Below are 1,084,540 nucleotides of genomic sequence, written 5' to 3' on the forward strand. Positions count from 1 at the left end.
TTAATCATCAATGGCTAACTCTTTGCCGGTTTCAGTCTCTCCTATTCTTTGATATTCCTCATTCTTGGATTTCAGGCGACGACCCATCTAGCTATTTCCTGCTGAAGTGGGGCATAGATCTGGGTTAGAGGAATGAAACTGTTTAGCACTCATCTGCAAATATTCTCTTGTTCCCAGCTTCATGTTGACGTTTTTGTATTATTAGAATTTTGTATCTTACTCAACAGTTTTGGAACATCTAAAAGCATAATTTATAATCGTGTCCAACCAGAAGGATAAGAAGTATACACAACCCAAATTTTTAACAGTCCCTGAAAAATAGACCTAATCTCAGTGGGGCCTCCATCTGATCTCCAGGTGGGGCAAACATCTTGTCTCAGTTCCTGATAGTCGTTTGTTTTACTGGATATGCAGAGACGCCCTATACCCCTATACCCTGATCCTCCAGTTGTCATTGATGATGGCAATCAGCACAGACTCTCTGCCTGGTGGTCATTACATTCCCAAAGAACTTAGAAGAATAAAGTTATCAATTTATAGCAGCTGGGAGGGTCCATAAAATCTACAGAGCTTGTGTGGGTTAGTTAATCAGAAGTCATTCAAAGTTACAATATGGTTTCTTTGCTACCATATGGTTTCCCTTATGTCAACCTTGTGTTGAGCTAGTATCAAGACTACTTCTATTTAGGTACTGCTTTGATTTGTTTGTTGTATTGTTTATTACTGTTTTAGTATTTTCGAGTAAGCCAGAACTTTACAAATCATCTACTTCCCTTATATTAAACATGAGGTAACTGAGGCCCAGAGAGATTTAGTACCTAGACCAAGGTCATTGATAGCAACACACCACACTGTTTTTAATGTGGTTTATTTTACATTAACTTGACCTAGCCTCTTTCTCAAGGCATTCTTAGAGAAAGGTACAATTTTCAATAACCGAGAAGTTAACAAATTAAGATACTAATTAAAAAGCCACGCAGTCGCATTCTTTCTGACTGCATCTAACTATAGAGTTTATTATGAGAAGCAGTACTAAAGATAATAGATTTTAATGATAGTATACTTGTTTTATTGTTACCATTATGTCCAATAATTCTCCGTTGAGTTGCTTTCTGGTAGACTAACATACATATACAAATATGTATATTAATAAGTAGTGATAAATTAATAAACCTTAATAAATTACTACAACCAGCAGTATTTTTTTAGGAAATTAATATAATTGTTAGTGATATGCTTTTCCTAAATCTTTCTCACCTTTTTTTATTCTTAGGAATTTTCAAACAACCTTTTTCTAAGAATACTGTGCTGATAAAAATCCAAAGAATCTTCCTCAGTGTTAAATTATATTGCACAAAATCCCTTTGCCATTGCTCAAGTGAGACTACACATCAGAAGAAGAAAATTTATTTTATGTTACCAATGACAGTGCTGACTGCCCTTAACCATTTAAAAACCATGGTAATGGTTTATCACACTTCAGTGAAGAATGAATGTAAACTTACTTAATGACTGTCCTGCGTCCTTGTCACTTTCTAAAGGCTCCAATTGTAAATAAGGTACTTTTTTTCATTTTTATGTGAATTCTAAAATGAAAAGCAATTTTAAAAATGCTTTTTAAAAATGTCCCACTGTCTTAAAAATTGCAAAGGAAGAAAAAGTAAAATCTCAAACTCAGTTCAAAACTAAGAAGTGTGTAAGTAAGAAATGTCACATTGGGACAGATGTGGCATCTGTGTCTGGTAATGAATCCAAAAAAACATTCCCCAGGCCCGCATAATCCAGCTCTCATGCTTTGACAGGCTTGACCTAGGTAAAGGATGGGCAGTAACTCATGGAAGCAATCTACAGGATAAAAGGGACTGGGTTCCACCAGCTGTCCTAAAAAACAATGGGATGGGTGCTTACATACAAACAAATGACCCATAAACTCAAGTCCTTTTTTCCTTTGCATAAATATGTCTCAGATTGCCAACTGCCCTTTTTCAATTTGCCAACCACTTTCAATGCTGTTCATTGTGTTCATTTTTATTCTGCTAAAACTTGTTTCTAATGTTGTATAGAAGGGACTAGGCCACACATTATGCTTTATCCTAGGCCCTGCACTTACCCAGAAATAATCCTGGAAGTTATCCACTCTTCCTAGAAGCAGTATGGTCAAGGATAAGCATATTATTTGTATTCCAAAATGCTGACTTCAAACAATCAAGCATCTATTATTTACACATTTTCTCAGTGGATTCATCTAAACTCCCATTTCTACTCATTTAAAATCTGAGGGTAACAAGTGCTATGATAATATCCATTCATTCAATACTTAAGTATAAAAGACAGTTAAAACTATAACTTTGGATTTTCCCTGCTGCTCCTTCCTCAAAAGTGGACCATTCACAACAAGTCTGAATGTTTACTTTGGTTACAAATGTCTGCAGAAACATATGGTCAGATCATATGGTTCCAATAATGTTCCCCTTAGTACTTTGCAGCTTTGACCAATTTCAATATTTTTTCTGGAATTGAAAATTCTTTCTTGTGGGAATGTACTCATTTATCAAAAAATGAATATGTGGTGGTTAAGAACTTTTTGGCTTAGTGCAATATGGAAGATGGTAAGTTTTTTTGAGAACTACAACTTTGCATAGATTCATAGTCTTATTATTACATAAGTTCTTCCCATTTCAACTGTATACCCTTGAGCTTGAAGTAAAAAACTATGTTGTTAGTATTTTTCTGAGCTACATCATCCAATGTCTCCTCATTCTGAGTTTTCACTCCTCTTTTTACAGTGACTTCCAGGCACAAATGTAATTCAATCCCAAAAGAGATTAGGAGAGTGAAGTGTGTTGAGAGAGGTTCTCTCTTGGTCTATTGTCTTCTCTCTGCCATGATGGAACACCTCTATTATATACTCTATTATATAGTACCATTAATTCCTACAGAAGGTAGCAAGTTCTCATTCAACACCTGGAGCTCTTACTTTCTCCATGGAAACTTGGAGTTTTACTCACTTTGTAGAAAAGGCAGTCCAGCACAGAGAAGATTATCCTTGCATATTTGAGAATTATTTGGTGGATTGTTCAACTAAAGAATATGGTCCTGAAAACAGAAGTATAACAATGATACCTATTATTTTTACGAGTGTGCTATAACAGGAACACTGCTCCCACAGATATATTCCAATGTAGAAGCTTGAGCAAAATTTCTTTGCTATTTCTAATTGTTGAGGAAATATTTGCATTTTTAAAAATTTCTTTTAAAATAGTCTTCTCTTAGAATATGAATCTTTCATGTAATTTCTATGATAACCTCTATTATGGGAAAGATTACCTTCTCATATGATATGTATGATATCATACATCATACAGATATGATAATCAAATTTCTGTTTTAAAACTAACTGGTGTTAAAATTTTAAAAGGGACCATTTCACATTTAATTAAGGTAGACAGATTTTCTTATTGTAGAATATGGAGATTTGTTAATAGTGTTCTCAATTATACATAGTTTTATTTGAAAACAAAGAATTACATTTTTCTCTTGAAAACTATTTTGACTCTTAGAAAGTCACTAAACCAAAGGGGCTTGAGCATGGATTTTGGATTTGGACATTTTAAATCCCAGCCTACTGCTCTCTAACTTTAATTTATACTCCCTGAAACTCAGTTTGCTCATCCATAAAATTAGGACAATAATACTTACCTCATAGTGTTGCTATGAGAATAAAGTTAAATAATGAATTTACATAATAGGCATTAGCAAATGTAAGCTATTATTCTTTTTGTAACTTATTTTCTGTACTCTTCTGTGTTAAAGATTGTTAAAGTTACACTTTTTCTTTTTTTCCTTTAAAAATGTTAAGCTAATAGTTTTCAAAAACATTATCTAGTCTTAACATCCACTCCACTTTCTAATAGACCTTTATAAGTGAAATTGAGATGCTGAATCTGGTAGTTCAGGGTTTATGAAAAGTCTTTTTTAATTTTTCATAGGCATGGAAACAGGTTTATCTGTAAATGCCATCTGGAATATGAAAGAATGTTCTTTAACCAGATAGTTACAATGTAGAAATTGTATCAACCAGTCTCCATTCCCATGTCTTTTAATTGGTGCTGAAATAAGTCACCCTAGAAACATTGCTGAATCAAGGGTAAGTTTATATATGTTTGTTCTTGAAATTTAATATGAAGCTGCTTATGCATAACTATACTTATGTTATGATGAAGATATATAAAGTATTGCTATACTGCAGACAAATATAATTAATAAGTCCCATTCTCTCTTTGAATGAAAAGAAACAAATTTAAAGTATGATATATTACTAAAGATGAGTATTCCTAGACAGAGTACTTTAGTAAATTTGGCGTTAAACCGTTAAATACCGAAGCCAATGCTAAAAAGCCATTTAATACGGCAGCATAGAAAAATTAGACACAGTGTGCTTCCACATTGCAGTGAAATTACACTTCAAAAACTTGCATTGTTAAAGCAATTCTGCCTTATCTCTGTGTGTGTTTTTTAATCTGCTCATTTAAGCCTAATCAGGATTAAATATACATTGGAGACAAAGACATGGCCCAAAGATTAGCCTTGTAAAATAAGGATCGGATTTCCAACTCAATGTCAATTGCTAGGGGACATCCCTAAACCAAGCAGATTCAAAGTTGTAATTGTAAATAATCTGGTTATAAACACAATTCCATCAGAAGATGGAAGTACTTTCAGCAAATATGTTCTATGAATAAGACTAGGTTTTTTCTTAAAGAACTATGAATAACAACACTTTAAAAAACATCAAATCCTAGGTAACTAGATGTAGTAAGATTTTTAAAAATGTTTTCTTAGTATAGTATGATGTGACAGGTAAGAATGTGAACTCTACAATGAGACCGGTTGAATATCAAATTCTACTTCTGCCTCTTTATTAGCTCCATGACCTAGAGCAAGTTACTTCTCTTCTCTGTGCTGTAGTTTATTTCCATGCAAAACTGGGGAAATAATAATACCTAACCAATAGAGTTGTTACAAGGATTAAATGAATTAATTCCTATAAAACACTTAGAATAGTGCCTGGCATGATGCAAGTGTTCATGCAACAAGAATCATAATGATAATATTATTACTATTGATATTGCTTTAAAAATCCTTAGTTATTAAAAAGTACAGGATCATTCATTATCCCAACATTAAGTATGTAATTAGAGGTTAGAACATTATTTTAGTGTTTAAATTGTCTGATAATGGCTAGGGATATGAACAGTTTAAACTATAGTATTCCCATTTTAGCATCATGAAATAGTATCATAGTCCCTTAGCAACAAGAAATGGTCTACTCCTGTGGATTTTATAAGGTGGTTTCAATACACATTCAGAGGAAATGCCATTTATAAGCATACAGTTAATTGAATGCTCACAGGAAGAGCATAGTTAAGTACTATTCCTTTGTGGGCTGGTGAATTATGCCTTACAATTAATACTTCTCTGTGGGAAAAAAATAGAGCTTGTCTTTCTTCCAAGGAAGGTAAAATTGGCATTTTGGGAACATTGAAAAGTTCTGGCAGGGTTATACATTTTATGTTTTAAAAGTTACTCTTCCCAATTGGAAATGTAATAAAGATTTTGTAACAACGTTTTGTTCCATTGTCTTGCCTGATAACAAATTTAGACAGGAGGATAAGCATAACCTTATTTTGGTCAGGACCACTGGGAATTAGCTTTCAAATATGGTTTTCTCTTTTATAGTTATGCCCATATCATATCCATCCATATCATACTCATATTAATGAGTTGGGAAATTACATCATTTATTATATATATTAACTGAACATAACTATCACCTGTGTTACTGAGAGAGAACTTGCTTTTTATTCTCTTGTTCAATCTTTCCTAATAGTAACACCAAAATTCAGATATTATTTTTATTCGTTTTACTATAATCATTCTTTTTAAATATTGAAGATATTTGAGATTTAAAATCTGAAATGACTGTACATGCAAATGTACTGTGTGAAAATGAAAGATTAGTTCTGTTTCTAGCTTTACTGAGGGTGGTTTTTTTTAGCTATTGTTAGCAATCTTATTGATGAACATGAGATGTGCTCTACAGATGTTAATATTTTTAACCTGGACGCATCATATGTAACTTAATAGCTTGTGGAAGATATATTTTTATTACCACGCGGAGTAAACAAACTACATTTTCTCTGATTTATAATTCTTAACATCTCCCTTTTTCCTTTTATCTTCAAAAACACCCACTGAATAATATTAGTTTTTTTATTTTCTATAAATTTATTTTTTCTTATTGTCTTATTTCTCTCATTTATATCTATTTATAACCCCTCTCTCTTTTTTTGGTAGTATTTTTGTTAAATTAGGGTTTGCATACTACTATTCCTTAAATGGCTGCATCAATAAAAATCACATTACTCCGTAAAAATATTTTGTCTGTTTTAGGTGGTATAACACTCTTACTTAAGCAGAAAAAGTAGTAGGAATGTATTCACATTTTACCTGTATGGCTTGATGATGGACCTACATGTGTATAGCTTGGAGCCTTTATTTCAGTGGAAGCAGTATTAGAAGACCAAGAGTAAATCAGTGACAAGGAAGAAAATCTGAAAGAAAAAAAAGAAAGAAAGAAGTGAAAAATATTATAGCAAGTACTTGCATCCTATTTGGCAACTATGAAAAGAGAACATTGTGTCGATCCAAAACATAGAAACCCTCCTTAGTAAGACAGCACTTCTGCCTAAGAATTAGACATACCCTGGGATCATTACGTCACTGCCATAGCAATATCTCTAAAGCAGGATGAAAGATAAGCTAAAATCTCAGGTTGCATCCAAAGATCAACAAGAGTAATGGTCCAATAGAAATTGGTAAAAACCTGCTTTCTTTCACATCTCCCAGTTTGGTTTATATGTGTCTGTAAATGAAAGTTAGTTCTAAATAAATGATTTTAAAATGCTCTGTTTAATAATTCATTCTCCCCTCATATTTCATTAAAGCTTCAGAAATTTTGTTGTTATCCTTAGAATTTATCTTTCTAAACTTCTAGATTCTTTAGAAGATTCCTTCATATAGTTGAGAAACCATTCACACTTTTAGTGATCATTAGTGAAAGGGTTAAGCAACTATATTATAACTGATCATCTAAATTTTTCGGTAATTATTTTAAATAATTGCCTGATTCAAATTTATTGGATATTTTCTCCAGTGAGTTAATTTGCTACATATTTATTATTATTCAAATCTTTTAGTAAATTTCTATTTTAATCTTAAACTCACACACTAACTCCATAACTTCAAACTAATCATTTCAAATCTCTCATTGTTTAATGAGTATGCAACTCGGTTTAGGAATGCAACTGCTGATTTTTTGTAAAACAGTGTGTACTTGTGATAGAACCATAATTAAAATAACTTCTATATGAGGAAGAAACAACTGGAATAACTAATATTCAAGATAATCTTCACTTTTACTTTTAAGTATTTAAGAGTGTTTTAGAGCGTTTAGAGGATAGTAGGAATATCACTTCCTCATACAAGATTGGAAAGTCCATTGAAATTTAAGAAATGTTTAGAATTTATATGATGAAAATTATAAAACTTTTCTGAAAGATATTAAGCAGTGATTTTCAAGTGGAGGGAAGAGTATGAACACTTACTGTGAGGAATTCCTACATAATGAGAGCTACTTCTGATGGAAGTGTGTACACCTGTAAATGACATGGAGGCTGAGAAGCAGTCTGAGAATAAAAGCCTTAAATAGGTAGATACTGCGTCATGGGATGAGAAAAATAAATAGTGTAAAGATGTCACTTCTTTGCAAATGAAGGTATAGGTTTAATTGATTTGAATGTAATAACTAATGAAGAGATCTTACCTTAGCAAATGTTAAAAACATACAGCAAAGTTAAAAATACAGTAGTCCCCCATTACCTGCTGGGGATATGTTCCAAGACCCCCAGTCAATGCTTGAAACCACAGATAGTACCCAACCCTATTTATGCTATGTTTTTTGCTATACATACATACCTATGATAAAGTTTAACTTATAAATTAGGCACAATCAAAGATTAACAACAACAATAATAAAATGGAATAATTATAACAATTTACTGTAATAAAAGTTATCATAAATCTTAGCAACCTCAGCATATGATTTTTTTTTCTTATTAAATCAGGAACTTTCACTTTTCTACTTAAAGGAAGCACTTTATTGCTTCTCTTTGGCATAGCCAAATTGCCAGCATCATTACCCTTGCACTTTGGGGCCATTATTAAGTAAAATAAGGGTTACTTGAAAGCAAGCACTGTGATACCGTGACAGTCAATCTGATAACCCAGATGGTTACTAAGTGACCAATGGGCAGGTAGCATATACAGTGTGGATATGCTGTACAAAGGGATGATTTACGTCCCAGACAGGATGGGGCAGGATGGTGAGAGGTTTCATTGTGCTACTCAGAATGGCACTCAATTTAAAACTTATGAGTTGTTTATTTCTTGAATTTTCCATTTAATATGGACCACGATTGACCTCAGGTAACTGAGACTGTGGAAGGCAAAACCATGAATAAGGGGTGACCACTGTGATTAAAATATTGTAGGAGATCAACTTCTGGAATGGTGGAATGATGATCTTGGTGAACTCACTCTCCCACAAAAATGGTGAATATACTGGCAAAACAACTAACAGCTATTTCAAACTCTGGAAATGAACCAAAGCCACAGAATGAACTGAAAAATCATCTGTCCAAGAGAAACTGCTGTACCTCAGTAGAACAACAGTGTCAGTGACATTTTAAGGTGGGGGTATTCCCATCCCCTCTCCTGCCCTAGCTCAGTAGTTCAGTAGCTGTTGAAATCTATCGATTTCACAGCCAGTGGAAAGAACTGGCCACTCTGGAACTCAGTTAAAAAGCAAAATCATTCCTCAAAAAATTAAAAATAGAATTACTATATTATACAGCAATTCCACTTCTGGGTATATCCAAAGAATTGAAAACAGGCTCTTGAAGAGATAGTGGTACTCTCATTAATCACAGGAGCATTATTCACAATAGCCAAGAGGTGGTATCAACCTAAATGTTCATCAGCAGATGAATAGATAAAATGTGGTATAAATTGGGAGAAAATATTTGCAAATCATATGTCTGACAAGGGGTTAATCTCCATAATATATAAGGAACTCACACAAATGAACAATAAGAAAGCAAACAACCCAATCAAAAAGTGGGCAGAGGAGACAAACACACGTTTTTCCAAAGAAGACATACAGATGACCAATAAACACATGAAAAGATGTTCAACATCACTAATCATCAGGGAAATGCAAATCAAAACTACACTGAGATACCACCTTATTCCTGTTAAAATGGCTATAATCACTAAGACTAAAAATTACAAATGTTGGAGAGGGTGTGGAGAGAAGGGAACACTCACACACTGCTGGTAGGAATGCAAACTGGTGCAGCCACTATGGAAAACAGTATGGAGATTCCTCAAAAAACTAAAAATAGAACTACCATATGACCCAGCTATCCCACTACTGGGTATCTACCCAAACAATTTGAAATCAACAATCCGAAGTAACATATGCACCCCTATGATCATTGCAGCACTATTCACAATAGCCAAGATATGGAAGCAACCCAAGTGTCCATCAACCGATTATTGGATAAAGAAGATGTGATATATATATGCAATGGAATACTTCTCAACCAGAAAAAAAGACAAATTCATCCCATTTGCAATAACATGGAAGGACCTACAGGGAATTATGCTAAGCAAAATAAGCCAGTCTGAGAAAGACAAACATCAGATGATTTCACTCACATGTGGAGTAGAAACAAGTACTGGGACAAAGAAAATAGTTCAGTGGTTACCAGGGGAAGGGGGATGGGAGGACACAGCAGGTGAAGGGGAGCACTTATGTGGTGACAGTCAAGAAATAATGTACAACTGAAATCTCACATTGGTGTAAACTATTATGAACCCAATAAAAAAAATTTTTTTAAAAGAAAATGTAGTATATGTGTACAATGGAATATTATTCAGCCTTAAAAAAGAAGGAAATTCTGACATATGACCTTGACCTTGAGGACATTATGCTAAGTGAACTAAGCCAGTCACAAAAAGAAAAATGCCTTATGATTCCACTTATATGAGGTATCTAGAATAGTCAAACTCATGGAAACAGAAAGTAGAATCGTGGTTGTCAGGGGATGGGGAATGTGGGGAATTTTTGTTTAATGAGTATAGAAGCAAGATGAAAAAGTTCTGGAGATTGGTTGCACAACATTGTGAATATATTTACCACTACTAAACTGTACACTTAAAAATGGTTAAGATAAATTTTGTTGTGTATATTTTACCACAATTTAAAAAAAATAAAGCAACATCCCTACAGCTCAGTGACAAATAGTCTGAACTTGCAGCTCCCTAAGAAATCTCTATTCCCACAATGTTGTAGCTATTTGATTTAAAACAGAGTGAAAATTTAATTTAAAAAAAAAGCCCACCTCCAGGACGTTACTGGAACAATAGCAACCTTCTGGCAACTTCAGAGTTACCCAAGGCTTTGTTTTCACTTGGTGCAAACAAGAGTTGGCCAGGAATTTAACAGGAAATCCTAGAGAAGTAGAAAGCTCTAGGGAACTTTGAAAATTTCTGATGTACTCCTGGGGATTTAAAAGTTCCCCTGCATGAACAAGGCTATGTGCATGTTCATGAAAGACATGGGAAAGGAGAAGGCCCCAGTCAGTCACCTCTAGCTGACTTTGAGACCCTGCACAAGAAGGAAGTGAAGATTAGATCTGTCTAATAAACTGCATGAAGTTTGAAGGTATGCTTTTCACAGAGATTCCCTTGGCAAAGGATAGACAAAAAAGTCCAGGTATTTCAGGAAATCTGACTGGTTATTAGCCAACCACTAAATTCATAGTGGCTGAGAAGTGAACCTAGGAACCCAGGCTATAAAATTTTTTTTTAAAGAACTTAAAAGAAAAAAAAAAGGTAGAACAATTCAGTGACAGGGAATACAGAACCTACACAATTAGTCCAAGAAATTTGCTAAACAAACAACAACAATCTCTAGGGATGAATGGACCAAATGCCAGAGGTGTTACAATGTATTATCTAAAATATTGAATTTTCAACAAGAAATTGAAAAATTTACCAGAGGGGCTCAATAACACATTGGAGCTGGCAGAAGAAAGAATCAGCAAACTTGGATATGGATCAATAGAGATTAACCAGTAAAAAAACAAATTTGAAAAATGAAGAAAATTAATAGAGCCTCAGAAACTTGTGAGACACCATAAAACATTATAACATATGCATAATGGAAATCTTAGAAGGAGAAGAGAAATAGAAAGTGACAGAAAAATTATTTAAAATAATAATGGGTGATGGGGCTGGCCCCGTGGCCGAGTGGTTAAGTTCGAGCGCTCTGCTGCAGGCAGCCCAGTGTTTCGTTGGTTCGAATCCTGGGCGCAGACATGGCACTGTTCATCAAACCATGCTGAGGCAGTGTCCCACATGCCACAACTAGAAGGACCCACAACGAAGAACATACAACTATGTACTGGGGGGCTTTGGGGAGAAAAAGGAAAAAAATAAAATCTTTAAAAAATAATAATAATAATAATGGGTGAAATTTTCAAAATTTGATAAAAATTTACAGATCTAAGATACTCAACCAACTCCAAATAGGATAAGTTTGGAGAAATTCACACTTACACATCATAATCAAATTGACAAAAGTGAAAGAGAAAATATTGAAAGCAGCAAGAAAAATGCATAGCATTGAATTCATATATAAGAAAATAAGAAAGATCTAAAATAAAAATCTAAGTTACCACTTTAGGAAACTAGAAAAAGAAGAGCAAATTAAATCCAAAGTAAGCAAAAAAATACAGTCATGTGCCACTTAATGACATTTAAGTCAATTAGGACTGCTGATACAATGGTGACCCCATAAGATTAGTGCCATATAGCTTAGGTTTGTAGTAGGCTATACCATCTAGGTTTGTGTAAGTACACTCTATGATGTTCACACAAAGACAAAATCACCTAATGACGTGTATCTCAGAACATAGCCCCATCATTAAGCAACACACGACTGTAGTAATAATTAGAGCAGAGATCAATGAAATTGAAAACAGGAAATGAATAGAGAAAATCAATGAAAACAAAAGATGCTTCTTTGAATATATCAATAAGCCTCTGGTCTGGCTAACTAAGAAAAAAGGAGGACAATAACTACTAATATCAGAAATGAAAGAAGGAATATTACTACAGATCCTATGGACTTTAAAGGATAATAAAGAAATACTATAAACAACTTCATTCCCAAAAATTCGATAACCTGGATGAAATAGACGAATTCCTTGAAGGACATAATCTACCAAAACTCACACAAAGAAATAGGCAATCTGAATAGGCCTACATCTATTAACAACATTGAATCAATAATTCATAACCTTCCAAAAGAGAAAGCACCAGCCCAAATGGGTTCACTGGTCAATTCTACCAAACATTTAAGCAAGAATTTATACTAATTCTCTATAATCTCTCTCAAAGGGTTGACACAGAGGGAATATTGCCTAACTCATTCTATGAGACCAGTGTTACCCTAATACCAAAACCAATAAGGATATTACAAGAAAAGAAAAATACAGACCAATAACTTCCATGAAGATGGATGCAAAAATTCTCAGCAAAAAGTTGCCAAATCAAATCCAACAATGAATAAAAGAAATATACAGCAGGACCAAGTGGGATTTATCCCAGCTATGCAAGTCAGGTTCAACATTCAAAAATCAATTGATGTAATCCATCACAATAGACTAATAAAGAAAAATCACATGATCATATCAATAGATGCAGAAAAAGCATTTGACAAAATGCAACACTTATTCATGATAAAAAACTCTCAGTAAACTTAGAGGGGAAGTTCCTCAACTTGATTAAGAATATCTACAAAAACCCTAGAGTTAATGTCATACTTAATGGTGAGAAACTTGAAGATTTCCCACTAAGATCAGGTACAAGGTAATGATGTTCCCTCTCACCACTCCTTTTCAACATTTTACTGTAAGTTCTTGCTAATGAAATAAGAAAAGAAAGGGAAATATGAAGTATAAAAATTGAGAAAGAAGTTATAAAACTCTTTTGTTTGCCATTGGCATGATCATCTATGTAGAGAATTAGAAAGAATCAATTTTAAAAAACCTCCTGGAACTAATAAGTGATTATAGCAAGGTAGCAGGAGATAAGGTTAATATACAAAAGTCAATTGCTTTCCTTAATATGAGTAATGAACAAGTGGAATTTGAGCTTTAAAAATCATACCATTTACATTATCACCCCTAAAAATGAAATACTTAGGTATAAATCTAACAAAATATATAAAAGATCCACATGAGGAAGAATACAAAGCTCTGATGAATGAAATCAGAGAACTAAATGAATGGAGAGATATTGCATGTTCATGGATAGGAAGACTCAATATTGTCAAGATGTCTATTCTTCCTAACTTCATCTATAAATTCAAGGCAATCCCAATCAAAATTCCAGCAAGTTATTTTGTGGATATTGACAAACTGATTCTAAAGTTTATTTGAAGAGGCAAAAGACTCAGAGTAGACAACACAATATTGAAGAAGAACAATATTGAAGGAGTGATACTGTCCAGCTTCAAGACTTACTGTAAAGCTACAGTAATCAAGACAGTGTGGTGTTGGTGAAATAATAGACAAATAGATTGATGGAACAGAATAAAGAGCCCAGAAACAGACCCCCATAAATATAGTCAACTGACATTTGACAAATGAGCAAAAACAGTACAATGGAGCAAAGAAAGAGTCTTCAACAAATGGTGCTGGAAGAACAGACATCCACATGCAAAAAAAGTGGATCTAGACACAGACCTTGCCCACTTCACAAAAAATTAACTCAAATTAACCACAAACCTGAATGTAAAATACAAAAGTATAAAACTCCTAGAAAATAACATAGGAGAAAACCCAGATGATCTTGGGTATGGTGATGACTTTAGGAACAATTCATGAAAGAAATCGTTGACAAGCTAGACTTCATTAAAATTAAAAACTTCTGCTCTGTGAAAGACAAGGAGAAGGCAAGCCATAGCCTGGGAGAAGATATTTGCAAAAAACACATCTGATAAAGGACTGTTATGCAAAGAACTCTTAAAATTCAACAAGAAGAAAACAATCAATCCAATTAAAAAATGAGCCAAAGACTTTAACAGACACCTCACCAAAGAAGATATATAGGTGGAAAATAAGCATATGAAAAGATGCTCCACATCCTATGTCATCAGGGAAATGCATATTAAATCAACAATTAAGTACTGTCACATGCCTATTAGAATGGTCAAAATCACGAACACTGACAACACCAAGTGCTGACGAGGATGTGAAACAACAGGAACTCATTCATTGCTAGTGGAATGCAAAACGGTACAGCCACTTTGGAAGACAGTTCGGCAATTTCTCACGAAACTAAACATACTCTTACCATACAATGCAGCAATTGCACTGCTTAGCATTTACTCAAAAGAGTTGAAAACTTATATCCACACAAAAACTTGCACATAAGTGTTTATAGCAGCTTTCTTCATAAATGCCAAAACTTGGGAGTGATGAAGATGTCCTTCAGTAGGTGAATTCATAAATAAACTATTGTACATCCAGTCAATGGAATGTAAAAAGCACTAAAATGAAATGAGCTATCAAGCCATGAAAAGACATTGAGGAACCTCCTAAATGCATATTACTAAGTGAGAGAAGCCAATCTGAAAAGGCTACATAAGTATGATTCCAACTATCTGGCATTCTGGAAAAGGCAAAACTATGGAGACAGTAAAAATATCAGTGGTTGCTAGGGTTGGGGTCAGGGAGGGAAGGATGAATAGGCAGAGCACAGAGGATTTTTAGGGCAATGAAAATACTCTGTATGATACTATAATGATCAATACATGTTGTTACGCATTTGTCCACACCCATAGAATGTGAAACACTAAGAATGAACCATAATGTAAAGTATGGACTTTGGGTGATTATGATGTGTCAATGTAGGTTCATCAATTGTAACAAATGTACCCCTCTGGTGGGAGATGTTGATGAAGGAGGCTATGCATGTGTGAGGTCAAGAGGTATATGGGAAATCTCTGTACCTTCCCCTCAATTTTTCTGTGGTACTAAAACTGCTCTAAAAAATTAAAGTCTTAATTTTAAAAAAAGCAAACAACTAAGGATGCAACCCCCATAGAACAGCAACTGCACTCCTGGATATTTATTCCAGAGAAATGAAGACTATGTTAACCCAGAAATTTATACACAAATGTTTATAGCAGCTTTATTCATAAAAACCAAAAAGATTAAAACATCTTTTGTTCTTCAACAGATCAGTAAAAAAACTATAGTATATACGTATACTATGAAATACTACACACCAGTAAAAGGAATGAGCTGTTGATACACACAACAATCTGGACGAATCTCCAGAAAATTATGATGCGTTTGAAAAGCCAATCTCAAAAGATTGCATACTATGTGATTTCATTTCTATAAAAGTTTTGAAATGACAAAATTGTTCAAATAGTGAACAGACTAGTGGTTTACAGGGATTAAGGAGGAAATGCACTTAGGAGAAAAGTGGGCGTGGCTAAACAGGGCAACATGAAAGATCCTTTTCAGCATGGAAATGTTGCATATTGACTGTTGCAATGTCAGCATCCTGATTGTGATATCATGCTCTAGTTTTACAAGATACTACACTTGGGCAAACTGAGTAAAGGGTCATGGGATTTCTATATTACACTTTACAACTACATATCAGTCTACAATTATCTCAAAATAAAAAGCTTAATTTTTAAAATGAAGGACAGGGGCCGGCCCAGTGGCGCAGCGGTTAAGTGCGCACGTTCTGCTTTGGTGGCCCGGGTTTGCTGGTTCGGATCCCAGGTGTGGACATGGCACTGCTTGGTAAAGCCATGCTGTGGTAGGCGCCCCACATATAAAAGTAGAGGAAGATGGGTACTGATGTTAGCTCAGGGCCAGTCTTCCTCAGCAAAAAGAGGAGAATTGGCAGCAGTTAGCTCAGGGCTAATCTTCCTCAAAAAAAAAGAAGGACAAATTCTGACATTTTCAGATAAATAAAGACAGAATTTTTGAGTAGCAAACTTGCCCTAAAATAAAGGCTAACTGGAATTCTTCAGGCTAAACAAAAAGACATTAGATGGTAACTTGAATTCTCATGAAGAAATAAAGAGCACCAGTAAAAGTAACTACAGAAATAAATATGTAAGACAGTACAAACATGTGTTTGTTCATAATCCCCTTCTTCTACCTCTTTTCAATGACAACTACATAAAGCAATAATTATAAAACTGTAAATGAGCTTACATTAAAGGTGGGAATTATGTGGCAATAATTGTACAAAGGAGAGAAGAATGGAGGTATTGAAGAAAAGTTGGTGTATACTATTGAATTTAAGATAATATTAATCTGAACTAGATTGTTTTAAGTTAAAATGCTAATTTAATTTCCAGAGCAACCACTAAGCAAATAACTGAAAAAAATATATGGGAAGAGAAACAAGGGAGTTAAAATAGTACACTAGAAAATATTGAGCATAAAAGAAGTCTTAATCGCCTCTTCTTATAATGATGCCAGACGTATTAGAGTAGGGTCCACGCTAACAACTGCATTTTAACTTATTTACTTCTTTAATGGCGCTGTCTCCAAATATAGTCATATCCTGAGATAGTGGGCATTTGGGTTTCAACATATGAATTTGGGGGGAACAGAATTCATCCTATAACACTGATCTATATAATTTTCCTTTTTTTGTGAAGAATTTCTTCTAACATTTCTTGCAAAGCATGAAAGTTGTCTATTGGCAACAGATTCCCTCAAGTTTTGTTTGTCTGGTCATCTATTTCTTTTTCACTTTTGAAGGATAATTTAGCTGGATACAGAATTCTAAGTTGGTTATTTTTTCTTTCAACACTTTAAATATTTCACTACAGTCTCTTCCTGCTTGCATCTTTCCTGAAGGGAAGTCCAATGGAATTATTGTCCTTGCTCCTTTATAGGTAATGTGTTTTCTTCCTCTGGATTCTTTCAGGATTTTCTCTTGGTCTTTGATTTTCTGAAGTTTGAATATGATATGCCTTGGTGTAGATTTTGTGATATTTACCATCCTTTGTGATTTCTGAACTTCCTAGATCTGTGGTTGGTGTTTATCATTAATTTTGGCAAATTGCCAGTCATTATTTCAAATGTTTCTTTCCTTCTTTTTTTCTCCTTCTGGTATTCTCATAACACATATGTTACACCCTCTGTAACTGTAACTTGTAATCATAATTGCACATCTCTTAGATACTCTGTTTTGTCTCATTCTTTTTTTTCTTTGCATTTCACTTTTGGAAATTTCTATTGACATTTCTTCAAGTTCACTGATTCTTTCCTGAGCTGTGTCTCCAACCTATTGGTGAGCCTATCAAGGCATTCTTTATTTCTGTTACAGTGTTCTTGATTTCTAGCATTTTCTCTTGATTTCTTAAAATTTCCATTTCTCTGCTTACAGTATCCATCCATTCTTGCATGCTGTCCACTTTTTCCATTAGAACACTTAACATATTTGTCATATATGTTCTAAGTTCCCAGTGTGATAATTTCAACATCTCTGCCATGTCTGAGTCTGCTTCTGATGCTCTGTCTCTTCAAAGTTTTTTTTGTCTTTTAGTATGCCTACTAATTTTTTTGAAATCTCCATCATAGGTGGTATTGTATTCATCCATCACAAAGTATATGTCTATGCATCTCTCTTTTGATGATGTTAACAGCCATTGATGTTCAACACTTAGGACCATTAATCATTAGATGTTGCAAAATAGTGATATTCCAATTCTATCATCTGTTATTCAGTTATTATACAGAGTACTTTTAGGAAGAGGAACATCTCTCTATCTTCTGTTTGGTTATTCAGAGGTACAGTTTAAATAGGAAAGTCAGGATAAATACTTGCTATCTTCCTTTACCGTAATTATTATAATGAGTTGATTCTCTAGACTCCTACAATAGTGATTTTTTTGGGTTGCTTGTTTGTTAGTTTTACTTTAAGCTCAGAAACTTAAACATATTGATATATTTCTATTCCTTTCATATTTTAAAAATAGAATAAAAACTCAAATTTTATTTACATGCTGGTTAATATAGCCACTTTCAGGAGATATTACAGTTTGGCTTGAAAGACAAATGTAGACCAAACACTTCACAAAAAGAGGGTATTCAAGTGGCCAATAAATATATGAACAGATGCTCAACCTCATTAGTTGTCTGGGAAATGCAAATTAAAACCATAATGCAATACCACTATACAGCTACCAGAACAGCTAAAATGAAGATAGAAAAGGCTAAAGATTAGTGAGAGTGTAGAACAGACAGAATTCTCGTTCTACTGTTAATGGGAATGCGGATTGGTATAACCATTTTAGAAAACTGTTTCACAGTATCTAATAAAACTGAGTATATGTATATCCTCAGTCCCAGCAATATTCCTGGATACATGCCCAGCAGAAATGCATACACATGTTCACCAAAAGACATGTACAAGATTGTTTATAGCAGGACCTAATCACTATAGCTATAGAGTAGCAACCATAGTAGAAAGGATCAATAACCCCAAATCTATCATCAGCAGTAGAATGGTTATATATAGTGGTATATTTGCACAAAGAGAATGAATGAACTATAACTATGCTCAAAAACATTGAAGAATCTTGCAAACATAATGTTGAAAGAAAAAGCCAGGCACAAGTTCAAAAACAGGCCAAACTAATGTATGATGTTTAAAGTCAAGTTAGTGGACTGGCAGGGAGGAATCTAGTGACTGGAAGGGGCTTCTAGGAAGCTGTTCCTTTTTCTTTCTTTCTTTCTTTTTTTTTTTTTTTGAGGAAGAGTAGCCCTGAGCTAACCACTGCCAATCCTCCTCTTTTTGCTGAGGATGACTGGCCCTGAGCTAACATCCGTGCCCATCTTCCTCTACTTTATACGTGGGATGCCTACCACAGCATGGCTTTTGCCAAGCGGTGCCATGTCCTCACCCGGGATCCGGGCCGGCGAACCACAGGCCGCTGAGAAGTGGAACATGCGAACTTAACTGCTGCACCACTGGCCAGCCCCTAGGAAGCTGTTTCTTGAGGTTTAATCTTTCCAATCTGGTTGTTGGTTAATGGGTGTGTTCATTTTGTGAAAATCCAGTGAGTTCTTGGCTTATTATTTGTGTACTTTTCTATATGTATGCTATTCTTCAATAAAACATTTTAAAAATACAATTTGTGGTATCCTCATCTAACCTGTTCTACACTTTATTAATTAGTGCTTATTTAGATAAGAAAGGATTATCAAACCCCATTAGATCCAAGACATTTTAGGAATATGAGTAAAACAGAATCCTTGCAAGTTGCTCAAAAAAGGTCATTGGTAGAATAACTTAAGCAATGGAACTGCTAAATATCCTATGGTGTGATTTTATCATGCTTTCAGTGTTTGGAGACCAAACCAAATTGATTTAAAACTTCTCTAAAAAATTAAATACATACAACTCATAAAGAAGTTTGGTCTATTGTTATCCTAACTGATCAGACAAGTCAGCTGTTAAAAAGGTGACCTTTGTATAATAGGGATTTTGTGTTTTTTTTAGGGGAAACCATGTTATCCATTTGATAAACTTTTGTCTTAATGCGCCTTTCTGGAATACCAGTCTGACCTCAATCTGAACAAAGCCTTAGTTGATATTTGCAGAGGTAGCTTGATCATTTTCTCAGCTTGTATGTTTATTGTTGAATGTTAATCAGATTCTTCATTAAAGATTTCATCTGCCACACAAACGCATAATTGGCTATGTCTGAGTGGCCACCTTTTGTCTTGAGCAGATTGCTAAAACTGCATTAAGCATCATTAGACCAAAATGACGACCTTATTAATTTGTCCTTCACTTTTTTTCTAACAGATTGGGTCTTAATATTGTGCAAACACACCATAAAGAACAGTCTTAGAAAAAGCTTATAAGAATTGCTCTTAGTTCATAACAGGCTTTTATATTGAAGGATAAATGAAATAATTGCTAATTATGTTTATTAAACTGTTTCTCTTGTGCATATTATAGACCACCATTCAGAATTCGTGAGTTAAAAGTAGTACAAAAGTGAGAAATTTGTAAGCATTGCTCTTCTATCTTCATGTATTGTATCATCCACTTTTATTGGTGAAATGATAGAAAGGAAAATATTTAAATATATTATTTAAACTTTCATGTTAGTTTTCTCTTGAAGTGAATCAATGAGATAGAAATAAGCAGAAAATAACCATGAAAGTATAATTTTTAAACAATATATGTATAAATCCACGTTTTCCCTTCAACATATTTTTCTTAAAATCATATTTGCTGACCCACAGAATTTTATTTGTAAAATATCCATCTAAGGTTTTGGTTTCTCAAAAGAATTGTATATAACGAAAACTTTCTTGTTCAATTTCTATTATTGTTGTGGTTAAGTAAATTCAGTGGCTATGAAATGCGTGAAATTGGCTGTCATCTGCAATCTGACAATTTCATCATAATTGGTTTAAGCAGAATGTGCTTCACACAGATCTCAGGATGTCTTTGGTAATCTGTCTGCTGCTGGAGCTGAGACCTGACCACAAATGAAATTATTGCAGCCTTAGAAATGAAATCCTCACCCGTTAAGGGTTCAGGTGGACTTAACTTTATAATCTGGTTTAAAAGTTTTGAGTAGATGGAATTAGATTGTTGTCGTTCATATTTCCTAACCAGTGAATTTTTGGGCAGAATATTTATTATTTTATCAAGTAACTGAATCCTCTCAAATGCGTACATTGCAAATGATGTTAGGAATGTGTTATAGTCAATCATTTTATAAATAAAGCAATTACTATAGGCTGTAGAAATTATTTCTATAGTATAATTTGAGTGAAAATATTCACTTAAAAATTCTCTAGTACTTTTACCGTTTTACTACTTTCATTTAGGTTTACAATACATCTAGGATTTTTTCCAGCTTTATTGAGGTATAATTGACAAATAAAAATTGTATATATTTAAGACATACAACATGATGTTTTTATATTTGATACATTGTCAAATAATTACCACAATCAACCCAATTAATGTATCTACCACTTCACATAGTTATCTTTTTGTGTGTGTGGTGAGACGATTAAGATCTACTCTCTTAGCAAATTTCAAGTATAAAATACATTGTTAGGGGCCAGCCCCGTGGCTGAGTGGTTAAGTTCAGGAGCTCCGCTCAGTGGCCCATGGTTTCCGTTCAAATCCTGGGCGCGGACATGGCACCGCTCATCAGGCCATGCTGAGCCGGCGTCCCACATGCCACAACTAGAAGGACCCACATACAACTATGTACCGGGGGATTTGGGGAGAAAAAGGAAAAATTAAATCTTTTTAAAAACCACACACGTTGTTATTAACTATATCATTATGTTGTACATTAGGTCTCTAGAACTTATTCCTTTTATAACTGAAAGTTTGTACCTTTTGACAAATATCTCTCCATTTCCCCTATCTGTCCCCCATCCTACCCCCGGTAACCACCATTCTACTCTCTGGTTCAATGAGTTAGACTTTTTTAGGTTCTACTTATAAGTGAGATCATGCAGTATCCGTCTTTTGTGTTTGGCTTATTTCATTTAGTTTAATGTCCTCTAGGTTCATCCATGTTGTTACAAGTGAAAAGATTTCCCTTTTTTTTAAGGCTGAATAATATTCCATTGTGTATATATTCCATTACATACACACACACACACACATATACACATATTTATATAATTAAATATATGCCAATGAGTATATGAAAAGGTGCTCAGCATCACTAATCATCAGGGAAATGCAAAAGAACAATGAGGTATCACCTCATATCTGTTACAGTGGCTACTATAGTAAAGCAAGAGATAAGTGTTGGCAAGGGTAATTATATGTATATGTTACATCTTCTTTATCCATCCATTGACAACGCTTAGGTTGTTTCATACCTTGGCTATTGTGAATAATGCTGCAATGAACTTGGGAGTGCACGCACTTCTTCAAGATAGTGATTTCATTCCCTTTATGTATATACCCAGAATTGGAATTGCTGGATCATATGGTAGAACTGTTTTTAATTTTTTGAAGAACCTCCATACTGTTTTCCATAATGGCTGTACCAATTTACATTCCCACTATAGTGTACAAGAGTTCCCTTTTCTCCACACCCTTGCCAACACTTATCTCTTGTCTTTTTGATAATAGCTGTTCTGACAGATAGAAGGTTGTTTCTCATTGTTTTGCATTTCCCCGATGATTATTGATGTTGAGTACCTTTTCATGTACCCATTGGCCATTTGTATGTCTTCTTTGGAAAAATGTCTATTCAGGTCTTCTGCTTATTTTTTAATCAGTTTATTTGGGGGTTTTTGTTATTAGTTGTATGAGTTCCTTATATATTTTGGATATTAGCCACTTATCAGATATATGGCTTGCAAATATTTTCTCCCCTTCCATTAGTTGTCTCTTCACTTTGATGATTGTTTCCTCTGCTGTGCGGAAGCTTTTTAGTTTGATGTAGTCTCACTTTTTTGTTTTTGCTTTTGTTGCCTGTGCGTTTGATGTCACATCCAAAGAATCATTGCCAAGACTAATGTCAAGGAGCTTTTCTCCTATGTTTTCTTCTAGGAGTTTTACAGTTTCAGGTCATACATTTAGTCTTTAATCTATTTTGAGTTGATATTTGTGTGTGCTGTAAAATAAGGATCCAATTTCATTCCTTTGCATGTGGATATCCAGTTTTCCCACCACCATTTTCTGAAGAGACTGTCCTTTCCCCATTGTGCATTCTTGGCTCTTTTGTTGAAGAATTGGTTCACTGTGTATGCATGGGTTTATTTCTGGGATATCTATTCTGTTTCATTGACTTGTGTTTCTGATTTTATGCCAGTACCATATTGTTTTCATTACTGTTGATTTGTGATATAGTTTAAAACCAGGAAGTGTGATGCCTCCAGCTTAGTGCTTTTTTTTTTCAAGATTGCTTTGGCTATTCTGGGTCTTTCGTGGTTCTATACAAATTTTAGGATTGCATTTTGTATTTCTGTAAAAAATGCCTTTGCGATTTTTAGTGATTGCATGACCTTGTAGATCACTTTGGGTGGTATGGACATTTTAACAATAATAATTCTTCCAATCCACATACACACATACCTTTCCATTTATTTGTGTCTTCTTCAATTTCTTTCATGAATGTTTTATAGTTTTCAGTGTAAAGATCTTTCACCTCCTTGGTTAAATTTATTCTTAAGTATTTTATCTTTTTGATGCTATTATAAATGAGATTGTTTTCCTAATTTGTTTTTTTGAGTACTTTGTTTTTATTGTATAGAAACACAGTTGATTTTTGTGTGTTGACTTTGTATCCTGCAACTTTACTAAATTCATCTGTTAGTTTTAACAGTTTTTTGGTAGAGTTTTTAGGGTTTTTCTACATAGAAGATCATGTCATCTGCAAACAGAGACAATTTTACTTCTTCCTTTCCAATTTGAATGCCTTTTATTTATTTTTCTTGCCTAATTGTTCTGGCCAGGACTTCCAATACTCTGAATAGTAGAGGTGAGAGTGGACATCTTTGTCTTCTTCCTGATCTTAGAGGAAAAGCTTTCATCTTTTCACCATTGAGTGTGATATTAGCTGTGGGCTTGTCAAATACAGTCTTTATTATGTTGAGGTATATTCCTTCCATATCTAATTTGTTGAGAGTTTTTATCATAAAAGCATACTGAATTTTGTCAAAACTTTTTCTGCATCTGTTGAGATGATCATGATTCTTATCCTCCATTCTGTTAATGTGGTGTATCATATTTATTGATTTGTGTTTGTTGAACCATTCTTGCATCCCAGAGATAAATCCCACTTGATTGTGGTGTGTGATCCTTTTAATGTGCTATTGAATTCAGTTTGCTAATATTTTTTGAGGATTTTTGCAGCTATGTTCATCAGGGATATTGGCCTGTAATTTTCTTTTCTTGTAGTGTCCTTATCTGGCTTTGTTATCAGGGTAATGCTGGCCTCAAGATGAGTTTGGAAGTGTTCCCTCCTCTTCAATGTTTTGTAAGAATTTGAGAAGAATTGGTGTTAATTCTCCTTTAAATTTTTTGTAGATTTTACTCATAAAGCCATCTGGTCCTAGGCTTTTCTTGGTTGGGAAGTTTTTGATTGCTCTTTCAACCTCCTTGCTTGTTATTAGTCTGTTCACTTTTTCTGTTTCTTCATGATTCAGTCTGGGTAGATTGTATGTTTCTAGGAATTTATCCATTTCTTCTAGGTTACCTAATTTGTTTGTGTATCATTGTTCTTAGTAGTCTTTTATTATCCTTTCTATTTCCATGGTATCAGTAGTAATGTCTCTATTTTCACTTCTGATTTTATTTATTTAGATATTTTCCCTTTTTTCTTAGTCTAGCTAAAGATTTGTAAATTTCATTTATCTTTTTGAAAAATCAACTCTTAGTTTCATTGATCTTTTCTATTGTTTTTCTAGTCTCTATTTCATTTATTTTTGCTCTGATCTTTGTTATTTCCTTCTGCTAATTTTGAATTTAGTTTGTTCTTCTTTTTCTAGTTCTTTGAGGTGTAAAATTCAGTTGTTCAGCTGAGACCATTTTTTTAAAATATAGGTGTTTATCACTATAAATTTTCCTCCAAGAAATGCTTTTGCTGCATCTCTTGTTTTGTTATGTTGTGTTTCCATTTTTGTTTGTCTCAAGATAGTTCTTTATTTCCCTTTTGATTTCTTCTTTGACCAATTGGTTGTTCAGGAATATGTTGTTTAATTTTCACATTTTTGCGAATTTTCCTGTTTTTCTCCTGTTATTGATTACTGGTTTCATACCATTTTGGTCAGAAAAGATACTTGATATGAATTCCTTCTTCTTAAATTTCTCAAGACTTGTTTTTGCCTTACATATGATTTATCCTGCGGAATATTCTGTGTGGACTTGCACTTGAGAAGAATGTGTATTCTGTTGTTGGATGGATTGTTCTGTTAAGTCTATTTGGTCTGAAGTGTAGGTCAAGTGCAATGTTTCCTTATCGATTTTCTGTCTAGATGGCCTATACCCTGTTGAAAGTGAGGTATAGAAGTCTCCTACCGTCATTGTATTGTCTGTTTCTTTCTGCAGATCTGTTAATATTTGAGGTATATATTTAAGTGCTCTGATGTTGGTTGCATATATATTTACAACTGTTATATCATCTTGATGAATTTACCCCTTTATATGACGACCTTCTTTGTCTCTTGTGGCAATTTTTGACTTAAAGTCTATTCTGTCTGATGTAAGTATAGCTATCTCAATGCCTTTTTGTTTCTATTTGCATGAATATCTTTTTCCATTCCTTCACATTCAGCTTATGTGTGCCTTTAAAGCTGAAGTGAATCTTCTGTAGGCAGCATATAGTTGGATCTTGTTTTTTCATCCATTCAGTCACTCTATGTCATATGTTTGGAGAATTTAAGCCATTTACATTTAAAGTAATTCTTGACAGGTAAAAACTATTGCTATTTTGTTGATTGTCTTCTGGCTGTTTTTTTAGTTCCTTTCTTCTTCTATTGCTGTTTTCCTTTTTTGTGATTTGATGATTTTTCTTAGTGGAATGCTTTGATTACTTTCTTCTTATCTTTTGTTTATTTACTATAGATTTGTGCCTTGTGGTTACCAAGATGCTTACCTAAAACATCTTATAGTTATAACTGTCTATTTTAAAGTGATAACAACTTAACTTCAATTACAAAGAAAAACTATACACTTTTCCTACCTTCCAATATTTTATGTTTTTAATGTCACAGTTTACATCTTTTTATATTGTGTATCCATTGACAAATTATTTTAACTATAGTTATTTTTAATACTTTTGTCTTTTAACTTTTCTACTAGAGTTAAAAGTGACTAACACACCACCATCATGGTATTCGAGTATTCTGAATTTGACTATATACCTCCCTTTACCAGTGAGTTTTGGATTTTCGTATGTTTTCATATCACTAATTAGCATCCTTTTGTTGCAACTTGGAGAGCTCCCTTTAGCATTCCTTGTGAGGCAGGTCTAACGGTGATAAACTTCCTTAACTTCCATTTGCCTGGGAAAGTTTTTATCTGTCCTTCACTTCTGAGGAATAGATTTGCCATACAAATGATTCTTGGTTGGCAGGGTTTTTTCCTTTTAGCACTTTGAATGTATTATCCCACCCTCTCCTGGCCTGCAAGGTTTCTGCTGAGAAATCTGCTTATAGTCTTCTGGGGTCCTTTGTATGTGATAAGTTACTTTTCTCTCACAGCTTTAAAAGTTCTCTTTTTGTTTTTGATTTTTCACAGTTTGATTGTAATGTGATATGTGAAGTCCTCTTTGGGTTAAACCTGTTTGGGGATCTTCAAGTCTCATGTACCTGGATATTCATATACTGCCCAAGATTTGGGAAGTTTTCAGCTGTTATTTCTTTAAATAACCTTTCTACCCCCTTTCTTTCTCTTTTCCTTCTGGAACTCTCATAAAGCATATATTAGGTTTTTTTGATGGTGTCCCATAAATCCTGTAGGTTTTCTTCATTCTTTTTCCTTTTTTTCCCCTCTGACTGGGTTATTTCAAATGATTTATCTTTGAGTTCACAGATTCTTCTGCCTTATCAAGTCTGCTATTGATACTCTCTATTGCAGTTGCCTCTGTAGATGAGGCATCCCAAATGGCTTATGCACAGGCTTCCTGATGGAGGCCACAAGGTGGTTAGTAGGATCCACAACCATTTGTTGAATTCCAAGTCCTGGTTGCTGTGGGTCCTGCCTCTTCCCTGCTCCTACCCTCTCCAATCACTCAGCCATGCCTATCACCTCAGTATTCTGAATGTGGTAAGAAAGAAGTGGGCCTCTCAGGCAGCATTATGCATGACTGGGGAAGCCAGGCACTCACTCACCCTGTTCCCACTTTCGCCTGTGGAATAAATTGCAGGCTGAGGGTGTCTTTCTTGATACCGAGCTACGCCGCCTTGGGGGAGGTGAGATGTGGGTAAAGTGAAGCTGTTCTTCTTACCCTCTTCAAGGCATCTATTCTCAGACTTTTTTGCTCCAGTGGTGTATCCAAACTTCCCCACTGGACTTTTGGCCTCCCACAAGGGTACTCATCCATGGATGGTTGTCAGAATTGATGCTTCTGTGGGGAGATGATGGCAAGAAAACTCCTAGTCCATCTTGCTGATGTCATTCCTTCAACATTCACTCTTTAATGAAGTATTTGGATAGTACCTGAACCAAACTTTTCTACAGCTCTGTGGAACAGAGCTGGCTTATGGAATAGATGAGTGTTAGTCCAAATGGGTTTAGTTACTGAAGTGCCAAAATAATTCATTATGAGATGACAAAGGGTGCAATATTAAATTTGATGACATACTATTTTTAAAATATAGCAACTATTGTCAATATAGCCTAAGTAAAACATTGCTCCAATAAAGCTGATCAATTGGGTGAATTCTTTGAAAAACAATATATATATACCTACACACACACACAATGGAATACTGCTCAGCTGTAAAAAAAGACAAAATTGTCTCATTTGCAACAACATGGATGGACCTTGAGGGTATGATGTTAAGCAAAATAAGCCAGACAGAGAAAGACAAATACTACATGATTTCACTCATATGTGGAAGATAAACAAATACATGGATAAAGAGAACAGATTAGTGGTTACCAGAAGGGAAGGGGGTTTGGGGGCTGGTGAAAGGGGTAAAGGGGCACATATGTATGGTGATGGATTAAAATAGACTACCTGCAGTGAGCACAATGCAATCTATACAGAAATTGATAAATAATGTATACTCAGAATTACACAATGTCATAAACCTTTATGATTCCAATAAAATAGTTGCAAAAAGGTACAAACTTCCATTTATAAAATAAGTAATGGCGATGTAATATAGAACATAGTGACTATCATTAATAATACTGTATTGTGTATTTGAAAGCTGCTAAAAGGAGATTGTAAAAGTTCTCCTCACGAGAAAAAAAATTGTAACTGTGTGTGGTGACGGATGTTAACTAGACTTATTGTGATCATTGCACAATATATACAAATATGGAATCATTATGTTGTACACCTGAAACTAATATAATGTTATATGTCAATTATATCTCAATAAAAAAAGAAAAGTTTCAAATCAATAATCAAGAAACTAGATTTTCAAATCAATAATCAAGAAACCTCAAGAAACTAAAAAATGAGGAACAAAATAAACCCAAAGCAAGCAGAAGGAAATAAATAGTGAATGTAAGAGGAGAAATCAATCAAATTGAAAACAGAAAACAATAGAAAAAATAGTAAAACAAAAGCTTCTTTGAAAAGATCAATAAAGTTGACAAACCTCTAGAAAGACTGACATAGAAAAAGAGAAGACCCAAATTACCCATGTCAATAAGGAAAAAAGAATATCACTACAGAACCTTCAGAGGAAAATAAGAGAATACTACAAACAACTCTACATGTAAATTTGATGTTAAATGGGTGAATTCTTTGAAAAACAAAAATTACTGAACACATTCAATAAGGAATAAATAATATGAATAACACTGTAACTATTAAGGAAATTGTATTTATAATTTAAAAACTCCAGAAAGAGAAATCTACAGATACAGATGGTTTTGCTGAAGAATTTTGCCAAACATTTAAAGAATTAACACCAAATCTACACAGTCTCTCCCAGAAAATAGAAGAAGAGGGAACATTTCCCAATTCATTTTATGGAGTTAATATTACCCTGATGCCAAAATCAGACAAAGTCAGCCCCAAAAAAGAAAACTACACACCAATATGTCTCATGCACATAGAGGCAAAAATCTTTAAAATGTTAGCAAGTCAAATCCAACAACATATAAAAGTACACTGTGCCCAGGTATGCAAGGCTGGGTCAACATCTGAAAATCAATGTAATCCACCATATCAACAGTTTAAAGAAGAAAAACTGTATGATCATATCATTTGATGCATAAAAAGCATTTGACAAAACCCAATACCCATTCATGATTAAAAGCTCTCAGCAGACTTCAACTTGACATAGAACATCTTCAAAAAACCTATAGCTAATATCATACGTAGTGGTGAGAACCTGGATGCTTTCCCCCCTAAGATCAGGAGAAAGATAAGGATGTCTTCTCTTGCCGTCCTATTCAACTTCATACTGGACATTCTAGCTAGTACAGTAAGACAAGGAAAGGAAATAACAGGTACGCAGATTGGAAAGGAAGAAATAAAACTGTCTTTATTAGCTAATTGCATGGTTGTCTATGTAGAAAATCCCAAGAATTGAAAAAAAAAAACCAAAACCCTGGAACCAATTAAGTGAGTATAACAAACTTGAAAGATTCAAAGTTAGTATAACAGTAGTCAACTGCTTTCCTATGCCAGCAATATACAATTGGAATTTGAAATTTAAAAAAATGCTATTTTTAGTAGTATCAAAAATATGAATTACTTAGGTATGAATCTAACAAAATATGTACAGAATCTATATGCAGAAACCCACAAAACTCTGATGAAAAAAATCGAAGAAGATCTAAATAAATGGAAAGACTCAATATTGTTAAGATGTCAATTCTTCCCAAACCTTCCCATTGTAATCCCAATCAGTGTCCCAGAAAGCTATTTTACAGATATCAACAAACTGGTTCTAAAGTTTATATGGAAATACAATACCATTTAAAATTGCTTTAAAAATGAAATACCTAGATGCAAATCTAGCAAAACATGTATAGGACTTGTATGTTGAAAATTACACAATAGTAATGAAAGAAATGAAAAAAAGATCTCAATAAATGGTGAGACATATCATGTTCATGGATTGGAAGACTCACCGAGTAAAGATGTCAATTCTCCCCAAATTGATATACAGATTTAATGTTATTCCTATCAAAATCCCAACAAGAGTTTTTGTAGATATAGACAAGATTATTCTAAAATTTATATGGAAGACAAAGGAACTAGAATAACTGTAACAATCTTGACAAAGAAGAATAAAGTGGGAGGAGTTGCTCTAGCCTATGGTAAGGCTTACTAGATAACTACAATAATCAAGACAGAGTGATATTGCTAGAGGAAAAGGCACATAGATAAGGCAACAGAATAGAGAATTCAGACACACATCCACATAAATATGCTCAACTGATTTTTCACAAAGATGCAAAAGCAATTCAACAGAGGAAAGATACCCTGTTCAACAAATGGTGCTGGAGCTATTGGACATCCATAGGCAAAAAAACAAACCTTGACCTAAACCTCATACGTTATACAAAAATTAACTCACAATGGGTCATGTTCTTAAACGTAAAACATAAAGCTATAAAAGTTTTAGGAAAAAACATAGGAGAGAATTTTGGATCCAGTGCTAAACAAATAGTTCTTAACGCTAAAAGCGCAATCTGTAGAGAGAATATTGATACATGTTTCTCTAAATTTGACTTCAACCAAAATTTAAAACTTTTGCCTTTTGAAAGCACATATGAAGAGGATGAAAAGATAAGCTACAGTTTGGGAGAAAATATTTGAAAACCAATAATACTGATATCAAGAATAAATAAAGAAATCTCAAAACTCAACAGTAAAAAAAAAAAAGTCAAACAATCCAATAATAATAATAATAATTACTACAGCAAGCAATATATTCAATTGTGGTGAAAGATTAAATACTTTTCCCTAAGATAGGAACAAAATAAGGATATCTGCTCTCACCACTTTATTGTACCAGAGGCCCTAGCCAGCACAATGAGAAAACAAAAGGTATTAGCGTACAGATTATAGAGAAATAAGTAAAACTGTTTTCATTCACAGGTAACATGATCACCTAGGTAGAAAACCATAAAGAATCTACAGAGAAGCTACTAGACCTAACCAATGTATTTAACAAGGTCTCACAATATAAGATCAAGTTACAAAAATAATATTTTATATTTTTATATAGTAGTATTTCTTTTAGCATTTGTCTACTGGTGGTGAATTCTTTCAATATTTAGTTGCCTGAAAATGCTCTTTTTTTAGAAGGTTGCATATCAATTTTTTTATTGAAGTATAATTGATATATAATATCCTATTAGTTTCAGGTGTACATCATAGTGATTCAATATTTATATTCATTATGAAATGATCATCACAGTAAGTATGGTTATCATCTGTCACCATACAAAATTATTACAATATTATTGACTGTATTTCCTATGTTGGACATTACATCCCCATGACTTATTTATTTTATAACCAGAAGTTTGTGCCTCTTAATCCCCTTCACCTATTTTGGCTGCCTCCCATTCTTTTCCTCCTCTGGTAATCACGAGTTTGTTTCCTATATCTGTAAGTGTGTTTCTGTTTTGTTTTGTTTGTTCATTTGTTTTGTTTTGCAGATTTCACATATAAGTGAATTCATACAGTATCTGTCTTTCTCTGTCTGACATTTCACTTAGATAATACCTTATAGGTCCATCCATGTTGTCACAAATGGCAAGATTTCATTCTTTTTTATGGCTGAGTAATATTCCATTGTGTATATATATACCACATCTTCTTTATCCATTCATCTATCGATGGACACTTAGGTTTCTTGCGTATCTTGGCCATTGTAAATAATGCTGCATTGAATATAGAAGTGCATATGTCTCTTCGAATTAGTATTTTAATTTTCTTCAAATAAATACCCAGAAGTATAATTGCTGGATCATATGGTAGCTCTATTTTTCATTTTTTGAAGAACGTCCATACTATTTTCCATGGTACACCAATTCACATTCCCACTAACAATGCACAAGGGTTTCCTTTTGGCTACATCCTTGCCCACACTTCTTGTTTTTTGCCTTTTTGACAACAGCCATTCTGACAGGTATGACGTGGTGTCTCATTGTGATTTTGATTTGCATTTGCCTCATGATTAGTGATGCTGAGCATCTTCTCATGTGCTTTTTGGGCACCTGTATATCTTCTTTGGAAAAATGTCTATTCAGTTCCTCTGCCCATTTTTTACTTGGGTTGTTTGTTTTTTTGATATTATGTTGTGTAAGTTCTTTATATATTTTGGATACTAACCCCTTATTGGATGTATGATTTGCAAATATCTTCTCCCATTCAGTGGATTGCCTTTTCATTTTGTTGATGGTTTCTTTCACTGTGCCAGGCTTTTTAGTTTGATGTGATCCCATTTGTTTATTTTTGCTTTTGAGGCTCTTGCCTGAGTAGACTGGTCCAAAAAAGATGTTGCTGAGATTGATGTCAAAAGCCTGACTGTCTATGTTTTCTTCTACAAGTTTTATGGAAGATACTCTTCTTTCACATTAATTCTTTTGTGTGTGTTTGTGCTGAGAAAGATTCACCTGAGTTAACATTTGTACCATTCTTCCTCTATTTTGTATGTTGGTCACTGCCACAGCATAGCCACTGATGAGTGATGTAGGTCTGCGCCTGGGAACTGAACCCAGGCCAATGAAGCAGAGCATGCCGACCTTAACCACTAGGCCACAGGCTGGCCCTCACATTCATTTTTAAAGTGTGCTTTCACTGGATATAGAATTCTAGAATGGAGTTATTTTCTTTAGCCACTTTGAAAATAACAATCTATTGTCTTCTGACTTCCATTGTTTTCATTGAAATGTCATATGTCCTTTCCTCTGGCTACTTCTAAGATTTTCTCTTTGTCTTTGGTTTTCAGCACTTTTACCATGATGCTTCTAATATACTTTTCTTTGTATTTATTGTTCCTGAAGAGTTAGCACTTCTTGAGTGTGTGGCTTGATATCTTTGTGAGTTTTTGGAAAATTCTTAGGCGTTATCTCTTCAGATATTTCTTCTGTCACACTCTCCCTCTCCTCTCCTTCTGGGACTCCAAAAAGAATCTCAGAACTTTTGTACCTGACTTATTCCGTGTTCACTGGAAGAAATTGACTCAAAGTACCCTCATCTCTCTGTGTTAATATTTTTTAGACTATCTTGCTATAGTTTTGTTGCTTAGCATAATGAAAATAATTTCTTACTTAAGATGGGCACCAAAGCTTCTAAATAGCTTTCAAAAGAATAAGTATAATCTTTCTTTCTTTGATTTATACCTTTTTGTGAAGTAAATGGATGTTTTGACCTTAAAACAAAAAGCATCAATCTCAAATACTGTTTTGGTACTTACACTGTATTTTATAAGCATTAACTTCTATTCACCCACTCTTATGGAAAAAATCTGTATCCTTCGTTTATTACTACCAGCCAGGGATATATGATTGTGGATGCATATTTCTGTTTCAGCTTTTGTTTGAGCAGCTTCCAAAACATCATCCTATAGGTTTTTAGAATCTTTGCCAAGTTCAGCTCAGATTAAGTTTCTTTGTTAGAATTGCTTTTTAAAGCATCTGGATCAGAAATCATATACTTCTGCTGGATAGCAAAGAAACATTTGGAAATCATCAGAGACATCATAATAGAGGATGATAGTATTGTGTATTTTTTCTCAGGGTAGGTAAAGACTACAACAAGAAATAATTTTATTGCAATTTATAAAATGCTGGGTTGATATTGTTTAAACATCTTAAATAGCTGATGGCTTGCTTTGAAAATAATATTATTCTACATATTATTCTTCCTAAAGCTATCATGGAATATTCCTGAGTAAAAGTAGAGACTTCTGCTTTTTTACCTATTTTCAGTGCTACACACACACACACACATTAAGAAGGCGTGCAAGATTACCAATTTTTAGTTTATCATAATTTTATTTTTTTCTTCCCAAATTTGAAACAGAGACCTAAATTATTCATGTCATTTCAACAAACAGCATCTATTTGAGGAAAGAGGTTTTCTTAGGTTTGGTTTAGATTTCATTAGATGACAATAATCCATGTGCTCTCCTAAAGAGAAAGATCTATCTTTTTTATTAAAAAATCTTCAAGGGAAACCTTCAGTTTCTGATGTAGTACATTGTGTCACTTTCATAAATGTGCAAGAATTTTAAAAATAGTCTCAGAACTTTTGTACCTATGAAGTAAACCTAAATCTATGGGTTTTAGGCTCTCCAATAGTTTCCAAAATGATTGATGGATTTTGGAGAGATCACTTGATTATGCCATGTATAGCCTTGAGAAGGTACATTTAGGTTGCGGTCTGGAAGTCCAAATGATTTAGTGGATAAGCTCGAGACTGTGGAACCAGAAGAAAAGAGTTCCTTTTCTGGTTGGAGTGTGACCTTTGTCATGCTTCTTTCTGTGCTATTCTTAAGTTTAGAAATAGCTTTCTCCTCTATGTTCACTTCCAAAGGATTGTGTGAGCCCATGAAATCATCAAGGTGCATCACAACCTAAATGTACCTCCTCATGGCTGTATGTGGGATAATCAAATGATCTCTCCAAATCTCATCAATCATGAAATCATACTAATTATGATTAGTATGATCATTTTGGTGCCAATGAAAATGTGTGTAGTTCTTATTTTTGTAAATCAGATCATTCATATTGGTAAAGCTATTTTTCCTAAATCCCTAATACATATTTCTTTTTCCTCATCTCATTAGCCAAGGAAGATAGTAAAGGAAAGGTGGACAGATCCTTCAGAGAGTAAGGAAATACACTTTTGCTTCTTTATAGCCTACCTTATCTTTACCTTAAAGACATAGCTAAAATGTGATGTCTGAAATATATGTAGCAATGAAGTTTTTATTGATTGATATAAACGTGGATGGCTTTGCTCAGCTGAGCACTGCTGGTAGGAGTTACTGGCGTATGTAATACATTATCTTATTACACTCATTTTATGGAAGCTGATCCTGATGGGACAGTGGAAGGAGAGCTTACTCCAGCTTTCTGGAAAAGCAATTAATCCTACTGCTTATGTAGCAACCATGTCTTGGATCGCATTGGTGTGCTGGCACCCTTTCTCCTTTTATTAAAACAAAAATGCAGCTGCTGACCAGAAGTGCAGCCCTACAAGTGGGGCTTTCATCGTGTTGCTAAGAGATTCATATCCAGGGTTGACATCATTTCAGTTATGGCCTTTTCATTATTAAAGTTTGGAATTTCAAGTTTGTTTATTAAAGATTTAAAGCTATACGTTAAATCACCAAAGTGAAATCCACTTATTTTCTTATACCATGATAAGTGGATAAAGTATGCTGGAAAGTGTATTTTTTATATTTTACCAGTAGATGAATTATTTTAATTGTGAGATGCATTGTATCATAAAGAAACAGACATTTTTTTCCTGAATCTTTAGCATTTCTTCTTTATAAGTAACTCTCCACATCCTTTAGTTTCTACTAAGTAAATTTAGCTTATGTTTTAGAGCTATTGATTATTAAATGTTGGTAAAAATAGTGGCCAGGACTTTTGCTTAGTCCTTGTGGCAACTTTGCTGTGTACTTCATCTGTTTCTCATCAGTCTCTAAAATTGATAATTCTTTAAATCTCCTGGCATTCACCAATGTTTACAACGATTTTTAACTCTGAGCATAATCTTGTATAGAAGAGCTCTCTTAATTTGTAATCCAATTTTATGGCGGTGCATCTTTTACTGCAAAAACAAAAATTAGCAGAATGCTTTTAATCTAGAGTTTAATGTAAATTCTATTTTAAATAGCAGAATTAACATTGTATAGTTAACAAAGACACTTTTACGGAGACAGCAATGAAACAGAAAGTTCCAACTGCAATATATTCTATATTTTAAAATTTCTAGGGTTTTGAGCTTTTGGCATTTTAGCTGTTGCTTTTCCACTAAATCAAAGTCTTATTGGGCTTCAGTTTTGACCTCTATAGAAATCATTGTAATAAAGACCATTAAATACATATACAATGGCTTTTATTCTCATGCCCTGTGTATTCTGCATGTGTATTAGTAGGTAATAGTCATTTTTTTAAATTCTTGTTGCTATTTGTTTGGTTTGTTATTTAAGATGAAAATAATATTTAGAAAAAGCAACTGGAGTAATGGCTGTGACATCACTCTGACATATTTTCTTTAAAGACTATTTAAATTATTTGGTTACATATCACAGTGGGCAGGGCGGAAAAGTTTACAATTCTTGAGATAAAAGTGTTTGTTGTTATGTTCCAACACCAATTATCTGGCACCAATTGGGAGTCCTACAATTCAGTTCAATCCTGACACCAATTACCCAGAGCTAGAGTCAGACTTCACAGGTTTAGTCCAAAGTCCTCACAAGCCTGCGCCCACTTCAGATGCCAGGTGCAAGTTTTGGGTATCACCAAAACACCCACACTTCTGCCTGGGCTGCTATGAATTCAGGCTTCCCACAGCCTTCTCAGTTTCGATATTCACTAGAATGACTCACGGAACTCAGGAAAGTGCTATGCTTAGGATTGCCATTTTATTATAAAGGATACAAATGAACAGTCAGATGAAGAGATACATAGAGCAAGGTCTGGAAAGGTCCAGATCACAGGAGCTTCTGTCCCTGTGGCGTCAGGGTGTGCCAATGGTATATTGATGTGTTCACCAACCAGGAAGCTCCCTTGGGCATTGGTGTCCAGATGGTTTCATTACACAGGCATGATTGCTTAAATGAAAGACACTGTCATTGGATTCTCCAGCCTACCTCCTTTCCCTGAAGGTTGGTCTGGCCCAGAGTTCCAGTGGTTGGTCTTCCTGGTAATTAGCCCTTGCCATCTAGGGGCCTGTCTTGAGTCGCTCATTAGCATAACAAAGACATTCCTATCTCTCAGGAAATTCCAAAGGTTTTTGAAGCCATGAACCAGAACAAAGGTCAGATACAGTTTTTAATCATACTACAGTTGCCTATTATAATCGTTATAATTACAAATATTTGTCATTGGGATAAAACAGAGATATTTAGAAAGACAATTCTGATGAAATTTCACATACAGAGGTAATCAGTAAGTTAATGGCAGTCACACTGGGTGTGTCTCTTGTGAGAGTTGCAATTTTTTGTATTTCTACATCTACATTTAAAGTAGGTTTAAAGATCCATAATAACTGGCTACTTATTTGATACAGAATCATGAAAACAATGCTCTGATTCCAGTTTTATGTATTTTAAAAAACCTTAAACTTCACAAAGTAGGTGCCAAACACCATTCAGGGTACTTGATATAGGCAGTTTCTACCCACTGAAAACTGTTTCTATTTATCATTAGCCAACTTGTATTTATGATAGTCATGTCCTTGCAATTTGCTAACACAAAGATCAATTTATGTCTTCAGCCACACATTGTTAAATGCCAGAAACTGAAATCTGAATACTGACTTTCCATAAGCCTATGCCCAACATGGCTATCCATAATATAATTCAAATTACTAAACTACAGTTTTCTGTAAAATACTTTGATGTTCAAATAATAGCACAATATAATAATTACTTGATGTATATATCACATTACTAGATCTTATTTGTCCTTTTGTTAATATCACTCATTTCCAATTGACATAACAGATTTCCCTATGAATGATGAATGAATGACAGTGTTCAAATCTTACAGTCATAGAAACTGAGCAACTGTGCTGTTTTTATTTTCAGAAGGGTAGGAATTGAATTTAGGTTTCCTACTAAATTCCAGGTCTATATATCAATTACTGTATTAAATGTATCTCTTTCTCCTAAAATAATCATAAGTCACAAAAAGATATGAGGATTTATATCTAGGAATGGCTGAGCATTGAAGTTGAGATAACATTGCTAACACTACCATGAGAACAAATCAAGAATGATTGTTTTTGTTTTCATTTTTTAAATTTTTTTTTTTTGAGGAAGATTAGCCCTGAGCTAACATCTGCCGCCAATCCTCCTCTTTTTGCTGAGGAGGACTGGCCCTGAGCTAACATCTGTGCCCATCTTCCCCTACTTTGTATGTGGGACGCCCACCACAGCATGGCTTGCCAAGCAGTGCCATGTCCGCACCCAGGATCTGAACCCACAAACCTCGGGCTGTGGAAGCGGAACATGTGAACTTAACTGCTGTGCCACGGGGCCGGCCCCCAAGAATGATTGTTTTTTAATTCATCTTTTATCAGTAACAACCATCACTTTCTTCCAATGGAAGTGGCAAATGCAGCAAAACACGGTTTTCAAGAAATTAATAAAATTAAATATTTTAAGTAGCAAATGTGACATTTGAGTGAAATTATTGCTGTGTTTTGGGATAATGTAGACCAACCATTAGAAGAGAGGAACAGTGATTTTAGTGGGAAAAATCAATTAAGATAACCTAAATAAATCATTTTTATTTAGTTTTCTAGGTTTCTTTTAAAACAGTAAGATAGGAATAAAGTATACTTATTATTTATATATAAAACTTTATTCATTATATAAAATTATAATATGTTTTATAGTATATAATTTTTGTAAGAATGTTATATACTTGGTATCGTGGGTGTGTATGTGTGCGTGTTCTTGGAGATAGATATATCTATATATATATGTATATCCTGGGAGTGGGAGGAAAAAGAAAAAGTAAAGTTTGAAAGTAATAGAATGTAGGAAAAATGAGACACAGAATAAGTCATAAATGGAAAAGGCAGACAGACATCTATTAAAATTGGACTTTGGGAGTAAAAAATACATCTAGTTTTTTTAACAGATAAATATTGCTAGAATTTCAGAGTCAAATGTTTATTGAGTACATATTATGTGCTTAACATTATGCTAATAAAGGGAATGAAGGTGGTTTAAGACAGGGTCCCTGTTTTCAAAGAGTGTAAAATCCAGTGGGAGGGACTGAATTAACATACATTAGATGACTAGAGAAATAAATCATATGGTATTGGTGTGGAAGGAGTTAGCTTCTCAGAGGAGGTAGAATCTGCAAGTTTTAAACAAAAAGCATATAAATTCCTTCCTAAAGTTTTATACAATCATTCCTGAAATTAGGTCTTCTTTGTTTTCATTAGGAAATTGTAACTTCTTTGCTAAAAAGTATAGTTACCCCAATTCCTTTTACGGAGAAGCAGTTCTATTTTAACGTTATAATATCACTATTTTATGTTTTTAAAAATGTAGCTGCTAAAGATTTAAAGCCATGTTTTTTGCGACTCTTCCTGTTCCTGCTCCAAGAGCTAGAGAGTTAAAGTGATGTTTTGATTCAAACTCTGATATTGCGCTGGACGTTCTCCATCCTCTTTTGCCCCTCCCCTTTGTACATTAGATTAAAAAAAATGAACAGAAAGTACTTATGGAAACACTTAACTTATCAATAGAGATTAATTTGCAGGGAATAACCTTCTCATGTTATTCCAATACTGTTAAAATTATTTCAGAAAACATCAATATTTGATATGAGGACTTTAAAATGAACATCCATTTGGTGAATGTCGTTGTTACTAGAATTGTATAGATCAAGATTTTTTTACAATAGAGAAGTCATTTGTGGGCAATGGAGCATAAAACGTGGCTTTAGATGCCAAAGTGTAATGAAATTAAATTTACGTCACTCCAGTTTTGCTTTCTTTTCTATGGACTAATCATGAATCTACTATGTCACTTGAGTTTGCTTAACAGCTGGCGTTGATGAAAAGATACTGGTCTTAATATATAGTAAGGGTGGTTATAATAAACCAAGTACAATATGCTGAAAATTTTTATGAGTCAATTCATAATGTACATGTGAACTTGTCAAAAAAAAATCAATACCTTAGTGAAGGATAAAGTTGGGGGGGAGTGGCTAAGATTAGAGTTTTAGATTATTCTACCATTTGTTTTTGAATTTTTTGAAAGTAGCTATTTTAAAATTATATATGGGTTATATTTGCATATTTTTTGCCAGCAGTTTTGCCTCATTAGATTAGTAAACAAATCAAAGATACCTTACTAGGAAACTTCCCAATCTGATGCCTTCTAGATGTTAAGAAAAATTGGGTACGATGATATTAATTTGCTGTTAACTAATGTCGTACAACATTGCTAAATGACAGTCCATCTGTCAAATTAATGTCATGACATCCTACTTGTTATTTTAATATGTTATAAGGATGAAATGTGTTTTTTAGATATGTTTTACATTTGCACTAAGTAATGGAAAGTACAATATATTATGTGCCTGTGCCCTTAGGAGAGTTTTTAACAGAAATAATTGAAGGTAATAAATCTTACCCCTTTCCCTCTGTGTTGCCCCTGCCCCAGTATACCTTCTGTATTATTATATCTCCCATACAGAGCAAGCTTTCTAGATAGTGACAAAGGCTGAGCACTATTGTGTGTATTACAGAATAAAAACCACAATACCTGCCAAAACTTTGCTTTGCCCTGAAATGGTGATTTAATAACCACTCTGTATGATCACTTTTATGATGATTTGATCCCCTTTCCTAAGACTGAAATATGCTCTTGAATGATGTTGCTATTGAACATAAGACAAGTTTTTCAAATAATTAGGAACATCTACAAGTTAATAAATCTCTCCTACAGTTTTAATTTAATTGTGTACCTGGTAGGTGTTTTCGCTTAAGAGAATGTGTGTGAGGGTGCATGATTTATAACGTGTTTGGGTTTTTTTTGTTTAAATTGGCGGAGGCAACATAATTTGATAAAATTTGGTGAGGAGAAGTGATGCAATTCATATTTGATATATAACTTATTATTGTCTTTAATCGTGCCTTGATCTTGCCAACATTCCCTGATGTGAATTTTTTAAATTTGAAGATGGTTCCTTTTGAGACACATTATTCTAATAACTGGTGTTCCTAATAGTGCTTTGTTTGCATATAGCACAGATTATTATATACTATCTTTTTAAAAATGTAGCTTTTGTGTAACATTATCCAGAGTATTTTCAGTGTATATTTAAATGTGACAATATATTGTGAAAACAAATTTTCAAACTATTTAAATGGAATACTTTTCAACAAGAAATAATGATGTGAATGAAAACTAATCCAATATATATGAATGTAGCCCAGGCTTGCAATATTGGTTTATCCATTAATTTTCTTAGCCCAGGTGTTTGTTTAGTGGGAAGTCATCTCACAAAGTGATGATAGATGTATTTTACTCAGAGCTGCTTATACTAGTCCAACATCTTGTACTTTTCATGCTCAAAACTGTTTGGTTAGGAACCATTGCTTATAAATGTTTAAAAAAATCACAATTCAAGAAAATCGTTCATGATCTTTCAGTGGAAGAAACACTTTCTAAAGGCTTTCAATGAACAAATTAGAACATTTAAAAAACCTAGTTAGGAGAGAATTTTAACAATAATTTTGTCATAGAATTCTTGTTGAATAACATAAAAACAGAATTTTTTCTAAAATGGAAACCTTTTACTGATTTTTCACACTTAAAAAATAATACTTATTTGTTGTAAAAATCAAGCAAGACAAAAATCTCAAAACTGGAAATTCTACCTATAATCGTATCACTCAGAGAAAAACCACTGTTAATACTTTGCTGCATGTCCTTCCAGGATTTTTTTTACAGGATACTTTTCTTTTTTTGGTGAGGTAGATTTGCCCTGAGCTAACATCTGTTGTCAATCTTCCTCTTTTTTTTTTTTTTTTTTTGGTGAGGAAGATTGACCCTGAGCTAACATCTGTTGCCAATTTTCCTCTTTTTGCTTGAGGAAGATTGTCACTGAGCTAACATCTGTGCCAATCTTCCTCCATTTTATGTGGGATGCCACCACAATGTGGCTTGGTGAGTGGAACTAGGTCCGCGCCTAGGATCCAAACTCTCGAATCCTGGCCTGCCAAAGCAGAATGCACAAACTTAACCACTACGCCACCAGGCCGGCCCCACCAGTCTTCCTCTTTTTGCTTGAGGAAGATTTGCCATGAGCTAATGTCTGTGCCAGTCTTCCTCTATTTTGTATGTGGGTTGCTGCCACAGCATGGCCACTGACAAGTGGTGTAGGTTGGTACCCGAGAATGGAACCTAGGCTGCTGAAGCAGAGCATGCCAAACCTAACCACTGGGCCAGGGGCCCAGTCGCTACAAAATACTTTTTAATTTTGTATTTATGCAAAGTACTTTGCAAACTACCTTTTTTCACTTAATATATCATGGATCTCTTTCCACGTCAATACATGTAGATCTTGGTGATAATTTCTAATGACATGGTATTTTGGTCATAGTTAACTCCCTATAGGTAAACCACAGTTTATTTAATGAATCTCTCTAGTGATGGACATTTAGGTTGTTTCCAATGTGGGGCTTTTATAAGCAACATTGCATTTGTTTAATGATTTCCTTGGAATAAATTTCTAAAAATTAAAATTATTGGATTAAGTGTTGAGATAGTTTAAAGTTTTATATAGCTTATCAAATTGCTCTCTGAGAGAGTCATGCCAATCAATATGCAAACTTACAATGCCACAAACAACATACGAGAGTACTTGACACCCTCACCTACCCTGTGTATAATCCATGTTTCTAATATTTGCCAATTAGATATGATGGAGTAGCACATCTTACACATTTATTGACAATTCTTGATTTCTTCATTCATGAAGTACCAGGAAATGCATGCCTTCTTCCTGTTTTTCTATCTAAGTATTCATCATTTTCTTATCAATAAGTAAGAGGCTTTTAATGAAGATATTAACCCTTTGTGTATCATATGTTAAAGTTTATCCTTTAACTTAATTTATGCTATACGTCAATTTATGGTCAATTATTTGGCCAGTTTTTTTTTTTTTTATAATTATTATTTTTTTTTTTTTTAAGATTTTATTTTTTCCTTTTTCTCCCCAAAGCCCCCTGGTACATAGTTGTATATTCTTTGTTGTGGGTCCTTCTAGTTGTGGCATGTGGGACGCTGCCTCAGCGTGGTTTGATGAGCAGTGTCATGTCCGCGCCCAGGATTCGAACTAACGAAACACTGGGCCGCCTGCAGCGGAGTGCGCGAACTTAACCGCTCGGCCACGGGGCCAGCCCCTATTTGGCCAGTTTTATTAGTCTTTTTATTGACAGTGTCTAGCTTCAGTGCATGCCAAGAAAGGTCTTCCTCACCCAGATTATGAAAATAATATCTTTTATTTTCTTCTAGTACTTTAATAATTTTATTCCATTTACTTTTTATTCATTTTGATTGATATATAATTAATATACAATAAATTGCACATAATATTTAAAGTGTACAATTTTACCAGTTTAACATATTTATAATCCATGAAACCATCAACACAATCAAGATAATAAACATATCCATCACCTCAAAACTTGTCTCCTGCCTCTTTGTAGTACTTTCCTCCCACCTCTTTTTCTCCCACACCTCCCTGCCATCCCCAAGCAACCACTGATTAGCTTTCTGTCCCTGTAGATTAGTTTGCATTTTCTAGAATCTTATATGAACAGAACCACAGAGAATGTATTCTTTTTTGTCTGGCTTCTTTAACTTAGCATAATTATTTTGAGATTTATCTATGTTGTTGCATGTAACAATAGTTCATTCCCTTTTATTGCTGAGTAGTGTTCATTACATGGATATGCCAAAATTTGTTCATTTGTTCACATGTTAATGGACATTTGCATTATTTCCGGTTTTTGGTTATTACAAATAAATCTGCTATGGACAACCATGTACAAGTCTTTGTATGGACATGTGCTTTCATATCTCTAGGAGTGGAATGGCTGCACAATATGGTAGATGCATGTTCAACTTTTTGAGAATCTGCCAAACTGTTTTCTAAAGTGCTTATACCATTTTACATTCCTACCAACAGGTAGAAAAGTTTCGGTTCCTCCATATTTTTGACAACACTTGGTATGGTCAGTCGTTTTAATTTTAGCCATTCTAGTAGATGTGTAGTAGTATTTTATTTTGATTTTAATTTACGTTTTCCTAATGATTAATGATGTTGAGCATCTTTTCATGTTTTCATGCCGTCCATTTATCTTATTTGGTCTGTTTAAATCATGTGCCCATTTTTTAAAAATTGGGTTGTTTGTTTCTTATTATTGGGTTTTGAGAGTTCTCTATATATTTTGGATTCAAGTTCTTTACCAGATATATGCTTGCAAATATTTTCTTTTGCTCTATAGCTTGTCTTTTCATTCTCTTAACAGTGTTTTTCAAAGAATAGAAGCTTTAAATTTTGATGAAGGCAAATTTGTCAATTTTTCTTCTTTGGATCATGCTTTTGTTATCATATCTACGACAGCTTTGCCTAGCCCCAGGTTGCAGAGATTTTTCTCCTACATTTTCTAGAAGTTTTAGGTCTGTGATGCACTTTGGGGTAACATTTGTATATGGTGCAAGATATGGATCCAAGTTTATTTTTTTTCCCACTTTTCCAGCAATGTTTGTTGAAATGAATATCTTCTCTCCACTCAATTACCTTTGCACCTTTGTCAAAAATAAATTGCCCATAATGTATGGATCTATTTCTGAACTCTCTATTCTGTTCCATCCATTTATTTGTCTATCTTTACAATATCACACTGTCTTAATTACTGTAGCTTTATAAATCTTGAAATCAGGTAATGTTAATCCTCCAACTTTGTTTTCTTTATCAAAATTGAATTGACCATTCTAGGTCCTTTGCACTTCCATATGAATTTTAGAATTAGCTTGTCAATTTATACAAAAAAACTCACATGAATTTTGATTGGAAGAATTGACATCTTAAAAATATTGTCATTCATGCATGAACAAGGTATATCTCTCCATTATTTGAGTCTTCTATAATTCCTGTTAGCAATATTTTGCGGTTTTCCATATACAGGTCTTGCACATCTTTTGTCACATTTATTCCTAAATAGTTCATTTTTTATGCTATTGTTGTTTTTTATTTCAATTTCTGAGTGTTTGTTGTTAGTACATAAAAATACAGTTTATTCTTGTATACTTATCTTGTGTCCTGCAACATTACTAAACTCACTTACTAGCTCTAGCAGAGTTTTGTATATTGCATCTGATATTCTACATAATTGATCATGTCATCTGTGAATAAAGACTTCCTTTCCAACTGGAAGCTTTTAAATTCTTCTTCTTGTGTATTGCACTGTATAAAACCTCCAGTACAATATTGAATAGGCATGGTGAGAGGAAACAAACTTGTCTTGTTACTGAGACAAACTTGTTAGGGAGAAAGCATTCAGTCATTCACCATTAAGTATAATGTTAGATGTAGATTTTTTTGTAAATGCCTTTTAACAAGTTGAAGAAGTTTTCTTCTATTCTCATTTGCTGAGAGTTTTTATCAGGAACGTATGTTAGATTTTGTCAAATGCTTTTTCTTTGTCTGTGAAATGACTGTATGGTTCTTCTTTTTGTTAATATAATGATTCACATTGATTTATTTTATTTATTTATATAAAAATGTAAAACTGTATTAAATTCAAGTTCACATAAATTATAAGGAGAACAAACTGGAGCAATTTCTGAATTTCAAGTAAATGTTTTCTCATTGCAAAATGTACCATTTCATAATACATTCCTTCAAAGTTAAGAAAAAGTTATTAAACAAGTAAGAGAATGGATTTATGTGTTTCCTTAACCTCATGTTTTAATTTTAGATAATTTTAATTGATTTCCTGCTTTGAAAGATGAAAATAGGGGCAAGCCCAGTGGCTGAGTGGTTAAGTTTGCGCGCTCTGCTTCGGTGGCCCAGAGTTTCACCAGTTCGAATCCTGGGCGCCAACATGGCACCACTCATCAAACTATGCTGAGGCGGCATCCCACATGCCACAACTGGAAGGACCCACAACTGAAAATACACAACTATGTACTTGGGGGCTTTGGGAGGAAAAAAAAAAAAGAAAGATGAAAATAACCAGATTTTCACTTTAGCTCCTATAATCCCTTCCCTATACATCTGGATTTTTACTAGTTATGATAATATTTTTACACTAAGGTGTTTTTTTCCAATTTTTTAAATTGAGGTAACATTGGTTTATAACATTATATAAATTTCAGGTGTACATTATTATATTTTGATCTCCGTGTAGACTACATCATGTTCACCACCCAAAGACTAAGTACCATCCATCACCATACACATGTGCCCAGTCACACCTTTGCCTTCCTCCTTCCCTCCTTTTGTTCTGGTAACCACTAATCTAGTCTCTGTATCTATGTGTTTGTTGTTGTTGTTGTTGCTTTTATCTTCTATTTATGAGTGAGATCACATGATATTTGACTTTCTCCCTCCAACTTATTTCACTTAGCATAATACTGTCAAGGTCCATCCATGTTGTTGCAAATGGAAAGATTTCACCTTTTTTTTTTTTAATAGCTGAGTAGTATTCCATTGTGTATATATACCACATCTTCTTTATCCATTTGTCCCTTGATGGGTACTTACGTTGTTTCCAAGTCTTGGCTGTTGTGGCTGCAATGAACATAAGAGTGCATATATGTTTATGATTCGTGTTTTCATCTTCTTTGGAATGGAATAGCTGGGTCATATGGTAATTCTATTCTCAATTTTTTGAGGAATCTCCATACTGTTTTCCATGGTGGCTGCACCAGTTTGCATTCCCACCAGAGTGGATGAGAGCTCCCCTTTCTCCACATCCTCTCCAACACTTATTTCTTGTCTTGTTAATTATAGCCATTTTGACGGGCATGAGGTGATATCTCATTGTAGTTTTGATTTGCATTTCCCTAATAAGTAGTGACATTGAACATCTTTTCATGTGCCTGTTGGCCGTCTGTATATCTTCTTTGGAAAAATGTCTGTTCAGATCTTTTGCCCATTTTTTAATTGGGTTGTTTTTGTTGTTGTTGTTGAGATGTATGAGTTCTTTATATATTTTGGATATCAACCCCTCATCAGATGTATGGTTTGCAAATGTGTTCTCCCAATTGTTATGTTGCCTTTTCGTTTTGCTGATGGTTTCCTTTGCTGTGCAGAAGCTTGTTGGTTTGATATAGTTAGTATAGTACCATTTATTTATTTTTTCTTTTGTTTCCCTTGCCTGGTCAGACATGGTATTTGAAAATATGCTGCTAAGACTGATGTTGAAGAGCATACCACTTATGTTTTCTTCTAGAAGTTTAATGGTTTCAGGTCTTACATTCAAGCCTTTAATTCATTTTGCATTAATGTTGTGTATGATGTAAGATAATGATCTACTTCCGTTCTTTTGCAAGTGTCTGTCCAGTTTTCCCAACACCATTTATTGAAGAGACTTTCCTTTCTCCATTATATGTTCTTTGCTCCCTTGTTGAAAATTAGCTGTCAATAGATGTGTGGGTTTATTTCTGGGTTCTTGATTCTGTTCCATTGATCTGTATCTGTTTTTGTGCCAGTGCCATGCTGTTTTGATTAGTATAGCTTTGTAGTGTATTTTGAAATCAGGGAATGTGATACCTCCAGCTTTGTTCTTTTCCTCTCAGGATTCCTTTGGCTATTTGAGATCTCTTGTTGTTCCATATAAATTTTAGGATTCTTCAGTCTGTTTCTGTGAAAAATGTCATTGGAACTTTGGTAGGGATTACATTGAATCTGTAGATTGCTTTAGGAAGTATGGACATTTTAACTATGTTAATTCTTCCAATTCAAGAGGACAGAATATCTTTCCATTTCTTTGTGTCTTCTTCAATTTCTTTCAATGTTTTATAGTTTTAAGTGCACACATCTTTCACCTCTGTGGTTGAATTTATTCCTAGGTATTTTATTCTTTTTATTGCAATTATAAAAGGCATTGTATTCTTAATTTCTCTTTCTGCTACTTCGTTGTTAGTGTATAAAAATGTGACTTATTTTTGTATGTTGATTTTGTATCCTACAACTTCATTGTATTCATTTAATATTTCTAAAAGTTTTTTGGTGGATTCTTTAGGGTTTTCTATATTTAAAATCATTTAATCAGCAAATAGTGACAGCTTCACTTTTTCCTTTCCAATTTGGATCCCTTTTATTTCTTTTTCTTGTCTGATGGCTCTGGCTAAGACTTCCAACACTATGTTAAATAAGAGTGGCAAAAGTGGGCATCCTTGTCTGGTTCCTGTTCTTAAAGAGATAGCTTTCAGTTTTTCTCCATTGACTATGATATTAGCTGTGGATTTTTCATATATAGCCTTTATTATGCTGAGGTTCTTTCTTTCTATACCCATTTTATTCAGAGTTTTTATCATAAATGAATGCTGTATCTTGTCAAATGCTTTCTCTGCATCTATTGAGATGATCATGTGATTTTTACTTTTCATTTTGTTAATGTGCTGTATCATATTGATTGATTTGCAGATGTTGAACCATCCCAGCATCCCTGGAATAAATCCCACTTGATCACAGTGTATGATCTGTTTAATGTGTTGTTGCATTCAATTTGCTAGTATTTTGTTGAGGATTGTTGCATCAATGTTCATCAGTGACATTGGCCTGTAATTTTCTTTTTTTGTGTTGTCTTTGTCTGGTTTTGGTATCAGTGTAATGTTGGTCTCGTAGAATGAGTTAGGAAGCTTCCCCTCCTTCAATTTTTCAGAAGAGTTTGAGAAGGATAGGTTTTAAGTCTTTGAATGTTTGGTAAGATTCACCAGGGAAGCCATCTGGTCCCGGGTTTTTATTTTTGGGGAGGTTTTCAATTACTGTTTCAATCTCCTTACTGGTGATTGGTCTATTCAAATTCTCTGTTTTTTATTGATTCAGTTTTGGAAGGGTCTATGATTCTAAGAACTTATCCATTTCTTCTAGATTATCAGATTTGTTGGCATATAGCTTTTCCTAGTATTCTCTTATTATCTTGTATTTCTGAGGTGTCTGTTCCAGTTTGTTCTCTTTTGTTTCTGATTTTATTTATTTGAGCCTTCTCTCTTTTCTTGTGGTGAGTCTAGCTAAAGGTTTTTCAATTTTGTTTATCTTTTCAAGGAACCAGCTCTTAGTTTTATTGATTTTCTTCTATCTTGTGTAGTCTCTATTTCACTTATTTCCAATCTGATTTTTATGATTTCCTCCCTACAACTGATTTTGGGCTTTGTTTGTTCTTCTTTTCTAGTTCCTTTAGGTGAACTGTTAGATTGTTTATTTGAGATTTTTCTTGTTTGTTGAAGTAGACCTGTATTGCTATAAACTTCTCTCTTAGAACCACTTTTGCTGTGTCCTATAAATTTTGGCATGTCATATTTTCATTTTAACTTGTCTCCAGATATTTTTTGATTTCTTCATTGACCCAATTGTTGTTCAGTAGCGTTTTGTTTAATCTCCACATATTTGTGGCTTTTCCACTTTTCTTCCTGTAGTTGATTTTTAGTTTCATACTATTGTGGTCAGAAGAGATGCTTGGGGAGCTGGCTCTGTGGCCAAGTTGTTAAGTTAACACACTCTGCTTCGGTGGCCCAGGATTTTGCCAGTTCAGATCCCGGGTGCACACATGGCACCATTCATCAGGCCATGCTGAGGTGGCATCCCACATAACACAACCAGAAGGATTTGCAGCTATAATATACAATTGTGTACTAGGGGGCTTTGGGGAGAAGAAGAATTTAAAAAAAGGAAGATTGGCAACAGATGTTAGCTCAGGTGCCAATCTTTAAAAACAAATGCTTGGTATTATTTTGATCTTCTTAACCTTATTGAGACTTGTTTTGTGGCCTAGTATGTGATCTATCTTGGAGAATGTTCCGTATGTATTAAAAAAGAATGTGTATTCTATAGTTTTTGGATGGAATGTTATGTGTATACCTCCTTCATCAATCTGGTCTAATGTATCATGTAAGGCCAGTGTTTCCTTACTGATCTTCTGTTTGGATGATCTATCCATTGGTGTAAGTGGAGTTTTAAAGTCCACTACTATTATTGTGTTACTGTCTATTTCTCCTTTTATGTCTGTTAATAATTGCTTTATATATTTAGGTGCTCCTACGTTTGGTATATGGATATTTACAAGTGTTACATCCTCTTGTTAGATTGTTCTCTTTATCATTATGTAGTTCCCTTCTTTGTCTCTTATTATAGTTTTTGTTTTAAAGTCTATTTTGGGGGCCAGCCCCATGGCCGAGTGGTTAAATTTGCATGCTCTGCTTTGGCGGGCCAGGTTTCACTGGTTCAGATCCTGGGTGTGGACATGGCATTGCTCATCAGGCCATGCTGAGGTGGCGTCCCACATGCCACAACTAGAAGGACCCACAACTAAAAAATATGCAACTATGTACTGGGGGGATTTGGGGAGAAAAAGCCAAAAAAAAGAAGAAGAAGAAGATCAGCAACAGTTAGCTCAGGTGCCAATCTTTTTTTTAAAAAAAAAATAGTCTATTTTGTCTGATATGAGTATTGCTACCCCAGCTTTCATTTCATTGCCATTTGCATTGAGTATCTTTTTCCATCCTGTCAATTTCAGTGTGTGAATGTCTTTAGGTCTGAAGTGCGTCTTTTGTATGCAGCATATATATGGGTCTTGTTTTTTTTTTTTTTTTTTATCCAATCAGCCATCCTATGTCTTTTGATTGGAGGATTTAGTCCATTGACATTTAAAGTAGCTATTCATAAGTATATAAGTATTGCCATTTTGTTACTTTTTTCTGTGTGTTTTGGTAATTCTTCTCTATTCCTTTCTTCGTCTCTTGCTCTCTTCCCTTGCGTCTTGATGGCCTTTTTACTATTATGTTTGGGTTCCTTTCTCTTAATTTTGTGTGTATTTATTATAGATTTCTGGTTTGTGATTACCATGAGGTTCATATATAATAACCTACAGAAATAGCAATCTATATTAAGTTGGTGGTCTCTTAAGTTTGACCTCTTGCTAAAACCTCTACTCCTTTACTCCCCTCCTCCCACAGTTTATATTTTTGATATCATATTTAACTTCTTTCTTGTGTGTGTGTACCCATTACCCTTTTATCCTGGAAATAGATACTTTTAGTACGTTTGTCTTTTGACTTTCCTATTAGCTTCATAGGTGATTGATCTGTACCTTTATTATATATTTGCCTTTACCAGTGATTTTATTAATTTTTTACAGTTTTATTATTCCTATTTGTGGACTTTTCTTTTCCAGTTAAATAAGTCCCTTTAGCATTTCTTGTAAGGCTGGTTCATTGGTGAAAACCCCTTTAGTTTTTGCTTGTCTGGAAAACTCTTTATCTCTTCTTCCATTCTGAATGATAACCTTGCCATGTAGAGTATTCTTGGCTGCAGGTTTTTTCCTTTTAGCACTTTGAATATATCATGCCACTCCCTTCTAGCTTGTAAAGTTTCTGCTGAGAAGTCAGCTGATAACCTTATGGAGTTTCCTTTGTATGTAACTTGTTGCCTTTCTCTTGCAGCTTTTAGGATTCTCTCTTTGTTTTCAGTTCTTGACATTGTAATTATAATGTGTCTTTTGCGTTCATCTTGTTTGGTGCTCTCTGTGTTTTGCTGTACCTGGATGTCTGTGTCCTTCCTTAGGTTAGGAAAATTTTCAGCTATTATTTCTTTGAATAGATTCTCTGCCCCTTTTTCTCTCTCTTTTCCTTCTGGGATGCCTATCATACAGATGTTAATGTTCTTGATGTTGTCCCAGAGGTCCTTTAGACTATTCACATTCTTTTTAATTATTTTTTCTTTTTTCTGTTCAGCTTGGGTGATTTCTTCTAGTCTTTCATCCAGTTGTTGATCCATTCTTCTGTATCATCTACTCCGCTATTGATTCCCTCTAGTGAATTTTTCATTTCCTTTATTTTATTCTTCATTTCTGGTTGGTTCTTTATTCTATTTCCAACTTTTTGTTCTCACTGTATTCATCTATTCTTCTCCCAAGGTCAGTGAGCATCATTATGACTATTAGTTTGTAATCTTTATCAGATAGATTGTTTACTCCGTTTCATTTAGTTCTTTTTCTGAGGATTTGTCCTCTTCCCTTGTTTGGAGCATATTCCTTTGTCTCTTCATTTTGCCTGTTTCTCTGTGCTTATATCTATGTTTTAGGTAGCTCCGCTATGTCTCCCAATCTTGGAAAAGTGGCCTTATGTAAGAGATGCCTTATGAGGCCCAGCAATGTGGTTCCCTCTTGTCACGAGTTTCAAATGTTCCAGGAGTGCCCCCTGTGTGAGCTATATGTATCCTTCTGTTGTGGTGGAGTAACTCGTACTGCAGGTACATGGGAAAGCTAGGCCGTTCCCCTGGCCAGCTGGTTGTAAGGCTTAGCTGCGTGCAGCTGCTATGGTTCCTTCAGTCACTTTATTGGGCAGGGGGGGGCCCCAGCATAGTTGACTACAAGGTCTAATAGTACATTCCTAGGGCAGTTTTTCTGTTAAGTGAGTAGGCCCTCAGCATGGCTGGTTGCTAGGCTCAGGGGCTTACAATTGCTGTAGGCCTCCAGCCTGCAAGGCTGCTGTCAGCTCTTTCAGTAGTGCAGCTAGGCGGGGCCAGATCCATGCATGGCAGCACACAATTGTTTCAGGCGTTGGAAGGTGGAACAGATCCCCTATATGGCTATTTGAGAAGCACAAGTCTGCTGCAGCTGACAAGCCCCACTGCCTGCAGGCCCACACACCACATCCACACAGTCCTGCCCTGTGTGCACACTCTGCGCACAGAAGCAGACCCACTCACTGTGATGCAATAGCCCCACACACTCCACCAAGGCAAGCCTGCCCCTCCCGCATGCCCTGCCCCACAAAGGCAGACCACTGCATAGGTCCCACACACCCTGCCTATACATAGGTCCCACACACCCACAAGTTGCCTGAGAGCCTGCTGGTGGGTGGGGCCCATCTCTAGGGTGGGCTGCCTACCCTGGCTGAGCTGGACTAAATTGGTACTGTAGTGGGCAGAGCAAACTGTTGTGCTAACAGGCCAAGGGAAGAATTCCAAAGGTGTCTGCCAGCCTGTGTCAACATGCCTGTACTCGGTCTTAATAATGGCTGCCACCAATGTCTCAGTCCCTGGGGAGGTGGTCCCAGCTGCCTTCTGCTTCCCTGAGATGTGTCCAGAGCCTATCAAGTGAGTCTTTTTTCACCAAAGGACTGTACACCTTTCTTTCTGGTGATCTTGTGTTGCTTTCTGAAATTCTTTCTGAATTTGTACATGGGCCCTTTAAGAGCAGACTTCTTTCTCTTATGTTCAATAGCTATTCTAGGGGTATCCTCATTGTTAATAGCCAGCAAAGCCAGATATTGTGACACTCACCTCAGTTGTGCTAAGTTTAAAAGCTGCTTATTGTGGCATATGGTCCCCCACTCCTTTGGGAAAAGCTTCATACCTGAAGATTGCTTCTGGCCGTGAAGCACTGTGGCTAGAATGTGGCTTTTTCCCTCTCTGGAAAGGTATTTCTGCCTCTTCCACCTCAGTCAGCACTGTTCTTTGTTTATCCAGTTTCCGGTTCTCTCTCAGGAGTAATTGTTCCAAGGGTAGTTGTAAATTTGTTGTGTCTGTGGAAGGAGGTGTTTTCAGAGTCCTCCTATGCCACCATCTTCCCAGTAATCCTCCCACACTGATTTATTTTTGAGTGTTAAATCTACCTTGCCTTCCTGGGATAAACCCAACTTTACTGTGATGTATTATCCTTTTCATATATTGATGGATTTGATTTGCTAAAATTTTACTTTTAATGTTTACATCTATGTTACAATATTTTTGATGGTTTTGGTATCAAGGTAATGCTACCCTTGTAAAATGAGTTGAGAAATATTTCCTACTCTTAACTTTTCTGGAAGTTTGCATAGAATTGATATTATTTCTTCCTTAAATGTAGGTGGAATTCACAGTGGAGTTTTCTTTGTGTGATTGTTTTTAGCAGTTTCAATTTCTTTAATAGATGTAGGGCTATTCAGGTTATCTATTTCTTCTTAAGTGAGCTTTAATAGATTGAGTCGAGAGATTTTTTTTCCACCTAATTTAAACTATCAAATTTATGAGCATAAAATTGTTCATAATATTCCTTTATTATCTTTTTATTATCTGTAGAATCTATAGCAATGTGCTCTCTTTTGCTCCTGATATTAGTAATTTATGTCTTTTCTCTTTTTTTCCCCTGATTAGTCTGCTTACAAGTTTATCAATTATATTGAATTTCATAAAGTACCAGCTTTTGGTATTATTTATTTTTTCTCTTCTTCTACTTTATTTATTTCTATTCTATTTTTTATTATTTCCTATCTTTTGCTTACTTTGAGTTTAATTTGCTCTTCTTTTTCTAGTTTTTTAGGGTATAAGTTGAGGTCAATTATTTGAGACCCTTCTTCTTTTCTTTCTCTTTTTTTTAAAAAGATTGGCACCAGAGATAATAACTGTTGCCAATCTTCTTTTTTTTTTCCTGCTTTTTTTCTCTCCCAAAATCCCCCCAGTACATAGCTGTATATTTTAGTTGTGGGTCCTTCTTGTTGTGGCATGTGGGACACCACCTCAACATGGCCTAATCACGGTGCTATGTCCACGCCCAGGATCTGAACCCTGGGCCTCGGAAGTGGAGCATGTGAACTTAACCACTCAGCCATGGGGCCAGCCCCTCTTCTTTTCTAATATAGGCTATTAGTACTAAAAACTGCTCTCTAGTCAAAGTACTTTCTAATTTCCCTTGCGATTTCTTCTTTGACCAATGGGTTATTTAGAATTATATTGTTTAGTTTCCACGTATCTGGGGATTTTAAAGATGTCTTTCTGTTATGGATTTCTAATTAAATTGTATTGTGGTCAGAAAACATACTTTGTATGACTTAAATCGTTTTAAATTTATTCAGACTTGCTTTATAACCTAGGATATGGTCTATCTTGGTAAATGTTCCATGAGCACTTGATAAGAGTGTGCATCCTGCTGTTGTTGGTTGGAGTGTCCAAATTTGTCGATAATGTATTCAGGTCTTGTGTACCTGTACTGATTTTCTGCCTACTTGTTCTACCAATGTTTGAGAGAGGGGTTTTGAAATCTCCTATATAATTGTAGGTTTGCCTATTTCTTGTTTTGGTTTTATCAGTTTTTGCTTCATATATTTTGCAGCTCTGTTAGTAGATGTGTAAACATTTAGGATTGTTATGTCTTCTTGATGAATTGAAATTATTTGAGCTTTGAAGAGTAAGAAGTCAGATAAGCAAGAGAAATCATGAGCTCATTACAATTAGGTTTATTCAAACACATTTGTTTTTCCTTCTACCTCATTCCAAAAAGGATTTGAGGCAGGTAAATTTATGTAGCACCTATTATGTTCTAGATACTAAAGTAGTGTTTTTCAAAAAATAAACTTTTACCACAGTCTTACAGCAAGAAATACATTGTACATAGAGACCCAATACACACATTCATTTATACATATTTTATGTGTTATATGTGTGTGCATATAAAAAAGTTTTATGCAAAAGAATTAACTCTTACATGTGATGCCATCCAATATTTTCTGTCTTCTTCTATGTCATTTTTTATTTTTTTGGTGAGGAAGATTCTCCCTCGGCTTACATCTGTTGCCAATCTTCCTCTTTTTTTGCTTGAGGAAGACCAGCCCAGAGCTAACATCCATGCCAGTCTTTCTCTGTTTTGTATGTGGGTTGCTACCTCAGCATGGCTGACAAGCAATGTAGGTCCACGCCCAAGATCTGAACCTAGGAACCCAGGCCGCCGAAGCAGAGTACGTGAACTGAACCACTATGCCATGGGGCCAACCACTCTATGTCATTTTTTAAATTAGCAATAGTCATAACCCACTGAATTGATTAATGACCAAGTAATGGATTACAGCCTACAGATTGAAAAAGACTGTACAAAGATAATAGGGACATGAATAACTCGAGGTTCACGTCCTAAAGGAGCTTTCATTGTAATGACAGAGGCAAACACACGAACAGATAAAGCTCAGTTCAACATGATAACCTTTGATAAGAAAGGGAGCACTGTGCGATATTAGAGTTGGTGAGGTAAAGAAGAGGGTTACAGTTTTCCTAGGCCAAGGAAATGGCAAGAGAAAAGAGAGCTTAAAGTTAGAAGTAGAGGGTAGTTGGGAAATGAAACTAGAGACAGTTAGTAGCCAAATCATTTAGGGCTTTGTGTGAGGAATTTGGTCTTTTTGCTGAAGGTGATGGGAAGCTATCAAAGGATTGTAAGTAGAGCGTCAACATGATAAGACTGGTGTTTCAGAGAAATCACTGTGGCTGCAGTATGGAAAATAGTTTAGAGAAGGACAAGACTAGGGACAAGAGGACTAGTAACTTCCTAGTTATTGCAAAGGCCCAGGTAAGAAAGGATGATGGCCTGAGCTAAATCAGTAGCAGTGATAATAGGAGCATATTTTAGAGATTAATTAGAGGAATTAATGATTTAGTAATTGATTTAGTGTAGGAAATCATGGTGAGGGTAGGAGAAGAGAATGTGATGTCTCTTATTCATTCATTTAACCCTTGGATTCAAAGATAGTTCATAAAGATCTTCTGTAAGTCAGGCACCATAGTGGGTGCTAGAGATCCAGTGGCGAGCAAAACAGATGTGATTCCTGCCCTCATGAAGCTTATAGGCATTGGGGGAACATATATTATGCAAATAATTACATAAATAGATTTGTAAAAATTGTGATAACTACCATGAAAGAAAGGAACAAAGTGCTCTGAAAGGAGAGCAAGAAGTAGTTTAGATTAGGAGATAAAGAAAGGCTAGCCAGGCACATAAGTGACAGGGAGAAGTAGTCTAGGTGAAGGGAACACCACGTTTGAAGTCCCTGAGATAATAAGGAGCTTAGTGTGTTCAAGAAGCAAAAAGGAAGCCAGAGTGGCGGGAGCTCAGTGAACAATTGGGGAGAATGCTGTAAGACAAGATTGGGGAAGTCATCAAGGACCAGACAATAAAATGTCCTGTTGGGGATTTTAAATTTTCTTCTAAGAGCAATGGGAAGCAATTGAAGAGTATTTGCCTGAGGAACATCGTGATCAGATTTGAGTTTTAAAACATTACTGTGGATTAGAATTGAGGGTGGCAACAGTGGAAGCATGAAAGCTCTTACAGTGATCTGGGTGAACAAAGAGGGTAACTTGGATTAGGGGTGATGTCATAGTAGCTGTATAAAAATGAATAGATTCAATATTTATTTTGGAAGTAGAATTAACAGGACTGAGTGATGAATAAAATGTGTGGGAAAAGGGATATTGAATTAGAGATCTTGGTTGCAAGATATAAAAAGCAAATTTGGCTAACTTAAATGAAAATAAAATTTTAAAAATAAGGATATTGGACAATTCACAAGGATAACCTTGATCGAAAAGTTAGAGAATTAGGGTTAGAAATGATGGAGCAAGGTCAGCAGGAACTAATTGACAGTCTCATTAGGCTACCACCACTGGAATGAAAGGAGTCCCACTGATTTTGCCATCTTTGTCTCACTTCATTTGGTACTCAGAGTCCCAAGCACTCCAACTAGCTGAGCTTACGCCGTATGCCTGGCTCTTGATATACCAAGACAATAAGAGTATAACATCTTATGGAAGAAACCTGTAACTGCATTTGGGGACTCCTTCAGTTTTCATAGAGGGAGAGCAAGTTACTTCGACTTAGAGTCCTGAAGACTACACAAAACTTAGTGAAGAAAATCCCCACCCCCTAAAAATTAGGGTAATGTTAGGAAGGGAGATTGAATAGGAATAGCCAAAGAAATATCAGATGTCCACTACAGAGAGGGAAGTGTCACGGGTGACTCCTTCTTTCAGAAAGTAGAGCTCTCAGACTTTAAAATCCCAAATGTGGTTAGCTTTCTTCAATGGCTAAGAGGGTCTAAATGATAGAAACATAAAAGGCCTCTTCACCTAAGGACATCTCTTTGCAGACTCTCTAGCTTTAAAAAAATTTTAATTGTCAGAGGACACCCTTCTACAAATGTTTAAAGAAGCAAATTTGAGAATAGATGAACTGTAGCCCCCAGGGCAGTTAACAGGTTGGAGGCTAGGTACTTCTAACCATGGATACTTATAGTCCACTTTAACCCTCTTAAAGCTTGAAAAGCATTTCCTTTAGTTCTCCTGTTATCAAAACTATTAACTTTAGTTTCCCAATGACCTTTAAGACTGGATAGTGTTTTCCTGTTCTCTTCTCTGCCCCACCAAACTCCGTATTAAACTTCTTTCCTTCCTCTACAATGTCCTCCCTCCCTCCCTTCCTCCCTTCCTTCACTGATTCAAGAAAGCACTGCTGTGGAATTTGACGTCTGAACCATCTAGTATTCCTCAGGGGTACTCTATTGAAGCATAACTTTAGACTTGAGGACCTGTTATCAGCAACCAAATAATACCTAGAGATTTATGCATCTGATATCCACTTAGTGAGCATGAGAGGGGAACAGTATTGGTACTCTAGTCAAAAGCCCAGCTATTAGGAGTTCTAGAGAACAACTTCCATATGGAAATTTCTGGAGTCTTTGGAAAATTAGAATTGATCTCTAAGTGATGATTATATCTTTGATCCTCTTTGAAGAAATAGCACTACCATCTGGACATGGCTATGGAAGGTCCAGTCATGAAGATAAACCTGGATAAATGGGAACCAATCTAATAAACTGAGATCCTAGAACAGACATCTTTTGGGCAGAACTAACATAGAAAGACTTATCCTTTGTAGTTAAGACACTATAGGTTTTTTTATCTTCTAGCCCACAATCACCTATTAATGCAATACTTGGAAACCATTTCAGATGCTTTCTTAAGATTGCAGCTTCCCTTTCCTACCAAAAATGGGTCTGAACCATGCTTCAGCTTGCCATGTCCACTTACCTAAATCTATCCTTGACCATAATCTTGTTTCAATCTGTCTGTTGCTTTACTGAGTTCCGGTCTAAATTAATCCCATTATTTGTGCCTTTTGTTGTTGTTGTTTTGCAATTACCTTTTCCTGGTCCCTGTTATTTGACCATGCCACTTGCTTAATCATATTGCAACTCCAACTTGTCTGTGTAATGAAACTAACTTGGTGTCTATCTATATTTGTAAGCAAGTCTAAGTGAGAAGCCTATACTGGTTGGTAACTTCCCACTGGTTTTGAAGGTCATCATTACAACTAAATCAATGAACACGTTTTTAAGGAGACAATGCCTAAAAAGTAACATACTAGCCACTGGGGAGGAGAATGATACAAGGAAAATTCATGGGTTTTGCCCTCAAATAGCTTACTGTCTAGTAAGGAAGAGGGAAATATAAACAATTACATTCGATATAAGTTTAAACAGGAAAACAAGCACAAGAAGTGCGTGGTTGTATAGGCTGTATGGGGGTAGGCCAGGTGAGAACTCCTTCACAGAGGAGTTGGAATAAAAATGTATGAATAAGAGCAAATGTTTATAATAGTACCATGTACTAGGTACTAAGTGCTTTACATAGATTAATTCATTTTTAAAGATATAAATAGGATTTCAGTATATAACTATAGAGAGAAGACCACTTAGTCAAAGCACAAAAGCCTAACTAAGAAGTTCTTTCTTATCTGTAAAAAAGGAAGTTTGGACTAATATTATCTCATTCTCAAATTGGCCAGGAAAGGATCTAGATTAGAGTTATTGGAGAAATAGGCTATGTGGCTGAATATAGGTACCCAAAACAAGATCTTTTACTAAGTTTATTCCCAGTGCTACAAAAAGCTAGATTATGGAGCTACTTTACCTACTGTAATGTCGACCTATACTTACTTTTCTTTTTATAAATCTCAATAAGTTCTAAAGGATTTTTTTTTCCTATACAAAGAAGATAAGCGTTTTGAGAGTATGTTACTGTAGACAGTTTAAAAGATGAAGTACAAAAAAAGGGACTACCTTCCCAAGCCACGAACACGGGAAGAAGCCTTAAGCCCTTGGGTGGCGGCACCAAAAGCAGGAGTTTCGTATTTCATCACAGAATGCAAGTGCATAATCTCTGTCTATCCACGTAGAGAAGACAAGACATTTGGGCAGTTTTTATAATGCTCCATAAGGCATTGGTATTGAACCATGGGTTAAATCTAACTCAGTGAATATATTTGATCAGATGCAGTTAGAATAATATTTCAGGTAGCTAAATAAGCAGGAAGTAGAGAACATAGCTATGTTAATTTCAGTTAATTTCAAACTACTGTATTCTGCTTTTAACTGAGCAAGCTGTCATTTTAAGAACAAGGCCAGCCCTTCCCTTTGTAGTGCTGTGAATCTCTGAGGTGTACAAATTAAAGCTGGCCACTTATGAAGATCTCTTTGGGACCACTTACATGAAATGAATAATAGGGTTAAATTTTAAAAAGTAAAATCCAGAGAGATTTCCCAGAAGTTATGTATAAACCTTCATTAGGTACATTTTCCATTTTGAATTGTGGTGGACGGGAGCCAATAGGCTGGTGAGGCCAGCACCGCATACTGCAATATACTCAATACTTAAACACTTAGTACTTGAATATTTCATATTTTTGGCTGAGTATGAAGCAGCATCTTTCACACTGAGTGAGAATAATGACAAAAAGCTTTTGTAGGAAAAACACCCATTTTAATAAAATACTAGACTCACATGATGCTTTGATACCTATCCCCAGTTTTTGTGTGCGTGAGAAGAAAATGTATTTATCTTTGATAACTTTGGAGAAGAATATACAATAGCTAAAAAGCCAATTCAGAAAACTGGTAATATAAGTTGGAATGGACAGAAGCCTGATGTGGCATCTTTCCCTGTGCTTTGCAATTGCTCACTCTGGGGAAGCGATGCATTCATAATGTTCTTGGAAGGGTGATGAATTGAGAAAAACTGTCTTCTGGCGAGATTCTGAATTTCAGTGTAATCCTTCTTGGGATCGGAGGAGCTTCGCATCAGCAGTCACTTTACAGACCCAGAAAGTTACCAGAATAAAAACTCTGGCATTTTCTTAGAGATCCAGAAACAAGCAAGGGATAAAGAGAAGGGGGCAACTTCTTTGGATGCCAGCAACCCCTGTTCAGCCCTTGTTTATATTCTTTCTCACTGGTTAGATTAAAAGGAAAAACTTGATACTATCAGAAAACAAACTCCTCAAGACCTTCATAATTTAGATTTTATAGATTGAGGAGGAGATTTCAGAGCAATGACAGGAGTTTTAATGAAGGAAAACAGAATACCAAACCAAACATTTGATAATGGAGGAAATTCTCAGTGTTGATGAAAGGGATGGATATGAAGATTTAGGGAACCGAGGGAACTGATTTCCCGTGGAGAGACTTGGAGCCTCCTGGAAGCATTCTTTCCCTGGCATTCATGTTGAATACAATTCCATTTTTTTCCTCTTCTTGAAATTCCTGCCACAGTGTTTCATTTGGCAATTGGAGCTAATTACGTACTCCTGTTCACTGCAATTAAAAAATGTTGTTCCATTTTGAAACACAAAATTTATGTGTATCCAGAATTACTATATTCCCACTATGAATCAATCAATTTGCTGTCGTTAGGTTTAAACCAAAATATATCTATGAGTCATATAATTTTAGTTCAAATAAAAATTCTGTGACTAAAGTTTGATTTCTCAAAAGATGATGATGCCAATCAGTTCTCAGCTCCTAGGATTCGAGAAATAGAAAATTCACTAGATCTGGCTACAGCTCACTGGAAAATGCTTGGGGATTTAGATTCATTTCAGTTTCCTTACTTTTGCGTTTGCCTAGGTCCTCTTAGGCAATATGGTGGAAGAAGAGGAGAAAACAAAAAGTCAGAGAAACCTTATTCTTGTCCAGAGATGGTGCTTGTTAGCCAACTGACGTTAGGCAAATTATTTAACCTTATCAAGTCTCAGTTTTAGAATTCATAAATGGGGATAATAACACCTCTTCTGCACTCCTCAAAGTTGTGAGGATCAAAAGAAATAATGTGATCGAAAGTTCTGTGTAAAGAATGAAGAAGTGTCCAAATGAAAAGCATCATTCCCATATACAGAGGTATATGTAACTATTAAGTAATTACTGCCAGAATTTTAAAACATAAATCTGATCGTGCTGTTCCTCCACTAATTAAATTCCAATGATTCTCTGTTGACCACAAGATAAGTTCAGAACACTTTATTGTGGCATAAAAAAAACCTTCAACAAATTTTGCAGCTTTATCTTTCACCTCTTTCACCGTCCCCCACACGGACAGTCATCAGCTACATTGAATTTCTCAATGTTCTGCAAGCAAAGCACACTCTTTCACATTGCCAATTCTTTTTTCTTTTTTAAGCTAACACGAGTTTATAACATTATATAAGTTTCAGGTCTCCAACATTATAATTCAACTTCTCTATACACTACAGAGCGCTCATCATCAAAATCTAATTTCCATTCGTCAGCATACAATTGACCCCATTTACCCATTTCGTCCTCCCTCCACCCTTTTTCCCCTGGTAACCACCAATCTGTTGTCTGTATCTACGTGTTTGTTTTTGTTTTGTTTTGTTTGCTAATTTTGCTTTTTAAAATATTCCACATGAGTGAAATCATACGGTATTTGTCTTTCTCCATCTGACTTATTTCACTTATCATAATGCCATCAGGGTCCATCCATGTTGTTGCAAATGGCAAAATTTCATCTTTTTATGGCTAAGTAGTATTCCACTGTGTATATATTCCATATATATATATGGATATGGATATGGATATGGATATATGGAGATATATATATACACAAACTACATCTTCTATATCTATTCATCCATTGATGGGCACTTAGGTAGTTTCCATATCTTGGCTATTGTACATAAAGCTGCAAAGAACATAAGAGTGCATATTTCTTTTTGAATTAGTGTTTTCATAGTCTTCAGATAAATACCCAGCAGTGGAATAGCTGGATCATGTGGTAGTTCTATTCTTAATTTTTAGAGGAAACTCCATGCTATTTTCTATAGTGGCTGCACTAATTACATTCCCACCAACAGTGTACCAGTATTCCCTTTTCTCCACATCCTCTCTAATGCTTATTGTTTCTTGTCTTTTTGATAATAGACATTCTAATGGGCATGAGGTGGTATCTCATTGTGGCTTTGATTTGCATTTCCCTAATAATTAGTGGTTTTGAATGTCTTTTCATGTGCCTGTGGGCCATCTGTATGTCTTCTTTGGAAAAACGTCTATTTAGATCTTCTGCCCACTTTTTTTTTAACTTTTTATTAAGATTATGATAGTTTACAACCTTGTGAAATTTCAGTTGTACATTATTGTTTGTCAGTCGTGTTGTAGGTGCACCACTTCACCCTTTGTGCCCTCCCCCCCACCCCTTTCCCCTGGTAACCACCAATCAGGTCTCTTTGTCTCTATGTTTAACTTCTACCTATGAGTGGAGTCATACCCTCTGCCCATTTTTTAATTGGGTTGTTTGCTTTTTTGTTGTTGAGTTGTATGAGTTCTTTATATATTTTGGGTATTAACCACTTATTAGATATATGGTTTTTAGCTAAAGCAATCTACAGATTTAGTGCAATTCTCATCAAAACCCCAGTGACATTTTTCACAGAAATAGAATTAAAAATCCTAAAATTTGTATGGAACCACAAAAAACCTGAATAGCCAAAGCAATCCTGAGAAAAAAGAATAAAGCTGGAGGAATCACACTCCCTGATTTCAAATTATACTACTAAGCTATAGCAATCAAAACAATATGATATTGTCAGAAAAACAGACACAGATCAATGGAACAGAATTGAGAGCCCAGATATAAACGAATGGTAGCTAATTATTTTTATTACTATTTTTAAATGTTTCCTTTTCTGTGACAAGCTTTCAGGCAGAGTTGTTCCTTTAGCTTCATAGCACTTTTTTTTAAACTTATTTTTCTATTGAGGTAACATTGGTTTAATAACATTATATAAATTTCAGGTGTACACCATTATATTCCACCTGTTGTATAGACTATATCATGTTCTCATGTTCATAGCACTTTTATACATACTCTAATAGCACTATGGGAACATATCATACATGGCATTTGAAATGACAATCTTGTTCTTTTATTCATTGATTGACTAATTGATGATCTTTTCATTGTGAATTATAATAACTTCAGAAAAATGCTTAACTATAAGTGTATATTTTAATGAATAATTATAAAGTGAAACTCATGAGACCACCTGTGCTGCATCATTTTATCTTCAAATTGGTTAATCTTGGAACTGTGTTTCTCAGAATCCCCTTTCCTGCATGACTCTGGTTTGGTGTTGGTCAAAAGAGCAGCTTGTGTGAGATTTGGGAGGCAGAGGTGAAGCAGCCTTTCTCTGAAGCTCACTGGTTCTAACTTGTCCTTGCTCTTCTCTGCTCCACATGCAGCTCTTCTTCCCAGCAGTGGTCCCAGGCCCATTACCATATGTTTGGTTGCAGACCCCCAGAGGCAATAGCTTCCCATGACTTCTCCACTAGTCATTCCTTTGCAGCCACATTTCAGCAGCTGGACGTGCTTGGCTTCTCAGATAGATTACTTGGTAACTCCTCTGATCCCCCAACTGCCTCTTGAAGAACTTCACTTCCCCAGCTCCCCCCACAGTTACATGAGGTCTAATTCCTATAATAAATCCCTCTCCATAACCCAAAGTGGTTCTGCTTCTCTGATTAAACTAAGACTAACTACACCATTATCTAGGTCAAGAAATAGAATATTACTGGCACCCCAGAAGTCCCCCGTATGTCCCTTCCTGATCACTCTTGTTTCCTTTCTGCCAGAAGTAACTATGACCTGACTTTTCTGGTAATTATTCCCTTGCTTTTCCTTATATTTTATCACATATATACTTATGCATTCCTAAAACATACAGTTTAGTTTTTAAACTTTATAGAAATGGTATTTTACTATGTGCATCTTTTGTGCCAGGTATCTTTCATGCCAGGTATCTTTCATTCAACATTAAGTTCTTAAGATTCATTTATGTTTCTATGTGTAACCCTATTCACTAATTTTCACACTATGCCATAATTTATATATTCTATTCTTTTAAAATTGTTTGTTTGTGTGTCTCTCTCCCCCCTGTGACTAACAGGAACTATGTCTTATTTATTTTAGCATCCTCCCTCTATTCCAACTCGGTTCAACCCAACATCCAACACAGTACTTCCCTGTCTCAACTAGGACCTCAGCACTGAGTTACAATCCTACTGTGTTTCTTTAGTGATCATTTTCTTCCTCCTGTGCAACAGCTATTTCTAATCTTTTCCGTTGGCCATAAACCTTTAACTCTCTTGCCTTCCCTTTGCTCTCAGCGGATGGCTCCTGTAACTTAGAAAAAAAATAGATGTTACAAAAAAAAATTGATGTTCTCAGATATGAACTCTTTTGACTTTGAGGCACCAAACCTAATACCTACCTGCATCCATATCCATCTTTTCCTTCTTCTCTCTTATTACGATGAAAAACATGCCTTTCCTATTATTCAAGATTAATTATTCTATGTGTGCAATGGATTCCATTCCTGCCTAATTCTCAGAACCTTTAGTGAGCATTTTCTCTCTTTTCTTTATATTTAGCTGCTCCTTCTGGTATTTAAACTTGCTCAACTCTCTTCTATCTCGAGAAAAATATGTATTTATCGATCAGCTATACTTATGTCTTCAGTTACTGAACTGTCTTCTCCCTCACCATCAAACTTCTTCAAAGAGTGGTCTAATTCAATCTTTCCGTTGCTTCAACTCCTGCTTTTCAGCCCTCTACAATCTAACTTCCTCCTGATCATCCCCTGGAACTAAAGTTGAAACTCTTGCAACTAACCTCTATCTAATCATCATAATACAAATTAACTGGTGCTCTCTATTGCCTCTGTGAAACATACTGACTGATGCCCACAGCAACTGAACGCACATAGTTAATATGCTACTGCCTAGTATACACGTGGAATTTGTTCCCACTAGACAGCGGTAGGCTTACCAAGAATGCCTTGTGTTTATTCAACCTGTTTATGCTAGGTATATTCGTTATTGTAATTACATAATTTAACTGATTATTATGTAAACCATTACATAATTGTTACATGAAATATAAATAGGAAAAAGAAAATGGTTCTGGGGCTGGTCCTGTGGCCCAGTGGTTAAGTTCGCACGCTCTGCTTCCGTGGCCCAGGGTTCCGCTGGTTTGGATCCTGGGCGTGGACCTAGCACCACTCATCAAGCCATGCTGAGGTGGCGTCCCACATAGCAGAGACAGAAGGACCTACAACTAGAATATACAACTATGTACTGGGGGGCTTAGGGGAGAAGAAGAAAACACAAACAAATAAACATAGAAGATTGGCAACAGATGATAGCTCAGGAGCCAGTCTTTAAAAACAAAAAAGAAAATGGTTGTTTCTATGAAAATTAAATTGAATGCTTTGGAAAATTCAAAAAAGGAAAATGGCTTTAAATTTTTCCGTTGGATTGGTGAGCAAGAAAAGATTGGGGCAAATCATAAGTATCTAGGATTCTGCACCCAGATTGCTTCATGAGCACTTTTCCTCCAAATTTTTTTTATTGCAATAAAATATATATAACATAAAATCTACCATCTTAATAATTTTTAAGTATACAGTTCAGTGGTATTAAATACATTCATAATGTTGTGCTACCATCACTACCATTCATCTCTAAAACTCTTCTCATCTTGTAAAACTGAAACTGTATACCCATAAAAATAATAACTCCACATTTCTCCTTCCCCCAGCCCCTGGCCCCACTATTCTATTTTCTTTCTTTATGATTTTGACTAATCTAAGTACTAGTCTAAGTGGAATCATATAGTATTTGTCTTTTGAGGACTGGCTTATTTCACTTAGCGTAATGTCCTCTAGGTTCATCTGTGTTGTAGCATATATCAGAATTTTATTCCTTTTTAAGTCTGAATAATATTCCATTGTATGTATATACCACATTTACTTATCCATTCATCTGTCAATGGACATTTGGGTTGCTTCCATGTTTTAGCTATTGTGAATAATGCTGCAGTGAGCACGATGTGCAAACATCTCTTTGAGACACTGCTTTCAACTATTTGGAGTATATACCCAGAGGTATAATTGCTGGATCATATGGTAATTCTATTTTTAATTTTTTGAGGAACTGTCAAACTGTTTCCCACAGTGGCTGTACCATTTTACATTCTTACCAACAGTGAACAAGGGTTCCAATTTCTCTACATCCTTATTAACACATTATTTTCTGTTGTTTTTTTTAAAGTAGCCATCCTAATGGATATTAGATGCTACCTCATTATGGTTTTGATTTGCATTTCCCTACTGATACTGAGCACCTTTTCATGTGCTTATTACCCATTTGTATATCTTCTTTGTAGAAGTGTCTATTTAAGCCCTTTGCCAATTTTTTAATTGGGTTGTTTGGGTTTTTTTGTTATTGAGTTTTAGGAGTTCTTATATATTCTTGATATTAATCTCTTATCAGATATGTTATTTGCAAATATTTCCTCCCATTCTGTGGGTTACCTTTTTACTCTATTGATGGTGTCCTTTTTTTTTCTTGTGAGGAAGATTGGCCCTGAGCTAACATCTGTTGCCAATTTTCCTGTTTTTGCTTGAAGAACATTGTTGCTGAGATAACATCTGTGCTAATCCTCCTCTATTTTATGTGGAATGCTGCCACAGCATGGCTGGAGGAGCGGTGCTATGTCCATGCCTGGGATCTGAACCTGCGAACCGTGGGCTGCCAAAGTGGAGTACACCAACTTAACCACTACGCCATCAGGCCGGCCCCTGTTGATGGTTGTCTTTTGATGCACAAAATTTAAAAATTTTCCTGAAGTCCAATTTGTCTATTTTTTCCTTTGTTCCTTGTGCCTTTGGTGTCATACCCAAGAAATCATTGCTAAATCCAATGTCATGAAGATTTTGCCCTCTCTTTTCTTCTAAGAGTTTTATAGTTTTAGCTCTTACCTTTAGGTTTTTGATTCATTTTGAGTTAATTTTTATATATGGTATTAGATCAGAGTCCAGTTTCATTCTTTTGCATGTGGATATTCTGTTTTCCCAGCACCGTTTGTTGAAAAGACTCTCCTTTCCTTCACTGAATGATCTTGGCACCCATGTCAAAATCATTTGACTGTATATACAGGGGTTTGTTTCTGGGCTGTCTCTTCTATTGTATTGGTCTATACGTCTGTCTTTATGCAAGTATCACACTGTTTTGACTATTGTAGCTTTGCAGAAAGTTTTGAAATTAGTAAGTGTGAGTCCCCCAGCTTTGTTCTTTTTCAAAATTGTTTTGGCTATTTGGGATCTCTTGAGATTCCATATGAGTTTTAGGGTGGCTTTTTCTATTTATGCAAAAATCATTATTGGGATTTAAGTAGGGATTGCATAGAATCTGTAGATTGTTTGGGGTAGTATTGGCATCTTAACAATATTAAGTCTTCCAATCCATGAACATGGAATGTTTTTCCATTTGTTGCTGTCTTCTTTAATTACTTTCAGCAGTTTTGTAGTTTTCATTGTACAAGTCTTTTACCTTCTTGGTTAACTCATAAGTGATTTATTCTTTTTGATACTATTGTAAATGAAATTGTTTTCCTAATTTTCTTTTCAATTATTCATTGTTAGTGTGTAGAAATGCAACTAGTTTTTGTGTTTTGACTTCGTGTCCTGCCTCTTTGCTGAATTCAATTATTAGTTCTAACAATTTTTTCGTGGAATCTTTAGGGGTTTCTACATATAAGATCATATTATTTGTGGACAGAGATCATTTCACTTCTTCCTTTCCAGGTTGAATGCTTTTTATTTTTTTTTTTTCTTGCCTAATTTCTCTGGCTAGAACTTCCAGTGCTATGTTGAATAGAAGTGGCAAAAGTGGACATCCTCGCCTTGTTCCTGATCTTAGAGGAAAAGATTTCAGTCTTTCACCATTTAGTAAGATGTTCACTCTGGATTTTTGATATATGGCTTTTATTATGTTGAGGTAGTTTCCTTCTATTTCTAGTTTGTTGAGTGTTTTTATCATGAAAGGTGTTGGATTTTGTCAAATGCTTTTTCTGCATCAATTGAGATGATCCTGTGGATTTTTTCCTTCGTTCTGTTAATGTGTTATATTATGTTGATTGATCTTCATATGTTGAAATATCCTTGCATTTCAGGAATGAATTCCACTTGGTCAGTGTATAATCCTTTTAATATGCTGCTGAATTTGGTTTGCTAGTATTTTGTAGGGGATTTTTGCATCAATGTTCATAAGGGATATTGATCTATAGTTTTATTTTCTTTTAGTGTTTTTGTCTGGCTTTGGTATCAGGGTAATGCTGGCCTCAAAGAATAAGTTAAAGAGTGTTCCTTCTCCTTCATATTTTTGGGAAAATTTTGAGAATTATTAGTGTTAGTTCTTACTTAAATATTTGGTAGAATTCACCAGTGAAGCCATCAGGTCCATTGCTTTTCTTTTTTGGGAGATCTTTTATTACTGTTTCAATCTCCTCACTAGTTATAGGTCTATTCAGATTTTCTATTTCTTCATGATTTAGTCTTGGTAGCTTTTCTGTTTCTAGGAATTTGTCCATTTCATCTACATTATCCAATTTGTTGGTATATAATTATTCATAGTCCTCCCTTATAATTCTTTTTATTTCTGTAGAATGAATAGTAATGTTCTCACCTCATTTCTGATTTTAATAATTTGTCTTTTCTCTGTTTTTCTTAGTCCATCTGGCCAAACATTTGTCAATTTTGTTGATCTTTTCAAAGAACCAACTTTTTTTTAATAAAGATTTTATTTTGCCTTTTTTCTCCAAAGCCCCCTGGTACATAGTTATATATTTTTAGTTGTAGGTCCTTCTAGTTGTGGCATGTGGGATGCCGCCTCAGCATGGCCCAATGAGCGGTGCCATGTCCACGCCCAGGATCCAAACCAGTGAAACCCTGGGCCGCCAAAGCAGAGTGTATGAACTTAACCATTCGGCCATGGGGCTGGCCCCTCCAACTTTTGATTTCATTCATTTCCTCTATTGTTTTTCTGTTCTTATTTTATTTATAACTGCTCTCATCATTATTATTTCCTTCCTTCTGCTGGATTCATCGTTTGGGTTTCATTTGTTCTTCTTTTTCCAGTTCCTTAAATTGTAAAGTTAGGTTGTTGGCTTGAGATGTTCCCTTTCGTTTTTCTTTTAGCTCTTTGAATATATTATCCCATTGACTTCTAGCTTCTAAAGTTTCTGATAAGAAACCTGCTGATCATCTCATTGAAGATCTTTTTTATGTGATGAGTCACTTTCCTCTTTCTGCTTTCAAGCTTTTTTCTTAGTCCTTGTCTTTCAAAAGTTTAATTATAATATGTCTTTGAGTGAGTTTCTTTGAGTTCATCTTTCTTGAAGTTCCTTGAGTTTCTTGTATGTTTATTTTCATGTCTTTCATCAAATTTGGGAAGTTTTCAGCCATTATTTCTTCAAATATTCTTTCTACCTCTTTCTCTCTCTCTTCTCTTTCTGGAACTCCTACAATGCCTATGGTGGTTCATTCTTTTGTGTCCCACAGGCTCTGTTCATGTTTCTTCAATCTTTTTTAGTTTCTGTTCCTCAGACTCAATAATTTCCTTAGTCCTATCTTCAGGTTCACTGATTCTTTCTTCTTCTGGCTCAAATCAGCTATTGAATTCCTCTAGTGAATTTTTCTTTTAATTTTAGTTATTGTAATTTCAACTCCAGAACTTCTTTTTGGTTTCTTTCTAGACTTTCTATCTCTTTATTGATACTTCCATTTTGTTCATACATTATCTTCTTGATTTTCTCCACGTCTTCCTTTAGTTCTTTGAACATCTTTAAGGCAGTTGTTTTAAAGTCCTTGTCTAGTAGGTTCACTATCAGGTCTTTTTTAGGGAGAGTTTCTGTTGATTTATTTTTTTCCTTTGAATGGACCAGATGTTCATGTTTCTTTGTATCCATGTGTGGTTTTTTTTGCTGTTTTTCTGTTGTTTTTGAGTGTGTTTGTGTTGTGAAAAACTGGACACTTGACTCTAATAATGTGGGAACTCTGGAAATCAAATTCTCCTCCTTCCCAGGATTTTCTGAGTTTTGTTTTTGTTTATTATTATCATTTTATTGTTGTAGGTGTCTCTGTGCTAAGGATCAGCCTGAGGTGTAAACTTAAAGTCTTCTCAGATCTTTTCTGAGCCTGCACCTTTCCCTGGGCATGTATAGTGACTTTCTGATTTTTCTTGTATATGCAGTTGCTTTTGAATGTCCTAGTATTTAATGTCTGGCTCCCAAAAGGGGAAAAAGAAAAATAAAGGGAGTGTAAAAGGGTGCCAGCCTTTCAGATACCCTGGAAGTCACTTCAGCTAGAGAGGTAGAGCTAGCAACAGTTGGGGGAGGTGCAACAACACTGGTCATCCACCTCTTGGTATGCACTTCTGAGATTAGAATCAGTAATCAACAATCAGAGCACAGATCCCTGATATTTAATGAATAGGGTCCTCTTTGCTACCCAGGCTCCTGCAAGCTACATTGAAAACTTCTCCTGGAATGTGTACACAGCTGCTTGCCACTGGGCTAAGACATGGGAAATTGGTAGCTTCTACTGTGCTAACAGCTGAGATTGATCAAAATTAACCATGATTTACCATCAAAGCCTTCCCCTGGAAGTTGCAAGCTTTTGGTAGGCTCCAGAGTTCCAAGATAGTTACATCAAACAGATTCTGCTGATGCAGTTGTCTAAATGGGGAGACAGATTCCTTTTGCTTCCTGCTCCATCTTCTCAGAATCCTGTCCATGAGCACCTTTTAAGTTCCTGATTTACTTTAAATAAACCAAAATGGATTTATGAATATGATTTGTGCAAGAAAACTGAGACTGATTCCAGTAAACAGATTCAAATAATAGATTATACTCCAAGAAATCCAATAAACAGATCACTTTGTTTGATCACCTTTGATATAAGGCCTAAACCTTTCTTTGAGTATAATTAGGCTCAAAGAAAGGTTTAGGCCTTATATCAAAAGATTGGCAAATAAATGTACAGTATGTTTTAAGTTAAAATAACATGTTAAAGAATGTAAATTTTGTTTATGATTACCCAATTTAATCACTTTTTCAATGAACTAACCATTGACCAATTCCCAGGTCCCACTTACCACAAATTAAATAAGAAGTTTTCTACTGTACTGATCATCTATAAATTATACTCTCTAAATCTGGTAGATACTTTTCAATTCTAACCTTAATTGATTTATTGATGACATTTGACCCTATTGACATTTGTCTTCTTAAATGCTCTCTTTCTTTGGTCTCCATGCTACCACACTCTTCTGATATTCTTTATTCTTTGGCTTACTTCTCAGTTTCCTTTGTGGGCATTTCCTCTGCCTCCCAGCTCTTAAATATTGGTGGATCTCTGGGGTTTTTTCTAGCCTTCTGCTCTTTTCACTCTATACACTCACCTTAAATGATCTGATTCATTCCTTTTGCTGATGACTCACAAATATATAATTCTGAGTCCAATCTTTGTCCTGAGACACTCACTTTTATATCCAAATGCCTACTTAACATCTTTATTTGACTAACCCTCTGGCACCTCAAACATAGCATATCTAAAAGTGAACTAATCACTTCTCCCCCACTGAATGATTAGAACTCCTTCTCCAGTGTCACCAGTTCAGTGAATGGCACCCATCACATCCTTAATTTCCAAACCAACAACCTGATAATCATTCTTAACTCTTCCTTGTCTTCATGACATCCAATAAATCTTCAAATCCTGTTGCTTTTACCTACTAAGCCTTTTTCAACTCCATGTAATTCTTTTCATCTCTAATGTCATCGTCCTCTCCTAATTTTTGTAATAACCTACTAAATGGTCTCCCTACCTCCAGTCTCTCTTCTCACCAGTCCTTTTTGCAGTCAAAGTTGCATATCCATTATTCAGTGTATGTACAACTGAAATAGTCTGAACTCCTTAATATGGTTTATTAGGCCTTGTATGGTCTGACCTCTGCCAGTCTTCTCTTGCTATTTCCTCAAACATTCTAGCCATACTGAATTTCTTTCACTTCCTGAAACATCATGCTTCCTTGCCCTCAAGCTTTTATGTGCTATTCCCTCTACCTAGAACACTCCTACTCATCCTTCAAATATCAACTTTAAATTCATTTCCTCAAGAGAGTTAACCCGGATTCCTAGACTAGCTTAGATATCCTGGAAACACGTTCTCATTACACCTCTCTTTACTGCAATTACTTGTTTAATATGTGTCTTCCTGACAAAATGAAGCTTCAATAAGAGTAGTGGCCATGTCGCTCCTACTCACTACTGGATCCACAGCCCAATGCCCATCACATAGTAGATAATAAATACTTCTTGAGTGAATGAATGAATAAACAAATTGGAAATAGTGAGCACTCAATAACTGTTTGTTGAATGAAATAGTCTTTTTTTAAAAAAAAGTACACTACAACTTTCTATTCAGAGGACAGTTGTCCTCAGTATGCTCATTGCCATGGAAAATGTTATTTAAGCATCTGGAATTCTTTTTGGAATTGCTTTCAGAACATGTAATATATTCTCCTAAATACCCTAGATAGTGGCAAATATTTACCCTTTGAGGCTGAATTTTATTTTGGAAGCAGCAAAATCACTGAGAGCCAAGATGGGCAATTAAGCTGGGTAATGTTATCAGAGGTGAAAAATTATGTGTGACTATAAATTAATAAGTCTGACTTTTTTGTATGGCTCATAAACTGGGTCATAAGGCAATTCCAGAAGAGAAGTTCCAAAAATGTTTTGAGCAATGGCAGGATTGTTAGAATGTTTGCATACCTTCCCAAGGGAACTCCTTTGCAGTGGGCACTGCTCATTTGGATGAATACAGACAGGAATGTTTTGTTTTATTTTGTTTTGTTTAATAATTCTTGTTTCCTTTAGACACAATTTCTACATACATATGAGCTTTACTCAAGGCTTTGGGGAGAGCATTATATAGTAGACAGAGCCCAGAAATGTTTAGTAATTGTGTATCGTCATCATTATTGTGAATATTTAGTAATGTGCAAAGCACTTACAAATTAATCATCACCATAATTTGGCCACATATCATGACAAAGTAAAGCTATTTTAGCCCACCTACTTTAAATACCTCCTCCAGCAAAAATGTTATGAAATATAGAATAATCCTTTGCCAACTAAGATAGCTCTCAAGGGTACCAACCACTGTGAGATTGGGTTGGCTCAGTTTATTGAAGTTAATGAGTGAGTCCAACTGCCACAGATGGTGCCTTCAGACTTTGGTCAGACATCTCAAAAATATGTATTATTGGTCAAGAGGGAAATCATGGGCAAGAACAGAACTACAGAAATAAATCTATCTTCCTTATTAACAGCAACAATAATAGATCTCTTTTAGATCCCCCACTATGTGCCAGAAATTATGCTAAGCCAAGCATTTAATGTGCAAGCATTATTTTTTTCATTTCAGAAACCAAAACTAAGAGAGGTTAATTAATTTTCCTATTATCATACATCTAGCAATTGGAAAAGCTAGACTAAGAACTCATGGTCTACATAATTCCAAAGCCCAAGTTCTTTCTACTTTACTTGAAGTATAATAATGAACTAAAACCAGGTCATCATCATTTGCAAAGATAGTACTTTTTTGTTTTAATGGTACATTTTTAAATCCCATCCCCGTCACTCTAATTCTTTTCATGGCTCATTTTCCCCCCAGTGTCTCAGTCTTCTGGCAGCTTTACTGTCTTCAAAATAAGCATCAAGAGTTTTCTGTTGAGTATCTTTTTCTCAGCTTTTTACCATAATGTTGAGTGTTTTCTGGCTGTGTTCTCAACTGTCCTTGAAGAATTATGCCTAATTTCTAACTTTATTGCCCAAAAAGTTGTTACTGAGGCTCAGATCCTGTCTTTGATGATCTGCCCTATGGAAACTAACTTTCTGTGATCTTTGACTCCTATAGAATGGCAGTGCATCAGTCCTTCTCTCTGAGGAATTTTTTGCTGCTTGATATTGTGTCTTATATGGGGAAAGTGGGGGGAATTCATGGAACATTTCCAGTTGCTAAATCTGATATCTATATCTTGTCCAAGCAGACTCCAGTTTGGGTGTGGACCTTGCTACTAGACTCTGTCAATCTCCCAGGGAATGCATTGCTGTCATAACATTATTGTCATATTTCCATCTTGATTGTGCCATTATTTAGAGGGAACCAAATTCAGTTACTGCTTTTAACTTGATGTCCTTGGTAAGGCTCTTTGAGGGAAGTGTAATTTGTCTTGAGTAGGTAGGTGGACACATTATCTTTGTTTTCTAGCTTAATGCTAGCAAAAAGACTATGATACAAGAGCCTTTAGTGCCTGATTACAGGGAAACATACAACAAAAGGAAATTAGAAAGGAGTTAGTAAGCCTTTGTGTCATAAAAATCAGCAATATATTCAAATATCTACCAAATTATAAATCAATCTTTTTCTACATATTTACAAGTTAGCATACTTTAACCCCACCTCTTTGTGTTTATCCTTTTATTTATATTTCTGATTGATTTCATGGTGTTTCTTTTAAGGTGAGTAGAGTCCGTTTCTAGCTCCTCATAAATTTTAACTCTTCATCTGTCCTTCATCCTGCATCATGATTTAATTATTTATTATAAGCATCTCTGAAGTCACATCTGTCCATAGAGCTCTTTTCTGGGCCTTAAAATTATATTGAACCCTCTAAGTCACCCTCTATATTCTCAAAAATTCTCTTAGATTGTAATGAGAAGATTAGATACATGAATAAAAAATCTTACCAAAGAGAAATATGTTTAAGGCTATAAGGAACAACCAGAAAGAGAATATGCAATGAAGAGAATTAACAGAGGTCTTAAAACTGCTGTTCCAGTAGGTCTCTCCATCTGTGTGTTATCCTACATCTTGCTCAGGGCAGCCTACAATGTTGTTAGTCTGCTAATACTAATTTTCCAAGGGTTCAAGTAATTTAACAGCAGGAATTATTCTCACCGAATATACTAGGGAACTAAGTCACAACAGTCACAACTTTATACAAGGTCTCGTGACAATTATAGAAATAAATATTTAAATGTCCTGACTTGTCGTTAATTATCTACTAAAAATAAGCTGATTTCTAGGACAGTTTAGCTAGATGTTCCTTTGTTATCTGTTAGTATACATTGTTAGTATATGTTAGAATACTAATATATATGTTAGTTATGCTTTCCATTGGTATACATATTTCTTCCCTCTGCAAAACTTTTAAGTGTGGGAAATAAATTCCAGGTTATGATAATTAGTGATAAAAGAGTCAAGTATTACCAAGAAGGAAACCAAAGAAGAGAAACATGCACAAAATGTTGAAGAAAACTAGCAATGATTTTCATAATTGCTTCACTCTAAATCAGTGTCTTTCAAACTTTTTAAACCATGATTCACAGTAAGAAATGCATTTTATCTTAAGATTCAAAGTAGTTATCCTCACTATGTGTAATGCACCTTTGATGCTATTTCTATTTCATTTTTAAAAACTCTGGCCAGGACCAAATAAATAGGTCAAATTCCATAGTTTGAAAATCACTGCTTTAAATTGTCCACAGCTACCAAAAAAAAAAAAGTTTAAGTTAATGGTGACATAGGCCAGTCTAAGTCAAGTTTAGTAAGAGATATTTACCATGATCCTTTTTTTCCCTTGCTGACAAAGTTGTACATTTTCTTCCAAATAAACCTAGTATACTTGAATTCATACTTTATCATAAGACCCATCTAGGGGCCGGCCCAGTGGCGCAGTGGTTAAGTTCACACGTTCCACTTCTCGGTGGCCTGGGGTTCGCCGGTTCGGATCCCGGATGCAGACATGGCACCACTTGGCACGCCATGCTGTGGTAGGCGTCCCACATATAAAGTAGAGGAAGATGGCACGGATGTTAGCTCAGGGCCAGGCTTCCTCAGCAGAAAGAGGAGGACTGGCAGTAGTTAGCTCAGGGCTAATCTTCCTCAAAAATAAAATAAAATAAAATAAAATAAAATAAAATAAAATAAAATAAAAAGACCCATCTGGGAATGTAAAGCATTTTGTTTATCAGGTATAAATCACACAAGAAACATCTTTTCTGAATTTTAGATCCATTTTTTAAAACAAGAGAAATGATACAAATGGTATTCTAATTCCATTTTTTTAAAAAACTTTTCAAAAGAAAGAAGTTATGTGTGCCCAAAATTGCATATTTTTAGGACGCTGAAGAGATTTTACTTAGGGTGTTTTTCTTATTTCAAAGTAATAGTCCAAAAGCAAAGATTTTTTTTTTTACATCAACTAGTGTGAATTTTGAATAGCAGATATCTGCTTTTGCAAATAAATCATTTCTATCAAATTCATCTGTTCCTCTTCATATGGTATATCACAAGTGTGTTGCAGCTGGCTGCTTTACAAACTGGAATTTGAATTCTTTTAACAGCTCCAGCGGAAGATTCCTCTTTAGTATCTGGGCTTTTCATTGCTACACGCACTGAACATGGCTTTAGCACAACTACTTAAAGCTCCTTCAATTAGAAATTGCAAGATAGCTGTCATCAAACTTATGTAAAGTGGATCAGCTAAGCATCTGGCAGAATTCATATGTGCAACAGATTAAATACCTACATTTTCTCATCTTGAAGCAAATACATTGCTTTTATAGCTAATGGAAAAATCAGAAGTGTTTCCACTATCCTGGTTTTAAAAATACAAGTACAACGAAGCAAATCTCAAAGTAAAATTCATGTTTTTAAAAAATTTCAATTAGGAAGTACATAAAATAGCTTTATTTTCATCAGAGTGAAACTTTAGCATTGCTTTTAAGACATGAAATATAAAAATCACAAGAGATTGATAGCTTTTGAATAAATAGCATAGTGCTAAGCATAATGAATTTTGCTGTCTGGAAAGCCCATTTAAAACTCACTCTCCTAAGCAATATTATATCATATAGTAGAAAATGCACCCGAGAGTATAAAAAGCCTGGGATTCGGTCCTAGGTCAGCCATTAACTGACAGTGTAACTTTGGGTGATTCATTTAACCTTTCTAGGCCTTGATTTCCTATGTTAAAAATTAAGATATTAAACTGCATGTTTTCTAAATTCCCTAATATCTTGGGAATAGTGAGGTTTTAGATAGCTGTTTACTATATAAATGTTAACAAACAGTAATTATCCACTATTTTCTTTCCACATTCATTAGTGTGTACCTCTCATCATGTAAGTAGGAAGTAAAGCCATATCTTTGCTTAAATGCAAGAGAGTTTAATAAACCTTTTTAAAAAAATCTCTGACCCCACTTAGAAACTAACAGAAAAGAGATTTCTAAAAGTCTGTTCTGGTTATCTAGACAAAGCTTGTGATCACTATACTAAGAGAATAAATCATATAGAAAAGACATTAGCAAAGACTGAAGAGAGTAATAAGATAAAACAGCGTGCTCATCTACCCATATCAGTGAGAAAAGGCAATGTGTTTTTATACAATTGAATTGAACAAAAATTATACTAACTTATGAATGATAGGGCTACCAGAGAGAGAGAATGGTGACCATCTGGAGCTAAGAAGTTTCTTCTTCATGTAATCACAGCAATGACATCATTCACAAGTGGCAGAACATAGTAAAGCATTTATCTTTCATTCCACAAGGTGGTATGTTTTATGTATAAACTATTTGGGGTGCTGTTTTTATTCTGAATCTAATGACGTGCTTTTTAAATGGTTTTCTTATTTTTGCCTTGTTAGTACATCATTTAGAATCCTGCCTCTGGGTCTAACAAATTGCCTGATGCCAATGCAGATACATGTACTTGTCCCCAAATTGATAACATATGCCAAGATTTTCTGTATTGCCTTCAATAAACACACTTCTGGGGGTATTCTTGACCCTGATCCCAATGAGAACTCCAAATGTGTTCCCTCTCAGCAAGAGGATCAGCTTCCCTGTGCTTCTTCCCCTGTGGTTATGGCTTTAAAAATTAAAGATACTTCAGAGAAATAATATGATTTTTTACCTATAAATATTATTTGTGTATAGTATAGGACTGAATGAGGTTTGTGAAATAATATTAGAAGTTATTTAAAACAAAAGTTGAAGAATTGTTGGCAATAAATTTCACCAACTTTAATATAAGAATCTACTCAGAGCCTTCCAAATACCTAGGGTTCTGCCTTCTCCTCTCTTCCATGACTTCTTCAACCAAGCCCTCTCTCAAATGCTTACTCCCAAATGAGTCCAACATCAGTTTCAAGGAGTCCAGGTTGAAGGTGTTTGATTTCCAGTTCTTTGTGTTTGCCTCCTAGATGTTTGTTTCAGATGCATCAGTAAACTGAACATCAGTGGTAAGGTACAGGCTTATGCACAAACTGCAGTGTATATTTAGAGTAATTTGGCCATTTATCCACTCATTCGTTCATTCTCTCACTTATCTGTCAAATATTTAAGTGCCTTCATTGTTCCAGGCATTGTGTGAAACGCTGAGGATACAAAATGGAACGAACTCTCTCTTAAGAGTAACATAATAATAATGGTAGCACTAAACCTAATATTCAGCAAAGTAAATGAAAATAAATTTTTATTAAAAAAATCTTTATTTCTAATGATTTTCTCCTATTATTGATTTGAAATTATTGTTTCATTTATTTCTGCTTTCGTGTCTTAATATAGTTTAAGCTAAGAGTTATTTATGGTTTAAACACTACATCTTGCCAGAAAAAAGTGATCAGTAAATGCATTTAAACATTTTATGAGTTTTTAGTGGCTCCTAATTGTTATTCCACTCTAATTTTTGCTTTAAAATAATTTTAGATTCTTGTTGTATGCTTGGGCTAGGAGAATGGAGGGAAATGGTCTCTGTCAGCAGGTCTTTGGGGATTGGAACTTGAATGTTATTTATTTAGAGAGGATTACAATCGGTATGAGCTCAGAGATCAGGAGACAGTACACACTACAAAAGCAAATATAATTATTAATAGGATACATAATAGAAGTTTTAACTGTGTCTACAACAGAAATGAGTCGTCGCTTTCCACTCTGGGAGGGGCTGGTTGTCTTCTTAAAGAGTGTCCTGGTTCAAATGTAAAGCAAAGCCAGTGATCAAATGCTTTCCTAACTAGAGATTAGCTCAGGTGTTTACCTCTAACAGTCTTTCTACTCAGGGCATAAAAAATGGTGTGTTAAAATGAAAAAACATTCTGTATACTGAGAGAAACGATACTGCTAAATGGTAAGGTAATTCTTATTCAAACTAAAAATGTCTCTTTTTCTTTCACTCCGATTGAGTCATCAGAACATTCAGTATTATGCTTAAGCCAATAAAAGGAAGAAAGAATAAGATATTCAGAAATAAGACATGTCCATACTTACACAGTTTCAAGTTAGAAATGGTTGGTTAATTATCTTATTGAGTTGATATCCACTACAATATTTAGTGCTTTCTATTTCTGAAGTACAGTGCAAATATTAATGAATTGAGCCCATGACACTCTTTAAAGTTTGTTAGTGTTGTCACCGAGATTTCTAAGGCAAAGAGAAAAGAGATCATTTCAATGAGTGTACTTTGGGCTGGAGGGACTGTAGCACGTTCAAATACCCTTAAATAAGTTAGTCCTGTTTTGGAAGCACGATATACACTTCTGGAACAATTAGGGAATGTCAAGATTGGACATGATTATGTGCCAAAATAGACAATAAGTGTTATAGATTAGAGTAGAGAGGTAGAAAACCAGATCTATAGTTGATCTTAGAGCAAAGGGCTATTTTGCTCCTTTATTATATTAATATACCATGATTTTTAATTTCACCCTAACTACTTCAGAAGTTCCTTTGAGACCAGGGAAGGTAATTGCCCTTCCTCAACTAACTATGCACACATATGGAACATTCTACCCTTGCCCTCAAAGGCAGTTACTTTAGCATCTAAGGTGTGTACAACTCTGCTTGTCAGATTTTCCCAAAACGAGAGACAATAAAAACCAGCCATTCCCAGGAGCAGATCTTCAACATTAGAAAAGCGACCAGAAATTTGGAGGATAAAACAGAGTTGAGGCAACCCTGTGTGGTTTTCTACATGAGCTCCTCGTCCCTACCATTTTTTTAAAAAATAAATTAACTCATCATGAGATTTCCAATGCGTTCTTTTAACATATGGTAAGAGTGTAAACATACTGGATTTATTTTAGGAGAAGAAATAACCTGATTGATTCAAACAGTACCTCAGAATTTATTCCATAATGTCAAAAGTCACAACTTCTTTTTATCACTTTGGATTCACAAAATTGCATCAGAGGAAGATATATGCCTGAGTGTGATTGCTCCCAGACATGCATTTTTCCTCCATCAAGGATCTGAAATAATACTAAAAAGCCAACTTGTATTTGTGTGGATTTTAGTGGCAGTCATCCAGAATGATTTCCCACCGAATATTATGCCAAACCTGTGAACAGTAAGGATATATCCTGACACCAGTAATTTTCTCTCTGGCATCTAAAATTAGGATCCTTCTGTTGGTATAACTGTTCTCCCAATTTAACTAGCTATCTTGTATTGCTTTTGCGAGATTAGGGTAGGAGTGCTGAGCAGGCAAGTATTGGAGTGAACATGTGAAAAATTCAAAGAAATTGCTTAACAATAGAAGAGTTCTAATATCAGATATAATGGTATTCTTACACTTTGAAATGAGAATGCAAAATTCAAAACAGTTGAATTGAATGTAGAGAAAGTATACACTGGAATGAAGTGAAGTACTGCCAAGGATTAAGTCTTCATTTTTATTAGAAATAGTCCCTCCCATGCACACGTGTCACCATGCTAATAAGCAGCAGGAGACAGTGTTGCGCTGTTTTCTTCCCAACATAAGAAGCCTGAGGATGAAATCAGAGATCATCTGCTTGCGAATATGGGGAAAAGAACCCATTTTTACTGCAAGGATTTAATGTGATGTTGATGGTAAGTGACATGATCACTGAAAACAGATGCCATATGGAGTCTCACTGATTGATGTGCAAATCTCTGACAGCAGAAACCCAGGTTGTCAGTTTGCCTTCATGGTTGTCTTATTGAGATCTAGTCAGGAAAGGATCCTCTTCATTTCAAATGTTGGGACATGAATCACGCTGACAGAGAAATAAAAGGTTCTTCTATCCGGCTTTATTATTCCAAAGTGTAAGCAACATGGGGAATTTTTCCAAAGGTGAGGCTCAGGAATTTGAAAATCCCCTTTAACAAATTCTGTTCTTTAAATGAAGAACATTTTCACTTAGTTCACTAGAACCCATTTTCTTGTTTAAAACAATGTCATCTTATCCTTTAGATGGTTACTATTACCTTTAAAGTGTGTGCTATCCTTCCAGGTCTATGTGTGACAACTTTGATTAACTCTGGTTTTTTCAAAATGAAGAATTGTAGCGTCTCATGTTTTTGCGTGAGTTTGGATGCTGCCATAGTACAAAGAGAAAACGTGACTTTACCATGTGCAGTAAAAGACGGACTGACTTGAATTAGGAAATCTCTCAAGAAGCAGCCAGAGGAGCCTCTCCACCTGAACTAAGTTTAGGAGACATGTGCAGTTTGGTTTTAATTGGTGCGGTCTGATCAAGCGAATCAAAAGAATGAAGTATTTATAAGCTTGAGAGTGAATGGTATTCTTTAGAATCTCAAAGAACTATATATTATCTTAGATACTAATCATACGTGATTCTGTATAAAAAAGCACTTGGCAACAACATGAGAAATGATGGCATTGGATAATGTGATGTAGTGGAAAGGCATCTGAACCCAAAGCCTATAAATACTTCATTCCAATGGGAGACTCTAGTTATATTTTCTTAATTGGTTTTTGATTGGCTGGCTCATTTTATGTTTGTTTTAATAATATCTATTAAAGATTTTTCTACTATAAAAGCAATATATTTTTCATTTAAAAATTGGATTATGTAAGAAAAACCACCCATTTTTTTTACTACCCAACGACATCCAATATATTTTTCTATGCACAGATTTTTATACTTAAAAAAAATACCATACATAAAATTTTGCATTCTGCTTTTTAAACGTAACACTATATCACATAATGTGTTTTGTGTTAGATCTTTCTAAATTTTCTTTTATTAGCTACAATGATAATCATCAAATGAGTATACTAAGGTGTTCTTAACCATTCCCTCATGGATATTTACCACTTTTTATTATGATAAGTAATGCTGCAATGGGCCTTCCTCTGCAGAGTTGTACCTGGGGATGTTGGTTTATATTTATACACTTGGTTCCCAGGTATAGAATTATCAGGTTAAACTATAAAAACTTTTTAGAGGCTTTGATAGAAATTGTTTTCCAGAATTGTTGTTTCAATTTACACTCTCTCTAGCGGAGTGCGGCAGTATTCATTCCATGGCTCATTCACATCGTTGATTTTTTAAACTCTCTTGGGATTCTGTGAGGCACAGTGGAATTTAGAAAGAGATGTGATTGCCGTTTGACCCTTTCCTTAGCTCCCCCTTAATGTATAATTTTCTCCATGTATAATTTTCTTCTTATAAGATGAATTACAAAATATCTTGTAAAACTATGTGAAAAAACGGCAAAAATAAGTGGAAATTTATCACTCCTAATTTTAAAAATGCTTTTTAAGCACCTGCTGTGCACGGGGTTATTCTACACACAAGTACATTTTTTAGCTGGGAACACCTAACAGATTTTTATTTTCCCCAGGGGATAGTAGTCTAGGGAATGAGAGGATGAAAACCTTTGGTTAGGGAATCGAGACCCATTCTCTATTTCACGAACTTGCTGTCTGACCTCGCACAAATTACTTAGCCTGTTTGGGTCTCTATTTCTTCATCAAGGAGGGCAGTGGATTTAACCAGATTATCTCTAAAGTGCCTCTGACTCTAAGATTTTTTGATCCTATCGAAATCATTTTTCCAGAAAAAAATGACCCTTCTAACTATTCCTCCTTCCAAAAGCCAAATGAAGAGAGCCTACAATATTTATTCCCAAAAACTTTCAGTGAGTTCAAGTCTATGTGACTGTACTGGGGTAACTTCCATGTTTCTATCCAGATTCACTTTAAAGAAATACCATTATGAGAGCATAACCTTTGCTTGATCCTTTTGTCAGTTAAACAAAAACAGCTGAAAATTATATCAAAGAATTCTTTAAAAATATAAATAGACTGTAGAATGTGCCAAATTATGCCCTAAGCTTTGTAGTGTAATGGTCACTGGTTTCAATGGGAATTTCATGCAAATCTTTGAGATTACAATTTGGGGCTCATAACCACAGCACAGATGTCCTACTCTAAACAGATAGCATCACCTTATCTGGGCTGCAATGAATACTTATTTTGTTTATTATGCTTTTGTGTATACTCTTAAATAAAGTGCTAACAAGGAAAAAATCATATATTATTTCCTAGCAGGTTTTCTTACGGAACATTTAGTTAAACGTGTTTTTTAAAAACAGCTTTATTGAGATATAATTCACATATCATAAAATTCACCCTTTTAAAGTGTATGATTCAGCGGTTTTTAGTATATTCACAGAATTGTACAATCATCACCACAGATATGTTTTAAAAACAGGATGAAAGTGTGTAGACAATACACCAATTGCTTGCTTCTGTTTACTGGATTTGGTATCATGTATAGTTTTTTTTCATTCAAAACCTTGTTCCATTGTAAGAATTTAAAGTATTCAGAGTTAATAAAGTAATTGGCTGTGCTATGGGCACATTTTCAGTTTAATTTGAAATTCACCATCTACCAAATGCTACTTGGAAGTCTTTTGTTTACATAATATCAAAAAATTAAAAGTGTGTGCTTGATGGTTTTGCAATATGATGAAAGATGAGTAAGAAGCTGAGAAGAGTTCCTATGTTTCTGAATTTATTTTAAATATTTAGAGTCATTTAAAAAATTTGCCTTCCTCTGTTGACTTAGAATTCTAATGATGATTAAGTATCACGCCCCGAGAAAAAACATCCAAAGGTCATAGAGGGACAATAGTTGTGTTTTCTCTTCAAGCCATGAAAAAAACCAAAACTGCTTGTATTTTGAAAAAGCATGGGTATGATTAAAAGTGATAAACAATAATAATTGAAACATTTATATTTTATTCTAAGCATTTCATAGATTGATCATGAAAGAGTTAACTAGATTTTTCTACTTGGGACTTTGCAATAAGCTTGCTAGTAATCTTTTCTTAACTATTTTATAAACAAGCTGAATAACTTACTACTGCACCAAATGATTGTTTAGTAACTTGTACTACTGAAGCTATAAAAACATAATACTACCCCTGTAAATTTAGATAAAACCTTGTCTCTTTAACACTCCTATATAAACTTTCCAGTGCAGCATCTCACTTTTCTTCCCCAGTCCATCTCTCAGGAATTGAATGGCTTGTCATCAATTATTCTCTCACTGTTCAATTTGAGAAATTGATACCCATTTTATAGATGGAAAATTTGAAGGAAATTCTCACTAGAGAGATAAAAGGAGGTGGCCTGACATCCTCCTGGGACTTCAGTAGAGACCTTAATGATAAGAACCACTTTTCTAAGCATTCAGACAAATTACTTGAAGTGACCTTGAATAAGTCATTTAATGCTTACATGCCTTATTTTTCTCATCTGCCAAATGAGAATAAATAGTGGTCTAGTTATGTGGTTGCTTATGATGAACAAAGTAGTTGTATAACATCAAGTAATTGTATATATTCTGTTCCTCGGAAAGGCATCAACAAATGAACATTTTTAATATGACCTATAAATTTTCTGATACTTTCATTCACATTTGGGAAACTATTTGAACTCGTAATCTAAAATACACTGAAATGCTATAAAAGTATAAATAAGATAACATATTACGATATTTTAGATTATGAACACTGATTTTTGTTATTTTGTTTTTAAATGAGCATTGAGATATACAAGAAGCGAACTTAGCTTGAGGAAAGTAAGATGATTCATAACGAGACATAAGAAAAATTCAGAAAAAAATGCAGGACAGTTAGTAGGGATCAAATACATAGCTGAGAAAAAAAAAAACTTGGAAACAAGTAAGAGACTGGAACTAGTGGGCATGATTTTCATTTTTGTAAAATTAGTTGGTTATTTCTGGGAATGTTCTGTGCTTTATAAATGTGATTTATATATTAGTAGGATGCTACTTACTGAGGCTGCATTGTTCTCTAGGAAAAAGACTGATGCCCTCTACTGTCATCTTATTTCCTTCTGCTTGCTGTCAAAGCAAGAGGGAGAGGGCAAAACCCAAGCAAGGTGGTCAGGGAGCAACACTGGGAAATTCTGGCATCAGTCCTCCCACGGGCGGAATCGCCTGCCTGTGTCTGACTGTTTTATAACTGAAGTGAATTCACCTCCTCATTAGAGTACACAAACATAATTCTTTTTGAAAGATTTCTGTAGTGATACCATCTGACAAAAATGTGTGCTGCGGAAATTCAGGAAAACTCATAAGAGGTGGAAGTGTCTTCTGTCTAAGATTACTCTTGAGTGAAACTAAAATGGGTTCCTTTGGTAATCAGAAGAAACCTCAGCCAGAGATTCTTTCAGAACTAATGAGTCCTTCCTTACTCAAGAAAGCAACCTAAAAGATTATTTAAAGTGAATGCTGACCGGACAGGCCTAGAATTGTTATTTTTCATTATTTTATCCAAGCATATGGAAAATTTTGGCTGTAGATGGCAGCATGATACTAATGCATTCTTTCTAAAACCTCACGTGGCAAATTCGTGAGAAAGACGCTAAAAGCTGGCTGGTGCCTGGAGGACTACAGTTCATTCACCAAAAATCAGTCACAATTTTTCTGTGTTGAGGGTGAAAACTTTCCTTGACTCTGCAAGCATCCACCTCTAAAGCCACTACATTCAGACTTATCCTCAAAGCTTTGAGCGTGTTCCTTTAGTTGCGGGGTTTGGGAGACACAATGAATGTGTATTTTATTAGAGCTTCTGAAAATACTAATTGTGGGGCCTTTGAAAGCACAGATTTGTCAGCATTTCACATTAATGGGTCTTTTATTTGTTTATTTTTCTTCCTGATTTATAGGCAGCACCCCATTATAGAGGCAATATATTTTCATTTAAATAACTTTCAAGTTATTTATGACTGGCAATGACTTTGAGGCTGGGATGTTTTACTTTGTTTTATTTTTGTTAACAGGTTCATTCTGGTGCTAGTGATAACAGTAGAGCCTAACGTAAAAGCTGTTTTACAGAGTTCTCTGGATGATTGGAATAATCAAGTTAATGTAGGAAAAGCCAAATTTTTCATGAAAATTCCTTTTTCATTTCCAGCTATATTCTAATTTAAATCTTTAACAAAAGAAAATAATGAGGAATCAATAAGTGATGAAAACTCACTATGTGACAGATACTATGTAAGGCTCTTTTATATCTTATTTCATTTAACCCTTGTTACAGATCCATGGTTATTATTTTGCACATGAAGGCAAAGAGATTCAATGACTTGCGCAAGAATTCACAGCTAATAGTGGTGAAGCCAAGCTGTAAAGCACGTTTTTTAATTCTAAAATCAGTTTCTTCAGAACCATTACAACTTCTTCTCTGAGTAGAAAGACAGACTGGTAAGTAAGACATGAAAGATTTAAGACAGGAAAATGGATATAATTTGCAAGCACTGGAATATGTGGTAGGTGATTTTTAAAATTTGCTTCTTCATTCAATAAATACTTGTTAAATGTCTGGTATGTCCCAGGCCCAGGACAGGAACTGAGGAAACACTGACAAAATCTATAATACACCGATCTCGCGCTTTTGTAGTCTACAGGAGGAAACCAACACACAAATAGACAATTATAACACAGTGTGCTCTATGACTGCATTTAGTACACAGTAATATATGGTGAAATGGGAACATAGAGAGAGCAAACCTCACCTAGGGTCGAGGGGAAGAGAGCCATCTGGAAGGAAACGATATTTCAGTTCAGTCTTACAGGCTAGACTAGCCAATTGGAAGGGATAGATCCCAACAGAGGGGCAGCATAAACCAAAGACAGCATGGTATGCACATTAAATAACATAATCTAGCTCTAATACTAAAGTGCAAAGTTTAGAAAATACTTTTGTTGAGTTCAAAGGGAAAAGTCAGAGTCACTATTTTCTCATCAACCCTTAACTCTAACCTAAAAAATATTATAAAAATGCTAAATCTTGAGGACTCTTATATGACAACCTCAATCAGCAAAACTAGAGTTAAGAATCTGGGAGGGGGAGGAAAATAAGAAAACTGACATTTATTGAATAGCATTCATGTTATCTCAATACTGCACGTTAACTCTGTGATATTAATATTAATGTGCCTGTTTTATGATAAAACTTAAAAACATTAAGGACCTCATGTGTAGCAAGCTAAAAAATGGTAGAGCAGAATTGGGGCTCTAGTGTCTGTAAAGCCTGTGCTCTTTTTATGCCTTTGTAGGGAGAGGAAAAAAATATCTTTTTTCCCCTACTCTTCGAAGATCTCAGCTGGGGTCCCTGTAACAAAAGACTGATTGACAAGAGATAACCATATAAATTTATTCAATATAAGTTTTACATGACACAAGAAGCTTCATAAGGAAATGAAGACCCAAATAAGTGATTAAACCTCGGCAATTTTATGCTAAGTGTGATGAAGAGTGGAAAGTCATGGGAAAATGTAATAGGACAAAAAGAATATAACCTGAGTATAGTAAATTCAGGGAAACTTAGTGAAGCCTGTTTGTTCAGATTCCTCTCACTGTCCCTCTGTCTTTGGAGACATGGATGCTCCTTTCCTCCTGGTCTAGGGAGGGCACCTCTCACCTGCGGGTCTTATGACCTGCTTCAGGGGAAGGTCAGAAGTTCTTCCTGCACATGCTGTTTCTCAAATTCCTTCAGCTTAAAATATTCAATATGCCAAGGTGCCACATTTTGGCGTAGCGTCTCCTGAACCTTGTCACTTTCTTTCCTCATAGGAGCTGAAAGTGAAGCATCAAAAAGTCTGTCCACTATGACTTCCTTATGCGCTTTACCGAGAAGAAAGTTCCTTAAACTCTGGCTCAGGTGGTTTACTTTTATAAATCACAAATCCTGGGGCTGGCCCCGTGGCCGAGTGGTTAAGTTTGCGCGCTCCGCTGCAGGCGGCCCAGTGTTTCGTTGGTTCGAATCCTGGGCGCGGACGTGACACTGCTCATCAAACCACGCTGAGGCGGCGTCCCACATACCACAACTAGAAGGACCCACAACAAAGAATATACAACTGTGTACCGGGGGGGGCTTTGGGGAGAAAAAGGAAAAAATAAAAAAATCTTTAAAAAAAAAAATAAAATAAATAAATAAATAAATCACAAATCCATTCCCAATGCCTACTCATCATCTCATACATACAATGAAAATTAACTGTCTAACTCTCCCTGCCTCAGTCTTACCACCAGCACCACACTGCATACCATTTATTTTCCTAAAACAGAACTAGTCACTTCACTTATCCAAGCAAAAACCTTTACTGCCTTTCAACTGACTTCATAATAAAGTTCAAATTCCTTAGTATAATGTTTGAGGCTATTCACTTAGCCCTGTGCTTGTCTGCCTGTCTGTCTGTTCCTCTCCCTCTCTCCCCTTCTCCCCTTCATCCTGTCCCTTTCCCTCTCTCTCCCTCTCTCTGTCCCTCTATCTCCCTCTCCATCTGTTTCTTCCTCTTCCTCTGTCTCTCCCTCCCTCTCTGTCTCTCCCTCCCTCACTGTCTCTCCCTCCCTCTCTGTCTCTCTCTCTCTCTCTCCTTCTCTCCGTCTATGTCTCTATCTCCCTCATACCCCTCCCCTTTACCATGATTCTAGTCACACTGGAATATTTATTTTTCCACGAACATAGTATATTTTCTTTCCCTAAAATGTACTTTCCATCCTTTTCTTAATAAGATCTGACAGAATTCAATTCATCTTTCAAGACATAATTTAAATGTCACCAACCCTGTGAAATCTTCCCTTGTCTCCCGGGGTTAAATTAATACTTCCTTCTTTATACTCCCACGACACTATTCTTACCTTTATTAGTGCACTTTTAGCATTTTATTCTACAGTTAGCTGGGTGTATGTACACCTGTTAAATTGTGAGCTGTTCATACTCACCTTAGAGTATGAAAGTCTTTAGCAGTTCCTCAAAAACTAAAATAGTGGACACTCAGAATGTTTATTGAATAAAGCTCAGTTATCTGAATTCACAGAGGCATTAAAAATAATGAATTAGGAAGGGAAAGATGAGATTACATGGTATGATAAGCATCCTGATTGTAGCAAAAAAAATGACAGCTCTCAGCAAAGAGAAGGTAGAAAACCATATAAAACATAAATAACTAAAAATACCAGTCTGGGATCATTTGCTGTGGAGTCAAACATCCAACTTATTTCAATGTACCCTGAGGTGCACTGTTACTACACAATACAATGTAATTGATACTAAGAGTAATGATTTTATATCATTATGAAAGCATTTACAATTTATTCTGTATAGTATGTTTAAGAAAGCATAGTGGCATAAGAATAGATGTGTAGATTACTGGAATAGAATTGAGAGTCCAGAAATAAACCCATGTGTCCTTGGTCAACTGATTTTTGACAAGAGTGCCAAGACTATTCAATGAGAAAAGAATAATCTCTTCAACAAATGGTGCCAGGACAACTGGATAGCCACATGCAAAAGAATGAAGTTGGCTCACACCATGCAAAGAAATTAGCTCAAAATGGATCAAAGATCTAAATGTAAGCACTGAAACTATAAAACTCTTAGAAGAAGACTTAGATGACAATCTTTATGACCATGAATTTGGCAATGCATTCTTACATATGACACCAAAAGCACAGGTAACAAAATAAAGAAGAGATAAATTGGACTTCATCAAAATTTAAAACTTCATAAATCAAAAAACACTATTAAGAAAATGAAAAGACAACCTAAAGAATGGGAGAAAATATTTGAAAATCGTATATCTGATAAGGGTCTAATATCCAGAATTTATAAAGAATCTTACAACTCAACAACACAAAGACAAACAATCCAATTAAAAAATGGGCAAAGGACTTAATAGACAATGGCCAATAAGCACATGAAAAGATGCTCCGTATCATCTGTCATTAGGGAAATGCAAAGCAAAACCACAAAGAAATACCACTTCACACCCACTAGGATGGCTATATTAAAAAGATAAAGAAAAAGAAAATAACAAGTGTTGGCAGGGATGTGGAGAAATTGGAACCCTTGTGCAATGCTAGTGGGAATATAAAATGCTGCTGCTGTGGAAAGCAATTTGGTGGCTCCTCAGCAAGTTATAGAATTACCATATGACCCATCAATTCCACTCTTATGTATATACCCAAGAATTGAAAACACGTATTCATACAAAATCTTGCGTACAAATGTTCATAGCAGCACTATTCACAATAGCCAAAAGGTGAAAATAATCCAAATATCTATCAACTTATGAGTGGATTCAACAAATGCTAACATTTTGCCATGTTGGCTTTAGTTTTGCTTCTCAAGAAATAAAATATTACAGGTACAGGTGAAGTCCCTTTTGTAGCCCTCCTTGATCCCATGTCCCTCCCTCCCACCCTCAGAGGAAACCACTATCCTAAACTTAGTGAATGTGAATCTGTCCTATTGATTTTTTATACTGTTTACATGTTGAACCTGTAAACCATATGTAGTATTGTTTCACGTGAATTTTAAACTTTATATATAAAAGGTATTATACCTATCCCGCTGCATTTTGTTTTCTTCACTCAATATTTTAAATGTACTGTAAAATTCGTTATATAATTTTAAGACATTAAAAGACTGTGACAAATGTCTCCTAACTTGGTCTCTCTCCCTTTAGTGTCCCACCATCTCCAGTGCAGTCCTGTTTAACTATATCATCAGTTGAAAATTGTAATGAATCAAGGTAATATACGGCACAAAAGACAATTCTATAGTCTGAAAATATAGTCTTACTATGTTCTACATATTTTTCTGTTACAACTGAGATTGCAGAATTTAAGCTATACAGCATAAAGCATTAAAAGGAAATCATAGTTAAAAAGTACAGTAAGTATCCAAGAATCTTTGTTTAATTATATTTCAATTTCCGGAGAACATTGGCCATAGACGCAATCCAAGCGTTTTATAAAAATCAACACTATTGAGAAATGCAAGTACATTCAAAATATTCAAATAATTTGGGAATAAAACTGTGTAGATAACCATATAAAGTCAGAAGTACAGGCTGGATTATAACCGTATTTAGTTATTTAGTATCTGTACATGGCCCTGTATGTTTGTATCTTTAAATCAGAACTTGGAACAGTTATATTCTCAGACCAATACTTAGCCTTTAAGCATATTTGCTTTGAGAAACTAATTTTATCAGGGAGTGAACTTCAGTATTTGATGGTTTTATACGTCCTTCAGGTACTCCTACATCCCACTCCAATCTGGCTGCTTTTCAAACTTGTGTACATGAGAAAGGCAACCTCTTCTTTGGCTCAGAAAAGACATTCTCCTGGCCTGGAGTGCGATGCAAGTTCCCGATCTTCTCCTCCTCTCTCTCACACTGCCGCTTTTTTTGCGATCACATTCTCAGCTATAAGAACTCAAAAAGGACCAGAAGTTTGGCTCCAATGAGTATCCTCTGGCACCTGAGCCCTTAGGTTGACGCTTCATTTCTGTATCTCTGACTAACTCGTGATGTTGCTCAATAACAGTATTTTCCTGGGTGGTATTTTTTGTTGTTGATCTTTATGCTTAAATACGGGTTCTTATTTTTCTCTGGGAATCATTATGTCAACCTAGGTGTGGTTGGTTAGGTAAACACAGAGGAGATAAATGAGCTAAATCTAAACGTGTAGAAACATTCTGATTTCAGTGCTATAGTAATGGCGTGCCCATTTGTAATATTTCTTTCTGGCTTGTTTTCACGGTGGGTATTGAGTTTGGAAGTAAAAAAAAAAATGGAGATAGGTGGAAGTAGGCAGGGAACGCTTCCCACCAAGAGCTCAAGACATCTAAAGTAAAAGTTGGCTTTTGAGTAACAAAAATGTACATGAAACACTTAAAAGAAAACAAAGATACCTAATAGTTCTCAGGTGGAATTAGTCACCTTAACTTTGTAATACCTTCCAAAGTGTGCTGCTTTGAACTTTCAGTTGAAATGAAACCAGTGTTAATTAACATGCAGCTTCTTGTCTTGGGGATCAACACACACAAAAACCGGTGAAGTTGATTTCAATGTTAATCTAGGGTGTTTGAAACTTCTTTTAGATTTAAAATGCTTTAGAATATTCAACCTTCCAGCTCTATAGAAAAGTAGGTGTTTGTTAAGGAACTTTTCAGCTGCTCTTTGCTTCATTTTCATAGAGATAATAGTTCCTAGTAATAATTGTTTCCAGTGAAAATAAGTTCAAGGCAAATTGAAAATATTTTTGAATGAGCTCAAACAATTTACAATTTATATAGAATGCAGTACTCTCTTACTCATAGGTAATATTGTTTGGTCATTGTTAACATGTTAGGTACAAGATCAATGATTTCTGCTTGATAATACCTTGCACTGTAAAGTGTATTTAGTGTTTACTTATCATCTGGTTTTAATGTGGTGGAGTCATAATACATAAAAGAGAATATTCACTAGGCCTATCTTTTGGGTTACACCCATTAACACAAAAGTTGTAATGTTTTCCAAAATGCTTTCATTGAACAACCAGTTATGCTGAACTTTTCACAAGTTGTATCAATGGTGAGTCACTTAAATTAAAATCCACCGATGTGTACAATAGAACAAAAGAGAGGGGCAAAAGAAGTTTCAGCCTCTAAACAGAAGTAGAAATTTCAAAAGGTACAAAGAAATAACCTTTTGTCAACTTTCCATCCTATAGAAGAGCTTTAAGAAAAATACTAAAGAATCTAGTACCATGTAAACAGTAATAGAAAACTAATATTTCAGCAGGTGTACGCGTCGTTTTTTAAATTGAACACAGTAATCCTTTGATCATGTCTATGAAAATCTTTTCTTTCCCAGATATGTTGCAGCAACTTTTCTTAAAGGTATAGCTTCTCTTTCTGGAAATTTCTTGATACCATTATTAATTTTTGTTTTTTTAAAAAAAACTTCCGTAAAAGTAATTATTGGCCATTCTGAGAATATTTGTTTTGCTTTTAGAATTTCTCCTATTTAGATAAATTTACTAACTTCTGTTATTAGCCATATCATTAACTGATATTAGCTTTATCATAGTCAGAATTACACTTTTCTTTATAAGATCACACTATATTAATATAATAATTTTGATTCACTAATCAAGTATTTCTAGTATGCCTACTACATATTTAAGACTGGGCTATCTACAGTGTTAAATAGATATAAGAAAAGGTTGCTACCTTCAAAGAGCTTACAGTCTAGTTGAGGGAATAACATTAATATATATTAATATAGTATTATAGGATTAAAGATATACATGACACCAAAATAATAGCCAAGTAAATTGTCAACAATTAGAAAAGTCATTGTTTTAAAAAAAACTATGAAATTGGTGATACATTAATGCGTTTTGAAGGCATCACACTGCAAAGTGTTTTTACCAGTTTCACTTTTTTCCGAGTTTTGTCAATGCCCATATAGATACAGCCTAAGGAGAAACCTCTCCATCTCTGCTGCTAATACGCTAATTCAAACTCGCATTGTCTTGCCTCCTGGCTAGGCTTCCTGCCTTTCTGCAATCTTACCTTCTCCTAAATCTGTCATCCATATTGCACCCAGAACAATCTTCCTACAACTTCCTCCTTAAACCTTCAGTAGTTCCTCATTGTCTGCTGAATGAAGCCCAAGTTCTTTAACATGCGTATATGACCTCTGGCCCCTCGTTGCCCAATCTTATCTACTGCATCTCTCCATCTAGAATTTTATGCTCTGGTAACACTGGATTTTTTATTGTTACATATACACACATGCTATTTCATCCCTGTGGTGTCTTTTTGCTCATTATGTTCTGTCTACCTGAATTGCCCATCCCATGAGTATTTGCTTCACTCGTTCTTATTCATCTTTTAAGACCCCAATTCAGACATCAATTTTTCCAGAGGTCCTGGGTTGAATTCAAAGTCTCTTGCTCTGTGAGCCCCTAATGATCCCTACAAATCTTTTATCAGCATGTTATACTGAAATCGTTTCTCTATATAGAGAGAATACATCTTATTTCTTTTTTATGTCATCAGTGCCTAACACTATACACATATATTTGTATGTGTTCTGGAGTAAACATTTAATACTTTAGTAGTTGTTGTTTTCTTGTTATAGCTTTACTACTTTTTAACTAATTGCACGTGCCTCTTTGAAAAAGTTTTTTCATCTTTAAAATGAAGATAATAATTGCTGTTATTTTATGAAATACCTGCTACGTTACAGGTATTCTTCTAAGTACTCTGCAGGTGTGCACAATAATACTATGAGGTAGACACTATTATCATCCCTACTTTACAGATAAGAAAACTGAAACATTAGAAAAGAAATTTAACTATTATACATAGTAAGTGGGGAAGCTGGACTTCCAGCCTAAACAGTCTGATTCCAGAATCCATACTTCTTGTTGTTACTACATTGTGCTGCATTACAGGAGCAAGGTGCTTAGGAGGACCAAGTGAGAGGCCAGTGAGGACATTTGGTAAAGCACATAGTTTATGCAAATAATAATAACTGCCATTTTTGGAGCACTCATATGTGTTGCACTTAGGGTAAAGTCATTTACACATATTAGTTAATTTAATCCTAGGTACTATTGTAATCTCCACTAAAGATAAGACAACCAAGACAAAGAAAGACTGTACAGCAGTGGGTGGTAGAGCCTGAATTCAAGCATAGCCGTCTGTCTGCAGTCAGCATGCGTAACTATGGTGCTATGCTGCCTCTCAAATATTAATTATTATAAATATAGTCGCTCTGTGCTCCCTACAGGTGAATTCTGTCACAAAAAATCTTCCCATTTACATTGTATGTATCTGAACTATATATGCTTTAATCAAAGTGAGTTTATTCCATTTGGAACCGGAAGGAAGTATTACAAAGTACAATATACCTGTCATGCAAGTGAAGACTGTCAGAACTGGCACTTATCAATAACCTGCTGGCCTCATTAATAGACATGTGTTTAAAGACAGAATCACACATATTCTAAATATACTTACACATATGTTGTAATCAGTAAAGGAAATTGATGAAAAATTCAATTGTGATTTAGGAATCAAAGTATCCAGTTCATTATATCTAATTCATTATTTCTTAAGCAAGAAATACCAGCATTATATCCTCTTCTGAAGAATTACAGCGTATGAAATAGCTAGAGACGTAATTTAAAAATCCTAATTGGGATCCACTGCTTAGTGGAAATAGCGAGATATTAGCTCTAAACACCCTGACTTTGGTGAGGTTAGGTGAGAAAATAGAGCGATTTCATTTTAGTGCTGGTTTTTAACATTTAATTTCCTTTTATAAAAGTAGTTTGACCTTTGTGGAACCTGGGAAATGTAAAAGTCCTGAAAAAGAGCCCCAGGGTTTCTTTCCCATCCCTCTAGAACCATCTTCTCCAAAGGATCCCCGGACCAGCTGTATTCAGATGGCTAGATTATATCTTCTAAAAGCAAAAATGTTAAATGTATCTCTTGCGTGAGAGATCTGAGGATAATGTCGTCTCTAGCAGCTATGTACTTGGTGTAATATGGCGTGTTTACCTAACAGCTTGCTACGTGCTTAACATGTGAAGTTCCTTTTCATGGCTGTTTGTTTCTGTTGGACTGTATGTGTTAAAAATAATATAAGGTCAAATTCCATAGGAAAGCATGGTTCTGATTGAATTTCCAGTCCCAAACTCTGGACCTAAGCCAGCAGGACCTGGGAATGTGGCAGGGATAGTGTGCCTTACATTGCAGCGCTCAAAAGGGACTGCTTTGGTTGGTTAACCAGTGGTGAGGATAGGTTTGGAAAGCTATTTCAATCAGAATAATTAGCAAGCAGTCATATGTGACAGAAAAGTGAGTAAAATATATGCCACCTCTCTAGAAGGGAGCTAAAAGAATGCACTGGGAAAAGATGGAGCCATAGTAAGAAAAGTTAGCTCCATTGCATGCCTCATGCTGTTTAAAAACAGAAGTGAGAGGTCTTAAACTCTGATTTGAGTTAGACTAATAGTCCAAGACTTAAATATACGTATTTAGCTATATAATTTTTGGTGCAATTTTTACAGACAATGCTGCCTTTTAAGACCATTTTAGAGTTCGAATTAAGGCATGAAATCTTAAAAAAAAAGAAAAGCCATATGATGTCCCCTAACTGCAATTGTCCAATGTAAGCTCTGAAAGGATCAGTTTCTCACATTTTTAATGTTCTTTATAAAATACCCAGCAAAACACATGTATTCGTGTTGACGCTTTTTGGAGTTAACAATACTATTATGTAAAAAAGTCTGCCTGAGAATGCCACCCTTAAATGATGGACTCTGATTGTGAGAATGATGACTTCTCTTATGCAGCTCAAACAATTAAAACCTTAACAATTGCTTGGTCACCCTCGTACTCAATTTCTGTCTCTTGGATTTTGATTTTCACTTTTATTTCCACTCTGGAACACATTCTTTCAGTCATCTGCCTGCAATGCCTTTCTCACCTGTTTAGCCTAATGAAATTCTATTCATATTTCAAAGAATATTAAATATTATCTCCTACAGACCCTCTTCTCCATTCCCTACCCTCCATTCATCCCAAACAGAATTATTTCCCCTACTCTCTGTTTCTATAGGATCTAGAACTGTTCTATAATGGTACGGTGATATGCCGCTAAACGACGGGGGTATGTTTTGAGCAATGTGTTGTTAGGCGATTTCATCTTTGTGTGAGCATCACAAAGTGTACTTACAGAAATCTAGATGGTATAGCCTACTACACACCTAAGCTACATGGTACTAATTTTATAAGACCACCATCATATGTGCAGTCCATTGTTGACTGAAATGTTGTTATGTGGTACATGACTGTACTTTTCACATTACATTATAGTTAGTATGTATTTGTCATTCTCCCAAATTAATTGTAAGCTGCTTGAGGGCAGGAACTGTCTTATTTACCCTAGAACACCTACTTTCCATGCTTGAGAAATTAACATAAAGTCTTGCACATGGTTGACACAATGTTTTTTGAAACCAAAGGATCTTCAAAGTAGAAATTCTACTTTGAGGGGCAAAAAATAGAAAATAAAAAAGCATCCTTCCAAACATTCTCCTGCTTTGTTATTGAACTGGGTTTCCTATTTGCTCACATTCTCCACAATATGGATATAAGCTTTTTCCCCTTAAAACTCCAAACCTGTTTATCAATTGTTCTCATTGTGAGATTGGACATGTTACTTTGAATCCATTTATTTATTCAGAAAGCGTATGTTGACTACCTACTATGGTATTGCTGAAATTTTCATCAACATTAACTCCTCATTTTTCTACAACGCTGATAAATAATGATATCCACTGCCACTAGCATCTGTGTAGCATTTTACAGCCAGTAAATCACCATTTCATAGTCATCATCATTATTATATATATATTATCATTATCTTGACTTTTAAGGCCTTTCTTAGATTCCCAGCTCACCTCATTGAAGAATGCTTTTGTTTAACCATGTCTAATTATAAAATTTAAAATCTCTAAAAGACCTTAAAAGTTGTCTTGCCCATTCCTCTTACCGATGAGTAAAACAATAGCTGGACAGGTGATGTGACTTCCCTGTCACGTATTCTTAGTAAATGGAAGATTCTAAACTGCGGTAGAATCTGTCTTCTGAATCCTAATTCAATATTCTAGCCACTACCCATATTGCCTCTAGGACAAAGTTTTGAGTACATCAGCCTCATTTTTGAGAAATTCTATTTATTCATTTTTGGGACGTGTCATTTCTGACACAGTTTTGTAAGTCTCATTGTTCTTGTCATGGTCTTCTTCCTGGATTTGTATTCTCTTTTTCTCCTTCTACTATCTGAAATGGAACTTATGCATACCTACACTGTGAGCAACAATTGTTTTCTATGCAATTTTCTCTCTCTAGTAGATATTTCTCTGTCTAGGTTATTCACCCTCGTTTTTTTCAAATCTCCTAGTTTCTTGGCCTTTATTTCTTGTTTTCAATATTCAGATAGTTAGTTGGGCAGTTTTCTAGCATTTATCCAAAGGTCTGCTGAGAGACCTGGATGATGCTATCTGGACACCATTGCCCAGTACTCCTCCTTCACCAAGAACTCAGAGTTTTAAACTGGAATGAATTCTTAGAGGTATTTGGTCTAATTCCATTGTTTTCTAGATGAGGAAAATGAAATCCAGTAAAAAGAAACTTACCTAGAGTTATATAGCCTAGATCCAAATCGAGATTCTAATGAAGGTCTTTCTACTACTTCTATTGCCTGTTGAATGGAAATAAGATCTCTAAACATAAGCAAGCGCATTGGCTGAGTGCAGAGAAAGGAAAGCAAAGAGTTTACACTGCTGAGGACCCCAAACCTGATCATCTTAAACTGCTTAAAAATTTAAAAAATTTGAGCATTCTATTTCTAAAAATTGACCTTAATTTGCAACTAAACCTGGAGAAGTCTTCTGAAGAGCCTGGCAAACCTTCTCTTCCTATTCCAACTTATCAAATTATTAGAAATGTAATCATTTTTTTCTTAAGGAAAATGGTCTTTCGTTTGACAATTTTCTAGCATTTTATGTCATTTTATCTTTAAATGCAAGCCCTATTATTCATGGCACAGTCTAGGGAAATACTGATAGTGTCTCAGCTGAAACTAGCTGAACTTAAACAGAGTATGTGAACCCTTTATAATTTATTAACAAGATTCGAGCATAGAGGCTGATTTTTGTAAAATTTGGTTCTGTGAGACAGAGTCTTTTGCATTGATTTAGGATACCTAAATTCAGACTGAAACTTTCCAGACTTGAGAGTGTTCACATTTTCATAGCTTAATTGTAAATCATCTTTCATTTAGAAGATTTAAAGACAGGCTAAAGACCTAAATCTTTTCAGTCACCTTTCTAACTAAGAAAAGCCTCTAGATGAGACTTATTATGGTTTTTTCTAATGGATTATAACAAACAGTTTGATAATGTTCAAATATAACAAATACCATCACAAGAAAAACAACTTTTTTCTCCAAGACTTAAATGTAAAATTAGGTGTCATTATAGGGCATTTGGAAGATGTTTGAAAGCAGTCTAGCCCAAGCAGGCCAAACCGCTCAACTGTAATGGGCAGCAAATCAAAACCAGAGTGGTAGGCTTGTTGTTCCCTATTTGTTTTGCTCCATTCTGCTTGATTATTTTGGCAAAGTTAAGCTGAAACGGCAATGCTCTGAAGTTCTGTAAATTTAAGCTTTTAATTAGGTAAAAGACTCTTTTGCAGCTCTTGTTGAGTGCTCATTTTGTGCTCGGAACGCTTTATTCCATACTTTGGTATGTTTTGAAAAGAGTCGTGGTACTCTGCCCTGACTCCCTCCAGTAGCCATGAAAACCCTCCATGGATCTCTACCGAGTTTTATCTGCTTGGATGTTGCTCTGTAGGTGCCTGGTGCATTTGAACATCTCTGGGATTTTCTGTACCTTTGCACTGTTAAAAGAAAATCGAATTCTGCTTAAAGTTAACTCTGTTTAAAGCATTTCTATTTAAAATTATTTTTAAATTGAAAAAATTTTTAATTAGCCCTGGCCGTAAATGGCAGATTTTTCTTAGAAAAGAATATTTTCCACTTTACTTTTTCACTAATAGGTTCTCAAATGTTTAACTGATTTGCTCATGTTTTTATATCTGTGGTTTTAACTAAAAACTGGATCATAGGAGAAAAATAGTTATCAGATGATGGTACAAGGCTGTGACTGTGTTGTTGTGTTTTAAGAAGAAATTTATCACTTTAAGTAGATATTTTTCATTTGGATAAAAAAAATCTTTAAATAATACTCTCATATACTAGGACTTTAAAAGGTTAGTCTGCCTTTTAAAGAATTCATTTAAACAACCTAAGGCTCATGAGAGAAATCTTGATCAGAATCAAATAGGTTAAGTGTGTGTGTAGAAATGTAAGTCATTTTAGTGTTTTTTTGGTGCAGTTAGAGGAAATCTTTAAATCGGCTTCCTTCTGGAATAAGAAATATATTCCTTATGAGTTAGTAACCACGGTTCGAGGATACTCTATTTTCAGTTAGAGTCTAGTCTGCTTTTTACCTGGAATATAACATTTGTCTATGTTATAGAAAAAGCAGCCAGCCTTATGAAAATGAATCCTGAAGTATGTGTGTCAATATTTAAATGTTAAGAAGGTCTAAAGAAAAAAAATTGCTACCCACAGACAATCTTATCACACTTACTCTTGCAAAGCAGGTGTCTGAACTGATTTGGGAGCTTTGGTTTTATTTTTGTCAGTGTTTAATTTCCTGCCATGCAGATGTACTTCGTGTTAAGGGATTTATGTGATTAAGTGACAAAATGACAAACAAGGTTGTCTGCTGCTCATCTTCCCTCTTTAGTCGACTAATCACCTTTGGATTCTGGGCTCTGTCAATGAGTGAGTCCCTTACGCAAGGAAGCCACATTTATCAGTCTAAACATTTGATCTGCACATGACCACATTACGTAGAGGCGAAGTCTAAGATAAAAGCTACAGTTCGGATTTAGGAAGACATTTTATAATCCTGGGTTGGAAATGCTTTTCTTGGTTAGTGTAAGCATCTTTCCCCCTGGTTATGTTGACAGCACAATCCTGCACATGTACCTCAGCTTAAGTGGGAATCACAACACTGTTGCCAAGACTTAAAGTCTCAAGAGGGGTAAGCTAGTCAAGACTGTATCTTTGCATAGCAATGAGGTTACTTAGAATTCAGAATCATTTTCTTAGAAGCAATGTGTTCACAGTGAAGGCTTGAGGCTTATAGAAAATCATCCTGACACCAGTACGATGGTGTGCGCATCTCTCGCTTGCCCTTGACTTGACACACAACTTGAGGGATTTGAGGTGATTAAGAGCTCCCTCTCTCCCTGCAAGGTGATGATTACCTCCCTGCAGGTACTATCATCCTAGCGTATTAGTGGTAGTAATGACTGGGATTTATGTAATACTGTCTTAAGGAAGATTGCAAAGTATTTTATGCTTATTATCTCCTCGCTTTGAGGTACAAGCCAGAATGTTATTTAGAGTATTCTGGTGGGGAAACTGAAACACTGTATTTAGAGGACTTGTCCTAGGTCCTACTGATAGGCAGTGGCATAAGCAACGTTTACATCCTGGATCTCTGATTGCTAACCCACTATTCTTTCAACCACATTGCTTCTCCGTCTTCATTTTTCAAAGTGAATAGGGGCCATTAGTTTTCATACTTTACCCCCAAGCGTGAAAAGAACAAAAATCTCCTGGCAACGTGAAAATACATTTATGTACTAGCTTGAATTTATATTATAGCATATGGTTTGACATATTTTTTTTTTAAGATTTTTTTTTTCCTTTTTCTCCCCAAAGCCCCCCGGTACATAGTTGTATATTCTTATTCTTTGTTGTGGGTCCTTCTAGTTGTGGCATGTGGGACGCTGCCTCAGCGTGGTCTGCCATGTCCGTGCCCAGGATTCGAACCAACGAAACACTGGGCCACCTGCAGCAGAGCGCGTGAACTTAACCACTCGGCCACGGGGCCAACCTCTGGTTTGACATATTTTTTAACAAAAAAGTTTGTGACAGGATGACCTAACTCTAGGTCATCAAAGGTGAGGGATGGGAGCTGTTGAGCTTTCTTTATACAGACTGCCCAAGAGCAAATGTTGCGCATTGGGAGTGTGATTGGATGGCACAGGAGGTGGTGTGAGCCTTCTTTATGTTTGGGGCTTCAGTTTCGCTTCTTCTGAATTTTCATAGGATTCTTTCCCTCATCAGCGCCTGTACCTAACCACATAGTCACATGTGACTGTAAGAGTTGACTAAACTCTTATAATTCCATCAAATTCCTTATACAAAATGGATTATGCCTTTGGTACTTCATGTGTACAACCAGATTCTCTAATACCAATTCCTTTGGTGAGCATCAACCCTAATTTGACTGCCTTTCTTGTGATAAAAACACAACCTGATGAAGAGAAGAATTTAGTTTGGTTCACATTTGGCTTAAATATATGTTCTTGAGAAAGGACCTCACCTGGGCATGTTTTTAGACACAGAAAACTCTTACTTTGAAGTGATTATTTAATGTGCTTTTTATAAAAGGAAGGGAAACTTAGATACACTGAGCATTAATTTTGTGCCAGCCTCTGTCATACATGTTTTCATAAGTGCTATCTTATTCAAACCTCACAAAATCTGTAAGATAAATATTATTTTCTCCCATTTTAACAGAGGAGAAAACTGAGTCAGAGAGATTAACTTGAATAAGTTATTTAGTACTAAACTAATAAATAGCAGAGTCCAAGGTCAACCCCTAGTGTGTCTGATAGTTATTAGCCAAATTATACCCAGAGAGGCCCTTGGGTTAGATTAAATGCTATCAATGAATATCATGGAAATAATGGAACTAAGGTTCTCTTAAAGGGAAAGCTCACTATGTAGAGAACCATACCCATACAGATATTAAGTATAAATGTAAATAAAATCTTTTGCAACCCTATAGCTTGTGATATTTGAGAAAATCTTCTCACAAAAACCCCACTTCAAAAAAGTAATTGTATTGTTTTAAAATCTTCTGAGATAACTGTGAGAAAATCTGAGGGAAAATATGTGTTGCAGGCTCAATGGCTTGACAGAATCAACCATCTTTTGGATTCAGACTTTGTAGGGGAGTAAATGGTAGGATAATCTGGTGCTTTTAGTCAACACTTTAGCATCTGGATAGAGTAAAGGAAAAATTATCTGGAAGGGGAATATTGACTATTTCGCATTTCTAAGCACTAACCATTTTAGGTGGAGCTCTTCTGCCTGGAAGGCAGAGGATGGATGTAAGAAACTCTCTCCCCTGCCTAAAGGGATTTAAGTCTAGACGGGCAGACATTAGATAGCAGATTACTTGCAACTCTTAGCCTCAAGGATTTAAGTTGTGGAAACATTAAATTTGCTTGTATTTTTGACTCAAAAAGCCTCAGAAAAACTGCAAGCCTCAAAAAAATAGTAGTAATCAGACCCAATGCAGACTCCTAGGTCAAAAAACAACAATAGGCTGCTGGGCACCTAGAGGTGAAGAGGTAGTTCCAAGAGGGGAGAGGAGACCTAGATTCTACCTTATAATCATTTCTGAATAAACTCTACTGACACAACTATCCATGTGCCTCTGAAAATAATTTCTGAACTCTGGACATGCCTTAGATTGCACATGCCTGGTTGATACTTTTCTGATCGTTGAATCCTAACATTGAAGCCATTCATATTCTCAACAGTAGAGGTCCTCAGTACCATAGTTCTTCAACTAAGATGCTGAAAAATTCTCCCACCCTTGAATTATTTGGCATTTATGGTTGCTTGTGAAACTTAAGTCATTTTATGAATACAATTGTCTATTTTTATGTCATTAATAAATGAAAACAATTTAATCCTTATTGTCTGATCTTAGCTTAAATTTTCACAATGTTTTGCAATAGGTGAAATAATGTGTCAAAAATGAGTTGACTCAGTGGGATATTTGAAATATATATAAACCATTTTCTTGAAATTTTGGGATAAAAAATACCATGAGAAACTGTTTAGAGAAGATTTTAAAATTTGTTGAGATGAAGGGCAAGGATGATTTGGGGTGGGGACCTGGGAGGTTGGTTCCTGTTTTCTAAAAACTGCCAAGATACTTATTGTCTCTTATGTTTAGAACTATGGCTCTACAAGATACTTGGTGGGGGAAATGGTTTTTCGTTTTTTGTTTTCATCCTGGGGGGTTTTATTTGAATTTTCTGCCTGTGAATGTAATTCACTAAGAACACTCTCTTATCCTCCCTTTTCACTCGAATCTGACATTATCCTTAACTCCTCCCAATTCCTTACTCTCCATAGCTGAATGATCCCTAAATCTGACCAATTCTCCCTCCTATATATTGCTTGGGCCATTTCCCATCTCTTTAACCCTCACAGCCCTACTTTAGGCCCTTCACTTAGCTATTGTAAGAGTTTCTAACTAATGTCTCTATTTCCAGTCTCACCTCCTCCTAAACCATTCCCTGCATATTTACAAAACCGCTTTTCTAAAATGCCATTTCCCTGCTTAATACTTTCAGTGGTTTGCCATCACTACTCAATAAAGCCCAAATTTTCTTAGCATGGCTTGCAAGCTCTTTTATAACCTTGTCCCTAATTACCTCTCATACTTTACTGCTTCCTTCTCCCTTTACCACAGTCCTCACATCTATGTTCCAACCATACACTAGACTACTTAGAGTTCTTCAAATGCATCAAACTGTTTCAACCTTTCTGTCTTTACATGCTATTGTTCTCTCTAATATTACTCACTATTCTTTCTTCTCTTACTTCTTGTTTGCCTGACACTTAACTCTTCCTTTAAGCTCCAGGCCAAGTATCGTCTGCTTTGTAAAACCTTTCCTGAACCCTAGGCAGGGTTAGCCGTTACCCTCTTTGTGCCGATACTCTACTGTGTATATTCTTCCACTAAAATACTTCCCATATTATATTAGTTATTTCTCCTGCTAGACCAGTGGTTCTCAGGGGCACAAGGGGGACATTTGGCAATGTTTGGAGACATTTTTTATTGTCACATAAGGGAGGAGGAGTGCTTCTGACATCAAGTGAGTAGAAGTCAGAGATGTTGCTAAACAGGCTATAATGCCCAGAACAGCCTCCCACAACAAAGAATTATCCACTCAAAAATGTCAATAATTGCTTCTCAGCATGTTCCTAAGATCAAGTGTAAAAGTGTCAATAATACCAATGTTGAGAAACTCTGCCAGACTGTAAGCTTGTGTCTTTTTTCAACTTGGATCCTCAGGATGTAGAACAATGCCAGGCAAAAACTAACCACTAGATAAATACTGGTTCAATGAGTAAAAAACTTCATAGGATTCTCTGAAGCAAATCTATCCAAAGATAGAGAAGTAAGCTTCTTTGAGAAAATAGCCAGAACACAAATTCAATCATATTCAAAGTTATAGTTTGAAATTTATTTTAAAATTCCCTAATTACGCATAGAGAGATGGAAGTAAAATTGTGATCTGATTAGGTGCCTACTTCCCCTCCCAAAAAGTCATAAAATGTACAAAGACATACATTAAAAAGCAGAAAAATTTAATCAAATTAGATTTTTTGAAGAATCTCTGAAACACAACACAGGATAAAAGGAAGGAAATAATCAAAGAAATAATAGGAGAAAGTTTCCTAGATCTAAAGGAAAATAGAAGCTTTTAGATTGAAAGGGCCGACATCAGAATAAAAAGGATACAGAGAAACCTCAGAACACCAAGGATAAAGAGAGGAAAAACAAATAACCTACAAAGGAATAGATATCAGTTTGGCCTTATTTGTTTCATTACTAAGGCTGGATACCAAAAGACAATGAAACAGTATTGCTATATAATGAGGGAAAATTATTTTAAAGCTAAAATTTTATTCTTAGCCAAGTTAACATTTAAATGGGGAGGAGGCAGTGAAAAATTAAGACGTTTTCAGACATGGTAAGACTTGGAAGCTTACAAACCTTTTGTTTAGAGAATTACTAAATGATGTAACGCAATGTCTCCTTCCTAAAAGGAATTCATAGGAATATAAGAGATATAGGAAACAAATGATCAGCAAAGAAATAAAACCTAAAGTAAGCCCAATGATGTTTATAAATAATAAAAAATAATTAACAACAACCTGAAACTAAAATACCAGATAATTTCAGCATGGACAACAGGAGGGGAAAGATGAAAGTAGAAGGAAGTGAATGAATGCTTGCTAAGACTCTGTGTTCTTAGAGGCAAGAGGTGTGTTGATATATAGACTAACTGATAGGAAAAAATGATAGAAAAGTAAAAATGTAAAAATCAATGTTAAAAATGTAACATGACCATTAGAAAAATAAAATATACCATTTCCAAGACAATAAAGGGATGAAGGAGAACTAAATAAATCCAACAAAAGGCAATAAAGAAGACAAAGAAACAATAAGAAATGATAGTAAATAGAAAACACAACATAGCAGGATTAAGTCTAAATATACCAGTAATCACAATTAATGTGAATAGGTTAAATTTTCCAATTAAAGGATAAAAATCCAACTGGGCTTTTCAAAATTTTGCCACATGCCATTTATAAAAAATATATATAGTACAAAATGATAAAGAAACATTTAAAATAAGGAAATGGCAAAATATACCCCATAGAATTGCTAACAGAAAGAAAGCAGATAGAGCAATATTAATTTCAGACAAAATATTAGTTTGAGTATAAAAAGTGAAAAGCAACAAAAGAGACAAAGAGGGATTTTTCATATTGAAAAAAAGTACAATCCACCAAGAATAAATAAGAATTTTGAAATTTTATTAATTAAGAACATAGCTTTGAAATATACAATATTAAGTAAAAATTGATTGAAATACAAGGAAAATTGACAAATCCACAATTAGTGTGGGAGATTCTAACAACCCTCTCTCAGAAATCAGATAACCAAGTACACACACAAAAAGCCTGTTCTAAATGATATACGTAGAATATTATACCCAGCAGAGACAGAATACACCTATTTTCAGACAGCCATGGAAGATTCTTAGAATTTGGCCGTGTATTAAACTACAAGGGAAATTTTAACAGGTCTCAGAACAGGCAAAATTCTTCTATTTTACAAATCTATGACAACAATGCAATAAAAATAGTGATTAGGAATTAGTAGTTAAAGGAGACTCCCCTCTCCCCAAAAAATCTCTCTGCATGGAAAAAAATTAAATGTCCTTAATGCTATTGTATCAAATCACAGACGATTTAGAAATGGAAACCAATAAAAGCAGAACACATCAAAATCTAGTGGATTCAGACAACGTGATATTTGGAGGAAATTTTAGAGCCTTATGGGTATATGCTAGAAAATAATAAAGGTTAAAAATGAATTAATTAAGCATTCAACTCAGAGAGCTAGGGGGAAAAAGCCAAGAAAATAAGTCCTCAGAGGAGGAAATAATTAATCAAGAGGAAAGCAGAAATTAATGGGAAGATCAAACTAGTAGATCCAATCAATAAAAGCAAAAATTGGAGGTTTTTTTTTTTAAGACCAATAAAAGTACAAAGCTTTGGCAAATCTGATCCAGAAAAAAAGAAAGCATAAATAAACACACTGGGAAAGATTTAAAGTTGTACTTACATACCAAAAATTTGCAAATCTAAATGAAATGGAAGGCTTTCTAGAAGAGTATAACTTAGCAAAATCTATTACACAAGATAAACTATTTAATATATCAAAAAATAAAAGAAATTTTAAAAGTAGGGAAAAGTCTTCCTCTAAGAAACCATCAAGCCCACTTTTTTGCAGATAAATTCTAGAAAACCTTAAGAAATAACTATTATTTCTTTTGATAGATAAAATGATAGAATGAGGTAAAGTTTTCTAACTCATCCTGAAACCATCTAGACAAGGGCAGTATACACTTAGATATAGGCCAATGCCATTTATGAAAGATTCTAAAATTTAAATATATATTTACAAATCAAATCCAGCGATGTATTAAAAGATGAATGCATTATGTCTAATTAGGATTTATCTCAGGAATGCAAAGATGATTTAATATTCTATAAATTGTCAGATTAACAGAGGGGAGAAAAGGTAATCTCTAATAGTCTCTATCTCAGAAAAGAACATTTAATATAACTCAGCACTATTTCTCACTAAACAAATGAAAAGCAACAATTTTTATTAAATTAGGAATAGAACTCAACTTCCTGAAGTTGATAAAGTTTATCTATCAGAAATCTGCAGCAAACGTAAAAGCATTTCCTTCAAAATCTGGAACAAGCCAAGCTGTCCACTCTAACTACTGTTTAATGTTATACTGAAAGCCAATGCAATATGAAAAGGAAAAGAAATGAGAGCAATAAACATTGGAAACAGAGACAAAAGTGTCATTGTTTGCAGACCACATGATCGTCCACTTAGAAAACTCAACTGCTCTAAAAAGTAATAAGAGAATTTAGCAAAGTAGCTAACTAAAGATCAGTATAGAAAAATCAATAGATTTCTTAAATCCCAGCAATTACATGAAATAGATAAAATCCTAGGAGTAAACCTAAGAAGAAATGTGTATGACCTATATAAAGTAAACTACTGAACTTCAATGAAAGTCATAAAAGAAGAATCAGTGGAAATAAATACCATGTTCTTGGATTGGCAGACGCAACATTTTAAAGATGTCAGCTCTCCCCAAATTGTCCATAGGTTTAATGCAATCCCAATCAAAATCCCAGTAAGTATTTTTTTATGGAACTTGACAAGCTGATTCTTAATTATTTATTGAAGAGAAACTGAATGAGACCATAAGAAAACTATTTGATACAGAACAATGAGGGGGAAATTGCCTTACCAGATAGAAAATATGCTATAAACCTATGATAAATAAAACATTGTGACACTGGAATAAGAATAAACAATTAGGTTAATGGAACAAATAGAAAGCTTAGAAACAGACATATGTGTTTAAGAAATGTAGTTTATGATAAAAATGGTATTTCAAATGAGTGAGAAAATAAGGCTGAGATAATTAAATGTCAATTTAGAAAAATAAAACAAAATCATATCACAATCTCACAATGAATATGAAACTAAATTCTAAACAGATTAGAACACTAAATATAAAAAATAAAAAACAAGAATCAGAAAAGATATTAAAAAGTATTCTAACTTTGGTCTGTAGAAGTCCTTCCTAAGCATAACGAAAAATCAAATGCACTAGTAATCAGGAAAAGGCCAAGATAAGCAACGCGATGCCACTTTTTGCTCATCTGATGGACCAAAAAAAAAAAGAGAGAGATAATACCCACTGTTGATGAGTGTGAGCAATAAGCACTCACGTGAATCACTGAGAACTGGTGGAGTTTGAAAGGTGATTTTAAATTCTCATCAACCATTCTCATCAACCTATCACTTTAGTTTCTTGATTTTTATCCTAGATAAATACTTGAAATATGTATAAGGATGTTTATTGAAGCATTGTTTATAACAGCAAAAAAACAGAGAGAATATCATAAATATTCACGGAGCTAAGTAGACTATGGTACCATGGATTCATGGAATACAATGCTACTTATTAAAAAAAAAAGATAGAAATATGTAGAAAAATGGTCAAGGGCATACCAAACTGTTCATAGTAGTTACATCTTGGAAAGAGAGTAGAACCGGGGATAGGGATGGGAAGAGAGAACTTTTCAATATTTGTGCTATCTATTTATGTATTTTTTAAATTTTGTGAGAATATATTTCTTGTATAGATAGTTTAAAATTTACATAAATGTTTAAAATGACACCCTTGTTACAAAAGCAATTCATGTTTACCACAGAAAATTTAGAAAATGCAGAGTAGGAAAATATAAAAAATTAGCCTGGAACCCAGAAATAACCATTAACATTTTGATGTATAACATGCCACACTTTTTAAATTCACTTATGTGCATTTTTTAAATAAAAATGGCATTGTATATTGTGACCAACTTCCCTAACATGAAAATATTTGTGTACAATATCCTTTTTAAAAAGATTTATAGTCCTTCATTCGTTCAATAAACACTAGGGATACAACAGTGAGTAAAAGTATAATGTATTTAACCAATCTTCTGTTGTATGTTTAGATTTTTCCCAGTATTTCTCAGTGTTGAAATAGCTCTATGACTAAATTCTTATTGTGATTATTTCCTCAGTCTAGATCTTAAATTGCTAAAAGTGTTATTGCTGGGTCAGACGTAGTGTGCATTTTCTAAGCCTTTGATACTATTTCCCCTAGCCTTTCAGTCAACTACTACTTAATACCCACCAGCAGTGCATGACTACCAGATTCCCAGTGCCTGAACCACACCGGATATTGTAATTTTTTAAAATATGAATTTGATAAGTAAATTCTGGCATTTTGTTTTTATTTATGCTTATCAATTCTTTGATTATGAATAAAGCTTAATATTAAGGATATTAACCCTTTATGGTATGTTGCAAATACGCATAAACTTTTTAGCCCTCAACCCATAAACTGAGATTATATTTGATTACTTTTAGCCGTCTCAGTAATATTAATTGCTTAAACATGCTATTAAGTACGTATCATATATTGTGTCTGTGTGTGTGTATGAAATACATCACTCTATGTACAAAAAATAACCGTACCATCTTGGCTTATGGTTGATTCACATATTCCCTTACAGAAAATTAATTTATTTTCAATCAGTTAACAATGATTTAAAAATTAAAATGTTTTAGGAAAACTGCATTCTTTGGAAAAGCTTTCTTCATAGAGATTAAAATCTGCCTTAGACTTTTACATGGATTAAGTTTTAAATTAGCATAGAAGAATAACAATATGAATCAATTTGATCAAAGAAAAAGTGTCACTAATTATTTAAACAAGACACTTACAACAGGGATTTAAAGGCAAAGAAGCGGATTTCCCTTGCATGTGGATCAAATCAGAAGTATCCCATAATTGACTCTTTACAAGACCCTGCTTCAGTATAATGGACTAGATATTAAAGCTCTAAGTATTTAAAGCTAGTTTCCGTCTTTCTCTAAATGGAGGCCCGCCACTAAGAGCTATTTTACAAGTCTGACACATTAGCTGCATCACGGAGAAATACACTGGCTCTGCTTCTAGGGTCCGGAATTTCAAGTGCTTTCAATAGTTAAATGGTGTGAAATGGGTAACATTGAACCTGTGAGACGCAATGAGCGCCTAAAAAATAAATTCCAGATGGGCAGTCTGATGGAAAGGGATATAGATACTGTAATGGTTCTTTCAATGAATTAATTCCAAAAAGAGCTCATGCATTTTTCTTTTTTCTTTTCTTTTCTTTTTTTTTTTTTTTGTATTTTTAGCAAACTTATTTGTGCATGACTCTGGAAAAAAAAAAAAACAAACCTGTAATTGGCCCCCTTCTATTATTTAACATTGTTTGGAAACAAAGGAGATTTTGTAAACTATTGCTGTCAGATCAAACACAGGAGTGGAATAAGAGGAGTCATATAAGGAGTATTTTATAACTTGATTAGAGCAGTAAAGTCAAAAGGTTCAAGTCAAGACCACAGCTCTTCCTTACAGTGTAAGCTTAGACTAAATAATTCACTCCTTCATACTTTAGTATTCCCACTACAGAATGGAGGTTTTGGTACTTACCACGACAGTTACATTACTCGGGGGAACATAATGTGCTTTAATGTATCCAAGCGTTTTGATCTCACAGCATCTTTAGTGGTCCACATACAAAATAACTCTGAAGAAGCATTAGAGTGTAGTGAAAAGGATTTTGATGTTTGACTAGATGTGGATTCAAATCCCAAATTTGCCACTTAGTAAATGCGTGATCTGGATCAGCTTACTTAATCTCTCACGGCCTCAGTTTTCTCATTTATAAAACAGGGATAATGGTCATATTATTAGGAATGTTAAGAGGATTACACAATTCAATGTCTGAGAAGCACTAAGCAGAGTGGCTGACTTATAAGCCCTCAAAAAATCGTAGCTATTATTATTCATAGTAAATGCTTATTGAATTAATTTTCTCGTAATTTTTCTCCACAAGAATCAAAATAAAGACTAATTGGTACCAAAAAGAGGTCCTATTTTGTCACTCAAATACTGGCCATTCTTTCTCTTGTACAGAATACAGAATATTGGAAAATATGTATCAGCTTCCACCATCGAATGTAACAAATGGGATAGAGTTAAAGCAACACCCTCAGGCTGGGTTTTGGAAGTTCTAGCTTCATGTCTTACCCACACAACTGCAAAACCCAACAGCTCCAAGGTACTGCAGTGCTCCGTGAGAGTGAGAGTCACACTGCCCAGTGACGGGGGCCTCTGCGACTCCCCGGCTCCATTTGGCAGTAACCACTCAGAAGTGGAAGGTGCTGGAGGAGTCAGGAGGGGAGCTGGCTCTGACTCTAGTTAAAGTTCTCCATGTTTTCATTACCAACTCCATTTTTATGATTTAGATTTTGGCTATAGTAAACTCCAGATTGAATAGATGCCTCAAACATACATCTGAGACCAGCATTTAGCCTTAAATAGCAGTCAAGTTGCCTGCAGATGCATTTTTTGAAATGGGGCATAAAGAGGGTTTTTTTAAAAAAAAATGTCAGGCATCAAGCAGCCTCACAAATCATTTTTACGTGGCTTCCTGGACCTTTGTTTTTAGCAAATCCTTTAACGGGGGATTGACTCATTTGTGTATTTCTTCAAAGGAAGGATTTTGCAGGTAGCTCTTCATGAGGTCTGCCACCTTCTAGGATTTGGGAGAAAGAGAGTTTTAAAAGAGTAGAGATGTTTACTTTTGAGGAGTCCTTGTTTGGTACCTGCAACCATTAGCTCAGTAACTAAACTGCTGGCAATCTCTGGAGTGAAAGTTTGTGTCTGTGTCGTCCTGTACCTCAGCACTACAGCTCTGAGACCCCGGGACTGAGCTGGGGACAAAGCTGTGATGTTTCAGAATCTCATTAAGATTATTCATAAATGGACATGGCTCCATCTTAAACTAAGAGCTGATTGTGGCTTATTTTATAAATATGAATTCTATTGTACAATGTCTCCTTTGAAAGCAAAACCATTTAAATATTATGAAATTATTTTTTGTCTCTTCAAGTTGGGTTTTTGAAATTAAAAAGAAATATATAATTTAGATGGCGTGTGCCTCTAACTAAGTTAAAACATAAGCAAATCTACTTAGCCAAAAAGCCAAATTTATTCTCTTTTTATTAGGCAGGTGGTGTACATATTAGATGATTTCCCTCTCGGGTTTTACATTTATTTCATGTGTTTTTCTCCAAAGAACAGGAGTTATTCTGTCAAAAGTGGGGAGGTGAAACCTCGGTTAAGGGGATACTGCAAATTCTACCCTTTCAGCAGAAGTAATTTATAGTTTCATAATATTCCAGAGTTTCTCTTTGTCTTTTACATGACAATTTATGACCAAGGTATTTTCATGTTTCCCTTACTCCTTGCTACAAGGCTGAACAAATCAACTGTGTGCACACAGGGTCTGTTTCCCCATGCTGTTTGCCAGGTATCATTATTTTTCCCTCCCCTGACCTCACGTGACACAAGCTGGACATTGCACTATTTTAATCCAGAAGGCACATAACGTGAGACTTAACTAGCAAGAATCAAGTTTGTGTTATTTTGTCCAAGACTTCTTTAAAGCAATCCAATTGTTAAAATCCAATATTCTGAATATAGAAAAAAGTTCTTGGCTGCTTAGAGACTATCTATGTATCTTTGATATACCTAAAGAATGGCTTTTTTCAGGCATCTGCCCTTGGTTTTTTAAAAAACTTGTTATGACATATACAAAACCATGTAAAAATTAATAACAGCTCTCTACTCACTGCCTAACTTAAGAAATGAAACACTAGCAATAAAATCGAAGCCCTCTGTGTGCCCCTCTCTCCAGTTGCATCCTCCTTCTGATCCCCTAGATGAGGGAATCTGCTGTTTATCATTTCCAGGCATCATTACTACATATGTATGTATCCCTGAACAATATATAGTATTAATAATCATTTTTAAAAACTTTATATAAATGTTATCATAGCGTGTATTTTTATGAAACTTTTTTCTCTCAACATTTTATGTCTACACAAAATTCATCTACATTGATACATGTAGCTCTGACTCGTTAATTTTCACTGCTGTGGTATTACATTGGTCTTACTCTGTGTGGTTATACTACAATCTGTTTATGAATTTCCTCTTGGTGGACATTTAGCCTGTCTGTCATTGTTTGCTATTATTAACATTGCTACTATGAAAATTCTTGTACATATCTTTCTATGCACACATGCAAGAATTTTTCTAGAGCTTATCACGAAAGTAAATGCATATTCACCTTTTCTATTTATTACCAATTATTTTCCAAAGTGGTTGAACCAAATTACACTCCCATAAACTGGTTCTGCTCACTATCTCATGAACACTTAGCGTTATAACATTTTGTAATTTTTGTTAATCTGATGGATGTGAAATATCTCATTTCCCTGATTACTTAGTGAGGTTTAATATCTTTTTGTTTATTGGCCATTCATATTTTATCTTCTGTGAAATATAAGCTTATATCTTTTGTTCTTTTTGGGGGCAGACACATTATTTGTCTTTTCATACAGATTTGTAGAAATTCTTTATATATCCTGAGCATTTATCCTTTGTTGATTCTATGTTTTGCAAATCTCTTTTTCTAGTCAGTGTCCTGTCTTTCCACCTTTTCAGTGGTGTGGCATTTGATAAACCAAAGTTTAAACATTTAAAATAGTCAAATGTATCAATCTTTTCTTTGCAGTTTATGCTTTTTGTGTCTTAATTACTATAACTTTATAATAGATTTTGATTTTTGGTGGGACTAATTTTTCTACCTTGCTTTTCTTCAAAATTATGCCCTTGGATTTTGAAAGAGCAGTTATTCCTGGCTTTTCTAATAGTATGACTTGACTTTGAGTATCAACTTTTAGCCATCTGATGATTTCCACAAATGGGCTAAATATGTTTTTCCTGCCTCTGCTCCATCCCTACCCCACCTCCATCCCAGCCTTTCTTCTGCCCTCTCTGGTTTTCAGAAAAGTGTAAAAAGTTATAGTTATCTCTATACAGTTTGCCAAATAAATGATCAGTTGCTCTAGAAAGAGCCAAGATTCATAAAATTTTAATGCTATTTTAAAATTTTAATGCTAAAAGGAATCAAAGAGATTATTGATTTAAACTCCATAAATGATATGAAGATGAGAACATTTTTAACTAAATCAAATTTAGCTAAGTAATAGAAAACTAAGCCATCATCAAGTACAAAGAACATATGCTTTGAATTCAGGCAGTTCTTCCTCTCACTAGGTACATTATTTAATCTCTTCAAATTTTGGATTCCTCATCTATAAAATTATCTCACAAGGTGTTTTGTAAGCATTAAATGTTAAGTATCCTGCATGATGCCTAAAATATGGTAGGCACTTAAAGTTATTCTCTCCCTACTCCCATCCTAACCCTTCCCCATGATGGTAAGCACAGTGTTATGGGAATATAGTCTTGGGGTATTTGAGAAAGCTTCCCAGAAGAGATAAATGCCTCAGCTGAAACTTGAAACTATGTAGTAGTTAGGGCTAGGGAAGGGCCAAGGAACATTCTAGGCCCAAGGAACATGTGTTTGAGAGCAGTTCACAGTCTAGCTTCCTCTTTATAGGCCACAGCTATCTTTTGATAATTAATTTTTTTAAAAAAGCCTTCTGGAGACTTCCCTGCAGGTTACATATGTGGTGATGAGTTGGAACAAAGAGACTGTCCTTCTTCATGAGTTTTGGACTTGAGTTTCTTGTTAAACATTTCAATTGGTTATGGGTGTGTTAGAGCAAAGGTGGTATAGAGCAGTGGATCTCAACTTGGTTGGACCTCTGGGAGTTCCCAAGATTTTTTCAGGGAATCCACAGGGCAAAACTATTTTCTTAACAATACTAAGACATTATTTGCTGTTTTCACTATGTTGACATGTGCACTGATGATTCAAAAGCAATGGTAGAGGAGAGTGATGTCAACATCATGGTGAAGTGAGCTCTTCCCTTAGACTCTCTCCACTAAGACACAACAAAATGGACATTCATAAACCAACAGAAGACATCCACACAACACAAAAGACATCTGAGAGACCCATGCAGCTGTACATCTGAAGGTGGAGGTGCTGAACTCCTGGTGGAAGTGGAAAGAGGTAAGGGAATCTCCTCTCCCTCCCCAGTGATGACCCAGGGTGCAGGACCACATGTGGCTCTGAGGAAAGAGTGAAGAGGGGTAGCTCACCGCTGGAATGCCTTCACTCTCCAAGTTCCCTCACAGCCTGTGGGAAAGCCCCATACAGAAGAGGCTAAACTATTGCAGGGGTGTCTTCATCAAGCCAGCACCCCAGGAGAGCAGATAGCAAGGTAAAAGCGAGAATGCTCCCAGGATCACGCATTGTAAAAGAAAGTGCCCCTCCTCCTGCCTGACACTCAAGCTCAGCTGGTTGGCCAGAGTGCCTGCACATATATTAGGAAAGCACCAGCTGTGAGTGAGTGAGCCAGTAATCACAGATGGGCCCTGTCAGAAAAGATTCCAAAAGACAGGCACAGATGCCAGGGATCATGGCAGGCTCAGAATACACAGCTCTTGACCCCCCTAGTCCCCCCAGTGGTAGCAGGTAAAATCTGTAACCAAATACTATCACTATGCAAAGGCACAAATCCATGCTATCAAACAGTATGAAGAAATATATTAATACTCCAGACCAGAAGGAAAATGACAAACAGCCAGATCAATCCTGAAGGCCCTGAAATTTACAATCTAAGTGACAGAGAATTCAAAATAGTTGTCATAAAAAAACACAATGAGTTACAAGAAAATTAAGATAGACAGTTCAATGAAATCAGAAACAAAATTAATGAACAGAGGAAATTCTTCACAAAAGAGAGAGAAACTGTAAAGAAAAACCAATTAGAAATGTTGGAGGTGAAAAACACAATGGATGAGATAAAGAAAAATCTGGACTCCCTGAATAACAGAATTGGTATTACAGAGGACAGAATTAGCAACCTTTAGGACAGAAATATAGAAATGCTTCAGATGAAGGAGGAGAGAGAACTAAGATTTTTAAAAATGAAGGAACTCTCTGAGAAATAGCTGACTGAATTAGGAAATGCAGTATAAGGATTATAGGTAGTCCAGAGGGAGAAGGGAGGGAGAATGGAGCAGAAAGCTTGTTCAAAGAAATAATAGCTGAGAACTTCCAAACCCCGGGGAAGGAGCTGGAAATACAGGTAAAAAAAAAAGCTAATATAACTGCTAATTATATCATGTAAAAAGACCTTATCCCAGGCATATAGTAGTAAAACTGGCAAAAGTCAATGACAAAGAAAAAATATTAAGGGCAGCAATGCAGAAGAAAATAATTTACAAAGGAACCCCTATAAGGCTTTCAGCAGATTTCTCAGGAGAAACCTTAAAGGCTAGGAGAGAGTGGGATGATATATTCAAAATTCTGAAAGACAGAAACTTTTAGCCAAGAATGCTCTACCCAGTGAAAATATCCTTCAGACACAATGGAGAAATAAAACCTTTCCCAGATAAACAAAAGCAAAGAGAGTTCATTGCCAAAAGACTGCCTGTACAAGAAAGGCTCAAGAAGGCACTCACACCTGGGAAAAAAGAGAAAGGGTATACAAAGCCTTGAATGAGAAGATAACTATGCAGAAAAAAATCAGAAAATTGCAGCTCTATCTGAACAGGTTAGCAAACACTTAATTATAACATTAAAGAGAAAGGGAAGAAAAACATCAAAAATGACTGTATTCTTGTCATTTTAACCACTAACTCACAACACAAGATAGAATAAGTTGTGACAACGATAACTTAGAAGGGGAAGAGGAAAAGAATGGAATTGGCTTAGATTAAGGAAATAAGAGGCTATCAGAAAAGAGGCTATCTCATCAATGAGATTTTTTATACAAGCCTCGTGGTAACCACTAAAAAGTGTCAGAACAGAGACACAAATGATAAATAATGAGAAAACTATCACAGAGAACTACCAAACTGAATTGGTAGTCCAAAATACATGGGATGAGAAACAAGGGAAATACAGAACAACCAGAAAATGAGTGATAAAATAGCAGCATTAAGCCCTCATATTTCAATAATCACCCTAAATGTAAATAGATTGAATTCTCCAATCAAAACACACAGAGTGGCTGGATGGATTAAAAAATGAGACCCAACAATATGCTGCAGCCAGGAGACACATTTCAGCTCTTAAGACAAACACAGGCTCAGAGTGAAGGGATGGAAGATGATACTCCGAGCTAACGGCAACAGAAGAAAGCAGATGTTGCCATACTTATTTCAGATAAAGTAGACTTCAAGATAAAACAGGCAATGAGAGACAAAGGGGAGAAGTATGTAATGATAAAAGGGACACTCCACCAAGGAGACCTAACACATAAATATATATGCACCCAGCACAAGAGCACCAAAGTACATAAAGCAACTATTAACAAACCTATAGGAGATATTAACAACAGCATAATAATAGTAGGGGACCTCAACAACCAACTTATATCAATGGATAGATCATCTAGACAGAAAGTCAACCAGGAAATAGAGGAATTAAATGAAAAACTAGAACAGATGGACTTAACAGATACATACAGAACACTCCATCCAAAAAGAGCAGAATACAAATTCTTCTCAAGTGCACATGGAACATTCTCAAGGATAGACCATACTTTGGGAAACAAGGCAAGCCTCAATAAATTTAAGAAAACTGAAATCATGTCAAGCATCTTTTCTGACCACAATGCTATGAAACTAGAAATCAATTACAAGAAAAAAACTGAGAAAGTGACAAATACGTGGAGACTAAACAACATGCTACTGAACAACCAATGGATCATTGAAGAAATTAAAGGAGAAATAAAAAAATATCTGGAGACAAATGAAAACCCATCATTCCAACTCTCACGGGATGAAGCAAAATCAGTCATAAGAGGGAAATTCAGAGCAATAAAGGCCCACCTTAACAAACAAGAAAAATTCCAAATAAGTCATCTTAAACTACACCTAACAGAATTAGAAAAAGAAGAACAAACAAAACTCAAAGTCATCAGAAGAAGGGAAATAATAAAAATTAGAGCAGAAATAAATGAAATTGAAACCAAAAAAACCCACAGTAGAACGGATCAATGAAACTAAGAGCTGGTTATTTGAGAAGATAAACAAAACTGACAAACCCTTAGCCAGACTCACTAAGACAAAAAGAGAGGAGGCTCAAATAAATAAAACTAGAAACGAAAGAGGGGGAGTTACAATGGGTATGCAGAAATACAAAGGATTATAAAAGAATACTATGAAAAACTGTATGCCAACAAATTGGACAATCCAGAAGAAATGGATAAATTCTTAGACTCATACAACCTCCCAAAACTGAATCAAGAAGAAATAGAGAATCTGAATAGACAAATCACAAGTAAAGAGATTGAAACAGTAATCAAAAACCTCCCAAAAAATAAAAGTCTAGGACCAGATGGCTTCTTTGGAGAATTCTACCAAACATTCAAAGCAGATTTAATACCTATCCTTCTCAAACTATTCCAAAAACCTGAAGAAGACAGAACACTTCCTAATACATTTTACAAGGCTAACATCACCCTGATCCCAAAGCCAGACAAGGACAATGCAAAGAAGAAAAATCACAAGCCAATATTGCAGATGAACATAGATGCAAAAATCCTCAAAATATTGGCAAGCCGAAAACAGCAACACATTAAAAGGATCATACACCATGATCAAGTGGGATTTATACAAGGGATGCAGGGATGGTTCAATATCCACAAATCAATGAACGTGACAAACAACATTAACAAAATGAGGAATGAAAAACCACATGATCATCTCAATAGACACAGAGAAAGCATCTGAGAAGATCCAACATGGATTTATGATAAAAACTCTCAATAAAATGGATATAGAAGGAAAATACCTCAACATAAAAAATGCCATATATGATAAACCCACAGCCAACATCATACTTAATGGGGAAAAACTGAAAGCCGTCCCTCTGAGAACAGGAACAAGACATGGGTGCCCACTCTCACCACTCTTATTCAACTGAGTACGGGATGTTTCAACCAGAGCAATTAGGCAAGAAAAAGAAATAAAAGGAATCCAAATAGGCAATGAAGAAGTCGCTGTTTGCAGATGACATGATTTTATATATAGAAAACTCTAAAGAATCCATCAGAAAACTATTGGAAATAATCAACAACTACAGCAAAGTTGCAGGGTACAAAATCAACTTACAAAAATCAGTTGCATTTCTATACTCTAATAACAAACTAACAGAAAGAGAACTCAAGAATACAATCCCATTTACAATCACAACAAAAAGAATGAAATATCTAGGAACAAATTTAAGCAAGGAGGTGAAAGACCTATACAATGAAAACTTAAGACATTATTGAAAGAAATCAATGATGACATAAAGAAATGGAAAGATATTCCATGCACATGGATAGGAAGAATAAATATAGTTTAAAATGTCCATACCAACTAAAGCAATCTACAGATTCAATGCAATCCCAATTAGAATCACAATGACATTCTTCACAGAAATTGAACAAAGAATCCTAAAATTTTTATGGGGCAACAAAAGACCCCAAATAGATAAAACAATCCTGAGAACAAAGAACAAATCTGGAGCCATCACAATCCCTGAATTCAAAGTATACTACAAAGCTATAGTAATCAAAATAGCATGGTACTGATACAAAAACAGACACACAGATCCATGGAACAGAATTGAAAGCCCAGAAATAAAACCACATATCTATGGACAGCTAATCTTCAATAAAGGAGCTAAGAACATAGAATGGAGAAAGGAAAGTCTCTTCAATAAATGGTATTGGGAAAACTGGACAGCCACATACAAAAGAATGAAAGTAGACCATTATATTTTGCCATACAAAAAATTAACTCAAAATGGATTGAAAACTTGAAGGTAAGAACTGAAATCATAAAACTCCTAGAAGAAAATATAGGCAGTACACTCTGACACTAGTCTTAGAAGGATTTTTTTGAATACCGTGTCTCCTTGGCCAAGGGAAACAAAAGAAAAACACAAGTGAGATTTCATCAGACTAAAGAGCTTCCGCAAGGCAAAGGAAACTAGGAATACAACAAAAAGACAACCCACCAACTGGGAGAAAATATTTGCAAATCATGTATCTGACAAGGGGTTAATCTCCAAAATATATGAAGAACCCACACAACTCAAATACAAAAAAACAAACAACCTGATCAAAAAATGGGCAGAGGATATGAACAGACATTTTTCCGAAGAAGAGATACAGATGGCCAATATGCACATGAAAAGATGTTCAACATCACTAATCATTAGGGAAATGCAAATCAAAACTACACTAAGATACCACCTTACACCCATTAGAATGGTTATAATTACCAAGACAAAAAAATAACAAATGTTGAAGAGGATCTGGAGAAAAGAGAACCCTCATACACTGCTGGTGGGAATGCAAACTGCTGCAGCTACTGTGGAAGACAGTATGGAGATTTCTGAAAAATTAAAATACCATACAATCCAGCTATCCTACTACTGGGTATTTATCCAAAGAACTTGAAATCAACAATTCAAAGAGGCTTATGCACCTCTATGTTCATTGCAGCATTATTCACAATAGCCAAGGCACGGAAGCAACCCAAGTGCCCATCTATTGATGATTGGATAAAGAAGATGTGGTATAGATATACAATGAAATGCTACTCGGCCATAAAAAAAGACAAAACTATCCCATTTGCAATAACGTAGATGGACTTTTAGGGTATTATGTTAAGCGAAATAAGCCAGACAGAGAAAAACTGTATGATTTCACTCATATGTGGAAGATAAACTAACACACGGACAAAGAGGATAGATTAGTGGTCACTAGAGGGCAAGGAGGTTGGGAGGTGGGCATAAGGGGTAAAGGGACACATTTATATGGTGACTGGAAAATAATAATAATAACAACTGAAATTTCATAATGTTATAAACTATTATGACCTCAATAAAATTTTTTTAAAAAGCAATGGTAGATAAAACTATCACCAAACTGTGGTAGTAGTCATTGCATTCTTCACCAACACATACACATACTCTCTGTAAAGAGAAAAACAAAAACACAACAACAAATAAAAACAACCAGTTTCACTTGAGAATATCTTTGATGAAGCAGTAAAAATTATTAATTTTATTAAATCTCAAGTCTTGAGTACAGGACTTTTTTAACACTCCGTGTAACAAATAGGACGTAACACACTTCTGCTGCATACTAAAGGACAATGGCTACTTCAGGGAAAATTATTATGCAGTTGTTTGAGTTGCCAGTTGAACTAGCTGCTTTTTTCACAGAACCTTATTTTTACCTGAAAAAATTGCTGACAGGCAAGTTATGGTTACTCAGATTTGGCAGACATTTTCTCAATGATGAACAAAGGGAGCCAGTCACCTTAACAACTAATATAGTATTTGTTGCCAATGATAAAAGTACAGCTTCCATGCAAAAATAGAGTTTTGAAAAACTTTGTCGTTTTTCATCACAAATGTGTCAACATTTGGAAGATCTACATAACTCAGTGAACAAATGCTTTCCAAATTACCAATGAATGAGGTTACAAAATCATTGATGGGTAAACGATCCATTCAAAGTGCATGAGAGATCAATGATTTTAACGTAACAGAGAATAAAAAGTTCATTGATAAGGTTTCCGATTCTACCTTGCAACTAACATTTTAGGAACTACCACTTGGCAACTTTTGGTGTAACACCAAACAAAAATAGTCACAATTATCTCCAAAGGCTACTTAAAACACTTCTCCCATTTTCTACCACATGTGTGCATGAAGCTGCTTTTCTTTATGTATTTCAACCAAAATATTTCACAACAAATCAAACACAGAAGCATATATCAGAATATTGTCTTCATTTAATCCAGACATTAAAGAGATTTGCAAAAATATAAAACACTGCCAAACTTTCTGCTTTTTCTGTTTGTTTGGGAAAATATAGTTTTTTAAAGTAAATGTGTTATTTATATTAACATGTAATGGGCTTATTAGTATTTGTAATGAATTAATAAAGATAATTTTTCTCAATTTTAGTTTCTAGTACAGTAAATACTGACAGACATAACTCATATACATAAGAACTCTTCAGAGGCCTCAATAATTGTTAAGAGTAAAGGGTCTTGAAACCAAAATGTTTGATAATTGCTGGAATAGAAGGAGAAGAAATTTTGGGATCTAAAGAGAAAAGTAACAGAATTCAGAATAATAGAATTGGAGGTGGAGTTGAAGATGGTAGCCATCTAAGCTATGAATTAGTATGGTTGACGAATTAGGTTGAATAAAGTTGTTGAAGTATAGCAAGACTATACTGTACTAAAAGATAGCACAGTGTACTAAAAACATCACTGGAGTCAGAACTGACTTCTCCTAATTCTACCATCAAGCAACAGTTACTTCAAGTCACGTGACTAGTAGTCACTTCCTTTTAGAGTTGCCAGATTTAGCAAATAAAAATGCAGTACACCCTGTTAAATTTGAATTTCAGATAAACACTGTATAATTAGTTACTAAAAGTATGCCCCAAATATTGCATGGGATTCAGATTTAACTGGATGTCCTCTATTTTATCTGGCAGCCCTACTTCCTTTTCCAGGTCTTAATTTCCTCATAAGTAAAATGAAGATGTGGGCTAAATTTCTATATGTCTACCCTTTACTGATGCTGGTCTTTGATGGTAAAATGAGAAAAATTAGGAATATATACTGGGTTTGTGTGCATGTGTTGCTATAAAGTTACATATGGTCCTTTATTGAAAAGGACTATCATTTATTTTGAGGTTGCTCTTCTACCACACTAATTCATACTTGGGTACCTAGCATCTTCAACTCCACTTCTAATCCTAATTCCATTATTCCAAGTTCCGTTACTTTCTTCTTTAGAGCCCAGAGTTTCTTCTCCCACTATACCAGGAGTTATCAAACATTTGGTCTCAGTGTGTTATAATATCCCTGTTTCATGAGATGATAAGTATTGTTTTTCTAATGTCCTTTTCTGGCAAAATTTATAGTTAATCCTTAAAATTGTTTTGAAATTTTACTTGTATATAGAATCTGAAGATTGGAAATCACTGCACTAAATGCTATCCAAGTCTTCTTCCCGCTTTCACGTTCTATGGACTTTGCCTTTGCAAGTCAGGAGACACGAGAGAAACAAAGACTCGTCCACCTGACATCCTATGCATCTCTAACAGAATTTCTTTTCTGAGCCACATTTTCCTCAATATAATATAGAGAGAATAGCTCTTGCTGTCTTCTCCTGCACTATTAGTTACTGGGAGAGTGAATGAAGTCATGTCTGGAAAGTGCTCCGAGCTCTTCAGAGAAGTACCTAAAAGGGGAGGGGGTGACATTACCCAGTATTGGGAGCAATAGCAGAGTTTTTAGGATGAACTGAAAAGCTGAGAGTATGTTTAAAGTATTGTTTTTGATTTGCACATCTTCAGTTTGATCCTTAACAACATGTTTTCTGTGATTCCAGGAATTTTGTGATCTTAGCTTAGTGTTGACATTTTACATCCTTCCCAGGACTCTAAGTACTCTTTAAGGAATGCGTGGTTAATGTAGTAGAGAGAAAAATTCAAAATCACACTGTATCTGAGAGCCAAAAAGTCCAGCCTTTTTATTGGCTTCCAATACTGGCCTTAAACAAACATGACTCGTTTTTCTGGAAACACCTGTCAACTTAAAACAAGCAAAAAGGACAAAGCCAGCGTCCTCAAGGTTCACTGAATAGCTAAGTCAGACATCATTTCTATCCTTCCAAAGGTTGTGATTGTTTGTTTATTTTTCCATACAATTTCTTAGACTAGCCTTTCACCAAAAGTAAAAGCTAAATATGATGCATCATGGACAGAGAATTCTTGATCCAAAGCCCCAGAGATTACCCGACTTGATTATTCCACATACTCTGTATTCTCAACCAAAATAGACTTCTTTTTAAAGAGAATCCAATTTCCAATGGGTTTAACCTAGAAAAACAGCAAAAAGCTAATAAAAGCTTGCAGGCTGGTCCAAGGAAAGCATTGTGGCTGCTACACATTTGGAGGCCTGGTTCAGTGGAGAGGTTTGGAATAACTGCCAATTTCAAGTGAATTTGCTGTTCTCCGGGATGTGGGATGGGGCACCTGGTAGACTCCTGATAAATTCTTGTCCAGTAATGAGTTATACTTGACTGCTTTCCTCTATTACCAAAACTTAGAATAATTGAGATACTGGAGTTGTCAACAGACTCAGTCTTTGGAAAGAGAGAGTGTGGAGATGATTTCTTCTCCAGCTCTTTTACTCACTCTTTACCACCCAAATTAGGATTGTGGCAAATTCATATTTTGTGGCACATCTGAGAACCAGGTTTCTTCAGAAAAACTATTTTAAATGCATGGAATAATACCTACCTCTCCCCTCTCCATTGTCTATGATAGTATCCCATGCTAGGGGTTTTCAGGTATCCTAACCAAGAGGTGTAACCTACAATCACTATTCAAATTTGAGTTGATTTTTCTGGTAACAGTAGCTGGGTAATCTCAGCAAGCATCAGACGGGTAATGACTTTTCCTTTTTTCACCTTATTTATAAGATCTCTTAATTCAGTGCTCTGTCTCAGTTCTATTGTTAGGTTTAGCTCCTTGTATCTGCATATATTACATGGTATTATATGGTAGATTTTATATCTACATATAGTGTAGGGTCTGATCAGGAATTTCTCCTTTCTTTCCTACTGAGTTTCAAAATCTACCTTGTTTGCCTCATTCTCAGCTGAATTGACTAAAGACAAGGAGCTCATACAAATTTGGCTATGAAAGCTATTAAAATGAGAGGATTTTTTTTTGGCTGGATTAGGGCCTAGTATGTCCCAATACTCTTCTGAGTTCCAGGTTTCTTTGGCTGCTTCTCCATATCTTAGAAAAACTGATTGCACACTGTCTAGGTGAGAAGTTCTACCTAAGTAAGTATAAAGCAAACAATTATGAAACATCGTGATTTCCAAGGAAGAAAGTAGACATCAAGTCCAAAATAGTAAATGTCACTATGTAAAAAAGTCTCACCAAGGGGCTGGCCTGGTGGCGTAGTGATTAAGTTCACACATTCTGCTTGAGCAGCCCAGGATTTGCAAGTTCAGATCCCAAGTGCAGACCTACACACTGCTCATCAAGCCATGCTGTGGCAGCATCCCACATAGAAAACAAAGGAAGATTGGCACAAATGTTAGCTCAGCAACAATCTTCCTCAAGGAAAAAGAGGAAGATTGGCAATGGATGTTAGCCCAGGGACCATCTTCCTCACACACACACACAAAAAAGTCTCATGGAGGCTCAGATGGATGCTACCACGAGATGTCTAATTTCCAGTATATTATACGCATGAGATCCTAATGTCAGTTAGTGGTGCAGGAGAGCAAAGGCCAAACAAAGAAGTTTTTGTGTGAGATGAACTCAGCCTTTTGGGTTCTGGTAGGCCTGAACCACTGAGGAAGACAAATGATTCCAAACCAAACTCCTAAAATAGCTTCAGAGAACTTGCCTCTCTGCGGCCAGGGTGAATCTACCAGATCTCTCCCTTGGACCATAGAAAAAATTGACAACTATCATCATTTAAAAAAAACCTCATTTACTGAGGGCTGACCATGTTCCAGTTATTATGCATATATTATTCTATTCTTAACACAACTTAGCAAATTAAGATATTATTGTGCCCATTTTAGAAATAAGGAAATTTGCTTCAGAGAGATTAAGGGATTTATTCAAGCTAGTGAGAGAACTGGAATTTAAAACCAATCCTGTAGCCTTAGACATCCTCTAGTCTAAACTAGTCCTCTTATACAAATAGGGAAACTGAATCCCAGAGAAAGAAAATGGACTTTCCAAGTCCATATTGTTGTTAAGTAGAAAAGCTGGAGTCAGAACCCAGTTGAATGGTGCTTTTTTCTATCATATTTGGATTCTCCATTATATGAGGACGCTTTAGCTATAGCTTAAGAAAAGAGGAATAGGGTAGACCATATGATAGGCCATAAAACAAACTTCAGTAAATTTGAAAGAAAAAGAATAATACAAAGCATGTTCTCCTACCATGATGAAATAAAATTAGAAATCAATAACACAAAGAAATTTGGGCAACTCACAAAAAATGGGGCAATTAACACAGTTTTAAATAACCAATGGGTCAAATAAGGGATCGAAAGAGAAAATACTTTGAGATGAATGAAAATGAAGATACAACATACCAAAACTAAAGCAAGTGGAAAGAAGTAAATAGCAAAGATTGGGGTAAAGTTAATGAAATAAAGGATAGAAAAACAACTGATAAAATCAGTGAAACAAAAAACTGGTTCTTTGAAAAGTTCAGCAAAATTAACAAACCTTTAGCTAGACTGAACAAGGAAAAAGAGAGGAGACTCAAATTACTAGAATCCAAAATCAAAGAGGAGACACTATACCAACCTTACAGAAATAAAAAGAATCATAAGCAAATGCTATGAACTATGAATTGTATGCCACTAAATTAAATAACCTAAATGAAATGGACAAATTCCTAGAAACAAATTGCCAAGACTGACTCAAGAAGATATAGACAATCTGAACAGGTGTATAACACATAAAGAGATTGAATTAGTAATCAAGAAACTACCCACAAGGAAATGCTCAGATCAGATATCTTCTCTGGTGAATTCTACCAAACATATAAAGAAGAATTATACCAATTCTTCACCAACACTTCCAAAAAATAGAATAGTAAGGAACATTTCCCAAATCATTGTATAAGCCCATATTAGCCTGTTACCACAACCAGATGAAGACATCACAAGAAAAGAAAACTATAGACCAATATCTCTTATGAATATGGACACAAAAGTTCTCAACAAAATACTAGCAAACTGAATCTAGCAACTTATAAGAAGGATTATACACCATGGCCAAATGGGATTTATTCCAAGAATGCAAGATTGGTTTAACATTTGAAAATCAATTAAGGTAATACACCATATTGCTAGAGTGAAAAAAGAGAAACTCATGACCATCTCAATAGACACAGAAAAAGCATTTGACAAAATCCAACACACTTTGATGATAAAACACTCAACAAACTAGGAATAAAAGGAAAGTACCTCAACCTGATAAAGAGCATCCACAAAAATTCACAGCTAACACCCATACTTAATGGTGAATGCTTGAAAGCTTTCCCCCTTAGTTCAAGAACAAGACAAGAATGTCAGCTCTTGTCACTTCTCTTCAGCATTGTGTTGGTGGTTCTAGCTAGGGCAATTGGCAAGAAAAAGATATTAAGACACCCAGATTAGAAAGGAAGAAGTAAATCTTTTTTTCTAATTAGATGATCTATGTAAAAAATTGTAAAGAACCCACTAAAAAACTATTAGAACTAATAAATGAGTTCAGCAAGCTTTCAAGATACATTACAAATATACAAAAATCAATTGTACATATAGTTTGTATATGATATACAAAAATCAATCAATTGTACTTCTATACATTTTCAGTGAACAATTCAAAAATAAAATTTAAAAAAATAATTACATTTACAATAAAACCAAAAATGATAAAATACTTAGGAATGAATTCAACAAAAGAAGTACAAAACTTACACTCTGGAAACTATAAAAAATTGTTGAAAGAAATTAAAGAAGACGTAAATAAATGGAAAAATATCTCATGTTCGTGGGCCAGAAGACCTGTAGTTAAGATGACAGTACTCCCCAAATTGATCTACAGATTCGATGAAATCTCTATCAGAATCTCAGCTGGCTTCTTGGTAGAAATCAATAAACTAATTCTAAAATTCATAGGGAAATTTAATGGACTCTGAAATAACTAAAACAATCTTGAAAAAGTAGAACAAAGTTGAAGCACTTACACTTCACTATTCCAAAATTTAATACAAAGCAACAGTAATCAAGACACTGTGATACTGGCATATGGATCAATGGAATAAAATTGAAAGTCCAAAAATAAACTCATGTGTCTATGGACAAGGGTATCAAGACCGTTTAATAGGAAAAGAATTGTCTTTTCAACAAATCGTGCTGGGACAACCAGATGATAGCCACATGCAAAAGAAAGGTTGGGCCCTTACCTCATACCGTATACTAAAATTAACTCAAAGTGGATTAAAGACCTAAATGTAAGAGCTAAAACTATAATCTCTTAGAAGAGAGCATAGGGGTAACAGATTTGGCAATGAATTCCTAGATATGGCACTAAAAGCACAAGGTCTCCCACAAAAAGTAGATAAATTGGACTTTGTCAAAATTAAAAATCTTTGTGCCTCAAAGGACACTATCAAGAAAATGAAAAGCTAACCCACAGAATGGGAGAATATACTTGTAATCATATTTCTGATAAGGGACTTGTATCTAGAACATACAAAGAACTCTTACAATCCAATAATAAAAAGATAAATGACCCAATGTAAAAATAGGCAAAGGATCTGAATAGACATTTCTACAAAGAAGATATACAAATGGCCAATAAGCACATGAAAAGACTCTCAACATCATTAATCATAGAGAAATGTAAATCAAAACCACAATGGGATACCACAATGGGATTCACATCAACCAGGATGGCTAGAATAAAAAAAGTCAGATAATAACACATGTTAGATTGGTGAGGCTTGTGGAGAAATTGGAACCCTCATACGCTGCTGATGGGAATGTAAAATGGTGCAGCAGCTTTGGCAAACTGTCTGGAAGTTTCTTAAACCATATGTTACCATTTGACCCAGCAATTCTACTCCTAAGTATATACCCAAGAGAAATGAAAACATATGTCCACACAAAAACATGTACTCGAATGTTTATAACAATATTCTTCATAATAGCCAAAAAGTGGAAACAACTCAAGTGTCCATTAACTGATGAATGGTTAAACAAAAATAGTACATGCATACAATGGAATATTATTTGGCCATAGAAAGGATGAAGTACTGAGACATGCTACAACATCGATGAAACTTGAAAACATTATGCTAAGTGAAAGAAGTCAATCACAAAAGACCATATATTGTCTGACTGCATTTATATGAAATGTCCAGAAGAGGCAAATCTATAGAGACAGGAAGCAATTAGTGGTTGCCTAAGGGCTAGGACATGTGGAGAATAAGGGGGCCATAGCTAATGGATACAGGGTTTATTTTTGAGGTGGTAAAAATGTTCTAAAATTGATTATGGTAATGGTTGCACAACTCTGTGAATATCTAAAAATCATTGAATTGTTCACTTTAAATAGATGAATTCTATGGTACGTGAATTACATCTTAACAAAGCTGTTAAAAAATTCATGCGTGGCAGAGTATTATAATTAGAGCACTTCCTCCTGTTATTACAAAGCCAAAGAAGCATCTAAGTTCTCCAAATGTTTTAAAAAGAATAAAGAAAAAAGAGGACGCTTAAATCTAAAAAAAAAAAAAAGTTGAGTGAGGTACAAATCTGAACGCTCACAAAATCAAGGCTGGCTAGAATCCAGTCACCTAATGTAGGTTCTCATCTCACATGATGGGATTTTTATGTATATCGCAAGGGCTTCTATTGTCAGTTTCAAGTCCTGTGTTTCTTCATGCTTCTTTTAAAAGTTTTGGCCAAGAAGTAAAGGGTTTAGTTAGTGATAATAACGAGAATAGAGAGAGAATGCCTTCTCAATGGGGAGGGGTGGGACATGGAGAGGGTGGTTAAAATCCACGAAGGTTTATTGAGAGCCTACTGTATGTTTTATACTAGGCTTTGTAGGGAAAACAAAGATGAATAAAATATGATTTCCTTGCTCATAAGAAGCTTCCAGACTCTAGGAGAAATTTGATAGAATACGTGACCAAGCTATTTGGGCTGGAGAGACAGAGGGAGGAGAGAACATCTCCCCTGAGGTTGCCTGGCAAGTTTGCATGTTTCACAAGGTTAAAAAACTAAAAAATACTAACCAGACCAGTTATGTTCACTACACTGAAATAGACGACTCTTTTTCACTTTTCTGGTCAGGTCAATCTAAACTTTTAGAGTTCACACTTTCCAACAAATGCCAAAACCTGTTTACATTATGTGTTTCTCCATTCCTACCCCCTTTTCTTTCTTCATCATCTTGTGTTGATCTCCCCACATCTAAATTGAGGTCTCAGAGCAGAGTTCTTCCTGACCTTAATGATATCCAGCCCTATCTCCTAGGACAATCATAGTTTACCCATTGGAGCCCCAAATTGGCCACTTGTTGCACACAAGCTTTCTGTTGCCTTTTTTTTTTTTTTAATAGAGCCAGTAATGTTCTGGATGACTCTGCGGTTAACTCTGGTCTGACCCTGCACCTCAGTGGTTTTATTAGCTGTGTGTTTGGCTCTGCGATCCTCTCTCCAGCTATTGTCGTTATTGAGACTATTTGTGTCTCCAGTGACTCTCTCCTAAATCCCCGGCTGTTATCTGGCCTGGGTATGTGTGTCTAAGAAGTGAGTGCATTCTTGTCTGAAGTATGTCCTGACTGTCTCTGATAGCAGCCATTTCTGACCTAACTTTACTGGGTACTCAGATTGATATGATTAAGATTAATGAGGCTTACTCTCAGTCATGAGCCTATTCAAGGATAACCTTGTAAAATCCAATAAGTTCTGAAGATGACTAGTTACTACTTACCTTTCAACCTTTAGAGGATTTGAGGGATGATTTATAACTACTCTTTTCCCTCCAACAATATCATTAGAAAGACATCAGGAAAGATACTGCATCTGTAAGCCCACAGATTATTATTCACAAAAAATGGTTTTATTATTAATTCATAAATTATATTTATGTGTTTGCACAAATTCTGCTAATGAATGGTGGTTTAATTAAGTCATTGCCACAAAGGCAGGACAACACACACCCCAACTGAAAAGTGTACAGTTCCTCATGATTACTATGACAAAATTCTTCTTGAGTGGGATTTTCTTCAAAATAGCCACTGAGATGACCATGTAAGATCGTCTACAAGAAAGACAGACCTGAAAATTACAAAATTGCACTAATGTAAAGATAAAATTGGAAAAGGTGTGAGTATCCTGATCATGGAGTAGCTCCTCTGTATTATGCGCCTGACCATTCTGGAGAGCTCAGTTTTCCAGGTGACTGGCTGCTTGCCACTTGGGTATACTTTTCCATTAGTTTAACCAATGCAATTTCTCTGACTTTTTAAACAGTTATAAATTAATCTTCTTTGAATGACTCAGAGCCATGCCGATGAATGTGGAGACAGCATGACAGTGGAAAAAACACATGCTCTGAAGTCAGCAGACCTACATTTGAATACTGCCTCCTACTCTTAGTAGCTATGTGACCTTGGGCAAATTTCTTAGTTTTTGAGCTATAATTTCTCATCTATAAAATGGGAATTATAGAATCAAACTTAACTGATGATTTGAAGATTAAGTGAAATAATGCAGTGTAAAAGTATTTTTCACCCCAAAATTCTTTTTACAAATAAAATCTTATGCAGAGTCCCATTGTGAACAAATAAAAGGGGAAACGCTCTGAGTTTTTAAAATCATTGCACCTCGCACAAAGCCTGACACTTAGCAGACACCATTTAAATGACAGTAGTTTAGTATTCGCTTAACATGAAGCTTTTATTCATATTTACACTTTTATTCTCTTATCTGCTTTTTAATGTGGTTTTTTTGTCTTACCATCAAGCTGTCATTTGTCTCTTCTCACTGTAATCGTTGTACTTGCTCACAGAAACCCTTCTCCCGTCTTTTAATTTGCTACTTCTTTCTAATCAGCTCTGGACTTAGAAACCAGACAACCATGACTTAGAATTATGTGTAAAATAAGAGCAACTAAGTTCTACGTGAGGGTTTTAGACTACTTATGTGAGTAGAAGATATCATCACATACTTGGGCTCATCCTTTGTAACTGAAGTCTTGGTTATTCAGAGATCTTTTCAGAAAACAGTGTGGTACAATGGAAAGAATATGAGTTTAGGAGTGAGACAGACCTAAGTCTGAATCTTATCTCCTTTACTTGTTAGTTGTGTGAGCTTGAGCAAGTTACTTGATCCCTCTGAACCTCAGATTATCATCTTTAAAATAGAAAAAATAAAATCTGTATCATAGAATTACAATGATTAAGTGAAGAAATATATATAAAGAATGTAATAGAGACCTAGACACGGAATAGGTGATATGCAAAGTTTCACTCTCTTTCTTTACTTCACCCTTCATTTTTCCTTTCTTCCTAATTTTTCAGTGTGTTTCTGGATGGATTAAGTTGCTGACTGGCTCAGGTGAGATATATAGTCTAATGGTATAAATTTTGGAATATGTTAGGAAAGGAGTAACAGTGAGACCATGAGAAGCTAAGAGATGGGGTATAGCTATAATTTTTCACCATAAAAGAAGAAAAGAAGAGGGGCTGGCCTGGTGGCACAGTGGTTAAGTTCCCACATTCCGCTTCGGTGGCCTGGGGTTTGCCCATTTGGATCCCATGTGCAGACATGGCACCACTCAGGAAGCCATGCTGTGGCAGGCGTCCCATATATAAAGTAAAGGAAGATGGGCACGGATGGTAGCTCAGGGCCAGTCTTCCTCAGCAAAAAGAGGATGATGGCAGCAGATGTTAGCTCAGGGCTAATCTTCCTCAAAAAAAAAAAAAAAAGAAAGAAAGAAAAAGAAAAAAAGCCAAGGTGAAAAGGCAATTTTGTGAGACCACAGCATAAAAAGTCAATAACACAAACATTAGTACAATATATGCAGTTGCAAGTGTGGTGCATCCTTCATCAGGCTCTATTCTAGCTGTCTATCCTGTCTGCCAACTTTTGACATATAGAGTTATGAGCTAGCACTGAGTTAGTTCAAGTATCATCAATAGTTAAAGGGGTTTTGTCTGTTTGAACTCAAGACTTCATAAGGACTTTTAAAAGGATCTTTTGAGAATGCATATATATATTACAGAATGAACTATATTTTATCAAATAGTCAATCTAAACGTAAATCTATAAACACAACTATAGTAATGAATAATAGGGCTCTGACATTCAGCCTTGGTGGGATGGCTCTCTCCTGGTCCTGTTCAGACCCTTGTCTTTCGTTGTCTGGTAGTGCACTGTTTGCCCATCTTGTGTGTCCCACGCCATACAGGCCTCGCTGTTCTAACTTTTCCAAATACTTTTAACTAATCGCAGAGAATTTTCAGCTTTTCTGCCCGCAATTGCTCAAAGGTTAGTCTTTAATTACAGGCCTTTTGAACTGTATTTCCATAGCGCTAGCAAAACTGTTCCCCATCTGCTCCTGAATAGAACCATTCAAAGCTGTAACATATGTAGGTTCACTTTCTTTAACTGTGCACCCTGCAAAATGCATGCCACAACCATCCCCTCTCCATCTTGCACAGCTTTATATCTCTTGCTGTCACTCACTTGTTTGTGTTCTCTCCCTTTCTCTGTCTCACTCTGTTTCTTCTTTTAAGGAAGAGAACAGTTTCTAGGTTGGAACAACCTGACAAGCCTTCTCCACTGTACAGGAGAAATGATAGTTCTTCTTCTGTCACACTACACCTTCCTTTCTGGCTGTAGCAAACTAGAGTTTTGTTGTTTATTTCAAGCCTGTATCTATGTGGGCATCAAACATCTAAGCATATTTTACTGAATCATGAAAAATTTCCTAGCTGTTTCCTTTGTTTTTATGTTGTTTTACTCTATTGTTTTCTATTTAAATTTTGATCATGGACTGAAAGGTTTTACAAGACAATCTCTGAGGAAAAGAAAATTACTAAAGCTAAAATTAGAGAAGGTATAAAAGAAAGAGAAACTAAGTTAGACAACTTGATTTGATTCCATTTAAAAACTTATGTGCTCATTTAAGCCTTGATTATAACAATTCCAAAGTACTTCTGGAGTTTGCAGTGATAAAGAAAGGAGATACACTTTCTTTAGATAGTGAGTCTTTTTAAAGGTATAAAATCAGGCTTTTAAATTAAGAACCCATAACATGATGAGGACTCCACCATTACCACCCGCCATTCCTTCTAGCTCCATCAAATAGTGATAAAAGCACCAAACTTAGTATCAGGACGTTGTTCAAGCCCTGGCTTTTCACTTACAGGCTATATGAGCTTTGCCAAGTCACTTATCCTCTCTGAGCTTCAGTTTGTAAAATGGAGATAACCTACCTTATAGGGATGCTCTGATAAATTATGGGACCAGAAACTGTAAAGCACCATGCAAATAAAATTTTCTTTTGAAGTCATCAATTTCCCTTCTTCTCTCCCTTGGGTTCACGTGCAATCCTTGCAGAGCCAGTCCTCTGAGTTCTTGACCCTGCCTATTGATTCAGGGCAAAAGAGCACTACCCTCCCCCAGTACTCACCTGGTGAGTGTCAAGCACTCATTTACTCTTCAGAACAATCCTGTGAGGTAGGTACTGCAAGGATTTGAATCCAGGCAGTGTCTGCATTCTTAAAGCCATGCTAATTTGAGGTAAATTTCAAGCAGCCATGGATACCTGTCACTCTTGCTGCCTCGAAGGAAAAAGCTTTGATAGAGATTTCTTTTCAGGAGGATGCAAACAGCATTAGCCAAAAACCATTGGTAAACCCCGGGGAGGGGGCGGGGGAGGAGGGGGAGCCCTGAATATCTCAGGAATGGTGCTCGTCTGCATCACGGGAAAGATTCACAGGAAGGTGGTGGCCAGCCCTAGGACAATAGCTCAGTGCAGTACTTCTCAGGGCCACTTGGGAGAGTGGAGGCTAGGAGGGCCTGGTAGACAGCAGTCTAGGGCAGCACCAGAGAGCTCTGAAACCAGTAACGCTTCCACAGGCCGGGCTGGGCAGCAAGTTCCGGTCTCACATTGAACATCTCCAGATGGGCCTGTATCTGAGCTACCTTTCCTAACTAGGCCAGAGGGAGTCTTGGGGAGATCTGAGAGGAGAACGAGAGGCCCCAAAGTAAAAAAAGCTGGACAGGAAGTTTCCTAGCACAGCAGAGGCCTGTAGAGGCAAGAGAATAGCACTACCCCCGCCAGCACTCAACGTTCTCCGAAGTGCAAAGATTGTGTCAGCATTTCCATTTTAAACCCCTAATTTCATAGGCTTAGAGCTCAAGTCATAAAAATTCACTCTAGGCTGAAGTTTGGCATCCAGTCTCTTAGCTGTTCTTAAGCTGTGTGCTCAAAAAAAGAGACGTTTCTAGTTTCAGACATGTGGGGGACTTCTATAAACACCCTCAAAACTTCATTTGGTAAAAATGAGTTTCTAAGCTGTTGGTCAACAAGACAGCAAAAGTCTGTCTCTGTAAATATGCAGAAAATGTGTTTTGAAAAAATAATATTGTTCCACTAGAAATGTGGATTCCCTATATACTGAACTATGGCAGTGGGAGTGAGTGAAATTTACTGTGATTGCATATTCAGCATAACATGTCATGTGACCTTCGCTGCCACTCACCCCCAGGGGCTAGAACTGTTCTTGCGCTAAAAGATATTTGGATTTCCAATGGAGGTAGCTTTCTAGAGGATTGGAGTCAGCAATTGGTTCAGGCTTTTACAGGTCATTGGACCTTTACCAATGTGCATTTAAACCTCAGTTGCATTTTCCTTGCAAGTTTGGTACAAACAGCAAAGATAATATCTGTCAACACAGCCTGCCATAATAGATCAAGCTTTACTGGTAGAAACTTACAGGTAACTCAGAGATGTGAAGATATCTGTAGTAGTCCTTAGTAAAAAGACCTCTAACCTCTTCGTTTTAAGATTTCCACCCATTCTACTCTTCACCTAATACTTCTCACTGGCCACTGAAGGTATAAAGACATTCAAAATATTAGGTAATTATTAAAAAATAAATTCCCAAGAGAAAGCTCCCAAGAGTGACGTTATAAAACCCAATGTTTGAGAAATCAGACAAGTGACAAGAAGTTAACTTTACGGGTACAGCAGTAGTCCCTGAGAGTTGTGAGAGCTTGAATCAGACGACTTAGCTCAGGTGAATAATACTCAGGCAACCAGGCTCCTTATAGCCGTCAGCCTGATCCAAGGGAAGCTTGAAGAGTTTGATCTCAAGTGCTGGAACTTTGGCACCTAAAGAAGAGGAGTAATGACAGTGACTTAGGCATATGCCTCAGCTGAAGGAAGGGCAGAGCAGGAGCAGGGCAGCCACCATGTGGGACCTCATCATCCCTGGGCAGGACGTTGCCTCTGGTTTCCCAAACAGTCTGGGGGACTTGGGGAGTCAACACTTGTCTCAGGGGAGAAAGGGAATGTCTGGCTGTTGTGCCTGGTTTGGGAGCGAGGAGTAGAATCTATGGCTCTGAGCCCCAGTCCCAAGCTGCCAGCGTGACTTCTATCTCTTGAAACAAGGTTTCTATCAACAAAGGGATTTTCAGAAACATCGTCTTCATTAATGGAGGCTCTACTGAAATGTCCATGGAACATTTGGGGGTCAGTCAAACCTAAAGTTTAACTTTTACTTTTTAAATGTCAAAAGCAAACTGCAGATCTATCAACAGTTCACAATTTCACCTACTGCTGTTTAATCCTTTTATCCACTGCAAATTCCATTCCAAAGGGAGTCATTAAGGCAAAGTAAAAGTTTTGATGAATACTGACTGATTAGGGATGGGAAGCTAGTGAGGTTTTTATTAACGCATTTCTAAGCCCTTAATACTATTTCCTTCTTCATATTTTTGAATTATACTTTCAAAGGAATGAATATAAAGTATATATTAGGCAGAGGAATAAGAAGATAAACACGTATGTACCCAAAACACAGGCTAAGAAAAAGAACACCATCCATACCAGCAAAGGCCCCTGTGTGCTCCTCCCCCATTTCAAATTCTCTCGTGTTTATTGCTCCTTGACTATTCTTCAGCATGTGGCTCAGCTACAGGAGTGTATATCCCTAAACTATACTGCTTAGTTTTCTGTTTTAAGCTTCATAAAAATGGTGTCATACTATATGTATTCTTCTGCAACTTGCTTCATTCAACGTGCTTACAATAGTCACCCATGTTGATATACATGCTAAATTCATTCTCACTGCTGTATAATATTCCACTGTTAGATTACACTAAAATTTATTCAAACATTGTCCTCTTGATAGACATTTGGATCGATTCCAATGTTTTGCTATTGCAAACAATTCTGCTTTGAACATTACTGCAGCTGCTCCCTGGGGAACGTGGCAAGAGTTTCTCCAGGGATTTACTTCTGTCGGGTCATAGAGTTTGCACATCTTCAACATCCCAAATAATGCCAAATTGTTTTGCAAATGGTTGTACACAACCACAAACAGTGTGTATTTGTTCCAGTAGCTCCATATCCTAATTTTTGGTTTTATTTGGCATCTTAAGTTTTGGCAATCTAATGAATATGAAATATTATCCCTTTGTGATTTTAATTTGCATTTCCCTGATTTCTAATGAGGTTAGGCATCTTTTCATAAGTTAATTAGTTGGTCATATTTGTTCTTTTGTGAAGTGCATAATCAAGTCTTTTGCCTGGTTTTCTATGGAATTGTTTGGTTTTTTATTAATTTGTAGAAATTCTTTATATATGCTATATCTTCGTCACTTGATGTGTTGCAGATATAACACTGACTTGTCTTTTCACCTATTTACGCTGACTTTTGATAAGCAGAAGTTTTAATATAGTTTGTTATTAGTATCTTTGTCCTTTTCTGACAACTCTTTCTCACAGGAGGAAGAATAAGCTGGAATTTAGTTCACCCTTAGTGAATGGCTCCCCTAGTCCCTCTTGAATAGTATTGGTTGGGATGAATCTGGAGTTGATTCACTTTATTTTACACATTTTTTTTTTCCAAAGCAGGAGTCTGTCTCTAGAGGCCCTCAAAAAGTACGAGCTTTTGTTCATAACTTTCACCTGTTCTGGGGGAATTCTGCTTAGTGTTAAACAACCATCAGAGTCTCAAAAAGACTTTTTTGTTCCTGAGATTCAGTAAGAAATTGTAAGGGCCGGCCCCGTGGCCGAGTGGTTAAGTTTGCACTCTCTGCTTCGGCGGCCCAGGGTTCACTGGTTTGGATCCTGGGTGCAGACCTAGCACCCCTCGCCAGGCCATGCTGAGGCGGCATCCCACACAGAAGAACAAGAAGGGGAGCCGGCCCCGTGGCCGAGTGGTTGGGTTCACGCGCTCCGCTTCGGCGGCCCAGGGTTTAACCGGTTCGGATCCTGGGCGCAGACATAGCGCTGCTCATCGGGCCATGCTGAGGTGGCATCCCACATGCCACAACTGGAAGGACCCCCAACTAAAAATACACAACTATGTAATGGGGGGCTTTGGGGAGAGAAAAGAAAAATAAAATCTTTAAAAAAAAAAAAAGAACAAGAAGAACCCACAATTAGAATATACAACTCTGCACCAGGGGGCATTGGAGAGGGAAAAAAAAAGAGGAAGATTGGCAACAGATGTTAGCTCAGGGCCAATCTTCCTCACCAAAAAAAGAAAAAATGCATGAAAAGGAATCCATACCCTTACTTACGGTTCATGGTGGTGTGGTAATGTGGAGCTAATGAACCTGGTATCTAAATCAAGTTCTAATTCTTACCCACTGTGTAAGTTCTCAGACCCTCAGTCTGTTAATGAAGATAATTGCACTTGCCTTACTCCCTTGTGAGAACCAATAAGATGATACAGATAAAGTGCCTCCATGACACACAGCTCTCGACAAATGTCTGTTCCCTTCACCTTAGGAAGAGTAGTCCTTTAACAGAAGTCAGCCCATTCAGCCCATCTGTGATCTTTGGCCCAAAACCTTTCCTTCACCACGCTCCCCAAACTTGCACCTGCACATTTGGCGTATATGAAGGCTACAGTAGACGATTCATTGTTGGTCAAGGCTTCTGGTGTTTTTCTTTTTTAAAAATACTCAGCAATATTAGAACCATGTGCTTAACCATTCCAACCCAAATCACTCACTGTGTTCCATGTATTTGTCAAATGAAAAGCCAATATTATTTTTACAAGCACAAAATCTTAGGGAGGATCACTTATGACAAAGTACAATTGGACATTCTGATTTTCATTTTCTCAATCACAAAATTTCACTCACAAATACCACACAGACCTTCATCCATATTCTCTCCCTCCCTCTCTCTCTCTCTCTCTCTCTTTCACACACGTACATATACCCTCCTGCACAGGTTTGTCTTAGTTGCCATAATCTACTGGGAGCAGCCAGCTATGATCAGAATGAATTAGGAGCACTTGCAATGTTGTGGTGAAAGTCTCCAGGTCCATCTTTATTGCTGTTTATCACAGAATGTAAGGAGCTTTCTAAGGCTTTTCTCTTTGATCAATCTTTTCATCAATTGACCTCGTCACCCTGGCTAGCACCAGGATTTGTGATCTTGGTAAAGTAATGAGATGCCGTAGCATCTATGCTGCTCCTTCCTTCTTTAGTAAAATTTATTTTTCAGTAAATGTACCAATTCAGGATCTCAAATACTCTTTGTAAGCTATTCATTCTTTTTTTTTTTCCTGCAATCTTTCCTCCTTGATCAGTTACACTGGTTTATTTAATCACTTTCCAATCCTCAATTATTTTAATAAATTCTTCATTTATTCATTCATTTAATCAACAGAAGTTGTGTTAAAAGTCTTACTTTTAAAAATACGCTCTTAAATTTACTATTGCAGAAATCATTGTTACAGTTTTTAGTAACTCATAGCACATTATCTGTGTGTTGTTGGTATGCGCATTGCTTTTATTATATATACATTCAGATACTTCTATCTCATTCTATTTTTTTATTGTTTTCTTTTTTTAACGAAACTGGGTCACTGCTTGCAAAAATCTGCATGAGCCCTCATGCCCATCCTCTTCCCAGTTTCCTTGGCTCAGCCTCTCTCCACCTCCCAGGAACTGAAACAAGATGGGCATGAAAAGGACACCACCAACAACTCAACGACTGACATGAGGGGAGAGGCGCTGGGGTCCAACCCTGAGCCTTCAGAGGGTGACAGTTCTGCCTCCCATGTCCGTTCTCGTTGGGCCTGGAGGTTGCATGGATGACAGTGGTCCATGGCTGTCAGTCCACCATCATTCTCCTTTCATTAATATCAAAGCCCTCCGTTGACATGGTGATTTTCAATGCTTCTATTTTTCTATTCTGAACCGCGATAGTTCTTTGTATATACTGCTCTTATGGCATGTATCTTACACTACTTTGTATCATGGTTATGATTTTACTTGTGTTATTTCCCCTTCTAGATTGTAAGTGCAGCCTAAGTGTCTGCCTGCCCCCTTTCAGACATCACTTTCTTCTGGTATCCTTGAGGAAAGGGGGTTTTGTTTCAAGGGTACAATCTTAAATTGTCCTTCCTCCATGCACTGCTCCTATCAGCCACACTGGCCTCAAGGAGGGGTTCTGTGCAGAAGGCATTTCTTTTTACTGCTTTCACCCTTAGTTTCCTTCAACACCATTTACTCAAGGCTGTTATGGATGGTATATTTTTATGGGAGCCATAGAAGGCCTAAGAACATAGCACAGTAAACAGTGTAGAAATGAACGTCACTGTCCTAAACCCCCCAAGCCATCCCCATTACAGAGAATTTTTCCCAGAAAGAAAGGAAATTTCCTTCAGTTCTAGCTTACTGCCGTCTTCTTAGACCCTCTTTTCTCCCTAGTCTCTCCTCAAATCTCCAGACAACTCTATCTTGTGGTCCCACCCCACCTCTTTCACAAGGATTCTCTACAGAAACTCAAGTCTTCTCCCTTTCTTCCATGACAAATTGAACTCTCTCTTTGTCTAGCACATCTTGGCTGTGCCTTTCTCAGCCAAAAAGTTTCATCAAAGTATTTTCCTAAACAATAAAGTCATCTACCCTGAAAGTCAATTTTGCAACTTCCCTATAGCAGAAGTTGCTGCAATCAGGTGTTGTTTTTTTTTAATAGCATTTTTTTCTGACCACTACAAATGTGAGCTCTATATTTCACTTCACATCATTCATAGTGCCTTGCACATGAGAGGCTCTAATTTTGCTATTCTATGCTTTTGGCCTTATTTAACAAACACACTTGCATTTCAATTGTATGCAAAAAGGAGCAGGGAGGAAAAGGAAGGGGACAACATTGGCTCCAAGTTTCCTAGTTTAGGTGACCAAGTGGTTGGTTAATCATCAACTTCTGCTGAGGACATTCAGGAGGAGGAGCTTTTTTTTGTAGGGAAAAGAGTTCAGTTTTGAACACGTCAAGCTTGAGGTATCCATAGGACATGAGATAACAATACCCAGGAGGCATTAGAAATATAGATGTTGGTATTCAAGATGTTGGTATTATGTCTCTTGACTTGGGAATCAATAGTGTGTAGGGCACCAGTTACATTATAAGAAAAGTCATTCAGAATGCCAAGTAAAAGAGAAAAACAATAACGAGAGAGAACATGATAGATACAGAAGTCAGTGGATAAATGATGCTCCTAGAAAGAATAGAACAAATGGGAATAGATGCAACAATCAAATATATAATAAAAGAAGAGATAAGGATAAAGCACTAGAAGGATTTCAACAGAAGTCAGGGGCAAGACAAGAAGGTCCACTATCACTACACTTATTTATCATCGTTGTTAAAGTAAATTCTACCCAACAAACAGACAGGAAGGGAGGGAGGGCGGGCGGGCGGGGAGAGGTAGCAATATTATGAATATTTGCAAAGGACAAGATTGTCTAAGTAGAAAATCCAAGAGAACCAAATAAAAACTACTAGAATTGAGAAAATAATCACCTATTTACAAAATAAAAACTGTTTTCCTACCATATCTCAGAAACAACCGCTTAGAAAATACAACAGAAAAGTATTAAAATAAATACCATGCACAATAAAAACAAAAATAAGGAAAGAGCTAAATTTGGGGATGCAGAGGAAGGAAGTTAAGGGAGCTCCTTTCTTTTGGCCCGTGTTGTGTGTGGTAATTATACCCCACATTTCTGCTGTTGCTCCACATGTGCTCGTTCTGAGTCCCCAGTTAAACAACCAGCTCCTAGACCACAGGGCCATGTGCTCCCTTCTGTTTCTCATTTGAAATCTACTACAGAGCTAAGCACAGAGAAGGAGCGCTAAAACTACCTGATTTATCTTACTTTCGTGCATTTTTCTCAATTTGACTTAAACTTTAAGTAGAGACTTAACAGAAGGAAATAACCACTTTGTGAACTAATGAAAAAAATATCACTATATCAAATTATTCATCTAATCCCCTATCCTCAACCTGAGAACTAATAAGACAAGATTTAGCATCCACCTTCCTGCTAAATTTCTTTGCTTTGACTATAAGAAGACCTTTTAAAAATGAATCTTCTGGAATAACCACAAGAACCAGCATTCTCAAATCGACTAGGGCCAAAGGAAAGAGAAGGCAAACTCTTTCAAACCAGAGTTTCCTCTCTCCTGTCACTTCTCTCTCCTCATCTTCTTGCTGGCAGATAGATTACCTGGCACAATAAGGAAGATAATTAGTACATCAGTGAATCCAGGGTGATGTATGAAGAATCATTTGTTAACTTAAGAGACTATTCTAAATCGTTAGCGTCTTTTGCCTCCTGATTGACTGAGTCTGGATCCCTGCTTCAGTTAGAACAGAGTCACTTGAGAAGTAAAAATGCTGAAGGAAACTCAACCAAATGGGAGTATAATAGTATTGTAATGTGGTTATAATTTGCATTTCCCTGATGACTAGTGAAGTTGAGCACCTTTTCAGAGAAGACTTCTGGTTTGGGCAATATTGTGACTTAGATAATACTCCTACTCAAAATCCTCTTGAAAGATGGATAAAATATAGCAACTTTCTGTTAAGAGAGCAGATCTTAAAAATTCTCATCACAAGAAAAAAATTGTAACTGTGTCTGGTGATGGATGTTAACTAAACTCATTGTGGTAATCATTTCACAATATATACATATTTCAAATCATTGTGCTGTACACCTAAAACTAATCCAATGGTATATGTCAATTATATCTCAACAAAAATGTATAGCAACTTTCACTTAAATATATAGCTGAGCTTTTAAGAAAGTAAGAAAAATCCCCAAAGATGAAAATTTAGAAAGAACTAAAACAGAGTTGTAAATTTAAGCTGACGCTGGGACTATCTGGGGGTAAAGAACCTATCTTATTTATCAGAGGCTTGAATTTTTTTTTTCTCTTTTTTAATTGGTTAAGAATTGTCTTTTCTTAATAAAGTTTTTTTAGTAAACTTTTTTGAAGTGTAACATACAGAAATTTACACAAATCATAACTGCACAGTTTGATGAATGTTAACAGTGTGAACACTTCCATGTAACTAGTACTCACACCAAGAAACAGACTTTGTCACCAGCACTTCGGACGCCTCCCTTGTGCCCCATCCAGGCACTACCCACCTCTCCAAGGGAAACCTTTATCCTAACTTCTAACAACATCAAAGTAGTTTTGCCTGTTTGGACTTTGTATAATGAAACCCATGGTATGTAATCACTTAAGTCTGGCTTTTTTGCTTAACATATTTATAAGACCCTATGCTTTTGCATTAAGTTGTAATTCATCCATTCTCATTGCTAATAATAGCCCAGTGTATGAATATACCACAATTTGTTTATCCTTTCTTCTGCAGATGGACATTTGGGTTGTTACCACTTTTAAGTTATAATGAATAGTGCTATTGTTAACATTCTGTACTTTTTCTCAGCATATGCATGCATTTCTTTTCTGTATGTACCTAAGAGGGGAATTACTTGGCCATAGGGTATGTTCCTATGTTCCTACTAAACATAATTGTAGGATACTGACAGTTTAGTAATACTGCCAAATAATTTTCCAGAGTGATTACGCCAATTTACATTCCCATCAGCTGTATACGAAAGTTCCAGCACACTCAGTATTGTTTGTCTTTTTCATTTTAGCCATTCTAATGGGGGTATAGTAGTATTGCCTTATGGTCATAATTACCACTTTCCTGATTACTAGTGAAATTGAGCACCTTTTCATGTATTGCTTGGCAATTTGGATATCCTCTTTTGCACAGAGCTTGTACAAGCGTTTTGCTCATTTATCTATTGAGTTGTCTGCCTTTTTCTTAATGATTTATAGGAGTTCTGTAAGTGTTCTGGATTTGAGTGCACATGTATACAAAAAATATCTTCAATATCTTCTATTCTGAACTTGGCTTTTCATTGTATTACTGATGTCTTTTGATAAACATAAGTTTTTAATTCAATATAGACCAATCTATCAGTTTCTTCCATTATGGTTAGCGCTTTTGGTGTCTTCTTTAAGAAATCTTTGCTTAGCCCAAGGTCATGGGGCTATTCTTCTATGTTTACTTTTAAACATTTTATTGTTTTATATTTCATATTTAGATCACAATCCATCTGGAATTAATTTTTTCTGTATGGTGTGAGTCAGGGTCAAACTTCATTTTGTTCCATATTAACATCCAGTTGACACAGTACCATCCTTTTCCACTACAGTGCCATCTTTTTCATAATTCAGGTATCATATCTTTGCACCAGTGCCATACTGCTTTAATTGCCATAGTTTTATGGCAGTTCTTATTTTATCGTGTGCATCCTCCAGTTTTATTCTCCTTCAATGCGAGGGGCTTGAGCTTTAACTCACAGGACAGGAAAATAGAGGAGTTGTTATTGAGACTCAGGAATAGCTAAAAGCCTCAAAAACTTTCAGCCAACATGAGACAAATTTGCTCTCCTTTGGGTCTGGAGTCTGAATTTACGCTTCCTACATAGTCCAAGAACTCCAAGATGAAAAATTAACATAAAAGGTAATCTTGAAAAGCAAACACAAAACTGTCCTGAAGGGATGTGACAAGAGATAAAGCCCGGCTTAGGATGAGTTCTTACAAAATTATAAAACAATAGAAGAAAAAAAAACCTGTTGGAAACATCAGTAGACCCATAAATGGCGGAATCAGACACTTCCCCCCAAGAACCTCAGATAACAGAATTATCATCTACAGATTATTTTAAAATATGTTTAAGACAATTAAGTACATAAAAAGAAGAGATCACAAACAGAAAAAGCAATATTTTTTTTAAAAAAACCAAACTGACTTGAAAAGGAATCAAATAGAATTGCAAGGAAGGAAACATATACTCCTTAAAATTGAGAGTATTCATTGATTCCATGAAAGTAGAAAGTCTTAGTTAAATAAATGACAAGTGTTAACCATGACCCCTGATTATTGTCCTTTCTAATTGCAGCGTCAAGCAACCTTCCATCTTTGGTTGTGACATACTTAATGCCAGCAGACATGGAACAACCAGGAAATGTTCTGAATGGGCTGGGCACCCCTACCAATTTGTCTCCAGGGTATTTGTCTGTCTTAAATGTTAAATGTGGCATTTTTAGTGAACCACCACCAAGAGGGTAATGCTCAAAAGTGGTCCAGCAAGATAGAAATTCAGAGGGAGCATTCCTGGTGGATAAACAGTTAGTATTGGAGGGGTTTTTAATGCTACCTAAGCAAAATAAGCCCCATTTGGCTGATTCAGGCTTAGGTTGTGTTGCAGGCAGATTGCAAATTCTCCATTTTTAAATTTCCCCAAGCTAAAGAGTGGAATCAGATTTTGGAGTCAGGTCTGGGTTTAAATTCCAGTTGCACCAGTTACTGCTGTATCTGGCCCAGGCTGGGCATCCAGTCCCCGAGGCCTCCCTTCGCTTCCTACTTCCAGAACCCCTAACACAGCCTGAGTACACACAATGATTGTGCTTTTACCTCTGAGTCCTAAGGATCCTCACGAAATAGTAATGGTAGCTGTTTACAAACGCTCATGTCAGTCACATGCTAGATCCTTTATATATAATACTTCATTTCAATCCTCATGATAACCCTGAGATAGATGTAGATATAGACAATTTCCCCCCATTTTATTTGCCCAAGATCACATACTAAATTGTGCCAGAAATGAGATTTGAACCCATGTCTGTTCTAGGTTCTTCCCAAAACACTAAGTTGCCTGACTTGTGGCCTATTTCAATACTTTCTACATCTACCTTCCTTCTGAAAAACGTATTTTCATAAAATTTTAAATACTGGCAAGTAAACAAAAGGGCTCAGCTGACTTTCTTCTAGGCGCTCTGTGGTCTTCACGACAGCCATGTTTCTGCGGCAGGTCTGGCCGCTCCCCTCAACTGTGCGTGGCTGCGCTCTTATGTAAACCCCTCATCCCGGAGAGGCTTTGTTGATGCCGCCTTCAAAGCCAAGGCAGCCATCTGAGAGGATGGCAGAAACCAGTAAAAGATGGGATTCTGGGGAGCCATCCCAGGTAGAGTTGTGTTTTTAAGCACCAGCACATTTGTGGAGCAAATTTGGTGTACTCATAACGGCAGTTAATGAGTACAAGCGAAGTTCAGTTCTTTGAGTAAACAAGAGAGAGAGCATATGCCTGAATGTAATTCCCGACTGCATCAAGGTCATTTTAGAGCTGGTGGAGCTCTATTTGTCTTAGGAAATCTCGAAAACTTTTATAGGGAATTCGGAAAATATTTTCAGCCAGCAGGAAAGATAAAAATCCCTGCACACAAAGTACAGGCATGGGCCCAGAGACTGAACAGACAGACTGCTGTAAAACCCCCATTTAATAAGGCATTAAAATGCCATCGACCTGGACACATTTAAAAAAAAAAAAAAGGAGAGAGCGAGCTATGAAAACAAATACCATTCCAATAATTAGGATCTTATGCCTGAGGCCAGCCTTGATGCCAAGCGGGGACTTCCCTGCAGGAATCGGAGCTGAGCCTGATCCTCCAAACGAGGAATCGGCGAAGACAAAGGCAGCTCGGCGCCCGGGACTTTTCCCCCTCTGCCGCCTGCCCCTTGACGCTGAAGGCAGTGCATTTGAAACAGTTTCCCTCGCCGACATCTTGGGTGACTTTACAGTCCAGTAGCTCAGAGGCGGGGGTTCCGTGCCCGGGAGGATTCCTGCCCTGTCTTCGCGACGGGCAGAGCGTGCGCTCCTCAAGTGGCCGCGAAGCGAGGAGCGCAGCGCTTGTGCCTTTTTGCTCCATAGAGGACAAGGAGGCATTTGAAGGCCTACTCTATTGGGTAAATATGCTCCGAATTGGGGTGAGGGTTGGAGAGTGAACATTTGTTTACGAGTAGCGGTGAGGGGAAAAAAAGATGTCTTTTCACTAGCTCCTGCAAATACGGAAGCTGCCGCAGAGCTATTTCCTGCCGCCCAAGCTTCTGAATAGTGCAAGGCCAGGTGCGCAGCGGCACGTTTCATTACCCGCTCTCTCCACCCCACTCACACAAGGTGGCTCCCAGGGGCTTAGCCCCAGAAATTTGAAAAATAAAGGAGTTGTCGTCTTATTATTTCTGGAGTGGGTATTTGGGGGCACCAGTATTGCACAGATTTGCCTGGTAGAAAATGATGCTTAGCGGGTCTAATTGAAGGAGCTGTCATAAAACTGAGTTTTAAATCAGGTTATGTCTCTGGTACAAGTTGAGAGGACCTTGTATTCTTTACCTTTACATTCTCTTTTTAAAAATTCTCATATGAATTCGTGTCACTGATCAGTAACCTTCCTTAAAGAATCCTGTAGAGAAGCGTGTGACTATCTGAATATGTTTCTCATTTTGTTTCTTCTTCCTTCAATACATTTCCTTTTCTTCCAAGAGATTGTAATCACCAGCAAAATTTGAAAATGAGACAGTGGAGAAAGGGAGAGAAAAAGAAAGAGAGAAAGGAAAAAGAGTGAAAGAAACATAATTAAAGTCTATACATTTTCTGAGGTTAATTTGAATTGGACCAGTTGGTTTCATTTTGCGATACAAAAGAAAAATTCAGGCCTTAGGGCCTAAGACTTTCATTAAATTCAGCTTTGGTGAGTTCTAATAATACAGCGGTTTATTAAAAGCGTGAAAAATGTCATTGCAGAGGCCTTCTCTAAGAAGCAGCCTCACCTCTTGGGTATGACTCATGCTTCCTCCATGCCTGCCTGAGCTGTAAAGTTGTGGGCAGGATATTTAATGTCCAGTGAACTGGCTCCTTGAATCTTTCTTGCCATTTGGCTGGGATCACGTCCCAATTAGCAATCTTGCCATCCAGAGCAGTAGCTGGACAGCAAAAGTGAGAGAGGGCCTGGATGCTTAGGGCTGTTGTAAATGATTAGCCCAGAAGAGTAGCGTAAAACTTAGAACTTAGTCCCCGGCAGGAGTCTGCTGGAGGAAATGAAAGGATCAACAACACGAGAGGAGCACTGTGGCCGATTGTTCCTGACCACAGCCACAGGCTTTTCTGCGTGTGCCGGAAATTGACCTCGTCAAAAGCTGAGGATACAGGCAGGGCAATGATAATGATAAGGCAGGTGATGATGCTAAATCATCTACCTCTCAGGGCTGATGAGATTGCTAAGTACCTTGCCAAACATTCTCCCTCCTTAGTCTGTAGAAAGCAGTGTTTTTTTCAGGAAGATGCAAAAATGAGCATGGACTGATACTACTTGGACCAACAGGAAGCTTAATAATTGCAATCCCTTTCGTTTCTTACTAAGTATTTTCATGCAAAGCGTCTCATTTGGCCCATCAACCAAGCATAGGAGGTTGGCAGCACAGATATTACTCATCTCTTTTTATAAATGAGGAAAGTGAAGCTAAGAAAGATTGAGGGACGTGTCCAAGGCCTCCGACAAGATAGCCACAGAGTTGGGACTTTCTTTCAGCAATGGGTTAATTCCCAGTGTCACTAAGTTTGGCAATGAGCTTTGAATGAAGGAGCAGAAAACTCAAGCAATCCCTTCCTGGAGGTACTGGTGAAGAAGGCTGGCTTCTCTGTTGAGGGACACCCTTTTCTAATGTCCTTGCATGTTGTCCTGAATCCTGGATGAGCCCCAAACCCCTGGAAGTATGAGGTGCTCAAAGGGCTGGAAAGATCAAGCAGGATTCTTCCCAGCATCGCCCTCCCGCCCCTCTTGGCATTGGACACCTAACTGTGCATAGATCTAGGCTTTGGCATCTGTTAAAGGAGGCTTAACTCTGAGACAGGAGAAGCAATAAAGCCCTGAAAAGCAATAAAAGGAATTTCCCAGAAAAAAAGAAGTCTCACATCTTTTAAACATCTAAAATGAAACCTGTGCAGACTGGCATCCCATGTTGGGGGAGGGGAGCAACTTGAATAAAGCACAGTTTTATCTGTATTATTTGATTTAATCTTTTCTATAGCCTTGGAAGACAGGTATTATTTTTATACCCCTAATTAATACTCTAATACATAATACCTCTAAATAATACTTCTAGGAGTATTATCTATTACCCCTCATTAACATGGGGGGGTTAGAGGCTCACAGAGATTAGGCATTCCTCTCATAAGTGCTGGAACTCCAGGCCCATTCTCTCTCCACTAACTTGCTGTGCCTCCCCACCCGAAGCCGTGTGACCCACATAGAGCCCACAGCCCCACAATGACTTCTCTATCACCCTGTAGTCTCTATACTTTTTTTTACCTTACCTCCCTTCAGCAAAAAGCTTTAAAGCACATACTCCCAATATATTATTTATTATCTATGAATTTATTTGTAAATTATACATATGTACTACTGTACTAATATAGACATTAGAATTTGAAAAGGATGAGATTTAAATAGATAGTAAAATAAATACTAGTATTTCCTTCCATTATCCTACTTTGGAGAGAGTCTTGCTGCAGATTCAGAGTCTTGAATGTAGCTAAGAAATTCATGATTGCAGACATTGTTCATGGAATCATAGACCTTTAGTGCTGCAAGAGATGTGAGGAGGTGCATTGACGAAAGATAAGGAGGTTCAGCAAAAGGGCAAGTCACACAGCCAGCATGTGACAGAAGTGGGACTAAGACCCACATCTCCTCATACCCAGTCCCAAGCCCTTTTCACTGCTCTACACTGATATAAAAAGAAGCCAAAAGCTAATTCTCTTGGGCTGGGAAATTATATTCGGGTCTCCATTGTGACAGGCCAGAGCTTATTTAATGCCTGAGCCTTCGGTGCTGTGTCTGGAGTAAATTCAGGTCCACCAACTGCCCTGAAGAGACTGCTCTTGGCTTTCCAGTCTGGGTCACAGAGCACGTGGGCGAGGCAATTGGCATATGGGGTCTAAGGAGAAGGAAGCCTGTGCTGTGCTGTATTTGAAGCTATTAAAAGCAGCTCACATAGTTTCCATCATTCCTAATGGAGCCACGTCATTTTATAGACCCAGCCCTTGCTTCAGGCACCCCAGCTAGGAATTCTTGGTGTTAAAGAAAAGTGACTCCAGAACAAGTCTCTTCCAGGTCATCCCAAGGAAGCACGTTGTGACCAGGAGTTGGAAAGGAAAGGACAAGACAGCCTGGCTGTACTACCCAGGCCAAGTGGGGCTTGGAGCCATCCCCAAAACATTTTAGACTGTTGTTTTAGAGGTACCTGGATTATTTATTGACTCTACTAGTTTGGAGCAAACTGACCCAGCCTCATGGAGAGGATGAGACCTAATACAATGACAGCCCCCCTCCTTTGATCAGCCTACGTCTCTGTGAGGTAGAGGACAACAGGTAACCCAAATTCATGGCCCGGTTGCGGTGGGTGGTTGTGGTGGGTGGAGGCGATTGTAAATCTAAGTGCTGCAAATTATTCACGAAATAATATTTCGAGGAGTCTCCCAATTCCTTAGACCCGGATCTAAAGAAAGTTCAGATTAGAGCACACCAAGGAAGTCATCTAGCTCGATAGCTTATGTGCAGGTAGGAAGGTGCGTGGCTCATCTGCTGTTGTCCCACAGCTCTTATAGGCAACTTGTAGGGAGAGAGGTCAAGCAGTGAAGGGACATAGGTCCAAGGAGCACCATCATTTCCTAAGCATGCACTGTGTCCTAGGTGCTTTATATAGGGAACCACGTTTGGGGGCTTCTTGTCTTTGGCTTGGTTTGGTTTTTCTCTTCTTAAAGAGAGAGACTATGCCAGTCCTATTTTGGCATAGATTGAGTGGTATCCCATGGAAGGGCTTGGGCGAGGGGACAATTTGGGATCCCTGAAGGAGAGAGAGATGTAGGCACATGGAAGGCAGATTCTGCAAGCAACCCTGATCTAGTGCTCCTGGGGCTCATTTGCCCCTAGGAAGCAACTGTATAAGACAACAGAGAGCTGTCAGTGTGAGCTTGTGGATGCAGGCCTACAGAGCAGGAGGGTGCTCAAATAGCTTGTGACCCTGGGGGATAGCCTGTGGCCCTGAAGATGAGCTGCAGGAGTGCCTTGCTTGCCTGCCACACCCACAGGGGCAGCCAGAGAGAGGACTCAGGCCACACCAAGCTGAAAGCAGAGTCAGCGGTGAGGGCAGCACTCCTATCCCTGAGCAGCCTGGTGACTTCTGCTTGGGCAGTTCCCAGGCTCCCCATCACCCCACAGGATGAACCGCCATCACCCCACGAGTGACACTTTAGCCCCTAGGAGTGCTGCTCACAACAGCCTAAAGCTCTGCAGCCTCACACAGCTAACACCAGAGAGTGGGCAGCTCAGACCCAAGGATTTGCTGCTATGGCAGACACTGCCAGGCCTAATGGAAGAGAGGAAAACTGTACATGTGTAAGCACTCTTTAGGCAGTAGAATCTGCATGATTTGGCAAGTGTTTGGGGGTGGGAATGGAAGGAGTCAGCACTGAAGCCCAGGTTTCTGACATGAGCAATGGGGCATTGGTTGGCGGTGCCATTTACCAAAACAGAGAACACAAGGGGAGGTTTGGAGGAGGGTGATGGGTTCAAGGTCTGAACAGGGTGAGTCAGAGAACATCTTTTAAGCAGAAACATCCAGGAGACAGTCTCAGGAGAGGGAAATGAGATTAGATTTGAGATTCATCAGTGTATGTTGGTGAAAGAAGTCATGGGAACAGATGGCATCACCTAGGGAGAGTACCCAGTGAGAAGAGAAGACTAAAGCCCCAGACCTTGAACCTCAGCAGCATTAAAAGCCTGGGCAGAAGAAGAGGTGTCTAAGAGGGAGAGCCCAAGAGTCAGGAGGAAAACACGGAGGGCGAGGGGGCCCAGAGGTCAGTTTCAGTCCACTTGACCAGCAGCAGCAACCACTTCCCAGAATTACCACCGTAGCAATTAGACAGCTTCTTTTACTCTTTCTTCTTTTATTTCAGGCACTTCTATAATCACAACTTGTTTTTCCTTCTTCTTTAATTAAATCTTTTAGTTACAGAAATAACACATGATCATTGTAACAAGTCAAACAGAACAGAGATATTTGAGGGAACTATCAGCAATTCCTCCTAAATCTTCTCTGTGCCCCTAGCACACACAGACACACTTGTACTCTTCTCTCACGTACACACGCACTCACACACACAAATACTCATCATGGGCTCACACATCACTCATACACATTCAGACTCACACGTCACACACATACACCACTCACGTGTATGTGCACACACACACACACATTTGTTCTTTGTTTTATATTTCACATAAATGGAAGATCATACATATTACTCAGAATTTTTTTCACATAATATATCATAGAGATATGTATTTATATATTTCATTCTCTTGTTGATTGCTGTGTAATGATCTATAGTTTGGCTACACCAATATTTTTTTTTCATTTTCAAATATTCTTGAGATCATACTCTATATTATGATCCTCTTTTTTCACTTAGTTTTAAATCAATTCCCCATGTCATTAAATGCACTTTGTAAACATAATTTCAATGACTACATCATATTCCAGAATATGAGTATATCATAATTTATTTAACCATAATTTATTTTCTGCCAATTTGGAGCTATTAAAAATAATACCACAATGAATATTATAGAGCATTAAGCTATGTCCACATTTCTGGTTATTTTCTTTAGGATATGAACACTTTTAGTCTTTGTCCACTCTACCAAATTGCTTTTTCCAGAAGGACTATAGCAATCTGTACTCCCACTAGCAATGACTGAGAGAGGCTCCATCTTTTCTGAAATGTTTATTAATTTGTTAGACAAAAGTGGTATTTTATCACTTTAATTTGCACTTTAGATTATTAGTGAGGTTAGTTTTGTTCAGGTTAATTATCCATTTGTAATTCTTCTCTTAAGAATGATCTGATTTGATTGCTCTCATTTTCTACATCAGCACTTCCTCCCTCATGACCAGCCCTGCCCCAGCCCTGCGCTCTCCTGCCCCTGCTATTTATTCCCCCCCCCCCTCCCCCGGGCTCCAAGACAGCCCTCTGCCTCCTGGATCTTCATCCCTTGCCATTTGCTCACAAGCCTCTCCTATTCCCTCCACAGTCCCATAGCAGATCTCTCTCACGGTTTCTGCGCCTGTGTGTGCCCCTTGCTCTGCCTCCGCCCAGCCCCTGAACCAGAGAACCAAACACGAACCCAGAATGTTCAAGCAGGCTGCCAGAGTCCGCCATCAGACTAGGGTCAGTGCTGACCATGAGCAGACACAACCGGGCCCTTCCTGCCCCATGCTGGGCCTAGGCAAATGGGGGGCCACAGTTGGGGCCTAACCTGCTGGGACTTTGCACAGCTCTCGTCTTTTCCTTTCCCATTTTCCTTGTCTCCCCATTATTCCAACTCAGGCTTTAATTTTCACAAATGATACAATTTGGCGGTTTGGGGTTTCTGCAGGAGAATTTCTGTGATCCTCAGAGCACCGGGGCCTGTTTGCCTTTGTTAGAGAAGAGGGACTCTGGATGCTTGGCAGACCCCGTCAGGCTGTGGTAATAAGCAGGGGCTGTTTGAGCTGCAAAGTGTAAACCTGGTCCTTCTTAGTGAGACTTCGCAGAAATCCCACTGGAGATTTTTCTGCCCCTGCCCTGTCTACTTTCCTTCATAATGATAAATGGCTGAAAAGAAAACTATCTAATCTCCAAACTGCTTGCTTTTTTTCTACTCTTTCTTCAAGGAGAGAAGGAAGAACACAGTCACATAAAACAGAGTCCTTCATCGCCTGCTTCTCAGGAGACAGTTCTTTCCCTTTTCATCCTGGGCCTGTTTCTGATCTGTGATGGGCTCGCACTGAAAGCTCCAGCCGGGCCGTCTCTAATCAGCTGCGACAGACGCTGCAGTTGCTTGGGTTGCCCATTGAAATTGAATTGATTACCCGGCCCCTTTGCCATTTTGTTCTGCACACAATTGCTTAATAGCTGTCACCTTGGCTTTCAGTCCCAGCCAGCTTCAGCCTGACTGGTTCCCATTACTCAGGATGGCCAGTGCAAGTTCATCACCTTTACAGGATGTCCCTGATTGATTCCGTATGCCTTGGAGACCTGTAATATATTTGCATAGAAGGGAGGAGGGTATTGTCGGGGGGACGGAATAGAAATCTCCTGCCAGGTTTTGCTGTGGGGCTCGCCATATTTGAATCATTACCAGGGCTTCTTGTCAGGAGTCTGGCCTCTGCTGACATCGCTGCTAATGAATTTGTAAATTTTTTAAAAATACAAAACAACCCAGCCTGTCCTAACCTTTGCTGTCGCCACCTGCCGCCTGGGTGGGAGCAGCAAACAGAACCAGTGCTCTTCTGGTCTGAGCTTGTGCTAGTCTTTGAAATGACAGTCTCTCCCTCCCTGCCCCCTTGCCCTGCCTGCTAAGCAGGAGCACTGTAGCTTGGAGGGCGACATCTTTCAAGTGAAATCCTTTGCACTGGGAACTACTTCAATTAGACAGCAGGGGGAATGTTAACATGCCCTCCGGCCTTTTAAGTGGGTTTTAATTTTATGTTGTAAGATAAGACACTGCAAGGCTGGGGCTGCTACTCCTCCAGCAGGCTCCATTAGTGGGGCGAGCTGAGGCCTCTTGACCCCGTGAAGCCCAGCTGAGGCTGGAAGTTGCTATGGTTTTTTAACAATTTGTCAGTCTGACCCAACTTCTCTTTTCATTCTCCCTTTTGTTATTCCAGGCTCTTCTGTTGTTGGTGGGCAGTTGGGTGGCTGAGCTGCAGCTGAGAGCCTAGCACAGCTTCCCCCAGTGGCCTCGCCTTGGGCTGGAGAGCAGAGCCCTGGGGGCTGCTTGCCTATGGCCTTGCAGCTGAATGTTCATCGTTTTTTTTTTTTTTCCCTTCCCAGGCAGGGCACAGCAGAAGCACACACTTTTCATGTGGCAGGTTTCTGGCCTGATGATGTATGACCTGTTGGCGCTACTGAATGGTGCCCTTTGTTCCAGGGTATCCCATGTGCCCCCTTTTTATTGACTTGTTGATTCAGAGGGGCAGGAAAGTTCCACAAATCCCACTGCAGGCCCTGCTCAAGCCATGCCCAGGTGGGGAAGCCCAAGGACCTCATGCTTTCCAGAAAGCGGGTAGGAAGCTGTGGACTGCCTAAAGGCAAAATATCCCTTAAGAAGCAGCATTCCTTACCTCTGACTCAGGTAACTGGGCCTGAGAGAGCCTGGGAACCCACCTCTAGCTCCCAGCCCTCTCCCTGGGGTTCTAAAAGGCGTGGAGTATCCCAGAATGCAGTCTTCACCCAGAAAGAAAAGAGCAGAGCAGGTGTGAGTTAGGAAGAGCCCCCTTCCCTGTCCCCTGAGCCAGCTTCAGTTAAGTTTTTCTCTGGGACCAACAAGCCCAAGGTGGAAAACCAACAGCCAAGGGAAGAAGGAACTTGGCCTCCTTCTGCAGGAAGAAGTCTGGCCAGAGAGCAACCCTAGAGCCCCAAGGGAAGGGCTCTGGGGAAACAAGAGACAAGGCTGAGCTTTTACTCAGCAGGAAATCTCATCTTAATCCTGAGGAGGACAAGGATTTAAAGGGCACCCCTCATGCTTGCCTTCTCTTCTCTTCGCTTCCTAGACCAGCCTGCAGCGGAGATGGTGGATGACAATGAGCAGCTTTGGAAAAGGAACCACCGGAGGGGGAACAAGAGGCAAAGGGTTGTAAGGAAGGAGACCCAACAGCATCTTCCAACACCAACTTCTCTTCTAATCTACTAGGGTGACCTGGACTGGATTTCATCTCTTTTTTACCTACTCCATCTTGTGGCCCAGCTCCAGGGAACTGGCAGAGGAATAGGCAAGTGGAGGGCTCTGCCAGCCTTTGATTCCTCCTCTCTAGGTGCAGACGGCTGATGCGCTCACACATCTGATTGTTCCAGGAAGCCCCAGGTTCTGACTGGAAGCTGCTCTTCAATTCCTGTCTGAAGCAGCTGCACGAATCCCACGAACAATTCCCTACTTGTGAGACCTCTTCCCCCAAATCACCAGGTTGTGTGATAACTAAAAGGTGACAGATTCTTGCGTACTGCCTGCCCTGCCCTTCTGGGGTCTTTGTGGGCCCTGGAACCCACACCATCATCTGGGGAGTAGCTTGAGATCAAAGGTACCATTGCTCCATGGGTCCTAAATTACTTCACTCTAAGCTGAGAGTCTCCGTGGTACAAACGCTCAGAGGCACTAAGGACTCCACCTGGCCCTTGAGAAAAAATACAAGCAAAAGGGAGGCAGAGACCATTGCTGAGCCGAGAAATGCAAGTCAGTAGTAAAGAGCATCCACACACTTCACAGTTGTAAAATGGCTTTATGTTCCGATATGTAAAATAAAATGTCCATGCTATATAACACAACACTTGAAGTTCCGTATCCCTTGTTAGCTAACGTGTCTTCTAATAAAGTTTAATCTGTAGTGTGTGTGTGTTTATATATATATTTATTATGTTTTATCTAAACCATTCTTAGTTTTTAATATCAAACGTGTAATAAAAACTTAAATAGATGTCTTTCCAAATACCCCTCCAACGTTCATTTTATTAAGTTTATTCATTTGTAAAAAAGCAAAGCTGAATTTAACATGTGGCCTGCATTTGTGAGATATATATATATATTTATTTATTTATTTATATATAATATATAAATAGCTATTCAGCATGCAAAGAGTTTAGTGATTTCCCAAATTCGATTACAGAGTTCACACCAGTCACGTGGCTGGTCTGGTGCTGTTCAACGCTAAAGAGCTGAGGACTAGCAGAGCACCTCACTGGAGAAGAATTATCCTCGCTCCTCTGAGCTCATTGGCTGAATTTACTGGAAGAAATGAATGTTTTCTCAATTCTCGTTTTTATTTCTGTTGGGCTTTCTTGCTGCAGAGGCGAGGGTTTTCTGGGAGCAGAACAGGCTGTGGATGCCTGGCAGCAGCTCCAATGCGGCCTCCTGGGGATGTTGCCAGGTAAAGTGTGTTTCATAATTGCCAGTCGTAGGATGCAGATGGTGCCTGAGAGTCCGAGTCTTGCACACCAGAGAGAGTGAGAGATTCTACGTCGGGAACTGAGGGAAAGAGCTTTGGACTCTATAAGGAAACCTGAATGATGACAGAGATGCAATTGGTTGCATTTTCCCTCCTCTTATGGAAAAAAATTTTAAATACCCATCAGGTGGCGCCTGACACATGACCCTCTCTAAAAGTCAGACTTCAGAGCTCCAGGGATCAATTGCCAGGTCACTAACTGAGCAGTCAGCTCTACTCTCAATTTCTAGGCCACTCACTGAACAGTCAGTTCTACTCTCAGAGCGTTCTTCATGGGTTAGCTGAGCCCACCTCGCAAGTAGTCTCACAGAATCTCCAGAAGCCAAAAGAGTAGGCTTCCTGCTCCCAAAACAAGATTCTCAGCTCCCCTGCAAATAGAAGGCCAGGAACTCTAAGATGTGCAGAGAGCCCACCCACCCCAGCGAGGAGAATCTTCCCCAACTTTCCCTGTGGGACAGACCTCGTCACCTGGCCCCTGAGTAAATCACGATAATAGTATAAAAACCTCTAAATAACTCACATGAACTCTCCACTCCATCCCACTCGTGGGCATGTCAAGAGACGTCAGATAACAATGGATCTGGGTCCTGCAGCCAAAATCACTTCTTAGATAACTGCGTTTTTTCCCTTGTCATGGCATCAACTGTATGTCAGAAGATAGATGCTCTCCAAATACACACACACACACACACACACACACGCCACCCTTTGAAATACCTTCCTGTGTTTCTCGGTAGTGCAGGCCACCCACAGAGGTTAATACTGGATTAACATGATCCTGGGGCTGTTGAGACATGGCAGTCATCCGTCAGTCCAGTTCTCTACAGTCCCCATTCCTGAATGATACTGTAAGGAAGCCTCCCGGGATAAGGAGAAGCTTTGAGAGTAGAGAAACTCATTGGCAGCATTCAAGTGTGGAGAGGGCGGCTTCCTCTCACACACTGCAGGGAGGCCGCGCTCCCTGGGGAACGAGGCGGTGGGCCCCCGCTCTCGGACCTGAGACTGGGAGAGCTGATTGTAGACACTGAAGTGGGTGTTTCCTGGTGGCTGGGAGCTCTGAGCGGAGATAGCAGGCAGCCGAGGCATCATAGTGGTGGCGGTGAAGTGCGTGGGAAAGGACTGGTAAGGCACAGTCTCCATTGTCTGAACGCTGTAGCTTGTGTATGGTGAGACTGACGTCCACATGTTACAGCTCAGTGGGGGTGGGGGCAAGTCGTCCACCCCAGACACCCCAGCAATCTCGGGCCCTGAACCTGAGTACATACAGGCTTCTCTTGGGGTCACCTCACTGCAGTAGGAGGGGCTCAGCATCTGTTGGTCGTAGGGAGGGGGAGAACGGAAATAATGATCCTCCCCCACTGCAGAGGGAGCTTCCAGATAGGATCGCTTGCAGGGTAAGTCCAGGTGGCGGCCACTGTCTGCTGGAAGACAAAGAAACCTTAAGGAAGAGCCATTTCCACCAGGCTAGGGACCAGAACACCCCCGGTGGATGCCAGGACAGCCTACCCTTGTCATTCAAGGCCCGCCCTTGCTCCATGTTGCCATGGCACTCCAAGAACCATTTTAATCAGCTACAGCTTTTATAAGGTGACAGCAGCCAAGAAGTGGTCAGATTATGGACCTTGCTCAAAGGCCACGGGGGACACTGCATCCCTGGATACTGAGTGATGTGTTTAGGCAGGCGGCATACGGCTTTGATCCTTTGCCACCCTGACTCTTGGGGATGGTAAGAGGCCTTAATGTGCACTGGCATTCTTAGGCTAGACCCACCCTGGCCAAGGAAAGTGGAGGCAATTGCCAGGCCAAACCAGGCCCAGAGGCCACATCTGTCTGAATTAGCCAGAAAATTAAAGCCACAATGTTTCTGCCTCAATCCACAACTCCCAGGAAGGCCTTAGCAAGCCAAAGCTACTCACAGGCACGTTCCTGTTGCTTTTAGAAACAGGAAGTAAACCCTACGTGTATTTAAAGTCCCATCAGATTGTTATTACAGATTCCAACATAACAGTGTTCACAAAATTAAGAAATGCAGTTGATAATAAGTATAAGGTGACTTGTACTTCTAAGGCTAAGCTCATGCTCTGTTTGGGGAAAGATTACATCAGCTGCCCCAAACCATGTATGTGTGTCTTGCAGCATCCTTAACCATGAGGGCTTGACTCTCTGGAGGGGCATGTCCTCCCTTGGGATCCAGGGATGCCCCAGGCCTGAGGCCTTGGGGAGCAACCCACTCAACAAATTTAAGAACAATTGTCCAGTGGCTTATCCTAGCCTCCCTCTTTCTGTTTTCTCTAGGGATTCATTCTGAGAGCCGTGTGTGTACACAGGGCAGGGTGGCCTGGGGGAGGAGTGGGCCAAGTCTGAAGGTTTGCACCTGCCTCTCCCCTTGGCTCCTCTGGAGGCATCTTCCCTGATGAGGAGGAACTTGCCCCCCTCACCCAGCTCTCTTGTGCATCCCTCATTCATCCCTTTACTCCATCGTCTCTCCAAATTCCTCCTTTCTCTCAAGAGCACTAAGCCCTCCGACTTGGAAAGTGGCCCAGTCACTCTAGGTCAGGAGTGAGCAAACCTTTTCTGCAAAGGGCCAGATGGTAAATATTTTAGGTTTTGTGAGCCGTATGGTATCTGTCACAACTACTCAACTCTACTGTTGTCACATGAAGGCAGCCATAGACAATAGGTAAATAAATGCATATGGCTATGTTCCAATAAAATTTTATTGATGGATACTAAAATTTGAATTTCATATCATGTTCACATATCATGAAATAGTCTTCTTTTGATTTTTTTCAACTATTTAAAAATGTAAAAACCATTCTCTATGGCTCATAGGCCGAACAAAAACAGGCAACAGGCCAGATCTGGTCCAAGGGCCACAGTTTGCCAACCCCCTGCTCTAAGTCATTAGTTCTAATGGAATTGGTGCAAGGTAACTCAGAGCTCTGCCTGGCTGGTCCCTAGGAACTGGGCTGAGAGAACATTCTGGATTGCAGGCAAAAGTCCCCACACTCAATCTCAAGAGAATTTTAGTGGCCCTCTGTGGTCTTCTGGTGTGATAACACTGATTATCCCTATTTTATAGATGGAGAAATGGAGACCCGGCACCAGAGCACAGATGGTCGAGTTCCCAGCTCAGGGCTCCTCTGCTTTACCAAGAAGCCAGCACAGATGGTTCTGATGCCTGCACTGGGGATGTGGACTCCCAATCTACATCCACAAAAGTTAATTTCCACTCTCAAGAAGCCTTTGCAGATCCTGGTACAATGACGTGGAGAGCCTGTACTCATGACTCTAGGTCATCCCTGTTTTAGAATTGAGGTTGCTTTGATAAATGACAGCCCCAATCCAAAAGTCTCTGGACTGTGATGCTTCAGCCTCCTCCTTGCTGAGAGGCAGAGCCCGCTGATTTTGTGTTGTCTGTCTACCCCATGGAGGCTCTCAAAGCAGTGGCTGCAAAGCAACACTTGGAACTGGGGAGAGGTATGGTGTCTGGGGACACCAAAGCCATAAGCTCTGAGGATTCTGAAGGCTGCATTAAAAGCAAGAACCAACATCCCTGCACTGGGCTTGGCATAGGCCCTGACCCTTCAGGCTCTCTCTGCTGGACCATACAAGTAAGCAGTAGTGTGTGTGTGTGTGCCCATGCATGCTCACATGTGTAGCGGGGAGTGTTTGTGGGGACAGCTTCACCCTTCCTCTGACCCTTGAGGGCCTCTAGACCAGGAGAGAGCTACCTCGTCTTTTCAGGCAGTGATAGAAGAGGCTTGAGTCCCTCTGGGCTGGGAAGGCGTTGAGGGGAAGGTCCTGTGGCTCAGCTGCAGCAAACTGCATATGAGCCCCATTCTCATACTGGTAGTGCTGGAGTGCCTGGTGGGTGCCATGCAGGGGGCTAACGTCGGGCTTGGCTGAGAGCTGGGTGGAGACGAGTCTCTGCCTCATGATGCTTTTGGAGATCACGGGATATTCTTTGCTGGAGGGTGAGGAGGACAGTCAGAGGGAGACAGGAAGAGAGTGAGCACACTTTGAGGGTTACCAAAACCACATGCCTGAACCCCATCTGCCCATCCCACCCCTAGGCCAGGGCAGCCCCACCTCTGCAGCCGGGCCACACGCAGGTCACTGTCGTCACTGCCCCGGAATCCCTTGGCAAAAGGGTTGTTCTCAATTTTCAGCTGTGTGATCTGTCAGGAGAGGACACACAGTAGAGTTGCTGGGCTAGAGGACTGGGCTGGCCTCTGGCCCTCCTGCCCCGCCCCCCAGGCACATTCAGAACTCATGGCTCAGTCTGGGGAAGTTGCACACCCCAGCCCTTGGCCAGCCAGGAGTCTTGCTGGGTCCTCCTTGGCCTTGCCATTCACATCTGGCTTGTCACTGGCTCTTATCCATCCTACTTGCTGCAGACCTTCCATTGTGCCTGCTGGGGACTTGAGCAGTCTCCTGCTCTCCCACCCCACTGTGCCACCTGGCTTCAGTCCATCATCATTCTCTCCTGGGTGCCTGTAACAGCTTTCCACCCGTGTTGCCTCTGTCCAGTGCAACTGTCACATCAGGTTCTAAGTGACCTTTCTAAATGCAAACCTGACTCAGTCACTCTTCTTCCTAAAATCTGCCATAGCCTATGGCCTTTCCCCAATGACCCCACTCACCTCACCTGTCCCAGTGCACACAGTGTGGAAAGCACCCTGAGAAAGGTAGTGCGGGCAAAGGCAGAGAGGCAGGGGAGAGTGGCCTAGGCAGGGAGTGGGAGGCAGTTTGGGATGGTGAGGCTGGGGAGAGCCAGTAGCAGAGTGGGAGGCCAGCCAGGACATCCCAGGCCTCTCCAACTGCAGCCTGGGAAGTCTCCCTGCTCCCATGCAGCTGACAGAGCTCCAGAGCTGCTCTCCCCACTCCCTCCCCCTCTCTCTGCCAGAATCTGACCTTTGAATCCCACCAGGGAGAAGAAAATTGTAGAATGAAAGGACCTAACACTCAAGACACAGGGCAAGCTCCACGCTCCCAGTTTTTAGTTACCAACTTTGTCCGTTCCCCAAAATAGAGACCTTAAGTGCTTTGTGCCTGAGAATTAGGATCTGGTATCCTTTCCTGCTCATTATCTGATTTCTCACTGCTCTGAGGGACGTCCGTCACAGGTTCCTCAGGTCCCAGCAGTGGGCCTGCCTCAGCCTTGCTGCATCTGGGGCTTCACCTCCTGCCTCTCTGTAATGGCACGGAAATGCCCGAGTGGTAATCGTGGTGCGGGGTATGGGGTTTGCGGCTATACCTTGTGATTCTGGTAGGAGGTCACAGAGATGAAAGAGGTCTCCGGGAACACGTGGGTGCAGAAGGCAGTGTTTTTGGAGCCAAAAGCGTTGTTCTCATCAGCCTTTACGATGTGTAGCCGCGGCTGGTACTTGTGCATGGAGTTGAGGATGATCTGGAAGAGAAGGATCTCATTCTAGCTCCAGGTCCACACCCTCTCATTCTTGACCTCATTCAACTGACCCTGGAATGGCTTTCGCTCTCCTAAAAGCCCAGGCTCCAGGGCCTGACTACCAGAACTGAGCCCAGAAAGGTCCTAAAGCTCTCACCTGAAGAACCAGGCCCCTGGACCCCAAACTCAGCCCAGATGGTCCCCACTTAGCCTCTCCTCTCCAGCACTAATGCCTGATCCCAGGACCTCCTTGATGTTACAGATGGCTTCCCTGTGGTAATAAAGAACTCAGGATAAGTCCTTAATAATTTAAAAGCCCCTGCGAACTCAGCACAGTGCAATTGTGGAATTCCGAGTTGTAGGCAAAAGCCCAGGGTGCCACTGACTCACTGCATGACCTCAACCAAGTCACTGACTTCTCTGAGCCTCAGTTTTCATATCTGGAAAATGAGAGCCTAATACAAACTTACCTCCCTCAGGCTTCCCCCTCCAGGCTGACTTCCTCTTGCTTCTCCCTCTCTTCTCCTGCCTCTTCTCCCCCTGCTCCCTCCCTCCCCACCACTTTTGTGTGACTGCCATTCCTAGAAACGCCTGCTGTGGGTGCTCAGCCCCCTCCTCTCACATTTGTCAGCGACAAAAGGAGCTTCCCAGCCCAGGGGTTTGCAGAATATGGGGGGTAGGTTGGGGGGAGAGCTGAGAAAGATGAAGCACTCTGTCGGACCCTTTTCATCTAGGCACTCATTCGTTCATTGTCCCTCTGCATTCACAGAGGCCTGGGAGCGGGTGCTCAGCAGGGCACCCAGAGGCATCCTGCCCGAGGCAGCTCACAGCCTGGAGGGAAACTCTATCACCGGCTAGAGTTCAAGGTACCAGGGAAGGAAACAAGTAAAGTTCCTAAAATAATGCCGGAGAAGGCCAGAAGCCCCAGGCACCCATGGGCCCTTGAGGCTTCCTGGAGCTGGGGAGATAGGTCATCCCAACAAACAAAGCTTAGATGATGAGCCAAGGAGGTGCAGCCCTGGGGTCCTGGGAGTGACACACAGTAGTGGCTGCTCCAAACCTGCTTCATGCGGTTGCGCCCCACGGTAGCGGCTGCATCGGGTGCCATTAAAGTGTATTTTTTATCGTTGACATTTGCCAGACGCCCTCCCCATTGGAGGCAGGACCAGGAATTTGGGGCATTTTATCAGCACTGCTGCTTTTGTTAACCCTTTGGCTCCTGTCCTAGCTGGGCGAAGCCGGCCCTCAGGGCCGTTCCCCTCTGAGCTCAGTTCTCTCCACCTGGGAGTGCCCCATCCTTGGGCTGGCCCTGCTGGCTCCCACCCTTTCAGGTTCCCAGGGACCAGGTCTGGTGCTAAAGCTTAGCAAAAGATTTAACCCCTGCGTGACCAGAGTGCTCACCGAAAGGCCAGGCTCTTCCATGGCGAGCCTGGGCAGAAACCTTGGTCTGGGAAGCCTCTGCTCTCATCACACTCTGGGGACAGGGCTGGCCCCGAGAGCAGGCTCAGCTGAGGAATGGGTGCATCAGGAGCCGGGCTGTGGGCTCTGGCCTTCCCTGAGCTCCTCAGTTTAGCTGGGCGACTCTGTCCAGCAGGAACCAGCTTTTCTGCTTTCTGCACTGGCCACTCCCCGCTCAGCCCTCGGCGATAAACCTCTGGACCCTCGTGGGGCAAGTACAGAGCTCCCCAAACCCTAAACCAGGTCCTGCTGCTGGGGACTCACTGCCCAACTGAGGGCTGGCCAGACAAAAACCTCAGAGTGGGACTGAAGGACACAAGTCCTGCCCAGGGAGGTGTCAGTGAAGGTCCCTTTCCAAGAGCCCGGGAAGGGTCTCCAGGGGAGAGGAGCTGGGTCTTGGGAAACACCTCCCAGGCCCTTTAGGTGACTCTGTCACCCTGCACTGTTCCCCAAGCTGCAGGAGCCAACAAAGGACCTAAGTTCCCAGAAGACCCAGCAACTGAGTACCTGGGAGGTGGCCCAGATGCCTCCAGGAACCCCCAGATTCCTGTCTGCATCTTTGCACATGCAGTTCCCTCTGCTGTCTTGATCGTCCTTTCCCATTCTCTCTTATCTTCTAGGCCTATCATCTCAAGGCCCAACTCTTCCAGAAAGCCTTCCTGGATTACTAGGGCCTACTCTGAACTCCCGATTCTGAAACTCCCTCCCCGTGCATTGTTTACTGGGCTGTTCTGCTGCTTCCTAGTGACTCCCCATTTCTTCTTGTCCTTTCAATTAAACTGTAAACTCCTCAAGAGAAAGGGCCATATCTTTTATTCCTTTTATACCTCCAAACTCCTTTACCCCAAAACAGAAACTATTAAGTACCAGGCAGGGTTACAGGAGTGGGAAGACCTGGGCCATGACCACAAACCCTCTGTCCCCTCCTCTCTTGTCTTTCTTTACTCACTAGAGACAAAATAACCTCTAAGGCATTTTTCAGGTCAAAAATAGTGATTTTTGAGCAGACAGTCTTTCTGTGAGCACTCACAGCTCCAGCTCCCCAGCATGAAGGACTAGCCCCTGGCTACTCCAGCTCTCCTGGGGTAGGGGCACAACGGGAGAACACAGACAATGGGCTCACAGAACCCAAAGCAAACTCGCAGACACCTGCACAGCGAGGCTCTGTTGCCCCTTAAGGACACCTTAGGACAAACAGCAGCACCCACACTGCTCTTCTGCCACTGGGGCAGTCACGGGCTGTAACAGTCCAGCCAGAGCCCTAGGCATCGTCAGCTCTGCTTCTCACTGTCACCCAGCTCTAAGTCCAGTCAGTGAGCAAGTCCTGTGACTCCATCTGTAAAACGAAAGCCTCTCCATTTCTGCTGCGCAGCCCTGTTTAGGCCCTAGCATCTCTCCTGGGTTTGGGGACAGCCTTCTCCCTGTCACTATCTACTTTCTCTCCATTCCCACCTGCTACACATGAGATCAGGTCTCTCCCCTGCTTAGAACTTTCTGGTTCACTCAGGAAGACTGCACATTGTTTGAAGGCAGGGCTCTTTGTATTTCCTTCTCTTGCTTCCCATGTCTCCTCACCACCCCTGCCAGTGTTTAGGGCTCAATAAATGTCTTATATTCATAATGCCGCCTTTGATGGTCCTCTTGCCCTTTGAGATAAAGGCCAAACTCCTTAGCCCATCAGACAAGGTTTTTGATGACTGGAGTGGAGAGATTGCCAAACACACTTTCTAAGGGAGGGAACCAGACAGGCTGGCAGGGAAACCTGGGAAGAGAGAAACTGCCAGAACTGTAGGGGCAGGTAGGAGTCACTAAGGGAGTGCAATCCCAGCCACAGAGAAGTCAAGAAGGGCCCAGAAGCTTCTATGGCTCTCTGCCCACCAGCTGTAAGTCTTGAGCAAGCTCTTCCCCTTCAGTCATTGGGGTACCCATCTGTAAAGTGAGGTCTTGACTAAGTAGTCCCAAACACCCCTCCCGGCTCTGACAGTCTGAAACCTGGACAGGTGTCTGGAAGAAAATCCCACCCACTGAACCAATGCAAATACAAACCGGAGCCTCAGTCCCACCAGCCCGGGAGAATAGGAAATCAGCTCAGTGACTCACACACCTGGCTTTACTCAGAAGTTCCTCAGGCACTGCATTAAACTACTTTGCCAGAGTCTCACATTTATATTTGTTGCAGAGGATGTTGGGCTGTAAGGGCCAGCCACGTCACCAAACCCCACTACGTGACCGGTCCCGTCATCATTGTTTTACAGAATGGGATTCATTATGTTCTGGCTACAATTCAGATGCCTGTTCTCCTTTAACAATTGCAATAGGGCCAAACATCCATCTCCTCAAGAGACACCGTAGTGTGCTTTGCCAATAAAGCCCAGATTTATCTACATTAGAATCACAGAACATTAGGGCATGGAGAGGCAGACCTTAGAGATCATTCTAGTCCAACCTTCTAATTTTACAGATGAGGAACAGGAGGCTTGCAGTGGGAACATGACTTGCCCAAGGACACACAGCTGCTTGGAGACAAAACCCTGAGAAGATTCCAGATGGCCTTTGAGAGAGCACACGCTGCTCTCAACAAGCTCAGTAATTAACGATAAGGTGTCAACCAAACACTGCAAGGGACAAGGATTCACCAGGCCCTATTTTCTATCCTAGAACACAGCGTATCTGGATGTTAGCCATACAAAAAATGTGCCTAATATCTATTTTGTCGTATATTAAAACCAGATTTTCCCCTGCATCATAATATCACTTTCTAAGACTACCTTCTCCATCACCCTTCTTACCCTCTCCAGCCCTGCAAAGAGATTAGGAGACAGGATCTGCAGCTTAAAAAAAGAAGGAAGAAACTGAGACCCAGAGACATAGGTTATTGTTCTAAGGAAAATCCAAACTAGAACTGAGTCAGACAGCCCATTAGCTGACTCAAGAGGCCTTGGCCAGATAGGTCTTAGGCCTCACTCTCAGAGCAGCAACCCAGGGGCCCAGAAATCTTCCTGCCTTCTCTCATAGTCACAACAAGAATAGTCGATGTTTACTGAGCATACCTTATGTGTTGAGTATTCTACACACATCATATAATTAATCTTAACAACATCCCTGTAAAGTAGGCATTATTATTAGCCTCATTTTAACAGACGAGGGACTGAACCTCAGGGAGGTGAAGACATTTGCCCAACCTCAGACAGCTGTTGGGAGGCAGAACCAGACTTGGTACTAATTTCCGAGCCTGAGCTCATACCTGTACCTAGCTGGGGAGGGCCGCGCCTGATCTGGAGTTGTGTGTGGCATCTGTATCTCCCAAAGCACCCAGCAAGGGCTTGGCACAATGTCAGGACTCAGCAAATGTGGGAGAAAAGGAGGAAAAGAGGGAGATCAATAGTTCTGGGTTCCCACTGGCAAGTCAACAGCATAAGCTTTGGGGAAACATCAGCCCCTGGCCGAGGAAGTGCCTTCTCTGTCTAAATACCACCCCTTCCGCAGGTTCACTCCTTCCCTTACTGCTTACAGCACCCACGGTTCTTCCAGACACAAGGCCAGGGACTAAAACACAGCGGTGATTAAAAACCTCACAGTTTCCTATCAAGTGGGGAAGTCACACAGTAATCCAAAATCAAGCAAAAACAGTGGTGAAAAAAACGTAGTGGCGGAAAGAGTACATTTATGATAGTAACAATTGAGATGAAATACTGAACAAGAAATGTGCAAGAGCTTACAAAGAAAACTTGAATATGCTTTTGAAGGACAAAAAGCAGACTTCAAAAAAGAGAAAAACATTCCTATCAATCCTCCTTAAGAAAATTCATAATTTAAAGGGATTCTAATAAAAATACAAATAAGTTTCTTTTTCAACATTACAAGCTGATTCTAAAGTTTACATGAAAAAATACACAAGACTAGCCAAGAAAACTTTGAAAAAGAAGAGCAGTGGGGGAGAACAGCCCTGCCAGACACTGACACCTATTATGAAGTCTCAACAGTTATGGTCCTGGCCCGTGGACAGACATAAATTCATGTGGGGATTTAGTGTACAGAAACAAGGCATCCTAAAACAGGGAGGAAAGGGGACTAGTCAATTATTGGTGTTGGGACAACTGGATGGCTCTCAAGAAAAAAAAAAGAGTTGGATTCACACTTCATATCAAATGCCAGAATAAATTCCAAAAGGATCAATGGTTTAAATGTAAAAACAAACCCATAAAATACTAGAAGAAAACACAAGAAAATTCCCTTATAAGTAAGGAGTGGAAAAGGGCTTTCAATTACTCAAAATGCAGAATCCATAAGGAAAAGACAAATACATTCAATCAAAAACTTCTATGTAGGAAGACTGCTATAGACAAAATCAACAGACAAATGACAAACTGGGAAAACATGTGTAATTCATATCACAGATAGGAGCTAAATCTTTCCAGTTTATAAAGCTCCTAGAGTTGGTAAGTGATCAAAAATCCAAGAGAAAACTGAGCAAAAGATCAGGACAGCAGTTCACAGAAGAGGAAATACATGTTAAAAAGATTCTTAATCTCACTCATAATAAAGGAAATACAGAGCCAGCCCTGATGGCCTGGTGGTTAAAGTTCAGCACGCTCTGCTTCAGTGGCCCGGGTTCAGTTCCTGGGCATGGAACCACACCACTCGTCTGTCAGTGGCCATGCTGTGGTGGCAGCTCACATAGAAGAACCAGAAGGGCTTACAACTATTCACAGCTGTGTACTGGGGCTTTGTGGGGGAAGAAAAAAGGAGGGAGATTGGCAACAGATGTTAGCAAAGGGCGAATCTTTCCCAAAATAAAAAATAAATAAAGGAAATACAAATTAAACTGAGATCTAGATTTCACCCACCAAACTGGCAAAAATCCAAAACTTTGCTTTCTGATCATGTTGGGGAGATTACAGCAATGGTGGGAATATACATCAGTGCAACCCCAATGGAGGGCACAGTTACAAATTACAAATCCAAATACCCTTCAAACAGGCAACTTATTGCACAGATAGACTTGGAACAGGTGTATAATGACATACATACAAGCTTGACTGAAAGAGCAAACTGTAGGAAAACATCTAACTCCTTCAATAAGGACTGGCTACGTAATTTATGGAGCAATCAGGCAACGAAACTCTACACAGCTGTAAAAAAGGAATAAGGAAGCTCTATGTGAATGGAATGATCTCCATGATACACTATGTTTACAGAGCAAAGTGCAAAAAGAGTCTATAGGATGCCATTTCTTGCATATGAAAGAAGGGATTTGAGATTCTGCACTCTGCTTGCATGTATATGCAAAAAGAAATTAGTAACAGTGGTTACCTGTGGCCTGGGTTGGAAGAAACTGGGTGACTGGGGAACCAGTGGAGGGAGACGTCTCATTGCAGACATTTTTATTTATTCATGGGTTTATTTTTAAACTATGTGAATGCATTTCCTATTCAAGAACAAATTTGACAAATAAGTATACAATTCTAACTGTGGTAAATACTAGGACAGAAAGGTGCATGGTACTCTGAGAGCATACAACGGGACCCTGAACTGTCTCCCTGAAGAATGGGCATTTGAGCTTGAATCCCAAGGCTCAGGAGTAACTAACGAGATGAAGAGGCATGTGGTCAGAGGAGGAAGTAGCACATTGAGGGGACTATGCATGTGCCACTTTGTGGCCAAGGAGCTGCAGACCACACCCCTAGCCAGGGGCAAACTCAGCCTCTGGAACAGTTAGAATCACTATGTCAGAAGTCATAACCTGACCTTCCTTCTCAGCAATCTGAGACACAATAGGTGGTGAGGGGCCGGCCCCATGGCTGAGTGGTTAAGTTCACGTGCTCCACTTCAGCGGCCCAGGGTTTCACCAGTTCGGATCTCAGGCACGGACATGGCACCACTCATCAGGCCATGCTGAGGCGGCATCCCACGTAGCACAACCAGAGGCACTCACAACTAGAATATACAACTATGTACTGGGAGGCTTTGGCGAGAAGAAAAGAAAACGGAATATGATTGGCAACAGTTGTTAGCTCAGGTGCCAATCTCTAAAAAAAAAGAAAAGAAATGGTGGTGAAGACAGCCATCCCCTTCACACACACACACATACACACATACACACGGCCTACTGACGCCAGCCCCTCCCTGACCCCAGATCAAGAAAAAAGTAAGACCCATGTGCCAGCCATCTCCATGTCCTGCCACAAGACACAGGCCCTACCCCCATGACACCCTCCTCAACTTCCTGAAGTCGCCTGGCCCAGTACTCTGCTGGGAGCAGGACAAGTAGAAGGGGAAGATGGGCAGGCAGCTTCTGTAGCCAGCAGAACCACAGAAGTGGAGTTGCATTGGAACTATAAGGAGGCAGCTTAGTCCTGCCCTAGCCCCCTGATCCTTTCTGCCCCTGCTGCCTGCCTGTCCTCTGGCCTTGGCATTGCTCCCAGACCCCAGTGGTCATACCCTGAACCTACCTCTCAAGAACAGAGGGCTTTGCTGGACTCACAGCAAAAACCCACAAAGAGTTTTCTAGTTAGAACCCAGTCCTGTCTTTTTGGAAAATGTGGCCTTGTGGTCTGAAGGTCCCTGTTCCAGGGCCCCACCTGCCATGTAGGACAGGCTGCCAGGCCCAAGCCCTCATCTGGACCCTGGATCCTTCTCCTTTGGGAAGGTTGCAAACGGGAGGCAGCTGCTAAAGTCCTTGAGATACTGTGAGACCCCAGGGGAAAGTGCAAAGTCCATTTGGCTGGAGGAAGTTCCTTGAGGTCCAGAAGCTTTTAGGGAAATTGAAACTATGGAGGTGCATTGTGCAGAAGGAAGGGTTTGCTTGGGAGAAGTTCACAGTACGAGATCACTCTTTCCCAGGCTCCTACACTGAGAAACCAAGAAGGGTGACTTGCAGAGCTCACCATTCCCATCGGACAGGCCAAGAAGCAGAAGGCCAAGGTCCAAACAGGCCACTTCACCCTGATAAATCTAGGAAGTTAGCTCATTCTCCACAGCCCTTGCCTGCATGCTCAAAGGCTGCTCCCTCTCCAGTGATACTCCAAATAGCTGAAGACAGACAGCTCAAGCCCTGGGTACAGAAAGACAGGTGGAGAAGCCAAAAGAGTGCTGGTCTAGGAATCAGAAGGTGTGAGTCCAAGCACTGCTCCTTCACTCTCAGCTTCTGAGACAATCACCTTATCTCCCTGAGCCCCGCCACCCCACAGGGGTGTTGTAACCAGTAAACTGAGCATGCTGGGTAAACGCAGGGGTAGGGGGAAGGAAGAGGCTCTGCATCCCAACCCTCCGGGGAGAAAGAGAGTTAGTATGGGGAATATCCCTACCACCAAGGAGGGACTATCCCTACTGGCAAGCATGGCAAGTGTAGCCAGGGGCACCCTCATCAGCATGAGCCATCAGGCAGCCCCACTGGCCCAGACTCAAGACTACACGCAGGGTTATTGCAAACCCCTCCTGGACCCCAGAAGAGCCACCAAGGAGGCAAGCCAGTCTGGGAAAACCTACTGCTGGGCTATGAAGCCCAGGTCTCTCTCTCACTTCCTAAAAAGTCCAGCTTTTCAACCACTTGACTCCCTCCCCTGCCACTTTCTGCAGGAGCTCGCCGAGGTGGAAGAGCCGTCTGAGGCACACCTGCAGCTGAGGACCAGGATGGCAAGCTGCACGTCCAAAATTCTTCCCAGAGGAAGCTGACCACTCACCTAAAGATCCAGCTCCTGCCAGGCTCTGTGCTCACCCCAGTGGTCTGTCCCCCGGGCTCTGCTGTGTGTGCAGTTGTGGGCAGAGACGTGCCTGCTAGCTAGCTTCCCCACCTCCCACCACAGAGGCCCTCACTAAGCTTTCGAGGTTGGTGCCACAGCCTGGCCAAGCAGAGGAGGCCAGGTGGGAGGCGATTGGGAGCAAAGTCTTGGCTAGGATGGTGCCAGTAAGACCTGGGAGGTCCCTTTGCCCCTTAGTTAAAAGGCCCTGCACTCTGGGAGGTCAGGGCTTGCCTGACCCTTCCTGCTGGATCGGTGGCTTGTCTCTGCCATGTGAGGGGTCGGGGTTGCACGAGTACATCCCACTGTGCACACCCACTAGTCTCTGCCACACACCCAACGGTATCTGCCTGTCCTGCGTGGGAAAATCCATGCTGCTTGCAAAACAGAGAAGTCAGGAGTTAATTATGTTAATTAAGCATTCTCCTAGTTGCTTGTTTATTGATCACCAACGACTCAGAAGAGAGGAGAACACACTCAGAAAATTAGAACTAAGAGCTGCTTGCCAGTCACATACCAATCAATCAGAGATGAAGCATTGCTGGCATTTTCCATGAGGAACTATGATTCACAGAATTCTGATTTGTACACAGCTCTCCAGAAACAGAACTGGGGCATAAAAGAGGCACATACCTGCATGCCCCCGACCCTGCTTCCCCCACCACCACCCACACCCTGAGTGTTATGTGTGCAGCCCGGGCAACCGCATCCAGGAGCCTCTACTGCACCCTCGCTCCACCCCACCCAGGGTAACTGTGGATAGCCTAGAGGCCCTGGCCGATAATACCAGGTCCCCAGACTTCTGTTTGCCACACACTTGAGCTAAACATTTCCACATAAAAAGCATTTAGTGGGCCTGCCAGGGCCAGATGGGGAAAGAATGAGCTTCAGCAGCCTGGATGGGGCATCAGCAGCAGCATCCCTGGGGCTCTCTCTTGTGAGAGCCAGGTCCCAGGCAAGGCCAGGAAGGAGCTGACACAGGAGCCAGAGCAAGGCCTTCCCTTCCAGAGGGCAGGCAGCTGCCAGGCCAGGCAGACATACACGCCAAAAAGAGGCTTCAGAACTCATCAGTAACTCTTTCTCAAGAAGGTTTACTTGTCTTATGCTCCAGCAAGGTCAAATTTTGGAAACCAAAGCTGAGAGAGTTGGTCCATCATCTTTGTCTTCGTCATAGTTGCCACTTGTTTAGAGCCTTCTATGTGCAAGGGGCGTTGTGCATATTCTCTCATTTAATTCTCACAACCATGAACGGTACATATGGTACTCTCCACTTTCTAGACAAGGAAACTAAGGCTCAAAAAAGACTAAGGAACTTGCCCAAAGTAACCCAGCCAGTATGTACCAGGTGAAGGACTATGACTGTGGGACTCAGACCCTGTGCGCCTTCCACAAACTGGCCCTGCAAGTCCCAAACCCTAGAGCTGACACGAGAGTGGATTCTCCAGATCCCCACTCCCGCCCATCCAACCCCCAACACTGGCCCAGGACTCCCCTCAAGGCCAGGCAGTCCCATTCTTACATGGCCGAAGGGGTCCAGGTGGTTGTTTGTCAGCTTCAGCTTCTGGAAAGAGACCAGCTGCCGCATCCAGTGGGCACCAGTGGCAGGAGAATCCGGGTGGACATAGAGCCTTCCTGGCATGGCGGGCTCAGCCTTCCCGGCCACCATCCTGCCAACAGAGCAGACAGAGCCACAGCAGCGGATTACCCTGGGTCTGTGGGAGCCCAGACCCCCTGTGCCCTCTGAGAGCAAATCCCCACAGACCTGAGGGAAAATCACTGCTGGGCCTGTCACACAGTCAGTTTAGGAATTTGGGGGTAGGAGCGGGGGACAGAGGAGAGAGTGCTGAGGAGGGGAGAGCAATTCTGAACCTCTTTTCCATTACTACAGTGGAAAGAGAAAGGGAGATTACAGAGAAATGTGATTATTTACTTGAAGGAATGGGGCCAATTACAAATATATTGTGGGGAGATTTAGGCTCTTCTGTGTATGTGTTATATTTACAATTTTAAAATGTTATAAATTATATTCTTTGGAGGGAGCTTCTCAGAGGACCTAGACAACTTTCAAATTGTTTGCTCCCAAAACAATGGTAAGAAACTAATCGGTAGCTCTCCTGTCAGTCACAGCCTGCTCTGAATGCTAATCTGGCCCAGAGAGAGGAGAAATAGAAAGATGGCCCTGGGCAGCACCCAGCCACTGACTCCTGCCTCCTCAGCCCACTCTCTACCGGCCCTCTGAGCCCCCGACCACAGAACCCATGTCCTGGCCGCTGCTGATTCATTCCCCCTCTCACCAGCTCTCCTGGAGCGCCGTCCTGGGCTCTGAGGGCAGACAGGGTACAGGTGGCCTCAGGAAAAGTAGCCCAGTGTTTATTTACCCTGTCCAAGTTCAGTTTTGCCCTTCAACCCACCTGTTTCCCCTAGACCCTTGCCAAAAGGCCCTATCACCCAACAACTTGGCAGCTGCCCACTCACTCTGGATGGTGGACACACAGCTAAAGAGGGAGGCCTCTTTAGCCAGCCCAAGAGGAAGTGAGTGGAGAAACAGGAGAGAGACGCCACAGACCGGGTAACGGGACCCTAACTATGGAGTATCGAAGGCCCCCAAGAAAAGGGCTCCCATCCTCCTCCCCAGTGCAGCACTGCCACAGCCTAAATCTGCCCAGTGTTGGTGGTCCTCTGTCACCCCACAGCACAGTCACCAATCCTGTTTGTCCACAGTTGTGGGGAGAGCACAGACCCTTGAAATCCACCAAACACCCAAACACTGCAGCTCATTTTCAGCCCCAACTGCAGCGGGTGTGCAGACATCTGCGACTCTGCCGCCTCTGGACTCTGCAGGCCCCGTTCCTGAGGCTGCAGATGCAGGCAATCACTTGGACTAACTGCTGAGTCCTAGACCAAACATCAGGTGGGAATGGGCGCGGTGAGTGGAAAGAGCTGTTGAGGGAAGGCTGGTGATGTGAGATCCCAGGTTCTTACCATTTGTTGTCACAGAACTTGTAGCGGTGGTCATCCGCAGGGACAATGTCGATCAGCAGGATGTACTTGGTCTTGGGGTTCATGCCTGTGACTTTTACCTTGTAGCTGGGGAACATCCTCCTGGGAGAAGCCAAGGGGTAAGGCGGAGGCATGGAGAGAGCACCAGGAGAGACGGCACAGAGTAGGCGAGGGGGCAGAAGGCTTTAAGAGGGACTGCCCCTTTAGCAAGAGGCCCCTGTGTGACCTTGCGTAAGTCACTTCCCTCAGGCCTCAGCCTCCCTCTGCACAAGGAGAGGGCTGCACTAGCCACTCTCTCAGAGCCCCTGCAGCTGTGAGTCTGTGTGTCTAGGAAAAGGGTTTACATGGTTTCCAAAATTCAATTCCTCCTCCCCCATAATGCCCTAAGATTGAGGCCTAATGGCTGTGAGCAGCTAAAGCGCAGAGACCCTGGTCAGGATCATGAGGGAGGATTTCCGTACCAACCTGGCTGCCTTAGTTTTACTCCTGTCCTTTGCCAGACCATATACAACTAAAGTTCTGGGGTGCTGGGACAGGAGGCCAGAGCAGATCACCTGGAAGTCCTCAGCTGCTTCTAGAATCAATGAGATGTCTTCCCTGGCTCATGTCTCTGTGGAAACCCTCAGGCCTCAAACCAACTCACAGGAAAACGGGAGTGTGCTGCCAGTTTTTGGATTCCTTCAGTGTGTTTAGCAGAGGTGTTTATCCCTGTGATCGCCTCACCTGAGCCTGCGCACGCAGCCTGGGGATCAGGGGAAGTCAGTCCACAAGCCTCGTGGAGAAGAGCACGGATTCTAGAACCACCCTGCCACGGGCCCCAGCCTGGCCCCAGCACTGACTGTGAGGTCTTGGGCAACCTGCTTGGATCTCTCTGTGCCTTGGCTGCCTTATCTCTAAAGTGGGCTGAGGAGCTCCCTTACCCCTGTCTCGTAGGTTGCTGTGTGCATTAAATGAGTCCATTTATGACTATTACCACTGACTTCCACTGCACTCCTCCCTCCACAAACCAGTGGTGTGACCTACCTCTATGGAAAGGGATTTGTCAAAAACCAGACAGTTTTCCTGCAGCTCATACTGAGACTGTCCAGGACTCTGAGGCTCAGGGAACATTCCAGAGAGGGGCTTCGCCAGACCCCTCAGCACGCACACACATACACACACACATACAACAGCATGTACGTACACTTGCAGGGGCACAGCTCCCTCCTCTGGTCACCAGGTCCCTGACACTGAACTTCCCCAGAGGGGACAGACAGAACTTCCTCACAGTCCTCCTTAGACAACCCTGTCCCCTCCTAGCTGATCTCCATGAAGGTGTTACAGACGAGAGAAGCAGGGTCCAAACTGAACAGAAGACACTAAGAGCTCAGGAACCAGCTCCTCTGAGCTGGGAGAGTGCCCAACCGGTCCACTCTGGGGAAGCCATCAGGATGTCCTCTGCCCCTCACTAAGCTGAGAGACAGTATGAGACCCTCAAGAGATACTGTTCTAGACACCTCAAACAGATGACTGGGTACCAGCTTACCTGGACAGGGCAGGGCTTCCAGAAGTGATCAAGGCCTCCCCAAGCCAGCAGACTATACAGCAAGCCCAGGCCAGGACCCTGAGGTGGAGGGTTCAATTCTACCCCCAGCCCAGCCCCCAGCCCAGCCCCAGTCTGCACGCCCTCTCCCTTGCTGGAGGAAAGGCCCGCTGCAGTGGGTCAGGGATGTGGGAGGTGTGTGACCATGTGTATGCACAAGCACATGTGCATGAGTTCACTGTGGAGTGCGCATGTGTGCATGTGTGCGTGCCTGGAGGGAGGAGGGAAGTTCTAGCTGCAAGTCTAGGGACTTATAAACCGTGTGGAAGAATTTGTCTCAGATGTCAATTGAAAGCATTTTCAAATGTCCACCCCACCCCCTCTCCAGGAATGGGGGAAGTGAGAGGGCTCAGGAACCCAATCCTGCCTCCTGCTCACCAGCCCCCTGCCCAGCCTGGGGGCACAGCTGGAGCCTGCACCACCCTCTTTCCTGGCTGAGCCTCTCCCCCGGTGGCCTAAAGCTGAAGAGGGGGAGGGCAGCAGCTGCCTCACCTCCCCACTTCCCTAGGGGAAGACCAAGAATCCTGTCCCCTCCAGGCCACCATTTTGTAACTGCTACAGAAACAGCCACAAAATGGGGCAGCCCTGGCCGTGCTTGGGCAGGCAGGGCACCAGTGCCCTGCCTTTAGCCTGTTTCCCTGCAATCACTGTAGGTGGCAACAGCAGAGGGTAGACCTGGCTTCCCCCAGGCCAATGTCCACATAGGGGGCCAGGAGAAAATGGTTTGCTGTCACTTTGACAGTCTTCATAACTGAGGCTGAGAGGGAGTTAAGGGGCCCTGTCCTTCCGCTTCTCCTACTCCCTACTACACTTCAACTCAGCAGCTCGGGAAAAGACCAGCCTGACATTGACTGAGTGCTTCTTAGAAGGCCTGTAAGGAGCCTGTGCTCAGCCTCCCAAGGCTGGAGCTAGAATCCTGTGATTTGGCCTCTCCTGGAAGCTGACCAGAGATCAGATTCCTGACTGATAACAGCCTCAGAGTGTGGGGCAGGGAAGTCCTCTGCTTGGGGCTGAGCTGGCCCAGGCTTGGTGAGCTCCACTGCCTTCATGGAGACAGATATCTCCATCTCTGTTTGGCTGTTAGGGTTGCTTGGCGACTGCTTCCAGGCTATGGAGAACACATGCCGCGGGGACCCAGGCCCTATCATTTCCCCATCTAGGGGGCTCCAGAAGGATGAAGGGCCTGGCTGGTGTAGGGGAAAGGCTGAGTGTGAAGGTGAAGGCCATGCTCCACCTACCCCTTAGGCCTCCTGCCCAGCTGAGGGCATCTGCCCTTGGTTCCAGAGGGGGCTAAAGTTGGAGCCCAGAGGCCTGGCGTGGGAGTGTTCACCAGGTTGCCATGACTCAGGCCACAGAGGCCGGGCTAGGTTTGACAGCTGTGACTTCCTCTGGGCTCACCCTGCACTGTAAAGGTCGTCTATTGAAAGGGATGACATGCTGGAGTGAGATGTAAATTGTTTAGGGTGTCAAATGTACCTGAAAACCAACGCCTATGGAGAAAATGAACACCTCAGTGAAATGGGGAGAGAGGGCCAAGAAGAAAGGGAATGGACTCTGCCCGGCCTGTATTCCACTCAGCCTGGCCACCAGCGCTGGCCAAGAAACCCCAGCTCACCTCTGACGACACCCCCGTGGTTCCCCAGCCCTGAGCGGGCCAGCCCTTCCTCCTCACCCTCTCCCTGCACCCTGTAAGCCTTCCCTTCCAACCCTCTCCTGAGTGCCCCTCCCCCACCCTGTCCCTGCACCCCAGAGCCCTCTCCCCCACCCCGTCTTTGCACCTCGAGTGCCCTCTCCCTTACCCTCTCCCTGCACCCCAGAGCCCTCTCCCTGCACTCCAAAGCCCTCTTCCTGCACCCCAGAGCCCTCTCCCTGCACCCCAGAGCCCTCTCCCCACCCTCTCCCTGCACCCCAGAGCCCTCTCCCTGCACCCCAGAGCCCTCTCCCCACCCTCTCCCTGCACCCCAAAGCCCTCTCCCCACCCTCTCCCTGCACCCCAGAGCCCTCTCCCTGCACCCCAGAGCCCTCTCCCCACCTTCTCCCTTCACCCCAGAGCCCTCTCCCTATCCTCTCCCCGCACCCCGCGTGCCCTCTCCCTATCCTCTCCCTGCACCCCAGAGCTCTCTCCTCAGCCTCCTCCTTGCACCCCGCGTGCCCTCTCCCCCACCCTCTCCCTGCACGCCAGAGTCCTCTCCCTACCCTCTCCCTGCGCCCCTCCGCACTCTTCCCATGGGTCCCTTGCGCCTTCTCTCTGCGCCCCTTGTTGTCTGTCCGTGCTCTCCTAGCTCCCTGGCCCACCTTGGGCACCCGGTCCCCCAGGCGGATGGAGCGCTCCCTGGCACCCGCGGAAACGGCTCCGCCGAGGGAATAAACAAGCCGCCTGCCCCGCCGGCCCGGAGGAGATGAAAGCCGGAGGTTTCTCCTCTGATCATGAAACAGGCTCTGAAAGGGTGCGGGGCTGGAGTCTTTATCTCCTTCATACTCGGAAATGGTTTTAGAATGACCTGCTAAGATAAGCTTCCTTGGACGTTTCTCAGAGTGCGAGGCTTGCGGGGCGCAGGCAAGGGTTTTGGGGCATTTTGATTTTGGCAACAAACCGGTAAACGCTAACTCGCTGCTGAAAGCGGACACGCAAGTTACAGCTGGGCTCAGAGAACCGAGGGGCCCCCCGGCTCCGGGCCAAATTCAAGGCACTAACCCACTCGGCCCCCACCAATCCCGCAAGGGAGTCAGGGAATAGAGGACCTAAGCGACCCACCAGATTCTCTCCAAGTAGCCAGGCCCCCAAACCCCAAACCCACTGCAGCCCCAATTTCCTCGGTGGCCCCAAGGACCCCAGGAGCAGCTGGATGTGCCCTCCCTTAAATGTAGGTGCAAAACCAAATGAAGGGGTGAGAACTCTGAAGAGGGGTTTCCAGGTGGGAGTGGAGTGACTGGGGGGGCATACAAGAGGGATTGTGGGGGCCGGTAATGTTCTGTTTCTTTATCTGGAGGGTGGTAACACAGGTGTGTTCATTTTTTGAAAGTCCATAGAGCTGTACAATTAAGATTTGTTCACTTTTCTGCAGGCATGTTCCATTTCAATAAAATTGACATTAAAAAATTATATATGTGTGTGCATACATATATATATGTGTACATATACGCACACACAAAGGCCATGGAGCCCAGAGTCTGAAAGGAATGGGCTGCAGGAAAAGGGTAGGGGTCCACAGAAAATCCCACCTGTCCTCCTATCTCCAGTGTCTGGGGGTCTTGAGGAAGAATTCTGCCTCTGTTGGGAAGAGGCCAGGGCCCAGCAAGCAAGGCTGAACTTGGGGCTTGGGGGGTGGTTACGGTTTCCATCTATGCTGAGACCAAACATTTTGTAACCAAATGATTTCTGAGAGCAGTGACAAAGCTACGCAATTTATTTCCACTTTTCACACACATACACACACAAACACCCACACACACATACACAGAGCTTTCTAATCCACTCAAAGCATTTTTAAGAAATGTTTTCCCTGAGCCGAGGGGGCAGGAACGAGGGGGCAGGAACGAGGGTGCATGGAATGGATGCCATTTTGGAAGCTCAGTTGCTTCTCTTAGATTTTTTTTTAAGACACTTCCTTCTGATAGACTTTTGCTTTCAGAAAATACTTTAGAAAGAGATCAAAGCACTCTCTCCCCAACCCACTTTCCCAGTGTCTTCAACCCTTACTTCTCTTATCACCCACGCCACTGGGCTCTGACGGTCTGTATACAGAATGAGGGCAATTGGCTTTGAAGCCCCGGATTAAGCCGGGCCAAATCCTTGCCTCAGAATAACAAACAATACAGGTTCAACAGGAGTTCTCATCGGTAGTTCATTTTTCAAACGCAAATTCACTGTCACTAACACAAGCAACATTGAACTCAACAGGCTATGAAGGCTGATAGTGGAGATTTATCTGGTGGCAAAACCATGACCTACGAGTAGAGCAGTCAGACAGTTAGGAAATTTTCATTTTTGGGAGGTTTATATTTAAATTTTTGTGGAGCTCACTTTTATCTGTGTTTGGGGGAAAATGCAGTTTCTCACATGTATCAAGCTTGGCAGGGACGTGAGGAGGCGGAGAGCGGGGTCTGCTCCCTGCAGTTAACAGCGTAAACTCTCTGGGTGCAGGGGCTTGAGAGGGAGAGAGACTGGCTGGGCAGGGGTCTGGTTCCATTTTACACCTGACATCACGGGTTTCTGAGTATTCAGAAATTGATGTCTTGCACTGTGGTTGGCATTTTATTCACCAGATCAAATTGTTTGAGAATTCAAAGTCATCATCCAGTGAAGGGCACTATTCTCTCCTTTCGCCTTCAGAACTTCAAGGGCTTGAGGCAAGAGCTTTGTGACTCAGGGACTCAAACTGGCTTGAGAACGTTCTGGCTCCTCTTCTCCACGGCCCTCCCCTCCCCAACCAGACAGCAATTATCATGCCCCTAACCAGCCAGGGTCTCTAGGGCAGAGCAACGACCCCACATTGAATGGGCCCCCCCCCCCCGTGAATAAACAATCAAGGGAATTTCTCAAAGTCGGGGTTTTGTTCTTGGGGTGGGGTATCATCTGCTTGGCTTGCGGAGATCTGGCAACTGCCTAACTCTGCTTCTATCTACAGGAGCCAAGTGCCTTCCCTTTTCTGGGGCTGGGTTTATGTTTTCTCGGTTCTCCTCCAGCTCTAGCAGTCTAGGAATCTATGATTCAAGGTTTGGGAGAAGAGTTCAGGCATCTGCTGAGAAACAGAAGTGTCCCAGGAAAAGTGCTGCTAGAGACACAAAGAAGAGAACAGGGAGAGGGGCTGGGCTGGATGTCGAAGAACCCAAGCAAAGCAGCTGCCTCCCAAGGCTGCCGGGGAGGGAGGCAAGGAGGAGGAGGGAGATGCAGAGATCTGAGTGGTGAAAGTGGTCTCAAGTCAGTGGGCAGCTGTGCAGGAGAAAGGCTCTGTGAGAACCCTTGGGGAGGCAGGATGAGGCTAGTGACTTTCTTAAGGACTAGACCCGGTGGTGCAAGGATAACTTTCTGCCAGAGAAATGAAAGACTGTGATGAACCCATAATTGGCCAACATCATCACAGCCATTTTTAAATTATTATCATCATTCCCTGAGGTCCATCTCTAAAGCCTCCACTAGGGATCAGGCACAAACATCTGTTTGAAATGGGTCACCTCTGGAAGCATGTGTGTGTGTGTGTATGTGTTAGAGCGAGGGAGGGAGGAGGACCCACACAGGTGCAGGCAACCCCACTGAGGAGAATCACAAATGCCTTTTGTTTAAAATGGCAGAGGCCAGGCATGCCCAAAGAACACGCTGGCCATTTATTTTCAAGAGACAAGGTTATTTCTGCTTCCTAAAAATGGAAGTTCTAGATCCTTCTTTTTTCTTTCCTTCCCTATACCCCAATAGTCACAAGAAATAAATGTCTCCTCTTTATACCTGTAATCCACTCAACAATTTATCAAGCACTGCTCACATGATCCCTGGTTTGAGTCTCAGTAACTGAAAAAGGAAGGATAGTAAGTAGGTCTATAGCCACCATCTCTGTTTTACCCAAGACCACTGAGCCATAGGAAGTTTAGGGACTTGCCCAAGCACACTCAGCTAGGAAGAGGCAGGGCCTGTGACACCTGACACTCATCCCCACCCCAGCCCACTGACCTCAATGACTGCTCCACGTGGTACCTTCTTCCAGGTCCTGGAGGGTCCAGGACCTAGATGCATTCCCCTTCCTCATTCCCGAAATGCAGTGAACCCAGGCCCTGACATCTCCCTGCTCCTTCCAAATGGCCATGCCACCTCTCTGACTTAGGCAGAGGGCAGCCAAGTGCCCAGACCCCCACTCCCAACAAAACAAAGGAAACCTTGCAAGGCTTGCCAGTGAGCAGACAGGAAGGACCACTGCACTCCGACACTGCGCAGAGCAAATCACCAGCTTCTTGTTTCCTTTGAATAGCCCACCGTTCCCTAAGCAGTTCAGCAGAGTTCTCTAAAAAGTAGAAGAAAAATGCTGAGTGGATGCCAGACCTTTCTCTAATTATGATTAATATTATGAGCTAGCATTCACTGTGTGCTTACATGTGCCAGGAGCCGTGCTAAGTACTCTATATACAGCTGTGTGAAGAAGGACCTATTCTTTTACAGATGGAGATGAGGAGAGGCAGAGACTCTACAGGACCTTGCCTGAGGGTTGCACAGGTGGAAGTAGCTGAGCTGGACCTGGAAGCCCCCGTGGTCTGACTCCCAGATCCCTGGTCCTTGATGCTTCACCATCTTACTCCTCAGAAAGCCCAATTGTGGGCCCACGGCCAGGCAAAGTGACATTTTCACACCTAACCTGTCCTCCAGGGACCAAAATCAAGTGTGAGTTTGTGGAGGAGGCGGAGTAGGGGTGAGGGGGCTCCTGAACCTGAACTTCCCAGCTTCTCTGTCTGCAGCAATCTCTCTTCACCTGATAACCGCTCTCCTTGCCGTTCCTGCCGCACCCGACATGCGCCGCGCCAGAGAATCTCTCCGTCCTGCCCGATCTGTGTCTTCCTCCCCTCAACCTCTCCTCCTGGTTCTCTCCCACAGACACCAGTGCATTTTAAAGATGTTTCCACTTTATAAATCATCCCTCTCTGGCAACCACCCGAGAGCTGCTCCCCAAACAACACACAGACAGGACCCAACGGTGCCTTCCCCTCAGCCACGCAGGGGGCTGGCAACAGAGAAGTAGCACCCGTGGGATGAGAGACTTGGGGTTCGCGCTGCCACCGAAAAGTTACGGAAATAGGAAAAACGGTCCTATCCCCTCCCTCCATCTGTTGAGGGGCATCCCCGAATCCCCAATCAATGCAATCCTGAGAAACCGGGCAGGTCCCCAGAAGGAGGAGGACAAAGCAGCCCCCCAGGGGGCCAAAGGTGCTGGAGCAGGGACCTCCGGCGTCGCGATCCTTATTTGCATTTAATTTGCATAGGGCTGCCCCTCCCCTCCTTCCCTCCCGCGGGGTTCTTGGCTGGGCAGCCCACGCAGGCTTCGCCGGCCGGTCGGAAGCCGCGGCAAGACGTGGGGCTAAGGCCAGAACGGCAGAGGGGACTCCCTTTGCCCCCCAGGCTGGAGACGAAGAGGACTGCTAAGGGAGCCCTTAGGGATCCTCATTGCTCCCACCCGTCATCCCTCAGAAGTAAAGCTCCCAGCGCTGACCTGCCCGCCTTGGTGATGATCATCTCGGTGCCCGCCTCGTGGAACTTCTTCCAGAGCTCTTTCTCATGCAGGCCCACCTTGATGTTCTCGATGGTCTACGGATGGGAGGGAGGGGGACTTATGTCGGTCTGTCTCACGGCTCCACGTGGAGCCCTCAGAACGGAGAGCACAGACTCAAGGAACTACGAAGAACTCTGCCAGCCCCGGGAGCCCACGCCTCGAGATTTCGTTTCACAAAATTATTCTGTAACACTGATGAATTTTTAAAAATTTAATCAGTGGCTGAAACACGCTTCTTCGGAGATGCGCCTATAGATGGGCCCACAGAGGACACATACACTGGCCGTGCCAGGGCAGATGACACACTCCTACACAAACATAAACACTCCTCACCCCCCGACGTAGCCACAAGCTAGCGGGCAGGCACACACACAGGAGAGACACACACCCTTTCTGCCAGAAGCGCGCACCCGCAGACACTGCCCGAAGATCCAGGCCAAGCGCGGGCACCGCCGAATTCCGTTCACTGTGACCATCAGGTTGTCACCGCGACCCCCTCGGTGACGTCCCCGCGGCCTCGGAGCTCTGCGGCGGCTCCCGCACGCACCCGGCTGGGGGCCGCTCTTCTCGCCCGGTCCTAGGCTTTCGCTCCCACCCTCTCAGGGTGGTCGGAGCTGGACCCTTGGCCGGGGCTCGCTCCGCTGCCGCAGGGGTCCCTTCTCCCGCCTGTCCCAGCGTAGCCCCGAGGGCTCCGAGTGGAGGAGGGACGAAAGGCATACAGAGAGCAAGCCCTGCCCGCAGAAGCACGCACAGGCAGACGGTCCAGGACACAGCCAGATCCCCCGGGAAGCGAGTCCTGCCCGCAGTGGGGCAGATTGACAGACACTGGCGGCCCTGCAGACAGACCGACGCCCGACCTCTACCCGACGGCCGGCTCGGCCCTACCTGCTCGGCGACGGCGGCAGCGGCGACGTCGGCGCCGGGGCCCGGGGGGCTGCCGAGCGCGGCTCCGCTGAGGCCCGGTGCAGCCAGCGCGGGCTCCGGGGCGCCGACGGCGGCGGTGGCGGCGGTGGCCTCGCCGAGCGCTGAGCCCGGGGCCCGGAAGGCCTCTTCGCTCTCCGACAGGCCCTTATCCTGCAGCATCTCCTGTGGGCACAGCACACACGGCGTCACATGCCCAGGTCCACACTCGCCAGGGGCCGGGCAGCCCTCTCACGCCGAGCGCCGGGAGGGCGCACGTGGACCCCGCCCCCTCCTGAGCTGGGGGAGGGAGAATATTTGGAGGGCAGGACCCTGGCCTCCTCCCTCTAGGTTTTGGACCTGGGAGGGTCTGCGAGCGGTTCAAGGTCTGCCTGCCCCTGGGTGTGGGGCTGTGTGATGAGCAGGTCTGGGGGAAGGACCGCCCTCTCGGCATTGCCCCAGCAGCACCCCCAGGCCCTCCCTCCTGCTGGGCTCCAGTGGAGCTCCAGTGGAGCCTGAGGCCTGGGTCTTTTTCGGCTGTTCCCTAATAACTGGAGTCCAGGCTTACTCTTGACCCAGGGCAGCCAAGACACTTCCCGGGCAGGCAGGAGAGGAGAGCGACGCCAGGAGGGCAGGGCCCAGGCTTCTGGGGCTCCACACCTGCAGAGAGGGCCTAGGGCCCTGTGGCCCCTCAGGCCCCTGCTCACCCATCTGCCCTCACCCACTTCCTCAGACAGTACTCAGGTAGACACCTCCTGAACGAAAGGCTTTCATTCCTGCACGTTCCCACTCCCACCCTGGGTGTCACCCACGCAGGGACACACATCCTCACAGCCAGACACAGCACCCTCACACAGCCTCCTAGTCACCCAAGCAACCACACTCTCCTAGGGCTGCTCTGATTCAGGCCCTCAACTCAGCCAGAGGCCTCCCCAGCCTTGCCCTCACATTCACACTGGTTGGCTTGCTCACTCACTCACACTTTAGCTCCAAAGGGCTCTGCTTTGGGGCAAAGGATCCAGACCCTTCCCAGCTAAGGACCAGGCCAGTTAGGTAGGTCCAGTTTACAGGCACAGCTATCCTTCCCCAAATGTCTAGGGCTATTCACCTGCCTGCCCATGTGCCCACTCCCTGCTGGAAGCTGATCCTGGGATGTCAGGATGACAGCCCAGCCTGCAAGGACCTGCCTGCCCTGCCTCCATCATAGGTGTAACCCTGCGTTACCTCTGCTGCTCCTTTCCACCTCCCTGCTCTTCTCCCTTCTTCTAGATTTGGACAAGTTCTGGTGGGGCTTTCTATATGTCTAGATGCCTCTCTTGTGGCAAAATATTCCCCCTTTCTCCTCCTACCTTCTTTCTGTTCTCCTCTGGATCTCCCTGGGCATCCCAAGGCCCAGGCCCCTTGCTCATCCTGTCCACTGGCCGCCTCATCCCTGGGCCTAGGGGCCTAGACGTCTGCTCCCAGGGCCTCACAAAGTAAACAAGCCAAGTGCAACCGAGGAGATAAAAAGGGGCCAGGGCCAGTTGGGGCTGGGAAAAGCCCATAAAGATAAAGCTGACAGCCAGGCCAGTCTTCCCGTCCTCCGGCCACAGGCAGCAGGGAGCAAGGCTCTCAGGCATGGTCAGTGCCAGCACCGCCTTGGCCCACATGTGGGTTCCAGGGCCCAGCCTCGGACACTCAGGAGACCCCAGGCAAGGGGACACTGCGCGACAAGGGTCGTTATGCGCTCTGGCCCAAGGCGCTGGTTCCCACTATATCTGGGATCAGCCGGGTTGGGCACCGGCGATCACGGTCCCAGGGCGCTGGTCCCAGGTGCAGCGGCCCTCGGGGCCCAGAGAGGCGGCCTGGCGCGATGCTGTCTTGGCCGCTAGGTCCTCTGCGGGTCACTTGTCACACCCGGAGCCGTGCAGCGACGCGGTCAGGCTCGCACCTCGCGCTCTCAGTCCTGCGGTTGCCGAGCACGTCCGCGGCCCGCACCCACTGACGCCAGTCCCGCCGCTTAAGTCGTGGTCTGCTCCGGGCGCTCCCTCCCCTCCTCGGGGTTCGCCTCTTCCTTTTCAAATCTTGGCCACGGAGCCACATCCCGACATCGCCACAGCTCGCCGTCGCTGGAGCTCCCCTCTAATTTCCTTTTCTTCCCGCCCGGCTGGCTCCGAGCAGCTATCCCCGCGGTCCCCTCGGACCCAAGCCCCGGCGCGCTGGGACACCGGCACAGCCGGGTCCCGCACCCAGCAGGTCCGTGGGCCGCGCTCGCCGCAGCCTCAGCGCTCGCCCTGCCCGTGGACCGTCTGCGGGCGCGGCCGGCCGGCTCCGCGCCCTTTGCGCTCGGGTCCGTCGCCTTCAGCCGCCTCGTTTTCCAAGAACAGTATTTTCTTCTCACTCTAAATTACTGCTGCTATTTTTCTTGCACTGGGGAATTGTTAATATTTTGTACTATTTTAATTATCTCTATTATCAGAGTAGTATTCTGGTCAGTTCAATAACATTAGAAATATTTATCCTGTCACATAAGACATTAGTACTTTTTATTTTTAATACTGTATGGTTAAAGTACTGGTTTGATTTGCTAATTCATCATTATTAAATATGTTGTTGTTGCTTTCCCGTCACTGCTTCATCGTTCCAGGGCCTCCTGGCACATTAATAATACTATTAATAATATTTAGATAATTATTAAATAGTGTTCCATTAGGTTATGTTAATCTACCGTTTTTTAAAACTTTTACTCTGTATCCCTAAAATGTTTCCATCGCTGGCTCCTCAGTCTCTGTACTTTGTCACAGTTTCAATAACTTATTTACCATAACTTGTAATATTATTGTTCTCAATATTCGTGTTAATTTTCTTCACAGCCTTATAGTACTTCTTGTTATTTTACCATTATTTGTTTTGTTTCTTCAGGTGTTCTTCATCACATCGTTACAATATCTTGTTACTTTGTCATTATTTGTAAAGTTAGCAATCTTAATTTGCTAGTTATTTTTCATCACGCCATTACTTCTTGTTAGTCTGTCATAATTTGTAATATTGCTGTAGCTCTTCTCTGGTTATTTTTCATCACATTGATACAATACTTCTTATTACTCTATCATTATTTATAATGTTGTTGGGACTAATAATACCTTGGTCATAAATTGTCATATTACTCCAGCAATTCTTGTTGCTGTCTTTATTTATATTACTATTGCTCATAAGATTTTGGTTAATATTTATTTTAATAATTCCCTATAGTATCAACAATAAATTACATGATAGCATTCTGTCAATACTGCTAACATTAGTATTTCCCTTAAAAGTATTTTCCATTGTTCACTTTTTTCCTACAGTTTTATCATCTTACACTATGACTATGTCTTATACTACTGCTATTGATTTTAATACAATGGTGCTTATCACATTGTTCCTATATTTGGAGTTACGTTGTCTACAATCCTTTTAAATTTCTGATTACAATTTTCACTTGGTTCTGAAAAGTCACTATTATTTTATTGTTTTAAAGTTCAAATACTTTATTAGTCCCGCCGCTTAGCCCTGTTTCCTTGGTAATTGTTCACATTTTGATAATTCTCAGTCATCAGCCATTATTTATCCATAATGCTCCTTGCTTTAATTTTGATGAGTCTGTTGCATCAAAGGCTCTGAAGTCCAGTGTTCCGTTCACACATATTTCTACAGCGATATTCGCTGCAAGTACCCGGGCCCTCTTCCTTGGCCTTTCTTATTCTGCAAACACCAATTTCAAGGCCACGCTCCGCCTGTCGCGGCTTAACCTCATTCCTCTGACGCTGGCGCTGTGGTTTCTATGCTCTTGGGTCCCTAGACCCAATTCGTCCAGTTACTCGGAGGAGAGGAGGGCTCGCGCCCCATCGCCCGGAGTGGGGCCGAGGCGGCAGACGGATCTGAGGCACTTGGCGCCGCCCTCCTGCCGCCTTGACCGTCCCGAGGTTCTTACCCCGTCCCGTTACTCGCCCTCTTTCCAGCTCATCCTTCTCGACCCTGCAGCCTAAGCCTGGGCTCCCGGTGGCCCCTGTCCCGCACGCCCGGCTCACCGCCGTCCCCGCCGGAACCACACTCACCCTAACTGCGCTGCCGCATGCGGAGGCGCCTGCGGCCCGAGGTCCACTGCAGGCTCGGGTCCGAGGAGCACGGGACAGCCGGGGCTCCGACTCGGGCCCGCTGGGTCAGGGTCCCGCTGCCCGCCGCGCCCTCGGGGCCGGACACATCCCGGCTCTGGAGCGGGCCCTTGATCTCCGAGGCTTCACTTTGGGGCCTCAGCTCCCTCCTCTTCCCTCCCTCCCTCCGGGGCCGCCCCCCCTCCCCACCCCCCGCGCTGACGTCGCCGCTGTCAATCAGTCCGCGCCCGCCGCCCCCCGGGGAGGGGGGCTTTAGGGTCCCCCGGCTCCTCAGGCCCAGGACCCCGAGCCCTGAGCTGGCCGCCCGCTCGCCCACCGCGCGGCCCGAGCCCTCCCCGCGGCCCTCGGGCCCCGCCGGCCGGGCCGGGCTGGGCGCCCCGCATGGTTTAGATTAGAGGGGCGGGAAGAGAAGGCGAGCGGCCTGGCCGCGCCGCGCGGCCCCCACCCGAGGCTCGACAACCAGGACGGCACGCCCAGAGCGCCGGAGCGGCGAGCACCCTGGGGCGCTCCAGGCCGGACCTGGCGGGGCCGGGGCCACCTCCTGACGGCGGCTCTCCAGCGGGCCCAGGCCGCGGGCTCCCGCCTGCACACACGAGCCCGCTCCCAGCCGAGCACGCACTGTATTCGTGAGCCCACTGGCGGGGACTCAGGCGCCCACGCGTCCGCAGCCCCGCGCTGGGTCTCGGCCATGCCCGCCACACATTCTCACACCTACACGCTCCGGCCCGCGCTCGCTCCTGCTATCGCCTGGGCCGGCCTCGTCTGGACCTCCGCTGCCCGGCCCCGCTCCTCCGGCCGGGCGGGCAGCGGCGCTGGACCAGGCCTGGCTCGCCTTGGAGCCGCCGGGCCGCGGAGGTCACGGGTGAGGGCAGGGAGGAGGCCCGGCGGCCGGGCCTGGAGCCGCGGCAGCGGGGAGGTGCTGGGCCGGCCTCTGCATCCGAGCAGAGGCCCAGGCTCCAAGGTGCCAGGGCCTGGCAGAGCCTCTTGGGGAAAGTGCGGCCAAGGACCAGGACTCCGCCAGCAGCTCCCCAAGATCCCAGAGAGCTGAAGAGGAGGCCCCCTGTCTGCTCCAGTCTAGGAAGCCGCTGGTGTAGGAAATGGCTCCGCTCTGGGCCAGCAGGCCTCTGTGCCTCAGAAAGTGAGGCCCTCTCAGCGGCCTAGACCTCCATGTGGCCTAGACCTCCCTGCCCAGCCTCTGACTCTCTTCTCCCTTTGTCTCCTCTTACCCCTATTTCTCCATGTCTGTCTATACCTGCCCACAGGACCCATGTGGACCTCAGCCCATGTCCAAGCCTCACAGCCTGTCACATGCCCAGAATACTGGGGCAAGGATAGGCCTGCCCACCCATCTGCAAAGGCTCCAGAGTCCTCTGTCAGTAGGGTTCCCAGATTAGCCCCTCAGTTCTCAGCATGGGTGTATCCCTTCCTCCACTAGTGTCCCCAACCTCTCCAATCAGTCTCTGGTCCTTTCCAGATTCTGACCTCAAAATCAGATTGAAGAGAAGAGGACAGGAAAATTCCTTCCCTGGATGGGTCTGTCCCTTCTCTAACGCTAGGAAATGGAAAGCCAGCATCACTGCCTCCCTCATCCCCCTGCACTCAAAAGAGGAAGCAAAACACCAGCTCAGAAAAGCCAACTGCTGCTGTCAGGAGCCCATAACCCAGCTCCGCAACGGGCCCACTGCTCAGGAATCCCTATCACCCCCAGCAGTACCAGATCCTACTACCCCATCCTCCCTTCACAGCTTGTCTCATGGAGGCCCGAACCAGGAAGAGGAAGTGTGGTCTAAGAGGGGTGGAGAAGCTTAATCCTCCCCCAATCCTGCCTCCTCCTGGAGTGGAGAAAGGGAAGGCCCTGGTGTTTCAGGAGATGCCTGGGGAATCATGTTTCCTGTGTTAGGGAGAACTGGATGACATGCCTCAGCTTCTGCTCCCAAGTTCCCTCCCATACCCTCTCCAACAGCCTGTAGGGAAATCCCTTGCAAATAAGTAGTGTACAGACTAACCAACCAACTACTGTGTGGAATGGAGAACAGGAAAGGCAGTGAATCACCAGGTACCATGGGAAGACTAGAGTTAGACCAGACTCTGGAAAGAATTTGTTGACAGTCATTGGAGAAAGTTCATAATGAGACCATCTAGTGTAGCTCTTTAAAGAAACTAGAGTAGAGCCTTTCTACAAGTGCGAGCGAGGCTTACTGGAGACTCCCGGGAGATAGTCCAAACCAGTATCGACTAGTTCACGATGATGTGGAAGGGACGGGCAAGGTTTTGGCGATGAAAAGGGGGCAAACCAGTAAGCGAGTAAGAGAAAAAGGGAGGTTATGTACATACATTCTCCGTTGCTAGAATGGAATACCTTATTTCATTCATTCTAAGACACATTTTTCCATTTGACATCTCTGAAATTGGGATGTATCTTAAAATCAATGGCATGTCGTAGTTAGATGTGTTTTTTCTTCTTAGTGGCACAGACAATAATAGTGTAGCTTACCATTGATGAAGTAGTGTATTTGCTGATAAGTGGCCTATGGAGAAAAGAAAAAGACCAATTCCCCCCCCCCCCCCAAATTGATTTGAGATGTTCAAAATACAAAAACTCTCCTCAACTAACTAAGCAAATAGTTGACCATAACCAAGTATCTATCACACCATCTTGGGTTGGACTAGGGGAAAGCCCTCAGGTTTGGTGTTAGACTAACCTTAGTTTTGAAACCCAGCTCTGAATCCCAGCTCACCACTTACCAGCTGTGTGACCTTGGGCAAGTCCCTTAACACCTACATAAATGAGGCTAGTCACACAAACCTACTGGCTTATTGTGAGGTTTGGCTAAGTTAATGCATGTAAATGCCTGGCATGTGGTAGGTAGTTAATAAAGGTTAGTTCCCAAGTATTTTTAAAATTTATTTTATCCCACCTCTTTCCTAAAAAGACTTGGGTTTATAACCAAAATAAGCTAATAAAAATACAATAGAAAGACAAAATAGGATCAAGGAAAAAGGAGAAAGAATACCATCACTAAGTGTTGACAAAATTGTTATAACTGAGAGCAAAATCTGGCTTAGCAGCAGCAGGGGAAAACAGTAGCTCTCCACGTCAGACATGTGGAAGGGTAGGGGAACGAACTTTGTCCTGGCCCTAAATTTTAAAGTAGTTTTTCATGTAAATTTTTATCCTTATAACTGTACAGTGTCTTACCATTTACAAAATACTTTAACAGCTAGCATCTCACTTGATGCTGTATTAACTTCATTGTATGGATTCATTCATCCAAAGAATATTTTATCAAGTGCTCACTATGTGCCAGACACATCAACAAGAAGAAAGACCTATTAACCATTTTATTAGTTACTCAACTGATTGGCTGACCAGTTACTAACTGCAAATTCAGTAATGAATAACCTGCAAACTTACTAATTCATCACCTAAATATTCAATCCCAAAGGGAGCAGGGGCTACAGGATAAGCTGGAGGATCCCAGCCAGTACAGTAAGATGGCTCACCCAGAGCCTAGGGTGGGTTTGGTTGAAGATGACTACTTGAGCTGGCGTCATCGTGTAGTGAAAAGCAATTACAATTTTTTTAAAAACCTAGGTTTTTGGAGCATTTAATAAATGCCAATGTCAAGTCCCACCGCAGTCTAACTGAGTCAGAAACTCTGAGAAGAGAACCAAGGTTGATCCCATTGCCTGCTCTCCTAGTCTCCCTTGTAGCCAGGAATGGCCATGTGATCCAGTGTTGGCCAGTGAGGCCTAAGCCGAAGACTGGAGGGGAGGAAGGTTGGGGGAATTTTTTTGTTTTCTTGATAAAGGGCAAGACATAGCCTTCTTTGCCCCTGTGAATGAGATCCTTGGAGTTTTCGCCCTCTAGAGACCTGAGGCAAGAAGGATGAGGGCCAATATGCTAAGGGTATCAGAGCAAAAAGAGCGAGCTTGGGTTCCTCACAGCATCACTGAGCAGGTAAACCAGTGCCAGCCTGCTGCTTGTAATGTGAGAAAAATAAACCCTATTCCTTTATATCACTGTTAGTCTGGGTCTCTGTTACTTACAGCCAAATACACTCCTGAGACACATGTGAAGATCCCAGCTCAGTGCTGAGTGAATCCTTAGGTACTCCATAATGAAGGATGCATGTCTGAGTGTCTGTGTATCTCCTTGTGCACAAGCACATACCTTCCCGTTCAAATTCTGGAAACAAAATCCCTCCACACTCCTTCTCAGCCACGTTATTCTGTGTGTGTTGTGACCTAAGGCCTGGGATCCTTATTAAGCCCCAGAAAGGAAAAGGATGGGTGAGGCAGCAGAGAATTTACCTGTCCCCTGTGGCTTTATTGTTACCCGGTAGCCCCAAATCTTGGTTCCACACTCCCCAGCCCACGTCCCACTGGGATTATCAAGCTCAGGACAACTGGGGTGGGGGCAGGAGTTGTAGCTCATTCTGGAAATTGGAGGATTGAGCAAGGGGGATGGGTAGTAGGGCGCAGCGGCTGCTGCAGGTGCTTCCCATCATACCGCAGGTGCAGGTCTGCTCACCTGACCTCTCACCGTGGCCTCCCATGCCTTCTCCCGCAAAGAGAATTAGGAAACTTCCAGTTAGAAGGAACTGAGGACTGGGCTGGCCTGATCCCTGACCTGGATGAGGCAGGCTGGTCTGATCCTCTCAGGACTGAGGGCAGAGGCAGTCAGTCACCAAGAGTGCAGTTGGAGCCCTCCTGTAACCCTCACTTGAGGCACTACAGAGAGAAGGAACCAATGATCAAACCTGAGTTTTGCAGTCAAGACCAGCAACCTAGACCTTCTGTCCCAGAGTCCTTATCTGTAGGTGGATTCTCTGCAGAAGGTCAGACTTTTTCCCCCATGACGCTCCATGCTCCTGGACTGCCACTTCTTTGCATTTCCTCCAGTAAGATTTCTCCAAAATACACACTTATTTTACTGCCTGTCTGAGGAACATGTATCTGCTAGGGTTGTGTTAGGTAAAAAAAATTCCTAAGTCCGAGAAATTGTTTAATTATCCAACCCCCCCCCCTTCTTTCCTCTGCTTTCTCCTCTCCATTTTTCCTAAGCATGGATCATCTAAAACGGGCTTTTAATTTGCGTCCTCAAGGGTTTTTTTTAAATGAGAGGCTAAAACAAATTAGAATTCAAGAATGAGAGAGTATGTGGGCTATCAGAAAGCCTTTGGAATTTGAACTAAAAAAACCTGAATTGGGGTCCTCAGCAGACTGTTCACAGAGAGACCTAGCACAGGATCAGCTTTAAGCCTGTTTCCTCATCTGTCAAATGAATTAGGAATAACAGCCTCCTCACAGGATAGCACAAAGGATGGAGTGACGTCACCCAGGCAAAAGTGCTTCAAGGGCTCACAGTAATAGCCAACATTTACTGAGCACCTACAAAGTGCCTGGCAGAATTCTAAGAGCTTTATGTGCATTCTCTCCTTTCAACCTTATCACCCTATCAGGCGGGTACTATCACAATCGCCATTCCACAGACAAAGAAATTGGGTAATTTGCCCAAGGTCATACAACCAGGAAATGAAGTCAGGATTTGAACCCAATTAGTCTCGATCTTCAGCCCATGCTTTTAAACATACTGCTGTACGATCACTTAACTTAAGCTGGTTTCACTTGTTAAACAAGGATAACAATACCTCCCCCACAGGGTTGCTGCAAGAGTGTAAAATACTACCCGACACAGAGTAACACCAGTATCGTTATTGTAAATAGGACTTGCCCAAGATCTCACAGTGAGAACAGAGGTCAGGACCCATAAGACTCCAGAGCCCAAGATCTTGACCATTCTTCTTTTTTTTTTTTTTTGAGGAAGATGAGCCTTGAGTTAACTACTGCCAGTCCTCCTCTTTTTTGCTGAGGAAGCCTGGCCCTGAGCTAACATCCGTGCCCATCTTCTTCTACTTTATATGTGGGACACCTACCACAGCATGGCTTGTCAAGCAGTGCCATGTCCGCACCCAGGATTCGAACTGGCGAACCCCAGGCCACTGAGAAGCAGAACATGCGAACTTAACCACTGCGCCACCCGGCCGGCCCTGATCTTGACTATTCCTATTGTTCATTTTCCAAAAAAATAAAGTACCCACCTAGAGACCAAAGACTTAATCATCTCTCTTTGCAGACTCCCCAAAGAGAGACATAGTACGTTCTTCATGGTCCTAAGAACATGATGCTCTGTCTCCCCCTGACCCCCATCAAACTGGCCACTGGAAGAGTCAGCAAGATCCATGCGAGTCATTCGCAGAAACATAATGGTGGTGGAATGAAGAACATTGTATACACAGACCGCACTGCAAGCTTTTCATGTGCAAAGACGATGCTCATGGTCCTTTCTAGCTGGTAACACCATCTTGACCAAAAGAAGGCAAATGCTTTACTAACCCAGACACAAATGGGGATAAGGATAAATGTGCTTTCACCTGGAATAGAATCCTCTATAGGCCTGTTCCAAGATCCATAAGCTCCCTCTATCTATCTAACATTTGGGAAGTGCCTCCTACCATCTAGCTTCAACCCCTCTTGCTGCAGTTGGTCCTTTCTCTGTCTCTAAGGAATCAGAGGCAGGCTGGGGCTCAGTTCACTGGTCAGACCTCCGCAGTAAGAGTTTCCATTCCCTCATTCAGCCCTCGAAGCTGGGATGGAGCTGTCCAAAGAGTGCTGAGCCCAGGAATTATGCCAACACTGGCACTGAAAAGGGCACAGACCCCAGTCTGTGCCTTCCTGGGAGGCAGGCCGAGCCTGTGGCTCCTCAGAATTCAACAGATCCTAGAAGGGGAGGGCAGGAAGGAGTCCTCCGGCCCGACCCCCACGTCCCTGTGTTTTCTGACGTTTTTCCTTTGAACACGTTCCTTTATTTATTGGGCCTCATTTAACCTCAGCCATGTCCTCCTGGGATCATTTATTTGGTAACTGTCAGTCAGCCTGCTCTGGCATTAACCTTATAATCCTATTGATTTCCTCCGAGCTAGTTGGAGGTTTTCTCGACTTCTTCCTGGGCTGGTAGGGACTGATTCCCAGTTCTGGTCATTACGGAGGAAGAGGCCCCAGACTAGAGAGGACCTATCCGGAGGACCATGTGGAGGTTCCTTGTTCCCACCTTGGCCCTTCCCAGGCTGCCAGAGACGGCTCCGTGGGGCCGCTTTGCTTGCTTAAGTGTGAGGTAAGGCGGCTGAGCACCCACCGCCACCGCCAGGAGCTCCCTGAATGGCTACTGACAACGTCCTTCAGCTCAAAGCCTCTGGGCTTCACCAATCACAGCTTAGCTTGGCCCGGAACCCCGCCCCCTTCCGCCATCTTGGATTCCGAAGGGGTAAAGCGCCCAATCACCGAGGGGGAAGAGGCTGAGGGCGGGGGCCGAGTCCCCAGTTCGCGCCCACGTGGCCGCCGGGCCTGCGCCTTCCCGCCACCTGTGGCTGGAGCCTGGCCCCCGTTGAGCTGCAGCTGCGGCTCCCAGACACCACCCCAGCCCGTCGCCAGGGGATTAGTGTCCGTCTGTCGGTTGGGACAGCCTCAGTGGGGGTTGTCCCGGCGCAGACGAGGGCCTCCCCTTCGCCCTTCCTCAGGACCATTCTCCCAGAGTCCAGGTTGGGCAGGGGGAATTGTGTTGGGGGGTCCAACAGCCTGGGGTGCTGATCTCTCCCAGAGCTGAGGTGTGGGGTGATGGAAGTCCCCCTCCCCACCAAGCCTGAGCCACATGTGCTGGGAAGTTCATTTCCCCTTGTTTTGCAGAACGGGCTCGGAGATTGACCCCAAGAGTGACCCCAGTGTCAGGAGGCATTAATGATCTCCATACGGGCAATAAACAGGCAGACTGGCTGGCTTGGTGTGGAGGTGCCCTGGAATGGGGCCGCCTTATTAGCCTCACATTCGCTCATGGGTAGAGGCTTAATTAGCGAGGGCTCCCTCTTGCGTCTCCCCTCCCCCAAACATCCTTGAGCTCCATGGGAACATGGCTGGAGACACTGGAGCCTTCTGGCTGGTTCCTCTCCTCCTCGTGGGCCTCCTCGAGAGGCAGCCTCTTCAGGTGTCAGCTCAGCCATTTGTCCAACTCTAACAGGACTTCTAACTTGGTCCTGAGTAAAAGTCTCTTTTTCTTTTACAAGCTGCCAGAGGCTCAGTCCACACACTGAGTCAGCTCACTTTTTTGCCTACAAGAGCCAAGGAACAAGGAACAAGAAGGCCTTCCTCTTCTTTAACTTAAATCTCTCCCAACTATTTGAGTTGGAGCCCTATTTTCCCAAAGAGCAAAGAGAATAAATGGGTGGTTACCAGCATTTTGGAGGTGAGAGTGGGGAACAGTCTTTAGCAACAGTTCAGACTATTAAAAGCACAACTCGATTTACCACATCTCTCTCCAAATCCACGTCCATCAGGTTGGTTACTTGTACTAGGTGTGTGACGTAACCTTTTGGGCTTCAGTTTCCTTATCTGTGTAGTTCATTTAAGATTGACCAAACACTACTGGCTAGGTGCAGTGCTCAGCACAAGGGGAATGAAGCTGAGGAAAATTCAGGGCCTACTCTAGAGGGGCTCCCAATCTAGTTGGGGAGACAAACGTGTAAACAAATGCAGTAAAAAAACATGCTCGGGGCTACAATCTAAGTCCATATTGAGTGCGGTGAGCATATAAAAGAGGGAATAACCAACTCATCCTGCCTTGTTGAGAAAAGTTCCATGAGGAGATGACATCTGAGTCCATCTGTGAAAGATGAGTATGTATGGGATCTTGAGAGATAGAGGATGTGAGAAGGGCATCCCAGGAGAAGAGAAGAAAAAGGCACAGAGGGCATGTTTGAGGAGCAGTGGGACTGCAGCGGTGGAAAACAAAGCTTTGTAGAAGGTTTAAGTTTGGGCAGGGCCTTATAAACAATGTTACTAACTTTGTCTAGACAGCCATTGCAGTCTACTGAGCTCCGTAGAGACAGCGCCAGGGCAAGTGAGAGGCAGACAGGGACTGGGCGACTCTGAGCCTCCCTGAGGAAAAATAATTAAACATGGGCAAAGGAGGTACAAAGAAGCCGAGAGGCAAAATGTCATCATATGCTCAGCTCCCAGAGCTATTCCAGCCTCCATCATTTCTGAGCCTAGATCTTCAGCCTTTCCTTCAAGTTAGTGAGTTGCTGTCTCTTCCAATAAATCTCTCTGCTTAAGCCAAATAGGTATGTTTCAACAGCTTTGACAACAGAACCCTATCTGGTCCTGATGATATTAAGTGAGAGAAGAGGCAGTGGGTGTTGACAGAGATAAATTTAGTTTTAGTGATGATGAGACTGCAGTTGAAAATACAGGCACTGATGATTTGGAACACACCAATGTGTGGTAGGGGTTCATACTGATATTTGACGAGGCCACTAAGGGAGAATTCATAGAAAGAGAAAAGAAGGAGACCAAGAAGAAAATCTGGAGGGTGTGGAAAAGAAGAAAGCAGCAAAGCAACCCAAGAAGAAGCCACTACAGGGTTGACCAAGAGGAAATGCAGTCCTGGTAGAAGAAGGAGAACTTTGCCAGAGCAAGGGAGAGGTCAATAATGTAAAATACTAGCAAGAATGTTGAGGAGGAGAATGTAAATGATTGGGGGAGGGGGACAATTAAAGGTCACTGGGGACATTAGGAAGAGCAGATTGAGTGCAGGGGCGAGAATAGTCTACCTACTTCTCAGACTGTTAGAAGATCAAATGAGCTGGCTATGGTAAATTGGGAGGGCCACCAAATGGGAGAGGCTCACACTCTGATTTTCCTGGGCTTCTGGAAAGAGCAATAGTTCTTGCCTCCTTTACCATCCCTTCCCTCTCAAGGATATTGACTAAAATTTGCCAGCAAATCCCTACACCCCACTGGAGCCCTCACCCACCCAGAGGTCTGTCCTGGGGCCTTCTGTCTCAGACTCATTTAGGAGCTCAGGACCCCAGCTGAAAGGCTGAAGACCACCCTGCCATCCTCCTGGATTCCTGTGGTGGACTCTCCTTCACAGCCTGCCCTTCCCATCCCACTGTCACTGGCGTCCAAACTCACCCAACTCATCACCTGACATTAAAGCTCTCCAAGGTTTAACACCAAACCCTCTTCTACCACAGTCCCACTTCTCAGAAACCAAAGTCCCCTGCACACAGCTTCCTCACAATGGCCTTCACAGCCCCGTTTCTGCACCTTTGTTCACACGGCCCCCCCTGCTCCGGTTTGATTTCCTGCCTACACTCACACTTTACAGTTTCTGAAGCGTCTCCACATACCTGAGCTCATAACAGCCCTGAGGAGTAGGAAAGGACACAGGTGGTTATCACACTCATTTTACAAATGAGGAAACTGAGGCTCAGGGAAGTAATGGGACTTTCCCAAGGTCACACAACTAGGAAGTGACCTCTGCAGACTTCTGGAGTCTTATGGCTTCCAGATGCCATGCCCATAATCATGAAGCTTAGTGCAGTTGTTGCCTCCTTGCCAGCATGGGGCAAGCTATTGGCTGCATGCAATTTGATCCAGAAGAGTTTGGAGGGCAGTACGGTGCAGTGGTTAAGAACTTGACCTCTGGATCCATATGGCTTGGGTATAACCTTGGGCAACTTAGTCCCGCTGAGCCTCAGTTTCCTCATCTGTAAAATGAGCAAAATATTCTCGTTTACTTCCTCAGATCATTAAATATTTGGGAAGCATTTAGAACACTACAAAGTAAATAGATTTACTTGAAAGCATATCAGTGAACCCAGTGATTTAGGCAAAATGACACCTGGTTGAAAAGGACTAGACGCAATTCCTTGTCGTCTGTGGAGTTGTGCTGCGTATAATATCCTCCTTGTAGAGAATCTGCCCATTGCAGCAGGGTGCAAAGGAAACAAAAGAGATCACTACTGCTAACATTTTGCCAGGTTCCCTTCTTTTCTTTTAAAAAAACATATTTTAAATTAGAAAATAAAATAGGTCTTGAAAAGAAAAGTCGGTCATCAATTTTTCAGCTGAGAGTCATTTTGATGAACAACTGAGCACCCTTTGTGCATATTTAATCATTGGTGTCCAGTTTTTATAACTTTTCAGTGTTTTCTTTATTCTTCCTAATGAATATTTAGTCCATCATTTGTGCTCTTGACCACTTGTAAGAGAAAAGATTTGGAACTATAGAAATGTTACTTAATTAAATTATGGCCACTTACCAAACTGTGTGTATCGTGTGATCCAAGTTTTATAAAAAATTAATTATATCTCTGTGGGGATCCATAGCAAGTAGTGACCAGTAATTGTCTCAGAGACAGTAGAATTGTGAGCATGCCTCTTTGTTCTTTCTTAGCTTATGTTTTTCTTTGTCTTGTCTATAAATTTTTCTGTAATGAGTATGTGTTGCTATTTTAATAAGAAAAATAGAAATAGGAACAATAATGATAAATAATAACTAACCTTAAACATTTACCATATGCCAGTGTGCTTAATGCTTGATATAAATTCCCTTCCTGAATGCGACAACATAACATAGACACTATTATTTACTTTTTTAAATAAACTTTTTATTTCAGAATAAATTTATAGAACAGTTGCAAAGATGGTACATAGATTTCCCATACAGTTTACATACAGTTTCTCCCATTATTATCTTACAATAATATGGAGTATTTGTCACAAATGATGGACAAATATTGGTACAATATTAGTAACTAAAGTCCATTCATACTTTATTCAGATTTCCTTAGTTTTTACTTAATGTCCTTTTTCTGCTGCAGGATCCCCTCCAGGATATCACGTTACATTTAGTTGTCATGTCTCCTTAGGCTCCTCTTGGCTGTGACAGTTTCTCCAGCTTTCCTTGTTTTTGATGACCTTGCGGAGGAGTTTTAAGAAGTCTTGTCAGGTATTTTGCAGAATGTCCCTTGATGGGGGTTTGTCTGATGTTTTTCTCGTGATTAGACTGGGGTTATGGGTTTTGGGGAGGAAGGCCTCGTAGGTGAAGTGCCCTTCTCATCACCTCCTTTCAAAGGTATGTATTATCATGAAGATGAATAATAGCCCGAAGGCCACACTGAGGTAAATAGGAGTCTCTTTCTAACTTCTGGGCAGCAAGTATGACCACTAGACTCCATTGTCTCCTCTAAGAAATGTATACACACACATACATACCTATACATGGGTATGTTTTTAGGAATTCAGGAGTTTGGATAGATTTTGCCCTACTTACAGAATTTTTCTAATTTCTCTTAATCCATAATCTTTGGCTATGGTTTCCTTTTCATGCCTCTGTGTGTGTGTGTGTGTGTGTGTGTGTGAACATCTAGTTTGTTCCCACAATCCTTGTTCTTAGATATTTAGTTTTGTTCCAATAAATGCCTTATTGTTGGACATTTCAGTTATTCCAAATTTTTGCTAATATACACAAAATAGAGAAGAAAGAATTCGCTACAAAAGAATTAGAAATTAAAAAGTAGATTTAAAAACACCTTGAAAAAAGATGGACAGAAATGCTTAAAGACATGTAAAGATTACAAAACCACTTCACAAAGAACTAACAATGTGAATACTTTCAAAACAGCTGCCGTGGAGGTAAGTGTTGATCACTTCCAAGGTCGCCCTGCTGAAAGGCCTGCTTTGGGCCAACTACAGGCACCCTCTGCCCCAGCGCATCTCTCCCAGCACTAAGCTCCTGCTGCCCTCACGCCTGGGTGCACTTCCGGGCTCCTGCACAGGCTGTACAGCTCCTGCTCCCTCTGCCTGAGAGCTACAAGAGAAAGCAGCATCCTCACAGGAAACTTCCACTTGCTGCCCAGCACCGTGCTGCTGGCGGTTCCCCTATCCTAATCATCCCCGCTGTTTGCAGTCCCACAGGCTACACACTCGGTTCTCTCTGCCCATTGTTACCCTCCCCACACCTGCCAATTGCCTGAGTAACTCCTATGTCCACACACACCTCGGGTGCACCATGTTTGGTAGTGCCCTGACATTTGTGCTTTCCAAAACCCTGTCACATCCTTCATCTCCCCTGACCCTCGCAACAGTCCTGTGAGCAAGGCAAGGACGAGAACTTGCGCCCAGAGGAGGAACTGAGGAACTGAGGTTGAGTTACCAGGTCAGAAGCAGAGTCAGGCAGAGCTAGAACCCCAGGGTCTCCCTCTGAATCCACTGCTCTTTCCTACCTTCCTGCTGCAGCTGGTCTCTGCTTTGGACACTCTTCCATGGGAGATACTGACGCAAGACCTTGCCTGCTTCTTGCTGTATTAGAGTTGGTGCCGGGGCACCGCTTCAAAGGCAATTGTCTCCTTGCATCTGCCAACGAAAGAGGAAGCAGCAGAGAGCTGAGGGGTCCTAAGCCTCTCCCCTCTGACAACAGCATCAAGGCCAGGACTAAAGTAGGTAGGACGAAAAACCAATGCCGTAGCCGACACCCCGGAGTCCGCAGGTACAGCACCAGAGAGCCTAGACTAGAGTTTCTCCACCTCAGCACTGTTCACACTTTGGGCTGGATAACTCTGTTGTGGGGCTGCCCTGTGCACTGTAGGATGTTCAGCAGCATCCCAGACCTCTACCCACCTGAGACCAGTAGCATCCCCACTCCAGCTTAACATTTGGAAAGCCAAAAATGTCTCCAAACATTGCCTAATGTCCCTTGGGAGTCAAAATTGCCCCCGTTTAGAACCACTGGCTGAGATCTTTCAGGACAGTGTCTGCCTTATTTGCATTCTTTCCCAGAAATATAATTTATTCAATATGTAGCCAACAGTGACTTGATTTGTATACCATTAAAGGACTTTTCCCGTCTATCAATCCACAAGTATTTTATCAAGCATGATGTCCTGATTTGGGACTTTAAAATATGATCCTCATGGCATGTTCTCAGAGAGAGGGCCGTTATCCTCTTCTAGGGGGAGGGAGAGCGGCTAAGACCTGAACTCCTGCCCTCTGCCCGAAGTCCTGGAATCCTGGAGAGGAACCCGGCCAGCTTTGGGACGGGGTCTGGCTGCTGACCCTGAGCTGCTGGTTGATCTCTGCCTGTGATACAGACCTTTTCTGAATGTCGTGTCTCCACTGCCACCACACGTCCTCCTAGTGTCCTGGGGCTTTGCCCATGAAAACCAAACGGCTGCTTGCAGAGTGGAGAGAGCTGATAGATATGGTGACTGCATCTGTCTCCCTGTGGCCTGAGTGAGCAAAGGACAGAATTTCCCTCCACCCACCCTCACACCCACCTTCATACAACATTCAGCATGGGGAATGTGTTCTCTAGGTTTACTAGGTTACCACTGAGTTCTCAGGCCAGAGGAGCAGAAACACTGTCAAATCAAAGCACTGATGTGTTTGGTCCAAGTTGCAGAACCGCTTAATAAAACCTTTACCTTCCTGAAAGATGGTGGGATTAGGAAAGCAGGAGCTGCTTTTCTGTTTTTCCCAGGATGCACCAAAAGGTCAGGAGCTTCTGAAGGGAAAGAGAGTTAACTAGACAGGAAACTTCTGGGAACATTCTGGCAAACAGGGTGTGAGGCTCTAGGAATGGAGGGAAAGAAAGAGCTGGTGGATTCTCATTGGTCAGGGGCAGGTGGTGGATGGGCGACTCTTCCCACTCCCTTCCAGTTCGAAGTCCTCTGACTGGCTTTGGACAGAGATTCCCACCCATGCCTGAAATGGAGATCCAGTCAAGCCCTTTCTCTAGTGTTACCTGATCTGCACATTTACCTGGGGCACTTGTTAAAAATAAGGATTCCTAGGCTCTTAGGTGATTCTGCTCAGTAGGTCAGGGACAGAGCTCAGATGTTTTTCATACTTGTAACAAGCACCTCAGGCAAGTGTGGAAACACTGAGGAAGCAAATTCATAATCTTTGCCCTAGGTGGCGTATGCTTTTCATCCAGCTCCTCTCTCTCTCTCTGAGAACTTGGTAACTCTGTTCCCACCCTGGGCCTCCTGAGGGCACAAACTGCTTATCAACCCCCCACTGCCAACAGACTCCTGCACTGAGTAGGTGCACAATACATATTTGTGGACTAAATCAGTTCTCAAATAGATGTCTCTGCATGCAAGGTGTATATCGTATTGTTAAGTAGAGGATGCAGGATTTAGGGTCCACAGCTTCACAGAATTCTCCTTTTAATCAACTTCATTGGGGTATGATTTATATACCATAAACTGCACCCATTTAAAGTATCAGTTGGATGCGTTCTGGCAAATGTGTACATCTGTGCAACCATGACCATAATCAAGATACAGAATATTTCCATCACCCCCAATAGTCCTCTCCTGTCCCTTTGCAGTCAATCCCCCGTCCACCCCAGCCCCAGGCAACTTCTGGTCTTCTTTCTGTCACTATAGATTAATTTGCATGCTCTAGAATTACCTGTAAATTATACGGTATCCTTTTGTGTCCGGCTTCTTTCATTTAGCATAATGATTTTGAGGTTTACCCATATTGGTGAGTAGAGCTGTCCTTTTTATTGCTGACTAGTATTCCCTTCTATCGATATTACCAACATTTGCTCACTCATTAACCTGTTGATGGGCATTTAGGTTGTTTCCAGATTTGGCTATTGTAAATAGAACCTCTGTCAACATTTGTGTACAAGTCTTTGTGTGGACATATGTTTTCGTTTCTCATGGAATTTTCTAGGACTGGGGTAGAGGTAGCCAGGAGTGGGGACATCAGAAAAACCCCTCCCTCATCTATGTCAATAAACATTTATTAGGATGATGAAGCGCCAAGCCTGCACTACAGGCTAAGAAAGCCAGGACAAAGAGGGCTCTCATGACCTTTCGGTGTGGTCAGCATCGTGGCAGAAGTGCCCTCTGTGAAGCGGGCCAGCCCTGCCAGGGAGGCCAAGAGGGCCTCAAAAATCTTCAGACCACATTCCACCAAGAAGCCTTCATTTGGTATGCAGATGTGTGCGGGAAAGTTTTTAATGGCTCAGAGGGAAAGACTTTTTAACTAAATTATCATATTTTTTTTTCCACTTAACACCAAGGTAAATTTCCCTGAGTGATGGGAGTTTCCACTGGGAGAAGAGAGAAATGCGGGCCTGTGGACAGACCCTTGCAGGGAGAGTGAGCCTGGACACGGCCTCCTTGCAATTGGAGAGAAAGGTGTGTTCGTTTCCCAGGGCTGCCCTGACAAATGATCATAAACTTGGTGCCTTAAACAACAGACATTTATGCCCTGACAGTTCTGCAGACCGGAGTCTGGAATCAAGGTGCCGTAGAGCACTCTGGTGGCTCCAGGAGTTCTTCGGCTTGTGGCAACACAACTTTACTCTCTGCTTCAGTCTTCACGTGGCCGTCTTGCTGTGTGTGTCTGTCTTTGTGTCCTTTTTCTTACGAGGACACCAGCCATAAGATTTAGGGCCCACCCTAAATTCAGGATGATGCCACCTTGAGATCCTTAACTGATTACGTCTGCAAAGACCCTACTCAAAGGCACATCCACAGGTACCAGGGGTTAGGACTTGGCTATATCTTTTGGGGGAGATACAATCCACCTCACTATAAAAGGTGAACTACCATAAGTTTAAAAAGCTCTCGCCCAGAAGTTGATAGTAGTGAAGTTATCCTGCTTCAAATTATCCCATTTAATCCTCTCAGCAATTCTGAGGTAGGTGAGATCATTAGCTCCAATTGACAAAAGGGGAAACCGTGGTACCAGGAGCTTCACTAACATGTCCCAGGTGGCACAGCCGACAAATAAGCACTCCAGCCCCAGAACCACTGAATCATTTTCCCCGCAGCAGGTGTTGAGAAGAAGTGCATTCCCATGCAGGCTCTGCCCCCTGAGGTTCCCAGAGGCCTGGGACATCTTTCTCCTTTAGGGCCTGGGGTGGGAGGGACCTCTCAGAGCCCAGGCCCGTGGGCTTGGGAAGGAGGCAGAGGTCGAGAGTGAATCTGCTGCCCAGCTGGCTCTATCCATGAGTCCTGTTCAACCTTTGCGTTTAGGGCCGCCATTGATGCAGAAGGACCAGGCAGGAGTGAAGACAGAATCTTGGGAATAGAAGCTGAGGCAACATCTCAGTTTTGAAAAATGCATCTCAAGAGTGGGGCAGGAGGCCCAGCATCCAAGGAGCAGCAGGAGAAAGGGTGCTCAGGGTGAGGCCGACCTGCAGCTGGGGGCGGTGGAGTCAAATTCTGATGGCAGCTCAAATGACCAGATAAGAGGAAAAGGGGAAGCAATGGATAGGGGGTCCTCTCCCAGTTCAGTTGGTCCTCCTTCCTCCAACCTGAAGGATTTGTTCTCCCCATTCTTTCTTAGTTAATCCATCTACTTTCTTCAGGTAATCAATTTTGATACCTACCCATTGCCCAGATCAACCCAAGGAAAGCTGAGGCCTGTTCCAGTGTATAGATGGCTAGTCAGCAGTGGTCTGCAAGCAGTTTAGAAACGCAGCCAGCACAGATTCATTACTAGGCATGTTAATATAAGAGTCAATATATATATTTTTTGGTGAGGAAGATTGTCACTGAGCTAACATCTGTGCCAATCTTCCTCTATTTTATGTGGGACACCACCACAGCATGGCTTGATGAGCGGTGCTAGGTCTGCACCCAAATCCGAACCTGCAAACCCTGGGCCACCAAAGTGGAGCACACGAACTGAACCACTGCACCACCAGGCCAGCCCCAGAGTCAATATTTTTATTTATTTATTTATTTATATTGCAGTCATAATAGCTGATAACATACTGAGATTTCAGTTGTACATTACTGTTTGTCATACACCATGTAAGTATGCCCCTTCACCCCTTGTGCCCACCCTCCACCCCCTTTCCCCCAGTAACCACTAATTTATTCTCTTTGTCCATAAGTTTGTTTATATTCCATTTATTAGTGAAGTCATATGGTGTTTGTCTTTCTCTGTCTGGCTTATTTCGCTTAACATGATGCCCTCAAGCTTTCATCCATGTGGTTGCAAATGGGATGATTTTGTCTTTTTTTATGGCTGAGCAGTATTCCATTGTACATAATCTATACTACATCTTCTTTATCCAATCATCAGTTGATGGGCACTTGTGTTGCTTATGTGTCTTGGCTGTTGTGAATACTGCTGCAATGAACATAGGGGTGCGTATGTTACTTTGGATTGTTGATTTCAAGTTGTTTGGGTAGATACCCAGTAGTGGGATAGCTGAGTCATATGGTAGTTTTAGTTTTAGTGTTTTGAGGAATCTCCATACTGTTTTCCATAGTGACTGCACCAGTTTGCATTCCCACCAGCAGTGTATGAGGGTTCCCTTCTCTCCATACCCTCTCCAACATTTGTTATTTTTAGTCTTAGTGATTATAGCCATTTTAACAGGCATAAGGTGATATCTTAGTGTAGTTTTGATTTGCATTTGGGATTATTATCTTTATCTGAAAAAAATTGAAGCTCAAACAAGTTAAGGCCTACCTGACTCTAGAGGGTTCACTCTTATCCATATACATTAGTTGTTCTTAAATAGTGGAAATCTCCATATTGTTTTCCATGTGGCTACACCAGTTTGCATTCCCAACAGCAATGTAGGTGGGTTCCCTTTTCTCCATATCCTCTCAAACATTTGTTATTTCTTGTCTTGTTCATCATAGCCATTCTGATGAGTGTGAGGTGATACCTCATTGTAGTTTAAAAAAATTTTTTTAATTGTGTTAAAACATACATAACATAAATTTTACCATTTCAATAATTTTTCATTGTGCAGTTCAGTGGCATTAAGTATTGTTGTTACATATTACATTGTTGTGCAACCATCAGCAATATCTATTTCCAAAGCATTTGCATCACCCTAAACAGAAACTCTGTACCTATTAGGCAGTAACTCCTCATTTCCCCTCCCCTCAGCCCCTGGTAATCTCTAGTCTGCTTTCTTTCTCTAAGAATTTGCCTATTCTAGATATTCTATATAAATGGAATCATATAATATTTGTCCTTTTGTGTCTAGCTTATTTCACTTAGTGTAATGTCTTCAAGTTTTACTCATCTTGTAGCAGATATAACTTCATTCCTTTTTATGGCTAAATAGTATTCTCTTATAAGTATATACCATAATTTATTTATCCATTCATCTGTTGATGGACACTTGGGTTGTATCCACCTTTTGACTACTGTGAATAATGCTGCAATAAACATTGGTGTAGAAGTCTCTGAGTCCCTGTTTTCAATTCTTAGGGGTATATACCTAGGAGTGGAATAGCTAGGTCATATGGTAATTCTATGTTTACCTTTTTGAGGAACTGCCAAACTGTTTACCACAGCTGCACCATTTTAGATTCCCAACAGGATGTGCAAGACTTCCAGTTTCTGCACATCCTTGCCAACACTTGGTTTTATTTGTTTTGTTTTTTGTTTTGTTTCGTTTTGTTTGGTTTGGTGAGGAAGATTAGCCCTGAGCTAACATCCATGGCAATCTCTCTCCACTTTATGCATGGGTCACTGCCACAGCATGGCTGACGAATGGTGTAGGTCTGCACCCAGCATCTGAACCCAGGCCGCTGAAGCGGAGCACGCTGAACCTAACCACTATGCCACGGGGCCACCCCTGTTTCATTTTGTTTTTTAATTCTAGCTATCCTAGTGGATGTGAAGTGGTATCCAATTACAGTTTTGATTTGCATTCCACTAATGACTAATAATATTAAGCATCTTTTCACATGCTTATTGGCTATCTGTATATCTTCTTTGGAGAAATGTGTATCCAAAGTTATTTGCCCAGTTTTTAATTGGGTTGTTTGTCTCTCTGCTGTTGAGTTGTAGAAGTTCTTTTTATATTCTGGATATTAAATCCTTATTATACAAGTGATTTGCAAATATGTTTTTCCATTCTGTTGGTTGTTTTTTCACTCTCTTCATAGTGTCTTTTGATGCACAAAAGTATTTAATTTTGTGAAGTCCAGTTTATCTATTTTTCTTCTTTTGTCACTTGTGTTTGGTGTCTTATTTAAGAAACCATTGCCAAGTCTAAGATAATGAAGATTTTCCCCTATGATTTCTTCTAAGAATTTTATAGTTTTAGCTCTCAAATTTAGGTTTTTGATCCATTTTGAGTAATCTATGTTGTAAGGTAAAAGTCTAACTTCATTTTTTTGTACCTGGATATCCAATTTTCCCAGCACCATTTGTTGAAAGACTATCTTTTCCCCATTAAATGGTCTTGGCACCTTTGTGGAAAATCAATTGATCATAGTTGTGGAAATTTATTTCTGGGCTCTCAGTTCTATTCCATTGATCTACATGTCTGGCCTAATGCCGATACCACACTGTTTTGATTATGGTAGTTTTGTAGTATGTATGAAATTGGGAAATATGAGTCTTGTTCTTCTTTTTTAAGGTTGTTTTGGCTATTTAGGTTCCTTGACCTTCTCTGTGAATTTTTAAATGGGTTTTTCTATTTCTGCAAAAAACGTCGGCTCATCACTTTTGATTAAAAAAAAATCAGTGTCACCTATCCACAATGGAGAGAGGATCTGGCTAACAGTAGACTCCATTGAGCCAACTCAAGCCAACAGTGCTTTGTGGCTGCCAAAAGGTAAGTGGTGTTGGGCTCTATTTAAACCAATGCAGGAGGAGAGGGGCCCCTGTCTCCTGTGCTCTCCCTAGCGAGGCCCACAATTTTCTAAGGGGCTCTTGAGACCATAGATGATATCCCCAGGGAAAGAATAATATATATAGTAAATAAAACTTGTTAGTTGAGGAAATTGGGGAGATGACTGGGTGGGGCTGGAGGAAAGGGGTACATGATAACTTTCAAATATTTGGATGGCCCCACCCTCTACCCAACCTTTCTCTTTCCTCTCCTATTTATAGAGCAAAAGCTTCCCTACAGAAGAATGAAAACAAATGTTCACAAGCCAGCTCAAACTGCCTTTTTTTTTTTAACTATTGGTGATGTTTCTAACCATTAGGCCAGTCCAAATCTGGAACAAGCTGCCTACCTTGGAAGTGGTGAGTTTCCTGTCATGGACAGTGTCCAAACAGAGGCCAGGAATAGATTACTGATTCACTATGGCAACAGGAGTCAGTGACCTCAGAGAGTCTTTCAATCACGGAGAAGGCCTTTCAAAGATCTTGTCTGAGAGCATGGCCACCCCCTCCTCCCAGGGCATCCTCTGTGCCGGTTGCTGCAAAGGGTACTGAGAATGACATGGCTGCCAATAGGAGTCTATTTCTTCAAATGGTGTTTTATTACCACTTTAAAGGGAGGCAAGGTGATGTTCTGGGAACAACTGACAGACGTAGGTTTGAATCCCAGCCATGTCTCCAGCTATATGGCCCTGGCAAGTTGCCTAACCTCTCCAAGCCTCAGTTTCCTAATCTGTACAAAGGGAAAGTTATACCAACTATAGCTGGCACATGCAATCTTTCTGCTCCTCCCCAGTTCTGGTGGCACCACCTACCACAGCTCCTCCCCATCCTCTTACTGCAGGGGTGGGTATGTGACCTGGCCTGACCAATTATGGTGTCCACGGAGTAGACATATGACTCTCATAGAAGCCAGTTAGAGCCTCCCCAGGTAGTTTGCTCTACGCACAGAGAGCAGGCCTCTCTTCCCCTGGGATCAAGGGCTCTAAAGGCCACCTGGGCCTTGGCTGCCTTCAGCATCTTTCCTGCTGCGTGGGGACAATGTGCCTGAGAGATGAGCCAGTACAAAGGGGAGGCAGGTTAAGAGCTGGAGTTAATGAGAGACAGCCTAGACTAATCTGACTCCCTGGATCCAGCTATTCCTAAAGTCCACTCCAGCTTTTATCAATTATGTGAGCAATCATTCCCTTTTTGGCTTCAGCTAATTTGAGTTGGCCTTCTGTCTGTTGGGACCCAAAGAGCCTGACCAGTATATCTTTCTGCAGGGCAGTTGTGTGGATTAGAAGAAATCATATTGTGAAGTACCTGGCACATAGCAGGCATTTTGTGAGAGACCAGCAAGCCCAGTTTTCTGGTGAAACTATAACAGACAACAGTGGCAGATGGGAGTGGGTTGTTTGTATGGGTGCATGAGAGGAGTGAGCACGTGATCCCAGCTAGGCCAATCAGAGTGTCACCCAGGTTGTTCTGAAGGGATAGGCAGACTAACTTCCTTTCCTCTTGGGCCACTAAGCTGGATTTCTGTAACCCACAGCTGCCCACAGCTGAGCTCCCTGTCCCGTGAAGACGCCCATCTGTGGTAGGAGAGGATGACACCAACATACAAGTAAAAGAAATGAGAGAGAAGGCAGAGAGTGAGGGAGCCTGGGGACATTTGTGCCTCTGGCCCTCAGCAGTCTGAAGACCAGCTGCCCCCTCCCCTGACCTTCTAGGTACCACATGACCGGGTGAACTGCTCTTTCTGTTCAGCTTGAGCTGGCTTTCTGTCCCTTGCCACTGAAAGATTCCTGACTAATGTGCCTAGAGGCCGGCTGAGGTGAAGCCATAAAAGACTCACTGGGTCGGCTCGGCAGCTGGGACCGTCTGTCCCTCATTCCTGGCATGGGAAAGGCCAATAGCCTTTCCTCTCAAGCAGCTTTCACATCCGGTGTCCGGCAGAACGAGTCCTGGAGGGGGACAGACAGGGCTGATGCAGGGCACGGATGTCGCAGTGGAACACCCTCTCTAACTGTCACCTTTCAAATCTCTTGACTAAAGTGTTGCCCTGTCTATAAACAGCGTCTTATCCAAAAGGTGGGCCCATTGTCCCATGCTCCACTCTGTGTGCCCAGCACAGCACCCTTCATGTCTTCATCATGTGTTACTCAACAAACATTTAGTGAATAGATGCTTGTGCCAGGCACATTCTAGAAGCAATGTGCAAAATGAACAAAACAAAGCTCACATTCTAGTGAGGGGAGACAATAAACAAAATAAGTAAAATATGCATAGCATGTCAGATGTTAATAACACCACTAACAAAAACCAGTGAGCAGGAGGAAGAGAGTGGGGAGTGTGAAGGTGGGTTACCATTGTACATAGGATGGCCAAGGATGGCCTCGCCAAGAAAGAAGTCGGGGAGCCAGGGGGAGCATGCCTGGCATTTTCGAGGAATGGCAAGGAATTGCTGGTGGGAATGTAAAATGGTACAGCCACTTTGGAAAACAGTTTGGAGGTTCCTCAAAAAGTGAAACAGGGGCCGGCCCAGTGACACAGTGGTTAAGTGCGCACGTTCTGCTTCGGCGGCCCTGGGTTCGCCGGTTCGGATCCCGGGTGTAGACGTGGCACCACTTGGCATAAGCCACGCTGTGGCAGGCATCCCACATATAAAGTAGAGGAACATGGGCATGGATGTTAGCTCAGGGCCAGTCTTCCTCAGCAAAAAGAGGAGGATTGGCAGCAGTTAGCTCAGAACTAATCTTCCTCAAAAAAAAAAAAAGTGAAACAGTTATCATTTGACCCAGCAATTCCACTCCAAGGCATAGACCCAAGAGAAATGAGAACATATGTCTGCACAAAAGCTTGTACATGAATGTCCATAGCAATATTATTCATAATAGCCAAGAAGTGGAAACAACTCAAATTTCCATCAACTGTTGAATGAATAAACAAAATGTGGTCTATCCATACAATGGAGTATTATTCAGGAATATAAAAGAATAACAGTACTGATACTTGCTACAACATGGATGAGCCTTAAAAATAGTATGGTAAGTAAAAGAAGCCGGCCAGAAAAAAACACGTGTTGTATGCTTCTATTTATAGCAAATGTCCAGAATAGGCAAATCCATAGAGACAGAAGGTAGACTAGTGGGTGCCAAGGGCTGGGGGCAGGAACAATGACTGCTAATGGGTCAGGGTTTCTTTTTGGGGTGATGAAAATGTTCTGGAATTATATAGCAGTGATGGTTGCACAACCTTGTGAATATACTAAAAACCACTGATGTGTACACTTTTGAAGGATGAATTTTATGGTATGTGAATTATATCTCAATATTTAAAAGGAAAAAGCAAACAAAGAGACCAGTGCCTCCGCGAGAGTGAGGCAGTGTGCCCGGCACACAGCAGTGTAGAAGTTGCTCGGTACACATTTGTTGAAGTGATGTGAAAGTGAAAATAGTTAACCCCTTCCTAGTCTCTGCCTTTTCACTGGTGGGAAGAGACCTCTGGCTCCCAAAGTGGGAGAGCAGCTCCCTCAAGTGTGGCTGGTTCTGGTGTCTGAACTGGTGAGGATTCTCATCCCAATCCCTCCTCCGTCAGGGGAAAGACGGATGAGCTCTGGGGAGGAGGGGGCACCTGCACCAAGGAAAAAACAAGTGGCTTTGAAGAAACAATTCAAAGCTCCATGTTCTGCTTCCCTGAGTCCATCCTTCATATTGTCCCACTTGTGGAACCTGCTTGGGGCTCTCTGAACCTCAGTTTTCCCGCCTGTCAATGGGAGAGAAAGGAAATTATCACTCATCCTTAGCCCAGGGTTGATGGAGGTAGAGGGGTCAGCGCCTTTTTGTGGTGGGACGGAGACTTCTGAGCTTCTGAAATGATGCCCTGGGACCCAGGCCAGAGTCTGATCCCCAGGTGCTGACGGCAGCTCCAAGCATGGCACCTGCGGGGGGGAACACAGTAAGTGAAATGGGCCTTCACCCAGCACGGCTCCAAAGGAGGGAGCCCTGGGAAGCGTTAAGTCTCCACCGGCAAGGTGGGAAAGTGGGGAAGGTTTGGAAAACAGGGCACTGTGCAGAAAGACAGGTGCCTGGGGAGCCCTGGGCATTTAGGAGGGCAGTGTGCAGGGCCATGGGAAGAGTCCTGAGGGCAAGCCACACCAACGCCACAAACCAGCCCGAGACTCGGGTTCACCAGCAGCCGCTCCCTGCGTCCATGTGAGAAGGGCAAGTTCAGCAAGCAGTTCAGCTTCTCTCCTGAAGATGGCACTGTGCTGGGGGGAGGGGCACCATGGGTGGGGGGGGGGGGGTGACTGGGGACCACTGTGGGAGGCATTGAGGGGGCCCGGTTGGGAGCAGAGAAGGATCAAATGTAGTCTACTCCTGGGCCCTCAAGGGAGGACAAAGGGCACAACAATTTGTGGTAAAACACATTGGCTCCTTAAACCTCCCGACAACCTGGGGGGCGGGGGAGTATTCTCATTCCCATTCCACAGGTGAGGAAACCAGCTCTGCTCAGAGAGGTGGAGTTACTTGCCCAAGGGGACCCAGCTGAGAGGTAGCAGAGCCAATCGAAAGTCAGGTCTGTCTGACCCCACAGTCCAAGCTCTTCCCACTCTGTTCCCCTGGAAAACGGAGCCAGGGAAAGAACTGAAAACTGCCCCCAGCAGGGCACACAGGGAGCCACCTGGGTTCCCAGCCCCATCACAGGGTTTGGCTCCACTAATTATCCCTGAGGTGGTGGTTAAGGAGGAGATGGGGCATGGCGGGGTGGGGAGGGCATAGGGATGGCACCAGGACCCCCAGGGGAGGCTGGACTAGTCCCAGGCCCTGGCCCCACAATGTGGCCAGACAAGCTGCAGGTTTGGGATTTGAGCTCCAAGGAGGGCCTCTAAGGAGCCAGTTCCTCTCCTCCCACAGTCTCCTAGCCACCTCTGCCCTCCTGGACCTGCCTTCAGGGCCTTCTGCTCAGAGCTGCTTGCCCAGAGCAGAGCTCACACCTTTTTCTGAGCTCCCCCTTCTCCACTGGTATCCTGCCCCTGGGCCTTTGGAATGCTCCGCCCATCTTTTCTGGGCACCTCTCTGTGAAGTCTTCCTCATCTTCTGGCAGCATTCTCGTATGTGCAGTAAGCACCTCCTCTGTGCCAGAAGCCTGAACCCAGCCCAAATCTCTGACCCAGCGAACCAGGTCCAGTAGAGAGGGACATACTAGGACTGCAGGAGGCTAGGATTGGAGGAAGGAGGAGCCAGATACAGAATGATGAAGTAAAGGACCTTTGACTGGAGCCTTGGAAAGTAATGAAGCATTTAGAGAGACAGGACAGGAGGGGCAAAAGGGCATTCCCGACAGAAGGAATGTGGGGTTTATCCTGTCTTGGAGGATGAACAGCTGAGAGCCCTTTATTCCCACTTCCCTCTGGACCTGCCATGTTCTATCTCATGTTTATCTGTGGGCAGCCTGAGAGAGGGGACTAGGCCAGGCTTCTCTGGGACACCGCAAAACCCCAAGACAAGGACACTTGATGCTCATGGGGCCAAGACCAGAAACAAGGGCGCAGCTGGGATTTGAACTTGGGTCTCCCCGTCTGCACAAAGTCCATGCTTGTGTTCGCTTCCCTCGTTGCCTTGTCTGGCAGCAAGACCTAGCCAGAAATTAGAGTGGAGGCACAGAGAGTGGGGCTGGATCCCCCAGGGATGGCAGCCAAGCAGCCTAGGAACCCCTGGCCTGAAACAGACCTGAGGCAGGAGGGGCGGGGGCTCCAGGCCCAACCAAGCCCAAGCCCAAGCCCCAGACTCCAGGGCTGGACAACTCCAGATCCCCACCTAGTGGTAAGAGGAAGACACTGCCCCCTGCCCGGGCGCCTCACAGGGACACTGATCCAGCCAGGTCACCAGCAGCACTCCCTCCAGCAAGAAAGGCCCCCTCCCTGGGCCTGAGTTCTTCAGAAGAGAGGGGAGGCCCCATCAGCGGGCATGCACACTAGGGTTCATTGCCTCAGGATTTCTCTGCAGCAGCCTAGTCTCCTAGTCTGTCCTCAGCTGCAGAATCCCAACCAACACACGGGCCTCTCAGGCCATCCCTTAGCCTAAGCCCCCAAATCTAGGCCAGGTTTCCCAGGCTCAGGGACTTGGCAGCCTGTCCCCCCAGACAGCAGAGTTTCATTGGCCTGCGCTGGCCTTAAGGGTAGGAGGGGTCACCCAGCTCTGGTGGGCTCAACCCTGGCTGCTGCCCAGGGCAGAGGAGAATTTCCCCTGCCCCAAATGGCCCCCAGGTCCCCGTTCTCAGGCTCCCCTAAGCTCCTCCAAAGGGGCAAGGCCTCCTCAGGAGGGGCAGGAACCAGTGTCCACTGTGCCACTCTCTGTGCCAGCTGCTGTTATAAATAGCATCCCTCTGAATCCTCAAACAACTCCACAAGCTAGGTACTGTTATCTCCATTTTGAAGATGTGATGTGGGAGGGATAAGATAATTTGCCCAAATCACACATTCATTGAATACTATGAAATGATCTGTGCGTGCACCTCACTCAGAAGGGAGAAAGCCGAAGGGAAGCTTTCGGAGAAGGGCCCAATGGGCCTGAGTTTTGAAGGGAGACAAGAAGAGATTCCAGGCAGAGGGAAGAGCATGTGAGTGAGAGAAGGCCCGAGGCAAGGTCAGCAAGATCAACCTAGACCTGGGCAGGTGGACAGTGGGAGTGGAGCCCTGGGGGTGGGAGGGAGCAGGCAGGACTCACACAGACCCCACTGCCAGGTTAAGGAGTCTGGACTTAACCCCAAGAGCATGGGAAGCCTTTGGAGGACTTTAAACAGGGCAGCGACCTCCTCCCTCTGCGCTTCAGGAAAGTCCTCGCTGCAGGAAAGACCCGCGGCTGACATGCTGGGAGGCACCCAAGGCTTCCCAGGAAGAGAGGCTTGCCCTGGAGTTGGGGGGGGGCGGGTTGGAGAGGTGGACCTTTCCAAGTAGGGGCTGTGTGGCAGCAAAGGCCCAGAGGCCGGAGGACACCAGAGCCCCTGGGGAACAGAGAATCACCCAGCATGCCAGAGAGCCGGGAGTGAGGACTGGGAGGGCCTGGTTGTCGATGGGCGGTGTCTTAGTCCAGTCAGGCTCCTATAACAAAATACCACAGACTGGGTACCTTAGAAACAACAGACATTTATTTCTCACAGTTCTGGAGGCTGCAAGTCCAAGATCAGGGCGTCAGCATGGCCAGGTGAGGGTCCTCTTCCAGGTCACAGATGTCTCCTTGTATCCTCACATGGTGGAAGGGGGAAGAGGTCTCTTTTATGATAGCACTAATCCCATTCATGAGGGCTCCATCCTAATGACCTCCTCACCCTCTAAAGGTCCCACTACCTGACACCGTCATCTTGGGAGTGAGGTTTCAACATATGAATGTGGGGGGCAGGGGGACACAGACATTCAGACCATAGCAGCCCGGCCCCTTCTCCTGCAGAGGCAAGTCCTCACACAGATATGCACCCTCCCTGGGGCTCACTCAGGAGGGAGAGGAGGCCCCGTCGGCTGGGACTGAGGTCAGGGGCTCTCTGCGGCTGACTCCAAGCGGACTTGGAGCTTCTGACCCAGGGCCTGGGCAAACACGTCCTGGAGGGACCAGGTGTGGGCCCTGCTTTTGGAGGAAGCACTTCTTTCATTCACTCATTCGTTCACTCTTTCAGCATATGCTTTTTAGACCCCTGCCATGTGTTAAGCAGTTTTAGTTCTGGGGACCCAGCAATGAGTAAAACAGACACCAGCCCCACCTTGAGGGAGCCAGTGATCTCGTAGGAGACAGAGATCTTAAACAAGTATATCCGCTCCCAGAGGAGATGTGGCAATGCAGAGGGGGTGGGGTGGGAAAGGGCTTGGCCCCAGCAAACTGGGGGCAGGGGGGAACCTCAGAGCCTTGGAGAGGCTGCGTAACTGGTTCCTCCTTGGAACACCACCCCCACCAAGCATCTTCGTGTGGGTAAGTCTCTGTGTGTTTGCATGTGTGTGTCTGTCTGAGTGTGTTTCTCTGTATGTGCACATGTCTCTGTGTGTCCCTGTGTGTGCATGTCTCTGTGTGTTTGTATGTGTGTCCATGTGTTTGTCTGTGGTTGTTAAGTGAGTGTGCCTCTGTGTGGGGGTCTATATATGTATATATTTGCATGTCTGTGTGTGTGGGCATTAGCATGCTATGTATGGATCTCGATGTGCATGCATGCATGTGTGTCTATGGGGGGAACCTGTGTGTGGGTATCTGTGTGAGTGGTAGGGTAACCTTTGGGTGACTTGCTGAGAATTAAGGGGTTTCTCAGAGCGTGAGATATCAATACTAAAACCAGAACTGCTATGGGCACACCAGGACATTGGTGGGAGGCCGAAGCTGGAAAGATGGATAGTCCCTTTGAGAAGGGAATAAGAGCCCAAATTGAGGCAAGGTGAAGGAACCGACCAGCCAGTCTAGCGCTAAATAAAATAAGAACTAGTCCCACAAGAGCCTGCCACAGGGAGCTGGGTCAAATGCCAGTGGGACTCGGAGGCCCCAGGCCTATAGAGCAGGAAGTCTCAGGGCTCCAGGAGAGAGCACAGGCTTGTTGTTGGCCACACCTTGGTGGGACCTAGGACCTGCTTCTTAGCAGCTGCATGACCTTGGGCAGGTCTAAGTCTTAGTTTTCTCCTCTGAAAAATGGGCATGGGGATAATCATACCCACAGCCCAGTACTGAGAATTAAATAAGAAAATGTATGCTAAGCACAATGTAGGTGTTCCACAGCTCCTCCCATCAGGCTGAGGAGAAGGCGCCATGCGGCCAAAGAACACGGTGTTCTCTTTGGGACGGAAATCAATAATAAGGAGAGCAAACATGAGCCATCCAGGGCTAAGCACTTGCCATGTGACATCTCAGGTAACCTGTCAACACCTTTGCGATTGTTTTATACCAGAGAAGCCCCTCCCCCCACCAGGGGTCCCTGGCAGAACTTGCTGGGCTAACATGAAAGGAGGAGGCCGTCTTTCTCCTGGTCTCCTGGACTTGGGCTCTGAGTCAGACTGCTTCCCCTTTGGACACGCCTCCTGGTGGGCCACAGAAGACACTCGCCCAGCCCCTTTGTCCTTTCCCAGCCCGGAGGCTGACTCTCACCCATCATCACTTCCTCAGCTAACATTTCCAAGGACCAGGCCCCTGGGATTGTGAAAGAGCTCTTCCTTTATTTATTGGATGGCCTGGGGGCACTTCTCTGAATCTCAGTGTCATCATGAAATGGGGATTCATAATCAACACCCTGCCAGTGAGGATTCAGCGAGACCTCATATGTGAAAGTGCTTTGAATGCCACAAAGCCTTCCACACAGGTAAGGAATTAGCCCATTGCGTACCCTAGGTCTGAAGAGCACCCTTAAACACAGGTGCCTGAATGCCCTCCATCAGTAACCTCTTCTCTCTTTGGAAAGAAGTCACAGTCAGTCAACAAATTGGTGCTATGTACCAACATCACTCTCCACCAGTCTTTGCCTCTCCTGGGGTTTGTTCCAGGGTGGAAAGCAGGGAGGGGGGCAATAACCACATCCCACAGGGAGGGGAGGTACTGGGGCTAGTTGGTTCCCTGAGGGGATTTCTCCTACCATAAATTCTTCCTGGCCACCAACCCTGCCCCCACCCCGAGAATTTCAGCAACAGCAGCCGGGGGCTGTGGGTGACCTCACCTGTCCTCCAGGCTTAGGTTCCTAAAACATTAAATGGAAGTATAGTCCCTGCCTCTCATCTGGAGAAGTTGAGCCTAGGGCGGGGGGTGGGGGTGGGGGGGGTGGGGGGGGTGGTCTCTGGGAACTGGCCCAAGGTTGACCGGGCACTCAGAGATCAATCTGATTTTAGTCCAGACCACGTATTTTCAGGAGGAGGATTCTGGGGCCCAGAGAAAAAAAGTCACATGTCTCAAGGTCATACAGCTAGAGCCAAAGCTTGACTTTGTACCTATCTCCCTTGCTTCAGCAGTAGATGGAGGTTTAGATAACTACTAAATTACCAAAAGTTTGATCCTATTCTGTTATACATTGAAAGGGAAAGAGCTGGAAGCCTAGTGCACGAAGATGCCCGGCTAGGGTCACACAAGCTGGTGACTGTGCCAAGTGGTGTTCACTGGGCTGCTTTCTAGCTGTGTGCCCTTGGTTAATAATGTGAGCGATCATTTCCAACAGTGCCAGAACCCTCTGGGAGCCTTAAGCGTCAGCTGGAATCAGGCTTCCAAATCTCGCCCCCAAATCAAACTGGCGGCCGGCCACCGGGCCCCACACGTCTCCACTCTCTCATTTAAACCTGGCCCAGAACCTTGGTGGCTTTTAACCCAAAGGAGAGATTCTCAGGCTGACCCGTGTGCCTTGCCCATTCCCCACCACCTTCCACTGGAACAACGCAGACCCAAGCCATCCCTGGAACTTCTGGCACCCGGGGCCTAGGGAGGCAGGACCCCAGGTGAGCAGCTCCGCAGGGCTCACCCCAGGGGGGCCACCCTGCCCAACCGAGCTCGATCTTGAAGACCAGAGTGGGGCAGGTGAGCTGGAGGAAGGAGCCTAAGCTGACCTCCCGTCGGTAGGAGGACTGGATCCTGCCCATTGGCCCTGGGGCCGCCTCAACCTCCTATCCTCATACCCCGGCACTATCGCCTCGGCCGCGCTGGCCAACGCCTTCTTCTGGAGCTCGGAGGATCCAAGCCCACAGTCCCGCTTCTGAGAGGCCCATAAGGCCGGAGTCAGGCAGCCTCCTGTCGCGAGAGGGATCGCGAGGGCCCTAGTCCAGCCGGGCACACAGAAGGCGGCCGGTCGGTGTTTGCAGCCGGGGCCTGGTAGGTGGGAGAGTTGGCACGGGCAGGGCGGCCCCAAGGAGAAGGAAAGGAGGCCCCACCCCGAGCCTCAGGCCCTCCCGCCCATGTCTCTTCAACCCCGTCCAGAGCCCTATTCGGGCCCCGCAGCACACCTCCGTCCCTCGGCTGCCTGTGCCCGTCTCTGGGCCTAGATCTACGTCTGTCTGTGACTCTAGTCTCCTTGTCCATCTTGCTGGGGGGGTTACGTCTACCTCGGGCTCTAGCCCCGGGCGAGCTGTCCGGCCGAGCCCGGCCCCTGGCCTGGAGCGCCATCTCGTGGACACTTGGGGAGTTGCCGCAGTCCGCGGACCGGGCAAGCTCCAAGTTCATTCCCGGCCCGGAGCTACGGGAGGTGCCTCAAGGAGGCGCCGGGAAAACAGAGGCGGCCATCGGCTCTGGGAACCCGGTGCTTCGGGAGTGGGTGCGGGGTGGGGCGAGCGGATCTGCGCCTCCAGAGAGGCCAAAAGGCGTTCCAATGGCAAATCAGAGTCCCAGGCATGTTCGAACAGAGGCATCAACGCATTCAGCGAGGAGTGACCAGGCTGCACTCCCAGGGCGCTCTCTGGGAAGTGCTTAGAGAAGACCTGGAGCTCAGGCTCCTTTCCCTTTCACTCCTTCCTCAGGTGCGCATGGGTCTCCCGTCTGCTGCCCAGTCCCTAGAGCACGGAGCGCTCGGCCCCTCGCCCGACCCTGCCTCCCGGGGCTGGTGCTCCGAAATCTGGGGTCGAGAATGGCGAAGGAGGGGACAGAGTGGGACTGGATTTTTGCTACTTCCCAAAGCGAGGGAGGAAGGCAGGCTCAGTTTAAATCTCAGTCTCGTCGAGACTCTGCCCCTTGAACCGTCCTATACGGGGATATGGGGGGTGGGGGTCGGGGCCTCGAGCTAGGGCGTTCACCTGTGAGCGTTCTGAGGCGCAGCAAGCTGAATGCGCCGCTGGGACTCGGCGGGGTGCCCTGCGTGGGCGCCCACAGTACGCCGGGGAGGCGGACCCCAGTTCTGTGCCCTGCTCGATGTTAGGGCCAGGCCACTAATGCTCAAGATTTCCTTCTCAGCAGCATTTGCAGGGGGGCGGGGGAGGAAGGACTGGAGGGCTCCGACGACTCGGATTAACCGAAGAGGAAATGAAGTCCTCTAGGTCTCGCAATCCATGCTGCCTAGCCGCCAGGGGTCTCACGGAGCCCCCCACACCCACACCCCGTCTCAGGGCTCCCCTGTGAATCACATTCACAATCCTGCACCGACATGCACAATTCCCTCTCAGACCCCATAGTCTCAACGCACAGCGTCCCGCGGCGACAAGCCAGGTCACCAACAAGCCACAGCGACCCCTCAATCCCCATTCCCCCCAAACATGCCCTCCACACACGTCCGCGCGCTGGCGATTCCGCCGTCTAGGGCCGCAGATGCCAGGCCCTGAAGGGTTAAGGAGGGCTTGGGGAACCGGAGCGGCGGGACGCGGGGCGCCTGGGCTAATTGGCGACCCCGGGAACAATGAGGGCCGGGAGGCGGGTGGCTTAATTGGGCCAGGGAGCGGCCTGGCCTTTGTCTGGGACAAGGCTCTGCTGCCGGCCACGCGGTTCCCGCAGCCGAACTCAGGCTCGCAGCTGGGACCCAGCGGAGCGCTGCGAGGGAGACTGCGGCAGGGAACGTGCGCGGCGGGAGGCGGGGCAAAGGGGCGACGACTCTCCAAGATGCACTCGGGGCCCGGGGCCTCTCGAGGCCCTGGAGTATCACTCCAGGGCACCCGGGGTGCTTCAGCAGGGACGGCCTACCCGTCCTTTGCAGCCGCCCTCCGCGGCTTCCCCGCTCTGCCCACGGCCCCTCCCGCGGCTCCAGGTCGGTGCTGCCCCCTGGTGTCAGCATCCCGCTCCGCAGGCTGCCGTAAACCCGCCGCCTCTTCCCAACTCTCCTTCCTAGACGTGCTGACAGTGAGAAGCGGGAAGAAATGCCCCTGTTCTTCGAATTTTAGAGGCATTTTTAGCCCAAAGCAACCTCGAATAAGCACACTGTCCACGAGAGATTCTATTCGAACTGAGAAAGGGGCCTCTCTGCCCACCCCGTTCCTGGACTGCCGCTTCACTGTCCTGCCCTCCCAACGATCAGAGGCAGGGAAGCCGGAGTCCACCCTCCCGGGGCTGGGACAGAGTCTTTTGCGCCCTCTCACTCGTACGCTGGCCGAGCCCCTCGCCGAATTCAGCGCGGCCTGGGGCCAGCTCCCTCCCTGGAAGAGGCGGACCTGGTTCTCTGTCCTTGCAAATGAGTCAGCCCACGAATGTTTCTGGGCCTTTGGAGGTCCGGATACCGTCAATTCCACCTCCACCTTTACCCTTCCTCCATCTCACCATCACTGGTATTCCTGGTGAATTGGAGGCCAGCACCTCCCGCCCCTCAAAGTACCCAAGGTGGGCAGCATACTCGGCCAGGGCATCATGGATCCTCAAGAAATAGAGGAGAGAACGGGGAAGGAGGTGGGGGGCTCACTGACGGACAGACCCAGGAGTAGGTTGAAGGAGAGCCCGCTCATCTCCCACCCTTTCCCACGGCTAGGATTTGGGGCTGGAGACACCTGTTGGCTGGATGCAGAGGAGAGAGATGCCGCCCTTGAGAGCTCACGGGATGGGGGCAGGAGGCAGCCGTCCTTACAGGAGTGGGTCTCGGGGAAAGACAGGCCTGATGGAGACTGACAGTGGGACTCCCAGAGAGACCCTCCAACCGAGCCCATTATTATACAGGGGGAAAGTGAGGCAGGAAAGGAAACAGCCTATTGACCCACACGCCCCAAAGCCCCAAGAGAGATTTAGATGAGTTACACGGGAGAATTTTCAGGGTAGACTTTGCCACTCTAGTCAACAGCCCTGACACAGAATGTTTGTTTTTGAGGTTCAGGAGGCAGAGTGGTGAAAAAGGATTCTAGGATTCGTAGTATTTGGGGGACCACGACCAAAGCCCTCCTCGGAAGGGAGAGAGGGAGCAGGGAGCATCTTACCAGCCCCACCTACCCAGAGGCACTAAACGTGGTTCGTTTCCACCATGGTGCCCCAGACAGGGAGGCTGGAGTCCAGGCGCGGAGTGGCTGGAGCGTCCGACTGAGGCGTGTGGCCAGCAGAGGGAGCCCGGCCGCCAGCCTGGGACGCGACCCGCGCTGGGAGCGCGGGGTACTCGAGGTGGCTCGGCGCCTCCTGGCCCAGCCCGCGGTCCGCGCCGGCGCCGCCCGGCCTCGCAGCTCCGCCCGTGGCCCCAGCGGTGCTGCGACCCCTGGGGTGCAGCTGCCGCCGCGCGGGGGACGCCCGATCTTTTGTCCCCGCCTCCAGTCCTCCTTCCGCGCTTGCTGCGCCCCAGCCCCGCGCAGCCCACAGAGCGCACAGCGCGGTTCACTTCGCATTGTAGCGTTTTATTGTTTTCTCGCGTTTTTGTCGTTTCGTCTCGCTCCGAAGCGAAAAGTGAAAACCTGAGGTGGAGCCCGCGAGCCGGGCGAGCAAAGCCCGGGCGGAGGGGCCGAGGGGCTGGCAGGGTGGTAGCTCCTCTGGGGGTCGGGGCCTTCTCCCGCAGTCAAGGACGCCCCCGCCTCCCAGCCCTGTACAATATAGATGCTCATGTAAAATGAAAAAAAAAAATTAAATGCTATGAGTTAATCTCTAAATATTATGTACACAGCAATGTACACCTTTGAATAAATTAATACCAATTTGCATATTCTGTGAACCTTAAAGCTTATTTACACAAATTACCATTTATTTCATAAATATCTTTTTTTCCCTGGGGACTCAAGACAAAAGTGCCACTCCCTCCGCTGACCCAGGGGTGGGAGAGGCGCCTGTCTCTTGTGGGAAGACTAAAAGAACAGGTCCCTCCCTGCTCAAGGCTGCACTGACCAGTCTTCACTGACCCCAGCATCCCTCACCCCAGATCCTCAAGCGGTCCATGCCCGAGGCTAGCGGCTCTGGGGCTCCCTCCGAAGCTCTCACCACTGACCCCTACACCTTTGGGTTCCCGAAGAGACCGCTGGGCCCGGGATGAGGCCTCCCCACAGCGGCGGAGCACCTGGAGAGGCCCCCGGCCCATGCCACCTTGACACTGGAGCAGATCTGGACCGAGTCCAGTGGCTCCAAGGCGACTGTGTTCCCCGCAGCCGGATTCCTTGTGAGGCCCAGGGAAGTGTCCCAGGCCCCGGCTGGCTGGTCGGGGCTCTATTCCGGCTGCTCCAGCCCGCTTTTGCTCCTTTATTTAAATAAATACCCATTCTGTGCTGTACACGTCCCAAGCAGCAGGGGCAGACAGCCCGGGAGGCCTGCGTGGCAGCAGAGGAGCTGGGCAGCTCCCTCATTTGGGCGACTCCCTGCCGGGGGAGAGGGCTCGCTGGCTCTCCAGCCCACTCACCAGTCTCTGGATGCTCTGCAGTTCACTGGCCGCCTCTTTGGCTGAGCCGCTGGGGGACAGGGCGCCGCGGGACGGTGCCCCCACTTTGCGGAGAGCCAGCTCGGGCAGCGGGCTAGGCTCCCGGCTGTTGCCTCCTACAGCCTTGGAGCCCTCCGCCGCCAGCCCAGTGGTGAGGAGGCTAGTGCTAGGCGGGATGGTGACCGGGATTTGGTAGGGGCTGAAGCGCAGGCGGGGCCGGGCACTGCCCAGAAAGGGGCTCCGGGATAGGGAGCCAGCGGCGGCAGCGGCGGCAGCCGCAGCACTGGTAGCTGGCAAAGCGGAGGCCGCTGCCGCAGCAGCTGCCATGTAGGTGTAGGGGTAGGGGAAGAGGCCTCCGAAAGTGGGCATTGGGATTCCCTGGAAGAAACAGAACGAAACAAGGATTAGGCATCCTGTCTAAGGTGTTCCTGAGGGGAGGCTGGGTGCTGGGGGTGGTGCTACAGCTGGGAATCCTTGCCCTACTGTTTTAGGAATATAAGACCAGAGCTGATGTAACCATAACCCGCAGCAGCAGAGGTAGGCATGAGCCAGTCTATGGCCAGACCCAGTTAGAAGGTTATGATACACAGGCCTGGTGCCATCCAGCTCTGTGCCAGGTCTTACGGTAGGAGGAAGGGAAGGACATTCCAGGTGGCTGGACTAGCACGGGCAAAGACCTAGAGGGAGGAAACCGGGCAGGCATGGGGCCAGGTGGCGAGCAGGCAGGGTTGGCTGTCTTGGGAGGTTCTGGTTACTTAAAAGAGTGTCTCTCCCCTGCCCTTCTATCTGCAGGTGCTCGGAGGGGCTGAGGAAGCACAGGCTGGGGGAGGAGCTTTAAAAACTCTCCCTCTACCTGTCCACCTGCTCAGAGGTCTCCTGCCTGGGCCAGGAGAAGGGCACAGATGCCAATCAGTTTATAAACTGGTCTGACTATTCTACAAAGAACTCCTGGCGGCACCTCAGTGGCAGCTGAGGAAGGAATGCAAAATCTCTGCCTGTGGAGAGCACAGTAGCCAGGAAACCCTGGATAAACACCGCCTGAGTCCATGAAGCCCGACTTTTGGATTATCTGACCTTTGAGATAATGGCTCACTCCCCAGAGTATGTGGGTATGGGGAGGAGGGCAGGGAACTGACAGTGCTGGGCTTCCAGGCCTCAGGCCTGGCTCAGGCAGGGAGAAGGAAAGAAGTAGCTTAGTCAGGAATGAGAAAATATCCTTCCTGAGAAGGTCAAGCCCTACTGGGCATTCAGACCTGGCATCTCACATCAGGAGGAAGGAGGGAGGCTTCAGATCTCCCAGAATTTGGCTCTACCTGATGGCCAGGGCAGGCTACGCCGGCTTGAGAACTTAACCACCAGTAGTATACCAAGTGATGCCTCCTGAGTACTGGGTACTCTCACCCTGGCCTTGCACCTGTTGACTAGGCTGTGTCTAGAAGCCCTGACTTCCCCATGGCCTCAGTTATGCCCCTGCTTATTATCAGAATTTGTTGGGGAGGAGGCATTCACATACACAGAGAACCAAGGGGGCAGATTAAGCTTCTAGGCCCTGAACTCTATTTTCTAGAGGCTTCCTTGCCAGCTCAGAGCCCCAGACATGTGATGTTAGTGCCTTGAACACTCACTCCACACAGCCCCCACACTGAGCTCTGTTTAAAACTCATTTCAGAACCTCCTCCCCCACTTTGAAAATATTTGCTTCTAAACGAAAGGAGCCTTCTCAGACCTGAACTCCGGTTTTCCTTCCCTTAAGATAAGATCTCAAGGGTTCAATTTGCCAGAAACCTCAGAGGGAAGAAAATGAATGACGAGAATCCAAATTTTTCCACAGGGAATATTCCACCCAAGCAACCAAAGAGGCCGCTCTGCCCATCGGATCTCCTTAGTTTGCTGCTGGCCGCAGTTTCATAAACTCTCCCCTGAGAGCTCAGAATTTCAGCCTGGGCCTGGGGGACTGAGCCCCTCTTCCCTGAGATGTTTGGCTGGGGAAGTTGGGAGACCTAAGGTGGGGGAAGGAACAGTCTGTCCTTTGGCAGGCCAGAGGACTTCCTGGGGGGCCTAAAAGGGGCCAGAGGCATCTGGGAGGTGGGTCATTTTGGTGGTCAATTGTCTAGAAAATATTGCAAATCTTCCTGCTCCCTTTGTCCAGCCACCTTAGCCTTTCAGGGACTGACAGTGAGCCAAGGGTCTTTGTTCCCAGGAAAAATGTCCTAAGGCCAGGAAAGCAGACTTCACAAAAGCCAGGAGCAGCCCCAGTGTGTCAGAGCGGAAGAGTCTGATGGGTGCCTCACTCTGTGCTGGGGTTACAGGGAAGGAAACAGGCCCCAAAAGGCTCAGGGACTTGCCCAAGGTCACACAGGAGTCAGAATCAGCACTCTGGCCAGACCTGGCCTTTACAGGCTTAGTCTCCCCGAACCTAGGTGTCATGGAGTGTCCATCTGGTCTCCCCAGGACGGAGTCCTCCAGGCTAGAAGCTCTGAGTACCTATGGCACCCTCAAGTGCATGCCCGCCTCAGCCGCCCACCTCACTCCTCCTCCCTCCATCGTGCTGCCCCCAGATCGCAGGCCTTACCTGAGATGCCAGCATGTGCTGGGAGAGGTGGAACGGGAAGGGCGCGGCGGTGCTTGCCGCGCTGGCCGCGGGGCCCAGCCCGCCTGCGTCCAGCCCGGTGGGGGTCCCGGGCCCACCGCCTCCGCCATTGCCGCCGCCGCCCGCCACCGAGGCCAGCAGGTGACCCATGCCCATGGCGGAGAAGGCTCCGGGGCCCATGGCGAACTGTCCCGGGTGCAGAAAGAGCGGCTGGCCGGCCCCCAGCGGCCCAAAGAACTGCTGCCCGTGCAGGTGGCCAGAGAAAGCCAGGCCTGGCAGGTGTCCGGCGCTCAGGGGGGACGCACTGTCTGTCTGCACCACCAGCGGCGCCAGGCTGGGCTCCTTGCCCTCGCTCGCCTCCTTGCGCCCCTCGTCCTTCCGCCGGCCTTCGCCGCGCTCCTTCTCTAGGCTCCGCAGGCTGAACGGGCCATCCCCGCCGCTGTCGGCCGGCTCCTTGCCCCTCTCCGGGCTGCGCCGCTCCCGCGCGCGCTCAACTTCGGGGAGGCGCGGGGAGCCGCCGCCGTCCAGGGCCGGGCTGCGGCCTAGCGCCGGCCCCGCGCGCTCCTCGCCCAGCCTCTCGGGCTCCGGGTCGCTGTCGGCGGCGCACGACTTCTCCTCGGCTGCGGGGAGAGAGGACGCGCGGAGTCGCAGGAGCCCGGGAAGGGCCAGACGCGAAGCCTCTCCCGGGGTCTGGGCTACGTGAGGGAGACTTGGGAAGGCCCGCTCGCAGGGAGGCCAAGCCGGAGGAGCTTCTAGGGCCTCGTCGGGCTAGGGGCAGCTGCGGGTCACCTAATCCAAGACCCCTTTTTTACTGTGGGAGAAACTGAGCCCTGTAAAGAAACTACTGCCACAGAGTCACACAGAGCCAGGGACCTCGTTCGGAGTCCAGCCAGATCTTCTGGGAACCAAGGACCGTCCCCACAGGGGGTCCTGGGTTGGAAGGCCCATCGCAGACACACTGCTGTCGCTTCCCCCAGGCCTTCCGATTAGTTGGACGCTGAGCAAAGGGCCAACCCGGCGCCCTGAGGCGACCCTCCCCTCCCCCTTCCCCTTGATCAGAACGCCCGAACCTCACCTCTGGTCCGGTGCACGCGCAGTGGACTAGGCGCTGCCCCTGGGGAGGGTGGCGGTTCCCGCGCTGGGGGAGGGTCGCAAGATGAGGCATCCGACTCGGCACCGTCGCGCTCGGGCTTGCAGTGCTCCTCGTACAAGCGCAGAGACGGCAGCGTCAGCTGCTTCCTGGGGACGATCCGAGGGAGCAGGTCAGAGGGGACCGTGCACATCCCCACGCCCTGTTCCCCGCGGCACCCGCCTCAGGGCGGTCCCGCGCACCCCTCACCTTTTCTCTCGCCGGCCGTTCCCGGTGTCCCGGAAGCCCTTGGCAAAAGGGTTGTTGTCAATCTTCAGTTGCGTGATCTGCGGGGACCGAGGGGGCGGCGCCAGGTCAGGATACAGCTCTTCCAGCCTGGCCTGGGGCACCCCGATGTTGGCGGCTACCGGCCCAGAGGAGAGTCCGGGCTGTGTCCACTTGGTACCCGCCGCCTGGGATGGGACGCTCGGAGCCGGAAGGATGAGGTGAGGCCGGCAGGCGGGCCTCTCGGAAAGCGACAGGGTCTCTCCTCCTCTAAAAACTTTATTCGAGGCATAATCCCTCAACTTGCACACACAGGCCCAAAGCTGTGCGCACAGAATCGAAATCTGCCCAAGCACGAACACAGGTCCATGCGGTCACTCAGGTTAAACAAACCCGGCACCTGAGCAGGCGCGCAGAGAGACAGCACAGCGCACGCACGTCCCCAGACACACGCAAAGACAAATCACACTCACGGGCCCGCGCACACGCGAGTACACACAGATAAAACAAGTGCTCACGGAAACCAAACGAATTCACACGCCTCCACACGTATGCCAGGCGCCCCAAATGGTTCACACGTACCCGCGCAGACACATCGGTTCACAAAGACAGAAAGAACCCCCACCAGCACACTCGGACACTCTCCTTCACCAGAGAGTGGTACACATAGGTACCGGCCTAGTGGGGTGGTGCTCTGTCCCTCCAGAGAGGGTGTAGAAAGGCAGCAAGCAGAAAAAGCCCTTCCGCTTGAAAGAGAAGTCTCTAAGCACCTCCAAGGGGTCCCGGGCCTGGACAGACCCAGAGGGGGGTGCTTTGGGGGGCTGTGTCACCTGTCCCGCCCCCTGGCTCCCCCGGAAGAGTGAAAACTGGGCCCCGGGTTCCTAGCGTCGGGAGAGCCTGCGCAGAATGCCTCGGGAGCCCTCTCTTCATTTAAATTCCCATCCCTGAGCCAAGAAATAAACGAATAAAATGTAAAAATGTCAGCGCGGACCCGCAGTCTCTGCTAATTGCTAAGTAAACATCCCTAGCCCAACGAGCGCCCAGCTGTCCGCGCGCCCGCCCGGGGGAGCCTGTGCGTACGTGTCGCGGGCTTGGGAGGGAGCCTGGGGGATTTCGGTGGGTGCTGTGGTTACAGATGCGAGACTCGGTGCTGGAGAGTGGACTGTGAGGGCGCGGGGCGGGGGAGGGGGCTGCGGGAAGGCGTGAGTGCGGGGTTGGAGCCTGCACTTGCGGGAGGGCATCGGTGCAGAGGCTGGGCCCACCGCCCGCCCCGCGCACCTTGTCGTTCTGGTAGGCAGTGACCGCGATGAAGTCGGTCTCGGGGAACACGTAGGTGCGGAAGGTGCTGTAGGGCAGCTTCAGGATGTCGTTGGCTCGCACGATGTGGAAACGCGGTTGGTACTTGTGCATGGAGTTCAGGATGGTCTGCGGGGAGGGCGGGGGTCAGCTGGCAGCCCCCAGGCTTTGGCCGGAGCATTTCTACTCTCTGGGGACCCGGCCTCTTTCCATCTCTCTCGTGGTTCTGCCTTCTCCACCCCCAACCCTCCGCTCTTTTCTCCTATCTTCTCTTCTCTTTTACTCGCATGTATTTCTCTTTCTCCTATATTTTCCTCTCAGTTTTCTTTACCACAGTTTCTCTCTCCATTAAAAAAAAATTACCCCAGTTGAAAACACAAATAAAACAAAATAAAAACCCCTGCGACTCCACTCAATCTCTCTTCCTGGGGTCACTGCTAAGCCCCTAGTAACCTCATGGGGAGATGATTGGAACCTAAGGAAGGCTCACTGACTGCTCTGCCTCCGAATAGGCAGTCCTTTTTGCCCCATCAACTCTCCCCTCCGATTCTCTGGGGCCCCGGCTCAGGCAGAAAGAGAGAGCGCTCCCAAACTCCCTCCTCCTGGCAGGGCGTCTGCCTGCTGGAGGAGGGAACGGAGCCTCAGAGAGGGTGTGGAGGGGGCTGGTTTAACTTTCAAGTCTCCTAGTTTGGGGAGAGGGATGGGGGCACCGGTCTTGGGGAAGGGTGAGGACAAGCTGAAGTCGTGGGCAGGTCTTCCAAGCTCAGCACCTAAAGCCCAGGGGCTGCAGATGGAGTCCCGGCAAGACCTGCCTCCGGCTGGACTCTAGGAAGGGGTTTCGAAGGCCTTCCAAGAAGAGGATGTGAACAGCCTGGAGCTCACCAGCCCACCCCGCATTCCCCCGGCTGGCAGAGCAGAGCCCTTTGGGCTCAAACCCAGCCGGCAGAGGCCACAGGGCAGTAACCCGGCCAGGGGCACTCTGGGGCTTCAGCCAGCTATCCTGTCGCCTTGGCTGCCCCCCCACACCCCCCTCCCCGCAGTCCCAGGTGCGCAGTCTCCCACCCCCATCCCCACACCTGCCCTGCACTCACGAAGCCGTGCTTGTCGGAAATGTTGTTGGTCAGCTTCAGCTTGTGGAAGGCCACAGGCTTGGCCATCCACTGCTCTCCCGTGGCCGGGCTGTCTGGGTGGATGTACATGCGTTTGGGCATCTCTGGATCGGCCTTGCCTGCCACCATCCAGCGCGAGTTGTGGAATTTATACCGGCAATCATCAGCGGCCACAATGTCCATCAGCAGAATGTATTTGGCCTTCTTGTCCAGGCCGCTGACTCGAACCTTGAAGGGAGGAAACATCCGCCTGCGAGGAAGGGAAAGGGGGAGACGCCATAGGACCCGGCTCTGTATCGGAGGGCAGTCTGCACGGACACCACCACTGCCTGGAGCTTCCCCGTCTGTGTTTCCCTGTTGTCGCTGTTCTGCCCCCTTACTACTGCCTGGGAGACCCCACCTGTGGTTGTTACTCCTGGGAGATACCGTTTCTGCCTGTCAGACCCTCTCTTATTATAAGGCTTCCTAGTGGTCCCATGCTCAGATCTGGTGACCCTCTTTCTCCCTCATCTGAGATGAAAGCCTATGTCCAGGAAAGAAATCCAGGCCCTCTAGAAATATACCCGCTTCTCTTGAATCTCCCCGAAAATAGTTTCTGGAGTATACCCACTTAAGACTGAAGCTCCCAGAAATAAATTCGGAGGATGTTTGTTTGGGGAACTGGGTTACAGCGCCGAACAGAACCCTGACCCTGAAGTTCGGGGGAAGAGGGTGAGCCTGAGGCCTGGATTCTCGGTGGCTGAGTGGAAGGATGGAGGGTTTGGGGACTGTGGTTTCCTTCTGGCTTTAAGGCCTGGGGCGGCGTGTGCGTCCGGAGCTCCTTGCTCCTCAGCCAGGACCAGGATCCCGGCCCGGTCAGGCTGCGCCTAGGCCGGCTCGGGGCTCGCTGCCGGGAACAGAGCGGCCAGCGGGAACCAGCAGGCCAGCCTGGGCCTAGCGGGGTGCGAGTCCCATTCTGGGCTGCAGGGTCGGAGGAGAGTCCGGGAGACGCTGCATGTCCCTGGGGCTCCGAGTCAGACCGAGAGGCAGCAGAGCGAGGCCGCGGGGCTTTGGAGTTGCAGCCGAGACCTCCGAGACCCGCCAGGGCCGAGCCGCGGGGCCTCTTCGCTTTGGGACGTAGAACGGTTGGGACTATTCTTTAAGAGCATGTTTTCTTTTTAGTTCATTCGGGCGATTTTGATATTTTAGTTTTTAAAAAATCGCTCGGTGCCAAATGAGCAAATCAACTTGGTTGTCTGTGGGAGCTAAACGTGGCGCGGGGGCTGGAGCCGGGAGCCGCGAGCGGCGGGCTCGGCGCTGGTCAGTGCTGTCGGGTCCCCGAGCCCGCCCGCCCGCGCGCCCGCCGGCCAGCCGACCGCCCTACCTCCCGGACTTGGTGATGACCATCTCGGTGCCCAGCTTGTGGAACTGGTCCCACAGCTCCTTGGCCTCCAGCGTCACCTTGGGGTCGTCCTCCACCTCGTCCTCGGGCTCCAGGCTCTTAAGTGAGCGCAGATGCGCGGCGGGCGGGTGCGGGCCGAGTGCCGAGACGTGCAGCCCCGCCTCGGCCGCCGCCGCCGCCGCGGCCGCCGCGGCCGCCGCCCCCGCCAGGCCCGGGTCGGGCAGCGGCTTGGCCAGCGCGCCCGGCGGCAGTGCGAGCGCCGGGAAGAAGGAGGGCTGCGCCGCCGCCAGGAAGGCAGACATGGGGAAGTCGGCCGGCCGTGGCGCGTGGAACGGGTGGTAAGCCATGGCGCTGGCCGCCAGCGCCGGCTCTCTCATTGGGACATCCGGCCCAGGCGCCCGGGGGCCGGGGCCGGGGGCGCGCGGCTCGGACCCCCGGCCCGGGCGGCGGCGCGAGCGGAGGAAGGGCGACCCGGGTGGCAAGCGCGGCGGCGGTTCCTCCCTGCTCCCCGTCCGGCGCACGGCTCTGGGCGCGCGGCTCTGGGCGCGGGGGCGGCGGGGGCTCTGCGCTGGGCTGGGCTGGGCTGGCCCGCTCCGGCGCCGGGGACCACGCGCGACTGGTTAGATCTTGTCGTGATCTCTGGAAAACTGTGACTATCTCACATGTCCTGCCCTGCTCGGATCCCCTGCGCTAACGAGCCAGGCCCCCCTTGATTGCTGATTTTACGCTTTTTGGACCAATTGTGGGTCTCCGGGGGCGGGGTTTTGACAGCTCAGGCCAAGCTCCGGCCGGGAGGGGGGGCCGGGGAGAAGGTGTCGGAAGCCTCAGCAGTAAGAAAACATGTCAACAGAATAAAATATTAACCAATGACGGGCCAGCGGGCCCCGAGACCCCTCCCCCTGCCCCGGCCCCCACCTCGCCGCCCGCGCCCGCGGCTGCCTGCGCCCGGACGCGAAAGCGCGGCGGGCCGACCCGACCCACCGAAAGGGCCTGAGGCGGGGGCGCCCGGGTTCCAGGGCCCTGGGGAAGGACCCCCAGCCGCACGCTGGCCCCAAGTGCAAAGCATTGACACGGCCCCGAGAGGAGAGGGGGCGCCCTCCTTCTCCCGCGCCTGGCCGCCCGGCCGCTCTGGCCCGCGCCCCAGCTTGGCCTCCGACCCCGCTCCCGGCCGCGGCGCCGCCCGGGGCCCCTGCTCTCCGGAGGGAGGCTTCGGGCGCTGGAAAGAGAGGCCGGTGGGCGGGCGAGTCGGGAGGCGCGGGCGGCCGAGGTCCCGGAGCGGAAACCAGGTGGCGGGAGCCGGTGAGTGGAGCCGTGACAGAGCCCTGTGGGGCCGGCGTGGGCGGGAGCGGGACGCGGCCTTGCACTCGGGAAACGCGGGGACCCCCTAGCCCGCGCCTCCCCTCACAGGAAGACTCAGGAGGAACCTGGAGTTCCGGGCAAGCTCTGGACTCAGCCCAGTGTCTGTCTGCGGCCCCGACCCAGTCCCGAGCCCTCCGACGGTCTGGAGAGCGGGTCCTTGGAATGGGGAGGTGAGCGCCCCTTCCGCCGGGCGCAGGGTGGCACGGCGCGGGCTGATGCCGGCCCTCGCATTCTTGACCCGCAACCCAACGAATTTTCGCCGCATCCGGTACCGGAGACACAAGTCTCCCTCATCCTAAACACCGGCATCCTCTCTCCACTCTCCGCCACTTTCTTAGAGTTTCTTTCCGGCTCTCGGCAGCGCACGTCCACCAGGGTCAGTAGTGGGGAGGGACGAGTGTGGGGGTCGGAGTGTCTGTGCGCACCTGTAGTTGAACCCCTCCCCGCTCTCCACAATCAATCTTCGTTCTCGGGCAGCCCCAATATTCATCCCCCGCCCCCGCGGTGTGTATGTGTGTGCGTATTTGTGTGCTTCGCGCCCAGTGTGGTGGTGCCCTCTGTGCGCAGCGGGAGCTGCGACTTAAGGCGTGCACCCAGAAAGAGAAGCAGCCACACACCTGCCTTGAATCCGGCTCGGGCGCTGACACTCGGACTGATTTCTGGCGGTCGCGTTCCGAAGGACAAGACGGACCACGCACTAGACATGGATGACTCTCCTGCCCGCACAACCAATACAAGTGCGGGTGAGTTCGGCCGGTGCGGGCCCTGTGCCCGCGTGGTGGGCGCTTGCAGTCCACATCCGACAGTGACCCAGGCAACCCTGCCCATCCGCTGCGCGCACCCAGGCCCAGGGCACCTTGTCGCTGCACACTTGGACCTGGCATGTGAAGCCTGATGGCCCCGGGTAGTGCGAGTTCGGGACCAGCCCGAGCGGTTTGGCCTCGGGGACATTTTTTCTACTTTTCCGAGGGGCCCAGGCGCTCTCGCATCTCCCCTTCCCAGCGCGCAAATGGGCGCCGCCCCCGCAGGGTTTTTCTTCCCGACCTCACTCTCGGCTGGGTGGCTCCTCTCTTAGTGCCTCCTCTCTGTCCAGAACGAATCTTCGACTCCGCGCTGCGCAGTGTACGCAGCCGGGGCAGGATCCGTTGCAGCTTTGCACAGGCAAAGTCCTGCCGGCTCCATCTTAGGCGGAATGTGGCCCCTTCAGGGAAGGACGTGTGTGGACAGGTTTGCTCAGTCTGTGAGGTGACCAGATAATAGCCAGAGCAGTGTTCCTTAGCCGGGAATCCGGGTATGGACCTGGGAATCCGTGAATACATTTGCAAAGTCGTGTGTACACATACTTTCGTACTAGCAAAAGTGTGTACACATAAATGTGTACCATTTGGACATTTTCCTGGGAAACGTCCGTAGCTGGTCAGGGGTCCAAGGCCCGGAGAGTTTGAAACACACTGGCCTGGGTTGTTTGCCCAAGAACCCCCGTGGCAACGGTGCAGCGGCTGCATCTGGGAATCTCTATGCCACCTGGCCACAGCCACTGGGCCACGGACCTGCCCTCCGGTGGCCACAGGCTCTTTCCGGGCCGGGCCCTCACCGTCTGCCCTGCCCCGCTATCCCGCAACCAACCCAAGGTCCTGCTACAGCCGCCCTCAGTATTTTGAATCTATCCCCCAGCCAAACTCTCCAGCGAGGAAAATCCTTGGTTCACGGAAAACCCGCGCATGAGAGGCCCAGGCTGCCCCGGAGCGGTGCCGTCCGGCGCCCAGCTCCTGCTCAGCCCCTCCCCCCACCTGGGTCTACCCCTCTTCCCCTTCCCGGGAACAGGCGCCCCTGGGGGGTCCCCGGGGCAGAGAGTGCGTGTCTCTTTAAGAGGCCCCGGGGGGGGCCTCGCGAGCCGCCCGGGGCTGGAGGGGGAGGGCACGGGCGGGGGCGGCTGGCGCCAGGCGGCCGAGGCTCCACAACAAAGCTCCGGCCCCTGTCACTTCGCATCGGCCGGGCCCCGCAGACGGGCGGGGGACGCGCGCTCAGCCGCCCCTCCCTCTCCCTGGCGGTCCTGGGCCCGGGCGTCTGGCGGGCGCGGGCCTCCCGGCCTCCGGCCCTTTGCGCGCGCTCAGTGCGCTCCGCGCTTCCCGCAACAAGGAAATCGGGCGGAGGTGCCTGGGCCGGGTGGGGCCGCGGTCCTGAGTCTGGGGGGCTGCTGGTCCGTCCCTGGCCCCGTAACCTTTCGCGGGGTCAAGAGCCACTGCTAGGGCCTTCCCCGGGTTGGTCCCCGCAGGTGTCTGTGGTCGGTGTGACTGGGTGTGGATCTGCGTGCGCCCGCGAGGATGGCTTGAGGATGTTTCGTCGTGAGGAAGAGGGGACGTCCGTCTGGGAAACCGGGCGCTGTCGTGAGACTGGTACTAAGTGCACGGTCGTATTTGAGCGTGCCGGGCTAAGCTCGGGTGACGTGTGTGGCCCAACACGTGTGACCAGCAGTGGAGGTGCCACTGGGTGCGTCCGTCCCCGTCTTGGCGTGTTGTGTGTGTATGCAGGAGCAGGAGGAGGGGGCAGACAGACAGAGTTGCTTCCCATCTCCGGCTTCCCTGCCGGACCCGCGCCTCCCGGAGCCTTGGCGCCAGCCAGCCCCGTTTAGCTGCCGGGCCGGCTCCCCCGCGGTCCCGGGTCTGGCTGGGGTGGGGGCCGCAGCCTCGATGACCCCGGCCCGCAGCGGCCCGGCCTGTCCCGTCCACTTAGACAAATTGCGGCTGACAGGCACGCAGTCTCTCTGGAGTCGCCGCCCGCCCGTCGCCTCCCTCCCGACCCAATTACCCCGCGCAGGGTCGGGCCAAGTGGCTAGGATGGGGGGGGGGGGGCGGCGCGCGCGGGGAGAGCGGGAGGCACGACCTCTTCCCGGCCGGCCGCGTTGTGGCCCCAGTCTTGCGCCAGGACGGGCGGTGGGGCCACTTCTTCCGCTTAGGTCCCGGGAAGTGTCTGGGCAGCCAAGGCTTTTGTGGGCCATTCCCCAGTCTTCTAGGCTGATGCGAAGGCGATGGCCAGCCTGGCTGCTCTGGCCCTCGAGGGGCGTCGCTCTGCACCTGAGGGCGAGGTCACTCGGCCGGCCGGCAACCAAGAACGCGTCCCTGCCGGACTTTGGACGACTTCCCCAGAGTTTTGGGGATCCCATAACCCTGGGAGCTCCAGAATATTCGTTGCTCTGGGGTCGAGGTCCGCGGGTCGCGGCTGGTACTTGAGACGCCGGGTTTCAGCGAAAGTGGGGTGCACATCTGTGAACCTGCATGTGCATGGACGTGCACGGGGGTGAGGTCATGCATGTAGGTGTCTAGGATCGCGGCAGCGTGAACAGGCCACGCTGCTGTGTGGCTTGAGAGTAGGGGCAAAGCACAGCAAGGACCCCTAGGGCCAGCCCACCTGCGCGAGAGGGGCGGGGCTGGCCTCACCAGACTCTTGATTCGCTTTCAGAAACGCTTTCACAGGGAGCCTGGCCGGGATTCCCCGGAGCAGCTTGGGGGCAGCGCGCCACAATCCTGGTTCCCGCTGCTCCGTACCGCCCTCCCTTTCCCCGCGGAAGTGCTACCTGGCCTGTCCAGTCAGTCTCCTGGCCTCGAACCAACCTTTTGCCTTTTGACCTGCAGCTTCCTCTTTGCCTGCTTCAGCCTTGTTGCTCCTCTCATCAGGGCGTGCTCCCCTCCCCCTACTCTGCAGATGAGGACCCTGAAGCCCAGAGGTGCAGTAATTCACCCGAGGCCACACAGCTACACAGCTACCCGTGGCAGAGCTGGGATGGGACCCTGGGACCTGCAAAGAGAGCAAGGCTGAATCCACTCCTTAGAGGCGGTGATGTCATTGATGTCCCACTAGCTACCCCTGCTCATACAGCAGGGCAATAATGAGACTCCAGGGCCCCAGCCCATGGCTGGGCTCTGCTTTGAATACAAGACATACGAGGTGCTCTCTCCCTTTGCCCCTAGAGTTTCCAATTCTAGGTCTGCAGGAGGGGGCTGCCTTCTCAGTTACACAGGAGCAAGGGAGCAGCTTCAGAGTCAGGGAGGGGCTGGAGCTGGAAACTCTTAGGGGTAGGGGATGGGAGTGAGTGGGATCAGAGTCCTTGATTGTGTGGGGGCACAGGCCAGGGAGGTCAGCACAGAATCGGGGCCTCAAATGGAACTGGCCAGGGCATGTGAGGCAGCAAGGTGCAGACAGGGGTCAGCAGATTAGCTGTGTGACTTTGTAACCTTGGGCAAAGCCCTGGCCTTCTCTGGAACTCAGGCTTCTCACCTGCAAAATGAGGTCCGAACAGTGCTCTCCTAGGTACCTTCTACTTTAGATTCTCTGATCTGTGAAAATCAGAAACATGAGCACTGAGAAACCATTTCCAGTCCCTGACTGGCAGCTGCCTGCGCTGGCCTCTGCTTGCCTCCAGAGGAGCTGACACCAGTGTTTGACAGAGTGCCTGTGCCTTGGGACCACTGGGCCTTTTCTCAAATCAATCCCTTCCTCCTTGAGCTGTGCCCTCCCTTCTTGAGCTGCCACCCCAGCTCCTATCAGCCTCTTCGCAGGCCATGAAGATATTTTTTCCTCTGTTAAACTGAGAGTCCATAGTACCTTGGTGCTATGAGAATGAGAGAGGTCAGATGGCTTCCTCAAGGTACCCTGTCAGGTCACAATTAGATACATGTTTTGATGGCCTCCTGGGTGATGCCATCATGGCGGGCTGCTCGGGCTGCTGGGGGTGAGGCAGAGATTGCCCGGGTGTTATCTCTAGAGGATAGGAGGCTGGCTGCTCCAGGGCCACTGGGCAGTAAGGTCTCCCACCCTGTGGCCCAGCTCTCACTTCCAGCTGATTACAGGCTGTGGCAGGGCCCGTAACCTTCCCAATTAGCTGGGGGCCAGGCCCAGGGCCTCTCTGATAACCCGCGCTCCAGTGGCAGCCGCCATGGGGCCAGCTTATCTGGCCTCTCTTATCCTCCCCCTTCCCCCACATACTCAAAGAGTTGTCCTGGCTGCGAGCAGATGAGTAACGAGATTGTCCTGCAAGCTCAGCCTGCGAGTCCAGCCCTCACCCATCACTTTCCCTGACTGGAGGAGGCCACAGCTGTTTTGCACCCCCTGGAGGGAAAGGGCTGAGCCAGGGAGGACTCCTGACTCTAAGCTGCCAGCCGGTTCCCTGCATGGTTGGAGAAAGGTCCTGGCTCTCCATCTTTGCCCCATCCATGTGCCCTAGTGTGGGTTCAGAGGGGCTCACCTTTCTTAGAGCTCTGAATCCATCCCCAGGAGCCAGGTCATGGGCACTGTGTATAGGCAGCCTGGTGGCACTCCCTTCCCTGTCCCTTTTTGACTGAAACTGCTCTGGCTGCAGGTAGGGGCTGTGCTGGGCACATCAATGTCTCCAATTCAGCCAAAATGGAGAAAAGTTGTTGCTCATCCCACAGCCCCCACTGTCTGTGCCCAGGACCCCTTATGTTCCCAGCATGCCTCACTCTGGCATGTGACTTTTTACCCTGCAGGTTTCCAGGCAGGAGGGACTGGCTTTAGCCACCCTATGCGGGGCCATCTACTCAGCCTACAGAGCCTAATGTGATTCAGGTCTCCCTTCTCCCAACATGCCCAATTGATTGGGTGGAGGGAACTGAAGATTAAATCTCTTCTCTCTCATGTGCCAGGTTCGATGGGTGCACGTGAAGGGGGCAGGTGCCCCAGGAGCTGCCCCAGCTCCAGCTGGACGGGTGGATGGGAAGTTCTGCTTGTTTGTGAATGCAAGTCTTCCGCAGCTGTTACATTAAACTTCACCCCAAACCACACCTGGCTCAGTGGTTTCCTTCAATCGTCCCAGGCCTCCCCTAGGGCTCAGGGAAGGGGGATATGGCTAGCATTAGTCTCCTTCCTACTCAACACTCATTTTTGCTCCCCCTGCTCCTGTCTCCTTCCTTCCATTCACTTTAGGTCCAGAATTGGGAGGAGGGTAGGGAACAAAATCAGGAACTTGTCATCCAAGGTTCCAGCCAGGATTCATGAGAGACCCACCTTCACCTGATCACGCTTCCACCTTCTGAGTTTGAAGAAAGAGGCAGTTACAAGGTGCCTGTCCCAAAGAGAAGGCCAGAGTCTTCAGCAGGCTTTTGTCCCACAGTAGCCCACCAGCACATGCCAAGGACTTGACTGGCCCTGACTGCCACAGCCAGGGAGAGTCCAGGCCTGTGGCGCCCCCAGAACTCACTGGCTCTGGTAACAGGCAAGAAGGTTGGAGAATGGATTTAAATCAGGCCCCACCCAAATTCCAGAGCAAACATTCTCCTTCTACCCCCTCACTGACTCCCCCCTCAGCTGCACGTGTCGGGGCACGCGGTGGTGGGAGCAGGGACACATGGTCAGGCCCACAGGACTCTGCTCAGTGCTTGGAAAGGACCCTGACCCCAGCAACTCAGGGATGGACACCAATCGCAGCGTGATTTATTGGACAAGACGTGCACTTTTTGACAGGGCCTCAGTAACCACAGTTTCCTTCACTGAACAGCACAGAACCAGGGTAAAGGGCTTACAGACAAGAAAGACAAATCCTTCCCAGGAGCCAAAGGGGAAAGAGAAGAGGAAGGGGGGCTTCTCCTTCCCTCCTCCTTCCCTCATGCTCTGGGCCTCAGTTCACTCCATGCTGGAGGGAGGCTGGCCAAGGGAAGCTGGGCCATGTGCCCCACAGCCAGGAGTGGGCTGGGGCTGTCCACTCAGGGTCAAAATGCCCAGCCAGGCCATCCACACTCTCCTCACCCAGGACCCCTGTGGGTGTGGTTAGAAAATACAAAAGCGGATCCAATGCAGGACATAATGTGCAAACGGAGGAGGGGACGGAGCTTCTGCAGAGTCTCTCTCAGCCACAGCCCTGCTGATGGGGGGCAGAGTTCAGAGTGCGCCGAGGTGCTTTGGAGAAGGGTCTCTTCTCAATCCAGGGAGGGTGGGTGGCTGTTGTCACTAAGCTTGGGGAAGACGGTGGTGAAAGAGGAGCAGAGACTGAAGTGGAGGACCAGAGGGGGGCTTCTCCCCCTCCCTCCAGCAGGTGAGTGGGCCAGCCAATCAGAAGCAGGTTGCTGGTACCTATGGGAAGCCGGTAGGGAAGAGGCTGAGGGGCTGACTCTCATTGGTGGGCAGCGGAGATCTGTAGCCATCAAAATTTCTTGGGATGCTGCCGCTGGTGGAACCTGAGCTGTTACTCAGAGTCTCGATGCTTCCCTCTCGCTGTAGTTCTGTAAGACAGAGGAGATGGCCAGGCCTGGTCAGAGTGCGTTCTGGGGAGCAGGGGCACACCCTGGGCCAAGCTGCCTTCCTTGAGGCACCAATCTGGGTCCATTTACATCCTTCTGCAGGGGGATCCCCACGTGCTCCCCAGATGGGCCAGGTGGCAGCTCGGGTCACAGGGAGGCTCAGCCAAAGGGAGATGCTCCCTTTGCTGGCAGGCTCCAGTTGTTCCCTCATTGTGGGAACACCTTAAGGCCCAAAGTATGGCCACCCTGATGATTTGTCTGGATCACACTATCATACGTGGGGCACATGCCCACATCTGCACACATTCTCGTGCTCAGTCAGCATGCTCCCCCAACTCCACAAGTGGCTGCTGTCCTGGATTTACAGGTCAGGCAGGAGGGGAGGAGCCAGGACACAGGGAGGGCCTCAGCTTCCCTGCCTGAACTGTCCCTACCTGTCCTCCCCTGCCTCACCTGCCCTGCAGCTTCGACCCTGGCTTAGCCACTCACTTGCTCACTCACTCTCACCCACACAATCCACCTGCTGGCCAGGCCCCGGTTCATCTTTGGCACCTCCTGGAAAGTGTCCTGTTTCTCTGCAGGAGGGAATGCCTGGTTTGAGTGGAGCCTATTCCAAAGGAGAGGAGGTCCCTGCTTGCCTAGAGTCCTCCTTTCTCCCTTCCTCTTAGCCTCCAAGTCTCCTAGAGGCCCCCCAGAACGTACATGCTCAGAGTCAACCTGGGAAGCAGGCAGGGAGGCTCCCACTCCCTCCTTCACCCCTTCCCTGGCCCCGGCACAGCCATGCTGCCATCTTGGATACAGCACCTGGCCCCATCTCATGCAGCTGTAGGCATCTTACTTAATTGCCCACCATCTCTTGACCCAAGACAGTCACTAGGGTAGGTGGGTTGGGAATAGACTTCCTTGCATGCTGAATGCAGGGACGAAGGAATTACTTCTTAGTTTTTGAAATGGCCAGTTACTATCCCCTTTCAGTCCCTCATAGTGGGCTCTGAGATGTGGGCACACAAATCCCAGGGCAGACTCTAGGAGTCTGCCCCAAGCCAAGATGTGGTGACCTGCAACCTCTCCTTCTCCAAGTCCTCCTGCCTGGAACTCAGGGGGTCTTGCCTGTCCGCCTCAGGAGCTCAGGACCTCACAGCAGTCATTTGAAACAACAAGGTGTGCTCGAATGTTACACTTCTCTGGTCTGGCTTGAGACCTTTATCTCCAGCCTGCACCGGCTCCCAGGCTCCCTGCCACCATACACATGCAGCACAGCTGGCTTTGGTTAGGGAATGGATCATGGCCTTTAATCCCGGGCTGGCCATCACCAGCCAGCCAGGGACTAACCACTGACCCTCACTCCCTGTAGGTCACCCCCAAAGCACTGAGGCTGCCCAGTAGCAGCAGTCACAGAATGGATTGGGGGAGTCTGTGCTGTGTGTGGATTGGGAGAAGGCACCTGGGCCCAGGCATGAGGGGCCCTCAGGCTGCACCAGCTATATCTGGGGACTGAGCCCAGGCTGAAAGGACACTGGAATCTCTCAGCAGCGAGGAGACAGTGGAAGGAGAGGGCTGTGAACACAAGCTGCCGGCCTGACGATGGCCCCTGATCTCCAAGACACATGGGCTGCCCTGTCGGGTCTGACCCTGGGATAAGTCAAGAGTTATCTAAATATGGACAGAAAACAAGGTTGTGGCATGGGCTCTCTTCTTCCTGCTCATTCTTCAGTCTCAGCCTAATTTGAGAGTACAGGCCGTTGCACCAAGAGTGGGAGAGGATGGGAAAGCAAAGAATAGACCCTGCGATTTCTATACAGAAGCTCCAGACTCCAAGAAAGCTCCTTCAATTCCCTTCTTTCCTCACAAGCCAGCCAAGGAGGTTGTGGGAAATCTCTGAGGTCCCACTGGCTTCCAGAGAGGCCCTTGCCCTCATGCATGGCCGTCCTGGCACTAGGGGGCGCTGACAGCAGGGCCAGGAGGGCAGGAAAGAGGAGCATTGGCAGGAGCAAGAAAAGCAGGGGCTTCCTTAAGATCTGGACACCAGGCCCAAGGAAGAAAGCCCTAGATGAAGGAGCAGGAAAGGCCACTAGTTTAGGGAAGGATGGCTCCTTTCCAGAGCTGGGGGACAGGCCCAACCTTCTTGATGCAAAGTGCAAACACATCCTTAGTGCCAAGGAAGCTGAGGAGACCAGAGCCCGGGACCAAGCGTGGCAGCCCCACTGCCCCTCGGCACAGGCCCACAGCAACCCCCTCATCAGCCCCAGCGACCCCACCGCATGAGTCTGAGTGGATGCACCTCATCCCATCATGCGACAATGCAGGGACAATTGCTAAAGGGAAGATGAGTTTGCTGCTCTTGGGGGCCAGGTATAGCCTGAGCTGCCCCACTCCTACTTTTTCTTCACCAGTTAGGCCCGAGGTAAGATGGGAATGGCAGGCTTCTCCCTTGCCCCCGTAGCCCAGGATGACTAGGCCCTGCTGAGTTTATCTCCCCTACACCTCCCCCAGCCTCTTCCTCTCCATTTCCACTGCCACTGCCTGGTTAGGCCTGCCCTTCCTGCCTGGATAATTTTAAGAGCTTCCTACAGGTCTCCTGACCTCCAGACCCCCCTCTCCGATCCATGCCCCTACCAAAGCCAGAGTGGTCTGTCTACAGCACAAACCTCATCTTGCTTTTCCTCTGCTTAAAAACCGTCACTGACTCCTAATGGTCCTCAGGATAAGGTCTAAATGCCTCAATACTATGAAGTGGCCTTCAGTGACCTGCCCCTCTGACCCCATCTCACTAATGTCACCTGATATTGAACCAAAGTAATGAACTTGTGCAGTCTTTGGATCTCTCCAGGCTGCTTCAGGCCTCTGGGCTGGGCTCATGCAATTCCCTCTGAATGAAAAGCCCTTCCCAGGCTCTCTCAGCCCCCGGAATGCCTGCTCATCTTCCAAAGCTTAGCACGAGTGTCCACTCCTCCGTGAGCCCATCCTGCCACCCTGGTCAGGCCCTGCTGTGCCCTGTACTGATTCCCGCCCCCGGCCCTCTAACACTGTGTACTGTCTGCTCACACGTGTGTCCCCATCCATCCATCCCCTCCATCCCGGTGAAGAGTCCCTCAGGGGCCAGCGTTGTGCCTTATCTCTGTATCCCTAGTGCCAAGCACAGAGTCTGGAAAACAGCGGGTGCTCAAAAGCTATTCCCTGAATGAATGAATGAGTGAAGGAATGAATGATGTGGTAAGGGGAGATGGGGCTTCTTCCTCAGCATGGACTACTAGTAAAAGAACCAGGGGCCTAGCTGGTCCTGGACACTTTTCTACATGCCTTCTGTCAAAGCCCTTCTCTCCTCTCCTCACTGAGACAGAACCATGAGCGTGTATAGAAATGGAAGTGGAGGAGGGGTGCACACACATTCCCCCCTTCGAGTCACCCCAGCCGCCCAGCCCTAGGAGCAAGCGGCAAATGGAAATGGGTGGCCTTACCTTCCTCCATCCCGAACACACGCTTTGTTACTGTTGGGTTGCTCACGGACGCTGGGCTGTTGGCATTGTTTTTTTTTTCCTTTTTTTTTCCCTTTTGAAAAGAAAAGCATTGAGGAATCTTTTTGGAAAAGATATGGACAATGATTGAGAAGTACACTGATCTCCGCAAGCAGGTGGAGAGGGCATAGGAGGTGTGGAGGCGTCACACTGGGGGGCGGGGCAAGCTTGCAGCAAAATTCTGCAGCCAAGGACAGTGACATGCGTGTGTAGGGGGGTGGGGACCAATCAGTCTTGGGGGTTCTAGAGATGGAACTGTTGTGACAGAGCCGAGACCCTCTTCAGCGTGGGGGTGGGGGGAGAGGGGCCGCACACAGAGCATGGCGAGCAGCTACGGGAAGGGGGGAGAAGGGGCCTCTGGCCCATGCAGTGCCGGATGGCGCCCCATGCAGGTGGGTTGCTGGGAGAGGGCGCGGAGACACAGACAGGCTGTAGAGTTTTCAGGGATGCCTCCAGATGTTTTGATTCAGTGGCCCAGCTTCTGGCTGCCCGCCTCCTCCCCCACACTCAAGACCCCCAGGTCTGGGCAGTCTCCTGTAGCTGAGGGGGACTTATGGGGAACGTCCACCAGCAACCTGCCAGGGCTGCAGGAGAGCGAGCCGGGGGCTCTGTGGTGGGGACTAAGAAAGCCTCCCTAGCAGCGCCCCGTAGGATAAGTATATAGATTCTGGCCGGTGGGGAAAAGCTAGCACTAGCAGAGGCTGTTCTCCAGGCCTCAAAACAAGGTGGGGAACGAGGAGGAGCTCCCACATCAGTGGCTGGACTCAGACAAGATAATCTCATTGTGACCTCACATTCTCCAGTGACTCTGGCAGCCTGGGAGGTGGATGCTGGTCTCCCCATCTTGCAAATCGCAAAATCAAGAAAGAGTAGGAAGCCACTGGCCCTGGGTATGTAGTCCCCCTGAGACAGAACTGGTGCTGGTGCAGGCCCCAGGATGGAGATGTCGACAACTCCAGCATCAAGACCAGCTCCCAAAACCCACCACTGGCTGTGTCCACCCATTCCTGCTGGCTCTTGTTGGAAAATGGGCCTGGTACACACAGATGCCCCTCTATGCCAGGTACCGGGATGGGCAAGCCACAGGGACTTGGAATGAGCAAGAACTGAAAGGGAGGAGCCCCAGTTCTTATGAAATAAGTGCAGGAAAGAGAAAGCTCAATCCTCCTGTTGCCCCCACTCTATATGGAGCCTTACAAAATTCAAAGGTGTCAGAGGGGGCAGCAAGGTGGCTGACCTTGTTAGGGAGAAGCAACTCTGGTTACCTGGGCATGTACACCAAGGGAGACCCAGCTCCCAGGGAGGAGGTAGGAGCATGGCTGCCCACAGATAACACCCCACTCCTGGGCTGGGCCTTGCAGAATGAGGGAGCTTCTCTGTGGTAGTTCACTCCTCCACCACCCCTGCCCCCTCATCCCACAGCGGGATACTATGGCTCCTTTGCAAAGGTGGACCAGCAGAGATTGGCTCCTGGGAGCTGTGGGTGGGTGCTGATGAGCAGTTCAGAGCTCCACCTGGGGGAGAGGCCGAGGATGGAGGCAGACCAGGACTCTCTCACACAGCGCCAGAGATGGCATCGGGGGCAGGGCATGAGGATGCCCCTCTCTGTGGCCTTTCCTTCTGGAGTGCTAGTTCCCAAGGCTGCTTCACTTTCAAGGTTCTCCCCGGGGCTGTCCTCTCCCCTGGGTACAGACCCTTCTTTCCCTTGAGGCCACCCTATGCCTGGTAAGGCAGAGACTTCTGAGGACAGACTGGGCAGAGACCTCTTTCCATATATCAGTCACTTTACTAAGTGCCATGGTCTCGGTTCCCCCATTCCTTGGGGAGCGGCTGAAATGCTGATGACACAGGGGCTAAGGAGCCTTGGAGAGAGCTGGGGAAGCCCAGGTGGGCAAGGGACCTCAGCAGAGGGTCAGGAGTGAAGTCCTACTTTGGGCTTGACCTTCTCCAGGCCTCTTCTAGGCTGGATGGCAGTGGGGGCAGATGGCCAATTAGAGACACTGAGGGACGCCCATAAGGCTTCTCGGGGGAGGGGGGGCACTGGGGAGATCCCAAGTCTCAGGATTCAGCGGAGGGCCATTTCTGGGACGTAGCAGGGTCGATGAGGGCAGTGATATGTGTGTGTGTGTTTGGAAAGAGGATGCCTGGGACCCCTGGTTCAGCCTCCAGGAAGCCCTGGCACTTCCCCCACCACAAAAGGAGCAGCATCTACGCCCAGCCCTGCTGGTGCTCAGATGCTCCAGCCAGCCCTGCTCCATACACTTAGAGCCTCATGATGCTGCTCATTAAAGGATTAACAGAGCACTTTTATTGGGCCCTGGCTGCAGCTGCACACCCCAGTCCCAAGCTAACCACTCAAGCAGCCTAGTGGGAGCAGGATTAGACCTCAGGGCCAGTCTTACCCTGCACCCACAGCCTGCTCACTTCTGGTAGTGAGAAGGGAGAATGCTCCCCCCAACCCCACCTGCAGCCTCCAGGACCTGAGACAGGGGAGGCAAGGGGTCTGCCCAGGTTGTGGGGGCAGTTCAGGGAAGCGGTTAAGAACCCAGGCCCCCTGCCACCTGGGAGACTTTGGGCAAGTTATTCAACAGCTCTGTGCCTCAGTTTCCTGCCATAAGGATAACAATGTCTGTTTCATAGTGTGGTTGTTAGAAATAAATTAAGTAATGCATGTAGAGTGCATCACAGAGTGCTTAAAGCTTCCAGTCATCAAATGTGAGTTACTATTATTGGTGCAATTGTATTAGTGATTCTGACTATCTGTGGGACCTCAGGGTCCTTCTCCATCTTCCCTCCCCAGCAGGTGTCTCTGCCATCCAGGCCCCCACCAGCTCGCCCTCCACTGGAGCTTGGGAAGGATTCTTTTTTTTAATCAAGAAATGGCCCACGGAGGAAGATGGCAGATATGTGTTTACAGCTTTTCATTTCCCTCTTTGCCTCTTTGTAAATACCCTCTTCCAAGCTGGAAAATAAATTTCCAACCCTGTTGACATGCATCGATTTTTCCCTCTTGCATCTACCTCCCAGTTCCCCCCCCCCCCCCCATAAGCAGGGCCTGTGGTTAAGCCCCTGGCCTGCGATGGGCTCAGTGGTACCCCAGGGAAGTAGGTGGCTCCAGAGCACAGAACACACAGCCAAACTGCCCTATTTTGCCCAGTGCGTGGCTCAGGGGAGATCTGCAAACAGAAACAGCTCTAATCCCTTTCTGCCGTGACAGTTCTTGGCTGGAGAATGAGGTCGGTGGAGCAGGAAGTCATCTGACTGGGAGGTTAGGGTTTCAGCATCTTACCTGGACGGGATATATGGAGAGGAGACCAGGGGACCACAGGACTGCTGCAAGTTTAGCAAATGGATCCAAATGGGGTCTGCCCTGAGCAATCAACTTTATGAGCAAGGGGCATGCCAACAGGGCCTGGGACCAACAGGGCAAACTGAGAGAGAAGGGCTAAGGAGACGGGGGCTTGACTGCATCCTGCGGGGCTCAGCAGGATTGGCAGTTTCCTGCTGGAAATCAGAGAGACGGCCCAGAAGCCAACTAGGAGGTGGACACAGCTATGGGCTGCTTGTCTTACACCAGTCCTGGGCATGGAAACTACTGCTCTCTCCTGCAGAGTATGGCTGAGGGAAGCAGAGGTCTGTTCAGGGAGACAGAGATGGAGTTGGCTGAGAATGCTTCTAGAAACCCAGAGCCCTGTCAAAGGCCACACTCCGGGTGGGAGCCAGCCTCTACCCCAGGGCACTTTCCAGGAGGTTAAAAGGGCAGCAGTTAAAGGAGGCAGCCTGTAGGGAGGCCCTGCTAGTCTCCACACTCAGACACGCCCACCTTCTAGGCTGGGCTGCTCCCCTACACCTTCCCTCTTCCCGCCCCTCTCCTAGCTCCACCCTTCAGTGGTGGCTCTTCTCACCCTCAGGCCCCTCCCTGAGGCTGCAGAGCTGGGTTGCAGAGATGCTGACAGACCAGGCATCCTCTTTGTCCAGCACAGAGGTCTATGGAGGATGGGGGCAGGGGGAGACTGAGAAGGGACCACCTTTTTCCTCTAGCAGGGATTTTTGTTCCCTTCCCAGGCATGCTTGTGGAAGGAAGGAGGGCAGCTTCTCGAAGCTGAGGGGCTGAGGATGAAAAGGCTCCTCTGCGGTCAGATAATAGGAATCCGGGTTGGGCCGATGGAATTCAGGAGTAGATGAGCAGCAGGGCTAACTCTGGCCTGGTTATCTCTGGGCTTAACGCCTATGTCTGAGCACAGAGCCCTGGCCCACTGACGCCACACAACTGCTAGTGATCTTACCCCACACATGCAGCCTGGCATTCCTGAGAGCTCCAGCCGTCGGCCTGAGGCCCGCAGCCCCTGGGTAGGCATGTGCCTTCTTTCCTGGCTGGAGTCTCTTTCAACTCACAGGGCTCCCACAAATGTGCTTTGATCCTCCTAGCCCAGCTCTTGTTCCTGACCCCCACAGGTACTGAGACCCAGAATGTCACAGAATGAGACCAAGATCACATGGCCTACCCTGCCCTCCATTCCCCAGTTCCAAACATTGAGGATAAAGATCTGGCGCTCCTGGCTCAGGATACCATGAACTGCTTCCCTTGGCACTGGGGCCGTGCATGTGCCTAATAACCTCAGGGTTTGCAGGGGAGACCTAAGACCCAGGGAAGACCTCAGATCTTCCTTCAGACAGGGGCGTGATAACAGGAGATGAGTAGGCCGGAATGTTAGGGAAGGGAGAATAAAAGTAGAAAAGAGGTGGGGAGGGAGGGAGGCCTGAGGAATGAGGAGGACTCAGGACGGAGGGTCAGCATTCAAAAGGCCTCTCTTACCACATCCTCCACCCCCTCTCCCTGGAGCCGGCTGTGTGTGTGTGTGTGTGTCTGTGTGTGTGTGTTGGGGGGAAGCAGTGCATTTGAGTTCCAGGTGGAGCAGCTCACAGCCCAGCCCCAGATTCCTTCATAGCCTTTGAACAGCTGATGAGCAATGATGGGAGGTGGGGTCTTAGCCAGAAGGTGTGCTGGCTGGGGGCTGGAGCCTTTCCCCAAGTCCCTCCTGTAACGGCCGTGACACGGCACTAATCCCAGGCAGAGAAAGACTGGAACCAGAAATGCTGCCACACCCTACTCCCAGGAAGCCCACATTACCCAAGCCCTCCCAAGTCTTGGCTTCAAAGGAGAAGATCACAGGATCCCCCTCCCAGACCACCTCGACCAGCCCCCCATGTGCAGTGACCCTCTCAGTGCCACTCTATTAGTATAACTTTAAATCCTGACCAAGGCAGAGCATGTCCTGCCACAACACATTACGCATGGGGACAGCAAAGGCTGAGCTGACCTGGCTCACATTTCCCTGGTTTTGAGGTATTTGATAAATCTGGCTGAAGCTATGCTTAAGATCAGCCCGACGTAGGAGCAGGCCTGAGCTGAAACTCCCTTGGCAAGAAGGAGGGCTCCTGGAGTAGGAGGCTGAGCTTCCTCCAGCCCCAGTTCTGCCCCAGACGTGCTGAATGACCTGGACAAGTCACTTCACTTCTCATCTGCTTCATCATCTGTCAGGCAGGAGGGGAGGGGCTGCTCAGGCAACCTCACTGCAGGTGCGAGGCTCGAAAGAAAAAACGACGTGATGGGGCTTTAAGCAGCAGAACACACACCGAAGACGTGTGAGAGACCACTATTATTGCAGTGGGGTCCTGGTTAGAAAATCAGCGTTGCCATCGCTGGTGTTTCAGCAGGCTGAGGCCCCTGGAGAAGTGCTCCTCACCCAGGGGGCCTGAAATGCCCTCCTAGCTCCAGGTCCTCGGCACGACACCAAGGGCAGAGCCCCGGCAGATGCCATGTGAGGTCGACTCAGGGTCAGGCAGCACAGCGACATGTCTTCGGTGGTAGAGAATGCCCAGCCAGGTGCTGCAACGTGACTTCTTTGTGGGTGCATCTGCATGTGGGGTGGCTGCGGGTGCTCACGAGGGCCCCACAAACATGCCCACTCAGCATGGCTATGAGGAGGGGGCAGGGCTTGGAAATTCTCCCGCGGAGCCAGGTGTCTGGCAGCTGGCCTGGACCTGCCTATCTCCTAAAGTCCAGCCTCAAAACTCAGAAGACCCCACCAAGCGCCCAGGCGGGGTCTTCCCGAGCTGCCCTCCAGGGCCCCAAGACAGCACCGGGGCCTGCAGACACAGGAGAGACGCTGCTCCTTGAACGCTGCTGGCCTGACGGGCTAGAACCACATCTGGTTCTTATTCAAATGTCCAAACGTAATTAAATTCTCTATGATGCAGCGGAAGAGTTTGGTAAGATGTGGCTTTCCCCCTTTTCCATCAAGGTTAAGAAATCACAGCCTCTCCTTCCACTGGCGGACCCACTCTCCCCAGTCACTGATCTGTGCTATTCTGCCAAGGCCAAAGCCCAGGCTCTGCTCTGTTTCCTAGAGCTGATGGGGCTGGGGCCAGAGTGGGAGCTGTGGAGTCCCCCTCCCCCACTGTCCCACTTACCCACCTGAGAGGATTAACAGCTGAGGCCAAAGCAGCAGGCTCGAGACTGAGCAAGTTGGTGCACTGAGGGCTGGGGGTGGGGAGGGGAGCAGCCCTGAGGACAGAGCTGCCGCTCCCAGGCTCACCTCAGTGACACACCACTGTCCTCCTTCCACTGCCTAGATGTGAGGCGTCTTGTAATAGTCTGCCAAGGGATCTTTCCTTGTAGTTCCTCACAATAGGAAGCACTTCATAGTTAGGATTCTAGAGTCTCTGGCCTGGCCCTACAGCCCCTCTGTGGGAAATGGAGCTTCCCAGAGTCAGGCCAGGGTGAGGCAATCCCTGCTGCACCTCTTACCTCTCACCTCGCACCCTCAGGACTGCTGCAAGGAGCACCCTGCCCCCCCGCCCTCCCCCATGCACGAAGGAGGGAGGCGTGAGAAACACTGGAGGAACGGAGAAGGCCAAGAGCAGCATATGAGCCCTCTCAAGGAATGCCCAGGACCCCCAAGTCTCACAGGCCTTTTTGGCCTGTCAAGGCTCTGAACAGGTTAACGGGCAGCAGGGTCCAAGGTGCGGTCCTCAGAGAGGGAGGGGGCCCTGCTCAACAGAAAGGAGGCCCACAGACTCAAGGCCTCTGTGCCTCTCCTGGGCCTCCCGTTCAGGGCTACCCCAAATTCAAGCAGAACATCCCCTAGACGAGCTGCTGCCCCTCCCAACTGAGTATCTTCCATTTACGACTTCCTTTTACTTAGGGATTTATGACTTTCATGGTAATAGGTTCCATTCTACTTCCTCTATGCGTATTTTTCTAATCTTTGTGCTACAGGCTTTACAAGTTTCTTAATAAGTCAGAGTATTTTTTCTTTTGAAACAAATTGTCCTGCAAGTTAATGACTTACAGTGGGTGCGGATACTACCCAGAGAAAAATGGGGGCTGGGGAGAATCTTCTAGATTAAATAGAGCTATGTGGAGGTTCCTTCCAGACTCTTGGCCAGCTACTGTGCTAGAATCCCCCATGCTGCTCACCAACATCCCTACTGGAGAACTAGGACCACTTTCAGGTGCATATGGTGCTTCCATGCCAAAGAACGCTCACCCTGGGGACAGGCGCACACACACACACAAGTTGGTATGAACCAACCAACCCCAACATTGCTGACCCAGCTCTAAATAGGAATAATTTTGCATGTTTGTTTCCAAATGGTAAACATTAGTTTTGTAATGGGTTTAATTTAATTTCTTGGTGGCATTAGTGCCAAGGCCATGTGTCTGATGCCTTTAGATCAGTGAAGAAGGTTTTAAGGAAACTAACACAGTTCTTGGTCCAGTTGTCCTAAGCCAAGCCTAGCAAAGAGAATGGCAGTGGGGCCAAGGTCTCTGTTGCCCCCGTTAGGGTCCCAGCCTGTGCTCTTGCACCCACACTCCGTGGCTGGGAAAGAAGCACAAGTCTCAATTAATCGCCGCGGTGCCGCCTGTCCAGATGAAAAAGCTGGGCGGATGCCGGGTTTGCCTTTGTGCTCTGTTCACAGACTGGCTGCTGGTGCCGGGGCTCTATTCATTATTCAATTCAGCCAGCTCAGACGAGCCTTTCCATTTGCTCCTCCAGGAGGAATAACAAATCTAGAAATGCAATTCCACTTTGCTGTATTAAGATATTGATTTGCCTGTCGAGTGGAAGTGCATTTGTTCTGTCAGCCCTCCTGAGGGTAGGAAGGGGTTAACCAAATGTTTATCACAAGGCTGGCTTCAGAGTTGAAAGTAATGTGATCAGTAATGAATTTTGTGTTACATTAGGTTGTATAAATGGACAGACAAGCGCAGACAACAAGTGGCCAGGAGTCGGGGCTAATCTAATGATGTAAAAATAGAGACAGCACCAATTATACTAGGGGCCAGCTCCAGGCTCCTGCAGGGACTGCAAATGAATAGGTACAAATCAAATTACTCACTAATAGACGCACTACAAGAGGGGCAGTCAATGGTAAATGCATTAGAGCCTAGTGACCTCTCTGCTCTGCACAGCAGAATCCGAAAATTTGACTTCCATCTTAAAAGTGGGGGGCAGGGAGGGAGGTTCTCAAAGAAACTCTTGTTGGGTGAAGAACAGCAACTACTCCCCGTCCCAAACCAGTCCGTTGCCAGAAGGTACCTCCTGCCTAAGATGACCTCTTGCCGTCACTCCAATGCCTACTTAAGCCTGAGCACCAGACAGAAGGGGGAAACCTCCTGAGGGACAAAAAGAGCAGTGGGACAAAGCCTTGCAGGAAGGCCAAGACAGGACGTTACATACCAACACACTTCACAGCCACGTGTCTCTCAGGGGTGATGGTGTTTACTGCTACGTCAAGGGCTGTGTCTGTATTGAAAATAAAATATTTCTTTAAAGAGGATCACAAGATGGACCTTTAAGAGAGCAGCAAGAACTGAGATCAAAGGTCGTAGATATCAAAATCTGGTTTGACCAGTGAGAGCTTTGCAGGGGGTGTTCATGGTCTGCTCCAAGGCACAGCACATCTAGGCTTTTACATATTTCTCACTAGCCTAAACTGGTATCATCCTTTCCTCTTTTCCTCCTCCCCAGTCCTGCCTACTAAAGTGCCTACATTCCTGCCTGCCATGCGGGCTTGGGAGCAGAGAAGGATGTGGAGGTAAAGGCAGCATGTTGGGTAGCCCCTCAGGTTTTCTTTCTCCTCTTGGGTTCTATGGATGTAGAAACAGGCCTGGAGTTCAAAGCTTCTTGGCAGTGTGGCTGGGCTGTTTAGAGAAGGATCATGGAGCCGTGCTCAAATGCATGAACTGGATGCTCATATTCAGCTCTCAGTGGCTTGGAGATGAATAAAGTATGAAACCAAAGAATCTCCAAGGCTTCCAAGGACCCAGCCCATGCTCAGATGGAGGTGGGACCCTGGTCGACTTAGCCCACAACCCCCCAACCCACCCCAAAGGCCAGCACCAGTCACGCACATCGAAGTGGAGATGGCACGCAGTTCCTGGCCAACTGGAGCCTGGAGATGATGGGAACATGCCAGTAAAATGAGCACGGGGGGCACAGAATGGAAAAAGTCATCCTAAACAAATGAAGCAACTGGATGTTGATTCTCCCCAAACTCAATTAAGCACGCAGAGGGGTGGAATTGCAAGCAATCGAGCTACACTAAATAAAACATATGTGGGGGGAAAATCGGGGGAGGTCTGTGAAGCCTGGTGCTGGGGGATTCTGCCAGCAAATTAAAAAATGTCTTATGCAGTGGGCCTGCAGGTCCCTGAGGGCAGGGGTGGGGTGCAAAGAGAAACGGGCAGGAAGAAATCACCAAATGTCAGTTTAGATAGCTGATTCTGGTATGAGTACTTGGAAATGCCCCCTTCTGTTAAATTCAATCAGATCGGCATGGTTAGGCCTTCTTGGTACAGTGAGGCTGGGGATTCCTAAAGGGTCAGAGGGTCATTTCCAACTTTCCTTTTCTGTGTGTATGTGTGTCTTTTCTCTGTTACCAGCCATCAAACCTAGGGAGTGGTCCACTTAGACCATCTTCTGAGGAGGCAGAGGGGCAGGGGCAGAAAGAAAAGATAGGTATTTAACCATCCATGACTGTGTTCAACTTTGTTCAGATCTCACACCTCACAGAAAGGTCAATGGTTAAAGGTGAATTTTCTGGCAGAAGAGGAAGAACAGAGAGAAATCCTCCCTTTTGTTAACCATTTACCTATGTTAGTATGTCCAGAGGAGGGCCTTTTCGGGGCAGGGGGGCGGCGAGCAGTTGCCCTTCCCCACCCTTGTGTCCAAGCCAGTACGTTTTCCATAGGAATTCCTGCTTCTATGTTGGGGCAACACCTGGAAAGGGGACTCTGAAGGTTCACCAGTGAGGTCACCCTGGCACCTCCTCCTTGTTGATAGGAATCAGTGTGCTTTGGTTCAAGAATTCAAAGCAGACTTTGGGCAATTGAGCAAAGTGCAGAGGAACTTCTCAGCCCTAAACTTCCATTACAACTCTGCCTCTGCCTTGGGCTTCCAGCAGCCTTAAGAGAGATGGGGTGGGGGAGAGAATGGGGGAGGGAAGGGGAGGAGGAGAGAAAGAGTGGGGAGGGGGAAGGGGAGGGAGAGGAAGAATAAGGGAGGGAAGGAGGGAGAGAGAGAAACTATCTCCCTAGAATCAGATTTGAGAACTGGCCAGAAACTAACAAGTGTGTCTTTTAAACACAATAATTTTTCCCATTGCTCTGGCTGGCTTTCATTTACCTCTCAGGAGCCACAAAAACCCATCCAGTCATTCAACAAACATTAACTGGGGCTCAGTTTGGCTCTCGTCCCAGTGCTAGATGCTGGGCAGGGAGAAGGGGTGGTTAGAGGTAACGAAGATGAATCAGACTCAGTCCAAGGAACTGGAATTGGGTTAAGACACGCAGTATGGGCAGTATGGCTGAGGGAGGAGCTGAAGGGACCACCAGAGCTGAGCCTTCCCCCAGTGGCATGTAGAAGGGAAGTGGCTATTGCTGGTTAATGGCAAAAGCAACATATGCTACTTGTCCAGGGCCCAGGGTCCAGTGAGTAGATGGGGCAGAAGTTCAGAGAGAGAGAAAGGATGTTTGGCTACAGGAAGAGATAACTTCACAGAGAAGGCAAGGTTTGAGCTTGGTCTAAAAAAGTGACTGGGCAGACACGGAGGGCAGCGGGCACTTTAACAGAGCCAGGTGAGTAGGGCAGGGCATGTGCTGGGGATGATGGGGTCACTTTGACAGGTGAGTATATTTGCATGAAGGTGTTGGCGGTGGTGAAAAATGACTATGGGGCTATTGTGGAAGGGGAAGCGGGAGATCACCTTGGAAGGGAAGGTGAGGAAGGCCTGTAAGAGACTTGAAATATCAAAGCAAGGAGCTCGGGCTGTAATGCGTGGGTCCTGGACACTTCGTGAGAGGAAAATATGACGACAGAGCGGGCCCTGAAAGGGGGAGCCCTCTCCGCCTCCCCCTCTTGTTGTGAATAAAGGGAGTAACTGAAATACTCTTCTGACCAGGTGAGACTGACAGGATCTTAGGAACTGGAAACTCTTCCTAGATATCTCATTTTAATCCCACATCTTTTAGTTATGATCTTCTTTAAAATCTTTCCTTTTTTCTCCTTTGTAAACTGGAGAGAGGAATATCCATCTGGAGGTGCTATGATGGTTAGAGGACTTTTCTGTGGCTTGCACAGAGTCTGAAGCAGAGATGCCGATGGTAGGCAGTGGCCATTATTATTGTTGAGAAGAGTCAATGAGATGACACAGTGCTCAGCACAGCAGTACAGTGGCCAAGACACAATAGGTGCAGTAGGCAAACGTTTACTGCATTTCTCGTCCCCTCTCCCATGATGTTAAAGAAGAAATTGAACCGAGAATGGGAAAGGAACCTGCCCAAGGCATAGGCTTCCCCCATTTCTTGATGAGGACTTCCAAATACCGCCAAAAAGAAAAAATAAACATTCTTCCCAGTGGCAGTAGCTAGGTGCTGGGAACTAAAGGGACTCTCAGATTTGACCTTTCCTACCAGTGGAAAGAAGCTAGGAACAGGCAATCTGACACTGAGCTGAGACTCAAATAGCAACATCAACAATGCTACCCCTGCTGCAGCCACCAACTGCCCCCCGGTCTCACCAGCAGCAGCTGCTCCCTTCCATCCTGAGCAGGGGTGCTTTTGGCCTGCCGATGGCACTGGACTCTGTCTCTGGGTGCTCCTGTGCCTTTGGGGGCTTACTGTCTTCTCCCCACCCTCAGCAATTATGGCATCTGTTACTGGAGAGTTAGAAGTTTAGTCTTTACATCCTGTAAAGGCCATGGCCTGTGGGAAGGGGACCAATCTGGACTTCTGCTTGGTGCTACTCAGTTAGGTGGGCCCCGCTGGGCAGCTGGGGTAGAAGCTAGAGAGGAACTGACCCACAGTTCAGCACTGTTGCCTCTTCTCAGGCTTGAATCTCTTTGAAAGTAGGAACTATGTCTTACTTCTTCTCCTCCACAGTGCCCAGCCTAGTGCAGAGACACCAGATGTCTCTATAGAGAGCCTGCCTGCCTGCTGCAACCATGGAGAGAATGCACAGGCCCACTGAGGAGGTCATCGAGAGAAGGCACTGGAAGCATTTTGTAAAGGCATGGTAGAAGGTGGAAAATTCTAGGGCCCGGCTAGGTAAAGCAGAGGAAAGGACCTAAGTGACTGGCTAAGTTGCTTGAATGACAGTGTTTGCCTGAGAGTAGGAATGGCTAAAAGATAAGAGAATTAATTTACTGCCCTGATGCCTGCAATTATTGTCACCTGATGATGTGGCACCTTGAGATGGGAGGGGGCTGATATGGCCCCTAATGGAAATGCAGCCTTAGTAAGAAAATGTTCCCAGCCCTCAGCAGTGGGGCAAGCAGGAGTCCCAAGCCACACTGGAAGAGTTAATCCTAGAGGTGGGTTAGAGGATCCAAGACAGTCGGTGATTTGTTTTAGGGTACACATCTGGTCAGTTCCAGTAACAATAGCTAACATTTATTGAGAGCTTAATTTCTACAGTCCTGAAATGAAAGATGTTATTAGCACACACATACAAAGATACTACTTTTAGTCCATCTTTTGCAAAACATCAGCAATCATTAGATATTTGTTAATTAACTTATTGAAACCCTCCTGTGACCACATAAAAACTGTGTATACTGTTCAAAATGTGCTTTTCATGTTAAGAAGGCAAAAAGGCACAGCATTTTCAATAAGTAAAAGTAGTTTCTGATAGGGGCCAGCCTTGTGGTCTAGTGGTTAAGTTTGGAGTGCTCTGCTTCATGGCCTGGGTTCAGTTCCCAGGCACAGACGTACACCACTTGTTGGCTGCCATGCGGTGGCAGTGACCCACATACAAAATAGAGGAAGACTGGCACGGATGTTAGCTCAGGGTGAAGCTTCCTCAGCAAAAAGAAAAAAGTAGTTTCTGACAGAAATCTTTGGAAGAGCTTTAGTTGAAAATAACCGCACAGGCTTTTCTGCTGAGTAATTAATATACATACAGGAAAACTCAGAGGATTTAGCAGAATAAACTAGAACACTGGCTTCTAAACTGTAGATCACAGTTCACTGATGTCTTGTGAGATCAATTTAGTGGCTCATGTTCGCATTTTAAAAAAAGAAATAAAATAGAAAGTACTAGAATGCACTGCCTATAATACTGTTGTGTGAAAGTTTTGTATATTTGGGTAAGGAAGCAAATGGATTTCTGACAAGAAGGTAAGAGGCGAAGATCGAGCCCACAGTGTGATCCCCAAGAGTAACTGCTTCTGGACTAGAACAGAGTCTGTTAAAGAGACGGTAGACAGAAAAAGATGAAGCCTCTTTCCTACCTTTAGTGCTATGACTGTAAAAGACAATGAAACAGTGTTCCCAGGACTGCAGGAAGCCACAGTCATGGGGAAGAGACAGTCCCTCTTGACCTTGAGAGCTGACCTAGTGAGCTCTCAGGAGTCAACAGCAGCAAAAGGAGGCTGCCCGCCACAGAGCCATGTCAAGAACATTTTAAACAGCCGATCAAGGCCTGTGAATCAGGCCTGGGGGCTTTCGCTATTAGATGTGGGAGCAGGCAAAAAAGAAAGACAAGATTTAGCTAAAGATGGAAAGAGTTAAAGTCTAAAGAGAAAATGCACTTAATATGTATCCAGGTGTTTATTAAAGTGTTGTGTTTTTTTTTTGTATTAGGTTATAGCTTTACCTAGACACAAAACAACCGGAATAAGTAAATGCTTTGCTTCTTTTAAAAATTCTATTTTTCTAGAAAAGGCAATATTGAAAGGAATGTCTGCTAAGCAGGAATTAGACGAGTTATTTTGAGGGGGGTGACAGAGAGAGGAGGGGGCTGTGGGAGATGGCATTCCAGGCAGAAGGAGAAGTATGTGCAGAGGCCTGGCAGGCAGAGAAAGCACGTGTGCTCGGGGACCCTCCGGGGAGCTCGGCTTGGCTAGAGCTTGCACAGAGCAGCCGGAGAGGAGTCTGGAGAGAGGGCAGCGGCTGGTCATGAAGGGCTTTGTACACAGTGAGGTGGGGTGAACCCAGGAGAAGGACAGGGTTGAGGAGAGAGAAGAGTTCAGTTTCTGGACACGTGGAAATGTCAGTAGGTGATGGGATAAGTGGTTCTGGAGATCAAGAGAGAAAGCGAATGTGGAAATTATTTGGAAATAGTTCATGGATAGTAATTGAGGCCACAGAAGCCAGAGGAGATTGCCCTGTACTGACTGAGGGAGAAGCCAAAGGGCCAAGATAGGGCCTTGAGAAATACACTTAAGGCTGATAGAGAAGGAAAACCCGGAAAAGGGATTGAGAAGTAGCTAGAGGCAGAAGAAAAACCAGGAGAGTGTGGTGAAACAGGCGCCACAGGGGGAGCACTTCAAGATGGCAGGGTGTGGGTCACGGGGCCAGCGTTGAGGTAAATGCCCAGTGGCGACTTTGGAAGAGCAGTTGTTGTGGTTGGGCAGGCTGCGGGCAGCGACTGCTCCTCCTCTGCGACAGGAGGAGAGCAGAGGGTTGCTGCAGGGACATTTAGGGTCTAGGTGCATGAAGGCAAGAGATTTCCGGAATGACAGCCACCATTTTCTCTCTGAGCCAGAGAGACAAGACGATGGGTAAGAGATTTAAGGAGAATGGGGCAGTTTGAAATAGTATCCATGAAGAAAGAAGGAGACTGATTTCAAGATGATGGACTGAGCACATGCACCATACTAAATACAGAGCATGCTAATTCATCCTAAATACACAGCAAAAATAGGGGGAAACACCTAAAATAAAATATAAACTCTTAGAGGACTGTAGATCCTGGAATCACTAAGAGAATGAAGACAGGCCAGAAAGCCACAGCAGCAAGCAGGGCCTGCTAACATTTAGGTGGAATGTAGAATTCATTCACTCAGTAGATAGTTACTGTGTGCCTACCATGTGCCAGACACCATTCTAGGCACTGGCTTCTACGAAAAGATGAGTGCAAACTGAGAAGAGGAGGAGGGAGCCCCAGGAAAATACACCGGGACTGCCAGGGCTCACTGGAGAGTGGAGTCCATAAAGCTATAGAGGCACAAATCTGAACAATTGGTGATTTTTCTTCAGCAACCTAAGTGCAAGAGCAGAATTGGACTGACGTCCACTTGGAGTTTTGCTGAATGGGGACAATGGAGGGGTAACGGGGCAGGGGCGTGATGATTATTAGCAAGAAAGCGATTCAGCCAGTTGTTTTAGAGCTGGACTTGCAAATCACACATGTGATCTAACTGGACTCATGGGTCAGCAGCTCTCATGGAGGACAGAACTAACACCTGCCTCATGGGTTAACTGGGTTTTCAAACAGCTTCTCAAATGTGCATAGAGATCCTGTTCAAATGCAGATGCTGCCTCGGCAGGGCTGGGCGCGGCCTGAGATCCTGCCTCTCTAATCAGCTCCCAGGTATGGATGGTGCTGCTGGTTCCCAGACCACTCTTTGAATAGCAATGTTTTAAAAGGTTTTGCTTTACTTGGGAGGAGAGCTGATTTGCCCCATGGTACAGTTTACCAGTGGGGTGCTGGAGCTCTCTGACTGTTGCATTTTCAGGAATTCTGCTAGCCCACTGACATCATGTTGATAGCTTGAAATTGTCCATAATGGGAGTTTTTATACTACAGAAATGTCCACATGCTACAAATGAGGGCTTCCCTTTGGAGAGCTGGTTGTTGAACCTTTTACCAGCACATCACTAGCTAAACCTGTATAATAGTGAGGCATGCCATATAATGGGCTCCAGGTTCAGGGGTCATGAGAGCGTGTTCCAGTCATATCTTGATAAAAAGGCCATCGGGCCCAGCTGCTATACTAAACCAAGGGCCTGCTGGAAGGCACTACAGGAACTGATCATCTCTGGTGCCTCAGAGTACCTCACAGAGGCAAACACTTGATGTCACCCTATCTGTATGTCCTATGAGCCACCTAGAGAAGCAGGGTTGTGGGAAGAAAGAGAGGGGACTGAGAGGCTGCTATGGGCAAAGGGTGACTTGCTGGAAACTCTCATCCACGTCACCCTGTGTTCCCCTGGCTATCTCTGGGCAGCAGGCTGACTCTGGCCTGGGTGTGCTCAGCTGCCCTTTCAAGGTCCTGGGCTGCATCATCAGGCTGATACTTTATCTGGAGTTGTAAAATGTGAAAAGTGATTCTCAACAATGGCAGAAGGACACCAGTTAACTTCCATAATGGCTGCTTTATTTATTGGCCTTTCAAATTGAGACAGTGTTTTTAAAAAACAAAATATACATTCAATATGGTCAAAGAAAACCAAATGAATCCCTTTTGGTGACAGTTTGGAGAGGAAAATGAAATCCCTTTGCTCAAAAAGGGTGTCTCCTATTTTGTGACCTGTAGGTCATGCGGTTTTAATTTCCTCTCTCATTTTTTTTTTTTAATTTTATGAATCTGCTTAAGGCCACAAAGACTCCTGAATCCCTCAGCTGTCTGGCAGATGAATCACTGCCAGTTCCGCTCAGGTGACTGTGCCAGGCTGGAGTTTCCCAACTCTGACTGAATCCACCTTCAGATCCGCTTGCTGGGTGACGCTGAGGTGCTCTGGAGGCTGCTGAGGAGAGCTGACCCAGAGCTGCTCCAGCCCCTGAAAGGCCGGCTCTTGGGGAGTGAGTCTGGTGACCCGAGGCCTGGGTCTATGCGAGCTGGGGCTGGCCAGGGGCCCCACAGATGCAGGACAAAAGCTGTGCCACGAGTGAGGTTCAGAAAGGGAAGCTTTCAGCCTGCTTCCAAGGAAAATGGGGCTAGAGCCCCAGTAAAAGCCAGAGCTGCTCCTCATCTCCAGACCCAGGTGGGAGAACAATGGCATGGCGACCTGCCAGCCATGAGTTGGAGGGCTTTATGATGGGGTGGAGTGGTGGTGTGCACATGTCTGTGCATGTGTGTGCACGGGGGAGTGGGACATGGCTTGTAGCTTCCAAAGTCTGCATCTCCTTTCTTTCCAGGGAGAAAGGGGTGTGGAAGGGGCTGGTCCTCAGGGATGACTGTCTTCTATGGCCTGATAAGACACTTATCTATTTCTAGCCAAACTCCTTTTCTCCCTCGCTTGCATCTATTCTGTCCATTTCCTAATTATTACACAAGCACTAAGGGCAGGCAGAAAGCTAGTGCTGTGGAGACAGACATGAGCACGATAAGTCTCTATCCTCTTAGTGTAGGAACAGAAGGACTGAATGGGCTGGGGAAGAAGAGAGGGAAAAACTTAACTGCCAAACCCAAATATCTAAAAGACCTGGAGGATCGGCAGGGAAGTGAGACTGTGTGATAACGTCAGGCATTTCAAGCCCTGCCAGTAATGCTTTGACGCTCCAAATCTTGCTGCCCCTGATTCCTGCCCCAGAGTTGTAAGTTTCCCCTCGCTAGGCCCCTCTTTCCAGGTAGGCATGTGGAGCAGGGATGGAGCAGTTCCCAGGAAAGAATGGTCTCAAGAGGACTCCGGCAAACGAGAGCGAGAAGGCCTGCAGCCAGGATCTGCTTGACCCCATACAAAGTTCCCGTTGACCTCAGCAAGCTGGGAAGAGGCTTGCTGGGGCAGTGTTTCTCAGGCATAAAAGCTGGGCGAGAGCAGTCACTAACAGCACAGATATCTAGAATGAAGAGGTGATTTGGGAAAAAGGAGAAGGAGGCTATTGCAACGGTGTGGAGATGGAAGGACTGTGGTCTTTCCCAAGTGCATGTGTGTGTGTGCATGTGTGTGTGTGCATGTATGTGTACACTGCTTGCCGGGGTAGGGCTCGCCCACCACCTAAGGATTTCTCTGACTGCTCCACGGAAGTAAGGAGCCGCTCCTGGCCCCAGTTGCTGGGCCCTCTCAGAGGCAATAGATCAAGGGCAAAAGGCAGCATAAGTAAAAGAGGTCTGGGGGGTTCAAACCAGTCCTGCCCGCTTCATGCATGCTCCTTCCCAGGCTGGCAGGTCCCCCGATACTTGGCAATCTATAAAGCCTCAAGTGTGACAGAAGGTGTGCGGCCTTAGCACTCAGTGCCTAAAGGCTGCTGAAAACCTTAGGGACTCCAAAGGTGTCCCTTCCTCTGGAGAAGGTGTCCTTCTACGAGCCACTTACACAATTGTGTTTACCATAGCATTTTTGTATGCATTATTCCATGTAGGAGAGGTCAGTTCCACTGGGAACTCCCCTTTACAAAGGATTTCTTAATTCCAGAGGCTCCAAAATGTACAGCTATCAGAGTGCTAATTAAAGAAACAAACAGTTAAAACAAACATACACTCCATCCCGCTTAGAAGCTCCACACCAACAGGTGCCAGTCACAACCAAGTCAGGCTAGAAGTGTGACGCCACCTTTACCTGTTCCAGATCCCACAACGTCCCGGCTCGGTGATTCAGCCATGGCATCGGCGAGCCGCTCCCGCAGGCCCTCCTCTGTGTGCTCCATGGAGGACATGTGTCGCAGCCCAAAGCCCTCCGGCCAGCTCCCACACACCTCCAGCAGGGTCACGCTCCGGTCAAAGGTACCTGCAGAACACATGGGGCATCTGACATTGAGACGACGCTTTCAGAGGGCAGGCCGCTCTTTCTGTCCACCCACCACCTAGCCCCTCCCCACCCAGGGTCCGTTTTAGCTCTTCTACAGGATGGATGAGGAAGAGAACACCATGAGACATGTACGTGCAGGGCAGAACGAAACAGCTCACGCCACTGCATCAGAGAGGGTAGAGCTCCAGGAAATGACTTCCACGTCTTTGGACTAGTGGTTTAAACTATGTTCTGAGGAGCTACAGGGTTCCTCTGAAGGCTTCAGAAATTGCTTCCAGAACTAGATTAAGGGCAGGGAACCTCCTTCTCAGGATCAAGCAAAATATCTCTACTTTTCTCTGTTGGATACAACAGGGCTTCACCTAAAAATTCATTTAAAAAGGGGGTTACATAGGGGCTGGCCCCGTGGCAGAGTGGTTAAGTTCGCGCGCTCCACTGCAGGAGGCCCAGTGTTTCGTTAGTTCGAATCCTGGGCGCGGACATGGCACTGCTCATCAGACCACACTGAGGCAGCGTCCCACATGCCACAACTAGAAGAACCCACAACGAAGAATACACAACTATGTACCAGGGGGCTTTGGGGAGAAAAAGGAAAAAATAAAATCTTTAAAAAAAAAAAAAAAAAAAAAAGGGGGTTACATAGCTTATATTCTAAAAAAAGCTTTCTAAACCACTATATCCTATAACCTATACCAAACCTCATCATTTCACATTTGAAGCTCAAAGAAGTTATGGTCCCAAGATCCAACAGCAAGTTTGTGGTAGACTTGGTTCAAGAACGCAGATCTCCGGCTGCCTCAGTCTAGAACTCATTCTGCTCCAACTGCATATAGTCTGCCAGCTGCTGAAGGACAAGTGCACAACTGGGGCACCATTTGGGGGATGCCAGCAATAGAGTCACGTGATAGCATCTTCAGCAAAGATCTTTCATTAATCTGAAGCTGCTCCCCAATTCCAAAAGTACATGGTGTTCTGCTGAATGCCAAGATTAGATTTTACATGCAAGATCACTTCAAAGTCTAAATTTAAATTATTCTACTTTGTTATACAGCAAGTCTTCTGTGAAAGCTTATTTCATCCACGCTCTCTTGGAAGGAGATTATGGTCATGCTCTGTTGCTTTAAGCACATACCATTTCCCCAGTGATTAGGTAACTGAATCCACTGCATTTATTGGGCTTGGTTCCTGCCAGGACCAGGAAGATGGGGAAAAAATGCAAATGCCAATGTTTCCCAAAGTTAAAAGTACGCGCACCACACACTCTTTATCAGGCCTTGCTGCTCCTCTTTGATCAGCCGTCAGAAACTATCTTCCCCAGGCAGTCAGGACTGGGCAGCATCAGCACACACTCTCTGCCAATGACAGGTGGTAATAGAGAGGGTGCGAGCCCCAGCCCCGGCAGGCGGCCCTGCCTCTGATAATGGCCAAAGCATTGAGGTGATAACCGTTAGTAAACACTCCGACAGCCGGTGACTCCATACATCAGCAAAGAGGGCCAGATAATCCTGAGCTCTCCGGACCAGACAAAGGCCCTTGGCCAGCCTGCTGGGATTTATATGTGTGGCCAGGGTCACTACTGGCTCCTGAATGTCATCAGCCAAGTTTGGCTTTGATTTATCTCTTGCCTAACTGTAGGGTAGATTCTTGGTGCTGGGACAATGGGCAGCATCTATAAATGCATGGCCCCAAGAAGAGGACCATCTTGGGAGCAGGTTGCTGGGGATCAGCTTATCAGGTAGGACTCAGGAGTGGGGAACTGCCCCATACCACCTTCTCTCTCCATCAAGTAGGGTTAGGGTGTGGGTCTGGGGAACGAGGCGCTTGGCAGTGGGGGTGGGGTGCTCTGAGTGTCGGCATTCCTCCAAGGGCCTGAACTGTGCTAAATTCATGCACTGGCGGTGCCCAGCCCAGAGCCAACACTTAAACAGCATGAGCAACAACCCAAAGGTTCCCAGTCCCAAGGACATGTGGTAAGCTAAGTTTTTGATTCTATGACCCACTCACTGGGTGAGGTTAGGCAAGTCCCTCTATCTCCTTTTTCCATCTCTGAAGTGGAACTAATAACTCTTTTCCCTGTGTCAAAGGAGTGAAGAGATCAAGTGAGGTTCCTGCCAGGAGGCTGTGCTCTGCTCTAGTGCTGTCCCACTCTTAGCCGACAAGATCAAGAGCTACAGCATCACTGTTTCTCTGAAGGGTCTGTCTGGGACATCTATGCTTAGTGATTTCCAGAAGAGGGATTAACAATAAAACATGGGCACTCCTCCTCCCTGTACACTCAGGGCTGGGGCGGCAGGTTTCTTATGGATGGAGATGTCCCAGAGCCTGGGGAGGAGAAGGGAATGACCTTTCCTCTTCTCACTTCACAAGAGAGGGTGCCTGCCTCTAGGAAGGCGCTCAGTCAGTGTTTGTACCAACTGCGCCTAGAGGTCAAGGCAGGTAAGCTGATAGCAGGGCCAGAGGAGTATCAGAAACCAAATCAGGAAGAAAACAAAACACTCTAGCAAGATGTGATAGCAGGAAGGGTGCAGCTAAGAGGGTGGGCCCATGGACAGATGGTAAATGCCAGAAGAGTGTGTAATATTTTAAGGGACGAAGCAACAGTATGCAGGAGACAAGAATCATGAGCCAGTGGAGAAGGAAATAGAGCTGGACTGAAACATCAGCTCTGACACATACTACTGCATGGCTGTGGGCAAGTTCTTTACCTTTCTGAGCCTCTGATCATAAAAATGGAAAAACAATACAATCCTACAGGGCTGTTCTGAGGATTGTATTAGATAAATGTAAAAGCACCTGGCACATACTGAGTGCTCGCACATGTATGTGTTAATAATAACAAATAAGTATAACTTTACACCACTTGAAGCATCCTCATAAATTTTGACAATCACAGTGATCCTGAGAGGTAGTATAGGCACCACTCCAATGTATGGGAGAGGAGCTGGGAGCTCAGAGAGATGAAGTGGCATGCTCAAAGTCTCGAAGTGACAGATCTGGAACACAGGCTCCTAGTTCTTAGCTTAGAGCTCATTCTCTCAGCTCACACACTGCTTCCCTTCGCTGCATCTGCAGTGGAGAACTGTTAAATGGAGAAATCACCTCTATCTTTCCTAATTTGTTCTGAGAACTCCCACCACCTTCAACCAATGTCTTTTAAAAATCTTTCCCACGCCCAACCAGCCCAAGTTCCTTGCAGTATCATGGTAATGCTGATGAGTCATCTGTCTACTGGATGGCACACAGGAGAAAAAAAAATGATAGGAGATCTAATCTGTTCTCTCTCAGCATGGGAACTGCTAGGAAGTTGTAGGCAGAAGGTTAAGGATACAAAAAGTGTTCAGCAAAGGAGCAGTCGATCGTTCCTACTGTCTGAGAAGTCACAGAGAGGATACAATTAGTGGTCCTGCTTATCATGCTAGAAGGGGTCCCAGCAGAGGCTCTGCAATGCCCCCTTCCTTGTCCTTCCCTTCCGCCTCTGCCAGCGCAGACGAGGACAGCAAAGGGGCTCATGGAGTCTCCCAGTCCTGGAGTCGGAGAAGGGCTGCAGGTGTGTGCATATCAGCAGGGGCTGGGGTTAGAAGGCCAAGCCCTTGGAGGGTGAGGTCACCTCTGGGCTCTTAGGAAACTGCATATCTTGTCAGCATTGTCGGCAAAGCTATCACTCATCTGGCCAGTCCAGAGACACTCCATCAGATGGGCTGCCCCTTTGAGTCCCATTACGAGAGAAAGGTCAGTTTCAAGGGAGAGAAGATACTTAGCACAGGCTGTTTGCAAAGCACAAAATATACGTACTTAGTGACAAAGATCTCTTGTTGAAGCAATGCTCTGCTGTTTACAAAGCCCTCTCACATTATTATTTCAGTTAACTCACACATTCATCAAACATTGATTAGTGTCCACTATGATACATGTCAAGCACTGTACTGAGGCATGGGGACATAGAATGAGCCAAAAAAAACTTTTAAAAAGGCACTCATGATCCTTCATGAAACCCTGGGAAGCAGCAATTATCACCATTTGTAGATTTATATTTTACTGAAGCTGAAGGATGTGCGGTAACTTAATGTCACTGGTTCTTAGTGTAATAGTCTTCCTGTGACCCCTCCTGAGAAGCCCTTCCTCTGGGCCGCCTCCCCTCCTGCTATTCTTTGGACACCATTTTCTAAGTTTCACTTCAAGTCTCACCTGCTCAACGACACCTTGAGTGACTACCCAAGGTACAATGAGCACTCGTCCATAAATTCTGATTGTACGGAAGGTTCTTCACCTTTTGGGGGGAAGCTGATGAAAGCTATGACCTTACCCCAAAATGTGTGTTTGCACACATAAAATTATGGAAGCAACTTCATAGCATTCATGGATGCCTCTGAAGCCCCATCCTTGGACCCTAGGTTAATTAGATCAGTCTCACAGCATTATTCCCATGCCGCCTTATAATATTCTCATGATCTGCTTTACAACCTAGTTTAGAAGCTCCTTAAGGGCATGAATTCTTCCATAGCAGAAATAGCACAGGACTTTGCACATCGTGCTTGCTCAAAATATGTTTGTGTATTGACTGATTATGACCATCTGAGAAATCTGACAGTCACTTCAGAGTCAATACCCTTTGGGTGGGGTCCCACAGCCTAAATGTAGGTCCAGGATTGGGAGGAATGAGATAGAAGTAGGCAGAAAAGGGAGCTAAAATTAAATAAGAGGAAGGAAGAAGATTGTAAGTGAGCAGAAAACAATGTCACAATATCACCCTACTGGCTTCTGTGCATTATTTAGATTTGAGATTCTGAGAACTGGAAGAACCAAAACACTCTGCCTTGGATGGCACAGAGCGCTGGTCTCATACAGGTGAGCCTCCCGCACCCTGCTTCCCAGCTTGGCATCCTGCATTACACTCTCTCCCCAGAGGAGAACTGGGTCAGGTTCTTGGGTTTCACAAACCCATTAAAGGCATGCTGTGACAGCTGGTAAGCTGGCAGCTCCTGGGGAGGAGAGGGGAACACGTGCTCTGCCTTTTGTATACCATTGTTGAGGGGCAAGGAAGCCCAGGGGGTGGAGGGGGCGTGGGGGAGGTGGGATGTTCCTCTGAGCTGATAATGTCTAATCACACCCCTGCTATTTAAGAGACTGTGGCACAGCCTCTACTTTGCATCAGTTAGGTTCAGTCCAGGGTTTGGACTTCGCTGAGAGCCTGTTGATCGGATTTCCAGTCACCAGAGAGGCCAGGTACCAAGAACAAAACTTGTCATTAAGTAACGCTCTTCAAGACATAGGCCCTTCTGAGTGAGAGTTTATGATAATAATGATGTCCATGATAACTATCAAATGATCCTGGGCATGACAAAAGCAACCATAGGAGAGCCTCCTTGCCTGCTCTCCAAACTGGCTCACCAAACTGAGCTTCAGACTGATGCTGTGGGCGAGCTCCTTGCTCTACACTACAGGTTGGCTCATATAAGCACAGGCTGACTTAGGTCTACTTGGTCACTGGATGTGTCCAGAGGCATACTTTCCTGTCACTTTGCACTATGTCATGACTACTAGAGATTGGTTCACTGTGGGAGGGGAGGTAGGGTGAGAAAATATGAGGACCCCATCTATCCCTCTCAACCCTTTAGGGTGATTCCCAAGATAACCATAATCCACATCGACAGACATAGTACAAAGCAAAATGGCCTAGACTCCACAATCTTTTATGACTTAGATTATCTAATGCTCACCAAACTTGTGACAGTGTACCATGTTTGTCCCATATTCACCCATTTGGCTGCGGGGTTTAGATTTGGGGATTAGGTCATTTTTGAAGGATATACTACTCCAGTTCAGAAGTGAACTGAGCAAGAGAAAGGAAAGGTAACCAGCAAAGCAAAGAAATGCCTCAGCTCATGTTGGCAAGCCAGGAGATGCTCACGGGCCAGATGTGGTGATGGCGTACACATCTGTTCTCACAGGCCCTCGGGGCCATCAGTGGGAAGAGATTATTCATTGTTCATCAGAGGCCCACGCACAGACTGCCATGTGTGGCCAACAGATCAAAGGGTCCTGAGCCAGGGCAGAGGAGTTCTACAGTAATTGAGACACCAAGAATTTCCTTGCAATTTAACATGAAGTAGTCATTTTGACAATGAGCCTACTTTCACAACTGCAATATATGATCACAACTCATACTTTAAAAGTTAGAGGGGCCGGCCCTGTGGCTGAGTGGTTAAGTTTGTGCGCTGTGCTTCAGTGGCCCAGGGTTTCGCCTGTTTGGATCTGGGCATGGATCTAGCACCACTCGTCAGGCCATGCCGAAGCGGCGTCCCACATAGCACAACTAGAAGGTCCTGCTGGAATACACAACTATGTGCTGGGGAGCTTTGGGGAGAAGAAGAAGAAGAAAAAAAAGGACTGGCAACAGATGTTAGCTCAGGTACCAATTTTTTAAAAAAAGAAAGTTAGAATATAGATTACAAATCAAGACATCTAGGTTATAAGTGGTATTCTCCTATTAATTTTTCTGATTACTCTAGGTCTTAATTTCCCCCCTTAGAGAACAAATGAGTGACTCCCATTTAAGGGGTATGTGACATTGGCACTAATAGTTTCAATGTAATTAACAATAATACACTAACAGAGTAATGGTGAAATGGTGTTTGACGTATCCTAGAGTAAAAGGTATCAAATTTCATTTTCTATGAACCAGGTAACATAATCAAGCAGTCGTATCATAAGAGTCTTTCTTTCTAACTTAATTAAAAGCAGACAGGAAGCATAAGACCTCGGTTCAAATACCATCTCCTGTTATTTTCTCACTCTGACCTTGGGAAAGTCATTTAGCCTCTTTGAACCTTGGTTTCCTCACCTACTGTAATGTGCTGAATCGTGTCCACCCAAAAGATATGTCCATCTCAGAATGTGACTTTATTTGGAAATAGGGTCTTTACAGATGTAATTAAGATGAGAGCATCCTAGATTTAGGATGAATCCTAAATCCAATGACTGGTATCCTTAAAAAGAGAAAGGAGAGGGAGATCATAGACATAGAGGGAAGAAGGCCACCTGAGCACAGAGGCAGACTAGACTTACGCTGTGACAAGCTGCGGAGCACCAGGAGCTACCAGAAGCTGGAAGAGGCAAGGAAGGATTCTTCCCTGGAGTCTTTGGAGGGAGCATGACCCTGCTGACGCCTTGATTTTGAACTTCTGGCCTCCAGAAATATGAGAGAATAAATTTCTGTTGTCTTAAGTCACCAAGTTTGTGGTTATTTGTTACAGCAGCCCTAAGAAAATAATACACCTATAAAACAAGGAAATGAATATTTGCCTTCTAGGGCGGTGGTGAGCATCAGATCAGATAGTACATGAAAAAGTGCTTTGTAAACTGCACAGGGCTACTCAAACATGGAGGACTACCCCGGGGCTCTGCGAACAGCTCTTCTGAGGGGCAGTGGGACTCTGTGAAAGGCTTAGAGAGTGATGGGGACACCTCTAGATAAGCAGCTAGAGGAGGAATACTGGAGCGGAACAGTCACATCAGCTCCTAGACTGGGCAACTCCCTCAGTAAAGCTGAGTGGCTGTGTGTGTGACATAGCAAGGGCCTTTGAAGAGCGGTCACAGCATCTAGGTGGGTGTGTGGCCCCCACTTCTCTGAGGATGCCTGCAGGGGGCACAGGAGAGCAGGGGAAGTGGGCTCTCAGCTCTGAGGTTAGGTCCCTTATATCGCCTGATCTCCCACATCTGAGGGTGGGGATAAGATGTCACAGCTCCCTAAATTCTTTAACGAATAAACAGAATCATACTCAACACGGGAAAGGATGAAATGAGACAGGAATATTACTAGTAGAAACTATCTGAAGGGCAATTTGGCAAGACGTATTCAGAGCCCTTTAACAACATGCCCAACTGACTGAGGGTGCCACTTGTAGAAATCTAGCCCAAGTCAATAATCTAAGATGCCAACAAACCTTCACATGTAAAGATGTTCGTTGTCACTTTAACATAGCCTTACAGTAGGGTATTTGTTAAGCAAATTATACTTCATTCTTGCAGTAGAATATTAGATAGTCATGAAAAATTCTAACAGGAGAAATTATTTAAGAGATACTGTTAAATTAAAAAAGCAAAACAGGGCCCGGTCTGGTGGCACAGTAGTTAAGTATGCACATTCCGATTCAGCGGCCCGGGGTTCGCTGGTTTGGATGCTGGGTGTGGACATGGCACCACTTGGCAAGCCATGCTGTGGTAGGTGTCCCACATAGAAAGTAGAGGAAGACGGGCACAGATGTTAGCTCAGGGCCAGTCTTCCTCAGCAAAAAGAGGAGGATTGGCAGCAGATGTTAGCTCAGGGCTAATCCTTCTCAAAAGAAAAAAGCAAAACAAAATTGTATAGTTAGCATTACTAAGCAATGTAAAGGAGGCATAGAAAAACAATTTTAAATGGTTCTGGACCAAATGTTAAGCATGGTTGCCTCTGAATAGTTGGGGGGTTATAGGGGACTCTTCTGTTACTTTATACCTTTCTATATGTGTCCTATAACTTTTGTAACCAGTATAAAATTAACAAACAAAAAAACACTAATGAAAAATTGAGAGAGGAAAAAATGCCCTGTGACAGTAGCACCCCTGCTGGGCCCTAGACAGCAGGCCCATGAGGAGCGTTTGAGGGGAGGGCCTGACTTCGAGGAGCCGCCTCCACCCTGCACTTGGTCATGACTCAGCTGGGGCAGGTGAGCCTACAGCTCCACGGCCCATGGTTGACTCTTCTCCCAGTGGCCATGGCTGCCCACACACAATATTGACTCGTCCCTGTGTACATCTGACATACTTCTTTTTAATTCGTATCAGGAATGTGTACCAACTTGTGTGTGAAAAGTGGCAGAAACAATTCTACCTCTGCACAAATTTTATGCACCAGATGAGAAAGGGCCAGAAGAACAACTCTGGGAGAAGTCGATTTTTAAAGCAAGTCCCTTTACCTGTCACCTTTGTCCCCACCCTGCACCCCTCCCCACACCCCCCACTATCCTTTGGCTAAAGAGGACACAGCTCCCTGGGAGATGCCCTTTTGTGCTTGTCAAGGAATGTCTGAGCCCCTCACACATCATTAGGAGGTCACTGAGCAGGACCCCGCCTTCTGCCTGGGAGCCCAAGAGATCAGTCATCGCTGCAGGGCCCAGGAAGGAGAATTTCCACGGGCTCCACACTCAGACCAGACCAGGAAGTGCCTCAGAGAACAAGAGAGCTTTCCAAGTCAGGCTGACACGAGCATTTCCCAGATAGGATCCCAAAGACCCTTTCTTCCTTTGCTTTAGATCAGGCACAGTCACAATTTCTACCCGTCCAAGTGGGAAGACAAGAAGCATTTTGCAGCCAGACTGCAGTGAAAATATCCCCTTCAGGATGCTCTGGCCTGCTTCCGAGGGCACAGAGACAATGTGCACACAGCACTCTGTTACAGGATTCCTACAGTCAGGCTCGGAATACGCTGCAAGACAAACTGTATCCTCGGAAACCTAACGACTCCTTGGATGGAAAAATTTCACGGAATTGTATCTCTCAAGACAAGTAAGCACACAAACTGGGTTTTCTAGGACAGTCTGATTCCAAATAATTAGTTCTGTGATCAGATCATATATCAGGAAAGGCAAGAGAACAACATCTGGGGAGTGTCTATTTTACGCCAGGCATAGCTCCTTACATACGTTACCTAATTGAAATCACCCCAGCAAGCCTATGAGGTTGGTGCTAATATTCCCATTTTTACAGGTCAAAAACTGAGGCAGAGAGAAGTAAAATTTTTGCTCAAGATGACAATAGCAAGAGTACAGTCAGGATTCTGATTCTAGATTCACCTGGCTCCAAAGCCTGTACTTTCCCCACTAGAATCCATGCTGAATTTTGATTTTGAAAATATGGCTGCAGTACAAGTAAGGGGGCTTTTCAGCTCAGTCTTCCTATTCCAGAATTTTAAAGTGGTTTGTGCAGTTGGGTAGTAGTGGGGCAGGAGGAACAAGCTCACAAAAATCCTATGTTTGTCTTAAAGGAGACCTTAGTGCTCCAAAAATAAGCCAATTTGAGGCTCTCAGCTAAGAACTTTGAAGTCTGAAACCTGGGGCTAAGAAGTCCTCTGTTTTTATTAGTTAAAATTAGAAGATGTTTCAAAACCATCCGATTTATCACAACCGGATTTTCGATGTGAAACCAAATATACACACAGACGTGCATGGCTTGTTCTTTGGGTTATTTTTGATCCTCCCTGAGGATCTACATTTCCTCAGATGAGACCTCACTGCTCCCTCGGCTGGCTGAGGTGTCGGGAGGCCCAACTTTGCAGGCCCGGGCCCCTGCTGGCCTCAGGAATTTCAAAGGCCAGGGAGAGATGGGTGGGCAAATTGGCTCCTTTGCTCCTCTAAGCCCCCAGGGCAGTAGCTGTGGTGAAGGGAAGGGAGGAACTCATGCTGCACTGAAAGGGGGTCCTGGATGTGCCTGCGGGTCCTGGAGTTGACTGGTTTGACATCCTGCCTATTTTTGGCTTTGTTATTTTGGAAGTCACCTAACTGTGTGGGCTTTAAAGTAATGCTCCCAGTTTGGGCAATGGGCATTTCCACTTGTAGTGTGTGGTCAGCCTTCTACCTCTCTCTGCCATCAAAACCCATCAGCTCTCACTCCAAGAGGCAAACCTGAACCAGATTTTCAGCCGCAGGGGTCTTGGGATGAAGATCTGGGTCTGGCTTGCCATTCTGACAAGGGGTATATTACATAATAGGATCTCTACTTTCCAGGCCCTTACAACGAAGCTGTTCAGCAAACTTGGCCTCAGGGCCTGAGAAGAACAAGATGGGAAACAGCATTGTTTGGACCATGGGGGACACTCACTGGAGCTGGGGTGGTTGGGGACAGATTCCATCAGCCATGGCGGTCTGAGGTTGGTGCAGGACATTCCACGGGCGGGGGTGGGGTGGGTCTGAGCACACACACAAAGGCAGGGATATTTCTCACACAGAGACAGTGAGTAGAGTCCACTGGAGCAGGAGGTCTCTCACAGAGAATAATACCTCACGCTGTTTCACAGAATCACTGCATATTTTCACATAATGATTTCATTTTTATTGTGGGACCACAGCAATTTGTACCATAGTCTGGACAGACACTGTCGACTCAATTTTATAGATGATGATACTGTGGCTCAGGGTGGATAAATGACTTGCCTCAGTCACCTTAGTTTCTTGCCTCACAGGGTAGTTGTGGAACCACGTGTGAAGGTCCTCAGTGAACAAACTAACACACTACAGAAATATTATCATGGCTGCCTGAGGTGGGCGCAGAAGCGGGATCACAGGGTGAAATGGTGATTTACCTTGCTGAAAACTTGCCTAGTGCTTGCTCAGGCCCCTTGTCCTACAGGGACTTCCTTGACTTTTGGCCTCATTTCCTGGTCTTGCAGCCTGTGGGGGTGGGGCTCAGCTTGGTCTATCTTGAATTTATCGTACAAGGTGTGCTCGGGACTTGTTCCACACCTAAACAGTGGGGCGCCTGGGAACTGTCATTTCCTGTCTTGACATGTCGAAGCATTTGTTCAGCCTTGGCCGGTCACACTGACTCAGCAGCCCAGGCATGGAAACCGGGGAGGATGGAGGGAAAAGTTGAGAAGCTGCAGGAACACACAGGGGGAGCAATGAGGCGTAGAAATCTTAACAATGACAATAATCCCTTCACTGAACGCTGCTTTACCCTTTACAAGGTGCTTTCACAGGCGTTTTCCCCCTTAATCCTCACAACACCCCTAGGGAGGAAGGCAAGGCAACTGTTGCCAGTCCCCCTTTCACTGCTGAGGAAGTCAGTGCAGAGAGTTAAGTGAGGGGCAGCGCTTGGCTTCCAGAACCTAATCCTGTGCTCTACACCTTTGCTACTCAAAGTGTGGGCCGCTGGCCAGCAGCAGCAGCACCTGGAAGCCTGTTAGAAATGTGCCTCTCAGGCCGGCCCCAGACTTAATAAATCAGAACCTGCACTTAAATCAGATCCCCAGGGCGTTGCGCGCACACTGAAGTCAGAGAATGCTGCTTACACCACACTCTCCCAAACCCAGTCCTGTCCTTCAGAGCATTTTTCAGCTGTTGGTCCCTTAGAGTTTACGTATCTGGTTTTATTGACTCATTTAAAGACAAGGAAATTGAGGCCCAGGGAGGGGACAGGGCTGTGACAGACGCGGGACAGACAGAACCTTGGTCTTGCAAGTCAGTCCTGAGTCTACCACATCCAGTGACTTTCTCCAGCAGACATGCAATGGCTGTCTGCCTTCCCTTTCCTCCCCGCCCCCCACTCCATAGTTCAACCCTCTAACCGCCCTTGGCTGCCGGTCCCTCGGCCTCTCCCCACAGTTCCAGCCTTGTGTTAAGTGTTAACACAAGTTCTAGGGCCTGGGGTTAACACTCTATTAAAGCAAACAGAGAAGTCTGTACCTCCTGCTAACAGTCGAGGAGCTGTGTGGGAGTGCGGGGCACTGAGGGGCCTTTGCACAGCTGTCCAAGGGCAGGCCAACGAGCCAGGGCTGTCTCTGCCCTTTCCCCTCTGGCCCTACTGCCTATAGGAGAGGGCTGGGGAATCTTCACTTGCTGAGAAGGAGACGCTGCACAGGCTTTGTAAAACGCCCACTTCATTAGGAAGTGTGAAAATGCCCGAATAACTGTGTTAATCTGGTAATGATTTCCCCTCTCTGCACTGGTCTCACTGTGGGCCAAATTTGGTGCCTGTGGGGAAAGCAATTCCTAGGCCGAGGTGGGAGCTTGGGGCCAGGATTCCCCCCACTTCTACTCCACTGAGGCCGGGCAGGATGGTGCTCATTCCCCTCGCTGAGAAACAAGTTCACAAAGGCCAGTGGAGCCTCCCCTCCCCTGTCCCTGTGTGAGAATGCCGATCCCTCCCGTGAGGAGGAAGCAACATGTGCTGTTTCTCCTACACTCACGCAAGGTTTATAGTCGGCCCGGAATGAGCGTGTCTGCGTGTGTGCAGAAACCTATCTTTTTATCTTTGGACCTAGGATACATAATGGATTAGAGGAAGATCAGGGCCATCCATAAGGAGAGAGAGGGAAAAAAAAGCGAAGGCGCCAAGGGGCCTGGAGGGGCCTGGAGACATTACGCCACTATGTCACACAGACACGGACCTGTCATCTAACCGTGAGTTAGGGGTAACAGCTGAATGAAAGAATTAATTTCTCATTGTGCTTCATGTGAGCTTTAGAAATGCCTTGAGGGTTGAAAAGCTACTAGAATAGCATTCTCATATTCCTCAGACTATTAAAAAAAAAGTAAATAAATAAAAACCAAGCCTTGTTTGTTGTAGAAACACCTACCAAATGGCTCAATGAACTTGCAAATTCACCAAATCTGTCCTGGGCAAGTCATTAACCATTTCTGGGCCTCCCTTTAAAACAAAGAGGCCTAGATGTGAGCTCCATAATCTTCTAATGTAGGAAGTGACTCTCCTGCTCTCAAGATCCAAACTGGGTGGCGGTACCCTTTACTGGGTGAGCCATCCCTCCTCCTTCCGCCCTGGCCTGCGGAGTCCACCTTTAAGGCCCAGCCGTAGCTGCTTGTACCCTTTGAATCGAGATGCAATCTCTTCTCTTCATTTAGCCCCTTCTTATATCTTATTTTTTAAACCATTGTGAGATGAGGTTGGGGGACAGATCCTTCAGACAGATGAGGTGGTTATAAGGTCACTGAGCTCTCTGTTGGTAGAAAGAGCACTGGTTAAGAGTGGGAAACGCTCTGGTAGTTCTAGTTGTGTGACCTTGTGCAAGCCACTTCCTGGAATCTCAGTTTTCTCCACTATAATAGAATAATAGGGGCCGTCCCGTGGCCAAGTGGTTAACTTCACATGTTCTACCTCGGGAGCCCAGGGTTTTGCTGGTTGGATCCTGGGTGTGGACATGGCACCACTCATCAGGCCATGCTGAGGCGGCATCCCACATGCCACAACTAGAAGGACCTACAACTAGAATATACAACTATGTACTGGGGAGGCTCTGGGGAGAAAAAAGCAGAAAGAAAAAAAAAGACTGGCAACAGTTGTTAGCTCAGGGGGCAATCTTTAAAAAATAAAAAAGAATAATAACTCTAGTTACTACTGCTAGTTATTCGTAATTCTCAAAATTATGCTAACATTCAAATGATGTGATCGAACCACCAAGACTATAACGCGTTGGGGCTGGGCTGGTGGCGCAGTGGTTAAGAGCACATGTTCCGCTTCTGCGGCCCGGGGTTTGCTGGTTCGGCTCTCAGGGGCGGACACGGCACCGCTTGGCAAGCCACGCTGTGATGGGCGTCCTACATATAAAGTGGAGGAAGATGGGCATGGATGTTAGCTCATGGCCAGTCTTCCTAAACAAAAAGAGGAGGATTGGCAGCAGATGTTAGCTCAGGGCTAATCTTCCTCGGAAAAAAAAAAAAACTAAAAAAAAAAGACTATAATGTGTAATCAGTGTGTAAAGTACTGATTTCACTCTTACAGGCCAGATGGCCTTAGATTGGTGCCTTCACCACTTCCCTCCAGATCCTTTGAGACGTAAGGATAATGTCCAAGCGGTTTGGCTTCTGGAAGAGTGGGAATATTCACATAGCTCAGCACACTACTCATTCCTAAATCAGGAATGTGAAGTCACCAATAATGTCTTAACTGTAGCTTTAATAGCACACAAGATACTCAACTGCTGCCCTCCAGGATCAAACAGAGCTTACCTGGTATTCTGATGTCCCAAAGATATCTAAGAACCAACAGGCTGTAGCACAGATTTTGTCACATAATAGGTGCCCAATAAATGTTTACTGAATGAATGAATGAAAGAACAAACCTTCACAGTATTTTGATCTGAAGTATGTATCAAGGGTCTGAAGGGAGCTCAGGAAGACATTTCTCAGACACCCTCCTACCTCCAGGTAGCACCACCCTTAAATTTCTCATTCTAAAATAATTCCAGAAAGGAGAGGTCCCTATGCTCCTTGGAGGCAGACTCCTGAGTATTCTACCCAGCAGGTACCTTCTTCCTGCAATATTAAAATAAGTACAATTAATATCTCTAACTATCCTGGAAAGATAATGTCTCAAAGCTAACTGTTTAGGAAAGGTTATTTACCTTGACCATTCATTACTGACAATGTTTGAATTTCACAGATTTGCAACCTCGCACAAGAGACACAGGCCCTCTGAACTACTTCTGTGCCTAATAAATACCTTTGGCAGAGACAAAGCCTTCATTTACATAATTGCTTCTGAGAATAGATGTATTAAGCATACTTTATGAATTTCACTGCTGGAACAGTAAGCAGTGTTAGGTCTTAAACATATAAACAAGTAGAGCTGACTCCTGCCATGGCAATAACCTAAAAATGTCTTCTTTGTCTACATATGGTGCCTCTTCCAAACTTCTTTAATAGTCAGGCTTTTTAACACATGGTGGGGTTTTTTATTTTTTATTTATTTATTTTTATTTTTTATTTTTTATTTATTTTTTAATTTTTAAATTTTTTTTTTTTTAATTTTATTTTTTCCTTTTTCTCCCCAAAGCCCCCTGGTACATAGTTGTATATTCTTTGTTGTGGGTTCTTCCAGTTGTGGCATGTGGGACGGTGCCTCAGCGTGGTTTGATGAGTAGTGCCATGTCTGGGCCCAGGATTCGAACTAACAAAACACTGGGCCACCTGCAGCAGAGCACGTGAACTTAACCACTCGGCCACGGGGCCAGCCCCATGGTGAGGTTTTTTAAATGCTGGATTACGTTCAGGTCTATTATTCCACAAAATGGAGCAGGTCATCAGACTGTCTACACCAGAGGACAGTGAGTGTGCTCCAGTCTAAATGCTTTCAGAGAGATAGTGCTGGACCAAGCATCTGTCTAAATGCAGGATTTCCATTGGATTCTCCAATACTCAGTTGCTCAGACACTCTCCTTTAGATCAGTGGGTTAATATTTCCATCTCTACACATCTGAGCAGTCCCACCAGCCACTTACCAGCGGCTTATAACTATGGGGATTCTCCAGAACCTTAGGTTGGAACCTGTCTGTGTGTAGGGTGGGAGGGTGGGGGTGTGATTTGTGAAAGAGCCCCAGTTATTATGGAACAAGCTCTGGTCTGGAGCATCATTCCCAGACTTCCCTAATGAGAAGAATCACATGGTGTGCTTATTGAACCAACGGATTCTCAGGCCCTTCGCCAAGACATTCCAATGCAGTGATTCCAGGACAGGGTCTGATTTTTACCTGGGAATTTTGGGAACCACTGCTCTAGAGCAGCTGTCCTCAAATCCAGCCTTAAGGATCTCTCAAGATTGAAAAAAGCACATGGCTGTCCTCCCATGATCATGGTAGCTTAGGTATAACCACGTGGTCCCCTGTGGCAACCGGGATGCTATAAAGGAAGGCTGACTGCATTGGGAAATTGCTGACTACTCCCATCCTTCCTTAGTTTCCTCTGGTTTCCCTCCTCCCTCTCTGACCACCCCCCGAGTCTCTCCCAATTAGATTGTTCTTAACCCTTAACCTTGTTCTCTTCTTTCTCCATACACTTTGCCTGGGTGAGTTCATCCACTCTCATAGTTACAACTACCACTGACATGCTATTGACTTCCAAAACTGTACTTCTAACTCAGTTCTCTCCTGGCCTCCAACTCCACTTGTGTCAGACCAAACGTGTTCCACAGGCACCTCCAACTCAACGTTTCCAAAACAAATTCATTACCTACTTCTCCACAACTTGTTCTTCCTTCTCTCTTCCCTACCTAAGTGAATGGCAACACTGGCTTCTCAGTGGCCCCAGCCACACTCCTCCCTTTCCTCACCCCACAGCCAGCTGATCCAGAAGTCCTGTGGATTTCACTTCCTAAGCCCTCTTGGATCTGTCTCCTACTCTCCATAGCTACTAGGTTAGGTCCTTATTAGTTCTCACTGGGATTATTGCAACAATCTTTAAACTAGTCTTTCCGCCCATTAATATAGCTTCCCTTCATTTAATTCTTCTTAGCGCCACCAGAGTGACCTTTTCTACAATGCAAATCTGAACACTGTACTCATCTGTCCACAGGATAAAGCCCAATCTGCTTAGCATGACTGTCTATCATCTGGCCCCAGCTCTCTGCACACCACACCCCCTTGCATCTTGCCCCCAGTGCCTCTGCATCTGATGCTCCCTCTGCCTGGAATGTTCTTTCCTGGTTAAGTCCTATTCATCCCTGAAGACAGGTCAGCTGGGTAAGACTACCATTCCCCTTCTGGGTCTGACTTAGGTCTTCCAACAGGCCCCCTCTACACCCTGGGCTTACCTTCAACATAGCACCACGGTGTAGTCAATGCAACAACAGCCACTTATTGGGTGTCTATTATGGTCCAGCCACTATGCTGGGTGCTGGGAGTTTCAGTAAAGGAGACAGACTACAAAAAAGAACAACAAAGTATTTTCTGGTCTACCTTTGTCATTAAACTGTAAGTTCCTGGAGGGGATCATCTGCTGCTTTTTCTTTTCTTTTTTTTTAAATCTCTGCATCCTAACTGCATAGCACAATGCCTCAGTTCCTTGCACCTAGCAGGAAGGAAAGAAGGGAGGGAAGAAACTGAGGTTGTTTAACCTGGAGAAGAGAATGAGGGAGCTGCAGTTCCAGTATTCAAACATTTGAAGAGTGATTTTATGAAAAGGAATAGATGGGGTTTTATTTGTGGCCCCCAAGGGGAAAAAGAGGACACTCTGAGAAAAGATAATGAGCTGCCACATTTCAGACCAAGAAGAGAAGAGGCGCCAACTGACATGACAAGCTGTCTCCTATAGCTGATCTCCTATGGAGATCCTCGATGCAGCCTTCCTGGATTCACCTGGGCAGGGACCGGTCCGTCTGCCGCATATCCCCACAGCACCCACACACCCTCTAACACAGTGCGTATGACACTGTGAGGAAGCAATCTGTTTTCATGTCATCTCCTCAATTTAGCACTGTGAGCATTTTGGCTTATTTTTGTATTCACAGAGCCTAACAGAGGCAGTACAGGAAATGGTTAAAAGCTCAGGCTTTAAGGACCTTGTTCCGTCATTTAATAGTTGCATAAGATTGGGCAAACTTAGTTACCTCTCCTAGTTCAATTTAGACATCCATAAAATGGGCATAATAAAAAATATTAAGGCTTAAACAAATGTGCTCAGCACAGTGTCTGATACACAGTAATGCTTAAATGTCCTACCATCCCAATGATCCTCAAGATGACCCGTGAAGTTCTTCTGTTTCAGGGAGAAGCTGAAGTAGAAAAAGACTTTGCATTAGGCCACAGAGCTGGACCCTGGGCCAGGATTTTAGACATCTCATATAGTATTCCTTTCAGGCATTAAAAAAAAAGTTTTCTCCCTGATTTTTCAATCATGCTAAAATGATCTGACAATAAAAGGAAGTACTTTCTTCTCCAAGGGAATACAAATGTTCTCTGTGAATTACATCACCTCTTCCAAAGGAATTATCTTATCAATCAGAAGAGAAGCTCAGAGCTCACAAAATCTGTCTACACCAGTGCTCCCCATCGTTGCCACTGGACTCTACAGACCTTCTAAGTCAATGGCTTGACTTCAGAGAGGATTGTGGCAGTATACTACTGTCACCTTCTCAACAACAACTGCCAAATGCTGGGAAAGTGTGATGCTCAGGTGCACGACCAAACCAACAACCTTGGCCTCACAATGCACTGACCTCCACACACCAATGACTTTCACCTTCATTCCAGCAACTCACTCACCTGCATCTTGCAATCGGTACTTCTGGTATTTTAAGAAAGAAATCCCACATTTTGATCATGAAACTTCCTATTTCTCTCTCTCTCTCTCACTTCCTTTTCTTACTAATGATGCTCTTCAGCTTTATTGAGCTTGCCAGCCCTTGAGGCCTCCCTAGCATTCCAATCCACTGGCAACACTTCTTCACTGTCCGTTCTAGTGTTCAGGGCTCATAGGTCCAATACACCCTCAACAATCCCCTGTCACTGCTCCTCCTGGTCCATCTGCCACTCCTGCTTTGCCAGACACATCCAGAACGATCCATCTAACCCTAATTCCTCTGCTCCTGCTCCTGGGCTGCTGAGCTGTGCTGGAGAAAATCACACATTTGTGTCAACCGGCACCATGACAAATTTATCAGCCAGGCTCTCCCTGCTCCTTAACCTTTTTTTTTTTTCCATTTGTTCCTGGTCAGTTCCCTCCTGTATTTCCCCCTCTTCTCAAGCTCCCCAAACCTGTCACAACTCTCTCCCTCATTCTCAGCAGATGACCTGCCAACTAACTGCCCTTGGGATTTCCTTTTTAGTTCTTTCTTTTAAAGATTCAGAAGTCCAGGCATCTTAAAAGCGACCAAGTATAGGAGTGACAAGCACAAAACACAGCCCCTGAAGAATCGCCCAGCCAGCCAGTCAGGCATAGTGGAAGTGGAGTCTCCTCTGAAAAGAGAAAGCACGAGTCGGGGTGTCGGCTGGGAACAAGACAACAGCCCTTCCTGCCTTTAGTTTTCCACTGAATACATTCTGGAGAGTTTTTGATTTTGCCCTTGTCACTTCTATTCTTCATCAGATAGCTGGTGCTGTGTGAGGCTGAGTGGCATCCGAAGGTGGAAGAAAAAGATGATCATAGCAGGCGAGCAAACCCCTTCCCCAGGCAGATGCTTTATAATCCAGATTACCCTGTGCTGCCTCCAAATGAGAAGGGACAGAGCCGTAATCGTTCCTGTGAGATTTGCGTGTGTGTGTGTCTATTTCACGGTCATCCCAGGAGTCAGAAAATACCGGTCCAAAGTGGCAAACAAGGGGGTAGAGTGACACCTCAACTCCATGCCACGGCTGCCCAGTTCCCTGATGACCTGGCCCCACTCACTTCTCCAGGCCCATCTCTCCTCATCCCTCCCTGTTCCTTGTATTAAGCATAATGAGCCTCTTTCAGTTCCTCCAATGTACTGTTGTGTCTTTCACCTCTGGGTCTTTACATCTTCGCTTTACTCATCCCTATGACAGCTTAAACAGAACTTCTTCTGGGAAGCCTTCCCTGACGCTCACCTAGACTAGGTCAGGGACCCCTGCTCCCTGACCTCCTGTGCTCCAATAGCAGAGCCCCCTGAACCTACCTTACCACTCATCACATCCACTTCATGGCTACTGCTAGTTTGTCTGCTTCCTCTTGTAGAATATAAGCCCCATAAGGGCAGAGATATCATCTGTCTTGTTCTCCATGGTATCCTCGAAACAGGACCCACCTTCTCTAATGTCTCTATACTGGTCCCAGAGAATCAAAGATTTTAGATGTGGACAGAACACTAATATCAGTGCACAGAGGGAAGAAAGTCTCAGTGAAGACGAAGCTTGACCTAGGAGGAAACCAGTCTCGACAAGAAGACCCAGAGTCGATGACAAATCCTGTAGGTTTCAGGATGCAATGGCTCCAACTCTCTACACAGGGTCTTGGATGAAGAGGCCTGTGTCTCTGACGAAGTAGAAGCAAATGGTAAGAGGTTGGTCCTTTAAGACCAAGGAGATTTAATGTCAAAGACAGTATAGGCAGGTGAACTCAGGTTCCTCTAAGTAATGAGGGTTCACATGTTCCAGCTTCTTATGGGTATCAATGAGGCTCTCAGAATCCATTGCAGTGCCCTCCTGGATCATAGTTTTGTGCTGATCTGGCCTGCATCCTAGGCCTGTTCTCCAGGCTCCCGGCCCTAGTCTCCCACTTTCTGATCTTATTACTGACGCTCGCCTGTCTAGCCCCCCAGATTTCATCTGGGCAACTATACCCACGCCTGCATCCAGCCAGACCCTCAGTCCTGCCGGAATGAGCTGACTTCACCAACCAGCACCAAACAAAGCACTGGACTTTGTGGCAGGAAGCGAGAGGGGAAGACAGTGCAAACAGAGAGGGTACCCATGGAGGCTGCAGAGCTGAAATGAGCAAAAAATACTTCCACAGACCTGCTTCTCTCATTCCAGCAAAATGCCCAACTGGCACTGTTTTCAGAGGAATTAAGCTGCTTTTGCCTTACACTGAGGACAATCACAAGTTCCTGGAGGATAATATTGAGAAGGGAATGGTCTCGGATCACACTCAGACCTAGTAGAGGAATGGCAGTGGGATGCTGGTTCTCTTGCCATCTAGGTCCTTAGCAGAAAGCTCTGCGTGTACTTCTTTAATCAGTGCTTCTCAGCTGGGGCTACCCATCGGAATCCACTAAGGAGCTTTTCAAATATATGGGAGTACAAGTCCCACCTCAGATCATAATCACAATTTCTGGGGCATAAGATTGGGGCCTGGGCATCTGCATCTTTAAAAAGCAGCCCAGGTAACTCTGAGGCACTCCCTAGTGCTATAAACCATGACCAGATCTCTGCTCCTGTCTAGATCAGTGTGTCTGCCTGAACACTAGTACTTAGTGACCAGGGCCCACACCTATGTAATTCTCTCTACTCAGAGGCCACCCTGGCACCTTATACAATAGGGTGCTCAATGGAAGGGACTGTGCTGCTGCTCCAGATGGTATTTTTAGAAAGATTACCATCCCCACTCTGTGTGGCAACAGCCTTGGCCAATGTGCTCATGAAGGACCATGGCAGAGAGGGCTGATGCAGGCATTTGGTGCCAACCCTCCACAAACTGACCCTCCTCAGAGGCCCAGCAAGCTGGGACACTAGGATGAGGTGGCTAAGAGGAGGTTACTTTCCAGAGTATGCAGGAATATTCTCATTTTCCTTAAAAAGAAAACCCCTTCATGCAGTGCATGGATAGAAACCTCTAGCCCTTCATTGAATCTATTTCTGTGGTGTCCATCTCTCTATGCCCAGCACTGTAATAGGTGATCAACACATGCTGGCTAAGTGAATGAACAATGGAGACCATCTTCATGCTTGGGCTCTCTGCCTATGTGAGTGGCTGGCCCAATGAGGAAGAAGGGATGGAGTAATTGGGCAGTTAGGAGATTCCTAGACTGCCATACTGCCTCACTCACTGTGCCTCAGAATCAACAAGGAAATATTTTTAAGAACCAAGCCCTGAACTACCACCCTAAGTTCATGATTTCCATCACGGCCAACTGCCTGTCTACATCTCATAATCACTTTTCTGTCAATTGTTGCTAGAAAGCTATGACCTAGGCATGTTCTAGGACACCTAAATTCCTTAAAACTAAAATACCATATTATTTCTATTTAAGAATTGTTATCCAGGGGCCGGCCCGGTGGTGCAGTGGTTAAGTTCTCACGTTCTGCTTCGGCGGCCTGGGGTTTGCTGGTTTGGATCCTAGGTACAGACCTACACACCGCTATCAAGCCATGCTGTGGCAGGCATCCCACATATAAAGTAGAGGAAGATGGGCACGCATGTTAGCTCAGGGCTAATCTTCCTCAAAAAAAAAGAATTGTTATCCAATTCATCCCTGAAAGGGAATGTCCACTGTGTCCCACTGCTGGCTGCTAAGTTTAAGATATTTTGGGTACTACAGAGGATGCTCATTAACATCTCAGTGGATCTGAGAGGGCAGAGAATAGGCCAAACGATCACCACTTCCCCGAACGTGTCTTTGGGTGCTGAACCTCACGCTATGGAGGCAGCATGACAACAGTTATGACTTTGGATCAAGTGCGTTTTCATGGGTCTTCTGGAAGGACTGCTGGCTTCCTCAAGGAAGGCAGTATCGTGCAGCGGAAAGAGCACTGGACTTGGAATCAGAAGGCCTGGATCCACTGCCAACTAGCTGAGAGTCACTCACAAATACCTCACCTCTGTAAGCCTCAGTGTCCTCAGGTATAAAATGAGGCTACTGCCCTCCCTACTTGGAGGGTTGTTGAAAGAATCAAATAAAATCGGAAGTGTGTATACACTCACTCTCTCTGTACATTTTAAAGTGATGTATTTGCAGAAATACCAGGCTCTCCTCTGGGGACACTGCCTGCCCAGCAGGCCTCTCCTGTGGTGGCTGATTCTCTCCCACATCCCTTAGACTCTGGGGTGGAGCTGATATCCTTCTTGCTCTGCACAGATGCAGACTTCTCTTCTTTGTTTCATAAGAGCTCCAGCTTTGACTCTAGTGTGATAGACTATACTGCCCCCTACCCCTCCTTGTCCACTCCCTCCTCCTATTACCCACCAGCCCACACTCAAAGATTTTAGCTCCTGATTCACTGTCACTCATTCCAACACGAATCCTGTCATAAGTCACATAGATGATCCTTCCAACAACCCAGCCTCTCACTCCCTGAACGTCCTCACTTCTAGATTACCTCCACCACTCACTGTCTTGGCCATTCCTTTGATACAACTAACAAGAACCACAAACACTGTCACAATCTCACTTTCAAATATCCTACTCTGACCACCACCTCTTTCTGGTTCTCTCCCTCTAGGACCCCAACTCCAGCAATCCTGCAATCCCCCAAGGCCTACAATCTGTTGATCCTGCCTGCTTTTCATTGCCTCTTACCCCCCACCCCTGTGTCTTCTCCTCCTACCATACTCGACTGTTAGGAATCAACCCCTCGCACACAGCCTCAGCTTCTGCACCCCTCTTTCCCTTTGCTGTACTCATCTGGTGAAACCACAGCCTTGTTAAATCCAGAGCTCTGCCTACTCCCTGTTCCCAGGCAATTACTGTAGCTGGAAAACAGCACACCGTGCTTACTGGTCTTACTTTAAATTTATGATCACTAACTTCCCATGGGCCTTTAATGCTGCGCTCTAATCATATTTCCTCAGTAAATTCGTTCTCCCACTCTCCTAGATGAAGACTTCATATTTGTTCCTCTATCCTCGAACTCCCAATTCCCTCCCCTCCACTCGCACATTCAGCTGAGGACTTCAAGTACTACTTCACCAAGAAAACTGAAGCAATCAGCAGGGAACTTAAAGTGCCACTGCGGCATCTACCCACCCACCCACATCTGACTACACACACTCTCCTTCCTCGATCAGGGCCAATCCCTCCACCATGCACTAGACCCCATACCCTCTTGTCATCATTACGCTAGGAGTTCTTTCTTTTTTTTTTTTTTAAAGATTGGTACCTGAGCTAACATCTGTTGCCAATCTTTTTTTTTTTCCTTCTTCTTCCCAAAATCCCCAGTACATAGTTGTATATTCTAGTTGTGAGTGCCTCTGGTTGTGCTATGTGGGGTACTGCCTCAGCATGGCCTGATGAGCAGTGCCATGTCCACGCCCAAGATCCAAACTGGCAAAACCCCGGGCCGTGGAAGTGGAGAACACGAATTTAGCCACTTGGCCACAGGGCCGGCCCCTATGCTAGTATTTCTTCCATTAAAAAAAAGAAAGAATGAACTTCTTGACCCCGCTTCCTCCTCTAGCTACCACCTCATTTCTCTCCTTCCCTTAAAACTGCTTGAAAGAGATGTCTGGACTTGCTGTCTACAACTTCCTTCCTCTCTTTCTCTCTTTGAATCCATTCCAATCAGGGTGTGCACCCACCTCTCCACTGAACTGTTCGTCCAAAGTTAGCGACCTGCACATTACTAACCCCATGGCCATTTCTCAGTATCCCTCTGACCTGGCCTACAGCAGGTCAAGTGTGCGTCTGACGCAGTTGACTCCTCTCTTCACTTGGTTTCCAGGATATCACACTCCCCTGTTTTCCTCCCATCATCCTACCTGCTACTTCTCCATCTCTTTGGCTGACTCTTTTGCTCATCTCCTCAAGCTCCATATGTTGAGACTCCCAAGTTTACGTGCAAAGCCATGGTCTGGTCAAGAAAGGATTAGAGTGCCAAGGGAAGTCATCGTTTGAGCTTTCAGGCCCCCCCTTCCCGTCCTCCCTGAAGTGCACCAGTGCCTGGGGGCTCTCACCACTGAACCAAACTCTTTTCTTCACTGGCTTTTCAGGAGTTTCCTGGGGATGAAGGAGAGGTGGACACCAGGGGTGAGGTAGTAAACAGACCAAAGCCGAGGGGCAGGTGCCACTGTCAGAATCAGAGTTCAGGCTGAGAGCTAAGGAACATGGTTTCCAACCATCAACTTCTGTAATCTCCACAGAACAACCTTCCCAGAAGGTCACACGCTGCCTCTTGAATAGGCCAATGGGGCAACAGAGTCCAAGAGAACTTGAGAAAATGGGAGAATCAGATGGGTTTTTGCAAATTTTTTTTTTCTAAGCCAAGATGTTCAACTTTGGCTCACTGAGAAATAGAGAACGAAGAGGGACGTGACTGCCATGAAGGGAGAAACAAGAGTTCATTTCATTTGTTATTTTTCCTTTTTTTTGGTAAGGGCACCAGACAGGCTTCCCATTTGAGGAGTGATAAGGATTTGCCTTGGGACACTGAAAAAAATAACTTTTCTCAGTGTCACAGGGGAAAAAGTATTCTTCCTGGGGAATGGAAAAGGCATTAGTCAGGGTGAGGGCAGAAGGATCTACTCCCACACAGGCCTGGTTTGCCAGATCCAATGGTGTGAGGTTGCCTCCTACCCCTGGGCTGGGCCTTCTCCTTTCAGGCTGGGTTTAGCCTGACTCACAGCTCCAAAGGCCCCTACCTCCTCTCAGCAAAGAACACCAGAAAAACATCTGCTACCCCTAACCCTCCACTTCCCAAAAGAAATGATTAAAAAGTTAAAGAAACACTTCCATATGGAAGAACCCTATCCCAACAGGTCACCACAAAGATACTTCAAACACAATATAACAGGAAGAGCTAAAAAAAGCAGAAAAGTTCACAGAACCCACACAATCTTTTATATAGGAAAAAAAAAAAAAAAGCCTGGGTAACTTTACACAGTTCAGAACACCATTTGGCAGTTAAGCACGTCCTTAATCTGCTCAATTTGCTTATTATAGTAAAGGTTTAGAAGACTTTGAGAGTGGTGGCCAAAAATACTGTAATAATCTCTACTCCTAAAGTAAACTCACAGAGCGAATTAACTTCTTCAACTGAAATATTTCAAAGTTGAAAGTCCCCCATACCACCCAACACAGAGACTGGCCACAGGGAAGACACGGTCGCTTAAAATCAGAACCGCTTGAGTGGATTTGTGGTTATTCACCCAACAAACATTTACTGGGCCCCCAAAACAGGCCAGGTCCAGTATTAGTCACCAGGATACAAAATTAAGCATGACATTCCACCTACCCTTGAGGTGCTTATAACAGAGAAGGCATACTGCAGTTACTAAGTTAGAATCAGACCTTCCACAGAAGGAGGCATTGGAGGTAAGCAGCGGGGAAAGGCAGCGCAGGCGAGCACGGGCTACGGGGTCACACAGATCTGGCTGCTTAAATCTTAGCCCTGCTGGAGCTGTGCGACACTGAATAAGGCCCTTCCTGAGCCTCAGCTCCCTCAACTATAAAATGGGATAGAACTATCTTTCTTGCAGGGTTTGGCATAAGAATTAACAGAAATATCCATAGGCACTCCACCCACTTTTGACAGCCGGGAGACTTTCTCCACCTCCAAAGCCCTGTGAAATTCTGAAAGGCTTCAGCTAAGAACCTTGTGGATATTTTAAGGCCAGAGGAGAGGGAATAGACAAAAAATGACCATTAAGAAGTGAGAACAAAAAAGAAAGAAGAAAAAACAACAACAACAAAAAGCCCACGGATATTCTGTTTAGGTGGACTAGAAACAGTCATTTTCTTTGGAGAGTAACAAAAACAGGCAGTTCACACTGAGTTTGGCAAATCAAAGGCCAAGGGAAGCCTGTCAGGAGCTTGGCAGAACGATGATGGGAGCGTTTTGTTGCTCCAAGGGGAAGACCCGGGGTAAGGGCACCAAGCGAAGCTGAGCCTCCCATCCAGGAGGCTGCAAGCTGGCTTCTTCGCTACCTCCCTGGGGCCTTAAATTGCTTCCTGAGGCGAGGACCCGGCTAATGGTTTATTTACAACAGGAAGAAGCAATTACCTTGGAGAACACGGAGTCACATACCTCGCCATTAACCAGAAACACCGGCACTCTCCACCAATAACCCCCAAAGATATATGAAGGAGCAACCGCCCCCACTCAAAGCCACTGCCAGGGCTCCCCTCCCCACCCCACTCCGGGGAGGTGATTTCAAACAAAGCGTGAGAAGGGGAGGCTGGGCAGCAACACCAGGCTTTGAGTTGGGAAAGTATGAAGTTATTTTTGGTTCTGCTGCTGCCTTTTTTGTGAGACCCTTGTCCTCTATGGACAAAACGACATGACACGTTCATTCATGCCCCAAAACTAGCTTCCCCGAAAGAATTCTGTCGGTAACACTAAAACAAACAAAAAATGGATAGAGAGAAATCCTTGTGGGTGAACGAGACAGGGCAGAAGACAGGGCGCTCAGGACGGCAGTGTGGGGAAGCCAGGCCCGGAACGAACACAGTGCACCTCCCCACTGGAAAGCCAGCTTACCTGTTAGGGAAAAGCTGGCAATGCTGCTGCCAGGGTAGCTGGGCTGGGGGTGGACACAGGTGGGTAAAGTTTCTAGAAAGACCCACAGAGCTTTCCTCTTTTTCCAGAGGAAAGCCGGAAGCTCTCTATGGGAGGAGGCTGACAAAGACAACGGGAAAGAAGCCTAAGGGAATGCAGGCTGTCTGTTCTGATATTTAATATCCACGAACTAAAAGCAGAAGAGGTGCAAAAAGCTTAATAGTATTTGTAGTTCGAATTAAAGTGTTCAAAGCCCCGTTATAGGGCAGGGTAATGTATGCAATGACATCTGGGACTGCAATCAGCAAAGCACTTTCAAGAGCTGCCAAAGCAAACAGCCAAATAACAAATCCACTTTACAGATCATCAATCTGGTCCTGGACTTGCCAAGGTAAATAGTACAAGGCTGAAGTTTGCTTTGCAAACCAGGGAGCTGGGAGTTTAGCAAGGCCTTGATCCAGAGCAGCACCGTTGGGCCAGGGCCTCCGGAGCTTCTCTCGAATCAGGAAACCCTACATGTGAGCAGGACACAGAGAGGAGGCGGGGAGTCTGGGCAGCCCGCTGGGGCGGGGTCTGAAGACAGTCGTCACTCTGGCAGACCGCCACAGCTGCCAGTGCCCTTTCAGGTGCCCACTCTCCAGCCCAGATTCTGGCCAGACTAGAGTTTGTGGATTTCTGAGAAGAAAAACCATCCAAAACTTGCTTTTTCTCCCTTTCTTCCAGTCACTATGAAGGGCCATGAATTCTCACTGTGGGAAAGGCATTTCTCAGAGAAGTCAGTCAGTGTCCGGAGAAGGTGCTGCCCTGGACTGGGAATCAACGTGGATGCTCGTCAGCACAGCAGGCTCACAGGGACCCCGACCCCCCGCTGCTTCTGAGTCTGGAGCAGCCCTGAAGGGACAACAGCAGAGGGGTACCCTGTGGTCATCACTCAGAGTCTTATAATTGGAGAAGAGCGGCCAGACCTTTGGCTCAGACCCAGCAGACCCCAGCCTCTCCTTTATTTCAGCACCAACCTAGCCTAGAAATACAGCCATTTCTCTCCTCTCTCCTCCACCCAAAACTGTCTTGATGCAATATGTCCTAAGCCCTGAAGACCACGAGAAGGGAAATTTGTAATTACATATTTATTTATGCGAGTGCTTGTTTAACGTCTGTTTCCCCTACTAGACTGGGCTAATAGCTTCCTGATTGCTTAGGTCTCTCCACTAAGGCATCCCCAGGGCCCACTGCAGTGTCTAGTCCACAGGAGGTCCCCAAGAAATATCTGGTAGCTGAGAGGGCAAATGAATAAGAGGTATCATGCACTGAGCACCTAGTATGTGCTGGGGTACTCATCCAAGCACACTGTTTAATCCTTAACAAAGCTTTATTATTACTACCCCCATTTTCCAGATGAGCACACTGAGGCCTAGAGGGCCAATAATCATTTAATTAAACTTCCTTCAATGTGTCAACATTAATTAACTGGAAAAGAGCTCCATTTGTGGGAACCTGGCTGCTCGGATGGTCCCTATACCTCGCATCTTTGCATTTCTCATAGTGTGGGGTTCAGAGAAGCCACTCAAGAAATATCTGTCAAATGACTGGCAAAGAATAGCAGAGTCCACTCCACTTATTTCTTACTATGTTAAGGATGTGGGCCAAAGACAGCTCCTTTGGATGAGGGGAAGAAGAAGGTATTCCCAAAAAATCAGGCGCCTTGGCTGAGGACACATCGTAGATCAGCCCTGGGAAGCAGGACTCAGCACACTGGGCCAGAGGCGCTGTGCCCCCTCTCCACATCTGGGAGGAATTCGCTGCTCTGAATTCACAGAGCACACACAAGGCTTTAGGATTTTCATGGAAGAAGGCTTGACTAAAACGGGGCCTCCTACAACTTGGTGAGAAAAAGAAATGGGCTGAAAATGATGCCAGGCTAAGGCGGGGGGAGTCGGGGGAGGCACTGATGTTTCTGAGGAAGAACTCAGTGGCCTGTTCTAGGTGCCCCTGAGGTTACAATATTGCCAGAGCTGTTAGAGCTTTATTCCTGAGTGGCTGAGGTCCTGCACCAGATGCAGGTTTAGGTTCTTTCCATCCAGAGACCTACCTGTGCTTGGAAGCCTAGCCTGCATAGAGGTCTCAGCCTCAGGTATTGGGCCAAGGCCCATAAATGGGTCAGGCATTTACTGGGCACTAACAAATACTAGTTGCTGTTATAATGAGCTGTCCCTGTGACACTTGTTTTCCAAAAATTAGAATTCAATATTGTTTGTGGCACCTTGGCTCTCTAGGACCTATTATGTGCAAGGCATTGGCTCAATGCTTGAAGACATTCTGTATTATCCTAACAATAAAACTCTGTAACATAGGCTTTATCATCCCATTTTAGAGATAGGGAAATTGAGGCTCAGAGAAGTTATATAACTTGCCCAAGGTCATCCAGCTCATCCTTGGCTCCTACATGCTTTTCTGTGACTTCTAAGGAATGATCTCCACATTCTCCTTCCCTCAACAGCTCTCAATGGAGATAGCTTTGACATGAGCTGGGACTTTGTTGATGTTCCTACTGTATCATGATCATCTGTTTACACATCTGTCTCCCTTGCTAGACTATGAACATCTGGAGAGCAAAGGATTGTGTCTGATTACCTTTCTGAATATCTAGGGCTTCGGGCCCTTGAATCTGAGTCTCGGGGGGCTCATCGAATTATATGCTGAATTAATATAAATGAATGAATGATGAATGCACGCGTGCATGCTGACCTCATCTCTTAATCAGAGAAACAAAGGACCAGAAAGGTTCAGGAACATGATAAAGCTGTAGAGCTAGTCTAGTAGGCAAAAAAGGGACTCTTGTGCTCAGGAGGAAGCAAGAGCTGGCACAACTGTGTGGCATGCATGGGACTGGCAGAATGTGGGCTGAGAGGAAGGGAGGCTATTGGGGATGATGAGGCAGAGGCCTGCCTGGCTCACAAAATGCCTCCATTTTGTCCTGGGCCTGGCTTATGGTCATGATGAGAACTGGTGCCCTCTGAAGATTATCGGTGAAGCTCAGTGGGCATGCACAAAGCCCTCTGAAGATGGAGCTTTTTCCAAGAGCAACAACCACCGCAGCATAGAGTCTGAGGGGCCAGCTGCTCCCTGTGCAGTCACCACACTTGTTCCTCTCACAGAGACTTCATTTTTATGCTCACACAGGCTCCTCCTGGCCCCCAACCCACATGCTAACCAAGGTCCAGAGATAGGTTTGAGGTGGCACCAGGGAGACAGGAAGAGCCACTGAAAGAGAACCTTGATGGCATCTACATGAAAGGGCTCGAGGAGCCACTAGGCTGCAGCAGTGTAAGCTTGGGGAGGGCAGTATTCTAGAAAGAGCACTAAACTTGGAATCAGGGAGCCAGGATATAGTCTTGGCTCTCTCTGCCTCTTACTTGCAACATGACTTCTCTGAGCCTTGGGAGAATTATTCCTACTTCACAGGGTGGTTGTGGGGATTAATAAAAGTAATGAACTTGAAAGAACCCGTAAAATTGTAACATACTCTTCACATGAGGTTTCTTTTGTTGCTGTCAAGTTGTTCCTCTCCTTTCAATCTGCAGCCATAAACCCTATCAATTTATTTGCTCCTCACAGACATGGTGAGGAGGGCTCTATCCTGCGGGGAGAGGAAGCTGATCTCTAGCATGGTGAAGGGAGAGGGGAAGAGGACACTGGTAGTCAGAGCAGGAAGTTCAAGGCCTAGAGGACTCCTTACCTGAGAGCCACACATTGCTTGCCTAACAGCTGGGCATGCGTCAGGCCCAGTGTCCTAGTGAGACTCTGCTCTAGGTGGGTCCCCAGGGAGTAGCTGTTCCAAGAACGCCTTCTTCTCATGCCCCACTAAACCCCAAAGAAGCCCAGGTGTGTGCCTCTCCACACAGCCTTTCCAGAGAGATGGGGCCTAAAGGGGGGCTGTCCTCTTCAGAGAAGCAGCCAATGGCCCAGCTCCAGAGCCTGAAGGGCTGGGCGGCAACTCTCCACACTTGTCTGAGGCAGCTTTGCCCTACTCATGGGAGGTCGGGATGCACATGCCAAACCAGACACACATATGGAGAAGATTAGCCCAACATGCAAAAGAGACAGACCAGCACAGGATGACACATGGAAAAGGCTGGCTTGGTACAAACCGAAGAAAGTACACCGCCCAAACCCATCGTGGGCTCAATTATGGGCAGATAAAGCTCTTGTCAGCCCCAGTGACAGGCTCAGGGTTCAGAAAGGTAGTCACTTCAGGCCAAGAAGCACAAGTTGTACACCTGCTATGGGCTGAGTACACACCGACAAGCCCACACCAGATGGAAGTGACAGAAATGGCACTGAACTGTGTTCTTTGTTCATGGGTTTTCTTGACAAGAATCCCCCTTTCACTTCTCTTTATCCGCAGGAGTGGGATGTAAGAAGGGTTATGCTATTTGGACCTTTTTCTTTCTGTCAAGGTGGGCAGCAAGGGTCCTCTAGAATAAAGAGAGGGGGCATCTGGTTGCATTCCAACCCTCCCCACTCCTAAGGAAATTACAGAAGCTCATCCCCTGTCAGAAGATGATTCAGAGAATAGGATGTCTGGAGTGGAACAAGCCAACAGGGCTTGCCACATGCCTTATAAAAGGGCAAATTCTCTGAAGATCAGCAGGAACCTTTGGAAATTGGCCAGCCAAAGAACCCACCTCTCACTTCCAGCCTCTGCCATCTCCATCCCTCCACCCTTTAGTCCGGAGGGTTCTAGGGGTTGCTATGGTTTCATAAATACTTCTCCGGCCTTTCAGAAAAGATTAGAAGCTCCTGGAAGGCAGGACAAAGTCTTATAGACTTCTCTCACCTCTATCACATCCAGTACCTATAGGAGGTTGTCAACAACAAATGTGTGTTGAACATCTACCATGGCCTGGTTGCGCGAGGGACTCCTGACAGGACAACAGTGCACACTCCTCACCAAGAGAGAGGCCCTCTGGGAAGCGGCTTCACCTGACCCATTGGGGAGATGGCAGAATTGCTTCACCATGATTATAGATGTCAAACCTTGCAGAGACCACTCACCATCATCTGCTGACTTTGAAAATGAGGAAACTGAGGCCCAGAGAGGGAAAGTAACTTGTCCCAGGTCATGAGCAGAGTGACAGTGCTGGGATTAGCATGCTCTCTCCCAGAGAGTCCTTGTGGACTTCAGGTATCCCCTGTGTGCTCAGTGGCATGTGATGCTGAGGGACCACCAGGTAGGCTGGGGGACTTTCAGGGGGCTGAGGTCTGAGAAGCTCTCAGGTCATCAGCTTAGCCAACTGGCCACAGATTCATGTGTCTGCCTCCTCCATAAACCTTCCACTGGGAAGGACAGCTTGCCGCCCAGTGAGTTAAGGACTGCATTTGGGGGCCCAGGCCAATCCAGGGATGAATATTTGGGAAAGTAAGGAACTGCTCACAGAGCCTTCCTCCCAGCCTGCGAAAAGAAGCCAGAAATTTCAGAGACCTTCTGCACTGAACTGAAGGCTTTTCAACTCAGAAGAGACCTCAGGACATCTAGACTAAATTCTGTACTGCAATCATTTGTTTACTTGGCAATTTCTCCCATTCAACGGTAAGCTTCTTGGGGCAGGGACCATATCTTACTCTTTTATATCTCCAGTACCTAACAATACCTGATAAAAAGAAAGCCTCAACAAATGCTCATTAAAGCAACACCCTGAATTTGATCATCAGGAACAGCATCGTGGAAGAGTGGGCATTTGATGGTGGTCTTGCAGGATCCATAAGTAAGTGTGGCTGAGTCACATAGGTAGCATCGAGGAGGAGAAGAGGAAAGTAAGGCACATGTAAGCCCTTTCCACTCCTCCTCACAATCATCCAGAACTATTCCACAGCCAATAGCAGCTACTCCTGCCCTGCTCTGCTCTTCTGTTCTCTCTCTCTCTCTCTCTCTTTTTTTTTTTTGCTGAGGAAGATTCACTCTGAGCTATCATCTATGCCAATCTTCCTCTATTTTTTAGTATGTGGGCCACCAGCACAGCATGGCTGCTAACAGAGCAGTGTAGATCCACGCCTGGGAACCAAACCTGGGCCACTGAAGTGGAGCGTGCTTAACTTAACCACTAGGACACTCACTGGGGCTGGCCCTCTGTGTTCTCTTTTTAAAAGGATTGTTAGTTCTGATTAGAAAAGTAATATATCTTAATTACAAAATATTTTAACTATACAAAACCACATAAGAGTGAGAATTCTCTGTTTTTGTCTTTTTTACTTCATCAGAGATAACCAGTATTAACCGAGTTTTGTGCTTCCGCAAGCACCTACTTCTTTCCTACAGAATCATATTATACACATTACTTTTCAACTACTTCTTTAAAAACTTAAAAATGTGCTTTTTCATAGCTATACGCTATTCCATGATATGTACTTCCCAAAATTTACTGTTAGCCACTTCTTTACTCATTAACATTGGGGCCATTTCTTGTTTTTCTTTGCTCTTATAACTGTGATTTTCCCTATGCCTTAGTACTTTTACCTATATTTTTGTAGGATAAATTACTAGGAGATAAAATTGCTGGGTCAAAAAAAAAAAAAACAAACCTCTGTTAATAAATAATGGTTACTACCAAACTGCCTTCCAAAAAAGGGTGTCCTAATTTACACTCCCACCGACAGCGTCTGTACAAGCACTACAAACTTTAAATAAAGTCAGTGACTACTGCTGACCTGCTGTGAAATGAACCTCACCTCTGTAAGAGTTCTTTGGTCAGTCCTGCCTAATTTTCTATCTGCTCCACTCCCTCATCTCTACATACACACACTTGGCTGTCATTTAACTCTCAAAACGGTCTCATCACACATCTATAAAATCATGAACATTTATATTTATTATATTCATTTGTAAATATCTCTGCGGTCCCATTGCCTCTCCCAATAGATTTTGGGATCCCTAAAGGCAGAGAAGGTGTCTAATCCATCTTTTATCATCTCTCATTCCTCTCTCCCCAGCCTTCTCCAAGGAAACACCTAGCCCCAACACCTTTTCTGTGCTGAGGACCACCCAGATCCAACTGTCGAGTCAAGATGTCGACTTCTCCACAGAAACTCACCAAGTCCAAGCCTCCTTCTTCACATGACTGTCAACTCTCAGTGAATGAAGTAAAATAAGTCAGAAAACGGGACCATCCTTAACATCTCCTCCTCTCTCTCACCTGTATTGATTCCATCACAATGTCCTGTTGAGTCTACCTCCTAACTATGACTTGTATCTGTCCCATTCTGTCTGCTACAGATGCCAGCCTAATCCATTCCATCACCTCCTACTGGAGTCCTATCTTCCAGAGTGATCTTTTCAAAGCTCAAATATGATCATATCAGTCTCTGCTGAAAAAACATTTTCCATTGCTTTTAGGATAAAACTAAAATCCTTCATGCGAGCAGCAAAGCCCCACAGCCTCACCCCATGCTCTTCTCCCCTTGGGCACTGAGCTCCAACCACACACGGCTCCTTTCAACTTGACCTTTCCCCTCACCTCCCTGACTCCTGCCCCCTTTGCTGACTTAACTCACCCGTTAGAACTTAGCTTAAATGTGATGTCCCAGGAAAACTCTCCCTGAATTCTCCTTTCAGATGCTCTATACCACGCAGAATTTTTCCTTCATAATACTTCACACAATTTGTCATTATGTTTATTTGTGAGATTATTTGATTAATGTCTTTTTCCCTCCCTAGACCATAGACTTCACAAGCTCCATTGTGTCCAAGCATAGTGCATTTAATAGCACACATAGTACCATTTAATAGATATTTGATGGATGTTGAACTAATGAATGGTGGGTACTCAGTAATGTATGACAATACGATTTTTCAATTTTTTTTCTGTCAAGACTTCCTTGCTGGATATTTTTGCCAGATTTAATCAGATACTGTGAGTTTTTTGGTGGGAGAAGCATTCAGCATGACTGGTTCCCAGATGACAGTCCCTAGGGACCACCCTATTCTGTTTATCCTGCTACAAGGACTAGGAGAAATGGAGACACTCATTTCAAAAACACCTCCCTAAAAGAGCCCCTGCTTTGTAGAGGTGGCCTATCTCTCTCTTGCTAGTCAGGCCTGTTACTCCTGGAATCCAGCCAGTCATTTTTTTGAAAAAGAACCCCTGTCACTTTAAGATTTTAGTCACTTGCTTGGGCCATATATCAATGCTCCTTGCTGCAGTGGCTATGCTGCCTGCTGTTCAAATTTGTCCAATTAGACACAGCCCCATGGGGTGGAATTCAGTGTGAAATGTGCCTGCCACAGACCCAGAATGAATTGGTGTGTAGCTCTGCTGCTTTGCAAAGCCCTCGGGGAGAGCCAACGCAGGTCTTCCCAGGAGCAGCTCCCTGCCCTCTGGGAAGCGCGCGGTGCCCTGGGCAGAGGGTCACTCTTGCCATCCCTGTGAGGCCTGAGAACTGTGCGGGGCAAGACGAGGCGGGGCGAGGCTGCCCCAGTACGTGTGGGAGAGGGTGGAGGCTGAGACACGAGAAGGCCAGGTCGCTGTTTGTCCGGCTGAGAGTTCCTTGCCTTGCTGTCTACGCGGAACAGAAACTCGCATTCCGCTGCTTCCTAAACGGGACTGCGCTACAGCCGGTGGTTTGTCTGTGGTCCCCGGAGACACACAGTCAGACACTCAAAAGCCCCAACCACTAACTCAGCTGGCGGTCGGGAAGGTGGGCAGGGGCGCTCCTCAAGCACAGGCCAAGTGCTCACGATGGGACCCTCGTGGAAATGGGTTCGAAGATAAGAATTTTTAGTGTCTTTAATAAAAAACCTCCTTTGCCGTAACTCTCTAACTTATTTTAAAAATGTCTTTTTATTTCTCCTCAAGAAGCTCAAAATTTTCTTCTAAAAACTCATGAAATTCTTAGAACGTAAGACTTCTGAACATGGAGAGACTTTAGAGATTGTCTAATCTACACTCTTATTTTATAAACGAGGCAAATGAGTGAAGGTGAGGAAATGACTTAGCCAAGGTCATACAACCAGTCACTGACAGGGCTGGAAGCCAGGCTGCTGACTCCAAGCCTGCTTCTGCCTCACTATCCAGTGCTGCCTTTCTTTGTGGGCTATTGCAGTTTGCTTTTTAACACACAGCCAACCCTGAGTCAGGATATGTATAGACATACTGAGTCAGGATATAGTAGACCTGGGATTATTTATATGTAATACAATATAATATAATATGAAAATATACAAAATATACTATCTATAAATAAATATATACAATACATATATTTAATCCCAGTTCTAGTTTTCTCTGCGTGATCAATTCACACGGTTGCTGTGGGCTTCAGTTTCGTCAATGTGTATAATGAAAGAGGTTTGGCTGTAAGTACTCCAAGGTCCCTTTCATCTCTCATTCATTCATTCATTCATTCCCTGATCAAAACATTTACTGAGTGCTTAGCACATGTCAGGCACTGGGGATCCAGAGACACTGGGGATCCAGTCCCTGCCTCCAGAGGAGTCCTCAGCCTGTAGGAAGAGAGAGCCAGAAGGGCCTGTGTGCTAAGTGCTGTAGCAGAGCCTTACACAGAGTGCCCCGGGAACACAGAGGAAGGAGGCCCCACCGAAGAAGTCCCAGATTCCAGCTGGAAGCTAGGGTGAACATGATGAAAAGACCCCAAACACCTCACAGGCACTAACAGTTCTGATCTTGTCTCCTGCACAACCTTTGACATGAGTTATCATTCTCCTCCAGGAAGAATGTACAAATGAGAAGGGAAAAGCTGGGCTGGGAAAGAGAAGAAACAAAGAACCAACTAACCCACACATGGCCCAAGGGGCCCAAGGATGAGTGAGGCTGCCCGCTTCTGCTGGATAGCTTACGAGCAGTGGAGCACAGCAGACAGGCGGCTGCTTCCTGGGGATTCTGCACCGCCGTGATGAATAGGCTCTGAATCCTCGGAGGGAAGTGGGGCCTACTAAGGAAACAGAGACCCACCTTTTGACTGAGATGCCATATGGAGGAAGGAACTGGGGAACCTGGTCACCAATTCCCTACCCAAGTTCATGCTCCCCCCACATCCTCAAGTTTAGAATTTTGAGAACATCTAGGGTATTTCTTAAAGCCCCTTTACATTATCAACTAATTTTTCTTCCATACCAATCCTCCAAGGTAGGAAGGATTAGTTTTATAGCTTCATTTTACAGACTAGAAAACTAAACCCCAAGGCAGTTCAGGGCCACTCCTGTGACTGTGCATCTTTGTAGGGAGCGTCAGAGCCGAGCCTGGGACCCAGGGCTAGAACTCCCTTAGGCCAAGTTCTCACTGCACAACTTATCTCCATGGTGTAGTGGAGTGCTCCACATATATTCATATTTAACCAGTGAGATTTAAGAGGAAAAAAAAATCAGAATGGGTTATAAATGAGTCCTTCCCTCTGGGGAAGTTTGGGCTCTAGACAAAAGTCTTCTCATCTTTAAAAGACTCCCTTTTGTGAAATGAACAATCTGGCCCGTGGTCATCAGCTGTCTAAAAGACCGCTGGGTTACAGCAAATTTCCCCATGTGATGCTAAATCCATGTGACCATTATCCTTTATCTTTTTTTTCAAACCAACTGCTTAACAGCTCAATCAAATTAATTGTGGTGCTTTCAAAAGGCATCAAAATAGCCACAACTCTCCCTGAAAAGAAGGAAGGCGCCTTGTTTTCAGGAAAAGATGTAAAGTCCTCACCCTAGGGTACTCAAACAGATATTCATTCCATGACAAATCCCCCCTTTCTGCCAGAGGTTTTTTTTTTTTTTTTTTTAAGAGAGACTTAAAAATATCAACAGCAATAATGAGACTATACTCTCAGCTTACTTCTGGCCAAATTTTATTTTCAGCTTCGAGTAACTGGAAGTTCTTTATGGTCAAGGACAAAAAAACAAGAGGCTGGAAAAAACTCATTAAAGAACTAACCAACACAACTCACTTCTTTGAAATGAAGTGGAGGCTGAAGAGAGGGAGGAGAAAGGAAAGAAGAGTGGGAGGCACGGCGAGGCCATGTTCTTGGCCAAGCCTCAGGCCTGAGAAATGTCCCAGCTGAATGATGGCCGAGTTACAACCTCACTCCTAGGAGGACGGCGGAAGGCTTGAAGGGATGGGTGTAACCCAGCAGGCAGGACGGGTCCTCACCAAGAGTGAGGAGAGAAAAGAATTCTTTCTGTTCTTAAAAACTGCTCAGTTTGGCAGCTCCTCTGAATACAATCTTCCAGAGACTACTGCCTTTCCTCAGAGGGAGTCCCTTGCGTTTGAGGGCACCTTAGAACAAGCAAAGTGCCTTTACATTGGAGCTCATTCTTGCCTCATAACAATAACCTGAGGAAATAATGGGGAATAGGTGGTTATCATCCACATTTTACTAATGAAGAAACTAAGCTGAAGTTCACAGGGATCAAATAACTTGCCCAAGGTCATCCAGACTGCAAGGCCTAAAATCAGCCCTCCAGGGCTTTTCCACTTTTCTCTCTCATCTTCCAGCCAAAACGTGGGCCAGAATGGAGAACACCAGGCCAGTTTGATTCTGAGAGTGCAGAACACAAGGAAAATTTGCTGTTTGTTCTTCCCAGGGCTTGCTCCAGTGTGAAGAGTTCCTGATGACAAGGCCCAAACACCAACCTCAGAGACACTCTGCAGAGCATGCCTGGTGGTCTGCAGGGCTACCCAGACGGCCCAAAAGGAGGAAAGGCTTCCTGGCCAGAACCTCCTACCCCGCTGGGCCAAATGACCTCTTCTTGGGGGTCAGCAGCCACTTCCTCTCCCTGCTTTTGCTCATGTGCTTCCTCCTGGCCCAGGACCACAACCCAGCTCTTGGAAACTGAGGTCATGAGCCCCCTAAGAAGCCAGAGGATGGACAGGTACAGGGAGATGAGGCTGGGAGAGGAAGGGTGTGAGGCTATCTCTTAGCCAAATATAACCAGCATCTTTCTTGCTCTGCTGCTCTTCTGTCCTTCCTTAGGTGAGTAAGGTGCAGCCATTTTATTTCATGCCCCATCTATCCAGAAGCCTGGATGCTCTGGAAACAGAGCCTACTGTAAACAAATGAGCAAAAAAGGGCAATTGGAGATACCGCATTTTTACTTATGCTTGTAAAGCTCATTAGAAAAAGGACGGGAGGCCCAGAGACAGCAGATTGAGGATTCAGAAGACACGAATTCCAGTCTCCACTTTACTACTTACTAATGGCATGATATGGAAAAATCTTAAATTCTCTGGATCTCTTTTTTAGAAATCTATAAAATGACCTAAGAGTAATAATCCCTGCCTAGATCACAGCATGCTTTAAGGATCATCTGAGATAAGGGATGTGACAGCCCTCTGTAAATACTAAAGCATTATATGCACGTGATATATTATTATTACTATGACTGAAGAGCTTATTACACATATTTCAGGCAGATTGAAGAAATCCTCTGCCTATTAAGAAAACATATGAAACATCCAAAGCAAATATTAGAAAAAGTCTAATTATACCCTCTGGGTCCTGTCACTAAAGCAGGTAAATGTTTTGTGACTTAGAAAAGCAAAGGAGAACTGGGCTGGAAAAAGAGCCTGCAGTCTGATATTTTCTTTTACCAGTGTTCCCTGGCTGGGATTTCCAGGGACAAGTGAGGAAACCAGTCTTTTTGAAGTGGAGCTGTCTAGGAAGGGACTGCCTGACGTAGAAGAAAAAACTGGGTTTTAGAGTCAAAGAGACCTGAGTTCAAATTCTGACCCTGCCAATTACTAGCTATGCACCTGGAGCAATTTACTCAACCTCCTTCAGCTTCAGCTTCTGTATCTGAAAAATGGGAATGAAAACATCTGTGCAGAGTTGCCATAAGGATTTGGAATTATGCATATAAAGTGACTGTGATATAGCAGATGTTCATCCGAAGTGACCTTACATCTTATATCATACATATTCTAAAGTGTCGTAAAATTCTAGTGGCTTGCTGAAATAGATATGAGAGAAACGATCTAAAGACAACAGTATGGTAGCTGGACAACCCAGGTTTTGAAGACCTGGGTTATGAGCTGTGAGACCATGGGCAGGTGACAGCCTAAGTTTCCTCAACTTATACACAGGTTATACTGTCCATCTAAAGACTAAAAGAAACAAACCATGAAAAACTCTAGAATTCCAGGCATAAACCAAAAGATCAATAAATATCAGGTAGAGGGTACACTTTGTCTTCTCAATCAATTTACCCCTTTCCTCAGTCCACTATGTCTGAAATTTCCATGTGTGGGTACCATAAGCATATTACATGGATTTTTTTTTTTTTTTCCAAATTTCGTAGGCAGCAAAGAAGATTTCTTTACTGGTTTTGATTTATTACTTCTTTTTTTTTTTTTGAGATTTTATTTTTCCTTTTTCTCTCCAGAGCCCCCCAGTACATAGTTGTATACTTTTAGCTGGGGTTCCCTCCAGTTGTGGCATGCAGGATGCTGCCCCAGCATGGCCTGATGAGCAGTGCCATGTCTGCACCCAGGATCCAAACCGGCGAAACCCTGGGCCGCCGAAGTGGAGCACGCGAACCCAACCACTCGGCCACGGGGCCAGCCCCCTTGCATGGATTTTTAAATTTCATTTGCTAATTGTTTCTCTAGGCCTCCAAGGCAAAGTACAGATGTAAAAAATGGCCACTTTTCCCCCCTGGCCTACTAAGTAGGAAATGCCTTGGTTTTTCCTTCTTTCGGCAAAATCTAGGGCCTTCGATTGAAAATAATAGGTAGCTTCAGGATAACAAGAGCATAACAAGCATTTCAGAATGATGCTAGATAAGTAGAGATAGAGGTGTGTCTTGTGCATCTCAGAGGCTTTCCCATCTGTCTCTCATTTCCCATTCCTACAGCTGTCATCCTTGGCTTCCTGCACTCTCGGACAGTTCTGTATACACCTTTGCTGCCATACCTGTTCTCGTAAGTTAATCCAGAAATGCCTCTCCTCTTAAAAAATCCCATCTTGCTTACTTATCTTATTAGAGCTCATCCCCTTAGGTGGACCAGGTCTCCTTTCTAACACTCTTAGAAAGACAGTAGTTGACTAATAAATGCATGCTTACTTGCTATGTCTATATTAAAAGAATGGAACTGAAGGCTAGAATAATTGTAAACATATACTTTCTCCTTTGGAATATTTCTCATAATAAATGCATAGAAAAAAGAAACTGTTCTCTGAAAACTATGAGTTTATAAAGAAAAAGGCACTTAAAATCCACCTTCAAAGATATACACTAGTGTTCATTTTAATAGAACTATAGCTAGTTAGTCAGACTCAAGGCTAAAAAAGATACAGTACTGCACTAGAGAGGAAAAAGAAATGACTTTAGACAATGTCGAATGACAAGCCATCAAAATTTTGTGGTCATTAAGGAAAAAAAGATCCTTTAAACAGACCTAGATGGCCTGGCAAACTTTTGAATTTAATCTTGTGATATACTGTAACAACAAAAGGCCTCTACAGCATATCAAGCAAATTTATAAGAAAATGATCAATACATTTGACATATTATTTAATTATAATCTTTAGTGACAGAGACGATATGAAAACCTAGCGTCAACATTCTGACAGTGGAATAAATAAATAGATATAATTATTCTTCATACTAATCCCAGCAGAATTGTAAATTATCAGGCCAGACTGTAGATCTGAGTTCTAAGGTTTCCTTAATATGACAGAGTTTGATTAGGGGGTGTCATATCACCAATATTATGCCTTTTTATTAGAATAAAAAGCTCTCTGAGGATTTCAGGTTCAAATGGTCAGAAGGACCCTAGGTTCTCTACGTATTGCTAGTATTCCCAGACCAGGGCAAACTACCGTACATGGAGAAGCACTGTGGTGAGGGAAGCCAGCACGAGGGAGAGGCAGCAGGGGTTGAGAATAACTGTATTCTCCAAATCTTGGAATTTCAGACTGAGGCGGAAGGACTTGAGAGACCCTGTAGCCCTTACCCATCACTTTACAGAGCAGGAAAACGAGGATCAGAGAAGAGAACAGACTTGCTCAAGGTCACATGGCTTCTTGGAAGAACCAGATCAAAACCCAAGTTTCACAATGCATGGTACAAAGCTCTATGTCACTGCAGGAAAGAAAGCAATTGCTGAGGTGGTCAGCTAGAACAGAGCCAATATAACCGTGGCTATTATCATACCAACAGAAGGAACGCACTCTCCAGCAAGGGCCAAGAGAAATTCTAGTTAACATTTAACATTATGGGACCAACTTCAAAGGCACTCCAGCTGGACTCTAATAATGGGAGATGAAACTGCTAACACCAGCAGAAAGTTGCAGGTGGACAACTCTGGTTGGAAATAGCATACGTCCTCAGAGCAGGAGTGGTCTTCAGAAACCCCACACAAGGCTGCTGCCTCACCGCAGGGTGGGGAGAAATATGGAAAATAACCTTTCGTCTGTTTGTGGTTCAACATGTTATTAAGCCATCCATCCCCTGCTAATGCTACAAGACACTTAGAAATGGCCACGTTTGCCATTTAGGGGAGGGGAGTAGGGTGTGGCTGCTGACGGACAATGGGAGAGGGAGATGCTGCTGCGCTGGTGGGCTTCAGGAAAGACTGCATTTTGCTCCAACAAGAAGAAAGGAAAAGAGGAGACGGCTGCTGCTTGGTTGCCACCAAGGAGCATAGATTGCACACTGCATATCCTGGAGCCTGCGAGGGGAGGTTCCAATTTAGAAAAGTCAGTTAATTTGGGGATCTCTAGTCTCTGTCTCAAAAAAGGGGCAAAATTCACCTGTAGAATTCACCTTACTACCTTGTGGCGACAGCCAACATCTTAAATGAAGGATTAATTCCATCTAGCAGGGAAATTGTCCGAGACATTTTTTAGCGGGTTCTTGTCCCTTCTAGCCAGGGGCATGATCCCTGGTGTGACTGTGGAAGGAGAGGAGTAGAGGGGTGGGAAGAGCTCTGGCAGCAGAGACGGTCTGCCCCTGCTTCCCGCACATCCTGGGACGCCTGCAGCACAAACACTGCCCTTGCTGTCCCTTCGCCACTTGGTTTGACACGTCAAGCCTGCAGAGCTGTCTCAGTCAGGGCATTCTGGCCTTAGGGCATTCTGGCATGTTCTGCCTGGCTCTTCTCCACCCTCAGACCTCTCCCAGGTTCTTTGTCCCAGTCAGCCCTTAGGTGGGTAGAGGGGAGGAGATTCAGTATCAGGTCCCCCATGGCATCTACCTGCTGACTCTGATACTGTGCCTCTGCTCTACTAGCTAGGCTTCTGTCCTATCCCTGAGGACAGGTCCCCCAAGTTGTGCATTAATTCCTGCGTTGATCAGCTTCAGTTGTCGAGGAACAAGACCGCCCCTCACCCTGTCAAACACTACTCTCCCTGCCCCACCCAAAAGAGTCTTGTTGGATTCTCAATGTGCAATTGAGGCCCCAGTGCAGCTGCCCCTAATGCGGCTACTATCCTGCCAGCCCGGATGTCTGTAGAGGGCCATTTCCTAGAGTCCTCATCATTCCATGATGCCAGGAACAGCACCTCCCTGGTCCATGGCCCAAACACCAGGAACTGTCTAGTTCATCGGGCCCAACTCTCAGCACAGGCCCACAAACAAGCAGGTGTTTGAGAAAGACTTTTTGCTGATAGTGTAAATAACACCATCAGTAGATGAATGAATAAAAGAATAAAAGCATGTGGCCTATTATTTAGGAGGTGTCACCTTTATATCGGTTTATTACATCCTACTATATATGGCATCCCTTGGTGGGCTCTGGAGAAGAGTCCCTTCTCTCACTGGTCTGTTGGCTTTGTCCTGAGCTGGTGAGGGTGGCAGGCAGATGTGGAGCAGATGCTTCTTAAAAGCCTGGCAAAAAAATGCACTGATTGATTAAATACCTGGGTGAGAACAGCTAAATATAATATAATGGATATAATATATAAATATATTAAATTTAGAGAGAAAACACTACCCTTTGGAAACCTGAAATTTTTAGGAAAATAAGGCAAAGAAAATAATTTTTATATGTGCTAAACCCATCTCAGAACTGTATATGCATTGCCCAAACTCTAATGGCGTCATCAGTGTCTGATGTGAAAAAGGCATTTTGGATCACATAGTAGCAGTTTCACAAAAGGACTGGCAGCGGCTAGAGTTAGCTTCTTGCACAAATCGATCGAATACATGAGGAATTCCTTCGGGGAAAACAGCTAAACATAATTTAAGTTGAAACTGTTAATTTAATAAACCTAAATGGCAGGAATTGTTGTATATTACCCTGAGGAATCTAGCACAGCACACACAGTCTTGCATGTAAGCCTGAGCAGGAGTTTGACTGAGAAGAGAAGGGGGCCACACCACTCAGAGAGCCTGGATTTCTTTTCTGAAGAATTCATCTCTTCTTTCTATTTTCTTCCCCTTTATTCTTCCCTCCCTCCTTTCCTTTCTTTCTTTTGTCAGACACTAATTACATACAGCCTATGATCATATCTCCTGCTACTCTAAGAATGACATCGTAGGCTTTCCCTCAAAATACATTCCCCAATCAGCACATATTTGCTAAGTACCTGCTATACATCAGACACTGTTCTAAGCACTGGAGAATCACAGATGAAAAGATGAAGTCCTGGACCCAGAGATGCTCAGTGAAATAGAGAAACAGACATGTGAACAATGGAGGTAGAATTAAGATATCAGCCATCATGGGAACCCCCGAGCCTACCATGGGGTGAAGGAGAAGGTTGTGCAGAGATGTGGCTACTTGAGATGACTCCTGAAGGAGAAGCAGGTTGCATCTGGCAGATGGAAGGGAAGAGGAGGGGCGGGGAGGGAGTAGGGGACATCGCAGGGACTTGTATGAGCAAAGGCAAAGGGAACTACAAGCCATTTTGGGCAGAGTTGAGGGGTGAGGCTGGAGATGCTCGGGGTTAGGGAGAATCATTGGTGTTCACTTGTCTGGAATTCTGACTCTATCATTTACCAGCGACACTGTGCCTCTTCCACGGGCTTCTCTGCTTTCTGAGGGGAGAGCCAAGGCCGAGCGTCAGATTTGAGGCTGTTCTGCAGGCTCTCCTGTGCCTCAGAACAAGGAGTGCAGGCTGAGATGTGCAGGAGTGCAGAAGGGCATGCCACTGGAATGTTTGGGAGAGGATTAAAGGCATTTTCTTAGCAAACTGTTCTTCAGATGGGTGAAGAGGAGTTCCAACATCGGACAAACGCAGTTATTGCTAACAGCATTCAAATCTGGAATTCCCTCTGGTGGCTGAAATCAACATTTCTCACAAAGGAAACCTGGACAAGCCTGATCTGTAAAGAGCATTATCCACTCCCTGTGTACAATTTATTGGCCCAGAATATCAGGTTAGCAAGCCGAAATAATCAAACACCAGGCCAGCTGTTTTAGGCAATTAGGTAACATTTTTCATTTAGGAGACCACACAACAGAGAGGAGAAAATGGAGAGATAAGACCTGTGTTTTGATTTACTGAGTCTCTGCTGCAGATAAAGCCCAGCTTTTTGGAATCCTTCAGGCAATTACTATTTCAGGCTTGGCAAGAACTGGAGTCTGAAAGTAACTATTGGGCTTGTCTTGGCAAGACTCAAAGTCACTGTAGTTGTAAGGTTGTCCCAGGCAGCGGTGGAGGGAAATGTCAGTGGCAAGAGGAAGCCAGGAACTGCAGAGCCATTAGGAGGGCTGTTGCAGGCTTGGAGCTCAGAGGAGGCCAAATTTGGTCCTCCCACAACATGTTCTTAGAGAGGGAATGTGGTCAGATGGTGAAGGCCCAGGCCTGCTAGTTGGGATTCTGTGGTTGCCTTTCTGGCATCTGTTCTTGTCAGTTCTCTGGGCATTGCTTACACTCCCTGCCTTAGTATCCTCTCCTGCAAAATAAAAGGAGAGCTGGGCACACTCCTATGTTTGGGGGGAAAAGGAAAGAAGTGTGACTGGCAGGTTGCCAAATGGTGCTGGCTGAGTACACATGGGAGGGAGGGTGTTGATACGGACATCAGAAGACTTCAACTTTAATCTCCTCTCTGCCACTAACCTAGTTGACAAAGTAACTTTGGTCAAGTCACTTCCCCTGTCTGGGCCTCAGTTTCCACGGCATTCAACCAGGGAGCTGGACTAGACTAGATCATCTCTAAGGACCCTTCCAGTTCTGACCCTCTCCTCTTCTAAGACGCCAAATAAGATAAATTGCTGGGCTGAAGGCAAGCAAGTTTTTCTTTGAATGGAAAAGAGAAAAAGCCTGTGTGCTGCCAGCTGACGTCCCCCACAAGATTCTGGAGCCAACACTAAGTATGGGGCGGGGAGAGTGGGGCCGTCTGAGGAGACAGCAGGCCCGCGTGTGGTCACTGGCGACACTCTATTGAAACATCTCTTGCTTGAGCTCTTCCACTTAATTGGGAGCTTGCCTTTCCAGTTGTATATTTTTATCCTGCGCCCTGGAACCCAAACCATTAGGTTTGTAGCCAAAGGCTGCTTCTTGTTTAATCGTTAACTGCCTCGGGACTATGGAGCTCTACCCCAGCCGGAAAGTCCTCATCCAGATGCTGCACCTCTTCAGCAAGCAGGACTCGAGGGAGGATGCGGAGCTGGACCAGAATTCAAGTTCTGTCCTCCAACTTTGGAAATAAATCCCCTACACTGTCTGGCCCACACGAATCCCAGTTAGGCCGGGCCTCTCCTGTGGGGTTATTCTGGTAACAAAATGCTTGAGATCAGCAATTCTTTTCTACTCTTACCCACTCTCAGTGAGGAGCCAACTGGGCTATTCCTTAGGCTCCACTTTCTGTGTCTGAAATGCGGTTGAAAACTAATATTCCAGATGTTTCCTCATATTTTAAGTGGAACCACAGATTAAGCTTCCTGTAGGAAGGCAGTATGGCACAGTGGAAGGAGGACAGTCTTTGCAGTCAGACAGGAGTCTGAATTGTGGCTCCACACTTTATGGCTCTACAGCCTTGAGAAAGTATTGATTCTTGAACCTCAGTTTCCTCTTCTATGGAAATAACAGCCTCCTCACTTTTGCTACTCCGTGGTAACCTCCATGAGTGCGAAGTCTGATTTGGTCATCATTATGCAGTCTATGCCTAACACAGAGTAGGTTTCTCAGTTAACACATAATGAGTTAGTGATTAAAAACCTCAGAGGATTTTGAGGACACCACTGAGATTAAAGATATCAAGTGCCTACCCTCGTACCTGGCACTTGGAAAGTGCTTCCTCACTAGTCTGTGGGGCTTGGAGACACATTTCTTCCAGCTGAGTGAAGCAGATGCTCAAAGAAGAATACAAGTCCTTGGTGATGCCCTTTAAAGCAATGAAGAGGCGACCTCACGGGAGAAAAGATAGTCACTTAGAAAGCTCTTTGATGTGGGGACATTTTTCCAATATGCCGAGTGCCAACCTTGAAGCTACTGCTGAAGCTCACTCTCTGGCAATGGAAAAAGAAGCCAACCAGATAAAAAGCCACTGATGTCACTGATGGTGGTAGGAGGGCTTCTGTAATACCAACAGCTTCCTGGCCTTCGGGTCTTCCAAGGAGATTCACAGAACTAGACCCGGGCATGAAAACCAGATTTTCAAGCGCCCCTGGTACACTAGACTATTGTTTCAGGACAGAAACGACTCAGAACAAAATGATGAGTGGGATTTTCCTTGCACTGGCCACAATACATATGTTTGTTCAAGAAAAAAAAGTTGGAGCAAGAAGACATGAACGTCTGCTGCTAAAGAAAAGCCTATTTGTGGCAGCCACAGTGGCGAGATTGTTCAGGGAGTTCATCTTGAAAGTCCAATTACCCCAACAGCATGGCCAAGGTCAGTGTCATTTTGGGGTGTGGCAACACTCCAGCCTCTTCAGTACCAGATGTGAATTACACAGGGTGTCTGCCTTGTGGGAGAACTGGCATCCACCAGACTTGCTTGCCCATCTGGGCTGACGCCACCGTTCTCCTTGCTCCCTTCCATTTCCTTGGACAGATCTGTCTAATGGATACTGCCACAGACACCAAATGACTATAAAATGTAGAACCCTGAACTGGGATTTGGATCTGCTCTTCCTAGGGATGAACACTTGCCAGGGCCAGCACCTCTTAATGACGACCCAGGGCCCACATTTAAGGAGCAAGAGAGCAAAAGATCCTCCTGCTTTTTTTCTAACAGAATCCCAGAAACCACAACAATCTGGAGAAGTACAAGTCTTATATGAGATGTGAAGTGACCTATTTACCCTAACACTCGACTTAAAAACGTATCTTTTAAACAGAGAATGCCAAGTTCCCTTCTGCTATATATTTCAGGGAGATTTAGGAACAACAATTTACCAACAAGTTCTTTAAGCAGCCTAGAAATGAGTATACACTGATTTCTCTAAATAGTGAATAATGTGTCCTCACATAAATTTAAGAAACAAATAGGGGCCAGCCCCATGGCCAAGTGGTTAAGTTTGTGCGCTCTGCTTCGGCGGCGCAGGCTTTCGCCAGTTCCAATCCTAGGCACGGACATGGCACCGCTCATCAAGCCATGCTGAGGCGGCGTCCCACATGCCACAACTAGAAGGACCCACAACTAAAAATACACAATGGTGTACCGGGGAGCTTTGGGAGAAAAAGGAAAAACAAAGTCTTAAAAAATAATAATAATAAAAAACAAATAACTAAAATATTCACAAACCAAACAGCCTGAATAGAGATCCCAAATTTGGACTTTGAAGGATGTAACTCCATCAACCAAAGCAAAATCCAATCTTAGAAAGGTGCTACCACATAGAATCTCCAATCTCTGATGGAGTTAGTTATAAAATTTCTCAAAAGAAAGTTTATTTGTTTTTATTATTACTTTTTTTCTAAAGATTGGCACCTGAGCTAACAATGGTTGCCAATCCTTTTTTTTTTCGTCTCCCCAAAGCCCCCCAGTACATAGTTGTATATTCTAGTTGTGAGTGCCTCTGGTTGTGCTGTGTGGGACGCCACCTCAGCATGGCCTGACGAGCAGTGTCATGTCCATGCCTGGGATCTGAACCAGCAAAACCCTGGGCCACTGAAGTGGAGCGTGAAAACTTAACCATTTGGCCACGGGGCTGGCCCCCAGTTTATTTTATTTAAAAATTTTTTTTTGGTGAGGAAGATTGTCCCTGAGCTAACATCAGTGCCAATATTCCTCTATTTTATACGTGGGATGCCGCCACAGCATGGTTTGATGAGCAGTGTGTAGGTCCACACCCAGGATCCAAACCCGTGAATCCCAGGCCACTGAAGCAGAGTGTGCAAACTTAACCACTATGGCACCAGGCCAGCTGGTGACTGATTGATTTTAAATCAATGTCATAAGATAAATCTATATGTGCTGATATGGAAAGGAAGTTAGTATGAACTCCAATAAGAAAAACAGGTAGACATATATATATCACATTTATGTACATTCATATGAAATATGTGAAAATAATAATGGCAAATACTTAAATAGCATTTACTGTCAGGCACTATTTTTTGTGTGGTGGGCAGGCAGTATTTTAAGTGTTCTGTACATATTAACTCACTGAATCCTCACACAAACCCTAGGATGTAGGTAAACTATTTCAAGGATGAAGAAATGAGGCACAGAGAGGTTAAGTAACTTGCCCAAGGTGACATAGCTAGTAAGAGGCAGAGCTGGGAACTGAAGTCAGTGTGGGCTGCTCCAGAGTCCATGCTCTAATCTACTGAGCTACACTGCTACTAATGTCCTAGAAGATCTCCCTAAGCCATTTGGAACATATCCTTCCCTCTTCTGCACTCTACCTTCCTCCCAGCTGCCTCCCCAAAACACAGACACACACACACACACACACACACACACAGGCCAACAGAATTGGGAGTCTTTTTGCTCTCACAGTATTTGCCACTGGAATGACCTTTTTATATAGAAGGAGACTGGGAGCTCTTGGAGGGCAGCGCATGGAGGCCTGTCCCCTGTCATCTCTCTCACATCTCACATCATAGCTTGGCTTAGTAACTGGGCTCAGAGGAAATACCAATTTCTGAGAGATGGTTCACATGCAGGCGAGAGAGATTTGAGAGTTCTTTAGATGGTCTCATTCCTGATTATTCAAATGAGCCTTCAGAATAGGAATTAGTGGGTCCAAGATATGGAAGCTTATATGCATAATGGGGAGGAAGGGCTGGAAATCTGGAAACTGGGAGAAGGAACAAATGTGATCTTTTTTGATCCATTCACCTAGCAAACCCATGGCAATTCCACCGATAACTGAGAACCAGGACCAGGTTCATTAACCTCTGAATTCTTATATTTATTATTATTAACCACATAGACAGCAATGACTAATTCTTGCTACATGGCTGGAATATGGCTTCCTTGTTAAGGAAACACAAGGAGGTGGCCTAAATGCTGTAGTTTTTATAAGGAAAATTGCTTTAAGCATAAGCTTTTCTCATAATTTTATACCTTCATCTTTAACCACCGACATTCTCATTTGCCAGTGTTCATGGTTTCCTTTTACAAATTACCACGTGACTTCAGGGGCTTCTGGGGAGATGTGTATGTTCATGGGAGGCTCCTGGTCTTCCCCTTGCCATCCTGTCCTTCCTCCTCAACCCATAAGCTAATAAAAAGGCCACCACTTTCCTACAGTGGCTGCTTCACATTCCAAAAGCACTGGGGTCACATCTCTAGCTCCAGACTTTGCTCAGAGTACCTTAAGGACATGTTTTCCTTCGGAGGGAGGACGCACTTCGGGAAGAGAAGGTAGCACCTATCTGAGATGGGAACTGTTCTTTCTCAGGGAAAACAATCATGTCAAAACATCCTTTCATGCTCTAACGAAGCTGGGAAGCAGACGGTAAGTGAGGCAGGGAAGGGTCAAAGCCACACTGGCCATGCCACAGCCCATCGGACACCTAGTTCAGGTCCAGTTATGCCCCTCTAAGTGGCTCTCTGCTACCTCTCCTGCAAGAGGGCAATTTGGGGAATGATGCTACGGAGTTTAGTACTCCAGCATTCTCCCCAAATCAGTTCCCTCAAAAAATTTCCACTCCTTCTCCATACTCCCTCATTATGCTGGAAGGAATGGGGAGGAGAAAAGGAGACACTGGATATCTTTTGCATCTTGACATTTTTGAGAGATGCTTGCAAGTCCGTAGAGAATTATCTAATTCCCCTATAAACATTCTCACACAGGCTAAGGTTCTTTTTTTCTCCTCTCACTAAACCCAGGGCTGAAAGGAACATTTCTCCTTGTGGGGGGAAAGAAATTACCCCTCGCTGGGGTCAAGAATCATGGACTCCAAAAGGAAAGAGAACTCCATGCTGAAGACACTGAGAGGATGGGACAGACAGGTCCTGGGTGTCTCCGCTGGAGGCGTCCACATGGCTGGATAGAGGGGACGCATAGAATAACTACTCCCCCAACCTACTTATACTCTGGTACATAAACTTTATAAGTACAATGTTGCCAGATTCCGGTGCATAAAAAAAGTAGCTGAAAAAACTCAAACCATAAATAATGCCAAGTAATAAAGGAGGTGAATGTTTCTGTTATTAGATTCTTTCATTGTATAAATCTGTTTAATAAGCTGGCTAGGAATCACTGATAGAAAACAGACTTAGTATGGTGTTACAGACCAACCCGTTCTCAAAGGCCAGTATGGGAACTTGTGCCAAGTTATATTTTTCTGTTCTTAACCAATGCAACTTAAAATGTAATTGTTGTTTCCTTGTTCAAAAATGGAAAATGTCTTATGAGGCCATGTTTGGAGGGAATAGAAGGCATGCTTGGTGTCACAGAGCACTCCCCCTCCTGCCCCCACCCCCACTCCAACCCCATCGTTTGAAGGCACTTTACCGTATTTATAGATCACGCTGCCTTTTGTCTTACTCACTGAGAGAGGCTGGGGGTCTGGGTATGACTCCTACTTTTTAGAGTCTTATTTCTCAACATTTACATGCATGTGTTTAGAAAATTCCTCCAAATATCCTCCTTTTGACCCAAGAACCATGGCAACCACTTTGGCTAAAGAAATTCACTGGTGAGGGGTGTGGGACGGGATAGGGGGTGGCTAGAATGGAGGTCTCTGGGGTCACATTCATCTTCCAACACTATGGTTTTTAATGGCTTGTTGATGTTTTTCTGGGGTTGGTTACTATCATCATGATGGGCTGTAAAATGAAATGCTATAAACTAGCTGAGGGCTTGAGGAGAAATATTTGCCAAATGGCATAAACAACAACACCGGGAGTCCCCACATACTCAGCAACACTCACAGGGCTTGACCAATTGTACCCACACTGCTGTTTACAGCACTGTAATGCATAAACTCCATCGCCTGGCCAGTCTACTTTCTGACCCCAGTTCCCAGGTCCCTTTTTAGGAGGCCCACACACAGCTAAATAGATAAAACAGAAGGTAATTGGATGAAATAGGTATTTGTCTGGCCAATTTAATTAGTGTTTGGAAAATTTAAGTCTCAACAGTATAAAGGTACGTCATTTGGAGTTGTTCATCTAACTGTTACATTTGTGACCCTGTATCAGAAGCTCTCTGCATTTTACACAGGTCATAGGGAAGTGCCCAAAGAAGGTGTTCTGAAAAATTAGTTAAAAGTTGGAATTAAACACTTTTTGTGTAGTTATTTCCCAACAAGTTAGACTTTAAGTCCTTAGTTATGAACATAATTCCTTCTAGAACACTGTTTACACGAGAAAAAGTAATTCAGTGTAGAGCACTTGGAACACGAAACTAGTTAGAGGTCTCTCTGTAGCTTCTGGGGTTTATAGAGATCTTTTTGTTTCTGAACACTAACTTTTTTGGACAAAATTCCATTGAGGAAGATTGAGATTATTCCTATTTTACACAGGTAGACGCCAAACATAGAAAATGAAGTTTAAACGTACAACACGATGACTATAGTTAACAATATTGTGTATCTGAAAGTTGATAAGAGAGTAGATCTTAAAACTTCTCATCACAGGGAAAAAAAATTGTCACTATGTGAGGTGATGGATGTCAGCTAATTGTGGTAATCACTTGGCAATATATACATATATCACATCATTATGCTGTACATCTTAAATTTATACAATGTTATATGTCAATTATATCACAGCAGAACTGGAAAAACAAACTAAAGTTGGCCAGAGGCTAAAGAAAGTTAACTCAACATTTATTGTGCTCACAGCTGTGGGGAATGCAATGGGAGAAAGAAAGGCTGGGTTAGATTCTTCCCTGAGACTACTCTCAAGGAACCTGAGTAAAACTCTAGTAAATGCTGGTAAAAGAGAGGAAAATACGGGGGAAATTACAGGTAGTCTTCTTTGTTCCCCAAAAAGCAAACTGAAAGCTGACAGAAAAATTTTTTTCTGGGAATTTCGCAGCTGAGGGAGACTGGGGCGCACTCTCCAGGACTGCAGGGAGGGGAACCAGCATGCAGCGAGTGCCGACCCAGGCCTGACACTGCGCTAGGCCCTTAGCTCCATCCCGCCTCTTCTAATTCTGTGGCTTATGAGGAAAGAAGAAAAAGCAACCCTGCAAGAACTCAGCGGGAAGGCCTCTCTGATGAACGCTGTCAGGCCTCCAAGAGGATCACAGAAGCTGAGGAAACGGGTCCAGAGGCTCTGACGCCAAATTGGCCAAGAGACCCAGCGCTGTTCCTAGAAAGATCTGACGCCAGCAAATAATGGAGCTAGAAATAACCATTCTACTTAAGCCTGGGGAAAAATCCAAAGTTGCATTAAGGAATGATTAATTATAGTGAAGACCTATGGGCTTATTTCCAAAGAAATATTTTAAAGAAAAGAGCTTCTTGAATTATCTTTGAAAACTAATAGCTGCTAATACTGACTATGTTCCAATTCTTAAGGTAAGTTTTGTTTTCATTTAAAAATAAAACAAAGCCTGCTGATCTCTAATAGCTATATTTAAGGCTGAAGTCTGACTGCTAAGCAATTATAAACAATAGTGCCCAAGTACTTTCATTGTAAGCAAAGTGTCCATAAGGAAATAAAAAAGCACATCCAACAATCAAAAGTTCCATACATATGTTAACCTCACGGGACCTAAAAACTAAGGTGCAGAGACGCTAAGGTATGTACCTAAGGTCACACAGCTGCCAAGAGAAACCAGGACCAGGACTCAGGTGTACCACCTTTTTTACACCACACTGCTGTTCCTCATACAGGCTTTGGGGAACTGTTTGAAAACTGGAAACATATAGGAGGCCTCCTAAGTCAGAAACCGCCCAGAGCTCTGGTTTAGGGCATTGAGGTGGACTTGACGGATAAGCCAAATTCAGTGAAACAAGAGGGACACACATAGATCTTAAGGGTTATCTCATCTTCATTGCACGATAATCTCCTTCTGGTGGAACTGAGACAGGGAAAATAACAACAAAGGTGGGCATCATTATCGGTCACTTACTACATGCCAGAGACTCTTCTAAGCCTATAACACAAATCACCTCATTTAATTCAGTATATAAGGTATTATGCACGTTTATCAGATGAGGAGGGAGTATAAGGAATTTGCTCAAGTTTACACAGTAAAAGTGGCAAATGATGGATTTGAACTCAAGTTTGCCAATCTTTCAAAGCCCATTGCTCTTTCTAGGTTGTTCTTCTGGCTGGGCTCAGCTATGCTTTCAGCTCACTGCCCGACTTGGCAGCATGTGACTGGTGCTCTGCTGCATTCTCCATTCCTCACACTACACTGAGTAGAAAGGAAACTGATCCCAACTGAGCAGCTGAGTCAGAGTTCAGCGGATTCTTCATTATCTACTGGGGTCTTCTAGCAACCACAGGAAATGCTTCCTCATTCATTGACTAAGACCAGTATTCCATCTTTAGAGGACTAGGGTCCTATAAAAATGGTAATCCTCCTAAGAAAGGTCATACACACCTGTTACTTTTATCCTAATATGAATAAACACTTTAGAAAATGTTTGGGAAGGAAAATGGAGAGAATTTGAGGGTATCAGGCAACTGGAAAGGACACATTGAAAGTTCAATACCTATGGAAGGGTCTACCTGTGTCGAGTACACTGGGGGATGTACAGAGTTCTATGAAAGCTCAGAGGAGATATAACCTACCTACCTACCTATCCCCCCTACCTCCCCACTGGGGAAGCTCCCTAGAAGGGGTGACATATGTGCTGAGTCTCATAGCATATCTGAGGATGAAAAAACCAGAACTGAGAGGGTCACTCTAGGCATCAAATAGTATGACTAATATGATGAACTACAAGAAGTCTGGTGATGTTGAAACATAACATTCAAGGTCGGAAGTGGTCAAAGCTGTAGATATAGAGGCAAGCAAGAGCCAGACCAAGGAAAGGCTTTGTTGACCATGCTAAGAAGCTTGGGCTTTTTGCTGTGGGCAAACAGGGAGCCTCTGAAAGACTGCAGGCAGGTAGTGACATGGTCAGAACAGGAGTGTCATAGGACAGATTAGTAGAAGCCAAAGTGAAGGTAAGAAGACCAGACAATTCCAATAATGAGGCAATGAACTAGGTAGTGGGGATAGAAATGAAAAGGAGAAAGGATAGATTTGAGAATTATTTAGAGAAGAAAACAGCAGGAATTGGTGATTTCTTTGTGTGGAGAAGTGAAAGAGATGGGGGCACTGGTGAGGATAACTCCCACATTTCTAGTTTTGTTGACAGGGTGGATGGTGGTGCTACAAGCTCAGATCAGAAAAAGATGACAATGGCCCTGCTGGAAGTGGAGCAAGTTAGAATGGGTTAGGTTAGGAAATTATGTCTACTCTTCATCCATCCATCCAACAAATATGAACACCTACCAAGTGCCAGGCCCACAACTTGGTGCTGGGGTCACAGAAATGACTTCAGCTTCTGCTGTTCAGGAGCTTATACTCCAGAAGGAAGTCAGATATGTTAGCAGAGAACTCCAGCATGTTGTGATAAGTGCTCAATATATAGGGAACAAAAGAAGACAAGAAAACACTGACTCTACTTCAAGCCACGCGGAGCCAGCGATGGGCAATGGAAGAGAGGGTGAGCATCAACACATACCTGGGCCCTCTTTCTGTGGGCTGGCCACTCCCCACTGTACCTACTCCCCTAAAAAGAAGTCAAGGACAGTAATGAGAAATGACAGCAGGAGGAGAAAACACCAAAGTCCAATTAACAACAGGTGGTAAGGCTGTCAGCTCAAATCTCCATCCTGGAAGCCAAGCAGAGATGGGGCTGAAGCTAGATCAGTATTCAAACTCTATTAAACCCACAGCACTAATTGCTCAGGGAAGCCCATGTGTTCCTTCTCACCCACTGGATGTTTCTCTGGCAGTTCAGAAGTTCCAGGCTGCTGCTGTGTCCCCACACATAGGCGCTTGTTTACATTCTTTCCTCAGTCTCATGGATGAGAGACTATTTTTTTCTTTTTTTTTAGGCAGCTCAGAAGATGCCCATAGACCGGGTCTCCTGAAGCAGTGCACAGTTCTGGTTCCCCATAAATCCTCTTCATTTTGTCTCCATAAGATGACATTTAAATATTATTTGAAAAATCAATAACATCCCTGGCTTTGCTGTATCAGCAGAGCTATTCAGCACACAGGATGCTGGCTGCGGTGCTGGATGCTCCGTCTCAGAGGTCCCACCGCTGGGCAGGCCTTCGCCTTTAATGGCCAGCATGAAAGGCAGGCTGGGAGCTCATCACAACTTGGGCTTCCTCAACCATCCCTTGTTTTGAATAGTCCAGAACCTCAGATGGTTAGATGGCACTGGAAGGGGTCTTACAAATGGTTCTCTCAAAGCCTTATTGCACAGATGAGAAACCTGGGAAGTGCTCTAGATCCCAGATCGCCTGGGTCTACAGTCAGAATTTTTCCATTTGACCATCTTTCTCTACAAAGTTTGAACTACTACAGGATTCTCTTAGATAAAAACACACCTAGAGGCCACAGCTGATCCTGTGAATGAAGGGTCATATAAAGTAAGGCTGTATTTTCTCTCAAAGTTGGAAAAAAATACATGAATTCTGGAATCCTGTCACTTATCAGTGTAACCTAAACTCACTATATCTTAGTTTTCTTAGCAGTACAATGGGAGTAACAATGATACGGACTTTATGAATCTGTTGTAAGGATTAAACACGACATCCTAGGGCTCTAAGCAAAGAGACTATTTAAAATTAGTGTAAGAAAACTCTGTGTATCTTTATTTCCAATTCTTAATTCATAATAAAAAGGATATTCCATTCCTCAAAAGTCTAAAAATGACCATACTAAAAAAAGCAGAAAAATTTGCATTTCATTATTGGAATGGTGTGGTTAGCATGTTGAAGATTCTATTAGACGGTACCAATTTTCACATTAAGTGGACATGAGTTATTGCTGAACACTTGAAGCTGTCCCTGGAGAATCAGACGTCATAGCCACATAAATGGTAGTCAGACCCCGTGGTATGCAGTGCTGTGACATTAAGAGACAAGATGAGAAAAGTCAAGTTACAGACAAGAGAGGACAGGAGAAGCCTGAGAGTGGGGGACGGGGAAATTCTGGCTCCTTCTCCTGGCAGGGCAAGAGTGGTATGAGGTAGTGGTAATAAGCTGACTATGTGTAGAGAATCTCCAGTTTTCCTTAGCATCAGCTGACAGGACCTACCCTTTCTCCACCAAGACACTGGGTCTTTGCAGGATGCTTGTAAGAGTCCAACGTGACTCTGATTCACCTAATTCTAGAGATGATCTGACTTCTTTTTCATTAACTACTTAAAAATCTCTTATATGAAAATGTGCAATTGCACTATATAAATTTGTGAGAGTGGGAGCGAGAGAGCAGATTTTTCACACTGTAAAAGAATTCTCTCTTTCTGCTGAAAGGTCCTTTAAACTGTAATTCCATTCAGAGGCTGCTAACCGGGGGTCCACAGGTCCCCAGGCTGGTCTGTGGATTTAGCTGGAAAAAAATTTCCACCTATATTTTTGCTAATCTCCAATTGAAATTTAACATTTATATCAATTAGGAATGTACACAACAAAGAGTAGTTAGCAGGACCTGTGACTGTCACCAGCAGAAACGAGCATTTTTATGGCACGTTACTATTGTTGCAACTCACACGAGGGACTAGGAAACTTTCTGTAAGGGTCCAGATGGCAAATATTTTAGATGTTGAGGGCCATATGCTCTCAGTCCAACTATTCAACTCTGCTTTAGTAGCAGAGACAATATGTAAAAGAATGAGCATGCCTGTGTTCCAAGAAAACTTTATTTACAAAAATGGTCTGAGGGCTGTAGTTGGCCGACCCCTGGTGTACACACATTATGACTTTGAAATTATAGTAGTGATTAGTTCTGGTTATTTAATACGTTAAAAATAAGTATGCATTACTGTATCATACATGTGCCGGCATATAAAATATTTTAATAATGATGCTCCTATAGATTTTATTTTACGCATTGAAAAATATTCCAAGAAGGGGTCCACAGGCTTTACCAATAGTCCATGGTAGAAAGATTACAATGCCTTGTCATAGATATAGGTGCTTGTTTACAAATGACTCTGGGCAGAGATCAGAAGTGATGGGGAAGAGGAAAGCTGGAGAAACAAAATCAGAGTGGTAGAAGACATTGTCACCTGACGCTAATCAGATATGAAACAGAAACCTCCCCGGACTTTCTATGGCAGTTGATGGAAAAAAGGGAATTTTTTTCCCCTATTTTCAGTTACTACATAGAGTTCCCCTTATTGTACACTTCTCTATTTGTTTATGACAGCACTCACTATTCCCATCTTGCCTTCCCATGCCATTACTTCTTGCTGCCACACATCTTCCCGAAGAGTTTACAATGAAAATCTGTTACTTAAACACGATGGGTTTATATTCCGCAAATTGAAACTTTCCTTCCTGAAGACTTCCTTCCCCAGATGTCACCTGAATAATGCCTTCTGAGATACTGAGAAGCAAGTTTTCTTTTCGATATGTTCGATTCAGAAACCTGAAGTTGAAGGGACGGATGAGTTGAAGGGGAGGAAGTGACATGGGGGCCAGGCTTCTCTGTGCCTGATCAAGGTCAAAGCTCTACCGAAGTATCCTTAGGGTCCTGGAACAGTGAACCCAGCTGGGAATATACGAGGCAAGTTACATCTTTCTCATAGAAGACAGGCTGTTTTGTCTTTTAAGTATAACCCGTATTTACTTCTAATAATGCAACAGCAAAATAAAATGTGAGGAGAAAGCAGCCTCTGCTTAGTACTACACTAAACAGCTCTGGGTTACATTTACAATTTTAATAAACTGATTTGTCAAAACTGTCAGAATCAAGGGAGATCATCTGGATACCAGATGAACAAAAATATCTGTAATTATAAGTTGTCCATTTTTCTCTTTCATCTTCTATATACGTACGTATCTGTGAGCAGCTACATATTTTCATGCACATACATACACATAAATTTTAAATCATTTTTAAAAACCTGTCAAAATAGAATTCAGGAGAGTAGAAAATACAGTTCTCCTGGGAGAGCAATGGGACTTGAAGGCTGAGCTGCACTCCCATCTTGGGACCAACATCCTTTTGCTGAACTATTCTGTCAGAGCCAAAACATTTCAGTTTCATTACCACCTGGATTGTTCCTAATCCCTGCTGATCCCTCACTTGCTGTGACCACAGGCAAGTCACTAAACCTCTCTGGCTCTCTGGTATCTGTGTGTGAAATAAACATGTTGATACATGTTAACCGCCTCACATAAGTGGTGTAAGTACTAATAAGATTCTTTTGGCGGGGCCGGCCCCATGGCCAAGTGGTTGGGTTTGCGCGCTCTGCTTCGGCAGCCCAGGGTTTCCCCGGTTCGGATCCTGGGCGCGGATATGGCACCACTCATCAAGCCATGCTGAAGCAGCATCACACATGCCACAACTAGAAGGACCCACAAGTAAAAATACACAAGTATGTACTGGGGGGCTTTGGGAGAAAAAGGAAAAATAAAATCTTAAAAAAAAGATTCTTTCGACAAAGAACCCCAAGCCCTCAGCAGAATGCTACGAAATTGCCATGAATTTGTCAAGAATTTATTAAATCAAATACTTATCTCAAGTTTAATTACAATCCCATCTTTTGCAATGTAAGTGTTAAATTATGATGCATGACTACTTTCAACTGGAAAGTAGCCCATGTTTGAGGGCACTGAAATCTCTGTTTCCACAGAACGGGTGAGAGGGATGAGTGGAAAGATGGGGGCAATGCAGCCTGAGACCCAGAAACAGGAGGAGCGAGAGTACTACCTCCTAGGTTGTGGGATATCCCCTTTGGGGGCCTGGATCTGACTCCATTTTGGAATTAATTTGGTAGGGCAGTGGGATAATCACTGATGATCTTTTTCATCATTATTCTCAGGGTAGAGAATTTGAGCTAGAGAATCAACTTACACGAAGAAGGAAGATGCTGAAGAGAGCCAGTGTTAGCGTGGACAGAGAAATCAGGACGTTTGGGAGAGTTTTCACACGCTGGAGCGCAACATCTTTTTCATTTTGTTTTTATTTGACGATCAATAAGGAACGCAGCCTCTCTGAGGCTAGCTAGGAAGCTGACTTTTTTTTGTGGTGGGGCAGGGGGCGGAGGTGTGGATAGTTGATTTTTAAACCCGTCATTCTAAACGACCCCTGATGGGTTAAGGGCTGCAGTGAGTGTCTCTGTGCCAATTTTCCAGCCCTGCTACACACCAGGCACAAAGTGTGCTGCGAAGTACACTTTACTGAAGTATTTTTGCTGATGTCCAGTCCTGTGTCTTTGGTGAGTGAGAAGAATCTGCCATTCTAAGCAAGACTTGTGGCCTTTTCAAATCAGAAATGGAGATAGATACAGAATGATAGTGCTAGAAGTGACCCTAGAAACCTGCTAGATACGTTCCTTAACTTTCTGGAGGAGAAAGCTAAGGTCCAGACAGGGTAAGTGAGCTGCTCAAGGCTCCACAGTGAGCCACTGATGAAGCTGGGAGTACCCAAGTCAGTGTGCAGACCGCTGGTCCAGTGTGCGTGCTATGGCAAAACGCTAACCAATGGTCCTTCTTTCATACTATTCTCTCTGGACTATTTAGAAACATTCTTTTTAAGGGATGAAACCCTTGACTATAGAGAAAAGTGGAATGTGTTACTAACAATGGATAGAATAAAACATTCTTGAAAGCCTAGCCATCAGGCAGAAGTTATTCTCAGAACGAACACAAACATCTGTACTTTTTCTAGACTCCCAATTTCACCCTCTCCATCAGACTCGGCTTGCCTTCTTTTATCTCTGTTCATCAACCACTGGGGACCCACATCACACTGACCTTTCCAGAAAGAACACCTGGGCTTGGCTTTCTCTGTAGGCTTGCTCCTTTGCCTATCCCTACAGGGGTCTAGGTCTTTCCTGACTGCCGCTTTAATCATTTGTTAATTTGCTTAAACATCTGGTCAAATTTTGGAAATAATCTCAACGGGAGGGTTTATGCTAACTTCTCGTGGATGTTGAGAGTTTCCACATGCCCCCCCATCCCCCATACTCACACACACACGAACAAATCACCAAGGATAGTGAGACAGTCTAAGACAAGAAAGAGAAAGTCAAGGAGTAGGGCGTTGGTCCCTATTTCTCCTGGTTGTTTCTTGGGCTCCTTAAACTTAGTATACATAAGTAAACATATCTTCTCTCCTCCATCCCTACCCTCCTTCTCTCTGAAGGGTACTGCTTTCTACTCAGTTGTCTACCCAGACCTTGAGTATCATCCTGGACTCCTCCCTCTTTATTACATTCTGGATGCAATATGCCATTAACGCTCCTGGAGCTCCCAAACTCTCTCACATTGCGCACTTCCTTTCCGTTCCTACTTCCACTAACTTACTTCAGGCATTCACCACTTATCATTTAGATTAATACACTTAGCACCTAATGGTCTTCCCTGACCTAGTCTCATCCCTTTTCAATCCATTTCCCACACTGTAGCCAAAGTGGTGCCTCTGAAACACATACCTGATCACATTGCCTTGCTGAAAATTCCACAGGAGCTCCCCAAAGCCTCCAGGCTATGTACCATGACACCTAAACCGCTCATGGTCAGCCTCCTATCTCTCCCACCTCAGCTCCTGTTTATGCCCTATAGCCTGGCCCTCCTGAACTAAATAAAGCTCTGCTTGTGTTCTGACCTTTTTTGTCGATAGACTTTGTCCATGCTGTTCCATCTTCACTGCTACCTGGCTAATGCCAACTTGTTCTTCAAGACTTGGTTCAAGCAATCATTTCTTCAGTAAGCTTCCCCTGGCACATGGTTGGTGCTTAATAAGTTTGTTGAATAAACGAATAAGCCAAAAAAAAAAAAGGTAGAAACATGTTCAAGCAAACACATCTCTTTCCCATAGAAGAATAGTAATAACTGTAAAGCAAAAGGAAACAGGTGGGATGGGGAACGAGCACTTTGGCTGAAGGTGATGTCAATATCATGACTGGGGCAGAAGCACCCTGTTTCAGGTACCTTTGTCAGAAGCACCTTTCCACAAGTGAGTTAGAATCCTCAAGAAGAGTCTCTCCATAGAAGACCTGAAGCTTGGAACAGTAACATAACTGCCTGCCTTGGAAACATCAGGAACCATTGAATCGTAGTGATCATGGAATTTGCCTTCTCTGATTTTACCAGCAATTGTCTCGTCAAATTGTCATTAAGTCTAACTCAAGGGAACCACGAGGAACATGGAGAACCTAAATGATCTCTGGGTGTAGGCTGTTCAACCTGATCGGAGGAATGAGGGAGTGGTGGAGGCAGCAAAATTCTGCCTCATATGGTGACGATACACATTTAGACTCTGTGTCCCCAGGAAAAAAATGCTGGGAATATTTTACTAAATATCATCAGCAAAACAAAACTCATTTTCAGAGCAGAAAGAAACTTTTCATGATCCTCTTGGACCAATGCAGGAACTGTCTGAGCAAAAATGCTATGTTTAAAATCGTGGGGATCTTTGGAAATTTCAACGGCAACAACAGACATCTCAGTAAGACTAGTCTTGAACCGAGTGGTATCAGAAACAGGCTTTACCATAAGCACGTAAAGCATTGGACAAAAGAACCTCCACCTAGAAGCCACTGCCTTGGCTGTTGGTGGCAGCAATCTCACAGAAAAGGCACTCCCTCCACTACCTTAGAGAAAGAGAGACAGCTGCTCTTCCGAAAAGACTCTCTCAGTCTGTCCTCCAACGTGGGGAGAATGCTGGGCATTGTTAGTCTCAGAGATAGAGGTTCTCTACCCCCTCCTCCCTCAGGAGCCAGACTGCTCTCACCGAAGTCTCCATCACCAACACCTCCTTGCCGCCATCACCTGCTCCTTATAAACCACTTCACTTGAGAATTCAGTTTTAGGAAGGAAGAAAGGGGTTGCTAGCCAGGCTGCCTAGTAATCCAGCACGATCATTCCAGATGTTGTGACTCACTTAAAGGGAGTTCCTTGTCTGGATTGCCCATCTCAGGCAGCTTATTAGGGAGCGTGCCCTCCAAAGGTTTAGAGATAAGTCTCAGGGGGAGCGCATTCCCCAATCAAGACTTCATCACCCACCAGGGGCTATTTAGAAGCTGGGCTTCTCAGCTTGTCTCCTCCATAAAGTGACACCAAGACCTTCCTGTCAGCCACAGTCTTGAGTAGTGATGTCATCAAAGGCTTTGGTCACGTGGGTGAAGGCAGTCTTTGTTTTCTGAACTACTGAGGTGACTAAATGCTTAAATGACCTGCCATACTGAAAACACCACAGGAGCAGAGAGAACTGTCCTAGGGGCAAAGACCTCAAGAGTAAGAAATGAACCAGAAGTCTTAAGAGAAACTGTCTCATGACATTTAGAAAAGGCTGATCTTACCCCCAAGCCCAGCTGCATTGATTGCGGGCTAAATTCCAGCCACTGGGATTGGACGGAGCCTGGCAGAAAGGAATGGAGTTGCCCAACTGTGCTTAAGTGACAACACTGTCTTGAGAATTCTGAAAAATATAGGGAAAAGAGAGATGGAGCAGAAGAGTACTCAATGGGATCAGGCATTTCTGCCACAGCCTAGGCCTGAAATTCAACAGTGTTAATGACTCAAGGCCTTTCAAAGCCAGTTTGCCCACCAACACCTGAAGCACTGCATTAAAACAGCACTAGACAAAAGCTCTCCATTTCTTATCCCTCCTCAGGCCTCCTGAATTCATACTACCAGTGTGGAATTTTTTAATAACAAAAGGAATTCTAAATACCATGCTGTGGGTAGCATAACTCTGCTTGCTCCTTATATGGCTTAATCAAACATTTAAAGGTACTTAGGATGGGTGATTCTTCCCAGGCTGGTGAGAAGTTGCATGTCCCTAATATAAAGAGATGAGACACCTGTGCATGAGGGGACATGACAGTGCTACTACCTACCTGTAGGCCCAGAATAAAAACATAAGATATCACATTTCAGGTCTCTTTTCAAACATAATGATTAACTCCATTATGAGTTTATAGTAGTTGGGCACCTCTTCTATACATTATTTTTTTTAATAACTTATTTTGGTGACTGGAAGATACAAGAATGAAATGTTCTAATCTATTTCTTAACTACTTTGACCTCCAACACAAAAACCGACTTTCTAGCAAAATGAGTTGCTACTTCCAGTAGATCTCTTGACTCTCGCTGTGCCTAATGGAATTTAAGGTGATGAGCAGACATAGTTCCTCATATCATCCCACCAACAACATGGTATTTTCTCTTTCGTACTTGATCATTGTTGATCGCTGGTCACCTGGCAACTACATGAGGGTTGTGACGATGTCTGAGAAATGCCTGGTTCGGGTCCTGACAGAAGAGGAAGACCTTGTTCTGTTTTCTCCTATAATAATTCCCTGAGCCTTGGTTTTCTCATCTTAAAAATTAGTCAGGAAGCTTAAATTAATGGCTCTTAACTTTTTTTTTCTCCATCTCAACATATCTGAGAGATATGTATCTCTCCCAGTAAGGGTGAGAACAATTTTTAAATTGGGGTTGTGAAGGGGAGAGAGAAAAGAAGTTACCCACATCTCTTGGATGGGAGGGCAGGGGGATTTTCTCAAACTATAAGTGAGATTTCCAGCCTAAAGGATTTCTAACATTCCTTTTTAAATATGAAACTCTGGATACCTCCACACTCTACCATCCCCTAATTTTCTTTCCCTTTGTTCCCCAGTGAGGTACGAGGTACATCGCTTTCAAGATTACATCAGTAATATTTTTCGCTAACATACTGGTGGTCTCTGAGCTTGCTCACAGAACATGAGTTCACAGAAACTCTTCTGGTTGCCAAATTTTAGCAGTAACTGGCATTTATACTTTGAGAAATCTTTTCTCAAAAATCTTATACATATCACAAATAATACACTTGTCAAAAATAACTCCTCATAAATGATTTTTTTCTGGTGTATATGATCACAGGTTATTGCTTAAGGTTATATGATTTAATTGTAGATTTTTAATCACCAAGGGTTCAACTCTGAAAATATTCTGTATGTACTGATGAAAAACAGACATCCTCAGGCAGATTTTAAAAAATGAAATCCACATACTTTGTTACTTACATGACATCATGTAAGCGATAGTTTGCAAGGATATGGTAACTCGTTCATCAAGTACAAATACCGAGTGTGCAATTAGGGGACCCTCTCTACTCTCCCAACCTGGCCTCATCCACCCAATTCCCAAGCACGCAGGACTCCCTCCTCCCCAGCTTCTTTTCAATTAAACTAGGGAACTGTCTTTTCCCCTTAATTCTCTGCAAACCTACCTGACAAAAATGAGAAACGCAGGAACTACTGTGAGAAGGTTCAGCAGCAAAGAAGGAAAGTTGTCGGGGGGGAGAGTGAGTGGGGTTGGAAGTGTTCTAAAGAAAACATTGGGGTGATCCTAGAATCCTATCCCCTGGAGAGGTGAGTGGGTGCCAAGTGCTGCATTTCTCCTAAATGATCCCAGCAGCTGCAGCACGTTATATGTGGCAACTCTTTTAGGATCTGAAAGGGTTTTCAAAGTCATGCTGGCAGCTGCCTCCTGTCGCCCCACTCTATAATGATTGAACCTCTTGTTCCTTTTATAGAGTTGTTCTCTCCTAATAAAACACTAAATGCTGGGCTGAGCAACTGTTCCAGGATCACTAGATGCAACCCTCCCTCCCTCTTCCTCCTCACCCTACGTGCCTTTTCTTTTCTGGTCACAATAGACCCCTGTGTAAATGGCTCGAGCCCAGACTTACAGGGGCACAGGCATGCACAGGCTTGAAAATGTGCACACACAAATACACCCCAGCACCACCAACCCCATTTCAACCAAATCTGAACTCCACATCCATTTCCAGCTATTTTAAGAGCTGCTACTTTAAAACTGGGCAACCGTCCTAAACACATGAAAGCGGACACGAAGCACGAGCGGCCATAAAGGAAGAACCGCGATTCATTGTGTCAGGAGCCTGCAGAGGCGACACCTTCAAGCTGTTTGTCAGAATCAAAAGCTGTGACTTGTCAGCTTTTGGATGAGAAGCCCTGCAAAACAAACCATTTTTTCCTGGCAAATCTGAACCATATTTTCAAGGTGTGAACTCCTTCCAAACTTCAAAATGAAGATGGAAACAACACGATAGCAATCCAGGAGTCAGCTCAAAGAGGGCTCCTTGCTCATCTCAAGTCTCACAGTTCTTCTCCAAGTCATGACCTGGGAGCTCCAGAAAGCAAGCACGATTCCCTTTCCCACATCAAGGACGGCAACATTTTTTGAAAAGTAGCCTTTGTCTTTAAAGTTTCACGCTGACTTTATATTTAACCTGTATTTTTATATTCCCATTTAAGATTGCTAACTTCTCAGGAAGGGGAGCCGTGGTGATTCAGCGTTTATCACTGGCAGCTCGCAACGTGCTAGGGGTGGAGTAGTTGTTCAGAAAATGTTTGCTGAATAAACAAAGCCCTTAAAACAAAGTGGACTTGGCTGGTGGGCGCTTGGCTGAAATAGGCAAACTGAAAAAGTCCCTTGACCACATTTGTTCCAAGTTTTTGAAGGCTTTTTTGCTGGGCTTTTAATGAGGGAATCCCACCTTCGCGAAATAATTCTATTTAAGTAATGGCCGTTCGACTAAAGGTGAAAAAAATAGAAGCTTCGAGTTCTAATGGGGAGTAAACAAATCAGAGGCGCCCAATTCTCTGTGCAGCTTTCCTTTATCTTAAGATCTCTCTGAAAGTATGAGTAAAAATGCTGTAATTGGTGATAGAACATTTTAGCTCACACGTCTTTGTGTGTGGGTTTTTTTTTTTTTACTGAGTGCTAAGCATTTTCTTGAGCCTGATTTATTCATTTTCTGTTATGAAAAAAAATTTAAATATATAAGCAGAGAAAATAGTATAATGAACCCCATATACCCATCACCAGCTTTAAAGATGATCAAGTCATGGCCACTTTTCTTTCATCTATATAAATTAACTTTTAATTTAAGTTTTGTGACAACCATTCTTTTGCCTAGAGCTCCCCAATTAGTTTATAATGACTACCAACTTTTTAGTTTTGAGAAACCTCCCACTCAGAAGGTGGAAGTTTTGAGCCAAAATATGACATTTGACATGGGTGCAGCTGCTTAAAATATGTCTTCATTAAAGTCAGATGAAGAGATAAGCTCAGTCTCGGCCTCCAATGGAACACAGTCAAAGTTTGCATTTTTTCTTTTAAGTATAAAAGTAGAACTCTTTCCACCACCACACTCTCTCCCATGCTCCCTTCACAAACACACACACACACACACACACACACACACACGCACACATGCACACACGTACACACCCCTCCCAAGTAAATACCCTCGTTTCGGAACAATTTCGTTAAGACTGTGTTCCCAGACTTTTGGTTATTAGCACTCGCACCTCCCGTTCCCAGTTTCTGCACTCACACTTTGAAGGAACCTGAAGGCAAGGACACGGGGCAAAATAAACGCTCAAACAAATTGATTTTAAGGAACAGACCTTTATACATCTTTTCATTTTTATGGCTTAAGATGGTGCAAAAATGTTACTTACTCCCCAAACAGTTATTAGTCTCTGTAATGTAACATAGCAGATACTTTCTAAATCCTTTTAGCCTTCTCCCCCTTACTGGAAAGATCATCATTTCTTTTTTTTTATTTCAAAGTGGATTTAATAAAGAAAAGGAGTGCTGTTAAAGTAATACGTGAGGCTTTGACATTAAGCAGTGCAACCCTGCGGAGTCGGCAAGAACAGGGTCTCTAATCTCCAGTGATTTATAGAGGCTCTTCCTTCATCTCTGTACTTGGGGAGGGCCAAAAAGTTTAGAGACAGCCTGGCGTCCCTCTTACTCCACACCACTAACTCCTGCTGGCCAGTCTGCCTGCTAAAACTTTTAACCCTTTAGCTGCTAGCTGACAGCACACCCATTAAAGCCAGTTTATTTGCTTTCAGAAGACAGAGTAGTTTCATATTGCAGTAATGCACATGGAGGTAAACACCTTTATCTGATGCTGGGAAATTATAAGCAAAGAGCAAAAAAGAAGCTAAAAAGCCAACTGGGCTCATTTGAAGATGTCTGCAAGTGGGAAAAGAGAAGCCCCTTTTCTTGAGTGAATGAGAATTTCATGGGTCAGCACCCCTACCCTACCCCCACCATTCTGAGGGAGCCAGCTGAGTCATGGTGGCTGCATTCTCTTCTAAGTAATGCTTAGTACTTGGAAATATAACTGAAGGTCAAAGTCAAAGTTGCAGAATATGATTAGAAGGATCAGACAACATTAAGAGTCTGAAGCAAGTTGTTCCAACAAATGGACTAAGGGGTAGGAAGGAGAGTGCATTTGTACTGGGCCCTGCCCAAGAGGAAATGTGCATAGACAGGGGAGTTGGGTCTGTGTGGTCCTTCTGGAATGGGAGGGACTGAAGGACTGATGCAATGAAGCTGACATTAGTAATTTTAAACATTTTATTGGTTGACAGATAAGTACTACGAGCATATTTTCTCACCCTGTACTGCCAGCCTCCAAAACCAAAATCTTCTGGTCCAAGGCTCGCTTTAACACAGGTACCCACAAAACACCAGGCACTATCTGGGCCAAAGAAGGATTTGGTGGTTCTCAGTATAGCACTTTCCCCCAGGGCTGGGTACAACGCCTCTTGAGAAGATTGGCAGGTGACGTGATAGCTCACTTCTAGGCATCTCTGCTTTAAAAACTATCATGGAAACTTCTCGGCCCTCTCTTAGGCCCTATTTTGTGGTTGCCTCAGACTTGGTTCCTTGTCTATCACTCAGACAAGGAAGCACTCCTCCTAACCCACCAGGAGTGAAGGAGAACTTACCTCAGTCAAAGTCTTGGGCTGAACTGCATCTTTTAAAAGATCAGAGCACCGCATTGGCCAACAAGGCCTGCCTGGGGATCTGAAGCAGAAAGCACAGGCCGATCTAGAGCTCAGACCATCTGCAGCAGAGGTGGCCCTGGGACAGAGCCCTTGAACTCGATAACCTCGGGTCCCTGCTGGCTGGGCCTCTCCTGACAAGGAAAGATACAGAGAGCCCTACTTCAAGAGGCTTTCTGGAATCAAGTACACAGGTCAAGAAGACCGACGAAGATCAATATCACTTACTTTAGGGCTGGCAGATGGCAAGTCAAGGTCACAAAATTCACAACTGATAGTAGCGACAGCAGGCAGCAAACGACCTTACTCTTCCCCCAGCCACACCCACGTGTTTTCTGTGATTCAAGAAGCTGGCTGAGTGCCTCATTTGATGGTGGGGCTGGGGAGGGAACTGAGGCAGAGACAGGAAGCAACTTGCGCAAGAGCTCACAGCCAGCTGCTGATAAAGTCCGCACCACAGCCCAGAACTTCTGACTTACAGTTCATTACACCTCGATGCAGAGTAATGGTGGGTAGGAGCTCACACCGTAGAGATGTCACATCGTGGTTTGAGTCCTGGTTCCTATCTTTGGCAAGTTACTTAATCTCCCAGCATTAGTTTACTGCTCTTAAAATAGCAATAATAATTGTACCTAGCTAATGCTGTGAAGACTCGATTGAGAAAATGAGCAAAAGCCCTTAGAACAGTACCTGGCACACAGTGCATCCTGAACAAATGTTCTGAATTACTGCACTGTTGTTGTTGTTACTGTTTTTTTCTTCAGAAATTCATGTGCCGGTCTCACTCAAGTGAAAAGGATAACAAGTGCACTTTCTGGGAACAGCACATAGACCTCAAGCTAACTCCAAGCTGATCTGAACCAACACAGGATGGCAGGCGATTTTCCCCATGACAGCCTGCCACCATATGCTTCCTTATTTCTGCCACAGCACATACCACATTTGATTGCAATTTAGCTCTATATGTATCTGTTCCCCAACTAGACAGAGCTTTTTTGGGGGAGAGTCCATGGCTTATTCTTAGTTACATCTCCAGTGTCTGGCTCAGTAGGTGGCCCACAAACATTTACTGAATGAATCAATGAGTGAACATAGTTTACAGGGCCTAGAAAGCCTTCTCTGTCTTTCTTCACTCTGGCCAGGATGTCTAGAGTGTAACTTGTCTAAATACGCTGCCTGCTCACTCGAGTAGGCCCAGGGCAGAGTTTCGATACCAAACATATTTACAGTCCAACCTTGTCTGAAGGTGACACGCTCGAGGAGTCCCTGTGATGCTCTGGGTGACTCTTTCACCAGGCTGTGAAGTGAGTATTTATCACATCACACCTCTTAACAGCATTCCCACAGATCCTGGCACACTGTTAGCGCTCTCTGTTAGTGTGAAAATCTCTATTTTGTCATGTTAGTTTTTGGTCCCACACCAAGCAGCAGGATGCTCATGTGAGAAAATATGGAGAAACCCCTTCTAGGTGGAACTGTCATGGCCTACAGGGTCATAAACACCATGTCACAGACTTCCTCTGGTGGCCCATTTACTAGGCTCACACTAACCAAGGCCTTTCCACAGAGGCCTCACCAGCTTCACCAGCCCAGGAGTAGGAGCTGCCGATATCAAGACAAACCTAAATTCTGCTGCTTTGTCTCATCATGGTGACTTTCAAATGCAGATTCAGAGAATGTACAAGCAAGAAGAAATGTGTTACACCCCATGCAGGCTCATCAAGGGCCATCTGCAAAGCCCTTCCCTTTGCCTACTGAAAAGCAATCTCGGAGGAAGACGTGTGTAGGGTTAAGCTGCCTTGTAGCAGTCTGTTGACTCACACCCACACACTGGGAACTCTTTGGAGAAAACTTCCCACCAGTCGTTTCCTTTTATGAAACATTTCTGGTCAAGGAGTAACAAAGGTGTCACAATATTCTGACAGCCAAAGCCTGGTGCTGGTTTTTGGTCTGAGGTTCCACAAGGCAAACTGCAATATTCACTTCGCTTTTTTTTTTTTTTTTTTTTTTTAAGACAAGCTGCCCAAGTCTTGAAAATCAAAAAGTAAGTGGCAGAGCTCTAGAATTTAGAAGACTAAGCTGATTCGCCCAAAGTAGGGACCAGAAATGGCAAGGAAGATGTCAGAACTGGGAGTCTCAGCTGCAGGCTCTCTACCTTTGGCAAACTGCAGATCCCCAGCTCCTAGCTCTCTCTCCGCACCCTGGATAAACAGCCTTATCGGCCACCCACACTACTTCAGTTAGTAAAAGGCTTAGGAATGTAAATCACACTGGAGTGAAGTGTGATCCTAATTTGCACTTAATCAAAGCCAATTAGAAGTACATTATTTACACAAAGCCCATGCATCTCAATTATACCCAGCACAGCCCAAGACAGTTTTGAGTCCAGATCTTAATTCTGCTTAATTAGAGAAGTAAACATTTTCACTGAGTCAATCCTCCAGTCTAGTCTAGGGCCTATGGGTAAACGGAACCAAACACGCAGAGCTCTTCACTTTAGGGCCAAGAAAGTGTAACTGACACCTGTTGGAAATCCGCAGAAAATGAAGATAAGTATTCAGACCCGGGGGCTACTCTGGGCCGGCCAAGTAGCACTGGGTTCTCTCTTTCACACATTTATTAGCACCTACTCTGCCAGGCACTAAATAACATATTTGTTTCTGTCCCTTTTCTGTCTTTTAGCAAGATAAACCACAATTTAGGAGGATGGGAAAGCAAAGGACCCAATTCAACTCTCAGGTGAGACTTCATTGCTCCGGTTCATGTGGTTCCTGGTCTACTGAGGTGGATGCAGTTTCAGGGTAGCTGGTTTGAGTCAGCAGCAGGCAGAAGAGGCTCCAAGGTGAGAGCCAGGCAGGAGGCCAGGAGAGAGCTGCTTAGTCTAAGGACTGAGAACAGGAATTTAGGGCAATCAGGCTTCCAGAGCCTACAGACCAGATAGCCAGGAATGGCCTTGGTGACAACTGCTTGAGAACACCACTCACCCATCCATTCAGTGAATAGGTAGTTGGCATAAGCTAGGTGATGGGGAAGCTTCTGCTGCCCTTTCTGAGGAAGCCTCAGGTTACTGTGCTATGCCCTGCCACGCCTGAGCAAATCCCCTCACTTAACTGGTGAGCAAGAGGACGTGGGGCCCTCTCAGCAGAGACTCTAACGGCTCATTTGAGGGTTCCTCCTCTCCAGTTTACAACAATTGGCACGACCTTACAGGAACAAAAATGCCCAGGCAGGTGGAACAGCCAGGAGAGTGAAGCCTAAACAGCATCCTCCAAAACTCAGCTGGAGAAAGGAAAAAAGAGCAGAGAACAGAAATGCAGCTGTGGACTGCACTGTTAATTCCAAGGAGCCAGGAAGCAGCAGAGGTCAACAAGTCTCAGATCATAATACCAGGAGCACGATTAGAGTTACCCTGGTGAGTGAGTTCAAGTTCTAACTCGAACTATAGTTCACAAGTTCTAACTGCTGAAAAATCTATTTACTTTTTAAGATTTTATTTTTTGTGTTTTTCCTTTTTCTCCCCAAATCCCCCCAGTACACAGTTGTATGTTTTTTACTTGTGGGTCCTTCTAGTTGTGGCATGTGGGATGCCACCTCAGCATGGCCTGACAGGCGGTGCTATGTCCACAACCAGGATCTGAACTGGCGAAACCCCGGGCCACTGAAGCAGAGCGTGGGAACTTAACCACTCGGCCATGGGGCCAGCCCCTCTATTTACTTTATAAACTTCATTCTGGTACAAATCTCCTCTAAATTCACTTGGCCATCCCTTTGTCACCTTCACCTCCTCCCAAGTAGGGACAGAGGCGGGGTATACAATATAAAGTGTCTGGCATGGAGTGGGTACTTAATAAATGTCTGGTGGATCAATCGCAGGAAACCAAGAGTAATTAGATTCATTGGTACTTTTCCAGCACAAATTATCTCATTTGTACGGAAAAATAAATGAAATGGTACAATCTCTGAAAGGACAGGGCAGCACCATTGAACGTCCTGGTGGCCAAATTGTTTTCAACACATAAAGGAGCAAAACAGAGTGAAGTAACCATCACAACTTGTAGTATTATGACGCCACAACACCGCAGTATTATTTAGATATAAGATGCCATGGGCTACTTTATTTTTAATTTTAAAGGGGGAAAATCACAAATATACAAATATTTCTAATTGTTAAAATTCATTTAATTACACACTTAAGATCAGCACATTTCACTGTATGAAAAATTTACCTCAAGAAAAAATGTTTAAAAATTCACATTTTATGTAAATAAAGGGATGATATAATTTGGCCAACTTTAAACCAGGATGGAAACAAAAATAATAGCATTTGATTCTCAAATTGAGGTATAGAGACTTATAGAAGGGTTTGGTCTATAGTAGACCATGTTGACAGGCTTCCTTCTTTTTCATTCAACCCAGCTCTTCTATTTATTAATGAGGACCAATCCAAACATAATCTTCTATAACTTGGGCATTTAATACATCCTTGGAGCCTTAACAAATCAAACTAGGGAATTTTCCCTTGCTGACACAGGAAGTCTCATCTGTCGAAGAGTAAACCAACTTTAGTTCCCAAAAGATTCTGCCTTTGAACGCTTTCAGCACAACCCACATGAACTGGGTTCTCTATCCTTGCATATTAACCAAATGCCCTGCCCACTTTTCCCAACCATTCAACTCTTAGAAGTTACTAGTCTGGACACTTGGGGAGAACCTCTTACTAAAGGCCCAATGCCCCCAACCTCCTTTTTCACCTCTCAACCAGGAGACTCAGTAAAGACTTCACATTGGTAAGATATTCTCAAAGAAGCAATAAAGGAAATTTCACATCTATGAGGTTTGCTCTTTCCTAGAGAGAAATTCTATTTCAAACTTGAGACTAATTAGGGAGAAAAAAATAACAAAAGCATGTATGCAGTTAAATGCTCTACCCCTGACGTATACCCCCAACGAAAGCATGTATGAATGTGTTCAGTGAGAAATTGTCTTGAATAATTCTTTCACAGTTTAAAAGCACTTTTCATATATTATTTCATTTCATCTTATTAAATATTCACAAAAATTCAGGAGGCAAGTACACAGTAGATAACTGGTATGTATATGTTACAGATAGTCAATGAGGTCTTCGGAATCCAAATTCAGTGTTTGTTCCACTACATGAAACAGTCTAAATTGAAATCATTGACTAGGAAAAATACACCTTGAGCATCTATTATGTGTGCAACCTTCTGGTTAAAACAGAGGGGCCGGCCCTGTGGCTGGGTGGTTGGGTTCACATGCTCTGCTTCAGCGGCCTGGGGTTCCCAGGTTCAGATCCCAGGTGTGGACCTATGCACCACTCATCAAGCCATGCTATGGTGGCATCCCACTTAGAAGAACTAGAATGACCTACAACTAGGATATACAACTATGTACTGGGGCTTTGGGGAGGAAAAAAAAAAAAAGAGGAAAATTGGCAACAGGTGTTAGCTCAGGGCCAATCTTCAAAAAAAAATCATTAAAAAGATAAACTTTATGTTAAAAAAAAAGGAAGTAACAGAGAAAAGAAAGTAAAGAGTTACCATGAGAACCTAGGAGAACTTTTTAATAAATAGAGAAGGAAAGAAAGTTATTCTAAGTATGATGCAAACTCCAGAAACCATTACAAATTACTGATAAATTTAAACACATAAAAGCTTAAAATATTGTATGCAAAAAGTATCACGAACATGGTAAAAGACATTGACAAACTGGAAAAAATAGTTATAACACATATGACAAAGTATTAATTTGCTTAGTATGGAGAAAGCTTCTCCAAATCAATATGAACAAGATAAATAACCAACCCAATAACCATAGAAAAATAAGCATAGAACATGAACAAAGAATAAAAAAAATATGGAATTTAAATACAAGAAAAGATGCTCAATGCCAATCTAAGAGAAATGCAAATTAAAATTACAATGAAATATCACACTGAAATTATCTGATAGGCAAAACTCAAAAAATCTGATAACACGCTGTACAGAGTAATAAGCACTCTCATATGTTGGTGGTGGGAGTATAAGTATAGCAACTGTGATGGAAAATTTGGCATTAGATAAAATTACAAATGTACATACCCTTTAACTTGAGGATTTTACCTCTAGGAACTAATTGTACAGCTACAATTACACAAATGCTCAAAGATGTAAAAGGATATTTACTTTAGCATTGTTTATAATGACAAAAGATTGAAAACCATCTACATGTCTAACAATAGGGCTTTAAATAAATTACGGTAAATCATTGCAATGAAAAACTATGTTGTCTTTGAAAAAATAAGGAAATTCCAAAAATACTAAAAAAGGAAAAATCTCCAACTTACAAGGACATATGATAAAATTAAAGTACAGGAGTATGCATAGTAGAGTGTCCTTTTGATGTAAAGAAAAAAGGATGTTTGTATGTGCACAAAATGTCTTTGGAACGACACACAAGAAACTGGGAACAGTGATTACCTCTGGGGAAAGACTGGGAGACAGGGGCGGGAGACTTTCACTATACACCATTTGTGCCTAATTTTCTATTTTAGTCATGTGGTATGTAATTTCTATTCAAAAACCTGAGACACCATGGGAATAAGCAGGCCAATGAGTTGAGACTTGCTAGAAAAAGCATTTGATCTGTTAAAGGTCCAGATATACCCATACGGCTCCATCTTTGCTGCCCAAATGAGCAGGCACGTGTGAGGCGAGCTGGCAGAACCTTGGCTCTAGTATTGCCCATATAAATACTAATCTGTCAAAAGAATGTAGTTGGAGGGGCCACTTCTTGCTGAGCATGCACACACACACACACACACACACACACACACACACACACAAGCAGTACCAATCTTTTCATGTGAATACACTTTTTGTTCCAAATTAGCTTCTATATCCATCATTTCATCAAATCTTTACATGTTGCAAGGAAGTTACTTTTATTCCTTCCTATTATGAGATCTGTACATTGAAGCTCAGAAAACTTAAGTTACTCATCCCAGACACAAAGTGGCAGAGCTGTGACTCAAACTTAGATCCCTTAATTCCAAATTAGATATTCTTTCTACCATACAAATTCTCTCACATTCCCTTCCAAAGACAAATCTGTGACTCCTCCTCCATCCCCAAGCCGTGCCAATTAAAAGCTATGAAGTATTTATTTTGCCTATATAACTCCCTGGATTCAGTGACATCCAATAGCCGCCTAGACTTTAGCAAACTACAACTGCCTTTCTCTGGGCATCCAGGGTGCTCAAGTGGAAAGTAGGAAGCTTGGACTTTAAGAATTCTGCGATCCCTTACAACTCTTCTCTTCAATGAAATAGAGGATTTCTTGAGTTCTGTTGACAGTGGGGAGAGAATTACCCCAGGGATGAACATTTAACTTAAAAAATAAAAGTACTCATAGCTCTGGAGCCAATCTAAATAAAGAGTTAATGTAAAAGAGAGACTGGGAGAGAGAGAAAAAGCGAGCCAAAGGAGGCTTAGCAAAACTCACACCGTCGTAGTCACCCAGCCAGCCTGGAGCAGCCAAGCCCAACGTGGCTTGTGGTCACCTGTCTGGCTTTTTTTCACTCAAGCAGAGGGATCAATGCCACCTCACCATGGAGGCCCACTGGCTTGGTACACTATTTTAAACATGGTTTGTGGTCTATACCAGGATGGACTGAACAACTTTGTGTCCTCCACGGGATTAAGATCGAATGTAAATATGCTTATCCCAACGGCAGTGATGGGGACAAGTGAACAGACATTGGGCTACATCAACATTAGACCGAAAAGTTTTCTAAAAATATCCTCTGCAAGGCCCCAGGGAAAAGTTTGCAAAATCTAATGTCTAGTGAATCTCTTAGCCACAACAGGCTAGGCAGAAACTGCCATTCAAGAAGAACCCAAATGATAAGGAATGGAATGGAACTCCCCGTCTGCTCACACATCTGCCCACAAAACGAATCACTGACTGCGGAAAAGAGAAGAAATAAGCAAGAGCTTCTATTCTGCAAAGTGTGTCAGTCATAGGTTGTCCCCCTTTTTAAAACAGTAACAGCTCTATTGAGATATAATTCACCTACCATACATTTCACTCATTTAAAGGGTACAATTCAATGGTTTTTAGTATATTCATAGAACGTTCAACCATCACCACAATCTATTTTAGAACATTTTAATTACTCCAAAAACAAACTCTGTACCTCTTAGTCATTACCTCCCAAACTTCCCATCCCCCCAGCCCTAGGCAACCGCTAATCTACTTTCTGTCTCTCTAGATTTTCCCATTCCGGACATTTCATATAAACGGAACCATACAATCTGTGGTCCTCTGTGACTGGCTTCTTTCAGTCACAAACCTTTTCAAGGTTCATCTATGTTGTAGCACGTATAAGAACTTCATTTCTTTTTATGGCTGAATAATACCCCATTGTATGGACATACTACATTTTGTTTATCCATTAATCTGTTGATGAACACTTAGTATGTTTCCACCTTTTAGCTATTGTGAATAATGCTGCAATGAACATTGGTGTACAAGCATCTATTTGAATCTTTGCTTTCAGTTACTTTGGGTATATCCATTCATCAGTTGAAAGACAGTTGTTTCCACTTCTTGGCTATTAGTGGCTATTAATTACTTGGGATTTATGCCGCATTGAACATCTGTGTAGAAGTTTTTGTGTGGACATGTTTTCGTTTGTCTTGGGTACATACCTAGGTATAGAATTGCTGACTCATAAGATAGGTCTATGTTAAACCATTTGAGGAACTGCCAGACAGCATTCCAAAGGAGCTGCACCATTTTACATTCCCAAAGCCAGTGTACAACGGTTCCAAATTCTCTACATCCTTATTAACACTTATTACTATCTATCTTTTTGTTTATATCCATCCTAATGGGTGCAGAGTGGTGTCTCATGATTTTCAGTTGTATTCCTCTGATGGTTAATAATGCTGAGCATCTTTTCACATGATTATTGGCCATTTGTATATATTCTTTGGAGAACTATTCAGATCCTTTGCCCATTTTTAAATTGGGTTATCTGTCATTTTATTGTAGAGTTGTAATAATTATTTCTATAGTCTAGATATAAGTCACTTACCAGCTATATGATTTGCAAAAATTTTCTCTCATTCTGTGGGTTGTCTTTTCACTTTTGTGATATTGTGCTCTGAAGCACAAAAGTTTGTAAATGTGATAGTGTCCAGCTTATCTACTTTTATTTTGTTTGTGCTTTTGGTGTCATATCTAAGAAACCATTGCCTAAACCAAGGTTACAAAGATATACACCTATGTTTTATTCTAAGAGTTTTATAGCTGTAGCTCTTATATTTAATTAAGTCTTTGGTCCATTGTGAGTTAAGTTTTGTATATGGTGTGAAGTAGGGGTCCAGTTTCATTCTTCTGCATGTAGATATATAACTGTCCCACCACCATTTGTTGAAAAGACTATTTTTTCCCCAAAGAATTATCTTGGCACCCTTGTTGAAAATCAACTGACCATAAATGTGAGGGTTTGTTTCTGGACTCTCAGTTCTCTTCCATTGACATAGATGTCTCTCCTTATGCCAGTACCACACTGTCTTGATTACTGTAACTTAGTAGTAAACTTTGAAATTGGGAAATTAGAGCCTATAACTTTGTCATTCTTTTTCAGGACTGTTTTGGCTATTCTGCATCCCTTGAATTTATATATGAATTTTAGGACCAGCTTGTCAATTTCTGCAAAGAAGTCAGTTGGGATTTTTATAGGGATTTCATTGAATATGTAGATCAACTTAGGGAGTACTGCCATCTTGACAGTATTGTCTTCCAATCCATAACATGTCTTTCCATTTATTTAGGTCTTCTGTAATTTCTTTCAATACTTTGTATTTTTCAGAGTAAAAAGTTTGCACTTCTTTTATTAAATTTATTCCAAAATATTTTAATGTTTTTGATGGTATTGTAAATAGAATCGTTTTCTTACTCTCATTTTTGGTTGGCTCATTACTACTGTATAGAAATACAAGTGATTTTTGTATATTGTTCTTATGTCCTGCATCCTTGCTGAAGGGGTTGCCTTTTTTTAAAGTTTTGTTCCTGAGGCTTTTAAAAAACAATTATTGTGGTGGCTTTTTCCTAAATCAACTTACCTAAGCTGAAACTACATTTCCTAGAATTTCTTTCCCTGTATGATTAACAGTTAGGGTTGGCTATAAGAAAAATTTATGTGAGATTTAAAAGGCGGAAGTGCAACAGCAATCATGGAACTGTGGTAGCTTGCGCATGCTATTGCTAATGTGCTGGTCAACCTACCGGGCCTGCATATCCCCCAGCTCTCACCAGATACCCTCCTTCAGATTCTCTGAATCCTGGGCCAAGTGCATGTGGAGCTCTGTAGTGAAGAGAGCCAGCTCCTGCTGCAGGTCACCTATTTTATCAAGGCTTAAGCATTGAGAAACAGAAATGGGTTCCAGTTTGCCTCATGGGTTAGAGTTTGTCCTTTCTCTCTGCCACTTCATATTGAGTTTTCCTCCCAACATGAGCCCTGATCTACATCCAGGCCCTCCATGAGACTCAAAGGCAACAGACTTCTTCAACAGCTACCACAATCACAGAAAGTCACAAATAGGTCTAGTCTCTATAATGAATCCCTTATTCTATACCAGTGGTTCTGCTTCTATGATCAAAACCTATGCCATTACGTTATTATAATGGTACCACTCTGGTGCGGGATGTTGATAGTGGGGGAGGTTGAATGGTTGTCGGAACAGCGGGTATATAAGAGCTCTCTGTACTGTCCATTCAATTTTTCTGTGAACCTAAAACTGCTCTAAAAAATTGTCTATTAAAAAATAAACAAAATTTTTTAAAAGGATAAATACTGCATGATTCCACTTACATGAAGTATCTAAAGTAGTCACACTCAGAAATAGAAAGTAGAATGTGGTTACCAGGGGCTGGTGGGGAGGGGAAAATGGGGAGCTGTTGTTCAATGGGTACACAGTTTCCATTTTGCAAGATGAAAAATTTCTAGAGATCCAATGCACAATAATATGCATAAAGACAATAGTAACGTACTGTTCACTTAAAAATGGTGAAGATGGTAAGTTTTACGTTGTGTTTTTTACCACACAAAAAAATTACTTGAATCTGGTAAAGGGAAAACAAATGAAAGCTAAAAAATGTGGTGGGGGTGGGGTTTGGTGGTGGCGATACAAAAGGAGAGGGATAGACAGAGATAGACACTCAGTTACTATATAATTCTGTCTTCCCAACTGCAATGAGGATATACCTTGAAGACAGAGTCTATGTCTTATTTATTTTCATGTCTGAGTAGTCAAGAGAATCTCTAATTAATAAAAGTACTGAATGATAGGTGGAGTCGAGCGCCGAGAACCGCACTGGGTGAGGGGCCGCTGGAGGCGGCTCAGTCTCGTTAGGAGATATGAGTTTGGCTGGGGGCCAGGCCCCCCGGAAGACCGCGGGGAACCGGCTTTCTGGGCTCCTGGAGGCAGAGGAGGAAGATGAGTTCTACCAGACGACTTATGGGGGTTTCACAGAGGAATCAGGAGATGATGAGTATCAAGGGGACCAGTCAGACACAGAGGATGAGGTGGACTCTGACTTTGACATCGATGAAGGAGATGAACCATCCAGTGATGGAGAAGCAGAAGAGCCAAGAAGGAAGCGCCGAGTAGTCACCAAAGCCTATAAGGAGCCTCTCAAGAGCTTAAGGCCTCGAAAGGTCAGCACCCCAGCTGGTAGCTCTCAAAAGGCCAGAGAAGAGAAGGCACTGCTACCACTAGAACTACAAGATGATGGCTCTGACAGTCGGAAGTCCATGCATCAGTCTACAGCTGAGCATACAAGACAAACATTCCTTCGGGTACAGGAGAGGCAGGGCCAGTCACGGCGGCGAAAGGGGCCCCAGTGTGAGCGACCACTGACCCAGGAGGAGCTGCTCAGGGAGGCCAAGATCACAGAGGAGCTCAACTTACGTTCACTGGAGACATATGAGCGGCTGGAGGCTGACAAAAAGAAGCAGGTTCACAAGAAGCGGAAGTGCCCTGGGCCCATAATCACGTATCATTCAGTGACAGTGCCGCTTGTTGGGGAGCCAGGCCCTAAAGAAGAGAATGTCGATGTAGAAGGGCTTGATCCTGCTCCCACGGCTTCTGCACTGACTCCCCGTGCTGGGACTGGACCCATCATCCCTCCTGCTCGCTGCTCACGTACCTTCATCACTTTTAGTGATGATGCGACATTTGAAGAATGGTTTCCCCAGGGGCGGCCCCCAAAGGTCCCTGTTAGAGAGGTCTGCCCGGTGACCCATCGGCCAGCCCTATACCGGGATCCTGTTACAGACATACCCTGCGCCACTGCTCGAGCCTTCAAGATCATCCGTGAGGCCTACAAGAAGTACATCACTGCCCATGGACTGCCTCCCACTGCCTCAGCCCTGGGCCCTGGCCCGCCACCTCCTGAGCCTCTCCCCGGCTCTGGGCCCTGAGCCTTGCGTCAGAAAATTGTCATCAAATGAAGAGATGTCTAGTCCTTAGAAACCTCTTTCCTGCCCTGACTTGTGGCTCTTAATGTTCCCCCTCCTCTCCCTGCTTCTCCCTTTATCATCTGATCTTTGCCCAGCCCTGTTCCATATTTTTTTCCCCCATCTTTTACCCTAGTTCCTACTGGTTTTATGTTTTTTAATCCAATAAAATAAAAAGATCCAAAAAAAAAAAAAGTACTGAATGATAAATAAATAAATGCAAAACAGGCCAGGATGGAGGAAGTAAAGGTGCAAACGGCCCCTAAGATCCAATATGACTAGGGATACTGAGGCTTCAGTGAATGACAGAAGATCTGTGGCCTGAGTGACATCTACAAGTGAGTAACGGTTTCTCTCCAGGCACAAAATGTATGACATGATATTAAATATTCAAGAGATACATGACCTAGTTTTTTTGGGGGGTGGGGGTGTTGGGTTTTCAGTGAGCTCTGAGCACACACAAACCTACACAGAACAGGTTCATGGACACGCAGGAGAACACAACAAAGGAGAGCAGAGTCTTTTACCCTCCGGTCATGTTTCAGGTCAGTCCTTTCTTACATAGCCCTTCCTGGCTAGGCTCTGGAAAATTCCATGTTTCAGCTCCTTGCTACCTCCCTCCTTGCATTCAGAACCACACCATAAGCCTGTGTCTACCCCATGCTTCTTGCCATGGATAACATTTTTTGTCAACATGGCATTCATTCATTTATTCACTCACCAACCACGGCTAAGTGCTGGGAATTCAAAGATAAATAAGACATGGTCTCTACCATTATAGCTGTTGGTAAGGGCCTTGAATATTTCTAAGGGACCAATCTCTTGTTTAAGTTTCCAAAGAATCAAAAGCCTTAACATCACTACTTATTATCTTTTAAGTTACCAACCACTGCGGCAAGTTAAAAATTAACTTTCCTATCCTAGTAGAGAGGGGTCAAGAAGAAAAGAACCTTGCTTTTAGAATTCTGGCTTTATAAAGAAAATATGGAGTATCCCGATTTGTATGTATCTCTGGCCAGAGATAGTTAATCTCTGGCGATGGATGATGTGCGTGTGTGAGGACACTGTTTATTCTAGCCTTTCTGCAATTTACAAATCGAAACAAATAATGGTGGAGACATTTGCAACTATGGAAAAAGGGTGTTTACAAAGTGGGAGAAAATAGACTAAATAGGCTTAGATTACAGAAAATTTCTAACACGGCATGGGATGGACTCCACAACAACAGAAGGTGCAAAGGGCTATGACTCACACTCATTGTAGCAATTAGATCTTTTAAAAGATTTCCTAAATATGTCAGTTTCAGAAAACAGTATCTACATGCAAGATCATCTTGGTAAACCCTGGGGACACTAGACAGGAAAATTTTCCTAGGCCTCTTGTTTCATCCCTCCACCCTTAGATATAGCTTCTCAGATACCAGGTCTTAGTTTAGTGTTAAATCATTCAAGCTCGAGGTGCTTCTCACACTTTCCTTTGGAAACTCATTCTCCTTTCCCAAACCTTTCCTTAAATGGCATTGATCACGGTGAGTTTCCTTGTGAGAAGGATGCAAGAAAGAAGATCTCCTTTAAAAATCCACACACCAGTCATTATCTTTGTCCACTAACGGGCTTAGGTCTCTCTCTGTTTTTAAAGCCATCTGTCTCCCTTACCTATTACATAGCTTCTCTTTTTAGCACTGAATGTCATATCTAACTCCCGAAATACCAGAGTGAAAATGAGATTAAATCCCAAATCACAATCCTTAATTTGTTATCTTGGTTGTTATAGAAGCATTCACATGAGAAACATCAAATTGCTTGTTAATGATCAAAAGGGGTCTGCCTAGAAATAGATATAATTTTAATGAAAGTGAGGACAAGTTTCCCCCATGTAGAAACTGACCCTGACAACATGGGCTTTCATATGGATTTCATATCTTTATAAAAACAATGATCAAACAGCAACTCATTAGAGACGAGGAAGGGAAACAGTTTAGTATCCATGAAAGGTGACTCTGGGCTTTCACAAGATAAAGACATTTATCTTTTATGGGGGGGAAAGAATAACTATTCCCCAGCTCAGTTAGCAAGAGAAGGTATAAGTTTACAAGTGCTTACTACAAAAATAGTATAGTCAAAGATTTTTTAGGATAAAAGTAAAGACCATGGTCATTTACTCTTTCTCACACAAAAGCCAAGACAGCACTACACACTCCAACACTGAGAAATATACTACTTGACGAAAAAAAAAGGATGATTTTTATGCAGTGAGATCCTGAAGTTCATTTCGTTATCAAAGGAGTTTGTTTCACTAAATTTGGGCATGAATTGGCAATCGTTACTTAAAGTCAACATGAATGGAAGCCAAGACAGGATTGTAGAAACCAGGCCCACAGAAGCAGAAATTTGGTCTAGAACATTTTCCAAGGAAAGTGTTGATTAGATTTTTTCTTCCTCGTACAAGAGGGAAAAGAATGGAACAATTGTTTAATATCGATTATGTATCAGGCATTATGCTTTGTCACATACAGTATCTCATTTAATCCTCAAATATCCCAGTGAGGTAACTAATGTTAACTACCTTATTTGAGGTGACACAGCTAATTTTAAAAAGAAAGTGGAATGGAACCCAGGACTCTCTGTCTCCAAAGACTGTACTCTTCCCTCTACAAGACAGTTCTATCATATGTTTAATATCCCTTTCACATTTTTAAAACCTGACCATAACTCACTGCTTAGCTCTCTCTCTTTTTGGTTAAGATTTTCTTTAATTTTTTTTTTTTTTTAAAGATTGGCACCTGAGCTAACAACTGTTGCCAATCTCTCTCTTTTTTTTGTCTGCTTTATCTCCCCAAATCCCCCCAGTACATAGCTGTACATCTTAGTTGCAGGTCCTTCTAGCTGTGGTATGTGTGACGCCGCCTCAATGTGGCCTGACGAGCAGTGCCACGTCCAGGCCCAGGATCCGAACCGGCGAAACCGTGGGCCGCTGGAGCAGGGGGCGCAAACTTAACCACTCCACCAGGGGGCTGGCCCCCTAAAAATATTTTTAAAGATATAAAATGTTACAGATACAGATGAAATATTTGTATACCTTACCTCACTTCCATTTCTCCTTTCATCCCAGTATCACACTATGCTTACTCCTCTGCAAAGTGTTCTTCTCAACACGTTTTCAATCTACCTTACTACATAGAGCTTTAGTTCATTCATTTTTACTCTACATAATGAACATATCATATCATGATTTTTAAGAAATCCATCCTTTTGTTCATCTGCAATGAACAGTATTGTATGAATCTTCTTTTTTATTTATTTATTTTTTCTTTTGAGGAAGATTAGCGCTGAGCTAACCTCTGCTGCCAATCCTCCTCTTTTTGCTGAGGAAGACCAGCCCTGAGCTAACATCCGTGCCCATCTTCCTCTACTTTATATGTGGGACGCCTGCCACAGCATGGCTTGCCAAGCGGTGCTATGTCTGCACCCGGGATTCGAACTGGCAAACCCCGGGCTGCTGAAGCCGAACATGTGAACTTAACTACTGCACCACCGGGCCAGCCCCTGAGTCTTCTTTTATACAAGTCAGAACTTTCTCTGGATTACATACCTAGGGGTGGAACTGCAGAATCCCAGAAATGATAATAATGGTAGTAACTAACACTTAAATTGTGTTTATTTTGTGCCAAACATTTTTCTAAGTGATTTATATATATTAACTAATTTAATTTTCACGATACCCTTATGAGGATTCTGTTACTATCTCTATTTCACAGATGGGAAGTAGTCTGGCTCTAGAATCTATGCAACTTTACTAGAGATTGCAAATTACCTTCCACAATGATTACATCAATTTATACTTCCACCATTAGTACACTACATTAGCTTCTACATCCTTGCCAACACTTGTGGTCAAAGTTTTTCATTTTTGCTATCCTAATATGAAGTACTACATTTTTCCTATATGGATAACCATTTGTCGCAGCACAATTTATTGACTAGTCCATCTTACAGCACTGATTTGTAATGCTATCTCTATCATATTTCAAACTTCACATACACATGGAATCCACTGTACTATTTGTCTATCTCTGTAACAATCCCATCTGTCTTAATTATTACAGTTTATAATCCATTTTAATATCTGGTAGGACAGAAATTGAACAAGATTCTAATGAAAATCATAATAGGTCTGTTGTTTTCCAAAATTCTTCTTGGCTATTTTCGACCCTTTGGCCTTACACATGAAATTCAAGACCACCTTGAAAAATTTTATGGAAAAAAACCTGTACTGAATATTCTCTGATTGCTCCTTCAGATCCACTTTTCTCTACCTTCCTCTATCCCTATGAGGCTGTCCTCCAGATGGACAGCATCAACTGGGTCCCTTCATCTTAGATTCAGCCAATGAGGGTCAATGGCAGGAAAATGAAGAGCAAGAGAAAAAAAATCAGCTTTCTTGCCACAGGGTCCAGGTTAGCAGTGGCTGTTCCTCTCCTGAAGGCCTGTCAGGTGAGCTTCTCCTAAAGCTACAGCCACAGCACTCTCTGGGTTCTGACAGCTGCTCCGCCCCTTGCTGTTTCAGACTCAGGGATGCTAAAGGCTTCTTGCTTTTGATAGCTTAGGGTGCTTTGCCTTCCTCTGTTGGTTTCTTGGTTTCCCTAAACTTTGTCCAAACCTTTGTAAATAGGCCTTTCATTAACCCTCTTCAGTAAACACTTCTGTGTGTGCCATTGGTTTCCTGCCAGGCCTTTGACTGATTCAAAATCTATTATGATTTTGATGAGAATTTCATTTAATTTGAAGATAATTGACAAATTTAATACATTGAGTTTTCTTAACAATGAACATGTTATATCCACTTATTTAGGCCTTCTTTCATCCTTTCAATTTACTTTTGTAAATTTTCTATAAATGTTTTGCACATCTTTTCTAAGGCTTATTCCTGGCTTCTTTGTGCTTTTGACTGTTATTGTAAATAGGATTTTTCTCTAATTGGTTATTGCTGGTATATAGGAACACCATCAATTTCTGTATCCAGCAACCTTGTTGAACTCTTATTAATTCTAATAGTTTGTTGGTTCTCCTGGATTTTCTATGTAGCAAACCATACCATTTGCAAATAAGGTCAGCTATGTCTCTTTCTTTCCAATTCCAATATCTCTTATCTCTTGTTCTTACTTCATTGCATTGACTAGCACTTCCATACAATGTTGAACAGAAGTGACGTTAATGGGCATCCTTGTCTCATTTCTCTTAGCCTTCTCTTCACTAAGTAAAACCACTATAAATCCTAAAGCTAGGCCTCCCAGCTTCAATTTGCCTTTAAATAATTATATTCAAATTAAAGTGCTCAGGAGTCACACCAGTCAAAAAAGTCATGTTATTACTATGTGCCCTGGAGAGTATGATGTAACATTCTAATACAGAAACAAGAAGTCGCGACAATCGCAGTCTACACTGAAACAGCATTATGTGAGTTGTGAGCCTTGGCTTGCTCTAGCTAATGTAAACAGTAAGGTTCAACCAATTCCTGTATAAGCAACCATCAATCCATATACTAGAAATTGTGGAGATGGTCACATCAAACATCACATGATTTACCATTTTAGCTTTTGAAACTGGGGAGAAAACATGCAGAAAAGAAATAAACAGCTCTTTTTTTTTTTTTTTTTTTTTTAAATGAATGTAATAACAGAAGAGTAATGAGGTTGGAAAACAGATGTGGACAAAGGGAAAACGCATGCTACAGTGTGGCCCACACAATCTGGAAAGGAATGATAAAAAAAACTTTACAAGCTGTTTTGAGTCTTGAATTAAAAGAAGTAATCAAGCAAAGCTGACTTATAAAGGGTCAGGGGGTAGCATCCTGCAGCAGAGAAAAAGCAGAACTCCTTTTCCTTAACTGTCCCCTGCCCAGCTAAGTCTGGGAAGGAGGATTTTCCTGGGCAGCAGCCTCTCTGAACGTATTCTTGATTCAGTGTTTAATAACTGTCATCTAACCTTCTTTTCCTGCCCACCCGCTCCCCAGAGAGGTACTTCCCTAATGGGTCAGCCCTTTTTAGTCTGGTTTTAGTCTCTAACTCTCTATTCTGATGGGGGCACCTCAGTCTCTTTCTGTGACTTCCAGGCAAAATGTGTCAAATTAGATGAATGTGTTCGATGCTGGTTTGGGAGAGCTCTCATTCTCTAAATGATTTCTTCCCACACCCTTTTCACCATGTTTGCCTTCTAGAGTCAATTAGAATGTTCATGATAAAAGAATTCCAACTTGAGAGTATCTAAATCCTCACATAGAGAGGTTTTAGTTTTTTTAACTTTAAGAGTACACATGTAGTAAAGCAACATCAAGAGGTAAATGCAGCCTATTGGTAAAAGGAAGATAAAGCCTTATCCTGTTTCCAAGGAGATTAACCACACAAAGATAATTTTCTTCTGCTCCTATGGGCATTGTTGTTAATGGTGCTTTATGGCAGAATTGTCAGACACTCATCAGTTTACCAAACTATGTTAGTCTGTACAAAGTGTCTCTCCAAGTGGTACTGTGAGAAAGCAGTCTGCTACAGTTGTCTGACTTGGCCTCCGAAAGCTTTCAACTCAACTACTGAAGTCCAGCCAGCATCTAATTTTACCCGTGAGTTCCAGGAGAGAATAAAGCTGGTGGGAAGATTACAGAGTTCCTTGAAGCTCTGACCTACAACAGGAAGAGAGTTGTCAGCCTTCATGTCTCTCACCCTAAATCCCAAGGAAAACAACAGTGGCAGGGCGTTTTATAACACGTTCCCATTGTAAAATTGCATATTTCAGAAACATGATGCCGGCTCCCTCATTTTCCATAGACCTTGTGTCAGTATAAACAGATGATCTTAAAGTGAATATTTTTACTTAAGCTTTTCAATTCCAATTTGTCTAATGTACTTGGGCTTCTCTGGGTTTTCTTGTAGAGCTGTGGAAATCTACTGTTTTCGAATTGGCTAATGCCTCAATACATTCAACTCTGGTCACTGCATTAATGTCCTGGGAATTTCTGGTAATGTTAGTGTGAAACACCACAGTGATTTCAGAGTTCCAGGGGCATTTTGAGCTTACTATAAACACAGTGGAAAAATAGGGCTTTGAAGTGAAGTCTTGGCTTTGGTATTTAGTAATTCGGACAAGTTACTTAACTTCTCCAATACATATCTGTAAAATGGGTATACTGATACCTACCTTTAAGGATTGTTGGGAGGATTAATGACAATTTATGTTAAGCAACCTGTGCAGTGCTTAACTCACACAGAAGTTCAATAAATAGTAGCTGTTGCCAGTCCAAAGTGATAGCAAGCAAATCCACATTTCTATTCAGTAAAGATGCCACCGCGTGACACCCACTAAGGAAAAAGATGACCTCAGGTGCCCCTAAAAGCACTAGAGGATCACCCAACAGGAGAGCAGAAGCGATAGCAAGTGTCTGGTGTCCAGGGAGATCTCCAGTATGATTGTCCTAGGCCAGGAATGGACAACTGCCCATTCTAAGGCTGGTGCTCTGGGAAAGAACATGAGCCTCTTCTTGAAGGTAGGCTGACAAAAGGGAAAAAACCAAGAGAACCAGCTCCGTGGGTGGAAAACTTAAATGGCTTCATTAAAATTCTTACGCAGACCAACTTGCTTTCTGGAGTCGCAGCTCACATAGTAGCCAGTAACCTAAGAATGGACCACGACTTAAGCAACCTCAGCTTCTCTGGTGTTAAACAGAGGTTGTGGATAGGAACTGACAATTGTTATGCTATTAATGTCAGAGCTAGATTCTAATAAGAACAAAGTACAAATCATACTGGAACACTGACCAAGACTCTGGGTCATTAACTGGCTGAATTTCAGTGTTCTCAGATTCTACGTGCCCTTGAGAAGAAGAGAGATCAATATTGATTAGTTCTGTGAGTTGTGCTTACTACCCCAGCCTCTTCCAAAATAAAAAAGTAAATAAAAAGTAAAGATCATAGTACCATTTACTAAGCAACTATGAAGTACTGGGTACTACTGCTAATCTATCCCCATAGCACTCTTCTGCCTACTAGAAGAAAACATTTTAGTAAGGGCTCAGATACTAGAAAGCTTCTTTAGTATCCAATAGAGAATAACAAGTTTACTTCTGACATTCAAATAAGCTGTTTAGGAGAGAAGGGCAGTGTATACTTAGACCCTTGGGTTTAAGAAGGAAACTCATCTTTTAATCAGAATGAAATAAGAATCCCCAAGAGCTCAAGGCTCACCACAACATCTGTCAGTTTAGAATGGATTAATAAAATTAAGAGGGACAGTAAAATCTTATCTAGGGGGAATTACAAATACAAATCCATATGCTGGGATGGGATGAAATAGTCAGTTGTCAATATTTAGCTAGTGTTCTGTGACTCTCCCACAGAGTAACTTGGCTTCCCAAATAAACTACAGAGAGTGTATGCCAGTCCCCATCATATTAGATGAGTCTACTAAAATTATTATCAATAAACCTCCTGTTCAGAAAATCATGGCATAAGGGGTGAGCATCATCCTACTTTCTTAATCCATTTTTTATTATGATCAAGGGAAACATTCTAACATTTATTAAGTACCTATTTGGGGCTGGGCATTCTAAATGTTATTGCATTTAATCCATACAGTGATACCATGAAGTAGGTATAATTATTTACATTTTACAGAGCTTCAGAGGGTGAAGTAACTTGTCTAAGGTCAACAGCTAGTAAGGAAGTGGCAGACCCAAGATTCAAACGCAGATAAGCCTGCCTTTAAAATTTGTGTTCTTTTGACCATAACATGCAACATCCCAGGAAGCACGCTACAAATTATGTTGGATATCTAGAGCCAAGAAGTTTCAACTCCTTTCTACAATGAATTTAAAGTCTGAGAAAAAGATAATCAAGATATATAAATAAAGATTACATAAGACAACACATGATAAGTGCCACATGAGGGCAGTGATTTTTAAAGACATAGGCAGTCAGAGAAAGAGAGACAATTTCTGATTGGAATGATCAGAAAAGGCTACAAGGAGGAGGAGTATCTGATCCAAACCTTGAAATGAGTAGAAATTCTATAGGTGGCTAAAAAGGAGTGTATAAGGGGACACTGATGATAGGAGGGCTTCTCAGGGAAAACAAAGGTGGGAAGGTAGAAGGCATGCTCTAGAGATGAAAAGATCGGTTTGAACCCAAGTGAAAATGGGAAGGGAGACTTGAGTTGGTTATTATTAATGCTTGGCACCAGGCTCTGTCATTTCAATTAGACTCCTCTGAGGCAGTTTGCTGTTTGCATTTGTATAGAAGAAGAAACAGGCTGAGGGAAGGGCCCACATTTTTACTGCAGAACAGAGTCATATTTTGAATTATTTGGTGGCTCCCAAATTCCACGTTCCTCCCACTACACTATGTTACCTTAAACAAGAAATTAATGAATTTGGATTTCTATTATTTGAAGGTAGCAGCACATCATTAACTTTTTGAGGAGAAAATATTTTGACACAATCAAAATATTTGCTATTTTCGGATACATAAAGATTCTCCTGGGGCCACTGAAGTATTCCACTCAAAGGAAGGTAATTTGGTAAAAAGCATTCTTGAAGGAATGACTGAGGACATGGGTTGAATACCAGAGTTCTGCCTTTTATTAGCAATGTGATTTTATCTGAGTTTCTTTCTCTATGCCGTATCAGTAAAATGGGGATGACAACATTTATCTCATAGGTTTAGATTTAAAAAGATATAAGTAGAAATGTTCTATAAGAATAAAACATAATATACATTTTTTAAAAATCAAAAATTCCCAATTTGGTAGAGAAAATACCTCAAACAGAACTTGAGTTCACCCCAGGAATTGCTCAGAGACACACACTCGTGTGCAGTAATAAGGTCCACCCCTTACCAGTAGGTTGCTCAAAGACCATCTGCTGGGGTTGGGCTTGAGGCTGTGGAAATGACTTTGGGTTCCTGTGTCACGAGATACAAACCATCCTAAAACCCTTAGATCCCTTCTGAAATGGTTTGTTTTTGTGTGGCTGTGTCTCTTGTTCACCTATGTATCCTACCCATCCCTCTCCGGCCCTAAGACTCAACAGTTTTAAAGGCAAGAAGTGGGCATCAACCTTGGATGCATAGCACTCCATGGACAAAGACACTAAATTTTTAAAAAATCAACAAAAAGAACTACCCCTTGGCTTGAAGATAGAAGGCTTGATGATCCCATGTAGTCTGGTCCAGCTCAAGATCACTTTGAAGGCACTTTGAAATACAGCGCTTTCATATCAAAAAGGAAGCCTCAACTATGTGATGAGCCATTGGTCCATTTATTCGATGACTATCAGTAGAGGTTGACAGTGGGTAAGAAACATTTACTAACTGTCAAAAGTAAAGATCAAAAGTCAGAAAATAAAAATGATATACTTGTGACTTGGAGTTTCAGAAAATAACCTCTCAGTTTGCTGACACTCACTTTTCAGGGGAAAAAGGAGAGGGTAGCACCTCCCATCCCCAAAGTCTAGGAGCAAAGTTGCAGAGAGTAGTGTGGTAAGAAAATTATTAAGGCCTCAAACTTCCTTAGAGTCAAACCTTATCCTCTTATTATTTTATTAGGTGTTATTGAACATCTAAACAAATTGCCAGAACTTTTCTACAAACAGTTCAGGGAAAACAAAGCTGTGGGTAAGGTTTTCCACATGAGCAGCTCTATCGGCAAAGCTTTAGCCCCAAAACCCTACACACGTTATGGTCAAGCAAAAAAAGTATTTATAAAAGTCTTCCAAGGAATGAGTATTCTAACAGAAAAGCTTCTCTCAATACATACAGTTGGCACTTAAGCCAACTACCAAGATGGAAGCACAAAGCCAAGTTTACTCTAATTCAAGGGCTCACACTAACAGGACAGGGTGCGAGCATGTGTCCAGTGTGGTTCCAGAGAAGGATGGGAAGACTTATGGGTAGTGATAATATTCACAAGTCTCTGCCTGGGGCTGGCCCGGTTGGCATAGTGGTTAAGTTTGCGTGCTCTGCTTCGGCAGCCCGAGGTTCACAGGGTTGGATCCTGGGCGCAGACCTAGCACCACTCGGCAAGCCATGCTGGGGCATCATCCCACGTAAAACAGAGGAAGATTGGCACAGATGTCAGCTCAGCAATAATCTTCCTCAAGCAAAAAGAGGAAGATTGGCAACAGATATTAGCTCAGGGCAAATCTTCCTCTCACACATACGCAAAAAAAAAGTCTCTGCCCATCGGTAGTCACCATTAGTTTCCTATGATGTTTTCCAGATATTGTCAAACTAAGAAGAAATGTAGTAAAGTGAAATGTGTAAACTAAAGAAAGTGTATTCTGGAGGTCTTCTGGCTGTACGGGAAAGAAACTTGGGTGCACTCATCCAAGCTCTCTTCTTACCTTGTCAGCTGACCTTGAGATGAGTAGATACCGCTTGAGCTTTGGTCTTGCTCTTTGGAAAGTGAGGAATATGATTGGTTCAGAAGGGTATTTTTGACAAGCACCAGAGAAAGGAAAACTTGGATATTTTCATCCAACTCTAGGGTAGAGATAAGAATGTAGAATCTGTTCCAATCTTCAGTAGTTCCAAACAGAGGAAAATCTGAAACTTCAATAAGTCATTGTGCTCTCTCTGTGACAAGCACAGCTCTTTGAAAATCTGCTTTGGTGCCTTCAGAACAAATTTAGATTATTGAAACCAAAGAGAATCCCAAAGAGGAAGGCACCAGGAAAGAGAAAGTGAGATGACATAACAGGGATATTTCAACGTAATCTGGCAATACTAGAACTTAAAAATCTTGAAAGGAAAAAGCTAAAATGTTCTAATTGAAGGTTGCGATGAATTTATGGTTGATTTTTCTAGGTAAATAATGGTTGATGTTGTTGGTAAGGATGTAAGACCTTTCCAGCAACAAAATACCATATTTATTTGCTACTTAAAGCAGAATAGTTAAATTTTCTAATCTTATCAACTACTTGATCAAGCGTTTTAGAAAAAACAAGAAAACTGATTTGACACTAGGGCAAAGGAGAAATAAAAGCCCAAGAAAAAGACAATTGGGGCATAAACTGAGAAATTAATTTTACTCTCTAAACCAGTAAGCCTTATATTAAGCAAAGAAACGTGCTTGTCATAGTTTTTAAAGCAACCTGAAGGTAAGTCTTCTTTCAAGTAATATTTTGTGAGGCCCCAAAGGACACTGCTGTGCTGAGGCAGTAGCAACCCGACAGGGTTAAATCTCTTCAAGGGTTTAAATAAAAAACAAACATCCACTTAACTTTTATAGGGGATTGTTCTCTAATAGTACCTAAGGAAGGGGCTGGCTCTTTTGAATTTTTCCTCATGGTTGCCGCTACGCTGACTAAGGAATAACGTCAAAACTGGGGTTTTAAATAGGGTCGCAGCGGGCCTAAAGTAGAAGAAAGGCTAAAAGATTTAGGTCTTGTGGATACTATCCTAGGTTCTTTCTCCTCCAGTTTTCCTTTTACATATAAATAAGAAAAGAGCTCCAGTCAAACGCGAAGTTAGGGTGGCAAGACATACGGCAAATCACTTTATCTTTCTGTGCCTCAGTCTTCCCAGTGTAAACGGAGGAGGCTGAACTATAACATATAATTACTCAATCATCTCTAAAGTCCCTTTTAACTAAAATTACATAACAAAGTTAGAAAAGCAAACCTGTCTCAAAACAAAAGGGAACAACAACAAGAAACACTTCTAAACCTCTGCTCCTCAGCTGAGACCTGACGATAGGACTTCAGGAAGCCCTGGCCCAGAGGTGTTCGTGACTCAGCATCCCCTTTACCGGCCCTTCAATCCTGGGCGTGACAGTCCACTAGTGACAGAGCTGACGTCACATCCCCCCAGCCCACTTTCCTGAGGGTGACTGATGATGTAGCAACTGCAGAAACAACAGTAGTGATAATAATGACAACACAAATGAAAGTAATAATGCCAATAGATGCTATTATCAATGATAATAATGGCTCACATTATTGAGCCCTTATTAAGGGCCAGGCACTGTAATTGTTACATGTATTTATTCAGTCAATCCTTATAGCAACTCTATGAGGACTTAACATTGATATTATCTCCATTTTGCAGAGGAAGAAACTGAGTTTGAGATATAGAGTGGTTGGGAACCGTAGGAGCAAACAGTAGAACAACAAATCATTGGACAGCCAAAATCCAAGGGGGAGGGGGTCCACAGAATTCCCAAACAGTACAACAGGATGCTAAGGACAGGAGAGATCTCCTAAGACAGAAGGCTTAGACCCCTGAGGTAGAAGCCAGTGGATTTAGCAGACTGACAACTGAGAAATACAGATTCCACTATTCGCTCTGTCACTAAGTTGTAGGCAGGTCAGTTTCCTTGTCTGTAAGACAAGGGCAGAGAATGAGATAACCTTTAAGGCCCTTTTCAGCTCTGACATTCTCCATGAGGGACCATGTTCCATAAGGACTCAGCAACTGTTTGATTCCCAGGCTTTTTTTTTTAAGTTCTTCATTTCTATTTTAAAAAATTGCATGTTCCCGTGGCCCTGGAATGCCTGCCTCCGGCCCCTCTGGAGCCCTGGGTTATGTGAAAGCAGCCGTGCCAAGCTGGCCCATGGGCGGGGCTGAGTCTTCCTGGCTGGCTTGTGACATGTTCCTGACGTACTGTGTGGTCAAGGAGCTGGAACTGGGGGGGCTGAACAAGGGCCAAGCCTTGCACTTCAGCTTCCTGACCTGGCAGCCATTCAGAGAGACCCTGCTAAGTGCTATTTCCTAAATACACTCTCTTTTCATAACAATCTTACCACATTGCTTTCCTTTACAAGCGCTCTTAAAAAAGGGAACTGGACTCCTTCTGGTTAATCTACACAGACTACATTTGGAAACCATCAGAAACTGAACTCTAAACAAAACGTTATTAATGTGTTGTAATCTGCCCTCTATGTTGCAGATGAAAAGAAAATGTTTTATAGTTTCAGAGCATACGTTTTAATTGCCTTTTAAGAGTGCATATACTTTTAGTACTCAGTGTTATAAAACTGTAGTATCTGTTCCTTGATAACTGTTGAGTGATCTCAGCTATTTTTATTAGTTTTTTTCCTTATCCTTTTCTCCCTTTTTCTCCTAAACTGCCACCCATAGAAATTTCCTTCAGATCAAGCTTGATATAGGGCTCACATATTTGAGATCCTCATTATAAATAGCTTCTTAACAACCTCCACGTCACTATAAAACACTTGTTCCTGAAAATGAGTTCTATAAACAAAGATGGAGTGGGTGGCTTTGTCTCATAACCCAGTATAGCTGGGAACCTAGCAGTCTAGCCTTTTCCCAGTTGCTATTGCTTTTTTATGGGGGCCAGATGACCTACAGAGATCTGATGCTCTTGCTACTTTTCTCAACTGTTCAGCCCTGTCCCAAGAGACTAACATATCAGTCATCAACCCAGAGTTTCAAGGGCAGAGTCTTGGACACACCACGATCGAGTCTTTTTTCAGCAAGGAATCCCAAATTCATTAGAATCAGGTCTGAAGTTAACAGAGGAACTGGACTCTCCACCAGCTTGTCACCAGGCTGAGAAATTCCTGGATGGCCAGGCCACTTGACAGAGTCTGCAGGGGCTGAGGCCTCCACTGTCTCACCTTTGGGTTTGGCAAACAGTGCCCAGCTCTTGGACCAGTGATGTAAGACTGACTCACAGGCTCACAGGAAATGAAATGACCTTTCTGAGCTACAGGTTTCTTGGGGCAGGGCTGGGGGATGAGGGTATTTGGTCATGTGGATTACTGTCTAGGAGGAAACAGTAGAAGCGAGCACTGGTCTCCTGAGTGGTCCAAGCACTAAGCACTCATAGCGATACGAAGCATCACAGTGGCAGCCACAAATGATGAAACCTTTCTGGGACTATCTGATGTAGGACAACGTTCAAAAACCAGATTCATAGACTCCTTGGACTCGAAGGGCCCACAGAGATGATCTGGCTCATCGCTCATTTTCAGGTGAGGAAACTGAAGCTGAGATGGGCAGTAACTTACCCAAGGTCCCATGGCTGCGGTGAGCTTAGAGCCTGGTTTCTGGTTCTTCACCCTGCGTCTTCACCACCTACAGGATGTTCATCAGTAAGGAAAGGAAACATTCCTAGAAGGAATTCCCTTTAGTTGTCCGAAAATGGGAGCCTGTGTCCTCTAATTTCAGTTTCTTTTCAAAGACAGTCATCTTCTTTATCTCACATGTTAACTCAAATGTTTCTTACGATGTCTCCAGTGTTTCCCTAACGCCTTCATGACTCACTGGGACATAATGGCCTAATACAGTACAGAGTGGTGCTCTCTTACTACCTTAGTTTCTAAAGCAATTTTTTATGAAAAACAAGCCTTTCTTCCAGTCCTCTTGCCATCAAAACTTGCACGATATATGGAGAATTCTTCCAATGGCTCAGCAAGCCCGACTCTCACAATACTTCAGAATTCACACTGTGTGAAGGAGCAGTCATTTATAAATCTACTTCTTACCTTTAAAATTATCAACACTTGAATTTTAAATTGGGTTTTCTTCCCTACTCTCCCTTTGACTTCATCTATGTGCTGAGGAGGAGGAGTGAACTAGGAACATGGAGGCCTGACTGCATACAGAGAATCACGAGGCAAAGCCCACTACTGGGCCCAGGGTATGAACTTTCCTCAGACTTCCATCAATCAAACCCAAGGACAAGACCTACCCTATAGAAAAGAGGGGCCACTTCACAGCCTTCTCTGGTTCCACCATGGCTGCTGTTATTTGGTACCTTGTGTTTGATCTCCTTCAAGTCTGCCTCATTCAATTTCTGATTCTTAAACCTTTGGGGCAAGTGACATTTTAATACCCCAAGAAATCAGCTCAAAAGAAAGCTTTAAAAAATTGAGACATCACATTTTTGTATTCCATGGGTCCACCAGCTAGATACAACAACTCTTTCTCCCTTTTGACAGATCACAGATTAAGGGGTGGTAATTATAAAAATATTGGGCAGAGAATAGCTACTTAAACATCCTTGGAAATAACTCCTTCCGCCACCATTTTACGACTACCTCTAAAGAATTTTCTTCTGAGGTACCTGAAACACATGAACAAAGAGTTCTAAGAGTTCTCCCTTAGACAGGTTAAGGGAAACTCTTCCATTCAGTAGCTTTTGTATTAACTGATGCTCCTAAACAAACTCTTTCTTTCTTTCTTTCTTCTTTTTCTTTTGTGAGGAAGATGAGCTCTGAGCTAACATTTGTGCCAATCTTCCTCTACTTTGTACGTGAGATGCCTCCACAGCACAGCTGACGAGTGGAGTAGGTCTGTACCTGGGAGCTGAACCTGGGAACCAGGGCCACTGAAGTGGAGCACACAGAACTTTAACCACTCAGCTACAGGGCCAGCCCCCCTAAACAAACTGTTTCTTCAGCCAAGGACACAATTCTATGTTGGGATGCTAGAGTCCATCTCTGCTGCTGAGATCTCTCTCCTTAAGATTTCAGCAATAGAGTTTTTGGGTGTGTTTCATGACCTTTTGTGCTAGCAAATAAGCCTTTGGAGGATTAAAATGAACTTTTCTCATCCTAGTTTGAGGCGTGCTCTGCTCTGGGAACATCAAAAAAAAAAAAAAAAAAAAAAAAAGCCCCGGTCCCGAGCCAAATGCCCAGTCTAGTAGTGCTGGTATTGCTTTCAAGGTTCTTATTTTAAAAATAAATTTTTGCAGGAGTAGTAGAGGAAGTAGGGAAAGAATCTGTACATTAACCTAAACAAGTTCCTCTCCTTAAGATCAAAAAAGAATGAAGTTTTAGTACACTAGTACTTTAAACTACTCCAAGTGGTTCAAAGTATTAAAAGTGAATATACTGCTTCAAACCTCTTGACCTATCTAAAGCAGTCAGTCACCTTGTCCTGTGTATCCTAATATAGACTAACTAGAATATTCAATGAAGTCCCGGTATCATATGTGTTGGGAGCTTTAAAATCAGGCTATCAGAACTGGTCATCTGCCACAAAGCTGGCTAGATAACTTCCCACAGTGACACACTCCTGGGATGACCATTGAGAGACTCAGGCTACTGCTACTTCCTGCCTGCTGAAGAAGCACAAGGCAGGCAAATTCTCACCAGATGGCCTTTGCCCTCTCATCCACCTGTCCCCCCTAGGCCCAAGGCTCAGTGGGAATTCATGCCAGGCTGGGGCTTAGACCCTCAATTGCCAGTATTTTTATGAGTTGTTTTCTTTGAAAGGTCCTGGGGAATAGGCTGTAATTGTTGAAGTGAGCAGTCCTTTAGATTTCCTTTTTTTAAACAAAAAAAGTATCAGCCATAACTAGAAAATTTATTCCTTTATGTCCGGACATGGAACACAGAGAAAAATTGTATTAAATCATCTAATCGAACTCAAAAGCAAAACAGGCCTTTGAAGTGCTTCAGTTTTCACACTCAAATAAGGTACCATCCATGACAGGTACAGAAGTTCCCTTGGCTGCCTTGATGGGGAAAGGATTCAAGAAGTGCTCAGGAACGCAGAAAGCTCTCCAAAAGAAGTTAATTCAAAAGACATTTCCAAGTCAACATCCAAACCAAAGAGATGTGGAAAAATTCAGAAAAGTATCCTAACAAAACATCCCAACAAAGTACCCTAACTCTTTTTTGCAAACCCACAACTGGTAGGAGCAAAGTTCCAATGCGACAGCCTTTTAAAGCAGCAAGTTGCAACCACAAGTGTGGTTGCTCTTCCAACCTTATTTTCTTTGGGAAAATTACATGGGTGGGTAGGGAAGCAAACCCAAGAGGACTGCAGTTTACAAGTCGTGAGGCCTGGGAGGAAAGATGCACGGAAGCTAGGAGTGAGGGCCTCATGGTAGAAAGGAGAAATTAACCTTATTACACAAGAAGGCTAAGATCTCTAGCCGCTCATCAGGCAGAGGATACTGCTCTATATTTGCAAAACTGCTCAATAAAATTTTACTGGCAAGGCAAAAGGAGAAACATCTGCTCTAGTCAAGAGCAGCTGTGGTCAGCAATAAGGCAGTTGGCACAGGGTCAATGCTGCTCTTGCTGGTAGGTGGTATTGTGGTCACCAGTAATTACTTTGGAGAATTTCATGGAGTCAAGGATAACTAAATGGACAAAGAACATTTTATTTTACTTTCTATCTTTAGCCTAGGAGCAAAAATCGTGACATGTTGTACAGAATTCAGAAGCCCAATGCAGTCCATATTTTTCATGGCAGAACTTAATACCTCAAAGACTGGAAACCCTTAAATGAAAGTATTTCAGACAATATGTTCTTGAGAAGTGACCTCTCTACTCATTATTTCTGATTGAACAGTTCCTGTAGGTTGCATTAGTCTTTAAGTGTTTCCTTCAGAAAGATATATTATAGAATACTATAAAGAAAATGTGAAAATTATATTTAGCAAATCAATAAATGGTTCAAGTTTTTAAAAACCTCATCTTTATCAAATTTGCATGATATCTTCAAAGTTAAATAACTCTACACTGAATGGGAATTTGGGGTGTAAATAAAAATCTGTTCAATGCCTGCAGTTGTAATTTTTCATGGGATGATGAATGTCAGAAAGTAGCAGTTAAATTAATATACAATGTACTTAAAAAATTAAACACTTGGGAAATAACCTTTTGAGCCACTGGAAAATGACAAAGTCTAAGATATTTCAATCAAGTTAATTTCAGTACTAAAGCAATGCATTTTTCCCACCAGAAACTATATGAAAAAACAAATTAACCAAAATGAGTCTCCGAATGATGGGATAACATCAGGCTCAAAGAGAACTTCATGATTGCTTGTCAATTAGGTTATTTTACATACACGCACACTCAAAGGCAAAAGTGGCCACATTCATTTTAAATCATGTCAAGGCTGAATGGTTGATATTATATTAAAATGAAAGCATGACTTGCATTTAAAAAAAAAGAAAAGGAAATTCTCTTACCAACCAAGAGAGCTAATCTGCAACAATTGGTATAATTCAGGTACACAGGCTCCAATGAGGCCATGTCAGGTGAGCCGTGTCCAAAATGTGATTACGTATGCTATCCCAATAGATAAGTCTAGCCCTTGACCACTGGGGCTCCAAGAACATCCTTAGATTGTTTTGGAAGTAGAGGGAGAGACTGAAGGACCAATTTCAATCTATTCCTGACTCAGTCATCTCCAGAATGCTACGTTAGACAGATCAGATCTGGGATCATGATAGGTATAGGGCTCTCCCAGGACAGAAAAGAATCCATGGTCAGTACGTGAGGCAGGCCAAATCTGGGTGTTAGAAGGGCGGTATTCTAAGTGTCAGTCCTCTCAATCACTATGGAAATTTGGGTAAATCACTTGAAATCTCAGAGCTTCACTTTTTTCACGTGTCAAAGGAGGAGGCCTTCCAGCTTTAACGGTAGGTTGAGTCCACAAAGAATAGGTCTCTAGACCCTAGAGAGCTGCCCCATGGCCCTCCATGACTGTGCACTCCATCAGCTCCACGGCCCTCAGGACTTTGTACTGGGCAGTAGGAAGCACCTAACAATCTCTTGTTTTTCTCTCAACGACACCTTCAGTACCATTAAAAAGAAGTATTAAATGTAGGTCTTCCCTTAGGAACCACTTTTTATGACTGCCCAACATCTCATAGTTGTTACATTAAAGCTTATCATCTGAAACCACTGAATAGGCAGAGAAATACTTCCACAACTTTGATTTGTATATCCTGAATTTTTCTACCGGAGAGAAAAACTGATTGGAACCAGCTTCTTTGGAACAACTTTTTCACTTTTTAAAATAAGCAATTTTATACAGATCAGTAATATTTGCTTAAATACTGCCTAAAATTACAGTCTATTATACTGCATTTGGAAAGATGAATAGTGAAATCCCAAACTACTATGCAATTATAGTTAAGTCTTAAAAAACTCTGCTGCTTCCCTGTAAATCCCGTTTTGCAAAATGTAGAATAAACGAAGTCTGTGAGCATTTTAACACTAAAGCAAAATAAACTTCTGAATTTTACCTATTGTTATTCTTTTATGACATGTATTTTTGCTAACTTCTAGTCTCCCTGTTTCCAAACTCATGTCTTTGCTCATGTTATTTCATAAACTGAATGGACTGTCCTTAGTGTTTTGGTTTTTTTTTTACCTATTTAAAACCTACTTCCTTCTCTTTTAAAGACACTACCTTCTATAGAATGGGTAAAATAAATCCTCATATATCCAATAATGGAATAGTATGAACCCATTATATGAGATTATAAATGAAGTTCTTAAGAATCTTTTTGGTGGTCGGCCTGGTGGTGCAGCAGTTAAATGTGCACATTCCACTTCCGTGGCCCAGGGTTTGCCGGTTCGGATCTCGGGTGTGGACATGGCACCGCCTGGCAAAAGCCATGCTGTGGCAGGCGTCCCACATATAAAGTAGAGGAAGATGGGCATGGATGTTAGCTCAGGGCCAGTCTTCCTCAGCGAAAAGAGAAAGATTGGCAGCAGTTAGCTCAGGGCTAATCTTCCACAAAAAAAAAAAAAAAAAAAAAAAAGAATCTCTTTGGAAGAAATTGTTGTCAGTTTGTAAAGGCAGTAAGGGGCACAATAATCTGCAGAGAATGTGGTCAACACTATTCCTTCTACTCAACATTGGCTCAGAAAAAGTGGGATAAACCTCTCCACAAAAAGCAGGCTGACAGGTAAAGAGAGGATATGAACGCGAATTTTCCCTTTAGCTCCCTGAATTCCAAGCTGTTCGCATCTCATGAGATTGTAACTGTAGGTTCTGCCACAGCTCTTTGCACTAATTTGCATTTAGTAACGTCCTTCTAATTGGAAGAAGGATCTACACATCGCAGGCCAGACAGTGAGGAAATTCCCGTAACGTCTAAAGCATCAAATACAAAGAGAGGAGGGCTGGAGTCTGGGCCAAGCAACATTAACCAAATATGGATTGAGTGCAAAATAGAGGTGAAAGTAACTAAAACACCACTATAAATGTCTTTATGTGCTTTAAGGTATAGTGATTTGTCAAAGGGCTAACCAGGACACATCTAAGGGTCCCTTTTGGGTCAGATTCTGGTATTTATACTGTCTTCCTCAGGTTCTTGGTTTCTTCCTCTTGGATAACAAGAGCCATTCTGGTCCTGGATATATTTATCACTAGAAACCATTCCCCTTTAATTAAAACACATACACACCCTGAATTTTATTCCATTATCATGAAGGCTTTTAGGTTTCTTAGAAAATTAAGCATTTATTCAACAAACTATTTTTTAACATCCGTGTGTTAAATACTGTTATTGGGGGGTGAGTACAATTTTTAAACTGGTTTTACCTCATAACTATTATTTTATTAGGCTTATTTACTTTCTCTTCTCTTCCATCAGTAGCATAAAGAGATGGCTAAGTTGTGTGTGTGTGTTTTAAATCATGGCATGGAGACAACAAGTAGAGAACAACAGGGCCAAAGGGAGATGCAGGAGCTGGGTGGTCAAACTGGTTGACCCACCAGTTTGGTCACTTACTCCCATATACCAGTCTACAAATCAGCAATAATAGCCAATTCCTCCTTGAATTTTGGAGTCACTTTCAAATAGTCAAACCTCCAATGTCAAATCTACGGACTCAGCGTGTCTACTGTATTGAGGGTTCCGAAAGAAAGCCTAAGTGGATAGTAATTTTGGGTTGGATTCTTTTGAAGGGTGAGAGATGGAGGGAGGGTGAGAGATGGAGGGTGAGAGTTGAGGGGGAGGGAGCAAAAGCGTTCTCATGGCAAGAATTCTTTCATGCCCAAACAAAGGAAAATTCCCAAGTATGAGTGGCAGATTGAAATCTAATCAAATGCATAACCTATTTTTGCCCCTGAATTCATCAAAATCACTTCAAGAATAACAACCTTTTTAAGTATCTTTTAAGAATGCTTCTTTTGGGGGAAAGTTTTAGTTAAGATATATTTCAGTGTGTTTGAGTTTAATTGAAAAGAAATGAGCCCTTTAGTCATAGGGCTCAGTGACATGGGTAAACGAATTTGGTCTACTGAATAAGATAAGATCTGTTTTGAACTTCTTAGTGTACGTGTGCTAAAATGGATAAGTTTTAAATGAGCATCAGCTACAACTCATTCCTTTTTAATATCACAGTGTAGTGGAAAGAATATGAACTTCGGAGTCAGAGAAACCTGAGTTCAAAGCTGGACGACTTCTCTTAGGCTTAGTTCTCTTATCTATGAAATAAAAATAATATTCTATCTGGCAGGATAGTTGTGAGGATAAGAAATTATGCATATAAAGTGCCTACAGGAATGCCTATCACAGAGCAGGCATTCAGTAAATGGTAGCTCCTGCTATTATCATCATTATTATTTGAGGGGACATTTTTACAGTTCCCAAATACCCAAAAGATGCTTTACCTACACCAAAATAGCCGTCATCAGGACAATGTAACTGCCCTCACAGAAAACTCCAATCAAAATATTTTTATCATATACATATTTAAAACTTAAGTATAAGACTTTTAGGGTTATGAACTTCCAACACAGCAGTTGCAGCTTCACATACCTGAGTGTTCTTTTAAAAAAACATATTCACATTTAAAAGGTCAAGTTGTAAAGCCATTTGATTAAAATAGTAATAAAAGAGTAAACATTAACTCAAAATTTTTCCTTTGGTCTTTACTATTCTAAGTAGTATCACCCCCAGAATAAGTTGCACCTTAAGACATTTTAAGATTATCTTGATTAAAATCTTCAAGTTCTTAATTTTAAGTGGGGAAAAGCTAATCTCCAAAAGCCAAGTTTAATGCTTTTAGCATGATCTGGATCTTAACAGTGGCATGTTGTCCTCTGCTACTCCTGAAACATTAACACGTTGAAACATGATCACCCAAAGTAAATGAAGGTGCCTTTTTATATTAATTTTAGAGACACTGATAAAATAAAAATAACATCAGAAGGGAAAAATTACTCACCATTGGGCCACCCTAATTTCCAAAAGCATCGTAACTTATAGAAAACTTATCTCTATAATTTCAATAGTTTTCCCAAAGGTTTCAGAGCTATATGCTAGAGGCCTTGCACATTGAATTTAAAAAAACAAAACAAACAAATAAAACCCTCTGAAAATAAGTACGGCTGCAGTGAGTATTTCAAACCCAGGCTTTCTTCTTGGGTATCTAACTATCCTTCACGGTGATGCCATTCAAGCTAGTATCTCCTCTCCAAATTCACTATGCAGAGAATTTATTCTAACCCAAGCTAAATGAGGATGTTGGTGCCAATGAACTCCCACTATCTATAATATGTAAGCTGCTATTTTGTTCACTCTTGCTTTTGAAAAATAAGCTCACTAAATCAGCACCCGATCTACCCCTAAGAACTTAACCTAACCTATATGCCATCCATAGGAAAAACTGACACAAAGGTATGCTATATTGCTTCTCTTGTTAAAAATATCTACTAATAAATTTAAAAATCTGAAGCATCCAAGCATTTGGATTTCTTATTTGCTTGTCTGGACTATCTGCAATATCCATTTCGATTTTTGCTATTTCTAGCCACGAAGCCATCACACGAGTTGGCCTCAGGGCCCTGAGAGGAAATCTGGCTTCCACCTCTGGGACACACGTTTCAGTGCTTATGTCTGACTGACCCTGCCAGTCACCCCTCCCAGAAGCCACAAGCCTGACTTACAATAACAGAGTATATCAAAGAGGACAGGAAAGAAAACAAGACGGTGGCAGGGTCAGCAGAGGATAAGAATACGGCGAAGATGCCCTGTGGAAACCGGGAAGTAGGGAGCCATATACTAATGGTACCAAATGCGTTTCTCAGAAAAGGCAACGTCATAAATGCATAAGACCTTAACTGCCAAAGACAGCTATCATAAAATCACTGTCAGAAGCAACCAGGAGAGCAGACTGTCTTGTCATGACGGAACTGGTCAAGAAGAAATACTCTCGCTCACAAGAACTTGTTACAATACACATGTTTAAACCAACTGAGTGGTGATCATCGTAACTGTCTATGGATCTCCAATATAAAGATCATCCATGTAAAGTAATTCTCTTCACTATAGCTACCCAATTCAAGAACAGTGAAAATCCGTTAGAGTCAGGCTTCTTGCCTCCATATAAAAATATGCCTAATCCATTCTGCATTATGATCACAAAGTCAGCAGATTTAAAAGACACACAGAGTAGAAGAGAAAAGTGGTTAAGAGCTGGAAGGTCTATAGTCAGTCTAGGTTTGAATCTTGACTGCCACAAAGGCCTGTGTGATCTTGGGAAAGTTACTTAGTTTCTCTGAATCTCAATTTTCTCAGAGAATTATTATGAGGACTCAATGTCCCGATAGATGGTAAACTTTCAATATACGTTAATTTATTATTATTAAAGACAGCTATGTAAAAATGAAAGATAACTTTTAATGGCTTCTTGATTTACTAAATAAAGGCCACTCTTTTTTTTTTTTTGAGGAAGATCAGCCCTGAGCTAACATCTGCTGCCAAGCCTCCTCTTTTTGCTGGGGAAGACTGGCCCTGAGCTCACATCCGTGCCCACCTTCCTCTACTTTACATGTGGGACGGTTGCCACAGCGTGGCTTGCCAAGTGGTGCCATGTCTGCACCCGGGATCCGAACCGGCGAACCCCGGGCCGCCGAAGCAGAACGTGTGCACATAACTGCTGTGCCACCGGGCCGGCCCCAAGGCCACTCTCTTAAACCTGGCATTTTCAATTTACTTTTAGTTTCCATCTATTTTTTCACACTTCACTTCTGCTACTTCCCTTCACATCTACTAACTAACTTTCCTGTCACTACTCCTTTATTTGTGCTGTTCTCTCTGCATAAAATCTCATTTAAGGGCCACCTTTAAAGATTGAAGTCCACTTTCCTTCAACCTTAGTTCAAAGGATACCTTCTCCAAAAAGCCTTTCTTTATCTTCCTCATCTCCTCTTCATTAAATGACACATAATATTTTGTAAACTTTTGACAATTGCCTATTTTATGCCATCTATCATCCCCATTTGTATATAAATGGAGAATCTAGCACAGGGCTTTGTCCATAGTAGCACTTAATAAATGTTAGTTAAAGGAATACATGAATAACAATTATTCTCTGTCCAATATAAATCTAAGAAAATGAGCAACTTGCATCACCCTCCCACTTCCCTACAGAGCCCGAGGAAAATGCTACTGCCTCCTTCACTCTGGCGGGAGACGAGACAAAAGTTGCCAGGGGGCCAAGCTGTGATGGTTGGTGCTTTTCTCTTTGCATCCAAGGAGTTAAACTGAGTCCTGGGAGATAAAAATCTCTGGTTTTATTGTTCAGTGAGGCTGCCTGACAAACGAAGATCCAGCTGCAATTGTAACATTCCAAGCTCATAAGGCGCCAAGTTTTACTAACTATAATTTAACTGGTCCGACTGCTACAGTCCAAATTCTTGTTTGGATAATCAGTCTTTGTTTGAATATGTTCAAAAACAGCACAGGCTAGCATTAGCCTCTGGGTATGTCATGTGAGCTGATTACCCTGTGGCTCCCAGTAGCAGAAACTCATACACAAGAGGAGGATTATTTTCCTAGCATTACTGTTACGCTAACATATAATCAGCCCTTTCCCCCCAGTCTCCACATCTCTTCCACAGCCTCCTCCAACCTTTTTACTCCTGTCTTTCTTTTTTCTTCATCTTTTTTTCTTTTATATATAATTCAAAAGTCTTCTTTCCAAGTTCAAACAAAGTTTAAAGGTGAAAAGGTCAAGAAAGTTTCACGGCTGTGGCTGTTTAGAAAGGGGTAGGACTAGCTGGGGTCTCTTAGCTCAGCCTCTCCTACAGGCTCAAGAATCTCCTGTTTCACTGTATTTCTGCAGTGCCCAGTCGCCTTGACACAATCTGTCTGGAATGAAATTAAGCCCTTGTTAATAATTTTTAACATAATAGAATAATAATGACTCCACCTGCCAAACAATCATTTCATACATAAGCAACTCAAGTGGCCCATTTGTTTGTCAAAAAATCCAAATTCACAAAATTGTACATTTCAATTGAAAGATGTTCATTTCGGAACTGCCCAGCCTGCCTGCCTGCAAGTCATTGGCTATAACTAGCCAAGAAGGATTCTGGAAACTCGGCACCTATTTTGTCACTTGGGCCTTGGTCTGGCCATTCTCAAAGAGCCCAAATGAGCTAACACATTTCAAGTGCTTAGGACACTTCCTGGCTGACAGAAAATGCTAAAGAGTGTTTGCTATTATTATTTTTTGGGAGAAATCTTGACTCAGAGGTACAGTTCTAACAATCAGTGGAAAAACTGCTGGCTAGGAAAGGCTCAGAAAAGGCCAAAATGATTAGCCATTGGTACATGGGGTAGTAAAAGGCTGCCAACTGGGAAACTGAAGTGGGCGCGCTAAACTGGTCTGAAATTGTAGGTGTAAATCTGGTCCCAGCAGCTCCTGCATTGCTAGAGTGAAGCCCACCAAAGGAGAAGGAAACTCTGCTCCCTGGGAGGGAGATTTGTTTATTTTGCAATTAACAACAGTAAAGGAACACTTTCTGAAATTTTTCCTGGAAGGCTCAGAATTTAATCCTATACGACAGTTCAGTAATGAATCTGCAAGGTCTTAGCTGAGATGACAGGTAGAAATCAGAGTACTTCAGACCTGGCTCTAGTTGGAGACAGAGGGACGTAGAAAACCAAGAAAAGCCCTTCTGGAACCAAAATTCCAAACCATGCAGTAATCTAAGATTTGAGAGGGGAGAGGAAGAAAAAAGTTGGAAGTGTACACTAGTATACTGGTAAATGTATAGGAAGTGAGGTCTAACGGTTGGAGGTTTATCATTTATCTGCTCCTTGGCAGTCTTGCTCCATGCATGCTGGGGTAAAGGAAGAGACTTTCTTTCATGAATTTCCACAACTTCTAATAGTTGTATGTTTAGACCTGTACTTATCTTCAATATCAATGAATTATACTTTTTACTAACTGAAATCATGCTGAAATTTAAGACTATTTTTTCTCCTTGATGTGGGTACTGAGTGAAAAAAGAAACCCCACTGATATTAATAATGATCAATTCATATTAATTAGAATTATAGAATGCCACAGCTGGAAGAGCTCTTAAAGAAAGATCTAATAGAGCAGAAGTGCCTCAAGGGCCAGCACTGAGGCCAGACAGGGATTTTCCCTGTACCCTCCATTAACAAAACATCTCCACTTGTATCTGTTTTATACATAAAACTGCATAAAATTTCACTGGAAAAAGAGGCTCTGTTTTTGGAGAGAAGGGTTGAAGAGGGCGGTTTGAAAACCAAAGAGCTGGCCCCACCCTTTCATTGTAAACTTAAAGAAACACACGACAGGGAGGCTGTGACTTGCCCAAGGGCCCTCAGCGAATGGAAGACGGTGTTAAGACCAGAATTCCTCTCTAGACTTCCAGTTTGTCCATACGCTTCACCTCCAAACCACGTCTGCCTTTTCCACCTTTTAGGGAAGCCCGCCATTTACCGTGTTTTGATCACAAGACTGCAACCTAAAATGAAACACTTCTTAGAAATATTTAACTGGCACAATAAGTCAAATTAACAATCATTTTTAGATCTGGACAATGAACAAAGACAAGCTTGGTTGAAGGCCATCTTTAGTTGTAAAATCACTTCTGCTAAAGCCATTAGCCACAGAGTGTTCTGGGCAGCTCAGATTTTACAACAAAACCTGTAAAAGCCTGGGGTCAAAACTCTTCCCTGGGGCTCAAAGGTGTGAAGCTTCCAAAAGAAGCCCGGGCATTCGGAACCTTCCCAATCAGGTCTAATCTTCACCACCTCCTTTCCATTATCCCTCAAAGAGTGTGGCTAGATAATATGGAGGAAAAAAAAAAATAAAAAAAAGGAGTATTTTTAGCCTCTTCTTAAGTGGTGACAAAGTTTATCACACTCCCACTCAAATTAGTCACACAGGTTAGTCCCAAGAGAGAACAGTCTGGCTACAGATCATTACAAAGGAATGACTTCTTGGAGGCCTAAAACAAACACTTAGGCACATGGTTCCATCTGGAAATACAGTCAAATAGAAGCAAATTCCATGAAATTCCCAACTGATGCAGGCAACATAATTTTGTATCTCACAATACTAGCTCAGGCTAGCTGCTGTGGTCTGCCAAATAGATATGACTTTAAAACAATAATAAAGAAAATAGTTATTTTAGTAATGCTAACAATAATTATTTCCAATATGCATAATCACAAGGACTGAAGATGCCAATAAAGCGACAACATAGCAGAGAGAGAATAACTGAGAATAAAACAGGACTTGCAAACCATTTCCTACCAGTTTGGTTCTTTTTCCTTTTAAAAAAGAGAAAATTGGTCCCAGATCCTCAGGATGAAATTCAGAGACTTAGGGTTTTTAAAGATTTTCTTCACAAGCAAGAGGGTTGGGGCCGGCCCCTGGCATAGTGGTTAAGTTCCGCGTGCTCTGCTTCAGGGGCCCAGGTTTGTGGGTTTGGATCCCAGGCATGGACCTACACACCTCGTCAGCCATGCTGTGGCAGCGACCCACGTACAAAAACAGAGGAATACTGGCAATGGATGTTAGCTCAGGGCAAAACACAAGCAAGAGGGTTTTTAGGGCAGGACTAGCAAATGGGTAATGAAATTGGTTATATTCACAGGTCTATCAAACTGCCATGAATGCCACAAAGATTCCCATTTGAGATTCTGTCTCTGACCACAGAAGAAAAACAACCCCTCCCAATGCTGCCAGATAATGACTGTGGGGGAAATTAGCCTCCACTCTTTTTTGCCAAAATGCGCCTAATTATGAAACATTACCACTAGTAGATACAGTTACCTAAAACGTGCAGGCTTATCCAAAATTAATTGTCCCCAAGCTATCTGGGAAACAAAGCATGCTGTACAAATACCACATAGTCACTACTCTGTGGAATATTTTTAAACCTACCTTCTTATTTCTTTTGAAGAAAGGACTCCTTAATACCCGGCATGGTGTTATATTATAGCTTTGGAACTCAAGAAAGACATGGGTTAGAAACAGCTTTGCCACTTCATGAGTTTATGAGCTTGAGCAAGTGCCTGAACTTTTACCAAACCTGTTTCTTATCTATAAAATGGAAACAAAGAAAGCAATAAAAAAATATAACCTCTACCAATGTTTATGTTATTGCAGTATTTCTGGGGGTATGGACTGGTGGGCCAGGGAGAGTACTTTGCTTGAAAATTTTAGGGAAAAAAGTTAAGTAATTTGACAGACAAATAATTTATATATTTAAATAAACATATACATTGTGGAAGAGAATATAACATCAACACTAATTTTAAGATAAAACTCCAGCTTCAAGAAAAATTTTAAGCTGGTAGCAGACAAGGTAGTGGCTGCAGAATTGGGGAGCGGGCAGGGTGACACGTGAGCACACCTCCTCTGCTATTTGAGGAGCTACAATGGAGAAGTTTCAGAAGCACAAGGACGTGGTTCACCAACTTAGACTGGGGCTGCCTAGAGGAAAAATTATTGTATTTAGACACAGAAAATTGCTCTGTGACTTAAAAGGTGACAGCTTTCATTCTTTAGGATAACATCCAATGATTTTGGAAAATACGGTACTTATTGGACCTATTACTTTAGTGCTTTTAAATCCTCTTAAAATACACTATAAATTATGGTTTCCTGTTAAGGCAGCTTCTCCGGTTAAAGATTTCAATGTGTCTACAGACTCCTTCATAATTTCTCAACACTACTGGAGCTTAAAAGAATCTCAAGCAAAATAATAAAGGATTTTCCTATCTCTGAAACTGTTCAAGGCTTCAATTAAGAGCCAGGTGACTGGTGCTACAAACAGGAGTCACACTTGCCAAAATGAGGAAGGTCCTACTGCCAGTTTCTACTGGGTGGGGGGTGGCGGGGATGAAGCAAGAACATGCAGAAATGAGTGTAAAGGAAGAGGCATTCTTCCTAAAACAAGATGCAAACCCTTCAGGGTTGAAAATCTGAGGGGCCGGCCGTGGCCAAGTGGTTAAGTTCGTGCGCTCCACTTCCGCGGCCCAGGGTTTCGCAGGTTCAGATCCTGGGTGCGGACAAAGCACCACTCATCAGGCCATGCTGAGGTGGTGTCCCACATGCCACAACTAGAAGGACCCACAACTAAAAAATATACAACAATGTACCGGGGGGCTTTTGGGAGGAAAAAGGAAAAACTAAATCTTAAAAAAAAAAAACCTTCAGGGTTGAAAATCTGCGTCTCGTCTCCAGCTGGGGCGGGAGTCCAGGGCTACACCTGTGGTGAGGCCTTGGCACTTTATTTCCCTGGAGCTTCAATTAAAAGTAAGAAGAAGAGTGCTGCTGATGCCACTGCAGGAACTGCTCTTCCGTTTCTAACGGCTCCAGGCTGTATTTGCAGAAATCCCTTTCTGTGTTTGACCTTACTGCAAATTTTACATAAAACCATGGAGTGAACAAAAGAAAATAACTATAGAAAATATAAACAGCATAAAAAGTTACGTTTCCTAAGTACAGGTTCCTAATTCTGAACGTCGCTCCTCAGAGCAGCAGGAACTTTCCTGAGTTTATGTGCGCTAACCTGATGCACTGGCATAACTCTAGAGGACCTTTGCCTGATTTCTTCTTTCTTGGCTTCCCGCCCCTCTCTCAGCCATGAGACCTCAGGGCACGCAAGGTCTCCCCCAGCATCCTGGACTGGCTCTACTGTCTACTTGTTTGTCTCACCTTATTCAAGGGCAAATACAAATTTCCCCCAAAGCTAAACCCTTTTCTGTTTCAAATCTCCCACAGTCCTTAGGGTTCCTCTGTCCTCAATTACAGTTTCTGGTCTGAGGGACATGTTTAGGTTATAACAGCATTAGTGACTAACACCCACCCCACCCGCAGAGGCCAAATGAATTATCTTAATCCGGGGTCCAGGGATGGATTTCAGAGGGGTCCTGAAATCCCTGAAACCATATGCAACCTTGTGTGTATGTGACTGTCTGCACATTTTTTTCTGGAGAGGAATCATAAATTTCACTAGCTTCTCAGAGCAGTCTGTGATGCCAGAATATTAGGAATCACTGATTTAGCCTTTCCAGACTTAAATTATGGAACATGCACCCCTCAGGAACAGTCTGTGAGGACTCATTCAGGTAATTCCACTATCCCTAGATGAAAAAATGGTCTAGCCAAAATCTATCCCCCTGGCGAAGAGTATAACATCAGCTTAACTATAGAGTAACCCTCACCTACATGAAAGGGGCATTAGTACACAGCTAAAACACCTCACGCACACCCAACCTGGAACCCCTTGCCTAGTTTTCATCATTCTTTTCCCAAAGGGTCACATCAGGAAGACCCGCCAGAGCGTATTTTATCTTATGCAAAATCTAGGTACCCAGATTTCTGGTCTTCAGGACTAGAAGCAACAAATTAAAAAGGAAAGGGATCATATAGGTAGGTGCACTGATAGCAATAAGAAAAAACTTCATCTCTCTTAAGCCTCAGTTCCCCCACATGTAAAGTGGATACAGTAACAGCTATCTCATAGGGTTGCTGTGAGCATTAAATGAAGTGTCCCGTGTAAAGCTATGTGCATCTGGTACACATTACATAGTCAATAAAAAATTTCTGTCTTGCTCTCTTTCTCTCTCTCTCTTTCTCTTTCTCTAAGAGATAGGGTTGTCAGTCTTGATGGCAGAAAAAGAAACATAAGTTACAGGAAATACTGAAGCTATTTTGCATCTGAGTAAAGAATAGGATATTAAAAAAACCTCAACCTTTAAGATGTAAGACCCAGTACAATACTGTACGCTTACACCAACGAGTCATTCAACACAATTCAACAAATAAGAACTGTGTGCCTATTATGGTGAAGCCCTGTACTCCATCAAAGTGTATTCGAGGAGTAGGCAGGCATGAAATCCACTTGAGAAAGATCTCCATACAAAGGGTTAAAACCTTTAAAATAATTATCTGAACACTTTCTTCTCCAACTATGCACAAAACGACAAAGTGTTAATATAATTTAAATGCTTAAATATTGCCAATCTTTTTTCTGAAAAGCTGGAGTTACCTGAAAAGTAAGTATCACAGGACAATTACTTCCAGAATTCTCTACAGAGGGGATTTTAGACATAACAGCATGAATGTTAAAATGTATACGATAGACACTATTGTGGCCAGCAGGCATTTTAGAACTCATGCTATATTTCTGAATATACAAGTATCAAATCAGAATTAACGTAGAGATAGAGATAGTGATAGAGAAAAAAAGCAAACCTTAATTTGTAAAAGTACAATCATATTCTGTAGCTGAAAATAGATGCGTAGTCTCTATAATACTATAAGTAAAGAAAATAGATTCTTTGAACAATCACTAATAATTAAGCTCCTTTCCTTGGCTGCACTTATTTAAAATAGGAATAAATATCCCCTCCATCACCATCCTAGATCATGCTAAGGTCCTAGGTGGAAAAAGAAGCTGGGAGAGTAAACCGATAACACATGCATCAAGTACAAGCACATATAAGTGTTTCTGGATTGTAGGGATAAGATGCTCTGGGCTTATTACTGCTCCTTGGTCCAAAGAGATTTAAGGATCTGGTTTCAATTAGATGCTTTAAGCCAGTAAAACTACATCCATAAAGACACACTTACAGAGGAACTTAAAACTAAGATAATCACAATGCTGAGGAAACTGATGAATTACATTCCTTTTCCTTCTCCTTCTTTATCACCCATTTGCTATCCATTTGAAAGAAGAAAAGAAGGCGCATATGATTTTATGAATTAACTAATGGCGGCAAAATTAAATAAACTAAACTAGAGGGATCCTAACAAACTGAGCACTGATACAGTGAATCTTCAGGGAGAAAGAGTACAAGTTCATGACCTTTGACACAGTGGCCACTGGCTAAAACCAACACAAGTGTAAAAGGTAAACTTCAGAAGCAATTGGAATTAGATCAGTGCTGGGAATTCAGACAGCCACTTATTAAGTGAAAAAAGGTAACTATTATATTTAGCACATAACCTGTGTTCTTCAAAGGTTGTTAGACCTGAATACAAAGGCAGGCTTAGTCAGGAAAAAATAAAAGGAGAGATGAGTCTTATTTCTCTAAAAAAAATACCAGAGCCAAACTTACACATCCACCAGGATGCTACCAGTGATTGCTTTCATTCTAGAGAATCACTGACAAATCTCTTGTGGCCAACTGAGAACAAAATTTATTTGGATTAACGTCTTCTGTCATGTCAAAAACATCTGTAAGTGGTAGCTGAGGATATCAGCATGGAATGACTTTTGAGTTCAATTCGAATGTTTCTCTCTTCGTGTTCATAAAACCAAAGGCAGCAGGGTAGAAGAATGGGTTCTGAACGTTGGAGATCTGTGCTGCCAGTGTGCCAACGTAGCTGCCGAGCATTTGAAATACGGCTAGTCCAAATTGAGATGTGCTGTAAGTGTAAAATATACAGCAGATTTCGAAGACTTAGCGTGGAAAAACAGAATGTAAAATATTCTATTAGTGATTTTTATACGGATTAAATCTTGAAATGGTATTTTAGATATACCAGGTTAAATAAAACATATATTAAGATTCATTTTCCCTGTTAGTTTTTACAGAGCAGGAAACTGAAGTGTAGAGATGATAAGGAATATGCCTAAGGTCACGGAGGTAAGAAACAGTGGAAGCAAGATTCAAATCCCGACTGACTACTAACTCCAGAGATACATGAAACACCACATATTCGACGCCCTACACTCCCTAGTCAGACTGACTTTTCAAATGTTCTCTCCTTCTCCTTTCCTTGGCACACCCTGTCACACAGGCAAATGAAACCACCCGCTTTCCCCATATGTACACCACGTTTTCTGAGCACTGTTCTCCCTGCCTGGAATGACCCCTTCCATGAAGCCTTTCCTGAACTTCAGGTGGAAAGCGACTTCCCTTTCCTGTGAATGTCCCCACTGCTTCACCTGTACTTTCGGTGTTACTTTATAGTCGTAGGTGTATTTAGTCTATCTTCCTACTAAGAAGAACTTTGCTTTGTGTAGTTTTAGATCACCTATGGCTCCTCGTACAGAGATGCACATGCCAGGTGCTCAAAAATTCCTTTTATAAATGAATGAGGAAATAATAAAGGTACAGGATAAAAACAAAAACTGCTTTCTCTCCTCAATAGGCTTATAATCAAGTACCAGAGGAAAGATGGACTATCAAATCAAGAGAAAGCACATGCATTTTTGCCTGCAATTAGAGGTGGTTGAAGGGAACTGAAGAATGACAACTTCACTCTCACCCACCTCCTTCTACTCAAATCCTAGCACGTGATGATACTTAGCAGACATCCTTCAGATGTGATCAGGCTATAACTGAGTTCTAGCTATATTGCCTGGTTGATACCTGCAGTAACAACTTTACACACCACAAGGAACCCCGGTTTAGGAAATCAGCTGTTCTGAAAATACTTGAGCTGAGCCTTTCATCATATGGCCACCTCACCAAAGGCCCTGAGAGAAGCAAATATAAATTGCTCAGGTGTTCTCGGAAATCAAGATATTCCTCCTTTTAAGTGTATCCTACTGCTAGTTTTAAATTTTTAAAAACTTTATATCGTGAAAAGATACTATACAGCCCTTTATAATGACTCATAGTTAAAGACATCTTTTAGCTAGATATTGCCAGGTGGTATATAAAACGAGGAAATGCCTGAGCATGAAAAGAGACAGTACCCAAGGGCAGACAAGAGAATGACTAGATCAGGCAGCTTGGGAGTCTTCCAGGACCTGATTAGAGGCGTCTCTAATAACTTTTTAATTGTTTTAAATATTTATAAAAACATCTCTGAGGCTGGCCGGGTGGTGCAGTGGTTAAGTTCGCATGTTCCGCTTCTCAGCGGCCCAAGGTTCACCGGTTCAGATCCCAGGTACGGACATGGCAGTGCTTGGCAAAAGCCATGCTGTGGTAGGCATCCCGCGCATAAAGTAGAGGAAGATGGGCATGGATGTTAGCTCAAGGCCAGTCTTCCTCAGCAAAAAGAGAGGAGGATTGGCAGTAGTTAGCTCAGGGCTAATCTTCCCCGCCCCCCTCCCCCCCAAAAACCTTCTGAATCATGTCACATATTGAAAGCAAAATTAATATTTGTAGAAAATACATTCCACAATTACCATCTGCAGTTACGATTAAGGAAAGGGAATTATTGCATTGGTGTTTCCCCAAATTTGAAGAATTAAAATACTGAATTTGGGAACAACCAAACTGGAAAATAAGAAAAGTCCAGCGTGGAGTAACACTATCACTGAGGGAAACCTAAAGGGCTAGCTCCCATGCAGCTAAGAAATTACACTCCTGTCATTCAGAGAGGGAGCGAACACCAGGAGGGGACATCCCAAGCCCAGGGGAGAAGCAAATGATTTTACTCAAAGCAGCTGACTAAAACAAAAGCGCTCTTCAAAGCAAAACCCAAAAGCCAACAGGCACAAGATCATCCTAGAGTTGTGGACCAGACATGGCCCCCCTTGACCAAGACTATGGTCACTGAACAAAGACAAAAGACCACAAAAATAAAAAATTCCCACGCACACAACATGTGACGCACCCAACCAGCCATAAACCAGAATAAATTAACCAAGTTACCTTACTGGTAAGCTGTAAGGACAGAAGGCAGGAGTCATTTTCACAGAAAGATCTATCAGGGTGGAGCCACAAAACATCTTTACCTCAGGGAAAATGCAGCTGAGCAACTGTGAAAAGAGGACTGCTACTCCCTCCTTCTCTGTTCCAAGAGACTCATCCAATTTCAGACCAGAAGATACCCTGGAGACTGTCTATTCCAACTCTCCCATATTATGGAGAAAACTGAGGCCTTAGAGCAAGGAAGGACCATCCAAGACCACAGCAGTTGGTCAAACAGGTAGTCAAGCCTAGGTTCCTTGATTTTAGACTGGAAAAGGGAGTACAGATTCTCAAAATTGAAATTCGTGGCTTGACAAGCCTAGTGATGCCCTTTCTTTCAAAGGTTTATACTCAGTTTTTATTTTTATCTTTTATTTGCAGCTCCCCAGAACTTTTTCCTATGTTGGTTAACTGATTTTATTCTGCCATGGTATGTCCTCTATACTTGTATCTATGTCAGTATGACTGCTAATAAATTCCCTAAATTAGGCACTTTGAACCCATGGAAGGATTATACATACATTTATTGAACTCAAGGCACGTGTATTCTTAACAGAAACACTAATATCAGCCCCTGTTAACCAAGCATTTAACTAAGTGCCATAATGCATTTTCTTATTTAATCCCCAACAATCTTATGAGTAGGTTATAATTTTCATTATATAAATGAGGATGCTGAGACAGAAGGAAGTAAATTCACTTGCTAGTTAGTGATGTGGTTAGCTTTCTCCCTAAATCTAGGATTTATACTCTTCACCATTTCACTCTCCCATAGGCCATATTTTTGTGGTTTTCCCTTTATATTATATAGCCTCCTGCAGTTTTCTTCATTCAGTGCCTTGCAGAAGCCTACAAACACAGGCATATCTAATAAAGCCTTTTTTATGATCTTATTGGGGTAACAGTCCCAACAGTAGGAGAGCAGCAGCAGCTTTAGGAGAGGTACCCAGCTGTAAGAATGCAAAGGGTAAACAGGCTTGGGCCTTCCTAGGAATCTGTTTCTCAATGTGTCCCAGAGGTGTACTGGCTTTTTTTCTTCCAACCTTGATAATCAGATTCATCCCTTAATAGCTAAAGTCATGCCTCTGCTGGTGACAAGAAGTTAAGCATCTTAAATCTCTGAAGGACAGATGATAACCAAGTACTATCAATTGGGTTTGGGAAGAAAAGGCTGTGAAATGGCCTTAAGTGTGTGATAGGAGATTTTTCTCAGACAGCCTGAAAAAACTGTGAAGAGTGATAATGATAAAAACCAATTCTAAGTAGGTAGAGCTTGAAGTGAAGGCAGTCTCTCTCTGACATTAGAAGGACGTATTCTTAGATCTTATTTAAAGGGAGGCGAGGAAAACTACTGTTTCTACATCCCTGAGAAGGGAAATTGACAGAAACAATTATAGCAGCTGCTGTCTGCAGTGACACCACCAAACACTGGCATTCTAGCATGAACTACACTTTCTAAGTGGAATACAGACCTAGTTTCCTCAGGGGAGCCCTCCTGGTTAGACCGAATCCTTGCATCACACTAAAAACTTTATTATTTTGGTGCCATTGTTTTTTCTTCCATTCTTATCACTAGTTGCCTTTGCGTACCCTGTTGACCCTGGGCACAGATATCAAGAATTGTCTTGGCACCACAGCTCGGAGGTCAATGTAATGTCATTTTTTCACCTCATTTCACTATATATCCCCTTTCATCCTAAGATTTTAGGTTTTAAGTTACTAGTTGGGAATTCAGTCACTTTGTTGCATCTGAAGATCAAGTAATGGAACCAAAGCAGATGAAAGAGCATTAATTCATTGTGCTTTAACCGAGATGTGTTTCAAAAAATCTTAGGGTATCATGAAATAGTCCAAAATCGTCTTCATGTGAGGAAAAGCGTTTTCCTCTTTTGTGTATGTGTCAGCCATTAAATAAAACTGTAAAATGTGGGAAAGCTGGAAAACAGGGACTTCGGGCATGGCATTCTCCAAATAGATTCTTATGACTCCATCAAATGAGAACACTTCAGTTTTAACTGCACACCAGGAAATTTCTCTGAAAGGCTCTGGGAATGGCAGACTTACTCCTCGTTAGACCCTCTCCCTTGCCCTAACCCCCACAACCCGCCTTGTTTTTCCTGCCCCCAACAGGATGGGAAGAAAACGTCCTTAGGAGACCTTTCCTTTTTTATATTACACAATCTCGTCTCTGGAATTCAAAGTCCTAGTACTGCTCAGCCCAAATAAGAAGTGCTTGTCACCAGGAAGGCGGCCATCTAAACAAGCAGCAGCTGGATGAGAAAAGAGGGCATGTCAGCCTAGTACAGCAGAGAGGGTTTCTCACGGCAGCTATTTGCAAACCTCCAAGGAGCTACAGAGGCTGCCCATTAAAACCCTGTTAAAACACTTCTGATGTTGTCAGCAGCAGAGAGCTGAAATAGCACAGTGATCGCTGAGATGCTATCTGCCTCAAGCAATTCCGTGGTACTGTCAATACTATGAGTAAGACAGTACCAGATAAGCAACAACCTAATTTCTACATCAAAATTTCATAAACTCCCTGAGCTGGCAGCACTAGTGTCGTGGGCACACAGAGACCAATCCAATGGACGACCCTGACGAGTGAAAGATCTTTATGTTCTGATCTGGCCCAAAAGTCCTGAACCTACACATTGCTCAACTCTCAATACTCCCTAGGAAATTTGCCCAGAAAGGAATTACTGGAATGTTCCTCTCCAGGGCACCACTGGGCACCACTTGAGACATGGGATTTCTGGATAAGATTCCTTTCTCAGAGGCTGTATATTCAGAAGACAGCTTGCTCCACCAGCATCTACCCATGCTTGTCCCCCCATGAGAAGAGTCAAATTTTATTGAAAAAGCTACAGAACCTGCCTGATTTTGTACTTCACTGCTCTGTTTCTGATTTCCTATGAAAATCTTAGTTACAGAGACCAGAATTCTACTTTGAGAGGGCTTTCCTTTGTCAGCAAACATAAAGAAGATTTCTCATAACTTTTTTGGATTTGAGCTGAAAGCAACAGGTTATGCAGGCTAATTCTAATGTTTTAGAAGCACAGATCCTGCTATCATTGCATTTAGTAGCTCTTTCTCTTGGTTCCCCTAAATCTAACATGGGGTGATAAGTAGGGTGACTGTCACCCAAACTGGTCCACTTTTGAGGGTGAAATGATGATTAAACTGGTACAAGTGAAAATGGGACCTGGCAAATTGGGATCTGTGGCTCCTAGCTAAGACCTCCCAGCAAACTGAGATCTAAAAAGTTATGTGATGAGATAGGATAGGCAGAAGTGGCTATTTCCTCACAGAACTAACAGCAGGATGGAATAGAGATGCTCAGCCCACCAGCTGGATGTCTTGCTTGCCTAACAACAAACATCAGGCTGTTTGATCCACAGTGTTCACTCAGACAACTGTGCTGAGCCGGCCCCGACTCCCTAGCGAGAGGAAGGAGGTGTTACCAAAGTGATTACAAGGCAGTTGCAATTACCCATTGCAGCTTGACACACACAGTCCAAGGACAGCTAGCAACATGTTTCCATGAAGCCAAGAGTATGCTGGTGTCAGGGTCCTTTCTCTGGCTCTAAGGACAGACAGAATGCAGTGGGCATTTTCCACTTCAATAGGAGAGAAAAATTTAAGGTAATCCCAACAACCTAAGGAGAATTCAGACTGTAGTCTTTCAGGCAAAGTCTTTTAGAGAAAGGAGTATTAACTGATCTTCTGGATGCTTCTAATCACTGTGATAATGGGCTCATAGCAGCCTAGGAATGGGGCAGAACGGAGGAGATTTCAGACCGAGAAAGTCAGTGCAGCCAGCTCCATGAGGAATAGGCAATGAGGCACTCAATTCAATTTCTCATAATCCAACATTTTGCACTTCTTCCTTTAACCATCTCAGTTCTCCGTGTTATGGCTGGAGCAAGATCATGACAGCATAACTAGATTGTAAGCAGAGTAATATTAAATGGAGAACTGCTTGGCAAAGATCAGATAATCCCAGGAATCCTGGCAGTCACTAGTCCACCTAAACGATCAGTGGCCAATTATAGCAATGTTCATTCAAAAGCAAGAAGGCCTCTCAGGGGAGCCACAACTCAGTAACCAAGACTATTGTAGAGGAAGTCTGACACTCTTCTTGTATTGTTTATTTTGTGCCTGGCACAAGCAATTTTTTTCTTCAATCACTTTGAGGAAGGGAGAAAGAATGGCTTAGAAGAGCAGAGGCAAAGCAATGTGGGAAGTTACATGATCAAGAAAAATATTCCTCAAGCAAACCGAAAAGCCAGAATCTGCCTAATGATAGCAGGTCTGTTAAACCTAACTTGGGATAAAATGGGGAATTTTGGAGTGTGCCTAGGTCCTGGGAATACGTCCCTCATTTATTTGTCCATTCCTTCAACAGCGCCAAATAACCATGACAGGGGAAAAAAAGCACTCTGTTTTGAGTTCCTGTTTATCTTTTTAAAAAAAGATTTCCTATAATTTACATTACTAAGGCAAGCCAAACTAAGCCACAATGATTTCTGGGTCGCAATATGCTTACCAAATGCTTCCAAACCATTGTAAGGACTGGAAATCATCCAGGTGGGAAAAGAATCTATTCTTTTGAGGAATCTTTCACTATCACAAAATTTTTTCACTATCACAGATTTTTTCACTATCACAAAATACAGAGGACACTTTAGCACTAACTTTAAACTAGACGTGGTAGGCAAACAACTTTGCAGATTGAGGACCTGGCATTTAGACAAAGGAAAACCTGCATGGGAGAGCACAGACTCGCTGTGAACAAATGCACATATAAATTCTGCATTCTGGTGAAATGGTGTGTTTCAAAACTATCTTCATATAAAATCAACAAATACTTATCAAATTGCCTAGTTCATAGGTACGATGACATATGCTATAATCCTACATGTGTTTTAATTTGGTATCTCCTTTCTGAACTGTTATTTTTTTGTACTTTAAACTTCTGTTAAGGGTGGAGCCAATCCTGGAGGAAAAATGCTTCCCCTTCAATACCTTGTGTACTTGAGTTAAGGCAAATCTGACAAAACAGTGACATAGAGTGTAAATAAACACATATCGTCACCACTCTAAATCCACTTTTGTGGCTCAGGCTATGCTCAATTTCTGGACATCCCATGATACACTAAGGAATCTCCCTCCTAGCTTAGAGTTTAATCAGTGGAAATGGGAATAGAAAATTCACGTTGTGCTGCCTAACTTGAAATGATGCTCTACCTCCAAAGGAAGGGAAATGGCCATCAGAGAGATTAGTTTGGAATAAAAATATACAGTCAGTAAAATATTCAGCAAAATGTTCTGAAATATAAGAGACTTACTACTGGGGGAACCAGCATAAATATATATTTTAATATATTAGAAGAGTGGACTTACATATTATACTCTGAAAAGCAAAGGGATCCAATTAAGACAGATGTTTTCAAATTTGGCTGTACGTTGGAATCATCCAGGGCGTTTACAAAATAGGGATACCTGCACTCCAACCTCAACTGCTCTGAGAAGGCCTAAACTGGGCCCGGGTGTAGGGATTTTTAAAAGGTTCCCAAGGAATTTTAACGTGCAGTCAGTTGAGAACCACTGCACCAAGAGGTGGTTGTGTTCACATCTAATGGAGCCTGGACATCATGAACTGAGAAGTTAGCAAATTAAGGAGGTGAATGTGAAAGAGATGGAAATTGGGAGAGGCTAATGTTAATCTTCTACACTTCTTCTAATTCTAACAATTTAATGTGAGCTTAAGTAGCTTTAAAAATATGTAAAAGTATGTTCCTCTGTATTCTAGAGTCAGCAGCATAATGGACATTGGTTCCCACTCTATGCAGGGAGAGCAATGCATGCAAGTGTTTGGAGCCTTACATTCAAATGATGTCTGCATGTCTCAAGTGATATATCAACAGAATTATTATCAATCTAGAGGAGAGTTCAGGAGTCATCTAGTTTAGATGCTTCATAAGATATGAAACTCAAGTGCAGAGAGGTTAAGTGTCAAAAGGACAGAGAGTTGGTTAGTAACAGAGACAAGTAAAAACCCAGATTTCCAGATGTCTCATGCAGATCAAGGAGAGTCAACTAAGCAAGTTCTTTTCTCTGGTACTATGATGCCAGTGACTCCTGAAATATTTTCTCTAACCAACGGGTTTCAAAACTTGTCTCCCTCTCCAAAAAGTTAAAGCATTAGACGTAGGTGTAACGTATCCTTGTCCTCCATTCTCAAGAAGCTAGCTCCCTGAACTGAAAAAACTTAGGCCAAGCCAAGGAGTAGATTAAGAAAAACTCTAATAATAGACAATATGTGAAATTAATCCTAGTTAGTTATAGTTCCTGATTATCTGCTCCAGCTATCAAAAGAGATCCTGATTCATTCCTTAAATTTTATCTAGTGGCATAAGAGACACGCAGGCTGTATTTCTTTTTCTTAGAGGGTAAGCCTATGCATTAAGTACAGGCGAGTGGTAAATTTTCTGAGATGAAACCAATAAGAAATTTGTCATTGCTAAATATTGCTTAGCATCTGTATAGTACATTCATAGCCAGAGCACACCTTTTTGAGCAGTTATCTTTCAGTATTTCCCAGGAAAGCTACCATTAATTCCAAGGGGCAGTTCTATCAAAATATTCCTATAGTTGGAATGAGCTTTGAAATCAGTCATGCAAGGAGTCCTGTGAGGTTAGGTAGGGTCTGTAGTCCACTGTTAAATCAAGTAATCACTTGCTGCAATTATTCCCTTGCTCTTCATTTTAGGAGGCATTTGGCTGCCAGAATTCCTCACTCATCCCTTTGCGCTACATTCCTATAGATCTTTCTCTGCTATCCTGGGATGACTATAAAAGGGCAGAAGGCAGAGTTTAATATCTCATCCAATCCTTCCCTGCCTTCCTCTCATGCAATCACACATTGGGAGGCTGTGGTTTGTATTCATGATGTACTAAACCACATTCAGAAGACAAAATTTGAGAGTTCTAATCCAGTCTCTGCCACAAATGTCTATCTGTCCATTTATCCACCATCTTTCTTTCACAACTTTTCAAAAACACCTGTGATTTTTTTAATAAAACATCCAAATATAAGACAGTTAAAGGTCAGAAAAAGAGATGAGCTGCAATGTAGAGGAATGGCAACAGGAGATAATCCTTCTAGGAACTTGAGGCAAAGGGGTTATTATACTACTTTTGCTTTATATTTCCCATCAACTAAACAATAATAAAATTCTCATATGGAAAATTTATGGATAACAATTAAACAAGGAAAGGAAACTAACACCTATTTGTTCACTGAACAGTTTGCTAGGCTCTGAGGAACACAGAAAAAGTGTGACATGGGTCCTGCCTCAAAGAAGTTAACTATCTGGTTGGGATTGAATTCCAAAACATAAGAGCATTTGAACACAATGTAGTAAAATAAGTATTAACAAAATAAGGCATGAACTCTCAGGAAAGGCTTTTGGAAGGAAAGACCGAAAGGGTATATAGATATAAGCAAAATTTCCCAAGGGAACCCATAAAAATAATACTAACGGAACGCTATTGCCTAAAAATGGGCCATCCACATTTTCTGGTGTGATTTCCAAGAAAGGCTGAGAAATGGAAATTGGAAATGAGCACCAGTGAGTCTAATAATTGCCTTTTACAGTTAAGGCTAGTGTAGTCTCACTGCCTAAAGCAAGGCAAAAATGAAGCCATCTTTGCTAACTTCATTGATCTGAATATAAACACATACTTATATTTTACAACTTATTTATATATTTACTTATACATATATTATTTTAATATTATTACATAATTTTATATATTCAAGTGTATATATAAAAATAAAGTGTGTGTATACATAAATACCTTTGTTTATGCTTTGTCTTTTGCTAATATAGCATACTTGAGATAGCTTTTTGAAGGCAGAGAAAAATTATTTGCTATAGACAAAGAATTCAGGGGTTTATTACATATATTATCTTATTTTAAAACTATTTCAGCTTCAAAAGAGGATATCCTTCCAATGGAGCAGATCTTTTCACAGGTATGCTTTTTGTAGACAGGATATGTATAGTCTTCAAGGAGCAACAAGTTGAGGATATAAATCTGTCAAGTCTAGAATATTCCTATTGAGTTTTACAAATGACAGCAAACAATAGTGTACCAGTTCTTTCTAACATTAGCTGCTTTGTTCCTCCTCACAGCCTTACAGAAAAGATTATTTGCAACTCTTCACATCCGTACAAAATATTCAGATTCTTCAATGAAATGAGGTTCCCACATTGTGGATACACCCACACAGCAAAGAGCCACAGTGAATGAAACGGATTATAGTCAGATCTTTGACGATATTAACTTGATGCTAAGGCCCTGCTCTGGTGGGCAGCTTTCCCTCCAAATCTATGTCTGAAAAACTTTCTTTACCCAGTAAGCACACTCTAGACCTTCAGAGGAGATGCTGAGTGGTGATTTGAGTCATTTCATGTGCGGGAACAGATTGGTATAAGTACAATGATGGTTCCTTGGCGGAAATGTCAGACGCATTTTTTGATGGAGAAACGATCTGGATGCAAAGAAAAGATCCTGAGTCTAACGATGCATAATTCCTATTAGACCCACGCACATCTGCAAAACCAGCCTCAGGAGAGCCTGCCTACCTTCTGTGGCCGCCCCTGACACTCCGGATAGTGCTCTTTTCAGCCAATAGCTCTTACGTGCAGCAACACTCACTTTAAATCAGCTTTCAAACAGCTATTCATCCAAGGGAGGACAATTGAAAAAGGCTCAAATTGGGCAGCTAAGAAGTCTGCAGCTAGAGACATGGTGAAAGAGGTCAGAAGGGACCCAGTGGGAGGGTGGCTCTAAAAGAGGCAGGAAAGTCTCTGGATGTTTAAATCCATGTTTGAAATGTCTACGAGGACACAAGTAGTCAGTAAGGAAGCACAACCACTTGGTGGCCAACTGGGCTATCACAGGAACTAACCAGACAATGATTACTGATTAGAGAGGGAAAAAGTAAAGGAGAGTTGGTTCCAGCAATTTGTGGGGGAGAGAAGGGGAGAACTTTAATGTCATTCCACTTCTTCTGACAAGTGAGAATATTCTCCACAATAGTCCCCCCATCCCTCACACCAAGGCCTTTTCTCCTTTCTTCAACCCAAGGCCAGGACCCTGGCTCAGAGAAGGCTGTGGGCAGCTAAGACTCTGGCTCACTTCCACCATCTCCGGGGGTGTGGGTCAAGCTTGGCCTGAGAGAGATCGGAGAGAAAATCCTTTCAATTCTGCAGAAGGAGGTTTGTGCATTCCTTTGTTTCCCCATGATAACCTACACCCACCTGCAAAGAAGGAAATGCCTGTGAAAAGTGGATTCCCCGTTTCTTTCGTGGCACTCCTGACTGTGACATGGGTTAGTGTGTTGGTAGCTAAAAAAAGTCCCCTCCTTTTCACTCCTCATTCATGTATGCTATAACTCAGAGTTATGGAAACTTTGTGATCTTCTTTAATAGCCACCCCTGAAATTGCCTCTGCCAAGCAGTTCTCTACTATTAGCACCACACGGGGAGAATTCTATGCTTAGCACCTCGTCACAGAACAATTTCAGTGACAGGTCCTAGATTAGAATTTAGTGACTCTGAGGCTTTCACTGATATTATGTTACTCCTGGCCAATAGGCAGGCATGAATCAGGGAAGAAATTCAGAACCCTTACTTCTTTTTTTTGAGGAAGATTAGCCCTGAGCTAACATCTGCTGCCAAGCCTCCTCTCTTTGCTGGGGAAGCTGGCCCTGAGCTCACATCCGTGCCCATCTTCCTCTACTTTACATGTGGGACGCCTGCCACAGCGTGGCTTGCCAAGCAGTGCCATGTCCGCACCCGGGATCTGAACTGACGAACCCCGGGCCGCCGAAGCAGAACGTGCACACTTAACCGCTGTGCCACTGGGCAGGGCCCCAGAACCCTTACTTCTTTTTTTTTTTTTTTTAAAGATTTTATTTTTTTCCTTTTTCTCCCCAAATCCCCCCAGTACATAGTTGTATGTTCTTTGTTGTGGGTCCTTCTAGTTGTGGCATGTGGGACGCTGCCTCAGCGTGGTTTGATGAGCAGTGCCATGTCCGCGCCCTGGATTCGAACCAAGGAAACACTGGGCCGCCTGCAGCGGAGCGCGCGAACTTAACCACTCGGCCACGGGGCCAGCCCAGAACCCTTACTTCTTAATCCTGGCCGTATCTTTCAAGACTTGCCTTCAATGTTCACTCCTTTAGGAGTTCTGGATATCATTTAATAAACTGTAAAGGTAAATTTCTAAATGGTCCCAAAGGGAGCCTTCAGAGTTAAAAAGCCACTCCATCACAAAAACTACAGACTTCCTTATTATACAACAGGATCAAATCCATTGGGTTACTTCACCTCTCAGGGGTAAATTACTCCTCTGCCTGATGGGATGATATTAATTTCCACAGCAGTGATGTTGTAATCATGTATCAGGTAAGTAGACGCCAATATTCCTGATGAGATGGAGATCAATTTTAACCTTCTTCATATTCTATACCTTTGTGAAACCTGTCACTTGCTCTCTGCAACGATGGAATCAACTCCCAAACCTGGTGAATTTCATGTCCATTTAAAGCACTCTCCAGACCTTTCCTGTATACGCTGAAGACTGCATGACATTAGACTGGGTTTCTATTCAGCCTCTTCAAGAAGCAGTGGCAGCAGCTCTCCTACAAACTGGTCCAGGGAAGCCACCTAAAAGGGTGGGTGATCTTCATAAATGGACAGGAAACAGAAAAGACGAATACTGGGCAGATGACAGATCCCTTAACTGGCCTTCAAGATACGAGCTGTTCTATTAAACATAGGGCCATTATGCTGGCTGGCCATCCACTTTAAACCCCAGAGTGATTAAAATGCTGGCAGGAAATGAAAGCTCTCTATTGAAGGTCCTTCCCTGAGGTCCTAATTTCAAACCAAATTTTACAGCACCGCACAGGAACAAAAGCAGCTCAGTCTTCCAAGTCTTCTTTTTGTCACTTTGGACAAAGACACCCCCTCATACTCTTCAAAGAACAATGGCCTCTGTAGAGCCACAGCCACGCCAAGAATGGGCACAAACCATACAGAAACACATTTTAAAAATACATTTTACACTGCCCTTGACATTTCGGATAAATAGAAACTACTGCACTAAAATTCCAAATATTTCATCCTTTCCCTCCTCCCTTTGCCTTTATAATGAGAATTTTCCTGTTCTCCCAATCTACGTGATCTTTGACATTTTGGCCTTTGTGAATGGAGGACACAGTAGAGTAGCCAAATAAATTAATTATTCAGATAATTGCATTTTATTAAAATAATGACTGTAACTGAGACAATCACACGATTTTTACCAACAGATGACAACAAGGATGCCTACCAATCTTTTTTAATTGAGACATCACCAGAGCCATTCCTGCTCCAGAGTCCACTATGAACAAGCCAGGGAAAATACGTTATCAGAATCGGATTTCTTTTTTCTTCACTAGCTGTTGTTTCGGGGTGGCCCTTTTTTTTCTTCTTCTTCAGCAAAAACAGCTTTTATGTTTTTACTGAACCACTTCAGATTCACTCTTCCACACAGTGGATGTTTACTTGGATTTGGCAGGCTGAGAACAGCTGCTTGTTTCCTAACGAATGGAACATGAGACCATATGTTTCAACATTTAAGCAATTCTGAACCAGAGGTATAATTCTGAATGTCCTTTGTTGAAACTGTACATTAAATACCCAAAGGATCTGAGCTATACAAGAGATACGGCCCCCTCCTCTTTTTTTTCTTTTTTAGCACTTTTCCCTTAGCAACAGAACCACTCCACACCACTTACATCACAGACTTGTACCACAAGCTTGCAGAGAGCACTGGTGAGCTGATGATGGCTCTGCGTCGGGCGCAGCTGTATTTTAAACAGGAAAAGACAGCTAAGCAGACTTTTTCCTTCTAATTCTGTTTGGGAACAAAATGTGTCTGAGGCCCTCTCTGGGGAGCATCAACAGCATGGATACCTGCTTTCCTCATAGAAACATGGACCTAATAGATTTATAAAAAAGGAGTCTCTGAAATTAGCATTTAGGATCACCAGAAGCTTTGTCTCTGCCTCTTCCTTTTTAGAACATCCTCAAGTTAAGTTGGGCTAATGAGAGTCAAGTTAAATTCAAGAGGAGGATAAGAAACATCCAACTTACTATCTCAGCTCTCTAATAGAAACAATCACATTTCTTTTATTTGGCGCTTCAATATTAATCATTAATAATGTCAGAAAACAAAAATATGGATTTGAAGTCAGGCTGAATCAGAGCACTAGCAAGATGTTAGCAGAATATCAAGAAGAAAATTCTCTTAATCCTGGAAGAAGAGAGCTCAGCTTTAGAAAAAACTGAAATACAATGAAAAGTCAAATATGTGTAAGTAGGCGATACGATAACTCAAATATCAAGCACAGGGAAGTGGACTAGGAAGCCACCAGCCTCTGGAAAGTATCAGAGTCCATGAAACCTCCCCATTTTGAATTTAGATTTGAAATAGTAAGTTGAAGTCAACAAACATTTTATAGGCCATTTTCAAAAATATTAAATGAGACTCATTCATTAGCATACAATAGGTAAAACTGGAGGTGAGAACAGGTTATTTCCACCCTAGATTCAGAGAGGCAATTCTTTGAACTTGTTTTTGAATTCCTAAATGTCCCAATCTTTATAAGTTTCTGCATATGTGGCTAGATATATTTCTCAAAGAGGATTTTAAAAATAGCCCTACTTGTCATCCTTACCATATACTTTGAAGATAACTTAAAGAAGTAATCAATATTACCTCCTAAGTTGTTTTATTCTCCATCCAGGTTCTTCTATGAAAGTAAGGTTAATAATACTAATAATACTTTTCTTTCTCTGATTCCATTTAAGTGCAAAGATCTAAAAGAATTTTTCAAAGGCAATGTTTTCAACCATGTTACTAATAAAATCTCAGCAAAACCAAAAACATTGTCTCTCTCACCACCACTCTACCAAAAAAGACACAAATGTGTATATACATTATTTCCACCTTAGTTTAAATTTCACAGCTCCAAAACAACGTTGAAAAATGAACTCTCTGCTGGCTGACTCTCCTTGGGCAATGAGAGAGGGCAGATTTTCTCCTCTTCTGGGCTCTAGAGCAACACAGAGATTGCTGGGGTAGGAGCGGGTGGAGAGGGCAGTTATATCCATGCTTTTAAGATGCTACTCAGTGCACAAGGAAATATGTACAAAGATATTCACTGTAGCTTTCTTTGTAAAAGCAAAAATTTTTAAACAACTGCCATAGGGAAGCAGTTAAATAAATTATAATACTGCCATACAACAGAATGCTATCAGAAAGACCTCAGTGATTAGGAGCATGGGCTAAGGCGCCAGAGCATTTTGGTTTAAATCCAGCCCTGGCTTTGACTGTCTCTGTAACCTCGGACACATTTGAAACCTTTCTTTAACTCAGTTTCCTCATCTATCAATCCCTGTATCCTAAAGTTATGGTGAAGATTAAATGAACGAATACACACCTGCCTTTAGAAATATTATCCAGGGGCTGGCCTCATGGCTGAGTGGTTAAGTTCATGCACTCTGCTGTGGTGGCCCAGGGTTTTGCCAGTTCAAATCCTGGGTGCGGACATGGCACCGCTCATCAAGCGATGCTGAGGCGGCCACCCACATGCCACAACTAGAAGGACCCACAACTAAGAATACACAACTATGTACTGGGGCGTTTTGGGGAGAAAAAGGAAAAAAATAAAATCTTTAAAAAAAAAAGAAATATTATCCATTATTATTAATATGCAGACAGTAAAAAGAATAAGGTAAATCTACATGTACAATATGTCCTGACAGGGAGATGATATTTATCACATAAATTGGTGAGAGAAAAACACAGGCTGGAGAGCAGTAGATATAGTAGTACGAGGACAGAGAAGGAAAATCTGAATTTCTGTTCTTTTATACATGTAGCAGATAAAAGTTTAAGGAAATTCTCTGCTATCTTTGGCACACTGCAAAAGTTAACGTGCAGAAAACATGGAAAAGGTGCTAAGAACAAATATTAACACTGTATTTTTCAAGTAATGAGATACTCAAAAAACACACGCCTTTTTGTAGCTCACATGTCGGTTGTTTCCCTAATACCTCTCCTCTTTCAAAATGAAATTATTTTGGATCTATAAAGAATTCTTAAAGTTAAAAAAAGAACTTAGATTCAAAGTAAAAAACTGATACATTCACAGTTTTCTAATATAAAATTTTCTAATATAAAAATGTAGCTTTAGTTAATATTATAGTTATTCCTAGTGCCACAAACAACTAGCATAATTTACAGATATATGTATATACACAAACCAAGGATAAAATACGGCCTTACTTATTGTAAAACATAAAAACATTATCCCCAGCACTCAGGAATCATCTAGACAGCTCTGATTCAGAATGTGGGGAACACTGTGGACATGAGGAACAAAGAATGCCCCAGGACGCCCTAAGCGTGTCGTCTGTTCCGACATGTACTCGCACTCCAGTGCATGTGTCAAGGTGAACAACATCACCAAAGTCAAAGCACCAATTTTAGGCTAAAAATCAAAGGTCTGGTTTAAGGTCTTGTTTCAAAGGCAACGATGTGATTGTGTTGAGTAAGGCTTTTGCCAAGATTATGACTTACCCCATACATCTTGAATTGTGCAGGCTTTACGCATTCATTCATTCACTCAACATTTATTAAGTGCCTATAACTAGAGTGCTCAACACAGAGGAGCCTGTACAAACTTCTACTGGCTAAGACCTACGTTGCCCAGTTAAATGAAAAACTTACAGAAATAAAAGAGTACGATTCAGGAATATGTTCATCTCAGTTGACTCTTTAGGTGTGAAAAAGCTATTGTTTTTCCTTTAAAAGCTCAGATTCTACTGGTCTGATGGGTACAAATAGCGTAGAGTTTTGGGGCAAAAATTATCTTCCAAACTGAGCATAAAGTCTGCCTTTTTGATCGTGTCCGCCTTAAACTCTGCTCCTGAAACAGTTCACACTCAAAGAATGTAAAGACTATTCATCTGTTAAGCAGTTGGGTAAAACCAGGTACACTCCACAGGTCCTACAAAGATTAGGTAACTTTAAATTAGCCATTTTAACACTAAACAGAGTGAGAAGAGTATGCTGGGCAAGGATCTAAAGAACATAAAAGAAGCATATCCTCTGATGAGTAGGCTTTTCTCGTGCCCCCTTCGCTCAAGACCAATGGCAGGGTTAGAAGGCACTACAGCATGTGGTAGCAATCACAAAGACCAATTTGTTCTGAGCATGTCAAGGTCAATGACATTACGGCTGAGGAGACTGTCTTGAGCACTGGAAGTCTGCAATAGTTCCTGAATGTCACACAGGATCACCTATGGCGTTTGTTTGCCATTTCCTTCATACTAGTGCTCTTAACAGCTATCTTTCCTGCAGACTTAGAAATATGCACAGACGGAAACACCTCATTCTGGTGGTCTTCTATTGGTCAACAAATAACTGCTACTGATGTTCACAATGTGGGAGGCCCACCAGGAAGTCCAGCTGGATTTGTTGAAATAAAACAATTTTTCCTTCCTAAAACACATTTTATCAGGAAAATGGTCTCTGGCTGTATTCAACTTAGGATACACTCTGTTCTGGCTCTAGAAGACACAAAAGGAGCAAAGAAATACCTGTTTGGTTTTTTTCTTTCAGTTTCAACTTTTTTTTGTTGGGTAGAAAAGAGAAAAAACAATACTTCTTACATTTCCCAGAAAGAAAAGTGCCAAAGAAAGTCATTTTTTTTATAAGAGAGTCTTATTATTCTGCCTCCATTTTAACAGCAGGCTGGGAAAATGAACAGAACAAGCGTAATCTATTGCATATTTGTCAGAACTCACTACTTACTTAATTTCTTCCCAGTGTGAATCAGAAGTTAGCTTTTGATTTCCGATGGAATTGGACTTCCTAATTTTTTATCCTATCACTCTTCAATTTTTTTCAAATTATTCTTGAAGTTTAATAAGTTCCAAGGCATTTTTTTTTCATGCTTAGCCAATGTTAAGACAAAATACAATGAGAATTAGGGTGTTTTTTTTAAAAAAGCCCTGGCACCGTGTTTTCAAAGGTAATTATTTTCTAGAAATATTTAATGTAAGAGCTGTAAACTCTGTTTTTAAGAAAGTTACAGTGATGAAGCTACAACAAATTTTGTTATTTTTAACGTGGGTATTTTAGTTTAAAAAGATTCCACTCAATGTTTCCCAAATTCAGTGTTTCACATAATGGTCAGTCTAATATGAATGTGGGAAAAAAAGACAAACCCAAACATGGAATATTATTTTCAAAAAATAGTGAACTAAATGTAAAGGTCCAGTAAAATGTGATATCTAGATTCTTCTGAACTCGTTCACATGACCTTCATTCTATTTATAGAAATGCAGCAATTCCCATTTGAATATAGAGCAATACCTTGTAGGAGAATTTGGTTTAGCACAAATAAACTTGGGGAAAGTGTTGACTTAAAAATAAAACACTGGAAGAGGAGGGAGGGTTTCCCCCCTCTGTGAAAATTTCCGGAAAAGTTGTAAACAAAGGCAGGTTTGGCTCAGACACTGAGTGACTCTGGTGAGCTGAGGAGGATGAAGAGTATATCAAACCTCCCAGAGTGAGGAAATGTTTGTAAAACAGTTAGTAAATCACAGGCAGCCAGGGTCACCATGCTGAACAACCCGAGGGACACGCAGCCAAAACCCCAGCTGTGAAAGAAGGGGGCCGGGCGCTGCTTCACAGCTTGAACCCCATTTGGAATGATCTCTTGGTTCCATTCTCTGCCCTTTCCCCTCTGTCACTTTAGAGCTCTGATGGCTATGCAATTAATTAGCTCTGGGCCACAGGGCAGTGCTGACTATCCCCTGTTGAGTGCCAAGGTGAGGACACCAGTCCACCGAAAACATTCTCTGCAGAGTGATACTGATTGAGCCTTTGGTCCTAGGGACAAAGCTGAAAGTTCCAGCTGGGAAGAAAGAATCACACTCAACCTGAAAAAAAAAAGTTTACAAAGATGAACAGAAGGCAAAATATGTGACTGGAAGTTTCCATGAATTTTGAAATATGTTTTTAAGCCCTTTTTGATCACTATTCTCCCTAACTCTTCTCATACATCTGTTAATTATTCTTTTCCTGATTTTACACAGATGGCAATGTGGAAACTGTTAAGTTCTTCATAAACTGTCTCTTTTGTGCCCTATTGTCCCCAGAAGTCAGGAAGACAAAAATAAAATAAAATAAAAATAGTAACCCACATATCTATGGACAGCTAATTTTCGATAAGGGAGCCAAGAACACACAACAGAGAAAGGAAAGCCTTTTCAATAAATGGTGTTGGGAAAACCGGACAGTCACATGCAAAAGAATGAAAGTAGACCATTATCTTACACTACACACAAAATTTAACTCAAAATGGATTAAAGACTTGAATGTAAGACCTGGAACCATGAAACTTCTAGAAGAAAACAGAGGCAGTACGCTCTTCATCATCATTCTTAGCAGCATATTTTCAAGTTCCATGTCTGACCAGGCAAGGGAAACAATAGAAAAAATAAATAAATGGGACTACATCAAACTAAAAAGCTTCTTCACAGCAAAGGAAGCTATCAACAAAACGAAAAGACAACCTAACAATTGGGAGAAGATATTTGAGAACCATATATCCGATAAGGGGTTAATATCCAAAATATACAAAGAACTCATACATCTCTACAATAAAAAAAAAAAACAATTAAAAATACGCAAAAGATCTGAACAGACCTTTCTCCAAAGAAGATATACAAATGGCCAACAGGCACATGAAAAGATGTTCAACATCCCTAATTATTAGGGAAATGCAAATCAAAACTACAATGAGCTATCACTTCACATGCATCAGAATGGCTATAATTAACAAGACAGGAAACAATAACTATCTGCGAGGATGTGGAGAGAAGGGAACCCTCATACACTGCTGGTGGGAATGCAAACTAGTGTAGCCACTATGGAAAACAGTATGGAGATTTCTCAAAATATTAAGACTAGAACTACCATACGATCCAGCTATTTCACTGCTGGATGTTTATCCAAAGAACACAAATACATAAAGATATATGCACCCCTACATTCACTGCAGCGTTATTCACAATAGCCAAGACTTGGAAGCAACCTAAGTGCCCATCAAGGGACAAATGGATAAAGAAGACGTAGTATATATACACAATGGAATACTACTTGGCCATAATGAACAACGAAATCCGACCATTTTTGACAACATGGATGGACCTTGAGGGTATTATGCTAAGCAAAATAAGTCAGAGGGAGAAAGTCAAATACCATATGATCGCACTCATAAGTAGAAGATAAAAACAACAGCAAACAATCACATTGAGACAGAGATTGGATTGGGGGTTACCAGAAGGGAAAGGAGGAAGGAGGAGGGCAAAAGGGGTGATTAGGCCATGTGTGTGGTGATGGATTGTAATTAGTCTTTGGGCGGTGAACATGATGAAATCTACACAGGAATTGAAATATAATGGTGTACAACTGAAATTTACATAATGTTATAAACCAATGTTACTACAATAAAAAATAAATTGAAAAAAGAAAACAGAAAAAACTAGTAAAGAAGCATTGCTAAGGTAGAGAGAGGGGAGGATGCACTCTGGAAGACTCTTCCCAACTACTCTAGGCAGAAGGGTTTTCCTGACTGGGTTTACACTTACTTCTCTTCATTAATCTTTACTCTCCAGAATGATTTTTTTTAAACTGCATATTCTTTCTCTACACCAAATTCAATCTGCCCACACAGAGAATGTTACTATGCACTTAAACTGCAGCTGAATGAAGGATAATTATTAATAGCTTAAAGAAGTCTTGAAATTGTAAGAAAAACTCTTCCCTTTCAGATGTAGGAGGTACAAAAAAACTTTTGTTGGTGAGGAAGATTGGCCCTGAGCTAACATCTGTGCCAATCTTCGCTTGACAAGTGGTGCTAGGTCCACACCTGGGATCCAAACATGCAAACCCTGGGCCGCTGAAGCAGAGCGTACAAACTTAACCACTATGCCACTGGGCCAGCCCCCCCAAAAATGTGGGGTTTTTTGAGGAAGATTGGCCCTGAGCTAACATCTGCTGCCAATCCTCCTCTTTTTGCTGAGGAAGATTGGCCCTGAGCTAACATCCATGCCCATCTTCCTCTACTTTACATGTGGGACACCTGCCACAGCATGGCTTGCCAAGCGGTACGTAGGTCCATACCTGGGATCTGAGCTGGCGAACCCCAGGCAGCCAAAGCGAAATGTGTGAGCTCAACCACTGCACTACCAGGCCGTCCCCTAAAAAATGTTTTTTGAAGAGAGAGGTAATAAGCACAGACATTGGCAAACTTTTCCAGCAATCAAACATAATTGACTATGTATGAGCCTTGATTCACAACAGAGGACTAGGACCACCTTGGTCACAATGCTGATACTGTAAGCCTGCTTAGAGAAAATGCAGCTCCTTGATAAGCCAAACTGAAACAGGACAGATACATACGAGTAAGCTTCTCTGAAGAAAAGCTACTGACTTAGTATGAGTTACTCAGCCTGTTTATTTCTACTGCTGACAAATTACTTTTATTCCCTTTGAACACTCAGATCATGTGAGAGCAACAGGACATGGGCTTTTGAGTTGTTTTTCTGGGTTGGCCTTGAGTCAGACACACGCTTAGCTCATCTCTCATATTTTTGTCACAATGGCAGGCCAATGGTGACGCCATATAATTCTTAGCTTTGCTTTGTAAAAAATTAACTTGGCCTATCCAGAGATCAAACAAGATTTTGGGCCCAATGCAGTCTTACTTTAACTAATGGAGTAATTAGCCCAGGCAGCCTAGAGCAGAAAAACAAAGAAAATCAGGAGGAAAGGAAATGCTTTGTTGCAAGCTCTAGTTAACGCTTTGAGTAATGCTTCAAGGCAACTGAGGAAAGCATGGGCTTTGGAGCCAGATCTGGGATCAAATCCTGACCCCAACTTTATTAGCTGTGTTAGACCGGACAAGTCATTTCAGATATCATCAGTCTTCATCAGCAAAATCGTGATAAAAACCACTACTTACTAGGAGTGTTAACAGAACTAAATGTGATACTTCTGAAAGTACCTGGAATGCCATCTGATACATAAAAAGCACTCAAAAATGTTAGCTTCCTTCCCCCACCTCTCCCCTCATTTCACTGCAGTGTACAAAAAAGCCTGCTTTTAAAAGTCCACGGCTTTTTCGGATTGAACATGGAATGTACTTCCTGCAGCCCACACCATTCTCTCTCACCATTCACCACAACCTGGGCAAACCCTCCAGGGCTTCAAGTCTCTCACCGACTCGAGCGCCACATTTGTTATAGTCTAAGGTCTAAGTCCAAAGGACCCTTCAAGCCTCAAAGAGTATACCCCCCGAAATAAATGGACCTGACTCAAACTTTGGATATTTAGCTATTTAAACATGTTGCTCACAGCTCATGTTCTCAGCTTGAGGAATTCCTCTTGGATCCTTTCTCCAGTGGCAATGGATGGTTTCCACATTACATTCTTTGCCCCCTTATTCAGCTGGCAAGCCAGATAAAATAAAAATAAATTCAGAACAAATACACACACACATACTTCAGTGCTATTGCCAGTCAGACAACTGGTGATTAATATGAAATGAAAGCATGACTATCGTTCACAGGCCTCCTCGTTCTGATTTTGCTACTAGTAGACCCTTGTGAATGTCGGGTAGTCTGTATCTGGGAAGAAATATTCCTGTCACTGTTTGATTTTAGCTTTGGGTTAAAATTTATCTTAATGTTTTTTAAAAGCAAGATGTCATAATTTTAATGGGACTAAAAGACAACTGAATAATGACCTATAATTTTTTTACCATTTATCATCTTTTCTTCTGTCTAGTGGATGGGTAACAGACCCTTACGTCCTGAATAAGGATCAAAGACAAAGATCTGTCCTGCTAAAAATGACTCAGAGCTTCTAAAGTGGCTTTAAAATTCTATATGAGGTGGGGTTTTTTCTTTCTAAAGGGGTTATCTTTGGGCTGAGGCAGGGGTGGGGAGAGAGATCCCATCAAAAAAGTACATTTTCCAATTCTATTTGAAATTTCAATACTTGATCATTAGGCTCAGAGAAGTTTCTTCATTTGGTAAATTATAACTGTACCTGGCCCTATGGGTGCGGCAAAGAAAGAAAACCCAAATATTGGCTGAAACATAAGCAAGATAATAGTAAAAAGATATTAATGTAATGAGCAAGTCAGTCAGTCAGTCAAACAACTGAAAGTGTCATACCACCACCCCAGTTGAGACTCGAAAGCAATGTGCTCTACTTCTAAAGCTTCTTCAATAGGGAGGGTTGGCTGCAAAGGATCAGGATGCAGGAGGTGAACATTCCATACGAGCTCTGCCATTTACTTTCTATCCAGACTTGGGCAAGTCAAGGACCTTTTCTGGAGATCAGGTTCCTCAACTGTGAAATGAAGATATGTCTCTCACTAAGTTGATCTGGCTGTAAAATGGTAAATATGATGATGCTTTGTCAACAGTAAGGGCCATATGGATGTTAGTCATTACTATTACCAAATAGCCTACCAACCAGTAGGGCAAGAACGGTAAGCTAACCAACTACTTTTATTATTCCACTTCTCATTCACTCAAACCACTGTGACTCCCTCTGATGTCTCAAGCAAGCTGTGTTGTGACCTAAATAAAAATTTTATCACTAAGTCAACAGTAAGTTCTAAGTTGGTTTTTTTTTTTAAAGAGAGGATAAGAAACGAAGGGGCTCTACTTCAAACTGGCTTAGACAGGATACTATAGTTAGTTTTGTTAAATTTTTCCCAAGCATGTTTCTATTTAAAATCATCTTTTTGCATTATTTTGGGAGAGAGGGTAACTCTTATCTCATCCAAAATTGGTGTTTCCAATTTCCTTATATAACAAGGATTGAATGTTGTGGAGGAAGTAGGCAAAAACTAAGGAACCAAGAAAGATCAAAAAAGCAAAAGACCTCTAACCTGTAAGGTTAAGAGGTTATGACCTCAGGGCCCTGAAGCAAGGTGGAAGTCTAGAAAGATGTTTTCAGGTACTTTTAAGCAACTAACTCTATGGGGCTTTTTGAAAAGGGATAGAGATAGGATCTACTGCTTAGGACAACATTACTGGCATGAATACACTTAGAAAGATCATAGGGATCTCATCAAAATTAACCTGTCACCGTTGTTTGAGACAAGAGCTCTAGTATTAGTAACTCATTACCCTTTGCGTTCACTGTTTAAAATCAACATTTGTCCACACTGAAAGTACTTTTTTTGACTTGTTCATCATAGTTATTATCCCAGACCTAAACTTTGGCAAAGCACAGTCAGGCCACAAATTCAAAGGAAAAATGTGTATAATTAGAGGACCACATAGAATCGCACGCACATCTAAACAATGGTATCAATCATGTCCTAAATTTGGTTGTGATAGGTACTATTTGCCTTTAAACTAAGAGAGGAAAGTTGCAGTCAGTATAATGTCAAGATGTCATTAATGTAACACCCCGTGCTGGTTTCTTCCCTCTGTTTTCCTAACGTTTGATAAGTAGTTGTAGCTGTGGCAGTGTGGAGAGGAAAGAGTAAGGCTGGCTGGTGTTATATACATTCTATTCAAAAGATCAGATAAAAACATATGTATTATGTGGTTATACATAGTATACAAATGGCTAAAAGAGGGAAAGGAAATAGAAGGAAGAAATATCTTCCCGGTATATCACAGCAAGACCATAATGTATTATGGCTTGGGAGAATTTTTCTTATATTTTAAGAAATATAAAAATAAGATACAGAGCTGTTTTAACTAAATTCAGGAAGGACAGCCTCTACCAAATACTTTTCTTCATGAAGAATTACAAGACAGAGAAAAGGTTTGTTTCAGTTATATATTACTAGTAATCAGAGTATGGTAAAATATATTAAAAGTCTTTGGAGCTTGTAAACATATATTAAAGACATTAGTCATCAGGGAGGAATCAGTGATTTCTAAGTATCATTATCTTAAAAGCTTTAGAAACATGCACCTTTCAAACTTCCAATTATGTTAAACTAATCTGCATCAATCTAAGGAAACAGACTCTCAGAGTCAGGAAATTAAACCACTGGTTCTTAAATTCTGAGCACACCTCTAAGCCTGTGTCTTGCTTTTATACTTAATGTTTGTAGATAAATGCTAAGAAAATGCTTGAGACAAATTGAACAGTGTATTCAAATCAAATAGATTAACCAAAAGTAAGTGCACAGAAACTAAAAAAGGGCTGAGTAACAGAATAGAAGACAGCAGGAATAGCAAGGACAACTTGTGAGAAACACCTCTGCCATGCTCTTTCTCTCCTATAAAACATAACTGATCTATTATGTAAATTAAAGTAATAAAAAGCACCTCCCTCCTCATAAAAATTTAGCATAAAATGGCTGTAGGTATTATAAAAGAAAACATTTAAGTCAGTGAATGATTTCGGAATCAGCATTTCCTGTACTTTATTTTAATTTCGCACCAGCAAACATCGACTAGATACTCATATATGCAAGACTCAGTGGGTATAAACATGAAGAAGACCTAGTTTTCTTGCCTTCAAAATGTTTAAAATCTAGTACTACATAGATAGAGGGAACAGATTCCTAACACATACCTAACACACTCATCTTATTACTTATCCCTGGAAATATCTGACTAAAACATAATCTAGAAACCATCACAGTATCTAGGAAAATGATGTTGAGCAACGCTTGCTTTGATGCCATAGGGCCCCAGATTAAAGTAAAGTGGGAAATAAGTACAATTACATAATACATCTGGGTATATCTGGGGTCAGCAGATAATGCTGATAATTTTGGTCTTCTGCAGGTCTTTCTCCAGCTAGGCTAGTGCTACTCTTCCCTGGCACAGGGCCCTCTGTATGTAGGCAGCTGGAAAACACTTACCTGATTAGGGGTCCACAGCATCCTCCAGCTGCACATTCTATGTTTGGGATCTCCACTACTCTGGCGGTAAGATGAGAGGAGGTATCTGAGATGATCACTAAGTTCCTTCTAGTTACGACCTTATATGAATAAAGCTAAAATGTTTGTTTCAGTCAGATCATCAGAAGAAGGAAAAAGCATTGTTTAACTTCTGGGTCAGACCAGCACATTCTCTAAGACAATGTTTCAATTTTGGCAAAAGATCCTAATTTATGTCTCTTTATGGATTCCACTATCATGAGCTCACCCTACACCTAAAAAAATGTATTCATTCTGTAAGCTTTCCCTTAAGCAAATACAAGGCTGGAGAGGAGGAAAGGGCTGCTTGCCATTCAATTTGGCTTCAGCAGAACTTTCCATTATTAGGAGGAGGCTGCCCATTTCTAGATAATGCGAACAAATTTTTCATCATCCTTGTGGTATCTTTTATTTCACTGTGTCACTCTGGAAGAAAGTCTGAAAGTCATATACTCTCCACTTCTGACTCCTGTAGCATCAACAGGTTATAAAAATAATACTTTCGTCTCATGGTATGCAACCTTAAGATGAACTCAGGAAAATGGTATTCGTTATTCTGTTGGATATATTAGATGTGCAATAACGATGTATTATAAAGTAAATCAAATTACAAAAATGAACCCTATCCCTTGGATAAAGTCCTGGGAGTGAGCCAACACCACAATTATTATCTTCTCCAGCATTGAATGTTCTACATAAGTGTTTGGAAGATGTAAACAGGACATAAATCTGAGATCGGTTCTTCAATCTGTCTACAAATAACCATGACATTATATATAAACTATATTTTAGAGCATATATGCTTTCTGTTTAAGCAGTTAAGAAGTGTATTAGACACTATGATAAACAGAAAAAACGGAGCGTGAATACCGATAAATGCAAGCCTTCCGTCTCGGAAAGTCTTCACTTATTTGATTAAGTTAGGTGAAAAACAGAGCAGTCATGCTTGTAGCCTTTCTTCCTTTTCCCTTTCCTCTCCTCTTTTCATTTCTAATGCGAATCGGAAGTCTATGTGGAGCAGTCTGGCTAGCCCCAGTCTAACCTCCCCATCTGGAAGGGGACTAACCAGCCTTGGGGCTACTTCCAACCCTTCCCAGCTGTTGGGTTGGGGTTTTTTGTTTTTGTGGGCTTGAGAAAGCATATTTATATAAATGATTGCCATATCCTTTGCCAGCTGTTGACCCTGCTCTTGTCCCGGTTGGGGCATGGTTTTCATTTTTAGCGGCCACAGACTGGAACTGACCCTGATAGAGTTAGCACGCTATGCAAACAGCTTTACGCGCTATTGCTGTGACAGTTCAGACAATGGATGCACAGTATAATCCAAGGGACCGGTGTTTCCCTTTGGGCAAATGTCACAGAATCCAGAGCTGGAAGTATCAGTTGAAAAAATAAATTCTGAGATTCACTGTGTTGTGGAATAGCTTCTCTTCAGTAATTCAGACTGCAGTCATTTCAGCTAGGGTCAGAGCAAGAATTTGTTAGCAGCAACAAATGAGTTTTCCCTTTTGCATGTATGAACCTGAAAAGTGCTCTAGACAGATCTGCAGAGGCAACTGTCTCTATACTTATAGGAGAGGAGAGGTAAAAAGAAGTTGTATTTTCAGTTTTAAAATATGTATGTATGCTTCTCATGTTAATGTCCATAAATTAAAAAATTTAGATCCTTGTAACTTAACAGGACAAAAAGATAAAAATCAGTTTGGGCTCTTGATCATTACTACAGCCTACCAACAATCACTCCTACAGATCCAATCAGATGATTTCTTATGCTCATTATCAATCAGAATAAATCTATGTTTAATCTGTGGGTAACTGCCATCGCAGTGAACTACAAAGTTTAAAAACATTCTTAGGGAGAATACAGTTGAGGGAGGGGGACCCACAGGGGTAGGAGGAAAGAATATTCCATTAAGGACAATTTATCCTGAACAACCAATATTTCACCTGCAGTTAAATGGAATAAGAAAATAAACAGAAAATTTTTGCAACTTTCATAAATTGTATTAAGTCTTTCTGGCCATAAGCACAAATGGGCATATGTGAAGAATGAACTTTAATTAAAAAGAAATTGATTGTTAATGCTTAAAGTGGTACACCTACCAAAACTGAAGATTTATAATAGTTGATGATTTACAGGTCCATTCAGTCAGTGCAACAGATTATTTAGAGAGTCTAATTGTAAAGGGAAAGTAGCAAGATAGCTTGTCAAAAAGAAGTCCTATATTAGGTTCCCTCCTCTCACTTCAAGCCTGCAAGCTGGCTGGCTATGGCAGATGGGGACTGCCATACATAACTGTAATTAAAATGTGAACCCCATCTTAGAGGTCAGAATAGAATAGTTGACAAATAGGGAAGCTGAGAGATGGAAAGAGAAAATATTTTCTGACATACACATTTTTAGTCTTAGAAAAACAATCCAAAAGGAAATTTAGCTTACGAATTTAAGCGTCACATACTTAGTATATCTTTTAAAAATCCGCAGAAGCTTGAGGTCTGGAATTGCTTTAAAGGCAGCTCAGAATTTCAATCAGCTTTAGCACAATGAAAATTTCAAGTGCTGGGGGAATTAACCGATGGGATCTTTGAAGCTTCTACGAACTCTGATTAACTAATGACGAAATCTGTGAAATTACTAGGCAATATTTTCTTTCTCTGATGTAAATGTATTTGTAACAATGAGGAAAAGAAAATGAAGCCATTTGTTGCTTACAGCAGATTCTGACTGAAAATTTCATACTATTGGTACAATCTAATGGTACAATCTCCAGATATGCTTTTTTTAATAAGCAGAACATAACTAGATTTTTAAAAATTCAATATTATATCCCGTCTTTTATATTTATTTTGATTATTGATATTTTGGGGCTTATTTCTATTATCTTATTTTACGTGACCTGTTCTTCCCTGCCTTCTATTCAAGGGATTATAGTTTTCTATAATCATTTTTCTCTATACGTTAGGAAGCTACAGATAATATTTCTGTTAATAGTTTATGCTTTATTTTATCATACTACACGTCACCATAAATTTCCCTTAGTTACTCAATATCACAATATTTGTCCTAAATATGCTTTAATAGCCACTGAAAGTCCCTTACATCTTCCTTGTCATTATCGCCTGGAGTTTTAGTTTCATACAAATAAATTATAATATGAAAGGTCTTATTATCATATTCTTATTTTAACATTCAAAGGTAATTACCAACATAATTCTGTATCTTGCATATCATTCTTTCCCTCTGAATTCACATTTTGGTGGTGAAAGGATTTTTTTTTTTTCAGCAAGAACAAGTGGTAAACTCTTACCACTGTATAAAAGTACCAAAGATAATTTTAGCTGGGTATAGAATTGTAATTCAAGAATTATTTTTGCTCAGCTCTTTGGTGTGTTACTCCATTGTCTTCTGGCATCTAATGTCACCAAACAGAAGTCTGCTATCTAATTTTCATACTTAGATAGGTAATAGGTCTTCTATTTCTGCTTTTTAAAAATCACGAGTCTTCAGTTTGACTATAAATTATGTAGATATGAATTTATTTATATATAAATATATATAAGCAGAATTGTTCAACACTCAACTTATTCTTTCAATCTGAGGACTAAATCTCTTCAATCCTGACAAATTTTTAATTCTTATTATGTGAACATCTCTTCTTGGTCATTCTTTCTTGTTATTTTGGAATTCTTGAGTATAAGAAATTATACTCAAGATATATATTGAAGTTTCTAAACTCCTTGTTTCTTAACTACTCTTTCACATTTTATACCTCTGTGCTGCTTTCTGAGAACTACTATCCAAAACTACAGTCTAAAATTGTTACTGAATTTTAAAATTTCAATGTCTTTATTATTTTACTGCTAATATTTTTAAGTGATTCTTTCTCGTATCCACTTGTTCTTATCCTATTTCATTTCTGCTGGCTTTTGTTTTATAACTTCTTATTTTATAAAAAGCCATTCTTTTATCCTTTTGAGGATCTGAAAGATAAATCAGATTGTTTTATTGTTTTCCTTTCATCTGAGTGAATTCATCTTCTATTTGCTGACTTTACTGTCTTTCTTGGTATTAACATACTACTTTATTTTACCGATTTTGACATTTGATCTCCAGGCTCATCTTAAATGGGAGTTACCATGAATTCTTTTCACTTTCTCCATGAATGCACCGCTCCCTGTCTTGCAGTTTAATGGCTGCCTCCATGGATGCCCTAGAACTCTAGTCCAGAATCTGGTCTTATATTGGGCAATTAGGGGATCTGATCTCTGGGTAATACTGGGGGAAATCCAAATCAGAAAATAAGTCAGTGGAAAGCTTAGCTTAGTTCCTGAGGCGTTTTTGTCTTCCCACCTCCCTAGGCATGCAGTTTCAGACTGGCCACAGCTCTTGGCAGCAGTCAGCAGCAGCTTTCATTAGTGTCCTGTTGAAGACACTACTTGGCCCCAAATGGAGCACTCTGCAGAAGCCTCACTCCCACCTTCTTGAGCCATCTTTCATCCACTAACACCATGGTCTCCACCTCTTGGCTCCTTGCATTTCTGTTCCGATTTGGTCTATGAAGATGTTGTCTTATTTTTGAGCTTTGCCACATATTCTAAATTATCTGGGTTTTTTTCCCTTTTATTTTTCCAATAGTTTATTATCAAGGTATACACTTATAATATCATCTTTACTGAAAGAGTTTCACCGACCAACTTTTTAGCATCTTTAAGTCACTCATCTTTTGATTTTCCTCTAAGCCAAAAGGGCTTTATTATTGTTATGTCACAGATACTTATACATGCAAGTCATGCTGAAAATTTCTTACACTCAAATGATTTATTATAACTTGTCATTGCAATTAATTTCTTATACTCAATTATTCAAGTAATCATTGAAAAACACTCAAATTAAAATATAGTCTCAAATGATCAAAACCAATGAAAAATATTCAACATCAAAGGAATGGAAATATAAAGCAAAAGACACCACTTTTGCATATTGGGTTAACAAACAGCTAGAGTTAAGAGAATAAAGAGAAATCATTCTCTTTCACTTATATGGCAGTGCAAACCTGACAATCCATTTGGAAAGTGATTTGGCCAATTTACATCAAAAGCACTAGAAGAACACATACTCAATGCATTAGCAATTCTACTTCTAGAAATTTATCCTGGGGAAATGATAACATAAATGTACCAAAATGTACAAGGAATTCATTGTTTATAAAAGCAAAAAACAAAAAACCAAACTAACAATAGCAAAACAAACAAAAGCAAAGGAACAAACAAAATATTCATTACCATGAGACTGGGTAAATAAATTACAGAATACTACATAGTCGCTTTAAAAATACACCCACATACACAGAAGAGAGGTAAAAGATTAGATCAAAATATTAACTCTGAAAGTACATTAATGGGTAACCTATATTTTCTTTTTTTATAGTTATGGTATTAAAATTCTTATTACTACAGGAACCATGTATGTATATCTCTGTAAAGATAAAAATTAAGCAGAGGTGAGGGGAATAATCACTCTTAAATGCACAGAAGGCAAGAGAGGGGAGATAATATCAGCTTGAGGCCAACCAACTTAATCCCTCAATTGACTGTCTATAAAGGCAAATATATCCCCATCCACCTAGAGCTATTTCTTCCTACCACATAAATCTGAGCTTTCCTTCCTTCTTTCCAACACCCCCAACCCAATCTACTTCTTTTTGCTTGGAATCTTGCTCTGTTAAGCATCCAATCTCTCTTCTGTTTCTAATTCATCCCTCATTTCTGCATTCTTCCCTTCAGACTATAAATATGCTCATGTTTTTTAAAAGAAAAAAACTCATGCCTTGAAAATGACATCAAAGAAGAGAATCTCATATCCTATTTTCCCACCTCCTACTCATTTCCATTCACTCCATAATTTGTGTTAGTGGTAGTGGGCTCCCATCTTTACTGTTATATTCAAATTGTTCTTGCTAATGCCTCTATTGATTTGCTAATTGCTAAATTCAATATATATTTCTATCTTTATCATCCAGGGCCATTGTGCTATCCTATATTTAACGACACTGCCAGCTGAAATCCACCACCCTCTCCGTGTGCCCATGACTTTTGGGTTCTAGTCTTGCTTCTTTGACAGCTCCTTTTGAACAAACCATTCTTTGCAGGCCTGTAATATTTTGCTGATTTTTAGGAACTGCCCTTGACCTGCTATTTTTCTCACTTCATATACTTTTTCTTTCATCTACACTGATAACTTCCAAATTTTTACTCAGGGCCAGGTGGTGTGCCTTGGCTGTTTCATAAGTACATCACTTTCAACATTCCTAAAATTAAAAGTATTAAGTTCCCCCATTAAACTGCTCCTCCCTTTATATCCTCTCTTTCATTCAATTAGCACTGACAGAAACCTGGGATGCATATTAAACTCCTCTCCTTTCCTCATGCCTGATATCCAATCACCACGCCTCACAATTTTTACTCCTAAACACTTCTTAACTTTCTACTCCTTTCCATTCATTTCCATTTCCATTTACCACTGCCCTAGGTCAGGTCAACACTATAAGAGGTCTCAATCTTTCTTCAAATCAGCCTTCTCTACAGCTACCAAGTTGGATTTAAAGTGTGAGCCTAGGGGCCAGCCTGGTGGCACAGCGGTTAAGTTTACAAGTCCTGCTTTGATGGCGCAGGGTTCACCAGTTCGGACCCCGGGTGCAGAGGTACGCACTGCTCATCAATCCATGCTGTGGCAGGCATCCCACATATAAAATAGAGGAAGATGGGCTCGGATGTTAGCTCAGGGCCAGTCTTCCTCAGCAAAAAGAGGAGGATTGGAGGCAGATGTTAGCTTAGGGCTAATCTTCCTAAACACACACACACACACACAAACGAGCCTGACTATATCACTCCTCTTTTGCTTAAAACCCATCTCCACTCCTTACAAGATAAAGTCTAAACTCCTTAACTAACACACACACTGTTCTGGATTCATCTTGTACAACTCCCTGCCTAGTAATTTATATTATGACATCAATCTCCTTATGAGCCCTTTGAACGTACCAGGGCTTTTCTTGCCTCTATACCTTCACTTGTGCTATATTCTCTAACTGGATTGCTACCAAATCAACTCCTCCTCATCCTAGGTGTCATATTTCTAGAAAGCTCTCCTTAGGTACTTGCTTCCTCAATTCCAAGCATGTAAAGGCACTTAGCAACAAAGACCACACCTTTTGAAGTTTGCTGTTCTTTACAGTATAATATTATTAGAAATCCAGTTGATTTTAATCTCTCTTTTATCATAGGTTTAATATATTTGAAATTTTTATGTACATTCTTTACTTTCCTCTCCTTTTTTTTTACCCATTAAGCTCAATGCTGGACTCTGAGAAGTCTCCGTTAAGGACCTTTCCCTTCTTGCTGTACCCTGCACCCACAGTGTATTTATTATATGCTTATTCATAGGCTAAGACCTACTGCTAAGATTAGAGAGAGACAGAAAGCAAATCACAAACAGCAACAAAGTTTTTTAAAGGCAAGTAAAATCTCCTTCTAGTAATCAAATGAGTCAAGATGTAAGAGAAACAACTTTGGTATAAAAGACCTAACATTGACTTAGTTCCTAGAGCAGGCTGGGTTTTATAGCAGAAGGTACACTAGGAATTGTGTGGAAATTCTCAAGGGGAAACTCCACAGAGAACACTTGTTACACAATGATGAAACTACCTTATAACAGGTGATTCTTCTTGCTGAAGAGTAGAGAGAAAAAGGTCTCAGAAATCAGGGTACCAACTAAATAGATTCCTAAAGTTAAACAATAAAATAACAACAAAACTTGCTAGTTTAGGAGCTGGACATTGCTTAATAGTAAGAACACCAAAGAGAAAGACTGTCTCAGGAGAGCGCATCCCCGAAATCCTAAAATTCTGCTGTGTGTTGGGTAGTTTGGTATGTAAAGATGTGGGGGGAAAAACCCTTAAAAGTTCAAAACTACAAAAAATACCTGCATTTGTACATTGGGAAATGGATGTTCAAGATATGAAATGTTTTAAATCTTAGAAAAAGTTCACATTGCTTCATGAACTAGGAAAAGAGGCTAGGAAGAGATCTGAATAGAAAAAAACACCTTTATGAAAACATAAACAAATAAAATTTAGATCCGAAAGGAGAAATTCTTCTAAAATCAGGCAAGATTAATTTGGCATGTTACACAAATAGGAATAAATCTGCTAAAATGAAAAAAAAAGAAAAAAAAACTTAGCTGCTAATCTTAGGTTAATAGCAAATGACCCCATCCACTCTTAACCTCAAAGACTGACCTCTTGACCCACAGCCAGTGGCCCTGTTCAGAAACATGTTGCCACCAGAGTAAATAAAAAGAGAACATAACGTGCTGAAATTGTTACTGCTAATGACAAGTGACACACACTTTATACTGCCAATGAGCAAAGCCATCAATAAATAACCCTAAACATGTTTGCCAATATTCTTCTGGATTTTAGTTTCCTGTTCTGTGTTTTTAAATTTCTGTTTACTTATTTATTATGGAAGAAGGAGGGTAAAATTATTATTCTCAGCACTAAGTATTTTAGAAGGAAATTTTTTAAAATACAGACTATAAAAATAAGGGAAAAGCCATATGGGCAGATGTGTTGGTGATCAGTGCTGCTCAATAATTCATATCCACGCTTTCTTTCACTGGCATAGTCCATACTAAAAGACAAATGATAAGAGAGGAGTTTCACAGACATACCGGAATTCTAGCCTAGAACACATGCCAGAGACAGAAAGTTCAGAGATAGGAAACTCTGAAAGCCTGCTATGCAGAGCATTTTGACTAAGTTCTTAAAATCTCTTAGTGAACAGTCTATCTTGATGTCCCTGATAACACTTAAAATCTTAGATTTGGTTGATGTTGGCAAGTTGAGTCTACAAAAATCATCATGTAGAAACTGATAGCACTTCAATATTTGTGAAATTTTGAACCCCTCAATTTACAAACAAGGTTTGCTTTAGCTTTTTTCCCCCATCCAAATAGGTATTGCATAAAACATCCCTGGAAGGATAAAGAAACTGATAATACTGCTGGCCTCCAAAGACAAGAATTGAGTGGCTGGGGGACTGTGGTGGAAGAAAGATTTTTCACTATGTACCCTTTTGTATGTTTTGAATTTTGAACCTACTAAAAATACCAAAAATAAAACAAAAATTCAAACAAACAAATAACACAAATCATGAGTATATCTATGACCAAATTGAGAAAGCAGGAAAAAACATCTTCAAGTATGAAAAGATATAAATTACAAACAGGAAGCAGGCTCTGAGTTAAGCAGTATAAATTTGCATGAGTTTACTAGTGAAACAGAGGTAGGATATAGGGACAGATAACTAATTTTAATAAAATAAACCAAAATACACAGGTTAAAAATTATTTCGTAGAATGTGTATGAATCCACACATAAGATATAGTACAATAAATAATAATTTAATGGAGTAGGAAGAGCAAGGACATTACGTTTTTCAAAGCAGCTTTAGGTAGAAACACAAATTCTATTTCACTCTCCATCCTACTCCACATCGCTCCCCAAGGAGTACTAGTTAGTTAGTAGTAAATGCATAGATGAAACCAAACTGTACATGCACAATTGTGAGTGGTACAGTTTCTTATATTTTGTATTTTCTTCTTATTAGGTATTTCCAACTTGAAGATAAAATGAAAAATAAAGGCTTTTTAGCACAAAGCTATAATTTGTAGCCAAACAAGAGCATATAAAATAATATAATCCACAATTCTGAGAGATAAAATTAAATTATGTTTCACTGTAAAAGGTAACCAGTTTCTCTTCACTTCTCAAATTTTTACTTTTATAAAATGTTTTCTGCTTTAAAGTTATTCAAGAGTAAAAGATGCTTTGACATGCTTTTAATTGATTCGTTTTACACTCAGAAGGAGGATAACAGTGATTTGTGAAAGGATTTTTTTTTTCTGTCTTGCACTCATCTCTCATTTGTCCATCTTAATTCAATTAAAGGAAATAAGGACAGTTTGACCGATGAATGAACCATATTTTAACCGAGGACACTTCTATTTAAACCGGAGTGTATCAACCACTGTAATTGTCAGTTAGTTACTTCCGATCTCTAACTTTTGTTTTGAGAGGTCACAGCATGGTCATGGAAGAGAAGAACATATTAGAATATAGATAACTATTTAAACTATTAGCCCATTAGCCATTCAAAGAAAGAAAAATTTTAATTATTACCAGCTTACATGGTAGAAGATAACTCAACCCCACTAGCAGCTTTTTTTGTGCTAAAGGTCTATAAATGCAAATATGATAAAAGTTTTATTTTTAAGGTGAAAAAGCATGCACAAATTTTATTTTGCTGGGCCTTATAAGTTTTGATAATGAGTTGTGTTCTTGTTGTTTTAATTAGCTTTATAGAAGCATTAATTAACCTTCAATTAAATGTATCCATTTTAAGTGTTGAGTTTGACTAGGTGTTGTTTTTTTTTTAATGTATATAGTATGTAATCATCAGCACAATCAAGATATAGAACGTTTCTATCACTCCAAAAAAGTCCACTCATGCCTCTTGGAAATCAATCCCTTTCCCCCAATTCCTGGCCCCTGGCATCACTGGTCTGTATTCTCTCTCTGTAGAGTTGCCTTTTCTAGAACAGAATTACATATAAATGGAATCATGCATTCTGTAGTGTTTCATGCCTGTCTTTTTCACTTAGCGTAATGCTTCTGTGACTCCTCCACGTTCCTGTGTGTATCAATCAGTAGTCTCTTTCCTTTTATGGCTAAGTAAGGATAGAACACAAAATTTTTATATCTTCAAGAAATGATGAACATTTGGTTTGTTTCAAGGTTCTGGCTCTTATAAATGAAGCTGCAATTAAGTGTCGAGTACATGTCCGTGTGCAAAAATATGTTTTCATTTCTCTTGGGTAAATACCTATGACTGCAGTAGTGGGATCATATGGTAGACGTATGTTTAACTTTATAAGAAACTACCAAACTATTTTACAAAGTGGCTATACCATCCTGCATTTCCAATAATAGTGTATAAGGATTCTGCAGTCTCTCTACATCTTCATCAACGCTTGGTATTATTAGTTTTTTAAATTTTAATTCTATTAGTGTATAGTATTATTCCTCTAATGACTAATGTCAGAGCATCTTTTCATATACTTGTCACTTTTTATCTTCCTTGGTGAAGTTTCTATTTGAATGCCCATGTTTTAATTGTTGAGTTATAAGAGTTCCTTACATATTTTGCAAGATTCTTTTAGCAAATAGAGTCAATTCTTGTTACTTGCGGTAGTTATGTGCTATAAAGTCATCATGAACACTGAATCAGTGAATACTGAAATTTCCTAGGGGACACTCAGAGTGAGGTTCCTGTAAACCTCTGGTCATAACATTTTTGCCAACTACAATGCCATTTACATTATATGGTTCATTTGCCAATGTCTCATCAGCGTTGGAAACTATTCTCAAAAGCATTGGAAACCTACTCATCCACATAACCCTTTTCCTAACACTTAGCAGATATTTTTAAAATTCTTCTGCAACCTCCTGGTCTGTAGAACCCGTCTTGATTGCAAATTTAGCATTTTTCATGTTTTATTGTCTTTTGAAATGTGCAAGCCACCAGCACTAGCCAAGAAGGGTATAACATTTTCCTGACCCTGGGGTAATGTGACTGTAAAGTTTTTGGCTTTCAGCCTCACAACAATACTATCCACTACAATTTTTATCAGTTGTCATCTCCTAAATCCACAAATTTGGCTGCTTTTCCATAACTTTATCACGCAATATAGATGTTACTCTAGCATTTTCCAGAGCAACCTCATGTACTGATCAGCGAATTTCCTCTTCCTTTTTCTGTATGTACCATATTGCTGATCCATTAACATTGCACTCACGGCCGACAGCACTAAACTCACACCTGAACTAAGCTTATGTAACACACCTATTTTTTTCCATAAGGCACATCACAGCCTTCTTGCACTTAGGAACACTAACTTCAGCACTATGCCTTGGGCCATTTTAAACAGCAAAATCATCAACAAAAAGCACAGAAGTACAAAAAATGACATTAAATAGATCACAAAAGGACACGTTTACAATATGAGAGCTGAAACAAGGCAGAGCAAGCGTCGCCTTGTTTGAAGTCAGTTGGGAAAATGTGTGATGGGCAACTGAAATGTTTTGCAGCTCTTCCCATGTCTGCTCACGAAGTACAGCAAGCAAGTATTGACTTGGAGTGAGTAGGTGAATTCGCAAATATGGAATCTGTGAATAAGAGGACCAACTGTATATGTTCTGCAAAGATGTTCTTCCAGTCTGTGGCCTTTTCACTTTCTTTACAGTGGTTTGCCAGAGCAAACATTTAAAATTTTGATTTAGTCCAATATATCAATAATTTTTACAGTTCAAGTTTTTGAATCCTATCTAGAAATCTCTGCTTAATTTAAGAACAAAAAGATATGCTCCTATTTTCTTTCCTTTTTAGAGCTTTACAGTTTTAGCTCTTATGGTTTAGATTTATGATGCCATTTAGAATTAATTTTTGTATAACTTTACCTTGTGATTTCCCAGGGGTAAATGACTTTTTAATTCTTAATCTTAGCAAAACTCATGTAGAAAAATAACAAATATATGTTTATGAGTCCGCTATACAATATTAGCTTGAAGCACGTGAATTAAAATAATATATTATAATTATATTAAAATATATTTATTTTGAACTAAGGAGATAAGGAGAAATTTCTTACTAATTTGAAACAACATGTTGAAAATATATTTGTCTAAAAACCACACTTGAAACCAGGTTTAGGCCTTTGTTCTTTTGAGCTCTTGACAATGGATTTCTTATAGTGGACACCTTCACAACTGACACGTGAAATAGCAAATTTTAAAGTAACGTTTTCTCTTCTAAAAGCAAGAAACTACAAATTTTAAAATGACAGGGAATTATAATGGCAAAAATTTTTAAATGATATTCAAATACTTGAGAAGAGGAGTAGGAGGACCTTGAAAGAAGGTTCTTCTATTAAGGAAACTTTTCCTTCAACAAGTGACAACCAGTATGAACACTCCGCAAAGGTCAGTTCACTAAAACTAAAACAAAACAAACCAACCTCCTGTCCCTTTAAAATGACACTGAAAGTAACAGTGGAAGTTGGTGTTCAGCACGAAGCCCACAAATTCAAGCCAAGACAAAGGACAAGAAAGCTGGAATGAAAGGGGTCCACAGCCACAAGAAAAATACCTTAAAAAGTTAAAGGAACAAAGCACTGATCCATTCTGCAACATGGATGGACCTCAAAAATGTTATGCCTACAAGCCAGACTCAAAAGACAACAAACTGCATGACTCTATTTATATGAAATATCCAGAAAAGACAGAGAGAGAAATCAGATCACTGACGGCCTAGGATGGGGAGTGGGAGCGAGGATTCATTCTTAAGAGTTATAAGGGGTGGGGGCCAGCCCCGTGGCCGAGTGGTTAAGTTCGTGCGCTCCACTTTGGCAGCCCAGGGTTTTTGCAGGTTCGAATCCTGGGCATGGACATGGCACCGCTCATCAAGCCATGCTGAGGCGGCATCCCACATGCCACAACTAAAAAATATACAACTATGTACCAGGGGGCTTTGTGAGAAAAAGGAAAAAATAAAATCTTTAAAAAAGAGTTATAAGGGAAATGAATTAACTGAGCATCAGTCCTTTCCCTCTCAACAATCTTCTACTTCATACCTCACTCTTCACATCTTTTTTCTTTCACCTTCTCAACTGTGCCCTGACACTTTTTTCAAATTTTATGTTTCAATCATCTCTCAAGGCATCTTCTCAAGTCTATGGATGTGTAGTTTGCTACCACAAAAGGTCCCCTCTCATGAGGCAAATAACATGACTTAAACAACTAGTATCTCAGACCAGCAATAAGAAGACTGTCTTCACGGAACTCATACTCTAACTCCTAGCTCTATTGTCATTTGCCAACTCAGAAAGAAACACCAATTTGGAAAGTTTTTTTGCCATCATAAGGAAATGACTGGAATATTTAAGCTTTTGGGCTGTGTTAGTACACAAAAGATTGCTTCTGGATGTATTGATCCATACATGGTTGAGCAAAGGGTCAAAGATAACATCACCTATAGAAAGGAGCAGCTTCTCAGTTCTCTGAGTTGCTATCAGAATTATCTCATGGCAACTCCATTCTTTGTTCTGATCTACTTAGAATCCTTCATTTGACCACAACCAGGGGCCTGCAGTGTTTCAGGGCTTACCATATAAGCATGGGCTCAGGCCAGGATCTAATCATCTCCCGTCCCTCACCAGTCATGTCAATTAATTAATTTAAATTTTATATCAAATTTCCATTTTCTCCCAGGGACTGTTCCAACTGCTGGGAATTCAATGACAGAAGATAAGTCCTGGCCTCATGGAGTTTGTGTTCTAACCTTGGGCTCTATGTGGTCATCTTACTTCCCTCTCATTTCAAATGCTGCATGGCTAGGATAATTTTCTTCTGTGCCTAACAACAAAACCTACTGCAGGCATAACCATCTGTGATGTTGGACTGCTGCTTTTTGCTCCACTGCACAGACACACAGGATGGAATCGATGCTCTTTGATAAAGGCAGCAAGCATCAGCCAACACTTGCTCTCAAGGCCCATCACTTGCTATGACAGTTCCCCTGAGTCGTTTCCTCATACTTGGAAGACACACCTGTTCTTCAGGTGACCTGACAATCAATTCTGGGATATGCTGGGTGCAAGTGACAGCTTTCACTGTTTCACAGCCTCTGACAATACAAGGTCAAAATTTAAGCCACATTATTTCTACCCAGTGGCTCTCAGTTTAACAGTATATTGGCTTAGTATTTATTTATTACAGCTTGTTGGCTGAATAGTTTAATCTCTTATCTATGGCCATAATCATCTTCTGTCTTGGTTTATCTCCCAAGATTTTTTAAATTTAATAATATATATCTTCTCAGACTACTCATTAGAAAGAGAAAAGAGTATATTGTAAAGCTCTTGAGATTAATATAAAAATGTACAAGGGCTTCTCTGAGCTTTTAATCGGTCCTGCAAAACAAGTCCCCTACACTAATGACTTAATGATGTTTGGCAAAACAGGGAGCACGGAATCTGGTCTCAGACACTAGAATATTTTCAATACTGAGAATTAATTACATAGCAACTCTGTGTGAGTATGGGTCTAAAAAATCCCAGATAGCTACAGCTTGCAAACATTTTTATGAAATGTCACAGCAAATACAAAGGGCTCTCCATGATATACAACTGAATATCCTGCTGAAAGTATCTAAAGTGGGTTCTGCTAGAGGATTAATGTCACTAGGCCTGGAACAAGTTGGGTTGCAAGAACAGGACAGTGACATTTCACCTGCAAATTTCTAGTAAGGACAGACATTCCCTCCTGCCCTCTGGAGCTCATACGGTTATTCTCGTGTTAATGACCTCACACAGCAGACAGATCCAGTCTTTCTGCTTTTCTTCTTGTAGAATGATTTCCCTAAAGCCAATGTTGGGCAAAATGCCACTAATACTACCATAAAGCCCCCGCAGTGCTTGAAGGGGGAGGCAAGAGATAGAGGGTTAGAGGTAATCAAGCTTACAGATTAAAGCTTCCTAAAGCTACAAGATGAGCACAGCTCTTGGTGTTTATTAACTCTTCTAGTACTGAGTACTCCTCCCCCATCCTCATGTCACAAAACACAAAGGTCTTTTCATCAGCGGACCTCAAAGGCAGGCCTGCTTTAACTTTAAACTTCCAAGAACAGCATCTGAACTGAAGTTTTCTTTGGTATCCACCACAATCAGGCAACAGTTCCTGCTTCTCCATGTAACATTAAAATTATCCACGTCTGCAGACAATGAAATTTTCTATCCATGCAGTGACATCTGTGAGGGCCAAGTATTGTAGGCACTATATTCTAGATAAAAAGAAAAAAAGCCTTTTTCTGTGAAAATAGAAGGCTGGAACAGGAAAAACCTAAAATAACAATAAAAACCCCACAAAACAACAATTTTAAAAGGAAAAGAAAAAAGACCAAATTTGATTATAATTCAATAGTATATAGTCTAAACTACCCCAGTGGAGGTGTTCTAAGGACTTTTTTTTTTATCATAAAACATGCTAATGTTATGCTGATTGGCCCAATTACCAGTAATGCATCTCAGTCACTTAGAGCATTTAAATCAAACCCAACAACTCCTCTTTTCCTCTTGAATTCCCCAACCCGAGCCCAGAAAAAAGTCACATAATTTTTAGAATTTAACAACTATCGGACTTCTGTAATAAGCTAATGCTCATTACTTTGCAAACCTCCAGCATATTCATGTAGGGTATGTAAGCTTCTTTCATTATTCCCACTTTTTGACATCTTGAAAGGCTACACTCAGGTGGTTAAATTTGGGAGTACTAATTCCTGAGGGGCTTTTATTTGATTTTAAGCCATGAGAAATTTCCCACCACTATTTGATAAATTTTATTACTTCACTCTCACAACTAACTTAAAAGTTATGTAAATTATCCACATGAACAAAAACAATTTACGAGTATAACATTGTTAAATGAATTAGATAACAATGACTACAGCTTCCCAATTATAGTTTGAGACAGATAAATTTATACTTTATTGATAGCAGGAGCAGAAAGCCCTAATCACTAAACGCCAGCACAGTCTGGTTTCTGTAGGGTAATGACCCATCTCTATATTCATAACAACAATCTCATTCATCATAATTCAGATTAAAAAAAAAAAAGAAAGGATTCTAGTCAAGCTAATGGAGGAAACGTGTGAAAAGTGATTGGCTGGGTAAAACTCTGTATGCAGCTGGAGGGGCCTAATTGATTACATTGTGCTGCAACTAAGGCTTTTGCCTAGTGCAACAGATCTTTATCTAACTGCATTTCAATTGATTTTCACTGATAGTCTTCTTTCTTATGTCTAAGGCTTAAAGTACTAAACTAATAAAAGGATAAAAGACTTTGTAATACAGATTTCGAAATAATGTCCAAGCAGGACTTCTATAGAATAAGATGGCAGACTGGGTGTGTGCAGCCCACCAAATGTGCCAGAGCCAGAACCTTCGAATCTGGGAGGGAATTTAAAAAAAAAGAGTTTTGGATTTGAGTCTGTTATTTGCATCCAAAAGCAAAACACCAACCTAAACATTCAAAGATACAAGCGTCTAATGTTCATTTTATTATAGGATATAGAAATGTAAGACAAAAAAGATTACCCATTTAGTAGCTATTACATGTGTTCTTATGTAATACGTTCATTCTATTGGTTTAGTACAGAATCAAAATGCGCTGGATTTGGTTTTCTCATTAAATAGTGATGGGTTTGAAAACAAGGCAGGTACAAGGCAAGATAATGTTTAACTTCCAGGTGAAAGACCTACTGGATTAACTGGAACACTAAACCAAAAATTTCAAAATAGCATTGCTGAATAGAATTTAGAATGAGGGTATATACTGCCATCCTTAAGAATGTAATAGTTTAATTGACATACAATAAACTGTGCATATTTACAGTGTATAATTTGTAGTTTTGACATATGTATACATTCATGAACCCATCACTACGATCAAAATAATGAACATATCCATCACTTCCAAAGGTTCCCTCATGCCCCTTTATAATCCACCTCTCCCCTTGACCCGCATCTATATCCAGGAAATCGTTCATTGGCTTTGTATTACCATATATTTCTTAGCATTTTCTATTTTGCAAATTTTATTTATTTATATTTATTAAAATTATTTTATTTTTCTAAAACTTTCTAGAATTTTATATAAATGAAACCATACAGTATGTGTCTGGTCTGGTTCCTTTTACTTAATTGTTTTGAGATCCACTCATGTTATCACATTTATCAAAAATTTATCCTTTTTATTGTTAAGTAGTATTCCATTTTATGAATGAACATCAATTTGTTTATCCATTTTCTTGTTGATGGTCATTTGAATTGTTTTCAGTTCTTGGTTACAACAAATACAGCTGCAGTTAAATCTGAATGTACAAGTCTCTATATGGACACATACTTTCATTTCTCTTGGTTAAATACTTAGGAGCAAAATGGAAAGGTCATATGGTAGGTAAATGTATAATGTTTTAAGAAACCGCCAAACTGTTTTCCCAAGTGTTTGTACGATTCTATATTTCTAACAGTAGTGTATGAAAGCTCCAGTTGCCATATGTCCTTGCCAAGACCTGGTATGGTGAGTATTTTTAACATTAGACAATCTAGTAAGTGTGCAGTAGTATCTCATTATGGTTTTAATTTGCAATTCCCTAATGACCAATGATGTTGAACATCTTTGCAGATGCCTATTTGCCATCCATATTTCTTCTTCAGTGAAATCTGTTCAAATCACTTGCCCAAGTTTTTATTTGGTTGTGTATGGTCTTATCACTGAGTTTTGAGTTTTTATATATTTACATATTCTGGATACATGTCCTTTATCAGATAGGTGATTTGGAAATATTTTCTCCCAGTGTGTGGCATTCCATTAATAGTATCATAAGAACAAATGTTCTTGATTTTGATGAAGTCCAATTTATCAATTTTTTCTTTTATGGACCACACTTTTGGTGTTGCAACTAAGAAACTAAACTTTCATTGATTTTTCTCTATTGTTTTTCTGTTTTTGTTTAATTGATTTCCACTTTGATCCTTATTCTAGCTTGTTAAGATGGGAAAGGTCATTGATTTGAGAGCTTTCTTCTCTAATATAGGCATTTAGTGCTACAAATTTCCTTCTAAGTATTGCTTTTGTGCATTCCACAAATTTTAATATGCTGTCTGAATTTTAATTCAGTTCAAAATAATTTCTAATTTTTCTTTTTATTTCTTCTTAGATCCCTGAGTTATTTAGAAGCATTAGTTTCCAACTATAATTGTGTGTTCACCTAATTCTGCTTGCAGTTCATTTTTGTTTCATATGTTTTAACCTCTATAATCAGGCATTTAAACATTTATAATTGATAGGTCCTCTTCATGAATTAACTCCCTTAACATCATGAGTTCCCCTTATTCTGTAATAATAGTCTTTCTTCTGAAGTCTACTTTGTCTATTAATATAACAATTTCTGCTTTCTTGTGATTAGTGTTAACACAGTATATTGTTATTTCCATAACTTTACTTTTATCCTGTTTGTGTCTTTATATTTAGGTGGGTTTCTTGAATCTTCCTTTTTTATCCAATCTGACAATTTCTGTCTTTTAATTGGGTGTTTAGGCCATTTACATTTAATATGATTTTTTATATGGTTGGGTTTAAATCTACCATCTTGCTATATGCTTTTATTTGTCCATATGTTTTTTTGGTCTCTTTTTGCCTTTTCTTCTCCCTGACTTCTTTTGAATTAATTAAATATTTTTAGGATTCCATTTTACCTCATTTGTTGGCTTATTAGCTATATAAGTCTTTGTTATTTTAGTGGTTGCTTTAGAGTTTATACCATACATTTGTAATTTATCAAAGTCTACCTTTAAGGAATACTACAACATTTCATGCATAGTGTAAAAAGTTTACAGTATTTTTTTCCTTATCACTAGCTTTAAGCAATTTGATTGTGATGTACTTTGGGTCTTTCTTTTAAGCTTTGTTAGGCAGGACTAGAGCAGGATAATCTAGCAGAAATTTTGCCCCACCGTGGAGGCAAAAGCCTGAGTATTCTCCCCATTTGCCTGTAAATTATGAGATTTTTCCACTCTGGCTGGTGGGAACATAAACTATTCCCAGGGCCGTGTGAGCTCCACTAAATGTTCCCTCTAATGTTTTTAGGTAGTTCTTTCCTGGGCCTTGGGTAGAGTCCATGGGCTGATCAGTACTCAGCTGAAGGCTTGCAGGACATCCTCTGCAGATCTCTAGAGCTATCCGTGCTGCTCTTTGCTCTCTAGTACTCCGCCCTGAGAACATTCAACACCTTGGCCTCTCCAAACTCCTAGCTTCACCTCTTCTACTCAGAGAGACTGCTGTGCTCCACCTAGATTCCCCCTCCCTACAATATGTACTGGCAATGAGCCAGGTTAATTGTAGGACTCACTTCATTTGTTCCCCATCTCTCATGGATCACTGTCCTTAATTGCCTGATACTCAATACCTTGAAAACCATTGTATCATATAATTGACCAGTTTATTTGTTTCAGGTGAAAGGGTAAGTCTGGTGCCTGCATTCATTGAAAGCCTTGTAAAAGTCTATGTATGGAGTATCCAACTAATGGTAATTATTTCCCCATTATTAAAATCAACTTATAGAAATTGAAACGAACAAAGTCCATTTTAAATGAGATTAGAAAAAAGTGTCCAATAGCCACAGATATCCTTAGCTTAAAAAAACCTCCAATTCATTATCTTATCACCAACACCACTGTTTGCTTCTCAAATGGTCTTTAACATCTATACAACAAATGAGAAAGTATATTCATTTTTCCAATTTTGTGTTTATTTATGAAGGTTGATGTTGAGAGTTTCTAAAGTACACTGAGGAATCCTTAAACAAAAGAATCCTGTCTCACAGCACACTTAGGTTATCTGTGTGCAAAACGTAAACCAAGTTATTATATACTTCTGTGCAAAGGACTGGACACATAACATGTTATCTTCAGTCTAGATTTCATAAAAATTGTTAAGTTTAAAGTGATTTACCTTTTTTCTCCAAGTGAAATACTTTAAAAGTCATCTAAAAGTAGTCATTAGCAATTTATGGTCAAAACAATTTATGGTACTATCCAAACACAAGAATGAAATGGATATTAGAATTGTTGAGAAAACAGATTTCTTGACTGTGAGGTCTTAAAAATTAGCATGACATACATTGCAATTTTTAATAATGTGTTAGCTGAGAACACAATGAGAATCCCTGTAAATTGCTCCTTAAAACAGATGATGGTTTTAGATGATTAGGTTAAGAACAGGCCTCTAACTAATGTGCCCATGGATGGGAACATATTTATCCACAGATATCTTGAGGGTGAGATTTTCCATTTGTGGTCACTAATAAACTAGGCAAAATGAACAGAAATCAGTTTATGCAACCCTAGATCTTCCAACATCCTATATTACTCAAGGATGCTACTGAGGTAAATATAAGTCATTCCAAAACTGTACTATATTGTAATTAGAATATAAGGCATGAGAAGTTATATTTACAATGACTATAAGCCTTCAGAAGAAGTTAATGAACTGAGGCTGACCTTGATCATTGACTCAGATCCTGCAGCACAGGGCAGTACCTGCTCCCTCTCCCACATTTGCCAACCTTTCCTACAACAGTAATCAATTTGCTGTCTTGATCTCTCAAGCATATCATACATTTTTTGATCCATCATTAAGCCTCAAACTTGTGGGCTAATTAAATTACTGAGGAAAGACACTTTGGAATTCTAGACTTTGGCAGGAGAAAAATTAGAGACAAATATTTGAATAAGGTGAGAAAATTATGATCTCAATCTCCATGCAGTTATTAATGATTTAAAGTCACTATTCAAAATAAATTAACTTTTATTTGATTGCTTGCTTTTTTTTTCACACATAATGCTGTCAAAACATTTTTCAGCATGGTAGTTAAATAATAAATACAAAACGTAAGAGAAGGGAGAAATAGAAAAGGCTTGAGGGGTAAAACAGCTCCACATGATAGGTCCAAATAGATAAGGAGTTGGTGTCTAGGTGTCATTAAGAAGATCTTCCAGAGTGTAGAAGTTATATAGGAAAAACTGTGGAGGGATAGAAAAAAGCCTAGAGTTAGAGAAATGAAAGACAGAGAGAGGGAGACAGATAAGAAAAAATAGCGAAGCTTGACCCAGCAGATGAAATAAACCAATGTTGAATTTTGTCAATGGGCATAAATTTCAGTTGTTTCCAATGAATGATAAAAGCCAATGGAGAAATCAAATTATTTCTAGAATCAGGAGACAGGCAGTGCCATATTATACCTCAGAGGAGAGAAAGTAACCCTACAGTGACAGCAAATATCAAAAAGTAGCTTTTAGCAGCAAGGCAAAACCCCATGTGGAAGTGGCTAAGATGGTGAAAAATGTGGAACAGAGGCGAGATTAGAAAGAATAAAGGAAAATAAGAACTAATTGTGAAAGCATTAAAAAACAGAAAGTAAATCATAGCACTCTTCTTTGCACAGAATGCCCTTCCAAACACTGACACCTGTTCAAATGTATCCCCTACAAGAAGCCGCAGTCCCCATAGAGACCATTCCTCCCCCTACGCCTGGGCTCCCACAGCGCTATACAGATGTAAGGCTCTTCTGTGGCACTTAAGTTCACCTTTTAGTCCAGTTAACTGTATATATTTCTACCCCATTAGACAGTAAACTACTTGAGTCAGGGACCATTTTTTATAGTACCTAGTACCTCATGCCCAGGGCACACCAGGGTGCTCAGTAGATAACCTACTTAAAAACTACCTGTCGGAAGCTTAAAAATACTGATGATGAGATTTCATCTCTCTCTCAAAAATCTAAGTGACTACAGCCAGGGAGAAAGTGTAGTTCAGGCAAGAGACTGGCAATGAAAAGATCTGTAATTGAATTCCAGATATGGCAATATCTCGCTGCATAAACTGAAGCCTGTACATTAATCTTGCTGAGTTTTACCTTCTCTTAAGGTGGTAGGACTAGATAAGGACTCTATCAGTGTTACAATTCTAAAACTGATTCTTCCTGCTCTGAATGCAAAGCATTTACTATCTGCCATTAATTTTGCAATTGCTCATATAATGCCTCGTGGTATTTCTTCATCTTGTAAGTAATTCAAATGCATTTATACCTCATCTTTCCCAACGAAAGCTCCTTGAATTGAGAAAGGAACAGTTTTCTCATCTCCCACACTGCTAAGAACCCAGTAAGGATTCAACAAATATCTACCTACTTCACAAAATGAGAAAATGCTCATAGAGCTGTAAACCTAATATTTGAGGCGCTATTGCAGATTGTCTTTTAACTAGAATTAGCTGGGAGGGAAGACGGAGGAAGCTATCAGTTATATAAGCTACTTTATAGGACAGAAATGTGCCAGTAAGGAACTCAAGGCGTTTGCTTGTTGATAATCTGCCAAAATGAGTTCCTGGGGAAGGTGTTTTGTTTTACAAGGAGGAAAAGGAACTGAGCAGGGGCATCTCCTAAACTAGCAATAATGGGGGAAAACTTATCAAAAGACTTAGTTTCCTTTATTCTTTGAGAAGCCGAGGTAGCAATTACCTACCCTTGCTACGATCATTACCATCACAAAGAATTAGGCTGTTACATGGTGAAAGAGCAGCACTGGGACTCACAGAACCTCAGTTTGCCTCCCAGCCCTAACACTTAGTGACTATGCTGAAATTACCTAACATCCTTAAGTCCCACTTTACTCATCTACAAAATATAAAATAACAATTCCAGCCTGAGTTCTTTCAAGGATTGATGCAATGAAAGTGAAGAATTCTCTATAAATTAGAATAATTTTTCAAAAATTACATAAATGAGGGCAAACCCCGTGGCCAAGTGATTAAATTCATGCACTCCGCTTCAGCGGCCCAGTGTTTTGCCGGTTCGGATCCTAGGTGTGGACATGGCAACGCTCATCAGGCCATGTTGAGGCAGTGTCCCACATGCCACAACTAGAAGGACCCACAACTGAAATATACAACTATGTACTGGGGGGATTTGGGGAGAAAAAAGCCAAAAAAAAAAAAAAAAAAGAAGAAGATTGGCAACCGTTGTCAGCTCAGGTGCCAAACTTTAAAAAAAGAAAATCACATAAATGCACTCAGAGTTCACGACGCTAGGCTTTTCCTACACTCATCTTGATGCTAATTTAAACAATAGAACAGTGGATAATTCCACTTTATTTTAATCATTTAGTCCAGGATTTCTCAACCTTGGAACCACTGACATTCTGAGCTGCATAATTCTTTGTTTGAAGAGGTGTCCTGTGCATTGTAGGATGTTTAGCAGCATCCATGGCCTCTACCCACTACATGCCAGTAGCACCTCCCCAGTTGTGACAATCAAAAGTGTCTCCAGACATTGCCAAATGTCCTCTGAGGGACAAAATCACTTCACATTGAGAACCACTGGTCATCTATTGGACCATTAGATCGAGACCTACACACCATTCTGAAAGTAATTGTCAGCCATAAGAGTCAAATAATTTAGGGATTTGACTACTTAAAGCTTCATTGTATTTGATTATATTCACAGTATTTACCCATCTGCATATCCTTTGTTTCCTTTACTAAACCTTAATTCTTTTTGCAAATAATTTCATTCAATTTTTTTAACTTAAAAAAAAAAGGGAGATGTGGCCAAACTAAATAATGGTGGGCAGTAAGTCTAAGCTATTCTCTGGAAAGCATCTGAGTTCTTAGGTGAGTTTGTTCTAATTCCTTTGGATCCCAGGGCTTCCTTTGGGAGAAAGTCTCTAATTTAAGTACTCTGGGCCCTATAACACAGCTTCTTTTGAAATATGACCGATAACTGAAGAAACTCTAAAGATCGAGAAAAGGAGATCAAAAGGAGTAAGAATCTAATGGGTAGAAACTGTCATGGAGTGCGTTCTCCCAGGCAGCCCTGCTCAGCACTCTCCTTAGACAGGCTCCTCTATGGAGACTCAATGAGAGATCATCAGCTTTCAATCTGAATGCCCGCGGGAGGGTTCTTCTGGCTCAGCATTCTCAAAACAGACCATGAAAGTGGTCCAAACAGGAAATAACACGTTGGGGTCGTCTTCTTAATGAAGAGGTATCATATCTATCATATTTAGATAGTAACTTATAAGGAACTAGAAAACTATGAAGCGTGATTTACACAAAAACTATACTGAACATAATTTAATATTTCTTCAATGATTTAGAAGACAGCTCAATATCATGACACTGTTTCAGAATGACTATACACATGATTCCATGGTACTTTTCTTGCCTTCTATTAAGGGTTTTATAAATTTCCCAATATTGATGTCTCCAAAAATAAAAAAAGTCACATACTTATCATTGATTTCAGTGCCTAAAAAATATGGTCACTCAATTAAATCTTCAGTTTATTTGAATTTTGTCTGTCTCTCTGACTCCTGGATAAATGGAATATTACCACTTCTTAACCTATATTCCAGAAAGAATTCTGGGACGAAACCTTTAATCTACACTAAACTAAATAAAGAATCTTGGCAGCTCTGCATTGGAATAACATATTGTAGATATTCCTTCAAACCTAAAATATCTTGGTCAAGTGTTAAACTATCCCATCTCCTGATAGTTGAGAAGAGTTGATCCCTTATATTTTAGTATAGAAGAAATGTCTAATTCAATAACATTCATCATGTGTACTGCAATGCTTCACTCATACAATGGGAACAACATCTGCTCTGGTAAACACATTGTAGATAATCATTATTATATCACATAATAGGTGTTCAATGAAAATTTGCTGAAGAAATGTGAGTAGAATGTTGCCCTGATCTTTCACAAAGTAAGACTAAACTTACAGAACTATGCATAAACCTTGAACAAGATATGTAAGTATATATATATATTTTTTTTTTTAAGGAAAAAATTCTAACACCATGTTGATCCTCTTGAATGTCTCAAATAATAACGAAAGGCAGGAACATTAAGAATGTAAATAATACCCTGCTCTTTCTCATATTCCATCAGGAGTGGTTCCTCAGGTTCCAGCCTTGGCTAGAAATATAGCTCCTCCCCAAGGAGGGCACTACGACGTGGAATCAGTTTCAGGAAAAGAAATATATCCCTAGACTGGTTTACTTATTATTTTTGTTTTCAACAACAAAAAGCTGAAAACTGCAAAAAGCTATCAGAGAAGTCTGCTAAACAAATGCAGAGTCCAAAAAAATCAGTGAACCATACCAGTAAGGTTTATTACTGGGATCATCTTGGTCTTGCTGCTGTACAACAGGCTGTAGTATGGAAAAAGGTAGGGAGGAATTCTGTCAGGACATCTCCAAATAAAATATGGTGTGTGTATCTGTCCTTTCCCTGTAGCCGTATAATATGAGAAAATTCCCTCTCTGGGGAGGCAAATGCATATGAAACATCTATTTGTTGGGAACAAAAAGAAACCCCGCTGTCAGGAGCACTTCTGCACTTCCATTGCGAGCCCTCCCTCATGAAATGACTCTCTATCTACCCTCATCCCACGGAGAACAGGAATACTCATGGGGCTTCCCTTCTTATATGAACCACACACACTCTTGTAAGAACAGTGGCTGCACACACATTGCAGTCGCTATCTGTTTCTTACTCAGGATTATTTTCCAATGAGACATCTTCAGTTTTTACTTAAGAAAAAATAGTGCAGGACCAGGATACATACATATCATTTGGAGTAATAAAACCGTCCACATACAGACCAAACTTTATAGTCTATCAACCAAATCTACAAACAGCCTGTAATGTAAATCAGCTCTAAATTTATCTGGCTATTAAACACAAATTTAGGGTTTCTTAGTAGAAGGAATCCAATTTAGTTATGGCATTAAACTTGTGCATTTTTCCCCTCCGAGAGTAACATAATTGAATTCTGTCCATCATACAGATCACGGCTGCTCATCTTTGTCCAGCAATCATGTCTGTAAAGGCCAGAGAGGGCAGTACTGATACTTTTCCAGCACAAGCTACTAGTTAAATATCAGCTGAAGAGAATGAGTTCAACCAACCAGACAGCAACTCAGGCACCATGAAACTGGTTTTGCAGAGGCTGGTGCGTGTGTCAGGGGGAAGGGGCGGACGACTACCTCAACCAGCAGCCACCCGTGCCCTCAGCTGACATCACCTTTCCAGATGGCTTGCTCAACCATTACTTAGATTGTTTAAAATAAAGACATCGTCTGCCTTTTCACTCAAAAATGTGTACACGGAGGCGCAAAATGAAAGAAAAAAGACACTGATACAATCAACTGATCGATCAAATATTGCCTAAACCTGTCGGCATATTTTTGCGCCACTGTCTCTGTCTTTTAAAGAATAAATTGAAAAACACTGTGCTCTGTGATAATAATATAAAGACAACTGCTTTAAATTAAATGCAACAAGTAGACCTTGTAACATGACCAAAAATCCATCCTAGGCTTTTTCTAATTTCCAAATGCACCAAAATTCCTCTTTCACAATATTTGATAAGAAATGTTTTAACACTTTTTTTTCCAATATTTCCTGTAATTACACATTTATAACAAAATGTGGATTTACTTGGCAGCTAAACCAAAATGTTTCATACTGCTCTTAGATTGTATCCCTTGCTGCTGAAATACAGTACACCAAAAGTGAAATAACTTTTCCATTTTAATGTGGTTATAAGCTTCCTGCTAGGAGAAACCTAATTGAGACTTTTGATGTTAGCTTTTTTAAGACATGCCATCCTTCATCATCTGTAGAGTATTTTAACTACAGATCACTTGCAGTCTTCCCAAAGTTGACAGAGGGAAGGGGGATGGGGTGGGAGGAGGAAGGCCACTTTATCAAAGTCAATGGAAATACAAGGTATTAATTATGTTAAATGAAGAAATATGGGCATTTGGTTACTTTTGTGGGTCAGAAATATTTTAATCTGTCGCTGCCAGCCTGCTGCCTCTCCCTGACCACCCCCTCCCCTGCATTTCTATCAGTTGCAGGAACACATCAAAGCTCCAAAAAGTGAGGAAAGCTGCCACCAGTAGGGCCTGTCCCCATCCCCCCACCAAGGTCACAGTTTTCACTGGAGCGGGCACAGCGTTATCCACTACAGTCAGTAATAAGGCCATGACCTGTTTTATATTTTGGAAGTATAGATATTAGAAAATTGATAAACCCTTATCCCAAGGCAATTAAAAATAAAGCCCTAGTGAATGGAAAATAAAACTTTTGTGATATTTAGAAAAGAAAACAAATGGTGCACTCAATTGCTCCCAGTCAAAGCAGAGTTGGCTCGCACAGATGCAGCTGACTTCTAAGCTTTGCTAAGTCGGCCAAGCACACGGTCCAGAAGCAGAGCTGCAGGGAGGGGAAACGGAGCTGTCGGCCTCGATGCCCGAATGCGTTTTATTAAAGTAGCGCTTGAAAACTCTGGATACCAACAGTCAGGGAAGCCAAGAGCAATTGTGTCAATGCCACATAGTCCCTATACGACCAGCATAGGGACTTCTACAAGGTCACCTAGTAACATTTGAAAAATCCACTCAGACGATATATAAAGCTTTTCTGATCAAGGAATCAGATAATGTGTTAAGAAGTCAGGCCACTATAACATGCAAGAGTTACACAAAACAAAACAAAAAACAACCACCCTGCTTTAGATCATAAAAAAACAACATTTTAGTGAACTGTACTTCCTTGCACTTGATTTACATGTTTGATTCTAGCAGCATAATGACTTGGAACAAATATATTTATAGATGATGTATTTTCAATATATATTTTTGTTTAAATCAAAGATAACTACCACATTTTTTTCTTCTACTTCAACTGCAGAAATTTCCTAAAGGAATTAATTTAACTATGGGTACTAATTTTAAAAAACAAATCCCTTCCATATAATATACAGGCAAACAGAACTTATCTGTTCTAGGATTGAGTTTTGAGAGTTCTTATGGTAGAATTTTTTAAAAATAGGAATTCATCAGAATAAGGTATAAATAAACCACGTTTGTCTTGAAACTTACGTTACATTACAGGTAGAGAAGGAGACATCTTTTAGGTAAAAATAGAACAAGCAAGCAAAACACAATAACTAAGCCCACACCACTCAAGTGAAAAGACACAGGCGCACCCCTTCTCTGTCTCCGAAAAGAAACAGGAGGAAGCCAAGGGCCTCGTCACCATTGAGTCATTCCAACCTTACTCAGATGTTTGCGTTTCACTGTAGTGCTCCCACCTCCTCAAGGAGGTTAAAAATGCACAGGATTTCTGTACAAAGATATTCATTACAGAGCTGCCTGAACTTTTTCTAAACTTAGTTCAATCAAAATCCACGCATCATGAGTCAGGCTTACCAACCAGTTTTAAGTCAGGAATAAAAGGATTTAGAAATACAATCCCCTACAATCACCCTACAATTTTCTTCCTCATTTCACATACTACTTCTTGGAATAAAAACAGAGTGAGTGATAAGAAATTTTACTTTTGTTGATAGTTAATTGTCATTAGAGGTAACAACCAGCAACCCAAGGAATTTAAAACTAAACCAAACAAAACCTCTCAAAGCTGACACTAGGTATACCTTCTCCGATATTAAACCATAGCAACATTCAATTTTGAAAATAAGCAGAAGTAAACATATTGATTTTCTGTTCCTATGTGTAATTCTTATTGAGTAATCAAAAGCAAAAAAAAATTCTTAGCTGAGACAGTGAAGACTATAACTCTATTCTCAGGCTTTAAAGGAGAAAATTTATGAATACATATGGATTCATAAGTTTGTGCTTTAAATGAGAAAAATTACGGTTACATATATTTTGATTTGTTGATATTAAATTGTGTCAAGAAAATATGCAAGCTGATATAGAAATAATTTCCCTTTATATACACACAAGGAAATAAATACATTTCTGACAAACTCGCAAACTTCATACCAAATTTCGGAGCTTTCAGCATTTTGGTTATTTGCTAACTTTTGTATTTGTTACTATTTTTTAAATATATAAAACCTTTATTTTACACAAATGCAGTCAGACTAGTTTAGCTTTTCCACTGACGTCTAAATGCAATTCCTTAACTGGAGCTTCCTTACTGCCTCTCTCCCTTTAAGCAACTATCAGTATCAGTCAACTGGCTATTTGTACAACTTGTATTTCATTAAGACATGAATGTTGAAATTACTCAAAAGACTGGATGAAGATAGCCTGATATTTGATGCAATATTAATGCAATCTGTCTATTCTCAGTTAAAGATCCACTAACAAAATTACCAACAATTATAATAGCTACATGAATTCAGTAAAATACTTTGGAAAAAGGTACCAGCCTTGTAGGTCTAACTTGATTTTTAAAATGACTCAGAGATTTAGCTTAACTACATGAAAGCGGCCGATGTTGGATTAAAACAAATACCAACCACAAAAACTCCTGCACATATTCTAGCACTCTTTCTAAAAACAATGACTGAAACACTCGAAAAACTTGGCATAAAGGTATGGGGTACTAAAGTTACAAGAGATTTGATGGGTCATATAAAGAATAAGAAATCATCTCCCAGATGTCTGAAGGACAAGAAAATAAATCCTTCCATGAATGTAGAAAAAATATCTAAGTAGAAACAAAATATCCATGATTAAATAAAATTTTAGGTGATTGAAATTGACTAGCATTTTACAATATTAATGCTAATGGTTCATCATAGTCTTGTTTGTATGTTTAACAGCTCCCATTAAAAGAAAAAAAAGACTCATATGCAAGAAGGAGAAGCAAAGGGAAAACTAAAGTCATACATAGTAAGGATGGAGATAGAAGAAATATCAAATCAGCCAGAAATATACAATAGCAGTTTCCAATGCTGGGTCAGGAAATAAGGTAGTTAAAGAAAAGTTGCAATCTAAAGAGAAAACACTTTTAGGAAATGGCAAAATTAAAACAGAAGTAGATATGTAAAATAGATGAATGAAGACAAGGTCTTCCTGCACCAAGGGAGTTGTTTAGGAGAAACAGTGTCCGTTTGTGGCCAGCGATAATACTTTCCATTCAATAGAGTTTGCAGCTTGCTGATTCATATGATTGCAGGCTGGCGCCCTGCTGGCGAGCCTCTCCACTGAAATTAAATCCACTCTCTTCAGTTATAAATTATAATGCTCTATAAACAACACTCCCATTGGGAATGGGGAGAGAGAGAGAAAGAGAGGAAGAGAAGGAGAGGGAAGAGTGGAAAAAAGAGGAAGGGAGGGAGGGAGAGGGAAAAAAAAGAGCCGGAGAGGGAGAGCGTTTCTGCACAGTCCACTCACTGTTTAACGTTCTGCTCTTCTGCAACAAACAAGGGGAGCAAGTCTTGCACAGATAGCACTCCTGCTGTAATTCCTACACTGTTTGATGTAGAGCCCAGAAAGGAAAGTGGGATAGTAATGTGAGTCTAGGAGGAAAAGCACTTAGAAATCAATGAGGATGCAAGAAGATAAAATAGATTTTATACACGGATTTTTCAAATATAATATTGAATATATCTTTGGAGTCCCAAGGGAGAACCAAAATAAAATTCCTGATTCTATTTAGATAAATTAGATTTACACACGGAGCGTCTTTTGATATCCAAATCAATCAGAGATAGTCCCCCAAGATGCACGGGAGAGCAACGGAAACACAGGAAAGCAAAGTTAAAAACAATCATGACAAAACGGCCACAGACAAGGAGTCCAGAGCAAAAAGAAAGTTCAATGATTATGCCCCACAGCACCCAGAAATTAACTACATTTTTTGTTTACGAATACCTATTTCAGAATTGAATGCTGAATTTATAGGAAAGTGATACCTCAATTGTTCAATGGTGAAGAGTTGTTTTGTTACAAAAGGTGGTTTCAAAAGGTAAAAAAAAAAAATAGCAAATATTCGATTTCGTCAATTAGCTAAATAACCTGTGAAAAAGTCCACAATAGAGTTGGTTTGTATGCGGCGGTTTCAGGGCATTAACTTATATCCATATTGCGTGTGTTAATCTTTTTTAGGAGTGATTTATGCTCCAAAGTGGGGTAGAAACAATTATTGTCATATGCCAATTAGTGTTCCAAAGAATCACATTCACAGGTTACTCATCAACTACAAAAGGACACAGTTCTATATGAAAAAAACACCTTGGAAATTTCTTACCAAATGATGAACCTGGACATAAAAATGTAAGGGGAGGCAGGAGCTGGTTGGAGGGTGTGGGGGAGAGAGAGGGAGGGAGGGAAGAGGTGCGGAGAGAAGCAAGCTTGTGAAAACTTGGGTTTGAACGTGATTTAGCAAAGGCAGCAAACCTACACAACCCAAGATGCATTTCAGGTGAGGGAGACTTTAAGGAAAACAGAATCTTCCACAAACCACAGGCTTCCATTTCTCTCTCTCAGTTAGGCAGACCGAATATTGCTCTAACTTTCTTCCCAAAGTAACAAGATAAAAGGAAACTCCAGCTTTCTACTGAAGTCACAGAAAGAAGAGGGGAAGGAAAGGTGACTGAGATTCCGGTTTCAGACCTGAAGTAATTTTACCAGGCTAAATTCCAAACCCTGAAAAAAAGACTAAAATTGAAATATTGACCCAAACCTTAAGCAGAGAATTAGGTGTGGGAACAACTCAGATTTTACTCTCTGTTTTTATGTGTCTGGTGCACTGTCTCCGTCTCTCTGCTTTGGTTGTGGTGCATACCAAGTAAATTATTTGCTGATAGGTGAATCTCAGCAAAGGCTTCTCTTCCTTTGAACGCCTCGTGAGCTTGTTGGGAAAAGTCATTTAAGTCACTTAAAACAATCCCATGAAAAGTAAAACTCAATTCTGAAATAAGAGTCTAACTTAGAGCTTAAAAATAAATTAAATAAAGGAAACATTAAAAGATAAATGGAGCAGGATGCTCTGCGGCTGAGGTAATCTGAGTGGAAAGGGAAGGAGGAGGGTTACGTTAATAAATGATTAAAAGGCCTTAACAAGGGCCTATCAGGTTGACCGGGAAAGCATTCTTCTCCTCGGCTCCTCCTCGAGACCACCTTTTTTACATTTGTTCTCAATGCTGATCAATATGGTTTTCATTTGCTGATTTCCATAATGCCATATGTGATCTGCCAGCCTGACATAATGAAGCTAGAAAGAGCTGAAGTCATTTGAACATTCTCGCTCGCATGACTGTCGCCAGTTCACCAAATGCCTGTTATCTGAAAGCCAATATTTTTCTTTTGCTTATTGACAAACGCCAGAGGTGTCTGCCCCTAGACAGATGTAAAAACTCAGCATTGGGTGGCAAATTTAAATTAAGATTCAAGTTGAATATTACACTTTTTTCTGGAGTGTTTTTTGTGTTTTTATTCCCACCACTCTTAACCTGTAATTTAAACTGGATTAAATAGAGAAAAACAAGATTGAAGGGTGAATTATCCACTTCTGAAGACAAACGCTCACTTCTGCTGATAAAGCAAGTCACAAAGAATAAAGCACAAATACTCTGAGATGCCACCAAAGCCTCAGGACATATTTATTGCCTCAATTCAAGTTTTCCTATAAAGAGGTCAAATTTAGTTGGCCCACTACTATTTGTCTCTTTCACCAAAATTCATATCAATTTATGTTTATTAATTTTTTACTCTGTCAAAAATTTCTTTAATCCATGCTGTAGGATGGAGAAACATTTTTATCATATATGAGCTTCTTATACTTTTTTTCATTGTATAGTAAAATGAGTTTGTTGAGGTCATCTAACATGAGTGAACCACTCAAACCTTCCATGATGCCTGAAATGTCTCATTAAAAAGTCTCCGTATTGCTTACTGGTCACTTTTCGACACTCAAAAGACAATTTCAGGGAAAAGTACAGACAAGAACACATTGCTGAAATGATTTCTTTTGTCTTTTGCAAGCCCAAAACAAAAAAACAGTTGCATTCAATCAAAAGACTACTTCCAATTTACATTTTAAAAATAAATTATATTTAGTGCCAGTATTTTCATTCACAATACATTTTATTCCTTTTTATATTAAACATGCTAAATAATGAATATTCCAGTAATTAACGGAAGTCATGTTTTAGTTTCTCAAGAATGTGAAAGCCTATGGTGGCAGTTCTATCTCGGAACTATGAAAACAAAATCACAGAATTCTGCCAAAAATCACCCCGAGTTCTCTCAAAGAGGTGAACGTGTCATGGCTGAGTCAGTGCTCAAAGTTTATAAATAGTTATATCTCCAAATATTGCATTTGCTCCAATTCTCAGTTCACAATCTCGGCTTTATTACGTGAGTTTTCTTTTTCTCCTACCTTCCTTCCTTACCTCCCTTTTTATACATGGTCATTGGGCAAAGGGCATGGCTGGCTCAAAACAAAACAAAACAAAACTGAAGGAAGGCAATGCAACAAATATCTAAAGGAAAGGTCCTTTAAGAGAACAAAGTGGTCCTAGGGGATGAACACCGCGCTTACTTAGCTCCTGCTTCCCTTCTCTGAAACAAGGGACTGTTGTCTGTTTATTCTCCTTTCTCATAATTCCTTTATCAACAGTGAAAGGATACTAAAATGCGGAGACCTTTAAACTGGCTAGTTTCAGAACACGGATTGTTCAAATTTTTGTTGGTGGTGGTTGTTTGTTAATTCCCTTGGAAAACAGTAGCAGATTCGACCCACAGATGGGAAGGTAAAAGTTCAGACATCACCGTGTTACTAAAGAATCTTCTAAGTACTGTTGAGTTCTGATATAAAAGTTGATAAGGAGGTAAACAGTGGAGTTTAGCAAAAAACAAGAAAGCAGTAAACTGATAAAAGGATTCTAAAGGCATACAGTGGTGGAGAGAATGCATTTCAGCGACCTTTCTCTGGGGCTCGGAGATTTTTGGATTATGATAAAAGCAAAGGATAAAGAACATGTAGTCTGTCTAAAAGTGCCAAACTACTTTCTCTTATGAATTCCAAATTAAGTATATAGGAAATGTTACATTATATTGAGGGGTTGGTGGAGTCAGATCTTTTAAGTACATAGAGTCATCTCTTTCCCTCTGATAGTCATAGTAAAAATAATACCACAGCAAGAGAACAGGGAGAAAAGATAATCTTGCCTAGATATGAACCAGGGAGAAAGGCAGGAGTGATATTCTCAAAGTCTAGTGGAACTGGTGGCAGATTATCCTACAGGAGATTTAGCTACTAACGTTATGCTTCACTGGAGCTGTAATTACCACACTGAGAGGCAGGTCAGATTAACACTCCTCTACATCATACCATTATGGTAACAATAGGTTAGTCAGAATAGTTGGAAAGACTCTCAAAAAGGATGGAATCACAATCAGAATAGACTTCTAAAGTGAGGGAATGAGGGCGGCGGGCGGGCAAAGGCCACTCTTACTTGCAGAAACAACAGGTAGACAAAGAGTTCCATGTACAATTGATGGACGGGGAGAAAACTATCAAAGGTTCTTTTGAACTCTAGAAAGCTTAGTAGGATGAGAAAAATTGTGAGTTAGAATAGGATGACAGGAAAAAATTTTAAAGGAAGAAGGAAAAGCATACTCTCCTGCATTGTCCAAAGAACACAAACAGTTCAATAATAAGTGGCTCCCTTACAGAAAAAAAATCTCTGGGAGGCTCTTTGTAGATCCTTTGCCCCTGGTAGGGCAATCATATCTTACACTGCTTTTTAGAGGCAGGTGTACCCACCAGACTAGAGGGCCCTTTTCTCTCCAAAGGGAAAATGACCAAGAATCTGCAGCATTCGGATAATGGTGGGGGTTTTGTTTTTTTAACAACCTCAAGATTTTACACTCTTCATTAATAAAATGAAACACGAAGCTTACAACTGGATCACTTGGCCCTTTCTCTGATCTCCTCCCAGTTCAAAATGCTTACATCTCTTACTAGCCAACATTCTCTGAGATCTCCAACAGGGCTCAATGCATTGAAGCTCAGCACCATTTTTGCAGATTTAGCCTTTTTGGGGAAAATTGACTTAGTCTACCCACCACAGCCACTCTGCTTCCTGTCATAATGCCGCTTTCCATGGGCACAAAGAGGACTCTTGCCCTCCTTGTACTGTGTCACTTTGTGGATTGGTGCTTGCCACACTTCTTACAGAAAGTTTGGAGGGTTTTAGGAACGTTCCCCATGTTTGCGGGAATGTGATCAGCAGGGACAGCTGTGGCCTATCACCACCACCAATGTATCCACAGCACTTCCAAGAGTGCCTGGGATACAGCAGTCATTCAAAACACGGAGGCTGAATGATGGAGATCTTCAGAAGGAATGAGAGAATCTGCAGAAGTCCTTAACGTGTTTTTTTAAAAAGTAAAATAAAGAAGTAGGAGAGACAGGAGGACATAGTAGCAGGAGCAGCATCAGTAGTTGTGGGTCATTATAGCCTTAAGGGACAAGTTGGAAGTGTAGGTAAAATCCAGTTGTCTAGATGTGGCTACACAGAAATCTGTGGCTCAACGGCCTTATCATCAGTAGAGATTTACTCCCGTTCCACTGGGTTCCCAGGGAACTCCGAACTACAAAAGAAGGTTTGAGCAAGGGTGGAAAACCAAGATCTTGAGTAATGGAAGGATTTATAGTCAAGTTTAGCAAGTGAGAAATGAAACGATGAGGTAAGTACGTTATTAGTAACGCTAAGGTCAGGACCAGGTCAGGATGGGTTAAGACAGACGAGCCCTGTCACAAGCCCCAGAAGCAGTCTGGATGGCTAAAGACATTTTAAACACGGCCTCAGTTTCCTTAACTGTAAAATATCAGCGACCAAATCTAATTATTAGAAGTTATACAAAAGAAATCCAAGTGTAATCAGTTAGTGCAAATTAATGAGGAGCGTTGAGAAACATGTCTGTTGAAGGCAGACAAAATAATGTAGCCCTTTCTTTATTTCTTAATCTATCGTAAACTGTGCTGGTGGCAGAATTTCCATTTCTAGAGCAGGTAGGGGCTCTATCACACATCTTGTATGAGCGTCCCCACTTTTCACTCCACGTGGGTGGCGGTTATTATTTTTAATGTATCCCTACTTCAATAAGTCATAAATAAGCTTACCTATTCAAATGACCACAATAAATGATGAGAAATAGCACACTGACCCATAAGCAGCAAAGACCCAGAAGGCAACACTTAAAACATAAACTGCCAACAGCAACCTGATCAGGTTTCATAAATCAGGGCAGCAATGGCCCTAAAGAGTGGGAATGAGAGCTCCAGTAATTGCAGCCTTCTGTCTGGGAGCATACTGTAAAAATAGCCACAGTAAGCACTCCTCCTGACCAGTCAATAGACTCCTATTAACCTCCTGGCCAATTACAGGATGATTGGCTAAGCAAACAAAGAATTATTGGCTGTTTAGTTGGGACTTTATTCAGGCCTCGCTCTTCCCCTGTTTCTCATTCTGGTCCTCCTCTCCGCCCCACCCCCTTTCCTGTTAGGAAAAAACATCTGCAAACACCTGATATTCATCTAAGTCCCTGCAGTTGTACAGTCTTGTTAAATTGTTACCACCTTTTCCACAAGCAGTTTTGGCAATTAACCTCATGGCCAGAGACTTCAAAGAAAACAACTGTTGAGTTTAACCTCTCTGAGCTACCATAGATTCTTTTATGATTTTTCCTGATTCACTTTCATCCAGAGAGGAAAAAATGCAGACTGATAAAATTAATGTTTATTTTAATATTTGGTTAATTTATTAAGAAGACAAATGCCTCAGACATTTGTCATAACGTGGTCCACTCACTTCTCAACGTCTGCACAAAGTGAGGTTTTATTTTAATTTACATTCCCAACACATGTGTGCTTCTCCGCTCTTCCACAAATCCTGCATTTGCTGGAATCCAAGGATTTGATACATTTGACCCTCTCTTGCCCCTGTTCACAAATCTCTCATATGTTTCTCAAAAACTGTTTAAAAGTTCAGAATGAAAAATGCATGTAAAATTAATGCTAAGAACCAAAGTTGCCATTAAAAATCTATTTTCATTTTATATTTTTACCCTCAAAGATACACTTTTTACATTAAAAGCAAGGCTAATCCCCAACTCTCCTGAGAATAAACTACTAGCAATAAAGATCAAAATATATGACTGAACAAGCAATACAATTCTTCTTGAGTAATCTTGCGGCCTAAGTGTTTCAGTGCAATTTATGCTATGTAACCAGCTTTTTACAGCTGTATATAATAATAACAATGGGCCTGATCTTACCAGCTGAAGGCAGGTTTGTGGAGGTGTGTTAACTCCTTCAGGACACAAACTCCATTTAGGATTTTAACAAAAGTGATTAAATATTTAGTAGATCCTAAGAACTACTGATTTCTCCTCTCTCTCTGGCAAGGTCAGGCATTGTAAAATTGCCACTAGTACTCCTGCCACTCTTTGTGAAACCTGAAGAACTCTGCAAACGATGTATTTGTGTAGCTTTTCTAGAAGTTTCATGAGGTTGAAATAATAAATCTACAGCAAAGGCAATAGAGCTTTTGTTTGATATTTACAATCACCAATACCTCCAGGTTATAATTAATTGCCCCCAAAGCTATAAATAACCGTTCTCTGGAGGATGACACTCTACGGCACAGTACCGCACGATGGGATAATTTTGTTAAGGGCCTGGCTTCAACCAAACAGCATTTTTCTGCCAATACTATCTGCAGCTCCACTGCCAGGAGTCAAAGGGAGAGAGCAGGGAACACAGCAACACCATAGCTTTTGGAGTGAGACAGACCCGGGGCAGAAATCCGCTTTTGCTACTTATTAGCTGTGTTCAAAGTGGGCAAGGACAAACAATTATTCCTATCTTGCAGGGACGTTGTGAGGATAAAATGGGGTTGAGTATATACTGTAAAGTCACAAACTTTAATTTGGCCTGTACTGTTTTAAAAATCAGGAAATATCCATAAAAATGTGAATTTCCTGTCTCTCTTGACTAAATGGAAGGTCTGGCAACGCCAAGCCCACATTTCTGCGATGGTAGCATGGAACGGAGTAGCGGCAGCAACCTTAAACACACGTAATTTGCTATAGCCCTCTCCACTTAAACCTGGCCGTCGAAGCATCTGAGCTTCGGAATCCTCCATGAATAGTTTAAAACAGAGTTTGGAACAGTGCCTGGCACAAAATGTTTGGTACATAGTAAGTACTCAATGAAAGGTAGTTATTATAAGAAGAACTACTACAGGAAATAAAATCAGTTGACTCCAAAATTGAGGGAGGTTTCATATATGTCAGCTAAACATTTTATATGGCAAAGAATACATCAAGCTCTGAAAATAATAATAAAACAACTTCTGTGTTTATATATATTTGGAAGTTTTCGAAAACAACATGTATATGTATTTATATATATGTGGTTTTATAAACCTTTCAAATATTTCTACTGATCTAAAATTCCTATAGCACTTACTTTTTATAGCGCTGCTTCTAGAATTGAGCACACACTATCTTGTGTCGGCATTTGCATCCCCAATCAACTTGTAAGCTCCTTGAGTGAGTATTCGGGAAGCATTGTTGAGAATATAAAAATACCTCTAATTCAGGCAATTAGGGAAATGGCCAGTCTCAAACAAGGAAATAGGTGAGTTGTACTTAGGAATACTTGTTCAGGGGCCGGCCCCGAGGCCGAGCGGTTAAGTTCTCGCGCTCTGCTTCAGTGGCCCAAGGTTTTGCTGGTTCAGATCCTGGGCACCGACATGGCACCGCTCATCAGGCCATGCTGAGGCAGCATCCCACATGCCACAACTAGAAGGACCCACAACTAGAATACACAACTATGTACTGGGGGGATTTGGGGAGAAAAAGCAGGAAAAAAAATTGGCAACAGTTGTTAGCTCAGGTGCCAATCTTTAAAAAAAAAAAATACTTGTTCAGAGGTAGAAGTGCGTTACATCTACTTTGATATAAGAAACACCTGTAATTAGGAACGTTGTCTGCAACTATGAGTAGGTGTTTGAAATGTTTTCGCTTTCTTCAGTAAGTAAATATTCTCCTCTGAAATATTATTTAAAATACCAATTTGCATAGCAAACCTTACTCACAGATAACTCAAAGCTCAACTTTAATTCTGCATAATCACACATTCTGTATTAGTGGGATGCAAATTAGGGACTTGATTGTGTTATCACCCATAATCCCATCCTTTTACTGTGATTGTGAGAGTTACAAGGAAAGAAACTGAAGAACACGGTGGAAGAGCGAAGCCTAGAATTCGAATCTGCCTCTGTAGCTCAGGATTCTATCATTTTTACTTTAATTATAGTCCATTTTCAAAGCCATGAAAACAACCTACCAATTTGATTAGGTCGTTTTAGACATCTGGGGAGGGAGTGGGTAGAAATATGCCTAAGAGGTCATTTTAAACAATCTGTGTTCAAAAGCAGTTTTCAGACTGACCCAAACTGGTACACACATACATAATTGACCTTGCGTTATGGAACAGTAATGTGACAGCTGTCTGTCTGGGGTTATACAGACAGAGGGATGAGTCCTCTGCAGGAGTCGAGGGGCTGCAGGGAAAAGGACAAAAATACGTCTCTACCAAGAAGATAAAAGGCACCCTCAAATTCCAGGAGCATCTCAGAAGCAGCCAGGGAAGGTCTGGTACTTTCCGCAAACAAGTGGCCTGGGTTGAAATTTGTGAGGGAAGAAAAAAATGAAATATGTCATGTACATGAAGTTCAAATCAAACCTAAAACTTCCTCTGTCCACTCTTGTTAAAAGGACTTTCATATTAAACAGAACTCTCCAGAGAGGAAAGCGATTTCTGGTCATTCTCATTGCAATATTTAGCTTTTTATTTCTTTTTAATTTTTATATTCTTTGTCAACTTAAGTAAAAGGGGGCGGGATATTTGTGCTGAGCATTTAAGAACAATTTTAAAAAGTAACATTAAATGACACGAGGGTCTGGTGCTATGCTGTACAGTTCAATGAACTCCCGCACAGATCAGCAAGATGGTTGGAAATGCCTCTCTCCGTCTGTTTTTCATCTCCAAAGTCTGTGTACTCAGCAGAGTGTGAAGAGAGCCTCTCTTCTCTTCAGAACATTCTCCCAATGGTCCTGCCCCAGCCCCCACTCCCTCTCTGTAGCCCCTGCAGCAGAGAACAGGAACTAGAGCAAATGCTTTTGTGAATTAAGAGATCTTGTGAGCGTAAATTTGGTCAGGCTGCTCCTTTCTGCAGGCCAGACCCCGCTGCTGCCCCAGGATGTGAACTGTCAGTTTGCATAGCTGGTGATGAGTTGCAGAACCATCAGCAAAGGTGAAGACGGCAGAAACAAGAAAGATTCAAGACTGGTGGAAATCATTTCACAAGGAAAATTTCAGCCATCAGTGGGAGGAAGCTTTGAAAAATGCTGCCATTTCCGAGTCAGAATGAAGGAAAAATTAAATTACTGCCGGTGAGGCGAGCCAAAGTTGCATCTCCCTCCAGGGAGAGTTTTGATAATGGTAAACATTTGACAGCTGGCCTGGAGTTGTTATCTTGTTCTAACAGTTGTTATGGTCTAAATGAATATTTCTGATAAGGACACAGAAAGAAAATTTTAAACACTTTTATATTTTTGTGTTTTAAACCTTACTTACAGTGGTGAGCCAAACAGGTTGAGAACAATTTGTCACTGAGGGCCTACTCAAAATGCTCTGATGATCCTGGTCTGGAAATCTTATCAGTATCATTATTTCAGTTAATCCATATGAAGTAATTCTTTGATGTAAATCAACTTACTAAGAAATTATCCTTAACCTGGAGCTTTCTCAGCAACTCAAAAATAATTCCAATACTTGACTTGGAGAAGTCAAGAAAATAAAGGGTTAATGAAAGCAAACTTAAACGCTCAAGCACTCAAAGCTCAAGAAAATGCAGAGAAACATCGCGTTGCTAAATAACTGGTTTTTTAGCTATTGAGGCTCAACCATTATAAAATTTTAATCTTTCACAGATTTTATTATTTTATGAAAAATATTGGGCCAAACATTTCAGAAAGGTAACAGAAATAAAGTAGCCAATATTTTAAATTTAAAAAGGACTCCTTACTGGATGCTGGAGGGGTTTTGCATCACCAGAAGAAGTAGAGTGCCTGGAGGGATATTTCATTATAAAGCACTTGCTCAACTCCTGCGTATAGCATAAGAAAACAAGTCTGAGTTATTGTCTGAAATGGTCCAGGTCTGCACAGGCACCGGATCTATCATGGTATCTAGACATATGCATAGAAGACTCAGAAGAGATGGGAGGGAGTCCAGTTGCCTTATATGGATTTGCTGATACTTGTATCTTCAGAGAAAGAACTCAAGTGCTGAGAAGACTATAATCCTCTCAATCTACTTAAAAAAAGAATATCTGCACTCCCAAATTTACTCTGCTTCTGACATGCTACTAGATGGGAGTTTACTAGTGGCCAAAAAAATAGGGACACTGGCAAAAAGCAAAGAGAAGAAAAGAATCAGGAAACAGTCCTCTGCTGGAATGAATAAAACCATGGAATTTATTTCCAGAAAAATTTTACAAAATTTGAGCTTTATTTGCCTAAAATATAATTGGCGTGAAGTTATGAGAATTTAGTATTTAGCATTCAGAGACAAATTCATTGAGCATCTACTCTGTGCTACGAATTGAGGATTCAGTCTCTATTCTCAAGCAGCAGCATGGCACGTAGGCCAAAGGAATCAGCCCACCTAATTTGTAAGTGTCCTAACTCTCTGTCACTTGTGTACTTAGAATGCACTTACGAGCATTATGCCCTAACCAAAGGAAACCTTTACCCAGTCTGTCTCTATTTTTCTTTAAAAAACAAAATCAGAAAATCTATCATTATTCCTGTATTTGTGGGAAGTAAGAGTTTCATTATTTTTTTCCCCAGGGACCCTGCCCTGCCTTAATATGAAAGTATCTAAATCGATATTAAAGTATGGTATTTTGAGAATGTTTCAAAGTAAGGTCAAACTGGTGTTAAAAACCCTACTAGTGAAGGCTAAAATAACAGTCTGGCTGAACAGTCTTAAGTGCAGCTGACTCCAATTACTAAGTACATCCTAGCGATTTTTTTACTAACAAGAACAATGCAAGCAATCTTTGAGTTCAAAAATAATGTCAAAGAGAAGTTACTCATAAGAGAAATTAGATAAATTATCCCAATACTGCAGCCATATAGGCAGCTGACAGTTAACTTCACTCTCAGCAATGGAAAAGTTGAGTTCTTCCTTTAACAAATAATTAGAAAAAGAGATGAAGGAGATTCTAAGAGGAACCAACGCTAGAAAAAAAATGTTCTTTTGACTAAAACACGCAAGAGAACTTTGGATAAGAAAATATACACATAATCTAACCACTACGAAATCATGAAAACAGTGTTTTAAAATAAATTTTTAAAACATTTTATTATGGAGAATTTTGAAAATACACCAAAATAGACAGAAAAATATAATGAAACGCCAGCATCCATCACACAACCGAACAACCAACAAACCATGGCCAATCCTGCGCCATCCACATCCACTTCCCTCCTCCTGTACTATTTTGAAGCAAATCCCAGATGTCATCAAATCAGACCCAGTAATCAGAAAACAGAGATCCTCCAAGGACGTTATTCTACACAGACTGCCTCTTTCTGTCTTCACCTCCACCCCAAAATCAATTTTTTCTAATGATAACCAACCCCACCCCCTCATTAGGATGTTGTTACCAGGACTATTACTAACCAGGGCACTATACCACTCTCGTTAAATAGAGAGCATTTCTTGGATACACAGGACTCTTGTTTTACATGAGGGCTGAAGACTTCCACATACCCTTCCATTCTTAAAATTCTATGCACCTCAGAGCAAACATCCACACTGGACCAGCGTTCCTCCACTACCAAATGGGCTCATATCATCTGGCACCAAGGTGAGTGGTTAAGGAAGCATAGTGGTTAAGACATCAGCTTCAATCATAGAGATGTGGTTTTAAATTGGTCTCTGCCAATTACTAATTTTGTGTCCCTGGGCGAGTTCCTTAACCTCTCTGGGTCTCTGTCTCCTCATCTCTAAAACTGGAATAATAGTAACTACCTCACAGGATTGTCGAGAAGAGTAAATGAAATCACATGTACAGAGTGCTTAGCCAAGAACCTCAATAATAAATGGTACCTCATGTTTAAAAATTAAGCAAGAGAATCTTATGCATCATAAGTATCAGTAATGAGAAGGAGTATGTATAGGGTGAAAAGAAGGAAGTGAAGGAGGAGGACTTTGGGGTGAAAATGCTCCATTTTTATAAATTGTACCCTCAACTAACTTCTTTTAAGAACTTGAGTATCTCAGTATAATTGTTTTGTGGGAACTTTCAATAAGAGCATAATCTAAAACACAGGTGCTTCAACTTGTTCTTAATTGTCAATCCTTAAAAAATCAAATGTCAGGGTTGGCCCCATGGCCTAGTGGTTAAGTTTGGCTCACTCTGCTGCGGTGGCCCAGAGTTCTCAGGTTTGGATCCCAAGCACAGACCTACACCACTCAACAAGCCATGTTGTGGTGGTGACCCATATACAAAATAGAGAAGCTGGGCACAGATGTTAGCTCAGGGCAATCTTCCTCAGCAAAAAAAGAAAAAGAAAAAAAATCAAATGTCCCATACACAAATTTAAGGGCCTTTGTTGAAGAAGGTAATGTTTATACACCAGTGTAAGGACTCAGGGCAGAGGGGGATGAGGACTCACCACCTTTTCTAAGTGGACCAGCCCAGTTCACTTGTACAGGTGGACTGCAGTAAAGCAAGGAGAAGTGATAGCACTCACAATGAACAGTAGCAGCAGTGCCAGTGGGTCTCTCACTTGACTTCATGCCACCACCATTTCAGTATTAGACTTTCGAAAAAAATCATTCCAATGAACAACAGGGAATGCGGAGGCACACTTTTTGCTTACTAACCGTGTGTCAGGACATTTTCAGATTAGGATAAAATATATCTTAAATCATGTACTACCAAACCACTACATTACAATCAGTCATGTCCCAGTGTCATACAGTCACTTCATAAGGAAAAGAACTGACATCAAAGTTTTATGGAGGAACTATCTACCTATTTATTAATTTAAAAATCACAAACTAGAAGCTTTTTACAGACTTTTTCATGAAAGTATTCTTTTTTCTTTCTTTTGCATTCTAAAGTTATATAAAGATTATGCTAAGATGGCCAAATGCCAGAGAACTATTTCTCCAGAGGAAAAAAAAAAAAAAAGGAAAGATTAGCAACTTTTATGTGGCTTTAAAATCAAGCCTCTGTTGGTGTGATTACCCGGTAAATGTTTGATTGTCATAACCACATAACAGGGTTCCTTTTCTTTAGTCTTTCCCACATCTATTCAATCCTGCTGCTGGAATAATCTTCCTAAACTCATCACTTACCCACCTCAAAAAGCCTTCGTTCCTTGTCCCGTTCCAACTCTCCCACCAGCACTTTCCTTTCACAGGCTGGTCCTAACCTCCCTAGATGGTTACAGTTGGATCTTCCACAACTTCCCTTCGCATATCTTTTCCTATATATACAAATCAGATTGGTTTGTCCTCAAATTAGTCCAGTATGTGTATGCCTTGAGGCCTTTGTTTCTTGCCAATAGGGGTCCCTTTCCTCAATCTTCACCTATCAAAATTCTACCTATTCTTCAAATTCTAGCTCAAATGGCATTTTCCCCCACACAGCCTTCTCAGATCACCCCAGTGAGAACTGATCCTGCTCTCCACTGTACTCTAAGAGGACTTGATCTGCCTTGTACTATGGTCACTAGAGTTTTATTTTTATCACCTGAATTCCAAGTTTCTGGGGATAAGGGAGCATGCCTTTTTCATTTTTTGTACCCCTTAGAGCATGGGGCACTGTGACTTTTAATCACGCTGAACTGTGCTGCATATTTGAGATCTAGGAAACCGTCGATAACAGCATTTACATCTTTTCTGATAAGCAGTCCACACAAGGAATCCTCTGAAGGAAATTTCTTAATTGGCTCACTAACTCCTGAACATTATGGTTTCTGCTATAGACAAAGGCCGCACTGAACCCATCTGAAAAATGCACAGTAAACAAATGGAGCAGCCAATTCTCTCTTGACAGAGCGAGTAAGAAACTGAAGAAGGAAGACACATGTGTAAGAGGAAACACTAAACCACAAATATGGAAACAGTATTTGTGAACTTCTTTCGGCCAGATCACAGACATCTTTAACCTCATCACACTTCCTTAAAAGGAGCAAGTCAGGAAATGGGGAAGGAAAAAAATATCTTTAAACTTTTTTTTTTTAAAGTCTTCCAAATTTCAAGATTAGATCATCTTAACTCTAAGGAGAATAAAGTATAATCTTTAAGAATGCATTTACTGCTTCTCAGCCTTTTGGCTAATATCAAGTGAAGAAAGCATCTCTATTTCAAAACTTCAATCACCAGCAATTAATACAAAGTAAGGGGCCAGCTGGGTGGCACAGCAGTTAAGGGCGTATGTTCACTTTGGTGGCCCCAGGTTCGCTGGTTCAGATCCCGGGTGTGGACATGGCACAGCTTGGCAAAAGCCATGCTGTGGTAGGCATCCCACATATAAAGTAGAGGAAGATGGGCATGGATGTTAGCACAGGGCCAGTCTTCTTAGTGAAAAGAGGAGCATTGGCAGCAGTTAGCTCAGGGCTAATCTTCCTCAAAAAAAACCCCAAAAAACCAAAAAAACAAGGTAAGTGCTGAGGCAAACTAAATATTTAAAATATTAACAATAACTCTTGAACATCCAAGAATAACAAAACTCATCTCCATCTCCATTATAATTGAGTTGGTTTTTTCCTAGATCAAATAGATTTAATGAAGACATACAACAAAAGGCATAAGATGAATTTAAATATAACTTACCAAAGATTACAGCTAATTTAAGATGGTGTTTGAAATAAAGTACTTTCCTTTTTAAGAATATACTGCTGGTGAACATATACCAATTTAATATTATTTTTATTCTCATCATAATTATTTGGGTATGAAAAGAATATTCCAAAATGTTGCATCTTCTGAAAATACTCAACAATATACCCAAAGAAGAAAAATTTTGTTAGTTTCCTGCTGAATTCCTAAAAGTAGCTGTCATTTGGACCAAGAGCAAAAAACAAGTGTTCTAGTAAAAAATTCTAGAATTTCAACAAAGCAAAAGTCTCTTACTCCAACAATACTTCTTAAACACCTAAAACAATCAAATATAACACATTATCCATTTTATTCCCCAATGTCTCAATATTGCCCCTAAATGAATAATGTATTTTATCACTATAACAATCAAGTCAGCAAAAAATGCAAAATCACTTACTAGAAGATGTTTGTAAATGTTGAAGTAACACTGTAATGTGAGTTTACCCCCTACAGAGTAACTTTGTCCTTCTACAAGTCACATAGCTGAGGTATAACAGTAACTTTTGAGGTGTACTGTGAAAGCAGATACTCCTACACTCTCCATATGTATTCAACACTGGTAATTCAATCTGAATCTTGGGTCTCTGAATCCTAAGATATTTGCTGAGGTTAAGCTTAGGTTTGTGGTTTTAACAAAGCTGAGACTTCTAAAGCTGTGCTGTCCAATATGACAGCCACTAGACACATATGGCTATTTAAACTTCAATTAATTAAAATTAAATTAAAAATTAAATTCCTCAGTTACATTAGTCACATTTCCAGTGCTCAATAGCTACGTGTGGCTATCACATTGGACAGCACAGATCTAGCACATTTCCACCATGGCAGAAAGTTCTCTTCTACAGGACCATTCTAAAGATTACCAGTCTTATAGGTCGTTATTTGCTCTAGTGTCATTGCTTCAAGGCAAAGTGAAGATAGAACTGATAATGCAACCTATTAATTTTCTTTTGCTTTTTTTTTAGGCTGAAAATTAGATCTTTATGATATTTCAAAATAAATTCCCCACCACCTCAAGATGTAAAGACATGAAAGAAAAGAAAGTGGCCCCTTGGTAGAGGCAAAGAAAATAAACCAATCAAAACAACTACAACTACATCAAAACAAAAACCCACCATCATCCACAGAGCCAGTGGCCTGTTCAACATGGTCAAGTGGTATGAACACAGGTTTTGAAAGCAGACAAGAGCTGAGTCCTGTATCCCTTCCTACTCGCTCACTAATTATGTGACTTGTAAGCAAGTTACTGAATCTTTTTGTGCCTGCATTTACCAAAAAAGAAAGAAGTAAATATCAGGTCAGCTTCCTAGGCTTGGAGTCAGCATTAAACAAGATAATGTATATTTGGCATCAATTAGTACAGCATGCGACACAATGCAGTTGCACTGGCAACTATTCTGGAAGACAAAAAACCCCACGATAATAATGCCACTAATAATAGCTATTAGTAAACCAAGTCTTTTAATTAAAAAAACAGCTTTATTGAGCTATAATTAACTATCATAAAAATCATCCATTTGAAGTGTACGATTCAATATGAACTAAGTCTTCTAAAATGCAATTCAACATTTACTCATTATCCACTGCAGCCTAGTGAGTATGCAAGGTTCTAGGGCAGTGCTTCTCAAATGGGGACAATGTTTCCCATCAGGGGACATTTGGCAATGTTTGGAGACATTTTTTATTGTCATGATGGTGGGAAGCCTACTAGTATTTAATGGTTAGAGGCCTGGGAAGCTGCTAAACATCCCACAATGCACAGGACAGCACCCACAACAAAGAGTCATTCAGACCAAAATGCCAAGAATGCTCAGGTTGAAAAACTTGGTTCTAGAGATACAAAGACGAACAAGAGATGACATCTGTCTTCTAAAAGCTTACTGTCTGGTGAAGGAGTGCAAGGTGAAAACAGAGCACAGGATGCTAGGATTTCAGAGAAAATCTTATGCCAAAATATTGGAAGACAAACAGGAATTTGCCAGGGGTACCCAAGATGGAAAGGAATGATTTCATGTAGAGGGAATAATATGGGAAAATATGTAGATATGTAGAAAGCATGTCAGAGTCTAAGAAGTTCTAGTAATTTAGAATAGTTCAGAATAGTTAGAGCTCAGGCTGCTTATCAGAGAGAAGGAGAGTATAGAAGATGAAGTGGGAGAGGTAGGTACACAGGAGCCAGATCGCAAAGTTTGTATGCCATGCAGGAAAGAGTTAGGACTTGATCTTATAATCAGTGGTCGGCAAACATTTCCTGTAATGAGCCAGATAGGAAGTATCTTTAGGCTCTATGGTCTCCGTTACAACTACTCAACTCTGCGATCATAGCAAGAAAGCAGCCAGAGACAATACATAAGTGAATGAACATGGCTGTGTTCCATTAAAACTTTTATTTATGGGCACTAAAATTTTAATTTCATATAATTTTCAGGTTTAATAAAGTATTCTTCTTCTTTTGATTTTTTCCTACCATTTAAAACTGTGAAAACCATTCTTAACCCGTGAACTGTTCATAAACACGTGGTGACAGTAGGTTGCCAAGCCCTGCCGTAGTGAACAAACAGGACTTCAAGGTGACAAGTTAGCTGATTAGATAAAAAATGAAGCAGGGCATTTCTCTTCAGATCTCTGGAAGGCCTGACCATCTTCTAGCTATTCCTGCTAAAGAACAAATGGACTTGGCCCTAAATTTTGTCAAGAGCTTGCCTGTAATACTTAAAATGAGATGATATGTTAACTAAAGGAATAAAAAACTCATTTCAGGCTACTGTGGTGAAATGACATTTACCTAATGCAGATATAAATTTCTTCATAATTAGTGGACACTTGACACTAACGTAATCTGATTACTGCAGCAAAATCATCCTTAAACTAGCTCCCCAGTGCTAAGATAGTAAGTCCTTGAATTAAGTGAGTTAGGACTAAGTGACACAAAGTAACAGCTATTAAGAAACAATTCCGTATTTATAATCATCTGCTATAATGAAGATAATACCAACGGTCGCATAGCGTCAGTATGAGAAGCATGAAACAGGGTGCTGGACACATAGGTTAGGCATCCTCACTAGCTCAGATAGTCCTGCTACTATCCCAAGTCAGATTCTGGAAACTTCAAGCTACTAGAAACCGCCTACCTTTAATTTGGAACTATTTTAAAGACAGGAGTGCGATAACATGAATTCAAATTGTGAAAACAAAATATCACTTTTACTAAATTTTAAAAATGTTTTACTAAAAAAACTGTGTTAGAGAAAAGTACAGAGTACTAATCCAGAGAAACATTTCTTTAAAAAATTTGTTGCTTCACGATTCCAATTTTTTATTACTCATAAGAGCCACAATGGTACATAGTACTATAATGCCATTTGAAATCTGAACAACTGTCTTACATCTTTGATGTGGTGACTCATTAGGAATAATTATGGTCTTTCTTAGGGACAATAAACATGCCAAAAAGATTGTTTTGAGGATTAACTGATCTTTTTGTAATTTAATTACATTGTTGTTAGCACCATGGAGTTGATTCCAACTCCTAGTGACCCTGTGTACAGCAGAGCTGAACCGTGCCCAGTCTTTTTGCACCTTCCTCTCACCTTCCAGCGCTCTATCAGACAATGATCCACTGCCATTCATAGGTTTTTTGTGGCCAATTTTCTCTAAGTGAGTGGCCAGGTCCTTCTTCCTACTCTTTCTAGTCTGGAAGCTCCACTGAAACCTGTCCACCATGGGTGACCTTGCTGGTATTTGAAATACTGGTGGCATAGCTTTCAGCATCACAGCAACATGCAGCCGCCACAGTATGACAACTGACAGACAGGTGGTGTGGTTCCCTGACTGGGAAATGAACCAGGGACAAGGTGGTGAGAACACCAAATTTTAACCACTAGATCACCACTAACCACCAGTGCTTGGTATATAGTATTTGCTTAATCAACATTAGGTATCATTAATTTGAAATGTCATTATAATCACTACTTCAGTTTCTTTCTAAATGTCTCAGCATGACAGAGTTCTCCCAACTTTATAATACTTTTCTAAAGTCCAAGAATTGAAAGAATCTGGAAATTGCATGGTCCAACTCTCATGTTATATAAACGATTCACTGACCAAAGTCACAGAGGGAGATGGTACAGCTTTGTATAAAAGAGTGAGGGCTCTGGAGTCGGACATGCCTGTCTTGAGTCCTGGCTCAACCAGCCTGTCAGCTGAGTTAATTCTGCCAAAACCTCAATTTCCTAATTTATGGAATAGGGATTAAATGAGATAATGCTAATAAAGCACTGAGTGCAGTGCCTAACACATATTTTAAAAAATCAATAAATGCTCACTATTATTATTCATCTTAATCTTCCTATTATAAGATTATATTTCCTCTGTTCATCGTTTTTTTGGTCTTTATTTTACCTTCAATTTTTTTTTTGGTATTGTGGTAAGGACACATCATGAGATCTACCTTTTTAATGGATATTTTTGCTTTTTTTCTCCCCAAACCCCCCCCAGTACATAGCTGTATATTTTAGTTGTGGGTCCTTCTAGTTGTGGCACGTGGGATGTCACCTCAACATGGCCTGACGAGCAGTGCCATGTGTGCGCCCAGGATCTGAATCTGCGAAACCCTGGGCCGCCGAAGTGGAGCATGTGAACTTAACCACTCGGCCATGGGGCCGGCCCCACTCTGTTCATCTTTTGAAGAAATGTGTATAAATTGCTCCTGTGTTTATTCTGAACTTCACTCCTATCTAACGATACTGGCCAGCCATACCAGACTGAGGAAGACTATAATACTTATTTTCCAAATCAGGCAAACTCTCCCTCCTCCTTTCTGTGTGTGCTTCTTTTGTTAGACTATGCCTCAATTTCAAATTACTTTATAGTCTTCCAATGCTCCAATCTTTCCAACTCTGTTCTATGGATCCTGGGAATACATATGTGAAAATCGTGCTAAATATGTCTTTAACAAATACTTTGTGAAAGATTATACAATAGGGAACAAAAGATGGTGTTTTTGGAGATTTCATGCAGTTGTGGGCCAATGAACTTCACAGAAAGCACCCTTCCAATTCATTTGCTTCAAAAGGCTAAGGAAATAACCTATTTCCTTTTCCCTCTTTTCTATCTGCTTTCTCTGATGTGTTCCCAGATACTCAAAGAAAGATTCAGATATCCATGAAATCTTAATATGCTGCTTGAAGCCAGAAAAAATAAAGAACAGTATGCCACTATTTAAGACCAGGAAGAATCCATCAGTACTTGAGGGGGAATTTGGTTCAGTCTTAGAAATTACTAAGAGTCTTTCTTTCCCAGTTAACAGGAAAGTAATGTCAAACGGCTCAAATTTGCATGGAATTCTACTACTCTGAAGAAGCCTTAAGTAATCCTACAAACTTGGCAATTAGTCCAGCAGCCTACATCTTCATCTGTTTCCAGAGGAGCGGCAGCAATTTCTGGCTTTTCCTACAGCCCTTGTACTTGACATCATTTAGCCTAGACTTAGACCTTGACCTTGCCTCTATAGTTGGGGAAGAGTTCAGAGGGACCACATCTCAACAGAAACAACGTTAAGTGTGAAAGTCTTTACCCAAGTTCTCTCTCAATGAGTGCTCTTTCATCTCTAATGTTGATCTTTCATCTCATATGTTCATCAGAAGGGGATGACTTCAAATTCTCCCTTCTATCTGAGAACATTAAGTTCATAATTTGTTATTGTTGTTGTTTGTTTCGCTTTAAGACAGAAGTAAAAATGCCAGAAAGGCCATAAGGATAACTTTAAAGGCTCCTCTCACACTAATGACTCTATCTTTTTACCAGCTTTGTTCATCTGATTAGATTAGATTTAAATTTTCCTTTAATCTTGCGTATTTGACAAGGTTCTCTAAGTACACTGAGACTTTCTCCAAAAAAGCAATCCACGTGATTGGATCAGAAACCACTATTGGCCTCTGGAAATCAAATGTTTCAGCAGATCAGATCAGTGTGTGTGTGTGTGGGGGGGGGGGGGTCGTTTCCTGAACTTTGCTTGGGTTCTTTGATATTTTTCTGCTAATCCATGTAGATCTGCTAAGGAGTCTCTTATTGACCGGGATGGGGGTGGGCTCTATCTTCTACTTCTTTTCTTTCCTTCTCTCCCCCTTGCCTCCTCAGCACTGAATGAAGGATGAAGCAGCACTCTACCAGGTACATGAGTAGTGGTTTGCTCTTGTTCACCAGAATACTTCATAGCTTCCATGGGACTTTATCTTTCTCCTTCCCTAAGTGTTCTGGATACGATATTTTGACCATTCAGTGTAGTTCAGAGACTCATCATGTAAGCCTGTCATAAACAATCTATATCTTTAGCATTAATTTCAATGTTAGGGAATCTTCTGAAAGAAAAGAGAATTTTGGTGGGACCAGGGTAGTGGATTACAGCTCACATGGCCACAGATGGTGGGACACTGATTTGGTAGATACCTAAAGACCCAGATCAAACACTGACACTTATTCCCAAGGTTCCCACCTAGACTTGAGTAATTTTGGAATGGGGTTTTTGGTTATGGATGTAACACTAGATTTGAAACTTTTGACCTAGTTGTGATTAAAATTACTAAGTGAATGGGAATTTACTTTTTTCTACTGGCATTCTGTCTTGTAAAAAGAAGAAGGGAAGGTGATTATAGGCACCTAAGATCAAATTTAGTAAAAATCACTGGAAAAAACCCCAGAAGTGTGATTTAATGATCTGAGAAATTAGGCAAAAGTGTCAAGTCTGAAGAATTTAAAAACGGTTATAGGTCAAAGCATTAAAAACTTATTTGGGGATAGAGTGGCTACAAGGGGAACCTGGTGAGGAATCTGCCAGGGGTTAATTGCAACCCTGCATGAAAAGCAGTTAACAAGTGAGAATTAGAACACCCAGGAGGAAAAGAAAAATGTTTCCAGTGCCATGAGAAATAAACAACAAAGGAGAAATATTTCCTTTGGCTACCACTACCTCCTTTTCAAAAGCTCAGAGGAGCTATGGGGAATGCCAAGGACTGGTTTTCTCTCAACTCCCTCTGAAACATTTGTCTTCATTACCACTCTTTTTAATCAGGGCTCCTTCATGAGTGTTTCTGCTCAGCCCCTAAGGGGCAGCTCTGGTCTGCGATAAATCAGAATCCACACCGCAAGTCACTAATCAGCACTCCCAGGGAAAGAAAAACAGAGAAGTGCAGACCACTACGTTGAAAGGGCCTGGGGGCTCACGGGCCTCAAGGAAGAAAGGGCTTTATGTAGAAATAATAAATTAGTGAAGGTGATACAGGATTCCCATGTTTAGGATTTATTTTAAAATCCCAAACACAAATTGTTCACACGATTATAAAAGTTTGGAATATAATTTCATTTTAACAACGTTAAGCTAGATTATGACTTTGCTTAATGGGTTGTAATTTGTACCCTCAGCTTAATAATTTTGATACCTAATTCAAAACTTAGTAAGACCAAGGCAGAGGGACAGGAGATAAATTAAAATAATTAAAACAATCAAAGTCAGAAACTCTTCTTCTCACCTCTTGTTTCACTGATGTCATTAAGAAATAAGACAAAACATTCCAGGTGAGGGGCCGGCCCAGCGGCGCAGCACTTAGGTGCGCACGTTCCGCTTCTCCGTGGCCCGGGGTTTGCCAGTTCGGATCCCAGGTGCGGTCATGGCACCGCTTGGCAAACCATGCTGTGATAGGCATCCCACATATAAAGTAGAGGAAGAAGGGCATGGATGTTAGCTCAGGGCCAGGCTTCCTCAGCAAAAAAAAGGAGGACTGGCAGTAGTTAGCTCAGGGCTAATCTTTCTCAAAAAAGAAAAAAAAAAGAAACAAATTCCAGGTGAGAACTCTCTAATGTCTATGATTTGATTTACTTTGCTTAAATGGAATTAGAATCATAAAATTTAAACATACTGTATTTTTTCACTGGAAAGGATTTTAGAAATAATCTAAGAAAAAGGTTAAATGGACTTGCTAAAAGTCAGCATAGCTGGTTAGCAGCAGAGTTTACTCTAGAATCGACGAATGCAAACATCTGACACAACTAAAGATCTCATGCATGAGTCAAATACTGAAATAACCCACTCACAGAGAGAGAGCAAAGTGAAGGGAAGAATAGAATATGAATCAGGAAATGATGTGGGCTCCAGTCCTATGTCGACCAACTACTGGTTTACCCTGGCTAAAAGAGTCTCAATTTCTTCATGTATAAAACGGGGTTTACATCTTTCCTGAAGATATTATAGGTTGCTCTAATTCCCCATAAATTCAAGGTATTATTATAAATAATTTTTCTGAGAGTATTAATGGGCTGAAGAGCTAACAAGATTCATGAAAAACAGAGAAAATTCACTTTGCATGGGAAGATAGAGCCAGATTATAGCAAATACTTCCAGGACTGTTGGATACAAGCTTAGATATGAAATCACTCCTGAGGTACAAAATCAGACCACAGCCTGGCATGCAAATTAGCAAGCAAACAGTTGAGTCCATGGCTTCCAAAATTGATGCTAACTTTTCCAATGACAAACCTAAAACCTACTTTACATTTATCTGCCAATGACAGAGTGTGTATGGCCAGAAAGTATGTCATGCTTGACAGCCAAATATATGATGCTCTATGGCAGTAAAAGCAACACACCTGCCTCGGAGCCAAGGCCTACTGCTGTTCTGACTTTGTTGGCATTCTTTTGCTTGTTGTCTGGGAAAGCCGATGGCATGATAATGTTATCTCACCATGGCTTGACAGATATGGACCTTGTCCTTACACAGGGCAGCCTCCCTCTGAGGCACAATCACATCTATCCAAAAATGTTCGTTTCCCTCCACTCCGACATTATTAAAATATAACTACAAAATATAACTAAGGAACTGGCATCCATCAAAGTGATGAGCACTTCCTGTGTCTAACTGCATAAAACAGCCTCCTGCTTTTCCCATTTCAACCAGAACCCTTGTCTGTCACCGACTTTATGAAGAAAAACTATCATAAGACCTTAGGAGAAACAATTTCTTGATACTGACTTCAGGAGCTAGGGTCTGAACTGCTTGGAGCCCGACCGAACTAAAAAAGAGGCCAACTTGACTAGAGTGTAGGTGCTTATACAAGAAGCATAGCTAGAATTTTGAATCTTCGTTCAAAATGTTTAGTATGAGCATTAGTATGTAGTATTTAGTAGACTTCCTGCTGTAAAATGGGACACAATCAAAGGTTCTTGAAAACAGGAGTGACATGATCAAAGCAGTATTTGAGGAAGAAGATTCTATCAGTATTAGGAAGGATAAACTGGGGGAGGTGGCCAGGTCAGAGAGACTGATGTTTGTCGGACCAATCTGGACACTGCTGCAATGCTCCAGGCAAGAGGCAATTAAGACTCAGTTCTACGCTTATTCTGATGAAGGGCGCTCCTTGGGCTGCACTGATCATTCTTTTGTAGATGAGAATTAATGATGACAAGGAAACTGTATAGATCAGTTTCTGATAATAACTGTGAAGATATTTTATTTGTTGGTTTTTAAGGAGCTCTGGAAATTAGAATTGAGAGAAATACTCATGCAATTATTATTAAGTAGTAATAGGCATTTGAAAAAGCTTTAGATAAAAAAGTATTTACAGTAAATTTAGAATTAGTCATATAAACCTAGTAAAGTTGAATATGGGTCCTCAGCCTATTTACCAAATATGTGATTAGAACAACTGGCCAGATGCTATTAGCACAACGTCCATATGCTCTATCTGGGCCCTGCCAGCTGTCTGAGCCACAGAAGCAGAGTGTGGATGACAACACCGTGGAATACAACGTTACCTTTACAAACAACAACAAACCAAGAACTACTCTTGGTCTAGAGAAAAGTGTTGGCAGCATTTTTTAAATACAGATACGGATTTTATTTTTCTTTTAAATACTGCAATTAAGCCAAATATAATTTAATGATCTGCTGTGAGAAATGAATAAGTCTGCCTTATACACAAAAATGGCTTCTGTAGATCTTGAAGAGTGGCTTGACAGAAGAAATAAATCAAATTGTAGTTTCTAAATATGGATACAGAAGAACACAGAGAAGTTCATGGAGGAATGAAAGGTGTCAAACCAGGCTCTAAAACTGAGGACCTTCACCTCCCTTAACATGACACTCAAGGTCTCCTCCAACGTCACACATGAGAGCTCCTCTTCTGTTTCAGAGTGCTCTAAGGAGGCTCAAAGTCCTGGAAGTTGAAAATCAAGTCTGGTTGCTATAAAGCAGCCCCTCTCAGACATATTCTCATTCCTGACAAATACCCACCCACTGGCAGGCCTGGGAGACACATGGTGACCAGAGAAAGTTGTCAAAACTTATCATTATAAAACGTCCATCTTCCAAAAGTACAACCTTTGCTCAATGCAATGTTTTCCTTGGGAGACAGCTCTTCTGAGAGCTATAAAAAGGGGGTTAGAACTGATGAGGTTAGTGTGTGTAGTCTATGCTAACGCTCATGTTAAAAATGTAAAGGTGAATAACGATGGTGGAATGTTTTACCAAAAACAGAAAACAATAGTAACAACAAAATTCATTAATTGTGTTCCTCTACTTCAAAGAATTTCATAACTTTTCGCATTCCTCTTTCGAGAAAAGAAAACTGCGCCTAAGTTATATGGCCCTCCTCCTTTAATTTCCTTTCTTATTCTATACCCTCAGGTGGCCAGCCTAGTGCTGCGGGGCCCGGGCTGCATATAAAGTTCACAGCTCTTTGCCTGATCTCATGATCCTCTATCAAAACAGGGCTTTCAAGAGTGTTTCCTGTCTAGTTCTGCCGTTGCGTGAGTGTTTCCTTGGCTGGATCAGCTGCCAAATTAAATCCCTTTGGTAGAAAACTGCAGAGAACTCAATATAGCCCTGTCCCCCCCCCACCCCCACCTTAGGCTTGACATCCGGAAGTGACTTAGGAAGTACCCTAATGGTTACCAAATTTTTGGAAACTGATTTAACTTTTCTGGGCTAAACATGTGTTTAGGAGAGACTGCATCACTAATCATCACTTGACCTTGTGACAGACCAAAAGTTGCTGATTTTCTTTTCCCTTAAAAACAGAAAAAAACAACGTCTACTGGCTAGCACAATGATGTAAATGCAAAATCATGTTGTGAGATGACTGCAGACATGCTGATTTCCAGATGTTTGACAAGACAGGGCAGAAACACCAAAAAGGACGGTTAACAGTTTCTGTCACAAACTCTGCTGGGTTACTTGCTTTCTGGGGGTTTTATACAGCTGTCAAACCATTTAGGATACAGAAGAACTGGAGGTTTGTCTATCACTTGTCAAATTCTAATCCATCAACTGTGGGTACAAAGAACTCTGTCTTTGAAAATAGAAAATTTTCCAAATCTATTATTATTGCTGTGTTCAGAAATAACTCTAGTGTGATTTGCTTGAATGTATATTTACTGTTGCCTCATCTTTCATTTAAATAAGCTTGTAAACCAATCAAGTAAGATATGAATCTTCAACAAAGCTCTGCACATTCCACTAAATATCCCCTCTGAATATCAGCCATAGATAAAATCAAGTCAAAACATAATATTGCTCAGACTGTCCTTGCTGCACGGGCTTCCTTTTGATGTGCTCATCCTTGACTCACACTATTCCTGGTGGAAGTCTTCCAAAAAAAACCAGATTTAGTTGTCAGATTTACAGTATCAAGGAATCTCCAAAATGAATGGGTTCCTTAAAAGAAAAGCCAAACTTTGGGTAATTACATTCAAATTCCTTAATCACATTTTCTGAGCTCAATGGGAATTGTGGTATTTCTTTCCTGAACATCTTCTCCAGGGTCACATGAATGCAGTACAGATTCTTCCTTCAAAAAGATTTCTAACATAAAGACTCCTCCTTAGCAAAATATTAGTTTTAAGTGTATGCTTCTTAAGTTGTTTTTTTCATGCAGCTAGACGCAGTATGTGGTATGCATGATTGCATGTATGTATTTATTTATATCATCTTCCTCCCTTTTTAGCTAGCCCTCTGCCCCGCCCCCCCCCCCCCCCCCAAAAAGGATACAGAGCATCTCAGGAGTATTTGCAAACGCATAGTTTACTAGTGGTGTTAGACACTATTGTAGTATTTACTTCTTCCTTACCTCTGGGCTCATAAGAGGATTGTACTTTCCCATCCTCTTAGAGTTCAAAAAGAACTTTCTGTATAATGGAAATGTTCTGTATTTTGTTTTGTCCAATATGGTAGACTAGTAATGTGGCTAGTGCAACTGAGGAACTGAACTACAAGTTTTATTTAATTTTCCTTAATTTAAATTTAGGTTAGCAAATGTAGCTAGTGGCTACCATATTGGACAGCACAGTTCTAACCCACGAATTGTGATCAGGTGACCAGTTTGAGACCTCCAGTGTCCCCTTCCCTCTGCCATGGTCACCTGCAATAATTCAATGGTGAAGCCTTGGTTAACTTAGGTCCATGAGCGGAGAGAGCATGGAGCAGAGACTCTTGAAACCCATGATGGACAGTAATTTAGCCAGAAAAGTCACAAAATGTACAAGAAAAAAAAAATATAACAAGTACTGATCTTTGTGAAGACTTTATGGGTCAAATATTACCCATGAAAATGTCCATAAGCTCCTACTTCACATGTGCAGGTGGTGATGGAATAAGAGGGGGAGATGTAGCTCTCAAGCAGATTACAACTATTCTCTAAAGAAGCACCATAATATAAAACTTAAGTGCCTGTGATAAAGGGTGGATAATTTAGGACACTGTACCAACCGACTGGAAAAAAAACTCAAGAAGAAATCTTAACACATTTTATGTTGTTGTTGCCGTGTAAGACATTCTTGTTTCAGAGTAGTAAAGATATGTTTGTTAGCAATATTTTTCCCACAAAGAGAAAAATCCCCTCGTCATGAAAGAGTTAAAAGAGACCAAAATTAGACACAGTTCATGTTAAAGGTTAGAAGAATAATCAGTCATTTGAAAAACACTACATAAACATTTTTCCGGATGCAATTTTCAGTCCAAGGATACATTTCCCAGTAGAAATCAGCAGCTAAAAAGGAAATCATTTCGTCTCCATAAGTGCCAAATTGTATCCTGATTTTTCCTGGTCTGGCTCAACTTTCAAAACTAGTGGTTCAACTTCTGCAATCTTTCACCCAATGACTATGTAAACACATCTTTATAAGACAGACATAATCCTTGGGTGGGCCAATTTATGTTGGATTATGAAAATACTTAAAATACAAAATCGTATAATGACTGTTGTCCTTTGGTTTTCACTAAAAGGAAAGAAAAATCCAGTTAACATAGGCAGTGGTTCATGTGAAGATAATGTGACACATATACGTTGCTTTCTCTTTTTCCAATATCTTTGAAAATAAAGGATTGCTTCATATTTTGGCAAGGTAGTATGTAAATTAAGAATCTGCAAACACATCTCTGATGTGCTCACATCACATGCCATACTGTACCACACAATTGGAATGAATTAAACTACTCACACGAGGCCAGCAAAAAATTCTCACCCTTGGAAGTACTTTGGATCTTCTGTATTCGGTCAAAGGTTATAGAAACATTAGTCTTAAGGATAAAGCAATCTTAAGTAAAAACCAAAAGATTCATTCAGAATTTATTACTGCCTCCGATTCATATATATCTCATTATTCAGAACTCTCTGTAACACAATTCAAGGAGAATCTCAACCCTAGCTGGGAGAAATCATAAATTTTAAATCTTCATGGAAAGATAAACTCTGCTTTTTCACTTCTCCCTGGAAATTCTAGAGCTTTTATAGTCAACTACAAAATGCATCATGAAAAGCCTATCTTCAACATTTACCATGTGGAGGGGAAGAATTTTAACTTTTCCTCCAATGGATAAAGTTATGCAAAAGAAGACATTTTGGGAGTCTTTGGAGAGTGCAGAATAAATTATAGCTATAAGATCTGGAAAAGTCTGGTTGAATGCTACGAGATTTTTCACATCTGCGTCTATACATTCATGTCTTGGGAATAATGTATCTCCAAAATCATTCACAGAAAAATGTTGGAAAGTACTCCTTCTTTCAGTGAGCAAAGCTTAAGAGCTGCAATCACAAACATTTCATTTCATCATATGTTGTTGAGAATTATATCAAATGTCCATAATTAGATTCATAAAAATGATTTTTGCCAATATTGTTAAAAATTATAACAAAGCAAAGAATTTTAAATAGCTTAATTCTAAGAGTTTCTTAGAATTTATAGCATAATTCTCTGAATAATTTTCTAATGGATATAGTAGTCTTTCATCTTTGCTCCTGAGAAAACAAATAACTATGTTATTGACGCAGTATGAACAGATTATAGAAAAGAACACAGGACAATGCACATTTCCTTTCATCTGCTAGGAGAGGCCCAAGAATGATATCCTTTTTTAATTCACAAAATTTTAACTGAGTGTGAGGACCTATTAGGATTGCATTTTCCTGTTCAAATGACTGGTTCTACCCAAACCAGCATGAAATATTTAATTAAATATTTTCATTTAACTCTAATTTGAAAGACATAAAACTTCTAACTTGTTTGCCAAAATTAGCAAATCTTTAGTTCTTCTGAAAAGAATATACATATATAGACATTCAAAACTATAAAATTAAAGGCTATTTAAATCTAGCTTTTAAATTAAAATATTTTGCATTCCTTTCTGATTTAAAACACTCTCCAATGAAAGCCACCATTATTTATAAGTGAAGAAAGAAAAGGGAATTTGTCTTCCTTCTCCCTGCTCCTCACTTTGCCATTGTCACCTGTATCTATTTCCAGGAAGCCAATATTCATTAGGGTTAATCTGCCTACTAAATGAATAAACAAAGGATTTCTCTGTCACTAAGAGGCCAGGTGAGCCGATAGCATCTTCTAACACAGAAAATCATCTGTACCATACAGCTCAGGAAATTACCTGCTGCAATCCCACACCTGGGATCATTTGGCAGGCAGATCTCTAATGTTGAGTAATATACGGAAAATGGACTATAACCATTTTTTCAAAGGACTGAAAATCTCACATATTTCAGAAACAGAAGAACATTTTTATTTAATTAACTGGATAACTCATCAAGGAAAATTAGTGGAAAAAACCCAAGAGGAAACTTTCCATGTTTTTTCCCCCTAAAAACCGACAGTGGATTTAAGAATTAATGGCCAAGTGCCAGCACACTATGAAATAAAAACCAATACAACAATACCAATATTTCTGTGGATCACAAGATCTTAAAAATAACATAACAGTTCTAGAATAGTATGTAGTCAACAAACTAAATAAGAAAGATACATTATTATAATCTCTACCTTTACAGACTGATAAATTCAGACAAGTAAAGTTACATGACCTCAGTGTCATCAAGACACTGGGAAAAGAACCCAAGACCAATTATTTGCTAACATATTCAACAGATAATATTGCCTCCCTGTATTTCCCTTTGTGGAGCAGAATCTCAGGTCTTGTTTCCCTGTAGAAATCATTTTTTCCAGCTAAATAATCCAAAAGGAAACCATTGGTGGTAAATAAACAAACACAAAATAAAAGAAATGAGGTCAAAGATATCTGACCTCCTTCCAAATGTGGAGAAAAAAATATTCTAGATCCTAGTTTTAAATAACATTTGATAGCCTGAAAACTATGTGGTATAAGCAGATAAAAGAACTGGAGGTCTGATTTGATTAGGCACATGACACCTTAGCAACAAAACTCATTTACAACACATGAAAACAAATAGTGATTAGGGATTATTACTTTCTCAAAATTAGGTTCAGTCCTACAGGAGAGCCTAGTTGTGATACAGAATGAAATAAGACCAAATCTATCAGCTGGCGTGCCAATGAGAATCAACCAACGTGCTATCCTTGGCACATGGGGCCATTACATAGCTGAAACTCATGCTCTTTATTCAACTTTTAATAATATACTTGCAGAGAAAAGCAGCCAAACTCCTGGGCAGATTATATCATTCTCCAGAGGGACTAAAGACTGGAGAATGAAAAGACTTAGGAAAGGGTTAGTCAACGTTTAATGAGTGCCTACTGTTTGTCAAACCCCACATGAAACAGGACTGGGTTTGCTCAAGGGTGATAAAAAACAGATATGGTCTTTGTACACAATATGTGTTATCATTATTATTATATTTGAATGTCTTCGCTTCACAAGGGTTCCCTGGGTTTTTTTATACTGAATATGTCAGATATACATCAGATACAAAAAACTGTTGGGAGAGGTACCTACGTGGAGGAAAGGCTATCAATGGCGAAGCAGTGAAAATGAGGGACCTCAGCCCCACGTACATTGTAGCACCTAAGGAAAAGCAGAGTAGAAAGAAATAAAAAGGACTTAGTCAAAACGTGGGATCTTCCATAGTTTTTATCTGTTGGGCCAGGTTTTCCGAAATAAGCCATTTAAACATAAATCTTAGTAAATGCAAACTGTATGTGATTCCCAACAGCCATCAGCTTATATTGTTGTATTGACAACAGATGCTAACTATATGAATAGTTACATATTCCTGAATTTATTTTTGCTGAGAGGGTTTTCTGGTGTATGTGGGAAAATTCAGCATGTCAGTTTAAGGAAATGTATATGATTTCCCTTTCAAGATCCTACAAAAACATATGGGAGCAAGATAATGTTTGTCCTGACCTGCCAAAATCCTGGGGAGATCATCTCAAATCCACATCACATTCCTGAGCACTAATGCTCACACTGGGGCTCTGGCATCAGCAGATGTGTGAAAATGCATGTACTCAGAGAACTCCCTCACGGCTTCACATCTAAAGAAGCTCCTCTACAGCAGCTATTCCAGCCAAAAGCTGAAAGGATGTTTCCAAGTTAAGTGTACCTTCATTTAAGCCAGTGTCTGGACAGAAAAATTCAACTGCAGCGTCTGTTATTTGGCTCAGAACCAAGAGGAGCCTGAGTGAATGTCAGACAGATTTTCAGGAGGCCTCCCATCTTCCACTCCCCAGTCCTCAAGTTCTTTCAAAGACTCTGGGAAATTTTTCCTCACTCATGTAACAATTTTTAGCAATCAAATTTTCCCGTTTCAAACCCATCACTGAAAGAGGCATGTGTATGGATTTAGTCGTGATTAAAACAGGGGCTGGGGATCCGTTCAGTACTGTCCCCAGTTCACTATTTAGGCTGCGGCAAAAAAATATGTATCCTGAATAATAAGAATGAAAAAATGTTGAAAACATTAACAAGACTAAACTACCTTTGCATACTTTCTTTAAAATTTTCTCTTGTAAAAATAATAGTTTTTAAGCCTTATAAAAGTGACACAAGTTCACGGTAAAAAACTTTAAAGAAGAAAATTAAAACTGCCCATAATCCCATTGCTCAGAAGTTAAACACTATTTACATTTTGGTCTGTTTCCTTCTAGTTTCTCCCAAGAGTGTATATATATATATACACACACATATATGTATATACACACACACACACAGATGCCCATATATTACTGTGTATATACATAACTGCTTTTTTTACACAAAACTTTATATGGTTTTGTATCTTTCTAGACTTATAACGGCAAAAAGAAAAGTAGTGGTCGCAATCTTAATTAGACAAAAAGGGATTAATCAAGAAGAAAAGGACACCTAGAAATGTTAAAAAGGATACCTAGGTATATTATATTGTGCAATGAAGCCCTAACAGTCATGAATATCTACATATCGCATAATACAACATTGACATTATATAGCAAAACTACAGAAATATAAGGAGAAATAAAGAGAAACATTAGTAGCACGAGATTTTACTTCACCTTTCTAAGTCCGTGATAGGATATATACGGCATTAGAAGACATAAACATAATTAATGAGGTAACTCTAACTTATATAAACGTAACTTTATATCTTGAAAATGGAGAAAATGCCCTTTTTTCAAGTGCCCATAACATAAATTCACAAAAAATAAGTATTTCTGCCAAAAAATAAAATCTGATCTAATCTTCTAGATCTAATCAACAATTTACAGGAAATTTCAGAGACAAAAGAACACCAGGGGGATGCAATCAGCAAAATCCTGTTTGTGGGATGGAAAATACTACAGGATAAACGGCCCAGTTTCTTAAGAAACTGTGAGGAAGTGACAAAAGGAGGTGGAAGAGAAACCTATATATTAAGAGTCTTATGAGATATATCAATCACTTGTAATGTATGGGTCTTATTGGAATATGATTTTTTTTAAAATGAGATAATCAGGGAGTTTAACATGGGTTGGAAATTTGATATTAAAGAATTATTGTTAATTTTTCAGCATGATAAGACTTTGCTTTAAAAAAACATATGTGCTGGAGATACCTGGTTTTTGGAGATATGTGCTGAAATATTTACAGATGAAATAAGACGATGTCTGAAATTTGCTCCAAAATAATATGACAGGATAGTGGTGTTATACCATCAGTTTTATATGTTCTATATAAAACTAGTTTGGCCATGAGTTCTTAATTGTTAAAGCTACCAGATTGTTAGGGGTTCGTTATGCTATTCTTTCCATGTTTGCATATATTTGAAATTTTTTATAATAAGGACTTAAAGAGAAGACAGAGCATGTGTGTGCATGTACACATGCACACATACACATACATGCAGAAACTGACGATACCAAGTATAGATAATTCTTTTGAGGAGTTATGCTTTAAAAGAAAGCCAAGAAATGGGCCTGTAGCTGATATTGCTTTTAAAACAGACCACATGGTTCATCCAATTTTATTTAAACTTCTATTCTGAGTAGAGAGAGATCACAAATGTTAGGAATTGATGAATCTAGTGAGAGTGTTTAGATATTTGCTGCACTGTATATTTAAAATTTTTGAGTAAGTTAGAAATTTTTCATAATAAAAAGTTGTGAAATAAAGTTCCTACTCACTGCCAAGTTAAAAAATTATCTTCAAGGGCCAGCCCTCTGGCCAAGTGGTTAAGTTTGCACACTCCACTGCGGCAGCCCAGGGTTTTGCCGGTTCGGATCCTGGGCGTGGACATGGCACCGCTCATCAGGCCATGCTGAGGTAGCATCCCACATGCCACAACTAGAGGGACCCACAACTAAAAAATACATAGCTACATACCCGGGGGCTTTGGGGAGAAAAAAAAATAAAATCTTAAAAAAAAATTATCTTGGCAATTCTTGCCTGCTTATACTTTCAAATGCACTAAAGAATTAATTTCATCAAGTGGCTGGCCCAGTGGCGCAGTGGTTAAGTTCACACATTCTGCTTTGGTGGCCCAGAGTTCACCAGTTCGGATCCTGGGTGCGGACCTAGCACTGCTTGTCAAGGCATGCTGTGGCAGGCATCTCACATAAAAAAACAGAGGAAGATGGGCACGGATGTTACCTCAGAGCCAATCTTCCTCAGCAAAAAGAGGAGGATTGGCAGCAGATGTTAGCTCAGGGCTAATCTTCCTCAAAAAAAAGAACAGGAGCCTGCCCCGTGGCCGAGTGGTTAAGTTTGAGAGCTCCACTACAGAGGCCCAGAGTTGCGCTGGTTCGGATCCTGGGCGGGGACATGGCACCACTCTTCAGGCTACATTGAGGCAGCGTCCCACATGCCACAATTAGAAGGACTTGCAACTAAGATATACAACTATGTACCAGGGGGAGTTTGGGGAGATAAACAGAAAAAAAAAGATTGGCCATAGTTGTTAGCTCAGGTGCCAATCTTTAAAAAAAAAAAATAATTTCATCAAGACCCAAATAAAATCTATGTATATTTTGATTGGAATCACATGAAAGTTCTGAATTAATTCTGGAATACCTGCAATTTTCACAATACTCAGTTTCCTTATTCAGAAACATGATAATTAAGTTATGTAAATAATCCATATCACTCTGAAGAGTTTCATGTTTTCTTTATGAAGATGTTCCCTATTTCTTCTTACAGTTATTCCTAAGTATCTTGTTTTCTGGTACTATCATGAGTGAAATTTTTTAAAAAATTAGATCATCTAATTAGTTTTACTGGTTTATAAAAATAGTAGGGATATTTTGCATATTAACCAAGTATGTGATCAGTATAACAAGTTCTTTAAAAGTTGATTCTCTTGAATTTTCTAGATCAAAAAATTATACTGTCTGTAAATGATGATCTTGCAATTATATCCCTCCCTTTATGTTTTATATTTTACTGCATTGTCTGGAATTTTCAGAGGAACTGTATAATGGTCATGATTTTAGAAGGAATGCCAATAGGATTCCACACTAAATACGATGCTGGTGTTTGGTTTAGACAGCTATTCTCTATTATTTAAAGAATGTACCTATCTATTCCTAGTTACCTCAGAATAAATCTCACAAATAAATGCTGAATTTTACCAAATGCCCTTTCAGCATCTAGTGAGATTATCATGTTTTCTTATTGGACTAATATTATATATTACAACAGTAGATTTTCTAATACGTGATAAGTCACATTTGGTTATAGTCAATTGTTCGTTTATTGTAACGTTCACAATTTGGTGTGTTGATATTTTATTTGAGATTTATGAATCTAAATTCAAATGTAAGATTAATGCATAGTTCTCTTTTTTGTATGTTATGTCTGTTAGGTTTTAGTCATTCCTTTTTAAAATCCTCTCTTATAGGGGATTAGAAAAATCTTGTCCTCAATAGGTGTTAAAAAGTTCCTGAATGCTAATGCTATTTATTATGAAATAGGAAAAGGCAAGAGGCCACAGCCTGCAAGCACAAAGGTGAGATAATGGCTTCCACATCACTTAACCGTCAGCCTTACTTAGTGTGAAGTGTTGTGTCTAGAGACCTCCAACCAAGCAACCACTTAAAAATATATAGAATATTAAAGTAATTGACAAACATAAGCACTGTCAACTTTTTGGAAGATAATTTAAAAACTATGCTGCAATTTTTTTTTTCCTTTCGCAGGGTCAGTATGGAATAAGAAATAAGAAAGCCAGGTTAGAAAGAAACAAACAATACGCATTTGAAATAGTAAAACCAGAATCCTGAGAAATTAGTCCCTCCTACTTTGGTAAACGTTATCAAACATTTCCATAGCTCACTGGAGTCCTTAGATTCAGTACTATTTTACAACAGATTCTACCAGTTTATCATAGAATCTACATAGTGACCTGGAGAAAGAAAATACTTTGGTCTTTGGGATAGATTCTTTATTTTACAAGGTGTATCACATCCCCGAGTAAAGAAACTTCAATTGCAAGATATTCAGAGCACAAAGGAACTCAATGGAGGGGCTGGCCCCGTGGCCAAGTGGTGAAGTTAGCACACTCTGCTGCAGGCAGCCCAGTGTTTCATTGGTTCGAATCCTGGGCGCGGACATGGCACTGTTCATCAAACCATGTTGAGGCAGCGTCCCACATGCCACAACTAGAAGGACCCACAACGGAGAATATACAACTATGTACTGGGGGGCTTTGGGGAGAAAAAGGAAAAAAATAAAATCTTTAAAAAAAAAAAAGGAACTCAATAGAGACAGTAACTCAAATCACCTACCATATGAAAGCCAATACCAGCTTACTGAGCTAGGTGCTCATCTCTAGCTCCTCCTGTAGAGACCAGATCCAGAGAAGCCTGAGTCTGAGATCTCTGCAGGTTTACCAGTAAGGTCTCTAGCGGAGAAGAGACCTGTCTACAAAACTCTATTCGTAAAAAAATGAAGCCAGATAAAAGAAATGGGAAAGCAAAGCTGTGCCCATACTTAGGAAGACTCAAGATTCCACACACAAAGCCAATCTCATCCTCAGTCAAGGCACCTTCTATAGCCATCATGGCTTCAATGCTTTTTCTTCCCAGTTTTTTGCAACATTTTCCAAAAAGAAAAACTGTCGGCAAACCATAGCTTACTTTAATGTCCATGAAATGTCTAGCTTTGTTTTAAATTTGTGTAATACTGAACATGATGCTCTAAAATACTGGTAAAGTAAAAGGAAGCAAGGAAGAAATGAAAAATTCAAATGTACCTACCATTACAGAACAGCCTTCAAAGTCTAAAATATTTACTGCCTGGCTCTTCAGAGAACAAGCTCGTTGCCTCCTGATACTGACCAAATCAGGGACAAACTGTACACTTAGAAGATGTATTATTTTTTCATATACACACAGACAAATATATACATATATATTCTTCCTGAAAGATTTGAGTAAATTGCACAAGCCGATTCCACTTAAGGGAAAATAGAGTAGATGTATGTTTCTCCAGCTAAGTACAACCAAAGCCCCTGGACATTATATACAAACAAACATAAGAAGACTCTTAAAGGTGGAGAAAAGAAGGCAGACCAGCGAGGACCTTCAGGACACAAGAAACGACAGAAGGAACATGAAGTATTTGGGTATTCTTTTTGCCTCAAATATCCTGCAGTGGAGCTGAAGCAGCCGACAAGCTGAAAATGCCAACAAACAAGGATGAAAAAAAGTCTAAACAAAAAGCCTAACTTTCTAGCCAAAAGAATAGGAAACGGGCAGCCTCACGAGACAGAAACTTTTAGGAAATAACTATTTAACTCTAGCCAAACACCACAGAAGAAACTGTGGCTCTACCACCACCCATGCCAGCAAAGGCCAAGGCGGGCACGTAGACTTCCACCCCCATGAGGCCTGTAATAAGATGCCCAACAACCCCACTAGGGTGGTGCCAGGGGAGGCTAAGTAGGGAGTCAGGACTTCATTCCTCCCAGCTACTAACAAGAACCACTCTCCGACACGCACATTAGCAGTGTCGGTGCAGAACAAATAGGGAGCTTTGACTTACCCCACTCCCAGCAATAAAGGGGCACCCCTGCTCCTCACCACTCTTGTGCTGTCACAACAGGCCTAGGGTAGAGTCAAGACTTTTGTCATTGTCCAGCAATAATGAAGCCACTCTACTGCATTTTCAATAAAGACCACATGAGAGCTGAATTCCCATCTCTGCCCAATAGTGCCCTGAACTTGAGTAGTAATGCTGGCCAAGCAGGACTTCGACCTCCACCTGGCAGAAGCAAGGCACAACACCCCACTTCCACAGTGGTGTCTGAGAAAGCCAGTTAAAACAAAAGATTTAAATAAGATCCAAATCTTAGGACAACATCCAGGTTTCAACTGAAAATCACTCAACATACCAAGAACTAGGAAGATATTAAACTGAATGAAGAAAAGACAACCAATAGACATCAACCGCAAGATGATAAAGATGTTAAACTATCTGACAAAGACGTTTAAAATGCCATGATACAAATGTTTCAAAGAGCAATTATAAACCTGCTAGAAACAAATGAAAAACTAGAAAGCCTCAGCAAAGAAAGAGAAATTCTTAGCAAAGAAGCAGAAGATGTAAAGAAGAATCAAATGGAAATTTTAGAACTTAAAAATACAATAAACAAAATTCAAAGTTCAGTGGATGGGTTCAACAGCAGAATGAGGGACAGCAGGAAAGAAGAAGTAAACAGTAAAGGACAACAGAAATTACCCAATCAGAACAATATAGAGAAAACAGACTAAAAACTTAACAGAATCTCAGATACACATCTTTTCCAGTTAGTGTTTTCATTTCCTTTGGATAAATACCCAAAAGTGGAATTGGTGGATCATAGGATAGTTCTAGTTTTAATTTTTTCAGGAACCCCCATACTGTTTTCCATAGTGGCTACACCAATTTACATCTCACAATTCCAATCTACATTGCACAAAGTTTCCCTTTTCTCCACATCCTTGCCAACAGTTGCTATTTCTTGTCTTTGAGTGTGTGTGTGTGTGTGTGTGTGTGTGTGAAGATTGGCCCTGAGCTAATATCTGTTGCCAATTCTCCTCTTTCTTGCTTGAGGAGGATTAGCCCTGAGCTAACATCTGTGCCAATCTTCCTCTATTTTGTATGTGGGATGCCACCATAGCATGGCCTGATGGGCAGTGTATAGGTCCGCCGCTGGGATCCAAACCTGTGAACCCCATGCTGCTAAACTGGAGCGTGTGAACTCAACCACTACGCCACCAGGCCAGCCCCTATTTCTTCCCTTTTCTTTTCTTTTTTTTATTTTAGTTGTGGGTCCTTCTAGTTGTGGCATGTGGGACGCTGCCTCAACATGGCCTGATGAGCGGTGCCATGTCCGCGCCCAGGATTCGAACTGGTGAAATCCTGGGCCGCCAAATCGGAGCGCGCAAACTTAACCACTCAGCCACGGGGCCGGCCCTCTTCCCTTTTTGATAACAGACATTGTAACAGGTGTGAGGTGACATTTCAATGTGGTTTCGATTTGCATTTCGATGATGATTAGTGATGTTGAGCACCTTGTTATGCACCTGTTGGCCATTTGTACGTCTTCTGTGGAAAATGTCTCTTCAGAACCTCTACCTATTTTTTAATCAAACTGTTAAACAAACAAAAATTTCTATTGAGTTATACAAGTTATTTATATATTTTGGATATTAACCCCTTAGCAGATATATGATTTACAAATATTTTCACCCATTCCATAGGTTACCTTTTCATTTTGTTGATGGTTTCTTGTGCTGTTACCGAAGCTTTATAGTTTGATGTAGTTCCACTTGTTTATTTTTGCTTTTATTGCCTTTGCTTTTGGTGTCAAATCCAAAATATCATCACCAAGACTGATATCAAGGAGCTTACCACCTACGCTTTCTCCTAGGAGTTTTATAATTTCAGATCTTATGTTTAAGTCTTTAATTCATTTTGAGTTGATTTTTGTGTATGGTGTAAGATAGCAGTCCAGTTTTCCCAAGACCATTTATTGGAGAGATTATCTTTTTCCCAGTGGATATTCTTGGCTCCCTTGTTGTAAATTAATTGACTATATATGCATGGGATTATTTCTGAGCTTTCTATTCTGTTCCATTTTTATGCCAACACTACATTGTTTTGATTACTATAGCTTTGTAATATGGTTTGAAATCAGGAAGCACGATGCTTCCAGTTTTGATCTTTCTCAAGACTGCTTTGGCTATTTGGGATCTTTTGTGGTTCCATACAAATTTTAGGATTGTTTGCTCTTTTTCTGTGAAAAAATGCCATTGGAATTTTAACAGAGACTGCACTGAATCCGTAGATTGCTTTGGGTAGTAGGAACATTTTAACCATATTAAATCTTCCAGTCCATGAACATGGAATATCTTTCCTTTTATTTGTGTCTTCTTCAATTTCTTTCATCAATGTCTTACACTTTTCAGTGCACAGGTCTTTCACCTCCCTGGTTAAATTTATACTTAGGCATTTCATTCTTTTGGATGTAGTTGTAAATGGGACTGTTTTATTAATTTCTCTGATAGTTCATTACTAGTGCATAGAAATGCAACTCATTTTTGTATATTGATTTTGTATCCTGCAACTTTACTGAATTTATCAGTTGTAACTGTATTTTGGTGGAGTATTTAGGGCTTTCTATATATAAAATCACATCATCTGTAAACAGTGCAGTTTTACTTCTTCCTTTCCAGTTTGCATGCCTTTTATTTCTTTTTCTTGCCTAATTGCTCTGGCTAGGACTTCCAGTACTATGTTGAATAAAAGTGGTGAGAATGGGAATCCTTGTGTTGTTCCTGATCTTGGAGGAAAATCTTTTAGCTTTTCTTTTTTTTTTTTTTCCTGCTTTATCTCCCCAAACACCCCCCCCACCCCGACCCCATACATAGTTGTATATCTTAGTTGCAGGTCTTTCTAGTTGTGTCTTTTAGCTTTTCACCACTGGATATGATGTTAACTGTGGGCTTGTCACATATGACATCTATTATGTTGAGGAATGTTCCCTCTATATCCATTTTGTTGAGAGTTTTTATTGTGAATAGATCTTGAATTTTTTCAAATGCTTCTCTGCATCTGAGATGATCATGTGATTTTTATCCTTAATTTTGTTAATGTGGTGTATGACATAGATTGATTTGCAGATGTTGAACCATCCTAGCACCCCTAGAATAAATCCCACTTGTCCATGGTGTGTGATCTTTTTAATGTATTGTTGAATTTGGTTTGCTAATATTTTGTTGAGAATTTTTGCATCTGTGTTCATCAGGGATATCGGCCTGTGATTTTCTTTTCCTGTAGTGTCCTAGACCTGTGTTTAGGACACTAAGTCTGAGGTAATGCTGGCTTCACAAAATGAGTCTGGAAGTGTTCTCCCCTCTTCTATTTTTTGGAAGAGTTTGAGACGTATTGGTATTAATTCTTATTTAAATGTTTGGGAACATATAAGCTAAAGATTTATATATAGGAATTTTATTTATTCTTAATTAGTATGGTAAAGAAATTAGAAACCAAAAAGTTTAATGATAGAAGACTAGCCAAATAAATGATTCAGAGAATATAACCATTAAAATATCTATATTTTGAAATATATTTCACGACTTGAAGGAAATTTGCTGATAATAATAAATGAGGCAAGTTAGAAAACATTGTTTAATATATTGTCAATTTAAAAAATATTATAAGTATAAAAGGAGTAGGCACTAAGGAGTTATGTAAGAAAATGTTAAAAATAATTATATCTGTGGAATGGAATTAGTTTTTAAATTTTATTCTTTATACTTTCTATATTTTCAAAAATGTCTGGAAAGAACATATACATATAAGAAGACAAACTTTCAAATAAAACATCAATAAGCGACAAATGAATTCAACAAACTTCCTTCATTCCCTGCTTTCCCAAAGTGGAGTGTTAAAGCTCTTCCACTTTCCTCATTTTTTTCTTTTCTCCGCAACACTGAAAGCAAGAACTTTTAAGAATTCTGCAGGTTTTTCCTCTAGTGTCAGCACAGTCATGGCTTTTAACGGGTCTGGTTTTCTAGCCACACTCTACTTAACTTTTATTGAAAACCTCACCAATGAAACTAGGCTCCTCCTAAGTTTTTCTGTGATCTTTTGGTTTAAAGAAATTAAAAGTCTGAGGAAAGCAAAGTCCAGGTTTTGGGGTAAACCATGTGGGTGGAAAACTGGGCTGGTGCAAGGCAGTTTTTCAAAGTGCAATGCCCTGCGGCAGGGTAGTTTTCAATAAACATAAGTAGGGAATATTTAAATAGCACCCAATTTACTTTTTATTCTCATAAAAAGGGAGAGATGAAAGAGTGGAGGTGCAGATACGGCTCCATTAAAAGCCACAGCTGAGCTAACAGCAGGGAGGAAACCAAGGAGGTTACCTGAAACATGCATTATACAGCTTGTGAGGATCAAAAATTCACAACTTTTCCTCTTCTCAGCTATGTCTAGATTTATGATATAATCTAGTACCCTCCTGAAGGACACTACTTCCTTCAACTGGGAAATCTTTAAGTTTCTTCGATGGTTCCTTGGGGACCCATCAGAAGCTTAGATCTATTTGGCCCACATTAAGAATGCCCTGCTCCAGGACTGGGCAAAGTTACTCCGATAAGCAAACTTACAGTAAAAGTTTTAAGTGTTATTTTTACAGAGAGGGCAAATCTTTTTCCTTTCATTAAAGCCTTCAGAGACCTTGGAAAAACAAAGATGCTTAGATAAAGTCCTTTAATGGAGCAGGACTAGATAGGGGCAATGCAGAGATTCTCTCACAAGGTGACATGTAATACCTGATTTGGAGCTCAAGGTGCTGACATGGATCCCTAAGTAAATGAGACTGTTCTTTGATCCAATAAATGATGAAGTATGAGATTAAGTGTAGATTTGAAAAGCATGGATCTCAATCCCTCAAGGTTGCTTGAAACAGTAATTACCGACGGTCCAAAGCATTGTCCTATGTTCTACAAATGAAACAGTAAAAAATAAGCCTGTAATATTTTGTCCTCACTTCCACTTTGACCGAAAAAGTTTCTTTAAAATAACAGCAGAAAAGCGTGTCTTGGTTACTCCTTGGTCAATGATTTGCCTCCTAGAAGCCTGGAATTATGTTTAAAGTTCTCAACATCCCTGCCAACGTGTGTGTGGGTGGGGAAGTGGAGTAGGAGAGAGGACATCAAGCCCACCCAACTCCTGGAAATTTTAAAGAAAAGACAGAACTTTCCAAGAGAAATAGTCATTTTGGTAAATGAAACCATTTGTAACTTAAGAGGAGTTTTATATTTCCCTCCAACATATTATAAGAAAAATCCACACTATGCCCTAATAGGCTATAAAGCTTTGGTTTAAAGAAGGGTCAACAAGAGCTAAAACCACTAATGTCATACTTGAAGAGGGAAGAGTAGAGGGCAGTGACGTCCCAACACTTTCATGATCCCGATAAAAAGTCTCACCCAGGCTAAAAACCATCTGCCAAATGTATGCCAAGAACATGTTTTACAGCCAAGCTAAAATCTTCTGTGCATATAAGGAGTGTTATAAAAATAATGACATATTCAGCATCCTTGGGAGAGTCTTTCACTTAGGGAAATAAAACAGAATTATCAAAATAGGAAGACAGAAGCTAGTAGGGAGAAATAGGGACAGAAGACAAACTGAAATAGAGACAGAGGGGAAAAAAAATGAGAGAGAGACAATGACAGATCAAGACAGAGTCCAAAAGAAATGTAAACTGGCGGTCTAACATGGAGAGTGATTGCCCCTCTGGCCAAAAAAATGGCCCCATTTCTTCATCTTTTGTAGGCTGAGCAAAATGTATTTACATGCAAAAACAAAAATGACTAAAGTCAAATCCATTTGGGCAGAACTATTTTGAGGTTCTTCTATTTAAGGGAGATGAAGAAGCTTGAGGAATTAATTCCCATTTTGTAGTCCCTAACAAAAACCCCATGAAATGGTTAATTTCATTTCAGTGTAGAGGTCAGCATATTCCTTATTAAGCCACAGTGATGAAGAGCTTTCCCTTAAAGCATGGTCAGAGCTGCCTCAGAATACTGCAAATGTATCCAAACAGTATAGGGTCACAGATTTTAGAATGAGAAGGATCTTTGAACAAACTTATTGTAGGACTCAACTCAGGGTCAGGAAACGAACTGTCATGCTGTCACAATCTAAAACTGGAAGAACTGAGGGGCTGGCCCCGTGGCCGAGTGGTTAAGTTCGCGCGCTCCGCTGCAGGCGGCCCAGTGTTTCGTTGGTTCGAATCCTGGGTGCGGACATGGCACTGCTCATCAGACCACGCTGAGGCAGCGTCCCACATGCCACAACTAGAAGGACCCACAACGAAGAATATACAACTATGTACTGGGGGGCTTTGGGGAGAAAAAGGAAAAAATAAAATCTTAAAAAAAAAAAAAAATGGAAGAACTGGATGGTGGAGAAGGAGGGGGTAGGATAATAATTTCTGGGATTTAGACCAGCCCTGAAATATCAGAATCTAATCTACTGCTATTGAACATATCCTCAAAGAACATCAAATATTAGTTAAGAATACAGGCTCTGGAATGAGACTGCCTGGCATCCAACCTGGGGGCTAACACTTCTCTAAGTCTGTTTCCTCAATTATAGAATGAAGACAATAGTATAACCATTCTCCATAGGGTGGTCATGGGGAGTAAACAAGATATACATAAAGAGCCAGAAAGACCTTTGGGGTATAGTATAAGCTATTATTATTACTATTGAAATAAAGTAATAAAGAGAGAATTAACACTTAGTGAGTCCTTGTCATGTACTTGGAACTGTGGCCAGAAGCTATACCAATGTTATATCTATTAATTTTCACAACACAGGAGACAGGTGTTTTTATATTCTTTTTAAGGACAGAGACACAAGAATATACGTGGTCGGCTATAGAAATAGAAATCAAACCTATATTTGACCACAAAGTTCATGCATCTCTACTACATGCCTGTCCATTCTAAAAATGCATTTATCAAAAATATAGTTTAATAGAGAGCTATGTAAAACATGTTCATGAGAAAGAACTTCAGATGGCACTGTCAAAGTGGAAGTAGTAAAGTGTTCTCTCTGAGCCACAGCTCCTTATTCTGAAAAAAAAGAAAGTATAACAATACCTCTACCTCATAGGATTTTTGTGAGGAATAAAGAAGGTAATGCATGTGAAATGCTTAGCACAGTATACTAAGCCATCAAGTGTTACCAAAAACCACTATTATTCATCATATATAGAATTTAATATGCAGCACAGAAACTGTATGGGCTGCACACAACTCAAGATTTAAGTGGAGAAGTTAAATATCCTATTTATTTCCTTTTAATTCTATAAATTTCCATGAATACATAGTGCAGTTAGGTTTCCTTCATAAGTAAGGAAGTACATAATTCAAAATTATATTAACTTACATTAACTTTCATTATCATAACCTCAAAGTAATGTTAGCTCAGCCAAGGACACCTACTAATTTACATAAAGATATTTTTGTGAATGTTACTGGTATATATTCATTAAAGTTCCTTAAGTAATTTCTTTTTTTATTCTTAAAATCATATTGTTAAAAATAAACCATAATAAACCCAAATAAACTATATTGTTTATTCCTGAAACCATAATGTTAAAGCAAACTGCTGTGAAAATTCCACCATCCATAGCAGGAGCTGAGAAAAGTATTGCCCCAGAGCCTTTCAATTTGTTAGTATTTTGACCATATCAACCAAATAGAAGGCAAAATTTAGTTACCATTTTGCAGATGAAAAAACAGAGGCATAAAATGAGCCAGTTAAAGACCCTGTAGTCCCTAAGCATTAATAGGCAAGAAAAACAAAGCAAAAATATTTCTCTCTCAGGCATACTTTCATATCTGAACTCTTCTTTTTAAGTCTATTGAAAAGTCAAATATTATTATTCAGAATTTGAAGAGGGAGGCTATTTCCGAATAAACTATACAAAACAAACCTGAATAATTTTAACCTGTGAAAAACCAAGTCCAGTGGATGGGATTTGAACAGCTCTTACAAGTTTGAAAGCAGCTTCTAAGAACTCTTAGATCTTTATAGTAATAAATATTGTAGTGTACAAAGGTCCATTGGGAATCTCCACTCGTATGTTATGCCATGATAGAAGATCAAGGTGTCAGGTCCACTTAGAATCAGGGCTTTTTTGGCTTCTTTTATGCTTTAATCCATATTTCGAAAAAGCAATTAACAATATTTCTTAGAGAAATATAATCACTTTGCTTCCCTCTCCCTCACCCCTAAATAGAGAATAAATTCTAAGTTTCAAACACTAGTATTCCTGTAGTTTGCATTTTCCCACAAGTAGATGAAAAAGAAATGTGACCTTGGGCAATCACCACCCTTTAGTGAAAGCCTTTTTCAGCTTGAGAAAACATTACCTGACTGATAGTGGCTTTCCCAGCTGAAAATAAATGTTTCCTGCTTAAGGGGTAAGAGTCTCTCTGTGAGCGGCAGGGATACCTAGGTGAGCCCTGAGCGCAACAGTCTTCAATCACCAAAACCTCATCAAAGAGGTTTTGCCAATGGCCCCTTAAAATGGAGATGCAACTCAAGAGTGGAGGTGCTGCACTTCTGTGACTTCTATAATGCACATAGTACATGACATAAAGAATAAATAAGAATAGCTCCCAGGTCAGACACACACCCTGCAACCTGCTGATTGTATGAACAAAATCAAGGTAGGCTATTGTGGCCTTGATGCTGTTCAATATCCTGGGAAAAAATGAAGGTTTTACAGATTCATATCTTTGCTCTAGTACCTACTAGCTATGTGACAATAGACAAGTTATTCAACATCCCTTAACCTCAGTTTCTTCATTTCTATAAACAAACAAACAAACGACAATAACTTGCAATGGTAACCTGTCAAATTCTGAAAACTATGTTAGGCGTTAAAAAGAGTTTCACTTATGTTTTGCGTGGATAATGCATAGAAATGTTCTAAAAGACTACAGAGAAAAGAAAATCTCCTTATTTCTGTTCCCTAGCCACTCGGTCCCCCTTCTAGGAGGCAACCTCTGTGTCTAGACAATTGTAGAAACTTGGTTTCAATATTCCATGCTGAAATGTTGAATTCATTAACATTTACTGAGTGCCCATTATGTGTCAGAACCATTCAGGGTGCTGCGGGGAGTACAAAGATGAGCTCACAGTTTAGAATGGGAAATGGTTCCCAACTAACTTTAATATGAGGTGATAAACACAACAGTAAAAGTTTAAGAACAGAGGAGAAAATAATTAATTTAATCAATGGGGTGAACTGGAATAAAGAGTAAAATTAAGAACAGGTTTCAAGGCAAATGAAAAGTTTCGGGCACCGGACCAAAATTTTACTAAGGTCTCCTTGGCTTACCCCTCTGGTTCAGGAATTGGGACTCGACCACGGCTATAAAAACTCTAATTAGAGGTATTCACTCATGGCTAAAACTTTCTGACAAAGGAAAGTTCAGCCTGATAGGAGAATGTCGAAGGGTTTACTGTGGATGCGGGAAGTGTCCTCTCTAGGTAGAGAGAAACAGAGGGTGATCTTTTCTCTTCCCAATCATGCACACATTCTTTATTTGAAAACTATATAAACTGATCTACAGAAGGAATTTCTAACTGGGGAGTTCAACTAAAGTTTCAAGTGCAACTGTTGTATTCTCTACAATCTTAACACTGAGCACTTAAGAATAATTGTGGTCCTTCCAATATTCTCAGCACATCAAAGTAAAAACAGTTTTTAGACTCAAAATGCCATGTCTCATAGGGCTGGCTAGAGCATAAGAAGAAATCACTGAACTGCAATGACATTGCCAAAATGGTGGCAATCCTTCAACAAAACTTTTTGGCTTAATGGAACTTAGGTCAGATTCCTATTTCCAAAAATCCTGAGCCCATGTATAAGATGGGGTAGCTTAAAAGGCCCAGTATCCACACAGTGATAGGTCTGAAAGTTACCCTCCAAAACCAGAACACAAAAGCAAGTCCATTCCTTTCTGTGGCTGCTTGCCAGGCTTGACAACAGATCCCAGAAAGCAGGAATTTGCTACAGTTAACGCTTTTTAAAGAGAACCTTCAAACACAAATTTCCATGCTAGCCTAATAAGACGAAAGCACAATTGAGTTGAGGGCCGTAATTCCTTATTTTTATTATCTGGTTATGTAAAAGCTACCAAAGATGAGAAACACACCACTTAAAACACAATGCTACTTTTAAAAAATAACATAAAAGATAATTTGAAACGCTCTGCAAAATATTTCAACTGATCACACAGTTTACCAAGAACCCAGACAAAGGAAGAGTAGTCATAAACCTAAAGGCAACCCTAATGAAGGGCTCTAGGTCAAGATTACATTTTCTAGGTTTACGCGAGGTAATGGAGATATAAAGACGCAGCATTAAAAATTTTAATCACTTTATGATATATTTAAAGTACTATGTTTTATCAAAAATCAACAATGCAACAAATACTGATTATCTGTTCTGTGGCAGGCACCAATACCAGGCATGCAGAAATACAAAGACAGCCCTTGTTCTTGAAGAGCCCTCTATTACAAGGCATTACTTTCCCTCTCTTTCTCAAGGCTTTCTATCCGTATGGTAATCCAATAATAATGCCATCCAACATGGCAAATTAATCTCAACCACAATATACTTAAACACACTGGTACAAATAGTGACCTAAGAATTGCTACCAGTATTTTCTCCTTCTACTTACTGCTGCCCATGGATCATGGATGCCATATCTGCTTACCCAATTTCTTTTTTCAGCATACACTTAGCTGCAGAAAAAGATCAGACTCAAATGTGTTATTATTTAAAGCTGTACTTCAAATCCAGGTATTTGGATCAATGAAAAAAAATTCTATTTTGGTATTCGAAAAGTCAGTCACAAGCTGCACAACATTAAAGTCACAACTTTTTTAGGGTATCCGATCACATCAGAGGTGAGACTTAAACTTCAGCACCCAAGATCCCAAAGATACAATGTTCTAATCCTATAACAATACCCTGTTTAGTGATAATTATGATAGCCTCTTAAATACTGTAAAGTGTAGAAAGAGGGACAAAGGTTCTATTTTTCTTCCTTCCATTCACAACTTAGCCCCAAAGTTCTGAATATAAGCATTTTCTGTAACAAGCTACCTTTATAACGTCCAGATAATTAAAGTTCAGGTCAAGAACTCTAGACCATATTGATTACATCTCTATGCAATAACGACCCTCCAGCACTGTTTGTATCCACTATAACAGGGACAGCTTTTAAGTATCTGTGACACTAAGAATTTTCAGTCCTATCAATGCCAGAAATAGAAAGCCAATGACCAGTCAGGCCTGTCAGTTGTTGCCTGAAGCAATAAGGACAAGCTGGGAATTCATCATACTGGAACTTCATCTGCCGGCTGCATTCACACATTTTCACCACCTGAATAGTTGATTCTCTTCATCTCCCACGTGGCTCATTTCAGCATACAGTGTTTGGAAATGAATATTTGATCAGGCAGGGCAAAAAGAGGTTTGGACTTATCTGAGGTGTCACCATAATGCACTTTAAGTAATTCTAAGTATCAGGAGCTAGGTGTCTTAAGTCCCACTCTTTGCATATTTCTGAAATGGACCTGTGATCCTAATTAAATATGATTAAATGAGATAAGCCATGTGAAAACACCTAGCACAGTGTTGAGCACATAGTTATTTACCAATAAATACTGGTTTCTCAAATCTTTTATTTCTATCTAATGGCAAATACCCTGAAGATTCCTCATAGATCATTGGGAGACAGGGAACTCATACTGCCAAAGAAACTTAACCTCTAAACCCTCACCCAAATATGAACCTAAGAAATAAAGAAACATACCAGGCTTATTAAAATTGCTTCATGGCTGTTGGATTTGAACAGTTTGACTCTGATGCCTACATTTGGTTTTCTTTGTATTTATCCTACTTGGGGTACACTGAATTTCTCGAAACTGTGAGTTGATGTCTCTAATTAATTTTGGAAAATTCTCAGCCCTTCATTTCTTTCTTTGCCCTATTCTCTCCTTCTTGTCAACCACGTGTGACACTTGCACATATGTCAGACAGTTTAATATTACCCCACACACTTCACACACTGAGTTCTATTTCATTATTTTCTTCTCTCTCTGCTTCAGTTTTGATAGTTTTTGACTTGTTTTTGAATCTCTGATCCTTTTTTCTTCTACACCCAGTCGGCTATTAAGCCCATTCAATGAATTATTTAAGGTATTATACTTTTCAGTTTTAGAATGTCAGTTTGGTTCTCTTATGGATTTTGTCCATGTTTTCCTCATTCTAATAAAGGAATGATATGATATAAAAATGTAGGAGTTCCAATATAGGAATGATACAATATAGGAATGTAGGTTTTCATTAAAAAAAACCACCTACACCTAACATTACATTTAATAGTGAAATATTAAACACTTTCCTCTAAGATTAAGAAGAAGACAAGAATGTTCAATATCATCACTTTTATTCAACATTGTACTGAAGGTCTAAGTAAGTATAATAAGGGGGAAAATAAATAAAAAGTATAAAGATTAGAAAGAAGTAAAACCATCTTTATTTGCAGATGATATAATTGCATAGTAGAAAATCCAAAGGAATCTATTAGAATTAATATGTGAATTTAGAAAGGTCTCTGGACACAAGTTCAACATACAAAGAAAAATTATTGCATTTTTTATACTATGAAAAAAACCTAAAAAATGAAATAAAATATGCTATTTATAATAGCATCAAAACACCAAATAAATGAAATAAATTTTACAAAATATTTGTAAGACTGCTACTTTGAAATTTAACAAATATTAACAGTAACTAAAGAAGCCCTAAATAAATGGATAGCTATAAAAGTTTCATGTATTGGAAAATTCAGTATTTTTAAGATGTCAACTCTCCCAAATTTGATCCATAGAGTCAATGAAATCCCAATCAAATCTCATCTAAATTTGTGTAAAGATAAATATATATTTAATGTACATGTGTATGTGTGTGAGGGCATATACATACCAGTGGTTTTTAAACACTAACACTTTTTGAATCAGAACTCCTTTATGCTCTTAAAATTGAGGATTCCAAAGAGCTTTGGTTTATGTGCATTATATCATCAATATTGAAAACATTTATGTATTAACTCATTAAAAAACAACAACAAACCCTTTATGTATTAACATAAGTGACATTTTTATTAAAAATAATTCCCAAACTAAAAAATAATAGTTAGAAGAGTGACATTTTTACTTTTTTGGGGAGAAACCTTTCTAATAGACAACAGGTGAATTCTCGTATTAGCTTATGCATTCAATTTGTTATGATATATTGTTTTGGTTGAAGTGTATAAAGACAAGTTGGCCTCACTCAAAAATGTAATTGGAAAAAGATGGAGCATGTTCAGATTCTGAGCCTTTTGAGATTCTGAGGATATTCTTCTTTAACACGACATTTAACAAGGTAGTTGCAATGGTATCTGAAACCATATCAATTAACTTCTGTACTCTGTTAAAAATCCTCTGTCTTATCTTGCACTTGGAATGAATCCATTACCCATATATAATTTTGTGACAACATAAAATTGGTCATTTGGAAAATAACGCAGATCTTTGAGACGTTGATTTATTTTATTGTAAAATATAAACATATTATACAATATAAACTAGTTGATATCACCATCTATCTCATCAGAAATGCCTTTTAGTATTGGGAACCTATTAAGCAGACAGTGGTGGAAACCTGGACACATGGTTTTCAAACATCCAATTGCAGGCTAAAATTTTATCATTGGTAAAAAATATTGTCAGTTGTTTCCTTTGAAGTGACAGGCTTACTTTGTTTATTTTTGAGAAAATTTGTGCCAAATACCCATGTATGAATAAACATAGTTTGTCAGTTGTTCTTTTAAGTAAAATGATATTCCATGAAAACCGTTGCTAGTTCAGTTCACAACAATCACACAAGTGCACTTCCTCAAGACAACTACAGTGTGTTAATTCCACTGTGATATAGAGTATTAAAAAGAAGGGCACAGGCATCAAAACTTAATAAAGTTAATGTAATAAATTTTAAAATTTAACACAATTAATGATTTTTACTGTATCAGCGACACTCTTAAGCAATTATACCATTTAAAAAAAAAAACTGTGAGTGGATAGCTTTGGCTTCATAGTTTGGTGCCACTGCTTTTACTATGCTAAAATGTCATCAGTTTTATCTACCATTGCTTCTGCACCATCTGCAATAAACGTCAACACGGTATAAAAAAGAAAGGGAATAATGACTTCATGTTATTATAAAAATAGTTTTCCCTCACAGACCCCTTGAAAGTGTCTTGGGGACAGCCAGAGGTCCATGGACCACATTGTGAACCATGGGTATTTATGTACATATGCATGTGGATGGAAATGCGAAGAATCTAGAATAGCCAAGATACAGATGAAAAACAAAAGTGGAGACAATAAACTGTTAGATTTCAAAGCTTACTAAAAAGCTACAGTAATTAAAGATAGTATGATAGTGGTGTAAAGACAGATATATATCTATACATACATCTCAACAGAATAGAAGAGAATACAGGAAAAAATACGATTTTTTAAAAAGGCATCAATGAAATTCATTGAGCGAAAGGCAAACCTTTTTGATAAATAGTGTTGGAACAACTGGTATCTGTATGGAAGAACCTGAACCTTGACCCTTGACTCATATCATAATAAAAAGTAATTTGAAAAGGATCATAGACCTAAATGCAGAGGCCAAAACTATACAATCACTAGAGAAGAGCCTCACTTCAAGACTGTAAGAAAGGGAAAATCTTGTGTGCAAAACATGAAAGGAAAAACAACGGAAAAATTGGACTTCTGATTGTTAAGAAACACCAATAAGAAAGTGAAAAGGCAATAAGCTTGAAAGAAAATATTCACAAAATATCTGACAAAAGACCTTCATCCAGAATATTTAAAGAACCCCTGAAATTCAATAAAGAGAATAGATCTAATAAAAACTGGTGAAAGACTTCACAAGGACATTGTAAAAGAATATACCCAAATGGCCAGTAAGCATATTCAAGGTGCTCAATATCAGTATTCATCAGAGAAAAGCAAGATAAAACCACAGTTTACATTCACTAGCATGGCTCACACATTGCTGTTAAGAATGAAAAATAGTATAGTCATTTTGGAATACTTTCTTGGCAGTTCCTAACAAAGCTAAATGCACGCCTGCCTTGTGAGCCAGCAATTCCAGTCCTAGGTAGATGCCCAAAAGATATGAAGGCATATGTCAAAAAAAAAATGCGTATGTCAAAAAAAAAAAAAAAAAAAGACTTATACTGGAAAGTTTCTAACAGCTTTATATATAATAAGCCAAAAGGTGAAAACAACAGGATAACGAATACACAAACTATGTTGTATTTATACTACACTGCAATGTAAAAAAATGAATAGTGACATATGTAACACCTGGATGAATCTCAAAAACATTAAGTTGAGTAAAAGGAGCCAGACACAAAAGAGTATATACAGAATGATACCATTTACCGAAAGTTCACTATAGACAAAGCTAATTCATGATGATAAAAGTCATAGTGGTAATCTCTAGGTCAAAGGTAGTATTGACTATAAGGGGCATCAGGGAATTTCTGGAATGATGGAAATATTCTAATTTTTATCTGAGAGGTGATTACATGGGTATAAAAATTCATCAAGCTGTATGATTAAGATATGTGCATTTTTGCTGTATGTGAATTATACCCTAATTTTAAAAAATTCTTCAAAGGTGATTCAAAGTACAGATTTATCAATTTTTTAAGTTGGAAGGGACTTTGGAAATAACCTCCTTTAATTCCCTCATTTTATGGAAGAAAGCCTTGGGTTTTGAAGCAATCTGCCAAACAGGTAGTTACAGACAGAGCTGAGACTAGAACCAAAGATTCATAAGTTACTGCCCAGTATTCTTTCCACTATACCAAGCTTCCAAAGCAAGACTTTTCCTGGGAACAATTATTTTCACGTTGATTATTTGCTTTAGCTTTTCTCTGACAGTTTTCAACAATATCCAGGGGAATATCACAAGCTCTGGTTCTGACTAGTTGCCCGGGTGAGGTCCCTGGCTGCTTTTTAATTGCTCACTGAGCTTACATATTCAATGGAGAGAGGCTCTTTTGTTTGTTTCTAAGTTTATAGATGGCACCTATAAGCATAAGCCTCTCAGGCTCTTGGACACAATTTAAAACAGTGTGGCATTAACAGTTTGACACTAATGTCACTAAGACAAATGGAATTCCCGGTTCAGACTTAAACAAATTCTAATACTGCCCCCAATATTGTCCCTCTGCCACCACGGTCTCAGGCAACAGACTACATAAACAGTCCAGCCTTGTCTTAAAGATGGAGCAATAAAGGTACAAAAAAGGAAAGTTGGGTCTTTTGGCCAAAAAGTCCCATGTAAATATGTGGTACCCTGATATATCAACAGTAGGGAGAATTCCATTAATTCCTTCTCAAAATGCTTAGGAGAGACTTAAAGTCATGTCCAGGACTTGGTGCTGCAAGAGAGAAAGCAACGGCGAGGTTTTAGTTGACACAAAGATTTATTCAAAGAAGCAATGTGTCATCAGAAAAGACTTTCCCAACAGCTTCTTCTACTTCTGTTTACAGTTTCTTCATCTTCAAGTGGAACACTCATTTTTTTCTTAATTGTGCTGAGCTAAATTTTTCCACATTGTTAACTTGAATTTCATCTTCTAACACCCTATAAATATTAGAAAGAAGAACGAGAGGAACATTTAAATCAGAAGAAGAGAGATGTGGCTGAGCACTTTCCTGATGGGCACATCAGGTCTTTTCCTTTTGTTCTTAACCTCCAAAACTTATTTTCATTCTACACAGACAGTAGGTAGTTTAGATTAGAGTTGAAATAATGCATAAACGTCCTCATTTCTAATAAAAAAGCCAATCTTAGTATCTAGTTTGAATATTTGCTAACTGTTTCAAGTATACATAGTGTCAAAGTAAAATTACTGACCTCCTTTTTCCCCTCTGAGGGACTGTTCACAGGTCAGGACTAAGCCTTCTTTTAATTTCACCCTCATCCATAATCCTCTTACTGATCCCACATAGGCTTTGAATACCCAAGGTACAAGTATGCCTGGAGTTTTCGTCACCTTATAATCACAAAGAATATCTGGAACTCTATTAAATGAAAACCACATCATTTATTCAAAGAAATACTCAATATTCCTAAAGAATTTTATATTCTTTTTATCTGAGAACTATTTTAGAAAATAATTTGAACACATCCCTGCCAAAAAAGGTGAAACATTTTTGCACAGGAACCTTAAATTCTTTATACAGATGCAGAGAAGAATGGCTAGATAGGAAATATGACTTGTTGAAGGTTTCAGGAAAAGTTCAAGACCATGATTATAATGTCATGGCTTCTGTCACTCAGCTCTAGTTTTAAAATCACAGAGCTAAGTGGCCTTACTATGGTAGACTGAATGATGTTTCTTACAAATCTCTTTGCTTCTCACCACCAGCATTTTTTGTGTCTCTCATGGCTTTAAGATACAATGACTAAGTTTGTCTGCCTCAGATTGGAATGACAACAGTAGACACAATGAAATACAATCCTTAGGAATATTCTTCTCCTAGTGCATCAGAAAAACCTCTGTAAGACAAAAGCATCCTCTATAAGACCATCCCAAAAAGATCTGACTGTTCAAATAATCTCCTTACTGCCTACCCAATTGTACTTGTCTAACAAGCATTTTTTGTTTTTTTAAAGGTCAATGCACCGAATGCCAAATACACAAAGCAGGCACAAATGATGATTATACAATCAATAAAATCAAACAAGTTTGGGGTTTTAAGTGTATTATTTTCTTGAGTAAACAAATTATTTTGATGTTGGGAAAAATGGGTGCTTAAAAATTGTCTCCTGAGGGGCCAGCCTGGTGGTGTAGTGGTTAAGTTTGTACTCTCCACTTCGGCAGCTCGGCAGCCCAGGGTTCGCTGGTTGGGATCCTAGGAGCGGACCCATGTACTGCTTATCAAGCCATTCTGTGGCAGGTGTGCCACATATAAAGTAGAGGAAGATGTTAGCTCAGGGCCAATCTTTCTCAGCAGAAAAAAAACAAAAACAGAAAAAAATAGGAGGACTGGCAGCGGATGTTAGCTCAGGGCTAATCTTCCTAAAAAACAAAATTGTCTCGAATTAATTTCCTTCTTAGAAATTTATTTAGATTACTTCAATTATACAACAAAAATAATACTTCTCCTGAGTCAAGAACAACAAGAAATACTAGGTCTGCAACTTTGCCACTATTTATTTACTAACTTATTTAATGCTTTATGTAACACTAATACCTTATGTATCAAAGCCTGCTCTAAAGGATAAGAATAGATCTTACTTATCTGTCACAATTTTCCTTCTTCAGCTGTCATCTTCCTCAGGAATGTACAGGAATGCTGCTCCCACTACGTCTCATAACATTTCCTCTATAAAATGTTTACTTTAGTAGAGTTGGACAAAGACTTCTGCTGTCCTTACTAGCCATGCGTACGTCTCAGTTGCTTTAACTTCTTTTTTGGTAAACATCAATTTCCTTGGTAAAACTACAAACCATGACAAACAAACTTAGGATGAACCAGATCTTTCTAGGCTCTTTGTGTGGATGACTCAAAGGCAACTAGAGCTGTTATTAAGTTCTCCAAAGGTATAGCCTGCAAGTCTTGGAACAAGAACATCAGTCACCAATGTGGGAAACAAAGTTAGAACAGGACATTGACAGCTATCTTTCTATTTTTTCTTGAGGGGTCCTATACCTTTATCAAAAGGACACATGTTACAAAGCACAAACAATGGGAAGAAATTCTTAGGTACCAAACCAGAAGGAATGTACAGAGAGGAAACAAAAGGTAAGTAATCCATGCAGTGCTTTATCTAGAATACTGTCTATGATTCAGAGACATTTATGTTAATTAGTTAGACAAGGGAAAAATGGAACAATTCCTTCAAATCCCATTTATTCTGGGTAGCCTGTGTATAAGGGCAAATTCCTATAAAGTCCACTTCCAGAATTGTCTTCTCCTGAGTGAAGAAGACATTATCTAAATTCAATATCTTAGGTAAAATAATATCTTCTGAGTCAACAAAGATCAGATAAACTATGTTATGAGAATAGCACCTACTTATAAAACAGTTATAGATCTGCTGAGTCTAAAACACACATATTTACACAGAGACAGTAAGAAGCTGGTTCACGGATGTCTAAAGGCGCAGAATTCACATTGTACCTAAATCACCAATGTTAATAAGTAAAAAACATGTATTTTAGGAAATGCGTTTGTGTGTAAAGGAGTAAAGCTGATATACTAGATGATCAAGAAACTGTGAAAAAAACTGCTTAGCAAAAGTGGCACAATGTTCTGCTGACCTCTTTTAGTTTCAATAGAATAACACTGCCAGATTAATATATAGATATCTAAAACATAACAAGCAGACCCAAGGTTTAAAGAAAATATTTTCACTTTGAAAACTGTTACAACTGTCAAAAGATTTAACCATATCACACTAAATTTTTAAATTCTATGCCTCTGAAAAGTAAATATATAAAAAATAATTATATCACCACTAGTTTAGACAGAGCAAGAGCTGCCACTAAAATGGAGGGGCGGCTATAACATGTGCCTTAGGAACAATTAAAAAGACAACACACTTAGTTGTATAAATTACTTGATGGGAAGACAGAATGATAAATCCCAATAAGAGGAGATGCCACACTGGTCATATCTCTAAGCAAAGACACTCAAAACTCCAGATAAGCATCTTCACAATATGCAGCTAACTCCAATGCATGGGTCATAATCAGAGAAGCACTTCCTGGTTCAGGAGCAATTATAAAAATTTATTAGACTCTTTTTAATAGAAGAATCTAAAAGAGAATTTTCCTATAAACTTCTTTTCATAAAGAATCCAAACCATTTAGCCTCTATCTTGTTAAACACCAACAGATAAATATGTCTGTTACAATAGTGGTCCTATGAGATAAAGTAGATAAAGTTTCCCCAACAAAATATTATTCACTCACTTAAAAAACGTGTTGAATAAAATGGAACCAAACCATTTGAAACGTAGAGAATTATTCATAAAAGTCCAACTCTTCATCTATGGGATTTCTTTAGCTCAAAGTTAGAGAAAGCAGCACACACATTTCATTGCTTGGCTGTCTTTTAGAAAGGAACTAGAGCTTTCTGGAACGAAAACAGGCCTAGAAAAATAACAACAGAGCTTAGTCACCAGCAAGTCCTTTCTCTACTCAATAGAGTGGTACTTTCAGGCAGAGGTTCACAGCTATGGAACAATATCCTGGAAACCCCTACAACGTGTCTCTGATGGAAATGCCAGTAAATCAAGAGCGAAGACCTAATTCCTTACTCAAACATCAACTTAAAAACTCCTTGCAACAGAGTTAAATAAAACTATGGTTGCAATAGTTCATTAAAGTTCCTCTCTGTTTCATTAGGTAACTTTACAAAGAGCTAAAACTGAGATAGTGCTACGTGATAAATATGGAGCATGACCTCAGACTACAGCATTGAATAGCACAACTTTAATAACACACATGGTAACTGCTTTAGTGACATGCGTTTCACTTGTCTAGTAGCTAGCCACAACTCCAAAACATCAATAATATGAGTTTACAAATTTAAAAATCCCCAACAAAACCTACTATTGTAATTGTGTATAAAATGCTTCAGGTTAAAATACATCATTTCCAGGATTCACAGTTGTAAATGATAATTCCAGATGAGCAGGATCTGTTAGCATTCTCAGATTGAAACTATCAAACAGATTTATTGTTTAAGTCACCTATCTCAGTACCTCATTCAATGCAGGGAAGCAGGAGACTTTACACATTTCTGTGTTTGTTTCCAGGGGACAATCACGGTTGCCAGGTTAAAGCAGAGGAACAAGTATGAGTCCTCGAAAGTAACAGTCTACTTAGAAATGAAGGCACAGCCCTGGATGTGGACAGCTCCATCAGACACAAGATGCAATCCACCCACAAAAAAAATCAGAAAGCTAAGAAAACATACAAAACCCATTAGCTTTCAAACTTAAAAATACATTCAGAGATAGAAGCAGAAACAGAAGCTTTGGTCTTTTAAAAGTGACCTTCACAAATCAGTTTTGTGTTTGTTTCCATTTTCTTTCACAGTTTAAGCCTCAATCAAATCAGTAGTCTCTAGGGATTTTGAAATTGCTATAGATTAAAATCCTCTCTGACTCAACTGTTTGACTAATGCCGAGTATTTAATAATTCTACTTGTAAGAGACTTTTTTGATGAAACCCTGCTGTATGTTATCTTCAGATGCTCCACAGCTGCCACATAACATAAAGCATCACTGTCTTTATTTTCTTTATCACTGCGTTAGAGATGAGAAAATGTATTATCAAACAGTTCTATTACTTGGCAGACTTGGCAGAAAACAATTATACTATAATACTAATGTAGTCACTATCACCTACAAAGGCAAGGGTCTACTTCCAGGTACTAATGATACATATTCATGGCCTGCTTCCAAGGATAGGAAGTTAATAACTGTGATAGATAGACCCCAGTTAATTTAATGAATTTCTAAACTTTATGCTTTCAATAATAAAACCATTTAAGCTATAGCATTTGGACTCTCTGCTTCCACACATCAGGCACTTTGATACTCAACAGGTTGAGTAAATTGAATCCATATATTGTATTTACGTTCTCTGTCAAGGTTGCTTCTCCACATTTGAGAGATCAAAGGCAAAACAGTCATCAACTCTGTAGCCTTCAATACTGTGTTCATTACATTTAATCAAGCGCCAACTCCACCGCATCATTCACCAACCTTAACAATATTTAAATGCATGGCATTGTTTAGCAACAAATGTAGGCACGGTATTGTTTTAACACACCACACACACACACACACACACACATACACACAATCACACATATCCCCAAACAAAAAACAAAGAGGAAGGTAAAAAAAAAAAAATTCTTCTTTACATTGTGCAAGAAAAGAAATAAAAACTGCACAGAACTACCCAGGAAACGTTTTGGAAGTGGTTTTCTACCTGAGGCAGCATCAATCACGGTGGAAATTCCCCTTCGATCTGAGACTGGACGGGATGACCCTGGCATGCTGACTGGGTCAGAGCGGACCGGCTGGATCCTGCAATGCAATTTAATTTAATTCACATATGTTACTGGCATCAAAACTGTCGCTTGCTACAACAGACCTTAAATCAGGAATGCTGGAATAGCCCAATCCATTAAAGAACCATTCATTCTAAAGCAGGGCAAACAGAGGAGCTGCAGTCCCCAATTCTTGCATAAGGCTAAAAGCACAGCCAACACTCCCTGCGCTGCGGACCCCTTCTTCTCTTTGTATGTTATTCAATAGATTTTAAGTAAGGGATTGCAAAACTGACGTTAACTTAAAGGGATAAATCAAGTAGAATGGGAGAGGAAACAACTGACTTTATACTGAAACCTTTGGCATTTGCAAGGGACAGAAATGAAGAGGTTTGAGAAGCTTCAAGTTCATGAATAGCACCATAGCTACTAATGTCTTCCATAAAAGGCAGCAATACTAGATGCAAAATTTTGAGTAATTCCTTTAAAATCCTTAATGAAAGTCACTTTATACATGACAACAAGCATGGGATAACAAAGCTGTGCTGAGATGTAGCTGCCAGGATTTTAGCTAGGATTGCTACCTAGTAACCAAGTTACTTCCATAAACTTACCAATTAGCGTGTAAGAATCAGAGACTCAGATAAACCTCAATTTACTACATACAATTTCAAGTTGCTTAAGAATGATGAATCTATAAATGTCAAGTCTGTTTCCAGCTGTATTACATTAATACTATTAACATAAAAATATCTGTATGACTAAAAGATTTGAGAGTCCCAGGCAACTTAGAGAAAGAAAAACTTGTTATAACAATGTAAGCATGCGTTTTTGGTAATTCATTCACTCAACAAGTATTTGCTGAGTATTAATCGTGTATCAGTATTATTGTAGGAACAAGCAGAAACAAAACATGATGTACAAGGTCTACATATGGATATACAGTTCAGCACATTCATAACTGATGCAAAAGAAAACTAAAGTATGAAAATGAATGAAATAGGTAAGAAAAGCTCACACGAGGTAATGGAGGAATGAATGCACGGTCCACAGCAGCTTGAGATCCTGTGGAGCTGTAACAGGAATGGGGTCTGTATACAGCGACAGGACATGTACATAAGCCGAGGAGCAAGAAGTGCCCTTCAAGCATAGAACCAGAGCAAGCGGACACCTGGATTTGTGAGTGAGCATGATAAAAGCAAGGTGTCTTAAGGAGCATGATTTGGCTGAAGCAAAGACGGTAGAGTAGATAGATATTGGTGGAAGAATAAGAGGTTGATAAGCACCACAGGGCAAATTATAGAAGCCTGAAATGCGAAGTATGGACGCAGAAAAAGAGCAGTTATTGAAAGCACAGTTTGAAGGTATGTGTACTTGTTGTATGAAAGAAAGAAATGGGAGGGAGATGAAGGATGATGCAGTTGATCTAGTGTTGGAAGTTGGAAATGTTGATATACAAATACTGATCACGGTTACAGTGGACAATATGGTGTACTACCCAATATTCGTTCTACTCCAGCTTATTTTTTTAAGCCACTCATGGTAATCCCATCATCTCATGCAGAGATTAATTAGCTCTGGGAGGGGCAAGCCTACGCAAATTTGGGCCAGTGAGAAAAGAGGAGCAGTTTCTGGAAAAGATGTTTCTGGTTTCTTAAGAGAAACAAGAAACTAGCCTGTCAGATATAGTCAGTTCATCCAAAGTAAAGCCCCCTCCTGATCTAAACAACTGATGTGGGCTAATAAATTTTCTATTATTAATTCAACTTATACTGCGGTTTCTGAATAATCCAGAGCTGTGGGTGGGGGGTGAATGGGGCTACAGATGAAACAAGACTGGCCATGAATCGATGTGTTGAAGCTGGGCAACAGATACACAGAGGTTTATTCTATTATTCTCTTTAACTTTACATGTTTGTATATGTTTGAAATTCTCCCATAATTAAAAAAAGGCAAAAATAAAAACACACTGGTAGGAGTGATGGAAATGTTTTGGAATTAGTGAATATACTAAAAACCACTGAATTGTACAGTGAGCTTTATGTTATGTGAACTACATATCAATTAAAATAAAATAACATGAACAAGGTCTGAGGATTTAATGTATAACATGGTGACTATTGTTGATAACATTGTATGGTATAAGTGAAATTTGCTAAAAGAGTAGAACTTAACTGTTCTCACACACAAAAAAATCACAACACGTATATATAAATAGGTGAGTTGATGGATGTGTTAATTAACTATAGATGAAAAAATAAAATAAAATGTAACCAATTTCTCAGGAGCTACTCTTGAGCGGAAAACTAGACTTAGCATCTCAGCTTCTTTTACATTATGTGTTTCTCAGGTCTATTAATAAATATTTCATTGAGCTTTTTTACATTTTAAACCCTGCTCTGAGTAACGAGCCGCTAGGAGGGAGGTTAAGCCACGCCTGATTCCCATATGGATATGGCAGTCAACATTACACCTGCCTGCTCCTGATTTTGGTTAGGACACAGGGAGGCAGGCTATCACAGCATGACCCAATTCCTGGTGATATGCGGGATAGGACAAGGTACTGGGCATAAAGGGTCAGCTGAGCCAAACAAACCTAAACAAAGCCTCCACTTTAAAGGACAAAGTAAGGCCAACAACCGTAGTGCCAGTGTGCATAAGCCTAAAGAAATGTAGAAGGAACAGGGGTGAGGAGCCAGGATAGAGTGATGATACACAAGAATGAAGAGAACAGAAATAGTTGGATTTATAACTGGACGCTGGGTAAGAAACAGCATAAACAGGACACTTGCAATTGAAATGGTGTGAGTCAAATCTGAATTTCCCATCAAAATTGTGTTCTAATGGAGGTTAAGGGCTTAACCAAGGGACTATATGCTCAAATTTTTAAATATAAATTACAAGTCCAATGAAAAGAAATTTATAAACCTTTGACCCAATATAAAGGTTTCTAAAGTTTATATGTGTCCAAGAAACAGGACAACATTCTAATCAAATGTAAACAATTTAAAGTCATTTAGATAACAAATACTGGGAGCTCTCTAGCAGAAGAAAAAGGAAAGTCCCTGAAGAAAAGTCTGGAAGGATTTCAGGAATGTAGCTTTGCCTGAAGAAGCAAGTTAGATAGCTCTTAGACAAAGGATTATGTCTGAAGTAATGAGTAACTGGGAAAGCTGGAGGAGGTCACAAAACAAGAGCTGTACATATAGGAGCCAGAGATGGCCTCCAAAGGTAAGGGCCAGGGTCTGACTGCAGCAGCGGATGATAGTCATCAGAAAAAAAAGAAACAGCCTTACGAATAGTTCAGTAAAGAGAATAAACATAGCTTTATGGGTTGTCTATTTTAAATGCCTTACTATTAACATTTAAGTAACTAAGTGACTTATAAACATGAGTGACTATGCATTGAATCACTAAGTTGAGGACTGACTCAACTTGACTTCCTGACAATGGATTGACTATCTAAACTAGAGCATATTTTACAAGTTGTAGCAGTGAAAACTGAGCTAGCATCCACTGTATTGTCACTATTGCCTGACATCTTGGGGAAAAGTGCCCTTTCTTGAAAGCTGAAGAAAATACACTGGACAAGATAAAGCAAAAACACATGGAAGATAGAAATAAAATAGAAAGCAAATGAAACAAACAGAAAACTAAAACACTAAAAAAGGTATTAAAAGAGACATGTTTCATTATATGAGTTATTCTTAAGAAAAACATCAAGGCTTAATTAATCCACTCTGCATCAGCTTTTGCTTTGTTGCAAAGACTTGTTATCAATGTTGACAAAGAGGTAGATAAAAACATATTTCTAACATATGATAAGGACATATTTTCCCACAATTTTTATAAAAAATTAAAAGTTAAGGCTGTGCCAGTGGTTTAGGGGTTAAGTTCGTGCGCTCTGCTTTGGTGGGCCAGCGTTCACAGGTTCAGATCCCAGGCATAGACCTATACACAACTCTTCAAGCCATGCTGTGGTGGCACCCCACATACAAAATAGAGGAAGGTCGGCACAGGCGTTAGCTCAGCAACAACCTTCCTCAAGCAAAAAGAGGAACATTGGCAACAGATGTTAGCTCAGGGCCAATCTTCCTCACCAAAAAAAAAAGAATGCAAGAAAAGGGTCAGAGGGCTATTTTAAATTCAAATAAAGATACATTATAGAACTTTGTTCGAGAGAAAACAAGGAAAGGGAGATTCTAATATTGCATTAGTCTGAGCCCTTCCTTGTCTCTTGTACCCTAATGTGTCAAGTCTTAGTGTAACAAATTAAACTACTACACAAACCTGAGATTGCAAAATTCAAAAAGTTCTCAGTTGCATTAAAAAAAAAAAACCCTAATCATAAAAAGTATACTTTGTAAACTTTGCGTTATGATTCTCATAAGTGAGGATCAGAGAATATATATGATAAAAAACTATATATTCTCATCCTTATATAGATGATAAACTAGAAGTGAATTTATATCAACACTTTCTCATCCAAAAACTTTTTAAAGCCTAAAAGATGGACTTTGCCAGATTAGGAGAGATGAAGTTTAGTTGAAAGACAAAACATCCGAAAGATTAGGAAAGATATCATCAGATTTTAAGCAGTTGGAAACATGAGTAAGGCATCATAAAATGAGATGGCTCTAAAAAGTGTACTGAATATTAGATTTAGGGAAATACAATTCAAAAACATAAATATTTATTGGACGTGATGAGATCCCACATAAGATCTCCAATGATAACAATGAATCACAACTCACAGTGAATGTATTCTGTAACACGATACTGTGCCAAAAGAGGAAATGTAAATATTACACAAGATGCTCATTATGAATGAACATGTTAATCTGGTCAAATCACTCCCTTCCTCTTATTTCTTACCTGAGACTGTTGAGATCAAGATCATCTGTATCAAAATCCAAAAGAGGCTGTGGAGTATCACTTGGACCATGAGACTGCAGCACAGAGGAACTGGATGATATGACTGTGGTCTGGCCTGAGGGATGGATGGTTTTGAACTGGAACTGCGGACCCATCCACAGACGTCTGTGGGGTCCCGTGTGTGTTACAATTTCTACCTGGAACAGATTAGGAATCTTCACTTAAATGTACTATGACCTTCCTTTGAGAGTCTTGCATGATCCCCCCATCCCATCTCTGAACACACACAGTCTCCGAGGAGCCCAGCGTAACCAAGTGGGAGAGGGACAGGGCAGCCACAATCAAAAGGCAAGATAATCACAGCCGATACAGACATTCACTACATCCCTCTACTGGTTTTCACCAAAATAAAAATTTCATTTTGAGTGTGTCTGTGTGTGAAGATATACGTATATACACGAATGTAAATACACACACATAACACACACACAACACAAAAATCACATGAGAGTGAAGAGACCAGTTGCCTGCTTCATATAACTAGTGTCAGCTCCCTAAGGACTACCTTTTTCATTCATTCTAGACAGTACTTACCACTTTGTGAGCATGCATGGAATACTACACCTATCAATCCACAGATTAAAAGTAATTCCTTCACTGAGGATCAAGCTCATGACAAACTTGAAATTGTTCTTGAACTATCCAAGGAAAAGAAAAGGTCTGAAATAATTTTCAACACCCAAAGCCAGTTTTTTTTCCCACAATGAAATATTGTAATATTTACCATACTGCTTTCAAAATCCCCCAAAATCACTTTTACATGAAGAGAGTATTATATATTTTCTCTCAAACTAGATTTGTCTTCAAAATGCCATTACTTAGAGTGTTTTCTCAACTACCATGAACATGGACACAGGTATTTTAAGTGCTGCAAAACAGTAATACCACAATGTTTTATGAATTTCATGCTCTATGGAGAGGGTAGGGAATGTTGCCAATACAATATTAAATATGTTAAAGACAAAGCAGAGAGTAGAAGACACTGGGTAAAACTGGAAAATAAACATATTATATGATTTTACAAGTCAGCAACTTGAATAAGAGACTAAACACAGAAACCTTTGGTGAAAGGCTATTTCTCAATGTCTTTTAATTGCTACATCCATGTTTGTGTACACATACTTTATGGAATTGACTTCCCATGTGCCTTATTTTTGCCCTGAGTTCTTTTATATTTAATCACATTTCTCTGATCGTGGTGATTAATTCTTAACAAAACATAACTGAAAAGGCTCACGGAGTGCGGCTCTGTGTTTGTAAGTCCTAAAGGGCAAAAGCATCATGGTCTTGGAACAATATTCACATTCCCACTAATCACAGGGAGAAAACCACTCAGATTTAGGACAGTGATTTCGGATTCAAGTAGTTGTATTCAGCAATGTAAATTAGGCCACAGATAAAGCATTCTGTGTATTTTAAGCTCAAAACCATCCGTGTCACAGAGCCGAGAGGTAAACAGATGCCTCTGCGATTTCACTGAGGCAATGGCCAGATGTTCCTAGTCACTCCCCTGTTGTGTGCGGTACAAACATATTGTGTAGACTTTCACACTGACAGCACACATTACCCCTTTTTCTAATTGAAAAGTTGAAGTGAAGGACAGTGGTTTCTTTGCCAGCATTCTTTTTTTTTCCCTTTATCATGGCATTCATATGCCAGGAACTGAAGCATCGACCCTCCTTCAAGGAGCTTTCCGTGAATACTTTAGGTGTGAAGAAACGTATGTCACCTAGAAACAATCTGACTCTCCAGTTTCCAGATACCCTTTAGTTTTGCAGCTACCCTCCCCAAGAAAGCAACGAAACTGCACCGGGCTCCACTGAGGCATCTGTCTGCTGAAAAGCCGCTGGATTGGTAACCTGAGACAGGTCATTAACTTCACCAGATGATGTCAGACTGGAGGCAGACATAACAGCATTTGTAACGAAGTCATTTGTAATCTCATCATTTTGAAATCTGCCCAAGTATCTTTTATTTCAAAGCCTCTGAGATGAAGACAGCTTCACCTGGCGAGGGGAGGAAGGGTCGGTGGAAGCTGTCACAGGACTGGTCTAGAAACCACTGAAGCAGCGTTCCAGTTTAGGGAAGGAGGCCCAGGTGGGCACAATCAGGACTTGAGACTAGAATGCTGAACTTTCCTAATCAAAGGATGAGCTCAATCTGCAGAAAATATAGGCTCCGCAAAACGAATCCCAAGGATTATTGAATGGCTTCACTGTTTTAACAAGGTCAATTCTTATTTTAACCCAAAGAGTCCACCTAAAATCCAAAGTCCTAAGGGATATAAATGGATTGTTTCAAAGATATGCATATTTTATGCCCTCTATATGAAAGCTAATGTACACACACATATACATGTGTGTATCTATCTATATAAAAGTGTATATATAAAATATATGTATATGTGTCTCTGCAGCAATATTTATGGGAAATTCTTCACATGGAAAGACGATTAACTATTGGTGATCCTAAAAAGAGTCTCCAATTCTGCCCATTTTCCTCTAAGGAAAATAGTTTTTAAAATTCAAATGGAAAATGGATTTCTGTTTTCTATCACTATAATAGGCCAAATATTTCACAGTTTTACCTGAGAAAGCCATTCTTCATCTTCCTGTCCACTATGATCAGAAGCTAAACTGTCATAGGACCCATGCCGAGTAATGGGCCCAGGACTTCCAGGGGGAACCACTAGAGGAGAAAAAAAGACACATTTAAACAACGTTAATCCATGCAGTGGAAAAATGAAGGTGGGCACAACCATCTTGGATACTGTGATAATTTATAAGATAAAATATGACATTTAATGCACAAAGGCAATTCAAATAATTAATGAACAAGAAAAAACACCGAATTTCTTAGGAATAAGAAAGATCTCCAATTAAGAATACACTTTAAAAAAAATCTGCAGGGATTTAGTCATGACATATATCTCTGTAAAAGAAAGAAACAACTAACTGCATCTTAACAGCACAAGTACATTAAGGAACAAGGACAGTTCCATTACACTGCACCAGTGTATTTCCTAGTCTCCAAGATTTAGGACATTTCAATCACCTCCAATTAACCAAGGAATCAATTTGACGCAGTTCCTATAATTTGGGAAGGAATTTTTAAAACAAGTGTCAAATAATAAGATTCTTTAAGAGTCTATTTAATAGTTTCATATAAATGGAAGTCACAAAAATGCAGTTTTAATTTTAAAACTTTTAGTTCCTGAAACATTTCATTTATTCAAAGAACTATTTCATTTTTTTTGGATACTTCAGTAGTTTCCCTGATTCTTAAGTGGTAGGACATAGGCTTAAAATACAAAGGGCCTACTTTCACATACGGAGAGGAACCTTCGCTTAGTCAAAGCAATAAAATGGTTCAACAAACATTTATTGACTCCCTACTATGAACCAACAAAAGTTCTTACTATTATCCCAACAAAAACTTGGCATGATTCCTGCTTTTCTATGATTTTGAATGATATCATGAACAAAAGAATACCATAATAATTATCTAATTAATACTTACGCATCCTCTTGGAAATAACTTTGGTATATACTGTAAAACTGATAAGTAAATTCATGCCTGCTCAAAGCTGAGTTGTTCCCAAACCATTTGTCATCTTTTTAATAAATACATTTTACATTAAATTCTTAATGTAGAACAGAGAAAGAGGATCCCTCAAACCCCCACCCGCTAAATACTAGTCAAGAAGGTGACTAAGGACAAATATATAGAGGTCAGGATATACTCTGGAAAGCAGCAGAGGACAGAGAAGATTTTAATGAGATGAGAGACTGACTAGGTCATGCAGATATCTGTGGGGGAAATGTTACAAAGAGAGTATCACATAAAAAGATTTCGAAGTGGAAACATACAGGAAATGTTTCAGTAATATCAGGAGGCCCGTGTGGTTGAGTGTGGTCAGACAGGTTGAGAGTGGAAGATGAGTCAGTAAGACGAAGGAGGCAGGGAGGGAGGACTAGAAGATCCTTCATCTAAACCATATAAACCAGCAGATCCTTCATATAAACACATATAAAAATACATACACAGAAATACACACACATACATACATCCCCCAATCCCCCCTGGTATATCGCCTGAAGACAGCAAAATACACTCGGTGATTTTTTTTTTTTTCAGTTTTTATTTACTCGCAAGAAGCATGATCTGCTTTTCTGAGAAAGGGTTTTGTTTTGTTTTGTGTTGTGTTGTGTTGTTTTATTTGGTGAGGAAGATTGGCCCTGAGCTAACATCTGTTGCCAGTCTTCCTCTTTTTGCTTGAGAAAGACTGTCCCTGAGCTAACATCTGTGGCAATCTTCTTCTATTTTATATGTGGGATGCCACCACAGCATGGCTGGATGAGGGGTGTGTAGGTCCGAGCCCAGTATCCGAACCCACAAATCCCAGGTCACCAAAGCAGAAAGCAAGACTTAACCACTACATCACCGGCCCGGCCCCTTATTTCTTTCTTTAAATAACGCTAGGGTAATGTGCTAGAAAGACACTGGAAAGCTTTAAAGAGAAGTGAAAAATGATACTCTTGTGTAACTCATCAGTACTTAATGTGAATTTTTCCAAGAGTTTACATTGCACTCTGTATAGGCTGAGCCTAGGCCAGGACTTGTCTCAGAATAAGCACTTCATAGGTATTAAGTAAATGGATGGAGTTTTGGATGCTGGACTAAGTAATGACACCAGAATAGTTGGACATTTATTTATCCATCACCAAAATGGGATAAACTTAAAAGTCATCCAATGGCAAGGCTGGGGGGTGGAGTAGGATTATAGATGAAACGAGATTAGTTTCATGAGTGGATCACTGTTGAAGCTGTATGATAGGTACGTGGAGAGTCATTATACTATTGTTTTCTAATTTTGTGTATATTTGGAATTTCCCACAGTGAAAAGTTAAAAGAGAATCCTCATCCTCCCAACCCTTCTCTGCTTTCCAGAGAAAGTGGTAAAAATACCAAACATACATCTATGAAACATTCAATCTCAATCCTAAATTGCTAAAGAGACACTATAAGAAGAGTTTCTATACCTTATGTTTACTAAAAAACAGTTTTCCAATTAAGAATGCTTTGAAACATTCAGAAGATTCACAATATAAAAATACAAGTCTGGTAGGATAACAGTTTCAACATAGAATAAATATCCTTCCCTCTCCCTCGCATTTCTTTACATTTAAAAATTTCCCTCAATGCAAGCAGGAAGAAGATCCCCTGTTCACTACCTTGGGGAAGCAATGACATACCAGGTTACTATGAAAAAAGAATCCAAAACCTTGAACTGGGATAAGAAAAAAAGTTTGAAAGTGAATAAGAGCAAAGCTTCCATGCTCTCTAAGCAGCCAATTATTAGGAAAGATATTCTGAGACTGGAGCAACAGTACCATAAACAGAAAGAAGGAAAAAGAGGGTCCCTGAGGATAGGGTAGGAAGGGTAGGAAATGACAGAATCCAAGGAGTTTTAGAGATGAACAGCTGTGAAAAATCATATCTTCCTTCTTGGGTAGAGTTGAAGGAAGTAGCAAAAGATCCCACATGGTGCAAGGGTAGAAGAGATGTGGACACAGTATGTCTGCAGAGCCAAGACACTGTGTGACAACCTTTCCAAGCTCCTGGTGCAGCAGATGAGAATAATATTTACTATGTGTCCAAGAGTAATATGGACAAGGTCCAGAGAACTGACAGGCTTTGAAAAGGCTTTGAAGTAGAAACAAGGATGAATGCCGAAGAGACCTAAATGAACCGATAACCAATGATCAGGGAGTGAACTGGGACATCTCAGTGGTGACAATGGGGATAAAATGTTCCCAACTCTCCCATCTCATAGCTTTGCACTCTGTAAACCCTACAGAATTTAGGTGCAATTTTGGAGGGGGTTATAATTGACTGAGATTAATTTTTTCACATTTGTTAGAATGGAGGCACCAAAGAGAACTTGAGAGTTTATTTATAGAAAAATTGTTACATATCTTGCAAGCCTGAGTTTAAGACACCAACAAACATATCTTTTACTTAAAGAAAAATGTTCAGTATCTTTTATATTTACCAACCGTTCTTAGATAATTAATAAACTTGGGACAGGAAAAGAAGATGGAATTTTAAAATAAAAATCTCTGCCATGTTCTATCCCTACCTTTAGTACAGTAATTTAAGACAAGCCTATCCATCTAACAAAAAGGATACACTATCAATTTACTTTAGAGAATACAACTTCAAAAGTACTGCTTCTCCACACAGGCATTTGATAAGTATAGATCAACAAGCAAGGACAGGACGAGCAGATCATTATGAGGCAACTGTGAGCCAGACTTTGTTTATATTGTGTTCTCAGGAAAGCAGATCATGCTTCTAGCGCGTAAATAAAGGCTAAAAAAATCACTAAGTGTATTTTGCTGTCTTACAGTGATATATGGGGGTGTGTGTGTACGTATTTGTGTGTTTCTCCTTCTCTATTTTTTATATGTGTTTATACGAAAAGCAAACAAAAACAAATCTGATTCAGCACCGACCTTTGCAAATCAGTCCTGCTAATCTAAACCCAAAAAACTCCCAAATCAGTAAAACAACATAAGTAAAATTATGAACAGAAAGATTAAATGCTCCTTTGACAATGTCCCTAAGTCTGAATCCCACACAACAAAATTCTGAATATTCCACAATGGAAAATATCACTTCATAATATAACTTCTCAAATCTATAAATAGTTTGCACAAGTTCTCTGGTTTTGAATTTTTAGATGTCTCCTGCACCATAATGTAAGGATGAATGAGTATAGAATTTTTAAAAATTTCCCACATACAATATAGTATATAGGCGTTAGAGAAATTTAAAAGTATTGATTTAGATTCTGTTAAACTATAGGTACAAAGTACTAAGCTATTCAAATAATAATGGCTAAATTAAAGAGTGATAAACATTGTATTAACAGACATCTAAAGTGACACGCTGAAGTCTCCTTTTAACATTGGTTAAAAAGTGTATTGGGCATGGTTTAGATATTCAGGAAAAAATCAGGTCTCATAACTCTGGAGTTCACAACAGGGTACATACGGTCTAGGTGCTCCCTTAGGATGAAAGAATAAAAGGAATAATTACTTGCTCCTAGCACCGTTTGCTTTTCAAGCAATGAAAGAAAAAAGGATTTAACAATGCATATCTAAGTTAAAAGACTAACCACTTATGGGTTAGAAGCATCCTCTTTGCATAAACTAACACAAAGCACAATACCACACAATGAGCAGCCCTTATTTATGAAACCAGTGAAGGGAAAATCTATCTGGTTCTGTTCTCTTCTGTTCTTCCCTACATTTTTGAACTCCCAGTAATAAATTCTCTTAGCTGCAGTCCTGGAAGCTTCAGAGGACATGGCTAATCAACCACAGGTTCTGCTGCTGGTGAACTCCACGCTCCCAACTTTGGGAGATGTTAAAAAGCTGTTCTACTCCCTGAAATGAATCTCAATGGTACTGGAAACAGGGAAAACTGCTTCTCAAATAAGGAGGAAAATGCTGATTCAAATGGTATCTAGTTTTTTATGTGAGACATAGCTCTCTGCTTTAGCTTCTATTAAAAACCTAAAATATGTTCATATGCTGAATATATAGAACTAGAAAGAAATTTAGAGGCTTTTAATACGATGAAACAAAGATGGACCCAAAGGTTTTTATTTGGAGAAGTGAGTGGGAGCTGGGTCATCCTGGCAGCTGAGTGGGCAATGGAATAAAGTATTCTTGAGATTCAGGACCAGACACAGCTTTTGTTTCCCCTGCTCCCTACCACATCCCCACCAATCCTCCGCAAACAATAAAACCCTTCCCATGCTGAAGTCTTTAGCGGAGACCGGAGAGGTGAATAATGTCGTGCCAGCGTTATTCAGTCCTTTAGGTTATTTAGGGGAACAACATTCCTTTTTCCAGCAACAGAGAAATTTGTGAGTTAAATGACATCATGCTGCCTTGAATGAAACAGCTCAGGCTCAAAGTTCACCCAAAGGCCAACAGTGATAAACTCTCGTCCAAGGACAAACTTCAATATATTTTTGGTACTTATTAAAAACAGCGTTTATATAGCAGCCATACAATGAGAGGGCTCTTTACCAAACTCTGTTTCTGATCAGAAAGCACTTAGGACCTGAGGAAGAAATTCTGCTTGGAAATTTAGTTTCTTAGCATAGAAAGTAAAATTCGCCTTTTAAAAAGAAAGGCTCAAAAGACAAATAATCCAAAAGCGAAATGGTCTAAGGCATTTCCGAATGAACAAACAATTCACAAAAGAGGAAATACAGCAGCCAACAAATGTATGTAAATAGTAGCAATCAGAGACCTGCAAATTTAAACAACTTACGCTTTCATACTATCAAACTGGCAAAAATTAAACCCTGGCCTTTTTAAAAGTAATTTTTTAAAAAGGACAAATGCTCACAGGTCAAAAATAACACACCTAACTACCCTAAGAAATGGGTAGCTTTCTTATTAAAGGAGCAACTATTTCTACTGAGGTCTAGAAAGAAATTTTCTTTCTGATTTATAAATGTTTCCATTTAAATGTACAGGAATTCACTGAATTTCATTCACAGAGGACTTAAGCAGTAACACTGTATATTACCGGCTATTCTGCTTATTAGGAGCCACTTCTTGTACCAGTGCAACAACAGCTGAAGTGTTACAATACATAAAAGGGAACAAGCTTTACCTACGTTATATATTAAACGGATCAATGATCTTCCTTGCACCCTGACCCTGTGGTACTATAGATGTTTTCTAATTAATTATTAAAGTTTTCTAACAGTCAGTCATTGTACATCTCTGGTTTCACTTTCCTTTTATTCCACGTTCCCAGAAGAACAGTCACAGCAATATATAATTAGAAAAATGACATATCCTCATTGCCTATGAGATAATAGATTTCACCGGATAACTGACAACACTGCATGTATCTCCTCCCCACTCAGCTCTGTCTCCTCTTCCCTACCCCCAAAGTATCATAGACTATTCCCACAGAAAGCATAAACTAAGGAGCTTTCATTTCTTATTCCTGCTGCCATAATGGTCATTTGACATTTAGCATCTGGACAAGTTATACCTGGGGGTAGTCTGAAAGGGTTCATAATTTAGTTTAGCTCTTCAGTGTTAACCCTAAATATCATAAAATGAAGAGAAAGAATAAAACATAATGGCTTCATGCTATTAGCAAGATCAGCTACTCCACTAAAAATTTCAAACTGCCCCAATATACTTCTGAGAACTGAATAGACCACAACAATCCCTTCAAAATTAAGATCAAGCTGGAGGGGCCCAGCCTGGCGGTGCAGCGGTTAAGTGCATACGTTCTGCTTCTCGGCAGCCTGGGGTTCACCGGTTCAGATCCCAGGTATGGACATGGCACCACTTGGCAAAAGCCATGCTGTGGTAGGCGTCCCACATATAAAGTAGAGGAAGATGGGCACAGATGTTAGCTCAGGGCCAGTCTTCCTCAGCAAAAAGAGGAGGATTGGCAGTAGTTAGCTCAGGGCTAATCTTCCTCAAAAAAAAAAAAAGATTAAGCTGGAGCTTATTTACCTGGAAAGATGCACACAATTCCTATTTAATGTGTATCATGGCAACTCAACTCATAGCACAAACAACATTATATATACATTAAAACAACAGCAGGATAGCTAGAAAAGTCAGTCCACCCTTACCATTTTAAAGGATCATATTATAACTGTATAATATCTTGCTGTATCTTGCTTGCAGCTTATGGATAACAGCTTTGTCTCACCATGGGTTATATAATCTACCCAGACATATATAGTAGTCCCTCCTTATCTGCTGTTTCACTTGCCGTGATTTCAGTTATCTGTGGTCAACCGCAAGTCCAAAATTATTAAATGCAAATTCCAAAAATAAACAACTTATAACTTTTAAATTGCCCATTGTTCTGAGTAGTGTGATGAAATCTTGCACTGTCCTGCTCCATCCCACCTGGGACCTGAATAATCTCTTTGTCCAGCGTATCCATAGTATGTATACTACCCATTCATTAGTCACTTAGTAGCCGTCTCTATTATCAGACCAACTGTCCGTGGTATTGCAGTGCTTATGTTAGAGTAACCCTTATTTTACTTAACAATGGCCCCAAAGCACAAGAGGAGTGATGCTGGCAATTTGGATATGCCAAAGAGAAACCATAAAGTGCTTCCTTTAAGTGACAAGGTAAAAGTTCTCAACTTAATAAAGAAAGGAAAAAAATTGCATGCCGAGGTCGCTAAGACCTACATTAAGAAGAAACCTTCTATCCATGAAATTGTGAAGAAGGGAAAAGAAATTCATGCTAGTTTTGCTGTTGCACTTCAAACTGCAAAAGTTCTGACCGCAGTGCATGATAAGGGCTTAGTCACGATGGAAAAGGCATTAAGTTTGTGGGTGGAAGACATGAACAGAAAACGTGTTCCAACTGACGGCAACGTGTTGTTCCAGAAAGCACTGAGCCTATATGAAGACCTCAGCAAGGGATCCTCTGTAACATGTGACACCAAGCCATTTACTGCAAGTAACATTACTGCAAGTAACACTTGCACAGACTGAGGAATAGGTTTGGACTGAAAAAAGAGAGAGAGAGACCACATTCACTTAACTTTTATTACGGTATGTTCTTATAATTGTTTTATTTTATTAGATATTGTTGTTAAACTTTTACTGTGTCTAATGTAAATTAAACTTTATCATAAGTATGTATGTATAAGAAAAATCATAGTATATATAGGGTTCGGTACTATCCATGGTTTCAGGCATCCACTGGGGATCTTGGAACATATCCCCCACAGATAAGGGGGAGTACTGTAAATCTAAACAACAAAACCGTTCTCATCAAAGCTCACCTTTACAGAGGTGTGGAATACAAGGCATTAGTTATAGGAGTTGCCTCCTAGAAGGGGATGAGGAGGGCTGGGGACAGTGATGACTTATTTTCCACTAAATGTTCCTTGGTATCTTTTAAATTGTGTATACCATGTACCTACTTAAAAATTTATATTTATAAAAAGTTGCGGAATAAGCACACTACAATTGATATAGTTAGTGCAGTCAATCCAAGAAGTCAAGAAAGGAAAACAAAGAAATCAGATGCACATCAACGAAAGACGAAAACCAATACATGAAACAGAAGTGGAGCTTACTCCATATTGTCATGCATTTTCCCCCTTATTTTCTTAGGTTTAGTGATACTTTCTCTAAAAGGAGGGGTAGAAGTGCTTACATACCCTCTCACTCCATAAATATCCGTTATCATCATCTCTGTGTTTACACACACAGATCAAATATAGGAGCAGCTTTAGCAACTGCTCAAGTATACGATAGTGTGTGTTTTTGTTAAGAGAAGCTAGACTCTCCTAGTGCTAATTCTAGGTAGAGTTAGTGCTATAATCCTTCAACAGCGGCAATTGTATTCCCACAGCCAAGCCTGTATGTTAGACGCATTTCTTTCGAGAATAATTCTCCATTCTAAACGCAGGGAACACTTTAAAATATAATATCCTCTATCAGAGACTAAGATGAGCGGAGAATATGCAGAAACTATTGTGAACTGAGGTCTTGAAGGTAAGAAACCACCGTCTTTGGTCAATAAACTGTGTTCAGTCATCGACGTACCAGCTTGTACAAGTAAGCAAAAGGCCAGTTATTGTCAACTTGCTGTCCTTGATTCCATCTACAACGGCATAGTTGAAGAGCAAAACGTCTATTGTACTCAGTCCAGCCTCCACAATAAAGTCTGATAAACAAAAGTAAACGGGAGGGAATTGTTTGTAAATGTAAAAATGGCAAAAATCATTTTTTGCAAAGAGTTAATGCAGCTTCTTCCATGCTTCACTTACTTATTATCTAGTTACACACTAGCTAAGACCAGATCATTATACAGCAGGAAGAATTAAGTACAGATTTTCTCTTGCCTAAGCAAAAGAGGCAAAGTTCTCTTGGCATGGAGAGTTAAAAGCTTTTAGACTTGGAAGACATCAACATTTTCAACCTATGCTTAAGAACATAATTTAAAATCTTTTCAAACAATCATTAAGGATCCATGATGTGTTCCATATAACAGAGAAACTAAATCTTCAAGATTTTACCTCTAAATCAGAAAATTCATAGAACCAAGAGGATAGGGGAAAGAATGAGATAGATGACACTAGCCCACAACCACCATAGAGCTTTCTCTCTTTCCAAATATTAGGGAACATTTTCCAAGGCTTGCTCGCCCCTCTACTGCTCCACAGTGTAAAACTACTGGAATGCATTATCTCCACAAATTGTTGCCATTGCATCACCTATGTATTATGTAATGGCACAGTAGTTATGTTGTTTTTTTAAAGTGCCCATCATCAGATACGTACTAAAGTATTCATGGGTAAAAAGATAAATAGTGGGTGGCTTTCTCTTAATATTTTATCCACCATATATTTTAAAAAAAAAGATTTTAAATGAATGGAAGAAACAAGAGTGGCAGAATGTTGTTAATTGTTGAAGCTAGGTAATAGGTAGATTCATTATACTGTTCACCGTACTTCTGAGTATGTTTGAATATTTCCATAATAAATTTGTGTGTGTGTGAGGAAGATTTGCCCTGAGCTAAATCTGTTGCGAATCCTCCTCTTTTTCTCACTTGAGGAAGATTAGCCCTGTGCTAACATGTGTTAGCTAACATCCTCCTCTACTTTGTACATGGGACGCCTCCACAGCATGGCTGATGAGTGGAGTAGGTCTGTACCCAAGATCTGAACCTGCAAACCCCGGGCTGCCGAAGCAGAATGCGTGGAACTTGAACCACTCGGCCATGGGGCCGGCCCCATAATAAACATTTTTTAAAACACCGTTGCATGAATGTTTGAAAAACACTGAGCAAACATTTCTTGATCTGCAGACTGACACGGAGTCATCTTGATTCTTTCCTTGGCTAGGATATGAGATGTGAAGTATTCAGGACTATGTTGTTTTCACAAAGCACTATATGTGTGAGAATCATCCATGTTAATACCTTTAGCTCTGGTTTACTGTATAACATTTAATTTCTATTCTCTATAGCAAACTGAAATAGTCCTTCCTTCTTCCTTTCTTTCTCTTCTATTTCTTTCCCTTCCTTCTTCTTTCCTCCCTCCCTTCTCTTTATTCTTCTCTCAATGCTTTCTAAAATTCTTGTTTTGAAAATCACCTAATTAATATTATATGAACACATTTATTATAAACTTCAAAGAATATGGAGTAAAAAACGAAAGGTTCACTGGAATAGTGAAAATGATTCCAATAAAAATCTCAGAAAATCAAATGTTCTTCTGGCATTTTGGAAGTCTTAAGGTTGAGAGTTGCATCTTTTTAGGTAAAAGTTTGAGAGTATTAAGGCAACTATCAAAAAGAACTTCCAGAATGCAGTGGACACTAAGAAAATTTCACTTCCTATAAATTACTAAGGGAATGAAGATGCCCAAAACAAATAGGTCTAAGAGAAATTTTCAATTTGCATCAATAAATGAGAATTGCTAAGTAAAGTTTGTTTATATAGCGTCGAAAATGCACACATTAGGATAGAGGCATACTTGTCCAGTGACAACTTAAGAACTGAAGAGACATGATCTAGCACAAATGTCTTCTCTTCACCGCTGTTTGTTAACAACAAAGCATCCTTAGCTGTGCCATTGACTAGTATCTCAGTCACGAAGCACCTGGAATTGAGAGAGGCAGGAAAGACTTCAAAGGACAAGGATACTATTCCTTTTAACACCACCTACAACCAACAGCTATCCTTAGTGAGTTTTATTCGATCCAAGACAATGTGTGAAGCTTTCTGGATGAATAAGCTCACTTAATCTAACAACTATCCTGTAAGGCAGGTATCATTAATTCCCATTTTAGAAGTAGGCAAACTAAAGCCCAGGGAGGTTAAGTTATTTGCCCAAAGTCACCCAGCTAGCAACTAGCAGAAATGGAATTTAGAACTGCAAACTCCGAAGACCATGTTTTAACCTGAAGTATAAATTGCCTCAATTCAACGTATCTTTACCTAGTAAGTTCATTATTTTAAATTAAAATTTTCATATGAAACATGCAAGAATGTTTACCCCAAATATGAACTATATCATTGATTTAGAGTCTCCATGATTTCTGTATTCCATGTCTCCTTAACTTAACTCATTTTTCTCTTCTTAATAAACATCTATGTATCCTGATCAGAGATATTATATAAAGCTATTAAACAATGGAGAAAAATTACTTCAACCAGAAGTTACAACACAAGGAAGTTACAGACATGCAAGGAAGATTTACGTGTAGTGACTGAAACAAAGAAAGTATTTTGGGCCACAAGTTTACATTCTCTGTAACAACCCTGAGGAATTAGAAGATTTCATTTTATGTATTTGGTTTCAGACTTAAAGATACACATGACATAACCCTGGAAGGACCACTGGCACCTGGGAAACAGTCTTGGAAGGCAGCAGAGTGCCCAAGAGAAGAAAGAAACCACTAGCCTCAAAATATCCCTTATAAATCTCAGCTCTGACCCAGACTTGACATCATATAAGGGTGGTTCTGATGCTCTTCATGTGGTCATAAAATACAAAGAAAGCATAGTAGAAGAGGCAAGAAATTGATAGTATAAAAGCCATGAAGGCAATTCAGTGTTTCTCATCTCTCCACCAAGTTCCAGAGAATCACAAGGCGAAAAGCTTCCCATCATATGACAATAATAAGGAGAACAGATTCAAACTGCAGAGAAACAATCTATGGCATTCACCCACCTCCCTTATGCCTTGGTCACTGGGTTGGTTACCTTCACTAAGTAAGATCATGAGAAAAAATTTTTTTCCTAAAAAGGAGAAATTCAGTGATGACAAAAGTTTATACACCATCCAAGCAAAAGTAAAGCTCTTGACTTAAGTAATATGAGAACGCAAGTGCAAGATGGACAAATAGAGGTGCAATCGAGAATTGAGCAGAAAGGCTGAACTACAGTTTCCCTGGCATTTTCTACTTTTCTGGAACAATCACTAAAAACTATTACACGGTCAGGAGAGCCTGAAACATATAACACAGCAGAAAATTATCATTATTTTTATTACTTAAAGAACAGTGGCTAAGAGTAGCCCTTCTATTAATGGCAAAGAGGTGTGGGTACACATATAAGCAACACTACCATAAAGTAGATATTTTTGTTTTAACAAAATCCATATTTATATGATTATATTTCCTATGGTTGAGAGCCGCTATAATTAATGGATTTCCCTCCTTCTCCTAATGCAGCCATTTGTCAATTCGAATACAGAATGTCCAATCAATTTTGATGTATTTAGTAAGCAATTTGTCAAATGGTGCTATAATCCAGTTAATACATTAATTCTTGTCATGGAGAGAGTTCTGACAACTACATGGTTTTCCATAACTGGTTTGGAGAGAATATTCTGTGCTGGGACTCAATGGTCATTCTTTGGAGAGAACATCTCTGTGTTTCAATATCTGAGAGCATGCCATCATACATCACTTAATAAGAAAACTGCTTTGCTGAAATAAAGACCTGGGTTCTACTGGACAGTGTAGCTGCTAATTCACTGTAATAAACCGGGTTTCTGTGAATCTCTGTGTGTCTCAAATAATTTTAATAAAGTGAGCATACCAACAGACATGACACTAAATGCAAAATAAGTAAGCCTCTAAGAGTGGAACAGGGCTTCACTAATGGAATGTATGCATCTAAAACTTAAAAAGGACTTGTATAAACATTTTCCCTTATTCTCAAAGTTTCTTCATCCCAATTGCTAAAGATGTGCCTCTTAAGCTTTTATTTTTCCTACCCAACATACTGCAGGTAAATGACTGACTCCTATCAGTGCTTAACATAGGTACTGTTCTAAGGCCACACAGTTACTGGTAGTCAAGACTCTTGGAAGGCCGACCTTTAGTTTACACAGTGTGAAGCTCTGGACATGACAGTTTTCTTACTCTAAATATATTTCATCCACTAATCATTGTGCTATCTCCATCTTTTCCCAAGTCTGTCTACGCACTGGGAGCTGGAGAGAAAACCACTAGATGTGCCAAGCTTTCTGGTGGGTGGTCCAAATTTATATCACAGAAGAAATATAGTGACCAAGGAAGTGTCAAATCCTTTCCCAAACTTTTCAATGAAAGATATAATCACTACTGGTTTATGCAGAGCAGAGGACCAGAAGACAGGTTTTTAACATGTCATAGATAACCTCGAGAGCTATCCTGGGCATATTTTACAAAAACTTTCCAAAGATGATGGCTCTCTCCACTCACTATATCCAAATCTTTCTGTATTTCTCTTTCAGGAAATGCAAAAGCAGAGATGAAGGTAAATCCTTTCTAGAATACAAAACTGAAAAACACGGCAAGAAAAATTTTTTTTTAATTAGAAGAAAAAGAAAGAAAGAAAAGGAACACTACATTCATCTTCCAGACATTAGACTCTCCTTAGCCCGTTTATGAAGCATGCAAGAGCAAAGAAAAAAAACTTGCCAGAGTGATTTGGCACAAGGCTGTGTATTTAAAAACCTGCAATGTGTACTACTCCTCCAGACTACCAGACGTCCCATTGTTTCATGTGTCTGCTGAGAAAGGTGCCCTATGTGTCAGAAAAGCACACTGAATATTTTTCAATGACCCAGGGGGCAGAGGTCACTTATTATAAATGGATAATGAGACCTAATGCAGTGCTCTGAGTATGGACAAAGAAAGGGTCTATCCATAGCCCCTGGTGGATTGGTCATTCAGGCTTTTATTTCCTCTGCACACTTAATGGAGTCAAACAATTGACAGAAATTCTATAGAGAAGGCTGAAACTGAGAGAAACAACTGTATTCTAACTCTGATAGACAGATACAAATAGTGACCCTGAAATGGCGCCAGAACTCCTGTTACCACTAACATAGCAGACAGTTGTAGCATTCCCCCTAAATTCCCATTTAGTCATTTGTTGGCAATTAACCTTACTGATGGAAGTGATGGCACATCAAACCACAAGTTCCTGCCAATATCAATCCATTACTTTATTGCAGGTAAGCAGACACAGACCATTCTATTTAAGCTCCTTATTTTTGGAGAAAAGGGCCAACAGATAGCCGTGTACCCTCCATCCTATATCTCCACAACCCAATTGACAAAATGCACATTCAGGGGTATCAGTATCTGAATATAAGAACCTTAAACTCTGGCGAGATAGAGTAAATGACATCGGAATCAGAGGTACTCATGGAATAGAGGCTTTATAACCAATGGATTATTTTTCTTTGATCTATCAGAATCAATGTCCTATCCCAGTCAAATCTGCCAATCTGATGGCAATAAATATTAATAACATCAATGGAAAAGAATGTATACTCTCAACTGTACCTTAAAAAAAGCAGGTCATGAAGCAACCTAAAGGAACATTAAACTTTGTTTTATAAAATTAAGACATTAAAAGTATGAAACAGCCCTTTATAAAAACTTACCTTCTGTTTCATTTCAACTTTAAGAACAATTATGACAGGAAGGTGGATTGACATGTAAACTACTTTTTTCCCCAAGTGGGAAATACTTAAGCAAATGACAGAAATGCCAAGAGTTACTTCAGAATGGAGTATAGGTCATTACATTGTAATAGAAAGGACTTTCAACGTTGAAACATCTCAATAATAAATCAGCAATGACAGAAAAACCCAATGAACTATTCTATAGGTGTGAAGATCTATGTAAAGATATGGGTATCAATAAGAAGCGTTTGGGGCCAGCCTGGTGGTGCAGGGGTTAAGTTCGAGGACTCCACTTGGACAGCCCAGGGTTCACTGGTTCAGATCCGGGCACAGACCTAAGCAGCACTTATCAAGCCATGCTGTGGCAGGCATCTCACATATAAAATAGAGGAAGATGGGCATGGAGGTTAGCTCAGGGCCAATCTTCCTCAGCAAAAAGAGGAGGATTGGCTGCAGATGTTAGCTCAGGGCTAATCTTCCTCGGAAAAAAAAAAAAACCTAAAAAAAAAGACTATAATGTGTAATCAGTGTGTAAAGTACTGATTGTACTCTTACAGGCCAGATGGCCTTAGATTGGTGCCTTCACCACTTCCCTCCAGATCCTGAGACATAAGGATAATGTCCAAGAGGTTTCACTAAAATCATTTCTCTATGGAAGGACATATATCAATTGATAAAATTAACTATAAATAAGAGACATAATCAAATATGATTCAATCTGAAGTGATTTCTTGACTACCTCAGATATTCAGACCTGGATAGAACAGTATGACACACCCAATGGCCAACAATGGACTATAAATACTCTTTAAATAAGTCCTACATTACAAGTTTCCTCTACAAGAGAAAAACATTTCTTTCTTCCCCTTCCACCCTACCCACTCTTGGGCAAATATTTATTATGGACAATGCAAGGAAATATTGTTGAGTACCTCCATCATACTTGGTACATACCACAATAGCGATGCAATCCAGGATGTTAGGTTAAATCTAATGTGACATTAGAAAAAGAGCAGTTCAGAAAATTGCTGCATATTTAATTGCTTTTCCAGGGCACTAACAATGACCATGGTAGAGAAGACTAATATTTTTTTTTCCTTTTTGCATCAATATGTTCAAAATATATCTCCACTGTATTATAAAACAATAAAACAGCAAAATATTCTAAAATGATTTCATTCTAAATCCAAAAGTATAATTATATCTACCTTATATTATATAATTATATAATACTTTGTATTATAAGGAAAAATATTTGCTACTTCTATTCTCACGGTTGTAGAGGTAGGCCAGCAGCACAAAATTTAGCTGGAAATCAAGATCTCTAGATCTAACGTTCATTATGCTCCTGACTTGTGATTCTTGTACTACCATATGTAAGACAAATCTCGATACTAACTTTATGTACTATCTACTTATATATCAATAAACAGCCCAGCTATTCAAAAGAAACCCAGAACTGACTTAGTTATCTTTAGTATAATAAAAACTAAGATTTTTGTCAAAGCAACATTAATACTGCAAAGTAAGGTTCCAGTTGGAACTTTTAGAATACTGCCTTCTTACAAGTATGCTGTCTAGGGTATCATAATGGAACCTCATGTCTTCTCTCTACATTCTCTCTGGGATAAAATTACTTCATTGAAAGCTTACATTAATTACCAATTATATAACCAAAAAAGCTCAGAAGGGAGCTCAAAACTGTAGATACACATATAGAAGTTTCTGGGTTATTTGCAAGAGCCTACTTAACATTACTACCAGGACATATACTACATGCACCAAAACATAGGCAACACTGCAATCACCAACTCTGTCTCTTACTCTAGGCAACATATGTCTCTTAATGTTTCAATGAATGGCATAACCTACTGCTGAAGCCAGTCATCCCTTCTTCAGTTACCTCACGTAGCCCCAAATCCTATAGATGCAACTTATTCAATTTCTCTGAGTCAGCCATTTCTCTCCAACCCCACTGAAATTATCCCCACTAATAACTAACTTCTTCCGTCTTTGAATTTCTATATGAATTAATTCATGCTATTAACATGGCACTTATCACAATGTGTCATAGATTCTCATATACATGCTTCTTATTCGTATTTCTGTTAGGGTAATGAGTCAAAAGTAAAGTCAGCAGAACTTGTTTAATGTAAGATCAAGATAATTCATAGGATTTAAGCATCTGAAGTTTAAAAAATAATTATGATCACACGATTCCACTAGAGGCCACACATGAGAGACCAGATCTACATTATCTCCTAAAATAATTAATTAACCCTAAGCAAAAGGTTGTTCTGAATCCTCTATAACAAAGTTTAAAAATAAGCATAGAGTCAAATTTATTCCAAGTAACTTGACTGCATCCTAGCAATACACAACATATCTACCACGAAACTGAAAATGCCCGGCATCTTATCAGAAATTATTAGGCACATAAAGGAGCAGGAAAACACAACCCATACCAAGAAGAAAAATTGATCAATAGAAAAAGCCCCAAGAAATGTCAGGGTGAGGGGCCAGCCCCTTGGCCGAGTGGTTAAGTTTGCGCGTTCTGCTGTAGCCGACCAGGGTTTTGCTGGTTCGGATCCTGGGTGCAGATATGGCACCACTCATCAGGCCATGCTGAGGCAGCATCCCACATGCCACAACTAGAAGGACCCACAACTAAGATATACAACTAAGTACTGGGGTGAAAAGTATTAGCACACAGGGACTCTAAAACAGCTATTATAAAATAAATGTTCCATATGTCCAAACACATATATGATGAGGAAAGAAACGAAAAATATAAAAAAAGATCCAGGGGCAGGTCCAGTGGCATAGTGGTTAAGTTCACACCCTCCACCTTGGTAGCCCAGGGTTTGCAAGTTCAGATCCTGGGCACAGACCTAGCACTGCTGGTCAAACCATGCTGTGGTGGCATCCCACATTAAACAGAGGAAGATTGGCACAGATGTTAGCTCAGCAACAATCTTCCTCAAGCAAAAAGAGGAAGATTGGCAAAAGATGTTAGCTCAGGGCCAATCTTCCTCACATACACACACAAAAGATCCAAATGGAACTTTTGGTGACGAAAAATGTAATATATGAAACAAAAAATATGTTGAATAAAATTAATAGCAGATTAGACAGAGCAGAATAGAAGACTTGATAAATTTAAATACATAGAAATACAAACTATACAAAATGAAATCTAGAGAAAAAAGAATTTTAACAAGTGAAAAAAGAATCAGTGAGCTGAAAGAATATCAAGTGGTCGACATACATATAATTGGAGTCAAAAAAGGAGAGAAGAGTGACAGAAAAAATATTTGAAGATATAACTACATAAAAATTTTCAAATTTGATGAAAACTATAACTCCATAGATCCAAGAATCTCACAAGCCCCAAGCAGAAGAGAACCGAACGTGACATTAGGGTTTAATTGATTTTTTTCTATTTTATTTCTATTTTTTTAATATTTTCTATTTCACCGATTGCCACTCTGATCTTTATTATTTCCTTTGTTTTGCTTTAATTTTCTCTACTTTTTCTAGTTTCTGAATGTGGAGGCTGAGGTCATTGATTTCAGGACTGTCTCTTTTATAACAGAGGCATTTAGTCCTATAAATTTCCCCTTGAATACTGATTGAGTGCTATCCCATAAAGTTTTTTACTTTTCTTTAAACTTTTTATTTTGAAATGGTTATAGATTGGTAAGAAGTTGCAAAATAGTGCAGAGAAGTCTCGTATACCCGACATCTGGTTTTAAAACCCGGAAATTGCCATTGGTACAATTCAAAAACCTTATCCAGATTTCACCAGTTTTACATATATAATTTCACGTACATTCATTTTGTGTAGACAGAGTGTGTGTTTGTGTTTGTGTGCAGTTCTATTCAACTTCATCATGTGTTAATTTGTGTACCCTCTACTACAATCAAGAGACAGAATGCTTCCATCACTGCAAACATCTACTTAACCCTTCATAGTCATATTCAACACCTCCCTCCTACTCTAAGTCCTGGTCAATGCTAATTTGTTATTCATCTCTATAATTTTGTCATTTTGAGAATGTTATGTAAATGGAAACTCTTTTTCTCTTGATGTTTTTAAGACTGGTAGTATGCGAAACTTTCGAGATTGGCTTTTTTCACTCAGCATCTTTGAGATTCATCCAATTTGTTGCATGTATTTATACTTCAATCTACTTTTTTTTTCCTGAATAGTATTCTAAGATATGTACGTGTTTTGTTTTCATTTGCATTCAGTTCAAAATAGTTTCTAATTTCCCTTTTGATTTCTTCTGTGAACCATGTATTATTTAGAAGTGTGTTGTTTAGTTTCCAAATACTTGTGGATTTTTCCAGAGATCTGTTATTCATTTCTTAATTAATTCCACTGTGATCAGAGAACATACTTTGTATGACTTGAAAGCTTTTAAATTTATTGAGACTAGTATCATGGCCCAGAAGACGGCCTATATTGGTCAATGTTCCCTATGCACTTGAAAAGAATGTGTATTCTACTCTTGTTGGGTAGAGTGTTCTACTCAGTCTGATATTAATGGAGCAACTCAGGGTTTCAAGTGTGTTTCTCCTAAGCAGTGTATAGTTGGAGTTTTATTTTTTTATCCAATTTGACAATCTCTCACTTTTTATTACGATGTCTAGACCACTTATAACTACCATGAGTATTGATATGCTTAAGGTTACATCATCTTGCTTATTTGTTTCCATTTTATTTCCTTTCTTGGCATAGGTTGCTTTTGATTTCATTACATACATCTTTTAACATCACAGTTTACCTTCAAGTGATATTATACCACGTGCATATGCTATACAAACCTTACAAGAGTATAGTTCCATTTCCCACACTCTTGGCCTTTATGCTACTGTTGCCATACATTATATATATACACATACACACACATATATATGAGTTTTAAAAACCACAGTAGATTGGGGCCAGCCCCGTGACCGAGTGGTCAAGTTTGCGTGCTCTGCTGCAGGCGGTCCAGTGTTTCGTCGGTTCGAATCCTGGGCGTGGACATGGCACCGCTCATCTAGCCATGCTGAGGTGGCATCCCACATGCCACAACTAGAAGGACCCACAACTAAGAATATACAACTATGTACCGGGGGGCTTTGGGGAGAAAAAGGAAAAAAAATAAAATCTTAAAAAAAAAAAAAAACCACAGTAGATTGATACTATTTTTGTGTTAACAGTGAATTTTATTTTAAAGAGGCTTAAAACCCCACATATACTATATGTTTTAACTGTTTTCAGTGTTCACCATTCCTTTCCATCTGGTATCAAAGGTTCTCCCCACCTTTCCAATAACGCCTTTAAAGGTAGAGGAAAACAATTATAGCTCCAATAAAACAGAAGGAGGTTCTATGAATCCCAGTCACCTTTCTATTGTGTATCAAAGCTACATTTCTGTTGAATGGTCTTTTAGTACCATTTAACAAAGAAAACTCAGTAAGCTTATGGAGGAACTTCTCACATATCCATGGATTATTTTAGAAAGTAGTTCAAAGTCTGACCTCCCCCCAATAAAGCTGGTTAATGTCAGCAACTTAAAAATATTGCTGCTGTCAAATTACCTTAAAGAAAAGGAGGAAATATTATTTTTTCCCTAACTAAAACTCTCCCAAGTCAACTGAGTAAACACTGTTCTTAATTTACAAATTGGGAAGCTCTGAAGCAGACTAAAGAAAAACTTACTGTCTACTTTGGGATCATATTCAACGCTGGTTGATATTTGTTAGTCTCTTCTAATGTTTATCTTTGTTTTTGGCAAAGGAATACACTGAAATAAAATGGATAGTTTAGAAAATGTAATTACAGCACGTAATTTTTTTTTGAAGAAAGAAAAAATAGTGTTAACACAAAAAAGACTAATCTCCTCTGCTATAATCATTTTCTAAACTATCCCCAAATTTCTTATGATCAAGGCAAAACATTTTTTTGATATTAGATTCTTGACTTTTACTTTTACTGAGCTATACAGGAAGATTAGATTACTACCTGTAAATTCACTTTGCACATATAAATTAATCAATCCACTCAATTAAACCAGGTGAATTTGCTGATATTTGACTTTTTTTTACTTACTCAAAATGGCAATTTCTCACAGTTCAACCTAATAACAGAGTCCTTTCCGCCTCCACAGCGACTTCCCTAGGGAGCATTCTAGTATGATTCAATTTACGATACACCAAAATTCCTCAATTTTTTATCAGTCATTCAATTAATATATGTAGGAAGTGTGACTACAGTTGAGAATACACAATTTGGAGATTTTACTTACTCCACTTTAAAGTTAAGTGAGAAGACTTCAGTGTTCCAGACAGGTTTCCCTTTCCCTCCCCGACCAGTCACCCCTTTACCACATATGCAGAACTCTGTTTACCAACTGGCAGTGTATTTATTATGATTACAGGGCTGGAAGGGGAGTGGGGATTCCGTGCTAAACATCCTGCTCTCCTGCTCTCTTCTCCCTGAGACAAAGTCTCTTTCCCATTTCCATTTACATCATTCTTTGTCTACTATTATTATAATTTCCGGAGTTTGTACAAGTCAGCTTCACTTGGTCTACAGATCCAAATTCAACCAAACACAAATGTTTGCAACATTTAGAATTTTACTCCAAATGGTTATATTTGAAAATACTTTTAGTAATATATTTATCAAGAAGGTTTAGTAAAACAAAAAACTTTCTGGCATCAGATATGGTATACCCATGTTGTAAGCGGTCACACCACCTTTTCAAATGGCTTCAGTAAAGGGAACTGGAGAGAAAGCAAGAGGGTAATGAGAAAGTTGTCTTAGTGAAGCTCTAACTTGTATAAAGGGCTCAACAGATGGGCAAGTAAAGACATTTCCTAAACTGGCTCCAGCATCGCTTTTGGCAATTGTATTTCAGGCTTTTATTCCTCTGATGCAGATGTTCATGCTTTGTGTATTTAATTGCTTCAGTCAGGTAACACACTGGCATGTCCAGGACTCTCAATCAAACAGCCTTTCTTTATTGAAGAAAACGTAACTTTAAAATCCAGGCTAATTCTGGGCCTCTACCCTCAATGTAAAGAAGCAATATAATAATTATTACAGGATTACCTATCTCTTAGGTATTTTTTCTTACCTATTCAATTATATCCACAGTAACATTTCACAAGATAAAAGAAAACATTAATTACATCTATCACTGGGATACAGATATTACAACGTGGTCAAAATCACAGAGAAGAGGCATTCCATTATTACATCGTGAAGCCTATCACTTGAAAATATGCACTTTTGAGATAAGAAACAAAGGTACAGAATGATGCTTCAACGTATATATTGTTTACAATTTTTCCAGGACTTTAGCATCACTTCATTAACCATAACAACACCTTTATAAAAGCAAGTATTATTATTGATATTTTATATTTATCAAGTTTTTAGAGAGGTGGTTTCGAACTGGAACCCAGGTCTTTTCCTTATTCCAATGCTAATCCATCTGGAATTCAAAAGGTCTAACATGAAATGCATTATATTACATATTTTAATTAGAAACTGTAAAATCATCAGTGACCACTTTCTGTCAAATTGTCTCTAATTCTTTTCTATTCCAACTCTGCAACATTTCACACGTTTGTCCTGTCTTCTCTACTATATAGCCTTAATCAAAGCCCTCCCATCTTGCTTGAGGATCACTGAGCCTCCACTCCCCTCCCCTCCTCTGAACCTCCTATTATAACACTGTCAGAGTGATCTTTCTAAAACGCAATTCTGATGGTGTCATTCCAATGCTTGAAAACATTTGATGGCTTGCTACTGCCTACGGTGGTGGTTCTTAAACTGTACACCTGGGGATTTTTGTAGTTCTAAGAATTGAACAAAGGTGTTTGGAGCGGCTAAAATCAAGTAATGTCAATCAGCTTAATTCACCAGAAGAAAAACATTAAGGAATAGAGATAGTTGCATTTGTTTTTGCCCATATCTTTTTCTTACATATTTGGGACTTGCTACTGTTTGTGTACTGAACAGCCCTGTCAATATAACAAAACAAAACAAAAACCAATATAAATTCTGAAAAAGTCAACTATACTCAATCCAACATTAGTTAATTTCACCCTTGTTGAGAGGTAGGAGAAACTGTTCTCATGATTTTAATTTGAAATTATAACGTCATGTTTTTTCTAATTCATATGATAGAGTCAAAAATATGCTTAGACAACCTAGAATCTAACAACTCTTATGTACCCTGCTTCTGGAACCAGAAAACCATTCATATATTACCCCTCTGTGAAGGCTGTGGCAACTCATGTCATTGCTCTCATAGTTCAATGTATACCCTTCACTGATGCATCCATCTCATTTTATTTTAGTTTTTTATTAAATGTCTGTCTCCTGAATTCGATAGTGAATTCATCGAGGACAGAAGCAACATACTATTCACGTTTAAATCACAAGTGCCTGACACATAGAGTTAACTCAATAAACACATGCTGGAAGAATCACGCAGTTCAATTACATAAGAGAGCAAGACTGCCAACTATTTGTTACAATTATGGAGTCTCATAACTTTAGAGCAAAGTCAATAAATTTTCTCTGTTTCCAATATAACATATAACACATTATAAACATAAAATAAAATAGCTTTAGAAATATTTTACTTCATGCTATATAATACAGCCAGGGAAGAAAATAAGTTTGATACAACAAAACTCCATTGAAAAGATGTCAATGGTGATTTTTAGGAAGTTTCTTAAAAATATACAGTGCTCAGAGACATCAAGTTAAATTAAGGATCTAGCCAATTCTACAAAATTGAATTATAATTGTAAAGAATTTTTAATTCTGTGACCATAAACTGGATAATAGATATTAAATTGTCTTTTCATGCCTCCCCTACAAAAAAGGCTGTTTCTAGCTCAATGTACATTTTTCTCCTTAAGTAAAAAAAGAACCCAGATCAATCTCTACAAATGTTGGGCCTTCAATATGAAAGTAAACAGACAAATAAAATCCCAATGGAGTTACAATCATTACTTCATTATTGCAAGTAAAATTCTATAAAAATAAATACCTGCTGATGTAGCTTTCATAGTGAAAAGTACTTAATTTTTTTCATGTCAAAAAGAGATACCAAGTCATATGAAAGTTTATTATATCCTAGTATCTTCACTTTTTTTTTAAGCTTTTGAGCCCACCAGATATTTCCCATTAACTTATATAACTCCAGGAGTATATCTCACAGCCAGGGAATATGAACAGCCAGAGGCAGACTTAATGTATGCTAAGGCTTATGGCTTACGTTTGTGTTAAATATCTTATTTGCCTCAGTCTGACTGTTTGTGGCCTATGGCCTATGGACCAGTGGTAATACGCATGGTTGCATTAAGAGTCAGCATTTTAAGATGAAATTTCAAAATACTGTCTGGAAGGAAAAAAACAATGAGAACTACTTACGGCCAGCAAGCAGGAACTGATAATACTGTACTGCATCTGCAGCGAGGAGCAGAGGGTGGTTTGCATTAAATGGTGGTTGCAATTCATTCCATTGAGGAGTTCTAAGGAATGGCAGAAGAATATTAATATTTAAGCTTAAAAGACAGGTTGTAAATCACCATCACTGTCACCACTTACAGACATTGATATAAACTCACACTATCTTTGTAATCATTAAAATGAACTTGTTGGGAGTGCTGAAACCTGAAACACAAGGCCATCTGCTTAAAAAGAATAAAAAGGTGGTAGTGAGTCATACAAATTACACAGAGCCAATATTAGTTTAATAGCAGAAGACCCTCCAATAAGATAGAGAAGACATTCAAAACATTGGACAGAGAGGAAATGTGTAATTCAAATATCAAAACTAAGCAGTTCTAATTTTACCTAATTTCTAACAATTGTTAGAGCTCTCTATTCTTAGAATATGTGTATATTTTAAAACAAAATGAAGCAGGTAAAAGTGGTTTAAAAAAATACAGTTATGTTAATGCTTGACTTATTATAGACCTAATTAGCATCTGAGTTCCAAAATGAGCCACTTATTTCAATAATGATGGTGCAGTAATTTTAATTATATTTGCCTGCTCCTAAACAGCTTGATAAATAAGATATTGATCAGATCAATCCAGTACAGTAAAGTAGTAGTAAAGACTACTGGAGCCTCCAAAAATCAATATAAGAATATTTTAAAACGTCAAAAGGAGAGAGATCGTTTTCATATCCATTTTTGTCTGCTTCCTTCCATACATGTCAGGACCAATTTTTCTGTCTCTGCTGTACCACTGCATACTACATTGAACAGGTTTTCTTCTAGATGCTATTTCCCCCTCTTCTAATGTATTTTATTTCCCCCTCTTCAATGATTACATGCTTTTGAGAAGAACTCTGAAGCTTAATAAACATTTCTACAGTGCTTAACCATTATATCTTGGGGAATTACATCAAAGGAGACCTTCCGATGCATTTATATCAGTGCCCATTCCCCTTAAAGGCTGTTTCAACGTCCTCTCTATTTTCAATGAGCATGAGGCTGGAAATAGGGGAAGCACTCAAGTTCTATATGTGAGATAGAAAAAAACCCAGGTCCTAGAAAAGGTAACACAAAGATGCAAGGAGAAAGTAGTTAAAGAAGAAGTATTCTCCAAGGCATGTACCAAAGACGATTGAAAACATATGACTACACAAAAATTTGTACATGAATATTCTTAGCAACATAACTCATGACAGCTGAAAAGTGGGAATGTCTACCAACTGATGAATGAATAAACAAAATGTGGTATATCCATGCAATGGAATATTATTTGGCCATAAAAAATGAAGTTCAGATATATACTACAACATGGATGGACCTTGAAAATATTATGTGAAGAAAAGGAAGTCAGATGCAAAAGGTCACATTTTGTATGAATCCATTTATATGAAATGTCCAGAACAGGCAAATCCATAGAGACAGAAAGTAAGCTGATGGTTGCCTAGGACTGAAGGGTTGGGGGAAAATGAGGAGTGACTGCTAAGGTGTACAGGTTTCTTTTGGGAGTAATTAAAATTGCTTGTGGTGACCAGTGCACAACCTAGGGAAAATTCACTTTCAAATGGATGAATTGTTATACGTAAATTATATCGCAATTAAAAAAGAAATGAAATATCAATATACCCAACAACAGGGATGAATCAAAATAATTTTGCTAGGTGAAAGAAGCAAGATAAAGAGTACACACTCTATGATTCCACTTACATAAAATTCTAGAAATCGCAAACTAATCTATAGTGACAGACAGCAGATCAGATGTCGCCCGAGGCTCGCTGGGCATATTACCAGGTAGGGAGAAAGAAGGGCAGGAGGGAGAGATTACAGAGATCCACAGGAAAACATTTGGTGGCGATGGATATATTTATAATGTTAATTATGGTGATGGCTTCAGAGCTGTATACATATGTCAAACCTTATTCAAATTGTACACTTTTAGTATTTTATAGCTCAGTAAAGCTGTTAAAAGAAAAGAAAGTAGGTATTACCTAACCAGAGTCCAGCTGGCTCGAGGTGATGTCACCATTTCCAGTGGGGTGTCATCGCTGATCTTGGGGGCAGTGCTAAGCGGTCGTGGCTCCATCATGTGCTCCACTAAGGTCCCATAACAGCTAATAATGTAGAGGGATTCAACTACAACTTGTTTGGACTGATCTACAAACAGAAAAACAGAACCTAGATGTGTGATAATGGCAAAAAAGGAGCCCAGCATAATTTTTACAAGTTATTGACCTTTCAATCTGTCCCGGAGGATGCTGAGAGAAAAGAAGAAGGTAGGAACTTTTTCACATGGTGCCTGCTCCTTGCCTAAAGGTTGCCTCTTATAAGTAGACGCTATTGCATATGAAATTCTTTATGCCATCAAAATATTTTTAAATCTTGAGCAATTTACTTCAAGAATGATGTGAATACACTCAAAATTCTAATACAGTGAAACAATATTTTACTAAGCCTTTTTTATTTGTCTGCAATGTAATTTGTCCCACACTATGAAAAAGGAATGATATCAGGTGGGACAGGGAAGGACTGACTGAAAAGGAACACTGTATGGACAAAGCTTTAGTTACCCTGGATGGACCAACTCAACTGCATAAGAGGCTCTTTGTATGCCTAAATCAGCCTAACTTCTCATTTATTTTGCCTCAGAAAACCTTCTCTTCTAAATTTCTAGATTAAAACAAACAAATGAAAAACACACACGTTTTCCTCCTGCAAATCCTCTTCCTTAATTTCTTTCAATGGGATCACTGGCCCCCATGGTAAATGAAGACCAGTAATACTTCCAAGTCAGGTGCTCAATATGGATCTAATCAAATGACTTTATAAGGAGTACACATGTCCTCACTACCAAAACAGGTTTAGTCCTCTATCTTGGGTTTTACAGTAAACTTAGGAGCATATAAAACCACTCATGAATGCTGGGTGGGTCACTTATCTCAATGCCAGAGGAATCAATTACAGCTGATTCGGGAAAATGGCTAATGACCAGGCAGTGGAACATAAAGGAGTAGCAAGTTAAAAGGGTAATTAGAACAGAAGGGAGAAGCATTTGAAATCGAGCTTCAGAGGGTTTTAACTAGTAACAAAAAGTCATTTCGATAGCATCATTAAAGCTAAGGAGGTAACAAAAAAATAAAGATGGGATAAGAAAATGGAAGGCTTGCGTACTTTACTGTATCCTCTCCCACTTAGGTAAGGAACCTGCTGTGCCTGAGATCCTATTTCCAAGGAAAGGGCCACTGAAAGGCGATAACAAGGGAAAAGGCTGATGTCTGACTGCCAGGATTAAGCGTAAAAGAGAGCCATTTTGCCAAGAACAATACGGCCTGTGGAACTAGTCAGAGAAGTGCCTCGTTAACAACTCAGTTTGTGACCTACTTTAATAGACTAAAATAATGAGAAAATCTTAATATTCAAAATTCAGTACTTTGTCCATGAGTATGGGCATTCTCTTCTACACAGAAACATTAAGGTATCCTATACTAAAATATAAACATTTTAGATCTTGATGCTGGTGATCAAAGAAGGGATTAAGCAAAAAATTATATAAATTCAAAGGAGCAATGGTTACCATAAAAGATGACCATTATTTCTGAGGAAGAGCTTGTTTTTATCTTTTAATTTATGACGTGGCAGAGCTGTTGTTGGTCTTGGTGTTTTTTGGGGCAAGATTTAGCATTAAAAAACTTAGGATCAAACTATGCTACCATCACCTACCAACTAGTGCTTTTAGCTAAGATATTATTCAGCTTACTGGTCTCATATTCTTCATCTCTAAAAATGGAGTGAAGTTAGCTTGCCAAAACTGTAAAAGCTACAAAAAATGGTATGGAATTGACAGTGTTAAGAATGCCTTAGACTGTTGCCAAGAAAACAAAATAAAAACCCTCAATGAGCAATTTTTTCACATTTCTAGTGAGAGAATAGCCTTTCTTCTAGACTAGGCTTGAGTAGTTGAGCAGAGACACGCTAATTAAATGGAAAAACTGGTTTCTAGAATATTGGCTTCAACATTATTCAAGGAGGATTGCTATGAATTTTCCTCAAGAAACAAAAACTACAAATGGCAACTTTAAGCTTCAGTAACAATACGTACCTTTTTCCCTTTTCAGACCTGCATTATTTGCAAACCATGATCTAGATGTCCCAAACATGGCAGCCACACAAAATTCTCCGCCCATTGATTTGCTGGGTGAAATTTGTGGAGGTGGTTTAACTTTGCTTAAAAAATAAAATGAGAGTTAAAAAATTACCATGATGAAATCACAGTCCTCGAGACAATGATGCATTTTCCTTAAATTCTACCGCTAAGTATGCAAACCCTCCAATGTGGACATGCATTTTGCCTTAAGTGCTAACTGGCGGTGTGAGACTGTTCTGCAGTGGAAGTGAAATTAGTTCAAAGTTTCAGAGTATTATCAAAACAGCAACTTCTAAGACCAATAAAAATTAACTCCTTTCTGAAGGATGTGCTGGTAAAGTCCAAGTCACTTCTTTTCAGGTAGATAACTTTTCCCTGGAGATTTCAAGTGGAACAATAGAACCAGCAAAAACATCTTACGATTACAAAATAGTTTCTCATTTCATTTTGATATATAAGATGTGGGATTGACAATACAGGTGAATGAAGACAGCATGTATGAAAACGGCAAGATGATACAGAATGAAACCCTGAAAATGCTCTTGGCCACAATGCTATGCAGAGTCAGACAACATAAGGGAAGAAGACCTAACGCTCTAATGCAACTATATTCACTGATCTTCCTATCTGCTGTTGATTTTTTCTTCATAGATTTGTGAAAATGATGTGTCTATTTTCGTTCTGTTTCTCATTTGTTTGAGGACACGATAAGTAACTGCTGCTACTTCACATATAAAAAAGTACTAGCTTTCCTCTTTGTTTTCCCCAAATCAGCTTTCATATCATCAGCTTCTAATATCAACCTTTCATCTTCTTTCAAATCTTACATTTCTCTTCTCTTCCCATTTGTCAAAGACTTCCCCAAAGCTCATTAGCAATTCTGCCAACCACCTTAGATAAATGGTAGTGTTATTTTGTCTAATTCCTAGACCAGAAAATGGCCTCACTGTACATCAGTCAAGATCACAGCCCAGCTGGGGCACAAGAATAACAGACTTCTGATGCTTCTACTCTGCTAGTCACTCTCCAATGTCAAATAGCATTATTTCTACCCTCTGTTGCTCACTATCCATTATCTCTTTATCTTTTAATAAAGTGTGGTTGGATGGAGAAAGATTGGTTTTCGGAGTCAGGAAGAAACTAATCTGAATACCAATGCTGCCACTAATTAGCTGTGTCTCTTTTAGTTATTTAACCTCTCAGAACTCAGACTACTGCTATATAAAATAAAAATAGTAATGTCTACCTCACAGGGTTATTTTGAGGGTTATTATATTTGTTCTCAAAGTGTGGTCCCTGGTTAGTAGTACCACTTGGGAAGTTCTTAGACATGCAAATATTCGTCAGGCCACACCCCAGACCTACTGAAGCAGAAACTCTGGGGGTGGGGCCTAACAATCTGTTTTTTAACAAGCCCTCCAGGAGATTCAGGTGCATGCTCAGGTTTAACCACTGTATTAGTTAAAGTGCATAAAGCTCTCAGGGCAGTGTCTTCCCATATAGTACTCAACAATGTCAACTCTCTTCTACATAGCACACAGCCTTCACCTAATTTTCAAAAATCAGACTTCACTTTGGCAACTCAGTTTCCAGGTCCTTACAACCCTTGAAACAGTCTCTCACATATTCTACTTTCGTAGACTTCTGCTAAGACATGTTCGCGCTAGGGAGAGCAAAACGTCTCAATCAGAGGCCACTGTGATTGGTCCTTTTGGTCTCTCCTTTTGTACCAAATCCATGGTAATGCACAGTGCCATATACAAAAAGGCCTCTTTTTCCATCATTACCATTTCTTAAACATTTCGTATCAATACCCATAAAAATCACATCCATGCCTAAAATACCAAAACCAGTCACAGCTAGACTTCCACTGACAGGAAATAAAGACATAGTTTTTAAAAAAGTTTCTGTGAGGAAATGAATCTGGTTCTATGATCAGTTTCACGCCTCCCTTGCATTTGCCACAATTGCAATAACCTACGGACAGAAAAGACTCCCCTCCATCTAACCTGAACCAACACGCCCCTTCCAGGGCATCTGCGTCAGCGCTGACCTTTCTGGTTACGATGCTCTCTGTTGGACTACCTTAGAATGTAAATTTCCCTTCAAAGCCTTTCTTTCCATCACCAAACTACTATCATTGAGCTGTTAAGTTCCTGTAACCAGTAGCTTTTAAGTTCCCTTGGTCATTTTTAACCTTAGGAGTTTTGGGAGTTTGGAGGAAGGAGGAGAGAGAAAAACCATTCCAGAATTTTTTTGAAAGTTGTTCCCAATTGTGTGATAATGTGTTTTTTACTAGAATCATCTTCAGGGAACAATAATACCACAATGTACAAACAAGCTTCACAAGGACAAAAATCAAAGCTCTTTGCAAATTACTGAATGCTATTTTTGTTGTGTTTTTTTAAGTCATGTCGTAAGCAACAAGATAAAAAGTGAGCATGCCACTTTTTAAGGAGACTATGATACATCTAAAGTATGCATCCTAAAGAGACTTAAAAGTGGTTGCTGCTGGGCTGAATAGTTACATTTATAACATAATAATAAAAAGGAGAAACATGATAGGACATCGATTTAGTCTTTGGCCATGCAAAAATATTTCCTGAATGTTTATTAGCTTATAGTCTAATCAACCAATATCAAAAGCTAAAATCTCTTACATGTCTATAATGTTACACATACCTGAGCTTCTAAAAACACAACTAAAAAGCATCAACACAATACCATTTTACATAAACTCATTATTTCCTGCAGAGAATACTATCTTATGGTAAAAGTATCCTTAAAATTATGGAAGGAATAGTCATTTTTATTCTTATACTTCATTATTTCTTCTTTTCCCTCTGATAGGGCCTTAATAAATCACATTAGTAAAAGTTTGTGTTTAATAAGCAATCAAAAAAGTTTTCATCCCTGAAAATAACCTGCTACCTCCTACATGACATAGTGCTCTGGACTGGGTATGGAGCATATTTGATGAACAAATTCATAATGAGTTATTTCTATCATCAATACATTTGGAATGACTGTGGTATTTAAGTAAAATAGAACATAAAAATATGTGCGAGTGTGTATAAGACTTTCAAAAAAAAAAAAGGAAATAATCTAAAGAAAAGACTACTATTAATAAAGAATTTTCTATGTGATATATTCAAAAGGAGAAAATTTAACTTTGACTCAATGTGTCCTTCATCCTAAGTTTTAAAAAGACCAAGACCAGGAATGCTGGGCGGAAGCAGAATCGAACTTCTCCACAATGACCCAAAATATCCCTATTGCAAAATAATCTCTTTTTTTGTTGGCGAAAAGATAAAATATTGAAACATGATACATATGTGAAAGGAATAAATGAAAAAAGAGCTAGTCTTGTAAATCAAGTTCACTTAAAGATGGGTGACCCCACCATTTTAGGAAAGCACTCTAATACTAGCCTTTCTTTCTTTCTTCCTCTCAACATTTCCCTGTGTCCTCTGAAAGGTCTTAATAAATCCCATTATGAAACATTTGCAAGTTAAAAAGAAAACCTCTGGGTGTTTGGAGGCCTTCTCTCATTTATTTATTAATTTACTAAATTAATAATATGACGTAAAAAATACAATATCAATGTACATGGGTGTCCAGACAAAATTGTGTTGATTATGGTTATAAATGAGAACAAAACATACTGACAGTGCTGACGGCCTCCTTTCTACTGAGAACTCCTGCTTTTTACTCCCTTGAGCCCATCATAATTGACCCCATGTGCAAAAATTAGAAAGAAAAATTTGGCTTGTGAGCAAAACATAAAGGAAAAATGGAATAAATTCAACTTTCACTATATCAGGTAAAACAATGATCATAAAACATCATATTTACTAAACTTGATACAAGAGAACATAATCAAAAGTAAAATAAACATATGAAGAAACAAAAAAACAAAACAAATAACGTGCGAAAGTAAAACTCAGGAGTTTAACATTTTGTCATTTCTTCTGGGAGACTTAATCATCTAACCATAGAATGAGAATCATTTTTACTGCCATCAGAAGTTCTGGGGACATTAAGATTATGACATCTTTAAAAATATTTACAAAGACTATTGAAGTTACCCATTGGCTTTTACAGTATTATGTAATCCAGTCAGATTAACATATTGAATTTCTCTTGCCTGTTTTTTTTCTCCACCCTCTATTGCAAAGAGAAAACAAAAAGCAAAATTCTAATGACATCTGCTTTAAAATTATAGGAAATTGATGTCCATCTGGATAATTTTCCTATGACCTATAGAATAGGACATAAGTGATGTCTGTGGATGGCATGAAAAGCAGCAGTGAGGTCCAGTGGCTTGTTCAGAAGGACACAAGCATGGAAAGAGCTAAACTGAAATAGAGGCACCATTTCTTCCCTTTTCTAAAACATAAGAGTGCAGTCAATATTTCAGTTTAAATGTTAGACACAATATTGATATAAGAATTGTAAGTGGTATAATGTCTTTGTGTTAAAGAAAAAAAAATTTTTATATTCCTTACCGTGATTAACCTTTTAAAAGGAATTTAGAAGTTTTCTCTCATTCTCAACTTTATTTTTCTAAAATAAGAACTAAGAAGGAAACTGAAAGTATTTTATTTTAAATAAAGATATTAATAATATATCTAAAATTATTCTATCATAAATTATTCTTAAAGATCTAATAGATTTACGTAAACTTTGCAGATGAGAAAAGATTCTCCTCTTCATAGGTCTTTCCTTCCAAAAATGAAATTATAAGTTTTTTAAAATTAAGAACAAGGTTAGTTTAAGTGAACTATTAATACATAGATTGAATACTCTCAGAAAGTGCTAATTAAAACTTTAAACATAATTTGACATGTAAGTTTTAATTCTTCTTTAAAATTAACTTTATATAATACAAAGAGAGTTTATGAGTAAGGCATATATTCGAATGGACTACCTTTTGTCCACACTGTTGTGTATATACTTTGTCTTTTGATAAACAATTCAAAAATACCAGTAGCTTAAACACAATACTATATGCACATTAGGAGCTCAATAAATACAAATACTTGTCAATAAATATTGAAAGCAAAATTCATTTAAAAAAATTTACAATGCTTATTTCACTTAAAATTTCTGTAGTAAAAATACATCGTACGCGTGATTCTTTTACATTATTTATACAGTCATTAGAACTCAAATATCCAGGAGGATATACAATCACTGGAATGCATAACATGGCTAAAATGTCGAAGATGGTCCACGTCCACATAGTTAACTTTCCAACAAGCTCATTTTGTTATCAAAGAGAAGGACATCATTTTAAACTAACTCAACTGAAACTGCATGAATTTAAACAATTAAACCAGTTTGTCAAAGAAAGAAGAGTTAGTAGAAACTGTGATCTATTAAAAGCAAAATCTTAGCTAAATATAAATGGTGCAACTTGAAAGTAATAAGAAACTTTGCATGAAATTTACATATTTTAAGAACTGTAAAAATTTCATATTCTTCCAAAATACAAATATTACTCTACAATTGGAAGTACTATAAACATGTTTATTTAGCATAATGTTTTATTTCAGAACAGTAAATAAAAACATTCTCAGGGTGAATGCTAAATATCATGGAAAAATAGCAAAAACTGTTAAAACAAAGAAGCTCTTACAAACAACATGGAAGAAGTTGTCAAATTTATATTCATTTTGCTGCCTTAATTTGAGGTTTCATTAAGATCTTAATGGGAAAAACATGCACCACTAGTAAAGGAACGTATTTTAAAGAGGATCTTTTAGGCTAGTATAAGTGACTAAAAACGAGTTTCTTGTGAGCTAACGATGGCATCAAACAAACCACAAAGCAGTCTTCTAAAAGACAGGCAATGATTTAAATGTCTACTATATTTCATATATCCCTTTCTTTAATCTGGCTCTTTTAATCTTGTTTCAACCTCAAATCATTTCTGGTTGACAAGTGCTTTTGCTTAAATTTGAGGAGCACATAAGCTGTCGAAGGAATGGACTTTTCTTATTTAACATAGAACATTTGTTACTCCCTCTTTACATCTATGCTAAAACTTCAATCTTTATTAACGTACTAAAACTCTTTTCTTTGTACTTGGATTGAGAAATTTACCCTATGATGGAATTTAATTCTAAGTTTAGGCTACAAAGAAAGGTTGTCGTATGTTGAATCTGGTATTTAAAAACTGACTGCTCACTAGAAGCTCTTAAGGAAGATCCATGTATCTTATTTGTTTTTGTGGAAGAAACCTGGTTAACAAAGAGATACAGATTGACTTTCACGGAACCCGGACTCATTTATACCCTGAACTTGTCTAGAATGGTTTCACAATCTGTGTCCTAATTCTGATGCTGTGTTTCACAGAGGAAGTTTTTATAATGATTTGTCACCCTATTCTTACATGATAATGAAATTTTCAGATGGTCCTGTGGCATGCGAACGCTGAAATTAGTTTGTGTCAAGTTATACTATACCTTTAAAGAACTACTTAAGCTTCTTTTTATCCAAGAGAAAAAAAGATGGGGAGGTTTTTTCCTAGTGTAATGGGATCCTATGAACAATTCCCAGTAGCAGTAATGAGAATTACACATATATGTGCAGAACTCTGTTAAGTATTCTGACTAAATTTATAAAATTGATATCACTTACATTCTCCAAAACTTCCTTTTGGCTCACTTACCCTTAGCAGCAAAAAACATGATTTGATTTAAAGAAGCTTCTTTTCAAAAATAGTATTTTCCCCTTGAACAAGAAAAGAAATAGTAGCAGTAGCAGCAAACATTTATTGAGCTCTGAATATGTGCCAGGCACTGTTCTAAGCAATTTATGTTGTCAGTTTATTTAATTCTCACAATGAACCTATGAGGTAGGTGCTACTGGTAACTCCATTTAATAGATAAGGAAATCAAGGAACAGAAAGGTTTTAGAAAATTATCCAAGATCATATAGGTGGTAAGTGTGTGAGCTGGGATTTAAGACCTAGGCAGCCTGATTCTGGAGCCCTGACTCTTACCCATTATGCTAAACATATTATACCAGGTTCTAAACACATTCTACTACACATCTTTACATAGAAGTATTAAATATATTCTGTTTCTTTTCTATGATCATAATGTCTAAGACTGACAAAGTTGTATTTTACGCTTTGTTATATAAGAATTTACTAAACAAGTAAGTTAATGTGAGTAGGTGCTAATAACTCAAAATGATAAATTATTTAGGAGTTTTTGTGTGAAGGAGAAATTTCCTCATCATGTAGCTCCTTAAATACCTAAATGATTCAAAACAGAACCGACTCTTGTTCCTTTGGTACCAAATAAAATGCAGTAAAAATTTATAGAGTATTTTTAGTATACCTTAAATATATTTATATTTCAAAATAAATCACGTCTTCATATGTTCAGCTTGACATGTAGTGAACTTCTATCACTATAACACGCAAAGCTTTAAACTTGAGTGTTAGCCTTGTCTTTTAATATACACTAGCATTAGAAGAGAATTCTTCTAATTTCTTTTTTAATATTAATCTCTGATTTTTTTATTTGACTTTTCAAGAAATGAAGTGAAACCAAGAAAACTGCTCTTTTAAAGCTTAAATATCAACATTCATGTCCCATTTACAAATAATTCAGTAATTCGGTGCATCTATCTGTGATCAGGCCATGCAAGTGAAAACAAAAGTACAAAACAGAGTTACTTTCTGAGAGTACAGCAAATGAAGTAGGCATGCGGGACTGAACTGGGACTCACCATGGAGCTTTTATGGAAAAACACCCCGCTCCAAACAGATAAGGCCTTCATGGAAAAGGGGGGAAAATGCACAAAAAATTAGAGGAAAACTCATTTAACATTAACAAATACATGTATATCATACTGTGATAGAGTATGGATAAAATAACTGAAAAAATTAGTAATCATTTGCAGCTCTGCTGTGGATACTAACGAGTCTGACAGAACCAATAAACCGAATGATCCGTGGTAACAAGTCCCTTAGTTTTCACAGGGTTAGATATTTCAAAATGTTCTCTTTCTCCCCCTTTTCTGGAGCACCCCTGTAGGGTTCCTAAGGAAAAATAAAATAAAGTTCACTTCTGAGGCCCTTTAAAACAAAGTACAAGTTAAATGGAATAATCGGATGGAGAAAACAGTAGGATCAGTAGCCACAGGTGTGTGGTTGCATGATAGAAAATGTTTAAAACTAACTGAAGATAACTCAATAAAAAACTCTGACAAGCACTGTTTGCTGTTCACCAGTTGCAGTCTCAGAACCACAGAAAGAAAGCTTCTATTTTCTAAGCTGCTTATTTACAGTAAGTTGAACTGCATATTGCTGTCCAAAGGAACAAACACTAGATACAAGTAGTATGATTTATTTCCATGTAGCGTCACATTTCAGGAAATTAGCATTTCTCTTAATGGTGACCTAAGAGGTTAGTTTCCTCTACCTGGCCTGCATTGGGCTAGGCAAGAATACAGTAAACTAAAGCCACAATTGCTTGTTTTCAATACAGCTGGGGATGCAAAGTCAGACTTCAATGTAACACACATTTCTTCTTAATATTCTCTTCACAGCATTTAAGGCATACTATGAATATTTGCACACAAAGAAGACTGACTGATTTAATTATATCCAAAACCAAATGTTGCCGTAGCATCTGACATTTGGAAGGAAGACATAACAAACAAATCGAGAAGGAAAGCACACTGGCAAAACTTGGGTATTTTTCTTCTTCAACTTTAGTGCTAGGAACATAAAAAATCCTGCTAATTAGCATTAATCTCCCAGTGAATTGAGCGTATTTGACCACAAACTGAAACTTGAGGAAAATGTTTTCACAGCACTGAGTACAATTCTGAGGACTAAAGCACAGAAGATACAAAGAAGGGAACAGAAAAAAGATACTAATTAGAAGAATGAGTGAGATGGAAGAACTGAGATATTGAAAAAAACAAAAGAAAAGGAAACTTTAGGGAGGGTGTCAACACAAAGCAAAGAAATCTCTCACAGTTAATGGCAAGACCACAATCAGAGATATGATGTCATCATCCATATTTAAAACAGTGGATTTCAAACTTTTTTTGACTGTGATCCACAGAAATACATTTTAAGGTGCAAGCTGGTATGTACGTGAACACACAACTTGAAATAACACAAACTGAAACAACCATTTAAGGAATGTGTGTTTTATTTGTAAACAACTTCATTTTCTATTTCAACGTTTTGCAGACATTAATGTTGGGATTTAGTTACATGAAAATTAATGCATATTCTAACAGTAGGTCTGACTGGGGCCTGAGGTTTGATATTTCTAACAAGCTCCTAGGTAATGTCAAAGCTGCCTATTCGCAGAAGCAGTAGCAAAACTGCATGTTATTCTACTCTATTTCATTAATGAAAAAAAAAGCTAGTCACCATCTCCTTATCTGATTTCATGATTCACTAATTACATCGGAAACAAAATGTTACTGGAGCTCACCCTGCACTTGGACAAACACCACTTTAAATAACTGAGACCACTTAAAGACTCCAATCTCCCAATACCATCGTAATGCCCTGAAGAAATGATCAGAAAATGGAAGGTTCAATACGTTTCCACATGCCCACAAATACTTCCAAAATGAAGATCACACAGTAATCACGGCCCTTTAATTTTCTTCATTCGGCAGGACACCTGAAATAATGCAACAGCTCGAATGATTCTAACAGAAGTGCTTGGGATCTGGAACATCTAGCCATGAGTTACTCTTTAGCGTATATTGTGTCAACTCTGGACAGTCTCCTATCTCATTCCAAATATCAGAATACAGCTGATTCGTTGTAAATAATTTGAAAGTTTTATCTTAGTCCTTTATGACTTAAACAGCTTCTCTATTAACCCCAAACATCAACCAAACAAAAATGAAACGAAACCTGAAAGTTTCTACATTTCAAAAGACCAGCTAATGTTCCCCACCTATAGAGCCAGCAAATACCTTTTTCCAGTTTAGGTTTCCTTATGGACAAAAAGAAAACATACATTAGCCAAACGAATTAAACACAAGCTTAAAAAACAAATCTCCTAGCTTTTCCTTTCCAGGCAACAGCAGCGTGTTACCAACAAGAAGATTTCTACGGCCATTTCCTTCCACGCAATCCCAAAATGCACTGTTAATTCTCCAGACACTGTAGTAAACAGGCCTGTACTAAATATAAATAGCAGCTCTGTCACGTTTAAAGACAATACGGTTCTCACTGTTCACAACATAAGCCAGTTGTGTGAGTTAAAAGTTATCGTTCTACAATCAAATAAGGATCTACTGGCTCACACAGCTCAAGGAGAAAAGAGAGGCTGGGGAAACAGGAGGAGGACCCGCTTTAGTATGTGTACTTGGCATGTTTCCAGTCTAGACACCCACTGCTTACCCACTCCTACAAACTGGACCTCTGCCACATACATGTAAAAGAAGAGCCACGAACTCCAAAGAATTAGAGTGACTGACGTAATCACTAACTTTGTATGGGTAGTGTCAGCTGTTCTTTTGAAATGTGCCTGCTTCATCTTTCCTCAGTAGCAAAAGAATGAAAATATAAAGTCACAAAGGACAAGTCCATGATCCAGCTGTCTTCACCTATGACTTTCCTCTCCTCCTCCAAAATCCCACAGTTGCAGTTTTATATGGGGGTGGATGGAAGGAGGAAAAGAGCATGTGAGTGGGAGTGTACGTTGAGTTAAAATTGTCTTCACTAACATATGCAACTCAAATGATCATATTCAGATATCAAGAATTTGTATGTTTTTCAAACACTATTAAGTTTCAGCAGGTTTAACAATCCTGTCATATAAAACCTATTCACTTTGTCATGATTATATACTTTTAAAGCTGAATTCTGAATGAAAAACATCAGGGTTGGCCAAGAGATTAAAAATCCAGAAATATTATTATAGACTTATTTATAGTCCAGCGTGAAATGACTTGGCCTTTGGTTCTCAAAGAGTTTCTTCTGGAGATTCTCAGAAGACAGGAAGGAATTAAGTTTTATATCATATCATTAATGCTATGTAAGTCTTTAAACTCTGGTTCATTTTGTTGAACGCTACACAGCAACACAAAAGCTTTGGTCTTACTAGCTAAAAGCAAGGCAAATGTGAAGATTTTTTAAACGTAAGGAAAAAGGGATTTGATTTGCTGAAATTCTCTATAAGTTGATTCTTAGTGCTAAAAGGTATTAATAATGATTAGGTTCAATCATCATCACAGGTAAAGAAATAGTTGGAGTCTAAGAGAAAAAGTCTATAAACATACTCTGAAAGTCCTATTTTTCAACTGATCATGTCCTATGAGAATTCAGGCATTACCATTTAACAGACATCAGAATGAGCTCATATAAATATTAAATGTACTAAATAGGGAAAAAGTAGAGAATAGGCTATATACAACATTACGAGGAAAATCGTAAAGTAAAGCCTAATTCTCTAACAATATATTCTAGGAACTCTAATGGCTCTGATACATTTGGTGCACCCCCTGGTCAATCAGGAACTGAAATGGACTCACATTTCCCACAAACATATGAGCAAATTACTCTTCATATTTTCAAGCGTTACTTTTAATTTTTCATTAATATAATTTTAATGGTTCCCTACTAAAGAAAACAGCACTGCTGGCTTTCAAATTATTGATCTGTAGAGCAAATTAAAGCTGAGATTGACAGGTAAACTGTCTAATTTGAGATCTGTTCAACAAGCAAATTTAAACTACAAACTCAAGATCTTCATTAGAAAAACATTAGACATTGTTCAAATTCTGCCAGATGTGGCATAAGAGAGACTAGAATAGCATAATAATCGTCATATTCTGTAGAAAGCTATGCCTCCTGACCTGAAATATAGTATATAGAAGACTTCATCCAAAAAACAACTCCACAGATTTATGGCAAAATGGAATAAACAACGGTGCGGTTTAACTACACTGATTTAGCACCAGAATTGGAAACTCAAACTATGGTAAGTATAATGGACATGTAGACATATTTACATCCTTTCTAATGAAAGTACACTACTGTCCATTATTTTATATCTGGAGCCAAACATTTATAACTTAGCTATGAAGAACTAATACCTAGACAAGACAGGGCTGGGAGGTGGAGCACTACCGTCTGCTATTGTATCTGCTGAGTCCTTCTCCAAATCTTTTCATTTAATTCTCAGTTTCTTCAAGGCCTACTATATGCCAATGTCATCTACTCACTTAGCGAAGTTTGATGGCAGATTTGGTCTTCAAACTTCAATTAGAGATAATCAAATAAATGCCATTAAATGCTTCCATTTCTAACTAAGAATGATCACCTACGTTTTCTAAATGGAGGTCTTAGCACTGGCCTAGGGCTCAACAGCGAGTGAGACTCGGAATTAGGTAATGAGATCAAGGACTCAGTGGGAACTCATACACGTAAGGCTGAAGGATTATAATCCACACATATAAACTTTTACTTTTCACATGAAGAAACTTACCTAGACCACACTAGTAATAGCTGGCAGAAACAAGATGAGAAGACGGGGCTTCAGACTCCTAAGTCAAGATTCTTCCACTACATTACCTAACCTTCTCCTACAGGGTCGGGCCAAAGGTTCGAAAATCTACCTCCAATTGCTCACAAAGAAAGGAATAAATGTAAAGATGGCGGGAGAGGAGAAGAGCAGTAAGCTGCTCCATTTAAGGAAAAAGAAACCTATGAAAGACAACAAATCACCTCACGTTTACTGCACAACAAATGGTCTGCTAGTTAAGAGCAAGGAAGTAACTTGATTCCCATTTTCTACATTTTTTTATTCCCAAGAAATTATTCTGACCTCTTTTTGAAGAGGTCTTTTTATTGTTCCCTGCTTGTACTCAAAAAATAATGTGTATATATTAATAATCTTAGATTTAATGCACATAAAATTAAGCACATTGATGAAAAAGTATCTACTTAGTAAATTTTTGCATAGGAAGCATTAAAAAAACTTTATTACTTACTTGATTCATTAATTCGACCAAACATCTATGAAATGTTGTGTAATAAATCCCTACAATAAAAACTTAACACTCCAAAACAAGGAGCAATCCCTTAGCACTCAGTTTCACTTTTAACAGATGAGAACTATCCTTCTTTAAATATGATAAAAACATGATAGAAGTCTTTCCAATCCTCCAGTCTTAGACTGGAAGAAAACAAATTCTGTCTGAATGAGCGAATGTTGAACCAAATGATTTCTAGTACTTCTTTGCCTTCATCAGTATATACTGTAGTAGGGTTAAGCAACAGCTGTTGCCAAAATAGGCCTTATTTCCTCCCAGTGCTGCTTCAAGGCACAGAACATGAAGGTGTAAATACATCTGTCTTTTGCCATTTGCAGTTCTACTGGCCTTGTGCATGTCTTGGAGTAAGACAGATGGTCCCTGGCACTGCACAGGCTTTCAGGGATATATATTTCCAAAAATAAGAAGGCAGATGTGAAATATGGTGAGCACACGTTTTACACCCTGAAGGTCTGACTTGAGGCTTCCATCTCAATTTGGTTATTTAAATATAGGATCCTAGGCAATCCTTAGAAATCTCTGTGCTAGAAATACAAGTCTTCATGCTTATTTTACATCTTTAAGACAAACATCTAGGACATGGAACAAATAAATGTTGATCTAACCTAAGTAAGTATATAATTTTACTACATATCAGGTATATTGGAAGTAATCATAGACCTTACATGTCCATAAATGAGCCAGCTCTGTGAAATCTTTCCACATAATCGATGTCAAATATTTCTTGTTAATTTTATTTTTAAAATGCTAGGAAAGGCATTTCATAGAAGCAAAGTTACAGTCAATTAGAACCTCCAGAATGAAGAGAGACCTGGAAAATGAAAAGCCCATTTGCTCATCACTCTGGTGACCCTGATGTGACAATCAAAGTTTCTTAGTAAATATAATAAAATCTAATGGAAATAAGGCAAATTAGCTAACTGCATTCTTGAGAACTGGTCACAGCAAAAATTTTAAAAATAAAAATGAAATAAATATATCCTTTAAAATCTAATGGGACGAAATCTAATGATATGAAACGTCTGGAATTTGCTTCAATCTCAGCACATGTCAAAAATGGAAATTCAGGGGCTGGGCCAGTGGCGCAGTGGTTAAGTACACATGTTCTGCTTTGGCAGCCTAGGGTTCACTGGTTCGGATCCCGCGTGCGAACCTAAGCACCGCTTGTCAGCCCATGCTGCGACAGGCGTCCCGCATATAAAGTCGAGGAAGATGGGTACGGATGTTAGCTCAGGGCCAGTCTTCCTCAGCAAAAAGAGGAGGATTGGCAGCAGATGTTAGCTCAGGGCTAATCTTCCTCAAAAAAAAAAAAAAAAAAAAAAAGGAAATTCAGGGAATATATTTTGTTCTCGCAAAACAAATATTACTTTTGGTAAGGCAAAATACATGTATTTCAATGAAAATGCTAAATTTTAAGATAATAAAACCACAATTTATATTCTGAAAAATTCTATGACCATATGCTTGGGTGACTTATAGTAAAATAATTATAAGGAAAGTCACAATAGCAATTTCTGAACATAATTAACAAACTCTCCAGAAAGTGGCCTAGGGGTCTTAAGTCTTGGAATCTAGCAATAGCCAAGTATAAGCTATGAATACTATCATCAAAGTGTTTATAGATGCCTGTAATCCGTGTTAATAGGAAGGGAAAGAAAGAACGGTAGGAGGGAAAGAAAAAAAATAGGTAGGGAGGGTAAAAAATAGTAGGTGGGGTAATTTGTGGTACATTAAAGCTCTGCTACAAGTAGAGAATTCCTTACGGATAATTATATTCAAAAAACTAATAAAATGACTAAAAAATCTCTTCTTTTTATAATTGTACTATGCTTATCTATGAGAATATCCTTGTCTTTAGAAATTACATATTGAAATTATGTAGGAATAAGGGGCTACTAAGCCTACAAATTACTCTGAAACAATTTAGGAAAAATCTGGTGTGTGCGTGTGTGTGGGGGCGGGTTCGTGTGCACATGCACTTGAACGCTAAGGCAGATATGTCAAACTGCTAACCTTGGGGAGTCTGGGTGTGTGAGAATCCCTTTCAGTGGTCTGTAACTTTTGTCTAAGTCTGAGTCTACATCAAAATTAAAAAAATGAAAAACCAAGTACTCATTGTGGGACAAATATTAATTATTCTCTCTAAACATTTCAATAAAGGACATGCTAAAAAAAAATTTTGAAACTTGGCAAAAACAAAATGGTTTGAGAATTGAGATAAAAAGTCTAGTTAACAAACGATGTATGTATCTTGAACTAATAATACCTTCAAAGTATATAATTCAAATTCACATCATTTAATCCACTAATAATTATTAAATTGTCTACAATATAAGGGAGAATAATATAATGCTCTAAAATTTTAGGATTTTGTGACCAAGTTTTTAAAAAGAAAAGGAAACAAGGAATTTATCTAAGTTCATAAAGTAGGGTAGCACAGGAATACACTAGACGATTAATAGTTTCAACCCATCTAAGGGCAAAGAGAAAGAGAGTAGCAAGAGAGTGAAAGAGAATGAGGGAGAGATTTTATCTTTTTATTATGGAAAATTTTAATATATGCAAAAGTGGACTCACTTTCCACCCCTCCCCACAAATATTGTGAATTAAATTCTAACATCATACGATTTCATGCATACAATTTCTGTCACTATCTTAGAGATGTATTTGGAGAAGCTCATTCAAAAAAAGACAGCTAATTCTTTGCATCACAAAAACAGCATAGCTCTGAAATCTTAAAAATAACAACAATAAACACCAGAAACAAAACTAAAATTAAATGCAAGAAGAATAATTTTGAGTATTCTTTCACTAGATTCAGGAAAGACAAACAAAAATTCAGAAGTACTTTGTAGAATTGTACAGTGCTGGGTCAAATCAAGAAGGTACAATTAAGCACTGACACTTCTGCGAATGAAAAACTAACTCGAAAATTATGGTTCAAGATTTAGTACCATTTTTATTTGATTCTACATCTCCCAGAAATATAACATCACACGAACAAAAAAAATGAGCTAATAGTAAATAAAGTTCATAAGTCGTTTACTCTTGCTAGCGACTCTTATTTATCTTAAAGAAACTAATAAAGAGAACTCAGAATTCCATTGAAATTATACTATTACTGAACATAAAGAGTTAAATAGCTGAAATCGATTAAAAGAAATACAGGCCAAAGGATCTGTATCGTAAAACATCTGATTAGGGACCTAGATTTGCTGTAATTTTTCCTCCTTTTTTTCCTTAATATGCTAGAAACTCAATTTTATTTTTGCATTCAGCAACAGGATCACTTTATATAGAAATACCACTCCACTGGGTAGAGGGTCAATTTCTGTGTGTTGGTGGAATCTGGAGTTCAAAGGCCTCCTCCCTGAGAATGAGTATTTCTTTTCTTTCTTTTTTTTTTTTTTTTGAGGAAGATTAGCCCTGAGCTAACTGTTGCCAATCCTCCTCTCTTTGCTGAGGAAGACTGGCTCTCAGCTAACATCCGTGCCCATCTTCCTCTACTTTATCTTAAGTGGGACGCCTACCACAGCATGACTTGCCAAGCGGTGCCATGTCCGCACCAGGGATCCGAAGCTGCGAACCCCAGCCTGCCGAAGCAGAACGTGCACACTTAACCACTGTGCCACCGAGCCAGCCCCAAGAATGAGTATTTCTTCTCACAAATGTGACTTCTGTAAACACATCACCACCTAGCACAACAACATTAAGGAACATTGATATACCAGCCAAATAATTTAATCTATTCGTTTTGTTGGGAAAAATCCTTAAGAATATTGGAAGCCAACATGGGGTTTTCACCTGACTACCTGAATAAAGAATTTTAAGACAGTTGTTCTATTTCAAATTAGGTTAAACTTCAGGATTGCTTATTGATAAAAATAGGTAATTTGCTTATAGACCTATATATTTTATGGTACAAAATGGGATTTCAGAGTTATTATGCAATTGAATATCTAATGATACCTTAGACATAAGCAGTTTATTTTTAAGAACCCAAAGAAGTAATAATTTTATATTCCTAACAGGTAGGAAGCTAAAAAAATTTTAAATAGCTAAAATAAGCACAAAGATATCAAGTGAGCCAGCAAAAGTCTTTGAGGATGTTAATGACCAATAGAGTAAAGCCCAAATCTTAGGACTCTGGCTTTTGAAAATTACCCAGAATATCACATTGTCCTGACACTAATGACAGATTACTGTATGTGAATTATACCTCAATATAGATGACTTTTTAAAAGTATTAGAAACATGATTGTCATCTAAAGTTCTCTCCTTAGTATTTATGTCAGTCAAAATTTGTGAATCGTTATAAATCCAAATTGTATCCAAAAAGAGCAAGAAAATGAAACTGTACTTTCAGACAAAGCCACAAGGCAGTAAGTATAAGACTGAATAGATGGATCTGGTTTTTATTAGCCAATACTAGTTTCACAACTTGTCACTGCTTTGTTTTTTCTATGAATGTGTGTGTACATGGTTGTGTGTCAGTATGTTTGTGCATGTTCTGTACTTTGTACTTAATCTGCTGCCATTAAGTCTCATGTGGGCTGGAAATGAAGAACATAATCAAAACCACCCAAAGAAAAAGCATGTTTTATTTTTATATATTCAATCCTATAAAATCGCCATTAAAAAGATATCAAGCCTGAGGCCTTACCCTGTTCGTTTGGTGATGGTCCCCAATGTCATTGGCTGCTTGATTTGTGCAAGAGGCATCAACACCATCAAGCTGGGGAGAGGAGAGAGCCGAGGGTTGCCAGGGTTGTTGTTGGCAAAATTATTGTAGGAGTCTTGGCTGTTTAGTTTCCCTACAAAGAGAAAAATAAAGAAAAGCATCACGAAGGGAAGTTTCCTTCTCTGGCAGGGTTTTCACTGACTCCACTAACCATTTAAGAAAGTTACCAAAGACAGAACTGATTATAAAAGAATCATGGTTATGTGGAGGGGGGAAAAAACATAAAAGATACTAGTAACATCGAGTGTGACTCAATTATAAACAGAAACTTTAGTCTTTGGAGATGGAAGAATGGAGGATACAGAATTGGATAGAGGTTAAACGGTTATACAAATAATTAGTGTCAAATTTAATTATAATTTTATGGTGTTATAAAGAAATATAGGATTTTAAGAGAAAATAAAAGGAGAAGATCTAAATGAGTCTAGAGGAACCATGGAGCATTTCCCTAAACAAGCTTGAGAGTAAGTAGGGAGAATATTCCAGTCATGGCAGCCTGTGAAGGCTTGGCGGGGGGTGGGAGGGGGTGGGTGGTCACAAGAAATGTGAGTCATAAGGATGAGTATCCATAGAGAATAGCATGAGAGACACAGGATGAGATCAAAGTCATAGGCAAAAATATCGCCTTCCTCCCAATATCTACCACTCCCAACCATAAAATTAAAAAACACAAATCAACACATTTCCCTTTCGTTTATGCTGGGCATTAATAACAAAAATAAAAAGAATATCTACGGACAGCTAATCTTTGACTAAGGAGCTGAGAACATACAATGGAGAAAGGAAAGTCTCTTCAACAAATGGTGTTGGGAAAACTGGATAGCCACATGTAAAAGAATGAAAGTAAACCATTCTCTTATGCGATCTAGAAAAACAAACTCAAAATGGATCAAAGACTTAATGGTAAGACCTGAAACCATAAGACTTCTAAAAGAAAATATATAGGCAGTACACTCTTTGACACCAGTCTTAAAAGGATCTTTTCGGACACCATGTCTTCTCAGACAAGGGAAACAATAGAAAGAATAAACAAGTGGGACTTCATCAGACTAAAGAGCTTCTACAAGGCAAGGGAAAACAGGATTGAAACAAAAAGACAAGTCACCAATCGGGAAAAAAATATTTGCAAATCATATATCTGACAAAGGGTTAATCTCCACAATATATAAAGAACTCACAGAACTCAACAACAAAAAATCAAACCACCTGATCAAAAAATGTGCAGGGGAGATGAACAGACATTTCCCCAAAGAAGATATACAGATGGCCAATAGGCACATGAAAAGATGCTCATCATCACTGATCAGCAGGAAACTGCAAATCAAAACTACACTAAGATATCACCTTACACCATTAGAAAGGCTATAATAACCAAGACAAAAAATAAAAAATGTTGGACAGGTTGTGGAAAAAAGGAAGATTTCTCAAAAAAGGAGATTTCTCAAAAAATTAAAAATAGAAATACTATATGACCCAGCCATCCTACTACTGGGTATCTATCCAAAGAACTCAAAATCAGCAATTCAAAGAGACTTATGCACCCCTATGTTCACTGAAGCATTATTCACAATAGCCAAGACGTGGAAGTAACCTAAGTGCCCATCGACTGATGACTGGATAAAGAAGATATGGTGTGTGTATATATATACAATGGAATACTACTCAGCCACAAAAAATGACAAAATTGTCCCATTCACAACAACATGGATGGACCTTGAGGGTATTATGTTAAGTGAAATAAGCCAGATAGAGAAAGACAAACTCTGTATGATTCCACACATATGTGGAAGATAAACAAACACATGGACAAAGAGAACGGATTAGTGGTTCCTAGGAGTAGGGGGGTGGGGGGTGGGCACAAAGGGTGAAGGGGCTCACCTATAAGATGACTGACAAATAATAGTGTACAACTGAAATTTCACAATGTTGTAAACTATCATAACCTCAATTAAAAAAATAAAAAGAATTGTCATTATGACTCACTAATAGCCAGGGGGAAAGAAAACCTCTGTGAAATAAAATCTGATCTGCAGAGAAAGAAATTACTCTCAGCTCAACAGTAAGCCAAACTCCTCTTACGCACTTACCTATTCTCCCTCTCCAAGGTTTTGCATTTTCCAGAATGTCCTATATGTGAAATCACAAAATATGTAGCTTATTGGGTCTAGTTTCTTCCACCTGCCAATAAGCATCTGAGATTCATCCACTCTACATTTTCCCGCATGTATCAAAAGCTCTTTTCTTTTTGGTTCCTGAATATGATCCCATTGTATGCAGTTACTTCAATTTGTTTATCCAGTTTTGGTAAGAGGACATTTCATTCCTTTCCAGCTTTTGGTTATTAGAAACAAAGTTGCTATAAACATTTGTGTACAGGTTTTTGTATGAATGTAAGGGGGGCTTTTTGGATAAATAATCTAGGAATGGAATTGCTGGTCATAGTAAATGAATGTTTGCATGGACATAATAATCGTATATTTAAGGTTATGAGAAAACGTCAAACAGTTTGACAAAGTGGCTGAACCATTTCACATTCCCACAAGCAAAGTATGACAGTTTTAGTTCTTCCGCATCCTCACCAGAATTTGGTGTTGTCACTCTTTTTTGATTTTAGCTATTCCGGCTTTGATTTGGATTTCTCTAACGACCAATAATGTTTAGCTTTTTTTATTGTTCATGTACTTGTCACCCATATTTCTTCTTTGGTAAAGTGTTTGTTCAAATCTTTTGTCCATTTTAAAAGTTGGGTTAATCTTTTTACTGAGATATAATTCGTCTACTGTGAAACTCGCCCTTTGAAAGTGTACAGTTCTGCGGTGTTTAGGGTATTCTACGGAGTAGTACCATCATAATCACTATCTAATTTCAGAACATTTCCATTACCTAAAAAGAAAGCCTATACCCATTAGCAGTCACTCTTCCTTTGCTTGACCCCTCAGCTTTTGACAACCAGGAATCTCCTTTCTGTTTCTATGGATTTGCCTATTCTAGATATTTCATATAAATGGAATCATACAATATGGCCTTTTGTGACTGCTTCTTTCACTTAGAATGTTTTCAAGGTTCATCCACATTGTGCCATGTATCAATAGTTTATTCCTTTTTATAGCCAAATAATATTCCATTGTATGAATATAACACATTTTACTTATCGATCAGTTGTAAATATTTGGGTTGTTTCCACTTTCAGACTATTATGAACAATGCTTCTATGAACATTAGTGCACAGGCTTTCACGTGGACATGTGTTTTCAACTTTCTTGGGTATATACACCTAGGAGTAGAGTTGTTGGGTCTATATTTAACCTTTTGAGGAACTGCCAAACTATGGCTGCACCAATGGATGAGGGCTCTAACTTACCCACATCCTCAACAACACTTGTTATTGTCTTTTTTATTTTAGCTGTCCTAATGCGTGTGAAGTGGTATTTCATTGTAGTTTTGATTTGCATTTCCCTAAAAACTAACGATGTCAAACATCTTTTTCATGTACATTTTAGTAATTTGTATACCTTCTTTGGAGAAATATCTACCCAAAACCTTTGCCCATTTAAAAATTGGGTTGTCTTTTTATTGTTCAGTCCTAAGAGTTAATTATATTCTCTGGATAAAAGTCCCTTATCAGGGGTTGGCCCCGTGGCCGAGTGGTTAAGTTCCCGTGCTCCACTGCAGGCGGCCCAGTGTTTTGTTGGTTCGAATCCTGGGCGCGGACATGGCACTGCTCATCAAACCACGCTGAGGCAGCGTCCCACATGCCGCAACTAGAAGGACCCACAACCAAGAATATACAACTATGTACTGGGGGGCTTTGGGGAGAAAAAGGAAAAAAAATAAAATCTTAAAAAGAAAAACAAAGTCCCTTATCAAATACATGATTTGCAAATATTTTCTCCAATTCCATGTGCTGTCTTTTCACTTTCTTCACAGTGTGCTTTGAAGCATAAAAGTTTTTCATTTTGATGAAGTCTAATTTATCGATTTTTTTCATTAGTTGTTTGTGCTTTTATTGTCATATCTGAGAAACCACTGCCTAATCCAAGGACACAAAGATTTATGTCTATGCTTCTTCCTAAGAGTTTTATATTTTAGCTCTGACATTTAGGTCTCTGATCCATTTTTAATTAATTGTTATAAATGATGTAAAGCAGAGGTTCAACTTCATTCTTTTGAACGTTGGATATCCACTTGTTTCAGCACCATTTGTTGAAAAGACTATTCTTTCCTACCTCAATGGATTGTCCTGGCACCCTTGCTGAAAATCAAACGACTACAAATGTAAGGATTTATGGATCTTATTCTCAAATTTTAAACGTTCCTTATATAATCTAGATATAAGTCTTTTGTAAGATGTACAATTTTCTAATACTTTTTAACACACCGTGACTTGTCTTTTCATTCTCTTACAGATCTTTTAACAAGCAAAGATCGTTTTTCATAAAGTCCATGTTTGTTTTGTACATTTGGTGTTGAATTGTTAAACTACTGATGAACTACTTGCCTAACCTGAGGTCACAAAAATTCAATCTAAAAGTTTTTCAGTTTTATATCTTACATTTATATATGTGATTTATATGATATGATATAATTGAGTTAATTTTCTGTAAGTTATGAAATGTGACTTTAAAAAAATATAATAATGAAATGAAAGGAAACAAATGACAGCAAATGAAACAAAAATCCCTAAAGTTTAGCTGAAGTTTACCACAACCGGACAAATACGAGTTTAGAATTTTTTTCAGTTTGTTTTTTTAAGCAGTCCCCTCAAAAAATTACCTATAATGTCTATTACTCCAGTACTGTGATACTTAAAGCAAGAGGCAAGGTCAGATCTATGATCTCTTTCATTTTTTCCATTTAACTAATATCCTGGCCTAATGACAAATTTTAAGCTAAATTTTGTTGAGCTGAAGTTTTATGCCAATTCCTAATGATTTCTTAATGTAAACAGAAATCACATACAGTCAGTGAAAAGAAACAGACCAGAATATTAGAAGGGAACATATTATATCCTGGAGCAGAAGCACCCACTTGGACATTTATTATTTCTATATTTTTGGTGTCACTATCTTGCAGCCTACAGCTACAAAATTCAAATAAGTTACAAGTCTCACAGAGAGAACAGCATGAAATATAAAAGCAGAAATTATTACATTATCAAAGTCCTCTTCAGATATAAGCCCTACAGAATTAGAAAATTTAGATCAATTTACTTCTTTCTGAATTTCCATAACGCTTCAAAATGCTGTCATATTGAGAATTGGGTTCCTAAACAATTGATGACTTCTAAAATAGGTATTACACAAATCTCTGCCCAAATTAACAGAGAACTCACTGAAGACAATACTTTAAATTTCAAAACTCTTACAACCCCTGTTCAGTCAACTTTTTCCAAGGGAGAACAATAACTGTGAGGCATCTTTGTCTCAGTAAATAACAGTTTTTCAGAGGGACTAAAGATAGAAAAAGAATAGAGAAAAATCATATTGAATTCCTTTTCTTTCTAAACACAGTCAGTGGTTTATGGCAGTTCTTTGACGCGTTATTATATCCAACAAAACTTAGCGCTTCCATCTACACCTTGTCATTATCTGCAAAAATGTCAGCTGGGATTCCGATAGAGAAGGCACTGCATCTGTACATTGGTTTAGGGTGTACTGCCATGTTAACAATATTAAGTCTTCCAAGCCAAAGACATGGGATGTCTTTCCACTTATTTAGGTATTCTTTAATTTCTTTGACTATTGTTTTATAGATTTCAGGGTACAAGTTTTATACATTTTTGGTTAAATTTATTCCTATTTTATTCTTTTTTGATGCAACTTGTAAATAGAATTGTTTTCTTCATTTCACTTTTGAGATTGTTCGTTGCTAATGTAGAGAAATACAACTAATTTCTGTGCATTGATCTTGCATCCTATAACCTTTCTGAACTTGTTTCTTAGCTCTAATAGTTTCCTGTAGATTCCTTAGGAATTTCTATATACCCAATCATGTCATCATCAAAGAAAAGAGTTTTACTTCTTCCCTTCTAGTCCAGATGCCTTCTATTTCTTTTATTGCCTAATAACCCTGGTTACAATTTCTAGTACAATGTTGAACAGAAGTGGAAAGAGCAGAGTATGATTCATTTTGAGTTAATTTTTGTACATAGAGTGAGGGATGAGTTAAGGTTCATTGTGCTTATTGCTTTGAAAATGGTTGTCCACTTGTTTCATCACCATTTGTTAAAAAGATTATCCTTTCTTCATTGAATTTTCCACCTTTGTCAAAAACAAATTGGCCATAAATATTTGGGTCTATTTATGGATTCTGTTCCACTGATCTATGTGGCTATCCTTTCACCAATACCACATTTTCTTGATTACTATAGTTTTATAGTCAGTGTTATTTTCAAATCGTTGTTCTTGAATTTTCATGAAAAGTATCTGCCCCAGTTATATGGTTAGCAATAAATATAGTATTTTATAAATAATAGCAACAGCAAACACATACATATAAATTTTGTTTTTACTAATTTGAACTAAGGAGACAAATTTATATAGAAAACAAAAGAATCCTCCCCAAAAAGGTCCTAATATCTTATTTCTAAAAGACATCCTGAAAGACATTCACTCTTAAAATAGCATGGATTCAGAAAAGACGGAGAACTACTACAGCATATCTAACGCTAGCTTCAGAGGGGATGGAAAGGTAAGAGGTGCCTTTTAAAAAATCATTTCAAGATGAAATTGCAGAATTAGGATCATGGCTTAACCAAATGTGACTTCTTTCTTGGACACAAATCTATGAAATTATCAAATTAAATACCTATAAATGTCTCTTTTGCAAAATAAGGAGAAAGATAATAAATTCACACAAATAAAATAAATATTTATCTCTCTATCCCCCCAATTTCCAAATCAGAAGTCACATTAGAGTTAATTGAAGCAACCCACATCCATTGTAGGGATAACAAAAGACAACATTCAGAATGTGCACCAGATGCTTTAGGCCTTTTACTAAATTACAAAATAATACCTACACTTACACAACATAGAACCTTCTAGGTAATACGAAGAGTAGTATTCCATTACAATATGTTATATTTGTGGAGGAATAACAGAAAAACTGTTTTATAGTTAAGTCAAAGTAATTTATTATGACACTCAAGACCAACTTAGATGTAAATAGTTGCAAGATTCATCATTACGCAAATATGGTAATACAAATTTGGATCTGAAATCAGACCACAACATTAAATATGTCACAAGGTAATGAAATTCAAGGACTGTGTACAACATACACATTTCGCAACTAGTAGTCAAATATTTGTTGAGTGCCTTAGCCTAAGATTACACACTGTGAGGACTGAATTCTCTGTTATCATGAAGCTTACAGTCTAATATGCATGAAACAGGAATAATTAAGTGCTAATTGCCTAGTATTAAAGATAAGTACACATGGGATCAATTATTTGGAGAAGAGACCACAGAGCAGATGGGACATGATCTATGCTTTGAAAGATGCACAAAATATGGGTAAAAGTAGGAGAGAAGAAATTTTCTGAGCATGAAGGATAACATGAAGAGCAGACAGTATAAAGGAATGCCACATAAGTGAGCGATAGTAAGGAGTGTCTAACCAGAGGACAGGATTACAATGGAAAGCAGTGGGAAGATGAAATGACTTCATTTTTAGAAGAACCTTCCAAATGAGGCAGAGGAGTAGAAACTTAGGTAAGTTCTTCAGCAAGGGAACAGTACAGATTTGGAGATCAATTTAACTTTATAGACAGGACAGGTGGTCTAGAAAAATGAAGTAATGCACTGAGAAGCTCCAAATCTTGTGGTTTAGTTAGCCATGACTTAAAATCCCTTCACTGGCTCACCAGGGTAAAGAACAACTTCAGAATAACATACAAGGGACTTCAGACCTAGCCCTCTCTGTCTGCTACTGTACCGTCAAGCAACACCCAAGTGTGGATGGGCTTTTACTCTTGGTGTCTGTGTTTATGATGTAACATCTGAAAAAGTAAAGTAAGTTGGGTAGATTTCATATTCATAAGAAGAGGGGTAGTGTCTGTCTTAAATTTTACTGGCTATGGTAAGCAATTTATAAAAAGAGATTTAATGAAAGAATAAATGTGTTAATAAAATGGTCAATGATGACACAGCTCAGGAAGGCAAACTCAGAGAGAAAGCTACTAACTCTGGTAATCTTCAATAGGGTGGTTTCAGTAAAGACGTGGAAAAGTCAGACAGAAAGGGATAAGTAAAGGCAACACTGATAGGAAATGATCAAGGTAATGGGCATAGAACACAGATTTAAGGACTCTGAGACTGAAAAGAAGACATTAACAAGAGGAGATACTATACCAAGCAAAGATTTCATTCAACATTCATTCTTTCACTTTCACTTTTTGAGCCTTATTGGTATGAGGCCCTGTTCTAGTCCTGGATGAATAAGCCCAAGGGACTCCTAAAGAGTTCATAACACAACAAGACAGAAAGATATATAAACAAAAAATATGAATTGGGAGAAAACATGCTAATAAAGGTATCTGCAAAATGTCTCAGGACTAAAAAGGAAGAAGGCATTTGTATTGTTGTTGTTGAAAGGGAGATAAGGTACACAAATTTTCAGCATAGAGGAAGGAACTTGTATCTTCTTACCCTCTCTTTCCTAATAGAAAATAAAGCATAAGATGAGAGATGTGTGAACAATCATATCAGGAGTTAGTAAAATGATGGAACTAGCTTAGACAAGAAATTTCATTAGCTGACATTATGATTTACACGTAAATAAAAAACACCAAATTTAAAAGTGAAAGTTCATATTCAATAAATAAAACGTACAAAAACAGTATAACGATCCTTTCTTCCCTTTCCTATTGTCCAAAGTCTTTGGTTAAAAATGATTTTTCACTATCTCTGTGGATTTTCTTTGAAAATGCAGCTAGAGTTTAACAAACCTCCAGATTTATCCTCCACAAAAACTGGAGATTCCTCCAGAGAAGGGGCAGTGTCTTACTAATCGTTGACAGCTCAATAAATGTTTGCTGAATGAATGAAGGAAATATATTTTTTCCCACATCCAGGAAGTCCAGGGAAATATTGCCCTATGTTCTATAGGAAAAAAATTAATTTTGGAGAGGATTCAAAGTACTTCAGAAGATAGCCAGATGCTGGAATCCATGGCTTTCTCTATTCTGCTTAGTCTCATATTGACTAGGCCAGGAGACTAGACTTGATAACTCTAAGAATAGATCTTTAGACACTTCCTTATGGTCATATTAAGCCTAAATTTCCAAGCCAGGATTTTTCATTAAGTCTGAAGCCTCTTAATATAAGGAGGTTCAGCAGGAAGAAACTTGTAGTATCCCAAGTCTTGGCCATGGATTAAGTCTGTCCCTCTTTTTTATGCTTCACTTTCCCTTTGGAGAGGGATAGTAGCACTATTTCTTTGCTTTACCTCTCAGGCATATATATATATATACACACATATATATGATATATGATACTAATATATGTATGATAGTAACAGTAAAATAAAAAATTTCTGAGATCAATGAAGAGTCACTACATAAATGCTAAATGTCACCTTCACTAACTGTTCTTTACTATACTTTTCTCTTTCTTCTTTATTGTATGAGCACAATGAAAATAGCAGAGGCTGTTTAATTGCAGTTTTGGTAGCGGGCTTCATAAAACCTTAAAATACATGTAATATTTCACACACCATTATACTTTCAAATTCCAGCTGGGACAAGACCTGTAAGTGACAAATGCCATGAGAATGGATATTCTCACAGTATTTCTGGCACATCCAAACAGAGGAAGTCCCAAAAATCTCATGAGAAAATAAGCTCTTCTAAGACTCTCATCCCAGTTTTTTGGGCTTATTCTCTATAGATAAACTTCCATAAGCCTTCAAGCTTTTGGGTCTTTATCCAAATCCACTAGAGCTTTGATCCTCTAGAGGTTTACCAGTCCCCAAGGTAGATGGAGTTCTCCTGGGGGAAAAAAATCCCAAGTTGCAATAAAATGGTTTCTCAATAAATTAAAGAAGGAATTCTATTTGGGAATAGAAAATCATTTAAAAATCAGAATTTATAAAACATCCTTTGATGTTTAAAGCTAAGATATTTTGTTTTTTCAGTTGCTTATTTGTTTACGTTATTATTGTTTTTAATGTTACAATACAAAGCACTGAGTATTAACGTTACAATACAAAGCAAAGTTCACATTGGGGTTTAACCACTGATTTTCTGTGTTTACTTGAACAAGTTTGCATTTTTGAAAAAGGAACTATGAAAACAACTTCTTCATGTGCTCTCTTTTTGTTTTTCTTCTACATTTGGATGAAGAATATCTGCAGGTACCTCATACTTTGGGGGAAAGCAACTCTCAGTCTCCATATTAACACAGTACCACTGTCTGTGCATGAGGTTGACATGATACAATCTGTTTACTAAAAGCTTTGCTAACTTCAAAATGCCATCTTATCACTTAAGCATTGTCCAAAAGTATGTTTTCCCAGACATTCTATACTATAAAAACACAGAGGAAAAATGGATCAAGTTGAGGATGAAAGTACAGAGAGAAAATAACAATGGGCTTTGTTGCTGCACTGGAGGAACAGCTTGTCAGGTCTGCTCCTCAGAGGGGCATATTCCCAAACCAGTCGTCATTAACGGACTCACTTCCACAGGAAAAAAAGACAGAGTCTGAAAACTCCGGACAAAAGAAACCCCTGCAGACAAAGTAAAAACAAATTAAAAGACCCATTATAAAACACAGATGCTACAAGGAAAATAAACTTTCCAAGATTTACTGGGGTTTGACAAACTTGAACATTTGTGGAAAAGACATCAGCAACAACTCCCAGGTAATGTGGCTGCAAAGCTAGACTCCTTTCTGTTTTATCTTTACCCTCTCTGCAGAGGCTGCCAGGTTGGTATTCTTAGCTTCTGAATGCAGTGATGTGAGAACATGTGAACGTGGCAAACTGCCAGCTACAAGAAATTTCTGAAGCCAGCAAGATCCTGAAATTGTTGATCATTTCAGATTATGCTAAATATTAAAGTTAACATCAGTGTATCTGTGTATATGTATGATTTCTTCTTAAACACAAACAAGAAGAGGAAAAATAGACATAAATGTAATTATATGCCTCCCCTCCCCCTTTAAAAAATTTCCCTATTACCATACTGGGAAGCAACGGGAATAAAAGCAGTTAAAATAACATCAAGCAATCAAGGGATCAGAGTTGTAGATCAGACAGTACCTTATCAGTGAGAAAGAGAAAACTTTTTGGTACAGGCTTCCAGAAGCACAAAATACAGATTGTTGCTAATGGAGGGCAAAGGAAGACTCTAGGAACAGAAGGGGTAAGAAACTAAGAACTATAACGGAGTATGGTGGACCAAATGGAGCGTTTGGAGGATAAAAGAACATTGTCTTTTATTGTCAGTAGGGGTACAGGGATAAATATAAAAAACGGCAAAGATTCATTTGTAAAAAAGCAAAAGGACACTAGCAGTGTTGCCAGTGCCCCATGGGAGAGCACTGTTATTAGGAGGTCTGCATTATCTTCTCACTTTTTGATCCTTATCACGGACATAGACCTTATTCACTTTAGGCATTCCATTTTTCTGAAGGTTTATAATAGAAACCTGCCTATGTATTAGACTCCTACACTAGTATCAGATTCCGTTCTCGTCACTTCTCCACACATTTATCCACAAGATCCACTCTTGGATCTTGTCAGTGTCCTTGGTCTGTTATTATTTTGAATATTTACATTCTGAAATTGGATTAACGAGGCACACCTAGAGCCAATGGTGATGTGACAACCTGTCACTCCTGAGAAGACAATTCTATAGGAAGCTTCTATCCCAATACTGTTGTCCTCTTTCCAACAATTTCCCTACTCTAAGACCTCATGCAGATGTTCTATTCCCTACATCATATGTTTCCAAAATCAAAACCGAGTGATGAGTTAGTGTGAGGCTTTTTGTGTGCTTTTTTGCTTTCCACAGAAGACCAAAACTTTTGGTCTGCTTTTAATACCCTGCTGTGAAATTGACAGGAATAAAAATTCAAAATATATCAATGAGTTTAACTAAGTTAAGTCTGTAGTTGAAAAGCCCCTGACTTCTTGACTCCGTCAAGAAGAGTACAATGGTAGCTTGTTTTCAAACAATCACTGGAAATCTGGGCTCTGAAAAGTTAAAAATACTGCTTAGCTCTTGCTTGCCATCTAATTTAACACTAAAGCTTTCTCAGTCAAACACTCGATAATTATTTAATCAAAACCTAATAGAATCCTTTCAGAATATGTAAAAAGTATCCTGTCCAAATGTGAATTTCCTGAACATGGGCTGTTTTTGGTTGGGATGAGAGTCTCTATTTCTCTTTTTCTTTCTTTCTCTCTGTTTTTTTTCCCTTTCCTAGATGAGAATGACAAGCTTCCCAGCTGCAGTTCCAGGACTTTCACCCTCCTTTTTGACCTTTTCTCAGGCGTATTCCAGTATAATCTGTAATCTACTCAAGTAGGAAGAGGAAACAGCAGCGCCCTGGTGAGAAACAGCGCCTTCTGACCCACATACCAAACTGGGCGGAAGCAATGCTTGTTCACAGGAGCCAAGGAGAGTAGACACACAATTAAAAGAAAATGAATAATGTATACATATTTTTTAAAAGACTGTTAACACAACAACCAAACAGTTTAGGTGACAAAGTTCAAGACAGAAAGAGTTCAAGGACAATTCTGACCGGGCATTGACTTGTCTTTCCCTATAACTTTTTTTTGAGAGCGATAGATGGTGACGTAAAAACACAAACCTTTGTGCACTTCAAGCAAAAACACTTGTTGCTTTTTCCAGTAAACAGTTCACGGCACCACAGATATTACTATAGGCTCTTTGGGGAGGGTAGGAAGGGAGGAAGATGAGAGAAAGCTCCAGCAAAATCAACTCAGAAACAAGAATCCAATTTTTTCTTTGCAAGATGGGATTGAGCTTCATAATGATATTGCCATCGCTTCTTCTACCACATACAAACTAGCCTGCGGGGAGCTTTGCACCGGTGCTTACTAAATGTCAGATGAGTAGACACTTCCCACTCTGGAGAACTGAAACTGTTCTAACTGTTAAATAATTATTTATAGATATAGATTTATATATTTCCGTAAATACATAAATTTATAAATAAGTAAATAGACAATTTGCAGAGTAAAAAGGAAAATTTCCTTTTCTACTCTGAATACACTTTCACCGGTTAATTTTATTTTAATGTGCTCATGAAGATTACATGTAAATTTGATTATTTTTCTTTCCTTAAATCTAAAGTAAACTCAAAAAAATTTAGAAAGTTTAAACATAAAAATTAAAAGTCAAAAGGAACTAACTGTTGCTAAAACTATATGTAGAGTAAGGACAGTCTGTATTACTTTAAAAGGATAAGAAAGTATGCTTAGAACAACGGATCTTGGGATGCAACAATAAGCCCAGAAAGGGAGATGAGATCAAGAGTTAGAAACAACATTTATAAGATTCAAGAATACAAACGGGAGAAAACACAAGAAATATGTTCGAAAAGTTTCAGAGATAAAAGGTGTATGGGAACAGGCAATGAAAGATATTGTAGGAAAACCTTTTAGCTACATTTCCTCTCTACGATATCTGTGGCATAATTTAGTCTCAATCACACAGCCAACTCAAATTTATAAAATGAATTTTAAAAAATCTCCCCCCATAAGTGGGAAGTTTATTACCTTAGTTTATTATTCTTAGAGCACTCCAAGATTTGTGATAAAGAAAATTTTATAAGAGCTGGTGTGCTTAATATTTAAGCAGTTTTAGCAACTTTTAATTCATTTTAACTATTACAATTGTAGTCTGCCACTCTTTTATCAATGAAAAGATTTTAAAAAACAGGTAAACAGACCATATTTAACACTAGCGAAGAGAAAAGAAATTTTTTGTATAAATAAGAATAAAAGAAAAAGATCTTGGGTGTTTTACTTTAAGATGCAAGTTAGTCCTAAATCTAACATATTTAAGCACCCTCAAAATTTCCCAGTATGTGGAATCACTCTCAGAGTTTTAGGACTAAGTGCTCAGAAGCGAAGACTTTTAACCCCAGTGAAAAATCCCCAGAATTAAAAACCCCATAGTCTAGCATGACTTAGACCAAATTTGGGATTAAATGAGCTTCCCAAAGTATAAATAAATCCTCACTGAAATTCTTTTTTGAAAATACTCTATACCCGTATCTCCCATTCTTATCTCACAATGCATTTTGTATCATGTCAACAGAGCAAACAGAAGCACTTCACTCTTCAAGGAAAACTTAGATAGAAATTTATCTGCATCATTCAACAAGTATAACTTTACTACTTAAACTGTTGAACATATATGATTTGGAAGAATTGAAAACTGGTTCTGAAATAAAAACAAACACTGTAACAAGATAAAATATTAAATAAATTGCAAGATTCAAGGTGTTTTTTTTTAGACTCAAAAGACTCAAAATGATTTAATTTGACATTTGCAGAACTTATCTTTTTCAAATACACTGAACACTGTATACTTATGGAAATATTAAAATCAAAGTATTTTCTGTTGAATAACAACTGTGATAGTAAAATGTAAGCAAATAATCTAAAAGATATAAACCGAAATAGCAATAGCAAAGATGCTCTTCTCCCCACAACCTCCTTCCCGCTCCCCCACCCCCACTCCACGGAAGCCTTCCTTCTTTTTACCCATGACTGTTAAGGATATTTTCTGGCTCTATTTCAGCATCATGACTCAGGTCATGAGAAGTGTCAAAGATGCATTTCCTTCAGATGGGAAAGAGCAACAGATTTTAACAACCATACAAAGATGGGAGTGCAGTGCAAAAAGGCCAAATCAGCATTTTTGACAGCAAGAAAGATAAAACCTTTTATATGCACATATATTTTATTTCCAGCTTAAAAACACTTAAATATCTTTCTATCAAAACATGCTTACATGTTCTGCTCAAGTAGAAAACAGGAAACTCATACCCAATTTAGCTGCCTAAATTATCAACAATTTGTGAAAGAGAATTGTTCACCAAGGAAAAGAAATTGAAGTACACCGTATGACTATTAATAAATAGTTCAAGTCCTTGTCTTCTAAACTTATTTTTCCAAAAGCAAAACCATGAATTTATCTGTGTACATAAAAACTCCTCTGATGGAAAGTCCTTGAAAGCAAGAACCACAAAGAGGAGTGATGCCATGACCATATCTGGGCACCCAAGAAATGATGACTCCACTTCCTTCCCTGGAATTCTTCTGCCGCAGCAGAAACACTTTTTCCTAATCAGCTGGATCATTGCCAGAAAACCATATTCATTTATCAGTACTGTCATTTTATATTTTCTCTCATCTGTGATTTTAACAAATGTGAACACATTTCAATCCACTCCAGAACTAGATAAGAGTGAAATACTATTGAACACTTATTAAGCATTCCCTACTAACGATGGTTCTGAACACTGAAAATGGTATGGCCCGTCTCTTCAGAAGCTGCCAACAACAACAATGCCCACATTAATTCCATTCTATCCATTCTGAAATAGTTTCACTCTTGCGCCTCATTCTAGCTTCAATTTTCTCACCTGCAAAAACACATCATCCAATGTTAATAACTCTTTCAATGAACCTTAAATCCCTTTCCTTTTCTCATCCTCCTCCAAATTCTAAATGTCATTTCATGCTAAGAACCATAATCGTTTCTGTTTCTCAGTATGTATAACCCTGGCACAGCCCTGACGCCACTCTTCCTACCATTCTGTAGTTTACAAAGTATGAACCAGCACTCAGATTTTTACTTTATGCTCAGACGTTAAGCTTAAAACTACTCATGGCTGCTACTCCCAAGTCTGATAATTTATAAATCTGTTTATTTGGGTCAGTCATTCAGATACTGATCATTATGTATCCTAAGAAAGCTAATTCCTGCTGTCTGTTCCCTCTCCAATTTTTCTAAAACCAAATTTTGAAAGAATATTTCAATGGAACCTGGCCAGAATTTTCTTACTTAATTGTCTTCCTCATTGGAAAAGTAAGGCAATGCAATGGTAACATGCAAACAGACAATGCCAAATCATCTGGTTGTTATTCTAATTGCTAGACTAAAATAATGTAACTCCCTGAAAACTAAATTCTAAGTTTATTGCCAGAAAGTCTCTAACACCCCAACTCCACCCCAAACAGAGGATTGCTTTATGGGGAAACTGTGAAAACATGTATAAATAGTATTGATTGGGGGTACCCTAATAAAAGTGCCAGTGCCACCTGATAGGCCAGTGGACCTACAAGCTAGTGTGACCCACTCATGCTCAAATAGCTTCCAATCAGTTCGTTAGCACAGATTTGTTGATTAGCTGAATAAAAATGAGCTAATGAAATCAATAAATAAAAATAAGAATGATCAGCCAAAGATTCCTAGACATTCAAGTCAGTACTTTGGTTGATCAGTTTGAGACTATCTTGGCATCAGTACTTTTTTAATCTATCCAGGTAAATTAGAATGTACAGTCAGGATTAAGAACCTTTGCTCTAATATGAAAGATAATGATCACAGCAAAAAAAACTGAAAGAGGAATTCAGAAGAAACAGAGATAATGCAAGGAGCAAAAAAATTCTTCAAACATTATAACTTTCTCCCAAAGAGATAAAGAATATTACATCATAAAATAAGAAAAGGATGTGATAATGAAAGAAATATTCAGAGAAAAGGATATTAAAAACACGTTGCAGAAATGAAAATGGAATAAGAAAGAAGATAAAGTTGGAAATACTCTCATAAAGAAAAACAAAGAGACAAAGAGACAGAAAATAGGAAAGAAAGTTAGGGGTTCAATGTAAGCGATCCATTATCCAACATGATTTCCAGAAAGGGGCAAAAAGAAAACAGTAAGGAAAGAAACTATGAAGAACTGAAAGACGCAGCCTCTGAAGAATGACACCTGAGAGTGGGGAGGAGTCGGGCAGGAGCGTGCCACTTTTCATTATAAAATTGGGGTATTATTTGACTTTAATAATAAACGCACATATTACTTTGATTAAAAAATATAGTAAATAGATAAACAAAAGCCAATAAAAATCCAATGAACGTTATTAGAAAAGAGAAGCAGAGATTACCTGTAATCCCTAATGCCTCACAGTGGAGTTTAGTTACTCTAGTCCCATAAAGTACAGAGATAAGTCCTTGAATAGCAATATACAGAGAATCAAAGAAAGGAATCTTTAAGACATAGAGACACCACTTATTCAAATGATTAACTAAAACTTTGCCTTCTTTCAACTACCTAAATTCATTCATAGGAGTGAGGTATCTGGATGGAGTACTAAAAATGAATATTAATTGATAGTAATATATTTGAAAAGTCCTATTCTCTAAGAAGACTTTGAGGAATAAATCATAGAAAACATAATAAAAAGAAAGCTGAGTTATTATAAGATCTTCTAAGACATCAACATCCATCGTAGACCAGGTTCACGCCAGGGTTGCCATAATTACAATCACAGGAAAGTTTGGAAGAGCCCGCCCTCTAGAGGCATGTCTCATGAACCATTTAAAAACAAAACTATTGAACCTGGAGTCTATGATTTGCCAAAGTAAAAAGTATGGAGAAAATACAAAATATTTTACGAGCTGTAAAAACCAAAACAAGAAATTCTGAGTTAGCTTTGATTGCTAACTACTTTATCTGGCCTTTATTTTAAAGGAAAACTTTCAGAGAGACAAAAATATGGCATGTTCCAAATGAAACAGACAAAAAGACAAAACACTGAAACACGGTTTAATCCGTTTTTATAGCACTAAATTTTCAGTATAACTTAGAGACAATGCAAGAGTTTTTAAAGATATTCTATAGGCAATTTTATTTTCCTCAAAAAGTATGCTATCCAAAACTTCCTCTCAATTTTGCTGTGAATCTGAAGTGCTCTATAAAATAAAGTCTATTAAAAAATTATGCTAACTTTAGTTAATAGACGGTTTCTTCAATTAGTGCTTCTGAAATGAAAGCACCTTCTTTTCAGGAAGGTATTAATTATGAGATTGCTCTTTCCAATCCACTTTCCCTAAAGAACTCATATGGCTCTCTCTGAGAAACAATGAAAATATTTAAAATATGTATGATTATGGTGTGTAATAAATGTCAAGACTAGCATAATGTTATTGCAACATTTTTAAAAGGATGATAAAAAACTTATAAGAAAGCAAATTCACTAGGAAAAGTTTATTGGATTTGAAAATAACAAACTACAAACAAAACTTCATCTGAACTAAAACAATAAAGTACATATAACCAGTAAAAACCCAGGTACTAAACTAAGACAGCCTAAAAGAAGATTTTTATCCATTTAACATGTATATACTATATATATATATACTCTACGTCATATGAGGCATAAAATTTAAAGCAGAGCTACAGTGCACATGATTGATTTTTCTTGGCAAAAATTAAACATACAAATGGAAACTTCAATCCACAAGTAAACAGTGATGTGGAAAGAGAAGTCAAGAAACATCACATTATTATTGATTGTCTTAAGTAGGTGAAACCATATAAGGCTGAAACGTGTGGTTGCTTTGTATTTACAATTGTGATGTGGTCTGTCTCAAGAAAACTACTGATCAAGAAAAGTAAGTAATTTACAATAAACCATCAAATGATAGCTATAAACAGTCTCAGAGTGGTAAAAAGAATGCATCACACAGATGCCCAAAAGAAAAGTGATGCTGCCAGTTATTTAAAAGCACTTTACTAAAATATGGAGGCTGCAAGTCGAAGAAATCAGAAGCCCACTCTAAGGGTCTCAGAGTCTCGTCAACTACTTCCATTTGGAAGGAGTAGAATCTGGAATTCAGATGCCAAAAGCTATGACTCAAAGATGACTCCTTTCCTGAGGACCAATGAGTTAACGGGAAGGGAGACACTTCCAGGAACTCTGGAGAACTGTAAAATCCCTCTGTTAATATGATAGAAAAGCAGGAAAAAACTAAACTCTTTAAACGTCTTGTCACAAGTAAATGCCATGTTCTTGAACCTAAATTGGAAAACTAATTGCAAAATAAAGAAATGCGAAGCCTCAAGAATAGGTGGGCTAATTTATCAAACTATATTTCCTAATGTACAATATGAAAATGAGCAAAAACAGATCAAAAAGAAAAAATACTACTACCTTCACTTTCAGTTTTGTGTTGGTGTCTCCCTTCATTTGAGAAGTCAACTTATCAATACTCAGTCCAATACTGCAATAAAACTCTGTATACAATAAGATCACAATTATATTTCCTTCACTCATTATTCAGTGAATTATTCATTTATTCTGTTTCTGGATAAGAGGCACTATACAAAAATATGAAAAATAAATAAGTCCTACATAACTCCTCAATGATAAACAGCATCAAGAATGATACTAATCAAAGCAGCTAATCTTTTAACGAGTATTTGATCTGTGCCAAACACTATTCAAAGTACTGTGATCTCACAGTAACTCTCTAAGGTAGGTAATATTATTATCCCCATCTTACAGATAGAAAATTGAGGCACAGGGAGATTAAGCAACTTGTTTAAGATTAGAGTTAGGAAGTAGTGGAGGACAGACTAGGAGATAGTCTGACTCCAGGGTCCTCCAACTGCCTCTCCAAGCAAATTACAGCTTAATACTGGAGAGTATCAAAAATAATAGGTAGAAAGTAGTAAGCAGTAAGTACAGATAAAGAGCATCCAGAAGGAGGAAATACATAAAGTTTGACACTATATGTTAAGAGGGAGAAAGTGTGTCATAAGCTGAGATGAGCTGAGATTGAAAGGTGCATTCAATATGTATCCGAAGAAATAGGCGGAAACAATTCGGTGTAGGAACAAGGTGTTGAACCTGGAAAGCAAAGGCAAATAAATTTGCTGAAGGCATAAACAGTAGTGGAAGAAACGGTTTCCTCACTCAGCAAAAATTTACCAACCGGTAAAAGGAATGCCTACTCTCCCTGAGGACTATTTCCTGACCTTTGCCTTTCTTCTGAAAGCTCCGAATACCTGCAACCATCCTCACTTCCTGTTTCCCTGATAAAACAGAAGCAACCTCCTCTTTCCCCTCTAACTTTTCCCTATCTTCCTGCTCCCTCTTTCACCAGTGTTCCTTGAAAGACTTGTCAGTACTGGTCTCCAATGTCTCTTTTCTTGTTCTTACTAAAATCCACTCCTGTCAGGCCCCAACCATTCCACCAAAATTGCTCTTATCAAAGTCACATGTCTTCTACATTATTAAATTTGATGGCATTCTATCTTTTTCTCAGGCCTTATCTTAATTGACCTATCAGCAGAATTTAACACATTAATCACTCCCTTTTCTCAGAAAAATATTTCTTCATTTGGCCTTTAGGATTTCTCCTGTATGGTTTCTCTTCCATGTCACTGGCTCCTTAATGTTGGGGGGCCCCGGGGCTCAGTCCTGGGACATCTTCATCTTCTCTTTTTCTAATATTCACTAGGTAACCTCATCCAGCTTTTGGCTTTATCTATACCTTCCAAACATTTCTCCTCAGCCTAGTCCTTTCAGGAGAACTCCAGACTCATAAAACAATGACCTACATAACATCACTAGGAGGTTCAAAGTCACATCTTTAACTAAACACATCCAAAACTCCTGATCCTGCCCCTATCCCCAAACCTGCTTTCACTCTGTGCTCCTCATTTCATTTGATGGCAACCCCATCCTTCCAGCTATTCAGGCCACAAGCCTTACCAGTCACCCTGCCTCCTTTTCTCTCACACTTGACCTAAAATATACCTGAAATCCTGATGTCCTCACCATCAAAATGTACCGAGAATCCAATTACTACTCACTATATTCACCATAAACAATTCAGTCCAAGCCTCGTCTTCTCTCACCTGGATTTTTGCAATACTCTCCTAACTAGCCTCACTAGGCTTCTCACCCTTGTCCACCTACAGACTGTGCATTCTCAGTACAGATCTCCATTCCAGTCCTGCTGAACGATCTGGCCACAATTCCTCTCTGACCTGATCTTCCACTATGTACCCTGCACACTGTGCTTCAGCCACACTGGCCTCCTTACCCTTCTTTGAACACTCCAGGCACATTCCCAGCTCAGGGATTTTACACTGGCTGTTCCTTCGGCCTGGAACACGTTCCTCAGATACCTGCATGACTTTCTCCCATACTTCCATCAGATCTTTGTGCAAATGTCATCATCTGTTCTGCATCATCTGCATCATCTAAGGCCTGCAGGAAGCATTCTAATTTCTCGTTTGTTTTTTTTTTTTAAGGAAGGTTAGCCCTGAGCTAACTACTGCCAATCCTCCTCTTTTTGCTGAGGAAGACTGGCCCTGAGCTAACACCCGTGCCCATCTTCCTCTACTTTATATGTGGGATGCCTACCACAGTGAGGCTTTTGCCAAGCGGTGCCACGTCTGCACGCAGGATCGAAACCAGCGAACCCTGGGCCGCCGAAACGGAACGTGGGCACTTAACCGCTGTGCCACCGGGCCAGCTCCAGGAAGCATTCTAATTTCAAATTGCAATCATCTCCAGGCATTCCCTATTCCCTTTCCATCCTTTATTTTTCTCCATAGCACATAAAACTATCTATCTATCTATCTACCCATCCATCCTGTTAATCATTCATACCACTCCATTAGAAAGTCAGCCTCATGAGAACAGGGATGTTTTCTTCTTTTGTTCAGTGTTATATTCCTAGAGCTCAAGAACAGTGCCTGGAGATAGTAAACACTAATTAACAGTTGCTGAATAAATGAATGTACCTTACAGATGTTAAAATGAAAAGCAATGTTACCATGAATGAAAAGCTATTCATTCTGACAAGTAATAATTTAAATCTAAATTGTTTTTATTAGAAGAACTTCTAAAGATGTTTGAAAACTTTGGCTCAAAGCCTTAGAGTCTATACTTTACCAAATACTACGCGAGGTGCCAAGATACAAATACAAACAAGAAAGAGACCCTGTCTCCATGGAGGTCAATCTAATGGGTGACGTAGGCATGACAATGAGCAATTAACATATTTAGTGAAAGTATATTCAGAGCGCCAATATCAAGGCTGACATAGACAACATGACATCAAGAGGTGTTTAAGAGAGGCTTAAGGGATGAAATGATATTTTTAGCTAGATCATAACGAAGTAGGGTTTTGGTAGGCATTCAAGGGGGTAACAATTATTTCAAGTAGAGAAAAGTATGCAAATAGGAAAGGTGCCAAGAAATGAATACATGTGGCATATGCAGGGAAGGGTACAAAAACCTAGATGTGGTGGCACAAGAAGCTGGAAATAAAATGGGACCTTTTCTACTGAAAGATTTTAAGCAGAAAAGTGGAAAATCATATTTATAGTTAACAAAGGAAATGCTTGTGATAGTAAAAAAAAAAAAAAAGGCTGGAGGCTATTGAAACAGATGAAGTAAGAAAATGATGATTAATCATTTTTGCGTCATGGACTACTTGAAGAGTCTGGGAAAGCCTGTAGACTCTTTCTCAGAATACTATTTATAAATGCTCAGAATAAAATATGTAGAATTACAAAGGAAACCAAATATATTGAAGCATAGTTATCAATATATTTTAAAAATTAAGTTCTGCTATAGTAATATATGTAATAAATGCTAAAATCAGTATTATTACATAATAATATATAATTTTAAAGCAATGACAAACAATATTTCAAAATATATTTCAGTAATTTAAAACACTTCAAGATATATATATTTCATATATAATGTGATTGAAAACATCTGCATTTGTATTGGTGACAATGTCACAAGCACTGCTAATATTACTGTCACGCGTCGTCTATATTCATAATGAAAGGAAATGCTTAATTTTGGTTAGAGGATAGTAAACATAAGATGTAACTTTTTCCCTATCCATGTTCATGGATCTTAAGTTAAGAACCCCGCACAAAGACTAACGTCCAGGCAACAAGATTGGAAATGAAAGAGATATTTAGAGAGAATATATTACAAATAAATAAACATCCTCTGTTAGGTAAAAAAAAAAAAAAAAAAAAGGCAAATAGATAAAATAATCCTAACCTAAACTGGATTGACTCCAGATAGTAAAAAGGAAATATCCCTATATCAACTGTTATTTAACAGTTTCCTTTACTTTGCTAAAAAGAGCACAGACAAACAACGGTAATACCGCCAAAGCATGATTCATTTTCAAGATGAATCCCTCCCTGTTCAAAGGTTTACATTGTTTTTGACCAGCATCAGACTGTTTATCCACACAAACTATAAATACATCATTTTTAGAACTAACCAACAACAATGCCTATTTTGTTTTGACATGTAAGATCCAAAAAAGAACACGAAGAAAAATGACCATCGCTCTAACGTCCGCGCTTTAAAAATGAGAAAAACTACACAGACTAATGGGGTGAAATTCCAACACAATAAAATTTTAACATGTGCTATCAGGAAGAAAACGCCTCCTGAAATTCCTTGCTTTCAAAGGGAACGTTAAGTACAATGGCATTGTCAGTCTATAATCTCCTCTCTGAGATGTCTTCTGTTAGCTTTACGCAAAAATACAAAGAGAGCTGTGGAGAAATAAAGCTGAGAGAAAATAGTATATTTTGACTCAGAAATCAAGTATTGCTCTTCAACTATTTGTTCTTTAACAAAGAATAAATCCTTAATTGACTGGCGCTTCGCACCTGTTAGCAAAAATATATTGAAAGGTAATTGTTCACAGCCATTTAGTACCTGTTTCTTCCCTTGGAGTAGAAGACACATGAAGGCACAGATGACCTCAATATTTTATGCACATTATGCCCAAAGCCTAGCACAGAACCTGGTGCGTGGTACACTTAATACCAAAGGAAGACTAGGAAGAAAAAAGAAGCTCAAAAGAATACTCTCTGAAGATGCATAAATGGAAGGACTATAAATCTTTCCTAATTTTTCTACTAATCCATCTGGTTCTCTGGTTGACCTAACTGCCCTGCATGTTCTCTGAATCTTTCTCCATGAAGTGTTTGGTGAAATTCAAGTTAAGAAAACACTCAACACAAAGAGAAAGGTTCTCAAAGAATCTATAACAGCACCTAACTGTGACAAAATATTTACATGTAAAAATGTAAGTAGTTATTTCTGACGTAAAGTTTCTTGCAAATGGCTGAGCATATGAATATCTCATAGTTTTCTAGACATTTTTTAAAAATTCTAAATACCTTTTTAAATGACTGTTTTTACCTAGGACTGGTTCTAAAAGATTTTCATCCTTGAAGATCACAGGTCACTAGTGAAGTTAAATATACATGAATAACAATTTTTCTCATAAAAATAATAGGGCCAAAGCATAAAGCATCATCTAAGGAGAAAACAGAGGTCCTAAATTTTTCTGAGTTAAAGAGTTTCTCTCCAGGATTCCATTTACCTATGTATTTTTCCAGTCTATCTTAAAATTTCCTATAGAAACTATATATCTAGAATTGATTAGGTATTACAAAAGGAGATGTGTTCGAGAGGAAGCTAAAATAAATAAAGATAGGTATGTAGCCAAAAGAATTGCAAAGAGGTATTCAAACAAATACTTATACACACATTCATATCAGCACCATTCACAATCACTAAAAGGTGGAAACAACCCAAATGTTCATCAATGGATGAATGGATAAAAAACTGTAGTATAGCCATACAATGGAATATTATTTAGCCATAAAAAGAAATGAAGTACTGATACACGTTATGACATGGCTGTACCTCAAAAACATTATACTACATGAAAGAAGCCAAAAACAAATAGTCACATATTTTATGACTGCAGTTATATGAAATATCCATTACAGGTAAATCCATAGAGATGGAAAGCAGACTGGTGGTTGCCAGGGGCGTGGGGAGGGAGGAATGGGAAGTAACTGCTGAAAGAATATGCAGTTTTCTTCCAGGGTAAAGAAAAACGTTTTTGCAAATAGATAGAAATGGTGGCCACACAATATTGTGAAGGTACTAAATGCCACGAAATTGTTAACATTTAAGTGGTTAATTTTATGTTATATGAATTTCAGATCAATTAAATAAATAAGGATTGTTTTCTGGAATAACCATAATCTCGCTATATAAAGTACTCTATCCTTAAAAACTTAAATTGGTCATCTGTCAGGGAGAATCTGCAATGCTTTAGAAAAAGTGTCATCTGATGTCAACAAATATTTTCTGTCATTTTGGTGGGAATGAAATGGTACAACCACTCTGGTATAATCTACCAAGATCAAGATTTGCATACATTATATAACTCAGCGTTTCCACTCAAAAATGAATACACATTTGCACCAAGAAACAAGTACAAAAATTTTCATCGCATCATTACACATAATAACCCAAGACCGGAAACTACTCAAATATACATCAACAGTACTAGAAAGGATAAATGAATAAGCAGAAGCATATTTGTAGAATGGAATATGTAAAAGCAATGGAAATAAATGAAGTAACCTATAGAGAACATGAATTAATCTCACAGACATAATGTTGAAGAAGCTGAATATACCAAAATATACTCCATAATTCCATTTATATATATACAACAGTGTTTAAGGATACTTCCTTAAGAGTAAAACTATTTTTAAAAAGTAAGGAAGTAATTATCATAAAAGCCAGAATCAGGGTTTACTTCTATGGAAAAGGGGAACAAAAGGTGAGTTCTGGCAATGTTTCATTTTTGGTTAGGGTGATGGTTACAAGAGTATTTGCTCTAAGATAAGTTATTGAGCTATACATTTGTTTTATTTTGTTTTTTCTGCAACATACTGGTAGAAATCCCACAGAGAGATATTTTAAAATAAAATGCAAATGCTGCTCTAAAATACACATGACTCGTGATCGTTTTCCTCCAACAGGAATATATCTTAATGAACTATAGTACTGACTTTGCTTAAAGGCAGAGTTTTCTGGAAAAGATTTATAGACATGAGATTCAATCGCTAAATTTATGAAAACAGTCTTGAACTTCATATTCCTCATATAGGACACAAAGTATCCCTTATATATTGAAAAAGTTAGGGAGTTAAAGTAGGATGGTAAAGATCACCATTACTATACTGGCTTCAATTTATTAAATAATTTACTAAATTAATAATGTCGCCAAATAAGCCTAAGATGTTGTCTTTGCATGAACAGATTAGAAAAATGGGTTTATTTTACCCAAGATCTCAAAAGTTAAGTATAAAGGGAAGAGGGATTATAGGGTTCAGTGGAAAGAGAGAAAATTAGATTTACCATGTAGAGGTGATCCAGAAGGGCTGCTCGATAGACCTGGAACAGGGCTACAGCGACCTCCTTGCTTAGATGTCAGTTCTTGTTCAATCTCTTCCAGCCCAGCACTTTTCTGGAAACGGCTCATACGATTCACGACTCGTGGTGACAAGTGGGTTCGAACACAAGGCTGGCCACCATAAGGATTGATTGGGAAAACATGGGAAGTCCCCCGGAGCGTACTGATCACAACCCAGCGACAGTCATGGCTGAAGCAGATGTCTTGTACCTAGAAACAAGACATGGAAAAAAGCAAAAATTATTGAAACTATTTGGATTTATCTAAAAGCATCACACACATATCATCAAACGTGAATAGAAATACTTGCCTCATTACCAAATTTATCTAAGATCAGGTTATAAACAAAAAATTTTACTCTATAGTGAGTTTCATGGTGAATACAGATAAAAATTTCATATCAGCAATCTGATAAGATTTAGAGTAGAGAATTTGGTCCCTTGCTGCAAAGAGTGCCAAGTCAGAAAACAGGACCTAGGCTGTTTCACCCTATACAGCTATAAGAAAAGATACATAAGTCAGGTTTATTTCTCTAAATAAGTCTGCCTTCTAATAAGCAGAAAGTAGTAAAAATAAAAACATACATTATCCAATACAGGTGAAGTTACTAACCCAATCATTCGCTCAACAAATCTTCACTGGATACCCTTGGTAATGAGCACTAGGAATAAAGAGGTGAATAAAAACTAATCCTGGGGCTCACAGCCTAACAGGAGGAAAAGACACATAAGAAATTCGTGAAAATACAACATATAAAAGTGAAATAAATGTCTTATGTGTAAAGCACAGTGGTAAAAAGGAAGGAAAATGTGAAATCTGCTTGTGAGAGGTAAAAAGGAGATGGTAAAGGTAAAGGTTTAGGAGTGGCCTAAAAACCATTCTCTGAATAGGCCTGGATTCTGGAATTAACTTTTGAAGTAGGATAGACTGACCAAGTAAGGAGAGAAAGACATTCCAATTTAGATATATTCAGATATTCCATTTTAGATATAAATGCATAGATATAAGATGGAAATAATGGGCAAGCAGTTCAGTACACCAGAAACAACATGAGAGTCAGCAGAAACCAGAGCAACAGGTGTTTGGATTTCATTTAAGACATAGTTGAGCCAAAGATTTCCGTTTTGGAAGGATGATTCTGGGAGTAAAATGTAGGGGACTGGATTTACAGAGGGGATGAGGGGAGCTGAAAGAAAATTACGTAGAAGTTCCTTCAATGGTCAGGGATATGGGACCCTGAAGAGAGGTGGGATACAGAAGAGAAAAGGTCTCAAAACACTCTAATAGTGACCCAAATGCCCATCAATTGACGAATGGATTTAAAAGATGTGGTTTATATCCACAATGGAATATTATTCAGCCATGAGAAAAGAGGATATCCTGCCATTTTGTGACAACATGGATGCATCTTGAGCATATTATGCTAAGCGAGACAAGTCAGACAGACAAAGACAAGTATGATGTGATATCACTTACACGTGGCATCTAAAAAAACTCAAACCTACGAAAACACAGGGTAAAATGGCAGTTACCAGGGAATGGGGGCTTGGGGGATAAGAATGATAGTGTTTGAGGGCACAAACTTGTAATGAGGAGTAAATAAGCCATAGAGATTTAATGTACAGTAAAATGAATATAGACAATAACATTGTACTATAATTATTTAATGTGACAGATTATGACTACAAGAGCAATCATATTACAATATAAATGTATCAACGTAACATGCTTTACACCTTAAATTTATATAATAAAAAACGCATGACAGAAAACAAAACAAAAAAACTTATGCATCTGCAGTGGCTGGCAAACACTGCAAGCCAAATGCTTTCTGTTGGCTGTTGCACCTACAGAATTCTGCCCTTCTAGCGTCAAAGCAGCCACAGAAATTATGTAAATGAATGAGTGCAGCTATATTTAAAAAAAAAAAGGTTATTTACAAAAACAAGCAGCTGTCCACAGACTTGACCTAGGGAAAGTTAGTCACTAATTTTTATGACACTTATCCTGCACTGAATATAGAAGTTCCAGTATTTTCAAATTAACAAACTGAATTTACTAGTTTTATCTCGCTATCAGTCTAATGGTGACAACTTGAACATAAATGTCTCCATTTACTTAAATACTTTTATACTTAAAAAAGGAAAGCCAAGTAAAATTCAATATTGTTCTAACCATTTTTAAGCATAGCCTCTAAAAAGAAGGCAAGTCATAGGTACTTAAGAAAGATTTTCTACATTGACTAAATGATAAACTAAAATAATTTTCTACCATAGAAAACAATCATCAAACAGTGTTTTTTAAAAAAAGGGAAAAAGAATCCACACAAGGTAAAAGAATGGTAGAATAAAGATAAGATATTTGAGCGGGATTTAACATGAAAAATGTACATATGTGTGTATACATATATATGAATATGAGGGATATTAGCTATCAGGAGAACATGAGCTAAGAACATGAGCTTATATATCAAGATGAGATACTTCAGGCTGAGTGGTTAAGGGGTTCGCACACTCCCCTTCAGTGGCCCAGGGTTTCACAGGTTCGGATCCTAGGCATGGACATGGCACTGCTCATCAAGCCACGCTGAGGTGGTGCCCCACATAGCACAACCAGAAGGGCCTACAACTAGAATATACAACTATGTCCTGGGGGGCTTTGGGGAGGAAGAGGGGGAAGCAGGGGGGAGGGGGAGGCTAAGGAGGAGGAGGGGAAGTGGGAGGGGCAGGAGGAGGGGCAGGGGAGGGGGAAGGGAAGGAGGAGGAGGGGAAGTGGGAGGGGCAGGAGGAGGGGGAGGGGAGGGGGAAGGGAAGGAGGAGGAGGGGAAGAGGGAGGGGCAGGAGGAGGGGCAGGGGAGGGGGAAGGGAAGGAGGAGGAGGGGAAGTGGGAGGGGCAGGAGGAGGGGGAAGCAGAGGGGGAGGGGGAGGCTAAGGAGGAGGAGGGGAAGAGGGAGGGGCAGGGGAGGAGGGGGAGGGGAGGGGGAAGGGAAGGAGGAGGAGGGGAAGAGAGAGGGTCAGGAGGAGGGGGGAGGTGGGGGGAGGAGGAGGAGAAGAAGAAGACTGGCAACAGATGTTAGCTCAAGTGCCAACTAAAAAAAAAAGATGAGTACTTCATTGCTAGACTACTGCTAGACAAAAATTATCAATATATAGATAAACCCAAAATTCAACCACATGCCTGCCCGTTTCAATTACTGTGAGATACCCAAAGGAAGCTGATATTATAATTAAAGAATCTCCCAAGGGGGCTGGCCCCACGGCCCAGTGGTTAAGCTCGCGCACTCCGCTTCGGCGGCTCAGGGTTTCGCCAGTTTGGATCCTGGGCACCAACATGGCACCGCTCATCAGGCCATGCTGAGGCGGTGTCCCACATGCCACAACTAGAAGAACCCACAACTAAAAAAAATATACAACTATGTACCAGCGGGCTTTGGGGAGAAAAAGGAAAAATAAAATCTTTAAAAAGAAAAGAATCTCCCAAAAGCTGACAAATTTACCTTCCAGGGATTCTAGAACTACAAATAAAGTCATTCCACAAGTGTTTTACCTCTGTCCTCTGCCTACAATAACTTTCAGCTAAACAGACTCATAGAAAAGGAAGAAAAAGAGAAGGGGCAGTACAAAGAAATGTGTAAACAGTAGAAGCAAGAGAAAAGAAACCTAGTACCAGATGAATTTAATATCATAGTAATAAATGCATTAACACATGCCAGAATCAAATATATAAAGAAAAACATCTTTAGGCTTATTGAGAAATTTGTGTTCCATCCACAGTGGAACTAAACCATGTTATCTAAAACTTTTTTCCAAAACACTTATATCAAGACCACTTCCTGGTCTGTCAATGAAAAGGAGTTTCCGTCTTTCATTTTAAGAATACTTCTGATATGAGGTGGTGCTAACAATCAGTATCAAGGCAGGAAGACAGAATTCCACCTAAATGCTTACTTAGAAAACTGCTATTAGAGAAGTGATTCTGCTCTATGACCTTGAAGACACATCAGGAAACACAAATGAGCAGAGAAGGGCTGCTGAAGATATTAGCTGTCAAGAGACTAGAGAAAGTTTAATCCTTTAAATAACATTACAGAGGATAACAAGCTGCCTACCCATAAAATGCAAAATGATATAACTATTGGTATTATCAAACAAGCTGGGGGGTTTTTCAGATATTATTTAAAAAAAGAAAGACTATACATAATGGCAAACTAATAATACAATGATGAGCTCATCTGCGAGATTTTTGGGCCTCCATTTTGGAAGGACATTTCTAGTTACTATTTTCTCATCACAAAACAGGAGAGCTACATGGGAGCTGTATCTCTCACTGAGCTCCACAGTACTGAATATCACGGCAAGTAACATTTACCATGGACCGGTCAGGCAACTGCTATCAACACAAGTTAAACAAGTAGAGGCACCAAACAAGTACTATCCAAACACCTACTCTCAAACTTAGGGAGCAAACATATTTAGATAACTTTTTTAAAACAGTGACTATTCAATATCCTGAACTCAGAAACTGACCAATCCGAGCAGATCTGGACAGCAAGAGATACACTGTAAGGCTCCAAGCTAGCATTTCAAAATGTGACTAACCGAAACAGAGAATGAATATGGGCATGAGACAAGTGCAGGTTTCTTTCAGAACAGGGTTCAGCAAACTTTTTCTGTAAAGGGTCAGAGAGTAAAATTTTAGGCTTTGCAGGAAAGAAAGCAAAATCAAGGGTACCATGTAGATACTTACAACAACAAGAAAGAAAACAAATTTTGAGAAAATTTTTACTGAGTATAATTTTTTTTGTAATATAGGTCTACTAATGAGAAAAATGGAATCCTTTTTTATAAGAATAACATTTTGCCTACTTGGGGTTCTAAGCTAGTAATATTACTAACAAGCAGATTCCAGTGCTCATCCATAAAAACCACTCTTAGCTCATGAGATGTACAAAAACAGACAGAAGGCCATGTATGGCCCATGGGCCAGTTTGCTGACCTGTTTTATACCACCATCTTGGTGGTAAATGCATTCCTGTGCGAGCATCACAGACCTCAAAGCAGAAAGAACCTCAGAAATCCAAAGCCAAAGTCAAAAGACAAAGTAGCCGTCAGGTCAGTAGGTATTATTCCTATAGTTTACAATATACTCCACACTATAAAGAAGGACAACTGTACAGAAAGCCTCCTCATAAGAGAAAGCAATACAAGATATGCATTAGGAACATGAGACCAGTGAGATTAAGGTTCTTTTCTAAATTGAATAGCAAGGAGATATTCTGTTTTGTCTTCAAGGTGAATATAGCTATATTCAATTCAACAATGACACATAATTATTACAGAAAATCATTTTAGTTAAAAAAAAAAATCACACACACGTACACACAGAAATCCCACAATCCAGAGACAACTATTTCTTATTATCTCAGAAGACATTCTTCCAGACATCTAATAAGTGGATATGTATTTACGTATATATTTATGTATATATATATCACATAAATACAAATATAGATACATATACACACGTGCATGCAGACACACATATATAATTTTATACCGGATAAGATTATGAGTAACCAATCTGAAATGTAAAATAATCTTTAAAGTTTAATATTATAAAAAGTAGTGAAAACACATGGAAATAGTACTATAAATATAAAGCCTTTACATGTCATTACAGGGTTTACCTAGAGGTAGTATATCATAGTAAATATATCTACCACTTACTAGCTCCATGACCATGGAAAAGTTGGGCACAACTCTGTGCCTTCTGGTTCTTTATTTGCAAAATGGGAATAACAATGCAAATCTTATGGGATTTTAGGCTTAACGAATTAACATGTAAAGCACTTAGAATAGTGCCTAGCATGTAATAAGCACTGAACAAAGATGTTTGCTATTATCATAATTACCATAAAAATATATCCCTACTCTGTCCAAATGTCTCTGTTTCACTGCTACCAACTTAGACTAAAGCACTATCATCCCACCACCAGGTTACCACATTTGACTCTTAGCTGGACACTTAATTGAGACCACCTACAAGCAACAAAAGACAAAGCAGATAAACTGCACTTCTTCAAAATTAAAAACACTGTGCATCAAAGGATACTGTCAAAAAAATAAAAAGACAACCCCCTGAATGTGAGAAAATATTTGCAAATAATACATTTGATAAAAGGTCCAACATCTAGAATATATAAAGAAGTCTTTCAACTCGACAACATAAAGACAAATAACGCAATTAAAAACAAGTAAAGGATTTGAATAGACATTTTTCTAAAGAAGATATACAAATGGCCAAGAAGCACATGAAAAGATGCTCAATGTCATTAGTCATTAGGGAAATGCACATAAAAACCACATGAGATACCATTTCATACTGAAAAGAATGGCTATAAATAAAAAGACAAAAGAGCAAGTGTTGATGAGGATGCAAAGAAATTGGAACTCTTACACATTGCCTGGGGGAATGTAAATGGTACAGCCTTTTAGAAAATTCCTCTAAAAGTTAAACATAGATCTACCACATAACCCAGCAGTTTCATTCTTACATATCCAAGAGAACTGAGAACACAGGTTCAAACCAAAACCTAACATTCATAGTAATATTCTTCAGAGCTCATAAGTGGAAACCACTCAAACGTCTTTCAACTAATGAATGGACAAACAAATTATGGTATATCCATACGAGGGAATATTATTCAGCCATAAAAAGGAATAAAGTTCCGACACATTGCAACATGAATGAACTTTGAAAACATGGAAAATGAAAGAAGTTAGACAGAAAAGGCTACACTTTGTATGATTCCATTTACATGAAATGTACAGAACAAGCAAATCCATAGAGACAGAAAATAGATTAGCAATTGCCAAGGGCCAGAGGGAGGAGAACAGAGGGTTGCTAACGAGTACCACATTTCTTTTTTGGGGTGAGGAAAATTTTCTGGAATAAGATGATCGTGATCAGTGTACAACTCTGTGAATATACTAAACACCACTAAATTGTACACTTGAAAAGGGTGAACTTTTTGTATGTGAATTATGTCTCAGTAAAACTATTACTAAAAAATGAAAGAACTCACTAACAAGTTTGCTGAAAGGCAACTTCTACAGGTTCTGTTTCTAGTTTGTGGTTTCCCTTAACTGTCCTTTAGTTCTTAGAGATGTCCCTGTTGTCCTTAGCTCAAAGGAAGGTAAGCAGCTGCTAGGAAGCCTAAGCTAGCATTTTATCTGTGCCCATCTTGGCTCACTTCACATCTGGAGTTGGATTAAACAAATAACTTCAATATAATATGAGTAAAAGATATAACCAGATGTTCTTATTAAGTTTCCCTCCGAGATTCAGCATAAAAGAGTGGCATAAAAGGACAGAAGAAAAATCAAGCAAAGAGTACCTAATTTAGTCTGGGAATCCTCATTAGGACACTCATTATTATCAATTTAGAGCTTTTAAATATACAAATAGAATTCTTAAGACAATTCAAGTACAGTGTGCTTACTTAAATATTTTGCAAATTTATATCAGGTTATATAATTTATTCTTTAAATGGTTCCTGTATTATTTGGTATATTTATAACATCTTACACTTGTTTCTTATTGTAATGATGTAAAATATGGCTATCAGAAACCAATTAGGCCTATAGAAAGCTAATATATTTGTTCCTTAAAACATACTGTAGCTATATTCCAGTAATTATAATTTATACAAATACTTTTTCAGAAATCTGAATTATCCATTTTTAAATACTTCATTGATTTAATAACCCAAAACAATAATATTTGAGGCAACCAAAATCTAATATAGCTGACATACACTCACATGGAACAATTATGTCCAAAATTTTATCAAAACCAAAAAAACCCCACAACAACTTCAAATGTATATTTAATTCACAAAACAGGTTAATTCAAACTACATATAAAACAAGAGTATTTGAGCACTAGAATGAGGTGTTACTACATTTAAGTACCTAAGATAAAAAAATCAGCATCCTATAAGGCTCCAAATTTATGCCACAAATTCACCTCCATAACCCAACTAACTAGTTACAGTGATAAAAAAACAATTTAGGGTTATTATTTTTTTTTAAAGATTTTATTTTTTTTATTTTTTCCTTTTTCTCCCCAAAGCCCCCCCGGTACATAGTTGTGTATTCTTCGTTGTGGGTTCTTCTAGTTGTGCCATGTGGGACGCTGCCTCAGCGTGGTCTGATGAGCAGTGCCATGTCCGCGCCCAGGATTCGAACTAACGAAACACTGGGCTGCCTACAGCGGAGCGCGCGAACTTAACCACTCGGCCACGGGGCCAGCCCCAACAATTTAGGGTTATTTTAACATCCTAAAATTTAAAGCAGAGATTCTCAAACTTTAGTGTGATAAGAAGCACCTAAATTATTTGTAAGAACTGCAGATCCTTTGGTCCCATCTTCAGAATTATGATTCAGTAGGTACTGGGAGGTGGGGGAGCTATGACCAAGAAATCTGCAGTTTTAGAACACTTGGAAAATGTCTGATACCAACCTAATGTCTGTAATCCAGAGTTAGAAAATAAAATAAAGTGACCAGACACGGCAGTCCCCCTTACCTCATACCAAACCTTAGAAATTATATAAAAGATACTTTAAAAAAAAAAGCAATAGCAATGATTGCCTAGGGCATTAGTGTGACAGAAGATTGAAATGGGCAGGAGGAAACTTTCTGGGATGATGAAAATCTCCTATATTTTGACTGTGGTGATGGTTATATAGATGTAACTAGTGAATGGTAAACTGAACACCCATCTCCAACCTTCACTCCCTCACCTGACACCACTACAGATGTTTCAGATGCGCTTGCCCAGCCTCTCTTACAGCAAGTGTTGACATATTTATGATCAGTCAGACAAAAGCAGGATGTGATTGCAGGATTCTGGGAAAGTATCCACTTTCCTGATAAAAGGAATTAACATCACTGATGCTGCCCTTACTCCCCATCTTACTGCCTTGGATTCAGAAATGATGCCCACGGGAGTGGCAATTATAAAGCAATCATGAGAGAAAGCAAAAAAGTCACAGAGACATTGTTGAGCAATTGTTCCAAAACCAGTGCAGCCTTCTAGTAATGTGAGAAAAATAAACGCTGATTTTTAAAAACCATTGTTAAATGCGATTTTGTTTCTGTAGCCAAACACGTGCCCAAGGAGTCAAATACCAATTCCTTTTCCAACTCTCTTTAAAAAAAAAAGAAAGAAAACCAAAAAGCAGAGAGTACTTGGGTAAAACGTCTCAAATCCAAGAGTACTATACTTTCAGAAGCCTGTAAGAATGGCAATCAAAGCCATAAAGACAAGTCCCAGAGAGCGAAAACTAACGAGCCAAGGTCTAAGCCATCAGATGAGGTTATGTTTAGTAAAAACTTACAGGAAAATAAAAAAAAGAAGCTATTTGCATAAGAATTAATATACAAGTTCTAGAGACATTCCCAACACAACACTTTAATAATTTTTATCCTTCAAAATTGATAAATATACTTTCACTAAAAATGCTGTAACTCTGACTATCATAACAAGGTTAGTGGCAATAAAAGTTTGCTTGGGAATAAGTTACCTAGAATGGAAATGCGGTAAAGAGGGAGAATCCACACATATTCTCCATCCCATCTCCCTACTCCCTCCCCCATCAATTTTTCATATTCACTTACTTGTTCAATAAATATTTATGGAAAGCCTATTACATGTTTTGCACTCTTCTAGGTGCCAGAAATTTGAAAATGAGCTAAAATAAGCAGCATGCAATTATCATCTAAACCAAAAATTACACTCTCGGTCATCCATGCCAGAGAAACGAAAACTATGTCCACATAAGATATTCATAATAGCCCAAAACTGTAAATAGTCCAGGTGAATGTTTAAACAAATTGTGGGAGTCAGGTCTACTTATAAAAGGGCAACATGAGGGAACTGTTCAGTATCTTGACAGTGATGGTGCATACACACACCTACATATGTGATTAAATTGTACAGACCTCAGCATGCACACACACACATGCACACAATCCGGTGAAATCTGAAAAAGATCAGTGGTAGACTGTACCAATGTTAATATTCCAGTTGTGATATACTCTAGGTTTTACAAAATGTTACCATTGGGATAAAATGGGTAAAGTACACATGGGATCTCTTAGTATCAGTTCTTACAAGTGCATATGAATCTACAACTATTTCAATAAAAATCTGAACCAAGAGAAAGGGAAAGTGACCCCTTGCAAACACTACAGAGCCAGCAGTGCTAATGTAGCTCACTCCTGCTGTAGCCTGAACTTGAGTGGAGATGAGGATGAGGGGTAGCCAAAACTGCCAAGGACTGCAAGGTGAAACTTGGCAGTGTTGGGAGTGGGGACAGAAAGAAAGGGGCCGCTGTGCCTGGACACTCACTGGACAATGGCAAGTGGCAAGACTGCTCTCGGGGAAATAAGTAGCACCAACACTGAGCAAAATTAAGAAAAAAGGCAACACTCCTGGTTGCCCCCATGGTACCTGCGGGCCAGCCTCCTCTGCCACCAAGATAGGAGATAATGTGATCACTTGGCAGTTGTCACTGGAAAAACTGACATGTGCACATTAAACACATTTGTCCATGTTCTCAAGTAGGTGGAAATACTCCATGTACTCATAGAGGGAAAAATATCCTGGAACAGAGTGTAAGCAAAGTTCATAGTAGAGAAAAGACGCTAAAGTGATCTTGTGGGCATACTACTGTTGCAGCTTCTGTTGATGAATGTGTAACTGGTATCAATGGCTTAACTGATTGTACTTACATGCTTTTAAGTGCCAGAGGGTATCCTCTGCCAAGTAGACAGAGGTGATGGTGGGACAAGTGCACAACAGACTACCTACGAGACTTCCAGTTCCTTCCCATGTTATGGTATAGAAACAACAGAATCCCAGTAGGAAAAAGTTTAGGTAAAGACTTAATGGCTGCTCAAGTTCTCAAAGGTGTTATCCCAGTACAACATCGCCACCTGCCTGATCCAGCAACCAAGTACACTCCCTTTTTTAGATGCAGCTACTAACCTGCTACTAAGTTCTTGTTTCTGAACAACTGATCTATGGAGGCCTTGTGATTTCCCAGACCTACATTGGGATGGGTCACCTCAAATTTGATGATGAACATGGTGGGTAGGGCCCAACAGGACTTGCTAGTCAAATGGAAATGGTATGTTCCACAATATGTTCCAGGCTGGCCCTAGCAACAACTTGTTTTTACAGTTACTTTATCACTTATTACACTGCCTGAAGCAATGCCACTGGCTCAAGAGGCCCTTGACTCACAGGGCTTCCTTTAAATGCCTGATTCACTGACGGCTTGGCTAAGATGAGAGGTGATGGTGTCCATGGCCCAAGGCAGCTGTAGAACCCCAACAAAACTCTGTAGGAACAAATGTAAGGACCAATCAGCACAGCAGGATAATGGAAAGCTGTCACCTCTGCTTTAATTGATGAGTCACTCTAACTGTGGGCCAACCGTGCCCACTTGTTTATGTATTGTCTATGGATGCAGATATGCTACAATGGCAGAGGTGATACAAAGAACATATAGAATACAGAGTTCAAAATATTTATTACCCAGCCCTTTATGGAAAAAGTTTGCTGATCCCTGCTTTAGACAGTACTCCTAAGGACTGAAAATGTTACATTTGTACTGACACTTGGGCAATTGCCAATGGCCTGGCCAAAGGTCTTGTTTGCCATAAGGAAAACGACATACTGGCAGATTGCAAATGCCTTTCTGTTAGAGTCATGAGCTACACAAACAAATCATGCTGGTAAGTGGCAATATGAGTCACTCATGCCCAAGGTAAGATTTCATCTGCTTATGAGAATGACTGGAATCAACCTACTGACCAGGCCTCCTGTGCCCAGTGTTTTCCATGTAAATCTGTCAATAATAAATGCTCATCTGGGGTTTAAGTCCCATCTATTACCCACTGTTTTGTATCCACTGAATATGTGGATCCCCTTGAATATATGATGTCATAACTGCTGGGGTTAGCTGTTTAACTATCTATGAGGTCAATATGGCTGATGGGGTTACTCAGATACTTGTCTTTTTTTCCCCCAATTTGTTCTATCAAATGTTGAGACAGCATTAAACCCAGTTTTACGTGCATACACATTTAAATCTTCCTGTTAATTTGGCTCGAACATTATGAAATATCTCTGGTAACAGGCTTTGTCTTAACCTCTATTTTACATGATATTAACACAGCCAAATTTTCAACACTCTTATATTTATTATTTACATGATATATCTTTTAACATGCTCTTACTATCATATTAATGTCTCTATATTCAAACTGAATCTCTAATAAGACACTTTCTTCTTTTAGATTGGAATACATTAACATTTAATACAATTATTTATATGGGTAAATTTTGATGCGCCACTTAACATTTGTTTTCTGTTTATCCTATCTGTTTCTTGTGCTTCTACTCCTTCTTTTCTGCCTACTTTTGAATTAATTGAACATTTTTTTAGAATTCCACTTTTTTTTTTTAAGGTATACTTTTTGGGGAGGAAAATTGGCCCTGAGCTCACATCTGTTGCCAATCTTCCTGTTCTCTTTTTCTCCCCAAAGCACCAGTACACAGTTGTATATTCTAGTCATAAGTCCTTCTAGTTCTTCTGTGTGGGATGCCGCCACAGCATAGCTTGATGAGCAGTGTGTAGGTTCACGCCCAGGATCCGGACTGGCGAACCTTGGGCCGCCAAAGTGGAGTGCATGAACTTAACCACTACACCACTGGGCCAGCCCCCCTAGAATTCCATTTTAATTGAAGTTTTGTCTTCTTAGGTACAGCATGTTGAACCTTGAAATAGTATAGTTCCACATACCTGCTCCCACCCCAGCACCACTGGTCCTTATGCTATAGTTATCATATGAATTACATGTATACACAATATAAGACCCAGAAAATGACGTTAAAATTTTTTATATATAAATATGATAATTTTAACATTCCTATATATTTTAAACAAATTAAGAAAAGGTAAAAAATCATCCTCTCTAATAAGAAATTTACCATTTCTCAGATATTTCATTACTTCCAAAAGATCCAAATTTGCTCTGGTATCATTTCCATTTAGCACATTTTCTAGTGTGCAGGCTTTACTGGTTGCTCCTTCATTCTTGAATGATGCTATTGCTGGATGGGGAATTTTTGATTGTCAGTATTTTTTTCTTTCAGTCCTTTAAACATGTTATTCCACTGCCCTCTGGCTTCCATGGTTTCTGGTGAGAAGTCAATACTTTGCTGAAATGTTATTTCCCTGCATGTAATGTGGTATTTTCCTCTGGCTACTTTCAAGATTTGGTCTTTACTTTGATCTTCAGAAAGTTGACCATGATGTTTTTAAAGTTCAGTTTTGTCATATTTGAACCTATTTGGTGTTTGCTTATCTTTCTGAAGATTTAAATTTATGTCTTTCAACAAATTTGGGAGGTTTTCTGTCTTTATTTCTTCTCTTCTTTTCTGCCTCATTCTCTGCTTTCCTTCTACACAGATCAAGAGGAATTTTGTCCCAGGATATATGCAGTCTCAATCATACTTGATTTGATGAGATTGGAGGTTTTGGGTAGATGATATTTTAAAGCCATTTTAGAGTTACAGTTGATGCTGCAATGGATTGAGGCTTTCAGGGATGGTGGAATGGGGTAGATATTTTGCATGTGGGATGATCCCAAATTTGAGGGGTCAGGGAGTGGACTGTAGCAAAGTAAACTGTGGTTCAAAAAAAGATCTATCCAGATCTTAATCCCTAGACCCACATATAGTATATTACAGACACAAAGAGCAACTATTACCTTATATGACAACATGTATGATTAATTTATAGATCTTGAGAATTTATCCTGGATTATTAGCGTTGGTACTAAATGCATTCACATGTATCCTCATATGATAGAGAAGAGAAGACACAGAAAAGAGGAAGAGGAAATGAGACCCCAAAGACAGAGACTGGAGTGATGTGGCCATAAGGCACAGAATGCTGACAGTCACCAGAAGCTGGAAAAGGCAAAGAATGAATTCTTTCTTAGAAGCTCTAGAGGGACTGTGGCCTTGCCAACATCTTAATTTTGGACTTTCAGCTTCCAGAACTGTGAGAGAATAAATTTCCATTATTTTAAGCCCCCAAGTTCATGGTCATTTGTTATGATAACAACAGTAGAGAAATAAGCAATAAATTTGGACATCTTCCCGAATAAGGTCAATTTTATGTTGTGGAGTGCCCAGGACTGAGGTTGCTGGGTATGGTAAGTGTATGTTAAGATTTTAAGAAACTGCCGAACTATTTTCCAGACTGGCTGTAGCATTTTACCTTTCCAACAGCAATGTATGAGAGACCCAGTTCCTCCACTCACGGACCTTTGAAAGTTTTTTAAAAGGTGCTATAGATACCAGACAACCTGTGCCTTTTCATTCTGTTAACAGCGTTTTTCAAAGAGCAAATTTGTTTTATTTTAATGAACCCTAATTTGTGAGTTTTTCTTTAATGAATTTTGCTATGTAAGAAATCTGTGTCTAATCCAAGTCACAAATGTAAGACATTTCCTTCTAAAAGTTTTGTAATTGTAGGTATTACACTTAAATCTATGATCCAATTAAAATTAATTTTTGTATATGGGATAAAGTATGGATTGATGCTCATTTTTTCTGCACATAAATACCCAATTGCTCCATCACCATTGTTGAAAAGACTAACCTTACTCCATTTTTCACCTTTGGACCTTGGTCAAAAATCAATTGTCCACATGTATGGGAATGTTACTGGATTCTCCACTGACTACTTTAGCTGTAATAAGTCTTGCTATCAGGTAGTGATATCCCTCCAACTTTGTTTATCATTTTCAATGTTATTTTGCCCATTATAAGTCCTACGTATTTCCACGTGAATTTTAGAATTAGCTTGTCAATTTCTACCAAAGAGAAAGTCCTGCTGGGATTTTGATTGAGATTGTATTGAATAGACAGATCAATTTGGAAAGAAATATATCCTAACAATATTAAGCATTCCAGCCTAAGAACATGGTTTAACTCCCCATTTATTTAGGTCTTACTCTCAGCAATGTGTTATAGTTTTCAGAGTACAGGTCTTACATATGGTACAGTTGCTATTTTTTACTTTTAACTCACTTTTTAAAAATTATCAATTACCTATTGTTTCTTGCTAGTATACGGTATTCTGAAACTTTGTTAATAATCACTTCTTAGTTTTAACTTTCTGTAGAATCCATTAGACTCTATACACAGACAATCATGTCATCTTTAAATAAATATTGTTCTACTTCTTCCTTTCTGGTATGATGGTGGTTCTTTCCATGGTCTCAGATTTCCTCTGCAGATCTCAGGAGGGTCTCTCTTTGCACCTTTCATCTCTCTGGTATTCTGTCCTGAGAACTCTATGACTTTCGCCTCCCTGAACTATTAGCAATATCTCATCAACAAAGGGAGTCTACCTGGCTCCACTTAGGTTCCCTATCTATGCACCATGGGCTAGAAATTCTTTCAAGACAGTAAGCTACGCCAAACATAGGGCTCTTCTCATTTGTTTCCCATCTCTCAAGGATCAAAGTGAAGGTCCTAACACTGACCCTTTGTCATTTACCATGCCAGGTGTTTTACTAAGCATTTTACATCTATTATTTCTGATATTTCCTGAAATAAACCCTATGAAATAGGTATTGGCTCCATTTTACAGATGAGTAAATTAAATCTTAAGGAAAGCAGATAATTGGTCCTTGATTATATAATTACTAAGCAGCATCAAAGTATATATCAAAGCTGGGGATGTGGGAAATGGGGAGTGACTGCTAATGGCTAAAGAGTTTATTTTAAGGGTTATGAAAATGTTCTGAAACTAGACACTGGTGGTGGTTGCATAACTGTGTGAATATACAAAAAAAATCACTGAGTTACACATTTAAAAATGAATTTTATATTATGAGAATTATATCCCAATAAAGCTAATGTTTTCTGGAGAAAAAAATTGAAAAAAATCATGACCATGGGTTTGCGTTTAGCAAATAAAAATATAGAAAGTCTAGTAAAATTTGAATTTCAATATAAGCATAAGTAGGCAGTATTTGGGACATACTCAGATCAAAATTATTTGTTTTTAGCTGAACTGACCATCAAATACTATCAATTAATAATATCAATGAATAGCTAGGTTCTGTTCCCATTGAGAATTAAACATACTATTCATACTATTTTGCAGCACTGCTCTGATAAAAGTAACACTTATCTGATGTGCAGATGCTTCAAAAGCAGGTTTACCATTCATCAAAATTAGCATGTTAAGTACCAAAATTACTTCTGTCTGCTTCAGTAAGACATTATGTAAGTATATTAACAAAATATTGTAGGTTTTACTACATAAGACTTTACTGCTGAAAACTAGGGAATATTTTTCTAACTGCATATGTGCTTTATGAGGAAAATTACTGTCAGATGCAGAGGATATCCCAAGTCATAGATCACAAAACAACTTAATTCAACATAATTAGATCCACATACTTGATTTTTTTTCCTTGCTTGATTAAAGTATCCTCAGTTCTTGGAAGAATCCAGAATGACATGATTTTGAAGTACTCAAAGATGGAAAGAGACCACGTGCCATATAGATTTCATCATCAGTATTAAATTTTATATATCATTTCAAAATAACTTTCAGTAGAAGCTTATAAAAATTAAGTTTGTGGTCATTAATTGAGTTTCCTTAGATCTTGAAGTTTGGTATTTAGAAATTTCCAACCTCCTAAATTACAGGGTATGACATAGAACAAAGTAATTTTAATAACTTCTATTTGATTTTCCTACCTGTTAAATAGGAATAGCATTGTCAGGAGCAAACATGTGCACCTACAAATATCTGTCTGCGTGCAAGGCACTGTTCTGAGAATGAGAGATACCAGGAAGCTTAAACATGGTCTCTATTTACAAGTTGGAGGTATAGGTAAATTAAATGATAAATAAGACTAATACAAAAGAGGTGTCAAAAATAGGTGCAAGTGAAAAAAAAGGTATAAGTGCTTAGAATATTCAAATTCTAGGAGGATATAGATGACGTAGTGCATACCAGTGACTACTGAGGGTAGGACAGTGATTATAAAACCAGAGTTAAGAAATAAAATGTGCCCAGTAGCATACTGAAATATCAAATCTTTACCTAAAATGTTATCTAATTGAAAACTTCCATACAAAAGAAACAAAACCAAATGGTAACTAAACATAAGAGTAAGCAAGTTAGTTGTGCTAGAAAGTAAGGACATTGTCAAAGAATAGTGGAGATGTGTCAAAAGGACACAGATGCTAAGTTAATAGGCTCAAACTGGCCATACCTGGAAAATTTGAACATTAAAATAATTATTGAATGAATATAACCCATTGAATAAAATAGGAACCCATTAAACCCAATGACATATGTAAATAAAAGAAGTAATACAAAGGTTGATGAGAATGGGATATTTACATAGTTTAAAATGACTTCTCTTAACCCACTATCCACCCAGGGCACAGCACAAAGGCAGCAGATCGGAAACGCCCATCTCCTAGTCTCACCCTGAAAGAGGTATACGCGCATACTTTAAAAGTTGCTGCCTGAGGGTCCAGCTTCCAATCAGCCTACATCTAGGTGCTGACTGAGATCCACATCACATTAAGAAAATCAAGGATACAGGGCCGGCCCCGTGGCCGAGTGGTTCAAGTTCCACATGTTCCACTTCAGCAGTCCGGGTTCACAGGTTCAGATCCTGGGCCCAGACCTACTCCACTCATCAAGCCACACTGTGATGTCATCCCACATAAAATAGAGGAAGATGGGCACATATGTTAGCTCAGGGCTAATCCTCCACACCAAAAGAAAGAAAATGAAGGATAGAGATCATATGATCCTACCAACAGATGCAGAAAAAGCATTTGAAAAAATTCAACATGCCTTCATGATAAAAAAAAAAACAAAACTCTAAATAAAGTGGGCATAGAGGGAATGTACCTCAAAATAATAAATGCCATATATGACAACCCACACCTAACATCATACTGAATGGTGAAAACTCAAAAGCTTTTCCTCTAAGAACAGGAACAAGACAAAGATGCTCACTCTCGCCTCTTTTATTAAATATAGGACTAAAAGTCCTAGCCAGAGCTATTAGGGAAGAAAATGAAACAGAAGACATCCAAATTGGAAAGGAAGAAGTCAAACTGCCTCTATTTGAAGATAACATGACCTTACATACAGAAAACCCTAAAAACACTGCCAAAAAACTGTTAGAACTGATAAATGAACTCAGTAAAGTTGCAAGATAGAAAACCAAACATACAAAAATCATTTGGGTTATTATACACTATTATTGAACATGAAAAAGAGAAATTACAAAAACAATCCCATTTACAAGTGAATCAAAAAGAATGAAACACCTAGGAAAATTTAACCAAGGAGGTAGAACACCTGTGCCCTGAAAACTATAAGACACTGATTAAAGAAAGTGAAGAAGACAAATAAAGGGAAAGATAACTGGTGCTCTTGAACTTGAGAATTAATATCGTTAAAAGGTCCATACCACCTAAAACAATCTACAATGTTAATGCAAACCCTATCAAAATTCCAGTGGTATTTTTCACAGAAAGACAACAAACAATCCTAAAGTTTGCGTGGAACCACAAGACTCTGAATAGCAAAAGCAATCTTGAGAAAGAACAAAGTTGGAGGGATCATGCTTCCTAGTTTCAAACTATATTACAAAGCTACAGTAATCAAAACAGTATGGTATTGACATTAAAAACAAATGCTAGAAATAAGGCAAAACAGGAAAGTAAAAAATAGAAGGTATTATTAACAAAGAAAAGATTACAGCTATCACTACTATAGTTGCACATTGTTTGAGAGTTCCTAGTCAATGTAATTAAAAAAAAAACAAAACTGAAAAATGTCAAAATTATCATGATTTTCAGAAAATATATTCTACTTACAAAACCCAAGAAAATTCACTGAAAAACTACTTAATCTTACAACAGAGTCTAGCAAAGCAGGAAGATACAAATATTTGGTAGACAATAATCAACAGGTTTTTTATCATACCATAGCAATAACTAATTTTAAAACACAGTAATTCCTAGATGCAAAATTTCCATATTGTAAACTTGTCAACTCTAACTGTATAAAAATGTAATTTCAATGCAATACAAATAAAATACTCCAAAAGACTCTTTATATAACTTAAAAGGCTCAGTCTAAAACGCATCTCAATGAGAAAATGCTCAAGATTAGCTGGGAAAGTTTTTGAAAATGAACGACAAATCATGTTAAAAAGCTAAAGTAAGTAAAACAGCATAATGTTGGTGAAAGGTATTGTTTTATTTTTACTTTCTATTAGAGAAATTTCAGAACATACACGAAGTATACAGATTGCTATAATAAACCACCACTATCGACATGACCCAGCTTCAATAACTAATAACACTTCGCAAATCTTGTTTAATCTATCTCTTAGTATGTTTGTTTTGTTTCACCAGAGTAGTTAAAAGCAAATAGAGATGTCCTATTGTTTCACCTGTAACTACTTCAGTATGACTTCAGGATATGTGACTAATAGATAAAGACAAAAAAAAAAAAAAAAAAAAAAAACACAACACAATTTCAGACCCAGTAAAATTAACTGATTACTATCATATAATATCCCGTTAAAGGTCAATTTTCTCCAACGGTCTCAAAAACCTCTCTTCATACTTTGTTTAAATCAAGCTTCCAAAAAAGTTCACACATTGCATTTAGTTGATGCATCTCTTCAGATTCTTGTAATCAACATAACAATCCCCCTATTCTCAGTGTCATTTATTTGTTCTTTTATCTAACCAACATTCCCCTACTGCTACATTATTTTAAAGCAAATTCCAGACATCTGTAAATACTTTAGTATGTATCACAAAAAAATAAGGACATTAAATTCTTTAATAATATCTACTCAGCCAAATGTTCTAATGTCACCATTTGAATGAAAAATAAATTTTTATACTTGATTTGTATGAAACAGGATTCAAACAAGGTCCACACTTTCTACCTAGACATTATTCTCTAAAATTACTTTTAACTCTCACCACATACCCACTTTTATTTTCTCAGTGCAATTATTTGTTGTAAAAACCAGGGCAGACTTGTAATGAAGAACTTGCCACATTTAAAAGTTAGCTAGTTGCATTCTCATAATATTGTTTAACTTGTCCCTCTACCTCTGTATTTGGTTTAAAGCGTAATTATATATAGACGCTGCATTAGACTCAGGTTTAGTTTAGAGAGCTGGGCAGAACTATTTCCCATGTGATATTGTATACACTCTATTGCATCATATTGGGAAGCACATGATAGCTGACTGTTCCACTTTGTAATGTTAAGACTCATCAGCTAAAACGAAACACAGAGGATTATTGCGTGGGTCCATTGTTTCATTAGGGCTAGCAATTCTAACTCTTTTTTTGAATTGAGGTATAACTGACATATAACATTATATTAGTTTCAGGTGTACAACACTCGATATCATATATACTGCAAAATGATCACCAGGGTAAGTTAAATTCTAACATTTTTTATTTTAGAATTCCAATAAAAACTTTCCCTCATCAACTACTTGCTCATCTTATTAAATTGATACAAGAAAGGCTGAGTAAATGCTGGATGCTTTCCCTTTAATTACCAATTTTCAGAACAATGAGTTAATAAACAAGCAACCTACTCAGTAATTCCCAATGCTCCCTTTTTGATATCATTATAAACTTATGGGTTTCTATATATTTAAGACGTTTCAAGATGTTTCGTTCTATTTAGAAATTTTTAATGGAAATTTATGATAAACGGCATTTTAGACTATTGGGAAAGGATAGACTAGTCAATAAATAGTGTTGGGTCAATGAGCTCCCTCTCAGAATAAAGTATATACAGCAGTGTACTAGTAAATGCACAACCATAGGCTCTGTGAAACAAAAGAGTATGTGGTACTTTAGGCAACTAACATATCTCAGTATCTACCAAGCAATATTAAGAGTATTAAATACATGTAAAGCACTTAGCATGGTGCCTAACACAAATGCTCAATAAATTATATATATCGGGGGTTGTGTCTGTGTGTAGTCATGTGCTGGTAAATGTTAAAAATTGGCTCCCTAAGGGAAAAATAGCTCTGACTTTTAGTCTTTGATGATTTCCATTGTGTATTTCACGGTGTCAATGTAATGTCATGACCTCCAGGGTTGGGGACAGACGTGCATAACTGATTCTCATTAGCCACTGTGAGCTGGCTCCAGTATATACCATATAATATACTAGTATATACCACTATATTATCCATACAGTCATATGCATTATAAAACAATTATTTTGTGTATATGTGAATATGTATGTGTTTACATGTATATGTGTGTGTATGTATGTATGTATGCAAGCATGTATACAGAATCAAAATGCCTAGAAATCGGGTTGGAGAAATGAATATCAAATGGATGACAGGGTTTTCTCTGGGGCAAGAAATGGTATCAGAGTAGGAGGAAAAGGATAAATCAACTTTTGTCTTATCAACATTCACTGAACTGTTCACCTACTGCTAATGTATTTATTGGCTCAAAATAGGATAAATATTTTTTCTTAATTATCTGACCCACTCTATCACCAAGAACAATATGTTCTCACTAATATTAACATTAAGCTCCAATATGATATAAATAACCAGCTAGATTAGATGTCATGTTACACAAAGAAAACACCTTCTGAAAAATATACGACTCACTTTGGCTTCAGTCTCTCCCCTGTGAAGAGTATACAGATGATGGACAGCACTTTGTGACGAGGACCAAGGATGAGTCAGAATTTGGAAGACATGAAAGTCATGGCCAAGAGTGTCTGTTGTGACTAGAAGCATTCCTGAAGGGAAAAAAAGGGTAAAAATAAAAACCGTTATGTATATGGATGAAATATTTTCACAAAGTATTCACCATGCTTTACAATATTACCAAAGGGAAAAAATTGCTAAATATATAAGAAACTTTTCACAATAAAAAAACTAAAACACAGAATCTTTTTCCTATGTGAAATACAAGACTTTAACGCCACATTAGTATTCAAGCAGAGCGAGGATACTAAAATGCAAAGGCTTCAAGATGTTCCCGTACAACTAATAAAGTTTTATATGCCTGAATTTACAGAGTTTACAAGCATTTTAAAATAGCAAAACTGATAACAAAGAATGTGAAAATGACTTATCTCCATGGAACTAAAACCCACTCCCACTTTTTGCTATTTCTCAAAACCTGAATTTTAAGTTCCAATTTATCCACTGTTATAAGTACTAATATCTTACTTAATTTACCAGTTTAAAATTTGTCTCTACCCTAGCATAATATTTATTAAAACTGCCTACAGTGTCTTTCACAGAGCAAGTTTTTAATTTTGATGAGATGTCATAGCTAAGAATTCTTTGCCTAATCAAAGGTCACAAAAACTTTCTATGTGTTCTTGTCAAAGTTTCATAGTTTTATATTTTACATTTAGGTCTATCATCCACGTTGAGTTAATTTTGGTATAAAGTGTGAGGTAGCAGACAAATTAACATTTTTGCAACTGACATCTAAATGTTCCAGCATGATTTCCTGAAGAGACTATTCTTTATCCATAGAATTCTTTATCCAGGAGCCGGGCCCATGGCCCCAGGTTTCACTGGTTCGGATCCTGGGCGTGGACATGGCACTGCTCATCAGGCCATGCTGAGGTGGCGTCCCACATGCCACAACTAGAAGGACCCACAACTAAAATATACAACTATGTCCCGGGGGGCTGTGGGGAGAAGAAGAAGAAAAAAAAGATTGGCAATAGATGTTAGCTCAGGTGCTAATCTTAAAAAAAAAGAAAAAAAGAATTTTTTATCCATTGTCAACTTGCCAAAGATCAACTGCCCATATTTACATAGATCTTTCACTGGAAGTACTATTCTATTCCATCCATTTCCATATCTATACTTTCATTAATATCACACTTTCTTGATTACTGTAACTTTATAAAAATCCTGAAAACAGGTAAAGTGAGTCTTCCTTTTCTGATCTTTTTCAACATTATTTGCCTTTTCAAATATAGAATCAGCTTTTTCATATCCTCAAAAAAACCTCCTAGGATTTTTTGGGGGGATTGTATTAAGTCTACAAATCAACTTGGGGATGAAGGACATCTTTAACAACATTGAATCTTCCCAGCTACAATACAGTGTATTTCTTTTTTGAGGAAGATTAGCCCTGAGCTAACTACTGCCAGTCCTCCTCTTTTCGCTGAGGAAGGCTGGCCCTGAGCTAACATCCATGCCCATCTTCCTCTACTTTACATGTGGGACGCCTACCACAGCATGGCGTGCCAAACGGTGCCATGTCTGCACCTGGGATCTGAACCGGTGAACCCCAGGCCGCTGAAGCGGAACATGCGCACTTAACCGCTGCGCCACCGGGCTGGCCTCATGTATTCCTTGATGCATGTCTTGACTTTTTTTTTGGTTCAGCACATAGACCGCAAATATATTTTCTTAGATCTGTTGTAAATGGTACTCTTTATTTTATTTCAATTGTCAATTTTTCCTTGCTGGTATAGAGAGATAATTGACATTTTTTATATTGACTATATATTCTGCCAGTTCTAGGAGTTTTTATGTAAATTACATGGAATTTTCTTTACACATAATCATGTAGTGTATGAACAGACATAGTGTGATTTCTTAAATTTCCAAACTACATGCCTTTTCTTTCTTTGTCTTGACTTACTACATTTGCTGAGGTGAACGGGAGTAGTGACAAGCAATACTCATGCCTTGTTCTGAGTTTCAGCAAAAGTATTTAATCTTTAAGTATGATGCTAGCTGTAGGTTTTTTTGTAAATGCCCTCTATCAAGCTAAGGATATTTCTTTCTACTCCTAATTTTTTGAAAGTCTGTATAATGAACGAATGCTGAATTTTGTCAAGCGCTTTTCTGCACCTACGAGATAATTATGTGGTTTTTCTTCTTCAGTCAATTAATATGGTGAATTTAAATAATGGATGATTATCAAATGTTGAACAAGCCTTGCATTCCTGGGATAAGCTCCTCTTGGTCAAAATCCTTTATTATACACCGAAGGATTCATTTAGCTAATATTTTATTGAAGATTTTCATGACAATAGTCCTGAGGGATATTGGTTTGTAGTTTTCTTTTCTAACAATGTGTGTGTCTGTTTTTGGTATCAGGGTAAAGCTGGTCTCATGTACATATATATTCCTCACATTCTTATATATATATTCTTATATATTGAAGAGACTGGGGGAAACTACTATTATCTCTTACTTAAATTAAGGTTAGGTAGAATTTACCAGTTAAACTATGTAGGCCTCTTTTGGAAGCTTTTTAAATCTCTTTATTTTTAATTTAAATTTTGTTAACCTAAAACATAAAATTTTATTATTTTTTTAATTTGAATTTTCTTATTGGGTGAATTACTTTCTGTAACTCATGGAAATGGCCCTTATTAATATCTGTAGGGTCTTTAGTGAGGTCTACTTTTTCATTCAGGATATTGATAATTTGTGTCCTATTTTTTTTCTTGGTCAATTCGCTAGATATTTTCAAGGAAACCTATTTCGGTGTTATTGATTTTCTCTTTTCGATTTCATTGATTTCTCCTACTATCTTCCTTCTGCTATTACTATCTTCTGCTACTACTTCCTTCATTCTCCTAGCTTGAGTTTTATTTGCTTTTTTTTTGAGGAAGATTAGCCCTGAGCTAATATCTGCCACCAATCCTCCTCTTTTTGCTGAGGAAGACTGGCCCTGAGCTAACATCTGTGCCCATCTTCCTCTACTTTATATGTGGGACATCTGCCACAGCATCATGACAAGAAATTTGTTCAAGTTTACATCTCAGAATTTGATGCGTCTTGGTAACCGTCCCATGTATACTTGATGCGTCTTGCTGACTGTCCCATGTATACTTGCACACCTGGAGTGCTGTGTAAATGTCAGTTAATCCAAGTTCATTGATAGTGTTGCTTGGACCTTCAATATCCTTACTGATTGACTGCCTGCTTTCTTGTTGTATTACGGAGCAGAAAAGTTAAAATTTCCAAGTATAATTGTGAATATGGTTATTTTTTCTCAGTTATATAAGCTACCTAAATTTTAAACCTCCTTTTTTTAGGTTCATACAGTTTTAGGATTGTTATGACTTCTTGGTGAATTACCTCTTTTATCCTAATGTCCCATTTTATCCCTGGTATTTTCCCTGTTCTGAAATCTACTTTTTCTGTTATTGAAATCACCGCTCTAACTTTGTTTTGATTGGTGCATACATAATACATACACTTCCATTCTTTTACTTTTACAATCAATATGATTGTTTTTATTACGACTTTGTTTTAGACAATAATTGGGGTCTAGTATTGGGGCTTTTTAAATCAAATCTTGCACTTCTAATTGGCCTTTGTAGTGCATTCACATTTAGTGTAACTTATTGGTAGGGCTGAACCTACATATAACATTTTATTATTTTTTAATTATTTTTCTGATTATCTCCCTGTTTTTCTTTTCTGTTTGTTTTTCTGCCCTTGCTTCTTTCCCTTTTTGTAGATAATTCTATTATTTCTAATATCCAATTTTAATTTATCTATTGGCCTTTTGGATATCTCTCTGTTTTTATTGGTTGTTTCAGGGATTATAATACACATATCTGAATTTGTGTGTTTATATTTTGTCCAGAATTTACATTTGTTGTCTGTGGGAAGAATGGTTTATTAGCTTACCCAACTATGCCAGAAGCAGAATCACATTTTTCAACTCTTAAAGCCTGTCTTTGTTGAAAGGAAAAATATGAAAGAATATTAAGCATTTGTGGGAAGATAAGGAAGGCATTTAAATGGAAAGATGAGCATATATTTGAGTTTGCTATTTACTTGGCTAATATAAGATACAGCTCTAGACCATACTAGATTTGAAAATACCATACTAGGGGCCGGCCTGGTGGCACAGTGGTTAAGTTCGCACATTTTGCTTCGGCGGCCCAGGGTTCGCCGGTTCAGATCCCAGCTTCGGACATAGCACCACTTGGCATGCTATGCTGTGGCAGCTGTCCCACATATAAAGTAGAGGAAGATTGGCAGCAGACGTTAGCTCAGGGCTAATCTTCCTCAAAAAAAAAATCCCATACTAAATGCCAGTGTCCTGGCTATTTGCAAAAGAACACATTTAAGATGATGAAAAGTGTCATTTATTAAGATCTTCAAATCTGTAACAGTTTATGTAACATTGCCTCCTACTTTGTGACTAGTTATGGTCTTGAGGTCTTTGACATACTTTATATTCTTTCCTTATTGTTGTTGCTCAAACAATAAATTTCTAAAGTTGGACATGAATGCTTTGTTATCCTTTTGTGGGCAGTATTTCTTCACTCCTCCTACTTTTTGCTGAGTTGTAGTAGGTTTGAAGTATCCTCTACTATGTTCTCACTCTACTTTCCTACAACAAAATTATTTTCTGCACTTAACAAATAATTCAATGGAAACACCATTTTGGTAGAAAATATGATGAACTTAAATTTATAACACAAATATATTACCTACTAAAGATAAACTTCACTTCTTTTAGAATCATATCAATATTTTACTCATATTGAGCATTCAAACAAAAGTCTCTATTAACCAAATCAAGACTATCATTGTTTTGCATATGAATGAATCACAGATGAACACTTTGCAATATGCTCCTAGTTTTTCACATTGACGTTAATATCTTAGTTTCTGATACGGAAAACAAATTCAAATTTTTAGAGAAATAGCTCACTGAAAATTTATCCTTATTATCTTCGGTTTATTGTATCTCAAAAGTTTTCTTTTTCCACTTCTCCATGCAAATGTGCCTTCTATAATCTAAAAATGAGCTTACTTTTTTTGACAAAACTTTAAAATATTTTTAAAAATTGAAAGAGTAGAGAGAAAAGGAAGAAATAGCCAGTGTAGTACTATACAATCATGTGCTTTCTTTTAATTTATAATTTCCTCTTTTGCACACATTCTGCTGGGAAAAATGACAAGGTTTTTTTTTTTTTCTAGAAAACAAGTTAAAAAGCAGATATACATAAAAGGAAAAACTCGTACAGAGTACAAGACTGTGGCTTGAGAACTATTTATGCAGCATCAGAAGACTAAACCAGACTCTAGCCTGGCCATAAACTAAACCCACGCCCCAAATGAGGTGCCAAGCCACAAAAAGCATTTGCGTCATCTGGGAATACAAGGAAAAGAAGGACTTCTAATTATAGGGCCTGGAAGCGGAAGCCTAGAGTGATTAGCTGTTTAGACGCTGCTGTATGTTTATCTGGAAGCTTCCTCTCCCTCACTCTCAGCCTCAAGTTTGATAGATGAGCGTTAGCATTAGAGGGTAGGGACTGAAGCTGCTGATGGTACACGGCGTTCTCCAAAATCTGAAGTAGCTAGAGACTGAACATTAAGGCTTTTGCGGCCTCATAAGAACATAAGTCTTTTCAACTGGGCGTCAGCTGGTTAGCCCAAAAGGCTAAATTAAAGAGTAGCAAACTTCCACTGGGCATATGCTATAAAATCTTGGAAACATGAGTAAGTATGTCTTTTTTGCCATATCCTATTTATAACACCTACCTAATTGGACGGTTCTTTATCACGTGCATACATATGAATTGGAAGACAAATTACCAGCTATTCACACTCTCCTCCAAAAAGATATAAACACTGATATGCTAGTTCAATTAGAAATCTTTACAGAAATTAAGATTATAACAATCATAAAATAATTTTATGTTTAGGTATTAATTCTTGTGCATTTAATACTTCCCCATCAATAATAGTACAGACTGAAACTTACAAATTATTTATTTTTTAAAGTTACTAGTAAAATTTGTAAACATAAAATCAAAGAAATAGAATCCTGGATCTGACCAAAATCTTTTATGCCTTGAAATTACATACCATAACAATATCATAGCCTACTAAAGTCTGATTAATAAAATCTTTTAACTGAGTGTAAATACGGGAAAACAATGGTCTCAAAGTCTCCCTACGGGCAACATCAATGTTACCACATTTCTTAAGCTGCTTAAAGATGCTGATAATCAAACTCATTATTGTATACTTCTACTTTTTTGGCCCAGGATATATTAAGTTTTTGGTCAATTTATGCTCGATAACATTGTTAAAGGCATTGAAGTAAACACTATAAAATGAACAAAGGACATGATTCATTTGATCCTTTGCTAAAGTTGCATATCTTCATAACCAAGATAAATTAGAACAAAATCTCTAATATGGCTCTTACTTATCTGTCACACATGAGAAAGTCTAAAAACAACAATTGGCTTTTTAGCTCACTTATTTTATAAGTTATTATTTCCATCCTCCTGTGTTTTTAGGAGTTTGAAGTTAAATGTCCTACTGTCTTTATTTGAATAACTAATTGGATTTCTTCTTTTCATTCCCCCTCGTGAAATTTTTAGGGTTCTAAAGATATCTTTGGCTATAGCCAATGGATTTTCATATTAAATATTCTAATATTCATTATTTTCAACACTCTATTCATCCAACAGATATAGAGGAAGTGGTACATGTCTATGCGTATTCTTATTTTTCAAAGTGGTTGAATATATTTCTTGTCAAATGCCAGAGTATTTTTTGAAACTTTATTAACCTTTATTAATGTCTAATTTATATACAATAAATGCATTCACTTTAAATACATAGTTTGATGAGTCTGACAAGTATATACACCTATGCAATAACTACCATAATCAAGATAGAAAACATGCAAAAAAATTCCCTTGTGCCCACTTTCAGTCCATCATTCTCCCTATCGCCTGCCCTAGGCAACCACTGATTGGCTTTCTGTCATTATGCATTAATATTACCTGCTTTAGAATTTCACCTAAATGGATTCACACAATATTTTGCTAAACCTATTTGCTGCAGGTGACAGCAGTCCATTCATTTATTTATATTACTGAATAGCATTCTACTATATGGATACAACATGACAATTTAACATATCCATTCAGCCGTTGTTTCTAGTTTTTAGCTACAGCGATTCAAATTCTTATGAAGATTCAAGTACAAGTCTCTGTGTGGATATATGTTGTTATTTCTCCTAGATGAATATTTAGGAGTGGAACTGCTCGGTCGTATGTATGTTTAACTTTATAAGAAACTACAAAAATGTTTTTCCAAGTGGCTGTATCATTTTGCTTTCCCATGAGCTCCATAATCTCATCAATATTTGGTATTGTCAGTCATTTTACATTGTAATCATGCCAGTGAGTATTTGGTGATTTCTTATGGTTTTAATATGCCATGTCCCTTGGTGACTGATGAGTGATGCTGATCAACTTTTCATGTGCTAAATGGCCATTTGCACATTTTCTTTCGTGACATGATTGTTCAAATTTTTTACCTATTTTAAACTGCTTTGTCTTTTTATCTTATACACATGTCAATCAGATATTTTCTCCCAGTGTATGGCATCTCATTTCATTTTCTTAACAGTATCTTTCCCAAGAGGTTTTTAATTTTAATGAAGATGAATTTTAAAGTTTGGTTTTGGTGTCTTATCTAAGAAATCTTTCTCTATCCCTCCTGGGTGACAATGATACAATTCTTAGATCTGTTTTTTGAGGGTTTATAGTTTTAGCTTTTAAATTAAATCTCTGATCGACTTGGAGTTAATTTTTGTGTATGGTATTAAGTGAAAGTTTCTTTTTTCGCAAATAGCTATGCCAGTTGCTCCAGCACCATTTGTTGAGACAACTCTGCTGTCTCTATTGAATTACTTGGCACCTTGGTTGAAAATCAAACGACCATAAGAGTTTGATCAACTTCTGGATTCTATTCCGTCTACCTATATTTACCTAAAACCATCCTTTCTGGATTACTGTAGATTTAGAGTCAGTCAGAAATTTAGATAGTTTCAGTTTTCAAAATTTACTCATCTTTTTCAATATTGATTTGGCTATTTTAGATCCTTTGAATTACTTTTGGTTTAAACATTCACTGCTAATGAAGTTAACCATTACAGAACAAATTAACACAAAACACTTATAGGATATCAAGGCATAAAAGTGATAAAACATTTTTATGGAAGTATGGTTTTCTATCATAACTGAATGATTTTTCTTGCCATATCACATTATAACATCACAACATGGAGGGCCACTAGGATGGCAAGAATGTAAAATTTTTAGATAAAGTAAGAGAATTGGGGAGATGAAGTATGGTTTGGGAAGATTAATTTGACTCATAACTTTATTCGAGAAAATAGCATATCATACAATTTCAGAATTGTGTAACTCTAAGTGCCTCAGAAACAATGTGCCTGATTTCAATTAACAGATATGATAACTGAAAACCATACACCATGAGAAATCTAAATTTAAAAGTCTAAAGATAGAGGCAGCTCTGCTGGCCCAGTGGTTAAAGTTCAGCGTGCTCTGCTTTGGCAGCCTGAGTTCATTTCCTAGTTGCAGAACCAAACCACTTGTCTGTCAGTAGCCATGCTGTGGCAGTGGCTCACACAGAAGAACTAGAAGGACTTACAGCTAGGATATACAGCCATGCACTGGGGTTTTGGAGAGGGAAAAAGGAAAAAGAAAAAAATAAGGAAGATGGGCAACAGATGTTAGCTTAGGGTGATTCTTTCCCTGCAAAAAAAAAAAAAAAGTCTAACGATAAAAGTGTTAGCTATAACACAACCAGAAGGACCTACAGCTGGAATATACAACTATGTACTGGGATGGGAGGCTTTGGGGAGAAGGAAAAAAAGAAGTTTTAGTTTGTGTTATCTAATATTATGTACCAACACAATGCTACTATCCTCAAAGAAAAATTGTATATACAGATATACACACACATAACTAGTACTAAATCAATGTCACAATCATTACTAAAAGTTTGTAATAAAATACATTTTGAATTGAAGTTAATAGGAATTTGGTAGACAGAGAGAAGGGACAAGAAAGTGAAATATCATCAACAGCAGAAGACAGGAAAGAGAAATAAAGAAGAGGATATGATACAGATCAGTCTGCTTAGAACAGATATCTTATGTATTAGGACTATAAAATATAATTTCAAAGGTAAATTTGGAAATTTAGAAATTTCCAAAGGCACAGCCATTCAATGGACTTCAGAGAGCTGTGAAATAAAACTTTAAAATTTTCTGGGTAGGGCTTATACAAGTGTGTATATATATAAAAATTCACTGAGCTATACACTTAAGATTTGCACAATGTACATTGTGTAAACTCCAGTTCAATAAAAATGAAGGTAAACAAAAACAAGAGTGAGGAAACAAGATAAAATTGCTGATTTTATATAGAGCGAATGGAGAGAGGGAAAAGACAAGATGCTAAACAGAGCAGTTAGAAAGTTAAAACCCTATCCCCACGAGAGAAAAACCCCACAATAAAACCTAAAAACACAGCAGTCAGAGAGCAATGTATAAGCAATACAGATACATGAGGGGTTAAGAAAGAGGTCAATGAGTCTCAGATGTTCAGCTTGGCCAAATGGGTGGTCAAAGCACCATGAATCATGTAGTCCACAGTGCATATTTGGAAATATAACACACTTCAATCAGGGTTCTAGCAGAGGAGATGAGAAACTATGTAACAAATAATGATTCCATGGGAGAGAAAGTTGTTCATCACTTAGTACTTTTATTTTGTGTATATTTGCAAATGTAGCAAATGTTAGCAAATTACCACGTCTCTGGAAATTAGGTTTGATTACCTATTTGAACTGTTTCAAAGGATGACTCTTTAACTATGTTTCACAAAGAGTATATAAGAAAAATTGCTGACTTACAACAAAGATTACTGAGCAAGGAGGCATTCTTTGTACAACCAAACTATATTTATATAGATAAATAAACAGCTTCTTAGCCCATCAAAAACTAGGATTTCAAAAAAAGAGACCAATAAAAACAACAAAAACCATCAAAAACTTTCCATGAAACAATCAAAGAAACAAAGAGAAAACCAAAAGATTAATTTTTTTTTTTTTTGAGGAAGATTAGCCCTGAGCTAACATCTGCTGCCAATCCTCCCCCTTTTTTTTGCTGAGGAAGACTGGCCCTGAGCTAACATCCGTGCCCATCTTCCTCTACTTTATATGTGGAGCACCTACCACAGCATGGCATGCCAAGTGGTGCCATGTCTGCACCCGGGATCCAAACCGGCAAACCCCAGGCTGCTGAATCGGAATGTGCGAACTTAACCACTGTGCCACTGGGCCGGCCCCTAATTCATTTTCAATTGAATAATTTTATTTTCTTCTATACTGTTGGTACTTTATAGACTTTGTTAAGATTATATTCATTAATTGTGAATACTAACATAGACTACTGTTTTTACATTTTTCTTTTCATCCTTCATTTCTGCACCCATTTCCCATTCCCATTCTTTCCCATCATAAGTACCCACCCTATTGAATGTAATATATGTCCTTTGAAATATATGTATGCTTGAGAAGTACTTGGATATTTGTAATAGTATTTCATAGAAATACTTCAATATTTTTCAGAGTAATGTTCAAAATATTTAATGCATGACAAGAGTAGAGACCAATCTGAATGAAGACAGTAAAACACTCCTGAAGCTGGAGAAGAGCCAGAGCATTCTAGAGGAGAGGAAAGGGAAACGGACAGCTAATACTCAAGTACTTCACTGTTTAACACCCAGGAAGGCTGTCCTGATAAACAAAGTTTAATTCAACTTTAATTCATACTTCGCACGTATGGACTTGGTTATAGATATCTTTCTTTATCTTCTTTGAAATTTAATACCGGATTTATATGTTGTAGTTATATCTGTTACAGATAGCCACAGTTTACAGGCATTTGTTTACTTCATACCTTTACATACTATGCATACATATATATATATGTATCAATATATACATTCACATCTTTCACTAGTTCTTTCAGTATTAACTGAGCACCTCTGGTCAATTAACTAGGAGTGCTGTGGCAGTGATGGGGGGAAGGAGCAGGGTTCCACCGTACTGATAAACACCCAGGTTCCAGGGTTCCATTAGGACTTTCAAAGGCTGTGAACATTTTTGCCTTCATAGGCCCCCTCCTCCATGAAAAAATATTTAAAATTATATTTTAGGGGTCAGCCCCATGGCATGGTGGTTAAGTTCAGTGCACTCCACTTTGGCAGCCCAGGGTTCGGATCCCAAGCACAGACCTACACCACTTATCCACAGCCATGCTGTGGCAGCAACTCACAGACAAAACAGAGGGAGATTGGCATAGATGTTAGCTCAGGGTGAATCTTCCTCAGCAAAAAAATAAATAAAATTATATTTTAAGACTACAGTTGTTGGTTTTAATGTATATTAAAGAAATCTATTAACTTAAAAGTTTATTTATTTTTTGCTTTTAAAAGGAATTAAACGTTTAGATGGGACCCTAAAAGTATTCTGGGACCTGGGCATGGTGCCTACTATACAGTAAGTCAAACCTGCAGATTTCCCTCTGACTCTCATCCAAATTTAGTGCCACAATAAAGAGGGCAAAGAGAACAAATTCTTCATGGGGTAATCCATTACATGAGTAAAACACATCATTTTACAAGGTGACAAAACAGGAGAGTAACTACAAACCTATAATGGAAACATCCCCTTATTAGGAAAAAAAAAAGGCAATAAACTCTTCAAGCTGCCTTTGCATTGTTAGTGATATAGTATAAGTGACTGGCAGTGATAAATCAGAAACCGTCAGATGAGCTGAAAAATCTGAAGCCACATAAGGCTGCAAATCTGTGAGGCATTACAATGTTCACAAAAATCAAGACAAGGTATTTTTCTGATGACTTGCTGTGATCAATGGGAAAAACTGTAAAAAAATTTAAAATATCCAACTTAAACTTTTTTAATTATTAACCCAAAGCCACCATCGCCTTTCAATATACAGCATTTAACTAACCAGAAAAATTTCAAGTCGGTTAAAGAAGCAGTCAAGCATCCAAAGGGATACATGTTTAACCTATTTTACTAGAGACTCAACATCCATTTTCCTCTTATTAATGGATGGAAAAGTAATTTCTCTGCCAGGAAAGGGTAATTATTTAAAATGTAGATGTGTTGCACTTCACAGCTCTCAGCTACTCAGCTGGCAGAAATAGCGCCTTTGGAAAGCAGGTCAATTATTTACCAAATTAAAGACAACAGATCTGTTTTAGAAATGTCAGGTTTATTGCAGAGAATTGAGAATTTCTTCCTTATGTTTCTAATTTCCAATTAAATTAATAATGCCAATCTAGCGTACTTAGTTACACAAATATGACGTAGTTTCCACAAGATATTTTTAATAAATATCTATTACATATTTCAGTCTTAATTATATGTGCCATGTGTCTTAATATAATATAATTTCCCATCACAGATCACTCTCGTGATTCAGGGAGGGACACAATTCTTATTCAAACCACAAATTAGAAATAAGTTGGTTTTATCCAACAAGAGACTAATTACATTGAATTAATGCCTTATCCCTGCCCTGACATAGTTTTTCCATGATTATAATGATAGGGAAAAAAATGAATTAATGTAATTATTCAACATATACTTATTCACTATCAACTATGTGAAAATTACCAGGCTAACACCTGTGGACAAAATAAAAGCTTACCTCTAGCAGAAAACAGGTTGAAGGGATTCTCTTGATGGGTATAAATAAATTAAAAGCTAGAATGAGGGAAGTTAATAATAATGAAAACAACAACAGCTAATATTTATGGAGGTCTCACTATGTTTTAGGCATCGTTTTAAATACCATCATTAGCGCTCATTTTATTGATGAGGAAACTGAAGTACCGGGAGTGATCCAAGCTGACTAAGTACTTGCCCAATGAAGAGGAGCGGACAAGACACTTTATACAGGGTCAGCTAAGTCTTCCCAAAATGATATCCAAGATGGAACTCAAGAGATAAATAAGAGTTGGCCAGTAAAAGAGGATTCCAGGTAGAAGGAAAATGATGTTAACATGTTTAAGCAGCTGAAAAATATCTACTACGGCTAGATGTTGGAGGGAAAATGCAGTTCAGTTCGAAGCAGTAAACCTGTGCTAAGTTGTAATACTTTTGGACAATATACTCAGAGCAAGAAGGAAGCTATAGAAAGATGGAAGTATCATTAACATTTAACATTCCTTACAAAATATTTGAGTATCTTAAAATGGAAAAAACACATGGATTAAGTATGATACAACATACATAGTTAAACAGAATAACCTAGAATTGGGCTGTGATCAAATAAGATTTTTTAAAAACTAAGAGTAACTGAATGATTCTCATATGTGTTGTTATGGATTTAATGTGTAACCCCTAAATTCCCATGTGGAAACTCTAAAAACCCAGTGTGGCTATATTTGGAGATGGGGTTTAAATGAGGTCATAAGCGTGGGGCTCTGATCTGATAGGGTTAGTGTCTTTATTAGAAAAAAGACCACAGAGCTCGCTCTCTCTCTCTCTCTCTTCTTTCTCTCTTTCACACACACATGTGAGGATACATCGAGAAGGTAGCCATTTTTGCTAGCCATGAAGAAAGACTTCACTAGAATCCAAATCAGCTAGAATCTTGATCTTGGACCTCTAACATCTGTGTCTGTGAGAAAATAAATATCTATTGCTTAAGCCACCAAAGCCCATGGTATTTTGTTAAGGCAGCCCAAGCTGACCAATACATGTCCACAGGTTATCGTCTAAACCTAGTGTCCTAGAGAACATCTTACATGCTCAAATGACCAACAAAGACGCTTTTGGGGTCAAATTTGTAAAAGCCCAAGAGGCTGTTGTTCTTGCCCTGTAACAAAAATAAACCAATAAACAACAAAATCAAAGTTTTTAAAAAGTCTACTTGAAAGTTCAATACAAAAAAACCTAAATAAAAGTATGGGCTCTCATCTCAAGCAGAACAGCAGGAAGAAGATAGGAAGGTCACAGCAACCTTGGAGAAACTCGCAATGGCTCCATCTGAACTGACACCACAGATGAGAACACTGACCCCCTAAAATGCAAATGTGTGCCCAACTTAATCAAGAGGATCGAGATTAATAATGCCAAAAGCTGTGAACAAAGAAAGATAGCTGACATTTGCTGAAAGAAAAAATAACTGTCAAACTAAACAATCACATCTAGTTGAAGTATTCTTCAAAATTATGGGCAAAATACAGGTATTCCCACACAGAAAGAAGCTTAAAGAAGTCATCTTCATCAAGCTCCAGGAAACATCCCAAAAAACTATGTTACTTTACTGAGAAAAGTACAAAAGGAATTCAAAGGAAGAAGGATAGCATTTTGAAAAAATGAAGTAGCAATTGGATATCCACAGGCCAAAAAAAAACAGCCATGACCTAAAACTGATGTTATACAAAAACTAACACAAAATGGATCATAGATTTAAATATAAAATGCAAAACTAGAACACTCTTAGAAAATTACATAGGAAAAAGCTTCAGGCCCCAGACTAGGAAGCATTTGATAGGCATGAACAGAAAAACACAACTGATAAAGGAAGAACAAATTGGATTTGACAAAAAATGAAAATTTTGCTCTACAAAAGAACCTGTTAAAAAGATAAACTTCTCACTGGGAAAAAAGATTTCCAAGTCGCATATCTTAAAGAGGACCTATAACTAGTATATATAAAATAAAATATGGGGGCCAGCCCCACGGTCAACTGGTTAAAGTTTCGTGTGCTCCACTTCGGCAGCCTGGGTTCACGGGTTTGGATCCTGGGTGCAGACCTACTCCACTCATCAGCCATGCTGTGGAGGCATCCCACATATAAAAAACAGAGGAAGATTGGCACAGATGTTAGCTCACAGCTAATCTTCCTCAAGCAAAAAAAAAGAAAGAGGAAGACTGGCAATGGATGTTAGCTCAGGTGAATCTTCCTCACTTAAAAAAATTTTTTTAATTTAAAAATTATAACAGCCTCTTGGGCTTTTACAAATTTGACCCCAAAAGCGTCTTTGTTGGTCATTTGAGCATGTAAGATGTTCTCTAAGACACTAGGTTTAGACGATAACCTGTGGACATGTATTGGTCAGCTTGGGCTGCCTTAACAAAATACCATGGGCTTTGGTGGCTTAAGCAATAGATATTTATTTTCTCACAGACACAGATGTTAGAGGTCCAAGATCAAGATTTAATTTGAAATTTAATTTCATTTAATTTAAAAATTTTTTAAATTAAAAATGGTGAGAATACCAAATGCTGGCAAGGATGCAGAGAAACCAAGTCTAGAGGATTAAAGGAAAGTATGAGAACAATGTCTCTAACCAAGTAGAGGATGTCAATAAAGAGATAACATTATAAAAAGGAAACAAACAAATTCTGGAGGTAAAAAGTATAGTAACTGAAATGAAAATTTCACTAGAGGGGGTCAAATAGAAGATTTGAACTGGCAGAAGAAATCAACTGAGATAATCCAGCTTTCGATAAAAAGAATGAAGAAAAATGAATAGAGCCTCTGAGACCTGTGGGATACTATCAAGGAGATGAATCTACAAATAATGGCGGGGGGGGGGGGGAGAGTCCTGGAAAGAGAGAAGAGGGAAAAAGAGGCAGAAGAATGTTTAAAGAAATACTGACTAAAAGGCAAAAATTTGATGAAAAACATTTAGGGCAGTGAAACTATTCTGTTATGATACTACAATGGCAGAGACAAGTCAATATTAATTTGTCAAAACCCATAGAATGCATAACACCAAGAGTGAACCCTAATGTAAACTCTGAACTTTGGTTGATAATTATGTGTCTACATAGGTTCATTGACTGTAACAAAAACCACCAGCATGGTGTGAAATGTCCACAGTGTGGGAGATTGTGTGTGTGTGTGTGTGTGTGTGTGTGTTGGGGGGAGTATATGAGAGTGCTCTGCACTTTCCACTCAATTTTGCTGTGAACCTAAAACTGGTCTAAAAAAATACAGTTTATTAATTTAAAAAAAAGTTTCCTTGAAAACGTTACTCATTGTGTGTCTAAACAATTGAAAGCAGCAAACTTACACCACCCATACTGACTCAGCCCAGATCTAAGCATGGAGACCTCTCTGGCACTTCTAACTAAATCATAAATGTTGCCATTAAAATAATTTGTTTTAATTCGGGACTCAGAGTCACAGCTAATAAACTAGAATGGCAAGGAGAAATTCAAAAACAAACTGAATGCAGCTGCTGAACTAGAAGTTTCCCAATTCTATTTAATGGCATCCGTTTCTTTTGAGAATATGTCCCACACAAGATCGACTGCACACCACCCAGTCAAACAACTGACATTTTCGCCTTCATTCACTTTGCAGTGTTATTCCATCATGTACATTTTACAATGTTTCTAAAATTTCTCAGGAGGTAAACAACAGGTCTGGTTTATTCTTGAATTTTGATGTCCAGGACATTTTAATAACTCCGTTGTCTAAAAACATCTCTTTTAAAAGAAAAGACTGAGAAATTTATTTATGTTCTTGAGTATATCAGTGATATGTAAAGGTAAACAGGTTAGAGAAAACTCAGGTTTAACAACAAAAAACATGATCAACTTTTTCTGTATGTTTTGTTTTGCTAATTTTTTTAAATGAACTTTCCTAAACTTGTAAATAACATTCCAACAAGCACTATTGTTATTGCTGGCCACACTACATACCAAAAAGAGAATTATCAGAGAGTTAAAATAGTTAAAACTTACTGATATAAATAAATTGAGAAATATGTATGGATACATGTCAAGAAAAACTGGAGGGTGTTATTGGAGGATCTACAAGTTATATTTTGAAGAAGGCCAATTTAAATTTAAAAATCATAAGCACTATCTAAGGCTGACTTAAATTACATATCATTGTATAAAATACCAATTAATAAAAGTTTAGAAGCTGACAAAATAAGTCAGCCAGAGAGCAAAAACCTGCTACATTTTACAACATAAGTAAATTTATAGAGGCCATAAACAAAGATTGATAGAAAATACATCATTTGATCTCCCCAAAATATTTTTTTATAATATAACATAGATAATTAAAAAGAAAAACTATTACGGTATCCATGCATTTACAAATGGCAATGCAGCCTCTTACCTCAAAAATTCCATATATATATGTATGTCTCAATCCAAGAGTTAGAGTAAAACAAGAAATACGAAACAGAAACTAGACAAGCAAAATAAAATGTCACCTAATGACAGGAGCTGAATAATAGCTAGCAGCCACAGCTGAGCCCAATGCCTTTCTCTGTGAAGCTGTTCAGCTGCTAACCAGCTAAAAAAAAAAAGAAAGACTTTCAAATCATTGAGAACTGAATATTTTATATATACACTTGCTCATATTCCAGCAATAACAGTCATATTCTGAAAAGCAAAAATACTCAGAGCTGAAGAGGAAATAACTAAGATGAAATGTAAGCAATTGCACGAAATCTGTCTATCAGCTTCTGTAAAAGATTCTGCAAACCAGTTTTGTGAATGGTTGCTGAGTTATGAACCCCTCATTTAATTCAAATATTTAACCGGGTACAAAGCGTTTATAAAATGCTGCAGAAAAGATAACACATTGAGAAATATATCTGCCACACAGTAAACTGACGAGTCCACAGCATAGACTCTGCTTCACAGTCTATGTCAAAGGTGCCGTATTTTCCTTGCCTCATTCATTCAACTAACATTGATTTATACACCAGGCGCTAAATCATTACCTCCTAGCCAATCATCTATCAGGTTCCAGTTTAGAACTGACTTCCTTTTGAACAACTTTCCTCAATAGTCAAAGACTACTATTCACCTCCTAGCCCTCTGTCCTTACTCCACAAAGGATTTTCCTTCCTTCCTTGTTTGTTTGTTTGTTTGTAGAGGAAGATTAGCCCTGAGCTAACATCCACTGTCAATCCTCCTCCTTTTACTGAGGAAGACCGGCCCTGACCTAATGACCATACCCATCCTCCTCTACTTTATGTGGGACACCCACCACTTCATGGCTTGCCAAGGGGTGCATAGGTTCAAACCTGGGATCTGAACGAGCGAACTCCAGGCCACCAAAGTGAAACATGAGAACTGAACAGCATGCTGTGCTACTGGGCAGGCCCCATTTCCTTCCTGGTTTTAAGTCCCTATCACACAACATGAGTAGGGTGTATCTTTTCTTAACTGAATCACAAAGACTGAATTAGTCAATGTGAATGGAGTCACCAGTGAGAAAGCAAACTTCCAATGTGTTTAGTTGAAACAAGTGAAATCATTCCAAGTATCAACCTTTTTGATAACAGGCTCTTAAAACATTTTTATGCCATGAATCTTTTTCACAATATAGTGAAGCCAAGGAACCTGTTTTGCAGAATAATATTTTTTGAAAGACAAAATAAAATACTAGGATTTTAAAAATTGACATACTCTCTAAATTCTATCCATGGACCTCTCAGATCTTGCACCCAGGTTAAGAAGTCTTGTCTTAGATTCAAGAAGAAATGCAACAGACTCTAAAACTCATAAAATAGTTATAAAATGATCTTCCCTCCAAGAAATTAAAAGATTCAATGTGATTTTGAATTAAGAATACGACAGTAGAAGGGAGCCAGCCCAGTGGCACGGTAGTTAAGTTCACATGTTCTGCTTTGGCGGCCCAGGTTTCGCCAGTTTGGATCCCGGGTGCAGACCTATGCAAGCTTGTCAAACCATGCTGTGGTAGGTGTCCCACACATAAAGTAGAGGAAGATGGGCAGAGATGTTAGCTCAGGGCCAGTCTTCCTCAGCAAAAAAGAGGAGGATTATCAGCAGATGTTAGCTCAGGACTAATCTTCCTCAAAAAAAAAATACGACAGTAGAAGAAATGTCAATTTATATGTATTATATGTATTAAAATGTTACATACACACCAAAGGAATGATCCATGAAATAAATAATTGGTAAGTTGGGCTTCATTAAAATTAAATATTTCTGATCTGAATTTAGAAACACATTCAAGAGAATGAGAAGACCAGCCACAAATGGGGAGAAAATATTTACAAAACACATATCTGATACAGGGCTGTTGTCCAAAATATACAAAGAACTCTTAAAACTCAACAATAAAAAAAATGAACAAACCAATTAAAAAATGTACAAAAGAAAAAAAAATGGAGAATAGATCTGAACAGACACCTAAGCAAAGAAGACATACAGATAGGAAATAAACTATGGTATGTCCATATGATGGACTATTATTCAGCGTTAAAAAGAAATGAGCAATCAAAGCATGAAAAGACATGGAGGAGCCTTAAATGCTGATTAATAAGTGAAAGAAGCCAATCTGAAATGGCCACATTCCCTAAGATTCCAACTATATGACACTCTGCAAAAACTGAGAGTATGAAAACAGTAAAAAGACCAGTGATTGTCAGGAGGTGAGAGAGGAAGGAATGAACAGGCAGAGCGAAAGGGATTTTTAGGACAGTAAAACTGCTCTGTATAGAACTATAATGGTAGATATATGTCATTATATATCTGTCAAAACCCACAGAATGGACAGCACCAAGAGTGAACTCTAATGTAAACCGGAACTCAGAGGTTAGCTAGGGAAACAAATATTTAAAGAAATGATTACTGCATCGAGTTATACAACTAGTGCTCTAGGAACACAAAAAAGTAGGTATAAATATAAATATAAAAACATAAATTTGGGAGTTTAAAAAGAAATCAAATGGCCAATGTAAATGAAAATTATGAAACCAGAGACGACGACGGTTCTCTAGAACTAACTGCTAGACAGTGGCAGAAAAAAACGCACCATTCTTCAAGTTATACAATATGTTCTTACGACAATGGAAAGCCACAGACAGGAAAAGACACAGCTTCCAAGGTCTGAAGCACTCTAGAACTAGGGCAATATGAAATATACATTCATACAAAGGAAATCTGACATAACAGACGGATTATCAAAGTGAGTCATACTGGTTACCCCAAGTGAAGTGCTGCAACTGACATAACTGCCAGACTGTTTCCTCAAATTTAACTTAATTCCCACAACATGAAAGCATTTCAATAAATCTTCGTCTTCATTAATTAAATCAATCCTACTGATCAACAGCTGCTACACAAACCTTCCTCTCTATCAAAAAATGACTAATTAAGATATTAGAAGGAAGATTATTCAAAGTATACTCTATATTATCCTCTTACCATCATTCTTTATTTGAAAAGATGGAAAAAAGATGGGTCTTTCCATCAGTTTTAACTAATAGGATCATTTCTGAAGAATAAGATAAAAATGGCCGTCTCTTCAGACCCATCAACCAAAGGGATTAGATCTGAAAAGACTGTAAGTTTATGAAGACTATTTCAACTCTAAAAGCAAAAGAGCAATTTTATCTTTTATTTAGAAACAAAGTATTTTTAAAAGAACTCCATTGGAGTGGAAGTCGACTACTGGAAGTATTAAATCAATTCCTAATTACGAAAATTGGTAATTAGAGAGAGAGAATTAAGCATTTATCCTGCCTTCTATATATAGAAGAACGGTGGCTCAGTCCTGGCTGATGAGAGAAAACTGTTTTTATAGAAAAAAAGCAGTTAATCAATGCAGACAACATAGAATTAGAAAAACCATCATTATGTAACCATCAGCATAACAAAACTATTAAGTGAAAATGTGTTTCAGGGGCCGGCCCTGTGGCCAAGTGGTTAAGTTCCCATGCTCCACTTCGCAGGCCCAGGGTTTCTGCAGTTCGGATCCTGGGTGTAGACATGGTACCGCTCATCAGGCCATGCTGAGGCAGCATCCCACATGCCACAACTAGAAGGACCCACAACTAAAATATACAACTATGTACTGGGGGGATTTGGTGAGAAAAAGAAAAAAAAAAAAGTTTCAGAAATGAGGCCAAAATAACACTCTTCAGATTACTTGCAAATCTCCACAAGAAAAATCTAGTTCCAATATGTAGGCATTTGATGGATCACTAATTTATCCAGGTGATCAAACACAGTATCATAAATTGTAAGACCACCTGATACGATATGTCTCCTGCTGGGATGAAATGATGTAGACAGTAATACCTATGAAGTCAAAAAAAAGAATCCAAGCCAGGCCCTGTGACCCAGTGGTTAAGTTCTTGCATTGCACTTCAGTGGCCCAGGCTTTCACCAGTTCGGACCCTGGGTGCGGACCTGGCACCACTCATCAGGCCATGCTGAGGCGGCATCCCACACGCCACAACTAGAAGGACCTACAACTAGAATATACAGCTATGTACTGGGGGCTTTGGGGAAGAAGAAGAGAAAGGGAAAAAAAAAAGAACAAAAAGGGAAGATTTGCAACAGACGATAGCTCAGGAGTCTATCTTTAAAAAAGAAAAAAATCCTTATGTGAATGTATTCAAAACTGCTTTAGGGAATAAAGAAAAACATTATCATGATGAAAAATACGATAACTGCAAAATTTGGATAAGATATGATAAATGCAAAATTTGGATAAGATACCTGGTCTGGACACTGCAAAAAAGAAAAGTTGGAAGTAATAAACTGGATTAAAAGGAACTAAAGAGACATAGCAAAATGTAACAAGGAAATTTTAATTACATCTTGCTTTGGAGCAGTCAGAACACATTTTTGAGACGATTGGGAAATTTTAAATTATGGCTTGGATGTTAGATAATATAATGTGTTCATTTTATGAACCACAATGTACTATTTGGTTATGTAGGTAAAGGTCCTTATTCTTAGGAAATGCATGGTTAATCTGTAGTGGGTGAAATGTCATCACATATGGAACTCACATTCAAATGTTTCAATCTTTTGATTTTCTTTGTCTTCTTCTCCCTGAAGCCCCTAGCACATAGTTGTATATTCTAGCTGTAGGTCCTTCTGGCTGTGCTACGTGGGATGTCACCTCAGCATGGCTTGATGAGCAGCGCCATGTCCACGCCCAGGATCCAAACCAGTGAAACCCTGGGCCACCAAAGCAGAGTACGCAAACTTAACCACTCAGACACGGGGCTGGCCTCCTATCTTTTAAATCTATTTTTATGTTTGAAACTTTTCATAATAAAAAGTTTAGAGAAAAAATGAAAAGTAATAGGGCATTCCACATTGTTATAACATCTCTCTTTGTTAAATGTCTTAAAAACAACCAGAAAAACAAAAACCGCCACAAAAAAAGGAGAAAAATACAAGTAAACTAATTTATGAAATGTTACAAAGTTAAAAAGAAATGAAGTTACAAACAAAATGGCATTCCCTTACATTAATATGCAGTTTAGAATACTGAAATTCTTGGCTCAATTACAATACAGAAATTAATGCAACTCAACAGCACTGTTTACCTACTGCTGCTATTCAATCACCACTTTTTTGAGAGTAAAACTAATATTTAGAGGGTTTCTGGATTTGTATTATAAATTCATTCATTCAACAACCACTTACTGAAGACTACTTTTGTGATATACACTAACACATATTAAAAGGGTCAGATTCCATATTTCTTATTATCCATTTCCAAAAAGATCAGTTGGAAAACCCATTATATAAACGGCAAAAAGAAAAACAAAAAGGACGTACCACTTGTATTAAAAGCCATACAACACACTGGTTTTTCATGAGCAGGGAAGTGGGCCACGATACCATCACTGTCAGAATCCTCGCTCAGAAGCACCTTTACAAAAAGAAAGAGGGCAAACAGAAGTTAATCTTGACTCACCAATTACTGAGCGTGAAGATACACACAGCTACACCACAATATTCCTGATAAATAACATGCTTCCACTCTATTGGAAGATAACTCTCGTCAGTACAAGGTGAGAATGCCACGTTAGGAATGAGGAAACGACATATACATGCCCCCAGCAGATCATTCATACAAACTCTAAAAAGAGTTGGTTGACTTGACTGTAGATGACAGAGATGATAATTTCTTGAAGCATAGATTCAGGAGGGAAAACTAACATAAAATCAGCTTTGTAGAACTTTATCCAAGGACAAGAACATACAGTTCTTATTGTGTTATGGCCTGCTGGAAAATTCTTGCCCATGATTGGAATAGAACAGGAGAAAACAACATAAGTTAAATACAAATAAACAGCCATATATTAGAGGAATTACTCATAAAATTTTTATTTACAGTACAAAAGTTGTGGTCTTTAACTTCTAGTTTTTAGATGGACACATCACTTATTTGAAAATATTACCAAGTCATAAAAGCAGAAATACATTAGAACAGATAGTTTTGTATCTCTAACTTATTCCCCTTCATTTTCTTATAAGCATATTGAAATACAGTTTACATTCCATACAATTTTCGCACTGTGAGTGTACTGTTCAATGATTCTTCGGGGAAAAAAAGTTTTAAATTAACACGTATTTATTTTACAAAGCAAGTAATTAACTCAAGAAACCAAAAAGTTTTACACACATAATGTTCCAAACCTACTATATCAATATTGGATCATGATATTCAGAGATAACGAATTTAATCTGAAGTAACCCAGGAAGTAGTTCTACATGGGCAATGTGAATCTTTCTTTTAGTGTGAAAAGCTTTACAGAGGTATAATTTACATACCATAAAAGTCACCTATTTTATGTTTACAATTCAATGATTTTATATAGTACTACAATCATTACAACAATTCATTATACAGAAACGTCTGATTTGTCATCCTTTCCTATCTTAATGCTTTAATTTTCTTGCCTTATTGCTCTGGCAAGAACTGTAATTCAGTCAAGTTATAGATTTAGCGATTTTCTTCTGTGTAGATCTATTTTTTATTACCATCTCAACCATATTTACTTGCTCAGTTCAGTAACGTTAAGTATATTCACATTGATGTGTAACAGATTTCTAGAACTTTTTCATCTTCAACATTGAAACTCTACACCCACTAAACATTCATTCTTCCTCTCCCTTACCCCCAGCCCCTTCTACTGTTTCTATGATTTTGACTACTTAGATAGTGAAAATAAGTGGAAGAATACAGTATTTGTCATTTTCTGACTGACTTATTTCCCTCAGCACAATGTCTTCAAGGTTCATCCATGTTGTAACATGTGACAAGATTTCCTCATTTTTTAAGTCTATATAATATTATTACATTGTATGTATATAACACATTTTTCTTTATCCATTCATCTAGTGATGGACATTTGGATTGCTTCCCCTCCAGGCTGTTGTCAATAATGCTGCAATGAACATGGATATGTAAATATCTCTTCAAGATTCTGCTTTGAAATCTTTTGCATATAAACCTAGAAGTGGAATTGTTAGATCATATGGCAATCCTATTTTTAATTTTTTGAGCAACTTTCATACTGGTTTCCATAATGGCTGCATCATTTTACATTCCCACTAAACAGACCACAAGGGTTCCCACTTCTCTACATCATCAACAACACTTATTATTTTTTGTTCTTTTGATAGTGGTCATCCTGATAGGTGGGAGGTGGTATCTCATTGTGGTTTTGATTTGCAATTCCCTAATGATCAGCAATACTAGGCATCTTTTTATATGCTTATTGGCCATCTCTATAACTTCTTTGGAGAAATGTCTATTCAAGTCCTACGCCCATTTGTTAATTGGGTTATTTCGTTGTTGTTGAGTTGTAGAAGTTCCTTATATATAGTATATATTAACTCATTATCAGATATATTATTTACAATTATTTTCTCCCACTCTATCGGTTGCCTTTTTACTCTGCTGATGGTTTCCTTCAATGTGCAGAAGTTTTTAAGTTTGATGCAGCTCTACTACTCTATTTTTTATTTTGTTCCCTGTTCTTTTGGCATTATATCCAAGAAATCATTGCCCAATCCAATGTCCTGAAGTTTTTCTTCTAGGAGTTTAATAGTTTTAGGTCTTATGGTTAGGTCTATAATACATTTGAGTTAATTTTTATATATGGAGAAAGGTAGGGGTCAGTTTCATCCTTCAGCATGTGGCTGTCCAGTTTTCCCAAAATGCTATTTGTTGAAGAGACTGTCCTTACCCCATTGCATAGTTTTGGCACACTTGTCGAAAATCTTTCAGACTTATATGCATGGGTTTATTCCTGTACTCTCTATTCTGTTCCATTGATCTACATATTTATGCCCATCATCTTAAGTACCATTGCTTTGTAGTATGTTTTCAAATCAGGAAGTGTAAGGGTTCCAACCATGTGCTTTTTCAAGATTGTTTTGGCTTTTCAGGGTTCCTTCAGATTCCATAGGAATTTTAGGATGGTTTTTCTGTTTTCTATTTCTGCAAAAAATGCCATTGGGATTTTGATAGGGATTGCATTTAATACATACATCACTTTGAGTGATATGGCTATTTTAACAACATTAAGTCTTAAAATACGGCATGAGAGGGACCTGTCCAGTGGCGCGGTGGTTAAGTTGGCAAGTTCCACCTCAGTGATCCAGGGTTTGCGGGCTCAGATACTGGGTGTGGACCTACATACTGCTTATCAAGCCATGCTGTGGCAGGCGTCCCATATATAACACAGAGTAAGATGGGCATGGATGTTAGCTCAGGACCAATCTTCCTCAGTAGGAAAAAAAAAAAAAAAGAGGAAGATTGGCAGCAAATGTTAGTTCAGAGCTAATCTTCCCCCTCAAAGAAAAAAACCCAGCATGAGACATCTTTCCCTTTATCTGTACCTTCTTTGACTTCCTTTAGCAATGTTTTATAGTTTTCAGTGTATAAGTCTTTCACCTCCTTGGCTAAATTTACTCCTAAAAGTTCATTTTATTAAAAGACAACAAAATTGACAAATCCTTAATTAGACTAACAAAAAAAGAGAGAACTCAAATAGCTAAAATTAGAAATGAAAGAGGAGATATCATAATCAATATCACAAAAATAAAAAGAATTATAAGATACTTTTATGAACAATTACACACCAAAAAATTTGAAAACCCAGAAGAAACGGATGAGTTCCAAGAAACATATAACCTACCAAGACTGAATCATTCAGAAATAAAAAATCTGAACAGCCCTATAACTAATGAGGATATTAAAGCAGTAATCAAAAACTTTGCAACTAAGAAAACCCAAGGACCAGATGGCTTTTCTGGAGAATTTTACCAAATATTTAAGGAATTAACACCAACCCTCAAAATTCTCCAAATAACCAAAGAAAAGGGAACCTTTCCAAATTCATTTTATGAGGCCTTCATTGCCCTGATACCAAAACCAGAAAAAGACAAAAATAAAACTATAGATCATTATTCCTGATAAATATTGATACAAAAATCCAAAACAGAATAGGAGGAAACCAAATTCAACAGCACCTTAAAAGGTCATATACCATGAACAAGTGAGATTTATACTTGGAACGTAAGGATGGTTCAACATACAAAGATCAATTAACGTAGTACACACATTAACAAACTGAAGGACAAAAACCACATGATAAATCAACGCAGAAAAAGCATTTGACAAAACTCAACCACTAAGTCATATACACAAAGTCCAAAGCTAACATAAAATGCAATGGGGAAAGACTGAAAGCTTGTCTCTAGGATCAGTAAGAAGGCAAGGATGCCCACTCTCAGCACTACTATCAACATAGCACTAGAAGGTCTAGGCAAAGCATCTACACACACACAAAAGAATAAAAGGCATAGAAATTGGAAAAGAACCAAAATTCCCTACATTCACAGATAACATGATCTTATAGAAGACCCTAAAGATTCCACACACACAAAAACTGTTAGAACTAATAAATGAATTCATCAAAGTTGCAGGGTACAAAGTCAATACTCAAAAATCAGTTTTGTTTCTATACACTAACAATGACCAATCCAAAAAGGAAATTAAGAAAACAATCCTATTTGCTATATCATCAGATTTATCAATTTTGTTAATCTTTTCAAAAAACCAATCTGTTGTACACAGAATTCAAAATATGATGTACATTCGGAAAAAAACCAACTTAGGATTTTTCCCAATATTTCACTGTTTGCAATTTTGTCGAATTCCGTTCATATTTTTCTTATTTACTTTATTTGTCTTGTTTTGGTTATAATTTGCTCTTCTTTTTCTAATCTCTTAGGGGCAAAGCTATTACTAATTTGAGACCACTTTTCTTCCCTACTATAAGCATTTAAAGCTATAAATTTCCCTCAATGCAATACTATAACTGTACTTCACAAATTATATGTTCTATTTTTATTTTCATTCCATTCAAAATATTTTCTAATTTTCTGAGATTCTTTCTCTGACCCATGAGTTATTTACAAATGTGTTGTTTTATTTCCAAATATTTGGAGATTTCCATAATTTCATTCTGTTATTGATTTCCATTGCTAACATTGCATGATTTTAATCATTTTAAAGTTATTTAGATTTGTTTTATGGCCAATCTATATGGTCTATCTTGGAGAACATTACAGATGTTCTTGAAAAGAATGAATTCTGCAGGTTTTGGGGGGAGTGCTAGGTCAAGCTGGTTGATAGTGTTAATCAGCTCTGTATCCTTACAAATTCTCTGTCTAGTTTTTCTATCAATCACTGAGAGCACAGTATTTAAATATCAAGCTGCAAATGTTAGCTATAATTTCTCCTTTCAATCTGTCAGATTTTGCTTAATGTTTCTTGGGCTATATTGTTATGTGTTTATACATTAAGAATTGTTTTATCTACACCTATTACATTGACCTTACCATTATGAAATGTCCCTCCTTTTCTCTGACAATATTTCTTGACTGAAAGTCTGATATTAACATAGCTATTCTAATTCTATTATGGTTATCCTTTGCATGGTACATTTCTTCCATCTTCTTACTTCAACAAATTAGGTCTTCGAATCTAAAGTGATTCTGATCTGACAATCACTGTCTTTTGATTTGATTCCATTTATAGCTAATATAATTATGCACATAATTGGACTTAGGTCTGCCATTTTGCTATTTATTTTTATATCTCAGGTATTCACTGTTCCTCTGATTCTCTTCTTTTGTGTTAAACCATTATTTTAAATGTTACTATTTTAATTCCTCTTTTAATTTTTTTAGAGTAATTTCTTTGTGGTTGATGTGTAGGTTATAAGGTGCTGTATAGGTTACAAGATTACAGGTTAACTGCAGACTTAATTGCAATAAATTACAGCTCCTTGCTCCTATATAGCTGCATTTCCTCCTCACTTCCTTTGTGCTACTGTTGTCGTAGGTGTTACCAACTGAGAAACATGCTATATTCCCTAAAACAATCTTCTACCTTTTAAAGAAAGTAAAAGAAGAGAAAGATGCATATTTATATATTTTATTTCTTCAAATATTTTTCTGCCCCTTTCTCACCTCTCTGAGATTCCAATTACACATATGTTAGTATTCTGATGTTGTCCCAAAGGTCTCTGAGGCTCTGTTTATATTTCATCTATTCTTCCTCTCTGTTCTTCAAACTGGCCCCAAACTGAACCGCAACCTCAGGCTACCAGGGGTGCACATCATCCCTATTCATCACCTACCATGTTCCCTACATTCAGTGAAAACACTCTTGGACTTGGGCTTTAACCTTCTACTCCAAATCCAGTAAATCCCCTCTCTAGACTGGAAATTGCTTGTTCACATGGCCCACTCTGCTCTGATAAAATTATCACACTCACCAGCTCCAGACAGATATGATTAAGAGCAGCTTCAGGCAAGAAAGCCATTGTCTCCTATTACTGTCATCAAATTCTAGCATCTTTTCATGAATAAATGCTTATCATTTCGTTCTTAGATTTGGGTCAATTTCCAGAGTCCCCAAAGAGTTATTTTTGAAAATTCTGTCCAGTAAAGTACTTATTTTCTAGGGAGAGGATCCACTTATCTCTTCACTTCAGCACAGCTGAGATTCATGCTCAAATCATCAGTAAATTTTACATACAAATAACCCATTTTAAATATGTAAGTAGATAAGGCTTTGTGAATTTATACAGTTGTGTAACCATTACCATATTCTAGATGTAGAGTACTTCCATTACCCCATCAATTTCTTCACGATGACTTTACAGTAGATCTCCAAGCCCAAGCCCCAGGCAACCCCTTATGACTATTTTACCTCTTTTACCTTTTCTAAATATTTTTAAATTTTTTCATACAAGTAAATCATGCAATTTATCTTCTATTTTCTTTCAGTAACATAATTTTTTTAGTTCAACCAAGTTGTTTCAGATATCATTCATTTCTTTATATCGCTGAGTTATATTCCATTGTATGGAGGTACCACAACATGTGAATTCACCTACCAATTCTTGGCAATTTGGATTACTTCCAGTTGATTGCTACTATGCATAAAGCCGTTGCAAATATCTGCATACACATCTTTTTTGTGAACATGTTTTTATTTCTCTTGGAGAGATACCTAGAAGTGGATTTGCTCAATCATATGGTAAATGTATGCTGAACTTTTTATGAAACTGACAAACTATTTTCCAAAGTAGCTATGTTATTTTATATTTCCAATTTCTCCACATCTTTTCCACCACTTTGTATTGTGTGTCTTTTTAATTATGGGCAATCTTATGGCGACAGAAATTAGAGTGGTGGTCACCATTGACTGTGGGACAGGGGGATGAGGAGTTATCGTTTAATGGGTACAGATAATGAAAGAGTCCTAGACATGGATAATAGTGATGATGGCACAACACTGTGAATGTATTTAATGCCACTGAATGGTAATCTTAAAAATGACTAAATGGCAAATTTTATGTTATATATATTTTTTACTACAATTGGAAAATATGCATTATAAATTATTTTTTTCATCTTTCTTTTTCATTGTTCCTTTTGACTTTCAAAAATGTTACGTGAGAAAAACAAGAAAAAGAAAAGAAGTCTTAAAGGAGTAGTCTCCTGGAAAGAGTGTTAAGCCAACTCTGTTATAAACATACAAAGGGTTTGCTTTAGGATATATGGTAAATTCACAGAGTTGTGCAACCATCATCACAATCAAATTTAGAAGATTTTCATCACCCAAAAGAAACCCCATAACCATTAATAGTCATCCCTCATTTCTCCATTCTCTCCAAACTCTCAGCCCTAGGCAATCAATAATCTATTTTTTCTTTCTATAGATTTGCCTATTCTGGACATTCTGTATAAACAGAATCACAAAATATGTGTTCTTTCGCTATGCATAATATTTTCAAGGTTCATCCATATTGTATCATGAATCAGCACTACATTTCTTTTTATTGATAAATATTATTACATTGTATGTATATATCACATTTTATTCATCCATCCATTGATCAGTTGATGTATATTTGAGTTGCTCCTATTTTTTGGCTGTTATGAATATTGCTGCTATGCACATTCATACACAAGTTTTTACATGGATATATATTTTCATTTCTCTTGGGTATACACCTAGGAGATAAACTTTTAAGTCATAATGGTAACTCTTTTCCAAAGCAGCTGCACAATTTTACATTCCCACCAGCAGTACATGAGGGTTCTCATTTCTGCTTACTGCCATTGGTATATCTTTTTCAGAAAAATGTCTATTCGAATTGTTTGCTCAATTTAATATTAGCTTACTTATCTGTTTATTATTCAGTTATAGGAGTTCTTTCTATATTTTGGATAGCAGTCCCTTATCAAAAATATGATTTCCAAATATTTTCTCCCCTTTAGTGGGTTGTCTTTAAACTTTCTTGATGGTGCAATCTGACGCACAGAATTTTTTAATTTTTACAAAGTTTAACTTACTTCCCGATTTTTTAAAATATAAATACTTCTCATACCTATGTTGATCATATCAGATTACAATTTTTGCCTCAACCAAATATAATTTATAAAACTCATGAGAAGGATAATATATTATATACGTTTTGATTTTTACCCATTCCATTGTTCTCCACTTTCTGAAATTCCAAGCCTTCTTTTGCTATAATTTTTTTTTAGAAAACTTTCTTTGGCTATTCTTTAAGAGTAGATCTGCTAGTGAAAATTTTCTCTTACTTTTCCCCTTTTAAAAAGAATGTCTTTACTTCCACTTCATTCCTGAAGGATATTTTCATTAGAAATGGAAGCTAGATTTAACAGTTTTTTTATTTCACTATTTTACAGATGTTGTACCACTTCCTTCATCTTCCATGGATTCTGATGGGAAATCTACTACCTATCATACATTACTGGAGGGAATGTAAAACAGGACAGCCCCTCTGTAAAATAATTGAGCAGTTTCTGACAAAATTAAATGTACACTTATAAAACTCATCAATCACACTCTTGGGCATTTGGTAAAGAGAAATGAAAACTTACACAAATCACACAAAAACCTTTACACAAATGTCCACGGGAGCTTTATTAGTGATAAGAAAATACTAGAAACAACTCAAGTGTCTTTCAAAGGGTGAATGGTTGAATAGATACATAGAATGATTTACATGCAACAAACTAAATAAACTTCAAGGATATTATATTCAGCGAAAAAAGTCAATCTTAAAATGTTACATACTATACGATTTCACTTATACACATTCTAGAAATCACAAAATTATAGAGATGGAGAACAGGTTGATGGTTGTCAAGAGAAATGGATGGGATAGGCTGAGGGATGAGCACGATGACAAAGAGGTATGTCTTGAACAGTCTTGTATCTTAATTGTGATTATATTAATCTATACATAGAATAAAATTTTATAGAACTATGTACACCCACAGACATAAACAAACGGATGCAGGTAAAACAAACAGTAAGAGCTGTATAAGGCCTGTAGCCTAGTTAACAGCAACGTGCCACTGTCAATTTCCTGGTTTGGATACTGTTACTATAGCTACGTAAGATGTCATCATTCATGAGAAGTTGGAGGAACCTGCGTGAAGGGTACATGGATATATGTGCAACTTACTGGGAGTTTACAATTATTTCAAAATTAAAAGTTAAAAATGCAGAGTATACTGCAGGCTTTTGAATTTCTCTCATTTTGATAGGCGATAAATGGAATCTCAGTGTAGTTTTAATTTGTCTTTAACTTATGACAAGTGAAGCCATGGGTATAGGTTTTATACCAATTGTATATATTTTAGTTTTTTCTGTGAAATATTTGTCTTTTGCTCCTTTTCATATTTCAACTTGGTCTTACAAGATTCTCTTTCCTTTCATGTTATAACCCTAGACCTCTCTTTCCAACACAATTAGTTCATTGAGTACTTTATTTGATGGTTTTAAGAAAGAAGCCATCCAGCAAAAATGCCCATTAATCTTGGTGCATAGCAAAACCTCATACAGCTAAATAGAATTCTCTGAATCTTCTCCTTAGGAGATTCACAAATATAACAACCAGATATTTTTGGAAGGATTCTCTCCATTGCATTAGCACCTTGCCTAAAACATCAAATCAATAATACCAGAGATATCCCAATACAATTGTCCTAAGACATGTGATTTTTCTTTTTTTAAGATTTTATTTTTCCTTTTTCTCCCCAAAGCTCCTCGGTACATAGTTGTATATTTTTAGTTGTGGGTCCTCCTAGTTGTGGCATGTGGGATGCCGCCTCAAAATGGCCTGACGAGCGGTGCCATGTCCACGCCCAGGATCCGAACCAGCGAAACCCTGGGCCAACGAAGTGGAGTGCTGGAAATTAACCGCTCGGTCATGGGCCAGCCATTAAGACATGTAATTTTGACTCATCATTTAACTAAGCAGGCTGAACCTCTAAGTATATGTAGTAACAACTTGACTGTATTAAAACAAAGCAAAGCAATTTAATTGACACAAGGTAGATAAGCCTTTAATCACATGAACAAAAAGATAGACAAAACACCAGGAACCATTAAATTATTATGAACAACACTTGTACTTGGGGCAAGAAATAGCTCAAGTTTATCTAATCATTCTGGAGCATTTTTCTTTGATTAGAGAATTTGCCACATTGCTAACTTCAATTATATAAATATGTAAAAGCAAATTATAACACAACTTATACTAGCCACAAAATGCTTTTAAAAAACATGAAAGGAACACAGATAGAAAGGGACAAAGTCAATCAAACTCATTCCTTCTTAATGCAGTTACCACACAATGATCCTGTCACCTTAAAATCAAACAAATCAATTTAGCATCAGAAAGATAGTGAATCAAATTTTATATCACTACCACTATAAGCATGGAAATATCTTTACTAAAGGCTCAATGGATTTAAACAGCAAAAGTGAACGTACTGTCAGCTTTAGCTCCTGATATGTATAAGAAAAGGAAAAAATATTACAGCTAAGGTCAAACATCAGTGGGAAAGGGCTCAAAGTGATAAATCTATGACATTAACCACAGCAGTCTTTTTAATACAGTCCAGCATAACCTAAAAACAGCCCTGTACTCCAACTGAACTATTTATCACAGACAAAAATGTCTTCTTGACAAAAAACAGATTCATGTTAATAAAAGAAAGGAAGACAGTATTATACTGAGGAAATCTTGTTGCTTTAAAAATATTTATAATTCTTTCAAAATGCACATAGCAACTTACCATTTATTGAACATCAATTTATATCTTGTCTTATAATTGAATTTATAAATCAAATTAAAATTTCAGAATACGTTATGAGTGGGAATGAAAAGAGATTATGTCCCTAACAAATAACAGAAAAGATAAAATTCTTCAGGTTAAACAACAATTTTTAACTTTTAAAATCTAACATTTCTATGATTCTTATTTTCTAGTAAATTTGTTTCAAGTGTTAACAAGGCATTTTTTACAGAAAAATGAACTTTTGCAACTCCACAATCTACAGTCCATTTCCATATTCCAAATCTGAGTATTCGATTTTAAAGTTATAAAAAGTTAGTAAAGAATGGGGAGAGGGGTCACATTTGAAAACATAAGTCCTACTGCTATACTTTTTACATATTACTTTAAGTTTTTCTTTTTATATGTTCCTATACTTAAATAAAATAAATCAAGGAGTTATACCTCTATTTCATCAGAAATAACAAGAGATAACATTTTCTACTTTTAAATGACTACAAATCTGTCTGTCAACACATGCTAGATGTTTAACAGACTTACTTATACTCACCAAACTAGACAATGCTGGGGAGGGCTGTTACTACTCAGTAAATGTGGGTGGCCTTAGAGTTGAATTAATTAAGAATTAAAGAACAAAAGACAATATTTTTTACTTTAACACTCATAAAACACTAAGGGTTTACATATTTAATTACAATTAAAAGAGAGAACATCTGTATGTGTCTATCAACTTGAGCTAATTAACAGAACTTAGAAAAGAAATCATTACAGTCAACTGAAAAGTTTGCTAACACTTCATTAAAAAGTTTTACACAACAATACAAGCCTGTAACATATTTGGTTAACCACCAAGTTAAGATGGGACAGGTGGAGAATTATCATTCTTCAGATTTCAGATAAAATACAATAGCGAAATTCAGTAACACAGAATTTCAAAGATTTTTTGTCTTTTAAACAGCAGAGTCCACCTTTTTTTTGAAATGCCACTTGATCTTCCTATAGGAATTAGTGCCTGAGTAGCACCCAAATGGAATCTTTCATCAAGATGTAGGATCAATATAGACTGAAAGCAGATTTTCTCAAAAAGAATGTAATATTTAGGGTTAATAAAGACACATAGCTTCTAAACACTATGTTCTGAAAACAGAATTAAATATATATTCTATATAAAATTAAAATAATTTCTATTTCACAGATGTTGCTCTATTCCTATCTTATTCTAGTAATTGATTTTAGACTGTATTTTTACAGCAATGATAACAAACTACTAAAATTTAAAAATTACCTTCCTTTCAGAAATATATTTTAAAATTCAAGACTATAATACAAAAGAAAATTTATAAATGCATAGGGGAAGAAAACAAAACCAAATTGGTTTCTTGTCAGCAAGATTTGTATGCAAGTGTAACATATTTTTCCACATTTATAATCATTCCTTCTAAATGTTTATGAACATAGATTTTTAAAAGCCTGTTTTATCTGAAGATATAGGATTTTATAAGGTATTACCATGTATATATTCTAATACATACTTTGAGATTTCGTATATTTTTTCATAGTTATAGGAAAATATCCGTAATAAAATTTGATATTATTCACATTATTGTCATTTGTAACCATCATAATTAGTCAATTAATTTGTTAAATTCCCCCAAATATGTAAGGTCCTGTGGATTGTTTCTACAAGCAAGACTCTGCCTCAAAAGAAAAAGTATTAGTCTTCTAATTTAGGTTATAACAAACGTCATTAAAAAATACAAAGAAACAGTACTATGAAGAGAACAACATAAAGAAATATATAATTATTTATGAGATGAATGTCCTGATTAAGAGATAACAAGAGAATTCCTTAGAACCTCAATTTTACCTTTAGGTTTGACACATTAATAATGTTTGGATTGACAGGTTTTAACAAGTTACTGATCATTTTTTGAAAAAAAATTTTAACCTGAAATAACCTCAATTTCTAGAACTGCAAAGAAACAATCTTCAAGGCTAAGTACATTTTGGTTGATCTTGATCGCAAATATATTCTTAGTCTGCCCATCCTCTGCAGAAAATGAGACATTACATGCATCAGAAGTTCTCACCTGGCCCTCTCCTACTGTTTCAGTGTCGATCACCGTGATGATGCCTGGGACCAAAGGACTCCGCCTTGAATTACTGTGCATAGCAACATCATCTTCTGTCACACCTGAAGGCAGTGTGCCTGTCAGCTGAGTCACCACTTTCCCAACCATCGTCAGGCCAGTTTTCAACGTCTGTACAATGAAAGGTAAAATGTATGACTTCACGTCAGTATTTGGATTCTAAACAGAAGTGTGCATTTTGTTAATCCTCCTACCCACTGAATTCTTTATTCTCATACAAGCTTATAGGTAACAGTGAACTGCCACAGAAATTCAGTCTGATTTTTCACATGATCTTCAATTTTAGTTAGAAAATCGGTATTAGTTTGAGTGAATGGTATCAGTAGAGTCCCCAAAGTCAGCATGATGAGAATAAAGCTGTAGACAAATAATTAAAGATCTGTGTTTCACATGAGGGTACGATTGCATTTTTATTAAAACAATTTCTTTTTTCCCTCTCCTTACCACATATAACTTAAAATATGTGACATAGTAAGAAGTAGGAACTATGTGATGTTCTATTTTTTGAAATATTATAAATCTAATTTTAAGTCCATTTTTTAGCATGAAAAAGACAAGGCAATGGAAGAATTCCATGTGAAAAAGACTATGCTTCCAAAGTAAATCTATAATATGCTGCTATACAGCACCATACATCAAGATTTGGCATTTGGAAAATACAGTTTCCATCCAAGATACTAATTACTAGACGAAGGAAATATCATATGAAATTAGCCAAGAAGGTTATTTTCTCTCTGGTAACAAAAACCAATACAATGTAATGCTTCTAATATATTATTTCAATTAAAGACAACCTAAATGTAATTTTATAATTACATTTAGTTCCATTTCATTCAAAGCAAATAGATAAAACTAACACGTGTGACTATTTTTTTGCTTTTATGTGATTCTCATTATCTGATTATTCTCATTTGCATTAACAAACAATAATGTTAAAGTAACTTTTTTGTCTGAAAGAGAAAAGTTAAAACAGAGAAAATTATGTGATTCATAAATGTTCAAAAAGATCTAATCATCAGAGCCTCAAAATAAGTAGTTTAGATTACACAGACATATCAAAAATTATGTATGACATAATAGACACAACATTCAGAAATAAGATTTTTCCAATTCTCATATTATGAGGAAAAGTTTTTATTAAAATACTTAAAATTAATCTTCAATAAGGTGATTCTTTTTATAATAACTATGGGAAAATATGCTCACCTATATCCTGGCATATGTTCTAGCTAAATTTTAACATGTTAATTATTATATACATAGTATTCCAAATATTAATTTATAAATGGTAGGCAAAGAAGGTAGTTTATAAAGGCCTAAATGTGATTTAAGCAACAATTAGATTGAAATTTTTAAAAGGAAAGTATTTTCCAAAGAAATTTTTCATTAAACTTCCATATAACTAACACTAGTGATACATCTATTATTTTCCTGTAGCTATGTTCCCTGGAGCGTTTCCTATGAACTCAGGATTGCTCAAGCTCTTAACATAAATGATCTCTATAGATGTCCTCAAACACCTTGCCAGTTTCTAGAAGAGAAAATTGATGCTACAGAAGTTAAGTAAAACAGCAGCTAAAACAGCTAGCTGATGACAAAGCCAGATTTCAAAACTAGGACTCTCTATCTCCCAAGCCTGATTTTAACCACCATCCAGTATTCCCTCGTAATCTATTCCTGTTACTACTTGTGATCTCACACTTCTTGAATTCAGAACACAGACATATACTGTGGGAGGAAAAAAGGAAAAATAAAGACCATAACAGTGTATCCTAATAAATACTTAAATAAAATGACCAGCAAAGTCATTTGCTGAATTCAAGCAAAAAGACATAACTTGCAGCCGACTGAAACCAAGAAAAAGCCACAAATCAATTTTAACTGTTTTGTTTAGTGCTAAAAACGCAAACTGCAGTGATTATAAAACACATTAGCGTTCCTCAATTAGCAGCCAAACATTTGTTTCAATAATTCACAAGAAATGACTTACACAAAGTCTGTTGGAGTGTTGTCAAGAAAGCCTCTGAAGGACCAACAAAATCAGGCGCCACAGTGTATTGATGTCAAAAGCTGGCCAGGAAGCCTGATTAACCTCTGCGATGCCTCAGCTGATGGGCTTACTCCATTAATGCTAATGGAGATGCTCCCACTAAAACGGAGCTATTCCTTTATCAAGAGTGCCTTTCAGGTTTAAAGTTTTGGTTCTACATTCTCCCCATTTGCCCTTGAGCTTGTTATTTCATGCTCTTATACCAATGAATAGGAATAAAACTGAAATAACTGGAGCACACAGAAAGCGGGAGGTAATGTACCAGAGCAAACCACAAGACAAAGGGAAAAGTTATTCTAAGAGAAGAATGAAAAAACTCCAGAAAGGGGGGGGGGGGGGATCATAGTATATTTCATAGTCAAAGGCTCATATTACATGAAGAGTTAGTAATATTTCTCCTAAAAAAACCTTAAGGCTACCAGTGGGGTCATCTTATGAGTGGACAAAAATCTAAACCCAAAATTTAACAGTCATCAAATCTGTACTTGTAACTTTCAAAATAAGGTCTAATGCAGGGGGTAAGAGGAGTACTAGAAGTTTTCTGCATTAGTGAAGACCTTTGCTTCTAGGAGAAATTTGTTTCCATGTCATAATCAAATATACTGATGAGCACTGGTGTCCCAAAGCAAAGTATGTGTTATTTAATAGTTTTCACATACCATATTTAGATACCTAAATCAGCTCACGGTAATTAGTCTTTTCACTAGATTTTAGTAGAAAGGGTACATACATACCTGACGATTTCCTCAAATACATAGAAAAAAGAATGAATGCTAAGCAAAAATTAGGAATAAAAAATCTATTTGGACAAACAGAGATGTCAAATTAGACTGACTGTCCTCACAATCTGAGATTTCTAAATTAAAAAGTTCATTATATTCTCAACTAATCTTAACAGGAGCATTCACATTACTAACCTGTATCTATAAGAAAGCTGAACAGAGACTATAAGGAATGTGTCTGATAATCCATCATGACCAAAAATTCAAATGAGCATGGTACTTATTCTGTTCTATTGCACACAGATTTGCCAAAGGGTCACTAGTCATCTTTAACCTTTCTCATGCCATATCAGTTGTCCTCCCCATCCATTAGTGCTAATGGTGCTGCTCCCACAAAAGCTGTTAGTTGTCATTAAGAAGTTATCAGATAACAAGAGAAAACAGAGGCATTTTTATTAAATCAATTTACCACACTGGGGTGAAAACACATTAAAAGGAAAAATCAAATAGGACAGTTATAAGGTAACTATAAAATATGGACCAAGACTTTATAAATGTATCGAAATAATCCAATTTGAACAATTTCTATGTTAAACTTTTCCTTTATCACTACCACAGAGAATTCATCACTATTATATTCTTTTCAAGGAAAGCCAAACAAATTACTTGGAAAATCAAAGGGAAAAATCCAAAAGGATAAAAGTTTAATTTTAAGTGCTATTTGAAAATCCAGAAATTCTAAAAAAGATTATTTTCTCTAAGAGATCCAAGTACGTGTACAAATAATATATTTGTACCAACAATTGTATGGTGAGGTAAAAAAAGAATTAAAAATTTAATAATTAATCTTCTATATAACAAAGTGGTTAACCTCTATGAAGCCACATAAGAAGCTGTCATCAGAGAGAGAAAAATATTAATGATTACTCTTTCAGAGAAAGTGATTTAACAATGAAATGAAAGTGAATTTATTTTTAAGATTAGTACTTTCTTTCTTTTTTCTTTTTTTGCTGAGGACGACTCACCCTGAGCTAACATCTGTTGCCAATTTTCCTCCTTCTGTATGCAAACTGTCACCACATCATGGCCGCTGACAAGTAGTGTAGGTCCATACCAGAACTGAACCCAGGGTGCCAAAGCAGAGTGCACCAAACTTAACTACTAGGCCACAGGGGCTAGCCCTAAGATTAGTATTTTCTTAAGGAACACATACTACATGTCTTTTTAAATACTTTCTATGCCATATCTCAAAAAGTATATTATCTAGAAATGATAAAATGGTCAGAAATAATAAGAAATTTTATTTTCAGGAGCCAGCCCAGTGGCGCAGCGGTTAAGTGCCCATGTCCCGCTTCTCGGTGGCCTGGGGTTTGTTGGTTCGGATCCTGGGTGCCGACATGGCACCGCTTGGCAAAAGCCATGCTGTGGTAGGCGTCCCACATATAAAGTGGAGGAAGATGGGCATGGATGTTAGCTCAGGGCCAGTCTTCCTCAGCAAAAAGAGGAGGATTGGCAGTAGTTAACTCAGGGCTAATCTTCCTCAAAAAAAAAAAAAAGAAAAGAAAAAAAGAAATTTTATTTTCTATTTTCAATAATGACAGGATGGGAAAATCAGATGAATCATATCAATGAAAATAAGTAGGAAAACTTGGGAGAATTTTTTTTAAACTCTGCCTGAAGGTATTGAATATTTATTAAGATAGTAAAGAGTTACTATGTCCAAATCCAAGAGAATAAGAAAATCCGGACACATGAGCTAGGTATTTAGGCCTAGATACATTTGATGATTCTAGAGAGGGCTTCTAAGAGCCTGAGTGGTGCTTCTGGTAGACTTGTGGAACTAGGTGGTCATGTTCAAGTGGGCCTACCTGGTGACTTTCCCTTTGGGCTGGAACATAAAGGGAGAGACAACAGAAGTAAGAGTGAACCTGTAGTAATCAGGCTCTCACAGCTATTTCAGGTGAGCTTTATTTAAATAATTTAAGTAATCTCAATCCCTGACATTGGATTAAAATGCTCCAAGATTGACAGTGCCCTAGAACTCTGGTATAATGTCAAAGTCAAAATGGTCTCTAAAGATTTTTTAAATAAATTCTGGCAAACAGGAAGTCAAGACACCATAAATGAGAAGCAGTAGAAACAACAAACAACAAAAACACAGGAGCCAGATATTGAAGTTATCAGAAACAGATTTTAAAGTAATTAAGTTTACTGTGTTTAAACTGTTAGGTAATTTGAGAAAGACGAAATTCTAGAGAACCAGAAACTATGACAATTTACTAAAAGATTTTATCAATGCATAAATGTTCAATTTTATCAAGCCCTTTTTGTGCATATATTGAGATAATCATATTATTCTTCTCTTTTATTCTGTTAATGGGGCAAATTACACTCATTGGCTTTGAATAATAAACCAGCCATACTGTGGAAATATCCCAACTGGATTGTGATACATTATCCCTACTATATATTGTTTAATTTTTTTCTACTATTATTTTGTTCAGGATTTTTCACATTTATGTTCATGAGTAAGACAGGACTATAGTTTTCCTTTTTCAGAATGCTCTTATCAAGTTTCAGTATCAAGGTGATTTTGCACCATAAAACAAGATGACGCATAGTCTGACTCTTTTTTATTCTATGGAAGAATCTTTATAATATTGCCCTTGTTTATTCTTAAATGTTAGATAGAATTCTCTGGAGAAGGTTTCTAGGTCTGAAGATACCTTTGTTAGATTTTTCTCTTCTTAGTAAACTTTTATACCCCTTATACAGCGAAGTACAGGAATTATGTGTACATCATGATGAATTTTCACAAGGGGAAACACTAATAGGGGTATAATCCATAATGCAATAGTAACAAAGACAAAAGAATATATTCATAATTATATTACTTAATTAGAGAAGTCATTTTGATGTACTTACTGTGGAAAACTGGAACTGCTATATACTTCAAAAGGCTAATTTACCCACAAAGTTTCTAATATCCAAGAACTCATAGGAGAAATTATCATTTGGGGAGGAAAAGCATCCCAACTTTCCAATCTTTCCTATATAAAATATCCACCCTCTGGAAGTGAGATGAAGGATCGTTCTATTTCTGGTAGGATTTTAGGAAAATAATGATAGTATTTTAAAAGAAATCTCAAAACATTCATGCTTTCTAATTCAGGAGTCCATAAGGACACAGATAAGCACTATATAAACATAAGAAAAGTATTTTGAAAAACATTTCATGACATTTAAACTAAGTATGAGTTAAAAGAGCAGGGTACAATATATGATTGGATTTAACGTGTTAAAACTATCAAGAAATGGGTGACTTTTATACTCAGGGTTATATTTTTTCCTTCATTTCATAAATTTATAAGCAAGAACATGAATCAGCATTATAATCAGGCAAAAACAATTAAACAAAAATTAAACACAAACTACTTTATTCGAGAGTTAATGGCAGAATTTTACATATTGCCAGAGCTAACAACGAATTTCAATTACACCAAATTCCACTGGTGACCAATGGCCTAATAGAAATTGACTGGATTAAGGTGTTGTCATCAACATAATTTCTTAGAGTCTAAATGTGAAAGACGAGTATATTCCCCATAGTTCCCAATACTGGGGTACAGAAAAGTGAGGAGTTCGGATTTGTTCTTTTCAAAACACAGTAAGTCTAGTCTCATCCCAGCATGCCCACTTTCTCTCAGCTAACAGTGAGAACAGCTAAACAGTTACCGAATGAAGCAGGTCACTTTCCTTTTATGCAAACACACACACACATAATTATAGCGAAGAAGAGCTGAAAGTTTTCCTCCAGCACATATCTGAAAATTATTCAAAATGGTAATAGAATGAGCTACCCTGAGGAAAGTGTTTAACACAGATAAGTCTAAAAGGAAGCTAATACTCAAGAAGTAGATCTCGATATATTTTGTGGATCTATCATAAACTGACTGAACAATAACACTGATACTGCCTAATTACTATGTCTCAGCTTTCTCCTCACTGAAATAACCATCATAATTTTTGCATACACAATGGACAAACAAGTAATTTTTATAAAGATTCTGAAATCTAAAATATATAGTGCCATAAGCATAAAGACATGCAGTATTTCCGTTGAGCAAAAAATATGTGACGCTTCTCTCATCAAAGCAAACAACCCATTCTAAAGCACATCATGTAAGCATTTGTGATCAATCTTGAAGTATTTTTGTATTTGTTTTACATAAAACAGTGTGACCTTTGATTCTCTCCCTGTGGTTTGCTTTAAACTCGTTGTTCTTTTCTGAATAGTTGTGCTTTCTATTACATGCTGTCATTTAAATTCACTATGTCATCCCTATTATTAGAATTGTTTTGTTGTATCCTTCACAATTCAAAAGGATAGTGATTATAAGAATACCTTATAATCAGCATAAAGTTTACCAGCCATCATCAAAATTAACCCTCTCACACACGCAAAAAGAACTCATTTGACAAAGATGCAGGGGGCAGCCCTGTGACATGAAAGAATCTTTGAATGTGCCAGGGGTTTGACTCAAGTTTTCTTAAGGAATAATATTCTTTTTGCATCAAGAAGATTCATAAATGTTCAAAGATGCAAAGGGATGTCAGAATAGGTAGAATGATGCAAATCACAGAAAAAGAATCCAGAAGTCATTATCTAAAACATGTAAAGCTTCTTTCAAAAGTGGTATTAACTAGATAACAGACTTTAATCTCACTAAAAGACTTAAATATTTAGAATTGGATAAATACAAACCCTATAATCATTACAATAGAAAATAAAGTATTATTTATAGTCTTAAGAGATTAAATACCTAATCACGTAGTTGCCAATTCTCATGAGTGACAAAATAATTCTGACTTCTTAAGTTTATTCCACATTTGTGAATGAAAGGGGAAGGTACAATCTCAATACACTTCAGGAGAGAAACTTGATAATTACTGCACATGATCACAACTCGCAGAGACTGCCGGATACTCACTTTAGCCGCACTAATGACTGTGGCAGTATAAGACTGAATGTTGTCTCCACAGGCTCCACCACGGGACTGATGACATCGAATCAACTGGAAAAAAAAGAGAAAGGAAGAGAAACCAGAAAGTCATTTCTATTAAACTGTTTAACTCTACAGGCTATTAGGATAGAGGTTATTTACCACACATAATGAGGGTGGTAGGTGGGAATGTTTGCATTAGTGTATTTCAGACAAACAGCTAAAAGCCCTGCTGAGACACTTTTACCCCTTTTTATAATCTACTGGTGCCACTCAGGCAGTTTCATGCTCAAATAGGATTTTTAATTACAAGATGAATAGTCTTTAAGAATTCATAAACTCTGAAACGGTAGGATTTGGGATCTGGCAGCCTTTCCACAAATAAATTTTAAAAACATAATCAAAGGATTTAGACATGACTTCCTAACATTAAATATTTAACATGCTAGCAAATTGGAGGTTTTGTCTTCTTAATTCCTACATAAAGATTGTAAAAGGAAACAAACAAACAAAATACACAAAAGAATTTGCCATATTTCCATTTTCAGTTGTGTCAGTGGAAAAGTGATGCAAATTATGCATAAATCAACTGACACACATAGTAGCCGTCCACTTCAGAGGGCTTACTAGTTTTACCATTAGACGGAAAAAGATATGTCCTTACTCATGCCTGACATAAATAAATCACCCTGTCAATTTTCAAAGTGAATCACTAGTTTGACATGCATGAGTCTCTCATGTACTGAGCAATAAACCAGGATTAAATTCTCCACTGCTCCTACACTTCCTAACTTTAGTAAAAAGAAAAAAAAAACCATTAGCCAGATTTTTACATTTAAAATTTTTAAGACAAAATGACAGTAGAGTATTAGAACAGCTCCACATTGTGATGTAAATTATTAAAAGTCTACAGAATTCAGAAAGAATCTATCCCAAAACATTTTTAAAAAATGCTTTATGGTTCTAAGAGAGAGGTTTATAGCAATTCAGGCCTACCTCAACAAAGAAGAAAAATCCCAAATAGACAATCTAAAAGCACATCTAAAGGTACTGGAAAAAGAACAACAAACAAACTCCAAAATCAGCAGAAGGAAGGAAATAATAAAAACCAGAGCAGAAATAAATGAAATAGAGACTAAAAAAAACAATAGAAAAAATTAATGAAACCAAGAGCTGACTCTGAAAAGATAAACAAAATTGACAAACCCTTAGCTAGACTCAACAAGAAAAAAAGAGAGAAGGCTCAAATAAATAAAATCAGAAATGAAAGAGGAGAGATTACAACAGACACCTCAGAAATACAAAAGATAAGAGAATACTATGAAAAGCTATACGCCAAAAATTGGATAATCTGGAAGAAATGGAAAAATTCTTAGAAACATACAACCTTCCAAAACTGGACCAAGAAGAAGTAGAAAATTTGAATAGACCAATTATTAGTAGGGAGATCGAAACAGCAATCAAAAATCTCCCAAAAAATAAAAGACCAGGACCAGATGGCTTTCCTGGTGAATTCTACCAAATATTCAAAGAAGACTGAATACCCATCCTCAAACTCTTCCAAAAAATTGAAGAGGAGGGGAGGCTTCCTAACTCATTCTACAAAGCCAATATTATCCTGATACCAAAACCAGACAAGGACAACACAAAAAAAGAAAATTACAGGCCCATATTACTGATGAACATTGATGCAAAAATCTTCAACAAAATACTAGCAAATCAAATACAACAATACATTAAAAAGATCATACATCATGATCAAATGGGTTTCATTCCAGGGATGCAGGGATGGTTCAACATCTGCAAATCTATCAATGTGATACACCACATTGACAAAATGAACAATAAAATTCACACGATCATCTTAATAGATGCAGAGAAGACATCTGACAAGATACAGCATCCATTTATGATAAAAACTCTAAATCAATAAGGTATAGAAGGAAACTACCTCAACATAATAAAGGCCATATATGACAAACCCACAGCAAATATCATTCTCAACAGAGAAAAACTGAAAGCTATCCCTTTAAGAACAGGAACCAGACAAGGATGTCCACTGTCACCACTCCTATTTAACATAGTATTGGAAGTCCTAGCCAGAGCAATCAGGCAAGAAAAAGAAATAAAAGGGATCCACATTGGAAAAGAAGAAGTGAAACTGTCACTCTTTGCAGATGACATGATTTTATGTCTAGAAAACCCTAAAGAATCCACTAAAAAACTTTTAGAAACAATAAAGGAACACAGTCAAGTCGTGGGATACAAAATAAACGTACAAAAATCGGTTGCGTTTCTATACACTAACAACAAAGTAGCAGAAAGAGAAATTAAGAATACAATCCCATTTACAGGTGCAACAGAAAAGAATAAAAGACCTAAGAATAAACTTAACCAAAGAGGTGAAAGATCTGTACACTGAAAACAATAAAACACTGTTGAAAGAGATCGAAGAAGACACAAAGAAATGGAAAGATATTCCGTGCTCTTGGATTGGAAGAATTAACATCGTTAAAATGTCCATACTTCCTAAAGCAGTCTATAGATTCAACGCAATCCCTATCAAAGGTCCAACAACATTTTTCACAGAAATAGAACAAAGAATCCTAAAATTTATATGGAACAACAAAAGACCCCGAATAGCCAAAGGATTCCTGAGAAAAAAGAACAAAGCTGGAGGTATCACACTCTCTGATTTCAAAATATACTACAAAGCCATAGTAACCAAACCAGCATGGTACTGGCACAAAAACAGACACACAGATCAATGGAACAGAATCGAGAGCCCAGAAATAAACCCACACATTTATGGACAGCTAATACTCGACAAGGGAGCCAAAAGCATACGATGGAGAAAGGAGAGTCTCTTCAATAAATGATGGTGGGAGAACTGGACAGCCACATGCAAAAGAATGAAAGTAGACCATTCCCTTACACCATGCAGAAAAATCAACTCAAAATGGATTAAAGACTTGGATGTAAGACCCGAAACCATGAAACTTCTACAAGAAAACATAGGCAGTACGCTCTTTGACATCGGTCTTAGCAGCATATTTTCAAGTACCATGTCTGACCAGGTAAGGGAAACAAAAGAAAAAATGAACAAATGGGACTACATCAAACTAAAAAGCTTCTGCACAGCAAAGGAAACCATCAATAAAACAAAAAGACAACCTAACAATTGGGAGAAGATATTTGCAAACCATATATCAGATAAGGGGTTAATATCCCAAATATACAAAGAACTCATACAGCTCAACAACAAAAAAACCAACAACTCAATTAAAAAATGGGCAAAAGATCTCAACAGAGATTTCTCCAAAGAAGATATACGGATGGCCAACAGGCATATGAAAAGATGCTCAACATCATTAGCTCTCAGGGAAATGCAAATCAAAACTACAATGAGGTATCACCTCACTCCGGTCAGAATGGCTATAATCGACAAGACAGGAAACAATAAACGTTGGAGAGGACGTGGAGAGATGGGAACCCTTGTACACTGCTAGTGGGAGTGCAGACTGGTGCAGCCACTATGGAAAGCAGTATGGAGTATCCTCAGAAAATTAAGAATAGATCTACCATATGATCCAGCTATCCTACTGCTGGGCATTTATCCAAAGAACTTGATAATGTAAAGGCATAAAGATACCTGCACCCCTATGTTCACTGCAGCATTATACACAATAGCCAAGACTTGGAGGCAACCTAGGTGCCCATCAAGGGACAAATGGATAAAGAAGATGTGGTATTTATACACAATGGAATACTACTCAGCCATAAGAAAGGATGAAATCCGGCCATGTGTGACAACATGGATGGACCCTGAGGGTATTATGCTGAGTGAAATAAGTCAGAGGGAGAAAGTCAAATACCATACGATCTCACTCATAAGTAGAAGATAAAAACGACAACAAACAAACATATAGCAATGGAGAATGGATTGGAGGTTACCATGGGAGAAGCGGGGGAGGGCATGTGAGCAGATGGACTATAATTAGTTTTTGGGTGTTGAACATCACGTAATCTAGACAGAATTCAAAATATATTATGATGTACATCCGAAAGCTATATAATGTTATAATCCAATGTTACCGCAATTTAAAAAAAAATAAAAATTTTTAAAAATGCTTTATATAATTTAAAACAAGGCCATTTGATAAAAATTAATATGTAAATCTTTGATTTTTTAATTCTAGAATCAAAATTTTTTTCATCACTAACATTGTATTAAAAAACAATCCCTCTTTACCAGGTTAGAGCTTCTACAAGGCAAGGGAAACCAGGATCAAAATGAAAAGACAACCCACCAATTGGGAGAAAATATTTGCAAATCATATATATGACAACGGGTTAATCTCCATAATATTTATAAAGAACTCACACAACTCAACAAGAAAAAAATAAACAACCTGATCAAACAATGGACAGAGGATATGAACAGACATCAAAGAATATATACAGATGGCCAATAGGCACATGAAAAGATGCTCAACATCACTAATCATCACGGAAATGCAAATCAAAACTACACTAAGATATCACCTTACACCCATTAGAATGGCTATAATAACCAAGACAAAAAAATAACAAATGTTGGAGAGGTTGTGGAGAAAAGGGAACCCTCATACACTGCTGGTGGGAATGCAAACTGATGCAGCCACTATGGAAAACAGTATGGAGATTTCTCAAAAAACTAAAAATGGAAATACCATATGACCCAGCTATCCCACTACTGGGTATCTTTCCAAAGAATTTGAAATCAACAATTTGAAGAGATGTATGCACCTCTATGTTCACTGCAGCATTATTCACAATAGCCAAGTCATGGAAGCAACTCAAGTGCCCATCAATTGATGAATGGATAAAGAAGATGTGGTATGTATATACAATGGAACACTACTCAGCCATTAAAAAAGACAAAATCGTCCCATTTGCAACAACATGGATGGACTTTGAAGGTATTATGTTAAGCGAAATAAGCCAGACAGAGAAAGACAAACACCACATGATTTCACTCATATGTGGAAGATAAACAAACACATGGACAACGAGAACAATTTAGTGGTTACCAGGGGGAAGGGGTTGGGGGATGAGCACAAAGGGGTGTAATATGTACAAGTGAAATTTCAAAATGTTTTAAAATATCATAACTTCAATAAAAAAACAAATTAAAAATAAAATTTTAAAACAACAATCCTTCAAAGCAATAATAATATGTTATAATAAAATATCCGTAAAAGTCCAATATGAGAGAAACTGCCACACTGAATGGTTGCTTAAACAGATATAAAGGTCAGTGATGAGGAATTTTCCAAATGGCAGGTGATCAACAAATGTAGTTTCACATAGGGGAAAATAGGGAGTTTGAAAAGTGATCATTTTAGCTAATAAAAATAATCTCACTTACTCTCTCATTCATTCATTCATTCACAAATACACATTCAAAGAGTTAAGAAAATTATCCCTTTGCTGCCTCCTGCCGCATGTGCAAAAAAAGACATTATCTTGGAAATACTATCATCTCTACGCTGCTTCAGGCAATTAAAATAATCAAGGATAAATATGTGAAAATAAGGAATACTATTACTTTTTCAGTTCAACTAAAACTGACTTAGCATTTTTACATAAACATAACTAACTTAGAAATTTTTGTTTAAAACTTAGACTCATTAGAAAATTACATTTGCATCTCAGTTCATCAAAATTAAAGATAAATCAAAAGTTTCTGTAGTAAAAAACTCTATCATGGACTAATTTCCAGGAAACATTGGTAAGTGAAAAAAGCAATGTATAAAATAGCATATATATTATCTTTTGGAAAATAAAGGGAAATATAAATATATATAACATAATGAAATATATACGCATAAAAATAAAACAAATATAAAAACAAATGTACACAATTATGTATCAAATGAAAACTTCAACAACAATATGGGGAGGCAGAAAGAGAGCAATAAACTAATCAAAATAACATATGAATACAGTATTTGACTGCATACCTTCAGTTTTAGACATAGATGGGAGGGGAGAGAATTGCAAGAAAAACCTGAGCTCTTTTTATTTGGTTTGATTTTTTGTAGCGGTATGAGCAAGCAATTCTGCAATTACTTTTTGTATTATAGGATTGAACAAATAAAGTAAATATGCCAATAGCAGGGTCTCCTATGCAAAACAAGGGACATACATTATGATAGCAAGTAAGGAAATAGTTAAAAAAAATTTGATGAAGGCATGTCACAGTGTCACAAGAACCAGGCTAGAGGCGCTCTCATTGATCAACTCTGGGACAATTTGAAAACCAAAATAATTCAAGAGAGAAAAAAATTAAAGGCCATTGAAAAAACAGAAATCCATAAGTCCATATCAAAAATGAAGATACAGAAAAGGAGAGAAGGGGAAGTTCTTGATTATAATAGCAAGCCAAGTAATAGTAGAGGGTGAAGGTGGAAGATCATTATTTTGTAATCCTCACCGCATAGATTGGTTCAGGAAAGAATCAGCAACGGATGCTAAAACTAGGCTTAAAGGTTGATGATATACGTATCGTCTTTTCAAATTACGTATTAGTTAACGGGGAAAGAAACAGTGATTATTCAGTACAGAAATTGGACAAGACCTTCACAAAATTAGCATCACCAATAAAGGACAGACGTATATCGTGTGCCTCCAGATGTGATGTCGTGAGACATACAGAACAATTCTCGTGTAGTGTTCCAGCCAGAAATATGTAACCTGAATATAATCCAGAGAAAACATCAAAAAACTCAAAAATCATCCTATTAAAAAAAAAAAGAGTAGGGGGTAGTGGTAGGGGGTTGTATTCTACAAAATTATCGATGTTATAAAAGACTAAGGAAGACTGTATAATGTTCTCTATGAAAAGAGACTAAAGGGACAATCCAACAAAACATCATGTCTGATCCTAGACCGGACCCTCCACTCCAGGAAAAAAATTTCTACAAATGACATGATGTGCTTACTTGACAAAACTGGAATATGGATTACAAATTAGATAAAAGTATTTTATCAATATCAACTGTTAATAAATAGTAGCTCTTCTGTAAATACTATTGAAAGACATTTATCTGGAAATATTTCTTCCCAAGGATGGTACAACCATCTGATTAGCAAACTCTTTGTGAATGCCACAACACTTTCTGGTCTTTGTATGTAACACTAGATATTACTGACACATATCTCCACAAAGGCAAGACAAGCGGCACAGATCCAGGCTATGCATCTATGATGGGCGTGCTTTCTCCTAGAAAACAATATATAACTATTTGTATCACACCTACAATTCTAAATGGTAGTTCACCACATGTGAGAATACATCTACAAGAGCCAAGAGACAATTTATACAGTTTCTCCTTGGATGTCCCCAGTACTCAAGGAAATCTATTACAGATGTAAACACTAGAAGATACCATTATGTCACCACAATGACTTGTATGCCTCTTGTCTTGTTTGAAAAGAGAATCAAGAAATCAAAAGAAAGAACAGGATGCAGCATAAAGATGGCATTCAGTAAGATACAAAATATCTACCTGTAGCAGACACAATTTTGGAAAAAGCATCAAGGAATTCACCTAGAAAAATAACTTTCTTCAGTAGTTTCTTGATTTTGTGAATTTCAGAGGCTAGAGATTTACTTGCTCTGTCATGTCAATGAAATAATTACTGCACTTACCATATCCAGACTTGTGTTAAGAACTCTTCACTAAATATTATTTCAAATTACTTTCAATATACAATAACTATACAAACAAGCAAAAATAAAACAAAAAACGAAAATGTTCTTTGAAGTCTGTAATGTCTTTTAGATTTCATTCTATATTCACACACAGGTCACTAAATGGCATGAAAAAGATTGAACTTTTTCTTTCTGAAAATTCAAATTTGCCCTCTGATTTGAATTGGACATAAAACATTCAGTGTATAAACAAAGTATGTTCATTTACTCTGATGACCTTAATAGATAAATGAAATCGATAAATAACTGGAAAATTCAACAAAATGTGAGCATCTGTGATTTAATTATTAAGACAAATGGCTGAATTCTTGTTTAGATTTAGTTGCAGGCATACAGTTAAAGTCAATTAAATCATTCTATGTGTCAGGTTCCCAATCTACCAATAAGAACAGAAGTCATTCCTGCCTCCTGATTGCTAGCTCCACAGAAACTACTGTGGTAACATCAATGCAGTGCTTTAAGATTAATGGAGTAAAGCTCTCTATATAAAACTAAGCCTTGGGGCCAGCCCTGTGGCCGAGCGGTTGAGTTGGCGAGCTCCACTTTGGCAGCCCAGGGTTTCGCCGGTTCAGATCCTGGGTGCGGACATGGCACCACTCGTCAGGCCACACTGGGGCGGCATCCCACATGCCACAACTAGAAGGACTCACAACTGAAAATGTGAAACTACGTACCAGGGGGCTTTGGGGAGAAAAAGGAAAAAAAAAACAACTAAGGCTAGAAAATTACAGTTGAGCCCGAATATGGCTTCTATGCAAGAAGGGAGACAGGACAATTATTGAGTGCCCAATTAAAACCAAAACTGAATCAAACAAAGCAAACTAGTAAGTAAAACATTCATTATTGGTTGGTAATCACTTTGGAAAATTCTTCAACACTTGCTCCATTGCAAATAATCAAAATATGGGCCATGCCTTACCTTGTTTTCCGCATAAGCAAGCCAGCGGCTCCCCAGAGCAATAGGATTCATGTTGGGCCCTGGACAAGGGTAGCAGCCTGAAAAATTTCAAATGGCAACACTGAGAAGTTTCTTAATAAATTTTCTGTTGTGCATCATATTTTGATGCCATAAAAACAAAACAATGAAATGTTTTTATTTTTTCAACTCTCATATTAAATTCCCATAATATTAATCATTATTTTAATAGCTAAATAAATCATTATTTTAGTAGTCTAAATGAGGTTCATTTTTGTCTCCTCTACAGTTTCCTTTTGGTTTTGACTCTGTTCCAATAAGAAACAAATCTGGGAAGAACTGGTAATCACTTTTACCAAAAACTGTGCATTTTAAACAGTTCTTCCTAGAACAAGAGAGAAGCTAAGAGGAAACATTTAAAGCTCATAAGTCTACAACTTCCTAAGTCAAGGAACAATGTTTAGAGAGTAAAGAGAAAGGACACAATTGGTTCAAGAATTTAAGGGCAACAGATAAAGAAGACATACATCTAAAAGGAAATGACAATACTACAGTGGAAAAAACAAAACAAAACAAGTACTTAAGTATGGAGCCAATGAGGAGAAGTAATCCACAAAGCGTGCCTCAGTGGAAACATGTTGGGGAACTAATTTACATACTCCTACCTATTTACATTAAGCACTCAACTTCATTCTTTTCGCTTTCAGCGCAGCCAATAACAAACTAGTAGGAAGGATTATTTTGCAGTTCTCTCCTTTCAACAAGAATAAATATTCCTAACACTAGTGGAAACCATCCATGCATGGAAACGCCAATGCCATCTTCCTGAACTCTACCAACCAAGACACAACACAATTCAGTCAAGTGTAACTCATGTCTGTCATCCTACAGGCTCTCAGCTCCCCTCCTGGCTATGACAATAAGGTCTCTGAGTCTAACACCCTCATCTGTCAACTACACAAAATAACATTCCACGGTCTCACAAAACTGCTTTGAAGGGACTACTCAAGGAAGATCGGAGAATCAAAGAGCACGAAAAGCCTAACCTACAGAACTGCTGGTTTATCATTCCACAAGTATCTGGTTAATATTTTCACAAATGTTTTTCTCTAAAATGTACCATAGATGATCAAACTGAGGTTATCTATTCAATAGTTTCAGTCTCGATTTGGAATCTAAATTTACACAATCATGAGACACACAAGTTTTATAACAAAAACTTTTTCTTCTCATGGCAAAAAAAAAAGCTACATTACATGAAACACAAAAGTATAGTAGCAAAAAATAACATGATCTGAATTATAAACTGCACATCTGCCCAGCAGGCAGTCCCAGTTTATGTTATTGATCCTAGGAAGAGTAGTTATCAAAGTACGATAGTCTTTTATCCAAAAGCATACTTATTAGTAAGAAAAAGAAGAATGATTAACTACTTCAACATTCACTGACAAAAATAAAAATAACTTATATGTTCTGTGATATATTTATTATTTTTTTGTTTATTTTTCATCTTCCTCACTCTTGTCTACAGGAATATGTAAGGTCAAGGATTTGTGTCTGTTTTGTTCACTGCTGAATCTCTCATGCCTAGAATAATATCTGAACAATAGCTTAATAAGGATGTTTAAATAATTTAAACAATGCACCTAAATTAATCAAAGCAGATTTATAAGGTATTGGCAAAAAAGTCATCTACACAAGAAAAATTTTCAAATATTAAAATAGTGTGCTCAGCTATGAACTAGATTTCATTTTAAAGCCATTTTTTAATAGAAATTTTTCTTAAATGTATTTACATGCTTGCTTGAATTCAAAAAGCCTTTTGAGTAGCAATGTCATCACTCTGAAATGTTAGTGTCCCTGTGTTCACCAGCACTAGCAGCACACATTGCTGTTGGTTCCATTATACAGTAGTTTTCACTTCAGCTCCTTCAACTACTATCTACTTTGAGTTTTCATTTTGAAAGAAGATAAAGAACTTATAAAGAAGATAATGACCCTGAGAGAAAGACCATATGTCATGTGAAAGAAAAGATATAAGCTTTTTTTTGCTCATCATTTAAAAACACTTTTTGTTCATTTCAAGGTTTAAAGAGGTGTGTTTGGAATGTTTTGGGTTTTTGGAAAATTGACCTCTGGGTAACCGTGATATTATTACATCCACTGAATGCATATTATGAACATCTATTATGGATACATACATAGGACAAAGGCCCACTAAAATAACACAAAGGCAACACACTCTAACAATATATTGTGGAGTATTTACATAACAGATTTCATTATTAGATTCCCATTGAGTAAACTAATCTCATTCATACAAAAATGTACTTTTATATATGTGCATACAAATATTCCATAGATATTTTCAGAGCCAGAGAAATGAGTATAAATATGGTCTATAAGAAAGCTTCCCCCTTTCAAAAAGTCATGAAAAAAGGAAGCAGCTGGAAAACAGAAATAAATACCTATGAAATGTGGCATTAAATTAGAGACAGCTAATCTCCTGAACCTTAAAGTCACCATGATCTAACTCTCGGTTAATTCTGATAACCATTTTGCTGCAACAGACCCTAATAAGTATATTCTCCTTTCCAAATACTAAAGGATACTATGGAAAAATGTAGTCTACAATCCTTCACTTCACTTTTTGAGTCAATGTTTTCAGAAACTCAGTGGACCTCAAGAATTATAGTGTATTGGAATGAAAGCAAGTTGTTTTTCTGCTCTCCAAAAAACATTTTACAGCTGGAATGAGCAGAACATCGGCCACTCAGCACTATCCCAGCTCTATAAGCATGACTCCTTTAAAGATTAACCATTGCCTCCAGCTAAACTTTGAAAACAAGGGAAGGAAAAAAACTCAAACCTCTGGAATACAAGGACTAACTCAAACATGTTTACAATGTTTCTGACAAAGTAAAAGACAAGCGGATATTTAAAAACTCAGAGTTCCAAATTTAAATACAGGTAAAATTCAAGAAAAGTACACTAAATCAAGATTCTTCCATTCTAAAGAAGTAATTTAAAAGGTACATGAAACGGATGCAATTTTAGATGTCATCCTCCCAGAAAGTTGGTCCTAAGTGGGAGGTGATCTGAACTTATTTTGAAAAATAAGGGATTTAACTACTCTCTGTAACATTCTGCCTTATTTTTCTTGGTAAGAACAACTCAAAAGATTCAGATCTTTTTTTAAAAAAAAGAGATGTCTGCATTTAAGGTCGACTGACTTTCAACAAGGGGACCAAGACAAGTCAATGAGAAAAAATAGTCTTTTCAACAAGTGATGATGGATCAGATGGATATCCACATGCAAAAGAATGAAACTAAACCCTGACCTCACACAGCATACAAACGTTAACTTGAAATGAGCCAAAACTTAAATGAAAAAGCTAAAAGTATTAACCTCTTGAAGCAAAACACAGTGGTAAATCTTGATAGCCTTAGATTAGGCAGTATTTTCATACTTATGACACCAAAAGTACAAGTAATAAAAGAAAAAATAGATAAATTGGACTTCATCAAAACTAAAACTTTTGTGCTTCAAAAGACACCAAGAAAGAGAAGAGACATCTCATAGAATGAGAGTTTTGCAAAATATATATCCGATAACTAACCTGTATCTAGAACATAAACAAAACTATTACAACTCAATAATGAAAAGACAAATAACAATATGTAATTTGACAAAGAAGCTATAAGACAACAAATAAGCACATGAAAAGATTCTCTACATCATTAGCCATCAGGGAAAAGAAAATCAAAACTATAATCAGATACTACTTCAGGAGATACCAACAGGATGGCTATAATCAAAGAAAGATAAGAACAATCATTGACGATAACATGGAAAAATTGGAACCCTCATACACTGTTGGTGGGAATGTAAAATGGTGCAGTCACTCCGCCTGGCAGCTCTTCAAGTAGTTTAAGGATATGATTACCATGTGACCCAGCAATTAGACTCCCAGGTACGTCCACAAGAGAAATGAAAACATATTTCCACACGAATTCTATATCTAAGAGAACTGAAAATATATATCATCATAAAAATCTTTCATTCATGAAAGCATTATTCATAATAGCACCAAAATGGAAACAAACTAAATGTCCAGCACCTGATGAATAGAAAAAATGTGGGATTATCCATACAATGGAATATTACTCAGCAATAAAAAGAAACAAAGAATATAATAACCATTGTCTGGATATACCACAGTTTATTTATCCATTCACCAACTCACGAACATCTTGGTTGCTTCCACGTTTTGGCAATAGAAATAAAACTGCTATGAACACCTGTGTGAGGGTTTTCAAAGGAGATATAAGTTTTCAATTCCTTTGGGTAAATACCAAGGAGTGTGACTGCTAGATCATATGATAAGCATATACCTATTTTTGTAAAAAACTACCAAACTGTTCTCCAAAGTGGCTGTACAGTTTTGCATTCCCACCAGCAATGTATGAGGGTTCCTATTGCTCCACACATCTTTGCCAGCATTTGGTGTTGTCAGTGTTCTGGATTTTGACCAGTCTAACAGGTGTATGGTGGTATCTCACTGTTGTTTGAATTTGAATTTCTCTGATGACACACGACGTGGAGTATCTTTTCATTTTATTTGCTATCTGCACATCTTTTTTGGTGAGGTATCTATTAAGGTCTTTGGCCCATTTTTTAATCAGGTTGTCTGCTTTCTTCTTGTTGAGTTTTAAGAGTTCTTTGTATATTTTGGATAACAGTGCTTTATTAGATGTGCCTTTTACAAACATTTTCTCCAAGTCTGTGGCTTGTCTTCCCATTCTCTTGACATTGTCTTTTACAGAGCAGAAGTTTTTAATTTTTTTTAATTTTTAATTTTTAATTTTTTTTGAGTAAGATTAGCCCTGAGCTAACATCTGCTGCCAATCCTCCCTCTTTTTGCTGAGGAAGACCGGCCCTGAGTTAACATCCGTGACCATCTTCCTCTACTTTTTTATATGTGGGACGCCTGACACAGCACGGCTTGCCAAGTGGTGCCATGTCCGCACCCGGGATCCAAACTGGCAAACCTCGGGCCGCAGAAGTGGAACATGTGAACTTAACTGCTGTGCCACCAGGCCTGGCCCCCGACGTTTTCAATTTTAATGAAGTCCACCTTATCAATTGTTTCTTTCATAAATTCTGCCTTTGGTGTTGTATCTAAAAAGTCATCACCATACCCAAGGTTATCTAGGTTTTTTCCCACATTATATTCTACAAATTTTATACTTTTGTGTATTACATTTAGATTTGAAATCAATTTCGAGTTAATTTTTGCAAAGGATGTATGGTTTGTGTCTAGATTCAGTGTTTTGCATGTGAATGTCCAGTTGTTTCAGAACCATTTGTTGAAGAGAATATCTTTGCTCCATTGTACTATCTTTGCTGCTTGCTCAAAGATCTACTTCTCGGCTCTCTATTCTGTTCCATTGATCTATTTCTCTGTTCTTTTGCCAGTACCATACTGTCTTGATTACAGTAGCTTTATAGCAAATCTTGAAGTTGGGTAGTGACATGGAGGAACCTTGAATGCATATTACTAAATGAAAGAAGACAATCTGAGGAGGCTGCATACTGCATGATTCAAACTATATGACCTTTTAAGAAATGCAAAACTATGGAGATAATAAAAAGATCAGTGGTTACTAAGGGGAACAGGGAGGGCAGAGATGAATAGACAGAGTACAGAAGTTTTCAGGGCAGTGAAAATACTCTGTGTGATATTACAATGATGGATATATGGCATTACACATTTATCCAAACCCACAGAATGTGTAACACCTAGAGTGAACCCACAGGTAAACTACAGACTCTGAGTGATAACGACACGTTAATGTAGGTATATCCACTATAACAAATGCACCACTCTCGTGAGTAACGTTGATAATGGGGGAGACTATGCATGTGTGGGGATGGAGATACACGGGAAATCTCTGTAACTTCTGCTCTATTTTGCTGTGCCTAAAACTCCTCTAAAAAAAACTGTCATTAAAAAAGAAAAAAAAAAATACAAAAACAAAAACCCTGATAGATCCTACAACATGCAATGTGATTACATCCATGTTCAGAGAAAACCACCAGTCACAAAAGACTTGTATGTATGAAGTCCAGAAAAATCTACGAACACCCTCTCCAGAAAGACATACAAGCACATAAAATATTAAATGCCACTTCAGATATTTATTTGACCATCTAACAGCTGATTAATGACACTCTTAAGGTTCCATGAGCTTTGAATTGAAAACTTCTGATTAATTTTTGCTTTATTTTTCATCTATATGAAACATATTACGAATTTAAGAGCACTGCCATTGTAAGACTCAATGAGTAGGAATTATGAGCAGAGAATAGGAAAGTCACAATTTAGTTCACTGCACACATATTCACTGAATGCCCACCATGTACTGGGCACCTGCCTGGGCTGTGAAAACATCCTGGTGGCAGATTGCATCACATATGGATGAGGACCCAAAAGAACAGGGATAGATTTGACTTTTAACTTGAACTTAGCTTAGATCTCGCATTAACCTGCCAATCCCTTCTTTTTATAAATGTTACAAATTTGCTCCTAAACATAAAAAGGAAAGGTCCTCTTTCCAAAATTAAAAATAATTTTGAATTTAAAAATTCTTTAAATTCATTTCCTACATTTGTTATTCATCATTAACATAAATGACGAACACACATATTAACACTGAGAAATAACATTAGGATTGTAAGTAATAAATTTTCCTTCTCAAAGTACAAACGAGAGGCCAATGGAAAGAGTTCCTTACTGTGCAATCCTTTGGTCTCTCTGGGGACTTCATATCTACCTTTTAATTTAAGCACATGGGAAATGACTGCTAATGACATCTATCAGTCTGTGTCTTTTGTTTTCCTAACCATACCTGGGTTTTAGATTTCCACATCAGACAGCTGCTCAAGGCCACCTTTTCTGTACAGCCAAATACAAAGGTGTCTCCTTTCTCATCATATTGGCTGCATTCCCTTTCTAGTTCTCTATCAGCTCTCTTTACCTGATCCGTCCACCCTTTGGCACAAATTCCCATGATGCTTTCTCTGATGGACACAGCTGTCTCTACTTATTTTACAGCCCCATCATTGTATTCATACATAACTAAGGCACTCACAATTGTATTATAAAATGCTTGCATAATCAAAACAATATCCTCATTAAGTGGAGAATTTGTCATTTTACACAAGATTTGGTGCTTGTTCTTTAAGAAGTAGAAACCAATCAATGGAGAAAAACTATGTGGCACGGCAAATGGACTACCACAAATGTTATTCTCAGCATGCCCACTTGCTCCCCTGTCTTCCAATCCCTATATTCTGCATCTTTTCAGTGTCCCAGGCAAAACTGGCTTATATGCATGGAATAACCCAAATTCAGAGAAACAAATATAATCTATACCATGCCTCTTTCCACCTGCCAAAAGTTTCAGTCTATGTAAAGGAACGGTGGGGAAGATGTAGAGATTAAAGTAAGCTTCTGTCAAGTTAGGAAATGGCTCCACTTTTTCCTTGATTTTTAATATTAGGTCATGTTAAATTTTGTTTGAAATGTTGATATAAACTACTTTAAATGAAGTTGTATTTCAAAGAAAAGAACCTAAATTTCTTCATACAAATGTCTGCCAAATATCATCAATCTTACCAACCTAACATCACTTGCATAAATCTGGTCTCTAGGGTTTTCAAATTGAGTAAAATAAAATGTAACTAAGAATGAAACACTTCTTAACGGAAGTATGAAATGAGTTATATTACCACTATTGGTCAGGGCATTCACAGATGAAGGGGTAGGGCAGACTTGTTGTGAAATGTCACGATAAACAGTATTCAGAGTATGAGGAAAGAAATCACAAACTTTTGGTGGTGTTGATGCTTTCTGAACTTTTTTCTTTGGCTGAGCAAGATTGGCCCTGAGCTAACATCGGTACCAATCTTCTTCTACTTTATATGTTGGTTGCCACAACAGAGTGGCTGACAAGTGGTATAAGTCCGTGCCCGGGATCCAAAGCCACAAACCCAGGCCACCAAAGCAGAACATGCCGAACTTGACTGCACCACAAGGCCAGCTCTTCTGAACTCTTTTTTAATGTAAACTATGTATTTAAATATAACATACAGATAGAAGTACCCAAATCAACAAGTTAAACAAACACACATATATAAGCAGCATCCAAAACAAAAAGTAGAGCATTACAGAATCCCTAAAGCTTCCTTCCACACTGCTTCCAGACCTGTCCTCCCAAGGTTATGCAGTGTCCTGCCTTCTGACAACTATGCTAAACATCCGTCCTCAAAAGATATCACTGGGTTTTAATACACAGTTTATTACACTTATTTCCATCATTTATCACTGGGTTTTAATACACAGTTTATTACACTTATTTCCATCATTTATCTCTACAAATGACAGCTGTACCTTCACACGGTCATGTGCCACATAAAGACTTTTCAGCCGACAACGGACTGGATATACAATGATGGTCCCATAAGATTAGTACCATATAGCCTAGGTGTGTAGCAGGCTGTACCATCTGGGTTTGTATAAGTACTGGAGGGGAGAAAGAAATTTCCCTCTACCCTTCCAGGTTCTGGCTGGTCTAAGAATTAAATTGACATGAGACAAATAAACAGAAGAAAACAAACAAAAGTTTAATAACGTGTATGCAAGGGAGAAATCCAGAAAAACCAAGTAACTCACCAAAATGGCTGCAGCTCTCACCTTAAATACCCTCCTCAGCTAAAGACAAATGAAGATATTGGGGGTGGGGAGAGTCAGGGACTTCAAAGGGAATGAAGGCAATTCACAGGTGGGTGACAAGAAGCAAACATTTGGAAAACAAGTGTTTGGCCATACAGAAACACCAAGAACACAGAAGTGAGCCCCAAACACAGGCTTTTCCAGGTTCCTCCCTGCCTACCACCTAGTTTATATTATGCTAAGGTGATGGCTTGCTTCCTGAGATAGGTTTTTTTAACCTGAATTCCTTTAGGCAGTTAAGGAGGTGGTAACAAGAAAAACTTTCTGAATCTTTTGATTCTTAAAAATAATCAGGCTAGGGGGCAGGCCCCGTGGCCGAGTGGTTAAGTTCGCGCGCTCCGCTGCAGGAGGCTCAGTGTTTCGTCAGTTCGAATCCTGGGCGTGGACATGGCACTGCTCATCAAACCACGCTGAGGCAGTATCCCACATGCCACAACTAGAAGGACCCACAACTAAGAATATACAACTATGTACCCGGGGGCTTTGGGGAGAAAAAGGAAAAAAATAAAATCTTTAAAAAAAAAATCAGGCTGAAATAATCCTCATGTTAAAGAGACACATTTTCAGGTGTAAATTTTGTTCTCCTTTAGTACACTGTATGATGCTCGCACAAAGACGAAATCGCCTAATGTCGTATGTCTCAGAATGTATCCCCATTGGTAAGTGATGCATGACTGTACTACTCTATTTTTCAATATTTTAAGTAACATACATTCCAGATTTAATGAAATCCACACTAAATAGACTGTATGGCATCCCCAAACCATGAGTGCCATTTTACAAACACTACTCTGAGAGAACAAGTGATAATCCTAATGGGTCAGGAATTACTGAAAATTCACTACTGGGGGCCTCAAGCCAGTTGACCAGGACTTACTTATAAGCTGCATGCCACTTACACAGTACCTGACCATAATACCAGAACAACTGTCCTTCCAGATATCATCTTCCTATCATGAACAATTCAGAGAATACAAGAGAGACTAATACTTTAATAATACTGGTTTTGACTATTCAGTGGGTCCAGTAGAGCAGAGGGGAGCAGTTAAAACTACATGGCAAAAATGTCCCAAAAGGATATTAACTAAGAAACAAAGAACAAAGGCATTAAGAAAGAGCAATAACTCAGCCTCCCATTCATTTTTATTAAACTTAATTGCTATTTCATGCTTGCTAAAGGCTCATAAAATAGAAGCCCTACTCCAAAAGAGTAAACAATACTCCAGATACTGGAGAGAGAGACGCAAGAGCCGATGACAAGAAAGATATAATTTTCATATAAATTCACTTTAGAAAGTTTCTGGATTTACTCCAACATGATACGTAAGAGAGAAACTTCACTCATACATGCATACATATATTCATTCCTTTAAATATCCACCACACACTTACTTGTCAATTTCCAGCTCAGGCCTATATCACTTCCCCTGGAGACCAGTACTGATCCTATATGAATAATTTTCTTTCTCAACTGATAACTTTTGACAGAACTGCACTACATTCTCAAGCATTATGGCTAACTAAACAAGCTGGAAAAGTACCACTGATGCTTTGAAACCAGAATATAGTCGTGATAAATGTTTTCATCTTTAGTAAACTGAGTTTTATGACTTTAAGAAGCAAAAATAAACATCAGTGATATTTTTAAGTTAGCTAAAACATAATGGATATATTATATCTTCCGTGATGGACCTTACTTCCTTAATCCAAATAAAGCTGAATAACTTTGATCTCAAAGAGATTACTGTCTAGTAGCAAAGATAGAACAAGTAGACAGAAAATGCATACAATGAGACAGAAAATAAGTATCTTAACAGAGGCAGAAATTTCATGTTATAAAAGCCTTCCCAGAGGGTGTTGGGTAACAAAAGAGGTCTGTAATCAAATCAATCTGGGAAATATAAAAATGTAGTAAATAAATTTAAACAGATTAAAATGCTAATCACCACGGCCATTCTCCAATAGAAGGCTGCATTTCCTAAGTATATTTGACCAGGGCATCCTGATTTGCACAGCATGTTAAATGTCTAGTGTTTTGAAGACAGACTTTGGGAATCGATATCTTTGGGAATTTAGAAAAGCAGAGGCTGCTTTACGCTAAGGGGGTCAGGAAATATTTCATATAAGAACTAGTGTCTACACTGGGCCTAGAAAGATGTAGGGTTAAGACACTGTGGGGAAAGAGGACTTAGTGAAAAGGCTATTTCAGGCAGGAGAACAAGGCAACAAAGCACCTGCAAAGAACTGAGAATAGTGAGTAGTTCAAAGTAAATGTAGCATAAGCAGCATGAAAATGAGTTACAAAAATAAAGATTCAGCAAGGACATTAGACTTTGATGAAGAAAGTTTTCATATGCCAAAAACTTTGGGAGTTCAGTTGATAAGAAATGTACAAAATGGCCCTATTGGCCCAGGACATTTCTAGTTTACACTTGTGGACCAGAGTTAAATCAAGTATGGCATTTATTCAAATCAAAAGACTTCAGTTTAGAAGATAAATTATATGATCATTTGGTAATACATAAAACATGATTTTGTAAGTTCATATCATTTAGATATAGACAATAGAGTATGCTCAGATTAAATTACATAATGTCTGGAATATGCTTCAAAATAATTGGGGAAAGGTATAAATGAAAAAGATTGTGCATGAGTTGATGATTGTTGAAACTAGATGGTAAGTACACGGTGGTTTGTTATACAACTTTCTTCAAATAATGGTACATATTTCCCAAAAGAAAACTTTTTTAGAAAATGACATTAATAGGAGATGAAATGGTATTTCTGTGGAATTACTAATTTAACAAAATACAATATTTTAGCTATACTACTAAGTAACCACGATTTATCAAATAAGCAGAATTCCATTTTAAGGTGACTAAAAATTCACCTTCTTTCATCCAGAACTTCATAATTTAAAGTAAGAATGAAAACTAGGAAGAAAGGATACTCTATTCCCTCTTCTGCTTAAAGGTATTTTCACTATAAATGGTTACATTGAGAAGTTATTATAAAATCCCAGAAAAATATGAAATTTAATTGATTTCTTTGAAAATGTGCCCGTTTTTATATTGATTCTGCAAACTTACTCAAAAGCTTTACATATTTACTTTTTTTAGTGTCAGACAGAAAAATCTGTAAGTTGATCCAAGTTAGGACATTCCACAAACAAATTATTCTACTGCAAAATACTCTTCCAGAAAAGCTGCAAATATCATCAATGTACAAAATCAAAGCTATTTTAAAATAAATTGTATTTATAGCCTACAGTACAATAGGTCTTTTAAAAAAATTCTTCTTATATGTAGGTCCTTATTTGAAACAAATACATTTCTATCACCTGCTACTTAAATGACAGAAACTCAAATTAGTAGTAACGGATTTCACTCATGTAGAGGTATATAATTAAACATACAACCTATATCTACACCATTCTATGCAAAATTTTATTAGACCAACTAAGCTGAAAAATTACTATTATTATATATAATTTTTCCCATTTGTCTAATAAAACAGAGTACTGTGAAAAGTCTATTCTCAGTTCTAATTTATCAAAATTATTACAAAGCCTATGTCCTTCAAATCTAACTATAAGTTTAATACACAAATCTAATTTTAAACTGCTCTTCTATAATAAGGTTTAATTTTTGTTTTAAAATTCTATACTGAATATTAAATTAATTATTGAAAATCTATATTTTTTACTTATGCACTAAAAAAACTACAACATAAATAAGCTCTGTAAGATAATATCTCCATTATTAACTTACTTATATTTATTAACTTCTCATTAATCACTGTGGCAACTGAATGTATGCACTAGCATTTATTACACAGAAAGAAACTGACACCTATTGGCAAATGTAATATTACTGTCAACATGTACTGTCCAGTAGAGTCTAATGTTTAAATGAGGTTTAAATTTCAAAACATACATTGCCATTTAAATAAACTGTCTCAACAAATAATGATTTAGGATTTTTTTCCCAATTTAACACTCAGTTGAGGCAGCACAAGCTACCTTTATTTTTTAAAAAGAAAAGAAAAGGTGTCTGTATGCTCCTGACGAGATTTTAAAAAGTGAAAGCAGCTACCAAGAAAAACAGGCTCTAAGTCTAACATTAAAATAAAGCCATAACAGAGATGTCCGCCTTTGCAGAAGCCAAGACACATATCTTTGATTAATGATGAACAGCAGAAGACTACTGATAAGAGGTAAAGACAAATGCTCAGGAAAACGCAGCATCTGAATCTGGCTGCAATGTTCATCCTCTGTTGATTCACTCCTCTGTAACCCACATACTTGGAAGAAATGGATAGATTCATACATGGTTCCTTAGATAGGCTTTTTTCTCTAGTTGTTTTAATTATAAGTAATACAAATATAATATAATATATTAATGCATAAGACCTGGATAAGAACAAAGAATAAATATACTAAAACAGGCCATGCAATATCCAAAGCTTCCCATATTATGTATATACTACACTTGTGAATGAAGATATTATTAACGAATACATGCTCCCCCAAAACTTTTAATTTATTTAACATATAGATATAACAATAAGACATGTATTGTACTTATGTACATTTAATAATTATTAAAGTATCAATAAATTTCTGATCAGCACAAAATAAATGACTGATAATTGGGTTCACGTATTCATTCGTTCAAGAAATAGTTAACAAGAGCTACACTGCGCCAGCCAACGTCCTAGGTACTGGAGATACTAATGTAAATCTGTAAATGGTGTACATTAGGCTTTGTGATAAAACAAAAAATAACTCAATGAAACAGGATCTCTGTTATTATCTTTGTGATCTCTGATGAAATGATTACAAGCTCAAGGAGATGAGTTGTATTCTTCACAGTCTACAAAATGATAAATATGTGTTATAATTAATTATCATATTGTTACATATAGTGTAAAACATAGTATATAATATACACAATTATGTATAGACTCTAATGTATTAATTATATCAAGAATATGAGCTCTTACAGAAAGGAATAATGTCAATTACCCAGTGCTTAATACATGGTAGATATTAGGTAAACATCTAATGAATAAGTGTGAAAATAGGTGTAATATTTCAGAAGATGCAGCAATATGATTGGGATTCCCTAGTCATAACAAAACTGAGATCTGTGGCAAGAGAACTATTTCTGTAGCATATACATATCAGACTCTCTGGGAAACTAGCTATAGTTTGGATGGTGAGTTGACAAAGCTAAAACATAAGACAAGAGTGGGAATTATTGTTTTACTAGACTGTAGTGGAAAAAAAACAAATTCTAACTGCAGACTTCCTTCAGACTCAACTCCTGCTGTAATTTCTATCCATCTGGGCTGCCCTACTAATCTTGGACTTGCCAGGTCCCACAACTGCATGAGTCAATTGCTTAAAAAAAAAAAACCACATCAATCTCTTTCTTTCTCTTTGTGTGTGTATCCATTCTATGCTTATTTCTGCACTTCTGGGCAGTAGTAGAAGTTGTGAGAGGTGGTAGAAAGAAGGAGGGAGAGGAGGAGAGAGACTGAGACATTTCATTGAGTTTCAAATCCCTCATGTACGATAATCCAGTTACTTTCTCAAGTATGCTATGTTAATTAAGTAATTTAACAACTGCTTTGAAAGTATAACATAGCTACATGAACCTACATTAACTACAACTACTCAAGGAGGATAAATAAGGAGAAACTTACGCAATATAGTACAAAGCTTGCTCAACAATATGAAGAAAATGTGTTGCGGGTTGAAAATACATACCATAAAATTATAGTACTAAATACGACATCCCCAGAAACACAGGACTATCCTAATAACTGAATACCCATGACATGCTGATGCTATGATTACAATTAGTTTCCTGATTCTATCAAGTAAATAGTATAAACTCATATGCATATGACAGGAAACAAATCAAGTTGGTACATACTTGTCACAAAAAACTTTTTTGTGAAAGTACAGCTATCAAAGGCAGCAATTTTCTCCTGTAACACAACGACGAGGATCCTAAAATTAGAGGGAAAAAATAAAAGAAAATGTGAACATGAAATTCTATAAATTGAACCATAAATAAGTTAAATCATCTAGATTGAAACAAGTATCTACCAATGCAATTTTAAAAATTAAACATTTCTTATAACATTTAGACTAGAAATATCTGCCACTTAAAATGTAAAAATCTAACAAAATCCTCAATATAATCAAGATAGAAATGATACAGTGAGAAAAGTGACAGGAGAACAAATTATACCTCAAAAAGTTATTTTTCTCTAAATAAAATTTTATTTTCATTCATTATAAATCAAATAAATCTATCTTCATTAAGAATGTATGAGATCAATAAAGTGCTGGCTATTTACTAAAAGTGTTTTTCCAGTGCTGGCTCAAAGTCATGGAATTAAACATAAAATGGATTTATGTAACCTGTCACTTAAAATGATTGCTGAATTTCCCAACACGAGCAAAAAATAAAGGGAAGAAAGAAAACTCAGATATCTATTATTCAGTGTAAATGAGTCTTTTCTGATTGACTCAATATATTAAAATTTAATCAGAATCTGTATAAACTATCTTTCTCCCAGAACCCAAGATTTATACATAATTAGGAAAATAATTTAGTTATAATTTTTTCAAAACCAAAATTCCTAAAACACATCTGAAATGAAGCTATTTTATAAACTATATTTTAGAGTACTGCTCCTTGTAGGACATTAATATAAATACCAAATTTCAAAGTTATTTTAAAGAACCAAATAAAAGATTATAATTGTTGTTAAATATTTAACATACTCAGTATATTTTTCAAAATTTGGGGAAGGTAAATCTGAGTAACAGATGTTAATGATGCATAGGGAAAAAAATGTTGTATTTAACATGCATACTTTATTAATCTTGTTCATTTACTGATGCAGAACAAAATCCTTAACACTGCTGACAACACATAATAAATGATTCCATCGTGGCACTTAACAGAAGAAACCAACCAATCATCAGACCCAGGTTAAAGGGCTCAGGGAATCCATAATAACAAGGTGACAAACCCAAATGAGAGCAAATGCAGAAAAGACAAATCAGAGATGAAAAAGATATAATCCAGCAGTCCCTCCCCGAAACACAGTAACAAAATGATTTCCACAAGGAAGGTTTAATTTTTCATGAATATTGATAAGTTCAAAAGACTATGCCATACATCTGATTTGCAAAAACAAATGCAAAATTAACCAGACAAAGACCTGGTGAATCAGGCTTGATATCTTATAAAGTCTACACAGCATCTTGAAATCTACACGATAGTTTTTCCTCTAGCATTCGCCACATTTGAACTCATACAATTTCTAATTGGAAAATCAATTCAAAAAAAAATTACATAATGTATCCAAATCAACAGATCTTTTGTTGGAACATATCTTCATATAGTTTTCCTTTTAAAAAAATTCACGTAAAATATGAACCTTTGCTACCTCAAATATCCAGAGAACTTCATTTCCACTTTTCATTGATGATATTTCATATTCATAAATCACTCTTCTATCTGCTTTTATTCCTACTCACAAGTTTCATAATCATTAATTACTTGTGATGAGGACACCAATGACTATGAAAAAATAAACTCTCTTAATTTTCAAGGTAATTTCTATCTATTAGAATGTTAAATATTTTCATTATTTCATGGCCAAAATTAAAAGACAGAAAGACAAAAATATTTGCTGTAAGAAAAGTAAATCCTAACTGTATTTTCAAGAGCATTATCCAGAAACGCAGTACTTGGAACAAGTGCAGAGTTGAAGAAAAAAACAATTTTGTGCTTCACAGCCCTTTTAACAGTTTGAAAAAATAATACAAGAAATACTTTCCAAAAAATTTAACTTGATTCTGTTTTTCTATTTTCTAGTATATTCATGTATTTGTAATATAAGTAAATTGCGACCCAAAAATCTATTTGTACTTATCTCCCTTTTCAAACGTGTTCAAGTTTCTCTTTGGCTACATAACATGGAATCTACTTTATGACAGCACAAAGAACACTTGAAGGAGACCTATCATTACAGGTTTTCAAGTTAAATATATTACCTACTGGATCCATCCATTTGATAATGTTGACTTTGAATAATTTGATGTGTCACTGGATAATGACATTATCCCAGTAATAATATGAGTATTTCTCCTACTTCCTATAATTTTGAGTTTGATATTATTTGAAGTATAAATATGCATAATAATTAGATCTTCATTACGAATTGCACACTCTCCTCTTCTTTGTCCTGTTTAATGTTTTTGTACTTGAGTTCAAATACTCTTATCATTAATATCATAGCTCATGTGTTTTTTTAGTTTAGTTTGTATTTGTCAGCTGTCTTTATCCTTGGATTACATTCAACTTACCTGAGTCACTTTTTGAAATATCCCTTTAAAATCTAACCTTAGAGTCTTTTACTATAAAATGTGCTTTATATTGACATGGCAAAAAATATTTCATTTTCCATGTTCCATGTGTTTGCTTTTTAATGAGATAAAGGATTTATAGTTTGCATTCATGACCTTGCCGAAGACATTTACCATTGTAGGACTTCAGTCTCCTCAAATGTAAAAGGAACGTGTTCAGTGATAGAAGATTCTTAAGGTCCTTTTCTCCTCTAATGTTCTGTGGTTATATAAATTAATTCTTCATTATCACTAGGTCAAGTAGAAGTTCAACCCAGATCTGAACATTTTCCTAGAGATTTTAACAAAATAGGTTTTAAAGAAGGAAAATCTTCTAGTGCCTGTTTTAGCTCCACTGCGAAGTCTTAAGGATTAAGAACACTTAAAAGCCTTTTTTGGTGTTTTGATGAATGCTAACAGGAAAATTATATTTCACATCATAAATCAGTAACGACATAGAAGTACATACATTATATATACTAAAAAGTTATATGATACATATAAAAAGGTTCCTCAAAGCAATACTGAACCTTTGTTTGTTTGCTCAGATACTTTCTATTCTTTTCTATTTCATTTTTTAAAATGCTGGTTATGATTCACTGAACATGGTTATGCTTTGAAATGCTGGTTATGACTGAATTCACAATTCACTAATGGCTCAAGACTAGAAGTCTGAAAACATTCATTAAGAAATCTTAAGGGCTACTCTATTTGTCAGAACTCAGAAGGTGTTTTGTGACGTTTAAAAAATAAATCGAAGATAGTCAATGATATTGGTAGAGCTCTACATGCCCAGGAGGTATGTTACCCTGTACCAGAGGCACATGAAAAAATGCTTACCGCTTGTTGCAATGGAGATCATAGATAGGTGTTTTAAACTGAATGGACTTGACCATCTCCCCAGTACGAAGTGAATACAGATCCACACAACAGTAAGGTGGACTTGTTCTAAAAAAAAAAAGACAAAAGCCATTATTTTTAACTAGGTGAGAGGGCCAGTAAACTCTACTCTACGTTTTCTTATTAACATAATCTTAAAAGCTCTTATTAATATAAGCAAGTTGATTTGAACTATTAAAAAAGATCATAATATATTCCAATCAACTCATTTCAGGAATGCAAACTTAGGGAAAGAAAAAAAAATGAAACAGAGTCATCAAATTAGTACCATACAAAAGAAAAATCATAAATTATCTGAATAAATGCAGAAAGGAATTTGATAAAATTAAAAACCAACTCATGATAAGAAATATTTCATTAACCTCATAAAGGATACCAATCTGAAAACTAACAAAAACTAGCAATCACATATAATGGTAAAATATTGAAAGTTTTCATCCTAAAATCAAGAAATAGACAAGAATACTCATTATTGCCACTTCTATTCAACAGAGTATGGAAGGTCCTGTGCATAAGGCAAGAAAACAAATTACTACACGGAAGAAATAAACCTGTCATTATTTGCTGAGAACTTGATTATATAAGTATAACCACCCCCCCCCCGAAAGAAATCTGTAAGTAGAAATACATATACAGCCAACACCACAACAAAGATAAACCATTCAACATAATATGTGGATTTACCAAGATCATTAGATAACAGTACCTGTATTTTTATAAGTTAAGGACAAACAATTATAAAGAAAAATTTTAAAACAGATCATATGTTGAATATATGAATATCGAATATACTGGATTAAAGCTAAGGAAATATTTCAAGATATTTACACAAAAACAAAACAAAACCAGAATAAATGGAAGTATATATCACAGGATGACAGACTTTCTAAACTGATAAAAGTTCAACTCTAATCAAAAATCTACCAGAATGGGAGTGTAAACTGGTGCAGCCGCTATGGAAAATGGTATGGGGTTTCCTCAGAAAATTGAGAATAGATCTACCATATGGTCCAGCTATTCCATTGCTGGGTATTTATCAAGAGAACTTGAAAACACACAAGCATAAAGATACATGCACCCCTATGTTCATTGCAGCATTATTCACAATAGCCAAGGCCTGGAAGCAACCTAGGCGTCCATCAAGGGAGGAATGGATAAAAGAAGATGTGGTAGTATATACACACAATGGAATACCACTCAGCCATAAGAAATGATGAAATCCAGCCATTTGTGACAACATAGATAGACCTTGAGAATATTATGCTAAGTGAATAAGTCAGAGGAGGAAAGTCAAATACCATACGATCTCACTCATAAGTAGAAGATAAAAACAATGGCAAACAAACACGTAGCAACAGAGACTGGATTGATGGTTACCAGAGGGGAAGTGGGGAGGAAGGAGGGTGAAAGGCGTGATTAGGCACATATGTGTGGAGATGGATTACAAATAGTCTTTGGGTGGTGAACATGATGTAACACAGAATTAGAATTATAATATGATGCACATCTGAAAGTTATATAACATTATAATCCAATGTTACTGCTATAAAAATAAAATTTTTTTTTTAAATCTACCAGGAATGAGACTTCCTTCTAAAATGGACATGGACACACATTCCACATGGTAAGGCTGATATTGTAAAGGTATACTAATTCAGACACTGTGTTCTTGACACTAGAACAGATGAAGAGAGCAATGTTTCCACTTTAAGAAAGTAGGAAACGAAGAGCAAGTTAAATCCGATGAAAGTAGAATGACAGAATTAATACAATACAAGAAGAAATCAACAAAATAAAACTTGAGTAAACAAAAGAAAAAAAATGAAACTAAGACCTAGTTCTTTAAAAACAAAGTAAAACAAACTAAAAAGAAACATAATTTGAATATTCCAGTATCTATGAAAGAAATTAAACTTATAATTTAAAACTTCTCAAGAAGAAATACTCAAAAATTTGCAAATTCTATCAATCATTTAAAGAAAAAGATTTAGATATCCTACACAAATTCTTTCCTAAGGTAGAAGAGTAGTCAATTCCCAACTTATTTTATGAGGCCAGTAACACCTGAAAACTAAACATACTTCACAAGAAAAGAAACTACAGATATAGAGATATATATATATGTCTCATGAATTTACACCAAAAATTCCTCAACAAAATATTAACAAGTCAAATCCAGCAACACAAAACCAGATGAGGCATTTAGCTCAGGAATAAAGGTTGTGGAATGAAAGAGAACTTCTTGAACCTGATGAAGGCCATCTATAAAAAAACCTACAGATGAAAGAATAAACATTTTCCCCAAAAGATCATGAACCAGGTAAAACTGTCTGCTCTTATCACTCCTACTTAACAATGACAAGCTAATTTTAAAATCTGTATGAAAATTTACAGAACGTGATTGGGGAACTTTACATACATGAGACTTATTGTTAAGCTACAACAATTAACATAGTATGAGATAGGACCTCACAACTGTTAGAATGGCTATCACCAAAAAGATAAGAAATAAATGTTGGCGAAGATGTGGAAAAAAAGAGAACCCTTGTGCACTGCTGGTGGGAATGTAAATTGGTGCAACCACTATGGAAAACAGAAGGAGGGCTCCTTAAAAAATTAAAAACAGAACTACCATATGCATGACCAGCAATTCCACTTACGGGTATTTATCTGAAGGAAATAAAAGGACCAACTCAAAAAAGATTTATGCACTACCATGTTGATTGCAGCATTATTTACAATAGCCAAGACATGGAAGCAACCTAACTGTTCATCAACAGATGAATGGATAAAGAAAATGTGGGGGCCAGCCTCATGGCCAAGTAGTTAAGTTCACGCACTCCACTTCGGTAGCCCAGAGTTTCACTGGTTTGGATCTTGGGTCCAGACCCAGCACTGCTCGTCAAGCCATGGTGAGGTGGCATCCCACATAGAACTAGAAAGATCTACAACTAAAATATACAACTATGTACTGGGGTCTTTGGGGAGGAGAAGAAGAAGAAGTAAAAAAAGAAACTGTGACACATACACACACACACACATATACAATGAAACATTATTCAGCCATAAAAAAGAAGGAAATCTTGCCACTTGGGACAATAAGGATAGACCTTGAGGGCATTATACTGAGTGAAATAAGCCAGACAGAGAAAGACAAATACTGTATGATGTCATTTATATGTGGAATTTTTTTAAAAACTGAATTCATAGATACAGAGAACAGATTGATAACTGTGAGAAGTAGGGGGTGGGAGGTAAGTGACATGGTGAGGGTGGTCAAAGGTACAAATGCCCAGCTATAAGATGAGTAAGTCTTGGGGATGTAATGTACAGCATGGTGACTATAGTTAACAATACTGTATTATATATTTAAAAGTTACTAAGAGAGAGCTCAAAAGTTCTCATCACAAGAAAAAAAATTGTAACTATGTGTGGGTGTAGGGATGGATGTTAACCAGACTTATTGTGGTGATTACTCTGCAATACATACAAATATCAAATCATTATGTTGTACACCTGAAACTAATATAATGTCATGCATCAACTACATCTCAATTTTTTAAAAAGATAGTATGATTGTCTGAGCATAGATACATAGATCAAGGGAACAGAACACAGACTCCGTAAACAAACTCACACATATAGCCAACTGATTTTCAGCAAAGATGTCACAGAATTAAACGATGAAAGGACAGTCTTTTGACCAAATATTGCTAAAAGAACTAGATATTTGCATGGAAAAAATTAAGTTTTCCTGTAATTTATATTATATATAAAAGTTAACTCAAAATAATTCATAGATCTAAAAACATAAGAACCAAAACTATACAGCTTCTAGAAGAAAATATAGCAGAAAAATCTATTTCTTAAACAGGGAAAGGCATGAATGAATAGATATAACTGACAACACAGAATTCACCAAAATTTAAAACTTTTACTTTTTAATACAGAGGTAAAAAAATGAAAAAGCAAGCCCCATATTACAAGAAAACAGTTTCAAAAGATATCTGACAAAGGGTTCGTACCCAGAATATAAAAAGAAATCCTATCACTCAATAATAATGATACACACAACGTATTTTTTAAATAGCCATAATATTTTAAAAGACACTTCACCAGGAAAGATGTAGAGATAACAACTAAGTACTTGAATAGATATTAAACGTCACTAATCACCATAATAAAACCACTAAGGCATACCACTACATTCACCAGAATGGCTAAAATTTAAAAGACTGGTAATACAAGAACGCAAAGTAACTGAAACTCACATACATAGCTGTTGGGAATGCAAAATGATACAGTTACTTTGAAAAATAGTTTATCAGCTTTTATAAATTAAACATACTCTTCACCTAGGTAATTTGTTATTCATAATAATAAAAACAGTTAAATATTGATCAAGAGGAGAATAGACAAACATATTGTGATATATTGATGCAACGGAATATTATTCAGCAATTTAAAAGGACAAATTATCCACACAACAAAATAGATGAATCTCAAAACCATTATGAAGTAGAAAAAAAGCCCAAACATAAAGGTCTACATACTGTATGAGTCTCTTTCAATGCAAAAGCTAGAAAGGCAAAACTATAATAACAGGAAGCAGATTAGTGGTTGCCAGGGGCCAGAGAAGAAGGGAATCTATAGCATGCGCATGAGAAATTTCGCGGGCGATGGAAATGCGGCGGTGTCTTAATTATGGTGGGTACTTACACAACTGTATACAACTGGCAAAACTGGAAGTGGGGGAGAATCTAGTAAAAGCCAAACTTCAATCTCAAAACTGACACAAGGCAAAAATTCTTTTCTTAATGTTCCCAACTAATTAATCCAGTCCTCTGCTGAGAAGCAATGAGTTAATAACGAATGAAATCTAACATTTTGCCAGACCAACTGGGAAGGAAAAAACAGCTTGTCACCTTCAATTAGCAGCTCATTATAGCCACAGTACACTAGAAACTTGAATTCTGATCATTTCACTGGCATTCATACAATGTCACAACTGAGATTCTTCCTGAAGAAAGCCTTCAATAGAAGTAGACAAAACAAATACTATGAAGGCTCAGTGGAGAGTTGACTGCACAAGACTTGGTAGAACTGAAAATTCTATTTATATATGGAAAAAAATCTCTTATTCAATGCCTAACAGAAAAAGATAATTCTTTAAAATAAGCGCTTTTCAGAAAGTCACACATTCATAAAGGAGTCACGCTATCTGCCAATAACACAGTTGTGTACACGCCTGACATATCCTTTTGTTCTCTATTTTCTCTCTTTTTAAAAGCCGTAACCATTTCCCTGAGACACAGCAAGACAATCTTAATTTTCCTCATGGGTAGGCTGATGAGAAAGCTTTCCATGACATCAGCAGCATGCAGGCCCCCTAACAGAAAGGATGCGAGCTATACTGAAACATACAGACATGAAACCAGCGTTTACTTTGCTCTGTATACACCAAACAGTGCTACAAGAAAGGTGGATATAGAATGAGTCCTCATTAGATTTCTACAGCTCAAATGGGTTAACATTTTTACAGGTTTGCGTCTGATATCTAAACATAAAGCTTCACTTTAAGATAAACCTAATACTTTAAGGGAAAAAAGTTCCACATAGAAATGTTGAGAGCACAATTTAGAATGAAACTGAATCCACAGCAAGCAAACACCAGAGGTTGGAAGGAAAGCAGGAATGAAGCAATTTGTATTATTAGACGGTTGGTCAAAGAACTCTAAATTGTGCCCAGGCATCTTTGTTTTTCTAATATATAGATATTAACATGCATAGAATAAAGCTTTTTTGTACTTTTCATGATTAATATAAAATAGAAATGAATGCAAATTCTCCTTAACTGACCTTTTCTTTACCTAAGTAACTTTAATAGTGAGTAACCCAGGACATATGTTCAAAAATTTTGTATCGGAACTGTTACCTATTGTACATGTGACCTACACCCATAAAGGAACTCATTAAGCTTTTATTAGGGAGGGAAAAGTCCTCCCACAGCCAAAGGTATGGAATTTATACAGTTCATTCACTTCAGTGGAGAGGGCTGACTACGACTATTTAAAGAGCAAAATTTTTACAAAGCTTCCATCACTGAAAATGAAACAGCTACATTAAGCAATTATGAACTAAAAAACAAAACAGTTAAATTGAATTTCTTAAGGGGAAAAATATTGAAAATATAAACATAGAAGATAAACACCAAGAAGAAAACATTAAACATTTTCATCTAAATATGTTGCCCGTTTTCAGCATTTCTTAGTTTCTCTGTAATCCTTTTCATCACATTTTAAATTTTTTTTAATATACTTTATTTTTTTAGAGTGGTTTTAGGTTCACAGCAAAACTGAGCAGAAGGTAGAGAGATTTTCCATATACCCCCTGCTCCCATTCATGCATACTCTACACCATTATCAACGTCCCCCACCAGAGGGGAACGTTTGCTACAATCGATGAACCTACAATGACACATCATAATCACCCAAAGTCCATAGTTTATATTAGGGCTCACTCTTGGTGTTGTACATTCTATGGGTCTGGACAAATTTATATTGATAGGTATCTAACATTATAGTATCATACAGCATCGTCTCACTACCCTAACAATCCTGTGCGATGTGCCTATTCATCCCTCCTTCACCGCTAACCCTTGGCAAACACTGGTCTTTTTACTATCTCCATAGTTTTGCCTTTTCCAGGATGTTGTATAGTTGGAATCATACAGTATGTAGCCTTTTCAGACTGGCTTCCTTCACTTGGTAATATGCATTTAAGTTTCACCCATTTCTTTTCATGGCTTAATGGCTCATTTAACTTTAGTGCTCAATAATATTCCATTATCCAGATCTACCACAGTTTATTTGTCTATTCGCCCACTGAAGGATATCTTAGTTCCTTCCACATTCTAGCAATTATGAATAAGGATGCTATAAATACTCATGCAGTTTTTTGAGCAGACGTTAAGTTTTCAACTCCTTTGGGTAAATACAAAGCAGGGCAATTGCTGAATTGTATGCGAAGAATATGTTTACTTTTGTATGAAACTGCCAAACTGTCTTCCAAAGTAGTTTTACCATTTTGCATTCCCACCAGAAATGAAAGAGAGTTCCTATCGGTCCACATCCTCACCAGTATTTGATGTTGTCAGTGTTCTGGATTTTGGCCATTCTAATAGGTAAACAGTGGTATCTCGTTTTTTGTGGTTGTTTTGTTTTTTAACGATTTTATTTTTCCTTTTCCTCCCCAGTACATAGCTGCATATTTTTAGTTGCGGTCCTTCTAGTTGTGGCATGTGGGACGCCACCTCAGCATGGCCTGATGAGCAGAGCCATGTCTGCGCCCAGGATCCGAACTGGTGAAACCCTGGGTAGTTGGAGCGGAGCACGTGAACCTAACCACCTGGCCACCAGGCCAGCCCCACTCATTGTTCTTTTAACTTGAATTTCCCTGATGACATATGATATGAAGAATTTTTTCAAATGCTTATTTGATATGTGTATACCATGTCTGGCGTGAGGTCTTTTGCCCAATTTTTAATCAGGTTGTTGATTTTCTTATTGTTGAATTTTTAAAAAAGCTCTTTGTATATTTTGTATAACAGTCCTTTATCAGATACGTGTTTTGCAAGTGTTTTCTCTCAATTGGTGGCTTGTATTCTCATTCTCGACAGTATTTTTGAAAAGCAGAAATATTTAATTTTAATGAAATCCAACATTTATTCAGAAAATTGAATCTGTGAAGTATAGGACAAATCTCAGAAACATTTCCAGAATTAAGAGTAAATGAATAAAAGAGATGAAATGGAAGAAAGCAGACAAAAAAGAATTGAACACAGAGATTCAATTTATGAAAATACACATTACTGAAGAAATTCTGCCTCAAGACTGCAGTATCAATCCCTGCCTGACAGTTTCCAGCCTACCAGCCTACCCTATTTCCTACCTGCCAGCCCCACAATCACATAAGTCAATTCATTGAAATGAAAATCACATGTGTGTGTTTGTGTGTACATTGAATAATATACTGGGGAATCAAGAATACAACATGCATACCCACAGCCAGGCATTTGCTCAACAAAGAACTGTGACTTTGCATCTCTGGCTGAGTCTTTTTTTTTTTTTTTAAGATTGGCACCTGAGCTTACATCTGTTGCCAATCTTTCTTCCCCTCCCCCTCCTGTCCTTCTCCTTCTTCTTCTCCCCAAAGCCCCCCCAGTACATAGTTGTATACTCTAGTTGTGAGTGCCTCTGGTTGTGCTTTGTGGGACCCCACCTCAGCATGGTCTGATGAGCGGTGCCATGTCCGCACCCACGATGCAAACCAGTGAAACCCTGGGCTGCAAAAGTGGAGCGCACAAACTTAACCACTTGGCCACAGGTCTGGCCCCTCTGGCTGAATCTTTACTCTGCACAAGCCAGAGATGAAGGCTAAGGCAGAGTTGTAGATGTTATTACCAAACACTCAAGGACTCTCCCAGCTCACAGCCAATTTGCAAAAGTTATTTTTATAACTTTTCTTTTTGGTTCCTGGTGTTTAAGAAAATCTCTGTCAGGTCACTGGCTGATTGCTGAGATAATAAAGATTTCAATAATCACACAAAACACCAAATACAGTCTTTACAAAAAGTTTGGAAAAGTCACTCAACAATGTATGGCTGCAGGCCTCAACAAGCAAAAAGAGCACACCTTGGGGACGGGGGACAATCTGATGTTCAGAGCTGCCACATTATAATATTTAAAATGTTCACTGTTCAACAAAAAAATTGCAAGGATACAAAGAAACAGGAAAGTATAGCTCATTTATAAAACAAAAATAAATCTACAGAAACTGACACTGAGGAAACCCAGACATTGGACTTACCATACAAAGAATTTAGATAAATTGTCTTAAATATGCTCAAAGAGCTAAAAGACACTAGAGAAAAAAACTACAGGAAAAAGATGAATTAACAAATTGAGGGTATCAATAAAGACCTAGAAACTATTAAAAAAGAATCACATCGAAATAATAGAACTAAAAAGTACAATAACTAAAATGAAAAATGCACTAAAGGTTTCAAAAACATATCTGAATATCAGAATAGGCAGAAGAAAGAATGCACAAACTTGAAAATAAGAAAACTAAAATTATACATCAGAGAAACAAAATGAAAAAAGAATGAAGAAAATGAACACAGTTTAAGATCAACACTATAAATCAACTAAACTGACTTACAGAAGACTACCCAACAATAGCAGAACACACGTTCTCCTGAAGTGCCCATGGAACATTCTACAGGATACACCATTTGTTAGCCACAAAACAAGTCTCAGTAAATTTAAAAACAATGAAAACAATCTCTCAAACCAAACTGGAATGAAATTATGAATCAAAAAACAGAAGGAAAATTGGAAATTCAGAAATAAGTTGAATTAAACAGTAACCTTTTAAACAATCACCACATCACAAATATGTGGCATTAAATAAATTCTTAATTAACACCACATTAACAGAATAAGAGGGAAAAAAGACCATCTCAACTGATACAGAAAAAGCATTTGCCAAAATTCAACATCTTTTCATAATAAAAACACACAGGAAACTAAAAATAGAAGGGAATTGCCAAATACGATAAAGAGAATTTATGAAACAGCTATTATAGTCGATGACAAAAGATGGAATGTTTTCCCCCTAAGATCAGTAACAAGAAAAGGATGCCCACTGTCAATACTATTTAACAGTGTATTGAAAGATCTAGCCAAAGCAACTAGGCAAGAAAAAAAAATAAAAAGCTTCTAAATTGGAAAAGTAGTAAAACTGTCTCTATTCACAGACAACATAATCCTATATATAGAAATCCAAGAGAATCTAAAAAATAGTACTAGAACTGATAAATTCAGGAAAGTCACACAGTATAATATTAACATTCATAAACCAGCAATTATTAATCAAAAAGAGAAAGTAGGAAACTGGTTTCATTTAAATAGCAATTCAATCTCTATCAAAATTCCAAGGGCCTTTTTTGCAGAAGTGAAACGTCAACCTACAAGTAAATGGAATTGCAAGAGACCCCAAATAGGGAAACAAGATTGAAAAAGAAAAAACTTGGAGGACTTACATTTCCTGATTTCAAAACTACAACAAAGCTACATTAATCAAAACACTGTGATACTGACACAACATTAGACATATAACCACTGGAACAGATGTCAGAGTCCAGAAATAAACCCATACATCTACAATCAATTAACCTTTGAAAAAGGTGCCAAGTCCATTCAGTGGGAAAAGGACAATGTCTTCAACAAATGGTGCTGGGAAAACTGGAAGTCCACATGCAAAAGAATGAAGTTGGACTCCTATCTTACATAATAAATAAAAATTAACTCAAAACGGGGGGCAGACCAGTGGCACAGCGGTTAAGTTCGCATGTTCTGCTTCTCGGTGGCCCGGGGTTCACTGGTTTGGATCCCAGGTGAGGACATGGCACCGCTTGGCAAAAGCCATGCTGTGGCAGGCGTCCCAGGTATCAGGTAGAGGAAGATGGGCGTAGATGTTAGCTCAGGGCCAGTCTTCCTCAGCAAAAAGAGGAGGATTGGCAGCAGATGTTAGCTCAGGGCTAATCTTCTTCTTCAAAAAAATTAACTCAAAATGGATTAAAGACCTAAATATAAAAGGTAAAACCATAAAACTCTTAGAAGAAAATATAGGGGTAAATCTTCATGATCTTAGATCTGGCAATATTCTTAGATATGACAGCAAAAGTACAAGCAACAAAAGAAAAAATAGATAAACTGGATTACATCAACATTAAATACATCAAAGGGCATTATTAAAAAAGTGAAAAGACAACCTAAAAATATGGGAAAATATTTGCAAATAATGTATCAGATAAGGGCCTCATATCCAGAATATATTGAGAACTCTTAATATTCAACAAGACAACAAACAACCCAGCTGAAAAATAGGCAAAGGATGTGAATAGATATTTCTCCAAAGAATATATACAAATAGCCAACAAACATATGAAAAGATCCTCAAAATTAGTAGTCATTAGGGAAATGCATATCAAAACCACAATGAGATACCACTTCACACCTACTAGGTGGTCATAATAAAACAGAGAAGAGAGAGTGTTGGCAAGAACATAGAGAAAGTAGAACCGTGGTCCACTGGTGGTGGGAATGTAAAAGGGAGCAGCCGCTGTGGAAAACAGTTTGGTGGCTTCTCAAAAACCTAAACATAGAATTACCATATGACCCAGCAATTCCACTCCTAGGTGTATACTCACGATAAATGAAAACATATGTCCACACGAAAACATGTACATGAACATTCATATTAGTATTATTCATAACAACCACAAAGTGGAAACAACCCATATGTCCCTCAACTGATGAATGCATAAACAAATTGCTGTATACACACAAATGTAATTTTATTTGGCCTTAAAAAGGAATGAAGTTCCAACTACATGACATTCTGGAAAAGGCAAACCTATGGAGACAGAAAAAAGATCAGTGCTTGCCAGGGGGTAGAAGGAAAGTGAGGGATGAAGAAGCAGAGCACAGAGGAGTTTCAGGACAATGAAGATACCTGCACGATACATTAATGATGAATTCACATCATTATCCAGTCTGAGGAACATGGGGATACTATTAAACGACAGTCAGTGAGGCATCTGTGTATACACACTCAACTAGACTGATAGAAAAAGCTGATAAAGAAGTGAATAGGAAGTATGCAACCAAGAGAACAGAACACAGAATGAAACTTTGGGAAACAAAGACATTTTTTAAATATTACAATATTTTTTATGCTTCATTAAAATTATTTTCAAGCCCTTCTGCCATTTACCACTTCAAAATAACATAAGGTTGCCTTTTCACTTACTATATTTGAAGATTGAATTTCAGCATTGTAACTGAAATTATGATTTACTCTTTACTATTTTAATCTATCAAATTAATTTCTTTCCTTAAAGTAGTATATGGACAATTATGTTAAACTAATCTACTTTTAACAACAAAATTTTACCAATATAAACTATTCTGAAACAAATCTGAGTGGGCTTCTATTTCTCATGTTCTTCTGTAACACACTAACTGTTGGTATCCTAACTTACTTGTATTAAGACAATAGAGACAGTTTGCAAAATATAAACCTGAAAAACTACTGAGCATTAAAGTACTGTTAATCAAAAAGTTATTTTAGTTTTCCTAAGTTATATCAGCAATTTGTTCTTAATGAATTGTGGTTACGCAGTTAAAAGATTTGATCAAACGTACATAACCACATCATACGGTGAAGTGATTGTCAGAAATCTCAATCCGCTACTCCAGAATCATTTCATGTACAAATAATACTATACATGTTGTAAACATGGGAAAATACTCTGAGAGTCTGTTTCAGATCCAACAATTATTATGTAATGAAAAACTTAACAATACAGTGAAGCCTAGCCAAATGAACTACTAAAAGGAGCATGAATTGGAATAGGAATTAAATAAGATTTTTAAGCATGTCCAGTTAAGTATTCCTGTTGAAGTACATCTTTCCATGGAAGAATCAACAATCACTTTCCTATGTCAAAAAATAGATTATCAGCATCTAAGAAATGAGAAATGAACTAGGTATCTTCGGCTTTTTGTGAAGACTTAGTATGACTGTTGAGTACTTTAGTGTTCTGTGTGGCTTTTTTTAATAATGCAGGAAGGAATGATGACGGTGACCTAATACTTTATCTTTGAAATTTAAACTCCACCTAAAAGAGGTGCATTAGGTAGATGCAACACTATCTTTTATTTTCGATGGAAAACAAGAATTACAAATAATACAGGATTAAATTAAACTCCGAAACACAAGTTTATAACTCTCTATCAAAAATACTTAAGTTTTGAGTCTCAGAGTCTACTTTTAATTTTTATAACAGTATGTTTTTTTCTTTATATTCATGTATTCTATTAGAATCATAGCCATTTCTTACCCTGCACTATGTTTTCAAAATAGTTTTTTTGTAATGCAATACAATGAGCATCATGTTAAAGCAATGTGAAATATGACTTTTATGATTTGAAAATTTTAAACATTAATACTATTTTCCTTTACAAAGAATTTTATTATTTTTATTCATGATATTTAACAGATTGAACCAAAATTAGGAAAAGCGGAACAAAGTATTTGAGAAAGTGACATTTTCCAAGAATGTGCATATATAAGTGAAATACAAAATAGCAAAGACATTTTAAATCTACCACAAATTGCAAGAAGCATGGAAACATTTATTTTTAAATAGGGAAAAGCTGCACAACCTTCAACATGTGTTACTGAATCTAATCCTTTAAATATAAGAGGAAAATTTTTGATAGTATTACATTATTTGTATTCTTATTCAGCTCCTAAAGAACAAAAGCCAGTTGCTTGCATTTTTTATTAAGTAATTAAAAAGAAAGAGCAAAGAAAATGGAAACGCAACCATAAGAAAAGCTAAATTTGCGATGTGCCTAGAAAATAATAACATTTTTCTTCTACAAGGTTCTGAATAAACACTGGGTAATTAAACCTTCCAACACTCCCACAAATTGAGAAAGTATTAATGATGCTTTCACATGGGGAGGTAACCAGGCAGGACACTAAGTAAAATCTCCACATAAAAATAGGAGGTCATGTTAGGATTGGGGCTGGAATCAGATGTTCTTCAATAGGGATGCTCATCTCACATACTAGATGAGAGGCAGGCAACGATACAATACATTGTATTTTTAAAAATAAGTTTCTATTAGTTGCAATTAAATACAAAGATGAGTTAGAAATACTCTGCCTTCAAGAAGATTTCAAAATAATTAGCTGGTTTCTTTTAAAAAAAATAGAAAATAAAGAAAATATGTTTACTATACCACAATGAAAAGAAATGCAATGGAAATTCAAATTATGGAAGAGATGTTACAGGGAAGAAGAAAAGTCTGCAGTTTACTTCATATATCCAAATATGAATAATGTAAACATATATATAACTTATATATGTACGATACTATTTTCCACTATGCCTACACAGTCTCTGTCCACTAAAAACCATTCATAAGTACAGCACTTAAATTTTATTTAGGAAAAATTTTCAAAGTATACAGTGTATAGTAGAGATACATGTAAAGTAGAGATACATACATGTAAACTATGTCCCAAATCCAACCCCCACTGCTAGTTTCATTGGAACACAGCCACACCCATTTCTTTCTTTTTATTTTCTACCACTGAGTTGAGTAGCTGCCAGAGACCATATGGTCCGATGAGCTTTACAACATTTCCTATCTGGCAAAAGAAAAACTTTACTGACCCCTGATTTAGTTATTGATTTCTAGTGTATTTGGGCTGCATTAGTGTGTCTTTCTCATGGGTCATGTTTTTTTTTAAAGATTTTATTTTTTTCCTTTTTCTCCCCAAAGCTGCCCAGGACATAGTTGTACATTCTTAGTTGTGGGTCCTTCTAGTTGTGGTATGTGGGATGCCGCCTCAGCATGGCTTGATGAGCGGTGCCATAACCGTGCCCAGGATTTGAACTGGCGAAATCCTGGGCCTCCAAAGCAGAACCCGTGAACTTAACCACTCCGCCACAGGGCTGGCCCCCTCATGCATCTTGCTTCAGTTGTTGTAGGGGAATATGAGGTGGGCCCAAGTTTCTGAAATATAGGAACTTGGGATTAACCATTCTGATATTTGACATTTCCTCCATTGCATTATTTTGCTTCTTTTATTTGGGAACTATGCGAGTTTTCTAATTCTTCCCATTTTATTTAAGCTATCTCTCATTTTATTCAGTTTCCTATCTCTTCTCCCCTCTGTGACTTCCAATTTCTTCATCAATTCTGTTGTCAATTTCTGGGGGCTTTTCCCCCTTCTATTTCTTTCTATAGGTCATATCTCTCACTATCTCACCCTATCCTCCTGACTTCTTGTATTTATGTTTTGTGCTCTTCTTTCCTAGAGAAAATTAGTTTACTAAATTATATAATTGTGAAATATCTGTTTACAATTTTCAACTGCTCCATAGCAACATTATTCTTTTTTTTTGTGTTGTTTTTTTGATGAAGTTTAGCCTTGAGCTAACTACTGCCAGTCCTCCTCTTTTTTGCTGAGGAAGACTGGCTCTGAGCTAACATCAGTGCCCATCTTCCTCTACTTTAAATGTGGGACGGCTACCACAGCATGGCGTGCCAAGCAGCGCCATGTCCACACCCGGGATCTGAACTGGCAAACCCTGGGCTGCCAGGAAGTAGAACGTGCAAACTTAACCACTGCGCCACCAGGCCAGCCCCGCAACATTATTCTGATTATTCTTCACTTACCAATTACTTGTCACTGAGCTAGGTTTTCCATTTGTTCGATTCACGTAAGTTTTTCAAAGATAAAGTTGTTCATAATATTGCCTACTATCCTTTCATGACCATAAGATCTGTAGTGATGCTCCTTCATTCATTATTGATATTGGTAATTTGTGTCTTCTGTTTTTCCTGATCAGTCTCACTAAAGGGTTATCAATTTTATTGATGTTTTCAAAGAACCAGCTTTTGTCTTAATTGATTTTCTCTCTTGTTTGTCTATTTTCTTTCACTGATTTCCATTCGTTATTTTCTTTCTTTTTCTTATTTTAAGTAAACGTGCTCCTCTATTTTAGATTCTTAAGGTGAAAGTTTTTAGATCTTTCTTCTTTTCAAATGTGAACATTTAGTGCTATAAATATCACTCTGTCTCTGCTTTGGCTGTATCCTAAATTTTTGACATGTGGGGGTTTTTTAATCATTCAGTTAAAAATCTGTTCTTTTTTCTCATGATTTCTGCTTGACCCATTTCCAAAGATTGCACAGATTATCCAGAGAGTTGGCTGTTATTGATTTCTAATTTAATTGCATTGTGGTTATAAAACATACTCTATTACTGAGACTTGCTTTATCACTCAACACATGATCAGTCTTGGTGAATGTCCTATGTGCACTTAAAAGTATGTGGATATAATAGTCTATAAATATTAGTTGAGTCAAATTGATACAGTAGGGGTTGGCCCGGTGGCACAGTGGTTAAGTTCACACGTTCTGCTTTGGCGGCCTGGGGTTCGCTGGTTCAGATCCTGGGTGCAGACACGGCACAGCTTGGCAAGCTATGCTGCAGTAGGTGTCCCACATATAAAGCAGAAGAAGATGGGCACAGATGTTAGCTCAGGGCCAGTCTTCCTCAGCAAAAAGAGGAGGATTAGCAGCAGATGTTAGCTCAGGGCTAATCTTCCTCAAAAAAAAAAAAAATTTGATATAGTAGTTCACGTCTTCTATATTCTGACTGATTTTCTATCTCCTCGTTCTATCAGTTACTAAAAGAGGAGTGTTAATTAACTTTAATTGTTGACTTCTCTAATTTCCTTTCAGCTGTAATATTGTTTCATGTATTTTGAAAATTCATATACTTTGAAACACATATGTGAACGGTCATTTTTTTTTAAAAAAAGATTGAAGATATTCAAGAAAGAACATATTCTTGCCCATCATCACTCCTAAAGAAATAAATGTTAGGTGATCAGAACCATTACACATGAGTAGGTATTCTCTTGTAATATAGGTATAGGTAAGTTTGGAGGTAGAGAAGAAAGAATCTATGGCAATTCCAAAATAGATTGGATTAAAGTTCTAGTCAAGTAGGAGGCACGGTAATCTGCTGAATATAAAAGGGCTTAAATAAAGTTATGAATATTTGGAACAGCTAGTTTCCAATCCTTTGTTAGATCTATTTATTAAATACATACCTACTAATATGAGCTTTACCATCCAAATCTAAGTTTAACTTTTCTGATGTCTGCTAAGAAAAGTAAAATTTCTACTAAATAAAAGGAAAACAAAGTTCAAGAACAATCATTTGAGAATACAGCAAAATCTTCCAAGTCTCCAAGAAATTATCAAGTCTCATTTCCCAATAACATTAAGTACAAGTTTGTCAGCCTGTCAAATATATCTCCCAAATTAAGAATCCAGGTATCTGCTCTCCCCAATTAAGTAAATCAACAAACATCAATAAGAATTATGACATTTTAAAACCTCCCAACTGGTTTTAATTAGACTAAAGAGGTATAAGTGAAACAAGTTCTAATTACTTTTCTACATTACCTAACTTGAAGCAGTACATAACTATGCTGAGGTTATCATAACTAAAACCCTAACACACAGGAAACATTTTATTTTAAAGCTACTACAAGGACATAACTCCATCCAAAAATAATGCATGACAATTCATAATAATATACATATAAGACATTTGTAAATGACATTAATGATCCACATTATTAAAAAATTTCTGGGGCCGGGCACGTGGCCACATGGTTCAGTTCGTGCGCTCCAATTCAGCAGCCCAGGGTTTCACAGGTTCAGATCCTAGGCGCAGACCTGGCACCGCTCATCAGGCCATGTTGAGGCAGCATCCCACATGCCACAACAAGAAGGACTCACAACTAAATAAAATATACAACTATACACTAGGGGGATTTGGGGAGGAAAAGCAGGAAAAAAAAAAAAAAGATTGGCATCATTGTTAGGTCAAGTGCCAATCTTAAGAAAAAAAAATTAAAAATGTAAAAAAAAAAAATTCTGGGGCCGGCCCCATGGCTGAGTGGTTGGGTTCATGAGCTCCATTTCGGCAGCCCAGGGTTTGCCAGTTTGGATCCTGGGCACAGACATGGCACCGCTCATCAAGCCATGCTGAGGCTGCATCCCTCATAGCACAACCAGAGGCACTCACAACAGAGTATACAACTATGTACTGAGGGGCTTTGGGGAGAAGCACGAAAAACAAAATTCCAACATTTCCAAAGACAATGACAATAGAATTTAAAACAAACAAACTGAGTTTATTCTAACAAACAAGGAAAGTAATTGTCTGCCAATCCTCACAATTTTTCATGTATTTTTTTAAATCATTTGGAGATGTTAAAACATTATTAATGTAGGAATACAAACAAAGGAACTAAACAAATCTAGTTAATATCATCTATATATTTCACAGATTTATAAGCCCTTTCACTCAAAAGAACTATGTAAGTTTCTGGAGGGCAGAGACTACGTCTGGCTTATCGTTATAAGCTGAATGTAGCACTATTTGTTAAAAGAATCAAGTTAAGAACTAAGAAAAGAATTAATTCATCAATCTTAACTACTTGTTATCAATTAACTACTCTTTAAGATACTATAATGGCAAATACATGTCATTGATCATTTGTCCAAACGCCTAGAATGTACAACACCATGAGTGAAACCTAATATAAACTATGGACTTTGGGAGATGATAATGTGTCAATGTAGGTTCAAGTGTAACAAATGTACCCCTCTGGTGGTGGATATTGATAGTGGCGAAGGATATGCATGTATGGGGGAAGAGAGTAAATGGAAAACCTCTGTGGCTTTCACTCAACTTTGCTGTGAATCTAAAACTACTCTAAAAAATAAAGTCAATTTTAAAAAAAGAATTAAAGACTACTGGGCAAAATTCCATTTCTAAAAAAGATATGAAAATGCTTGACATTCTATCTTTTTCTGAATGTTACTTTTCTAATAAGTCCATGTCTGTGGCTGCTGTATAATCTATACTTTCATCAAGAGAATCATGACTATTGTGCATTTCATAAATACCAGCCATTATTATAAAGACTTTACATCTATTAACCCTTATGATGATCATAGGATATATGTAAAATTTTATAGAGAAAAGCTTCTCTATAAATACTTGACTCATTAAAAAATTTTTTTAATATTCAGCAATAAAATATGGGCAAATGCTTTTATCAAAAGCAAAGATTTCAAATGCTGAATATTTAATATCTTCAGTTGCTGATATTCATTTACTGATTGATTAGGAAAGTGATTTACATACATAAAAGAGAACAAAGATTGAAAGCTGCAAGCTTCCCTTCACTAAGCATCAGGTTTCCAAATACTCAAAGAGGAATCTAACAAACCTGCCTTTGGTATTCACAGAGTGGAAACAGTAATTAGTCATAACTATACTGTAACTGTTATACTAGTAGATTCTTTGAAAGTAATAATTCAGGATACTAAAATCTCACTGTGTAAATCCCTACGCCAAAAAAAAAATGAGTTCTTATTGACATAGCAGAAATGTTAATAAATTGTTCACAGTTTTAGAATTTTGGAAGATATATGAATTTAGTGAGTCTATGGAAATTTCTATTGTAACTTCTTTTTCATCACTTCCTTTTCATGGACAACATTTTCCTCCAAAATAAGGGAAACCATTGTCAGAGGGATGCAGAAGAACAGAGGCAAAAAAACAAGTTTAAAATGAAACTGTACTTAATGATTAAGAAATACATCATAAATAAAGTTCCCTATAAAACATATACAGTTGATCTTGAGTCATATTATAAGGAAACTTGGAATAGCAAAAGAATATACTAAGGAAAATTCACATGTTGTTTATGGTAGAAGCAATAACACTCCAACAAAACAAAGCCAAATGTTGCTTGGATTTATTTCCCTAAAAAGCAAGTTAATTTAGAACTGCTTATCTGCTGTGATAAACAAAATATATACAGAATCATTTTACATATCAACAGATATGTATAACCATGGTTTAACTGAAAAAGATGAGATACTTGAAATGAGAACATTAAAGTCTGGTTCAATTCAAAAACGATGTTAATTACACCAACTTCTGCCAAGCAAGCAGAGAAGCCAAATACACTACACTGTGGAAAAGCATACATGTTTTTATCACTCCAGTGTTATCCTAAAACCTTTATCAATGTGTATGAAGTTTGAGTATATGTATAAAATCAGTACAAAGTAACTTATTAAACATGTTAAAGAAAACAACAGATCATCACAGCATTTGAGACACACTGAGAAATGTAGGAAAGCTGAAGTTCACATTATATGAAATCTACTTCTCAAAGTCAAGGAATACCAAAATGGACCAGGAGCTGTTTTAGAAAAGGATATGTGTAAAAATCTATTACTTTTATTATTGCCCTTCTCAATAATTGAAATGACAACAGAAAATCTGCATATTTGCTTATTTTTTTAGAGGATAACTAAATATATATTCTCAATCAATTCTTCTAATTTGACTTATTAAAGTACAAGAAAATCATTATTTGTACACCATGGAGTACATCTGAAAGTTGAGATGAATAATTACATTCAGTTTACTAAATGTTTTTACATTCTGCAATGTGTGATAAAGCCACATCATTATCATTATCATTTCCTTTCCTGTGGTATCAGATTTAGAAAAAAAAAGCAGATGAGACTTTAAATACTTCTCTTTACATTCAAAAGTTACTTTATAGTGAAGTATAAATTAAACTGCAACAGCACCAAATGCCTAAAGATATACATATGGTTAAAGCATAAGTAGTTTTCTAGTTTTAACAGTTATTATTACCATAAAAGATTACTTTTCATAGTTGTTAGAAGAAAGATGTTTTTCATATGTGGCTGCTCTTATGAAGGTAGGTGGAATAGGGAGGAAAATAATCAAGAGAAATCAAAGGACAAAGTAAAGGTATAAAATACATATATTACGTCCAATATGGAAATTCATAATATTGAAACAATAAATTACGAGTGAAAACGTATACTTGCCTTCCAAGTATTAAACAGTTTGTATAAACATATGTATTGAACAAAATAAAAATAAATTGTTTGTAACATAATTTTGAAACTGGTTATTCAAGGAAATAAACCTCATTCACAATTCACAAATAAAACTACTATATGAATAGTCACAGATGCAATGCGAAAGTATATCTATACAAAACGCAAAATATTAAGGTTATATTGAAGCAATCTGTAACCACAATTTAACTACACCAAGATGCGAATTTCTGACACAACCTTATAAGAAATTTAGATCGCACTATGAGGAATAAAAACTCTATTGCCAGGATCAAGAAAACCAATAACATATTACCTTTAAAAATTAAAGTTATTTCTATACACTACCTAAATAAAATACTGCCAAAATAAATTTCTACCCAAAAGAAACTATGAACTTATTTGCATTACAAAACAACAGTGTAATTAGTGCTCTTCAAGAATTATCTAAAAGATATTTAGCAAGATTGGTAAAGGGCTGGAGGTGGAGACACAAGTTAGCTCAGAAGTTCATATGACACAAGGGCAGACTAATGGAAGTTTGGAATGTCTTAGAATATGCAAAATGTAAGGTCAATTTATTTATCCTATATATAGTAAAGAAACACTTACTTTTACAGGCAAAAGATGAAAAGCAGGTGGTTCTCACAAAATGTATTCTTTTCATTTCAAAAATGTGTACAAGAAGCCAGAGATTTTGTGACAGATAAACGGAATGATGTAAAGTTTCAGAGAAATTAAAGGGAAATGTCTCTAAGGTTCTGGTCCCAGTCGGATGGAGAGCTAAAAATGGAAACTGGAATTTCCCATTTCTACTTCCAGGATTAAGCAATTTAATAGCTATCGGTTTGATACTACGAAAGTGGTTAGACTACATTTTGAAAAGCAGAGTTTAAGATCCAAATTCTCCTAAGAAATAGATAGAATGTTTCTTCTCACATAGCGAAAACAAGTTCTTTACATTTTGAACACAAATTTTAAAATAAAGGAAAAACTTAAAAAAAAAAAAAAAAAGCCTACCTCGGGCAAGCCTCACTTCACTGGATCTATGTCACATTGATTTATAACAGTTATTTCTTAAGGGGAAAAAAGCACACACAGATGCAAACAATTACTCTATTTTTGTAGGCAACAAGTGAGGTGGGTGGTAACTGAGAAATTTTTTAAAAATCCTGTCACAATATTCTGCTTTTTCTTAAGAAACCCTCCTCACACAACAAACGTTTGCCACATCAGAGAATTTCCAGGGCCCGAAGCAGCACTTTGATTCCAGACCGCTTCAGGCATTAGCAGGAGGTAATTAGGGTAAAAAGTTCAGCCACAGTTCCCTGTCTAGAGTCCTGCCAGAAATAAATTTCCTTTCTATTCACTGGTTTCTACTGTACCCTCCCTAAGAATCATATTGAAAACACATTTATCTTTGTAGAGTCTGTTCCTCTTCTAATTAACATTATAGCGTTTATAGTGTTTAATAATTTAAAACGGCCGGGATCGCACCAGTTTTGTCTTTAAGAGCGGAGGGCTGCATTATCATTTTTCCTATATCGCTTCTTCATTTGACAAGTGACTCACAGAAGTATGCAGTGCAGCTGTGTTCAACAAGCTCTCTGGTCATCATAAACTTACGTTTTATGTCCTTCTTTGAGAAAGGTGCATGGACAAAATGGACAGACAAAATGCATTCAGAATGCGTTCTTTGAAATTTTTCAAGGAAATGAAAAAGACTAATAAGAAAACAGCACTTAAAACAGGAAATGTTACATTAAAACATACAAATTTATTATATTTCATTGTTTCCACAGGGAGAAATATGAACTGCTACATTTAGATAAGTGGTAATACCTAAATATACCACACGTTCTAAGTCTAAGCACTTTTAAGTTTTCGAAAGGAAAAAAAAAAACTCCAAAGGGGCACTAAAGTACTGTCTCTTGCTCTGCATCCCTTTCTTCATTCCTCTTCACAAGCACATTCACCCACACCCACATCCACACCCAGAGGCTCCGATCAACATGCCAGTTATCTCACAATAACTGTTTTAACCTTCTTTGGATATTGTGTTTAGTAAAACAAGACGTTAATAAAACTATCGGAATGCCAAGAAGAGCCACTCATTAAAAAAATTGTTGCTAACAAAGGATAAAATCAGTTAACATTAAGATATAACACATTTAAAACACTTTTTTTTAAAAAAACAACAACAAAAATAAAATTTTGCCTCTACTATATTGGTCGTGACAACTACCTTATGGAGGCCAGAAAGTTTATTTTTTAAATAATAATAACCTGTTTATAAACATAAAAATACTTCAAATCATTGGTAATTTTTTCAAGTTTTTCAGCAAAGTCTAAGTCCAAAAAGGAGTTTTTCTATGTCTTTACAAATTCTCTTGAAGCACTAGATCCTCCACATCTTCAGGTAACTAACAGTTTTACAGGTAGAAAGAAACAAGAAAATTGTGGCCCTCTGCACCATCCTGCACAGAATACAGCATGAAAAAAATCAACAAATTTCCTCTAACATTTCACTTAGCATGACTTTCCCCACAAAGTAACCATCCAGGACTTCTTCCTATCTGTCCTTTTTCCACCTCCTGATCTGGATGGCACTGAGGATTTCTGCCACCTTTCAGGTTAGTTCTCCATGGACTTGTGCAACGACATGTTTTGTATCATTACATTTGGATTCACACTTCTCAAACAAAAGAAATGCTACTTAAAGGTGTTCAATAATTGGAATACTAGGAAGAAAAATTAATCAAAGGAATTTTTTTAAGTGACTGTAAACGGAGAAAAAACAAACCCAAGATTTCAAATCTCAATTGTCTAATGCAACCTTAGGAGCCCAAGGTATCATTAACATAGGAAATGACACACATTTACTATATTGTTCTAATTATATGATAACTCCACATACTGACACTAAATAAAGGTTCATGGAATAATAAAGTCCTAGCTTTTCATTGCATTTTCATAACAGGCTACCATATATAAGTGATATACCACTAAATGAAGAAATTTTCTATATAATATTCAAACCAAAAGAATAGAAATCTTTTCCTTTATGGTCAGCTCATATTACGCTCTGTTTAGAGTATATCTGCCTACCTTAAAGTCATGAACATATTTTCTTTATCTTCAAAATATTTTGTTGTTTTTTTAACACATGGACAAAGAGAAGAGATTAGTGGGTACCAGAGAGTAAGGGAGTGGGGGCTGGGCATAAGGGGTAAAGGGGCACATATATATGGTGACAGACAAATAATAATCTACATGTGAAATTTCACAATGTTATAAACTGTTATGACCTCAGTAAAATAATAAAAATAAATAGATAAATATATAAAATATTTTGTTTTTTTCTCTCACATTTAGGTCTATCATACATCTCAAGTTGATTTTTGCATGGCATGACATAGGAGACAAGTTTCTTCATTTTTCATATAAATATCTAAATGACCCAGAACCATATGTGAATCCCCTCTGTACTGTAGTGCCATCTTTATCATAAAAATACATGAATCTGTTTCTAGACTCTCTCTGTGTTCCACTAATCTAATGGTCTCTCCTTACACCAATGCAACCTATTTACTGTCACTTCATAAGTCCCTTTCAAGTGGAGTAACCCAACTAACTTTGTTCTTCAAAACTATCTTGGCTATTCTAGGACCTCTGTATTGATAACCATATACATTTTGGAATCAGCTTCATGACCTTAGGGTAAATAGTAAGTAAAAAGCACTAATCATAAAAGCACAGAGAGGGAGCTCACATTAAAAGGACACCAACAGGGGCCAGCCTGGTGGCTCAGTGGTTAAGTGTGCACATTCCACTTCAGTGGCCCGGGGTTTGCCGGTTCGGATCCGGGGTGCGGACATGGCACCGCTTGGCAAGCCATGCTGTGGTAGGCATTCCACATACAAAGTAGAGGAAGATGGGCACGGATGTTAGCCCAGGGCCAGTCTTCCTCACCAAAAAGAGGAGGGTTGGCAGCGGATGTTAGCTCAGGGCTAATCTTCCTCAAAAAAAAATGAATAAAAATTAAAAAATAAAAGGACTCCAACAAATGAACAAGAAAAAGACATAACACAAAAGAAAACCATGCAAGAGACTTGGACAGGCATTTCAGAGAATATTGAAATAGTTAACAAACATATGGAAAAGTATTCAAATTCATTAGTTATCAGTAAAATGCAAATTTAAACCACATAAGATACCCATGCAAACCCACCAGAATGGCTAAACTGAGGACTATCAATGCCAAGTTTTCACAGGAAGCACTGCAACCTTATGTTCCACCTTATGGACTACTGGTAGGAAGGTAAACTGGTACAACACTTTAGAAAACTTCTTGGTAATATCTAACAAAGCATAACTTATCACCTAGCAATTCCACTCCTAGCTATAGAAATGTACACCAAAAAAATGTACTCACGTCCACAGGTGATGCTGATGTGAATCAGCACTATCACAGTAGCCCACACAGCAAGTTATCCAAAGAGCCATCAATAACATGTAACACTGCCCTGTCCAAAATTATCTAACCACCTTCTCTAGTATTTTTTACTTATCACTTATCACCATACTATAACATTTTACTTATTAGTTTCTCTATCCACACTAGAATGCCAGCTCAATCAGTGCATAAATTTTTGTCTCCTTATATCCGAGTGTCTCAGCCTCGGCCCTAATGACATTATAAGCTGGATAATTCTTTGCTGTCGGTGGCTGACTAGTCTATACATTATAGGATGTTTAGCAGTATCCTTGACTCTACCCACTAGATACCACTGGCACCTTCCCACCCCAAGTTGTGACAACCAAATTTGTCCCCAGGCACTGTCAAGTGTCCCCTGTGAGTCAAAATCACCCCTCCCTTCTCCCCCTCAGTTAAAAACAACCGCCTTGGATTGATTATTGCTGAATTCCCGGGTACTATCAGAGTAGCTGAAATGTAGTAGATACCCATAAATATTTCTTGAAAGAATCTAAACTTCCTTCTTAAAATACGGAGGGGGTGGGGGCAGTTAAAGCATTTCCTTGAGATGGCAGCATAGGTAATCTATAGCAAAAACTTTTAAATCATACACACAGGGCATAATTTATCCACTGGCAAGCAAGGAATCCTTACATTGCACTGAAGAACGTCATAGTTTACTGTCAATTATACTGACATAGTCTTTGATTACGATACATTTAAGTCTGAGTTAAAGCAAATTACCTTTCTCAAATCCCACTACTTTGATTCAAGAAAGTCAACAAGTAACACAATTAGTGAGATTTAGCAAGATTTTATTCTGGCTAAATACCATATAGCTGCAACAAACACAATATTTTCCCCTGAAAATTGTAGAATAATACTTGATTTGGAAACTGTCATGGTTCTCCATAATGAATTACTTAATTTTCATCATCAATTTTGTTTTTAGGATAATCACAACACTACAGTGATCTCTTTTCAAGGCTTATTCACTATGCATACGCCCTGTTCCATCAGAAATAAAGTAAGCGTGCCTGTATGGAATTCCACAAAGTCAGAGTCTATGCAGATGTTCTTTTCCTTTTGGTTTTCCTTTAATTTGCAAATCTTGTAATCTAAGCCTGAAGTTGACTGAACCAACATTTAAACCGGTATAGTAATATCAGCCAAAAACTCAATCTGTTTTCTATTTATATGTCAAGACTGCATCCTTTTGGTGGCTGAAAAAACTGTTGTTTTGAAATGATTATACAGAGAAACTGCAAGCACTTTAGTAGTTTTATGAACTGATTCTACATGGAAAGTTTTACTTTCTAAAGGCCTTTAAGACATACAGCAGAAGAAAATACAACTTTGAATTCAACTCCCACCTTTATGTTTTTAACTATATACTAAAGTTACCTTTAACTACATGACAGCAAAGTATCTCCCAAAAAAAGACCTCACTGATACTCAGTCTTATTACAGAGAAATGTGCTTCTACTGAGCACCGGGGGGGCAGAAGGGATGCATTATAAAGGGGCATGAGAAAACTATTGTGGGTGATGGATATGCTCATTATCTTGATTGGAGTGATGGTTTCATGGGTACATACATATGTCAAAATGTATCATACTGTACACTTTAAATATGTGCAGTTTGCCATGTTTCAATTATACCTCAATAAGATATAAATATATAAATATAACATGAGCTTCTTTGGGGAATATAAGCAAATTACCATTTTCCAATGAAAGTAAAGGGCCCCCTATTCATTAGAGATACAACTAGATACAGTACTGGGCTAGGACGTGAAGCACAAGCACTGGGTAACTTGGGTCCAGCCACATTTCTCCAACAGTCATACAGGCAAAGCTTTCAAAAAGCATGTTTTATATACATATTTTTTTATAAATATATGTTTATGTATATATTTGTTCTTCATATATATATATATATATATATATGAAAAGAAGTTCCTGGTGAAGAGTGTTCCCTGGCTACCCTTCATATCTTTCTGGCCTAAATAATATGAGGTGTGCCTAATATGGGTCTGACACTGTACTAAATACTTGCAAACATTCCCTTATCTAATCTTCACAAGAACTGAGAACAGTAGCTGTATATGGGCACCACTTGCCAAATAAGAAAGTGTTCAATAATTTACTCTAGTTCATACAGCCAATAACTCATATCTAGGTCTATACAACTCCAAAATCTTTGTTCTTTCCATTATTCTATACTTCTTTCCATGGTTTCAGGAGTCTCAATGAATATTACAGAGTACCAACCTTAGGCTAAAAGCATATAGCAAGAAAATTATAGAACACAAAATGAAAACCAGATCCATTAAACATAAACATCACAATAGATAGAGTTCCTGTTGTAGAAATCCTACAAAAGGCCCCAAATCATCCAGAACATCATAATGTCAAGATTTGTTTTGAAGGCTTCTTTCTTCAACTATACATAACAGACTACTATCCTCTGGCGATCTTTCCTTACGTCAGGTTTCCAGGAACTCCTGTAAAATTTCCTGGCTAATAGCTCAGGAAAGATGAATCTATAGATCTAAACATGTAACAAGAAATTGTGATGGCTTTCCACACACGGGTATTCAGAAAGAGTCCAAATGTATACCTGTAGCCCAAAGCAGGGTTAGAGCAACACAGTTCAATGAAAAGACAAATTAAGCTGGGGCAGGCCCCATGCCTAGTGGTTAAATTCAGTGCACTCCACTTTGGAGGCCTGAATTCAGTTCCCAGGTGCGGACCTACACCACCGGGCAGTAGCCATGCTGTGGCAGCAACCCATATACAAAATAGAGGAAGACTGGCACAGACATTAGCTCAGGGCCAATCTTGCTCACAGAAAAAGAGGAAAATTGGCAACAGATATTAGCTCAAGAGACTCTTCCTCAGCAAAAAAAAAAAAAAAAAAAAGATAAAGTGAGCTATACGTGTAATTTTAAATTTTCTAGTAGTCACATTAACAAAAGTAGAAATAAACAGTTGTAATTAATTTATATATATTTTTTGGTGAGGAAGATTGGCCCTGAGCTAACATCTGATCTGTGGCAATCTTTCTCTGTTTTGTATGTGGGATGCCACCACAGCACAGTATGATGAGCAGTGCGTAAGTACACACTTGGGGCCCAAACCCACAAAAGTTTCTGGGCTGCCAAAGTGGAGCGCACGAACTTAACCACTGCAACACCAGGCGTGTCTCTTAATATATTTTAACATAACATATCCACAACATTAGCATCTCAATTTGCACCAACCATGTTTCAATTACTCAAAAGCTAAATCTGCTTGAACAGTACATGAAAGAATGTCCTGCCAGCTAAAACTTAGGTATAAAGATCCCAAAGAAAAGTAGTAACACACGAAACACATTCAAGAAGAGAGAGAACATTCTCTCAACTCCCTGTTAACAATGGTATTTCAGCACTTACTTTCCAAATAAAGGTTTAAAAATTGGTGTGGATTTGCTCCCCGAGGAATTCTATTAAAATCAGGCAGAACCATGTGACACGACTTAGATGCAGCTCATGGAAAATGCACCTCTTTGCAATGCAGCTACATGAAACATATATTGTAGTAAAACGGCAGAAGAGACGGTCCCATTTTAATAAAATTTGTCACTAATTTCTGTTTTCAACAAGTTTAAAATCAGACAGTATAGGAAACAAATCTTTCACAAATATTTTCTTCTTTGCCTTACCAGCATTCTCTGACCCAAAATCTTACAAAGCTAAACATGAGATCCTTAGATCTGGTGACAGCACACAATGGCCTATTTTTAAGCTTTAAGCTCTTTCTACTTAAGATCAATATTTTAAAATATGTGTATAAGTGGAATATGCATATAATGGGATAATGTGCATAAAAAAGAAGCACTAAGATTCATTGTTAAATAAAAACATAACATGTTAATAAGAAGCAAAAACAAGGTGCACATAAGAACAATACAATCCAAATATTTTTACAAACGTGTTTGTGCATGTATATATGGCCACCTGACTCTGAATCTTCAAATATCTTCAAACAACAACACATATCAACAAGGAAAGCAAATGAAATCACCCCTAAATCACCCTACAGCATAACTAAGAGAGAGAAAAACCAACAACTCTAAATAACATTAACAAGGGGGATCAGAAATATTCAAAACTAGCAGAGCCTTCTCCTGAGCTGACCCAGAGCTGAGCAGGGATTACTCGGGAAACAAGGACAGTGCAATGGTCCTACTAGTGGCAGAGTGCAGATAAAACCACCTCGGATTTACTCCCAGAAGAAAGGAGTCTCACCCTGAGTAGGGAAATGCTGAAAACAGGTCTGACATCAGTTGGATCAAAGCCTTGACTAGTAACGAATCAAAAGAAAGGGAATGAGAACGTATGCAGGACCAGAGATGCCAGTTAGAAAGCATCAGAGAGGAATCACATTAGACATGGTGTGTGTCCTTGGGAACTTAGTGGTAAAGGAGAGATAGAAGAAAGCAGCTGAAGGTAAGGACCGTATCAGAAAACCAGAGGAAGGATTGAAACCACTACCCCAAGGTGCCATTTATTAAAGAAATTCTATACTTCACAATACCTATAGAAAGACACACTCCCATTGGGAAACCAGGTAAAGCACCCAAACCCCTCCAAGCCCAACCCTTAACCCCTATACAACTGATTGTTAAAGCTGCCCCAGAAAAATCACACTGAATTTATGACGAACAAAAAAAGGAATAATAACATTCACACAAAACTACTAGAAGAAAAAACAGAATTTTACCTTAATGAAAATATCTTCCCCAAATCCCACAAAACAGAAAACCAGAACACAATAGTACAACATAATTGCCCAAACATGCATGCCTCACTTAGTGACTTTTAATTTGTTCCTGAAAATTCTGCCACTACATGAAAAGGCATTAAATGGAAAATCATTTCCATTACTTTTAATGAGAAAAACTGTAATGAGTTCCATCCCAATCCATATCTTCAAAGAGAGAAATATATTAATTGAACACTACAAATCAGTTTACATAAAAAACACTAATTTAAAAGCACATATAGATTGTACTTTAATTATAAAATAATGAAAGTTTATTGTACTAGTCAAAGTGGAAAGACTTGATCATAAGTGGTTGTTGATAAAGAAAGGTTTCAAGGAGTCATTTCTTGGAAGGTGAACCTACTTTCAGGTGGACATTCAATATCAGAATCAGACATGATGAATGAGAATTATCTTTTCCTTGATACTGGAATACTAAAATTTTTAAAAATCTGACATAGCTATAAAAGAGGAATCTTGGCATGAAAAAAAGTACAGTGTGGAAAATTGATTGCCTTCTCATAATTTGATAAGATTAATAAATCATTGTTTTCATTCTCCATTTAATATATTGCAAACATTTTAAGTTTCTTAAATATCATTACTTTTCACAACACAATGTAATTTCCTAGAACCTATAACTAGTTCAGTAGAGTGAGTGAGCTCTAAGGAAGATACACTTTTTTATTCTATGTCCATTTTCAGTCTTCTTTATAAGACCATCTTTTGCTTAATGATTAAAGCATTTTTTTCCTTTACTTCTCCCTCTCTCTCTCTTTCTTTTTTTGGTGAGGAACATTGGCCCTGAGCTAACATCTGTTGCCAATCTTCCTCCTTTGTATGTAGGACACTGCCACAGCATGGCCTGACGAGCAGTGTGTAGGTCCTTGCCTGGGATCTGAACCTGCAAACCCTGGACTGCTGAAGCAGAGGGTGCGAACTCAACCACTATGCCACCAGACTGGACCCCCTTCACTTCTCTTGTATCTGAAACATTCTCCTCACCAATTTTTCAACCTTTTTGGGACTCATGAATCCCTTGCTCTCAAGTCACATATTAAAATAAACTTACAACAGAGAAAAGCTGATTGGGACTAAATAAAACCTCAAATCAAGAGTGTTCTAATTTATATAATGTTATAAACCAACATGACCTCAATAAAATCAAATTTTACAAATAGTACTCTGAAGCACATGGAAGCAGTGACTGTAAAGAAGAGACTAGTCATGAAGCTGCTACCACATCATCCTTCTCATCAGGTATACAAAATAAAGGTTTACATGGTCCATGTATCTATTGCTGTATGACAAACCACTAGAAATCATATTGTCTTAGAATAATAACCACTTTATTTCCCGTGATTCTGAGGATTCAGTAGGTGGTGGCCCTGCTATCTTCTCCTGGGCTCATATTCCACTACTGAGTTAGCTGAGGGTTGGGGGAAAGCAAGGATGTTTAGATCTCTCTTTCCGTGTGGACTTCACCTTCACATGGTGTTGATGATGACGGTGAAATACAGGAAGCCCCAGTATGCAACCATTTATCAAGCCTGAATTTATGGTATGTTTACTGATAATATTATTGGTCAAAGCAAGTCACACAAACAAGCTCAGATTCAAGAAGGAGGGAACTACAAACAACACTGAGAGATGTGACTGGGAAGTACAATTCATTGAAAGATAGTGTAATAATTGGAAGTAGTGTATATTTCAAAGTTGTCTGATAGAATATTCTTTGACTAGAAACTATTATTTGATTAAATTGGCAATAGTATCTTTGCCTGAAATCATCTGTAGAAATATTACTCTTAATTCATATTTAATTACTGTGTTTTGTGCAAATACTTCATTATACCAAGAAGAAAAAAGGTGTACATCTGTATGGCTTTTAAAGAGCTGTTACGTAAGGTAAGTCTGTAACTAAACAAGCAATTACAGACATGAAACAACACTTTGAGTCAGAGATTCACAAACTCAGAATGGTCAAATAATAAGAAGATGTGAAAGAAGAGTTAACCAAATTGAGGATTGAGAAGAAAAAAAAAATTGGGGGCCAGACCTGCAGCCGAGTGGTTAAGTTTGCATGCTGTGCTTTGGCAGCCTGGGGTTTGCCAACTCTGATCCTGGGCACGGACATACACACCACTCATCAAGCCATGCTGTGGTGGCACCCCACAAAAAAGAGCTGGAATGATTTACAACCAGGATATACAACTATGCACTGGGGCTTTTGGGAGAAAAAAAAATTGGGAATGTGAAAATTAAAACCATAATGAGAAACCATTACATATTTAGTAGAATGGCTAAAATTAAAAGACTGAAAAAGCCAAGTGCTGATGAGGAAGTAGATGAACTGGAAAACTCATATACTGCTGGTAGGAATGTAAAATGTGACAATCAGTTTGAAAAACATACACCTAACATGTGGTTCAGCCATTCCATTTGTAGGTATTTGTCCAAGAGAAAAGAAAGTGCATGTCTATACAGAGACTTGAACATTATGTTCATAGCAGCATTATCTGTAAAAGCCTAAACCTAGAAACAACCAAAATATCCATCAACAGGTGAATGGATAATCAAACTGTGGTATACTCATACAATATGATACTAGTCCACAATAAAAACGAATGAACTATTGATAAATGCAACAACATGGATGAATCTCAAATTAAATATGCTGCGTAACAGAGGCCAAACCAAAGAAAAAGTGCATACTGTATGATCCCATTTATACAAAACTCTAGAAAAATGCAAACTAATGTATAGTGACCAAAAGTAGATCAGTAGTTATCTGAGGAAAAGAAGCTGGGAGGGAAAAATTATAAAAGGACATGAGGAATCTTTTGGGGGTGATAGATATGTTCCTTATCTTATTTGTGGTGATGGTTTCATAGGTGTTTACATATGTCAAACACACAAAATCATACACTTCAAGTACATAGTTCATTGTACATCAATTATACCTCAATACAGGTGTTAAAAGTGTGTACATACACATTACAGTCTTTTCTGCTACAATTTATGATTCTGAATGGGGAGTGATGTCAATATATCAGGGAAGTTGTATTAATAAATAAAATTGAGAGCATTTTAATCTTTTGTGCTACAGATATTGAATACAAAGTACACTAGCTACACTGAATGCAGACAACCAGGAGGACGCAGGTTCTTCACACTCAGTTTGACTATGTGCTCGGGCTACAATGTACTTATAGCCTGTTTCTACCTGCTCTTTGTCCACTGCGTTCTTTGCTCCCTAACAGTCTCTTCCTCACACCCCTATTCCATCAAGTACCTTCACCTTCTCTTTCAGGTAAAATGCTTTATTTACTAGCAATTTTTTATTAGTATTAACATTTCCTTTTAAATGTTCTTATTTTTAATCAGGATTATTGCTCTAATTACAACATTGCATAAATTTCCTCCACACCTGTTTTCCCCATAATCTCAGTTTTAGTGTAAAATTTTGCAGTATATAAGTGTGGTGCCCCTCCAAATACACCCTGCATTCTCTGCATCCTACCTTGGGAGAATGACCCATACGGTATGGATTACATCATTGGGCTCTCTGAACCTTCAGAACCCAGACTCTGGCTTCTGGCTGGGTTTGCCCGAGGGAGGCACATGGAAAATTAGAGTAAGGCTGGAACACGCCTGGCTGCTCTGCTGTCAGGTTATTGCAGGTAAACCAAGGGACCCTCTTGATATGGCTCTCTTTGCAGGTTCTGCTAACGCCTCTCTCTCCTTGCTTAGAAATGGTAAAGGCTCTCAGTTCCCACCTATTTCACTAACTCTCTCAAATTACCCAATTGGAGTTATGTCATCTGTTTGCAGCCGAGACTCTAACATCACAGGGATTCACACATATATCATATAATACCAAGTAAGGCAATTCTTTAAAAAATTAAGCCTACATTCCATTGGTTTGCTCACCCACATATAACCATTTTGGCACGCCATTTGAGATCTGTACCAATTTTAGGATCACAAGGAAATATACAACAATGTATGTAAATATGATCTTACAACACATCACTTAGGCAGTGTCCATAGTTTAGATACCATTTTTTCAAATAAATACATTAAAAATAAACTTTCCATGGTTAAAGTTTTACATAATATGTGTATCAGTTTACAGATTTATCCAGCGTGTGTTTTAGAACTGTGTAAGTGTGAGTCAAGTGTGTAATATCCTAGCTCTCTGCCTTACCCCAGAGGAAAACTAAGAATTTGCTTTAAGTGAGTAAGTAAACTTGGTAAATGTTGCATAATTAACATTCATGCTAGCAACTCTTGTTTACTAAAGGCAGTGTAACATTTCAAGATGCATAAGGTACATCCCTAAGCCACAGGAGAGAAAGGAGTTAAGAAATAATATTAATATCATCTTTCTTAACATTTCATTACATCCATAATCAGATGAACAGGGCATGCTCTAGATAATACTAAAGTCCAGAGGCCCATGAACCACCCATGATATTGGATACCCTAGTATGCTGACTCATCTCATTAAAAACCTTCATGCCAATGTGGCAGCTCTCAGAACAAACGGTATATCAAAGATAGAAAAGCCCATTCTTTGAAAGCAGTAAAGAGAGGCACAGAGTCATGCGGAGAGCTAGAAGAAAATGCAGAACATCCACAGAACTGAAAAATACCAGAGAGATGGGCAAGTGAAAGACTTGGTGCTTAAAAGGTAGGCCAAGGGACAGCTGGAAAACTAGTGCTCCAGGTACTGGGGCACGAAAGACTAGAAGAATGCCATAAATCTCTTTTTTGTGTCTGTAGAAGTAATACCAGCCCCAAAGGTGATTCCCTCAGAGCCCACAAACACAACAGAATGAAAATCGGTCAAAATTGAAAATATCTAGTACCATATGTAAGGGCTCTATGACATTTCATGACAAAACAAACATCACATACCTATTATCCCAAGTACCTCCCGTCTAGTTCCAATTAACATAACCCTTATTTACTTTATTTTTAAAATTATTTTATTGAGGTCACACTGGCTTATAATATTGAGTAAATTTCAGGTGTACATTATTATATTTCAGTTTCTGTGTAGACTGCATAGTGTTCACCATCAATAGTCTAGTTCTTATCCATCACCATACACATGTACTCCTTCATCCCTTTTGCCCTCCTCGCACTCCCTTCCCCTCTGGTAACCACCTATCTGTTCTCCCTGTCTATGAGTTTTTTCATCTTCCACATGGGTGAAATCATATGGTATTTGTCTTTCTCTGCCTGACTTATTTTCCTTAGCATAATATCCTCAAGGTCCATCCATGTTGTCACAAATGGGATGATTTTGCCTTGTTTGTTTTGTTTTGTTTTGAGGAAGATTAGCCCTGAGCTAACATCGGCTGCCAATCCTCCTCTTTTTGCTGAGGAAGACTGGCCCTGTGCTAACATCTGTGCCCATCTTCCTCTATTTTATGTGGGACACCTGCCAGAGCATGGCTTGATAAGCAGTGCTTAGGTCCACACCTGGGATCCAAAGCAGCGAACCCTGGGCTGCCAAAGTAGAATGTGCAAACTTAACTGCTGTGCTACCGGGCTGGCCCCCGATTTTGTCCTTTTTTAATGGCTGAGTAGTATTCCATTGTAAATATATACCACATCTTCTTTATCCATTCATCCACTGATGAGCACATAACTCTTATTTACTTTAGACCCAAGTTGAAATAAAGTCTTTTCTGTAACGCTTCAGGACCATATACTGTGCTTAACCTCCACCTAAATAACTACCACTTTAGGGCAGTGGCTACCAAACACCAGCCACATGGAATTCTGCCAATCCATGATGACCTTTTTGGCAGTTTGTACCAAAAATGCAAAAATATTAATACTGTCAACTAATTGTATTGTATTCAATAAACAGCCCTTAATTTTGAAATGAAGGCTTTACTCCTATTTAGCAACTAAAACTACTTTGCTTTTTTCAAGGTAAACTTGAGATGCTAAGTCATTTTTGTTTTTTATATGTCCTTGGTTGCCAATATTTTCATTCTTCTGATTATTAAAATCCAATCTTGGAAATATAGCCATAGAGTGCCTACTTAACAAGAGGTAACAGATTCCTAACCAACTGAAATAAAGAAATTTTCTCACTCCTTCAAGAATTTCCCACCAACAAATGGATATATGATGAGAGTCTCTGGACAAGACTTCCTTTATCTGTATCACGAGGCAGTTAAATTACGTAATCTTCAAGGTTCTTTCCACTTCCAATAGTCTATGATTCTCTCTATATAAAGGTCACATCTGCACTGCACCTAACGTGTGTAAAGTGATGATAGTTTACTGGATTAAAAATTCTTCAAGGTCTGCAGTCAGCTGTTGAATGATGTTACTCTTTTGTCATTATTCATAATACCCAATAAGATCCTAACCACAAACAGCTACATTCTGGGAACTGTTTAGCATATAATACACAATGAACGTTGGTTTCCTAAGAGTGTGTATTCCTTTTTATACTGTCCTTACTTTCCCTCCCTCCCTCGTGTTATTACACAAGGCACTGACTTAATCCCTGGATCAGTAGCACAATAAACATTATCTCCCGCCAAGACCTTAAATGGCTTATCTGGAATGATTATGGAATAGTCTCTCAAGCACAGAAAAAAAAAGAAAGAAAGAAAACACCACTAGAATATCAAAATAAATGGCATTTTAATGACTGTGATGAATGTGATAAGAACTAGTATTTTAAATTGTGGGCTAAGCACCATGTGTTTATATCTATCTAAAGGATAAAATATGACAAAGCACTGGGATTATGTCCATAGCAACGCCCCACCTCTTTGAAAAGGCATTATAAATTTATAAAAGTAAAAATTTATGCATCAAAAGAAAAGTTTATTGACTTTTCCCAAGAATAATTTAATAAACAATATTAATTGTGAATATAAGCAACTGACAATGTGCAAAGCACTTGGTGCTCAATACAGCATTTGCCAGTGAAATTAATGGCAACAGGCACATTTCGTACCCGTTCAAAGGCTGAAGGAGGTCCTAAAACTTTACGCACCCCTGGCTTTGAAGATGTCAACATCGAGGTTCAGTACATATGGTTCCTCAGATTAAGAGATTTTCTCAACCACGAAAAAATGATTTATTATTTTGGAGTTAGTAATATTCAAATAAAGGACTAGTATGACTGTCTGTAAAGCAAGTTTATTAAAATTCATTTAGAAAAAAATATTTTTTGAGGGCCTACTAGACAGAAGGCACTGCACAGAATATTAAGAAGGACATAAAGATGAACAAGATAAAGTCAGTATACTCAAGGTGCATGTGACATTAGACAATATCTCTAAGCAGCCACTGCATGATTGTGTGGCTTTCTCCACCTCCATTTGACTCAGTCACTTCTCTTTTAATTACTCTCCTACTCTTCCCATTATTTCAGTTCTTTCCATTTCCTCCCTCAATGGTTGTTTATATCACCTAATTTTATGTCCATGAACTTGAGTCTCTTTGATTCAAACTAATTTGAAACCACTCATATCTTCTACTAGTCCTTCAAGGGCATCCCACTTTTTGTTGCTTTATTTAAAAATTGGAAGGCGGGGGAGTGATGTCACCATCATGGCAGAGTGAGCTCTCCACTGATCTCTAGCCTCCACCATACAACGAAAAAGACATTCATACTCCAACAAAGGACATCCACACAACACAAAAAACATCTGAGAGACCCATGCAGCCAAACATCGGAGGGTGGAGAGGCTGGAGTCCCCCTCAGAGGAGATAGAATGGGGTAAAAGAAAACTTCACTCCCTCCCCCAAAAGACAGTGATCTGGGACTGTGCGCAGCCTCCAAAATGGAAGGAATCAGGAAAGTGACGCTCATTCGCGGGAACATCAAATATCCCTGAGGTCCCTCGCAGTCTAGGGAAAGACTCTATCAGGGTGAAAGCTAAAGCAGGGGATGACCTCATCAAGCCAACACCCCAGGAGAGTAGATAGTGAGGGCAGAGCAAGAAAATCCCAAGAGCACACAGCAGAAAGCGCCCTTCCCTCTCACCCGCCTAGTGCCAGCTCCAGCAAAGGGGATCCCAGCAGATGGCAGAGGGCTCATAAGAGACAGCTCAGGACCCCCACCCAATGGCGATAGGTGATAACTGTGACCAAATGATACCACAATGTGAAAGAACAGAGCCATGCCTTCTAGCAGTACCAAAAATTATATTCAATCTCCAGCTCAGAGAGAAAATGACAAGTACCCAGAAATCAGTCCTGAAGATGCATAAATATGTAACCTAAATGACATAGAATTCAAAATAGCAATCATCAAAAAACTCAACGAGTTAAAACAGAATGTAGAGAAACAATTCAACGATTTCAGGAGCTACTTCACAAAAGAGATTGAAACTATCAACCAGAAATAAGGGAGATGAAAGACACAACTGATGAGATAAAAAAAAAATATGGGGGCCAGCCTGGGGGCACAGCAGTTAAGTTCACACGTTCCGCTTCTCGGTGGCCCAGGGTTCCCTGGTTTGGATCCCGGGTGCAGACATGGCACCGCTTGGCAAACCATCCTGTGATAGGCGTCTCACATATAAAGTAGAGGAAGATGGGCACAGATGTTAGCTCAGGGCAAGGCTTCCTCAGCAAAAAGAGGAGGACTGGCAGTAGTTAGCTCAGAGCTAATCTTCCTCCAAAAAAAAAAAAAATATGGATTCCCTGAATGCTGGAGCAGACGCCATAGAGGAGTAAATCAGCATAATTGAGGATAGACATGTTGAAATTCTCCAGGTAGAGGAGGAAAGAGAAATAAAATTAAAAGAAATGAATAAAGTCTCTGAGAAATATCTGACTCAATTAGGAAATGCAGTATGAGAATTATAGATATTCCAGAGGGAGAAGAGAAGGAGAATGGAGCAGAAAGCTTGTTCAAAGAAATAATAGCAGGGAACTTCCCTAACCAGGGGAAGAAGATGAAAATTCATGTGGAAGAGGTTATCAGATCTCCCAAATACGTCAGTGTAAAAAGACCTACTGCAAGGCACATGGTAGTGGAACTGGCAAAAGTGAATGACAAAGAAAAAATACTAAGGGCAACAATGAAGAAGAAAATAACCTACAAAGGAACCCTTATCAGGGTTTCAGCAGATTTCTCTGCAGAAACTTTACAGGCTAGGAGAGACTGGAAAGACAGATTCAAATCTTTGAAGGACAAAAACTTCCAGCCAAGAATACTCTATTCAGGGAAAATATCCTTCAGATATGATGGAGAAATAAAAACTTTCCCAGATAAACAAAAGCTAAGGGAGTTCACAGCCACAAGACTCCCCCTACAAGAAATCCTCAAGAAGGCTCTCATACCTGGGAAAAAAAGGGCAGGGAGACAGGAGTTACAAAGCATTGAGTAAGGACATAAATAAGTACACAAAATCAGAAAATTGTAGCTATACATCAGAACAGGTTAGCAAATACTTAAGTATAACATTAAAGATAAAGAGAAGGTGAGGCCGCCCCTGTGGCCAAGTGGTTAAGTTCCCGTGCTCTGCTCTGGCACCCCAGGATTTCGCTGGTTCAGATCCTGGGCACAGACATGGCACCACTCATCAAGCCATGATGAGGCAGCACCCCATATAGCATAATCAGAGGCACTCACAACTAGAATATACAACTATATACCAGGGGCCTTTTGGGAGAAGAAGAAAAAAAGAAGAAGATTGGCAACAGATGTTAGTTCAGGTGCCAATCTTTAAAAAAAATAAAAGGAAGGAAAACACCAAAAACAAAGATAATCTTGTCATTTTAACCACAAACTCACAACGTAGGATGGAATAAGATGTGAGAAGAACAACTTAGGAGGGGAAGAGAAAAGAGACTGAATCAGTTTAGCCTAAGGAAATAAGAGGCCATCAGACAATGGACGATCTTATCTACGAGATTTTGAATACAAACCTCATGGTAACAACTAAACAAAAAAGCAGAACAGAGTCACAAATAATAAATAAGGACAATACAAAGAAACATAACATGGAAAACTACATAACTCAATTGGTAGGCAAAAACACACAGGACGAGAAACAAAGGAAATGCAAGAGAACTGGAAAATGAGTGATAAAATGGCAGCATTGAGCCCTCATATATTGATAATCACCCTTAACATAAATGGATTGAATTCTCCAATAAAAAGACACAGAGTGGCAAGACGGATTAAAGAACAAGACCCAGCAATATGATGCCTCCAGGAAACACATCTCAGCTCCAATGACAAACAGAAGCTCAGAGTGATGAGATGGCAGACAATACTCCAAGCTAATGGCAAACAAAAGAAAGCAGGCGTTCCAATATTTCTATCAGACAAAGTAGACTTCAAGAGAAGACAAGTAAAGAGAGACAAAGAGGGGCAGTATATAATGATCAAAGGGACACTCCACCAAGAAGACAGAACATTTATAAATATCTATGCACCCAACACAGGAGCACCAAAGTACATAAAGCAACTATTAACAAACTTAAAAGGAGATATTAATAACAACACAATAATGGGGACCTCAACACCTCACTCACTTCAATGGACAGATCATCTAGACAGAAAATCAACAGGGAAACAGTGGAATTAAATGAAAAGCTAGGGGCCGGCCCCGTGGACAAGTGGTTAAGTTTGCACACTCCACTTTGGCGGCCCAGAATTTCACAGGTTCAGATTCTGGGCGTGGACATGGCACTGCTCATCAAGCCATGCTGAGGCTGCATCCCACATGCCACAACTAGAAGGACCCACAACTGAAAATATACAACTATGCACCAAGAGGCTTTGGGAGAAAAAGGAAAACTAAAATCTTTAAAAAAAAAAAAAAAAAGAAAGAAAAGAAAAGAAAAGCTAGACCAGTTGGACTTAATAGAAATACATAGAACACTCCATCCAAAAACAGCAGAATACACATTCTTCTCAATTGCGCATGGAACAATTCTCAAGGATAGACCACATGTTGGGAAACAAGGCAAGCCTCAATAAATTTAAGAAGATTGAAATAATAACAAGCATCTTTTCAATCACAATGCTATGAAGCTGGAACTCAATTATAAGAAAAAAGCTGAGAAAGGGACAAAGATGTGGAAACTAAACAACATGCTATTGAACAACCAATGGATCAGTGAAGAAAGTAACAGAAAAATCAAAAAATATCTGGAGACAAATGAAAATGAAAACATACCACACCGATTCATATGGGATGCAATAAAAGTGGTACTAAAAGGGAAATTCATCGCAATACAGGCTCATCTTAACAAAAAAGAAAAATCCCAAATAAGCAACCTCAAACTACACCTAATTGAATTAAAAAAAGAAGAACAAACAAAGCCCAAAGTCAGCAGAAGCAGTGAACTAATAAAAATCAGAGCAGAAATAAATGCTATTGAAACAAAAAAGGCAGTAGAAAAGATCAATGAAACAAAGAACTGTTTCTCTGAGAAGATAAACAAAATTGACAAACCCCTAGCTAAACTTAGAAAGAGAGAAAGCTCAGATAAATAAAATTAGAAATGAAAAGAGGAGAAATAAGAATGGATACCACAGAAATACAAAGGATTATAAGAGAATATTACAAAAAGCTATATGCCAACAAAATGAACAATCTAGAAGACATGATAAATTCTTAGACTCTTACAACCTCCCAAAGCTGAATCAAGAAGAAATAGATAATCTGAATAGACCAATCACAAGTAAAGAGATGAAAACAGTAATCAAAAGCATCCCAAAAAATAAAAGCCCAGGACCAGACGGCTTCCCTGGAGAATTCTACCAAACTTTCAGAGAGGATTTAATACCTATCCTTCTCAAGCTACTCTCAAAAATCAGGGAAGATGAAATGCTTCTTAACACATTCTACAAGGCCAACATCACTCTGACAGCAAAGCCTGACAAGGACAATACCAAAAAGGAAATCTACAAGCCAATATCACTGATGAACATAGATGCAAAAATCCTCAACAAAATATTGTCAACTCGACTACAGCAATACATCAAAAAGATCATACATCACGATCAATTGGGATTTACACCCAGGACACAGGGATGGTTCAACGTCTGCAAATCAATCTATGTGATACACTACATTGACAAAATGAGGAATAAAAACCACACGATCATCTCAATAGATGCAGAGAAAGCATTTGAAAAGATCCAATAGCCATTTATGATAAAAACTCTTAACAAAATGGGAATAGAAGGAAATTACTTCAACATAATAAAGGCCATATATGACAAACCCACAGCCAACATCACACTCAATGAGGAAAAACTGAATGCCATCCCTCTGAGAACAGGAACAAGGCAAGGATGCCCACTACCACCACCCTTATTCAACACAGTACTGGAGGTTTTGGTCAGAGCAGTTAGGCAAGAGAAAGGAATAAAAGGAACCCAAATAGGGATTAAAGAAGTGAAACTCTCACTGTTTGCAGATGACATGATCTTATATAAAGAAAACCCTAAAGAATTCATTGGAAAACTGTTAGAAATAATTAACAACTACATTAAAGTTGTGGGGTACAAAATCAACTTACAAAAATCAGTTGTATTTCTATACTCTAATAATGAACTTACAGAAAGAGAACTCAAGAATACAACCTCATTTACAATCACAACAAAAAGAATAAAATATCTAGGAATAAATTTAACCAAGGAGGTAAAGGAGTTGCACAATGAAAACTATAAGACATTATTGAAAGAAACAGATGACAACATAAAGAGATGGAAAGAGATTCCATGCGCATGAATTGGAAGAATAAACATAGTTAAAATGTCCATACTACCCAAAGCAATCTACAGATTCAATGCAATCCCAATCAGAATCCCAATGACATTCTTCACAGAAATAGAACAAAGAATCCTAAAATTCATATGGGGCAACCAAAGACCACGAATTCCTAAAGCAAGCCCGAGAAAAAAGAACAAAGCTGGAGGCATCACAATCCTTGACTTCAAAATGTACTACAAAGCCATAGTAATCAAAATGGCATGGTACTGGTACAAAAACAGACACAGAGATCAATCGAACAGAACTGAAAGCCCAAAAACAAAATCACACATGTATGGACAGCTAATCTTCAACAAAGGTGCCAAGAACATACAATGGAGAAAAGATAGTCTCTCCAATAAATGGTGTTGGGAAAACTGGACAGCCACATGCAAAAGAATGAAAGTAGACCATTATCTCACATCATACACAAAAATAAACTCAAAATGGATCAAAGACTTGAAACCATAAAACTCCTGGAAGATAAGACAGGTAGCACACTCTTCGATGTCAAACTTAAAAGGATCTTTTTTGAATACCATGTCTTCTCAGACAAGGGAAATAAAAGAAAAAATAAATAAGTGGGACTTCATCAGACTAAAAGGCTTCTGCAAGGCAAAAGAAAATAGGATCAAAACAAAAAGATAACCTACCAATTGGGAGAAAATATTTCCAAATCATATATGCAAGAAGTGGTTAATCTCCCTAATATGTAAGGAACTCATACAACTGAACAACAAAAAAACAAACAGCCTGATAAAAAAAAAAAGGGCAGAGGATATGAACAGGTATTTTTCCAAAGAAGATCTACAGATGGCCAACAAACACATGAAAGGATGTTCAACATCACTAATCATCAGGGAAATGCAAATCAAAACTATACTAAGATACCACGTGACACCTGCTAAAATGGCTATAATCACTAAGACTAAAACTAATGTTGGAGAGAGTGTGGAGAGAAGGGAACCCTCATGCACTGCTGGCGGGAATGCAAACTGGTGTAACCACTATGGAAAACAGTATGGAGATTCCTCAAAAAACTAAAAACAGAAAATATCATATGATTCAGCTATCTCACTACTGGGTATCTAACCAAATGACTTGAAATCAACAATCCAAAGCAACATATGTACCCCTATTTTCATTGCAGCACTATTCACAATAGCCAAGACATGGAAACAATCCAAGTGCCCACTGACCGATGATTGGATAGAGAAGATATGGTATATATACACAATGGAATACTACTCAGACAGAAAAAAAGACAAAATCATCTCATTTGCAACAACATGGATGGACCTGGAGGGTATTACGCTAAGCAAAATAAGCCAGACTGAGAAAGACAAACACCATATGATTTCACTCATATGTGGAATATAAACACACATAGACAAAGTAAACATTTCAGTGGTTACCAGGCATAGGGGGCTGGGGGTGGGCACAGGGGGTGAAGGGGAGCACTTATGTGGTGACAAACAAGAAATAATGTGCAAGTGAAATTCCAGAATGATATAAACTATTAGGAACTCAATGAAAAAAGAGATAAAAAACTTGGAAGGAGGGGAGGGAACCTGCTCTATCTTCAAATTACTTTGACATAGTTGACACTGCTCTTCATTAAACAACAGTGTTACTTAAATTAGCTACTTCTATTTTTCAGTGTCCATGTCCTCTGTATATTACTGCTATCATGTAAAGGATATCGCTTTTCTGTTTACTAAACAATGTCGTAACATGAAGAAAAAACAAATCAGGGCGTTCCGTTTACACCCCGAAAAATTTCAACTAAATAGCTAAGTAAGAGTAGTATGCATCACACTGATTAAAACAATTAAAGTAAAACAACAACAACAAAAGTATATTCCACTTCTGCAGAAATACTGAGACAAAATACGTACGGTAACAAAAACTCTCCTCAGAAGTAACTATTTAAATACTTGTGTAACACAACTTACTTGCTACATTTTCAAATAATTCCTTATTACTTCTGAAACTAATTGGTCTGAAAACAGAAAAGTAAGTGTAATCCATAAACATGAGGTCAGGGCTCCCTAAGAGCAAAGGCACGTTCCATCTACGGACCTGGCAGGTGAGGTAAAGGCCTGGGTCTACAACTAACTGACTGAACTTCTCTTAGCTTCAGTTTCCTCACGTATAAAATGAGAACACGATCTCCTCCTTAGGCTTGTTGTAAATTAAATAGTGTTACATAATGGAAAAGATTTAACAGACCTGATACACAGTAGGCATTCAACATTTGCTTTCCATTCCTGCCTGCTATATTAGCATAGTCAACAAGCATATTCCTTATAAAAATTGGGGTTATAGCTTCTTTCAAAATCCCAGGTTCTGGGAAACAGATTCCAAAAGAATTCATGCATAACTAGATTTCCCTGTTGTTAGATTCAATCTTGGAGTTACTAAAAAGCGTCGAGTATATTCAACGTTACCATCTGCTAACCTACTGCAAACACTTAACACTTAAAATATATAAATACTCACAAAACACTAGCTCAGAATAGACAGAAAATTCTCTTCACCAACAAGTGTAATACAACACTTGCAAGAAACATAACACAATCCTATACAACATGTCCTTCTTGAGATTGTAAACATTCTGACAAAGACGCTACACCCAACAGTTTAGTTTATTGTAATCAGATCAGCAAACAAACAAGTAAAAACAAAATGAGTATTTCCCACTAGCCTCTTGCATTAGGAAAGGAAGATACAAAACAAGAGAGAAAAAAGAGAGCATGCAGGCTAGAGACAGCTTATATACAGTAATAACAGAGTACATTATCCTAGAACTTACAGTCCATGAAATGACTTATGGACTCAATTCAAAAGTTTCTATGCATTTATTCATCAATAACCATTCTTAAAACAACCCAGCAAAAGATACAGACATAGAGAAGTCTCTTACCAGAATGATTCCTCTATTATGAAATAAATTAAGAAGCAAAAATGGGAGAAGGAAAACTAATATCTACAATAGATTTTTTCAAATAGGCAAATGCTATTTTAATCAAGACTATATTCATTGCCCCAGTGGTGATTAATCTTATATGTCAACTTGGCTAGGCCACAATAACCAGATTTGGTCAAATATTATTCTAGATGTTTCTGTGAAGGTATTTTTTAGATATGAATAACATTTAAATCAATAGAGTTTGAGCAAAGCAGATTATGCTCCATAATGTGAGTGGGACCCTAAACTAATCTAATCAGTTGGAAGCCTTAATAGGGGGTTAAAAAAAAAAAAACTGATCTCGGTGGAGGAAGAGGAAATTCTACCCCAGGCTTGAATTGCAACTCTTCCCTCAGTCTCCAGATTTTGGACTTGAAGGCCTTCACAATCATGTGAGCCAACTTCTTAAACTCTCTCTCTCTCTCTCCATACACATACACAACACATATAGCCTACACCCTATTGGTTCTGTTTCTCTAGAGAACCCTTACTAATACAACCCCCATACCATCAAATTCATCTTTCAATAAATGATCTCATCACCAACTATACATGATCATCTTATCCTTCCTTTTTTACTTTATTTTTTGATAAAGTGATACCTCAATAAATGAATCCAGTAAAAACAAAAACAATCTCCTTAATCACATAGTTTGCCGGGTTGCTAAGGAATGAAAAATCTTTCAAAAACTGCAAACCAAATTCAGCAGGTAGCTAATGCCTTCCACAAACACATCTTTTCATGGGGCTTCCACAGGCCTGCATGCACTTGAACTACAGAGGGCTCAACATCAGGAAAAGTGAAGTCAACAAAGTTTCCCAACACCAGAGTAGCTTACCCTCTGCTCTGCAATTATGACTCTCTTTCAGCACCCTTGTCAACACATCAGTTCCCTGATTCCTGTGCTGATTTGAATATAGTATTGTGTTCCTCTGGTAAGTTTATTATTTAACTTTTTCTATCTTTTCAACTCCAGATTTTCCATTTGGTTTTTCTAACTCCTTATTGAGATTCTCTATTTTTTGAGTCATTGTTATCATACTTTCCTTTAATTCTAGAAATATAGTTCATTCAGTTCTTAAAACATATTTATAATAGCTGCTTTAAAATACATCTGCAAAATTTAACACTTGGAGACAATCAGGAACAGTTTCTACTGCCTGCCTTTTTTCTCAATTTGCCATACTTTCCTGTCTCCTGGCATGTTTCATAACTTTATTTGAAAACTAGACATTAAAATTATATAGGGGCCGGCCCCGTGGCCGAGTGGTTAAGTTCGCACACTCAGCCTCAGCGGCCCAGGGTTTCGCTGGTTCAGATTCTGGGCGGGGACATGGCATGGCTCATCAAGCCATGCTGAGGCTGCATCCCACATGCCACAACTAGAAGGACTCACAACTAAAAATATACAACTATGTACTTGGGGGCTTTGGGGAGAAAAAGAAAAATAAAATCTTTAAAATTATATAAATATAATACGATAAAACCACTCTAGAACTCTGTCTTCCACCACAATGTGCAGTTACTAATGTCTCTGCTCAGTTCTAGATTAATTCTTTTTTTTACTTTAAAGCCTGGTTTCCTTGGGGTTGCCCCTGTGTCTGCGTAGCTTAGTGGTTAACCAATGATGCAATAGAGAATTTGCTCAAATACTCAATAAAGGTTGTCATCCTTTACTCAAATACTCTATAAAAGTTGTCATCCTTTCCAAAAGGATCCGTGTATGGGTAGGGGAGTACATTCAACATTCAGAACATTTCAAGTCTCCCCCAGATTTTAGTTTCCTGGGTCCTTTCATGGCTCCTCTGCACATACATGAAGCCTCCATTAACCACAACTTTAGGCTAAAAGAGCCACTGGCCATCCAACTCATATGACCTCAAGACCATAACTTCCATGGGCAATGCCACTGGGCATGGCAAACTTGCCACTCCAAGCTGAATGAGCATCTTTCAACCAAAGCAAGGAAAGTGCTACTCCTCATGAACTTCCCTACCCTAGAAAAATCAACCAAGTTGGAAGGGGAAAAGGGTGGAGTGTGATGGGAGCAGCTCCCATGAATGCCAGATTCCCACTGTTATTACTCAAAGTTAACCAGTTTCTCAAACATAAACACTTCTCAGACTGTTGTAAGCCTTAGCTTGAGTTCCAGAGCACTGAAATGGTTGTTTTTACCTGTTTTGCAGATGGCCTTAGTTCTAAGTCACAAAGCTCATCATGCCTACGTGTGTTTATACTAGGTTCTGTTCCACTGCTAAAGCTTTATAACCTACTTTGGAAGTCCTTACTCTTCTACATGTACTACAAAGCTTTCCACTCTTTTAGATCCAGGATAGACTACACCTTCCTCATGAGCACTTTTCCCATTAATCCATGTACACTGATCTCTACCTTCTCTGAATTCTTATGATAAATCATTATTTCATGAATTATTTTGTGTTTATGCTTTTTTTTTTTTTTCAGCCATATCCTCAAGTCTTTGGGACAAGGCTTTTGTATCCTTATCTCATACCTGGCACAGTGGTGAGTACAGAGTAAATTTCTGCCTACTTTTACCAGAAATTTACACTGGAAGAAATCTGCATTGTAACACATGTCGTCAAATCATATCCCTAGAAAGCAACACTTAAGACTTCAAGACCTACTCGTGTTATACCATTAACGCATTCTTCCTTCTCCACTGCACTCCTGATCTAAAGTGCACACTGTGGGCTAAAAGCATGTGACAGCGACTGCTAGTTGCCAAGTCTTTACCAAGTCTAATACCCATTTGATCATCTTCCTTGCTAACAAAATCATATTCATTTCTCGGGTTTCTTTGCAGCTAGGAGTTCAAGTTGAGGAGATGCACTAACTGAAAAGACAGCAGCCATCTCAAGATCAGTAGGGAAGAGGTCACATTCTAAAGATGTCTAGGTCACTAAGGACATGATAGAAACATCTCACTAGCCCTGGACTGTGTGACCACAGACTTTTAATTACATGATCTGTGCAGACCACTGTAAGTTTACCAGCAGCCAAACAAAATACCTAATTGGAATTATATACTGAAAAGGTCCTACAAACCTGATCACTAAATCATTATAAGCCATTGAAAAGACTATTATTCTCATTTAATATATGGAGAAAGTAGATAAAACATCTGACTTTATGAGTAGTAATTAATCATCTTAATCCACAGCCCTCTCATTGTTACAATGTAACAAGCCTGGAATTAAGAACATGCCTGCTTGGGTTCAAATCCACAGCTCCACCCTGTGAACTCAGTGCCCCAGTTTTTCTAAACTGTAAAACAAGATTAAGAATGGTCTCGGGGTTGGCCCAGTGGCGCAGCAGTTAAGTTTGCACGTTAGGCTTCTCAGCGGCCCAGGGTTCACCGGTTCAGATCCCAGGTGCGGACATGGCACTGCTTGGCAAGCCATGCTGTGGTAGGTGTCCCACATATAAAGTAGAAGAAGATGGGCACCAATGTTAGCTCAGGGCCAGGCTTCCTCAGCAAAAAGAGGAGGATTGGCAGTAGTTAGCTCAGGACTAACCTTCCTCACCAAAAAAAAAAAAAAAAAAAAAGAATGGTCTCTATATCATAGTATTGCTCTAAGGAATAAAAGAGAAAATTCATGCAACACCTTTAAAACTGCATCGGGTACATGCTACGACAACAATAAATGTTAGTGATAGTTAATGATTATTATTATTATTATCATCTAATAGTAACTTCTAATCCACTGTAGAAGGCCATCATAAAGTGACTATATTAAAAAACACATAAACCAAAAAACACTTTTCTTAATGGGACTAATCTTTTATTTCGAGACTGAATTCTGATCTATTGCTGGCTTTCTTTTGTCTCTTGCCATCACCCTGCATATGAGAAAACACTGAGCAGAGAAATAACAAGACCTAAGTCACAGGAAACTCTAAATGTTTTTACTTCTTTTCCCTTCTCTCTTGTGAGAACATAGTTTTATGGGAACAAAGATTTTAAGAAATCAAAGTCTCCCCTCTGGAATAACAATACAAATTTTTAACAGTGGCCAAAAGAATTTTTTAAATTTCCTTACCCTGATGATGCAGTGCTTTTACAGACACCAAGGAGGGGCCTTTTTTCAGCAAAGTTGTCACACTTTTGAGCACCTGATAAGGAATATAAAATAAAGTGTAAAACAAAACTTTGAGAAGTATTCCTGTATATTTCCAAGTATTTTCATGCCCTCAAAAAATTTACAGTTAAAAAGACAGCAAAACATTCATTATAAATTGGCATAATTTATACACTTAACTGAACAAAAAATAGAAAAGCTATAAATAAACCTATGACTACTGTTAAAAACTGAACCAGCATTTAAAATATCTTTTTTTAAAAAGTGGCACCAACTTCATCTCATACACATTCTCCATGAGATGAGAAAATCATCCCCAACTCCACCAACTAATTACCTAAGACTAGTATATAATTTTGATTCAAAAATTAAATAAAGCCAGCTCAGGACAGGAAAATTATAAAATCATAGACCATTCTCAACATATATAAATGCAAAAATCCTAAAAAAAAAAAAAAATTAGAAAACTGAATAGCAACATATTAGAAAAAAATAAAATCTGGGCCAGCCCGGTGGCGCAGCAGTTAAGTTTGCATGTTCCACTTCATCGGCCCGGGGTTCATCAGTTCGGATCCTGGGTGCAAAAGCCATGCTGTGGTAGGCGTCCCACATATAAAGTAGAGGAAGATGGGCATGGATGTTAGCTCAGAGCCAGTCTTCATCAGCAAAAAGAGGAGGATTGGCAGCAGATGTTAGCTCAGGGCTAATCTTCCTCAAAAAAAAAAAAGAAAAGAAAAGAAAAAACGAAACTCTTATAACCAAATTGGATTGATCCAAGTAATAGTAATAATTTCACATTACAAAACCTATTAATGTAATTCACATATTAACATTTTAGCAAATGCAGAAAAAGCATTCAATTAAATTATATACCTAGTCATGATAAAAATAAAAGAAAACAAAACTAAGTTTTCTTATCCCAATAATGATTACCTACAAAAGATCTACATCAAACATCACAGGCAATGTTTCAGAGCATTCCAAATAACACAAGGATGCCCAATGTAACTGCTCCTATTCAACCCTATACTGGAAGTCCTGGTCAAGATAACAATCATAAGTGAATGCAACAATACTGCTAGATATGAAACTAATATAATAGCAGCAATAAGCAGAAAAATGACATCAGGAAATATAAATGGCTCTGAACCACAAAAAAAGATGCTCAACCTCACACGAGAGAAATTCCACTTAAAACTATATTAAAAAACTATATTGAGGGGCTGGCCCCATGGCCGAGTGGTTAAGTTCGCACACTCTGCTGCAGGCGGCCCAGTGTTTCGTTGGTTCGAATCCTGGGCGCGGACATGGCACTGCTCATCAAACCACACTGAGGCAGCATCCCACATGCCACAACTAGGTGGACCCGCAACGAAGAATATACAACTATGTACTGGGGGGCTTCAGGGAGAAAAAGGAAAAAAAATAAAACCTTTAAAAAAAGAAAACTATATTGAAACTTGCTAATTTTTTAGAAGTGGTAATGGTACTATGATTATATTTGTAAGATTCCTTATCTTATAGGATGAAATATGAAATATGTACCAATAAACCCATATGATATCTGGGATGCGATTCAAAATATTCTGGAGGGAGGGGGATAGATGCTAATGAAATAAGATTAGCCATAAAATGATAAGTCATGGGTTCTTAGAGATCGTTATACTATTTTCACTACTTTTGAATAAAGGAGAAATCTTCCATTAAAACAATTGTAACTATATTGACATACATTGACGTTTACCAAAGAGCTTCTGAAAAATTCAAAAGTTTTGCAAAATTCTCTGGCCATACCAATAAAAACTACAAACACAAATACCCTTTAATAGAGAAATAGCACTGCTAAAATTTCATCCTACACGTATACTTAGCCATGAGGGAAATAACTTGTATATATGATTATTCACTTTAGTATTGCTTGTAATAGCAAAAGACTAATAAAATCCAAATATATAATGGAGTATTTCCTACAGCCATAAAAGAATGAAGACATGCTCTATAAAAACATGGAACAAGATCCAAAATACAAAATGAAAAAAGGAAGATATACAACAAAAGGAAGATAGAGAATAATACCCAATCTTTTGTATAACAAAGAAAAAGAGATTTATTTGCATATATACCTACCCACCACACTCTGCAAGAACACATACAAAATCTTAGCTAACGATTACTTATGAGAGGGAGAATGGAAAAAGCACAAGATAGGGAACAAAAATGGGACGAAAGCTTTCATTTTATACATATTTCATACTTTTTAGTTTTCAAACCATATGAATACATTAATTCCACCAAAGTTTTACTTTGTTTTTAAATAAGGAAGCAAATGCCAGAAGACACAGTAAGTGGTTGTTTCAGCTTCTGAGATAAGCTGGTAGACTGAAGACACGCATTTCATTTGATCCCTTCTGAAAATTCCAGGACAGGCATATTAAATCAAACAGGGTTAAAAAATATATAATAATGCTAACAAATTTTGGAAACAGATGAATGATGACTAACTCAGGAGCCCTAAGTAAAAGTTCATGCCAGTCCTGGGGAAAAATAAAACACGAGACTCAAACTATTTGACACCACATAATACCAGGTACACCTGAGATTTATCTTTATAGAGTTAGGAGCTTCTAAAAAAAACTTTAAGTCTTCTCTGGAGAATTTAACAAGTCAGTCCACAAAGAAAGACTAAAAGACACTGTCAATCAGAAGGCTCCAACAAACGGCACAACCAAAGCAGCAAACAATAAAGCTAAAAGTTGACAAGCACACAGAACTTTCAAACACCTTTTTAGCTTGCAACTTACAAATATGTGCAGACAACCAAGAACTAACAATCATCTGCCAAAGTGGAAAACTCTATACAGGAAGAAAAACATCAAAAATCAAAAACTACCATTACTATTTTCCAAGATATAAGAGAAAATATTTCAGGCATGGAACAATATATGAATGCAATGAAAAATGGACTCTTAGAGAATAAAAGAGAGCTCTTGGAAACTAAAAAACAACATAGATACTATTTAATAAACTCAATGCAAGGGTCAGAGGTAAAATTAAGAAAATTTCCCAGAGAGTAGAGCAAAAACACCAAAAACAGAAAAATAGCATAAATCTGCGTGTGCGCACACACACACACACACACACACACACAATGTTAAAGGAACAGTCTCAAAGGTCCAATATACAGATAGGAGTTCCAAACAGAGAGAATAGAGAAAATAGAGAGGAAGAAATCATCCATGAAATGTTTTGAAACATTTTCCCAGAACAAAAGAATATGAGTTTATAAGCTCCTTGAGGGTGTAGCATATTGGATTCAATAGACCAACCCTAACATCATTTCAGGACAGTGGGAACAAGAAGTTTCTACAAGCCTGCACAGAGGAAAAATTGGTTGTTTACAGGATCAGGAATTCAAGTGATTGCTCTAGGGATTACACAACTTATCAAAAAAACCTCCAGCTAACATCACACAGACTGAATGCTTTCCTCCTAAGGTCAGGAACAAGACAAGGATCCCCTCTCATCACTGCTACTTAACATAGTAAGGAAAGTTCTAGGCAAAGCAATAAGGCAAGAAAAAAAAAAAAAACCCATACAGATAACAAAGGAAAAAATAAAACTCCCTATTTGCAGATAACATGACTGATACATAGAAAATCCCAAGAAACCAACCACCACCAAAAAAAAAAAAACACCTAGAGTTAATAAATAAGTTAATTCAGCAAGGTCACAGGAGACAAGTTCAACATTCAAAAGTCAATTGTATTTATATATACTAGCAATGAAAATATGGAAAGTAAGATTAAAAATACAATACCATTAATAATTGCTCTAAAGAAAATTAAACCTAATAAAACATGTACAGGACTTGTATACTGAAAACTACAAAATGATGATGAAAGAAATGAAAGACAATCTAAATAAATAGAGACATATAATTGATATAAAGCGCATAGACTAAGGGAATATAAAAGAACCCACAAACACACCCAGACAAATATGGCCAACTAATTTTTTTTTTTTTAAAGATTTTATTTTTTTCCTTTTCCTCCCCAAAGCCCCCAGGTACATAGTTGTATATTCTTAGTTGTGGGTCCTTCTAGTTGTGGCATGTGGGATGCTGCCTCAGTGTGGTTTGATGAGCAGTGCCATGTCCACGCCCAGGATTTGAACCGACGAAACACTGGGCCGCCTGCAGCGGAACATGCGAACTTAACCACTCGGCCACGGGGCCAGCCCCTGGCCAACTAATTTTTGATAGAGGTGTAAAAGCAATTAAATGAAAGAAGAGTCATCTTTTCAAGAAATGGTCCTGGAGCAATCGGACATCCATAAGCAATGTTGGCAAAGATATAGAGAAACTAGATCTTTCATACTTTCCTAGTGGAAATGTAAAATAGTACAGCCCCTCAAGAAAAGAGTTTGGGAGTTTCTTTAAAAAAAAAAAACTAAACATACACTTTACTATACATCCCAGCAATCACAGCAATGGGCAATTATCCCAGAGAAATCAAAACTTGTCCACACAAACTTGTACACAAATGTTCATAGCAGGTTTATCTGTAATAGCCAAAAAGTGAAATCATCCCAGGTGTTCTTCAACAGATAAATGCTATCTCCATACTAATCAATACTAAAAGGGAGCCATTGATACAGTAAACAACTGGGATATACCAAAAGAACAATGTGCTAAGTGAAATACCCAATCTCAAAACTTCACATATAATGTAATTCCAGTTATGTAACAATCTTGAAATGACAAAATTATCATACAGATGGAGAACAGACTGATGGTTCCCAAAAGTTAGAGGCGGTGAAAGGAGACAGCATAAGGGAATCACTCATACAGATGAAATAGATCTGTATCTTGATTGTGGTGGTAGTTACATCAATCTACATGTGATAAAATGGCATGGAACTATGTGTACACATTCCACCAATGCTGATTTCCTAGTTTTTATATTGTTCTAAACTTATCTAAGATGTAACCACTGGGAAAAGCTGGGTAAAGGGTGCACAGGACCTCTGTGTAGCATTTTTGCAACTTCCTATAAAAATGTAATATTTCAGAATAAAGGTTTTTAAAATGGAAGATAGATGGGCTGGCTCAGTGGCATAGTGGTTGGGTCCGTGCACTCTGCTTCAGTGCCCTGGGGTTCCTTGGTTCGGATGCCGGGCGTAAACCTACACACTGCTCATCAAGCCATGCTGTGGTGGCATCACACATAACAAAAAACAGAGGAAAACTGCCACAGATGTTAGGCCAGCAACAGTCTTCCTCAAACAAAAAAGAGGAAGGCTGGCAACAGATGATAGCTCAGGGCCAGTCTTCCTCATCCAAAAAAATAAATAAAAAGAGAAGACAGAATAAAGAGGAAAACTACTCCTTGCTAGGACTGCTTTACAAATGTTTTCCTATAACATTAAATAATTTGGGTTTTGTTATTTAAAAAGGCACACATGTCAAAAGAATGAGAGGACAAGGCACAGATTGGGAGAAATATTTCAAAAGACACATCTGATAACAGACTGTTATACAAAACACATAAAGAACTCTCAAAACTGAACAAGAAAACAACCGATTTAAAAAATGGGAAAAAGATATGAACAGAAATGTAACCAAAGATGATAAACAGATGGAAGATATGCATTTGAAAAGATGCTTTACATCATATGTCATCGGAAGTTCAAATTAAAACAACAATGAGGGGCTGGGCCCCATGGACGAGTGGTTGGGCTCGCACGCTCTGCTCCAGCGACCCAGGGTTTCACCAGTTTGTATCCTGGGTGTGGACCTGGCACCGCTCATTAAGCCATGCTGAGGCAGCGTCCCACATGCCACAACTAGAAGGGTCCACAACTAAAATATACAACTATGTACTGGGGTGCCTTGGGGAGAAAAAGGAAAAATAAATAAATAAAAATAAATACAATCTTAAAAAAAAGAAAAATGAGATACCGCTACACAGTTACTCGAATGCCCAAAATCCAAAAAAATGACAACACCAAACACTGGCAAGAATTTGGAGCAATGGCAACTCTCATTCATTGCTAGCAGGAATGCAAAATGGCACAACCACACTGGAAGACAATTGGGCAGTTTCTTACAAAACTAAACACACGCCTAGCACATGATCTAGCAACCATGCTCCTCGGTATTTACCCAAATGAACAGAAAACTTTTGTCCACATCAACACCTGCACTTAGATGTTTACAGCAACCTTATTCACAGTTACCAAAACTTGGAAGGAATCAAAACATCCTTCAGTAGGTGAGTGGATAAATAAACTGTGATACATCTAGACAATGGAATATTACTCAACACTAAAACCAAATGAGCTATCAAGACATGAAAATACATGGGAGAAACTTAAATGCATTTCTCAGTGAAAGAAGTCAATCTGATTGGCACAGATGTTAGTTCAGGGCAAATCTTCCTCACCAAGGGAAAAAAAAAAGCCAACCTGAAAAAGCTATCTACTGTATGACTCCAACTATATGACATTCTGGAAAAGGCAAAACTGTGGAGACAGTAAAAAGATCAGTGGTTGTCAGGGATGTGGGAGTAAGGAGGGATTAACGTAGAACACAGATGATGTTTAGGGCAGAGAAATTACTCTCTATGATACTATAATGGTGGGTACATGGCATTATTCATTAGTCAAAACCCATAGAATATACAACACCAACAGGGAACAGTACTGTAAACTATGGACTTTGGGTGATGATGCGTCAATGTAGGTATTAATGTGGAAGGATGTGGATAGTGGGAGAAGTTATGTGTTTGTGGGAACAGGGGGTATATGGGAGCCCTCTGTGCTCTCCACTCAATTTTACTATATAACCAAAAGTGCTCTTAAAATACTAATTAAATTGGGGCTGGCCCTGTGGCCGAGTGGTTAAGTTCATGCGCTCTGCTTTGGCGGCCCAGGGTTTCACCAGTTCAAATCCTGGGCACAGACATGGCACCGCTCTTCAGGCCACGCTGAGGTGGCATCCCACATGCCACAAGTAGAAGGACCCACAACTAAAAATGTACAACTATGTACCGGGGGTCTTTGGGGAGAAAAAGGAAAAGTAAAATATTAAAAAAAAAAAAAAATACTGATTAACAAAAGATGTAGCAAGCTCTTGAACACTCAGGTTCATTGTAGTATTTATTCACAACAGCCAAAATCCGGAAGCAACCCAAAGCCCCACTGATGGATGAATAGATCATGAAAACGTGGTATTTACACACAATGGAATATTATCCAGCCTTTAAAAGGAAGGAAATCCTGGGCCAGCCCCAGTGGCCTAGTGGTTAAGTTCAGCACGCTCTGCTTTGATGGCCCAGGTTCGGTTCCCAGGCACAGACCTACGCTGCTCTGTGAGCAGCCATTCTGTACTAGCAGTCCATGTACTGAAAATAGAGGAAGACTGGTATGGATGTTGGCTCAGGGTGAATTTTCCTCAGCAGAAAAAAAAAAAGGAGGAGCAGGAAATCCTGTCACACAAAACACATGGATGAATCTTGAGGACATTATGCTAAGTGAAATAAGCCAGTCACAAAAAAACAAATACTCCATTAATCTACTTACATGAGGCATCAAAAGTAGTGAAGCTCATAGAAACAAAGTAAAATGTGGTCACCAGGTGCTGGGGACATAGGGAGAAAAGTAGAGCTGCTATTCAATGGGCACAGAGTTTCACTCTTACAAGCTGAAAAAGTTCTAAAGATATGTGAATGTACTTAACACTACTAAATTGTACATTTAAAGTTTTGTAAAGATTTAAAGATGGTAAATATTATGTGATTTTTACCACAAATTCAAAATTTTGAAAGAGGTAGAAATAAGCTGTGTGTACTCACACATGGGTGTGTGTAATTAGACAGATACATACATACATAGATATTTAGTTACATTAAATGCATAAATATGGAAACACCAATTTCAAGACAGGGATATACCTCTAGGGGTTTAGGGTGGAGATAATGTTTGAGAGAGGTAGCCAGGGGACATCAGCACTCTTTTAACAATGCTTCATTTCTTCGTTGAATGGTAAAAGGCTACAGTAATGTTAAGAATCCCGTCCAGCCCCAGGGGCCTAGTGGTTAAATCCAGGCATGCTCCACTTCGGTAGCCTGGGTTTGGTTCCTAGGCATAGACCTGTACCACTCGTCTGTCAGTGACCATGCTATGGTGGCAACCTAAACACAAAATAGAGGAAGACTGGCAGAGATGTTAGCTCAGGGTGAATCTTCTTCAGCAAAACAAAAAACAAAAAATCCATGTGTACAGATCCCTTCAAAAGTAATGAGGTCTAATCAAGAGGAGACAGGTCAATGGTTACACATTTAGATTGTGACATGACATAATATAATAATTTTAAATTGTGAATGTAATAATTATATAGGATCAAAACTAAACACATGATTAATGTTTATGAATAAAGTTCTTTATAACTATTTAGAATTTTCAGGAGCTTTTAATAATCAGCGTTTAAGTCTTTACAGATCATTAATTTACTATGGATTGTGTGCTGTTCCCTTTGCTAAACAAATAAATCAGATTTCACAATTAACAATATGACTTAACGAAACACAAGTTAAAAATTAACTGGTCCAAAGCCCACAATATTTATGTCCCAAATTAATTAAAATGGAACTTCATCTACACGAGCCTAATTCCTCACTCCTCCATATTTCACCTTCACCTTTAACAATAACTATTGTCCTTCTGCTTCCTGGTGTCTACAAGGCCTTCACGGTTTGTACCTGTATTACTCACACCAATTTGATATTTTGACGAATGAAACACCATGTCTTTAAAATGCAAATAATACTGGCAAGAATGGTTTGATTGTGTTGTGCTTCTGAAACCTGCATGGAAGAACTCCGCTGGTTTCAGCCGACCGAATGATCCCATCAGTACTGCCGACTGTGCTCTATAGGTCAGCCACCTGACACTCGCTAAAGATTTACACTCCTCAAAGATACTCAGAGCAGGCAGCCAAGCAAAAAGTTTAAACTACAAAATAAAGCCCTAACTTGAGAACATCATAATCCCTGAAGCACCTACTAAGAAAACTATGCAAGTGAAGAGAACCAGAGCCCGCTGGTATAATAAGCAAGCAAATAATACCAAAAATTCCAAATTTATTTGAGGCACGCTCTTCAGTAAAAATATATATATATATATATATCTCCTAATTTCAGAATTGGAAAACTATGTAACAAAACCTTAACTCTGCTTTAAATAATTTCACTGTGAATGGTTTGAATAAATACCATTTTTAAAGTGTTAGTATAAAAATTCTACAAAATCTCATGAACACTGTAGCTATTAACCTGATTTTTCATGCAGTATAAATAGTAGCATGTACTCTCCACGATGTCTAATGGAGTCATCACTCTCCCATAATGTAATCCTCCAAATTGTAGAGGATTAAATTTTTATATATAAAATTGTGTTTATTTGCATGTACAATAGAGAGAATGACGTTATACACACCTGTTCTACAGCATTTAACAGAATGTAGCACGATGATTGAAATGAAAAGCGGCTAGCTAAATCCATCAAATACAAAAACTATTGCAATCCTGTTGCAAAGTCCTTTTGTTAAACTCCTTTTATTCTAAATCCTTTTAATTCTGTCCTATAACACTAAAACATTTATAAAAAGCTTAAAATCCTAATAAATCGCACAATTAAAGTAATGAAAATGGGCTTGCCCACCAAGTCACAACTCCTCTCCGCCTCAACAGAATTCAAGACAGTTTGCATGTCAGAAAACGTTAAATAATATCCCCAACACATATACCATTGCAAACTCATTTAAACCAAGTTTAAGCTCATAAATCAGCCTTAAAGATGTTAAGATATCAAACAGGAACCACTTCTGTGAGGACCCAAAAGCACATTCAGAGGCAAATAAAAATCCAGCTGATAATGAACTATTCCAACTCAACTCTTTTGATGTTGAGGATGATGTCTTGAACACAAAGATTTTACACAAAAGTATGCTAACACTAACGATTTTTTTTTTAAAAGACTGGCCCTGAGCTAACATCTGTTGCCAATCTTCCTCTTTTTTTTTCTTCTTCTCCCGAAAGCCCCCCAGTACATGGCTGTATATCCTAGTTGTAGATCCTTCTAGTTCTTCTAGGTGGGACGCCACCTTAGCATGGTTTGATGTGTGGTGCTAGGTCCGTGCCCAGGATCCGAACTGGTGAGCCCCAGGACCCTGAAGTGGAGCATGCAAACTTAACCCCCAGGTCACAGGACTGGACCCAAACACTAATGAATTTTAACTGAGAAAGTCTTTTGCAGAAAGATTCCACTGAACAACTTAACTCATTTTATCAGTTAAACCATTTCCAAGTCTTCCATTCCATTTTTTATTTTACTAAAATAATTTTCGGGCCGGCCCAGTGGCACAGCAGTTAAGTGCGCACGTTCCGCTTTGGTGGCCCAAGGTTTGCCAGTTCAGATCCCGGGTGCAGACATGGCACCACTTAGCAAGCCATGCTGTGGCAGGCGTCCCACATATAAAGTAGAGGAAGATGGGCATGGATGTTAGCTCAGGGTCAGTCTTCCTCAGCAAAAAGAGGAGGATTGGCAGCAGTTAGCTCAGGACTAATCTTCCTCAAAATAAATAAATAAATAAAATAATTGTCTTTGGGAAAAGATTTATTCAATCAGTTTGCCCATGTGAGTTTTCCTTACAGATTAAGAGAGGTTAAATAACTTGTCCAAGTTGTTGTGGTACTAAATGCCACATGTGAACCTGAAAGACAGCCCAGAATTCTTTCCTCTGCTACCCTCGCTCACTGTAAAAAACTACTGTCAGAAAATTATGTTCAATTTCTCCACTGAAAAACAAACAAAATTACTGATAAAGCCTAATGTATTTAATCTCTTACTGGTTTAATTCTCTCATCTGTAAAGTGGGGATAAGTACCAATACCTCAACATAGGATTGTAGTGAGAATTTAAAAAGATAACAAATGCAGTGGACACAGCAAGGTGCTGCCACATGGAAGAACTCAATAAACACTATATAATTATTATTGTTGCTGGCAGCTCTAGAATGGTGAATCTATTCATCTACTTTTCTGGGGGAAAAAAAACCTACTGTTGACATCCTTGACTCCTCTCTTGCTCTTCTACCATGATGCCAATATCTCTTTGACTTACCTCTCTCTGCCTTCCTCACCCACCGTGGACTATGCCAAGCACACATTAGCCTCAGAAATGCTGCGTTTTCTGCTCTCTGCTTGGAAATACCCAGTTATGCCCTAATTACCTGCATAGTTCACTTCTACACTTGTTTTCAGGTCATGCTAAAATACTTTCCAATCAGAAAGATCACCCTCCATCATGCTCTAGCTACTTACCCTGATTTTCTTTCTTCAAAGCACTTAGAGCCTCATATTATACATGTTCAAAAGGTGACTCAGACACAGAACGATTTATATGAGAATATTCACAACAGCTTTATTTATAATAGCTCAAAACTATATTCAATCCCAATTCCATAGACAGAAAAATGGGTGATTTAGTATATTCATAAAATGGAATACTACTCAACAATAAAAAAGATACTGATACACACAGCATCATCAAGGACAGAGAAAACTACTCTCTCTGAAGTGAAAGAAATCAAATGGGTAGATGCTTCTGGAAGAGACAAGGGTGACAGGGAAACGGCAGATGAAAACTTTCTTGGGTGACAGAAATCATCTCTATCTTTATAGAAGTATGGGTTACAGGAGTGTATGCATTTGTCAGAGCTCAAACTGAAACACTTAAATCTCTGCATTTCTCTACTGCAAATTATACCCGCATTAAAAAATTGAAGCAAATAAGAAACATGGTCAGTGACAAAGGAAATAAAGTGTATGCACGACATTGATAGTGCTTGATTAGAGTGGTAAGGCTAGAGGTGGGCTTTTTCCTCTTTTTTATCTAAAATGTGACCAAAATATTAATAATTAGTCTAAGGGAAAGGTATACAGGAGTTTATTATCCTACTCTTTCTACCTTTCTGGGGTTTGATGTTTTTCAAAATAAAAAGTTGGGGGGCTGGCCCCGTGGCCGAGTGGTTAAGTTCACGTGCTCCGCTGCAGGCGGCCCAGTGTTTCATTGGTTCGAACCCTGGGTGCGGACATGGCACTGCTCATCAAACCACGCTGAGGTAGCATCCCACATGCCACAACTAGAAGGACCCACAACGAAGAATATACAACTATGCACCAGGGGGCTTTGGGGAGAAAAAGGAAAAAATAAAAAATAAATAAATAAAATGAAAAGTTGGGATATACATGAATTAGAATAAAAAGTAATCTATTTCATTCAAAACAGTTAGAAGTGATTGCCAATACTACAACATAAAGGTTTAACAAGTTTTACTGTAAGCATTTTAGAGAACGATTGCTTGAAAAAAACCTCAGCATAAGAGATAACGATTTCGCTCATTTTAATTGCTGAACTGTAAGCAAGAATGCAAACACGCACAATCCCACACCAAAGGCAAATAACATTTACAATTGCTCATGAGTCTTACCCATGAGTATAGTCAAATTCCTACATATTTACAGTCATCTTGTACATGTATTTTATATTTCATATTTCAAATAAAACACATATAGTAAAATAGCCTACATTTTTTAGATATTCATTTTACAAAATGGGATCACAGTAGACACATCATTCTGCATCTTATTTTTCTCCCTCAATGGATCACGTACATCCCTTCAGGTCAACAATATACATCTAACACACTTTTTTTTTCTTTTTTTTCTTGCTGAGGAAGATTCACCCTGAGCTAACATCTGTTCCAACCTTCCCCCTTTTGTTGCTTGAGGAAGATTCACCCTGAGCTAACACTGTGCCAATCTTCCTCTTTTTTTTTTGTATGTGGGAAGCCACCACAGTGGTGTAAGTCCGTGCCCAGGATCCTAACCCACAAACCCAGGCCACCAAAGCAGAGCACGCCAAACTTAACCACTACGCCACAGGGCCAGTCCCCAATACACTTTTTAATAGCTTCATAATACTCCGTGGTGTGCCTACAATGTAATTTATTTGACTATTCCTACTGACACGTATCCAGGCTGTCTGCCATAAACATTCCTGTAAATATATTCTTTTTTATCTTGAAGTCTGCTTTGTCTGCTATAAGTATGGCAACACCTGCTTTGTTTGCCATTTACTTGGAGTATCGTTTTCCATCCCTTCACTCTGAGCCTGTGTTTGTCTTTAGAGCTGAGATGTGTTTCCTGGAGGCAGCATATTGTTGGGTCTTGTTGGGGGTTTTTTGTTGTTTTTGTTTTTTAAGGAAAAAAGTTTTACTTTATTGCATTTATTTTCATAAGCTTGGGTCCCAGAAATGGAATTCCCAGGAAAAAGATAAGAACAGTTTAAGTTTTTGCTACATCAACTTTTCTAAATTGTTCTTATGTCTGTGTCATCATTTCTTAAACTTTGCAAATCTGGCAGGAGTGAGTGAGTGCTGAATTTGGGTAACACAGTTCAGGTTTATGGGAATGTTATGATTTTTGAGCATTTTTCATATATTGCATTTGTATTATTTTTCTTTGTTTATAAATTACATAGCATCATTTTCTTATTGCTATTTCTTAGTTTTTCAATATTAATAGATATTTTCTATATTAAAGATTTCTCAGCTACATGGGCTACAAACACTCTCTTCTGATTTTGTTCTTTTTATTTTTATTTTTGGCATGTAGACAATCTTGTGGGTCTTGTTTTTTAATCCATCCAGCCACTCTGTCTTCTGATTGGAGAATTCAATTCATTTAGGTTTAGAGTGATTATCGATATAGGGGGACTGAATATTGTCATTCTATTGCTTGTTTTCTGGTTGTTCTGTATTTCTCTTGATTCTCATAATGTGTATTTCCAACTGCCAATTCAGTTTGGTGGTTCTCTATGATGGTTTTCTGTTTTCTCTTTATTTATCATTTTGTCTCTGTTTTCATTTTTTGTTTAGTGGTTACCATGAAGTTTGTATAAAAGATCTCATAGATGAGATAGTCCATTTTCTGATAGCCTCTTATTTCCTTAGTCTAAGCAGGTTCGATCCCTTTCTTCTTCCCCATCTAAGTTATTGTTGTTGCAACTTACTCCATTTTGTGTTGTGAGTTTGTGCTTAAAATGAAGGGATTATAGTTATTTTTGATGTTTTCCTTCCCTTTATCTTTAATGTTATAATTGTTATAATTGTTTGCTAACCTGTTCTGATAGAGAGCTTCTCCCTCTGGAATACCTATAATCCTTATGCTGCATTTCCTAATTGAGTTGGATATTTCTCAGAGAATTTCTTCATTTCTTTTTAGTCTTAGTTCTCTCTCCTCCTCTATCTGAAGCACTTCTATATTTCTGTCCTCTAAATTACTAATTCTCTCCCTCCATAATATCAGCTCTGTTATTTAAGGATTCCAGATTTTTCTTTATCTCATTCATTGTGATTTTCATCTCCAACATTTTTTATTTATTTATTTTTTATAGTTTCAGTCTCTTTTGTGAAGAATTCCCTCTGTTCATTAATTTTATTCCTGAGTTGGATTGAACCATCTTTCTCAATTTTCTTGTAACTCATTGAGTTTCTTTATGATAACTATTTTGAATTCTCTGTCATTTAGATTATAAATTTCTGTGACTTCAGGATTGATTTCTCGGTACTTGTCATTTTCCTTCTAGTCTGGAGTGTTAATATACCTCTTTATGCTATCTGACGGGGATGACTTGTGTCATTGCATAGTGGTAGATTCTAATCACAGATTCTACCTACTGCCACTGGTGGGTGGGGGGGCAGGAACTGTGTATTCTGAGCCTGCCACAATCCCTGGCAGCTGTGCCTGTCCATTGGAAGCTATGCCAACAGGGCCTATCTGCATTTGCCCACTGGCCACCACTGTTTTACACACATAGGCATGCAGGTGCTCTGGTGGGGATCCCTGCTCTGGCCAACCAGCCAAGCTGGAGCATCAGCCAGTGGGAGAAGGGGCACTTTCTTTTTCGCACACATAATCCCAGCCACTCCTGCTCTGCACTCGCTGTCTGCCTGCCTGGGCTGCTCAGCTTGGTGAAGACACCCTTGTGACTGCTTAGCCTCCTCATTGTGCAGCATTCCCGTGGAGGGCTGCCCTTACCCACTCTCTTCTCAGAGTTGCACACTGGCCTCTGCACAGTTCTGCATCCTACATCACTGCCATTTGGGAGGGGGAAAAGATCCCGTTACCTTCTTCCACTGCCTTCCAGGGGGTCCAGCATCCCATCTTCAGATGTATGGCTGCATGGATCTCTCAAACATCTATTGTGTTATGTGAAATGTCCTCTGTTGGTTTATGAATATCCTTTTCATTGCATCTTTGGGGGAGAGACTAAGGGAAGAGTTCACTCCACCAAGATGCTGACGTCCATAAATATGTTCATATAGATGAATACTTCTGTTCCTATGAAGTAGACTTTTGAACATGCAACTGCTAAGTCAAAGGACATGTGGGGGACTGCTAGATGTATTTAATTTAATAAATATTGTTTGCTCCATTACTTCCCAAAAAATGCTTTTAAAATTCACATTCCAGGGCCAGACCAGTGGTGTAATGGTTAACTTCGCCCACTCCACTTCAGCAGCCTGGTGTTCGCCAGTTCACATCCTGGGCATGGACCTATGTGCTGCTTATCAAGCCATGCTGTGGCAGGCATCCCACATACAAAACAGAGGAAGGTGGGCACATATGTTAGCTCAGGGGCAATCTTCCTCAGCAAAAAGAGGAAGACTGGTGGTGGGTGTTAGCTAAGGGCTAATCTTGCTCAAAAACAAAAAATTCACATTCCTCTCAAAATAGGTAAGAATACACTCCCACCAACACTAAGTATTATGATTACTCACTTAAAAAACAATTGGTGGGGCTGGCCCCATTGCATAGTGGGTAAGTTTGGTGTGCTCTGCTTCAGCGGCCCGGGTTCACAGCTTCAGATTCCAGGTGCAGACCTACACCACTCATCAGCCATGCTGTGGCAGTGTCCCACATACAAAATAGAGGAAGACTGGCACAGATGTCAGCTCACGGCTAATCTTCCTCAAGCAAAAAAGGAGGAAGATTGGCAACAGATATTAGCTCAGGGCAAATCTTCCTCAGCAAAAAAACAAAAATTGCTAATCTTATATGTGGACACTTACTTTCCATTATATTCCTAAATTGTAAATGCTACAGCCTTTTAAATAGGATGTCTAACATCTTCAATGAATTAGTTTTTTAATTTAGGCTTACTACATATGTTGATTGCATTATACAATAGAGAATTCTGACTATATTCCAGATGTCTACATAGTTTCCTGACACCAATTCTACAAAAGAGTCATATTTTACATCATACTCCATTTCTATGCTTGCGTAGCCACATCTCTTTCACCTTCCCCATATCTGAGCAAATTTTCTGTGACCCAATTATCATCATATGATATAGCTGCCCATAAAGAAATCCAGAGAAGTCAAATATGATAAAATGGGAAGCATTAAAAAGCAGCATTAGTCTCAAACCATACATGTGGCATTATTTCACAGTTTATAAAACTCCATATACACTAGGAAAAGAAAGTACATTTAGTTTAGAACAAATATGCCTAGGTAAAGAAGGTAAAGAGGGAGCTCATGATGGGAAACCTATTATTTAGCTATTAGGAGAATAGAAGAAGCAAAATTGCATTACCAAAAATCTTAAGATGCTTAGAAATTATCTATATTTACGTGCACAAATCTGTAAACATACCATATGCACATACTTAGGGATTTGATATTCAATTAGCAAACAGGTTAAGTCTTTATAATGTCCAAAAATCAACTAATAGATTTTCTAGTCACAAAATTTGATCTGAACATAAGTAATAAAGTAAATAGAAAGAGCATGGAACTTGAAGTCAGACAAACACGGACCTCAAAACTTGCTTTTGCAACTAACTGGTTTATAACCTTAATTCTGAACTTTGGTCAAAATGTCTGCAAAGTGGATATTCTACCTAACTTGTACATAGCAAGTGCTTAATAAATGGTAGCTATTATAATAACCTCAGAGAAAATGAAGAAATTCTGGAAGAGAACTAATGTTAAAAGTTGGTAAAATAACACAAGTCTTTAACCATAAACTAAACATATCAGGCAATTTTTAAGAAACAATTATAAGCCTCACACAGTGCTATGAGCTATTTGAAAAGCTACAACAGGAAAACAAAAGTAGTTTTAAAGTCATCCCTCCTCAGTCGGAATTACTGAACTACTCAGAAAACTAGTACATATGAAACAAGAAGAAGAAACGCAAATGGCAGGCGCTAAGTTTTCTTTTGAATCACTCTAACAGCTCACATAGATCATCTTTGTTTGTTGATCAGAAAAGTTTCATGGAGAACGTCAAATTGGAATTAGGGGTCCATGGAGGATAAGAATATTTGGATAAGGAGAGGAAAAAAATAAAACATGGAGACAAGATAATACAAATGAACTAATATAAGATTGAAATCCAGACAAATACATATGGTCTAATTGGAGAAGGACTTATTCAATTGAGTAACAGAAAATAGTTGATGAGGTAGGGCTGGCCCAAATTTTGATCCTAAAAAAGTGTCAGTTTGGAAGTAAAGGTGATCAACAACAAGCCCTTATCAAATAAATAAATAAAAGTATTGTTTAGAGAGGAATGGACCAGCAAGCATGATTCAGGATATAGTTGACAAACATAAACTTGAGATATTTAGGGAGTGGGATAGAAAACTCAAACTTAGTTATTTTTCTCTAATTCCTTTGCAGTTTCACATAAATTCTAGAAACAACTTGTCAATTTCTTCTAATGGATTTTGACTGGGATTTTGCTGAATCAAATTAATTTGGAGAGATCTGACACATTAACTATATTGAGTCTTCTAATCCAGTGGTTTTCAACTGGTGGCGATCGACAACATCTGAAGACCTTTCTCATTGTCATGACTAGGGGCAGGGGGAACATTATTCATTCCAGTCTGAAACCAGAAAAAAACTGAAATGTCTATTAACAGCAAAACAGACAAATTACGATATATTCATACAGTGGGCAACCTCTACAGGGTCATCAAATTTTTTCTTAATGGGAACAGATAATAAATACTTCAGGCTTGTGGGCCATAAGAGCCCTGATACAACTACTCCACTTTGTCCTCTTAGTACAAAAGCAGCCTTAAACCATATATAGACAAATAGGCATGGCTGTGTTCCACTAAATTTTATTTGAAAAAACAGGGAGCCAGCTTTGGCCATGTTTGCCAATTCCTGCTCAATGTCAGTGTCTATATTACAGTGGTGGTCACAACAGGCTGCAGGGCGGCTGGTGGGGGAGCAAAGTGGGTGTGCAGGGTGCAGGGGTAGCTAGTGACATCTAATGGGTAGATGCCAGGAATGCTGCTAGACACCCAAAATTACACATGACAGACCCCCACAACAAAGAATTATCTGGCAAATATGTCAACAGTGCCAAGGCTGGGAAACCCTGCTCTTTGTGATGGAAATTAGCAAACTATAGCTTCAAAATACAACATGAATGCATTTGAAAAAACATAATGTTTAGATAAGAAGCCATATACAAAAGAACACATACCCTATGATTCCATGTATATAAAGTTCAGAAACAAGTAAAACTGAACCCTAGTGTTCAGGCAATGCATATTTATGCCGCAGATTAATAAAGGAAGAAGTATTTACCATAAAAATTAGGATGGTGATTACAGTTAGAGGAAGGAAAGGAGACTGTGATTGGGATAGGCCACTTGGGGGCTTTCTGGATTGCAAGAGTGCCGTATTTCTTATCAGAGATGTGGTTGCACAGGTATTCCTGTTATACTTTGTTGAGCTATATATTTGTCTTATGCCTTTTTCTAAAGCTATTATAATTTACAATTAATTGTAAACCAAAGATTATTTAAGTTAAATTTGACAGAATGGAAGATAAATTTAAGAAATCCTCCCAATAAAACAGAATAGATGGAAAACAGAAGATAAAAAAACTAAAGAACATTATAGATGTCCAATATTTTAAAAAAGAGAGAATAAAGAAAACAGAAGGAAGGAAACTATAAATACTAAAAGAACACCGCATAAGAATTTTCCAAAACTGAAGGACACCAAGCTCTTTTACCCTACTCTCTGTTCCCCACACACCAGGCAGCATGACACTATAAAAATCTAAGTCTGATTGACCTCTCCTCTTCTCAAAGCCCTCCAGTGGCTTCCTATCTCATTCAGAGATGGAAAGTAACAGCCAAAATACTTATCATGGCTTACAAGCCCTTCGGCCTTGGGACCATCACTTATTTCTCTCACCTATCTCTTAATACTCCCTCACTCATTTTGCCTCAGCCTCATCGGCGTCCTCCTTGCCATTACCAAAAATATGCAAAGTATTCTTCCTCCTCGGGGCCTTTGCACTCTGCCTGTAAAGTAGAGGATGACTAATTTTTGTCATAAAGTCCTGAGAGGATGACATTTAAAACTATGTACATCAGGGGCTGGCCCCGTGGTCGAGTGGTTGAGTTCGCGCGCTCCGCTGCAGGCAGCCCAGTGTTTCGTTGGTTCGAATCCTGGGCGCAGACATGGCACTGCTCATCAAACCACGCTGAGGCAGCGTCCCACATGCCACAACTAGAAGGACCCACAACGAAGAATATACAACTATGTACTGGGGGGCTTTGGGGAGAAAAAGGAAAAAATAAAATCTTTAAAAAATAAAAAATAAAAAAATAAAAAAATAAAAAATAAAAAAAAAAAACTATGTACATCAGTGATTTATAAAAAATAAAACAGATTTCAATAAAAAGGAACCTCTGTCGTTAAGTGACTACACATTTAGGATTGTCCTGTCCTCGAAAGAACTGATTTTTTCATTATGAAATGTCCCTTTTCACCCCCAGTAATACTTGCTCCACAGTCTTTAGCCAATATTAATTGAGCCACTCCAGCTATCTTATGATTAGTATTCACAGGGTATAAATTTACTATCTTATTACTTTAAATATATTGGTCATTTTATATTTAACATATATTTGTTATAGACAGCATATAATTAGGTCTTGTCTTCTTTTGGATTAACTGAGTCTTTTTTAATAGTCTATTTTATCCCTTCTATTGGCTTATGAACGGTACCTGTTTGGTTTTTGTTGTTATTTGTTCCTTTTTTTTAATTTTTTGCTCTACAGTTTGCAGTATGCATCTAAGTTATTACACTATCTTCAAATAATATAGTATTTCACATATAATGTAAGACTCTTCTAACAGTGTATTTGTCCTTTAAACTACTGGTTGTTCTTGTGTGCTGCTCATCCTTAACTTTCAGCTCCTATTTAAGACCAAAAAAAACCAAGAACAACTGAGTAGCTGGTGTAGGTTTCTTTTCCTTTTGTGAAGGTTGGTCTATTTTCTAGCTAGGTTATTCATCTGGTGTTGAATTTCTGACAGAAAGTCTTATGTGGAGCACAGTGAAGGCAATGACAGGAAGAGGACAGAAAGAATTAAAAATATGATATTCAAGGAGATAAACGGCAGAGAATTTTCCAGAATTATATAAAGATAAAAATCCTGTGATCCAGGAAGCTTAATGAATTTCTAGTAGCATAAAAACAAATTCGCAAGTAAAAAAACTCTGAAAAATGTACACCAACAGTTAACATATTACAAGAAATATATCTGTATACATATATATAAAATTCATTTTTATAAAAGTTTGTTTAAAAAATTTTTTAAAGACTAGGAAAAGAAATGTGAGAATAAGACAGAGAAAATAAGAGGAAATGTGATCCAAAAAGTTATACGATAGACTAAACTGAAAAAGAAAAACAAGGTGAAGAAGGAAAACTCTTTGGAAAAGGTGATTTAAAATCAAAAGAGAAAAAAAAACATGATGGTAAAATTATCTTAAAGGGCCAACCAACATTTACACTATTTCCATGTATGTCTACCAAAATGTCTACAGACACCCTACAATTATCTTAGGAGAGTATCTCAAAAAATGCAATACTATGTTAGCCATAACTCTAAGGAAGATACAAAGGACCTCAAACGGGAAATCAGAAGCAACAAAGCTGCTAATACACTCCCATCACAGTCATATATCATCCTTTGATGCTCTGAGGGGCTACTATAACTTCTAATAGGAAGCTCTAGACCACAAAACTTAGGAGGAACTATTTTCTGAATAAATTATCAAAAATTAGTATTAAAAGGCCTATTTTCAGCACCAATAAATCTCTGTGTATGGGAAGCTACCTAAGGTGCTAAGATGACAAATGTGAAAATTTTTAAACATGGTTATTTTTCCAAAAATACTATAATACACAATGTTCCAGTAACCACGTCAGAGCCTACATATTAAAGAGCCACCAAGAATAGTTTTTTTTTCTTGGTGAGGAACATTGGCCTTGAGCTAACATCTGTTGCCAATCTTCCTCTTTTTGCTTAAAGAAGACTGTCACTGAGCTAATATCTGTGCCAAGCTTCCTCTATTTTGTGTGGGATGGTGCCACAGCATAGCTTAACAAGCGGTGTATAGGTCTGCGCCGTGGATCCAAACCCACAAACCCCTGTCTGCCAAAGCACAGCACGTGCACCTAACCACTATGCAAGCAGGCCAGCCCAAAGAATGCTTTTTAAAGAGAATCACACCATCCTTGCATGATTTAGAAAAGCTCAATGACTGGTAGAATAATGTAGTTAGAATTGAGGCAGTGTTAAGACAAATTAAAAAGATTAATACTGTATTAACCAAAAAGTGTACTGCAAAAAATTATATGTAGATGTTCATTAAGTATCTGCCTAGGAAGAAACTACTTCAGACACAAGGAAATTTTACAATAAATATGTGTTAACATGTACATGACCCATAGTTTATCTGCCCACATAACTATATGCTATTTAGACTATATACCCAACACACATGCATAAACCACTCAATTCTAGCCAAAAGAATGCTACTGCCTGGTCACATGGTAGGATTGGTCTTTTTACATGATAGGTAATTATATCCTCTTATAAAGAGATGTAAAACCTCTTATAACACCCAAGGATCAACTGGTAAACTTTGGGGATTTGTCAAGTTCCTTTAAAGATTTACAGATTACAGGGAAATAATCTTGCTAAATAACACAAAGTTCTTGCTGAGTAAGCAACAATTTCCTCAAGTAAAACAGTATCTGAGAAATACACAGAGTATCAAAGTGAGTAATGTATAGATGGATCTCTACTACTTTGTGGCACAATATTTGAGGAAATAACCCTCTTCTTTGAAAATAAAATAATTAATTGGACTTCATTTAAATTGAGATTATGAAAAGATAAGCCATGTACAGAAAAATAGTATTTTGCAAATCATATAGCCAACAAAAGATCTGAATCCAGAATATGTAAAGAACTCTCTAAATTCAACAATAATTGGCAAAAGACATGAATAGACATATCACCGAAGAGGATACAGGGATTTCAAACAGCACATGAAAGATGTTCAACATCATTAGCTATTAGGAACTGTGAAAGGACTGGTACTACAGAAAACCATGAGATAAAAATGTAATCTTTAAAAACTGAAAGGTAATAACTAAGAAAGACTGCAAGAGGAGAAAGGAAAAGAACATCCAGAAAAGGTTGAGCATAGAGGGGATTTTGCAGAGGACAGACAGTAACTTTTTCAGAGGGGCCAGTCAAAAGGATTCAGGAGTTGGGGTGAGTAGTCAGGGAATTAATAGAGAGATCTGAAAAGACTGACAAGCAAATGCTATAGAGAGGGGAGTGTAGAGATGAGAGACAACCTTCGGGTTTCTTATGGTGATTGAGATAAACAAGAATAAAGAACATAAGGAATTTACTCATGGTCTCAAAACAGTGATGGCAATACTTAAAGTATAGCATGAGAATGGGGAGAGGGAGATGGTGATGAGGAAGACATCAAGAATTCTGGAGCCACCTCCTCCCTCCTGCCAGTGGTAGAGCAGAGGTCATGAGGCTCCCTCCTGACATCTGCTTATTTTAGCCACTTTATCAGTGAAAATTTCAAAAGAAAAAATGATAGTTTACTTCATTTGTCCTCATGACAGTTCTGTAAGGTAGGTTAAAGAACGATATTAGAGAGGAGGTGGAGCAAAATGGTGGGTGAGCTGACCCGGGACTCTCTCCCCTCCAAAGTACAACAAAGGACTGAAAAAAAAACCTGAATTTCAGCTAATGAACCTAATCCCAGGACTCACAGACCTACAGTATCAAAAGACAGAAGACAGAGCCCCTGCTGCCCGCCTCACAGGAGCTGGAGTGGGGTAGGAGAGAGCATCACTCCATCCCCTAGAAGCCGGGATTGCCGTGTCAGTCGGGAGGGAGCGGGGGAGGGGCCACGTGACCAGGGGATCGTCTAGGACTCCCGCTACCGGTACAGCGGAAACCCGCTGACGGGGGAAAGCTTCCAAGCATGGGGACCCCATGAACGCAGGGCACCAGGAGACCAGACAACAGAACTGATCGAATCCAGATGGTGCATCAGAGAAACTGCCCCCGCCCCCACCCCCACCCTGGCAAAGCACACTGGGCGCCGCCATCTTGCCCAAGGCGGAGAGCCCAGAACCCACGGCACTCGACCCCCATCTAGTGGCAAGGGGCTGTAACTGCAACCGAATTCTACCACCATGAGAAAAAGCCGCTCTTCTACCATCCAGCAATTTATAAAAGCCCTGGACCAGAAGGAAAACAATAAAAACACAGAATTAAGTCCTGAGGACTTGGAATTAGGTAAACTAAGTGATAATGAATTCAGAGCAGCTATAATCAAAAAACTCAATGAGGTAGAGAGAAAGATAGAGAAACAAGCCAAGTTCTGCAGTTACTTCACAAAAGAGATTGAAATTATAAAGCAGAATCAAACAGAATTACTAGAGATGAAAAACACAATGGACCAGATAAAACAGAATACAGATTCCCTGAATGCCCAGGAAAACTCCATAGAAGAGCAAATTAGCATAATCGAAGATAGACAGGCTGAATGGCTCCACACAGAGGAAGAAAGAGAACTAAGGATTAAAAGGAATGAGGAAAGTATTAGAGAGATAGCAGATTCAATGAGGAGAAAGAATTTAAGGATCATAGGAATTCCCAAGAACGTAGAAAAGGAAAATGGAGCAGAAAGTGCGCTTAATGAAATTATAGAAGAGAACTTCCCTAATCTAGGGATTAAGGGAGAAATGTGCGTAGAGGAAGCTTTCAGATCTCCTAGATTTGTCAATGTAAAAAGACCCACTGCAAGGTATATAGTAGTACAAATGGCAAAAATGAATGACAAAGAAAGAATACTCAGGGCTGCACGACAAAAGAGAATTACCTACAAAGGAGCTCCTATCAGACTTTCAGCGGATTTCTCTGCAGAAATCTTACAAGCTAGGAGAGAATGGAGTGACATATTCAAAGCATTAAAAGATAAAAATCTTCAGCCAAGAATACTCTATCCAGCAAGAATATCCTTCAGATATGAGGGAGAAATTAAATCTTTTCCAGACAAGCAAAAGTTAAGGGAATTTGTAACCAAAAGTCCTCCACTACAAGAAATCCTCAAGAAGGCTCTCATACCTGAAAAAAGAAAAAAGGGAGAAAGGGGTCACAAACCACAGAGTAGGGAGACAGATAAATAGAACCAGAATAGGATAGCAAATATTCAACTATAGCTTTAGGATAAAGGTAAGGAAACTACCAAAGCAAAGACAATCTTATCACTCTAACTACAAACTCATAACACAAGTTGGAACAAGAAGTGAAAATAATAATTTAGGAGGGGAAGAGCAAAGGGACTAAATTAGTCTAGGCCAAGTAAGAAAGAGACCACCAGAGAAGAGACTATATTATACACGAGATTCTAAATACAAACTTCAGGGTAGACACTAAACTAAACAACAGAACAGAGACACAAAACATAAATAAGCAAAAATCTAAGAAACCCAGCATAAGAAATTGCAGTATCAAATGGGTAGGATAAAGCACACAGGAAGAGAAAAGCAGGAAAGCCAGGTAATGAGCAACAGATTGACAGCTTCAAGCCCACATGGATCAATAATCACTCTCAATGTAAACGGATTGAACTCTCCAATAAAAAGACCCAGAGTTGCAAAATGGATTAAAGAACAAGATCCAACAATTTGCTGCCTCCAGGAAACACACCTCAGCCCCAAGGACAAACACAAGCTCAGAGTGAAGGGGTGGAGGACAATACTTCAAGCTAATAGCAAGGGAAAAAAAGCAGGTGTTGCAATTCTTATATCAGACAAAGTGGATTTCAAAATAAGACAGGTAAAGAGAGACACACAGGGACAATATATAATGATCAAAGGGACACTTCATCAAGAAGAAATAACACTTATAAATATCTATGCACCCAACATAGAAGCACCAAGGTTCATAAAGCAACTATTAACAGACCTAAAGGAAGATGTTAAAAACAACACAATAATAGTAGGGGACCTCAACACCCCACTCACATCAATGGACACATCATCCAGACAAAAAATCAACAAAATAGTGGAGCTAAACGAAAAACTAAAACAATTGGACTTAATAGACATATATAGATCACTTTATCCTAAAAAAGCAGAATACACATTCTTCTCAAGTGCACATGGAACATTCTCAAGGATAGACCATATGTTGGGAAACAAGGCAAGCCTCTACAAATTTAAAAAAACTGAAATAATAACAAGCATGTTCTCCGATCATAATGCTATAAGGCTAGAAATTAATTACAAGAAAAAAGCTGAGAAAGGCACAAAGATGTGGAGACTAAACAACACACTACTGAACAAGCAATGGATCATTGAAGAAATTAAAGAAGAAATAAAAAAATACCTGGAAACAAATGAAAATGATAGCATGCCATACCAACTCATATAGGATACAGCAAAAGCTGTATTAAGAGGAAAATTCATCGCAATACAGGCACATCTTAACAAACAAGAAAAATCCCAAATGAGCAATCTTAAACTACACCTAACTGAACTGGAGAAAGAAGAACAAAGAAAGCCCAAAGTCAGCAGAAGGAGAGAAATAATAAAAATCAGAGCAGAAGTAAATACTATTGAAATGAAAAAGGCAGTAGAAAGGATCAATGAAACAAAGAGCTGGTTCTTTGAGAAGATAAATAAAATTGACACACCCCTAGCCAGACTTGCAAAGAAAAAAAGGGAGAAAGCTCAAATAAACAAAATCGAAATGAAAGAGGAGAAATAACAAGAGACTCTGCAGAAATACAATGGATTATAAGAGAATACTACGAAAAACTCTATGCTAACAGAATGGATAACCTAGAGGAAATGGATAAATTCTTGGACTCCTACAATCTCCCAAAGCTCACTCAAGAAGAAGCAGACAATTTGAACAGACCAATCACAAGGAAAGAGATTGAAACAGCAATCAAAAACATCCCAAAGAATAAAACCCCAGGACCAGATGGCTTCCTTGGGCAATTCTACCAAACTTTCAGAGAGGATTTAATACCTATACTTTTCAAGCTATTCCAAAAAATTAGGGAGGATGGAACACTTCCTAACACATTCTATGAGGCCAACATCACACTGATACCAAAGCCTGACGAGGACACCACGAAAAAAGAGAACTACAGGCCAATATCACTGATGAACATAGATGCGAAAATTCTAAACAAAATTTTAGCCACCAGAATTCAGCAATTCATCAAAAGGATCATACATCATGATCAAGTGGGATTCATACCAGGGACACAGGGATGGTTCAGCATCCGCAAATCAATCAACGTGATACACTACATCAACAAACTGAGAAATAAAAACCACATGATCATCTCAATAGATGCAGAGAAAGCATTTGACAAGATCCAACAGCCATTTATGATAAAAACTCTTAACAAAATGGGCATAGAAGGGAACTACCTCAACATAATAAAGGCCATATATGACAAACCCACAGGCAACATCATACTCAATGGGCAAAAACTGAGAGCCATCCCCCTGAAAACAGGTAGGAGACAAGGATGCCCTCTATCACCACTCTTATTTAACATAGTACTGGAGGTCCTGGCCAGAGCAATCAGGCAAGAAAAAGGAATAAAAGGAATCCAAACAGGGAGGGAAGAAGTGAAACTCTCGCTGTTTGCAGACGACATGATCTTATATATATAGAAAACCCCAAAGAATCCATTGGAAAACTCTTAGAAGCAATCAACAACTACAGCGAAGTTGCAGGGTATAAAATCAATTTGCATAAATCAGTAGCATTTCTATATTCTAATAACAAACTAACAGAAAAAGAACTCAAGAACACAATACCATTCACAATTGCACCAAAAAGAATAAAATACCTTGGGGTAAATTTAACTAAGGAAGTGAAGGACCTATACAATGAAAATTACAAGGCCTTTCTGAGAGAAGTGGATGACGACACAAGGAGATGGAAAGACATTCCATGTACATGGATTGGAAGAATAAACATAGTTAAAATGTCCGTTCTACCTAAAGAAATCTACAGATTCAACACTATCCCAATCAGAATCCCAATGACATTCTTTACAGAATTAGAACAAAGAATCCTAAAATTCATATGGGGCAACAAAAGACCCCGAATTGCTAAAGAAATCCTGAGAAAAAAGAACAAAACGGGAGGCATCACAATCCCTGACTTCAAAACATACTACAAAGCTACAGTAATCAAAACAGCATGGTACTGGTACAAAAACAGGTGCACAGATCAATGGAACAGAATTGAAAGCCCAGAAATAAAACCACACATCTATGGACAGCTCATCTTCAACAAAGGAGCTGAGGGCATACAATGGAGAAAAGAAAGTCTTTTCGACAAATGGTGCTGGGAAAACTGGAAAGCCATATGTAAAAGAATGAAAATTGACCATTCTTTTTCACCATTCACCAAAATAAACTCAAAATGGATCAAAGACCTAAAGGTGAGACCTGAAACCATAAGGCTTCTAGAAGAAAACGTAGGCAGTACAGTCTTTGACATCAGTATTTAAAGGACCTTTTCGGACACCATGTCTTCTCAGAGAAGGGAAACAATAGAAAGAATAAACAAATGGGATTTCTTCAGACTAAAGAGCTTCTTCAAGGCAAATGAAAACAGGATTGAAACAAAAAAACAACCCACTAACTGGCAAAAAATATTTGCAAGTCATATATCTGACAAAGACTTAATATCCATAATACATAAAGAACTCTCACAACTCAACAACAAAAAATCAAACAACCCAATCAAAAAATGGGCTGGAGACATGAACAGACATTTCTCCAAAGAAGATATACGGATGGCCAATAGGCACATGAAAAGATGCTCATCATCACTGATCATCAGGGAAATGCAAATCAAAACTACACTAAGATATCACCTTACACCCATTAGAATGACAAAAATATCTAAATCTAATAGTAACAAATGTTGGAGAGGTTGTGGAGAGAATGGAACCCTCATCCACTGCTGGTGGGAATGCAAACTGGTGCAGTCACTAGGGAAAACAGTATGGAGATTCCTCAAAAAATTAAAAATAGAACTACCATACGATCCAGCCATCCCACTACTCGGTATTTATCCAAAGAGCTTGAAGTCAGCAATCCCAAAAGTCCTGTGCACCCCAATGTTTATTGCAGCACTGTTTACAATAGCCAAGACGTGGAAGCAACCTAAGTGCCCATCAACAGATGAATGGATAAAGAAGATGTGGTACATATATACAATGGAATACTACTCAGCTGCAAAACAGAACAAAATCATCCCATTTGCAACAACATGGATGGACCTTGAGGGAATTATGTTAAGTGAAATAAGCCAGATAGAGAAGGATAATCTGTGTATGACTCCACTCATATGAGGAATTTAAAAATGTGGACTAAGAGAACAGATTAGTGGCTACCAGGGGAAAGGTGGGGTGGGGGGATGGGCACAAAGGGTGAAGTGGTGCACCTACAGCACAAATGACAAACATTAATGCACAACTGAAATCACACAAGATTGTAATCTATCATTAACTCAGTAAAAAAAAAAAAAAATTCTAAACTTAAGGAGGCCACTGGTAGGACTCTGAAAAAAAAAAAGAACGATATTAATTACATTTGAAAACCTACAAAACTATGGTATACAATGTCAGATGATTAACTTAAGATCATCCTATAGTGATCCTTTCAATAATATGAGTAAAAATACCAAGAGCACATGTTAGCTCATTGTTCTAGTTAGAGAAAAAACAATATATATATATATGCAGTACTTTAAAAATGTAGAACTAGGGCTGGCCTGGTGGTGTAGTGGTTAAGTTAGTGCACTCTGCTTTGGCAGCCTGCACAAGTTCAGATCCCCAGCATGGACCCAGCACCACTAGTCAAGCCATGCTGTGGTGGCATCCCACATAAAATAGAGGAAGATTGGCACAGACGTTAGCTTAGGAACAATCTTCCTCACCCAAAAAAAGAAAAATAGAGAACTGATTTAATGCTGTTAAATTTAAAAGATTAACAAATTAAAGAGTACTTCTTTGTACAAAAAAAGTCTCTCAAGGCAAAATACAGAGAAAAATACCCCTCCCTTTTATTTCTTCACTCTAAAGTTCTAATTCTCATTTCTGATTTCCATTTTTGACCCAATAAAGACTGCCATATTCAGTTTCTCTTGCTTGCATCTTCCTCCTCCCTCCACAGGGCACTGAGTACAAAGAATCAGACCATTAATAATTCTTGGTTCATTTCTCTTGAATAGTGAATGGTGGGACCTCCTCTTTACACTTTAATAACATAATAAACACCTGTGAACCCATCACCCAAGATGAGAAGTAAAACGTTACCAATAATTTCCATTTACTTACATTACATAGATTCATACATCCTAAACCCTGTTACCCACCTACTACCAGGTAGCCACTCTCCTAAATTTTGTGCTTCTCACTCCTTTGCAGACACACACACACACAAAGAGTTATATTTTTGTTTTTCACATCTAAAATTAGAGTTTTGATTAGTTCATGTGTGTGGTTGTTGCTGTTAACTATAAAGCTATATAAATTCACTTGGCCTCAAATTAAATTCTTTGCATGTTCCACAAGTGAAAATAATGGAAATTCTAAAATATTCCCAAAGTAAACCCATATATACATATAAACTGCAAGGCACAGTAACAGCAACAAGAGGGAAAATTCCAATGAAAACCAGGTTAAAGAGTAGGTGCCAAGAAGACACTTCAAATGATAACAACTGAGGCCCAATCCTCTTGTTCCTAAGACTAAAAGCATCACAGACAGCAAAGAAAAGAAGAGCCATTCTCTGAAAGGCAAGAATCATAGCAGTCCCTTGATGATAGTAAGGGGGGAGGGAAAGTCTGAGCCTCCTTCACCTATTCATGAGATCAAAAGAAACAAAGGAATCCCTTGGTGTCTTTTATCATTTTCTTTTGCTACTACATCTAGCCCCAGAGAGAAGAAAGCACAGTTAAAGCTATAATACCTCTAAAACTCCTCCATAATGCTTGCACCTTTTAAAGAATCTGAGATTCAAACTTCCCCAAGGACATTAAATTTTAAACTACCCTACAAACAAAATCCAATCACAATTTATTTCTTTTCTTTATCTAAAAAAATCATACAGAACTTTTACCATGTACCAGGTGCTGTTCTAAGCAATCTTAAGGAAAATTATCCAAAACTTGGAATTAAAGCAAAATGCTAAACTTCCATATCCAGCCACAATGGAGTAAAAGGGATTAGATTTGCCCTCTTGATAGAAAACTTAAGAAACAGATAAAATGTATGAAAAGATAGTTTCCAGACACTGAAAAACAAGCAGCACAGGAAATGATCCTTGAGACAAGGGAAACAACTGATGTGAGCCCTAAAAAGGCCCCAACATACTACTCATTTATTTAAGTATTGCTGGTGGCTCCCTTTACACTATGATGGCAGAGATGAATAGCTATGACAGATACTATAGGGTCCACAAGCCTAAAGTATTTTCTATCTGGCCCTTTAAGAAAATGTTTGCGGAAAAACAAAAAAAAAAAAAAGAAAAGAAAAGAAAATGTTTGCGGGCCATCCGCATGGCCGAGTGGTTAAGTTTGGCACTCCACTTTGGTGGCTCAGGGTTTCGCCAGTTCGGATCCTGGGCATGGACCTAGTACACCTCGTCAAGCCATGCTGAGGCGGCGTCCCAAATAGCAGAACCAGCCAGACCTACAACTATGTACTTGGAGGCTTTGGGGAGAAGAAGACTGGCAACAGATGTTAGCCCAGGTGCCAATCTTAAAAAAAAAGAAAGAAAGAAAACTCTTGGGGAAAAAAAGTATTTGAATAAATAACAACCAAAATTTTTCATAAATCCACTATTTTTGAGAAACCACCATATCATTTTCCACATCAGCTACACTATTTTATATTCCCACCAGTGAAGTACATGGGTTCCAATTTTTCCACATTCTCACCAACACTAGTTATTTTCTGTTTTTTTGATAATAGCCATCCTAACGGGTGAGAAGTGGTATCTCCTTGTGGCTTTGATTTACATTTCCCCAATGACGATGTTGAGCATCTGTTCATGTGCTTATGAGCCAACTGTATATCTTCTTTGGAGAAATGTCTATTCAAGTCTTTTGCCCATTTTTAAGTCACGCTGTTTATGTTTTTTTGCTGTTGAGTGTTTTGAGATTTTTATACAATATGTGAAATGGTATCATATTAATTGAAAGCAGGCTGTGATGAGTTAAGTATATATATAAAAATCATAAAGAATCACTAGAAACAAAAACAAAGAGATATAGTTAATAAACACAATAAAGGAGATAAGGCAGAATCATAAATATACTCAGTCCAAAAGAAAGCAGAAAAAGTAGGGAAAGGCAACAATGGTAAATTTAAATCAATTCTCATTAACACACACATTGAATGTAAATTGTCTAAAGACACAATTAAAAGACAGAGTGAAATACTGGATTAAAAAGCAAGATCTACCACCTACAAGAAATGTATTTTACATAAAAAGAAAATCAAAGGTTAAAAATAAAAAGATCACTAAAGATATATGATGCCAGCACTAGTAAAAGAAAGCAAGAGTGTCTATACTAATAGAAAAAGTAGGTTTCAGAGCAAGGAATCTTAAATTTCCTTTCCAGGGATTTTATTAACAGCAAATGGATCAATTCATGAAGAAGACATTACCATCCTAAATGTTTTTTGCTCCCAACGAGAGGGTGGCAAAATACATAAAGGAAAAACTGATAAAATTACACGAAGAATACACAAATGATTATCAAGGAAGATTTCAACAACCTTGTCTCTATAACTGATAGAATAAGCAAAAAGACAGCCCATAGGATACACAAGAAAGGAACAAGATAGACCACTTTCTGGGCCATAAAACAAATTTCAAAACATTTAACAGGACTGGAATCATATAAACTATGTCTTCTGATGACAATGGGATTAAATTAATAACAGACAGATATCAGGAAAATCTCTCAAAATTTAGAAACAAAACAACATCTTTTTAAATAACACATAGGTCAAGAACAAAAATCGCAAGGTATCCAGAAAATGCGATGAACTAAATGAAAAAAGAAACACAAAAATCACAAACTATAACAGAAAAAAAACTCAGCAAATTGGAAACTAAAAATTAATTAAAAAGTAAAAACTTTTGAAAATTAAAAACATTTGCTCTTAAAAAAGCCTAAACGTACTCTCCGTGGAAGGACGTTGATAATAGGGAGGGTGTGCACGCGTGAAGGCGGGAAAGTATTAGGGAAATCTCTGTGCTTACTGTTCAATTTTGCTGTGAACCCAAAGCTGTTCTAAAAATTCAAGTCTATTTTAAAAAAAAAAGTCATTACAGCAAGTCACAGGAAGGGACAAATTCTTGTACATACTTTACATATATCTAACAATGGACTTGTATCTAGAATATATACAGAACTCTTACAACTCAATAATAAAGCAATGCTATTAGAAACGGGCAATAGACTTCAATCGTTTATAAAAACAATAAATGACAAGCACAAGAAAAGATGATCAATATCATTAGTCAACAGGGAAATTGGAACATTGCTGGTGGGAATGCAAAACGGTACAGCCACTTTGGAAAACAGTTTGATAATTTCTTATAAAGTTAAATCTACACTTATTATATGGCCCAGTAATCTCACTCCTAAATACTGACCCAAGAGAAATGAAAACATATCCATAAGCAACTATTCAGAGCAGCTTTATACTTTATAAGTATATAAAGTATTTATAAGCTTTATAAGAGACAAAACTGGAAACAATCCAAATGTCCATTCGTTGATGAAAGGAAAAACAAATTATAGTATATCCAGACAATGGAATACTACTCAGAAATAAAAAAAAAAAATGAACAACTGAAACACACAACAAAATAGATGATTCTCAAAAGCATTATGTGAAGCGAAAAAAGCCAAGTGCATATAAATGTTATGTATTCCATTTTTTCAAATTGTAGAAAGGCAGAAACAATAGTGACATAAAGCATATTAGTGGTTGCTGGTGTTCCAGGTGTGGGAAGGTAAGGACACGAGAGAACTTTTATTTTAAACAACTTGATTAAAACACAATTCACATAAATACATTTCACCAATTTAATGTGTACAATTCAATGGTTTCTAGTATATTTACAGAGTTGTGCAACTATTACCACAATTAGATGTCAGAGTATTTTCATCACCCTGAAAAAGAAATTCTGTATACATTAGAAGTCATTCTCCAACTCTGATAGTCTCCCAACTCTAGGCAACCACTAATGAGCTTTCTGTCTCTATGGATTTGCCTATTCTGGATATTTCATATAAATGGAATCAACACTTTGTGGTCATTTGCAGCTGGTTTCTTTTACTTGGCATAATGTTTTCAAGGTTCATCATGTCACAGCATTTATCAGAACTTCATATTTTTTGTAGGCAAATAATATTCCATTGTATGGTTATACCACGTTTTCTTCACCAGCTGATGGACATCTAGGTTGTTTCCACATTTTGGCTCTTATAAATAATGCTGCTATAAATATTCACGTACAAATTTTTGTGTAGAAGTCATGTTTTCGTTTTTATTGGTTCCACCCCTAGGAGCAGAATTGCTGGGTCACATGGTAACTCCATATTTAACATTTGAAGGAATTGCCAAGCTCTTCTCCAGTGGCTGTACTATCTTATCTTACATTCTCATAAGCCATGTATGAGAGTTCCAACTAGTTCACATCCTTACCAACACTTGCTATCATATTTCTTTTGTATATAGCCATTTTAGTGGGTGTGAAGTGGACAAGGGGACTTTTTACAGTGACAGAAATGCTTCATATTTTGGTTGTGGCAGTAGTTACTGTCTCCACCTATCAAAATTCATCAAATCATGCACTTAAAATTGATGTTTCATTGTGTGCAAATTATTTCTCAATAAAGTGAATTTTTTTAAAAGCTTACTTTAAAATAATTATTACTTAGAAAATTTTTAAGTTTTTATTTTCACAGCCAGGAATGTGTTACGATACATGAATACAGACTTCCAAGACCATAACTTGTCCAATTCACTAACACACCTACATTCTCCTTTACAGTTCTACAGTAAAAAGCATTTATGCTGTACTGATAATAATCAGCATCTCCATTACAAGTCTGTTTATTTGGGCCAGAATCATTAAGCTCACATGTAATTTAGTTGTTTCATGTTACACCTTTGTTTTTATCTGATTCGAGATATCTGTCACTAACCCTTTTGATGTACTTTTAATAGTCTATACCAAGCCCTATAAAAGGGAACCAATATTTCTTTTTAAAGAGTTGATTTAATTTAGGGTGAACGTAACTCGAATAGACTACAGCTGTCTTTGTGACATACTTTATTCCGACAGCTTAAAATTTAAAATGTAGATATGTAGAATAATGGCTTTCCTCTATATTGGTCTCCATATTGACTATTTTCATTGCCCTTCACCCTTAGACTAAAAAACCAAGAACTCCAAATGTAACGGGGACACTAAGACAACTGAAGATATTTTAGACCTTCACAATGGAAGAAAATGTAGAGAAACAGAGCTACTTTTTACATATTTCAATGAATATACAACTGTTTGATTTCTGCAGTGAGAGACACAGCCTAGAAACACCTGGATTTGGTAAAAGCGTCTCCCTATAATAATGGAAAATTCATATACTCGGAGACAGTGAGGCCTAAATTATAAAGAGGTAAGTTTAAAGTTCAAATTCCAGCTACCCCACTTATCAACTATGTGTCTTTATGCCAGTCACTCCACCTCTCCAAGATTTAAGGCTCCTTGCCTGTAAAATAGGGTAATGGTACTCACCTAGCAGAATAATGGTAAAGTGGTGGTAATGTATATAATCAACCTAGAATTTCATGTGAACAATATCAAGCATTATTAGTCACTTGATTTATAAACTTACTTCCCCTCTTTTCTGTTCAGCATACTTCCCTCTCACTCTGGCTCTCAGAGGAAAATCTCTAATTACAGAGTTCATATAGGTATAAACTGAGAATACTTAGACCAGTTTCTAAAATTCAACATCACGGCATCACAAAAACTAAAAAACTAAAAAAGCAGCACTTCTAAAACAGACATTTCCCTTAGAAACACTGCTTCTTTGACCAAAAACATTAAAGAAATCTAAGATGAACAGAACATAAGTTCCCCAGTTATCATTTACCTAAATCACAGGCGAGCAAAATTTCGTAAAAACCAAAATGATCCCAAGTAGCAAAGGCCCCAATGATAAAGACTAGGTATTATGAAAAAAATGTACAAGGCAAACTGAGAAGTAATTAGAGCAGAAAACATTAGGGAAGCTCTAAATCTCATAGTTTGGCCATTTAAAATGTCAATAAGCCCATTTCCTCTTTGCGACTTACTGGTGATGACTCTAAGCAAATGTCAGTTGGCCTACTTTTGGAAGGTTGCTAGTGTTTTGGCTGAACAGACCGTGTGTGTGTGTGTGTGTAGGACTTACTTGTTTAACCAGTCATTAAAATTTTACGACAACAGCAAAATTATGGCAAACCCTTCTGGAGAAGTTAATAAGAATTTCTGAATTCCTACAGCTGAACAAATCAAACAGCTCTTCCTTGAACATGACAAAAACCATATTTAAGTTGTTAGAAAAAGATGAAATAGGTTGTTGTAACTTAAGAAAAATAGTGAAAACCTGATACCTAGACAGTGCACTCTCTTTGAAAATTTACTAAAAATAAGCAAATGAGAAAAAGTTTAAGAACTCTAAAGTTGTTCTGCTCATGCTTGTTTTTAGAAAAATAATTTTAGCCATTCATATAAAAAAACAGCAACAATTAGCATTTTTGACTGCATAGATGGGCTGTTTACAATATTACAAGCTTCAGAAAATACTTGGCATTTACACTCCAGGAGGAAAAAAATGCGCTGGATCTTGGGGGTTTTAAACCTTTATTATTTTGAGATGTGAATTTGTGAATTCCTTACATAGCAGAACGAAAAATAATAGTACCTTTTCAGCAGTAAGTAATAATATAATAATCTAGAAGAAATAAGCCAAGTTGGCTACTGGGTGCTTTGGATGAGTACCAGAAATTTGGCTCACCTGAGGAAACTGTATCTTCAAAAAGTTCATCTATCTATTCTCAGAATAAAGGCCCTCGCTTACAAGAATTTGTTCTAGAACATTCTTATATGTAGAAAGTTCAGGTACTCAGCACATTGGATTCCCAAGGATAACAAATAAGGTTGAATCTGCATTTCTAAGAAATCTAGTTCCAGTCCAAGGCCAAAATGATCGTCTTTCTCTATAAGCAGTGAGGAAACAGAATAAGCACAAGAGTAATATAATTCTTAAGAGAGTCAGAAGTTCCATTAGAGTAAAAAACAGCATTATCCATTTGGTCACTGATAAATGATAAAAAATACTTGATACAAAAGTAAAGTGCTAGTTTCTCTTTTGCAAAATATTGAATAAATTCATTTTGGGGCACCACTCGTATTCCACATATTATGCAAGGCACTGCAGAGAATGCAGTGATTAGCAAATCACTGTTCCTGTGACTCCAAAGAAACATACTACAATAGAGGAAAGATCATAATAAAGAGAAATTTCCAAAAAAATCTATGAAAATCAGAGGTTAGCAAGGAACAGTCAAGAAAATACAACAGATAAAACAAAAAAAAATTAAATTCAACGTTCAAGGAGAGTCATGATTTAAAATTAGACACGGTAAATTTGTAAAGATTTTCTTTGCATGAAACTAAAGACATATAACATAAAAAACTGATCAATTTTACCAAATAACAAGACAAATGGCAAACTATATTTGAAGTATATAGGACACATATCCATAATAATATACCAGTAATAATACTCTAGTAAAGAGCTCAACTCAAGAGCAAAGAGTACAAACAAGCATGCTATTAATTAGAGTAAATGGCAAAAATATGAAGATTTTACATTCTTCCTAACACTCAAAGACTCAAAAATTACAAGTAAGAGGATTTTCCTCCATTAGGAATGCAAAGACTGAAAAGATTCATAATAGCCAGTAGAGGACAGAATTGGAAAAAAGGGAATTCTCATATATAGATGTTGATATACTCTCTGAGAAGCAATTTTACAACATGTATCAAAATTTTACATGTACATATTCTTTGACCCACTCATTCCTCTTTTAGAAGTTATCCTAAGAAAATAATTCCTTGTATATTTGTTTAAATGTACACATACAGAAGTATATAACAACATATCCTGTTATGGGGCGAAGTTAAAATTAATACAAATGTTCATACAATGGAATTATACATAATTTTTAACAATGCTGAAAGAAATTCATAGTTTGAAAAGGAAAGATGTTCACAATATAAACTGTTATGAAAAAAACCTACATACACACACCCATGAGCCAAAACATGTAACACATATAACAACTTGAATCAGACCCTGGACATAATAAGTTAATTTCATGCATCTCTGAGTAATTGAGGGAAAAACATCAGGAAATGTATACATTAAGCTGTTAATACATGCTCAGTATTCAGGGAAGGAAGAAAAGAAGGAAAGAAGTAACCTGGATTTAACTCTGATAACACAGGATTATGTGAATTTTCACTTTCTACATTTTAGTATTCCTTGAATTTTTATAATAAATATTTTAACTGGTTAGAATTATATGGTTTTTGTTTTAAGAAATTGAAAACATATTAAGGTGAAAATGTCCTCTGATCCCACTCCTTGGAAGTAACCAATATTAGCACAAAGTCTATAACTATACAAAATTTTTTGTTGTTGAGGAAGATTAACCCTGAGCTAACATCTGCTGCCGATCTTCCTCTTTTTTTTGCTGAGGAAGACTGCTCCTGATCTAACAACCATGCCCATCCTCCCTCTACTTTATATATGCAATGCCTGTCACAGCATGGCTTGACAAGTGGTGCATAGGTCCACACTCAGGATCTGAACCAGCAAACCCCAGGCTGCCAAAGCAGAACATGCAAACTTAAGCCCTGCGCCACCAAGTGAGCCCATAACCATACAAAATTTTTAACTTCTTATTAAAACATACATTTTGATATATTTTATTTCACAAGTAAGGTACTGAGATACTAAAAACCATGATGGTTACTGAGAGTAATGAATAAGAAGAATTTACATACTTTACTTGGAATTAAGTTCTAGAGAGACAGGTTTGAAAGATAATAATAGTTATTATCTGATATAAGAATACCAATTGATTGGTCATAGCTTCCTGAACATTGTACTGAAAAAATTTCTAAAGCAGGTGCAGGATCATTAAGAAAGTAATCAATTACTGATAGTGACCATGGAAAAGTAGGGAAGCACAAACTCTGCTGATATGAGTAAATGCCTATTAAATGCAGTGATGATGTTCTGTGGATAAGAGGACATCCAAATCCTTCAGTTTTTCACTTTGAGTCAGGGAACAGACTTTCCACAGAAACACCTGCAGAAAGGGAACTTGCTTTTCTTCTAGATCATTACTTTTAAAAGATTACACCATGCAGCAATATTCAACAAATATTTATTAACACCTTGTATTAAGTACTCTGTGAGGCACTAAAGATATGCAAACAGCAAAACTAGGAGGCAAGAAGCAACTAAGCAACTAAAATAAAAAATCAGTACATACTACTGACATTGGATAAGGAGCAAGAAGGGTTAGAAGAACATGAGTATTCTAGAAGAGGAAATAACAAATGAAAAGGCTGAATGAAAGGATGGATCATTTGAGGAAATGAAAGAAGTTTAGTACAACTACCACAAAGTGCAGAGGAAGGAGGAGACGGGCACGCTGGTAAAGCACGGCCAAAAATGATGCTGGAAAAATACAGTGAGGGGATCAGTTCACAAAAGATCTCATGAATTTAGAAGAGCTAAATTCAATCATTAATTCTAATAGTTTGTAGATTCTTTTGTATTCTCTATATACGCAATCAACTTATCTATGAATAAACAATTTTACATCTTTCATTCTAATACTTACACCTTTTGTTTATTTTCCTTGCCTCACTGTAATGGCTAGGACCTGTATTCAACTGTAAAAAGAAGTTGTGATAGAAGCCATGCCAAACTCAGCAAGAAAGTATTTAATAGATCACTATTGAGCATGATCGGATGTAGACTTTTTTATAGATAATCTTTATCATACTAAGGATGTTTCTTTCTATTCCTAATTTGCTGAAAGTTTTTTTTTTAATCATAAATGATTACATGAATTTTGTCAAAGGTCTTTTTCCACTTCTACTGAGATGACATATGGGTTTTCTTCTTCATTCTATTAATATGGTGAATTACACTGACTGTTTATGAACCTTGTATTCCTGAAATGTCCCTTTCTTGGTCCTAATATATAATTCTTTTTATATATCACTGGGTCCCTCTATGTAAATTACACCAAGAAAGGGGGTGGGGGAGGGAGAGAGAGAGAGGGAGAGAAGAAGAGAGGGAGGTTTTTGGTATGATAACGTGAGATTAAAAAAAACACATGAGAGCAGAAAAGAACTATTCAATAGAAGAGTTAGTAATTCATATTGAGACAATCTCCTAAAAAGAACAGGAAAGAAATTCTTTTTTTTAATTAATCATTCTAGGAGGTATAACCACCAAATAAGAGAAGGACCAGAAAGAGAAAACAAAGAAAACTTAGGAGAAGAAATCATCAAAAAAGTAATTTAAGAAATTTCCTCAAAACTACACTACTGGGGCTGGCCCCTCAGCCCAGTGGTTAAGTTCTCGCACTCCGTTTTGATGGCCCGGGGTTTCACTGGTTCGGATCCTGGGCGCGCGGACATGGCACCACTCATGAGGCCATGCTGAGGCGGTGTCCCACATAGCACAACTAGAATGTACAACTATGTACTGGGGTTAGGCTTTGGAGAGGAGGAAAAAAAAAAGATTGGCAACAGATGTTAGCTCAGGTGCCAATCTTTAAAAAAGAAAAAAACTACACTACTTGCATTTCCACACTAAAGGGGCCCAGGACAATATATGAACCAAGAAACAACACTGCAAAGTTTCAGAACACTGGGAACAAAGCCAACATTCTACTAGCTCCAGGAGAGAAAAACAAGCCACATACAAGAAAGATACCAAAATGGGTTCAGACTGTTCACCCATAACATTAGACCAATGCCTTCAAAATTCTAAAGTAACATTATTTACAAACAAGTATTTGTTCCCCAGCCAAATTATCTATCAAGACTAAGAAAGAATAAAGACATCTTCAGACAAACAAGATCTACCACACATCCTTTTTCAGGAAGCTACTAAAAAACTTATTCCCTCAAAATGAGCACACAAAACAAAATGGGCAAAAGAGAGGGATGAAGTATTCTATTTTCCACTACAAATTTTATGTGATTAGTTACATGAATTATTTTGATGAAAACAAATCTAAAAAAATTAGTCAACTACAATAAAAGCAACATGTAATTTTTACAAATCATAACAGAACATTTAGCCATGTGAAACTCTATTTTAAAACTACTGTTATATTTTTAAAAGTAAGCATATTATAGTAGAAGGAGAAAGCTTTTTTTTAATTAGACAAAGTAAATTAAACATACTCAATTTCTACGAGCAGTATTAACTTTTATAGCTTTATAATCTCTCATGAAGTATTTCTGCTCAAAGTAAAAGTTGAGAAAAGTTGAATGTTAATAATGGTCATAAACAAAAGAGCTTCATAAATGAAATGAACAGAGAAAACATCTGACTCTGTGAATTACATACAAAAGAAACAAAGACATAGCAGGGTCCTTCAGTAATAAAGTTCTTCTTGACTCCACCATCCAAAGAGAAGGCTGGATACTCCAAAAACCTTCCAGAAAAGGATGTTCTACAATCTTCTTTGTCAAAAGATTTCACCACAACACAAATACAACAGAAAACGGAGCAAGAGAGAGTACAAAGGAGATACAGAGCTGAAATCTGTATATGCCATATAGCTCAAAAGCAAAGAGGACAATCTTCACATGACTGCAGAATATTGTTGCCTTATTACCTCCACACTTCCTATTTCAATTAAGCAGATTTACCCACTAAATTAATCCCTAACCTTATTTAGGCATTTGGTGAGTGCATAATGCACGTGGTAGTAAGTTTTAATGAACGACATTCTCACAAATTTAGAGAATTAACTGCTAAAAAAAGTATTACAAGGAAGATTTCTCAACCTCTGGATAAACTTTTAAAATATAACAGAATTAAAATATTTTAACATCCTCTTTTTAAAAATATTTTAAAGTATGCAAACAAGGTTAATATGATACTGTTTTTAGTGCACATGCAAAAATATTATTGAGTGAACACAGGCAAGTTAATGAGAAAACACAACGTTTAGAAAGCGCAGATCATTAAAGAGCCAGGAGTTACTTAAGCATCCAAATACTAAGTTAATTTAAACATATATTTAATTTTTTTAATAAATATAAAATATACATAATATTTAAGTAAACAATAAGAAGTATGTGTTATTAAAGCAGTGACCCAAGGTCAAAAGGCTGAAACTGTACTTCTGACAGAGCTGGAAATGCAGACAGCAGACTCATCTACAATCGAGATAATGGTGAAAACCAAGCTCTCCAAGGCAGTAAGCAGAACGGAGAAGAAGAGCAAAGACACAGAACAACAGAGACCTGGGGAATACCCACAGAAGAAAGCTAAGCCAGAGACATAACAAAAGCAGCACAGTCAGCTAGGGAGGGATCTGGGGAGAGCGATGCCATGAAAACCAAGAGAGAAGAGGGCTTCAAGAAAGAGCCAGCTAAGTCAGAGGCTAAATCGAGATCAAAGAGGATGAAGATAAATCAAAACCACAGGAGAAAGTGAATGGCCATATTGAATTGGTTAAGATTACCTATTTCCATCTCAACAGAACGAAGAGTTTATCTTGCAGGGAGGAGGGGAAGGGGTATGGTCACTTGGAGAAAAACAGACTTTAGTTATCATTCTTGCTGTCTGTAGTCCAAGACCAATAAAAGAGAAACTCTTTCTGAATGATTTGTTTCTTCTTAAGAGCTACACTCACCAAACTGTGGAGCAGGCAAGATTCGAGCCGCTCGAATTGGGCCATGTCGAACAGAAAAGAGCTCCTGCGCTTCCCCACTGATCTGCAGGAGAGGACAGAAACAATTTCAGTAAATGACAACGCAGGTCAGGACATTATTATATGAAAACAACATCTCCTAAATGTTAGCGTAATTTTTTGTCTGAAATGTAATGTATGTACATATGTACACACACACATATCTATGGTTGATCAAATACATTAAGTATATTCATATCTTAAATTATCATAACTATTTTTAGAAAATTACAAGAGGAAGTATTTGATATAAATAGGAAAATAAGTAGTCCATTCTTGAAGAGTATAATTTTTATCTTTAATAAACTACTATAACTCTGCTCAGTTCCTGCATGATTGCCTTCCATTTTAGAGCAAAGCAATTAGGATTTTTTAAATTAGTATTCAATAGTTTTTCACGTAAGAAAAAAGTGAAATATTCTTAATATTCTGAAAAGCACAACTTAAATGCTGCAGTAACTTTCACAAATACGTTGTAAATGAGATAAAGCAAACACGTAGCAAAGAACACTAAAGTACAACGTGAATGACCTCGGTACCAGCTATGGTTCTGCAACTAACTAGCTGTTAACCAACTGAAATAAATTACTTAACCTCTATAAACCTATAATCTTTTTTTAAATGCATTTTGAATAAAAATTGTATATATTTAAGATGTACAACGTGATGATTTGATATACACATACTTAGTGAAATGTTTACTGCAGTTATCTCCTCAGAGTTACCTTTTTTGTGTGATGAGAGTCTCTGAAATCTATTCTCAACATTTTCCCAGTATTATCAACTACAGTCATTACGCCTGAACATTAGACTTAGTCATCCTACACAACTACAACTTTGTACCCTTTGACCAACGTCTTCCCATTTCCCCCTCCTCCCCTAAGCGTATCCTCTTTTGCATTTATAAACTAACAAGGTAAATGTACTAAATAACCTTAAAGATACTTTTAATTTCAACATTCTATGAATTAAAAAAGTAATATATAAGCATCTTTAAATCTCATTATTTTTATTACACATAGATGAAACACTGTGAATGTCCGTTCACTGAGTCATAGCAGACTTCTCAGATATAAAGAGTGCAATATTCTGTTAACCGAAAGGGCTATGCATGTGCCAAGTGTGAAAATGACTGCTTTTCAAAATTAGTAGTTCAAGAGAACAGTTTGCTGCTAAGTGAAGTACTGAGCAGGTTAAATTGGAATTACCTAAGAAAGGCTTTCCAGACTACTTTAAGTGGTGATGCAGTTCCTAACACATTTTCATAATTGTCAAAAGTTTGATGGAATATGTAATATCAGATAGGGAAAATGGCAAACATTATAAAACTAGTTCTAAATACCCAAGAACTTACAACAGATGTAATAATGATAAATATTCAATAGAGGAAACATACTGATGGGTTTTTTAAAACAGTCCTGCCAAACAAACAGTTTAAAATATCAACAGTGTATACATTATAAAATAAAAGGCTTATAAATCTTCTAACATTAAACTATAAATCTGCAGAGCTGTCTTTTAGATTAACTACTTTTTTAGATCTTCAACTTCTCTTCTATCTGAATTTAAGAGCTGCAAACTATAAATATTTTTGTTTCTTATAAATGTCAAATCATGGTAATGCCTAAAGAGCCATCATATTCATTTTGCTTATAAAAATTATACAACTTATTTAGCGGCCGCAATGGCAACTCCCTCTATGCAGAAGATATGACGAATGCTGGGCTCTTCGCACTAACTGTGCAACAATAGCACCACCTATCACCAATTAAACACACAAAAGCAATAAACTCAGTATAGCAAACTATAAGAATTTATCTCTCTACAAATTCCTTTGTGAACACTAATTTTCTAAATGAAAACCATGGCTATTATATACTGCAGCTCTTAAGTCTATAGTTTATTATTATAGAACAGAACTTAAAATTTAGAAAAAGCCTTAAAAGGCCATTTTGTTAACCTTCCATCCAATGCACACATTCTCTGAAACCTAAAAATTATAAGCACACTTCCACTGAAAAGTATATCACTAATGTAATCCAATTATACTGCAGATACATTATTGGCTATCTCCATCAAAGCTGCCAAGTCATTCATTTTTTTAGAATAAATGGTTTGTGGGGCGATGGATAAATAATATTCTTCTTCAATAGGCACAATATTTCTATTAACAAGTAAATGAAAAATAAATTATAAAACAATACCGTAGAATTTGCATTGAAATTATAATTCAAAGTAATCAAAACCACTTCTCATTATAACAAATACAGGTTTACACCTATAACAAATCATAGTACTCTCACACAAAATCTACTGCCCTATACTCTTATTTCCATAAGTCTGCCATTTAGCTTTAGGTTCTATCACATAAAGCCTTAAATTAAAAAAAAAAAAAAAGGTCTAATCACACTCAACTGAGCTGCTGTACTAAATTATACTAAATACTAAAGAATACAACAAACCTGTTTTGACATACTCACAATACGATAAACATTTGTTATCACTGGATTAACAAACAAGAGCTTACTTTGACATACAAAAACATTTTGAAATCTGAACACACCATGCTTTTCAGCAGTGACGGCTTTCAAAACAAACCTAAATGCTCTAGTCTTAGCTTCTACTCTAAATCCCTCTTTAAATATACAGCAACAGGTTAAGAAAAAAGATTAGGACTGATTACAAAACGCATCCCCACATTCATTACCCATCCTTCATTACCTCTAAGTTATGGTCCTAGAATCTTTGTTTAATTAAGAACATAAGGGAAGAGAGGGGGGAAGAAACATTCTGTCACTATTTATAGATATTTGTGAATATGTTAAAATCAAGGCTGTTAGAAGTGTAATTCTAAAGTATCCTAAGAGAGTCACAAATGACAAACTTCCCAGAGGAGAGAACTCTCCAAAGTATGTGCAAAGTCTACACTGAAATCCTGTTTCAGAACAGAGACCGGGCTAACAGAGTGTATACAGATAAGATGTGCACATTTTAGGAAGGATGCAGATAGGATGGATACGTCCTTCCAGGCTCTGCTTTAGCTGCCGCTTTCAATTGCCTCTAATAATTTTACACAATATGTTCACTGGTAATTTTGCACTGAAATAAATGAGTGTCAAAACTGATTACGTTTTTTTAAAGGCTTTCAAATTGATTTTTATGTTTCTTAAAAAGAGCTCATTGAAAATGGCAAACAATCTCAGAGATGAGGATTTTATAGATCCTGACAAGAATTACCAGGAACTCTAAGTTCACTGGCAAACCAACAATAACAATAAATACGAGGGTAGAACTACGAGGAAGGAGTGTGCCAAGCAACGGTCCAACTTCCTGGCAACTGCGGGAAGTCAGGGAGAGGAGCAAACAGGGAGGAACCCTCTCCTCCGATCGCTCCTCCCGGGTCTCTGCCTTTGTTCTTCTGGCATTTTAATTTCTGATGACAGACTTTTGTTGTTTGGAGCATAAACCGGACGTACCAGTTTGGAGGCACAATAAGGAGAACAAAGAATGATTTGTTCACACTGTAAGAAAAAAATCTTTTCCAACCATAGAAAATAGCTTTCGCATGGTGAAAATATGCAAATTACATACCAAACCAAAAGAGGGGGGAGAGTACAAGTTTAGAATCTCGCAACTCAATCTAAGGCAAAAGGAAATTATAACAGCGGAGTCAGTAAGACACACAGAGGAAAGGCTATAAAAGTTGTGTGAGAGCTTCCTAAGTGCTTTTAGAGAATTCTAAAAGCAAAAGAAGGTCATCTAACCCTCAGAATCAAACTTGTTTCTGAAATTCTGATGACTTTTCAAAGGTATCTGACTACAAAACAGAAAATTCAATCAAATACCAAGGACAATAATAATGCTCTACAATGGCACAGAATTAGGACACGAGTACATATTTACACCCCCAAATTCCCTTTTCAACACTGGTCAAATGGGGAATTGTAGTCTGCAACTGATTCTTTTCAGTAAACTGTATTGAAAGATAACAGACATAGAAATATTACATAAATCATAGATATACGTACAGCTTAATGAATTTTCAATGTTAATACCCTTGTTACCATCACAGACACCAAGAATCAGAACATTATGCACACTCAGAAGGTCTCTCGATGACCCTTCCCAGTCACAGTTGCAACTCAAGAATAACCATAACCACTATCCTAACTTACCTTATGTAATACCTTATGTAAGTTTTACCTGTTCAATTTTATGTGAACAGAATCACACAGTATGTACTCTTTGAGTGGCTTCTTTCACACATTACATGCTTACGAAGTTTATTCATGTTGCTGCATCTGACTGTAGTTTTTGTTTCAGGTTTTTTGTGTTTTTTTTTTTTTTGAGGATGACTGGCCCTGAGCTAACATCTGCTGCCAATCTTCCTGTTTTTGCTGAGGAAGACTGGCCCTGAGCTAACATGCCCGTCTTCCTCTGCTTCATATGTGGAACGCCTACCACAGCATGGCTTGCCAAGCGGTGCCACGTCCACACCCAGGATCTGAACCAGTGAACCCAGGGCTGCCAAAGCAGAACGTGAGAACTTAATGGCTGCACCAACAGGCCGGCCCTGACCATAGTTTTTTATTCCTGTTGCTATGTAGATGTCCATTGCATGAAAATACCACAATTTATCCATTCTACTATTGATGAAATTCTGGGTTGTTTCCAGTTTGGGGCTCTTAAGATGCCAAGAAAAATAGCAAAAAACTTTCAAATGGGAAAAAGATTACAGTGTGTTCTTTCAATGGATTACCAAGAGTGATCCAGTGGACCCTTTAGGGTTATTTGATTCTACTGGGATCTGCACCTTTGTCTTGACTGGGCTATTTTATAACACTGTAAGTTGTAGAAAACTGATAGTAATGCAAGTGACTCTTGTCCACAGAAATGCAAATCAATTTTGTCTAGTAGAGATACAACTGAATTTCACTCTGTAAAAAACATGATTCCAAGACGTACATTTTAGTCCCAATAGGATATTAACCAGGTTTACCCGTCTTAAGCTCATTTCAGCATTTCTAATTGCCTATATCTGTCCTTTAGATTCTCCTTTGAACTAGCTATAACAGCTTGCCAAATACCTCATTAATTAATGAGTTAAATAAAATCTGACACATTTCCATTTTATACTTGTATGAGTGTCATGATTTTACCATTTTTTAAATAATGTCATAAAGAACACTGCTATGAGTATTTTTGCACATGTTGCCGGTGAAATATACAGGTATTTCTTTGGGGTATATACCTACTGGTGGAATTGCTTCTATATCACGCATATGCGCCTATTTTGTAGATTTTAAGAAAATCGTTTTCTATAGTGATTGTACCAATTTACAACTCCAACAGCAACATCAGAGAGTTTTACCCGCTCCATATTCTTGCCAACAGTTTATGTCAGCCATGCTGGTGGGTGTTCAGTGGGATTCTCACTGTGCTTTTAATTCGCATTTTCTTCCTGAATGAGGAGGTTGATCAAACACCTTTTCACATGCTTATTGGAATTCAGTTATACTATTTCATGAATGACAAAGTCTCTTGCCACTGCAGTTGCCTCATTCCAAGAAATTATGGATTTAAATCTATTACACACAGTGAACGAAATGCATAAATCACTCTCCTCTGGAAAAGCAATGCTGCCTCAAAGTGAACTTATAAACAGTCTTTATTACAGTGGCCCACCATCAGGGCAAATGATGTAAGACTTTTGTCCTGAAGGACTCTTGATTTCCAGAGGTATGTATGATAAACAGGACAGAAGGTGAATGAGATTCAACAACTCACTTCTGCGGCTCTGAAAAAAGTAGAGCTTTTTGTACCTAATCAAATTCATATCTTAATTCCAAATCCAGTAATGAGCAATGTTTCCTCTCAACTAAGGTACAATGGTTGGGTTATGGCAACATGATATCCACCCCTTAAAGTGGAAAAACACCGATTTGTAAAAATTCATACAAACATTCAAAGCAAATTGAGTCCCTGCTAAAGATAGCAAACAGACAAAAATTACTTTATATTTCCCCTATAACTCCAGCAGTTCAAACACAAAAGATAATGATTAGTAGTTCTTTTTCTTGATTACTACTTTAACAAGTTTTAATCTTTAAAACAAAAAAATTAAAAAGAGGTATTAGTTTATCTATGTTTCAAAATGGCTACAGCATATATAGCAGATTATTTCTAGGCTGAAAATATTCATTAAAAGACCAAGCCACCAGACATGAAGAACAATAGAAAAAGAATTCCTTGTGTTTATCTCAAGCACATCCTGACTTTCAGTCAAAAATCTCTTTCCTGTTAGAGCTCTCTGAACAAGCAACGGCCATGCTTCCACCTGGGAAGTCTGAGGGGGTAAAGGCAGCCAATGCGTGGGACCCTGGAAGGTTTTTTTTTTCCCCCAAAATCATGGCCTACAGCAACAATGCCAAACATGCACAATATGCCAGATCATCAATTACAAATATCACACATCAACAACATCAATGCTTCCAACAGTTTATTTTAGTAGAAGATAAATTAGACTTGTGTTTATTAGCTGTATACAAATTTGCTAAATCTGAGTTTGGCTTTAAAATAAGGGTGATGACGTATCTAAGAAGGCAACTGTGATGATTCAATTGTGTATTTAAAATATGTAACACATAGTTGGAGCTCAAAAGATAGTTAAATCAAGAAGATGCTTGTTGAATGAATGAACTGATGAATAAATGACTCAGTCTACACCAGCCTCATTATTCAATCTTAATGGTATTTAGCATAATTTGCCTTTGGCCCACTGTTCTCAAAGCATGTTATTAATATTTAAAACCTGGAAATTTGTAGTGGCCTAGTGGTGAGTTCAGCATGCTCCACTTCAGCACCCCAGGTTCGAGGGTTCGGCCCCTGGGCATGGACCTACACCACTCATCAGTCATGCTGTGGTGGTGACCCACATACAAAATGGAGAAAGAGGGGCTGACCCCATGGCCGAGTGGTTAAGTTCGTGCGCTCCGCTGCAGGCAGCCCAGTGTTTCATTGGTTCAAATCCTGGGCACAGACATGGCACTGCTCATCAAACCATGCTGAGGCAGCGTCCCACATGCCACAACTAGAAGGACCCACAACGAAGAATATACAACTATGTACTGGGGGGCTTTGGGGAGAAAAAGGAAAAAATAAATAAATTTTAAAAATCTTTAAAAACAAAATGGAGAAAGACTGGCATGGATGTTAGCCTGGCATGGATGTTAGCTCAGGGTTAATCTTCCTCAAGCAAAAAAAAAAAAAAAAAAAAGAGGAGGATTGGCAACAGATGTTGGCTCAGGGCTAATCTTCCTCAGGGGAAAAGAAACAAACCTGGAAATTTGTTACAATGCCATACCATAAAACATGTTGTGGTACAACTCATTCTTAAACCTACTGCCAAAATACTTCCTATGCTTTACAGCTCTCGATAAAAGGACTCCCACCATATAGTAAGCAGCACCTTATCGCTTCAGCAGTTTTTATCACACTAGTTTTCACACTCCTGCTCAAGATCAAGGCAGTCTCCACCCTTTCCAGCAAATATCCCACACTCATCCCAACCATTATGTGTTTCTATCACATTTTTACCTGCAACATGTTTCCTTATCACCAGTTATATAAAAACAGTCCATTTAAATATACAAATGTAGAGTTATCAATCTTTTCTAATTATTTCACATATCACCCATCAGACACAACTGAAATGATGTTAGTTTAGTTATTAATTATATCAATATTGGTTCTCACTAATACAAGATGTTAATAGGGGAAGCAGATACATGGGAATTCTCTGTAATTTTTGCTCAATTTTTATGTAAATCTGCTCCAAAAAATAAAGTTCATTAATTTTTATTGATATATATTGAAAAATGTGAAAATTCCACAAATAAATTTTAACCTTCCCTGATAGCTCCCCCTCGCAAAAAAAAATAGGGACAAAAGCCAAAAACAGAGAGACAGAGAGAACAAAAAGGTGATGAGGCCTTATACTAAGGAATTCAGTTCCTAAAGTAACAAAAGGACCTCTCTTAGCCTATTTAAATATACACGTGTATACTTATATACCTATCACTTTGCTAATTGTTTCACATGTACTAATCATAGAGACAACACAACTGAGCTGATGAAGTTCCTTAAAAAAAATTGTTTCATGACAGTTTTTTTAACTTAAAAAAATCACAAAAGGGGTCAGCCTAGTGGCATAGTGGTTAAGTTCACACACACTGCTTCAGCGGCCTGGGGTTTGCGGGTTTGGATACCGGGCACAGACCTGCACACCGCTCATCAAGCCATGCTGTGGAAGGGTACCACATACAAAATAGAGGAAGACTAGCACAGATGTTAGCTCAGCAACAATCTTCCTCAAGCAAAAAAAGAGGAAGAGTGACAACAGATGTTAGCTCAGGGCCAATTTTCCTCACCCAAAAAAAAAAAAGTCATAATAATAACTTTTTTTTTAATTAGGAAGAAAAGGTTAAAATATAAAGAGAAATGGGGGATGGGGGCTGGTCCCATGGCACAGTGGTTAAGTTCGGTGTGCTTCACTTCAGCAGCCTGGGTTCACAGGTTCGGATCCCAGGTGAGGACCTACACCACTTGTCGGTCATGCTGTGGCAGCGACTCACATACAAAATAGAGGAAGACTGGGACAGATGTTAGTTCAGGGTGAATCTTCCTCAGCAAAAAACAAAAAAAAAAAAGAAAAGAGAGAGAAATGGAGGAAAGAGTGAGAGGTATCATCTTACACTAAGGTATTCAATTACTAAGCAACAAAGGACAGCACCTAGCTATATGAGTGGCTATCATACCACAAAGCAATCTCTAATGACAGCTGACAGTCTCTAGAATCACCCTGTGAATCAATTTCATGAAATATTTTCATTTTAGACATAAGGAACCAAAGGAAAATATTCCCAGAAAAGGACCAGAACAAAGAGGCATCAGAATCTCCTATTAAGGGGCTGGCCCCGCGGCCGAGTGGTTAAGTTCGCGTGCTCCGCTGCAGGCGGCCCAGTGTTTCATTGGTTCAAATCCTGGGCACAGACATGGCACTGCTCATCAAACCACGCTGAGGCAGCGTCCCACATGCCACAACCAGAAGGACCCACAACAAAGAATATACAACTATGTACTGGGAGGCTTTGGGGAAACAAAGCAAAAAAATTTAAAAATCTAAAAAAAAAAAGAATCTCCTATTAATACAATGTATTCAAAACAATTTTTAAACTCGGGCCTTTTTTCTCTAACAAGTCACTGCAAGGGGGTTATTTTTATGTGTAACAGCTCTGTTCCAACAATTTCAAAAACTTAAGATAGGAATACTTTCCTCAAACTGTGCTAACAGTAAAAAGTCATTATTTTGAAAGCTCCTGAAATGAGGAGGAAGACGGGGACAAGTCTTTAGTTTTATTTTGCCTACCTAACCACAAACGATTCAGCTCATGCTGGAGCGTCAGTATCCTTGCAACCCACTCTATCCGCCACCAAGAAAAAAATACCAACCACAAAAACCACCTAAAACGCATATTTGGGAGGACTAACAACTTATAGGACAGATATTTGCTAACCACATAAAGCAGACAGCAACTGAGTCTCTATTTTGGTCTTGACACTAAATTCAAAATACAAAACTTGAGGCAAGAAGGAAGTGAGTTTCAAGAACAATATGAAAACCGCAGAACACAGATAATGAATGGAACTTGTAATCATCTTTTCATACGACTTCCAAGTTTCTGCACACATAGAGAGTACTTTAAGGCAACTTTAACCTTTCCCCTTCAGCCTGATTTTTGAAACGAAGATCAAAGAAAAGCAGTTTAAACTCACACGCTCCTCCAGTTATGCAACACAGATTTAGACATTACACTTCAAAACCCCAGCCATTACTTCAGCACCACCAATCCAAATACCATTCCAGAGCTTTGAAGCAGCCCTAATGGTATCTCCCATTTGCAAGTAACACTTCTGTAGTCAAAAGATCTTACTTAGGGTAGATGTTAATGTAAAACCACTCAGACTACACAGACACACAACGCCTGGAGGCAGACTGGAAGGTGTTCAGAAGTCCATGTAACACCATTACAGAGAGTGTCAGCCTAGCAGCTGTCATAAACACTTCATAATCACTCAGACACGCAAACTGGATTCCCTTTACCTCATTTTATTTTGTGCTGTATACACGTCCAATTGAAAAGAGAAAAGGAAAGCAGTGCTACAGATAAGCCAATTTTGGCTTCTAGCCTTTTTCCACTTTTAAAAGACTGAGTTGTCATATTTTATTGGTACTGTAAACCTATCCTGATATAATCTGTTGATTGAATATAGTTTTGCAATAGATATTTAACCAAGGAGAAATTGATGATATTGAATAGAAGCCTCAGGTTTTTCTTCTTTAAAATAGGTATCATATTGACTTAGAAGATTGATAAGATGATAAAAAATGACTGATAACACCAATGGGAGCAGGAAATGGAGCAACTAGAACTCTCAGATATTGCAGACGGAAGGGTATAATGGCACAAACTCTTGGGAAAACTCTAGACAACTTCTAATAAAGCTAAATATATGCCTAACCTATGACCCAGCAATTCTACTCCTAGGCACATACTCAAAAATAGAGCACATATATCTACAATTATGTTTATGGAAGTTTTATTCACTACAGCCAAAAGCCAGAAACACAAATGTCCATCAAAAGGAGAATTGCTAAGCAAACTGTGGTATATTTAATCAGTGGAATAATACACAGTAATAAAAACAAAAATTAAAAATATAAACTACTGCAACATGCAAAAACCTGAATGAATCTAAAAACATATACTGAGGGGCTGGCCCCGTGGTCGAGTGGTTAAGTTCGTGTGCTCCGCTGCAGGCGGCCCACTGTTTTGTTGGTTCGAATCCTGGGCGCGGACATGGCACTGCTCATCAAACCACGCTGAGGCAGCGTCCCACATGCCACAACTAGAAGGACCAACAGTGAAGAATATACAACTATGTACCAGGGGGCTTTGGGTAGAAAAAGGAAAAAATAAAATCTTTAAAAAAAAAAAAAACCATATACTGAGCAAAAAAGACAGACACAATGGAGTACATCCTGTGTACCTCTATTTATAAGCTCAACACAGGCAAAACTAACCTATGGTCACAACAGTGATTACCCTACTTGGGAGGAGGGAAATACTGACTGGGGAACTTTCTGAGGAAGAAAAATGTTGTACATTTTGTTCTTAATGGTAGCTTCATTTATTTATGTATGTGTACACACACACACACATATATATACACACACACACATATACACATATACACACACAGTCATCAAGCTATAGAATTGAGATTTGTACATTTCATGGTATGTTTGTTATATCCTAATTTTTAAAAAGATATCTATCATAAGTAAACCATGATACATACAGACAATGGTATATTATTCAGTACTAAAAAAGAAATGAGCCACCAAGCCATGAAAAGACATGGAGGAAACTTAAATGCATATTATTAAGCAAAAGAAGCCAACCTGAAATGGCTACATACTGTATGATTCCAACTATATGACATTCTGGAAAGATAAAACTATACAGACAGTAAAAAGATCAGTGGCCAGCACAGTGGCCAAGTGGTTAAGTTTGCATGCTCTGCTTCACCAGCCCAGGAATTCGCCGGTTCAGATCCTGGGCACAGACCTAGCACTGCTCATCAAGCCATGCTGAGGCGGCATCCCACAAAGAAGAGCCAGAAGGACCTACAACTAGAATATACAACTATGTACAGTGGGGCTTTGGAGGGAAGAAGAAGAGAAAAAAAAGAAGACTGACAACAGATGTTAGTACAGGTGCCAATCTTTAAAAAAAAAAAAGATCAGTGGCTGCCAGGGGAGGTAGTACAGAGGATCTTTAGGGCAGTGAGACTATTCTGTATGCTAGAATGGTGGATACATGTCACTATACATTTGTCAAAACTCACGGGAAGCACAACACCAAAAGTGAACCCTAAAATAAACCATGGACTTGAGTGATAATGATATGTCCATGTCGGTTCACCGGTTCTAATAAATGTACCACTCTGATGTGGAATGTTGATAGCGGGGAGGCGGTGCGTTTGTGAGAGCAGGAGGTATACGGGAAATCTCTGTACTTTCACTTTTGCTATGAACCTAAAACTGCTCTAGAAAATAAAGTCTGTATTTTTTTAAAAGGTTATCTATCAAAGAAGCTAAGCTGGTTAAATATGATCTTTAATTTTTTCATCTGTAAAATAAGAATAATGCTAAGTAGAAAAATTGACAGGATAATAGACAATAATAGGCAACATGTCTAAAATAATGTATGTGGTACATTCTGATTATTCAAATTATACATGTTATTATTTATATTAATATTGTGAAACTTTACTAGACAGCACAAGTGTCAAAACTCTCCCAGAGGGCCAAGCCCGTGGTCAAGTGGTTAAGGGTTTCACCGGTTCGAGTCCTCGGCACGGACATAGCACCGCTCATCAGGCCACGCTGAGGCGGCATCCCACATGCCACAACTAGAAGGACCCACAACTAAAAATACACAATTATGTACCGGGGGGCTATGGGGAGAAAAATAAAAAACAAAAAGTCTTTAAAACTCCCCCAGACATCCCATCACTACAGCATATTCACACCTGCATTGTAACACTAATCGCATAGGCCAGTGTTTCTCAACCTCAGCACTACTGACATTTTGGACTGCACAATTTGTTCTGGGAGGTTGTCCTGTACATTGTAGCATGTTTAACAGCATCTCTAGCTTTCACCCACTAGATGCCAGTAGCAACTCCGAAAAGTCATAATTAAAAATGTCTGCAGGGGGCCAGCCCCCTGGCCGACTGGTTAAGGTCACGCGCTCTGCTTCAGCAGGCTGGGGTTTCAGCAGTTAGGATCCTGGGTGTGGACACGGCACCACTTATGAGGCCACGCTTAGGCAGCATCCCACATAGCACAACCAGAGACACTCACAACTAGAATATACAACTATGTACTGGAGGGGCTTTGGGGAGAAGAAGAAGGAAGGAAGGAAGACTGGCAACAGTTGTTAGCTCAGGTGCCAATCTAAAAAAAAAAAACAAATGTAGTAGGTCAATTGCATCTAAATAAAATTGGAAAAGAAAAAGCACAAAATTTTTTAAAAATCAATGTAAATGTCTATTTTCCTGGTTTTGATATTGTACTACAGTTTATATAAGATGTCACCCTTTGGGGGAAGCTGGGTGAAGGGTAAACAGAACTCTAAATAACATTCTCCAACTTCCATGGGTCTCTACTTCAAAACAAAAATATTTTAAAAAGCAACTCAAAAATAGACCAAAAAAAAATAAACCAAAGCAAAACACAGAGAGGGCAAAAATTACCTGCACATATATGATGTTATTGCAATCAAGTGGGGCAAGAATGGTCTTTTCAGGAAATGGTGCCAAATCAAACAGGTATCACGGTTTTAAAATTTTTTAATTAAAAAAAGCCTTGACCCCTATCTCATACCATAGACCAAAAATTTCAAATGGATCATAAACCTAAAGATAATAACAACAACCTTCTAACAGAAAACACAGGAGAATATCTTCATGGCCATAGAGTAAAACAAGGATACGAAAACCATTAACAATCGAGTAAACCACTTAAAATCTGATCTGGATTTCTTTCATCAAAAGACAACATTTAGAAAGTGAAAATGTAAGAACATCTGTAAAGGAGACTATTAGGACAAATGATGAAATCAGAAAAGAGACTGTGGATTACACCATAGTATTCTATCAAATGTAAATGTCCCAGTTTTGATAATAGTGCCATGGTTGTACAAGATAACGTGCTTATTCTTAGGAAATGTGCACTAAATTATTTATGGAAAAAGGGGGCATGATTTCTCCTACTCATAAACAGTTAAAAAAAACCTGCACAAACAAAAAATTGAGAGAATGATAAAGCAAATGAGGCACAATGTCCATAACTGGTAAATGTGGATAGTGGGCAACAGGAGTTTCTTGTACTAGTTATAAAATTTCCTGAAAGTTTGATATTATTGCAAAATACAAAGCATCTTTAAAACCCCACCATGAGGGGCTGGCCCCATGGCCTAGTGGTTAAATTCGGCATGCTCTACTTTAGTGACCTGGGTTCGGTTCCCAGGCACAAACCTATACCGCTTGTCAGCTGCCATGCTGTGGTGGCAACCCTTACACAAAATAGAGGAATAGTGGCACAGATATTAGCTCAGGGCAAATCTTCCTCAAGAGAAAAAAAAAAAAGAGGAAGATTGGCAATGAAAGTTAGCTCAGGGTGAATCTTCCTCAGCAAAAAAAAAACAAAAAACAAAAAACCCACAAGATACCAACACATACCCACCAGAATGGTTAAAATTAAAAAGACTGACAATACCAAGAGCTAATGAGAATGTGGAGCGAATGAAGCTTTCATACATTGCTGGTGGGAGTACATATTGGTAAAAACACTCTAGAAAACTGTTTGGCAACATCTACTAAAGTTAAACACACACCTACACTATGACAGCAAATCCACCCTAGATCTATATCCAAGAGAAATGTGTCCAACATAGTCCAAGAAACATATACAAGAATGATCAGGGGCTGGCTCCGTGGCCCAGTGGTTAAGTTCACACACTCTGCTTCGGCCGCCCAGGGTTTTGCCAGTTTGAATCCTGGGCGTGGACATGGCACTGCTCATCAAGCCATGCTGAGGCGGCATCCCACATGCCACAACTGGAAGGACCCACAACTAAAAATACACAACTATGCACCGGGGGGCTTTGGGAGAAAAAGGAAAAATTTTTTTAAAAATCTTAAGAAGAATGTTCAGAGTAGCTTTAATCACAATACCCACAAACTGGAAAAAACAAAAACGTCTATCAGTTGTATAATGGACTTTTTAAAATGTGGTGTATTCTTGATAAAAGACTACACAGCAAAAATCGGAACAAATTACTGCTACACACAATAACATGAGAGAATCTCACAACCATACTGTTAGGAGAAAGAAGCCAGACACAAAAGAATACAGACTGTATTATCTATGACCATACCTATTTTTTTTTATGAAGTTCAAGAATAGAAAAAACTAATCTCTGGTGATAGAAGTCAGAATAGTGACTACTTGGAGGGACAAGGAGAACAGTATTAAGAGGGAAAGGGCATGAGGGACTCTTCTGGGTTGCTGGAAATGTTCCATATCTTAATCTAAGTGATGTATAGAAGGTTATATGTGTATGGAAAAATTTAATCCATACACCTAAAATATGTGTACTTTACTAAATTTAATATATTCAATAAAAGTTATAACAAAAGAAAAAGATTGTCTTCCAGAAACTCGTAAGTCAGCTTGTGTCCAAAGAATATCTTCTGTTTTAGAGTAGAAAAACAGCAAAAGTATTTCAAACAAGAGAGATTCCAACTTACAATAATCAATTTCAAACTCAAAGTAGATTGCTTATTTCAAATCAATGAAAGTCACATAAAGCCACTATTAAAACATAAAGAAGGATTTTGGGTCGGCCCAGTGGCATAGCATAAGCTTGTAAGCTCTGCTTTGGTGGCCCAGGATTCACGGGTTCAGATCCCGGGTGCAGATCTACACACTGCTCATCAAGCCATGCTGTGGCGGCGTCCCATGTACAAAATAGAGGAAGACTGACAACAAACGTTAGCTCAGGGTCAATCTTCCCCACCAAAAAATAAAATAAAGATTAAACTTCAAATGCAAGACTTCTCTAAAGTGACACCTTAAGAAACATACTCTAAGAAAACATATTTTCCTGCACTAATACAGGTAGATTCCAGAAGTTATTTCAACATTATTCTTCATTGCTGCTTTTATTTACTCCATGATACCCAATGTTCTTCCATCACAGGTGACTAAAGAGCCATTCATTACTTCTCTTTCCAGTTACAAGAGACTGGACCAAACAAAATAAGGCCAGACTCTCAACAAAGGCAACTTTTTCATTGGAGTCCATATTCAAACTTTCTATGCTTGCCAGTTACCCAAATCAGTGACTTTATACTGCTCCCAAATGAAATCCATAAAAATTGTTTCCTGGCTAGCAATCTTGACATGGCAAGGTCTATTGGCGCCCAACTCCTAATAAATAACAGACTAATTGGTATTTATCTGAAATATGCCCTTGCATATAGCTTTTACACCAAAAGCTTTAGAGCAAATACTTCCTTTCAGGGGAACAGCTGCACTTTTCTTAGCTCGATGTGTTAGCGACACCTAGTGTCAGATCTTCGAAGTACAGTCAAAGCTCCAAGAAAACACTCCAAATTGTTAACTTAATGAACTTAAAACATACTGTTTCATACAATGCAACTGTCATCTTCTAGGTGCTGTAATGAATACATTCTCAAGATTTGTTAAGATATTAAGCATTTCAAACAGGATGAGAAGGGCCTGGCCCGGTGGCGTAGCAGTGAAGTTCACATGCTCCGCTTCAGTGGCCCAGGCTTCGCCAGTTCAGGTCCTGGGCATGGACCTATGCATGGTTTATCAAGCCATGCTGTGGCAGGCATCCCACATATAAAGTAGAGGAAGATGGGCACAGATGTTAGCTCAGGGCCAGTCCTCCTCAAAAAAAAAAGAAAAAAGAAATACTCTTCTCAAAAGAAGAAGAGAAAACTAAATCACCATTTAGAGAGCAAAAAAGAATGGAAAACTATCAGGACTTTTACAAAGGTACTATCTTCGGTTTCTTATCCATTGAAAATTTTAAATGAGAACCCTTTATTACTTATACTATATAATGCAATTTTTGTCTAACATAATTTTTAACATAATGAAATCGAAGTCTCATAATGAAATTCTATTTCTTCTAAAACTATGCCATCTTACAGACCAGGCAGCACCAGCACTAGGTCAAACGTTGGAAACGTCTTTGCCTCTTTCTTCTCTTCTCAATGTCTTATCAGTTCCCACAACAACAGAGTTCAGGCTCTCAACATTTCACATTTAGACAATGTTGAAACCGACTCCTAACTGGCCTCCTAACCTTTTCTTTTCTCCTCATTCTCTATTCATTCCGCTGTCACTGCAAGATCAATCTTTATTAAACAGGGTTTTGGAATCTATCTGTTTCTAAAAGATTTTTTAATGAGCTCATACTGGCTGAAAGATTAATAAATCCAAATCTTCATCCTGCAATTCAAATCTCCTCCCTCAAACTCCTATGTCTCATTCCAAGTCTACAGAGAGTGTACAACTGCTAAAATGAACGTTAGCAATTATAGACATGTTATTTGTGTTAAATGAAATAATACATGACTACAGCATGTCTAGCTTCTTTTTTTTTCTAACTTTTTTTTTTTTGAGGAAGATCAGCCCTGAGCTAACTGCTGCCAATCCTCCTCTTTTTGCTGAGGAAGACTGGCCCTGAGCTAAAGTCCGTGCCCGTCTTCCTCTACTTTTTATGTGGGATGCCTACCACAGCATGGCTTGCCAAGCAGTGCCACGTCTGCACCTGGGATCCGAACCGGCGAACCCCGGGCCTCTGAAGCAGAATGTGCGCACTTAAACGCTGCGCCACCGGGCTGGCCCCCAGCATGTCTAAAACACACTCAATGCCATAAAAGAAACTCCTTCAACTAGATGCCCTGTTGATAGTATTTGTCAAACCATGTTATGAAGACTCGATTACTTTTTTTTTTTTAATTAATGTTTTTTTTTGAGGAAGATTAGCCCTGAGCTAACATCTGCCACCAATCCTCTTTTTGCTGAGGAAGACTGGCCCTGAGCAAACATCTGTGCTCATCTTCCTCTACTTTATATGTGGGACACCTGCCACTGGATGGTTTACCAAGCAGTGCCATGTCCGCACTCAGGATCCAATCTGGCGAACCCCGGGTCACCAAAGCAGAACATGCGAACTTAACCACTGTGCCACCAGGCCAGCCCCTATTTTTTGTATTTTTAATTTCCATTCTGGGACAGATACTTCTGTAAACAACAAACACAATTTGGATGATGTGCAACCAGCAAACAGTTATAGGTTTCTAAAAGCTTACACTCATTTTCTGTACTTATGTTGTTGCATACAGTAACAAACATTTCATTGACTATTACCAGTTCGGGGAACAGCATCAGTCCAAGGGCACAAACTTAAAACCAAACTCACTATCTTTCCACCCAAATCTGCATCGCTGTCTACCTCTGTTCAAAGTCCTCCAAGGGCTTCTACAACTGAATTTTTTTCCTAATTTTTTTTTCTTCTTCTTCTCCACAAACTCCCCCAGTGCATAGTTGTATATTCTAGTTGTAGGTCCTTCTAGTTCTGCTGTGTGGGACACTCCCTCAGCATGGCCTGATGAGCGGTGCTAGGTCTGCACCCAGAATCTAAACCAGTAAAACCCTGGGCTGCTGAAGTGGAGCACACCATCTTAACCACTTGGCCATGGGGCTGGCCCCTGAATTTTTTTTTAATGGGCAAAAAATTATATAGATAATTCCTAAAAGATCAAATGGCCAACAAATACATGAAAAAGTGCTCAGCATTATTAGTCATCAGGGAAATGCTTATTAAAACCAGGAGAAATCACTCTGATTTAATTCAACCATCAGAATGGCTGAAATTAGAAAGAAGGACAACATGAAATGTTGGCAAGGATGTGGAACAACTCATATATTGTTGGAGGAAATGTAAAACAGTACAACTACTTTGGAAAAAGGTTTTCCAAAGTTTTTTATGAAACGAACCACATTCCTACCTTACAAAGCAGCAATTTGACTTGTAGGTATTTACCTAAAAGAAATGAACACATGGGGCTGGCCCCGTGGCCGAGTGGTTAAGTTCGTGCGCTCCACTGCAGGCGGCCCAGTGTTTCGTTGGTTCGAATCCTGGGCGCGGACATGGCACTGCTCATCAAACCACGCTGAGGCAGCATCCCACATGCCACAACTAGAAGGACCCACAACGAAGAATATACAACTATGTACCGGGGGGCTTTGGGGAGAAAAAGGAAAAAATAAAATCTAAAAAAAAAAAAAAAGAAATGAACACATGAGCCAGCCCTGGTAGCCTAGTGGTTAATTCAGTGCATTCCGCTTCAGCAGCCTGGGTTTGGTTCCCAGGCGCAGAACCACACCACTTGCCTGTCAGTAGCCATGCTGTGGCAGTGGCTCACACAGAGGAATTAGAAGGACCTACAACTAGAATACACAACTATGTACTGGGGTTTTGGGGTGGGGAAAAAAAGTGAACACATGTTTACAAAAAGACTTACAGGAGAATCTTCACAGCAGCTTTATTCATAATAGACAAAAGCTATAAACAGCCCAGCTACCTATCATTAAGAGAAGGGATAGGGGCCAGGCCCGTGGCCGAGTGGTTAAGTTCACGTGCTCTGGTTCAGCAGCCCAGGGTTTTGCCAGTTCAGATCCTGGGTGGGGACATGACACCGCTCATCAAGCCACACTGAGGAGGCATCCCACATGCCACAACTAGAAGGACTCACAACTACAAATACACGACTATGTACTGGGGGGCTTCGGGAGAAAAAGGAAAAATAAAATCTTTAAAAAAAAGAGAGAAGGGATAAACTATGGTATATTCATACAATGGAGTACTATTCAGCAATAAAAAGGAACAAACTACATGCGTGAATCTCACAAACATTATGCTGAGTGAAAGAAGCCTTACACAAAAAGAGTGCATACTGTATAACAGTACAAAAGTTCTAAAACAGGCAAACCTAATCTACAGTAGAAAAAAATGAGAATAGCCGTTGCTTCTGGATGGAGTGGAGGAAAAACGAATCAGAAACATGCATAAAGGAAATTTCTTGAGTGATAATCATGTTCAGAGATTTGGGTTACCTAGGTGCACACACATGTCAAAGCTCAGGAAATTCACATATTAAGATTTGTGTATTTAATTGTGTATAAATTTTACTTAAAAACTAATCAAATATTGAACTCTAGTTAATGATATGCATGCAAAAGTAGTTAGGGGAAAGTCTGCTGATGTTTGCAATTTACTTTGAAATGTGTCACAGAAGATAGATTGATATGAGACAAAGCAAGCCTAGTCAAATTTTAATGGTACAATTGAGGTGGTGAGTATATACATGTTTTCACTGTAAAATTGTTTCAACTTTGCTCTATATTTGAAATTTTTGAAGTCTTTACAGTGGTTGACCAAGCTCTGGCCCAGCACCACCTCCCAGACATCATCTCCCAGCTTTCGTCACCTGGCCCACCCAGCTGCAGCTAAACTGCCTCCCTGGTCTTCTTGAACACAGGAAACACAATCTGATCACACAGCACTGGCTTTGAATGCTCCTCCCTCAAATACCCACAAGGATCACTCCTCCACGATTCTGCTCAAAGGGTCTTTGGGAACGGCTTCCCTAGACCACCCTACATAACAAAGCAGCCCACAGCAACATCGACCACCTCATCACAACACTCATCACCCTCGAGCACAGTACATATTCATTGCCACCTTCCCTACCCTCCAACCCATCTACCTAGAATAGAAATTCCACAAGAAGAATGATTTTGTTTTGCTCAGTCTTGTTTTCCCAACACCTTGTACAGGGTCTGGCATGTAAAAGGCAATCAATAAATCTTTGCTGAGTGAATGAATTAATAAATGAACGGGGTAAGTATAAATGGCATGGCTTTACAAGAATGAAATTTGGCAAATCTATCAAGAGCCTTAGTATATCTACTTTTATTGATCCTTCCAAATTACATGATCATAAAGATATTTATCTCAATATTCTGTATGAAGAAAAAAACTTAAATCTAAATCAATGTCCAACTATAGAGAAAAGAACATTTCCACCTCAGAGCTTCTGACTTTACTCTTTGCTGTTCCAATCTTAAACTCGCTAAATCTTAATTAACTTCTAATGCCACTTCCTTATTATAATCTCTTATTCTTTTCTTCATATGACAATTTAAGTTATATATAAATTTATTTTTATTTAAATTCATCCCTGCTACTAGCCCCATTAGATCAAAGACCATGTCTATTTTGCTCAAAAGACATATTTTATCCCAGACTTGAGTTGAATAAATGAACACCTGTAAGTCCTCGTAGTTCATGGCACCAAAGTCAATCTATGTGTAAAACTGGGAGAAAAAAAATCAAGAATGTAAGTATGATATTTTAAGATAACTGAAATAAATAATAAGATAACAACAGCTAATAGAATTCAAGGAACTACTGTTTTTTTCATATGAATACCACAAAACTATTTGGTTTTTAGTCCATGCACATGTATCACTTTGATTTTTCTTTTTAAAAATTAAGGCTTTTAAGCAAGAAAGCATATATTTACATTTCCAAAGAGAGGCAATGACATTGTTAGGCACGGGTGGGAAAAGGGCCTGAACATCAACATAACGAATAATCCTTCTTTCTTATGTTACATCAGATGTGTTGAGAGAAGGGGCCTGGCAGCTTGGGGAAGCTGGGAAAGCTGCTGTTTTTCTGCAGCCATCTCACATACAAAGCGGTGGGGATTGTGCAGTAGACAAGCCACGGCACAGCTCTGCTTCTGAGCTAACTCTACCGAACTATACTCCTAGAATCACCCAAGTCTCGTTCATATCTGTACTCTTCATAAATGGACAATCTTTTAAAACGTTTAACCAGGATACGTTTACTTTCTTAACCTGAGACTCGCAGGGGGAACAGCTATATAAAATCAACAGAAGGGAAGCTGTGCACAAACCTGAAGCAAAACCTGAGCTATGGTTGGGACAGGGACTGACCTCCTGCCCACCCACACTGACTCAAAAGCAAATCTGATTCACGGTCTGCAAAGATCCCTAAGAGCCAGGATTATTTCTAGGTTGACCAACATAAGCTCCCCACTGCCTAGCACATGGTCACACTTAAATCATTATTGACTACCTGACTGGTGATAAACACGTTTCAGAAGGGTTTCGTTAAAGTAGTAGGTACAGTCACAGCAGTCTGTAAAAGATGAATACTTGAAGGTACATCACAACCTTTTACAGTGAAACCTAAAACTAAACTGTCCCACCACCTGCATGGCATATCTTCTGCTATCACACTTGGGAAGTACTGAGGTGTAGCGCTTAGATCACGGGCTTTGAATTTGAAGTCGGATAGAACCGGGTTTGAATTCCAGTTCAACCTCTTCCAAGCAGTGTGACCTTACCATCCGTAAAATAGGATAACTCCTACCTCAGTGTACAACTGCTGAGATAATGTGTAGATAAAGCTCTTTGAACATAGTAAGAGCTCAATCAAGGCAACAGAAGGAGCTTATTCTCCCAAACTGCCTCCTAATTCTTGAAACAGTCCTCACAGGGCTATCTTAATACTATAGTAAACAACTAGTCAATGAAACTTCCATGAAGAAATGATTATTCAAGTCTCTCAAAATACAATCTGGGTACGAGAATTACTTTAAAGAAGTAATTTAAATTACTTAGAAGATCTTTAAGTCACTCAGAGCTAAACACAAGTTAACTTTAAAACTATTAAAAGCGATGCTTCTAATTATAACCAAAACAAGTAGGTAGGCTGAGTACCACCAAAGGAATGTGCTCAATCCAGTTGACACCCCTAATCACACAAGGCTCAACCTTCTTGTTAAGGCTCTAGCTTCCTCTTTGCCTTCAAGTCTGTCAACAAGCAGCGTGATGGATCAAAATGAAGTCTCTATTAACAAGAAAAAGTTACATTTACAAGATCCTTTCCTCTGATCACAATCTAAAAATATTTCTATTGGTAGGAAAAAAAAAAACACTGCCACATTTTAAGCCCTTTGTCCATGCTTTGGCATGATACTTAAATTATAAACAACATTGCAGGGCCTTGAAAAATGTCAACTACAAATCCCAAAAGGGAAAAGGAAGAGGACACTCATTACATGACATACCAGCAGGATTCTTCTACCTCTAGAAAATAAAGTCAATCTTTAAAAACAAGAAATACAAAACCCCAAATCCTAAACACCTAATAATATGATACATAATTATATGATTAGATGAAAGACCAAAGGTCATCATAAGTGATTTATCAAAGAGCAATTTTTTTACTTACATTATTAAGGAATTATGAAGTCCGACGTGCTCACTACTTAATAATCTTTATGCCACTGAAGCCAAATTCTGTACTCAAGAACATTCTGAATTCCATTAAATTTGAGGTAATATGTGTTTGCTTACAAATCTTTTAAGTAACTACATTACCCAAAAGAACCAAAAAAGGGGGGAAAGTTCTAGCTGAAACACACATATAGGGGCTTCAAACAATTCGGTGAATGCATTTATTGAAGGTACAAATTAAAATTCTATTGGCCCCGAGCCTCCAACTGCAAAAGAACTACATTACAGCAGTCCTCCCCCACCCACTGGAGAGATACAACACTTAGGCCACGCCAAACACTGGAACGTAAGGACAAGCCAAAGTATGCAGTCCCTACTACACTTCACTGAGCCATGAGCCTACCAAGCCTCTTCCTCTTTTAGGACATTTTATTTTTGGTCATCCCAAAGAGGAATATGTAGGACTTAAGAGGCAAACTGGGACCCAACATTAGGCAATTTGAAACATTTACCGAAATTAGGATTTATCTTTTCTCTCTCTCTTTTTTTTTTTTTTTTTTTTGGTGAGGAAGATTTGCCCAAGCTAACATTTGTTGCCAATCCTCCTCCTTTTGTTTTGAGGAAGATTGTCCCTGAGCTAATATCTATACCAATCTTCCTCTGTTTTATGTGGGATGCCAACACAGAGTGGCTTGAGGAGTGGTGCTAGGTCCACGCCTGGGAACCGAACCTGCAAAGCCCAGGCCACTGAAGCAGAGTATGCAAACTTAACCACTACACCACCAGGCCAGCCCCTGGGATTTATCCTATATAGATACATAGACCATAGACATAAAATAACCTTTGTTCAAGTTCATGTATGACATCATTGTTTCTAATACAAAATAAAAAAGGGATTTTCAAACTTTTTTGATAATAGGGAATAAGTTATGTAAATTAAGGAAAATCCAAATAATGGGGCTATATCCAAATATGCAGGTATAAAACTCACTGAAGAAGCTCTCTGAATACTGACATTATGAGTGAAAAACATTAAAGCACAGATTAAGTTGTATAATATGCTCCCATCTGCTAGGGAAGGGCAGGGTGGGAGAAATACATTTATACATTTTTGTTTTTGCGAAGAAGGTTGTCGCTGAGCTAACATCTGTGCCAATCTTCCTCTATTTTGTACGTGGGACATTGCCACAGCATGGCTTGACGAGCGGTGAGTAGGTCTGCACCTGGGATCCAAACCTGGGAACCCAGGGCCACTGAAGCAGAGCTCGCAAACTTATACACTATGCCATGGGGCCAGCCCCTATGTGCTTTTATTTGCATAAAATACTGCTATAAGCATACCAAAGAAACTAGAGATCCTGGCTGCCTCAAGGTAGGGGAAATTGAGGACAAGAGGAGAAAGAAGTTTTTTATCCTTTTACACCTTCTGAATTTCATACCATGTGAATGCTTCTGTGAATGTTTTAACTGATTCGAAAGACTAACTTTTTTTTAACCATTGCTAATTTTTTTAAAAGCCTTTGGTAAGCCTGTTTACTCTTCTGTAAAATGAGGGGGGATGATAATAATAATACCTACTTAATAGAGTTACTATGATGAGAAATGAGATCTTGCATGTAAAGTGAGTCCACGATTCCTGATCCACTTGACAAATCATTTATAGCACCTGTGATTTCCCACTTGCCCCTATTCCTTGTGCCTTGCAGGATGTTGTACACATAGCAACCTCTTAGCAACTGCTTGTGAAATAAATGGATAAGACCTTATAGAAATGATCGCCACATTTCACATCAGCTAGCATGCTGGAAAGCATAACATTTTCAGGATTCAATCATCTTCATACTTACAGGGATGCTCCAGACCTGCATGCCATCACTGTAGCCAATCATAACCAGCAGAGGCGGTTCATTCCCAGTGCTGTGTACTTCATGAAATTCCAGATTTCTTGATGTATCTGCATTAGAATTAAGTAACAAAGAAGCAAATTAAAAAGACACAATGTCAATCAAGTAAACAACTATACTTCTTTAGTGTTATCAGTGCAACAATTGTTTAAATTCTTTTTCAATAAAAAGTAAGCACAGAAGTATTTGGAAGACATCACTTAAAATAAAATTAATAAGAAGCTGAAATTATAAAACTAGTAGTTTTTTTAAAACCAGTACCTATAATTATCAGCACAAGCAAGGTTTTAAAAATCAAATACTCACTAGAGAACTAATGAATATTAACAACAGGAATAAAACCATCTGCAAATGATAAATAAAAATGAAATATTTTACCATAATTAAATATAAATATGAAGTGTAATCACCTAGAATTTCTAATATTTGTAAATTTAGCAGTGCAAGAAAAATTATGTTCCTTTATGTATATGATTAAATCCTGATCTATCTGAAGACACCGCACATATGGTCCACTACAAAAGAATTATATGTACTTGTGTAATCAACTTTTCCAATTCACATTAGTGAATATTAAGTATCTGTTACATAATATCAGTATCATAAAAGATATCCTTACTGAACAAAACTATTGCACCTCAAAAATCACTAATTTAAGCTTTTTTTTTTTTAAAGATTAGCACCTGAGCTAACATCTGCTGCCAATCTTCTTTTTTGTGTTGTTTTTTTCTTCTTCTTCCCAAAGCCCCCCAGTACATAGCTCTATATTCTAATTGTAGGGCCTTCTGGCTCTGCTATCTAGGACGCCACCTCAGCATGGCCTGATGAGCAGTGCTAGGTCTGCGCCCAGGATCTGAACCGGCAAAAGCCTGGGCAACAGAAGCAGAGCATGTGAATTTAACCACTCGGCCCAGGAGAGGCCCCTAATTCAAGCATTCTATTCTCAGATCACAAGCTTATCTTCCAGCAAGTATGCTCAACTACTTCCACTGTGATTCATTCTTCGACTTCATTAGGACCTCCAGGCCACTGACACCCCTGGCTTCTCCCTATTCTTCAGATCCACCTTGTAGTTACTCTCCTCCCATCTTACTGTCTTTGATCAAGCATCTCAGTAACTTCTGTCAATAATCTACATTCTCTTATCCCTTTTTGTGGGATCTTTGCATGGCACCTAACAAGCAAAATCTCAATCACGGACGAACCCAACTACCCACTATCCTAATATGTTCTAAGGCAACCAAGTACTGCTATAGAAAAATCACACAATAAGACAGAATTGGTACCACTATAAATTAATGTATCTCCACAAACCTCAAGGGACCCTCAAAACTGAACAACATGGGGCTGGCCCCATGGCCAAGTGGTTATGTTGACAAGCTCCACTTTGGCGGCCCAGGGTTTCGCCGGTTTGGATCCTGGGTGTGGACATGGCACCTCTCATCAGGCCACAGTGAGGTGGCGTCCCACATGCCACAACTAGGAGGACTCACAACTAAAAATATACACAACTATGTACTGGGGGGTTTGGGGGAGGAGAAAAAAAAAACTGAACAACAAATTTACTCTATTTTCTGGAACTTATTCTACAATTTCTTCAGTGAGTGTCTTAAACCTTCTCCAAGGCTTGACTCCACCCAATCTCTCTTTACCCAGCAAATAATCTGTCTCATACTGCACAGGGAAACTAGAAACTTCCTGTTGCCAAAGGCCTATGTGCATCTGTAGCACCTTCCTCTCATTCTATCCTACTACAAACAGTTGTCTTTCCTTCTGTCTAACGTAAGTCCCTCCATCCACGCTTTGGATTCCATGGGAGAGCAGAATTTGCCACCCCAAAATGTATCTCTTTAGCTTGCTTATTTTTAAGAACAAAAGACTCAAGATGAAACTTTGACCTTCCCCCTGTCTAAAAGAATTTAAGATAGAAGGCGTATTTCAGGAAGGAGCTATCAGCATAGATAACTATAATACAAAATAAACTATGTGTGGTAGACTGGGAGGAAGCTAGGCAAGGCCCATTAATCAAAGTCCTCCCCATATCCCATTGTCTTTGCAAGATAAGGCAAACATCTGTTTACCAAACATTTGCTTTCCATCTCCATGTGATCTGCCTTCTTCCCCTTTGACTTCCCAAACCACTACCCCCAACATCTTCCACTGTCTTTAGTTGAAGATGGTATTTAAGGCAGTGGCTTCAGCCATTTTGGCAAGGTACTCAGTTTTCCTGGGTTTCTCCCATGTATACATGTTATTAAACTTTGATTTTCTTCTGTTATTCTGTCTCATGTCAATTTAATTATTAGACCAGCCAGAAGAACCTAGAGGGTAGAGGAAGAGTTCTTCCTCCCCTAGAATCCCATCCTCCTCCACCTTCTCAGGAGCCTTTTCCAATCATTCCTCTCCCATATCTTCAATTCCTTCCATGCTACTGGATATTTTCAATGAGCATTTAAACATGCTGAAGTGTTTCTTATCTTAAAAAATTTCAAACAAATCAGCACCAGGGAATTTTAGATATAAATGACAAAGACAAAATTAATAAAACACTAGAGGATAATGTAGAAATGTATTTTCATGATCACGGTATAAGGAAAGACTTCCTAATAGGACACAAGAAACTCAACATAAAAGACTGGCAAATTCTACTATATTATTTGCTACATTAAAATGAAGAACTTCTGTTAACCATGAGGCACCCTTATCAGAAGAGTGAAAAGGCAAGCCACAGCAGGGGAGAAGAGACTTGCAACAATTATAACCCCACAAGGATTCACCTGGTACACATAACAATTAAAAATCTATATGAAAAAGGTAAGTCATTAGAAAAAGAGGCAAGAGACATGAAAAAACACTTCAAAAAGAAGATATTCAAATAACTTAATCATTAACAAACACGCAAATGGCTCAACCTCATTTTTAATCAAGAAGTGCTAATTAAAACCACAGTGACAAAACCAAGTGTTGCGGGGCCGGCCCAGTGGCGCAGCGGTTAAGTGCACACCTTCCGCTTCGGCGGCCCAGGGTTCACCAGTTCGGATCCTGGATGTGGACACAGCACCACGTGGCAAGCCATGCTGTGGCAGGCATTCCACATATAAAGCAGAGGATGACGGGCAAGGATGTTAGCTCAGGGCCAGTCTTCCTCAACAAAAAGAGGAGGATTGGCAGCAGATGTTGGCTCAGAGCTAATCTTCCTCAAAAGAATAAAATAAATTAAAAAAATTAAAACGCAAGTGCTGGCAGAATTTGGAGCAAAGGGATTGCCTGCTTACTGCTAGTGAATATAACTGGTACAACCACTTTGAAAATAGTTTGATAATATACATATGCTCAAGTTGAAGATCCCACGCCCCTTGACCAAGTAATTCCACTCCAGATATATACCTATTAGAAGCATGAGCACATGTGCACCAAGAGCCATGCACATGAATATTCACAGTACCATTTGTAAAGAGCCGGAAGCTGGAATCAATCCAAATGTCCACCATCATGAGAATGGACAAGGACAGTGGTATACTGCTATAATGGAATACTATTTGGCACAGAAAAAGAATGAACTACTATCATACACTCCAACATGGACGAACCTCACAGACATAATGAGCAAAGCAAACCAGACACAAAAGACTATATACTGAATAATTCTAGTCATACAAAATTCAAAATCACTAGGCAATTAGGTAGCAATATTCTATTTCTTACCCTACGTGATGGTTACACAGGTGTTGGATTTGTAAAAAGTCATTCATTGCTCTATAGTTTTGTTTTCTATTATTTACCATAATATGTTTGCACAATAAATAAGATTTTTAAAAATCATACATTGAATCAATAATACCCCTCTTCCTTTATTTGACTTCATCACTCTCCTCTCCTCTAGAAGTTAAATTCCTTCACTGAGTTATATAACTGTCATCTATTTTTCATCTCATTCACCTCGAATCCATTTCAGAATGGTTTCTGCCTCTGATACTCCTCCCAAATGACTTTCCTATGGTCACCAGTAACCTCCAGGTTGTTGAATCTAATATAGATCTTTCAAGCATATCTTGTTAGACTATTCAACAGCTATAATCAATGCTCACCATTTTCTCCTTAAAATATTTTCCCTTGGTTTTCCAGGCATAATCTACTCCTACTTTTCCTCCTACCTCTCTAGTCACTCCTTTATCATTTCCTCTGCTGCCTCATCCTTTTCTACCTACTCTTTAAACACCTGAGTTACGCAAGGCTAATTTCTACACTTCCTTTTCTCCTCACAGTATATCCTCCACAAGTGATCTCATTCCACCCATTGCATCAGTTCATATCTGTTAGCGACTTCCTCAACACAGGTTTCTGGTTATCTCAAAAGAAAATCAAATTCCACTCAAAGATCACAATTTCCTCCTCAAACTGGATCTTCTTCCAGGGTTCCCTATTTTGGTGAGTAGCATGATTATCTATCTAGACGGCAAAGTCAGGAACTGCCTTCTTCCTTCCCTCTAGCAATAAATCTATCACCAATCCCTGTGTCTTCCTCAACACCTCTCTTCTTACACCACCACCATCCCTGTCCACTACAACATCTCCTCCAAAAGCATAAATGGCTTCCTGCATCCACATTGCCAGCCAAACTCCATACGACAGTCAGACTGTTCTCTTTAAAGCACAAATAATGACATACCTCCTCACCTCCATCCTCCACATTAAAGACTTCCTGTTGCTTAAACATAAAGATCAAAATCTTTAACATAGCTTATAATCAGTAATTTTTTATGCTGACTTTCTTTTGAAAGGAATTCACCGGCTTAAAGTTAACAGCACATGATTCTATATCCAGCAAAATGCAGAATTATCAAACATTTTCCTAGGGCATAATTAATTCCCTTTATATCTAACACTTAAATGGTCTTTCATAATTTTCAATGTGCTTTGGTATATACATCATCTAATTGGACACACGACAATCCCGTTTTATATGCAGAGCAGGAGTCAGTCTCATCTCATCATTGTCAAGAACATGTGAGGCTGAATTTACTCAAAGCTGAAGAGAATCTCAGGACTCTTGATGCGCAGTTCAGTCATCTTTCTACTATGGCTACCACCTTGATCACAGGTTACTTTTAGAAGGGCTCAAATGCCACATATGCAACCCTGAGGTCATTATAGGAACAAAATCTCCTTTCTCTTATTTTAGATCCTGCTTAGTCACTTGTGCTATTTTTCTTTCTCTGGATGGCGACATAGCAGACTTCATTACTCTTGAATGAAACTCTTAATTTTGTAAAAATTTTATGTTGTTTTTTATAACTGTTATAGCTTTACACGATCCTTGTTCTTTGACTTTTCTTTATCTTTATATCCTCTATCACCATCCCCCCTGGTTATTCTATCCATAACTCATCTTTATCTTCTTTACCGGTTTCTTTTTTCTTCTTTCATCCTAACTATGGACTCTACAGTCTTTCCCACAGAGACAGGTAGCATTCCCTTGCAGTTTTAGCCAACTCCAGTGTTCTCCTTTGATTCGCCCATCCTTCGAAACCTTGTTCAGTCTTAATCTACCTGTGAGCCTCTCCCAACACTGCACTCAGTACGCTCTCCTGCCTCAGAAAAATGTTTGCAACTGGGGAGGGCAGAGGGGAATTCTGGGTTTTCTGCTCACCTCAAAAATCGAAGTGTAAAGTGAAATTAAACCTTTCCTCCCAAACCAGCTTCCTCTATATTCCACAAGTGTACTAATAGCAACATACTGCCAATACCCAGTCTAAAAACCAGAAAGTCATTTTAAGTAGATGCTAACAGATGAATGAGGATTAAGGCAGAAAAGAAGATTTCAGCCAGAAGACCCCCTGTGCAAAGATCCTGAAGCATGAAAAGTTCCGTGCCTTTAACGACCTGAAAGGCAAGTGGGGTTGAACCACAGCTTTTGAGGGGACATAGTTAGATGGGAAAAGGAATACATTTAAGTGAAGACGTCTAGGAGTTGGCTGAAATGGGGACCCAAGCACACTAGAGCAATAGAGGCCTGCATCAGCTACTACCTTCGTACACCTCACAAACTTCCTACTCTATGCCTCCTCTCTTTCTGGAAACTGATCCTACCCCCAGTCAAGCACAGGGACAGGCACGTAACCAGCTGAGCCAATTCGAGTACTACATCTTTGGGCACTGCAACTATTCCATAACTGGAAGGTGATTCAGACCGAGCATTCTAGATCATCTAAAGAATACCTCTTCTTCTTTGATCTTATAGTATGATCATTAAGACATGAACAGAGAGCTTTGAGCACTCTCTGCTCCAACCTCATTAGAGAAGTCAAAGAAGAGAAGCGAGCATTCAGAGAAGAGTAACAAGAAGTGGAAGACTAAAAGTATCAAGCCACTATCCTTCCCAGCTACATGAGCAGATCAAAAAAAATTCCTCCTTGGAAAACAGTTAGGACGGTTCCTCAAAAAACTACAACAGAATCACCATATGAGCCAATAATTCCATTTATGGGTATATACTCAAAAAGAATTGAAAGCAGGGACTCAAAGGGCTATTTGCACATTCATATTAATAGCAGCATTATTCAAAAAGCCAAGAAGGTAGAAGCAACCCAAACGACCACTGATGAATGGATAAACAAAATGTGGTATAAACATACAATGGAATGTTACACAGCCTTAAAAAGGTAATTCCAACACATGCTACAACGTGGATGAACCTTGTGGACATTATGCTGAGTGAAATAAGCCAGACACATAAAGACAAATGCTGTAAGATGCCACTTATGAGGTAACTCGAATAGTCAAATTCATAGAGACATAAAGTAGAATGGTGGTTTCCAGGGGCCAGGGAGAAGCACAGAATGTGGAGTTGTCATTTAATGGATACAGAGTTTCAGTTTTACAAGATGAAAAGAGTTCTAGAGATTGGTTGCATAACAATATGAATGTACTTAACATTACTGAACTACACACTTAAAAATGGTTAACATAGGGGCCTGCCCTGTGGCATAGTGGTTAAGTTCAGCATGCTCCGCTTCAGTGGTCTAAGTTCAGACCCGAAGCTCGGACATACACCACTCGTCAGTTAATGCTGCGGCAGCGACCCACATATAAAGTGGAGGAAGACTGATAAGGTGTTAGCTCAGGGCTAATCTTCCTCAAGCAAAAAAAGAGGAAGATTGGCAACAGATGTTAGCTCAGGGCTAATCTTCCTCAGGAAAAAAAAAAATGGTTAAGATGGTAAATTCTATGTTATGTGTATTTTACCACAATTAAAAAAACTTTTAGGGGACCAGCCTGTGGCAGAGGGGTTAAGTTCACATGTTCTGCTTTGGTGGCCCAGGGTTCACCAGTCTGGATCCTAGGCACAGACCTACACACTGCTCATCAGGCATGCCGTGGCTGCATCCCACACAGAAGAACTAGAATGACTTACAACTAGGATATACAACTATGTACTGGGGCTATGGGCAGGAAAAAAAAACCTTTTTTTTTTTTTTTTAAGATTCCCCTAAACTAATCACTTGCCACTGAAAAAAAGGCCTATTGAATATAAAAATTGATACCTAAGTATAGTACTCGACCTTGATATTAGAATTGACCAAGTCAGTTTGGGCTACAGGGTGGGAAGAATTTCTCCTCACAGGCTGTGAAGTTGACAGTTCTTGTTATACTGTAGCAAACAAGCTGGTTAACCCGATGTGTTCTGGAACTCAAACTATATGCTCACCTTTAGGGAAACTGACAGAAAAATGTCAGGATATTAAACTGTTCAGGCTATTTCTTACATATTTTTCAGTACAGTGCCTCAAGAAAAACAAGCTTAGGTATAAATCAGACTGCCTTAAAGCAGAAACAGAACAGTGACCAGGACACAAAGGGCCTTAATCCCACTCTCCAATGAGATCCAAAAGTTGCAGTCTCTACCTGACACCAAGCCAAAGTCAGTACGTTGATTAGGAATGGAGGTCAGAGGAGGATCCAGGACCGGAGAATCCCAATAGGCCAGGTTCCTCAGAAGGATCTCCTGTTAGTTACCTACTCCACCCTCCACCATGATAAGCCATAATCAAAAGGGCTGCAGCCTGGAGGAAGGGGGCCAACTAGCACGGCTTTATAATTCCAAGCAGAAAAGCAGAGCTCCAAGAAAGCAATCACCAGAGCAGACTTCAACTCAAAAACTGCAACTTTTAAATTGCTTAATAAGTAATACAGTTTCATTAATAACATAAAATAACTTAAATCTATAGACAGGTAATAGACTTTTTTTTTTTTTTGCTGAGGAAGACTGGCCCTGAGCTAACCCATGCCCATCTTCCTCTACTTTATATGTGGGACACCTACCACAGCATGGCTTTTTGCCAAGCAATGTCACGTCCGCACCTGGGATCTGAACCGGCGAACCCCGGGCCACCAAAAAGCAGAACGTACGAACTTAATGGCTGCACTACTGGGCCAGCCCCGGTAATAGACTTCTAAATTGTTGTACCAAAAAAACCTCCAAGTCTGGCAAAGAGAAGCCTGAATACCAAATAGAATCTCCAGGTACCCCTAACTGCTCTACAAAGAAGCAGCACGCTAAGCAAGCATGGCCGCCATCAGAAGAATCCCCTCCACTATCTCCCTTAGGTATCATGAAAGACAAAAGGCAACGAACAAGGAATTGCATCCCGGCTGCAGCAGGCACAACAAAGGAAGGGCAGATTGATCAAGAAACCCCAATGTAATGAAAAAGTTTGTCCTTGTTAGCCTTGTTTAGGGAGACGCTGGACCTGCAGCCAATGAACCCCACTTTTTCCTTCCCACCGCCAAATTTCCTTTCAATTGTAAATATCTCAGAAGGTTTGCCACACAAAGACCTAAATGAAAACATGCTTGAAGAAAGAACACAAATAAGAGACAAATTTAAGAAATGCTATAAGAGACTGGGGAAGTAAGGGGGATCAAATATCTTGGAAATATTTATTATTGCCTTAAAATACACACAAGTATATACACAAACTCCTAGGGCCAGAGATTATAAAAAGTATATCCTGAGCCAGCCCTGATGGCCTAGTGGTTCAGCGCACTCCACTTCAGCGGTCCAGGTTCAGTTCCCAGGCATGGAACCACACCACTGTCTGCCAGTAGCCATGCTGCGGCGGTGGCTCACATAGAAGACTAGAAGAACTTTCAACTAGAATATACAACTATGTAGTGGGGCTTTGGGAAGGAAAAGAAAAAAAAACAGATGCTAGCTCAGGATGAATCTTTCCTGGCCAAAAAAAAAAAACGCATATCCATAAAAACCCAGGCTAAAATTTCATACAACATCAATACAACATAGAAAGGAGAGACCAAGGGACACGTGAGTGTACTGAAGTATTTAAGAGGAAGATGTATAAATTTCAGAGTTTAATAAATCAACTGGGATATGAGATATTAAGTTAAGGACAACCATGGTAAGTTCACTAGGACACATCGTACTAAGATAATTCTCAAGCAGGATCCAGCTACATTTCCAGATGCATTTTACTTCAATAAAACAAAAGGTTTATAGAATATTACCCCAGCAATTCTTACTTGCTGTTAAAAAAACAAACAAAACCATACCTAGGTAAAAATTATTTTGATGACACTTTTCAAATGTTATTTCAAATGATTTTAAAATTATTTTATTTTTAACTGCTGACACGAACCTAATCTTTTAAAAATTAATTATTTTTAACATTTTTCATATGTTGTACAACAAGCTTTTGCTACTAACTGGCGCTAATATTTTCAAGACCACAACTAAGTTTTCTTTCTTATTAAAATAAGAAAATCCTCTAATACATTCTGACATCCACAAAGCAAATATCTACTTCCAGGAGGAAAAGAAGAGTCTAAATTCAAATGGAAAAGGCGACAGAAAACAAAAGATGATGAACAGTTAAATAGTAATTAATAAAGAAGGAAAAAAAGGGAGAATATACTAGTAAACAAGGAAATTTGACAGTTATAAAAAAGAAAATTAAAAATACAAAAGCTTTCAAAGAGAAACACAGTAGGAAAAGTTTATCTATCATAAATAGTCAACCACACAAATGAACGTTTTATTCCCCACAATGAGAGCCCAACAAGTTGTGATTATTTGAACGAATCAGTTGATAGAGAATTCAAAATTCAAAAGAAACCAATCTGCAGAAGTGACAGTTAGCCTCTCTCATCCTGGACAGTAACTTTTAAAGGAAAATATGGCATCACATTTCAAAAGTCTTAGGGGAGACAAAGACTCAAGAGTATAGTATGAGTCAAGGTCCAACTAGGATATGAAAACAACTCAGTGTATTTATAATTAGGAATTTAATGCAGACAACGAGTTACACAGGTGATAGAACAGCTGAGAAGCCAAAAAAGGAACTGTAAGGCGACCTGTTGGATTAGCAACAGCAGGAAGGCATTACCAACCATAGACTAGGGAGACAGAGAGGAGTGCAGGCTGCCGGAGTGACCTGGCAGAAAGTGGAAAGCCAGTGGAGCTGTCCAGGGGCGGCTAGAACCATGGAGGAAATGCAGCCGCTGACAGAGAGAGGGAGAGGGAATAATGCTCTTCCCTTTCTCCCATCCTCCCGCTCAATTTCTCACCAGTGCCTCCCAGACTCAGCCAGAAGACAGCAGACATGGTAGCCTGGGAAACAGACAAGAGGCAGCCCCCTTGCAAGAGGGAGCAGGAAGGAGCAATGACATGAAATGTGTCTGAAAACAAGCAGGGCTTGGACTGGCATAAATTCTGTTCAGAAAAAATAATTTTAAAGACTAAAAAGTTCAACACTAATGATTTTCCACTTACAAATTCTATACAACTGATCAAACTTGAATTAATAACTCCTTTTCTAAGAAATTTTTACCTTACTTGGACTTAAATTTAAGGCTAGGCTCCATATATTACAGTTCCTCTCAGACTTGTACAATACAATATTAGTTCTAATGAAGCTCCCGTAGAGTGGTTATGTTATTTTTTAAATTAAAAATCAATTTATTTTAAAAGATAAACAGTTACCGTAGGAGAAAGTAATCTGACTAAAGTAAGGGTTCTTTTTTTTGGAATCAGGTCAACCTCAAACAAACATTTAATTAATAAGTCCCCCAAAAAGTTAAAACCATACCATTTAAATCTGCATTTTCAAATCTGACCCAGACTATTTTCTCCTTTTCTTCTGTTAGAGGTGTTCCACTGTAAGCCTGCATAGTAAACAGAAAGGTTTGAATAAAAATGTTTTACAGCTCTAACATTAGTGATGTTCAAAACAAAGAATAACTTAAATAAGCCAACCCTATCCTTCTCCAACTTCACCAATCCTACATCTTAGGAAGCAGCATATTTTAAATATTTTTACTCCCAAAGAAAGTTACCCAAGAGTCTGATAACCTTGGTCAAAAAAGGTGTTTTTAATCTATTAAAGAATTGCAGAATCCTAAAATACAATGATCACAGTCTATCAGGAAGCATCACTATAATTTAAAGGCACTCAAAAAACTAAACCATCCCCTATATTGGTCTATAAACAAGAAGGTTTAAAAAATAAACAAAACTAGGGGTCGGCCCTGTGGCACGCACTCCACTTCAGCAGCCCAGAGTTATGCGGGTTTGGATCCTGGGTGTGGACATGGCACCATTCATCAAGCCATGCTGAGGCGGCATCCCACATGCCACAACTAGAAGGACCCACAACTAAAAATATACAACTATGTACCGGGGGGCTTTGGGGAGAAAAAGAAAAAATAAAATCTTTAAAAGAAAAATAAAACTACCACATATATTTATTTAGTTCTCAGGTGTTTATGATCAGGTAATTACACTCTACCTAGAAATTTCAAGAGTATTACTTTCTGCTCGCCTCCAGTTCTGGGTGGAGGGCACAGGCCAGGGGTGAGGATGGAAAAAAAGAAGTATTCCTTTTTTAGTCTCTTATCTGGCTTTTAGACCCACCCTGCAAGCCTGCAAGGGTCACAAAGATAAGCATAAACTGCCATAAAGTCACAGGAAAAGTATCACTGGCACCCATCAGTATTCAAAGGGAGTCATCTCTCCATAGAGCAATTGCTATTATTTAAAGTTTTTTTAAAGATTGTATATACTTAGAAGCATTTAGAATGTCGACAAAAGAGCCGCAACATTTTCAATTATAAAGGGGTACTCAGTTCACAGAACAATTATTTAGTATAAGTTGTATCAAAAGCATACAATCTCATACATAATTCCATATACATGACCTGCTTTAAATTTCCAGGCCAAGTTACAGCCTCATACTGCAGCATACAAGGTTAACAGCCATTGGAAACACTGTTAAAAAACAGGGTTACTTTAATAGTAGGTTTGCTATACAAAAATATTATCTTACACATCCTTACAATTTCAATTGTCTTGTTTAAAAAACAAGTGAGATGTGTATTGGGCAGTTGATTCCCTTGGAGAGGAGGAAAACCTGCACTAAAACCAACTAATTCATCAACTTTATCTTGAACCACCTCATCCACATCTTCTTCCCCTTCTTCCTTGGTCTTGCTCTTCTCATTCTTGAAAACTCTCTTGTTTTGAAATAAACTTATTACTTTGGAATAATTTTAGATTATTAAACATAGTACAGAGTTCTCATATATCCCTCGGCCAGTTTCCCCTAATGTTAACTATCTAATTCTTACCTTACCATGGTAGATTTATCAAAACTAACACTGGTGCATTCCTATTAATTCGGCCCCAGACTTTATTTGGATTCCATCAGTTTTTCCACTAATGTCCTTTCTCTGCTCCAGGATCCAATCCAGGTTACCATGCTGCATTTAGGACATCTTTCCTATATCAGGCTCTCCTTTAATCTGGTAAAGCAGTAACATTTTTTAAAATTGTCTTCAGTTCAGCAGATTTATTATAAGGCAGCTTATCACCTGCCGTATTATTTAACATTCTCCCAATACCTCTGCAACATTTGCAAGATGCTCTCCTTTGATTTCTGGGCAATATGCAGAACAGAGCAAGGTTGAAAGAGGCCTTTCAGTGTAACGGGATTCTTGAACTTCTTCCCTTTCCCCTATCGGGGGGAAATCAGACTTTCATAACAAGGCTTGCATACTTGTGCTATGTCTTCAAGTTTTCCTCTCTCCTTAGCACACATGGTGTTCTTTACTAAGCATTTTTCAGAAAATTCTGGGAAGCTGTCTGAAGCACCTGAGTGTTGCTTCTTGTGTGTCTTCCTGCAGGTTCACACAAAGAAGGCATGTGACATCACGTCATTTTGGCACCCAGCTTCTATGATGTCCTTTGCCCATGTTTCGATATTTTATTCTCAGTGAGGCACAGAGTCCCCCAGTGCCCATGCAGCTTTCACCTGCTCTCTTGATGAGGTCAGTATGCCGCCACAGAAAAGCTGGGTTTTCCCCAAGCACTGATTATTAGCCCTCCTTCTTCAACCAACACTCAACCGCCCTAGCCCTCTTATTCAGAGTCAACACTTTTACCCCATTGCTAACAGGACTTATTTATTTCTCCTTTTATTTCTTATCTGGTTTCTAACACATATACACACTCATAAGCACAAAGTTACTGCTGAATTTTAAAAGACACAGTTACAGGGGCTGGCCTGGTTGTGTAGTGGTTAAGTTTGCACACTGCTTCAGCAGCACGGGATTCGTAGGTTTGGCTACTGGGTGCAGACCTACGCACTGCTCATCAAGCCATGCTGTGGTGGCATCCCACATACAAAAATTAAGAGGAAGGGGCTGGCCCGGTGGCGCAGCAGTTAAGTGTGCACGTTTCACTTCGGCAGCCCAGGGCTCACCAGTTCAGATCCCGGGTGCAGACATGGCACCACTTGGCAAGCCGTGCTGTGGCAGGCGTCCCACATATAAAGTAGAGGAAGATGGGCATGGATGTTAGCTCAGGGCCAGTCTTCCTCAGCCAAAAGAGGAAGATTGGCAGTAGATGTTAGCTCAGGACTAATCTTCCTCAAAAAAAAAAAAATTAGAGGAAGATTGCCACAGATGTTAGCTCAGGGCCAGTCTTCTTCGCCAAAAAAAAGACAGCTACAATCACTGTGGCTATGTTGTGTTGTTTTATTTTTTCACTGTAGAGAAAATAACTTCCATTGAGTGCTACTGTCAACAGCATAAATTTTTTTTTCCTGAGGAAGTTTCGCCCTGAGCTAACATCTGTTGCCAATCTTCCTCTTTTTGCTTGAAGAAAACTTGCCCTGAGCTAACATCTGTGCCAATCGTCCTCTACTTTGTATGTGGGTTGCCACCCCAACATGGCTGTCAACAAGTGGTGTAGGTCTGCACCTGGGGACCAAACCAGGGCCCCAGAAGCAGAGCCCAAAACTTAACCACTAGGCCATAGGGCTGGCCCCCAAAAGCATAACTTTTAATTACAGCAAATTATTCTATATGGACCATGTATCATAATTTGATTGACTACTACTAACGTTTGGGCTGGCTACAATTTTTATGCTGAAAATGTAAAAGTTTTATACACACTGAAATGAAAAGTTCTGAGCTCTGACTTTTTTTATTGTTGAATTAATCTTTCAAAATAAATTTTCCTAAGTACAATTATTAGATTAGAGGGCACAGCTAAGGGCTTCTACCAGCCATCAATGACATTTGTTGAACACAAAGGGAATTCACTTTACTTGTCACAGCTGAAGAAGCTGATACAGCTAAAGAAGCTGATACGGCTAAAGAAGCTGATACGGTCTAACAACACATTTTCTCCCTTTGGGGGTACTTGGAGACCCAGAGAATAATTTCTAGGCTCCATGCATTTGACGATTCCCAGAAGAGAGCAGGAGGTGAAACATAACATCAGCAAAATAAATCACTTTCCAAATGGCTGACCACCAAGTACTAATGTGGGATTCTAGATTAAATGTGGGAAAAAAGAGACAGTGGGTCACCAAATCTGGCCCACCACCTGTGTCCATAAGTAAAGTTTTATTTTAACACAGGCAGGCCCTTGCCTTTACAGAAAAACCAGTGCTGAGCAGTTGCGACAGACACTGTATGAACTGCAAAGCTTATGTGGCCCTTTACAGAAAAAGTTTGCCAACTGGTACACCAGAACCATGAAGCCTTAAGGACAGGCACCGCGGGTCCTCCCAGCTGAACAGTGCCTGATCCATAGTGGGTGCTCAAGTGTCTGCTGCCTGAATTTTTGCTTTCCTTCCACAGTAACTAGAATAACGACTTGCATAACATAACTTTCTTGAAAGAATATTCTCATTCTTAGATCCATGACTACAACTTCACTTCCATTGTTACTACTCTGATGCAGATCTTTACGGTCAATTGCATGGATTATGGCCTTTACGTATAACCGCTCATAAAAACTCAACCTTCTACCTTCCAGCATTTCACTCTATCTGTTTTAGCAGCCCCCTATTTTCAATCTATTACTCAATCTAGTACTCTTGTTTCTCTAGCAAACTCTCCAACTAGTCCTTCAAAGCCTCTAACCACAGCCTCTCTCCTCTAGCTGACGGGAACTGCTGGCTACGCAGGGTTTCCACTAGCACTAAAGGTGCCTTTGTAAAAATGTCATAAAGAGGTACTCTAGGGGCAGGCAAATTACAAAAATTTTTAAATGCCCCTCACTTGGAACTAGCCTCATGCCAGGGCTCAGGGTTTAAGAAAAAGGAGCAATCTGTAGAAGACCAAGTTGGATTTCAGGTCAGTCTGCTCTCTAGCCCTGGCAATCCGTGCAGAGCACAAGACGCTTGACGGCCACAGCAACACTGTTGCCTACCACACCCAGCCAGCCAGTTTCCTTCAACACCAAACATCCAACCTTTCCATTCATTTCAACTAATGCTATTCCCAACGTCCTTAGAAACTTGACTCTTTCACTCTTTCTTTGCTACCCATTCCCTTAGCAATTAAATATTCAATCTGTACTATGTGTCACATTTACTGATATGTTGTTATTATCTTTGGTTGTTTCAAGCAATTTGAGTTCCCTTATTTTTTTTTTTAAGATTTTATTTTTTTCCTTTTTCTCCCCAAAACCCCCCAGTACATAGTTGTATATTCTTCGTTGTGGGTCCCTCTAGTTGTGGCATGTGGGACGCTGCCTCACCGTGGTTTGATGAGCAGTGCCATGTCCGTGACCAGGATTCAAACTGATGAAACACTGGGCCGCCTGCAGCGGAGCGCGCGAACCTAACCACTCACGCACGGAGCCAGCCCCATTGAGTTCCCTTATTAACCAAGTTCCTCGAGAAAGGAAAGTACTTATTTTTCCTTACAGGCCCCACAGACCTTGTGATCGTGGCCTACTTTCATTAAAGTTGACTGAGCATAAAGGAATACCAACATTTCTTGGTACTTTCCTTTATTTGATGAATACAATTGAACTCTGGATTTTAGACTTTTCTAGGCTCTCACAAAGCTGGAACACTGAATCTACGAATGTCCTTTTGAACAGTTCAGTTTCAGATAACTTGGCAGCCAGAGAACACTGACATCACCACAGGGAAAAGATACAGAAACCTTTCTCTTCAGTAGTTCCACTAAACAGTGCTTCCCAAAGCTGCCGTTTCACAAGAATCATCTGAGATTCTTACTTCAGACACAGTTACTGGACACCACCTCAATTCCACCGAGTCAAACCATCTGGGAGAGGGGCCTGGAAATTATTATTTTTAACAAGTTGGCCAAGTGATACTTATGTTACGTCTGGGCAGCAGTGCTCTAGAGATGATCCCAGGAGGGCTGCCCTCATTCTTTATTCTCACATTTACATAGAGGGAACAGCCAGGGGCTTACTCTCACATAAGTCAGAGTACCAATGCATCCTCTACGTGGCATAAAAATACTGCTCAACATGAAAGAGATGCAGATTTGTGCTCAGTATAGTATTTAGTTAATATACTATCTAGCTAACGAAATGCACAGCATATACTGCTTTTCTCACTTCAGACAGACAACATTTAACTAAGACAAGATTTTGGAAATAGAACCCAACTAGAGAGCCCCAAGTCCCATCTCTCAACTCACATCTCACCTTGATTCCTCTTAGGAGAGCAAGTCCTGAGGAATAATTGTGCCACTGTCAGCACAAAACTAAGGCATATCTAATAATAATAACAAACATAATTCTACCCTATCAATGCTCAGGATGCTAAAACATCAAAAGTCGTTCTGAAGTTGACGATACTAGTGTCAAGTTTAGGAAACAGAATATTTCAGAGCTTCCCTGGCCAATGATAAAAGCTACTATTTCTGAAACCATATAGACACTTACCTGTGGCACAACATCTTGTAGAAAAGTCACAACACTTTCCATGTAGGACTGCTCCCTGAAAAGGGGTGAAATGGAGAAAATTTATCATTAACAGCTTCAGACAGAACATAGAAAAGAGCTTTCCACGAGCCCTAATAAAGTCATTCATAACACTGAAAAAAGAAAGAAGGGGCCAGCCTGCTGGCACAGCGGGTAAGTTCACACATTCTGCTTCAGTGGCCCAGGGTTCACCACTTTAGATCCTAGGCAGGGACCTACGCTTGCTTGGCAAGCCATGCTGTGGCAGGCCTCCCACATATAAAATAGAGGAAGATGGGCACAGATATTAGCTCAGGGCTAATCTTCCTCAAAAAAAAAAAAAAAACAACTCTTGGGGCCAGCCCAGTGGCACAGCGGTTAAGTGCACATGTTCCGATTCGGCAGCCTGGGGTTCACTGGTTCGGATCCCAGGTACAGACATGGCACTGCTTGGCAAGCCATGCTGTGGTAGGCATCCCACATATAAAGTGGAGGAAGATGGGCATGGATGTTAGCTCAGGGCCAGTCTTCCTCAGCAAAAAAAAAAAAAAGAGGATTGGCAGCAGTTAGTTCAGGGCTAATCTTCCTCAAAAGAAAAAAACCAACTCTCATCACCTGATAGTTCTGCTAACCTGCTTTTTAGTTTTTTTGTATTTCTTATTAAATGCAAATGAGATTTTAACATTTTTAAACATTATCTCTTCTTAAAAGTCATGCTCTCTTAATATAATATAGATAACTTCTAACTCTTATTTGCAGGAGTGATGACAGAAGACTTGGCTAAGGCGGGACCTTCCTCTTGAGTCAGAGCAGAAGAATGTCCTAGTTAGAGCAAGAAAAATTGTTGCTGATGACTCAATATTTAGTGATCTTCTCTTTAAACTGGTTATGAACCTAGCTCCTTACCTGTATATACAGCAAAATGAATCTGTATTTTGCTGCAGGTGCAGGCATTAGAAGGAGTTATGAAGAGGTCCTCCCAGAACTTTTGGCATAGACAAAATATGGGAAAATGTTAAAAATGCGAAAAAATGATACTGCTGAGGACACTACTATCTTAAATGGGAAGTATATGGATATCGCCAAGTAGAGAAAAGAAATTTTCCTCAAAACACCAAATCAAATTCATTTCAGAGAGATGTGAAAAATTACATTTAAAGAAAATGTGAGTTATCCTACATCCTATAAAAAAGCAATAGGCCTTAGACACCTACAAAAACTAATTAGGCCTACCTCTCCAACCTCATTTTTCTGCCACTCTCCTAACTTACTCTGCCTCAGTCATATGCAACTTCAATTCCTAGAATACACCAAGCTCTTTTTTTTTTTTTTTTTTTTTGAGAAAGATTAGCCCTGAGCTAACTGCTGTCAATCTTCCTCTTTTTTCTCAGGAAGACTGGCCCTGAGCTAACATCCATGCCCATCTTCCTCTACTTTATATGTGGGACGCCTGCCACAGCATGGCTTTTGCCAAGCGGTGCCACGTCTGCATCCGGGATCCAAACCGGCAAACTCCGAGCTGCCAAAGCAGAACGTGTGCACTTAACCGCTGCGCCACGGGGTTGGCCCCCCCAACTCTTCTCTGAATCAAGACCTTTAAACTAGCTTTCTTCCTGCCTGCACTCCTTCCCATACTCTTCCCTCCCTTTCAGATCTCCAGCCTAAGTGTTATCTCCCGAGATAACTTCCCTGACAGCCTTACATCACACTCCCCACTGTCATTCTCCATCATAGCACACTGAGCGCTGATGAGAGCCTATAATTACTTTACTTGTTTACTGTTTCCCTTACTAGAATGTAAACTCTACCACAGAAAGGTCTATTTACCTTATATCTCCAGAACCTATAAGCCAGGACTTAGGCACGGAGTAGAAGTTCAAGCATTATTTGTTAAAAGAATACTAAATGAATCAAAGATTTCTCTATTGCATAACAAAAAGAGCAATATATGTTGAATATCACATGGTGAGGTGGCATAGAATACTGCCTAAGTGCACAGACTCTGGAGACAAACTACCTAGGTTTGATCCAGGTTCCCTTCCTTGGCTGTCACCAAGGACAATTTACTTAATTTCTCTTTGCTTTGGATTCCTCATCTGCAAAATGAAGACTGAAACGGTACCTAACTCATAGCTAATAATATGCTTAACTTGTCGCCATGGTCCATAGTTAGCAAAGAAACATAGCCCTGGGAAATGCAGGGGGGAGAAAAGGAAGTCTTATGGTAAAATATCATACTATACATATACTTTTGTTAGTCTGAGAAGACATTCTTTACATAACATGAGAAATTGCCCAAGGGAGATAACCCAAACGCTATAATTCCCTTATGAGCATTTTAAAAGGCAGAAAACAAATTTCACCTCCTTAGGCAGGTATTGAGGTCTTAACTGGTTACTGCCAAACGACGTTAAATACATCGACTTTGCTGCATTTCATTTATGAAGATAGCTAGCCTTTCCCACATCTGCTCACTCTACTCCCTTTGCCTAAAATGCACCTTTGATTCTAACTGTCCAAACTCTATTCAGCCTTGAAAGTACACTATAAATGTTAGCTTCTTAATAAAACCTTTCTGGATCTAAAGTACTAAAATATTCCCTCTAAATTCTCATGATGTTTTGCTGCATCTTCTTTATGGATTATAGTGATTTCAAGTATACATATCTTAAAAACCACATTAGAGGGGCCAGCCTGGTGGCGCAGTGGTTAAATTCCCACGTTCCGCTTCTCGGCGGCCTGGGGTTCGCTGGTTCGGATCCCAGGTGCAAACATGGCAAAAAGCCATGCTGTGGTAGGCGTCCCACATAGAAAGTAGAGGAAGATGGGCATGGATGTTACCTCAGGGCCAGTCTTCCTCAACAAAACGAGGAGAATTGGCAGTAGTTAGCTCAGGGCTAATCTTCCTCAAAAGAAAAAAAACAAAAGAAAAAAATCCCACCTTAGGTTATACGCTCCTAGGAAGTACAGATATACTTTGTCAAAGAATGCTTAAAATATAGAAATGTACTCTTTATGAGTTTGACTTTGGAACTTTCTGACTGAGACCCAGAGTAAGAGATACATTTTACATCATGACCTAGTAAACATATACATATATAGGAATATATCTTTGTGTGTGTCACAAAACAATACTCTCAACATCATTTTCTATTATACTCTATTTCATTTTTTAAATAGTTGTCCTGACCCACTAAAGTGACTTAACGACTCGCTAACTGTTAAATCTGGAGTTCAAAAACACATAACCCTTCAGCATTTGGCCTAGTGCTTTTCATGTAGTCTATAAATGTGCTGAATACACCAACTTGCCCCTCCAATTATTCCTTTTATTTGGCCTTGGCAATGATATTTATCATCCTGTAGAGCCAAAATTAAATAGATTTTACAAAAGTATGCACTGCCCAGAAAGAAAGCCTGAATGTTAGTGACTAGCAGTCTGAGGAATCCTTTCTTCAGCTATTAGGAGTATCCGAAATTTGCTTACGTGACAGCCTGAGGGCGAACCACAACTCCACCAGTACAACGACTGGGTCTTCTGGGGGAATCTGTAGCCATAGCTTCATTCACAAAACCTGTTTCCAAAACAAAAAGATAGACAAAAAAGGATCATTACTGTTGGGAGTAGAGGGAAAGGTTTATGGTTGCTCACTAGAGATCCCTTTTCAAAAATCCCTAAAATGTAGGAAACTTTCCCAGCAATTCCTCTTACACAAAAAAGGGGGAGGGTGAGAGAGGAAGCAGATAAAAAAAAAATTTCAAATTATCATGAGATTTCTGTATTTGGACAAAGCCTCAGAACAACATAACTAGTTCACTCCTGCTGGACCCTTTGATCTACTGTTAACAGAAACTAGAAAGATCAGAGAACCAGATCATGGGAAGGGAAGTCTAGCACAGGATCACTTTATAAAAACAAACGTGCTACCTCTGTGGGCCGAAATTAAAGAATTTACTGAAATCTTACGTTAAGATAGTGAAAATACACACGGTACAATATTTCAAGACCAAATGGAACAGTGAAGTAACAGTTTCTAACTAAGACTGATGGGAATCCATCTATGAGTAAGACTGCATATCATAACTGCATATGATGCTGGATGTTAACAAGACTTATTGTGGTGATCATTTCACAATATATACAAATATCAAACCATTATGTTGTACACCTGGAACTAATACAATGTTATGTCAATTACATCTAAAAAAAAGACTGCATGATCACAATTTAACAAGATTTTTTAAATCCTATTTGTAAACCCCCTGCTATTGTAACCTAATCACAAGAATCTAAGTAATAAAAACTTCTATGACATTAGAACCCCCTTATCCTTTCCTGTCACATCACTAAATCCTGATCTTTGAATGTCTAACAGCATCTGAATCACTGGGGAGGTTTTAAGAGCATGGAGTGTACTTGGTTAAGGTTAAAAGAGGTTTGACAGCAATATTAAAGATCTCTTGCAGGGCTCAGGAAAGCCCACAGCCTGGAACTAATCTTGAAAACCCCTAAAACCATCACTTCTAAGTAGAGAGCATTCTATCACCTTATTTGAAAACTCGCAAACTGGTAAGTCCCATCTGCTGCAACCAAAACACCCTTTGCCCCCAGTAGCCCAGGTACCCTTTCCTCGGTGAGCACCTTCACTGCCAGCCCCTCCGCCCTCTCATTTCCATTCAACCCTTTATTTCCAGAAACACAGCCTCCCAAGAACTGTCCTTTAAGGGCCCTGTCTCCTGAGGACGACCCTCGCCAGCCCCTCAGGCCCCCCTCTCCTAAAAGACACCAGCACAGAGATACCCACTTTACCTCCAACGCGGAGCCACCACTGCCCCCGGCCGCCCTCTGGCCCCTTGCCCTGCCTCCCCTCCCCCTCCAGTCTCGACAGCTCTCCCTCGTCGAATTCCAGCCAGCCGCGCCCTCTCCCCTCACGCTGCTGGGCCCCCGTCCCCGCCAAGCCTCCTCAAAGCCACAGCCCCGCCAGCCTTCTCACCGGCCGCCCCGCCGGTAAACGCTGTTCACCAGCTCAAGGCTCACTGTTTGGAGTCTCCCCTCGTGATTGACGGCTACCACTTCCTACCACGCCTCAGCGGAACTACCGTCCTAGCCAATCCCAGAGGCAAATGGCTGCGGCCGGGCACCGCCCTTGGAGGTCAGCTTCGCCAACCAGCTAATAGAAAAGAGGCGGACCCGCCTCCTGAATTTATCCAATCCGCTGGGGCTCGAGGGAAAACAAAACAGTATGTAAGTTCGGGTGAAGCCAAGGTGTCAGGTTCGGTTGTGAACGCAGGCAAGTGGAGAGGAGTTGCGAGCATGTCTATTTTCCTTTGCAGGCAACACCTTCGGGGCTTTGTCAAAAAGCATCATGTCCCAGCCTCCTGTCCACCTCACCGGAGCGTCGCAGCTGGGAGTCGGAGGACAGGGGGACTGGTCTGTTTACATCGAATTCTCGCGACAGCTGGTTTGAAGCTCAGAGCACGTGGACATGACAGCTGACAATCACTTTGCGCTGGCCACTCACCCATTCCGAACCCGCCTTCTGCCCCGACCTTTTCGGTGTGTTTACCTTCCGGGAGCCTAGGCTGGCTTGTGCTGGTGGGCAGCCCTGGAGCGAAGGAGGTGTTGATCTGAATGAGGGGCGCGCCTGGTAATCTTGTCAGTTTGAGCTAGGTTTGGGGACCACGCCTGATTCCTTCCTTACCTGTTTCCAACTCCTATATGGTAGAGATCGAGATCTCCCGGTGTATTGTCAGTTACATTTCTTTTATAATAGTGATATCATTTATTGATTTATTGAACGATTGCTCAGCGCAGTCCTAAGCACTTCATAAGTTTGATCAAATTTAATACGACAGTCCCATGAGAATATGGCTTATTCATAGGCATAGACATTGTTACAAATTGGCTGATACAGCAGTAAAAATTTTAAAAAGGTTTTAGCACAGTGGAGAAGGGAAGAGTTTAGTAGAGAAACTGCCTACCCGGAAATTTGCAGTTAATCAGGTGCTAGAGGAAGAAAGATAGAGCTGAGAAACCACCCATTTGCTCTTGACCGTCAATCCATGCCAATAAATAGAACACCCAGAGTGCTATTAGGCGAGTGTTTGAACTTTGGCTTATAAAAGATTTTGAACATTCATCTTCTTCCACTACAGAAATTCCCAGCATTATCTGCCTTTTAAGATTTGCTTCCTACATTAAACCCACTAAAGAAGAAATCATTCCAATATTCTGAATTCCTTCTGTTCTTGCGCTATGACTGGCTTACTTCCTTGTCTTTGAAATGTTTTTTGGGTGTTTCTCTTGTGGGTATCTCATTTTCCCCACCTAGAAAGTTAAATTCCTTCTAGGCCTTAGTAGACTAGGGCTTTCACATTGTTGAATTCCCCTTAACACCTAACAGCCCTGAACACAACAGGTATTTCAAAATTCAGACTTATTTGAGTTAAATAATCATTATTCTCATGCAATCCAGGCCCGAGAGCAGAAATAAAGAGGAAATCCAGAGGAGACAATAGGTAATAATCACAAACGGGATAGCCGGCATTTATAGTAGGTTTTTTGGTTTAAATAGCTGTTTTATAAGCATTGTTAAACTCCATAATTCTTTGACTATTCCTCTGCAAAGTTATGGAAAAAACAAGGAAACAAAAGAATTGTAAAGAATACGCTTGTACACAAGCTCACCCATTCATTCATTCAACAAATATTTGAGTACATATTAAGTGTCAGGCATTTTCTAGGCTCTGGAAATACAGCAATAAACAAATCAACCAATGTGCTTGTTCTCAGCCAGAGAATTTACATTCTGGTGGGAAGACAGAAATAAAAGCACGAACAGAGAAATTCAAGTAGTGTAAAAGGCAATGAAAAACAATAAGCCAGATAAATAGAGATGGGAGATGGCTCATTTTAGGTAGTGTGGTCAGGGAAGCCCTCTCAGGAGATGACATTTGAACAAAGACCTCAATGAAGTTTGTGAGAAAGCTGCTCTAAGGGGAAAAGCAGTTTAGACAAAAGTGTTACCAAAACCAAAGTGGGTTCGCCTCCTGTTGAGTTAGATCAGACTCTCCACCAGGAGTGGCTGTCTCACAAAGTGTGTTTGCGGCAAATAGCAGACCATGGGGAATCATTTCCAAAGTCATGGCGTCCCCGAACAAAAGGAAGCAGGGACCTTTATTTCAGAGGGGAATGAATATTCAAAAGGGAGTGGCGAGTATTTGCTTGTGCAGGCTCGGATGCGAAACATGCTTCCACATACACTGCAGGTTATGGTAATAAGGCCTAAGCTCCTCCTGGAGAGATCTCAGCATTAAAAATGAGGCAAAGGTCAGGGGCCGGCCCTGTGGCCGAGTGGTTGGGTTCCCTGTGCTCTGCTTTGGCGGCCCAGGGCCCAGGGTTTCACAGGTTCGGATCCTGGGCGCGGACATGGCACCGCCCATCAAGCCATGCTGAGGTGGTGTCCCACATGCCACAACTCGAAGGACCTACAACTATGTACTGAAGGGCTTTGGGGAGAACAAGGAAAAATAAAGTCTTTAAAAAGAATAATAATAAGGCAAAGGTCATAGGGGTAGCTCTTGTGGGGAGGCTTGGTTTAGTTCAGGGTGGTGGGTATTACATCTCCTTAACATAACAAAAGGAAAAAACCAATTTGGAAAGACAGTTAAATGCTTCCAAACCCATCCTTCAGTTCCTCAGGGCAATTATTCAGTGACAAAATCCCTCCTCTAGTTTTTATCCTGCTCCTAAGGTCCATCTTCTGAAACTGCTTCCTGCTGAGCTTGGGCGTTGTCGTAGGGACCAGGAGTGGAGCAGACCTTCCAGCTAATCTCAGATAGGTTTGTGGGTCACCAGAGGCGTAGCCCCAAGTTGTTCCTAACAACCATCTGTAATTTTATAGCCTCAATGTGTTCAGTATATGTTTAGGATCTAGGCATACTTGCCACCCCCTCCAGCTTCCCCCAGCTCTTTTATTTTTTTGTTATTTTGTGGAAGATTAGCCCTGAGCTAACATCTGCCACCAATCCTCTTCTTTTTGCTGAGGAATATTGGCCCTGAGCTGACATCCATGCCCATCTTCCTCTATTTTATATGTGGGACGCCCGCCACAGCATGGCTTGAAAAGCAGTGCCATGTCCGCACCCAGGATCCAAACCGGCGAACCCTGGGCTGCCAAAGCCAGATGTGTGAACTTAACCACTGTGCCACCGGGCTGGCCCCCACCACCTCTTTTATAGTCTATGTCGACAAAAATAACCAATCTATAAATGAAAATTTGGATGAGTTTATTCTGAGCTGTAATCTGAGGACCATGGCCCGGGGCCTTTCTTCCCAAAGGAAGAAAGAGCACCAAAGAAGTGAGGTATACAGAGTGGTTATATACCCCCAAACAGGATGTTTCATATATGATTGAACAAGAGTTTCACATCAGAGTGTGTGGTTGGCAACATCAAGCGAGGCCCTACCCAAAGAGGATTTAGGTGATCTTGAGATGAACCCCTTTTCCAAGTTTTAAGATAGACCCAAACTCCTGATTAGTATGGGTGGAGTTTGACCTCTGTAGGCAAGGGAAGACAGAAGTTTCCATATTTATTGAGTGCATCTACTACCTGCAGCCATAGGTATAAGTTCTCTTTTCCATAATGGGTAGAATTATGAGCACTCTTAAGGAGCGCCCAAGCTGTTTGGGGACCAAAATTTTCCCTCGTAGGTTTATCATCCAGCCCTTGGCTATTAGGGATCACTGGTAACCCTGTCCCTTACTTCATCAGGAGATTACACTGGTATAAATTCGTAGAAGGGTAGAGTGGAAATTAATGGTAATTGGAGAAGCTCTTCAGATATTGTGGCCCTTTTTGCTGCTGCATCTGCCATGTTATTCTCTTTTATGGCCCCTGATTCCCCACTTTGATGGCCTTTACAATGGACCACAGCTACTTCTTTGGGGCCCTGTACCAGTTCTAGCAGTTTAAGTATCTCTGGCCCATCTTTAATTTCTTTACTGCTGCTGTTAGGAAGTCCTCTTTCTTTCCAAATGGCTCCATGGGTGTGAATTACAGAGAAAGCATATTTACAGTCTGTGTATATTGTTATTATTTTTATCCCCCAATTCCAAAGCTCTGGTGAATGCAATTATTTCTGCCTTTGGGGCCAAAATGCCTGGTGTCAGCCCCTTGGCTTCTATGCTTGCATGCAGAGACACTACTGCATAACCTGCTCTTCTTTGTTCATTATTCATGAAGCTGCTTCCATCTACAAACCATACTTCCTCTGCATTAGGCAAGTTTGCTCCTGAGATCTCTGTGGCTAGAGTAAACCCGATCAATCACTTCTGGACAAGCATGGGTAATAGGGCCATTGGAATCAGGGAGCAGGGTAACTGGTTTTAAGGTATGACAGGGTTTTAAAGAAATCTGAGGGGAATCTAGCAGCTTAGCCTGATATTGTAGTATTCTATTTGGAATAGCCATAGATGTCCTTTAGTCTATGGTAGGCTAGAGATTTGATGGGGGGGTCCACACTGTCATAAGTTGGCCCATGGTCAGTTTTTCAGCTTTCTTGATTAAGAGGCGGGGGGCGGCTACAGCTCTCAAGCTTGGGGGCTATTCTTTCTCCACAGTAATAGGTTACCACTCCTTTTAGGGGTACCAACATTTGTGTTAGCACTCCTATAGCTATTCCCTGTCTTTCATGAACATATAGATCAAATGTTTTGCTCAGGTCTGGTAAGGCCAGTGCAGGCGCTTCTATTAGCAAGTTTTTAAGCTTATTGAAAGCTTGGTCACATAGCGTATCCCATTGGAAGGGGTCCGTTTCTGGCCCCTGCAGTTTATCATAGATATCTTTAGCAATTAATCCAAAGTTAGGGATCCAAGTGCGGCAAAAGCCAGCCATCTCCAAGAATTCTCATAGCTGCCTCTGAGTTTTTGGTGAAGCAAGGTGACATAGTACCATTTTCCTCTCCTGGAGAAGGCTATGGTGTCCCCTTGAAATGATGAACCCCAAATACTTTACAGTCTCTTTAGATAGTTGTGCCTTCCCTTTAGACACTTTATTTTTCTTACTGGCTAAGAAGTTAAACATATTTAACTCTATTCTGATGCTATCTACCTGGGGATAGAATCAGATCCCACAGGTTAAGGGTTCAGTCCTACAGGATTACCCTTTGCCTCCCGTTTTAGATGCCAGTTGTAAATCTAGTTTGTCACCTGTGCTTCTGACCAACCAGCCACAGACCAGAGGTTCCCACAACCCCCTCCTTGGGCTTGATTAATTTGATAGAACGGCTCACAGAACTCAGGAAAAGATTTTACTTAGCAACTGGATGGAGGAGAAGCATAGAGAAAAACATGTGGGGAAGGGACGTGGAGCTCCCAGACCCTCCCTGGGCATGCCACTCTCCCCGAATCTCCACATGTTCACCAACCCGGAAGCTCTCCGAAACCCATCCCTTTGGGTTTTAATGGAGGCCCCATGACCTAGGCACAGCTGATTAGATCGTTGACTATTGGCAACTCAATCTTCAGCCCCTCTCCCCACCCCAACGCTGTCGCGGCATCCCACATAAAACAGAGGAAGATTGGCACAGATGTTAGCTCAGCGACAATCTTCCTCACACAAAAAAATATAAGGCAAAGGTCATAGGCATAGCTCTTGTGGTGAGGCTTGCTCTGGTTCAGAGTGGTTGATGATTACATCTCCTTAACATAGGAAAGGAAAAAAACTATTTGGAAAAACAATTAAATGCTCCAAATCCACCCTTGAATTCCCTGGGGCAATTATTTGGTGACAAAAGGAACAACAAGCACAAAGGCCCTAGGAAAGGAGGGAATTCTGAGGAAGAACAAGAAAAACAGTATGATTTAAACAAAGTAAACTAAGTAGAAAACGATAGCAAACTAGTCAGGAGAGAGAAGCAGTGGCCAGCTGGAGCATGGTCTTATATAGAATTATAAGTGTAACTGCAGACCCTTCAGGACCAATTCAACTGACCCCGTCTCTTATCAACAGAGTGACTAAGAATTGCCTTTCAGAAAATCTGCAAAGTCATGTAGCCAGGGCATGCGTAAAAGAAGAAATCGTGACCTGAACCAACCTTGGAATTAAAGATCCTCCTCCCCACGGACCCCAATGGCTGGGACACCACTGGAATGTGACAGTTGGACTCTTATCAGAAGTGAGGGGTCCCTCACTCAGGAAGATCCGGTGTTAAAATTCCTTCCCCACCTCATCAAAAATGTGTAGAACCCCATGATAAATGTTTAGAACCCTGTCAGAAATGTTGAAAACCTTACCATAAATGCTCAAAGCCCACAAATCAAAACCTGTCCTGCCAGCATTTCTACGTGCCAGCCTGTTCTCACTAACCTCTTAAATTTTGCCCCAAATCCTGAACTGGGGAGACAGATCTGAGGGTACATGCCCCCTGTCTCTCTGCAGATTGATCTCGCAGAATAAAAGCTGATTTTTCCCCCAAATGCTGATACCATTGACAAATAGAAATGGCAAGCAAATAGGATATATTGGAGAATATGAGGAAACCATTTGGTGTAAACCTAATTAGGCCTGACCTTGTTTTTCCCAAAGGGCCTGACTGAGGCCTTTGAGCATGCATTGTATATCTGCTTTAGATATTCCCTATGGCAAGAACAAAGGCCCTTGAGATAAAGGTGCAACTTCCCTCCCCCTCCCAACGCTGGCATTTCCTTAAGGATTAAGCATCTTTCCTTAGTCTAGGAACTGATTGCTGCGCTCACCTGTGACCACCCAGCTCCGAGACAACAGACTTGCTTCCTGCTACACCCACCAAGATAGCAGACCCACTACCTGCTGTGTCCATCAAGCGCTGTGCCAACAGGGCAATCTTGTGACTATTGTGGGAGGGACATTTCAATCATATGTGAAACACCCTCTTTGGGGGTATATAACCACTCTGTACACCTCACTTCTTTGGTGGCCTTTCTTCCCAAAGGAAGAAAGGCCCCGGGCCATGGTCCTCAGATTTTAGCTCAGAATAAACTCTCCCAAATTTTCACTTATAGATTGGCTATGGGTTATTTTCGTCAACACCATAATCAACTGGCTTGTTTAAGCACATCAGGCAGTGAACTGTAATTTTATGCGGTAACACAAGGCGTTTCAATTTTATTCTAAAGTGGGAATCTACTAAAGGACTTTCGGCTAGAAAATGTCATGATCATATTTACATTTCCAGAATATCATTCTGCCTACTACACGGAGAATAAACTGTTGTCAGAGAGGAGACAAGAGTGGAAGCAGTGGGTCAAGTAGGGGGGCTGTTTCAGCAGAGGAGGTGGGAGATGCAGCCCAGAAAGGGGCCCAGAAGTGAAGCAAGAGGTGAAAAGTAATCAATTCCAGAATATTTTGGAAGAGAGAATTGAAAGAACTTGATAATGGGTTGGATGTGGGATAGAAGGAAAAGAGAATCAAGAATGACGCCTGTGTTTTGGGCCTGAGCAACTGAGTGATGACATTTACAGACGTGATGAACGCTGGTGAAGCTACACATCTTTTAGGGGTGTGAATTTCTGTGCCTTAGTTTCATCCTTTGTAATTGTAGAAAGACTATTATAAGCCTCATAGGACTTTTATGCAGAGTAAGTAAATTTAAAATTCTTAGAACCAGTTGGAAATTTCTCCAAATTAACTAGTTAACTAATTAACCAACTAGTTCTAATTACTCCATTTTTTCTCCACAAAGATGTGCGAGATTCTCTCATGAGCCTTCAAATAGAGCAAAAACGGAATTTGTAACGATCATTTTTCTGAATGGAAGTAACTTGTGGGTGTTTAATACATACTGCCAGCTGAGGAGTCCTGGTGTTGGGACATAAGGAAACTTTTCAACAATCTGTTCTTATGACTGAGCAATCCCAGCCAGAAAACTCATTTTCAGTGTAAAAGAGTGACTTCAAGCCAGAGTTCTGTGTTCTTCCAGTTGCTACAGTGATCCATTATAATAAATCACGAATGACTGAAATGGCCTCTCCTTTGGCCCTGGAGATAAAAACAAAAGTCCCCAGAGAATTGTCAGGGAACTAGCCGTATGCAAACCGAATTTCAAAGTCAGTTTATACTTTAAGGTGTGTTTTGTTTCAGTAGGATTAAAATTCTTTTTTAGGGGCCAGCCCTGTGGCCGAGTGGTTAAGTTCACCTGCTCTGCTTCGGTGGCCCCGTGGTTCGACGGTTCAGATCCTGCACGTGGACCTACACAGGGCTCATCAGGCATGCTGTGGCGGCATCCCACACAGAAGAACTAGAATGACCTACAACTTCAATATACAGCTATGTACTGGGGCTTTGGGGAGGGAAAAAAGAAGAGGAAGATTGACAACAGATGTTAGCTCAGGGCCAATCTTCCTCACCAAAAAGCATACTTAACAAAAAAAAGAATTCTTTTTTTAGCCTCAAGCAAGCCATTGCCTCACTTACCCTGGCCACCAAAAACACTTGGATAATAATCATATGATTTAAGCAGTGGTGAAATAATCTTATTTCACATAGAACTCTGGTGAACATTAATATTTTAATGTTCAGTCAAGTAAAAAGAAAAACAAAGAGGTTAAAAAAAAACCATCATGAGAAGTAGGTTCATCACTCTGGTTGGGGATGTTGATATCAAGGGAGAATGCGCATGTGTTGGGGCAGGATGTGGATAGGAAACCTGTACCTTCTGTCAGTTTTGCTGTGAATCGAAAACTGCTCTAAAAAGTAAAGTCTATTTTTTTTTTTCCTTTGAGGAAGATTGGCCCTGAGCTAACTGCTGCCAATCCTCGTCTTTTTGCTGAGGAAGACCAACCCTGAGCTAACATCCGTGCCCGTCTTCCTCTACTTTATATGTGGGACACCTACCACAGCATGTCTTGCCAACCGGTGCCATGTCCTGGGATCCAAACCGGCGAACCCCTGGCCACTGAAGTGGAATGTGCAAACTTAACCACTGCGCCACTGGGCTGGCCCTGTAAAGTCTATCTAAAAAATTACGTTTCTCTAAATCCTCCAATTGTGAGGTAAAAATACATTAATTACTCAGAGTAATAGACTTCTTTTGGTGCATTCATTAGGTTGAAACTTTTGAACACTACCTTTTGTAGTAATCTCCTAAAAAGTAGAATTCCAAACTCTGTAGAATAGAAAAACCATAATTCAAGTCAAATAAACATAATTCAAGGTCATTTCATCTCACGTCTATTTAATTATAATAGTGCCTACCATTTGTCTCTTACATATTACTAGATAACTGTTTCTTTCTTTTTTTTTTTTTGAGGAAGATTAGCCCTGAGCTAACTGCTGCCAATCCTCGTCTTTTTGCTGAGGAAGACTGGCCCTGAGCTAACATCCGTGCCCATCTTCCTCTACTGTATATGTGGGATGCCTGCCACAGCATGGCTTGCCAAGCAGTGCCATGTCCGCACCCAGGATCTGAACCGGCGAACCCCAGGCCGCCAGAGCAGAATGTGTGAACTTAACTGCTGCGCCCCTGGGCCAGCCCCTAGATAGCTGTTTCTAAAACAGCATTTTCCCACGTTTCTTTTGTAAAGGTTTTATTTTTCCTTTTTCTCCCCAAAGCCTCGGAGCACATAGTTGTGTATTCTGGTTGTGGGTCCTTCTAGTTGTGGCACGTGGGACACCACTTCAGCATGGCTTGAAGAGCGGTGCCATGTCCGTGCCCAGGATCCCAACCAGTGAAACCCTGGGCCGCCGAAGCAGAGCACGCAAACTTAGCCACTAGGCCATGGGGCCGGCCTCTCTTGAGTTCTTTAAAATGTTTTATTTATTTATTTATTTATTTATTTATTGAGGAAGATCAGCCCTGAGCTAACATCTGCTGCCAGTCCTCCTCTTTTTGCTGAGGAAGACCAGCCCTGAGCTAACATCTGTGCCCATCTTCCTCTACTTTATATGTGAGACGCCTACCACAGCATGGCTTGCCAAGGGATGCCATGTCCGTACCTGGTATCCAAACCAGTGAACCTCCGGCCCCCGAAGCAGATCATGTGAACTGAGCTGCTGTGCCACTGGCCGGTCCCTAAAATGTTTCTTTTTTTTTTTTTTTTAGAAGAGACGATTTTTATTTTTTTTCCTTTTTCTCCCCAAAGCCCCTCGGTACATAGTCGTATATTCTTCATTGTGGGTCCTTCTAGTTGTAGCGTGTGGGATGCTGCCTCAGCGTGGTTTGATGAGCAGTGCCATGTCCGCACCCAGGATTCGAACCAACGAAACACTGGGCCCCCTGCAGCGGAGCGCGTGAACTTAACCACTCAGCCACGGGGCCAGCCCCAAAATGTTTCATTTTTCAGAGCAAAAATTATAACATTGCCTGTTGAGGTTCTCAGTGTATGTAGTTGTAATATGTAAGACAACCAAAACATAAAGAGGAGAGAGTAATACAATGGTAAATTTTCAACATTCCACTTTAAGTGGTAACATATTGATTTTAAGTAGACTATAAAAGTTTGTGTATTGTAATCTCTAATTCAACCATTCACACTGCCAAAAGATTTTGCCTCAAAGATTAAAATTTAAGTTTTCAACTTTTCTTAGTGACATAGTATATTTAGGGTAAAAAATACACTAACATGCTTCACTCCATTTAGAACAACCTTCCAGATATCTGGAAGATGGTGAAAAGAACATTGTTCATTAATGTTACCAAAACAAACCCAGTGCACAGCTTATGAAAGCAATTCTAGAAAGCCTGTGTTTCACATGATTAATGCTTTTAACTTCTAGGTTGTGATGGACTGCCTCCAAGATGACCCTTAATAATGCCTATGTCCTAGTACTCCTAGATGTAGTTGCCTCCTACATTGTATCAGATTTGCTCTGTGCACTAATAAAATACAGCAGAATTGATGATACGATACTTTGGAGCTTAGGTTACAAAAGACATTGTGGCTTCTGCCTTGCTCTTTCCGGTATTGTTTGCTGTGGGGGAAGTTAACTGACAAACTGTGAGAAGCCCTCTGAAGGGGCATGTGTGGCAGGGAACTCAGGCCTCTTACCAATAGATCTGTGAGCCTTACGGGAAGCAGATCCCCCAGCCCTAGTCAAGCCTTCAGATGACTGTAGCCCTGATTGAAATCTTGACTGAAACCACATGAGACTGTCACCTAGCTGAGTCATTTCCAGATTTCTGACACTCAAAAATCATGGAGATAATGTTTGTTGTTTTAAGCTGCTAAATTTTGAGGTATTATTATGCAGCAATATATAACTAATACATTTTAATCTTTGCGGCGTAAAATAAATAGATCATGAATGATCTGTCCTACAAAATATTGAAGAGATACAGTATGTGGACATGATATTGTGATATAAGAAATATATATTTTGGTCTTTTTTTCTTTTCTCCCCAAAGCCACAGTATAGTTGTATATATCCTAGTTGTAGGTCATTCTAGTTCTTCTGTGTGGGATGCTGCCACAGCAAGGCCTGATGAACAGTGGGTAGGTCGGTGCCCAGGATCCAAACCAGCACACCCCAGGCTGCTGAAGGAGAGCCAGGGAACCCAACCCCTCGGCCACAGGGCCAGCCCCTTATTTTGGTTTTTGTCCCAGGCTCCTGGCTAAAACCTTTGTAACTTTCTAAGCGACAAAGGTGCAAGGAAAATCTTTTGTCTTTGGTCTTCAACCCCTGTTCTGATACAGAGCTCCTAAACCTTTTGGAATTTCCTGATAGGAGCAACTTTTGTTCCAATGAGGCAACTGTTGGTGGGCTCCCGCATAGCTTCAGGATGGGGGCCAGTCACCGGAAACAAGCCATGATTAGCTTGGAACTTTCAGCCTCATCCCTATCTCCTCCTAGTAGGGGAGAGGCTGGAGACTGAGTTAATAATCGATAACGCCAACATGATGAAGCCTCCACGAAACTGAACTACGGGGCTGAGAGAGCTTCCAGGCTGCTGAACCAGCTCACGTCCTGGGAGGGTGGTGCACCCCAAACCTATGGAGACAAAAACTCCTGTGCTTGGGACCCTTCTGGAACTTGACTGATGATGTTTCTCTTCACCTAGCTGTTCATCTACATCCTTTATTATACAATAAAGCGGCTAACATGTTTCCTTGAGTTCTGTGAGCTGTTCTAGCAAACTATCAAACCTGAGGAGGGGGTTGTGGCAACTCTGACTTATAGCCAGTTGGTCAGAAGTATATGTAACAACCTGGGGCTAGAGACTAGCATCTGAAATGGGGGGCAGTCTGCTGTGAGACTGAGCCCTTAACCTGTGTGACCTGCTAACTCCAGGTAGGTAGGGTCAGAACTAAATTGTATTGTGCGACACCCAGTTGGTGTCTGCTGACAATTAGAGAACCACTTGGTGTAGGAAAATCCACACATCTGGCATCAGAAGTTACTGTGTGAGGAGGTAAGTGTTTTCCTTTCAGTGGACATGTTTAAGTGACAGCGTAAGTCACTAAGTAAGTAATACATCCACAGACTAGACTACTAAAGAATGAAAAGGCTCTGTGACGGAACAATATGGAAAAATCTTCAAGATGAAAGATTGAGAGGTAAACACATATACAGTTACATGCATATGCACTGATGATCACTGAAAGAACACACAAAAAAGGAGGGAAATGTTGGCTGCCGTGGGGGCTGAGGTGGGTTTTTTTCATTGTACCACTTTATACAAGAATATTCCATCATGGGTTATACTATTGATTTATGTGTTGCATAGGCAAATAAAATTTAAATAAAAATAATAGAAACATGCAAACATTTTTTGTGATTGCTAACATCTACAACTCCTAAAGAATAGGCCGAAACAGAGTCCCAGGAACACCGACACAGAAAAGAGCTGATTCTAGCATTTGCAATTATGTATCTCAAACTAAAAATGTTTCCAGTGTTAAATAGCTACTAGTATGGCATGGAATTGGACTCTATTGCACTAAAAATAAGGTGACCTCGGAAGGAATTAATGTATGACATTTTGACATAATGCTGATTTGAAAAATAAAGATTACATGATCCACTAATCAAATGGAAATTTTAATTTCACACAGATACAAGATTATTTTCTTTACAACCACTGGCAAAAAAAGTGAGAAGTAGCTAAATGGATTTTTTCTTTAATATACATTCAGACTTGTCAAGTTTCCAGTTGGTGCCGCTAGGACAGTATCACAGGTCTAAAAGATGGAAAGACTCTTCACAATAAATTGACTCCAAAAGTGTCTGCTAGTTGCTATGTCTCTATCTGGGAAAGATCTGAAAAACAAACTCTTCAACATCCAAAAATCTTTTTAATTTTTTAATTTTTTGTTTTGGTGAGGAAGATTGGCCCTGAGCTAACATCTGTTGCCTATCTTCTGCTTTTTGCTTAAGGAAGATTGTGCCTGAGCTAACATCTGTGCCAATCTTCTTCTATTTTTGTATGTGGGACCCCACCACAGCATGGCTTGATGAGTGGTGTGTAGGTCTGCAGCTAGGATCCAAACCTGCAAACCCTGGGTCACCAAAGCAGAGTGCACAAACTTAACCACTATGCCACCAGACTGGGCCCCAAAAGTCCTTTTTAAAAACTATCCACAATTAACGTCTCACCAGGACCCCTAATTCTTTTTTTTTTTTTAAGATTTTTTTTTCCTTTTTCTCCCCAAAGCCCCCCAGGACATAGTTGTATATTCATCGTTGTGGGTCCTTCTAGTTGTGGCATGTGGGACGCCGCCTCAGCATGGCCTGGTCCGCGTCCAGGATTCGAACCAATGAAACACTGGGCCACCTGCAGCAGAGCGTGCGAACTTAACCACTCGGCCAGGGGGCCAGCCCTGAGGACCACTAATTCTCAATCAATCATCTTATGGAAAATTGGTATGCATCCAATTGTGCAGCTCCTAGCATACTGTAGGTGCCTAATAAATGCTGAATTCATGAATTAACTCTTCAATCTCTCAATGAGAGGTCTTGTTCTAAATTTATAATAAATTTTGAAAATTTCTTTTTTTTTTTTTTAGGAAGATTAGCCCTGAGCTAATATCCATGCCCACCTTCCTCTACTTTTTACGTGGGATGCCTACCACAGCATGGCATGCCAAGTGGTGCCATGTCCACACCTGGGATCTGAACTGGCGAAGCCCAGGCCACTGAAGCAGTGGAACGTGCGAACTTAACCGCTGTGCCACGGAGCCAGCCCCTTAACTGTATTCTTATTGTTGGATAGTTAGTCTGTTTTGATGTATTCTAAATTAAAATTAAAAACAGTGCAAAATGAACATTACATGTATTTTAAGTTGTTACTCTGAAGCATGATCATGGCCCAACACAAAGTTTATATTAAAACAAACCAACAACAAAAATCCAGCAACATCAGGAACAGTTCACTGATTTATTAGATGAACAAACATATATCCATATAATCAATGACAACTGTATGATATATAAAATAATTTAAGAAATGTTGGGAATTAGCAGCACCATCCGTTATTGAAATAGCAAGAAAAACTTCACATATTTTATGCAAACACTAGAAGAGGGTAACTACTAACAATGCCACTCAACATCTGGGATAATTCAGAAGAGCATCTTTTTAGGCAAACACGCCTCCTTCTACTCCAAAGATTTGGTGAGTGTATCTGATGATTAATGTTTTTAAAAATGCTACTGAAATCAGAGATACTGCATAGTATTTTAATTAGGACAAGGAGACTAACACCCAGCTACTGTAGCATGGCTCAACACTTCTGCTTCTATGAAAAATTTAGTTCTGAATTATGAAATTAGAAATACAAAATAACTTTTAAAAGACACTAGTTGTCTCTAAGAAACATTAAGTGGAACACAGGTCACTATGAAAATACATCACTTTTCCAGTTTGCTTAATAATTTACTTTAAAAAGTTGTGTAGTTTTCATCACAAGTGACTTAGACAAATGTCTTAATAAGCATTTTAAAAAGTTTAAATGTATTCCTAGAATCTAAAAGATTCTTTTGATTTTTTTTAAAACATTTAGCCCTGTTATATTTACTGTGTATCAGAGTAAGGAACTGAGTTTGTGTAAAGGATACAAATTTACACACATTTTACAGCAACTTATAGCCTAACATCTATAAAATTCACATTTATAATACAAGCAAGTACAAGGCCAGGATAAAACTGTAGAATTCCAAAAAGTCAAACTGTATACTATTTTTATTTTTCCCCCTTAAAAAAAGTTCATCTTCGGCACCAACTTCAAACAGCCCTCTTGTCACCTAAGTTTGGAGAAGAACCATTTTCCAGATATGTTTCAGCAAACACAAACGGTTTTTCTGGGCTGGTGAAGCAGAGGATGTGCCATTTTCTTCTGCCCCCTAAGTCTGCGTCTCATGGTGAGCTTCCCCGAGCTCTTCCGCTGCGAGCTGGAGGGGAGGCTTGCAGGCTGGGCGCCGCTGCCCCGACTCAAGCCGTCCCGTCTGTGCTTCCTCATGAGAGGGCCAGAGTTGGACTCTTCTAATGTCCTTTTAAAATTTGCTGGAGGGGTTCTTTCAACTTCGTGGGCTTTCATCTGACCTGGAGTTGACAACTTTAAATTTTTTGGGTCCATGATGGTGTTTGTTGAATTGGTAGGCACAAGGCCAACGGACAGGCTATTATTCAAAGAATCATGTATCCTTAAAGTCAGGGCTTTAGTGCAATTTTCTTCCAGTGGCTCTGGATCTTTTGAGGGTATGACTGCAGTCTGCACACTCCCTCGTGCTATCTCAGCTGGGACTTCTAAATAATTCTCTGAGAAGGCATTACTACGAACAAGGGCAGGAATATGGTCCTTAGAGTTCAGCCTTGGCCATGGGTCCTCCTCCAGTGACTGAAAAACAAGAAGGTAAACCAAGTAAGAAATAATTTATTCTAGAATTCAGCTTAACCATTGGGGAGGTGAAGGGGTTTCATCAGAATAAATGATAATTTTTTTTCCTACTTTCTAAATTCTCATTTCTGAATATTTAGTAGTATGGAAAATGTGAAGGGCAACATTAAAGCAGCTACATCATATGGAAACCCAGATTACGGCTTTGCACCCTTCTCCCAAATACGAGATGCTGTCTGTGATGAGCAAAGTAGAACATATGGCACCCTGCTGAGCATGGCTGGGGCAACTCCTATTAAACAAATGAGAATCACACGGAAACTCTCAGGTATTGTTTTTGAAAAGCTTCACAGGTGATTCAGATATGCACCACTCCTTTAGATGTAATGGGCTGGGCCTACATATACCCAGAATACCCTCCCATCTTCAGGCTGGCAAGAACACTCTTCTTACCAAACCCAAATCTTCCATTGTAATAATATTTTACAAAACCATTGCCTTAGGAGTTTCTCAAGGACAGAGCTTAAGCATAAATGCTCTCTCCCTGTCAAGTGCATAACTAACATTTCCCTCAATCATTTTCTCTCAAATCAAATTTATTAAAATATTAATAAAATGTCCAAGCAAACTCTTTTGTAGAATGGTAAATGAAGACATATTATCTGGACTTCTTCTGACATAAAATTCCTTAGGAATAAACACCTTTCAAAAACGTGCTGTATAAAAGTACATTTATAACATTTCCTTTAATGTGTCTAGAAGTAAAAAAAGGGGAATTCAAGCCATCTAAAAGTATTTCAATCTAACCATAAACATGAACACACTTTACTGAAAAAAACAAACTGACTAGGTCCAATGGAGACTGGAGATGAGAAAGCCTAATTTGGTACTGCCCTGAACAGACTGCTTCTCTTTTTTACTAAGAATATACTCTTTCTTTCTGGGGTCATTGGTTCATTTATTTATTTTACACTGCATGGTTTATTGAAAGCCCAATTTTTATCTGTTTTAACGCTGACTAGATGTCAGGCAACAACCTTATTTCAAAGTACCAGTGTTGACAAAGTGTAACAGAAGAGTCTCTGTTCTAGAATATTTACATATGGCTTTCAATAATATCAGCAAGAGTTGTATGTATGTGAGTTTATCCCTCTGTATTAGGTTGATTCCAATGCCTACCCTGCTCACAAGTATGTTCTTGCTGACCACAGAAAGCTGTATCTAGTCATACGTAATTGCTGACCCAGAGTTCATTCTGCTTTAATATAGAAGAAGGATTTGCAACAAGACCAGGCAGCAGCTAAGTTCTCTAGATAAAAGGATTCCTACTGCAAAACAATCTTATCACTAATTTAGGCGTAAGAAAAAAGGTACTAATCAAGCCATTTATAGGAATAGACCGTATTGCTCTAGTATGTATAACAAGGTTAGATATTAGATGGAATTCCTTTATAAAAGAAAAACAATGGGACAATTTCAGAGTTAACACAATTTATTGTAATTTCTGTTGTGCTGTGCCTTTTTAAATTCACAGACTATTATTCTGACACTACAGTGCGCTGGCTTTTCTTCCCTCACTTTCTCCTTGAATTTTTCCTTTTCCTTCTCTTTTTATTGGCATTCTGTGGGAATACATTGCATCTGTTAGCACAGGCAACTGCTTAAACTTGTTAGACTCATGCCACATTAAGTACCTGTATTGGTAAGCCTTCTATGTTCATAAAACATCTGTGATAATGAGATTACCTCCTAAAAATACATTGAAAGTTTTACTCCTTCAGAGATCAACTTTCTCACTCCATCTATCTTACAATCCAACATTAAATAACTAATTACAAATTGTGCCTAGAACACAATTGAAACTAAGTGTTAATTTTCTGAAAGAATTCTCTTCCTCATTCCTCCTTCCGATAGCTCTTGGCTTGTAAAAACAGCTAAATTTAGTTAGCCCCAAAGAAAAGATGGAGAAGGAAATGTGTGCCATAGTAATCTATCACTTAGAGGCACTTCTACTATATCCGGCCCCAAACAAAGTTCTGACTACTGATTTACATTAAGATTCAAACAGAAGTTGACATGTTTATAGATAAATAAACCTAGTCTCAAATGCCTAGTCTAAATGTGATCTTTTTCTTGTTTTTTAAAGATTTTATTTCTCCTTTTTCTTCCCAAAGCCCCCTGGTACATAGTTGTGTATTTTTAGTTGTGGGTCCTTCTAGTTGTCCTATGTGGGATGCCACCTCAGCATAGCCTGATGAGCATTGCCATGTCCACGCCCAGGATCCAAACCGGCGAAACCCTGGGTCACCAAAGCAGAGCGCGTGAACTTAACCAGTCGGCCACGGGGCTGGCCCCCAAAATGTGGTAAGTCTTAAAAACCATTCAAAATTAACCAAAATGTCATTATATTATTTGCCTTTATTTATTTGTTAGGTTAGAGCCAACAATACTAATTATTCTGAATGGCTCTAAATATTTCCCCATATTTAAGTGGGACCAACTGGTTAACAAATAACCATGCCTACATATAAGTTAGTACACATATAAATCTCCTTCTCTTTACTTTATTATTATTATTTGCTCATTTCTTAGAATTTTACAAGTGATTTTTAAACATATTTTATGTGTGATTTATGTACAATTTTACTAATGCCAATCAGCAGACCACAGTGATTTTTACTTGGGATCGATATTAAGAATACTTATTCATATCACAATGTTCTCTGTCCCCTCACTCTTTTTTTTTTTTTTTCTTTAAGGAAGATTGGCCCTGAGCTAACATCTGCTGCCAATCCTCCTCTTTTTGCTGAGGAAGACTGGCCCTGAGCTAACATCCATGCCCATCCTCCTCTACTTTATATGTGGGACGCCTGCCACAGCACGGCTTGACAAACAGTGCGGTGCATATGCCTGCACCCAGGATCCTAACCGGCAAACCCCAGGCCACCAAAGCAGAACGTGTGAACTTAACTGCTGTGCCACTGGACTGGCTCCTGTCCCCTCACTCTTACCTCCACCCTAATGTCTCCTTCTCTATTCTGCCTAAAGGTCAGTTATTCAAATATAAATACACTGGGGGGGGGGGGAGGGCTGGCCCAGTGGCGCAGTGTTTAAGTTCACACACTCTGCTTCGCGGCCTGAGGTTCACAGGTTCAGATCCCAGGCGTGGACCCACACACCACTCATGAAGCCAAACTGGGGCAGTGTTCCATATACAAAATAGAGGAAGACTGGCACAGATGTCAGCTCAGAGCCACTCTTCCGCATCGCAAAATAACTTCACAAAAAACAACAAAAAAAACAAATACACTAGGGAACATGAGAGTAATACAATCAAATTCAGAAATAGGAAAATACTCAAACGAACATAAGCTCCTTCACAACTTTCAAAGGAGAATGAAGAACTTTAAAAGGTTTCAATCTGTATTATCATTCAAGAGTTTTCAAAGAAAAGAAAGCTTTAATAAGAAATTATTTTAAGAAAATTAGTATAAAATATTACTTTGTCAATTTCTAAATGAAGTGTCCAAGTAAGGAAAATTGGGTTGCCATATATAAGTGAAGTAAAAGAAAGCAAAGCAGTAATAGTAAATTTCCAAACGCTGAGTATAAGAATCACAATACCCAAAATTAATTAAATTCTTTGTACTGTGTAGCTCTGAGTACCTTTAAAAATTGCTTGAATACATGACATAAAATCCACCATATTTCTCATTTTATTTAAAAAAATTTTTTGAGGAAGATTAGCCCTGAGCTAACGTCCACCACGAATCCTCCTCTCTTTGCTGAGGAAGACTGGCCCTGAGCTAACGTCCGTGCCCATCTTCCTCTATTTATATATGGGATGCCTGCTAAAGCATGGCCTGATAAACAGTGTGTAAGTCTGCGTCTGGGATCCAAACTGGTGAACCCTGGGCCGCCAAAGAGGAGCATGCAAACTTAACTGCTGCACCACTGGGCCAGCCCCTGTATTTCCCATTTTAATGGTCTTCTGAAAGCACATTCTCAGAAGGCCTGGTATATCAAGGCAGTTATCAATATGACTAATTTTTAGTAGGAAAAAACTGGGATAAAATCAGAAAAAGGGAAATATGGTACTATTTAAATTTGTTTATTTCAAAGCATATCTTTAACTCTTTCATTATCAACATGGATAAAAAATAGGAATGATGTTTCTTATCTGTAGTAATATACAACCAATTCTAAGGTCTGACATCCTAAGGTCCAGTTCAATCTTGATTCTGTATGATCCTGTTCAACTTGCTTAATCTCTCAGTCTTACTCATAAAATGGAATAACAGCTGAACTATTTACTTTTCTGAGTTATGAGGTTCAAATGAAATACCATATATGAAAGTGCTTCACAAACTTTTAAATGCTTTACCAATGTTCATAGGATTAGAAGAAGATCAAACATTAATTCTGTTAATAATCTTCAGGAGCCACATCCAATCACCTTCCTACTAGGTGCTGTACATACAGCTGGCATTCAGATTAGTACCAACGTGAAGATGGCTCACTGATGATAGTCACATGACAAAGAGCCACCACTTTTTTGAACCTAGTTCAAATCGAAAGTCCCATTACATAAAGAATCTGAAAACTGTTTCCAGGCAACATGAACCAAAGACATTCTGTCTACTAAAACAACTTAAATACTATAGAACTATATACCTTGACTGGTGGTGTAGAACAGGGGGAAGGAGCCATCACTGAGGTTTCCTGACTATTATAGGAAGGGCTATCAGTCAGGTTCAGATAGAGCTCATCTTCATTGGTGAAGTTTCCCCGACTGTCCACTCCTGGAGAGATGCAGATCACTATGGCACTAGTATTGTCTGCTCGAAGCATACGCTGCCTCCAGCGGCCCAGTGCTCGATTCACAAGCATTTTGGCACAAGATTGTCTGTGCTCACCCTGTATTTAAAAGAACAAAGAGAAGGAAGGTTAACAACTCAGATTAAGTCACCACTATATGTATCAAACTAAAAATCAGGTGTTTAATACGGCCTAAATAAATTAAATTTCCAAAATTCCAAACATTATTCACAGTCCCCAAAACGACGTTAAAACAGTATTGCTCTAAATTTAAAAAAATAATAAAACAAGGCCTTAACCTGTGGTTAAATTCAGGGACCATCTGTAGGAGGCTTTTCACAACACAACACAAAGCTCAGTTACAGATATGCACCCTAGTATTTGGAAACTGACACCTCTCTTAATGAAGGAAGAAATTTTAGCAGAAAAAAAAGTGCAATGGATGCCAAATGAAGAGAGAGTCAACAAGCCAAAAAAAACAATAAAGTCGTTTTAAGTTTGTTACTCCTTTTTCATGTTTCATGATGTCCTTTTTAATGTCCCTCTTTCCTTTTTCTTTCTTTTTTTTGAGCAAGACTAGCTCTGAGCTAACACCTGTGCCTATCTTCCTCCGCTTTACATGTGGGACAAATGCCACAGCATGGCTCAATAAGCGGTGCGCAGGTCGGCACCTGGGATCCAAACCGGCAACCCCGGGCTGCTGAAGTGGAGGGTGTGAACCCAACCGCTATGCCACCAGGCTGGCCCCTTTACTTTTCGTTAGTTTATTTTTACGGCAAAATTGCCTTACAGCCAATCAGTTACGTGGCGAAAATGCTTGTGGCAAAGATGTCTATGGCAAAAGCACCTAGAATCATAGCATATACTATAAAACTGTAAGCACTAGATAAAATAATATATAATGTACTATAAGTCATTTGGCTTTCATCTATACTCCTGAAGTTTATATATTCAAACTGGATAAAGAACTGGAGTTTTTTTCATCCTTTCCTTGGGTAAACAGGGAATTATCTTTATTTGGGGTTGTCTGATTGTGGACATATTACAGTATTCGAACACATTAATGATGGCAACCTGCAGATAACTCCTCTCAGCTGCTGTGTTTAAAACCCCAATATTAAGCCATCCTTACAATACCAAGATATAGGTACCATTTTGTAATGATTTTTTTTTACCATTGATTTTTTTTCCTTTCTCTTATCTTTTCTGTGCAATTTTATTATCAAGATTTACTAGTGTCTGGGGGCCGGCCCGGTGGCACAGCGGTTAAGTTCGCACATTCCGCTTCTCTGCAGCTAGGGGTTCGCTGGTTCGGATCCCGGGTGTGGACATGGCACTGCTTGGCACGCCATGCTGCGGTAGCCGTCCCAGATATAAAGTAGAGGAAGATGGGCATGGACGTTAGCTCAGGGCCAGGCTTCCTCGGCAAAAAGAGGAGGACTGGCAGTAGTTAGCTCAGGGCTAATCTTCCCCCCCCCCCAAAAAAAAAAAAAAAGATTTACTAGTATCATAAAACAAAGGTACTAATCCCATAGTAAAGCTTGGAGCAGCCTTTCTATATTCTATTTTCTGAAACTTTTTTATAACATATGGATTTACCCGTTCCTTCAGTATTTGCTACAATTTGCCTAATGTTTGTTTTTGTAGGTATATTTTAAAACCAATTCAACTGATTTTATGGTTACAATTGATTAAAGCTTTTTATTCCTTCATAAGTCAATATTAGTATTTTATACTTTTCTAAATAACCTTTCTCATTTATCAAATTAATTACCATGAAGTTGTTTTATTATTATGAGGCAAAAAAAAATCTCTATTTTTAAGTGTAGCTATGTCCACTCCACTTCTTTTTGTGCTTTTTGCTTGTTCTAGAAAGATAATGCCTTTGTTTATCTTTTTAAAGAACTACTTCTGGGTTTTGTGGATCTATGTCATTAGTTTCTGTTCTTTATTATTTTCATCCTCCTCTTTTGGAGTTTTACTCCAATGTCCTTTTTATGATTTGAGTGGATCAGTTAGCTCATTTTCTTCATAGTGGATCATTTACTTATATAGTTTGCTTTTCAGCAGTGAATTTTTTTTAATGTGGAATACCATGAGCCTTGGGTTATGAGAGCATCATTTTATGGGCCACTAAACAAAGAAAAAATACTGTCACTTGAACTGTAATACACTATGCCATCAATCAGAAAAATCATTCCAATTTCAGAGATGTTAAGCGAAAAAATATGCACCTCACAGCTGATGAAAGGCAGCACCAATCTCTAATTCCTGAGTCTATCACATTCCCCAGCACACACATTCATCACTCTCCAAACACTAGCTCACTGAGACCTCGCTGAAGGACTCCTCTACCTTCTACTTCTTCAGTATGACCTGTTTCCTTTCCTCACAAAGCTCAATAAAAAGAATCTACATAAGCCATTCCCACTGCCTGACCTGCACTATTCCCTCAGCTCACTGATTCTGCTGACATGAGCCCCCCAATACTGTGTCCTTTTCTTCTACCACACAGTCTCACGAGATGATCTTGTAAATTGTCACAGCTTTACCTAACACTGTTAACACTCAAATTTAGTATTTCCAGGCTTCTCTCTCAAATATCTATCTAGATGAACCAGAGGCACCTCCAAGTCAACATGCGTACATCTGAACTAATTACCTTCCCTCTCCCCCAAAATAATGCGTTTCTTCTTGATAAGAACTACCAGTCACCAGTGAGAAATTTGGGTGTCATCATACTCTCCCTCCTTAAAAACCCAAGTTCTGTCCATTCTGCCACTCACGCATTTCTTTTGCTCTTGTGTGCATATGTTGCTGCTGTTGTTTTTTTTTTTACCACTGCTGCCTTAGAACAAGCTTACAAAATTTCTCATTTAGAATATAATGGCAGAGAGCCAGCCCTGATGGCCTAGCAGTTAAAGTTCGGCACGCTCTGCTTCAGTGGCCTGGGTTCAGTTCCTGGGCGCAGAACCACACCACTCGTCTGTCAGTAGCCATGCTGTGGTGGCAGCTCACATAGAAGAGCTAGAAGGATTTAGAACTAGAATATACAACTATTCACTGGAGCTTCAGGAGAAAAAAAAGAATTAACAGCAGCCTCCAAATAGGAAGCCTAATAGATCCATTAATAAAAATCAAATCAGTTATACTGGCAATAAGAATCAACATGTGAAGAGGTGGAGACAGACCCTGTAACTATGACTCCACTCATCAAAATTAACCCTCTCGGGGCTGGCCTGGTAAATTCAACCCCATCTTTAAGACTTGGTCAAATATCATTCTTGTCCATAACACTTCCTTATGCATTCTTCCCAAATTTCCTATCTTCTCCCTCTCAGTTCTCATAACATGGCTTCTAATTATTGTTATATGATGCTTCCTTCAACACTCATTTTAAAACCACTTTGTGGGGGCCGGCCCAGTGGCACAGTGGTTAAGTGCGCACGTTTCGTTTTGGTGGCCCAGGGGTTGCCGGTTCAGATGCCAGGTTGGGGCATGGCACTGCCTGGCACATCATGTTGTGGTAGGCGTCCGACATATAACGTAGAGGAAGATGGGCACGGATGTTAGCTCAGGGCTAGTCTTCCTCAGCAAAAAGAGGAGGATTGGCAACAGTTACCTCAGGGCTAATCTTCCTCAAAAAAAGAAAAGAAAACCACTTTGCTGTTTATGAATAGGTTCTCCCAATCCCAATCATTAAGGAATTCTAAATCCAAGAGACAAAACAGTCTTTATTTTATTTAACCTTTGTTCTACATCTGATGTGACTGACAAAATGCAACACGATAGCCCTGAGGTTGCAAAAACGAATCAAGACATAACTCTTACCTTTAAACAACTTACAATCAAATGGTATTGATAGTGATTTATATATCCTATTTGTAATAATATGGTAAATGCTGAGCAAGGACTATATCCTATTTACCTTTGTATCCCCTGTATCTAGTACCTAATATGTTAGTTGAGTGAATGAATCAAGGGAAATTAATACAAGTTCTTTTATTTTGCCTCTTTTTCACTTGAAAATATTCCATTTTACCATTCCTCCCATCTTAGAGAAAGATCATGTCCTTTGAGCCACTGAGCCCAGTTACTTCCATGTGTTCTGGACCTTCATTCTATCAATTATCTCTTATTTCTCTTGAATTGTCAATCTTTCTCTTAAGGCTACAAAACCACTTTCAAGACTCTCCCTACTTTTTCAAGCTAACAATGGCACACTCCCTTGTCTTCCTGAACATTCACTACATCTATTCCTGGGCTCACAAAGCACTCTTTCTACTTCTAATCTCCTCATGCCCTCATCACTTCAACCAAAACTCTTCATCCTTGAAGGTCAAGAAGAAGGTCCTAACTGTAAAACTCAATACCCTGTTCTCATCTATCTGCCTCTACTTGTTTGCAGAATTTGACATTGCTGACTACAGGCACACCTTGGAGATATTACAGGTTTAGTTCCAGACCACCGCAATAAAGCGAGTATACATAATAAAGTGAGTCACATGAATTTTTTGGTTTCCTAGTGCACATAAAAGTTATGTTTACACTATACTGTAGTCTATTAAGTATGAAATAGCATTATGTCTAAAAAGAACAATGTGCATACCTTAATCATAAAAACTATTGCTAAAAATGTTAACCATCAGCTGAGCCTTCAGCAAGTTGTAACCTTTTTGCTGGTGGAGGGTCTTGTAAAAAAAACACTGTCTGTGAAGTGCAATAAAGTGCAGTGCAATAAAATGAGGTTATGCCTATACTACCCCAAAACTCTCTTTCCTTGCCTTCAACAACACTGCACTCTTCCAATTCTCCTTACTTTGTCATTGCTCAGAATAAAGAGGAAATCAATCTTCAAGGAAGTCAGGAAGGAAAGAAAAGGATTTTCCCACAGATGGTTGTTTCTAGGTTTGCAACTGACTAAAAAAAGGACAGGTGACATACAGTTACTATGTGATCCAGCAATTCCACTCCTAGGTATACACCTAAGAGTACTGAAAACATGTCTACAGAAAAACTTGTATATGAATGTTCATAGTAGTGTCAATGCATAATAGCCAAAAAGTACAAACAACTCAAATATCCATCAATTGATGAATGGATGGATAAATGAGATGTGGTATATCTATCAATGGAAAATAATTCAGTCCATAAAAAGGAATAAAGTGCTGATACAAGCAACATGGATGAGCCTTAAAAACATTACACTTAAGTGAAAGAAGTCAGACACAAAAGGCCACATATTGGATGATCTCATTTATATGAAATACCCAAAAGAGGCAAATAAATAGACACAGAAAGATTAGTGGTTGCCAGGGGTTGGCAGTACTAGGAGATAGTGAATGATTGCTAATGGTTATAGAGTTTGTTGGGGGACAGTGATAAAAGCGTTCTGGAATTAGATAGTGGAGATGGTTGCATAACTTTGAGAACATACTTTAAGAACCACCGAATTATACATTTTTTTAAAAAGGGTAAATTTTATGGTATGTGAATTACATCTCTATTTTTTTAAAAACAGAGTTGGCGAGGTTTCAAAGGCCTGTAAAGTCAAGGGCTGTTCATAATGAAGTCAGTGTTTGTGTTTTGTTATCTAGTTTCATTTACTTATTTCCTGTCTCATTCCCTTAATGAGCTGCAACATCTATGTTTCACCCATTTATAGAGCCAGCCAAATACAAAAATCTGCTCAAGGTGAATATCCATAGTTCATAATCAAGACCCCTGACAAAAGTACCACAACAATGTGTAGACAATAATATCAAATTATTGAGTTACTTGCTCACCATCAAGTATTTTTTCTCCTCTTGGTCCTGGCACATTGAGATGGCATCTTGAGGTGGAATCATATTCCAAAGCCCATCACTCCCCAAGATGATATACTTGTGCTTCTGGGGGTCAAGAGTGTGGACACTTGTGTCTGGTTCAGGTGATACCACAAACTCACCGCTGAAGAAATCATAGCTCCACAAATCTCCTGGGGGGCAGGGAGCAGAAGCAGCAAGAAATATTATTTCCAAGCTAATAATATCACAGCAACACATTTAGGAGGAAATCTAGATGTTCAACACAATAAATGCAGAAAAGCATTTAATAACTTTCAAAATACATCATGCTATACATTAAAAAAAAAAAACTCCTAGCAAACTAGAAATAAAAGGTAACTCCCTTAACTTGATAAAAGTATGCCTTCTATCACTACTTCTCTTTCAATACTATACCGGAGGTCCTTCCCAGCTTAGCAAGACAGTAAAAATACATCAGATATATGAATTGACAAGAAGAAACTAAAACTATCATTATTTGCAGACAATTTTATTTCTATATGAAAAACAAAAAGGAAATTGGATAAATTATCAAAATAGGACCATTTAGCAAAGTTGTTAAATAGAAACCCAATATATAAAAGTCAACTATATTTCTATTTAGTAGCAAGAAATAGAAAATTAAAATTTTAAACAATTCCATTTACAACAGTTTACCAAATGTAAGGTACTTAGAAATGAATTTAACAAAAGGCGTGCAAGTCTTTTATGGAGAAGATTATACAATTAGCTTCCAAAACATTAAAAAGACTATATAAAAAATAAATGGATAAATAAACTATATTCATAGATAAAGACTTAATATTAGGGGGCTGGCCCCGTGGCCGAGTGGTTAAGTTCGCGCGCTCCGCTGCAGGCGGCCCAGTGTTTTGTCGGTTCGAATCCTGGGCGCGGACATGGCACTGCTCATCAGACCACCCTGAGGCGGCGTCCCACATGCCACAACTAGAGGGACCCACAATGAAGAATATAGAACTATGTACCGGGGGGCTTTGGGGAGAAAAAGGAAAAAAATAAAATCTTAAAAAAAAAAAGACCATATTATAAAAATGTTAATTCTTCCAAAAATAACCTATAAAGTCAATGTAATTCCAACCAAAATCCCAAAAAGATTTTTGTAGAATTCGACACGCTGATTCTAAAATGTATATGGAAGAGCAAAGTGCCAAGACCAACCTACATAATTGTGAAGAAAAGAGAAGGGGGGCAGGGTGGGACCTGCTCTACAAAGAGGAGCAAACTGCCTGTTAACCTGTAGGTCAAGAAAGTGCCTATATCAAAACTTACAGAATGAGTGCCAGTCACTTGGAATAAAATTCTAGAGCTAAAAATGAGCATTTTTATGCTCTTAATCTACCATATGACCAGTCTTTGGAGATCAATAGTTCACCCTATCAGTGAGCCAGAAAAAGAATTTTCTTACATAGTTATCCTCCTTCTTAATTAGCTACATATAAAACAATGCCTAAACTCCTGCCTTTTAGACCTACTAGATATAAACCTCAAAATGTTCAACAGAAAAGAACTTTGAGTTGACTCAGGCCAACAAAAAGATCAATAAAACAGAAACAGAAAAAAAACCAATTTATTGAAACCATCCACTCTTCTGTGATACATAAGACAAAGTAAGTGGAACAATATAAACGTTTTTTTTGCTCCCCAAAATTGGGGAAGGAGAAGACAGAAAGGAGAAAATATTAATTTCTGCCTCTCTTGTTTATTGTGAAGTACTTTGGGGAAAGGTCTAAATTAAAAGCAAAAAGTTTTCAGAGAAGAGGGTAAATCATTTTTGCCTCCTTTCGGCAGGTCCGACTTTTTGCTAAACAACAAGAGGAAGCTCTTTGTCTTTTCCCTTCCTTATTTGAACTTCCCCATTACCAGCCGTCAGAAATACTGGCCAATTCAAACATGCTCAGAGGCCAAGGAAAGAATAATTCAAATCAATTATTCCACTTCAAAATAGCAAAACTCATTGCTAAATCAGCCTCTTGAAAGGGGCAATTCATCCTTCAGTGGCAAAAGAGAACACACATGACCACTAAAAGCTAATTATAGTCTAAGTTGGCTTACAAAGACATATTTACTTCTTTATAACCAGCAAAAAAAAACTCCTTGGTTGATGAAATTATAAAAATGAACATGGAAACAGTTAAGATAAATAATAAGGCAGCAATTACACAGTTCATAAGTGATGTTAAAAGCTTTCAAAAGCAGTTTTTTCCCATTTTGGGGGATTAATATTGACACTCCAAGAAAGAACATAAATTTATATAAAGCAGAATTCCCTAGTATGTCTAAAGTTAAAATACAGGTGAAAAAACAAATTAAAATTTTCGATCTATTGCAGATTATACGACCTTGAAGAAGGGTCACAGTGTCTCACATATAAACTAACATTAGTATCTATATAAATTTGAAAATATTTTTAAATAAGTTATTTATTTGAATAGGTAATACATGCACATGGTACAAAAAACCAGAAGATACAAAAAGATATACAGTAAAACAATCTCCCTTCCCATTCCTGTCCTTCCCAGTTCTCCACTTAGGCTGTTCCCTATTGCTCTCATGGATCCTTCTAGGGATGGCTATGTCAAGCAACTATGCACACTCCTTTGGCAAGTCATTCTCTCAAGGTAGGCTTGTAACTGTAAGAATTACTCTTTCAGTGACAACTCCTAAATCACTAGTCCCTAATATCTTCCCAATCGCTGTTTCTTTCATTCTCACTAAACCTCAATACATTCCCAGAAGAAGAGCCTATTTCTCCTAACTTAAATTTCTAAAACTCTGAGTTTTGATTGGGATTGCCCTCAATCTATAGATCAGCTTGGAAAGAAATGCCACCTTAACAATAACAATATTGTTATTGTTACTCGGATTCTCCCAATCCAAGAACATGGTGCATCTCTATTTAGGTCTTTGATTTCTTTCATCAGTGTTTTATAGTTTTCAGCATACAAATCTCGAACATACTGCATTACAATTTTACCTAAGTATTCATGTTTTTTGTGCAGTTATAAATGATACTTAAATTTCAATTTTGAATTGCTTATTTCTAGTACATAAAAATATGACTGACGGTGTACACTGAATTTGGATCTTGTGACCTTGTTGAGTTCACTTACTAATTCTAGTAGCTTTTTTGGAGATTCTTTGAGATTTTCTATATAAAGAGTCTTGCCATTAGTGGACAGAGATGGTTTTATCTATTCGATGAGCCATCTGAGACTAGGTTACAGACATCAAGACACTTCACCTGTAAATATTAATACTTCCAGCATTTATCTCGTAAGCATGAGGATGTTCTCCTATATAACCATACTCAGGAAATTTCGTATTGATACAGTATTGTGTAATATAAATTCCATGTTCAAATTTCCCCAGTAATCCCAATAATACTTTTTTAATATCCAGGACCACTCAAGGATCATTCATTGCATCTAATTATCATATTTTTAATCGTTTTTAACCCAGAACAGTTCTCTCGGTTTCTTGGTTCATTGTTGTCATTTATGATACTGACAATTGTGAAAAGTCTCAAGCCAGTTATTTTGCAGAGTGACTCAATTTGGATTTGTCTCATTGTTTCCTCATGCTCTCACATTACATATAAAGGTTTGTGTTCAGGTTAAACTTTTTTTGGCCAGAACATTACATTGCTGAAGTTGTGTCCTTCTCAGTTTATCACATTAGGAGGCACAAGGTGTCAGTACGTCCCATTATTGGCAATACCAAGCTTGATCATTTGGTTAAAGTGCTGTCTACCAGCACTAGAAAGGTGCCTTTTTCTTTTTGTAATTAAGTAATCCATAGGGTGAGTTTGAGACTATGAAATTTCCTGCTCTCCACCAAAATATGCCACATTTTAGCATCCACTGGTTATCCTTGCACAAATCAACTGTTACTAGAATGGTTGTAAACTGTTAGAATTAGAACACTCTAACAATACTTACTAGTTATCTTTTTTCTTTTTTTTTCTCCTCCCCAAAGCCCCAATACGTAATCATATGTCCTAGTTGTAAGTCCTTCCAGTTCTTCTATGTGGGATGCTGCCATAGCATGGCTTGATGAGTGGTGTAGGTCCATGCCCAGGATCCAAAGGGGCAAACCCCAGGCTGCCTAAGCAGAGCACATGAACTTAACCACTACACCACTGGGCCAGCCCCTACCTGTCTTTTCTAAAGAAGAGCTTTCCATTCTTCTCTATACCTCTTTATCTTTTTAGTATCAGTATGGATTTATAGATTATTTTTTTTCCCTCAAGATGTTTAAATTTATTCCTATTATTATTGTTCTGACGCTCAAGTTGCTTTAAATTTGCTAGTAAAAGTCCCTAGAATTTGAATTTTTAACAAACTTGCCAGAAGATTCATATTCATAGCCAGCTTTAGAAACATATGATACAGCCAGTTCCCTTAATTTACCAGTTCGGAGACTCTACATGGCTTTCTCCGAGATGAAATGAGTAAGGATGGGAACTGGGCTTTGAACTAAGAATTTTTATCATTGGTTTAGTGTTTGTACACCAAAATAGGATTACAGACTGTCATTCCTGCACATACTGAAGGCAGAGGGCTTAGACCTTGTGTCAGATGTGGTTGGTCTCCTGCTCAATGGCCATTTCCCTTTTGTCCTCAATAGGGGCACTGGAGGGATACCAGAAGAGAAAGACACCTTTCTTCTGGTTTCAGTACATTTTCTGCTTGCTCCTGTGGCACATAGCAGCCAGCATGTGGGTGAAGTATGTCATTCGTGAAAATGATAATGTGAATTATGATTGGATATACTGGGATCCAGCCATATAAATTTAAGCTTTCCAGACCAAAGAAACAAAGTCTAGAATATATGAATCTCATGTGGGAATTTCTCCTCATGAAGGAAAAATACCTTCTTATAAACATTTTACATGCAACGTTCTACCAAGAATCAAATGCTTTGGACACAAGTGCATTCAGTTGATGGCGATCATAGAGCATGCTTTCTTTCTTTCTTTTTTTTTTTGAGGAAGATTAGCCCTGAGCTAACTACTGCCAATCCTCCTCTTTTTGCTGAGGAAGACTGGGCTTGAGCTAACATCCGTGCCCACCTTCCTCTACTTTATACGTGGGATGTCTACCACAGCATGGCTTTTGCCAAGTGGTGCCATGTCCACACCCGGGATTTGAACCTGTGAACCCCGGGTCACCGAGAAGTGGAATGTGCAAACTTAACCGCTGTGCCACCAGGCTGGCCCGAGCATGCCTTCTAGGCCAGTTTTGGTTACCAAATCAGAAGCACAGAACACCCAGTGGTCCTTACCTTTAGTGAATTTCAGCACACCCAACTCTGTGGGTGGCTTCCCATGGAAAGCTTCCCAGCAGCTTTTGCCTCACCTAATCTATTCTCAAAACTGCAACTAAAATCATCTCTTTCTTGTGTGTGTGTGTGTGTGTGTGTCAGAGGAAGACTGGCCCTGAGCTAACATCTGTTGCCAGTCTTCCTCTATTTTGCATGTGGGACGCCTGCCACAGCATGGCTTGACAAGCAGTGTGTAGGTCAGCCCCCTGGATCCGAACCTGCAAATCCCAGGCTGCCGAATCTGAGCACATGAATTCAACCACTACACCACCCGGCCAGCCCCCAAAATCACCTCTTTAAAACACAAATTTAAGATGGATGCTGGTGATGGTTGCACAACAATGTAAACGTACTTGATACCACTGAACTTTACACGTAAAATGGTTAAGATAGTAAATTTTATGTTGCATGTATTTTGCCATAATTTAAAAAATACCACACACAAATCTAGTTAGATGTTTCCCACTCAAACTCTGCAACAGTTTACTCTTGTTCTTAGGACAAAAACACAACTCTTAACCACAGCCTATAAAAATGTACCATTTTCTCATTTTATCTATGCCTTTTATTCCCATATCTTTGTTTCAGCTATACTACTGGTCTTCATCAGAGTCGCTTTTATTCACCATGCTTCCTCTATCACAGAGCTGTTCGCAAATGCAGTTCCTATGCCTAGAACATAGTTTCTTTCTCTCTCAACTTCCAGTAGTTCTTCAGACCTCAGCTCAATTATCACTTCTCTGGCCCCTCTAGCAAGGTACCATACCCCTATTTTTTTTCTCATTAGCACATATACAAGTACTCAAGAGTTCAAACGTTTCAGTTCCTTTTATGATCATTTGATGAACGCCTTCTCCCCTTCCCTAAACTGTAAGCTTCCGTGAGGGCAAAGACCACGGGCTTGGTACACATTGTACTTAATAAAGATGTTCAATGAATAAATCATTTGCAAGACTCACATGCAATTCCATCAGGCAACCACTAGAAGGCACCTTTGTTACATTTGTACTCGAGTAATTAACGATCATCAGTCCCTAAATGGTACCAATTTTGATAAGGAAACGTCCCTCTTTCCCAAAAAACTAGAAGAAAAATGGCCATAAACCATAAGAATGGTGCTAATACTAACATTTAATTTACTATAGGCCAATAAGTATTACCATGCAACAAGTTAAACTTAAAAAAGAAAACTAGAACCACAGTTCTTTAAAAAAAAATTTTCCCCAAGTGCCAGAATAAGGACTGAAGAAGTACTGTGACAAATCAAAAAGGTATTATCTTTGAGGAGAAAATATGTGATTGAAAAGTAAAATCAAGAGGAAAAAACAGAAGCACTTTTTCATTACTAAAACAATTTCATCTCTCCACATAAGTCTTTTTATATCAAAAGACTTATGCATTTCCATGTACTTGTTTACAAAATTATGTTAAAATAGAGTAACTGCTGTAGGATATTACTATAGTAATTATCTTTTACCTTCTACATGCAGTTTTCACTGTTCTAGTGGATATTTCCCATCCACTGCTATTATTTCTTCCCTTTTTAAAAACACCACCACCATACCCTCTTTTGACCCTATACTTTCCGCTCCAGCTAAAGCCCCATTTCTCTCCTTCCCTTGATAATGAAATTCCTAGGAGGAGTGTCTAAACTTCCTCTGTCAAATTTTCCTCCTCCTCTTCCTTGAACCAACTCCAATCATGATTGTGGTCTCACTATCCCACCAAAAGCTACTTTGTCACGATCACCAATGTCCACATTGCTAAACCCACTGGTCATTTTTCAGTCTTCCCCTTACCTAAACTATCAACAATACTTGAAATACCTTTTTTTAAAAAATTGAGGTATAACTGACACATAACGAAATACTCACTTTTCTTTTTCTTTTTTGAGGAAGACTAGCCCTGAGCTAACTGCTGCCAATGCTCCTCTTTTGCTGTGGAAGACTGGCCCTGAGCTAACATCCATGCCCATCTTCCTCCACCTTACATGTGGGACGCCCACCACAGCATGGCATGCCAAGTAGTGCCATGTCTGCACCTGGGATCCAAACCAGTGAACCCCGGGTCACCAAGAAGCGGAACGTGCACACTTAACCACTGCGCCACCTGGCTGGCCCCAATAGTTACTTACCTTCTTGAAAGACTTTCTCCACTTAGCTTTCAGGAGGAAACTCTCTCCAGAATTTCCTATTTTACTTGCAGCTGTTTCTCAGTCTTGTTTTACCTTGTTTCTCCATTCATATCCCCACATCCTAACAGTGAGAGTACTTTCCTTTTTTCTATCTACACTCAATCCCTGATGACCTCATTCAGTCACAAGTCTCTGAACACCATCTCCATGCTACTGGCTCCCAAACTGATATCTCCAGCCTAGAACTCACCTACAGTCAATTCTGGTAACCAGAAGCCAAGTGGACATCACCACTTTCATGTCTGATAAGCACCTTTAAGGTAACTTGTCCAAAACTGAACTCCTGACTTCCCCTTACAGCCAATGTTTTAGTCTTTACTGTATCAGTTAATGGCAATTCTACCTTTCTAGCTGCTTAGTTAAAAAAAAAAAAACCCACACAAGTAATAAGGATATTTGCATTTGTTGTTCCTTCTGCCTAAATTTTCTTGCCCCAGACATCCATAGGTCTCACTGCCTCATCTCTTTACTCAAATGTCATATTTTCAGATCTCTTCTACCCCATTTAAAATTATACTACCATTCCCACAACATTCCCTGATTTATTTTTCTTAGTAGCACTTTTCACTAAATAACACAATATATATTCTAATTATTTTAGCTTATCATTTGTTTCCCCCTACCAGAAAGTAAGTTCCATGAGTCCAGGAATTCTTGACTGTTTTTTTCACTGCAGAAACCCCAGAACCTAGAACAGTACCCGATACAGAGCAGGTACTTAATAAATATTTGTGGCTATTATTTTGCTCTCTCTTGGATCACTCGCTCTGGGAAAGCCAGCTGCCATGTCATGAAGCCACATCAAGTAGCCCTAAAAGAGGCCCACAGGGCAGGGGACTGAGGCCTCCTGCCAATAGCCATGTGAGGAAGCCGTCCTAGAAAGAGATGCTCCAACCCCAGTCAAACTTTCAGATGATCACAGTCATGGCTGACATCTTGATTGCAACCACATCAGAGACCCTGAGCCAGAAACTGAATATACAACAGCTCATGACTGAACTAGAACTACATTTATAGACATGCACAAATCTCAAAAACAATGACCAGTGAAAACTGCTAGTGGAAAACAGATGTTTTGATTATGATAGAAGGCTTATCCAAAGATGAACAATTTTAACAATATTCCCATGGACTCTCAGAACTATAAGAGAGTCTCAAAGTCTTACATTCTCTAGCTTCCTAGCCAATGCAGAAATCCAGGCCAACCACACTGGGTAGCCATTTAGCCACCTGAACATTCCTAGTAAAAGAAATGCTTCCTACAGTTCACAAAATATTGTTTTTTATCAGCTGTAATGAATTTTGTTTTACTGAGCTAAAATCTTCTCTTCTTTTACAGTTCTCCACAGCTATTTTTTTAAAAATCAGGCTAAGTCCTCTGTCTAGATGACAGAACTTCACAAATATTAAGCCAGCTATAAGTGTCCTCAGTATTTCTACTCCAGGCTACACCTTGCCAAATTATCCTGTTTAAGTTTAGGAGAGTGGCAGCATGATACAGTGGAAAGAGCTTATACTCTTAAGTTGAACAAAGCTGTACTCAAAATGCGAACTATGTGGACTTGGTCAATTTACTATATCTGCTAAAGCAGTTTCTTAACTGATGAACTGGAAACAATCCCTATCTTCCTGTCATTTTATAAAGTGTAAAAATGAAACAACATGTAAAAGCACTTTCCATAGTACCTGGCACACTCAAAAACATTCAATTTGTTAGTTTTCTTCCTATTACAATATGACCTTAGAACCACCTCCAACTTGGTCATCCTCCTTTGGATATATTTTTAAGTACAGAGTATAGTGGCATAACCATTCCCTTACTCTGGATATTCTATTACTGTATTCTAAGCCTGCATTATTTTTTATGTCTAACTTACACTTAACACTGTTGGATTATCTCATGCTCGTGAGTAATCAACTAAAAAAATATACCCCTAGTTCTTTTTCCTATGAAATGCTGCTATGAAAGCAGATGTCTCTCAAATAATGTTCTGAATGTAAGCCTAGTACTTTATATTTATTCTTATTAAATTTCATATTATTGTCAGCCTTTTTTTTTTTGAGGAAGATTAGCCCTGAGCTAACATCTGCTGCCAATCCTCCTCTTTTTGCTGAGGAAGACTGGCCCTGAGCTAACATCCATGCCCATCTTCCTCTACTTTATATGTGGGACATCTACCACAGCATGGCTTTTTGCCAAGCAGAGCCATGTCAGCCCCCGGGATCCGAACCGGCGAACCCCGGGCTGCCGAGAAGCGGAATGTGTGCACTGAACTGCTGTGCCACTGAGCCAGCCCCTTAACTCTTTACTCACATTCATATTGACAACATTTTGCTCCACTTACTTTATTGTTTTCTATCTACCTATATATATACATATATATACTGGGTGTGTATAAAATATAAATGATGGCCCTTTACCCTAAATACTTCAAAGTATATTTTCTACAAATACAGATATTCTCTTATATAACTACAGCAGAGTAATCAGCTTCATAAATTTACATTGATATAATATTTACGTAATCTACCACCTATCGTCCATATTCCAAATTATCATACGGCCTAATAATGACCTTTGTAGGATCCAGCCTAGGACAAGGAATAGCATTTTCTTATAAACCTTCTTCAGCCTCCTTTTAAGAGGACTGAGGTTATGTATTTCTGGCCAGAGTACTACATAGGGGATATCATGTTCCTCTCAGCATATCACAACCTCTGCAAGCACACAATGTCCAACTATTCCTCATTAGTGATGGTAATTTTGATCATTCAGTCAACTATTGCCTGATCTCTCTCTAATTACTATTTCTTCTCTCTTGTAACTAAAAGCACTCTGTGGAGAGACACTTTAAAACAACACTAATACCCTGCTGCCTAAGTACTTCTGAATATTTGTGCAACATACAAAATCAAGGACTACACACTCTATTTCTTTTTCCAGACAATAACAAACATTGAAACAAGAGAAAAGAAAAAAGTGTCACATCAATCAAGATCTTTCTCTCTCCAACAGATACCAATATATTAATCAATACCATTTGTTTAGATTAATACATTCTGCAAGAAACTCATCTAATGTTCCTATTATTCAGTCTCTATCTCCTCCCCCTCACACCATCCCAATAAAAACCAACAGGGTACGTAATAGAGAAATGACCTGATAATGGTTTATAAGAAAAATATCTAAAGATCTGAGTTTAATAAGCCAACAAACGTGCTATGATTACTAAAAGCTAATGACAGTCAGGATTCCAGGACTCCATCAGTAGAAGCACAATGCTCAGATAGCAGGAAACGAATATTTCCATTGTACTTCAAACTGGTCAGATCACATTTTATAGAGTGTCCTCAATTCTGGAATCATATTTATTGAAGGAAACATCTAGAGAAACATGACAAGAATAATGAAGGGTCTGAAATTAGACTAGATGAAAGACTAGAGAAAGAAGCTCGCCAATTTTGAAGACGTAAATGTCATTATACAACTGGCAAAACAAATACACTGCCTTGTTTTCATTTCAGCACACAAAACTAGAGCCAATGTCTGAAAGATTCAAGGAGGCAGATTTTAACTCAATACAATAACTATCAGAGATGTTCAAAACGCAAAAGTTTGTATTTTGAAACATTAAGTAAAGATTACTGAAGATATTCAAGTAAGGGTTGAATTACTTCTTGTCTGAATTACCCTAGAGAGTATCTCTGAACTGAGTAGGAATGTCTGAAACAGAAAAACAAGTTGGTTTTCCTGCTCTTTCTGCCAGTCCCTTACCTGTTCCTTCTCTTCCTCTACACAATCACTGCAGGATTTCAAGGCTTACTTGAAATGCTTGGCACACACACTTCATATATACAAAAAGACTTGGCATCTACTTTTCGTTTCTTTCCTTTTTTTTTTTTTTAAAGATTGGCACCTGAGCTAACAACTGCTGCCAATCTTCTCTTTTTCTTCCTTTTTCTTCTTCTCCCCAAACTCCCCTAGTACATAGTTGTATATTCTAGTTGTGAGTGCCTCTGGTTGTGCTATGTGGACGCCATCTCAGCATGGCCTGATGAGCGGTGCCATGTTCGTGCCCAGGATCTGAACCAGCGAAACCCTGGGCCACTGAAGCGGAGCGTGTGAACTTAACCACTTGGCCAGGGGCCAGCCCCACGGCATCTACTTTTCTAAACTGAAGGTTCATCTTACTTTTGAACCTGAGGTAAGACCTTGCCCTCAGTCAAATGAGTTGAGTTCCCCATAAAAAAATCTCTCTTCTTTAGTACTAATAATTCCTTGCCCCCATGCCCTCCTTCAAAGCTCACTCACATTACAAATGGCAGTAGTCACCCTGAAATTTACCATCTAACCAAAATGTAAATAGCAACTGACTATCATCTTCCCCCATCTTTCTCCTTGTTAACAATGGGAGGGTCAATTCCATCACATATGAATGTATGAGAGAATGACCTAGGTAACTTAGACAGCCTTCTAGTTCTGCAAGTCTATAAAATAAGCAAAGTGCCTAGCATACTGCTACACGCCCCTAAAGGGTATCCTTGCCTCCAATTTTATCACCTCATAATTTTAGTCAAAGCAGCCAAAATGATCCTTGAAAAACAAACTGGATCATGTCACTGCCTTACCTCAATAAACAACAATAATCATAACAGCTAGTATTTATAGAGGACTTCGATGTGCCAGGCACTATTTTAAGCACTTTAACATGTATTAAGTCATCCAATACTCACAACAGTATGAGGTAAGTAGCATTATCAGCTCCACTTTATAGCAGACAAAAGTATGTCACAATACATTAAGAAATTTGCCCAAGTTTGCATAGTAAGTAACAGTATTGGGATTGGAACCTAGGAATTTTGGTTCCGAAGTCTCTCTCTTAATCACTATGGTATACTTCCTCTCCCACTCTTCAATCCCTTCCCAGAAGCATTTAAAATAAAATTCCTTATCATGGTCTAGAAAGTTACGTAGGATTTAGTTCTTGCATACCACTCATGTCTTCACCAAACTCCTTATCTTAGCCTACATGGCCCTTCTTAATTGGGTAAATGTCCTCATCTCCACCTTCATTTTATATCTCTACCTCCTCTTTCTCAGAGTGGCTTCCTTAAAGACATCAAGCCCTTTACTTCCTGCATGAGGATTCTTTGCTTGCAAAAGACAATTTACAGCTCAGGTTAACTTACGCCAAAAACACAACTCAAGAAAAAATCAAGTAGCTCACACAATAGACAAGAAGCTGAAGAACTACGCACAGAAACAGGTCAGTTTCAAGCAAAAACAACCATACCAATGGGCACTGTCAAAAGAGTCAGTATCACTAGCATAAATTCATCCCAACAAGTTTTTTTGTTTTTAATTTTTGTCCTTACTAGATTCACAATTCAAAATCCTGGAATAGAGAATCTGACTGATACAGCTGGAGTCATATGCCTGACCATTTTATATGTTTTACAAAAGGACCGTGAATAGGAATGTCTAAACTAAGACTGCACATAGGGGAGATACAATTTTCCAAAAGAAAATCAGGATGTTACTGAATAGGAAAAGAGAATATATGCTGGAGGACCCTCCACCCCTACCCACCAAATCCTATGTCCACTAATTGCCTAATGGCCTTTGTGAATGCTGTTGTTCTGCTTGGACTGATATTTTCCTTGGCTCCTTCTCCTTCAAGTCTTGCTCAAATGTCACCTTCTGAAAGAATGTTCTTTGATCACCCTCTCTAAAGTAGCCCTCCCTTGCTACCCACTATCCCTCCCACCAAATACTGGCACATCATCTTAATTCCTTTATGACACTTTTTAGAATCATTTTCTCATTTGTTTATCTATTACCCCTACCAGATTGTAAGCTCCATGAAGATTGTGACTACGTGCATTTGATCACCAAAGATGAACAAGAGAGAGTAATATGGTAGGTAAAATGATCTTTTGAAAATGCAAATCAGATGATGTTAATCCCTAGCTTGATACCCTTCAATGTTTCTCAGTACATTTAAGACTAGAATGTGAATATCTGCCATGACATGGCCCATGTCTTCCTCATTAACTCCAGTCTTTTAATAATTCCTAGAACATGCCAAGCTCTCTCCCAATTCAGGATCCATGCCTGGAATAGTCTTCAACAGGTTCTCCACAAGAATAACTTCTTTTGGGGCCAGCCCTGTGGCCGAGTGGTTAAGTTTGCACATTCTGCTTCAGCGGCCCAGGGTTTTGCTGGTTCAGATCCTGGGCATGGACCTAGCACTGTTCATCAAGCCGTGCTGAGGCGGCATCCCACATAGCACAACTAGAAGGACCCACAACTAGAATACACAATGATGTACTGGGGGGCACTGGGGGAGAAAGAAAAAAGAGAAATAAAAAGAAGATTGGCAACAGATGTTAGCTCAGGTGCCAATCATTAAAAAAAAAAAAAGAAGAGCTCCTTCTCAGCCATCAAATCTCAGCTAAAATAACACTTCCTAAAAGGAGCATTGCTATCACACTATCTAAAATAGTTTTTCCCTTCTAAACTAATCTTTATCACAGGACCCCATTTCTTTCTTTCATAATATTTCCTAATCTGTTATTAGTTCATTTACAAGCTTACTTCTTTATTGCCTGTCTCCCCAACTACACAGTCCTGCTCCATGAGGGCAGACAGGGTACGTCTGTATTCTCTCTCCAAAACTTAACGCAGTACACAGCACCAAGTCAGTACTCAAGTGTCTGTTAGAGAAGGAAAAAACTGCTGTTTTCTAAGAGAAATTTTCTTTAGAAGAAAATTTAACCAGCACATTGAAGGTAAGAAATTTCTATAGCTATAATTCTCTAGCCTTCCTTCCAAAATGAGGCAGACCAGAAAATACGTACTTTTATTTTGTCATGGACAATTTACTTCACTAGCTAAAGAAAAAAGAGTTTTGAAGGTTCTTAAGAGAAATATGAAGAGCCAAAGTAGAGAAGGACATTGAGAAATAGTTTTAAGGGTAACATCAAGGCATACATATACTTCCCTGAGTATAGACAGGAATTACCAAAACACTGAACGTGATTCATGACCCAAGAGCAAGTGGCACTGAAATCCATACTTTAACCTGCCCCTCAATTAGCTTTTAAAGCATTTAATATAATATCATCACATCTCTATCCCCATTATGTGCTAAACGAGGGTTTCGTGCTCAGTCTCTTCTGTTTTACCACCATATATTGTAGAAAATCCAGTATGATTTTACCAAATATAAGGCCTACTTACCAAGTGCTCTTGCTACTGCCAAAAAAGGAATCTGGTCAATAACTGTGCTCCTTCTAACAGGTCCATTATGAGTGAGCCGAGGTCGTTTCCAAACTACACGATTCACTCCAGACTTGTTCATCACACTAAAAAAGAGTTCACATAAATACGCAATTACTAAAATATAACTAAGGTAGCCTGATGTGTTAAGTAACTAATACAATCAGATTATATCACCACAAAATAATGACTTATTTGTTTCAAATACAATGATGCATAAACTAAACTTTCTCTTCAGAGTGGAAAGAAAAAATAGGGTAGATTACGATGAGGAAAATTTAGAGATTACTCAAGTAGGCTAGACAGAATGGAATGGAAGTAATGGGAAGAAAAACGTAGATATTATGTCAAAGAAAAAAACAAGATAACTTGATAACTAAAAAAATTGAGGGGAGAGGGGCCCACCCCATGGCCGAGTGGTTGGGTTCGTGCGCTCTGCTTCAGTAGCCCAGGGTTTCGCTGGATCGGATCCTGGGCGCAGGCATGACTCTGCTCATCAAGCCATGCTGAGGCGGCATCCCACGTGCCAGAACTAAGCGCAACTAAAAATGTACAACTATGTACCAGGGGGCTTTGGGAGAAAAAGGAAAAATAAAATCTTTTAAAAAATTGAGGGGAGAAAGAAGAGGTTATAAATGGAGATGAATTAAATCATGATGAAAGAAATTAAAAAGGAAAGGTTATACAGTTTTTGAAGGATTTGAGGGTAGTGAAATCAGGAGAACTTCAGCTTTAATATTTTTGATATGAATAGGAAATATCTCAATAGAATTATCTTTGTATGTAGATATTTCTGTAATTAGCAGTGTGAGACTAGACTCTGGAAACAGATCAGCTGTAGAGATGTAGATTTGAGAGTTACAAAATAAGAAAACCGTCCCAGAAATTTAGCAGAGGAGTAACAGAAATCTGTAATTAATACACAGAGGAGTTAGTACACTGTAGGGTGCTTAAAACATGGAAATATGTCAAATCTCTGAACAAAAAAAATTAACACAACAGGGATGGTTTTCTCAATCTCTGCCTGGTATGACTGAAATGGGAAACCGACCCTTAAATCAATTTAATCATAATCTATCTGACTTTAAAAACAAAATCAATAGAAGAGAAATGCTCCTCTGGAAAGCTATAAAAGGTGGAAGAATGGCAAAGAACATTTCCAAGAAATAATATTAGCCTACCTGACATTAGGTCCACCTAACAGATATGCATAAGATGGAAGTTGCTTCCCAAGACTCTCAAAAACAGATGATATTAAGATAATCTAATTAAGTTTTCTAACTCAGGTTCCATGTGTGCCCCGAAATCCTTTGATTATAATCTGAAGTTTCGTTTCATCTACAGCAGGCCAGCTGACAATAATACGTGGTCTTCTCCGCAGTTATTTTTCTTATTATTAATGGGTACTATGATATCCTGATGTATGCAAGAGTCTCTTATTAGTTTACTATGTTGACTTTGAGTAGCATGACTCTATCTCCCTAAACTTAATGAACACTGAATACACCTATACTAAAACTAAACTGGCTGCAAGATATGGAAAGCTGAAGAGAGGACCAATAACGGTGACCCCCTCCAAAGGAACGTCAGTGTGAAATGCCCTACACCTCAGCAGCAGCCAGCCAGTTAACCTCCACTAAGGCTTTTCTATCTCTGTTCTAACTTCAAAGGAATGAAGATACCAGAGAGAGAAGAGATAACAAATGGAACAAAAGTCCTAAGATAAGAAAAAAAAAGGCATAAACCTTAAAAATGAGAAAAGACCAATCTTCCTCTGAGCCAAGAAAAACATCAAGATGGCAGAAGGATAACCACCTCAATCTTCTTTCTAAAACAGAAAACAAGCTCATCTGACAAGGGTAGGCCAGGAGATCTGAGCAGCTCTGTTTCATGAAACTTCCTGCAATGACAGAAATGTTCACTCTGCCCTGTCCAGTAGAGTAACCACTAGCCATGTGTGGCTACTGAACACTGTAACTGTGGCTAGTGGCTACTGTACTGGATAGCATAGAGAAGGAATGAAGCAAGTACAGAATGATCATAAAAAACACTATGGATGTTAACATAGTAGAGAAATTCAAGAGCTGCTCATTTACCATCCCTTTTGAGAAGACCAGTTTAATTGACAATTCTGAAAGCAACACTGTTCTGGGTCATAGTAAGAGAACGTCAAAGGCAGCCTTTTTTTATTTTATGCTTTCTCCAATGCTGATCCTCAAAAGCGAATAGGAGAGTAAAGACTAAATCTACCATTCACAAAAATCTATGAAACTTAAGACTTACAGGAGAAGAGACACCAACAACATTCTGCCTTCATACCACCTTAACCCCTGTTGTTCTTTCCCAAAGCTGCTCCCTAAAGAGTGAGGCTTAACACTTAAGTAATTACAGTAGCTATCCAAACTGCTGCCAATATAAATGACTCTACTAGGAACTCTGCTAATATTCAAGGATATTATGGTCTCTGTGTTTCTGAGGAACAAAAGACAAAATAATGGTACTGGTCAAAACAAAGTTTTAAATCCATTTTCAAAAAACCAGAGTAATGTTATAAAAGACACTTTTATTGAACTTCCTGCCATTGACCTGTATGACTAAAAGGCATACACAAAGGAACAGCCTGATATGCAGAGAGCTGACTGAGCAGCAACAGAAGGCTGGAAAAACAGAGCACTGGCCAGTTGCCTAGGGTGAGACAGGGGGAAAGAAGGAAATAACTTATAATAAAACAGCTCAATTTGTGCAAAAAGACACCTGCTCCCAAATGACAAAGAGCATCTGTCCAACTATCCAGATGGTATTTTAAGTGATAAGGCAAAAAACACAAACCCTAAAAAAAGATATTAAAATCAAAGAAAATGTAATTTAAAAATTCATATAGAAAGATAAAGAAGTCAAGAAAAATATTTTTTAAAAGATTAATGAGAATGGGTCAGCCCTACCAATATTAAAAATCATAATAAAGCCTCAATTAAAAATAAATATGGGGGGGGCTCAACCTGGTGGCATAGTGGTTAAGTTCGTACACTCCACTTCTGCGGCCCAGGGTTCGCAGGTTCGATCCCAGGCGCAGACCCACACATCACTCATCAAGCCACGCTGTGGCAGCATGCCACATACAAAATAGAGGAAGACTGGAACAGATGTTAGTTCAGGGACAATCTTCCTCAAGCAAAAAGAGGAAGATTGGCAACAGATTTAGCTCACAGCCAATCTTCCTCATACATAAATATATATATATATATATATGGTATTGGTACATGGGCAGTATAAAAAAATAGAAAGCCCAGAAAAAGACCCCAATATATACAAGATTTCAGTTTATAATTGCAAAGCCCACTTTGCATGACTACCAGCGATGGTCTCAGATAGAGACTGACCTTCGGTCTCATAAGATCAGATAAACTATATCATGACATCAGGCTCATTTAACTTTGTGGGATATAGGACACAGTATGCTAGGACAGCAGCTTCAGTCATGTTGTCTTCAGCACTGATCCTTACAGAAATCCAGGAGCCATTTTCTAGCCCGTCCAAGTGAGATGCATATGCCACAGGAATCAGTGTCTTATAATAGCCCATGACTTTCTGGTCCCTGCACAAGTCAAACTGCACGTGCAAAGGGGAGCTAAGGTCTGTGCTTCCCAACAGAAATTTGTAGTCCATTCAAAATCTTCCCTATCCAGATGCACTTCCATTCAAGGGTCATTCTACAATAAGCAATGTTGCCTTGTAACAGAGCTGACACTCCATATTTATCTTAACCAGAGAAACAGCGCTGGAAGAGAGTAAACTCAAGGTCATCTTCCCACTGAAGAAGGGTTTTAAGCCTGCTAATTCTTTTTTTTTTTTTTAAGATTTTATTTTTCCTTTTTCTCCCCAAAGCCCCCCGGTACACAGTTGTATATTCTTCGTTGTGGGTCCTTCTAGTTGTGGCATGTGGGACGCTGCCCCAGCGTGGCTTGATGAGCAGTGCCATGTCCGCACCCAGGATTCAAGCCAACGAAACACTGGGCCTCCTGCAGCGGAGTGCGCGAACTTAACCACTCAGCCACGGGGCCAGCCCCAAGCCTGGTAAGTCTTCTAATCAGTAAGGAAAAGATGTATAATTGTTCAAGTGGCTACTGATAGCCACCAAGAAAAAAATATTAACTTGTATCCCTACCACAGAGCTTGTATTTTAAATTCGAGAGACTGAAGACTAAAACGTAAAAGATGAAACTATTACAAGTACTAGAAAAGTGGTTCTTAAAATATGGTTCAAGGGCCCCTGGGACTCCCCCAGACCTTTTCAGGGGGTCTGTGGGTTCAAAATTATTTTCATAGTATTACCAAGACCATGTGTATAGAATTGAGTTTTTAAGAGGCTATATGAATTGATATGATATTGTACAATAAAATGTGTCAATATTTGGATGATCTACATAACTCAGCAAACCAATATTTTACAGATGACCAATGCATATGTTACAAAATCATGCATGAGGGCTATATACTATATGATTCCAATTATACAACATTCTGGAAAAGGGAAAACAATGGAGACAATAAAAAGACCAATGGTCATTGGGAAGAAGGGATACACAGGGAGAGCAGAGAGGATTTTTAGGACAGTGAAATTATTCTGTATGCTACTATAATGGTAGATACATTTCATTATACATTTGTCAAAACCCTAGAACGTACACCACCAAGAGCAGTCCTAACAGAAACTATGGACTTGGGGTGATAATGTGTCAATGTAGGGTCAGTGACTGTAACAAATGTACCACTGTGGTGCAGGATATTGACAGTGGGAGAGGCTGTGCATATAGAAGAGGGCATGGAGTATAAGGGAACTCCCTGTACTTCCCACTCAATTTTGCTGTCAAGGGACCGGCCCAGTGGCACAGCAGTTAAGTGCACATGTTCTGCTTCGGCAGCCCAGGGTTCGCCAGTTCGGATCCCAGGTGCAGACATGGCACCACTTGTCAAGCCATGATATGGCAGGAGTCCCACCTATAAAGTAGAGGAAGATGGTCATGGATGTTAGCTCAGGGCCAGACTTCCTCAGCAAAAAGAGGAGGATTGGCAGCAGATGTTAGCTCAGGGCTAATCTTCCTCAAAAAAAAAAAAATTTTGCTGTCAACCTAAAACTGCTCTAAAAAACAAAGTCTGTTAATAATAATAATTTAGGGGCTGGCCCGGTGGCACAGCAGTTAAGTGGATACATTCCACTTGGTTCAGCAGCCTGGGGTTCACTGGTTTGGATCCTGGGTACGGACATGGCACCACTTGGCAAGCCATGCTGTGGCAGGCGTCCCACATATAAAAAGTAGAGGAAGATGGGCATGGATGTTAGCTCAGGGCCAGTCTTCCTCAGCAAAAAAGAAGAAGAAGAAGAAGAAAGAGGAAGATTGGTGGCAGACGTTAGCTCAGGGCTAATCTTCCTCAAAAAAAATAAATAATTTAAAAATACATGGATAAAAAAATCATTTAGCGGCCAGGCCAGTGGCTTAGTGGTTAAGTTCATGCGCTCCACTTCAGCAGCCCAGGGTTCATAGGTTCACTTCCCTGGTGCAGACCTACACACCGCTTGTCAAGTCACACTGTAATGGCATCCCACATATAAAATAGAGGAAGATTGGTACAGATGTTAGTTCAGTGACAATCTTCCTCAAGGAAAAGAGAAAGATTGGCAACAGATGTTAGCTCAAGGCTGATCTTCCTCAATAACAACAAAAAAATCACTAACCAATGGCTCTTAATTGACAGACCTATGGCTCTTAACGTAAGAGTATGAAAAGGTCATTGATGTGATTTCAGATACCACACCATTATTAATCTTTAACAAACCACCTCTTCTTGAGTTTTGGAAGAGTATCAAAGAAGAATATCCCCTACACATGGAAAAGCTACTGAAATACTCCTCCCTTTTCCAATTATATATCTACGTAAGACCAGATTTTACTTCAGACGGTGCAACCAAAATAATATACCACAACAGACTGAATGCAGAAGCAGCTAGGAGGACCTAGCTAATACCAATTAAGCCAGACATTAAGAGACTTGCAAAAATGTCAAACAATGCCAATCCTCTCACTAAATGTTTTGGAAAACAGCTATTTTTTCATAAAAAATGTTCTTTATGCTAACACATAATGGGTTTAACATTGTTATTTTTCAATCAATTAACAAATATTTGAAAATGTCTCCATTTTCAATCCTAAAATCAATAGGTATAACCCATATAAACAAAAAGCTCTTTGAGATCCTCAATTTTGAAGACTGTAAAGGGTCCCTAAGATGAAAAATATTCATAACCTCTCTACTAGAAGAAAATATAGAAGACTTTTTTTAAGTTAAGCACATGAACTTAAACTACTACATCAGTGGGCCGGCCCCTAGAAGACTTTCTAATGATCTCAGAGTGGAAGAATTGTATGTACGGCACAAAAACCAAAAGTCATAACAGAAGAGATTGATAAATTCAACTGCATTAAAATAAACTTCCATGTGGGAAAAAAAAATTCCAGGCACATAACCAAAAGACAAACTGAAAATATCTGAAACTCAAATCACATACATACTAATTTCTCTGGTGTATAAGTGGCTCCTACACATTAATCAGAAAAAAGGCTAAGAATCTCCCTGCCTCAATGAACAAAGAATATCAACAGAAAAGGAAACAGAAATATAAATTGCTCTTAACCAAATAAAAAAAAGATATTTAACATTTCTCATAAAATCAAATTAAAAGATCACCAAGATGGCCCTCCCCTAACCCCCCCCCTTTTTTTTTAAAGATTGGCCCCTGGGCTAACATCTGTTGCCAATCTTTTTTTTCTTCTTCTTCTTCTCCCCAAACCCCCCCAGTACATAGCTGTATATTCTAGTTGTAGATCCTTCCAGTTGTGGTATGTGGGATGCCGCCTCAGCATGGCCTGATGAGCAGTGCTAGGTCTGACCCCGGGATCCGAACCAGCAAAACTCTGGGCTACCAAAGCAGAGTGGACAAACTTAACCACTCGGCCACAGGACCAGCCCCCGCCTTTTTTTTTTTTTTTTTACCTAAAATGGGATATGATCAGCAAGTTCTGTAAGTGTGTTGTCAAGGGCATCCACATACACTGCTGATAGAAGTATAAAGCAGTACAACATCCATGGAGACAGTTATCAATAATCAAAACACACTCTTCTTCAGCCCAGCAATTTCACTTCTAGGAAATGATCCTACAAATATACTTGCACTGTACAAAAAAGATGCATGTGCAAAATTATTCATATTATAATAGTGTTGATAATAAAAAAATTAGAAATAAATATCCTTCAAAAGGAGACTAGCTAAATAAATGATGGTACATCTGTACATGGAACAGCTTAATATTTGATTGTATATGGACATCTATTGAAGGATACACAGTAATATCAGTTTCTTGTAGGTGGAGGGGAACTGGGCAGCCTGCGGGACAGTAGGTGGGAGATCTTCTATAGTACACTGTTTTCTACTACTTGAATTTTAACCAAATGAATGCTACCATCAAATATATATATATGCATATACAAAAATCAGCACTCAGAAAGTTAACATTTGGCGTACTTCTATTCCTGTTTCTCTTCATAGTTGGGGGTCACACTACAAATATAATTTTATATCCTGCTGTTTTTGTGACCAATAAGCATTCTCCTATATTAATAAAAATCCCCCTAGGGGCTGGCCTGGTGGTGCAGCAGTTAAGTTCACATGTTCTGCTTCTCGGTGGCCCAGGGTTCACCGGTTCAGATCCCGGGTGCGGATATAGCACTGCTTGGCAAAAGCCATGCTGTGGTAGGCATCCCATATATAAAGTAGAGGAAGATGGGCATAGATGTTAGCTCAGGGCCAGTCTTCCTCAGCAAAAAGAGGAGGATTGGCAGCAGATGTTAGCTCAGGTCTAATCTTCCTCAAAAGAAAAAAATCCCCCCTATATATGGGAGTTCATTATATTACTCTCTTTACCTTTACTCATGTTTGAAAATTTTCACAACACTGTGATTTTTTAAAATTTATCTATAAACATTATTTTTCTTTTTATTTTTTGCTAGGAAAGATTCACCCGGAGCTAATAACATCTGTTGCCAATCTTCCTCCCTTTTTTTTCCCTCCCCAAAACTCCAGGGCATGGTTGTATATCCTAGTTGTAAGTCCTTCTAGTTCTTCTATGTGAGCCACCACCACAGCATGGCTACTGACAGACGAGTCGTGTGGTTCCATGCCCAGGAACCAAACCTAGGGCACCAAAGTGGAGCATGCCAAACTTTAACCACTAGGGCATTAGGGCTGGCTCAATAAACATTATTTTTAATGGCTACATCATATTCAATGTTATGAATATGCATTATAATATACTTAACCATTCTCCAGCTATTGGGCCTTCGAGTTACTTCTAGCTTTTAACAGTCATTAAGCACTGCTGCAGTCAATAACTCTGTTCAGATATTTTTGTCCACATTTCAGAATTCTTCTTTAGAGTAGATTCCTGAAATTACTGAGTCTATAAACATTTAAAGCTAGTGTTATGCATTATATTCTATACAGGTCATACCAATTTGTAATCCTACCACAGGACATCCATTTCAACAAAAATATTAAGGAGTATCTGTCGGGTTTCTTAATCTTTGCTAACCCAATAGCAGGAAGTAGAGTTTCATTTGAATAATATTAAACATTTTTTCAAATGCTCACTATTCTTTTGCATTATTGTTATTGTTCAAACTTCCTCCTTTATCCATCTATGTGAGGGTGGTAGTCTTTCAGTGTTTTTCTTACTGATTTTTTGAACTCCTTATAGCTTAAGGATGTTAATTATTTTCCCTAGTTTATTATTTCTCTGAAAAAGACCAATTTAGATTTAATAAAAGCAAGAAAGAGGAGGCAAGTAACAAAATCACGGTAAGGTTTTAGTTAGAATAATTGTTTAGAAACCACTGGATTCTATTTAACTTGCCTCAGACCCTTGATTTTTAAAAATTAGTATTGGGATAATTTTTACATTTCTTCATGCTACTCATTCCTCTGATTTTTAGAATAATCTTACATTTTAGTTTGTATCATAAAAATATTATGCTGAAGTCAATTACAGTTCATAGTTTACAAATTATCTACACATTGAAACAAATTGAAACAGAGAAAATAAGAAGAAAGGTTTGCAGCACATATGACTTAGAAATCAAAGAAGAAGCTGAAAACTTCACAAAACTCTATTCCCAAAGCCAGATTCAAACTGTTCTATTCTCAACTCTAAGAGCTGCTGTGTCCAAATTGTGAAGGTCATGCTAATCAGTATTTATGTAAAAGGTTCTCAATAAATCCTTGTATGTATTATTACTTGAATCATACTGAAATATTATTTCCCTTTGGAGCCATCATCAGAAATAAAACAATCAATTCAAAATAATGAGATAACTATGAATACACGGGTAGTTTACCAGGCAAACTAAAAACCTGTAATACTAAGAAAGTAACTTCCCTAAAAGGGATAAGTAGGTCGATCCGGTTAGTAAAGCAGAAAAGGACTAAACAGAACCAAGAGAGGAAAAGACAAAACAGCACAATGATTACCTCCCACCAAGTCCTTCGATTCGTTCTCTTTCCTTGGGAAGTTCTGGCTTATGGTCCTGTGTCACCTCCACAGCTCTGACAAAATCATCCTTCGGGTCATCCTGAATTCCAAGAACCACCCCTGAGTCACCCACGTGAGCTACATACATCTTCATGCCCCGTATGATGACCACACTGGCAGTTGTCCCTGACGTGCTGGGAAGACCTGTCATAGTCTTTGGCCATTCTGCTGTAATAAGAAATAAAATATTTTACTCTTTCAGGTACAAACATTAATACTGTATCAATAAAAACAGCAACATACGCTGGATTAGCATGGAAAAATTTGAATTAACATAGGAAAAATTTAAGAAAAATATTTTGAAAGCTATTCAAGGACTTGCATTAATCCATTCACCATTAATAAATTAATTTTATAAATAATGCAATTATATTACAAACATCAAACCGATCCTAGGAGAAAAATATTACAAGATAGATAGACTCGTTCCACATAAGTCTTAGTCCTAACTACATTTAGTGGCAAGGATGTGTTAAGAGTTTTGATACCATATGGCCAGTAGCTTAGCATCTGCTTATTAATTTCTCTTCAAAAAGATTTTCCAAAAAAGCTACTTGATTTGTTTTTAAAATAACTATTTTGAATATTCATAACCTAATGAATAAGATTTATTGAGCACTTACTGTATACCAGGTTCTAGGCTAAGAGCTCTACATGTATTATCTCAAATAATACTTGCAACAAACCTATGAGATAGGTAAGATTATTCCCACAATTTTCATTTTGCAGATGAAGAAATCAATACTTGAAATGGTTAAGAAACTTGCTCAAGATAACTCAAATATTAAGTGGCAGAGACCCCATATATTTAATTTCAAAACCTGTATTGTCTAATTAAATTCACTGTGACTTAAAAATTCTGAAATATTCTGTTACATTAAGCTACAATTTATAGTTCAAGATAGCAGACTGAATCCAAACACTGACATATTCTCCACACCAAAATCCTACTGAAAGGACAGAATATAAATATTAGAAAAAGTCAACAGCAGTCATGAAACACAGAGAAGGGTCACAAGCAAATCTGAGGAATTCCTGGAATTTTAAACAAATGGAATTATATTGAGGGAAAAATCAGAATGCAAAACTTGTAATCTACCATAAGCAGAAAGCAGAGTCAGTAAAAGAGGCAATACATTAGTTTTCCCTGTTAACAAAGCCTCAGAAAAGCTCAAAATCAGAGGCAGCAGCAAAGGCTGGAGGCAGGAATGGATGGTAGAAGCTTGGCAGAGTATTAAAACTGCAGGAGCTGGGTCAGTGCCTAAATCTGCACAGTGAGGTCCCTAAGCTGCCACTAACTAGAACACCTTTCTTTTAAGGAAAGTGGTACATCTGTTGATAGGGACAACAGGGTCTCAAAGCGGATGAGGGAGAAGAAATAGGGCCTAAAAAACTGGACGGAGTACCACACAACTTGCACAGCCACAAGGGTTCTCTAAAATATTCAGGCTATTTCTTTTCTTTTTCAATATTATATACGCTGAGAAGACATCTCTTACACTTTTTTTTTTTTTAGGAAGATTAGCCCTGAGCTAACATCCGTGCCCACCTTCCTCTACTTTTTATGTGGGATGCCTACCACAGCATGGCTTGCCAAGTGGTGCCATGTCCGCACCCGGGATCTGAACCAGTGAACCCTGGGCGGCAGAAGGGGAATGTGTGCACTTAACCGCTGCGCCACCGGGCCAGCTGAAAAGACATCTCTTGAACCCCATAGTGCATCTTCCCGATCCATGCCACAGACAGAACCACACTACAGAGTGCCCTGTCACTTGCAGCAGAGAGGTGCTCGCAGTATATGAAACAATGACCTTCACAACTGCTGAGGGAAAGCACAACAGCTACCGACACTGATGAAGCTAGAAATTCATAGACACACATATACACATATACATATGTAAAACTACCTGCAACAGTACTAGACACATAGTAAGCACTCAATTGTTAGTTTTTGTTGTTATGACCATTATTTAAGAAAAGCAAACAGCCTGAGAGGCACCAAGAGAAGTATGCAAAGAGAAAACAGCCCCAAGAAAACATTTGTGGAAAAATCAAAAGACTCTATAGACAAATTATTGGTGCTGATAAAGTTCAATAAGGTTATTGCATATAAATATGGTTATATAAAATATCAATTCTATTTAGGTAAAACAAAAACTTACAAAATGTAACTTGAAAAAAAAATACCATTCACAATAGCAGCAAGGGGTATAACATATCTGGAAACAATGCTAACAAATCTCTAACAAAACCTTTATGGAAAAGTTATAAACAAGGGGACCAAGAGAACAGAACAGCGAGCACAGAAACAGACCTATCCATATTTAGACACAATATATGAACAGTGATGAAAGGATAGACAGTCAATAAATGCAACTGAGACAAAATAGAAAAAAATAATAATAATTTTGGGTCCCTGATGCCAAACACAAAAATCAATTCCAAGTACATTAAAGACCTAACATAAAAAGCAAAGCTAAAATGCTCAGAAAATATACAGGAAGGGACATTCATGATCTCAGGGTAGGGAGGAATTTCCTAAACAGAAAGAATGGATTAGCCATATAAAGAAAATGACTGCAAAGTTGTACTACCATCAAAATTAACAACTTCTGTCAGAAGATACCATTACCAGAGTCAAAAGACAACTCACAAAATGGAAGAGGATATATTTGTTATATACACACACACACACACACACACACCCCCCCTCTAAAGGAACGGTATCCAGAATATATAAAATGTTCCTACAAATCAAATCAGTTAAGACAGACTACCCAATAGAAAAATGCAACAGGCCTTTCACAAAAGAGGAAATCCAAACAGCCAAAAAAACATGCAAAGGTGCTCAGCTTCTTTAACCATCAGGGAATACAAATTAAAAACCACAATGAGATGCCACTACCTAATTATCAGATTGCATAAGTCTGACAGTAGAGTGTGTGGTTAAGGATGTGGAGTAACGTGGTCTATCAACAACCAGTGGTGGGAGTATAAATTGGTAAAACATCTAAGAATTACCTATTAAAGGTGATGTATACTCTTTGACAACTCACTACCCATAGGTACATATCATAAATTAACGTATACACACATAGAATACATACAAATGTTCATAGCTCACAGGGGCTAAAAATGAGCAACAACACAAATGTCCTTCAACATGACAAGAGACTACACTACATATAATGCATAAGAAGCTCACAAGAAGTATGAGATAAAAGAATACATACAGCATGATTTTCTTCAAAAACAAACTATCATGTTTATAGATACGTGGTAAAACTATTAAGAAAAGTAAGTAAATCACTACAGAACTATCATCACAAAAGTCAGCATGGTGATCACCCCTTGGGGGAAGATAGAAATATGAGATCAGAGAGGACATACAGAGGCTTCTCCAGTGCAGGTAATGTTCTCTGTCTCAAGTGGACAGTGCTCATTTTATAATTATTCATTACAGTGTACATTTATGTTTTCCGGCCTTTTCCATATGTATGCTCTATTTCACAATTTTTTTTTAAGTTTTAAAAAAAAGACGCAGGAAGAAGACATCAATTTTGCAGGCATATGTCACAGCAGACAGCTCTCTAGCCCATTTAGGTCTGCAGTTTGGTTACAGACGTCATTCCCAGAAGCTCAACCTAGAGTATGCTGTATGTTTCTTCAGCCTTTTCAATTATTTTGTGGGTCAACGATAGCTCTTGCTAAAATTTTTGCTTTTGAAACAAACTAGAATAAATTGTTTTCTGCAGCTAAGAACCTAAAAAGAAAACATCTGTTATCACAATAAATGTGAATGAGGTGAACTCCCAGAAAGAAGGGTTCTTAAGTACATTTAGAAAACAAAATTTACCTACAGTACAAAGTAATTCAGCTGTCCAAAAAAAGCACCTAAAACAAAATAAAAAAGCAGAAAAAGAGCTAAAAATAAATGGATAGTCAAAGATAAAATATCAACATTTAAATCACATTTTTGGTCAGAAGCACTAATATGTACAAAGAGACATTCTGCAATGATCTAAAAATACTGAATAATCCAAGCTTTCCCTATTCATCTGGAATGTCACCTTTTATCACATGCTACATTTTGCCTCAGATCTATTTCTGGACTCATCCTACTACTCTATTTATGGTACTTTTTAATAATTGGGAGTTTAAGTATCCTCCGATTATTCTTCTTTTTCAAAATTCTCTTAAGTGTTTTTCCAGATGAACTTTAGAAGCAACTTGCAAAATTAAAAAACAAACCCTGTTGAGGTTCTGATTGAAACCGCAGTAAATTTATATGCTAAGGAAGTGACATTTTTATAACTTATTTTCCTTAATTGCAGTCTTCTTTGTTTTGTACTCTACATTTTAATCTTTCAATTTTTTAAAAAAGACTTAAAAACAAATGAATTAATACTAGGAGCATATCAAAAAGTATCTGAAAGTGTATGAACTCTGACTTAAGGAAAGTATTCTTAAGCAAGAAAATATGCAGAAGTCATTAAAACAAAGACTAACAAATTTTATAACATAAAAACATGAAATTTCTTAAAGTAAAGCTATTATAAATAAGTATAGAATGTATATGTTCTTTGTGATAAATTTAAAACTTAGGCAATTTACGTACTTATATGTACCAATTAACATATATGGACTCATTTAACTCTCAGGAGGTAGGTACTATCATTATCTCCATTTTAGAGATGCAGATACCCTGGCACAAAGAGGTTTTACCCAAGGTCACACAAGTAGTAAGCGGAGAAGATGGGATTCAAACCCAGGCAATACAACTCTAAAAAGTACATATCCCATCACTATGCTAAGAGTTCTTACAGAATTCTAATGCCATAGTATGGAGATGTAAAAGCCTTCAGGAAAGCAATTTGAAAACAAGTATCAACAACCATCAAAAGATATCATTCTGTAACCAAATAATTCTGCTTTGAGAAATTTTTCTCTGAGGAAGTAATCCACATGAAGGAAAAAGCTATGCTGCTTTCACTCTAGCCCTTATTTATAGTATCAAATAGAAGGCACACCTGTCCAGCACTCACACCCCCTTCTAGTACCAGCATCCTGATTTTGTTCGGAAGTACGCAGCCTCCACTGCATGCAGTCTTCAGTGGAACTGAAAAACTTGCTCGATCCTGGCCCGGGGGTAGGCAAATGACCTAAACTAGGTCAGACTCCTCAGATATTTGCATCTTAGAGAGAAAGGCATAATGCTGGAAAACTGTTGGAGCTGATTCATCTCAAAGACTAAAATCTTTCAATGAGTGTCCACTAGGTTCCTGTCACCTAGAGCCCCAGAGGTACCCTGATTCTGACGATTTTGAGACCTGGTTTAAATTTTCAGTTTGATTCTGTGAGCTACCTAATGTCCTTCCAATAAATTCTCATGTTCCTTTCCCTCCTTAATGTAGACTGAGTCAGTTTGTGCTACTTTCAAAGAACTGTTATTCAAAACTAGAACCAAAGAGGTTGGAGGCAACTGACTCTCAGAAAAATGTCAATTAGTTATGGAACCCATGAGGGGTAGAAGGCATCAGGACTCTCACTCACATTCCAAATGGTAACCAAACAGCCCATGATGTACAGTGATGAGATAGCGTTGAATTTATCAATAAAGAAACTGAGCAGATGGTCTGTAGTCAGCATGCTAGTTTAGAACTGTGGGTGAAAAACTTTTCTGGGTCAGCAAACGCAAACACAGACCCAACTCTGGCCTATGGCATAAGTCTCTGAGAAACAACAAATAGTTTGATATGACTGTTACAGTTGAATTGTGTCCCCTTGAAAAGACATGTTGAAGTCCTAACACCTAGTATCTCAGAATGTGACTGTATTTGGAAACAGGGTCTTTACAGAAGTAATCAAGTTAAAATAAGGCCTCTAAGGTGGGCCCTAATCCAATATGACTGATGTTCTTATAAAAATGGAAAATTTGGACACAGAGACAAACAGAGGGAAGATGATGTGAAGACACATAAGGAGAAGATGGCCATGTGACTGGAGTGATGCATATACAACCCAGGGAATGCCAGGGACTGCCAGTAAACACCAGAAGCTAGAAGAGGCGAGGAAGGATTCTTCCCCAGAGCTTTCAGATTATAGAGAGAGCGTGGTCCTGACAACACCTTAATTTTGGACTTCTGGCCTCCAGAACCGCAAGACAATAAATTTCTGTTGTTTTCGGTCAACCAGTTTTTGGCATAACCAGTTTTTGGCATAACCAGTTTTTGGCATTTCGTTGCGGCAGCTCTAGAAAACAAATACCATGCTGTAGAGGAAACAAGTCAAAGATTTGAGGAGATGGAGATCTTAGATGAAATCTTTTATATGCATATGGACCCCATTTATCCACCTCAAAAAAGATTCAGCCAATTCTCTCTTCCCCTTTAATGCTTAAAGAAGCAATTAAGTAGACACCAAAATCTTTTCAACACATTTTATTGATTCTTCTCTCTAGGCAAGGAACACTAATGCAAGAGGCTGCAACTAAAATGAGTTCCCTGATCTCTGTGGAGACAGGAGAACCTTGAGGTGGCAGAGATCAGATAGGAGCAGTTAATTACCCAAAGCAAAGCTGCTAGGGTTACCTAATTGACAATAGGCAGAAGAAAGAGTGGATCTCCAGAATGGTCACTCACAAGGCCTTATTTGATTCAAAGAACCAAAAATAAAACAAAACAAGAAACAAACCAAACAAAAAACAAAAAAACCTTCCAAGTCTAGATAAAGGAGAACTGTTAACTTTCTTCAAAGTGATATGTGGCCATTTTCACATGTAGCTGTATACCAAGGAAAGAGAAACACCCACAACATTAACTACTGAACGATGACTCTGAGATAATAATTCTGGAGCTATAGAAGACAACCAGTCCACTGGTGAAGAGCTAAGGCTCACGGAGGTCAAGTACTAAACAGAGCTTTGAAGCCAGTCTACCTTGGACCCAAGAGAATCGCAAACCTATCTCACAGCTAGTTTTAAGACCCTGAATAACCGCAGCAACTCATAGCTTCCCTTCATCGCTCTTAACCGACAGGTCAGGAAGTCTATTATGGTAGAAAAGGTCAAATGTAAGTCTTTGGAGCACCCCAACAATGATAATCTCCTCCAAAAGAGTAAATTAGAAGTATATCACAACTCTCAAAGAGCCACAAAGACTGGTGTCATTATTAAAAGATGTAAGCAGGAGTGGTGATCCTATATATTCCATTCTATAGTCTGACCTTTGCAAAAGTCTGACAGCTTGTGGAAGATAATGGTGGATTATAATCAGATGGTGATTCCAAATGCAGCTGCTGTTTCTGATTTATTCTCTTTACTGAAACAAATCAATATAGCCTTGGCTATCTGGTATGCATCCAGCAGTGGGGCTCTGACGGAACTGCCACCTAGATTCCTGGAGGTATCCAGGTTTCTGATCTTTCTGAGTCTTGTTTATCCTGGTTTACTTTTTTTTTTGCATAAATAATTCAAAGAATTTTTTTCTTGAACCATACAGAGTAAACTGCCAAGAAGATACCCCATCACTCCCAAATACCATTACAGTATCCAATTCCTACAAACCAGGGAATTCTCCTACATAACCACAATCAACCATCAAAATCAGGAAATTAACAATGATACCATACTACCATCTGATCCAAAGATCTCATTCAAATTTCATCAATAATCCTAATAATATGCTTCATAATAAAAGGAATTCAGAATCCCTTGTTATATTTACTTATCATGTCTCTTTCAATCTGTAACAATTCTTCACTGTTTCCTTGATGCTTTTTAGGAGTACCGGGCCAATCATTTTAAGAATGTCACTCAATTTTGATTTGTTTCATGATTCCTCATATCTGTATTCAGATTATGCATTTTTCACAGGAATATCACAGAACTGTTAAATACGATCTTCTCATTGCAGGCAGTACACAATTTCAATGTGTCCCATTAAAAGTGATGCTACCTTTGATCAACTGATTAACGTCATATCTACCAGGTTTCTCCACTATAATCTTTTTCCTTTTGTAATTAATAAGTATTTTCACAGGAGATAATCTGACACAATGTAAATATCCTTGTAGTGGGTTGGTGTCTCGCGCCCAATAAAAGATATATTCACCCAGAACCTGTGAATGTGACCTTATTTAGGAAAAGGGTCTTTGCAGATGTAATCAGGTTAAGGATTTTAAGAAGAGATCATCTTGGATTAGAGTGGACTCTAAATCCAAAGACAAGTGTCCTTAAAAGAGAAAAGAAGGGGAGAAGGCACAAAGGAGGCGATATAAAGATGGTGGAGATTGGGTGATCCATCTACAAGCCAAAATATGCCAAGGACTGCTGGCAACTACCAGAAGCTAGGAGAGAGCACGGAACAGATTCGCCCTCAGAGCCTCCAAAAAGGAGGCAATTCTGCTGACACCTTGATTTCAGACTTCTGGCCTCCAGAAACATGAGAGAATAAACTGCTCTTGTTTTAAGCTACCCAATTTGTGCTAATTTCTTACAGCACCTCTAGGAAACTAATATAATTCTATTCCTCAAATTTTTCCCACGAGTTTTAGCATTCATTGACATTTCTTGGCTGAGCCAATTATTATGATTAACAAATGTCATTTTCTAGTTCTATCATTCCTTCTACATTTATCACTGGACATTCTATCGTAAAGAAAAGCTTTACATCAGTTTTATTTGTAATAGCCAAAAACTGCAGACAACGCAAATGTCCATCAACAGGTGAATGGATAAACAAATTGTGGTATATCTATACAATGGAATACTACTCAGTAATAAAAAGGAATGAACTATTGATATATGCAACAACAGAGGATAACAGAGATTATCTAATACTGATCAAAAATGATGAAGAAAAATGGAAAAAATTGGTACTTCATAAACATGAAAAATAACTTCATAAACATGGCAAATAACTCTTTCAGAATATGTGATATGTGAGAGGATGAAGGTCCTTGATAGTAAAACTTGAGAAATACCAAACTAAAATAAAGATACAGATTTAAAATTCTATGATTTAAGAGAAGTTTTCTTCAAATTTAGTTCTCTCACTTTCCCTCCGTTTTTTCTCTCTACCCCACCCACCTTCTGCATCTGTTTGTCTCTGTCTCTCTCTCTCTGTACTTTTCCATTTTAAATTTAAGATAATGAAAACTATCTGTCAAACCTAGAACCAACAATTTAGGTTAAAACCAGCTTCTTCATAATTTCTTTGGTCATATTCTTTAAATGCTCTGATCTTCAGTCAAACTAAATCAACAAACAAAATTTCCTGTCATCTTCCTTTACAAATATTGAGGCAAATTTCCTGTTAATCACATCAGAGATCACATTTAATTTATATCAACAGTTATGTTGTTATCTTTCTATTGGCTCTCTTGATAACATAAGTCAATGAACTACGATACACAGGAAAAAAGCTGCACTTTGTATGCTATCTTCCTTGAACTATAAAAAGAAAGGGATAATAAGAACATTACTTCAAACAAATAAACCTAAAAAAGCACACACAAACTTTAAAACATTATTTCTTAGAAGGTAAGAATAACACAACAGTAAATCCATACATGTGAATATACCTAAATAACTTAAGATCAAGAAGTAATGAAAATAATATGAAAAATAAAAATAACTTTTTAAAAAGGATATATTCATATACTCTCTCATTCTATGCTATATTCATCAAATTCCCCTGCCTCAAAAAAAAAATAAGTCACTTACAAATTTTTAGATAAACTAATTTTCCTTTATAAATTTGGAAAGGATACACAAGCACTAGAAAGATGCTAGAGAGGTCAAGCTTAATGGTAATTAAATAAATCAAGATGAGTTTAGGAAGACAGAGAAGATGTAGCTTAAAAATACAAGAAAGTCCTTCACACCCATTACTATGGCTAATATTTAACAAAAGGAAAAATAACAAGTGTTGGTGAAGATGTGGAGAAAATGAGAGCCCTTGTGGCATTGCTAGCGGCAATGTAAAATGGTGCAACTGCTGTGAATACAGTTTGCTGATTCCTCAGAAAGTTAAACATATCATCCGGCAATTCCACTTTTAGGTTTACACCCGGAAGAACTGAAAACAGAGAATCAAACAGATACTTGTACACCTATGTTCACAGCAGCATTATTCACACAACCCAAACGTCCATCAACAGATGAATGGATAAACAAAATGTGATATAGACATATGATGGAGTATTATTCAGCCTTAAAAAGGAAGAAAATTCTGATACATGCTACAATTTGGATGAAGCTTAAGACATTACGCTAAGTGAAATAAGAGACACAGAAAGACAAATATTGTATGATTCTACTTATGTGAGGTACCTAGAAAAGGCAAATTCTTAGCAACATAAGTAAAACAGAAGTTACCAGGGCTCATCAGGAAGAGGGGAATGGAGAACTACTGTTTTATGGGTAGAGAGTTTCTGTTTGGGATGATGAACAAGTTCTGAAAACGGACAGTGGGAATGGTTGCATAATATTGTGAATGTACTTAATGCCACTGAATTGTATATCTAAAAGTGGCTAAAATGGTAAATTTTATGTTATGTGTATTTTACCACAATTTTTAAAGAGAGGAAATTTTTTTAGTTAAAAAAATGTGAGAAAGCCAATTTAATTTTTACACCCACAGAAATTCAACTAAACTGGCCGCTACTTTGGGCAAGGAATTGCATTGTGAGTCCTAAGAGATTAATTATAAAATGTGTAAGGCATTATCTTTGCCCCCAAAGACCTCAAGATTTAGCTGAAAGGCAGATAAAACAGTGGATATTTCACAATGGTCTTTGTTATCTTCACAGGGATTTCACAAGGCCAAAACTATCTTCATAATAATTCTAAGAATTTATTTGTCCTTTTCACTGTGTTGACATTTGCACTGATGGTTCAAAAGCAGAGGTTAGTAAAACTACTGGTGCCTTAGGAGTCAAGGCAGTGGCACCAAGCTGAACTAGTAGTCATTGTATCCACCTACTTACAGTTAAAAAAAAAAGGAACGCAGTTTCACGTAACAATGTCCGTGATGATGCAATAAAGATAATTTTATTAAACCTTTACTGAATATACATCTTTTTAATACCCTGTATGACAAAAAGGGAAGTATGCAGAAGAGGCTTCTGTTGCGTACTCTGGCTGTCTACAGGAAAAGTACTTGTGATTGTGAGAGTTATGAAATGAATTAGCCACATTTTCTTTTTTTTTTGAGGAAGATCAGCCCTGAGCTAACATCTGCTACTAATCCTCTTTTTGCTGAGGAAGATGGGCCCTGAGCTAACATCAGGGCCCATCTTCCTCTACTTTATACGTAGGAGCCTGCCACAGCATGGCTTGATGAGCGGTGCCATGACCTCACCGGGGATCCGAACTGGCAGACCCCAGGTCACCAAAGCAGAATGTGTGAATTTAATCGCTGCGCCACCGGGCGGCCCATAGCCACATTTTTCACGGACTATCATTTTTACTTGAAAGACTAAAAAACTAAGTTAATAAGACTTGAGCATTTGCATACACTTTCTTCAAAATGAACAAAGTGAGTTGTTCACTTCAAGAAAAACAACTGACAGTATTTGCTGCCAGTGATAAATTTCTAATTGCTGCTCAAAAACTCACACATTTTGAAAAATGTGTATCCACTACAGTGAACTTGATAGCTGCCCAATCTTAAGATTTTTCTGATGAGATCAGCAATACTAACAAATGTGATGTTTTGATATTGTATAATAAAATGCATCAATATTTGGAAGATCTGCATAACTCAGTGAACCATTATTTTCCCTATGACTAATGCACCATGTCACAAAATCACACATAGGTAAAAGATTCATTCAAAGTGGAAGAGAGACCAATGGATCTTAAGGTAAGGAAACAAAAAGATTGATAAAGTTTCAGATTCCATGGTGACTAACCTTAAGAAGTTATCAATTAGCTGTAGAATATCCACAATTATCCAAAAAGACTAATAATAAACTATTCCTCTCTTTTCCTACCACATTTGTGTGAAGCTGCCTTTTCTTTATATACGTCAACCAGACAACATAGCAAAATAGACTGATGCAGAAGCAGATATGAGAATACTTCTTATTTCAATATTCCTTATTTTGGAAAAAAGTGATTTTTCATTTAAAAATATATGGCCATATAATGTTTATTTTTTAATAGACTAATAAACATTTAAACAAATTTCTCAGTTTTAATTTCTTATACAGTGAATATTGAAAGAAGTAGCCCACACAAAAGCTCTTTGAGGCCATCAATCATTTAAGGGTACAAAGGGTTCTGAAAGCAAAAAGTTTGAGAACCCAAGTTTGCTATAACCCAATGAGCACTACAAAAGTAAACAAAGGATGCTTAACTCCAAAAGGAAGAGAAGTCGTCACAGAAGAAAACATACTGACTTGAAGACTGAGGAATATATTTTTCAGTTTTCTTTTTTGCGGGGTGGAGGGGAATCCAAGAAAATGGAATATTCAGTGTGCCTTGGGAAAAGGTGAGTAGACTAATGTGATAGAAATGTGGATAAACAGACAAAATTGAATAGGGAGTCTGAGGGTGGCCTGGGAAGGGCTTGGCCTATGGATTACAAACTGCAGAGCTGAAGTTTATTTTAGAGAAAATGAGAAGCCATCCATGAATTTGGGACTGAGATACAATTTTTTTTAAAACTTACATCTCCTGTGTCAAGACTTCCATATACTCAGCATACTGTTTTTTTAATTCAAGTTTTGAGGATGGAATACAAGGTTTAGCTATGGAACAAAGCAAACTTTAACATTTGGTGTATAAGGCTCAAAACTACGCCTCAGAGGAGTGAAAGTCTGATTCAAAAAGTACACATACATATTCACATGTAATAGATGGCCCCTGCTTTATTCAAAAATGCTCAAGTAACAGGGTTTATACTTTATCCTTTTAGTTCAAACACAGCAAATTCATGTGGCTCCAAGTGTGCTGCAAAGTAAACAGGACTCTAAATAGCTGTTTGCATCTTATCTTCCTCTATCTTGCTGTCTTACTGTCCACTCCCAGTTGCCCTGCAAGCAACGAAATGACATATTTCTGGAATATACCGCAGTGCTTTCAGCTCTGCTCTGCCTACACAAAAACAAAACAAATCCATAATAGGGGCCTCTGGGATTGAATGGGAAACGCCTCCCACAGGCAGACTGGTTGTTCTATGAGTCAATCAAATAATTTTTGGCAGAAAGCCAGGTAAATAGAAAACAGACATTGAAAAAAGCTAGTCTACAATTCTATGACAATACCTTTTTAAAAAATGCTACATATTTGACCAACGTTTACACTCTTTTCTCTATGTCTCTGTCCCTTTGCTGGAAATAAACCAACACCATGCTGCCATAAACAAGAGGATTTTTTTAGTGACAGAAGCATCTTTCTCTAAAAAAGATTCATGCCATTCATTGACAGCACTGGATAAGCAACTATAATGCTGTATGATAACATACGTTGGGTACAGCAACACTGGCTGCTTAAGAAGACATTTAAAGTTTAGATGAAACTACAACTACACCGAATGTTTACAAACTAAAGTCTCTATTCCCTTTTAGCGTGTCAGTAATTCCTTATCTCTTGCCACTTTGACAGGTAGTTACAACTCATAAGTACTTTTAACTAGGAACTGTTGAGAACTAGCTGACAGCAACGAGCTAAAGCAACTATGAAAAAAGGGGAGGAGGGAGGGTTAAAAAGCCGTAGCAGAATTTAACACAAATCCCTAAACGTGGGGCCAGACTAAGAGGTAACGCACTCCGCGCATTTGTTTTTCATAAGCAGTACAAGCACAAAGATCCTAAAAACATTTTATGATCCCCACGACCGAATGCCTTTCAAGACTTTAAGTCTTGGGTGATTACATTTTAGCCCTTCTAAATTAGCTTGCTTAAACTTTACTCCAACTGCAAGTCACCTGGGGTCAATCTGGAGCACTGACACCACCGGCAGGAGGCAACCGACAGGGACAAGTCCTTCAAGAGCAAAATTATGACAGATTCTAAGAACACACTCTAATTTTTGCTATCTCCCGCTTCCTTTGCGTGACCCAAGCAGTAACGAGTCTTCGATTCATCTTTTGACCCCAATCTGGCGCCAGGTTTCAAACACGTTTTCGCCGGCTGCCACCAAAGGGAAGCCACGAATGACTTCTTCCCATTGATCCCTGGAGGGTGGAAATAAAGCGAGGGGCGGCCGCACGGAGACGGCAATCGTATCTTTCCCAAGGCCACTCTGGCTGCCCGACCTCCACCCTGGGAAGCGCGATCAGACAGAGGGGAGTCTTCACTCCCATCAACGTACCCTTCGACAGCGCTCTCGGCGCCGGGGGTCCAGGCGGCGCCGGCTACCCCAGCCCTCAACTGCCCGCAAAAGAGGCGGGCGCTCGACAAGCCTGGAAACTTACCCAGTTTCTTCCACATGGCGAGGTGACAAGCGAGGAAGCCTTTGCGGATGGCAGCGCAAACCTTCGCCGGCTCCGACGAGGTGAACCCCTTCTGCTTCTTGATGAAACCCCATAAGTGCTCACGGGCAAACTGTGCCGCCTCCCGCCCGCCGTGCCCGTCGCACACGGCGAAGAATGCCACAGAGGAGCGGCGGCGGCAGCAGCGGCCGGGAGCCGGCGAGGCCCCGGCGTCCGGGGCAGGCTCGCGAGCTTCTCGGGCGGCCCCCGCCGGGCCTCTCCCCGAGACTTCGCCGCCAGGAAGAGCCGAGGGTGACGGCTGCGGAGGCGACCGCCGCGGCGAGGGCTTTTCTTCGGCTGTCGTCTCGGGCTCCACCACGATCTGAGTAACGTCCTCCATGTACTTCCTCCCGCCCTGGTCCGAGAAGACGCTCACTCCCAGCGAGTACAGCCCCGCCATGGCCGGCTGGCCGGGATCCCGCCGGTCCCACGCAGCCCGCCGAACCGGGCGGCGGGAGGCACCCTCGGCGCTTGCCGGCCAACTATTGTTTATCTTCGACGACGCCGAGAGCGAGGAGGGGGCGGTCCCGGAGGGGGGGGCGCGCGATGTCGGGACTTGTCCGCGAGAGCTGGGCCGGAGCGCTAGGGCGAGAGGAGCCGAGCAGCTGCGCCTGCGCAACGCGCTTCCCCCGCCTGCCCGCGCCCACCACACAAATCAGACGTTCTCCCCCGCTGGCGTCACTTGGCTCGCTCGGTCTGGCCAATCGGGAGCCGCGTTGGAGTGACCCGCCCTCCGCCCCCAGCCCTCGCTCCTCCTGCAACGGCCGCGCTCGCTCCTCCCCCAGCGGGCTCGGCGCCCGCGCCCGGCCGGCTTTGGTTGCGTTTCGCGGGGTTTGTTTTCGGCAGATGCTGAGCGCTTACCGAGCGACTTAGGGTGTCCCCTTTTTGCTCAGTCCCCTGGGTCATAATGCAGCCTGCTGCCGTTGGCGTCCCGCTGCTTGCTTTGCGGGGAAAGCTGTGTGGGCTCGGGCCTCCCACAAGTGTGGGGAATCTGAGGGGAAAGACCCTCCATTCCTTGAAGTGAAATGGCGGGAAACCTCACTTCGGAAGGTCGTTTGGGAACCGGCAGGAAAGTGTGGCACTCTCGAACCGGGTCTGGGTGGGATGGATCCGACTGGGAGCTGAGGGAGGCAGTCCGGTTTGTGGTGTTAAGAAAACTTGGGGAATTTCCATCAGCTACGCAGGCTCGTTTCACAGAACCAGAGATGTCGGAGAATTAAAATATTTTCACTAATTCTTAACAGATCTTTTCAGCTTTTGTTAAACGGGGCACTTTTTCCGACTAGCCGTGGGTGCCGCGTTGTGCTCCTTTGGAAGTACCACTTGGAGTTACCGCTTGAAAGTAGCTTACAAAACTGACAAGCCCGCCGGGGCTCTAACAGTCGGGTTACCGTCCCCGCCTTCGCCCAGTAGGTTACGATCTAAGCGTTAAAACCTCTGCATGGATTTCCGCGGAATTAAAATAAGCCTCAGGGTGGCAGGTTAGCATGTTCTCAGCAGCAAATGTTCCTGTAGTGAACCAGTTTAAAGTTCACTTTTTCAGTTTTTGGCCGCTTCACCATCAACTCTCCTGTGTGCCCTTTCCTAGACAGCCTTTGAGATTTTCAAATGGAGTGATACGAGTACAGAAAGGAGAATGGGAAAAATGCTCACACAGTTGACACAAGAAAAACGGATAGAAAACAAATCCTTATACCGACGAAAATGTAAATAAGCAAAATCAGCTCAAAATGTAGAAAATCTGAATAAATCAATTAAAAATGTAGTCCAAGATATCGCCTACACCAAAAATGCAGTACACCAGATGGTTCCAGAGTGTAAAAATACTTGGAAAAAATCCCAGCTTGTTTTGAAAGAGGATCATAATCCTGTTACCAAAACCTACAATTATAACACTAGAAGGAAATCTATAGACCGTATTTTATAACTATGAATGCAAAAATCCTAAATGAAAATTAGCAATTCTAATCCAGTAGCCTCCATACCACAGGACCTGCAAGACAGAACAGTTTATGTAGCTCTGTAGTATTCATCCCAGACAGTTTGCCCACCATCCCTCCCCCCACTTAGAGATTATGAAAAGATAATTCCATCACGCTTTATAATCCTAACCATTTCACTCCACACTTTAAACATCTGTTATCAGCCATTTCCCCTTTATTCTTCACCTCTTCTCTAAATCTTCCCATCAACTTCCTGTTCCAACTGAAAACTGGTTTACCACCTGACAAAACTACCCTCTTTGCAACTTTTCAAGTGAGGAGCTTATTTTTTTCTCTCACAGGTATTCTCATCTTCCAACCTGCTCCTCATGTTGCCTCCAAATCATTTCTCCTTCCTTCCTCCTTCAAAAACCCAAGCTGTTTTAAAGTTAACACCAATTGCCACTATACCAAGATGCTGTCACCTACTGATCCCTGGTAACTCCCCTGTCATTTGTTCATAACTCGCTGTCTTCCTTTCTTCCACTATTTTTGTCACTTCTCAGCCATTAACATTTTTCAAAATGTTATCCACATTTGCCGTCCTTCATTTTGTCTTCGCAGTTCCTCTTCGTGGCGAAGTGGCCTTGCTACTATTAGGAGCAATCCCTCCATTTGTGTTCTAGAGCCTTTCTCCTCTCTCCTCGAGAGCTTGGCTCCACCAATTATCCTACTTGCTCCTACCTCAGCACTTTCTCCTTTTCTACTGGGTCATTTCCATTTGTGTACAAACATGTTCTGGTTTTTATTTTAACAAAAAACCCACCTTGACCCCTAATATTACCCCATTTCTCTGCTCCACTTCACAGGAAAAATTTTTGAAAGAGTTGTGTCTATCTAGATTCTACTTCTGATTCCTACCTCACAATGCATCCTTAACCCATTCCAATCAAGCAACCATCCCCGTCGTGCCACTAAGACTGTTTTTATGACATAACCAGACGAACCGGAGGTCTGTGTTTCCAAAGCTAATGATGACTCTTCTGTTCTGGTTGAAGTCTGTTCCAACTGAAGTAGCAAGGGGGAACAATTGTTTCCTTCTTGAAACTTAGTAGCAAGTCAAACCATTGCTTCCTTCTTGAAACTTTCTTTTCTTGGTTTGTAAGGGATGATACTATCCTGATTTTCTTCCTACCTCATTGACTGACCACCCCTTCTCATTTTCCTTTGCTAATTTCTCCCGTTCTAGACTTTAGCTTGTTGGGAGTACCCAGGGCTTTGTCATGGGCTCTTTTCTCTACCTATACACTCTCTGTAGGTAACGCCATCCAGGACGGTAGCTCTAAAAACCACCTGCTGATGGCTCCCAAGTTTAAATCCCCAGGCCTGAACTTTACCCTGAATCCCAGACTCTATATGCAACTGCACACTTGACAGTTCCACATAGATATCTATCACTTATTTTTTTTTTTTTTTTGAGGAAGATTAGCCTGAGCTAACATCCGTGCCCATCTTCCTCTACTTTATATGTGGGACGCCTGCCACAGCATGGCTTGCCATGTGGTGCCATGTCTGCACCCGGGATCTAGTAAACCCCGGGCTGCCGAAGCAGAACGTGCACACTTAACCGCTGCGCCACCAGGCCGGCCCCATCCTCCCTCAGTCTTATCCACGTCAGTCAGCATCACCATCCATCACACTGTTCAAGCTGAAAAACAGGAGTTTTTTATTCCTCTCTTTCCTCCGCTCTCCTTCCCCCTCCCTACTCCCATCAGTTTCCAATCCTTCTAATTCATCAGCAAACCCTTTGGACTAAATCTTAAAAATCAATACTGAACTCACCACTTCTCACTGCCTCTACCACTGCCATCCCAGTCCAAGCCACTGTTACCATTCTGTACTTGGATTACTACATTAGTCTCCTCAAGTCTCCTTTCTTTCACTCTTGACCATCTGCAATCCTTTTTCCACTAGCTGCTACCGTGATCCTTCAAAACCATAAATCAGATCAAGTTATTCCTTTACTCAATATACTTTGTGACCTCCCATCATATTGAAAATAATATGCAAACTCCATATGAAAGCCCATATGATCTCTTTTGTCCCTAAATGTCTAACATCATTTCATAACAGTTTCCCCCTTCCCCACTACTACCCAGCCTCAGTGGCCTTCTTTCTGTTCCCTGACCAGGCCAAGCTGTTAGGGCCTTAGAGCTTTCTGCATTAGTTGTTCCCTCTCCTTAGAATGCTCCCCCCACTTCTATCAACTTTACAAGGCTGAAATTTGCTTGCTATTCAGATCTCAGTGTAAATATTAAGGGACTTTCCTAACCATCCTGTCTACAGTAGCCACTCAATATCTATCACAGAACCCTGTTTTAATTCTCTGCAGAGGACTTGTCACTATCTGATCTTTTTTATTTATTTATTTGCTTATTGACTGTCTCTCTCAATTAGAATATAGGCTCCATGAGAACAGGGAACTTGTCTTGTTCATCATTATATCCCCTGAACCTAGGACAAAAAGTTGTGAAGTGAACTGATTAATTAACTCGTTCATTTAGCAAGAAATGTGTAAAATTGATATGAAGAAAACTATAAAACTTTACTAAAGGAAAAAATAAATATGTGAATAAGTGCAAAATCATGCCATTTTCCTAAATGAAAAGCTTAATTTGTCCCAAATTAATCCACAAATTTATTATAATTTTAATCAAAATCCCAGCTGGATTTTTTTTTTACTTGACAAGTTGATTCTAAAGTTTATCCAGAAGAGGAAATGGACAAGAATAGCCAAGATGTTATTGAAAAAGAAGAAAATCAAGGGGCCAGCCCTGTGGCCGAGTGGTTAAGTTCACATGCTCGGCTGCGGTGGCCCAGGGTTTTGCGGTTGGGATCCTGGGCACAGGCATGGCACCGCTCGTCAGGCCACGTTGAGGCAGCATCCCACATGCCACAACTAGAAGGACCTGCACCTAAGAAGTACAACTGTGTACCGGGGGTGATTTGGGGAGATAAAGCAGGAAAAAAAAAGGAAAAAAAGATTGGTAACAGTTGTTAGCTCAGGTGCCAATCTTTAAAAAAAAAAAAGAAGAAAATTAAGATTGTTAGTTGCCCTGCAGATATCAGAATATTTTATAAAGTTGGCAGTGGCAGAGAAATGGCCATGGATCGATAGAATAGAACAGAGAGTCCAGAAAAGGATCAATGTAAATATGTGAAGGAACGTATGATGGATATGGCATTTCAAATAATTGAGAAAAGGACTGATTCTTCACTAACTGATGTTAGGACATCTGGCTCTCCTTTTGTTGGGACAACTTGCTATCCTTGAGGGGGAAAAGATGGTGAAGTCCTTAACTCATACCAGCTTTAAAATAAAATGGCATGTAGATTAAAGAGCTAAATTAAGAAAAAAATGTCAAAGTGCAATATGAAACAATGAGATATTTCTCACCTATCAGATTGGCAAAAAAACTTATAAGTTTGACAATACCTTGGGCTGGGAAAGATTTAGAGACAAGCACTCTCCTTAACTATTATTGGGAATGCAATTTGATTTTTTTTTTCTTGAGGAAGATTTGCCCTGAGCTAACATCTATTGCCAATCTTCTTCTTTTTTGTATATGGGTCACTGTCATAGCATGCCTGCCAACAAGTGATGTAGGTCCATGCCTGGGAACTGAACCCAGGCCACTGACATGGAGCACACCGAACTTAACCACTAGGCCATAGGGCCAGCCCCCTAATTTGATATTTCTATCTCAGTCCATATCAACTGAAATTTAAACTACATATATCCTTTGACCTAGAAGTTCCACTGCTAGGAATTTACCAAACAGGCATCTTTACAAAAGGTACATATATAAGGAATTTCATAGCAGCATTGCTTATAATAGTGATTTTTTTTAATATTAGAAGAAAATATGGGATAGAATATGCTTACAACCTCTTGAACTTTCTTAATATTTCCAGTAGTTTTATGCTTGAAATGCCTTTTCACTTCTAAGATCAATTAAATAGGATTAAAATTTCATATTTTCTTCTAGTATTTTTACAGTTATAGTGTGTTTTTACATTCAAGTTTATCTGGAATTATTTTGGCATGGAGTGACTTTTAATCTTTCAAATACATGTGTTTCCCAATGACTTTTGTGAAATGATCCATATTTTTATTGGTTAGTGATACTCCATTAGATAGTAAGTTTTTAGTATACCTTTGGATCTATTTCAGGGTTAACTATACTTTCTACTAATTTGTTGGTTTGGGAGTCATATCTTCCTTTTAATTATTGAGTTCCACATCTTCAAACATACACTGTAAGAATTAATTTTAGAAGCAAAATAAGAATCTAATTAATTTGCTATTGTTTCTTCCCATAGCTAGAAAATATCAGTGACATCTACTAAGTAGCAGTCCATTGTTCATCTATGAGAGCCACCTTGGGTATTTAGAACGGAGAGTTAATGTGTCTCAAGAGGTTAAATTCTGTAACCCTGCCTTTACTCTGACCCTGTTGTTTTTGCAACTCAGTATTTAACAAAATAATCAGTCTTATCTGGCTACCACTGTCACATTCATTGTGCACAAATGTAAATTGGTGGGAGACACAAAATTAGAATCACTGCTGCCAGAGTCCCAAAGGTGTCAAACATGTCTGTGTTCTTAATTAGCCGTGGAAATTCAATCTGTCATGTTTTCTACAGATAACTGGTTTCGGAGTCATTAATGTGGAAGGTACATTTATACATTTTCTCTTCAGATAACTCTACTTATACACTTAGCTTAGCCTTGTTTTCTAAAGAGATCTGGCCTACTTTTGAATTTATTGCTTTTCCTTGATGGAAAGTTCCATCTTTCTCATTTTTCTGAAAAGTTAAACAAAAGTTATTTGTTTAATTTGGAAAAAGAGTTCTTTTTCTTGAAGTAATTACTATGTGCTTTAGTTTTACTCAGACTTACTGTTTACTATGCTTCTGTTGGAGAAGATTTTAAGCCTCAAATAGTGTACCCCTCAGGATTAGAGACAAAATCAGAGACCTCCTTTAAGACAGAAACTAGTAAAATTTAAACATTGCATTTGTCTTTAGGTACTAGCAAGATAATTTTGGTTTCTGAGCTAGGGTAGGAGCAGATTATTTTAGAACACTCACTGCCTCCTCTGTGCTGAGCTATAAGGCATAACATGATTTTTTTTTACACTTTCTTCCTCCATCCGGTGTGTGGGACTTGAGTGAACTTAGAAGAGACTTCAGAACTGACTTCTAAAGGTGAACTATTAAATCACCTATTTAAAGAAGGGAAGCTTGTATTTTTAAAACATCTGTTAGCCAGGTAGCAGGAACACTTAACAACTTATCGTTTGCTTTTGATTTACTCCTTTTCTTTTTTTCACTAGGATAGGCTCTCATCAGAAAAATCCTGAGAGGGCTGGCCAGGTGGCGTAGAGGTTAAATTCACATGCTCTGTCTTGGTGGCCCGAGGTTCACCAGTTCAGATCCCGGGGGTAGACCCATGAACCGCTTATCAAGCCATGCTGAGGCAGGTGTCCCACATGTAAAACACAAGAAGGTGGGCACAGATGTTAGCTCAGGGCCAATCTTCCTCAGCAAAAAGAGGAGGATTGGCAGCAGATGTTAGCTCAGGGCCAATCTGCCTCACAGAAAAAAAAGGAAAAGAAAAAAGAAAAATCCTGAGATTTCCACCCCCAGCATGTGCTTTAACAGAAAAATCTATTTTACGTTCTAGCTGTTTAACTTGGCACAAGTTGCTTAGTACCTACCTCCTAAGTCGTTGTAAAAAAAATAGATAGTGCAGAGAAAATGTCTAGGATAGTGCCTGAATACAATAAGCACTCAATAAATGTTAGCTCTTATTGTCGTTAATGATTTATTTCTGTTAAGTTTCTTGATTAAATTTTCTCACCCCACTCTCCTATTATCTTGCCTCCATCCCATTTACCTTCCTGAACCATCCTCTCTGACCTCCTAATTACCAAATTCAATTCCAAGTCTCTTGCTCACTGACCTCTCTGCTTAATTTACAGCTTTCACCATGCATATACATATGTACCTTAAACATCTTATTTTAACTTACATTAACGTATATTCACTTACCTATCTTTTGATGTAGGCCTAAGATGTTTATTTTGAATATGACTCCACTGTTTGGAGTTCAGCATCCCTCCTTTTTTTATAAACCACATCAGTAGTGGATCACCTATGACTTTCAGTTTTGACTTCTTTAAAGTGGAACAAGAGCTTAAAAACATATGCAAAGTGCTCTCAACGCAGAATCCTTCTGGATTTTATCACTTACCCAAGCCACCATCAGTTTTTTACTGTGGTCTCACCCATACCTAATTTGCAGCAGTTGTTTTTATTGATTTGTCTCTATTAAATCTTTCTAAAGCATTCAATTTAATTCTCATAGAGAGAACTTATTTTTTCTCATGTTATGCAACATCTAATTAAAAATGTAATTAAACAGGAACAACTGGGACAAACAGGTTTGTGAACCAGCATTGACTCAACATGTGGGAGCAATGGTGTGTGGATGTGTTGGAGAATTGAAGTCTAGCCCCAAAGGTTCAGCATGCATTGGGCATCAGTGTCTTTTTTACAGGCACTGGAGACCACTGATTAATCATATAAATCATTTAAGTGGTGATTAGTGGAAAGAGCTTCTATTATGTGATTATTCTTAGAAGAGCTTTAATGAAAAACAAGGTGAATAAGTCAACGAATTCCTAGAAAATGCCTGAGACTATTTTTGTAATGAGAATAATGTAGTTTACTCTGCCTCCTTACATACAATAAACTAAAAATGAAATAAAATATGTTCTAATACTCTAGTGGACATTTTGTTTTTTCCTATCCAACATCCATTCACCCTTCTTTTGGTAAAACGATACAATGATTTTCTTCTGGAGAATCACTCCCTCCCCCAGTCTCAAGCTATGTCATTGGGTAGCATTGTCCCAACTCCAGCTTTAGGAGAGGGCCCAGATTGGGTTAGGCCAGTCAACATATTCCATCTCTATGGCCTTGGTGATGAGTTCATTAATGAACTCATAGCCTGATCAGAAGCCAATGAGATATGAGGAGACATTTGCTGGGACTCTGGGAGACAAAAGCTTCTCCCTAATAACAGAAGTACTGGAAGAGACATTCACCTCCAGACTCGGTAGCTACAGATGTGAAGTTGCGACTGTTGCAACCATTCTGCTACCAGGGCAGGAACCAGCCTAAAGACGAAGCTAACAGGCAGAGGAAGATCTGGGAGGTAGGTCCTGGTGACACCATTTGAACTTTGATTAAAGTCATGACTATCCCTGGATCTACCAACAGTCTTTTCAGTTTCCCTTGGGTTTTTCTTCACTTACAACATAAAGAAACTTCACTGACAAAAGCAGGAATCTCCTTTTTTTCCCCCCAAGGAAGATTAGCCCTGAGCTAACATCTGCCGCCAGTCCTCCTCTTTTTGCTGAGGAAGACTGGCCCTGAGCTAACACCCATGCCCATCTTCCTCTACTTTATATGTGGGATGCCTGCCACAGCATGGCTTGCCAAGTGGTGCCGTGTCCGCACATGGGATCGGAACATGTGAATCCCAGGCTGCCGAAGCAGAACGTGCAAACTTAACCCCCGCGCCACCGGGCCGGCCCTCCTTTTCCTCCTTGATAGGGAACTGGGGATGGCCTGTAACTTGCGTGGTTGGTCTTGTTTGTTTGGGCTCTGAACTGTCCTGCATTCTTCAGTGTTGCAGTGTTGATTTCATCCCATGTGGTCTGTCCTGAGATTCTGCTTATTTGTGTTCCTTTTTTGGTATGTCCTAGTTTTTGCTTAAGTACTAATTCAAATTACAGTTTTTACGTACTGAGACTTTATTTATTGATTTAGTCGTAGCAGGAAACCATTTTCGTATGTTTACTGGTTTTCCACTTCCAGAAATTCCTATTACCTCATGACCCTTCCTTTACTCATAAACTCATAAACTCACTTTGAGTTTATATCTCAGGAAAGAGATGTTAGAGAAAAAAAAGTTAAATAGTCAACTTTTTTGTTTCAAAAACATTGGTACGCAAAAATATGCAATTCATTAGACCTAGTTTTTTATGCAATGAAGGTGATAAAGATTTTACAAACTTAAAAGAAGACGTATGCAAAGCTATTCATCGCATCATTGTTTACAACAGCAAAAACTGAAAACATCCATCAATAGCAGAATAGATAAGAAAATGTGGTACATTCAATTTATGACTGTGATAGCAGTTAGAAGGAATGTTCTTTTAGGAATCCTGTATCAGACATTGTTTGACTAACCCATCAAGCATTCCTAACTCCTTTCTCCATTTGCCACCTTCTCTACAGAAGATAAAAAGGCTAAATACTCCCTTTCCTAAACTCCATTGCACCTAGGCCACGGGTCAATAATGATTAATGAGATATAAATGGAAGTTTGTTGGGGGATTCTGGAGACAAATGCACCTGGCACCACCTTTTTCCGCACCATACAGCCATGAAGGAAATGCCAAGAGAAGGACAGAGATTCCGGTCCTGACATTACTGAGCCAAGGAAAAAGTGCCACAGCTGTTTACCTCCAGATATTTGTTATTAAAAAAACTCTGTTTAAGTGACTTTTGGTAGAATTTAATATTATTCTCAGCCAGAAGCATTCCTAACTGGTACACTATATCAATATGGATACATCTCAAAAATAATGTTACAAGATATTAAATGAACAACGGTAGTGAAAACAAATTGATACAGCCATAGCATACTGTTTATGTAAGTTTAAGCACACTCAGTGTAATACTTTATATTGCTAAAGTAATATAATTTGCATAATATGTAGAAAATATAAAGTAATTTAATGTGTCTAAAATGTAAAAAAAATGTACTGGAAAAATACAAACATATTATGGTAGTGATTGCCTTTAGGGAGAGGAGATGGGTAATGGGACTCTGGGGTATGGAGCAAGAGGTAAAAGGATGTCAAATTTCTCTATGATAATTTCTGTCTTTTATTTAAAACAGGACAGGGGCCAGCCCAGTGGCGTAGCAGTTAAGTTCACATGTTGTGCTTCAGTGGCTGATCCTGGTTCGCCAGTTCAGATCCTGGGTGTGGACCTAGGCACAGCTTGTCAAGCCATGCTGTGGCAGGCGTCCTACAAATAAAGTAGAGGAAGATGGGCATAGATGTTAGCTCAGGGCCAGCCTTCCTCAGCAAAAAGAGGGGGGTTGGTGGTAGATATTAGCTCAGGGCTAATCTTCCTCAATAAAATAAAATAAAATAGGACAAAGAAGTATGACAGAAATGTTACCAGTCTTTAATCCTTGGTAGTGAGGACACACAGGTGTTCATTTTATTATTCTTTACATTTTTCTGTATTTAAAAAAAATTCCCAGGCTGGCCGGGTGGTGCAGTGGTTAAGTTCACACATTCCGCTTCTCGGCGGCCCGGGGTTCACCGGTTTGGATCTCGGGTGCAGACATGGCACTGCTTGGCACGCCATGCTGTGGTAGGCGTCCCACATATAAAGTAGAGGAAGATGGGCACGGTGTTAGCTCAGGGCCAGGCTTCCTCAGCAAAAGAGGAGGACTGGCAGTAGTTAGCTCAGGGCTAATCTTCCTCAAAATAAAAAAAATTCCCCAAGAGAAAAAGCAAAGGATTCTACAGGCTGTGTGAGGAGGAGAACTAAAGAAGAAACTAAAGAGCTCAGATACTGGTGTGTCCAAGAGAAGCCTATCTTGTACCTGGCCCTCTGTGCAAGCTAAGTCCGAGGGAAGTCACTTGAATTCCTCCAGATGGTTTGAGGATCAGATGCACCAGGGCACGTGCCTCGTTTTCTTGGGAAGGCAGTCCCCAGCTCCTAAGTCTTACCCTCACTTTGCCTAGCGTGGTGAGGCATCAGAAGAATAGAAATGACTGCTTTGGGGATTTGGGAAGATGCATCCAAGGAGCCTCATGGTCCCCACAGGACCCAGAGTGTCATGAGAAGCTGCAGAAAAAGCAATCCCAGCAGATGCCGCAGTAAATGAACGATGACTTATGACCTTTCACCACTCAAGTTAAGTAAAGCTCAACAAATGGAGATCCTGAATGGAATCAGCCCATCTGAATTATTTGAAAGAACTTTCAATTTATTAACATTAATTTTTCATTAACTTGGTGAAGTCGGGATATTAAATACAAATTTAATTATAGAAAATAAATTTACATTTCTTTCAGACCTGAGTTTGGGTACTCATTACATCTGCATATCTTTGATTTTCTCCAGGACATTTTTGCAACGTAATAGGTAAAGCTATGTGATGTACTCTATAGGTTCTTGTTTTCTTATTCTTTTTTTTTCCATCTTAAGCATCCTTTGCTCTGATTTTTGCATTTCCTTTAATAGATAAGTGTCTTTCTTTTGATGCAATTGGAAAGCTTTGCTTTTTTTTTTTCTGAGGAAGATTAGCCCTGAGCTAACATCTGTTGCCAATCCTCCTCTTTTTGCTGAGGAAGACTGGCCCTGAGCTAACATCAGTGCCCATCTCCCTCTACTTTATATGTGGGACGCCTACCACAGCATGGCTTGCCAAGCTGTGCCATGTCCACACCCAGGATCTGAACCAGCGAGCACCGGGCCACTGAAGCAGAACATGCGAACTTAACCCCTGGGCCACCAGGCTGGCCCCTGGAAAGAAATTTTTAAAACCCTTTTGGGGAATCATTATTTGAAAACAGAAGGCTAACAAATGATCTATCACTTTGATTAACCCACTGTATGGTCTTTTTTTTTTTTCTTTTGAGGAAGATTAGCCCTGAGCTGACATCTGCCACCACCTATCCTCCTCTTCTTTGCTGAGGAAGACTAGCCCAGAGCTAACATCCGTGCCCATCTTCCTCTACCTTATATATGGGACGCCTACCACAGCATGGCTTGCCATGTCCACACCCGGGGTCTGGGCCCGCGAACTCATGGCTGCCAAAGCAGAGCATGAGAACTTAACCGCTGTGCCACCAGACCGGGCCCAGGTCTTCTTGCTTTGAGGGGATAGTACACGGCATAGACAGAGAGAAGCTAGGCACTATCTCCTATTCAGATATCCTTTCCTTGTACTTTGTCTTTCTGGAGAGCCTTGAAAGTAGTTGTCCTGAGTGGTTTATAGTTTATCCATGTTCTGAATGATGCTTCTAGAGAAGATTTAAGTGATCCTGAGGGTGCAGAGAAGTAGCAGGATTGAAAGCCATAATTACTATGAAACAAGATATTCTGTCTAGAGTGAAGTAATTTGCTAAACATGAATTCTGTAGTAGCAATATAGGTGGATCCGTCATACTGTCAGCAAGAGATATAGAAACATGGGCATTCTTTGAGTATCCATTTGAAACTATAGGCATGGTCATCCATCTCTGTGATTGGTGGGCAGTAGACTTAGAGATTCTTGAAGAATCTCGAAGATTCTGTCAGGCATAGGGTTATGAGGAACATGCTAGAGACACGATGCAGGCACAACACAAAGCCTGTTGTGGGGAGCATTTATAGAAGAGTCAGCAAAGTGTCCACAGTCTCCCAAGACCCCATTATCCCATAGGGAGGCAAGCTTGGGTCAGGCACAGCTGGACATTCTACAAATAGTGTTCCAGGAAAAAACCCTGCCCTCAAGCTGCTCTATGTATTCAAGGTGAATGAGAGGGAATGGGGACACTAATCAACCAGAGTTTTCTAGTTGGAGGAATGGCCATGACCACTAGAGGGACATTTTGTGGGACAGTTGTCTAAAGAAGTTCAAACATCGGCGCTGGTACCTGCAAGTAACCCGTTGTGGCCCTTCCTGCTCCACCAGCTCAGACCTGCTGAGCCAGCTCTTTGCTAGGCTACACACGGGTAGAGGGAATTGTCTTAGCATCCCAGCAGACAGAGGGTTTATCTCCTCTCGCTTCTAAATCTGGGATTTAAATTGAAGGGAATGGTTTGAAGGGAATGAGCCATTCATGGAGGCAGATACCACTGCAAGTTGATTGCAATGATTGTTATAGTGGGGATTGGGTCAGGAAATAAGATTTGCTCTTAAGAGGACCATGTCAAATCTACGAAAAGGGTCATCTATGAGATAAAATCTAGGATTTTCTAGAAATGTTTGGTTACCAATCTGTTCATTCTTTGGGAGCCAGGGCTTCCCAGGTCAGTCCTCGAGCTACGTACAGATATTCTTTTTTTTTTTTTTTTTTTTTGAGGGAAGATTAGCCCTGAGCTAACTACTGCCAATCCTCCTCTTTTTGCTGAGGAAGACTGGCTCTGAGCTAACATCCATGCCCATCTTCCTCCACTTTTTTTGTACGTGGGACGCCTACCACAACATGGCTTGCCAAGCGGTGTCACGTCCATACCCAGGATCCAAACCGGCGAGCCCCGGGCCACCGAGAAGCGGAGCCTGCCAACTTAACCGCTGCACCACGAGGCCAGCCCCCTAGGTACAGATATTCTAAGTGTGGTCCAAGGCATGTGTGTCATATGGAATGGCCCCAGATTCTGCTTATACCCCATTGGCCAGATATTACTCACACGGCCACATCTAACTTTTAGAAGGTTGGGAAATGGATTTCTTTTTCTGAATGGCACGTGTGCCCAGATAAAAACTCTCTGGCAGTTTATCCCAAACCCTTCATGACAGTATCAGTGAAAAAGGATTTGTTATACAAATACAAGGGTATCTTATGGAAGCAGAGGGCAGGAAGCCTAACCAGGCCTAATGAAGACCTTGAATAGGGCTTATCAGGAACCAAGGCCATTGTTCTATCTATCTTTCTAGAAGCAAAAAGGGCCTTGACCATGCCTTTCTGAGCAGATCAGCCCTTTGCTTGCTCATCAGCACACATTCACTCAGCAAATGTTTAATGAACACTTACCACGGACTAAGACTGTTCTGACACTGAGGATAAAGAAGGGAATCAAAGAGGCAAAAACACGTATCCTCAAAACATTCATCTGAGGCCCGAAAGTTATATATTTCCTTTCTTCCAAGGACCCATAATTTTCCAACTTCCTGTTTCTATTTCTTAATTCCAATTCTTCTACAGGTTTAAGTGGAGGTCTTAAAACTTCAAAGAAAATTGGTTTCAGGTTGCAGAGGTTCAGCCTCCTGACCTCCTAGCAGCAGAGGGCACCATTGAGCCTCAGGTGCAGTGAAAAAGGGTTCAGAAGCCCAGCCAGACCTCTTTTCTGACTTCTGTGTTCCAGGTGCCCCTCAGCTGTGCAGAGAGTGACTTCTAAGGTTCAGGTTGAGGCCTGGGAGCCAGGAGTCATCGTGACAGTGGTGAGATGGGAAACCTCCACGCAAAGCACAGAGAAAGAGAGTAAAAGTTAGTAGGCACCGTGAAACTGAAGTAGAAAACCAAACAATGCCAATAAAATGTCAGTCTGAAGGAAACAGGCTGAGACAAAAAGCAGGTACAAGGAAGTAAGACAACAGGAGGCAACAAGATGAGTAAGCAAGTTTGGAAGGCATATTATTAAAGATTAAATCCAGGGGCAGGGCAGGCATTAGAACTGGTTGATCCAGTGATTTAGTGATGTCATGAGACCCATCTCTTTCTTCATCCAGAGTTATAGAGTGGCTGCCTGTAGCAAGCAACATTGCATGCTTCCCCCATGTGGTAGAAGAAAAGAAATGGCTTTCCATAGCTCACTTTCAAACGAAGAACCTTCCTAGAAGCCTTCAGCAAACCTCTCTCAGTGCTTATCAGAACTAGGTCACCTGGGGTTGCTTTTAGACCAGTGGTTCTCAACCACAGGCCGTTTCTCCCCCAAGGAGATATTTGGGAATACCTGGAGACATTTTTCGCTGTCACAGCTGGGGAAGGGGGGTGCTACTGGCTCTAGTGGGTAGAGGTCAGGGATGCTACTAAACATTATACAATGCACAGGACAGCCCCCAACAACAAAGAATTATTCCAGCCAAAATGTCAAGGTGTCAAGACTGGCAAACCCTGTTTTAGACCAACCAGGCCCACTCCTCTGAAGCACCCGGGCTACTTGTTGGAGAGGTAAACACCAGAGAAAGACTGATAACGAGCAGTCAGAGGGGTAGGAGAAGATGGAAAAAATGTCCTGTTCAAAAGCCAAAGGAGGGGCCAGCCCGGTGGCACAGTAGTTAAGTCTGCACATTCCACTTCGGCGGCCCTGGGTTCGCTGGTTGCGATCCCAGGTGCAGACCTATGCACCATTTGTCAAGCCATGCTGTGACAGGCACCCCACATATAAAATAGAAGAAGATGGGCACAGATGTTAGCTCAGGGCCAATCTTCCTCAGCAAAAAGAGGAGGGCTGGCGGTGGATGTTAGCTAAGAGCTAATCTTCCTCAAAAAAAGAAAAAAAGCCAAAGGAGGAGAATTTTAAGAAGGAAAACATGGTCAGTAGTGTCAAATGCTGTGGAGAGGTCAGGCAAGTTTATAACTGAAAATTGTCCACTAGTTTTATCCGTAAAGGGGTTACTTGTTCCTTTGCCCAAGAAGTTCCAGTAGGATGGTAAAGGACCAAAGTTAGGCTGACATGGATCGAGGAGTGAGTGAGAGGCGAGGACCAAGAGACTCTAACTATAGTCTAGGCAACTCATTCAAGAAGCTTGTCTGTGAAGGGAAGGAGAGAGAGAAAGCTGAAGGGTCAAGGGAGTAACTTGTTTTTAAATAATGAAGAGACAGGATCATTTTTTAAATGCTGACAGGAAAGATCCAAAAGAAAGTAAAAGGTAAAAGAGAGAGGGGAAAATGAGGATGTTCTCTGAGAAGACAATGCTATGCAGAGCCGTGCTTCTCAAACTGTAACATGCTTATGAATCGCCTGCAGGATTCTGTTAAATGGATGTTCTGAGTAAGTCTGTGTTGGGGCCTAACAGTCTACATTTCTAACAAACTCCCAGGTGAGGCCAATGCTGCTGGGCCAGGGGACCCACTGTGAAAAGTAAGAATTTAGAGCAGTGGTTCTCAAACTTAAGAATCACCTTGTGGACTTGTTAAAATAAACGTTAATGGGCCCCACTCCCAGAGTCTCTGATTCAGTACATCAGGAATGGGGCATGAGAATTTGCATTTCTAACAAGCTCCCGGGTGCTGCTGATGCTGCAAGTCCAGAGATCATACTCTAAGTACCATTGATTTAGCGTATATGGTGAGAAAATGACCTTAGAAGAGCAAGTTTCACCACAGAGAAGATAAGGAAAAGGCAAAGACTGACAGGGTTGCAGATAAGTTTGTAGGCTTGGGGGGAGGTAGAATGCTGAAGAACTTACTGCCCGTTGGCCTGTATCTTCTCTGCGAAGTAGGAGAGAAATCATCAGCTGAGAGCAAGGGAGAGGCTGAGGGGATAAGGAACTATAAATATGAGGCAAAAACTTATTGCCCTCCAGTAAGCTCTTCTCATAAGACCATACAAGAAGGCAATTTGCCTTGTTACTTATTGAAAGAACGTTTTGAAATTAATTCATCCAGACAAGTTGACCAGAAAGTTATGTGGTATGGTGGAGGAATTGTTAGATTTTCCTTAGGCTTTGCAAAGGCGTTCCTGGACCCAATTTCAACGTGTGTGTGTAGGCTTCCCCACATCAACAAGCAGTTCTTGGTCACTAGCAGAGTGTCCAAGAATTCAACTCAATTCTAACACCGTCTACCTGGAAATAGATTCAGATTCCACTGGTAAAGGTCTCAGTTCCACAGGACTGCCTTCCCCTTCAGATGCCAGCCAGTCACAAGCCCAGGTCGCCTGTGCTTCTGACTGACTGGTTATAAAACAGGTTTCAACGACCCCCTCCTCAGGTTCGACTAATTTGCTAGAATGGCTCACAGAACTCAAGAAAATCCATTTACTCACTAAATTATCGATTTATTACAAAGGATATTAAAGGATACTAATCAAAAGCCAGATGAAGAGATACATAGGGCAAGGTCCTGAATGGAGGAGCTTCTGTCCTGGTGGAGCTTGGGGCCTGGCACGGTGGCACATGGAAGCATTTTAGCTCCCCAACGTGAAAGCTCTCCAAAAAAAGAGGGCTAATGAGCTGTCCTTCTGGGTTTTTTCAAGGCCTCATTACATAATAGTGATTGACTAAGTCATTGGCCATTGGCAATTGATTCAGCCTTAAGATTTCCCCGCCTCTTCCCCAGAAAACAGAAGGTATGACTGAAAGTTCCAACCCTCTGATCACAAGATCTGATCACTTATTAAAGTGATCAAGAGCTGATTCTCCTTTTTTTTTAAGATTTTATTTTTTTTCCTTTTTCTCCCCAAAGCCCCCCAGTACATAGTTGCGTATTCTTTGTTGTGCGTCCTTCTAGTTGTGGCATGTGGGACGCTGCCTCAGCGTGGTTTGATGAGCAGTGCCATGTCTGCGCCCAGGATTCGAACCAACGAAACACTGGGCCACCTGCAGCAGAGTGCGCAAACTTAACCACTCGGCCACTGGGCCAATCAAAGAGCTGATTCTCTTGACAACCAGCCACCACCCTTGGATCGGGTTCAAAAGTCACCTCATTAATATAACAAAAGGCACCCTTATGGCTCTCATCACTCAGGAAATTGAAATTCCAAGAATTTTGGGAGCTGAGAGCCAGGAACTGTGGATGAAGCCCAAATATATATGAGAAATATATTTTGATCATCTGAATGACCAAATATACATTTCTTATAAATCACAATATTGCAGACTGGTAACTAGAAACATCTGCTTTGGAAATTTCCGAGCCCGAGTCTTGTTGACCAGGCATTTTGATGTAGAAATTTAGGAATTCAATTGGTTTTAGGGGCCAGCCCGGTGGCACAGCAGTTAAGTTTGCATGCTCTACTTTGGCGGCTCGGGGTTTGCCGGTTCAGATCGCAGGCGTGGACCTTGGTACTGCTTGTCGACCATGCTGCGGCAGGCATCCCACATATAAAATAGAGGAAGATGGGCATAGATGTTAGCTCAGGGCCAATCTTCTTCAGCAAAAAGAGGAGTATTGGCGGTGGATGCTGATGCGGGTTCGGTGAGCCAAGGAGTCGAAAGAAAGATTTCCTGGACTGTCAAGATCTGGCATTAGTGCTCTTTTATTTGGAGAATAGTGTGGAATAGCATGGGGACAGGACCCATGGGCAGTCAGGCTGCTGCGTGGGGACAGGGCCCACGGGCAGGAGGAGCTGCTGCTGCCCCGAGGTGAGGGTTAGGGCTAATTTTATAAGGCATGGGTATGTGAGTCATCTCTTTATAAGACAAAGGAAAGAACATGAAAAAAGTTAAAATGGTATCAGTGTAGGTGGGGTCTGGTCATTGGGTGATCCCATAACTTTTAGACAAGAATCAAATCGGATTAAGTAAAGGTCAGAAGCCACCACCCTAAATCAGTTACATGAGACTGCCAGACAGCAACCAACTTAAGTTCTTGCCTTCCCCATTAAGAGTTTCTAGGGACAAGGTCATCTCTTTTCTTCTTCCTGGTACAGAGAGGGAGGCACCTTTTACAGATAGAGATTTACCTTACAAATGTAAATGTGTCCCAACAAAGGGCAAGTTCCATTCCTCAGAGCCTCCTTCCCTGTCCCAGTTTATCAAAAGCAATCAGCCCCAAACAATCCCGATGCCAAAGAGACAGATCCTGAGGTGGCCAATTTCAGGTCCCTACAAGGTCATCCCCCCTTCCTTGACAAATGCAAATATTTCTCAAAGAGCAAGCAAATTCCAGTCCTCGGAGCCTGCTTCTCATCTGCAGTTTTAAAATTAACCAGCCTAAAATCCTCATCAGATGTTAGCTCAGGGCTAATCTTCCTCTAAAAAAAAAAGTTTTGCAAACAATTGGTTTGTTTTTTTTTTTAAAGATTGGCACCTGAGCTAACAACTGTTACCAATCTTTTTTTTTTCTTCTTCTTCTTTATCTCCCCAAACCCCACAGTACATAGTTGTATGTCTTAGTTGCAGGTCCTTCTAGTTGTGGGATGTGGAACGCCGCCTCAGCATGGCCTGACGAGCAGTGCCATGTCCACGCCCGGATCCGAACCCTGGGCCGCCAAGCGGAGCGCGCGAACTTAACCACTCAGCCACGGAGCCGGCCCCCAAACAATTGGTTTTAAAAGGCAGAATGGCATAGAATTTATGAGAGGGTAGACTCTAGAACCAGAGGCTATGGTTTCTAATCCTGCCTCACCACATACCACTGTGAAACCTTGGGCAAATGAGTTAACTTCTCTTAGCTTCAGTTTCTCACTTGTTACATGGGGCCAATGATGGTACCTATCTCGTAGAGTTGTTGGGAGAATTAAATGAGATAATGTGGTAAGCACTTAGCTCAATGCCTGTCACAGTAAGTGCTTTACCAAGTCAATTTCTCTCTTAGAGTCTCAGCTTCACAAAGTTCTTGTGAGGGGATTGGATTAAGTCAATTCTAAGGCCACACTCATCTTCATTCATAATTCTAGGTGACCATTCATTGAAGTTTCAAAATATATAGAAATATTGTTGTTAATGTAAAAGCTAACATTTACTGAGCCATTTTTGTGTGCTAGGCATTATTTTAAGCAGTTTACACGTATGAATTCAGTTGATCCTTACAATAGCTCCATGAGATGAGTTCTATTATTATCCCCATTTTGTAGATGAGAAAACTGGCACTGGAAGGAAATTTGCTCAAAGTCACAGAGGAAATATGCAATAGAGTTTGCTCCCACACAGTCTAACTCCAGGGCTATATTCTCCACCACTGCACAGTGTAGCCTCTTCAGGGTGTGTAATGTGAATTCACTTCAGACTATGTGTCAAATAAGTGGATCAGATGAGGTAATTGTCAGTTGGTATTAATGAATTTTAGGATTTCAGTGTCTAGAAAATGGTTTCAGGAACAAGCTGTTCCTGTTTTTGCTCGGATCCCAAGAAGATGACCTTGTGGTGACCACTAGGGTGTGGTACCAATTAACCAGGGGTTAGTTTTAAGCATATTACTTCATACAAACTCTCAACAGTCTCCTCTATAGGTGGCCATATAATTATACTTATTTAACTGGTGTCAGACACAAATAATCAATAACCAATCTATAGATAAGAAAGATAGAGTGATATTTATTAAGCAAATGCTGAGGACTAGCCCAGAAGTGTTATCTCCACCAGAGAAAAAAGCACTCTGGGGAAGTGTGGTTTACAGCATGGTTATATACAGTTTCAGAACAAAGAACATACATCAAGCATGAGAGGAATACAATGTTTTTCCCCCAAAGTCACAAGGATATATTTTGTTGCAGTTTAGCACACACACAGCAGGTCAACTTGAACTTGGTTCTCTGGGAAGAAAAACTTATCTTCAAAGAAGTACTGGCATTGGAGTCAGACAAAAGGAGACATTTATCCCTATCTTTAAAGAGTGCATTCTCTGTTTTGGGAAAATGTTTGAAGCAGATGTAAAATGCATGTTTGACGGATCATAAGTTAGGCTGCTCTGGGAAAAACAAGTTTTAGGCTGAATCAGAGTTAAATCACAATGGCTTCCCCAAATACCTCAATATGGGGAAACATTATTTTCACCACTGGACTCTTATGATACTTAAATGGTATAGTTTATGTGAATTGAAAATTATAATAATGGTTACTATTTGTTGAATATCTATTTCATGTTGGATCCCTTATATAAAATAGGCTTAATGTAAGAGCTCTGCAAAGGTAAATACTAATACTTCAATTTAAAACATAAAAATCTGAAGTTAGGGGCTGGCCCCGTGGCCAAGTGGTTAAGTTCGCGCACTCCACTGCAGGCAGCCCAGTGTTTTGTTGGTTCAAATCCTGGGTGCGGACATCGCACTGCTCATCAAACCACGCTGAGGCAGCATCCCACATGCCACAACTAGAAGGACCCACAACGGAGAATATACAATTATGCACCAGGGGGGTTTGGGGAGAAAAAGGAAAAAATTAAATCTTTTAAAAAAAAAATCTGAAGTTAAAAATTTGCTAGAGGTCAAAGAAGTTTTCCTATTTCCAAAGTTTTAGAATGAAAATAATTTTTTCAAAACAAAGTAGTGTACATTGAACTTTCACAACTTTGGGGTCTCTCAATCTCCCTAATAAGGCTTTACTTTCAGTTTATGAGGTGTTTCACATCTGGTTCTGGATAATTAGTGGCAATCTTATTCAGCACCTTCTCTACTGCAGCATAGTAAAGAGAGGAAGAAATAAATCAATCAACAAACATATAGTACAGGAGCCAGCCTTGTGGTGCAGCAGTTAAGTTTGCATGTTCTGCTTCAGTAGCCTGGGGTCTGCTGGTTCAGATCCTGGGTGCAGACCTACACACTGCTTATCAAGCCATGCTGTGGCAGGCATCCCACATATAAAATAGAGGAAGATGGGCATGGACGTTAGCTCAGGGCCAGTCTTCCTCAGCAAAAAGAGGAGGATTAGCGGCAGATGTTACCTCAGGGCTGGTCTTAAAAAAAAAAAATATATATATATATATAGTATAAAATAATAAAATCCTCAAAGGACAAATTACAATGTCATTGAGATTTGATCTGTGGGAAAAGATTCAGAAGGTGAAGTGAAGTGAGGAGATGTCAGAATTGTAGGTTGATTTGATGGGATGATGGTAGGGAATGAGGGAGGCAGGGAGATTCTCTATTTAAAATAAAGATGATTTCCTCCACCTCACCTGGCAATGGATTGATTTCCCTATACTCATTTCAGAAGCTTGTGTCTCATAGACTTTTCAGTGATTGACTCTTTTGGACATGTTTCATGGGATGGAACATAATGAATTCTTCCTCTCTCCTCTGCTTCCTCCTCAACAAACACACCTTCCTGCCCAAGATTATGTTCATCTGATCAATACCCTTGCCTTTGAGCAGGATAGTTCCTCTGCCACTCCAGATCTCTGAGATGGCCAACTGCCAACCCCATTCCATTCCCCAGTCCTATGACTGTTGAAAAGGAAAAGGAAGAAAAAGTAGCTGAGATCTTCCAGACTTTTCAGTCCTTTGGAGACTTCACCTGTTTTCTTTGGTTACACTCAGTCCCTCTTTCACTGGACAAACATGGAATATACATTGAATACCCACTAGTATATACAATGGCTTGGAAGTAATTGAATGATAGAGCCCAACTAGACCTGCTCCAACATGACCACCCCAGCTCCCCAGCCTGGATATCGTGACACGGAATCTGTTGAGACCTTATCTGAATATAGCCATATCAGATCACCTGAAAAGGACACTAGAGTTTCCTCTTCAGGTCAGCTGAACTCACCTAACATTCTTGGATTTTACCCAAAATATGGGTATCCTTCATTTAGCCTCTAGATCTCCCACTCTTTTCTTTTTCTCTCCTATACTTCCAGACAATGCCACTATATTCTCTCTTTCCTGACTCATCCTCCCACTGCTCCCTTCCACAGTGAAATATTTTTCCACTGTGCCTTCGGATATTTATTGCCATTATAAACAAACTTCCCCACATTCTCTTCTCTTCTGCAATCTTCCCTCCCTCTCTCCCTTGTTGTCTCATCCTGAAAATCCTACTCCCGGTACTATCCTTTTGAAGTTAGGGGGCTCCTGGTCTCCCGTAATCCACACATCATCATAGGCTGGAGGGAATTTAAAATTTTCCTCATTTCCATTATTTCCAAATCAGTAGGCTCAGATGGGTAAAAATCTCTTTACCACTTTTCTTTCCTATCCAAGGTTTGCAGTTACTATTCTACATCTGTAAGAGCCTGGAGCGCCTGGCTCCTATCACCCTCTAACCCCTATATTGTGCCAGCACCCTGATAACTTTGCTTTCCTTTGGAAGAACCATTAAACCCCATAACCTCACACTTCCACGACTTACTCAAGTAACATATATTGTCACTCCAGGTCAACCAGACTCACATATGCTAGAAATGGCTCCACTTTAGAAGTCTTTGACTCCAATGTACTTGCCATTTTCTATCTTTCACCTCTTCAGGCTCTAATTTTGATACTATTGTTCTTAGAGCATACAGACACCTATAGGTCTTTTTTTTCCCCAGCTTTATTACGTTTGACTGACAAATGAAAAAAAAGACCTATAGGTTCTTGATCTTTCTTCTTTTCCCAACCCATCAGCCCCATTGTTGTGCGCCTTTAGGTCCCTTTAGTTTGACTTCTATGGTTTATCAGCTCAACCACTCTTTCAGGAGCACACTCAACTTCCCTACATCCCTCCCTTCTTCTATCAACCTGGACATCAACATACCATCTCTAGAACAAATCCTGTGCCATCTTCTCTGCTCCTACGTCAAGAATGATGAGGAATGCTATGAGGATAAGTGCTGCCACAAATTTCTGAATCCGTAGGCCCAGAGTAATACTCAAGAACCTTATTCCTGGTCCTTGGTCAATTCCCTTCCTCTTCTATTCTTCTCTCCCACCATTCCAAGCTTTCCCTATTTGCTTCCAGCCCCTTAAATCCAGAGCTACTCACTCTGCAGCTGACTCTTGACTAGTTTTTTTTTTTTTTTTTGCAGAAGATTAGTCCTGAGCTAATTACTGCCAATCCTCCTCTTTTTGCTGAGGAAGACTGGCCTTGAGCTAACATCCGTGCCCATCTTCCTCTACTTTATATGTGGGACACCTACCACAGCATGACTTTTGCCAAGCGGTGCCATGTCCGCACCTGGGATCTGAACTGGCAAACCCCAGGTCGCTGAGAAGCAGAACATGCAAACTTAACTGCTGTGCCACCGGGCCAGCCCTTGACTAGTTTTTAAGTCACTTTCATGTTATGCATTTGCATAACAGATCTTCCTTCTTGGTCAGTTTTTGTTATTTTTATTTTTCCCAAATCTTTCACTAATCCAGATTAATCCAGTATAATACATTTTTTTTCCTCTTCTTCTCCCCAAGGCCCCCCTCAGTACACAGTTGTATATTCTAGTTGGAGGTCCTTCTAGTTCTGCTATGTGGGACACTTCCTCAGCGTGGCTTGATGAGCAATGCTGTGTCCGGGCCCAGGATCCAAACCGGTGAAACCATGGGCTGCCGAAGCGGAGCGCCCAAACTTAACACTTGGGCACAGGGCTGGTCCCTAATACATATTTCTTTTAATCTACATCTGCAGAATGAAAAAGACTGAATCATAGAGAAGAGCTGAGAAAAGAGATGGAAGAAAAAGACCATATAGCTCCCCATTTTGATTGACCCATCCTCAGTTATTTGAGCCTAATAATCCTTTTTTACTTAATCTAGTTTGAATTGGATTTCTGTCACAACAAAAAGTATCTCAACTAATATATCCATCTCTTGTGTATGCTGTGTTTATCTTTTTCTTCTGTTGCTTAAGAGTCATAGACCCAGTGATTTTCCTCATTATTCATATTTGAGTGAGGATGCGTCTAGATCAGCAAACTACAGCCCATGAGCCATACTCAGTCAGCCACCTGTTTTGTTTTTGCAACCCACAAGCTAAGAATAGTTTTTACATTTTTTAATGGTTATATTTTAAATGTTTATATAAGAACCATAGAAGCCTTGATTGTGTCTCTTGGCCCACAAAGCATAAAATGTTTACCTATCTGGCCGTTTAAGAAAAATCTTGCCAACCCCTGATTTAGATAGACATGGTCATTAACTAAAAATATTGGGCATTTATTTTCCTTGGGTCCCTCACTATTTACCTGGCTGCTGCTGGAGTCCTTCATTACGTGGGTTTAAATAATCAGTTCAGCATTTCAAACATCCTGCAAAGGGTTGAGAGGAAGTCAGAGTCATGGGTCAACTTATCCAGAAGTTTGTCTTGGTGGACCTTTTCCCATTGTTTGTTCAAATTCCTGCCCAGGTAATAGTTTTTGATGTCCGATTTTCTGTTTGGCTTAGCTTCTACTTTAGGTACAGGTGTATGGCTTCCTTCCTGGCTGTTTTGCAAATTGAGTTGAGGGTAGTTGCCTCATGGGGTCAGTTGCCCCTAAAAATAAGGAAACTTCTTGCAGTGTTGAGATGAGCTACTTGCTCTAATGAGATGTACGGTCAGAGAAAGACCTCTCCACGGGTTTTTATGTTTTCATGGCCTCTTTTTATTTTTTATTTATTTATTTAGAGGAAGATTAGCCTTGAGCTAACATCTGCCAATCCTCCTCTGTTTGCTGAGGAAGACTGGCCCTGAGCTAACATCCATGCCCATCTTCCTCTACTTTACATGTGGGAACGCCTGCCACAGCATGGCTTGACAATTGGTGCCATGTCCGCACCCGCGATCCGAACTGGCAAACCTATTTTTTTTTTAACATTTGTTTTTATTTTATTTTTTGTGCTTTTTTCTCCCTGAATCCCCCCACTACATAGTTGTATATTTTAGTTACGGGTCCTTCTAGTTGTGGCATGTGGGATGCCGCCTCATCATGGCCTGATGAGTGGTGCCATGTCTGTGCCCAGGATTCGAACCAGTAAAACCCTGGGCCACTGAAGTGAGCGCGCAAACTTAACCACTTGGCCACAGGGCCAGCTCCTCAGGGCCTCTTTTTATTTCCTAAACTCTGCGCAATCTGCCTTCAGGTGCTATTGGTCTGTAGTATCAAAAGAGATTCCAGGGGGCCAGCCGTGGCAGAGTGGTCAAGTTCGTGTGCTCCACTTCGGGGGCCCAAGGTTTCACCAGGTTTGGATCCTGGTCATGGACATGGCACTGCTCATCGGGCCATGCTGGGACGGTGTCCCACATGCCACAACTAGAAGGACCCACAACTAAAAATACACAACTATGTACCAGGGGGCTTTGGGAGAAAAAGGAAAAATAAAATCTTTAAAAAATAAAAATAAATAAATAAATAATAAAAATATATAATTATCTACCAGGGGGCTTTGGGGAGAAAAAAGAAAAATAAAATCTTAAAAAAAAAAAAAGAGATTCCAAGTATTAATGGCCCCATCCCTCCAAAAAACAACTTTTTCTAGGAGATCTTATTTGTCTGATTAGCAGGTATTAGTGGGGATCTGGCAGGATTTCCTTTACTTGGTTTTCATGATACAGCATTGTTCTCTTGGAAATATGTATGGTTTTTAGCCTGTCATTGAGTTCCGGGTGACCATTATCTAGCAGAAATTCTTCTTTGATTGTGCTATATATATATCTATGTATCCCTTCCATCATTTCATCACTGATGTATTTTCGTCATTAATGTTAATTTTCCTTTGATTATTTAAATCATCTGCATGGAGAAAAGGAGTAGGTGTATATTTCTTTCACCTATACTCAATCGTTGGAGGATAACAAAAACTCATTAAAGATAGAAAGCTTTTGTCGAACTACCATCTGGGACCCCAAACAAGCACAGTTCACATCTCAGCAGTAAAGCCATGAATGACATGGAAACAATGTGGACTGATTCTTAGGGGAGGGACTGAGAAGTCTGGAGAAAAGGCATTGATTGACTCCACCAATGCCAGGCAAAAGTTCCAGAGCTAAGTAGGAAGGATTAGCAACTCATCTGAAACAGCCCACAATGCTCCTCCCTTCCCCACAGGTAGCAATGATGGATCAAGAACACATCCTGGGGCCCAGCCCTGTGGCCGAATGGCTAAAGTTCTGAGTGCTCCACTTCAGCGGCCTGGGGTTCGCAGGTTCAGATCCCAGGTGCAGACCTACTCCACTCATCAGCCATGCTGTGGAGTCACCCCACATGCAAAGTAGAGGAAGATTGGCACAGATGTTAGCTCAGTGCTAATCTTCCTCAAACAGAAAAAGAGAAGGATTGGCAACAGATGTTATAGCTCAGGGCGAATATTCCTAAAAAAAAGAAAGAAAGAAAGAACACATCCTGGATGACAGGATGAATAAAAACAGAGCCAGAAAAATCTACTGGGATTTGTTCCAGCCAGGGCACTAGTACAGAGAACTTGACAGTACTCAAGTTATCATCTTCTGTCCTGGGTGCTGCTATCTGTAAGTGGTCTTCTATTGACAGCAGGCTACAGGGATGCTCTTGATGAAATATGTTCCAGTGACCTCTGGAAGTTCCATTTAAGAGAACCATACACCTTAAGAATAATGGGAGGGTGGGTCGGCCCCATGGCCAATTGGTTAAGCTCACACGCTCTGCTTCTGTGGCCCAGGGTTTTGCTGGTTCGGATCCTGGGCGCAGACATGGCACTGCTCATCAGGCCATGCTGAGGTGGTATCCCACATGCCACAACTAGAAGGACCCACAACTAAAAAATATACAACTATGTACTGGGGGGATTTGAGGGGGAAAAAAAAAGAATAACTGGGGTATTCCACATCAGAATAAGTTTAAATCGTACTGCAATGAAGACTCAGAGTCTGAGCTTGAGTTTGATAGAAGCAGGACAAACTTTAAATAAAGACTCTGATGCAGAGATGGAGGATATATGAGAAGAACTGTGTTTAGGAATGAGCTTGCCTAGAGATCAACTTCCAGAATGGCAGAGTGAGGACCTCGGTGAACTCACTCTCCCACGAAAACAGTAAAAGTACTGGCAAAACAACTAAAATCAACCATTTTAGAACTTTGGAAATTAACCAAAGCCACAGGACAAACTGAAAATCATTCACTCAAGAGAAACTACTGAACTTTGGTTGGAAAGTAGGATCTGTGATATTTTAACTTGTGGATGGCGTGCTCATCCCATCCACCTTCCCTTCCCAACTCGGTTTCATGGTAGGCACAAAAAGCCTGCAGTCTCACAGCCAATGGAGAGGACTGACCTCTTGTGGAGCTCGGTTAAAAGCAACATCCCCAGAGCACAGTCAATATTTTGTCAGAACTTGCAGCTCCCCGGAAAATCTCTATTCTTAGAGAGTTGTGGCTATTTGACTTGACTCAGAATTCAGCTCAGCAGAAAAAAATGCCCTACTCCCAGGGCATTATCAAAACAATAGCCATCAACTGGCAACATGGCAGCTGCCTAAGGCCGGGCTCTCAATTGGGATTAACAAGAGACAGACTGGGCATGTAATCATACATCCTGGAGAACTAGATAACCACAGGGAACTCTGAAATGCTCCAGCATAATACAGGGGATCTAAAAGGCTGTGTGAATGCACAAGGCTGTGCACAAGCCCTGGAGAGACAGGAGAACAGAGAGGGAATGAGTAACAGGATCCAGAGCTCCATTCCGAGGAGTGTGAGAAGAGAGGAATTACTCTTCTGGACAAATTAGAAGGGGAAATGGTGAAAGTGATATAATAGTGTGTTCCTGTAAGGGTACAAAAGTGACCCTGGCACTGAGGCTGGGCCACAACTCCTGAACCTGAGAATCAAATATACAGGATGGAAGTGAAGAGCTCAGTGGCCTTTGCCTTCCTCTAATCTATGATGAAAGTCTACCTTATGGGCAGCTGAGGGTATCAAGAAAAGCAGGGAGACCTGGAGTTAAGGAAGGGTAGGAACGAACTAGGGATCCTTGGGGATAGGGCCTGAACCATACACTCCCTTCTCTCCTTAGAGTTTTCATTTTTGTCATATATTATCCCTGGAATAGAGACAATAGCTATTACTGCATGCTCCTGCATCTGTCTGGGACTCACAAGATCATTGGAGCTATCAGAATAAGAATTAGGGGAAGAATAGGGAGAGGGGGTAATATGTCAATGTAACTTCAGCACAGTCTTGAACTGGTCTCCTCCCTAGAGTAAAGCTGGATGCTCCCTTTTGGATGGCCCAGAATCCCTGTTCACACTCTTCCCCATTCCATCAAACCCTTTCTTCTTCTGCTTTGTCCAAGTCTAGATTCTTTTCTCTCCTCCTTTATCTGTCCCTATTCTCTGTAGTATTCTCCCATACTCACAACCATCAGTTTGTTCCCACATGTCCCCAGCCGTAGCTCCCTAGAGGGACCGGGTGCTAAGATATCCAAGTTTCTGTACAGAGACCTCAAATACAATGATAACTATTCGGTTCACCTGAAAGCAGAGCCTGAGACAAGGAACTGAGTGAAGGTAGTTTATTTAGAAGATGATCACAGGAAGGACTGAGGAGAATGAAATAGAGAAGGAAAAGATCATATAAAGGTCATTACCTAGGTTGTTGCTGTGGGGAACAGGGGCTCCAGTTATCCAGGGCCTCCTGAGAAACTACAGAACGCCTCTCAGAATGGTCCATCTGAAGGATGGGAGGCTGGATCATCACCCACTCGCATTCCCCTTTGGATGAGTTTGCCCCAGACTGCACTTGTCTATGGGTCTAGCAGACTCCTATGGCATTGGAGAATGTCCTGGCGCGGAATATGCGAGATGCACTGTAGTCACAGGCACTGTCTGTGCTAGGCACCCGTGAGCTCACATGTAACTATCTACCACAGCTGTGCCTGAAAGCAGGGATAAATCGAAGGGATATAATGCAGGAGCCCAGAGGGTTTGCTGTAGGCCTCTCCTCTGATTTTTAAAACTTTCTCGTCAGAAACCATTATTGATGACATAACTTGTAATGGGTGTTTATTTGTATCACTTCCTCCAACTGAAATTCAAATGTGAAATTCCTTGTTGGCAGAGAGGGAGAAATATACAATTTGCTAAACCTAGGATACAGCAACAGGAGGGAAGAGACAAGAAAGAGCTGGGAGGGGCTGCCACATGACTCAGTAAAGGTGGAGTAGGAGATAATTTGAAGTTTCAAGTACTTGCATAAATTTCAGGTATTTTTTTCTGTATAAACCCAGAAATTAGAGTGCAGTTTTACTCTAATATTTCTCGAGAGAAGATTTCAAAGCTCTTGTCTGTAAATGTTCTATGTCTGAGGTCAAGGAATGCTTCTTACCTTTGTTTAAAAGATTTCCAGAGCTTTTAGTTGCTACACCTGTGGGTGGGGAGAAACAGTCATGATTTACACTTTTTGCAAATAATAAGGCAGCTATTGAATTCTCACATGACGTGGGATTTTTGATTTTGTGTTTTTCCCATTGGGTATGGGTATTCTATGCTGTTGGAGAGGGGACATAGTATTTACTAACTTCCCACAATCTCCTAGCACCTGAACCTTTACTCCATATGCTTTCCCAAAAGATCTTGCTACCACAATAGCTAACAACTTGGACAGCACAAGATGAATTAGAACAACGAATATTTTCCTCTTAATGATTGTATCATGCTTAATTTGGAGGAAAGGAGAAAAGACAAGAGAAAAGGTGGTGGAGTCATCAAAGGCTATTTTGTCTGGTTTGCCTGGTGAGTGGACCCAAGTGGAGAGTTTGTTTACCCCTTGGGCCCACTCTTATCCCCAGTGACTTTGTCCTAAATGGTTGTTATAATGGAAACCACGTTAGTTATGTCCACCAGGGAGCATTTTCAAAATAGAGTGTATAAAATTATGTTGCAAGATTTGTTCTTGCCTAACTGGGGAATGATCCAAAGTTACAAAGTGGACATTCAGTTTCAGAGAGGGTGTGCCCTCTCTGAAGAAACCAGGGCCTTTGAGGACACTTGGGAGTAGAAAAGAAAGATAGTACATGTTGTCAGGATGTAAGAGAGATTTCTATTGCCTCAGGGAGCTATGGACTCAGGTATCATCTGTGTATCAAGTCTTAGTACTTGATGGACTTGATGACCTTGATTTTTCTTAGGATTGTAGGCAGATTCTGTTTGGTTAGGAATACCCAAGCTCCCCTCTTCTCTCTTGAATGTTAGGTCTAATGGTTTGATTCAAAATAGATAATTTGCTTATTGACTCACAGAAATCCTCATCTACCTGAGTAGACAGGAAAGTACCAGTAGTGAATTTTTTACTTATCTCTAGCAAGTCAATGAGAAAACAGACACCCAGATCAACCCTACGCATATTACCGAACCTGAAGTGAGTTCGCTTACCGGTTGCGCAGCAAGCCAATGTCTGACACCGGGTGTGGTGGAAGAAAGTAGGAATTTTATTTTTTTGCACAGCGCTGAGCAAGGAGAGAGGGCAGCTAACGCTTAAATCCCAAACTCTCCGAAAAGCTAAAAGGAAGGGTTTTTATTTGGGGCTTTAGGTAGGGGAGGGGGAGCATATGGCCTTGCTGGTCGGAGCTTTCCCACCAGCCTGTCTCTGGCCTTGAGACACTTGCAGAGAGGAGGGAGCTCGTGACCTTGCTGGTCAGCAGCTTTCCCACCAGCTCGTGTCTGTTTGTGGGGAGGAGATGGTCCAGGTGCTTGTCCTTGACGGTGTCTGTCTCCATGGAGGATAGAGGATTCTGGAGGCAGGAAGCCAGAGAGTAAGCAGGGAATGAGTGTTTTGGTTTTAAACCCATATATGCTAGGTTTAATGTGGGGAAACTGATACCAGGGTCGGTATCATGCTGACCAGATTGGTAGTTTTCAAGATCCTCAAGTACTGAAGTACTTATAGCTTTTATCTGCTTGGCATCTCTGCTGTCACTTTCTTCTGATAGCAGACTTGCCCTTTAGGCAGAGAGAAGGCATTTGGCCAAGATAGGTTAATCATAATACCTCATCAGCAGAGATTAGGCTGCCAGCCTCATGGGCATGCACAGATTCTGTCTCCTAAGAATTGCAATCCTGAGTGGAGATACATAGAAACAGTTTAGAATGGAGATGCCTTATGGTAACATCCAAAAGGGAAGTTCTGTGAGGTGCCTGGGCTGTTCTTCCCTCTATTCCTTCCAATCTAGGCAGAACAATTAGGGAAGAAAAAGAAATAAAAGGTATCCAAATCAGAAAGGAAGAAGTAAACTATCTCTACTTGCAGATGGTATGAACTCTGTAGAACACCCTAATGAATCCCCAAAAAACTGTTAGAACTAACAAATGACTTTAGTAAATCGCATGATCCAAAATAAACACGAAAATCAATGGTACTGCTACACACTAGCTACAAACAACATAAAAAGGAAATTAAGAAAACAATTCCAAATAAGTCCTGGGGATGTAATGTACAGCATAGTGACTATAGTTAATAATACTGTACTGCATATTTGAAAGTTGTAAGAGAGTAAATCTTAAAATTCCTCATCATAAGAAAAAAAGAAAAAAAAATTTGGGGGGGGCAGGCTCCGTGGCTGAGTGGTTAAGTCTGCACGCTCTGCTTAGGGGGCCCAGGGTTTCACTGGTTGGGATCCTGCGTGCCGGACATGGCACCGCTCATCAAGCCATGCTGAGGTGGCATCCCACATGCCACAACTAGAAGGAGCCACAACTAAACACATGCGCAACTATGTACAAGGGGGCTTTGGGGAGAAAATGGAAAAATAAAATCTTTAAAATATATATATATATATAACTGTTGAGTTCAAATCCCAGCTCAGGTGGGATTAAGTTCATGCCATAACTAGAAGGACCTGCAATTAAAAAATATACGACTATGTACTGGAGGGACTTGGGGAGAAAAAGCAGAAAAAAGAAAAAAAGAAAATTGGGAACAGTTGTTAGCTCAGGTGCCAATCTTTAAAAAAAAGAAAAAATTTTTGTAACTATATATGGTGACAGATGGTAACTAGACTTTTCGTGGGCATCATTTTGGAATGTATACAAATATCAAATCATTATGTTGTACACCTGAAACTAATATAATGTTATATGCAAACTATATCTCAATTAAAAAATGATTGCTTGTATATATACACTTTTAATAAAAGGTAAGCTCCTTGAGGAAAAAAAAATCCACTTATAATGGCATCAAAAGAATAAAATACTTGCAAATACATTTAATCAAAGAGGTGCAAGAATTGTATACTGAATACTATAAAACATTGCTGGATGAAATTAAAGGCCTAAATAAATGGAAAGAAGCCCTATGTAACGGATTGGACGGCTTAACATTGTTAAGATGTCAATACCACTCAAAGTGAACTATGGATTCAATGCAATCCCTGGCAAAATCCCAATTTTTTTGTCTGGCAGAAATGGAAAAAGGCAAGATTATTTTATCCATTCTAAGTTTTCCGATATGATCGCATTTAAGAAATGCTTTCTGAAACACATAAAGAATCACTAAAAAATAAACATTACTTAAAAATGAATTTATGGAAAATAGTATGGCAGTTTCTCAAAAAATTAAACACAGAGTTACCTTATGATCCAGCAAGTCTACTTCTAGGTAAATACTCACAAGAATTGAAAACAGGGACTCAGATATTTGTACACCTATGTTCACAACGGCAGTATTGTCAATGACCAAAAATTGAAGCAGCCCAAGTGTCTACCCACAGATGAATGGATAAACAAATGTGGTATACATATATCTATCTCACACATATGTGTGATATATATCACATTTATATATATATATATATATATATATACACACAAACACACAACGGAATATTATTCAGCTATAAAAAGGAATGAAGTTCTGATACATGCTACAACATGGATGAACCTTGAAAACATTATGCTAAGTGAAATAAGCCAGGCAGGAAAGGAAAAATATTGTGTGATTCCACTTATATGAGGTACGTAAAGTAGTCAATTTCGCAGAACAGAAAGTAGAATAGAGGTTACTAGGGGCTGGGAGCATGGAGAATGGGGAGCTATTGCTTAACAAGTGCAGTTTCTGTTCGAGATGATAAAAAAGTTTTGGAAATAAATAGTGGTAACAGTTTCACAATATTGTGATTATAATTAGTGCCACTGAATTGTATACTTAAAAGTGGTCAAAAAGGCACACAAAAGAAGACGACTATTTTTTCCAAGATTTTTGCGCTACTTCAATGTCTAAGTCCTTTTCTTCTTTTTACCCCTTAGCATGTAGCAATCATTTTCTACTTTTAAATCCAAAGAAATTTAAGACACCACCACCACTTTCCCATTCAGTGCTGATTAGGAATCTTTTTTTTAACTTTCTTTTTTTTTATTGAGGTAACATTTGTTTACAACATTATATAAATTTCAGATATACATTATTATATTTCAATGATAAGGCATCGTGAGCGATCATTAGATAAGCCCTCACATTTGTGGATTTCAGAGATCTACAACGTCCATTCCACAACAATGGCTGGAAGAATCCATGGGGACTGTATGTGGCTTCCTGAAAAAAGGTGGGAGAAAAATGAGTGACACTTTTAATCTTTAAGTCTGTGAAATTTCATTTAAGGAGAATCTGCATTTGGAATCTCCAGCTTTGTGAGTTAGGTTGAGAGAGATGGAGGAAGAGCCTCTGGCAGAAAGAAGAGTGACTGTACTGTGGGAAATTTTAAACAAAGAAACAAACAGCAGTTTTTATACAGAGTTGGTGTCAGGATGTGAGGGAGGAGAGGAGCCCATTAGAAATAAAGGCTGTGCTCTTAAAGTGAAAGGGACATATGAAAAAACCCTTACCCAGATAAAAGTCTTGGAAAATAGGCGGTCTGTCAGTTGTTACTATTTCAGGGAGGATGTTTGGGACTCAAAAGATTTAACAAAGGAGGAGTCAAGTAGTGATCTCAGAAGTAGCTGGCTCTCCCCCAGAGAAAGCCAGTCAGGAAATCTTTGAAAGGTCCTCTGAAAACAGCAAACAGAGAGTGGGGCTGGTACTAGGGTGAAGAAAGTGAGGCACCTAATGTGCACAATTAGGGAGGTGCTCACTCTCAGGCTCCTGTAAGTGCAGGATGTGTATAAAACAGAACTACTTTCTATAATTCAATCGTAATTTCTGACTTTGAGGCCCCATCCTGCCTGAGGCAGAAAACAATTTTTGCAATTTAAGGCAAACAATCAAATTCAATTAATCTCAATTTATGTTTAAAATACAGTATGTTTAGGTTTGTTTCTACTTGGTCCTTCGTCCCTGTGGAGTTTAAACCACCACCCCCCCCCCCCCACCGCCCCCCACCCCCGCTCGGGGTTGGGAGGGAGGAAAGGTTGTCAAATTCTCAGTCTCTGGCTGTCTCATCCTCTGCTGGCTGATTTTATCTACTTTCTTAAGATTTTTTGCTTTACAATACAGAAACTGCTTTTGAACTTACAGGTCAAAATTCACTGACTTTTGTTCTTGACATTCCACAGTGATATCCCCACCCTCCACCCCCGTTTTCCCGAAGCAATGGGAGATTCGGAACTAATTCTAGGTTGCGGAAAAATCTTTTCTGGAAGAAGTAAAAAGGAAAAATAAAAGATGATCTGAAGGGTAAGGAAATACACATTAACCTTTGAAATATTATGGCCCATCCCACACACAAAGACATAGACTATAAGCAGCATGGGTAGGACTCATACAAAGCTAGGCTTAGGATGTTTATGAAGCTGAGGGAGGCCACAAGCTTTGAGACTGATGAAACAGGAGCCAGACAGCACCACACATGACAGTACCACAAAAGGTCATGTGTGAGACGGGGTTGGATGCTGGGCTGACAGTGGAAGTCTAGTTCCTTGAGAACTCTGCCAAAGACGTGCTGGGTTAAGAGGAAGTTTTCAGACCTCAGGCTCGTTAACTTCATATCTCATTCTTAGAAGATTCCCACAAGGCCAGAGTTAGAAAAGTATATTATGAAGAGAATTCTAAGTGCCTGTGTTAGAATTACAGATAGAATTAGCCCTAGGAAACTAGAGCTACTGTAGCAAATTACCACGAACTGGGTGTCTGTACACAGACATTTATTCTCTCAAAGTTCTCGAGGCTAGAAATCCAAAATAAAGGTGTCCACAGGGCCGTGCTGTCTCTGAAGGCCGTGGGGGAGGGTTCTTCTTGCCTCTTCCCAGCCTCTGGTGGTTTCTGACAATCCTTGGCACTCTTTGGTTTTCAGACACACAACTCCAATCTCTGCCTTTGTTGTTACATGGTATTCTCCCTGTGTGTCTGTGTCTCTGTTCAAATTTCTTCTTCTTATGACAACAGTCATGGATTAGGGCCCACTTTATTCCAGTATGACCTCATCTTGAATTGATTACATCTGCAAAGACCCGACTTCCAAATAAGGTCACATTCTGAGGTACCGGGGGATAGGACTTCAACATATCTTTTTGGGGGACACAATTCAACCTTAACAGAGCCTGAAAGTAGAGAAAAAGTATAGGTGATACAGTGCTAGCATTTTTTAAAAATCAGCTTTATTAAGGTATAATTTATATACTATAAAATGCCCCCATATTAAGTGTACAGTTTTGTATGTTTAAACAAATGTATACACCCATGTAACTCCTACCACGACCACCCCAAAAAGATTCCCTCATGCACCTGTGCAGTCAGTACTGCCACTCACAGCCCCAGGCATCCACTGATCTGTTTTCTGTCACTATATCTTATATTTGCTTTTTCTGTAGTATATAAATGCAAGCATACTGTACAGAAGTTTTTGTGTCTGGCTTCTTTAACTTATAATAATTTTGTGATTCATTCATGTTGTTATGTGAGTCAGTAGTTTGTTGCATTTAATTTCTGATTAGTATTCCATTGTATAGATATACCACAATCTGTTTATTCATTTGAACATTTGAGTTATTTCCAGGTTTGGCTATTTCGAATAAAGTTGCTGTGAATATCTCAGTACAAGTCTTGGTATGGACTTGTGCTTTCATTAGTCTTGGGTAAATTTGAGGAGTGGGATGGCTAGGTTGTAGGGTAAATGTAGGTTTAACTTTAGAAGAAATAGCCAAATTGTTTTCTAAAGTGGTTGTACCATTTTGCATTCCGCCCAGCAATACATGTGAATTTCAGTTGCTCTATATCTTTGTCGACACTTAGCATTCTCAGTCTTTTTGACTTTAGCCAAAACTCTAATGGATATGCAATGGTATCTCATTGTGGCTTAATTTGCATCTTCTGGATGACTAACGATGTTGAGCATGTTTCATGTGCTTAATGGCCACTTGTATAACTTTTTCGTCAAGTGCCTATTTAAATTTTTTGTCTATTTGAAAAATTGAGTTGTTTGTCTTCTTATTGAGTAGTAAGAGGTCTTCGTATATTCTAGATACAAATCTTTTTTTCAGATATATGGATTGTGAATATTTTCTCCCAGCTTTTTCATTTCCTTCATAGCATCTTTTATAGACCTGAAGTTTTAAATTTTGGTAAGGTCCTATTTATCATTTATTATTTATTTATTTATTTATTTTTTGAGGAAGATTAGCCCTGAGCTAACTGCTGCCAATCCTCCTCTTTTTTCTGAGGAAGACTGGCCCTGAGCTAACATCCACGCCCATCTTCCTCTACTTTATATGTGGGACGCCTACCACAGCATGGCTTGCCAAGCAGTGCCATGTCCCCACCCGGATCCGAACTGGCAAACCCTGGGCCGCTGAAGCAGAAGATGCACACTTAACCGCTGCCCCACCGGGTCGGCCCCCATTTATTCTTTTATGGTTAGTCTTTTTGTGTCCTCTCTAAGAACTCTTTGTTTACTACAAGGTCATGAAGATTTTATCTACATTTTCTTTTAAAAGTTGTGCCAGCTTTTTGAACAATGAATAGATGGGGGAGAAATTTTTCAGCCACTCCAGGAATTCACACAATGGGGGACCCCACCTGGAACCAGGAAACACAACTCTAAAACTATGGAGCTGCAAGCAGCAGCAGCAACAGTCACTGGGGCATACATGGCAGCAAAGGGCTGCAGAAGCGGTGGAGATGAAACTGTGGGGAATACAAAACTGTAGACTCTGCTTGGAGATATGCCTTTTATAAATACGTGGAATCCATATCCCTAAAAGAGAGAGGAGGCCACATCCTAAGGCTCTCTTTGGCATTGGGGTGCTAGGAATACAGGAACCAAAGATGAAATGGAAATGCAGAGGTCTTAAATATATGGGATGAACACTAAAGGAAAGCAGAAAGAAGATGTAGTGAACCATTTGTCACTGTTTTTGGCCATCCAGCATCAATCCTCTGTCTTTGGGGGTACCCCTCACTTTGTATAGTCTTGTGATTGGCTCTCAGAATCAATGCAATACTGGAGAATCAGGCTCAGAAAATGCACCAACCTATACAACTCAAGCCCAAGAAACAGGAATCACCACATCTCTCTTTCATCAGAAGTGTTTACTGTCCATGCTGCGGCAAGACAGTACCATTGCAGCCCCTCTGGTGAATGAATTCTGACCATCACTTCATCTTTTGATCACTCGCTCAAGACTCAAATTCTTGGGTAGGAGCCTTTGTTTGATCCTGTGTTCTGGCTGCTGGGAAGAGAAAAGAGGGAGGGAAAATTTGCCTGTTTGTTTTCTGTAGTGGGAGGGGAGTTGCTACTTCTCAACATGAAATAGGTTGGATGATGGACAGGAAAAAAAAAGCCCACTAGTCCAGGTCTTAGGAACAACCATTACAAATTTCCTTTTTTTTTTTTCTTTTTCTTTTCACAAAGAGACAAAAGTAATTCAGATGCTATTTTTGGGGAAGTAAAAGTTTATATGTGGCGTAATTTTTCTTCTCAGGCCATGGGAAGCTTAATTCTTTTTTTTTAAAGATTGGCACCTGAGCTAACATCTGTTGCCAATCTTCTCTTCTTCTTCCTCTTCTTCTCCCCGAAGCCCCCCAGTACATAGCTGTGTATTTTTAGTTGTAGGTCCTTCTGGTTGTGGCATGTGGGACGCCACCTCAGCATGGCCTGATGAGCGGTGCCATGTCCGCACTCAGGATCCGAACTGGCAAACCCTGGGCCACTGAAGTGGAGAGCGCAAACTTAACCAGTTGGCCATGGGGCCAGCCCCCGGGAAGCTTAGTGTCACAACTTCTTATTGTGGACCTTCCCCAGTTGAGTTGTCATTCCACAGGTGGTGAGCTCTGAATATCTGAAATGGACTGGGAAGACTCATGGCAAATCTAAAACAAGGAAGCCCTTTCTTGTTGTCTCTACCCTCTGGCCTCAACGATGCAAATGCTGCTAGGTTGGCACCTAGCCTGTGGATTTAGATTGCACTTAGATTATGGAAAATCACTATTGGTTAGGAAATGAAGTTTTGTGGACAGAGAATTATGCTGAAACATTGTCATATGTCCTTCTAGAACTCAGGAAAAGTACAGAATTGGGGTGGAATATTCTGGTAATCAAGCTGGAAGAACCACGTGGGTCTAGCAGAAGACGGATAGAGCTGCAGGTGTCAGAGAAAGAACCTTGACACCAAGATGGCACCTGAATGAGACTTCTCCAGCCAGAGCCCTGAAGAAGAAGAATTGGGAAAGGGGAAATTTGGGAATTTTAATTCTTCCTTGGCAGTAAGGGAGGGGAGATTCATTTTGGGAACATCAATTTCTCTTTTTATTTTGAGGAAGACTAGCCCTGAGCTAACTGCTGCCAATCCTCCTCTTTTTGCTGAGGAAAACTGGCCCTGAGCTAACATCCATGCCCATCTTCCTCTACTTTATACGTGAGACGCCTACCACAGCATGGCTTTTGCCAAGTGGTGCCATGTCCACACCCAGATCCAAACCAGTGAACCCCGTGCTGCAGAGAAGCCGAACGCGCGAACTTAACCCCTGGGCCAATTTCTCTTAAAATAAAAAGGAAAGAGATCGTTTTCTTAAATTCTAAGTGTTACAATTTTTAAAAAATATCTGGCATGGTATTATTTGGGTGGTGTCATCTAATAAATTAGATATGAAAATACAATTGAGCAGGAAATAAGGTGTGACTTCTCATATAGTATATAATGTGGCTGTTAGATAAAAAGTGAATGTTCTGCCTTGACCCTGTTCAAAGGCTTCAGAAGCCAATATCAAAGAACCATTCATAAAGGCCTTGAGGAGCTGGACTGCTTGCCTTATTTGCTCCAGACCAGTGTCTAGGAGGCCGGCCCAGGGTGTGTGGGCAGGATTTGTCTGACATTACCTTGATCTCCTCCCCTGGAACATCCAAAGAGTACCCTGTGTTCCAGGAAAAACTGATACAAAATGATCAGCACAAGAGAAATTCTGAAAAACTTGCCTAATAGACTTCAAGTAGTAAAACATTAAAAACATAAACCAGAACACATAAAAATTTAAACCGCTTCTAAAGCCAAAAATCACCATAAATAAAGACAAATTTCAAATGACAAACCAGGAAAACCTGCACTCCACTTCGGTGGCCCTGGGTTTCGCCAGTTTGGATCCAGGGCGCGGACATGGCACTACTCATTAGGCCATGATGAGGTGGTATCCCGCATGCCACAACTAGAAGGACCCACAACTAAAAATATACAACTATGTTCTAGGGGGCTTTGGGAAGAAAAAGGAAAAATAAAATCTTTAAAAAAAAGGGAGAAAAAAGAGAGATCAATATTTTTTTATTGCACCAATGTTCAGCTCAAAAAATGATCACAAAGCAGTTACACCCATTAACAGCCAAGATGCTCCCTCATGCACCCTCCTAGGCACGAACATCCTCGACAGAGGTAACCACTTCCTGATTTCTATCACTGTAGGTTAGTTGTGCCTGTTTTGAACTTTATATAAATACAGTATGTTTTCTTTTGTGTGTGGCTTCTTTGGTCATGCTTGTTTGTGAGACATATTCACATGGAATGTTGCTATAGTTTGTTAATTTCTGGTGCTATATGCTATTACTACTGAATATACCAGAATTTATCCATTCTGCAATTGGGTTTTCTCTACTTTGGGTTATTATGAATTACGTTCTATGAATGTTTCTTTTACATATATTGTTAGTTCGCATATGTCTACATTTCTGTTTTGTGTATACCGAGGAGGAAAACTATTGGGTGTCTATTGTATATTGTCTTAGTAGATGCTGCCAAACAGTTTTCCAAAATGATTTTGCCAATTTATGTTCCTACGAGCAATGTATGAGAGTTTCAAGTGCTTATATAAAAACTCTGGAAATATATTTATTAAGCTTACCAGTAGCTACTTCTGGGGAATGAGATTAGGAAAGGACGGAGGGCTGTATAGTTTATACCTTTAAGTACTTGTTTTTTAAGTAACAGCATTATTTCTTTTTTAAAAACTAATATTTTTCTTCTCCTCTATATTCCACTGATTTTATAACTTAAAAAGGTAAAATCTGAAATATAAAGACAGAGATCTGGTCCAAAGAAATGAAAAGGATAATTAGGCTAATAAGAGCTCAGTGAGTAGGCGTCAAATTCAACTTTGAGCTCCCTGACAGCCCAGGCAGGATATATTCCGAGTAATTCAGGATAAATAAGATGTTCTCAATATTGATAAGCTGGGCCAAGAGCATGTGAAGCCTGATTCACCAGATGCCTAATGAGGCAATGGTCAGCTTTTTGGCATAGTTGAAGGCCAGATTTCAAGAAATAGGGTAATGTGGTAGGAGATAGGATAGGAATAATGAAAGAGGCAGAAGTGTATGTTTGGATTAGACTGTGAAGGGCTTTAAAATCCAAATTAGGAAATGCAGGTTTTATGATTTGGGCAATGATGAATCACCAGAGGTCTTTAATCAGGAAAGTAAAATGCTTATATTTATGATTTAGAAATATACCCCGGTATCAGTAACTATGTAATGTTAAGCCAATACCCCACCTTTCTGGCTACTTGCCCCAAGGAATATAGCTTAATATAAGCCTTGGCACCAGGGATCAGGTCTCTACTTCCCCATTCAGCCAGTGGACCAACAGACCAATGGTGAATTTGAGATAAGCCCTTCCAGTCTCGAGCCAATTATTTTTCAAACCAGGTCTGAGAAACAGACCCCAGTTCTCTTCCTCAGCAAAAGGAAGCCTTCAGGACCACCTCTCTGTACGGCCTTTTTTGTCATGGATCAAATAGAATATCTTCTTCGCCTGTAACAGGGAGGATTCATGCCACTTTAGAGGTACCTCAAAGGGGCTTCACCGTTTGGTGGGGAGGGGTTTGAGTTTTAGCTACTGCTGTTGGAAACCAGACTCATCAGGCCCAGTAGAAATGAGGGAGGATAGAATTGGGGGTTTTAACTTATAAGAGGAAGCGAATTTCATTTTTTGACTTCGATTTCTCTGCAAGAATGTCTGACTTTGTAGATCACAAGATCTGGATTCAGGTTGGCCATAAGCGTCTCTATTTTGGCCTCAGACTTACGCTAAATTACAGTTTAGCATTGGAGTGCTAGGGTCTTGTCCATATTAATGGAATTGTACTTCAATTCCCATTTGACCATTTTTTTTTTTTGGTGCACGTTCTTCATTAATCAGAATTGGAGTAGAGGCGGGGATAGGGGCATCCAAAATCTCCAACAATACTGTTCAGGAAAGTGTACACTGGTATGACATTTTTTGAAGGAAACTTGGTAATATATATCAAATGTTTAAATGCATGTGCTCTTTCACTCAGCAATTTCATTTCTAGGAATTTTTCTTTTTTTTTTTTTAAAGATTGGCACCTGAGCTAACAACTGTCGCCAATCTCTTTTTTTTTCTTTCTTTCTTTTCTGCTTTTTCTCCCCAAATCTCCCCAGCACATAGTTGTATATTTTAGTTGTGGGTCCTTCTAGTTGTGGCATGTGGGATGCCGCCTCAATGTGGCCAGACGAGTGGTGCCATGTCCGCACCCGGTATCCGAACAGGCGAAACCCCAGGCCACCAAAGCAGAGCACATGAACTTAACCCCTGGGCCACAGGGCCAGCCCCAGTCCAGGAATTTTTCTTAAAGATAGTACACAGGTATGCAATGATGTAAGGAATGTTCGCTGTAATGTTATTAATAATATAAAAAACTTGAAATAATTTAAATATTCAAGGACAAGACTGGTTAAATTATGGTACACCCATTTTATACTGTTATGATTCTTCTGATTGCAAGCACAAGAAACAGACTCCAGGTGGTTTTGGGGGAAAATGAGAATATACTAAAAATATACTGTATTCCATGGAAGGGAAGGAAAAGTTGAAGAATTAATACTCAGGAATGGATGGAATCAGGGCGGTTTCAGGGAGTGATGGAGTTGTCCTGTTTACTTCATATATTTCTATACTGTGTGTGTGTAACAAGGACATGTGTTTATAATTTTTAAAACTTTAAGAAAGAATTGTTCTTTTCTTTTTATAAAAGCTAGGATAAATAGCATATTCTCAGGGCAGCAGTTTAGATTCATTAGCCCCAGTTTTACTGTTTGTATAGACCTCAAGTAACTCTTTCAAAATTCTCCTAGACGTAGTATATTAGTTATCTGTTACTTCATAGAATATTACCCCAAAGTTTAGTGGCTAAAAATAATAAACATTCCTTATCTCACAGTTTCTGTGGGTCAAGATTTCAGGAGGGGTTTGGCTGCATGGTTCTGACTTAGGGTCCGTCATGAGATTGCATTTCAGATGTCAACTGGGGCTGCAGTCATTTCAAGATTTTCCGAGTCTGGAGAATCCACTGCCAAGATGGTCTGCTCACACGGCTGTTAGCAGGAGGCCTCAGTTTCTTGCCAGCTGTTGGCTGAGAGCCTCAGCTTCTCACTACAAGGACCTTTCGATGGGGCCGCTTGAGTGTCTTCACAGCAGAGCAGCTGCCCCTCCCCCTGCTCCCAGTGAGTGAGCCAAGAGAGAGCAAGGCAAAAGGCACAACGTCTTATTATGCCCTAGCCTCAGAATGGACATACCCTCACTACTGCAGGATTCTACTGGTCACACAGACCAACCCTGGTACAATGTGAGAGTGGACTATACAAAGCAGTTGTTTAGGAAAAACACTGGTTTCCATTACTCTCATACTCTGCTTCTGGTCACCAAATATGCGGGGGTTTTTCCACACTGACTAATACTCCAAAACCAGCTGGGTGTCCTACAATTCAGTTCAGTTCTGACACTATCTACCTGGAGTTAGTGTCAGATCCCATAAATTAGGCGCTCAGTCCCATAATACTTCCGCCATTTCAGATGCCAATTAAAAGTCCCAGGTTGTCACTTGTACTCTGAGGATGGACCTGCTGTAAACTGGGGTTCCCACAACATCATCAAGTTTGATAATTTGCTAGAACAGCTCACAGAACTCAGAGAAACACTTAGGGACCAGCCGCCATCCTGAAGCTATCCGGGAGCACACCAAGAGTCATTTCTTTAGAAGAAAGTTTGCTCCTATCACCCAGGAAATTCCAAGGGATTTAGGAGCTCTGTGTCAAGAATCAGGGTCAAATGTCAAATATTAAAACAAAAGATGCTCTTAGCACCTTTATCACTTAGAAAATTACAAAGGTTTTAAGAGTTCTGGCCGGGGGCTGGGGACGAAGACCAAAATGTATACTTATTATATAGCAATGTCAGAGGAGTAACTACCAGTAGGCAGTGGTCACTGGAGGCCATCTTGGAGGCTGGCTGCCAATATACCATTCTGATTGTTTCCCCAGAGGGGAAGTGCGTGGTTTGGGCTAAGGCAGTTCTGGTAGTTCTCAAATTTAGTGTGCATCAGAATCACGTGAAAGCCTTGTTAAAACACAGATTACTGGGCCCACCAACAGAGTTTCTGATTCAGTAGGTGTTGGGTGAGGACTGAGAATTTGTATTTTTAACAAGTTTTAGGGTGATGCTTGATACTGCTGGTCCAGGGACCACACTTTGAGAACCACTGATTTAGACCTATTCTGTCCAACACGATAGCCCCTAGCCACACAGGACTATTAAGCACTTTAAATATTTCTAGTCCAAATTGAGATGTGCTGTAAGCATAAAATGCACACTGGATTTTAAAGACTTAGTACAAATAAAAGAATATAAAATATCTTTTTGATTTTTATTTGATTTGATTTTAAATTTGATTTTATGTTAAAATGATAATAGTTTAGATATATTGGGTTAAAGAAAATATATTAAAATATATTGAAAATAATTTCTTTTTACTTATTTATTTTTTATATGAGGAAAATTGGTCCTCAGCTAACATCTGTGCCAATCCTCCTCTATTTTATGTGGGATGTCACCACAGTGTGGCTTGACAAGCAGTGCTAGGTCTGCACCCAGAACCTGAACCTGCAAACCCTGGGCCACCGAAGTGGAGTGCTGGAACTTAACCACTATGCCCCTGGGCCAGCCCCTCTTTTTACTTATTGGTTACAGGAAAATTTCACATTAGCATATATGGCTCGTATTATATTTCTATCGGACAGTGCTGATTTAGACAATTCTTTCTTCTCTCCTCTTCACTGCTTACTATTTCTGTCTCCTTTAACATCAGAATTTTGGTAAGAGATAAACTGATAAACTGTCTAAATTGTTCATAGGTGATGATGACTTAGTGGATTCTCTCCCAGTTAAACTGTTTTCATTTTAACAGGAGTCCCTAATGTCAACATATGAAAGAGTAACTAACAGGAGGAATTTTCTGACCTCTTAACAGCCAGGTGGGAAAGATGCCTTTGGTTAGGCAGAACTTTTCAACCCTTCTCGGCTCGGCTCGCACTAAACTCTAACCACTTAGGTGGTTTCAGTACACGGTAGGACAGGGCCTGAAGGCAAAAGAACTCATTCCCTTTTCTCAGGATTGAAAGAGGTTTCTTCTCATAACACAGGCATGTTAAAAAAGAAAAGCTAAATTAATGAGGAACTACAAAACAGCTGTTTTAAAGGTCTTTAAGTTACCATTTCATGAATGTCATGCTCTTTTCTTTAAGTGGGTCAAAGGAATTCATTGAGTCCACAACACTAGCAAACATTTCACAACATTTTAACTTAATCATTTGTTAATTACTTTACCGAGTAGAAAAATTAGCTTTTACTTTCCATATAAGAATAATACTTAACCAGATAATCTAACCATTATCAATTATTTAATTTCTAATGTAATACCTCAAATAGATTTATATAAAATATTTTGCAATTAGTTTTTTCAAACTTAACATTCACATAATTTGAAGAGTCAAATCATTCTGTAAGTTTTATTATGTAAAACAGCAACCCTCCTTTCCATTCTCTGTTCTCAGATTGGAAATAATTTTTCCCTCAAGGTCATTCACTGAGTCTATACACTAATTAAGAATTTCCCAACAATGGTGTTCTTATTGAGAAGTTTGTTGCCTTTGTTATTTGTTTACCCTTTTTTATGACATATTTTCCCAACAGGCAACCAGTTTTCACCTTCTTAGGCGATTCTTTTGGAATTTCTCTCCCTATCTCTAAAGTAACACGGATTGCTACTTGTTATTTTTTGAATTCAGGCATTATCTATTGTTTTCCTTTCCTGGAGATGAGGATTTAAGTCTTTTGCCATCCCCTACCGTGTCACATATGCATCCTTCCCATTTCCTTATCCTTCTCATTTATTGAAATTACAATGTCAATAGAGCAATATATGGCATTTACTTTATTCTTTTTGTTTTTTTTAAAGGAAATTTTATTTTATTTATTTCAAATTTTTTGTGAGGACGATTGGCCCTGCTTGAGGAAGATCTGCGCCCAGGATCTGAAGCTGTGCACCCCAGGCCAGCAAAGTGGAGCACGCAAACTTAACCACTACGCCACCAGGCCAGCCTCGTGTAAACGCTATTCTTGTCAAAGTTAGTATTATGCTATGATTACTTTTCCTTCCACATTTTGTCTTTTGTGGGGTTATCTTGGTTTTTCATTTATTTAACTTTCTAGTTATTTATTATCAATTTAACCTCAAACTTCCTCTAGTTGTATAAATCTGCTTTTGATACATTCAAAAACATTGGTATTCTAGCAATAATATTCTATCAATTTAATATTTTTTTAGACATCTCTTCCAGAGCCTTCTGATCTGCTCTAGTCTGCGCTGGTTCCTCTCTGGGGCTGTCCCACCATCTTGTTGGTGTCTGCCTTCACCAGCATCCTAGGGGTTTACTTTAGCTCTGTTTTGGTTGGACCCTCAATTTTGTGTCGTATTTTCCCACCTTGGTTTGCTCCTTCATTTTGGTGGAGTCCATTCCCTAGTTGCTTTTGAGAAAGCGTAAATGGGGAGTAATTTTTTTTTGAGATGTTCCATATCATAAAATATTTTTTATGTTACTTTCACACTTAATTGATAATTCAGCCAAGTAGTAAATTCTAGGTTAGAAATAATTTTCTCTCAAATGAATTTCCTGAGACTGTACACTAATAAATAGTTTCACAATAGTATTGCCATTGAGAAGTTTGATGTCATTTTGATTGTTTTTTAAAATCCTGCTGGAAGGATTTGTTCTCTGTTCTTGGTCTTTGGAAATTTCACTATGATGAGCTTTGGTGGAAGTCCATTTTTATCCATTATGCTGGGCACTGGGTGGGCCCTTTCTGGAAACTCATGTCCTGTGCTTCAGGAAAACAATCCTAAATTATTTCTGTATTATTTTCTCCCCTCTATTTTTCTCTATTCTCCTTTTGATTTACTTCCTAATATTTGAGAATGTTACTCCTCTCTGCCTATTTTTTCTCTATTCCCTATCCTTTTTGTTTTTTGCTTTTTCTTCAACTTTCTGGAAGATTTCAACTTTGTCTTCCAAAACTACTATTGAGATTTTAATTCTGTGCTGATATTTTTCATTTCAAAGAGCTCTTTTTTACTCTCTAAACTTTAAAGTCCCTTCTTAAATTGCATCTTATTCTTGTTTTGTAGATGAAATATCTCTGAAGATATGAGAAATCATTTTTTTGTTTATTTTCTTCCCCCATTTCATATAAATTTCCTCCAAGTTGCTTTTTCTGTTTGTTTTAGGTACTGTGTTTTTTATATTAGATGCTTCCATTTAACATCTGGTGACGTGTGGCTAGTTCTCATATTTAATACTGAACTGCCTCTAGGCTCTATATGTGGGTGAGACTGTCGCATTTGCTATATGGTAACCTAACTTAGCTGTTTTGTTGAGAAACCCTTGATATCACTTTCTTTAGCTCTTTTAGGCTGATCACACTCCCTAGAGAATTCTCTTCTCCTGCATGAAGGGTACAGACTCGGCCGTCAGTATTCTGGGAGCTGAGGCAGGAAGAAGGCTAGCGGGTAGGGGAAGTATCTTAACATTTATCATAAAAATTTTCACTTAATATAGAACCCCTACCTTTGAGTGAACCTGGTATCCACCAGAGGACAGACCCTATGTTATACCCTCTCTAAAGAATAAGCTTCCATTGTCCTGCCAGGATGGAAAAAGCAGAGTGGTTTGTCAGCAAGCATGTAGGTGGGTAACTGGGAGCCTAAGATTTCTCAGTCAGATTTTCAGTCGATCTTCCTGTTTTTAGCCTCTCCTTTCCCCCCAATTACAGAGTTACCTAGTGCCCCATTTCCTGAGTCTTTTATGAGTTCTGTGATATAAATCAGATTAATTCTCTATTTTCTCCATTGCTGGCTTAAGAGTATACTTTCTTAGGTATACAAAGTCAGTTAATATCCATCCATCTACATTCCAGTTGCCAAAATATTGTTGCTTTGTTGTCTCCCTTCTTGTTTTCTTTATTCTTGCTGGTTTATGCCTTTTTTCTTTTTTCTTTTTTTTTTTGATATCTTCACTGTTGCTATAATAGAGTTTTGGCAAGAGGGAACTTTTTGGCAAAAAACCACAGTTGTTCAAACTATCTATTTAACTAGAAGTCAGGAACATTTTAAATACTATTTAGTAAAAAAAATTAATACAAACCAGATGTCGAATTGGCCAATGTGCTGAACAAATCACACACGTGCTACCTCCTATCTTTCCAACTTCCTGATGAAATGATTCAAGAATTGTAAAAAGAAAATTTTTGTCTTGTTTCTAGAAACTAAAGAGAAACTCCCTTCATACCCCAGTCTTCAAGTGATTTCCATGGAGCTGAAATGGTTTGGAGGAGAGAAGCAACTATATAGACAAGTTTTTAAAGTTTGGGATGATCTCATTTGGGGATGAAAAAGACGGCTGTGCACTGAGAATTTCCCACAGATTATCTCTATTTGGGAAAAAATATAAGCTGATATTGTCTTTATTTTAGGTTACTGAAAGATGAGCCACATCTAAATATATTCTATTCATTCAATTCAACAACTATTTATTGAGCACACGCTATGTGCAGGATACTGTTCTCATCACTAGAGATGGAACAGTGAACAAAACTGACAAAAATTCCTACCCTGTGGAACTTACGGTCCAGCCGGAGGTGAGGTAATAAACAATAAACATCATAGTGACTAGTTCTTGTGGTATGTTAGAAGATGGTAAGTGCTATGGGAAAAAATAAAGCAGAGAAAGGAGAGGATCAGAGGTAAAAGGGTTGGAGGGTTGGTTACATTATTAAGGGTGTTCAGGGAAGACCTCATTTGATTTTTGTTTTGTTTTGTTTTCTTTTGTGTGTGTGTGTGTGTTTTTTGCAAGGAAGATTGGCCCTGAGCTAACATCTATTGCCAATCTTCCTCTTTTTGCTTGAGAAAGATTGTCAGTGAGCTAACATCTATGCCAATCTTCCTCTATTTTGTATGTGGGATGCCGCCACAGCAAGGCTTGATGAGTGGTGTGTAGGTCTGTGCCTGGCATCTGAACCTGGAAACCCCAGACCACTGAAGCAGAGCATGCAAACTTAACCACTACATGGCCAGGCCAGCCCCAGACCTCATTTGAAAGGTATCATTTGAGCAAAGACTTCAAGAAGGTGAGAAAGTTAATAGTGTAGTTATCTGCGGGAAGAATGTTCCAGGTAGAGAGAACAGAAGAACAAGGTGACCAGTGTGTTTGGAGTAGAGTGAGGAGGAAAGCAGAAGGAGATCAGGTCAGGGCGGTGAGGTGGGGCGGGGAGAATTTCTAACCCTATGGAGTCTTCTTGGCCACTGTAGGGACTTTTGTTTTTACTTTGAGTGAAGTGGGGGACCATGGCAGGGTTCTGAGTAGAGGAATGACAAGAATGAATGCAGGGAGGTCATTTGAGGAGAATGTCTCGGTCCTAGATGACAGATGGGGGTGGCTTAGACCAGGAGGGTAGCAGTAGACGTGGTGAGAAGTGATCAGATTCTACACATATTTTGAAGGTAGAACCAACAAGATTTCCTGGTGGGTAGGATGCGGGGTATGAAAAAGAAGGAAATCAAAGATGATTCCAAGTGAATCCTGGTGACTTTTCTACATTCCAAAGATAAGAAGAAACTCATAACTTTCCATGCTTTCTCATAGGCAACAGTAGTTGCAAAATGACAATGGAGCAGTGTAAACTATTTTAAGGGGAAAGGATCATAATTCTAAACTACTACACCTGCCTCTCTCTGAAGTGACAATTTACCCATGACAGTCAGAGAAATTAGCTGGCTGAGATCTAACTAATTTTGGGCAACAAGAAACAGAGAAAGAGAGAAAGAAATTAAAAAAAAAAAAAAGACTCAGCACAACAGTCATATCCCATCAGTGAAATCCCTTAAGCCTCCACCCCGTCCCGCATTTCCTCGCTCTGGGAGGTCTTCACGTGCAGGCCTGTTCCGTGCCCAGGCGTCACACTCAGGGCAAAGCCTGCCAGCAGAAGGCTGCAGCCTTGAAGCGGGAGGCCCAGCTCAGGGGAAACTGAACAGCTCAGACTGACACAAGTTCTGAGGGAGTGCTAACCATCTATCAGCAAGAGATTTTTTTTTTCCCTTAGGGAAGTACTGCAGCAAAATAAAAAATGAATCATAATAAAAAGCTCAAAAAGGGGGAACACGATATATAAGAAACATTGATGAGCAAAGAAACTGGCAAAGCTCATGGTTAAATAGTCATTGATAAAGTGATTTTGAAGTTTAATGCAATTCTTCAGAAGAAATTCTTAAAATAGAAGACACAAAATAAGAAAAATTAGTAATAGTCTTGAACGGAATCACAATAAAAGTGGAAGTGAGGTAGCAAGCTGGCAAGAATAAAATCTTGCTAAAAGTATCCTCTGTAGGGGAGCAAAATTATAGATAATGTATCTTGATGGCCATAAAAAATATCGGTTTATATTACGATTATTAACAATATGTGGGTAACCACAACTAGAAGAGAGAAAGTATTTAAATAGGCATTGCAAACCCAAATGTCCAGAGAGGTAATGTAGAAGTGGACCTCCTTCCATTTTTTTCTTGAAATGTGACTGCATTAGTCAGCTCAGGCTGCCATAACGAAATGCCATAGACTGGTGGGCTTAAATAACAGTAATTAATTTTCTTACAGTTCTAGAGACTAGAAGTCTGAGATCAGGGTGCCAGCATAGTCAGGGTTTCGGGAGAGCTCTCTTCCTGGCTTGCATGGCTGCCTTCTTGCTGTCCTCACACGGCAGAGAGAAAGAGAGAGAGAGCAAGCTCTCTGGTGTCCCTTCTTACAAGGGCACTAAAGCCATCATGAAAGCCCCAATCCCATGACTTCATCTAAACCTAATTACCTCCCAAAGCCCTCATCTCCAAATACTATCACACTGGGGGTTAGGATTTCAACGTACGAACTTTTTATGGGACACAATTCAGTCCATAACAATGAATAAAAGTGATGGTGCCACGGGAATACAGGCATATTCTACCCTAAGAAAATAATAATGCAAGCAAAGATTATAAATATAAACTGAAATTCACTCTCCACTTTGGAAAAAGAACACAAGATAATGGAGACCGTGGTGAACCCGAGGGCACACACCTCCTCCGTGGGGACCAGCTATCATTCAGTTCCAGGTGATTACCGACTGAGACTAGGGGCGCTGTATGATAGATCTTTTGATTTTTCAACTGTTTGATTTTTCAGACTAGATAGATGTCTGAATTCTATGTGAAATATCCAGATTTTTAAATGTTGGCTCAAAAAAATTTTTTTTTTGGAGGAAAAGTAGCCCTGAGCTAACTGCTGCCAATCCTCCTCTTTTTTCTGAGGAAGACTGGCCCTGAGCTAACATTCATGCCCATCTTCTTCTACTTTATACGTGGGACGCCTACCACAGCATGGCTTTTGCTAATCAGTGCCATGTCTGCACCCAGGATCCAAACAGGTGAACCCCAGGCCAGCGAGAAGTGGAATGTGCGAACTTAACTGCTGCGCCACCAGGCCAGCCCCTCAAAAAATTTTAAATACCCAATGAGGTAACAAACAAACAAACAAACAAACAAACCCAAACATATCTATGGGTTGAATATAAGCTATCAGTTTACAACCTCTGATGCAGGAGTTCAAAATTACTAAAGAATAAGAAAGCAAAATGCATAGAATCATGAGCCCAAACAGCAAGAGAAAGAACAGACATCTGATTAAGCACAATAAAAGTAAGTATACTAAATTCTCCCATCCTAAGGCAAAGTCACGTTGAGAAAAGAAAAAACACAGTTAAAGATACGCCTAAAAACAACATGACTAAAAGATGTTGAAAATAAAGGAAGATGTTCATATCAAAACACATGCTGGGCCTGTCCAGTGGCGCAGTGGTTAAGTTCGCATGTTCTGCTTCAGTGGCCTGGGGTTTCCCCGGTTAGAATCCCGGGTGTGGACCTACGCACTCCTTGTCAAGCCATGCTGTGGCAGGCATCCCACATATAAAGTAGAGGAAGATGGGCACGGATGTTAGCTCAGGGCTAGTCTTCCTCAGCAAAAAAGAGGAGGATTGGTGGCAGATGTTAGCTCAGGGCTAATCTTCAAAAAAAAAAAAAAAAAAAAAAGCTAAGCAAAAGAAGGCTTCTGTGGCTAAAATGATAAGGAAATGTATCGGCTCATATAACTGGAAGACTAAAGTTAAGGTGACGTTTATGGTTATTTATTTCTGTAGCTGAATAATTTCATCAAGGACCTGATTTATTTGGTCTATCTGGTTTGCCATCCACAATATTATATTCATCCTAAAGTCGGCTTCCTTTATGATAACAGGATGGCAGCTAGTTACAATCTGAATATAGGTTTTCATGTGTATGGATGGTAGAAGAGAGTTCTTCACCCAACTGTTTAAAAAAAAAGGAAGCTTGTCCCTTTGGTCTAATTGGGACAGTTTAGTACCATGCCTATTCCTAAAGCAGTAAAGTCTACCTGAGAATGCCACGTTCAGATTGGCTTAGGTCTGGATTCCTAAACCAATCTTGTATTAGTTATCTATTGCCACGTAAGAAATTACTTTAAAATTTCGTGGATTAAAACAACAACAAACATTTATTATTTCTCAAGGTTTCTTTGGGTCAGGAGCAACTTAGCTGAGCAGTGCTGGCTTGAGATCTCTCATGAAGGGTCAGTCAAGATGTCAGGTGGAGCTGCAGTCCTCTGAAAGTTCAACGGAGGCTGAGATCCCCTTTCAAGGTGGCTCACTCACATGGCTGATGCCTCAGTTCTCTTCAGGCTCCGTTCCCCAAGGCTGCTTGAGTATCCTCATAACTTGGTGGCTGGCTTACCCCAGAATGAATGATTCAAGAAGGAGAGCACCAAGTGGAAGCTACGTCCTGGAAAGTATGGTAGCATCTTTTCCACCATCTGTTGGTTATCTGTGAGTCACAGTGGAGGAAGAGAACTTCTCTTTCCCAATAGTTTCAACCACAGTTCTAGAATTGTTTCCCAGTAGCTTTGCCTGGGTCATCATCACTCTGGCCAAACATGAGTCTTGTGCTAGTCCTTGGAGCTGAGAGATGAGGTCAGTTCCATCTGAAACACATGGACTGAAAGTGGGAGAGAGAGAGTTCCCCAAAGGGAAATCAGGGTATTGTTACCAGAAGAAGAAGGAATAGATACCAGACAAGCAAAAATAAAAGATGTCCACTATAGTGCCTCTGCGTTATTGGAAATTGTTATGGAAAGTGTGCATTCCTTTTATGAAAAAACTTACATTAAAGACAAAAAAGTTTAAAGATATTAACTGTCATCTCTGCAAAGTGCAATTACAGTAAAATTTCTCCCAGTTTTCTATTTATTCCAAATTTCCTTTCATGGGTAGGTATTACATTTTTTTTCCCGCTTTTTCTCCCCAAATCCCCCCCAATACATAGTTGTATATTTTAGTTGTAGGTCCTTCTAGTTGTGGCATGTGGGATGCCACCTCAACATGGCTTGATGAGTGGTGCCATGTCTGCCCCTAGGATCCAAACCAGTGAAACCCTGGGCCAACGAAGTGGAGCACGCAAACTTAACCATTCGGCCATGGGGCCGGTCCCTAGGTATTACTTTTATAATTAGAAAATAGTAATAACTCTCGTTTTATAAAAGGTAAAATTCATCACCAAGAGAATGGAAATAAGATGTGGTACTTCAAATATAACAGATTTGAAAAAAATTTATCTAGCGAAAGTCAGGGACAGGGAAAAGAAAGAAAACAAGAATATACAATGGTTAGAAAATGTAAACCAGGATGGCTGGAGCAAATCAGATAAGCCAGTTATTAATATATGAATATAGTTTTTTAAAAAAAAGATAAATTCCAGCTATATGATGTATTGACCACAAAAATGACATGGAATTGTTGAAAATAAAGTAGAAATCATGTCTTTACAATATTGTCTTTCCCTCTGGGAACAAAGCATGCCCCTCTTTTCATTAAAAGCCTCTTGTACATCTCTTTATTGTTTTCTAGCTTTTCTCACATAGGTCTTTCACATTTCTTGTTGACTTTATTCTTCAGTAGTTTATGTTTTTATTGCTCTTAAAATGTTTTCTTCCATTATATTTCCTAACTTGCTCAGACATTTATATAAGGAAATCACTGCACTACCGGTAAGAATATAAGTTAGTAGAGCAAAAAATATTTAAAAGAAAATTTGGTCTAAAAAGTGATTGTATCTTTCCAAATAGTCGGATCTACTGCAAAGAAAGCAAGAGTATCAGGAAATGTAAATAAGCAGGAAAATATAAAAGACTGTTTTTCTCTTCTTGTAATTTGCTTAAAAGACAATGACCATTTAAAACAAAAGAACAAAAAATGTAAGGAGGGGCTTATAACAAACATAAAAGGAAAAGATATAAGAACAATCATATAAAGTACAGGATGGCATGTGAATTTATTTGTAAATTTTCATTTGTTGTAAAGTTATTTCACTGTGAAGTGAGACATGTCAGAGAAGTAGGAGTAAGGGTCAAGTAGAAAATAGGAAGTGGGAAGCATGAAGAGATACAATATTGACCCTAAGTAGACTCCGGCAAGCTAAGAACATGTATTAGTAGCCTCAGGGAAAACATTGAAAAATAATAAAAAGAGGTATAGCTAAGAAGCTAATAGAAAATAAAATGAAATATAAAAAATTTTAGATTATTATTTCATTTACATGAAATTCTAAAACAGATAAAACTAATCAGTAGTACTAGAAATCACATCAGTGGTTGCCTGGGGTCGGGCAGCTGGGGAGATTTCTGCAAAGGGGTGGCAGGCAACTTCTGGGCAGATGGAAATGTACACCTTGATTGGAGTGGTGGTTACATATGTGTGTACGTTTGTCAAAAGTCACCAACCTGTACACTTAAAATGTATAACTTTTTTTGTTTTTCTGAGAAAGATTCACCCTGAGCTAATATCTGTTGACAATCTTCCTCTCTTTTTTTTTTCCTCCCCTTGCCAAAACCCCAGTACATAGTTATATATTCTAGTTGTAAATCCTTCTAGTTCTATGTGAGCCACCAGCACAGCATCGCTACTGACAGACGAGTGTTGTGGGTCCACGCCCAGGAACTGAACCTAGGTTGCTGAAGCAAAGCATGCTGAGCTTTACCCACTAGGCCATCAGGGCTGGTTCTAAAATGTATAACTTTTATTGTATATAAATTATGCCTTAATAAAGTTGACTTTTTTTAATTTAAAGTATCGTATCTTTGATGCAGTAAATACACTTGGTGAATTCAGCTGTGGTAGACATCCATAGTTTTTGCTTGCCAGACATCCTTGACCTCATCTCTTGGTAACATCACCTGATTTTTTTTCTTAAGTAACTACCCCTTTTCTACTAGTCTTGGTGAATAGTCAATTATTTTGCCTTGTCTTCCCCTGGCCAGAGGTGGACATGTGACCCAAGCTAACTGATCAGACTCTCTATCCCTGGAATTTGAAGGCTAAGTCATGTAACCCAAGGACCCAAAATGATTGCAGCTGTTTCATGCTGTTAGTGATCAGGATCTGAGAGGTTCTTCAGAGACAGATTTCTCTCTCCTTCCTCAAAGGCACCCTGGAATTGTCAGCCCCTGTGACAGGCTGCCAGTGGCCAAATCCCTAAAGCTCTTGAGCACACAGAAATCATTCTGTTGTTTTGAGCAATTCTTGGACTGTTCAAAGCCCTTTATTGATGCTGGTTACCCCCGGTAATTAGAGTCATTCTACTTCTCTCTTCTCATGCTGGGAGCCCTGTGATGTTGTATAAAACCCACCTGCCTGGGCCTATCAGGCAGCTATTCCCACTGCCTTTCTGGACTCTACTTATGAAAATGACCCTCTGCCCTCAGTTCCCTGCCTCCCCCAGCTAATCTTATCTTCATTTCTACTCTGGGATCCACGCAGGGGTGTGGAGTGGGGGTAGTGGTGGCGAATGGACAGGATATAGGGCACTTTCTCCATAATCAAGTTCCTATAATTTCCACTCTGGGCTTCCCTCCTTCTTACTTTCTCCTTTCCAGGAAAGCTGGTGGTGTAAGGAATGGAAAAGCTCTATTCATCAAATCTACTGTGTTGTCCATGCATATGATTTCTTTCTGTTTCCCTGTGGGGCCTGGACTTTTGAAATGCAAAAGCAAAGAAAAGGCTCCTTGTTTCCCTCTTCTGTGTCCTCTCACTTAAAACAAACGAGCATAGAATTATTCTATCTGCTGCCTCGATGGGGGGAGGGGTTGCTGTTCATATTTTAAAACTGATATCTTACTGCATAAACGAGCTGTATGAACATCCTTATACATATGTCTATTTGAACATGTGAGGAAACATCTATAAATTAAATTAAGTCTATAAAAAATTAACATTTTTTAAAGTTCTTATATGTATTGCCTAAACGTTTGTTCCAATGTAACTTTAGTGTCTTCAACTATATATTTAATCTACTTTCTCTTCTTGAAGCTGGTTCTGAGGGGTACTGTAGATATTAAACCAATTTGCTGTTTTTCCTGTTTAACTTGTGGAGACGACTCGGGGTCTTAAGGATTTGTGAGCTTGTTTTGCAGGAGAAAGAGAGTGCCTTCGGGGAGGTTGCAATCATCTGATGGATGGCCCTCAGCAGCTGTGACATCCAGAAGTCAGATTGCCCAGGGGCTTAAGGGAGTGACCCTTTTGTTTCCCTGAAGCTCAACCTGCCAAGCCCCTTGGCTCTATAAAAACCCCCTGCTTTCTGTTTTTGGGGAGGCGGATTTGAGTGAACCCAGGCTCCCACCTACTCTTGTGGCCAATTCAAATAAATCTATCTCCATCTCTAACCACTGATGTCTCAGTATTTGGCTTGCTGGGCATTGGGCACACAAACTTGAGGCCAAGAGGTTTGGTATCATTCTTACTGGGATGGTTCATCACTCTAATGTGAATTTTTGTGAAACACGAAATATTTTAATGCCATTTCAGACTCATTAGGATGGTTATTATAAAAAAATGGAAAGTAACAATGTTAGTGAGGATTTGAAGAAATTGGACCCTTATGCATTGCTAGTGGGAACATAAAATGGTACAGCTGCCGTGGAAAACAGTTTGGCAGTTCCTCAGAAACCTAAATGTAGAATTACATATGATCCAGCAATTCTACTTCTAGGTATATACCAAAAGAATTGAAAACAATTGTGAATTGAAAGAATTGTGAATTGAAAGAATTGTGAATAGCAGTGTTACTCACAATTGCCAAAAGGTAGAAATAACCCAAAAGGCCAGAGACAGTTGAATGGATAAACAAATGTGGTGTATACATACAATGGAATATTATTCAGCCTTAAAAAGGAATGAAATTCCGATACATGCTACAACATGAATGAACCTTGAAAACATATGCTAAATGAGATAAGCCAGATGCAAAAGAGCAAATATTGTGATTCCTCTTACATGAGGTACCCAGAACAGGCGAACTCACAGAGACAGAAAGCAGATTAGAGATTACTTTGGGCTGGGAAGAGGGGGAAAATGGGGAATTATTGTTTAATGAATACAGAGGTTTTTTTTTTTAAAGATTTTATTTTTTTTCCTTTTTCTCCCCAAAGCACCCCCGGTACACAGTTGTACACTCTTCATTGCAGGTCCTTCTAGCTGTGGCACATGGGATGCCGCCTCAGCGTGGCCCAATGAGCAGCGCCGTGTCCACGCCCAGAACTCGAACCAATGAAACACTGGGCCGCCTGCAGCGGAGTGCGTGAACTTAACCACTCGGCCACGGTGCCAGCCCCCGACAGAGTTTTTGTTTGGGATGATGAAAAAGTTCTGGAAATGGATAGTGGTGATGGTTTCACAACATTGTTAATGTACTTGATGCCAATGCATTGTACATTTAAAAATGGTTAAAATAGTAGATTTCATGTCATGTATATATTACCACAATTTTTTAAAAAGGAAAAAAATATTTTAAAGTGCATATTCTTGGGGCTAGCTTGGTGGCTTAGTGGTTAAGTTCACACCCTCTGCTTCGGCAGCCCAGGTTTGTGCATTCAAATCCTGGGTGAGGACCTACACACCACTTATCAAGCCATGCTGTGGTGGCATCCCACATACAAAATGGAGGAAGATGGGCACAGATGTTAGCTCAGGGACAATCTTCCTCACCAAAAAAATAAAATAAAATAAAGTGTATGTTTTTGAAAATTTGAGTTTAAAGGAAGTAAATATTCTGTGATGCAGCAAACTGTGTGGCTTCTTTTCTCCCTAAAGAGAGGTGGGATTATCTATTCATTTATTAATCCAATTACAGAATGCTCACCCTATGTCTGTACAAGGCTTGGTATCTGAAATACACAATATTTATTGTTGAGTCCTCAAGATGCTTATGAGCCTGTTGGGGAGATAAGGCATCCACATATGCTATAATTAACTTATAATATAAGACACCATTATAAGAGATGTTACAGGGCAGATTATAATATGACCTCTTGACTTTTTCTTTTCTTTTCTTTCCTTTTTAAAGATTGGTCCTGAGCTAACATCTGCCGCCAATCTTTTTTTTTTTCTTCTTCTTCTCCTCAAATCCCTCCAGTACATAGTTGTATATTCTACTTGTAGGTCCTTCTAGTTATGCTATGTGAGATGCTGCCTCACCATGGCTGGATGAGCAATGCTAGGTCTGCGCCCAGGATCCAAACTGGTAAAACCCTGGGCTGCGAAGCAGAGCCTGTGAACTTAACCACTCAGCCACGGGGCCAGCCTCTCCTAACTTTTTCTTCTCTCTTTTTTTTTTTGGTTTGAGGAAGATTAGCCCTGAGCTAAATATTGCCAATCCTCCTCTTTTTGCTGAGGAAGACTGGCCCTGAGCTAACATCTGTGCCCATCTTCCTCTTCTTTATACATGGGACGCCTACCACAGCATGGCTTTTGCCAAGTGGTGCCATGTCTGCACCCGGGATCCGAACCGGCAAACCCCAGGCTGGCAGAAGCAGAATGTGTGAACTTAACCGCTACGCCATTGGGCTGGCCCCTTTCTTCTCTCTTGAGTTACATAATCTTCCTTTCTTTTAATATACTCTCTTGTCTTTGACTTTTATCAACAATTATCAGTTTTTTTCCCGCTCTTGAAACCTTTCCCAAGTCTGCCTGTGTATCTTATAAATACATCATCTTTAAAAAATTCAAAACTGGACCCAAACTCCTCAGCACGTTGTGAAGCTCAGTAAATAGCCTTGCCATATATTTTGTCTTCTAAGTTGAAAATCTGTGTCATTTGTACCTGTTAACTAAAATTTTTGGTGGAGTGTTGGAAGTAGATGGGATATGCTTAGGCTGGAGTATGGTCCCTCTCTCTATTAGATAGCTCAAGAGTTATAATTATATATCACTTTACATATAGTTTATCTTGTTCCTATTTTCTATCTCATCGTAAAAGCCATAACTTTTCACTGTCACAAATAAAGAACACAACTTTGTTTCACAATTTGTCATGTATTTTTTACATTCTGATAATTAGAAAGTTTCTCAGAAATTGGAGATGTAATGTCAAGGTGAAATGAACCCACTTAGAACTGTTCAAGTAAATCTGCTCAAGTGTTTTTCCTATGAACTTCATTGCAACTGAAAATACTTTGAGAATTGACCTATACTGGAATGTTATAACATCATTACATCCAAAACCAACTCGTTATCTCCTCAGTACTCCCATAATATCCCCTGCAAACTCTATCACAGTATTTCTCACACTGTATTCTTATTATTGATTACATGTCTTTCAAAGAATGACCCTTAGGCCTTGTTCCATATATCAGATCAGCATTAGCAGTACAAATACAAAACCATTCAGACCTTCTACACTGATTCTCTACTTCTGATTGTCAGGGTAAGTAGGCAGACTGTGTGCAGGGCAGGTTCCAAGTGGGCTTCCTCAAAAGAAGGAGTGGCAAATGATAGGGTATGTTTTCCATTGCTTCTTGAGGCCGAATGGGAGTGTTATGTATGTTAATGAAGACAGTAGAGATCAAGAATGGGGGTCATCCTGTTAGGTAGCAGTCTGGATTAATTTTGAAGACAGAATGCCACGTGTAGCAAATAGGGTGAATCTAAAGGGGTCAAAACCAGATGGACAGTAACTATGAACATGTCCGGGAAACCCTAGGGTTCTCTGCAGATATTGAGGGATGAGAATTGGTCCAGATTCCTTATCCACATCGTTTCCCCAAGTGACAAGAACTTGTTGGCAAAGCCTTGCTCTGTTCTTTGATTGTAAGTTCAGAACCCAGTCATTTTGTCTACAGGATGTGTGGTGCCATAGATGGGCCTTGACAACCCTATTGATGAAGTCCATGTGATTGTTGGTCTGTGGTTGATGGTGCTGAATACGTGAATTTAGACTTGGAGGGCTCCAGAAAAGACGTCAAATTTAAGACAAAAATCATTGTCTCCATTCTGATACTCTATAGTTAGGCAGCTCACTTTTATAAGTAGTGTAGCAGAGCCATAGTGAGAAAGTTAAGACAATTATGCAGTACAGGTTATGAGTTGCTTTATTTTCATGAAGGAATTCATAATGCTTAGTAATATGTAGTCCTGAGAGGGAGTAGGTTCAATATGGAGTCTAAAGTGATGGGTTCCTGGGAACTTTAGGGGATTGGAATGGGGTGTTCCAATGACCTACTGTGGCATAACAAACCACCCCAACCTTAGTGATATGAATGAACAACCACTTTATTATGCTCCTGTGGGTCAGGAATTCAGACAGAGCAGAGCAGGGATGCTTGTCTTAGCTCCATGATGTTTGGGTCCTCATCTGGGAACAGTGAAGTGGCTGAGGGTGACTCAAATGTCTTGGAGGCAGAATCATCTGGAGGTTTCTTCACTGAAACAACTGGTACCTGAGCTAGGATGACTCAAGGGCTATACACAGCTGGATTGTTGACCAGAGTGCTTACAAGTAGCCTCTCCATGTGGCTTGGACTTTCTGAGAGCATAGTGGCCTCAGGGTAGTTCACCTTTTTACATGGTGGCTCAAGAATCCAAGAGAGAATATTCCAGAGAAGAAGGTGGACTCTGTATGGCCTTTTCTGACCTAACATTACTTCTGCTGTATTCCATCTGTTGAAGCAGACACAATCCAATCAGATCCAAGAGGAAGGTACTTAGACCCCACATCTCGATGAAGGGAGAAATTGCAATTTTAAAATGATCACAATGTGTATTGCCTCTTATGATCCTCAGGATCTTTTTGGACCAGGTTCATGTCTCATATAGCTCTGTAGGGTGCAAGGCCTTCTGCGAAATTTGAGGCTACCAGTAGTCAAAGCTCACAGGGGATCTGGTGGACTGTAGGGGTACTTTTGTGATACAAAGGACCTCTGTCCACCAAAACATGTAGGCGTCCATGACAGTTAAGCAGGCCTCTTCTGTATTCTGGACTTCCGTAGCTGGGAGTGCATGATTCTAGACATTCTTCTGGCTCTGCTGGTCATAGATGACTGCTGTCTTTTTTCTATCACACAAATCTGATCCTTTTACTTCCCTGCTTACAATTCTTTAAGGATGTGCTATTACCGCCAAGATAAAGTCTAAAGCCATTAGCATCACATATAGGCCCCTTTATGATCTGGCCCTGATCACTGAAAACTCAAATGTTATGCTATAGCCAAAAATATGAAAGGCAGTATTAATATAATTATTGAGTTCAAATCCCAGCTCGAGTGGGGCTCGTTAATTTCCTAGGGTACAAGGGAGAACCTTTCTTCCTTCAGTTGAGGCCAGTCCACAACAAAAATGGCCTAGTTTCCATTGGTTTCTCTGTTTAGCCAGTAGGGCCCAAGCCTGCAGACGGGTTCTAATTCTGAAGTAAAGCCTCCTCTTTGAGCTTTGGTCCTTTGTACAGATGCCAGCCCATTGGTCCTGACTCCTCTAACCCTCACAATGAATTGTTTCTCAGGGGGGCCTTTTCGGGCAGTCTGTCTGCTCTTGGTCAGGGCTTCCCACTCCAGCAAACACATTTTAATAACTTTCAATCTCAAAACAATGAAGAAGGGATCAAGAGGCCCTTTTCTCCATAGAGACCCCTCTGTCTATATACATTTTTGGATGTCTAACTCTGCCCAGCAGCATCTAAGGTCCACATAGCAATCAATGTGTGGGTCTAAAACAACTTAATCTGTTTATAGCACCTAAGCCCTGGTCTTGATTCAGCCAAAATGTCCTAGAACATGTGAATTCAATTTCAGGGGATTCATGGATCCCTTGAGGCAGGGTTGCTGGATAAAATACAGAAGCCCAGTTAAATTTGAATTTCAGATGAACAATGAATAATTTTTTGGTACAAGTATTTCCCATGAAATATTTGCATGGATAATTATGCATTTTTGTGGGAAGAGGTCCAAGAAAAGATCCATGTTTAAGAACTCTTGATGCAGGATTTGCTGAGGGAACTGATGCACTTGAACGACTCGGAATGGCTGGGTAAAACTATCGCATGAAAGATACTTAAAAAACATTCGGGGGGCCCGCCCGGTGGTGCAGCGGTTAAGTTCACACGTTCCGATTTGGCGCCCCAGGGTTTGCTGATTCGGATCCCGGGTGCGGACATGGCACCACTTGTCAAGCCATGCTGTGGTAGGCATCCCACATATAAAGTAGAGGAATATGGGCATGGATGTTAGCTCAGGGCGTCTTCCTCAGCAAAAAGAGGAGGATTGGCAGTGGATATTAGCTCAGGGCTAATCTTCCTAAAAAAAAAAACAAACATTCATTGTTTATCTGAAATTACAATGTAACTGGGCATTTATATTTATTTACTTAAGTCTGGCAACCCTAGGCCTTAAGGCCAACCACGACTTCTAGGTTCATGAATTATAGAGCAAGCACTGGTATAGACTGAGAAGATTACTAAGTGCTGTTGACGCAAATAATCCATAACCAATTTAAAAATCAAAATTGGGGTGAGGTTATTATGAGCCAGATCTGAGGACTAGCTTGGGGCCTTCCTTCCCCTAGGAAGGAAGAGACACCAAAGAAGTGGGGTGTATACAGTGGTTATATACTGTCTAAGAACGTGTATCACATATGATTGGAATCTCCCTTTTACAATAGTCATGAGATTGCCTAGCTGGCACAGTGATTCACACAGAAATTGATGAACACAGCGGATAGCAGGTCTGTGATCTGGGGCAGGTGGTCACAGCAGGTCAGTAATCAATCCACAGCCAAGGGAGAGACGCTTATCCTTAAGGAAATGTCGACATGGGGGAAGTTACATCTTTACCTTAAAGGGCATTGTTCTTGTCTTTGGGACAGTAAATACTTAAAGCAGATACACAATGCATGCTCAATAGCCACATGAGGCCTGCCGGAAAAACAAGCCAGGCTGAATTAGTTTACACCAAATGGCTTCCTCCTATATTCCAACATATGCTATTTCTTGCCACTTATTTACCAGTGTGTTTCTTTCTTTTTACCAAATTATTTAATTCTTTAACATTGAAATACCAGGGTTACCTGGAAGAGTTCCAATTCAATACTTCCAATTCCTTTAGCTCTAAAAGTCAGGATATTATTATCATTATTGTCTTCAGGGTTTACATTGTCAAAGAGTGACTATGAGATTGACAGGGTCATCAATTATGGTCAGTAATTTCCTTGTTAAATTCCTAGAGCAGAAAGATGTTGCATTAAGTTCTTGAAATAGACGTGGAATATTAAGTTACACAAATAGCAAGATGTTCAGGCAGAGGAAGGAAGGGAGCTGAAACAAGCACTCAATTCTTCAACAATCCCCTGAGGCCAGGACTAAAACCCATGGAAGAAAAGGGAAATCTTCATTTCTACCTTACCATTAAGTCCTATCACAGCCACCAGTTGGCCCTTTTTCTCTCACTACTATTTGTAACCCTATAATCAGGCTAATCTTCCTACCAAATTCTTATGGAGCAGGAGTTCTTTTCCTTTTTTGTTTTTTGATGACCTTTTTTGGGGGTAAATTTTGTTTGGAAAAAGAAACACGGTAAAAAGTTCAAACAGTGCAAACGGTTTTACAACGAAAAGCAAGTCTCCCATCCTCACCTCTAGTTCCTGAACCGGAGGTTAACTCGGCTTAGAGATCGGAGCCTCAGAAAGGGTTTCTAGAGTAATGTGAATTCTCTGAATGCACAATTTTCAATGTACTGATAATGGCGCATTTTTGTGAGGAGAGGATCTAAACTTTTACCCGAGCCTCAGAAGTCCCGAGGCAGGATTTGCTGAAGGGACTGATGCGTCCGGACGACGCGGAATGGGCGGGTAACAACCATGAAATAACTTGTTCTAGGGGAAAAACGCTACCCCCATCCACTCAACTCCGGCCCCCTCGGCAAGCACGTCCTCGCAGGGAGGGATGGATAAAACTCCGCTCTGCCCAAGTTTTCCTCCTGCCGCATTCCTTCCCTCCGGCGCGGCGGCGTGCGCTGACGTCATGACGCCGCCCGCGCAGTCCCGCCCCTGCAGAGAGCGGCGCTGGGACGGAACCCGGGCTCTTCTCACCCGGAATGTAAGGCCTTGGCCCGGCCGCGCGCTGCCCCTGCCCTGCTCTTTCCCTGGGCCCGCGGCCGCTGCGGCCGCCCCACAGCTCGCCCTCGGAGGAGCCAGGGCGGCCGTGCCCTTCTGCCGCGTGCCCGCGTGGCTGCCTCCGCCCCTCCGAATCCTCCGGGGCCGCAGAGGAGTTCGCTACGGAGGGAGGCGGGGGCCTTCGGGAGGAGGAGGCGGAGGAGGCGGAGGAGGAGGGAAGGAAGATGGCGGCCGTGGAACTAGAGTGGATCCCAGAGACTCTCTATAACACCGCCATCTCCGCTGTCGTGGACAACTACATCCGCTCCCGCCGAGACATCCGCTCCTTGCCCGAGAACATCCAGTTCGATGTTTACTACAAGGTACGGTCCGTGGGCCTGCTCTGCTCTCCTGCCGAAACCCCTGGGGCCGCACCCCCTTCCACGTCTGCGAAGCCCCGCGGTTAACCCCGCGCTCCTCGCAGCAGGGTCGCCTGCCGAGCCGTCTGCTACGGTCTCGGGGTTGCCAGGACGGAAACACCCCATCTCTATGTCCTCGGGCGCTCAAGCTCCTGGGCCTTGATTGGTATCTTTTCCTAATGAGTCTTCCCCCTTTTGGTGTTCCCTCCTCCACGGTGGTCCTCTTGAGTAGGCCTATTTGCGTGGACTTTGTCTATTGCGCCCCCGTCCCGCTCATTCCTTCTCCTCCACCCGGTGTCTTCGGTGTATTTTCTGCCCTCTTTTCCCAATTAAGTGTCAGCATCAGCTGGACTTTTTGCTCTGCTCCTCCCTTCCCTCTTTCCTACTTTCTTCTCTCGCCGTCTTCCTCCCCAAGTATTTTTTTCTGCTTCGTATTCCTTCGTCTCTCTCTTCTCATCCTAATCGAGAGGGAGTTGAGGAATTACTGGAAACAGTCGTGCCGTGTTCTTGCATGTTCTTTAAAGCTTTGTTTTTATGTATACTTGGGGTTGAATTGGAGAGTGCATTAAAACGGGAGTGGTGACAAACTGTTTGAAAGGAAGGGGGCAGTTCTTTCCCAAAAGAAAAAATACTTCAGAATTTAAATCATGTTCGTGTATTTGAAAGTTGCAATCTTGCAGCATTCCTAAGTCGCTCCCCCTCAAAAATCTGAACAGAAAGTCTCCAAGTCACTCTCCTAGGAGGTTCAAGGGTAAATGGCTTTAGACGTGGACAATTTTTGCAGTGTTCAGAGAGGGAGGAGAACTTTGTGGACTCGGAGCCTCCCTGTTCCTCTCTCCCCCACATTTGAATGTGAACAGTGGATTTATTATTCAGTCCTCTTTCCTTGAATCGGCGTGGATAGCTTCTGTTCTCCAGTGCCACCCATGCACAATTTGACCAGGAGTAGAGTGTGATTGATTTTTTAAATCGTAAATACTTCCTCTTGATTTGTAAATTCCCTGGAACAGTGTAAACTGATATTTAACAGATGTGTATGTTCTTGTCTATGTATGGGGTTTTGTGGCAGTTGTTTTGTTGGGGAGATTGCCCGCTTTCTCCACCCTAGAATATTTTTTCAGAAAGCAGCTGACTTGCTGCATTCTAGTAGATTCAGCTGCTTCACACCAATTCTAACAATTAAAATGTTTTTTCCCCCCTAAATCTTTGGAGAAGATTAATTTTGGTCATTCATGTTATTATTTAGGAGGGCAGGTTTAGAGAAAAACCTCCTTATATTTCTTTTTGATACGTTGATTTACTTTTGGGTATGTCTAGGGAAATTTCGTATATTTAAGATTCATTCCTCCCAATAAGGGTGAGTTAGATTTGTCTTTCTCAACCTGGGAAACTGCAGCTTTGTGTGTGTGCTAACTTTGTTTTATTAAATTGTATGTAATCTTTTACACTTTTTAGAGAACATCATTAGAAGTTTAATCAAAGTACATTTAGTAGTTGATTTCCCTCAAAACTCTTGGATATCTTCTAGTAACTTTCACTTCTAATTGAAGCTTTTCATTTGAAGAGGAGTATTAGAGAGTATGAACAGAAGATGCTTTTGCCATGTTTTCTGTTTCACATAGTTCACAAAGTTTTAATAATACTTCTTTTTGGTACGCTTTTATTCCTTAATAGTTGTGTGTCTTGTTGGAAGTATGGCACTGCACTAAGGTGAGGGAAGGTATTCAACATGTGCCTGGAACTGAGTTAAGTGCTTTTACACGTGATCTTGTGTAATCTTCACAAAGTGTAAAGTAGGGTATAACCCTTGTTATAGGTGAGAAAGTTAAGTAATTTAGTCAAGGTCTCATACCTAGTATTTAGTTCCTGCATACCTTGCTTTCTTGCTTGGAAAGATTTTGTCTTGTGAAATAGTAGATTATTTTGATGAAAGACCTTGTAAAACTAATTTTTTTTTTGCTGAGGAAGATTTGCACTGAGCTAACATCTGTTGCCAATCTACCTCTTTTTGCTTGAGGAAGGTTCGCCCTGAGCTAACATCTGTGCCAGTCTTCCTCTATTTTGTATGTGGGTGCCACCACAGCATGGCTGCTGACCAGTGATGTCACCGCACCTGGGAACCGAACCTGGGCTGCCGAAGTGGAGCCTACCAAACTTAACTTCTAGGCCACGGGGCCGGCTGCTGTAGAACTAATTTTTGATTAGCTCTTACAGAAGTAGATAGAGTGAAAGTCAATCCCTGGACTTCAGTCTTGAATCTAATGGAAGTATAAGAAGGAAACTTTGCTTGCTCTTAAACACTGTATCAACACATAAATATAAGATACTTTTTAAGCACTTTAATACTTATGAGATACTCATCCCCTGCCCGCTGCCTGAAAATTTTAAGAGACTTACTGTTTTACGGTTTCCAATTTTATCCAATTTAGAGCCAATGAGAAACTCATAGTCAGATTCCTCCAGTGGTACCAACTTCCATCAGTAGGCATGGTCATAGACGAAATTACTGTATTTGTGGAACCCAGAATTCCTCCACTCCTCTTGATTGGTGAAGTCCAGTGTCACTGTGTTAATTTTTGTCAGTGGCTGCAGTTGAAGGCACAGTTAAAAGCTTTTAAAGATCATGGGATGAATGGGAGGTGAAGAAGTAGGCATGCTAACTGCTCCTTAAGAAGGGAAAGGAGAGAGGTGTTTATGTAGAAAGGGTAAAAATGTGAATAGATTTTTTTTTTTCTTCTCAAAGCCCCCCAGTACATAGTTGTATATTCCACTTGTAAGTCCTTCTACTTGTGGTATGTGGGATGCTCCCTCAACATGGCCTGATGAGTGGTGCTAGGTCCATGCCCAGGATCCGAACTGGTGAAACCCTGGGCCACAGAAGTGGAGCGTGTGAACTTAACCACTTGGCCATGGGGCCAGCCCCTGGATTTTTTTTTTTTTTTAAGGAATGGAAGGCATGAGGGCCGGCCCCGTGGCTGAGTGGTTAAGTTCGTGTGCTCCACTTTGGCGGCCCAGCGTTACGCCACTTCGGATCCAGGGCACAGACATGGCACCGTTCTTTAGGCTGTGCTGAGGTGGCGTCCCACATGCCCACTAGAAGGACCTACAACCAAGAATATACAACTATGTATGGGGGGGCTTTGGGAAGGAAAAAAAATTAAAAAAAAAATCTTTAAGGGGCTGGCCCAGTGGCGCAGTGGTTAAGTGTGCATGTTCCACTTTGGTGGCCTGGGCTTTGCCAGTTCGGATCCTGGGTGCAGATGTGGCACCACTTGGGAAGCCATGCTGTGGTAGGTGTCCCACATATAAAGTAGAGGAAGATGGGCATGGTTGTGAGCTCAGGGCCAGTCTTCCTCAGAGAAAAGAAGAGGGTTGGCAGCAGTTAGCTCATGGCTAATCTTCCTTAAAAAAAGAATGGAAGAATTTAGACAATATTTATTGTCTAAATGGCAGAAACCAGAACAGAGTGAGAGTTTGAGTACATAAATGAGACAATGGGAAATAAATTATGGAGCAGAGTCCCTGAGCAGGAGCATTAATTAATGAGTCCTGCCCCTTCCTTCACAGTACATAAATTAAAGTATCAGTCTTTTTTTTTTTTTTTTTGAGGAAGATTAGCCCTGAGCTAACATCTGCTGCCAGTCTTCCTCTTTTTGCTGAGGAAGACTAGCCCTGAGCTAACATCTGCTCATCTTCCTCTATTTTGTACGTGGGATGCTTGCCACAGCATGGCTTGACAAGTGGTGCGTAGGTCTGTGCCTGGGATCCGAACCGGTGAACCCTGGGCTGCAGAAGCAGAGCGCGCGAACTTAATTGTTATGCCGCCAGCCAGCCCCAAGTTATCAGTCTTATATTGGAGTTGGAGCAAGAATACTTTTCCTCTAAGATCAGATGGAAAGAGTTAAGAACATAAGCTAATAAAATAGGTAAGTTTACATAAACTAATGACATAGGTAAGTTTACAAAGTATGGTTGTCATGAATAAGGAGGTAAGATCATCTGCTGAGCCGGAGGGATAGGAGTGGTGGCTTTTATGTAGGAAGGCTAACCTGAAGTTGATAACGGCTGCTGAGGTATATGGGATGGGAAGTTCACTGAAAATATGTTAAAAAAAAAATTGACAGTTTATATCGATGGTTTAGTAAAAATCAATACCCTACAGTGGCTGGCCTGGTGGCCTAGTGGTTAAGTTTGGCACACTCCACTTCGGTGGCCTGGGTTTGGTTCCTGGCATTGACGTACACCACTTGTTGGCGGCCATTCTGTGGCAGTGACCCATATACAAAAATAGAGGAAGATTGGCACATGTTAGCTCAGGTTGAATCTTTCTCAGCAAAAAAATAAATAATCAATACCCTACAAAATAATGTCTTTGAATCTCAATAGTTTTTATCCAGGGGTGCTTAACCTTTTAAGTATGGAAGTGGATAGGGTGAGTAGAAGAAATGATAAAATTGTATACCAAGTGAAAGAAAGAGTGAATGGCTGGGTTCTTTTTTTTTTTTTTAAAGATTTTATTCCTTTTTCTCCCCAAAGCCCCCTGGTACATAGTTGTATATTTTTAGCTGTGGGTTCTTCTAGTTGTGGCATGTGGGACACTGCCTCAGCGTGACCTGATCAGCAGTGCCGTGTCCACGCCCAGGATCTGAACTGGCGAAACCCTGGGCTGCCAAGGCAGAGCGGGAGAACTTAACCACTTGGCCACGCGGCCAGCCCTGGCTGGGTTCTTTAAGAATGAAGTTCATGGGGGCTGACCTAGTAGTGTAGTGGTTAAGTTTGCATGCTCTGCTTCAGCTGCTGGGAGTTCGCACGGACCTACACACCGCCTATCAAGCCGTGCTGTGGCACCATCCTACATAGAAAATAGAGGAATATTGGCACAGATGTTAGTGCCAGTCTTCCTCCCCCCCCCCCAAAAAAAAAGAGGTTTATGATCTTTTTTATTTTACCTGCTGGATGATTTATTTTGTGTCCTGTTCCAATTACAAAATTTGCCATAGAGTTAAGTTTTGTCTAGGTGAAGTGTTTCAGTAATGTTTTCTATTTATTGTTTTCAGTCTTAAACTTGATGATTTTGGGGTTTTATAGTAAATCTTATGATGAAAACTAAATTGATACCTGATTTAGTATTACTTTTTTCTATTTCTGTTGTATAGCTATATATAGCCTCAACTAATATTCTGATAATCTTTTTAAGTGGGCTGGTAACAAATTGAGAAAAATTCTTGTAATATATTTGACAGCTCTCTTCATGTAAAGAGCTCTTAGGATTAATAAATTGAGAACAAAAGCTTTATGGGAGAGGGGCATAAAAGAACATAAATAGCCAGCCATACCGTATATCTGGATGAGAAGTTAGTATGTTATATATGTGTTGACTGATCTTAGTTTAAGCTGTGAATTTATCACAATTTGAGGCAGATTCTCAGAATTTTAGTGGATATGGGAAACTGATTAAATATGAAGTTCATCTGGAGGAATTAATTAAATGAGAATAAATGAGCCAAGGAAATTTTGAAGATGCACAGTACTTAGGAGGGATGTGCATTATAAGAAAGTCAAGTATATTAGAAAGTTACACATTTTCAAACAGTGTAGCACTGGCGTCAGAACAGTGAGAGAAATTGACTTGCAGAACATAGTCTAGACAGAAACGAAAGCATATTTAAGAATTTACTATATGATAAAGTTATGAGACAATGCTATATTTTAAATAAATGGGGGAAATATTCAAAAATACCTTGGGCAACTGGCTGTTTGGGGGAAAAGTTAAACCTCTACTTCATACCATATACCAAAATGAATTCCAGGTGAATTAAAGATTTAAATATGGCAAATGAAATCATGTAAGTATCACAATAAGTTATTGGGTCAGTATCTTGCAGTGGGAAATGACTAAAATTTCTTCTTTAAAGAAGTTATTTTTAAGGTAATTTACAAGTTAAAAAAATATCAAACGTTATAAAAGTAAGTAATGTAAAGGTGAACTCTATTTCGCATCTTGCCAACACTGTAATGACATGGAGAAGGCTTTTCTAAGCGTGAGACCAAAACCCAGGGGGGAAAAAAAGAAATTGATTCTTTTGAGTACATAAAAACAGGGGAAAAAATTGTCAGCACATTTTTTAAAAAGACTGTGCAAATTGACAACATTTCACACGTAAGGGTTGAATTTCCTAATACAGAAAGATCTAATACTGATCAGTACATAAAGGACAACCAACTTACCCAGGAGATCTGAATAGCCAGCCCATAGAAGAGGAAAATATGAATGGCCATTAAACATCAAAAGATGCTCAACTGAAATGCAAATTAAAATGCTACAGCAAGCCAAGGCAGTCATGAAGAAGAAGAAAAAACACCTGGAGGACTTATACCAACAAATATCAAGCTGTAACAATTAAGATAATATGATATTGACTGTTGACCCATGGATAGACAAATGGACAAATGGAACAAGATGGACAGTCCAGAAACAGACTGACATACACTGTAATCTGATTTATGATAAAAGTGACAACAGTGGTGCAATGGGGAAAGGAAAATCAAATAAATGGTGTTGGTCAATTAGGTATCCATATAGTGGAAAAAGTGTCATGACCTTACCTTACACTATAAACAGTAATCATTTTTGGATGGATTGCTGATCTAAATGTGAACAGGCGTATTTTAGGAAAAAAAGTTTTCACTATGTCAGCAAAGATTTAGTAATAGAATACAAATATGGTCTAAGTATAAAGATAATTTGATAAATTGAACTATATTAAGATCAAGAACATCTTTTCATCAAAAGATACTATTAAGAGAGTAAAAAGCCACACCACAGAGTAGGAGAGGATATTTGCAGGATGTATATCTGACAAAGACTCATCCTGCAGGTAAAGAACTAGAAATTAAGGGAAAAAAAACCTTTTTTTTTTAATGGGGAAAGAACTTGAATAGGCATCCAAAAAGGATATTCAAAGGACCAGTCGAACATTTGAAAAGGGGCTCAACCTCATTTTGTCTTCAGGGAAGTTGTTGTCCTACTGTACATTCCTCAGAATGACTAAATGAAGAAGAAAAAAGTGTTGGTAAGGATATGGAGCAGTCAGAACTATCATATACTGTTAGAATGTAAATTGATATACCATTTTGGAAAACTAGCGTTATTTACTAAAACTGAACATGTGCGTACCCTGTAATTCACTAATTCCACTTTAAGATATATACTCTTCAGATAAATGTTCAGGGCCCGGCCCGGTGGCGCAGCAGTCAGGTTCACGTGTTCCACTTCTCGGCGGCCTAGGGTTTGCTGGTTTGGATCCCGGGTGCGGACATGGCACCGCTTGGCACACCATGCTGTGGTAGAGGTCCCACGTATAAAGTGGAGGAAGGTGGGCATGGATGTTAGCTCAGGGCCAGGCTTCCTCAGCAAAAGAGAGGAGGACTGGCAGTAGTTAGCTCAGGGCTAATCTTCCTAAAAAAAAAAAAAAAGATAAATGTTCATAGCAACGCTATTCATAATAACTAAAAAGTAGAAACTGTCCAAATGCCCATCAATAGGAGAATTAATAAATAAATTGTGGACCAGTCGTATAGTGGAATATTATACAATGAAAATGAACTGCAACTGTTTGAAACAATATGAATGAAATCTCAACAAATGATACTGAATGAAAGAAACTAGTCACAGGTGTATATACCAGAGGCTCCCAAACTTTCTCCCTTCATAGCACTTGGTTCATGGTACCCCTAGACCAAAAGAGATAGCCAACAGTTCTGTTCATTAAGTAGTTAGATAGAAACAATAATACTTACATCTTAACAAAATAAGAGCCATTAAAAAAAATGCACAAAAATTGACACAAAAATAGGATTTTTACTTCATTCTTAAATAATCATAATTGTTTACTAATGGAATATGTATATTTATTGGGCATTGTACAGCAACTCAAATCTTGGAATTGGATTGGACACCACCGTCCTCATTTTCTGTTCCGTGTTGATTTTTGCACATTATTTTGTATCATAGCAACTACTGACAATGTAGCTTCACAAAGATAAGATGCCATTGAAAGAGTTATATCAATCTAGTACGTGGCATGGTGTAGTACAGATGTCGAATATTGTTTCTCTTAATTTTAAAATATCTTGCAGTGCCCCAGGGCACCTTGGTGCAGTTTGGAAACTGGCTATATGATGTATGATTCCATTAATATAAAGTTCAGAAAGAGGCAGAATTAATCAAAAGTGTTGGAAGTCAGGAGAGGTTAACCTGAGAAGATAGTGACTACACAGGGGCATAAAGGGAGATGTCTGGGATTCTGATAACATTCTGTCATGATCTGGATGTTGATTGTGTGTGTGTGTTCACTTTGGAAACTTATTGAGCTTTACATTTTAAATATGAGTTGTGCATTCTCTGTATGTATGTTACACTTCAATAAAAGTTTAAATAAAACATCCTTCTTCACTAATCAGATCGTCAAGGTTTAAAGATTCAAATCACTCATGCCCCTTAACCCACTATACCATTTAAGGATTTTTTTTTTACTTAAAAGAATGCTTGCTGAGTGTGCAGAAAATTCTCTTCGGGGGTGTTTAATATTGTTTATGATGACAAAAATTGGAAAAAACTATATGCTAATCAATCAGAAATGGAATATTATGCTGCAGTTATAAAGAATGAGGATGCTGTTATACTGGGTCGAGATGCCAGAGCACATCAAAGTGGGGAGAATAAAAAGCTTCTTACCAAGTAGCATGAAGAGCATAATCCGTGGCTCCAGCTTTGGTGGCGCAGGGTTTTGCCGGTTTGGATCCTGGGTGTGGACATGGCACTGCTCATCAGGCCATGCTGAGGTGGCGTCCCACATGCCAGAACTAGAAGGACTCACAACTAAAAATATACAACTATGTACCAGGGGGCTTTGGGGAGAAAAAGGAAAAATAAAATCTTTAAAAAAAAACAGAAAAAAACCCATAGATACAACAGAAAAGGGAAAAATAGCTTTTTTGAATTGTAGAGAAGCGTCTTTAGATGTAGAATAGTTTGTATAATTCTATGTTAATCAGTCTGAAAACCTTACTGAAATTACATTTCTAGGAAAATACAAATGACCAAAGAGAGAAGTTAATAGACCGAAAACCACAAAAGAAATTGAGAAATTATACCTCTCCCTTTGTCCATTGGCCCCCTCTCTCAGCAAACAAACAAAACTCCCACCAACTTCTGACACTGTCTTAGATATATTCAAAGAACAGTTGATGCTACTGGTATTTAACTCATTGCACACCTACCTAATTCTTTACAACTAAAAAAAAAAGTAAAAGAGGTCAACATAACACTGATACCTAAACCTAAGATAGCAACAGAAAGAAAGTCTCTAGAAAACCTCATTTGTGAAAGGTGAAGCAAAAATTCTGGGTAAAATAATAGCAAATGCAGATCAGCAAATCCATTAATATGATTCACTATATTAATAAGACAGAGGAAAACCATCATCATAAAATAAAAATCTAACAACTCTTCCGTTAAACTTTTAATAAGGAGCACACAGATTCACAATGTTAACATATACCTAATCAAAAGATAGCATTCATGTCTAAACAAAAATACTTAGTGATGAAACAAAGCATTGTGATTAAAATCAGCGCTATAATGGATCTCCTATTATCAGTATCATATTTTTTTAAGTAAAGACTTTAAGATTTCTGGAACTGTACTGCATATTCAGCATCCTTGAAGTGCTAACCAATGCAGTTAGAATAAAGAAAAAGCCAGCAAAATCAACTGAAAAAGTATAGCAATAAGATAATTCAGTACAGGGGATGATTATACATTTATAATTAAAAATTCAATAATTTTTCCATATGCAATATAGGAAAGAATATGTCTTACTCAAAATAACAGCAGAAACCATGTCATGGAGTAAATCAGAAAAGAGTTGTATAGAGATCTGAAAGTCTTTAATAAATGTAGAAGAGACATATTTTGTTCCTAGACTGGAAGATTCAAGATTTTAAAGATAGAATTTCTGGGGCTACCTCGTGGCCGAGTGGTTGAGTTTGTGTGCTCTGGTTTGGCAGCCCAAAGTTTCATGGGTTTGGGTCCTGGACCTGGCACCACTCATCAGGCCATGCTGGGGCAGCATCCCACATGGCTCAGCTGGAGGGGCCCACGACTGGAATATACAACTATGTACTGGGGGAAGTTAGGGAGAAGGAAAAAAAAAGAGATTGGCAACAGATATTAGCTCAGGGCCAATCTTTAAACAAACAAACAAAAAAGAATTTCTCTCTAAATTTATATATTCAGTGTAAACTTTATCAGAATCCCAAAGAACTTATTTTGGAACCAAAATTAATAACAAAAATGTATAATGGAAAAAGAAAAGTTTTTAACTTATATAAGGGAGGATTAAAGTTTATGAAACATACTCAAAACTCCAGCAAATCAGGAAGAAAAAGGGGACTGAATAGAAATGTGCCATTATGTTGACAGTGATTTTCTCCAGATGGGAAACAGTACGTTTCTGTTTTACAAATTCGTTTCTACATTTTCTAGTTTTTCTAAAAATGTAGGGGCTGGCCTAGTGGCGTGGTAGTTTTCACGCACTCTGCTTTGGCGGCCCAGGTTTCGTGGGTTCAGATCCTGGCTGTGGAGCTACACACTGCTCATTAAGCCATGCTGTGGTGGTGTTCCACATGTAAAATGGAGGAAGATTGGCACGGATGTTAGCTCAGGGCTGACGTTCCTCACCATAATACATACATACGTACTTCCTCACCATAATACATACATAGATAGATAAATAAAATGTACATGTAATTCTTCTGAAATCAGAGGAAACAAATGTAAAGTTGATTATCTAACATACAGAATAAATTTTCTTATAACGTTACTACCCTCTCTACTCATGGATACACTTCTAATTTTCACCACAGATTGGTAGTGAAGCTTTAAGAAGAGAAGCAGAGGGACTTCTTACCCAAATATAGAGATTGCTGATATGTATTGAGTTATATATGGCTGGTTATCATTATTGGTTAGATCTTACATCTAACTAGATTTTTGTTTTGACCTTCTGTTTGTGTCATGATAGTGTCTTCCACCATTAAGACAATCATGCTGTCTTGAAAATTGTGCCATTGACCCATCATGTTAGGGATAGAGTTAGAGAATCTGGGTAGTAGACATAAATTCATTCTCGTAACAACTTGGGGGGAAAAACCCTCTTTTTTGTTTAATGGATGATGGGTCTAGTAACATATGTGGACAGCATATTTAAACTTCAGTAAAGTGTTGTACTCTCATTTGAATGTCAACTATTTTTTGTGCTTTTTAATAATATGAACATGTCCACTTAACCCTTTGGCTTACTTACCAGTAAACAAGCACTTCGCCCTGCAAGATCAAAATAATCATGTTGATCACTTGTTTATTTTTTAAAAAGTATGATACAGAACCGGTGAGTGTAGAGCAGCTGAGAAATTAAAATGTTTAGAAGCAAGAAATTTAAGTATTGGTTTACCTTCAGAAACAAGCATTTACCTTTTAATTACATGTACATTATGTTAAAACACTTCTATGGTATTTGCTTTAATCCAAGAATTTATAATCTCAGATCACAATGCAATCTAACAACAGATAAAGGACATTACATATAATACACAATATAAGAACAAGTTAAAGGCATATCAAGTTATATTCAAGTGTGAATTTTTTCAGAGCTATCTTTCAGATTTTGAGATTAGACAAGAATAAATATCTGTAAGTGAAGACAGCACATGCCTGTTAAAACCAAATATTACTGCTTTTATTTATTGTAGAGGTAAAGGATACATTTGTTTAGAGATCAAGGATACATTCTTTTTAAAAAACCTTTTATTATGGAAAAAGTTGAATGCAGAAGTAGATAGAATAAAATAATGAACCTGCGTGTGTCCATTGCCCAGCTTTAACAGTTACCAATTCTTGGCCAGTCTTGTTGCTGAATGTGTTTCCCTATGCATATTCCCCTTTCCTGTAGTCTTTGGAAGCAAATCTACACATGTAATTTTATCTGTAAATATTTTAGTGGCCACCATACTGTCATAACACCTAAGAAAAATGAGCAGTAATTCCTTAATGTTATTAAATATCCAGTTCAAGTTTTTAGTTGTTTCAAATGTCACATTATATATATATATATTTTCTTTTTTACAGTTCTGTACTTTTGTTGTTGGTTGATATATCTCAAGTCTCTCTTGATCTATAGGTTCCCTTTCCCTTTTTTTTTTTCTTGAAGATTGGCACCTGAGCTAATTGTGGCCAATCTTTTTTTTTTTCCTGCTTTATCTCCCCAAATCCCCCCCAGTACGTAGTTGTATATTTTAGTTGTGGATCCTTCTAGTTGTGGCATGTGGGATGCCACCTCAGCATGGCCTGATGAGCGGTGCTATGTCCACGCTCAGGATCTGAATTGGTGAAACTCTGGGCCGCTGAAGCGGAGCGTGCGAACTTAACCACTCAGCCATGGGGCCAGCCTCTCCATTTGCTTTTTATCTTTGCAATTGATTTGTTGAGGAAACGGAATCCTTTGTCTTGTGGACTCTATGGAGTTTCCTGCAGCCTAGGTTGCAACGATCACGACATAAAATATTTTCATCATTTCTTCTAGGTGTTTTAGACTGCCTCTGTGGAGACCTCATGGGTTTCACTGGTTTCAGGCCAGTTTTTAATTCCAGTTTCTCGATTGGGCTCTGTAGATCCTCTAGGTAGTATGAATTTGGACTGCATAGTCACATGTCTTAGGCGAGGGGGTTCAGTTTTTCGCAGCCGACTTTATGCTAAGGCAATGGGAGATGTTGTAGACATTTTACTCTGACTTTAGGCAGGTGTAGGTAGTCCCCCCCTTATCCTCAGTTTCACTTTACACAGTTTCAGTTACCCTCAGTTATTTGCCATCCAAAAATATTAAATGGAAAATTCTGGAAATAAACGTCATAAATTTTAAATTACGTGCCATTGTGAGTACTGTGGTGAAATCTCTAGCCTTCCCACTCCATCCAGGCCAGGACTTGAATCATCCCCTTATCCAGCATATCCATGCTGTATACGCTACCCACCCATTAGTCAGTAGCTCCTGGGTGCCGACCTACACACTGCTTATCAAGCCATGCTGGTGGTGTCCCACATACAAAATAGAGGAAGATTGGCACAGATGTTAGCTCAGGGACAATCTTCCTCAAGCGAGAAAAGGAAGATTGGCACAGATGTTAGCTCAGGGACAGTCTTCCTCAAGCCAGAAGAGGAAGATTGGCAACAGATGTTAGCTCAGGGACAGTCTTCCTCACCGAAAAAATTAAAGAAGAAAAGTGGTAGTGGAGGGACCAGTTCTACCAAACTTTTGCAGTAATCCAGGTGAAAGATGGTGATGACAGTGGAGGTGAAAGATTTGAGATATAAATCCTATACTGTAGATGTACATTGTATTGAGTATCATTCCTGATTTTTTAAAAAGTATGCATATACAATGGTAGATACACAATTTAAAAGCAAAAGTGAAATTCTGTTACTTAAACTTTTCTGAAACTTGTGCATTTTATATATCATGGTAATTTTTCCATGATAACAACCCCTTTTCATTTCTGAAGATTTTTGCTCTTCAGTGACTCGAAGAGAGGGGTAACAGTTTCAATGTGAGTGAGAGACATAACTTTCATGGGTTGTATGTGTGTGTGACTTTTCATAGTTATTCTTAGACCATAGTTTTGGACATGATTTCCTTTATTTTTTCCTAAACTTTTCTAAATTTTTGCTGTTGGGAATTAGCCAAGATTATTTTGTTTGCTAATTTGCTGTTAAGACTAAGCTATTCACTCTTAGCCCGTGGTGATTTTGAATTGGCTGGGAAAGCAGCCATGCCAGTTCAGATCCCCTTGGGTTAAGGAAGGTTCTCATCCCATCTTTAATTTACTGAGAGTTCTCTGGTTTGGACTCTCTTGCATTACCCTTGTACTGATTGCCTTCAGTTTTCTATAAGACTTTTACTTTAGTCTCTGAAAGCCCTTGCTTCTGAAACATCACAAGGAGCTTCACCCCTCTGAATGAAGATATTAATGTGTTACTAATATTTTACTTAGTTTTTTGTTGTTGTTTGTTCATAGTTTTTATATTTATGGACAGTTCAGGTTTTTATGTGATCACTTATCTCTTTCTTTATGATTCTTGTTTGTGGTATAATGCTTAGAAAGGCAACGTTAGCAGGTAGCTTTTAATACTGTTATGGTTTTCGTTTTTAGTGAGGAAGATTGGCCCTGAGCTAACATCTGTGCCCATCTTCCTCTATTTTATATGTGGGACGCTTGCCATAGTATGGCTTGATAAGCAGTGCCTAGGTCCTCGCCTGGGATCCGAACTGGTGAACCCCCGGGCTGCTGAAGCAGAGCGCCAGAACTTAACCACTGTGCTACTGGGCCTGCCCCGTACAATATTGTTTTTTTTTTTATTTCAATTTTTTTTTATTGAGTTATTGATAGGTTACAATCTTGTGAAATTTCAATTGTACATTAATGTTTGTCAGTCATGTTGTAGGTGCACCGCTTCACCCTTTGTGCCCACCCCCCACCCCACCTTTCCCCTGGTATCCACTAAACTGTTCTTGGTCCATAATTTTAAATTCCTCACATGAGTGGAGTCATACACAGATTATCTTTCTCTTGCTGGCCTATTTCACCTAACATAATTCTCTCAAAGTCCATCCATGTTATTGCAAATGGAATGATTTTGTTCTGTTTTGCAGCTGAGTAGTATTCCATTGTAAATATGTACCACATCTTCTTTATCCATTCGTCTGTTGCTGGGCACTTAGGTTGCTTCCACGTCTTGGCTATTGTAAACAGTGCTGCAATAAACATTGGGGTGCACAGGACTTTTGGGATTGCTGACTTCAAGCTCTTTGGATAAATACCCAGTAGTGGGATGGCTGGATCGGATGGTAGTTCTATTTTTAGTTTTTTGAGGAATCTCCATACTGTTTTCCCTAGTGGCTGCACCAGTTTGCATTCCCACCAGCAGTGTATGAGGGTTCCTTTTTCTCCACAACCTCTCCAACATTTGTTGCTATTAGTTTTAGATATTTTTGTCATTCTAACGGGTGTAAGGTGATATCTTAGTGTAGTTTTGATTTGCATTTCCCTGATGATCAGCGATGATGAGCATCTTTTCATGTGCCTGTTGGCCATCAGTATATCTTCTTTGGAGAAATGTCTGTTCATGTCTCCAGCCCATTTTTTGATTGGGTTGTTTGATGTTTTGTGGTTGAGTTGCGAGAGTTCTTTATATATTAAGGATATTAAGCCTTTGTCAGATATATGACTTGCAAATATTTTTTCCCAGTTAGTGGTTTGTTTTTTTGTTTCAATCCTGTTTTCATTTGCCTTGAAGCTCTTTAATCTGATGAAGTCCCATTTGTTTATTCTTTCTATTGTTTCCCTTCTCTGAGAAGGCATGGTGTCCGAAAAGATCCTTTTAATACTGATGTCAAAGAGTGTATTGCCTACGTTTTCTTCCAGAAGCCTTATGGTTTCAGGTCTCACCTTTAGGTCTTTAATCCATTTTGAGTTTATTTTGGTGAATGGTGAAAAAGAATGGTCAATTTTCATTCTTTTACATGTGGCTTTCCAGTTTTCCCAGCACCATTTGTTGAAAAGACTTTCTTTTCTCCATTGTATGCCCTCAGCTCCTTTGTTAAAGATAAGCTGTCCATAGATGTGTGGTTTTATTTCTGGGCTTTCAATTCTGTTCCATTGATCTGTGCATCTGTTTTTGTACCAGTACCATGCTGTTTTGATTACTGTAGCTTTGTAGTATGTTTTGAAGTCAGGGATTGTGATGCCTCCCGTTTTGTTCTTTTTTCTCAGGATTGCTTTAGCAATTCGGGGTCTTTTGTTGCCCCATATGAATTTTAGGATTCTTTGTTCTAATTCTGTAAAGAATGTCATTGGGATTCTGATTGGGATGGCGTTGAATCTGTAGATTGCTTTAGGTAGAATGGACATTTTAACTATGTTTATTCTTCCAATCCATGTACATGGAATGTCTTTCCATCTCCTTATGTCGTCATCCAATTCTCTCAGAAAGGTCTTGTAATTTTCATAATATAGGTCCTTCACTTCCTTAGTTAAATTTACCCCAAGGTATTTTATTCTTTTTGTTGCGATTGTGAATGGTATTCCGTACAATATTGTTTTAATTGTATTTTTATTGCCTGTTTTCCTATCTGTCAGGAGGTAGTTTATCTGCTTCTAAAAATAAATTTATTTTTCCTTATTTTGCTTAATGTACCAATAGCTAAATGTAGTTTATAGTCCTTTAATAGCCTCATTATTTAATGGATGCAGAATATAGTATTAAACTGTAATAATGAACTAAAATGTCAGATTTTTAAAACTCTGATATGACAGTTGTTACCAAGGAACCTAGAGCTTCAGTTTCCTTTCCACTAATTTCTACTCCATAAGATGTGTGAATCTATAAGGGATTCATCTTTAAATATATTATTTCTATAAAAACGTTAATTGCCCATTTTACACTCTTTCTTACTTCCTGATATATTGTCTTCAAGAGGCAGTAAGGGTAAGTTATTAAGAACATGGATGTAAAGACTGCCTGGGGCCAGATTGTTCCTTTGAGGAAGATTGGCCCTGAGCTAACATCTGTTGCCAATCTTCCTCTTTTTGCTTGAGGAAGATTGTTGCTCAGCTAATGTATGTGGCAGTCTTCCTCTGTTTGGGTATGTGGGATGCCGCCACAGCATGGCATGATGAACAGTGTGTGGGTCCATGCCCAGAACCTGAACCTGTGAACCCTGGGCTGCCAATGTGGAGTGCGCAAACCCAACCACTACGCCACCTGGCCAGCTCCACTTTGCCACTTCTTAATTGTGGGATTTTGAGTAGGTTAACTTTATACAGTATGCCTCAGTTTCCTCATCTGTGGAAGGATAGAAGAGTTACTTATGAAAAGCGCTTAGAACAGTGCCTGGCCCATATAAGATCTCTAAGGATTAGAACCTATTTTTATTCCGGATTGGTATCCAAAAATGTATAAATTTGCATTTTGTGGATAAACCTGGTAAGGATGATTTGAAACAGTTAAATCGTTAGCTTCTACCCAGAATTTAAATGTGAACTCATTTTTAGCTAGAAAAATTGAGCTACTGAGTAAAAAAAAAAAAGCATGCTTGTGCTCACGAATAGGGCATAATTACAATATATTTACAATTGTAACTAAGGTAGCAACTTTTGTAAATTTTAGTTTTAAACCCATTTGATAGGATATACCAATTTTCAGTCATTAATAAAGTTTAGTTTAATTGTCTTTGTTGAGTTCGGGCAAAAAAGTGGTATTACTTGTTTTCATTTCTTCTGTCTTAAAAAAAAATTCTAAACTTTAGGTTTGCTAATGATGATTTATTTTGGTAAGGAGCTAAGATTTTTATCCTATACTCTTTTTGGAGTAGTGTATATATTTATTTTGATAACTACATTTGTTTTTCTGCCCCAAATTAGAAATTTATCACATTATTAAGCCCGCAGATAGGAATTTGGTCATAAATTCTCAGCTTTATTTTTCCTGAGTTATTCTCTACTGGTTAATAGCCAAAGTAAATATGACAGTGATTAATTGTAATGAATTTTACTGTCTACATTCCCAGAACTTCTTATTTTTTTACAGCAGAAAACATAATCATCTTAAAAAATAGCAAATCTTTCCTAATGAAGGTTTATTGTTAATATGAATATCCAACCATTATGTGATGATAACATTTCTGCCTCCCCTTCCTATGTGGTGGTGCCTGTCCCTTGTCCCCTCCAGCAGTTGTTATGGATATTTCACAGCAGTCATTATTGATTTGCAGTAGTGTATTACCTCCTTTGACCTGCCCTCCATTGTGACTAGTGATTTATGCCCAAGAGTTTGAGGTATGTTTTCCCTATACATAGTTAACTGGTTCATTTGGCGAATGATCTCTGCATCTTGTCCTTTTTCTGAAACCCATGTTCTCATCAACTGAGGTGAGTGTTAAGTGCTATAATATAAAGTGAGTTAATATAACAAAATTCCTGCCTTCTAAGGCACTGTGTTTATAAAGCATATATAAATTCAAAAGCAATTGGTGAAGCTGGGGCAGGGGAAAGAGGGACAATGGTATTTGTCTCTTTTTAACCATGTGGATGTATCACATGTGATAAACGTTTAACACACTTACTAAAATATTATTTTAAAAAGAAGTTCTATGGGGCCAGCCCCATGGCCAAGTGGTTTAAGTTCACGTGCTCTGCTTCAGAGGCCCAGGGTCTCATGGGTTCGGCTCCTGGGCGCAGACCGAGCACCGCTCATCAGGCCATGCTGAGGTGGCGTCCCACATGGCAGAACCAGAAGGACCCACAACTAGAACATACAACTATGTACTTGGGGCTTTGAGGAGAAGAAGAGAGAAGAAAAAAAGAAGACTGGCAACAGATGTTAGCTCAGGTGCCAATCTTAAAAAAAAAAAATAGAAGTTCTAAAAAGTCAGGCAAACTGAATAAATTACTGTGACATGGTTAGAAATCCTGCCATCCTGGATTGCTTTAGATATGATCTGCTGTTGGTGTACTTGTGAAGTGTCATGCCCAGAACTAAACTGAGATTCTCGTGATGGTCTGAAGAGCCCTATGTGGCTGTATTGACCACTTCTGGTTTCTGGACATTATCTTTGCTATATTTTGCTAATTTTACATTAACTGTCTAGTTTTTTTAAGGACAAGAGAAGTTAATTTTAAAAGTTTCTTGAATATAACTTATGTTTATTTAATAAATAATTGTATAGCACTTTGTAGTGTTTAACCATGTACCAGATGCTATTTTACAAATATTAATTTCTGTTATATACAACTATTAAAATTTTTTATATAAGTTGTAGAAATTTGTTAATTTAGTGTTAGATTTCTGTTAGCATAAGCGTCTTTCCGGATGTTGCTATGTAATCATACTGGGTTTGAGTAGTATTCGTTAAATTCATCAAATATTAAGTCCATCAATTATATTCATAAGTATGATTAAAGTAGAAATTAAAATTAAATTAAAAATTTTTAATTACGGCTTTTGTTTTTTATTTCAGCTTTACCAACAGGGACGCCTATGTCAACTGGGCAGTGAATTTTGTGAATTGGAAGTTTTTGCTAAAGTATTGAGAGCTTTGGATAAAAGGTAAATTCATTTTTAAAAAATTGTGGTAAACTGTACATAACCTAAATTTTACTGTTGTAACCATTATTAAGTGTCCAATTTAGTGGCCTTAAATACATTCATATTGTTGTGAAACCATCAGTACCACGACTGATTTTTGTGTTCATGAAAGGGGGACCAAATTCATCTTTACCATTGTGGCTTTTATGTAGTAGGAACCACATGTAGGTGTAGGTGATATGGCCTTTGATTGTACTTGCTGCTCTCCTTAGCGTTCTTCCCTAAATTTGCTTTAAATACCATTTCTTTTTCCCAACTGTACCTGTCTAGGAAAATAGTTTTACCAAATACTGCTAATCTCTAATATGAATATTGCCAAGTTGATTCATTTGTACAAGAAATTAACTAAGTACATACTTGTTGAACGCCTAGTATATGTCAGGTACAGTTCTAGATGCTGGGGGTATGAGTAAGATCTACAGCATCTCTTCCTCATGGAGTTTGTATTTTAGAAAAGGATGATAAAATGATAGACAAATAATTAACATGATTTCACTGTTCAGGGATAACTTCGAAATGGGCCTGTGTGCTAAGCCTATAGAGAAACTTCTTAGTTGATTAATTAAAATTAATCTGTAAAAAAAAAAAAATAATAGTTGAGAGGGCTATAGAAAAACTTCAGAAAATTTTCTTTAAGAAAAGTTTAGGGGCTTGCCCCGTGGCCGAGTGGTTGAGTTTGCACGCTCTGCTTCGGCGGCCCAAGGTTTCTCTGGTTCAGATCCTGGGTGCAGACATGGCACCACTCATCAAGCCATGCTGAGGTGGCATCCCACATGCCACAACTAGAAGGACCCACAACTAAAAATACACAGCTGTGTACTGGGAGGCTTTGGGGAGAAAAAGGAAAATAAAATCTTTAAAAAAGAAAAAAGGAAAGTTTAGCTTTCTGGGATTTGAATTTCTTTATGCAGTTCTAAACATGGCCGTTGTAAAGATTTAGTGGAATACTTTTCTTTAATCTCTTAGGTTATCTTTCACTTAGTCCAAATCCATTGGTAATTGTTTAATATATTTGTGGAACTAAAAGCATGTAGTTTGACTTTTTCCCCCTTTATCCAAAGCAGTGACTTTATTATTTACAATTTTGTTTTTAATAAACTTTTCAGATATAATTCACCTACTGTAAAATTCACCGTTTTGAATTGTACAATTCGTTGACTTTTAGTATATTCACAAGGTTTTGCAACCATCACTATCTTAATTCTAGAACATTTTCATCACCCTAAAAAGAAACCCTGTACCCATTAACAGTCACTCTCTATTTCCTTTACCCCCAGTCCCAGGCCTACCATTAATTTACTTTCTGTGTCTGGATTTACCTATTCTAGACATTTCATATAAATAGATTCATACAATATATGGTCTTTTGTGACTGGCTTCTTTCACTTATCAGAATGTTTTAAGGTTCATTCATGTTATTGATTGTATCAGTACTTCTTTCCTTCTTACGGCTGAGTAATTTCCCATTGTATGGATATGTTTTGTTTATCTAGTTATCTGTTCCATGAACATTTGGGTTGTTCCTCCTTTGGGCTATTAGGAGTAATGCTGCTATGAACGATCATGGACAAGATTTTGTGTAGATATGTTTTTAGTTCTCATATATATAACTAGGATACGTATGATAACCCTACGTTGAACTTTTTGAGTAATCTCTAAACTGTTTTCCACAGTGACTGCACTGTTTTACATTCCTACCACCAATGTATGAGGGTTCCAGTTTTTCCATAACCTTGCTGTCACTTTTTTTAAAAAATTGCTATTATAGCCATCCTAGCAGGTGGTGTCTCATTGTGATACTGATTTTATTTCCCTGATGACTTATGATGTTGATTATATTTTCTTGTGCTTATTAGCTATTTTATATTTTCTTTGGAGAAATCTTTATTCAAATCCATCACCCATTTTTTAATTGAATTATTGAATTATAAGACAATTTGTTTTTTGGATCTTTTAAGTAAGATTGGCACCTGAGCTAACATCTGTTGACAATCTTTTTTTTCCTTCTTCTTCTCCTTAAAGACCCCCAGTACATACTTGTGTATTCTAGTTGTGGGTCCTTCTAGTTGTGCTATGTGGGACGCCACCTCAGCATGGCCTGATGAGCAGTGCCGTTTCCGCGCCCAGGATCTGAACCGGTGAAACCCTGGGCCACCAAAGTGGAGCGCATGAACTTAACCACTTGGCCACCGGGCCGGCCCCCAATTAGGTTTTTAATACTGATGTTAAAAGTTAGTTTTATGAGGCCAACCCCCTGGCCTAGTGGTTAAGTTCACGCGCTTCACTTGGGCGGCCCAGGGTTTCACCGGCTGGAATCCTGGGGGCGGACATGGCACTGCTCATCAAGCCATGCAGAGGCGGCGTCCCACATGCCACAACTAGAAGGACCCACAACTAAAAATACAAAACCATGTCCTGGAGGGCTTTAGGAGAAAAAGGAAAAAAAAATATTTAAAAAAAGAAAGGTTTTATCCTTCATTGCCATCAGTTTACACATACAGGATCACTCAGTGATCCACAGAGTAAAGATATTAGGCTAAATTGTGAATTATTATGGGCTTGTAATTCATAAGACAATAAGCTTTTTATCTTATTCCATCATGGAAAATAACGGCACTGTTATTAAAAAAAAAAAAAAGCAAAAGAAGCTACACTTTCTTAAAGGCCAAAATACTTTACCTCTATAAAATGACCTTTTCCTTCTCTTTCAGACATTTGCTTCATCATTGTTTCCAGGCTTTGATGGATCATGGTGTAAAAGTTGCTTCAGTTTTGGCCTACTCCTTTAGTAGACGGTGCTCTTATATAGCAGAATCAGATGCTGCAGTAAAGGAAAAAGCCATTCAGGTTGGCTTTGTTTTAGGTAAGTGATGATAAAATAGAGGACTGTTTTGTCCTGTGACATGACCCAGAATTGAACATGCTAACAATAAAGGATTCTCCCAGGACGTTCACAAAGTCTACATAAGGAAGTTATGGGAAAAACATCAGAAAAACTAGGTGTGACTTATTGAACATTAACTTTGCACCAGGCGCTATACTAGCCATTTAAATACTTATCTTTCTAAGTTCTCATGGCATTCCAGTGATGTGATGGTATTAATAGCATTTTACAAATGAGGAAACAAACTCAGAAAAGTTAAGTAACTTGCTCAAGTCGCTTAACTAGAAGTAGGGCTAAGTTTAGAATCCTCCATCTGTGTGATTCCAAACCACCTGTCTGTCTACCATGTCGTGCTGCCTCCACTCTTTTTAACCTGCTTACTATATGCTCTGACATGAGACGTAATCTGTTTGGGGCCTCAATTTTTCCATCTTTAAAATGAGAGTAATTCTCTATTTCCTCATTGGGATGTTGTGAGAATGCTGAAAACATAAATGGAAAAGGATTCTGAGAAGGTTTTGTATGCTATACATACAGAGAAATACTGTTTACTATTTGATAACATTTTATATGGTTTTCATAAACCTACCTAGATAAATATGTTTCAGGGAATTATTTATTAAAGTTGTTACTTTTTAAAAAATTTTTTTATTTTGAAATGGTTGTAGATTCACAGATAATGTCAAAACCAGGAAATTAACACTGGTTTAATCCTGTTAACTAGACAACAGATGTTATTTAATTTTAACTGGTTTTTACATATACTCATTTGTGTGCGTGTGTGTGTGTGTTTCTCTGCAGTTGATTCCATGTAAAGATTCACATAACCATCATTACCATAAGGATACCAGACTGTTCCATCACCACAGGCTACCTTTCATTTTTAACTTCTTGCATTAATGTGTGCACGTGCTTGTTTTCTCTCCTCTTACGTGTGTGCTCATAGACTTTGTCAAAAAATTTTCATGATTATTTCCTTCAGTCTTAGAATAATTCTTTGTTGTGGTCATAGACAGTTTTCAGAACATTCTTTCCTGAGAAGAACCCTCAGCATTTACCTTTTGATAGTCCCATGGAATATAAATTGCAGCAGACTTGTGACCGAAGAATATCTAACAGTAGTGTTTGTAATCTTGATGAATGTTAAAGTTGACATCCCTTTAGTCCTAGATGTTCATGTAGAAATCTGTGGGAGAAATTTGCTATCAAGGAAGGTGAAAGGCAGGAAGGCTAGTGTTTATGGAGGTCCTCTGTCATCTCCACAAACACTTAGACCAATGTGGCGATTATAATGAGCCAGATTGAAGAAATATTTTGGAGATAGAACCAAGTCCTGACAAACTCATGGTTATATTATCAGTCTTGATCCTAAAATTACCAAAACAGTGAAAAAAGTTCATACCATAAGTATACAGTGATGGCAAACTCATGGTTATATTATCAGTCTTGATCCTAAAATTACCAAAACAGTGAAAAAAGTTCATACCATAAGTATACAGTGATGGAGATAACTTTTCAAATAATAGCTTTATTGAGGTATAATTCAAATACCGTATCATTCACCCATTTAAAGTATACAGTTAAAAGGTTTTTAGTATGCTCAGAGTTGTGAAAACATCACCACAGTAAGTTTTAGAATATTGTCATCACCCTCGGAAGAAACGGAAACCTATTAGCAGTCACTCTGCATTTCCTTCCAACTCCTCCAGCGCTAGGCAGCCATCAGGCAGCTTTCTGTCTCTACAGATTTATCTATCCTGGACATTTCATAGAAATGGACTCAGGAGATATATGATTTTTGTGACTGACTTCTTAACGTTTAGCATAATGTTTTCAAGATCCATCTCTGTTATAGAGATGGAATTTAATATAAAGATTTTTGAACAGCTATTATAGAACTGAAAAGACAAAAAAGGAACACTAGGGTATTATGGACCCTGAAACTGCAGGCATCAACTGCTACACCTAGGCCTTGGGGAACCTGGGGGTGAGGTTGGAATTATTAAAATTTAGAAGCTTGAGGAGATGGAAAAGTTACGTTTACCCTGCAAAATGGAAATATTAAAATCATTAGAATATAGTGGCTAATTTACTGGAAAATGTCAACTCTTAGGCCACAGCGTATTCTTGGAGGGTTAAAGCTCCTGACTCCTTATTTAAGGTCTCAACTTTGATCTAATTCCCCTCGTGTGAAAGGGTTTTTTTGGTTTGTTTGTTTTTGTTTTTTGCAAACGGACTGTTTTGTGCCAAACACAGGATTTTAATGTTATGCATTTTTTCATTTTAGATAATACTCATTATAAGCATGTCATTTTAGCTTTTAAGTGATTTATTTAGTTATCTAAAGTTACTGGTTTTTCTTGTCCTTTAGGTGGCTTTCTTTCAGATGCAGGCTGGTACAGTGATGCTGAGAAAGTTTTTCTGTCCTGCCTTCAGTTGTGTACTCTACATGATGAGATGCTTCATTGGTTTCGTGCAGTAGAATGTTGTGTGAGGTAAGTTGGAATAGATCCTACAAATAAGGGTTTTTAGTGGCTTTTATACTTTCACCTTTGTAAACGTACTCCAACATTTGAATAATCCTTTGAGGTGATATTTATATGTCACACTTTCACTCCTCTGGCCTCCTGTCTGTCATCCTTAGAATATGGTTAACTTGCTATAGACATCTTAGCTTAGATTTGACTGTTATGAATCAGACTGTAAAAGCTTTTTCATAGAGCTTATTTGTTCATTCGTTTAGCAAATATTTATTGAATGCCTAGTATGTACCAGGAACTACCGTCGGCACTGGATGCTAGGAAAAGGAATACACTTTTTTGGGGGGTGTTTTTTTTTTTTTTACCCTTACTCCATTTACATTTCTAGAATTGTGCATAGCAAGATTAGTATTTTATGTATAAATTACTGTTTTCTTTAAAAATACATTTTTTAAGCAGGTGCACTTTAAAGGAAAGGCAAACAAATCTAGAAGTAACTCTTTGCCTTTACTGTCCTTATTTTTTCTGCACGTCACATTTAATTTTAGCTATTTTCATATAGGTTGGTTCTCTCCTGCAATTTGATTTGACATTTCTTAAAGAGGATTTTCTTTATAAAACTAAAGGGAAATCAAAATAAAGTTAAGAAAATAAATTCTTCATCCTGAGTTAACTAAAGTCTGGTCAATTTACTGAATTTATAGTCTTTTATTTTTATTGAATAAAGGATCATATTTCTTTGGTATCTTAGAGATGAGTTAATTAAATCTGAACCCTTTCAGAGCTAGTATATAGATTCTTCTGTATGAAACCATTATTGGTTTAAGCTAAAATTGACTAAAGCTCTCTCAAAGAGTTCAGTCTTTTGAAGTTGTCATTACTCTGTTTTATACAGGGCTTACCTGTGTTAGACAAACACACACACGTTCAAGTCCTGAAGTTAATTTTGTAATGTGCAAACTTAATTATAAATAATATTTTAGAAGCTTGTGATAATTTCCCACAGATATTTTAGAAGGATACAGTAAATTATAAGAATACTTGAGTGCAGAAACTATAAAGGATTGGTATTTGGACCTATAATTTGTAGTACTGATAAAAATAATGTCTGTGTCATCTTTCCTCCCCTCTTCTGCCTGTTCTATCTTTGTAGGAGTAGGAGACTAGACTATCTCATATGGGATTGGAGGGCTAGTTAAATGTTTCTGCATATATGAACTAGTTAATTTGGAACAGAAAAACCATTTTGTGTGACTTCATTGTAGATTCCTCTTTGTAGCACTCTTGACCAAAAGGTAAAACATTTTCTTCTTGTATTTGCTTGCTTTTTATGCACAAAATCAGAGGATTTATTTTACCCAGATAGCTAACATTTCTTCTGTCTGTCTAATTTCAAGCTCCTATATAAATCTTGCTTTAGTGTAGCCAAAAGATTTAGTTTTCTCGCAGGACCAAGGCTCCCTCTCTCCTTCCTATTTTGTCATCTTTAGCATGTAGCTCACATCATTATGTTTGCAAGTGTTATAGGGAGAAGAAGGTCAAAAGCCTCATGCCAACTGAGTATGCTTTTTCTTTTTCTCTTTTTTCAGTCAAAAAGATAGTTTCCCAGAAGCCCAGCCCTATCTTTTTGAAACTGGGAAACTGGGATACATTCTGTACATTCTCCAATTCATGTAAGGTGTTCTGGGAAGCAAAGCATTTTCAATTGTGCATATTGCTGCCCTGAATAAACTAATGGGTCTATATCAAGGAAGGGAGGGGAGGGGAATACTGCATAGGTAACTGTCAATACAGTGACTGTCCTGGCTGTCTTCAGAACAGGCGCATATGAAATTAGAAAAATACTTGGACCAAGAAACAAAACTATTTATAATACTAGTAGACTGCCTGTATACCTAGACATTTTGTTCTCATCAATTTGAAATTTCAAAATAAAATTTGTTTCTACACAAGTATACTTGCCAAATTCTTGGTCGTTATAGGTGTATTTAATATAACATATAATATATAGTTTTGTCATCTCCTTAGTATTATTTGGAAAAAAGGCTAAATTTTTGTTACTTAGCTTTTTTTAGGGCAGAAAAATTGGGAGATTAATTAACCATTTTTTTCATTGAATTGGAGGAAAAATACTAATGAAATCCTTTGGCCAATCTCAGGTACCTTGAGCCTGATGTAAGAGTAAGAGTATGTTTTTTAATTTAATTTCACAAAACCGGTTTCTAATCTGGGGTTGGCATGGAAGCAGTAAAGAGCATCTTCTTTTTTTTTTTAAGATTTTATTTTTCCTTTTTCTCCCCAGAGCCCCTGATACATAGCTGCATATTTTTAGTTGTGGGTCCTTCTAGTTGTGGCATGTGGGATGCCGCCTCAGCATGGCTTGATAAGCAGTGCCATGTCCACGCCCAGGATCCGAACTGGCAAAACCCTGGGCTCCTGAAGCAGAGTACTCGAACTCAACCACTCAGCCACGGGGCTGGCCCTTAAATAAAAGTTTAATAATAACAAATCCCAAGGATAGTATACAAAAAGTGGTAAGCAGTGAATATTGTAATATTTGATTATATGTAAATGGAATAGTAAGAGAATGAAGGCCAAACAGGGAATTTGTAGTATTTCTTAGTAAGGATTTTTTCCAAACTGGAAATGAAACAAATTTTAGGAATAACATAAAACAGAAATTCTCAGTTACCACATACTATTAAATGTAAGTAAGGTTTTTTTCCTTTTTCCCTGAAAATTATCCTTCAGTAAAGAGAGTTATGTTACAAAGTCCCTCATGCTGTTTGATGTTCTTTCAAGTCTGTTACTTTGAACAACAAATTACTATTTGAGAAAGAAATGTTAGCCTGAAAACTCAGCCAGTGCCAGTGTCAGTAAGCTCTTGGAGACCACTGGCAGAGTTTTCTTTTTAAGGAAGTGATGGAATTTAACACATTTACATTTATTCTGGAGGTCATTAAATAACCTTATAGTTGTGTTAGATGTCTTTATTAACTGGCTTTTTGAATATTACTTTGAAATGTGATATAGTAAGTGGTTTGGTTGTGGAGATTTTGAATGTCTACTTGCTGTAGGTGGAATCAAAAAGCCCAGCAGTCCTATTGTTTTACAAATGGTTGCTGGTACCTTTGGATAAGTTTCTGGTGACATCATACTGCACTCAAAAGTGCTGATTTTAAAACAAGTGAAAATGTTTTACTCTGAAAAGCAAATGACTCAAAAAGTAGTTATGATGATGATGAAGATAAATATTTAAAGATGCATGTGAATAGTTGGAATAAAATTGTTTCATAAATTTCAAGAAGGAAAAGCAATTTTTGAAAATTTAATTTAGAATTTAAATATTTATGAGTAACATAAAGATTTAAATATTATAAGTTAAAAATGTTATCATATATATCCCTAAACTTGATATATTCAAGTTGGCCGAAAAACTTTTTGGATGGAAAATGGAAGCTTATGTTATTATATTTGGGTTAGTTTACATTGGGTGCCTATATGATAGCCTATTTTAAAAATACACATATTAGGGGCCTGGCCCTGTGACCAAGTTCCCGCGCTCCTCTTTGGCAGCACAGGGTTTCGCCAGATTGGATCCCGGGTGCAGACCTAGCACCTCTCATCAAGCCATGCCGAGGTGGCATCCCACGTAGCAGAAATAGGAGGACCTACAACTAGAATATACAACTATGTACGGGGGGGCTTTAGGGAGAAGAAGAAGAGGAAAAAAGCAAGATTGGCAACAGGTGTTAGCTCAGGATCAATCTTTAAAAAATGCACATTTGGGAAAATGTACTAGTACAACAAAGTGTTTATAAAGTTCTCATCTTTGTAAATGAAGTAGGAATGACTATCATTACTTAATGTTCAAACATTATCAGTGCTAGGAATGGATATATAATGATGTGTAATGGCAAAATATGATAGACATTCCAAAACAGGGTAGTGGGAGTAGGTGTAAGAATGATTGGAAACCCATCCAAGCTAGATATAAGTAAAGAAAATAGAGGAAATAACTAAGTGTGATAAATGAAAAATAGGTAACTAATGATAAATGAAAAATAATATGAAAAGATTAAAACTAAGTACAGCTATCATCACAATACATGTAAATAGGCTCAATTCCTCTATCTGAAGATAGCAGCTGCCGAGAGGATTAAAAAATGTGGTGTAGTGGTTAGGTTCATATGCTCCACTTTGACAGCCTGGGGTTCATGGGTTTGGATCCTGGGCATGGACCTGCACACGTCTCATTAAGCCATGCTGTGGCAGTGTCCCGCATACAAAATAGAGGAAGATTGACATAGATCTTAGCTCAGGGACAATCTTCCCCACCAAAGGGTGAAAAAATGAAATCCAACGTATATTGTTAAAAGAAAACACCCCCAAACATTAATATTAACAATAAAGCAGAATTCAGGATAAAAACCATTCGTTGATACAAAAGGGATATTAATAATAAAATGTACAATCCACAAAAAGGTCATGAACCCATGTATAGCAAATAAGATAGCAGCTATCTACATAAGCAGTGTACCCTAAAATATAAAGAATCTAATAAAAAGAATACAATATTGAGTGCCCCCATGGTAGGTTAATTCAGAATTCATGGATTTAACAAGGAATTAGGTTTTTGTTTTTTGTTTTGTCTTTTGAGGAAGATTAGCCCTGAGCTAACATCTCTGCCAATCCTCCTCTTTTTGCTGAGGAAGACTGGCCCTGAGCTAACATCCTCCATGCCCATCTCTTCTACTTTATATGTAGACTGCCTACCACAGCATGGCTTGCCAAGCGATGCTGTGTCTGCACCCGGGATCCGAACCAGTGAATTCCAGGCCGCTAAAGTGGAATGTGCCTACTTAACCGCTGTGCCACTGGGCCGGCCCTGGTTTGTTTTTTAAATTTTATTTTTCCTTTTTCTCCCAAAGGCCCCTGGTACATAGTTGTGTATTTTTAGTTGTGAGTCCTTCTAGTTGTGGCATGTGGGATGCCGCCTCAGCATGGCTTGATGAACAGTGCCATGTCCACTCCCAGGACTCGAACCGGGAAAACCCTGAGCCGCTCAAGCAGAGCTTGTGAACTTAACCACTCAGCCACGGGGCTGGCCCTAAGGAACCAGGTTTTTTCTGTCTCTTCCTCTATCCTCTGTGTGCCAGTTTTGTCTCTGGCTTGCTCTCCAGTGGTTATAAAAGTGCTGCCGTGGTTTGAGGCATCACATGGAGATTCCGCATTGTCTAGTAGAAGAAAGACTCCCTTCCCAAGCACCATTTTTTAATCTTTAATGACAGGGAACCTTTCCCAGAAACCACCCAGCCTACTTACCCTGGAGTCTCATTAGCCAAAGCTAGGTCATTTGGTGACCTCTGAATCAATCACTGGCAAGCGGAATGGGTTCTCTACACTATGATTGTCTTAAACTAATCATGATTTACTCTTGAGTCCTATGAGAAGGGTTAATGCCTAAACAAAATGAGGGTTCTGCCAACAAGCATGAGGTGCAGAAAATGGCTGTTTAGGGACCAACATTGTCTGTTACATCTTACAATGCTTTGTTCCTCCGCTTAAAATTAAAACCACACCAGACTGACAAAAAAACGAGAGAATTAAATAAATAAAATCAGAAACATTAGCTGGAATATTTCTATCAACCTTCCATAGATAGAATCATAAGAGAATCCTGTGAACAGTTGTATGCCAGCAAACTAGTTAATGTAGATGAAATGGACAAATTAGAAACACGTAAATTACCTAAACTGGCCCAGGAAGAAATAGAAAATCTCAACAAACCTATAACAAGTTAAAGAGATTGAATGAGTAATCAAAAACCTTCCAACAAAGAAAAGTATGGCCTAAGACGACATCACTAGTGAATTCTGCCAGACATTTAAAGAAGGATTAACACCAGTCCTTTTCAAAGTCTGCTAAAAAATTGAAGAGGAGGGAACAGTTCCTAACTCATTCTATGAGGCCAGTATTACCCTGATACCAAAACCAGAAAAAGAGACATCACAAGAAGAGAAAATTACAGATTAATATCCCCTGTGACTATAGATGCAAAAATTCTCAACAAAATACTAGCAAATCGAATCCAATAGCATATAGAAGGATTATACACCATGACTAAGAGGGCTTTATCCTAGGAATGCAAAGGTGATCCAACATAAGAAAATCAGTGAATGCAATACACCGCATCAATAGAATGAAGGGAAAAAAAAATGATCATGTCAGGGCCAGCCTGGTGGTGCAGCAGTTAAGTTCACACGTTCCGCTTCAGCGGCCCGTGCTTCACTGGTTTGGATCCTGGATGTGGACCTACTCACCACTTGTCAAGCCATGCTGTGGCATGTGTCCCACATATAAAGTAGAGGAAGATGGGCATGGATGTTAGCTCAGGGCCAGGCTTCCTCAGCAAAAAAAGAGGAGGATTGGCGGCAGATGTTATCTCAAGGTTAATCTTAAAAAAACAGAAAACATCATCTCAGTTGACACACAAGCCATTTGACAAAATCCAACACCCTTTTATGGTAAAAACACTTAATAAACTAGGAATAGATGGGGGGCTGGCCCTGTGGCCGAGTGGTTAAGTTCACGCACTCCGCTGCAGGCGGCCCAGTGTTTCGTTGGTTCGAATCCTGGGTGCGGACATGGCACTGCTCATTAAACCACGCTGAGGCAGCATCCCACATGCCACAACTAGAAGGACCCACAACAAAGAATATACAACTGTGTACTGGGGGGCTTTGGGGAGAAAAAGGAAGAAAAAAAATCTTTAAAAAAAAAACCCAAAAAACTAGGAATAGATGGGAACTTCCTTATTTATGAAAAACCCACAGCCAACATCATAGTCAATGGTGAAAGACTGAAAGCTTTCCCCCAAGAACAAGAAGACAAGGATGCCTGCTTTCACTACTACTAGTCAACATCGTCCTGAAAGTTCTAACCAAAGCGGTTAGACAAGAAAAAGAAATAAAAAAATCCATATTGGAAAAAAAGAAGTAAAACTATCATTTCAAACTAGAATTGGACTTTATCAAAATTAAAAACTTTTCAAAGGACATTATCAATGTGAAAAGACAACTTATAGAATAGGATAAAATATTTGCAAATCATACATCAGATAAGAGTCTAGTATTCAGAATATATCAAGAACTAGATTTATGCACCCTATGTTCATCGCAGCATTATTCACAATAGCCAAGATGTGGAAGCAACCCAAGTGCCCATCAACGGATGAATGGATAAATATATGTGTACACACACACACACAATGAATACTACTGAGACATAAGAAAGAGAAAATTGTGCCATCTGTGACAACATGGGTGGACCTTGAGGGTATTATGCTAAGCAAAATAAATCAGAGAAAGACAAACACCATATGATTTCACTTATATGTGGAAGATAAACACTTGGATAAGGAGAACGGGTTAGTGGTTACCAGAGGGGATGGGGGTGGGAGGGAGGGTGAAAGGGGTAAAGGGGCACCTTTGTATAATGACAGATAAAAATCAGACTGTTGGTGGTGAACAGGATGCAATCTGTACAGAAACTGAAATATAATCTACACCTGAAGTTTACAGAATAAGTCAATATGACCTCATTAAAAAAAAAAAAGCTAGAACTCAACAACAACCCAATTACAAAAGAGATAAAGGACTTGACAGTTCTTCAAACAATATATATAAATGGCTATTAAGCTCATGAAAAGATGCTCAACATCATTTATCATTAGGGAAATACAAATCAAACACAATGAGATATCACTTAACACCTACCAGGATGGCTGTAATTAAAAAAAAAAACAGCCCAGACAACAAGTGTTAGCAATAATGTAGAGGAATTGGAATTCTCATGCATTGCTAGTGGAAATGTAAAAGGTGCTGCTGCTATGGAGTACAGTTTGATGGTTCCTTAAGAAGCTGAACAGGTTTGGCCCGGTGGCTGAGTGGTTAAGTTTCCACACTCCGCTTCGGCAGCCTACGGTTTCGCTCGTTTGGATCCTGGGCATGGACATGGCACCGCTCGTCAGGCCATGTTGAGGCGACATCCCATATGTCACAACTAAAAGACCCACAACTGAAATATACAACTATGTGCTGGGAGGATTTGGGGAGAAAAAGCAATTAAAAAAAAAGCTGGACAAAAAATTACCGTATGACCTAGCAGTTTCACTCCTCTATGTGTGTGTGTGTATATGTATATCTCCCCCCAAAAAATTGAAAACAGGGACACAAATGGATATCTGTATGTCAGTGTTAACTGCAGAATTTTTCACAGTAGCCAAAAGGTGGAAACAACCCAAGTATCCATCAGCAGATGAATAGATAAACAAAATGTGTCATGTGTATACAATGAAATATTTTGATACGTACTACAATGTAGATGAACCTAGAGAGTCATATCCTAAGTAAAATAAGCCAGATATAAAAGAATGAATACTATATGATTCTACTTACATAGAATATCTATTATCTACTTACATAGAAATATCTATTGGCAAATTTATACAGACAAAAAGTAGATCAAAAGTTACCAGGGGCTGGCCCCATAGTGTAGTGGTTAGGTTCAGCTCGCTCCGTCTTGGCCACCTGCGTTTGGATCGCAAACACCACCCGTCAGCCATGCTGTGATGGTGACCCGTATACAAGATAGAGGAAGATTTGCACAATGTTAGCTCAGGCTTAATCTTCCTCAAGCAGGAAAAAAGGGAGAAAGATTGGCAATGGATGTTAGCTCAGGGCGAATCTTCCTTGGACAAAAAAGAAAGTTACTAGGAGCTGGACTGTAGGGGGAGAATTGGAAGCTATTGTTTGTTACAGAGTTTCTGTTTGGGATGATGAAAAATTTTGGAAATGGACAGTGGTGATGGTTGTACAACAGGGTGGTGAATACACTTGTGCATCGATTAACAAGAGGGATACATTCTGAGAAATGTGTCGTTAGGGGATTTCGTCGTTGTGTGAACATCATATAGCCTACTTACACGAACCTAAATGGTATAGCCTACTACACATCTAGGCTATATGATACTAGTATTATGGGACCACTGTCATTTATGCAGTTTGTCATCGACCAAAATGTCATTGTGCGGTGTATGACTTTATAATGCCACTGAATTGTATACTTAAAAACGGTTAATACCAGGGCCGGCTCCATGAGTTTGCACGCTTCACTTCGGCAGCCTGGGGTTTCTCTGGTTGGGATCCTGGGCATGGACATGGCACCACTCGTCGGGCCATGTTGAGGCAGCATCCCACATGCCACAACTAGAAGGACCCACAACTGAAAATACACAACTATGTACCGGGGGGGGGGGGGGTGCTTTGGGGAGAAAAAGGAAAAATAAAATCTTTTTTAAAAAAGTGGTTAATATGGCAAATCTTGTGTTATGTATTTCACCACAATAGAAAAAAAAACAACTATTGTTAGCTCAGGGGCAGTCTTCCTCACCAAAAAAAACCCCAAAACACCTAATAGTCTTTATTTTTGTTATCCATTTTCCTTTTATTTCATTATCCGTTATTTTATTATTCAATCTTCCTCTTTCAGTCTGTCATTTATTTCCAAAATTCTTAAATAGTTTTTGGAAGAATAAACTTGTAAGCAGGCGAGAGATTCTCTTCCTTTAAGTTTACTTTTAGTGTGTATATATGTATTTTTTAAGATTTTACTTTTTTTTCCTTTTTTTCTCCCCAAAGCCCCCTGGTACATAGTTGTGTATTTTTAGTTGTGGGTACTTCCACTTGTGGCATGTTGGATGCCACCTCAGCATGGCCTGATGAGCAGTGCCATGTCCGTGCCCAGAACTCGAACTGGCGAAACCCTGGGCCGCTGAAGCGGAGTGCGCGAAGTTAACCACTCAGCCACGGGGCCGGCCCCAGTGTATTTTATTTTTGTCCTGTCTCTTTCGTGAGGCTCTAACTAGTCATTTTGCTCACACTTATAGTAAATATATTCATAAACTAATAACTTTTAAATTTGTTTTCCATTTCAAACAGTGAATTGTTTAACCAATGAAATAGTAATTGTTTCTGACAATAACTATTGATTAAGTAGATATGATTTTATGTTATCATAAAAATAAAATACTACAGGGGCCGGCCCTGTGGCCGAGTGGTTGGGTTTGTGTGCTCTGCTTCGGCGTCCCAGGGTTCCGCCAGTTTGGATCCTGGGCGCGGACATGGCATTGCTCATCAAGCCATTCTGAGGCAGCGTCCTACATGCCACAACTAGAAGGACCCACAACTGAAATATACAACTATGTACTGGGGGGATTTGGGAGGAAAAGGAAAAAATCTTTAAAAACAATAAAGTAAAATACTGTAGAACGAGGTATATGGGAAATCTCTGTATCTTCTGCTCAGTTTTACAGTGAACTAGAATGGCTGTAAACAATAGATCTATTTTTAAAAAATAAAAAAATAGAATACTATGGTAGAGCCGCACTTGGAGAGCCTCGAAGACCTGCCTTTTCCTTAGGCTGTGTTGAGGCAAACTTAGGTCTTCACGTGGACCAGAAGTCCTTGGATCATACATCCTGCTCACTGTCGGTCCAGATGGACACACAGACTCTGAAGAGTCTCCATATGTTTAATTTGCCCTTTTCTTTCAATAGACAATAGCAGAGACTGGAGAAAATAGCAACGTGTGCTTTTTTGGCATAAAAATTTAGTTTGCTACCTCCTTCGTATGCCAGTTATTAAATAATTTCTAGAAACTTATTTTTAGGGGGAATACCTACAGTGAAGTTTGTTTGTAAAGTAATTCTTAGTATTGTAGAAATGAGAGATCAACACTATTCTTTTCATTTTCTAAATTTACAACCTATTCCTGGGTTTAACGTTTTTTTTCATTCACCCATTTGGATAACTATCAAATCTGTATTTCTAATACCAATCCTTTTTTTCTCAAGGATTTTTTTTTCTGGACTGTTGTAGTAGCTCCTGTCCTCGTTGCCTCCTTGCTTCCACTCTTGGCTTTACTATAATCCATTCTCCACACTGCAGCCAGAACAATTTCTAGAGTTGCACTGTTCAATATGGTAGCCATTAACCATATGTGACTATTTAAATTTAAATTAATTAAAGTTAAAAATTAAAAATAAGTCCTCGGACACGCTAGACACGTTTCAGATGCTCAATAACCGTTTGTGGCTAATGGCTGCAAAATTGGGCAGATGAGGTATAGAACATTTCAGGAAGTTCTGTTAGAAGCATTGTTAAGCATAAGTCAAATAATCTCACTCACTTTTGCATTCAGAACTTGTTACTGTGGCCAGCAAGGCCCTATAAAATCTTGCTTATCTCTGCTTTCTCATCTCTCTTTACAAAATCCTTTATTCATAATATTCCAGACACATGGCCTTCTTCCTGTTCTTTGATCATGCCAGAATTTTTTTCCCTTTCTCAGGGCCTTTGCATTTGTTCTTTCTTCTGTTTGGAACTTGCTTCCCCCCAGATCTTCACACGATTGCCTCTTCATCATTTCAGTGTCAACTCAACTCAGATGTTACCTCCTTAAGAGATTTCTTCCCTGTCTACCTGAGCTCCTCCTTTAAGAAGCTCTTGATCATATTACTCTATTTTTGTCATCTTCATAGCATTTATTCAATGTCTGCCTCACTGCTGTGTTTGCCTACCCTAACACACTTCCTGCCGCTGGAATGAAGCTTCTTACAGCCATGGGTTTTTCTCTCTCTCTCTTACCACTACATCCCTTGCCCCTGGAAAAGTGCTGCCTGTAATAGGTGCTCAGTCAGTACTTGACAATGAGAGTCCCAAAACTTTATCATCTAACCTACTGTGTTTGTTTTTACTATAGTCTTTTACTAGATTTCAGTTTTGTTTTCCTATGTATGGTTTCCATTGTGACAGAGGTCATTGCAAACTACTTGGTCATTAGATCAGCAATTTGACAGTCAAGTGACATTCTCTTTATTCTGGTTCAGTACACTTAACTGTAGCATGAAAAGTTGTCTGTGTACCAAAACATTTGTTTTTCTACCTAAAAATGTAAATCCAATCAACTTACCATTCTAGAGTAGCCTGATAAATTATTGCATTTATTTCTGCTTTCAGTTGGAATTTGTTATTGTGAAAGATACTCCATTCAGAAATTTTTATTAACCTTAGTTTATTGTTTTGCTTGAGGGTTTTAGTCTTTTCTAAAACTGTATAGAGAGTGTTGGGAGGATACACACTGGCATTGTATAATATTTGCCACCTTATTGAATAGTCTTGGTTCATTTGAATGTATTCTGTTTTCCCTGACTACAAAGAATCACAGAGATTAGAAGATTGTTACAGTGTTTCTAATCCTAGGTCACTGATATGTTAGTACTTTTGGTGTAGATACCAAAAATAAACTTTAAGTATCTGATTTTTTTTTTATACTCCTGAAGAATACTTCTTAACCTCTCCATACTTGGTTTTCTTTATTTTTTGGGGGGGAAGATTAGCCCTGAGCTAACATCTGCCACCAATCCTCCTCTTTTTCTGAGGAAGACTGGCCCTGAGCTAACATCTGTGCCCATCTTCCTCTACTTTATATGTGGGACGCCTGCCACAGCATGGCTTGCCAAGCGGTGTCATGTCTGCACCCAGAATCCGAACTGGTGAACTCCAGGCCGCCGAGGTGGAACGTGTGCACTTAACCGCTGCACCACCGGGCTGGCCCCTTGGTTTTCTTTTAAATGATTTTTATACGTTGTTCCCTCTCAGGGCTGAGCATTTTCAGAAAATTGTATTGGCGTGATACATGGACATAATGTTCTAATTTATTATAATAAATACATAAATATATGTCCAGTCCTCACACTATTCTCCTGTCTTGTATGGTCTCTACAGATGTATGGTCTGTTGCTATCTAGACATCAGGCTGACCTGAAGCATTTTACTACTTTTGCATATCATTAGATAGTCAGCATGGTTTTACAGTTAACTTTGTGTAAAGAACTCTGTATTTTTCCACCGTAGAGGATAAAAGTTATAAAAGAAACAGCAGACCACTATTTTCAGTGAACTTATCTTACGGGAAAGATAAGCAAAAATGAGCATTTATGAAGCAACATGAAATGAGTGGTAACTGATCAAGTGTTGCACAAATATACTAGAAAAAAGAACGGAAAGTAATGGTAGGTAATGGTATTTCACATTGATTTTTATTTTACTTCATTGTTTTCCAAATTTTTTATAATGAGACTGCATTACATTTGGATTTAGAACAAAAACGGTTAAGTGTTAGATGTAGCACATGCTGAGTGGACAAAGTATACAGAATATTTAGAGAAGATAAGGCATCAGAGTTGTGTAAGATTAATCGTGGGTAGCTTTCTAGGGAGATCGTCTACTTCGTTATGTGCATTGGTCAATCCTAGTTTGGACCAGGCAGTTCTTTTCCAATGCAGCCTCATTTCCTCCATCTACATACCTTACCTTAACTCATTTGGGTGCTACATAGTGATCTGTAAGAAGTTATCAGGTCTGCCATGCTGGAAATATCAAAAATAGAGAAATGTTATTTGTGCTTTTGCAGGTTGCTTCATGTGCGAAATGGAAACTGCAAATATCATTTGGGTGAAGAAACATTTAAGTTAGCTCAGACCTACATGGATAAACTCTCAAAACATGGCCAGCAAGCAAACAAAGCTGCACTCTATGGAGAACTGTGTGCACTCCTGTTTGCGAAAAGCCACTATGATGAGGTGAGTGTTTTGAGGTGCATTTCATTGTGTCCCGTAATTAACTATAAAATAGGATAAATCATATAATCTCACATTTGTCTTAATAGATGTCATTTTCACATATTAGATTTACTTAAAGCAGTACACATTCGTAAGGGAATATTTAAAATCAGGCAAAAGGAGTATTCTATGAGATGGATTTTATACATATACATGTATGATTTAGGGCCTGTTTTTGTTTCTAATTTGACCAAATGTGTCTCTGCCTGAGTTATTTTGATGGACATGCTCTGTTAAGTTAACCTTTAATAGATGGTTTTTCTTGGATGTGTAGCTCTGGGTGAATTTGCATAACTTGAAGGTGTTCATTTCAATGGGAAGCTAGATTTTATTTATACCTTACTGCATTGTTTTGCTCCTTCCTCTGCCTGATGAAAAAGATAGCAGCTTCCCGCTTGGCTTTATACTGTTAAATTAGTGCTTTGGTGCTGATTAAGACATAATTGAGAAGTGATCTATTTATGTTTAACTCCTTTGCTTGATTGCTTTATTTATGGAAGAATATCATAATTAATTTCATGTTCTCAGATAATTGTCATTTAGCTTTTGTATTTTAAAATTATCCCCATCTTGATTTTTGCCCCATTGCTATCAATACATATGCATATACATGCATATATATATATATATATTCATTCCAGGTTTAAAGAAAAATTACAATTAGAAATGGAACTAGAAAATTCTAGAATAATTATGAAGTGATATTGTGCAACCCCAATGCTAGACTCATCCTGCTTTTAGCATATATATAAGAAGGCATCAAACCCATGTGTAAATATCTAAAACCCTTATCAGCATGCCTACAGTTTCTCAGGAGGTTTGTGTATGTTCTGGTTATTTTTGATGCTGAATTCCTGTGTCCGCTAAATTAATTCTGTTGATGGATTGTTTTGCCGCCTGCTGTGTGCAATGACTGTTGTACCACTTATCAACCCAGATGAAAAACATAGCCCCGGGGCTGGCCCCATGGCTGAGTGGTTAAGTTCGTGTGCTCTGATTTGGCCGCCCAGGGTTTCACCTGTTTGGATCCTGGGCGCAAACATGGCACCGCTCATCAGGCCATGTTGAGGCAGCATCCCACATGCCACAACTAGAAGGACCCACAACTAAAAATACACAACTGTACACCGGGGGGCTTTGGGGAGAAAAAGGAAAAATTTTAAAAATCTTAAAAATTAAAAAAAAACCCAGAAAACCGTAGACCCTTTCTATGATTTTCACATACCAAAAACAGCTCCATTCACAGAAGGCCTTTGTTTGGATAGCTAACTTTCCTGGAAATGAGAGTGAGGTAAACAACAGTTTGAGTATTAGAAAAGCCTGTCTTCAAAGTTCTTCAGGTGCCCCACCATCTCTCTATCTCTGTGGAAGAACTCATCTTAGTCACCTCTGGTTCCTCTTCCATCGTTTCTTTTCATACTCCCTTCTGAAACTCTGCTGTCTTCTTTCTGTTACACAGAATGATTCATATCTTGCCATTCTTTACTCCCATACTCGGCTCCAGGCCCCTCTTAATATGTCCAGACCCACCAGTGTCTTCATTGGGACAAAAGTGCCTTTTGCTTACCAGTTTCCACATTCTTTACTAGGCAGTTAGTATTTAATTGACTAATTTGGATTGGGGATTTATACTGTGCCTTGTTCGTGGCCTTTAAAACTCTCAGCACGTTCATGAGAAATATTTAAGTCTCTAGATATTTCTTGGATAATTGTGATAATTCATTCTTTTAAATATAAATAAATTTGTCCTTGATATTTACAGAAAAGTACACAAATCTTGAGGATATGATTTGATGAATTATAATATTCTGATACTAGAGTAGGCTAGGCTATGCAGAGATAACGTCAACCCCAAAATGGCAGTGACTTGGACCAGTGAAAGTTTATTTCTTGCTTATACTACAACCTGTCTTGGGATGTCTGTGACTGCCTGACATTATGTCTACACTTTGCTCCTAACCTCATATGGTGGAGCCGCCTCTCTAGAACGTTACCAGCCTTGGAGCAGAGGCAGGCACATCTTGGGAAAGGACTGCTCGCTCTTAGAGCTTTGTCCCAGAAATAGCACATTTCACTTCTGTTCATGTTTTAACTGGCTGAAGGAAATCATGTGACCCCTCGTCTTTAATGTGGAAGAGAAGTTTATCCTTCCCCAAGGAAGAGCAGTAAATACTTTAAAGCAATAAAAGTCTACCACAATTCTAAAGATTTTACCTTGTTACTCTGGAATAAAATCAGCTTATCTAGTATCTTACAAACAAACCAGATTTTTTTGGCTTAAATCACATACATTTCATTTTTGCACCAAAATTGCTTCTGAATACCTACATCTTTTAGGTGGAATGGAAGAGAAGGAAGCTTGCAGAGGAAAACAAATGTTTGTTTATTTGTCCTCCTCCCTTTCCTGTGATCCTTCATAATACTGTTTTGTTTCTTTGAAGTAGTTCTTACTATCCAAAGTAATTTGTTTGGATTTTTTTTCTTTCTCCTGCCAAGCACTAGGAGAGGAAGGATATTCTGTGTTTTGTCCCCCACTACATCCCTAGATGCTAGCACATTCCCTGGCACTTAACTTTCTGCACCTCAGTTTCCCGTGATAATACATATCTCATAGGGCTTTTTTTTTTTCCTTCTCCCCAAATCCCCCCAGTACATAGTTGTATATTTTAGTTGTGGGTCCTTCTAGTTGTGGCATATGGGATGCCGCCTCAGCATGGCCTGACAGGCGGTGCCATGTTCACGCCCAGGGTCCGAACTGGCAAAACCCTGGGCCCCGAAAGCGGAGTGCACGAACCCAATCACTCGGCCACGGTGCCAGCGCCTCTCATAAGGCTTTTGTGTCAATTAAATGTGTTAATGCCCATAAAGTGCTTAGAACAATAGCTGGCACAAAGTAAGATATAAAATGATTAAGATATAAAATAATTGTTATAGTAGAGGAAGCAAAGTACAGGAAGCCTAGTGTGGGGCCAAAACCTGAAAGACAAGCTAGGTGGGTTAATGAGTTGGAGGAAGGAGGAATGTATTCTAGGGCAGAGGGAACAGTATGTGCAAAGACTTCTGGGCAAGAGAGAGCATGCCTCTAATGTCCTGAATATCTTTTACATATTCAAAGAAAAATGTAATAAATTATACTTTCAAGAAAACTTAGCCTTGGAGATAAGTTGTAGTGTAAATATTTTGCATGTATTCTTATTCAGGTACTTGAAAGCTTGCAGGAAAAATTCACAATCATTTCATTTCATTAAGTACTGTCAATTTGATTTATCGTTTTTGCTCTTCTATAAATATTTTTTTAGGCATACAAATGGTGCATTGAGGCAATGAAAGAAATTACAGCAGGCTTACCAGTCAAAGTTGTGGTGGATGTTTTAAGACAAGCTTCTAAGGTGAATATAATGTTAAAATTATTAAGTGAATTATAGAAGTTAGCAAGCTTTAAATTTAACTTAGTTAACCTCTTATTTAACAAATTAGGTATTGTATACTCCATGAATTAACAAGGTCTGTCTATGCTCGGTTTTAGAAATCTGTAGACTTTAGCTAATTTTCCTATACCCAGAAAACCTGTGAAAACATTCACTTTGATAATTCAGCTCACTGAAGTACAGATAGAAGTAGTATTTTGGATTTTGGTGCTATTCTGGCTTGAATTTGTTTTTCTTAAACCTTTACAGTAACCTGAATCCCTTATGCAACAGTTTAGAGGATTTGGTCAATTTTCTCCTAATGGATGGTCTGGGATTCAATCTTTTAGCCGTGGTATTGCAGTCTCACAGTATGACAGCTTTCTGTACTTGACCTGCTAGGCAATACTTACTTGATTTTTCCTCTGGTTTCTTCTTATTCTGTAAATAAATGCATTAACTCTTTGAGGTCATTTAATAATATTTAAAAATTTCTGCTCTGGTATCACTGAGGCTTTAAAACATTTATGTACTTTTCAGATATGCTCTTTCTGACCAGAGATTTTTCAATTTTGGGTATTCTGTTTTGGTTGGTTTTATTTATGGAAATTTCAATTAGATGAAAGATTCTAAACTTACAGATTTAGAAGAGTCTAAGGTTTCTGTGAAATTTATTAAATAAGGCATTTTAGAACAAGTAAGTATTCAGGTTATCAGAGCTAGAAGAGAGATATTAATATGTTTTTAATTAAGTTAAAACACTGGATATACATTTAATATGAAGATAGCTTAATGTATGTTCAAGATTTATATTTCTGTATTCAGTCATAGAGCTTAAAAACTACTGTCTAGTCTTATGAATCAAAATATTTTCAGAAATAGGAAAACTTGAAATTCAGTGTTTTTCAAAATTATTAGATGAAAACTGCAAGATAGTTGTTAGTCATTCTAGAACTGGGATATAAATAAGTATCTTAGAAGATAATATGGTGAACTCTCCAACTGTTTTATTTTAATAATATGGAAGGATGGGAATATACCAGCTTCATAAGGTGACTTTGTTATAGCAGATTTGTATTGGGCATGACTATCAATTTTAAATTTTAAAATTTCCCAGGATACATACACATCTGTTTATAATAGAATTTTCAAGTATTTGGAAGGAAAGAAATGAGAAATGTTTGAAGATGCTTTTTTTCTTTTTGACCATTATAGTCTGAATAGATAAACTATACTTATTTTAGCACACTAATTAACTGTTTGAGGGTTTTTTAACAATTTTTCACTTTATCTGTAGGCTTGTGTTGTAAAACGTGAATTTAAGAAGGCAGAACAGTTAATTAAACATGCAGTGTATTTGGCACGGTAGGTGATTATTATTAAAAATAGCATTTCAAGTTGTCTCTCTCTACTTTATATCCTAATAGTTTTGTATCTTTTTGTAGAGATCATTTTGGATCCAAACACCCAAAATATTCTGATACACTGCTAGATTATGGGTTCTACTTACTCAATGTAGACAATATCTGTCAGTCTGTTGCAATTTATCAGGTATGTTTGTAGTTAGACTTTTTTTTCTCTCAACCTAAATTGACTTACTGACCTGTATTTGTGTGGTGTGTATAACCCATCCTCTAAAAATAATTCTTTCTTAGCCCCTCCTCACATATGGCACACCGTTATATTACTAAATAATACCTAGAAGATTTAAAAGTTAATGTTTTAGGAATTAAAGAGCATCATCCAGGAGAAGAGTTATTGAGTTGTAGACCCAAATTTAACAGTACTTTTCCATTTTTGATTTGTTCAGGTGATGGCTTGTCTTTGTTGTTGATTTAGCAGAAGTCATTATAGCTGCCTTTGTATAGCAAGGAGAGTTGGTAGCAATTATTTTAAGCCTATCATAGTCATTCTCTGGTGAATGGAATGTTATGGCTTTGCTCTGGACAAGGTGTCCTTCACTTTATAGCTCACTTCTGAAGAAGGACCTAGAGAGGACACTGATGTGATTCCCAAGACATATGAATGATTTTATTGTTAGACCATTGCCTTTTAAGTCAAACTCAATCTTCAGAAAATCAGCCTTACAGGTGACTCTTACGTTCTATTATGATTTAAATACAGCAGGACTTTTCTTCCTTCAAAACTGATGGGATTGAGTATATAGAATATATATTTAAGTTAGTAGGATGCTTAATTTAACTGGGTAGTGTTTTCTAAGGATTTACAGTATTATCAATTATTTTCATGACTTTTTCAGGCAGCCCTTGACATTCGGCAGTCAGTATTTGGTGGCAAAAATATCCATGTAGCAACAGCTCATGAAGACTTGGCTTATTCCTCTTACGTTCACCAGTATAGCTCTGGGAAATTTGACAATGCACTGTAAGTTGCACATTCCTTTTCAGTGAGGGATTAAATGCTGTTGTTGTTGTTTTGCTTTGTTTCTCCCATTACAATAATATTTAATATACATTATGAATTAAATTTGTCTTCCTAGAGCTTTAACAAGGTTCCCAAAATGTTCTTGAATTTATAAAATCATACCAATTTATAAGCCATTCATTTAGGTCTTATATGGTTTAATATTAAAACTTGTATATCTTCATATAGAATATGATTTATCTTTTGAATATTTCCTTCAGTAATTTTTCTTTGAGTAATATAGTAGACTCTGGCTAATTGGCAGGCTTAACCTAAAAACCTCTTGCTCACAACACACAGAAATACTGAATAAAATATAACAACCATCTCTTTTTGTTTGTTTCTTTTTTGTTTTTGTTTTAAAGATTTTATTTTTCTTTTTTCTCCCCAAAGCCCCCTGGTACACAGTTGTATATATTTTTAGTTGTGGGTCTTTCTAGTTGTGGCATGTGGGATGCCGCCTCAGCATGGCCTGATGAGTGGTGCCGTGTCTGTGCCCAGGATCCGAACCAGTGAAACCCTGGGCCACTGCAGCGGAGCTCACGAACTTAACCACTTGGCTACAGGGTGGGCCCTCTTTTTTGTTTTTTTGCTGAGGAAGATTCGCCCTGAGCTAACATCTCAGCTAGTATTCCTCTATTTTGTATGTGGCTCGCCATCAACAACATGGCCACTGACAAGTGGTATAGGTCTGCACCCAGGAACAAACCCGGGCCACCAAAGTGGAGCATGCCAAACTTAACCACTTAGACCATGGGGCTGGCCCCACAACCGTCTTTTTAAAATGCATAACTGAGCTTGCAGGAGAGAGAGGAAATCCCCTAAGGCCAATAATAGACTAAAATCCAAAAGAATAGGCATGACTGATAGTATAATTGCCCTTCAGTGATAGGAAAGCTTAGAATTTTCTGTAACTTTGGTTGAACAACAATCCTGGGTTTAAGAGACAAGACATTTAGCCCACAGGAAGCTGTGAATTAGAATTGAAACCCTCCCATGAAGCCAAGATCAAGGCTACACCCTCAGGGAAAAGGGTAGACTAGGGAAAAAAATCTGCCCACTGGCAAGAGATATGACAAAGAAATTTATCTGTCTCAGGTTGGGCTCTCAGTTGAACTAAAAAGGAGCCTCAGAGGGAAATTTATAATGACAGACTTGGCACCACCCCTGTGTTTGGGCATCTTAAATGCAGGAACCCCCAAACTGAGAAAAACATTAAAAAGCAGTTTGGTACTGCTAGTTCTCCTGGCATGCCTTTCAGGGGAAATGCAAAACTCTGGGAATAATTAACCCTCAACACAAACCACACAAAATTCCCATAGGTCTAGCTCTACCTGAGATGAACTCACCATAAAAAAATTTAAAAATAAGAAAGGAAACATTTCTCTATGAATGAGAGTCAGCAGACATAATGAACAAGGTTAGAACCCTAAGAATGGTAGTTAACAGAACTTTTTGGTTGATGCTATAAAATAAATATATTCTTAAATAATTAAAGATATAAAATGACATTGGCACACCATGGCCTACAGGCAAAATAAAGTTTTATTGGAACATAGCAATGCTCATTCGCTCATGTGTTGTCTGTGGCTGCTTTCATGCTACAACAGGAGAGTTGAGTAGTTGGGATAGATTGTGTGGCCCACACAACTGAAAGTATTTACTGTCGGGCCTTTACAGAAAAAAATTGCTGACTCTGATATAAAAGGAGGAATGAGTAATGTTTTAGAGGGAAAATAAAGGAAAAAAGGCAGATTTAAAAATAAAACAACTGATACATGCTACAACATGGATAAACTTTGAAAACGTTATGCTAAGTGAAAGAAGTCAGTTAGAAAGGACCACATAGTATATGATTCCATTTATAAGAAATCTCCAGAATAGGCAAATCCAGAGACAGAAAGTAAATTGGTGGTTTCCTAGGGCTGGGTGGATGGAGCAGGGGTTAGAGGATAGGATTTCTTTTGGGCGTGATCAAAGTATTTTGAAATTGATTGCAGTGATGGGTGCATAACTGAATATGCTAAAAATCGTTGAATGTACACTTTAAATGGATGAATTGTGTGGTATGAATAATATCTGAAGAGATGTTATAAAAAATAAAATAATAGCTAGAATTGGAAAGTAGTCATTTACATTAAGACTCAGTAGACAAGTTAAACAGCAGATTAGACACAACTAAAGAGATAGTTAGTGAATTGGAAGACAGATCGGAGAAAATTAATGATTACCTGGAAGATGGGAATAGAAGGCTTGGGGTTGTTTGAGAGGAACTGGAAGATAAAATAGACAAATTGCTTACCTTCTCTTTGGTCAGATGGGCTGTAAACAAATAACCAAACATGTCAGGTGAGAATACGTGCTGTGAAGAGTAACAACATAAGCTAAGGGTTTAGAGAGTGATGATAGAGTTTTAGGGACTTTTCTATAGGCTCATCTGGAAAGGCTTTTCAATAGGGAATGAGCCATGTGGATACTCAGGGGAAGAGCTTTCCAGAGAGACGATAAAGCAGGAGTCCTAGAAACCTGCTTTGCAGGGTCAGAAAACTGCTAGGCCTGTGTGGCTGGAAAGGAAAGAAGGGGTTGGTTCCAACAGTGGTAGGAGATGACATCAGAGATGTAGCCCAGTGAGAGATCATGTTGAGCCTTATAAGCTGTAAAAACAGCTTCACAGTTTATTCTAAAATGGGAATCCATTGGATGTTAAAAGTTTGGTCCACAACAAATTGGAAATTTAAAACAAAAACTGATCCTTTATTTACCCCAGATAGTTTTAGAAATTCTATCGGTATTAAATAATAAGTTGTGATTTGTTTTAAATACTTAGATCCTTTATAACTACAAAGAAATGCCAGAACATATCTATCTGTATTGCAGATTTCATGCAGAAAGAGCTATTGGTATCATTACCCACATCCTACCTGAAGATCATCTTCTTTTGGCTTCTTCAAAGAGGGTGAAAGGTACCCTTTGTAATCTAGTCTTTATATATATATATATATATTAGATTTCTTCAGCTGTCACTTGTACTAGTTGTGTAGTCTCTGGTATTTTTAAATTGATGATATATGGTATAAAATAGGGGTATTTGTTTATTTCCTTGGGAGTAATAGCATAGGACTAGACTGTATCTACATATTACTAAGATAACTAATTTACTGGTTTAAAGTATTTACCTGCAGCTCCACTTAAGAATTTCCAGTGGTTCATAATAAAAGGTTGTTTGCTTCTCTCGTGTAATGTTAATAAATCATATCTCTTTCTTTCTGTCTGTCTATCTCTGTCTTCCTTCCTTTTCTTTCGAAAGGAGGATGGAAGAATATCACAGATGATTCTTTTTGCACAGTAACAGGGTAGCAAGCTGAAGATGGGTTTTTCACATACCTTCAGCTTTATAGTGCAGAATTCTGAAACTCGGCTTCTTATCAGGTTACCCTTAATGTCGCAAAGCTTTTACCAAATACCCTTTTCTTATTTTAACTTTTATTCTAATCACTACTAAGACCCCTTTATTTAAGGCGTTTATTTTGCTAACATTGCTTGGGTCACCCATATGGTAATTCCATGAATGTTGGATAAGTTTTACCTTAATTCTGGAATGGGTTTTTTTCACCCTCCCTTTAGGTTTGCATTTTTAAAGTTACACTAGTAATACATAATGAATGTCAAAAATTAAAAGTTAGGAAAGAGAAAAAAATAAATTCTCACCTCAAATCCCACCAATCCAGAATCAACGTTTTGATGAATATTTCTTTTAGACTTTTCTTTCTTCAAACAATGAAATGAATGAGTGTATTTTTCTAGTTTTAAAATCTTTTTTCGCTTGATATATTATGAACGTTTTTCCATTTCAATACATGTAAGTATATGTCCCTTTTTTCCCTAATGTTTTTAACTTCACCTCTGTTTTGGGGCTGATAGTGTTTTTAACCTTTTGTTGTTTTAAAATGCCGCAGTGAACTAAAATAAAATCTCTTTTACTTGTGTGCACATGGGCAGTTTTCCTAGAAATAAAATCACCTGGTAAAAGAATACAGTCATGTGCTGTGTAATGACATTTTGAATATATGATGGTGGTCCCATAAGATTCGTACCATATAGTCTAGGTGTGTAGTAGGCTATACCGTCTAGGTTTGTGTGAGTATACTCTGATATTTGCACATCAAAATTGCGTCACAATGTGTTTCTCAGAACATGTCCCTCTCGTTAAGCAATGCATGACTGTGTATTTTTAAGACTTTAAATCGAATTTGAAAGTCTTGAATGTGACTTTGAAATTGAACTGTCTTCTGGCCTGGTTTGGTTGGTTAAGTGAGTAGGAGGAAACCAGTTCTTTTAGTTGTATTTGGTTAAAGGTTATATTTTATAAAGTATGATTTCAGAATTTTCAACAATGCTTAGGTACTCCTTGACATAGTTTAGTAACTTAAAAAATTTGTCTTCTCCTTCTTTTCTTTCTTTCATTTGTTTTTAAAAAAGAAATTTACATCAGCAAAGTATAATAGTCTAGTAAAATAGAATTTCTGCAAAATAATTTGATGTATACCATTTTTTTCTTAAATTTGAAATTCTTTACACTATGCAAAATAGAATGACCCCCAAAAGTGTATTTTTTTCATTAAAGTAGAATACTTATCTTTACCAGTTCTAAACCATAACCACATATAAATATGTATAACAGACATTTATATAGTCTAATTTTAAATTATATTCTCTAGTCAGTTTTGATAGATGGCTTGGAAGTATGCTAATTTTATTGCTTTCTTATTCAGCACTTATTTTAGAGGAGATTGCAATTGACTGTCATAATAAAGAAACTGAACAGAGGCTGCTTCAAGAAGCTCATGATTTGCACCTGTCTTCACTCCAACTAGCTAAAAAAGCTTTTGGGGAATTTAACGTACAGACTGCAAAACACTATGGAAACCTTGGAAGACTTTATCAGTCAATGAGAAAATTTAAGGTAGAAGCATGTTTTACTGTATTTTTCTCTTTCTAAATAATCTTAGATAATAAAGTACAATCTTAAATAATAAATCTTAAATAATACATCTTTAGTAATCTTAAATAATAAAGTATGTATTTATTATACTCCTACCTTATTCCACCAAAGAATTGAAAAATAGCTAATATAAAACAACATAGGCAAAATATAAATAAAATTCAAAAATTCAGACCTTGAAAAAATAAGAAATGTCTCAAACCATAAAGTCTAATGAAGTTATTATAGGTAGACTTAAAACATAGCTTTTAGCTGGATTAATTACAGAGCTTAGTAGAATGCCTATCATATAGTAGGTATACAAGGAATGTCAAATATTTTGAGTATTACTCATTGTAGCTATAAAAATTTACTGAGTTTAGTTCCCTTTTTGAATTTTGGGTTACAAATTCTTAATATTGTCTGTTTTAGGGTTGCAATAAGGAAAGGGTGAGAGTCACTGCCTAAGACATTAATTTTCACCTGAAAATCAATCTGCATATCCCTCAATTAACCTGAGTTTAGTTTGTTGGAATAAACATTGTCAAAACTCAAAAAAATGAAATGGTACTCCTATGTAATTAACATACTATAGTATGAAGCTTCTTAACAGCGTTCAATTAAATTTTGGAGTTTGTTAACTGAAAAGCTAGTTTTCATTTTAGAATGTTTTAATGTTAATTTCATTTCTTCTAACAATTTTTTGTTACCAGGAGAAGTTTTCTCTTCTCATTTTTGGTATAGGACGCTATTACCAACGTCAGCTTATGTGCATAGCTTCCGAAAACCAGTAATGCTTCTCATAGGCAACTTTTGGAATAACATATTAAGTTCTCAGATCTGATAACCTTACGTCATCCATAAGATGTCTCTGGCATTTAGAAGAATCTTGCTCATTGGGTAAGAATTGTTGACATAAGGAAAAGTATGAACTGATGGTTACTGTAGCTTAATTATTTTTCAGGAAGCTGAAGAAATGCACATCAAAGCAATTCAGATTAAAGAGCAACTTCTTGGTCAAGAAGATTATGAAGTAGCACTTTCAGTGGGACATCTAGCTTCTTTATATAATTATGACATGAATCAGTATGAAAATGCTGAGAAACTTTATTTGCGATCTATAGCAATTGGTATGTTATTTTAAGATTTTCTTAGTCAATTGATTAGAGGTCAACACATCTTAGATGTTATACAAGGGAAATGTTATTACTAAGTCTTAAATGAGTTAATTGCTGCTAAGGATGTCCAGGAACCACCCAGAATTCATCTGGAACATCTTACGAAAGATGATTTATTGATATTAAAGCCAGTGGTAAGAAGGATGAAAGTAGTGTGTCAAATTAGGCAAAAGTAGTTATTGTAAACTATTTGTGTAACTACTACACCCATTCTCCTCTCCCTCCCTTTGCTGACTTTAACATCATAGGTCAGGTTTACCTGTTTTCAAACTTGATATTAAATGGAATCGTACAATGTATGTTTTATATGCCTGGTTTCTTTTGGTGAACATCAGTTGTGAAATCCATGTGTGGTGTTACATATCGCAGTTGCTTGCTAATTTCTGGTGCTATATAATATTTTATTGGATTAGTATATCATTATTTATCTGTTCTATTAGTGGATATTCAAAATAGTTGGATTGATTCCAGTTCAGGTCTATTACAAAATAAGGTACTGTAGTCATCATCTAATATTGACTCTTCCCCATTTGGGGCCAGCCTGGTGGTGTAGTGGTTAAGTTCTCACGCTTCACTTTGGCGGCTTGGGGTTCACAGGTTTGGGTCCTGGGCACTGACCTACATACCACTTATCAAGCCTGGGCAGCATCCCACAGACAAAATGGAGGAAGATTAGCATAGATATTAGCTCAGGGACAATCTTCCTGACCAACAAAACAAAACAAAACATAAAACACACCCCGAAAGCCTTTTCCCTATTTTTATAATGAATTGTCCGTTGTTTCCTTATTGTTTTATAGATGTTCTTTGTATACTATCGATATAACAAGTCTTTTATTGGTTATATGTGTTGCAGATAACTCTCACTCTACTATTCATTTCTTTTCTTTTTCTTTTTTTTTTTTTGAGTAAGATTAGCCCTGATCTAACATCTGCCGCCAATCCTCCTCTTTTTGCTGAGGAAGACTGGCCCTGAGCTAACATCTGTGCCCATCTTCCTCTACTTTATATGTGGGACACCTGCCACAGCATGGCGTGCCAAGCGGTGCCATGTCCGCACCTGGGATCCGTACCGGTGACGCCCAGGCCGCTGAAGCAGAACATGCGCACTTAACCACTGCGCCACTTGGCCAGACCCTACTATTCATTTCTTAATGGTGCCTTTCAGAGAACAGAAGTTAATAATTTTAATGTAATCAAATATATTTGTTTTTTATTTTATGGTTAGCATTTTTTGTATTCTGTTTAAGAACTCTTTTCCTACCCTAAACTCATATTCTTTTAGAAGATTACCTTCTGGAAACTGTTTTACCCTTCACAACTTGAGCTACAAACCTGAAATTGATTTTTTGTTTATGGTGTGAGATAGGGAACGATTTTCTTTTTCTATATGAGTATACAGTTGACCTAGGACCATTTTTTCAAAACGTTCTTTCCTCTCTGCTCTGCTACCTTTGTCAGAAATCATGTATCCGTGTATATGTGGATTCCCCGTTATCCATGATATTTTGACTTAATCCTAAAATAAAGATAAGTTTTAGATTGTTAACCCACAGTACTACGAAGAAAACCTGTGCTATGTAGAGTTCAGTCTTTGTTTACAGTTTTCTTTGTCTTTAGCCTGAAGGTATATACTCAGAATACTGTGTTTGAAATTTACTTGGGTTATTTACTCTCATCTCCCCTTCCCATCAGTGTAGTTATTCCTTTGCAAGATAATTAGGTTTATTTGTTTATGTTTGTATGACGTTCCCCCCATCTTTGTTAATTTTTTCTCAGTATGTAAAATATTACTGTTCTAAATGTCAGAACTATTTAGGAAGGTATGCTCACAGCTGTGATTTCCCCTAATTTCTTCTACTCACTTCCCACCCACCCCCAAGGGTAACTAATCTCAATAGTTTCTCATTTTATCGTTTCTGTGTATCTTTTTGCACAAATGTTCAAGATACATAAATATTTTATTTTCCCTTTCTTATATAAAAGATAGCATACTATAGGTACTTTTTGTACTTTGCTTTTTTTTTTTTTTTAACTGAACATACCATGTAAATCACTGTGTTGGTTCATAGAGAGCTGAGAGCTTCCTCCTCTGTGTACAGCTCTATGGTATGCCATTGAGAGTGTGAACCATGTTAGACTGAACCATTCCCCTCTACTTTAATTTGTTTCTCGTGTTTTCCAGTTACAAACAGTGCTACAGTGGATAGCCTTGTGCATATGTTTTTTCTGTCGTTGTTGATGCTGTCATTCTCCTTTACTTTCACATCTCTGCAAATCAGTCCCTTAAATCTGTGAAACATTATAATTTTATTCCAGTGAGGCCAACTGCTTTAGACAAGAGAAAATTTTTGTTTAAGGCTTGGAGATAGCTTATAAGTAGGACTGGGTTGGAGAGTTCTGATACAAGAATTAAATCTCTTTCTTTAAAGGGAATGAAACCAAGCCACCCTATTTAAAGAACTGAACCTGTGTTGTCTTATAGAAATCGTTTGTTGTTTCATTATTTGAGCTTGTTTTCTTTCTTTTTCTTTTTTTTTTTATTTTCAGGGAAGAAACTTTTTGGTGAAGGCTACAGTGGACTAGAATATGATTACCGAGGTCTCATTAAACTTTACAACTCCATTGGAAACTATGAGAAAGTGTTCGAATATCACAATGTTCTGTCTAACTGGAACCGGTTGCGAGATCGGCAGTATTCAGTGACCGATGCTCTTGAAGACGTCAACACCAGCCCCCAGTCCACTGAAGAAGTGGTGCAGTCCTTCCTCATTTCTCAGAATGTCGAGGGACCCAGCTGCTGAGGGAGGACCTCAGTTAACTAATTTACCTTTTCCCAGATTCCAGGGAATTCATACTGTGAAATCAAAACCATGTTGTTTTTTGGGGGCTGGAATTTGCATTGAAACACTGGTCCAGTCCATTGACCCTATTTGGGTGATCCCTATCTTGCAGAGTGTCTGTAGGAATAAGCATATATTCAGTTATATTCAGCATGTACCCGCATGTTTAAGTAGTCTGGCCCATATTTTCAACCTAGTAGAACAAACTCCAGGAAATCTTTCTTTTTTTTCTTTTTAAAAAATAATTCATTTTGCAGAAAGCCCGAAGGAAAAAGAACCCCTAAATAAAACTATTTGAGTTTAAAAGAGTTGCATTCTTATTATGTAAGGATGATTTTAACAACTTTTTAACATATAATTCTTCCTTGTGAAGGTATTCAATACTGTATTGTAGAGAAATTTTATGGGGAAAATCTTTATATGCAGTATGGAAAAGTTAACACAAGTACTAGTAGAAGAGGGACATCCTGACTTAGGTTTGGCTCCCTTCCCCAGAGAAGTGATGCAAGCACGCCAGAGCTCTGTTACGGGGAAGGACTGCCAGACTCATCTGAACTGGACCAGTGTTGATCTGTAAGTAATAGAAAAGCTGGTAGACCAGCAATTTTAACTCTTTGGTTGTTTTGGGTTTTTTTTTTTGCGGGGGGGGGGCGGGTTTGGTACAACAATGCAAGATGCTCTGATAGCATTTGCTAACAGGACCAGGAAGATCTAAAAAGGACCAGCCTAATGTAGAAAGGGGTTATTTGGACCAGAGGCTTTAGATTATTATTTTAGCCCCAGAATATACTTTTATCAGTAGAATGATTTCATTTAGATGTATAATGAAAAGTGATAATGTAAAAATTATATTCATGTCATAGACACCAAACTAGAGAAATCTGGCAATTTCAGTGGCATATCTTTAGTCAAGGGACACAGATGGCAATGCCATAAGCAAGTCTATAAATATCTGCTGCTGCTGTCCCCCTTGTTTTAAATGTTACCCTAATAATCAACGCGATTAACAAATGCATTAGCTAAGAGTCGTGAAATAGCTCATGTCTGGATGGGAATTTTAGGTTACTATATGTTTTTGTGGGGATTAATGGAAAAATGAATGCCCAAAAATAAGCAAGTCTTCTTAGAAATCCTTCATTTTTATGGTAAATAATAGTATAACTACATCATTTTATTTCAAATTCAAGAGTCAGATGGGAAAGATCCCCGAATGATGGATCTATTTCACTGAGTTGTCTTTCTGTTCATTGGGTTTTTATTTTTTATTTTTTTTTAAGCCAGTCAGGTTATTTAATGTTGAGGTAATATTCAAATTTGAGAAGTTGTGACATGTAGCAATCCAAGAAAACAGAAAGGTCTTTTGCTGTTACCTCAATTCTTATTATAGTGGCCTATTTGGTGCCTCTGTAGTTAAGAATCAGGGTTTCCCCCCCTATTTTCAGGGGTCCATGACTTGGCTGTTAGAGGTGTCGCTCCTGGCTGATGCTTGGAGTAGTCTGTGGGTGAGTGGATGTGTGTTGAATTTTGGTTTTCTTTTAACATGCGCATTGGGGGGGGAGGGGGAAAAGAATCTAAACTGTCTGCCACATTGAATACAGAAAAATTAATTGGAGATTTCAGATAAATTTGATTTTAATCACTTTTTTGAACTTCCCAAATATAACCTTGTTTAAGATTGTTATTTGCAGTCTTGTTAGTTATGAGCCAGTGTTTTTAAGTTCCCAGGAAGGGATTGACTTGGGGAGGTACCCAAAAAGATGAAGCAAGCCCAGATCCTAAGATTATAACTTTGTGTTCTCGAAACCTGGGTTTATTCCTCAAATTGAATTATTCTCTTTTTAATTTTGAAAAGAGTACATTTGCGCAACTGCACCTCCCCCTCCCAGATAATTGTAATCTAATGCCAAGAGGCACCTCTTTATTTAATTACCAAATAGTCTGTGTGACCAAGGACTAACATTTTTAAGTTACTCAGCTCTATCCTCGTGGGCCTATATATTTAATACCTTCAAAGATATTTTCAGGATAGGCTTTGTATACTTTTGTTGGTTATTTAGAGTCCTGTGGTATGTTTGTGGTACAGGAATGTCATGGTAAATTGTTTTTCAATAAATATTTTGAAACTTATGTTTTCATATGAAGTTTTTTTCTTTTAAGCAATCTGTATTTTTTAGTTTTGTGCACATTTAGTGTTTCCTAGGATAAAATCAAGCAAATGACTCAAGGCCTCATCCTCTCTAATGCAGTTTGAACTCAGTTTAGCTCACATTCAGTGATGGAGCAACATGATACTGAGAAGCCTAGGATCACAGGGTGAAACGTTAAGTGGCAGCCAGTTTTTCTAAAAAAACATCCTTATAGGTAGTTTTCCTCTTATTACCACTGCTTTAATGTAGTTTTCTGTAAATCCATACACTTTGATTTAATGCAAACACTCTGGGTTGAGAAGAGATTGCCAGTTTCTGTTAGTGATGTAACTTAATGTGCTCTTATTTCTGATTCTAATGAAGACTAAGACCCTAATAATTTTGAGTATGGGATTTACCCTTTTAGTAGGGATGTTTAGGGTAAGTTAGAGAGGTGAATGTCACCATGATTTATGGGATTAAACAAGAACTCAAAGGAAGAAAAGAATAAAATTTACCTCACGATAACCAATAGCTTGCACAAACTTTTCATATATTGTTGGGATTGTGTTTAAGGAAGCCTAGACCAACTTAAAGATTTTTCCGGAAGTTCAGTAAAGTAATGTTAAATAAGGGGCCTTTGGTCTCATCCTTCCCTGACTTTCATTTCTTCTCTCTTACCCAGTCTTTTTCCTAAAGTTTGGTGCTACTCAAGTTGGTGCATCAGGGAGCTCAGACACTTAACGTGCCAGACGAGTGGTCAGTCCCTCCTGCATTCAGTTTAATAGAGCTGATTGGGGTTTTTAGACCATAATTTTTATGGGTCCCCAAAGCTGACTTTGCCCAAAGCATTAGGACCCTTATTACCCTCAAAGCTCTGTCTCTGCTTGATGAGAAGTGAACTCACCTTTGCTTTGTGCTAACGCCCGCGTGGGTACGCTTTCATTGGTGAAAATAAAAGATTTGACAAAGACCTTTGTTCCTAGCCTGTTTGGGACGAGTTCATAATATTGTGAAACTTAACTACAGAGGCTGGAATCTTAGAAATGAGGGAGTGCCGTTTGGCTGCTCGTTGTAGTGCAAACACAGTGCCGAGCAGTAAACCCACTCCTCGAACCCAGTGGAAGGTCTTGGCCGTACTCTACACAGCGAATGTGTGGCTTGCTAAGTAGCAGGTATTGTTAACTGCCGCTCGGTTTTTATATTTTCCCCCGAGTTTGTAGCCTTGCTGCTTTCAAACTCTTCTTTTTCTGAATGGCAAAGTTACTACTGGAAAAATACTTATTTATACGTACAAACTTTTTTAAGGGTTTTATTTTTGCTTTAAAACTTAATGTATGTATTTCACCTCTTGGCACTGAAGCACCTCAGTTCTTGCTAGGAAGTTCTTTTTTTTAAATCTGACATTTGGATTAATCTCCAGCTTGAACCCTAGTAGTTGTATTGTCCACAAATCTCAGGAATGTTTTAGGCAGAAAACTGGTTTTACCCTGTTGGTGAGCTGAAGAAGTGTGCTTTAGGATTTATTAAATAAAACTGTTCTTTAATTGCAATCCTAGGTATCTATAGCATGAGTGGCCTTAGTGAGTTTGTTGAAGTGCACATTTTTTTCAAAAGTAAAATTTAATATTAAAAATATATGATATATATAGATATCTAGAAACCTTGGTTTGTGGTGCACAAGTTAAGTGTTGGATCACTAAATAACTGTTGCAGGTACCATTTGTGTAACATGACTCATTTCTATATACTCCTTTTATGGGAAGCTATGTTGCCATGGTAACTAAAACTTTTCAATTTAGTTCTACTTTTATGATGTGAATGAATGCTACATTTTATTAAATATTACCAAGTCAGTACTATTTTTGTACTTTATTAAGCAACAGGGGATTTTAGTTTAATAGACTCAGAAAGCTCTTAATGAAACAATTAAAAGCAAATCACTAACAATTCTTTACATGAAAATCCCCACTAATAGTGCCACAGTAATTTCTATAGAAATATCTAAGATCATTGATAGATTTTTTAAGACAATTCTTCATTGTGTCACAATGACCTTTCATATCATCCTTATCACAAACTTGTAGTGCCCACCATTGTTTGTAACCGTTAAACCATACTAAGTATGTTTGTAACCAGCATTGTGATATATTCTGTACTTGTATTGCTAAAAATGAATTGTTGACCTAATAAATATAGTGTTCCTGCACTCAGAGTGTATGTTTCCAATTTAGTTGTGATCACTTTTGATTGGGATTTGGGATTATTTGAACATCACAGACTGTTTTTATTAGAGAAGAGTGTGAGAGAAACTCTTGGAACTAGAACAAAAGTGCTCTTGTTCAAGAAGAGCAAGATGTGGAGGAGGCGCATGGTAGCAGCTTCTGGAGATGGCGCTCATGAAAGTGCTTTGGCAAAAGACAAAGGACTGCAGTAATGAGGGGAGTCTTTAGGCTTTTCAGAAGTAACTATGCTGTTCTTTTCCCTGATCTTCTAACTGAAAGTCTGAAAATAGCTGACGAGACCTGGTGCAGCTCTGCTGGCAATGGTGGAGAAAACCCTGGATTGGGGTTTCAGTTCCAGCTCTGCCTCTGAACAGTAGGAATTTGAAATATGCCATTTTAAGCCTCTTTGTGTTTCATTTCCTCATATGAATGATGAGGTCAAATTAGGTCTTTAAAAAAATCTACCGTGAAACAGCATGAAGCTTACGCACTCAAAACAGTTGGAGGAAATGAAACCAAATTTTAAAAGATTATAAAGAAAATTAACATTTAGACAAAATCCCACCATCTCTTGGAATGGTCAGCACTGGCTTTATCACCTGTTACCTTCAGTGATAGAGTTTAAATTTTTCCTTTTACATTTTCATGCCTTTGAACCTGCTCTTCTTGTGTATGGAATGTCATTCCCTTACTCATCTGTCAAGCTCAAAGCACAAGGGAAGCTTTCCCTCAAAGCTTGAGTTGCCTCTTCTTGGTACTTACGCAGCGTTTTCTTGAGAGCTCTGTGAAAGCCATTACCATATATAATCATATAACTTGTAAAATTAAGACTTTCCAGCTTATAAACTTTGCTGATCTGTGCCTTTCTTTAACAAATTTGATAGAGAGTTTACTCTGTAATATACTATTATTCTAAGTGTATTAACAAATCACACCCACTTACTTTGTACACATTTACTTCTATAGTTTGAAAATTCAAGGCAAACTCACTACTCATTAGGATGGCTGCTATCAAAACATTTAAAAGTTTTGGCAAGAACCAGCCCTCATGTCCCAGAGGTTAAAGTTTAGCATTCACTGCTTCAGTGGCCCAGTTTTGTTTCCAGTCGTGGAACCACTCCACCTGTCTGTCAGTTGCCATGCTGTGGCGGTGGCTCACGTAGAAGTAGAAGGACTTACAACTAGGATATACAACTATGTACTGGGGCTTTGGAGAGAAGAAAAAAGTGTTGGCAAGGATGTAGAGAAATTGGAACCTTTTTGCATTATTGGTGGCAGTGTAAAATGGTGCATCTACTATGGAAAACTGGTTCCTCAAAAAATTAAAAATAGGGCCAGTCCTATGGCTGAGTTGTTAAGTTCACATGCTCCACTTTGGTGTCCCAGGGTTTCACTGGTTCAAATCCTGGGTACAGACATGGCACCGCTCATTAGGCCATGCTGAGGTGGCATACCCACATGCCACAACTAGAAGGACCCACAACTAAAATATACAACTATGTACTCGGGGGCTTTGGGGAGAAGAAGGGAAAAAAAATTAAAAATAGAATTACCATGTGGTCCAGCAATCCCTCTTCCGGGTATATACCCAAAGAAGTTGAAACCAGGCTCTTGAACAGATATTTGTACAGCCATGTTCATAGCAGCCATATTCACAGTAGCCAAAAGGTGGAAGTAACCCAAATGTTCATCAACAGATGAATAGCTAAACAAAATGTGATATATACATACAATGGAATATCAAATCAGCCTTAAAACAAGGAAATTCTGACACATGCTACAAATATGAATGAACGTTGAGGGTATTATGCTAAATGATATGAGCCAGTCACAAAGGGATGAGGAAAGAGTAAATACTGAATGATTTCTCTTACATAAGCTATCTAGAGTAGTCAAACTCTTAGAAAGTAGAATGGCGGTAGTTAGGGCTGGGAGGAGGGGACATTGGAGAGTGGTTGCTTAATGGGTATAGCATTTCAGTTTTGCAAAATGAAGTTCTGGAGATTGGTTGCACACAATGTGAATGTAATTAATATTCCTGAACTGTATACTTAAGATGGTAAGCTTTATAAGTTAACTACAATTTAAAAAAAAATTTCGGAACAAAGGCTTTCAACTTGCATAAGCAGTTAAATGAGACGTGAACAAAGTTTGAAAAAATCTGATCACTTTCAGGCAGTGCCTTGATAAACCTCAAGTGGGATTTATTTCTGAATGAGAACGTTTATGTGTTGAAGTTGATTGGCGTTTAAATTCTAGCTCGGCACAGAATCAGGCTTGTTTTTTCACTCTGCTGCTGCTTAAATAGTTTGCGTATTTTTCTTTGCTGTTATTGGCTGTGACCCATCGCCAGCCCACGTTTGGCATCTGTTACGTCAGTGTCAGAGGAATCAAATTCTCTACACACACACCCACACACACACAAAAGACAAGAGTTATTTAAAAAATACCTTTGGGGCTTTTTGACTGGAATGAAGTTTACCTAGTATATATTTGATCATTCAAATCAAGTCTTTAACCTTTAGTTTTTAGAAATAGGGTTTACCCAAAGGCAGAAGGGGGGAGTTCTAGGGAGGCAGGGAGCTTATGATGAGAACGAGGACTTCGGAGTTCAGAGGAGCTGCCTTTCACCAGCTGTTGGGCCTTAGGCGAATTACTCCATTTCTGAGCTTGGCCCGTCATCTGTCAGGTGAAGAGGACACTACCCATCTCATGGATTATTATGAAGATTAGATAAAATGAATGCCATGTCTGGGTCAGTACTAGGCCCATTATAGACACTGTGGAATTGTTGGTGCCTTTCTCACTTCCTTTGCTCGAGGGTTATGGAGGGGAAGGAAGAGGGGGAGACTGAACACTGCAGTTTTCCTAAATTCATAGAGCATGACGAGTATGCCTAGCTGGATCATTCCATCTGCCAAGATGGACTCGTAAGACTCAGCTAGTCCCCAACCGCGTAGCAGTTACTCAGAGTTTTGATGATGAGTAGGGTTGCACTAATAAGCTCTTTGGTTTCAGGTCAGGTTTGTGGAGGAGGAGCATTAGGTAGATCGTGTCCTTTTAAAGCTTGGTTCTGACAGAGAAGTCCCTTCAGATAAAAAAGGGAGGAGTCTCAGAAGAAGGAAGTTAGAGGAGGGAGCCTATCAAAGCCAACCAAACATTTCCAGGAAACTCACAGCTCACCAGCACAACCCAGGACAGAATGGTAGTATGGACAGACTCACTCAAGTCTGAGGTTGCCCTGGGTCCTTAAAGATCTCTCTGCCCCTATGGACGTCCATATCCGTTTGCTAACTTCTCCCTGACAGAGGGCTTGTCATATCCCAGAGACATCTCTGTATGGTTTAGGGTACAGACTCTGGAACTGGACTAGAGTCCCACATGTGCCACCTACTAGCAAGACAGCACCCACAGCTTTGGGAGGACAGCTGACCAGTACAGCAGGGTCCTTGCCTCTGGTCATGGCAAAGCCATAGATACCATCGGGCTCTCTGGCTGCAGACTCCCAGGGTCAGCTTGAGATTTTAGGAAGCTACCCTCCTGCACTAAGAGAAATTATACCACAAAGGAAAAAAAAGGAAATGTTAAATGAGGTCGCATAAGCTTCAGGGAAAGTCCCAAGAGGAGACTCTGGGTTTCCTTTCCTTGACCAGCATACTTACTCTCTCCTTGAGCTGGGGTGAGGAGAGGGTAGGTGGATTGGGATTGATAAACTGACAGTGAAAAACCAAACAGTTTTTTTTCTTTTAGAGGTGGTATATATTAATTGTATTGGAAAATACTAAAAAAGTATTTTTAAGAAAAATTCTTGTAACTCTATAACAAAGAGATAACTACATTTAATACATTGGCACTTTTTTTTTTCTGTGTGCGCATATTTGTTTCATGTTTCATTCTTGCTTCATATACATTTTGATATCTGGCTTTATTCCTATCATGCCCATTTCCCCGCACTATTAAATATGGAAAGTGTTATTTTTAACACTTTTATGGATGGGCCATAATCTATTTAATGCATCCTCTATTGCTGCAAGTATTAGTTATTTATTGCCGCTTAACAAATTACTCCAAGACTTATTGGCTTAAACAAAACATATTGATTAATTAACAATTCCTGTGGAACCGGAATTCAGGAGAGGTTTAACTGAGTGGTTCTGACTTAGAGTGTCTCATGAGATTGCATACAGATGGCACCCAGGGCTGCCGTCATCCTAAGACTTGGCTGCAGCTGGAGGATGTGCTTCCAAGGTGGCTCACTCCACATGGCTGTTGGCCAGAAGTCTCAGTTCCTTGACACATGAGCTTCTCTATAGGGGCTTGAGTGACATGGCAACTGACGTCCCCCAGAACAAGTGATTCCAACAGAGAGAGCAAGATAGAAGCTACAATGTCTTTCATGACCTACCCTAGGAAGTCACACTTACCATTTTCACCACGTTCTGTTCATTAGAATGTGGTCACCAAGTACAGTGCACACATAAGGGAAGGGGAATTAAGCCCTACGTTTTGAAAGGAGCAGTATCAGAATTTGTGGATATATTTTAAAGCCATTAGACATTTAAATTGCTCCCAGTTTTTCCCTACTGTAAATACCTCTCTGATGATTATCCTTGACTCTAAAGTTTTGTGCACATCTCTGATTCTTGTCTTACAAATTCATGGTAGTCGATTTGCTGGGTCAGACTTTGACACCTGCTGCAAGGTTGTGTCAGTTTTCATTCAGGTTGTAATGTATCAGAACTTTTTTTTTCTTCTTCTTGAGGAAGATTAGCCCTGAGCTAACATCTGCTGCCAATCCTCCTCTTTTTGCTGAGGAAGAGTGTCCCTGAGCTAACATCCCTGCCCATCTTCCTCTACTTTATACGTGGGATGCCTGCCACAGCATGGCTTGCCAAGCGGTGCCATGTCCACACCCGGGATCTGAACTGGCGAACCCCGGGCCACCGAAGCGGAACATGTGAACTTAACTGCTGCACCACCGGGCCAGCCCCAAGAGTATGCTTAACAAGTAGGAGAAAAGCAAGGATGAGGGCAGAGAGGTAACAGAATGGACAGTGGGGATAGATCCTAGAAGGCCTTGTAGGCCCTTGCAAAGCCTCTGGCTTTTCATCTTCATGAGATGAGCTGTTGGAGGGTTTTGTTTGTTCATTTGTTTTAATAATTTTTTAGAGCAGTTTTAGGTTCACAGCAAAATTGAGCAGGAGGTACCGAGATTTTCCATATACCCCCTTCCCCACACATGCACGGCCTCCCCCATTATCCACATGCCCCACCAGAGGCGTACGTTTGTCACAATAGATGAGCCTACAGGGACGCATCATTATCACCCAGAGTCCAGAGTCTGCATTAGGGCTCCCTCTTGGTTTGCACATTCTGTGGGTCTGGACACGTGTCCACGCTTCTGGTTTCATACAGAGTATTTTCACTGCCCTGAAAATCCTCTGTGCTGCCGGAGGGCTTTGAGTGGGGCAATGTCGTGTGATCTGCCATTTTGGAATTCTGAGATCCTACTGAACTTGAGGAAAGAGTTAAGAGGGCTCCAAAACCAAGCCTCACCTGTTGTTCCAGGCCTCCTAATTGTCCCCAAGGCCGATATGAAGCTCCCCCACTTCCTCCTGGTCTCCATCTCTTTGCTCACCCCCTGCCCTGGTTGGAAGAATAAGGCTGTAGAGTCCCACAATGCCCCTAGGTGGCAGTGCTGCCTCGCACATGGAGGACACCTCCCTCTTTCCGTCTGTTCCCCAACCCCAAGCCCTTTCCCCAGGAGCTTGTTAGTGAAATCTTTCAGGAGTGGAGAAAATTGGACAGCCCCCAATTATCAGGGACACCCCCCAGCCTGCTTGCCCTTCTCTCGCAAATCCTCCCTGCTTTGTCTGGACTGTCAGGGACCACCCAAGCAAGGCGGACCCCAGGCCCAGGCCTTAGCAGTGTCAGCTCGCCACTTCTGGGAGGCAATGGGTACAAGGAGGAAGGAAAGAGCTGGAGCTGCGCCTTCTTCCCCTATTTCTGCTTCCCTGTACTTGTTGAAGAACAAGTCTAGATTGATATTCATTTTAACATTTTTAAATCTTTGATGAGAGCCAGCCCTGATGGTCTAGTGATTAAAGTTCAGTGTGCTCTATTTCGGTGGCCTGGGTTTGCTTCCCGGGTGTGGCACCACACCACTCGTCTGTCAGTGGCCATGCTGTGGCGGCAGCTCACATAGAAGAACTAGAAGGACTTACAACTATACACAACTATGTACTGGGGCTTGGGGGTAGAGAAAAAAGGAGGAAGATTGGCAACAGCTGTTAGCTTAGGGGGAATCTTCCCCTGCAAAAAAAAAAAAAATCTTTGATGATATTCACTCCTGAAAATAAATTGAGGGAGGAGAGGAAAAAGTGTCATGCACGTTGTTCTAGTCCTACTCACACCAGGGCAGCACTGGGCCCTGTAGGCTGCTGCCTCAGGCAGAGCCCTGATTCTCCTATTTTTCGAAAATGATTGGACCTGCTTCCCCTCCTGGAGTTGACCACCATTTACCTCATCTTTCTAGCTAGAAACAATGTACCATCTTCCCTGCCTCCCCCACCTCTCTTTCTCATCTCTGACATCTGTCACCAAAAGCTGTCAATTTTACCTTACATAATCTCACAATTCATGCCTCCCCCTTTCATGCACACCTCCATTGCCTTTGTATACCCAAGGGTAGCAAATACTAACAGCTAAAAGGGTGAAAGAGGTAATATAAATGAGTGAAGAGGCCAGGGTGTAAGGCAACAGGGAGAGGTGGGGACTGTGGTGAACAGGAAGGACTATCAGTGAAACTTGAGCAACTGCTTCTCAGCCCCAGCCAGGCGTCAGCATGCGGGAAGGCAGGTCCCAGTGGGGCCAGTTTTTAAAAGCCAGAAATCTGCTGTTGTCGTTTTTAATGTGAAATATACCAAATTAACATTGGCAACTAATTTTTTAAAAAATGTTTTAAACAACCAGTAGGACACCATGAGGGGCAAACAAAACACATCAGCAGTCTGAATTTTCAGCAGGCAGGCTGCCAATTTTTGACCACTGGTTTGAACCGCCATCCTAGCTACGACTATTGTTTCTTCTTTGGTCTCCTGCCTCTACCCTCTCTCACTTCCACGCTCAGTCTCCAGAGCATCTTCCCAATACCCAAGTCCACCAGCTCATTCCAGTGCTTGGCATCTCCCTTGCCACCCCCCCCCCAAGTCACTCACAAGATCAGGGCCAGACGATTCGCGCAGGCTTCCAGACATATCACTCTCTGACTGAACCCCGGCCCTCCATTCCCACTTGTGCTTTCCCCTGGCAAATACACATCAGCTCCTTTGTCGCCTCCCCTGAGGCCTTCCCCAGGCACCTGTATTCACCCCAATGCAATATCTACTTGCGTGTGTCTCTTCCACTAGACTGCGACGGACCTTGACACAAGTGACCACCTGGTATTCATCTGTGTATGTGGGGGCATCTGCCACTCAAGAATGTGGCTGGAAAACATTTTTTAAATAAATAAAAAACGAATGAATGATAATTGTCAGCCAAATAAAATAGAACTGTCTTAAGGATGTTTATTTTGCACCCCATTTATACATAATTAAGACCTAAGTGTCCTTTTGATAAAGACAGTTTTCTTCTTTCCCCTCATGGGTCCCCTTCCCCCAGGTTCAGAGGCGTGGAAGACGGACAAGTGCTCTGGGCCCCAAGGCCTGCAGGCTCTCTGTCCCAGTGAGGTCTGCTCACAGGCAGGTCTCTGGAGTTTCTGGGGCTTCCTTAATCCTCTTTCTCTTGAGTTTTGGTTTTTGAGGAAGTTTCCTTAGAGAACCTGAAAAAGGGAAGGTCAGAGACAGTCCTAATGCCATCACGAATAGTAAGAGAATGTCAGTCTGTAACATAGGGGGTGTGGTAGGGACCAAAAGGAGGAACAACAAAGTCTTAGGTTCCTTCCAACCTGTGTCCCTTACTCTTTTCTCACAGCAGGGAGATGGAATCGCCCCAATTACATATGAGGGATCTCATCCAGGCCCAGAGTCAGGAAATGGGCTGCCGAGGGCCTGAGGCAAGTGAGGGGCACAGTCAGCACCAGACCCACATTTCTTGACTTCTGGCTTTGGACTCTGATTCCTCCCCACTCCTCTCAGGTGTCATGCCACGGTTCCAAGCACTTTGCTGCTGGACTGTTTGCAAACACCATTATCATCGTTTTGTTGGAGAACTGACTTATGAACATAGTGCCAAAGAAACACCACGCAGGTTCCCTCGGTTGCACGGATAGACCCGTGACTCGCCTCAGCCCATTCCCGGTGGGTCCGTCAGGCAGGATGTGTTTTCTCATCTAATGCGATGTGAACAACACAACTTCATCTCTAATCTATCCCAGTAACGTATCTAATGTATCCAAAAACATGTTTAACATGAATTCATCAAGACTTTTGATTTAAAGTCTTGTTTATAGATAGAGGAACAAGCTTAAAAGATGCCAAGAGGAAGCAACAAGAAAAAAGCAAAAAGTGGAAGGTTCTGCAGAACAATAGCCTGATCTCTCAACAGGTCAGGGTGTGAAAAAGGGACTTCGTCAGGTTAAAAGAGACAAAACCAGGAGAAAAGCACGGTTTGGGAAGCCAGTACAAAAGATATCTTTGACTACGGGGAAATCCAAATATGGAGTATTCAATCCAACAATTAGATGAAAGGAAACGTTGACATGCAAGGTTGATATAATTAAATCGTATATACAGCATGGTCTCATTGTGGTTAAAATATATGTACGTACATACACAAAAACATCTGGAAAGCGCTAGCGGTGGTGATCACAATGTGATGTTTATATTTTCTTATTTTTGCTTATCTGTGTTATCTAATTTTCTATGATTTGCTTCCGTTTGTAGTAATGAAATGTTAAGAATTGCATGAGGGGCTGGCCCGGTGGCACAGTGGTTAAGTTCTCGTGTTCCGCATCTCAGTGGCCCGGGGTTTGCCGGTTCAGATCCCGGGTGCGGACATGGCACTGCTTGGCACACCATGCTGTGGTAGGTGTCCCACATATAAAGTAGAGGAAGATGGGCATGATGTTAGCTCAGGGCCAGGCTTCCTCAGCTAAAAAGAGGAGGACTGGCAGTAGTTAGCTCAGGCTAATCTTCCTCAAAAAAAAAAAAAAAAAAAGAAGTGCATGAAAGCCAAACTTCTTAACCTGCCACCCAAGGCTTTTTCCTGTTACACCCCTATCCTGCGCTTCTCCAGCCTGCTCTTCCATTCACCTCCAAGCCAGACTGTCTGCTCGTTACCCCTCATCTCTGCACACTCCTTTCCGCCCACCTCTCTCCCTTTCTCCCCCTTCCCTCTCCTTCTCCCTCTCTTTAAAGCCTATGCCAAACTCGCCTCCTCCAGACAGCCTGTCCTACCCTTTGCCCTATGGCCTCAGATTGCTCATTTGTAAAAGGGGGTGAATAAGATCCATCTCATTAGGATGCTGCCCGGGTTAAGTGACATTAAGAAAGACAAAGCCCTGGTACAGGGAGAGGCTGGCCCCAGGGCCCGGAGCTCACTTTTCTCATCTGATTCATGGACTGCTTGCCCTAGATCATCTTAATGATTGTCTGCCTTTCATTCCACTGCATGTTTTACTTCTTCAATTTAAACTGCAGGCCCTGGGGCCGTGGGTCCTGCAGAGCCCAGGCAGGGTTCTGGGTCTCAGGAGGTGCCTGACCCGTGCCCAGTGCACCTGACCTGTCCTCACCCCTGCTTTCCCACCAGGTCCAGCTGTGACTGGTGGAAGAGGCCCCGAGGCTGCTGGTCTGCATGAGCCCCAGCCAGCCCGACTTCAGAAGATCAGAAGAAGAAGAGCCTAGTTTAGGAACAGGCTCTGAGGTCCTAGGTGGCCCTGTTTGCCTGCACTTTCTCTCCTAGTAGCTAAGCAAGAACAGCTAACTGTGGTCCCAGAAGCCAGTTCCAGAAGGGTAGGGGGTGGGGAGTTCTAACATCTCTCCGAACCTCAGTGCACAGGAGGGAACTTCGTAGGTTCCAAACGTGGCTGGAGCCCCTCTCACTGAAGAGTCTCTGTCCCCAACCCCACAGCCAGGAAGGGCAGTCATCACTGAGGCCAAAGCTGCTGGGAAAGCTATTCCCAGGCCACCTGACTGGACTTCCTCCTCACTGCGGGAATGAACGCTTCCCTAGCCTGCTCCCCCCCAAGACCGAGCGAGCGGCAGTCCTGCCGCTACTCGGACACTCCCTGGGAGTCCCCGCCTTGGCCACCAGACGTGATCTCTGCTCTGTTTCTTGTCACATGAGAAAGTGCCTTGGTTTAAATGTTAACTGAAAAGTGCAGGATTCCAAATTGTACATATCATGAGACCTCCAGGGGGAAATTATACAGACCACTGAAGGAAACGCACCAAAACAGTAATAGTCACGGCCACTGGGTGATGGGGGACTTTTCTCTCTTCTGTTTTATACTAATCTGCACATTTCGAAATTTTTATAATGGGCACACCTGAGGGGAGGAGGATGAACAAGAGAAGAGAAAAAGTGGAGAAGGGGAAGTAAAATGGACAGAAAGAGAAGCACAGAGATGAAGAGAAGACAGAAAGCAGGAAGAGGGCTGCTCCGGGGGAGTGTGCAGGGCACTGCCCGCACATCTAGTGCACATTACCTCTCCCCATGTGGACCTGGGATCTTGGCTCCCCCAGCAGAGAGGCCTCGTGGCCTGGGGCCTGCATCTTGGACAGCCTCTCCTTCATGCTGCTGATGTTGCTGTGCAGCCCCCAGGCGTTGCAGAGCTTGGGCAGACTGTCTTCCTGGCCGGCCAGCAAGGTGTTCTCTGGTGCATCCAAGGGGCGGAATGCCACCTGCAATAGGGCCATAGTGTTGAGGAGAGTGTGGAGAAGAGAGGGGCCCACATTCTGGAGTCCCATCTCTACCCTTGTTAGGAAACGGTTGTGGTCTGTCTGCACCTCACACCTGCCTAGCCAGAAGGATGCAGTGAGAGCCACAGAGGCGGGAGAGAAAGGACCTTGGGGACTGTGAGGCCAGGCTGCCAACTGTCTCTTCTTGGGTAGTTCTTTATTTTGAGACATGTCCTCATCTCTTTTTTTGTGTTATAGTGTCTTACGTGTTTGCTTATAATGAAACAATGGTACTTGGTTTAAAAGTCACTTGCAAAATTAAAATTGAGAGCCTGAAAATATCTCTTGAAATTTTCCTGGCCAGTGGAATCCAGGCATCACTAAAATGGCAGCTTCTCATACTCAGAGGAGCAGTCACTGAAACGACCCACCCACTCAGGTTCAGAGGAAGAGACAGAGACCCAGAGGGAGAGGATTTGGCCAAGGCTGCGCACTGGAGCAGTGGGGGCCATGCTTAGAGCTGGGCTTTCCTCTGAGCCAGATTAGGTTCGAACCCAGCTCTTCTTCCCACTTTCTATGTGGTCACTTTACCTCCCTACATGTGGCACCTTCATTTACACACTGTGGACAATAACTCTAGTCATCCCTTAGAGTGACTTTTGAAGATTACAGTAGAGAACATAAAGTGCCCGGCACATAGGAAGTGTTGCTATGATTACTATTTTGGACCCATGGTTCTCAAAGTGTGCTCTGTGAAACCCTGGGGGTCCCTGAAATATTCTGACCTCACAGACCCCCTGAAAAGTGGGGTCCACGCAAAGTGCAAGAGAAAAACTAATGCATTCTAATGCAACCCAGTGTGAAAAGTTCACTGATACAAATCTGAAAAGACTACACACTGTATGATTCCAACCATAGGACATTCTGGAAAAGTCCAAACTATGGAGGCAGTAAAAAGATCAGTGGTTGCTGGGGGTTTGGGGGAAGAAGGGGTGAATGGGTGGAGTATAGAGGATTTTTAGGGGAGTGAAGCTATTCTGTATGATACTGTAATGGTAGATACATGTCATTATACATCTGTCAAAACCTATAGAATGTACAACAAAAGAGTACACCTACTGTAAACTATGGACATTATTTAGTTAATAATGTATCAGTATTGGCTCATCAATGACAACTGTATCTCTCTAATGTACAATGCTAATAATAAAGGACACTGGAGCGGGTGGTATATGGGAACTCTCTGTACTTTCCACCCAATTTTTCTGTAAACCCAAAACTGCTTAAAAAAACCCAGTCTACTTTAAAACTTTCATTGATATGGTTTCAAATTCCACATTGCAATTAAGTAACTGTCACTTGTTGAGCTTTGGTGTGATATCAAAGAAAAATATCCACAATTATCTGAAAATGCTAATAAAATACTCCTCTCTTTTCTGACTACACATCTGTACGAGGCTGGGTTTTCTTCCTGTGCTTCAACCAGATCGATACATCATAAGAGATCGACTGCAGAGGCAGAAATGAGAACCCAGCTGTCTTCTGTTAAGTCAGACACTAAAGAGATTTGCAAAAAATGTAAAACAATGCCACTCTTCTCACTAAATTTTTTCGTTTTGGAAAACAGTTATTTTTCATAAAAATTATTTATGTTCATATTTATGGACTCCTCGTTTTTATTTTTAAACAGGGTAGTAAATACATACTCTGAATTTTTTCCTTTAGCTTTAATTTCTAATAGGGCAGATATCAATAGGTATGACCTACATAAACAAATGCTCTTTTGGGGTTCTCAGTGATTTTTAAGAGGTTAGAAGTGACCTGGACCAAAATTTTGAGAATCACTGTTTTTGCACACAGCCAGGCCAGGCTCTGTCAACAGTTCCCGCAGCCTTCCCCAAGCTGGCTGTGCCTTTCTGCCGGGCCTCAGAGTCCCCACCCATGGCTCCTCAGGGCTGTCCCTGCCCCTGCCAACATGAGCGTGTGGGGTGAGTGGGTGTGGAGGGTGAGTAAATCTCAAGGACTCGAGGCTGAGTCTCTGCCCCCTTCAGCCCCATTCTGTGCCCACTGCAGCGGCAAAGGGAGGGGCAGTGGGGTCTCCCTCAGGCAGTGAGCCGTGGAAAGGACTGGAGAGTGCTGGTTGTATGAGAGAGGCCCTCAGTCCCGGGCCGGCCCGTCCTGCCACGTTCCAAGAACACACCAACCACCCCTCAGCTGGTCCCTGGGGAGCTTTGCCGAGCGCCTCACCAGGAACTTGGCCGGCTGGCTGCTCTTGGTGTACTTGTAGAGCCTGCGAAGCTGCTTCGCCTCCAGTTCTGAGAAGAGGGAGACGAATCGCCAGAGCATCCTGCAGGGGAGAAACCGAGGCTGAGGCAGGCGAAGCACAGCCCCTCTCCCTGCGGCATTTGTCTTGCGGCCAGGACACCCCCACGGAGAAATGGGTTACATGCTACTTCCTCGGTTTTTGATTGAGGGATGGAAAGGCGGGGATTTGCCAGACTTGACAATCCATCCTGGTGAGTAGCACCCACACCACACAGTAGTTGTTCCATCAGAGGTCATTCTCCTCGGGCTCAGGAGAGGTCTTTGCTCACTGTGTATACAGCCGTGGTGCAATCAATGCTGCCCTGAATGACAAGGGGGTCCTGTTCTCTCCACCCCCTCTTCACCATGCTCACTCCAGGATCCTGACTCTTTCATATAAAGATGAAGGACCAGGGGATCTTGGCTGAGGTGTGACCTTAAATTTAGAGGGCGTGGCCCAGGAGTGGGTATAGTGGGAAGGGCAACGATGTAGCCCTACTTCCTCCAGTGCTTGATTTCCCAGGCTCGGCAGTAGTGCTGCAGAAAGGTGTTGATGTGGTCCCCTAGGACCACCAGGCTCTGCTTCATGTACTTTAGCCTCTTCTTCTGGGGAAGGTCCCTGGGCAGGTGCAACTTTCGCAAGAACTTCTTCAGTGGCCTTAGGTATTCTTTACACTGAGGAGGCAAAAGCTGAAATGAGGGGCCATACGGAAAAAGGAAAGGCAGATGGGCAGCCTCAAGGAACCAGCAGGTCGACCTGGCTGCAGCCCTTATGGCCCAGGAAGCGTTGCCCATGTGAAGTGCGGAGGCTCCAGTCAGCCTCTTACCCCACTTCCTTCCCAAGAGCATGCCAAGCGGGGCAATGAGCTGCAGTCTGAGGCCTCTGAGCCGGGTCTCCTGACCTGTGGGGAACAGGGCACAGGGGCCTGGGCTGTCCCCTTACTCACAATTTTGAAGGTGTCGTGCCCCAGGCCCTTGGCATGACGCACTAGTGAGTCTCTGGCAGGTATGGTGCTGGAGCTCCCCTGTGAGCCGGGCTCATGTGTCACCTAGGAGGAGGCAGGGGGTAGTGGTCAGCTGGGGGGATTGGGTGGCTGCTCCTGAGGGGCAGTGCAGGGCAACCACTGGTCCAGGTGCCAGCCAAAGTCCTCCTCCACTTCCCCTGTGACCTCTCCTTGACCCAGCACTGAAGTGAGTGAACCCTGGGAAAAGAAACCCGTCTCTGAGAATCCCCGCTTAGAAAACCGAGACTGCCCTGCCCGTTCCTTTTAGACTAATTGTGGCACAGCATACTAACTTTGCAAAGCATTTGATCGACATTGATCCATTTTATTCTCCCACAGAGTCTGTGAGGTTAGATATCATTATCCCCGGTTACGGATGAGAACACTGAGGCACCCAGGCACGGAAGTAACTCTTCGGAGGAACGAGCAGGGATTCATTTTCTCATTCACTCAGCAAACATTTACTCAGTGCCTAAGTCCCAGGCCTACCTCTTTGTATCTCTAACTGTTAGCATCATGTCATGCTAACAGGCACTCAGAAAAAATGTGTGATGGTGATGGTGATGACGAGAAAGAACTTTTTTTTTTTTTTAAATTTTTTTAGTTTTTCCTTTTTCTCCCCAAAGCCCCCGGTACATAGTTGTACATAGTTGTATATTCTTCGCTGTGGGTCCTTCTAGTTGTGGCATGTGGGATGCTGCCTCAGTGTGGCCCGATGAACAGTACCATGTCCGCGCCCAGGATTCAAACCAACGAAACACTGGGCCGCCTGCAGCAGAGCGCACGAACTTAACCACTCGGCCACGGGGCCAGCCCCGAGAAAGAACTTTTTGAAAGCAAAAGTGAGGCAAAGAAAACTGAAAATTCATGAAGACACAGTGACTGAAATAACACCAGACGTCAGAGAACGGGATTAGACTGACACGGCTGGATTTCCAACTGACCTTTCAAAAGCCTCTCAGAGGAGTGAGCATTAATTCCTGCCTGTGCTCAGAGGGAAAGAGGAAGACCCAGGCCCAGACCACTCTGAAGAGAGAGAGCAAGGAGAGGGAAGAAGGTGGGTGGACGGGGCGTGGGACCCAGGCTCCTCAGGGCCCCAGAGAGGGGGGACTCTGGCGGGTCAACTCCATTTACACATCACATACACCACACAGCCACACACATGAGCCCTTGTGTCTTCATAACCAACAATCATCTTGCCAGGAGTACATGTAGTTGATAAACGTCTGTTTGAATGAGTTAGTCTTCTCTTGTTCTTTCAATCTCTTGCTAACTCATGTACCTCATCATTTTTCCTTCTTCTCTCCTTCCTTGAATTTAATGTTCTCTGCTTTCCAAAACCAGCCCTCCAAGGACCCTGCTTTCCTACCCCCCTCACATCCCCAGCCCCCCTTCACCTTCTCTAGTGGCTTGTCCCCTTCACCCCCTTGCCCATCTGAGGCCTCCATCTCAACAGGTGCGCTGGTGGGCTCCAGAGTGGCACTCCTCACAGACCCTCGGGCTTCTGACCTCCTGCTTCTGGGACCTGAGTGTCTCAGGGAGTGGGTAGGTTGGCTCCAGAACTCCGAGCAAAACCATGGCAACTGCCAACACAGAGCCCAGCCCCCGCCCCCTCCCACGCCCTCACTCCTCGGAGTGGCCACCGCCATCTCCATCAACTGGGAACTGGAGCAGGGAAGTGAGCAAGACGTGCGGGGTAGACCTAGGACTTTGACAGAGCTCACAGCTGGCAGGAGGGGCTGGCACCCCTTCTCCCAAGAGAACTGTCAGACGCTGTTGATTCTGAACCCTGGTAAGGCTTTTGAAATAATTTTCCTGCGTGTGTACCATTCATGCCTCCTCAGTTACACCGTGGGATCCCCGAGAGTGAGGACCAGGGTTTGTAACACCGCTTTCCGGATTTGGGACAAAGGACTAGAGGATGCACTGACAGAATGGAATACAGTAAATTTCTATTGAGATAGATCTTCTCTTCTATCCCCCTGTAGCCTCCAGGAAGTTAACAAGCCAATTGGGTTGGGTGTTGCGGGGGCGGGGCGGGGGGGCGGCGTTTTTAGAGAGGTGTACAAAAATACCAGCCGCCATATGTTATCTCCACTAATCTTCCAGTACAGTCTTCCCTGGGGTAGGTACCAGCAGTGATCCCATTTCCTAGAAGAGGAGCCGAGACGCATGGAGGTCTTGTAACTTGCCTTAGGTCTGCGGCCACTAAGTGGGGCGCGGGGGTTTCGGTCGGGTTCCGACCGCTCTGGCTCTTCCCATCAGCGCCTCCCTCCGAGGATCCGAGGCCGCGCAGGAAACGCTGCCGGTGGGGTCCGGGCGTGTCCCTGGTCCGCTGGGCCAGGAGGTCCTCGGAGGCGCTCGGAGGCGCCTGGCTCAAGCCGCGACCTGGCCCCTACCGCGGCCCCGGCGCCCTGTCGCGTCCTTCATCAGCGCGCACGGCGCGGTTCCGGCGGTGACAGACCGTTGCCGCCTCCGTTTAGTCACTTAGCTGGCATCTTCTTCCCTGGGACGCTGAACTCCGTCTCGGCCCTTGCTTTCGTGTCCTCTGGGCCCTGGGTCCCTTTTCCGCCACCCAGTTTGGTCCTCTTCCTGCCCTGCCTGCGCGGGCACCGGGTCGGACCACCCTCGGCCAACCGAGCCGGCGCTGGGGTCCTGCGCACGGTCGCCATCTGGCGGCGGTACCTGCACATAACAGGGACATTGCGGCTCGACGTTCCTAGGCGACAGTGTGGCTCTGCCTCCAAACTGGAAGGTCTGCTCTCCGAGCGTTACTTCAGGATTATTTTGCTGCTGTTAAGAAGAGTAATTATATTGGCAAGAAGGAGGGGAAAGGGGCTCTTTGACACACTTCTATTGGGAGTGATAACTGGTAAACAACGTAATGCAAAATATGTTAACTGTGCATTCTCTTTGACCGCAAGTTCTACTTCTAGGAATCAGTCCTAAGGAGAAAAGGTGTATGTATGAGAACTGTCACAATGGTGACAATTTGGAAAACACTGAAGTGTCATCAGTAGGCAAGGGTAAACTGTGGGACACCCATACTTAAAAATACTACTCTTAAAGTTAAAATATTAATTTTTGAAAATACTACTAAAACACTACTAATTATTAAAATACCACTCTGTATCTATATAAAACTAACTAAATTTTAAATTGCTACTCTATTTAATGACATGGAAAAACAGGAACTAGAAAAGCGTGTATGCGATGATCCCATTTTTGTAAGTATGTATTTATATACGCATAGAAAAAAGTTTCGGATACATTTCAAAATATCAAGGGTGATTTTTCACTTTCTTTGCATATTGTCTGCATTTAAAAAAATAATGAATATACTTTACATTTACAGTAGAAAGGAGTAAAGAACAGGAGAGTTGTGTCTCTTTTTAAAAGCTACTCATAAGGAATAAATATCACTAAAAATGTTATATAATGCTATTTTAAAAACAGATTACAAAAGAGTATTACATTATAACTCATACTTAGGTAAGTGAACATGAATATGGACCAAGACTGGAAGAAAACACAGCACAAAAGGAAACAAGGAATTGAATATGTGTATCTGTCTCCCACCCATTCCCCCACCCCAAATAACATCTGCAGTTCAGAAGGGGGAAATAAGTGTCAGAAGCTCAAAGCTAATCTGTCCCTGCCGGCTCCCCCACATCACTGCTCCCCTCTCTTTCCCTCCCAGAGCCTCCAGCAAGTCCTAGACTCTGGACACCTGCTCTATTCTCATCATGGTTTTATTATCAACAATAGGGAGTAGCCTGAAGAGACAATTGGACCAAGCAGCAGCCAGGAATAATGGCTCAATGCTCAACGTTAACTAAGACAAAACAAAAATCCATTGCCTTTGGGAGACATTCTTCAAAATCCAATTGGTCAGTATAAAATGACTCTATAGAGCAAGTCAACTCGTTCAACAGATTCATTCCGCCAATATTTAATTTAAAAAAATTCTAGGGGGCTGTCCCAGGCGCGTAGTGGTTAAGTTCATATGCTCTACTTCAGCGGCCCAGGGTTCATGGATTTGGATTCTGTGCACAGACCTAAACACCACTCATCAAGCCATACTGTGGCAGCGTACCATATGCAAAATAGAGGACAATTGGCAACAGATGTTAGCTCAGGGCCAATCTTCCTCACCAAAAAAAAATTTTCTATGTCCATGTACTTTAGGCAAGTGGGGGTGGAGAGGGTGGACAGTGGGGGTGTTAATTTGTCCACTCTCCACTTTATGCACACATAATCATCACATCTCATCCCCACTCGACAGTGCACATGATAGAGATCACAAAATCCTTGTATGCCCTGAATTCAGTGAACGTGGAGAACGACTGTTAGCATCTACTGTCTACACGTCCTGTCGTACACTTGAAGATCTTTCCATCTCTCTGTCTGAGTTAAAGAGACTCAGACTTTTTATTCCCCAAAAGAACTCTCCTCTATCCCATTCTTTGTTAAGAAACCCAAGAGTATTTTAGCACTGCCAAAGGAAGCTTCTTGATCTTACTCTGAATTGTCTAATTAGAATTGTATCAAGACTCCAATAAAAGGAGGGCCTTTCAAACTCCTGTCATAGATGGAGTGCTGGGACTGCTGGGCACATGACAGTTCCCAGCTGAAGGCCAAGGCATCCCACCTCCAAGGCCACTAGGGTCTGAATTACGACCTAAGGCAACATCTGTTGTCAGTCTTCCTCTTTTCACTTGAGGGAGCAAAGATGGCCACCAAAGCGGAGCATGCACACTTAACCACTACACCACTGGGCCGGCCCCAGGCAGATTCTCTCAACATGGGATCCACTGGTGGGCTTCAGGGACTCAAAAAACTCTTTGAAACTCTAACTCGCAAACTGTACGTGAGGACCCATAGCCTTCATCAGGTAATCAGACATCTGTAGCCCCAAAGAAATTAGGAAGCAATGATCTAAGAGGTCTAAAAAAGGGTGTGGACCTTCTTCTCAGAAATAGTTTTTCAGATTTTCAGTCTTTAAATCTGAGCTCATGGAAGCCCTCTAATAGAGACACTGTGAGAAATGCCAAAAACACAGCGAAACTGGAGAGAAACAGAATGGAGGAAAAAGGCAATAGTGTTGCCTAAAGGCCTAACTAACCGTATTTCAGACCCAATCCAAGAAACCAGGGACTAAGCAGAAGGCCAGTGTGATCCTTGACCATGTCCATTAAGCTGAAGTACTGTGTCTGCTGCCAGCAGCCTACATCCCGCCCTCACCAGTGGGGAGGAAGCGCCTCTTGCACTAATACAAGGTGAGAGCCTGTCAGGTCAGCGGCTACCGGCATGAGGCCTTCCCCTCCCACCCCAGCAGGACACAGGCACATCTCACATGCTGCTCAGGAGCATCTCTTCATCTCCTCTCCTCTCCAAATAGTTCTCAGAAATGTTTGGTACTTTTTCCTTCACTTCTTTCTGATATTTACTGTAATTTTCCATTTAATGGAGCCCTGGTTTAATTTCACTTTTTTTTGTAGCAATGTTTTAATTTGGACTTAATGTGCTCTAAAAATATCTTGTCAGCGTATCAAAATAACACTAAAGAATGGCATCCTCAGAGCTTCAGAGCATGTTTCTAAACAGTATAATGATATGCAAGCTTCTGCAACTGCGTCAAATTGTTGGGCCTAATGATTTCCACTTGGCTCTCTCTGGAAGACATTCTTTCCTAAGATGGGATTCAGGGAGATGAGCAGGAGTGAAGTGTATAGTCAATGAATATTGGAGCTGTGAAGGATTTGCAGAGAAAAAAATGCCACTCCTAAATTTGCAGCAAGTTCTCACCAAAGCACTTGCTCGCGCCTCCTCTCTTCCTGGGCACCATATTTGTACCCCCTCTGTCTTCAGGCCTAGATTTGGTGGTACTGGGGCCTGATATTGGGTTTTCCACACTGAGAAAAATCCCAGTGAGAAAAATCACCTGGCCTCAGAACTTCAGAATCAGAATCTCCTGAGCGCCTGGGAATCAATATTTTAATGGATATCCCAGGTAATTCTCATTATTAGGCAAATGTGGAAGATGCTGGCGTGGTGAGTTGAACCCAAATTGGCCTTGTTTGAGCCCAGCTGGGTGCATTATGGCTCTCCAACATTGTGCTAGAGCTGGCTCCAACGGGCTCTCACAGGCTCACCAGAGCTGATTATTGAATTTACAGGAACTTTGCCAGCTGTTTGTTAAACACAGACATTATTAAATGATATGGAAAGCAGGGACTGAAACACATACTTGTACATTAACGCTCTTAGCAGCATTATTCACAATAGCCAAAAGGTGGAAACAACCCAAGTGCCCATCAACAGATGAATGGATAAACCAAATGTGGTATATACATGCGATACAATTTTATTCAACCATAAAAAGGAATGAAATTTTTTTTTTTAAGAAAGTTCACTTCAGACTTTAAGGATTGGCACCTGGGCTAAGAACTGTTACCAATCTTTTTTTTTTTTTTTTGCTTTATTTCCCAAACCCCCCCGGTACATAGTTGTATATCTTAGTTGCAGGTCCTTCCAGTTGTGGGATGCAGAATGCCGCCTCAAGGTGGCCCGACGAGGGGTGCCATGTCCGTGCCCAGGATCCGAACCCTGGGCCGCCACAGCAGAGCGCGCGAACTTAACCACTCGGCCACGGAGCCAGCCCCTAGGAGTGAAATTTTTATATGTGCTACAATCTGGATGAATCTTGAAAGCATTATGCTAAGTGAAATAAGCCAGATACAAAAGAACAAATATTGTATGGTTCTATTTATATTAAATATCTAGCATAGGAAAATTCATAGAGACAGAAAGAAGAATAGAAGTTACCACGGTCTGGGAGGAAGGAGAAATAATTACAAAGTTTCTGTTTGGGATGATGAAAAAGTTCCGGAAATAAATACTGGTGATGGTTATACAACATTGTGAATATACTTAAGGCCTCTGAATTGTACATTCAAAAATGGTTAAAATGGTAAATTTTATGTTATGTATATTTTACTACAATAAAAAAGTCAATTCTGGGGGCCGGCCCAGTGGCGTTGTGGTTAAGTTTGCACGCTCTGCTTCAGTGGCCCAGGGTTCATGGGTTCGGATCCCAGGTGTGGACCTACACACTTCTCATCAAGCCATGCTGTGGTGGCATCCCACGTACAAAATAGAGAAAGATTGGCATGGATGTTAGCTCAGGGCCAATCTTCCTCACAAACAAAACAAAAAACAAACAAACAGTAAATACTTATCTCACGCAATTTCTGTGGGTCAAGAATCTAGCAGTGGCTTAGCTGGGTGATTCTGACTTAATATTTCTTATGAGCTTGCAGTCAAGAGGCTGGCCAGGGCTGCAGTCATCTGAAGGCTTGACTGAGGCTGGAGGATCCACTTCCAAGGTGGCTTGCTTGCAAGCCTAGAAACTTAGTGCTTGTTGTTGGCAGGAGGCTTAGTTCCTCACTATCTGGACCTCTCCATAAGTCTTCTTGAGTCTCCTTACAACATGACAGTCATGTCAGACTTATAGCCCACAGAACTGTAAGATAATAAATTTGTATTATTTTAAGTCACTATGTTTGTGGTAATTTATTACTGCAATAGAAAATGAATATACTAGGTCATAGAAACCATGTGCCTTCTTCCTTGCTCCCTCTTTTTTCTCTCTGGTCACTTGCTCTGGGGGAAGCCAGGTGCCAGGCTGAATTTTTCATTTCAGATATTGTATTTTTCACATCTAGAAGTTTCATTTGGTTCCTATATCTTCCATTTCTTTCCTCATTATATTTGTGTTTTCCTTTAAATACCCAAATATAGATATAATAGCTGTTTTAGCACTCTCGTCTGCTAATTTCATCATCTATGTCATTTCCGGGTCTGTTTCTATTGACTAAGTTTTCTCCTGGTTAATTTTTTTTTCCTGCTTCTTGACATATATGGTAATTTTTTTATTGGATGCTAGGATGTTACATTATTGAGTGTCTGAATTTTGTAGTCTTCCCTTAAAGAGTTTAGATCTTTATTTTGCCAGACAGTTACTTTCAGATTAGTTTCATGTTTTTGAGGCTTCTTTTTAAATTTTTTTTTGAGGAAGATTAGCCCTGAGCTAATATCTGCTGCCAATCCTCTTTTTGCTGAGGAAGACTGGCCCTGAGCTAACATCTGTGCCCATCTTCCTCCACTTTATATGTGGGACGCCCACCACAGCATGGCTTGCCAAGTGGTGCCATGTGCACACCCGGGATCCGAATCAGCGGACCCTGGGCCACCAAAGCGGAATGTGCGAACTTAACTGCTGCGCCACCGGGCCAGCCCCTTGAGGCTTCTTTTTAAGCTTTGTTAAATCATGTCTAGAATAGCCCTTACTCTAGGGCTAGTTTAGACCTCCTAGTAATGTTTGACTCTTCTGAGGTCTCTCTTGAACATCTTGAGTGGTCAGTGAGGTCTTTCTACTCTAGCTAGCCAGAATTTGAATGTTTCCTAACCCTGTATGAGCTCTGGAAATTATTCAGTTATGTCTCTTTGATTATTCTATGTTCATCCTCCTGGAATTTAACTCATGTATGGCCACATTAGTATTTAGCAAAGACTCAAGGCCTTGTGCAGATTTTTGGAGCTCTTTTTTTGTATACCTTCTTCCATTTTACTATTCTGTGTAGCAACTTCCAGCTGCCTCCAGAGTCCATGAACTCCAATCTCCATCTCCTCAACTCAGTGAGACTGCCATGTTTTGCCATGTTTTGAATTTATGATCCAGAATGTGCCTCTAGGAGAAAATGACGGCAATTGTAGAACTCATTTCATTTGCTTTCTTTCTTTCAGTGACATCAGTTCTGCACTGCCTATTGTCTAATGTCTGAAAACAGTTATTCTATATATTTTGTCTAGTTTCCTAGTTGTTTATGGCAGAAGGGTTCACCCTTCTGGTTCCTTTTAGCCCATGATGGTCAGAAACAAAGGTCCTCTGTTTCACAGTCATTTGATTAGCGTAAGCCAGTCTTTGAGACACTGACCAATTTGACAAAATGGAGTTTGTAAATCTAAAAGTTTCTCAACTAGATTGCACTAAGATTAGTGTTAACCTGGGAAGCCTTTTATGGGCAGCCAAGAAGTCTATCTAGGTGAATCTCACTCCCCAATTTCTTACACAAAATGGTTATTCAACAAATATTGTTTATTGAATAAGCTAATTACTGAATTAGCATAATTAAATTTAAGCATGGAGGGGCTGGCTGGGTGGTGCAGCGGTTAAGTGGGCACCTTCCGCTTCGGCGGCCCTGGGTTTGCCGGTTCGGATCCACGTCCAGACATGGCACCACTTGGCTAAGCCATGCTGTGGTAGACATCCCACATATAAAGTGGAGGAAGATGGGCACGGATGTTAGCTCAGGGCCAGTCTTCCTCAGCAAAAAGAGGAGGATTGGCAGATGTTAGCTCAAGGCTAATCTTCCTCGGAAAAAAACAACAAAAACTAAAAAAAAAAAAAAAAATTTAAGCATGGTCTTTCTGGGATCCAAAAGAAGGGCTGGAGTGATTTGCTCTATCCTAAGAATTTACTAACTCCTTGATCTAATGTCACAGAAGTTATCTAATCATATTCATCATGAGAAACAAGGCTAATTTATCAGAGAATGAATGTTCACCACATGTGTGGGTAAAGTTCAGCAATGTTCTCACAAAGGAAAAGTAATTCACAAAGCAGCAACATGCTTCAGTTTATACTTTTTTTCTAATCCGTAGTGTAAGTATAGGTTATGAGCGTGATTCTGGATCTAGATTGCATGGGTTCAAATCCTGGTTCCATCATTAACTAATCGATGCCTTTGGGCAAGTTATTTAAACTTGTTGAGCCTCAATTTTCTTTATCTGTAAAATGGAGATAATAATAACATATACCTCACAGGGCTGTTGTGAAGATTAAATAATTTAATAATATATGTAAAAGGCCTTAAACCAGTGTCTGACATGTATAAAAGCTCAATAAATGCTAATGATTATTAAATTGTTTAAGAGGATTTTCCTTGATTACGTATCTCATAAATGAACTCTTTTTACATCTTTGGTATGGCTAATATTTATTTTTCTTGCCATATCCTCTTCCTTTTTTTGGTGAGGAAGGTTGTCCCTGAGCTAACATCTGTGCCAGTCTGCCTCTATTTTGTATGTGGGACATCGCCACAGCATGGCTGGATGAGCAGTGTGTAGGTCTGCACCCAGGATCTAAACTCATGAACCCTGGGCCACTGAAGCAGAGCAGGTGAACTTAACCATAATGCCACTGGGCCAGCCCCATCTTCTTCCCATCTTAGCTTTCCTACCTCACTGGCTTCACCTGCTCAGTCTTCTTGTTAGTTCCCTATCTCTGCACTTCTAATGTTGGAAGCCCCAATTACCTTGGGAGTGGATCATGTCCTTGGAGATCTCATCCAGTCTCATGACTTTAAATACTACTGACGACTCAATTTATATCCCCAGCCTGGACTTTTTCTAACTTCAAACAAATATTTAACTCTTTATTCAATATCTTCACTTGGATGTCTAGTGAGCATCTCAAACATAACAGATCCAAAGCTGAGTTCCTGATCTTGCCCCACAAACCTGCTCCTCCTATCGTCTTCCTCATCTTAATGAATAGCAATTCTATCCTAGTTTCTTAGGCCACCAACTTTGGAGTCATCCTTCAATATTCTCTCAGACATCCCAATCCAATCTATCAGTAAATCTTGTTGGCTCTTCCTTCAAAATATTATCTTGGACTCAACCTCTCACCCCTTAACCCTCACTGCCTGGATATCTGCAATAGCCTCCTAACTGTTCTCCCTGTGTTTACCCTGTCATCTCTCCTGTCACCCCAGTCCATTTTCAACACAGCAGCCAAAGAGATCTTTTAGAGGCTGGCCTGGTGGTGTAGCGGTTAAGTTCATGTGCTCTGCTTCAGCAGCCTGGGCTTCACAGGTTCAGATCCCAAGTGCAGACCTAGCACTGCTTGTCAAGCCATGCTGCGGCAGCATCCCACATAAAATAGAGGAAGATTGGCACAGATGTTAGCTTAGGGCCAGTCTTCCTCAAGTGAAAGGAAGAGGATTGGCAACAGATGTTAGCTCAGGGCCAATCTTCCTCACACACACACAAAAGAGATTTTTAAAAGATGTATGACTGATCTCTTCTCCATTCAAAAATCTGCAATGGCATCCCATTTTCCAAAAAGGAAGAGACCAAGTCTTTAGGGAGGATCTGCCTCTATCCACTTCCCTCACTGTTGCAGTCATACTGGCCCCTTGCTGGGCCTCACGCCTGCCAGGATGCTCTTGCCTCAGTGCCTCGGACAGTTGTCCCTTGGATATTCATAAGTTTTGCTCTATCACCTCCTTCAGATTTTGGCTTAAATATCACCTTTTTGCTCCTATCTGGCCATTCTATTTTAAATTGAAACCTTCATCTCAGCACTTCCTGTCTCCCTTCTCTGCAATTTTTTCTGAAGAAGTTGTTACCAACTGACTTACCATTATTTTACTTACTTTGTTTACTGTCTTTCTTTTCCCACTAAAATGTAAATTTCATAACAGCAGGAATTTTTACTTTGTCCAATTCTGTATCTTTCATTCCCAGGACAATGCCTGCCACATAGTAGGCACTTTGAATTTGTTGAAGGAGTAAATGAATTTCGTCTCTCTTTTTTTTTTTTGAGGAAGATTAGCCCTGAGCTAATATCTGCTGCCAATCCTCTGCTTTTTTTGCTGAAGAAGATTGGCCCTGATATAACATCTGTGCCCATCTTCCTCTACTTTATCTGTGGGACACCTGCCACAGCATGGCTTGACAGGTGGTGCATAGGTCCTCACCTGGGATCCAAACCAGTGAACCCTGGGCTGCCGAAGCAAAATATGTGAAGTTAACTGCTGCACCACCAGGCCAGCCCAAGTGAATGAATTTTACTCATCCTTCAAGACTTCCATCCCCTAAGGCTTTCCTCCTTCCCCCACTTCTTCAGTTTGGACTAATACTTCTGCCTACTCTCAGTTCCCATAACATACCATACTTATCTCTATCACAGTATTTCCCAGAGGCTTTTTAAAAAATTTGCCTTTGAGAGCTTCCAGGTTGGTGAAGACATGGAGGTGCTGGGAGAGTGGCATACCTGGAAGGGTCATGGAAGCTCCACACTCTTTCCCCATACCGTGCCCTATGTAGCTCTTCCATTTGGCTGTTCATGAGTTATATCCTTTTATAATAAGCCAGTGATCTAATTCATGCATGGACCAGAAACAATGATCATATGCAAACACCTGTTGAAAATAAAAATAATACAGCATGTATTAAGAACAAAGCCTTAGGATGGAGTGACATCAGCATCATGGCAGAGTGAGCTTTTCCCTTGGACTCTCCCCTCTGAGATACAACCAAAAGGACATTCGCATACCAACAGAGGACATGTACACATCACAAAAGACGTCTGAGAGACCCACGCAAGCATACACCTAAAGGTGGTGGTGGGGCTGGATCCTGGGGAGAAAGTGGAAAATGACCTGCAGGAGCTCTGTGGAGAGAGATGGGCTGTGGTGGTGGGAAGTGCGCAGGTGAAAAGGATGCCCCATCCCCGCCTGGTACTCCAGCTGCACGATTGCCCAGAGCACAGTGCAGACAGTGTGGTAGTGGTGGCAGGGAAAGTGCGCAGATCTGCCATCAATCAGTTGCTCAGAGAAAAAAGCAGTCAGCGGCCAGAGCTGGGGAGCACCTGTTAGTGCTGGGCCAAGAATACACAGTGCCTGATCCCCACCCAGTGGCAGTATGTGGCAGCTGTGACCAGATAAGAGCACCATGAGGAAGCAAAAATCCACTGCATCAAGCAGTATGAGTAGGTATATTAAATCTCCAGACCAGAAGGAAAGTGACAAGTACCCAGAAACCAACCCTGAAGACACAAAAATCGGTAACCTAAACGACAAAGAATTCAGAACAACTATCATAAAAAAACGAGTTACAAGAAAACACAGAAAGACAAATTTAATGAATTCAGGAGCTTCCTCACAAAGGAGATTGAAACCATAAAGAAGAACCAATCAGAACTGTTGGAGATGAAAACCACAATGGATGAAAAAAAGAAAAATCTGGATTCCCTAAACAACAGAGCTGACAATATGGAGGACAGAATGAGCCAGTTAGAAGATAGTACTATAGAAAAGCTTCAGAGGGAGGAGCAGAAAGAACAAAGACTAAAAATAAATGAAGCAGCTCCCAGAAAAATATCTGATTCAATCAGGAAGTGCAACATAAGGATTATAGGTATTCCAGAGGGGGAAGAGAAGGAGAATGGAGCAGAAAGCTTCTTCAAAGAAATAATAGCCAAGAACTTCCCAAACCTGGGGAGGGAGCTGGAAATCTGTGTGAAAGAGGCCTCCAGATCTCTGAAAGTTGTCAATATAAAAAGACCCACTCCAAGGCATATAGTAGTGAAACTGGCAAAAGTCAAGGACAAAGAAAATATACTAAGGGCACCAAGGCAGAAGAAAATAACTTACAAAGGAACCCCATCAGGCTTTCAGTGGATTTCTCAGCAGAAACCTTACAGGCTAGGAGAGAGTGGAACGATATATTCAAAATCCTGAAAGACAAAAACGTTCAGCTAAGAACACTCTATCCAGCAAAAGTCTCCTTCAGATATGACGGAGAAATAAAAACTTTCCCAGATAAACAAAAGCTAAGAGAGTTCATTGCCACAAGACCACGCTGCCCCCCACCAAGAAATCCTCAAGAAGGCCTTCATACCTGAAAAAAAAGTAGGAAAGGGGCTACAAAGCCCTGAGCAAGGAGACGAATAGGTAAGCAATAATCAGAAAACAGCAGCTCTCTATCAGATCAGGTTAGTAAACACTTAACTTTAACATCAAGGATAAAGAAAAGGAAAACAACAAAACAAAAATGACGTCATCATTTTAACCACAAACTCACAACACAAGGTGGAAAAAGATATGATAAAAATAACTTAGTAAAAAAAAATAATAACTTAGAAGGAGAAGAGGAAAGGGGTGGAATCAGTATAGCCTAAAGAAATAAGAGGCTATCAGAAAATGGACTACCTCAACTATGAGATTTTTTTTTTTTTTGCTTTTTCTCCCCAAATCCCCCCAGTACATAGTTGTATATTTTAGTTGTGGGTCCTTCTAGTTGTGGTAGGTAGGATGCTGCCTCAACATGGCCCAATGAGCGGTGCCATGTCTGTGCCCAGGATTCGAACTGACAAAACCCTGGGCTGCCAAAGCAGAGTGTGTGAACTTAACCACTTGGTCACAGGGCTGGCCCCCCAACTATGAGATTTTTTTATATGAAGCTAAGGGTAACCACTAAACAAATAATTAGAACAGAGACATTTATGATAAACAAGGAGAAAATGAAGAAAACCAACAAAGAAAGCTACCTAATCAAATCGGTATCCTGAAATACATGGGACGAGAAACAAAGGAAATGCAGAAGAACCAGGAAATGTGTGATAAGATGGCAGTATTAAGCCCTCATATATCAACAATCACTCCAAATGTAAATGGATTGAATTCTCCAATCAAAAGAAACAGAGTGGCAGGATGGATTAAAGCACAAGATCCAACAATATGCTGCCTCCAGGAAACACATCTCAGCTCTAGAACAAACATAGGCTCAGAGTGAAGAAATGGAAGACAATACTCCAAGCAAATGGGAAACAAAAGAAAGCATGTGTTGCCATACTTATATCAGACAAAGTAGACTTCAAGATAAAACTGGTAAAGAGAGACATAGAGGGGCAGTATATAATGATAAGAGAGACTCTCCACCAAGAAGACATAACACTTATAAACATGTATGCACCCAACACAGAAGTACCAGAGTACATAAAGTAAACTATTAACAAACCAAAAAGGAGATATCAATGACAACACAGTAATAGGGGACCTCCACACCACACTTACATCAATGGATAGATCATCCAGACAAAAAGTCAACAAGGAGATAGTGGACTTAAATGGAAACCTAGACCAGATGAACGTAACAGATGTATAGAGAGCACTCCATCCAAAACAGCAGAATATCCATTCTTCTCAAGTGCACAGGGAACATTCTAAAGGACACATCATATATTAGGAAACAAGGCAAACCTCAATAAATTTAAGAAGATTGAAATGATATCTACTATCTTTTTTGACCACAATGCTGTGAAACTAGAAATCAATGACAAGAAAAAAAGCTGTAAAAGGAACAAAAATGTGGAGACTAAACAACATGCTACTGAACAACCAATCTATTGTCGAAGAAATAAAGGGAGAAATCAAAAGGTATCCAGAGACAAACGAGAATGAAAACACACCACACCAACTCTTATGGGATGCAGCAAAAGTGGTCCTAAGAGGGAAATTTATAGCGATATAGGCCCATATTAACAAACAAGAAACAGCTCAAATAAACAGTCTTACCCACAACTAAAATATACAACTATGTACTGGGGGGATTTGGGGAGAAAAAGCAGGAAAAAAAAAAAGATTGGCAACAGTTGTTAGCTCAGGTGCCAATCTTTAAAAAAAGAAAAATCTTAAACTACATCTAACAGAATTAGAAAAAGAAGAACAAACAAAGCCCAATCTCAGTGCAAGGAGGGAAATAATAAACTTAGAGCAGAAATAAATGAAATTGAAACAAAAAAGATTGTAAAAAAATCAATGAAACAAGGAGCTGGCTCTTCGAGAGGATAAACAAAATTGACAAACCCTTAGCCAGATTCACTAAGAAAAAAAAGAGAGAAGGCTCAAATAAATAAAATTAGAAATGAAAGAGGAGAAATTAGAATGGATACCACAGAAATACAAAAGAGTATAAGAGAATATTGTGAAAAACTACATGCTGACAAACTGGACAATCTAGAAGAAATGGATAAATTCTTAGACTCTTATAACCTCCCAAAACTGAATCAAGAAGAAATAGAGAATCTAAACAGACCAAGCACAAGTAAAGAGATTGAAACAGTAATCAAAAACTTCCCAAAAAATAAAAGTCCAGGACCACACAGCTTCTCTGGAGAATTCTACCAAATGTTCAAAGGCAATTTATTACCTATTCTTCTCAAACTATTCCCAAAAATTGAGGAAGATGGAAATATTCCTAACACATTCTACGAGGCCAACATCACCCTGATCCCAAAGCCAGACAAGGACAACACAAAGAGGGAAAATTACAGGCCAATATCTCTAATCAACATAGATGCAAAAATCCGCAACAAAATATCAGCAAACTGAATACAGCAATACATTAAAAAGATCATACACCATGATCACGTGGGATTCATATCAGGGACACAGGGATGGTTCAACATCCACAAATCAATCAAAATCAATCAATGTGATACACTGTTTTTTTTTTTGAGGAAGATTAGCCCTGAGCTAACTACTGCCAATCCTCCTCTTTTTGCTGAGGAAGACTGGCCCTGAGCTAATATCCATGCCCATCTTCCTCTACTTTATATGTGGGACGCCTACCACAGCATGGCGTGCCAAGTGGTGCCATGCCCACACCCAGGATCCAAACTGGTGAACCCCAGGCCACCGAGAAGTGGAATGTGCGCCCTTAAGCGCTGCGCCACCGGGCCGGCCCCTGTGATACACCATATTAACAAATGGAGGAACAAAAACCACATGATCATCTCCACAGATGCAGAGAAAGCATTTGACAAGATTCAACATCTGTTCATGATAAAAACTATCAATAAAATGGGTATAGAAGGAAAGTACCTTAACATAATAAAGGCCGTAGATGACAAACCCATTGCCAACATCATACTCAGTGGGGAAAAACTGAAAGCTATCCTGCTGAGAACAAAAACAAGACAAGTGTGCCCACTGGCACCACTCTTATTCAACATAGTACTGGAGGTTTTGGCTAGAGCAATTAGGCAGGAAAAAGAAATAAAAGGAATCCAAATAGGCATTGAAGAAGTGAAACTCTCACTGTTTGCAGATGACATGATTTTATATATAGAAAACCCTAAAGAATCCATTGGAAAACTATTAGAAATAATCAACAACTACAGCAAAGTTGCAGGGTATAAAATCAACTTACAAAAATCAGTTGTGGGGCCGGCCTGGTGGTGCAGTAGTTAAGTTTGCACATTCTGCTTCGGCAGCCCAGGGTTCACCAGTTCGGATCCTGGGTGCGGACATGGCACTGCTTGGCAAGTCACGCTGTGATAGGGGTCCCATGTATAAAGTAGAGGGAGATGGGCACGGATGTTAGCTCAGGGCCAGTCTTCCTCAGCAAAAAGAGGAGGACTGGCAGTAGTTATCTCAGGGCTAATCTTCCTCAAAAAAAAAAAAAAATCAGTTGCATTTCTATACTCTAATAATGAACTAACAGAACAAGAACTCAAGAATACAACCCCATTTACAATTGTAACAAAAAGAATAAAATATCTAGGAATAAATTTAACCAAGGAGGTGAAAGACCTATACAATGAAAACTATGACACATTACTGAAAGAAATCTACAATGACATAAAGAAATGGAAAGATATCCCATGTACATGGGTTGGAAGAATAAACAGTTAAAATGTCCATAGTACCTAAAGTAATCTACAGATTCAGTGCAATCCCAATCAGAATCCCAATCAGAATCCCAATGACAATCTTCAAGGAAATAGAACAAAGAATCTTAAAATTCATGTGGGGCAACAAAAGACCCCAAATAGCCAAAGCAATCCTGAGAAACAAGAACAAAGCTGGTGGCATCACAATCCCTGACTTCAAAACATATTACAAAGCTATGGTAATCAAAACAGCATGGTACTGGTACAAAAACAGACACACAGATCAACAGAACAGAATTGAAACCCCAGAAATAAAACCACACATCTATGAACAGCTAATCTTCGACAAAGGAGCCAAGAACATACAATGGAGAAAGGAAAGCCTCTTCAATAAATAGTGCTGGGAAAACTGTACAGCCACATACAAAAAATGAAAGTAGACCATTATCTTTCTCCATACACAAAAATAGACTCAAAATGGAGCAAAGACTTGAAGGTAAGATCTGAAACCACAAAACTTCTGGAAGAAAATATAGGCAGTAGACCCTGTGATATCAGCCTTTAAAGGATCTTTACAAATTCATTGTCCACTCAGACAAGGGAAACCAAAGAAGAAATAAACAAGTGGGACTTCATCAGACTAAAGAGCTTGTGGAAGGCAATGGAAACCAAGATCAAAATGAAAAAACAACCCACCAACTGGGAGAAAATATTTGCAAATCATATATCTGATAAGGGGTTAATCTCCATAATATATAAAGAACTCACACAATTGAACTACAAAAAAATAACCCAATCAAAAAGTGGGCAGAGGATATGAACAGACATTTTTCCAAAGAAGATATACAGATGGCCAATAGGCATGTGAAAAGATGCTCAATATCACTAATCACTAGGGAAATGCAAATCAAAACTACACTTAGATATCACCTTATGCCTGTTAGCATGGCTCTAATCACCAAGACAAAAAATAATAAATGCTCGAGAGGTTGTGGAGAAAAGAGAACCCTCACACACTGCTGGTGGGAATGCAAACTGGTGCAGCCACTTTTTAAAACAGTTTGGAGACTTCTCAAAAAATTAAAGATAGGGCTGGCCCCGTGGCCGAGTGGTTAAGTTTGTGTGCTCTGCTTCAGTGGCCCAGGGGATCACCAGTTCGGATCCTGGGTGCAGACATGGCACCACTCACTAGGCCATGCTGAGGCAGCATCCCACACGCCACAACGAGAACGAGCCACAACTAAAAATACACAACTATGTACCAGGAGGCTCTGGAGAGAAAAAGGAAAAACAAAATCTTAAAAAAAAAATTAAAAATAGAATTACCATATGACCTAGCTATCCCACTACTGGGTATTTATCCAAAGAACTTGAAATCAACAATACAAAGGGACGTATGTACCCCTATGTTCACTGCAGCATTATTCACAATAGCCAAGACGTGGAAGCAACCCAAGTGCCCATCAACTGATGATTGGACAAAAAAGATGTGGTATATAAATACACTAAAATACTACTCAGCCATAAAAACAGACATAATCGACCCATTTGCAGCCACATGGATGGACCTTGAGGGCATGATGTTAAGCAAAATAAGCCAGACAGAGAGATACAAGCACTGTATGATTTCACTCATATGTGGAATATAAACAAACTTACGGACAAAGAGAACAATTTGGTGGTTACCAGGGGGAAGGGAGGGGCGGGTAAGGGATGCAAGGGAACATCCATATGGTGTTTGACAAATATTAATGTACAAGTGAAATTTCACAATGTTATAAACTATTTAGTCCACAGTAAAATTTTGTTTTTAAAAAACCATCTTTGCACACAGAAAATGCGTAACAAAATGCTTAAAATGAACTATTTGCAACCTTGATGCCAAATGTTGGGGCAGTGCGAAGATGTTAAATAGGCATAGGTGAGGAACTTGTCAGCTTCTTTTTTTTGTTTGTTTTTTGTGAGGAAGACTGGCCCTGAGCTAACATCTGTGTCTATCTTCCTCTATTTTATGTGGGATGCTGCTACAATGTGGCTTGATGAGTGGTCCTAAGTCTGCACCAGGGATCCGAACCTGCAAACCCTGGGCCACCAAAGTGGAGTGCATGAACTTAACCACTGTGCCACTGGGCCAGCCCCTGCTTCCTCTTTTTTTATATGAATTTCCTTCCTCTTTCAAAGAAACACAGATTTGATTCCACACCCCCACCTCCCCACAGAGTGCCAGTAATTGAACATAATTATTAAAAAACTTTTCACTAAAGGCTATTTTATAGCTTTCAAATCTTTTTGGAAAATAAATTGGGATTTTTAAAAATGTTAATTGTTGGATCAGTACCATGAAGCAAAACATTTTACCTAAACCTGGAATCACAACTCACATACTGTATATCTAGCTTCACCTCTTAACTCCTTTTAAGACTAATGGTTTATCCCATCCTCACTCCCATTGTAAATCCCTGAGAGTTTTCAAATGACACCACAATAACCAGCTATTAAATACCTATAAGTGGGCAGGCACAGGCTCTGTATCAGAATTTTTGATTATCAGACTTTATTTTTTTAGAGCAGTTTTAGGTTCACAGCCAAACTGAGGAGAAGGTACAGAGATTTCCCATATACCCCTCGTCCCTACACATGCATAGCCTCCCCCATCAAAATAATAGTTACAATCAAAAGGAAGCCTGGAGTCAAGAAGCAGAGGACAATTAGACAAGCAGCAGACTGGAAGTTGAGTAAAAAGGTGAGAAACAGAACCTAAGCATTGTATTAATAGCCAGCTGAGAAAAAACAGCCTAAACTAAAAATAAAAACAGATTTGAGCTGGCAAGAGAATGTACATTTCAAGAGATAATAAGATAATGGGATTTAAGAACTGGAAAAAGCCTTATTCAGTTTAAATCTCTTATCCACTAGATGAGGAAGTCAAAATTAAAGGTAAACCGCTAGAGCTGCATTTCTCAGACACCTAAGAAAGCATATTAGAATGATAAGCTGGACTTTAGGTGACTTGATGGAGCTATTTAGAACTGAGAAACTGAAGTAAGAGACATCCTACCTGTTCAGGTTGGATTCTGTACTATTCTATGTTTTAATTGCTGATTAGAGTTCAATTAATGTACTTATTCTCAAACTTGTAGTTTCTATTTTGCCGGAAAAGACTGGCCTAAGAGTACAATGCAGTGACCACATTAGAAGGAATAAGGAGATTAGAGGAGGACTAAAGAGAAGCTGCTTGATTTTTCAGGAGCTAACAAGAAAAAGCAGTGCTGGCGGTACCGTCTACAAGATCCACTCTCCACCTTTGTAAACTGTTAATCTGAAAGAGACACAATACAACTTCACTGTAGCTGGGGTGGAGGAGGGCAATATAAGAGTATTATAAAGAGTAAACAGTTACTCACAGGTTCAATGGGTACAGCAAGTTGTTTGCCATGCATGGATTGTAGTAAAACAGAAGAAGAGAACTTCCAAAGTAAGTCTAAGTTAAAGGCCCTCTCTCTGAATATTTAACTTCTTTCCCATTCTTGGTTTTAGCTAAGGTATCTTGTGAATTGGAAGTTTTTAGGGCATGGGCCTTGTTGAAATTCTTCCAATTTTAGGCACTTTTTTAAGAACAATAAACAGAAGGAGAAACTTTAACGGCAGGTAAGAGAATGGCATCTCTGTAGTCATTCTTCAAACATTTTGTCCAGGTTTAAAATGAAAATGAATTTCACGTCTAGAAAAGCAAGGATTTAATTCTTTGTTGGTAGGATTTGTATCAGGTAAAGGGTAATGACAAAAATCAGCTGAAATCGATATTAATGTTAGCAAGGGTGAGGGGAAATTGGCTTTCTCAGGTACTCTTGATCAGAATGTAAATTGATCCAACTTTTTAGCCCGGCACTTTGGCAACATCTATTAAAACTTAAAAGGTGCAGGCCTGGCCTGGTGCCGCAGCGGTTAAGTGCACATGTTCGCTTTGGTGGCCCGGGGTTCGCTAATTTGGATCCCGGGTGTGGACATGGCACTCCTTGTCAAGCCATGCTGTGGCAGGCGTCCCACATATAAAGCAGAGGAAGATGGGCATGGATGTTAGCTCAGGGACAGTCTTCCTCAGCAAGAAGAGGAGGATTCACAGCAGGTGTTAGCTTAGGGCTAATCTTCCTCAAAAAAAAAAAAAAAAAACTTAAAAGGTACATATGCTTAGACTCTGCAGTTCCACCCGTTAATTCCATAGATACACTCATATGTAAAGAAGGCTATATATACTAGGATGTTTATTGCAACAATGTTTGTAATATTGAAACACTTAAAACAATCTAATGTTCATCAATAGGAGATTGGTTAATTATACGTTAAGTACACAAAATTGGCATACTATGCATCTATTAAGAAGAATAAGGCATGGGGCCAGCCTGGTGGTACAGCAGCTTAAGTTTGCGCATCCCCTTCGGTGGACTGGGGCTTGCCGTTTCAGATCCCGGGCATGGACCTATGCACCACTTATCAAGCCATACTGTGGCAGGCATCCCATATACAAAGTAGAAGAAGACGGGCAAGGACGTTAGCTTGGGGCCAATCTTCCTCAGCAAAAAGAGGAGGATTGGTGATGGATGTTAGCTCAGGGCTAATCCTCAAAAATAAATAAATAAATAAATAAAAATAAAAAGAATAAGGCAGATCTACATACTGACATGAACAGTAGTCTGAGATACACTACTGAGTGAAAAAAGAAACTGCAGATCATATGTAGACATACATAATATAAGCATATATGTAAAAAGAAAGGGAGTACAGATGCATATTTTATATGCATGAAAAATATGGTGGGTGTAGTCACAGAAAACTGGAAGGATACACACTTATCTCTAGGGAATGAGACTGAATGAAGCCAGAAATGAGATCTTTTCTACTTTATATACGCTTTTGTACTGATGGAAAATTCTTTTACAATGACTTTGTATTATTTCCATTTAAAAATAGCTTAGGGCCAGTCAGTGGCGCAGCGGTTAAGTTTGCATGTTCCGCTTCAGTGGCCTGGGGTTTGTCAGTTCGGATCCTGGGTGCGGACAGGGCACCGCTTGTCAAGCCACGCTGTGGTAGGAATCCCACATAGAAAGTAGAGGAAGATGGGCATGGATATTAGCTCAGGGCCAGTCTTCCTCAGCAAAAAGAGGAGGATTGGCAGCAGATGTTAGCTCAGGGCTAATCTTCCTTAAAAAAAAAAAAAAGATTGTTGCAAAAAATAAAAGGAAGTACTTCTCAAAAAATAAAAATAGCTTAAAGTGCATTAGAGTAAACAAAAATATAATACAAGTGACCACATTCTCATAATATGTCACCATAAGGTAACAAGTTCATAATACTGGAAAATCAATTCTCTTAATGTATAGTCACACTTCACACACTGTTGGCCTTATTTTGTGGCAATCAAGTTATACATAAATTTAGTGGTATTCCACCCCTTCTTTACTGTCTTGACCTCTCGTCTATGACCTAAGCTTCTTTGGCAAGTACTAAAATGACTGTCCTTATCCGTATGTCATTTCTCTTGGGGTACAAACTGAGGAACACAGTCGTTTAGGTTGCCCGACTGGAAGTAGAAATTACACACCAATCTCCCATGCTTTAAATCTTCGTATGGGCATCTCTTCCACAGGCACTTAATATAGTTAAAACAACGGTTCCCCAAGTACACCCTAATGCTTATAGTCAGGTGGCTGGCCAACTCTTCAGTGGATTAAGTGAAATATATGAAACTGAACAAACTAAATGATTAATAGAATTCCTTTCAGCATGACAAGTAGACTTTAGATTTTCTACATCATTAAATTTTAGAACTGTATCAATTTTAAGTTATAGAGGGATGTTTAACATTTGACTGCCTGATACTGTGTAACAGAAACCAAAAGGCAGGTTTTAATCCCAGTTTAACATTTAAAATTCACATCAGACATAACTATCTCCTTCACTGCCTTTAATAATATGCTTAATTTAACTCAGACAAAGGAGAAATAGTATTCCTTAAGTTTGCTTCTCAACCCATAATTTTGAGAAGTGTTTAATCCATGGGAAACACTGCGATGGGATGAAAATTTTTATGGCCTAGGGGAAGCCAGCCCTGAAACCAAGGAGGAAATTCTAAAAGTTCCTGTGTGTTAGTACTGCTCTAGGTCTTTCATTAGAAAGTTTATATTCTGGGGCCAGCCAGGTGGCGTAGTGGGTAAGTCCGCACGCTCTGCTTCGGTGGCCTGGGGTTCGCCAGTTGGGACCTTGGGTGTGGACGGACCTATGCACTACTTATCAAGCCCTGTTTGGCAGTGTCTCACAAACAAAATAGAGGAAGACTGGCAATAGATTTTCGCTGAGGGCTAATCTTCCTCAACAACAACAAAAAAAGAAAGAATATATTCTTTTCTTTCCTGAGTATTTTGTAATAATTTACTATTTCATGAGAGAGATTATTTCTAACTCCAGTCCTACCTTTAAGTGGGGCAAGTACTACAAAGAAATAAAACAATTTGCTTCTGATTCCACTGTAAATCAAGTGGGTAGATAATCACTCAGGTCGATCCTTTGTATGGCAAGGTCGCCTTCAGGTACTGATTATTTAGGACGGTAGTAATGCCTAGGTATGTTGCAACTGAACTCTTCAGGGTCTGTTTCTCCCACAGCTGAATCCCTTCTTAAGATCCACTTCCCAATAATTACCATAATCTAACCGCAGGTTGAAGATGACTGAGTTGTTTTGTCTGGAGACTTATGTCTACACCTAACTAATGGCCAGGAAATTAAAATCTTTGAAGTACATTCCCAACCCTCTTAATCAAAGACTTTTAGTAACGAAACTGATCTGAGGTCTGAAAATTAGCTACCTGGCAGTGAACTGGAAAAGGCAGCACTGTGACTAATGCCACGCTGCTAATCTGGTCTGCCAGGAAAGGTGAGTAGAGAAACAGAGGATCACCTTCCTTCTCTAGCAGGTCACATTATAATCTGTCAGCTTTAGGAACTAAAATCCTTCTGCTGGCCCTGAATTACCTAACTGGCACCTCGAGCTTAATCTAATCCAAATGGTTATTTTTCAAAGTCGTTTCCTTATCCAGGAGCTTTACACCGTGACTTTCAGGGTGAGCGCTAACAAATGCAAACCGAATAGAGTTAAAAAACGAGGAACTGAAGAGTATTCCATGGTATGTATGTACCACCTTTTATTTATCTATTCACCTGTCCCTTGACGGACTCTGGGGTTGCTTCTACATTTTGGCTATTATGAGTAATGTTCTATAAACACGGGTGAATAAATATCCGTTCCCTCCCTGCTTTCAGGTCTTTAGGGTACATACACACAAGGGGAAGTGCTGGGACACAGGGAAATCTGGGAAATTCTGACACATGCTACAACATGGATGAACCTTGAGGACATGATGCTAAGTGAAACAAGCTAGTCACAGAGAGAGAACTGTAGGATTCCGCTCATGAGGTACTTAAAAATGGTTAAAACGGTAAGTTATGTATATTCTACCACAATTAAAAAAATAAACAATAATTGAAAAAAAGCAAGGAACTGTGTTGCAACCCTCACATTTTGGGGGGTGTGTGTGTGTGCGTGCGCGCAGACTCTTGCACAGAAGCAAGCTGAGCCCTCTGCAGAACAGTTTCCAAAGAATGGAACCAGAGGCAGCCTCAGAGAGGGAGGTGGGCGGACGGGCACCGGGCCTGCGGCCAGGGAAGGAAATCCAGAGTCAGCTGCGTTGGGGGACGGGATAACGCGAAAAGACGACCCTGAACTTTCTCACAAGGTTCCCTTTCCTTAGGGATCTCCCCACTAGGATTAAGAATTCTTTCGTCACAGGAAACCCTTGACTCTCCTTTCCTTTCACAACTCCCTCTCAGTCAAGAATTTCCTTTAACACGAGCAGTCCCTCGCCCGCCCGCTCCCTCCTTTCTCTCGCGAACCGCACCCCTCAGACCCCACTTCCCCAAGACCCCGCTGGCCTCCCACACACGTCACGGCCATGGCCAGACCAACCGTCAACTGCCCGGGCCCCGCCCACCGGGCGCCAGGACGTGTGGGCGGGAGGGGCGGCCTCAAGAGCCCCGGAAGTCACCGCCCCTCGCGCGGGCGGAGGCGGCCGGGCCTCGCGGCTTCGGATTGGCGGGAAGGTGGGACTGCTGCTGACGCGCAGGGTCCGACCCCTCCCCTACGCCCCTGCGCGCGGTTAACGTGGGGCGGGGCGGAGTGTGTGGCCCCTGGCTGCCATTACCCGGAACAATCCCCGGCCTTGGGTCAGGTGACCCTCGGCGGGGCTGCCGGGAGGGGGGAGGGGGGAGAGGAAAAGGGCGTGCGGAGAGAAGGGAAGGGAGGGGAGGAGAGAGGAGAAGGGCGGAGTAAGAGGGAGGGGAAGGGGGCGGGGTGGGAGCGGTCACGTGACTCGGCATGGAGGCGGTGGCGGCGGCCGGGAGGAGCCGCCGGGGCAAAAGCCGCACTTGTTAGTGTGGGGGGGAGGGGGCCGGGGGACGCCGACACCGTCACCCAGGGACGCCGAAGAGAAGGCGGGAGGGGGGCAGGGGCGAGATCAGGCTCCGACCCCCGGCCGAGGGGATGAGGGGAGCATGGGCGCCAAGGAGTCACGGATCGGATTCCTCAGCTACGAGGAGGCGCTGAGGAGAGGTGAGGGGGGAGGGGTCTGGGCGAGCTGCTGGGGAGGCCCCGACGGGCTGCCCAGAGGGTGGGTGACGGGGAAGGGGAGGGGGTGCTGAGGGCCTGGGGCGCCTGAGGCGGAAGGGAAAGGAGGCCGGCGATGGGGAATATTATGGGGGGGAAGGGTCGGGTGGGGGGGAGCAGTGTTTGGGAATCGGGAGCGTCTGGAAGGGGGCGAAGCTTGCCCAGAGACAGGGTATCTGGCGCTGGCAGGGCAATGCCCGTGCTCTCTGGTGGCGTTGTTATCCTGGATGTGTTCAGGGAAGTCCCCCTCTCCCCCTTTTCTTGGGTGGCACCGGCGCTTCCAGCCCCCCTCATCCTTTACTGCCATTTTCGCATACCTCTCCTTCCTAAAAACCAACAACATCCTACCCTCGTACCTAACAGCCTTGACTGGAAGGGCCAGGGGAGGCGGCTGCAAAGCCCTCTTTGCTGGTAGAAGCCCCTTCCAATTGTGGAGTCTGCCTTTTCCGAGGGCCTTTGCCAGTCTCCCCCCTCCCCATCACCACCCAGTCCTGCCACCACCTCACCCTTTGAGCGACTGACTTTGATCAGAACGACCTGAAAATAAGTTGTGTTTGAGGTGAGATGAGACTGGACAACTGGTGTTGCCACAAGACCTTGTCTTAGGTTTCATCTCCTCAGACGTTGCCCAGAGCCTGTTATTGCACTTGATCCCCAGTTCTCACCCGCTCTCTCCCTATAAAATGGCATTCGGAAACCCAGCATTCTGATATTGTGTTATAGCTGCCTTTAGAGACCGGCCCTGCTGCCAGTCCTAGCCTGCTGCTTATTGGCTCTGATGCACAGTGTGTTGTTAAACGGCCCCAACCCCCTACCACCGAGTCTGATACCGCTGACCGTGATCGCTAAAGCACACGCTAACTGGAAGTGGCTGTTGCACAGTTTATGGCCAGAATGTGACTTAATTTTTCATGACTGGGATTTGAGCGTGTGTGTGTATCTATGTGAGCTTGTAGTTCTTTTCGACATTTAATGGGTTTTCTGGGTAAGAAGTGAAAAACGTTAAGCGGGTTAGGTGCCAGGCATTGTTGTTCACAGGTTTCTAAGTCAAGAAATTAGCCATGCTCCAGGTAAGGGTTTTAGTAGCTAAGGATATAAAATAAAAATTAGATTAAAAGGTATTCAAAATGAAAATTTAGTAGGGAACTCTTGTTCCTATGTAGTAAGAAAGGGAATAAGTTCAGAGGGCCATCACCTGAAAATAGATACAGAATTTAGATGTATTGTGAACTGACCAGAATAACACAAATACGCTTTTTATGTCTTTCCCGTGGAAGAATCTAATGATTATTATGGACATCTCCCTTGAACTTTTCTCTTTTCCTCAATATGAGAAATATTCCAAATTCTTGATGTGTTTCCAGCTCTAGTAGGCTAGTCATTTCCGGGATGCTGTTGAGCCTGACAGGTCTGGCCTCAATTAGGCAATGGCTTACATGGCATGAAAGAAGACATCAGTCAAACTGATTTACAGCTTCAAGGTTCAGAAGCGTTTAAGTTTCTTAAGTTTGAGGCTGATGCTGCAGGCACTAAGGAATTCTAAAATTAAACTTTTATCCACCTCTAGGCTGCTTGCTTTCATATCAAACTAAGATTGAACCTTTCTAAATATAAGTGAAATTAATAGTTGGTACATCTTAAACTGATCTGACTGAAGGTCTTTGTTCAATTTGTTATGAAGTTCTGCCTGTTGAATTTTTTTTTGGAGGAAGATTGGGCCTGTGGTAACATCCGTGCCCATCTTCCTCTGTTTTATATGTGGGATGCTTCCACAGTGTGGCTTCACAAGCGGTGTGTAGGTCTGCACTTGGGATCTGAACCAGCGAGCCCTGGGCTGCCAAAGCAGAACATGCAAATTTAACTGCTGCACTACCAGGCTGGTTCCTGCCTGTTGAATTTTAAAACATATATTTGAAGAGGTAGCAAAATTCTTGTTAAAACTTTATTTAACTGTTGTTTGAATGAATTTATGTTTTATCAGTTTTGCTGCAGAGGAAAATTAAAGCAAAAGAGAGAAACGTGTTAATAAAATAGGACCTCCAAATGTAAACTAGGAGCTTTTTTTTTTAAGTGGGTAATTCTTTTGAATATTGGTTCTATTTACTCTAGTAAATGTCAGACTTTAATATAGAATTTCTGTTAGTAAGGTTATAGAAAGAATTTATAAAGCTTTTGATAGAGCTAAAAAATGGTTTGAGAACTTTTTTGAGGGAGTTTAAATAATCTAAGTAGGTACTAAAAACCTCCATCCATTAGTCTTACCTACTTGTTTATATTATATAAGGTGAATAGAGGCGGGAGGGAAAATTGGACAAATAGACAATGTGTGTTACATGAATCACAGTACAAATAAAAAGCAAAAAGTAGGTACTGAAATACCTACACCCTTGGCTTTACTTAAAATTATTGAGCACTAAATAATGCCTAACCATAATTGGATAGCATTAAAAAGATAGTCAAGTATACATTGCCACATACAAACATGGAATTGCAGGCATCTTATCTTGTAAAATGGCGCCTTGGAAATGGAGTGTTATGTTAGTAACAGATAACACTGGACCTGAGTGAAAGGGCAGTCTAGTGACTTCTCATTTACATTCCAGAAGCTCTAGAAAGTAGGAAGATTGGTTTTGCATACTATTTTAGCTAGACTGTACATATCACTTATATAAACATTAGTAGTTTTCTGAAAGTATACCTTAACATTTTTTTTAAGGGAGCTGTATTAGTAATAGCTTTTATTTTTGGCCAGTATCTGTCTGTCTTAAATATCTTAAATAGAACACAAGTCTTCACTTGAAGGGTTGACTCTGGTTTAGATTGCATGTATTTTCTAAAATATACCTACAGTACTTAACGGGTGCTGAGAATTTGAGCAGCTATGTTCTTCATCCCTTTACTTCTAAGTTTACATCTCAGTTTGTGGCTTGTGTATTCCTAAAAATGTATGCTAAATGCTTGGAACGTAGCGTTAAGAAATCATTGAATGAAAGATGAGTTGCAGTTTAGAGCATTTCAGAACTCCAAGAAATCTTAAGAATCTTCTCCGGTTCTTTTTTTTTTTTTTAAAGATTTTATTTTTTTCCCCTTTTCTCCCCAAAGCCCCCCGGTACATAGTTGTATATTCTTTGTTGTGGATCCTTCTAGTTGTGGCATGTGGGACGCTGCCTCAGCGTGGTTTGATGAGCAGTGTCATGTCCGCGCCCAGGATTCGAACCATCGAAACACTGGGCCACCCGCAGCGGAGTGCGCGAACTTAACTGCTTGGCCACGGGGCCAGCCCCTCCGGCTCTTGAATTCTTTCTTCTTGCTCTTCCCTCTCTCCTTTCTTTCATCATTCTGGAAATGGAGGATTGTAAGGCTTTTTTTTTTTCTTCAAGAAGTGGCTGAATTGAAATTGTTGTTAGCTTTTAAATTGTAGTAATAAAATACAGTGGATGAATTTTTTCTAATCCTTTTCTTTAAGTAGAATTTGGCTCTTATATTGGACTAAGCTGTATGATGAACTATAGCATCTCAAAAAGTTATATTGTGGATTCACGTTTTTGTGTGTTCCTCTGCTCATTCATTTAGCAAATTTTTACTGAGTGCTGGCTATGATTTAGGCACTGAAAAAACAAAGATGACTGAGACGCTCTCTGTAGGAGCATATAGCCTGGGTCAGAGATCTCCACTGAAGTGTATATACCTCAAGGTGTGTGCGAGACTGTCCATGAGGGGTGGCAATAAAATTTTAGAACTTCAATTTAAAGTTCTATTTTGTGTATGTTTGATAATGTATGTATTTTCAAAAAATAGTGTATATGTATACAATTTATAAATGATTAACAGATAGTGTATTAAATGCTCCAGTGCTAAAGAAGGAAGTGTTCTGGGAATGCAGTGTGTGTCGGGGTGTATTTGGTGGCCTGAAAGTGTTCTAGTACCATACTCATTTCATAGTATGTGCTCAATAATTGTATGTTAAAGAATTTAATTTCTGAGTCACTTAAAGATTGTTGTGTTTGCTAGTGGAATAATTAAGCATGTAATAGTCGAAGATTCCAGTACTTTTCATTTTGCTTATCCACCAACTCTAATAAGCTCTAAAACGTTGCCTCCCCAACCAAGATTTTATTCACCAAGTGTCATAGTATTAATATTAAAATTCCATTAGAATTATACTACCTATGATGTGATGTTAGCTGGTTTAGCATACTGTATCATTGTATAAATGAAAGTTGAATTTCGCAGTTAGCACCTTCTGGGATGCACTGTTCTCTTTTATTACAGCACTTATTTGCCTTCATCTGAGTTTGTTAAATTCACCAGTGAACTCTCTAGCATTAGTGTGGAATTGGAGCTTTGGTTAAGCCTTTTCGCAAGTATACATAGCAGCTGTTATTGTATGTAAAGGAGAAAAATTGGGGCAGTTTTAAATTAGTCTCCTTATATGTAGTCATTTGAGTAGCTACGAAGGTGCCGTTCTTCATAATCTCCAATTTGATACTCCATATGGAGTATCAGTGACAAAGAGGAGATATACCAATGAACCCTGGATTTGGGGAGATGAACAGAATGAGGTAACATCACTTGATGGTTAATGGCCTCCCCATTTACCAAACTGGACAGCTGTTGTTTGTTTTTTCTTGTTCATTGTTTGTCTTTGTGCTTGGTTAGTGAGACTTCACAGTGACAGCATTCAGGGTTGCCTTCCAGAAAGATGTATAAGTAATCTGGAGTTAGTAATGTGGCAACCAACCATAGCCAGGTGTTTTCTCAGGAGAAAGGGAAGATTTTTGGCACTTGATTATCTGCTAGGTCACAGGAAAAGTTAGGGAAGTGATTATTATTCTTGCTGTGATTGTAGAAAGTCTGTTTTTGGAGTACTACAGAGAAATCCTGAGTTTGGATTAGAAACTTTAATGTTAAACAGCTGCAGGGGTGGAGAGACTTCATTTATGAATTAAAAGTTGGTGATTTGTTAGTGGTACTGACGAGACTAAGATGGATGGCACTGACAGTTCTTTGCATACAGTTGTATCCAAGAAGCTTGGCTTCTCTTTTTAGGGCTTGTTTATGTTTCTGCTTTTCCGTTTTGGGCTTCATGATATTTGTATTTAAATTCAGCCACTCTACCTCATTCTACATGCCACTTCTCTTGTTCCTCTCATCTAATAACAAAGAACTCTTGGAGGTCAGAAGTAGATAGTTAATTACTGACACAAAAGCCTGATAAAACTGACTTTTTGGTATTTACTGTTAGAGTCAGAGACCTGTCTGTCAGAAGATCTGTCTGTTCAAAGATGAAGGCCTTCCCTTTATACGGCTCTTTATTGGGGATTTAATATTCATTAACAAAAGACTCTCTTTATTTTAGTGAAATCCCAAGTTTATCACTATCTTGTGAACAGGGTTCAGGAAAATTGGTATTTTGAAACCTTGCTATAACGTAGTTTTAGGAGTCCTTGATACTGGACTGCATTAAAAGCAAAGCTATGTAAAATGAGGTTTTACGAGGAAGTTCTCCAAGTTCTCTTTCATTTCTATAAAGAAGTTAGATTGTCTCAGCATCTTACCCCTTGCAGAAAAAGCCTTATAAGGTTTGTGCTATGGTCTCTTGCCTTTTCCTAATGACTTGTGAAAGAGTTTAGAAAGATTCCATTATGAAAATGACCCTTCTATCAAGGTAGGCTGTCTGTAATCTTTCCCATGTCAGTAAATAGCACCACTATTCCAACCCAGTTGCTAAAGCGAAAAATCTAGCGACATCCTCAGTTCCTCCCTTTCTTTTGCCATCTCACCTATCCTTTAATCCCCAGTTTGAGTCTGTTACCCAGACCTCTTAGTTTGGTATCCATTCCAGTCTATTAACTTGTGTTCATCTTCACTGCCACTACTCTAGTCCCAGCTGCCATCATCTCTTGCTAAGATACCGTGCAGTGCTTTCCTAGTTTCACACAGCAGCCAGTGTGATCTTAAAATCCAAATCAGATCCTGCCATTCCTTTCCTCTCAGCCTGTTTTCCTCTTGGCCTGGAAAGGCTATTTACAAATTTTCACATGTGTGGCTCATTCTTCATACCTGAAGTCCCAGCTCTGATGGCCTCAGCGAAGCCTTCTTTTATCACCTTATATGTTGTGGTCTTCTGTCACTATTGCACTATTCTGTGTAGATCATTTATAGTCTTTATCATAGTATGTAATTATTATGTTTATTGTCAGGCATGATGCTGAATCATCAGTGCTAGGGTAGGTGCAGAGCTTGGTGTATTTTAAGTACTCAGTAAATATAGGATGGTTGGGTGAACGTATAAATGTGTAAATGATGGAGAGAAGACTTGGAGAACTTGCATAGTGTTTGTAAGTTTGGGGGCTGAAGATTGGAGTGCTGACAGGGAATAAGTATACTAAGCCATGTATCCATCTCAAAATTTCTTTTCCTTTCATCAAGTTTGAAAAAATTTGTGCTAAATGTTTGAAATGATGGTTAAAAATGTAAGAGCGTTAAATGTGATATGTAATTTTGTGTGTTTAGTCAAATACCAGTGTAAATTCCTGAGTAGTCATTGAGAGAGTAGTATGGCAGTAGTATTATGCTTGTGAACATTTGAGAATGTCTTTTGGTAATATATAACATTTAATAATTTTGCTCATGAAGTTATTTATTTTTATACAATGTCCACGATGACCAGTATCATCCAACTGCCAAATGTCAGGTTAGTGTTGGAAACTCATTTGCTTAAAGTGTTGTACAGAGGTGCTTTGGAAACTGAGAATAAAATCCATATCAACATAGAGTTCTCTCACTGGTTCTAAATAATCCAGGTGATTTTAAACTAATTTTTATGAAAATCTTTAGCTGCTTCTCATTTTTCTTTTTGGTCTAAGATTCTTTTTCTCCATGGCTAATGCTTTTTTCCCCCTTCTCTTCTTAGTCTTTTAGTTTTAATGTTTATCATAGTGATATATGCACATAATTTAGAATCACATGGTTTTACAGGGCGGTTATGAAAACAATAGTACTATTTATCCTCCCTCCCTCACCAGTTTTCCTCTACCCATTGGCCAATACCTTTAACACTTTGAATTTTTTAATTTGGTCTTTACCTTTATATCTCAAAATAATATGCTTATATTGCTACTCCCCCCCCACCCCCCATTTAAGGAGTATTTATTGGTTTCCCACTATTAAAGATGAGGATTTAGCTCTTTGTTACACTGCTACCGGTCCCCACATAAATGTGCTCTTCCTATCCTTCCATTTCCTCATCTTGGCATATTGTAATTTTGGTTAGATCACTGTTCAGTGTTTATGTAATTAGGCCTTTATAAGTGCTGTTCACAGCTAAGTCATGTAATATACTAGGATTATTTTCCTTTACACTTGATTTGGTCCTAAATATTTCCTTTAATAATTGCCTTTTATTTTATTTGCTTAGGTTTCTAGTTACTGTAATTCAACCCCCAAAGTTCCTACCAATTGTTAAATCTACTCCATATGTTCCTATATATCAGATATTCATTCTGTTCATTATATTGGAAAAAACTTCCTGGAGCCTTCTGGCCTGCTTCAGTTGCCCTTGTTGCTCAAAGCATAGCTGCCATCCTGGGGTATTTCTTCATATTATCCTGGAGATTCCCTTTGCTGTCCTGTGTTGGATCCCTGTTTTCTGTATTCCTTGTTTCTTCTTTCTTGACTCGCTCTTCCATCTTGGTGGAGCTCATTCTCTGGTAGATTCCTGAAAAAAGGTACATGGGAAGTAGTTTTGAGACCTTCACTCTTGAACTGGTGCTTTCTTTAAAATAATTCTTTTATCTCTACTCTTTCCTTCTACTCTTTAGTTTACAAGAGGCTCTCTATTTTTTTTTTCCATGTTTTCATAGAATTTATTTTGGTGTAACTAGTTGTATTCGTTTCCTAGAGTTGCCATAACAAATTAGCACAAACTGGGTGGCTTAAGACAATAGACAGTTATTGTCTCACATTTCTAAAGGCCAGAAGTCCAAAAATCAAGGTGTTAGCCTCTTTCCTTGCCTCTTCCCAGCTTCTGGTAGTGACCATCAAACCTTGGCGTTCCTTGGGTTGTAGCTGCATCAGCATTGTCATCACATGGTGTCCTCCTGATCTGTCTCTGTCTCCACATGGCATTTTCCTCTTCTCATAAGGACACCAGTCATATTGGATTTGGGCCCACCCTAATGACCTCATCTTGATTGTACCTGCAAAACTCTATTTCCAGATAAGGTCACCTTCACAGGTACCAGGCTTAGGACTTCAGCATATGTTTTTGGAAGACAAACTTCAATCCATCACACTAATCATCTGTGTTTTTTTAGTTTTTCCAAGTGCCTAAGAGGCTCTATATTTTTACCACGTAATTATTCTGAAGTGCATTTTTGGTAATCCTTATACTTGATCTCTTATCGTGTAGGTCTTAATTTAAGTCTCAGGGTAGATTCATTGCAGTGGTCAGTTAGAGACTGGAGTAGGAGGAGGACATTGCCCTGGAATGCAGTTTTCCTGATAATGTACCATTAGACTGTAAAACTCCATGAGGGTGGGGTCATGTCTGTGTGTGTGTCCTGAGGCTTAAAACTCATATTTTTATATCTATATTTAAATGTATCTTCTGCTTTTAAAAAATGGTTAGTTGTATTAAACATGTCATTATGTCATTTTTGGCTCTGCTTTAAAGTTGGTTTTGGAATCTGTTGGTGAGCAGCTGTGGTAGGAAGCTGTGGTGGGTTTATAACAGTTGTTTGATTAATAAATTTGGTTTAGAGATTGTTTAGTTTATGCAAGCATCCATAAATGAAATCTTTCACTTTGTGAGTTTTATAGATCAGAGATGCTGCCTTGAGAATACCTCTTTACAGCTGATTATGGAAGGACAAAAAATTGCTTATTCTTTATAGGCTTAGAGGTGTAGTAAGGAGCAATTATCTAATGGTGGAAGCATTTTGTATTGTCATATCACTGGTACCATAGAGATTCAAATTGATGTTGACAGAAGATTGCCAAGCAAATATATTTAAATAATGAAAGAAATAGGATATCAACTGAATGAGCACTTGGCAGTAAATAACATCTCAGAGAAAAATGTTCCATTTTGAGTTGAGCATATTTTTTGTGTTATTTCAGTAGAATCCAAAACTAAATGCAACTTCTTTTTCCACGAATCTGCTTATATATTGCATGTCTTTATGATTCATTCATGAATCCAAGCCAGAAACTTGGTCATCAGTTAAGACTTTTCCTTTTTTCCCTCTGTTCACATTTAATCAATCACAGTGTCCTTTTGGTACTACTGTCTTATTATCTTCTGTTTCTTCTCCATCTTTAAAAATCATTGCCTTAGAAAAGGCCTTCATCTGCCCCGTGCACTAGGTATCTTGTACCTCTCCAATCCGTTACACATCTGGTCGTCTCACTCAAGTGCCCTTCAGTGGAAGGTACCCACATCTGTGGTTTGAAGTCAGTGATTTTAATGTGGCGCAAACCTTGGTAGTTTCTGTGATTTTGGTCTGTGCCTTTGAAAATGCTACTTCCTAGATCTTGGAATGCCCTCCTTTATTACCTGCATACAGTAAAGTGCACAAATCTTACTGTGCAGCTTGATGAAATTTTATGTACATACCCAGTAACTACCATGCAAAACCAAGGTATAGAACATTTCTAGCACGCCAGTAGGCTCCCTCCTGCCCTCTCCCAGTTGATACTCCCCACAGAGGTAACCACTGTTCTGAGTTCTCTCGCTATAGATTAGTTTTGCCTATTTTTGAATATTGTATAAGTAAAATCATGCAATATTTACTTGTTTTGTGTTTGCATAGTGAACTCTTTTTTTAAATTGAGGTGTGAACTTTTTTTTTTTTTAAAGATTTTATTTTTTCCCCTTTTCTCCCCAAAGCCCCCCGGTACATAGTTGTATATTCTTCGTTGTGGGTCCTTCTAGTTGTGGCATGTGGGACGCTGCCTCAGCATGGTTTGATGAGCAGTGCCGTGTCCGTGCCCAGGATTCGAACCAACGAAACACTGGGCCGCCTGCAGCGGAGCGCGCAAACTTAACCACTCGGCTACGGGGCCAGCCCCGTGAACTTACTTTTAAGACCAAATTTTAAGCCTTTTCTCTATGAAGCAAATTGCTGAAAAGATCACTATTGTCTTGAAATTAGAGCCAGTGTGCTATTTATTTTATGTTGGTTTTTTGGTGAGGAAGATTGTCCCTGAGCTAACATCTGTGCTAATCTTCAGTTGCATGTGGGACGCTGCCACAGTGTGGCTTGAAGAGTGGTGTGTAGGTTGGTGCCTGGGATTTGAACCCACGAACCCTGGGCTGCCAAAATGGAGCATGTAAACTTAACCACTACGCCTCTGGGCCGGCCCACCAGTGTGTTATTTTATTTCCAGAAGCTGGTATAGTGGCTGGCAGGAAGCCACTCATGCTCATCGATGAATTGACATGCATCTTTCTACCTGTACTATCTGCCTCATCAGATTCTCATCTATCAAAACTAAGCCCAGCCATCAAGTCCTTTCAGAAGCCTTCCCTGATGTTGCTTCTACTTCCTCTCTCCCTTTCTGCTGTAACACGCTTTTATTATAGTAGCTAGTCCACTGCAATACAGCTCCTAGTTTAATTGGCTGTCTCCTCTACTTTGTGTGTTCTGAAATCCTTGGGAATAAGAACTCTGGGGCCGAGAAGTACCTACCTGGCAGGGCTTCTTAAAATGTTGACTGAATGATTGGGACAACTTAGTCCCTTTGAATAAAGGAGAGAGCTTTAGTCAATTAATAAAGCTAATAGTAATAATCTGGTAAATTGTATTTTTACAGGATGAAGTATGGTTGTTTATGACTTATATACAAATATTTAAATGTTTCAGGAATGTAAACATTTAAAATTTGGGTTAAGAAGAAAGTCTCCTGGCTCTAAACTAAAATTATCTGAATCTGTGCAGCACTCAGTAGAAAATATGAAGGAAAAAGGAACCACAACCTTATACGCAAAGACTAGTAGATTTCTAGTTTTGTGTTATAATTAGCACCTTGGATTAAGTTTGAGTGCCCACATTTGTAGATGAACCTTGGTTTAACTGGTTCTGAGACAATCACATTTCTCTTAAACAGTAGATACTTAACTGATGTGAATAGGAAGCATGAGAAAGTCATGTCAAAATTCCATGCAATTTTTGGAACGTCTTTTTTCATATAATTTGCATAATTTGATACAGATTTCTACTTAAAAATTTTAACCTCTTCTCCACAATAAGTGTAATATAGGCTAATTGGCTTGCTTTCCTCGTTTCGTATTTCTGTGATTTCTCTTATCTGAAGTGATTTTGTCTCTGCCTTCATCTATTCTAATAATTTTATATCTTACAAAGTGTTGGACAGGCAAGATGAGGTGAGATTATGAAATTCTTTTTTGATTCTACCCATCTTTCCAGACTTTTACTCTTTGCCTAAACCTTACCTTGTTCTCTGGACCGTTCTTGAGCTATCTGGTGTTTACCTATCTCCTTTAAATTCCTGTGACTCTTAATTTCTATCATTGGTATTTGAATACTTTTACATACATATGGTATTGTTTTGTGTGTATTAAATTTAATCTCCCCGGTAGATTGCAAGTTTCTTTTTTTTTTCTTTTTCTCCCCGAATACCCCCAGTACATAGTTGTATATTTCAGTTGTGGGTCCTTCTAGTGTGGCATGTGGGATGTCATCCCAAAGTGGCCTGATGAGCAGTGTCATATATGTGCCCAGGATCTGAACTGACGAAACCCTGGGCTGCCGAAGCGGAGTGTATGAACTTAAGCACTCAGCCATGGGGCCAGCCCCAAGATTGCAAGTTTCTTAAGGAGGAATCTTTTTTTTTGCTGAGAAAGATGTGCTCTGCACTAACATCCATTGCCAAACTTCATCTTTTTTGCTTGAGGAAGATTTGCCCTCAGCTAACATCTGTGGCCAGTCTTCCTCTATTTTGTACACGGGTCGCTGCCACAGTGTGGCTGCTGACCAGTGGTGTAGGTCCGTGCCTGGGAACTGAAGCTGGGGTGCCTAAGTGGAGTGATGAACTTAACCACTAGGCCCCGGGAATCTTTTTTTAAAAAAATACGCTTTGCACTGTTTTTTTTTTTTTTCTAAAGATTTAAAAAAATTTTTTTGTTTTACTTTTCCTTTTTTCTCCCAAAGCCCCCCGGTACGTAGTTGTGTATTTTCAGTTGTGGGTCCTTCTAGTTGTGGCATGTGGGATGCTGCCTCAGCATGGCTTGATGAGCAGTGCCATGTCTGCGCCCAGGATCTGAAGTGGTGAAACCCTGGGCCGCCGAAGTGGAGTGTGCAAACTTAATTACTTGGCCACGGGGCCGGCCCCTGCACTGTTTTAAGTAAAGGTAGGTGTGTTTAGTATATGCTTGATGATCAAGGGAACCAGATGGTTACAGTTATTGGTGTTTTTATATGATAATGATGTGTTGCTTTTTGCAATCAATGGTTGTCTCTTATTTAGTTATCTTTTAAAATATACCTTTTAACTTTCATTGCCATGTTTTCTTCTGAATGTTTAGATAACATATGCCTCATATCTCAAGCTCCCAACTTGTAGCTTTATAGGAATGTGACTGAAGGTTGCAATTACAGGTCTGAGAGAACTGTACTGCCTGGCAGGTCTATATGTGTTAGAAGAATTTATTAAAAGGTAGACAATTGTGAGTTGCAGTGGAATTTAGAAGACTTTTGCTCATTTTATGTATTTGTGTCAGTTTGAGGATTTGAAAATGTACCCAAGTTGTCTGCTTCTCACCAATGACTTGTGATTCTGGCAGGCATAAAGCTAACCTAAAAGGGTAGACTTTTCTGTTTATCTTAGTATCCTGTCTCTCTATACTTGGAGTAATACATGTTTTTATATTTCCCTATGCAAGTGAAACCACTACAAGTGGATTTTTTCAGCTTTTCAGAGTTTTCACATTTATGAAGTTCTTCACAATTATCTCCTAATAGTTAAAAAAAACGATTCTCCTTAACTTCTACCAGAGCTAATTTGATGTTTGCATTTCTGTTAAACTCTTTCTAAAAGCTATATTATCGATATTTCTTAATATTAACAAATAAATATACTTTTTATGAGAGAGCAAAAATTGCACTAAATTATGATTTCTGATTATAATAGGAATATAACCTTACAATCGGTATTTTATTTTCAACTGTATGTCTTAGTATCATGGTAAGGGACTTCTGAAATATTTCCTGCGAATCTTTGTCTGATCTTCACAAACTCAGGTATGTACATTTTTTTTTCTGGCTTCACCAATTTATTTTTACTGTGGTAAACTGTACAGAATAGGAAATTTATTGTTTGAAGCATTAAAAAATATATAACTCAGTGGCATTAAGTATATTCTTAATGTTTTGCAACTATCACCAATATCTATATCCAGAACTTCTTCATCATCCCAAACAAAAGCTCTGTAATCATTAACTCCCTATTCTCTCCACCTCCCAGTCCTTGGTAACTGCTATTCTACTTTCTGTCTATGACTTTACCTATTCTAGCTACCTCATATAAGTGGAATTATACAATATTTGTCCTTTCTTTTATCTTATTTCACTCAGCATAATGTTTTCAAGGTTCATTCATGTTGTAACATGTAGCAGAATTTCATTCCTTTTTATGGCTGAATAATATGTATATACCATATTTTGTTTATCCGTTTGTCTGTTTTGGGGCATTTGGGTTGTCTCCACCTTTTTGCTATTGTGAATAATGCTGCTGTGAACATTGGTGTACAAAGATCTGTTTGAGTGTGTGCTTTCACTTCTTTTGAGTATATATCTAGGAGTGGAATTGCTTGGTCATATGATAACTTGATGTTTAACAAAAGTTTGAGGAACTGCCAAACTGTTTTCCAAAGTGAGTGCACTATTTTCTACTCCCACCAGCAGTGGAAAAGGGTTATAGCTTTTCCACATCCTTGTCAACACTTGTTGTTATCTGTCTTTCTTATTTTAGCCACCCTAGTGGATGTAAAGTGGTATCTCTTTGTAGTTTTGATTTGTATTTCCCTAATGGCTAGTGATGTTGAGCATCTTTTACTGTGCTTGGTCATTTGTACTATATCTTCTTTGTTTATTTTTGAATTGGATTGTTTGTCTTTTTGTTGTTGAGTTGTAGGAGTTCTTTATATATTCTGGATATTAATCCCTTATAGATAGATGATTTGCCTATATTTTCTCCTTGTCTGTAGTGTTTTTCATGCTCTTGAGAGTGTCTTTTGATGCTCAAAAGTTTTGAATTTTGACTATGTCAGATATTTAGTTTTGAATTTAAATAATGTTATAGATTGTGCAGAGGATATAACCACAAAACTCTGAAAAATTGACCAACTCCACAGCTGTAGAAAACTAGAGCAGAAAGAACTCTATTCCCTATACCTGAAAGACCTCATCAAATAAAGAGAATCTTTTGGAAATAATTTTCCAAATAATCCACACAGCCTGTGGGTAAATTAAAAGCAAACAATATTTGTAAAACCAGTGCTGGCTATAATGAAGGCACAGGAGAGCCAACTTTATCAAATCTAGCCAGAGTGGAAAATCAGAATATTGACTGAGGAAAATCAGAAATGTTGTCTTTTATTATTGCAAACATGTACGCAAATGATAGCTGTTAGTCTCTTCTCTAATAATGAGAAGTGCCTTGTGTCTTCATGAATTCTAACATTTAACCTTTGTTAACGCAGTTGCTGTAGAGGCCTAAGGCTTATATGTTATATGTGCTGTTGGAATAGAGACCATTTGATGGTTAAGATGGTACTTAGTGATGCAAATGACATATATGTTTTAAAATCTTTTATTTTTGTAACAGGCACTCTTTTAAAGAAAGATTTGCCTGTGTTTTTTAAACTTTCTGGAGGCAGAGTCTCAAAAGTTATATCTTAATGGGCATATGTGGATTAATACGTGAGTTTAAAGGGGTGATAAATACTGGCTGTTAGAGGTTTCTTTTTAGCTATGTAACCCCTCAGATGTCATCCTTTGCATGTCAGAATTTTGTTACAGCAGTGTTCCTTGTGCTTTTTTATTAGAGGTTGTCAGCCATTAATCTAGTAATTCTTCCAGAAGTTTTTATCTCTTGGTAGTGGCTTTTTATAACTTTATATATTGGAGAAAATGTTTATTCTAGACTGAATGCTGATATGCTATGTTAGTCTCAGAAGTTTTTTCCAGATTATGAATGTTGTTCAACTGAATGGTTTTAATTGATTATTAATGCTTTATTGTCGTGTTAAACATTACGGTTGTAATTGACATACTGTAGCTTAGTGCAGTTACAGTAGAGTACTCCAAGGAAGAAATTAATTTTTTTTCATCTTTTAGAAGTTGTTACTTTTCAAAAAATAAAAAAATTAGAGGGTAATGGGTAAAATGAGTGATAGTGAAAATGTAATGCATATTCTGATTTACTGTTTTTTGATTACATATATTAGAAGATATGAATTATCCTGTTTTTCCAAATTAGTTTAGAAATTAAAGATTTGTGGGAAAAATAAAAAATGACAGGTCAAAATTTGTATTTTCTTTTTTCACTTTCCTTCTGCTGTTATTTTGTGTTTAGAATTAACATCTCATCTCTGATTGGCATGTTAGACTTATTTCTGCAGGCTTTCTGTTAGATTGCCTCTACCAAAGTTGATGAGATAAAGGTAATCATAACTCTGGCCTTATGTATAGAATGTACTCAGCTCTACTGCATTTAAAATAGAAAAACAGTGTTAACCAAGAGATAATTTAGTATGTGTTATTCATACACTTCATAGGTGTGTATATATGTGTTTGGTTTTAGAATGCAAATTCTGATGTTGTGCTATATAAGTTATGGTGCATTATAGATGTTCCTTTAAACGCTCAGTAATAATACTTAGTACACTGTAATTTAAAATAGCAAAATTACTGTTTTATTTCTTTGTGTAAAAAACCTATCAAGAGTGGTAAACATGTGGACAAAGAGAACACATTAGTGGTTACCAGGGGAAAAGGGGAGTGGGCACAAAGGGTGAAGTGGTGCACCTATAATATGACTGACAAATAATGTAAAAGTGAAATTTCACAAGGTTGTAAACTATCATAACCTCAATAAAAAATAAAATAGGAAAAATAAAACATATTAAGAGTAGTTTCAAGCTTTCCTTCTTGTTGCATAACTTAAAATAGGGAGTAGGCATCTTTTCTATGCTCTAGTGAATTGTCATATTCCTTTCTAAGTTTGGATTGGCTTCCAGTATTTTCTCTTTTGTGCTTTCAATGTTGTGAAAGTATCTCTGAGAGATCTTTAAAAGTTTTTTTTTTTTGCCAGTGTTGCTTCCTCTGGGACCTCATCCTTTTTGTCACAACTGCTTTCCTCATTTACCTTTCACTAAGTTCCTCTAAGTGCATATGTAGTGTCTCTTAAAAGGTAGCAATGTCAGTATTTCCATGGTCAGGTATTTCTTCTAAATGTCTATGTTCAGTTCGAATTTAGCATTATCACTTTTCGTTTCTCTGCTAAATTTTTTATCTTTGTTGGCAAGTTCCTTCTTTCGATTATCCATTTTCATAAAATATCACGTTGATTTATCACACAACTACTACAGCTTTGCTCTCTATGTATGAACTGAATAACAGATGTGCAGTGGTCAGTTACAGACAGACTTTGAAAGAGGTGACACGATTGGTCACTGATCATGATGTGCATCTTTTATTTCCATAGGGATTTGTAGACTGAAGGGCTAGCAGCGAAGTTCGTACTTTGTGTAGTTATTCACAGTTAATGTGGTGTGTTGACTGAAATTTGAACTGTGTTTTGGCGGGACTTGTGTTATTTAACTAAACTGTAGTATTTGAAATTATGCATATTGTAACTATGCAAAGCAAAGACTGCCTTTATATTTAAAAAAATTAACCTTAGTTCTTCTAATTCCTCGTGAAATACACGTTTTGAAAATGCGAGAATTTGATTTCTCAAGGAAGGAATGTGTGTGTGGTTTGTAGAGAAAAGGATGTGAGGCTTACCTCTATAACCTCAGTTTTTTTTCTTACACTTATAAAATCCTCTGAGCTTATTGCCTTTATTATGGACAATGAATGTATGATGTGCTTATTTTCTGTGGATGGATTTTTAGGATTAAATGTTTTTCATTTCTTACTTATCTTGTGGAACTGATTAAAAAAATATTCTTTTTTCACCAAAAAGGTTTAGTCACAAGACTATTTTAGATTATTTATAGTTAAAAAAAAATTATGAACAGCCTAAGTATCCACCAGTAGATTAGTAAAATAAATTGTTATATCTATACAATGAATATTGTATATCCATTACAGCTGATACTGTAGAAGAATATTTAGTAACATGGAAAGCTGTTTCCAATATGGTACAGTGAGGAAAAGATGAAATAATGTAACGTGTGATAACACTTTTGTAAAAATTATGTACATGTAAAGGAAAACAAATTAGAAGAATATATTGCAAAACATTAACAGGTTATCTCTGTGTTGTGAAGTTGAAGGTGATTGTTATTGTCTTCTTGTATATCTGTGTTTTTCAAGAAATTTTCTTTCTTTCTTTTTTTTTTTTGAGGTTTTATTTTTTCCTTTTTCTCCCCAAAGCCCCCCGGTACATAGTTGTATATTCTTCATTGTGGTCCTTCTAGTTGTGGCATGTGGGACGCCACCTCAGCGTGGCTTGATGAGCAGTGCCATGTCCACGCCCAGGATTCGAACCAACGAAACACTGGGCCGCCTGCAGCGGAGCGCGTGAACTTAACCACTCGGCTACGGGGCCAGCCCCCCCAAGAAATTTTCAATTGTATTTTTAAAACTATTTTTCTTATTATACATAAAAAAAAGAAACATCTTTTAGGCCTCTTCACGAATGACCCGTGTTTCTTTCACATTTAGATGTAATAAAGGAGTTCCATTTCTTTTGGTTTTCCAGTGGGATTAAAGTTCCACTGTAAAATTTTTGTGGCTTTTTTTTAAGGTTAATTTTTTTCAGATTAATATGTAAATGCTTTTTGTATGTTTTGTAGTCAGTTGTTTCGTGAAAATATATTTGTGTTTTGTGCAACATTCAACAGCTCTTTTAATTTATTCACGTCATTATTTAACGGCTTTTTAAAGTTTTTTGGGCAGCAGAAAAATTGAGGCTGTGAGCATCACCATCAGAAGTGTTTGTGTTGACAGGCTCTGATCAGGTAAAGAACTCTAGCCTTGTTGAAAAAGATTTTTAAAAAAATATAAAACGTTATCTTCAACCTCAAAGTTTAGAGAACTGTCTGATAGTTGTCTCTTCCATTAGCTTATGAAGAATAAAGACTTTTTGAGTTTATGCTTAAGGTAATCTAGATAAGTTTTGTAGTCAAGATTTGAATAACACTTTGTCAATCTTAGTTATATAGAGAAGTTAAAGGGAGGTTATTTTAAAAGTGTTAAAGTAGAAAAAAGAAATTTAATAATAAGTTACATTTCTCTCTTAGCAGTCTCTTTTGTGTATAATTTATTAGTTCCTTTTGCCTTTCTTTCCTCTTTTTAAAAATTTATGGTCCCTGCTTTGATTTGACAAAAGCACTTAGATTTCTTAGGGTTATTGAATAAATACATAATGGAAGGATTAATTAATTAATTATTAAATGCTTACATGCTGTTCTAGGCTCTGTGCTGAGTGCTAGGGATATCAGGATAAGTAAGACATGATACTGCCCTCAAGAAACTTATTATCCATACAAGATAGAGCAGGGTCATGAAGGAGAGAGTAGTCTGAAGATGAAAGGAAAGAGGAAGTGATATTTTAACCAAGTGGTAAAAGAGGATCGTGTGTTCCTGTGGCATTGCAAGAAGTGGGGTAGTATCCACAGAGAGGGAGGGAGCCTTGTAAGCAAAGGCAAACAGGAATGTCAACTAACAACGAATAACACTTTTGTAAAATTTGTTTACAAATTATAAAAGCAATATAACAACATTACTGAGAGATTGGAAAAGGGAGAAAATTCCACTAATGATCCCGTCACAGCTCATTATTTGCTTTTACTCTTTTTGCAAATAAATGTTGTATATTGTTTTAATCATACATACATGCAATTTTAAATCTTGTTTTTTCTGAGATGTCTATTTTTATCAGTGTTATACATGCATATAATTTATTTTATTATTTTTTTTTTTGAGGAAGATTAGCCCTGAACTAACTACTGCCAGTCCTCCTCTTTTTGCTGAGGAAACCTGGCCCTGAGCTAACATGTGTGCCCATCTTCTACTTTGTATGTGGGACGCATACCACAGCATGGCGTGCCAAGTGGTGCCATGTCTGCACCCGGAATCTGAACCGGCGAACCCAGGCCGCCGAGAAGTGGAACATGCGAACTTAACCGCTGCACCACCGGGCTGGCCCCTACATGCATATAGTTTAAAGTGTTAAGTAGTTTGTATAAGATCTGTTGAATAAGAAGCAGTTGTCTAATCTCCCTTGACATTTTTCCCTTCCCAGAAGAGACCACTTTATACTCTCTTAATTGATCTTTAGTATTTGGTATTGATTTCTAGTTTTAGGCATTGTCTGTTGACTTCCCACTTGTAAACATGAGAATTTAGCTTTCATTCCCCTCTCCTTTCCCCTTAGCCACTTTCCCTTCTCCCCTCTCTATTGCTTCATCTTACCACTATAATTAATTTTGGTTAGATTAATATTCAGTTTGCCTTATGACCATGTATGTATGATTCACAGCTGAAGTTATGTAGTAAGTAAGGTATGATTGCTTTTCTAGCACAATTTTTTGTTTTCCCAAACTTAATAATTGTGGTTTTATTTGTATTTGTTTAGTATCCTAAGTATTTATCGCTAATTCATCTACACCTTGTCATGTGCCCAGCTCTCAAGATTATCAGATACTGTCGGTTTCTTCTAATGTTTCATGTCGCCTTTGGACTGGCTTCAAACTTGACTGGTTACTCTTTGAACATGGTCCATAGTTATGATCCTGGGAATTCCCTTCACCCTTATCCTGGAGATTCTCCTGTACTGGATGTTTTGTTACCTCTATCCCCTATCTTCTGCTTTCTTGATTTTCTCTCATTTTGGTGGATGACTTCCTCCAGAAATTTTTTTTTTTTTTTATATATATATATATATTTTTTTTTAGATTTTATTTTATTTATTTATTTTTTTTCCTTTTTCCCCCCAAAGCCCCCCGGTACATAGTTGTATATTCTTCGTTGTGGGTCCTTCCAGTTGTGGCATATGGGACGCTGCCTCAGCGTGGTCTGATGAGCAGTGCCATGTCCGCGCCCAGGATTCGAACCAACGAAACACTGGGCCGCCTGCAGCGGAGCGCGCGAACTTAACCACTCGGCCACGGGGCCAGCCCCTAAATACTTTCTTTTTTTTTTTTTTTTGAGGAAGATTAGCTCTGAGCTAACATCCGCTGCCAATCCTCCTCTTTTTGCCAAGGAAGACTGGCCCTGAGCTAATATCCGTGCCCATCTTCCTCTACTTTATATATGGGACGCCTACCACAGCATGACTTGGCAAGTGGTGCCATGTCATACCTGGGATCTGAACCGGTGAACCCCGGGCCGCCGAAGCACAACGTGCGAACTTAACCACTGCGCCACCAGGCTGGCCCCCCTCCAGAAATTTTTTGAGAAAGAGTTTATGTGAGGTCAATTATTTGAGATTTTAAAGTCTGAATTGTCTTAAATCTCTCCTCATACTTGACTGAAAATTCATCTGAGTTAGAATTCTAAGTAAGAAATCATTTTTCTCCAGAATTTTGAGAAAGTATCGCTTCATTTTTAGCCTAGCTTCCCATATTGAGATATCCAGTGCCATTCTAATTCTTGGAGCATTGTATTTGTTTCTGTTTCTGGAAACTTACAGGATCTTTATTGACAGTGTTCTGAAATTTCAGTGATGTAGTTTACTATGGCTGTTTTCACCTATTTGCTAGTAAAAATGGGCTCCTTTAATCTGAAGGCTACTGTCCATCAGTTCTGGGAAATTTTCTTTAATTATCTCATATATTGCTCCCTCTCTTAGATTTTCTTTCTTTTGAAATTCATATTTGGATATTGGACCTCCTGGACTGATACTCTAATTTTCTTACCTTTTCCCATCTTTATCTTTTTACTACTTTTTGGGGAGATTTCTTTACCTTTACCTTCCAGTCTTTCAATTAATCTTTTTCTTTCTGCTCGCGTTCTTTAATTTTTAAGCGCTCTTAATTTTTTTCTTTACAGGCATACCTCGTTTCATTGTGCTTTTGTTTTATTGTGCATCGCAGACATTATGTTTTTTTACAAATTGAAGATTTGTGGCAACCCAGTGTCCAGCAAGTCTGTTGGCATCATTTTTCCAACATCCTTTGCTTACTTTTTGTCTCTGTATCACATTTGGTAATTTTCTCAAATATTTCAAACTTTTTCATTATTACATTTGTTGTGGTGATCTGTGATCAGTGATCTTTGACGTTAGCATTGTAATTGTTTTGGGGCACCACAAACTTCACCCATATAAGTAGGCAAACTTAATAGATGTTATTTGTGTTCTGACTTCTCTACCGACCAGCCGTTTTCTGTTTCTGTCCTTTTCCTTGGGCCTCCCTCTTCCCTAAGACACAAAGATATTGAAATTAGGCCAATTAATGACCCTACACTGGCTTCTAAGTGTTCAAGCGAAAGGAAGAGTCACATGTCTCTCACTTTAAATCAAAAGCTAGAAATGACTAAGATTAGTGAGGAAGGCATATCGAAAGTCAAGATGGGCTGAAAGCTGGGCCTCTTGTGCCAAACAAATAGCCAAGTTCTGAATGCAAAGGAAAAGTTCTTGAAGGAAATTAAAAGTGCTACTCCATTGAACACACAAATGATAAGAAAGTGAAACAGTTTTATTGCTAATATGGAGAAAGTTTTAGTGGTCTGCATAGAAGATCAAACTAGGCACAACATTCCCTTAAGCCAAAGCCTAATCCAGAGCAAGGCCCTAACTCTTTAATTTTGTGAAGGCTGAGAGGAGTGAGGAAGCTACAGAAGAAAAGTCTGAAGCTAGTAGAGGTTGGTTCATGAGGCTTAAGGAAAGAAGCCACCTCCATAACATAAAAGTGCAAGGTGAAGTAGCAAGTGCTGATGTAGAAGCTGCAGTAAGTTATCCAGAAGATCTAGCAAAGATAGCCAATGAAGGGCCAGCCCTGTGGCCAAGTGGTTAAGTTTGCCCGCTCGGCTGCAGTGGCCCAGGGTTTTGCTGGTTCGGATCCCGGGCACGGACATGGCACCGCTCGTTAGGCCACACTGAGGTGGCGTTCCACATGCCACAACTAGAAGGACCCACAACTAAAATATACAACTACATACTGGGGGGATTTGGGGAGAAAAAAAAAGATCGGCAACAGTTGTTAGCTCAGGTGCCAATCTTTAAAACAAAAAAAGTCAGTGAAGATGGCTACACTAAATGAAGAGTTTTCAGTGTAGATGAAACAGCCTTATATTGGAAGAAGATGCCATCTGGGACTTTCATAACTAGAGAGAGGTCAATGCCTGGCTTCAAAGTTTCAAAGGACAGGCTGACTCTCTTGTTAGGGCCTATGCAGCTGGTGACTTTAAGTTGAAACCATTGCTCATTTACCATTCCAGAAATCCTAGGAACCTTAAGAATTATGATAAATTTACTCTGCCTGTGCTTTGTGAATAGAACAACAATGGCTAGATGACAGCACATGTGTTTACAACATAGTTTACTGAATATTTTAAACCCACTGTAGAGGCCTATTGCTCAGAAAAAAAAGATTCCTTTTAAAATATTACTGCTTGCCACTATGGAAAACAGTATGTAGATTTCTCAAAAAATTGAAAATAGAAATACCATATGACCCATCTATCCCACTACTGGGTATTTACTCAAAGAACTTGAAATCAACAATTCAAAGATACTTATGCACCTCTGTGTTCATTGTAGCATTATTCAGTATAGCCAAGAAATGGAAGCAACCCTAGTGCCCATTAACTGATGATTGAATAAAGAAGATGTAGTGTATTTATATACAATTGAATATTACTCAGCCATAAAAAAAGACAGAATCGTCCCATTTGCAACAACATGGAGGAAGCTTGAGGGTATTATGTTAAGCAAAATAAGCCAGACAGAGAAATACAAACACCGTATGATTTCACTTATATGTGGAAGATAAACTAACACATGGACAAGGAGAAGAATTTAGTAGTTACCAGAGGGGAAGGGGGTTGGGAAGTGGGCACAAGTGGTGAAGGGGCACATTTATATGGTGACTGACAAATAATGTACAAGTGAAATTTCACAATGTTATAAACTATTACAACCTCGAAAAAGAAATTACTGCTCATGGACAATGCACCTGGTCACCCAAGAGCTCCTGTGGAGATGTATAACAAAATTAACGATTAATGTTGTTTTCCTGCCTGCTAACACAGCATCTATTCTGCAGCCTGTGGATGAAGGAGTAATTTTGACTTTCGAGTCTTATTATTTAAGAAATACATTTTGCAAGACTATAGCCATAGATAGTGATTCCTCTGATAGATCTGGGTAAAGCTAGTTGAAAACCTCCTGAAAGAATTCACCATTCTAGATGCCATTAACAACATTTGTGATTCATGGAAAGAGGTCAAAATATCAACATTAACAGGAGTTTGGAAGTAGTTGATTCCAGCCCTCCTGGATGGTATTGAGGGATTCAAGACTTCAGTGGAGGAAATAACTGTAGGTGTGGTGGAAGTAACAAGAGAACTAGAATTCTAAGTGGAGCCTAAAGATGTGACTGAATGGTTGCAATCTCATGATAAAACTTAACAGACAAAGAGTTACTTCTTATGGATGAGCGAAGATAGTGGTTTCTTGAGATGGAACCTACTTCTAGTAAAGATGCTGTGAAGATGTTGATGCTGCAACATCATTCAATGCTGCAAACTTCATTGTTGTCTTATTTTAAGAAATTGCCACAGCCACTCCAACCTTCAGCAGCCACCACCCTGATCAGTATTCAGCAAAGAGGCAAGACCCTCCACCAGCAAAAAGATTACAGCTCGCTCAAGGCTCGGATGATGGTTAGCATTTTTTAACAATAAAGGTGTTTTGTGTGTGTGTGTGTGTGTGTGTGTATGTGTGTGTGAGTGTGAGGAAGATTGGCCTTGAGCTAACATCCATTGCCAATCTTCCCCTTTTTGGTTGAGGAAGATTGTTGCTGAGCTAATGCCTTTGCCAATCTTCCACTACTTTATGTGGGGCTGCTACAGTGTGGCTTGACAAGCAGTGCTAGGTCCATGCCGAGGATCTGAACCTGTGAACCCCAGACCACCAAAGCAGAGCACGTGAACTTACCACTACATCATCAAGTGGCCCTAGCAATGAAGTATTTTTTAATTAAGGTATGTACATTTTTTTTAGACATATGTTATTGCACACTTAACATACTACAATAGAGTGTAAGTATAACTTTTTTTATTTTTTAATTTTTTTTATCGAGGTTATGATAGTTTACAACCTTGTGAAATTTCGGTTGTACATTATTTGTCAGTCATATTATAGGTGTACCATTTTACCCTTTGTGCCCACCTCCCATCCCCCTTTCCCCTGGTAACCACTAGTCTGTTCTCTTTGTCCATGTGTTTATCTTCCACATATGAGTAGAATCATACAGTTTATCTTTCTCTATCTGGCTTACTTTGCTTAACATAATACCCTTAATGTCCATCCATGTTGTTGTGAATGGGACTATTTTATCCTTTTTTATGGCTGTGTGGTACTCCATATATATATACACCACATCTTTATCCAGTCATCGGTTGATGGGCACTTAGATTGCTTCCACGTCTTGGCTCTTGTGAATAATGCTGCAATGAACATAGGGGTACATGAGTCTCTTTGAATTGCTGATTTCAAGTTCTTTGGATAGATACCCAGTAGTGGAATGGCTGGATCATATGGTATTTCTATTTTTAATTTTTTTTTCCTCCGAAAACTCACCCACTCCCTCTCATACACACACACACACATAAACACACATACCTCCCTCTGTGTGGTCCCGTAGGATAGGTGTAGTGGGCTGGTGACAACAAGTTTGGTGGTACAACGCCATCCCCCTTCTATAGAGGCAGCCTCATTATAACTGAAAGAATTATTGGAAAGTCCTGGGTTTGAATCCTGATTCAGCTATTTAAAGGGTAGGTGATCTTGGGTCAGCATCTTAACCTCAGATACCTTGTTTATATGACAGAAACTGAAAAGGCCTAATCATAGAGTCAATGTAACTATTTTTAATTTTTTGAGAAATCTCCATACTGTTTTCCATAGTGGCTGCCCCAGTTTGCATTCCCACCAGCAGTGTATGAGGGTTCCTTTTTCTCCACAACTTCTCCAACATTTGTTACTTTTTGTCTTGGTTATTTTAGCCATTCTAACAGGTGTAAGATGAAATCTTAGTGAGGTTTTCATTTCTGTTTCCCTGATGATCAGTCATGATGAGCATCTTTTCCTGTGTCTATTGGCCATCTGTATATCTTCTTTGGAGAAATGTCTGTTCATATCCCTGCCCATTTTTTGATCAGATTGTTTGAGTTTTTGTTGTTGAGTTGTGTGAGTTCTTTATATATTATGGGGATTAACCCTTTGTTGGATATATGATTTGCAAATATTTTTTCCCAGTTGGTGGGTTATATTTTTGTTTCAATCCTGTTTTCCCTTGCCTTGTAGAGAAGGTCTTTAGTCTGATGAAGTCCCATTTGTTTATTTATTCTGTTTCCCTTGTCTGAGAAGACATGGTATCCGAAAAGATCCTTTTAAGACTGTTATCAGTGAGTGTACTGCCTGTATTTTCTTTTAGAAGTCTTATGGTTTCAGGTCTTACCTTTAAGTCTTTGATTCATTTTGAGTTTATTTTTATGAATGGCATAGAGGAATGGTCTATTTTCATTCTTTTACATGTGGCTGTCCAGTTTTCCCAACACCATTTGTTAAAGAGACTTTCCTTTCACCATTGTATGTTCTCAGCTCCTTTGTGGAAGATTAGCTGTACATAGACGTGTGGTTTTATTTCTGGGCTTTCAGTTCTGTTGCATTGATTGATGTGCCTGTTTTTGGACCAGTACCATGCTGTTTTGATTATGATAGCTTTGTAGTGTATATATATAGTTTTTTTTGAGGAAGATTAGCCCTGAGCTAACTACTGCCAGTCCTCCTCTTTTTGCTGAGGAAGCCTGGCCCTGAGCTAACATCATGCCCATCTTCCTCTACTTTATATGTGGGATGCCTACCACAGCGTGGTGTGCCAAGCGGTGCCATGTCTGCACCCAGGATCCGAACTGGCGAACCCTGGGCCACCGAGAAGTAGAACGTGCGAACTTAACCACTGCACCACCGGGCCGGCCCCATGTTGTATATTGTGAAGTCAGAGATTGTGATGCTTCCAGCTTTGTTCTTTTTTCTCAGGATTGCTTTAGCAATTTGGGGTCTTTTGTTGCCCCACATGAATTTTTGGATTCTTTGTTCTGTTTCCGTGAAGATTGTCATTGGGATTCTGATTGGGATTGCGTTGAATCTGTAGATTGCTTTAGGTAGTGTGGACATTTTAACCATGTTTATTTTTCCAGTCCATGTGCATAGAATGTCCTTCCATCTTTTTATGTTGTCATAAGTTTCTTTCAGGAAAGTCTTGTAGTTTTCATTGTGTAGGTCTTTCACTTCCTTGGTTAATTTATTCCAAGATATTTTATTATTTTTGTTGCGATTGTGAATGGGATTGTGTTCTTGAGTTCTCTTTCTGTTAGTTCGTTGTTAGACTATAGAAATGCTACTGATTTATGTAAGTTGATTATGTACCCTGCGACTTGGCTGTAATTGTTGATTACTTCTAGTAGCTTTCCAATGGATTTTTTAGGGTTTTCTATATATAAGATCATGTCATCTGCAAACAGTGCGAGTTTCACTTCTTCATTGCCTGTTTGGATTCCTCTAAGTGTAACTTTTATATGCACTGGGAAACCAAAAAATTTGTGTGACTCACTTTATTGTGGTGATCTGGAACCAAACCCACAATATCTCCTAGGTATGCCTGTATTGAAAATTTTCATGTGATAAAATTTTACATGTGGAAAAATGCACAAATCTTAAGTGTATTCTTCAGTGAATTTAAAAATACATACACCCATGCAACTTACATTCTTATCAAGATATAGATCTTAAATGTTTAGTTCAGTGAATTTTGACAAATGCTTTACACTTATGTTACCACCAAATTCAAGATATAGAATATTTCCATCACCCCAGAATGATCCTTCATGCTTTTCAGTCAGTCATCCCCCCTCCCCAGAGGGAACCATTAGTTTTCTGTCTGATTTCTGTCCAGTGTATTCATTTTGTTTGTTCTTATGCTTAGTATAAATGGAATCCTATAGAATGTATCTCTTTTTTTGGTGAGGAAGATTCCCTCTGAGGTAACATCCGCTGCTTATCTTCCTCTTTTTGCTTGAGGAAGGTCAGCCCTGAACTAACATCTGTGCCAGTCTTCCTCTATTTTGTTTGTGAGTCGCCGCCACAACATGGCTTCATGAGTGGTGTATGTCCGTGCCCGGGATCTGAATCCATGAACCCGGACCGCCAAAGCAGAGCATGCCAGACTTAACCACTATGCCACGGGGCTTGCCCCAGTATTTATCCTGTTTTGTCTGGCTTTTTTTGCCTAACATGATGTCTGAGAGATCTGATATTCATTCATGTTGTTGCTGTGTAGTATTCTGCTATATGAATATAACAAAATTATTTATCTGTTTTTCAGTTGGACATTTGAGTTTCCTGGTTCTGGCTATTATGAATAAAACTGCTATAAACGTTTTTGTGCAAGTCTTTCTGGACATAGACTTTCATCTATCTTATATATAAGGAGTGAAGTGGAATGGTCATGTCATAGAGGAGGTATAGTTTTAGCTTTAAGTCACACTTAACTAGATACATTCTGAGAAATGCATTAGGTGATTTTGTTGTACGAACACTGTAGAGTATACTTACACAAACCTAGGTGGTATAGTCTACTACACATCTAGGCTATATGGTACTAATCTTGTGGGACCACCATTGTATATGAAGTCCATCATTGGCTGAAACATCGTTACACAGTGCATAGTTATATTTGAAACCACCAAATAGTTTTCAAAGTGGGTATATAGTTTTTTTACTTCTACCAGTTTCAGTTGCTCTGCCTCCTTGCTAACACTTGATATTGTGTGTCTTTTTAATTTTAGTCATTCAGATTGGTGGGAAGTAGTTTCTCAGTGTTGTTCTTTTTGAGAAAGATTACCCCTGAGCTAACATCTGCCACCAACCCTCCTCTTTTTGCTGAGGAAGACTGGCCCTGAGCTAACATCTGTGCCCATCTTCCACTACTTTATATGTGGGACGCCTACCACAGCATGGCGTGCCAAGCAGTGCCATGTCTGCACCCAGGATCCGAACTGGCAAACCCCAGGCTGCTGAAGCCAAAGGTGTGAACTTAACCGCTGTGCCACCGGGCCATCCCCTCAGTGTGGTTTTAATTTGTATTTCTTTGATGACTAATGGTGTTGAACACCTTTACTTGTGCATGTTGGCCATTTGTATGTCACTTAAGAGTCCTTTTTTGTTCTATGAATTTTATTTAATGGCATGTTTGTTCTGTTTTCACCTTTGTTGTATCTTATCTCTTAGAGGATAATATACGTTTAAAAAATTTTCTTTTCTTCCCTTTATATACCATTTCCTCAAAACTTTTTTTGTTTCTTTGAGGCTTTTTGCAAATGCCTAATAATTTTGTTTTTGTGCTCATAAAGCTGATTGGAAGTCCTGTATTAGTGGGGCTTGTTGCTGAGCATTTTCATTGTGGAACCCTGCACCCACACCCAAAGTCAATATCTTTAGGTCTTTACTCAGAGAAATCTCTTCTGGTCTTCCATCTGGACAGTAAAGATCTGGCTACCAGATTCTGGAATTCCGCTCAGAGGTGGAAGAGGGGAGATGTGTCTACATTTCCATGCGTGTGTTTATTTAATACTTCTGTTTTTAGAATGGCTCAGCTAACTTCATTTATGTCAGAGAGAGATTTTCTAGTGTCAGAGAAGTGTTTCATATCTTCCAGACAATAAACTTCTAGTTTCTTGCCATGTTGGGGGAAGCTTGGTAGCCAGGCTGTGTGGAATGGGAAAGGGGATCTCTGGAATGTCACTGCTTCTTAAGTAGCTTTGAGCCAATAGCACAACTCCCTTCTTTACCCCCACCCTCCTACACCTTCTAAAGGGACTCTGGTCCCACTAATTCTGAGCCTTTATGGGATTCTGCCATTTAAAAAAACTCACCTTTTCCTAAGATTCAACTTTCTTACATCCACTAAGTTCTTTACTATGTGTCCGTCTGCTTTCTAGCTTTCAAAATTTTCTAAGTTTTATCTTCTATCCTGTTTTCTTTTTCTTTGCGTTTATGCCTTTAAAAAAGAAAACAATTCCTTTATTGAGTTTTGGTAGGCTTTAAGAAGGAAGTGAAATTAAATGTGTTTCAATCCAGTGTTCTTTTATCAGACTTTGATATATTTTTGTATAAGTGTCTCCCATTTTTAGGATTATTTCCTTGGAATAGATATCAAGGAATAACAGTCTTTTGACTCAAATCATTTTCTGTTGTCCTTTGTTTTTGTTTATCAACATTTTTAGTTCTTAAAATAGTTTTTTAAAAATCAGTTTGTAAAACTCTTTATAATAAATACCTTGAATGTTAACCATCTGACAAATTTGCTACAGATATTTTCTCTAATTGGTTTACCATTTTATTGCTTTTTTTTTTGCTGTTGTTTTTAATGTGCATGAGTTTAAAATTTGTATGTACACTGTAGTCAAATTTGCCAACTGTCGTGTTTTGTATCCCTTCTGGAGTTTCACATTTTCACTCTAGCATGTCTGAAAAATAATGGATTCTAATTTATGACTTCATATTTTTAGTATTCAAGTTTTTTTATTCACCTGAAATTTATTTTGGAATGTGGTCAAAGTTAGGATCTCAATTTATGTTTTTATAGCTGCTAGGCAGCTAATCCAGTATGAGCCAGGGAATCATTGGCATTCTCATTAAAAAAGATCTTAAAAAATAATTTGAATATGTGTAATAACTCCTATTTTGACTCATAAAGTCTGTTCTAATTATTCCTCTATGTAGTCTTGCATCAGAAATTTGTGTATTTTCTCAGAAAAACTTGCATTGCATCATATGAACTCTAGGCTTCCTTATTTTAAATTATTTTGTTCTGCTTTAGTTGGTTGGGAAGTGTTTGTACACTTTGGCTTTTATGTAATAAAACTTCAGAATGTTGCCATCTTGAGGTTGTTCATAAAACCATATATGGTTATCAGGAAATTGCTGACAACTCTGAAATGCTTACTATTTGCAGTAAAGAAAATAAGCTCCTGGACTTATTTTCTGTTTATTTTTTGTTGGGCAGATTCAGTTCTTGTTTTTAACAGTTTTTGTTTTGTTTTAGTTTTTAACTAGGACCTCAGTTTAAAATAGATTTTCCCTTTAGCTCTTTTTTTCTTTTTCCTCTTTATAATGGCCCTACCATTAGTAGACTTGTTTCTTTTGAACCAGGGCCTTTTGGTGAAAAGATTTTCCTCTAGTAGAGAAGGTCTTTTAGATTTTTATATCAGGATTTCTTATTAACTATAAGCAAGAGAACACCCCTCCCCCTTTATTTCTATAGAGTAAAAAAAAGGAAATTGTATATTGTAATGAAAAGCAATCTAATGTTTATGTAACTCTGTCAAGTTTGGTTTTTTTTACAAAGTTTACATTAAAATAAATAAGCAGCAAGTGGTACACTATCTAGTACTGTAGAAGACCGTGAAGTGCTTCATTATCTCTAAATACTGTATTTCTCTTGCAGCAGGAATGATGGAATTGTGTTTTATGAGACAGGTGAACTAGATTAGGTAGAATTTTTACTTACTGTCAACACTTGCATTTTCTTTTTATATGTTTTTTTTGAGGTGTATGGATTTCTTTTAAAAAGTGGGCTTAAGATTCTTATTCACTCTGATAGCAGTGTGTATTTCTGTTTCTGGGAGAAATGCAGCACCAGAATTTTTATCAATAGACTTAAATTAGAATATTTTTAGAGTTATAGAAATCAAGAATCAATAGCAGACTCTTACCAAATCTAAGTTATATTTATTTTTCCTAAAAGTACAGTGAAATACTCATTTCAGTTTTAAATGTCAAAGTACTAGAACTATTGCTATTAAAAATATTCACGATTGCTCATGTCATTTTGAAGTCTGCTCTTTGCAGAAGTTTGGATTTAAGGCCAAACTCTTTTTGGTAGCTTTGTTCTAGTTTTTCTCATATATATTTATTATGTGGCATTATTTTTTGTATTTTAATAAAATTGCATATAAAATTTTATTTGTAAAAGTGCCTTCTCCAAATAAATCCTTTTAGTGATTATTTTGTTTCCTGACAACTTCATAACCACTACCACGAAGTCACAGTGTAATAAAAAAGTAATAAAATTTCTGTACATAATTAGGACAAGAATTCCTTGGGGAAATATTGAGTGAATGATTACAGGAAAGGTAATTCTTAGTTACAGATTAAATTGCCTTGAAAATTAAATTTGACTTTAAAATGCAGTCATTTTTAAAGAAATAAACTCATTTATGAAACTAGATTAACTGAATAATTAGAGCTTGGTTTATAAGGAAAACTGGAAAACAATGAAATTTTCTTCATTTAGACAAAATTAATTTTTACTTGTTGGAATAACTTTCTTCAAACCATGAACTGGTAATGCTTTGTCTGTTTCTCTACCTGTATGTTTAGTAGAACAGTAATGATTTTTTTCTCCCATGCTTGTGGGTGAACATAGTATGTTGTCATCTAAGCCAGTATGTTGTTGTTGTTGTTGAGGAAGATTAGCCCTGTTCCAGTCTTCCTCCACTTTATATGTGGGTTGCTGCCACAACATGGCTGATGAGCGGTATACGTCGGTGCCTGGGATCCGAACTAGGGTTGCTGAAGCGGAGCGCTCTGAACCACTAAGCCATGGGGCCAGAAGCCAATAGTTCTGTAGTTGGGTAGCTATATAAAAGTTGTGATGGAGAGTTTAGGATAAAAGAAGATATATAATTACTATTAGAAAATCTGAGATCAGGGAACTAGTAAGGAACAATATCTAAAATACCCATGAAAATTAAGTATCTATGGTATGTGAATCCTTTCTACAAAAATTTGAAGCTGTTAGATTCTTTTTTTTTAAGATTTTATTTTATTTTACTTTTTTAAAGATTTTATTTTATTTTTTTCTCCCCAAAGCCCCCCGGTACATAGTTGTATATTTTTAGTTGTGGGTCCTTCTAGTTGTGGCATGTGGAATGCTGCCTCAGCATGGCTTGATGAGAGGTGCCATGTCCACGCCCAGGATCCGAACCAGTGAAACCCTGGGCCGCCGAAGCAGAGCATGTGAACTTAACCCCTCAGACCAGCCCTTGAAGCTGTTAGATTTTATAATTTTAATTTTAAAATTTTGGATTGAAACATTTGCCATTACCAAGTTGGTGTACACCTTCTAATCGTAAAGTATTGGTAAACATTCAAGAAAATATAAAGCAAGAACTCAGTTTGACAGTGTAAATATGTGAATTTCTTTAAAGAATTCGGAATTGTCCACACCTGACTCTTATCCATTTATATAATTTTTTCAGAATTGCTTTTGGTATCAGAAGGTATAACGTATGAAAGTTTGTCAGATGTTATATGTTGTTACCATTAATAGTACTGAAAAATGACATTTTTCCTGTTACCTGTTAGGTGTAGTGGTTGCCAAGACGTCAGTTTGTTTTCAACAGTATTTCTTCCCGGATAACAGCAGCATTGAGAATAGAAACACCATGTATGTTCTTTTTCATCAGTTTGCCAAGAAGGATGTTAAAAAATTGGTTATTTCCACTCTGTATGGAAAGCAGAAGAACAATTCCAAACTTCATTAATGTGTTTTCTTCTAATAAATTGTTTCCAGGTTTCATTAATTTGTTCTCTTCTGAGGTGGCTATTTTGTAGTGTAGTGCTTTTCAGCAAGGATCTTAGTGACACATAAGGATGAGTGAATTCTCAAAAAGTTGTAGGAAAAATTTCATGACTTCTTAATTAAAAGGCACAAGAAAATAACTTTCAATGTGAATATTATGGGTTTAGCTAGTACTAATAGTAGAATCTAGAAGGTCTGACTTTTAATTCTGTAATGATTTGATGAAGAGGTAAATCTATGTTATTTGTGGCTTTCTTTACAAGTGGGTGCCTAAAATACAGAATTTGACTTTTACACAGAAGATGAATCTTATTGGAGATTTAGGCTTTCTTTTCTTTGCAAACATAGTAAATAAAGTTCTGGAAAGGAGAGATTTAGGATATATCATGTTGTGAAAGACTGCTCTTAAAGTGAAGTAGAATGGAGGTAATAAATACTTTTGAATTCATGGATATTAAATGTGATTGGCTTAGCAGGTTTTGGGGATGGTGTGAAAGAGAAGCATCTCTGGAACCTGAAAACTTCCGTACTTGTATGTGGGCAGGCCTTCCCTTCTTCCTTCCTGCCTTTCTGCCTCCTTACCTCCCCTCCATTCCCTCCCTCCTTGCCTTCAGTCCCTAACTCTCTTCCTCTTCTCCCAAAAACAATAGAACCAACACAGAGATATATATATTATCTTTATCTCATAAGATGATTGTAAGACTCTTATGTCTTTTGTTTTTTTTTTCTTTGAGAAAGATTAGCCCTGAGCTAACTACTGCCAATCTTCCTCTTTTTGCTGAGGAAGACTGGCCCTGAGCTAACATCCATGCCCATCTTCCTCTATTCTATACGTGGGACGCCTACCACAGCATGGCTTTTTGCCAAGCGGTGCCATGTCCGCACTCGGGATCCAACCGGCGAGTCCCAGGCCGCCGAGAAGCAGACAGAGTGTGTGAACTTAACACTCTGCCACTGGGCCAACCCCTCTTATGATTTTTTGAAAGTGCTTTTTAAAGAGTGAAATGCTAGGTTAAATACAACATTTACTTATTTTGTTTAAGGTTAAAGGCACTGGTGATAACCTGTCATTACATTTTGGTTAGATTTGCAAAGAGATTTGGGCTACTAGATGTCTTTTGACTAAGTCATGTGTCATCGTCCCCCACCTTCCCCCGCCCAAATGGGGGTGTTGGGAAACACATTTTAATGTAGTTGAACCGATGAATGCCAAGTTGGTGTTAGCTCAGAAGTTTATGAACCAGGAGAATGATAAATTGTGTGTTTGATGTGAGAAACTGCTGGAAGCAAGTGAATGAACTAGAAAACTTGTCATCAACATATGTTGAATAGTCCTTTTGTTATATTATGGAGAATAAAAAAAGTGAATACTTAAAGGCATTCTTTCCATGACATTTTAAAGACTTTCCTGCAGCGTTTAAGTATACAACAAATTTCCTGTGACCATAAACTACGTGGTGTCTTTTTTGATTTATGTTCTTTTCTTATGGGCAGTGTTCAAAGAAACGTTCTTCCCCCCAAATTATTTGAAGTTGTTAACTATAAAGTGACATATTTGGGCATGTTTCCGAATGTGAGCTGTCATTCTTAGTAGAAGAAAGCTCGTTCAGCTCACGTGTTTCTCCACTGTGCTCAGAGTTTTTAAGTTGTTACTGGTTCATTCATTGACAAAGTAGCTTTGTTGTCCAGCGCACAGATTCCATTCTATATTATTTTTTCTTCACATTTTTGTGCTTATTAATAACTAATAGGAAGGAGGAAACAATTTTCTTAGACTTCTTCAGTTTTTTATGCAATGCAGCAAAGCTCAGGGATACTGGGAACAGAAGTAGCGGCAGATGGTCCAACCTGATGCTCTGCAAAGATAGGGTGGTTCTTTTGATTACAGACACTGGCAGTCTGTGAAATGAAGATATGGAGTCACAATCTATTCCACAGCCTGCACTAACCATGTGTGTTGTGGTAAAGCCAAGAACAATTTTGTATGGACATAGTAGAAGAGATGACTGGATCCGCTTTTAGTTTGCACACACCCACACTAGCAATACTGTCAACATTATATCTTGGAGCGCTAAGGTCACACTGTTTTCTCCTTTGAATGACAGATGATGTGCTCAGGAATATAAACTAGGATATAATAGCAGGGAGCTAGATTTATATATTCTCAATAACAGAGAAGTGGAGATTTAGTTTCTCCATTATTTTAACAGCTACCCTTAGATGGGCTATACAGGGTAGATTCTTTTAGAAATTTTTGTTTGTTTGAATTACAGAGACTATGTAGACAATAGAGAATGAAAGACTAGGAAAAACACAATTGTGAGAATGTAAATTGGTAGAGCCGCTTGGAAGTTTGGCAATATTTATTAAACTAAAAAATGTGAATGACCTAGTGCTTACTAGAGAAGCATATGTTTATATTTACATTTGCACTCATATTCATATTTCTCCATGGAGGCATGTACATGATTTTTCATGGCAAGTGTTGTATGAAGGGAAAAATGAGAAACAGCCTAAATGTCCAAAAATAAGTGAATAGCTAATCTGTAGTATTGTTATATAATGGAATACTATGTAGCACATATAGGAATGAGCGAGGTCTGTATGTATTAAGAGTAAGTTGCATTGTGATACATAGAATATGATACTACTGTAAGTTTCTGTGGGTACTTACAAAGGTATGATAAAAGAGCTAAAAGGAGACAGACCAAACATTGGTTATCTCTTGGGGAAGGGTAAGAGAGGGGAAGGAACGGATTAGGACTAGAGCGGGGAGGTGACTGGAATTTGGTAGTGGTGCTGTCTTTAGTTTTATCTGTGTGTACTGAATGAATTTAAAAGAAGAATGCATTTACTCGCCACTTTTGTAATAAAAAACTAATTTAAAAAATTATCCCCAAGTACTACCCAATACAACAACCACTTTATTTTTTGCATATTGTCATTTGTATATATATTTTATATACTTTTAATAATTTTTGGTTATTATAGTACAGGCATGTTTTCATGTTTCTTTGAAGTCTTTATTATCCTCTTTAATAATACTCTTAAATTATTTCTTAAATGAAATTCCCAAGAATGAACCACATGATCAAAGGATATGAACATTTCTGGCCTTCTTAAGTATGGCCATACTACTACTTTACAAAAGGATTTTACCAGTGTATAATGCTACCAGCAATGAAAGTACACTAACTTCACCACAACGTCACCATTCAAATTTCTTTTTAAAAGCAAACATAGAGATTAAGAGTATGGTTAACTGTGTGCCTTGGGCAAGTGACTAAACTTTTCTACTTCAATTTCCTCATCTGTAAAATGAGAATAATAATAACAACTCTGTCGGGTTGTTACAAGCAGTAAATGAAATAGTATTTGTAAAATACGCAGAATAATGCCTGGCATAGAGTAAGTGATAATTTTTTTAGAAAATGATTTGGAGGAACTTTGGAGCAAGACTGTGTTGTATATAGTTTCTATCTTATCCGTCTCATTTGATTGATATTATGTGATTATTTTTCTTCTAAAATATGTCACTTTTTGTCATTTGAAGCAAAAACATACCACATAAATGTATAAATATATAATTTTTGAGTACAAGGTGTCTGTTTTTAGTGATAAGGAAAAAGATACATTTATCAAAGGTAAGAAATTTTGAGAAAGTCATTGCAGTCATACACTGCATAATGATGTTTTGGTGGTCAACAATGGACTACATATACAATGATGGTCACATAAGATTCTAATGGATGAGCCAGCCCTGTGGCGCAGCAGTTAAGTTTGCATGTTCCACTTCAGTGGCCTGGGGTTCACCAGTTCAGATCCTGGGTGTGGACCTATGTACCGCTTGTCAAGCCATGCTGTGGCAGGCGTCCCACGTATAAAGTAGAGGAAGATGGGCACGGATGTTAGCTCAGGGCCAGTCTTCCTCAGCAAAAAGATGAGGATTGGCAGCAGATGTTTGCTTAGGGCTAATCTTCCAGAAAAAATAAAAAGATTATAATGGAGCTGAAAAACTCCTATTACCTAGTGACATAGTAGTGCAATGCATTACTCACATGTTTGTGGTGATGCTGGTGAGAGCTCCATGTGTGTTGTTGCCCCTAAAGACATTCCAGTGGGACAAGATGTGGAGGTGTAAAACAGTGATATTGATAATCTCGATCCTGTGTAGGCCTAGGCTAATGTGTGTATTTGTGTCTTAAAGTTCAATAAAAAGTTTAAAAAGTAAAAAAAAAATTTTTATAAGTAGAGAAGAGCTTTTAGAATAAGGATATAAAGAAAGGAAATATACAGCTGTACAATGTGTTTGTGTTTTAAAACAAAAAGTTAAAAAAAGCTTAAGTCAAAAAGTTAAAAAATTGAAAAGTTTACAAAATAAAAATGTTACGGTAAGCTAAGGTTAATTTGTTATTGAAGAAAAATATTTTTTAATAAATTTAGTGTAGCCTAAGTGTACAGTGTTTATGAAGTCTACAGTAGTGTACAGTAATGTCCTAGGCCTTCACATTCACTCACCACTCACTGACTCACCTAGAGCAACTTCCAGTCCTGCAAGCTCTACTCATGGTAGGTGCTCTATACAGGTGTATGTACCATTTTTTATCTTTTATACCATATTTTTACTGTAGCTTTTCTGTGTTTAGATACACACTTACCATTGTGTTACAGTTGCCTGCAGTATTGAGTGCAGTAACATGCTATACATGTTTGTAGCCTAGAAGCAATAGGCTATACCATCTAGGTTTGTGTAAGTACTCTCTATGATGTTCATACAATAAGGAAATTGCCTAATGATGCATTTCTCAGAGTATATCCCTGTCTTTAAGTGATGCATGACTATTTGATCTTCTGCCTTTGGGCAGGTAAATGTGTAAGTTATACCTATTCCAGCACTTTTCAAGATAACATACCTTATTTCCCACCTGTGTTTTATTTAGTGGGTTACTAAATGAACCTGATTCCAAATTGGATCTTCGGCTAACGAAGGATGTGAAGACGAGATAAAATTAGTGATGACGAACATCAGGTGTGGGATAATGAAAAAACATTTTTATTGAGCACTTACCATGATCAGGTGTTATTCTAGATGCTGTGGTTCACTTGTAAGTGGAAGGCCGTGAATGAAAGAATAGATAGGACATTCATTTAATCCTTTAAAAAAATCTAATCTTTATCCAGAAATTTATTGAACATCAGTAATATTTAAGGTTCTTTGATAGGTGTTGGGATACAGATAAATGAGACCATTTCTTTGTTCTCAAACAGCAGAGAGGAGATATACAATTAAATCAACAAATACAGTGTAAGTTGTGTTATTTTAAAATTAAACTATTGAAAATTTGATATTGAGTGATTATAAGGAAGGTCGTTCTGTAGGAGGGACTCTGAACTAGTAGGGACATGGAAGCATTTAGAATAGGCTTCTAAAAAATAAAGGAGAGACATTAAGCCAATTCTTGAAGGATGTTGGGCTAATTAGAGTAATTGAGGATAATTGGCAGAGGACACTGCAAGGATGATGGCAATGAGCATAATGTGGTTAGGGAATGGTGAGTGGTCAATAGCTGAAGGCTTTCTATGTTTCTCTACTTCTGGTTCTAAGGTTTACATTTAAAATTTTCTTCTATCTATTGCGTGTTAGAACACTTCAGATTTTTTGGCCTAAGCCAAGGATTCTCAAGTCTTGGCAAGTGTCATCCTTCCTGGCCTTGTAACCATAGTATAAGCTATATTTTCTTAGTTTCTGATAATGCCCCTGAAGTAGAATCAAAAGCGTTAGGAAGCACCCTCATCATCCATATTCTGGTCTTGTCTAGTTTCTCCAAATTTGATCTATAATAAACTCCTTCTGTAAAAATTACTTTCATTTTTAATCTAAGTTTTAGATGTAAAAACTCTTGCTTGGGCTCCTGTTTTCTGATTGGTCTTTGATGTTCTTGACGTACGGAGTAACATTAACATTACCTTTTTTAAACCTTGACTTTGTTTATGGGTATTCTGCTCTTTTGAATTTTGCATCATCTTCATTTTTCTCGTACTGTTTCTCAGTTGTGAGGTTCTGCCTATAACTGATTATTTTCTGATTGCTTCTTGTATGTTTTATATATTTCAAGTAGCCATTGTCTTTTTTTTTTTTTTTTCTTTCTCTTTTTTTTTTTTATTTTTTTTATTTTTTATTAATGTTATGATAGATTACAACCTTGTGAGATTTCAGTTGTACATTTTTGTTAGTCATGTTGTGGGTACACCACTTCCCCCTCCGTACCCTCCCCCCACCCCCCCTTTTCCCTGGTAACCACCGATCAGATCTCCTTATCAATATGCTAATTTCCACCTATGAGTGGAGTCATATAGAGTTCGTCTTTCTCTGACTGACTTATTTCGCTTAACATAATGCCCTCGAGGTCCATCCACATTGTTGTGAATGGGCCAATTTCGTCTTTTTTTATGGCTGAGTAGTATTCCATTGTGTATATATACCACATCTTCTTTATCCAATCATCAGTTTCTGGGCATGTAGGCTGGTTCCACGTCTTGGCTATTGTAAATAATGCTGCGATGAACATAGGGGTGCAACGGACTCTTGAGATATCTGATATCAGGTTCTTAGGATAGATACCCAGTAATGGGATGGCTGGGTCATAGGGTATTTCTATTTTTAACTTTTTGAGAAATCTCCATACTGTTTTCCATAGTGGCTGTAGCAGTTTGCATTCCCACCAACAGTGTATGAGGGTTCCTCTTTCTCCACAACCTCTCCAGCATTTGTCGTTCTTGGTTTTGGATGTTTTTGCCAATCTAACGGGGGTAAGGTGATATCTTAGTGTAGTTTTGATTTGCATTTCCCTGATGATTAGCGATGATGAACATCTTTTCATGTGTCTCTTGGCCATATTCATATCTTCTTTTGAGAAATGTCTGTTCATGTCCTCTGCCCATTTTTTGATCGGGTTGTTTGTTTTTTTGTTGTTAAGCAGTGTGAGTTCTTTGTATATTATGGAGATTAACCCTTTGTCGGATAAGTGGCTTGTAAATATTTTTTCCCAATTAGTGAGCTGTTTTTTTGTTTCAATCCTGTTTTCCCTTGCCTTGAAGAAGCTCTTTAGTCTGATGAAGTCCCATTTGTTTATTCTTTCTATTGTTTCCCTCAACTGAGGAGTTACAGTGTCCGAAAAGATTCTTTTGAAACTGATGTCAAAGAGTGTACTGCCTATATTCTCTTCCAAAAGACTTATTGTCTCAGGCCTAATCTTTAGGTCTTTGATCCATTTTGAGTTTATTTTGGTGTGTGGTGAAAAAGAATGGTCAATTTTCAATCTTTTGCATGTGGCTGTCCAGTTTTCCCAGCACCATTTGTTGAAGAGACTTTCTTTTCTCCATTGTAGGCCCTCTGCTCCTTTGTCGAAGATTAGCTGTCCATAGATGTGTGGTTTTATCTCTGGGCTTTCAATTCTGTTCCATTGATCTGTGGACCTGTTTTTGTACCAGTACCATGCTGTTTTGATCACTGTAGCTTTGTAGTATGTTTTGAAATCGGGGATTGTGATTCCGCCGGCTTTGTTTTTCTTGCTCAGGATTGCTTTAGCAATTCGCGGTCTTTTGTTGCCCCATATGAATTTTAGGATTGTTTGTTCAATTTCTGTGAAGAATGTTCTTGGGATTCTGATTGGGATAGCATTGAACCTGTATATTGCTTTAGGTAGTATGGACATTTTAACTATGTTTATTCTTCCAATCCATGTGCAAGGAATGTTTTTCCATCTCTTTATGTCATCGCCTATTTCTTTCAAGAAAGTCTTGTAGTTTTCATTGTATAGATCCTTCACTTCCTTGGTTAAGTTTATCCCAAGGTATTTTATTCTTTTCGTTGCGATTGTGAATGGGATAGAGTTCTTGAGTTCTTTTTCTGTTAGTTTATTGTTAGTGTATAGAAATGCTACTGATTTATGCACGTTAATTTTATACCCTGCTACTTTGCTGTAGTTGTTGATTATTTCTAATAGTTTTTCTGTGGATTCTTTGGGGTTTTCTATGTATAAGATCATGTCGTCTGCAAACAACGAGAGTTTTACTTCTTCGTTACCTATTTGGATTCCTTTTATTTCTTTTTCCTGCCGAATTGCTCTGGCCAGCACCTCCAGAACTATGTTGAATAGGAGTGGTGAAAGTGGGCACCCTTGTCTTGTTCCTGTCCTCAGAGGGATGGCTTTCAGCTTTTGTCCATTGAGTATGATGTTGGCTGTGGGTCTATCATATATGGCCTTTATTATGTTGAGGTACTTTCCTTCTATACCCATTTTACTGAGGGTTTTTATCATAAATGGGTGTTGGATCTTGTCGAATGCTTTCTCTGCATCTATTGAGATGATCATGTGGTTTTTGGTTTTCATTTTGTTGATGTAGTGTATCACGTTGATTGACTTGCGGATGTTGAACCATCCCTGTGTCCCTGGTATAAATCCCACTTGATCATGGTGTATAATCTTTTTGATGTATTGCTGTAATCGGTTAGCCAAAATTTTGTTGAGGATTTTTGCATCTATGTTCATCAGTGATATCGGCCTGTAGTTCTCCTTCTTTGTGTTGTCCTTGTCAGGTTTGGGGATCAGAGTGATGTTGGCTTCATAGAATGTGTTAGGGAGTTCTCCATCTTTCTCAATTTTCTGGAACAGTTTGAGGAGAATAGGTATTAAGTCTTCTTTGAATGTTTGGTAGAATTCTCCAGAGAAGCCGTCTGGTCCTGGACTCTTGTTTTTGGGGAGGTTTTTGATTACCGTTTCTATTTCCTTACTTGTGATTGGTCTATTCAGATTCTCCATTTCTTCCTGATTCAGTTTGGGGAGATTGTAGGAGTCTAGGAATTTGTCCATTTCTTCCAGGTTGTTCAATTTGTTGGCATATAGTTTTTCATAGTATTCTCTTATGATCTCTTGTATTTCATTGGTATCTGTTGTGATTTCTCCTCTGTCATTCCTGATTTTATTAATTTGCGATTTCTCTCTTCTTTTCTTGGTGAGTCTGGCTAGGGGTTTGTCAATTTTGTTAATTCTTTCGAAGAACCAACTCTTTGTTTCATTGATCCTTTCTATTGTCTTTTTTGTTTCAATATCGTTTATTTCTGCTCTTATTTTTATTATTTCCCTCCTTCTACTGACTCTGGGCCTTGTTTGTTCTTCTTTTTCTAGTTCTGTTAGGTGTCGTTTGAGGTTGCTTACGTGAGCTTTTTCTTGTTTAGTGAGGTGAGCCTGTATTGCGATGAATTTCCCTCTTAGGACTGCTTTTGCTGCATCCCAAATGATTTGGTATGTCGTGTTCTCATTTTCATTTGTCTCCAGATAATATTTGATTTCTTCTTTAATTTCTTCAATGATCCATTGTTTGTTGAGAAGCGTGTTGTTTAGTCTCCACATTTTTGCACCTTTCTCTGCTTTTTTCTTGTAGTTGATTTCTAGTTTAATAGCGTTATGATCAGAAAAGATGCTTGATATTATTTCAACTCTCTTGTATTTATTGATGTTTGCTTTGGTTCCCAAAATATGGTCAATCCTTGAGAATGTTCCATGTGCACTTGAGAAGAATGTGTAACCTGCTGTTTTTGGATGAAGTGTTCTATATATATCTATTAAGTCCATCTGGTCTAATTTTTCATTTAATTCTATTATTTCCTTGTTGATTTTCTGTCTGGATGTTCTGTCCATTGGTGTTAATGGTGTGTTGAGGTCCCCTACTATTATTGTATTGTTGTTGATGTCTTCTTTTAGTTCTATTAAGAGTTGCTTTACAAATTTTGGTGCTCCTGTGTTGGGTGCGTATATATTTATAAGTGTTATGTCTTCTTGGTGGAGAGTCCCTTTTATCATTATATACTGTCCCTCTTTGTCTTTCTTTATCTGTTTTGCTTTGAAATCTACCTTGTCTGATATTAGTATAGTGACACCTGCTTTCTTTTGTTCGTTATTAGCTTGGAGTATTGTTCTCCATCCCTTCACTCTGAGTCTGTGTTTGTCTTTGGGGCTGAGGTGTGTTTCCTGGAGGCAGCATATTGTTGGATCTTGTTCTTTGATCCATCCTGCCACTCTGTGTCTTTTGATTGGGGAGTTCAATCCATTTACATTTAGAGTGATTATTGAGACGTGGGGACCTACCACTACCATTTTGTGTCTTGTTTTCCGGTTTTCTTCAGTTTCCTTTGTTTCTCGTCCCATGGTTTAATCTGTTCTGATGTAGAGCTGCTACTCTCTGTTGTTGTCCTTCTACTTATCTCCTCTGCTCTTGGTTTTGTAGCCCCTTTCCTTTTTTGGATTTTTCAGGAATGAGGGTTTTCCTGAGGATTTCCTGAAGAGGAGGTTTTGTGGCAATGAACTCCCTTAATTTTTGTTTATCTGGGAAAGTTTTTATTTCTCCATCGTATTTGAAGGATATTTTCGCTGGGTAGAGAATTCTCGGCTGTAGGTTTTTGTCCTTCAGATTTTTGAATATATCATTCCACTCTCTTCTAGCCTGTAAAGTTTCTGCTGAGAAATCTGCTGATAGCCTGATGGGGGTTCCTTTGTAGGTTAGTTTCTTTTGCCTGGCTGTCCTTAATATTTTCTCCTTGTCGTTGACTTTTGCTAGCTTCACTACTATATGCCGTGGAGTTGGTCTTCTTGCATTGATAAAGTTTGGAGATCTATTGGCTTCTGTCACCTGAAGATCCATCTCCCTCACCAGATTTGGGAAGTTCTCAGCCATTATTTCTTTGAATAGGTTTTCTGCCCCTTTCTCCTTCTCTTCTCCCTCTGGTATACCTATAATCCTTACGTTGCATCTCCTAATTGTGTCTGATAATTCTCGGAGAGTTTCTTCATTTCTTTTAAGTCTTGCTTCTCTCTCCTCCTCTGCCTGCAACAATTCTATATTGCCATCTTCCAAATTGCTAATTCTTTCCTCCATATTATCGGCCCTACTGTTCAGAGCATCTAGATTTTTCTTAATCTCCTCTATTGTGTTCTTCATTTCCAATATTTCTGTTTGGTTCTTCTTTATCGTATCAAACTCTTTTGTGACATAGCTCCTGAACTCGTTGAGTTGTCGGTCAGAATTCTCTCTTAACTCAGTGAGTATTTTAATGATGGCTGTTTTGAAGTCATCATCATTTAGGTTATATATCTCATTTTCTTTGGGATTGTTTTCTGTGTATTTGTTACTTTCTTTCTGTTCTGGAGATTTAATGTATTTTTTCATATTGCTTGATGATGTTGATTTGTGCCTCCGCATGGAGATAGAGTTTAGTTGCTCCTTTCACTTGTTTCAGCTGCTGCGGTGGGGGGAGCAGCTGTTTATACTTCACCAACCAGGAACCCTGTCCGTAGTTGCTAACTGGGCCTGGGCCCCTCTTCGTAGCCACAGTGGCCCTTTGGATTCCCTCCTCTGCCGTGGGGGCCGTCACGGGGGGCTTCAGGCTGCAGGGGCCTACTGTTGTTGCCCACCTAGATGCGCTCTCTCCTTGGGGTCTGCAACGGTGTTATGGGCTTTTCCAGCGGCCAGGGGTGGGATCACTTATATTTGTCGCTCTGTTGCTGTCGGCACCCACCAAATCTCACTTGTCCTCTATGGGTCGCAGGAGAGCTATTGGCATCTTCTACAGTCTGTGGTTAGTACACCTAGCTATGCTGCTTTTGCCCTGGGGTCTTCCAGCCTTGTGGCTGGCGGCTGGGTGCCTTCTACTGGTGCTGTGCAGAGGCTTTCCCTAAGGCTTCTGTGAGCCTGTAGGGTTTCCCCCTAGGCT

General features: G+C 39.6%; 7 protein-coding genes, 3 long non-coding RNA genes and 2 pseudogenes across 37 annotated transcripts in view; 5 read left to right on the forward strand and 7 right to left on the reverse strand.

Moving 5' to 3' along the window:
• Positions 1-158,059: 158,059 nt before the first annotated feature.
• Positions 158,060-190,406, reverse strand: TBX4 (T-box transcription factor 4). 4 transcript variants are annotated; one of them, XM_070562359.1, is made up of 9 exons: positions 190,218-190,406; positions 186,127-186,327; positions 185,182-185,276; positions 176,392-176,511; positions 174,929-175,076; positions 164,063-164,215; positions 162,895-162,983; positions 162,537-162,772; positions 158,060-160,220 (listed from the first exon to the last, which is right to left on the reverse strand). In XM_070562359.1, the coding sequence occupies exons 2-9, from the start codon at positions 186,322-186,324 to the stop codon at positions 159,604-159,606; spliced, it is 1,656 nt and encodes a 551-aa protein (XP_070418460.1). In that variant the 5' UTR covers positions 186,325-186,327; positions 190,218-190,406; the 3' UTR covers positions 158,060-159,603. The 4 variants fall into 4 exon arrangements, with proteins under 4 accessions (XP_070418460.1, XP_070418459.1, XP_070418461.1 ...); XM_070562358.1 differs by having other exon boundaries at positions 158,060-160,223; XM_070562360.1 differs by lacking the exons at positions 186,127-186,327; positions 190,218-190,406 and adding an exon at positions 185,630-185,703.
• A 34,570-nt stretch (positions 190,407-224,976) lies between these two features.
• TBX2 (T-box transcription factor 2) lies at positions 224,977-234,350 on the reverse strand. The gene is made up of 7 exons (XM_070562386.1): positions 233,714-234,350; positions 232,333-232,600; positions 231,224-231,370; positions 229,931-230,007; positions 229,667-229,830; positions 228,574-229,211; positions 224,977-226,379 (listed from the first exon to the last, which is right to left on the reverse strand). Exons 1-7 carry the CDS (start codon positions 234,106-234,108, stop codon positions 225,927-225,929), a joined length of 2,142 nt encoding a protein of 713 aa, XP_070418487.1. The 5' UTR covers positions 234,109-234,350; the 3' UTR covers positions 224,977-225,926.
• LOC139074082 (uncharacterized) lies at positions 233,947-301,007 on the forward strand. The gene is made up of 2 exons (XR_011523454.1): positions 233,947-234,069; positions 299,189-301,007. It is a non-coding gene; the product is annotated as an uncharacterized lncRNA (long non-coding RNA).
• Positions 241,516-810,835, reverse strand: BCAS3 (BCAS3 microtubule associated cell migration factor). 22 transcript variants are annotated; one of them, XM_070562363.1, is made up of 28 exons: positions 810,369-810,804; positions 808,862-808,949; positions 805,357-805,411; positions 799,229-799,304; positions 788,067-788,173; positions 763,098-763,179; positions 720,468-720,540; positions 670,690-670,797; positions 667,358-667,434; positions 652,621-652,697; positions 643,931-644,014; positions 636,108-636,278; positions 623,143-623,236; positions 600,331-600,464; positions 578,460-578,724; positions 552,093-552,243; positions 542,120-542,164; positions 534,329-534,453; positions 532,221-532,386; positions 530,163-530,263; positions 505,799-505,899; positions 503,152-503,348; positions 498,216-498,313; positions 469,579-469,647; positions 264,646-264,813; positions 254,603-254,668; positions 245,799-245,889; positions 241,516-242,322 (listed from the first exon to the last, which is right to left on the reverse strand). In XM_070562363.1, exons 2-28 carry the CDS (start codon positions 808,930-808,932, stop codon positions 242,286-242,288), a joined length of 2,889 nt encoding a protein of 962 aa, XP_070418464.1. In that variant the 5' UTR covers positions 808,933-808,949; positions 810,369-810,804; the 3' UTR covers positions 241,516-242,285. The 22 variants fall into 22 exon arrangements, with proteins under 22 accessions (XP_070418464.1, XP_070418470.1, XP_070418468.1 ...); XM_070562369.1 differs by lacking the exon at positions 469,579-469,647; XM_070562367.1 differs by lacking the exon at positions 254,603-254,668.
• On the forward strand, positions 269,606-270,103 carry LOC139074081 (uncharacterized). The gene is made up of 2 exons (XR_011523453.1): positions 269,606-269,679; positions 269,991-270,103. It is a non-coding gene; the product is annotated as an uncharacterized lncRNA (long non-coding RNA).
• Positions 342,793-350,285, forward strand: LOC139074080 (vacuolar protein sorting-associated protein 72 homolog pseudogene; annotated as a pseudogene).
• Positions 442,251-442,662, reverse strand: LOC103565191 (large ribosomal subunit protein eL42-like; annotated as a pseudogene).
• Positions 810,836-824,715: 13,880 nt separating the features above from the next.
• Positions 824,716-878,608, reverse strand: PPM1D (protein phosphatase, Mg2+/Mn2+ dependent 1D). The gene is made up of 7 exons (XM_070562388.1): positions 878,517-878,608; positions 875,712-877,761; positions 861,228-861,456; positions 851,609-851,733; positions 836,793-836,983; positions 830,863-831,105; positions 824,716-826,188 (listed from the first exon to the last, which is right to left on the reverse strand). Exons 2-7 carry the CDS (start codon positions 876,166-876,168, stop codon positions 825,631-825,633), a joined length of 1,803 nt encoding a protein of 600 aa, XP_070418489.1. The 5' UTR covers positions 876,169-877,761; positions 878,517-878,608; the 3' UTR covers positions 824,716-825,630.
• A 62,657-nt stretch (positions 878,609-941,265) lies between these two features.
• Positions 941,266-999,295, forward strand: APPBP2 (amyloid beta precursor protein binding protein 2). Its single transcript, XM_008534571.2, has 13 exons — positions 941,266-941,722; positions 960,892-960,980; positions 963,731-963,882; positions 966,275-966,398; positions 979,920-980,088; positions 983,427-983,516; positions 984,832-984,899; positions 984,980-985,085; positions 985,795-985,919; positions 988,836-988,921; positions 990,731-990,921; positions 991,904-992,069; positions 994,668-999,295. The coding sequence occupies exons 1-13, from the start codon at positions 941,585-941,587 to the stop codon at positions 994,919-994,921; spliced, it is 1,758 nt and encodes a 585-aa protein (XP_008532793.1). The 5' UTR covers positions 941,266-941,584; the 3' UTR covers positions 994,922-999,295.
• A 7,559-nt stretch (positions 999,296-1,006,854) lies between these two features.
• Positions 1,006,855-1,015,244, reverse strand: CHCT1 (CHD1 helical C-terminal domain containing 1). Its single transcript, XM_008534573.2, has 6 exons — positions 1,014,858-1,015,244; positions 1,013,404-1,013,505; positions 1,012,956-1,013,131; positions 1,012,400-1,012,499; positions 1,009,960-1,010,155; positions 1,006,855-1,007,133 (listed from the first exon to the last, which is right to left on the reverse strand). Exons 1-6 carry the CDS (start codon positions 1,015,113-1,015,115, stop codon positions 1,007,048-1,007,050), a joined length of 918 nt encoding a protein of 305 aa, XP_008532795.2. The 5' UTR covers positions 1,015,116-1,015,244; the 3' UTR covers positions 1,006,855-1,007,047.
• Positions 1,015,245-1,019,802: 4,558 nt separating this feature from the next.
• On the reverse strand, positions 1,019,803-1,039,264 carry LOC139074083 (uncharacterized). 4 transcript variants are annotated; one of them, XR_011523455.1, is made up of 4 exons: positions 1,038,558-1,039,016; positions 1,026,966-1,027,048; positions 1,025,585-1,025,732; positions 1,019,803-1,020,985 (listed from the first exon to the last, which is right to left on the reverse strand). It is a non-coding gene; the product is annotated as an uncharacterized lncRNA (long non-coding RNA). The 4 variants fall into 4 exon arrangements; XR_011523456.1 differs by lacking the exon at positions 1,026,966-1,027,048 and having other exon boundaries at positions 1,019,805-1,020,985; positions 1,039,005-1,039,264; XR_011523457.1 differs by lacking the exon at positions 1,026,966-1,027,048 and having other exon boundaries at positions 1,019,805-1,020,985; positions 1,038,558-1,038,939.
• Positions 1,039,232-1,084,540, forward strand: part of USP32 (ubiquitin specific peptidase 32) — a 215,336-nt gene continuing 170,027 nt past the window's right edge. Inside the window, exon 1 of the mRNA XM_070562389.1 lies at positions 1,039,232-1,039,646. Coding sequence (XP_070418490.1) covers positions 1,039,589-1,039,646 — 58 coding nt within the window. The 5' untranslated portion in view covers positions 1,039,232-1,039,588. The remainder of the gene's footprint in view (positions 1,039,647-1,084,540) is intronic.

The sequence above is a fragment of the Equus przewalskii genome, chromosome 10 (assembly GCF_037783145.1).
Source record: "Equus przewalskii isolate Varuska chromosome 10, EquPr2, whole genome shotgun sequence".
Lineage (NCBI taxonomy): Eukaryota > Metazoa > Chordata > Mammalia > Perissodactyla > Equidae > Equus > Equus przewalskii.

Bases quoted from the DNA above. Each gene is read 5' to 3' on its own strand.
- TBX4 (XM_070562358.1), bottom strand. From the start codon at position 186,324: ATGCTGCAGGATAAGGGCCTGTCGGAGAGCGAAGAGGCCTTCCGGGCC. The intron at 176,512-185,181 runs GTCAGCGCTGGG...GGCTTCTCCCAG, and splicing joins ATCATCACCAAGGCGGGCAG to GAGGATGTTCCCCAGCTACA. The intron at 175,077-176,391 runs GTAAGAACCTGG...CTCTGTTGGCAG, and splicing joins AAGTTCTGTGACAACAAATG to GATGGTGGCCGGGAAGGCTG.
- TBX2 (XM_070562386.1), bottom strand. From the start codon at position 234,108: ATGAGAGAGCCGGCGCTGGCGGCCAGCGCCATGGCTTACCACCCGTTC. The intron at 232,601-233,713 runs GTAGGGCGGTCG...CCTTCCTCGCAG, and splicing joins GTCATCACCAAGTCCGGGAG to GCGGATGTTTCCTCCCTTCA. The intron at 230,008-231,223 runs GTGCGCGGGGCG...CGGTCCCCGCAG, and splicing joins CTGCCTACCAGAACGACAAG to ATCACGCAACTGAAGATTGA.
- BCAS3 (XM_070562362.1), bottom strand. From the start codon at position 808,932: ATGGCTACAGATTCCCCCAGAAGACCCAGTCGTTGTACTGGTGGAGTT. The intron at 805,412-808,861 runs GTAAGCAAATTT...ACCCCTTTTCAG, and splicing joins GTTCGCCCTCAGGCTGTCAC to GGAGCAGTCCTACATGGAAA. The intron at 667,435-670,689 runs GTAAGCATTTTT...CTCTAATTTTAG, and splicing joins GATCTCCATTGCAACAAGCG to GATCCTCGTCGTTGTGTTAC.
- PPM1D (XM_070562388.1), bottom strand. From the start codon at position 876,168: ATGGCGGGGCTGTACTCGCTGGGAGTGAGCGTCTTCTCGGACCAGGGC. The intron at 831,106-836,792 runs GTGAGCAAGTAA...TTTTAAATACAG, and splicing joins AGGAGAAAAAATACTTGATG to GGTGAGCACAGACAATCTTG. The intron at 826,189-830,862 runs GTATATAGTTCT...CTTGTTTTTCAG, and splicing joins GTTCTACACCACCAGTCAAG to TCACTGGAGGAGGACCCATG.
- APPBP2 (XM_008534571.2), top strand. From the start codon at position 941,585: ATGGCGGCCGTGGAACTAGAGTGGATCCCAGAGACTCTCTATAACACC. The intron at 963,883-966,274 runs GTAAGTGATGAT...CTTGTCCTTTAG, and splicing joins TCAGGTTGGCTTTGTTTTAG to GTGGCTTTCTTTCAGATGCA. The intron at 980,089-983,426 runs GTGAGTGTTTTG...ATATTTTTTTAG, and splicing joins CGAAAAGCCACTATGATGAG to GCATACAAATGGTGCATTGA.
- CHCT1 (XM_008534573.2), bottom strand. From the start codon at position 1,015,115: ATGGAGATGGCGGTGGCCACTCCGAGGAGTGAGGGCGTGGGAGGGGGC. The intron at 1,013,506-1,014,857 runs GTGAAGGGGGGC...GCCTCCTCCTAG, and splicing joins GGGACAAGCCACTAGAGAAG to GTGACACATGAGCCCGGCTC. The intron at 1,007,134-1,009,959 runs GTAATGTGCACT...TCCCTTTTTCAG, and splicing joins CCAGGTCCACATGGGGAGAG to GTTCTCTAAGGAAACTTCCT.